Raw genomic sequence first — 878,413 nt, 5'->3', positions numbered from 1 at the left:
ATTACTTATTCACGTTAACGCGCGGATTACGAAAGCTCGTCAGACTGAAAATGCTTCGTGGATCTTCAGAATCACGAAACGTTATTAGTTAATTTCGTGGAATATTTATTTCAAAATGTACGCAACGAACGTTCGTTCTCGTCAATGCAGATACATTATTCGCGAACAACAATAACCATAATTTCTTCGCAAAATTGCCATACGTAATTTTCTCTTAATTTTCGAATTTAACGAAAAATGTTCTACAACTGCGAAATTTCTTCCTTTCTTTTGTCAAATACAACAAGTATCGCGTATCGTGTGTTCAAGTTGGCGCGCGTTTGAACATTATCTATTCCAAGTTGCAACGAAATGTGAATTTTAGTAATCATATTTATACAAACATACTCGCGGAAAGAGTTCCATAATTCGTCGCGAAACTCAACGATGTAGAATGGAAAAATATACGGGAGTTATAAAACTTCCCATGAATTCGAGATGAACGTTCTCGCGGCTGATTATTTTTCAGCGGGATGTCGGTTTAGTTTAATGTGAAATGTAAACCGAGACGTCACAGCCGCATCAACGATGTCACGCGTTGCCAACTTATTCGTGATGGTATCGTTGCGATTATTGATAGGAACACTCGTGTTCGAAAACACACGACCACAAAGAGCTTCGTACTCGATTTGCGCGGCGTGTGACTATTTTATGCACGCGGCGCGCATAAATTCGGAAAAAGGAACGAACGTAATTTTCGACCTTGCGCGCCTTCAAATTTATACGTTTCTTGAATCGCGCCCCGAAAATTGATCGCGCGTTTCGTTAAACGCACAGTTGAGCTTCTGTTCAGATAAATATAAATTCTTCGTATTCTTTCGTTCGGTATGCAAACTTTATTAATACGGCGGCTATATAAAGCGGCATGAATTTCTCATATTTTTCCCTACAGCCGCCGGAAATTTGTTCGTATGTAAAATTGAACGAGTATAAAATACACCACACAAACGAAAACTCGTACGTATCTCTTTTTTTTTACGATCGAACGAACTTCGTTTATATAGGAACGTAAAATTCGCGGCGATGGTAAATTTCTTGAATTCTCCTCCTCGGAGGGCATCTTTGCGTTACTTTCTTTTCGAAATCTGTGGTTATTTCTCGAATATCGCGTTTCGAGTAACGGTAAATGAAACATTGTTTGCTGAAATTTGATATCTTGTAACGGTGCATTCGTGTTTCGTATTCGTCGCGCGTGAGTACACAGTTGAAAATTATTTTCGGAAGTATCTTACGTGCACATTCGTTCAACGATGATATCAATTTCGTTTAATGCAATAAAATATTGCACAAGGTACGTGCGTTAACAATAACAATGCAAATACGTTTAATACAATAAAATATTGCAACGTACATGTTTGCACAACGTACGCGCAATTACCGAGCTGTGCCACGGTGTAGGATCGGGGTCTACACCCAGGGATTCCTTCTTTGCGCATGCGCGGAACGTCTCGACTGACACCTACGGTGTATACCCGATGCATAGTTACACGAATGAATCTACAGAATTATTTTCAAATATTCAAATTATGCGGAATATTCTTGCAACTATTGATACAAAATACTTTCGTGGAAATATTCGAACACGTTCAATTGGACAAATTGAATTCCACGATTGTTTATTCGTTCAAGAAGAACGTTGATATGCAATTTTAAAATCAATATTTGAACGAGTTTTATCATTTGTACCAAAATATGCCTGAAAGTCGCACGAATGAACATATTTGTGATTTTTGAAGTAAACAAAGAATTAAATCTATTCGTATTCCTTGTCGTTTGAAAATACTGCGAGTGTAGTTACTGAATTAACATTGTTACCGAACGACGATGTATATCTTCAACGCGAATAATAACGAGAAACCAAAACAAAAAAAAAAACAAACAAATTTGGAGCAAATGTTCGCACTTTTTCTGCCCTTCGTTCCGACACAAGAATATCGACTGTTCCATGATCAAAATTTAACTTCTGCCAGCCAGAGCGATATTTATTGCTCGAAATAACATGGCGCACCAATGCAAGATGCACTTTCACGCTGGCCACTGCAAATGTATGTACGACTCGCCTGGCCCGTAAAGCGAATTATTTATGACGCGTCTCTTTCCCTACGTAGCGTTGGCGAGTCACTTGTTTTGTTTTTTTATCATCTCGTTCTATCCTCGAAATTAATATTCAAGTAAGGTTGTGCTGTTACACCGATAACGCTCGCTGATAACTTGAGAAACGTATACGTTCGGCTCCCTTTCGTCTCGAAGGGAAACATTGTTGCACCGTGTCCACTTGCAATCGTTCGTGCAAGTTATACGTTTCCACGGTTTTATGCAAACATCTGACGTGACTCGTGGAAATTTTACAATAAAATTTACGAAAATAGTTCAAGTTCTCGATATAAAAATAGTTATCAACGTGGTAACAGTCTCGGTGTTATTCTTTGGACCTTTAGGAACGAAATTGTCTCTGTGTGTTTAAAAAAATAATAAGAATACTTTATCGAGGATTGTGAAGAGTATTTCGTCGTAATAGCTACGTGAAAAAAATTGAAACTCGTAAATCAAAAATAGAAATATTTTACAAAGATCCCAGGATATTGTAAAAGGAAAGATTCACCGTTTGTAAACAAATTGTCCTGTTTCATAGTTACTCGCAGAAGGCAGTCTACGCCAAATACAAATATAAATCCCGAGCAGACGTTAATTTAACAACTTACCTGATTCACCGCTCAACTAATCAAAGCAAGGTACAAACCTTGATCTTAGCTAGTCTTTATAGACACCCGTAACCAGCTTTGATCCGACCGAGAATCAACTACGTTTACTTAAGTCGCAATTTCAACGCAATCTCGTATCATTCGGAAGATCACAGACGAAAAGTTGTCCGCCGTGTGCGTTATAAATTAAAGCAGGATGATGTTTCTTGTTGATATTCGTTATACGCAAACAGTTCGTGTTAGATCGGTCGTGAGCTTAATCGAACGTTCAAATTACTGCAAAATGCAGATTATCCAAATCTAGATTATTTATTCCGAATAATTTAATTTATTCGGTGGTATATACATTTTGAGAAAATATTCACGTTAGATCGGTCGTAAGTTTAATCGAATGTTCAAATTACTGCAAAATGCAGATTATCTAAATCTAGATTATTTATTCCGAATATTTTAATTTATTCTATGGCATATATATTTTGAGAAAAGATTCATGTTAGATCGATCATAAATTTAATCAAACGTTCAAATTACTACAAAATGCAGATTATCTAAATCTAGATTATTTATTCCGAATAATTTAATTTATTCGATGGCATATACATTTTGAGAAGATATATTTTCTCTGTAAATATTAATAAAGCGAATACTTTTTCATGGCTCGCTTCTTGTTGAAACTATTAGCCGTGGAAAATTCTCTGGAAAATGTACAAATTAAAAATTTGTAAAAAATATCGGAAGAACGACTCAAATGTTTTTTTAGGAGAAACTAGCACAAGTAACTGAAAGTAACAGAAATCGGAAAGCGAAGTAAACGTCAGATTGAAACACGCGATGTTAGATCGAATCAATTCATCGAGCAGATGCAACGAGATACTCGTGCAATCGTGCATGTTGCATTAATCGAGGTTCTACAAGATGATTAATTTTCATAATACATATTAAAATAATAAACTCACGTTTGCAACCATTAAGTACCATTTTATTATCGTTGAATTTACGTTGAAAAAAATCGATGGCTAGAAACACGAGTTGCGTTTAATTAATTTTTATCCGTATGTTGCATTTATCGAGGGTCTGTTACATCATAAACAGTACCGTGCCTAGTTATTTCTCCACTCTTCGCACGTTGCCTTTGCCGTAAATACATACATATAAGAGTTTTACATTATTGTTGTAAACAAATTTTAATCTCAAAGTTTCTAAAAAAAACCCAAAATAATCATTTTCTATACCGTTAAAATAATAAATTCAACGTTACTACTTTCAAGAGAGCTCAGAGTCACGTGGCTTCAGTCTTGTCACAACCGTGATCGTAAACAATTAATATTCAACTTCTTCGGTTTCACGAAGATTTCACTTCTTCGACGTCTTACAAGGAGATTACATCAGCTCAGCTGATTTCGAGCAATCCCACCTCCACTTGCTCACACCGTGAAACGAAGACGATTCCTCGTGCAATCATTGAGATTGCATTTATCGAGGTTCCACTGAATCATAGACGATTAATTTCGAGCTCCCCTGGCTTTGCGAAAGTAGACATCCCTCTTCACTTTACGTAAGCATACATCTCGTCAGTTGGTACCGTTGATTTCGAGCGATCCTCCCTTCCACTTGCCAACAGGATGCAACGAAGAAGATTCCTCGAGGATACATTTATCGGGGTACCAGCGTGGAATTCGTGCCGCTACACTCTGTCTCGCGCGACACTTTTCTTTTCCACGTTGTACGTATACACGTGCCGTACAGTATTACGTTATCCGATCCTCGAATCGCTGAAGTTCCTCGGCGAGAGGAACACTGGTTCTTTCTTGGGGATGATATATCAAGGATGAAATTCCACGGGAGAACAAGCACGCTGCTTTATTCAGTCGGGTCTCTGGCAGTGCACCAGTGTGTGCGTCGAGTTAGCAGGTAGCACGAGTGAATTATACGTTATTATGAACCGGAAGGGCCAAGTCCTGTGTACGTCACTCGCCCCCATAAATTGTACCTCCGAGTCGCGGAGTCGCCCTGGCGCAAGGAATGATACGTTGGGAAAAGAAAGATTAGAAGCCGTGGGAAAAAAAAAATTTAAAAAAAAAAAAATATAAAAAAATGCTACTTTGTAGCAGCACGTTGTACAAGCTGCTGAATTAATTTCCTCGCATAAAGGCACCCAGTGTCCGTTATCCGCGCCCCAACCCTACCCCTTGCGTCCGATGTTTCAGCCTTTTTCCGCCCTCCTCGTTCAAAGAGGAAAGAAAGACGTCGGAGCGTTATCGCGGCGTATATTCACGGTAAAGTCGCCATGGATGGCGGTAGCCAGCTAAGGAAGTAATTTACATCGCGAAAAAGTTCCGATTTATTTACATAAAAGGGGTCCAAGATCGTCGAATTTACCATCCGGTTACACGGGTGTCTAGGTTCGTGGAGAACACCTTGTAGAGCAGCGGTTGTCATCTACATAATGTATCGCTGAAAGTTGGTGTCAAACTTTAGGGACATGTTGTACTTATCGATATAAACGCAAACAAGTCTTGATAAACATGGCTTCAAATATCGTTAGTTTCCGAGTCACGAGACGTTTCCAAGAGTGAACTATTACCCACCTCTACACCGATCCAGATCACGTGTTCTATACGACTTCCTCGAATGACTGTTGCTGGATGTCACTGGTACAACTATCTACTATCCGTGTGTATTGTGTTTACTTTGTTCGAACTAACGATCTACTGGATAACTTCCCTCCGATAAACTCACTGTGAATCTCCTGGATTCAACCAAAGATCAGGAAAGACTACAAAGTTAATCCTAGCATCTAACAGTCACGGTGATGCACTAGTAAGTGTACTCGCTTTCAAGCCACATCGAACCCACCACAATCAATGCTAAATATCGTTATATGATAGATCGTAGTCCAGTTAACTAGATAAAGAGGAAAAATTGCTAATACACAGACACGCAATAGTTTCGTATATTGTTGAAACAATAGTTGTTTTAACTAAAGAATATGTAGTACATATCCTACAACTCCAATATTATGATATTTGGATCCATGTTCGTTAATGGCATTTTTGCTTGGTCGACGAGTAAAGTACCTATCCCCAAAGTTTGGCACCAATTGTTAACGGCATTTAGAATAGTCGCACGAAAATTACGAAGACTTCGATACAAAAAGATGTCCCCAATTTTCGTCCAATCGGTTGTCTTCTTTATTCTGCCACCGCAACTGGTACTCTGTATTTCCATTCGGATCGAGTTTCGCGACTTCGTTTTCGTATTTCGCGATTGCGTCTGTGACGGTACTCGATTCAAAGATTGGTCCCCTCGTATTGTAGGAATTTTATTTAAGTAAATAGTGGTGGTTATAAAATAAGAGTGAATAAAGTTCTAGGATATACTTGTATTGAATGATGTAGTAGTAGGAGCAAAACCTTAACAAACCACGCAATTAATAACTACGCTGACTACACTGTTCTTTCGCGACACGACACGCTTCGACGATTTTTCAACCATGACTCTCTTGCCTACCAATGACTACCCCAAACCCTCTTCTTTCGCGCCTTATATCCTCACGTCGTTCATTCCCTTTCATTCTAATCCTTAATCTCTCACTCAATACGTTTGGTCACGTAGGCCAAAAATTTCCTAGTACAGCCCTATCTCAAACGCTTCACTCTTCTTTCACTCTTCATTCGCTCGTCAATTCCAAACACTTCGAATCACCAAAATATCGTTCAATTTCCGTTCGTCGGGGATTCCCAAAGCCGTGTTAGCTTCCTGGAGCCTTGACGTTACATGGAATTTTTAAGTTGTCGCGAACGGAAACCGGTGATTACACGAAGGAACGCTCCGACCGAAGTCGTGCTTCTGGTGTCCCTGTCTTCTACGTGGTGTACGGTACGTACACATCGGTGAACCAGGGTCTGAGACCTTTTATGAATCAATCGCGCGAACACCGCCAGAGTGCACACGATCGTTGGAAGATCGATGAAAGAACATGACTGCAATTCGTGCGATTGCCAGCTCCACCCCCGCCCACGCTCCGCGGTTTCAACTCGGCCCGAAGACGCTTTGGTTCAATTAAACAATTACCGCTCATTGCTACGCTATTGCTCCTTGTCTACCGAGCTCCAGGGGGTCGTTCGGTGCACCATCTTAGGGTAACACTCCGGTCTCCGCGGAGAGTGGAATGTTGTAAGTCCATTTATCTTTGCCTCGAGACAGAAAAGGCTTTGCATTTCGATCCACCGTGAGACGTTCGAGCCTGCTAATTGGTACGTTGCACCCTAACGATTACGTATCATCGAAAATGACTTTTGACAACCCGTGGACCGAGTTACCATTCGTAACGTTAGGCACGTGTTATTGTATCGCTTTGTCTTTCCACATTTGGAACCGCATAACGTTTCCGTCTCTTAATTTCGTTTATTGCCTACGTTATTCCTTCTTCTTTCTCCGTTTATATCTGATCCGGTTCTCTCTCATCGAATGTTTCCTTATCCTCGACCGTTTACCTTTGTTTTAAGCACACCCTGGTTATTTCCATCACCCTCTCTTCCCCTTTTGTCGGTGCACAATTCCCTGTCAGACGATCCGGCAATTCCTCCATTCGATCCCGAATTGTCTCTTTCCTTCCTACCAGGACGTTATTCCACGCGTCTCATTTCCTAATCTGAAACCACGCTAATCTCGTCATACACGGACTCGGCTCTTTCTCGTTCCCCTTGAGAGATCTCGGTAGCCCTTAGGGTTGTCCCTTGTATATTCTATTGTATCTCCGGACTCTAATTCTCGTCTGTGCTCGGACCTCCCTGTTTCTTTCCTCGAACTCTTTTATTATCTTTCGGGAGTACGGCATTGATGACAGCGGAAGGGAGACGTAAAAAGAAAATAAGGAAGAGTATTTCGTCCTAGGGCAGCGAATGGAGTCCTCCACGTTGCCAGAGCTCTCTAACAGATCTGACTGTTTCGATTATTACAACTTGTGTTTGTGTTCGTCATTACCGATAGTAGTTTTCTTTACTTCGAACTTGATACTGTACCTCGTTCTCTGCTTTTATCGATTTATTTTTTATTACATAGAACGTTTCTCGATTATGGATACACGTACGGGTCGTGCACTAATTTGATCGCGAAATTACAGCTGATCAATGGAGAAAAGTATACGCACAGATAATAATTACAACTTCGCGCGACGAAAAGGGAAAATCGTTCGATCGTTGGAAAAATTGATAATTGAAAATATTTACACAATCAGCTCGTCCCTCTCGAGTGCAAGAGCAAACGGTGCAACAACAAAATTGCAAATTATTCGATTCGAGAATAAAGAAACGAATAAACTGTGAAAAGCTATTGTATCGTTTCTACCTTCTATTTTTGTAAACACAACCGGAAATAATGAATAACATGTTCCGTTGTACGAATTGAAATTGCTTTAAAGCAAAGCTTTACCCGGATTAATTTTATCCCGCGTATTTTATTTATTTTTCTAGAATGGAGTGCATCTGTTACGAATTACTCCTTTGTAATAATAGGACAGGATCAGATACGGAACAACAATCAAACGATAAGAGTGTATCGAATAAATCCTTCGAAATCGTTGACATCGTTCGTCTAACGTTATTCGCAATTTTATCTTTTCTTTTCAGAGACATCGATTTTATTTAACACGCTGAAGAAAAAAAAAAAAAAAAAAAGAAAAACTTGGAACTGTTTGTCTCGCAAGAAAGAGAAATAGCACGGCAGGATTAAGATACGATCGAACAGCCCCCTGAATCGTCGTGTTCGTTTCATTAATCTTGTTTGTAGATCATTTTTGCACACGTCTGGCACGTAAATTTAATTCAATGCGCTAAGCCTGGTAAATAGGATCGTTAAATAATTCACGCGCTCTGCTACGTTGATATTCAGTTCCTACACTCATAATTCATTTCCTCGCTTTACATCCCCCGACCACCCATTGGGACGCGATCCAAAACCTACCACCCTAAAATTAACTGATCGATGTATCTACCCAACGGCTCGATGACTCTCGATACTATTTTTTTTTTTTTTTTTTTTTTTTTCCTGAAAATTCTTCATTTCAAAAGTAAAGTATCGAACATTTGTACTCGGAGTGGATATTATCCAATTACATTACTTTGAACCCGAGTTTTCCTCCCAAATGGAATGAAATTTTTTAAATTGCACGTTGTATTAATCCCCTTGCAGCTTTTAACTTCGAAACGTAGTTTATTTCTATCTTTGAACGAATTAAATAATATCGTTTCGAGAAAATTTGAAAAGCTTCGGGAAAAAATTTCGCGTTTCGAGAGCGCTGCGGAGATCAAACGAACGAATTCCTTTATACTGGTCAACTTTATTCGTGTTGCATAAAACAAGAATGTTTGTAACGTGTACGCTTCCGTATGTGAACTAACATAAAATTTTCAGCGTTGTTTAATTTTATCTTTGCGTGTGCGCTTCAATTTACACGTGCTGTTACAAGAAGAAAAAAGAAATAAAGAATTCGTTAAGATTGGTAAACATCGCGAAGAATAAATAAAGTTTATTAGCTTCGAAACAATCGTTGGAATTGATAATCTATTTATTGTCAAATTCGATGTAACAAGGACCGCGATACCCGAACCGGGATCGTGTGTAATTAATTAATCAACGAAAGTTTGTCATTCTCCAGTTATTGCTCCGAAATATTTTAAGCTCGGAGAACGTGGTAAAGCAACATTGTTAACATTGCACGGTTGCAATTTCAGATCGCAACGAGAGCTTAATGGATTACACTCGAAAGTAGTTGAAGAGTAGCCGAATGAATCTATTAATTGAAGCAGATGCAATTAAGTAAAGGTGCTCCAATCGCAACAAATTAACGTTAATGAACAGAAATGAAGTGTAGAGATGAATAAATATTGAAAACGTTGTTAATAAGAAAGAGAGTGATTGTAACAGATATCGGGTACATCAATTTCTAATAATTTTACTATCGGTGAGAAATCAATAACGAGATTATCCTCGATATTACCACTATATCAGTGTTATTATTGAATAACGAACGGTTCTTAATAATAATGAAAAAGAAATCATTCCTGCAAGTATTTCTAATAATTTTGTTACCGATCAGTGTCATTATTGAATAACGAACGGTTCTTAATAATAATAAAAAAGAAATCATTCCTGCAAGTATTTCTAATAATTTTGTTACCGATCAGTGTTATTATTGAATAACAAACGGTTCTTGATAATAAAAAAAAATTACTCCTGCAAGTATTTCTAATAATTTTATTACCGATCAGTGTTATTATTGAATAACGAACGGTTCTTAATAATAAAAAAAAATTACTCCTGCAAGAATTTCTAATAATTTTATTACCAATCAGTGTCATTATTGAATAACGAACGGTTCTTAATAATAAAAAAAAATTACTCCTGCAAGTATTTCTAATAATTTTGTTACCGATCAGTGTCATTATTGAATAACGAACGGTTCTTAATAATAAAAAAGAAATCAAACTTGCAAGTATTTCCAATAATTTTGTTACCGGTAAGAGGTTAATGTAAATAAAAAAAATTATCAATGCTGTCGATAAATGGCAACAATTTTGACTTTTTAACGAGAACCAATTGTTACAAAAAATTAGAACGGATATCCTGCAACAGATTCCTCCCTGTATAAGAAAGCCGCGGTTTCAGTAGTTCAAGAGTGCCATAGTCAGCCAAGTGAAAGGGACATTTGGTATCTGCTTGACACGCGAGCACCGTTCACGGGGCTCATTTAAATACAGAAATAAAGTAATTTCGTGCGACAGAAGTAATAACTCCTGGGTGATGGCGCAGGTCCTGCAAAGTTCACGGCTTTCCTAAATTACAAGGGTAGTTGCACGAAGTTTCTAGAATCTAAGTTCCATGAATCGGTGAAACTGTACTGCAGAGTCAGAGGTCGAAAGCATTGTTGCATTTTCAATTGCATTCCAAGAAATCGCAAAGTTCGTACACTTCGGAACATCGATAACGACAAAATTGTTAAATGGCTGTAAAAATTTGTTACACGCGCGAAACGATTATGACGTTGACGCACCACTGTGAAATTGTTCAAACGACGTAAGAAAATACTTCACTTGAAGGTAGTAAGCGAAAAAGAAAATTAATCCATCGCATCGTTTCCAATCTTTATTCTCCACGTTTGTTCAATTAAAAACGAAATGTTCGAAAGTGAGATTATTAATAAATATTTTATCATCCAAGAATGCTACGTCACGAGAGTCCAAGTAAGAAGGAAAGACTATCATTTATCCAGCATGAAAGAAAATGAAAATACTTTAGACAAATTAATCCTCCAGCTGTGAATCATCGGGTGTACTTTATTACGGTAGAGTTGCTCATATATATTCTTCAAGATGCGATCTTCCTGTTTCTTTTTCTTTTTTTTAACCATTAATAATACGAACCACTCGTCAACGTATTACGACGAAATTGAAGAATTGAAGAACCTAACGATCTCAATTCTGTATTTAGTATTATTCGATGAGAATATTCAACGATCGTTGCATCGTTACAAAAATCAAATCAATATATTACTAATAAATTAAAGAGAAGTTTCGAACGATCGTTGTATCGTTACAAAAATCAAATCAATATATTACTAATAAATTAAAGAGAAGTTTTCAACGATCGTTGTATCGTTACAAAAATCAAATCAATATATTACTAATAAATTAAAAAGAAATTTTTAACGATGGTTGTATCGTTACAAAAATCAAATCAATATATTACTAATAAACTAAAGAGAAGTTTTTAACGATGGTTGTATCGTTACAAAAATCAAATCAATATATTACTAATAAATTAAAAAGAAATTTTGAACGATCGTTGTATCGTTACAAAAATCAAATCAATATATTACTAATAAACTAAAGAGAAGTTTCGAACGATCGCTGTATCGTTACAAAAATCAAATTAATACATTGCTGATAAACCAAAGAGAAGTTTTCACGTTCGCACGTGTTCGTCTATTGTCGGTGTAATTTTTATCGAAATTTGAACCACGTTGTTTCGATGTACAACCACAAAACGACGATTAAAAACGTAAAATACATTCACTCGGTACGAGTACGTATTATGATATTAATTGCTGTATATTGTTCCGCATAAAATGGCCAACAGTACACCGTGTCTGCTCGTGCTTAATTGATTCTCGTCTGAACTAATCAACTGTCTGGTCAACCCAACAGTTTGCGACAACTGAGTAAAATTCCCAGTATTCGCGTCCATGTTGGTTTCAAGCAGTGTCCCCGAGGTGCAAGATCGTTAGAATCGTTTGTACCACTATGACCACCGAGACACTCAAGGGCTTACGATCGTTCCTATCTGGGGCGTGAAAATTGATCGAATAAAGACGGCCAGTCTTTGACCAATTTTAAATCCAATTCTCCCCAAATATCCAAGTATTGCCCGGTACGTATTTTTCAATTTTCCTTTCTTTATTCCATATTTACTTATTCCTCGAATTCACCTTTCTCGCGGGGCTTTAATCTTTCAGACTTTTCAACCTTTGATGCTTCAAGCCCGGTCAAGTTCTCTTTCCACCCTTTTGGCTACCTTTCTCTTCGTTCTCCTATTTTCGTTTTTCATCCCTCGACGTTTCTTTTTGTCTCTCGGTCAGTCGTACAATCGGTTGGTATTTTTTTTCTTCTTTTTCCTTCTTTTTCCTTCAATCCGTCTTAAACCAACTTCGAATCCAATTATTTCCACTTTTCGAATACCCAAAATATTCGTACACGTTCTTCAATTTCCACCGTTTACTTATTCCTCGCATTTCGTCTTTTTCTCGTATATTTTAATCTCTCAGACTTTTCAACCTTTGACGCTTCCTGCCCCAGTGAAATTCCCTTTCCGCTCTTTCAGCTTCTATTTTCTCTTCGTTCACCAATTTCTCTTCTTGCTTATCGATCGATCTCGCGATCGATCTGTTTTCTACTTTAATTCGTCTCCCTATGAACAAATTTATATATATATATATATATATATATATATATATATATATATTTCCATCTACCAGATATTCAAATATTCCTTCTACGTATCCACGTTTCTCTTTCTGTTTTCCTTATACCCGTATTCTTCACGTTTGCATTTTTCGTGCGTTCTAATTTTTCAAACTTTTCAACCTTTGATACCTCCAGCCCGGTGAAAACCCTTTTTCGCCCTTTCAGCTTTTTTCTCTTTGTATTCCTGTTTCCATTTTTCATTCCCCAACTGTTTCTTTTTTTTTTTCTCTCTTTCGGTTGATCGGTTGATTTTCTCTTTCAAGTTTCTCTTAGGTTTCGTCTCGAACCAACTTTAGCTCCAATTATTCAATTATTTCCAAATATCCAAAATACTCGTATAAATTCATAATAATAAAAATTCATAGGTTCTCCTTTCTTCGTTTCTCCTTATTCTTCGAGTTCCTCTTTCAGATCGCACAAACCGCCATCGAGAGAACTAAAGTCAAATTCCCTTTTCATTCTCTCACTTTCTATTTTCTCCTCGTGTCTCCAGTTTTCATTTTTCATTCGGCAACTTCTCTTTTTGTCTTTCGGTCAATTGTACCATCGATTGGATTCCTCTTTTAATCCGTTCCCCGCTTTTCATCTCCGATCTCTCTTCTCCGACATCGGTTCTTTCGCTTGGTTTCTGCTCTTTTTTTCATTCGACTCTGTTGGTTTCTGTCACGTTACTCATCCGTTCGCGTTTCGTTTTTCAGTCTACTTTCCAAGCATTCCGAAGCAATCCTCTCTTCCCACCTCGTCTTACTTTCACGCGACGACGATCACGGTGTCCCGATTCTGTCCTTTACTTCGATCGTGTTGGAAGGCCAGTTAACACCTTTTCCTTGTCTTCGACGAATTTCGTTTTTCACCGGAAACTTCAAGACCGGCTCCACGACGTGAAAACTGTGCAACTTCCTTCCGGAAGCCTACGTATATACCGAGTGTCTGATAACTTGCTGGCTCGAGCGCGATCTAGTTATTTTCAACGCGAGGAAACGCATCGAAAATGTAGAATGAAATTTTTTCATTAAAAAAGAAACTCACTCCATATCATAGAAATATATATATATACATGTTTTTGAGAAAGGGTGAGAGAATATTTACGTTACAGTGTTGCAGATTGTTTCTATTTCCGTTTGCATTAATTCTGTTAGATACAGGTTCGTAGAATTATTTTATTGGAAAATGATGTTCATTCCACTGTACACATTTTTGTGCCAATAGTAAACGACGAACACCTTCGAATTTGATATTTTGCATTTTTTTCTTTCAGTGACCAAATTCTAGAATAATTTTAAGCGTTTAATCTTGTGATTTACTCTACAGTAAAATCTATCGTGTCAAACGATACTTGTCGAATGATGAAAGTCGTTTTCCTCGAAAACAAAGTCTCGTATAAATAAATTTTGTTCGTGAAGAATAACTGTTACCGAACACTACGTCATATATGTGTACATGTACACTTATTATGTATATACATGTGTACAATTTACTGGTTTTCTAATAGTCAGAAAATTAATCGAGTTTCCTTAACAAATACGTTTCAAATATTTGCTTTCTCTTCGTTCGGTAGAATTTTATCATTCTTTTTTTTATGTATACCTAATTACAGTTCTACACGTTATTCCACATGTACTATTACATATATAACTGTAATACACAATAACGCATAATAAGAAGAAACTTGAAAAATACCTTCCACATATTTACGTTCTGTTCATTTGGTAAACTTTAACAATTTCCTCCTATTACATATATACTCTTTTCATTACGTATGATTACACGTTACAATTTTATATTAAAGTTACATATACATAAAAAAAGTTATCATAGAATCCGATAAAATCTTAACCCTAGAAATTCGATTAATCTTCCACATAGAGAACCAAAATCCACACATTACCTCGTAAAAGTTCCAATTCGAATAAACAGCGTTCAAATCGAACATAGTCATCACCAACGATATTACCGATCCTGATCTAAGCACCGTATCGATAAATGTCCCCCTTATTCATTTCCTTGTTTCAAGCCTCGTATTCACAACAGAGACAAGACTGTGCTCGATAATAGACTCGTTGCTCGGTATCGTCGGTTCGGTGTTGCATACACGATACGGTCCCGTAACAGATATTGTTGCTCAGGAATTACGAACAATTTAATCGAGTTTGGTAAGCAACCAGTCACCCTCGACGACATTCGTAGCGCTGAAAGTCCCAACTAATAATACACAGGGAGCAGGAAAACGCTGGAGAAACTGGGCGAACGCGAAAATAAACTTTCGCGGCCATTACCGTCACCGTCTATATTTAATCGGGTCGCTGCGGGTACAGTAAAATTCCGGATCGATTTTCCATTAATCGGCTATTAGTATGCGATACCTAGTTCGTTCGTGTATAGGAAATGACTTCGGTCTCCTGAGATAGTAATAAGGCAGCAATCGTCCCGCATGGTGGGACGTTCCCCGATAACGTGGATTCTCTGGCTATCGGTCGAGAAACGTTATTTATCGAACAGTGGCTCGTACGTTAATCGAGGAATTTGTTTCGTTAACTCGAATCTGTTTTCGTGACTCTTCCGATCGTTTTCTTTTCCCTTTGCGCTTCGTGATTCTCGAGCCGCCATGATTTCTTTTCTTTTTTTTTTTTTTTTTTTGGTTTTGCTTTCTCTGTTCTACACGTGGAATAGAATTTACCACGCGAGTTAATCGACTCTCCAATGAATCTTTTAACACGCGTAATGCGATTTTAATTTTCCTGACTTGGAATTGAATATGTTTCCTGGCTCATTGTACCAGTGTTTAGTGAATAATTTCTTTGTTCATTTTTTTGGCTAATGAAACCATCGGGAAAGTAATTAGGGGAATACACGTTTTTGAAGGCTATTGATCAAGGTTTGATTATTAAAGGATGTTTTTTTTTTTTAATGTTTGATGAATGTGTGTAAGTGTGTGTGTATCTGCTAATTAGAAAATTTACGTTTGAATTTTACAATCTTGTCTCGATACCTGATTCAATTTTTGAGCAAATGTTTGTCTATGGTTTTTTTTTTTTGGTTTCTTTGGTACGTATTGGTTATTTGTGAAAATATTAAGAAACGTTTTGAACAAATCTTAAAGATCTATTATATTACGAAGAGAAGAATTGAGTAAACTATTTCTCGGTCTTCTCTGATGAAGACAGATTTTTAATTACACGTTATTCGTTGAATTCTTAAACCGTATTGTTTTCGTTGAAATATTATATCGCGGTGTGTTCGTTTCTGTCTTTTTGGTGTTAAATGTTCGACGAGATTTGAAATATGTTCAATATCCGAGGTAAACAATGTTGAATAAACTAAAAATTTGAGTTAGCGACTTTACGGGCAGTAAAATTAGAAGCAAATATTTCAAAGCGATGAGAAATTGCAAAAAGGGAATATTCCGCGATTAAAATATAATTTCCTCTAATTTTGTCTATGTAGAAATATTTCGATAATATAATAAGGTTAGCGAAAAATTTGCTTTATAAGCGTATTGGGTGTTACCGGACGAGTGGTAATTCTACGTGCGAAAATAAGTCGTAAAAAAGGAATAATATTATTCCGTTTGAAGCTTCGTTTACAAGGGAATCGAGTTTAAAAATTTGTAGATAACACGTTTGTTGTTATTGGGTAATGCTTAGTCGCCGAGTTTGAAAATTTGCAGATAATACATTTATAATTATTATCGGGTAACACTCAGCCACGGAGTTAAAAAATTTGTAGATAATATGTTTGTTATTATTAGGTAACACTCAGCTATAGATTTTTAAATTTTGGAGATAATACGTTTGTTATTATTAGGTAACACTCAGCCACAGAGTGTAAAAATTTGAAAATAATACATTTATTAATATTATGTAACACTCAGCCACAGAGTTCAAAAGTTTGTAGATAATATGTTTGTTATCATTAGGTAACACTCAGCTATAGATTTTAAAATTTTGGAGATAACACGTTTGTTATTATTAGGTAACACTCATCCACAGAGTGTAAAAATTTGAAAATAAAAAGTTTAGTAATATTAGGTAACACTCAGCCACAGACTTTAAAATTTGTAAATAATACGTTTGTTATTATTAGGTAACACTCAGCCACAGAATGTAAAAATTTGAAAATAATACATTTATTAATATTATGCAACACTCAGTCACAGAGTGTAAAAATTTGAAAATAAAAAGTTTAGTAATATTAGGTAACATTTAGTCACAGACTTTAAAATTTTGGAGATAACACGTTTGTTATTATTAGGTAATAATTTGTAGACAATACACTTTTAATTGTTATCGGTTAACGCTCGGCCACCGAGATTGAAAATTTGTAGATAATACACTTTTTTTATCATCAGGTAATACTTAGCTGCTCCTGAGACACTCTCGTTAAGAGCACGCTTTCATTGTATCAACGTATCCACGATCACTATAGCGAAACACTGTCACAGTTCGACCGATGCGAACGTTCTGACAATAATAGTACTCGTAGATAGCCGTATAGCCGAAGACAGAATGTAAATATCACGAAGGACAACGAACACGAAAGTATAAACGAAAATGGTCGTAGTACAATTTTCAAACTCGCTTTTCTCGTAAACGAAACTTCGAATGGAAAAATTTTATAGCTTTTCCTCGACTTGTACAATCACCATATGCTCGATGGTACTTTTTACTCGTTCGATTACATCCTGTATATATTTCAATATTAAACTATTGATCCAACAACCCTAAACTGAAATTTACTACGAGTGAATATCATCGATAGAAAGGATGACTAAAGTTACTCGCCGTAAATTTTCTTCGTGTAAAGCGAAACCATTAGAAACATTAAAAAATAACTTAACGTGAAAAAAATAAAAGTATTTTTACGGAAAAACACAAATCGAAATCCAAACAATTCTATAAATTTCCACATCGATCGACGAAGTATATCTCTCCCCTTGTTACGTAATAAAAACTTTTATGATTATTTTCAATAAAATTTCAATTTTTATTTTCTTACTTTCGACAACTTTCGTTCACCCGTTCTCAACTCACAATACGAGAACTTCCTTAACAATTCAATGATACTAATTGAAATTTCACAATTCAAAAATTCCATTCGAACTGTTCAAATGGAAAATTTCGATAATTTTCGACATCAAACGAACGAAAACTATCTCCCCTCGCGATAAAAACTTTCGTTTTGATTTTCAATAAAATTTCAATTTTTATATTTTTTACTTTCGACAACTTTCGTTCACCCGTTCTCAACTCACAATACGAGAACTTCCTTAACAATTCAATGATACTAATTGAAATTTCACAATTCAAAAATTCCATTCGAACTGTTCAAATGGAAAATTTCGATAATTTTCGACATCAAACGAACGAAAACTATCTCCCCTCGCGATAAAAACTTTCATTTTGATTTTCAATAAAATTTCAATTTTTATATTTTTACTTTCGACAACTTTCGTTCACCCGTTCTCAACTCACAATACGAGAACTTCCTTAACAATTCAATGATACTAATTGAAATTTCACAATTCAAAAATTCCATTCGAACTGTTCAAATGGAAAATTTCGATAATTTTCGACATCAAACGAACGAAAACTATCTCCCCTCGCGATAAAAACTTTCATTTTGATTTTCAATAAAATTTCAATTTTTATATTTTTACTTTCGACAACTTTCGTTCACCCGTTCTCAACTCACAATACGAGAACTTCCTTAACAATTCAATGATACTAATTGAAATTTCACAATTCAAAAATTCCATTCGAACTGTTTAAATGGAACCCATTAAGAAAGTTCCGTAACTGTTTCGAGCCATAACACCCACCCTTTGGAATCTTCCTCGTGAGTCTTTCAGTAACCCTCCTCCACGGGAATGTTTATAACAATACGTTCGACTCGAATGAGAGAATCGCGTACAATGCAAACCACGGTGAATATACTTTGAATATTATATACGGTGTGTCTAATGCATGCATAAATTCACGTCAAAAGAGCTTCGTATCCACTCGGACGAACTCGAGGAACGGTTCGCAATTATTTTCCACGCGAGATGGTATTTTCAACGGACAGGAACGTAAAACAGCAATGACTAGCCCGGACGAGGTGCATGTCGGGAGAGCGGAAAGTACTTTCGAGGGATCGTGTGCCAGGGAAATAGAAAATTGAAACATTCAACTTCGCCCTAAATGCTATGTCCGCGGAAGTGTTGACATTTACTACCCACCCCTCATTGTCAGCGATAACTGTTCCCACGTTTTTGGCAATTTTCCAGTGCTCGTTCAGCGGCCAACTTCGCTCTTCGCAAATCACTCCGTGGCCAACGTGTTAAATAGTTATGCGAGACAAATTGCTTGGCATAATACGGACCGTTATCGTACGAAATGATAAACGAGATAGTAATTTATACGCAATACGCGATCCTAACCCGAGAAACGGGACAGTTTTTTTAACCCGCGCTGTGAAACCGTTCGCTACGATGTTTCTCAGTTATGAAATTTTTATTCCTCTTAAAATTGATGTTTCTTGCCTGTATCCGGTGTCGCGAAATATTTTATCGAACGAAAGAGATCGTTTCCGCGCGTTAACCGGCATTGTGGAACCTTTCGTTTCTCCTTGGTTCGGTGTCGCATTTTCGTATCTCGCGAAATCGATGTTTCCACGCGTTGCATCCGAGAATATTTTATCCAACCGGGAGATCATTTTTCCGTGGAAATAAATTTTTCCATCGACGTTACGGCGTGACCTATTTTTTTCTTTCCTGCGTACCGAATTTTCTTTTTTTTTTTTATTACTTTATTTTATCTCAAGTTGCACGCCCTCTTTCAGAGTATTAGCGGCCACATTTGCGTGGTTCATTTTGTAACACGTTTATACGGAGTACGTAGTAGCCTGACCTGAATAGTTCTTTAAGATTAGCGAATCGTTGAATCGGTTATACACGAGGTTAACGATTCCGGTTTCTTTTAGAAATCGTAACGGTTCGTTGCAACTTTCTCGCGTTTCTTCTTGTTTCTTCGTACTTTTGCCAGTTCGTCGAAGTAGTTTTCGATATTGATGTTCCTCTTCCATTCGTTGTGCACGTGGAAATTTCATCGAACAGGAGAAAGTAATTTTTTCACGGGAATGAAGTTTTCTTTCCAAGTTACGTATCCTATTTTCGTTCGTTGCGCGCCAAATTTTCGTTCGTCGCAAATTTCACGTTTCCTTTCCATTCGTTGTATACGAAAATACTTGATCGAACGGGAAAGATAACATTTTCAGAAAAACAAATTTTTGTTTCGAAGTTACGCGTCCTATTTCTATTCCTTGCGTACAAAATTTCCCTTTCTCTGAAAATTGTTCTTTCTTTTCCATACGTGGTGTACGAAAATACTTTACCGAGCGAGAGAAATCATTTTTTCGAGTAAACAAATTTTTCCGTCGAAATTGCTACGTATATAATAAACAACGGTATCGTAAGATTCAACAAACGGTTTCTCTTGGTGCAAAATTATAATAAACAACGTAAGAGAAAATTAATTTTACGAACCAAACGCTGTAAATATTCCTAAAACATCGATTAACTTACTCAACGATAATTTACATTTCTTTATACTAATGTAATAAATGTTGTTATCAGGCCAATTATTATCACACTTACTTTTATTGTTTTGAAAATATTTCCAACTGCCGGATGAAAAATTCGAAACAACTTTTCCGTTCGCGAAAACAATTTATAATTATTGTACTATCTTTCTAATTATTGTACAAACTGTACGGTCGTTGTTTCGTTTTCTTGTCTTTCGTTTTAAAAGATACAACATTTTAACGCGAATTTTTTCCAAATCTTTCTAATTATTGTACAAACTGTACGAATATTGTTTCGTTTCAAGAGATACAACATTTTAACGCAAATTTTTACTTCTATTCTTTCCAAATCTTTCTAATTATTGTACAAACTGTACAATTATTGTTTCGTTTCCTTGTTCTTCGTTTCAATCGATACATTTTAACGCGAATATTTACTTCTATTTTTTTCCAAATCTTTCTAATTATTGTACAAACTGTACAATTATTGTTTCGTTTCCTTGTTCTTCGTTTCAAGAGATACAACATTTTAACGCAAATTTTTACTCCTATTCTTTTTACACAAATTTTACTTTTACCTCTCGTTTCAAGAGACGCAACGTTTCACCGCTCAAACGTAAAACGCGTTACGTAATCTGAAATGTGTCACGAAATCGAGCGACTTCGGTTTCGAAAACACAATTTCGTTTCGCCTAGAAACCGAAACTTACCGTGAAAACAGAAGACGACGAGGCTACGAAAATGGGGTGAATTGAGTGAGGAAGTTTCGTGACGAGCCAGTTTTCATAAGTAGGCGGAAAATTGTGCAACGAAAGGACAAAGATAGACAAGAAAGTGAAACGAAAACGACAAAAGGTGCTTTCACGGGCACTTCCGTTGAAAATGTAACGTACGCGAAACTTGAAGTCGTGGAACACGGATTAGAATTTTCCACGTAGCCCGTTTCCTTTGATCCGGGCCGCCATTTTCGCGAAAGAAACGGCTCTTCGTTAGATGTTAATTACAGCCAACGTCCACGCGTACATTTTTATTTGGAATTCGAGATCAGTCACGAGCCGAAAAGACCGGTATTAATTAAACGGACTACCAGATACGAGAATTTCCTTTTCAAACACTGCGAGGCACATATTTTTTTTTTTTTTTTTTTCATCCAAGTTTCCGCAAGAAATTAACGTCTTACACGAATCCCTCGAAAACAATTCGACCCTGTGTATTGTATGTAAATTTTTAATTAATTCCATAATTTCATTTCCCTCTCGTTCTTGCGTTTAATGAAATTTTATTTTCCGAGATGGTAGGTGCACTCTTCTTTTAATTTTCCCTTCGTGCTTCACGATGCACGATTTACGACGGTTGGATTAAAATTGAAAAAAGAATACTCGAAACGAGTATCGGGACTACAAATGGTGAAAATTTGGTAAATTTTTGTCTCGAAACACGGTGAACGTTGAACGATAAAAATCAGACGACTGGAATGACAGATTAATCGCGTTCAACACGGTTTGTTCCTACTGGAAATTTAATTCTTTGGTAAATATCTCGCGCCTACGGTGGTTTCTTCTTTTGTATTTTTTCAAGAAAATTCTCCGGTAAGTTGCGAAGGTTCTCGTTTTTATTTAACGCTCGTCCCTCCATTTTCCTATTACGTAGGTAACTTTCAAGGAATAATCGCTGAAAGTGGTTCGATTTTCATTTTACCTCTCGTGGCGTTTACGATGTCGTTTTTTATCACCAATCATTTTGTCCCATTTTTACCTCGTCTGTTCGTCGGCTTTGCTAGCACACACTCCGAATAAACGAGAGCGATTCGAAGAAAATTGTTCTGTAAGCAGACGCAGTAACGGGGTCTGCTCGTTTCCACGGTAATGCCGACGGATTTGCATGAGCAACATGCATCAATAATTCTTCAGGAAATCGAGAATAAAATTCGCGTGAAACCGCGGTGTGTGCGACGTGAGCTCGCGTTTACGTTGAAACATTAATGACGAGTTTCGTCCACGAGTTGTCGAAGAAAACTCGCTAACTTTCCGACAGTATCGACTGATTTTCTTCGATTAGAAAATAATAAATAAAATTGAAAAATTTCTTGCTCGAGTATCTTGTTCGATTCAACGTTAAGATAATTTATTCGATCGCTCGATATCGTACTCTATTCGTCGAATATTCGTATTTTTATTGCATCGATGTACGTATTTTTTCAGTGAAGTGATCGCACCGAGAGATATTTCAATACGATAGAAATTACAATACGAAAAGGATTTCTTCTTACTCGATCATAGAGTAAAGTTTTCAAAGAACAATTTTAGTCGAACAAATTAACCAATTTAAGTGCGAATTGTTATATATGATTATACGAGAAGGATTTCTTTTTGCTCCAATCGATCACAGAATAAAATTGTTACAGAACAATTGTTAAAGAATAATTTTAATCGAACAAATTAACCAATTTAAGTATGAATTAATATATTTGATAATACGAAAAGGATTTCTTCTCGCTCCAATCGATCACAGAATAAAATTGTTAAAGACTAATTTTACTCGAACAAATTAACCAATTTAACTATGAATTATTATACATGATAATTTCTTCTCGCTCCAATCGATCACGGAATAAAATTCTTAAAGAACAATTATCATAGAACAATTTTACTCGAAAAAATTGACCAATTTAAGTATGAATTACTTTACTTTGCTCCTTCAATTGCGTTGAAAAAAATGTCTAATTTCTAAATCGTAAGATCTATATCTCAAACGTGTACAAGAGGACTTACTGAATTGGAAACGTCCATTTCGATGCTAATATAAAACACGTTCAATTTCGCACACTTTCTCGAAAACCATCGCAGAGTTAATGGATGGAACGTCAAAAAGCTGGAATTTCCGTAATCGAATTACACACCCAAAGAATACTCGAGCTTCTTGGTGAACGGGTTCTCGGTACGAACAATCGTAATTAAATAGCAGTATCTTTGGCCTTCAATGAATCGTAATCACATTAGAACTTCTTGAACATTTAATTAAGAAATTATATCGAGGCAAACGAGCTGACGTTTTCTTCGTAAGGGTTCAATTTCCTCGGATGGCCATCGTTGCGACCCTTGGCTACCCCAGATCACGGGGAACCTTTACTTCCATTCAACGAAATCAGGGGAACTCGAATTGGAAACAGAATTTTCGAGAAAATCAATTTTCGCGACACGAAGAAAAATGATCCGATATCTCGATCGCGAAATGCAAACGTTCATTTCGTAGATTCGGTAGATACTTTTCTATGAATTATTCAAAGTAATACTCCTATGGATCAATTTTATGGAACACCTACGTGCACTTTTCTGGAACATTATTTTCAAATTGTACATTTCTTCGATATGAAAAATTCACTTATGTTTTATAATACCAAGATGGTATTCTGGAAAATTGTTTTCAAACTGTACATTTCTTTCATATAAAAAATGCACTTATGTTTTATAATACCAAGATGGTATTCTGGAAAATTGTTTTCAAACTGTACATTTCTTTCATATAAAAAATGCACTTATGTTTTATAATACCAAGATGGTATTCTGGAAAATTGTTTTCAAACTGTACATTTCTTTCATATAAAAAAATCACTTGTGTTTTATAATACCAAGATGGTATTTTGGAAAATTGTTTTCAAACTGTACATTTCTTTCATATAAAAAATGCACTTATGTTTTATAATACCAAGATGGTATTCTGGAAAATTGTTTTCAAACTGTACATTTCTTTCATATAAAAAATGCACTTATGTTTTATAATACCAAGATGGTATTCTGGAAAATTGTTTTCAAACTGTACATTTCTTTCATATAAAAAAATCACTTGTGTTTTATAATACCAAGATGGTATTTTGGAGAATTGTTTTCAAACTGTACATTTCTTTCATATAAAAAAATCACTTGTGTTTTATAATACCAAGATGGTATTTTGGAGAATTATTTTCAAATTGTACATTTCTTTAATATAAAAAATGCACTTATGTTTTATAATACCAAGATGGTATTCTGGAAAATTGTTTTCAAATTGTACATTTCTTTAATATAAAAGATTCACTTATGTTTTATAATACCAAGATAGTATTCTGGAAAATTGTTTTCAAACTATACATTTCTTTCATATAAAAAATGCACTTATGTTTTATAACACCACGATAACTGGTGTAATCCTTTGATATAACAAGATAACATTTTAGTAATAAATAATATCAAAGGATATCTTCTTATTTATTATTTTTCTCCGTTAGATATCAAAAACACGCGTTCCATATTTTCTTTTATTATTCTACTCTACTGGTATCGAATGATAATTTCTCCGAATTAATTATAATCCACACGATTACAAATTCGAACATTTTCCCTCAAAAGGGAAAATTTAAATGTATAAAAAAAATGGTAAAGTGTAAATAATAACATGAATATTGAAACGATATTCCCTAAACCAATAAAACTCGTCGAAATTGTCAACTGATTACATTTTACAAAACAATTCAATCGTTTCACATTCTTGTATAAGAATGTTAAGGTAAACATTTTATTTCACTAGCTGCGTGAACATAAACGCTATAGGGACACGTTACTTGAATCCGGGGGAAAAAGTTGTGACTTGAAAGCGGGAATTACCGTGTTCTTCGATACTTATTAATACAAACAAAAGAAACGTCGATAGCTTAAGTGACACGATTCCGTTACTTGAATCCGGGGGAAAAAATTATGACTTGAAAGCGGGAATTACTGTATTCTTCGATCGTTATTAATACAAACAGAAGAAACGTCGATAGCTTAAGTGACACGAATCCGTTACTTGAATCCGGGGGAAAAAGTTGTGACTTGAAAGCGGGAATTACCGTGTTCTTCGATCGTTATTAATTCAAACAGAAAAAAAAACGTTAGCTTGCCAGAAACTATCGTCGGAATCACTGGAATCCGAATGAATGGGTATCGTAGAGCATTAATTGAGAAAACGAGAGATGTTCTTCTCGAAACTTTCAACAACCGTACTGCAATACGACGTCACGTTCCATGGAATCTCCAACGTGTTCCTGAACAAACTCATCGGTTCGAGCGATTCTCTTTCGGGATTAATCGAAGAACGAAAAACGTCGTTTAAACTTTTCCTCGCGAAACTTTCAAAGTTTCACTTGGCTTCGTGATTCTAGGTGGATTCTAATCAAATCCCGTTGGAAAGCATGATCGAGAGAATTTCACGATAGTCCGGCGAGGAATTTGTTTGAACGTGGAAACGTGATTAAATTTTAACGAAAACGTTTATTTATTTAGAAAATATACAAAAATGTTAGGAAACGACTCTCAATGGCGACGTTCGGTAAATGGAGAACGTATCAATGAAAGATATGTTGCTTTGACAATGCAACACGTTCGTTTAATATTCGCGTGAAGTTTGGATAAGGAAAAGGGAAGTATTGAATTGAGAATGATGTTTAAGATTTTAATCAAAGTGTATAATGTAAACGTCTAAGAATAAATTGTTTGATTGATTTATGTTTCTTAGGAGATTTGTATCAAAGGATAGATTATTTGGCAACGATTACTTTATTTGGAATATTTCTCATTTGTCTTTAAAAATATAAATATCTGTTGGGTGAAGTCTGTTATTTAATTCTCAATGGAAATGTACAGTGCGAATAGAAAATAATAGATTCGTAGGTATGCTGTTAATGTGCTTGAAAGATATTAAACGAGAGCTAAGAACAATTATGCTATATGATTCTTCTTGTTAAGTACGTAAGTTGATTTTTAAAACGAAAGATAAGGATTTCGAGAACTAAGAATTAGAACCTGTATTTATTATATATTGGAAAATAAATTATAACGGGGGAAAAAGAAGTATTAAAACCTGGAAATTGATAAATATACAGTTGAATCGAATGGTATGAAAAATTTACTTTAACGCAAAATCAATTTTCCATGATTCTTTCTAAGATCTTTTAACACAATTGACAGCAAGTTCATTGATAAATCCGATCATGTCCGCGAATTACGAATAGGGTCCGTGCAATAATCCATTAAAAGGGAATCAATTTACGTTTATTAAGTTTCCCCAAATTTTACAGTAAGTGGATGTTCTGAAAGAGATATTTATAAAAATGGTTACCCAAAATATTGTTTTTGCTTCTCAAAGAAGGATAAATATTAACTTGTGATCAAATGAATTAATGGAACGTATTATAAATAAATTACAAAGTATATATAAAAGCAGAATACAAATTATTTATAATAACGAGTTTAACGTACAAACTATTTTAATTTTCCTGGTGTATGAACTCGATTGGGGAAAACATTGCCAAATTTAATTTTAAAGCAAAAACTGTTATAAAAATATCAAATATTCTATATGAAATATTCGATTTATTTATTTACCGAAATCAAAGAAAAGACCAAAGATATTTCAAATTATCCAAAAGCAATTAAATTCCTAATATTTAACGAATATAAAGGGTGCGAACAAAATATTATTTGTTAAACACTTATCGAAGAAAGAAAATTTGCTTCGATGATGTGCATGACTTCAAACAAACCGCAAATCCGATAAACAAAAAACCAAGAAGATTGGTTGCAAACCGACACGGACGAAAAATTTCAAAGATTAAAAAAATGGTATCACTTTGATCAGAAATATTCATTCTCTTTCAAAAAAATATAATTATTCCATTTTCTCAACCAATGGTGATTCACTCTGGATAAAAATATTCTTCCCTAAAATAATCTTCAAGATATCGTGCACACCGTGATAAAAAATATCGTTTCGTTTCGAAGTCTCGACTCTGACGTACAATGTCAAATTTTCGAGTTCCACTTCGAAATCGTCTAACATTGCCAATATTTCGAATTTCGCCGCAATCTTTTCGATATAAGGCTTCTGAAACTCGAGTCGTACGGAGAATGCGCGAAAAGAAGAAGAAAAAAAAAAAACGCAGAAAAATCCAATTTTTCGTCCGGAATTACCTTTAATCGAAACCGTGGAAGTTCTGGGGTCTCGCGTCTTAAAAGGGGGGCACCGTAAAGCATTCCGGAAAGTTTTGATAACAACGTGGCACCGGCAGCCTCGATACCGAGTATAATCGAATTCATTCTTCCGTTTCCTCGACAAACTCGCGGAATCGAATCGAATCGGTCTGTAGAAGGGCCGAGCAGGCAACCGACGCGACGCGACGCGACGCGACGCGACGCGCCCTCGGGGCACGTACCGCAAATGGTGTCGGATGGAGCGAACGAAACCAAAGACATTAAACGAGGAACGCTGGAACAGAGGCGTGCAACCAGCGTGCAAAACGGGTGAGCCGTGAACCTCGTCTCGTTTTTTACTCTTTCGTGGGCTCCCGTTAGTCGTTTAAACCAGAATTAACATATCATAACGCGTACGTCGAGTCGAAGACACGACTACGACGATCCACGGTCCCGTTGTACTTTTAACGAGGCACGCGCTTATTCCGGGAACACGACACTCCGTGCGTCGACGAACGATGTTAACGGACACATCCCCCCCCCCCCCCACCACTCTCTCCGTGGACGAGTCGATCCGCGACTTTCACCCGGATTCGCTTCTTCGCGGTTCACGGTCGAGCTGGTGACCTTGAACGGCCAAAACATACGCCGCCGACCGTAGCACAGCGACACTACGGTTGAACGTAGATTATAGATGCGCGAAACACGCCTGGGGACGGTTAACCATTTTGTTTTCAGAGATGTACGTTGAAAACGATGGTACAGTTGAGTTACTGTTACGGTTATCTTCTTGTTGAAATCACTTGGAGGAGATTTTATCACGGATCTATGGATTCGTATTGTTGCAGTACTGACGAAAATGCACGGTTTCGTTCGAGTATTCAAGGTTTTCATGTCACGGAAAATGCAAGACGAAGGTACGGTGAAATCACTGTTTCGAGAGTTCTTTCGAGCACGACACGTTTTAAATTATTTAAGGAAGAACGACGACTTCTGAAATTTAACCGTGCGCGAATAGAACATTTATTTATACGTTGATATTTTTATAGCACAGTGTAGACAAAATTGAACACGCTAGCTTGTTAAAGGAGTCCGTTATTTTATAAATAGATCCTCGTTTAGAGGATATTTTTAACAATATTTTATTTACTACGAAACTTTGTTTCCTTAATGGAAATTTAAGGAAAGGTTTTCAAATCTTCGTGAAAATTTCGCGTGGAGGTATCTTGAAAAACATTACAGGAAGACATTGATCAATATCAATGACCAACATTATGAAATGATAAAGATTAGTACATCCATATCGCAAACAATGTATTCTTCAAAGACACGATTAAAAAATAACAAAGAATAAAGTCGTAGGGACGAAATAGTAATTTGCAAATTATTTTTCCAAAACGTAATTAAAAGACAAAACGATCGATACGCAACATCAGGTACTATTGAAAAGCATGGATATCTTTGTTCGCAATTGTGAAAGAAAATTCAATCTTTGTTAAAGCGGACTGCGCCAGATAAATTCTACGTTCGGAGCACTATCGAGAAATAATCGAATACGAGGTTGAAATCCTTTCGAGTGTGAAGCTTCGAGGAAGAAAACACCGCGTAATCGTTCGTTTAAATGCGAGTGATGTCTCGGTGGAAATTCCCCAGCGTGAAGTGATCGCGAGAAACGTTTCCTCGAGGTTCAAGTTTACCACATGCGATAGTCGCTGCCTGAAAACAGGACTGCGCCGAAGAAAAGGATTTACGGGTTTACGTGTATCGACCGTGAACCATTTGCATAAAACATACCGTGTGGTTCCATCGCTTCTCGAAGGCTTCCGAAAGGATTTATAGAAACTGATAAAAAATAATTGCATCTTCTCGCAGCCGCGCACTTCGAGCGAATTAACTTTCCTTGAAGTTGAAAACAGGGAGCTGGATTTATATCGTGCGCGCGTCATATTTTGACCGTCGATAACGAGAAAATTTAATAATCAACATTCTTCGAATTGATTCGATTTTAGTTCGATTGATTCAATTTTATCTGCAACCAAGCTTCAGGACAGTAAATGTACTAAGAGCAACTGCGAAGAATGCTTTTAAATGATCTCTGAGAAAAATTTTGAGACAACTTTCCTTAAAAAGAATACACTCTTTCCAATTCTCCAGTACACGTGCAAATTTGTTTCCATTTGTGAGCGTTAAAATTGTAAATAAGTAGTCTTAATTGAACTTCGCAAGATCGACGATAGATCTTGAGATGGATTGTTGCAACATGCTAACTCAATATTTGATCGTTTGCTTCTAGGATCCTTTTTAGAAACTACTAATTTCAAATCTAAAATTAGAAAAGTATCCAAAGAAACATTGACACAAAATTAAAGGAAATAATTTACATTATACTTATATTAAGTATTAACTTCTAACATTTGAGGGGAGTACGCTTCCCCTTCTCCTTCTCTTTCTCTTTAAATTTCTACTTATCAAACACGCTAGATGGCGCTCGCTACAGCGGCGCGCCACAGATGCGCATTAGTACTACATCGCTCGAATCGCAATATCCCTCGTCTTAAAATCAGAAAAGGATCCAAAGAAACATTGACACAAAATCAAAGGAAATAATTTGTATGATACTTATGTTATGTATTAACTCCTAACATTTGAAGGGAATACGCTTCCCCTTCTCCTTCTCCTTCTCCTTCCCCTTCTTCTTCTCCTTCTCCTTCTCCTTCTCATTCTCTTCAAATTTCTACTTATCAAACACACTAGATGGCGTTAGCTACAGCAGCGCGCCGCAGATGCGCAGAGCGCGACTTGAATCGCAATACCCCTCGTTTTAAAATTAGGAAAGGATCCAAAGAAACATTGACACAAAATCAAAGGAAATAGTTTACATTATATGTATATCAAGTGTTAACTCCTAACATTTGAGAAGAATACGCTTCTCCTTCTCCTTCTCCTTCTCTTCAAATTTCTACTTATCCAAACACACTAGATGGCGCTAGCTACAACGGCGCACCACAGATGCGCAGAAACGCTACGTCCCTCGGATCGCAATATCCCTCGTCTTACAACCTAGATGAAAAATGATACCCAGAACGTTATCTCTTATCGACTATCCTCGAACCGTACCACGGTCGTTTATTTTACCCCGTGTCTCGACTCGAAATCTGATTTCCTTCGAATAGTCTCTCACGTTCGTTAAAAAATCAGCCGGAATTATTCACGATGCGTTGGTAATCTCCGTCGGGTACGTCACGAGCCACCTAATATTCCGGTGCAACGATGCGCGAATCGGATTTAGAGCAACCACCGCGCGAACCTTTCTCCCGTTGCAAATTCGAGAAAACTCGAGGGTTCTTTCTCACCGGCGGCGACCCTGTTAGCGGCAGTTACAAAATTAAATCAGTCCTCTCCGATCAAGACGTAAATCCTTCCTCTCTTCCGGGCGGTAGCCTGTTTCAAGGCGGGGCTTTAGTTCCTTTTTATCGGCTTCCGACCGGGGTGCCCGAACCGCGGTAATACCGCCAGGCAGAAGTTCTTCGAGACGCGGTGAAAGTGTGTCTCCAATCTCCACTTCGGGGGCTCTTTCAAGCCGGCGGGTATCTTTCTCCTCTTCGTTCACCGCCCCGTGTGCCCGTGTCCCGCGAGAGCGGTACTGATTTATTTAAAAGACGACGCCAATGGCTAGATCCGCGCGGAAACGGGAGAGATCTCGGGCCCTGGTGGGAACAAACGCGAAACGAAATCACGATACGGGAACGGTGCATCGAGAGTGTAATTTTTATTCGTCGCGAGCGCGACGACGTTTCAAACGGGCCAACGAGAACGGAATCGAACGCGGCTGTTCATTCTTTTTTCCGATTCGTGTTATCTGCTCGCGAAATACGTGGTCCCTCTCGTTTTTTTTTTTATATTGTTCTTCTTCTTTTCTACCAGGAGTCACGGATTGTTAAAAGTAACTTACAAACACGGCGTACTGTGTTTGGGAATATACGATTGGGAAAATATTGGGAAAATATGATTCAATGAAATGTTTGTACACTCTGAAGAAATCGTGTTTCATTTTTACTAAAAAAAAACGACGGGTGTTCATTCTTTTCCCGCTTCGTGTTATCTGCTCGCGAAATACGTGGTCCCTCTCGTTTCTTTTTTATATTTTTCTTCGTATTTTCCACCGGGAGTCACGGATTGTTAAAAGTAACTTACCGTACTGTGTTTTGTATTGGGTTGTTTGAAAGAGTCGTTTCGTTTTCCAAAATTGGGAATATATGATTTAACGAAATGTTTGTACACTCTGAAGAAATCGTGTTTCATTTTCACTAAAAAAAACACGACTTGTTCGGAAAGTCATTTGGAGGAGTAATTAGTGTAATTTTGCAGAGGGATCTTGGGAAAGCCTTTTTCTAGTGAGAAAGATACGGGAACCGGTATCGTAACGCGAGAAATATATTATTGCAAAGTACGTAATTGTCGCGAATAATTTAATCGAACGATTATTTCTTGGAGTTATTTTTTCAAGTGTTTACATAACGAAGAATTGTTTTCGATGCAATGTGACGAACGAACAGGTTTCTTTAACATTGGTAAACATGAAAGGTATCGATGTGTCTTGAAATTTTAAATACTTGAGATTAATATATGTATAATTTAATATCCGAGAGATCGATATATATATATATATATATATATATATATATATATATATATTCAATATAATATTGGATAGTAATAAATAAGTCGAGAGTATAAAGATACCTATGACTCTACGACGTTTTATGTTTATGTTATAAGTGTATATTTATTTCAGGAACTTGTAAACCATTTCGTTTTTTTTTTTTTTGGTGAAAATGAAACATGATTTTTTTTAGAATGTGTAAACATTTTAATTGAATTATATATTCTCCATTTTAAAAAACAAAATGACTTTCCGAACAACGAAACTCAAGTGCAGAGGTATTGGATGCAGTTTACCTGGGTCCCCTAATTATTGTTCACTAATTATTGTGAAGAAATCTTCTTTAATACATAGTTCGATCTCGTGTATATTTCTCCATAGAGATGAATTTTTGTATATAGATACGTTTAAACGTTTTTTTATTTTCAACATTTTTCGATGCAATCGGACTTTGAAATTGAAAAAATCCTGGGGGAAAATAAACGAAATTTGAGATTTCAGAGATTAGGGTAAGCTATCGGAGCGTGGTAAAATGAGAGCAAACGATGAGCACAGTCTAGAAAAATTAAGAAGTAAAAAAACACGGATTCCAGGAACTGCAATGACACAATTCTCCAATGAAAAAACGATCAAAATCCGAGTGAATTATTTTTAAAGATACAGCGAGTACAAGAATCATCATTTCTCTTCTTAGTACGACGAAATTACACTTTTTTGTCAAAATAATTGGTCGATCGAGTCTGGATTAGAAAGACAAATTCAATGCGATTAAAACGATACAAAAACCGATTAGAAAGGAAGAAGAATATCAAGAATATGAAATTTTTGATCGTATATGGTAGAGATTAGCAAAGTTTGTTTTTCAAATATCGAAACTGTTACTTTTTCGATCGTGTACGTTTTCTCCCTGGACTCTTCGATTGGTCTAACAATATTGTAACGTCGTTACGCTCTCGTTACGATCGGATATTTTTGATATCCAGGGAACAGTTTTCCGTTTTAAATGAAAATTTACTCCCAGCAAAAATTTGTACGGTTTAAAGAACAGCCAAGTGTCCAATATAGCGAATATGGGACGTATCGTTATTAATTGAACACCAATTTTATGAATTTCGACCGTGCCGGTTACATCGATGAAACAACAATTTTCTGTTTGCACTCTGAAGTTTAGCTTCCACCAATTACGAAACAAAGGCCGAGCCCGGTGGATTATTTTAAAAGTTATTTTCAAAAAAATTAAACGTTTAAAATTGAGTCCAATTTACGACGATTCAAGCTCTATATTATTGTAAAGCGAAGTCGCTCCGAGCATTTTTTTTTCATCGATGTTTCAACCGTTTTATTTTCATCCTTCTCGGAACCCATATATAACGTTAATCTCGGAGACAACGATTAATCTTGTATATTGTTTCCGAGGGCCACGATAAATTAGTTAACGTCAAATAAAAACGCTCGAAACGACACCTTATAATAATTCCTCGTAAGATTATCGTTCAAAGAAGAATGATTTCTTTTTGTTATCGATGAGTTCTTCTGGCACGTAATACTTGAAAATTTTCTAAATCCCCTAACCCCCTAACTTCCCTCCAAGAGTAAATAAGAACCGACTAATACCGTACTAAGAATCACTCTTCCAACGTTCTTAATTTGTAAAGTTCTTATTACCAATGCCTTTTAAAGTGGATTGCAAAAGTTCCCGGAACCTTGCCCAAGTTAACTTTTTAGCTCTGCCTCGCGAGGAGAAATATCCTCATAAATTTAAAAAATATTTCACCACCGTACTTCTGCCTCCCCTTCTTATTATCCTTTAATTCCGTATTACTTAAAATGCATCTCAGCCTTTCATCTCGTAAGTCTTTTCAACGTCGCTATAATTCTTGAGCTGCACGCGACATCAACGTCGCCACGAGCACAATTACAGAATGTAACATTTATCGATATTTATCGTTCCCCCGGAAAGAAAATCGACGTGGATCGAGAACAATCGCTTCGATTTGGATCCTTTTAACAAGAAAGATGACTGTGACTTTGAATAAATTCAAATCGAACGGGACGGTATTTTTTATTTATATCTCGCAGTGTGTGACTTCAATGGGGAACAATTCGAGCACATAATTTCGATTCACAATAGACACATGGTCTACGAACACTAAAACGAAATTAAAATTACTCCGATTATTGTTTCCTGCTCGACTCTCTGATCGGGAAACAAAAAAGTTAACCGAATTTTTACACTTTCGATAATTGAGCGTACAATAGAGATATTTATTCTTTGCTTTGGCGGTTGAATTTTAAACAAGAGACAACTCGAATCGATTGTTTAAATTTGATTGAAATCGAGCCACCAAATTTTCGAAGAAATAAAAACGATGCTTGTACGCAACTTTCGATGAATTTATACGTAAATATTTTGCATTGCGAACGTTGGACAAACAGTTGACGAATAGTTTGATAATTATATTTTGAATTAATGATAAACGAGACAGAAAAGAGTTCTTGAAAATTTAACATTCTTATTAATGTAATTCTCGTATGTCGACGATTAAAGTTTGTTGCTCTTAGATAGGTAGCAATTTTTATCTCGAGATGAGGTTCAACCTCTCGTGACCAGCCGACGTAGAAAGTGAAAGAAATATACTAAAAATAAACGAGATAGAGCAATTATCGAGCATTGCCACACGTAGATTAAAATAACAATTATGATATTTTCAATGTATCTTTTTGAAAGTATTGTCGACGTACTGGCGAAATTTTTTCGAGAAAAATGAATCCAAACACGACTCAGTTCGGACTATTTTTAATTACAGGTAATTTGAGTTATTTTTGAAAAATTTTCCGGTACGTAAAATTAAAAGTAATCCGAATACGGTCGTGTTTGGGCTCATTTTCATCGGAGAAACCTCGTCGATCCATTGATAACACCCTCATGGAAATATAATATAAAATATACAAATCTAAACGAGAATCTTCATCTCGTATTCAATTTCAACGTGACACAATGAAAAGAGAAATTTATGATAGAAACAATTTTAAATTTACCCAACATATTTCGTAAAAATTTATTGAATGATCAATAATTAAAATTACACGTAGATTTTTTCATTTCAAGGAAAAGCTGCAGACTCTTTACCAACATCGTTTCATTTTTCTTTCTTGCTAAATACTTTATTGTAGAACAAGAAGAAGAAAGCACAAAGCAAAACCAGGAGAGTCTTGGTAAACTTCGTAGGTAAATTAATCGTTTTTCTTTTCGGTTTTTTCTTTGTTACGAAATAACAGAAATATTGCGAATTGTGGTGGGGTCTCGCTCGGTATGTTTAACCAGAAGAAGAAAAAGTAAGATTAAACAATATCAACTCGAACCACTAAATTATACCGCACTTTTGTACGAAATTGCTTCTTCTTAAAAATTTATTATCATCTTTTAAAGTTCAACGATTACAGAAAAGTTTTGAAACGAGTTCTACTATATTTTAAAATTGCATCTTAATATCGAACATCAAGAACAACGTGACGACAAATACATAAATTAATATTCATACATAGAGAGTAAAATTTTTCAATGACATCATGAATAACATCTTTTAATTTTGTGCCTCGAAAAAAGCAAATACAATTAACCCACGGTTGAAATTTTAATACACAGATTAATCAAATTAAAAATTTGTTACGGATATTATTGTCCAGCATCGAATCTAACAAAAACAAATACATTTACAAAGTTGAACGTCAATTTCGCGTGTATACAAGTTTCGCTTGCATTTTCCAGACTCCCTCTAAAGTTTTCATTAAATTATTAATTGAAAAACAAATATCGTGCCTCGAAGTGAAATAAATGACAAAAAGAGCGGACGATTTAAAGAGGAGTTACAACTAGCTAATTTATCTACACCCAGTCGGATTGAATCATGAATGGTTGTACTGAAAAATTCAATTTGTAATGAAATCTCACATTTTACAGTGCAAACGTCGAACTCGGCGATCAAGCCGGGATAATCAAACAGTAGAATCGCTTAGAAGCGAATCTGGGAAAAAGTGGGCTCGACTACTGGAAATAACACTTCTGTGATCAAAAGGTATGAATGACGTATGTACATACACTTTGTTTATCGTGTACACACACTACTCCTCCGTTTTGTCCACGAAACGGTGCAACGGGACCGAGCATCGTCGATGAACAAATTGACGAGATATCAAATATTTTACTAAAATGCAAGAAACTTACCGAAACGCGTACTCTGAAGTTTATTTTCAAGATCAACCGGAACAAAAAAAGAAAGAAAAAAAACACGAGTCGAAACTATCTAGATTACGAATTCTCCGAAAGATACAAGTCTATCGATACGAACCGAACGCTTTTTGTCTTTTGGTTAAAGTTCGTTATTCTTTTTATCGAAAGCAAGAACTTCGCAACAGCCGTTCGTTAAATCGTGGCGGGTATGAAGTTTCACGGAACAATCGATTTATTTCTACGCGAGCCAGAACAATATCGCAGACAATTTCCCCGACAATCCAAGAGACGAAATCGAAAAGAATCAATCAACGTTTCCCACTTGCCACGATTTAACGAAGTTCCGCCATTTCGCGAAACTGGAGAGAAATCATTCTTTCGTTGCGAAGGATTCGATTATCGTGCAGAAGGATTGATACAATGTACTACGAAGTGAGATCGATTTCTGAGTGTGTCGACTGGAGACTGTAGTATTCGTTAAGAGCTCGTGGTTTCGTGTATTCATTCCACCGGGATATTTGTTCGTTAGAAGCTTTCGATAAACGCATCTCCTCTGTGCTAAAAACTTGTATCGGTAACCAAGCTCTTAATGTTAAAAAGAGACGTTTGTCTGTCTCAAGTTCTCAACGTAGAGGAGACATTATCGAGTTTTATAATATAATGCACTACGGAGTGAGATCGATTTTTGAGTATGACGATTGGACACTGTAGTATTCGTTAAGAGCTCGTGGTTTCGTGTATTCATTCCACCGGGATATTTGTTCGTTAGAAGCTTTCGATAAACGTATCTCCTCTGTGCTAAAAACTTGTATCGGTAGCCAAGCTCTTAATGTTAAAAAGAGACGTTTGTCTGTCTCAAGTTCTTAACGTAAAGGAGACATTATCGAGTTTTCCTTTCTCGTTTCTTTCTTATCAAAGGCAGAGACAAAATAAAAATGAAAGCAAATTAATAAAACTAAAAGCGAGCAAGTAACTGTAGAGAATTGACAAAGTATTGTACATTAAAAACGAAATACCAAGAAAAGTATCAAGATATTGAATTCTTTGCTCGTTTTCAATCCCTCTGACTTACTTTCACTCATAATGGCTCGTAAATCAGTATAGAGCTCGCGTCTAAGTCGAAACCGAACTCTTAACGAATTAATACCGTACTGGTCGAACTTTTCCGTTACGAATATACAAACACTTCGACGATTCAATTATTTTACACACCGATCAAACGTCTGAATACTCGTAGTACATTAATCACTTCTAACTCGAACAAATGAGTAACATTCTTCGAACATAATTTTGAAAATAAATTTAAAAGCTGCAACACGCGGGGAATTAAACTCAAGGGATCTGTGTTCGCAGTCAATTATAATAATCGAGTTTTTTTTTATCAATTTTTAAGAAGGTGTTCTCGAACAAACTAATACTTGGATATCGATTACGTATTATCGTCGCTGCGAATATCGATCGAGCCCGATTTGCTTCGAACGTTTTTTTCCTTCGTCGATTTTCAAACGATTCGCGTCGCGAGAATTTCAACTGTTCGTTTACCGAATTACGATTAAATTACATATCGCGAATATCGATCGGGATAGATTTTCCGTTTCTTGAGGATCCTTCGGACCATCGATGTTCGTTCGGTAAAGTATTTGATATTGATGATTCGCGAGGAGCACTAACGTGTAAATAGAGTTAAGGGATCTAGATCTTAAATCGTAGCGGTACGTTAAGCAATAAGCCACGCTGAAAACGATACATATCAAGAATTGCCTGTCTGGTGCTCCCGATGTCGATCCTCGATACAGACACCAAATTATCAAGAGAAATATAAAACGAAAGACATCTGGTCGCGGTGGTTCTTAAACGATATCGTCGAAACGATCGAAGTGCAATTTCGGTGCTCGATACCGCCCTCATTTCTGTACATACAAACCAACAAGAAACAACAAGTGAACAGAATTACTCAGTTCCATCACACCTTGGTTTCACTGAACTCTGTACTTTCCAGTAATTTCAACATTCTGATCGATACTTTCCTTTTTTCCTTTCACGATGAAATAAATGTCCACGAGATCTCGATGAATCGAGTGTTAAGATGTCTCGATGAATTATATTTCGATGGTAAACATCGGTTCTGACAAAATCGTCGGGAAATCGTTGATAGAAGATCGTACCATTAATATCTGTTGGACTCATTTTCGCCGAACGATACTTTCCTTTCTACGAATGAGAAGCACGGACAACGAGAGAATTGGATCTTGCAAAATTGAGGAGGAGCTTTTAACGGAGATAAGAGAAAATAAAGAAACGGAATATAAATACGAGAGGAGAACGGTTTACCAAAAACGAGAGAAAAGGCTGAGACTCTTCTTCCTCTGTCGAGCTTTCTTCAAAAAACAAATTCATCGCCGTGTAACATACTTAACAACGGAACTTGATCCATTGTACACGCTCCACTGTTACTTAGAACTTGTTTATTTCGAGCACACGCTTCGCACCACTTACCGATAATGTAATTGTGAGATGTTATTGAACACGGAGTCTTTGCCGAAAGAATCTCGTGTGTTTCGCAATGGAAAAAATAAAATCAAAAAAGAAAATTATTATCGTAATTACTGTTGTTGTAAAATTCTCGAATACACGTGTCGGGAGAAACTATGCACCCGATGACAGAGTGATCATCCAATTGCCTAAAGATACAGCTGCAGGATGCTTTTAAATCTAATCTTAAAAGAATCTATTTTGAATTTAGATAGACGTAATTCTAAAAAGTCAAAAGTGTATCGACTATTGAAAATGTTTCGAACATTTTGTACATCGATCAAAGTATCGCTTATTGATTAGAAGAATTCTATTTTTTAGGTCTAAGAAGATGTTAAACAAGGAGCAGCTACCGCACTCTATCGTACACTTATCGTACACTTATCGTACACTTCGATTTAAATACGAAACGATCGACCAAAAGTTTTAAAAATGTGAGATTGGAGAGACAGAGATTACTCCAAAATTAGATATCTATTGCCAATAATTGACAAAAGAATGGACGCACACCTAAGTACACTGCAAGCCAACTATTGACACTTCAGCAATTGTCGATGATACCAACGCACGACACCAAATTATGCAAAATTATAAATCTAATTTTGGAACTCCATTTTTGTAAAAGTACTTAACCGATACCGATATAAATCGACGATTAATGATACGGTAAAACGAGAAAGAAAATCAGAGAATCCCGAGCTGAAGATTATTTTACAAGCTGCACAAATTGTACAAGAATTCCAATTTGTCTAATTTTGATAACGAAACGCTTTGGTACTTCTACCGTGCAGTTGAAAAGAACGATCGAGGGTATCGATGGAAAACGATAGCTAAGGCAAAAAAAAAAAGAAAAAAAAATAGAAGGAGTGTAAAAATCAAAGTTGAAATTTATTTTTCAAGCTGTTACAGCGATCGAAGGAAAACTCCAGCTCGTCTTGTTTTAACACTCGCACCCTTTGGTATTTTCTTCGATGAAGAAAAGCTGCGGCGAACACCGCCAGAAATCGATGATTAACGAAGCGAGCGAGAAACAACGATACCGAGAATGATTCTCGAGTTTGTACGCGCGCGGAAAAATCCGTCTGACTTCGATAATCGGACCCTTTGATGCTCCACCACTCTGCAATTAGGAGAAATTATTGCGAGCGTCGATCGAGAAATCCATGGCTAACAATGCGAGAGGTAGCGTCAAAGCTACCGGAGAAATTTATTTCTCCAACTGTACCATTATAGAAAAATGTCAATCTCTCTCTAATTTCAGCACTTGGAGCCATTCGTGTATTTCCACTCTGCAATTAGAAGCAGCTGTTCCGTGCACTGATCGAAATCCATGAGCTTTGACCGGGTACGAGTGAAACATCAAAGCATCCCGAGCGAGATTTATTTGTCAAACTGTACAATTGTCCAAAAAAAAAAAAAAAGAAGAAAAAAAAAAGTCCCCCACACGCCAGCCTGTGTTAATTTCAACACCGGGGAACCTTTGGTAATTTCACTCGGCAATTAGGAGGAGCTATTGCGAGTGCCTATGGAATCCGATGGCTGACGCAGGAGGTGGAGGAAAATAAAAATAGGGGAAAAAACATAGGAAAAGCCGGTGTTGGAAATGATTTTTTTCCACGCGATAAATAGAGCCGAGATCGCGAAATGGCATCGACGAGGACGCGGAAGAGAGTGAGAGCTAGGACCAAGGTGAACGAAAGAGACCGGGTATGCAACAATGGGACATTTTATCGAGTAAGCCGAGAGAAAGAGCGCCGTGAGGCAATGCCACTTTTGTCCAGCTCGCATTTTCACGAGGTCTAACCCTCTACCCTCCCCCTCCCCCGCACACCCCCTCGCCCCGAGAGACTGGCCTTTGACAGAGCACGAAAGGCTATTGTGCGATGACCCGTTAAAAATCGTTGTCCGCCTAATCGCCCGAAGATTGATTCGATAGAACGCTAAAGGGCAGGCAAGCCGGCGAAATTTGCATCTCCGTGCACGCAGCCTCCGGGTGCATCGGTAAATTCGACCCTCGATAAAATCCCCCTACTCCTCTGGACGGTGCTCACCATTCGGTACCGAAACTTTTTTCCACCGGCTTGTATCGGCCCGATTAATTTCACCCGGAACCGAGATGACCGGACTATTGAAACCGCAAATGATGCTCCAATTATTTCTGTCCTCCACCTGTACGTTGCTCCCCTTCTTCGTGCTCTCGGATCGTTAATTTTTACGCGAGAGCTTTCTCCGCGATTGTTAACCCACTCGATTCTTGATCCAGATCTGCTACTATTCGTGTGGATACACTTGTTGCGAAACAGACGATTAGGTATCACGTAACGGTGGTGATCGAACGAATGCAAATCGTTGATCGAGTGTCTCTTTGGTAGGTGGACTTGCCATGTTTAGAACATTGGGTATCATTTAAAGGTGGTGATCAAACACTTGCAAATCCTTGATTGAGTGTCCATAGAAACTCAATATAGAGTATTTAGAAAATTGTGCAGTAGTATTTGTATTCTTCGTTCCTGATTATTCAAATTTGGTTAATTTTTACGCGATCGATTTCTCCTCGACTGTATCTCTCGATTCTTAATCCTAATTTGGTATCGTTTATGTGGATACACTTATTACGAATTATGCGATCAGGTATTACTTAACGGTAGTCATCAAACAATCGCAAACCCTTGATTGAGTGTCTCTTTAGTAAGTAAACTTGCAATATTTAAAAAATTGGGTATCACTTAAGTGATCAAACAATCGCAAACCCTCGATTGAGTATCTCTATAATAACTAAACTTGCAATATTTCGAAAATTGTACAGTAGTATTTTTATTCTTTGTCCCTGATTATTCAAATTTGAATCGAATCGAGTCGTTAACTGTTACGAGATTGGTTTCTCCTTGTCGATACCTTTAAATCCTAAATCTGATCTCGTAGATACCTTTACTGCAAAACATGCGGTTAGTTATTACTAACTACTTAACTCCTAGTTAAGTATTCACCGCAAGTCGACCTACAAAATTTGAAAAACCAAACGAATTACTATTCTTCGTTCCTAATTATTCCGATTTGAAACGAACAGAGACGATATTCTTGTTACGAAATATGCGACTAGGTACTACTTAATGACACGTAATGTCACTTTAAACGGTATTTTGAATTTTGTCTCTTTTTTCAAAAAAACTACCGTGACAATTGTAACCACAAACGATGCACCAATTATTTGTCTCCTATCTCTACTTTGCTTCGTCGTTTACCCATTCAAATGGTCAATTCCCACGCGATCGGTTTCCCCTCGTCCGTGTCCCTTGATCCTTAATCCTGATCGCTTCTGATACGAAACACGCGTTATTATCGAATAGTGTACAAAGATGGGAACAAAGATCGATGCGTACTCACGAATCCAAGCCAGTTCCATGAATTTCGCGTGATCCATCGCCTCTTCGAAGTATTCGTTTCCCGAAGTGCTCGTAGATGGTTCGAATCCGTTTGGATTTGGGTCTGGCCATTTCTACGTCACGAAACTTCTGAAACAACGAGGGTTCTGGTGTACTTACAACCATCACGGGTGTCCAATCGGACTGGTCTCTGACCCGAAACGAAGCTCGTGCTTTCGCATTGAAAAGGTACAACGAACTAGATTAAAGAAAATATTTCCCCTGGATCATCTTTACCGGTAATTGTTCGTCGCGTGACTGCCACGGAATTGCGTACAGTTTTCACTCGAGATTTCAGTTCCTTCGAAAGGGTAACGGACAAACGAGTTCAGTGAAATCCGAGGATAATTAATTGCCGATCGACTCCACGCGAACAAGACTGCCTATACAGCACCTAGGTATCGAGCGTTCCGGGATCGGATCGATCCCACCGTAATTGTTCTGGATCGTTCGCGATCGAACCGACTACCATAGGGCCGTATCAAACTAAACGCTATAGTTCAAAACGAATACATATCATTAGTTGTTAACGAGGCGCAATGTAAGTATAGTTGTATAGAAAGAAGAAGAGGAAGAAGAAAAAGAAGAAGAAGAAGAAGAAGATGAAGAGAAAACGAGGGAAAAGAACGACTACATTAACAATTAATTTATTACACCTTTACCGCATCTTATATACATAATATATATACAAATTGATATATTGTATATACAAAATATATGTATTATATATTATATATATTATATATAACATATACACGTGCATATACAAATCGGTGAATAGGAGATAAGGTTTTGCTAAGACGATAAATCACACGATCGCGTGGATCGTTCGAGAACGACACGATTAACGAAACGATACGCTCGTTGGGGAGAAGATCGCGATCCACGCGATCGTCGATACAATGTACAGCGAAACGGAGGAAAGAGGACGATATTCTATCGACAAAAGATCCAGACAGTATTTTAAAACGACATAGATAGCTTAGTTGTCTACGTATTAATATATCTACCATCCTCGCCCCAGCCCCCCACCACCACTCCCCCACCCACCCGACCCCCATACGCGCACGCGTGCACGCGTGCACGCGCGAGAATCGAGGCCGAAAACAGCTGGTATGTTTCGCGCGAAAATTTCGAAATACGTGCTTCTCGCGACGAGGCACACATACGGAGACGAAACGATTACGCGTGCACGTGGATACACGCATATACACGTACACATACACGCGCGCAAACAGGCGTACACGTTCGTACATACACACACACACAAACGCGTACAAACAGACACGAACACACACGCAGACACGTACATGAGAAATATTGTATCGTTGTCGATGTCTACGATTGTTAAAGCGGAGACGCGGGCGCCGACGACTTAAAAAAAAAAAAATAAATAATTCTCCCTCCCTCTCCCACTCCATCCACCAACCCTCCACCCCGCTTCTCCCGCGTCTCGACGCGCCGCGTCTCCTCTCGTGTAATTCACGTTTCAATGATATTTATTATTTTTTATAATAGCGTATACGGTGTATGTGTTTCCTGTCGTGATTACCCACACTTCTCCTTACCTCGATAGATGTTTAAACGAAAGAAAAAAGAAAAAAAAAGTAATAATAATAAAAGGGAGGGAGAAAAACACCGTCAGAGAGTGAGAGAGAGAGAGAGAGAGAGATGGTGTGTTGAAAGTGAGAAAAATTAATTTCGTTATCCGACCAGGAGTCGTACTTTTCGCCCAGGGAACGTGATTCGTCGCTTGTGTGACAAACACGGCTTCTTCTCCCTCCCCTCCCTTCAGGAGTCTTATTAATTCCCTAAATATTACGTTGTTACTTGGAACTCGTTAGATCGCGGCAACTAATCCGCGAGGCCCGATTGTTTAACTGCATATACGATAGCCGAACCATCCCCGGTCGTTGCCTCTAACCCTTCCACTGCTGAAGACGCTTCTTAACTCTTTTCCCCGGCCATACACCCAGCCCCGCCCCAACCCCCGTACCAACCCCACGATCGCAGATTCGTTTCGTCCGTGGAGACGAGGCTGCGTCGTGCGAAACAAAAAAAAAAAACGGAGAAAAAAAATTAAAATCGAATAAAATACGAGTAACGTTGAAAACGGGGGAAAAAAGAAAAATTGCGAAAAAAAATCGACGAGAACGGTCTTTAGGACGCGAAAGTAGAGAAAAAAAAATCAAAAAATGGAAAAAGAAAAAAAGAAAAGAAGAACACGGAATAAATGGAGAAAAAACGAGAAAAAAAAAACAACCAAAAAGACACGAAGAACGAAAAAACGTGTGCTCCAGAGACTCGAAGTCGTGTCCTCTAGGATATTGTAATTTTGCGTCGCTACGAACGGTTAGACACTTTCAATGTTCTTAAACATGTAGGCTTAAATAATTAATTTTTAAGTGTGTGATCACGATTAAACGCTTCGAAACTAGCGAGTCCAAGAAGGGTTAAGAAGATCATCGAACGCGGTCCATAATGTGAAATCAACGAACGAAATGTAAAATTTAAGCACGTTTGTTTCTTTTTTTTTTTATAATTGACGATTAAACGAAACGAGACACGTTGAAAACGGAGTGAACCGAGGCGACGATCGTACGATTGATAAGCAGTTCAAGGGTTGATGCGATGACGCGACAAAACACCACGGTACTCCTCGTTTCTGAACATTCGACTCGAACGAACCGTGTCGTTGCTTGTGACGTCGACGCTCGTTCTCCGGTGACACGATTCGTGTATTAACAAATTATTACGTCACTGTGACAGGTATCCGATACTCGCGCGAAATATCGTATTCGATTATTAATTAACCTTGCGATACCACTGGTTTCTCGTACACCTAACTGTAACCGATAATTTGAGAACAAGGTGAAACGAGTTTTTCCGATGATTTCGCATTGTTTTCGAATTGGACGAATGTTTGATTGTTTTTTTTTTTTTTTAAGAAAAAAAAAATCAAAGGAAATTATTATCGAATAGTACTCCTATTGCCGGTCCGAATTCACACGCGGACTAATGTTACCTCGAATAACCAAAATGTGCGGGCACGTTGGTTGTAAAACATTTTGAAAACAGTTCGCACAATAATTTTCGTGAACGAAAGCTATTTCGAAATGATTTTCCTATATTAACATAGTCATTGTTTGGAAGTAATTAACATAAATGAAAGCAATTTCGAAATAATTTTCCTAGATTAATATAATGATTATTCTATTATTATTCGATATACGTACGGTTGTTTCCGTGCAGAATGGTAACACACGTTATTAACGTGTTAATATACTATAAGGTTATTGTTCGTAGAAGAATTGCATAATTTCTAGGTGCAAAACAATCGTCGAACGGGAAATGCAACTCAAACATTGTGCAAACAAGTTCGATATGCATTTAACAACGGTGTTTATGGAAATACGAAGACAGTATTACCTTTCTAACTGGTAAACAATGATAGTGGTTCTGTTCGATTAGATTCGATTCTTTTATCTTGGACCGAATTATTTATTAACCAAAAATTTATTTCTATATTTTTCGTAATATCTTCGTTGGAGTGTTAGCAATGTTTTGGAGAGATTTTCCCGACAAAAACAAATCCAAACACAACCCTATTCGAACTATTTGTAATTGTTCGCTACTCGAGTCACTCAACATCGCTAAAATAAATCGTATCGGGTCCTGTTTGGATTAATTTCATAAAAAAAATATTGCTAACTCGTATCACTTTCACAAATAAAAAATAAAAATTACGAAAATTTTAATTCGGTTCGTTCGGGACTGAAATAAGCCCGGAGTTCATTTATCGAGGGAAACACTCGATCCGTTAACGGGGTAATACTGTACAAAGCAACGATTCTTAACTCTCGTGCCATGAATGTTTAGCAACAGGTCAAACGATGCATTGAGTCTTCATTTTCTATAGTTTTAAACATTGTTACCATAATTGTTCGCGTTTAAAAACTGTGCCATTCTTTTACGTAAACGAAACTGATCGCAATTATCCGATGTATCCGTCACAAGTGGCGCGCACACTGATTACACAAGAGAAAGACGATGTCAAGCAACAAAAAGCAATAAATAATTCTTGTGTAAAGCGAACCTGAAAACACACTCGACTGATAGTACTTAGTTTAAAAACGAGCGAAGATGTTTCGAAAAGTGTAATTATTGCGTCTCCATTGCGCCGTTTACGATGTATACTTAAGACGAACCAATGATTATTTCACGAATACACAAATAAGATATAATTTTATTATTATTCACCAAACGCGAATATAGTCGCCGAAATGCAATTCTGTAAATTTTAAACAAATACGAGCGTAAAATAAACGAGACATTGATCACGTTCGATGATTAAAATCGCTTTAATTATGCATATTATTATTATTATTATTATTACTATTATTCTATAATTAGGACTTTACCTAACCCCTGGTGTTATTCTTTAACCATTCATCGAATCGAAGTGATTGCAAAATTGAATCACAAAAAGCTGACAAACCTCTTTCCATCGATTTTGCAGCCCGCGATTGCACAACAAGTTAATCTAACATTAAACCCGAATACAATCGTACGTCTACTCGAATAAAGGATACGTTCCACCTATATTCTTGCAGGGGCCATATTGGCTCCTCCCTCTCTGTTATGTAATAGATATTCCACCCTACCTGTCGGGCATTAATTAATATTGGTTTATTCCGTAGAAGGACGTTCAGTCGCCCTCTCACACGCTTGTTTTGTCATCAATCGAGATTACTTGTCCGTACCACGTTCTCATTAATGACGATTAAAAAACCAAACTACGCTAATCTCCCCGTGACCCCGTACAATTTCGATTCTTGTACGCGAAAAAAAGAAATAATTAACGAGCCTGAGCAAATCTCGTTTACCGATCGTGTTTACCTCTTTTTTTTCCAACAATTGTTCCTTCGGGAAAAAGCAATGGAGGCGCGGTATAACGAAGATTCGCGTTTAAATTCAACGCGCTTGCACGTTTCGCCGAAGGAATTTCGAGAAAAGAAAAGAAAAAAAAAAAAAGAACCTTTCGTCCCTCATCCACGCGTGAGAAATTTAACATCGATATACGTATACATCGCTGGCGCGTCGTCAGGAACAGATTTAATCGATTTCTGACGATCTGATGCAGACGTGCATCACTAAAAACCACATTCCTACGCTTCGAATCGTTGGAACGACGCGTACGTGCGTCGCGAGCTTCGCTGTGCGATCCGCAACGCGGTAGAACCTCGATTATTGCGAAGAAACGCGTACAAGTATCGAGGCACGCGCAACCATCGAAGCGACCGGCTGGTTACGCCCACGCGGTTAGCTCCGCCCCCAACTTCGTTCGTTGCCAAGCGACCATCCCCTCCACTAGTCGACGGAGCGCAACGAACCAAGTTACGTTTATCGAGGTTCTAGCGCACTTTGCAACGTCCAAGTTTCTCGAAGCTATTGCTTCGGTCGTGCAAAAATCTTTATTGAAAGTAAACCGACGCGAATAAATAAACGACTATTTGAAAATAAGTTAGGCACTATATATTACATTTCTCTAAATACTGTAACTTCTTTCTTTCTTTTGGTCAATCGCGACAGTCTCTATTCGTGACTTGATTTATCGGTCGTTGCTTTTATACCGGCCAGTTTTTAACGTAAAAGGAACGAATAGGATTTTAATTGCCAAGAAACAGAATTATACAATAATCTTCGTAACGAACTCCGTGATAATTTGTACAATTATCGTTTGTAACTGTATTACGTCTGAATATTTTGAACTCGCTTCGCTCGAGCCACGTATCGCTAAATAAATTTCGGTAATAAGAAAATTACGCGAGACTAACCGCGGAGTAGGTTAATTTTGCCAATTGTCAGCGCGGTATTATTAGCGATACAAGATTTCTGCATGTGGAAATTGATCGATAATGGCCGGAAATGTTAAAGCACAGGGAAGCTCGGAGGATCGACTTAAATCCCGATTCGTTCGAGTTTTCGTGCGTCCTTACGTTGGTGACGTTAATAATATTATTAATTAACGGGCGCATAATTACACGTTCCTTTGGTTAACGCGTAGGTAATATATTTAATACCACTTACAACAACGGAATTCTGAAAGCAATAATAATGTTCGTACACGTTTACGAACGCTTGAAACGGTACGTTACGGTATTGTATCTTATTAGTTTACCAAATTTGCAAAATACCAGTAGGTTATTGCTACGAGTATCCTTGATCGTATCAATGTACGTGCATGTATGCGAACCAAAGAAATCGGCCATTGTTTACTGTAATTAATTTTAACGATGTAAGTCCGTTAAGCGAATTTAACATTAATTTTACTTTAATTTAAAGGAAAAAATTCAACTTGTACAATTGTACAATTTTGTAACAAGTTTCTCTTCACAGTGTCGCAGACTTGGCACCGAGTTGCGACAATTAATAAACTATTGCTGTACTATTTTATTTCCACGTACTGCTGTGTTCGTGTGTAGAATTTAAGTAAAGTCGCGGGAAAGTATCGACGTTACATTTGTTAAGAATTCTGTTCAATTCTGCGAGAGGTGTAATCTGGTAAGATTGTAATGCAAAGAAACGGCACGAAAGAACGCCACGAACGAAAAATATATCTACTCGAAACGAGTCGAAAAACAGAAGAGCGAAACGAGCAGTAGTGGACTATCCACGAAACAAGATTTTTACAAATGAATCTCATTCGAGAAAATTTTATTCATCGATCGTTGCTTTCATACCGTCCAATTTCGAATACGAAAAGGATAAAGAAATGTTTTTTTTAACTGTTGAATCGAGTAACGATTAGTAATTAAAAAATTTAATTACTAATTAAATTTACTTTTAATCCAGTAACAGACACATAAACAGAGAAATATTTCGTGTTCATTGATATGTCGGAAACGTGGGTAATAAAATTTATTCGAAAGCTGAGATATTTAATGAAATTTCAATGAAAATGAAATTTCAAAGACAACAAATCCGTGTACAACTTTCACAACGAATCGTAAATTTAAATTACGATCGTGTAATTCACCGTCGTGGATCCAGAAATTCTCTAAAAAATAAAATTACGTGAAAATTAATATTTCCATGTAAGAAACGAATATTGTTGTCTTGTTAAATTTACAACGGTGTAACGTTCGTAAATTATTTTTTCGCATTTTAAATTTCCCGATAAATTCTACGAGAAAGAAAAACCGTCTTTGCCATGGAGGAAATAATTAAAAGAAATTTTTAGCGAAAGATTCTATTCGCATTCGGCTAAAACGTTACCTTGCCAAGAGATAACACTTCGAACTTATTTTCCAGCGATTAATTCACCGACAAACCTCCAAACTTGGCACGAACGTTGCACTGTTGCATCTTTTAAAAACAATGCTACACTGCTCGGTTCGCCACCTGTAAAGTATGCTAACAATAAGCGTAATCGAAACACTGAAAGTTTGTCGAGTGACCGAAATTACTCTTCGATGTAAGATCGGAATTATTTTAACGCTATTTTCACTTTGTTGATTAATTTTCATTGATATTTTTATTATGTAACAAATTAATGTATTCGATCAGAACGACAGGAACGAAGTATTTTTTCGTTAACTGAAAGAATTTTCTTTCGATAACTCAACGGGGGTCACGATGCGTGTCATTGGTTAATAAACATTTTAATTTTTACATTATTCGTTACAACGTTGCGAGAGTATTATCAATGAATCGGGTAAATTCACACGATGAAAATAAGTCCAAACACGACCATGTTTGGACTATTTTTAATTGTATGTATCGTGACACTCGAATGGAAATATAGTAAAAAGTATAGAAATTGAAATTTTTCTTTAAAAAACAAGCTGAGATGAAAGCAACGATTTCTGAGACACAATTGCTATCTTCTCTCTGGATCTAAACTGGAGCGAAACCGATTCGCAATTAGCGAAGGAACTCCTGTATTTCTATCTTTCTATCTTCGTTCTTGGAGAAATTTCGTTACCTTAAATTATAATAACAGTACCGTTGAGACTTTCGTTTAATTACAAATACTCTCACAAATGTGTCGTGATCAATGATTGGAAACGGTTGTCGGTTTTCGTAGAAAAATAATTCAGATCTTATCATCGCGTGTTATCGGTAACGAAGATTTTTTGGTAGACATTTTTAATAGCGATTTACAAGGTTGGTTTTGTCGATGTATTCGGAAACTTATGAAAGCGGTTTGTATAAGTTCGTGAGAAATCGAGCGACTTGTTCGCAAACTGCGAGGACGCGGGCATAAAAACTGTATAAAATTGTCGACGAAACGAGAACAGAGATACGCGTCCCCCCCTCCCATCCCGTAAGAAGCTCCGAAGATTATTACCAATGATTCGATTATTAGTTTTAAACCCTTTTGTACGTTTATATGCAGTTAAATGACGTGTACATAATTATGTAAATCAATGTTGTGAGATTAATCCGATTGTAATACTTACACACGAACCCAATTAGCGGAAGGCATGTGCTTCGAATTATTATCCTTGAAATTTCGTGAGACGATTAAACGGTCCTTTCAAAACGTTTCCAGTTCCGTAACATTGTCGACTCGTGCACAACTAATTACGCAGACACGATTCGTATTTAGAATTCTGAAATTTAATTCGGCGGTATAAAAAATTCGTTGTTCGTTATTTGGCTCACAAGTTGACAATGTTGGGAATGTATTTTTCATTGCTACATACCCAGTTGTACTGACAGAATCAACGTATCCAAGACTTCGTACAAATCTTTTATTTTCTATTTATATTGTAATTTCAAATATCCAAAATAAACTCGTAACTGTCATTTTTCGAAAAGGCAAACATAATTTCTAATACATCTATGTGCGCCACCGATATGCAGTGAAACAAAATCTAATCAGAATCTATTCGAAGATAGTCAATTGTGACATTTAGGTTAGTTACTATTGTCATGGATTTTTATCGATATATACACTTGTTACTCGTAAAAATTTATGATCATTTTACCATGGTCTGTTATGTTGCTGTAGACAAATATTTGTCGAAAAGCGTTATTCAGTGGCATATTACACATGTTTATTAGAAATATTTTAGATTCATTTTGCCAATAAAAGGAGAAAAATGCTTTCCTTACTACTTTTTCATCTAAATTATTATTCAGATATGCGTTGCTGTTTTATAGTTCAAATCAGAAGTTTTTGAAAAGAAACGAACAGAATTAATAAATAAATTTTATAGTAAGTACAATTTTCATTTTTCCCAATAGGAATAGTTGCTCAAGTAATTATAATGTTATTGCGTGTTGCTTAAGAAACATACCTTCGAGGAGCTTTTAATCACTATCCTAAAAGCATCTCCAAAATCAGTGAGAAAGAAATAATGAGTGAAAACGCCCTTAAAATAAAAAATGAAACATGGACCTGCTTCTTCTCTTGTGAAGTCGTATTATATTGTGTTGATACTGCATCAAATTCGATTGAACGAATATTTCGTCGATTTGCGCGTGCGCGGGAAATTTAAATAATGGGATACATAGATGAGCACACGACTCTCGTTGCACCAGGATATATTTTCATGCGTTGCTAACAGATGTCGCACAAATGCAAATGCAAATGCAATAAGGCTTCATTCGCATCGATGCACTGCATTTAGTCATTGCGAAGTTTGCGATTGAATACAATAATTAATTTATCAAAATAGTTTTACATTATTTCCTAAAAATATAAAGTAATATAACTTGTTACATTTAAAACAGAACAGTCCAAAATAGATGAAATTGTTATTTTATATTATTCGATGTATAGTTACTCCCATTTCTAAATTAAAATAAAGCATTGAGCTTCCATAAGAATGCAACCAAAGATTAATATTACCCACAATGCTTATGATATTTGGCGGTGAAATATTCAAAAAGATGCCAGATCAATTAACCTAAAATGTGACAGTTCGATGTCTTAATGAAACGTCAAACATGAATGGAATATCAGCGGTGCATGTTAAAAAATTAAGTAAATACAAACCATTTATCTTCTTTAAAAGAAACAAAGAAAAAATAAAGAATGCGTTAAATTTTTCTCAGGTCATAATCTTGAAGAAATACGGGCGAGAGCTTTAAATAATATTATTTCAAAATATGATCTTGGATTTTGCTGTGATTGCGATGCTGTAAAAAAGGAACTAATAACGAAACTATTTAGTTGGTTTTCGTTTGAAAAATTTTCACAAACACAAGCAGTTTTAGATTTATTGCTTCGTCTGTTACAGGTACCCATTGATCACCCTGGATATGTTTTTTAAATTAATTACTTTCTTTATAAAAAATTATAATTTTATGAAAGAATAATTACTTTTAATACGTCTTTATCTTAACTGAACATTTTAATCAACTATAATTCAAAATAATTCATACATTATTATATTTTATTATATATATAATAAACTTTGTTAATTATGTGATATATTATAAGACAGATGATAGAAGTTATTTAAATGCATTTGGTAAATTAAGATTTCAAAATGAACTTCATGAATTAAGAAGGAAACTAGGTTCAGAATGGCATGAAAAATTAAATGAAATTGAAGAAATTGTTATAAATGAAGATAAAGTGCAATCGACAGTAGCGGATATTAACAACACAAAGGTTTATAATGTTTTATTAATAATTACATTTATACTAATAATCATTTAAATATTAATATATTTCTTTATAAATAAGAAGAAATAATGTAATTTATTTAATTTATTTTTAAGAACTCAAGCTCTTTAAAAATGGGATTTATCAATTATGACAAACATAGAGCACAAATAAAAGACCATGAATACAATGGCACTAAAACACAAAGGATAGAGGATCGTAATATGTCACATAGTGTACTTACACTTCCATCTGTTTTAGATAGGTAAAAAAATATTTCAAATATTGATGTTATTATATAATATAATAATTAAACTGTTAAATACAATGTAGATAAAACATTTTAACTTTGTACCTGCAAATATTTGTACTAATATTTATGGTTTACAGTACAATACCATTTGATTTAACAATGGAATGTGGAGATGGAACACCAATATCAAAGACTACAGACGGCGGAATTAAATGGTTAGTTATGCCATGGCAAGCTTTGGTCACTTCAGACCGAGGTGTTTTAGCAGCAGTTGAAGAAGCTCTAAACAATAGCTTAGACACAAATCTTATATTACATACATGTCAGTTTATAACAAACGTAATGATGCAAGATTTCCCAGCAGAAGTCTTTCTTCAAAGACCAGCAATTGTCTTGGTATTTAAAATTTCTCATTTTCCACTTATTTTGAATAAATATTTACTAATACTAAATAATACAAAATCAAATTTCAGATATTGCATAATCTTTTGGAATCTAGCGCAAATACCTCGGATGTTAATCTTAGAAGCATTGTACCAATGGTATTAAAAACACTTCACAAATTGACACGGTCTTTGAGATTACGGATTTATTATTATTGTGAACCATGTATTGCAAATAAAAAACAAAAAGTAAATAAATATACCTGAACATAAATCTATTTATCATGTAAATATAACTTGATTCGTTGACAAAAGCTATACTTTTCAGTTATTAGCAAGAAAATTAAGCAGCAATGTCTATTCATCTTCCGAGACAAGGGATAGCCCTGATGGAGGATTTCTAGAAGCTAACTATCAAGCCTATCAATCTACAGTATGTATTTTGTAAAATGATCAAAATTATATACAACTATTGATATTGCATGTTCTCTTGCAGGGTACAAGTGAAAGAAGTCATAGTGCAATGGATAACATTGATGATTCTATTTTACAACTGCAACAAATGCTCGTACCAACATTTTGCATTGAATCTTTAAAACATGTTATATCTCAACTAAGTATTCCTTTTGACTCAGTGTTTCCATTAAGAAACACCAAGTATATATCAGACTTAGCATATGAACTAGTACAACTACTTATTACAAGTGTTATGCCAAATATTTGGCTTTGTAATGATGATATGGCCTTAAAAGTAACTGAAAACATGAAAACATTACTCAGCATCTTAGGAGATGTTATACAATATTTTTCAAACTATAGCACAATAGATCATTTTAGGATAACATATCTACATCTTGTAACCATTACAATGAAACTCTTAAGTAACATTGTTCCCTTGGAAATAGCAGATGTTGTTTTCCCTAAATCATTGAAAACATCAATATGTATAGCTATAATGGATGCTCCGATTTATTTTTTATATCCGAACTTGCATTCTATGTTGCAAGAATATGGCCGTGTCAGTAATTTCTAATTTTTCTAATTAATAAAACAATTATATTAATAATTGGAATCTTGAACTTGTCATTTGCTTCTTTTTTATCACAGCAATTTCAAGGTAATGATGAAATTGCACACATCAAAATGTTCGACGAGACAAGGACAGTAGCAAAATCAATGAAAGCAGCTATATCATTATTAAAAAATTCATCAAACTTGTCCAATGCGGACGTTTTGAAAACGTTATATGCATCAAAATTAAGTTTATCTTACCACAAAAATTTCTACATTATTAAAAAGACTATCAAATTTTTACAAAACATAAATAGGTATGTACTTTTACGAACAAAGTTTAAAAATCTTTGATTAAAAAATAATGAATGATAATAACTACCTTTTCCAATATTTAAGATACTCTCTAAATAACGAAGATCGTACGTTAGCCACAAAATTAATATTGAGCTTATTGGCAAATGGAGATACTGATGTGCAATACGCGACATATCTGGAGTGTTATACGCTAGTTAAAAACATTCTAGGTGTTGACTATAATAGTGAGAGATTATCCTGGGAAAATTTAGTCTTCTTGTTCGAACCACCAATTTTGACTGAAATAATTTCTCATGGTGTAACAAATGATGACAAAAAGGTAAGATAAAATTTTATAAATATTAAATACAGCATAATTTATCAAGAATTACTTGTGTTCATGTTAGATAAAAGAAATATCAGAAGAAATACTAGTATATATACTAAAGGGAAGAATGCAAATGGGAGAAAGTGGATGGTTAAGATTATTAGAAGCCATTGTACCAGTTTTGCCCCTTTTGCAGTGCCATACCCATCCTTCTACAACTTTAGGTCAATGTGTAACAAAAATCTTTGATCCTGATATTTCCTCTAATATACAATTACCATACATTGAGGTAATATATACTACAAGAATATCTATTATAATTTTTATATAATTAACTACATAATATCTTAATCAAATTATGTATTTTTATATAATAGGTTTTGAAAGGTAATTTAAGATATCTATTCTCGCCGGATAGTAATATCAGAGAAGAAGCTGTTTGTCGATTGATTTGGCTTCTTGGAAAAGAAAAAGATTCAGTTCAAAAATTACCACGATTATCGTCTCTGCACGGTTTACCTCTTGGTTCACTTTGTATATTTGAACACCAAACATCTTCTAAAAAATCAGGAAGCAACTATCAGGTTAAATATTTTTATATATGGACATTCAAAAATTTATGAATATGTATTACATTATAAAGAACTTTATGTGTAAAATATGTATATAAAATATTCTTTTACAGAGGAGTAATTTATTATCTGTACTCCAGATGCTGCATGAACCCGATATTGATCCAAAGATACGGAAATCTGCATTAGTGCAAATTAGTGTTATGCTATCAGACAGTTCTTTACATACTCTATTCATTAGTGAAAATGGATTACCTTTAATTTTAAAGATATTTAACAGTTCTTTGGTAAATTTCATTGTATTTCGATTAGAAAGTAAAGTAAATTTAATTAATGATTTGTACTTTTTAGATAGAAAAAGATTATATTAATTATCCAGATTCCGTGATTTCAATCATCACTATATTAAACTTATTAGCATCCACTGAAAGCTCTATACGCTATGATCTATCCACTCGTATAAACGTTCTTTCAAATATAATAAGAAGTATGTATATCAAAAACATCAAAATAGTTAACAGTTATTCAATTACAAAACTACACAATATTATAATTATTTACTAAATAAATACTTTTCAGGTCTCTTTTTATTTCCAAATAACGAATGTATCAAAATTGATGCCTCACAACTTTTATGTTTGTTGCTTTACAATGAACACATTATGAGACTGAGTGAAAAGCATACAGAGAATTATAATCTGTTAAATATTTCATTGCCTTATATTATTGTATCTAAAATGAGATTACCATTTTCTTGCAAATCTCATTGGAAAATAAGTACACATAGACGATCAGATATATCTAGTAAATGAATTTCATTCAATATTTGATATACAATAATTAAGTATACATATAAAATTTTTTAATATATCGTTATAAAAATAAAATAAATATTTCTCTTTGCGTTTTATAGTTCTTCATAGTACTAACCCATTGACATCAACATTCATTAAACAATATTGGATATGGGAATGGAACGATGGAATGAATGTACTTTGGAAAAGTTGGAATGATCTCAATGATCCTGATTTATCAGAAAAGTTGAAAATTCAAGAAAATGAGTTTTGGTCTTTACGTTTTAGTTTTCCTCATTATTATTGTCAACAACAATTATACAATGTACAAAATTCAATAACACATGATGCAGTTTCTTGTGCACTTGATTATCTTACAATGTAAATGTTATTTCCAACATTTTCGCAAATATTGTTCTATATTATTTTTTATAAACATTTTACTAATTGGTCATTTTTTCAGGTACTTAAAATTGTACAAAATGCAACAATATGAAGAAATAAAGGATATAAATTTATTACCTTGGGAACGAACATTTGAACGATTTTTGCTCTCACATCCTACAAGTAAAGAGGACTGTGAATTGTTTGTTGAAGTTTTAAATTTTTTACAGCTCTATGTTAACATTACCAAAAATGGTATGTTCTGAATAAAACATAATCGTGCATTTACTATATAGTAAAATCATATTTTTATTTTTTTATAATAATTAGGAAAAGGTACATGGACCGGCAAGATAATGAAGAATATAACCAAATCTTTAGCCGAATTATTTAAAAATTCGGAGCTAGATAATCAAGATGTACATCAATCTATATTGAAACTGGCTCGTACATGTTCAGCTGTAGAGAAAATAGAAAAGTCTACTGATGAAGATCAAGAAATATGGCTCCACTTTATCGAACTAGTTGTGTCTACTTTATGCTTTGGAGATCAACAGCATTTTTATAATTTAGGTGAATTTTATTTGCACTCATTATAGTACATAAATTTTTTTATATGCATTATATTTCCCATGAAACCAAAAGTCTTTTTAACTGAATGTTTAATCTTGTTAAATTTGAACTCTATAACAAAATATAGTTGTTCATATATATACATTAAATTTAAAATAAATTGTACTTTTTTTTGTTATAGCATATCTTGATTGGTTGTTAACGTGCTTAACATATTTAATTGAAAAATGTCACTGGGCAAATTACACAAATTTATTAATATCATTGGGAAATACGTTAATTGAATTAATTATATCTTTTCATGGTGCTGGAACTGTTAGTTTCATGGGCTTATCTATAACTAGAAGCTCCATAATATGCCTTAATCACTTGCTATATCAGATGCAAATAAATGTTAATAAAAATGTAAGTAGATATTTGAGTAGTTTTATCTACATATTCGTAATTAATTTAAATGATTAATCTTCACAAATTTTTCGACAGACTTTTGCAGCATTTTGGTACGAGGAAGGTCGCACATTAAATTGGTTGCCCATGCTGTGGCAAAATCGAGATCCTTTAGTCCGAGCATCGGCTTTGCAATTATTAGCTGGATTGATAAACAATTTGCATACAGCTTCTCAACTTTTGAATGCCATAGCATTAGCACCAAGTGAATTATGTCAGACATTACTTCAGTGTATAGCCAGTAGAGAAGAGTCATGCATAGTCAGAGAACATGCATGCATTGCATTTAGTAATTTAGTGAAAAATTGCAATTCTGTGACTTTTCAATATGTAAGTAAATATTAAATTATTTCCTTTACAATGAAAATGATTAAACATTAAAGATAATGCTTTTAATAACTATATTACAATGCCTATTGATTTAGGTGGATTCTTTGAAAGCAAATGCTATTTTAATATACATAGAACAAAACAACACTTATTATGAAATTAGTATTTTGTGTTCCAATATTTATATGTATACTACCCTGGATTGCGACCAAATAGATAGTCGGGAACAAGAAAATGAAAATGCACCATCTGTTCATAGTATGCAATCTGGTTGTACATCATTAGTACCACGAACAATTTCATATCTGTATAATTGTCAAGATGAATTACATCCTTGTATGTATAGCTTCTACTATTTATGTTTTATTTAATTTCTTTACATTGTTAAAATTATGTTTCATATGCTTTTAAAATGAAATATTACATACATAGTAAAAATACATATTCTAATTAAGTTTCAGTAAGAGGATCAGGAACCACAGACATGGACAATTATTTGCAGTTAATTGTAACACCACCTCTAATAACAGCTGTTTGTAGATTGTTAAACAATCTGATATTTGTAGGCAAACAGGAAATTGTTCATCAAATTTATGAACACTCTATAGACAAATATTTATTTGGGTGAGTACAAAAAAATATTATGACGTTTCATGTTTCGTTTTCCATTACAAAATAGTGGTAAAATTGTTCTTTTTGTCATACAATTTTTCAGATGTATCAATGAAGTTCCCACAGACATTGAAGGCAAAAAGAATTTTACACATTATTGCGACATTTTGGAAATGTACATTAGCATTTGTACAGTTCTAACAAACTGTGTTATGTACAGTAACGAATACATTTCTGCTATTAATTTTTCTCCAGACTCACTTTATAGTCTACTTTCCTTTTTGAATAACGACCTATATCGTAAGTTGAAAATTTAAAAAAATGCATACGCTAAATATTATTATTTTACTAATTATTTTAATAATTCAATTTACGCAGGTACCGATAAAGCACAATTGATGTCTTTAAAAAACAGACTCTGGATAGAGATTTTCAACTTCATAGCTGTTCTCTCCTTAACCGATAATCAACATTTTGAATCAATACAAGCAGCCCTAGAATTATGTGGCCCAGAAGCAGTACTTTCATCAATTTGTATTGCAATGAAAGATTCGAATGCAGATCTCCGTATGAGCGCTATAGGTTGCCTTGCGTTTTTCCTTTCCCAAGAAATTCAAAAAGATTCTTTAGGAAAAAGTAACATATCCTTGCAAACAGTAATAGACACTACTTTAATACGAACATTAGGCGACAATAGAAGTAACTTAAGAGAAGTCATATCAGACATTAATAAACTCTCTCTACGAAGTGCAAATGCACATTCGAAAAAATCAAATGAAACGGAGAACGTTCTATTAATCCACGATAAAGCAACGGATCATGAAGTTGAAAAAGAAGAAGTCACAATTGGCGAAGAACTTTGCGGTGTCTTGTTACATTTGTTTATTGCTCATAACTACAACAGGTCAAAAAAAAACCGTAAATTGACCGAGGACAAGGATTTAATTACAAGTGCACTTACCAATTTGTTGTGTATATCGAATGAAGCAAAAAAATTCGCGCTAGAAGAAAATTTACCGGAAACAGCTCTAATGATATTAAAAGAATTATATGTTAGATTAAATTTACAACCATTTGAGCTCTTTAAGAATCAAATAGACCGTGAGAAAAAGGTACGAACAAAATGTTACAATATATACTCATGTACAAGATAGTCTATGTAAAATGTAACATTAAAGGGCTACAAGGTATAACTACAAAATTCTTTGTTAGTATGCCACAATTTATTGAGACCTTTCATATAATGTTATTCTAATTAAACAAATGAAACGTTTTATTATTAAAGGTCGTAGCAAATTCTAAAATACTAAAAAAGAATTTTGCCATTGAATCTGATAATTTCTGAGGAAGCAGCCTGTAACGCCCTATATTGTTAATCTCGTATTTGACTTTACTCTCGTAATATTATTTTAGTATGCTAAATGAAGGGGTTTTCCAATGCATAATTATCAAAGAGTTAGCAAATATTATGCATGTATGTCAAATGGAATTTCCAATGACACATGATATAGAGTATGGTAAAAAAGTTTCCTCACTTTTTTGTTTAGATTCCTCCATTACTACATGACGTGAATGGTATTTTCATATTGTTAATGAATTTCATGTATGGTAATACACAAGTAAAAGAAATTCTGACAAAACGTGGATTAGCAGATGTGTTGCACAAATTGTGGGTATGGATTGCATTAAATAATATTGTTGCAACGACTGCTTTAAAATTACTTGCAACTTATACTACAAAATGTTCTGCAGGTATAGATCAAGTTTTAACGTACAAGTTATTTAAAATATTAAATTAATGAATTAAGAAAATCGTTGAACTAATTATTAAAATTTGATAATACGTATTTTGTAGCTGCACAATCGTTGACGTTAACAACTATTTTGCCAGGCACGGGACTTAGAAGGACTCCTAATACTCTCGCCTTAATCCATGTTATTGTACAATTAGTTTGTAAAGGAATAGATAAAGCTGGACAACTCTTTGATAATCACAAATTACATTTCGCGTTTCATGTTCTGAGAAATGCGGTACATGTACACGAATGTAGAGTTTCGATTTCAAAGGTAAGTTTATGTTTCCTTAACACAGAATAGAATTTACTCAATAATTATATTTACTAATTAAATAAAACTTCGTAGAGTAATCTCCTACAATTTTTTACAAAAATACATCCCATTACCACAAGAAGGGTGAAACCATGGCCGCTCGTCGAATTATATTGTTTGGAATTTTTAATTGACTTCACTTATTACGAAGAAGGTCAATTATGTGTTCCGAAGGTAAACAAAGTATAAATCTTATTTTATGAACGTATGAATATAACATACTCAATGTTGAATACTTAATGAAATATTTAAAAAAGTATTTCAATTCTTTTATTATTACGAAATTGTAAATTAATCATTTTCAATCGTTTTCATCTCTAATAAATATTTTAGGCTGTCGACGGTCTGGACGTACTATTGCAATTGTCGAAATGTTCTTCGTCGTCTAGCAGAATTCTAGCAATTTCCATATTGCGCAATCTGGCATTTAATATGACTAATAGGCCACGGTTACTTAGTTCAGGTAGGAAGACACACTTTAAAACCATTATACACTTAAATAATGTTAACGCGAATACGTATGCTTATGTTTTATGTATTTGTTTCAGTGGACTTCATCAACGTTCTGCACGATATATTTAAAAATGGTTCCCTTTGCGAAATTAAAATAGCTGGTTCTATGTTATGGTCTTTGGTATGCAATAATCAGAAAGGAAAATTAATTGCACGGAGCGCTGGTTTTTCGCAAAGTATTCAAGAAGCATTAGGCAGACTTACATTGTTATCTATAGTTGATAGAAAACAGGAGCAAGAGTCAGTTCAAATGTTACAATATGTATTAAGAATTCTTAGTCCAATGGACACTAAAATGATTGAATAAGATAACGTTTAAAGAAATTAAATAACGATGACTGATAAACCTAATTGTACATACAAATAGATTTTATATTTTTAACATAATGTGAATAATTTTAATAGTAAAATTTGTAATATTTTTTTTACTGAAATCAGAGACAAGATATTGTAACATCAATTTATTGTAATAATTTTGAAATTTGTATAATGTAACAATAATGAAATTTATTTTGAAAAATAATGTATATTTTTTTAAACATCATATACAATATTTACGGAATATTTGATAATAAAAAATAATTTAATCTACTTTTTAAGAGAAAATAATTTTAAAACACACTCACTATTTTTTATTCTTTACTATCTATTATTCTAAAATATGTGGATGCAAATGTATTAAATTACATGTTGAAGTTAAAAATTACGGTGACGTTTTGTGCGTGTAGCAACGTTATCTTCCTAATGATATCTACTTCTCAAGTTTCACTTGCACGCGTCCGGCGATTGAAGATAATACGGTTTCATTTCTGTGATGACAGAACTCTGCATTAAACGTTAATTAATACAACGTGACATTCTGGAGTAGACCAATGATAATATTCAGTACAATTACGATCGAATATCACATTCTCTACTACAAGAATCCCAAAAAGTAGTGGTTTTTACATAACAATTCACAAGATTTACTGAATAAAATTAATAATTATGAAAATGTTATAGATTAATATAAAATTATAATTGATCATAGTAAAGAATAATGAAATAGAATTTACAATATCAATTAATATCATTGAATATTCAATATCAATTAATATTGTTAAATTTACAATATCAATTAATATTGTTGAGTTTACAATATCAATTAATATTATTAACCATTAAACATTACTAATGACTTTGCACCATCGAAAATTTTGGTTTACTCTTTGTTATTGTTATATTGTAGAATTAACTATGCATCATGAATTTGTAATTTTATATAACTCAATTAATTTTTATTCATAATGTTTACATTGATTCTATAATACTCAAAAATTCGAAGTTTGATACAATATTTTCTTTATATTTTATATTTTATATATATTATAAAATGTAAAATAAAAGAAGTTTATATAGAAATCTGTCAGTCACCCTATATATTTAAACCGAATTACGTAAAGTATTTCTACAATACGTTTCATATTGAACAAAGAACAAAAATCGAGAAAGCATCTTTGGCAAACTTTTGCTCTACACCATCTGTTCTATGTTTTTCTTCTCCGTGACGAGTGACGTATACACGTAGAAAAAAGGGGTAATTTATATGTAGATATCGGATCATTACACTTATGTATTGGTAGAAGTTTCGTAACTGATGGTATGTATAAAACTAACAATGTTCCATTAATATTTTAATAAAAAATGCTACTACTCTGCTTCAATTTTTCGGACAAATAGGACAAGTTTTTGATGGGTGGCTCCTTGGGGTAATCAGTGTTGCAAATGCTAAACTGCACTCGTGATTATTGATTGTTGGAAAAAAAATAAAAATTCGTATACTTTTCGACATATGTTTATGAGAGCATTACTAATTGGTTAAATTTTCCTAGCGAAAATGAATTCAAACACGACCATATTCAAACTATTTCTAATTATATGTAATATACAAAGAATAAAAGATAATTAAAAAAGTAGTCCACAGAAGATTGTGTTCGAATTCATTTTCATAGGGAAAAGTTCAATAATCCGTTGGTAATATTCTCGTAAAGATATAATGACAAATAAACAAATTTTATTTTTCCTTAGGGATTGAAATTTGATTCTGCCTACGTATCGTATCGCTGTTGCCTGGGAGCGTCGACCGCACGAATCGACAGTATACTTGCGCTGAAGAAAGATATGGCGAGAATGATTTCATCTCATACAACCGGAGAAAAAATATTTTACATAACCGGGGACTGCTGTATTCGACACGTTCGCAGTCCACATTTGTAAACATGAATACCATTCGAGTTTATAAAAAATTGTAATAACAATAAATTCTTTTCTTGTAAAAACGTTTTACAAATTTAGAAAAACCTTCAGGTTAATTGTACGTACCATGTTTGAACTCAAACTGCCTAAATCAACCCATAGGTCAGTGAACTGTAAAGGTGGTAGGTATATATTTCTTATTTTGAATACTGGAACATAATTACAAAAGAAAAGAAAATTGATAAAACTTCTTAGTTTAACTAATTCTGAGTGTTTTACGCGTTTACGACGAAACTATAAATTATAACGCAAAAACCTGGCAAAGAAAGAATCGTTCGAGTATTGATTTAAGTACGTATGTAGTTCTTTAGCTTCTTTTAAGAGTTACTGCGAGCAAAGGTGTCGCTCGACATGATTGTGATGTCAGAGGAAATATTGTTCAGCGAAGTTACACGCGTCTTCCTTTTATGAGAGCGTGGAAGATCCGGTTTTTGCGAACCATTGCAAACTTCTGAACGTAAGAATTCGTTATTCCCCAAAGCTTAGGCAATGCGCCAAATGCTCAACATCTGGAAAAAATATTGATACACAACCTAACCTCGATCGGCTACTAAACTATTATCGCGTATATTACGAATTCTAAATTGTTCGACCAAGGGAATATATAATTGTTTAACGATCCAATAAGAAAATTTATACTAGATCTCCTGAATAATCGAATATTAATTAATCGACAGTTTGCACGGAAAAGTGCATGCATTACCACGATATGACATTTATATTTTACGTGCACGTATTATACTTTGTGATGATTGTTTCTGAAGGACAATCTTCAGTCTTATAAGCCATTTTATACCTAAGAGGATATGTAACTATCATGCTTGAAATAAAAATTTTATTTTAGTCGCGTACCATTTTTAGCTTGGTAATCAGGTACAAATAATGGACTTAAAGTTTAGAATTTAGATACCTAAATTTATTTCATTTATATTTTTGATAGATATTTATACAAATAAGTATATAATTTATATTCTAAATGAGTAAACGTTCCAACGTTTTGTTCAATTTATAAAGAGTTTAAAATGTTTCATTTAAACAAAGAAGGAACATAATCGATGTGAGCGTAACATTTTACATTTTGCTGTATAAAATCGAAAATATAAAACATTGCTTATTTTAAATTAAACCTGACAGTTGTTCGTATTGTGACATTGCATAAGTAAACTTTATACATAAAATTAATATCACGGAATAAAAAAAGTTTACAATATTTTTAAATAAAGGCTACGGTTTAATACGTAGCATTAAAAATAAAAAATAAAGAAATTAAGGGCTGCATTTTTTTATCTTTAAATATGTATAAATGATAAATATACATAATGGTAATATTTAAATATTCATGAAATGCTGGATTTAAGCTACTCGAGCCAATGAACACTTCGGAAGCTTCCATAACGTTAATTCTTCGACGAAAGTCGCCAGGCGGTAGGCAAAACTTTTTACGTGTACCGTGTAATCGTCAAAGTATCGACTACTTATATCAGAATCATGGTAAAAGAAACGAATATCAAGCTAGACTAATAGTACACTTCAGCAGCAGTCGATCCGCATTGCAAAGTAAAACAATATAAAAATTAAATCGTCTTAACGGATTTCTAACTGTCATTGACGCCACCTGCTGTGGACACTGCCTACCAACTGACCGAATACGCTGCATATTGAAGTAACTACACTGCAAGCGAATCGAAGCGAGTGCACTTCTCGAGAAGATATATATCGTTAGATATTTAACGAAGAGATGACCTGAACCCTCAATCAACGAACGAGTAAAATGGATTCTGCGCGAATTTGGACTCTAAATTAGAAAGTTTGCGCAAAGTTGAGTAACAGTTTCGGAAAATACCAACCGGAACGAAGTTATCAGTCGAGCAAACGCGGTCGACTTCACGGGTAGCATGAAAACGCGTAATTCTGTTAAATTTCTCTGAAACATTTCGAAACGCCAATGTGCTCACTTGAATCGAATAATTAAAATTCATATTCAAAATTTAAATATAAATCTCTTTCTATCGAGTTATCGAGTATCGAACAAACCGCGAAGTAGATTTAATTGCGTAAATCGATCGAATGATTAAAATTTATACATATCTTTCTTACTCCATTTTAAATTGTGTAATATTTATACATATCATTTTCTTCCCTTCTAAAATTTCTTTTTACCGAGTTATCGAGGATCGAAGAAAACGTGAGGTAGATTTCACAAATCACTTGAACAGCGAGTAATGTCTGGGAATCCGAAAATTTCGTCAGTCCCCCGTTGCTCGTTATAAGCGAGTACGACTGTATTCTAGATTAGCGAGGAGAGAAATCCAGAAGAATCCCCGGGGCAACCCGACAGAAGAACGAATCGTCCGTACGGGCCGATTGGCATTCAACGAACGGTCGATCCGTTCGTCGTTAATTGCCCATTATTTGGTAGCGTGGGTGGGCCGCGTTATGCAGGCTATCCTCTCGAGCCTTCTCGAGCGAACGAGTGAACGAGCGAGCGCATACGTGCACGCACGGAAGAACGGATTTAATGAAAGGCGGCGCGCGGCGCGCGGTGGGTATTGTGTTCCAGCGCGGCCAGTCACGTGACTGTCAGATGGATTTGCGTCAATGGTGACCTCCGCGTTCGCGTATCCGCCGCTCCGCGCCCCGCCGTTCCGCATACCCCATGGGCCCCGCCGAGGTACCCGTGGGACCAGCGCGTACGAGCGCCCGGAGATGAGGTAAGAAGACCTGTCTGTCTGCTCGGCTGCCATGGAAGGCCAACGTAGAGGGAACAGAAGCCGCTACGGGGAACAGGGAACCGTGACCGGACAACAGACAGATAACATTCATTTAAGAACAATTGTAAAAATAATTACGAATCTATTCGCGACAAATCACTCGTTATTTAAACACTCTCTCCACGGAGAAAATATTTCCTTACAAATTGGGTCTTTAGACCCTATTTAAGGAATTAACTCTATAAATTTCTATTCGATTGTTATCGACAATATTTTTGTATACAATGTGAATAAATAACTTTTATTCGTTACTCGTAGAATTTGAATTATAGAAATAAATATATCACAGTGAATAATAAAATTTTAACTGTCCGATCGAATAAATGCAAATTGATCATTATATGTTGGTTTCTGTGCATTATCTCCTTTTCGAGCAAAATTTACTTATTTCTGTATTGGATAATCTTCGGTCAAATGAAATGGAAGAAAGAATTACAAGCTACCTAGAAACAGGGAGCTGCGAAGCGTTCGGTAGCGCTAATACGCTGATAAAATTAAGTGCTCTGACCCTGTGAGATACGATTCGTACGTAAAAGGGTTAATATCGAAACGATGCCCTTGCAGAAGACCGACGACACCGAGAACTATAATCGAACCCGACCACGCAATTTGCGCACGTTCTGCACAAATGTGCGCAATCGTTTGCTTGTTCTATGATCCCATTAGCGTCCACGCGGCTCTTCTTTTTTTTTTTGTTATTTCGGCCACGGGTGTAAAGAAACACTGTGACAGCAATAATACACGCGCGAAACGTGACGCACGAAATTCGTTTACCGACGAACGACGTGAACATGGATACTCGTTTCTCTGAACAATTTCGTTGGATCGCGTTGGGTTCTTTCCGTCCTATTCTCGTGAAATCCAAGGACGTAAATTCGATTTCTCACTTCTTCGCGTTGTCTTCGACACCGACTCCCGGTACAGTCGTTGTCTTATCTCCTTGTTTCGTCAATCGTCGCGTTAACGCGAAAAACTGACAAATAAATTATTACTTTCTGGCAAGAACCGCCCGATCGTTTATAGTATTTTTCGTTTTCGCTTGGAAATTTTTAGCGAATGCTAACCGCTAATTCGTCAATAGCTAGAACCTCTTTACACTCTGTCGTCTGATAATCCGTTGAATTTTTACTTTTCGGTGTAATTAATTGTAATGAAAAAGATCGTGTTTAGTTTCTTTCACTGAACCGTGCCACGAGCTCGGGAAGATGAGTGTTGTTCCAAACTAGTGATTTATTCGACTTTTTCGAAAGCCTCTTGACCCCTCTTCAAAAAGAGAAGGAATTTCTGCGACCATTTTAAACGTAGGTTCAAAATGTTACAAGAAAAATATATATACTTTATGTATTACCAGCAAGAGATGTTTCAGTTATTCAGATTTCTTTTATGAACAATTTTCTTTCGACGTTCAACTATAAGGCGCTTCCTCTCCTATAGGAGTCGCTTGGAAAAAACTATTTTAATTACTGTTAAAAGGTTAATCACTTGTATTAGTGTTTCGATCAAAATACTCAAGATACTAATCGTCAAGGTAGATACCTGTCGCGCTAAAAAAGTAAAGAGATTCGAATAGAGGTAATCTTTATCTATTTAAACAGCGTGAAATAAAATAAATTTTCAAACAAGCTGTTGAAACTGAATTCGAATTTTTTATTGTATGAAAAAGGAGTATCTAAATGAATGAAACTGACGATTCAATCACTGGTACGTATACACGTACAATATTATGATAAAAATGTACCTTCCAAGAAAAAAATTATACATTTGCCATTTTTCTACCAAGTTCTCTTCATTAATTGGTAAAAAGAAAACGCAACATTAGCTCATTTTACTGTTTAAATATTTCGTGGCGATTATTTAAAAATTTCTGCCCCAAAGTTTACATTACTTTTTTCATTGTATTTCTTGTTACTCGAGTCGCTACGTACGATTTCGCTTGATTAATTAGAAACTATGTTGCTTGAATTACTTAGGCGCGGTAAATAGGTACGCGGTTAAACGTTTGACGTACGCCATTCATCTTATTTGACTTGTAAACCAAAAAAACTTGTTTCTTAGTCTTATAAACAATGTGGCAAGGTGCGGAAAGAAGTTATGCAATAGTTGTTGCAACTTTTTTTTATTTATCGCACATTATGCTTGCCACGTGCTTCAACCAAGGAACAAACGTTGCGCAGAATTTTAACCACCGAATAGACAAAGAGTAGATCAAAGCGGGAGTAACAATTTAAAATTTGGAAACTGGACAAGTTTATAAATTATGGAAACGTAATCGTCGACGTACATTCGAAAGAATTATTAAGTGAAAAAAAATTAAGAACTTCGTAGACTGCGCTTCGTAACGAAATATGCGTGTTAAATTAATGCACAAGTTTATTGTAAACTGTGTATTCTAAATAATATATTCTATCGATAATATTCTGATAATATTCTAAAAGTATTCTAAATAATATCTATCGATAATATTCTAAAAATATTCTAAATAATATATATCGATAATATTCTAAAAGTATTCTAAATAATATCTACCAATAATATTTCTGTACAATTGTATGACAAATGGTTCCGTGGTAATGTACGTAAGAACAGAAAATTTCTATACGTTTAAAAGAATTCTAACGAAAAATATTCCTGGTGTATATTGAACATTGAACTCAATGAATGAAAAAAACCTTATTGACATTATTAATAACTGGTGTTAACTATTACCATTGACGTCTTCTCTGGACTACTTTAGCTTATTTTTCTCACGATTATTCCTTGTAGGAATTAATTGCTCATTAATTGAAAACGGTAACCAATTTATTCACTAGGTATCTCTAACAACATGATTGCGTTACAATCAATTTAAATACATTTTTAACGCGTTTCTTATGGCTCTAAGACGATTCTAGAATCTGACCTATTTAAGTTTTTCAACGACGGATTATTTTCCTTAAAACGATTAAAAATTTATACCGATACTAATCTGACATCTACAAATCCTTCGACTATATTGTTGTATTGTACAATATGAGAATAATAAATACTTTTTCTTAATAGTTTTTAATCTCGGTTAATTTCAAGAAATTTATCAATCGTAATATTCATTCTATTTTGTGAATTTTTGTTATCCTACGTAAATTGTGAGGATGAGTATAAAAACTGTCTCTTTATTCAACAAAGTCTGTTTGATTTTCTTTTTGTAGAAATAGGATGCACGATGAAACTAATTAATATATAAATACTAGCAAATAGAAGAGAACAAGTTTCAAATGTTGCGAACAGTAAAATATTCCTTAATTTATGAATACATTTACTTCTCTTTTAAACATTACTTAGCACAGCGAAGCGTAATTTATTTCGGCAAACTGTGATTCTTACTAACGGTCTAGTTTGTTCAATACAATACACGTATGTAGATTCAAATATAAGATAGATCATTTCGTACTGATGACCTTTGGTATCGTAAGTTCTGATATTATTTCTCAAAAGTTTGGTTAATCTTACGATGTATAAGCACAGCGTCATTTATTTAAAATGTAGGTCTATAAATAGAGCTAGTCATTCAAAAAGCGTATGTTTCGATTTTTGGCTGGTGATATTCCACTGTTACGTTAGTAACCATACTAATCTAAAAAGTAAACTCGATAATCTCACGTATGTATAATATATACCTACACATTTGAAGTTTTCAAGTGTGAGCTGAACATCGGTTCACGATACGCACTTTATGTATGTAAGTTAATTACGAAACGGTTTCAAATATTGTGATTAGAGACACGGATATTTTATTAACCGCGACCATCATTGATTGTCCTCTAATTTGTTTATTCCATTGGTATTATACGAACATCTAACACTCTAAATAGCTGTATGCACATGTACAATACCGTACCCTTATTGCGCTACTAATCTTTTATGACATATTTTGCTCAAAATTCGACAAAATATGTACAGAAATTTCATGTACGAAGAAAATTGTCTCCAAAATTCATCGATGTGACTTGAAAGAAAAAAAATGTTTGCATCATACAGTACTTCCTCGTTAAGTGATCAACATTTTTCCCTCTATAAATGAATTAAAGTCAACCTCACCACTACTCGAAATGATTAAATGGAAAAATACGTATATTGCAAAACAGTAACAACTATTTTTCCTTATATTAACGTTGCACTATTGCAATCTGATATTAGAATGATTGATTTTTATTTACGACAGTTACAATTTGCATTAATAGCGTGTCAATTAAGGGGAAATGACACGTACAATTTTGTAGTAACTAATATTTCCACATAATAATTTGAATTGAAGATATTAAATCATTTTACAGCATTACTAAAATCAAATCATTTGTAGCAATCAAGAGTCAATAATACATACATTAATATTCATATTTATCGTGTTCAATAATTTTGTTCAGATTATGTTACTCAATAATAATAACTTGCTAACTATTATACTATAAGATCAGGATTAAGACAGTCATAATCAACCCCATGTATTGCATAACCATTATCGTATAAATTGATGCTAATGTAGTATAAAATTAATATTCACTGACTAATATCCAAAGACTAATCGGTTGTACCATATTCATGAACGTCCAAAGTAATTCATACTAATGTATAAGTGAAAAGATTTATCTTAATATGCATATTTAATTAAAAAAGAATGAAAATGCATCTTCTTTACTGCTACGTGTAATTATGGTTTCTTTAAGTCGTACACGTATCATAAAGCCATACATTCTATAAAATATCCATCTCGATATCTTAATGATATACTACTTGTTCGATAATGGAGTAACAATCTATTTGATTTAAATACAATAATTGGTACCAATTATTGGTACATTTTTGTAAAGCTCTTATTTTAATCACATTAATACGGATGTTCACTCGGTTCAACTATTCTTGTTCAGCGACTCAACCCTTTAACAATTTAATAAAACTGACGAGACACTGCCAACAAAATTTTTGTTCCTTCTATTCGAAATTAATTGAAACTGTTGCAAAGAAATTACTATATATTTTACAGGTATTTTATATTATTAATTACCTTCCATTCGATACGTAGTTTTTGTATATTATAAAAAAGCGAGTTTCATCCAGACGCATTAAATTATTAAAAAGTTAACTCGGATTCGTTATGTTGAACGAAGAAATTAAAAATTTGAAAAATTCGTCAAAGCAACAGTTGATTGTAATCGTCGAACGCAGCAAGTGATTGTAATTTATCGCGATTCATGATTCGTTAGATTATTTAATGACTAGGTATGTTTGTTGGAACTTTGAAACACCGTCATCTGAACATTAAGTTATGTACATAGGGTTAATACGACTGGAGGCCTTTCGGCCTTCAGTTCTCAAGGTTTCTTAATCTACAAAATCTTTGCACAAATAGCACAAACACGACTTTATATAATGCGCATCAAACAATTGCAATTGTTTAAAATTGGTGTTATCTGTATATAGATGGTCTTCCACGTAAAACATGCGTCGAACCAGTTGAGCGGCTGTCTGTATCTGATTTGCTCTTGTTAAGCTCGATTGATTGATAGAATTGAATTACAAATAGCTCTTCCTCGCATACGTTATTAATAGAACGTCCGAATAAGAAAGTATCTGCCGTTGAAGCCTAATTGGAACGTAACGAGTTTTTTTTCTCGTCACTTCAATAAGTCGAGGAGGCGATAAAAAAAAAATTAAAAGAAAAATCAATTTTTAATTGCGAGGAAAGTAGAGTCACATAAACTATAACTATTTCTACGATAACTGAAAGATTCGATTTCGTTTTTCTTCTCGATCCCTTAAGTGCCAAATTATTGTCTTTTTCAAAATCGATGTACTTTTTTCTACATACTGTATTTGGTAAATATTTGATGAGACACGAAAGAAAATTTTTGTTAATGTTAATATTGTCCTATAGGCAGAATTCTGGCACTTAAAAATACTATAATTACTCTTTTAATAATATAGTCACTCTTTTTAATAATACAGCATCCATGCATGGAATGCAGACAAATATAATTATAACAAATGGAAAAAACAAAAGAATCTCGACAAAAAAGGTTGTAAGTTTACGATCATCAGAAAATACAACGGCGAGCATTAACCTTTCCTAGTAAATATAGCAATTAATCTATTAATTGATTTTTATTAATAGTCACCATGTTTTTATACGATAAGCGCAACATAATAACAAGAATTGATATAAGTTTGTAACTTTGTGACCGAACAATCTGGTTTGCTGAATTTATTAACTCGATGATAAAACGTAAAAACATCAAAAGGATGTAAGAGATGCAACAAATCCGTTCACAACAAGGATAGAGTGGACATAAATAAATAGATCGTGATGTTACCGCCAGGGGATTGGTTGCGATCTACGTAGTGGCTCAAAATACGAAAAAACGTAGTTAAAAAAGCGTAGAATTTATTGCAAATTGTATCTTCAAAATAAACGAACTTATGTATACAATTGATTCTTGTGTAATTATTTATTTGTGTATATAAATAGTAATTTGTGTATACTATATTCTATTGGGTTGTTCGGAAAGTTATTTCGTTTTTTTTTTGGTGAAAATGAAACACGATTTTTTCAAAGTGTATAAACACTTTATTAAATTATATATTCTTCATTTTGGAAATTACTTTTCGAACAACCCAATATTTTGTATATAGTATGCATCTGTACTTATTTTGAGAACAAGCCTCTACTAATGTGACTCTCTAGCAGTTACACGATTTTGTTTATGCTCACTCTATCTTCGTATTGTTCAAGCAACAGACTAGTGTTGCTTGACTAACCATTCATTATTTCCTCGAAAACGGCTCCTGTTGCTAACAAATGAACGTTGTTCACAGAAGAAGAACAATAACCATTGAATAAACACAATGTATTCGGAACAGATTTAAGCAGAGTGAACTTGGAAAGGCAATGCATTAGGAATAATCGTACGTTGTTGGTAATTCATGACATTTCGAGTGAAAAAAAATTCTGACATTGTATAAACAATCGTAATCTATTATACCGCATCACACCACTCTTGTGGCGTATGTCACTCCCGGTTTTCGATTAACGTAAAAGGAAGTAAAAACAGGAAAGAAGATAAATTGGTTTCACGGTGATGGCAATTCTCTCATCAGCGTTAAACAATCTGTATTCAATTCAGTTCGCTGTAACATTTGCATTATTAAAAATCTGCGATTGTACAAACATTGAAATTCAATCGATTATTTGAGTCACTGTGCATACCAATCGAGGACGTGGCACATCAAGCGCATACTTTGTGGATAAATTGTATTGGTACACTTTATTGCAGGCTCATAGATTGAAGCATCATTGAATAATTTATACGGAGCCTCGTGTAATTTGTTGAAAAAACAAAGTAATTCCCTCGCGTGGACAGTGATTCATAAATATTACAAAAATGCATGAAACATTTTCTTAATTTCCGTGGCAACGATAAATATTTGAAACATTCGTCGAGCGCACGAGTCTCTTTTATTTGCCTAGAAAAAGGAAGGAAAACCGTGAAGATAATTCCTTTCATTTTTTATCGAGGTGCAAGTTGTAACTTCATTTCCTTCAACAATAAATTGACCATTTGCTATCCAGTTTTTCCAGGTGTTTCAGTTACAATACATAAAATCTGCATAAATAAACTCGTAACACGAATGAAAACCTATTTCGTCGTCCTTGAGTGTTATGAACTGTCGTATTGCATTTTATCGACAATCACAACCATAAATATAATGTCCGTTTCTAACTGAATATTCTGCACGTGACAGAATAAATCCGTTGATAGATAGGTAAGGTGAGAAATAACAAATTAACTTTTTTACTAAGTCTGTTTGTAGTAGGAATTCGAAAGAGAGAGATAAACTTCTCTTATCATAATGGAACATTCTACACGTTTATCAGTAATATACAAGGTGAGTTCAAAAAGTTCTGGAATTTTTACTGCAGAATGCGTTGGGAGCGTAATAGAAGTATGAAAATCGCAGGATATGATGTTTAATTGTTTAGCTATACACGTGATAAGTTTTACAGCGATCAATTGCGTTATTATCGAGTAAGTGTTGTTTATGTAAACTACGGTTTTCGATTTCGACAAATCTTAAAAAGGAGTGATTTTTATCATTTTTTTTTTTTACTACAAAAGTATTATACACTACGAATATGTTCCTCAGGACACTACTGTGAATATGGTCTTTTATCAAGAAGTTAAAATCCAATTAAACAATACCTTTAAACGATATATAACAAAAATACCTAAACTTTTTGAACGAATTTTATATAATCGTGCGTATCTTTCTGTTTTTCTTTTTTAAGGTATTTATTATTTTCCTGCAGATTAATTATCACTTAACCAAAAATTAGATCGATCTGACAATACAATACTCGATAAAAGTACATACTCGAAGGCGCGAGTCGAGTGCAAATAAAATGGTGGCTCGACACAAGTCGAGCCTTCCCCTAACTCAAGGATGATCACCTGAAAGGTATTACTCGGAAAAGAATGTAGAATATTTATCGCTACGATCGATCGTTGAAATTCTGTCCATATTCAGGTGGTATTCGCGTTTAGAAACACGTCCGTGTTTACGACGCAGCTACCTGCAAACATGGCGGTACTCTTGGTTCGGTACTCGTGAAGCCAATGATCTGTTTGCAACGAGGCAAAAGTTTCTGAATGAATATTTACAAAAGAATAGTAGTACTACGACCACCATGATCGTCGAGATCGATACCCCCGCAAATATTTCCATAAATGATTGTCTCTCGACAATAAAAATCGATTTTTTGCCGCGAGAAGAACAGGAAATTCGAATACAGAATTAAGAAGAAGAGTACGTCATTGGCGTACGATTTAACAAGCGCGATCAAATTATTCGATTGTTTTCGAGCGTTCCGTGCGTGATCGTTTCCCGGATGAAAAAATTCGTAATGATTTATTTGAAAGAGAAAATTTATACGCAACGTTTATGCGCGAAGAATGACAATCGCGCTCGCTATTTAAAGCAAAGAGGAAAGATTAAAGACGTCAACGGATCAATATGCGTGAATCGTGTTGTGGAAGCGTGGTAAATCGAAGGCGTTCTCGTTGAAAACCAATAGCAACGTCTCGTTGTATTTTCAGCCGACGCGTAAATAATTCTCACGTTACGAATATGTGCATTATCGAAATTAATGGCGAGATTGCGTGTATCTACCTTGAACAATCGCAATCAAAGTGCGTCAGACAGAAATAGAGCGGAAACAATCAACCGGTGACCCGAGCATCGCACGGGTCACACGGGACCGGTAGAACTACGCACAAAAATGCTCGTGGTGAAAAAAAAGTGGTGAAGTGAAACGATAAATGCCGATCAATCGAACCGACCAACGGGACGTTATAATATTGATGAACGATTCGCCACGTTTTTTAACTAAACACGATTCGTGCGTACGCGAACACCGAGATCGGCACGTAACACGTACGTACCAGCGTTCGATTAGCGAAACGACGAGCTCGAGACAAGGGAATTAATTAAAAACTTCAAGATTAATTGCATACTCCACGCGTCACGGCATACTCCGGTTTCGCGTTGTTCTCTACACTTTGTTTGAACAGCTCACGCGATAGGACTCGTGGAAACCCGAACGATTATCGATTATCCACAGGTAATTTTGCACTAACGGAGACGCACGAAGGTTTCGTATTTTAATGTAAAAATACCGTGTCAGCGTAACTGGGACACGTGTTCCTACTATTGAATCGGATAAAAATCGAGGTAGAGACTTTTGAAATTGTTCCAAATGTACATTTTATAATTATTCTCGAATTATGATTGTAAGGAAATAGTTAACATCAAAGTAGTTTGCATGTACTATGTAAGAGAAAAAATTGAGTATTAGAAAGGACAAAATAAAATAAAATCGAAGAAGAAACTTTTGAAATTTTTGCAAATGTACATTTTATAATTATTCTCATTTCGTGATGCTAAGAAAATGGTTAACGTCAACGAAGTTTGCATGTACTATGGAAGAGAAGAAATTGAGTATTAGAAAGAATGAAATATGAAGAATTAAGGAACTTACGTAAATATGCGTGAGTGTCTTGGCAAATATGCAAATATTTCAACGACAGTTACACCAAGAGTTAAAATCAGTGGTGAGACTTACGTGGAATAGTAATAGCTGCTTTGAGAATGTTCTAACAATAGAAACCCGTACCCATTGTTCGACAATTTGTTCTCTAGACATTTTTGAGTAATAGATTGTAAACCGATTTCATTTTCGCATGCAAAAACAGATTTTTGAAGTACCATTTACAAGTCAGAAGTTCGGGATATTTATTGTATATCGAAAATACACGTTTGCTCAAAATAAACTTGTACCATATTCCCGGGACTAATGGATTTGATGTAAACAATTCTCAATCGTTTATTTTGAATTCATTAGTCGATATAATTTTAAATTTAAACCTTCAGATATAATAATAATCTATTTCTGGACAATTTTATATTTAAAATATTAAAGAAAATTTCAGCTCTCTACATCGAGTAATTTTTTATACACGTACGGTTACTTTTGTACGAAATAATACAAATTCTGACAATTTTGAAATATGTAATGATAAAACATTGGTTTTAGCTTACTTATAATAGAATTTAAATATAAAATCAGTACCGTGTTCAGAATTATTGAACAAAAAATGAAAATTTTACCAATAGTGATTCAATCGACACACAAAAGAAATTTACCATTTAACTTTTTCGACCAATGAATTCTAATCATCTTCAGAATACAATATTTTACCTGTTGAAGCAACAATAAATCATTTACAATCAACTGTTAAACTTTTGTAAAGTTATTGTGTGTAAATTATTTATCGGTACTAAAATTGATTAAAATAATAATAATTTAATCCTACTGTAAGGCATCCATTAAAGGTTGTCCTTTATTCAAAGTATGCGCGGGAAAATGAAATTTGAAAAACACTACATTATTACATAATATGATCAATTAGAAACCCAATAAAGAAAATCCCTCTAAAGTTCGTTGAGGAAATTTTACACAATTTACGCAAGGTGTTTTACTCTTAGTGTTTATTTCAAGTATTAATTAAATCATAAGCAGGTAAATAACCTAGAAATAATTCCATGTATAATTTGTGAAGAAAATGAAATAAAATTTGTACAGTAAGCGATTATACACCGCGATTCAATAAAATCTCAATAAAATCTCGAAAGGCAGATAAAAACCACATACTTTGTCATTTCTTTCGACAAATTATGCGCAAATTACGGTATTACGACAAACATGGTATGACTCGTCGGTTTCATCGTCTACTTGGCATTGCACATTACGAAAGTTCTTTTCCTGTTTAAGCGTTGCGAACGTGCCATTGTTTTGAAAAACATTTGTAATATCCTACTGTAAATGGAATCGCTTTGTCTCGATGACAAAAGACTTGTATATCAATTGACAAAATTGAAAATTCTTATAGCTTGCAAAGTTATGCATGTATGTACCTTGCCCAGAACGTGCTTAATGAATTACGTACTTATATGCTCGAACATTTAGGTTATCTTATTAAAGATCGAATATTAAATATTAAATTGTGACGTATTAAGTACAAGTAATGTTATTTACTTCAATATGTACGTCATTGTCGCTTTTTAAAAATAATGGATAGATTTTTTTTAATACTGCCTACTGTTTATTAAAATAAATGCTGTCCAACAATTTTGATACCAGACAATGCCTAATGCTATGTATTTAAAATATTTCGTAATCAATCGAAACATAAATTAGTTACAATACGAGAAATATCGATACGTTGATACAATTAAATCAAGGATTTCGACAAAACTGTAAAATATTTTTTTCAAGATCAATTCTACGTATCAAATTAATGAGAAAAGTACTTTACCATTTTGCAATCAGAGGCTTCGTTTTCGAGATATAATCAGTTGAAATTCGGAAGTTTAACTTCGAGGGCGTGTTGTTTAGATGGACAGTTAGGCGCGCGGTTACATATGAATTCAGCCACACACAACACACATAGATGCACGCATGCGCGGTACCGTTGGCAATTGTACCAAATGCTTCTTTCATACACTTTTGTACTGGATAATACGATACACACTGAACCCACAGATTCTTTGTACATTTATGATGTTTAACACATTTATTATGTAATTACATAAAGCATACATGCTTCGATAACACTTCACTCACGCTTTAATTTTAATTTCGGGGTAGCAATAACAAGTGATCGAAAACATTCAAAATCGTTCCTCGCGTTTGACTTTTGAAATAAATTGAATTACCTGAAGTTTCGTTCGATTTTAGACAATAATATGAATATTGAACATTAGTACGTGCCTCGAAATGTTATAATTTCTATGTATTAAAAGTAACTAAGAAAGATGAAAAGTCGATTAACCATTAACCCGCACAAATCTTGTCAAAACTAGACGTGCGTCGCAAAGGCGCGAAGATTCCGAATGGTAAAATGTGAGTCAGCAATTTACCAATCGGAAACATTCGCCCTCTGTGACGTACTGCCTAGTTCTACTAACTTTGGGCGGTACACAAACCACAAGGTTTCGATTGTGTATAAGATTTATGATGGGATAAGGTCAGAAAAAGATCACAGGTGTCGCTTTACTAGTGCGTCCGTTTTCTAACTATCCCCTTTTTCACGTTATTTTCAAAGCGCACTAAACTCTATCTATTCTGCATTTTCATGGTAACAAAGGCAAAATGCACAGATACGATAGACGAAATTCTAGCCTTACTATCAGAAATCTTTTATACAATCGACCTAAAATCAGATAATTGACCGACTTTCCGTAGTTCAGAAGTATTTAACCTACATTTCATGTCAATGTTCCATGGAAGGCTTTGTAGAGTTTAACTTTTCGAATGCGATTTGGAACAACGACTATGTACGTATAAATGTCATTGGAAATGATGAAAACTATTTCGAAGAATATTTCTTTAAGTTTGTTACTGTTGTATCGAAATTGAGGTCGAAATTTTATTAAAGAATTAGCAAAATAAAATTCATTTACATGAAATTATTTTAATAACTGAAATTATCGTTATGTTGGATCATACATGTAACTTTTCGAAATGTATGATGTGCCAATATGCCTGAAGAGGTTAACTCTACACGAAGAAAAATATTCATACCATGCGTATTGTGTGCAAATATTACACCTTATTGATATATGGAAAAAAGTGTAGTTTGTACTAATATGTAATTATATAACATGAAACTCTTTTTTATTATAGTTTAGAGTTGTTTTGTGTGATTGCATAACAAAATGTGCTTAAACAGCACATCCCGGAAATTATATCAGATTTTAACTACTTTATCTCGAAAACAAAGTCTTAGATAGCAAACACATTTTACGATTTCTACTTGCAGGAGACAAGTAAGGGGGCACATTTTGGGACACATCTATAGATCTAAATAACAATAATAATAAAAGTTAACAAATGTTTTCACTGGTAGTGTTCGATGTACCATACTTTTATGATTTCAAGCATATTTATTCTAAGGATAATAAAACACAATCCGTTATTTTAACTACAATAAAATAAAAAATACTCTTGCCAGTATATTAGCGAATAGTAATGTGCGTGTGCAATGCAAATGGTACAGATGTTTCACATAACCTTCAAAAAGCAAATGTACTACAGATCGCTGTACGTTAATATTTTGTTCAATATGTCGAGTTATTTGAGGAGCAAAACGAAGATTTGCACTCAATGTTAATACAATTTAAAGTGTTCTCGAATATACACGTTTTTAAAAATTCTCTCGTTCTCCGTTCAATTTTTTAAACGGTATACCTGCGTCATACGCTAACATCCGGGAATATTGCCTTAATTGTACGTTCCTAAAACGACCCGCATACCATCCGTATGAGCAATTCGAGGGAATCGTTTGTTTGAAAAGTCAAACAAATAGTAGACGAGTTCAAAGCACCTGCGAAGCCTAATTGATGCACAAGTGCCAATCGGTGAATATTTTCTTCTAAGAAACTATTCTCGCAAGAGTTTTTGTAGGCAGGAATCAGCCTGTATGCTAATTAAAAAATTAGCAAACAATGGGAATGCATAATAAATACGTAGTCGGATGTTAATGTACATATTTTGAAGTTAATTTAATTGATACTGAAAACACCACGAATATAGGAATATTCGTAGCTCAACCTGATAAATTATTCAAACTCGAACCTAAGAATAAAATAATAATAGCCTTAAAAAGTATATACATTGTACACCAGACATTTTAAGTAACATATTTACAAAATTTTCTCTACAAAAACTTACTCTATTCTTTTATACATAATTTATCGTCACCTTGTATTACACATTTATCTAAACAATAAATTCAAATATTTGTCTAGGATCGAAACACATGACTCGTTTTAATTTGCTTCTTAAGATACTTTGCTATAATGACTCATACTTACATTTAATTCTTTTTATTTATTTGTATAGATTAGATTCGTGCAAATTTATATCCGTTTTTAATCATTTAATGAAACTGTAAGTTTAGAGTCTTGGATTTTCTTCCAACAGGAAAAGTTTCTGTGCAAAATATAGTACCGATTCATACATTTTATTCACATTTTTACAAAAACTTGGCTAAATAATATAATATCAAAATTGTAGAAGAAGTACTTATTTAAAGGGTCTACGTGACGTTGAACACGTATGCTCTTGGATGTTTTTATACGAATAAGTTTTATTTCTTTCCGCGTATCATTATCACTTGTGTCAAATAACAGATTCAAAATTGGAAGCGTATCGTAAATGATACGCGTAAAATGACGTCAATTTTTTGTTATCATACTGTTTTGCTACCATTTAAAACCGCTGTATTAACACACTCAACATCATTTATACATGATTTTCACATGGCTCGAGTATGTCCATAAAACACTTTATATCTGGTCAACACGTTAACGAGTTTGAATATTATTTTATGCCCGCAAGAACAGATGATCGACACCTGTTTATGCTCAACCTATGTGAAACGTATGTGATTCTTTATATAATCTATCGACTCAAAAACAAGAATCGTACCGCAGCAAACTAGGCTGATGCAACTATCAGGACGTATGAAACGATTTTCTTATGTTAAAATAGACAAATTTCGTCTTCGCAATGAGATAGCTGTTTTTAATCTAATCGGGCCAAGTGACGTACGAAACGACCGCTTTTTGAACAGGGACGAGCTCAAGTTACAGACGTCGATAAGTATAAGCTGCAGGCATATTTAGGATATTTGTAATTCTTCCATTTAGAAATAGAAATGTAGTCGAACGATTCCTCTACTGAAAGTTTCTTATCTGTATTTATATGCATTCCATTTCATTTCTTCGAACGAAGATTCTTTTCGAATATACTTGCATTCTTCCTATGCATTTCTGCATTCTCGGTCCAATACCGTTCGATCGCGTTCGATCGCGATATCTCTTCTAGAAAGAGAGAATTAATTGGGTCGAAACATCGTTCCATCGAAAAGAAAACGTAACGTAAAGTTTCTACCGTCGTGTGTCGTTTCTAGTTTCCCAAATCTCGCAGTGAATCGTAAAAGTAACTGTCGCGCGACTATTGACTTTCACCACGATAAGGCGTTTTGCGTCAGCAGAGTATCCCTCCAGGCTGTATTTGATGTTCGTGAACGCTGGAAAATGAAGTTATCGAAATGAAGCAAGTGACGAGCATACGGCGGCCCAAACAGCAGATTAAACGCTATATAAAGCTCGAATAAAATGAAACGTCGCGTGAACAAAACTGTACACACAATACGTGTACGCGTTAAATTAATTCCAGTGTTTAATTTTAATTAATACCGTCGAGTGGCGTCCCGCTACGTGTATGCAGTTTCAAAATTGTGTCGCGAATATATTAATTAATGTATTTACATAACAAACGCGCATTCGTCTAATGGCGATATCGTCGACGTTGCGTTACTCTTTCGTGTAAATTATTTTCGAAAAATATGCTACACTTTACGGACTTCTTGTCCGTAATGCACGTGTCAATATCACTATTAATATTAATATTGCCATCACGTACACGTAGTTGCACGTTTACTGTGATTTGAATTACATCGATACGATTAATTGTAAGATACATATAATACAACAATGAATGATTCATCAATTTCCTTGCCAATCCTAGTCCCTGAATGCACGGGGGGAAATGCACAACTTGGACATTATGCAATACGAAAGATTGTAAGAACTTCTACGAGAATCATGGCAAAGTACCGTTTCTTGTTTCTCGTGTATGGCCAGTCTTAGTTAATTCGTGCTATTGTGTATTTGTAAAGAAACGAGAATAATTATCCAGATGATTTTTCTTCTTTTTTCAGCGTATTAGCTCATTCAGTTTCGAAGAAACGATTCTAAAGATAATGAAATCTAAACAATTACGAGCACGAAGTAAACGTAATGTCGCAAAAATTAGAATGAAATCATTGGAATAATTGGTTTCGCAGTAAAGTGAAATAGCAGTAATTTTCATTTTTTACTGCGATGGTGAAAGTTGAACACGAATTTCTACGAAGTGAATTACAATTTTGAAAACGTTACGTCAGGAAATTTAATGTAGACGAAAAAAGATTCTGTGTCTTTTCCGGGAACAATTACACAATTGGTTAATGTAAATGGGACTAAGGAAATAAAGACATTTTTTTTTTCATCAGAGTTTTAACGTTCTTTGTTTTCATCTTCGTGTTGTAATTTTACGTTTAAATATTGACTATGAAACCTTCGAATAGTTTCCCAACGATCATCGCGATGTTTCCCTTGAGGCAAAAATTTTAACGCATCGGAAGGTTAATAAAACAAGAGTAAGACTAACTGACGGTCATTTTGGTGCAATCTAAATACGCGATGATAACAATATCAACGCATGCGTCTAATTTAAACCGTATTGACGTAAGTTTAAGCATGTATCTGCGTGAATATTCTTGTCCTCGAACAAATAAAGTGCTGATTAAAAACCTTAAAGTTGCCAGAAAAAAAAACAATCTTCCAATTGAATATATTCGAAAGGAATCCAAATATCTTCTACTTTACGTATAAATTTCCTAAATATTTTTTTAAAGCACATTTATTCTATAAAAATATAATCTACAGTGCGGATCGCAAAAATTAACTTTTTATAGCCAAATAAAATGACTCGACTCAATTATCATATCACTCAAATGTCGTATTGTAATCGAACAATCATGTTCTAATAATGCCACTTACACAGATAAAAAATTAATTACAACGAGTGTTTTCTTAGTATCGATGAAGATTTTTAATGATATTCTGTGTAAATTAAATTTATTAACGAATAATATTTTATAATATTTTTAAAGATAAATTTTCGACGAGATCCCAATGATCGAAAGAGAATTTCATAATATATTATAAAATTTGACTATGCTGTAAATTCATGTTTCTGTGCATTACTATGCATTTCATTCAATTTGTTAACGTAAATTACCAAATTCACGTCTAACTCTATTTGTGAAAAGTGGCTGCGACCCGAATAATAGCCCTGCTCGAGCCTCCGACTTTAATGTATACGTATACACATGTATAGAAGCGAGAACGAGAATTGGACCTGGCACGAAATGGTGGGGAGAGCGTCGAGACGATAAAACTACATGTAACTCTCTCCGCTGGTCAGTACACACTGAGAAAGCAAGAGGTGGTGTTTTGTCGCGATATTCCGTATTCGTTCGTAAAAGAAAAAGGGGATCAAATTCTGAACTAGTGAGGAAGATACAGCCCCACCAATCACGAAGAACGTCATAGCAACACCCTCTATAGGGTAGCTCAATCTCTAAAGCACGGGCGCATTTACATCGACGGTTCGCACGTTTCTTCCATTTCAAAGTTATCGACATTTTGCTGCGAAATTATTCAATTTGTGGTATTACGAACCAACATCTGATACACCGTCGTCGTATTACCGAGTGTCTCCGTTTTGGTGCTGACTGAACACATAAATCGATCGAGAGCGAGGAAAAATGCTGAAGGACTATCAAATTTCTAACCCTGGGTACAACTTTTGCTCGAATGTACCGCGTGAAGTGGCTCTGGTCTCTATGACGTGAAAGCAGCGGTATTCGAAAGCGTCTATTCGTGGCGTTCGAAACGTTCACGGAATTAATTGAACGAAAGGGTTAACAGTGACAGCAATATCCGTGCAACGAGAATTGTTTCGGAAATCGTATCCAAGATTATCACCGAGTAACAATTAGAAGCCACGCCTACGGTACACGGCGATGAGCCCGTGAACGTCGATTGAGGTTAGCTCCGATCTGAACGATCATCGCGATTTAAGTGCGTCCGTTCGTGCGTGGCGAGTGACGATTTTATTTGTACACACTGTACGTACGTGCGTGCGTGTTCCAGAGGAGTGTCAGCTCGAAGAGAGGAATAATGTCAAGTAGTGTTTGCCACGCGCCCCTACCAGCACGAATGGAAGCGTTCACCACGCGGTTCTGTCTCCGTGCTGCTGACCAATATGAGCGGCTTTTGCAAGCTCACTTCAACAAGGTACGTGTATCGAAAACTACTTGGTAGTTCCTTCGTTTCCACGGTTTATTTAGCGACGAGAACCCGTTGGATGGATACCGTCAGTTGCTAATCAAAGTGCGAGGAACATCGATGATGCACAACCTAGGCTTCGTTGTACAAGATACTGTTACTGTATGGTTTCATGTTTTTCGACGCGTTAGTACCGCCGATATTAGATACAATCGGATACTCTATCTATTTGCACGTTTGTTGTATTTTTTATAGAAAATGTTTAAATAAAACAACACGCATAAAAGATCAATCGAGCTTCGTAAGTACGTATAGTGGGCCGTGCGCAGTTAATAAGCAAGATATGAATTTTGTACAGGTAATTTTAATTGATACCATTTCATAATTTCCAATCGGATTTTCTTCAAATTTTACCGATATAGTTTCTGATGGTTGTGCATTATTGTAAATTTTCTAATATTTAATAATCTTTCATTCAGCTTACATATCGTCGTATCGTCATGTATCTAAGCAAAACAAAAAAAAAATAAAGTTTTGTTTAAAAAGTTTAAGATATAATGTAGAGTGTTCCACTGTATTCGGTTAAACTGTTTTACCAGAGTGACTAGAGAAAGTCTATAATCTCTTTCAGTATTTCAAATTCCAGTTGCACTATTTTTTGTCATGGATCGTTAAATATTTAAAAGAAATTGACGTTCACACTGTATTCGCGACAAAAAAAAAAATTAATTGGGCGTTCCATACGGTATTATATAAAATAAAAGTGTAATACGAGTGTAAATGTTATGTCACTGTAAAGTGAATGAATCCAAGTTACGTGAACAAAACGAGTATTCTTTCGTATCTTTAGCGGCAAAGGTGATAAGTAAAGGCTCTGTCTTCAATTCGGTCTTTGTCGCTGCAACGTATTATTTTTTTAATAATACGTTATTTAATAATACACAGTACCGAAACAGAGTCGATTCGAAGATAAATCTAAAATTATTCAATGTCCTCGAACAAATGAAGTCGCACGTTTGTGAAAAATTTCACATCTCTGTTAACAGTCAAATTAAGCCTTGGAAACCGGTATTGTATTTTTAATATGCTTTTCTTTCACGCGGTTTCGTACAAAAATCACGAGTCTAATCGTGCGTCGTTTTACACGTTTGCCCGTAAATGTTATTAATGCGAATGATACCAACCTGAATCTAATTGAAACTGATTTAGAAGGTGCCTTTTGAAATTTACACAGATCCAACCTTCGACGAAGGCAGATGAATGAATAAATTCAAGGCGATGCTGGATGACAAATTCAAGGATCGCTTGTATCTGGAGCAGGAAATACGTTAAGCCATTAACCTCGTGCAATTCATTTTTCATGATTGGTGCGTTTAAAAAAAGACGCCTTTTAATCGCTATCTTTAATGTGCAAATAACTTAAGTCATTGAAGTGCTACTTATATTCATTTCGCGAATGCGCTCTTCTTCTTAAAATAGTCTTGTTCGTTACAAAATGTATGATTATATGGTTATATATGCGGAATACAATGGGTGTCGATAATTTGCATTTATAATTCATAGTAAAGTGTTGGTAACACGAAACAATGTATTCCAAACTTTGCAATGTTTATTCATTTTTACATTCATCGGTGCGACACCGAGTGAAATGTTACAGGCTCGAACATTTCGATAACTACGATTGCAAAATGAACGTACACGAGCGTGTACACACCAATCGACGATTTATTGTTTTATACAAATAGGCTCGATTGCAAATGTACGAGCACACTTGTCCCTGTGCGTTTTACCAACACACCAATGCCGATGGCAAGTGTATTCGTTTAAAATTGTGTCACACTGTGCCTGTAGCTATTTCTCAGGCATGTATCAGGATGCAATGACGTGTTGATATCGATCTCGGAAAGATGTCCATTACTCCACGTTAATTAGAACCGCATTACGTTGCACAGAAACTTTTAAACGAAAAAAAAAGGGAAAGAAAATACTCGTTCGAACGAGAGAGCAACGGTTTCGTCGCTTTTAAGTTTCATACGAACGAAAGAGCAACGTTTTCGTCGCTTTTAAGTTTCATACGAACGAAAGAGCAAGGTTTTCGTCGCTTTTAAGTTTCATACGAGGAAAGGAGCAACGTTTTCGTCGTTTTTAAGTTTCATACGAGGAAAAGAGCAACGTTTTCATCGCTTTTAAGTTTCATACGCACGAAAGAGCAACGTTTTCGTCGCTTTTAAGTTTCATACGAGGAAAGGAGCAACGTTTTCGTCGCTTTTAAGTTTCATACGAACGAAAGAGCAAGGTTTTCGTCGCTTTTAAGTTTCATACGAGGAAAAGAGCAACGTTTTCGTCGCGTTTAAGTTTCATACGAGGAAAAGAGCAACGTTTTCATCGCTTTTAAGTTTCATACAAACGAAAGAGCAACGTTTTCGTCGCTTTTAAGTTTCATACGAGAAAAGAGCAACGTTTTCGTCGCTTTTAAGTTTCATACGAACGAAAGAGCAACGTTCTCATCGCTTTTAGGTTTCATACGAGGGAAAACATTTCTTCCTCGTGAAATTGATTATACACGGCCAGGAAGTAATTTATACCCGCGTTGTGAAAATGATGGAACAAAAATTCAATTGTCGGCCACGTGGTACGATTTCAAATTGACACGATTAATCCCGACGTGTTCGTCCCGATCATTTCGATTATTATAATCGCAACGTTTATATTCTGTTCAAGTATCGGGCGAATCTTAACGTCAGTGAACATTATCGAACCGTTCTATAAATAATTTAAAAGAAAACACACCGTACGAATTGCCGGAAGACACGATTCCGAACCGAAAGTAACGATCTGTCGTATAGAATTTACAATTTAAAGTAAAAAATAAATAAAAGAAAGTGATGCGCCGAAGTTTGAATAGGTTTGAGGACACGGACGAAAGGAGAGGTGAGTTTTTACAAGTTGAGAAACAGTGTTTATTATCTACCTACACGTGTATGCAAATATAGTATTCGACAACGTTCGAGGTCGCTTAAGTAGTACTATATTACGAAAAAAAAAGAAAAAAACAAATTTGTCAAAGTAGTGGCGTTTTATTAAGCTCGCTAACCATTTGGAAGGGGATAAGTCGTGTAATAGACTCGAACGAGTAACGCGTAGAATATTTAGAAGAATGTGGCGATCCGTAGCCTATGCGGTTATTGCAATTACTACATTCTCCTTGATTGACGTCGTCGGTTACGTAGTAAGAGTATGCACCTTGATTTCCTCGCGTCGTTAATGTTACTCGATTTAGCACAAAAAAATATTACCAGCTACAAACAAACACAAGAAAACATTTACGTGTGCTTAACGTTTACTTTTCATTCGATTTCTGATACAAATTACAATTTCCTGTACTACTGTGCTCAATCGAATAACGATCGATTGCAATACTTTTCGTTGCAACTCTATCGGTCACAGTTGCCTAACGATCGCTGAGACTTTCATGTTTCTTTTTTTTCTTCTTTTCTTCTAATCTCCGCTTAGCTTACAGGAAAAGATTCTGTCAGTATATTCGCTCACAATTGAACTCGTGATAAGTGTACGCTCTATTTATAAATTGTATACTCCGCGGAACAATCAGTTTAGAAATCTAGCGATCTAAATATGATGTAACTATCGATTATTCCCGTCGACCAAACCGTTTAGTCGAGTCGTGCATTGTTCGTGATTTGTTAACAGTCATATGCAGTCCGATCGTTTCGTCGAGTCGAGGAGTATTGCAGTGTGTGTGCTCCCATAAATGACCATGCATTTTATTATACCGAGTAAACTGTCGTGCGACAGAAAGTCGATAGTGTACGTTTTACTTGAAACTTTCTACTGCGGTGCAACGTAATTAATTTTACTGTGGAGTAGATTAGGTTTGACCCGGGATACGTTATGTATGACCGTTAGTCCGTAGTCCTCCGAGAGTTAGTAAATATTTACGTGCATATCTATGAAGTAGTACTTAAAAAATGTATGCAATTTTTATGTATCTATGTAAATGAGTAGTATTTTCATGAAAGTAGAATACAACTGAATTTTCAAAGAACGATTGAAACTGTGTTGTAGTAAGCATTTTGTGCAAGAATACGGAATCGGTTTTTTCTTCTCGACTATGATAAATCAAAATCGTTTCGAAAAAGAATTAAGTGTAATTAAAACAATGTCCGAACGATGCCTTGTTTGGAGTAATTTTCTTCGGATTAATTTCGACGATCCATCAGTTATATCTATCTGCACGAAAATATAAAATCTGGGATTGAAGAAACAGTTAACTTGGTTAATAATTTTTTTCAAACTTTTTCGAAAAAAAAAAGTATCTCGTGATACTTTTACAGGAAAAACTTCTACCTTGAGAACTTTTTTTAAAAACGATCCTCGTGGAAGAGATATTTCAAAACTCTTGTAATAAAAGTTCCATAAAAGTAGTTACTTCGGAACTTTTATTACAGCCGATTTTATCAAATAAATACAATTCAAAATTTATAGTACATTGCGGGTAATAATTTTCTTTGACAATACAATACGATATTTTATACAATATAATAACACATCGTTACGTTTATTTCGAATAAAAGATATAAAATAATAAGAAACTAATAATTTCGTAGGAAATATTGAACAGAAAAATGAACATATTAAAAATTACACCTATATAATTTCCTAAGTACATAATTGCGAATTCTCTTTGCTATCGAGGAAAACGAATCTGTTCCTGATATACAAGAAATTTTTTTATTCTTGTTTCTCGTATATTTTACACAAACTAGAATTTTTCTTTTCGAGAATTTTCATTCGTTCGTTTTCAGCAGAACTTACAACGTAAGAATTTTTATAATATATTTTTCATTTCAATGGTTTCAGCGAAACCTGTTAAAAAAGTTCCTCAAACGAAAACAATGCTAGTTATGATTCAGATGCAGTTATCGAAGTAAGACTGTAAATTGTTCAAACAGTAAAACGTTTGAATAGTCGTAGTTGTACAATAATCGTGTATCTATCGCTGGACTCCGTTTCTATAAACGTTTCACCTTGTCGAAGCAAAGAGGTTAAACGACAGGGTCCAATGATCTCTGGGACAACGACAGACTATTAAAAAACTGGTCTTGGATGATTCGCGGGTCACTAGTTCATCAGAAAGATAGAATAGTAATGAGATGAAAGCATCCAATTGGAAATCTGAACGGTCTTTCAAGATCTCGATATTTTTCTTCTTAAAGACCAAGTGAAAAAATACTTTTGCTCCAAAACCTAGATAGTTGCACTTGTGGTTATTCTACGAAACTATTTATGGTAATCGCTTGATAATTAGATACATAGAGCAGCGAGGATCGTCGAATATTTTTAGAACGACCTCCACTTTACCGTTTGTTGATTTCACGTGTTTATAAACATGTATAGCGGCAACGATTCTATTTGTAAATTTTGTTAAATCGGTGGGAGATCAAATCGGCTCTTAATCAAGTATTATTCTACGTTATAAAATTGCTCGTTCATTTGATAAAAGATACACCTATGTGTATTTCATTTGTTTAAGTTTCGAGCATTTTGATGCAACGTTTGCGATTCTTATGAAAATTTGTATTCCAAAAAAAGAGACGTACTCGCTTTATTTACGTTCCTAGATAGAAAATATCGTTACGTCTTCCTTCTCCGTAGTAAAAAAAGAAATATTAAAATTAAAACAATTTAAAACAAAATTATCAGGAATTGGAGGTCGTGCTAATAATATAACGGATAAGTTACATGGAATTCAATTTTATAATTACGTGTCTGTTTTAAAAATTTTAAGTCGAAGATCAGAAAATATTTACGACATAGATATGCGAGAATTCTAAGTTGTCTCCAATTTTCTTTAAAAAAAACGTATTTACGCGTACGCGATAAATGTCTATCTAAGAACAACCGTAAAATTGTTGCGTTCTTTAAAATAAACGAGAAACTAAAATTGAAATCGCATAACTTAGAGTGATACTTAACCTCGATGAAATTTCAACGCAAAAAATAGATTGCCAAAAAGTATTTCATCGAGATCAATGTAACTTATCAAATCGATATGCATGAACTTTTTATCAATGAATTTGTACTTGTATCGACAAGAATTATGCTTACGTAGTTTTTTATGCGATACTACTTCCGACACTGTAAAACTTTTGTTAATTATTTTATCTGCTGATATCAAAATACAGAATCGTAATATCTTAGTTTATTAGTAGGTACACGAGCTCTGAAATGCATAGATACATGTAGTCGTTTGATTTTATCAATTATTTTCGATTAAGCTGAGTTTATCGTAGAATTGAAACAAAAATAATCGGAGTTTTGGCTGTAGGCTACACGAACAATACAAGATAACGAAATTAGCTATATTTATTCGTTAATATTTGTCCGTTATAGTAAACTTTTATACAACATTTTAAAGAAATAACACTTCGAGCTCGAGGAAAATACACGACCTGAACTTTACCAAAATTATATTATAATTTCATGGTAATTAGGAACGAATGATAATATTAATTATTTCTTTATTATCGGTTAACCTAACATTCATTACTTCATTGATAAACATCTGTTAATTCGGTTATATAACTCGATAACATTAGGTATTAGTATGATCGGTAATGCGTTGCAGGATTGTGTAATGCGAATAAGAAAGCCGATAAAACATTTCATAAAAATCGTCCTTCGTATAAAATTCAGAAAAATAATCGTAAAATTTGTTGCAAGCGGTATAAGATACAACGTAGATATTATTTTGCCTATTAACATTCAATGATTTCAAACCGAATACTCTGTTGATTTCTTTACGTCGTGTGCAATAGAACCTTGATAGTTACGTTCGTTGCATTATTTTAATAAGTGATAGGGATGGTTACTTAACAACCGGTCAGACTGGAGGTGGAAGTAAACACAGCATCAGAAATTAGTATGGTATGTTTTCTACAAATTGGTTAATTACATTACAATTTACATTTGCAATTTACATTTTATTTTCGCAATAAAAATCAATTATATCAAATTAATTGATAAACGCGGTGCTTTGTAGATTATTGAATGGCAATTAATATTGAAAGACACTTGGTATCAAAGAGGTCTGAAAAATTTTATTTTTTTTTTTTTTTTTTTTTTTTTATTCCATCTAATAGATCTTTCATTTATCATTCACTGTGCAACGTAAACAACATTGAAATATCTGATAAGTTAGATGTTACGGTTCGATAATAAATGATACGTGTATCGATGTTCTTCACGAAATGCAAACACAGTGATCGTATCGCTTTCCATCGATGGTTATATAAATTAAAGTCAAGCTTGATTTATAAATTGTTTTTTTCCTGTGGGGTCACGTTTACGAGGGATCGTTTGTCGACATATTAGAACCCCCCTTTGCTTAAAGCGACAACTAGTGCATATGTTTAGGTATGCATCGTGTCATTGACGTTCTGATCTCAAATTTACCATTTTATAAAAAAAAAAAAACGAACTGGCTTCCTACCATTTTTTAATATCAATAATATATTTCTTAAATAAAAAAAAAAAATAAAAAGAGAAAAATGTACTACCCATTCTGATTTTCGACCTACACAGTATATATTAATAAACCTGACGTTTCGGTTTATGTTGAAGGTCTTCTACAGGATTAAAATTGTATAATGCAGACATTTTATATAGTTACAACATTGACGGTGAAATTGTACTATCTGATGTAACTGGTTGTAATTAGTACAGAAACATATACAGTAAACGAACAATCATATTACCATCAATGTTTACAAATACCAACGCAAGTGGAAATAACGTATAATAGCCAGACACGTTAATGTTAATGCGAGTTCTCTAGATGTAGAATACAATACATGTATAAAGTAACGTACGTATGCCTTAAAGATCACGAAATTGCCCGTGACCTTTAAAATAATTTCTCATTATACAACGAGAACGAAGAAGTACATCCATACATTATCAAGCGGTATTTTTTTGCTGAAAAAAGTTAATCAGCTATTACGAATAATACATATATAAAATAGGAAATTATGAAGAAAGATAACAGACAGGTACAGAAAGACAATTCCTTGTACCGGTGTCAAAGTTAACGTATGTTGTATACCTGGTGCTTAGGTCAGTAATCCTATTGTTTCGTAGCTAACAGCATTATCGTTAGTCATAGGATTCGGTTGTATTTGTTCTCTTGCGTCATATTCCTTTTTATTCGCAGCTATCGTTAACGCAATTAATTCCATTAAGGAAGTGACGTGCGATGTCCCGTTTCACTTACCGTACAGTCATTATAAAATGTTACATTATTCTTTAACGATACAATTACGCCGATATTACTTAAAACGTAAAGTAAGGTACACGTGTGTGTACATTTAAGAAATATATGTTATTCGAGTGACCGACTTTTTGTCGAACAATGTTCCACGATGTGCAAGTAATGACTTTGCGTCTCATTGGTACTTAACAATAGAGATTGCCTACCATTGATACGGAAACACAGATAAATAATAATGATTTATCAAGTCACAATTTCACGATTCTGTTAATCACTGTGTTTCGAAACGATTCTTAAATAAACGATCGGAAATTGTGACAAATTTGATCGCATATTGAAAATTCGAAGGTTGCAAAGGATAATCGAAACGTGTTATTAATTCTTTTTGCGTGTATCTTGATCGCGACGCTTGTCTTACAATATAAAATATTTAAATTACAAGAATATTCTACTCGTGTTTGTTTCTGGCATAATATTGTAAATGTAAATGCTATTGGTTAATTGTTACGCGTCGGACGATTACTCCAAATTTACATACATATGTTTTTCCTTCGCGACACAACATTTATGTTGAAAATTATCGAACTTATCGAATCCTTTTGTACAATTTATTTCACGTCTGTATGTTTTCGTTAACGTACGATCTTATTCGTATTGTTTTTGAACAAATCATTTTTATGTTCGACATTAGATGAAATTCGACTCCGTGTCTGATAAGTATCGTTCTTGCTTGTGGCTTCGGGTCACTGACGCTGAATACTATAGTGACACTGGTGGGGATGACTTCGGTCATCTAAACGGATGTTACGTGCATGTATAAACGAAAATTCCCAAATTGTATCGAATCGAAACACGTTTCACACGTACATGACATTAATATTGAATTTAGAATCTAACTAAATTTAGAAATAAATTTATTCGAATAGAAAAATAACATTCGCCAAGTTCAACAAAAGCAGTGTTCGTTAATGAACACGTATGATTCTCTTTTTAATATCGACGCGTGAAACAAGAGAAAAAAGAAAGCAAAATTACGAAGAATTCAACGTGATCGGTAATTTATCTAACCGAACATTGCAAAATCATTTGATTCGCTTGCTTATTAATATTTTACCAGGAGCCTTAAATTTCGCTCGTCCCTGAACGCTCTAATGATATGCGTACTACGAAATCAAATTTCATTTTAGCGATGCAAGACGTTCGCGTATTTTCCGTTGCTCTACGGCATACAAATTTGTCGCGAAACCTTGCTCGATCGACTTTATTCATATTGTACGTGGATTCGTCGAAGCGATAAAAAAGGTCGCGTATTTTCACGATTCTCGAACGATTCAAATTCCTCGAGAATACTCTTAACACTAGAGCTAACGATGGTGAACGTATTACTATTTGTTTAATACAAATTACTATTTGTAAAATTACTATTTGTAAAATTACTATTTGTTTAGTACAAATTACTATTTGTAAAAACACTATTTGTTTAATACAAATTACTGTTCTTCAAAAATACACTTAATACTAGTAATTCTTCTTACTGTAAATAGTAATTCTTCAAAAATACACTTAATACTAGAATTACCGACGGTGGACACATTACTATTTATATTAACCACATACGTATTTTCGTTAAATGAGAAAAAGGCAAATTAATTTACGAGTACCGTTACTTGTCAATTTTGATAATTGTCCACGAATATCGTAAGCAAAGGCACCGTTAATAATTGAGTAATTTAAAAAAAAAAATTCGAAACAAGTCAAATTGACCCGTTTGATAGTTCGAGTGTTGATCGATTCTTTTAGTGGTGATTTTCACTGAGAACAATTATTGTACATCGTTTGTTGAGTTAAAAATGTAACTCCGATAAATTGGAAAAGTGTCGCCTCTGCCAAAAATGTAACTAGCAACACGTACACGTGGCCAAGCCGGTCGTTTCGAAGATTATATTCGGTACTCGATTCATTGGCTTTTTTTTCACGTAGAACCAACTGTTCCCAAACCCGTGTGACCTCTCTACGGAATGCACACTGTGCTTTTCTTTTTTCTTCTTGTTTCAAAGCCACACTATTCTTCGTGGCCGGTTCGACGCGTGGCCGATTGTTTTCTTTTCAGTTGAAAGTCACTCTGCGAGCTACGTCTAAATATAGAACCCTGGATGGGTAAATACGACCATAACGCCTATCAGTGACCAATTTAGAAGCCGTGTAAACACGCCCACAACACCGAAAAGGTAAAAGAATATCGTCGACGATACATTCTTGTGACTGGAGAATAATTCGCGTCGTTCTTGCAGAGGAGATAAGCTACGGTCGTATTTTTATCAAATCATTTCGCTCGCGCATTGACGCACGCGGATTGAGGTCATTGTCGTTGAATTTAGTCTGGTCGATGATGTTGTAAATTCAGCTCATTGAGGGCAACGCAAATTTTTTTTATAAAATTATTGCAAGATCGTGCAAGTGACCGCGTTCCTACCCAAGTTTTCTTTTCTGACGTTCACACGTTGAGTTATCCGCACGGTTTTATTTAATTATTGTTTCTGATTAAATAAAAAACAGTGCTCTGAATATTGAATTATTAGTATTCAGTCTAATTTTTGCTGCTTTACATAAGCGAGTAACTGTACCGAAGCGATTAAAAATGTATAGAATGAGATTTTATCATTCATTTTCTGATGAGATTCTTTAACTTCTTAACATCATATATTGTTAAAAACTGTATATTGTAGGCATGGTATATGTCATAGATATAGTTGTAATAATGGATAGAACATTATACGAGCAAGATCGTCTTTCGATAAAGAAACCATTAGTTTCAAACTTTCGGCTACGTAAATTAGATACGCAATAAAAATATTGTATTAGGTACGGGATACTTTTTTTTATCTCTCAAATATTATTTATATTTCCCAATTGTTCAAAAACTTGATCCTCTGATTATTTTTAACGACTTGGAAGTTCCTTTCCGATTGTTCCGATTTTAGATACACATTGCTCACTCAAAAGAGAATTATTTTTCTTTTATGCAGCAGAATAAATATTAATATCAATATTTGTATAATATGTATACATAAAATGCACACTTTGAGAAAGTTACAAGAATGTTGATACCAAACAAGTTGATCACTGATAAAGAAAAAAAGAAATCAAGAACCGTTGAAATTATTTTTCATTAATTAAATATTTTTTGTAAGTTAAATTTATTCGCACATTTTACCCAAACACATGAAACGAAAATCGAGAACGATTTCTCTCGGTGAAATCTCTTATCAAACTGGATACAACGAGTCTGCGTTATCTCGTGGCTCTCGTTGTTAAACGTTAAAACTGGAACGGTGCTCGATTGAAACTTATCTGCAACAATGCAATCTGAATACACCGATGACGTCAATGCTCTGTAAAACACGGCTCTACTTACGAACTGAACATAAGTTACGAGCTTCTTTTTCCTCTTGTCTACCTTCACGTACGCGAAGGCTAGAGCAAGTGTGTTTAAACTTATCTTTTCAGCAAAATCGTTTCCTAAATCGTATTTCAATTTTTTGGTACGATCGTATTTCAATTTTTTGGTATTCTCCTCGAACAAGAAAACAGAATGCAACCCAACGAGACGAAACTGAAAATTTTCACGACTAAAGATCATCGTAATGTTCTTAAATTTCTTTAATTGAAAAGTTACAAAAGATACTGAAACACGATACTTACACCATTGAAGAATTCACCGTCTGACAAGAAACGAAGAAACTTTTACTTTTGAATCGAAAATCAGATTGATCGAAAACAAAAGTCGGTTGTAAACTAAAAATTCAAGAGCGTGCTTACGTTGAGAAGGAAAAAAATACTGTAAAATTAATTGACATTGAAGAGAGATAAATATGTCGATCGAGGGAAAGAAATTCAAATTATGTATATGTAAATCGATCAATCGAACAACCACTGACTGAAATTTATTATTAACGAGTTAATGATCAGACTTAACATACGTTTATCAACGTTACGTATTAAACTTCCAAATTCGTTTCGATTTTACGTTGACGTTTCTTGCCTAATATTTAATCCGTGGCTTACGAAAGTGGCCCATGAATGAATCAGGGCGATGGATAATTTTAGCAAAATCAAACACCAAACTGTTGATCCTCCTTCGATAACCGTTTCTCGAGAGTTGTTTTGCCGGTTGCTCGAAGACATTTGCATCGAAGACAGCCTGTTATACATTCCTCACATATTTTACCCCGAGCGTGCTATGATTACCTACGTTCGAGTACGATCTTGGATCGCACATCGAATGTAAATGTTCGAATGTAAATGTTCCAAACGTGGAGCAAACTCTTCGATCGATTCGTCAAAAATTAAACTTTCGTTAAAAATTGTCCGTATTCCACGATTTAATTCTTTCTACTCCGAATGAACCAGTGGCGGAAGAAATCTGTACACTTATTTTACAATTAATTTTACAATTTATTTTCCAATATTTATACTTGGAAATATATGCAAAGATTTAATAGAGCAGAGAAAAATGGTATAGTATTGACTATACAAATCAAAAGGCTTGTATACCTAATGTTTTCTAGTAACTTGATCATCACTAGTATTGTGATCAACGTTTAAGTGTACCAAACACTTGAAATGTTAATCGTTGACAATTTATTCTTGCACGAGAAATATTCCAGCAGAGTTGGGTAAAATTTGTACGTAGATGAACATTTCGAGGAACGAATAAAAGATAAATAACTTGTTATTCGTTATTTGTGGAATAAAAATGAAAATTTAACCGTTGGATCGAACGAACGTCGTGAATAAATCGTTACACGTTGATTCTGTCTGTCGTTTTTTATTCGAATTGAATTTCGATTATCTCTGCTTTGAAACGAAATATTCACGATGCACGAGCACGCGTATTTATAGGGAAGGCAAAATTAAGAGCCATATATCTTGTTTAACTGCAACAACTCGGGTTCAAGAACTGAAGCTATTGTCCGTTCAGAATAAAAATGAAGAGGATGTAAACAACTGATAGTCACGTGATCGAAATGCCATTGGTCCGCTGCATCGATGCATCGTACTTGCTAGGGATGCATTATAAGTTGCATCTATGCATTTTTGTTTCTCTAGATTTCTTTCACGATATATGTATTTCCATACATTTTTGTGGAAAATATATTACGAAAACGATCATTGTAATTCCAAGATGAAATAATTAAAACTGCATTGAAAATTGATCAGTGAAATTGTACTAAACGTTTGCAATCGGAATAAACTTCCACCAAAGGCCTGAAGTTGATTTTAAAATAATTTTCTCGTGTATAAAAATTCGATTTGATGATACGGAATGCTGAACTTGATATTTTACCGATACAAAATATATATACAAATTTTAGTGTTAAGTAACTTATTAATAATTTCTGTCTTAGAACACAATCATTCGATAGCCAGGTCTGAGAGGTTGAATCGTTATTAAGTCTAAAAAAGGTATAAAACCTTTCGTATTCGCTTTGAAACGAACACGATATGAACGTTTAATGACGGTAAAAAAAATCATGTAAAACGGTAATAAATCTTGGTTTCTATGTCGCCTCAAGGGTAAAACTAAGCAATTGTGAAATACTGCACAATGAGATTGAATAACGACTGTTTTATTGTCTGAAACTGCGCTACGTTTGCTGACTCATGCTTCCTAAAACGTCTAATTACGTGGTTAGAACTTTTCCAGCGGTGAAGCAATTCAGAAGACAGAACATATATTACGGTTTCTTGTAAAATTGCTTTCCTCGACGAAACGTATGGTCGTTACGAATATTTCTGAAATTCCAAACATAATCCGACCGGATTGAAACACTAACGTACAAGCTATCATCATAAATTGATTTCCTGTAGATCGTAATTGCCTATTTCGTTTTCCAATTTAAAACTATATCGTACACGTATCGATAGTTATCGAAAATATCCATAGATAGTAACAAGAAGAAACGAAGAAACTAAACGTTTGAAATTTTTTCTCGTTTCTCGTTTAATAAATTGTTGTTTACCCAGAGAGAGATTAAATTGGTCGTGTGTATGGAAAAATGCACAAAAAGGATAAGATACGCCAAATGAATGAAGCTTTTTTCAATCTTAACAAGTTTTTACATGTATATACAATTCTTTCTCTCTGTACGGTTCTAAATTCCAAAATTGAAAAGAAAATTTCTACCATACGTGCTAACCTCTAGATGTTATCGTACGATTCTACATTTAGTTGCAGAATAACGTACACGAATTTTTTAACGCACGTGGAGGTACAATTGTTGGAAAATAAATTGTGAAATAAAAACTCTACCTACTATTGATCGATTCAACAATGGAACGGTTAACGTTGAACGAAAATCGTTCGGTGAGTTTCGTTTGGAATCGTTCGAGGTTTGCCATTGCACCGACGTGCATTCAGCTGTCTAACCGGCAATTGTTGCAATTACCATCGCGCCAATAATTCTTGCGCCAACGGAAGCGAGTTCAATTCTCTTCGACTACGCACAGCCACCGGTTGTTTACAATGATCAAACAACAGGTTCGCTCGTAATACTACAACGACCTTGTCCACCTGTAATACCAGCGACACGGATCGCGACGACGATAAAGCTGTAAAATCGAAATCACCGATCGAGAAATTGCGAATTCGATTTCGCGATGTCCTTACGTACGGACCTTGTCGAGTAGATTGAAACGAACGACGTATCGCGAAATCGAAATCCACGCTGAAACCACCTGCTCTGATATATCGCCGTCAAGGCACGCTCCCCGCGATAATAACGTGTCAATAATAATAATAACAATAATCAACCTTCGTCGATGAGGAAGTGTATTACACCATTCATAGACGTCGAACGATCACTTGGTCGAGCACATTATTCAGCCACGAGAGAACATCGTTCGGTGGAATTTTCGAATCCCTTTGCAATCTATGTAATTTCATTATTGTCTCGTAGGTGTGAAAGTTTAATCGCGAAGTGACGTGGTTTCGGGAAGAAGACGGTACGGTCTGATTTCGTCTGTGGATTCCTGTCGAGTTAAAATATTAAAAGTATATTCATTGTATCGAGAGAAACATTAGACTAACAATGCATCTGTGGAATACTTTATATTGGAAAATTATACTGCGGAAAATAAATGTAAGTTTACGTAAGATTTTATCGCTGATAATCAGTGAGTAGATTTAATAGTTTCGTGTTTAGTAGTAATATTTTATTATTGGATATAATGTCTTTATATGTGTTTTATATATATATATGTCTTTTTCATCTCTAATATTTCGTTCGTCTTCGAAAGATATTTGGGATTGAATTTTGAATTTTGAAGTAATTGAATTTTTCTTAATCATTCGAAGCAACGTGTTTGTTTCGTTACTACAATCTCGTGTTTACATTCGGTTGTTTGGTTGTAGATGTATAAATTATCGAAACGAATTTCAAGTTTCAAATTTCAATTTGCCATCGTAATTTCGATCGTTGTATTCGTAATTCGTGTACATTTGTCCGTGCTTCGTGACCTGCTGTAAAAGTACACGTAACCATCGTTTCAAATCGATCCAATCTTCAAGGAAATTGATCTCGCAATGTCAAATTGGACGAAATTTGCAAACACGGTTTCGATGGTTCGCGTATCGTTTTTTGGTGTGTCTATTGAATTATTTATGTACGAATTAATGATTTCTGGAATTTATTAAACTTGGCTGAATAAAAAGTACGATAGACGAGTAGCTTAACAATAGGAAGTACAACCGAAAAATAAATAGAAAGTATGGAATAAAATTTATACGTACGAGTGAATTATTATCGCGAATCGTTAATGGGTATACATCACAGAAACATTAATTTTCCTGAATACATTTGGCGTCGCGGTTTACGATCATTTAAAATCACTCCACAGATAAATTAAGATTAAATAAGCGCCTTGTAAATCAGCGTATGACAATCTCTTTCTCCGTGGGCAAAAAAATATGTAAATTTATTTTATCTTCGATTGTTTTGCATTCCGACGTGTGTAGCGGTTTATCCGTTCAACACCATTGAAATTTCCTACATACAAAACGTTATGTATAAATAACTCGGGCTTGTAAATATTGACCGTTTAATTTCGACGTAATTTGTAAACGTTTTTATTTATTGACGTCACACGTTTACACCCGTGCGCAAAATAATTCACGAAAGATCAAACGATGAACAATAGTTGCGTACAGTGGACACCACTGAGAACTCGTTTCACGTTGCACCGTATGTGCAACTGTATAATGCAACGTGTGATGCCATTTTACCTATTTATTAATTCTTTGATTTACTGTTCGATTATTAGGAAGAGATCCCACATGCTCATTTTGGGATGTAAAGAGCTCGTACATTCGCTTCGAACGACTCTGCCCATATTAGCACGGATGCACGGAAGGCTCTAGTCGTGTTTCGACTTCCGATTGGTAGCGTGCGCATCATCAATCGTTTTCAACCAATCGGAAGTTGAAACGTGCCTAGCATCGTCCCTGTGACTGTGGTTGTACGGATTAAATTGTTCAAAGCGAGTGTAAAATACAGAGCTGAACGAATAAAAACGAAGAAAGATTACTAGTTAACAATACGGAGCACGACTTCTTACGATTGTTCTTAAGTATAGCGTAGAGGGACTACGAAGGTGTTGAATAGAGGAATTATCAACGATTTTTTTTTTTTTTTTTTCAATATTTTTGAGGGGTTTGTGTTATGGAATTTTAAATAAATCTTGTCGACTATTATTTTAAGCACTCTGGTGTGGCGTTTAACGTCTTAACAATACGGAGCATGACTTTTTACGATTGTTCTTATAACGTAGAGGAGCTACGAAGGTGTTCGTTGGAGAAATAAATTAGCAACGATTTTTTTTCAATATTTTTGAGAGGTTTGTGTTATGGAATTTTAAATAAATCTTGTCGATTATTATTTTAAGCACTCTGGTGTGACGTTTAACGTCTTAACAATATAGAGCATGACTTTTTACGATTGTTCTTATAGCGTAGAAAGGTTACGAAGGTGTTCGTTAGAGGAATCAATTATCGATCTTTTTTTTTTAAATATTTTCAAGAGGTCCGTGTTATGGAATTTTGCAAATCTTGTCGACCACTATTTCGAGCACTCTAATCGCTTAACACTTTAACCATCACGATGGTCCTTGTGGACCAATATTTCAAAGTTACAACGACTCTAAAGCACTTGCAAGACACGAACTCTAATAGGTGTAAACTTTAAAATTACTCTCGTTGGTAATATTATAAAATAACAAGTGCATGGACAAATCATCGAGTATTTCAATTTCTTACGCTACGATTCGAACGAATATCGGGGGACATTTTTAATTATAGAAAACTAACGTGGTGTTCAACGCGTTACAGAAAATCTGATAATACGAGTTAGGATAATTCTGTACGATTAAATTTTACCCGCAAACGTTAACCACAGACCTGACTACAATCGACTAAAAACATTTGCCTCGATGCAATTCGTAATTCACTCAAGAAGTAATCTTTTCCCCCCTGCCTGTGCAAGATTGTATAAAACAAGAAATATTTGCGAGAGATACGAAAGATATTAACCAGAGACATAACGATTTATCGTACGATAAGTTATGCAAGTACAATTGATACGACTATTTAAACGATAATGTGTAAAGTGTTTTATTTGCAGCGCGCCATACGATCATCGACGTACGAGTCATTGTACAGTAAATCGTCATTGTGGCCACTAATAGAGCGGTGGGGTAGCCGCACAAAATGGCGGGGATAACCAGTCGGTGGCCTTAAACGGTCACTTGATTTTCATCCGAATAAACTCGATTCTTTTCCATCGAATCTTATCTAATCGGTACACCGCTCGGCACTCGGTATACAAATTCGAATCGATATCTCTGATCGAAACGACGATTAAAAATCGAAAGTCCAAGTTTGCTTCGAACGTCGTTTGTTACAATCCGCTGAAAGGTTTCCACGAACGTGCTCGAAAAATTGCCAAACACCCTGATAAATAATCTCGAGCTCTCCGGTGTTGTACGCTGTTTCTTTAACCTCGCGCTCGTAGCGTGTACTCGAGCCTTTATTCACAATTGTCTGACCGTTACGCGTCAACCGAGCAATTGGACGAATCGTGACCGTTCTCTCGATGCACAGGAGTGCACGTGACGCATTGTAATTGGATCAAGTGGCAGCCGCGACGCGCTAATTAGCACGAGTAGCTCGCGACTAAATAACTCGCTAAACTCAATTAAACCTTTCGTTGCAAAGGGCGTCCAGTTGAGTCGAGGACTGCACGGAAACACACGTGACGATATATTTCTTGACTCGATTCTTGCCACGCTTTCAAATATCGCAACTTATATACGTACGAAGTACGTGTTGCAACTTCGAGTCCAATCGTCCTCGGTATGCAGTGTCTGTTTCTCGAGCGTCTCGGTTTAACCCTTTCCGTGTTGACACTTTGACGTCCGTTGTCACGTGTACGTGACTCTACCAGCCAGGCGGTTCTCGGCCGTTGTCACGTGTACGTGATCTTATTTCTTGGCTCGCTTCATCGTCATCCGCACAACTTGGAAAGTTTTTCTTTCGTATTTAATTATCAGAGTTACCAATCGGTTAATACGATCGGTTACGACTGCTTTTGCAAGGAAATTTACTTTGTAGCATATTTTCAAACGACGTTATGACTTCTTCTATTTTTCAAATACGATCAATTTCGTGGGTTCCTTTTCTTTCTCGATTATCGATTTTCCTGAGGTAATATTTCAACACTAGAACTACCGAAAGTGTCAATTCGACTTGTGTTGAACTTCTTTTTGAAGTTACTCAATTATCAAGGGTGTCTTTGCCTGCAATATTCGTGGATTATCAAAATTTGTAACTAGTGGTACTCGTATATTATTTTGCCTTTTCCTCGTTTAACGAAAATACGTATGTGGTTTAATACAAATTCTAATATGTTCGTCATAGTAATATACTGGAATCTATAGTGTTGAGTAAGTTCTAGTGTTAAGTAAAGTAAGTAAATGTCATATTCATGACATTTGTTCAAACTGTAGCGTGAAAAGTAAATATATTTTATTTTATTTTATAGTATTTTCAACGACAGTATCTAATATTACAATTAGGGTTCGTTCCTTGTGAGAACTTTCAATAAACATTGTACGTTCGAAACGCAGATCACTGCTACGTTATTCAACGTATTAAAAATTTTACAAATGTTTCGACTTTCGACCAAACACCTTTCGACGCACAATAACATTCTGTCTCGAAACTCGAGCGACCTCGCTGTGTTCACGCTCTGTTAATTTTTTTATTCGTTTTGAAGATCGTCTTTCACGCATTGTTTGGCGAGTGGCTGATCATTTTGTTTTCGGGTTTTAAAGTACGTCACGACAGAGGTCGAAAGAAACGTTTAATTTTTATTTGGTTCAATTTTGTGGCAACTTGTATATTTTTTCAAAAGAATATTTTAAAAAATATTCTTAATTAAATATATAATTAAGTATATTTCATATCCAAGTATCTCGTGTAAGTATTAATTTAGCAGGAAACCACTCCATTTTTATTTTCTTCAATTTCGTTGCAATTTATATATTTCTTTAAAAGAATATTATTTTTAAACGAAAATTATTTCGTTTAAAGACGCCCGTAGAACTGAAAGAATTAAATATGTTTCATGTCCGAGTATCTCGTGTAAGTATTAATTTAGCAGGAAACCTCTCCATTTTTATTTTCTTCAATTTCGTTGCAATTTATATATTTCTTTGAAAGAATATTATTTTTAAACGAAAATTATTTCGTATAAAGACGCCTGTAGAACCGAAAGAGTTATTACTCACACATCTCGTGTAAGTATTAATTTAGGAGTAAACCTCTCTATAAGGTAAAATGATACGAATGTATCGTTTAAACGAAACGTGCAATCACACGTTACAGGTGGTTTGTTGCACCTCGAGGCAAATCTGTGGTCATGGGAAGTCACACCTCCATAAACGACTCAATTTATTCCTCCATCGTTTTCATCGATAGCAGAATACGCAATCGTAAAGGAAACACGACTTTCTAGTAACACCCTGTATCAAGTATGCATTACGTATGTTAAATATGCACCAATATGACCCGTGTGACGTACATTAAAACGATATTATATATCATATTACTGGGACACGTTTAAAGAAAAGTGGACTTGTTTGTACAGTGGATCGAAAAAGTATTCGTACACTATATTATGAGGAAATTTCACAAAATCAGTCTCTACAGGCAAGAAGAACTTCCTTAAAATACAACGTACAAATACTTTCCGGAGCCACTGCATATTTTTCTAAATAAATAGTAATCCACGTCCTACGAGAATTTCTAAATCGAAGAGAGGAAATTGGAAGAAACCTTACGCGAGTAAATTCTAAATCGAAGGTGTTAGATTCCTCCATACTGGTGATTAAATAATTCTAAAGATGGTTAATGATAGTTTGTGATCGTTTCACGTTAGTCAATTGACACATTAAAATCAGTCTTACATGCAAGAAGAACTTCCTCACGATACAACGTACAAATACTTTTCGGAGCCACTGCACATTTTTCTAAATAAATAGTAATCCACGTCCTACGAGAATTTCTAAATCGGAGAGAGGAAATTGGAAGAAACCTTACGCGAGTAAATTCTAAATCGAAGGTGTTAGATTCCTAAATATTGGTGATTAAATAATTCTAAAGATGGTTAATGATAGTTTGTGATCGTTTCACGTTAGTCAATTGACACGAAAGCGCACCGATGTCGGCTGGATTAAATTCTTAGTAGATTTCTTTGGTTCCAGCCCTCGAAGAAGGAGCAAGCGCGGCTGAACCATAATTCCAATCAGAAGGATCACCGAAGGCAGAAGGATGCCTCGTCGAGCAGCACCTATAGCGCCTTTCGTCAATGGCGAAAGAGCACCTCTATCGGCTCGAATCGATCCAACAGCGTTGGATCCAGCTCGACCGGTGCTCTCGCCAAGCTCACCAATGATCCAGCGACGATACAGAAAATGGAACAATTCCCTCTGGTTCTCTCCGATGCCACCATGCCGGAAGAGGACCTCTCGCTCAAGTTTCTAGCGCTGGTATTGATCTTTTCAACTTACGAGTTCTTTTTCTCCGTTACACATTAAAGGGTACCAATCACCCTAAAGACCGAATTTGAATCGTTGAATTAATTATAATTCAATTATAATTATTATAATTATTAATTATGTGTATATATAATTATTAATATATCATAATTATTAATTATAAATATAATTATTAATATATCATCATTATTAATTATATATATAATTATTAGTATATTATTAATTATATATATAATTATTAATATATTATAATTATTAATTATAATTATAATAGTTCGAGATCGTGTGAAAATCTCATCTCGAATTTCAAATCGGGACGAGACTCGAACGCGGAACAGAATCTGAAATTCCTTCGAGATATTTGATTAAGATTAAATAAGGGTTGTTCGGAAATTCATTTCGTTTTCCAAAATGGAGAGTATACGATTTAATCAAATGTTTGTACACTCTAAAATAATCGTGTTTCATTTTCACCCAAAAAAAAAAAACGAAATGAATTTCCGAACAAACTAATAACGGTGAATCTCTTAGCGTTAGAATTTTCTAAATAAAACGTATCCGGTGATCGTTTATTAAAATTACAGATCGTACCTTTAAACTGTACAATCGAGCCTTTTCGTTGCGCTGAAAAAAGAAAGAAACTAGAGAAATATCGAAAAACTGATACCAAAAATTACAATTCTTATTTAAGCATCTAAATTTCAACTGTTGAATCAACTGTAGTATAACTGTGAACGATGCTACGAATCAATTATACTAAATTAACGATCATCGATTAACGAAGTAACGTATAGATTGTGCGAAATTAATTATAACAAGTGAATATAATTGATGAATTTATTTCTACCGCGATACGATGAATTTAATATGAAAATAAAGAAATTAATTATCGCGAAGAAGTGTCTTAATATCTGAATTTCAATTCTGGCCGTTTCAACTCGTGCATCAATTATTTACAAAATCGTGTTCGCGCGAGGTTGAAGCTTACGTTTCTTTGTATTTTTCTTACAGAACGCTTTAGACTTGACTGCACCGGCCAGTGATATTTTATTGAAGAACAGATTGAAGTCCTGGTTCCAGTTGTCCGGTCATCCGGATGGCTTCGCACCGGCCGGACCCGGAACAGTCTGGAAAAGAAAAATGGGCGGGTCAGAGAACACGGAAAGAATTGTTTACGAGGCGCTCAGCAAAGACAAAGACTTACGAGATTGTATACCGAGGTGAACAATAGCTCAACGTGATTCAATATCGTGAAAAAATTCAATTACCGTGGAACCTCCATTGTTCGAATACTCCGCCACTTGAACATTGTACAATTCAATTTTTATCCAGACGATAGTCTCGCGGAACGAACGAAAGACGATGAATATAACTTGTTGTGCGTTACTCGTTGAATAAAAATTAGAATTTGAACGAAAGAATCGGACACGTCGCAAATAAAAAGTGAATAAATGTTGGGAACGATTGCTGGAAATTTTCAACAAAATTGGACATCGATTTCTAGGAAACTTTCCATAAATTTCAACTTGAGGACTGTGCTATATGTTCGTTTCTGTTACCTTTCAATTTTAAACGAGAAATCATCCTTTATATAGGAGTCACTCGTTTTATTCATGTCTATGTAAATTTTACATTAGAAATCTGTCATATTTGAAATTTATAATTTCTATGTTTTTAATCGTATACCTTCGCGCAGAAAATGAGTCCGGACGGGACCATATTTGAACTATTTTTTTTATTATTATTTAAACAAATGGAAGTCTTTGGAAATTGATTCGAACAACGTACAATTAAAAATGTTCCGAATACGATCGTAATTATTTTTATCGATAAAACTTCACCGATTCGTACAGAACACTCGTGTATATATAATCAACAATATATAATATTATAAATTTCGAATAAAAGTTATGATCGTATTTGGATTATTTTATCCAAGAAACTCTCTCAAAAGACAATGCACTATCTACATATATTGTATAGTATATATCTCCTTATTTTCGATCTTGTAAACCTTGGAGACTCTCCTTTATTCTATCGAGTTTAATTTTATTTTTACACAATGTTATTTCCGTAGATATTACCGAGAAGTGGAGTACAAAGGCGATACGTTCATCGAGCTACAGGATTTGCTTTTCGGATTCAGCGATCCGCATGTAATGGACATCAAGATGGGCACAAGGACGTTTCTCGAGTCGGAAGTGTCGAAGACGACCGCTAGATCGGATCTCTATCAGAAGATGATCGCCGTCGATCCGAATGCACCGACGAAGCAAGAACACGAGCAACGCGCCGTGACAAAGTTACGGTACATGCAGTTCCGTGAACAGCAGAGCTCGACTCGTAGCCATGGATTTCGAATCGAGGCTATGAAATTACCGGGAGCGCCGCCGATCACCGATCTGAAGAAAGTGAAATCTCATCAGGAGGTCCTCGACACGATGAAACTTTTCCTAGGGACGCGCGAAGCCACGCGCGAGAAGCTGCTCGTCCGCTTGAAGAATCTACGCTCGAAAATCGAGGCGTCCGAATACTTCAAGACTCACGAAGTATGTCTCTTTGTTGATACGTTGAAATCGAATTAACGCAGAAAACACAACGTCGATACGTTCGTTAAAACGTGGCGATGGGTTATTCTAACAATATTTATTACCCGATGATATATCTAATTTAGATGCATGTATGGAATTATTTTTCAAACTATTTAAAATGCAAAGCAGGCTGCCCGGGAGAGAAAAAAATATACTATCAGGCATGAATTTTTTGCGGAATTATTACTCACAGAGGTGACTTTAATGTCACCTTCATTTTTTTTCTTTTTGTAACGGAGTCGTGTTTCTTGAATGCACCTATCTCGTTTGATAAAGAATTGATAAAATGTGCATTTACCTTATTACGTGTGCACGAGAGCATAAATTAGGAATAGAGAGCTACTGTTTCTGTATTATAATATAATACTGGAAAATGAATTTTTCTGTTTTAACAAAGTGTGTACGTTATTAAATGACAATGTGTAATATACATAATCATTTGTTTTACAGATAATTGGTAGTAGTATCTTTATGATCTACGACGACGACAAAGTTGGTGTATGGTTGATTGACTTCGCTAAGACACAAGCATTACCGAATGGACAACGAGTGACACACAGAAAACCATGGGAACAAGGCAACCATGAGGAAGGATTTCTATTTGGTCTTGATATTCTTATTTCAACAATAGAAGAAGCTGCCCTCTCAAAAGCGGCGTAGTCTTTGCCGCTTATAAATATCCCGCTCTGGTCTCATTACAATAACTTTTGAAGTCAATCATTTTCATTTATATTTATAAATTAGCCAAGGAATATTCAATGTTCGCTGAAAAACGTACCTTTATTCGTTTTACAAATAATTTTTTTTTAAATACGATTTATAATATACCTAAGACTTTGTAATACTGACATTTAATGGACACTAACATCGGTTCAGTGTTTCTCAAATTCTTATGCCTTTTCTATTCTTTTCATAAATTCAAAGTAAGAGACTGTAATCAATATACAAATTATTTAAAATACTTTGAAATAACTTGAAACAATTTGACAAACACTGACATATAAGGTATTCAAAGCAGAAGACTGCTTATTACTGCATTTTTCTATAAACCTTCGTAGTCGAGAAAGTTCACGAACGGTACTCAGTAACATATTTAGTATGTGTACAAAGTTTATTATTAATGTACAAATATAGTTAATTAAATGTAATCATTTAAAAATTATTTATGAAGAACAGTTAGATTGTAAGATTTACGCGTTTTTTTAAACGAAATACTCGCTCTTAGAAACAATTTCGATTTAAAATTTAAGTATTTATATATCTGCATTAAATTATTTTCTTCTGTAACTGCCACAAATTTAAATATGAAGAAAAATATTTGTAATAAAGAACATTTCTTTTAAACTGGATAAATTGTATACAATTCTATTTAACGACGAATCTTGTTATTTTTGTTGTATCTATAAGGCATAATAAATGCAAATATTTATTTGCTGCTTTAAAGGTAATTAATATACAGAATAAAATGCTATTGCAAGTATTGGGCAATAATAATGTGAAAACTATTAATTAACGATGTGTACAAACGTTTTAAGAACTATTAAATAATTAGGAATATTCGAAAAATATTTCGTATTTATATTCTCCGCGTCGTTCGTTTCCTGCTGATATATTTTTCATCTACGTAATACTAGTAGAAAATAAATCTTAAATAAATACATAATACAATTTCTTTTTTTATAACTTCCGTTTCCATACATATCACTCAATAATTGCTTCGATATCAACATCGGGCAATTCCTCTGTAGATTTTGATTTCGAATTAATTATAGACTCATACCATCGAACTTCGGCTGCTGTCAGACATCTTTGCCTATATATATAATAATTTATAGATACATAAAATGTGGAATACCGAAATGTATTAACAATTTGTTAATATTACGGTCATTTGAGATCACATGATACTACCATATTATAAATATACAAATACAAAATTTATTTACTAACACATCGATTCGGTCACTTTGTGGTTTTTTGACGGGGTTCCAGCCAGACACAGGTTTTTCGTTCATTACCATCAAACCTCGAGTGCAGAAAGATAAAGTAACTTTAGTTAAATTGGTATCCTGAAATTGTTAATAGAAAAATGTATTAGTTTCTTAAAAAGTACATTTTTTTAAACCTTTCTTTATGCAATTCAAATAATAATATTACTCCCTGTGTAATTGTTTACGGGACTAAATATAGAAGACTACATAATTATATGTAACAAAAATAATTCACATACACGCCATTCAGAATTTAAAACATCTGCTAAACTCAAAATATCTGTACAGGCGTTTACTTCCTCTATCCCCCTCATAGTGGTTAAATAATTTTCTTGAATAAACTTTAGAAATACCGTCGCTTGCGATTGAAAATATGCTGCTATTTCATCAGGGTCGTGAACAAATTTCCATGAACTTCCATTCTGAATTCCTGCAATTTCATATTATTTTATTAATTATTATGATTCATAAATTTATGTTTCATCTTTTTTGTAACTAATTCTAATATGTGTTTATCTGTTTTCGTTATTAATATTTATATTATATATATAAAATATATAAAAACTATATATAAGAATAATTAAATTAATGATATACTTACTATCTATCTATACTTACTTTTTGGATTTATAACTCGACCAACACCATGCAAAAGCCCCAAACCCTCTTCTCGAATACTGCATTTATTTTCAAGCTGTTCTTCAGGTACTAACGGCATTATTATAACATTGCATTAAGAAATCAAATATATTCATGTCTCTAATTATGCTTACCTCTCAATGAAATGAAAATAAGATTTAAAATAGCATTTCTAATATCACCTATACTATTAGATAGTACTTCATCGATTTTGTGTTGGGAAACATGTATCATGTGCCCAGCAATTGAATTTAAAGTATCACCTATTCGTTTTAATGCATTCCTCATTGCAGATGGTGTAGCAGGATTTATTCTAAATCATAAAGAATTTAATAAATGCTTACGTACAGTAAAATAAAATAGAATATTAATCTACTTACTTAATTAAATCCATGCTAAACTTCTCTCTTAAATTAGAGGGAAAAAGCATTTGTAATAATTTTGAATTTCCTGTTTCTGTACATATAAAAACTATAGATTCTTTTCCTATTTCAAAGTATTTTCTGAAAACATAAATAAATTTTGATTATAAAATAGAATGTGCATAAAAAGTAAATACCATAATTTTGCTTACTCCAAGAGAGAAAAAAAGCTATCTGTATCTTCGAGATAAACATTTGGAAAATCTTTTACAAGAAGAAGGCGCCTGGAGTAATTACTCAAAACTGAACTATATCGAGTAGCCCTAATTAAAAAGTCCTCAAATCTATCTCCTTGTCTCATTACCCAATCTGGAAAATAATTAGCAATTACTATATTTCCATTGAAATCATTCGTTTCTATTTAAATATTATTAATTTTTTATAAACATTTAAAATTGACCCAAACTCTATTTAGTGCAAAAAAGATTACTGTTTTCATCCATGACTTGATCAATAGGAGTAATCCATTCTGTAACATCGAAATCATTTTCTTTTGCAAGTAGTCTTATTGCTGCTGTCTTTCCACAACCAGATGCACCAGACAAAATTAACGCACAAGGCCGACCCTTCTTAACTTTCAATTGCAACCAGGCTAAAATATCTTGCTGTTTCTGCCTACTGACTACTAATTCAGAAGGCTTCTGTGGTTCACAAGCTTTCAGTAGAGCAGATAGACTGCTTGTACTTTTTCTTTTAGGAACTATATCATAAACATCTGAAATACTGGATATACTACTTCCTATTCCTTGCAACTTGGCACGTTTGACTGTTGATGACTTACTAACAGGTTTAGAGTCAAAGGATGGCATCAGCCAACTACTATTTTTCTAAATAAAAAACAAATATAAATTTTATATGATGGAAAGTAATGTATTTAAACTGGATGTCTATATATTACTAATGTATGATCTTAAATAATTATAACAATATTTATCTACAATCATATATTGAAGTATGTAAAAAATGTTTAAAAATGTAGAAAAATATCAAATTATATATTTTATAAAGACATACCTTTGAATGGGCCATATTCTGATGTTAACATAAATGTTTAATTCATGGCAAAATATAACACTGTAAAAATATCAAAAATATTATGTTTATTGATTGGAAAAATAATCTAATTAATTTATTTACAATACTACAAAAATATTTATTAACTAATTTATTTTAATTAGCTTCTTAATATTGTCATACAGTCACCTACAGGAAAATTGTACAGGTTGTATCACGAGAAATGTTACCTCAGTACAGTAACAGAATAAAAAATTTCAATTCATGCCACATATGCTTAATTACATTTAAATTAGGCAATTGAAGTAGTGTGTGAATAACTTTGAGGCAATTGTACAACAGCTATTTTTGAATGATTTTTGATGCATGTTTTTGATCATTGTCACCATAAAACATGAAGGAATCCAACAATCTTAACTTTTGTGTATTATCTTTTAATTGAGTTTTCAAGATATTTAAATAATACCACTTGTCTATACTTCCTACATTGTACACTGCTTTTTCTGTGCTTAATAGTTAGATTTAAGTTTTATATTTTTCTCTGTTGATTCAGTTTTTGCTAAATTCTTCTTAATAAAATTATGGTTTCTCAAAAACCATAATCCTTATTGCTATAACATTTAGTGAACTCTAATCTTTGTCTTCTATTCCTAATACTTACAAGTGGTTTTGATTGGGCTATATGACCTTGATATTTGTATCAATGATTTTTGCACCTACAGATGCTCCTAGGTATTGTTCAATGTTAATCACAATTGCCAGAGCAGTTAATTTTGAATCTTTTTTTATTTTTCAAGTATCTACCTTTTGTCAACTTCTGTGAATTTTATTATATATACATACATTGTATAGTAGAAGCATTTCTATTTAATATTTTAGCAATATTTTTATATGATTTATTATTAGTAAAATAATAAATTATAAGTTCACATTCCTTTAATATTGTATTGGACACCTATCCACCTATACTTTCTATATTTGTTTCATATTTGAATTATTATTTAATCGAAAAACCGCCTTCAACTGATGCAATTACATTCGATTAACTCTAAGAAATAAAGAAACAAATGAAGAACAAAACATCGTGCAGCATTTGTTTAAAGAAATGCGATATTACTATTCTGTACGATTTTGAATGCGAAAACAATTTAGTGTATGATGTGGTTATCATTTTTTTGTTTTCAATAAAGGAAAATGTTTCATTTTTTATTTTCTGTGTGAATAATTATAAAGATTAGTATGTAAAATATTTTTTTTCAAACAAATTCCTTATCCTGTTATTGTATCGAAACAGTATTCATATGACCGTATTCATACGACAGCATTCATACATTTTTCACTACGAGTGTCTGAATTTGGCGAAACCAATAACTTTACGTACATTTTCTTAGAAGAATTATTATTTTGTTCTAACAAATGATTTACTTTGTAGCAGACAACAGATTACAATTGCTTCAGATAGGTTTTTAAATTCAAAGTGTATCTGTGATCAAATATTTAGGTTATATTTGAATTTTCTATCTATGTACATTTTCGTTGTTTTATTCTTGAAATTCTTTTTCAATTATAAGCGATTACATTGATCTTTAAAATCAGCTAACATTTGGATAAAATGGACTGATAAATGAACTTGTCAAATCGACAATAGAATGTCAGGCTTTATCAATATTAATTATGAATTGAAAAGGTTTGATTTAGGTTAAGCCAATTAATGAACGAAATTAACATTATTAGAAAAATATAATTTAGATACCTAAATTTTAATTTATTAAATAATATATAAATTTTATATGTATATTTTCTATTATATAATTTTTTAATTATATTCTCATTAAAAAATATATTTCTTTTTAATTGAAAGGTAATAGATGAATATACCTCAATTAAATATTTTATTTAAAATATTGAACATGGCGCCATCATATTATGCAGTTGCTAAAGGTCGTAAACCTGGAATTTACACCACTTGGTAAAAATTATGTTTGGTATATATTATTTTAAATCCATGTTGTATAAATTATATTTGTTTTAAATAAGGGATAAATGCAAGGAACAAGTACAGCAATATTCTGGTTCTGCGTTTAAAAAATTTCCTTCTCTAATAGAGGCTGAAAAATTTATAAAAGAAAATTCAGATAAAAGTAGTAGTAGCACAAACACAATAACTGTAGTAAAGAAAAGGTATGACAATCATTATATACTAATAAGTAGAAATAAGTATTTTAATTTTAAATCTATTTTAGACCAGCATTGAAAAGAAAGGAATGTTTAGAAGTCAGTGAGAAACAATCATCTCCAAAAAAATGTAAACTAATTCCTTTACCCATTAAACAAACTGTAAGTAATTTCATATATAACTGTATACTTAATTAACAGAGGGTACTAACATATTTATGTATTTCTAATATTATTGACATAATTCAGTTATTGGTTCTTCGTGCAAATTATTATTTGGAAAATTCTAAAAATGTATTATGTACACATATATTTTCAATTTTGTAAATATATGATATGTATTATTACACGAACTCCATTTAATAAGTTCCTAATTTTTTAGGCATCGGATTATATTATGGATGATGATGGTTATGTAGAAGTATATACAGATGGTGCCTGTAGTTCAAATGGCAAACGAAATGCCCAAGCAGGTGTAGGTATCTGGTTTGCTGATAATCATCCCATGTATGTTTCATTATGATTTTGTTACAGTCAATTTTTAAGGTGAGATCATTATTGTATTTAAAAAAGTTAATAATTACAGGAATGTATCGCAACCAGTTGTTGGTAGAGCAACTAACAATATGGCAGAAATTCAAGCTGTAACCATAGCTGCAAAACAAGCAAAACAAGCAGGTATTACAAAATTAAAAATTCATACGGACTCAAAGTTCATGATTAACTGTGTAACTAAGTGGATGTCAAAGTGGAAAGTAAATGGATGGAAAACTGGAAACAATAAACCTGTTATAAACAAAATTGAATTAATTGAACTGGAAGAGGCTCTTAAATCTATAAATGTAATTTGGGTAAGTGCAAAAGAGTCTTTTGCTTCTTTTTCTGTGCAGAAGTTCTCTTTTAAGAAAATCAATTTTGACTTCACACATCTTTGTATAGATTTATTGTAAACATTTTGATTAATTTTTTACAGGCAATCATTTATCAACTGATGCTTGAAAATTTGATTTTATGTTTTACATCCATTGTTTATTTAATAATGATGTTTTCGATATTTTAGAAACATGTCTATGGTCATCAAGGAATTCATGGTAATGAAATGGCTGATAAATTGGCAAGAGAAGGTGCTTCACAGTATTAAAGATAATTATCATGTAAAACATCATATAATATTCTTTATATCCATATTTGCAATGTTCTAATGGAAATACAAATTTATTTAAGTATTTGTAAAATTTTATTACTAACAATTAAACCATAAAGATAGGTACTAATTTGTGATCAATGCATCAGATGTATCTTCAACAATGTCAGCCAATTGTTGTTTGTCCGTTGATCGTGGATATATTTGTTTCAGAAGAATATATATGTCCTCTGGCGATATTTGAAGCGCCAAAAGTTCCAGTATAATGCTAAAAGAATAATTTTTTGAAATAGGTATTAGTAATCACTTTTATAACAATTTATTATTCATTTATATTAATTAATTAGTGTATGGTACGTGTTGTTCAATTTTATAACCTTAAAAATATTAGGTTTGTCATGAAATGTCAAAACTCTACGATGTAATTACGAGTTTCACTGGGCTGTCAAAAACAGTAGTACAGGTTATATTTATAAGTCGGGTAAATTATTACCGATAAACTCCTGGAATTGCGGAAATCCCTGCCAATTCTGCTAATGTGATTAATTCTATTTGATGGGCTTGTGGAAACGTCATTCTATCCATTACAAATCTCAAATGATATAAAAATCTTAGCCGCGCGAAATTCTTTTCTATGATAAAAAATTCATTTGTTAACATGTGATCACTAAATTGTGACGAGTTATCAAAATGAGTTGATAGAGGGCCTCAAAGCTGTAGAACCTTTTTACCATTTCGATGTCAAATTCAATGTTATCGATTCAGAATAAAATAAGATTGAAGCGCTCTCAACGTTAGGAATTAAAACTAAATATGACAGGAGTTGAAACATTTCAAAAGCGATAGAAAGTTGAATCTTGTAAAAAATGTTCGCGAGAACTGGCCATGCTGAACGTTCAGTTCTCAAAATTTAATTCACTATTCTTTTTTTAAACTTATTTCGTTATATTCCTTTACTCTAACCATCAGAAAATAAATTTATATAAGAAATATATTACTGCCTCAAGCATATTCTGTCGGATCCATTCATTGTACGAAAGATTGAGGAAATTTAATCCTATATTACTTCAAGATGGGTTCGAGTTTATTATTTATTGAATAGAAATAATTTGTAGAGGGTTTATACTTTTCATAGATTATAATTATGAAGGCACATTGCGATGTCTATGTTGAAAAATTTGTCTACACGAAAGTGAAGTTTGCCGGAACAATTATCCCAAAGAAAGTCATATCGTTCTTTTAGTGCAAATTTGTTCAAACTGGATACCAAATTCTCGAACATTTTCCATAAAATATTGTTACCTTTTTACGGATGGGAAAGGGCAAAAATAAAGATAAGGGAAATATTGGAAGAGATGACGATAGGAGAATTGAATGGAAGAAAAGGATAGATGAAATGACCTGTGGGATAACGGTATCGGGGAAAGGAGTAAGAATGAGAGAGTACGAGTGGGAGAACGAGAGAAAGAGGGTGAAAGAATGAAAAAGTTAGAGGAGAGAACACCAGTTGTGCGAGGAGGACAGAAATTATGTGAGGTGGCAGGTGGTTCGGGAAACGTGGGATCTTGTGTAGGGTGCGCAGCAAGCGAGACGTTGTGACAAATAAAACTACGTCTGCTCGCAGGCGAGCAAACGGGAGACTCCCGATCATAACATGCAATGCTGGTGCTACGCTTCTCTGCAAGTTGCAAGCAACTCCCAGATGCACACAGTGATGTATACGACCGCGCTCGGCCAATCTCGCGCGACTCAACTTTGTTATTACGACGTGAACCTGTTCTGTTGATACAAATTTCTATATTCAATGTTACTCGAAGATCGTGCCACTGTATGTCGTCAAATTTGTTTCGATACCATCCTCAATAACGCGTACAAAGAAATACGAAAACCCAAGAGAGAAAATTCAAAAAAAGTTCAATTTTTATACTTCGTTCGGCGGTAACGGGCGTGGAAAAGGAAAACAAATATAAATTCAAATACGCGAAATCGTGACACACAGTAGAAAAACTAATTTTGCAAACCGAACACTAATTTTTGCAACGTAATCCCGAACGAAGCAACGTTCCGTTTAATTGTTATCAAAGAGGCCCAAAATAAAGCGAGGTCGAAATGTGTAAAATATACGCACACTTGAACACATACCAGTACGTTATCGAATTATTCGATTACCGATGTTTCTCCCAACTCGAGAATATAAATTTCTCGACGCGTTATTAGAACCGACAACGAATCCAAGTACCGGTGGCAATACGAGCTTCGAACGACGCCGATCGTGAAAATTTGTATCGTTGGAACAACATTTCACGTTGCAAGAACGAACTCGAGTCGCGCGGGCTTGGCTGAGTGCCGCCATCTAAATGTGTGCGTCTGGTGATTGCCTGCAACTCGTGGGGAAGCGTGGTGGCGCCAGTATTGCGTGCCTTGCCGGCAGTTTCTCGCATGCTCGCCTGGAAGTAGTGTCAAATTTCGACGGAGGATCCTCCTCATCGGTTGCCTCGACTCGCTTGTACGAGCTCGTGTGAACGAGATCTGCGGCCACCGGTGTAGTCGTAACGGTCACAATCTGAATCCCGTCACTGTACATACGATGACGACCAGACTGACCAAGAGGCCTATTTATTTGACCGTACAGGAACGTCTCGAGATATTAATGAAACTGGAGGACGGTTTCGCGAGAAGCCAATTGGCCAAGGCTTACAATGTCAACACCTTTACCATCCGCCGGATCGAGTTGAATGCAGCTCGTATACGACAACAATCGCAGATACCCGAAATTCAAGGTCACAAGAGGTTGCAGCGACCAGTGTTAATCGAGTTGGATGCTCGACTGTACGCATGGTTCTTGGAACAGCAGGCGAGGGACGATCACATCAGTGACGAGCAACTGCAAGAGAAAGCGAGAGAAATAAATAAAGAATTGGGCGGCCCGGCGTCTTTCACCGCCTCCAAAGGTTTGATATTGAGGTTCAAACGACGTCACGGTATATGTTTGATCGGGTCACGTGGCAAGGCTGCATGCGGCACCACGGCGGAGGAGTTCTCCCAAACATTTTTACGAAGACTGGAGGAGGAAAATATTAAACTGCAGAATGTTTATAACATGGCCGAGACGAGCCTGATGTGGAAGGCCGTACCGAAGGAGACGCTGGTGCTCGGCGAGGAGATAAAGAAGGATCGAGTCACCGTCGGATTCTGTTCGAACGCAACCGGGACGCACAAACTTCTGCCGATCATTATTAACAAATACGAGGCGCAAAAGTCTCAGATGCGTTGCCGTAACGGATTGGTCACCCTCAGGAGTCTGGAGAGAACCTCGGTGGAACGGAACGTGTTCGTCGATTGGTTTCAGAAGCACTTCAAACCGGCGGTGAGGAGACGGCAGCACAGGAAAAGTTCCCGCGGGAAAGTGTTGTTACTGTTGGACGTTTGCAAGGCTCGTGTGTTCCCGCCGGAGAAGCAGAAACAGGAGAAGAACATCGAGATAGTGTATATGCCGGGATCCGCGACGTCTATACTACAGCCGATGAGTCAAGGTATAATAGAAAAGGTGAAGAGATCGTTCCGGCATCGTATGCTCGAGAGGATTTTACATTCACCCGGCGGCGTGAAAGAATTTTATGTACATTACGATATGAAGGATTGCGTTAATATATTGAACGAGGTATGGGCCGACGTGACGCAGTTCGAGATCTGTCAGTCGTGGCAGAAAATACTGGCGGACAAAGCACCGAAGCAAGAGCAAACGCAAGAGGACCAAGAGGAGAACTTTTCCACAATGTCGTCCGTTACCGCTATCGCGGAAACGGTCAGGGAGATCGCCGGGGAGGTGGTTCCTCGAAACGAAATAGAAAAGTGGCTCGACAACTGCAACGAAGTGGAACACGACTCGGATACGAAGGACCGTGACAAGGAAGCCGGTGAGGAATCGGGTTCCGATTTAAGGACGAACGTGGATCAAGAGGAAGTGAAGAATATGTTCAAAACGTTAGATTTTTGGTCGCAGAGCCAACCGAAGTTTATTAAGATGCAAGTACGAGCACTACACGATTCTTATCAGTATACGCAAAGATAATGTGATTAATATATCTTAATGACTAATAAAATTTTTATTTGTATTCTTTTCGTATTCTGCTAACCGTTACTTCCGAAAAGAAAGAAAGAAAGGAAACACGCATTCTTTAGTAAGTTGTTCTCTAAAGAATTGTCAATTGTGTTTTGTCCTTATGGAATTTAAAATTAATATTTGGTCGTTACACCAGCATTTTATCGGTGACTGTTAATCTTGCAAGGGACAGTTTCTTCTGCTGTGGAATATTTTAATTTACAGCGTTTGGGAACGATTCGTGCAACGTGTGATTAAAAATAGTCCAAACGAAGTTGCGTTTAAGCTCGGTTTCGTTGGGTAAACCTAGCCGAACATTTGACAATATTGTCGCAGAGAAACAATGAAAAATATAAGAAAGTTTGAATCGATGAATAATTCGAGTTTGTCGTTAAACGACCAAAATCGTCGTCCAACCGAGCGATGTCGGTCGGTCGTACGATAATGCGACAGGATCCATGTACGACCGACTGTGAAGTATTATGCGAAACTGAGTTGACGGTCAGTTTTTAGGATGTCTTTGTTAAAATCTTTTTCTTAGTGAAAATAGTTATGTAAAATATATATTATTAGCAAATACTCGAAAGAGAAAGCGTCGTACAAACAGAGAATAATATTTGTTGAATTTCACCACCTTTACTGTCAGCTGCAAGAAGATGACACTATGTTAGAATTGCGCGAATAATATTAAAATGGTCTTCCCGCAAAATTACTAATTTTAAGAAACCAATTTTGATAAAAGAGAGACATTGTAATTTTTAAGGTGTGAAAAAGAATTTCTTACCAAGAGTATGTTATAACTGTATCGTTACTAAATTTTACAAAAATATACAAAAAATTACATATTGTAACGAGTAATAGTTAGGAAAGCTTGTGGTAGAATCATTGGAAGATGTTCCTGTCTGTGAATCACCTAATGAAGTTGGAGATTCATTGAGCAGTTTTTTTATGAGCAAATTCTAAATTTCATTTCTAATAACTAATTTTTCGATGAATTCAATTTCCAAAGGAATGACACTAGAGATTTTGTAAAATGTATATTTTTATCAATCTCTGATTCGTGTTTCTTTAACGATACCTTTTCCATTAATATCAAAAGTTTCTTATTTTTGAGCTCCAATATATTTATCTTGAAGTTTTATCATTTTGGTGCCTTTCTTTTTCATAAGTGTGTTGCAAGTTCAAACACTGGATTTGTATGCAAGAAGTGACATCCAAAAGAGGTTTTGTAACTCTAAAAGTCTGAGGTTTCATAGTTTCAAGGGTTTCAATAGTTTCTTGGAACATTCTCAACAATTACTAAATCTTTATCGTGCATATCTTTTTGTGCTTTGATCTTCATTTTTTGGTGAATCATGATTGAATAGTTTTTCCTTCTTTCCGGTATCATGGTGTCTTTTAAAAATAAAAACTTTTCAAAGTACATTTTCCACTATAAGTACCTATACACGGATTGCCAGGTTCTCCAAATCAAGGATTTTTCATCTTTTTTATCTCTAAAATTGGTTTCTTAAATTGTATCATTTCACAGCTTCATTTTTTCCTCTGAAATAAAAGAACATTTTTTAAATTTTAGGTACTTAGCAACAGGAATGGTTTTTTCATTTAGGATATCAAACCACTTGGTCATCATTATTGAAGTTTGTCTTGCCACTTAGAAAACACTGTAAATCAAATATATGTGAGTGTGCCTAATATTGACAATTCTTCACATTGCATAGGTAGTACTGACGGAAAACATATCACAGTTAAATGTTCTCCAAATTCAGGAAGCATGTTCTTTGATTACAAACTTTTTTATTCTGTTGTTCTAAAGGCAGTGTTATGCGTTAATTACAAATTGATTATGGTATATGTTGAGTCATATGACAATAGAGGTGTATCTTCCGGATACACGTATGCATGCTGAATTAGAGAATGGTCATTTGAAGTTGCTCCTTAGACAAAGAATACTTAATTTTGAAATTATAGTCCCATTCGTATTTGTAGATGATTAAGTCTTTCTTCTGAAACCCTATCAAATAAGACAACTTCAAGATGTAAATGAAAAATCACAGATCAATTATCATTTATCTTGTGCAAGAATGATTATAGAGTATACATTTAGGAACAGTACTGCAAAATTTGGTGTACTTGTTAAAGGTATAGAAACCAATATTAATAATGCAATTCGTATTGTTGAAGCTGTATATTGTTTACACAACATTACCATTGATTTAAAATGCAATACTTTGAACGACAATGGTATAAGAAGTAATTACTTGGAATTAAATGAATTATCAAACTCCAGAAGGACCAATAGATTGACAAAAGCAGCATTTGGAATGAAAGAAAAATGTTCTTAACAATAAGTAATAAATAAATTATGATAATAATTAGTAATAAATAAATTCAAACTTACTGTTTTTTTTAATGCTATTGCCACTTTTTCCTATTTCTTGTTCACTAATAATACACAGTTTTTATAGTCTTCGATTTGTTTCTTCCATAAAACAAGCTTGTTCTGCACTTCAAAAATCAATAACTACGCGAAATTTACATTGTTACAGACGTCATGTGTATGATGCGACAAGAAAAAAACTGGTTTTAATTTCTAATAATGCGATTGCCCATTACGACCTTGCTGTATCGCTCATGTTATCAAACTAGATACGATCATAGAATGTGCATTGTTTGTCTATTGTGTTGGTCGGTCGGTTGAACGACAACGATTTTGTCGCGTGACATTATTCGAAGGATGTGAATTATAAAAATAAAATATCGTTTATACCATTTTTTATTTAGATAATGCCCATCTATGGTCGTAGACTATAGATGTAGTGTATTCTGTATCGCCTTTTGACTCAGCACTCTCCAACGATGTGATAATCCGCCTCGAAAACCGCAAACGCCAATGGTTGCTTCTAAGCTTGTCGAAAGCAACTGTAATCAGTATCGTTGAGCGAGCTGGGTTTCTTTCGTATGGCGCATGCGCCACCTTTCAACAGCAAAAATAGCGAAATTTGGCGGGCTCGAGCGGACAAACAACTGAATAAATTTATTTTTTAAATGTACAGTTTCCATAATTTTTGCCAAATAAAATGTTTCTTTTGACTTATATAAAACGGTTATTCTGTTTAAGTAATTATTTAACAATTTTTCATCTCTGTAGTTTATTCTTTACATCAATATTTTATATAAATTATTCAACATTTCATAATCGTGTTTGTAAATACATATGTATATCGCTCACCTTAGGCTCCTTATTAATATTCCAAAAATTTTTAAATACTTTTTATAGGCAGTCAAACACGAGGTCACACGATGACACCTTTCAGATGGTATAATATTGCAGTTGTACATATCGCATCAATGAAGTGATACGTATGCGTATTGTGTGCCATGACGAATTAACATATATCTATTACTGCATTGACGCGACATCTAATGTTTCAATCATGAATTAATTCTGAATATTGTATTATATGACGTACGTATTACTGCATTGACACGACATCTATCGTTTCATCATGAATTAATACTTTACAGCTGCAGCCAAACTTTATAGAGAGTTTACAGTACTTCTTTGTATATATTATCTCCACTGAAACACTATTTAACATTACTTAAAACTTCCTTGAAGGGTTCTATGTGATTACTATGTAGTTGATTGATGTTAAATTAATTTCTCTAAGATGATTTTGTATCTTGTCTGTCATTGTGAGCCTTCAATTCATATGGCACCAACAAATATTGCCTACAATATTATAATTGTCTATTTTATATCTAGCTGTGACATTTACTTTTTTCCAATGACTCTATGTATCTGAAAAGACATCAACAGATGGCGTAATAATGCAGTTTGTTAGAGTATAATATCATAATATAAACCGTAGATGTCGCATCAATGCAGTAATGCGTTGTTACCGCACAAAAAGATCACTATGTCGCACGAAACTTTATACGAATTTACAGGACATTTATACACACAGTATCTCCGTTGAAACATTATTTGGAACTTTAATAAAAGGCTCTGCACAACTGTCTATAAGTATTTAGCTACCTCCGTTGTATTGGAAATATACAAAATATAGGTAAAATAAGATTTTCTAATGTAGCTTTTGCCATCACTTTTCATCCCATACTTTCGTATACAGATAGTAATTATTGGGACAGATAATATTTAACGCCAATTACTATGAATAAAACAGTAATAATTAAAGTAGGGCGAAAATTGGTGATCAAGAAATCGTGGAATAAAACGGATCGAAAAATGAAAGCAGAGTCAAAAATCTGAAAACAAAATTGGAACGTACATACATATGTAAAAACTGCATGAAAGGAGATTGAAGAAGGTACATCGAGAAACTTGTTGCTAGATTACTTTAAATTACAACGTCTGTTTTATATCTCGCTGTGAGACATTTACACTTTTGTTTCATTATTTGATTGATTCGATGCATTAGATAGTGTTATGTTTTTGGATAAAAACAACAGATGGCGTAATACTCTAGTTTAGTAGATCATTATATCGTAATATAAATTGTAGATGTCGCATTGATGCAGTAACATGTATGTGGTCTGCGTATAAAAGAGATCGCTGTATCGTATCGAATTTCATACGGTATTTACAATATTTCTTTATTTGTATTATCATCGCTAAAATATTATTTAACTTAAAATTTCAATGAAAAGTTCTATGTGACTATTATATAGGTAATTAACGTTAAATATATTTTGAAAAAAATTTGTTTAGGATAGATTGAATAACTTTTTATTATCGTAGAAAATTCTAACTTATTGTTTCAATTATCGAATAAAGCACTTGCATGTTTGCAATTTCTAAAACCAATACAATTACTTATTAGTTAAATCAGTGCTCTGCAACAATAGTTCGAAGCTTCTCCCACTCTATCTTCATTACCACAGTATGGAAACGCTGACTGATGTCGCGTTGCATGCGCGTTCCCCTATTAGACGTAATAAAGAGTGCAGAGGGAACTATAGGTAGATATCCTAACCATGGACAGCACTGATTTAAATGTTTGTAGAAAGGTCAAAACAGATGTTTATGTAAAGCAAGTCAATTTTAAGTTATGCAAAGCGACAAAAAAAGGTTTAAAAATTAACAGGTGATACATTATTCGCCAAGTCGAGCAGAAAGTGTTAAGTGAACGTAACGTCAAAAAATTAACCTCATCGAAGTTAGAATTTTCGAACGACTGAAACACATCGAATCTGATTTGCAAATGAGAAATATTTTATTATATGTTTACAGTGTTTGTAACAGTTTACGTGGGATCGCCTAAACATAATTTTTAACCAAAATCTATCTGTATATATATGTTTATTTTCTGAAGGTAAATCCTTTTCGACGACTTTTAATATCGAATAGTTGCTGGGCTTGTTTTTTGAGAATATTTCTAGTTGGTACATCTTCCTCGTCTTCAGATGGCACTGTTGCTGGTGTCGCTGACGATGGAAATCGCGGGAAAAGTGGCCCTCCATTTGCACGTATCGTTTTCCCTTCAGCCGATGTAGTTGCAATCGATACTGTTTCCAACTAAATAATCGATAGAAGATCCATTTTAGATGTAAGTGTTACATAGTTGGTAATTGATAAGGGTTACCAAAATGCGTAAGGAGAACTGTCGTTTTGAACGGTAACGGTCTTTTACGTTGCGACTTCCTACGAGTAGGACGTTTACGTCTCGAGATCATTTTCAAAGGTTAGTTATTTTTAAATAATGAACAAAATGAAGTGCAATTGACAAAATGTATACAGGGTGACTTGAGAAAGGGAACGACTATACATACGAACGGACATACAATTAGTTTTTGTGTTTTTGAATAAATTATACTTTATCGACATTTAAATTTTTTTTGTAAATTAACGTAAAAGTGGGTAGTGCGAATTTGTTTTATGTTCTTTTTACGATAGTAGAAGAAAATAGACTTTTTTAAATCGTTATTATCAGATTCTACATCAAAGACGGTAAAAATAGATTTTGTTACGTTTTTTCGTATTTCTTATGGCTTGATAAGTATCTTTCGTCAGAGAAGGACAAAATTTGATTCGAATACAAGATGGCGAATAAATGCAACGCGTAACGATTAATTCACGACGCTTATTCGATTTAAATTTTTATTCGTTCATTGTGAAATATTTCAATCTGTAATTTAAATTTTATTTTTATCAAGCGTATATCGGAAAAATTGAACGGTTAAATTATTTATTCGTTCATTGAGAAATTTTCATTCTATAATTCAAATTTTTATTTTTATCGAACGAATACCGGATAAAAAGTCGTTTAACTGTTATTCGTTTAGGAATAAACTTTCAGCTAAACAACAATTTTGTCCATCTCTGTGTTTCAGAATTTCTTATGTATTATATACATAAAATATGTAATAATATACGATACTTTGAAATTTACCTTATCGATTATTACTTCGTTCAAAACTTCGAGGTACTTATCTGGGCCGCCTAGGGTTTCAATTATGATTTTCACTTTCTCGTTTATCAATTCCACGAGCTGTAAAGGATTTTGTATCTCCTTCTTATCTTTGGGTAGCGCGTCAAGTATATCCTGAGAAAATATTATTTACCCGTAACATTTACAAATATTGCAATAAAATACAATTTGTTACAACAAGTGAATAGATTCAATGTTTTTAATTTAGCGAATTATTGTTGTACAAAATTTCAAAATTTTTTAACATCTCTACGAGTCGTACCAACGTGCGAATATGATTGCTTCCGTTATAAAAATTCCATAAAATGATATTATTTAAACATATTATCATGATTTAAATAAAAGTGTATATATTATATGTAATTGTACATATAACTGTTACACTGTTGTCTAGTATGCTCTTTTTCAAATTGTATTCTTTGAATAAAAAATTGTATTACATCAATATATTTATGTTTATGCAAAAAGAAAATTCCAAAGTCACCTACATTTCTTCCATTAGTATATTCATTGTCTCGTATTTTTTATCATCGACACCTATTGGTATACAATACTTTTTAATACGAATAATATATAATTTATATTTCGTTCAAATATTTCGAAATTTCAAATCGATGTAAAGTTATCGTCATTTTTTTCGACACCTTGGAATTTTCCTAAGAGATTTCTATAATTAAAAACAAGAACTGAATCTGTTATCCTTAACAGAACAAAGCGTTGAAAATTACAGTATTAACGCGTGCATAGAACTGTGGTTGTAATTGTTGCTTCGATCGAAGAGCCAAGATTGAAATTTTTGTTGATTTTCAGGAAAAGAAGATTACGGTGTTTCTTCACGGTTTCGTGCCGAATGGTATTCTTTTTTCTTCGGAATGTTTATACGCGGCCAGCAGCGAAGTGAAAGAGGAAATAGAGAATTGGAAAGCGAGTTAACGAGTGAGGGTTAGACGCACGGATTCTAGGGATCGATTGAATCAATAATTGATATTCTCGCGGCCCGACGTGCTACCGATGTGTTTACTTTCGATCGGGTCTGGAGGTGTTAATGCGTAGGACAGCGGTATCCTTGGGTGAGAATTACAGGTAGAGATTGTCGAAGAAAATCCATTGGTGGACGAGCAACGAATAGGATGCACGCCAGGGGTGTTAAACCGCCAGAGACAATATAGTATGGATACGAAAACTCGTGGCGGTTCCATTACGTGTAAGCGCCATTGAAGCCGGCTTCACTAATTTAATTAGGAATTTACACGGTATTTCCATCGGCCATTTTAACACGGCACAAGCGTGCCCCAATGGGCTTTGATTTTGTAAACGCTTTTGCCACGGGAGGTGTTAATTCACCAGCGATATCTCCTTGGTTTATCGAACGAACGTATGTTAATTGAAAAACATTCATCGCGACGGAAACTAATCTTTTATTTCGTCCGATGTTTGTTCTTCCACCCTGTAAAATCTCTCGATGGACGTTCCTTACTCCCATCGCTAACGTTCCATCGATTTCAAGTTTATTATTTCTATGGAGTACGAGAAATTTGTTTATTTTACATCGTGGGTATGGTCCATGTTGAAGGCCCTCTTCGGATCAACTTTGTGTACGTTAAATGAATTTGATCGTTTAAGTAACGTGATTTTAAAAATCAAAGCACATTTTGTACGATATTATATTTTCCCTATTATACTTCCGTTCAGTTTTGCATAGATCCTACGAATCAATTGTAATGCATTTTATATCCTATTTTAATTTTCCTATAATACTTTTGCGATCATGAAGAGTACCTTTAACTTAAACACTCGTATATAAAATGGAAAAACCTTTCTCGCGTTGTCCTCGAGATCAAAAGTATAAAAACATTAATTCTGTATTAAAAGAATTTAAGCAAACAAAGTAACGTAATATCCATTGTTTTTCGAACAGCTCACCCGGAATTTATCGCACAAGTTCCACAATATGGTGGCCACTCTCTGCAGAAGATCCTCGATCCTTCGTCGTGCCGTTTCTGCCTTGGATTGGCGTTCGAGTTGCTCGTCTATTCGGTGGTTCAGTCTCTCGACTTGTTCCGCGTTTCTACGTTACACGTTACATTGTACAGAAGAACAAGGCACAAGTAAACGCACCGTGCATCCTTGGCGAACGCAGGAAGGAAGTAAGGTAGGAAGGACTCACTGTTCCGCGTTCTTCGTTTCAGAGAACTTTCTGGTTTCCATCTCGGCGATGTACGTCTGCCTCTGCTTTTCTAAGGTCATTTTCTCTTGCTCCGTGGCCACCCGCATTTTCTGCAGATTATCCTTGGTCGCCCGCTGACCCAGAAACCGGTTCAGGACGTCCTCGGACCTAGACACTCCGGTGGCGCTGCGGAGCTTGGCGAACGCCTCCTCGAGTTGTGTCACCTCGTCCTTGGTAATGTCCTCTGCGGTCTGCACACGGCTTTTCCCACGTGTGTCGAAATCATCTCGCGGACGCGAGTGGAATATCATCTTTTCCAAACGCTCGAGTTCCGTTTTTCGTTCCAGTACGCGTTGCCTGATCGCAACAGAATTTCAGTTAGATACCGTCTAAGATGGAGCAACGACAGCACAAAAATGGCGAGAGGAAAGGGAACGATACTTCGGGAGAGAAATGAAGATCCAACTTGATCACCTTAAGTATCTTATTTGTTTTGATCAAAGAACATTATTTGTTTGGCTGAGGCAAATTTTACGATGAGATAACAGAAAACAATTCTTTCCAAGGTTTGGATGAGCTATAATAGCACGATGATTATGTGATACTAAGTATGAAAAATTCAGAAATGTGTGGAAATGGAATAATCACGACAGACACATTAGCGAAGAAATTTTATTTCGAGGAGTGCTCGAAATAATGTGAAATGTACGAAATTAGCGGACTTCTATTTTTTCTAGACACTAATCTCTCTATCGTAGTTACTTCATTAATTATATCTACATATTTCCATATTTGTCTGAACTTTTTGTTACCAAGATCACACAAGGGTCGTAGTACTATAACCCGTTTAAAAAAGTATCATTGACCTTGCAGTTTCGAAGAATGTAGGTTTACATTGTTCGAAATAATTCTGTTCAATTTTGTTGACCATCTTCTTGTGTTCGTCTTTGAAATAGTACAGTTTAATTAAAGAAATGGACACACAATTTAAAATTAAATTATACGTGGTCAATTTTAACGATGCGACCAAGCTATACTATTCCGAAGATGATCACTACGACAACACGATTTTATTTACTCAACAAGCTTTACAATCCAACAGGAGGTCAAGAGGCTACAAAATTCTGAGCGGAGAGAAAAAGAAACAACGAAAGAATTGGAACGAATGAACAAAATGGAAGAGAAGCGGAGACAATTTGAAGGAATCGGTAAGAGGAAGATCTATTGAAATTAAAAAAATAGGCGGTAGATCGAGGAACAGAATCATAACGAATTATCGTTAACGTGACAAATTTGAAAATTTCTCGACAAGATCTATCAACGTGCGCTACAGTTCTCGAAAACTGGTTAAATTCACGAATTATTTATTCATTCGAACCTGTAATCCTCGAGTACAGCGTTACGCTCTTTACTGCAGTTCGTAACTTCGATCTCTTCTTTGATCAACGTCTCCTGGGAGTTGTCTCTCAATTGAACAGCTTCCTCTCGCGCTCCCTGCACAGAAGAGCACACTGTCCGTTCCCCTGTACGTGTTCACACGCAAAGTTTATCGATAAACTTCGTTGCCTTGCCTGTAGACGTTTCACTTCGATCTCTTGCTCCTTGATTTCGTCTTCGAGGCTCTTCAACGAAGAGACGTGGAACACCGATTTTTCCTTCAGCTCGGAATGCATCGCACGGTACTTCATTCGCGTCAGGTTCGCCTTGATTTGCATCATTCTGATGTGCTCCAACCGTACCTCGAGCTTGACGATTTTCTACCAAAAGATTCGAGCATCGGTAATAACAAGCGTCCGTAATAATGTTTCTCTCGTCGTTTCCAACTCACGTTTCTCAACGGGGTTTCCATCTTCTTCTTGAACACTTTCTGCGCTTTATCATTCGCTAATTGGCTATATTCTTCCAGCAGCGATCTTAATTTCTGCTGTCGCTAAGAAACATCGTATTTATGCAGAGGCACAGTTGTAGGTTCGCGCGGAATATTCTTCAACAGATTGGCATCTCTCGTTGCTTACCTTCTCGCGCTGATACTTAATTAGATCGTGCTTCTTTCTTAAGCGTACATTGTCCTCCTGCGCTTTAGCAATTGTCTCGCTTAAATTACGTCTTTTCCCAGAAACCGGGGACTCGCGACCCATGTGAATCCTCTTCTCCGGTTTTCCCTCGTTCTGAAACGTGGCGCGTAAAAAAAAATATTTAATTTCTCCCCGAGTCGACTGGTATTTCAGTTCGTTCGTTTCTTCGATTCGTGAATCGATTATTTGGAATGGTTCGTTCGTCGTCTTAATTACGTTTCTCGTTTTCGCGTACTCCGTGTACAGTTCCTTGACGCATTGCTTGAGAGTCGCGATTCTCTCCGCGTATTCATGCCTCGTTGCTTCGTACTCCTCGAAATTGGCTTTCCTTTGTCCCTCTGTGAACGACAGATAAGCGTTTCGTTATCAACGCGTCTTGTCTCGTGGACCAATTGTGACGGGGCATCATTGGGGAGAAATTGTTCGCGATAAAATGGTCTCAGCCCACTCTATCTAAGATTTATGCGGACGAGGAATGTCGTAGAAATGCACCTTTAATCGCCAAAAATTTCTGTTGCTCCTGGAGCGTTCAAAACGAACCCTAATCGTCGTGGTTGTTCGAGCACTTTTGTATTTTTTATTTATCAGTTTTAAAAGGTGGTTCGCACGCACTGTTTTTATTTTTACGTAATTGATCCAGAATAAGAACGAGTAAGCAAAAGTAATATTCTGCATTGAAATAAACGAGTATTTCGTTGGTAAAAATAATTATTCGCGTACTCGTTACCGCTTTGGATTGATTATACAAAAATGATGTCCGATGATGACCTACTAAGTTTGAAAACATTCGCGGTATTAACGATCCTGGTCGTGTATCGATGAATTAAAAAATACGAAAGTGCTTGTACCACTATGATTATTAGATGGAACTTAATTTGTATGAAAGAAGACATAAAAAAGATCGTCGAAGGAACGAGAAGAAGAAAGTCACTAGCCTGGGGCAGAAAAGTGCGAAATAATGTACCATCTCTGTGATTATGTCCCGCTATGCTTTCTCGTACAACGAATTCCGAAGTCAATCCGGTTTTAATCGCCTTTTCATTTTCTTAACTGCACGTGCAAGTAACGGAGCGATAATTAAGCTATAAAACAAGAGAAAAACGTTTTCATAATAATAGCCGCAGGATAGAATAAACGCGAATCGTGACCGTTCTCGTGGCTGCAATGGATCGAACCACGTAGACACGATCCAGCGTATGTATTTTGCATGCATGCCATTGAAAAATTGACGAAATTACCTGAATTGGTTAAATCGAAGCCACGATTTTCTTCAAAAGGGACTGGTTCGTTTCAGGAAATTCGTTAATAACGGGTTGTTGGATTGTCATTTTAGGCGATTTCGGGAAAGAGCTCAGAAAAGGATAATCACGACGTGTTTTCACAGTGATCGGTTCGAATGACACGGCGATACGATCTCTATTGAGAGGTTTTCTCAAGGTTTACGGGACTCGGTGATATCGTAAAATTGAGATTATAATTATCGTGGACCGATCGATTTTTTTTCTTTAAATCAAGAGTACGGTTAAAATTTCTCATTTGTTCTTCATTTTTACGTATGTATGGTATCCGTATTATAAAAAATAATTTCACACGTTGCAGGTAGAGAACTCGTGTAGACCGAAGTCGTTGCATAGCCGAGGATATAATTGATAAGTCAAGCGCGTCTTTAATATGGGAAATGTACCGGCATGTATGATCATTTATTAGAATAAAAATGACACGATCGGGGAGCAACAGAAATCACTTTCAAGTAGGAAATATTAATTCTTGGCTGGAGATCGTAAACTAAGACGATACTCGCTCAGCCGCGTATAATGGAAATGCTTACTGGTATATCCATTTTATAATTAACGCTTTGATAGCAGTATATCGATAAACCGGTGGAAACTTCACCCTTCTTTTTTTCAACGGGGAGCCACTTATGTGACACGAACATTTCTTTCTGAACTCTAGTCTTTCCGGTTAAACGTGTTCTTATGTATCTTTGCGTGTAATCAGGAACTCGCTTGGGAAATAAATGCCAGCGAATTTTCTTCTTTTTCGAGGCTAAACCCTTCGTGCAGCAGCGCAGGAAATATATGAATATTAAACTATGATTAAGCAAACTGATTACAGCTTTATTACTTTTCGTGGTATCGTTTAATCTGCGGCTTTACCTGATAGTTGGATCTTCTTCTTGATCTCTGCAATTTTCTTATTCAGATCGTTCAACTTATTTTCCGTAGACACTAACGGATCGGACATGATGTCATAGAAGTGCTTAAAGGTGTCACGTGGTCCTTATCGACTTAATAACGTCTTGTGTTGTCCTGGCTACGATGTTACGTGGGAGTCGATCCCCGACGTCATGCGCAAATGCACGATCTGTAACTTGTAATTCAGGGTGTACAAGAAAATTACATCGAACGATAGAAACAAATATCTATGATTAACTTTCTCTTCTGTTTTTAGGTGATTCTCGTCAGAGAGGGTATGCTTCATCCAGTGAATTCCATTTTACTTTTCAATTAGCGTCGATTTCAATTTATACTATTTATCGATTTATAATTCAATAAGTCTTTTCGTAATTTTGAACAAATTTTCCGATAATAATGAATCAATTGGCAACATTAATGGGTATGAAAAGTGCACAGTGTCTAAAACTATATTTCTAAATAACGTATATATTTTTCTAAAGTCTTAAATTATGTATTTTGATTTTGGAGCAAATTATCGTCATCGAAAGATTTCCTCTAAATGGTTCTACTTAATGAAAGGAAAGCCCAGAATTAGGTGTTAATATAATGTATAATTAATATAATTGACGGATAAAATGTTCATTCGATTTTATTTCATAATTTTATTTATAAAGCGCTTTGCAATATAATTTTACAGCACTTTATAATGCAAATTTATATTCCTTAAAAAAAAAATGTACACAATGTATTCTTTGAAAGATTTATTAAGAATATTAGTATGCATTATTACATTAGTATTAAGGAAAACAGTCATTCATTACATATAATTGCATACAGGTTTTCACAAAAGCAATCGTACATAAAGATCCAAGCCAATGCATGAAAAAAAATAATTCTTACACGTTTTATTACACAAATAATTTGATTCCATACAATTATATTAGTTACATATCATATCAATAACTAACTTTGGGCTTTCCTTTCATTAAGTAGAACTATTCAGAGGAAATCTTTTGATCTAATAATTCTTACACGTTTCAGATCGTTTCTTTTTTTTATAATTTAACAATGTACAAATACGCAAATTCCGAGTTTTCACGAAACGCTCTATTTCTTTCCGAACCGAGGCGTTCCAAAAATGTTTCTTTACGTCCTCGATCGAGAAATAATTCTCATTCCCTCGAGTTGGTAAAATAGAGCGGTGTCGGGCTCCGCGTAGTAATATTTTGCGCGAAAACGCATCGCTCGCAGATGTTTGTAGTTCGATGATAGGGTTAACAGTTTCATTAATAAAAACTAACGACCGCCGCACATTTACAGTTCCTCGCGTGCTCGGGACACAAAAGGGAAAGCAATTCGTAAGGCTTCGTCTGCTGAATGGACTTAAGAGAGGGCACCGAATTATAATTCCGCATTTGTATTCGTTAAGGCAGCAGCCGCGCCTGGCGGCGGCTATACTGGCGATGAATTTCGCGTTACACGCAATCAACCGCTGGAAGGTTAATTAATGATCAGACATGCTCCGCCAGTGCTCGACGATGCTCATACGCATCGGCGTCTTGGCACTTTATAACTGACCACGTTCCGTTGCGTTCCGTCACGCGCGACGGCGTTAGATTTCAGTTCAACGGAGATTCGGCTTACATTCGCAGCTCGAATTCGCGTAACAAAGTCAAAGAAACGGCCGGTACGCCGCTCGAAAATCGGCCCGATAGATCCGCGCGGTGTTACATGTGTGTATGACTTAACTAACAACCTTAACAGCCGATGCAATCACCGCTGGCTGGATGGTCCGTTCACACGCAGCACGGTATAGTGGAAAGTAGGAATTAATTAAAAGTATCTACAGCGTTTGCCGTAATGGAATCAATTATTACGGATGCACGGCTAATGTGCAACTAAATTATAGATCTTACGGGATTGATAACGCTCGGGTAAATGTGCGCGTTATTGTTTGTACGTAAACCGAAGTGTATTCCGTTTCTTTTGCGTTTAGAGGGATGTTCGATAGATGTGTCTACGCGTCGATAGTAATAGATCGACGGAGTCGACGTAACGAGGTTCGTGTACATCAATTTTTACTCGAATTACTAATCGACGGTTCGTTCGTAAGATACGGAACGCGAGCTGTTCGAATTCGCGTTTATAATTTGTCGGAAAAACGTTCGAATTCGTCGTTCGAAAAATTCTCTCGCGAAAAGTATACCGAATGTGCGCTGCGGTTCCTTTCTCGTGTAGCTGACTTCCTATTGGTTCGCGTAGTCAGCCATCCCATGGTGGCGTAGTGATACAGCCGTTGGAGGCAGGTGCGCGCGCACTGGGGAACTACTTTCAGCGCGTTAAGCGAACAATAGGGATCCCAGAAGTGTTTCGGACGCGGTCGTGTTCGTATACGGTTGCCGCATGTTTTTTTCTCGTACTACCTCGCGTGAACGTGTATACACTTTTGCTGGACGTATCGGAGGTGACATAGATTTCGGACGATGTGCGTGGTCAAGTGACGGTACGCGGATCTTATACTGAAGTGCACCGAAGTGTTGGTTCTGTCTAGTGTGTGCGCCCGGGCCCCGATGAGTGTGTGTCTACCCGATGTGTGTGGATAAAATTCAAGGCATCATGTTGTTGCCACGCCGAAAATTGGATTACGCATCGATGGCGTTTCTCCTCTTGCCTCTGCTTGTGCTCGTTTCCCTGCCCGCGGTATCCGGTAAGTCTAATAACGTATTTTCTCTTCGGCATACCTCGTCGAATTCTCTCTCACCGGAGTCGGTTTGAAGTCGTTGTTCGCCACATGTCGCTGCTAGGCAACAGGTCACGAAACAACGCTGAGCGCCGGCGCGTTGGACGCCTGCATGTAACTGACATTCGGCGTCTCCTTTGAATATTTTCTCCGTTAAATGTCGTATAAGCTATTCGAGGTCAACGCGTCGAAAGATTATTGAACGATTTCGTCCGTGCAATTGGTATTCCGAACTGATTTCGGACATCGTCGTGCTTGCCTTCAATTACTACCTGTCTCGAAAATATTGACCATTTCGGTCTCTCTACGTTGCTCGGTGCTTCTTTCCGTCTCGAAACGAATGCTTCTCGAACGATTTTCTTCCCTCTCGTTTGTCGCACGCTACGCGTACAGAAATGCTCACGTTTCGTTCGTAGAGAAATCTTCGTAGAGGGATCGGGACACGAAACGCGGCGCCGGGTATAAAATTCGTGTTTCTATTGTTTGTTGACGACTGGAGATACGCCGCTTTTGTGTTTTATTTTCATTGTACTCTTAACGTTCGCGTGCTAGCCTCGAATACACGTGGTTATGTTACTGTCACAGTGGTGCTCAATTTCGATATTGTCGATAAGCGCGTGCGTTAAAGTTGGCAGTCCCTGAGGGACAGGTGCCCAACCCCGCTTTCCAGGAAACGAGCCGTTCTTCCCTCGTGCGCACGTAAACATCCGAACCAACATTTCGCGTCCCCGTTTCTTCTCGACTTTGCTCACAAATAACACCATATAGTACCTTATTTTCGATCGGCCATTTTTTTTTTTTTTACGCACGAATCGTTCTCGCGTTCGATCTTTTCTCGTATCGCTCGATTGCCACGGGAGTGTCATACCTAGCGGGAATATAAATTTTTAGACAAGCACTTAACATTTTTTCCATCGTTCAGATATAAATAACGATTTATTCACCGGACAGAATACGATTATACACGTTTACCGTTTAAAGGTCACGGGTTACGCGTCGACGATTCAAATTTATCGCTAAAACCTGAAATTTAACTTACACCATTATTACTTCACATGGAGTACATGGAAAATAATCGTCGATCGTCATCGTACGACGCTTCTATTTTTTTTTATTTTATTTTAATCTAGATTTCTTAATGTCTGCAAGGAAGGCAGATTGTACTTGCAAGATATGTGGTTTCGATTGGTCGATAGTATCTTTTGCAAAACGAGACTGTGTAAAATGCAAAGTACACAGTACATTATGACCTTTCGAAACACTTACGATCATGAATTTTCATTTTCACTTTTCTACAACACATAAATCTCCGTTGGCTGTGACGTAACTCTGGCTGAGACCAATGAGTACTTAGGCGGGAAGAACGTGCAGTCGGTACAAAGCAGTCGACTAAAGAAAGTTAGCAAAACTGGATAGTAGTGACGCGCAGACAAATGCAAACTTCGATTCGTAGTTTGTTAATATCACTGCTTAAAAAATTTCAATTGGCTCGAAATTGATTCCAGACGCGCGAAACCTTTAAGATTACTTTGCCTCGTAATTTTTCATTTTCGAGACTCGAGAGCAAGTAGTTGTAACAACGATACGTAATAGCGATCGAGTAGGTTTTGTTTTTCGTTTTTTTCTTCCAAAATTGGTATTGGTTTACTCGAGAGTCTTCGGTGGTACCAAGCACGTCTAAAATTATACCTCTTCGAGTATCGAATATTGTACGAATAAATGAAAAAATAGTTTTTTATAATTTTTTCTCGCGATGCTGCTAGATAAATTCCACTTGACTCGAAATTAATTCGAATTGAGAATCCTTTAAGATTACTTTGCCTAATAATTTTTCATTTTTGAGAGTCGATAACAAGTAGTTGTAACAACGATACGTAATAGTGATCGAGTAAGTTTTGTTTTTCGTTTTCTCTTTACTAAAACTGGTAATTGTTTATCCGAGAAATATTGCACAAATAAATGAAGAAGTAGTTTTCTTTGCCTCGTAATTTTTTCTCTTTGAGAGTCGATAGCAAATAGTTTCGTACCAATCAAAATTGGTATACGTTGATCCGAGAAATATTGTTCAAATAAATGCAAAAGTAATTTTTGAATCATCGACGATAATTTCTCCTCGCGATGCTCCTCGAATCCTACAAGATTACTTCGCCTCGTAATTGTTTCTCCTCGAGAGTCGAGTAATTTTGTACCAACGATACGTAATGTTTGATTTTTCGTTTTTTCTCTACCAAAATTGGTATTTGTTTACAAGGAAAATAATAGCACAAATGAACGAAGAAATAGTGTTTGAATCATCGACGATAGTTTTTCCTCGCGATGCTGCTCGAATCCTACAAGATTACTTTGCCTCGTAATTGTTTCTCCTCGAGAGTCGAGTAATTTTGTACCAACGATACGTAATGTTTGATTTTTCGTTTTTTCTCTACCAAAATTGGTATTTGTTTAGAAGGAAAATAATAGGAAAAATGAACGAAGAAATAGTTTCTGAATCATCGACGATCATTTTTCATCGCGATGCTGCGTCCATTGGGCAAAGGGAAAAGGTTATATTCTAGAAATTTCATTTCACTCGAAATTAATTCGAATCGCGAATCCTTTACGATTTATTTACCTCGTAATTGTTTCTCTTCGAGAGTCGATAGCAAGTAGTTGTGTACCAACGGTACGTAATGTTTGATTTTTCGTTTTTTCTCTACCAAAATTGGTATTTGTTTAGAAGGAAAATAATAGGAAAAATGAACGAAGAAATAGTTTCTGAATCATCGACGATCACTTTTCATCGCGATGCTGCGTCCATTGGGCAAAGGGAAAAGGATATATTCTGGAATGTTCTCCGATCGAGTCGGGCTGGCAGTCGCTTCCGAGAGCAGACCGAGGACCTCGCCTCGAGTCTGTTACTTTGCGTTGAGATACTCTGAATGCGGCATGGCGGCAGTTCTCCAGACGCTCGCTGTTCTTACGTTCTCAGGCTTTCTCTTCTCTCTCTCCTTAGGAAACGATTCGCCCGGACTTAACGTGCTTTCACACAAAACTACGCGTCGTCTGCGCGCCGATACAAGCCTCCTGTACATTTTCGCGAACCTAAATCGCGAGTCATCGAAGTCAACTTTTTTGTCTCGTTGAAAAATTGATTTCGCAAGGAGTAAACGGGACGTACAGGGTGATCGGAAATCGAACCGACTGACTGCGTTCGCGTGATACGAATACAGGTTCGAAAATTGTACGTTAAGGTCGCAACGAATTGCAATGTGCAATGTAGGAGATATTGGAGGATCGTTTGTTTAAATTATGTAATATCAACGTATCAAGGGTGTTACCGTATAGAACAAGTACACGGTGTTTGTTTTATCGCTGATACTTGTTTTCATGAGCAACGTGATCCTTCGAGTAGTTTTATTGGTACAAATTAGCTCAATGGAGGCAACTTCTTGAGGCAAACTTTTCAAATATCGTTCCATTGCTAGGGTATAGTTAATCATTTTTCACAGTTTAGTACATTTCTGTTAGCTTCTTAACGATGAATTTTTGTTACTGTATACTTTACAGGACGAAATTTTTCTGTACATTGACATAGATCAATAAATTTGCGTAAACTATATAGAATACTAATAAGAGTAGTAAAATACGTTAAGTATTTCAGAGGACTTCGAATCATCATTTTCGAAGTAACTTAAAATTTGCTCGTCAAATACTGTACTCAAAAGTTGGAGAATATCACCGGCAAATACATACAATACACTTTTTGAAATAATTTCTTTCGGTACTGAATAAATCATAGTATTCTCTGAAAAAAGAATAAATATCTTTCCCGAGATAAAATAAAAATATCCCGAATAAATCCCCGATTGATATACACAGATTTGGAAATCGATTCTGTATCGTAGCAACGCGTGATCTTCCCCGCGAAACTTCCGTCGAATTCTCCTACTCCGAATTTTCATCGCGAATCACCTTCACTTGTACAGAAAAATAGCAAATTATACTTCATTTGGACAAAATTGATTTCTATCGTACGATAACTCTCCATTTATTACCCAAAGTGTTGTACACACTCGAAACACCGTCTCGAGATAAAACACTCTTTGTTCCTTGAACAACGTACGAACGCGAAAGCACACGATCGCGTTAATTTCGTTTGAGAAAAATCCACGACGTTTCATCGCACGGTTTCCAAAGCCAGTCGTACAAGTTTGTACGAGTTTTGGTCGCGGGCGAGGAGCAACATTATCTGGGGCTGGAATTCAAGTCTTTCTCTATCGCGTAGTCGCTAGAGACACTCGAAACCGCGGCGACTTAGAATCCGACGTGCGATCGACCTGCAACCGGTTCCTCGTTCCCTTTCATCGATTCAGGGACCACAGGAGCCTTCCGTGCACACGTGCATACACATGAGCGTAACTCGAGAAACGCGTGCACGATGATACTAAAGTCTGCCGAGCGTCTCTCTCGCCGTTCACTTAGAGCCAACACGTTCTCCAAGAAAGGTCACAATTTGACGATCGTTCGCGCCGAGAGCGAGCTCGCCGAGATTTCACCCGCGGAAAAATCGTACAATAATTTACCCAGAAGATCGTTCCGTTGGTTCGCGGCACGATAATTCACACGGGCGCGATTGTCGTCGACGATCCCGCTGGCAGTGAAACGGACTCGGTTCGCCATCGAGTTTTCCATTGGCTATTAATCCTTGCCGGACGGGTGTCAGGATAATCCAGACAACATACTTTTACCTGACGGGAAATTCTCGACAAACCTGTCGATACAAACCGGCAAAAATTCATTTCCCTAATACCTGTGCGATAGTTCATTCGATTAACCCCTCGAGTGGAAATTACGGGTTTTGCGCGAAATCTCGGCGCCGACTCGTTTTATAATGTTTCAAGCGTTTAATTGCTGTATTTGGAAACGGTTACTCGATAAATGAACCGTATTGAGAAGAAAATTGTGTCAATATTTCGAGAAATAAATTTAACGCGATCTGATATATTTCAGTTTTCATGTTTAACAAATACGTGTACAGAGTTGCGATCAATTTGAATTTTAATATAAATATCGGATGTAATGGTTCCGAAGGGGAGTATTTTGCTATCTGAACGTCGTAAGTAAGAATTTAATTGATTCTGTGTCTTCTTAGATACGATTGGAAAGTATACTCGTTATCGCGTTACTTTGGATCGAAATAACTCTTCTTACTCGATCGAGCGTTTCTATTGAGAGCTGCGGAGTGATACGCGAGAAATTTCTCCCACGTGTTCAGCAGCTCATCTCGAACAAAAAGTATGATGTACAGTACAGGTCTATTTCGTATCAAATGAAGACTAAAACGTCGACCGAATGCACTTATCTCTGCTCTTGAAACCGACACAGACAATCCATTATACGGACGATTGACATTGTGTCGACAATTCGTAACACTATTTAAGGTGTTATAAAATTCGATATAAAATGGAAATTAGAACGGAGCAAAAATGTCGCAACTATTGTTTCACTGTAACGATGCTTCGTACTTTATTTTCGATACAATCGATTGAAAAAACGTGATAATCTACAATGTATACGATACTTTTTATTCGGAATAACCTGCCGAATACGTGGGCGAAGTTTACTGAACATCTCACAGGATACTCAGTATCTACGACACGACACCGTGTCAATTGACTTTCGAGTTTCTCTATAAATTGCCTCGTGAATTCACCGGAGGAGCTAGCCACTAAAAATGTTCTTTTTCTGGAATTTTTAGAGCTACAAAAATAGTTCTAAATAGAGAAAACTTGCACGTACACGGAGGAAATATTCCCTTCCTTCGTAGAAAATATTTCTATTTGGTAAAAACATTTTTTTCTTTTCCGACAAATGTACCCGAATGAACGAAGGAAAGATTAGTGTGTTATTTGTACGAATCGAATCATTTTTCAGGGAAAAAATTTATTTTCAATGCTCAGTGGATTAAAATACATCAAATAGCTGATGGTCCTAGAGTTACTTCCGCGATTGGTCCTAGAGTTATTTTTGCGATTGGTCCTAGAGTTACTTTCGCGGTAGATCTGGGTCCTAAAGTTACTTCCGCAATAGCTCTATGTTCTAGAGTTATTTCCGCGATAGCTCTTTGTCCTTGAGTTACTTCCGCGATAACTGTTGATTCTAGAGTTACTTTCGCGATAATTGTTGCTTCTAGAGTTACTTTCGCGGTTGGTTCTAAAGTTATTTTTGCGATAGGTCTTGGTCCTAAACTTACTTTTGCGATAACTCTTAGTTTAGAGTTACTTCTGCGATAGCCGTTGGTTCTAGAGTTATTTGGGCGATAGTTGTTGGTCCTAGAGTTACTTTCGCGACAGTCGTTGGTTATAGAGTTACTTTCGCGATAGATCTGGGTCCTAGAGTTACTTTCTCGATAGCTTTTGGTCCTAGAATTACTTTTACGATAGCTCTTGGTCCTAGAGTTACTTTCGCGATAATTATTGATTCTAGAGTTGCTTTCACGATTGTTTCTAGAGTTACTTTTGCGATAACTCTTGGTCCTGGAGTTACTTTCACGATAGCTCTTGGTGCTGGAGTTACTTTCGCGATAACTGTTGATCCCACAGTAACTTTCGCGATAATTCCCTGTCCTAGAGTTACCTTCTCCATAACTCTCGTTTCTACAGTTACTTTCGCGATACCTGTTGTGCGCTCTTCGTCACTTTCATCGTAGATCCACCGTCCACACCAGGAAACAATGCAAAATGGCAAACCGTCGACCGTGTCGACACAGGGAGTATCCTACGCCAGAACCGTGAAAGCTCGGCCAAGTTCGATACTCGAAGCGCAAACGGGGTCGAAAGACTACTCGAGTCGCGCGTGATCTCGAAGCGGATGAACACCGATACTTTTCTCCTGTTCCCTCCCTCCCTCTTACCGATCGTTCCTCTTTTCTTCGTCAAGCCACCGGCAAGGACATTGAGGAAAGACGGAGAGATAGCCGGTATCTCGCGGCATCTGGTAACTAAAAGGGGCAAGATCTCTGTCTCAGCGTCGTGTACACCGACCTGGCCTATACGCCACGCGGACATTTGCATTCGCTTTAACCTCCCCGTTCGCGTCCCTGTTGTTGGCGCATAGCGTAAAACCGCATAATTAAGGACCCTAGCTACCGTACGTCCATCCGTTCCTTCCGTTCTCTCGTTTCCCTCTGCCAGTTACGTCGTCCACCTCGTACGGAGATCTGCGGCACTCCTCGGTATCGCGCAAGGATCGAGGATTGTGCCGTCAGTCAACGGCAGGACAGCACCGAGCCCTTATAAAGCACGAAAGGATCTATCCCGCGTGGCAGTATGTAGATTCCGAGAAGCGAGACTCGACTCGAACAGAATTTTTCCAACCGGTGGACGAACCACGGAAAAACGCTCGGAGAGATTACGCCAACGTTTTAACCTCGGTTAGGGACGACTTTTTGCTAAAATTCAATCGAAGGTGGACAACGAGGCGATAACTGTTGCATATTTTTGGTAGTTTTATTTTCGTGGATCGTTCAGATTTGTGTTACAGTTTCACGGACGAGTTTCTTCCACGATTTGAAATTTTGTTCTTTTGAGTTATTTAGGGAATTATTTTGTTTCAAATTGATATCGTCCGGCGATGCGTTACATTATCGTGAACGATTATTCGTGTTTTTGGTGGTTGCTTTCCAGTTGCGATATGCGAAGTAAACGATCCAATCGTTCGATCGGTGTTATCACAGATCCAGATGCTCGAGTTAAAGAAAACACCGGGTGTGTAAATCTTGTTGCTTTTAAAGACGTTTTTTTGTGGAAGATTTTTTTTTATTTCTTTCCTTAAGTTTTACGTATGTTTACAATTGTCGTAAAATAAATTGCGTCGGTAAGCGCAAACATTTTTCTATCAACTTAGTTCAACATCGAATATCATTCGTGGGTATTATTTTGTACGATATTTCTGGTAAAATTCATCTTAAAAGATATCTCTTCCCACGAAACGGTCCTGATCGAATATAGTCTGCAGCAAAATTTGTTCGATTGGAAATTTGCAATTATATTCATACCTTACCGAACATAGCAAGAAATTATTCAACAAAAATTTTACTTCTCATTTTGATTTTGATTTTGTATAAATTATTCTTATCCAAATTGTAGTGTATTCACCACGACATACTGTGTAACGATAATACCACATATAATGTACAAATATTTTTACAATCAAGGTACGTTCGAATGGCTTCTGTAATATGTATAATAATACACAAATATAATTATAATACGTCGAAAGAGCTTTAAGAAAGAAAACTACATAAATATTTACGATAATGAAACTAGATCGAACGTCCATTCACGTTTACTCGAAAACGAAGGGTCTTCTTCCTCGTAAAAGCGACACTTTCCCCGAAAAAGTCCGCCTCCGTGGAATCGTTGGTCGGCTTAATTGCACGATGTTGTTCCCTTCGTTTTGTGTCCTCGGGCACATTCTTCGTACGACTTCGCTAGCTCACGGCGAACGAAGTACATTCTTCCCCTGGCTCACGGCGAATGAAGTACATTATTCAGCTTCTTGGTGTGTTCTCACAAGTATTAAGCGTTCGTTCCCTCCGTAGCGTAAGACGCGCTTTAATTCGCTATCGCTTGCCGTGGATCTTTCGTCAGCGGTGAAAAACACGCGAAACTGTTGCGACCCGGAAGAAAAAAGTGAGACCGAAGAAACGTAGTGGTTTTCGTGGGTGAGAAGACCACCGGGAACGTTGTTGATCGTTGTAACGCCACGTGGAAATCGTTTCACGCAGAACGGATTCAAATCTAAATCTAAAACGATCGTTTCTCGCGGCGCGAGCACGAAGAAACGATTCTTGTTGCTTTTTCGCAAGAGGAGCAGAGATTGGCAAAATTCTTATCTGGATAGCGATTGCGAGATAAACGACTTTTTATTTCCCACCGGTTGACTAGAAATTGAAACGAAGAAATCGTGGAACGACAATCAGTTTGTTGTTGAACGAGCAGAATATTTCTTTTTGAATAATTGTCGCTATTGGTTGTGTTTATTTGTCGTTTTCTATCGAAATATAAATGTTTCAATCTCTGGAGAAGATTCATCTAGGGTATAAGTTTTATTTGGTTTCGATTCTTGTTGCGGACTTTTTTTTTGGAAGGAAGAGTGTTATTTTTGAATAAATGCAATAAGTGTAATAGATAGAGGAACGCATAGAGAGAATTTTTGTCGAGTGATAAAGAAGAGAGAAAAGAATATTAGTTCGAGGAGATACTTGTGAATTACATAAATTTATGTAAAATACATAAATTACAGTGGGAATATGATAACGTAATAATATGTAGCAAACGCATTAGTTGTTAATTAAATGTGGAACATTAATTGGGTGCGGACGTTTTAGTGTTATTAATACGATTCATATTTACACGGTGGAGTTATGATTAAAACATAGTACTTCTACCGAGAGGGTAAGAAAAGCAAAATTACTTACTCGTACGATACAAAAGGGAAGCACGGAGAAAAAGTCTGAATGTAAAATTCAAAACACGCGAAAGAGAAACGAAGTATCGTGGTAATTATAAAAAGATTAATCGCAGAATGTAGAAAAATTCGGTAATTATAAAAATATTAATCGTAGAAGGTAGAAAATTTTGGTAATTATAAAAATATTAATCGTAGAAGGTAGAAAATTTCGGTAATTGTAAAAATATTAATTGCAATTAATTATAGAATAATTCGGAAAAAAGTAATCGGCGTACGTAAGATACTCTTTGCCGCGTTACCAATAATAAGTGGTTAAAAATAGACCAGATTTTTATTTGGACGATAAATATTTAATTTTGCGATTAATTTTCATTCAACGACCAGCGTATGAATAATCGAGGTCGTTCGTCTTCTGGTTACTCGGTATTTTTATCTGTATTTTGCCGCACGCGTGATCGTTGTATTTCGAAAATGACTTGCAACAATGCTTGAAACGTAAATTAATCGAAACGATTCTTCTTATGAAATTGTTTCTTACGAACAAGCATGGACCTAAATCCTTATTCTTCTCGCTCGTCCGTCGTTTTTCCCAAGAGGAGCCACTCCGGGGATACGCGAGAGGCCCGTTCTACCTTAGGTCAATGCGATCGTATCTATTAATCATTCGATTCTTTCGCTCTGTCTCGCTCCTTCTCGCGAGCGTAACAGCGTGTACACAGTCACTCTTTTGCCTGATAAATGGCAATGAGCGCCGCGGTAAAGCGAATGCTTTACACGCGGCTAATCGCCGACCAACTAATAACTTTTCTCCCGGCGAACGGTCATGGGAACCTGGGTCTTTCAAACTTGCCAAGTTTCCCTCTTTTCGGAAACCTCTGGCGCCTCCCGATCCCTCGAAACTGGTGTTACACAAAATTGGGAGGCGTCGCGTAGAAGGTGGAGTTTTACAGTTCAATGGAGGACACGAAAGCAAATTTCTAACATCTTTTTTTATCAATCCGTCGATTATTGGTGTTAGGAAACGGGAGGAGTGTATTTCTTTTTGTACCGTTTTAAAGTTACCACTCATTTCGAGTACCAGAGATTTTCTTCTTTATTTAGGGGGAAGGGGGAATAATTGTTACCATCTCTTTTGATTAACGCTTGGATCGTCAATATCCAAAAATTGTAGAAGTATACTTTTCTTGTACTGTTTTAAACTTACCACTTATTTTGAGTGCCAAAGATTTTCTATTTTACTTAGGGGGGTGTTTTATTACAATTTAATGAAGAAGAGGGAGAGGACGAAAGAAATATCATCTCTTTCTATTAATGCATCGATCATCAACATTAAAAAACTGTGTCTTGGGTGAAGAAATTTTCTTTTTTATTTAGTTGGAAAGGGCGTTTCAGAGTTTAATAGAAGAAGGGAGGGGGCATATAAAAGAAAATTATCATTTCTCTTTATCGATATATTGATCGTTACTTTTGAACCGTAAGAATATATATTTCTTGTACCGTTTTAACGACTAAACTAATTTTAAACCGGAATGGTAATTCCACACGCGATCCAGAAATTCCTGGAGATGTTGTCGATACTCTACGTTTACAAATCATTTCGAAAATTTTATCATCTTACGGCACTTATGATAGTAGGCAAGAATTTAGGGATCGTAGGATCGTGGATCGGCCCTAATCGATACCCCATTTTCTATTGCAATGGCATAAGCGACGCGTTGCAAAAAGTCGTTACACCTGAAGCAAAAACAAACATATCGAGATAATGAGGAACTTTGATGCAACTTGCGATACTTTTTGTCTTGGACGTTAACCTTAGCGAACAAGTCGCTTAACTAACCGAAGCAAAAAACAGTACATTACCTCGACAAGGTTGATTTGCTAGCCGTCATACGTTAACTAGATACTTCTTGTTTATTTCTCCGAGCACTGTGTTTACATCGTCGACAATACGGTCCAGAATCGTTCGTGTAACGTTTCTTGAACACTATAAAATATTATATCCATTTCACCTGTTCTTTCTCTCGAAACGATGATGATACGATAAAAATAAAAATCTCCCCTAAAGATCTATATTTCACGATAAATTTCTTCTTCACGCATCTCGGTGAAATTATCTTTGAATCTCGTCATCGATGTATTCTGCGAAAAGGGACCAGAGGACCCGGTTACGATTATAATGATAATTATCGTTGAGAATAACGAATGTACATATTAGTGTAAATAATGTCAGCGAAAGGAAGATTAAAGTCCCGGCATCGATTATGATTCCAGGCTTAACGAAGTGTCCGGTTTAAGCTCTGTTTAAAACTGTCCCCGTTCGGAATCAGTTGACCGGCGTATAAGCACTATTACCGATACTCGTTATTAAATATCACGTATCGGGACGCACGACGGTTAAGTTATTAATTCACGTTATCGCTTTCTTCGTTCCTTCTGTTCGAGAGCGTTCAAAGTTTCCTGCGTGCCAAGATTTTATGCCCAGGATATTTTATTCGGTTAGGAGTTGGCATTTACAGACCGTCTGGCGTCGTCGTCGTTGGTTAATAGCGCGATGAAATATATCTGCCATCCGGTTTGTTTCAGGCGTCTCGGTGCCCCGACAGATGGACTTTTACAGCCATCCGGTCTTTTTTTTTTTGTTATATCTTATTAATACTGGCTGACTAATTCCAAGCGGGAACGAATTTACAGCATTCCTTGCGACGTTGTTATATCTTGTTCGCGTTCGGGAAAAAATTCGGGGAAAAAGCGAACGGTTCGCGAACGATTCCAAGCTCGGTGTACGGCTGTTTTCGGATCGATCGAACGTTTTCAAATTAACCGTGGCACGTTTCGCGGGACTCGCAATTACCCATTCGGTGGTTTTTATTCTCGGTGTCGTTCCCGTTAATAGCCTTTCCAGATAAGCGGAGTATTTTACAATTAGCGTCGTGGAACGATGCCTTGATTAATTTTTCACGCGTTCAACGAAGCACTGTGTTTGAAAGGAAGAACCCCCTTCGCAGACACGCTTGTTGCTTCGTATTACATGCTCGCGCGACGGAACAATCGAAAGCCACACTTACGAGGCTAACGTTCCATTAAACGAACTGTTTAATTTTTCAGTAGTGCGTCGTTATGCTTAACGGACCACTCTTCTGTTCTTTCGTCACGCAACGAAGTAATTTTCGGTTCGTCGTTGTTCAAGGTACACGGTTCGTATTCGGTGAATTTATTTCGATTTTCGTTAGGCTTGTTTCTCTTTCGATAACGAAAAGTTTGTTCGGAAATTGTTTACGGGACGTGTACTCAAACACGTAGACGCTTCGTGGATAATTTCTGGACGTTTTGTTCGCATTTGTGGTATAATCGTCGATGAATATTTAATTGTGTAAATACCGGTCGGTTTTCTTTGCAATGCACGCAGGTGTTTCGAAATAGCACGGTGTTACAGTATTGTGAAATGAAAAGTAGAGAAGTTATTCTCGTTGGTATTTTAGAGAGATGATAATATATTTACGCATGCGCTTGGTCACATTTACGTATACGTTTTTATTCTTACATTTCGATTTCTTCATAGATATATTTCTAGTTTTATATTTATTTTATTCAACGCACTTTGTGTACATTTATACGCACTTTCTCATCGTGTTCTTTTACCCGAAGAAGACTCGACGAATAAAGCCTGAACATTTTTAAACAACGTCAGATTTATTTTTGCTCGAAAATACCATTAACGAAGCTACTCGTATCTTATTCAATTTACCGAAACGTAGAGTGAATAAAATGTAACGGTTACGAGTATATTTGTCGCAGTATTATACTTTTCATCAAAAGGATCGATAAAAATGCATCGTTCAATTATTTATTAAAAAAGACTCCAATTGTATCGCGATACTGTGGGAAGATCGATAAAATAATGCGAAAATGGAGTCAATCGAGGACCGAATCAAAGTTCTTCAACAACGTACTTGTTAACTCTAAAATATGAGCAGCTTCTTCCTTTCAATGGTTCTCATAAAACGGCGAGCAATATTAAATTTTATTACGATAATATTTTTACGCGCGTATAATTTTATTATCGTCGTTGTTTGTGCAATATTTTCGTTACTGCGACTGTTTGCACTGTTCGTACCATACCCAGACATGGGTACAGTGACACGGTGCCCCTTGCTTCCGCGTTTGGATATTATTCTGACCGATGTGGTGCAAATTTTTTGGAAATTACGTCGAGTCGTTAGCTACCATTTTTCTCTTTAATTTCGCGCGCATAACAAGAAAGGTTCCGTGTCAAGGTACAGTATTTTGCAATCTGTAAACGAGAAAGATCTTTTTTACAGACAATTCGGTAAGATTGTTTACTTTTTTATTTAATTTGCACAATGTCTCCCAACTATAATCGAAACGCTATTGTCGAGAGTAACATGGATACTAAGAAGCAACGTTCTCGGAACGAAGAAGAAACTCATTTGACATAAATCGGTACATCATAAGTAATTATACAATTGTTTGGAAATTTTGTTTTACATTTAATACAGGGCCAACGATCGAACAAAACGAACAGTATAATTTATATTGTCTTACAAAATTTTCTTCTACATTTTCGATTCGATCGTGCGTGATAATTACACTCAAAATTTTCTTCTACATTTTCGACTCGATTGCACATGATATAGTAATTCTGCTCAAAATTCGTCTTCCACATTTTTGGCGCGACAATTACGCTCAAACTTTCCTCTACATTTTCGACTCGATTACGCCATAACAACAACTACCGTAACATTCTCTCTAACAATAACCGGTAAGATACGTAGATTTTCGTACTCGGTCCGAATTCCATTCTTTATTCTTCTAATGATCCTGGTTTGGCCCCGCTTCCGTGTTCGGCGTTATTGTGACGCGGCGCGGTGAAAATTTTCCGGAAGTTACGCGAACCGGTACGCTGTCACTCTTCTCTTTAACTTCGCGCGCATAACAGGTAAGGATCCGCGTCGTGGTACAGAGTGTTTCGCAATTTGTAAGTGAGAAACGGCGTTCTTACCGAGTCCCAGCGCGCGCCGGTGCGAACCTCGGGTTGAACTTCTTGGTGGGTGCAGACCGATCGTCGCACGCGCACCTCGGTGTGCGCACGTATCGCGCGTTCACAGGACTGTGCACGGGCGTGCATGTGCACTCGTTGCAGATTCGTTTGCGTGCGCGGCTGTCGTGGCGGCAGACGCCGCGCGTCGAGTTATCAACCACCTTCGCTCCCACAAACTGGTCGCTCGCGATCCTCGCGAATGATAACGCATTGCTTCGCGCGTTGTCCCGCGCTTTCACGTTGATTGGCCGTGACTTCCCTCTAATTGGGACCCGCGAGAACCCGAGCGAGAGATAATCCATTTAGCATCCGCTGCTTCCAATTTAGCGCTTCGGTTATTGAACGTCGCGGCCCTACGCGCGATTGGGTTTCGCGGTTACAAAGGTCACCGATTCGCTAATTGGCGATACGGTTCTTTCGATGATGAAACGATCGCTTTTGTATTTGGCGGGAAATTCTCAACGCTGGATCGATGGAAATCGATTGCTCGGAATCATTAGAGAACTGTGTTTAGATCATTTCGAAAGGATGTACGGAGAGATTCGATCGTGTTGTTGAATTTGCTCGGTAGGAAATGGTACAGATTTTATTCAATTTTATTTCGCGGTATTTGTTCGGTTCTCGTAACCTTTTCGCGATATTATTTTGGATAGTTACAGAGGACATTGGGTGATTCGTTGGTCAATTTTTACAATGCGTGATCTTAGCACGAGAGGTTTCTTCTATCGCTGATCGATTCGAGGAAAGGGGAATTTCTTTCGTTGACAACAACAGGTTATTAGCAACTATGGTTCAATATTTCGAATTCAATATCTCGAGATAATTCGTATGAAATACTATCGAGAAACGTTACATTAAATTACATTTACAAAACGTTATATTAAATTTACATTTAGAAAATTCGAAATTGAAGGCTTTTACCCTTTAGAAGAATATTTTCTTTTTCTTTGAACTTTACATAGCCGCACGATATACATAATTCTTACTTCGTACCATTGACTTCAAATTTGTTCATTTCTGGTAATATTTTACATTTCACTTTGCCAGTGTTCTACCTTAAATTCGTGAACAAAGATACACGCATACGTCTTGTTCATCCGTGGATTTCCTTTCGTTATCTGGTACAACGAAGAAGGATCGAAAACAATGTAATAAAAACGTTTGTGCTAATTAGGCAACATATTCGATGAAAATATTACCCTATTAAATACACGTTATCTTCCCTGGCATTGGGTTTGTTCTTCCAACTCGTCCGGACAAGATCGTAATTCCATAATTGTTCCTAGTACACATTTAACTCTTATCGTTTAATTGCGAAACGTGTGGATCGTTGGATAAAGAATTAACTAAATCACCGCGCGATCCGACGGTTGGGCGATAATTGCAAAATGTTTGCAATACTCGAGCACTGTACAATAATATTCTAACCGAGCAAGAAGCATCGTAACAACGAATTGAATTATCCACGATAATTAACGCGACTCGAATTTGTTACCGTTCTCGTTCGTTGAATTTAATCGTGTACACACGTTGACGATTCGTGTACAGTTATCGATACTTTGATTTTTCCCGGGGAAAACGCGATCTCGGTTGCTTTTCGTCGAACGAGCCGAGGAAAACGTGACTTTCTCGTCTAAAATCCACATTCGTGCATACGGCACCATTGTGCAACGGTCCTTGAATCAACAGCCACCCAGCAGCTGGTCGACGGTCTCCCACGCCCCGCAACGAATCGGCACGAGTCCTTGCAGGATTCCCAGGACTCGGCGAGCTTGTGTCGAAGCAATTTGTTTCGTGATTTTTTTTCTTCGTTTTATCACCCCGATTGCAATCGTACCGGGTGAAACTTCTTTCTTCATCGTACACCCGGTAGCTTCCTGTCTTTATTTCACAGATCTCGGAGCCACCTCTACCCCATGGAAATTTAGGAGTAGCTCCATTTCTTGTACTTTTTCGTTCAGTTATCGCGTGCAATGTACATAAAAATATGTTTTGCATCCCGATTGCAATCGTATCGGGTGAAACTTCTTTCTTCATCATACGTTTACACTCGGTAGCTTCCTGTCTTTATTTCACAGATTTCGGAGCCACCTCTACCCCATGGAAATTTAGGAGTAGCTCCATTTCTTGTACTTTTTCGTTCAGTTATCGAGTATAATGTATACAAAAATATGTTTTGCATCCTTGGATGCAATTTGGTACAAGTCTAATTACAAATGAACGAGTCGTTGCAAATTTTGAACTCCGCTTGCTCTTCGTTACTGCTTTGCGTAATGAGATTGTAAATCCGGTTCTGTCTACATTTTAGAGATATTTAATAGAAGGAGAGATTGCATTGTTACCACTGAGACTACGAATGTATTACGTCGGGCCTTTAGGAATAATTTTAAAGTTGCAATGGTCGATCGAGATACGATTCTTAACTTCAACGAAACACTGTCAGAATCGTTTCGGGAAGGTGATCGTCGATACGGGGAGAAAAGATTTGAGATTACTCGATATTGAAAATACCAAAATATTTCACCCATATTCGATTAACAGAAGAATAAAAATTTATTATTGTGAATAAATCGATGAACCGTGTCCTTTATCGTGCACTGTCGACGAATTGCAATCGTGATGCACTTTGGTGCAAGTCAGAGACGAGCTTCGAACAATCCAAGAAAGACTATTATTTCTCTCATTGGATGAAATGATACATCGTTTGATCGGTGTTTCGATTCTTGAAGTCAATGATTTTCCAAACAGATGACTTTAATTAAGAAATTAGATTCTTTTAATTCCCTTCGATCACGGGGTACTGGGTATTCTCGAGTATTCGTTCCGGGAGGTGTTTTCGTCGTACGGTTCGGTGTTGCGAAAGAACTTAAATTCAATTTCGAACGATAAATTTCTCCGCGATTCAATTGTACGCGACGACCCGTTGCCCGCTGCGAAACGATACACCCATACAGAAGTTCCGTGCGATAATGACTCCGGCAGCGTACTCGCGGGCAAAGAAAATCCCGCAAACGGTTTCGTGCCACTCCGTCTTGTTTTTCCGGTAATAATCGCGCGCGACGCTCATCAATCATCACGGCCACTCGTGCATCGCCGTTCGAGCCCGGACGAACTAACGAGTCGTTGGGAACCGGTCGATTTTAGGCTCGTTCCTTGTCATCCACCACGTTCCACGTGTGTCTTACTCTCGTTCCTTCCTCGTCGCGATCGCGTACACCGTTAACGCTGTAAAATCATTTTTCTCGACGATTGTACACGAGATACAGTAACCAATTTCTTATTTGTGAACATTTTTTTCATATCGTACGAAAGAAATTCATTTTATATTTATACCCATAAATATGAAAGTAATTTTAAACAGAAATGAAAGTAATTTTAAAAGAGAAATGAAAGTAATTTTAAAGGAGAAATGAAAGTAATTTTAAACAGAAATGAAAGTAATTTTTAACAGAAATGTAAGTAATTTTTAACGGAAATGAAAGTAATTTTCAAAGAGAAATGAAAGTAATTTTAAACAGAAATGTAAGTAATTTTAAACAGAAATGTAAGTGATTTTTAACAGAAATGAAAGTAATTTTAAACAGGACAGATGATTTCTCCTTTACCCTTAAAACTGTCTCTAAACATTTTTTACACAAGATTTCTCTTTTACCCCTAAAATTATCTCTAAAAAATTCTTTTTTTAGGTCGATTTTAGGGTCGTTTCTTGTCATCCACCAGTGTCCTCCTCTCGTTCCTCCCTCGTTACGATCGCACACATGGCTAACCTTTTGGTTTTCCTATCGACGATCTCGCGTGTAATTACATTGATAGGAGCGCGTTACGCCGTTTGATCGCGACCGTGCTCGCCGACGCGTCGGACCGTGTAAACGCGCACCGTTACGCGCGCGTTACGGAAAGTATTTTGCATGCCGAACGAAGAGGCTCAAACACGGAAACAATTGTACCGCGATATCGTGGCGATACGTTTCGATGAACGCCGAGGAGACTTTCTGAAATTGAGGAATCGAAATGGAAACCGAGCCAAAGGCCAGAAATGCACATTGTTAGTATTTAAATCGAGAATTTCGACGTTCGACGAAACGTAAGCTTCGACGAAACTTTGTAGGTAGGTATATTTAAAGGAGAAATAAATTATAAAATCTATCTTGCGACAGTCCTATAAATTAGAAATAAATTATTCCAAAACTTAGAACGTTTATCATCGTACTCGGCATAGAATTTACATCTATGTGCAGTAAAGAAATTATTTTTTCTTTTTTCTTCCAGTCCAGATACTATTCAACTCTTAATGTCTTCCATCGTAGGTGTTATTTTTCATCTATAAATTTCAACGAACGGTAAATCATTATTTGTTCGTAAGAGAAGAATTATTAGTCGAATTTTTTCGAGTAAACGTCGTCGTAAAAATTTATCCACATTTTTGAACCTTCTCGGAAATGTAAATTAATACCTCTCGTTTAATTTGATTATCGTCTATTGATTTTCGCCAACCTGCTTATTAGGCTCGAAAAAAAAGCGGAATGTTACGTAGCTTCTTTTATTGTTTCTCGTTAAGTGCAAAAGAATGCTGCTACAGTTTACTTCAACGCGTGCAAAACGTTTTCCTCGAATTTGCATCGAATTTTGGCAGCCGTGGTAGCAATTAGCGTTACCATGCAAACTGGTTTTCGTGGGATTAACAGTTCGTGGATTGGTCGATGGTTCTCGAACACTCGTTGGCTGATCTTCGAGAAGTCCTAGCCCCGCATTACGCACAGTGTACTTATCAATTAGAGTCGTTCGGATCGAACGAGAAAGCATATCTTACCAATTAGCAAGGTGTACTTTAATTTTTCCTACGTACCAGATTGGCTGATCTTTTTAAAATGGCGCGAGGTGCTATGTATAAAACACCGGGTCCTCCATATTCCCTTCTACCAAGTGAAATCTGTTTGAAAAGTTCCTTTAATTTTGTCTCGATAAATTCGTGACACGATTTTATTAAGCCAAACAGACTTTCTTCCAGCAAAGAGGACGGAGTGTATCGGATATTCTTTAGTCTTATTTTATTAGCGTATTTATTAAATACTTATTAACACACTTTCTTTCGTTTCTGTACAATATTGACTTTCTAATTTTAAAGTTGTTCTTAATTTTATACACTATTTACATCTGTTACGACTAGATCTAGTAATTCGTTACTTCCAAGTAATAAAGAGAGAAAATCAATTTCTCGACAGAAGAAAAATATCTACTTGTGTCGATAAATGTTCAAAATATCTGTTCGTTGTGGGTTTGTCATTCGTTTAGAAAAACGTTTCGAGAAATGTTCGTCGAGAGTGGGTTTATCATTCGTTTGGAAAAACGTTTCGAGAAATGTTCGTCGAGAAGAACACGAATGAATTTTCAAACTACAAAATGTATCTTTCCAGTCATTTTTACGTATGAAATTATTGGACAGAGTTCGTACCGGTAGGAACAGTCGTAGATGTTATACGCGTTCGTACGTGTTTCACCCTCCTTCTAGATCCCTGTTTGCCCGTTTTAGGTCTACGGGTACCTTTGTACCAGTATCGATTGCCAGGTGCGTCTCCGATAGGTCCTCGAGCGTGACGGAACGCACCGGAGAAGGGTGCTGGTCTGTTTTCAGGGTGAATAGTACGTCGAGGCTGCAAATGCAATTGCATACCAACGGTGAAACTTTCTTTCCACTCCGAAACGTTACACGACATGAAAATCAGGAGAAATGGTAATACCGGGAATATAAATCTCGTGAGAAAAGTACGGTAGAAAATTGATTTCCTCGAAGCCCGGATTAACACGGCGCGTATGCATTTGGGGCATACGATTATACGATACCGCGTGCAGATTTTTTTTACCCGGACGAATTAATTTAAATCAGTGTTTCGTAACTTTTTTCGGCGCGCGCAACCCGTTCCACTTTTGGACGCGTATCGCGAGCACAGTTTGGTATAATTATGAGCAGTTAGTGGCGGTAATTCAAGTCAAACGAACCACATCATTTCGAAACACGATCGGATATTGAAGCGTTTCGCGTATACGATCATCCGTATTTATTTTCAACCGGGACGACGAAATATTTTCTTCTCTTTTTTTTTTTTTGTTTTCTAGTTCAAACACGAGCAAGTACTTTCCGACGTCTTTTTCTTGTTTCAATCGACGGAACGATAGATTTATATTTAGTGTTTCAACGTTGCTGCATTCTACGTTTCTTCTTGTAATCTATACCTGTGGCGCGATTAGAAATTTCTGACAGAGAGAGGGTAATATTATTCTTAACGCGTGTTTATAAATAACGTCGATTACCATTTTTATAATCGATCTTCTTCCGAAATAATGAATATTTAGTATCAACTTGAAAACAAATTTCTCAAATCCTTTCGTCTACCCTTCGTTGCTCTTCTCCGGTTGCACTGTACAGATCGAGTTACATTTTGAATTTATTACGCGAATTTACTATTAATACACGCTTTTTACGCCAGTAATCGAAACAAAATATGCGTTTAGCGATTTTAAGAAACGAGGTTCCCATTTCACGATATTAATGTTTCTCGTAAAGGTCTTCGATCCGATATTCCGTGTATTTTCATTCGTCGTTTTTTGTCTGCAATTGCACCTGTAACGGTGTTCAATCGCGAGTAACAAGAAAATAAGAGAAACAAACAGGTATCGGGTAGATCGATTGGTAAAGTTTATGGAACATTCGATGGAATTTCTCGCTCGTTTTTGCGAAATATCGCAATCAAGAATGTTAATTGTGATTATATATTTTGTACGAGTGCGCTCGATCTTTTTATCTTTAATTTTTTTTCCCCCTTTCTTTTTGTTCGTTCAACAACCGAAGAGGAAGTCAGCCGAAGGATATAATTGTCCATCGTAATTCTCTAGGAGGAAGTCGTTGGATTCCTCGTATACGGATTCTTCAAGTTCTCGGGAGAGAACTTTAAATAGTGCATTTTTTCACCGCCGGATGCAGGATGCGGGCTACGCCATTTTCATACGTCAGTGTTTCAGTGCATACCTCTGCGCTCGCGTTGCATCCCGAGATTCCTGCGGTGCATTTATTTCTCACCGTTTCTGTTTTATCATCGAAGCCCCCTGCATCCTGCTTAACTCGAGCGCCGTTTTCTTTGCGCCGATACGTATCGTTTCTTTTTTTTTCTCTCTTTTTTTTTTTTTTTTACAACCCCTCCCCCACGGTAATCGTACCCAAGTTCCCTTTGTTGTCCAGAGTTCGTCCGAACTTATGATTCGTTACCGTAAAAATCGAATTATTCGCAGGAAACGATTTCATTGCTCTCCACGCGTTTTATGTCTATTTTTACGAGATCTAAACTAATTCGCGTGCAACGGGAATAACAATTATTACACGAACGACGAAAACTATGAGAACGCTTCTTTCTCGTTATTTTTCGCGATTTTATTACCTTCGATGATCATTTCGACCGGTATCCTTCTTCAAGAAGCTCGAATGAATAATATTGTTTAATTATATAAGTCACTTGAGTCTCTTGAATATCGAATTGGTATAAATAAATCTTTTTCGTTTAATTGTATGTGGGTTACTTGAGTCAGGACAGTTTATTCTATTGTAAAGTTTAATTATTTATTCGTTGCGATAGAATTTATTTTATACTTTCAAGACAGTTTATTCTATCGCAAAGTTTAATTATTTATTCGTTGTGACAGAATCTATTTTATATTTCTTTCCTTCGATAAATATTTTATCCGTTATTTAAAATTTGTATCCACGTAAAAAATTGACCTATCTCTGATCTCTTGTGTACGGAAGAGAACTCAAAGGAGTGGGTCTAGATTTTTAATAAAAATATTAAATATTCCACGGATTAATTTTTCATCGCAACGAGCGATTATTCGTCGAAAATTTGGCGTAATTACGTTTCTGGTGTGCGAGTAAAAGGAGGCCGCGAGCGCGTAAGCTGTTTTTCATACTTATTTCTGAAAAGGAACAATAGAAGCCACAGACACCGCAGGAGTAACGTTACACCCGACTCGTCGATAGGTTGCGAAACTTTCCCCAGTCATTGGACACTGAGTAGAATAATATAATAAGAGGAGAAATACGCGCCAGGAGTAATTATCCGCGTCATCAATTTCACCGTTCGTTGTACAAATGACGACCACGCTGTAATAAGTGACGACGCGTCCAATAGAATAGATGAAATCAATATATGGATCTCGTTAAGGGAGTATTTATTTCTTTTTCGTGTCGAGAAAGAACGATTTTTTTTTTTTTTTTTTCGTTTAAATATTGTAACCGACTCACGTTGTCTCGACCACGATGCAGCATTATTGAATGTGTAAATTAACGAACGAGGAATAAAGTACCTCTTGAAATCTTGAGGAAAACTCCAAATAGTTTATCGTCTTGTCGACAACAACTGTCTATTTATTGATACATCTAGCGGAAAATGAATAGAAGATAATAATTCATTAACACGCGTAACACTATTTTGTGTAAACGTATAGAATCTAGAATATGCATTTTAGATATTATCAAAAATTTGAAATGCAATCGAAATTATAGTATCTTTGAGGCAAATATGCGTTGGGTCTTTCTAGTTTTAGGTTGATTCGTTTTTATACTTGCAATGTTAGTTTTTAAATAGTATTTTAAGAAATATAAATCGAGGATTCTTATCCAACCCTACTAGCGCCGATAAGGTCGCGTAACTAGGTGTAAAAATACTTTTGTAAGTATTGCCATAGAAACCTATTTTCTCGATTATCTACAAACATTCCTCGATAACGGACATCAAAACGATAAACATACTACTCCCTTTGTTCTCTACGAATAACGAATAAAAATTGAAAAATATCTTAAAGAATCATAACTTGTGTTATCCTTCGTCACATCGTTGCATCTAATTGTATTCCTGGTTATTGATTATTTATTTCTGACAATCGGAGCGTGTTGCATCGTGGCAGTCGAAATGTAAACACGACTTTGTACCTCGGGCCTATAACTTTTTACGTAGGAACGTTTCATCGGTATCAAAATCGATGCTTCTTCTTCGCGCGTAAATACACGAGCCCGGGTTATCGATCAAAGTACTTTGTTGTTTCTTCGGCGAAACATAAATTACAATTATTACCTATTTCCGATCCCGAAAGAAAACGAGTGCTCCCCTTAATCGGCGTCGTTTGACGACAAGACGGACCATTTTTCTCCGGTTCTCGTTCCCGGTGCTTTTTTCTTCTTCTTTTTATGTATATAATTTGTCCCACACTCATTATTTTCACCCGTTCCATGGACCACGTATATGGTCATCGACGAATTATTGCGGCAACAGTCGATTGTCCGCGCGGTGACTGGTGCGCTCTCGATGGGTGCACCGGACGATGCTGCACAAAAACGAAGCTGACTGCCATCGGCGCAGAATACCTCGGCGTCCTGGCAGCGGCAGGTGCGAGATACGAAGGTAGTCGACGACGTTTTCACCGTGACTCGTTCCTCCGGATAACGTGCGTGCTTTGATATTCGATGCAAGAAGGTAGAGGTAGGTGTACGAGAGTGAACTGCCAGGAGTGCGATTCACTCTGGTATTAGCGCTGCGAATACGTCGAATCATAGTCCGTCGCGTTGCAGCTGATGCTTAAAAAATATTTTTGCCCACGATCGACAGAACGTAATGCTCGCCCGGAACGAATGATACTTTTGTTACGTGTTCTTGGTAGTTACCTGTTACGAATCATTTTTCGTCAATGTTTCTTTGCGCTTGACAAATATCAAAGAATTATTACTGGATGAACTGTTCGGTATTCTGAAATTGAATCGTAGAGATTTATCGTATCGTATAGGACAATTGGAAAATCTTCGTCAATCGAATTTTTAATGGTTAGTTAGAGTGCATAAGTGGTGAATTATTGGATTTATATTGGTAAATTGAAGGTAATAAAAATTTGTTCAACGAAATGTACCTTACGAAGAATTAGAAACGATTAAAATAATACATTGAATACTTTGTGAAGGAGAATATTTCAGTGATTCAATTTTTGAGTAGCAAAGTCGAACAATGAAATATTGTGCATTTACTTTTAGTTGTTTCTTCGAGTTCTGTCCTTTGTGCAAATAACGAGAATCTTCCAAAAATCTTCCAGAATCTTTGGACTCTTTCATCTTCCAAAATCCTTCCTTTTATAAAAACATTTTTCCCATCCATTATGCATTTCATCTCGAAATTGTGCAATTCTTAACCGACCCGTTTCTCCTCAATTAAGAAATTTTTCCATTTACGTGGTTGGTTCTCTCGACGCTTCGATCGTTACCTTGAAAGTGGAGAACGCGCTAGAATTTCAATATTTAAATGGTATATCGGTGTTTGATATCGTCAGTTTTAAATCGACCTCGTATCAACGGGACATTCGATAAAGCAATCGGAGAAGTAAACGAAACTCGTGCCATGCCTTCTACGGTGGTACGTAGTTTAGCTGAGCCTGGAATACGATTCCTCGCGGCAAACTCTTGCATTCGTAATATATACGCAATCATGCGCCGACTTAGCTGCGACTGTGTCTGCAAAATGGTTTTCTTCGACGTAGTACATGAAAAACAACGATTAATCGACTCTCGTCCTTATTCGCGAACACCTTTCCATGTAAAATAAATGCGTCTTGTATTACGAGTATAAACGACGAAAAAATCATTTCAAAGAGGAAAGACTTTTTTTCTAAAATTATCTCTAAAAATTCTTAAATTCTAAAAAATAGACTATCTTTAACTGTCTCTATGATCACCGGTACAGAGGACTCTAACACCTTTAACTTAGAATTTACTCGCGTTACATTTTTTTCCAATTTCCTCTCTTCGACTTGGAAATTCTCGTAGAACGTGGATAGCTATTTACTTACAAAATATATGGATAGTTATTTTAAAACTTGATATACAGTGGCTCCGAAAGGTATTCGTACACCATATTCCAAGGAAATTCTTTTTATCCGTAAGACTGATTTTAATGAAAGTTTGCGCGCACGTAGAGCGTAATAGTGCACGTATAGAGAAATTTGTTCTCTACAAGAAATTTCTTTAACAATACGAAATCGAGTCTCGAAGGTTTGAGTGTTTCTTTTATTTCCTTAACGTAACTTTTCTGCAGGAAATTTTTGCAACAGAATGATACAACTTTTTCGTATGAAAAAGTTTGCTCCGTTTCGCACTGTTACGAAGTTGTATTTGAAAAGTCGAAGAGAAAGTGGCACTTTAAAGGCTGATTGCTTTCTTCAATTTCTAACTTTTTTCAATTTCCTTTCAAAAAATGCACAGTTCAACTGTGAAAAAAAAAAACCCGCCCAAAGATTCTATTAAACAACCGAAGAAACGTTCAATACTCAAATCTTGATTCGATCCTCTCGAGAACGTTGTTTCTCGACGAAAAACATTATATTGCAACCCAGTGTGTTTTACAAGCGCACGAACTTTCGTTAAAATCAGACCTGTAGGTTCGAGGAATTTCCACGTAACGCGAATACTTTTTTTCATTCGTTGTTATTCGCATTCCTTTCGTCGCGGTAGTAAAAATTCAAGTGTCCTCCCGATTAAATTCGACAACTCTCGCCCAACGAACTTCTTCTTTCCGTGTTCATTCACGTTCGGTCGAAGGACTCGCCGAAGAGAAATCCATTGGATAACTCGCGGTGCGGCGCGGTTCGGCGCGGTTCGGTTCTTGCTCTTCCTCTTATGTCAGTGCAGTCGCTTTGCCGTCTTCATTCGCATACGTATGGACATTTATATCGCGGGGCTTACCGCGTTCGCCAGTCACGAAAGAATCGTCGAGCGCTTAATCGCGCGTCGGTATTTGGGGTCAACGAGGCTGAAGACCGATAGAGAAAAGGAGTAGAATGGAAAAGGGTGGGGAAAAGGGAGATTCGATGTCGCCTACCATGGCGAACCGAGAGTACACGTACACAGGTATTGATCCTTGAACCGTCTCTACCTCGGATCAACGTATTCGTATCCAACACCTTTCTCTCGCGTTACGTCCCTCTTCTTCTGCCCGATGTCGATCTCTTCTCTTCCACGCCTTCCCCCATCTTGGTGCGCCTCCCTGCGATAATAATTATCTGCTCGGGCAAGAGTGCCGCAGCCAAAGTCACGATGCTTCTTCTTGCCGCTTCCCCTCGCGTTCGAGATCGAGTGTCAAGAAATATTTGCCATCGATTACCCTTCCTCTCTATCCGTCCTCGTTGAAACCACCTCGCGGCTCTCGATTAATCACAACCACGTGTATCTTCTATTTACCAAATGGACATCCAAGTCGTTACTCTCGTTAGGGGTGACGAACGAAGGGTTTCGCGAGCTAAGAGGAGTATTCCTTTTTCTTCGATTTCGTCGAAGCGTAGGATTCGCTCGGTTCGAAGTTTCGAGCGGGTATCTCCTCTTCGAGAGTACGACATTCTTGAAAAATAATGGACAATTTAATAATAAGAGAGATGGTGTATAGGGAGTACGACATTCTTGAAGAATAATGGAAAATTTAATAATAAGAGGGATGGTGTATAGAGAGTACGACATTCTTGAAAAATAATGGAAAATTTAATAATAAGAGGGATGGTGTATCGAGAGTACAATATTCCTGAAAAATAATGGAAAATTTAATAATAAGGGAGATGGTGTATCGAGAGTACAACATTCTTGAAAAATAATGGAAAATTTAATAATAAAAGAGATGGTGTATCGAGAGTACAATATTCCTGAAAAATAATGGAAAATTTAATAATAAGAGAGATGGTGTATCGAGAGTGCAATATTTCTGAAAAATAATGGAAAATTTAATAATAAGAGAGATGGTATATTGTGGATCAGGTATACTATTTAAGTATACTGTAGCTATTAAGTAAAGGGAACTTTAATAGGGAAAAGAATGATTAAGTACTTAGTCTTGTGTTATACGTTTCATGGTGCAGATTAATAAATATTCGTTACGCGTCTAGAGTCAATATTGTGAGAATAAATTTAGATTTCGAAAATGATGTACACCGGTATTTGAAACATCTATTAATAGTTGGAATCGAACGCGCCGAACTGGCAAAATTTCGTAAGCGTTGCGAGCAATTTAGTACTAGAAACATTTGTCGGAATCCAGGGCTGCAGAAAACGGTGTGCAACGTAACAGTGTAATATATTTCGGTAACGGTTTCTTGCGAAAGGCGAAATTACAACAAAGTATATATAAAGGCTGACAGTAATTGATGCTAAGTGCTGAGTATAACTTCTAGCAACACGTCAGTGAGGATGTTTTAAACTAGAAGATTCGCTTTGCGTAGTATTCCGATGGGTAGATGTATTAAAGTGTTTAGCGATGGGATGACTGTAGCTTTTAATTTACTAGGTAGAGTAACACGAAGTTCGCGCCATTGAAGATTTTCAAATCGAAGATAGAACAGCGAACGATATTTTTGCCAGGTAATAGTTATCGATTGAACAAACACGATGATTACGATGAAAAGAAAGCTGGTGTTTGGAATTGATACCGTATCGATACCACTTTGTAACTTTCGATCCTTTATCGAATCGTATACTCGGAAATATACTCGAAATACACTTTCACGAAAATATCGATTCCGATTTGATAAATATTTCTCTTAAAGTATCGATACGATATTGATACTGCACGAAAATGTTAGCACAACTGTAGTAACGAACTATAAACGAATACAAGTGAATATATAATTTAATCAAATGTTTATACAGTCTAGTTGTACTTAGTTTAGAAGTATAGTTGGTAGAAAATATGTTAGTTTGCAACTAAACCCAATAGTTTACAAGTTCCTGGAATAAATATACACTTATAAACATAAAACGTAGTAGAGTCATAGGTATCTTTATAGTCTCGACTTATTTATCAATATCCAACATTACATCGAATACATATCGATCTCTCTGATATTACATTATACATATATCAATCTCAAGTATTTAAAATTTCGAGACATATCGATACCTTTCACGAATCTCATCGATAGTATCGGTATCGTTCCCAATGCCAAAGAAACCTGTTCGTTCGTCGCATCGCATCGAAAACAATTCTTCGTTATGTGTATCGTACTTAAAAAAAATAATTCCAAGAAATAATCGTTCTTTAATCGCGTATATTGCAATAATACATTTCTCCCGTCACGATACCGGTTCCCGTATCTTTCTCGCTAGAAAAAAATACTTTCCCAAGATCCCGGGGCAGGGTTACGCTAATTACTCGACGTTCCCGTTTCTTTCGCGTAATTGCTACGCCGAGAATTTTAGGCTCTCGATCGACGAGGGTCGCGCCTTACGCGTCGATGTTCACATACGTATTGTTCGATCGTGTCCCGTGGTAGTGGTTACGAATATAGACACGTTGCCGTGCATACGTTGCTACGTTATGCGTACTTATTCATAACGTGTGCCGACTCGTACCCGGCATCGACTTTATTATCGCGAGGCAAGAACACCGAGGGTATACTAAGCGTAATGGCCGCGAGGTACCTTCTTCTACCAACCTAGAAGAACCCTTTTCCTAGCCCGAGATATTCGCTTCTTCTTCGAACCTACACCCCATTCACGGTTAACGACCCAAATGATGATGATTTGCTATTTCCTAAGGTTTCTTTTTCGCCGATGGTTAAAGAAGCGGGCAATTGTGCCTCGTAAATTGCGTTACACACCGCGAATACGCGTTCGACGTAGCGCGCGCGATATAGCTTATTTAAAATTTCAGCTCACTTTGATCCGGCGCGTTTCGCCGCTTGGCTGATTAATGACGGTTTATACGGTCAGGGTTTTATCGACGGACAAAAATTTGTCGATGGTAATAAATGGAAAATGGAGATCGCGACGTCGATTGATTTTCGCTGCTTGGTACGATGAAAGCGAACAGTAACGAGCATCGACGCGATCATCTCCCGTACGATCCTCGTTACGATCGATAATATAATTTTATCCTAGGTATTTGCACCCGGCGAGCTTGAAATCTCGCGTAACTGGCTGAGGTCTTTATCGGTTGGGCGCAGCCGACCGAACGCGATTTTCATTCGCGGATGGTATACGATATTTCGCGTTACATTGTTCGTCCAAAGGTTAACACTGTACAACTGTGTACAAGAGTCAGGGAAGACGTTGATATCTTTCGTAGCTTCCCGTGATCAGTTTTATCAGATAACGACGCCGTCGTGTTGCGCGCAACGATAGAAATTTGCATCGCGCTGCGTTAATGAATAGAAAGCGCCGACAGGTAATTTAAATCCTCGCGCGCGGTGAGAGAGTTTTAAATAACGCGCTGAATTCTTTAATATGTATTCTTCCCCTCGGGTGAAAACTCACGCAGGTTAAGTGTTGTTTAATCGCGATTCGAACGCGAGTCCAGCAACCTTCGATTCGTTCGAGATGTTAAACGATGTTTACGTTTCGCGAGTACCGAACGAAGCGTTGGATTATTCGAAATACGAGTAGGTGAATACGGTGTTGCATTGTCTATCGAGCGTTGCATTGCGCAACGGTGTTGCAGTTGCATTTTTGCAAAGATTGTGCATCTTTTGTGCAATTTTTAGCTATTGTTCCTTCTCGAAATATGTAACCGTTCGGTTTACAAGAGGGAATAGGTGAGTCTTTATAATTTTTTTTTCTTTTAATCTCTTTTTGAACTTTCTCCGTTCTCTGTTTGTCGGTTTTCCTTCCTTGTGGTATATTCGCAACATTCGTGCACGATTCGCGAAGCGTTCAAATAAACTCTGTATCGATATCTACTTGTCAACGTACCGATAACATTCGTCAGTTAGAAAAAGGGGTGACTCTTTTCTTCGTAATTTTTATTTCTTCGAAATAAGTCGTTGCGCGTAACTTTCTCCGTTTTCACTTTGTTGCTTTCCTCTTCTCTGTAATAAATTCGCAACATTCGTTTGATCGATGCACCAAAAGAATAACGAATCGTTCAAATGAACTCTGTACCTACTTGTACAATATCTACTTATTGACATACCGATAACATTCGTCAGTTGAGAAAAAGAAATGGGCATTTTCTCGACACTCGTTCTTTAATTTCAATTTTTCGCAGTAAGTCGTTGCACGTAACTTTCTCCGTTTTCACTTTGTTGCTTTCCTCTTCTCTGTAATATATTCGCAACATTCGTTTGATCGATGCACCAAAAGAATAACGAATCGTTCGAATAAACTCTCTATCTACATCTACTTGTCAACGTACCGATAACATTCATCGGTTAGAAAAAGAGGTGACTCTTTTCTTCGTAATTTTGGTTCTTAATTTTAATTTTTCGAAATAAATAACGTAACTTTCTCCATTTTCACTTTGTTGCTTTTCTCTTGTAATATATTCGCAACATTCGTTTGATCGATGCACCAAAAGAATAACGAATCGTTCGAATAAACTCTCTATCTATATCTACTTGTCAACGTACCGATAACATTCATCGGTTAGGAAAAGTGGTGACTCTTTTCTTCGTAATTTTGATTCTTAATTTTAATTTTTCGAAACAAGTCGTCTTAATTTTAATTTTTCGAAATAAATAACGTAACTTTCTCCATTTTCACTTTGTTGCTTTTCTCTTGTAATATATTCGCAACATTCGTTCGATCGATGCACCAAAAGAATAACGAATCGTTCGAATAAAGCTCCGTATCGAGCTCGACTTACCAGCTTATCGATAACACTCACCACAGTCAGGAAAGTACTCGTAAGTACGAGAGTTATGGTATCGCTTACGTAATCGCGTTGAATTTATGCCGGACAATTTTCGAAACACGATAAGTGAAGAGCTTTCGCAAGTCGCGTCGCGATCGTCCCGACGAAACAACGAGACAATTGATAGACTAGATCCGTTGAAAATAAATAATTTGACGTGTACACGGCTACGAGCACGGACGATGCAAAATTGCCGTGCTCTGTTTTAATTACGCTTCATAAATCAACTCTCTCGCCCGGCGCTGTGTATCTTCATCGGAAATTAGCCTCGCAGTGGATTATTTAACCGCCTCGAGATGCAAACTTTCTCTCCGTTAACGGGACACAATATCAAACGAAACCTATTGTTAGAAATTCACGCGACCGGTCCTGTTTCACCGCATTAAAAACTCTCTGACCGATACTTGAATTTCTCGGTTGTCCGAGGTGCGAATGCAATGTGTTCTAGATGTTGTTGGACGCTTACGTTTGTTTGCTATACGTTTCATATCGATCGATTACTCTGCACGTGTACCTGTGGAATTACTTCACTCGTCCGTTCGAAGTGATTTTCCTTTGCTTTTAAATACAAAAATGCAGAGTATTTAGAAGTAAATTTCTTAAGTAAAATGAAGTTACAAACGAAGGATAAAGTTACGGTATACGAAGTTTTTTTTGCAAATGTTCTATTTATCAAAAACGAAAATCATCTTCACGCTCGATTAATTAACCTTTCGACTCGAGTATACTTAAATTAAATAAATTATTTTTATAATTTTTTTCGATGGTATTATAACGTCTTTCAACATTCTTTTTTATGTACAAGTGACGAAGTTTCCTCGAATTTTATCATCAGTTGAATCCGAAGAAGATTCTATTTTATACTTTGAAATATATTATACGCAACGTGATTAGCGATTAATCGCGCGATCATTAATTACCAAGATTTATCACACACACGGCAGATAAATCGCATTATTATCGTGTTTGTTGCTTCGAGAACTTAATTTAAAGGGATATTCTTGTCTAGAATTAAAAAAAATCGATCTTTTTCTCACTGCTGTCCTTTAAAGTATACGTTGTCGAAAATTTGTAACAGGATTGGTTCGAATTCTTAATATTCACGAAATTACAAACGTTTAAGAGCACAACTGACAGTAATTTGAATACCAGTGAATATGTGTATCGCAACCTGTAGCCGAAAACTTTATAGTATTTTTTTCAAATCCCGAGTAAATTCAAAATAATCTCATTCCAGAGAAGAATACATCCATTGAACGAAACGAAAGAAGAACACATATCCTTTGTAGTATTTTTTTAAAATCTCATTCCAGAGAGGAAAACTCCATTGAACGACACGAAAGAAATACACATATCCAAAAAGCTTTATAGTATTTCTTTTAAATCCCGAGTAAATTCAAAATAATCTCATTCCAGAGAGAACAACTCCATTGAACGAAACGAAAGAAATACACATATCCGAAAAGCTTTGTAATATTTTCTTCAAATCCCGAGACAAATCCAAAATAATCTCATAGAAGAATACCCCCATTGAACGAAACGAAAGAAGACCACATTTTTCGTAAATTGATCGCATCGCGAGCCATCGGGTTTAATACTTTCGCGTTGAACGCGGAACAACGTCGTGTTAAATAAGAAGAGGGATTGAGAGACACTGTCGGAGCGTCGGTATTTAATAGGTAGGGCGGCATGGGGGCTGTTATGCAGGCAGGCTCCCCTAGTTTCCGGTGTCGATGATGCACTCTGGCTCCGCGGTGCGGTTCCTTTCTAGCCTCCGCGCACGTATTTGAATCACACGCGCGATGCCTCCCCGTCCGTCTCCGTTTTCTCTCTTCCGTGTAGCCGAAAGGCAACGTCCTTTCCTGTCGTCGTGGAGAAAACGTGACGGAGATAAGCGGCGACGATATTTGACAATAGTGGTATTACGAATGTGCCCACATATCGTCTTTTGTGTTTGCCTCAAGTCGAGTTCCCAAGAAGTTCCACCCGGATGTGGGAGAGATCTGACGCCGGGACGCCGACACCGCTCGTCTTTGCAAAATCAAACAAACGTGAAAAACGCGTCAACGCGTCGCTCCGGCCGCGCGAGTTTCTGGGAACGATATTGAACGTTTAAAAAAAAAAGAAATAATAAGAAATTGCTCGATGGAAACCGACCGTGTCTCGCCACGAACGACGGAGATATTGTACGAACGAGTGTGGAAAAATTCACGGACGCGATCCGAGTGTGGGTGGACGAGAATTGTGGCAAACCGAAGGAACACGAGGAGGACCCGTGGCAAACCGGAGGATCCAAGCCAGAAGGGACTCCTCGTGGAGAGGACAGTAGCGCGATCTCGAGGAGATAAGGTTCGCGAAGATGAAACCGGATAACCCACCTTCCCTTTTACAAAGATCTTCTCACCCGGGAGAGCAAACGAATTTCAGCCGAGGGTGCACCCATTGTGCTGCGGTGCATATCCTGGTCGAGATGCATTACTTGACATACCTTCGTACCGCGATAAGGCTAAAGTGCATGAGCGGAGATCTGGAATAACGTTCGGTTGAAAATCGTCCGTTGTTTAGGCGTGGATCGCAGAATCCACGAGTTACATTTTTTTGTTTTTTTGTTTTTTCAATGGAAAATTATTTCTTGGGTTTTGGAGAAAGAGGAATTTATAAAATTGGTCACACGTGTAGAGTAGAAGTCACAATGTACTGTGCATGAGCGGAGATCTGGAATAACGTTCGGTTGAGAATCGTCCGTTGTTTCGGCGTGGATTCACCGATCCACGAGTTATATTTTTTTGTTTTTGTCAATGGAAAATTATTTCTTGGGTATTTAACATTAGAACTAACGACAGATTTCGGAATATTAAGGTATATCTCGGACGTATCTCGAACGAAAACAATCGACGTGGAAGATTCTCCGATCCACGAGTTATATTTTTTTGTTTTTGTCAATGGAAAATTATTTCTTGGGTATTTAACATTAGAACTAACGACAGATTTCGGAATATTAAGGTATATCTCGTACGTATCTCGAACGAAAACAATCGACGAGGAAGAAGAGGAATTTATAAAATTGATCACACGTGTAGAGTAGAAGTCATAATGTTTTTAGAAAATGTATTATGGAATTTAAAGTAAATTTCATTACGACTGCTTGGTAAATCTAGCGTTAATAGGTTGCTCGATAAGTTTTGTCGTTCGATAAGAAATGGAGCTATTAGGTTCGTTGTTTTATTTTTCTAAAGATGGTACTACTGTTTGATGAACGTGTGTGAAGTTTCATGTAGATCTGTCGACTCGTTTACTGTTGTGAAAGTTGGAGTGTTATAGTATTTTTTTTACAATGGAAGACACGACAAAACTTATCGAACAACCCGTATATAGTATATATCCATAACTGAATCAACTTTCGAAGTAAATAATAAACTATGGAACCTCCAGAGCTAGATCTTATCATTCGAGAGCATAATGAATCTTGAAATTTCTGATGTACCGAATGTACCGAATCTTGTGAAATTTTCTCGGTGAAATTTACAGAGATTTTTGTATCCGTTGTTTTATTAAACAATACGATAAAGGGTTAAGCGTTACTTTTCTAGAAGTTTAAATGAAAATTGTTTCGTTCGATGAGAAGCAGAGATCTTTAACAAATCAGGATTTATCGAATCGGTTGTATTCATCGTATACACTACAAACTTGCTGTACGTTAATACTTAAAGAATGTAAAATACTCGTTTACTTATTGCAGCGTGTAATAAAAAATTTCGGTGATTCGATAGTGTATATCAGTCTTGGAGTATCGAACCCGACGAGATTTTAAGTAATGTCATTATCTAAAAATTAATTCCATTTAACCGGAATACAAGAATGCATATTCAATACTAATTTCAATATCAGAGACCAATGTTAAGTAATTCCCAGAATAATTTACCCGAATATGCGAGATCCGTTCATTGAGAAGTTGTGTGAAAAACAATTTGCAGATCCATACGGCAATAGGTGCCGTTAGCAGCATCCTGTTTGGAAATGCTAGAAGGCGTACAGTTACAAGCTGAAACGTATTAAAGAAATGTGTAGATGGCACCGCGAATGCTTAACATACCAAACTCGAATCGAACGAAACCGGATGCTTGCACGTACGATATATCATAATACACATATAAACAACATCTCGACGAGCGAGTGGCTCCTCGAGCACACGGTACGAGTGACGTGAATATGGATGTATAAATGTATAAATTCAGCTTTAAATTCAGGACTACGATCGGTTGAGCAAGATCGCTGGTTACATTGTCTCGATATTCGTGTTCGAGGAACAGGCCGTGGTTTAAAGATACTTCATTGGCTTATTGAATCCGTTTGACCACGCTCGAAGTTAAGGGGCTCTTTCGCGGCACTCGAACACGTATGATTTTCCTTTTACGTGACGGTTTGTCGTGTCATTTCATTACCATTTCGTTTGATCTCAAGTAGTCGGCCGCTTAACCCATTTGCATCGAGAAACGGAATGCGTCGAGTTGCCCATATCACCGAATGAGGAATAATCCGCAAGCGAGATCGTATAATCCCTGTAGACGGCCTGTTTATCCCACCAACGACGAACCTCGGGTCATTTACAACCCATTCCTTAAGACCGTTTTATCTCGGTGTTCAAATTGTACTTCTAGTCACCATCGTTCTCTTCTCTCTTAACAGTTTGTCCTTTTAAAGTACTCGAGATACTAGGTTGTTCAATAAGTTTGGCTGTTCAATAAATTTGGTTGTTGAATAAGTTTGGTTCTTCAATAAGTTTGGTTGTTCAATATGTTTTGTCGTTTGATAAAATTTATTGAACAACATATTACTAGTATAGAACAGTATAGAACAGTGTAGAACAGTATAGAACAGTATAGAACAGTACAACACTGCTCAATGTAGTATTGTTCAATAAGTTTTATCGAACGATAAAATTTATGCCAGATGCCGAGTCATTTTTGTTTTGTTTTTAATCTTTCTGATTTTCATTCAGTAATAAAGGAACAAATTTTTACGTGAAATGTTACCTTCTTTTTTAATTAAAGTGACCTTGTAAATTTTTCAAAATTAAAAAATCGAGCTCGGATAGATGACAACCAACCTATTTTCACATCACCTTGCTGCGAGAAATTTAATTTGTTGGTAATTTTTGATCAAAACTCCGAAATTTTTTTTAATCGATCTACAATATATTACCTTTGAAAATTATTATATCATTCTGGCAATTTTATTCCTTTAAACGGAACCAGCTCTCTAAATACACCAATATACAAAAAAAAAAATCAAATCGATTCATCGAGTGTCTCTTATCGAAGAAATTTTTCGAAAAGATATCTGTCGAGTTGTCGATCGTTGCAACTACTCGCTCCTGCATTTTTTTCCAATGCCCTCGCTTTGACAATTTATGAACCGTTGTTTATATCCGGGATCCCAGGATGCCCTGGTTAACAAAATTTATGCAGAATCTCGTCTGTTCATCGTTGGTACACACGGCTTCTAATATTAGAAGAAGCGAACACGTTCGCTCGCGTTGCTTTCGGAATGAAGCGCATGGTATCGTTGCGCACGTAATCTCAGGACACAGTCGAAGTTGAGGTTACTCTTGCATAATAGCACGTCGGTGGATCGTTACGAACGAAATGGTCAGAGCCATGTCATCCTCTCTACGGTTCATGTCACTTCGGTACGTGATGAGAATGCCAACTCGGGGGACGCTCGATGAACTGTGTCCAGCGTATCGAGTGTTCCGGTCGTTCCGAAACTTGCCTCTCTTTTCGTGTTCAGCACTATGTCATCTTGCTTTTGTCCTCCCAGACCTTCGCGATGTATGAATCGATGAAATACGAAAGACGTCCGATGGTACGTCTTCAGACGAAAGGCAGCGATAAAATGAAATTAACGTAAGCGAGGAAGTAACATCGAGTGTAATTCGAGCTTGTAATCGGTTTGTAAATATCATCGAGTTTATCAACGGGGTTCGATTCGTATCTTCGGAGAGAGATAACATTGTCGATAAATGACAAATCTTTGTAACTGAACGAAAGTATGGGAGGAAATGGAAGGTTTGGGTCTTTTATTGGATAACGAAGGAAAATGTTTTTATTTACTCACCGGTAGCTTTGTGTACAGTTAAATCATTGTGTATCCTAATACGAAGGAAATTGCACAGTTCTTTTGTGTATCATCGGATACAATAGATCGTATATTTAGCTTGCTTTCTTTCAAGTGTTCGTTTATTGGAATCAAGAGAAACGCGGATGGTGGATATTTTTCTCGTTAAATCGGATTTCTTCCCAATAATCGTCGAGATGAATGCACCTGGCTTGCCGGAGAACCTGTGTGCTCGAGCTTCGTGTAACTGTACTTTCATTCTAAAGATCCTCGAAGATACTTTTAACGCTCCACCGATTCTCAATTGCGAATAGTATTCGTGCACCGCAACCCGTAAGTTACGGGCGTTTATTAAACAGCCGACCTCGCGGTAACCGGTGATTTGTAAATGAATATACTCGTTTAGGTTCTGTTATTTACTCCGTATCAATTACCCGAAATAAAGAGAAAAGCAAAACGGAGTAATCTCAGGTGTGTACGATTAAGGAACTGGCCGCGGGCTGGTAATGAAAATCTCGGACAACTTTTCAGGAATTTAATGAAACATTCGTACCAGCCCCGAGACAGCGATACATTACTCTTTTTATTGTGCAATGCGTGTTACATAAATTCCACGCCGTGGAGAGATTATTATACTCCTTCAGAAAACAATTTTCAAGAGTTATCGATCGATGTAAAATTGTTCGTGGTACGTTGCGAAAAATCTGCAATAGAATCTTCGCTTTTCGATCAACCGCGGAATAACGATCCTAAGTTCGCACCTCGATCGTGTTTTTTTTTTTTATCATTGAACGGTTTCATCGTTTCGAAATGTCGTGGAAAATATAGAAAAGATTTTCTTTTCCGAGAACTTTTACACATTTGTACCTTTGTGACGGGAAGAAATCATTTTTTTTTTGTATTTCAAGCACACTTGTGCTTTTTCGAACAGTTCGGGGGACTTTTGTTTGCAATGCAATTCTTGGAATTAAAAATCGTCAAATATTCGATCACAATGCGAGTTTCATGATTAGGAGCGCTTTTGCGAGCACAACGGGATTTGCATGCCTGTTTCAATGCCATTAATCTTCCGGGACGACGGAGAATTATTATACTTGCTTCGTAATTTTCAATTCTAATCTAAATAATTCAATTCTAAATAACCGACAGCCCGGCGTGATAAACGGAAACACGGCCCTGTAGGAATGAGCCGTTGAACGATATTTAATTTTGTATCGTTTGGATCGTGATTTTGTCGAAAATTGTTTCTCACTTTTCATCTTCGAAAGCAACGTGAAAATTCAATTGCCCGGAAATTCTCGTCGCAGACTGGTTCTTCTCGTTATTATTTCAACGAGCGACGGTTTTGCGTTATTATTAGCGATTGTAAAACACGCGCCACGGTGTGGTCGAACAAAAACATCGTAGCCGGTAACAATAATTTTCCAACATCGATTCCTTTTCCTTCTCAAAGTATCGTAATGACCTCGTTTCCTGGTGATTTGAATGCCGGCACGTACGATACTTTTCGTCGTTGTGACAGGAGTAAACCGTAGACAATCGCTACGCGTAATTTCCGACTTTAAAAGTACACAGTTTCTTATCTCGACATTCTTAACATCGTGAACACTTGGGTAACATTATCCCCGATTGGGAAACATCCTATTGGAAAGAAATAGTGTTACCTGTCCACAACGTTGCGATTATTAAATTTGAGGATACATTGTATAATATTAAAATATAGCTACGAATGAAACGTGACTCTAAATGTTGGGTTGTTCGGAAAGTCATTTCGTTTTCCAAAATGGAGAATAGGTAATTTAATAGAATGTTTGTACACTCTAAGAAAATCGTGTTTCATTTTCACTAAAAAGACGAAATTACTTTTCGAACAACCTAATATAATAGACAAAGTGTAATATCTAAAAGATATCGAAAAAGTGTACTTAAATTTACTATTTATACTTTTCAATACGTTTGGAAGTATGTTTTGGATTCTCGAACAGCTCGACTCACTGGATATATATCATTTCCATGAAAAATTAATCAGATATCGAAACAAAGCATTGAAAATTGCTTGAACTTACATTTCGTTCAATTAACTCCTGTATTGAAAATTTTGTGGCCTAGTTTCTCCATTTTCACGACCTGGTATCGTCTCTTTGTACGTCTTACGAATAGTCCTCGAATATCGTGATCGATATTCGATGTAAGGAATATTTAAAGAGCGAGTTGAAAATTTATAATTCACTGCCACGTGTGTTATCGAGACAAGTCAATGTCATTGACACAGTTCGTACTGCATCGTTAGCCCCCTCTACTCTGTATAATATAGTGCAAGGTGGTGGTGTTTGGAAAAGGGCCTCGACCATCGGCAGATGTTCCATTCACCCTGCCGCCCGCTATGTAGGCCCCTCGCAGGGCTATACAAAGTTACGGGTACCTACGGCATCGTCACACGCGAAGGATTCATCGATAGTATCGAAGAGAGCAGCTGCGTTTTTCCATCGATCGTCCTTCGAGATTTTTCTCTTTACGAGACTTTCGAGATTTTCTTCAATAATTTTCGTTCGGAGACAGAAACACGTTTCTGTCGATTTAAATCGATACTCGTAATTTTCTCTGTTTTTTTTTCTTTCAAGATCCACAATGCAAACATTCGAGTAGTTTTATTTAAAAACACGTACGGATAATTTATTTTTGTTCGTATGTAATTCATTTTTGTTCATATATAATTCGTGCAATTTTTCACGCGATCAACAACCGGTAAAGAGTTTCTAGAAATGAAATCGAGTTCGTGGATTGCTAGTTTTAAACAATGTACGAGTTAAATTTTATGCATCGTTTAGCTGGTAGAAGTGTCGAGGAGAACAATTGTTTACTTTATTTGTAAAATTAGCTTTATTTACAGTTGTTCAAAGTTGGAGTGTCATAGTATTGTTTCAGTCGAGAAGAACAATTGTTTACTTCATTTGTGAAATTACCTTTAGCGCCGATACGTGATTGCTTTTTAACAATAGAGCCTCGAATAGGTAATATTTCCAGAAACGAAAATTTCGAACGATATAATACGTTCGATAAAAAATGGAGGTTCGTCGTTTTATTTTTCTAAAGATGGTACCACTGTTCGATGAACACGTGTGAAGTTTCACGTAGATCTGTCGACTCGTTCGTATATTTACAGTTCAAAATTAGAGCGTCATAGTATTTTTTTACAATGAAAAACACGACAAAACTTATCGAACAACCTATATATAGTATATATCAATGACTGAACTAGTTTTCGAAGTAAATAACAAACGATGGAATCTCCAGAGCTGGATCTTATCATTCGAGAACGTAATGTCCTAAATCTTGTGAAATTTCCTCGGCGAAATTTACAGAGATTTTTGTATCGGGTGTTTTGTTAAACAATACGAGAATACTTATCCAACAAGCTAGTATATAAGTTAGTTTAAGTATCGTTTAGTGTGCAGAGTTAGAAAGATTCTCGCGTAAATTGTGTCCGAAAATGTCGCTTTTTACTCGTGGAGGATCACACAGTCCTGAACCCTAAAAACAGTATGGACGACTAACGAACGGCCATAAATCGCGCAATAGGACCGGGGGTACGAGCCACTTAGGCGAATATCCGTAATGCCCATTATAATACAATAGGGTCCCTGGTCCGCTGTCTCTTTCTCTTTTTCTGCTTGGCTCCTCTCAATTCCCAAAAACAATGGCGACGAGTCTCTCGGTCCCACCAACGTGTGTCGTTTCGATCGTTTGAGGTTCTCGGGCTGCCGAAACGGGACCCAGGGGACCCTAAAGCACCAACGAGAGGAGTCAAAACAAAAGCCAGATATACGACCTCGTGACTCGGTCCCGCATACCTGGCCCGTGGACCTTTTTTGAGGCCCGGCCACGTCCAACGTTTACCGAGGGTCAAACTTTCCGCTTTTTTCTTTCTTTTTTTTTTTTTTAACGCGTGAATCGCGAACAATGAAAATTGGATAATTCTGATTTACGAGCGTCGCCTTCTTTCGTCTCGCGTTGCGTCAATACGCTGTTAAGGTGCTCGGTTACGTGTATATACGGGGTGTTCTCGATTTTTAACGACAAAGGGCTAAAGTAAGAAAAGAATTTTCTTACAAACTTTAAAGTTGAATCGAAGATGAATTTTCTTACGAGTCTCGTATCGTACAAAAGTTTAGAAACTCACGAAGTAAACTTACAAAGTTTAAAATTGAATCGAAGATGAATTTTCTTACGAAGTTCGTTTAGTAAACGAACACTTTGTCACGGAGTTATGAACAAATATCGCACGCAGGAAATGTCTAACAACGCATTTTCTGTGTTTATCCGATCCGGATATTTACACGTGTTTTTTATCATTTTTTGATATCCTTATCTGTTCTAGTAATTTTAGTAACAGTTTGACCTCAACTATCGTCGAGTACAGGGGCAATATTTCAAAACCAGGAATCAAAAATATTAATTAATCATTTTTTACAATACCGATTATTAATAATATGGAATCATTACTGGATAATAAGAATCGCGTAAGACAATCGACTTTCCGCGTGCTGGAAAATTCGTTACGTGTTTAATATTTGTTTGTAACTCCGTAAGAAAGCATTTAATGCCGTAACACCTTTTTCCTAATACTCGTCTGTTGATCGAGTGTTTGTGGAAACATCTCAGACACCCTCTATACACATACATAAATGTATACGAACGTAATAGGATTATCTGGACAGTCGGTAAGTCTAGCAAGTTGTATTTCTTTCTCTCCAACGGCACTCGGAGGGATTATGCTTTTTAAATGACGCTCGCAGATCACCAAGTGAACGTATAGTAGGTATTTAATACGGTACTTTAGACACGGTTGAAAGAATGATTAAAAAAAAAAAAGGAAGCTTAGACCGTAATGTGCTCGGTGTTCTTGGTGGATTTCGTTTGAAGTTTCGATGATTCGGTACTTAGCGTCTTAGAAATCTATTAACTTCTGCCGTGTTACGAGTCTCTGTCGGGTCCGTGCCAAGTCGATTATTCTTGGAACTGAAAAGAGTGAATTTAATTATTTCGAAAGTTCACGACATAATCTGTATTTTACACCATGTGGTTGTTCCGTTAAGCGAACGAAGCTACGTTGGTGGCAAATGGTAGAAACGGTAAGGTTGTCAGGAACGTGTGTAGCAAGTATTTACTTCTGGTCCGTTTCACGATAACACGAGCGACGGAAAGTACTTTTCTGTGGATAGCTCGTACCGTAAATCAGAGGACCAATGTACACCGGACGTGGCGATATTGGTAACTGTCAGAACACGAAGGATAAGGTTTGGGGTCCGTTGGTATCGTTTAGAGGCACATAATTATAGTAGGTGCTACTCGCCGACGATAATAGCTTCCTCGAAGATTAGCAAGGCTCTTGTTCCCGCCCGAGAAACTTCTCTCCGAATATTTCGATTCTCTGGCGTTTGTGTTCTTCGAATTGTTAAAAATATTTCTCATCTCGAATATATCGTACATAAAAAATATAAATTACAACCGATAAAGCCATTCGATACAAAACTATTCACGTGACAATTAGTTACGAAATAGCGTTGAAATATCGTTTCAAATAAATAGTAATATTTTTCCATCAGATTTCCAAAGTAAGAAGCAACGAGAAGCTGTTAAGTAAGATTTTCAAAGAAAATTTCTCGACACTAGCCGTTGTATCGAATTCTCGGAAAGAAGAACGTTTTTTGAAGAAACAACGTTTCGTTTTTCGAAACACGATTTTTTCAGAGTGTATAAACGTTTTATTAAATCAAACATTCTCCATTTTGGAGAACGAAACGACTTTCCCCGCGACCGAATATTTTCAAGAATTAACGATACGTGAAGCTCATCGTACGAACAATTGAATACTTCTAGAACCGTTAAAGACAAATTCGGACAGTACTTTGTTCTGTGCAACGAATTATTGTACAGAGCGAATATACGAGCGAATGATTTAAGCAGTGGCGAGCGGTAGGAATTTCTGAACAGTTTTGAACTCGTGTTTACGGTTTTTCCGAAAGATCAAATCCAGATTGGACGCGTCGCGAGGATTTAGTCAGGCGAATTGCACGCTAGCGACGCGCGTACGCTGAGAATTTGGAAAAAGGGGCACGTGTGTGCAGGAATGCAGGAAACGAATAAAGTTCGTGCGTCATTGTCGTAATTTTACGAGACAGTTAACGACATGTTCAGCGACCGTTTGTTGGACGATTCCAACGATCGAGTATATATATATTTTTATATATATATATATAAATAAATAAATATATATATTTATATACATATATAAATAAATATATACGTATATATATATATCCTTTCGTTTAATCCCTTGGAACGTCACCCTCTCGCTACGCGTTTTATTTCGTTCTTCTCCTCCGCTCGTTATTTTTGTTTGTACTTTTTCGTAATTTCTTTCTTTTTTCGCGTGCATCCAGCATCTCTGTTCGCCAAGGGTGATGAGGTAGGACAAGCGGTCGACAATGCCGTAGAAAAAGATAGAAAAAGGTCGTTCGTGGTCTTTGGTCGAGGCACCGGAGGCAGACGTCCGGACCAGTTAGGTATTGAGTGTCGAAGCAGGTATCGAATACCGGAGAAGAGGATACATCTACACGAGTCGCGACCAAGATTCCTCGTGGATGCGCAACGTCGTGAAGACTATCTTTTTGAAGGGTCGTAGAACTTTTTCCGACAACGTGCACACACTGTGGTCAGGAGTTTTTGATCACGAGAAACGTACGCCTGGCTTACGTTACAGGATTCTTAAGTGATACCTAACACGGCTTCGAATAGAAAATGTTCTTCGTGACTACGAAGCTTCGATATCTCGGTACGGCGATTTCAGCTTGTCCATTTCGAACGAACTGTTCGACGTTATTAGAGATTTATACCACTCGAACGACGGTGTCGATTGAAAATTATTTGACGTGTATTTTAAAATGTTTGGCTACACGGTTATATTGAATTATTGGCTTGTTAGGAAAGTCATTTCGTTTACCAAAATGGAGAATATATGATTTGATAAAATGTTTATACACTTTAAAAAGATTGTGTTTTTCATTTTCGACAAAAAAAAAACGAAATGACTTTCCGAACAACCTAAGTATTGAATAACTTTTTCGGGAGTATCTCGAGAGGGGGTGCCTTTTAGGTGTAAGAACAAAAATTTCATAGATATTAGATCAAAAAATTATCGTCTTGAAGTATAATTCGTTTGAATACTCAAAATGATCTCGAAACAGTTCCTTGGTTTTGAAATTGAATGGATATTCGATCAGAATCGTATATCTTGAAGTAGGTAGGTATCGATATTTTCGGTTCTTCAAAATTATCTCAAAATAGGATCTCTTAGTGTCATAAAAGTCACATAGATATTCGATAGCAAAATTACTGTCTCGAGGTAGAATTCATTTCGTTCCTCAGAATTGTTTCGAAACACGGTCTTTAGGCTTCACATAAAACCATATAGATATTCGACAAAAGATTACTTTCTAAAATTATAGAGCTCCTCTTTTAGTCGCTCAAAAATAGTCTGGAAACACGATTCTTTGATTCTCAATAAAATCAGACAGATATTCAATCCGGATTTTACAACCTTCAAGTAAATATAGAGTGACTCTTTTAGTTTTTCAAAATAGTGTTGAATATAATTTCATGATTCAACACAAAACCAAATACATAAAAATATTCCCCAGTCCAATTATAGAACTCTCTTTTGGTTCCTCAATAATAATTTGAAAACACGGTTCCTTGATTCTTTAAAATCAGAATTTTACAGTGTTCAAGTACTAGGTTGTTTAATAAGTTTTGTCCTTCGATAAAACAGTACAGTACTAGGTTGCTCAATAAGTTTTATCGAATGAGTGAACTTATTCAAAAACCTATTAGATATAGAGTGATTCTTGCTTTTTCAAAATTGTGTTGAAACATAATTCCTCGATTCGATACAAAACCAAATCCATAAAAATATTCCCCGGTCTAATTATACAGCTCTCTTCTAATTCCTCAAAAATGATTTCGAAACACAGTTCCTTGATTCTCGATAAAATCAGAATTTTAGTCTTCAAGTAGATATAGAGTAACACTTTTTATTTTTCAAAATCATTGTGAAACATAATTTCTCGATTCGATACAAAACCAAATCCATAAAGATATTCCCCGGTCCAATTATACAGCTCTCTTTTAATTCCTGAAAACTGATTTCGAAACACGGTTCCTGTTAAGTGAAATCCCAGAATAATAATATAAGAAAGTTGTCGTTCTTTTGCTCTCGTAACACGTGTCGGGGGGAACTTGAATCGGTAACCGTGATTCAATTAAGGTTCGTTTTATTTAAACGCAGCTTCCGTAGGCGAATGTTCGCACGGGAACAGGTGACAGACGGTCATTTTCGTGTCACTGCGTGTTCGCAATTATACACGGTGGACGAGTTTATTTTCAATGAAGCCACGCTTTCGATCCGTACCGGCGTTCGTAAAGGGTCGCGTTATCCACACAGGCCTCGTAAGGACGGGATTTTGTGGCCCCGCAACGGACAGGGGGATAATATATTGGAGTTATGCTAATTTTATGTCCGCTCGCGGCAAAAAGATCAACCCAGACCTCACCCGTATACGTTTTTGCGTTCACGGGGAGACTAGGCCTATCGGTTGCTTCGCCGCGGAAAACGCTCGGGGAACGTTGGAACTCGCGAATATTATGCACCAAACCTGGAATTCCGGAATAATGAAACACAACCGCGTGTCTTGAGATAATAAGGGGAAAAAAGTGTTTCCGAAAGCCAGAAGCGGAATGCGAATTCTTTTATCGCCTATTGTCCCGAGTCCACCGTTTCGTGTAAAGGTTGCCGAGGCACCGCGCATGAAAAATTCACGGACGAAACGAAAGCTCGGAGGAGAGCGTACAATCTCGGAAATAAAACGATCTCGAATCGTTTTAGTAATCGAGATTTGTCGTCGTTCTTTAGCGTTAATAAACTCCGTCGACAAGCGTTCGTCTGGTTTTTAGAAATAATTTTATTCGATCTCGACCATCGAGACCGGAGAAACCCACCCCATTAGGGAAATTAATTAACGCGGTACGAGTTAATATTTTTCGACGAAAATTGGTAGAAATATTGTTCAGGGTATGTGGTTTTAACGTATGCGCGAAAGTTTTATATCGAACATTTTGTAACGTTGGAAAAAATTCCCAAATGTTTGCATTTTTCTCGTCTCGAAAGATTTTATTCGATCTCGACTATCGAGACCGGAGAAACCCACCCCATTAGGGAAAATAATTAACGCGGTTCGAGTTAATATTTTTCGACGAAAATTGGTAGAAATATTGTTCAGGGTATGTGGTTTTAACGTATGCGCGAAAGTTTTATATCGAACATTTTGTAACGTTGGAAAAAATTCTCAAATGTTTGCATTTTTCTCGTTTCGAAAGATGGTGTAACTGTTCTCTTTTTGGAATTGTTTTATACCTTTGAATATTGATCTTAAAATTTCGAGCGTTTCAACGAAAAGATTCTCTTCTTAGAAATAAAATGAAACCACTCGAACTGATATGCATTAGTTTTTTCATTGGGAGATACGCTATATAAATTCTAACTAAATTGCATTATGTACTTGTAGATTCCAAAAATGTTTCACTCTATCCTCGTATTCTTTCTCTATTATTTTCTTTCGTGATTTTCTCTTTTCTTTTTGCACATATTAAATTTCTGTGCTTTACCGCATTTAAGTTATCTTCGTCGTTTAAATTAACATAGAAAATCAGTCATCGAGGAAGAAACGAATCGAAGATGCGTTGAGTAGACCAACGATATAAAATTGATACTTTTATTAATGCATCTATCGATATTATATCGGTTACAATCGCGATCTGTAGGAAGGTTACGATCTCGATTGATCGAAACGGTTTGGAATCGTTGAGAATACTAGGTTGCTCAATAAGCTTTTCTCTTCGTTAAAACTATATAGTATAGTACTGTTCGATAAGTTTCATCGAACGATATACTATACTATATGGTACTGTTCAATAAGTTCCATCGAATGATACACTATACTATATAGTACTGTTCAATAAGTTTCATCGAACGATATACCATACTATAAAGTACTGTTCGATAAGTTTCATCGAACGATATACTATACTATAAAATCCCGTTAAATAAGTTTCATCGAACGACAAAACTTATCGAACAAGGTATCGCGTGTAAATCAATCGCGATGATAACTTTCGTATAAATCCCGATTGTAACCGATATAATACCGATGAATACGTTAAAAGTACCAATTTTACATCGTTTTTATCGCAATCGTAAAAGACATCGAAAAATCTTACGTTCACATCGGGCGTTATACGCGAAATTTATCGATCTCGTCGAGTTTGTATTCCCGTGCGCCGTAAACGCATCGAAACGCGGCCCGAATTTTATCCGGGGTGTGATTTACGCCACGATAATTGAAACGCGCGTGCATGAATTCGTTAATTGTACAAGTTGGAAACGGTTGCACGGGCAAAAGGTAGATCTCGAAGGGGTTGTGGGAGGGGGGTGGTGGCCACGAGAGCTGAAAGAGTTAACGAACCGATAAAAAAATATCCCGCGACCGGTTCATAAATCGTAATCACGTTGGCTGCCAGCGGAATTCACGACAATTTAACAAACGGTTCAAGACGCGAGACGAATAGTCGTGCACAGGGGGGGTTGCGAGCAGGTAAGGGGGGAGGTGAGGCGCCATACCCTCGCCTCGACCTATCGACTTGTTAAATACTCAGAAGTCGAACCACGCGAAGGGGATACGGGCAAAACGAAGCCCTCGGTGTGTTGTACGAGTCGAACGTGTAAAACATCGCGAGCCGAAGTTAACGTTATTCTATAGATCATAGTCAATGACACTTAAAAAATTGAGGCGAATTCATTTTGCAAATTATCGCGAAGCGTCGTCGCGGCATGGCGCCGATTGCGAAGGATAACAGAATGTCGGCGCTGACGTGCTTCGCCGAGTGATAAATTTTACGGGACGCGTATCCCCGGTTCGCGCTATTTCATTTATCACTTGTCAGAGAAAGGAACCGAGGGGGTACGACACGTCCCGCGACGTGGCAACTTTATATCAATTACGCTCCACCGTTCGTTTCGAGATTAATTTTTTCGTCGTTTCGCGAGACATTCGCCCGGTTGGTTTGCACACATCGAGCCAGCGGAACGAAACGCAAACACGTCGATCGGGACCGCATCGGTGGTCACGACGGATTCTTAAATCTCGGGGGACCGTGTACGGGTCTAAAGGGACCCGTGATCGGGCTCGTACAAATGTCTGAAACAGAACAGTGTTATTTCATCGTATTTCGTTTCATTTCAAAGGAAAATTCTAAATAATGTTATTTCATCGTGCTTGATTTTATTTCAAAGGGAAATTCTAGGGTGAGGTATTAATATTTGTACGAGCGAGGTCGAGTCACGGGTCCTTGTTGACCCGGACGTGGGCCCTCGAGATTTAAAAATCGGTGTAAAGCTTCCAAAATCATTGTACCGATTATTTCAAACTTTCAACACTTATCCAAATCAATTGTTTAATCTGAAATAATTGGTACAATCGTTTCACTCAGTTACAGATCTGTAACTTGTTTCATGAAAGTGTTTACAAAGTTCTCAAATGCAGTATTAGTGAAAAAACCTTGAAAAATCTCGTATCATTTGCTTTTTACGTATTCAAAGATGTTTTATTCGTAGACAAGTGTTCGAATCGAATCACAGATTTATGAAGAAATCTCTTAGATAGACTCTATCTCTGAATCTGAAGAGATCCAAGAGGTGTTAGGACGTTGGTAAAATTCATATCGATTTTCCATAGCTGGAAGCTCTGTACCTGTGCCTCGAGACGAGGAAATATATCTTCTCGACGGTTTCACGGATGGATCAACGCGATTCGACGCGGGAGAAACGCGTAGTGTCGGATGGAAAAACAGAGGGGAAAAAAATGCGATCGTTCGGCGAAGTTTACGATCGCGCTCGTCAAAGTAAACACCACGGACTACCGCGGTGCACTCGGTGCACCGGTATGTAATGAAGGGAAAAGGTAAATTCGTGCCCCGGGTACATTGTGTACAAGTGCACAATGGAATGTTTCGCGGTGTACGTGTTACGCGGTTGCAGTCCCGAGGCGGCCGGTGAAACTCGCGGGGCGTGTAGCACGTGCACACGTAGCTGCGCCCGGTCGAGATACCGGGGATGCGCTCGCGAAGTCGTACGCTCCTGGTGAGCTGTAAAAGTTACCGACAAGCAAATACTACACGCGTCTTCGACGCTCGGCCCTCACCTTATACAATCCGTACTCCCGGTTTGCTCCCGCGAGGTCGTAGTTATCGCACAGATAGGGCGCACTTCGCTGGAACCGTACCTTCGAAATCTCTCCAGAGCCAGTCTGGAGACTTCAACGACTGTAACGTTCAGCCGTGTCTACGCCGTAGCCAACGACGCGTTTCTTGAAATGTTGTTTTTTTATCGAATATTGATCCAGGTTCCATTGTGTTTCCGTTTCAATTGATAAAGGTAAAGATTGATAAAGATCGAAGAAAAGTATGAAATAGATGGTACGAGAAAGGAGTTTTCTTGTAAAGTTGTTTGTTAACGAATGTTGATTCAGGTTACATTGTAATCCTGTTTGAATCGATTAAGATTGAAAGAAATTATGAAATAGATGGTAAGAGAAAGGAGTTTTCTTGAGAAGTTGTTTGTTATCGAATGTTGATTCAGGTTCCATTGTAATCCTGTTTGAATCGATTAAGATTGAAAGAAAGTATGAAATAAATGGTAAGAGAAAGGAGTTTTTTTGAGAAATTGTTTGTTATCGAATGTTGATGCAGGTTCCATTGTGTTTCTGTTCGAATTGATAAAGATTGAAGAAAAGTATGAAATAAATGGTAAAAGAAAGGAGTTTTCTTGAGAAATTGTTTGTTATCGAATGTTGATGCAGGTTCCATTGTGTTTCTGTTCGAATTGATAAAGATTGAAGAAAAGTATGAAACAGATGGTAAGAGAAAGGAGTATTCTTCTGGCACTTTGTCAACAGGTTCACAAATGCATTGTTCTATTTATGTTTAATGGACAAAATATTCGAAATAGTGGTATGGCGTAACGATTCAATTCTTCGATTAATCGAAGAATATTAAAAATGTGAACACGATTGTACAGATTATAATATGGACGAAGATTATAAGTACAGTCTGCATCTCTTCTGTTTTGCAAAAATGCAAAGGTAAACGCGTACAAAGAAATAAGTACGTTTAAAATTGATGCAATGCTAGCGAGAAGATTTGTTAAGAAATGAAAAATTCTTGTGCCCATGAATATCCAGAATGTAATTTTTATCGCTAGTTTACGATAGAAAAGTTTCGCAAAGCATTCTGCTATGGAGAAGAATGCCTAGCGAAGTAACGTTACTACGGAATAGGAACAAAACAATTATAGTACGTTGTTACTCTTTATATGGTAAGGATGTATAACCTGCTATTACTTCGACATTGTAATCGGGGACGAGTAAAATTCGTATCCAGGTAAAAGTTTCGAGTAACGATTGTCGAATAAATAACATTTAACTGAATAAAATATCTCGCAACGAACAAGTGGAAATATCGTATCGAACGAATATTTACACGTTGCTTCAATTCGGTTAAAATTTTCCTCCATTCCCGACAATGATAATACTCGAAAGAACGATGCGGGCTGAAAATGCAATAAATTTCGTACGATTTTAACGGCGGAAGGTTGAAATAAAAATCGAGACGAGAACTCGATAAAAATTCAATCGCAAAAACGTGTCGAGTTACCTGCATTATATCGAACAATAAACCGAGCGACGCGACGATCCGTTTCCTTTCGCAGAAGCGAAATTCTGATTCGTGAAAGTGTTGTCGCCGTAATACGATGAATCGGTCGCGCGCAGGAAATTACCCGGCGATCGTCGGTTCTCCAGTTTCATAAGAAGTCGCGCTCGTTTGCGCCATATTTGGTCGAGGAGACACCACGTTTTCCAACCCGTCCCGGATCGTTGCATCGACGATAAGCGTGCACGACGTGCCATGCTAAAACGGGAGAAAATTGTAGCCGGCCCGATCCACAAAACTTTCAAACGAGTTTTTCCTGCCCGACTTATGCGGAGCTATCTAGCCATCTATGATTTCGAAACTCGCCGCGCGAGGATCGCGTTATTGTGAATTATGAGCGCGTCCATTACGTAGGATCATTTTTATCCGGTCCCTGTTCAACATTGTGCCACGTAGCGCTCAAGAGAGTCCGTCTGGGTGAGCAACAGGGGAAAAAGCATCGATGTGTGCGCTTGTCCGTGTGTTTCTACGTGTGTACGCGCGCGTGCATCGGGTGACCGTTCGATAGCATCCTTCAGGTGGCACATTTACGCTGGTATTTATGTACGTCTATGCGCTATAACATTTATCATGCCGCGGTGACTGCACAGCTCCTCATTCACAACTTTCATTCAGTCAAGGGAATCGTTCGTTCCCGAGACGCGTTATTGTGCATTGTTACGTGAAATAGTGTGTCTGTTCTATGCTGTCTGCGCCTGGTACACCGGGGTGGTTTATTCGCTATTCTCGAAGGACAAGGGCGTTCAAATTCGACGTTCGTTTACGTCAATGGCGTATGTTCAACGATTAAGTAGTCGTTTGTTCGGGCCGAAAACGATCACTTTCGACGATAACTACTTTTTCTTTCATGGACGTTCAATAATGTTAATACTACGATTTATGGCTGGCTTTATATTCAATATCGAACGGACGCTGCTACACATCACTCCTAGAATGCCATAGAAATTTCAACGCTCTTTAAAAGTACCGTTTGTCGAATACCTGGATACATTGTAGGTACAGTGGCGGATTATAAATTCATTGTAATCAATTTTTTTTTTAATCTTAATCAATTTTTGAATAGTTAATAACACAGACGAAACCTATGATATTTATGGTACGTATCAATGGTTTTAGATTCACAATTCCTGCGATCACTAATGTATTGGATTGTTCGGTATTGATATCATTTTTTTTTTTGTGAAAATGAGACACGATTTTTTTAGAGCGTACAAACATTTTATTAAATTATCTACTCTCCATTTTGGAAAACAAAATATCTTTCCAAACAATCCAATATTTATCTTTAGAGTTGATACAATTCGTCAAGGAGGATTTATTTATAACCTACACGTTCAACAGACATTATTCTTTCCGCCGTTTGTAGGTTCATCGACAAACGAAACACTATCTGCCCCGGAGAACCGATCGAAGAACAAACAAACAACGCTATTTTGCTTCACAATCTGCTCCTCTCATTAGCGAAGAATAATTACTCTTCGTCGTCTCGAATCTTGTTGATTAAAATAGCGAAGATAATCTTTCCAAGGGTTAATCAATCCCTTCGGCTCGCATGGCCAACATTCTCGGACAGTGTAACAAGAAGTAACTTTTAAAGCTTCCAGGAGGTAGGTAATGAAATATCGAAGCGGACTTCTGCGAGATACCGTATCACGCCGTGAGCAGCGAACAAGTTTCCGACTCGGGGCACACCGTGCATGTGGAAACCTGTTGCTTCGGTTCGCTCCCATAGCTCGGCTAGAGTCCCGATTCGGGACAAAAACGCGCGATGCTCTCAACGGGAATTTCGGTTAATTTAACAAAACAACCACGCTCGATGAAGCAGAAACGAACAAGAATCGAAATTCACGGTCTTCCGTTTTAATCACAGAGCGGTGAAGCCACGAGAAAGTAAAATACGAAATCTCACAACGACTGTACCCCATTTGTACTTATTTTACGTACTTTGCACTCTTGAGTCGAGACTGAACCACAGGGTGAGGAATTTTAATCGATACATCCGTGTACTATGGAAAATACGTCGAGTCGAATGGAATTACTCTTGACGGTGTTAAAGTTGTAAAAAGTAAACGTTTCAACGGTCGAAACAAAATTTGTGAACTACTATGTACGGTTTACACGATTCGAAATTCAATCTTCTTCTTTTTTGTAAGGAATCTCCGAATGAAATCTTCTTAAAAAGTTTGGACATTTTATGAGAGCAAAATTTGTTTTTACAGTCTGATTTTTAAACTATTGTAACTTTAAGGAAGGAAAAGGAGTATGGATACGTATTTCCCTGGAAAAATATAGTCATTTTTGAATGTCGGCGTTGGGAATAATTTCTGGAAATTAATATCAAATTTTGCGATCGTTTCAGAAAATAAACGATCACATTCCTCGACACTGGTTAGGATAAACCTTCGATACTGTATCTTCGAAAATCCTTTCTCGTTCTCCAAGACTGCATCTTCGAAACTTATCCATTTGGACTCTGATCGTTCTTCGAAATTAAAAGTTCTTTGATACACTCGCGAGATCATTCCTCCAAATGTAAATTCTCCAGTAGAAAACGACCCTCGACTTTTCCAGACCGCGTTTCTTTCTTCGTTTCGTCGCATTACGCTCCGATAGCTTTCTCCGAGCTAAATTTTCCCGCCCGGTACACCTCGATAAATATTAACGAACGAGGTCGAAGAGGTCAACACGAGGCAGCCTTGTCTGTACACGGCGCCGAACAATAGAATGTAGGTTGCGAGGACTAATGGGGAAGGCGAGAATTTCGTCTCCGGGGGGGCGACGCGACGCTCGCGGAATTCCCGTGCCCCGCGAAGAGGGTCCCCGCGCGTTAGAAACACGGCGAGAGAAAGAGAGAGAGAGAGAGAAAGAAAGGGGTCCATGAGAATTATTTTGTCGGGGGCCCTCGGTTGAATTCCGTGAACGGTCCTCTCGCGGGGTCTTCTTCCTGTCCTCCGGTTCGAAATTCGACGGTGGTCGGGGGCGGGGCGGTAAGGATTATCCACCCGCTGCGAAAACGACGACACGAAGGGGTTTGTTGGCGGGCATCGGCGGACATCGGCGGACATCGGCCCGGTGGGCGGTATTTTTACCCGACAGTGACTCGCGGCAGTTTCTCTGCAGCGCGCGTCCACCTCCGCGCGAGTCCCTCGGCGCACGCGCGCACGCACGCACCTAGCACACAGGCGCGCACGCGTAGTCGCGTCACCGACGGACCGTACGCACACGCGCAGGCGCGTCACCGATGTACCGATCGTACGCACGCACGCACGCACGCACGCACGCACGCACGCACGCCGCGTCCAGTCGGTCGTGGCAGGACCTGAATTCACGTAATTGTGATTAATGGGCCCGGCTAACGCGAGCGAGCCCCGACCGCCTTGAATCGCGTCGGCAGCGACGTCGAGCGATTTTCGAACGCGGGGCGTCGACGTGATACCGAAATAACATCGCCGCGGAAGCGATAAAGAGCCGATGGGGCGTTCCAGCGAATCTCGGTGGGGAAAAAATGGAAGGAAAAAAAATGGACGAAAAGGAAAAACGATTAGACGTGTTATTACGGGACGGTAAATTATTTCTTAGCCCTCTCTCCGGTTGTTCGATAGCGCGGCGATTCGTTACACGTCCGATAGTACGTTAAATTGTACGTCTCGTGTTCGCGAGGAGCGACGACGGTAAAAATTTGCTCACGGGGATCGCGATTACTTTTCGTTCTATCGTATCGCGGTACGGGGAACGTGGCCGACGTCCTTACCTCTTCCCGATCGCGCTGTCAAGATCGCCGAGTACACCAGACGGAAAGGATCGTCGTCTCCCACACAACCCGGCGAAATTTACGTGTCTACCAACAACGGCAGCGCGAACCGATTGACGCGTCCGATAAGCCCGAACGACGATTTGTTTTCTTCCCGGTGACGCGTCGAAAGCCCCACGTGGGCAGGCGTTTGAATTGTCGCGGTAGGCGCTTCGTGGCTCGCTTTTATCCGCCGATGAAATTTATCTTACGCCGCGAGAATGAAAATACCGTAACGCGATAACGCATTCTTACCGCGTGGACGGTGCCGCGTATGAATTAATAATCAACTCGGTAACGCGCGATCCTTGATATTTCTTTGCGAATCGTAGGGGGTGAAAAGTCACTGCAAACGTTTATCATTTAATCGGACTTCCCTCCGAAACATTCCCCCTGGAAGTAGTTCTGTGCACTCGTTCGGTACACTTTCTTCCGATGAAAGGTAGATGTGAACAAATTTTATATTCAAAATCTCAGCTGGAAATATTTTGTAAAATCTCGTCGATCTTTAGATTCATCCCCATCGAGTATCAAATCTTCGAGGACTCCTCTAGTAATACGTTTATCGTAACACAGTGATTCGATAATTTTTAATCGGGAAAATCGATCGAATTGCCGAATCGAACTATTCAATTTTCCAACTTTTCCAATTCTTCAACTTTACCAAATCGTTCAATCTTCCGAGCATCCAAATGTTCCAACTTCGTCCAAGTTCACCAATGTTCAAACTTTTCCAATTTCCCCAATTTTCGACCGCTCCAAATTTTCCAAATTTCCAACTTCTCCAACTTTACCAAATTGTTCAAAGAATTTTCCAATTCTCCAACTTTACCAAATTGTTCAGAGAATTTTCCAATTCTCCAACTTTACCAAATTGTTCAGAGAATTTTCCAATTCTCCAACATTACCAAATCATACAATTTTCCAAGCTTCCACATGTTCCAACTTCGTCCAAGTTCTCCAATTTTCGAACTTTTTCAAATCCCCCAATTTTCGACCGCTCGAAGTTTTCCAAATGTCCAACTTCTCGATCGACCACGCTGGTCTCCAGGTCGTCTTAAAAAGTAACCGCCGCGTACGGAATGTACGTATCCGCGCGTAGGTAACGGCACACGAATGGTATCGTCGATTTCATTCCATTTGACACGAATCCCCCGTACGGAACCCTTTTCTCACGAGGGGGCAACGCACGTCCGTTGAAATCGGCGTGGGAGTAGATCCTGAGCGCGGCACGCCGCGACTTAGGCACGTCCAGCTTTCAGAGAATAAAATCGCGGGTCGGGCACGTAATCTTCCGTATTCTGCGTCTGCGCGCGCAGGGGGCGAGCGAGGCAATCGCAGTTGCAATGCCAAGGCGCACGATGCTTATTTGCATCGTAACGGGGACAGTTTCTCGCGTCGAGCGTTGGGTTACATCGGGTGTCTCGCAATCGCGTTTTCCAAATCGCCGTACCTACGAACGCGGAAACCGCGTAACGGAATATTTTCCCCGCGAGAAATCGAGAGAAACCCTCGACCTCGTCTCTCGTTCCACGGGACGACTGGTTTCTGCGTTTACCGTAATACACGAGATCGCGATTGCCCGTGAAAATGTCCAGAAGGCCGATCAAACGCAGGAAATGGTACCGGTTGGTTAAAGAATAACGAATACACGAGCAATTACACGGTATCTGTTCGCGTAATCCGTATCGATGACTATCGTGAATCATAACCACGCGGTGATAATTGGTAAAGGGGAGAAGTGTAACAATATTAGACGAAGTAAAAAGTTGCGAGCGTTTCTCTCTCTACTTCGACGACGAAATTAACAAACTTAGAATTTTCGGATTTAGATCGAACATACGCCGTTTCGTTCGATAACTTTTGTTTCATTTTCAAGGCAATTTCATAATCGAACACTTTTTACTTCGCCCATTGTTTCTATTTACACGATAATTTAAAATTCTTCCTGTCAATAGCTATTTTTAGCTTTTCTTCTGTCTCGTTCGGTTACGTCGATGTGTATCCACCGCTGTGGAACCACCATGAAATTCTACATCCTTTGCTGTGTTTTCACCGCTACGTTTACACACCATTTTGTATTTTCTTAGTCGCTACTCTCTACATCGATCTTGTCGTATTTCGACAAATTGTTTCACTCGTCGTAGATAAGTTACTCACTTCTAGAGAACTTTTTTTAAAAGCGTTATGTCGCTTTTAAGTCGCAGTATAGAACGACAAGATGCAACGTACACATCGTAGGATATGGGTCGTTGAAGCCACCTAACGAAACACGCTCAAAACTTTTTACTTCGCGCAAAATCGAATCGTACCGATTGCGAAAAATCAGCGAGGAAATTTTATTAAATCGTTACGTCGTCTTTAAGTCGCAATATAGAATCATAAGATGCAACGTACACATCGTGGGATATGGCTCGCTGAAGCTATGACAAGGCAGGAATAATAGTGTTTTCAGTGTCTAAATATTCGTCAAATACTTCTTTTAAAAATTCGACAGAATCTTAGAAGGATCGGAGGAGAAGAAACTCGAAAATTAGAAATTAGAAAATTATCAACTTTTTGATAACGAAACACGCTCAAAACTTTTTATTTCGCCCATTATTTTGAGGAGTACAAATTCGTACCGTACCGATAACGAAGAATCAGCGAGGAAATGGGTATCCCGATGCTGAAGTACGAGCGTGGGGTACGAGGGGGTACAGGCCAGGGCTCTTGTACCCGGTCGCGGTGCTCCGATTTGTCGAGAGCGATACACAGAGGTCGGCAGCGAGCCTCAATGGGTTATCATTTATCGCGTTCCATATTTCCCGTTGTTTAGCCGTCGACTGATCGTCGTTAATTTATCGGTGGCTAGGTGATCGAGCACCTGTACGCTCGGGTTAAACGTGCCCGAGACTCTTGAAACACCGGCCACGGCTGGTGGCTGCCTTGTAAATGAGCGTAAATAACGTACGCGAGTGTTTAGGTTCCTTTTTATCCGCCCAGTGCCGCGTCTAGAGATCGCCGGGCCCGGTGTTCCCACTTTTGATAGAATTAAACAATTTTCGAGCATTGATCGCTGCAACGCACAACGTACTTTAACGTACATTGTTCACAGAAAGCTAAAAGTCCACGAAAGCTAAAAACTTCATACACTCAGTGCACTACAAAAATTAGCAAGAATTATACTTTTTATCTATGGATTGACAAATGGTAGGGAGAGTCTATGCGCTCAATTTCACAATAGTTCTTCTATATATTTATACTTACAAATATATGTAAACGTTGAACGAAGAAACAATCTTAGAGAATTGTCCACGAAAGCTAAAAACTTTATGCACTTTGTAAACTACATTTAACATTACTACATCGAACAGTACTACATCGAACAATACCACATTGATAAGTACTGTTCGATAAGTGTTATCGAACGAAAACACTTATCGAACAACCCAGTTACTTCTCGCCGATTACTTCTCTAATATTTATTTTGCACAATGGTCTACGAATCTCTTATCCCGTTTACGACAGTCCCTTTCGAAATCTTTTCGAAACTTCAAGCACGACAAAGTTGCGTCAATTCGCTCCCGTTGTACAAGCGGTTTAATAAAGACGAATGAATTGCACCAGATGCGCTAGACATTCAGTGCTCGTAAACTAGACTAAAGTAACGTTAACTAATTTATGGCATTCTGGCCGGGGCAGACCGCGGAGGACAGCCATTGGTAACGCTTACTCGAAACGATGATAAATCATTAATCCGTTATCCGGTAACCTCGGGAAATTATTGCACGCTTAATCAGCCCGATAGAGCAGGTGGATGAGTTAATACGGCTCGCATAATCGTCCGCGAACACTCGTCTACATAGGTAACAAGCACACGTGGCACGGACGCGTTCTTTTCCCGCGAAACGATCGTAAATTAACGGGCCGCGTTGTAAATATAAAATCTCCTCGTTGATTCGTTGCTCGTCGCGGTGCTCTTTGGTCGCTGGAGGTGCAACGGTGCTCGAAATCATTATTCGAAAAAGAAGAATCATTTTTCATCGAGACAACGCAGCTGAAAAAAACCATCGCGAAAATCAATGAATCGAAGTACGAATTCTTGCAACAACCACCCTATTCGCCAGATTCAGCTCCCTCTGACTTCTGGCTGTTCTCGCCAGTCTCGAAAAATTCATTCATGGGAAACGATTTTCATCGAACGAAGAGGCAATAAAGTGCATAAAGCCCTGAATGCATTTTTCGACAGTTTTCCGAATACTCGCTTCAAGGGTGGAATTCGACAATTTCAAAACATCACTGGAACAAATGTATCGAAGTTCAGGGAGAGTATCGAATGGTAAAATGTATTTCAAAATATGAAATCGTGTTTTTCTTATTCAACGATAAAATTTATCGAACAATTTAGTATATCCGTTCGCGAGAAAACATCATCGATAGGTACAGTGCTCTTGGCACAGAGCACACTCGATCCGTTCAGCCTTCGGTTCATCAGTGCGTTACTTACTCGATGATTTTTCACATTTTCTTCGATGTTGGCAAGAGGAGAGTAAGGTTACAGTTGTAATAGTAACATTTTCCGTTTGGTACGTACGAATAGAATCTACGATCGAAATATTATCCAAGATCGACATTTACGAGAGAGTGAATCAGGTCGTGCATTACGAGTCAGGCTCGTAGTTTACTACTTATTCAATGTAGTACTGTTTAACGTAGTACTGTTCAACGTAATACTGTTCAATGTAGAACCGTTTCATGTAGTACTGTTCAATGTAGTACTGTTCAATGTAATACTGTTCGATGTAGTACTATTCAATGTAGTACTGTTCAATGTGGTACTATTCAATGTAGTACTGTTCAACGTAATACTGTTCAATGTAGTACCGTTCCATGTAGTACTGTTCAATGTAGTACTGTTCAATGTAATACTGTTCGATATAGTACTATTCAATGTAGTACTGTTCAATGTGGTACTATTCAATGTAGTACTGTTCAACGTAGTATTGTTCAATGTAGTATTGTTCAATGTAGTACTGTTCAATGTAGTACTGTTCAAGGTAGTACTATTCAATAAGTTTTATCGTTCGATTGTGCGTTAAATTTCATTCATTCAAATAGAAACGAAGAGAGTCTATAGTTTGTTTAAATATTTAGGTATTCTATGTTTTTCTGACAGATATATTACATAAATAATCGTGTATTAAAGCATTCGGATATTGGAGATTCTACTCTGATATATTTCAACGATGGTTTTTAAATATTTCACGATTTGCAGCAAGAGTTCTGGGACTAGATAATAATATTTAAACTAAGATTTCGACTATTGTAGTTTTTGGCTTGTATACGGGGCGAGTCGATAACAACCGTTATTCGAAATTTATACTATTCAAGAGAGCCCATACCTTTTTAATTTTTGTTTGATATCTCTAGAGATACAAAGGTTCCATTGAGTTTTTATATTTTAAACAGCCCTACGTATCTTTTTCGGTGCTTCTAACCTATGAAAACACAAATCCACTAACCGGTAAATAACCTTCAGTTGCTCTAAAGAAAAATATGCAGTGTCGTTTAAATAACTCAAGGTCACCTCGCTATCTTTCAAACTATAAATGATAAAAGATCAAAAAGGCATTCGTTCAATAAGTTACTTCAAATATAATCCAATAAATACACAGAACCCGTATACGCATATCCATCTCCTGTGCAGAATAAATAAAACCTTTACAAAACCAGACCAAAAACCGATTCAAATCAGCATTCCTATTTCTCGAACTGTTATAAAACCGTTCCAGTTTTTAATTTCGATCATGGTTCAATAATGGTTCACCATAACACCTTGAAAGAGTTATTTTCAGAACGGTTTCACCTCCTGTTATTCGAACTTGTACCGTTTTTCAACGTTCGGTGCATTCTCCGCTTCGATTCTTCGTGTTATGAATGAAGTTATGGCCGATCATCGAAGAACGAGTACGTCCGAATAACCTTGACGGATTTTCTTGTCAGTTTCATTCATCCGCGCGGCGCACGGTGAATCGACCGGGCTGGATGCTATCGATGACGCAAAAGTTCAAATGTTCGTTCGTACGTTCGTTCGCTCGGCGGTTGAAATCTCGTTTCACGGCACAGGTTAAGTTAGTTACCGAGAACTAGTCCGGGGAACTTTTCTCTTTCGGTATCGCGTGTCTGTTCCGGGAACGCTTACTAATTGCAATGCCTCGCGACACACATGCAGCTTCCACGGTCGAAAACTCGATTCCAACCGTGGTTTCGTTATCACGTCGCGTCGCTCGCGGCCCCTTGATACTTATTTTACAACCGGGTACCGTAATATTCGCTTTTAACGTCTCAATGGTCGCGCGGCAATATGTAACTCGGGTGTTCCCAAGAGTCCGTTTCGTGCGAAATTAACAACAATCGCTTTATCGGAATTTCGTACACGGTTCAAGGTTCTGGCCACATACACGATAGGTGAAATTGTCGAAAGGCGAGGAAAGCAAGAATTAACCTTTTCACTGCTGAATTAATAAGTGGCAAGGGAAAGTCTACGCGCTTCATTTTACAATCATCCTTCTTTTTTTATTTTGGTGGAACTGTATTTACAAAGGGAAGTTGAGATGTTCAGTTATTCTCTTGCAAAAAAGTCCCAAGAAAAATTACATTAGAAAAATAAAAAGAAAAAAGAACATCAAAACTGTACTTACAAGCGAAGAACTAATCGATCTTTGTGAATTGTCCACGGAAGCTAAGAAGTTTATGTACTCGGTGGTTTATTTAATTCGAGTATCTAAGACTGGAATAATAGTATTTTCAATGTCTAAATATTCGTCAAATACTTCTTTTAAAAATTTCACAGAATTTTAAAAGGATCGGAAGAGAAGAAACTCGAGCTTTTCGTTCATCGTTAGTGGGAAATTAGAAAATTATCAACTTTTTGATACGAAGTATATAAATTTTGTGTTGTTCAATCGGAATGTGAATTTCGATTACACGAAACTTGGTTCAAAGTGTCAGATGTTTATATCTATCTATCTTATAATACATCTACCTTAATGATACATTAATAAGTATCGATGGTAAACAGTGGCTGACATTGTATCCTATACAGTCAATAATCATAGTAGTCGTTTGTAGTGAAATTCGTAACGCCAGTCATTGTCTAAACGTATCAATCGTTAGGTGTACGAGTACTAGATTCATTTTCTTATCACTTTGGTACGATTGATACGTTTAGATCAATTTTCTTATTGTTTACTTTCGTCTCATTTGGAAATAAGTTTTATCGAACGACAAAATTTATCGTACAACAATGGATTCAAAAAGTATTTGTACACTATATTATGAGAAAATTCCCAAAATCCGATTTATTAATTAATTCCCATAATTCCCCTGTACAAGTCTGATTTTAATGCAAGCTTGTGCCCATACTATACAAAGTGCATACTGGGCTGCATACGACATAGACATAAGATACGAAACTTTAACATTTCTTCATTGTTTTAATACAATTCTTTTGGGAGATTTTTTTCACAGTTGAACGAAAGAGCGCTAAAAACTGAACATTTTTTCCAAGGAAATTGTTGTATCTCGCACTATCACGAAGTTATAAAGAAAATGAAAATCGTTGCAAGCTCTTCACAGTGCCACTTTCTCTTCGATTTTTCAAATATAACTTCATAATGGTATGAAGTAGAGCAAAACTTTTCATATGAAAAATCTTCAGCTCTTAGCGTTCAGTTATTCTGTTGCAAAAAAGTCCCAAGAAAAGTTACATTACAAAAATAAAAAAAAAAAAAAAAAAAAAAGAAAACATTAAAATCTTCGAGACTTGATTTCACTTACTTAAAAAAATGTCCAGTGGGCAAAAAAATTTTTCTATATATACACTATTGTGCTCTACGTGCACACAAAATTTCATAAAAATCAATCTTAGAGATAAGAAAAATTTCCTTACAATATCAAGTACTTTGTATATGCTATATAATAGCGTGCAAAGTACTTTTTGGAGCCACTGTATGTGACAACGAATCGATGTGTCGCACATACGTGACTGCTGGTAGCGAACGAGTTAAATAGTGTGCATTTAAAGAATGATTCGAATCGAGGTGCGATCCTGGATCCTGGGAGTTGGAGGCGTTCCGAAATGTTCAATCACGAGCGGTAAAAGCGGATCTTGCACTTGTCGAGGGTGGCTATCTCACCCGTGGAAAATTGTTTCGCGTGGAAGGGTCGTACGTATCGTTGCGAAACTGGCGGAGGCAAATCCGTGTAAATCGAGTCGGTATCGTACCGGAGTTTCCGATACGCGCACACGTTGCAACCGATTACGTAATCCGCGAGGTCGTGACTCGCACTACCCGCCTCCATTAATGCATACACTCTACTAGGTGTACGTGCAATAATGCATCGCAACCGTGTGCATACGTTTAATCTGGATTTACGAAATGAATCGTTTCGAATGAACGTTTATGTTCGTATAAACGTCGGATGGAAACAAAGGGTTAATATTTCAGAGGAGTCGTTAGGTATTACTCGAACGGGTCAAAAATCATCGAGTTTACTGCCTCGTCGTAGGATTCAATTGCAGATAATTTTTCACGCGGAAGTCATTTCATTTTTCCACGCGTTTCCAAACGCGAACTATTGTATTGTTCATAGGTTTCTGAATGCAAACCGTACAATTTTTACGCGCGTTTCCAAATGGAAACGATACAATTTTTTTCGTACGTTCTCAAATGTGAACAATAGAATCTTTTTATACGTTTTCAAATGTAAACTTTCTTATGTTTTCATAAGTTTCTAAATACAAGCTACATCATTTTCTCGTACGTTTCCAAATGTAAACTTTCTCATCTTTTCGTACGTTTCTAATTACAAATTATATCATTTCTCCATACGTTTGCAAATTTAAACTTTATCACTTTTTCATACATTATGTTCTTAAATGTAAGTTCTCTTATTTTCTCATACGTTCCCAAACGCAAACGATACAATCTTTTCATACGTTACCAAATGTAAACTTTGTCATCTTTTCATACGTTTCTAATCACAAACTGTATCATTCCTCCATACGTTTGCAAATTCAAACTTTATCACTTTTTCATACATACGTTCCTAAATATAAGTTTCCTTATTTTCTCACACGTTTCCAAATGCAAACGATACAATCTCTTCGTACATTTCCACCCGCAACCTAATCGTTTCGAACGTTTTCAAACGCCAACGATGTAATTTCCAAACTATTCTTTCGCTATTAATAAATTCAATCTCTTTCGTACTTCGAGTATGATTCGTCTAATCGTAAAAATCGCTCGACAATCGAACGATTAACGACATTCCGTAAACACGTGTTACGTCCGAAAATTACGCGCCACCTATGCGGAGTAATCCATTTAAACGGTTGTCGTTGCACGGTATAATCCGATAACGACGCGAGTAGCTGTTATTAATACGAATGCTTAAGAACGACGGTAGAACTCGACTAGTTCTCAGAATAGCTCCAAAGGCACGCCCGCATCGCTTCTGATTTATACGTGGGCGTTTCGTGTCGGGTTCGCGAGGTATCGTAAGACTCGCCGCAGCGAGAAATCGTCGCCCACGCTGATTGAGAGTACATCCCTCTTTGTCGAAGTTCATCCTCGTGGGGGGAATGGAAAACACGCACCCGTTCGTAGAACGCGAAAGAGAGGGAAATATTCCACCGTGTTGCACTTTGAGAGAACTCGAGATAGCGCTGGCTCCCGCGGCATTGACACCGTCGTTACCTCGGTTACAGCGCACACGAGATTGGATTCTAGATTTCAATTAGCTTCGTCCCACTGACAAAGCGTACCTCTCGAACGTTTCGTTCGGCTACTTGGAAAAGCTCCGGCTGCTAGAGTACCGCTACACCGAGATCAAAGATCGAACAGAAAGCGACCATTATCGGGGAAACTTCAACCGGTTATTTTCTGTTGCTCGTTTTTCGTCTAATCGATAAACTTTTTCGTCTGTTCGCGTTTTCGTTCGCGGAACATCGCGTCGGATCATACGGATCCGCGATCACGGATTTTAACGTAACGGAATACCGCGATACACTCGATAGATATTTTATACGGAGTCTTGCGTGGAAGATAACGTTTTAGAAGTTTTCTAAACTTCTATCGGGATTACCTTCGTGGCGTGGAAGAAGATACGGGTTTTAATGTAATTCTCACCGGGAACGTTCTTGGCGATTTTTAAATCGTGTCCGATCGAACTGGTAACGATAGAATTAGGTTTTATGGAAACTTACATCGGATGGAAGGTTAGAGATATTGATTTCAATGCTCGTGGCACACTTTTCTTTTGGAATGGTTTTCAATTTACTCCTTTTGCAAACGAACTATTTTATACACCTCTGTGTAAATGTTTCCAATTTGTCGTTTGCGAATTATTCTTTTAGAACGGTTTTCAATTTACTCCTTTTGCAAACGAACTATTTTGTACACCTCTGTGCAAATGTTTCCAATTTGTCGTTTGCGAATTATTCTTTTAGAACGGTTTTCAATTTACTCCTTTTGCAAACGAACTATTTTATACACCTCTGTATAAATGTCTCCAGTTTGTCGTTTGCGAATTCTTCTTTTAGAACGGTTTTCAATCGACTCCTTTTGCAAACGAATTATTTTATACCCCTCTGTATAAAAGTTTCCAATTTGTCGTCTGCAAATACTCGACGATAAAGTATTTCAATAATTCCAGTTTCGTTCGACGATGAAATTCCTTCTCGCTATTCGTCGATGCACTTCGTGTAGTGTCAATGTGTAAATTCTTCTGTATGAATAATAGTACAAAGGAAAAGGAAAAATGTTCGGGAAAAAACAGGGTTGGACTATATATTTATAGAGTCAGTTTAGACTAACGTAAGCTCGATTTTAGAATCATTAATATTTCTTCTTTTCCAATATTATGTTGAATTCGATGTTAATAGCAAAAGATACTTTCTTCTCTACGAACAATGCTATACTCTCTGTACAAAGAAAAGAAAGAAACGTTTCAATAAGATACATATATATCTTATTGATATATTATCTTATTTATATATATATATATATATATATATATATATATATATATATATATATATATATATATATATATATATATATATATATATATAAACGAACTCGGTGTCTCTCATTCTACAATTTTCACGGCTCCTCGGCAAACTTCCAAGAATTAAGGCGGAACGCGTGGTTGAACGACTCATTAATGACCGGAACGATTATCATCGCGGCGCGGATGAATGAGTACGCGGCGTCGAAACGCAATGGCCGCACGATAACGCGATAATGAACGTATGGTGTACAATCAGTGTTTCGAATCGGCTGCGCGCGGGTGCGTGCCATCACGCGTGTTGTCGGAATTGCGTGTAGTTATGCCGCTGTTGCGGCACGGCCATGTGTATGGATCCCGTGGCATCGCGCTTCTATTGATATCGAACGTGCGAAAAGATCCATAGATTCCCGTAAATCTGCTACTCCAGCTGGATCAATGATCGCACGTAAATGTTATGTGTCTGGAATTACCGCCGAGCCTGGTGAATATTAACGATTCTATCGCAGCAGGGGGTATCGTCGCGATGGTGTAGAGAGACTATCTTTTAAAATGTCATTTATTTAACTCGCTTACGTACACGTGTCGAACGATAACGTTTGCGATTGTACCTTCGCTCCTAGCTAGAAAATTAAATTAAATAATATTGAAAATCGAAGAGGAGAAATCTTAACGATTCGAAACTCGGGCTTGCGTTACTCTTCAAGTATCTTTCTAACTTCTATAGAAATATATACAACTAAACGACGAAACTTATCGAACAACTTAGTATTTCAGTGATCTCCGATTTGTTTCCAGGAAATTCAATTCGATTCGAAGAAGACGATTGAATTTTGTATTTTAATAATTCGGTTTGAACTTTTCTTTTGGAAAAACATATATCTCTTATGGTACTTTTGTAGAGCCACAATTTTCTCCCTGAAGTCTGATAATAAACACCCGAGGGAAACAGTTCGTTCGGAATTAAGTATCGTTTAACTTATCATTTGATTGGAAAGAGTTTTACGAGATAAATAAAGCTCCAATTTTATAATACACGTGTAACATCATTATATTTCTTTTTGTAGATAGATCGAAATTGAAATTGGACAAGTGTTTGGAAATAAACCAAAACTGTCCTGCGTCGATAAATTAATTCAGTAATGGAAAAACAGTACAAGTCGAATACAATTTATAAAAGTATGTTTAACACACGTTTCGAATAATTAGAAGGAACGTTGCAAGTCTTGTGGGCGAGAAATTTACGATTATTTTAACGACATCTTGTCACGATATTCGTAAAAAATTACAGAAAGCTCGTAAAAATGGAAAGTCTCGAGGAAACACGTAGAACGAAAGTAGATGGAACGCAACGTACGTGTATTTTAATACACTTACGATTCACGGATGACGTAAGACAGCTCGTGCTCTCTTTGCTTTCGCGACAATTTGCACGAGGTTTCCATTATTAGCGCGGGCGCGAATTAATTTCGCGGACGAGCAGGAAGGAAGGCGTAATTCAGCAGTGGCTTTCTACTGGCGTTGTAATTTACCATGGAATTGAAACAATTAAAGCCATTTTTTCCACCGAGCGATGCAGATTATTGTGCGAGTGTTTGCCGGGCTGTTCATTTTCAGCCAGAAGGAGGAAATGCTTGAACGGTTACGACACCCTAATGACCGAAGTTTCACTGGATTTTACCAGGGGACTTATTTTCGGTGCAGCTCAGGTTACCATGAATTCTAAAAATCACCATTATTTACCTCTCAATCAAAAATCTATAATTCAGCGTAAATATTGATTCAATATTTTCTATAACTCTCTCATGGTACTTTATTTTCGAAATTACAACTCGTCAGAAATAATCGCAGATAATTCAATCGAAAATCATTTTCAAACCTTTGCACTCGAGGCTTCTTCGCGACCGGAAAGGTACGCCTCGAGAAGATCCTTTGAATCGTAAAATTCATCTGGAAAGGAACATTTTTACACGCACACGTGCGTTTACACTCTACTAGAACGTGATATTTAAATTCCAATTTGAATACCAAACGACCAAGTTTTCCCGGATGGAAAACAGTACACTGAATCAGATGACAACCGAGGATCTCCTTTCGAGTCCACAGGGTTAAAAAGTCGGAATGAACTTTCGTATTTCTTCAATTTCAATCTTCATTTCCATTTTATCTTTAAATTTACATCAATCATTCGAACAGTTAATCTTCTTACACTTCCCGAAATCGACGTTGATCTCTTATCGACGACAGTACCGGATTCAATTCGGTCGAATAATACAATAAAAAAAAAAAAAAGAACTACCGAATAGATTTTCAAAAACGAAACATCTCCCGAAAAATTCGACCAGACTCCCGTCATTCGAAATTGTTGGAAGAATTCACGATTCTGATCGTAAATCAGCCACACCTCGCTCTGAACGATACATACGAGGTTCGTATCGTATCGAGCCGCAAGAAACGTCAACAAACGTGTAACATCGTTTCGATACCCGTTAACCCGAGTCACGGTACATCTGTGTCGTCAATGTCAGTCGTCTCTCGCGTACATTCGTACATTCGAACACTGGCTCGGCTACATTCGTTCCCCGTGGCAACAGTTCGCTCCGTTTACAGTCGAAACAAATTTCTCGAAGGTTCGTCCATTCGAGTGAACACGAGGGCTCGGATTAACACTGCTTTGTTCTCGAGCAGTCTGGACCACGTCGTCGACGGAAATCCTGAGGAATCGCGTTAAAGCTGCTCGTCCTACATAGAAATTATGGCCCGTGGTCCGCGACAGGACGTGCGTGTGCGAGTGTACACGCAACTGCGTCAACGACAGTAAAACGGAGTCGCGAACCGACAGAGGAAACGGAGGATTTGTCACGAAGGCAGTTTGGTTTAACTGATCTCATCCGTCTCGTCGCGGACGTTGCTACGTTCTGGCAGCTGTCTTCGTCGTTGTCTCGACGACGACCAAGTCGGACTTCATTGTACGGGATGACTCGATCCACCTCTCCTAACACCCCTCCCTCTCCTCCCTTCATCTTTTTCAAAGTGGATTGAATCGTCCCGTCGATCCTGACCGGCCAACGATCCCAGACTTTAATAGTTCAATGTTACGCGCGCAAACTTACCGGTAACGAGACCAATACGCGTGAAGGGTATGCAAATTTTGGAGATTTTCTTCCCGGTGATCGGGTTTCGTTGAACGAATTAACAACGAGAAGGAAACGTTTCGATTAACGGGTATAGAGTATCAGAGTAGATGTTAAATGGAAAGGAATTTTTAAATTCAAATGTTAATAGGGAAAATCGAAGTAACGAACGAAACGAGGGAATCAAATTTGTAGAAAAGATTCAAATGTAAAAGGGTTTCGTTGAATGAATTAACAATGGGAAGGAAACGTTACGATTAACGGGTATAGAGTATCAGAGTAGATGTTAAATGGAAAGGAATTTTTAAATTCAAATGTTAATAGGGAAAATCGAAGTAACGAACGAAACGAGGGAATCAAATTTGTAGAAAAGATTCAAATGTAAAAGGGTTTCGTTGAATGAATTAACAATGGGAAGGAAACGTTACGATTAACGGGTATAGAGTATCAGAGTAGATGTTAAATGGAAAGGAATTTTTAAATTCAAATGTTAATAGGGAAAATGGAAGTAACGAACGAAACGAGGGAATCAAATTTGTAGAAAAGATTCAAATGTAAAAGGGTTTCGTTGAATTAATTAACAACGGGAAGGAAACGTTACGATTAACGGGTGTAGAGTATCAGAGTAGATGTTAAATGGAAAGGAATGTTAAAATTCAAATGTTAATAGGGAAAATCGAAGTAACGAACGAAACGATCGAATTAAATTAGTAGAAAAGATTCAAATGTAAAAGGTAAAAATCGAGGAAATAGAAATAATCGTTACACTTTGCTTAAGAATTTTCTTCTACAAACTATTGTTGCTCGATATATTAAAAAAGAATTCTCGCGCGTATCTTGAATACAGAAGCGACAGAACCGAAACCTCGTATTAATTATTATTTTCGTCGCGTCGTTCGGCAACTTTGAAACTTTGCTTCGACTAGACATAATTCGCAAACACCTTACTCCTCGCGTTCGGTTCGAAATATTTGTTGCTCGGATCATCGAGTTTGCTTACTCCGACAATGGAGTACAACGCGTACGGTTCATCGTATAGTTAATATTCACGAGCCTCTGCGTCTTGAGCATCGTCGAATTGTCATTGAATCGTTCAAGCAGCGTAGATTGTCCGTATGTTAATATACAATAATATTATCTCCCATTAATATTTATGATCCATTCGCGGCCATTAAACACGGCAACTAACCCATTATTCGTTGTTTTACGGTGTGTACCGTGTCTCGTATCTTGCGAAAATTTGAAAGCGTAGCTTTATTCGCGTTTATGTTTGCTTTGAATGTAGGTACGTCGAACCTTGTGAATTCTAAGTGCACACGCGTGTTACGAGCGCCACGGCACGCGGTTGCGTGTGGTTGTGTCTAACTCGAGAAATGTATGCCATTAAGATGACATTTACAAACGTTAGAACGACTTTCTGCGTCCCACGCGTCACCATAAAGAGTCCTGATCGTTACGTCACGTGCTTTATTCTATTAACGTCCTTTTTTTTCTTCTTCTCTCCCTGCATCCTGATATTAATTACGAGCATCACGCACATCGACGTACTCTTGTCTTTCACCGGTGATCGTTACAACATCCGTTACAATGTGCTCGGTAACAGATGTTTATTGACCGTACGGGGGAAAAAAATAAATAAATCGGAAAGGATCTTTCGATACTAATCGAAGTGTTACTCGTTGGAACGTTTAAAAAAGATTCCAATCGGCGAAGATTATACGAAAGTATAAAATACTTAACTGTTGATTTTTTAGCGCAATTTTTAATTAATCGTTCCTGTTGTAGTCGATTATTACGATATTGTACAGGTTGTATCATGGAAGTCTATTAAACGGGTATTCTTGTGTGGAATTTTAAAAAATCGATTTCTCTCGCATCGCTTTCACTTAAAGGGAATTTTATTACAAATTTTATAAAGTTTCATTAAATGAAACTTTAAACGCGTTTTTCTCAAAACCTCATTTCTTGAACGCACGATATCTAAGGTTATACTTCACCGATTAATTTCAAATTTGCACAAAACCTTCAACAGCCATGTCGCTGTTGCACGAACTATGGTTTTTAAAAAATGTTCATTCTTCTATATTTTTCAACATATTATAGACTCAAAAGAAAAAAAAAACAAAAGAAACAATATTTAAACTTCAAACAGTCGCTTTTTCTTTAAATATCGAAACTTTTCATTTCTGATGGTTCACACCATAGTCATATTCGTCCGAAACAATACACCACTTCCTTCGTTTCTTTCAAATTCAAAATACCATCAGAATCTCTATACAATACTTTCTCCAACCAAACATAATTCATGTAATCTTAATTATTCTTGATTCAAAAAACGAATTTCCTACAGTATAAATATCAGAGTAAATATCTGTTCCGCATACGCAAAAAGATTTATACTTATCTTCCTTCGATCCCGAAAAAAAGGCAAAAAAATTGCATTCTAGACAAGAGTGCGCGTTCGAACCCTTGAGTGCGTTTAAAATTGAACCACGGATAGAGAAACGCGATGTATATACGACGTCGAAAACAAACGCACGTATCGTGTTGAAATTTAACACGCATAAACCCCTCGGTATATTTTTTTTGTCGAGCGCTGTTATACATATTAGCAAAGGTCTCTCGTTCCAGCAGGGGGTTTCTCTGTCTTGCACGTGCAAGTGACGCACGTGCAGCCGTTCAACTCGTGTGAAATTATTCGAGCCAAGGTTCCGGCAATGGTCGAGCAGGATGCACGCGGGTGGTTTCGCCAATCCCCTTCCCTGATTCGGTCGCGTTTACACCCGAAGTGGTAAGGGTCTCGGATATTTTCACTCCCTTAAAGGTGCCTCCATTTTCTGTCCCTCGTTCTATCCTTATCTCTCCGTATTCTTTAAGGGGGATACACGAAAGTTCACTTTGCACGGCGTGTCAAAGGTTCCCCTGGGATTCACCGTAACCCGCCTCCAGTGTTCTCCAACTGGGCTTTAATTGCTGCCACGATAAACGAACGTCAGGTTGCGCCTATTCTTTTCAACTGTTCGTACCGAGGAGCGGAAATAGTATCTACATTTTCGACGAGACTTCTATCTCGCGGATCGAAAGCTGATATTACTTTGCACGCTCGTCGAGGGGGAGGGAGTCGATTCTTTTTCATTTTTCCTTTCCTCGAAAGTAAAAATACAAATTGGAGAAACACTAGTTTCGAAAGAGACGATTTTGTATACAACTACCAAATGAATCAATCTATTACTTTGCAAGCTCATTGGAGAGTCGATTCTTTTTCACTTTCCCTTTGCTCGAAAGTAAAAATACAAATGGGAGAAAAACTAGTTTTGAAAAAGACGATTATATGCACAACTGCCAAATGAATTAATCTGATATTACTTTGCAAGTTCATTGGGGAGTCGATTCTTTTTCACTTTCCCTTTGCTCGAAAATAAAAATACAAATGGGAGAAAAAGAATTCGTTTCGAGAGTGTTCGTTACACTAGTTTCGAGAGAGACGATTGTGTATATAACTGCTAGATGAATTAATCTGATATTACTTTGCACGTTGATTGGAGAGACGATTCTTTTTCACTTTCCCTTTGCTCGAAAATAAAAATACAAATGGAAGAAAAACTAGTTTTGCAAAAGACGATTGTGTGTACAACTGCCAAATGAATTAATCTATTACTTTGCACGCTCATTGGGGAGATGATTTTTTTTCACTTTCCCTTTGCTAGAAAATAAAAATACAAATGGAAGAAAAACTAGTTTCGAAAAAGACGATCGTGTGTCCAACTGCCGGATAAATTAACCAACGTGAGAGATATCGTTCGAAAGTAAAAACGATCGTATATCTCGGTTACCATCGATCCCGTCGAAAATTTATACAAACGAACAATGTTTCTAAATTTAATTCGGAACAAGTTCAGTTATGTACGTTTTTGCTGTAGAAGCAAGCACAAGCGAGATATCGTTCAATTTGTGGCTCGAAAGTTTGGAGCAAAAGTGTTCGCGTGTCCGATTCTGTTTACATCGAATGGTCGAAACGATGTTGACGAGGATCGTATCGCGGTTACACTGTTACGGAGTTACGGACAGAGGTCGTCGTTTAATCGAGGTTCGACGAAAACGTTTTTATTTATCTAACCGTGTAATTAATCCTTGAACGTTTCTTCGTTGTTTCAGGTTTCGTGTCGTGTTCGCCGAGTCCCTGCAAAAACGGAGGAGTGTGCGTGTCATCGCCACGCGGCGAGTCGCATTGCAAGTGAGTGCATACATATATATATGTATATTCCATCGTTCTCGTTATTGCAATTACGCATCGTCGTGTCCTGGACGAAACGTTTCACGGCGTAGGTTTCGTCGTTTGACGTGCGTGTCACGCGATCGCGGCCGAAACGAGCGGTTTCAGTTGTTTCGCGAGCAACGAACGGAATCGTTATTCGCTGTCTTGCCGATCGACGAACAACAGAGAGCTCTAAGACGACGGTGTGTATCGTGAGGGTAAAACGAGGAGAGAGAGAGAGACAGAGAGACGAAAAGGCGGGAGAACCGGACGCTTGACCGCCTCCCACGCGAAAAGGACGAGAAACGGAGAAAATACGGGAAAAAGGGTGTCGACCCAAGAAAAACGGGAGAAGGAAGTGGTACATTTGTTATAACTCGGAGCACAGTGGCTCCGAAAAGTATTTGCGAGAAATTGCAAGGAAATTCTTCTTACCTGTAAGATTAATTTTTAACGAAAGTTTGCGTGCACGTAGAGCATAACAGTGAAAGAGAATAACAGTGAGAGAAATTTTTTTTAATCACTAGGAATTTTTTTGAGAAGGTCACATCGAGTCTCGAAGGTTTGAAGATTTTTTTTTTTATTTTTCTAGCGTGATTTTTCTTGGGACTTTTTTTGCAAGAGAATGACAGAGCACTAAGAGTTGAAGATTTTTCATATGAAAAGTTTTGCTCTATTTTGACTCCGTTACGAAATTGTATTTGTAAAATGGAAGAGATAGTGGCACTGTAAAGAACTCGCAATGATTTTTATTTTTTTTTATAATTTTGCAATCGTGGGAGGTACAACGAAAATTTTCTTATAAGAGATGTTCAGTTTTTGGGGATCTTTCGTTCAACTGTGAAAATGTCCCCCAAATGAATTGTAGTAAAATTTTATCCTCTGGAGAACATTTTTGGGGAATAAAAAAATTATCTCGTATGCAGTCCAGTATGCTTTATATGTGCACAAACTTTCTTGTAGGTTGTGGGAATTTCCTTGTAATATAGTGTTCAGATACTTTTTCGATCCACTGTATATTCTTTTTGTCAAACGTCAACTTCACAGGGAAGAGAAAAGAAAATCTGCGGTGCGTCGATTGCTTTCGATATTTAAATTACTCTTTCGATTACTCGGTACAAGGGGATATCGCAATATTTTTTAATTAAATTTTCTCCGTTTAACCCCTCGAACGGAAACGAGTCTCGCCCGCATGAGTTTCCCGTACCAAACTCGACTTCAAGTGCCTACTCTCTACAATATCTCAAGTGTTTGATCACCATATTTGGGAATAGTTATTCTACATCTCTTCAAAAATAAAAGTTTCCATATTCTCTTGGATAAATTTAACGCAATCTGAAATATTTCCCTTTGTAACAATTGCGTGCACAGAGTTACAGTAAAGAATCAAATAGTCCGAACTTTGTTTACTTTAAAGTAGATCGTAAGACGAGGAGTTCATTTATAAATTTTCCATCGAGCAAATTTTAAACATTTTTGACACCTTCTCCCATTGCTGATTAAGTATATTTTCTATAGAAGAGCTACTTAATCCAGATCGAAGATTTGCGACACAATTCCTCTACTGATTCAACGTACTATATTGTACGATAAGTTTTGTCGTTTTTTCCATTGTAAAAAACTACTATAACACTTCAACTTCGAACAACAGTAAATACACGAACTAGTCGACAGATCTACATGAAATCTCGCACACGTTCGTCAGACAGTAGTACCATTTTTAAAAGAATAAAACAACAAACCTAACATCTCCATTTCTTATCGAACGACAAAACTTATCGAGCAACCTATTAACTCTAGACTTACCAAGCAGTCGTAATAAAATTTACTTTAAATTCCATAGTAAGTTCACGAAACAGTAGTACGGTTATCTTTGAAAAGATGAAACGATGAACCTTGTAACTCCATTTCTTATCGAACGACAAAACTTATCGAACAACTCATTATTTCCCATTGAAGGGCCGTGTGATCCCTTTCTCGCGAAGGTTGCATTCGTTGCCCCGAGGTGAGACCGTGTGTTCCTCAATTTCGATACCTGGTACACATACTCTCCTCTTCTTCGTTCTCTTATTTTTTTTCCCCGATGCTTTTCTTCTCTTTCTTTTACTGTCTCCATCGAGACGTAACCGTAACCGATTGCACTCGCGCTGCGTCTTCTCGTGATCGATACGTGAGCGCCAAAGGGTACGCCATCGTGGCGGGTAATTGGAAAATTAGTCTCGTGCTTTCTTCCAACGGTCGCTCGTTCGAAATGCGGAGTAATGAGGTCAGAACTGTACGCGATTTCCCGATAATGTCCACGGTCGCTATAATTACACTCGCAGCAGTCCTTGGTTCAAAAACGTCGGCCAATCGATTTTTCAAACGAGCTACACGTAGAAGGACCAAGGTACACTTCATTGGACACGTTTCGGTCCATTTCTTCGGGTACAACAGTCCGAAAAATAATTTACTCGCTTCGAATTGTTCCTTTTTTTTCTTCCATCGAGTAACTTCGATCATCGTTACGCAACAGTGGTACTTTAACAAGCTTCGATATTTTTTCTCCTGAACGTGTCGCGGTTATATAAGGCGATTCTTTCAAATGTGACCGACGCTTTGCGAAACTCGAGACCCGTTTACGAAACTAGTTCGATTCTATTTAAGAGGACGTTGTAAAAATTTATATTGTCGCCATGTGGTTTGTTATTATCGATTTATCGACGAGATGTTGTCTGGAGATTGTTCGATTACGCGAATCATAAAATCTTGCCCTCGAGTCACCGAGATCGTCTTAAATATTCATTTATATGGAGGTCGAGCAAAATTGTGAAACAGTCTTGGAAATTATAGAGTAAAGTGCCTTCGTACTGTGCTCCATTTTTGAGAAAATTGAATTTGAAAATTTATTAGATACACGTTACTTAGACACAGTCTGCTAATGAACTGTATCGATAAACAATGTCGGTTAATATATAGTATAATTTTAATGAACAGCGATCCGCTAGTTTTAATGATAGAATTTTTTTTTAAATTTACGGATGATGGAAATGTTGTGGGTGTTGTTGGTAGATTCTTGTTCGAATCGATAAACTATAAAGTACTATGTTCGTTCTTTGATTTCTTTGAACGATATTATTTTTTAATTGACCACAATCTTGATTATTCTGGGCATAGATAATTTTCTTCCTGCGATTTCTCAAATCAATCTAATAAATTTTCCAACTCGCTTTTCTCGAAAACGAATCCCCATATAAAAGAACTTTATTCTGTATCTTGGACTCAGTTTTATGCGAGGAAAATTTATACTGTTTAAATAGTTCAATATTTCGTTGAAGAATACAAAGTAGAAGCGATCGAAGCGATCTTAAATATTCTGTAATATAAATAATATAATATTTTGCATACTACACTTTTGCGAACACTCTGTATAAATAGTACAATAGTTTGTTCAAGAATAAGAAATAGAAGTCATCGAAGAGATCTTAAATATTCTTTAATATAAATAATATACTTTGTTTAGAGACACGAAGATAACGTGATTCTTTGTCGATTTACATAGTATACTTCCCAAACCTAAAATTTCGAAAATAAGATCAACAAGAGGTTGACCTAACTCAAACCTAAAATTTCTAAAATAAGATCGAGAAGAGGTTGACCTAACCCAGACCTAACTCACACCTAAAATTTCGAAAATAAGATCGACAAGAAGTTGACCTAACCCAGACCTAAAATTTCTAAAATAAGATCGAGAAGAGGTTGACCTAACCCAGACCTAAAATTTCGAAAATATAGAATAAAGTGTTTTCTTCTTTTTTTTTTTTATACACACACAAGTCTCCGTCAATAATCACCTTGCGCGTTCGCGTTACCCAACTATTACATTAAACAATAGAAAGAACTTCGCTCGGAGGTAAAAGTAGGTTAACGTAGCGGATCAGTTTGCCAATAATTGTCTTTTCTTTTATTCTCGAAGGGGAATCGATGTGTCTCCGATCGCGATTGACCGCACGATTCGATCGCGCGAAATGACGCTCGGACTCGCATCGATGGAACGTAATACCAACAGAATGGCGTGGGATGGTACGGAATGAGATGGAACGAGATGGGCCGGGATCCGGTAATAGCTGTAATAGTCGCCAGTCGTGACCCAGCGACGCATCTAAATTACCTTTATCTCGAACCCTCGTAGGTTTCACTTTTGTATCAGTCGGCTCGACACCTCCGTTGATTCACCGTGACCCTTTTTCTTGCCCGCTGCCCACGGTTATGCAAATGGTAGCTGGTTTTGGAAAATTTCGGAATCGGTAATACCCAGTGAAAGACACGTCCCTTAGAAATATGCGAACGTTTTCTTGTCGTCCTTTACGGTTATTTAGTGTCCGCTCGCTACTACAAAGTACGCAGCCTTGGTGAATATTAAAGATTACATTTTCAATATCGGCTTGTTTACGAATCCCTTGGTATTATCGTGTCGCTTTTTGAATTTTAATTTCGATCTATAAATAAGAACGAGTCCTGTCCAGTGTTCTCGTGCAGAGAACGAGACACTTTGATGCAAATTTTCAAATTGGACGTAAAACGAGGGCCGTCGACTTTTCGGGGTCGTTGAACGACGTCCGTTGGTTGTTGTTAAACCTGTACCTCTTGGAAATGGAATTTTGTTACGATGGTGGGTAAAGACGATAATTGAGGAGTTTTCTGGAAAGATGAAACGACAAATTGAATAAATTTGTGTGTTTTTTTTTATATATAGTTACGTTTAAATCGAGAACTAAACAACTCCCAAAGAACTTTGTTCTTACTGTGTATTGTCAAGTACGAATATCATTCGTAATAGCGACATTTGGAAAGAAGAAACGACGATCTCGAGAATCATTTTTGTTTCAAGTTCGATTATACACGATTCTGAAATAAGTATTGCCCTAATTTTAATCAATGGAATATTCGAACTAAATTTTAAGGAAAAACTATTCGATATACGATTTACAGAAAAAAGGTTCATAGATCTATAGGCTACCTTTTCAGAAAGTTTCTCAATTGAAATCTCTGCGAAAAATATCTCTCGTTTCCTGGTCGTTTTTCTTTCGTTGTCTGTAAATATCTAATCGTTACAAATTGAAGCTGCCAATTTCGACGACAAGTCTAATTTTTCTCCGCTACTTACATTTTCTCTGCTTGCACTTCCCTACTTTTTGTCCCTACTTTCTCTTATCTTACTCTCGCACAGCACTATAATTGATCTCCTTGAGAGTATGAAAAATCCCAATTTCATCGGTACTAATAAATATTTTTCCCGCGTTAAATCCACCATTCGAAGAAAATGGACGTTAAAGAGTACTCTTAACGAAATTACGAAAAATTCTTCCATCGATCGACTGGGTTTAACAATTGAAAATTAAATCAATTTCCCTGATAACGTTACCGAGACGAAAATATACGAAAAGCTTGTGTTATTTACGGTACGTAAACTCGCAAGAACGATCATATTTCTCTCTCGATTAATTTTCAAACGTCTGAAAATGTTTACCCGCGAGACTGAAATTAAAATATTAGGTTGTTCGGCAAGTCGTTTCGTGTCTTTTGGTGAAAATGAAACACGATTTTTTTAAAGTGTATAAACATTTGATTGAATCATATTCTCCATTTTGGAAAACGAGATGACTTTCCGAACAACCCAATATATAATATATATCGGAAAATTATTTTTCTTTCTCGTTGAAAATATTCACAAATTCGTAACAATATCGAAACAATAATTGTCCACCGTACAATTATTAATTGTATAAGATCGAGAAGAGGTTGACCTAACCCAGACCAAACTCAAACATAAAATTTCGAAAATAAGATCGACAAGAGGGTCGAAGTTCGAAGAGAGATCACCATACAGTCACGTGGTAGATAATCACCATTCATCGAAGTCTTGGTACAGAACGATCGTCACGGTACGCGAACTAGCAGGAAAAAGTACCATTTCCGTTAATTGTTTTTCATACGTCAAGTTTGCGTACGGGTTTAGAATCGAAACAGACGTAAGAAAAATACTTGTGTTTCCCAATGGAAATGCTTAGAAATTCATAGCAACGGTTCCCGCACGCCGGTATAGAATATCGAAATAATAGTCGACCGTGGTACAGTCACGGGGTACATATTTCATCGCTCACCGAAGCCTCCGCATAAAATGACCATAATCCAATACAATAACAAATTTGGCCAGTGCCACTTGACAATATGGTGGGTTAAAGCTACCGCTAACGGATGAAGGACCCTGCACAATAGGCCGGAAATCATCCCCCGTACGATCACGTTCGCTCACGTACACTCGTGTATTTATACGTACCGCGAAGATACACGCGTGTCGCGCACGCATAGATCTACTTGCACGATGAATATGCACTTGCACAGTCACATGTTTACGTGGATGCGTTTACGCGTGCGTTCGAATGCATCGCGCGTGGATAGGTCACGTGTCCCGGCACGTGACCCGTATAGATTTTGTATCGAAGCATCTCTCCGCCGGAGGAAGGGTTCGCTCCTACAGAAAAATAATATTGTTTTTCCATTTCGATGTTTTCTTCTGGTTACTACCATCGATCGGCTGGAATTTTCTTCTTGTCCGCTCGGTACAACTTGTCCGGAATTGTTAACGGGGTGTGTGTCAAAATCATGGGTCAGTTATTTTATATTTCGCGCGACGAAATCATGGGAGTTATTTTATATTTCGCGCGACGAAATCATGGGACGGTTATTTTATATTTCGCGCGACGAAATCATGGGACGGTAATTTTACATTTCGTTTGAGAAAGATTGAGACGTAAGAGGTCCAAAATTAGTCACATTCAAATAATATATTTTGTATGTAAATTTAATGGAAATATTTTATACGGAGATTACATGTAAAATGCGTAGAATTGCATTGGGATAAAGAGACAGTGCAAAGAAAGTATGCACGATGCTCGGTTGATTATTAATTCGTTTATTAATTTTGAAGGCAATCGTTGTGTTTGTTAAAACTTGTTGGTACATTCAGAAGTATATTCTTTCGTTTGATGGTTACAGTAAGTGTTCTAAAGTTTGAAGAAACTTGTAAAAAGAAAATAAAACAATACTTCCATCGTTCTCTTGTCTATATATTCGTCGTTTTTTTATTATATCTTCACGGTCAATTTTCTCGTACTCTCGATATTATTCCATTCTCTTAACGAATTCACGGAACTAAAAAAATTAATATTCGAACCATAGTTTCGATAACGAACAATTAGAACTTCGAATACATTTTCAACCGATTGAATCGATTAACTTGCTAAATTTATACCACGCTTATAATTACACCAGGTGACACAAGTGGATAAAAATGTCTAATTTACGTCCGAGAGTAGAGTTTTGTAGGAATCGAGTAGACATTTACGTTACATCGATGGAAAAGTTACGCTTCTCGTGTTTTTTTTTCGCGCGATTCGAACGAGGAAAATTTTCGGTAAAAGCACACACGTACCGAGGAAGCTTTCTACTCGGAGGACAGCTGTGTGACCGTTAACCCCGGAACTTTTTTTTTTTTCTCTTTTTCCATCGCCCTTGTAGACCTGTATCGGGCGAGGAAGGGTTCGTCGAATGGAGCAACATATGCACGATGATGGATGGCGACGTGCACGCATCCCCTTCGAGTCACGGGGTGCTTTTGTACGGGCGTGCGCGTTTGTATCGTGCACGGTTTGACGGTTCCTTTGAAAAAGTAGCTTAAGTCCCAAACGGTCGCAAGCGATGGGGGGAGAGGTCAGCGATGGTTTCACTCGAGCTAGGACAAGACACTCGGTATCGTACTCGGTTACAATTATCGTTGTACGTGACACACGGAATGTTTCACCCCTTGACTCGAAGGGGTGTGGTCGGCCAGACACCGTAGACAGGAAACTAATCGTGTTTCGTACGCGTGATTTATGTTCCTCGCGGTTGGGAATACATCATCTTAAAGAGGGGTCCAAGTTACACGTGGAAATTCCTTCGCGAAACATCCCTCGGTTACCTGAAAGCAGATCACGTTGGTTAATTACACGCCTCGCGTTTCAGGGCGTTCGATAACCACGACCGCGAGATTTCGTACAGGATTGTCGTGTTTCCGCGGTATCCGCGCGCGAGAAATTTAAAATGGAATTTGCTGGCTTCCGTCGTATTTCAATGTCACGAATCTACCCGTGGTTCCTACCATGTGCGCGCGCAGCGGCTTCCAAGTGCTCGAGCACGCCGCGAATTGATGGCTACCATTAGCAGCAATCATTGCCATCTGTTCTGTCGGGAAATGTTCTACGTTCGTTCTGCGAAGTTATCTGTCCGACGCGCGTTACATCGAATGATTTAGGTTGACCACGCGCGTGCACACACATACACACACACGTATACACGGTACGCGCATCGTCTCTACGACCGTGTCCTCGCGAGACAAAAATTCGAGCGCGGTCTGGGTTGGGAAATTGGAGAAAGGAAAATTAGAGAAACGAAAATTGGAGAAATGAAAATTAGAGAAAGGAAAATTGGAAAAAGAAAAATTATAGAAACAAAAATTAGAGAAAGAAAAATTAGAGAAACGAAAGTTAGAGAAAAGAAAATTAGCGAAAGAAAAATTGGAGAAAGGAAAGTTCGAGAAACGAAAATTAGAGAAAGGAAATTTGGAGAAAGGAAAATTGTAGGGAGAAGACGAATCGCGCGTGAAGATGTATCGCGAGGGTAGGGGCCTTTGTTTCGCGAGCGAACGGTTACCACGAGGAGATCGACGTAGGATGACGAAGGTCGCCGAGCGCTGTCAAAATACCTGTTCCCCTTTTTCCGTTCTTTTTTCGTGCGCGCGCACCCCGCGGCGATCGCGCGCCATCTCGCGTTATCGCGCGCTCTGGGGGTACATACCTCCTCGGTTAACTCGCGTACGTAGCGCGTGCACGCGTAGCGTATCCAGGTTCCCGTGCAACGAACCACGCACGCGGACGTACAATTTACTCGCGCTGGTCCCGGTGGTACACGAGACGCCCTATCAACGCCGTTCATCGGCTACTGTGTACTACCCGACGGTTTTTTCCATTTCTGGCCGACGATCGCCGCGCATTAACGGCGGAACGATACACATCATCGGGTCTAATTTATTTCCCAATTACCTCGGTCCGTCTATTCGCCCTCCCGCTTGATCGTCCTTACCCCCCTCTCCGCTTGTGTCTGTTCGTTCGACCGAACTTAGAGACGGAATCGTGGCAACCGCGAGGCGATCGGATCATCGGGTTCGTCGCGGAACGACGCGCGTACGTACACGCGCGAGATAGAGAGAGAACGAGAAAAAGAGAGAGAGAGAGGGAGAGAGAGCGTTTCGCCCAACGTCCTCTCCCTATTTGCATTAGCGATCACCCAGATATTGAGCACCCCTGAACGAATAACTAACTTCATGCCCGCGGGGCCTTGGATCGTGCGCACTCGGCCGTGATCGGCGATCCTCGCCCAGACACCTCGGGTGGGAGAGGGAGCGACGCGCAGCCGCGGCACAGAGAGCAAGTGAACGCGCGTCGAGCACGACGGACGAGGAACGGTATCGGTGGAGCGGTCGAGAAAGCGAGAGAGAACGAACGGAGAAGGGCTGGGCGAACGGAGCGAAAGAGAAAGAGACGGGTGGTTGAGTGGGGAGGGGTGGGGCGGGTCGCGGGGTAGACCGTCCGAACGCGAGCGCGCTTTCCCACGCCTGCCGCGCATGCGCCGGGTATACTGGCCCCTCGTGGACCCCTCGGCTCCCGCCGTGGGTAATCGGTTCTCTTGCACTTCCACTCCTCTCTCTTTCCAGCGGTACGTCGACGTGCTACCCTCTTCGTCCTTCTCCGCGCTCACGTAGCTCCGTCTCCCGCGTCGGGTTGTTCTGACTTTGTTCCTCGTTTCGGTTCGTCTCCCTCTCCCCTGTCTTTCCCTCCCTCCAGACATCCGCATAGATTCAAGTGCGGACGTCTGCCGTTCTTTCTCTCCGCCACGTTCTTTCTCCGTACACCTCGTCCGCGAACAATATTCGTTTCCACCACTTGTCTCTCGGCGGTGGCCGGGCTCCCTCGGCCGCAAACGCTCACCTTCTCCTACCCGCTTCTTTCGCCTAGCAATAAGCTGCTCTAATTATCTTCGACCTGTTTGTCAGCGGATGCCGCCGATGCGAAGTGACGTCGGGCCCGATTGAACGCGCCGCGTTCCTCGTGCATCAACGATGCCTCGTACTCTGCCACGTATCGTGGGCGGTTCGCGCGAAACTGATACCCGGTAGCCGCACGGTTTCCCGGAAAATGTTACCTCGGAAGCTGCGACGTTTACCGAGGTGGCGCAGTTCTGCGACCGCGCGCGGTTCGATTCGTTCCGAGGCTTCCCGCGCGAGACGAATCGCACAAATACGCAGAGAGAAAGGAAAATCAGTCACGGTTTAAGAAGAACGTGGTACCGTTCCGTCGCGAGCGCGTCTTTCATTCTACCTACGATACACTGGCTGTACGATCTTCTATCTTTCAAAAGTAAATTCGAGTTGGTTCGATTCACGTACGGTACAGTTTACGTGCAATTTGAATTTCGTGAGTCGAGTTACATCTATTCGTATACTCGTTCGTAAAAGGAAGACTTTATTTAACATTCAAATGCATAGATACGAAATATATCTAAGAGTACAATCGTGTAACTCGAAGACTTCTTTCTTCCTACTGTACGTTTCTTACTGCTAACTCGAGTCTAAAGAGTTAACCAAAGTTAAACAGATCCACCTGTGTACTCCTTTACGAGATACACTATCGTTTGTTCGGATCGAAAACGATCACTTTCGACGATAACTACTTTTTCTTTCATGGACGTTCAATAATGTTAATACTACGGTTCATGGGTGGCTTTATATTCAATATCGAACGGACGCTGTTACACATCACGCCTAGAATTCCATAGAAATTTCCGCTCATTAAAAGTACGGTTTGTCGAATACCTGGATACATTGTAGGTATAGTAGTGGATTATAAATTCATTGTAATCAATTTTTTTTAATCTTAATCAATTCTTTAATACTTGATAACACAGACGAAATCTATGATATTTATGGTATGCATCGATGGTTTTAGATTCATAATTCCTGCGATCACCAATATATTGAGTTGTTCGAAAAGTCGTTTCGTTTTTTTTTTTTTTGATAAAAATGAAACACGATTTCTTTAAAGCGTACAAACATTTCATTAAAGTATCTATTCTCCATTTTGGAAAACGAAATGTCTTTTCCGTTGTTTGGAAAGTCATTTCGTTCTTTTTTGGTGAAAATATAACACGATTTCTTTAAAGCGTACAAACATTTTATTAAATTATCTATTCTCCATTTTGGAAAACGAAATGACTTTCCTAATAACGGAAAAGATATTTTTTTGGTGAAAATGAAACACGATTTCTTTAAGGCGTACAAACATTTCATTAAATTACCTATTCCCCATTTTGGAAAACGAAATTACTTTCCGAACGACCTAATATATTGTACAACATAAGTGGGGGCACCATCTCGAGGACTCCCCGTACATTCCAAACACCATTAAAATTCAACATTACCGAAACCCGAGGAAAAAACAGATCCCTCGAACGTCTCGCAAGACAGTCGGTTACGTCACTGGTCCGTTCGCTTCCTCACCGAATTCTAAATACGATCGAGCGATTTAGAACGGCAATTATCCAGCTCCTCGAGGTCGGATACGATACAGGAAATGTTCGCAAGGGTATCGCGGGCCGTAAAGACAAATTTCAAGGAAATGCAAGACCGCGGAACGGAATAAGAGAGCGGTGCTCGCGATGTTTGCAGAACCTTCGTAGCCCTTCGGAACGTGTTATTTGCGAATACCTACGAGACGGTTTGACTCGTTCTCGTGAGAAGGCGAGCTTATGGCGCTCCGCAACTATTTCCAACGGTGGGTAACGAGAACCAGAAGAGCTCAATAAACCGATAGTGGGCCCGTAGCTTCGTCTACTCGGCTCGTTCCCTCGTGTCGAATCGCGGCAGCCCCGGAGCCATGTTTGTTTTAACGCAACGAGCAATTAAACGATCACGGGCTCGAATTCACGGAAGCAACGGTTCCGCCGGAAGGGTACAGCCATTTCGCGGACAATCGGTCATCCGTAAGCGTAGACGGGATCCGCTTTACGATGCTTTCGTACGATTCGACTCGTCTCGTTTCTTGCACTCGTTTCAACGTCGATTCAATTCGGTTATCGATACGAAGCAACGGGATTATCACGTGTCTTCGAATCGAACGAACACTTCACCGCCAGTTTTCTCACAATCGTTTCGAGGTGCTTCGCAACGTATTTATTGATCTCGTTACGCGCCGATTGGTCTTCGCGAATGTTTACTTCTTTCGAAGTCAAGAGCATCGTTCGAGACGCTTTTGAAACCGGTCGATAAGTTACACGATATTTGAAACATTTGCGTAGAATTTGTGTCGAAAGAACAATTGTTTTTCGTCGTTTCTGTGCACACGATTTGAATACGATTCTCGAGTACTCGAAGAACTATTTTGAACAAGTGTCGATGAAATTTCTTTTACAAACTGTTAATTTTGGTTTTAGGCTTTATTAGTAGGTTGTTCGATAAGTTTTATCGATCGACAACAGTACTGTTCAATGTAATACTGTTCAATGTAGTACTGTTCGATGTAGTACTGTTCGATGTAGTACTGTTCGATGTAGTACTGTTCGATGTAGTACTGTTCGATGTAGTACTGTTCAATGTAGTACTGTTCAATAAGTTTTATCGAACAACAATAGTACTGTTCAATGTAGTACTGTCCAATAAGTTTTATCAAACGACAACAGTACTGTTGAATGTAGTACTGTTCGATAAGTTTTATCAAACAACAACAGTTCTGTTCGATGTAGTACTGTTCAATAAGTTTCATCGAACAACAAAACTTATCGAACAACCTAGCACAACGACTACAGGTTTTAGTTTACAACTTTCGAGGCACACGATTCGCCCCAACATTTTTCACGCGAGCAATCTTTCAATCCTTCCACATGAAATAAATTCAGCGATACACTTTCCGTACGTTTGGTGGTTTCTTTGAGAACCACCGTAGGTTTTTCACGAAATATTTGTAATTTCAGCTGAAAACGACCCCGGACGAGAGGTCGAAGACGCCGAGGCGCAATCAGTTCCATGTATGGACTAACAACGCTACCGTCTTTCCTGCAACTAGCACAATACCGTGGTGCCACGTTGGAAACTACCGGCTAATTAAAAAGAACTTTGTCCATCTTACGGTTGTCCATGTTGGGCCTCTGGAAGATTCGTTTATTACTAGTTGTTATTTAGTCGGCGATGGCCGGTGGTGTCTGACACAGTGGTGCTTGGAACACGTCCCGTACACGTTTCTGTCCCGGTCCGAGACGCGTCCTCTCCTCGTTAGCGGCCGGAGAAGACGTCGACGACGACGTCGTCGACGCCGGTGCATAATGAAGCCCCTGCAAACGGAACCGTTGCGCTCTCGCACCGACGTGCTGATTGCCAGTGCGAATATTGTCGTACAGTAATGGGTTTGTTCGGAGAAACTCGTGGACAGTAGAATTGGCAGCCCGAAGCTGGTGGGGAAAAAATGATTATTTAGCGCCAATTAGAAACGAACGCCTAACGATTCGAACAGGCGAGCGTAATCCTCCGTTTGGTTTCTTTTCAAACGTATGACCGAACGAGGTGTTTCCAATGCGGGTTCTCGTCTTCCTGGACGGTTCGTACAACCTCCGTCGATACAACCGAGTTGAATAACCGATTCCGTCGCCGCGACTAAAACGTGACTTACTTATCTTGTCCAATGTCGTCCTATGGATATCACAGTTAACACTCACGGGAAACACCGCGCATACGAATCACGATATTTTCTTTACTTTTCACGTACTCGTTCGATCGAGATCCAACGGAGCTCGTCGCGAGACCATGGAAATTTTATCGTACAGGAAACGAGTTTCTACGTTCCGACGTAGGAGATGTTTTCGTTTCACCACAGTCGGTTTTTAACGTAGAGAATACAAGAGTTTATTCTATTTAGACTTTTCGGTTCAAGACGGAAGACCTTTTTTTTTGGAGAAGAACGACTCTCTACGTTGAGAGCTCCCTGTTGGAAAATTCGAGCAGAAAATAGACGATTGTATAGTTTCAATATTTAATTAAGACACACGGGTTTTTAATAAAAAATCTCCTCGCTTTAAATTGAAGGGTTATTTTAAGGTATTCTCTTGGGTCTGTTTAAAAATTCAATCGTTCACTTTCAATGTCAATTAAGTTGGTAAATACAAATTGTGAAAACTTGTAAGTTGAAAGCCTACTATGAGATACAATCGTATAGTTTCAATGTTTAATTAAGACACATAGTATTTAATAAAAATCTCCTCGACTTAAATTAAAAAATTCAAGTAGAAAAACAATCGTTCAGTTTCAATATCAATTTAGATATTAAATATAAATTGATGAAAAGTTAAAGGTCTACTGCAAGATTTTCCTCTGTTCCATTGTAGCAAAAAATGGGAGCAAAGAAACTATCGATCTTACAGTTTCAATATTGATTAATCTAGAAAGTGTGCGCTATTCGATAAGAGCTCCTCGGTGGTTTTCATAAAGAGTCCCTTAACCTAAATTGTAGGCCTATTTCGAGACACACACTTCAATCTATTAAAAAATTCGAACGGAAAAACAATCGTACAACTTCAATATCAATTTACATATAAATACTCTAAATTGATAAAAACTTTCTCGATCCAAGTTAAATACCTACTGCAAGATTTTCCTCTCCTTAATTGTAGCAAAAAATTAAAGCAAAGAAACCAACGATCGTTCCAATATTGATTATTGTAGTAAGTTTCGCGCTATTCGATAAGAGCTCCTCGGTAGTTCTCGTAAAGTATCTCTCAACTTAAACTGAAGGCCTATTTCGAGACACACACTTCCACCTATTAAAAAATTCGAACGGAAAAACAATCGTACAACTTCAATATCAATTTACATATAAATACTCTAAATTGATAAAAACTTTCTCGATCCAAGTTAAATACCTACTGCAAGATTTTCCTCTCCTTGAATGTAGCAAACAATTAGAGCAAAGAAGTTTCAATATTTATTACTGTGGTAAGTTTACGGGCTATTCGATAAGAGCTCCTCGTCGGTTCTCGCAAGGAGCCTCGACGCGCAGAGATATAACCGCTCCTCGATATTTGAATAACAGGCTCCTCGTGTCGTTTGAAAATTAGAGGCCAATTCCCGGTAATTAAAATCTCCCGTGAAACGATCCAGTCGTTTAGAGTCCCGTTGCCTAGCGTTTAGCGATATCTTCGACTCGTACACGATCGCTCGCGTTCGAGAAGAAAGCGTCGCTACCCTGCGATAAATTTCTGCCCCGTTCGCTTGTAGTCACACCCGCTTTCTCTGTTGATCGCGGGCCCCCGGTAGCGGGGCCCGTCGTCTCGCGTTTTATAAATCTGCACGCCCTACATCTTGAAATGTCCGTTACACGTCTCGGTACACGTGGCCGGCGTGTATTTACAAGCTTTTTACCTTAGGCGTGTACACGCGGATGCGAACGGTTTTCGAGCGTACATGAAATCGCACGCACCCGGGGAGGAAAAGAGAGCGCGGGCGGGAGCGGGAGAAGGATCGGCTCTTAATTACGATCGGTGCGCGCGTGTGCAACCGACCCGAACGTGAAAAATAACTAGTGCCTCTCCTTTCTGGCGAGCCACGCGAATTTTATTCGCGTCGTCGGCGTTCTCTGCATATACACGCGCTGTATTAACGTCTCGCGACGAGATATAACGTTGCTGCCCGCTGTCACGCAGAATCGAATACGAATTACGTGGAACGTTCTTCGTGTCAACATTTTACAGATTCTTCTTTCGTACGGTATGTGTCAATGATTGTGAAAATAGAAATGAAAAATGTCCTCTTACGAGGGACACTGTTCGATTGATTTTCGAATTGTATAGATTTTTCTTTCGTACAGTATGTGTCAATGTGAAAATAGAAATTACAAATGTCCTCTTACGAGGGACACTGTTCGATTGATTTTCAAATTGTACAGATTTTTCTTTTGTACAGTATGTGTCAATGTGAAAATAGAAATTACAAATGTCCTCTTACGAGGAACACTGTTCGATTGATGTTCAAATTGTACAAATTTTTCTTTTGTACAATATGTGTCACTGATCGTGGAAATAGAAACTAGAAATGCTATAGAAAGCTTCTGATTTAACCTTGAGAGGTCTGCAAAAGAAAGGATAGAGAATGGGAAAAACGACAAAAACAAACGAATGATAATAGATCAGTGAAAGATAATAACTGAAAAAAATGCATTACAGTACTCGATAATATGGAAAATAATGAAATCATAAGCGAGAGTAATTATCGAACGATTAATTCCTTGACGTTCACATCTTTTTCAACTCAATCGGTCAAAAATGGTTACTTCTTTTGGATTTCTCAGCTACCTAACAGCGTCTTTTTGTTCGTTAATTATGTACAACGTATCTCCCCCTAATGTATCTTCATATTTCACTCGGAGCAACGTCTTATTACTCCGAAATTAACGATATTTGGAGCCCTGTTTATTCAGTTTTTTGTGCTTCTTTCGACGCGGTGCTCTCGAAGTTTGACAGTCGTTTTCCGGGATAATCTGTATCGAATGAGAAGCGCGGAGAGCCTTAAACACGGTTCCACCGTCTCGTTGTTGCATGCAAATTACTCATTTTAATGTCGAGATCAAACTAATGCGATACGTATCGCTATCCGAGTCCGATTCGAATTTTGACGGTTGGACTCGGTGATGAACGTTTAGATGTGAACAGTCGTAGCGTGTTCCTTGGATGTATCGTTCGTGAACGTGGAAACGTTGAGAAGGTACGATGGGGTTGGTGTATCCGTGATTGCGAATCGATTTGCATGTCGTGGCATTGCAAGTATGAAAATTCTTAGCTGAACGATCGGTAACAAAAAATTAATCAAGGAAACAGTAAATTACACGTGCCAGGTAATGTGGTACACCTTGAGGCACTGGGAAAGTGAAATGGAGTATCTGGTAAATCGGTGCTTCGATAGCCAACGCTTTGTGTGAGAAAAGGATGTAAATAAAAATGCGTATACTTGTAACGAGTTTATGCTTGGGTGCGGCGGGAATCGTAGTGAAATCGAAGAGGGGACGTAGTCTCCGTGTGAAAATAAAACGAAAGTTCGCAACAACGTTCTTTCGTTCGAGGTTCAATTTTCAGGAAAATTTGCAAAATTCACCGACTACTTAACTTTACGATGCTTCGAACAGTCGTTACGCGACTTAAAATCAGAGTCGATAAAACACGAGCTACCGACGAGAATATCGAGGAACTTAATTCGTCCTTTCGTCTACTCCGAAAGTAGAACATTCTATTCGCTAACGATCTTCTCGTTTAGCTTCTCTATTTTGCAACCTCTTATTTTTAAACGATCAATCTGTAAGTTTACACTAATGATCGAAGAGCTCGTTTAATTTTGCGCTGCATTACTGATAACCAACGATAACTCTACTCTCCTCCTAGACTCTGTAGATTGGATCAATAATCGTGCGATTACCTTACTTTCTACCATTTTATTTTTCCACGATTAATCTCCAAGCTTACGAATCATCGGGAAACTATTTTCAATTTTCTACCTCGTTACACGAAACTAACGATAAATCTACTTTCCACCTGGACATCGTGTACCATTTGACTAATCATGCGAGTACCTTACTGTGCACTCTCTTATTTTTCCAACGATTACTTTCCAAGCTTACGAATAATTGGAAAACTATCTTCAATTTTCTACCTCGTTATCCGAAACTAACGATAACTCTATTTTCAACCTACACACCGTGCACCTACTTCAATAACCATACGAGTACCTTAATATTTACCTTACTTATTTTCCAACGATTACTCTCTGAGCTTACGAATTATCGAGAAACCATTATCAATGTTTTATTTCATTACTCGAAGCTAACGATAACTCTATTTTTAACCTACACACCACCCACCTACTTCAATAACCATACGAGTACCTTAATATTTACCTTACTTATTTTCCAACGATTACTCTCTGAGCTTACGAATTATCGAGAAACCATTATCAATGTTTTATTTCATTACTCGAAGCTAACGATAACTCTATTTTCAACCTACACACCATGCACCAACTTCAATAACCATGCATAGTAAGTACCTTACTGTGCACTCTCTTATTTTTCCGATTACTCTCCAAGCTTACGAATAATTGAAAAACTATCTTCAATGTTCTATCTCGTTACTCGAAACTAACGATAACTCTATTTTCAACCTATACACCACGCACCAACTTCAATAACCATGCGAGTACCTTGTTGCACACCCAGTTTATTTTCCACCGATCGGTCTCCAAGTTCACGAACGTTCGAGGAACCATTATCAATGTTCGAAACTAACGATAACTCTACTTTCCATCTCGACTCCGTTGAACCAGTTCTCAGCGAGCGTGTCTCAAGTAACGTAGAACGACATCGAAGGGAATCGGTTCGCAGAGGACGCTCGACGGGTAATAATTACCGGCGGTCGATAAAGAATGCCGATTTTCTCGACGAGGACGAGCCTCTATCGTACTCACCGGATCCCCTGGTTTCTGCTAATCACCACGTGTTTCAACGGTGATGCTCCAGTTAGGTAGTCCGAAAGTCCTCGCGATCCGCAGCCACCTGCGATGTAATTGCAGCCTCCCGTGGCTCCTTTCTCTCGTTCACTCTCGATCTTCCAGCCCTCCTCCTTTTGTCCGTCGGTAATATCCTGACACCGACGCCAGGAGGATGGTGCCCTCCGCCCAGCTGCGCGTGTAGATCCAGTAGGGCCCGTAGCTTATAGGGCCCCCCCGCTCGTAGCGGCGAACGCTTCGACAAGGACCTCACCGACCAGGGATCACCGGTTTCTATGTATGCCAACGTCGATAGACGCTCCATCGAACCACCACCTTTCCCTGTACGTGTGCACGTTTCGCGATGGTATGGTATGGGGTTCGCGCATGGCACAAGAGCACCGTGTGCCACGGTGGTGTTTAAGACCGTAGGAACGCAGATTATACGCCACTAACGCCTCCAGCTACGGTCTGCATGTTAAGCGTCCTTCTCCCGCACCCTCCCATGATTAGGGACGGACCTTGGTGTTCCCTCTTTCTCCTTCTTTTCGATCCTGCCAACAATCCTGATCGCGTATCCTGTTGCTTTTGTCTATTCGATAGCCTGTCTCCCGTTTCCCTCGCTGCACTCGGTTACCTTTTGCTACCTTCGTCGATTTTAATCGTTGTTTCTTCGTACGGTGTTATCGGGATGTCTTCTACCAGGTTCTCGGCACGGGTTGTAAATTTGCTAGCATTTTTTTTTAAATACCAAACTATTTTTTATCGTTGGACCAGCGTCCAGAGGAAGGGCGTATCTTGTATATTTGCCTTCTGGGAAATTGACGCGGGTCGGTAGCAATGATTTTTGTAAACAATTGTTTCGGTGCAGTTGGGAAGTTGCTTTCTCGTTATTGGATCGTTATTTATTTCTCAAAGTGGAAGAGGAGCTTATGTTACACCGTCTTGGATTGTTATTTATTTTTCGAAGCGGTATAAGAGCGTAGACTACACCAATTGTTTCTTTGAGCAACTGCATCGGAATGCAGTTAGTAAGTTGCATTCTCGTTATTGGATCGTTATTTATTTCTCAAAGTGGAAGAGGAGCTTATGTTACACCGTTTTGGATCGTTATTTATTTTTCAAAGCGGAAAAGGAGCTTATGTTACACCGTTTTGAATTGTTATTTATTTTTCGAAGCAGTACAAGGGCGTAGGTTACACCAGTTGTTTCTTTGAGCAACTGCACCAGTATGCAGTTAGTAAGTTGTTTCCTCGTTATTGGATCGTTCTTTATTTTTCAAAGTGGAAGAAGAATATACATTGCTTCTTTAATTGCTACAATGTCCAATGAACTGTTTTTAAATTTTACCTTCGATCGAATTAGGAATATTATCAATTGAAAAGTATTTTGGACAATACACGATAAAACCTCCGATAGTGACTCACTGTGAATTATTCATTTCTCTTTCGATTCTAGAAAGTTTATCCAATACGCGTGCAAGTGCATCAGGTGATCGAGATTCAACTCAACGAATTTCATTTTTTTTCTCGAATTATGAATTATATAATAATTATTATATATTTTACGCTTATCGAATCGAACAATTACTTGTACAGTGTAGATGGTACTGCACGCAGCAATCGAGAGTATTCGGACACGATTGTTGCATTGGGTTGCATCCAGTGACAATGCATCCGCTGCAGTCAATTATTACAAAGACATTTATTCCATTTTCTATCTTCGTTCGATACGTCCCCGCATACGAATATTCACGAACGTTGATCCGAATAATCCACGTGAAATCTATCGAGTCGAGGGTTAATTAAATTCACGTGCACTCGATAAACTTCTAAAGTGATTTTTCTCGGGAAGGGAACCTTGCACAAAGAAATGTTACTCTACATTTTCGATTCGGTGTTTCACGCGGAGTCACCGTCGAATCGATTCGACGACATCCGTGTGAAATCAACGACACTGGTACAAAATCATCCACACGCGACACCGATAAAAAATCAGCGACACACTTCGCACATCACCGGTATCGTAATTAATATTTTTTTAAATATTACACATCCAGTGGTACACACGTTGCCGCTCGGCCCGTGACTCTTTTCCCTCCATTTTTCTTCCCTCCGGGTCTCGCATAAAACGATTAGTATCCCCCTGTCCGAGCCGGTTCGGAGCGTTACTTTCTTCGAGTCTCGAGGTGCATTGTAGACGAGGGTCCAAGCAGAGTCCATTTGTTATTCCGCCCCTGGTCGGGACCAGATTTTCTCCAGCTGCATAGGCACCGTGTATGTAGAACGCGGTGTCGGGACTTGCCCCTCGAACTGTGTTTTTCATCTCGGCCGCGGCTTCAATTTCTCCCGCGAAAAAGAAAAAGAAAGAAAGAAAAAAAAAGAAAAAGATCAAAGCAACCAGCGAAAACGACTAGACCGGTACCTACCTCTCTGTTCATTTGCAACCGTGGTCTCGGAAGGTATAAATTAATGGACGCGTTCCCGGACACTGTTTTATTGCACATTGTTTCATTCCGCGTACGTTAAATCATTTGATAACGAGCACCACGGAGAGCGGTCTCTCGCACCGTATTCGTCCGGTAATTACACGAGGTTATCATTTTCTTCGGCCGTGGACATACGTAGCGTCTCTACCATCTACGGTCGGCTCGCGAATTAATTTTCTCTCGCGTACCAGCCGCCTCGGTTGCGGTTGCAAATGAAAACTAGCCCGTATCGGTGGTTCCGCTCGAATAATAAAACTAGACGCGCGACGGTGGTCGTGCAAAACGGGACCAAATAATCCATATCTGCGATCGAATATTGTCGTTGGTTGGATCGCGCGCACAGTTGCGGACGAGGCGCCGCTAACAAGGTAGCGATGCTTGTAATCGATAATAACTTTCTTCTCGATGGCCGAAGCTCTGTAACCGGTGCTTATCGGTAAAAATGACGAGTCGACTGGTAACGCGTGCATTCGGTTCGCCAATAGGTTGTCGGTTTTTTTTCTTTTTTTTCTTCGTAAACGAAACGCAAATTTTCCGTGGAAACGGAATCTTTCGTCGATAATGTATTTCACAGTTTTGTTCCGGATTGCGTTTTGTTAGATTTCAGGTTGCTTCGAGATAACGCGTTTAAAACAGTTTTTGTGTGTTGTCTTTCGAAAATGATCCGAATGGGTGGAATTTGGGTTTTTAACTTTGTAACGCGATAAGAGGATCGACACGTGGAAAGGTTTCTGGGGTGAATTAATTCCAAACTATCTATTGGATAGTTTATAAGATATTCAACATTATGTTTATGGTTTATTAGATATTCAATATTGAGTTTATAGTCTGTAAGGTATTCAATATTAAGTTTATAAGATATTCAACATTGAGTTTCTAAGATATTCAACATTGAGTTCATAAGATATTCAACATTGAGTTCATAAGATATTCAACATTGAGTTCATAAGATATTCAACATTGAGTTTATGAGATATTCCACATTGAGTTTCTAAGATATTCAACAATGAGTTTATAGTTTGTTAGATATTCAACATTGAGTTTCTAAAATATTCCACACTAAGTTTATAGTTTGTTGGATATTCAACATTGAGTTTCTAAGATATTCAACATTGAGTTTCTAAGATATTCAACATTAAGTTTCTAAGATATTCAACATTGATTTTATAGTCTATAACATCAGTGTGATGTTAACTTTAATGTATTCTTCTTTTAACGGTATACTCAAGGTTTTCGATTAAAAAAATTTCCAAATAGAATGTTTCTAACATTACAACACCATGAGACGTTCAAGAGAGTAACAGAGCCTTCAATAGCATCTATAATAATCGGTATAGTTAAAAAAATAAGTCGAATAGCACGTGTAAAGTACGAGGAGAGGTAGTATGAACAAAATAGTGTACCATTGTATTAGTACACCAAGCATAAGATATAACTATATACCTAACTACAATACAATAAGAACACACGTTACATCTCCTACTTCGTTCATGCTGCCTTCCTCCACTCCTCGCACATGCTTCTGGCTACACCCTAACCCTCCGTCTATCGATACTTCTATCCTCCATTGGTAACCACATATGGGTCACAATAGACCCAGACATCCTTTTTCTCTACTTTGTCAATCCGTCGACGACTATTCCGGGTAAAATAACTCGATGGACGAGGTTTTTGCGAATGTGGGTCGAAACAGAGCCAATCTCGGTCGAGGGTTAATTACAGATACGCGGTACGTCACGACGGGTCCCAAGGGACCCGAGAAACGCACCAGTGCCAACGACGCGGAGAATTATTCACTCGGTTCGAGCACGACTCTTGGAATTACAAGTTTGCATACCGGAGCGAAGTCCTGACGCTTCCATTCATCTCTCGTGACCAACTCGGCCTATTTTCCTATTCCTTTTCTCTCGCTCTCGCGTCGCGAGATCGCGCCGCGTCCATGTTGCTTTTCCTTTGTCCCGGTGAGGACGATCGTTGAAATCTTCTCGTATCGCTCACTCCCCCGTGTCTTTTCTTCAAAATCGTAATCGATTCGAGGCCACGCGTTTATTTCGTCGCAAATCGGTTCCGAGTGTACTCGTAACATGGTACGATTGATTAAAAAAATTTGTAGAATTTAAAACTTATGTGTATTTAAAACTGATGGTAAATAATACGAAGACGGAGTAAAAGTTACACTATATCGTAAAGACACTCTCCTAACCTACAAGTCTGATTTTAACGAAGGTTTATGATTTCAATTGGCTCGTATACGATATAATTTTTATGTCGATAAAAAATGTCCTCGAGAGGATTAAGTCAAGACCTGAAAATCGAACGTTTCTTTATTTTTTTGATACAACTTTCTTGGCAGATTTTTTTCACAGTTGAACTTCTCGAGCAACCTAGTATTATACTGTTCAATGAGTTTAATCGAACGACGAAGCTTCTTGAACACCCTACTACTGTACTGTTCGATAAGTTTAATCGAACGACAAAACTTCTTGAACAATCTACTACTTTTTGGAGCCACAGTATGTAGCTCTGTCTCGTTGGTTCGGGTTCAGTTACGATAGGTGAGAGCGATTGAGAGTACCCAAGACGAAGTTTGTCACTCGGGTAGTGTCGTCCTGGATTATGGGTTGTTTTGATGCGTTAGAAGGGCAAAGTTCGGTTGATGTCATCCGGGGGGGTGGGTTATCTCCGAGTGTTGAGTCGTTCCGATGGCTCGCAATATCTACGCTTCTCTTTGCCACGTGAATACGAAACCGCCGTGCCTCGTGCGCACACAATCGTCGAGGAATGTGTCGGTGCACAGACTCCGTAATAGTATCGATCTAGAGTGCACCGAGATCCGTGACGTTATGGTGTGTATCGTTACGAAAGGAGCTAGTTTTCGAGAGTGTGCACGGTGTGCTCGCCTCGGGCTCTGTCTCGCATACCTGAAGAAGAACCTGCGGCCCCGCCGTGTTATTAAAGAACCGGAGGGTCTCTTCTTCTTCCTCTTGCTCTTCTCTTCTTCTCCTACCGTATCGTTCCGTACCGCGCGTATGGTCCAGGTTTCTCTCTTTCTCTCTCTCTTTCTTTCTTTCTTTCTTTCTTTCACTCTCTGTGTGTGTGTCGAGCGGTCCGGTATGGAATCCTATATACGAATCTTATTTTTTACCTTTTCAACCTTTAATTATCGTTCTCCCGGTTCGTTTTCGTAACGATATTGATGGCTGACCGACTTGCGGAGTTTTACCTTGTCTTCGGTTTTAAACGCTTCGTAATGTATGCGTCAGAGCGGAACTCCAACGTCGGTTGTAATATTTCGTAAAATCGTGGAATTCGTTAATTTATCCTATTTATCCACCGATGTTGTTGCAGTTCGTTACGTCGTGTGGCCAGATTAATGGGGTTGCCAACCGTCCTCTTTTTTCCACTCGTTGGAACATTATCCTTCGCTCGTCGAAGCCAAATATACTCGTTTCGAGATGACGGAATAAAAAATAAGGATCCACCCGACCTTAATTTATTACTTGGTCGTTACTGTTCGTGTTGCTCGGGTTTTGTCGAAACTCGACAAACAGTCGCTAATTATCGACCAATGTCGCGTATGTTCGTCGGGAAGCTTACGGTTGCTTACTTTAATTCGTCTCGGTTAGAAAATCATTGATCGGAGTACAATAGAGATCACGTTTCGGAAATTTCTTCCAAATAATGGTAATCGATACTCATTGGATCGTTTCTTTCGAGCTAAATCTTGCGCGTTCTTCTGATCGTGATCCACGATCGACATCCACGTTACGTCTTCCGAGATCGGAAGTTCGTTTTCGGAAAACGAGAGATTGTACGATCTACGATTCGTCGTTGTAATTATTTTTCCAATCTCTCTGAATTTACGTCGAGAACGTAAAATCGTACTTGCGTCGTTCTTTGTTGCAAAATTCGTTTTGCATATATCGTGCGTATATATTGAACGAACTATTTATAAAACCTGTCGAGAAATACTTCGCACCGTGGATCAGAATCGCGACCGTTTTTTTTTTTTCTCCCCGCGATCAGAATCGATCGTATTCATTTTTCTCGAAATAATGTTATGCATTTTCCTTTCTCTATTATAATCGCGGCGAGTCGTTGCGAGATCGGCGCCCGATGATCAACCGATTCGCGAGATGCGAAAGTACGAGCGTTCGATCATTCGATCAACCGTCTCGAATCGAGACGTTTTCCGTTTCTGTGGTCACGAGCCGATTCCGGGCCATTATCGCGATTAAGGCCCCTCGTGCCCCTTTAGGACTCCCCTTGCCTTTCACCCCCGGGTCCACCATCTCCCATATGCCGCGCTGACGATTATGGTAATGATATGTTTGCGCGTATCGTAACCGGTAACAGTGATACAGATACGAGACCGGAATCCATAAAGCGGTCCCCTGGTTAAAAAATATTATAATCTAACGAAAACCCCTTATCGGCTTCGATTAACGACTCCTTCGGGAGCAGGTGGTTGTAGCGAAAAATTACCTCCGCCCGAGAATTATGCGTTTTCGTCGAGATTTCGTATATATTTGTATATATTGCCGGTTAGTTCGTCGAGTAGGCTCTGTTCGCTCGCGTGTGTTCTTCCGCAGATGTTGGAAAACTGTTCAAGATTGTATTAAATTATTGGCCACTTTGGACAAGTTTTGGTGGTTTTCGTAGCTCAGAAATGTGGTTCGGTGGTTTTCATAATTCAGAAATGCGGTTTGGTGGGTTTCATACTCTAGAAATACAGTTTGGTGGATTTCATACTCTAGAAATGTGATTTGGTGGGTTTCATAGTTGAGAATATATTTCAAAAGTTTTTCCGTACGTTTAGAATGATCAACCGATAGCTGGAAGATGTTACTTCGTGTAGAAATTGTGCAGAGAATTAACAAATATTATTTCTTTTCTAAACACGTTGATTTTCCTTTTCTCAACATCAGAAACATCAGAATTGATATTTTCCACGATTATTTATTACAATTCAATACCGTAGTTCCCCCGCTGTAAAAACACCTTCTGTTTGCACACACGGTGTTTATACGAACGGTTGGGGAGGATTCACTTCGAACCCCGATACGTAAAATTAATTTCACTTCCATCGAACCGTGAATTCCTCACGATCGGTAGACGACATCTCCTTCTGGATCTTATTAGGTCGCATCCTACGGTACGAATTCCTCGGTGAACGAGGCTCGCTGAAATGATCAGGAAGCCCAGTGATTTTACGAACTTCCTTGATCGGTCTTCTCTGAAATCTATCGTTCATTATCGGTAATTGATTTTACGAGGCATCGTGCAGCAAGGTATTTAGAATTTCAATCACGTATTCACTCTCACTCGTGAGCCTCGTCGAGGTCTATCGAGGTCTCTTGAGCACGTGATGGTCTTGGAACGGGACGAATCCAACCAAACGGGGAAAAATTCGCCGATTGGGGAGTGTGCACTTAAAGGGCGGATCTTTTAGAATTTTTAATTACTATGCAAAATCGGGCCGAGGAGTGTGGGTATTACAATACCGCGTGATTGGTGGCTGGGTATATACTCATCACTATTCATAGGACGAGCACCACGTCCGTAGCTGCAGGTTCGTTAGAGCTATCCACCCTGTTCCGCATAATGACGTAATTAGCGCGAACCCTTAGTCCGAGGGCTACCTGTACCAACTCACCCTTCTCACGCTTTTGTAATGGCTCTTGCACGAAGTCACCTGAAAAACTAGCGTCGCGTGCACCATTAATCCCCGTAGCGATTAGAGTATCTATCCAGAAGTATCTGCACTCGAACCTTTGTCCCTTATTATGCGATGGTATGTATTAGTTACTGTAATCGTCAACTTGCGACTACGTTTCGGGAGTCTAGTAAACGACAAATTTCGCGAATTACTCGCTCGTGGTTTCGCAAATTTCAGTTCTTCGCAACGATCGTTCGTTTATTATCGGATTTCTATCGATCGAATAAAATGCTGGTAAAATAGTCGATCGAAGAGTGGTTCCGCAAATTTCAGTTGTTCGCAACGATCGTTCGTTTATTATCGGATTTCTATCGATCGAATAAAATGCTGGTAAAATAGTCGATCGATGAGTGAGACTTGTTCACTCGTGTATCTATATTTTCAAAGTTCGATTTACTTTTTTTATCATCTTGGAAGTAATGGTGGGACGTTCGTATGATTTGTTCGTAACGGTTATTAGTTATCAGTTTTGAGTTTCTCACACTAGCTGAACACGGTTTACGATTTGTTTCTATCGAAATTTATCTTCCAATTTGTATCTCCTTATCGATATTCATTGATATCTTGCTGTATAATTTTGTCCAGACGCTGACGATAATTAAGCTTATGGAATTTGTCGTTTTCAGAATTTCTTTAATACAAAATTATTTAAGATAAAATTAATTTTTTACGAATTTTTCTTCGATATTTTGCGCATTGCTTCTGTTTGATCGCATTGTGTACAGGTTCGCGAAATGTTAAATAGTTTCGGATAATTTCGAATTATTTCATAAATACTGCGCGGTCATGAAATGTCAGGATATCGAATTTTCCAGACGTGAGAAGAAGGTTTAAGAAACTACTTATTTTTTTGCACGAGTTTTTAAACTTCAGAACGCAAGGAACAGAGTTTATCATTTCTCTCACGCGATCGTGCTTTTTTCGTATTTCCGGTTGCAACGTTAGATCTTCGCATCAGTGGTTTTGCCAGTTAAGCGAGTTCATAGGTTGGGGGAAATATCTATGTACAAGAAATAATTCCATTTATCGTTCTTTCTAGATCTCACACAGCGCGATCATCCTTCGCGAGCCTATCTGGTTTTGCAATCGCGATACCTTCGAGTATCATTCGCGGTGTTCCATTTTATTGTGATTGTGCAAATCAGAATGGACGAATTCCGAACACCGTGTAGAAATCGGTACAGCAATGTATTTCAACAATCGGTGATTCGACAACATATCTGAATGTTTTACCAAAAATGAGAAAGGTAATAAATCTCCCTCTAAAAAATGTACCAATGGAATTAAATTATTCTTAAACAATTTGATAATAAGATTTCAAAAATGTATAGATTCGAGAGTATTCTCTACGATATAAGACTTTACGAATAATGTCTAATCGTGCAATTTCACCATTTTGAATAAGATTTAGATATTATTTACGTAACGTGTAAGTTAGATTATGTACAGTATGTTTTTGAGAGCCAGTTGAAAACATTCTAGGTGTACAATGTTCGTTACATGGTACAAAAAGATAAGAATTGCTTAGTCAACGTAGGGTAGCTGATCAATGTACTGAAGTAAACTTTCTGACTTTTAAACAAATAATTATACAACGATAAGAGAGTTATTTTAAAATTATAGGAATGTACGCGATCTAAGATCTTATCGTATACACGATTAAGATCTTAGAAGTCCTCCTAGATTATATTGCATTTTTATTTTCCAACCTATAAGAAAGAGAAAAATTTTAAACAAACTCTTCTCGCAGAAAACTTTGAATAACACCATTAAATTCCACTTTTATATCATCATCTCAAGACCTGATATTTAGGATAATCGACCTAACCCACAATTTTTCTAAGAAAATAGTAATCGTCGCAAGACTTGGGTCTCGAGTGACCCACGCTCGTCCCGCTAATTTTAATTCACCGGTAGAAAAATGTTCGCTACGTGATATCTCACTTTCGCTCGAATAAATAAACTTTATCGCACATTACGCGAGAGTTCATTTACTCGTAACCACGACATAAAGTTTATTTATTCGAGCGAAAGTTTATTCGTTCCTCCCTCGTTCATCATACTTCCCATCCAGCGAAACTTTCAAATGCCCCATTCCGTATAACCCTTTGCATTCGATACTACATGGTTAAAGAGGCCGATTAGGCGGGAACACTACTATATTTTTAATTCTCTAAATAAACTTTCAGCAAGTTAACATCCGTACCACCATAAACTACAAAAATTTCAAATATCCTTCAAACCTACAATTCTTTCAACAAAATTTGTTAGTTGTCGCAAGACTTGGGTCTCGAGTGACCCACGCTCTCCCAACAAATATCAGTACACCGAAATCTGTCTTTCTTTCTAGCATCGAAAGAAAACTCACATTGGCTGCCATTTCAGACTTGGGTCTCGAGTGACCCACGCTCGCCCTAAAAATGTCAGTACACCGAAATCTGTCTTTCTTTCTATCATCGAAAGAAAACTCACCCTGGCTGCCATTTAAAACCACACTCTTTCGTCCGAAAATATCCTGACGTACACAATTGTTAATTTATTCGACCCTATTGACCCCTCTCCCCCTTATCGCAAGACTGCAGCGTTTCTACCTTTCGAAAAGCCCCTACCCTCGTGTTATCCCGTACATATTAAGCAATTCCGGAAAACAGTCGACCTAACGAACCGTCATGCCCTTCCTACTGGTGGTTCCTTTCTCGTTAGGCGCGAACCACTCGCGAGCGGCGGTGCGGTGCGGTGCGGTTTAATCGCGCGTAATCGGCGCGGAGAAACGCCGTATACGGCTGCTCGATGTCACTTCGCGCATGGCTGGTTCGCAAAACCGTGCCGTGGCTCCGATATCTGTTCGCTAGGAGTCACGATTTTCTTAGCTGCGTGTTCTTATCGATAATCGAGCCACTGGGCGAGCCGGTGAAAGTTTGAGAAACTTGGCCGGACATTGAGAAGCCAGACGGGTTCAGGGAACGTTTGAAAACGAGGATATGTAGAGTGAACTGTCGAAATGGCACTCTCTGTGCAAAACCGTGCGATTAACGGCCGCGTGCACGGTCGTTTCATCGAAAGAGAACGTCGTCAGGTTTTACATTCGGGGTGTTTCATTTGGTTTTGTTCGACGCGTGCGCGAGTGCGCAGCCGCGCGGGCGCCGATAGAGATTTCAACGCGATATTGAAGGATAACGGGTAACTGGTTCGGTGCCCCTCGTGGCCGTGTGTTTTACGATGTCACCTGTTTCGCGATAAATTCCACGGACAAACTGTTGGGGAGCCAGACCTATAAATCTAACGTTGAATGGAGTCTACTTGGAATCTTATAATAATACCGGTCGAGATTTATGTTTAGAAATTGCCCGCCGAGCGAAACCACCGTTCTTACTATACGCGATGGTTGCTAGTTAGCATCTCGCGAGTCGCTCGGTTAAAATGCATTCGCTCGGTAGCACCGGTTGCTTCGATACCGGAGGTGGGTGGAATTTTATTCGAATAATAGACGACGGTTACAAACGGGTTGTTTATTTACGATATTTCTTCGTTCAACGTGATGTATGCTAGGTGATGTGATATATGTGGGCATAACTTCGGTGGTGTAAGTAATAGGCTGTTCCATAAGTTTTATCGAACAGTACCAGCTTGTTCGATAAGTTTTGGCGTTCAATGAAAACTTATCGAACAGTACTGTAATATAGTATACTGTATAGTACTGTTCGATAAAATTTATCGAACAACCTATTACTTACACTTTCGAAATGAAAACTTATCGAGCTTGACAAGTGTTAAAAATTGAGCTTATTAAGTTTTGTCGTTCGATTAAAACTTATCGAACAATACTATAATATACTATACTGTATAGTACTGTTCGATAAAACTTATCGAACATCTTATTACTTACACATTCGAAATGAAAACTCATCGAGTTTAATAAGTTTTAAAAATTGAGTTTATTAAGTTTTGTCGTTCGAGAAAAACTTATCGAACTGTACTATAATATACTATACTATATAGTACTGTTCATCAACAACCTGGTATACCGAAATAAAAACAACAGTTCGTGTAACACATATTCCCTGTACCTCCTTGTGTTCTAATTGTAGATATTTTTTAGTAATTCCTACGATAAACTATTATATAATCTTGGATCACTCCGTGTATTTGATTGTGGAATATAGATTGTACTATTTAATTTTTACGTGTACGTTTAGGGTGGTATCAATCGTTCCTAGATGGTTATTAACGACAATGGTTTAACACTTTAGGCGAAGGTACGTAACTGGAACAAAAACGATCTCGTGTTTTTCAAAAATGATTTTATTTATATGAAATTGTCTTTCAAAGTAGATTCAAATTGATATTCATTTCGTTCGCTTCTAAAGCAAAGAGAGATTTTGAAATTTTGTTTAATTCGTTGCTCCACCGATTCAGAAATTTTAATTTACAGTGCCTTTGCAGGTCACTGGGAGATATTTTTGAAGATCGATCGTTCAATAACGGAGTATAGGCTTTTATCCGAACCTTTGTTCGTTATTTCATTTCCGATCATGCGGTGTAATCCATGCAAGTATGCCTTTTTCAACCGCAAAGTGGTTTCCTGGATATTTAGAATCCGATCGTTATGGTTCATTCGATCCCATAATAGCATAGATAGTTTCTGCAGTCGGCAAAAATTGCAGTAGGATTTCGATTAACCGAAACTCGATTGTTCAGATTCTCGATTATCCGGGTTAGGTGAAATTCGGGAATGAAAGTATAGAAAATAAAATGATTATCCATAAAGAGGGTACTTTGACTTCGAATCGAGTTCCACGATATTTAAAGGAACGAGAAAATACGTTAAAAGATGATTTATCGATGGTGAAAGCTAACTGGAAAAAGCACTTACAAGTGAAAAATTAACGAAATAAAATTGAAAGAAATCTACATTTTATTACGATCGTACTATAAATGGAAATCTATCATTGAAGAAGGAAGAACACATTTTTGTCTAACTCAACGTATCCTTCGTTGGAACTGTCTAGTTTTGATTACCGATATTTAAAGGAACGAGAAAATACGTTAAAAGATAATTTATCGATGGTGAAAGCTAACTGGAAAAAGCACTTACGAGTGAAAAATTAACGAAATAAAATTGAAACGAATCTACATTTTATTAAGATCGTGCTGTAAAAGGAACTCTATCGTTCAAGAACGAAGAACACATTTTTGTTCAACGCAATGTATCTTTCGTTGAAACTGTCTAGTTTCGATTACTGCGTTCCTAATGACTATGGCGCACCCTGTTCTATTATTCACGTCAGATGCGTTGATGTATACTTGTGTGTATTCAGAGAAATCCTCCAGCAATTCACATGCCAGTGTCTTTAATGAAAATTAATCCTTCTTAGATGTTGAATATTTTTCCTTATTCCGTAGAATTGGATACATTGTCCATTTTCGCTCAACATCTGTTATTTCGTGGCAAGTTAACAACGCACTGAAAATTTTCATTTCGTTTTAGATGTTCGTACTCACTACTTTTTAAACCATATAGTATTCACCAGTTCGTGTTAGAGAGTTGTATAGTAAACACTACTACCAGACATGTTACTGCTTCTACAGTCAAACCGAACAGTGAAAACCTCGAAACAAAGAACTGTGTCGGATACCTTGGTCTACACACGAATAAAAGACTCACGTGGAAGGATCGCATAAAAAAAAAAGAAAGAAAGCAACTGAACCACAAATTGAAAACCATGTATTGGATCCTGGGACGAAAATCGAAAATTACATTATACAATAAATTACTTTTGTACAAGGTCGCCATTATTCCAATTTGAACATATGGGATACAATTCTGAGGACGAGCCAAGAGAAGCAATATTATCCAAAGGTTCTAGAACACAGCACTGAGAACTATTGTGTTTCTGTACCATGGTATATCACTTTAGATTCTTTAGATAAAGAGTTGAACATAAATAATATCAAAGAACAGATATAAAAATTCGTCACAGCTGACAAGAAACAAATATCAAATTATCTCAACGAATATAAATAAATATAAATCATATATCACAACATAGAAGACTGAAAAGGAATAAACCAACCGATTTGTGCAAGCTATATCTTTAACTCGTCAAATTTTCCGATTAGCTCAATGAAGCTAGTGTAATTTAATACTTGTAATTGTAGTTGTATTTTAGTATTAATAAAAACAAAAATATAGTAAACACAGGCCAAAGTTACCTTGTAATATTACGTATAGGTATAAAGGAAAATGATTAGACCACACTCTGCTCGAAAGATTTATCTCGATGGAAGATAAGTTTTGCCCGGTTTCTGGCCGAGTGCAACATTTTCGAAAGTCCAACCTTTTGCATCCGGTGACGTCGGCCGGATTTAAAATCGGTATTCTCGTTTGGCCACGTTTGGCAACGTGTTTCGCTGTATCGGCGCTCAAAGTGGCCGACGTTCGTTAATCTTTCGGAAACTGCGTGTGCACGTGTACCTAAGTCATTCTCGATCTATCAAGAACGCCAGCGTGGACGGTTTACAACGTGAAAATGCGATCGATGTACACGGTAACCGGGCTCGAGTCAATTAAACGGTGATCTATTTCTCGAGTCGCGAAAAAGTCGGTCGAGGAAGTGATCGTTTTCTGTGCTCATTCTCGGACCGTACACCATCGCGCTATTTCTGATCACCGATCGCCTTATAAGTAGATTTACCGTGTTTGTCCTTCGTCGAGCGAGTATCGGCTACCCGGTTGGAATTGTATTCAAAGGAGTCGACATTATTCAAGACCCGGGACGATTATCAGGGATGCGGCTAAGCGAGCCACTGTGTTCGCGTACCGAGTGTTTACCCTCTATTTCGTATCGCGGTGAGACAGCTTTATCGAAAATTAACGTACAAGAGGGGTGAACCTATGCCGAAGATAATGTTAAGAAAGGTGGTAACAAGGGCGTGTTCCAGTACAATGGAATATATTGGGATTACTTTGCGACTTGTGATCTTTTATACGAATAATCTCCACCTCTCTCTCGTCTATTAAAGAAAATTCTTTTATTCGTAACAAAAAGTGCACTCGTGTGAAAGATAAGAGATACGATTTGATTGAAAGGAAGTTTCGAAGGAAAGGTCTATTTAGGAAGTTTGACAATGGATGGATTACTTTTAATTAATTTTGTATAGTGTATATTTGGACCGATTACTTATCTACTTGGACAATAACTATACTTGGACAATAACTTATCGATAACATTATCCACTGATAATATTGCACAGAGAATACTAAATGATACTTCAACACGGATTAACATAATTACGATTTTTTATTTTATTCATGGTAAAAAGTGCACTTGGATGAATTACTTCTAATTAATTTTGTATAGTGTATTTTGGAATCGATTAACAATAACCTATCGATAACATTATTCGCGATTATAATAACCGAATTTTCTTGTCTATTAAAGAAAATTCTTTTATTCGATCTAAATGGTTCGTACCTTTCCATTTAACAATTTCGTACCTTGTTTAAACAAGGTAGAAAAATTAACAAACGCGCGAATTAATTTCTTTCATCAAATGGTATTGAAAATTTTCTAACGTAGAATGTCTCATCTCGAAATACAATAAATTTTGCTATAACAAAGAAGACGAATAATATATCAAAAATAAACTAGGGAGTACGTTAGAATGTCATTGTTTAAAAATAATGATCTCCAGTCTGGTGTTTTTCCATCGAATTCGTTCCTGTATTTAGACTTTCGTAAAAATGGTAAAAGAAATTCCGACACCTGTCTACGAAAAAACATCATCTTACTCCACTGTACCATAATCGCTCCGAAAGCTCGTAGATCACGTTTTGAGAACCACTGCTTCGCGGAACGAATCGATTCGGTGTGCGTTGACGGTAAACAATAAATTCGATAAAAAGTAGCGAATTGCTTATTTGTACATTTAATAAATCATCGACAGATCGAGTCGTTCATCAACCGTTTCTGGAGGAAATTAATTAAACGACAAAGGGGAGGGGGAGGAAGAGTTGTTAATGGGTCGCCTTAAATGGTAACACGTGAGAAATCGTTGCGTTCGGTTCGTGGGTCGCGATACACGATGGAAAATTGCGAGGTGGATTTATTAAAGTGTTATTACGTTCGCGCCTGTGAATAAGGTGCTATTACGTGTAATTATGCTAACTGGAGGAAATAGAGGGCGTTACGGGCAACGTTAGAGGGAAATCGGTGTCGAGTCGTAGAGACAAGAACGATCGAAGTACGGAACCGGAAGTGAGCCGTGTGACTTGCAATTTCATCATTGCCGACCGTGAAATAATTTTTTTAATTAATCTCGCGAGTCGTTCGGGTACCTTGTTACATTGCGTCACTCCTTCGGTCGTTGTGAACCGCAATCGGTTAACAAATTGAGGGTCGTTGATTGCTTTCGATTCGTTGCTCTTTTTTAAAACGGTACAATTTTTTATAGCTCGTCGCAGTTGCTTAGTCACAGTTGGTAATTAATCGTTCGGCACGCGAAATCGGTAACTAGACTTTTATTTTTTATTTTCACTCGAGAGGATTCTGTTTATTAAGAAAGTATTTGTGTACTAATAGCTGTCACTCCAACCGGTAGCGTTGCTGTCAGAATTTTGGAGTGAAAAGTTGTCTAAATAAAAAACTATTTCATAAAATGTAGGCAGGGTGTTTTTTCATCGCTTTGAAATTAACAAAGTTTGTTCGAGGTTGGTTAGAAATCGTTGTAATATTCTTGGAGCGATGAGAGTTAACTTATTTCACTCTGGTGAAATTTACAACTGATTTTATCCTTTGTTTTCTGTTTTTACTCGTTATAGTTCTGTTTGTTAAAAAATTTATGTAGTATCTCTGTGCACAATACGTAATAGTTCGACCAGGATGGAATATCGTAGTCTATTTAATATTCATATTTGTGTATAAACTCTTTGCACTTGAAATATCAGTGCCACTGGTACGAAACACTTTTAATATCGCACTTAAAAAACAATTAGACGTAACATTGTATATATAATTTTGTCAGTAAATTTACGTGCAAATGGTAAATTTTAACCTCATTTTTTGCAACTAAAAAGTAATCCCAAATTATAGACGATGAGTATTAAATCTTCGTACTAAGAATATCATCACTGGTACGCTTAAAAAAAAGCATAATAATATTGCACTTAAAAAAGTTAGATGTACATAATTTTGTCGGTAAATTTATACGCAAACGGTAAATTTTAACTTCACTTTTTGCAGCTAAAAAGTAATCTGAAATTATAGACGATGATAAATCATACTTGCAATTATTAAGAATGGAAAAGAACGTTAACATATATTCTTTACGTTTCGAGTTAATTTCTAAGAACAAAGGGCGTGTATTATACGTGGTGTTTATACGAATCTCCGACGTGTTCAGTCCGAGTGTGAAACGCGCGTAGAACTCCATCGCGCCAAAACATCGCAGCCTTACACCAGAATCGTATGTTCTTCTGTTTGCCGAGTCATCTAGCGTGCTCAGTCAACGAGGTCAGAAACACGATGGTGTTGCGATGCTGATGACCTCTAACCATCCTCGTACCTTTCTACCAGCTTCTGGAAAGTTGCGGTCACATGTACCTCCTGACGCGCTTCTTGCGCGCGAAGCTTTGTTTCACTTCCATCGCAAGCGGTGCTCTTCCGAATAACAAACCTTTCGCGGCATTTATCTCAACCAATTGTCGCACTTTTAAACAAAATTTCGCAAAACGTGTTCCGCGGAACGATTTCTTTCTTCCATCTCGAGGAACACAATTTCCGATCGGAGTAAATAAAATGAAAGCTCACCGATACGATCGATGCGGTAAGATTCGAAAGACAGACGAGACAGTAATTTTTTACAAACATACTCGGTGTGCAAATATTTTAAATAACTTTCTCGCGAGTATCTCCGACAGTACCTGCATTTGAAACAAGTGCTTGCGATCGTTATAAACGCGAATAAAAATAGAACCAAAATCGATCGAAAGACGAAAATTCGAAGACTCGATCCAACTTCGAGAGCCAAATATCTAAAAGTTTGTATTTAAATTCCAAAGTATTTCGAGTAGCTAATAGAAAAGGAAAGAAACTTTGAGAAACTAATATAATTAAATACAGATTTAAATAAATTTGATATTAGGTCGAATTGAAATATATTCTTTTACTTTCTCTAAAATAAAGTTTCTTACTTCCAATAAAAAAAGAAAGAAACTTTAAATACAGACTTGAATAAATTTGATATTAGATTAAATTGAAATATATTCTTTCACTCTCACTAAAATAAAGTTTCTTTCTTGTAATAGAAGAAATAGTAAATGTGATATTAGGTCAAATTGAAATATATTTTTTTACTCGCTCTAAAACAAAATTTTTGTCTTCTAATAGAAAAAGAAAGAAACTTTAAGAAAAATTTACATACAGACTTGAATAAATTTGGTATTAGATTAAATTGAAATATATTCTTTTACTCGCTCCAAAACAAAATTTCTCCCTTCTAATAGAAAAAGAAAGAAACTTTAAATACATAAACTTAAATAAATTTGATATCGGGTCAAATTGAAATATATTCTTTTACTCTCTCTAAAACAAAATTTTTGTCTTCTAATAGAAAAAGAAAGAAACTTTAAGAAAATTTACATACAGACTTGAATAAATTTGGTATTAGATTAAATTGAAATATATTCTTTTACTCGCTCCAAAACAAAATTTCTCCCTTTTAATAGAAAAAGAAAGAAACTTGAAATACACAAACTTGAATAACTGTGATATCAGGTCAAATTCAAATATATACTTGTACTCTCGTCTGCATCCGAAACAAAACCGAGCGATTCCCTTCCGTTCGAATCGAAATTGACCGAAAGAGTTGCGCACCACTGTTTCATTCTATCGTTTAATCGTGGAATGATCTAAGAGGAAAAAAAAGGTTGGACGCACAGTACGAATTTCCTATCGGTCGATGTAGCGTGCTCAGGAAACGACTACCAGCCATCCAGGCAGCGTTCATTTATCTATTCCATTGACAGATACCTGATTAGGTAGGTATCTATCGACAGATTCGATCGATTTACGCCACCGTTGCTACCAGGAACGTATTATAGCGGGTTTCCTGCGTCCTCGACGATGGAAGAGGACAGTCGTATCGTCAACTGGCGTTCCATGCATTAATGCATGAAGATAGTGTATCGACACACCCCGTCTTGTAAGGTACGATATACGTGTAGGTGTACAGGCTTATCACACTTGGGTCCTCACTTGTCCAGAACGAGTCCTCTTCCTCTTTGCATACCTGCGCGAAGTGTCCGCGTTAATGTCTCTCTTTTCTGGCTCGCACTCCGCTTTAAATTTCAATTACCGGCCGGGCTTTACTTGCACACTCACTTTCCTTAATCCGAAAATCATTTTACACGGAAGCATTCGCTGAACCTCTGCTTCCGTTCGAACGAACCTCAATGGATACCAGAATTCATTTCAGAGCAACTCGTCCATGGAGACACAATGCACGTGTCTCGATGATCGTCTACGATTTTCTTTTCGGCGATTCGTTACGGTTATTCGTTAAAATTGTCCCATTCGCGTGAATCGACCACCAGGTGGCCACACGTGAGATCGTTGAGCCAACGCTCGTTAAACGTTAGTCGCGTACAAGGTACGTTGGGTTTATTTTCACGAAGCTTCAAACCTGGAATAAATTGTGTAATTTATCGGAGCCACGTCATCGGTAAAAATGAGCTCGACGAGAGCTGTCCTTTCAATTTCTGATTTACTCGTTAAAAGTGCCCCGATCTCGGTCGTTCCAGTCCTCTTAACGAATAATAACGAGATTCGATTTAAGCCACGATTACTTCGAATAATTATTACGAACACCCTTCGTCGTCTGTTGATGATTTCGTTGATTCGTTTTGTCTCGTTCGTATCATCGAGACTCTTTCTTTACAAAGTTTCAAGCCTGAAAGGAATTACACGATTTATCGAAAGCATGGTTGTGTCACCGGTAAAAAATACTTCTCGAGACGCGTCGTTTTAATTTCCGATTCGCTCGTTAAGAGAGCCTCGATCTCGGATGCCGCGTTATTCTTATCGAGTCGCGATCGCATCGATTCAATTTTCAATTATTTTCGACCTATATCACAACCGTATAAACATCATCCATCTCTCGAACACGTATCGTTTCATCGATTCGTTTCGTCTCGCGCGTATCGCGTGGAGTCTTCTTTTTTCACGAAGTTTCAATCCTGGGACAAATTGTGCAATTTATCGAAAGCGTGGTCGTGTCACCGTTAAAAAATACTCATCGAGATCGTATCGCTCTTATCGAATCGTGATCGGTTCGTTTGAATTTTTCGTTACCCGGAATCTTCGTTGCGAGCATATTCCATTCGTTAATTTTTGTTTTTCCTTTTCAAAGGTACCATTCGCTCGATTTATCTCGACTTATCGATACCATCGAGCGTTTACTATTTGTTAAGGTCTCGAGGATGATATCGATCGTTCTTAAAAGCTTCTGGCATAAGAGACACACGTGTACGACATTTCCAAATTTGAACGCGATGCGTCTGGATGGTTCCTTCTGTTCTTTGTCGTTGCTCGAGTGCAGTGTCCATATTTGACATGTTTCGGGTACGGTCTGTTGGTTATCATTGATATATTTGAGAACCGAACACGGAAAGAAGGGAGTACGAGGGCGAGGGAGTATTCTTTCCGCTCGTGCGCGCTTCGAAAACGTGAGCAAACATTGTAATGGCGATCCGACGTGGCTACCGACTGTTAATGTCTCTTGACCACTTCTTGGGCGAGTGATCTCACCGTCGTTCAACAGTGTCCGTGTACATAACCGACATACAGGTCAATGCATTCGTGCCTCGTTATTGAAAATAATTATCGACGAAAATCGTTTACATCGGACGTGTTTCGATTATCTTTAGACAGCGCGCGATATTCGAACCGAGTACGAAATTAGTTTCTAATCGTCTTTTATTTGTTGCAGGTAAGTGAACAACGCGAGTATCTGGCCAGTCGTTCACGTGGATCGATTCTACTTAAGGTCAGACACGCGTTGTTAATTCAAACAATTGGTGAATTTACTCGACTTTTCCACTAATCGTTTTACCCTGGTGCGTGTCTAGGGTCTCTTTCGACCCACCGTCTCCTCGTCTTGCTTTTCTGTACACAAAGCTACTGTGATAAATACTACTGAACGCTTCTGTACTTCTTTAGTTGTATTTTCAAGTTAAAAACGAGAGATTCTCGATACATTCGGGACATTTTTTACCCGAAGGCCTTCGGTGCAAGTAAAATAAAACTTACACGGTTCATCGATCATTTTGAAGTGCTTTCTTCCAATCGAAGTAGTTACTATAAAATTTGACAAATCGTCCATATACAACTACTATCGCAAATTGTTACTTACTATTACTAAAATTTTATCATATTCGGTCACAATTTTTCCATCGACTTTGCTCAATTTACTAAATTCAGCGTTTCGTCCTCGTAAATGTTTATCGTCGACATTCTTCCACGTTTTGTTACGTAAGTTGGGCGAATATTCTTCGTTTTCTCATTCAGCAGTCTTTCCACGATTCCTTCAATGGCGAGTAATTGCAGATATTATACTTTGAACGGATCCGGTCCAGGAAATAACGTTCCAGGGGCCGTGTTAAGTAGCTACGCGATAGATAGAGGATCGCGCGAGGGTGCAAGGTGCAATGGATTCGCACACGCCCTTGTTAGTTAGCATCCTCGCTCGTTTTCTTCGTTATTATCGCGTAGGCGTCAAGGTTGTCGGAATTTCCGCTTATTAAGGGCTTGGTGTCGGCATCCGGCACGCTCGCGTTGAATTCGCCGCATCGATGTGAAACTTGAACTTGAAAGAGTCGGTGTACGAGGTTTGTTCAAAAAGTATCGCGAATTTTGAATTTTCGCGGGTTACGTATATTCGAATTTCGATCTTTTTGTGGCTTTATGTTGGTACTCATGTCTCTCACTTATGCCGACAAGCTCGGCCATTTTGAATGTTCACTTAATGGTTGACAGCTGCTTTGCTTGCACGTGTTTTGGATCGTCTTCGATTTTTACCTATTAAGAAAAATGGATCAAAGAACCTGTATCAAATTTTGTGTGAAAAACGAAATTAAGTGCGCGGATGCATTCCGAATGTTGACTGTGGCATACGGAGAAGCTACCTTGGACCGAAGCAACGTTTATCGGTGGTACAAAATGTTCTCAGAAGGCCGAGAAGATGGGAACGACAAAGAGCGTGCCGGACGCCCGAGCACTTCAACAACAGACGAAAAAATTAATGAAGTGGAGAAAATGATATTGGCCAATCGTCGAATCACCGTTAGAGAAGTTGCTGAGGACCTAAACATATCGATTGGCTCGTGCCATTCGATTTTTATCAATGATTTGGGCATGAGACGGGTCGCCGCGAAATTCGTACCAAAATTGCTCAATTGCGACCAAAAACAGCTTCGCATGAACATTGCTAATGAGATGTTGGACTCTGTCCGCGACGACCCAAATTTGCTCCAGAGGGTCATAACTGGTGACGAATCGTGGGTTTATGGTTATGACGTGGAAACCAAAGCTCAATCATCTCAATGGAAGCTGCCACACGAACCAAGACCGAAAAAAGCGCGCCAAGTTCGGTCGAATGTGAAAGTTTTGCTGACAGTTTTCTTCGATTGCAGGGGCGTGATGCATCATGAGTTCTTGCCACAGGGTAGAACGGTCAATAAAGAATATTACCTGCAAGTTATGCGTAATTTGCGCGAAGCAATCCGCCAGAAACGCCCGGATTTGTGGAAGAACAAAAATTGGCTTTTGCACCACGATAACGCCCCTGCTCACACATCCTTGCTTGTGCGCGACTTTTTGGCCAAAAACAACACACTAATGATGCCGCAGCCACCGTATTCCCCAGATCTGGCCCCCTGCGACTTTTTCTTGTTCCCTAAACTGAAGAGGCCCATGAAAGAACGACGTTACGCTACGCTTGACGAGATAAAGACGGCATCGAAGGAGGAGCTGAAAAGGATACAAAAAAATGATTTTTTGAAGTGCTTCGAAGATTGGAAAAACCGTTGGCACAAGTGTATAATATCTCATGGGGATTACTTTGAAGGGGACAAAATAGATATTCTTGAATAAATAAATAATTTTTGAAAAAACACAAAATTCGCGATACTTTTTGAACGCACCTCGTATGCACTTGGATGCATTTGCGAAGCTCGTTCGCGACTCGTGTCCCTTGGATACGCGTTACCTCGAAACTCGAGTTTGTAAACGTGGCACCGAATCTTCCTCGAAACCACGATACCGGTACAATCTTACGATTTAAATTATTCATGGTTGTTTAAATAGATAAGCTCTTTCTTCCCTGTCGATACAATAACTTTGTGGAAACCTTGCAACGATGAATCGAACGATAGCGGTGTAATAGTCATAATTGAAAAATATTACAGGAAAAGATATCCTTGTCGATCTATTCAGAATTTTCTTGAAGTTTTCGAAACAAAAATTCTGGATTATTGTCTTCGTTGAAGAGCAGTCACGTTCGATTGATACAATATTAAAATTTTAAATCGTATCAAGAGTGGAATAGAAAATCAAAATGTAAAGATATAATCTACTTTGAGTTTTGATTCTACTCGAGTTTCATTTATTCGCATTGTATTTGAACAACGATAATGTAAATATTCAAATGCTTCGTAACGAGTCGAGTGCACACGTTCAATAAATGATACAAAATCGATTAATAAATACACGATCCCGAAACTTACTTATCGCTAATGCGTACCTAGAAATGTTTCATCGCGTGATACACCGTCGAATTATTTAAATACTGACGCAAATTTCGAGTAAATTCAATAAAATGTACAAATTGGTAGCATAAAATTCGAGAAGCGAGTAAACTTGCCAGAGATCTCTTCCACGGTAAAAAAAATCCTCCCGTCGTTTCCCTTAACGAAGGAGAAACCACCATCTTGCTAACCACGTTCGTTGTAAGCTCCTTTCTCGCGAGCGTTCGTGAAACGCGAAAAGAGGAAACACACGACAAAGTGTGAAAAGATCTCGACAAACACCTCGAAAATTCCACTGGGTTTTTACCAGAGGGTCGAACCGCGTTTGCGCGAGTTGATTTTCGCTGTAACATCCATCGTTGGTAACGCGTTGTCCCGTCTCTGTGACAAAAAAATTCGCGATAATTGCAATCGACATTGGCACCGCACCGGTGACTAAGTGGCGATCTTTGGCACGTTCTCGTCGTCGATTTAACATTCGAATCTGCTAGTGGTCTATTCAGTGTGTGCTGTTGCCAACTGGTTTCTATCACGGTGGCACCAGTGGCACGAGCAATTCGTCGCCCAGAGATGGCCAACGAATCCGTAACGAGCTATTGTCTTTGTCGCCGATTGCTCCGGTCGCGACGCCTTCCTGACGGCGTCGCCGTCTGCAAAAAGCACGATTGTAACACCGGCTGGCCAGTACATAATTAATTAAATGGGCGTACATTGGCGGCTGAACGGTAGCCTGGCCTTTAACTGACTATTAATTAGAGTTACACAGCTAGTCGATGCACGGTGCAGGGGTACTGGTTTCGTTTAGCATCTCGAATCGTCTCGGGGAAAAAATCGATGGATTTTTCCTTTGCCTTTCCCGAACGAGGGACAAGCTAATCCTCTTAGAGTGGCGCGAGGCGAACGTAGATGTTCGCTGAAATCGATCTTCGCTGGAAATTTTCAAGCATCGCGACGCTTCGGGAATAATTCGGTTACGAATCGTCGAGATTTTAGAACAATTGTAATTTAGATGGTTAACGGGAGATTTTGGAGCAGTAGTTGTGGAAGGGGAGAAAATTAGAATTTGTGGATTTGAAAATTCAATTTTGAATCTTTGATTGGCTAGACTTTTGGAGCAGTAGTTGTGGTAGGGGAGAAAATTAGAATTTGTAGATTTGAAAATTCAATTTTGAATTTTTGATTGGCTAGACTGTTGAAGCAGTAGTTGTGGAAGGAGAGAAATTTAGAATTTGTGGATTTGAAAATTCAATTTCAAATTTTTGATTGGCTAGACTTTTGGAGCAGTAGTCGTGGAATGGGAGAAAATTAGAATTTGTAAATTTCAAAAATCAATTTTGAATCTTTGATAAGCTTTCTGTTATCCTTGCTTGGTAGAATGTCTTTATGGAGTAAACATTGCGTCGTACTTGAAAGGTTTTCCGTATCTCGTATCGTACTTCATAGCTTTGAAACGGAGTACTCAAACACGTCATCCTCTATTCGATCAAGATAGTTTATTTGAATTTTGCCGGATCTCGAGGTGCAATTGTCTCGAAACAGTACTAATGTTAACTATCCTTTAAGTGGAGTAATTCGAATTTCAGTATTATTTGTAATGCACTCATCTCGAAGGAACGCTAATACCTTCTAAATGGAGCACCGTGCTCCCTAATTTTCTCAAAATTAATTTCTTTCAATTTCTCCAAGTACAGCAATACAATCAGCTCAAAAGAACACAAATATAACCAATGCACCCTAAACAGGGTACTTTGTTGCTCTTTTAATGCACACTAAATAGTGCTTCGTGGTCTTTTTAATACACTCTAAACAGGATACTTTGAGATGTTTCTCGTGTACTCTAAATAGGATACTTAACGATCTTTTTCATATACTCTAAATAGGGTACTTTGAGATGTTTCTCATACACTCTAAATAGGATACTTAACGATCTTTTTCATATACTCTAAATAGGATACTTAACGATCTTTTTCATATACTCTAAATAGAATACTTTGAAACGTTTCTCATACATTCTAAACAGTATACTTTGCGATCTTTCCAATACACTCTAAGCAAGCTAATTCGTGACCTTTAATTTTCGCAAAATTTCATTCGAATTTCACCACTCCTTTGCGATACACCCCAAGAAACACCCAGCACCTTCCAAACAGTATCTCCCAAGTCCCCAATTTTCTCCAAATCGCTCGATTTGAATTTCCCCGAGTGTCCGATAGTAACACGGCGAATGCACTCGGAATGGTATTGTTTATAGAATACACACCGACGCGTCTCCCACCACTGACTTTCCCACGCGTGCTCCGACTCCCTTAGCAGTGTTTTTCTGTCGTCTCGGTTGTTGGCAGCGACTTGCCGTCTGGGCCAGTTCGAGACGCTTCACGATTTCCCGAGAAACGCGGCTGCGCGTGGTTCTTCAGGGCAGTCGCTGCGATCGATCGTCTTTTTCCTCGGTCCCTTATTGACGTCGAGCGTTACTTAGCGATTAGAAATCGAGGCAGGACGACTGGAGAGAGACAAAGATAGAGACAGATTGAGAGAGAGAGGAGAGAGAGAGAGAGACAAGTATCTCGCGAACGTGGATCGTAACGGAACCTCTGGAAACGGTAGTAGTTTTCAGCAGCTGCTTTTCCTTTCCTTCCTTGCTTTTTGCCGCGTTACTTATACAACCAGAGCCTTTTGCAGCGCTTTGCAGCGCTTTGCCGCGATCCTTTCTACGATTCCTGTCCCCCTGCGTTTCCGTCTCTGGGCTCGTCTAGACCGAGAATCCTCCTCTGATCCGTCTTGGACGATAGTTGGCACGCTCGCGATGATCCCATAGAAACTACTCCTGCTCGCCATAAAGGTCGAGGAACACCTTGTGCTTCTTTCAGGGTCATGGCCAGTCGTGACGCAATCCAAATTCCGTTTCTTTGAGATCGCTCGCGTCTCTATTCCGTTTCTTCGGGGCGGTAATCCGTGGCCGGAGTCGAGTCTTATCGTTAGCTCGATGCAGGACCCAAAATCGGAGAATTCGCGACGATAGCGATCGCGTCGACTTGAAACATCTGCCGTGTTTACCGTGTCGTTCGAGACCTATTTCGTGATTCGATTTTACGAAGTTTCTTACGAAGTTTGTCGAGAAGAAGGAAAATAATGTGGAAGAATGCTTCGTGGATTTTTACTTACAAATGAACGTATGACTAGAACGAATCTTATCGGTTACTTGAAGCAGAGATTGAAAGTAGAGAATAATTCACTTTGAATATACTGAGAATACTTTACTGGTTACTTTGAATACACTGAGAATACTTTACTGGTTACTTTGAATATACTGAGAATACTTTACTAGTTACTTTGAATACACTGAGAATACTTTACTGGTTACTTTGAACACACTGAGAATACTTTACTGGTTACTTTGAACACACTGAGAATACTTTACTGGTTACTTTGAATACACCGAGAATAATTTACTGGTTACTTTGGATATACTGAGAATACTTTACTGGTTACTTTGAATACACTGAGAATACTTTACTGGTTACTTTGGATATACTGAAAATACTTTATTGGTTACTTGAATATACTGAGGATACTTTACTGGTTACTTTGAATATGCTGAGAATACTTTACTGGTTACTTTGAATATACTGAGGATACTTTACTGGTTACTTTGAATATACTGAGAATACTTTACTGGTTACTTTGAATATACTGAGAATACTTTACTGGTTACTTTGAATACCCTGAGAATACTTTACTGGTTACTTTGAATACCCTGAGAATACTTTACTGGTTATTTTGAATTTTATACGAATCTAGGTCGACTCGTGCTGAGTTTTCAGTGTCGTTCGAGACTTTTTTTGTAATTCAATTTTACAAAGTTCGTTACGAAGTTTGTTGAGAAGAAGGAAAATAATATGAAAGAATATTCGTAGATTTTCACTTACAAATGGGCGTATGACTAGAACGATCGCGTAAAGCGTCGAGTCTTATCAATTACTCGAAACAGAGATGGAAAGTAGAAAACAGTTGGTTACTTTGAATTTTATTCGAGTCAAATTTCAGACGACTATTCGAGATCACTCTTAAATTGAAATTTTACGAGGCTCGAATTAAATCCATCTGTAGTGTTTTTACAGGAAAAGAATGCTTGTAAATACATATCGTTGTACACAGTTTCGCTAAAAATGGATAGACTCGTAACCCAAATAGAAATTAACAAACAATCGCATAACAAAGCGATACAACAACTACCTTATCCACCTGACTCTGCGTAAGATGAACTGCAACGAATGAACATATTTCCTCGATCCCATTTTCTCAATCTTCTTGTTTCATTTATTTTATCTATTTCCTATTTTCCCAATTTGTAACTGAAAATAAAAATTCGTGTGCCATCGGAACAATTCGAATTGAATGAAAACGGAAGTAGATTGAATAAAATACTCTAGAAACGCGTGGGGTCAACCGAAATTGTCAATTTGTCCCAATAAAACGCTGACAGCCGCGCATACTGGATTCGAAGCACGTACGTCGAACGTAAAAAATCAAGACTCAGCAACGAGTGAAACAAACGAGCGAAACAAACGAGGTGTTCGATCAATTTCCTTGGAAATTTTTGTCGTTCGGTCGAACTTCCTTGAAAGTAGCGTGGGCCGTCGTTATTTCCCGGTCGACGAGCCGTTTATTAACGTCACTTAGCGAACGTGAACGTGTCAGCGTTAACTGGTAGCCTCGTTCCTTCTTTTCAGGAGGTTAAATCGGAAAATGTTCTCGAACGTCGTTCAACGACGAGTAAATTCGATTCGTGAAAGTCGACCATCGATCAGCGGGCGTACCCAGAAAGGAAGCCCGCGTCTTGACCGATCATTAACGATCTCGCGATGCTATCTTCGCGATATCCTGTTAATTACGAAATTGCTGACACGGCAGCCAGCTCGATCCACTGTCCGAGACCTCGTCGCAACAACATAATTCGATGAAAGTTCACTTCTGCTGTCTACCTTCCGTCTCGTATTCCACTCGCCTAAAAGTACTTACATGCCCAATTGGTAAACCTGTGTTGAAAATTCTCGGTGAAAAATTTCAACATTGCCGGTGAAGAACCGCTTACTTCTACGAGGATGGATAATAGTGAACCACGATGATACATACGATGAAAAATACAATTCGTGAACAGAGAAATTAGGTTGTGTACAATAGCACACTTTTACTTTAGACACTCTCTTCTCGTTTTATAATACGTACCAGGTTGTTCGATAAATTTTGATTTCGATAAAATTTATTGAACAGTATAGTACTTCTGTAGACACTCTCTTCTCGCTGTACAATACGTACCAGGTTGTTCGATAAGTTTTTATTTCGATAAAACTCATCGAACAGTGTAGTACTAGGCACTATGACACTGTTCTTAATCATGGGTACGAAGACTTTATTAGGTTAATGACAACATTTAGCTGTACTCCGTATTTACAACACTATGTATATTTATTTTGAATTCTATACATTATTTTCTTGTTCTTAACTCGATACGTTTCTTGACTCAATTTCTTTTTGTACGTGTTACAATTGAAACGTCAACTCAGTGTATGTACGTATACGTTCACTAGTGGGTTAAAACTCAATAAAGACGTAGTTTAATTATTTGGAAAATATTTTAAACTGAGATTTTTATACAGTCACAATCCCAATACGATATTGACGTTGTCACATAGTTATCACCACTACTTTCTAAAATTGTTGTTACAGACCCTATATCTCACTCGCTCTCGTCATCCACGTGTACAAAAACGAACAAGTTACGAGTAAATAACATCGTTTAATTCTAGAAACATTTATCTGTTTTTTAAATTGCCCTGCTATAGCAACCTAAAGAGAGTAGGGTACACACGTACAAAAATAAAGTGAAAATCTTTCTGTTCTATGAAAAAGGGCACAATATGTTTTCCAATTATGTACAAAAACAGTACATCTACAGTACTACATTGAACAGTACTGTTCAATAAGTTTCATCGAACGACAAAACTTATCGAACAATTTATTATATGCTCTCTCTCTTAACACTGTATAGCAAGTGATTCCATTCACATTTCTCTCATTCTGACTCTATTCACCTGTATCGTATACAAAATATATTATATACATATATACACATTTGTATATCATATACAAAACACCTAGACCATCTCACACTACACTCGTTATCATAATATAAACTAAAAGCTAAAATCGCTCACACGTTAATTCCATACATACTCGCCACACTCATCTGTCCGTACAAACATTATTCACTTTTACATTTAATTATATCACGTTCCGTGCTAACCAGTATCACACCTTCCTCCATTGAATGATCGTGTGACGTAACGCCTCATAAGAAGAAAGGACAACGTCTCGAGAGAAAATTCGTTTCTTTCGAGGAAATCGTTGTGAATCGCCAATGGAAGAGAAATTTCAAGTGTAGTTGTAATTCTTATCGGACATTGGAAACCCGCGCTTAATTAGCACACGGAGTTTACTGAGCGACGAGGAAGTATTCTTGCGTATTGTTACGCATTTTAACACGGTGACCGCCAACGCTCTGTTCGTTGAAAAATTAGGTTCCATCGATATAAAGGATGCTTCTTAATCTTCGTCCTTGACGATCCAATCTGCTCAAGTACGTGTGTAACGATCTTTGTATTTAACCCGAGAACTCTAAACAGCGTAGGAAGTTTAGTATTTCTTCGTTTTCTTTCGTTCATTTTTATTAGAATGTCGAGGACGTGTGTGTAAAGTTTAAGGAAAAAAGTTTGGGCAATTTTTGAATCTTCCACGATCAAATCCAGTCCGACATTGCGAAGACTATAGTACGTATTATATTTTCTTTTATTTCGTTTCGCCAGTTTTTGTTAAATTGTCGAGGATACGTAAGATTTGATCTTTGTGCAATTTTTGAATTTTCCACAGCCTAATTCAATGTGATCAAGGTTTAAAATAATAATAATCTTTGCATTTAGTCTGGAAATTGCTACCAAGATAGGATAAATGTATTTAAAAAAAAATTCTCTCTTATACAATTATTCGACGTTCGCATATCTATGCATTAATAATACAATGAAAATTGTTCTGTACAAATTGTCTATCGATCGATAGATACTTGGTAAAAAATGTCTACTAAAATATACATTTAAATTTCGAATAATTGGTAAAAAATGAACCTTCGTTCCACACTGGTTGAATAAAAATTACAATTAGCATTCTAACGAAACGAACAAATTGTCAATTGAAACAAATTATCTATCGATCGATTGATACTCGGTAAAAAATGTCTACTAAAATCTAAAATCAAATTTCGAGTAATCGGTAAAAAATGAACCTTCGTTCCACACTGGTTGAATAAAAATTACAATTAGCATTCTAACGAAACGAACAAATTGTCAATTGAAACAAATTATCTATTTTACGATTGACACTCGGTAAAAAATGTCTACTAAAATCTAAAATCAAATTTCGAGTAATCGCTAAAAAATGAACCTTCGTTCCACACTGGTCGAATAAAAACTACAATTAACATCCCGATGAAACACTTGACTAAAAATTGCAGTATCCGAAAAAAAATCGCGATTGAATCGCGCGTACGTTGCCCTGGCCGTAATCTTTTGTTCTAATCGAATTATTCCCGTGCCTGTTATCCGTGGACCGTGTCCCACGTCTACTCGAATTCGTAGAACAGTGGAGCGAACGTGTCAGGATGAAGATACGAGTCGAAACGTTGCGGTACCGAAAGGATTAGTCTTTTTCTGCGAACGCGGCAGGGCATTGTTGGCGTTTGGTCGCTGAATAACAGACAAAGGCCGAAACGGCGAAGGGAAGAGACGGTCGAACAAAAGGAAACCGTAAGACGACAGGAAACGATAAACTGGAACATCCTACCGATAGCATGCCCCGGGAGCCAGTAGCGTGCAACTCCGCGTTCGGTACGTCGATGAAGGAGAGAAGTTGCGCAAAAAGTGGAATCCTCTCGAGACGGAGCTAGTAAGTAGCCTTATGTAGGCTGACTCAGGAAGGTACCTGGAAAGCACGCTGCAAGAACAGTATACCAACGTGCCGGCCGTGGCCGGTGCGCCGATGCACTTTGCTGCATCGACGGGAGAACGCCAGACCTGTTCTTTCGAGCAACCTCAGGAATACGTTGTACGAAAAAGTGGATGAAGTAACGAGGTAAAATTACGTCTTGTTATGTCCACGGGATTCCGTAAGGATCTCCCGGCGATCGATCGAGCTTTTACGACCCCCCGGCAAAAACTTTCGGTTGGTAACCCCGCGTCCTGGAAGCTCGATACCAAGACGCCTTCGGAACCATCGGCTACGACGTGCATACACCCTCCTGTAATCGGAACTAGTCCCCTCGAATCTACCCGATACGTTGGAAACACTATTACCAACGAAGTAATAGTTTTCGATAATACCGAGATCATTTGCTAGCTCTTCGAGCAAGGTGCAGTTTATTTTAATTCAAATTTTCTCTTTTGGGACAATTGTGATCGCTCAATGGGTTCTCAAACACACAGCTTTCTGTCTTAAAAGGAACTGTGGTTCTTCAATCTGGTTACAAACACTATTACCAACAAAGTATTACCTTCTTGCGATGTCAAGATCATTTGTTAGTTCTCCGAATAAGTTAGAATTTACTCCACCCAAAGTTTTCTCCTTTGGGACAATTGTGATCGGTCAATGCACTGAGCTTTCTCAAAAATGCAATATTATGTCTTTACAAAACTATTGTTTTCCAATCTCGTTGCACACACTATTACCAACAAAGTATTACTTTCTGACGATGTCAAGATCATTTGCTAGCTCTTCGAGTAAGTTGCAATTTACTTCACCCAAAGTGTTCTCCTTTGGGAAAATTATAATCGCTCAATGGGTTCGCAAAGACACACCATTCTGTCTTAAAAAAACAGTGGCTCTTCAATCTAATTGCAAACGCTATCACCAACAAAGTATTACTTTCCGACGATACCGAAATTACCAACCAATTCTCCGAACAAGGAAATTCTAATCTTCAAGATTCCCTCGAACCTGAGACACCCATACCTCGGTATTCTCCCTTGGGAGTTTTTTAATCATCGGTTTCTCAAAAACGCACCACTCTTCCTTAAAAAAAAAAAAGAACTATAGCTTTATCTTTCATCGAGTCGATAGCATCTCGTTGATCCCCGAAGGAAATTGTTTATCCCCCAAGCCCATTCTCGGTTATCGTTTCACCGTCCGTGGAGCTTGGGGCCCAAATACAGAAACGAAATTACTTTCCAACGGGAGTCCGGGGGATCGAAGCGAATACCCGAGGCAGTGATCCATACACACGAACCGTGTCGAGATTATCGTCTTTTGCGAGCGCCACATGTGGGACTATATTTATGGCTCTGTATTAGCGATGATCCGAGCCCTTCGGTATCTATCTTAAATGTACACATTCGATCAGCATCAACAAACCAGCGGTACGACGGGGTTGGGGTGGTCAGGGGTTCGGGGTGGAGGGGGAAGAAGGAAGATGCTGGGGCCCCGGACACACAGTCAAAGGCCACGGTGGAAGAGTTACACCCGTGTGTACGTGATTGAACGTGGGTTTGCGATTTACATCGCAATCGGAGTCGTAATCATCGTGAAGCAGCCACGGTTGTACACGGCTGAAAGAGAGAGTGTAAAGGGCCCGTGGGCCCGCAAAGGATACCCTTTATATGTGGCCACGTACGAGATCGTTAGTAAGGGTGGAACAACGGCTACGTGGACGACGACTTAGAGGAAGAAGACGAGTACCTACCGACGATTTAGCGCGCCTTTGCATCTCCGACTTTCATTCCCTTTCTATCGTTCCCTCTCGCTCCTGTTCTTCTCGCATCTCTAATACCTACACGTCCGCGTTCATTCGTCTTCGGTGCTCGCATGCGATCGGCTCGTGTGAAGTCCGAACAGGGGGGATTTCTTCCCTGGTGAAACTCTGGACGCGTATTGACACCAGCGTTTAGCTCTTACCTCGTGGCGATAGCGATTTATTTCACTACAAAGCTTATGGAAATTGGAGAAATTGATAATCCACGATCGGAGTAGATTTATACAGCTACTTGACTACGTAACGTATCGACTCTTCTATAGTAGATTTTCCGTTTCGGAACGAGCTTTTATCGTTGCGTTGTAGAAATTCTACGTTACTCGTGCTCTCTATCGTCGATTCTGATTCGTGACTCCAAAATCGTGATGTCTTGTGTCGACATCAGTGTTTAGATGTTCTCTCGTGGCGATAGCGATTTATTTCACTACAAAGCTTATGGAAATTGGATAAATTGATAATCCACGATCAGAGTAGATTTATACAGCTACTTGACTACGTAACGTATCCACCCTTCCACGGTAGATCTAACGGCTAACGGTCTACCTTGAATTTCAAGAATCGTACTCGTATTTCCAAAAAAGGATCGTTAGGTCTGTATTACCAACCGTTTGGTCGTTACTTTCCTTCAAGTTTCTTCTTCAGATCGGTCACAAGCCGAGAATCGAGAAAAGCGCACGACCCTGTTCGCCATTCACATCAGGTTCAATCACCGTATTACTGAATACGCGCGATCCTTGCGTATTATAATAAACTAGATATTGTAATCTGAATTTACAACACAATCTGAACTTTTACAACATATTCATAAACACGTACCGCACTCAACACGTCGAAACGTCCCGCCTGACGGCCGAGTATCGCTCTAATAATCGCTGGTTCACCTAGTCGTCGAGCAGCACCCCGTCGTTCGAATTTCGCGCATACTATTTCACGGGTTTGCTCTCGGCGTCTCGCGAGGGTCGAAGGTGTCTATCCGTGAGCCATTATTTTTGCGCTCGTTAGAGCATGAAAGTGCGCCCGGTGAGCATACGTTTCTGTCAACGGTATCGGCTCGATGCATCACCGAACGCGAGAACGCGTGACTCCGTAAATCCCTCCGCCTTTTAAGAGGCCGCGCGGCGCCGTTTTCTCCACGCTCCGGGAGTTTTCCGCTCCGAAACCAGAGCGCGCGCGCGGAGAGCCGTGTACAGGAGAGCTCGCGTTAATTCTACGGCGCGTTAGAGCCGGAAGTGAACGAACCGGGGCTACGACGTATCCACGAAACGATATCGGTCCCGCGACGACGAGCTTGCGTGCGCAAAGCGCACGCATGTACCAAATGGCTCGCAGAAGAACCGTTCGAACCATTAAGTAGAGTTCTACCGCATGCCTGCTTGGATTCCACGAACATAGAATCCGCTTCTGCCATTATAAACGGTGGAGGGGTAGGGGGAGGGGAAGTGTACGTTTCGCTGCGCCGCAGGCGAACGTCTGCAATCCGATCGCGCATTTTTCTCGCTCTAATGACATTAACTAAATTGCGGCTGGCGGCCGCGATCGTGGACAGAGAGCACGCCTCAGCGCTGTTCTTGCCGGGAGAAATTCTGCGCCCGGGTATTTCCCGGCTGTTCGTTCGTTCGTTTCATTTTTATCTGGTCGTTGCATCGTACGTTGAATGTGACGCACGTCCCTAGCGTGTGGACTCTAATTCACGACAATGTACTTCTAGAGCACGTCTTTTCAACGCTTGAGTACTCTAGGTTTAGCGTTTCAATTCTAGAGCTACTTTGGTGAAAAGTTTGGTATACTATATAGAACTGATCACTTATCCGAGTAGTATGTGGACTCTAGTGTACGACTTTGTATTTTTAGAGCACGTCTTTTCAACGCTTGAGTACTCTAGGTTTAGTGTTTCAATTCTAGAGCTACTTTGGTGAAAAGTTTGGTATATAGAACTGATCACTTATCCGAGTAATGTGTGGACTCTAGTGTACGACTTTGTATTTTTAGAGTACGCATTTTCAATGCTTAAGTACTCCAGGATTAGTGTATTAATTCTAGAGCTGCTTTGATGAAAATTTTACCACATACAACACAAATTATATTTCTTTCTTTTTAAGTGGACGTGATTTTGAAGGTGACAAGTGTCTTTTATAATTTATATCGGAAGTGGTTTCATTTTTATCCGGTCGTTGCATCGTACGTTGAATGTGACGCACGTCCCTAGCGTGTGGACTCTAATTCACGACAATGTACTTCTAGAGCACGTCTTTTCAACGCTTGAGTACTCTAGGTTTAGTGTTTTAATTCTAGAGCTACTTTGGTGAAAAGTTTGCTATATAGAACAGATCATTTATACGAGTAATGTGTGGACTCTAGTGTACGACTATGTATTTCTAGAGCACGTCTTTTCAACGCTCGAGTACTCTAGGTTTAGTGTTTTAATTATAGAGCTTCTTTGATGAAAAATTGGCTATATAGAACTGATCACTTATCCGAGTAGTATGTGGACTCTTGTGTACAACTGTGTATTTATAGAGCACGTCTTTTCAACGCTTGAGTACTCTAGGTTTAGTGCTTTAATTCTAGAGCTTCTTTGATGAAAAGTTTGCTATATATAACAGATAATTTATCCGAGTAGTACGTGGACTCTAGTGTACAACTGTGAATTTCTAGAGCACGTCTTTTCAACGCTTAAGTATCCCAGTCTTAGTGTTTTAATTCTCGAGCTTCTTTAATGAAAAATTTTGCCACATACCACACAAATGATATTTCTTTCTTTTTAAGTAGACGTGATTTTAAAGGTGAAGAGTGTCTTTTCAATTTATATCGAAAAAGTAAAACACTGAAAAATTGAGTATAAAAGATACCAGGATTTGTCTCAATTGCCACGGTTAATTTCTTTTAGGTAATATCTAGGTAATAATTTTTATTTAAGTGTTTCAAATAACCGGTAATATTTTTATACGATGTTGGTACATCTGTCCTTGACGTCTGTCTAAATTCGTAACCCTATTGAATCGCTACTTTAGATTCAACTGTCGATGGAACAAGTTCGTCGATATTTCGATATCTTACCAATGATCCTTCGATCGAAGAAATCGCGTGGAATTTTTTCGCGTGTCCCGATCTAGAGCGATGCAGAAGTTCCTTTTCCTATCTGTAAGGCAACGTAGCGCGAAGAATGTTCGTTTCATACGACCTATGACAACGTGGCAAATGTTTGCCAGTGAACAGTAACGTCGACGTTTACGTTCGAGATACGGGGCGCAAACTCGCGTTTGATTTATTGTCGCGCGACCTCGTTATCTGTACGAATAAACACGTAAATATGCGCGTATATCGTGTATCGAGGTATACAAGATTACAAACACTCGCTCGGTTACACGTGGGCAGAATGATCCCCAAGACCTTAATGATCAAACATCCTCGCTGTAAATGAATAGCAGGAAGTGCCTACTCCGATTCCTAATGCAGCAGAATAGACAACGACGTGATTTATGCTTTGCACTTTACCAGGGTTTCTGACTTCGTGGTGAATAAATTCGAACAGGTGTCGACACATTTTTACGTGCATAATTAAATTCGAGGAAAACGATCAGGAAGTAGTCGTATATAAGATCGAAGTGAAATCTTCGATTTTCGAGCTCGAGTATTCGAATTTACATACACGAATTGGAATCGTGTTTCGATAAACGAGCGTACTGTAATTTACACGAGGATATTAATACGGAAAATATTTATCCAATCTCATTATTTCGCTCTATTCAATATTTCTCTTCCCGAATGTATCTCTTTATCTAGCAATAAAAAACGAACAAAAATAGATACACTTACAGTAATGAGATTTTTTCAGTATCTTGGTGCTCGAGACAAGCTTCTAATTCTAATTTTGATGGACAAACAATCGTTCGTTCATCGTCCTTCTCCTACAAATTAAATTCAAAGGTCCATAAAACGATCGTTTGTCGAATTAAAAGAATCGTTTCTCTATTCATAATCGGTACGAGTTACAATATTTTATTTAGATCGCTCAAACGAAAAATTCTTCTCTTACAAATTAGATTCAAAGGTCCCCAAAACGATCGTTTATCGAATTGAAAGAATAGTTTCTCTATTCATAATCGCTACACGTTACAATAATTCATTTAAATCGCTCAAACGAAAAATTCTTCTCTTACAAATTAGATTCAAAGATCCACAAAACGATCGTTCGTCAAATTGAAAGAATCGTTTCTCTGTTAATAATCGGTACACGTTACAATATTTTATTTAGATCGCTCAAACGAAAAATTCTTCTCTTACAAATTAGATTGAAAGGTCCACAAAACGATTTTTCCTCCAATTGAAAGAATCGTTTCTCTATTCACCGTCGGTACACGTTACGATGTTTAATTTAAATCGCTCGTAGGAAAAATCAACGCACCGGTCTCGAATGTGTACCAAAATCGTGGAATTGAACTAGCCAGCGCGTGGAGAACGGAGCGGAATGGCTCGTAATCTCCGCGGTTATGCATTGGCCGATTCGCGGTGAATTCCTAGAATTTAGCCTGCGTTATCGCACGTTTCACTCATTTTCCTCGCATATTGTTCATCCTGGAACGCGGCCGTATCGATCGGAAAGATCACTGTCATTACGGAAGGCTCGCGAGCCTCGACGCGAATAAACGACACGCTCGGTGTTCGCTGGCCCGTGCAAAAGGACCGCGCTTCGAGCCATTTTCCATCGCCCCTAGGTGCTCATTTCGCTTCGCCGTGCAACGTCGAATTTCGCCCAACGCCTATAATCCTATTGGCAGTTGTACGTCGCCTATGGTGTACGTACACGCGGATTGTGTCAGAGTGTCAATAGCTCACGGTCGAAACGATTATCGGCCCGGTGTATCCACGGTGTTCGTTCGCGCAAACGAAACACGACGGGTGGAATTTGCGAATTCCACGAAAGCCGCGCCGATCGACAAACACGACCTATTCGAGTACAATCGCCACGTTGTGCGTACTGTGCTACGACGATATAGGAAATAAATAGAGAAGGTGGCCTTGTTATTATTTTTTTCTTTTCGGTTGTATTTACGCGACGGTAACGGGCGTTCGTCTCGTATCTGCTATGGAATTATTCCTTCTTAGCTTGAGCGTTATTTTTCGAGGAACGGAGGAAATATATAGGGAACGTGTGTTAGTGTTATTTTGTTTTTTTTTTTGGAATATTTACGTAACGATAATACTTGTTTGTCTGGTATGGAATACGAAGCTACAAGGGTTTAGTTTTAGTTGCGGTGCAATTTTCTGAAGAATTTTCTACATTTCTTTTCATTGTCGTTCTCGTGGAATTTTGGGAATATATAGAGAACGTTTATTAGTGTTATTTTTTTTTGAATATTTACGTAACGATAATACTTGTTTGTCTGGTACGGAATACGAAGCTACAAGGGTTTAGTTTTAGTTGCGGTGCAATTTTCTGAAGAATTTTCTAAATTTCTTTTCATTGTTGTTCTCGAGGAATCTAGGGAATATATAGAGAACGTGTATTAGTATCATTTTTCGTTGTTGAATATTTGCGTAATAATAATGCTTGTTTGTTTAGCATCGAATACGAAGCTACGTTTCATTCTTAGTTGTAGTGCAATTTCCTGAAGAATTTCCTACATTTCTTTCCTTGTTATTTTTCTTTTGTTACATTTACAAAATAATAACACGTATTTGTGTAGTACGAAGTCACGAAGTTACAGGTGTCTATTTTTAGTTGTGGTACAATTTCCTGGAGAATTTTTCTAAATTTTTCTTTACCATTGTACGAACTCTCTACGAATGTTATTATACATAAGATTCACCAATGCACCAAATGGATACTAGCTGAAGAATTAACCAAAGAGCAAACAAAGAAACCCATTTTGAAAAAAAAGCCTGTGTCTTTGCTGCAGCAATATTTTTACCAAATATCTAGTTTACAATTGATGCCAAAGTCGTGTAAAATTTTCATCTAGTCAAAAGTTTCGAAAGAATAAAAGATCTCTTTGAACAAAGAAGGCGAGTTACAGAATTAAATATTTCACAGTAAAGAAATATAAATTTGACTCGTCTTTTTTATACTATAATTGTCATCGTTTCTTAATAATTATAATTAAATTAAATTTTACTCTACCCCTTAAAACTTTCAGCATTGAATATCGTCCTACCAGGTCGTTCAACAAATTTTATCGTTCGATAAAACTGATCGGTACAGTACTAAATTGCTAAATAAGTTTCATCGAACGACAAAACTTATCGAACAACCTGTTACAATTATCTCCAGCAATGTGTCCGGTGCCTAATAACGAACAACCCCTTGAAAATTCTAATCAACGAAGCCTCGAAGAAACGAAACGTTCCACACCCGAATCGTCCCGAATCGAACGTTCGCCAGAAGTTCGAAATTACTTGGCTAATCGCACCAAGTATTAACTTCGGTGGTTACTCGACCATGTAACGGGGGGGTATTTCCTAGGTATCGCGAGGAGATGCGTCTTTCGGCGAGAAACGATGGGGGGGGAACCCCCGGTAACTGAAAACCGCAGAGACAAAGCACGATCCGGCACGGCTCGAACGGTAGGATGAGACGAAAGAATATTAGCGGACAGCTCGGAGCGGTGCCATCTTCTTTTTTCCTCGGGTGCTTTCTTCTCTTTCGGCTCCCGTCCTTCGGGGCTCCTCTTCGGCTTCGTCATCTTATACTTTTAGTAGGAGAAGAAAGACGGTCGCTAATAGAATCCGCGATCCTTTATTTACTCGGTCCCCCTTGGTCCCCGTTCTCTTGCTCCACTACAATTTTCGGTCCCCCTTTTTCCTCCTCTCTCTCTCTCTCTCTCTCTCTCTCTCTCTCTTTCTCTCTCGATTCCCCCCTTATCAAGGGGGATCCTTCCACCTATTCACCGCGAACGCCCCCCGTGAGCGCGGCTCTAACCCGTGACAAACTGACACGGAGGTGGAGGGGGGCTGTCTTCTTCGCAGAAAATGACAAATTCCTTTCGCGGTCTCCTCTATTATTATATCAGACGCTTCTAAATGTTTTTCCCCGTTTTTTTCCCCCTCCCGCCCCATCGTTCCTTCTCGTTTCTTTCCGCCTCGACCGGTTTGCGAAAGGGGGTACGGCGCGCGACCGGTTGCGCACTCCCCCGGCGCACGGCACGGGGTACCGTAAATTGGAAACACAATACCCGTCCCCGTCGAATCGTTTTGTCATTTTAGTCGATCGTTAAAAGATTCTGGCCGTCTTAACGATCCAATAATCGAGCGCGGTACGGTTTTTTGCACGCCGCGGCGTTTATCCCGCCGGCGGCGAAGCGGTTGGCTAGAAAAGGAAACGAACGAGCGCCACACGAAGCTACTCCGCTCGGCGAGAGCAAGGAGTTAAGCTCGTTGACATCGCACTCGTGAGGTCAGCCAACCAGAGTTCGATTCCCACCGATCTTACTTTCGTACTTGGCCGCTCACTTACTCGCTCGCTTGCACCGCGAGTATCGGGAGTACGCGTCGATGTGCATCGCTACCAGGGGGTCACGTGCCGGGGTCGCTCGGTTGTTTCTCCCGCTGTTACCCCGTTTATTTGCATATTATATAGCGGCGCACGTCGATACAAATATCGTTTGTGTCGCGCCACTTTTCAACGATCCGCGCCAGGGAACCACCGATCGGAGCATTCTGACGAAGACCGAAGCGTTCAGGGGAGAGCGAAATGTTAAAACTGGGGTGGTTTTTAATCGTTTTATTTTTCTAACAACGATGAAACTTTTTTTCGTTAGTTTTCACGGTACAGGTTTTGATGTTTCGAGATGTGCATTCTTTGGCTTTTAAGGGAGAAAATGAAGTATTAGTGATTTTTAGCTATTTATTTTGTAACCTCGATGAAACTTTTTTTCGACAATTTTAGCTGCATTCTTTTGCGTTTAGGGGAGAGTATACAATAGAGATGGTTTTTAACCGTTTTATTTTTCTAACAACGATGAAACTTTTTTTCGTTAGTTTTCACGGTACAGTTTTTGATACTTTCAGATGTGCACTCTTTGGCGTTTAGGGGAGAGAGTGAAGTGTTGAAATGGATGTGATTTTTGGTTATTTATTTTGTAACCTCGATGAAACTTTTTTTCGACAATTTTAGGTGTATTCTTTGGCATTTCAAGATGCGCATTCTTCGAGAGTATATAATAGAGATGGTTTTTAATCGTTTTATTTTTCTAACAACGATGAAACTTTTTTTCGTTAGTTTTCACGGTACAGGTTTCGATACTACGAGATCTGCATTCTTTGGCATTTAGGGGAGAGTATATAATAGAGGTGGTTTTTAACCATTTATTTTGTAACTACGATGAAACTTTTTACGTATATTTTTTAACATTTCGAGATGTGTATTCTTTGGTGCTTAAGGAAAAGTAAATTTTTTGAATAGAAATGGTTTTTAGCTATTTATTTTGTAACTTCGATGAAACATTTTATGTATATTCTTTGGCATTTCAAGATGTGCATTCTTTGGTGTCCAAGGGAGAGTAAAGTGTTAAAATAGAGGCTATTTTTAGCTATTTATTTTTATAACCTCGACGAAACTTTTTTTCCTAACTTTTTACCTACGTTCTTTGACATTCTAAAATATACTTCCTTTCGTTTCTTTTTATAATTTCTCGTTTTTTCACGAAGTAAAAAAGGAGTAATAAAACGAAAACGATATTTGGCTATTTTGTAAAATTTCATTCCGATCAATTGTTCGATGCGTGTTTCGTGTTCAAAAATCCTACGCAACGTTAAAGTAAACTTCGCATCGAGAAACAAAGAACCCTGTAAACGAAATGAAATTTATCGATGTACTCGTAAATCAACGTCCAGGTATAAATTCGAATCGTTTCGTAAATTTTCAACTCCATTACCAGGAAATACATCCAGAACGTAGTGATCCGAACGAGTGCGATCTAGAATTTATTACGTTAATTTCGATGAAGACATAGGACAGATTCCGGAGATATCTCCTTTCGAAAGAAAAAAAAGAAAAAAAAGAAACATGTCGTTCCCAGTTCTCTCGTCGAGAATGCAGAGTGATGCGTCTCCAAGGAACGTGTGTACCTTGCCGTAATGAAACGAAAGCAGAAATATTCGGGCCAAGATATAGTAATACGGCTTCTCGAAGAATCCTTGTCCCGACGGCTGGAAAATTCTAATGGGAAAAGTCTCTCGTGTGAGAAGCTCGAGGGCATTTAAAAGAATTCCATCGTGCATTACGATCTCTGTCGAGGATCATTCGTCGCGGACAATAACGCGCAAAGAAAATCATTGGCGCGCGGCATTAGCCGAAGAAACTTTATAGAAAACAATGCGAAGAATGTAATTTTTCAGAAGAAAGAAAAAACATTGCTGACTTTAGATCATCGTCAAAGATTGATTTACTTCTATCGTTACACATCTCTGAGTAACCTAAACGCGTTACAATATTTTTATTTATTACAATAATATACGAATTTGAGAAAAAAACGAATCGTATTCGTAGAAAAGTCTGCATATCCTGTACTATAGTATACCAATTGATACGAATCTGTTTGTTGGAAAATTACTAAAGAATATCGAAATATAGTAAATATGCAAAAAAAGAAACAAAAATATATTTCTTCGATACGATCTTTTCGTCTTCTATTCTGAGTTTAATTTTATTATGTCACGAGCGAATTAGTGTAAAATTCGTATTAAATATTCCTGCTTGCATTGTTTCCCGCGAAAACGATGCTCGATGCACCAGTGACGGTGATGCAATTTATTAACATTCTTTACAACTACTTGCAAAGTGACACACTAATCGAATCGTACACAATCGAATTTTCATGTCTTAGAACGTTCCAAGAAACAAAATTCGTAAATTTTGACACTTGCATTCTTTTCCACAAACACTTCTCACTGTTATCGGCTCGGAGCTCTCGCATACACGAGTTTCCATTGAATCGTTCGCAGGAATGTCGTTTCATGTGTTTACGTTTAACGTTGTTCGTATTGTACTACACCGCGGTTAGAAACGGAATGAATCATCGATACGATTGATACGGCAATGTCGAGGAGCTTTCGATGGTTACACGATCGGCGAAACGATGATGAAAAATCGCTCACCGACAATGGAGTGCTCATAAAAATTCATCGAGCCCGGTAATATCGGCGAGACGGATCGCCGAGCCGATCGATAATTAATATTCATGCGTATCTATTTCTCGCGCGTCCGCAGGCTCAGCAACGCGATATTTATCGTGTCGCGAGACTCGAGGGTGACTAACATTGTACAGTTACACACGCTCCCGTGGTAGCGTGATTTTTACAACGCAGCGTTCGTTCATTTGCCAAGAAGCTTGCACAGCATTTATGCATAGTTATCCCCTCACGTGAGATTAAAAAGATATCGAACGAACGAAACGATTTCTGAACTTGGACAATTCTCTCACGCTGTTCTTGATACTTCGATCGAGGATGATAAATGTTCGATTGGATGTACAATTTGAACGTCGAGGTGTTTGATATTTATGTTAGAAGGACAGAGTGTAGGGAGGTATAGTTTTCTGGGGGGAAATTACGAGAAATTTCGGTGCGATCTATAAGGGATTATTTATTAATAATTTCGGTCGTAAGGGTGTGTATTTTTCTTTGATACTTTGATCGAGGATAATAAAGGTTTGATTGGATGTTTAATTTGAATGTTGAGATGTTCGATATTTATGTTAGAAGGACAGAGTGTAGGGAGGTATAGTTTTCTGGGGGGAAATTACGAGTAATATTGGTGTGATCTATAAGGGATTATTTATTAATAATTTCGATCGTAAGGGTGTGTATTTTTCTTTGATACTTTGATCGAGGATAATAAAGGTTCGATTGGATGTACAATTTGAACGTCGAGATGTTTGATATTTATTTTAGAAGGACAGAGTGTAGGGAGGTATAGTTTTCTGGGGGAAAATCACGAGTAATATTGGTGTGATCTATAAGGGATTATTTATTAATAATTTCGGTCGTAAGGGTATGTATTTTTCTTTGATACTTTGATCGAGGATAATAAAGGTTCGATTGGATGTTTAATTTGAACGTCGAGATGTTTGATATTTATTTTAGAAGGACAGAGTGTGGGGAGGTATAGTTTTCTGGGGGGAAATTACGAGAAATTTCGGTGCGATCTATAAGGGATTATTTATTAATAATTTCGATCATAACGATGTGTATTCTTCTTTGGGAAATTACCATTTTAGATAATGCAGCATGTTTCTTTAATCATTTTACAAAGTTGTTAAAGATCGTTACCGAGTAGCCGAAATATTCAATTTTACATTCGGTTCTATTGTTACGAAGAACCGAAAATGTTGAAAATGTGTTGTTTGAAAAATTGTTTGAAGCGAAGAGGAACATTATTAAGAACCGATAATATTGAAAATGTGTTGTTTCAAAAATTATATGGAACGAAGAGGGACATTATATAGTGTAAATAATTTTTCCTCTACACTTCGAACCAAACAACATTTGTAGACACATTTTTTTAATACTAAAAAATTGGTCGCTCCAAAATATAATAATAAAAAGTTCAGTTGCTCGTGAGATGTTCCATCGAGGCGTGATAAAGGAAACACCTTAAATTTTATTCTTATTATCCAAGTTTCTATTTTTTATTTCAATTTATACGCAAGATTATTTTAAACACTTTTATAGAGTACTTACTTTGTCCTCTTTTTGATCCCAATGTTCAATTCTACGCATTTTACAGGTAGTTCCCAGATTATTCGAAAACAATGAGGTCCTGAATAACAAAATATAACAACAATGTACACCAAGAGTGTTCCTTGTCTGTCGAACTAAAAAAAATTACTATCGTTAAAATAGTGTATTTTAGAAATAAATAAAGACTTTTATCGTTGAAATAGTCTACTTTAGAAATAAATAAAGAAGCTTTTATCGTGAAAGTAGTCTACTTTAGAAATAAATAAATAAATTATTATCGTTGCAATAGTCTACTTTAGAAATAAATAAAGAAATTGTTATCGTTGAAATAGTCTACTTTAGAAATAAATAAAGAAGCTTTTATCGTGAAAATAGTCTACTTTAAAAATAAATAAAGAAATTATTATCGTTGAAATAGAGAAACTTTTATCCTTAAAATAATCTACTTTAGAAATAAATAAATAAACTGTTATCCTTAAAGTAATCTACTTTAGAAACAAACGAAGAAATTATTATCGTCAAAATACTACATTTTAGAAATAAATAAAAGAATTATTACCTTTAAAGTACTCCATTTCGGACTTGTACCGTTCTCCGACTCGTCGACTCAATAATTCCCGCTTCAGCATTCGTACTAGATACTCTCCCGATTGGTTCTCCGTTTGTTCCCGCGAAAGTTCGAATTTCTTCCACCGTGTCGGCTTTCGTTCGGAATTCATTTCGACGTGTATTCCAATCGCAGTATCGAAGAAACACGCGTGTCGCGGTTCTATTCGTGGAAGCGTGTCTGTCCACCAGGTTCTTGGAAGAGGTATCTGGGAACTCGGTAGGAAAAGGAGTCCCACCTTGATCCACATCGGTGGGACACAAATCTCCGGTATCCGCAGTCGACCCGAGGGAGTTTTACATCGGCGTAAACGCGAATAAGCGGCCTCACCGCGTAATCTCCTCGCTGCGGTTTCGCGTTGCGCGTTATTTTCCGTTAAAGCGTGACCGAACCTCTCCGTAACGGATGTTCGTATTCAATTTTCAAATAAGAGCCGTTCTTTCAGCGGAAAATTAAGTGGCGTGATGGCAGCTCTTTTTGCTCGTTCACCAATCACTTTTCCAACCGGTGCGGGAGGAAAAAAACGACGACGTCGCTCGGAATAACGGGATGCGGCGGACGCTTCGCAGTGGTCTGATTTTTCACTGCAAATCGATGAGTAAATCGTCTCGGAGAAATCGTTCTCGAGTTTCGTGCTCGAACAGACCTTCTTTTTTCAAGAGTAATATTTTTATTTCGTTCTTAAGAACAATTCGATTCTTATCGGGGCAGATTTTACAACACTTTTCAATCGAATTCTGGGATCCTCCGCGTTTTTCAAATCTGGAAAATCGTGTACCTCGAGTAACTTGGCTCGACACTTTCTTAAATTTGGTTTTTAAATATTTTATTCGTACCCTGAAACTATTACTGATTAAAAATTCGAACGACCGAAGCTGGTCTTTGGACGATTTTTTAAATTCGGTCTGAAACACACGAATACCTTGAATAATTGTCCAATGAGAGTGAGTCTTCTATGAACAATTTTTCAAGATTCTTCATTTGCACCTGGAAAATTTATTCTTGCTCACGAATTACGAGTAAAAGTATCTTCGAATAACGAAGATTAATTTTTGTTAAATAACTTCAAGTTGAAATTCTCTTTTTTTACTATTCCTAGATTATGGAATAAATAAAGATACGAATATTTGAATCTGATTAGTTTCAGAATGGTGAAACTTGCTTTAAAATTTATTTTCACCACTTTAAATTGAATATTGAAAATTCTATAAATGAACCGATAGTCTGTTGTTTCGTGAATGTAAAATATTGTCGTTCGAGTAGTTAAAAATTAACTTCCAGTATTCATAGTACGGCGAATGTACATATATAAAGATAAACGTTACGGAGTTGTTTTTTAATATCAAAATGGAAACTCCGTTAAATTGAATACTGAAAATTGTATAAATGAACCGATAGTGAGTTGTTTCGTGAATGTAAAATATTGTCGTTCGAGTAGTTAAAAATTAACTTCCAGTATTCATGGTACGTTGGATGTACATATATAGAGATAAATGTTAACTTATCACGAAACAACTCACTATCGGTTCGTTTATACAATTTTCAGTATTCAATTTAACGGGGTTTCCATTTAAATATTAAAAACCAACTCGGTAACATTTATCTCTATATATGTACATTCACCGTACTATGAAGTTGTTTTTTAATATTTAAATGGAAACGAAGAAAGGCAAAGTAAAAGTGTTCGTGATAGCCTGGCTCGGTTGTGTAATTACTTGTTCGTATCGTTCTACGTCTAGAATCGACTGTCTCGCTGCTGCATACTGCACCCATCACCGTATGATTTTCTGCAGTACCAGTCGAAGAACCTTGACGGCATTAGCAATTGATGATTGGCGTATAGTCATTCACGTATTGCGATACGTCGCCGCCTATGTCGAGGAGTTTTCCCTGTGGGCTCTCACGTACATTCATAAATGGCTGGCAAATAGTTGCCTATGGGGCCTGAGATAGTTCGAGCGCGTTCACCCGACTTATTACTTATTACGATGAACGTCGATGCGTCTGTTCGCGAGTACCTGTACCTAATTACGCGAGTCAGAGTCTAGAAATCGAATTGTCGAACAATAACGATCCTCTATCGTCACGATACGATTTAAATTTATAAACCGGAGTGGGTTTTCCCCCTTAAATCGTTGATTATGCATTTTTTTTAGCTTCGATATAAAAATGTCTAATACTTAATTAAGAGAGTCTAGAAATGAAATTTTAGAGTAATTATAATCTTATATCGTTCGAGTTTTATTCGAATTTATAAACCGGAGTGAGTTTCCTCTTAAATCGTTGATTATGAATTTTCTGAGCTTGTATACAAAAATGTCTAATACCTAATTAAAATAGTCTAGAAATCAAATTTTAGAGTAATTATAATCTTATATCGTTCGAGTTTTATTCAAATTTATAAACTAGTAAATTTCCTCTTAAATCGTTGATTATGAATGTTTCTAGCTTCGATATAAAAATGTCTAGTACCTAATTAAGAGAATCTAGAAAACAAATTTTAGAATAATTATAATCTTATATCGTTCGAGTTTTATTCAAATTTATAAACTAGTAAATTTCCTCTTAAATCGTTGATTATGAATTTTTCTAGCTTCGATATAAAAATATCTAGTACCCAATTACCTAAGTGAGAGTCTAGAAATCAAATTCTACAATAATTGTAACCTTACATCGCTTCAATTCAATTTAAATTTAGAAAATGAAGTAAATTTCCTCTTAAACTGTCGACTAGGAGTTTTCTGAGCTTGAATATAAAAATTTCCCGAGCACGTCTGCGTGTACAATATTATTGAAGAAAAATATTCTCGAGAGGTTAAAATCAAAAATAGAAAATTCAACATTTCTTCATATTTTTAATCCAATTTCTTTGAGGGGGACTCAAAAATTGAACATTTTCACAGTGCCACTTTCTCTCCAATTTTTCAAATAACTTTACACATGAAAAACGTTCGTCTCTTACCTCCATCGTTCTGTTACGAAAAAGTCACACATGTTACAAAAATAGCAATACGTTCACTATCCATAGTTCTAGTATTAACAACCTCGACCTATAGTAAATGTAACTTAATATTACTATATTAAGAATAACTTAAAATCGCTTAATTGTCCAATAAGTTTTATCGAACGACTATCGAACATACTACCAGTTTGCTCGATAAATTTTATCGTTCGTTAAAACGACCCATTATCGATCTATTGTAGTAACCTAGTCCAAGCTACCAAAACGCAACGATTAAGTATTCTTCCTACTCCCTTTCACACTTAACGAATTTCACCAGCCTGGACCTATAGTAAATGTAACTTAATATTATTATATTAAGAATATGTAACTTAAAATTGCTAAGTTGTCCAATAAGTTTTATCGAACAGTATACTACCACTTTGCTCGATAAATTTCGTCGTTCGTTAAAACGATCCATTATCGATCTATTGTAGTAACCTAGTCCAAGCAACCAAAACGCAACGATTAAGTACTCTTTCGCACTCAACATTCACAACGGTTCGTTACACCCTCGAAACGATCGCGATAGATCGATCATCGCGTCGCACGTGTTCGTTCACGCGTCTCGTGCACCCCACGGGATGAAACTTACGAGCCGAAACTCGTAAATTCCTATCACTGTGTATATTTTCGTCGCGGTGGAAAAAAAACACAGAAGGTCGGTGGAAAAAATGCGGGGGCTCGTCGTACGTTCGCGTATGAATGGTCGTGGAGGAGGAGGGGGGGAAAAAAAAACGGAGAAGGGTGTAGGAGAAAAACATGGACGACCTGTTTTGTCGGGCGAGTAGAAGCGAGTGGGTGGAATCGAGTAGACGGAAATGTCATTGCCACGCTCCGGCGTAAAAGAGGCGAGAGAGGAGGTTTTTTCCGGGCAGAGAGGGACGAGCAGAATGGGTGACACTGAGAAAGAAAGAAAGGGGGAAAAAAAAGGAGAAGAAAAAACGAGACCAGCAGCCACATGGCGCTATGCAAACGCCATCGTCGTAAACCGTCACCGATACGGTTTGTGTCCTGCCGGCGAGGAACCTTTCTTCCCTTTTTCTTCGTCTCCTTCCTCTTTTTCTCGGTTGCTTCTTGCGTGCCTAACCCGTCACTTTTTCTCACTTCGGAGCTTTTTAACGGCGAACTCTATCCGTACACGCAAGAAGATGACATCTGTGCGCCAAACTCCTGGCCGCCATTGCGCCGGGACTCACTGTCGTTCCGTAATGTTTTTAACATTGGAACTACCGGAGGGGTTGGTTTCACTTGTTTCGAAGTTCTTTGAAAAATTGCACAATTGTTAACGATGCATTTGTCTATATTTGGGGAGAATTATCAGGATGGATATCCGATGGTACTCGTAAATTAATTTGCCCTTTCGACAATTGACTTCGAAGATAGGGTTCTATTATTGTAATAGAAATAGCGATACGTTCATCGTTGGTAGTTCTAGTGTTAATTTCAATTGTGGATAGCGTAAACGAGTCGAGAAGAGTCGACTTTCTCGAGATGGTACGATAAGGGATCTATACCGGTTCATTCTTTCTGGTGGTGATAGTCTAATTTGCAAAGAGGGATGAAATCGAGGAATTCAACGCTCTTCGAGTTGGAAAGTGTATTCTTTGTGGATTTTTTTTCGAAGATATTTCTAATCGCAAAGTGGGATGGATTTCTTTGGTAATAATAATTAATATCGAATGGAATTAGAATTGTTAGAGGGTATATGAATGTTACTATCGCGGTACGTATGAATTTTCAAAAATATTGATTTCTTTTGGAACGACTTGCTTTTTAAGAAAACAATTAAATTTGACTGGTAATACGAAGAGTGTTCGATTCTCAAAGAACATTAGATAAAAATAAACAATTCGTACGTGTAACTGGTATAAAAGTTCTAATTACTGATGAACAAATTTCGTACGAATATAGGTCTGCAAATTCCTCTTGATTGTTTATCTATACAGGTTAATCGTAGATTGCACTCGAGGGTGAGTTTAACCTTTAGTTGTCAGATTAGTTAAATTCTGTACGATTTTGAAAGAAAATACGTGACAATAAATAATTTCTTCGTGTTGCAAATTGCTCAAAATCAATCGAACGATCGTATTCTTAAACTTTGAATATCGTGATCGTATTGTACAACATCGATATTAAACAAAATAATATACAAGTAGAAAGTGTCACAAAATTTTGGTATCCTTCTTGTTACAAATATTAAACAGAATTGACCGAAATTATTATACTCCCAAAAATAACCAAACTGAAGACATTTTAAAGCGTATTATCGCTAATCTCGATAAAAAGACACGAATGATCGAAAAATCTAAAGTACATTACGCTACATTTATACTATCCGAGGTATTATTACTATCTGAAGTACATTTCGAGTATCAGGTTTAAAGAAAAGGTATCGATTCACGACCTGGATAACTCAATCGGTAGAGCAGTCGTTCGACAAACGAGAGATCCGGATTCGAATACCGGTTCCAAGTCTTTCTGCCTACAATGTTATTATTATTCCAATGAATTTATTACGCAAATAAAGAAAGTGTACATACGTCGTACAGAACAATATTGCGCAAAAGCGACGTGCCGAACCTAACCACGATAATAATTTCACGTGACCGCATTTGAAATTCGGAACAGTTGTATTTTCGGACTTTCTTTAACCTTAATGTGTTCTCACGGTTTACTATAAACATAAAGTCTTTCGGTGAAAAATGTTCCGAAAGTATCGAAACTTGTGTTTTCACAATTTCATAATGCAAAGAGAGAACCGAAGAAACACTGGAGCTTTCAGTAGCATCTACTGTAATAGCTTTAATTATATACAAACAAATATATTGCAAGGGTAGTATGGGTCGAAAAAGACCCGAGGATTATTTCACAATGAAAAGAGAGAACTAAGGAAATATCGGAGCTTTCAGTAGCATCTACTGTAATAGCTTTAATTATATACAATCAAATATATTGCAAGGGTAGTATGGGTCGAAAAAGACCCGAGGATTATTTCACAATGAAAAGAGATAACTAAAGAAATACTAGAGCTTTCAGTAGCATCTACTGTAATGGCTTTAAGTATATATAAACAAATATGTTACAAAGGTATTATGGGTCGGAAAAGACCCGAGTATTATTTCACAATGAAACGAGATAACTAAAGAAATACCGAAGCTTTCGATAGCATCTACTGCAATACCTTTAATTATATACAAACAAATATATTGCAAGGCCGTTACGGGTCAAGAAAGACCCAAGGAACGTATTCGTAGCTTTGATCGTAAACACAAAGGTCCAAGGATATTTTCAGGGTATATAATATCACGACAGTTTTAATTACATTTCAAATAATATATTATGAGGACACGATGAGTCCAAATAGGCCGAGGAAATTCAATGTTCGAGAGACGATGTTTACCCGAACGAGTAATCGAATTGGTACGATTCATGCGAAACCGATGTCTCTTCGCCAATTTACCAGAGAAAGGATCGTATTCCGCGTCCCAAGGGACTCTGGAGTATTACCAACGTTTCTTGTTCACGAATGCTCACACGTGGCCGACAGACGAGGCTCGTTTCATTGGCGACAAGGGGCTAGGTCCCTAATTGGTTTCTCGAAGCTGCTTCGGTTACATTTTCGTCGATCGACCCAGATCGTCCGACGATTTTTCAATCATTATCTCCTCCCCGTCCCTAGAATCGATCGATTTTTTTTTCTCTCCGTGCTCTCTTCGACGCCTCGTATAATTCTCCGGATTTTGACCCGTATCCTCGACGACTAATAGAACTATAGCACTTATCGCGAACACGAGCCCCATTGGACTACGTAATGTCGAATTGAATTTATGCGCGCAGCAATGATACAAACTGTTACGGTAATCGATAGTAAGTGAATGGAAATGAAAAATAATCTGTCGAACAATAATAATAATAACAATGAATGGCAATAATAATAATAATAAAAAGAACAATGAGTAACAATAATAATAATAATAACGACAATAATAGTAATAATAACGGTACATTTTTATTGGATCAAGATTGCATACATTATAAAGAAAAAAATAATAATAATACAGTGTCGTAAGTATTATAAAATGAAATATTAGATGCAAAGGTAAAAAGTTACAGCTATAAATTGTTATTGACCTTAGTTACTATTTATTGATCTATCTTAGTTAATATTTGTCAAAAAGTGTAAAATACGGAGAAGATTTCGAGAAACTTGGATTTCAACGATACTTGGCATGTAATGTGACACGATCGATGAATGAAAACCTCCCTCGAAGTTTCAAAATACTAAAGTGTGAAAAATATTTGGTTTTCCAGATCGAACCAAAGGTAAAGATTCACCAAGTCGTGGATAACGTCAGTGTAGTCACTTGTGTCGCGATTTGATAAATATTCTTGAAAATGTTACATTCAGACTATGCTGGTAAAAGATTATACACATTTTCAACTACTTCCATTACTCTGTCACGTTTCAACTAAACGGAAGGTTCAATTCAAGAGGGTAGTTTTCATTCCCCCGATAAGATAAAACACGAGCCGGAAATGTTTCAATATTCCATTAGGAAGTGTTTCATCGATTAGAGCGGCATCGCTGGAATATCAAGAGCGGAAACGACGCGTATTTAAATTTTCACACGAAAATTTTCTCTCACGTTTATGTTGTTAGCTCGAATGGAGTCTGGCTCTGACGATATATCCATTAACAGTCGCGACGCGTTCTCAGAATGTTAAGCTCAACGACGTATCATGAGCCTATTAGCTTATCAATGAGCAACCCCTTAAGTACGGGGGAGTACGAAAATAAACTGGTAGACCTCCGTGAGAACTCGCCCACCTTTTTCTGTCCCCTTCTTCGCCCCCGTGTTACATACCTTCTCACACTTGAGTCGCGTTAAAAGCAGACAAGCTTGCGATACACATGGCACCCAAGGGTTCCTCGTCGTTGACTGGCAAGGACAGCGAACAAAAACATACTTCGCGTACTACGCGCGAAGAACCGTGTGCACAGTATTGCACTTTTAACCCTTTAACGTCTCGTTGAAAGCGTCCAAGTTACGGTTCAGGAAATGCCTGGATATTATTCAATGTTCGAAATTGGTAGCGATCGACTCGAGATGTTGACCGTGGAAATGTGAGGCAATTCGACAAATATAAGGAGACTTGAAGAAGAGAAAAAGAAACATATAATCGTTCTAACGTCTCGATTATTTTTATTTGAAAAATCGATATTAAAATTTCGGTATTTCGATTCTTTTGAAAATTGGCGTTTAATGGTTCTATGTATGTTTCTTAACGCCTCGTTGAAAGCGTCGAAGTTACGGTTCAGGAAATGCCTAGATATTATTCAATGTTCGAAATTGGTAGCGATTGACTCGAGGTGTTGAAAAGTGAGGCAATTCGACAAATATAAAGAAACTTGAAGAAGAGAAAAAGAAACGTATAATCGTTCTAACGTCTCGATTATTTTTGTTTGAAAAATCGTTATTAAAATTTCGGTATTTCGATTCTTTTGAAAATTGGACGTTTAGTGGTTCTATATATGTTTCTATAGTGTTTGCTCGTGACGATAGAAGAGGAAGTTTCAAATTGAAATTTGTATTTGTATTTGGTTTATAATTTTAGTACAGTTGTATTCTAATTTATTAACGCGATAAGTTCGAAGGCTCGTAGAGACCAATGTAAGGACATTAATTTTTGTCTTTGGTAATGAATTACTCCATATATTCTAATTATATTCTAATTTATTAGAAGTTATATTCTAATTTATTAACGCGATAAGTTCGAAGGCTCGTAGAGACCAATGTAAGGACATTAATTTTTGTCTTTGGTAATGAATTACTCTAATTTTTATTTCGTAGTAGATTTTAGACGCAAATGAACATTTGGGAAGGGACACAGAGGAAAAATAAACGGCATGAAACTTTTTTACGAACGTATCTCGCTCGGATTAGACACTGTAGAACCATATTGTCACGGGTGTCTTCCAGACGCACTGAACGATCAAAGGGTTAAAGAGAGGCCAAAGTTTGTTGCTACAGTAAACAGTGAACACGTAACGCGTTACGTCACCAGGGATTATGGACACTTTTTTCCAGCCGTGCATAAAAATTTCTTTGGGCTGCATTGCGTAGTACTTGGTCGTGTCGCAGCTGAGAAAATTAATTTTAGTACGGTGAAACGTAATTAACGACAATTCGAGACGAGAGCTAGATGAAAGTGAATTTTTAAGATACAGTAGAATTTTAGAGACTCTGATTTAGTTTCTTTCTGTTTATTCTTTAGTCTTCAACTTCGAAGTAATAATTCAGACTCGAATATACGTACGAACGATTTCTTCTTTCTTTTCTTTTTTTCACCATTCTTTCTCATATTCCCCAAACGAACAATTTCACGTTAGAGAAATATACGTACTCTTGTAGTATTCTCTAATTGAAACATTTATCGATACACACTATTTACTGTAATTTCATTCCAGATATTTAGTCATTTCTCTCGAATCCTCTAAAGTACTTCATCAGTTTCAGTAACGTAGTCCAATAGACTAAAGATGAATTTTAATCTTAAATATAGTCTCGTAGTTGTTATCGTCAACAATATCGCGCAATTTTATCGACGTAAGAATTGTTGATACCGCGAGAAGTAAAGTAAAAAACAACAAATCACACTATTCTACGCACAATTGTCGATTAACCCTAAATTTACCAATCTGGTTCCATCCAACTGCTCTTGCAAATAAAATGTACTTCAAAGTCCACAACATATTTTCAAAAGACGTTATTTCTCTTCTACTACACATAATCAATTTCAAAAATTCCTCGTTCATCGATTTTCTTGAGAACATACGAGGAACAACTTAATGGTTGTTCGATATGTTTTATCGAACGACAACACTTATGGAGCAACCTAGTACTATACTCTTCAATAAGTTCAATCGAACGACAAAACTTATCGAGCAATCTAGTACTATACTCTCCGATAAATTTGATCGAACAACCTAGTACGATACTCTCCGATAAATTTGATCGAACAACCTGGTATACTCTTCGATAAATGTTCTCGTTCGATAAAACTTATCGAACAACCTGGTATACTGCAAGACATCTGCAGTTCCAGGGTGAATTCGCTCGAATAAATTCACACGTTTCGTCCCGAAAAACGTGTTCGATCTTCGCGAAATAAAATCACGAATAGGTAACACTACACCGTCAATCTGAGCACATGATTCAACACGACACTCTCTGTTCGCGTTATCGTGGTATTTTAATAGGTTCCACGCGACTTGTTGCAGCTTTCCAGTTTCGCGATGCGTTCGTGCACGCGCGTGTGCAACGTTTCCTCTCGCAGCTGCAGAAGAGGGTCGCTGGAGCTGCGGTCATCCGCAACGTCGCCGCAAGTCACGTGTTAAAAAAAAAAGGAAGAAAAAAAAACGCTCGATAGCCCGGCGAACTGCACGCTCGATCCTTTCTTTCTTTCTTTCTTTTTTCTCTTACGTAAATTTTTTCTTTTTCTTTTTTTTTTTTTTTTTTCCCCCTCTCCAAACGTCGTCGTCGGTACTCGCGTTTACGATCGACGATCGCACGGGCCAGCCAGCCAGCGAGTGTTGCGTTTCAAAAACCGCAAGGAGCACACTGACACGTTCCACGCTCATGGGAACACGTTTCGTTTTTCCTTTCCCTCTGTTTGGATTCCAGTCGATCCGAGATCCCCCCGTAAAAATACCGCGGTAATCCCTAGTTGCCATCTTGTCGAAGATGTTCGTGGAAGACGACATCCTGTCCGCGAGTTTGCTCCTTTTTCGAATCGAGGTTTCCTGAACTTTATCCCCGCACTTTTTCGCGGAATTGGCACGACGGATCGCATCGGTGATCGTTAAATCGACGTTCGACGAGATTGTTGTTCTTCGAGTCGGTTTTGAATGGATCGTATCGTTTTGTGAGATTCGTTTTATAGTAAACGCTTCCAGTGATCACAGTTCATCCATTTCTCTTGTTTCTTTTTCTTTTTTTTTTCTTTCAAGAGTGTTTACAATTTGTCCGGTAAGGATATTCGGTAAATTGTAGCATCGAGTTTGGTTAATTAACGCGTAGAAGTTATCTTTGTGGATAACATCTCTCGAAGCTTTATTTCTCTCGTAGAAATCGAGGTTAGATGGATCGTTCGAACTGAATTTAGTTACTCGACTTGAATAGGTGTTTCGAAGGATCACTTTCATCTGGCAGGAATTTTGCATTATATTATATTTGCAGAGAAGTAGGTGTTGGTAGTTTCTCGTTCGAAGAATGATGAATTTTGTCGAATCTTGCGAAAACAATTCCAACACATTCGGCAATGAAAATCAAAATTTTCTTCGAGGATTTGGTAAAAAGTCTCTATTTATTAATATATAAATCATTTATTGCAATAAATAATAATTAATTCATGAGTAATCATATTCTATAATTATACATATAATTATAGAATTTATATGAAATATATAAATTATATAATCATTATATTTATAGTAGAATATATTATATTTATATAATATGCAATTATATGAATATACAATTAAATAAATTTTACATTTATTTGACTCCCATGATAGTCAAATCGAGCATTATTCTTTAATACATGATGAATCACCTGATCTGATATATTAATTTATTCAATTAAACATTACTGAATAGGTAGTGGCTTAAGATTGAGATTCGACTAAAAATCATGGAATCTCAATCGCTAACAGCCAGTGTTCGATACTGGTTCAGATCGCCTATTAGAGAATATCGATTTTAGAAATTTATCTCTGACGTAAGAATTATTTTAATACAAGCATAATTAATGAATAAGAACTTATCTAAATGATCTAATTATTCTAATTAAAATAATTCATTTAGTTACACGTAGAGGATAATTCTTACTCGTCTTCGATCTAATCGAAAGTAAAAGAACGAAGTCTACCTACTCTCGACGAGTAAATCGATCCATAAAATAATTAAAAATGATATCGAGTCGGAAAATAATCATCTCACTTTGCGAGAGACTTATTCCGAATGTTCGTTACGTTCCCAGAGCGATTTCGAAACAGTAATGAAAAGCTGTTAACTTCGAAAGTCCCCTTTTCGATTGGACTCGTTCGACGTTCCACGTTTCCGTTCGAATTGATTCGTTCGTGAATCGAGAAATCCAATTCTAGCCCGAAAAGGAGCGGTCCATGTGGCACGGTCTAATTAGAAGCTAATGAGGGTTCACTGGCCTCGCGGGTAATTGGATATCCAGGCAAACAAGGGTTTTCCTCCAGCTCCGCGTGCTTGTGGACCACAGCCTCCCCCGTAAAAGAGAGCAGCCCCCGAGCCCGCAGTCATATTATCCACGTGGGAAGCTTCACTCGCTCTTGCCACCTTCTCGTTCATAGAGGCTGATCGTTGCCTTGTCCACCTACCTTCCTCAACGAGCTCTCGATTGTCCTTGTTTTGAACGACGAATGGTCATCGATCCTGACAACGAAATTGGACGCCTGCTCTTTCATTCTCGTCGGTCGTGCAACGAGTTCATCGGGAAACGACACGTGCTTGCAACATTCGCGCCACATCGATATACGTGAACGTCATCGCGAACTCTCGTTCATCTTCCAGAGAAAAATTGATTTCCATTTACGTCAACAATCTCGACTCGAGATTCTATACTCGTGAAAGTGACGAGTTTTTACAAACAGTGATCGAATTCTTCGTTTCTAGTAGTATGGTTCGGTAGTACGTTTTAGTAGTATGTTCAGTAGTATTCTTCGTTTCGTAGTATGTTGTAAATACGATGCATTAATTGTACATTCGTAAACATAATGATCGAATTCTTTGTTCTTTATCGAAAGCGTAACAAATTGATTTTTAATCAACGAAAGTATCGTGTCTTCGTCGAGATCGTATATTTACGAAGATAGTAACTCTTTAAAAACAGTACTCAAACTGTAATTTTTACCAAAGGTACACACATACGAGTAATTGTTTTTGTTGGTTACGTATTGTATTTTCCAATTTAATGCACACTTTCTCAAAATAGGGGTCTAGTATACAAACTCTGATACTTGTAAACTTTTAAGTAGCATTACTCCCGTTAGTAATACTATAACGAATTATCGAATATTTCAATTTTTAACACCACGGTCCAAACAAGTATCAGAGACACACTTAACCTCTTGTCTTATGACTTAAGTTTTAATAACGCATATTATAATCAACGTCAAGATTGATCACAACTTTCACTGCCCTCGTGTATACTGAATTTTCTTCCTGAAGACTTTGCATAGGGATTTCTTTCTAGTATTTTCAAGAAATTATATTTAAATATACAAACCTACTCAAATCTCACTCGTGGTTATATCAGATATTCCAATACCCCTATAATCAACACCAAGTTCAGTCACAACCCTCTCTACCTTCATTCGCGCTAAATATTCCCCCTAAAGACATAGCAAAAGTGTCCCTCTCTAATATTCTCAAGAAAGTATATTTAAACATACAAACCTACTCAAATCTCGCTCGTGGTTATATTCGAAATTCCAATACCCCTATAATCAACACCAAGTTCAGTCACAACCCTCTCTACCTTCATTCGCGCAAAATATTCACCTCGAAGACACTGCACAAGTGTCCCTCTCTAATATTCTCAAGAAAGTATACTTAAACATACAAACCTACTCAAATCTGCATGTTTCTCGTGTTCGGTTCGATTTCCTCGCAACTCTCACAGGATATGCGTACGTTTAAATGTACTTTTTTGAGAATATTAGAGAGGGACATTTGTGCGGTGTCTTCGAGGGGAAAATTTAGCGCGAATGAAGGTAGAGAGGGTTGTGACTGAACTTGGTGTTGATTATAGGGGTATTGGAATATCTGATGTAACCACGAGTGAGATTTGAGTAGGTTTGTACGTTTATCTCTCGAAAGGAAAGATCGAAGTAAAGAAAACTGTCGCGGTGTCGAACGTGTTAAGACACGGCGTCATCGATTACTCAATCAAGAAGTATCCCCGGATCGCGATGGCTCTCGGCCGGTTCCCTACACGCTGGTCAACGAACGGTCACGATCGAATCGCGACATCTTTCGGCTCTCTCGGATTCTTATCTCGTCCCTTAATTGATCGCGTTCGTTGACCCTTAATTATTCGACGAACCGCCGTTGACCCTCACCGGTCCCCTTCTCCGAGCGATTCCCTTGAACGAAGGGCCCACTCGGCTGCCGTTGAATCCCTGCCTCCTACACCTTGCCAACCGTGAGCGGGTGGAGGCGAGAAGGGTGGGGAAATACGTGGTCCGTTTTCTGTCGGTGACGTTCCCGATCTTAATGGATGCTAATTCGACGACCGTATTACGGTGCCGTTTCTTAATTAGCGGTCCTCACGACGCGCCGGCTGCGATCAGTGTCCCGGGCTAATTACACGCTTCTTAGATCTCTCTCGTCCGTAGTTTCAAACGGTGCTCCCATCGCTCGGTCGCGCGTTCATCGAGCTTTTTCCCGCGCGAACTGGACGATCGTAGACGCGAGAGGTTTCCTTCTTCTGGCCGCCCCCTCTGGACGAGCCTGGACCTTCCGTACCCCCGCACGGTGAACCGTAGAAGAGGAACGTTTTCGAGGGACCCGAAGCCACGAAGACTAACGGTGAAGGAAAGAAAGAGAGAAAGAGAGAAAGAGAGAGAGAGAGAGAGAGAGAGAGCTCCAGTCCATTAACATTCGGCGCGGCAAATTACAAGCCGAGACACTAATGGACCCGGTACGGGCGGTCCACCGTCCCATTGATGGTGGGTGGTGATGGCGATGGTAATGGTGGCGAGTTGGTGGTGGCAGTCGTGATGCCGACGTCGAGGTACTCCCGTCTCTATCATTTCGCGGGGACCAACCCGGGAAGATGAGCTTTCGCGATATCGCGGTCGAGAGTGTCTTCTTCTTCTTCTTCTTTTGCTTCTTCTTCTTCTGCTTCTTCTTCTTCTTCTTCTTCTTCGGTTGGTTCTTCGTCTACCCTTTCGCTCGAGGGTAAAAATAAGCGACAGAATACGGCCATTCCGCGCGACACCGAGTTGCCATTTTTCTACCGGGTGGGGCCGATGGTTGTTTCCTTTTACAAACTTGCCAGAGTTCGAGATACAGGAGGGGTTTCGGTCGATTCGAGCCGGCGAGATTGTCCGTTCGTTCATCGACGTCGCGGCGTCGTTAATTTATGGACGACGTTAATTTATCGACTCGAATATTAAATAAGTTCCATCGCCGCGGAATACGGTTTTGCAATTTCAGTTTCGCGCCGAGTTAATCGAAACCTGTCCGGTCCGATATGATCTCGTAAACAACCGTCCAGGAGATTCGAGCTCGCCGTGTAGCCGCACGGAAACCGGCCTCCCGGTGCTGGGAATAAAATTTTCACGCGTCGTTAAAATTCCGGCTAATTGCGACACACGACGCGCACACTTTCCCGCGCTCCTTTCGATACCTTCGTATTCGTTAACGAGCGCGAGTTTCCAACGCGTGAATCGGAGTTCGACTCTTTCTTTTTCTTTTCTTCTTCTTTTTTTTTTCTTTTCTTTTTTTTCTTTCGTAAAGGTAACCTCGCGAGATCCGAGCTCGCTCGTGACCGATGGATCGCTCGAGAGGGGGACGAAGTTCGCGAGGATGTTGGAATTTGTCCATTCGGAATGTTTATTAACACGTCTTTGTAAATAGGATTTTAAATAGGATTTTACGAGTAATTTGTAAAAATTTCACCCGCAACGCAAGTGTTTCATGGAATTATCACGTGCAAATAGAAAATATACGAAACAATGAAAATATATAAAATAAAATAAAAAGAATTGAAAATATTCGTGTACTCTATATAAATTTATATTTGAAATGGAATATAGTATTGTATTACGTAGCACGGTATTCGTCGAAACGGTTTAGACACACTTGAGGTGATTTTGGAGAATTGGGACAATACGGTGTAGTCTTTTTGATATTTTTTTTACGCTTCCTGGAGCTTTGAGAATTTGTCTCTTTTGTGATAATATAGAGCGAAAATTTTTCTAAGAAAAAGAACTTTTCCAAGAAAGAGAAATTTTTCCAATAAAAGCTCGTTTCGAGGACTTTTACGAATTTCTAAATGGTATCGCTGTTTCGATTAATCTCTCTGTTTACGCTCTTACGCTTCAAGTATCGGATTTAGGGCCTGCGAGAAATTCGACCGATTCGTGCTAAGCGACGAACGTGTCAAGGAGGACAGTTTGACGAGTTTAAAAATCATTAATGAGACGCAATATTAAAAAGAAAACGAAAAATAGGCTCTTATTTAACTTTCCGATCGCGTCAATTTGCATAATCTTTCTTTACATTACTTATTAACCAGATTCTTACGTTACTTATTACTCATTTTTCATACGTATCCTTTGCATATTATTAATGAGCCATTCCTGCTTCACACATACAACACTCTGCTTTAATTTCAGCCTCTTGCAAGGCTAATCGAAGAAATTCGATCTTCTTTCGAACTCTGAATCTCCAAAACAACATCGTCGACCCCATTTAACGTTTCGTGCGACCATCGGAATCACGTGGTAACCTTGCGAACAAAATGCGTCATTCGTGATAAATCATTCGCGAATTTTAACCACCTTGGAGAAAATTTAATCCGATCGTTCTTTCACGATATTGAGACATCGATGATCGATTTATTTTTCCCCCAAATTTTCGAGTACACTATCTGTCGATCGATTTCTTTGTCCTTATCGAAAACCTAGTTCCCAAAATAAAGAAACAAAATTTCGCTCTCGAAACTCCAAAAGCTCGCAAATAAGTCACAAAATTCGCAACGAATCATTGGCAAATGTTGACCGCATTGTGAAAAATCGGTTCGCCCGATGTTATTGAGTCTCGATTACTTTCGTTTGAAAAATCGATATCAAAATTTCGGTATTTCAATTCTTTTAAAAGTTGGACGTTCAGTGGTTCTATATATGTTTCTATACTGTTTAACTACTCGTGACGATAGAAGAGGTAGTTTCAAATTGAAAATTTGGATTTGGAGCTCGCAAATAAGACAAAATTCGCAACGAATCGTTGGACGTTGAGTGGTTCTATATATGTTTCTATAGTATTTAACTACTCGTGACGATAGAAGAGGAAGTTTCAAATTGAAAATTGGATTCGAAGCTCGCAAATAAGACACAAAATTCGCAACGAATCGTTGGCTTTAGTGGTTCTATATACGTTTCTATAGCGTTTGACTACTCGTAACGATACAAGAGGAAGTTTCAAATTGAAAGTTTGTATTTAAAACTGCCAAATAAGAAAAAAAAACTCGCAACGAATCGTTGACAAATACTGGCCGCATGGTGAAAAATCGGTTCGCTGGATGTTATTGAGCGATCGATAATGCCCGTGGGTTTTTTTGTTCGCGCTACGTTTCAGCGAAGAGTGTACGACGAGCGGTCCGATGGTGGGGGTAGAGATCGGGAGGGTCCGCATTTGACGGAGCTCGATCGGGCGTGTTCGGTTCGCGGCGGAAAAACTCGGTGGCGCATCGGTCGACGGGCCCAAAAGGCATCGATATCGTACGAGCGGTAAATGCGACCGACGAAGCGTGTTCCCGGCCGAAGAGAGCCACCAATAACAGCTGCCTTTACCTCTTTCAGTCGTCCGGTTTCCTTCTCGGTCCCAACGCGTTCCACCGGTGCGTCTCTCGTCGCGCTCCAACGTCGTCTCGTTCCTCTTCTGGTCCTCCCATGGGGTATTTCCTGCGTCTTTTTTCCCCGTAGGGACTCCTCGAAGTAATTCGAGCTCGTGCCGAAAGAAGTCCGGGGAATTTGCCGCGGCCGAACGCGCTCGAATTTGATGGTTCCGGTGCCAAATCCGACAACGATCTCGCTGCCCGTTGGTCCTCGCCGCAGACGTCGTTACCTTTATTTGCTCTCTCCTCCCCTTCGTTGTATCCGTGCTTCTTTCTTCGTTTGTAATCCCCTCCCCGATACCCCCCACCACCACCCCCACCTCCTGTCCATCCGTCGTTCTCCGCGTGCACCTTCGTCTATCGCGTCTCTCTTTCGCCCCGCTTTTTTGTACGCAGAACTCGTTCGTCGTGACTCACGGACGTGATCTTCGTGCGAGTGAAATTCATCCCGACGATCGAACGACGCGCCGTGGGGGTGGGGCGGAGTTCGGGGGGAGGGGGACGCGTTAAAATTTTGCGAAATTGAGTCAGGAAGACGAGACGGAGATCCCGGAATCGGTCGACGTATCGACGATTGAATGTTTAATAGGAACGAACGGACGTGGCTCGCTTACCGATACGCGCGTCGAGGAACTGTCGACGGTTGTTTATTCGTCGGGGAATTAAATATTTAATTATTCGCCGGGGGGGAACGAGACGACCTTTCGAGGATAATACGAGACGATTCTTTCGTTTCGTGACGTCGTCGGGGAAATTCTGATCGATCGAGTTTCGATACTTCGACAGCTTCGAGTTACTTTCAACGATGGATCGAACTACAGAGGTACACTTTCGGGATGAATTTTCATTCGATTTATTTGTTCGTTTGAATTATTTTCAGGGTAAACTTATCGATTTACGGAGAGAAGTAGGTGTAGTAGATTGAAGAAAATGATTGCGAAAGATTGATTAATTGACGGTGGAATTTAACAATGAGTGCATCGAAAGGGTCGTGAGGTGCAGAGTTGTTATTAGTCGGAGTGCAAGTGCGAGTGGTAGGATCTGAAATGAGGAAACGAGAAGTGTAACTCGTTGGGGTAAACATGTGCGAGTATACTTGAAAGATCTTGAGAGAGTATAAAAATTTGCACTAGTTGGAAGCTGTTTACGAGCAATTTGATATTTCATGATTTTGAACAGAAAAGAGAAGTATAGTTCTACGAGGCTGTAGGTCTACGAGATTCGAAAGATTTCAGGTTCAGTGTGCTCATAACTTGACTATAGTCTTGAGTCATAGGTATGTTAAGTTTATTGGACACAAATCTTAAGAATCTATGTTGCACTCTCTCAATTAATTGTTTCTAGATAGTTTGTTCATTTTGTAGCAATGTTAATACAATTTCGTGATAATCGACCTTGCACGACAGAAAGTACGTCTAATCGACTCGTTGCTCGATTAATTTTCGCGAGAGGGTCAATTTTTAAGGAAACGGTAAATAAAATGTCTTCTTCCCGTAGAAAAACTTTCTTTTTTTTTTTATTGAAACAGAAATTTTGATTTCTGTAACATTAGCGGAGAGAAATCTTGATTTCTGCGATGTTAATACAGAGAAATCTCGATTTTCGTAAAAGAAAAAAAAGTAAATAGAATAGAAAGTAAAAGTAATAAAGTAAAAAAAAGTAAAAAGTAAATAGAGCTTTGGATAAAGTATTACTGAATCTTTCTCTTAGAACACTAAGATTTGTGTTCTCTTGGAAACACTCTCACTCTTGGAACACCCTTCGAAGATCGTTAAAATCGATCGTACAACAACGTGGAAGGTTAAAACGGTTCAATGTTACCTCGGGTATAAATACTAGATTGTTCGGTAAGTTTGATCAAAGGACCAAACATATCGAACGACCTATCATCGCTACGAACGAATACACCGTTATTTCTCGCGATACTCGCGCTCGAGAAACGTGCAATATAATAAAAAGTTAATTCTGTATCGCGATCGGTGAACGAAAATTACGAAATGATCAACGTTCCGTACGTTCACGGGCGTACCCTCGAAATTGTCGTGAAATCGTCGATGCTCGATCGACATCGTGTTCCTTCTCCTCAATTTACGATACCGGTGTTCGTTTTGCTCGCTCTTCGTTTTCCGTTCGACTGGGACCGCGATGTTATTACGGACTAAGTGGACGATTCGTAATGACACCGGAGGCTGCCATTTTAGTGCTAAGTGACGCACATTATCAGTAAGGGATGACGGTAGTCCATTTTATAGATATTTTTCCCTCCATTGCCTCTTGCTACGTGTCGTTTCGTCTACGCGTACGCGTTTCGATTTCGATCGTTTCCACGAACGAGGAATCCATCTCGAGTACACGTCGATTCGATCGCGATACTCGGAGTGGTTCTATTTGCCACTTCGTTACTGATGTGGCTCAACGCGTATGGGAAAATCGATCAGTTTCCCCACGTGGTGTCGAAGCTTCGTCCCTGTGGTCCGTAAGACGCACGTGAAAGAAAGAATAATTTATACAATAATTTATATAATAATTTATACGTCCGGTGGTCTTCGACGCGGGTCTTTTTCTCCGAGCAAGGCGTTTTTTTATTAAATTTTTTTTTTTTTTTTTCCCCCAAGTAAGGTGTTTCTTTTATTATCTTCTTTAGAAATGCACTTCGTCGAGTACCTGGATACATTGCAAACTCGGTAGCTGTACTAAATTGTTTCGTTGTAATAAATTTATCTTTCTTCCGTGTAACTCCAGCCTTTGGTGTTCGATAACACAGATGTTACTGGTCACGTGAAAGTTAACGCGAAAAGGTCGATAGTATTAGGTTGTTCGGAAAGTCATTTTGTTTTTTTTTTTTTTTTGGTGAAATGAAACATGATTTATACAGAGTGTATAAATATTTTATTAAATTACGTATTCTCCATTTTCGACAACCCAATGTATTAAACCCTTCGTTTTTATTTTCTGCGGCAGTGTTCCATGTATAATTATTTTCCTCGTACGTGTTTACGGATAACAAAGTATTCGGTATCGCGTGGAAAAGTTAATTTATTCCAGCACGTGGCTGAGCTAGCTCGTTTCATCGAACGTCGAGCAATAGTTTCATAAACACAGAGCGAACAGTCGGACGCAAGGAGACTCGAGCGACGAAATTCTTGTACTTCGGTTTGGTTTGTAGAAGGCATTCGAAAGCCACGGGTCGTGACGTTACCAGAATTTTATATTTAATATTCGGTAAAATAACGAGTGAAATGCGTGCCCATTTTCGTTATCTCGTGTTGCACGAGTTCCGGAAAGGGAATACGGCAACAAGTTCGGGAAATAATATTTTTCTCGTTTACGAGGAAGGTGTTTTATCGGCTCGTGCGTGTAGAAAGTGGTTCGATCGATTTCGGAAGGGATATTTTAATTTGGAAGCGAGGAGTTCGTCTGTACGAGATACGTGATCGTGTGTACGTAGATATTGAAGAAAATGGGAACGGTGTCGAAGATGATCGTGTTGTAGATTCAAAGGTAAGGTTCGAATGTTATTTTATACGGTTGAAAAATAAACGGCGCGAACCGATAGGATAATCTAATTGAACTCTATATTTTGAATTGAAATGAAAGAGAAGAAAAGAGAAGAGAAGAAAAGTTAATCGAGTCGCTGTAGGTGTTAGTAAGCTTATATATTCCGTAAAGGGGGTCATAAACAAATTTTTAATCATTGTTAGATAGAAACGTTGAGATAATTCGGTTTCTTGCTTGGAGTAAACGTTGCAATTGAAATAAGAAAATAATAATTTTAATTGCGTTGAGAAGTATTTCTAGCGAACGTGAAATAAATTTGGAATTATTGTTAGATAGGAAGAGATAATTCGGTTGCTTGCTTAAGGTAAACGTAAGAAATTGAAATAATAAAATAATAGACTTTTAATTGTGCTAGGGTTGGAGCAATAAAAGGGAAGTTTGGAGAATCTATTATTTTGTTATTTCAATTTCAAAATTTATCTTAATTTACCTATCTAACAATAATTTTTAATTTCTTTCACATTTACCAGAAATGTCTCTCAGCAGAATTGAAAGCTTATCATTTCATTACTTCAATTTCAACATCTACCCTGAGCAAGCAACCGAATTATCTCAACGTTCCTGTCGAACAATAATTAAAAACTTCTTTCCCATTTCCTAGAAATACCTCTCAGCACAATTAAAAACGCTGACAGAATCTCATTACTTCAATTTCAAGACGAATTACCACAGCGTTCCAATCAAACAGCAATTCAAAATTTATTTCAAATTTCCTAGAAACACCTCTCGTTGCGATGAACGTAACACACGTTTCGTTCGCACGATCGCGTTAAAATTCAGCCAGTTGTGTCACCTCGAACCCGCTTGTTTCTCTGTCAAAAAATTCGTTCCTCCTCGAGACCGAAAATCAATACACCGGATCAATCGCATCTAGACGAGTACATAATCATCGAACTCGCTCACATTAACTCACATTAACTCGCACACGACACTTAATACGAATGTACAAAATCGTACGATCGATCGAAACGAAAATTTCTATCCTGGTCGAATTTTACTTTCGACTCGAGCGTAATCTCAGTGGGAAAGAAATTATTGCACCGGAGAGATGCAACGAGAATTATTTAAACCGTGGTGGCGGTTTAACGTCAGAATTTTGTCCACCGAGTTTCCCGGAGATGGTGGCCGGTGTTTCCTGGCCAATTAAACGTCGAACGGTTGGCAAAGGCTTGTTCCTTAACGCGTTGCGCAAAGCGCAATTTCAGATGCTCGTTTAGATAGCGCGCGGCAAAATCGCGCAGCCATTCGTCATGCCCGCAAGGAGAAAGAGACAGTAGGAAGCCTGGAAGGGGGAGGAGGGCTCGGTTGGATTTACGAGGCAATTTCGGCGCCCGATCCGTTAATTTCCGGACGATACGTCGCGATAACTTCGGGGAAATCACGGTTATCGATTTCTTTTTTTCTTTTTTTTTTGTTTCCTTCTTTCCTTTTTTTTCGGGAGATGCCTTTCACGTGATCTCGACGCCGAGCCACGGCGACGAACGCGTCTTATTAATTGCCTGCGAACAACGTTCGTTTCTGCACCTCCGCGGACGTAATGAACATCGTAGGGGGCCCTTCCAGGAGGGATACTTCGATAATCCCATGGGCACGGTTATGTACCACGTGTACGAGAAAAGTGATGCGGGGTTATTCACTGTACTGTGTTGCGAGGAAATTTCGGTGTAAGAAATTGTGCACAGTACACGGTTCCTTTATGCGCGGAACGAATTGTGCAATGGAATTGCACTTGTGGTGTAGTGAAATATAGGTCAGAAGTCGATGTAAAGTGGATTAGGAAAGTATTCGAATATTATGTTATAAGGAAATTCCTCTGTAAGAAACTGTAGATTTAGGGTTTTGGGTCTGTGGTTTTTTTTATGTGTGCATCGAGTTGTGTAATGTAATTGCGTTTCATCGATGTGGAATAATAGAAATATTGGTTAAAAGTCGATGTAAAGTGGATTAGGAAAGTATTCAAATATTATGTTATAAGGAAATTCCTCTGTAAGAAACTGTAGATTTAGGGTTTTGGGTCTGTGGTTTTTTTATGTTTGCATCGAATTGTGTAATATAATTGCATTTGTCAAGTGCTTTCGTAATCGGTGTGGAATAATAGAAATATGGCTCAAAAGAGTATTCGTAATAAAGAAATTCCCCTATAAGAAAATGTATAATAATGGTTCCGGGTCTGTGGTTTGTTTTTGTGTACATCGAATTGTGTAATATAATTGCATTTGTTCATCGATGTGGAATAATAGAAATATAGGTCAAAAGTCGATATAAAGTAGATCAGAAAAGTATTCTAACATTATGTTACAAGGAAATTTCCCTAATCTACAAGTTTCATTTTAATGAGAGTGTGCGTGTAGAACATACTGGTCTGCACGTGACAAAATTTTTTCGTCGACAAAAAATGTTCTCAAGAGAATAAAATCGAGACACGAAAACTAAACATTTCTTTATCTTTCTGATACAATTTTTGCGAGAGACTTTATTCACAGTTGAACGATCGAGCACTAAAAACTGAACATTTTTCGTAAGAAAATTTCTTAACGTTAATCGTTGCGAGCTTTCTCTTCGATTCTTCAAATACAATTTCGTAACAGTGCAAAACAGAGCAGATCTTTTCACACGAAAAATGTTCAGCTCTCGATGCTCTATCATTCTGTTGCAAAAAAGTGCCAAGAAAATTTGCATTAAAAAAGTATAGTATCTAAAAGAATCGCTAGTTTTACACATACTTTAGAATCTACTTTCAGTTTCGAATAAAAATTTTCCAGGCTCCTTTCTATCTAATTATTTACGAGTAACAGGTTTTCGAGGTTGAATGTTTACAATCGTCGCACCACTCCCATTTGCATTCCTCCTCTATACTCGCGTACGTCCCGTAATGAACATTAACGAACGAAAAATGCGAATATTTCTAAATACTGTTCCGTCTAATTTATCGTGTGAAAGAGAGACGAGAACTAGGAAGAGTGCACGGAAATTGACATGGAACCGGCGCAGAGTTTGCACTCCCACGTAGCCAGATACATGATTCATCGGCGTCGACTTAATTGTCTTATTTCGTTGGGTGAAAGTCGTGAAAATTCTGTCGCGATTTCGTTCAGCTGTCAATCAGAGAGGATTAGAGTTAACTCGTGTTTGAACGTTTTCCACGCGGGCACACCTGTCGGTGTTTACCGAAAATTTCATATTTTATCGTCCAATTAGAACCTGTCTACGAGATATCATAACGCGTTAGACCCTAAAAATAGGTTGGCCGTCCACGAGAATTGTGAAGGTTTATTTGAGTTATTAGTTAACGCGTCTAACGTCATCCTGGCAGCTGCTGCTTTCCGTCAAAAGAAGTATCACAATCGACTATAAGAGACGATAATTAATTCCGAGCCACTGTTCGGTCGAATAGCTTTTAGGCTTGATTTACAGGAACTACTTGGACGTTGGGATTACTAACCCATTAAAGTCCATACGAACGAAACTCGATCGGATTAGGAGAATCAATGTGTGCTAATTTGTACCAAAAAATTTATTACGCGATACAGTCGTTTTAAGAACATTATGCGTTGAAATTTGTACAGGAAGGTAAAGTCGTTTAAAAAATTTTATTACAGGGTAAAGTCGTTCCAAGCAATTTTATTGCAAGGTGGAATCGTTCCAAGCAATTTCAATTTAATGGTAAGTATCGATGAAAATAAAAACAAATCATTGTACGATAAGTAAGGTAAAGTGGTCTAAAAAATTTTATTACTAGATAAAATTGTTCCGAGTAATTTTAACTTAAAGTATCAATGAAACAAGAAATAGATCATTGCATACTCAATAAAATTTACAATCGTGCTAAATTTCCCATAAAACGAATGAAACGATATCTCTTCCTTAAAATGTGAAATAAGCATACGATAAAAACAACCAACGATCGTATTGTTTAAAAAATATTTCATCGAGGTATCCTTTATCGTCGAAGCTAACCGATACGAACAATAGTCTAGTTGCATTTTCTGACGCATTTCGAGCATTAGTTGCTCGCAAACAACACGATTAGTCCGCATTTTAGACAGCAACGTTGTATCTAATAAACCTTGGTGAAACTCTAAACGCTCCTCGGTACATTTGAACGTTGAGCAGCTTTGTAATTGAAGACCACAATTAGCCGGCGTTTCTCGGCGAGCTGCTTCGTAAAACAAAGCACTCTTTCTTCGCGTGGCTTTGGGGCCATTTTACACGAAATTGCATCTATCTCGTACGAATTAGAACGATAAAAACGAACACAACTCGGAACAATAAACAGCTTAACGAGCTACGGGACTTAACGAGGTCGTAGCTTTGAAGAGACAAACGAGGAAAATTTATCGCTGATACGAATCTGTTTTCTAGTTTCAGTTGCGATAATAGTTGGATTCGTTACGATCAAATTCGCTACTAAATTTTATTACTGTTGTTCATTCGTGTATCGAACTTTCAAATATTTGTTTCGGTTTTACTTTTACAAATCCTACCGAGCATTTAAATTGTAACCGTGTAAAAATACTAATCTCTGCTGCATTGTGCGGATTATCGACTATTATATATCAATTTTTTCCATTTGTTTATTTCGAGTCCTGTGCCTCTCTTTGGGAGATGGAGAGAAGCCATATAGTATTAAAAGAGAGATCTCTTTCGGTGAAATTTACTTCGGTTGTATTTTTCGTTGGAATTTACTTTACAAATTCTTTCCATTTGCAAATATTTTCAAAAGGATACTCTCGATATCTGTTATATTCTTTTCCTTTAATTTTCCTATGCACGAGCTTGATTTCCAGGGCTCGAATAAAATACTTTTCACGATTAGGGGGGTTGCAACGCGTCGCACGACTCAGAATCTAATTTCACGAGGAAAGAGCAAACTGTTGAAACTTGCAATTAGTGAAAATTGAAATACCAGAAATTTCTTACTCTAAATACACAGTTCAATGAATCTAGCACGATACAACACGTGTGAAGGCTCTCCGATAACAAAGGTTCTAATTACTCTTATTAATCGAATATTAAGATACGATGTCCCATAAATTACATATTAAATTCTATTACAGTACAGTGACAAGTTACTCGATAAGTTTCGTCGTTCGATAGAAGTGGAGCCATTAGATTCGTCGTTTCATTTTTCCAAAGATAGTACTACTGTGAACACGTGTGAAGTTCCATGTAGATCTGTCGACTCGTTCGTATATTTACAGTCGTTCAAAGTTTAAATATTATAGTATTTTTTTTACAATGTAAAAAAAAAACGACGAAACTTATCGAAGAACCTAGTTTATTGGTTACTTACGACAGAAGATTGGTATACCATTTCTGATACAAACGACCGACGAGACGAGTTCTCTCATAGTCGAAAGACCACTGGCATTGCACTATCTCGCTGCAGAATTAGTTGTTGGCAATTTGCATCGAAATGCGAATTGATACGAGGGCCTACGAACGCAGCTCGTTGGATCTGCAAATACGTTCAGCGACGAGGGTGTGCTGCCTCCGGTTCGGCGGTATCATTGATTCGAGATCTCGATCGCGTGCATGTCGATCGATTTATCAAGCTTCGACCCCCAGGAGATGGGGGGTACACCGTAACTGACAATAACAAACGATGATTGAAATCGCACGACCTGCCTTGGATCGCGATGAGATCCGTGTTGTAATACGAGCAGAAAATCATCGTAGATTCTTCGTAAACAGATTGCAACGATGATATGCTACATTGTTGCAATATTGGAAAAATTAATATTTCATTTCGCGATCCTATGGAGTTACCGAAAGCTTTCACGAATTCTCAATGCGAACAAAATTCGAAAAATATTTTCCGAGAGAATTCTTTCACGAATTCTTAACGTGAACAAAATTTGGAAAATATTTTCAGAGAGAATTCTTTCACGAATTCTCAATGTGAACAAAATTCGAAAAATATTTTCTGAGAGAATTCTTTTACGAATTCTCAATGTGACCAAAATTTGGAAAATATTTTCAGAGAGAATTCTTTCACGAATTCTTAACGTGAACAAAATTTGGAAAATATTTTCAGAGAGAATTCTTTCATGAATTCTCTATGCAACTAAAATTTGAAAAATATTTTCCAAGAGAATTCTTTCACGAATTCTTAACAAAAATTTGAAAAATATTTTCTGAGAGAATTCTTTCACGAATTCTTAACGTGACCAAAATTTGGAAAATCTTTTCCGAGAGAATTCTTTCACGAATTCTTAACGTGAACAAAATTTGGAAAATATTTTCAGAGAGAATTCTTTCATGAATTCTCTATGCAACTAAAATTTGAAAAATATTTTCCAAGAGAATTCTTTCACGAATTCTTAACAAAAATTTGAAAAATATTTTCTGAGAGAATTCTTTCACGAATTCTTAACGTGACCAAAATTTGGAAAATCTTTTCCGAGAGAATTCTTTCACGAATTCTTAACGTGAACAAAATTTGGAAAATATTTTCAGAGAGAATTCTTTCATGAATTCTCTATGCAACTAAAATTTGAAAAATATTTTCCAAGAGAATTCTTTCACGAATTCTTAACAAAAATTTGAAAAATATTTTCTGAGAGAATTCTTTCACGAATTCTTAACGTGACCAAAATTTGGAAAATCTTTTCCGAGAGAATTCTTTCACGAATTCTTAACGTGAACAAAATTTGGAAAATATTTTCAGAGAGAATTCTTTCATGAATTCTCTATGCAACTAAAATTTGAAAAATATTTTCCAAGAGAATTCTTTCACGAATTCTTAACAAAAATTTGAAAAATATTTTCTGAGAGAATTCTTTCACGAATTCTTAACGTGACCAAAATTTGGAAAATCTTTTCCGAGAGAATTCTTTCACGAATTCTTAACGTGAACAAAATTTGGAAAATATTTTCAGAGAGAATTCTTTCATGAATTCTCTATGCAACTAAAATTTGAAAAATATTTTCCAAGAGAATTCTTTCACGAATTCTTAACAAAAATTTGAAAAATATTTTCTGAGAGAATTCTTTCACGAATTCTTAACGTGACCAAAATTTGGAAAATCTTTTCCGAGAGAATTCTTTCACGAATTCTTAACGTGAACAAAATTTGGAAAATATTTTCAGAGAGAATTCTTTCATGAATTCTCTATGCAACTAAAATTTGAAAAATATTTTCCAAGAGAATTCTTTCACGAATTCTTAACAAAAATTTGAAAAATATTTTCTCAGAGAATTCTTTTACGAATTCTCAATAATTTGAAAAATATTTTCCAGGAAAATTTGAATTTCGACTAAATTATGATTCTCTTTCCCCTGGTTTCTTCTTTTCATATTCTCTTAAAAATTCAGATTCGAGAAATATATCCACAAAACCCAGTATCAAAATTCCAAAAATTAACCAACATACACCAATTCAACAAATATAACAACGCTCTCTTCACTCCAGAAATTTCTTCCTTTCTATTCAATATCTTCAAAATTTCAGATTTTACTATTTCCAAAACCGTAAACACATCCCTATCGAAAGTGTGCATCGTGAAATGCAATTGATTTCTACGATACGTACCTCGTCGTTGAATTTCAAATGTTTCGCGCCCTTTTCGAGTGAACGTTATCCCAAAGATTGAACAAAATTTGAATCATCTTGTTCAAAATTCGAACGATACAGGTTCTTCGACCATGAATGTAATCTCCTCGCTTATGATCACCGACTCTCTCTCCCTCTTCGATCGGCGTTCGCAAGACCAAGAGACACACGTTTGTTGGTTTTTTGCCGCGTGTATATCTGCACTCGGTTTGTTATTTTTGCGCAAAAGTCGGAGGTGGAATCGTTCTGGTATCGACGACTATTCATCGTGTTCGCGGCATAATTCACTGTCACTTGGTCGTTCGTCCGCGAACGACAGCGGCGCATCGGTCCGCGACATTCCGAGCGAGTGTTTACAGACTGATCGAGAGCCCTGGCGACGATTCCGCCGCAAATACAAGTCGTCCTTTCGTTCTTCTTTCGGGTGGATTTTCTTGCTCGCGGCTGCACAATCTATCCTTATAGACTGCACCGCGTCTCTCCGCATATAGAAACCCGAACAGGGGTGCCGCAGGGGGGAGGGGGGAGGGCTTCGGTCACGAAGAACACCTGGGTATGTCGCATACGGTCCTCGACGGTTGAAATTAATTATTTGCGCATGGCGAATGAAACTGCGACCGACCAGGGAAGTACTCGAACACGGATGGAAAATTCTAAGGACGGAGTACGCAAGTTTAACTTTACGGATGTTAAATATCGTGGATCTAAGCGTGTACACTGTAACCTATAACCGACCGTGAAATTATAACGGACAGGGGGAGACTTTGATGCTCGATAATGTAGATGTTAAGGTGTAAAAATGTCGAATCGAAAATATTAGTAATATTTAAGGTGGAGCAATTTGTACGGTCACTGTTACAGTAATGTTCCATATGGAATATTGTCGAATAAAATTATTTTATCTCTCTCTCTCTCTCTCTATCAAGAGAGAGTTAATAATTATATTTTAGAAGATACTCGTTCGTATATTTATAGTTGTTCGATGCTGAAGTGTCCTAGTATTTTTTTAGAATGGAAAAAACGACAAAATTTGTCGAACAATGTAATATTTGGATATTATTGAAAATTTTAGGGAATAAATATGATGTAATTTATGTGGGAAATAATTATGTGGACAGGTGAACGAATCTATAGTCGATAAGGGAAATATTGAAAATTAATTTTCAATTATTATTGAAAATTGGAGAAGAAAAGTTTGCGAAATTGCACCGTGGAAATTAAATACTATTATGGTATAATTTATATGGGAATTAAACTTCCCTTATCGAGTATATATTCATTTATCTGTCCACACAATTAACACTATTGAAAATTGTAACAGAAAAGTATGTATAATTCTATTATGGGAATTAAATACTATTGCGATTATTAAATATTCGAACACTGTTAAATATTGTAATGAAAGAATATGCATATTCGTATTAGATTTAATATTAATGTAGTATAATTTATATGGGAAATAATAATATGGACAGGTGAACGAAACTATGGTCGATTTTAATAATGTTGAAAATTGTGGCAAAAATGTATGCAAGATTGTACTATGGAAATTAAGTATTATTGTGGTATAATTCATATGGGAAATAATTATACGTGCAAACGTATAAAACTGCACTCGACTGAAAAACTATTCAAACGAGATTGAATATTGTAGTAAAAGAATATGCATGTTTGCATTAGGGGTATTAAATATTATTATGGTATAATTTATATGGGAATAATTACTCGCGCAAGCGAATAAAATTACAGTCGACCAGGCTAATACAAAGAACGCAAGTTTTGTATTAAGAATATTAAATATAGTTGTGGTATAATTTATGGGAGAATTAATTATGCACACAGGCAAATGAAACTGTAGTCGACTAGGGATCTATTCGAACGCGGTTGGAAATTATAATGAAGCGAACATGCAAGTTTGTATTATGGATATTTAAAGTTGTTAAGGTATAATGAAAAACAACTGTTAGGGTTACATTGAGAAACATTGAAAAAAGCGAAAAATCGATTTATCGTTACCAATATATCACTATTGCACTATTACTTTTTTTTATTTTAGACATTGTAGAGGAAGCAAAGTGAAAGAATCGAACTTAGCAAATTACTGTTTTACAACATAACTCTGTTAGGCATTAACATTTAATTGGCTCGTCTTTAACATAAATTACGTGGGTGTGTAATTTCTAAATTACTCAATTCTCCAATATAATTTCCGACGATTACATTTTTCTGGTCGTTAGTTTAACGTAGCTACAAAAATATATTGTATTTCTTACAATTTTTTTTTTTTTTTTGCATTTAAAGTTACTTGCCTCATTTTCGAGTATCAGAGACAATATTAGAGCGATTCATCTTGCGATGTACAATATGGAGTACGTAGTAGATTAACCCGAATTGTTTCTTAATGAATCGTATAGCTTAGTTATGTATAAGGTTTGTAATTGTTGTTTCTCTTCAAAATCATAGTTTTGTTACACGATTCGTCGTCGTGTTGTTGCATAGCGTTTGGTTGATTGTTTTTCTCGTATCTTCGTACTTTTGACATTCAAGTTTTCGATCGTAAGAATTCAAATACTCTCACGATGCACCATATGTGCAACGTCAATCTCGAGTTTTAGTGCGTTCGAAACGAATGCAACGGTATCTGATAATAGTTCTACAGGAACGATAATTATGTCGTTGAGCAAGAATCTCGATTAGCGATCTAAATTTCTCTGTAATTGTTTTTCAGTGTTTGTGCAAAGCCCCCCGACAAAATGAGCGAAATTCTCTTCATTTTCAATCTATTGTTTGCGAACGAAGTAATGGATGTCGAACGTATCTCGAATGAAATTGTACAAATTTATTTCCGATATATCGAGTCGATCTTCGCAAATCTACAATTTTCCGTAAGAAAATAAATATGCTTTTAAAAAGTGTCGATCACAAATGGTTGAAAAACTGGAGAAGAACATTTTCGCTTTAAATTGAAGTGAAATAAATTACGTATATTAAAAGAGAATGAAATCGACTAAAATTATACGAGTGATGTAAAGTTTATTAAAACGACGTACATAAAATTGTATTGAAATGATATCAGTTGCACAGCAACTATTAAAATTATGTACAATCTATTTCAATAATTGTCCACGACAATTTTATTCAAATTATATTAACTATATACTATTAAAATAGTATTCTTATTCGTATCGGACTGTATAGGTATTTTCGAGATTGAATTACGAAAGGCCAAATTAATGTACAACCACCATCGTTCGTCTATTTCGATAATTGTCCACGAATATCGTAGACAAGAACACCGTTAATAATCAAGTAACTTAAAAGAAAACGTTTTCGAAAGAGATCAAATGGACCGCTTCGACGATTCTGTGATTAAAAATCGCACCGATCGCGTGAAATCTCTCGAAACGATACGAATCGTGGGAGATTCATTAAAATGACACGAAACACGCAATAACGTATTCTGCTGCAGCCAAGATCGAGCAAACGCTGTGTCGTTCCTTCCCCGTAAAAATGATGAAAGTTCCACCAGTCGGTTCTAAGTCCGTTTCGATTTCGCGAACGATAAGATGAAATTTAAGAAACACGCGCATTCAACGCTGGTAGATTACGATTGATACGCGTTATGCGCACGCACGTCGAGCGGAATAAATCTTGCAGTGTGTCGTGGAGCCGCCTCGAGGTTGCCCATTACCAGAGAGAATGGTCAACCATAAAGTGCCTTCGTTTCTTCTTCTTTTAAATAACGTTGCTCTCCAAGAGGCAACAAAGCAGAATGATGATGCTACCGGACGGAACGTTACTGCCCGTGAAGTCTCTGATTGATACATGCTGCGCGTACACACCACTCTTTGATGCAATCATATTCGCGTGCGGATGAACACACGCGAAGCAACAGTAGCGTAGACGTTCGCAACAGTGGCACGTTGGTGGTCCCGAGTTTCCAGAGACGCTGGATGGAAATCCAGCGTCGAGTTTTCGATTCAATGCGAACGCTTGAAATAGGGGCCGAGTCCCTCCAAGGGAAGATGAAATATTTGTTCGACGAACGGAAACGTTACAGAGCGAAACACAATACGGTCGTACGTTTGGACAACCGTGACTGATATTATTCTCGCTTGAATTTATTCCTTTCGATGGAATATCGGACGTTCGTTTCGGTTAGAAATTGTCGTCCTTGGAAAGCTGTGCAATTTATCCACGCGTATCCGAAAATTCGATCGATACTATATCGTCTTTCGTGTACTTTAGCGTAGATTATAGAGGATGCGATCGATCGGTGTGGATCGTAGAAGAATAAATAATTTTCACTCCAAGTAACGATTTACGTCTTCGAGTTGCATTGTACGTATTTTTATGCGTGCAGTTTGTATATTTCATTTTCATTTATACTTGTAACTTCTTCCCTATTCCCATCTGGTGTGAATTGGTACATCGTTTACGTTTCTTGGATTATTTTAAGAGTAATTTTAAAGATTGTTTCAACTATGTATTATTTAATAGGTCGTCGTTACTCTTACGATCGATCTTTATTGTTATCAACGACGAGGATACTCGACGGCGTTGGTATTCTTAAATCGTTGCGATACTCGCTTTATTTGTATTCGGAGAGAATGGTACTGCATTATTTATCATTAATTTATTCTGCTCCGCTCGGAGCAAACGACACTTTTTTTAAATCGTTCGGATTTATATTCCAGGCTCATAGAAAACAACCAACGAAAGGAAACGCTCGAAACTCGTATTTTCGCTAAATCATGGGACGCGTGTCCCACATTTGTCAATAAAATTACTGTCCGGTTTCATAGAGCAACGCGTACGCGATAGTATAATTATAGTGTACTTGACACGGCAGCATGGCGAGATGACTGCGTTCATACCGGTTAGAGGGGCACATAAACATACAACTTTATTCAAATGCTTCGCTGGGAATTATTTTCACGATTCGAGCCGAATAATTGAATGCGCTACGATCTTAAATTCTCTTTCGAAATTATTTTGCTACTCCCTGTAACGAGCGTTCGATCATTTTACGGGTCCATTGTTGAAATTTGAGAAAGCGTATTTTGATCACGACGACGTACATTATTCTAATCCAAAGTGTCTTTTTACATCAAATATAATCGTTTAGCTTCGGTGTATTTTTTAGATAAAGGACAGAGTGTTGTTCTTTTACTTTTTGGAAAATAAATTGCTCGGTATTTATTTTTGAAGAATTAAATTATAAAACACGACTTTGATATGTTCTTGTGGATATGCAAGATAGAATATAGTTTTCTTTCTCTCTCAAATTTCCAAAAGAAATTTTCACGCACATAAATCTCAAATGGAGATGAAAATTGTGCCTAATGTTCTAAACGTTGTGGTTTAGAATAAACAATGATCAACAATGAAGTTCTGTAGCTCGAGGTTACCGGATAATTTGCAACACCTTTTTAAGTAAAAATTGGAACAAAAACACTTGCCAAAATAGAAAGAAAATCGATTCCTGGAATAAAATCACTACTCTCCCTCGGTACGAGTTGCTTCGAAAATCACCAGCAAGTTGTACTTTTCTACATGGAAACGACCAATCATTCGTAAGATTGCGAAATATTAACTTCACTTTTAATAATTTACAAAAATAGAAAAATATTTAACGGTGATGCCAAGATTTCAAATTCAATTCCTGAAATAATTCGTCACTCTCCCCGGATACAAGTTCATCGACCAATTTCGCTAAAAATAAAAAAAAAGAAGCAACTTTCTTACACAAAAACGATCGATTTAAGTATAGATACGATTTCTCGCGAAATATCAAGTCCACTTTTAACGATCCACGACACGTTTCCAATGATCGTTTACACATGAAAAAATCACTCTCCCCGGATACAAGTTCACCGCTCAACGTCACTTAAAATAAAAGAAAAAAAATAATCAATTTTACCACACTGTAACGGTCGATCGTTCCTAAATGTTTCCTAAACGACCTCTTACGAAATATTAAGAAAAAGGCCGTTTTACGAGTAGCCTGGGTCTTGTTGCTCGTCGACGAAACTCCAACGATTCTTCAAACCGTTAGGAAATGCGCGAGTGGTGTTTCACAAGCCGCTCGTAGCTCTGCTAAAGTAATACATCCCGTAGGAGGTACACGGCGTGTAATGTTCCTACACGCGACACTCGGTGGCACCACGGTGTGTTCGTTACGTCCCTGCGGTGCTTAGAAGGGAATATTCACAGATAGAAGTCAATAAATCCAACCGATGGTGCTCAACGTGCTCTCAGCCCGGACCGGTAGTCCAGAAGAAACTCGCTGCGGGCAAATAATGGCCGTGGAATCGTCGCTTCCGTTTATAGAGATACCGGCTGCAGCTTTCTAAGCGCGCTCGCATACGCGATATACACTCCTAGAAGAAGCCGCGGTGAAGCTGCGTGAACTAACTCGGAACCAGCTGTGCCCCTCAACAATGGACGCCGATGCGTACCCGTCTTTTGCACCGTACATTTTTATTCGTACCGCGAACTCGAAGAAACCTGATTTTATGTAGAGTTCCGTTGCTCGACCGAAGTAGAAAAAGATAACTACCGAGGAATGGAATTTCGCGATATAATTAAGTTGGATGGTGGTTTCCCTCCTGGATCTATGGCGAGGTGAAGGACTCTGCGAGGATGTCGACACATTTTTTTTCTTTTTTTTTTCCCAAGGTTTATTTCTGTGATAATTTAGAAGGAAACGAGTCGAGACGGTGTCGGTTGAAGGAATCATGTTTTTTGGGTAGTCGATCGAGTCGAATGTTTATTTTGAAATTGTCCTTTTATTTGGAAGGAATCGTTGAAATTTATTCAAAATTCGATTCGATGGCCTTTTATTCACAGAGGTATTGTACGTCTCGAGGTATAATTATGTTGGCTGGATTTTCTCGTGGCTCTATAGCGAGGCTGACTCTGCGAGGATGTTAACATTTTTTGTTTCGAAGGTTTATTTCTGTGATAATTTAGAAGGAAAGGAGTCGAGACGGTGTCGGTTGAGGGAATCATGTTTTTTGGGTAGTCGATCGAGAGGAATTTTTATTTCGAAATTGATCTTTTATTTAGAAAGAAACAGCGAAATTTGTTTAAAATTTTATTCGATGTCCTTCCATTTATATAGGTACGTTGCAATTTTGCAACTTTGTGAAAAAAAATTTGTCATCGATCCCTTGCGTGGAAATGAGTCAAGTATACATATATTAAGTATACGTATATTAAGTTCTCTCTGTTACACTTAATTCTGACAATACGATATTGTCAAAAATACGGTTAGTTATTAAACTTGAGAATAGTTCAATTGCCAAATAAATCTACCGTGTGAAACCGTACATATTTTTCGTATCTTCGCACGTACACGTAAATAGTTGAGTCTTCTTTCCAACGATTGCCCCTACGAATGAAATAAAATAATATTATTTTATACAAGCACGTTCGATTTAAACAAACTCGTAAAGCAAAGGGTCGATACGATTAGAAACCGGTTGTAATGTGGAATTATTCGATGTAATGGGAGTTTTTTCGCGAGCGGAATCTCAAAGCGGTGCGTAGAAAAATAATTGTCGCTGGTATAGTCACGTCGGTGTTTCGAGTATCGTAAGTATTATAAATCGCGTCGGGGAATTCTTTATGTTGGCGATTACTTATCACGGCCCGTGGAAAGAAAACGACAAGTTTCAACGACGACCGTGTAACTCACCGCATTACACTCTTCCCATTCCAATTTTCAGTTTAACAAACCTGAAACTTAAGGAAACCGAGCGATCCACCGGTCAATAGCTCGGGCATCAATTATTGTCTACGATAAAAAGAGGAACGGCGTTTAACATAGAAACGACGTTGATCTTGATATGCAAATTCTTATGAGTCATCTTAACGCGAATGTGTTTTACCTCGTTTGAATAACTCACGACTTGCTCGGCCAATCGTACATGAATTCCATGTCGCGCAAGAAACTCTAATTCCGTCACATTCTAAAGCCGAGGTGAACAAGTCGTTCCACTTAGCGAGCGGCTCCAATTTGTCGACTGTCGTTGGAAAATGTCGCGGGAATATTCGATTCGAGGGATTCGAGTCGCGAGTGTACTGTAATACCCCTACACGACGATCTTGAACAATCGTGATCCTCTCGCGTCGCTGTATCGAGGGTGGGTGGCCATTTTCTACCGGGAAGTGATCTTTCTCTGTCTCAACTTGCCAACTGTTTTTCTATTTCAAGACTACTAATACAATTCAACCGTTTTGCTTATTTTTTCTCTCGTACGTATTCAGTATAATTTAACGAGTGAAAATTAAGAAAGTATCAGTATTAATCGTTAGTTATTATGAGAACGATCTGCAAAGATACTTCGATCCGAGGGTGAGAGTCGCGTGTGAAAATTTGCACAATTTTTCTTTATACATTCGTCAGACTTTTTCTTTGGCGAACAATTATATTATTACCTGAATTGATACACTTGTTCGCAAGAAAGAGAAACGGTCCCTTGAATAATTTGTGTTTTTTCGGCAAAACTTTTATCCAATTCCATTAAATTCACAATTGTAGTTTTCAAATATATCGTTACATGGTACGTAAAAATCAACTATGGATACTCTATAGTAAATCTGGCCACAAATTGTACGTTTCTAGATTCTTTGCAAAAGTGATCGTATATCGAGAATTGTCGAAAATACAGAGCGTAAAAATGTATTTCACATAATAGAATAAATTACTCGAAATGTACGTCGAGAAACGTTCATTTCTGTTCGGTTTCCCCTTGCGACAGTGGCGGAGAAGACTCGTGTCCTTATATCGAGGTAAAAATCGGTTCTTGTACCGAGGTGGTACCTCTTAGAATTTTTCCAATCGCGCGATCAAGAGCTACCCTTAAAGAGACTCGTTTCTCGTTTCTTCCTCGCATCGATCGTTTCCAAGCAGAGGGTGATCGATCTTCGACCACGATGCTACTCGAACCGGTGACCATTAGGGCATCCCTTAAAAAGCAACTTTTCCTCGCAAAGGCCCGACACGATTCTACCTTTTCGTAGGACGACACTCGAGTACTCCAAGTCACCGACCTCGTAGAAATTTCTTTCGATCTCGTGACTTTTAAAGATTTTACAGACCGTTTACTCGCAGGTGGTTCGCTCCGCGCGGACAGAAGCGAGCGATTAAACGAAACAATAAAGAAGAAGCTCGATTGAACGGTCGCGAGAGAATTTCAGGCGTATAATTCACGAGGGGTTTCTTCGAAAATCGAGTACTCCGAAATATAAAGAAGTGTAGTGTACGGTACTCCGAAAATAATTTTCGATAAAAAGGGTAGAAGATTTGAATCGAAATAAAATAAAAACCACGAGAGATAATTCGGTGCTTGTTGTTCCATTTCGAAGCATGTTCGTTGACATTGTGCACGAAGTGCAATATCGTTTAAATGATCATCACGATTGTATTTGGTGACGCGAATACGAGAAAGAATTCCGAAGATCTCTCTGATTCGTGCTTAGTCGATACATAACGAAATGGGTTGATCGACGACTGAACCAGTAGTATCGAATTTTTCCATTGATCGATCAATTGCACGATCCATTGGTCGATCACGTGCACGAAATGTGCTTCGAATGAACAAAAGTTCGATAATAAATTTTAATAACTTCAACGCAGTGAGCCACTGTGTTTCATAGTAATGTATAATTTGCAAAAACGTTATTGAATACAAATGTCGTGCGACTCTGATAATTCAATAACAGAGAACTCTATAGTTAACATTCCACATAAACAGTTACCAATACATAGAAGTGTATATTAAACAAAAATTCATGATTATTCTAGGCCTTAAAATTTCACGGTTAATTTCTGCGAATAATTTAACAAAAAATTCCATCTTGGACTGTGACGATTCAAAGTTCAATTTCTCTCATTGAAAAACTCTATAGTTGACATTCCGTATAAACAGTTACCAATACATAGAAGTGTATATTAAACAAAAATTCATGATTATTCTAGGCCTTAAAATTTCACGGTTAATTTCTGCGAATAATTTAATAAAAAATTCCATCTTGGACTGTGACGATTCAAAGTTCAATTTCTCTCATTGAAAAACTCTATAGTTGACATTCCGTATAAACAGTTACCAATACATAGAAGTGTATATTAAACAGAAATTCATGATTATTCTAGGCCTTAAAATTTCACGGTTAATTTCTGCGAATAATTTAACAAAAAATTCCATCTTGGACTGTGACGATTCAAAGTTCAATTTCTCTCATTGAAAAACTCTATAGTTAACATTCCGTATAAACAGTTACCAATACATAGAAGTGTATGTTAAACAGAAATTCATGATTATTCTAGGCCTTAAAATTTCACGGTTAATTTCTGCGAATAATTTAACAAAAAATTCCATCTTGGACTGTGACGATTCAAAGTTCAATTTCACTCATTGAAAAACTCTATAGTTAACATTCCATATAAACAGTTACCAATCCATAGAAGTGTATGTTAAACAGAAATTCATGATTATTCTAGGCCTTAAAATTTCACGGTTAATTTCTGCGAATAATTTAACAAAAAATTCCATTTTGGTCTGTGACGATTCAAAGTTCAATTTCTCTCATTGAAAAACTCTATAGTTAACATTTCGTATAAACAGTTACCAATACATAGAAGTGTATATTAAACAGAAATCCATGATTATTCTAGGCCTTAAAATTTCACGGTTAATTTCTGCGAATAATTTAATAAAAACTTCCATCTTGGACTGTGACGATTCAAAGCTCTATCTCTCTTATTGGAAAACTCTCTATATATCGAGCAACGAGTTTTTCGCAACGATTCCACGCGAGACTGTTGCAACGCGAATTTTAGATAGACACTCGACGGATCTAATAACACGTGTTGGGTGAACCTGGCCGCGGTCTTCCGCTTTCTGGACCTTTCGTGGAAGCCTTGACCGCAACGAAATGATCGTTCCATTTCGCGAGAAGACATTAGAGTTCTCTTTGAGACCGGCCGAGGAGGACGACTCATCCGTGAGCTGAATTTCGTTCCCCCGGTTTCTCTAGCTTGCGACACGAAAGCGAGGAATGGAATGTGAAACTGAAATTCGCTGATTCGGAGATATCATAACCCGACGTGTTCGAATCTCTTCGACTTTTCTCGCGAGATTATTTTTATACGATTTTTGTGCAGATTTCGGGGGAAGGGGACACGAGATGCCTGGCCAATTTAGCGAAGTTTAAAAATAACTTACGAAAGTGTTCCGAGACAAGCCATTAAAACCGGCTACAAGATTATTCGATGGTTGCGTGAAATATGAAGACCGTTTCGGTATACGGGAACGACGAAACGTTTGAATATATTTACAGTCGGGACAAGTTTACTACAAAATTCGAATGCAAACCTATGGAGCATCACTCGAGGTGTTTTTTCCTACGCGTATTGTTCTTCACGAATGTCTGGACGTATCGTAGCGTACAACTTGAAATTATTCAACTCTACAGAAACTTGAGAACACAGATGTAAAATCTTGGGAATTTTTTAGTCACTCATCGAGAGTAAATTTATCTAATTTTCAATATTGTACTTACTTATCAGCGTTTCCTCGTATTTAGTATTCTTTGAGAACGAACAAACGTCAAAGGAGAAAACAATGTAACGTTTGTATTAACAGAGAGTCTACGACTATGTCATACAAGTATTTTATATTTCGAGAACTCTATTATATTCGATTTTTTTAGAGTGTAGAAACATTTTATTAAATTATATATTCTCCATTTTGGAAAACGAAATTCCAAACAATATTTTCGGTAATTTTTCTCAAACAAATAAGTAACTTCCTTCAAGTATACTCCGTTAAATTTCCTACAATTGTTTCTTTCGTAACGAAAGAAAGTACACATAAAAGTACACCAAGATTAAAACAATCGTGAACACTTGTATCGGAACAATTATCCTTCGTCACGGTAAACTCGTTGAATCCAAAGTGTTTTGCCCCCAGAAGCAAACTTTGAGTTCTTTTTATTCACAGTTAACCCTTTGCACTCGAGGCTTCTTTGCTATCAGAAACCGACGCCTCGAGAAAATCCTTCAAGTCGTAAAATTAATCTGGAACGGAACACTTTTACATACTTCCCATACATGCGTTTACATTCTACGAGAACGTAATATTTAAATTCCAATTTGAATTCCAAACCACGAAGTTTTCCCGGATGGAAAATAGTACACTGAATTAGATGGCGACCGAGGATCTCCTCTCGAGTCCAAAGGGTTGAACAATAATGAACAACACCTGGTAAGGGAGACGAAGCTGTTCGCTTTAACCTCAGTGAAATTTCCTAAATCGTAAAGGAATGTTTTCAAAATAAAAAATGGATTGTTTTCAAAATAAAAAAAGAAATCTTTTCAAAACAAAGAAAGGAATGTTTTCAAAATAAAAGAAAAGGAATGTTTTGAATATAAAAGAATGTTTTCAAAATAAAGGAATGTTTTCAAAATAAAAAAAAAAAGGAATATTTCCAAAATAATAAAAAAGGAATATTTTCAAAATAAAGGAATGATTTCAAAATATAGGAATGTTTTCAAAATATAGGAATGTTTTCAAAATAAAGAAATGTTTCAAAATAAAAGAAAGGAATGTTTTGAAAATAAAGAAATGGAATGTTTTCAAAATAATAAAACATTCCTTGAAAACATTTTGAAATATTCCTTTATGTTTTTAAAATAAAAAAGGGAATGTTTCCAAAATAAAGGAATGTTTTCAAAATAATAAAAAAGGAATGTTTTCAAAATAAAGAAATTTTTCAAAATAAAAGAAAGGAATGTTTTCCAAATAAAGGAATGTTTTCAAAATAAAGGAATGTTTTCAAAATAAAAAAAAGGAATGTTTTCAAAAAGAATTTGAAAATGTCCGATTCTCGATCGAGGGAACTCGTCGTTGGTTCGTTGTTGACGTCGCGGTATCTCTTTGTTCCAGTTGCACGTCGAAGTACGTGGGCGAGTACTGCCAGCACCTGAACCCCTGTCACACGGGTCCACGTTGTCAGAACGGTGGCTCCTGCAGGGTGAAGGAGAGCATCGGGGGTGGGACACCATCGTTCACCTGTTCCTGCCCCGTTGGTTTTACCGCGAGCCTCTGCGAGATACCGATCGAGAACGCATGCGACTCATCGCCGTGTCTGAACGGTGCCACTTGCAATCTGAAGTCGCTCCGCGAGTACGTTTGCACCTGCGCCACCGGATACACAGGTAAGGGATTTTAATGACTTAACTCCTTAAAACCTCGGCGTCGTCGCGTGACAAAGTGTCCAAGTGCCGAGGTAAAACTTACGGACGGGTAAAAAGACGTTCGACCGTGTGTTCATCGGTGAATACACCGAAAACCGATTGAGTAATAAAGCGACAAAATTTATCCGCAGAAGAAAAAGTCGCATGCATAATTAAGCGGCACGCCGGCCGATACGTCGCGATATTTTTGCGCGATTTCGCGACGACATTGAAAAACCTACAATATTTTACGACCGCGTTTCGCTAATATAAATACCACGTTATCTCGTTGCTCGTTTTCTCCTCAACCTTCCGTGGAATTGTTATTTTACAAGCGCAGCAATCGCGTCGACGTTGGACCAGCGATATTTTTCGTTCAATTTTCGCGCGATCGGCAATCGTATCTTTGGGAATCGATCAGTCATGGTAAACGGTTCGACATTCGTGCGAGAGAGAACGTAATTTGTTACGAGGAAATTATTTCACCCGAGTATCGAACGTGTAGTAAATTCAAGTATCAGATGAATTGTATTTTCAAGGAGTGCTGTGTTTGTTTTTCTTCCTTTTTTTCTTATCGGGTATTTCTTCCACTCTTTTACTATTTTCTATATTAAGTTAACAACTGCATCTTATTTCTTACGATTAGGTGCATTTACTTCTATTTCTGTACATTATGTTTCATTATTTCTTTTTCTTTTCGATACTGCATTCTTTTATGCAATTCAGGAGTGTTAAGATAGTACCATATTAACCAATAACCAAGAACCGTTATTATTAACATTAATGTATAGAAATGGAAGATACATTCGATAAAGTGTGTTTGTTTCTACTTATTGTAACTGGTAATTTCTGGAGGTAGTCACTAAGTTCATAGTATTTACAGAAATTTGAATACTTGTATTTCCAAGTCCAAAATTATTCGTGTCCAAAATAATTCGTGTTATTCGAGTACTCGATACTCCCAAGTCCAGGAGCATAAAAAATGTAACAATTCCTAGAAACACCGGGAATTGTACGATCACCTTCAGAAATGTGCGCGCGGTGAGTGTGTAATCGCATTTTTTCAAACGGACACGTTTGGACTCTTTTTTTTTTTACTTCGTTGAAACAACGAAGGTCGTTTTCTCGTATGATTGAATCGAAACGAAAATATTTCACGTTCTTGAACGTTCCGTGGGCAGCGATCGCAGTCGTAACGTATTATTACGACATTCGGAGGCTTCCACCGGGACGGAATTCACAATGCCGGACTGTAATTAAATAAATGAAAGGCGGACCTCGGGTTTGTGCACGCGATATATTAAATCCGTGAATGAATAACGCGCGTCGCGTTAGTCATCATCGTAACGACAAATCCCATCGATTCGCGTAGGTCGGGTGGCAAGGTTACGCGATAGGTGGAACGATAAAACCTGTGTGGTAATCACGGTACTCGCATTGTTTCGCTCATTAGCGGGATACGACTATGCGAATAGAGAACAGAGAGCCCGGAGATCCTACTCCTTCCACGGGAACGTTCGCGTGATCTCGCATCATCGGCGCGCGTTCGGAATAAAACGCGCCGAGTAAACAAGGCGGCGCTGGACCGGTGACGTAGACTATAAATCGATCGATTAAAGAGATTATCGTGGCAGTGATCGATGAAGTCGAAGCGAGCTGTTTCAGCAAATTTTTCCTCGAGCAAACTTTCATTCGAGCGAATTTCTATTCGGATGAATTTTCCTTCGAGCGAATTTCCGTTCAAGGAAACTTCTCTTTCAGCGAATTTCTCTTTGAGAAATTTTTCTTTCAGCAAATTTCTGTTTAGCGAATTTTTCTTTGAACATATAATATTTCTCTTTGAGGAAATTTCTGTTTCAGCGAATTTTTGTCTGAGCGAATTTCTGTTCGAGCGAATTTCTCGTTGTGTAAATTTCTCTTTGAGCGAATTTCTAGCGAAGCAAATTTCTTTTCGAGTGAATCTCTATTTAATAAAATTTTTCTTTGAACAAATTTCTGTGTGAAAAAATTTCTTATCCTGTAAACTTTTCTTTGAGCAAATTTCTTTTTCAGCTAATTTCTATTTGAATGAATTTCTATTTAAGCAAATTTCTCTTTGAGCAAATTTCTGTTTGGGTGAATTCCCATTTAAGTACATTTCTCTTTGAGCAAATTTCTGTTCGAACAAATTTTTGTCTGGGTGAATTTCTGTTTGAGCAAATTCCTCATTGTGTAAATTTTTCTTCGAACGAATTTCCGGTTAAGGAAATTTCAGTTTCAGCGAATTTCCATTTGAGAAAATTTCTCTTTGAGCAAATTTTTATTTGAAAAATTTCAGTTTGAGTTGATCTTCGTTTACGAGAATTTCTCTTTAAGCGAATTTGCACGATCAGGGAGAGAGAGATTCTTTTCCGGATAGTCTTTTGCGCGGGGGCACGTGCCCCCTTGACGAATAAATCCAAGGGGCAGGAGGAATTTAGCGGAAGAGAAAGAGGAAGAAGGAAAGCCAAGACAGAGGAAGAGAGAAGTTCGTGGTGCTGGATAATTGGCGGAGAGCAATGCGGCGTTTCGCTGTGGCGGTACCTTTGGCCCAGTGGTTCTCACGCGTGTTTCGTTTCGCTGCTTACACCTTGACATAATGAAACTTGGTAGATCGTCGCTCGAGACAGGCGGTGATTTTAAAACATGTGTAATAATTGTTGTTGCTTCATTTTTTTTTAGTGCAATTTTGTAAAATTCTCCGTATTTCGACCCGTAAAAATACTTATCTCAATTAGGGATCTCATTATACTTTTTCTTTTCTAGTGGTTATCGACAATTACGAAATAACGAATTAGTTTTTGGTAGAGTTTTCAAGGAATTGTTCATCAACTTAGGGGCCTTCTTAAGAGATTTTACGTAGGTTGAAATTATAAAAATTTATCCATTAACTTTTCTATGCGATTGATACAATTTTTTGGGAAGTAATGTATCAAACATACGAGGTTTACGTATAAAAATTACTACTATTCAAAGTTATTATTTTATACATATTCAAAAGTTACTTTAACTGTCCCCGACTCGTCAATTGTACTCGTGCTCCTGTTACAACAATTCTAACAATAGTTACTAATACTACGATTCTAATAATAATTTTTAATAACGATGCTTGTAAAATGGTCGTTAGTTCTCTATTAGGATTCGTATACCTGTTACAACGATTCTAACAATAGTTACTAATAGCACGATTCTAATAATAATTTTTAATGACAATACTTGTAAAATGGTCGTTAGGTCTCGATTAGGACTCGTACTCCTCTTACAACGATACTAACAATAGTTACTAATACTACGATTCTAATAATAATTTCTAATAAAAATACTTGCAAAAGTATTACTAATACTACGATTCTAATAATAATTTGTAATAAGAAATACTAGCAAAAGTATTACCAATACTACGATTCTAATAATAATTTTTAATAAAAATACTTGCAAAAGTATTACCAATACTACGATTCTAATAATAATTTGTAATCAAAACACTTGCAAAAGTATTACTAATACTACGATTCTAATAATAATTTTTAATAAAAATACTAGCAAAAGTATTACCAATACTACGATTCTAATAATAATTTGTAATAAAAAATACTAGCAAAAGTATTACCAATACTACGATTCTAATAATAATTTTTAATAAAAATACTAGCAAAAGTATTACTAATACTACGATTCTAATAATAATTTGTAATCAAAACACTTGCAAAAGTATTACTAATACTACGATTCTAATAATAATTTGTAATAAAAAATACTAGCAAAAGTATTACCAATACTACGATTCTAATAATAATTTGTAATAAGAAATACTAGCAAAAGTATTACCAATACTACGATTCTAATAATAATTTTTAATAAAAATACTCGCAAAATGGTCGTGTACCAATTTGCGCGAATTGGAGCACCACTGGCGCATAGCGGGTGCACTGTGCAGATCGAGGAGCAAAGACATCTTAGATCCAAGGTAGCGAGCAGCGACTCCGGTAATTAGTTCCACTAATCAGTGGACCCGGGAGTAGGTAGGGATGGGACTTTAGGTAGACAGGACGACTTGGTCAGTGCTACCGCCATCTTAAACGATATCTCCCCTCGCGAGGGAGCAGAACCGGCCACGAAATACCAAGCAGATTCATCCTTGTCTTCGCGGTGATCTCTATCGACGAGATTCGTAAGAATCGCGAAACACTCGCACCAGGCTCGTATCCATCCCCGGCAGGATGCTCGTTAACAGCAATTAAGGGGACGTATACTATTCGGTCCACGGTAAAGACCGCGTTTACGCTCGGAGCAAGTGTTATAATTTCACGAACGTAATTATAATTGATGTTTACGCGCGGTAGCTTCGAATCCGAGGAAATATTTATCGAACGAGATTATCATTTATCGAGACCGACGACGCAACGGATGCACCTTCTCCGGATAGATAAACGTACAACTTGTGCCATTCTACGGGATTCTGGTCGATAAAATTCAATTTCTCCTAAGCAACGGATACCGCGTACTGTTTTATCGAGCGGGTATTTCAAAAATATGCAACCAGTCGGAAGCTGTCCCGCAGCTGATGTAATTCTGTTGATCTCCGGACTACGTATGCGATTTGCATATTCGATCGGTTGCATCTCGTTAATTATCCACGAAGCATTAACGACAGGCTGTAATTTACTTTTTTCTCGTGAAAATTTATTATTCGCGTCGCTTTGTATTATTTGTCGTATTTGTCCAGATGTGTGTAATTCTTGTTTTTTTCTTTTAGAGTGAACTGTAATTTAAATTTTGTACCGATTTTAGAGTTCCGAGATACCGATTTAGAGGTACTCTTGTTTCGGTTTCGAAAATAAAGTGTACGTTTCTCATTTTTATACCAAATAGGCACAAAACACGTACTTTGTGAGTGTATTGTATCTAGAATATTGTAATTTACAAAGTGGATGTGAACTTATAATCCTACTTTATAATAGTTATTAGAATTTCAACATTGGGCAAATTTTATTCCAAACGAGAACAAAGAACAACCGTTTGTAATAATACTTTAGTTCTTTATTTCTCACGACGTTGCGTAGAAATAACCAAAATATCCATTTAAAATTTCTTTTCACTTTGTGTATTTCTCTTGTTACGTAACGATGAAAATTTATATTTTACAATGTGTAATAATATGAAATCAAATTTTACTTCTCCGAACGAGTAAACATCGACGAGTGAATCGGCTACACGGTTGCCCGTATCCACTATCATTTACTTCGTTTAAAATTTGCTACAAATTTGAACAAAATTGTAACATTAATACCTACGTTTCAAGATCCACGACCATACTTTGAACTGACCATAAAAAAAAATACACAACGCTAAAAGTGACAATATTCCGTCTCTGTCTCTCTGCGCAAAAAAATAAAAATTTCAATCTTACAATAAAGAAGACGAACGAAAATTTTATCTGACCGATCGAGTAAACATCGACGAGCGAATCGGCTACACGGTTGCCCGTATCCACTATCATTTACTTCGTTTAAAATTTGCTACAAATTTGAACAAAATTGTAACATTAATACCTACGTTTCAAGATCCACGACCATACTTTGAACTGACCATAAAAAAAAATACACAACGCTAAAAGTGACAATATTCCGTCTCTGTCTCTCTGCGCAAAAAAATAAAAATTTCAATCTTACAATAAAGAAGACGAACGAAAATTTTATCTGACCGATCGAGTAAACATCGACGAGCGAATCGGCTACACGGTTGCCCGTATCCGGTATCTCTTACTCGGTTAAAAATTTGCTACAAATTTGAACAAAATTGTAACATTAATACCTACGTTTCAAGATCCACGACCATACTTTGAACTGACCATAAAAAAAAATACACAACGCTAAAAGTGACAATATTTCGTCTCTGTCTCTCTGCGCAAAAAAATAAAAATTTCAATCTTACGATAAAGAACACGAAGCAAAATTTTATCTCATCGATCGAGTAAACATCGACGAGCGAATCGGCTACACGGTTGCTCGTATCCGGTATCTCTTACTCGGTTAAAAATTTGGGCATCTCCGTAGCGGAGAATTTCCTCGCGGTTCGATTTATAGTAGAGCCCGTGGTACTCCGAGTTCGCTCGAGATTCCCTCGCGATACGGTCCCTCGGTTTTCACCGTTAAAGTGTAAGGAGTCTCGTCACGGGTTTTATATATTTTTCCTCTTCTCTTTTTGCGTTTCAGGCGACCACTGCGAACGACAAGACCACTGTGCCTCGTCGCCGTGTCGAAACGGGGCCGAGTGTCGCTCGCTCGAGGACAGCTACAAGTGCACGTGTGCACCCGGCTTTACGGGGCCGAATTGCGCGGACGACATCGACGAATGCGACAGGAACCCGTGCAGATACGGCTCCTGCAAGAACATTCACGGATCTTACAAGTAAGTCGAACGACATCGTTAACTGGCTTCCCTGCCCACCGTTTTTACATATCACCTTCGAACGTAAATTGCGCCTGCGCCTCGCTTTCGGGGCTTTTTCGATAAAACACTCGCCGCGACTCAATTTCGCCTTCTCTCTTTCTCTATCGTTCATTTATTCACTCGCTCGCTCGCTCTTTTTCTCTTCCCGTCTCCTCGTTCCCGCCCCTCTCATTCTTCGAAGATCCGTATCGTCGCCGCTTTGTAGTTAGCATAAATTTTTATCACCGACAGGCCCGATCGTAATCTCGCTCCGCGTGGCTCCTCGCTTGCGACCCGTGGTGTGTAGCCTAACGTCGGGACTCCGAAACCGCGTCAGGGACAGTGTATCTCTTCAAGTTTTCCGCCAACTACGCGACATTATGTCGTGTAATTATACAGTACGCACCCGTGACCCGTATTCGCTTATTAAACTTATAACACTAAATTTCATTTTAATTCGAAATTCACTCGATACGTTCCGGGAGACACCGGGGGATATTTTCGGCCACCGTAACAGATATTTACCAAATTATTTACCGGAGGTGGGAATTAAGTCGGTGGTTAGATCACGGACATTTACATAACATTGTAAGCGTTCCGGTGTACCGAGTTAATTTCAGGCCCAAGGACGAAACAGTGACGAGAAATTACAATGTATTTATGCGGAATTTGAATCGGGGTTTTCGGTTAAGGTGTCGATTTCTTTTTTTACGGAGGGGGAGGAATTACGCGAGAATTTTTCAGGGCAGTATAGAGCAGCTGTAAGTCATTTATAGTCGACTGAGTTTCTTCTCTAGGGTACCGTGAACGTAACTGTGTACAGAACTCGGAGAGAAGTGCGAAATATTTTTCAGTTTGGTGGAATTGTTGAAAAAAGTTTGAATCTTTTACGAGAAATTTTGCGGGGATTTTGTACTTGTAGAGATACTATAATTTGCTATAATATTAAGTGAGTTTATACGACAGAGTGTTGCGAATATAATTGTGTAAAAAATTGAGAGAAAAATACGAAACATATATTCTGTTTTGGTATCGTTGGGAATACAAGTTGTAGTTCCTACTGTGGAAGGCTGTAAACATAACTGTACACAAAATTAAGAAAAAGAGTACGAAACATTTTTTTTCAGTTCGATAGAATTGTTGCTAAACGTTGGAGTATTTTTATGAAAATTAAGGGTGGGTTTTGTGTAATATACGGGAGCTATAAAGCACTCTACTTTCAACCAAGTTTCCTGTTTAGAGGGTTATAAATATGCAAAAATACGCAAAATTAAAAGAGAAGTGCGAAACATACATTGGACTGTGAAAATGTCGAAATTTTTTGTAAAAATTAGACAATATTTTTTTACAATACAGAGAAACTATAAAGCTCTGTACTGACAATCGAATTCCTACTCTGAGACGTTATAAACGCGACTGTATAAAAAATTCAAAGAGACACAGAAAACATATATTTTCCAGTTCGATGGAATTGTCGATACAAATTAAAACCCGGCTCTCGATTGTGAAAGTATCGAAATTCTTTGTATAAATTACGCGAAGATTTAACGCGATACAAAGAAGTCACCATCGGTCTCTACGTCCATTCCGTGGTACTGATGAAATCGCGAATAAAATTAAGAAAGAAATAAAAAATCAACGATCGTCGTACAATTTCCATTTCGAACACCTGCAATTAATTGTAATTAAACGTATACGCGGTACGAGTATCCGTGCACCTACAAGTCGGCCGGAATAAACGTAAAATTAAAAGTTTCCCCGCACGGCCGTAAAACTAAAGCAATATTGGTAAGCGTAACTATATATAACGGAAGAAAAAAGAAAAGAAAAGAAAAGAAAAGAAACGCGAACACACACAAGGAAGAGTAGGTATCGTTCTCGTTTATAATTCCTCTTTCGTTATAATTTAAGTTTAACCGGCCGCGTGTAATGTTTTTTACAACCCCGGAATGGAAACCTTTTATTTTTAACGCGTTGAATCGTGCACAGTTAGTCGTCCAACGGTGTAAGTTTAATTATAACGAATCGCTCGCGTCCGAACTGAAAAATGGCACGACGTCGATTTTGTATACCGCCTTTATAGATCGTCACAGTTATTTACCCGACGAGGAGTTCGAAATTACGGAAGACGTTATAATAAATATCGTACAATGAGTTTTCATAAAAATTTTTTCTTCTTTCATTTCTTCTTTTTTTTTCCATCAACGACCAAGCAATTATCCTAATGGTTATTACCGGTTGAGAGTGCCTCTACGGGGCGAAGGATAGGTCGTTTCGTAGCTTACGATTTAATACAGTCGCTGTACTGGAAATGATATAAAGTTTCGAGTATATATTTTCCACGAACGCGTGCACAAACGGTTACTTAATCGTCTTATGATGAACTCCAACCGGTGGTAATTTACTCGTTTGTGGCATATGGGATTCGACGACGACGACGACGACAACGACGGCGCGTTGAATGATAAAAAAATGAATATATATATACATATATATATACACACATATATATCTAGAGGGGAGAGAAACGGCGGTCAGATACAGCGCATCGACCTCTCGAAATATCGTTGCGGACGAGCGAGCTCGGTGATGAGGGCTCAGAGAACCGCGGTAGTGTCGTTCGTCTTTGCCGCAATTACCGATTGAGCACGGACGCTGAAACGCGGAGCGCATAACGACGTCGAACAACGAGGATTCATCGAGTCGATCCCACGGCCCATTACGGATTTACTCGTAATTCGACGTCGCATCGACGTCAAAAATCACTTCTGTCGCCCATCCTCTGTCCTGTAACCGCGCCATTTTCATGCGGTCCGGATCTGATGCTCTCTGAGGGACTTTTCTCGACAATTCGCGAAAAGTGAAAATTTGAGAGGAAATCTTGCTGGGAAAAATATCGAAAATTAGTACTTGTACAAATGATTTGGAATTCTGTCATCTTTGTTCTATCCTGTACTCGCGCCATTTTCATGCGATCCGGATCTGATGCTCTCTGAGGGACTTTTCTCGACAGCTCGCAAAAAGTGAACACTTGAGAGGAAATCTTGCTGGGAAAAATATCGAAAATTAGTACTTGTACAAATGATTTGGAATTCTGTCATCTTTGTTCTATCCTGTACTCGCGCCATTTTTATGCGATTCGGACCTTGTGGTCCCGATAACCTTTTTTGGGGACTTTTCTTGACAATTCACGAAAAGTGAAAATTTGAGAGGGAATCTTTCTCGAAAAAATATCGAAAATTAGTACTTGCTTTTAAAGATCATTTGGTATTCTGTCAATTGTACAAAGTCATCGAAACAGGTCACTCGAGGAAAAACTTCCGGTGTAGAAGAAACCACTTCGAGAAGAGGAACGGGTCATTTTTGTCAGTTGTATATTTAGTACCGTTGCAACAATTTTGAGAACACTTCTCGAGTTTCAATTAGCAAAAACGAGGAAAAGAATTTGTTACCAAGTGACGAGAGAAAAGTGTCGAAACGTTGATACGAGAACGTGTGATTCGTTTAGATACTTTTTCAAGTATCGTTTGAAATTATCCGAATCGTACAGAGCGAGACATTGAATCGCACGAAAAAATCTGAACCCATAAATCCACATAGAAGAAACTATCTAAATAGAATTTATTCACAAACAATGAAAAAAAAAACAGATGCTTCGTTTCATTCAGGTACCATTTCGACGATCGTCTATTATCGCTACAATTCTATAAATTAGAGAGAAAATAATAAAAAAAGAGAAATATTGACATCATTGGGATTATCTGAACGATTGAAAATTATTCTTCTTCTTTCGTCGATAATTTCTGAAGGATCATTTCTTGGTACAGTAAAAATAAGAATGTTCAAAGTGACGTAAGTGAAGTGAAGGACCTCGTGATCTTAGAGACATCAGTATCGGAGTACCATTGGTCTTGTTGGCATTATCCGCATTGAAAATCGTTACCCTTGTCACTTCATCGTTAATTGTTCAAGTACCTCTTCTTGGTACAATGTTAATACAGTTTCAACTTATGGAAATGCAAGGATGCTCGAGATGACACGAATAGAGAGATATTGCTATCGCTAGGATTATCCAATAGTTGAAAGTCATTGTTCTTCTCGTTTCGTTGTTAATTTCCGACGTACCCCTTTTTGTTACAGAAAAATTACGAACACTTCAGCTCGTAGAAGCTCGTGATTGTGCAGATTCTGTCTCTGGGATCGTCTAATGCGTCGAGAATCGTTTTCGTTTTCGTTTTCCTCGATTCTAGAGAGAGAGTCATTGAGTTTACATCTTGACACGGACAAAAATATTCCAAGTGGAAGTTGTTCGGTTTCGAGTTGTCATTTTCATCGGCTTCGAACGATCTGGTGCTTCCACTCTCGATACACATTTCGAAGACCTTCCGTGATAAGTTTGCAGAAAGTGAAATCGCGAAAGGGAACGTGTTCTTGAGTTGGAAGGTAAAAATGTCGTGCATACGTTGGTACGAAAACAGATGCTTCGTTTTAACCAAACACCATTTCAACAATCATCTAGAATCGCTTCGATTGTATATTATTAATTAACGAGCCATTGGAGCAGAGTCACAGACTTTATTCTAGAAACAGAAGAAACTATTTGCAATAGAAATTGTTTCGAGAGGATCAGATACATTATCAGCATCCTAATTGACGATAATCGTACAAATTTTCACTCCAAAACTTTATTCGTTTAGAACTTTATTCTAGAAATAGAAGAAACTATTTGCAATAGAAATTGTTTCGAGAGGATCACATCATTATCAGCATCCTAACTGATGGTAATCGTACAAATTTTCACTCGAAAACTTTATACATTTAGAACTTTATTCTAGAAACAGAACAAACTATTTGCAATAGAAATTGTTTCGAGAGGATCGCATAAATTATCAGCATCCTAATTGACGGTAATCGTACAAATGTTCACTCGAAAACGCACAAAAAAATTTGTCCGCGCGAAAATTGAAGAAACTGTAAATATTTTCAACTTGTTCCCTCGCGTGTGCAAGAAATGGCACACCTCGTTCGAAAGTGAACCATTTCCGCTCGAATCGTCGCTCTCCTTTTCCAAAGACGAAGAAATCGTTTCGATGTTTCTCAAATGTTTTGCATATTTCATTAAAATATTTCCGTATCGTTGAACAATTCTCCACCTCGAGCGTTTGTTACTAAACGACGTAAATATTACTCGCGAGTACCGAACTCGTACAATTTCCCCTTGAAAGTGTCACATTCGCTTCGATAAAGTCGATAAGAAAGAAACTTCGAAACAAACAAAGACCATCGAGTCACACGAAAGGTCCTCCTTAAGGGCTCGCGGTGGAGGGGGGAAGGACGACGCAGAAAGGGAGGGAGATTTCGAGGATGACGACGGGGATCTGTTTGCGAAAAAAGAAGAGAAAGAAAAGGGAAAAGGAAAAACGAGGGGTTGGTGGGCGGTAGGGGGAGTGAGGGGGAGTGAGGGGGAGTGAAGGGAGGGGGTGTATCGCGGAAAAGAAACGAGCTCGCCAAAAACTGGTTCCGGCGGAGGGACTTAAGGCCGGAGCGGCGCGGAGAACATAAATCCGCGCTTTGTTGAGATCGAGTCGAGATTAATCGGGGCCCAAGTCGAGCTGACTGCACGAGAGCAGATAATGTCGCTGGGTCCTACATTATATTGAATTATATCGGCTCGACGCCGCTGGATGTAAGTGTGCGCGTACACGACGCTGTTGGTCGTTTTGTTTTCATCGTCAGGAGCCGCGAGAAAGCTTTGTCGGCCGGACGAAATCGTCCCCCTTCGAACGTTGCCCGACATCTTCATTTTTCTATCTTCGGTCCTCTCGAGCGTCACGGCCGCGCCAGCTTTTCCTCTTTCGTTGCAACCCAACGGTGGTACGAAACGATCGAAATCCGAGGAAAATGTTACAAAGTGTCATTATGGAAACAGTGATTTGCACGGAGATTGGTATGGAATGTTTTCCAGGGCGCTGATTATCAATCTGAAATCAAAAATGGGGGAAAGAGAATGGTAGATACAGTTTGGTGAAAATGGTAGAACTGGTATATATTTCCCAGGTCACTGATTACGAATCTGAAATAAAAAATGAGGGAAAGAAAGTGGTAGATACAGTTTGTTGAGAATGGTAGATACGGTTTGTTGAAGATGGTGGAACTGGTACGTTTTCCAGGTCGCTGATTACGAATCTGAAATAAAAATTGCTGCAAACAAAATGGTAGACACAACAGTTTATCGATAATGGTAGACCCAGTATGTTTTCCAGGGCACTGATTACGAATCTGAAATCAAAAATGAGGGAAAGAAAATGGTAGACACAGTTTGTTGAAAATGGTACACCTAGTATATTTCCCAGGTCGTTGATTAAGAACCTGAAATAAAAAGTGAGGGAAAGAAAGTGGTAGATACAGTTTGTTGAGAATGGTAGACTCAGTTTGTTGAAAATTGTAGAACCGGTATGTTTCCCAGGTCGCTGATAACGAATCTGAAATAGAAATTGTTGCAAACAAAATGGTAGACACAGTTTATCGATAATGGTAGACCCGGTATGTTTTTCAGGTCGTTGTTTACGAATCTGAAATAAAAATTGCTGGAAAGAAAATGGTAGACCCCAATTTGTTGAATGCATACTTAAAATTGTCAAATTGTCATATTTTGTTATATCTACCTTCGTATTTGTAAGCCATCGATTTTATTTATTATAAATCACTATCCGAATTCACAGAGACAGTAAATATCCGATGGAAACGCAACGGCGGATCCGAAACTAATGGAGTTTGTATAAATCGATCGAGAGTGTCGCGAATTTTATGACAGCCCGATAAAATACTAAAAGTAATTATCTCGGTTGTCGCCAGCGGTAAATTGCAGCTCGTGAAATAAAATTCCGGTCATCGTTGCGCGAATGCTCGTTTCCACCGCCGCGTATCGTAAAAATGGCGAGATCTCCGAGTCGCGATAAAAATATCACCTCGATCCGTGGATCGCAGAAACGCGCCGCGATATTTTCATCGAAGCGTACCCGACACGTAAAGTAAAAAAAAAAGAAAAGAAGAAGAGTAAGAAGAAGAAGAAGAAGAAAAATAAAAATAAGAAGAAACGAAACGAAACGTTACTGGCAGCGGGAAACCTTAATTGAACGGTATCTGGTTAACGCGGACGAAGTAAACTCTCAGTCGGTTAGGAATAATCGAGCTTTAGCCGGCTAATAAATATCGGCGAGGGGTTAATCGCGCCGCTACCCAATAATTCCCTTTAACGCTGTTAATCCGCGTCCGGCTGCGTACCCTGTAACCTTTTCCATGGCTACATAGTTAACGCGTGTATGCATCGAACGTACGCGGATCCCATTCGGGTCCGCGCCATTAAAGACCGTACCTAGAAGCCCACCTTTCTTCACCTGTCTCGGATACCTGGCTGCGCAACTACGCCGAGACGAGACACGGTCCCTTCTTTCGTCCCTACGACCCTTTGCCCCCCACTCTCCGATCTCTGTTACGCCGCACGAGAAGTAATAACGTTCAATTGGGTCTAATAAAGACTTTGACGTGGCATGCCTGACCGCCAGGTGGTGCTGCTACGAAGCTACCATGTTATTAAATAGTTACGTCGAATCGGGTGGCTCCGTGCAGCCTGGCGTGCCTCCATGCCGAGGACAGACACTTCATCGCCGCGACTACGTGATCCCGGGATAATTAATCGAATCTTTGCTACGAAATCTTAACCATCCTTGGATAAGGTCGATAATGGTCGACGATCGCGGGGATCGAGTGGCTCTTGCTACGTTGTCGCTCAACGGTCTTAGACAACTGGTGATTTCAACGAAACTCTGGCACTGAGCGTAGATTAGGAGTTTTTGACCCACTTCTCCGTACGGTATAATTATAGGTAGCTGGAACCCGTATGGGACCGTGTGATTACGGTTCCGGGTCTCTGGCCTTTTTTTTTACTCACGGAACGGATTGGGTAATGTAATTGTATTTGTTAAGTGCTTTCGCAATTCGCGCAGAGTAACTGAAATGTAAGTCGAAAGGCGATATATGGTGGTTCCAACGAGTATTCGTACGGTATATTACGAGGTAATTTTTGTATAAGGGATCGTATAATTGTGGTTTCTTTATATGTGAATATAATTGCATTTGTTCATCGATGGGAAATAATAGAAATATATGTAAAAAATTGATACAAAGTGGTTCGAAAAAATATTCGTACGGAATATTACGAGGAAATTTTTTTACAAATAACCGTACAATCGTGGTTTCTTTATGTGTGCATATAATTGTATTCGTTAATCGATGCTCGAATACTGTACGATATATTACAAAGAAATTCCTCTATAAGAAACCGTGTAATTATGGTATCTTTATGTGTGCATATAATTGCAATGGTTAATCGATGTGGAATAATAGATATATAAGTCAAAAATTGATACATAGTGACTCGAAAAAGTATTCGTACAACACATTATAAGAAAATTCTTCTTATCTGTAAGACTGATGAAAGTTTGTGTGCAGAGCACAATGGTGTAGAGGAGACTGGGATAAGTTGATACGTTTTTCACTTTTCGATTTGCACGATCTCTATTCGAGCTAATTACTTAACAAAAAAAATACTGAAATATACCTTGATCCTTCTTCTTTACACATTGTAAAGGATAAATTATAAAATATTTTCTAAGTGAATGCAAAATGTACGAATGTACCCTACTGTTGGTACTTATTTCAAACATCTTGATTGGATTTTTAATCGCTGTTTCTATTACTCAAAATATGTTGAGTAATAAAACTCAATCTATGATTCTGTGTCACTTTTTCTTTTCTCGTGTAATTCTTCTAATTCCTTATAGAAATACAATGAACGATTTTATATATAAATAACTCCTAATAACTCGTGTTTCTAACTATTGATCGCTTATAGCTGTATTCGCGTTTTCGATCCTGTTGCAATTTTTTCTAACTCCATTAAACGCAAATTAACGTTTGGATCCTCTTTGGTAGTAACTTTCTCTATAAATTGTTAAACATAAATTTACACCTGTTTGCCTTCGATGACACTTCTCCGTATAACACGAATCGGTAAAAATACACTCGTACGTAGTTCTCGACAATTTTTTCTCCAAAAAAGAGAGAAACGGTAAGACGAGTAAATAAATCGGAGATACGATTCGAAAGGTAGCTATAGATAGCGAGACCGATGCAAATACCACCCGTGACACGTAATCTCGGTCCCGCGATACCATAAATTCATTTTGTTCCGGTTTTCTAACGTCTAAGGAGCCCACCTTTTTCGTGAATAGCAATCACGGCCCGCACGAACACGCGCGCGAAAAAGTGCACGCGCTCGGTTCGTGTTTGTGCGCGTGTTCGGGACAGGATGTGATTTATGAAATGATCTCCCTGAAGTAGAATTTAATTGAGCGGAGGCGAGCCAAAAGGAAGACCACGCCGGTGTTCCTTGCCCCCTCTCGATGGATCTTGATAAAGCGTGGCCTCCGCAGCAATTTTGGACCTCGCAGCGATTGACCCCGCAGGGTCAAATTCTTCGTGGCTTCTAGCTGAAACTCGCACCTGATTCACCCTGCAGAATTCCAGAATGTGTCCACACCTGTTCCCTACGCCTTGTTCTCATCAGCGATACGGCTTCGATCGCGAGCCGAGGATGCTTCTCGTTGGAAATTTTTCGTCAGCTATTTCTACATCGATCCTCTCGTTTCTTTTTTGTTTTTTTTTTTCTTTTTGCAAGAATTCTTGCACCCGCGTAAAATTCTCACGAATTGAATTAGAGAAAAGGAAAATGATTTGTATTTATCAACGGTGATACGATTGTTGTGGGAATCGGTGTCCTTAGTTGCTGGTGACAAACGTTTCTGAGAATACGTCTTTTAATTCCTTTCAGTTCGAACGAAGTGATAAGTTTTTTGTTCGCGAATGAAAATTTGTCGACATTTTATTTCTTAAAATTTCAGGTACAGTTTTTTTTTTTAAGTACTAGGTTCAGAGTATGAATTTACTCGGTATTTCTTTGTAGAGATTGAGAAACTTCACCGGTTCGATTACAATTGTAGGGTACTAGTTAAAAAGAAGAGGGAATTGTATTTTTCAGGCGAATCGATGTATCGGAATGAACGAAATTATTTCCAGATTTTGCGTCATTCGTTACTTAATTTTGACGTATGGAATTTTTAGTGGATTAGTCGTGACTCGAAAGTAAAATAAAAATAAAATCCTTTGCAAGTAAACAGTTCGATAAAAGGAACTATTCTAGGGATCAATTTTCTCGCTTGATGATATACTATAGAAATAGAAAAGGAATTAGAAAATATGATAATAGAAAGGTAGGTACAGAGTACACGAATTAAAGTTTCAAGGTAATGATATATTCACCTTGGCCGTGTGGATCGATTACTATCCACTGGAAAGTAAAATAAAAATAGAATACTTGGCAAAATACAGTGTGTCAAAACGAGTGTCTTCAAAAATCAGTTTTCTCACTTAATGATATACAAAACGGAAAGAAATTAGAAAATCCAATGCAAAATTAGAAATGCTATAATAGAAAAATAGGTAATGTTTACGTAAATTAATATTCACGCAAAATAATAACAATAACGTCTAAGAAGAATAACAAGAAAAAGCAAAGAAAATTTATTCCCAGATACATTCTTAAAAAACTAGTGTCTTTAAAAGTAAATTTCCTCGCTTAATGATATACAAAAATAAGTAATGTACAGATTACGTAAATCAATATTCACACACCACAACAACAACACCGCCACGATCGATCATCAGGCGACAAGAAAAAGGCAAAGAGAACTAATTTCCACAAAACAAGTGCCTTTAAAAATCAATATTCTCGCTTAACGATATACAAAAAGGAAAGAAATAAACGCTATAATAATAAAAATAAGTAATGTACAGATTACGTAAATCAATATTCACGCGTAACAACAACAACACCGCCACGATCGATCATCAGGCAACAAGAAAAAGGCAAAGAAAACTCAATCCCACAAAACAAGTGCCTTTAAAAATCAATATTCTCGCTTAACGATATACAAAAAGAAAAGAAATAAACGCTATAATAATAAAAATAAGTAATGTACAGATTACGTAAATCAATATTCACACACAACAACAACAACACCGCCACGATCGATCATCAAGCGACAAGAAAAAGGCAAAGAAAACTCATTCCCACAAAACAAGTGCCTTTAAAAATCAATATTCTCGCTTAACGATATACAAAAAGAAAAGAAATAAACGCTATAATAATAAAAATAAGTAATGTACAGATTACGTAAATCAATATTCACGCGTAACAACAACAAGAATACCGCCACGATCGATCATCAGGCGACAAGAAAAAGGCAAAGAGAACTCATTTCCACAAAACAAGTGCCTTTAAAAATAAATATTCTCGCTTAACGATATATAAAAAGGAAAGAAATAAACGCTATAATAATAAAAATAAGTAATGTACAGATTACGTAAATCAATATTCACGCGTAACAACAACAAGAATACCGCCACGATCGATCATCAGGCAACAAGAAAAAGGCAAAGAAAACTCATTCCCATAAAACAAGTGCCTTTAAAAATCAGTATTCTCGCTTAACGATATACAAAAAGGAAAGAAATAAACGCTATAATAATAAAAATAAGTAATGTACAGATTACGTAAATCAATATTCACGCGTAACAACAACAACAATACCGCCACGATCGATCATCAGGCGACAAGAAGTAGGCAAAGAAAACTCATTCCCAGATACATTCCGACGAAAGGAGCGAGTGAAACCGTGCCGGAGCGAACCGATCGTCGTAGACGCTGGTCGCGTTTCCTCGGCGCGCGCTTTTCCGTGACCGGGAGGCGGAAAATTGAAGCCGGCGCGCGATCAGCTATGTACGTTGATGGTATCGCGATCCGTTGCGTCGTTAACCTTGAAGCACACCAACTAGAAGAAAGTAATCTAACGAAGAACATCGGTGTTCTCACAACCTTGTTCCGCGGCGGTCTCCGAGGAAACGGTCCCGCGGGCACAATATTATATTCATACGCGTCGAGGTGTGCTCGGATATGCGTCACGTAGAGAGCAGTCCTTCTCAGGAAGCACACGAACGAGAGAACGATTCCGTAGATCGTACCGCTCGACTTTAACAGTCGTTTCCACGCAACGAGGTAAGCCTAGACGAGGTCAGCCGGGTCGTCGAGGCGGTCGTGAAGTCGGCTTCGTTTCTTCCTAGGGATCGAGGCAACGGAGGATAAAAAGGGAACCGAGAGGGACGTAGCAGGGGAGGGGGGTATAAGGATCTCGTGCAATTCGAAGAACCCGTTTCTACGGCACCGAGTGACCGATAACTACGTGCCCTGAATCTCGAGCGTTTTCGAATTTCGCCGAGACTCTTTCGAACCATTAAGAATCCTTCGTTTACGCGTCGGGCATACGGACGTCCCGAGACAAAGGTTTCTCGCGTTGGATCGATAAGAATCGGGATCTCGAAGCATCGAATTCGTCGTTGGACGAAGACCGCTCACGTGTCCGGAATACACGTAGGGATCGTCAGGGGGATGACCGTGTCGGCTTATGGAAAATTAGGGATGCTCGAGGTGACACGAGTCGAGAGGAGCAGCTCGTGATCGTCGAGATATCGGTATCGTTGGGATTATCGAAATCGTCGAGGGTCGTTCCACGAGTTCCTAATTCCCCGTGTAGCTCGGTACAGTGGAATCAGGGACGCTCCAGACGAGTGGAGATGTTCGCCATCGGAGAGATATTTGTATCACTGGGATTATTCAATACCTCGAGAGTCATTCGTCTTCTCGTTTCATTGATAATTGCAGGAGTACTTCTTCTTGCTGGGATATCGATGTAATGGGTTGTTCAATGAGTAGTGTCGTTCGATGAAACTTATCGGAGCAGTACTGTTCAATGTAGTACTCGATAAGTTTTATTAAGCGACGAAACCTAGTACTATACCGTTCAATAAGTTTTACGGAACGATAGAAGTTATCCAACTAGCTAGTAGATCCAGCTTGTGGAAAGATTAGAGATTCTCGATGTAACACGAGTGAAATGGAGGAGCTTCTGGTTGTTGAACACTTGTATCTCTGAGATCATTTAACGAGAATCATTATTTTTCTAATCTCGAGCAACTTAGTACTATACTGTTCGATAAGTTTTATCGAACAACAGAACTTAGTGAACAAGCTAGTAGATCCAGCTTGTGGAAAGATTAAAGATTCTCGATGTAACACGAGTGGAATGGAAAAGTTTATGGTTGTTGAGCACTTGTATCTCTGAGATCGTTTAACGAGAATCGTTATTTTTCTAATTTCATCGCCAATCGTTTAAGTAGCTCTCTTTGGTGCACCGTAAATGTCGATTTAACTCGTGGAAAGTTAGAGGTGGTGGTGATAACACGAGTGGAGTGGTCCAGTTCGTGAATATGGAGATATTGGGATCACTGGGATTGTATAGTGTCATTCTGCTCGTTTCGTTGATAATTCTCGAAGGACTCTTTCTCGGTATGGTAAAAATAGGGATGCTCGAAGTGGCGCGAGTGAAGTGGAGACATTGGTATCTTTAGAATTATCTAAATTACCAGGGCTCGTTCTTCTTCTTGTTTCATCGTTAACTGCTGAAATTAACGATAAGACCCCTTTTGGTGCAGGATCAGTGTTTCGATTCGATCGAACGATTCAACTTACGAATCTCTTGGCTATAACTGAGACATTAACACGACTAGATAGGAGTATCTGGTACAATCGTTGTCCTTTTCGTTCTATTGTTAATTGTTGGGGTATCTCTTTCTGGTGCAGCGTCTGTGTCGATTTAGATTATGAAACTCACGAGTGGAAAGGTATAACTAAGACATTAATACGACTAGATGGGAGTATCTGGTATAGCAACAATCGTCGTTCTTTCCGTTCTATTGTTAATTGCTGGAGTATCTCTTTCTGGTAGAGTGTCGGTGTCGGTTCAGCTTATGGAACATGGAAGATGTTCGAGGTGACTCGAGAAGAGAACCTCATGGTTGCAAGACCATTGGAACGACCGATGTCACTGGGATAATCTAATACGGTGAATGTTGTTTTTCTTCGGGTTTCAACATTAATTGAAAAAGTGCTTCGTAATACTGTACCGATGCTCTATCGTGTCACAACTTGGCAAACGTTACTTAACGTCGCTCCTTTTTTGCATATAAAAACTTCGTTATTTATGTGCAATTCGAATACAATGTATAAATTATGTAGATCGTATACAACTCGTTTATTAAATAAATATCGTCTATTCGTAAGAGACGCTAGCCTCTTTGTTTTTCTTGCGATAATTGCAGAATTTATCGAAACATTGCGCACAACGATATTAATAATAATAATAATTTATCATAAATAGAACACAAAGTCTTGCAAAGAACCTTGTTTTCATTTTCTTCTCAAGTAATGATTCTATGTATAACACGTGTTCGAATTATATCGTACATATGTTATTATTATTTATTACGCATTTTTTCATTCGTATAGTCCGTACCTTGTCTATTATTTCTATTTCTCTTAAACATTTATCATTTCAATTTGATATTTACAATCGTTGTTCCAAAAATGGGCCCAAAATACATAATAATATAAATTCCTTGCTCAAGACTGACATTTGATCGCTATCTTTTTATTATTTCCACAAACACGCTCTTCGAGACCAATCGATCATGCAATATCATTGTATATGTATTTACAGACGAAGTAACATTCAAAAACTCCACAAATACATACAAGTTGTCTATTTTATTTCGATCCGAATACCGCAAGAAGATCCGAAACTATCAAAAATATATTCTCAAAAAAATGATTCGATATAAAAGAGGCCACTATACCCTACAAATAATTCATCCACCATCCTTCCATACCAAACAACATTAACAAAAAAATGTTCTCAATACCGCCAGTTTCTAACAAAATACCCACCGTGTCGAGATAAAACAAATCCCTCGTATGTACAGTACGCGCTTCAGAAGATTGCATCTGGCGCCAAAACAATCTCTATTCTTCGAAAAAGCTTTCTATAATAATGAAGACAAATAGAAGCTTTCTACGGGACAAATAATCCCCGTTATTTTCACGCTCGTCGAAATCGCTTCGAAATAGTACCCGTCGTAACTTCGGCTGCAATCTTCTCGCGCGCGTACTGTACATGTCGCGTGAAACTCATTCACCGGGAGCAACGTGTCTCGCGTGACTCGCGACAGCCGTTGCGTAGAAACCTCTAACGAGAATTCGAGGCGTCAGTGTGTCGGATTAATCTTGTAGGCGCATTGCCAGTGGACACTGTCCGATTGGAGGATTCGTGACATCTCGCGGCGCGCAATTCCGCGGCTGGATCACGGCTGGATTAAGATTCACGACGATTGTCACGCGATCTGGCTTGATTAATTGGCCGTAGGTAACCGCGGGGATGATGTCCCGGTGGATTACCAGCGGTTGTACAAGTTACACGTGTACGTCAGAATGTTTCTCTTGTTTGCACGGCTGCGACCCTCCCTCGTTGGGGAATACGCGCGAACGCACGCTCGACGGGCAAGAGGAATCTCATAGATCTGGTCGATGACCGACTCGAGATCGTTGTAAAGCCGGTGAAGGGTTTCGCTCGGAGAAGGGAAGACCGAATCCCGACCAACTGGATAATCCGTACCTGGGAACTATTTCCTGCACCGGACAGTTTTCTAGTTTCGGTTTCACGGGCTTCGGGGGAATCGATGGAAATACATTTGGGGAATCTCTATCGGAAGATTTTCGTGAAATCTATGCAACGTGGAAGTGTTCTCTGTTTTTAATTTTAGAGAGTTGGAAGAATCGATAAGAATGCAAAATTGAACGATTTCTAGTGTAGAGATCTATATTATATATAGAATACTATATTATTCTAGTGTAATCTATAGTATTGTTGTAATATTTTCATGGAAGCTCTGTAACGTGGAAGAATTCTCTGTTTTTAATTTTAGAGAGTTGGAAGAATCGATAAGAATGCAAAATTGAACGATTTCTAGTGTAGAGATCTATATTATATATAGAATACTATATTATTCTAGTGTAATCTATAGTATTGTTGTAATATTTTCATGGAAGCTCTGTAACGTGGAAGAATTCTCTGTTTTTAATTTTAGAGAGTTGGAAGAATCGATAAGAATGTAAAATTGAACGATTTCTAGTGTAGAGATCTATATTATATATAGAATACTATATTATTCTAGTGTAATCTATATTATTGTTGTAATATTTTCATGGAAGCTCTGTAACGTGGAAGAGTACTCTGTTTTTGGTTTTACAGGGTTGGAACAATCGATAAAAATTCAAAATTGAATCATTTCTAGTGCAGAGATTTATATTATAATTGTAATATTTTCATGAAAGCTATGTAACGTGGAAAAGCTCTCTGTTTTTAGTTTTACAGAATCGATAGAAATGCAAAATTGAATAATTTCTAGTATGTAGATTTATATTATTATTGTAACATTTTCATGAAAGCTATGTAACGTAGAAGAGCACTCTGTTTTTAGTTTTACAGAGTTAGAACAATCGATAAAAATTCAAAATTGGGTAACTACTGGTTGAGAAATTCATTACTAACATTAATTTCGAAGTTTCTTCTCATTTTTAGTCGAGTACAGTGTTAAAAGGGTATATCACAGTTACAAGTATTTTTTTCTCTTCCAAAATATTTAAAAACGTTGCATAGGCGCATTGAAAAGATCAGGAAAGAATTCGAAGGAAGTATGAGAACGAATACCTCTCTATACGTCTCATCTATCCAAACAAGACGTTCGGAGTGCCTCGGTTATCGATCACCGGTGAACGTTTCAGTTATCAACAGTTCTGTTCCATTGATTTCCATATTTTGAATCGTACTTTGAAATCGACCGTTCAATGAATCTCGTCTCGTTCGAAAACCGTTTCGTCGTCGTGGTACTCGACACAATATCGACAATCGAGACTTTTTTCTACCACGATAAGCAAATTGTCCGATTTCTCTATTTGTTTTTTCTCTTGTTTTTTTTTCTTCCTTTTTTTTTTCTTACGATTTCATAGATACCGTTGGACTCGTTTGCTCGGTCGTGTTTCGAATAAACACGATTTACGCACATCGACGGGGGGAAACGTGCGAGAGACAGCGATGATTAATGGTGCGAAACCGTGTCGATCGGGATCGAGCTGTCAAGGTTAAATTCCGTTACACCACCGCCGAGAATCGACGATGTAAACGAGCCTCGCCATTCGTTGCTCCACATTTCCATGGACGAGCAGAGGGAGGCTCGTAAATTTGGTACGATCCGCCTCGGTGATACTGCTCGAATTGGCTCCGACCTCGAGCAATGGCTTTCGACACTGTCGCTAAAAGGAATAATTGATGGCTTAATGCTATCGTTGCCCAACGGCTGTTTAATTATCGTTACGTCACGTCGGTCGCGCGTACGCTATTTATAATTACACAGAATATTGTAGGCGTCGATGGATCATCGCTCGTTCGTTTCAACCAGCAACAAGGTTCGCTATGGTTTTTCAGTCGGTCGTGGATCAACGATCTGTCACGGTGTTCGCTCGAGTTTCGGGGACAGTAGGACCACACTTCGAAATCGTGGCGCTGGTGGAAAATTTTTCTCTTTCTCGAGTGTTACAACGTGTAGTATTATTGAATATATAATGGTGTAATTGCAAGTTATTTATATAGTATAATTGAATATATAATGGTATGATTGGAAGTTATTTATATACTATAATTGAATATATAATGTTAAAATTACAAGTAATTTATATAGTATAATTGAATATATAATGGTATAATTGGAAGTTATTTATATACTATAATTGAATATACAATGGTATAATTACAAGTAATTTATATAGTATAATTGAATATATAATGGTATAATTGGAAGTTATTTATATACTATAATTGAATATATTATGGTATAATTGCAAGTTATTTATATACTATAATTGAATATATAATGGTATAATTTATATATCATATATATCATATATAATCATTTATATACTAGAATTAAATATATAATGGTATAAGAATGAAAATGAAAAATCAATGCACACGGAAACATACGCTTCTGACGTTTCAGAAGTAACATAAGCACCACACTGTACAATTAATACGTCGCTCGTTGCATTCGAAGGCTCTAGATTTGCTCTTAATATCACTGTTTCTTTTTTTTTTTTTGTTCAATGTTGGTACAGAGAATTTTTTTCAATTCGCAAGACGATTGAATTTTTCTTCTTCTTTTATTCTTCGTTATTCGTTTCTTTCTCGTTTGATTGCTTTTTGTTTACATTTCAATCTTCGTAAGGTTAACTTTTGCAACCTTTGTAAAACTTGACGCAATTCCGCTCGTTTGATGAGTAAATAGACAATAACGAGATACTTGGAAAATATTGAATTTTATTTTCAAAGACGAGTTTCTTGTTTGTAATATTCTTATACGTCAATGGTACCACTGATTTAGGGAAGAGAGATTTCTATTATCGGAGAGGAGGGTTTATCGTCGTTACAATGCTTTCAGTTTCCAGATGACTATGTTCGATTGCATTCATTAAGGTGTACGTGTAAACGTATACTTTTGAACAATATTCGTGTTACGGACGCTACCAATCGTTCAACAACGTATTACGTGATTCCACCACGACCGCCCGAAGGTGTGACATTAATATGCAGTTACACGCGGAACAGAACAACAAGTGAAAGGAACCTCGTCAAATCGGTGCCTTTGCAATAATCATTTTTTCTCGTTTCCACGCTTTTATCTATTTTTCTTCCAGTCCTTAATGTACGTCCAAGAATCACCCGTTTGTTCACGCTTTCATTTTTATAGAAAAATCTTAAATCGCGTACGATACTTCCTATCCGAATGAACGATAACAAAGACAAATGCAGTTTTGCACAAGAGTATTCTGTTACGTTTCGGTTTCTAGTTTCGAGATGGTGAATGAAAATGCCAGAACTGCATAAATTGAATTTAAACGGAAAACAATCACAATACGTACGAATCTTCTCAAGAATTAATAACATCGAACAATTTCTTCCATGATTGATAATTTTATGATGAATTATTAGCTAGACATTCTAATAAGGATTATAGAATCGGTCAGATGTGAACAATATTTAAATTATGCATTCAAAAGTTTCGATTTCAAAATTGTGAGTTCTGTTTGAACTTGTCGCTATGTTTCATTACTGAACAATTTTTTTCCTATTTGGTAACTTGATAATCCATTGTCAGATAGAAATTCTAATTACAGTTACAGAATCCCCAAAATGCAAGCAGTGTTTAAATTGTGCATTTAAAAGTTTCGTTCCCAAAACGTTGGGTTCTATTTCGATTTGTCGCTATATTTCATTACTGAACAATTTTTTTCTTATTTGGTAACTTGATAATCCATTGTCAGATAGAAGTTCTAATTACAGTTACAGAATCCCCCAAATGCAAGCAGTATTTAAATTACGTATTAAACCCTAGAATTACCTATAGTGAACATATTCCTATTTGTGTCACACCACACACGTATCTTCGAAATCAATGAAAAAAGGACAAATGAATCTACGAGTGCCATTAATTGTCCATTTCGATAATTGTCCACGAATAAATGTAGACAAAGACACAGTTAATAATTGAATAATTTCAAAAAGAATTTCGAAACAGGTGAAATCGACCTCCTTAGCAATTCCAGCAAAGATTCCAAAGATCCTAAGTTGAGTTCTACTCAAGTTTCTCACTATATTTTATTATTGAACAACTTTTTTCCTATTTAGTAACTTGATAATTCATTATCAAATAGAAATTTCAATAACAGCTACAGAATCCCTCAAATGCAAGCAGTATTTAAATCACGTATTAAACCCTAGAATTACCTATAGTGAACATATTCCTATTTGTATCACACCACACACGTATCTTCGAAATCAATGAAAAAAGGACAAATTAATTTACGAGTACCATTAATTGTCCATTTCGATAATTGTCCACGAATAAATGTAGACAAAGACACAGTTAATAATTGAATAATTTCAAAAAGAATTTCGAAACAGGTGAAATCGACCCCCTAAGCAATTCTAGCTTCAAAGATTCCAAAGATCCTAAATTGGGTTCTACTCAAGTTTCTCACTATATTTTATTATTGAACAACTTTTTTCCTATTTAGTAACTTGATAATTCATTATCAAATAGAAATTTCAATAACAGCTACAGAATCCCTCAAATGCAAGCAGTATTTAAATCACGTATTAAACCCTAGAATTACCTATAGTGAACATATTTCTATTTGTGTCACACCACACACGTATCTTCGAAATCAATGAAAAAAGGACAAATGAATCTACGAGTGCCATTAATTGTCCATTTCGATAATTGTCCACGAATAAATGTAGACAAAGACACAGTTAATAATTGAATAATTTCAAAAAGAATTTCGAAACAGGTGAAATCGACCCCCTAAGCAATTCTAGCTTCAAAGATTCCAAAGATCCTAAATTGGGTTCTACTCAAGTTTCTCACTATATTTTATTATTGAACAACTTTTTTCCTATTTAGTAACTTGATAATTCATTATCAAATAGAAATTTCAATAACAGCTACAGAATCCCTCAAATGCAAGCAGCATTTAAATTACGTATTAAACCCTAGAATTACCTATAGTGAACATATTCCTATTTGTATCACACCACACACGTATCTTCGAAATTAATGAAAAAAGGACAAATGAATCTACGAGTACCATTAATTGTCCATTTCGATAATTGTCCACGAATAAATGTAGGCAAAGACACAGTTGACAATCGAGTAATTTCAAAAAGAATTACGAAACAGGTGAAATCGACCCCCTAAGCAAATCTAACTTCAAAGATTCCAAAGATCGAAAGTTGTCTTCTATTCGAGTTTGTCGCTAGGTTGTTCCCGTTGTCCACTTGGTTGAACATTCATCCGAAATAATTCGCAAGGAACGCGCGCGTAATTGAAGGGTCTCGGTATTTCCCTGGTTTCACGTGAGAACGTAATTTTGCGAACAGCAACATGTCCAACGTGGAAGTTGATCGTCGAGAATCATCTGACATAACGATTATCGAGTCCAACCAATTCAGACAATTACGACGGTGGGAAAGCGCCCTGTGCTGGTGTTCCATTAGCCGCGTTAATCCGGCGTTATGCTCCTTACTTTACGCGCGGTGCATCCGTTTACGTCATGGCTCCGGACAGACAACACCCGACGCGGAATTAATTGTTGCTCGGGCGCGCGATTAAACCAGTAAATTGGGAATTCTGCCATGGCCGAAAAACAGCGAGAGGAGATGCATCGATACGCCAGGAAGTCTGAAATTACAACTAACAATTGACCCGACGGCGAGACGTTCTCTCGCGTTGTTTAAAAATCATCCGAACGCTCACGGTCCACGTGTTCAGGATTATTACAGTTCGAATCGTGTTCGATTACGATTGCATTAATTTCTTTTCTTTTCTTTTTTTTTCTTTTACAAACTCGTATCCAAAGTAACGAAATTGAAGGTGTTCCTAATTTTCCGTGTAACTTTTAAAGAGAGGGTCGTGGAGTGTAACCGAGTGTCATTTTTTTTTCCAATGGGTTCGGTACACGGTACAACAAGATGAGGTGAATTTTATCGTCTCTTCGGGACGATTACACCGTGTAACCTGTCATCAGAACTTATTTCTCAGAAATGACTCGGAGTACGTTCAACAAAAAATTGCACCTTCCTGTACTCGGGGAATATCTTTCGAAGTATGAAACATTGCACTGGAAATTACGAATAAGTAAGAATACAATGAATTTTCGTTTTTGAAACGAGTGTACAAAATTTCAAACTGTTTCGAACATTTAAGCTTCTCTTCTCGTATTTTTAATACCAAGTTTTTCATACAAATTTCAAATAATAATAATCATTATGTTCGTCCGCTGTGTAATATTCCCCTTTCGTTCGTTTAGATGTTTGCGAACGAAATCGTTATCTGGAAAACAATTTCGAACATCACGGTGTAATAATTACTATACGAATTATACATTTTTATTTCACGTCGAACGAATTGAATCTTATCCGAACGATCGTTCGATGGAATAAACGTTCTAAATAAATATTTCTATAATGTTTTTATTCGTCGTTCATTGTTCCGATTAAATTTTCCTCGTTTGCGAAACAACGATCTACATCGTAGCGTTGAATAATATCGCGGAGCAATCCCGTGCGAAAGGCGAATGATAATGCGCGGGAACCGGAATATCTTCGCGATATCCGCTATAGTTATCTCGACTCACGGATCATTTTTCCCGCAATTTTCATCGACGGTAACCATCGGTTCGCATAACGCTCCGTATCGAGCGTTCGTTTGCCCTTCTGTTCGTTTTCGCGTTGATCTTTCGCATTTGTCGAATTTTTATTTGTTACAGAAAAATAACTTGAAGATTTTTCAGCTCGATGGAGTTTAGTAAAATTAACGTAACAACGAACCATATTCGTACGAACGAATATAAGTACTTCGGTTCAATATTTCGTATTTTATTCTATCGATAAATCAAATTTTATTAATATTTCGGAAGGTATATATTTTGCGTGACAAACAAACTTTTATTTTGTTCAATAAACGGATCCGTGGAATAGAACATTCTATTGGGTCGTTCGGAAAGTCATTTCGTTTTTTTCGTGAATATGAAACACGATTTTTTTAGAGTGTCGAAACATTTTATTAAATTATATATTCTCCATTTTGGAAAACGAAATGACTTTCCGAACAACCCAATAGAAGATTTTAGAAAGACATTCTATATATACATATGCATATGCACATACGTGTATATTGCTACCAAAGATAATTTTTATCGTGTCATCTTTAAACAGTATTGGAAATTCAACACTCGGTATATTTAATAAAACTAATACAACAATAAATCGTAGATACATTAACGAACCCAACCACTCGTATTTCGATATTTCGTATATTTTTCAATTTTGTCAAATCCACTATCGAATCTTCTCGAGCGACGCGACGTCGAGTCTGCGATCGCGATATCGAAATATTTTCAAACTTAATCGATTCCAGCGTTCGACTCTTTTAAACCAAAATTCCGAACAGTGATTGCACGCACGAAAATACAGTACCGCGACGCGCACGTAGACAATATGCAACGGTCTCTCGGTGAATCAACGATAGTCGTTTCTCGAATGCAGAGTTGAATATCGTTCACCGAAAAAATCGATGAAACGAAGTACCGAGAAAAAGGAAAGAGAAGTTCCCGCGGAATGATCTCGTCTTACGTTTTTACACAAGAGCTCGGATAATTGGTGGCCAGAAGGGGCACCTTATTTTTATCGATCGTCCAGAAACCGTCGTTTCGGCCGTCTAATGTAAAATTCCAGCGTAATACACCGCGCGTACACGTCATGAAACCGTAATCGAGCAATGCGTATCAATAGCTGAGGACGCAAGGTTATCATTAACCGGGAGTGTACTTAATATTCCGCGCGAGAATGTTTTCATCGTGGAACATGATAGCCTCGTAAAGTCGATCGGGAACGAGCGTCATCGAGGCCTGTCCTCTCCCCGTCGCTCGAGCCCTCGCCGATTTCAATCTTCCCGCGGCGTTCCAATTTCGCGTCAATTAAATCGACGAACCGCGCTACTCGCGTAATGGCATCGATCAATTTTTGGTAGCCCGCTAATGACAAAACCTTGGTGCCCTCAACCCCCCTAGTTTTCGTGCCCCCCATATCCGCACCGCGCTGCACCGAATCGAGTGGTTCGATTTTCGTGGTCGTTCGATTAAATCCTTCGTCGCTCCTCCTTCGAGGCCCCTGTCCCCCTCTTCGATCACCCTCGTTGGTCCCCTATGCCCCTCTTCGATCCCGTAAATACGCCTGAGCGCATTAGGAGCGCGTCTCGAAGCGAAAAGGCGACTTTTTCTCGTGGCTGTCGTTTTCTGTCGTTTTCGAAGGTGAACCCCCTTGAAAAATGGACGGCGATTGTTCTTCTGGTCCCCGCCCCGTCCGGTTCGTCGCGTTCCCCTGTTCCGCTCCCGTGTACCCGTTCCCCGCGTTCGTGGAAGGCGATCGTTCTTCCACGGTGGCTTTTATTCCGCTCGGGGGTCCACGGTCGCGAGCTACGCTGCCACGAAATAGCAGCCGGGACGTCGAAACGAATGGCGAAATTATGCCACGGCCAATCCGTGGGCCCCCGGGCGCCCCCGCTACCACCCCAGACCCCCACCACCACCACCCCGGACACGGCGCAAAAACCTCCTCGGAAACTAGATCCGTGGGCAGCGAGGACCGTATTCGACCGAATCGTTTCGCTCGTCGGATTTCTTTCGTTGCGCGAGACCGTGAAACAAAAGGTTGCACGGGGGAGGGGGTCAGGGGGGACGCGTCGCGCGGGATGATAACGAGGAACTACCCCCCCTTTCTTCCACCGGATCGACGATCGTGACAAACTGCGATCGATTTCGTCCTCTCCGGATCTCGTCCCATTAGTTTCGTACCCGTAAGAGGGGGCCCCTCTCTTACCCCCTCCGCGCGCCTTTTTGCATTTGTCGCGCGTGCGAGCGACTGCTTTCTTACCGGTGGTTTTGCGGCTACGTTTGCGCGTTGCTCCGAAATGACTTCATTTCCTGGTGGTGTCGCGTACGCGTCGCCCGCGAATGAAAGAAACGGGATTGTTGAAATATGAGCTATCGGCGCGATCGTGTCTCGATGTTTGGTTTTCCTTTTACGCGCGGTAACGTCGAGGAGAATCGTCTCCCCCCTCCCCCACCCCCCAAGTAACGTGTATTTGTGTTTCTTCGGGCCGAGGGATCCCCCGGTTCTGGGACGAGCGATAAGGTATCGCGGTGTCGGGTTTCGTTCGTTGATCGAAATTAACGTTTTTCTTGTTTTTTCTTACACGGCGTCGTATCGTCGTGTGAACGATGGCAATGAATCGCTGAAGTCGTCCCGTTCAAAACGAGCCCAAACACGACCCTGTTCCGACCACTTTTAATTATTTGCAATTTCAAGTTTTTCGAAAATTACCCGTACACGGGGTACGCGAAACTCGTCGGAACCTGGTCGTGTTTGGACTCGTTTTCATCGGGAGGATCTCGCCGATCGATTGACAGTACTCTTGCGAAGATGCAACGAGAGATGTGAAAATATTCGTCGAGTATGGCTTTTGAAGCTCACCGAGCGCTAGTAATACGAGACGTTGGTTACCGTTGTACTCGTTCGTGGTACAGTATTTCGTTTATTTTATATTTTACACGTGGTCTCGGTTGGTGATAAAAGAGTCGATTTTTGGAACCAATTCTCGACTAACCCCGAATACATGCGAATGTCCGGTCCCGATTTTTCGCACGTAGCCGAGCTTTACTGGTACTCGTGAGCGTATCGCGACGATTACTGTGCTTGGGTTCGGTGTCGGCGGAGGCTCTCGAATACTGAGATCTTAATTGCCAGGAGAATTTTAATGCTCATCGCCTGCCTAATTAATTAGGCGAAAAGTAGTTGCTGCGAAAGAAGATCCGATCTATGGTGTAACACCGATTCTCTTCTTTTGCTTCTGGCCAGGTGCCAGACAACTATGCAGAAATATTATGGAACGACCGACTAATTTCGATCCCCGATTACGAATACGGAATTTTATCAAATACGTACCATTGCGTAAAACTACACGCATCGAACTACAAATCTACTAAATTTTATTAAAATATTTTCATTTGTTCACGAGGAACCACTCTGTCCGAGCTGAGAGAAAAGGTATTCTATGACTAAATTATTTCAAATAGAAACACGAGGATAGTTTTTTTATCTACGTCGAACGTACCGGTTTCTTTTTTAAGTAGAAAATCCAAAAAATGAATAAAAAATTCAATGTTCAAGAAGTCGAGAGATAAAAGTAGAAATAGACTCGTACGCTTTACGATGAAATATCTTATTCTTTTATTTTACAAGATTCGGTCGTTAGATACCGTCTTCGACAATCCTTTCGAACAAATCAAATTTTTCTAACAAAATTGAGCAAATTCCCAAGTTCAATCCATTTCCATTTAATAGAGATTCGGTAAAGTTACATTTCCCTCAGGGAACAAATGTTCGAAAGTTTATTTTCCGGTCACTCCACGACTCTGTTACCACAACTCTGTGTAAGCTTTTAAATTATTTACCCACACCGTTGCAACATTTTCACGTTTACGGTTTTCGTAATCCGTCGGCGCGAGACGTTCAATAAAATCTGACTGTAAGAATATACGATCGACTGTTGTGTTTTCCACTGTCGCGTATGGCAGTAAATTTCCGAATTTGTCGAAACAAGGGGAGGTAGGGGGGCGGAGGGCGGGGAGACTTGTACGCTGGAGGAAGCGACTCACGGGCGTGTCGTTTCTTTTTGGATTTTTATCGAGAGCCACGGGGAAGCTCGAAGCCGAAAGCGCCGCGTGCGTCGGGTCCCAACTGGTTCTCGGATCACTTCTGACATATTTTCTTCTCCTCGACTCGGCGAGTCGAGACTTCCTCCTGTCGTGGGCCGCCCTGGAAGGCATTCAATATGAATCATATAACGGAGACACATAAACATCAACGTGCCTAACCCTTCGTGCTCGACCGGCCGGGAATCAAATGGCTTTGGGACCGCGTGGTTTATATCCCGGTACGTGTCTTTTCGATACCTGGAGAGTCGCTGGACAACCGTCGAGACAATGGTCGTATTCGTAACGAAAACACCCACAGCGTTGTTAAACTCGTTTTCGTTTCACCGCCCGAGGATCACGTGCGGAACGTTGCGCGGTATCGTTGAAAATTAATATTTCTCTATAGAAAAAATTGAACGTTTTCTCTATACATGTAACTATAATTTTACAAAGTTTGAAGAAACTATCGCAGACCATGTCTGAGAAAAAAATTCACGAAGAAACGCTCCTTCTTTGAGCTCGTAAAAATATATTCCAAGCACTGACTGGAGATTACGTCGCACGTTGTCGTTAAAAATTAATGTTTCTCTATGGAAAAAAATGTACGCTTTCTCTATATATGTAGATATAATCCTGCAAAGTTTGAAGAAGCTATTGTAGATTATGTCTGAGAAAAAAATTCACGAAGAAACGCTTTTTCTCAGGGCTCGTGAAAGTATATTCCAAGCACCGATCGGAGATCACTGATTGTTTCGCGTTATCGTTAAAATTTAATATTTCTCTATAGAAAAAATTGTACGTTTTCGTTATATATGTAACTATAATCCTGCAAAGTTTGAAGAAGCTATCGTAGACTATGTCTGAGAAAAAAATTCACGAAGAAACGCTCCTTTTTAGAGCTCGTCAATGTATATTCCAAGCACCAATCGGAGATCACTGATTGTTTTACGTTACCGTTGAAATTTAATATTTCTCTATAGAAAAAATTGTACGTTTCCTCGATACGTGTAACTATAATTCTGCAAAGTTTGAAGAAGCTATCGTAGACTATATCCGAGAAAAAAATTCCCAAAGAATCGTTCCTTCGCTGAATTCCAAACTCCCGAATACTTCAAGGGAACAAACGGAAAAAAAAACTTTAGCCCTGATAAAAATTTCAAACGACATTCGGTACTTTATTCACCGCATGAAACTTACCGTGATTACAACAGTGTATCGCAAGGAAATAGTTGTACACTTTGGTTGTCCGAGGTTCGAGTAAAATTATTGCGTCCATCGGTATCGTGTAAGCGAGACGCGGCTTTCGGTCCAGAATTTATTCCAGCTCGCGCATTGTTCGGTCCAGCGGTGCTGTTTTCCATAAAGTAAGTGGAGCGAATTTCGCGCTCTTGGTGGACCATTCAGCCCCCGGGGGCCGAGACGGTGGTAATCTACGTGCGATCGGAGACTCTCGAAAATCGAATGTATCGAGAATCATTCGTGGCCGTCGATGTGGAATAATGGATTAGACGAGGGAGATTTGTAACGTGGGTCGGGTCAGGAAGCTCTCGAGGGTCGCTACCCAGTCTGGTAGAAGTGTCCCGGGGGGTAGGGGGAATCCGGATCATCCCCTTGCACTCGGAAACCCCATTCGTCCGGTCTGCGAGATGCCCGCGAGCCGAGCGCGTGTAAACAAGTGAAAATTCAATTTCAAAATTGACCACCTCCAGTCTGTTGTTCGATCCTCCTAAGTAGCCCGGTCAACACCGTTTTAATCGGAATCTTCGTGCCCGGGGCACGCTTCCGCCTCTGGCTTGTTTACTCGCTCCATAAATATTCATACGAAGGGATTAGCGAGATTTTTCGGGCAAATTTACACGTTCGAGTAACTCCCACGAGCACAATCGACGACGATTAAACCGGAATCGTTCTAAGGACGCGGTTCAATTAACGCGGGGAAGATCCTACTGAATTAATTTATTATTTATTTCCGTTAACGATTTCGTTGCGCACACATTCGAATAAGAGTACGAACTGTTGCTACGTTGTCCGATAACGATAAAGATATTTCGATAAAGTCTTCGAAGTGAAAGCGTTTCGATACTTTGATACAGTCTTTTATCAATGAAATATCAATTTTATTTTTTAACTCTTGATGACTGCTGTGTATACTTCCTCGATACATGGACGCAAATTTAAACAAAAGTATAGACTGTTGCTCCATTATTTAGTAATTTTGGTAAAGTTTCAATGTTTACTGTCTACACTTTTTTTAATATAAGAATGTAAATTTAAAGAAAAGTATAGACTGTTGCTCCGTGTCTAATCATTTTGATAAAATTTTAAACAAAATCTTAACTCTGGTAGCTACATTTCAAGTGCAGTTACTAATTTCAGTTTCGCGAACGCACGCTAAAATAATTCGTTACGTCATGTGCTTGAAATTAACTATAAGTAAACATTGTTCGATCAACTGTGTCGGTAGGCATTTTTATTAGTCTCGAACACGTATTGTTAACATCAAGTATCGAACGCGATGGTAATTTCTTTCAGTCTCGCTTTAATAATCGCCTAGAAATTTTTTGCGGAGTTATTCGTACGTACCCGAGTATTCGAATTGCTTTCCTTAAATCTCCAAATCATCGAAGTGTTCGAATATTTGAATATAGAAAAACGTAACAAATAATCTCAACCAAAATCTCAATCGTTGCTCCACAATCGACGAACCTTCGTACCGATCGAAAAACCCTGAAACAATTTTACGAGTGCAACGATTTCTTGAAAAATTGAACGCAACAATAGTCTCTTCGAGCGTAGATTTCTGCGCATGGAAATGTGCACAATTAGCGCGTCGCGACAAAAATGTAGGAAACGTGCGACAAAATTTCGTTGTGTACCGTCACCGGCGTATACATGCAAGAAATATCGTGTAACCATCGAATTAGCAAAATTCTTGCATACTATTGGCGAAGGCGGAGGGATAGGGGCAGAGACCCGAGATGCACGCAACGATTCCGCATCGTTTCTACGACCTAGGGTCCTAGGTGGTAGCTGAAACGAGAGGATCTTACGCGATCGCCGCGTGCGAAAGTGGGATAACGCGAAACGTAGTCGAAGACTAACGATGGGTGACGGAACGAGCCGAGGAGACTTTGGTTAACAAGCGAGAGCGAGAAAGGGACGAATAAGGTTACACGACGAGGCGAAAAGGGACGAAGAGCGTGGTCTCGACGAGTGAACTATGGAAGGGGTGGGGGGAGTGGACTGTGACGCCAGCGGAGAGGGTCACCGGTGACGGTGGCGCCCTCTGAGCGGCCCAGGCTAGAAGGTAAGGTTAGTCTGTCGCCAGCCGTCCGAGGACGATACACGTTCTGTTCGCGTCTCTGTCGATTTCACCCTTTCGGTCCACCACCGACTGTGGAAAATACGCGCGAAAACAGGTGGCAACGCGTAGTGACATTCTCGAGTGTTTCGACAGTGCTGAAATAGTAACTGCAGTGAACTTTACGCGTTTATTCGTATCGTATTTTCGGTTTCGGGTGGTTTTCGCGGTGGCGTGCTCGTCTCGAAAAATACCGGCAAGCGTGGCGTCGCCGATACCCTTCGCGAAATTCGTACTTGGCGCGCGTTCCACGCCGCGACCGTCGTACGCACGGTTGTTGATCCGCGCGAAGAAGAATCATCGTGTCGAATATAGTGCTGCGATCGCTTGCCGCGATATTGTCAAAAATTCGCACCTTGACGAAAGCTCGATGGTGAGACCGTCGAGATTTGGCAACGCCTGGTGCCCCTCCGGTCAACCGTCATGGGTAGCTCGTCGGCGATTCGACGTAACACAGGATAGAGGCAATTTGAACGAATTTAAGAGAGTTTAAAGCACGCTCGGCGTATTGTCACCCGGAACGGATCGACGTTGGAACACGATCGCGCGAACAGATTCGAAACTACACGACGGGACAGGCTCGCGGCGATTCTTCGCGTCGAAGTGAAATACACGGTGCCGCCGCGACGAAAAGCGACGCGAACGAGCGTGAGAAAAGAGCGGGTACGCGTTCCTCTCCGCGGCGAGGGACGACTGTGAGATACACACTTACGCGGGCTCGCTCGACCGTCGTGCTCTCGTGCGTTCCCGTGAACGCTGTTTGCTTTTCTCCCTCGGTACGTTGACGTATCGTTTATTTTGTTGCACGCTTCGCGGAGTTTATTTGGTTATACGGTTCCCGCGCGTACCGTTCCACGATTCCGATGGTCGAGAAGACGCTCGTGGTAACATCGATAACCCAGATTGAAAGTTTCGTGGACCGTCGTTCCAGTCGATTACGTGCGATCACGCGGAACGCTATGGACCGACGATCGGCCCGATTCGGAGTGGTGCACTGATCGTTGAGTTATTTCGTCGTCGGGCGTCGAACGTTTCGCCTCGTGGCACACGAAACGCGGAACACCGGTGAATTTTTACGATGGAGGCATCGAAGGTGCGTTGCGTGTCGCTGGAAGGAAAACGGGATACGTTCGTGGCGGCGTTTAACCGGTGATAAATCTCGATACGGGCTGAAAGAGGCAGTGTGGGGCCGCCATTTTTCGTCGTACGTTTTTCTCGAGGAACTGTGTGCGCGTTTCTCGACAATCGGATACAACCTGGTTGACTCGACGACTGTACAGTTTGTGATACGAAAATAATCAGTGCAATCGGTCGCCGTGTGAACTTGTGGAATTTATTTACATCTAACGTGCGAATTGTCAGTGTGAGGTGTTTACGTGGGTTTGTTTATTTCGTCTCTGGTGATCGTTAACGAAAACAAAGAAGCGGCCGAGTCGACGGCGATGGTGATTAGCGGAAATGGAGTAAACACTCGCCGAGTTCCCGTCAAAATATGAGAGCGTCCTTCAGTTACCCGAGGGAATCGATTTCGTGCGAAAATGTATCTCACGCGTGTCTTCTTGGTACTTTTGCTGGCTGCGAGCTCGAGGTGGGTTTCTATGCACGATTTTGACACGCCATTTTTTTCGTAACAGAGAAATCCCCGAAATTCGAGAATATTATTCGTTCAGGATCCAACGTACGATCGGAATCGTAACCTTTCTCCAACGTAGGTATTTCTGTACCGGGTACGTTATTATCACCGTGTGCGATCGATATGCATAAATATGCGAATAAAAAGTTTTGAATTAGCGGCGAAAAAAACAGCGACTGTATACAAGAAACCGGTATTATAAATATTGATCGTTTCAATGTATAACGTGGTTCACTGGTCTCGCGTTGCCTCGATGACAGTCAACGAACTGGAGGACTGTGAGAATTTGATCGAAATGCTTCGTGTTTCCATTGTCTGTCTCTTACGCGGATACTTTTGATTTCTCGCGATCTCGAAGTATCGATAATCGCTTTCGTACCGTTTCATTGCAACGAGACTGACGTAGCGCCAAGTTTTCGAATCGAGTTGTTCAACTATCTCGAGTCAACGAACACGCGATCGGTAATTATTTATAGTTTTATTATTTAGCGCGAGAATTTTAAATTTAACTCGAATAAGACGAAATAAAGCGAACCAAAGTGCGTGAAATATTTTGAAGTATGTATCGATGAAAATTTTTAATTCAATTTCATTCACGCTTGTATATTCTCGAAAAAAATTCACCAGTCATCGTTTCGACGAACGATTCATCGAAATTGAACAAGTTTACAAATTCGAATTTTTGGCGGCAAATTTCTCACGAGCATGCAACGTGTTACCTTTAGTCTTCGAAATTTAGATAACGACGTATAATTCTTTTTTTTTTGTAGAATCGATCATTTTATTTCAGAAAAGAGAAACATTAATTTAAATTAATAAAGGAAACATCTTACGCGATTCTTGAGACTTTCACGGTTTTCAATGTTGCAATTGAAATTGTTAGGGACTTTCAGAATACAATATTGATATTTTATTAGCCTAATGGTTACTTTCTTCGATGATTCGAGGATATTTAATTTATTCGTATTCGTGTTACAAAGCGTATACGTTATTAGTCGGTTCGATTAAATAATTAAAACACTGTTGCTCAAGTTTCGGTGTTTATTTGGTAAAAAATATATATTTTTCGAGTTCCATTACTTCTCTCGCAAAAAACCCGAATTTATTACCAACATTTTAATATTAAAGGAACTTGTTTCTTGAATAATCATTCTCAAGTATTAATTACCAAGGACATCGAGTCGAATGTTTACGAAATACTGGAAATGATAATGTTAGGTGGTTGCATAAATCCTGGTCGTCGATTTTTTTCTTGTCGCTACTCCGAAAAAATCGGGTGTCTAGAAGGTACGAAAGAAATCGGCAGATATTTTTGTTTATCGTAACTTGGGCAGTTGCAAAACATAAAATAAGTAAAAATGTTTAAAGTAAGTAAAAATATTGGAATGAAATCGTTACGAAGAATCCGGTTACCAACTTTTCACGAAATGAGAAATGATCGTGGATGTAACCGGTAAATATACAAAATATAAAATAAATTCCAAATGCAACGTTAAATTCAACGGAATATTTTTACAAATTATTCGTTGCTCCGTCCAACATTACTTCAAACTATACCCATACATTGTTCGTTACACCGTACCGAACATCCCAAAATGAATATTTTGTTCATTGCTCGAAATACGAAACATAAATATCACTCGTGTGTTTTGTTAATTATACTTTACGCGCCAATTGCGAAATTATCTCCACGTTTATCGTACAGATTTTATAGTTTAAATTCCGGTTGTACATTTTTTTTGTCTACCGGTTGGGCAGCCAATAATTTCATCTCCACGAAAGAGAAGTGACACGTTTGCGGCTTATTAAAAAATGTTGCTCTTTATCGCGCCGAAATGATTGAAAATTACTCGTTTGCACTTGATTCGGATACGTCCGCGCGCGTTACACTCGCGAACGTCGAACGCGCACTGTGCAATTAGCGCCCGAAGACTCGATCATGCAGAATACCGCGAGCGTTAACTAATAATTTATCGCCTCCGTCGATCGCGATTTCATCAGACCGCTTAATCGATCGGTGGTACTATCTGGTTGCACGTAACCGACAATTTTAACGACCCGTTTCCTTTGCAGATGCATGTGCTCGAGCGGATACACTGGCCAGAATTGCGAGAACGAGTATATTCCCTGCGACCCATCGCCATGTAAAAACGGAGGCACGTGTCGTCAGATGAGCGATCTGGAGTACGAGTGCAAGTGTCCCGAAGGTGAGTCGAATTTTTACATCTCGCCGATCCTCGAGTCTCGTAATATCTTCCAATGTGTAAATAATCGACGGACACACGACGGTCCGTGCGAGGAACATTAACGTTCGACCCTCTTCGGGGATTATTATTTTCTCTCGAAATAAACGAACACTTGCGTCGTCGATCTTTCGTGTTTCTCGGTTTGCATTACTGGGAATTTGAATTAAGTAAGTTTTCAAATTATTTGTCAACTGAACGTAGGGTACCTGGAAGTTTAAAGGGTGTATTTTTGGTATTGTTTCGTCGTTGCAACGTTTAAGATAATTTGTCAACTAAAGTTAGAGTATAAGGAAGTTTTAAAGGGAATAGTTTTGTCACTGTTTCATCGTTGCAATATTTAAGATAATTTATTAACTAAAGTTAGAGTATCAGGAAGTTTTAAAGGGAATAGTTTTGTCACTGTTTCATCGTTGCAATATTTAAGATAATTTGTCAATTAAACGTAGGGTATCAGGACGTTTTAAAGGAAATATTTTTGTCACTGTTTCATCGTTGCAAAATTTAAGATAATTTATCAATTCAACGTAGAGTACCAGGGAGTTTTAAAGGGAATACTTTTGTCACAGTTTTCGTTTATCAAAGTTCATGTTTTTATTACAACTTGTCGAAGCTCTCGAAACTATCATTCCTCTTCGATTTAGTTAATTTGTTTATCGATTGCAACAGTTGTTAATTTTAAGTTATAGTATATACGCATTTATGTCAGAATCCCCGAAGAGGTTATACTAAAACGTAGTTGGGTAAAATTTTCGAATAACGAACAAAAGATATTTACCATCCGTTACTCGTTCAATACAAATTATTCCATAATGAGTAAATAAGAATTTAATTGTCGCATCGAATAAGGTTTGCACGTTGATTTTATTCGAATTTCGCCCATTATTTTACTAACATTATCTACAGATTTATCTTTTGCAATTAAAACAGTAGAATGCATGCTGCAAGAGTACAAGAATAGTTGTTGACTTCACTGTTGTATATATAAGTTGCGATCATTCTCGAATATTAGGTTCGGGGAAGAATAACGGACCGAGTATCGAAATTACTAATGCAATAATGCCTCTGGACTATGATCAGAAATTGCATTCTTACCGATCATGGTCGACGTTTCGAGTCGAACGGTACAAGTTCAAAATTAATAATTTACAAGTAATCTCGAAACTGTGCGTGAAATGCACAGAGCCACACGTTGGAACAAAGAACGGTGCAAAATAAGTACCGTATACCTGTCTTTCGAGTTGTCCATTGAGTTCAAAAAGCTGTTTTTCCAAATATTTCGAAATGTAATTTTTGAATTTCTATTAGTCTCCACCTTATCTGTATAACAATTTCAAACAGTCGATAAAATCTAACCTCCATTCGATGAAAATTACAATCTGAATTGCAAAACGAAAGTACATTTCACAATATTGACGGAAGAAAAGTCGATCCGAGAAATTTAAATTTTAATTCGCTTAAAATCTTGCCTATACCTGTTTTCCCCCAAAATTCCCCCTAGTCTTGAACCGTGTACTCAGTAATTTCCCCCAAAGCCTCGTTCAACGCTTTCCCATAAGATCTGAAGTGCATTTCGCGTTCTTAACACATTGAGAAGTACATGCTCTTGACTCTCACATATAGTCTGAATTCTCACGTATTTTTTAAATTATTTAATAAATGATAAGATTGAAAAGGGTGTGTGGTATTTAACGAGCAAAATATTTCGTTGAAACTGCTGAAAATTGAAAGATGGCGTCTCTAGGCCTCAATGTGCTAACACTAGAACTCTCGATAGATTTCAGCACATCAAAGTGTTCCTCGTACGTATCGCAGGGAAATCGATGATCGACGAAAAAGAGGAACTTGTGAAATCAATTCTAAATATCTACAGAATAGAAAGAGTCACGTCTCTTGAAAATATACGAAACTTCTACGAAATTTAAAGCAAAAGAAAACTTGAAAATCTACGAAACTTAAAGTAAATGCTCTTTTGCAAAAGTAGTAGGAAGCATTTCGACCGAATGTTAAACCAAACGTTGAGTCTCCCCCGCGATCGTCCCCGTGTTGAGTGGTCGCGTTCACGCAAAATTCTCACGAATTGAAAAGATGGACACCCTCGGTCTGGTTTTTCGCGAGAATCGCGCGGAATGCGTACGCGAACAAAGCCAGCAGCCCCCCTGGCCTCGATGGTCGTTTCGGCGTTCTGGAACCATTTCGAAGAAGCTCGCGTTCCACGTTCCATGTTCCACGTTCCACGTTCCACTCTGTTTACCGCGGCAGGAAAGTATTCGCGGTGCCCGTTGCGCAACCTTGTCCCTGCGAGCAGCCGGGGGAGGGGTTACGGAGGTCGAGGGAGGGAAGACAAAAGAACGTCCGCGGGCACTGATTAGTCGGTGCAACAGGTACAACTTAAGCCGAAGGGGTGGTGGCCATTTACGTGCGTGTGTACACGGTGGATGGTTGATGTAAAGCCTAGGGTCAGCGTAGCGTGGCCTCCTCGCTCGTCGGATCACAATGCGTGGTCCTGTCGTTCCCAGGCGGACCACAACCATGGCGACCCCACCTTCTTCGCCTTCTTCCGCGGCCCCCTCCCCGTTCGAACGTCTTTTACGCCGCCGTGGCTTCGGTCGCGCGCCTTTTCCCGTTAAAGAACCCCCCCCCCCCCCCCAAAGACTTTTCCACCTTCTTGCCTCCGCTCTCACCGAGTTCCCGGCACGCTACTCGCTTCTCGCTCTGTCAGCGTTTCGCTCGCCCGTGGAATCGACCACCACGACTAAGGACGTCGGGGATATCGGAATACCCTCGCCAGAGATCATCGAACATTTCTCTTGGTACGCGAAAGGTTACCGTTTTGAACCGTGTTGGTTTTTTTTAAAGTTCTCGAGTCATCGGGCGGAGCCGCTCGTTCCGTGAATCGATAGCGTCACGTTTGGGGTGCTTGGGGATTTATTTTAGGGAAATTGAGAAACGTTTGTAATTTATTAACAATTTGTGCACGCAAATCTTTGCGTATTTTTGTATATTTGTACATATTATTGTACAAATATTTGTATGTATGTGCGTAATTTTTGTATGTAAATATTTATTAGTTGATGGAGTATATACGAATATTTGTATGTATGTATATGACTTATGCGCGTAGAAGTTTTAATATGTAAAATAATTTATATTTTTGAATGTATATAAATAATGTATGTAAATATTTGTGCGAGTACACATAATTTGTGTGCGTAAATATTTATACGAAACTCGAGGAACGTTGAATCTGGGTATTCGTTTATTAAAATTAAAAGTTACGAAGAGGAAATGCTCGCGATTGGGATAAACTATTTCGAAATTGTCGACGGTGTGATATAGATTTGAAAGTAACCGGAAGTGTACAAGAGAAGCAAGAATTATTCTTCCAGTATAATTGTAAATTCTTCCAGAATTGAGAACGAAAAGGAAAAAAACAGTAGATTCGTTAAAAATGGATGATATTTAGTAAAAATTGTACACGAAAGGTTCAATCCTCAAACACTTCGTGTTTATTACTTTCGATTTATTTTTTTTTTAAATTACAAAGTACCATTTTGTCGTATCTTTGCCATGAAAATATTTCATTTCTTTTTTAAATAAAAGATAGCCTATTTAGACGGTATACTATATTAGAGGACGACTCCGCTAAATTTTTCTCTAAGAATTAAGAAATTATATCTAAATGCGAATAACGTTCATTGATGCGCGAATTGTTACTTGACGAATATAAAGATATCGGGTTGAAAGTAAAAATGATAAAAAAAGCAAGGCTGGAGACAATTTTTCGAAATTGGTCATCCTGTTTGCTCGGAGCATTGAATGATGGACGAGAAACGAGATCAACGATTACGTTAAATTATCCACACCGTCGAATGTGGAATGATCCGCGAGATGGTATAATTTTGTGGATCCTGCAAAACTCATTTGCATCGATAATCTATATACGCCTCGGGCTATCTACGATATCGACGCACGCTCGACGGTCAACCCGCATCATCGACAATTTCACTTTCTGCAGACGGCTGCGCAATTTGTCGATTGTTCCGCGTTTAACGATATAAGTAGCGATGGGCGTTCGAGACTGAAACGATTCGAAATAACTCGAGATTACGATGTTCACCGAAATACTGGAGAAAGTGCCCCTTGTGCTTTATATCGCACGAGTTAATGATTATTCGCTATCGTGAAACTGCAATTTGTAGAAGGAAATAACAAATCTTTTGTCGCGAATGACCTCTACAGGAGAAGAATCCAATTTAGGCGTAAAGTATAGTTCTCTGTTGGAATGTACAAAATGTTAGATGCAGATACACGATAATTTTCGAGGTAATCGAAGTCTAGCATACTTTAGGTTACGGGTACGATATGTATGTTAAAAATTCGTGAAAATCATAAGAATATTAAAATCACAAGAATATCGTTGATATCGTATCATAAAGAATAATAAAAGCAACAAAAAGGTAGTGTCGCGAGCTTTTGTTACAATTACAGCAAAGTTTCGTCGTACATAACTTTGATTATTCGTATCTTCACAATTATCGAGTGTCTCGATTTAATATTTCACACATTGCAACAGAGATGTGTCTCCTATTACCTTGCAAAATTACGTTCAGATCGGAGAGGAACAAATTGGGACTATCTTGGGGCCATTTTTCGTAAGTGCCTTATATGGCTACATATAACATAAGGTATTCCAACTATCGAATGTTTCGAAGAGTTGTGAGACGTTACTCTCCTAGAAAATGGTACTCGCTTCAAATTAGATATTGTTTCTCTAGAAAACTTGTTTCGGGCAAGACGTTGTCCCTCTATAAAATGGTACTTACTTCGCGTAAGACGTCGTCCCTCCAGAAAAATTGTACTCGCTCGCATAGGACGTTGAGCATTCAGAAAATGGTACTCGCTTCATCGGAGCGTCCTTCTAGAAAAATTTCATTCGCTCGCATAAGACGTTGATCGTTCAGAAAATGGTACTCGCTCCAGAGCGTCCTCTAGAAAAATTGTACTCGCTTGCATAAGTCGTTGACCATTCAGAAAATGGTATTCTCTCTCTATGAGACGTTTCTCTAGAAAAATTGCACTCGCTCGCATAAAACATTGACCATTCAAAAAATGGTACTCTCTCCACCAGAGCGTCCCTCTCGAAAAATTGTACTCACTCACGAAATATGTCTTCACGGTCCCTATAGAAAAATGGTACTCACTCCACGAGACGTCCCTCTAGAAAAATTGCTCTCGCTTACATAAGACGTTGACCATCCTGAAAATGGTACTCTCCCCACGAGACGTTCCTCCAGAAAAATTACACTCGCTTACATAAGAAATTATCTATCCAGAAAATGGTACTCGCTCCACCAGAGCGTTCCTCTCGAAAAATTGTACTCACTCACGAAATATGTCTTCATGGTCCCTATAGAAAAATGCTACTCACTCCACGAGACGTCCCTCCAGAAAAATTGCTTTCGCTTACATAAGAAATTATCCATCCAGAAAATGGTACTCGCTCCACCAGAGCGTCCCTCCGGAAAAATGGTACTCGTTCGTCGCGAATTTTACGACCCCGCCTCGACGACGAATTTATCGTTACGTCGGTCTCGTGCCCTCGTGCATCCGTTTCGCGGAATGGAACGTCGGCGTTTCTTTCCGGTCTTCCTCGGAACCATTTTCGTTTAACGAGGCCGCGGCGTCGAATCTGCAATTACCTCGTTCCCGCTCGGGGCTACGTACGTGGCTTTCTTCGAGATGCGCGCACGCGCACGCGCTCGCACGCTCGCTCGCTCGCTTCTACCTCAGCGTCGTTTCTCGTCGCGTTTGACACCACTACGAGCGGTGAAAATCAAAACTCATAAAAGGCGTGTCTCGTTCACGTGCTCCTAATGGCCGAGCGGCGGACGAGCGGTTGTCCGAGTTGTTCCTTATAGAGATGCTCGGTCTCGGGACGAGGCCATAACTATTCCGGAATCTCGGCGTCACGGGGCACCATCGAGTTTCACCGACTCGTCTCCGCGAGTTTATCCATCGATTGCTCGACGTTATTGCTGTAGCGGTGGTTCTTTATTTTTTCTCCTACCTGGAACGTTGCGCGACGTTTCTGCGTCCCTCCTATCACGAACGCTGCGCTTCGGCTCGGATAGTTATTATCTGGATCTTCGAAATTTATTCTTCCACGTTTCTCGTAATTTCCACCGAGCGGAGTCGCGTTGTTTCCTTTGCAACGATAAGAGGAGTCGGTTCTCCGCGACTATTAAAACTCGAGCTAGAATCCGATTCTCTATGCAACACCGAGACTGTCTTCGAGATACATACTGTGCGTGGCTCGTAAGAAGTCCCGCGAGATGTTACAGGACCTCTATCATTTCGCTCGCTGTGGATACGTCTTCTTCACTTTCTTCGTCATTCGATCGGTACAGCGAGTCAAATGGTGTATATTAGCGTATGGTATGTTCAATTAGTGTATATTAGTATAGCGTGTGTCGAAGTGTGTTCTTTTGCACTTTGACCAATTAGTCAAGTGCATGATTTCTTGTCACAAATGTGTACGAATGTATCGTTAGGTGGAAAAATTCTATTCTTCGGAGCAATTGTTCTTTATTTCGACAGGGTTGGACGAAGTGGAGAATAAATAATCGTTGGTTTAAAGGAAAATTGGGATTTTAGAATCGTGTTTTGGAACTTAGGGAAAAGAATCTTAAGAAATACAGCTCGAGTACTTGATTTTTAGTGATATTCAAAACCAGTAAAATTGGAAACAAACTCCAATTACAATTTATATCAATTTTCCTCGGAGAAAAACAATCATTGTTCATATTTCTTTTTATTAAACTAACCCTACGATCGTCAATTTTATTTCCTAATCACTTAAGATCTCTTCCAGAGAATTGAACTAGAAAAGGAGAATACATTTTCAATGCTGTATAGTAAAGGGGTTGTTCGTAAAGTTTGTCTCTCAAACGTCGAAATTTTCACTTTCTAAACCTACTCTCGCCTCTGTTATCGAGAAAGAAGAAACTTTACAAAATACTACAAAAGATTAGCTTTCAAAATCGACTACATTCTTTCTAAAAAAAAAATGACTATTCAAATTCCACCGCGATCGATTCGTTACCGTTTGGAGTAAATGTATACCGAAGAAGCTAAAACTCGAACGCTCTTCAACGCACAAACCGATAAACATATATTACCAATATAATACGACCGTCCTTCTCCCCACTCGTCTTAAATATTGCTCGGTTCGTGAAACGACGAGGTCGAAACATTAAATTCTCCAGAGTAAAACCCTCGAGTTTCGCGCGTATCGATTTGCAACACCCGTTGCACGTTGCACGTTGCACGTTGCACGTTGCACGTTGCATTCACTCCGAACCGCGCCCCTCTTTTGTGTCTCGTTTTTCCCCCGTCGATTTCCTTCGTTCGGTTCGGTTTCGTTGGACGTTCGTTCGAAAGGTTTTTGTCGGCCCGTTTTCCGCGAAAGGAGAACCCTTCGAGTCGCCGTTGGGACGAGGTTGTTGCAACTATTCCTGGCAAACTCGCAGGACTCTTCTCCACGTCGAATCGGCCTCGCTTCGAATCGATTCGGTCGCGTAGGTACCTACTGCTAGCTAGTCGTAATGGTTCAATTTGCAGCATCCCGGTTTCTCGGCTCCTTGATCCGCGCGCGTTCCTCTGCACCGTGGCGAGCACGAGCCACCTTGCTCGCCTCCACCTGTCTCTCTCTCTGGTTGGTTTCTCTCTTCTCCTCCTCCTCCTCCTCCTGCCCCCCTTTGGTCTCCTCCCCCTACCGTTTTCTGGCTTGTGCAACACACAACGAACGTCGTCCCTTCGCCGAGGACGACCTCGACCAGCAACAGATTTCCCTCGTCGACGATCCGATCACGCCTCCTCCATTCCATTCCGCTAATTAGAAACTGCTCTATCGAGCGCCGGTTAAACGATTAACCGCACGCCCGTAGATTAATCGGCCGTGCGAGGGAGATGTAGGATTAAAGGGAGAAAAGAAAGGGTCACCGTTCGTTTTCCATAGCCGAGTCCTCCCCATCTGGCTCCTATTTCTCGTATTATCCAACCGAAAGGTCGTTCTCTCACCTGGGTGGCGACCCGATGGAAAAAATTATCGACGATCGAGCGTTTGAATCGTGGACGTCGGAGATCGGGTACAATTGTTCTCCGAATGAAACATTTATACGGGTGGAAATAAATTAAATGGAAAATAAAATGAAGGAAAGTGTGGTTGATTTTTGGTCGATTTTAGGTGTTCTTTCTTCTTCTTCGTGGATGGACAGAGATTGCAAACAGATCGCGTTCCGCGTTGAAGGTATAAGTTCGAGTTGTTATTCGATGGAACTTGTGGAGAGTTTTTTGACTTTTATTTGTTGGTTCGTAAATAGAAATTTGAATTTTAGTTGCGGTGAATTTTAGTATCGATGAAAACACATTTAATTGTGGAACAGACGTCGTGAATAAAATATAATTAACAAGAGTAAAGACAGTCTTTACTCTTGATTACTCTTGCTTCAATTTTGATCGTCTCTGGTATCCATCGATGAGATTACGATACGATGTTTAGGCAAGGGATCGATTCAGATTCGTACGAGAATCGTATGTTTTTGAATATCTCTTATAGTAAATGTTTCAATCTTAAATTTAGGTTCAACTACACCATGTATTTCTTATGCAGACTAATTTTAATATTCCTTTTATTTTAATTGTAATATATTTCTTTGATTCGTGTCCACATCGAAGACACATCCGATTTCGAATACCAGTCGAATACTACTCTCCTTTAACGAATTCCTTCTCCATGATGTATCAATTTCTTACAAAGATTACTTTCAATATCTTTTAATTGAAATTTATTCCTCGATTCGTGTCCACATCGAAGAATACATCCGATTCCGAATACCAGTCGAATACTATTCCTCCTTAACGAATTCATTCCCCATGGTGTATCAATTTCTTCCAAAGATTACTTTCAATATTTCCCCTCCTTTAATTGAAATTTATTCCTCGATTCGTGTCCACATCGAAGACACATCCGATTTCGAATACCGGTCGATTACCACTCTCCCTTAACGAATTCCTGGTGTTGTGGATCGGTCAGCTGCGGCCCAAATTGAATACTCGCCGCGACGAAAGGAGGCAGGGAACACACGCTTGTTCGATCTTGATATCGTGCGCTTGAACGATTAAATCGTTTTTTCCTCCGCGTAGCGAGCACAAATTCCTCGGTTTTATGGAGTTGTATGGGAAGCCGTTCGAAACGCTACGGGGTTAGATACGCGGGTCCGGAGCCATCGAGCGTCGTGCATCTTGCTGCTCGGTTCGCTTCGTTCTCGGCGTGTTCCCCCCTCTATCTGGGGAACGGGGGGGCCACGCCGCTCGGTTCAATTAAAACGGGTACGGATTCCCCGTTGGCCACTCGCGCTCGATTGGCCGACGATCGATTTTATTGCGATATCTCGTCCGATGGGATCGCGCGCGTACACGCGCGCACTCTCGTTCGCGGAAAACGCGCGAGCTGCTTCGAGCCACGTTGCAAAGTTAGCGAGCTTCCTTCGGTCCGAGTGGCGAAACACGTCGAGGAAGAGCGAACTGTACGGTTGTACGCGCTCGAGCTGATTTATGCCGACGCGCGCGCGGGGCATAAAGTGCTCGTCGAGGAGGATCGCGCGGGGCCGGGGCCGGGGCCGGGGCAACAGCCGGACAGAGGAGGCGCGAGTTGGGGACATACGTTACGGACCCCGCCGTACTCGCTCCGTCTCTTTACCGGTCAGCTGTTACGCAAGCTGCTTTTACACGCGCGACGATACGCCGCGAGGGGTTGCGGAGGAAATAGATCAGGGTCGGAGCGTTTTTTGCGCGCGAGGTAATTCAGTCGGCTTCGCTGAACCGTGATCCGTGGATCAGTCCGGGGACGCGTGGAACCTTACGAGAATTATACCGCGACATTTCGGGTCTGTTTAACCCCTCGGTTGAAATTACGGGAAGGAGGATGAAATATTACATATTTTAGCTCTTTGGGATGTAGTGGATTAACACTTCATCGATTAGTAGAGGTGGAGTAATCTATACACTTCTCATCGTAGATTAGTCTGGAGACACGTGGAACCTTACGAGAATTATATCGCGACATTTTGGGTCTATTTAACCCCTCGGCTGAAATTATGGGAAAAATTGTGTCGTCTGTCCTTTTTTTGTACATATTTTAGCTCTTTGGGATGTAGTGGATTAACGCTTCATAGATTAGTAGAGATGGAACAACCTCTATACCTCTGATTGTAGATTAGTCTGTAGACACGTGGAATTTGCGCCATTTTGGGTTTATTTACACCCTCGGTTGAAATTACGGGAAGGGGGCTTAAAAATTGTGTCGTCTGACCCTTTTTATTTATCCTTTAACTCTTTGGAGCATAGTGGGTTAACACTATACTGACTGGTAGAGGTTGAACATTTTAATCTCTCACCGTGGATTAGTTCGAGGGCCCGTTGTATCTTTCGAGATTTAAACCTCGACATTTTGGGCCTATTTAACCCCATGGCTGAAATTACGGAAAGGAAAGTTAAAAATTGTGTATTAACACTTTAGTGACTGGTAGATATTCAACACTCTAATCTCTCATTATGAATTATTCTGGGGACACGTGAAACCTTCTGGGAATTACACCGCGCCATTTTGGGCCTATTTAATTCCTTGGTTGAAATTACACGGAGGAGGGTTAAAAATTGAATCGTCTGTCCCTTTTTATTTATTTTTTAACTCTTTGGAGCATAGTGGGTTAACACTTTAGTGACTGGTAGAGGTTGAACAATTTATACACCTCTCACCGTAGTCTGGAGACACGTAGATCCTGCGCCATTTTGGGTTTATTTAACCTCTAGACTGAAATTACGGAAAGAAGGGTTAAACATTGTATCGTTTGTCCTCTTTTATCCATTCTTCGATTCTTGAAACTAAACGTAGTATTTATAGTCCTGGTACAGAAATTTAGTTTCTTCTACTTTGTCGGATTCACTGGTATCGATTTTACAATCGTCGTTACTTACTCTCGCTGAAAATATTGCTCTATACTACTTTCGTATAGAATGAACAGTCGGTGACATTGGTTGCAGTAGTAACGAGCCATTTATCGTTTCCGTTTAACGTTTCCGACCAACTGTGATTATCTTCAAGATTAACAGAACAAGATAATCCGGATAAATTACAAGAGAGAAAAAACATTAATTACGAGAGTGGCGTACTATCGAGCAAAAAAGTTTAGATAAGGCAACGTGTAAAAGAAAAAATACTTGAAATGTAAAGTAATATGATTACCGTGTGAGAGTATAATGTACAAAAACGTAGTTCAGATGCAATAATAATTAGATTGGCTAATTAGATCGGATCGTCAGTTTCCTTTCGGAAATCGTTAAGAAAATTTACACGTAATCACGCACATTATCTAATCTCTTGTATTCGTAATATATTTACTCGAACCTCGATTTTCTGTTCATTATCAGTACTCTATGTATCATTTTCAAAGGCTTCATATTCATATAATAATAATACTAACGTTATATCAGCCATAGAAATCACATCACACTTATTCGTAAAAAATCTAGTAAAATCAAATCTCGAGAAAAATACACACACGTGCATCTGTAACAACAACAAGGACAACAATAATGATAATAATAACATTATATCAACCATAGAAATCACACCACAGTCATTCGTAAAAAATTTAGTAAAATTAAATCTCCAGAAAAATACACACACGTGCATTCAGAAAACAATAGTATTAAAACGTGTCAACTAGTTTTGTTATTCCTACTCTCAGAAATATAAAACACGACAGAACAGAAGAATGGTCAGACTTCGCGCTGAGCCCGTCCACCGAATAAAAACCCGGATGTAAAACACGGGAGAAGAAAAAGAAGGATAGTAACGATATCTCGTATCTTTCATTTTGCATTACGATTGTACAGTGTCTAATTTTTATTCGACAAACAATACAACAATGCAACGAAGCAAAGCGTACCGGACGCGCTCGGACCAATCGCGAAACATTCTCACGTGCACAAATCAATCGATGAAATATCATCGGTGTACGAATTACTCGCGAAAGATCTCCGCACGTTTGAAAATTAATCGTAAAGTATCACCCTTGCGTGTACGAATCACTCGTACGAAGATCCCCACGTTTGCAAATTAATCGTAGAAGTTTCCTCCACACGTGTCCGAATTAATCACGAGTGGTCCTTGCGCAACGATGGTAAATAATTTCCAGAATCGTCGATATAATTACGCTTCGTTCAAGTTTTCGATACCCGAGAGCTCGTTATCGTCCCGTGCATCATCGGTGCCGTGAGAATCGTCGTGTTCTCGTACGAGGACCGTCGCGAGACACATGTAAAATACAAACGCGCGAAATAACGGCCCTTGACCGTGGAATAATAAACACCGGCGATACAAAATACCGCGTGGCCGTTGCGCGAGCAACGGTAAAACGAATTTTATCGTCCGAACCGCGCGCGGCCTCCACGCACACGTGACGGCCCGCGCGCGGCCCACGCGTCGATAATTCGCGTATTTCTTTCGCGCGGTTACCGATCGCAAACGACATCCACCGGCGAGATTTATCGACACCTCCGCGTTACATTGTTCTCCTCGTCCCTCGCGTGCCGTTCAATTAAAATCGCGCTTACTTCCCTCGCCGGGGTTTCTTTCGTTACGTTCGCGCGGCATCGAAATCTCCCGACTCATCTCGCTCGTTCGAGGCCCGCTCTCGCTGCGACTCCGCGTCGAATAATTAACACGTTATACGCCACGTTGCCTTTCCATACTTGGCAATCTTACGATATTTATACGAACGGTAGTGCGAAAAGTTGAAATGCTCGTTAACTTGTCGATGCGATTGTTATTTTGCGGTATTATTGACGAGAGCGATGATGCTTCAAAGTTTAGGGGTACTAGAGTTGGTGTCTGGTGAACGTTTTAGAGAATCGTTGTTTTGGAGCATTTGTTTCCAAGGATCGCTGTAGTGTTTAATGTATTAAAGATGATTTCGATACTTTTTGGAATAGTAGTGTAAAAAGTTGAAGTACTTGATGATTTGTCGATGTACTTGTTATTTTGTAGTATTACTAACGACAGTAATGTTATTGAAAAGTGCACAGGTATTAAAGTTGGTGTCTTGTAAACGTTTTAAAAAATCGTAACTTTGGAGCACCTATCCCCAGAGACTATCATGATGTTTGACGTGTTAAAGATGTCCTCGATATTTCCAATACTCGACAATTTGTTCATGTATTTGTATTATTTCGTAGCATTACCAACGAGAGTAATGTCATTTAAAAGTGTACAAGTATTAAAATTGGCGCCTTGTAAACGTTTTAAAGAATGGTAATTTTGGAGCACCTATCCCCAGAGACTATCATGACGTTTGACGTGTTAAAGATGTCCTCGATATTTCCAATACTCTACAATTTGTCCATGTATTTGTGTTATTTCGTAGCATTACCAACGAAAGTAATGTCATTTAAAAGTGTACAAGTATTAAAGTTGGCGCGTTGTAAACGTTTTAGAGGATCGTTGTGACTTTGGAGCGGCTGTCCCCGGGGACCACCGTGACGTTTAACGTGTTAATAGCTAGGAACATCTGGACACAAAGGAAGCGCGTCCGACGACGTCTAACAAGTGTCCTCGCGGCGTACCACTATTCTCGCGCATTGTCAAGGCTCGTCTAACTCTATTCCGAGCGCATGTCGCGGGCTCTGTTCCCGACACTTTGCGCGCCGCTCAGTCCGCTTCGTAGGTGGCTGACACGTAGGCGCCTCGGCCAATAAGCGGGAACACGAACCGTCACATCGGTGTCGTGATCTAATCGCTTTTTTAAAAATAAGCTTAAACCATAACTTATCAGGATACAGTCTTATTTAAACTGCGAATTCGCCTTTTAAAATGAATTTAGTTACATTGCAAAAAACTGTACTGATCTCTATTGAGAAAAAAAGGAATGACTCATCTCTTTTTTAAAAATAAGCTTAAACTATAACTTATCAAGATACAGTCTTATTTAAAAAGCGAATTTGTCTTTTAAAATGAATTTAGTTACATTGCAAAAAGTTCTACTGATCTCTATTGGGGAAAAAAGGAATGATTTATCTCTTTTTTGAAAATAAGCTTAAACCATAACTTATCAGGATGCAGTCTTATTTAAAAAGCGAATTTGTCTTTTAAAATGAATTTAGTTACATTGCAAAAAGTTCTACTAATTTCTATTGGGAAAAGACGCAATGACCTATACTACTTTTCCGTGATTGAGGACCAAAGTAACAGAGAAAAGGGATTGTGAATACCTTGATGCGAGTGTAAGGGATCGAAATTGAAATTTTTCGCGCTTTCTTCGTTTACTTTATCTGGAACGAGTTTCTTCAGATTTTGGAGCAGATGGTTGCTTGGATACGTAGAGTCGACACTTATCGTGAGGTTTAATTATAATATTTTATCATCGCTAGGTACTTCGTGATATAGTACTATTTGTACGATATTGTGAATTCTTCAGCACTTGGTAATTGAGGAAACATTGATTCACGAGTATCGTTACAGAGAATATTAGGTGAAAGACACGTTTTCGGAGTTCAGTTTGGAGAGTGCAATTCAGAGGACGTAATGTTACAAGTTTTACAATAATTTCTGGTTTCTTGCAAGTTCTTTTCACCTAGGTTCGTTCCAGTTCGTTCTGTTCCAAATCTTCGAAAGGACACTCTCGATAAAAATTTCATCCAACGAAATGTGCATTGTGCAACGAAAACAACTTGCTCAAAAAAACTGGTTACTACTGTACAAATTGTGACATTGCTTGCTATGTATCGCTCCGTGCTTCGAATCGTACCATCTGCTAGAAAAATAATCAAAACTTTCTAAAAGCAACATGCTTTGAATCGCATATGTTCTTTACGTACTTCTTTTTCACATTATACGAGGCACTGCCTAAGTTTTCACATTACACGAAATTATGGAGCAAGAAGAATCCGTGAATAAAAAATTAAAAAGGAAATACACTTTCGAGGATTTGGAAAACAGCTTTCACACGTGGTTAGAACAGCGAACAATGAGAGATCCATTCATAGATTTATTATTACAGAAGAAAGCATTGAAAATGGAAAATAAAATTAGAATATCGTCTTCGTTCCTTACCAGTAAGGTTAACGAAATTTGAAGATCGTCACGATACAAGATTAGTTACTAAAATCGTCAAAGGTTCGAACGAACTTCACGATTCGTCGCAATGCACTCTCGCTCACTTGCACTCCGTTGCATTCGCAATTACAAGAACAGTGGAGGGGATAGAGAAACTATTTACAACGAAACACGAACAATGACTTACAACAAGAGAATAGTGTACTTACAACGGAACACGAACGATGACTTACAACGAGACGATATACCGTACATAAAAGAAATCTTACTTTCGTGATTGTTCAAAAATATTTGCTTCGACGATATCGAAAATGATTCGATCTCGAACCGGACACAGAGTTGATTTTTCGTTTCTCTCTCTCTCTCTCTCTCTTTTTTTTTTCTCTCTCTCTCTCTCTCTCCAAAGAGACAGAGAGAGGTGAAAAATAAAGGAAAGAGTCGGATAGAATAGAGTCTCGCACGAGCTTCCGAGGGACGCGTATCACAGCGGTTCGCTCGCACTGGCTCGAGACAGTGACAGATACCGGTCGTTGTTGTCCGTGGCTGCTCGCAGCCGAGGGTATCGGTATACTGGTGGCATTTCGTTCTCATAAAAGCTGGCGTGGGCACGATAAATGAGTCCGAGCCACGGAACTACGCAAGCTAGGAGCTTCCAGCTGAAAGTCTCGTGTCTGTTATTCGAGTCTCCGTACCCGACTTCGTAAACGTAATAGAACTATTTCCCGTGGGAGGGTATCAAATTTCGGAGTAATCCCTCGCGGAGACGCTGTATCACTTCCACGGTGAGCTCTGTCTACGCTAATAATTGAATCGGGTGTTTCGAACGCGAACTGCGTGCACCGGTAGTAGACTCTTGTCTTTGAAATCGAAGATTCTACGAGACTTCGAGGCAAGAAACTACTTCGGATCGTAATTTCGTTTCGATTGGTAACGTAGGTTGCTCGTAGTAATTCGAGAATCGTTCGGGAAGTACTTTATCCGTAAACAAAAACGAGAAAAGATGCGTCATGGATAACAAACGGAAAGAAATGGAAAGAGAAGTGACCTGGTACAGTATTTAACGCGTTAATTGTAAATACGTAAACGATAAAAGTGACGAAACGAATGAACTAATTTTTTTTGTCGTACAAGGCAAAATTGTCTAGAGTATTTTTTAGATTTATTTTGCGTTTAGCGTGTTCAAAAAAAAAAAGAATAGTAAAGCTTAATACGTTTAAGAGTCTTTAGTTGGTAGAAACGTATCTGCTGAAGATTCTCTGTAAATGTGAAGTCAATCGGTCACTTAGATCTCGAGATATCGTGGAAGCTAGTTTGAAAAATAACGTTTCTCTTATCAATTATCATATTATCGGCGTTTTTACGATTCGAAGCACACGTTTTGTACGTATATTTTCAGTCGTACACTTTAGGAGATTGAAATAAAAGAAAAATCAATTTTTTTAAATTTCTAGACCGCAATACCTCCTTAAGTTCGAAAGGAACAAACCTCGAAAACATGTGCCAACAGATAACATATTTAACACTAAAACTACCAACGGTGAACGTATTTTTATATGTATCAAATCACATACGTATCTTCCATGTTAGACGAGGAAAAGACATCTTAATTTACGAGTACGATTAGTTGTCCATTTCGATAATTGTCCATGAGTAGTATATGGACAATTATAACATCGTTGATAATTGAGTAACTTTCAAAAGAAGTTCGAAACAACTGAAATTGCTCCCTTCGGTAATACCATAAACAACGTACCGAAACAACCGTGTAAATAGAAAAGAGGATGATGAAAAGCATTCGATAATTTCAATCGCGCAAGAACAGCGCTTCGTACACCGTTCCGAACAGCTGTTCCGTTCGAATCGATCGTTGGTCGGAACGATTCCGAACGATATTCAAATCGTCCTCTTCCCTAAAAGGTTCCTCGGTCACGGGGGACTTCCGAGAACCGGCGTCCAATTACCATTTAATCGAGACCACGCTCTCGACGGTGTCACCCGTTCACGAATATCTCGCGTGTATATGTATCTGTGTACGTGTGTCTACGAGCAACCTGTGAAAAGAGCCCCGCTTTCCCACGATTTCGTCGAATCTCGCAGATGCAACAACGAGAACCCTTTTCCCAATTCGTATTGGGGTCGTTGGCGAATATCGCGCGAAAGCTCTCCGGGGAATTCGTGGAAAATCGGGGCGAGCGATGCATAATGCAAAGTCGCGGCTCGCTCGTAAAGCATAAGCGGCTCCATTATGTCCGGGAAGGTGAGTCGTGACAGGGTTAGAGGGGAGGGTATCCACGAGTGGCACTTGGCGAGGCCTCTCGGAAGTCTCGCGGGCTCTGCGCCACCCCTCCCTCCTCCTCCCCTCTCTCTTTTCTCGTTCCGTGTCCCCGCGAGGCCTCACGGGAGAAAACGAGAAGTATCGTGGTCCCTTTTGTCCGGATCTCGGGAGAGGAATGATAAATCCACACCCACGCGGTGTAAACCGAGCTCTGGACATCGCGCGAGTAGCCACGGAGCAACAACCAAGAGGATCTCGGCCGCGCCCGATACGCGCCAGCGAGTAAACCGGTGCCCGCGCGCGTGTACGTGCGCGTGTATCGGTGGTCTCGCGCGCGTACGTTTACTCGGGGATATAAATCTGGATTAATTTAATGCATCCGTTGAATCTCAATAACGATCGGCGCCGGACATGACGTATTCGCGCGCGTATTCGAATACGGAGCAACGAGGGCCCTCTACGATCGTCGAGCGATAGCGGGGACGCTTTCGATGGAAAAAGAAAGCGGAGATCCGGACTCGGACGATGCCGCGAGTAGAACGCGGTCCATTTGTCAGGTGCAAACCAGGTTTTACTTTTCCAGATTGAGCGATTCATCACGGATTCCGTGTGTTCTACGTAGCGCCGTTTCACGGTGTACGCGCGTACCCGTACTCCTTCCACGGGTTTGCTCGCTGCGCGAATGGTACTCGCGCAGGTTCGTTGGCGATAAACAGGAATCGCCTCCGGTATATCATGTAAAACGCTGTCGTCAATCTCTGGCGACCTTCCGTGTAACGAGGTTCCCCGTCAAGACTCCCGAGAGTCCGCGTTCCTAGATTCATCGAACCACCTCGGGTGAGCGTGTATCGGGACGCAGCACGACACTTTTTCTCCACTTCTACGCGGTACGCGTTTACTCCGAACGAATATAATGTCGTATAATTAAGTTTACCGTTTCGAACGATTCGACTTACGGTAGTTTTCTACCGGATTCTAGCGACGGAATTATCATCCTCTCGTTGCTTGTGTTTACGCGGTGTGGCTCGTTGACTTTTTGCCCTCGTTGCCCTCGGTTCGAGATTCATTTCCCTCGTCTACCCGCTTTCTAGCGAATTGTGGTTCCAAGTTCGTCGTTCGGTATTGGATTCACTTACCCGCTTTCTGGTAAACTGTGGTTCCAAGTTCATCGTTCGAGATTAGATTCACCTACCCGCTTTCTAGTAAATTGTGGTTCTCAGTCGTTCGATATTGGATTCACTTACCCGTTTTCTACTAAACTGTGGTTCCAAGTTCCTCGTTAAAGATTAGATTCACCTACCCGCTTTCTAGTAAATTGTGCTTTTCAGTCGTTCGATATTAGATTCACTTACCCGTTTTCTAGTAAACTATGGTTTCAAGTTTGTCAATCGATATTAGATTCACTTACCCGCTTTCTAGTAAACTATGGTTCCAAGTTCGTCGTTAGAAATTAGATTCGCCACCTACCCGTTTTCTAGTCACACAGTGGTTCCAAGTTTGTCTCAAGCGAGGCAGGTAGCGATTTTGATCTCGAACCGAAGCCAATGTGTCAATAAGATGACGTATAAAAAGTTGAGGGGGATGATTGCTCGAATTCGATGCGAGATTGTTTTTCAAAAGCGGTAATTACCGTAAATAGTTCATTTTCGTGAAGGTAATAACAATTATATTTCAATTTACTTATTATTTCTGACACAAGATGGAAACTTCGTAAACGAAACACTGATCTTCTAATCGAATTAAAAACTCGTGAAAAATTCCACTAGAAGACCCTCAAATTAGATAAAAAATCTATTTATATTATCGTTCCGACATAGATCATCGGAAATTTATCAACGAACAAAGTTTCCACTTTGAAAGAATCGAAGATTCTCACAAGGGTAGCAAAGATGGATTATATCACAATTTACTCATTATTCCTAAATAGTATCTTGCGCACAAATCGGAAGCTTTGTAAACAAAACACTGACTTTCAAATCGAATTAAAAACTCGTGAAAAATTCCTCCGAACGACCCTCGAATCGGAAAAAAAATCTATTTATATTATCGTTCCGGCATAGATCATCGGAAATTTCTCATCGAACGAAGTTTCCACGTCGTTCGAATCGCGTAAACTTGCCGATAGAAGCTCGAAAACTCGGGAGACGTAAAGGAGAGTCCCCGAATTAGGATTCTAGATCGCAAAAGTCGCCACGAAACGAGGGGAGTCCGTTCGTTGTACTCCAGACCGATTCGCCGCCGGTGATGAAACATTCGGGCCGAATCGAACAGATGCAAAGGATTCCCCGTTCGAAACAATGGGTCCCCGGATCGATACAATGGGGGTGGAGCGGGGAGGAGCGATCTCCATAGAAAGGGGACCACACCCCGTAGAAGGAGACCGCGCTCGCTTTAGCGGCTTGGTGTGGAAGTCGTTCCAGGGACCCACAAAGACCGTATAGAGTCATTGACTCGCTCGTAAAGTCGTAGCGCGGTGTGCCAGTACCTTATTCTTGTTTTTCGTCCTCCGCCTCTGGCTCTTCCTTCGTCTTCGGAGGCGCACCACCCCTCCCGCTCCTTCTTCGGGCCGTAACCCCCTCCCTCCCTCCCCCCGCCCACTTTCTTCGTCTGCTCTTTTTCCATCGGTTCTTATTCCCCGCTTTCGATACCATCTACGAACTCGCCAACCCTCTCGTACTCTTCATATTTTACCATTACCATATCAGGTTCTCCTCGATTCCTCTTTGGCCGGTTCTCTTTCTCTCGCGGTCTATCCGGTTCCTTATTAAATATAGTTACGTAGATACGTTCACGTACCGGAGCCACGCACCTTTGATCGTTGCCCTGATCATTTCTATGCGTTCGGCTCGACCGTGTGTCTTCTTCCCTCGACGAGACTCGGTCGGCGGATGGAGCTCGATTATCTTCCGGCGCGCAGATATCGACGATAGAATCCCCCTGAAAAGCCGGATATTTTCTTTTCAACGGCGAGCCGCAAACGGAAATATTCAGACGGGTGTACCGTGAAACGTATATAAAATTAACGAGTTTCCAGCCGGTGCTCGCGAGAAGAAAAATTAAATTGTAGAAATATTTCACCTCGGAGATGTAACGATTCAATGGACGGTCGCGATAAATCTTTGTACAGGCGTGTTGGTTTCGTTCGAACGGTGGACTACGAATGAAAATCACCGATGTTTATTCCATTCGACGTTCGAACATATTTTTATTCGCTCGTTGGGAAATAGAACGTTCGTTCTGTGATTCAAATTGTAAGGTTGTTTAACGATCGATGGATGTTCGAAATGTTTGTTCGGACTGACATAGAAGATTAAATGTAAACTTTCCTTTCAATTTTCCATCCCATTATCGTGAAGTTACTGGTTAAATAACCCACACCTCTCTACTTTAAAAATTGTTTTTTACGTTCCATGAAGGTCACTGCTCCCTGTACTCTGAAAAATTTTGCAATAGCAAATCTACTTTGAAAACGTTTTCCTTCCAATCACTGTGAAGTTACGAGTTAACTGTTTGGAGCATAGTGGACTAAAAAATATCCCACCTTTTCAATACCCTGATACGCACGGTGGGATATTTCTCAACTCACCTTGAAAAATCAAAATAACACCTTACAAGTTGCACAAAAAAGTAACTGATCAATCTACTATTTAGTTTCAATTATTTTGTACAATTTCACTCTTATACACAGGTTCTATTCCACTAGAATAAACATCGGTTATTTTCACGTTGGGATATTTTTCAACTCACCTTGAAAAATCAAAATAACACCTTACAAATTACGCAACGAAGTATCTAACCAATCCATTATTTACTTTCAGATATTTAGTATAATTTCGCACGTTTGGCGACTGTGCCTCGAAAAGTTAACCAACCCCCGTAGCTCTCTTCCCTGAAACTTGTTTATCACGTCCCACGGGACACAGCTCCCCGTACTTGTAAAAATTCTAGAATCGAACTCACATCGATGGACGTTTTCCTCTCCATCGTCGCGAACGCGAACCCGATATCGCGTTCCCCGTGGTCTCTCCGCGAGGAAAAGTTCCGCATGTTCCTGTTTCGCGGTGCCACGCACCGCAAACAGCATTAAAAATCCGAGTTGAACGCATCGGGTATAAGGGCCGTCTCTCTCGGAGCGTGCACACACGTCGCGGAGAATCGCGGTAGTCCCTCGGTCGCTCTTGAATTCTCACCAGGAGTTGCCCTTCCTTCCCTCCCTCTCTCCCTTCCTCCTGTGTAGCAGCCGCGAAACTCCACGGGCGCGCGAGGTATGCCCGGGTCCCCCTGCAGCCCGTGGAATATGCATACGCAATAAGGAGATGCACGCGTACGTAGTTACGCGGCGTCTCGTCTCTGCTCGTGTACGCTCGTACGTGTGTTTGTTCACGTGTGTGCACGTCGAACGCGTAAAAGTTCAGTAAACTCGCGATGGTGTAGCAGGGATACGAAGCGTTGTTTCCCCGAGGTCATCCCGGTAGAAGTCGCTTGACCTTTGACTCGAGGCGCCTCCGTGTTCCCATAAAGGTGGCCACGGGGTTACTTTATGCCCCGCCTAGCGTGTGTGTTCACCCTGGATGTATCGCGTGTACGCGTTTCATCGTTCAACCGTACGAAGAAGTGGCCCGCCACTTTTTCACCGTTTCTCTTTTTTCTTTTTTTTTTCTTTTCGGCCAACCCGGCAGAATCGCCGAACGAAGTTTTGCGATTCGAGTTCTAACGATGCGAAGTACCGAAAGAATTGATCGGGGATTGGTGGAGCACCAGCTCGAAACGAAGGGTACGCAAAGATAGGGATGGTTTCGTTCCGGATCGCGCAAACTGTACGCGGAAACTTGAATTTTGTTTACAATCGCTCGGTGAACTGTTTCTACGGTGGATGGTTTTATCTTTAAGTACGACGGTTATGTTTTTTGGCAATTTTGCAAAAACCACCATATGCGTATCGATTCGTTTGGGTTTGATCTGAGAGACTGTCGGAGAAATTACAGGTTCATTTATATAGATAGTTGTTTCTTAGGTGGTGTGTCACTGTCTCGCTGTTTAGTGTGGATATTAATGTAGTTCATTTTTTGCGAAAGATTCGGGTATTAGGGTACAAATGTCAATTCTTTGGACAGAAGTTAGTTGTTATTTTACTTATACGATTTGAAAATAGAAATGCAGAACTTGACTACATCGGATCTTTGTAGTAATATAAACTTGTCTAAAGTGTACTTTTGGTAGAAATGAACACACTTCTAAATAAATTTAATAAAGAAGAGTACGATGCAAAGTATAATATGTAGATTTCTAAAGTGTTTAATAGCACAGGAGTTCGTTTATTTTTTTTATACTATTCTTGTTCCACGTTCTCTATAAAATAGAAAATCTTGTAAAACTTAGCTACATCGAATCTCTGTAACAATACAAACTTGTCTAAAGTGTACTTTTGGTAGAAATGAACACACTTCTAAATAAATTTAAGAAAGAAGGTTACGATGCAAAGTACGTAAATTTCTAAAACTTTTAATAGCACAGAAGTTTATTGTTAGGTTTCTTATACAATTTTTGTTCAACGTTCTCTCTAAAATAGAAAATCTTTCAGAACTTGGCTACATCGAATCTCTGTAACAATACAAACTTGTCTAAAGTGTACTTTTGGTAGAAATGAACCCACTTCTAAATAAATTTAATAAAGAAGAGTACGATGCAAAGTATGTAGATTTCTAAAGTGTTTAATAACGTACGAAAATTGTCACGGCTTAGAGTCGCTTCAACCGACATCGAATGGTTAGGCGAATCGAGCTCTAAGACACATCGATAGCGCATCGTTCGGCGCAAAACGACAGAAGAAAGGGATCAAGAGGAGGAAATGGTAAACCGGGGGACATCGGTGCACCTGTGACCATAAACTTGTCCATTGCGCAGCGAAAGAACGAAAGATTCGCTTTGCCTTTCGCGCGTTGCCCTTGATTGTTACAATAAAACTCTTCCTCTGCGTTGGTTTCGTTCCATTGCGTCATCAGCTCCTTCCCTTTTCGAGCGTAAACCCTCGATACGCATCCTCGCGAGCACGTGACGTATTTCTGCATCACTGTGCTGGCAATACGATCGTCTTTGAGGAAGAATTTTCTAGGAGTGCACCGCAGTTTAAAAAAAAAGGTTCGTTGGTTATTTTACAGAGGAAAAATTGAGAAAATTTGTTTTGGAAAAATTGGAAAGCAAGTAGTAATTTCGTACAATGATTTTGAATCTTTGTGCAGTTGGTGAATCTTCGTTGGCATGGGTTGGTTCCTTCGTAGGTTGCAAAATGGATTATTTGGTTATTTTACAGAGGAAAAATCGAGAAAATTTGTTTTAGATTAATTGGAAAGCAAGTAGTCATTTTATACAGTGATTTTGAATATTTGTGCAGTTGGTAAATCTTCGTTGGCATGGGTTGGTTCCTTCGTAGGTTGCAAAATGGATTAGTTGGTTATTTTACAGAGGAAAAATCGAGAACATTTGTTTTAGATTGATCGGAAAGCAAAGTAGTAATTTTATACAGTGATGTTGAATCTTGTTGATGCAGGTTTGTTTCTTATAGTTTATAAAATAGTATTCGTTAGGTAAGTTCAAGATATTATTATATTTCGGAACGTTCGATATGTTTATCGCGAGTCTCGTACTCGAAGTCTCTCTTTGGTTTCTAATCTGCTTACGTAGAGACGATTATCCTCTTCGAGTTTCTATTTTATAAACGTAATGCCTTAGTTTCTTAGGGTCCAATTTTTAATATCGAGAAACTCGTTCGTAACAGTGAATCTAAATAACGAGTTACGTTCCACGATCTTGGAATCGATGAGTTATTTTCTTCATGAAACCGATCCTTATATAAACCGAGTACTTATTATTTCATAGTATCGCTAACGAGACTAACGCTATTTAAAAGTTTACAACTAGAGGTGTCTCCTTGTAAACGCTTCAGAGAATCGTAATTTTGGAGCACTTGTCTCCAAGTACCACCATAACGTTCAATGTGTTAAAGATGTCTTCGATATGTTTTCGAACAGTAGTGTAAAAATTTGAAGTACTCGATAATTTATCCATGTACTTATTATTTCATAGTATCGCTAACGAGACTAACGCTATTTAAAAGTTTACAACTAGAGGTGTCTTCTTGTAAACGCTTTAGAGAATCGTAATTTTGGAGCACTTGTCCCCAAGTACCACATGACGTTTAACGCGTCGATCGAAGAAAGATTCGCGCGAGGTGATATCGTTAAGGTGATATTATTTATGTAATATTATTTAAGTAATATGGTTTCGTCCCCGAAATATTTACCGATCGAACGTGCGATTCTTCGTTGCCGGTTCTCGCGTGTTAAAGAACCGTAACGCGGCCAGGTTCGATTTTATTTCCCGAGATACGATTCCAGTTGGGTTAACTATTGCCCGAACGGTTGTAAAAAATTAACGCAAGTTTAATGAATCTGTCCGCCAGTTCCGTGGAGATTTACGGCAAACGTTATCCGCGAGTATTGCCTCTAATTAGCGAGCATTCGGCCAGCCGGGTTTCCTTTTCGAAGAAAGATCGTACCGTGGCGGAACGAGGGATCATTTCCGTTGGGCGCATGGTCTTCCACTTGTATTAATCGTAAAAGGACCATAAAGCCCTTACAAAGGGAAGCGCGGTTTTCTCTGGTCGGGCCGCGATGCGTTTCAACGTTTGCCCGTTGCTCGCTGAAAAGACTCCAACTCGCCATTAAGGCCCGTATCGCGACGAGGACGATCTCTCTTCGTCCCGTGCTCCCAGAAATTATGCTCGAAACAGGAACCTCTCGTGGCTACTTTCGAGTAGCGTCGTCTCGTTCCGTCTTTCTTTCCGCGATTATCACGGCCTCGTCATCGTGGAACGCGATAATTCTCATCGCGACGACAATTCACCTCTTCCTCGAAAACGAGAGAATTCCACGCTTTTGCACGATTGTGCAAGAATTCAGTCCTCGAGTCTTTACGGCCGTCCCACGGGACTCGCGAAAGAATCGCTTCTTAAATGTCTTCCCGAGACTCGCGATCTACGAGCGTATCTACGATACTTTTGCGATCGTTCGCGAAACACTCGCTCGTAGAATTCGACTGGTTTTCTTTTTTCTTAGACGTAATTCAACGCGCGATTTTAACGGTACTTTTTTTTCTCGGCAGTGTTTAGTTTTTTTCTTTCTTTTTTTTTTAGGTTGAATTCAAGTGGGGGTTTTTGTTTTCTTTCGATGTGCCCGGTTTATGAATTGAATGGGGTCGATAACTCGTGCAATCTCGTGTGTTTTCAGGGTGTGAAATAGATAGAGAATTCGTATTTCCGGTTTTTTTCTGCAGTACAAGATTTTCGTGTTGTTCAATGTTCAGTAGTTTGTTTAAGTTTAATATTCGGCAGTTTGTTTCGAAGTACATAAAAATCGGTACGAATATTCTTTTACCAGTGTTGTTGCATCATTTTGTGAACCTTCGCTTTATAATTGAATCTTCTGTATTACCGAACCAGATGTATAGGAAATTCGTAGTCAGGTTTAGTCTGTGGAAATAAAAACTTAAAGGTACACTAATTTTTAAAAACGAACCATCGATAAATTAATTCAGAGCGACAGAAAGACACCGTACAAGATGATCATCCAGCTGATCATTAATCATTAATATTTTTGACGCGATACATATTTTTCTCTCTATATACAAAAATTACGTACAGACTTAAGGAAATACCTGATATTTTCTAATGAGAAGTGCACTACTTTCTTTTCACAAAAAGGAACACTCTTTCTTCGTTTGCATAGAAACAAGTACTCTCCCCTTATTTTCATAAAAAAATATACTCTTCCTTAGTTTTCATAAAAAAGAAATACTCTCTCCTTGTTTGCATAAAAAGAAATATACTCTTCCCTAGTTTTCATAAAAAAAATTACTCTCTTCTAGTTTTCATAAAAAGAATACTCTCTTTTTGTTTGCATAAAATGAAATACTCTCCCCTGCTTTTCATAGAAAAAAATACTCTCCCCTAGTTTTCATAAAAAGAAATACTCTCCCTTAGTTTTCATAAAAAGAAATACTCTCCCTTACTTTTCATAAAAAAGAAATACTCTCCTTGTTTGCATAAAAAAAATACTTCCTCCTCGTTTTCATAAAAAGAAATACTTTTCCTTAGTTTTCATAAAAAATAAATACTCTCCCCTAGCTTTCACAAAAAGAAATACTTTTCCTTAGTTTTCATAAAAAAGAAATACTTTCCTTGTTTGCATAAAAAAAACATACTACCTCCTCTTTTTCATGAAAAGGAATACTCTCCCCTAGTTTTGATAAAAAAAAAAACACTCTCTCCATGTTTGCATAAAAAGAAATACACTCTCTCCTAGTTATCACAAAAAGGAATTCTCTTGAATTTCCATTGATCGTTCGCACCGTAGGAACGATTTCGAGTTTCCCTCGATCGTTCCCCGCCGACACGTTCCCCATTTCGCCCCCCTGGAAAAATCGTTACCGCGAGGAATTTCTGTCGTGGATCGCGCTCGGGTGTACCACGCGCGTGGCCAGAAACTGAAACGTTTCAAAGCGGTCGAAACGAGTGCGTAACTGGGACGTTATTTCACGGGATTATCAGCAGGAGAATCGGTGGCGCGGCCACGTTCGCGACAATTCGCAAAATTGCCCGAGATAGCGAGCGACATGATTCGAGCGAGAGGGAACGAGAACGGGGAACAAAGGTTCGTCCTCTGGTATAAAGTCCCCTCGTGCCAGATCCATTTCTATGAACACACGGCGTCGTTAGCATCCGTGCGGTTGCAAAAAGCTTTCGACCACGGTCCGATGTAGCAGCTCGTCGTCCCTTTTTCGCGTAATTTCATTATTTCGCGATGCACGAGATAGGGGTCGTTAGCTGGACAGTAAGAGTATAAGCAGGGAAAAGGAGGAGGCGGAGGAGGCGGAGGAGGCGGAGGAATCCGAGCCTCGGGCAGATACGCGAGCGAGGAGGCGAGCGGAGGAAGTCGCGAGTCGCAAAGATTAGAGAGGAACATGTGCACGAGCGCATCTCGAATGATCCGCCGTTTCGATATCGTACTGCAAACGTGACCGCCTTACACCAACCCCCTACACCCTCTCGAACCCTTTCTTTATTTTCGCCAGCTGTACGCGCGAGAGTGAAATTAATCGGTGAAATTTCAACGGTCGTTGAAAAGATTTCCGGTGCGTTCTTCTACGATTTGAAAACGTTGAATATTGAAATATTTTTCCGCGAGTAATCGATTTTATTCTTGGAGGACGAATCTCGCGGGGACTGAACCTGGATCACTTCTGACCCGTGCCAGAACAGATTTCAAAGTGTCATTTATTTTTTCCTTGTATTCTGTGAATAGGTTTATTATGGAGAGAGAGTATATGTTTATCGTAAAGTATGTATATAAATTGCTGTAAAATAATAGGTTTATTATAGAGAACAGAGGTACCGGTATATTTAGAAAATAAATAGTATTTATTCGTTCGCTGTATAATCTCTACGCCAAATTTTCACGAGACTTCTCTCCAGCCGTGCACAGTAGTTCGTTTATGTTCCGTTCATAAAAATTTCATCCTATCGATCCGTTAAAAATAATTAAAACCCATAATTCAAATAAATAAGAATATTTCTAAGATTCCACGTATCGCGATCGTCGTTACGATGCAAAGAAACTCACACCGAGATGCACAAAACCCAACAATACGATCCATCTTATCAGTAGTAAATAATATCCCACGATTCATTCTAACAGCGCGGTGAACAAGTGCAGAATCGCCCCAGCGTTCGACGCGTTAAAATTCAGACTGCAGTTGAGAATTTCGATTCGAAACGATCGATTTCGATTCGATGGAACAAGCACGAACAAGAACCGAGCTAGTTTCGTTCGGTGAAACTCGATACCTCGCGCGAGCGTTAAAAATCGCATCGTGGATTCCAGGATCCGAGAAATAACGAAACGAACGTCTTGTCGGGACTTCGGTGGACTCTTCCTCGTATGGAAAATCGCGCGCAAGTCGGGTTAAATCCTTATCCGACGTATTATCAGCCGGCGTTCGAAAGCAGGAATTCGCTGAGATTCCACGGGGCTCCTAACCGTGGCTAAACCGAACAGCAGCGATCACACATTATGCAGTCGCGACTGTTAATCGCTGGGTTGTTCACGAGCGGAAGATCTCCGCGAGGGTTTAACAAATCGTCCCGGGAGAAACGCGTGATTCATCCGCGCGTGTGTCTGCCGGAATGCCCGGAGAAATCATAACTCTCTTTAATTGCGCTACGTGTACCGCCGGCTTGTTACGAATTCGCGTTATTGCATTCGATTGTAATATATCCTGGTAGCGGGGATTTCTTTCGGATGTTTCGAATACTTCGTATCGCCTGATTCAGGGCTCGCAGAAGAATGTTAGATGCAAATTATGCACCAGGTGAAGCGGTCGATCCTGTGGATCGAGATTTTGCTTTCCAGATACTCGGTTTTTTTCGTATCGCGAACGAAGGGGGGATTCAATTCTCGCGCCAAAGTCACAGCCTCGGTATTAATATCTAAGGTTATCGATAATCAGTGTTTTCGCAGAAGTAATTCATCGAAGGGTTTACACGATGATCCTGCACCGTCATTCCTCGAAGACATCGAGCACAGTTCCGAGAAATGAAATCTTGATTCGCGCGATGAATCACGTTTCTGTGTACGCGTTCTACGAAGCATTACGCAGCCAAGGGAAACGAACATTAGGGACATTAGTTTGGTACTTAATTGAAGTTTCAACGGAACTTTTGCTTGTTTGTTTCTTTATTCGATGGAAGATTGTGAAAAAGTAACGGTACGGTCAGTCAGCGGTAAGTAAGTCGTTATTTTTTACGTTTGTGTAATAATTCGATAGCTTCGGGTCGAGAATTCTCATAAATGATACATTCGGACGTTCTATTGTTACGAGATACTTTTTCTTATGGAAACATTCTTTCGTGGCAGTAAACATTATCGCACGAATTTAGTACGAATAGTAACGACAACGATCGTGAGAATAATTGATCGGAAAATACATATTGGCATCGATTGCATCTTTATGCATTTTCAGTGCATCGTGCGCTCTAGTCGAATAAAGTTCGTTTCGGTTCGGATAATGAAAGTTTCAACGTGCAAAATTTTCTCACCGGTTAGATCGACATTTTTTCATCGTCTTCGTCGTACATCTTGCATTTTTATGCATTTTTATGCATTTTCAGTGCATCGTGCGCTCTATTCGAATAAAGTTCGTTTCGGTTCGGATAATGAAAGTTTCACCGTGCAAAATTTTCTCACCGGTTAAATCGACATTTTTTCATCGTCTTCGTCGTACATCTCGCATTTTTATGCATTTTTGTGCATTTTTGTGCATTTTGAATGCATCGTGTGTTCTATTAGAATAAAATTCGTTTCGGTTCGCATAATGAAAGTTTCAACGTGCCAAATTTTCTCACCGGTTAGATCGACATTTTTTCATCGTCTTCGTCGTACATCTCGCATTTTTATGCATTTTTGTGCATTTTGAATGCATCGTGTGTTCTATTAGAATAAAATTCGTTTCAGTTCGGATAATGAAAGTTTCACCGTGCAAAATTTTCTCACCGGTTAAATCGACATTTTTCCATCGTCTTCGTCATACATCTCGCGCACAGAAGCGATTACGCGCTTTTAATGTATCCAATTACAGAGTCGATGTCGGAACAGATGATAATCGCGGGTTGATGCATCGTGACGGTTTATCGCGCCCGAATCGCGCACTATCATTTCTTACGCAATCCGCGACTAAACGCGTCCCGCCGCAGACTGCTTCCTGCTCTTGAAGAGCACCACAAAAATCCCCTATTTTTCGCCGACACGATTTTGAAACCGAATCGTGGGTAAATCGACATCTTGCGACGAGACAAAAATTGAGAAATCGAGACAAAAATTGGTTCTGGAGGTACGGAGGGTCAAAGTTCGTTAATGATTAGATCCAATATAATAAGACGGTGTAATTTTTATTATAAAAAATACCTACGAGTGTTCCATGATCGCTGGTCACAAATTGAAAGTCAGATCTCCAGCATTCAATATAACAGGATGCATTTAAAGAATTATAAAATTGATCGTTCAGTCGTATTTTTATAAATTATTTTAATCTTGAAATCTTCTTTCGTTAGACGTTTCAAGTTTCTAGGGAAAGAATCTCACAAATTTATGGAAATAATAATTGTATTTTTGTAACTTTGTAACAGAATGATATGACCAGAATGAGAAGACTAGGAAAATAGAAAATTATTCAATATGATAAAAAAAACTCTACGTTATGAGAAAAGTATTTCTTTCGAAGACGAGAATCCTCTAGATATTTTTCATAGAAATTCAAACGTTTCTTTGAATATTAAACATTTAATATTTATACTTATACTAAAAATTTGTACTTCAACGCGTAGCTTTGATCTTCCGTGTTTCCGGAATCAATTTTCGGATCGATTTGACAATTGTATATTTTCGATGACTCGTGGATATCATCTGACACTGTCAGTTTTCAAATCGAGGGGAATCACCATAGATTTTCGCGATGAAAACTCGCGGCGAGGCGGTAGTATCGAAGGACGGTTCATCTTCGTTGATCGTGGTTAATTGAACGATCGACGCGTGTCTTCCGGAGGAGAATGTTAATCATCATCGACCTGCACTCTCGGTCGGTGGATTAGATCGCGCCAACGAGCGATTTCCTGCCGTCTAGAGAGGAGTCTTGGAGTCTAATCGCGTCTTGGTCACGGTCGACGACTCGTTAAGGTCGACCATGCACAGCGGGACGCGAAAGAAAGAACACAGGAGGTCGTTGAATGGGGCGGGGAGAGAAGATTTTGGATGAATAGACACTGATCGTCTTTGCTTCGTCCATTCGTCGCTATTACCTCCGTGTTTAAACGCGAATGGTAGTCGTTGCTTGCTCACGTCACTACATTTCTTTCTTTTCCTCGTATCGAGGATTCCATAAATCGTTCGTCGTTCGAACGAAAAATGAATTGAGCAGAATTTTCATTTAGATAAAATTGGAACTATTCGGGGGAAAAAATATAATTGAATCGACGTATCGAAGAACAATAGAAGTCCATAGAAGATTTTACGAATCGTTCGTCGTTCGAACGAGAAATGAACAATTGAGCAGAATTTTCGTTTAGATAAAATTGGAACTATTCGGGGGAAAAAATATAATTGAATCGACGTGTCGAAGAATAATAGAAGTCCATAGAAGATTTTACGAATCGTTCGTCGTTCGAACGAGAAATGAACAATTGAGCAGAATTTTCGTTTAGATAAAATTGGAACTATTCGGGGGAAAAAATATAATTGAATCGACGTATCGAAGAACAATAGAAGTCCATAGAAGATTTTACGAATCGTTCGTCGTTCGAACGAGAAATGAACAATTGAGCAGAATTGTCGTTTAGATAAAATTGGAACTATTCGGGGGAAAAAATACAATTGAATCGACGAGTCGAAGAACAGTAGAGGTCCAAAGAGATGGGTAGAATCTTTATCCGGATAAAGTTTGAATTATACGAGTAAAATACACAATTGAAATTAGGTATCGATTTCTCGAGTGTGAAATGAAAAATTGAGGACGTAATCAGAATTTTTGTTTCGATAGAATTTTTATCGCGTGACGAAGAAATAGAGTTGGGTCAATGACTCGAAGAACGGTACAAGTTCAAAGTTTGTCGTTTTCGAACAATCTTGAAATTATATGTAAGAATGCATAAGAGTACTCGGTACGAAAGAATTAAACCGTATGTATCGGTGTAACGAGTAGAAAAAATTGTTTTCAAATATCTCGAAGTGTGATTCTCGAAGTTGGACATTAAACACATCGGTTCAATTTTAATTCTCCGAACGATTGAACGTCGCAAATAAATCACTATACGTTGGTTTCATTCGCCATCTTTTATTCGAATAAAATTATGCCTATCCGGGACGAGAGAATGTTGGAGAATTCTTTGAAACGTTACCCACACGAAGTGACCCGGCTCATGGGTCTTTGGGCGTCAGAGGTTGGCAGCACGTAGGCGTTGAGTGGGGGATTAGGTATGAGAAGGTCGAGTATAACTCGAAGATGAGGAATACGGGCATTTGTTAAATAAATCCTTGTATTTGGAATTTTTTAAAAATTTATTACTTCGAAATACAATTTATCTGAATATCTACAAAGAATAAAATACCTTATTATTAACTTTGAGATTACTTGTCGAGGGATTAAGTACGAAAAGCACGAGTATATCTCACCAATGGAAATATAGGTATTTATTAAATAAATCTTTGCAATTGGAATTTAAAAGAATTTATTACCTCGAAATATAATTCATATGAATATCTACAAAGAATAAAATACCTTATTATTAATTTTGAAATTATTTTATCAAGGAATTAGTTACGAAAAGGTCGAGTAAATCTCAAAAATGAAAATGTATAGGTATTTATTAAATAAATCCTTGCAATTGGAATTAAAAAAAATTTATCACTTCGAAATACAATTCATGAGAATGTATACAAAGAATAAAATTATTCTTAACTTTAAAATTACTTTTCCGAGGAATTAGATACGTTGAGATCGAGTATAACTAAAAAAACGTAGAATACAGATATCGATTAAAAAAATTCTTGCAATTGGAGTCGCGTAAAACTATTACTTCGAAATATACGATATACGGAGAACAATCCATGATTAATTTCACGGATCCGTTCGTTCTCCAGTTATTTCCTCCAGACTTTGGAAATCTTCGAGAGGCCTGTGAACCGTACGAAACGAGGGTGAGAATATTAATCCCTAGCGAGGTTCTCCTCGCTTTCATTGCGTTTTTAACGAACGGTGGTTTCTTTTCCGCGGACGCGCCCGATATTTGATTAATTAGCAATATAGTTGCTCGTGTGAATTGAGTCTTTGAGAACAGCCCCAGCGACGCGTCTATCGCAACAGATGTGGGAAGAGGTTTCCTGTAATTGGCGAGCGTTGCTCGTTCGATGCTCGGCGCTAATTGGTGGATCGCGAACGGGTGAAAATTACTCGCGGGATAATTACGAACGGGAAAAAAACAGGGTTGAGACAATCGTGATTCGCCCTGAGGTGGAATCATTTCCATAATGCGTTTTATCGATCCTCGAAGCAAAAGAACGTTGATATGTCTTTTTGTAGTAACTTTATTAGTTCGATTTTCTTTCGTCGTTGCGTAAACAGTAATTGTTTCGTCGTTTGCTTTTAACGAGTAGGATCAAAAGAGTTTCATCGCGCCTCAGGAAAAAAAAGAAACACGTTGAAATGTTTTTCTCTTTTTCATAGAAGCTTCATTTGTTCGATTTTCTTTCGTCGTTGCGTAAACAATAATTGTTTCGTTGTTTGCTTTTAACGAGTAGGATCAAAAAAGTTTCATCGGTTCTCGAAATAAAAAACACGTTGAAATGTTTTTCTCTTTTTCATAGAAGCTTTATTCGTTCGATCTTCTTTCGTCGTTGCATAAACAATAATTGTTTCGTTGTTTGCTTTTAACGAGTAGGATCAAAAGAGTTTCATCGCGCCTCAGGAAAAAAAAGAAACACGTTGAAATGTTTTTCTCTTTTTCATAGAAGCTTCATTTGTTCGATTTTCTTTCGTCGTTGCGTAAACAATAATTGTTTCGTCGTTTACTTTTAACGAATAGGATGAAAAGAGTCCTCGGCAGCGTCAAAGTCGCTGTACGAGTTATGGGTTGGAAAAGTACGTCGAAGAATTCGTTTCGTGTGAGAAAGCAGAGGGTGATGGGAACGAGCGTCTGCGAAATATATAGTTCACCGCGTTGAACGGAAGCGAGGATGGAATTATGGCTCGACTAATTAACGAAATCGTTAAAGGCTCGATTTAAAGAATAGGCATTGTCGATTGCGTGCGCGAGCGCGCTTTCGCACGACCGTCTTAAGTCGATACACCTGTTAAACGGAAAACAAATTCTACTTGGAAAGAAAAAAAAAAGAAGTGGATCAACTCTCGACAAACATACGAATATTGTGATTATAATAGCCGCTCGAACGCGATTCGTGCAAATCATTTGCCCAGCGAAATGAGAACATCCGGTGTTAACAAGTTTAGGTATCACATTTCTTTTCCCAAAATTCTAAACTGTTTCTACCGGTTAAATGTTACTTCTCATTTTTTTACGAACTTGGAACAGTATATTTAATATCAGATCGAAAATTATTTCCAAGTACTTCTATAGTATCTTTATCATTTTCAAATACTTCTATAGTATCTCTATCATTTTTAAGTACTTCTATAATACCTCTATCGTTTCCAAATACTTCTATAGTACCTCTATCGTTTTCAAATACTTCTATAGTATCTCTATCATTTTCAAGTACTTTTATAGTATCTCTATCGTTTCCAAATACTTCTATAGTACCTCTATCGTTTTCAAGTACTTCTATAGTACCTCTATCATTTCCAAATATTTCTATAATACCTCAATCCTTTCCAAGTACTTCTATAGTATCTCTATCATTTTCAAGTATTTCTATTATATAATACCTCTATCATTTCCAAATGCTTCTATAGCACCTCTATCATTTCCAAATATTTCTATAATACCTCTATCATTTCCAAATACTTCTATAGCACTTCTATCATTTCCAAATATTTCTATAATACCTCTATCATTTCCAAATACTTCTACAGTACCTCTATAATTTCCAAGCACTTCTATAGTACCTCTATAACACTTCGTTCGTTTCATACTTTCAAAAAATATTTTCCGAAAAAACACACTACGAACGAAGCTACACTTACCGAGAAAATGCACTAAACAAGTCTTTCTAAAAACAAACAAATTTCACTCCAATGAAAAAGAAAAATATATTCCAATGAACAAAAATCAATCTCGTGGTATATATCTACCGGTACGTTTCTCTCGCGTTTCATGGCGGACCGAAGGTACCGATTCCTCTCGTGAGTTCACCAGAAATTGTTACTCGTGTATTTTTCCAATACCCTCTATCCGCGATTGCACGAATATCGTCGATCGTGTCGCTCCCATCGCTACGGAACTGGCCTCGCGAAAACTCTCGCCCCGTTCTTCCATTAGATCGAAACGCGACGCCATAGATCGCGATAAGCACCGCGAAATTAATATTGCCAGGCTAATTACGTGGCTCCCCTTTTTCTTTACCATTCCCCGGGGCCGTCTCGTTGGGCCCGTAGCTCAGCAGTTCCACGGCCCCGGGGGCGCTCTTCTAATGACCGTGACTACCGCTAAAATGCACGCTCACGAATTTGCCGCGGCGCGATGCATTATATAACGTGTATACGACACGTATCTCGTTTTATAAGTCTGCACGGTCCGCGGCCCCCTATTAGAAGCCAGAACTCCGAGTTAGGGAGAGTCCACGCCGAGGAGGGGTTGCACCGGCGCACGGGGAGGGCCCGGGGGGGAACGGAGGGGGGCCAGCGCAGGTGAAAAATGCTCGGAGTCTGGTCGTGGCATCTAATTGGAACACGATTCTGACCCTGAAACCCAAGATAGGGGAATATTCCGGCTACAGGTCCCCCCTGCTCGTTCTCTCGCCGCCTTCTCTCTATGAAAGTATTTACCAGGGAAAAAAATAAGCCAACGACTACCAGCCACCGAGTCCCTAGACGACCAGAGGAATATCGTTAAGGGCCCAGCGTGAAATACCTTCCACGGTAAGGATTTCGCGCGAACAGAATTCTTTTACCATAATTGATGCGTCACCTCCGCTTGGTATTCCGCCCCGGCTTCCCTCAGCTGGATCGAAATAAAACGATCTTATCGCACAGGCCGGTTCAAATCTCCGCGTTCCTCTTTTCTCATATTCGACGTCGTTCGGTGATCGATGCAGACGGGTACTTGTACACGGCATCTTTGGAATTATTACAAGGTGTCCGAGTATTCGACATCGTTCCGGTCCGAGTACGATGGGGGTCTGAATATTTGACGTTGTTTAGGACCGTTACGAGGTGTCCGAGTATTCTCTATCGTTTTGGGAAAGTCGAGAATAGGGTTCTTGTATTCAATGGAGCAGGGGTTTTTAACGAGGTTCTCATGTTCGATATAATTAGGAACTGTTAACAAGGTGTTTTTATATTTAGCATCGTTTGGAAGTATCGCAAAGTTTGCTCTTTGTATTTCTCATTTGGGATTTTTTACAGTTATTTTACAGTTAGACGAGACATCTGACAACTCTACCAGTAGCCTAAAACTTCTATAAGAACCCAAGTTTTACTAATTACAAATATTACAGAATCGCTCGAATACCACCCACACCTAATCTTCTCACTCCTGTCGACTACAATTATCGAATATTCTCTCCGTTATCCCACCTAACAAAGTTTTCCTCTTTTAGGAATTAGGAATTGTTAAAGAGGGACCCATGTACCGCTATAATCGACCATAATTATGGAATATTCTCTCTGTTATCCCCCCTAACAAAATTTTCCTCTGTGAGGAATTAGGAATTGTCAAAGAGGAATCCTCATATCCAACATTATTTGAAAGTGTCACAAAGTTTGCTCCTATTTCTCATTTGGGATTTTTTAAAGTTATTTCACAGGTACACGAGACATCTGAGAACTCTACCAGTACCCTAATTGCAAATATTACAGTCTCTCGAATACCGCTACAATCGACTACAATCAAGGAATATTCTCTCTGTTGTCTCCCCTAACAAATTTTTCCTCGACAATCGTTTCAGCTTCGTCTCCTCGCTCGCTAAAAAGTACACCTCCGAGTTGCATTTCGGTGCATCTCATCTAATCGATTGAAACGGACCTAGCTCTCCCAACAACCGTTAAGATCGCGAGAAAAAGGAACCGATAGCGACAAAGTAAAGTTGGTTGGGGCCAAACATCACGATTCGAAGAAGAATAGCCTCGTTAGCACATCGTCTCGTCTCGGTCGATCAGCATGCAGACGCAGTAGGTAGAACGCGCTTATTAATTTTAATCGAGTTGAAACGAAGTATTCCTCGGGGCGGGGAGAACGAACAGTGATAGAAGAAATACGAAGGGGAGGGATGACCGTGAAAGCTTCCAATTTCCGAGACTAGTCGTCGAGACAGATGGAATTTCTCGGTTGCAGTAACGGTGCTTTCTAACCCACGCACATATTGGATAGCAGGATGCGAGCGAGGCGGAGCATCCGCGCGTACGCGCAATACGGAGTACACGCGCTGGTGTGCGCGTGCAATACGCGCAGGTTTCGTTGCACAGAGTGCATCGTAACACGCAGAAACGACGAAAGAACGTTCTTAAATCGTTGGACGATCGAAAGCGTTCTGTTACACGGAGACACTTGCTAATAGATTTTGTTCACCGAGACTCTGCGTAGCAAACTTTTCCAGACATGTTAAACACAGGAATTTCGGACGACAGTGCAACAGAGTTTAGTTCTGCAGAACTATTTTTCAGTTGATTGTAACGATAACGGAGATAGTTGATCGATTCTTTTAGTACACTCGACACGCGTCAAGATTCATGCTCTTTGTACAGTACTCATACTCCCATTGGATGGTAAGATAGAATTTTATTAAAAATAAAATATTCTAAACCGAAAGAATCGAGTAAGTTGGTGAATTTTATTCGTAAGGTATAGAAAAGTGTCGCAAAAGAAATTACAGTGTACGTTAATTCAACTTTGAACTTTGTACTTGAAAGATCACAGGATATTCGAACGAATGCTGATAAATGAAAAGAATCTTCTGTAAATAAAGGAATGGTGGTCGATGGGTTAATCAGGGTGGAAAGATGACTGTAATTCGAGGAACGACGTCAGAAGGGGTCCCGTTTGTAGGAAGTTTTACCATCGTGTTCCCGATCCATCGACGAAGTGGCTGCCACGTGTTATGATACACACCCAGTATAAACAAGACCGAGACGATACGATTTATTCGCCGTACGGGGGACAGAGGGCGACCATTTTCGAGATGCAGATATCTCTAGCAGCGGCGTGAGCAACCATCGAGGCGAAGATGCAACGAGAGGCGGAGGGGGTGGGCGAAGAAGGTGGAGGAGGAGGGTGAGGTGGAAGAGAGGTAGTTACCCGGCAAGAGGTTACCCACGGCGGAGGTGGACGTTCCGCCGCGGCGGTTAAGAGCGATTTAAGAGGCGATTCCTATCTTCCTTAATTACCGTACGTTTTTTCGTAGTCCCGTCGTCCCGAGGGAAGCGAACAGAGATGGTACGAGCGGAAAGGCTGACCGAGGGTTACCTCGCGTATATGGGCTTCCTCGTGCGGCCTTTCTGTTTCTCGATTTGCGATCCGCGGTTTGGTTTACAAGTTCGCGGAATGGTCGAGGACTCCGCGCGCTGATTGCGCGCCCCTCTTCCGTACGCTTGGCTTCTCGCGGCGCTACGGTGCGCCGTGTTTCGGCGCTTGCAATTCGATCAACCCTGTACGTAATTTCTCGTCGTCAATGGAAGAACAGAGGACCAGTATTTTACGAGCAATACTGTATCGATACAATTTTTAGAAGTAGTTATCTTATATTTGCTTAGCTTCTCGTGACGCTTTGGTACTTGCAGTTGGGTTAGGTCTGTGTGTGATTTCTCGTCGTCGAAGTACTCACACTAGAGCAGTATCATTTGAGCGGTATTCTAGAAACAATACTCTATCGATAATTTTGAGAAGTAACTATCTTATATTTGCTTAGCTTCTCGAGACGCTTTGGTACTTGCAGTTGGATCATTCTTCTGTGTGATTTCTCACTGTCGAGGTACTCACACTAGAGCCAGTATCATTTGAACAGTATTTTAGAATACTGTATTTGATACAATTTTGAGAAGTAGCTATTTTCTATTCGTTTAGCTTCTCAAGGCGCTTTGGTACTTGCAGTTGGATCATCCTTGTGTGTAATTTCTCGGTGTCGAGGTACTCACACTAGAGCAATATCATTTGAGCGGTATTCTAGGAACAATACTCTATCGATAATTTTGAGAAGTAGCAGATTTCTATTAACTTAGCTTCTCAAGGCGCTTTGGTACTTGCAATTGGATCATCCCTGTGTGTGATTTCTCGTCGTTGAGATACTCACACTAGAGCAATATCATTTGAGCTGTATTCTAGGAACAATACTCTATCGATAATTTTGAGACTCTTCTGTTGACTTAACTTCTCATGACGCTTTTGTACTTGCAGTTGGATCACACCTGTGTATGCTTTCTAGTCGATAAATCGCGCTAAATCGAAATAAAATTTCTGCCCCTTTTCGAAACTTTGAAATCAATTTTTTTTTAGGTAAAAAGCTACTTAGTGTTGAAAGACTAGTCCCAGGTGAAAAATTTATCTCGGGAAATGAATCGATACATATTAGATTCTTATACGTATCGTGATACGTATCTAGTCCGATACAAATAATAATTCATTCACTGTTGGTAGTTCTAATGTTAATAAATAAATATTAGACTCTCACACGTCGATAGAATATTTATTGCAATACTCTCACGTATCGTGATACCCATCTCGTCCGATACAAATAGTAATTTTACAGTGTGATACAAATAATAATACCTCGACTGTTGGTAGTTCTAATGTTAATAAATAAATATTAGACTCTCACACGTCGATACAATATTTATGGCAATACTTTCACGTATCGTGATACTCATCTCGTCCGATACAAACATTAATACGTTCACCGTTGGTAGATTCTAGCGTTAATAGTTTCTTGGGACGATGACCAGAGCGATCGAAGTTCCTTCGTAGTCGTTGGGGAATGCATAAAGGGACGAAGGGTTTAGAGGGGGAGAAAGGACTCTCTGGTGGTTGGGGGGGGAAGAAGCGAAGTACTCTCTCCGGCCTTGTTCCTCCGAAGGATGTCGGCGCGTCGGCATTATGGAAATTCTAACCGGTTCGCCTTTATTATTTTCCACTGCTACCGAATTATGTTCACGAGACAGGGCCGAGGAAAAAAGAATTCCGCGAGCCCACACGATCCGTCTAGAAAGAGGAACGACGGTTTCCGGACGCAAATCGCTCGCTAGACGTTCTGGTATCTATTTATTCGCTTCGACGTCGCGCAGCTACGTACCCACGTACATACGTAACATCCACGATTTCTTATTAGCATATTCAGCGTGATAACCCGCGGGGTGAAGAGGACGAGCTTTTATGTTAATCGCTTCCTCGATCCATTCGATCTGAATTTACTGTATTCGCCGCCGGTATTTCCGGATAATCCTTGTTTACGATGATTCGCCAGGATTCGATATTCCGATCTACGGTTGCTTCGATAGCCACGTTTGTAGTCGATACTCGCGGCATGTGGTTCATTCGTGCCGTGTTTCGATTTTAATTCCAAGGGGATACCGAAGTATCAATTTCATTAAATTTAACTAGTGATATTGTATCTAATAAGATCGATAGTTTCATTGAAATTGGGAATAATATTTTGTGTTTTGGTTCGATAGCCACGTTTGTAGTCGATACTCGCGGTATGTAGTTAATTCGAGCCGTGTTTCGATTTTAATTCCAAGGGGATACCGAAGTATCAATTTCGTTAAATTTAACTAGTGATATTATATCTAATAAGATTAATAGTTTGATTGAAATTGGGAATAATATTTTGTGTTTTTCTTTTTGGATTTGTTTATTCCAGTAGAAACCATTTTTATTCGCCATCGTCGATTTGTAATCGTATTTTCTAATTATTCGATAACGTCGATAGAAAAATCAATATTTAAATCAATTATTTTGTTATTGTCTTCAGCAGTGCATAAAAGTGAATTTTTATTATATTTACGAACCAGTAAATATGACAGATATTAAACATTTTCAACAAACCGAGTCTAGTATTTTATTTCCAGCAATTTCAATTTCAGATTCGTAATTAACGATCTCGAAAACACTTACATACAAATTTTGGTGCAAATCGATGCTTCCGTGGAACATCGATTCTCTGTAACTGTTTCCAGATTTCGTTCGATCCGAACCAGAACGTATCGCGTAAATTCACCGTCAATTACCATCAACGAGCAGTTCGCCCGCTGAAAATTCACTTCGCTCTTCAATGGCGAATCCCTCGAACGGGCTCGCCGCTGCACAAAGGGTACTGCAACTCCGCGTTGCAGGGACACGCGTTGCGCGAACATCTTCGGTACCGGGGACGGGACGACATTAATCACGGCCGCCTGACAGCGGGAACCACGGCGTATAATGCGTTGCATAGATTTATTTATCATGCGCGAACGCGTAAGTCACTCGTAAATGCCCGCGGGCGGCGCCATTAAGGCCCTTTGTAGGTGGGACCATCGCGCACCACTCATTACACGCACTCTCCGGGTCCTGGTTCGTTTTCTCTTCTTTTTTCTTTTTTTTTTCCCCTTTCTCTCCTCTTTTCTTTAATCGGCGGACGTTTCACCAGAACTTCCTTAAATGTACCGTCGACCGTGCCGAGGGAACAAAACGTCGAAGACAAGAGAACTCTCGAACCTTTTACGAGGCTCATGTCCCGCTCGGCGCGGCCTATGACAGCACGCACGCGCGAAACGCGCCTCGCTGAATGTTATTCCGCGCGGTAACGTTAAATTATGGATTCGTCGTGGATTTAAATCATCCCGCGTGGGCGTCACGGGCTCGTTAGCAGTCCGCGGGGCTGAAGTTTCTGGTAACGGTACACGATAACAGGTGATAAACGAGGATAACGCGATGCTCGCGTCGTTAACTTTCGGATCGTCGCGGTGGTAAAATTGTAGACGCGCGATCGTTAAACGGCCCGCTCGAAACGGTACGATATATTTGTTACGAGCTGTGTCGGGTGGTTCGGGCGGTGGACTGGTTTACGGGGTCTAGGGGAGGATTACCGGCTACCCATGGGGGAAAATTGATTCACTCGTTTGCAGGGGATATTCGTGTCTCGGAAAGTGCAGTACGAACGCGTTCATTCAAGGGTAGGACTCTTTTTAATTCGATAATTATTATTTTTCCAATCGATTGTCCAATTTGGTGATCGTTATTTCTCGAATTCATTTTGGAAGTTGGTGATGATTATTTTTCGAATCGATTGTCCAATTTGGTGATCGTTACTTCTCGAATTAATTTTGTAAGTTGGCGATGATTATTTTTCAAATTAATTTTGTAATTTGGTGATCATTATTTTTCAAATTAATCGTCTGATTTGGTGTATTAGACTTAAGATTATTTTAGGATAGAATTATTTTTGGAGTTAATTTTTTAATTTCGTGATTTTTATTTCTCGAATTAATTGTCTGATTTGGTGTATTAGGCTTAGGATTATTTTAGGATAGGATTATTTTTGGAGTTAATTTTCTAATTTGGTGATGATAATTTTTCGAATTAATTGTTTAATTTGGTGATCATGGAGTGATCTTGGAGTTATTGTCAATAACACGTCGAATCTAATTACGAAGAAATTCCAATATTTTTAACTGCGTCACCTAGTCGTTTTACAATACTAGACTCGAAGTGTCAAAACAGTTTCTTAATTTTGAAAAGAGAACATTTTTTCAAGACCACTACCGTCGCGTCTTCCTTCTCTACACTTAACGACACGTAGCGCCCAACTATAAAAGAACTCCACGTTCATTTTGGCTCATTTGATCGGTACCATTGTGTCAAACATTTCACATTCGACCATTCTCACCCTTCTTTAGAGTTGATAACACATAGTCATCCAATCGTAAAAAGAAACTCCCACCTGTTGAATGCCATTTCTTAAACGTAGGCCCTTCTTAGCCCGTACCATTGTGTCAAACATTTCACACTCGACCATTCTCACCCTTCTCTAGAACTGATAACACACAGTCATTCAATCGTAAAAAAAAAAACACCTCCCACCTGTCGAATACCGTTTCTTAAATTTAGGTCCTTCTTATCTCGTAACGTTGCGTCAAACATCTCGCATTCCTTCTCCAGAGTTGATAACACGTAGTCGTGCAATGGTAAAAGAAAAAAAGATCCCCCTGTAATTTTCTCCCCTTCGGTATCCTCCATTCCGGTACCGTTTCCGTTCGTCCCGCGGTAACTTTCGTTAAACGTCTCGGTGGCCAACACGCCGCAATTTGGAAAGTCGAATCCCGTGTACCATCGAAGCGTGACACGTTACGCGGGCATTCGCGACAAGCCAACGCCATTAACGTTTCGAAAATCCGTGGTATAACCTCGCGCGTCAAACCGCCGCCGGATCAAAGGTACCGTGAATCGGTAAAAAGCTTCGGGCGCGGGGCCCTTCGAGTTTCGATATTCGAACGAGACAAATCCACGCCTACCTCGAGACCTTCGCGCTCCTTATTAAGGGCGGACTCGGTCCCCCGGACCCACGTGCCTCGAAACGCCGTAGCGAAAAACGAGAAGCAACGAGCGTGGGGTTGGGGTAGGGTGGGGGTGTGGGGTGTGGGGTGGGGGGAAGGGACGAGGGGAGCGAGGTGGAGGCCCCGGGTTGCCGCATGGGTCCCTGTGTGTGCCCCGTTCCAGGCTGCAGGGATACGCGTGCGTGTGTACGAGCCGGTACGAACGAACGGGGCGCGGCGGTTCTATGCAAATTTATGCGGGTCGAAGTCTCTGCATCTCCCGGGAGAAGGCGCGGACGACGACAACCCACTTGGATATTGGGTTATCGGATACACGAGTGTCCTCGCCCGGTTCCCTACAGTAAATCCTACGTGCGAGAGCGTGCTCTGTCTGAAAGTGGAACTCGGTGCGCGCGAACCCGCCTGCAACAGGCATTGTTGAAATTCAAATCGGGGGGAAAATAGACCGGTCGACCCCGTGCTCTAGCTCGATCCTGGTCGTCTCTGTCTACTCGTGTACGAAGATGTGTCAGCGACTCTGCATCGAACTACTACTTTTTTTGTACAATTTGAAAGTTTTGAGAGTTTTTTTGGGTTTGTACTGTATTACATTTTTGACAAAGGTTTCTTTTTTAAAGTTTGCTCTTTCCAGACGAGAGTCTAGAGCGACTCTGTATTAAAGAATGTTTTTTCCTGATAAATTTCGTTTATTTTGAGTTTATTCGAGGTTGGAAAACAATCTCTAGATCATTCAACTTTTATGAGTGCCAAATGATCTTAAACGCGACTACGATGAACTCTTAGCTCGGTGAAATTCGGACCCAAACGGTACGAAACGACGCGCATAAAACGGGCCAGAGTGTTGTGCCAAAAATTTCAGTACGAATCGAAATGCAAAATACCGTACTATTTTGAGTTTGTGTGGCCTGAACTTTGTTCCTCGAATCAGACGCACGATGGTCACGTTTCATCCGTATTTGATTTGATATTTATGCTTGCTCCAAAATTTTTATTACTAAATGTCTCGTGATATTTATGCTTGCTCCAAAATTTGTATCACGAGTCTCATTCATAGTATTCATGTTTGCTCCAAAATTTGTATCACGAGTCTCATTCTTTATATATTCATGTTTGCTCCAAAATTTATATCACGAGTCTCATTCATAGTATTCATGTTTGCTCCAAAATTGGTATCACGAGTCTCATTCATAGTATTCATGTTTGCTCCAAAATTTGTACCATAAGTCTCATTCATAGTATTCGTGTTTACTCCAAAATTTGTACCTCGAGTCTCATTCATAATATTCATGTTTACTCCAAAATTTGAATCACGAGACTCATTCATAATATTCACGTTTGCTCCAAAATTTGTACCATAAGTCTCATTCATAGTATTCATGTTTGCTCCAAAATTTGTACCTCGAGTCTCGTTCATAGTATTCATGTTTACTCCAAAATTTGTATCACGAGACTCATTCATGATATTCGCGTTTACTCCAAAATTTGTACCACGAGTCTCATTCATGATATTCGTGCTTACTCCAAAACGTATACCACGAATATAACTCGTGTTATTCGTACTTGCTCCAAAATTCGTACCTAACCCAGACTCGTCGAAGTACAGCCAGAAGTAAATATTGAAACCACGCTCGATCCGATAGCATGTATCGACCACCGTTCACAAATCCCGATATACGTTACCCGATAACCGATCCACGGTATATTGGGTGTACCCTTGTCGAGTCCCGACGCGGACAACCCGATCGTTAACCCCTCCCTGTAAGAAAGGCCATTACGCGAAACGGTAATGCTCCCGTCATCATAATTTCAATAAATCCGGTAACGCAGCCACCGTGGCCGGCAATTCGGCTTTTTTCGCCTTTGTCGGCTCCTTCGTACGATTCACTCCGAACGAATCGCCTAGCGCAAATACGTTCCACGGTTTGACGGTGCATATCGAACAGGAGGAACGAGGACAGGTAGAGAGAAAGAGAGAGAGAAGAAAAATCGACGTAGACAATTTCCGGTCGATTCGACACACCTTTACCCTCCCGTATCGTCGAGGGGGTGGCACGGTCCCCCGTGTCTCCCTCTACACGGGCCCCTCGCGGAGCTTGTAGCCACGGAACGCACATACGGCCTAAGGTTGGTTTACCTTAGAATAAAGTGGTTTTTGTTCGGTCCCCGGGCAACTTGTGCAAGTCACGGGGGTTTTGTTGGCGTCGTCCGCGGGTAGGGGAGGGGGGCAGTGGGTAGACGAAGCGGCAACAAGAGCAAAGCCGCGCCACGCGTTGGAGGAGAAACCTACTCTCCTCGTTCGTCTCGAGGATCCAGCGATCTTCTCGACCTCCTCTTACAACGGCGTTGGCTCTCTCGGGCCTTCCATCTACGCGTCCGCGCGACCTTCGCGTGTGTACGCGTGATCCGGCCTCGAGAAGGGACACGATTTCGCATTCTAACGCGTTGTCACCGATCAGAAATTTAGATGAGCTCCCTCGATACGGCCCGTTTCGTACCAGTACCCCCTTCTCCTTCCACGAGCGGTTCGCGATACCGCTTACACCGCGAGACCGATTTTGTAAATTTCGATCGCGCGCCTCGAAGATCGCCAGGTGCGCGTGTTTACGCCCATTTGTATCCCTGGAACGATCGCGTTCGAATTCGTAACGTCGACTTTGCGCGTTCGACGCGTCAGCGAACGATTAACGGTGCCCACGGAACACACGTTGCCCGATTTTGCTCGATCGATGGGCTTTTTATAAGGTTCGTAGAGGTAGAGACCAACCCTCTTGTAACGCGGTGCAGAAATTGTCACGGGTCTTTTATTTTATAGCACTTCGAAAACACGGTGCAGAAATTGTTACAGTTCTGTTCTATGGCACAGTATTCCGAAAACACGGTGCAGAAATTGTTACAGTTCTGTTGTATAACGTATAATGTATACAGTTCTGTTGTACGATATATTGTATACAGTTTTGTTGTATAATATATTGTATAATATAGTGCAGAAATTGTTACAGATCTTCTATTACGTAACATGGTTTCCATGTAGCACGGTTCGACACTCGTCTAGCAGGCGCAGGGTCTATATTGACCCGTGGAGTGTTCACGTCACAGTAGCGAGACACAGCAGCCATTGGTCCGCTTTCGTGCTCGTGATTGTTGAAACGAGTAAAGAAATAGTTTACAAATCCAAGAATGTGAAATTTCGATAAAAGTCCACATATTTGGATACGAAATAATATAATTCAAATCCGGGTCGGAACGAACCCTGAACCTGCCGTTTAAAAATTAATGAACTTGGGTAATCCTCGTGTAGTACGAATGTTTCCATTGCGCTAGATTTCGCGGGACCAAGTAATGTATAATATTTGTACGAAAGATTTTTGTCGTTTCTTGTTTGCTTCGTTTATTTTTTAAACGAATTGCGAAAATATTCCAGGTTTTATTTGAATCGAAAGTATGATTCTGTGAAGAAAATCATAATTGATTTTTTAACCTTCCAGTACTAAAAGTTCATTTTTTAACCTTCTCAGTATTGAATGCATCGATGGTAGGGACGTCCTCTGTAAGGTCTTACATAACCATTCGCAAAGATAGAAAAGTTCGTACTAGTATACTAGGTTTTCTTTACAATAGCTTTCAAAATAATAATACAACACCATAGTGCTCGAGATTATTTTTCCTGCACCGAAAAAATTGAAAGTTTTCTTTACAATTGCTTTCGAAATAACAACGGAAGATCACAGTACTCGAAATGAAGTTTCATCGAACGAGTTTCACCCTTCGAACCGCTCAATATTTTTTCAATCTTACCACTGTGTAAACCATACGCGTAATTTTCTTCGCGATCGCTTTGAAACGATGTCGGAACACCGTAATGCTCGAGTTTATTCTCTCCCGTGTAACAAATTGAATATAATTTAAACGTTAAATATTTTTCGAAACGTTTGAAATCGCGTACACGCCGAAGCTAGTTCGTGCAGCATCGAAGTGGTAAAGGATTTTTCTCGTCGGATCTCGTTCTTCGATCCAGTTCCTGAACTTCTTCGACGCGTCTTTATCAGAGCATCGGATTCCGTATCTGCAATCGAGAGCCTCCCGTGTAATTGCTCCCTCGTGTACGTCTCCACGGGACTCCGCTTTTTGCTCGTTCCGAAGAGTCCGAGCAACATGCAAATCGGTAAGAAACAGATCGAGATCGGTAGTCATCTATAAGCGTCGATCCTTTCTTAGGACAGGATTATAGATAGGATGGACTTCTTCTTCCCTTCGAATCTTCGAAATCACGGTACCGCAGCACGTGTACACGTTGGTTATTTTTTTTTTCCAAAGATGGTTATCCAAGTCTCTCGCTGAAAGCGGGAGAAGTCAGCCTCGGGGAGGGACCCGATCCTTATATGGGGATTTAATTAAGCATTGTGTGATAGAAGCGTGACACCGCAGACTTTATCTCTTCTGTGAAATCTAACCTCCCCGTCGATCGACGTTCATGGAAGCTCGTCGACAGCGATTGAACTTTGTACAAATATTTCGATGGGAAACGTTGCGTAGTAAATGTCTACGAAAATATACAAAAGTTTCTTCACGAGCTTCCACAACGTTCCAAGTTCGTGGACCGGATAAGAATATTTCAATCACGGGTGATCTACAGATCTACTGTCACTCGAGTAAGTGAGCGATAATTCTAGACCGATAAATGAATCGTTTTTTCTCTCAGTATTTTTTAATGTACATTACTCTGTAGAGAGTAAATGTGATCGAAAAATGATCGAATCATCGATTCAACTTTGTACAAATATTTCGATCTATATTTCTATACATCTACTGTCACTCGAATATGTGAGTGATAAATCAATCGTTTTTATTTTCCATTATTTTCTAAAGTACGTTACTCACGAGAGTGTAAAAGTGATGGAAAAATGATCGATTCTAATATAACTCAGTGGAACGTCGTTTGTTTAATTTTAGTGTTCAGAATGTACAGAACTCGGTTCGCAACATTACGATAAAGAAACCCAAAAACGTCCTCTCTCGTTTCCTATAGTATTCTTAACTCCCTAAAAATAATACAAAGACGAGACCCAAGTAAGAATCTAGAATCTACTGTTTGAAAATTAAAACAACACCTTACAGATTGCACAGTGAGATTCTTAATATCCCATTTTATAATCGAACATCCGATCGATCTATTTTTCATTTTCACTTCGCATCGTTTCGCACGTTCAGCAACAGTGCCAAAGACCCGACGCGCAACGTGCTGTCTACCGTCTTCGAACTTTAAACACGTACAGAATCGTCGATCGTTTCCCAATCGCCTAACCGGGTATCGTCGCTACTAAAAAGTGACGACGAAACGTTTTATAAAGCATCCTAACCGCACAACCGGTGAAAGGGGGCGTCGCCAACGAACCCCCTCCAATCCACCGGATCGCAATTACACATTACAGATCGTGAAACCTTTTTCGTCGATAAAGAGAGTAGAAGAAAAAAAGCCGGAACAAGAAAAAAAAAATACAAACACCGATCACAACTCGATATCCAAGTCTCCTCTTCCACCTCCTTCTCCTCCTCCTCTCCTCGATCCTCCGTGCCCCGAACTGTCACCGATTTCCGTGGCGCGACCAAACAAAATCCAATCATGACGATCGAATTTGCTCAGCCGCGGCCCGAGCTGTCGTTCGGCGCACGAAACGAATCTAAAGAGAAGGTGGACGGTCAGAGGGGGCAGAGGAGAAGAAGGTAGATGCACGAAGCGGAGGGTCCCACCCACTAGTGGCCCTCCACTCGGAGTTCAGGACTCGTGACCACCTCGGGCTGATATGTCGAACCGAAACCCTTCGTTTCTTCTCGACTCGCATCCCTCTCTCTCGTTCTATCTTTCTCTCTCTTTCTCTTTTTCTGTCTCTCTTTTTCTCTTCCCCCTCCTCCGTTCTCTCTTTCTCGAGTCAGCGATCATCCACGGGAACCGTGGTCCCCCTCGTGCTCGTTCCTCCTCTGACTCGCGCGGACTCGCCGTCCTGTGTGGCTCTCACGAATACTCTTCCCATGATTTACTCGCGCGCCACGAAAGAGAGAAGCATCTTTTTGCCGTGCTCCTCTCGCTCCTCTCGCTCCTCTCTCTATCTCGTCGGCGGAATCTTCGCGGTTTCGAATAGGAGACGAGGTCTAGTCCGGCTAGAGGAAGCCGCCGACCCGATGCTTTTCGGCGATACGAATTGAATAATTGCTCGGCTCTACGGCTGGGAAGAGCCGCGGAATCGGGCGCTCGTTGTGTTTCTGTCGTTCGGTTACCGGATGGAAAAATCGATCGGCTCGAGATGTTGCTTGTACGACGAGATACATAGTTGTATCGGCGAACGGGGAGATTATTGCGAGAAACCACGAGAGGTTCGTGTGGTTAATCGACGGAGTTATTATTTTGAAATGCCAGCAACGAGCGGAACTTTTATTTTCGTTTCTTCTCGCCGGGTCTAGACAACCGAGGTCTTTCGGTAAGCTCGGTTTTAAGTGTGCCGACGAAACCGGCCGTGAAAAGCTCGGAGCTTTGGGCTCGATTGTGATCTTCGAATGATTTAGTTGTAATTGGAATTGAAAATTTTGCATTCGTTGCGAGATGTACTAAATTGTTCAATAAGCTCGGTAAGCTCGGTTTCAAGTGTTTCGACGAAACCGGGCGTGAAAAGCTCGGGGCTTTGGGCTCGATTGTGATCTTTGAATGATTTAGTTGCAATTGGAATTGAAAATTTTGCATTCGTTGCGAGATGTACTAAATTGTTCAATAAGCTCGGTAAGTTTTCGGTAGGCTCGGTTTCAAGTGTTCCAACGAAACCGGGCGTGAAGAGCTCGGGGCTTTGAGGTCGATTGTAATCTTTGAGTGATTTAGTTGTAATTGAAATTGAACATTTTTCACTCGTTGCAAGAAATACTAGGTTATTCGATAAGTTTTGTCGTTCGATAAAACTTATTGTACCGTATAATACTAGGTTGCTCGATAAGTTTTGTCGTTCGATGAAACTTATCGAACAATAAGATAGGGAATATTAGATAGTGAAATAAATGGAAAATTTACGGGAATGCAGTTCTGCAACTATGTGCATTTAAAGGTTAATTTCGATACTTCGATTCTGGAAATGGTTGCATCGTTGCACATTTCTTTTCGTAATGCATTTCTTGCTCGGTCCTCTTGATTTGGAATTGAAATTGAACGCGGTGTTTTTCGAACGTTGCGCGCAAAATTGAAACAAATTATTCTACTCGTTACAATAAGTACACACTGACGGTGTACTGAATGAAAAATTTACAAAAATATGTAGAAACGTAATGTCGATTACGAGTAATAAACGACGCACGAGTACGTTGCAATTTTCCAACCGTATGCGTTTATAAACATTTCCACACTTTTCACAAGTTTCACTTTGCATCTGTACACGACACTTTTCGTAATTCATTTCCCAATTTTATCATTTTCGGTAACTGTAATTACGAGCGAAGGAATATTTCAATGTACAAATCCTACACGCAAATCTTTGCGTTCCATTGGAGCACGCAAATGAAAAATTTACTAGAAATTTTTGTAATTTATTCACCGATCCAACGAGAACTATCTCCATTACCATGTTCGCTTCCCCTTCCTATTTCGCTTGTTACCAAGTGACCATCCCCTCCACACTCATCGATGCAACGAAACGAACGATGCAACCTCTCGTGCGGTAATCGAGGTTGCAACAATAGAGGTTCCAGCGTAAACAAAACCGCGAATCGGGACGAGAATCACGAAGTACGAAAGATTCGATGTTATCTCGTATATTGTTCCTTGCACATCGTTGATTCGAACATCCGTGGAACTGTAAATTGATTTCTTTCCACTCCTGACGAGTATACATCCTATTCGTGGCACACGCGTGAGAAACGCTCGCGATTGGACGAAGATCGTCCGGTTAATCGATTCTTTCGTCCTCGTTTTACGCGCGTAAACGTTGTTTACGGTTTATTAATTATCGCACGGTCTCGATCGACCGATTCGTCTTTCGGACCCGATCGTATCGATCCGTGAGCAATTTGTCGTACTGTCATCGTGACGGATACCACTGACACGAAATAAAGATGGACGATGGTAAGTTTCGACGCTCTTTATCCCTCGACCCGATAGCCTCGCGGGCCAACCACTTACGACAATTAACCGAGCACGAGATCATCGTGTGTCGGTGCGTAGACGTACCTTGGGAACCGTAGAGTCGCTCTTCGAAAAAGCTGACAGTCGTCAATTATCTCGAGCTCGTTTTTTTACCTGCCAGGAGTTTCTCTCGGTTCGTCTTAACCCCTTTACTTAATATCCAAATAGTCGAACTTGCGATACACGTGGCCCGAATTGTAACAAAACGCTCGTAACAAAATCGATCGTGTTCTGTGTCGTTGCTCGACACGAGTGTTTCGAGATTTATTTCGAGACAAACTTGAAATTTCAAATATTTTAATTCGAGTTGCAAGTATGACCGAACGAAAGGTCGGATGAAAGGTTCGATCGAATTTGACTCGAGTTGGGTTATTTTATTTATCAAACAATTGGAAATTGTTCATTTTCAACTTCGTGTCTCTACTTGGGGTTCGATAATGAGCGAAGAAGAAACATCAGATCTTTGCTCAATTTCTCCTGGTTTTGTTGCATCATAAATCTTGAAAAAATCGAAGATATTCAGATTAGGAAGTTGTGTAATTTAGAAATTATGCAAAAATCTGATCGGTAGTTTTTGATATTTATTATCCCTCTGGTGTGCATAGTTGAAGTTGAAAATTTGCATATTGGATATCTTATTCGATTATACGCTATACTCGTGAAAATACGAACACTTTTATTTTCGATGCAGTGGATTTACAAAGGGGATAAATAATTATACTCCTCTGCTACTTTATCAAAGTTAAATTCAGCACTCGTAATTTCTACTCCAGGGGTTGTTATTTAACGTTTCTTCGAATGTCTTTCTTTCAAAGTCACGAGAGGAATACAATTTTTTTTCTACGAGATAGTAAACCTTGAAAATCTCCAATTGTAGAACGTATATATTCGATAAATTTCCAAAGAGAATCGAGATTCGTAACCGTAATTATCTAATCTTTGGTTACGATCACGTTACAGAAATTTCTCGCAAAAATAACCAAAAATAAAAATACAAGAATGATCGAATGTGTCAAGTTTTATAATTCTAACTATCCACTCTCACGTTACAATTGCATCGTCCAAATTTCACAATTTTACTTCAAAAGCAAAAATCACCAATGATAATTTCTCCTCTTTTCAGCGTTACATTTAAAAAACAAAAATACAAAGTTCTACTTTCCTCGAGTTCTATAACCCTGTCTAATTTTTCACTAAAATTACATCACCCAAACATCACGACTTCGCTTCTCAAAAATCACCAATGATAATTTCCCCTCTTTTCAGCGCTACGCTCGAGAAAATCCTAAACAAAAATACAAAACTGATCGAATCTCTCGCCTTTCGCAACCCTATCGATCAAATCTATAGTATAACAATTACATCACCCAAGCTTCTCAAAAAAAAAAAAAACCACCAATAATCGTATCCCCTCTGTCCAGCGTGAGATTCGCGAGAATTTCATCGGTAAATGTCCGAATCGCCGTAAAATTCGTTTAATTGCATGATAAATCTTGAAAAAATCGGAGACGTTTAAATTACAAAGTTGTGTAATTTAGAAATTATGCAACAACCTGTTGTAATTGTATAGTACAACAATTACATCACCCAAGCTTCTCTAAAAAAAAAAAAACCACCAATGATCGTATCCCCTCTGTCCAGCGTGAGATTCGCGAGAATTTCATCGGTAATTATCCGAATCGCCGCGAAATTCGCGAACGAACCTCCCGTGAAACTTGTAACTCGCAAGCGGAATGGATAAAAAATCGTTCGTTCCCGAAACGAAGAGGCATGGAACTCGTTCTCGGTAGCTGGCGCCGATTAGGGTAGAAAATTCTCGAAAGTTCGCACGCGACGTTAATGAATCCGGCGTAGAGTCGTCTTCGTAGCGTCGAGAGAGCCGGTCGAGTTGGCTGGCGCAATTAAGAGGTTAAGGTTATCTACCTACGTGCAATATTTACGGTACCGGTCGCGATGGCAGCTCCGGGGCTAATAGACGAGGAAACGTTCCTCTCGCTTTCTGGCGTCCTTTGTTTTTCTCGTCGTTGGGCTCACCGCGGTCTTCGAGCTCTTCGGTACGACCCACACGCGAGGAGATAAAGTGGAGGATGATCGACGCAGTAAATAAGGTATAGAATACGCATATGTAAATCACGAAGGGCGCACCCACGCCCCCTTGCTCTCGGCCGAGCGGGGTTTTTCTGTCCTCTTCGTTCCCTCCCGCGCGCGCTGACTCTCTGTTTTTCTCTGCTCGAGAAGAGGTGGAGAAGGAGGTGGAGGAGAAGACGGCTCCTCCGTGTGTTCCGTGTCTGGTTTCGTCCTCTTCCCTCTGCCTGGTTCTCCATAAACCTCACGTGGCGGAGAGTACCGGGCGGTTAAGCGACGAGGAAGAAAAAGGGTGGCCCGAAAGAAGAGAGGAAGGTGCGTGCACGAAGGTGGCTCGGGGCCCCGGCTGCACACAATGCACTCGCTCGCGGTCCGCGTTCGTGTGCGCCGAGTGCACTTCAACTTCTTTCCAGCGCCTCCTCAACGCCGAGATAAAGCAACCGTGATACCACCACTCCTCTTTCTACCGCTGGTTCCACCCTCGTCGCTTCAACCTTGCACACTCGGTGGTAAACGACGCCCACCCTTTCTGGCTCTGGTCGTCTGGATATTTCGCGGTCTAAGATCCACGGATGGACGGAACCAAGGATTTTTCGAGATGCAACGGTTAATCGCACCGTTCCTACCGTCGCTTCCGATCACTGGCGTGGATATCGATACGCCTCGATATAATTCTCCGACGAATCATTTCCACCGTATTCGTTTAATTACGGACACGCGCCCCGAACGTTGTCTTCCGGCACTGGAAGCGCCGCGTAATCGATAAGTGGACGCGGATAGGAGCCGGTGTCTACGGACGATGAACGCAATTAACGCGCCTCGGAACATCGTTCGTGCGATTGGATACGGTCGATCCGGAGCTGTTCGTGCGCACAGCTCCGGAACAAATCATCGAGGATTTCGCGAGTTTCAGATTTCCTCGAATTCAACGATTCGTAGCGATTCGAAACGATTTTTTAAAAGAAATAGACAGCATCGATAGGGTTACAGCACTCGAGAGATTCTCTTTGGGAATTTATTTAATCTGTACGCGCGATTGTCTCACCGAGTATTCCACTGTAATTTTTCTGTACGAGAAACATTTTATATCTGTTTCATTTTTATATCGATTTTATATTTTACGTCGATAAATATTTCGAAGGATATCTTACGATGTCGTACAAGAATGTTCTCGTTGAGAATCTTTTATCCTAACATTTCATTAATACGAAATAGAGTTTTAGGGAGTTTAAGGAATTCACGCTATTAATTTCGTAACAATCCTTCTCCATTTCGCGCAGTTCGGAAGATTGAGCCACGCGATTAGGCATACTCGGGCTAGTGATTTAATGTCTACTTATTACCTACTACTTTATCTGTTTTTCTCTCACCACTCGTGTATCCGTTGCCGAATGTTTACTAGCTTTAGACGTATCACGGTACCGATATCTATTATTAGAAACTATTTATATTTCGTACTGTGAATATTTATCGTAACAAAGAAATATATATCTCGGCGGATGAGTAAATAGGACACTTGTCCCTGGTCCCGCGATCTCTAGAGGTGGATGTAACCGTTGGAAGTCGAGTGTAATGAAATCAAGCGGGATTTAAAATATTCGTAGAGATCGTGGAGGAACGAGACGGTGTTCGATAAGTGTTTACGAAGATTCTCGGATTATCCGACACGATAAATTTCTATGAAACGTTCAACCTCCTGCATAATTTCGATCGTTCCCCGAGACGCAAAAAACCTCGAATAATAGAATATCGACGACACGACTCCGTAATATATGCGTCCTAAACCGACCCGAGGCCCCGATAATTCGAACCCGAGTCAATGGAGGTTTACGTCGTCGTGGGGAATTCCATCGTGGGCACCACGGTAGAATATACCGTGTTCTCGACGGAAGTCAAAACACGAGTCATCTCCGCCTAATCGCGTGGCTTAATCTTCTGAACTGCGCCCACCGTCCCGGTGTTCCTTGATCTCGTAAAGAACTCGATCTAACGTAATTAATTCCACGGATACCGCGGGTGGCGTTTGACTATAAAACGGGCGTGCCGTGTATTATGGGGGTCTGGGAAATTTATATCCCGTCGGGGAAAATCCCATGAAAAATTCGACAGGAGGCGTGCTGGGCGACGAACGCCACGGAGACCAGCGATCTCTCTGTCCATTTTGTCTTTTTCTTTCTTTCTCTCTCGTCGTCTATCTCTATTAATTTTCTTTCTATTTATATGAGAAACTGTCCATGTATGCATCTGGGTATCTGTACAGGTTATTTAATTTATTTACCCGTCTATCTAGGTGTTTATCCGTCTATGTAGGTATTTATATGCCGATCTATCTGTCTATCTACGTATTTATCTATTTGCCTAACTAGATACTTATTTAGGTATTTATCGATGTATCTATGTAGGTATGTAGATAGTTATTTAGGTATTTATCGGTCCATTTATGTAGTTATCTATACAGGTATTTATCTAAGTATCTAGGGATTCATCTATCTATCTATGTACCTATCTAGATATCTACCTATTTACCTATCTATCTATCTATGTACCTATCTAGATATCTGCCTATTTGCCTATCTATCTATCTATTACCTATCTATCTAGGCAAGTATGTATCTAGCTATCTAGATACCTGTCTATCTAGGTATTGTCTATCTAGGTATTGTCTATCTATCTATCTATCAATCTATCTAGGTATTTACCTATCCATCTAGGTATCTGTCTATCCATCTATCTAGATATTTACTTATCCATCTAGGTATCTATCTACTTATCTAGGTTTTTATCTACCTATCTATCTATCTAGGTACTTATCTATCTGTCTAGATATCTATCTACCTATGTAGATATCTATCTACCTGTTTAGGTATTTACCTGCCTACCTATCTATCTATCTAGGTATCTATCTACATCCTCTTTTTCTCTATTTCTTCATCAAAGCTCTCTTTCTTTATTTCTCCATCAAAACTCTCTTTCTCTCTCTATCTACCGATGCTCTCTCTCTTTCTATCTATCTATTCTCCTTCTCTCTCTGTCTCTCTCTCTCCCTCCCCCTCTCCCCGTCGAATTTTGAACGTTCGAGCGCGACGCGTACGGGGTTCCTCGTCGGCGGCCTACTCGGGGCCCGAGCACAGAGGGACAGAGAGAAAAAGCGAACGAAAGGAGGATCACGGAGAAAGAACGAGAAAGGGAGAGCTGGCCAAATCGTAAATAAGAAGGCGATTGTCCTTTTAAGCGGCATGGGGCCCCGCGCCGGACCGAGTGGGGGCAGCCCTTCGAGAAAGGGGCCCCCACTGATTGTCCCTAAAGAATGGTAGCCGCATGACGGCCCCATTGTTCGAGTGCCGGGTACCTGTACACTCGTAACACGTGCGCCTGTGTGCACATCGTCGCTCGCTCTCTTACTCGCGCGCGCACTCCACATACACGAAACTTACTCTCTCGCTTCGCGACGAGGATGAGGGTTAGGTGTATCTGCGTATCGTTCCTCCAGTCCCTTTTCCTTCTCTGTCGTCTGTTCTCCAAGTTTCTTTCTCTCTCTCTTTTACTAGCTCTCTCTCTCTCTCTCTTCCTCTCTAGTTCTCTCTGGTCTCTCCCGCTTTTTCTCGCGATCTCTTCGACGCCGCAGAAGCGAGGGCCTAGGTACAACCAGACGATTGGCACGCGAAACAACCTGTTGATTGTCTTATACCTGTTGCGCCCGGAGGTCGCTCGTTTTACTCGCGATCCTCGCATACTATCGCGAAACTTTCCCTTCGAGGGAATATTTCAGATAGTTTTTACCATCCCGGACCGGATATCTTACACGTTTATGGTAATACCACGAGTGCTTCGTAGGTGTAATTTATAGCGGTCGACGTTGACGCGGAGAGTACTTCCTCGTTAAGAGTCCGGATTTTTACCCCGATAAAAGTTTCCAAGTTGCCCCCTGGTGTACAAGCCGACTCGCAGGCTGGCTCGAACTCGATGTAGAAATAATCTATCTCGATCTATCGCGATTCGTCTCGAACCACAAACAGAGGAGCTTCAGTTTTCGGAAGGAAATGCAAAGAATATTTTCGAAACATGTATACGGGAGCTGAAAGATAAAATTTCGTGGGAAAGCAGTAATGGATTGTCATCTTCCGTTAACGCTTCGTTGAGTTTCCTCAATGAGAATGAGTCAAAACACGGCTTGGTTATTTTTAATTGTACAATTCAAAACTTTTTGAAAATTAATCGAATAAAGTTGCACACAGCGAGCTAGCCTCGCATTACATGCTCTCAATGACCCAAATTTCGAAGCCACATTACTTTCGTTGAATGTAAAATAATGGTATTTCTCGATGGAAACTATTGTACGATATATTTTCCGCTCGTTCCCGAACCAATGCACAATTCTTATCCAGTTTTTCATCGCACAGTTCGATTCGACGAGTATCAGAGCCACCTGTTGAACACTGTAGCACCTGTTGCAGAGTTTCAAGCTCCCTTCCCGATTCGGTCGCTTTTCTCGACTTGGTTCTCCTCGATCTAATTATAGCCCTGTAGATTTCGCGTGTAATTTATCCCCTTTGTGCAGTCCCATTTTCTCGTGGAACAACGCCGTGCCACCGGTTTCAGAAGATGGCGTGCTACAAAGTAACCCTCGACCGGCTACTTGTTGATTGTTTTGTAGGTACCTGTTGCACAAAGATCCGTGCTTCTTTCGTTACACGAACGCCCTCCGCGTCGAATTCCAATCTTTTCTGACACAGAGACGACAAGATCGCGAACGAAGAACGATAATTCGATCGGTGTTTCCACCGAATGCACTTTTATCGGATCGATACAATACATTTTGGAACTTTCTCAATTAAAATATCACCGTGGAAACCTATCCTAGATTTTTGTTGGTATATCTATCGATTAATACATTTAGAGGTATTACACGCACAAATATTTGTTTAAATTGTACACAATTGAAATTTTTCGGTACCAACTTAATAATTTCCACAATGTAGACTCGAGTCATTTACATCGAACGAATGCACTTTTATCGAATCGATACAATACATTTTGGAATTTTCTCAATTAAAATATCACCGTAGAAATCTAACAAAAAATCTTATTAGTATATCTATCGATTAATACATTTAGAGGTATTACACGCACAAATATTTGTTTAAATTGTATACAATTGAAATCATTCGATACCAAGTTAATAATTTCGACAATGTTGACTCGAGTCATTTACATCGAACGAATGCACTTTTATCGGATCGATACAATACATTTTGGAATTTTCTCAATTAAAATATCACCGTGGGAACCTATCAAAGATTCTTGTTGGTATATCTATCGATTGATACATTTAGAGATATTACTCGCACAAATATTTGTTTAAATTGTACACAATTGAAATCATTCGATACCAAGTTAATAATTTCGACAATGTAGACTCGATTCATCCACATCGAACGAAATATCGTCCTGAAAACTAACGAAGTAGAGCCATTACCTACCCAAGATTCGCGTCGGTAGATCGATCAGTGTAATACAATTCAACGTGGATATTGGTAGCTGAAAAATTCATTGAAATTGCACACGATTGAAATTATCCGATGGAACATTGCACCACTAACTCGGGGCAACGTGGAATTTCTTAATTCGTATTAAATTCCATGCCTCTCTTGTTCACCAGGGAATCTCGATTCACGGCTGGTGCGTCCACAAATACAATTCTGCGGATCGATAAGGATCTCGTTCCTTAGCGAACAAGTGGAATAGCATTTCAAGACGCGTATCTACCTCGCTCCGGTCCGGCTCGATCCTGCATTTTCCAAACAAACTGTTCTGTTTGCACTTGAAATTTATAATACGACCGAGAGACGTTAACGAGACCATCGAGGACTCGGAGACGGTCCACCCGTAGTCGCTGGAGTTTATTTATAGAAGACTCACTTTGGCCCATTGAAGGAGCCCCGTCTGGAGAATCTCTCGTCATACGTGATTCGTTCTCGAGCTGTTATGATACCCAGCTGCGTGTGGCTCGGGCTTTTCACGTTCAATGTTCTCCGCAACGCACTCGAAACCCCGAAAAGACATCCCCGGCGACGGTGGCTCCGTGGCGGGACGTCGTTCCGTTCCCAAGGATATCCTCAAATTAGACACTTCGGGAGCGTTCCGTCTCTGCATTATTCATGACCCTTCAACGGACTTCGCATAAATTTTCTGCCGAGAGTTTGAAACCCTCCTGCGAGAAAAAGAGCGAGACAGAGTGCTAGAACCATCTCTTACCTGCTTAATCTTCGAACCGTGGCCTCGATTGAGCTTCTTATTTAACCCCTTGCGTCGATATTAGCAAATTCTCGCTACGAATATATTTAAAATTCGTCTACTGGAAAGTTTCCTCCTTCAATGTTCATTTCGCGAACGTAAATGCACGTAGAATTCGATGAACTGGAGTTAAGGTTTCAAGGATGTGGATATCTTGGGTACTGACGTTAGAATCGATTTTTAAAGAGAGCTAAACATCGGTTAGTTTAAAATCGAAGTACAGAAAGCGGTATCCAGATTATCGACGTAAGGACAACCTACGATGAAAGATCGTAAACAATTTTAGACACTGTCGATCGACGTGTCGAAATCATGGTAAAATTGTCCAAAGAACGAGTACTACGATAAATCTAGTTCCGCGATAAATCGAAAACTTTCGAACGAAACGTAAAGAAGGGTATTTCATTTATCGACGCAAGGGTTGGTAAAGATTCGTAAAAAGCGCTGAACATCGTCGATTTGCACTGTGAATTCTACTTCTGCGGTATTTCGAAACCATCGAAAAGATTCAAACGATGTATCGAAAGAGATACTTCGGTTATCGATGCAAGGGTCGATCAAGATTTCTTATCGAGATTCGATCGGCCCTGTGCGTACCACTTTGAATCAATGCTTGAACATCGAACGTTTAAAATTAAAATACAGAAAACGGTACCGTGGTTATCGATGTAAGGATAACCCAGTGGTCCAGTTCCGCGACGCATCGCGGACAACATCGAAAACTTTCAAACGAAACGCAAAGAGGAGCGGTCCAGTTTATCGGCTCGAGGACCCGATCAAGATTCTTAAAGAGCGTTAAATATCGCCGATTTGCATTGCTCGCGCACGGTGCCGGCGTTCCGCGGATATTCGGCTTGGAAAAGTGGATCCGGTTTGGGTAACGATAGGGTTGCTGGCTCGCGGTTTCGTGCCCCGTACCCGAAAACGTCCCCCAATCGCGATCGGGGCCCGAGAAGAGAGTGCATTAAGGCCCAGGGCGCCCGGATCTCTCCTGTCCTCCTTCGTTTCGCTTCTCGTCTCTCCTCCGTACCTTTTGGGCCCGTCATTAACCGGAGACCCTCCTCTTGGTGAAGCCATTACCCATTCAAATTACGCTTATCGGGTGGGTCCTTTCTCGAGTACGTGCACCTTTTAAGGTCCCAGAAAATGGACGAAGAGCCGATGGGGCGGACGGGAGACGAGAAAAAAGAGAGAGAGAGAGGAAAAAAAAAGGGTTAAAGAGGAGAAACGGAGGTATTAAGACTCAGCCGGTGTACAAATCACGCGGTGTGCATCGGCGTGCATTATTGCTGTCCGGCTTGTTGCTCGTGGACAACAGGACTACCTGCAGATAACGCTCCCCGAGCTACGTTTCTGGTTCTCGCCACGTCCCCGGTCGCCTCCTACCTCTATCCCGATTCTGTCTCTTATGAATTATTTGCCTCTCACGGCTCCCTCTATCTGCGTTGCCTTCGAGCAAAGTGCTCTCGACCGCTACCCAAACGTCCGGTCCTTCGCTCGGCTCCTTTCGACGCCGTACACGTGTGTGCTCGAGATACCATCTCTGGCGGGAAGAGGCTGTCGAAGCGAATCGGGACGATTCTCTACCCGTGAAAATCGAGATACGACGGGGACTCACGTGGCGGCGAACGAGTCCCCGTCTTTCACCGGGAGTAACGACCAACGAGTACTTCGATCTGACCAACTCGCAATTTCTGAAACTATCGTTTTCAGTTCGATCGAACGCTGTAAGCTAATACCTGGAAGCTGATATTGGATTTAGAGTTTTAGAGTTTAGATTCTTTTAGTAGAGATACGATTGGACAAAATTGATATTTCCCAATTTGTGAAATTATAATCTTCAGTTTTATTCAAATACAGCTAATGCGTGGACTTTTATTGGATACTCCATTTAAGAGTTTAGATTCTTTTAGTAGAGATACGAACTCTACCTTTGTCGAGATATCACTTTTTTATTCGGTCTTTGCAATTAAGTGGAGTATTTATAGTTTTAAAGTTAACCTATTCGTAAGATTATAGTAGATCTACTTCTTCAGGGTTAAGATCCTTTTGGTAGCGATACAAACTTAGGATTGGACAGAATTGATATTTCTCCCAAGGATTCTTCCTCCTACTTTCAACAGGATCTGTCGAACTACCAATTTGTGAAATTATAATCTTCAGTTTTATTAAAATAAAGCTAATACGTGGACTTTTATTGGATCCTCAATTTTAGAGTTTAGATTCTTTTAGTAGAGATACGAACTCCAGCTTTGTCGAGATATCATTTTTTGATTCGATCTTTGCAACTCAAGTAGAGAATTTATATTTTCAAAGTTTGATTCAAAGTTAACGTATACGTGAGATTATAGTAGAGCTATTTCTCAAGAGTTAAGATCCTTTTGCTAGCGATGCAAACTTAGTTTATTCTTCCTTCCATTTTCAACAGGTGCGATCTATCAAACCCCCAATTTTCGAAACTATAATTTTCAGTTCGATTAAGAAAATATCTAACACGTGGACTTCTATCAGATCCCCCACTATCAATTGTTACGAAACAAAAATCGATATTCTAGATATCTGATCGCAAACAAGTGTTCAGGACGAACGAGTTGAGAGTAGTATTTAAATCGTAGTATCTCGTACGATCGTAGAGGACACGAGGATAAATTTCTTGAACGGTGCAGAGATTTTCGGCGCGAGAAATCGGCTCGTACACCGAGAGTGGCTCGAAGTTAATCCGAGTACGTGTTACGCCGTTAGAATACAGAATCGGTGGCAATTAATTTCACGTGTTATTACTTAAACGCGAGTAATACACGAATCGCTATAGGCGATGTGCCCTAGATCGGTTTTAAATTACCGTTCGGTAATGAATGTTGCCAACCGCCGAAACGATCGAGGCACCGATTCATTTATGACTTAACGGGTAGTAAATACAGTGCTCGAGTTGTCCGGTGCTATACTAATCCGTTTTTATGGCAGTCGATGAAATCCAGGGCCTCGAGGAAACGAGTGCACTTTTATCGGAGCGATGCACTTCGTCGAGGTTGGGAATTGTTATGGCGTACGGGTCTCTAAGGGCTCTCTAATCATTACCCTGTTACAACTGTTTGGGAATTCTAACAAGCGAGGAAAAGCATTTTAAGGCCTCGCATCGGTTCGTTAGAGGTCTAACGAGGGGCGAATCGCATTGCAATAATTACTCCTTACATGGTCATGAATGTGCACCGCTTGTCCGGCTCGCGAGATGGATGGCGATCGATGTCCATTTGTAAAGTAGCGCTAATCCGCTAATAAGCTGCACACTGTATTGCGATTGTTTTCCACGTTACGGTGGCTTCGTTCCTTGCCACGGTTACGCGAGCAACTTACCCGACCGAAGTGGTCCTCTTAATTGATGGATTTAATATACTCTTACGCGAACAGCGCTCTTTAAATATTTCACGCATGGTTTTTCTCACGTGGACACGATTAACGAAGTCTGGATCAACATTGAAATAAATAATAGGTTGCTCGATAAGTTTTGTCGTTCGATAAAACTTATTGAACAGTACCGTTGTAGTACTTTTGATAAGTTATTGAACAGTACTGTTGTAGTACTTTTGAAAACTTAGTGAACAGTACTATTGTAGTACTTTTGAAAACTTATTGAACAGTATTCTTATAATACTTTTGAAAACTTATTGAACTGTACTATTGTAGTACTTTTGGAAACTTATTGAACAGTACTGTTGTAGTACTTTTGAAAACTTATTGAACAGTATTCTTGTAGTACTTTCGAAAACTTAGTGAACAGTACTGTTGTAGTACTTTTGAAAACTTATTGAACAGTATTCTTATAATACTTTTGAAAACTTATTGAACAGTATTTTTGTAGTACTTTTGAAAACTTAGTGAACAGTATTCTTGTAGTACTTTTGAAAACTTATTGAACAGTATTCTTGTAGTACTTTTGAAAACTTAGTGAACAGTACTATTGTAGTCCTTTGAAAACTTATTGAACAGTTCTGTTGTAGTACTTTTGAAAACTAATTGAACAGTACTGTTGTAGTACTTTTATCGAACGTCGAAACTTATCGAGCAACCTAGTACTATACTTTTCGATAAGTTTTATCGAACGACAAAACTTATCGAACGATCATCCGCATCGATACATCGAATCTTTCGATGTAGAACGATTCATTTTTCGTTAGTGAATTTTTTGAGAATCTTGGAAATCTGAAAAATCTGAAAATTGAACATAAAGTGTGGGTAATATTAATTTCCTAGAACCCTAAGTATCTTCCGTATTAGGGCAACTTAAACATCGACCTTAGTAGATTAAGCGTGTCTATTCAAGATACCAAAGTATAAGTATTAACAGGTATATTTTCTATTGCAATGTATTTCATTTTACAAGATTCCATTCGTTACCTACTATTCTACAAAACGGTGAACACAATGCTCGAATTATCCGGTGCTTAACTTTCCACAGTACTAAAATACCCAATTAACTTAACCCTTCCATAAAGCTAAAAATAACATCCTCCCGAATCATTGATCCTCGACTTCGTAATAATTCCTCTTAAAAAACTATGAAACTTTCCATACACGATAAATTCCACAATGATACTCTTCGTCCAAGTGTCCAATTTTTCAAACACATAACAACGTTATCCAATTTTTCAAACATACAACAACGTTATCCAATTTTTCAAACATACAACAACGTTATCCAATTTTTCAAACATATAACAACGTTATCCAATTTTTCAAACATACAACAACGTTATCCAATTTTTCAAACATACAACAACGTTATCCAATTTTTCAAACATACAACAACGTTATCCAATTTTTCAAACATATAACAACGTTATCCAATTTTTGAAACATACAACAACGTTGCCCAATTTTTCCTTCATTTTCGTAACAATCGTCAGCTCCGAAATGCTCCGATCTCTGTTCGTACCGCGTTGCACTCGTTCGACGTGTTTTTTTTATTTTCCGGGCCCGAGTGCTATCGGAACGCGTATAAAAAAATATTCACGAGAAAGCTATTCGTCCGGTAGTCGAGGCGCATAATCGACATCCGCAGCATTCGTGAAGTATTCGCCGAATTCGCGGGCACGTCAATCATTCTCGCAGTTCGATGCGCGACAGGTGCATCCGCGTTTCGCGGCGGTGTACGGACCACGTGGCCCGAATAATTATAACGTTCCGCCAGCAGCGCACTTACGGCGACGGACAAATAATTTTTCCATGGGCACCCCCGTGGCGTGCTCGTGGCCACCCGGTGCCAGCCATGGTTTTTGGTGGGGAGGCACGGGCCGCTGTTAACCTTCCTCCTCGCTTCGTGGGTCCCGATGGGCATAACAGTGTCTCTCAAACCAGTTACGCGGAGCTCACTTCCGAAATTCCAGGGCAAGGACACCATATGGTGAAACGAAACGCGTCACTTCCGCGTGTGTTACGTTTTCTTCTCCTTCGTGAAAGAACCACCTCTCTTTCTCTCTTTCTCTCTTTCTCTCTCTCTCTTGGTGAGAGAATGTCCTATATTGTATTCTCCTTTCTGTTCGATTCTTATTCCGTGGCTTCGAGTAACCAGAGAATCGTTACTCTTAGCGAAATATGTTCAACGAGTGCTTCGAGCCATAGGAATCATTTTACGAATTCATTTCTGTTTCAAGTTTAAGTCGACGAGATTCACGCGCTTCGAAAGTTTTTAGATTCCTCATTATGAGTATTTATTATCAAAGAGGATCCTGGACTAGGGGTTGGAAACATTATAATTCATATTCGTAAGACTTTGTTCAGTAGTCTCTCTTGTTCTTGTGTACGATGCAGATTTATGTTCGTGGACTATTATTTTTAAGGATTGGAAGTTTTTCGATCTATCTTTTCTGAAATACTTACCTCTTCGAAACTTCGTACGCTAATTCGCTACGTGCACACTTTAGGAAAAAGTAAGAACTTTACCAGTAAGAGTACAAGTAATTTGATCGTTTTAACGTAACAAAGAATGTTTATCGCGAAGAAATATCCACGTTCGAAGACTCACTTGTATCAAATAACCACAACTGCTAATTCTTCCACCAAATGAAGACAAATTCGATTCACACTGGATCGAATAGACTTTCGAGCGGTAAAATAACTCCAACAGGGAAATAACCTCTACAATGGTGAATATTTCTCCAACAATAGACGTCGTCCGAGATTCGTTTCGCGATGTATAATAATTCGTGTCCAGAAGAGTCCGATTCGTAATTCGCATTCGCTCGCGAATCTTTCCCGTAGCGGTGAACCCGCTTTCGTTTCGATTACCCACCTCGATAACAGGTGTCCCACGAACAAAATCGTTGCTCGTTCGTTCTCTCGCTCGGCTTTCAGCCGATCTTAGGTGCGAATGGTTTCTCGAGTCGGTGACTTCGGGTCGTTTCGAGCTACCATCATCGGCTCGCCGTGGATTTTCTCGCGACGCGCCTAATGATGGCTTTTTTGCGTGCACGGTGAAACGTTGTTCGAGCGTGAAAGCAGGAAGTCGAGCAGGGTTCCTGGGGGCCCAGGGCGCCACCGGTTGAGCGCCCCTGGCCCCGACACAGTCGGCGGCATGAGAATTTTCCCACAGTCCCCACCACATGGCCTGCGGCCGACGCACACCCGCTCTCGCGACGTTGCCACACCTCTGCCCGGCTGAGAGGCACTGTGTTGCCTCGGCCAGGGAGCGAGCGAGAACGAGCGACAGGGAACGAGAGCCACGCAGAGACCGAGAGACAGAGGGAAAGAGAGCGAGAGGCACACAGAGAGCGAGAGGCACACTGAGATAGAGAGATAGAGAGAAAAAGGGGAAAAATAGAGCGGGAGGTAGAGAGGAAAATAGAGCGAGAGTTAGAGAGAAAAATACAGTGAGAGATAGAGAGAAAAGTACAGCGAGAGATAGAGAGAAAAAGAGAGAGAAAGAAAGTTAGAGATAGAGAAAAAAAATAGAACTAGAGATAGAGAGAACAAATAACGAGAGATAGAGAGAAAAATAGAGCAAGGGATAGAGAGAAAAATAGAGCAAGAGATAGAGATAGAAATAAAGCTAGAGATAGAGAAGAAAATAGAGCGAGAGATAGAGAGGAAAATAGAGCGAGAGTTAGAGAGAAAAATACAGTGAGAGATAGAGGGAAAAGTACAGCGAGAGATAGAGAGGAAAAGAGAGAGAAAAAAGCTAGAGATAGAGAAAAAAAATAGAACTAGAGATAGAGAGAACAAATAACGAGAGATAGAGAGAAAAATAGAGCGAGAGATAGAGAGAAAAATAGAGCAAGGAATAGAGAGAAAAATAGAGCGAGAGATACAGAGAAAAATAGAGCGAGAGATAGAAAGAGAAAAAAAGTTAGAGATAGAGAAAAAAATAGAGCTAGAGATAGAGAAAAAATAGAGCTAGAGATAGAGAGAAAAATAGAGCAAGAAATAGAGAGAAAAATAGAGCGTGAGATAGAGAGAAAAAGAGAACGAAAGATAGCGAGAGAGCAAACGCTAGTGCAGTCCGTTCGAGGGAGAAGGGCGTGTTGGTGATAGATCTGAGAAAGCAAGGAGTGAATGAGAGAACGGAAGAAGCGCGAGGGGGCGAGGGTGGATCGGTGACAGAGAAAAAGAGAAAAGTCGAGGTCGAGTGAGAGAGAGGTAGAAGTGAAACGAACGAAGAAACGAAGAGGGAACGTCTCGCGGCGCGGAAGAATGAGATGCTCGGGAGAAAGAGGCGAAAGAGGACAGACGTATCGCGAGAGAGACGGGTGCTGGTTTGCGCAACTAGGAAAATGCTCACCGAGACGAAGCGCGAATTTTCGTCGTGGCTTTGAAAATCGAAGCGTACTCGATCGTTAAACGCTAACTAGACGCGTTTCGAGATCGCCTCTCCCGGTCTCTGAAATTTCATCGATTCGCGCCGTTTCCGTAGGAAACAATGGCGTCGCGTTACGGACGCGAAGAGGCCCACTTCCTAGTCGCTGGAAACTGAACGATACCCGCAGGGAAGCCACGACGGTGTCGTCAGCCCGGGGATTCGAACCTGAACCGTGTTTCTTTTTTTTCTTTCTTTTTTTTTTCCGACGTGAGAACCACGACTCGACGCGTGTCTCTCCTTTTCCCCGTTTCCCTTTTGCCAGCAGGTCGAGAAGCAGGTCGAAATCCGTGAATTCCACCGAAACGGACGTAGCGGCGTATCCAGCTATCCCGCGGAACAAACAGAGACCATCCCGTTGTCGGAGATCTCTCCTTTTTATCTCCCGTGTATCTCGTTCTTTCTTTCGCGATCCGTCTAGTTCTCTTTATCTCCGTCTATCTCGTTCTCTTCACGGTTTCGCTAGGGTCGAAACTCTCGGTTCCTACCGAAGGTGAATGAAATCATTCCAAGTACCCTGAACCGCCGACTAATTGCCAGCGCTTTACAGGATTCCCGAAATTCCAGTTCGAGTGTTCGACCTTGCTCGCCGGGCGTGTGCGCCCGCGCGAGCGAGCGAGCGAACGCGAGCTTCTCTTCGGGCTACGAAAAGGATACGCTCGTTTCCCATCATTATACCCGACGGACTCGAAACGAACGATAAATATACCGTACTTTTTCTCGGCTGTCCATTAGCCAGAAATTACGGGACCGTGAACGTAATTGATCTAGCCCTGCGCGCGCGAGCACGGTCTTTGAACTATGACGCTCTGTGTGTTTGAAGAATAAAAAAAGAAGAAGAAGAAAAAAAAAGAAAAGAAAAAAAGAGCGCCACGATATTCGCGCGGCGGTGTTCGAATCGCCGAAAAAGAGCAGAGAGAGAGAAAAGGAACAGAGCGCGCAGAATTTATACCGGTGTTCCGCTCGTTACGGCCCTGCATCTGTAACGAAGTAACGGATACGTATCCTTCGTCGAATAGGGCCCGCGCGAGCGAGTAAGCGCTCGCGCGAGCGAGCGCACACGCCTGCGCGCACGCGGCTATCGTAACCAGCACGGATTCGTACACACAAACACACACACACACGTACACGCACGTCGCGAATCGTTCGGATCTGGGGTGAGGCTCATGAACAATTGCAATTATGGGCCTTCGTCTAAGTTGATTTATAAGTGGTGGAGCCGTTCCCTACTTGTCCATCGCACCCACACGGCTTCCAGCTCGCGTAATCTCCCGTGTGCTGTTCCTTCTTTTTTTTCTTCTTCTTTTTATTCATACTCGCGAATCATCGCGGCCGATCTGCTACTTTTCTACTAGTGGGCCTACGCGGCTCGGGCCCATTATACGCCTCGCCCCTTGGAACACGATAGAACCTGCCTCGAGGGTTTGGCAAAATTCCGGGAAGAAGAGGGTCGTCCCTTATGGAAATAAGCCCTCGTCATTAGTGGAGGGGGACCGGGATCCTTCTTAAACACTCGCATCGTCACGCAGGGTGTGATGCGTTTTTATATGCATACTACTCGCGCTTAGGATTTCCGACACGAGGTATTGGGATTCCGAGTACGGGATCCGTTGTCGGAAATTGACATTTTTTTATATCTCGTTTGCATCACGGTGGCTGTCGTATCGACGAATCGGTGGGGTTTTCACGGTGAAAACGAGCCCGAACACGGCCCAGTTTGGATCGATTCTCAATTGTTAACTAAACCGTTTTCGAATTTTGAAACAACGTACTCGCAACTGTGACTCGTTGTGCCTCGACTCGTTTCTCTCGTGGAAACTCGACCGAATCGCTGATAAAATTGTAAGAATGACAAATAATTGTGTTTAGAATACAGTATGTAATTCAAGATACATTAAACTACACTTTTCTTTATTATTGTTACAATATCGCTACGTTCTCGTAAAGATACAAGTTTTGTCATTTTACATCGGCATAATTTTTCACATTTGTACGTCGATACGTCGAGTTACGTGTTATCGATTTGAAATTACATTATTCGGGAGCGTGTAATGCGAGACTCGGTCGCTGTTGCGCTATCTCTCTCGCTCTCAGTGGATCTCATTCACTTCAACGTTCAGCCTCCGTTCGAGATAAAAATCGCTACTATTTTTCTCCGGTTCATCTACGTTACAATCGCAATACTAATATTGTTTTACAGTACTCCTGGTAACAACAATGTTATTTCAAAATCAACGCTACCAGCGTCCTTATTTCGAAATCAAAAGTACTAGCGCCCTTACTTCAAAATCAAAAGTACTAGCGTCCTTATTTCAAAATCAAAAGTACCAGCGTCCTTATTTAAAAATCAAAAGTACCAGCGTCCTTATTTCAAAATCAAAAGTACTAAAGTCCTTATTTCAAAATCAAAAGTACTAGCGTCCTTATTTCAAAATCAAAAGTACTAAAGTCCTTATTTCAAAATCAAAAGTACTAAAGTCCTTATTTCAAAATTAAAAATACTAATGTCCTTATTTCAAAATGAAAAGTATTAGCGTCCTTATTTCAAAATCAAAAATACTAACGTCCTTATTTCAAACTGAAAAGTATTAGCGTTCTTATTTCAAAATCAAAAGTAGTAGCGTCCTCATTTCAGAATCAAAAGTACTAAAGTCCTCGTTTCAAAAACAAAAGTACCAGCGTCCTCGTTTCAAAATCAAAAGTATTGGTGTTCTTTTGGATAAATCGTTCTAAAATGAATCGGTGCCATTCAACGCGTTGAATCGATGCGCGACACTTCGCGCGGTCCTTTTATTAGTTGCGCGATGACCGTATTTCATCGATAGGGGGGGATGACAGTTTTTTGGTCTCCCCTTTCTGCCGAGATCACTATGCAAAAAGGGAGGAACGAACGATCGAGGCGATGAGAGGACGCGAGTATCAACGCGGAACGGATCGTCCTGCAAATACGTGCATTTTTCAGGGTGGCTCGAGCGGTTCTCCCCCTTTTGTCCTGGTCGGTATCGATATTAACGGCAATCGATTCGGCCCGGATCCATGGCAACGTTCATAGGTTCCTCCTCTCCGCGTTTCTTGTTAGACGTCCCCATCGATGAACATGAATAGCTTGCGTTTTTCGTCAGTCTTATGGAATTTCCTTTCTTGCGAGACACTCGGAGAGCAAATGAAGCGCCGAGTATAGTATTCGATCGATTATGCTTACGTTCTGTGTCGAAGAAACAACGTCGTCCACCTCGTGGAGGGATGATTTAGGTCGAGATGCTTGTTCGCGCGAGATACAATTTTTCTTATCGGTGTTCTCGCACGATTATACATTTTCAACTTGTAACTTTTTCTAACGTCGATCGATCTCTTCATTCTTTAATTAAAATTACATTATTATCAATATATGTCGACAAATACTCCACCAGGCCCATCGATGATTAAAAGCATCGTTATTCGACCCACTCGAAAACAAGGACCTAAACCAGACCTAAACCACTCGAAAACACGTGACATTTTCCGCCCCGAAAAATCCTCCAAAATCGATCTCACTCGGTGTAACATTTTCGCTCGATAAAGACGTCCAACGACAATAATCAAACACCGCTGAAAAAAGAATCAAACTCCATTAATAATAGGTTATTTAATAAGTTTTGTCTCTTTTTCCATTGTAAAAAAATACTGTAACCCTTCGACTTTGAGCAACTGTAAATATACGAACGAGTAGATCCACGTGAAACTTCACACACGTACACCAAAGTGTAGTAATCTTCAGAAAAATAAAACGACGAAGCTAATAGCTCCGTTTCTCATCGAACGACGAAACATATCCTACAACCTGTTACAAATCCGAATCTTTCGTTCGCGGGTTGAAAAACCCCGGCCAGGTGTGGTAAATCCGCGAGCGAAAAAGTACGCGCGTTAATCGCGATTTTACGAGGCAAAAATCTCACGGTTGCGGGGTCGCCGGTAATCCGGTAACACGAGATGTAGGAAGGGAAACCTCCTTGAAATTCCAGTTTGGAATCTCTGCCCGAAATTCGGCCGGGAAGCCCCGCGAACGTTCAACCATCTGTTGCGCGACCGTGACATCGGTTTTCGGTGCAGCAATTTCGATCCGAACACTGCAGCGTAACGAGGAGCGGGATGACGAGTAAATAAAAAGGTAAGAGGTCCTCGAAAGAGGCGCACAGGTGATACACGCCCGAGCGTTTCGCTTATTCTCGAGATACTCGTTGGTTCGTTGGTTCGTTTCACCTCCCCACCTCTTGGAAACACGATCGCGTCGAATTTACGATTCGCCTATGGTGAATCGATGATCGTGATCCCCTTTTGTCGTATATTTATATTAAAACGGCGAACACGCTAGTTAAGATTCGGACTGTAAAATTATTTCTCGGAACTCGGCTCTCGGCTCGGAATCCCCCGGCGTTATGTTCGCCAGGGCTGGCGGATAATGGCGCACGCGAAACGACCGATTTACTTTTGCATCGCTTTAATATTAATGTTACCCGCCCCTCTTTGTTGGGGCCTCGGTATAATAACGTCGTGGCCGTGGGGTTATACATACGTATAGGGTTCTCGGGACTCTTTTCAGTCCCGGAACGAAACTCTAGCTCACGTCAAGCGACGTGTGTACGCCTCGCGAACCAGTGCAGATGCATAGGAAGTTTAGTTAACCGCTCTATCGAGCATAAATTATGCGCGCCATTAGAGTTGGTAACTATGGTTCCGCGAGCAGGTATGCATCGCCCGGCCACGGCAACTGATACCGATAGATAAGGGCGGATGGAAAGCGTGAACGCGTTTGTGTGGCCGTGTTCACCTGTCTGTGTGTACGTTGGAGGGAGAAAAGGAGAGAAATGGAGCGAGAGGTAGAGAGGAAAATAGAGCGAGAGATAGAGAGAAAAAGAGCGAAAGATAGAGAGAAATAGAGCGAGAGATAAAGACGAAAATAAAGCTAGAGATAAAGACGAAAATAAAGCTAGAGATAAAGACGAAAATAAAGCTAGAGATAGAGAGAAAAACAAGACGAGAGATAGAAAGAAAAATACAGCGAGAGATAGAGACAAATACAGCAAGAGATAGAGAGACAAATACAGCGAGAGATAGAGAGAAAGATAGAGCTAGAGATAGAGAAAAATATAGAGCGAGAGACAGAAAGGAAAAGAGAGAGAGAGAAATATAGAGCGAGAGACAGAGAGGAAAAGAGAGAGAGAAATAGAGGGAGAAAGAAAGCTAGAGATAGAGAGAAAAATAGAGCGAGAGGTAGAGAGAAAAATAGAGCGAGAGATAGAGGGAAAAATAGAGCGAGAAATAGAAAAAAAATAGTGGAGAGATACAGAGAAAAATATAGCGAGAAATAGAGAGAAAAATATACCGATAGATAGACAGAATAATAGAACGAGAGATAGAAAGAAAAATAGAGAAAGAAATGGAGAGAAAAATAGAGCGAAAAATAGAGAAAAAATAGAGCGAGAGATACAGAGGAAAATAGAGCGAGAGATAGAGGGAAAAATAGAGCAAGAGATAGAGAGAGAAAGAAAGCTAGAGATAGAGAAAGAAATAGAGTTAGAGATAGAGAGAAAAATAGAGCGAGAGATACAGAAATATAGAGCGAGAGATAGAGAAAAATAGAGCGAGAGATAGAGACAAAGATAGAGCTAGAGATAGAAAGAAAAATAGAGCGAGAAGGGGAAGAGGGTTGAGACGTCTTCTTCCATCGAACGTGAAACATTACCCGGATTTCCTCGTTCAGTTTATTTCGTGAAGCGCAATCATGTTGCGGATGTAAAGCGGAGAGAGCAACGAAGATGATTTTGAGACGGTTACGTAAGGTTGGCCTCTCCTTTCGAGCATCTCACGGTGTCTCTGTTCAGCACTGAGCTTCTCGAGAGGCTGGGATTCGGGAAGAGAAATTATTCGAGGATTTTAACTCTCTGCGATTGCACACGAACAACTGAGATTCTAGGTTGGTAAGGAAAAGTGGAAAATGTCTTCGAAGGAATTTCGTAGTTGGCTAGGTTTCGAGGTGAGCTCGAAGTTGAACCAAGTTCAATGATCTTTTGGGGAAATGAGGAGTACCTTTAGAAATGTATGAAGTATACAATATTTTTATTCTTTCGGACAGTTAATTCTTGACGTCCTTGGAGTTCGTTGAACTCTTGAAAAAGTGGGAGTAAAAGTACCTTAAGAACTCTATTAATAGAGTGCATAATAATTTTACTCTCCTTCAAAATTAATTCTCGATACTTTTGAAATTCACTGAAATTCTTTGGAAAGTTAATCGTACCATAAGAACTCTACGAAGTATACAATATTTTTATTCTCCTTGACAATCAATTCTTGACGTTCTTGAAATTGATAGAACTCAAGCAAGAGTACTCTCCATGAGTACCTTTACTCATAGAGAGTAAAAGTATCTTAAGAACTCTATTAAATAGATAATATTTAATCCAATCAATTCTCAACGTTTGTTAACCCTAAACGTTTTCCTCGTAATTGGTAAAAGCAAAAATATTCTTTGATATTTAACAACAATTATCCTCTTATCCTATTGGATTACTTGCCTATAATTACCAGCTAGTCGTCCATGATAATTTCGTTCACAGTCGTTGTTTCCGTAGATCTCTGAATCCGTTTTTAATACGTGCTTCACTTCCATCGACAAAGGTACGTAAAAAAGGTAGCGTCCCGAAGCAAGAGGATTCGTTCGACTTGCAAATAATCCAACGTCATGCTACGTCAATTTTACCGATCTTCTAGTAACTCGCTTCTTTCCTATGCAGCTGTTTTTCCGAAGCGTCAAGGTACCACGGCAATTTTCGTTTTAATTAAAGGGTATCGGGTTCTTGTGCCACTGTCGAGGATTTTTCTTGAATATTTCTTCGGTTTAACAGTTAGGATTTTGTTCCGCAGGACACGGTACTTGGCCGATCGTTCCAAGTTTTGCCGATCTATTTGCTTAACCCTTTGTTCGCGAGTAACTTCAGCCCGATTCCCACCGTACGTCGAGAGACGCTTCGAAAGGTTTTGCCTCGTTGCAATTGAGTTTCGTTTCCCCTTTCAGTTCGTCCTTTTCAAAAGGGATTACGTACACCTGGAAACATTTATTTCCATACGTTTTCAATCGATCGACTCAATGCATATCTGTCTCCTTTATTATTTTTTTTTGTCAAGCTCCAAGTCTTGAGAAACGTTTCGAAAATTATTACGTTGATGTTCACCTGACGGACGAAATTGTAGAATCGTGAACGAATCGATCCCTCGAACGCCCGGAATGATTTCACAGAAAATATAATCAATTCTTCGAATCATTGTGTACCGTATACGAAGCAACGAGCATATTTCATCGATTTTCGGAAAATAATTTATACAGTTATCGTGATCTACGATCGAATTTCTTCGATATTGAAAAACCTGTAAAAAGAAATATAGAAAAATTTTATTTCGAGTAAAAATTCTTTCGATGATCTATCCGGTTCGAATTTTTCCAATAAAATGGCAACGAGCGTGTCAACGAGCGTGTTTACACATTACGCGAGAGAAGAACGGTACGACAGTGAGAATCGGCCTTTAGTTTGCACATTGAGCTATCGTTTTCACGGTTATCGAGTTCTATCGCTTTATCTGCAGCGTTTCAGTTCCTCCTGCCTCCGCCTTCATCTCGTTCCTTCTTCTATCCAGCCATAAACTCGGCGAACAATAAAACCTCGTGTACCTGTGGTTTTGCTTTAATACAACAATCCCTTTTTTCATCGGGAAGAACATACAAGCCCTACACGGCAACACAGCGGAGTAATGACTTCTCTTTATGACCGTAACGATCATCGATATAATCAGGGTGGCGAGAGATATCGTACGCTCTCGTTCGTGTTTCTACCTCCGTGATTTTCTGTTTGTCTTTCAATCTTTCCACTTTGATAAAAGACCACAACTAAACAATGTTATACAATCGAGTTGTAAAGCGATACACGTAACCGAACCATAAATTACTTTCGACAAGCTACGAGCACTAAATTTTACTCGATTCACGACCTATACTTACCAAGAGAGCGAGGGAATCTACCAGGTGTCGAAACGGTTATGGAACTTTTTCGATAGGTATCGTTGAAACGTTTCAAATGGAATTTATACAATAAAAGATCTCCTATTGTAAGATTTAACGGACGGATAAAGCTTGAATCCAATTTGTAAAAAATACTAGTAAAAGTTCTCGAGTAACGGGGATATTTTATTTTTCGATTGCAAAGATGTTGCTCGATCGCTTGAAAAATTACTAAACGTTACTCTTGACAAGCTCTATTCTCTCCTCAATATCTCCGTGAAATTCGACTATTCCGAGACCACAATTGACACTGACAATTTCAACATTCAATTCGAACAATCGAACTCCGATTTTCGATGATCACAGGTTAATATTATCCTCGTACTTCGAGACTACAGTTGGTCTCCCAAATTTTAACATTCGAATAGAATAATTAAACTTACTCGATTTTCAAAAATCAGGAATTAGTTTCAACCACGTAAATACTCTCCACAATTGATCTAACAAATTTCAATCTTGCATGGAAACAGTTGATCTTCCCCGATTTTCTAGAATTACAAATTTATTCGACCAAGGTATTTTGAAACCATAATTGGTTCGATAGATTCGATGGAACAATTAAACTCCGATTCTCCAAAAGCACAAGTTTATTTCACTAAGATACTATAAGATAACAGTTAGTTGGAGAGATTCCGTGGAACAATTGATTTTCCCCGATTTTCAAAAATCGTAAATTAATTCCATCAGGATATTTCGAGGCCACAATTGGTTCGACAGATTCGATAGAAAGATTGAACTTCTTTTCGAGAGATTTGAACTTCCCGATTTTCAAAAACCACAAATTGATTCGACCAAACTACTCCAAGACCACAGTTGGTTCGACAGATTCGATGGAACGATCGAACTTTTTTTTAAAAGATCTGAACATCTCAATTTTCAAAAACCATAAATCAATTCGACCAAACTACTCCAAGACCACAGTTGGTTCGACAGATTCGATGGAACGATCGAACTTTTTTTTAAGAGATTTGAATGAACAACTCGATTTTCAAAAACCACAAGTTTTTCATGCTCTCTCGTGTTGCGACAGCACTCTAACACTCCGTGTGTTCTTTTATGTTTCAGGTTTCCGAGGCGAGCAGTGCGAGGAGAACATCGACGACTGTCCAGGAAATCTCTGTCAGAATGGCGCGACCTGCATGGACAGGGTGAACGAGTACTCTTGCCTCTGTCCTCCGTCGTATACGGGCACGCAATGCGAGCTAGACGTGGACGAGTGCTCCGTGCGACCGTCGTTGTGTCACAACGGTGCCACGTGCACGAATTCACCAGGTAGCTACTCCTGCATATGCGTGAACGGCTGGACCGGCCCGGATTGCAGCGTCAACATCGACGATTGCGCAGGTGCAGCCTGCTTCAACGGGGCTACCTGCATCGATCGTGTCGGCAGTTTCTATTGTCAATGCACCTACGGAAAAACCGGTAAGTGCATCGAAATTTGGAATTCTAATCGACCGATATTTCTATAAGTAGAGAAACGACCAACAATGTTCGACGATATTTTCAACTATTTTTGTTTCTCAACGATCGTAAATGCATCGATCGTGTTGGTAGTTTCTATTGTCAATGCATCTACGGAAAAACTGGTAAGTGCATCGAAATTTTGAATTTAAATCGAGCGATATTAAAATAAGTAGAGAAACGACCAACATGCGATGTTAATCGTAAATCAAAGCAATGGTATAGGATATTTATACTATTCTAACGAAGCTCTGATGTTCGACGATATTTTTAACTATTTTTGTTTATTAACGATCGTAAATGCATCGATCGTGTTGGTAGTTTCTATTGTCAATGCACCTACGGAAAAACCGGTAAGTGCATCGAAATTTGGAATTCTAATCGACCGATATTTCAATAAGTAGAGAAACGACCAACAATGTTCGACGATATTTTCAACTATTTTTGTTTCTCAACGATCGTAAACGCATCGATCGTGTTGGTAGTTTCTATTGTCAATGCACCTACGGAAAAACCGGTAAGTGCATCGAAATTTTGAATTTGAATCGAGCGATATTAAAATAAGTAGAGAAACGACCAACATGCGATGTTAATCGTAAATCGAAGCAATGGTATAGGATATTTATACTATTCTAACGAAGCTCTGATATTCGACGATATTTTTAATTATTTTTGTTTCTTAATCATCGTGAATACACGTTTAATATTAGTTACTGGAAACGAGAATACGTCAAAGATGAACATCCATGGCCAAGGACGGAATTCTATTCTTTTTTATTTTTATTTTTATTTTTAATAAACTGACGGATATTCTATCAATTTGTTTGAATTTTTACACGGTGGTTATACAATACACAGGTAAAGAAGAACCTGTCTTATTCGACTGGTGTAACCTTATAACTAGAAATTAATTTCGTACGATTAAATTGAGACACCATGAATCTTTAACACAGAATCTCTTGAATCAACGACTACTCTATCCTGTAACTAAAGACAATCGATTTTATCGTTTAATTAACCAAGAATTCGCTACTCGCTAAAAAGAAATTACCAATCAGTGATAAATTACCAATAGTTTGAAAAACGCTCCAATGTTTCAATTTTACTTATCAAGTACCCAATTCTGGCTATTTATCCATCTCAGAGCTACGTATTCGTAATCATCGCGGTATTATTTCCAACAAACGGACATCTTACCGATTTCTTTCAATTCTATCCCGGTAACGAATAATTCACGGAATAAATACAAATAGAAATTAATTTCGTACGATTCGATCGAGGATGCGGTCGTTAAATTAGCAATTCCTCCATCATTCTCCATAATCGCGACTGAGATTCGATGTTTCGTTGTACTAAGTACCCGTTCGCGAGGTGAATCCGTTAGGTTGCTCCGCGTTGAAGAACCAACCGGGAGAAAATACACATAATAGCAGTACTGGACGTTTTCCTCGTCGAGGATCTACGGATCGCGAATCGTACGAAAGAGGTCTTCTGGAGTAAGCCTCGTTCGACGAGGTGAACGCAATTTCTGCGAATCGCGACGATTAGCGTTAAAGTCGAGCATCCACGGTCGATAACAAGGCCGCGGTTGGAATCGTGTTGGTATTATGCATCAGCGAGTGCATCGGCGAGTGCATCGGCGGCAGGCGGGGCAGGATGCATCTGCACGTGCAACAATATGATGCGACCTCCAGAAGGGTCCCTCGGAATCCCGGGATTCCGGAGACTCTCCCGCCTAGCCTTACCGAGTGACGACCTTGAGGACTGAAAACGAGTTTCTGTCCTTACTTTCCTACCACGAGGCCGAGGAAGACGGTTTTCAGATCGATCGTTCCGACAACGATCGCCAAATACAGGCATCCTTCTTCTGTCCCGGCATTATTGCGATTCCAGCGATACACTCGTTCGTACGGTCGCGAAACGACTTTTTCCACGGGCGTGCAAACCTCGGGAAATCTTAAATAGAGGAATTCGCGCGCGATCGGTGTTCAATAGGCTCGCGGGGAAGACCCGGGGAGAGTTTAACGCGCGGTATGCCGTGCTCCTTGCGTCACGTTTTATATTATTTTCTCGGTGGTAGCGAACCTTCGATTACTTTACGCGGCGATCGGAATAAAGGGAGTCGGGAGCTAAGTATACGAGTTTAATTCGTTAAGGAGTTCTATTTCGAAGACGTCGAGGGAAATATTTTTTATAAATTATGATTTCGGAGGTGTTGATTACTGTAACTTTAATTACGTGGTGATCGGAATAAATAGAGTTGGGAGCTAAGTATACGAGTTTAATTCGTTAAGGAGTTCTATTTCGAAGACGTTGAGGGAATTATTTTTTATAAATTATGATTTCGGAGGTGTTGATTACTGTAACTTTAATTACGTGGCGATCGGAGTAAATAGAGTTGGGAGCTAAGTATACGAGTTTAATTTGTTAAAGAGTTCTATTTCGAAGATGTTGAGGGAATTATTTTTTATTAAAATTATCATTTTGGAGGTACGAACGTTGCCGTGTTGATTACTGTAACTTTGATTAATTACGTGGCGATCGGAATAAAGGGAGTCGGGTAGCAAGTATACGAGTTTAATTCGTTGAGGAGAATTCTATTAGTGTTCTATTTTGGAGATGTTGAAGAAATTGTTTTTTATTAAAATTATGATTTTGGAGGTATAAATATCGATCACTGACGCGATGATGGAAATAAAGAGAATCTAGTTCGAGGAACGAACCAAATGGAAGTATACCAGTTTAATTCATTAAGGAGCAAATATTCTATTTTGAGGATGATTAGGAAAAGATTCTTTTTCCAACGGTTTGAACACCGCGTGATTTTTAAAGTAATACGTTAATCGAGACAGAGTTGGTGCGAAGCATAATGACCAGATGTCAAGGATGAAATATACGAAAAAAAATATGTTTTACTAAGAAATTATCTTCCCTCTTCAGTACAGTAATTTTAATACAAATAATAAAAATGAAACATCAATTTTTGAAGAAAAGAGGAATAATTTAATACTTAACGTACTAAATGTTCAGTTTCTCTAATATGAATATCTTAAAAAAAAAAAATGGTACCAGATTCAAATATACGTCGAGTCTAAATTTACTCAATTAAACTAATTACTTTTAGTACCATTTTTAATTAATTCAACATCGCCACAAATATCAAACAACACTATCGAATCCAGAAAATATAAAATTACATATATTTTCTTATTCCTCGCTCTTGATTTCCATTAATAACTTTTTCCATCAACGATTCCGTTATTTACAATGCATCTCGCTGTATCGATCTTCGCAGACTTGGCGAAAAATGACTCGAAATTGTTCCCATTCGATAACAGTACTTCCGATTCCCATGATTTCCAACACATTCGGAAGAACACCCGTTACAATTATACGGTAATAAAATTTCCGAATATCGTTGAGTTTGAAACAGAGCTCGTTCACTCTCACGGTAAAAATCGAAGACTTACAAATTTCTCGGATGATTTTTGCACTCGATAAGTACTGCCGCGAGGTCGATTTACGATACGGTTGCTTCGGAACAGTTTTAACGACGCACGGAGGTTAACGGATTTACAATACGTATATACGCATAATGATGGCATCTCGAGGTCTGTGTTAAAGCCCGAAGGCTCCTTTTCTTGCGCGTATGGACGCACTTACAGTTAGTCGCGGGTGTAATCGTGCATCTACGTGGCAGTTTACTCTGGTTTATATAGGAACATCCTAGACACTCGTGTCCCGTTATCAGGCTCCGTATACGAAGCTACCAATGTCAGTGACCAACAAAGAATACGTTATCTGTATCTTTGGAACGTTTGCAAAAAATCACGAAGTTGGTCAATTTAAATCAAAATATCTCGTATCGATAAATATTTTATCTCGACACGATGGAATGTCTCACGAGCAGCCAAGGATTTCAAAAAATATTTTCACGAGCGTTGTTCGATACTAAAAAGGGTGGAAATTTATTTATATCGCATGTTTCCCTTCGTAGCAAATAATTTTTTAAAAAACATATTTTTGATATCTTTGGTTCTTCGTGAAATATTCCACTATGTTGAGATAAAACACTCTATTGACAGAAGACACTCTGTACGAAGGTAATTTAACATTTTTAAGCTAATTAAAGTCTAATCATTTACTCGATACCTAGAGTTCAATTTTCTAAAATTTTGCAAGATTAGTTTCTTCTCGTACGTTTTGTGTATCTTTGGATACGTTTGCAAAAAATCTCGAAGTTGGAAATTTTCAATCAAAATATCTCGTATCGATAAATATTTTATCTCGACACGATGGAATGTCTCAGGAGCAGCCAAGGATTTCAAAAAATATTTTCACGAGCGTTGTTCGATACTAAAAAGGGTGGAAATTTATTTATATCGCATGTTTCCCTTCGTAGCAAACAATTTTTTAAAAAACATATTTTTGATATGTTTGGTTCTTCGTGAAATATTCCACTGTGTCGAGATAAAATATTCTATTGACAGAAGACACTCTGTACGAAGGTAATTTAACATTTTTAAGCTAATTAAATTCTAATCATTTACTCGATACCTAGAGTTCAATTTTCTAAAATTTTGCAAGATTAGTTTCTTCTCGTACGTTTTGTGTATCTTTGGAACGTTTGCAAACAATCTCGAAGTTGGAAATTTTCAATCAAAATATCTCGTATCGATAAATATTTTATCTCGACACGATGGAATGTCTCAGGAGCAGCCAATGATTTCAAAAAATATTTTTACGAGCGTTGTTCGATATAGAAAAGAATGGAAAAATTATTTATATCGTTAAATTATATATTAATTATATCAACGTTTCCCTTTGTAGCTAATAATTTTTTAAAACACATATTTTTGATATCTTTGGTTCTTCGTGAAATATTCCACTGTGTCGAGATAAAACACTCTATTGACAGAAGACACTCTGTACGAACGTAATTTAACATTTTTAAAGCGAATTAAATTCTAATCATTTCGAGGTATTCTGTGATAGCTATTATAAGCGATGGAAGTTGTTCGGATATCGTATGACTGAACTTATTTACTCGATACCTGGAATTAAATTTTATAAAATTTCGCAAGATTGGTTTCTTCGAAATCTTTCCATTACAGCACAGTAATTACTCTATCGTACACTTTCCCATTGATTGGTTTTTATTCTCTCTGTTGCCGATCGTAACGCAATAAAACCGAAGTTGTTACTACTTCCTGGAAGTGTTTAATATAAATTTAAGTAGCCACGGAGCTCAGCATTATTTAAAGATCGAAACGTCCTTGGTCACGGAACAACGCTCCTTAGCAAAGCAAACAAAACCATAAAATGGGCGATGGTATTCCGATGTCAACACGTGGTACTCGTATCCATTTACTTCTTGTATACAAACACGGTATCCATTTTATGCTACTTTTCGCGCTGAATACGAACGCGGGTAGAAATTTATTCGAATTGATACTATACGATGCCAAGAATCTTTCAACTTCAAAAAGGATAGAAAATTAATTCTAGAATTCGGTTATTCGACCGGTGTGAGTTTTTATTGCACAATGTTCTCGTTATACAGTTTCACGAAATTAATTTTTAGTATTCATTCGGTTATTCGACTGGTGTGAGTTTTTATTACACAATACGATCGTTTTATTGCGTTACGATTCGCATTATACAGTTTTACGAAATTAATTTTTAATATTCATTCAGTTATTCGACTGGTGTGAGTTTTTATTGCACAATGTTCGCGTTATACAGTTTTACAAAATTGATTTTTAATATTCATTCGGTTATTCGACTGGTGTGAGTTTTTATTGCACAATGTTCTCGTTATACAGTTTTACCGAATTGATTTTCAATATTCATTCGGTTATTCCAGAATGGAAAAAATTCCAACGCTAATTTGAAAAGCACACATCTCTTTATCGACATAGTGGTCGATAATTTAAACCTAAAATTACATGTAGTAGATAAATCGAATGAAAATCAATCTTCTTTTCTTAATAAATTCTAAAAAAACAAACCGAAGTATAATAACCACAAGATCACAAAAATAGAAAAAGATTGTTTCCAAATCTTAAATCATAGCAATCTCGATTCGCAAACTTAATAATACTAATTCTACATATTTTACATTCTCGCAATTTTTCAGTACTGCTCTTTTACAATGCAATATTGTCTCGATACTATTCGATACTTCCAAAAATATTCATACCCATGTATACACATACAACCCACAAATCTATACATACAAACTCAAAAACCGTTTAAAAATTACAAATTACCGAGTATCCTTTCTTTACCACGTCCAAGAACCAAGAAACTTACCCTAGGTTCCCTTTTAATCGATTCATATTTAAAAAAAAAAACAAAGAAAAAGTTGATTGGTAGCAACGTTCTTTGAAATCTATAAATTCGAGAAAAAAATCAATCGACAGACCGTTTCGTGGGCCGAGTACTCCAAGAACCAACAAACTTACCCTAGGTTTCCTCTTAATCGATTCATATTTAAAAAAAAAAAAACAAAGATAAAGTTGATTGGTAGCAACGTTCTCCGAGATCTATAAATTCGAAAAAGAAATCAATCGACAGACCGTTTCGTGGACCGTAGTACGATCGACGTTCACCAGTCTGAAGAATCGCGAGTCGGCTTGCGTCGCGACGCGATTAGAAAAAGAATTCCTGGAAAATGAAGTTCGAGCTCGCGCATCGCAGGTGTACGTAGTTCCGAGTTGGATTCCGCGAAACTGGTCGCGGGGTTCGCAGCGGGTAGCAATTAGACCGACTTATCGTAGGTATACGCTCGGTGGACAATTTCAGTAACGTAAGAACCGCTGCGGGCCACGGATCGACGAACGCGGCACACTGGGATTTGTCACCGTTCTCCTCGGCTCTTCTGCGAGTGGTAAACTTTTCTGGTTAGGTTACGCGAGCCGAGCACAGGATACAGGCCTTAATGATGTCCATCTTTGGCGTACGCCGCCGTGTTTGGTGTTGGACGATCGACACTTTTGTCCTAGAAACGCACGCAACCCGCGGCATTAAATTCCCCCTTCAAAATGGCGTCTTCGTTGCGTGGATTCTTTTTTTCTTTCTTTCTTTCTTTTTTTTTTCTTTTTCGCTTTTTTTCTTCCACGGCTCGACTCGGCCGGACAATCGGCAGATAAATCACGTGTACCCGTATCTTCGTTCCAGGACTGCTCTGCCATCTCGACGACGCCTGCACTTCGAACCCCTGTCACGAGGGCGCGATCTGCGACACCAGCCCCATTAACGGATCCTTCACTTGCTCTTGCGCAACTGGTTACAAGGGTCTGAATTGCTCCGAGGACATCGACGAATGCGAGCAGGGTGAGTACCGATTGTTTCGTGTATCGCTTGTACAACGTACACCGTGGCATTCTTTCCGCGAGAAAAACAGATTCCGGGTGGAGGGAATGGTTGGATCGGGGGTGAAGGATAGAATTTTTACGGTTTCGCGTACCGTTACGGTTTTTCGTACTTCTTCGTTTAGATTTGGTCTGCGGATGTTTCTTGCGTCGTAGTGACGCGTACAGGGAAGAGACAGGGTAGGTGTACCGCGTAGAGGATTGTAGAATTATTTATTTTATATATATTGGAATTATACTCGAATTATTCTTATACGTTAGGATTATATCAGAAAGATTATAGTAGAGTTACATTAGAAAGCTTGTATTAAAATTATAGACTAGAAAGCTTATGCTAGAGTTATATTAGAAAGCTTATACTAGAATTATATTAGAAAGCTTATACTAGAATTATATTAGAAAGCTTATACTAGAACTATATTAGAAAGCTTATACTAGAATTGTATTAGAAAGCTTATACTATTGTAGAATTATATTGGAAAGCTTGTATACTAGAATTATAGACTAGAAAGCTTATACTAGAATTATAGACTAGAAAGCTTATACTAGAATTATAGACTAGAAAGCTTATACTAAAATTATAGACTAGAAAGCTTATACTAGAATTATAGACTAGAAATATATTAAAAAGCTTCGAAGAAATTAAATTGTGATATTTACTTGGCTTGTTAAGTGGATAAAAGACAATACAAGTGGTGGAAGAAAATGTAAACAATTTCTGTAATTTTTCTTATCAATCGAAATGTATCAAAATGACACGTCTCGTGAATCTAGAGATTATATTTCTTCGGTATATCGCGGGACAAGAAGATGGCACACTTTGAATGTAGTGTAATTTCTGTTTATTTAACAGAAATTTGATTTTTTTACACATATATTTTTCGGGTATCTTTGTTGACACAGGAATGAAATGAAACGACGTTTCATCGATCGATGCATTTTTATTTAAAGAATTAAAATCGTTAACGAAACTTACGAAACGCAAGGGGACAAAATGGTACCACCCTTAACGAAGTATTTAAAATATAAAACAATCAATTAATAATATTCTAAGCTTAATATTTTGTAGCACTTTACGTTCAATAACTTCCACCATTGTTCTTGGTAAATATACATAAAATTGTGGTAAAAAATTCTGACACGTTAAAATATCCATGCTCTTGGGTTTATAGTACCAAATACAAAAAAATATCAAATTTTCTATCTTTTTGTCCCGAGATGTGTATCGAGAAGGTACAATAATAAAAAAATACAACTCCAAAAATCGACGAGAAAGTTTCCAAGTTAGTAACAATCCCTTTGATTTTATCGAAGGAAAATTAACAAACAGAAAAACAACGTGTTTTTCTCGAGAAAAGATTATCAGTGTACGAGTAATTATCCCATAGAGAAACATTCGAAAGTTCACCAACGATTTTTCACTAATTCTCGTGATACTTTTAGCATTATTTTGCTCCACGTGAACAAAATTCTAATAAAATTTGTCAATAAGGTTACTCGTAAGGATCGATAATCTCAAAGCACCTAGAACATACGTTGGAAAAGTTTCTAATAAATGATTCATCGACCCGATAGATTGTACACAACGATTATTCATTTAGTACGACGTAAATGACATAAGAGAATCGTTCGGGTTAAGCCAGCTGAATGTGTAATCTCGAACTGTTTCGAAAGTAATCTCCCTTTAAAACGAAAGCAATACGCGCCACCGCCTCACGGTGCTTCATCGAGCATAGTTATTAATGATTCGCTTGATCTAAAAACGCTCGATGATGATTTCGCGCATGAGCGAGCCAGAAGTATATCTCGAAGAACGTATCTGATAGATTTTATCGCGGCGCGGGCACCAACGTGAAAATACTTCGAATAATAAATGATACACGATCGTCGTACGGTGTTTTATACTCGATGGAGAATTTAAGCAATTCGAGACACACGAATGGTACCATACTGCACGATACCGTATACGTTCCACGAATTCAATGATTCTAAATTTAACGATGCAAAAATCTTGCCGGTGCTGTCGCAGAACCTTCGATTAAATAAAAAAAAAGGTATATCTACGATTCCTAAATCGTTTCATTGATATATTATCATTACCGAAGCTTTGAAAAATTCTTAAAATTAAATATCTCAACGAGACTGATAAAGAATAACTTCTGTGAACGTAAGACACAATTTATGGAGGATTAGTAAAGATTCTTAAAGCATTCTAATAAAAGAAAAATAACAAAAGAATACCATGTAATTTATATATTACCTAAATTGATCCGTACCAAGAAATCTATTTGCTTTTTTATGTATCGAGGAATCGAAGTATACTTTGGAAAATTGTTACGGTTAAGTTCGTGTTTCCACGTGAAAACGTTCGAAGCATGTTCGTTCGGCTGTTATTAAAAATTCCATAAATTACGTACCACCGAAGAAATTCGTGTAAATTTTACAAAGGCGTACGTACACGTTTGGTTCGTTGCGTGGACGTGTTATTTGGCCTTCTTTGTCGGTGACGTTTCGTCATCTGACTCGGTGGATTTTAAATTAGATACCGATGGGATCAAACGATGACCCCGTCGTTCGCGCAGGGTCAATACGTCGGTTAATGATTTTTATCTAGTCGTACACGGTTTTACACGGGTCGGTATGCTCGTATTTTTCACGACCTGTGCGTGTTAATATCATTGGGATCGCGTGGGCGTTTGGATACAACAACCGATAATAACCAGTCGATAATAAACCGTAGACGGTTTGTACTTCGTTAAACTCGTTGAATTCTTCGTATAAAAATTCAAACGAGGAACCACTTTATTATTCGTGATAAAAAACGAGCAGAATTTGTATTCGGATAAAAGCTTCCATTAACTGGAACGAAGGGCACACAATTTTTCTTTCTTTTTTTTTTTTATTACACGTCGAATAAAAATTAGACTTTGAATTATGTACTGAAATATTTCACAATGAACAAATAAGAATCGAACCTTTCGATCGTATGAATAACCGTTGCCCGTTTGCTTTTATTCGTGATGTTTTATTAAAATGAAACGTTGCCCATCTCGGCTCATAATTCAACGTAACAATATCTCGTTAAGTTCTACACGCTCCCATTGTACGCGGAATGGGAATAAATTGCACGATGTCGAAGAAGAAACGCCAATTTCGACAAATATTACGTCACTTAATTGCCTCATCGATACTCGATAATCTCGTTAACTTTTTCACTCGTATAGACTCTGAGAGCAAAAATTCGGTTTCTTTTATCCATACGTGATCGAAAACCGTGTGCAGAATTTAATACGTGGTAAAATTATACAAGTTCGAAGATATTCGAATTAATTTATCGTACGAAGACATTGGAACCGAGTGTGAGATATAAACGTAATAAAAATAAATAAAAAACAAAAAAAAAGATATTATAGAGAAACAGTATTTCGATAATTTTAAATAAAATAATTTTAAGTGTGTTTCTTTTTCTCTTTTTCTCAAATTTACGATAGAAACGATTGTTCGATATACAGTAGAACCTCTCGTACTCGAACTAATAAAAAAACGTAAGTATTCGAATAATGAAAGAATCACTTTTCCAAAATTAAACTTCATTCGAGAGTTTGTTCGAATACGTAACCGACCCATGTCTACGGTAGCTGTATTATAAAAATAATCGTTTGTTGGAGAACTCGTTTCTATCGAAGTTCGCTGTATTTAAATTCCTTGGGAGTATAAAACGAACAACGACGCGTCGAAATTGATGAATCGTTGATCTCTGAAAAAAACTCGTCCGAAATTCGTCGATCTTCTAAGCCTAATGGGTACGAGGATGTACGATCGATACGAGAGATCGAGAACAGTCGATAATTATCAGATTAATGTGTCCAGGATCGTGCGAGAAAGCCCCCACGGTTCGGGCAAATTGAAATCCCACACGTGGTAGACTGCCGGTCGAGAATCGATCGATTACGATCGATTAATTCGGTCCTGGATCGGGTTCGTTCGTTCTGTCGGGGTTTCTATATCCACGATGGTGCTCCCATCCCGTTGCAGTTGTCGCCGATCGTGATTGATCCATCATGAACGGGAAATCCTAGATCGTAGAGTTGTTGCAATCTTATCTGAATACATCTGGTTGTAAAATATCGATTGCGCCTAGTTCGATTGCTCTCTTGTGGGAAACACGCAGTCACGTTACGCAAAACCATGCACGAGCGTATTAAACGGTGTATTTTAAAACGAGCAACAAATTTCTGCAACATTACGTACACTCGATCGGTTAAAAATTTCACTTGGAACACCAACACTCTTTCTCTCGACTGACACTTCAACTACACGATACAACGATATACAATTTTCTCAATTCTTAATTATTCTTAATTCTTCAAACAACAATTCAAACGCACGATACAGTGACACTTTTCAGTTAATTTCAATCACACTTTCGGTTACATGGAAACGTTTCTCGAAACGCGAGAAATTTTCCTCGTCTCCTGTACCAATCGATCACGTATCGTTTCATAGAAATCGTTCGAGGAGAACATTTGCTCGTTCGTATTCAAATTTAGAAGGAAGTAATTCATTACTCGATGAGTCGGTACAGTTCCATAGTGTTGTTTAAAATTCCCTTGTTACGTAGCACGGATTAATTCATCACCGATAATTGGAATTATCTCGTTCTCGAAGCAACGGGGGAACTCGTGACTTTCTACGGAGCTCGGTATTTTCAGTTCTCGATGTGGAAGACGGAGAAGTGTGTAGAATTTTTCAATAACAGGGCAGGAAGAAGGGGGTAGGTGTGTCGGAGGCAGGTCTTTTCAAAGGTTTCGCATCGGGCGCTCGCGATCTCGTTCACGGAGCATTCCGCGCGAACACCTGTAGGGTGCAGTGCACCTTAATAAGTATCCTCTTCGGCTTTTTCTTATTTCCGTCTCGTATCTCCGGGCGAACTTGTCATTCGTAGGCCCCATTCTCCCTCTTCTTCTTTGAGAATGAGTTACCCTGATGCGCAGCTTACGATTGGATGGCCACGGCACGATGTATCGAACGAGTCCTGCCGCCGGAACACCGACGATTATTAATAATTCCACGAAGGTAATTGATGGTCCGACGGGAATTTATGTTTCAAACTGTGCGTTACACGTTGGTATCGATCGATCGACAGTTGTCTCTAGAACAAGTATTTCGTCGGGCTGCCTTTGAACGGTATTCGACCTTTGTTTCTTTTCGTTGGAATCGAATTTTCGGAAAGATTACAAATGTATACTACTTTCGAACCATTTCCCTCGATAACGAATCGTAACGAACGAATTCTTCTTCTTTTTATTATTAGTAGCCTTTCGTTTATTCTGAGAGAATCGGATTTTTTGAAAGATTCGAAATGTATACTACTTTGAAACCATTTTCCTCGATAACGAATCGTAACGAACGAATTCTTTTTCTTTTAATTATTAGTAGCCTTTCGTTTATTCTGAGAGAATCGGATTTTTTGAAAGATTCGAAATGTATACTACTTTGAAACCATTTTCCTCGATAACGAATCGTAACAAATGAATTTGTTTTTTCAATTATTAGTAGCCTTTTATTTATTTTGAAAGATTTGAAATTTATCTACCTTGGAAACCACTTTAGTCGATAACGAATCATAACAGAAGAGTTCTTTTTTTAAATTATTATTTATAATTCTTTCATTTGTTTCATTGGAATAGAATTTTTTGAAAGATTCGAAATATATCCCCCTTCGAAACCATTTTGGTAACAAATCATAATAGAAGAGTTAGTTAGAATTCTTTCATTTATTTTTTTCAATTCGAATTTTCTAAAAGATTCAAAATATTATATATCCCCCTTTGATACAAGTTTACTCGATGACGATTCGTAAGTTTTACGAGTTTCTTTTTTTTAATTATTAGTTGATATCCTTATATTTACTTCATTGATAACAAATCATCGCAGAAGACTTTTTTAAAATTATTAATCGTTCATATTTACATATATCTATGTATCTCCCCTTTTCATTTCCTTCGAATCGAATTTTCTAAAAAATTCAAGTATACAACTCTCTCTGAAACCATTTCATTCGCTGAATGGTTACAGAATAGTTTTCTTTAACTATTAATCGTTAAAAAATACAGAATGAGCCAACAAGAGTAACCACCTGAAAGGACTCGTCATCAATTGACTCCTAAGCAAACGTTGCAAATTTAACTTTCAATATTTAAACCAATATAAATAGTGTATATATTGAACAGATAGCTTCTTGTGTTCCAACACCCGTGTCTACCGCGCAGCTTATGTTCTTTCGAAGATCGTAACGATCTGTCGCTTCGGTATGTAACGTACCCACGTAAAAGGATATCGGCCAAAGATGGTGTTAGAGGACCTAACCTATCGTATTCTCGCTTTGTCTATCACTAGCTTAGAATTTTCTCAAGGATTCGAGTGTATTTCCTGGCGCCTGGTCCAATCGCCGTAAAGTCTCGGGCGAGTCGCGGAACGGAAGAACGGTGAAACTTTCCCTGGAAAATTCTAAATTTAGTCGAAAGTTAGCGATCGAAGATATCGTAAATCGTTGCCCACGGCGCGAAACAGTAGAAATCCAGCGTTCGTTCCGCGTGCGTACGCGTTGCACGTGTAATGGGTTTGCAATTAACCGGTGGACAGGCCAGTAGTCGCGGTTTAATTAATAGTCCGGTAGAGAATCGAGCCTCAGCATGGGGCCCACACACCTCGACGATTTCCTTCCTGCGTGGAGCTTCATCGCGCGGTTTAATCTCGTCGCATTATCGGCCACGGAATTCGATTTATGATACGGCGGATAAGGAACGCGCTGTCAATCCGCGTTGGCAACGAACGTTGACATGGAAATAAGCGTAGAACGACGCAGTGCCGTGACCGTGCTCGATCACCCGTGGAATCGGCAAAAATTCTAATGGTCGTGATAACGAGGAGACGGTTAGGTTTCACCGTTAACGCAAAAGGAAATCGAAACGGGGCGAGCGGATCGAAAGCGGAAAAACCCGCGTGGAAGCTTTTTCTTACTTAATCCACCGCCTTAATATCGGTTTGCTTCTTACCGTGCTCCTAATGGAGTCGACTGGGCTCTCGTGTTCGATGTTTTTGTCGCGTTATGGACCGGTCGTTCGTGCACGAAGAAATCCTGATTTTTGAGAACCGCGTGTAGGATACCGCCGCGCGAAAGAATCGTTACGCAAGGTACGCGGAGTTTCTCGGTTGCGGTGTTACTAACGTGATCTTTAACTTCCGGTTGACTGGAATTATCGTCGGTCTTACGGTAGTCGGAGGACGATTGATGTAATTGTGAATTAAACCGCAGTTAGAAAATTCTGTCTTTTCGATATGTGCATTCTCCGGGAACGTTACACTTTGGGTGCGTGCACCACTGTTTGGAACATCCTGGAACGGAGAAGCTAAACAGAGATTGGGTAATAAGACACTTTTTCGGCTTGGATGCGATTGTTCGAGAAAGTAGAGATAGAATAGCGTAGAGTGTAGAATAGGAATATCAAAGAATAGAATAGAGTATGGAATAGCAATATCACAGTTTGGAAAACTCTAGAGTAGTATAGAGTATGAAATAGCAATATCATAGTTTGGAAAACTCTAGAATAGTATAGAGTATGAAATAACAATATCACAGTTTGGAAACCTCTAGAATAGTATAGAGTATGAGATAGCAATATCACAGTTTGGAAAACTCTAGAATAGTATAGAGTATGAAATAGCAATATCACAGTTTGGAAAACTCTAGAATAGTATAGAGTATTCGATTAAAATGGAATCCATCGAGTGACCAGTATCACATTTTGGAAAACTCTAGAATAGTATAAAGTATGGAATAGCAGTATCACAGTTTGAAAAACTCTAAAATTGTATAGAGTACTCGATTAAAATGGAATCCATCGAGTGACCTGTATCACATTTTGGAAAGCTCTAGAATAGAATAGAGTACTGGATTGAACTGGAATCTATCGAGTGACCAGTATCACATTTTGGAAAACTCTAGAGTAGTATAGAGTATGGAATAGCAATATCACAGTTTGTAAAACTCTAGAATAATGTAGAGTATGAAATAGCAACATCAAAGTTTGAGAAACCCTAAGATAGTATAGAGCAAATGGATTAAAATGGAATCCATTGAGTGGCCAGTAACACATTTTGGAAAACTCTGGAACAGTATAGAGTACTCGATTAAAATGGAATCCATCGAGTGACCGGTATCGCAGTTCGGAAACCTCTAGAATGGAATATAGTACTGGTTAAAAATGGAGTCCCTCGAGCGACCAATACCACTGAGTCGCGATATCACTGTCTGCAAAACTTTAGAACAGTACAAGTAGCCCGTGAGATTATCCAACGAGACACGGACTCGGTTAAAATGGAGTTCCACGAGCGATCGGTACCATCGAATTGCAATACCGCGCGGACTCGTTTTAGAAGACGAAGCCACGGAGGCGCAGAAGAAGCACCTGAAAATGCATTCAAGTAAATCCCTTTCATTCGCGAGCGCCCGATAATAAATACTCGCCGGCCGCCGTAGGTGCACCGGTTAATACATTTCGTTCCAGACAAAGACACTTCATTAATAATCGGAAACGCTTCTTTTGTATCCCGAGCGCTCCGGTTCGTTTCTCTCTCCCTCTGTTTCGTTCGCAAGATGGCCGTCGTCCCGCGCTCGGGCTCTCTCTCTCTCTCTCTCTCTCTCTCTCTCTCTCTCTCTCTCGTAGAAGAAGAACTTCCTCTCCGTGCATTAGTAACCACGCGGTCGTGTTTCCACGGCGCGTTAATCAAACCGCGCCAACCGAATTAATTGGATTTCGGGGGTGAATGTGTTAACAATCGCGCTCGTTTACCGCTGCGGAAAGAAAGACGCGGCCACGTACCAGCGGCCGTCATTAGAACCGCGTAACGTGCGCTCGTTCGCGATTCATTTTCTGTATTTCATTAGACGCGCGAAACGGCCGTCCGCGTGCTGGTAATTTAGCAAACATTCAGCGCCGGACGATCAATCTGCCAGCGTATCCTTGGGTTCTCGTGTTTTCCGTTTCACGTCCGGTCGATATTTTACACCAACATCCCCCGGGCTGCGAACGTGTCCCCGAAGACGTAAGAAAACCGATCGATCGTTGCGAGTCGATCAGTTACAACCGAAGACCATTTTTTTTCGCGATTCTTCGAGGCATGGTTATTAACGCTAGAACTACCGATAGACTGCAGTGTATCGAGGTATTCCTCGAATGTATCTTAGGGAAATCGATGATCGAGGAAAAAGAGGACACTTGTGAAATTTTAATAAATTTATATAGAGTAAAAAAAAAATTATAACAGCTTTTGAAAAGTGCTATGGTATACGAAGTAAATTTCTTTGTAAAAGCAATTCGAACTTGTGCATAGTTATCTTTGTTTTTTGAACAATGGTCTGGATAATATCGTACATATCGTTCGATCGGAGCAATATTATAACGATAGTGTCAAAAATATACAAATTTTACTTTTCTGTTAACTCGTGCAATTATCATTGATAGAGGTTCGTGTATATTGCGGTGGCTCGATGCGTGATGTTAATTCCAGGTGGTAGAGATCATTTTATAAGTTTAGAAACAATATTTGTAGTGTAATAAACCGATGGACAAAATTTGTAGCAAACCAAGAAATATTACTCAATTCCTGAAGAAGATCAATGGAACACCATTTACAATAGATGTGATAGTTGTAATAGACGTAAATACAAAATTTGTAACAACTCAAAGGACATTGCTCTATTTTTCAAGGGGATGAATAATAGACTACCCTAAACGTTCCTCGTGTAGAAGGAACTTAAAAATGAAACACCTAGCAATTCAAAGGACATTACTTTATTTTTCAAAGTGACGAATAGACTACCTCAAACGGTCCTCGTGATATAAAACTTAAAAAATAAGGTTTGTAGCAACTCTCAGGACATTACTCTATTTCCCAAGAAGATCAATGGATTACTGTAAATTGTCCTCGTGGTAGTTACAAGGATCTTAAAAACGAACCTACCTAGCAATTCAAAGGACATTACTTTATTTCTCAAAGAGACGAATAGACTACCGTAAACGGTCCTCGTGATGGTAAACTTAAAGAATAAAGTTTGTAGCAACTCTCAGGACATTACTCTATTTCCCAAGAAGATCAATGGATTACTGTAAATTGTCCTCGTGGTAGTTACAAGGATCTTAAAAACGAACCTACCTAGCAATTCGAAGGACATTACTTTATTTCTCAAAGAGACGAATAGACTCTAAACGGTCCTCGTGATGTTGAACTTAAAGAATAAAGTTTGTAGCAACTCTCAGGACATTGTTCTATTTCCCAAGGAGATCGACGCACTACCGTGAACAATCCTGGTGATAGTTGGTCCGGAGAAAGCGCTCGGTAGGCTCCCGACTGGCTGGCCTGCACCAGATTTCGACCGTTAAAGTTTTTTATAGCCGCATAATGAATTAAGGATCCCAGTTTTTCTGAGCGTGGGGCCTCCCCATTCGGGAACCCGTTCCTTTTGCCGGTAGACAGTACCGTGTGTCATGCTTCGAACCCGAGGTTTGTAATTAGGAAGACATTACTCAAAGAGAGCCCAGAACGATTCTTCGCGCGCCTCTTTCGTCTTCTTCTTCGTCTTCCGTCCAGATGGGCCCTCAGGCTCGCTCGGGGGCGTGCTATTGCTCGGTTCCTGAACACCATCGAGAAAATTATCCCTGGATCGTCAGAAATAGACCCCGGTGGACGATATTATTTGCCCGGCGGTGATAAACAGCGAATTATCCCTCGAACGTAGGCGAGATTGCTCGAATCCCCGAGCACGGTGTTTAGAGTCGAGGGTTAGTACCCTCGTATTTGATTTATCGCTCGTTTTCCAATCCAATTCGATGGAAATATCGAAGACCGACTGGTGTAATGTTCGGTTGCTTTTTAATTAACGCGAGAATTTTTAACAGTGGATACGAGCAAAGTTTTCTGATTCGTAGTTCTCGATCGTTGTACGATAAATGTATGCTGACATTACACTAAACGAGAAATCAATAATATTGAACAACTCAAAGGGAATCGTGTAATTTTTGTCTCACAGAAGACAGTACTATCGGTGGTGTAGTTTTCATATCCACTGCGAGAGAGTGTGATCGAAAATTATAAAATACTTCTCAACAAGTATCATCCTGATCCTAATTATAAAAAACCGCGAACTCCATCACAGTGCGATAGATTCGTCCTTTCGACACAGGGGAAAATTAGATAGTCCTCGAAAATATTATACTAGTATTTTCGTTAATGCTAAAACTACCAAAGGGGTCAATTTGACTCGTTTCAAACTTCTTTTTAAAGTTACTCGATTATGAACCGTGTCTTTGCCTATAATATTCGAAGACAATCATCAAAAGAGACAACTGATAATACTCGTAAATTAATTTTTGCTCATTCCCCATCTAACATTCAAAATACTTACGTAGTTTGATACAAATAGTAATAAGTTCATCATCGATAGTTTTAGTGTTAAAATCGATAAATATTAGATTCTCATACATCAGTATAATATTGCAGTACTTTTACATTTTGTGATATTCTAAATTCTTATACGTCAATATAGTATTTACTGCAGTATTTTTACATATTGTGATATTCTAGATTTTTATACATCAATATAATATTCATTGCAGTACTTTTACATATTCTGATACATACATAGTCTGACACAAATAGCAATACCTTAACTGTCAATAGTTCTAATATTAATATCGATAAATTCTTATACGTCGATATAATATTTACCGCAGTACTTTTACATATTCTGATACATACATAGTCTGACACAAATAGCAATACCTCCACTGTCGCTAGTTCTAGCGTTAAGAACCGTGGTTAGACTCTCAGCACGGAAGCTGTCGAATTTTTTGCAAGGTCCCGTACTATCGCGAATTCGTCGAGCTATTTTTGCACGATCACAATCCATCAACGAGCCGATTTTCCCCCTCCGCCTCTTTCCCGTGTGTCCCCCCTTTTCGTTTAAGGTTTTAATACCGTCGGTGATTAGTCGAAGCTCACGCCCTCCTCGTCTCATTTATCCCGGTTCTTTTGTTTCTCTTTGCGGAGCCCTTTCGGTGGTACAGGTCATTAAATCCAGAGGGAACGTCCACTCTCTTCCCGCTCATCTTCCCTGGACGATTGCCTCCGGCCGTCAGATCCTCTGGACCGATAAACGCGACAGCTCTCCCTGCTCCCGGTTTCGTCGGGCATTGAAATCTCCGGAGATTAGCTCGACGATTGGCCAGCGGTCATAATTATTGGGGGATCGGCGACGCGTTTGGAAACGCTCCCGAAGAATCGTTCGTGACTTGTGTAATTCCACGTTGAAACTTTCCGTTCCGTGTACCTCTAGGAGAGGCACGTGTTTATTACCCTGTACCCGATCCACCAATGTTTACACCCTTTCTTGCACCGGGAATAAGTAATCGATGGCGGTTTACGGCTCGTGGCGAGAAGAGAACCGGCCTACGCGTTCTATTTGCGTACACTGGTGATGAGATCCGGTCGACTCCTCGCTCAAGAATCTCGGTTAGTCCCCGATAATTCCCCGATCGTCTCGATCGTATTCGCCTTAACGAATCGTAAGTTATCCGGATATTCACCCTATCCTCTACACCGTGGTTTGGAATAACGCCAACCGGTTTAATTAATTTCAGTTCGATGCCGCGGTAGCTTCGCGGAATTTAGAGACTACTTCGGTTCTGGTTCGTACTTTCGCGAGGGTTTCTCGACAAAACTCGATTTAAGAGGGTGTTCTTTTACGATTTTTTTTTTTTTTCTAACGGTAGGCAGGCTATTTTCTAGCGAGATTTTACGTACGTTTATCCGTCTTACGAGTACGTACGGTGTTTTTTTTTATATAGAAATATTGCAAATTATCGGAGTTGTAAATTCTTGTTTAATGGCTCTTTCGAAAAAGATGCTTCAGACACAGAGGGTGGGAAAGTATCTTCGTTAGGATGGATGTAGTTATAGTAGAAATTAAGAAGAAGTTAAAATCTCGATAAATAAACAAATGGTGAAACTTCAAATTCTGAATTTATATTTTTTAGATTTATTTTGTGTTTAGGATTTGAAAAAAATATAATAAAACTTAGTATTTTTGAGAATTTCTAGTTCCAATAATAGAGACACATCTACTGAACATTCTCTCCAAATATGATGTCAAATTGATCAACTGGATCTTGAGTTATGGAAACCAGTTGAAAAAATAACGTTTTCAGAAAAGTTAAAGTTTCTCTTATCAATCTCACGTATAACGAGAATGTGTATTCAAACCTCTATATCATCGAAGGAAATAGTTTTGCACACATATTTTCAAAGTCATACACTTTAAGAAAATACATTTTATATTTTACATACTTTAGTTTACTTCGTCGACCTTAGGCATCGAGCTTTGGATAGCGACTGATTAACTAACAAAAATTAAATAAAAACTAAACAAAGACTAAATAGAGACTAACTGACTAGACAAAGCACTTTTAGTTATCCTACACAAACTATAACATTGTCATGGTGTATCGTTTCTATACTCCAACAGTTTTCTTTTTCAATTTGTCCAGCAAGGACACTCGGTAAATTGTTTTATCCGTATTGTGCGTTTATATGACTCAGGAAGCATCTGTATAATAATTACAACGCATATTGTCGAGGAAGAAGGTCGTTTGCATATTTTCCACATATAGAACCTAACCCAGACCTTCGTGGCTAGGTCGTTCGGGTGATTCTCTAATCTTCCTATTAGCATAAAACTATCACAGCCGTATTCAATGCCTTCTATTGATATTGCACGGATTAACACTAAGGTAGACGGTTTAGGTACAGAAAAATTCTCGTGCACGTGGACACAGACCACTCGCGCTAAAAAGAACAAAGTGGCCACGTGCTCCACCTTCCGTATCGTCTGTCACCTACAAACTTATCTCTGATCACTCACCTATTGCTAACTCGCAAAAACTAAATCTATCACAGACACTTGGACTTCTCTCGTTACGTATTTAATACTAGAACTATCTACAAATTTCGAAACATTAAAGTGTATCCAAAGTATAAGTACAAGTATAAAGTATATACAAAGTGTAAAAAAAAGAACAATCGACGAGGAAAAGGAGAAATTTATAAAATTGATCACGTGTGTAGAATAGAAAAGTCGTAACGTCTACAGAAAACATACTCGAGGAATTTCAAGCAAAATTTCATTACGAAAGCAGAAGTGATTTGAACCAATTAGTGAAACTATTGTTAAATCCAAGATCTTCTTCGTCACGATGCATAGTGTAACGTAACAATAAAACACACCTCTTACCACCGTAAACAAACTATGACGTCTCGAATTGCAAGAAATTCGCTCCGAAATGTTCGTGCAGTATCCCAGTTTCGCGTCGTTCAATTTGTAACTCGCGCCCGATTTGCAACCAGATCGAATTGCAACCACTGCTAAAAAGAGCGATCGATGTCTCAAGCAGAAACTTTTGGATGGAGGTTACAAAACACCTGCACGGTTCAAACCCCCGGAGACCCTACCCCTGGACGACGTTAATTGCAATTTTATACCGTCGTATGAAAATTTGGTTCTTTCGTTTGCACGGTCGCAAGTTTTTCGCGCGCGATTCCCACAAAGGAAAACCAAGTTCGGGATCGGTTAATTTCAGGTGAACGACGTAATTTATTCGCGGAGGTCTTCTTCCCGTGAGGGACGTCCGTTCCCGATATAAGGTCGTCGTATGTATTTCGTGCGACGCCGCGAGTCTTTCTTGTAATTCGTCCGGAGGTGGCCTCGACGAATCGCGAAAAAGAAGTCCTCCCTTCTCGTACCCTCGTTTCCCCTACTGGTCCCCCCGCGGCTTTCCCTCCAGCCTCTGCTCGCGGCTTATAAATATTTACGACGGATTCCTGAAAACGTCGGTCCATTTGCAGCGAAGGACCACCGCAAACGGGGTCGTTCTCCGACCACCGCTCGTCCGGTGTCGAGTTACATCGCCGCCATCTTTCGCGGGTCCTGAAATTCTCCGAGACGCGTGAAGGTGACACCGTCGAGACGTCATAATTCGTGGCAGCGGGGTGAAAGTACCTCGCGTGTCGTAAATACGATCTTTTTCCTTTTATTTATCGTTGTTGTTATTATATTTTAATTTCTTTTCTCTTTTCTTTTCCTTTCTTTTCTTTGCGAGCAACCGTGCTCCGATTGCAACGAGAATTTCAATTTCTCGAGTAAGTGGGGGGTCTCGTGAAAACGTCTCGACTCGATGAATATTTTTAATTGAGATACACCGCAGCACAGTTTCGAACAGGTTTTATTTATCGATGGAGGTACGATGATAAATGGGGGGAAAATTGTAGCTTTTGGCTTGGTTTTATTCTCGTCTGTCACGGACCAGAGCTGGTTTACTTTTTTCGATTCGAGGGAAATCTTGTCGGGTGTTAATTAGTGGGAGTTTATCAAAGATTTTGTTAGAGTTTGTTCGGAAGGATTTTTTATACAGTTTGAAGAATACATAGGAATTGGGGTATATTGCCCCTATTCTGTATCGTCGTTAATACGCCACACACTGTTTTGTCTTGCATTTACACTCATTCTTAATCTTCAAGAATCATTTAAAAAATCATAAGTCCACACAATACTCAAAATTTCATCTTCTATTTAATCTTTCTACTCCGCACAAACGAACTTTCTCCGATTAAAATTCTTTGCATTGAGACCCACCTGGAAACAAAGTCGAAATTTTTCATAAATCCCAAATATGCTGTCAGAGACTTCAAGATGGCCGAACAAAACAACTGTCGAAAAGATTGGCCCACAGAATGGGTTCCTCTTTTTTTTCTCCCTCCCCCTCTGGAACATAACGGGCTTCGTGTGAGTTCCGCAAGCCCGTTCATTGCGTGCCAGTGCAAACAACGCGGTAACGCGTAACGAAATCCCTCTTCCTTCGTGGTCAAACCTCCCCGTTCTTCAACCTCGGCTTCCTCACCTTCTTCTTCGTTTTCGTGCCGAAGTTGACTCGGCCGGATCTCGTCGGAGGTAGCGGAGGGGGGGCTTGGTTCGCTACCTGCCAGCTAAACAAAGACCCATTGTTACACCGAAATTTGGCAACGTTGCCCTGACAATGGTAAACCGATACCAGCAGAGGCAGTTCGTATACCTGGACGTCGAGCATACCTGCGCCACCTTGGAAATCCAGGCTGGATATTATCCATGAGACTTAACTGTGTCTCTGTTTGGAAATCATCTTCGAGTTTGTTGGCTCGATTCGATCACCATTGATCGTCATCGCGAACGAGGATCCTATTACTCGGTGATCCGAGGAATCTTTCGTTTCGAAACATTTGAGATCTGCGAGTGTACGTTCCATTGGTAAATCGAGTTATCTGTTTCCTGGTTAAACAAAGATAAACCTTTGGGCAGGGTAGACGTTTGCACGAAGACTTTCGAAGGTCTGGGTTGGGTAACTAAGAATACGAAGAAGAAGATTGCAAACTGGCGAAGAAGATTTCGTTCGAAGAATTTGATTAGGACGATACGATATCACGGGAGGTATTCATGGTTTTTGGTACAGAGGTGTGTTATGCACCTGGTGAAGAAGAAATATTTAATTTTTAATTTTATTTCATTGATGAACCAGAGGCTCTGTAACTCCAGGGAAAATATAAGAGAAACGTATCTAGAATCTTTGATCGGTAGTTTACTCGCTCGAGAATTATTTGTATCGATTATTAATATTAATTTTGAAAATACTTAGATTTTAAATGCACCAAGATTACCTGCGAAAAAGTCAATCCCATCGTTTAAGGCCATTCGTAGGTGCGATAATCCTATTCAAAGGATCTGTACAATAGAATCTCGAGGATACCGGAGTAGATACTCGAGTTGACAATTGGTCAATTTGGTAACGTTGGGATTATATACCGGACCAGTAACCATCTTTTAAAAGAAGAAAAGATTATCGACCTTCGAACCTGAAGAGTAGACCTATATATCGTTTTCATTATCCAAAGAAATGTTCAACTCTAAAATTGGTATCTCTGTTCGTGAAACACTGTGTCTCGGTTCGGTACGAATCCACTCGAAGTTTTCCAATTCGAAAGCAAAGGAATGTTTAGTTTCGTTCGTGTACCACAATAAATCTAAGAACTCGATTAGGATATATACCAGAGGAAACTCGAACACTGTATTACATCTCCGTTGAAGAAGCAATATCCGTTCTTGTTACCTAAAGCAATTTGCAATTCGGTAATGGAGGACTCTCTCTCGAGAAAAATCCACTCGAAGGTGGTTCGAAGAGGTACTCGAAGATTTCCAATTGGAAGCCAAGGGAGACGAGAGAGGGCGGACAAGGCTTTCGTGTCGTCGATGATGCAGAACAGGACGTTGCTCGTAATAAGATTTTGCCGGAAGCGGAGGCTTAGGAAGTGGCTCGGCCGTACCTTCTCGATCGTAAGCTCACGGTGGCAGCGGCTCACAAACGAATCTAATTAAACGCTAAATTGTTATTTTAAGTTTAATAACAACCATAATGACCTCGCGCTCGGATCCGTGCTCTGTTATTATCTAGATTGCATATTTTCCGGTAGATTAAGTTCCGTAAGAGGCACTCGGGACCGCAAGAAGCGCGCGAGAGCCAGAGAACCGAGATCCAGCTACCGATCGTACGAAACTCGCAAACTGCGCCCTGGAGGGAATACGATTGATCGATTATCCGCGATATTATGTACGCGAACGCGGGATACACCTCTTCGATATTACGGAATCGGCGAGCAATGGCCGCCGGGTAATGACGTACAGAGAAATTCTGTATTAAAATCCAGCGGTGGTCGCGGTTCGTTCGGAAATAATCGCGATTAACCGAATCGGTTTGTAAAATGGCTGGTGGGATCTATTTTCGTTTGTTTGCACGACTTCTCGACGAGTAATAGGTCGTTCGATAAGTTGTTTCGTTCGATGTAACTTATTGAACGGTACTACAATGAACAGTACTGTTTCATAAGTTTTATCGGACGACAAGTTTTATCGAACTATATTGAACAGTACTACATTGCACAGTAGTGTTCGGTAAGTTTTGTCGTTCGATAAAACTTATTGAACAGTACTGTTCAATGTAGTACTGTCCAATGTAGTACTGTTCAATGTAGTACTGTTCAATATAGTACTTTCATCGAACGACAAAACTTATCGAACAACCTAATACGTACTCGAATTTTTGATCTTTGGAAACTTCGATCAATCTTTCTATTTCCTTCTTCCTTCCTATTCTTTCAATCTTTCTCTTCTTTTTCTGCTAACTTTTTATCTTCCTTTCAGTGCTCTGGTTACATATTCTCCCTATTTCGTTCCCTACAATCATATCCACAAAGATAAGAATAACAACTATCGTATCTTCTTTCTCCGGATCCTATTCAAGAACACCTAACGAGCAAAGCTCCTCGAGGAGGAAATCTACTCGAATTTTCGCTCTTTGAAAACCTCGATCAATCTTTCTATCCCCTTCTTTCTTTCAGAGCTCTTTTCCCATATTCTCCCTATTTCACTCCCTGCAACCGTATCCACGAGTCTAAGAATAACAACGATCGTGTCTTCTTTCTCCATCTATCCCGTCCAAGGATACCTCCCGAGCAAAGTTCCTCGCGATCGGTAAGAAAAATTGAAATTCTCGGTCTGAAAACGGTGGTCCCGCGCAGGATGGTTGTAGCAGGATCGTCCGGTCGGTCTCCTGTTTCCCAAAGCCTCGTCCTTGAAAACCGCTCGGCGACACGGTCTCCGGCGACCGATTCGTCATCCGTTCGTCCTCGGCTCTCGATTGCGAACACGACGGAGCAATGCGTTTCTTGCTCGGCCCTGGCCGCTCCGTAACACACGTACGATCACCCCCTCTCAGCCCCCGTGATCCCGGAGCAGCAACCATTTCTCCCCCTGGGTTCTTTCTGCGCCTCCTTCCGCGCAGCGGTCAAACGTCGCGCGCGGCGACAGCAATTACCCGGGGGGTCGGAAAAACCGTCGGCGAATTACACGAGGCCGGTATGCGAGCGTGCCACGACAGAAGCGACGCCACTTTATAAACGGCCGGCTGTCGTTGCCCTTAGAAAAGTTCATAAATATCGCTGGTAATTGTAAGCGTTGTCCCTGGGAACGGTGTAACGAGCTCGCGGGGCTTGCTGCCACTTTCGCGTCTGCTCTGGCCCGTGTACGCGCCACCGGTCCGCTTGTTCTTGGTCACATTGTATGTTAAGTAACGCGAACACCGCGCGTTCTACCAGAGCTTTTCGAATCGTTCCCGTGAGGAAGGGACGGAGGACACCGTGAGTCCGTTGGAGATTGAGAGCTCCCTGTGACTCGTGATCGCGATTTATCCCCTTTGGGGATGTCGACGAGACGCGACACGCGTGCTACTGAACCTTCGGCCAGTTTCGTCCGGTGGTCGACTAAGTGGACGATGTTCTTTGAGTTACTTATCGGGAGGTAGGAGTGGCAGGGATCAATTGTTGAAAGTGATCGTTTCGGTTTAGATTGTGGGGGATCCTGAATAATTGTGTCCTAAACTCTTGGACACTTGGGTTCTGTGGTTCTAGAAGTGGAGAATGTTCTTTGAGTTACTTATTGGGAGTGAGGAGTGGAGAGGATGAATTGTTGAAAGTGATCGTTTTGGTTTAGATTGTGGAATTTAGATTGTGTGGGGGATCCTGAATAATTATGTCCTAAACTCTTGGAGACTTGAGTTCTGTGGTTTTAGAAGTGGAGAATGTTCTTTGAGTTACTTATTGGGAGTGAGGAGTAGAAGGGATGAATTGTTGAAAGTGATCGTTTTGATTTAGATTGTGGAATTCAGATCGTGGAGGATCTTAAACAATTGTGTCCTAAACTCTTGGACACTTGGGTTCTAGAAGTGAAGGATGTTGGTTTCTTTGAGTAACTTATTAAAAGCAAGGATTGGACGAGATGTGTGGATGAATGTGGTCGTTAGGTTGTGGAATTCAGATCGTGAAGGAACAAATCGTGTCCTAAACTTTTGGACATTTGAGTTCTGTGGTTCTAGAAATGGAAGATGTTGGTTTCTTTGAACAACTTATCGTGTCCTAAACTTTTAGACACTTGAGTTCTGTACTTCTAGAAGCGAAAAATGTTGGTATCTTTCTGAAACTTATTCGAAATAAGAATTAGAGGGGATGAATAGTCGAAAGTGACCTTTGAGTGTAGCATCCAAATTGTAAGGACCAAATTGTATCTCCAACGCAGGATAAATCCTGAACGACAGTCGTGAACTGTATTATTATCCAACCCTTACTACACACGTCTTTCTCATTTCGCATAGTAACCGAACTTGAGTCACTCGAGGAACTTCTTCGTTTACCAAATCAGTATTTTCCTCGCAATATCTATCAAACAGCTCAGAGTACTGATCAAGGATTAGGAAAGAGTATCCGTAAAGATAAATGGAAAACCGTGCTCAGTCGTTACCTCTTGTCCCATTAGAAAAATAGTTTCTCCCTCATAAATGAATATCCATCCGAAGCTTAATCCTGAACACTACCTTTCCATAATCCTGAACACTCCAAATACTAACCAATATGTTCTGATTATATTATCAGCAAACTCACAAATTTTACAAAGTCATCGATAAAAATCAATCCTCCTGGAACATACAACCCTTTTCGAGTAAAAATGAAAAAATAATAGACATTAACCGACGAATGAATTAAAACTCAAGAAACATACCTACTAGTACCTAACAACATTCCGAACGTAAAATAAATGCGTGCAATTTTTCAACGATATGCATTCAAAGGTCGCGATACCTTACCCTTACATTTTAACCGAATCATCGCCTATCGATTGTCTCCTCGTGTGTATCGATACACCGATCGAGCATTCCGCTAAAGTAACGATTCTCCGCATTCTTTCGCTCGGTTCCACGCACTTTCTCCTCGAAGCACGGTGCAAAGTCTGGTTAAGGTGATCGTCGGCTAATTTCCGTCGATGCTTCTCGTATCTGGCTTTCCTCGCGCGTACGCGTGGGATCGAAATTAAATCTGACATTTCGGGTGAGCCTCGGGTCCTAATGAAACGCTCATTTCGCGAACGACGGACAGCTGACAGCGGTAATTACCTTATTGCGATTAGCGCGAGTCGCATAACTCCGAGAAAAGTGGGCAAGTCCGCCGTGAAATGGATTCCCGGCGAGGAGAATGGTACCCATGGAATCTCTGTCCGGCAGCTTCCTTCTTATGGTCGTTGGCCGTGCCTTCGATGCTTCTTCTACTCGGTCTTTCTCTAATGGCAGCGCGTCGAAAAACTTAGGCACCGAGTTGGCCAATTAAGGCGCACTATCGTGTATTTGTCGTGCATCCCACGGGGTATGCACCTGCACGCTGGAGTTCGATTCTTCCACCGCTATTAATTATTATGCGCCACGCGTATCGACGCAGTTTTAATTATCGGTTTTAAGTACGTTCGGTGCTCGCGCGAACGATCCTCGAGGATGTTCGCCACCTACGAGTGTATCCGTGTTTCGCGAGAACATCGTCAATCAACTTGTACAAGACGAACGAACAAACTGACTCGATTTAATTTTTTTTGAACAGGGGGTTAAGGAATCGAGATTTTTTTTTTATCGCGAGATCATCTCAGCCGATCTTCACGGTGGTGACGTATAGTTTTTTGTACGTATATGTGAAGGAAAATGTGCACTGTGGTTTTATATTGGGTTGTTCGGAAAATCATTTCGTTTTTTTTTTTTTTTTTTTTGGGTGACAATGAAACATGAATTTTTTTTGAGTGTATAAACATTTTATTAAATTATGTATTCTCCATTTTGGAAAACGAGATGACTTTCCAAACAATCCAATATATATATATTTATTATGTATATAAGATACTTTGTACTTAATTTTATTAATATTCATATCTTACTCTTTGCACGTGGTCACACTCGTGCTCGCCATACAACAGTCTAGATCTTTTGTTTTTTTATTCTTTCCTATGCATGCAGATGTCATCATCAATGGTATGCAGAGGTATTCTCTTAACAATATCTTTTTCTATATACGTTTTCTACGTTACCTTTGATTTTTTTGTTGCAAATCCTGGATTTTTGGATCGTTGAGTTTCGATTAGTTGTAGGTGATTTTGAAAACTTGCATAACGAAAGATAAACCAAAAATCAAGTGTCAGTTTTTGTTATAACACAAATTTTGATTTATTCTCTAGTTGATTCGTCTATTTAGTACTATAAAATAGTAGGAATTCGTCAAAGATTCGGTTAAGGTTTGTCTAAAAGGATACATTTATTTTTTATACAATTTTACATGGGAATTCCAGGCATATCTCTATTATTCTTCGTTATCGACACACTACACATTATTTTTGCCCTTCCTTTAATATAATTCATTTTTCACTCTTTAACCACTCCACTGAATCATATACTTGATTGACAATATTATTTTACATGCTCGAGTTAAAGAAAACACTAGGTACATCAACTTGTTTTTATGGCTAATTTTGTAAGATTTTTCTTTCTTCTTCGATCTTTCCTCGTATTTGTGGATATCACTGTTGGTAAATAAATGGTGAAAATACTAATGCTCGTAAGTAAATCGTGAGATAAATTCAACACCGATGATTGTTTCTACCATTGAGTAATTTAACGGTGGAAAGATTAACGCGTTTCGTTCCTCCTCCTCGATGTAATTAAATTTTACATGCACGTGTAAAATTGCAACTTAGTATAAAATTGATCATTAATTATTACGGGCCACGTGTCCGTGGCATTTTTAATTATCGACCCCCTTAGCGACCATTCCTCACCGCTCGTGCGATCAACCATACGTGGTTAGCTTTGTTTCCTTATTGGTCGGGAGCCACTTTCCACAGGAAATGGCAGTTCGATGGATCGACTTTCACTTAAAAACCAGAGATTATCGAGTTGGATGAGTCGAAAGAATTTTGCCCCGGGGGTAGCCGACGATTTCGGAGTTCACGAGAGAGCATGCGAACGAGAATTTCATACGGTGAAAAAAGAAATAAAAAATCCTATTCGATGTGTCGGTATCTCGTGTTTTCGAGTTTGAGAAATTTGAACAATTACGAGGTATCAGAGATACTCGAATCGGGTAAATAATTCCAAAGGAGGCGTATTTGAAAAATAACGATCAAACACGCGAATTTTCATTAATCGGTTTTATCGTTCGACGATCTCCCTCTTGGAACACGCTCTGAATGTTTGAAATCGTTAACATAATAAACCGGAATACATTGTATATATTAAACTGCTTTACTCGATACGGACATAAATATAGTAAACGGTGTCGTTCCAAAATTTTACATCGTGTTTTCGTTTAACGACACGATCACAGCGAGATTAACAGGGCGACTAATTTCTATGTTAACCATCGTAAACACAAGTGTACGAGCTGTCGTGCACCTGCTGTGCCACGGAAACTATTAATTTGCATAATTTTCTATACCTCGAACGCGCGCGGTGATATTCACTTGAAACTTCAACCGTGTGTTTCCAACGAATTATTCCGAAATAATTGAGCGTAAAGCATTCACGGATTGTTAAACTCGACGCTTCGATCGATATCAATTAATTGCATCGCGTAATTTCATTATCTGTGTGAAACGTTACACCTCGATATAAGTCTCGGTCGCTAACAAACAAGCTCGTGTACTCTTTATGGTGATCTTCGTTTATCGTTTCTTTCGTATCGATTTAATAAATCGCGCAATTTTATTATTCGCGTGAAATATTCAATTTCAATAAAAGTTTACAATCCCTTTCAAATAAACTCATATACATTCATCGAGATATATGTATATCTTGTTCGCTGAAATTTTCAAATCGAATTGTTCAATTTCAATAATTATAAAATACTCTAAACATATCCCCGTGATTTAACATTCTCGGTAAATATTTTCCACTTTTACCAACTTAATAAACCGTACTGTCGAATAAGCTCTTCTTTGTTTAATCTCGAAATTGAAATTTTCAAATCAAATCGTCCAATTTGAACAATTACGAATTTAATAAATCCTATAATTTTATATTCGTGCGGAACATACGAAAACTTTACAGACAAAATCAAATCGTCCAATTTCAACAGTTACCAATTTAATAAATCCCATAATTTTATATTCGTGCGGAACATCCGAAAACTTTACAGAAAACCAACATCCGAACAAAATTTACCACCAGCTGTCGAATAAACCCCTATTTGTATCATCTGAACACTGAAATTTTCAAATCGAATCGTCCAATTACAACAGTTACCAATTTAATAAATCCCATGAATTACGAAAGAAAAAATTACAGAAAACAAACAAAAGATCTACAAACCTACCAAATAAGAATCATTTCGTTACATGAAGATATATCGCGCAGGTTGAATATTTTCGAAACGTTGAAAGAGTGCAATTTGCCGTGTTTCGATCACACGGAAAGTTTTCCCATGGTATAACGTTCCCCGTTTGTTTCTTCTAGGATCCCCTTGCGAGCACGACGGCATCTGCGTGAACACTCCCGGCTCGTTCGCCTGCAACTGCACGCAAGGATTCACAGGACCGAGATGCGAGACGAACGTGAACGAATGCGAGTCCCATCCGTGTCAGAACGACGGTTCCTGCCTGGACGATCCTGGAACCTTCAGATGCGTCTGCATGCCCGGTAAGTTTTCGTTTCATCGTCTCAACACGCGCAGCTTCTTCCATTCGAGGCGATGGTGCCATCGAGACGCGGTTCGCGCGAAATATTGCTCACCGCAAGTACCGCAGAAGGGAACGGGTAATTCCCCGATGGTTCGCGTGACCATAAGTGAACCACACCTGAATGCACGTTGGTTACTTTCACAATGGCAATTGGTCAAACTGCTCCATTTACGCGCGCAGAAATAGCACCCTCATTGAGCGTTTTCGCGCGCCTATTCATTGCCCGCAGCGTGCGCTCTGCCCGTGCTGGAAAACTGACGGTCGAAACGCAAACCGGTTCCGGAACGCGTGTTGCAATTTTTTTTCCCCGCTTTTAAGAGCAGCCGCGTCCGAGGGACGCGCGAACCTAGCCAACTGCAGTTTCCATGTGCGGCTTCGTGTCGCAACGTTCGAGTAAAACAGGGGGATACAGATTCTGGCGAGTCGCGTAGATAATATCGATGAATTCTGAATTATGCCGACATCGATGTCGTTCGAACGGAATCTACCGTTGCTTCGTAGCCAACGGAATTCACTTGTATGCAAATTTACGGAGGACAATACGGAGCGTTCGATTTCAACGAGATGGAAAAATGGGGTTTCTTTTTCTTTTTTTTTTTGTTCAATTTACGCGAAAACGGGAGAGGTAGGTACTCGAGTGTGGATAAATTTGTACAGGTTTGAAAGGAGACAGGATCGAGGATTTTCAGAAATTGTATCTAAGATGGAACATTGAGGGGATTTGTAAAGTAAACTCAAAAAGCTTAATTTTTGCTATGGAAAATTTCTTGAAATAATAGAGACGCTTATACAGATATCTTTCATTTTTTTCTTTTAAACTGAAAGCATGGTATAATATTATACAATACTAATGTACACACTGAGCCTCGATCTTCTCGAAATAAAAAATCTGGGCCTCAGCGAAATCAGAAATCAAATATTCCTTCACGGGAGGCGGTGACTAGCCAGAGATCAGTATCTTCCTATCTGGACGCAACCAACTCGTCGCGCGATTATAAGGCCCCTGGGGCCCTATTATCCAAAGGATTTTCGTAGAAATCGTATTCCCGCGAGTAAGACACTTTTCGTATTCCCCAATCCTCGAAAGCCTCCGATCGGAAAAAGTGATTCAATTTCGATTTTTCAAAATAAAAAAATCTGGGCCTTAACGAAATCAGAAATCAAATATTCCTCCACGGGGGACCGTAACTAACCAGAGATCAGGATTTCCTTATTTGGACGCGACGGAGTGGTCGCGAGGTAGCATCTCGTCGCGCTATCGTAGGCCCCCGGGGCCCTATTATCCGAAGGATTTTCATAGAAATCCTATTTTCGCGAGTAAGACACTTTTCGTATTCCCCAGTCCTCGAAAGCCTACGATCGAAAAAAGTGACTCAATTTCGACTTTTGAAAATAAAAAATCTGGGCCTTAACGAAATCAGAAATCAAATATTCCTCCACGGGGGACCGTAACTAACCGGAGATCAGGATTTTCCTACCTGGACGCGACGGAGTGGTCGCGAGGTAGCATCTGGTCGCGCGATCGTAAGGCCCCCGGGGCCCTATCGTCCGAGGGATTTTCGTGGAAAGCCTACTCGCGCGAACAAGGCACGCTTCGCCAGCGCCGCAGAAATCAAGATTCAGCGTGCGCGATAGCGCGGGACTCACGGGCCCCGGTAACTCCTGGTTGGTCCTACGGTGTCGCCGGTAAATTCTTCCGAGATGACAGGGCCACGGTTTGCATTTATCTGATGTTGCGAGCCGCGGAAGGATGCCGGCCGGTAACTCGTTTACTCTTTTAACGCGGCTGGTACGCGCCTCGGCCACGCGTAAGTCAACCTTAATTGTTCGAAGCCACGTAAGCCTTCCCGTCTTCCTGCCTAGCGAGTCCGTTTAAGGGCCTCGGCATAGAGGAGGCCCCCGTCGAGATCCTACCGATCGATAATCGATATAATCGACGGAGAGTGACCTGTACGTTCGATATCGTCCGCGAATCGCGTAAACGCCTCCAAGTGAAGGGAAAGAGAGATTCTTAGGGAGGCGACCGAGCCGATTACGTTCAAACGATGGCGGAAGGAACGATAGGAGAACTATGCGGCTGTTCTCGCGACCAAATCGACTGTGAACGAGTAAACCGGTGCGCGTCATGTTTAAACACCACATGGTACGCACTGCCCTCGGTTTTAAACGCTCAGTAGGTAATCGTAAATTTTGGAAAATCGTACAAAATTTTACAGTGAATACTTTCCCTTGAAATTTTTCACCCATAATTTCGAAACTGTGAATTTACGTTTACGTGTTGCTGGAAGAGTGTATTATACTGAAATGCCTCATAGTGAAGCTGATAGAGGAATTGGAAGGGCTTGCAGAGAGACATAAATACTCACGAATTTTAGAAATTCGTACCAAATTTAATTAATCGTAAACATTGTTGCTTGAAATTTTGCGCGCATAATTTCCAAACTATGGTCTTACGGTTTGTATAAGGCTGGAAGAATATTCTTGTATACTCGGAGGGAACAGTCACTGGTACAGTTTTTTCTTCGCCCAGGATGCAATATACCTTCGTTTCACAATTCAGATTGCAATATTCATTCTACGAAGAACATTTATCTCTCGTTTTCGCAACTTGCAACATAGATACTTCATTCTATCCAAGCGACACACCTTTTCGGTTCTATTTACAAAAGCAATAATTTTCCTAAAACTTTCACATACCACGTACAAAAAAATGGACAAAATTTCATTCGAACAATAGATGAATAGAAACTTCTTTGCAACTTTTCCCCAACTTTTCATTCCATAAAAAAGTTCACATAAAAAGAACTCTTTACGATCAGACTTCTTTACAATTAACATCGTTCAAGGTAGAATACCCTCTCGTAATTCCCATTGGAATATTCCACGCACGACTTATAACTATATACTTGTAATCCGTTTATCGCTCGAAATTGTCTCCCTTTCGACGAAAGCTGCGACACGGATATACTCGGTCCCGTCCAAGCACGAGCATCGTTCCTCGTTGTTAATAATTTCACGGAACGTTCACCGTTTCCCTTGCCGAAAAATATCCGCAGTGCTCGAACAAATCCTCTCGGCTTTCGGTACCAATTGCTACTATCGATCTCATCTCCGCTCCGGGGCATAGAGAGGCGGACCGTGGCGTTCTTTGCAACAAATAGAGCGTTAAGATGAACGCAAAAGCCGCGGCTCGAAAACGCCGGCCATCGATTACGGCCTCTCGAACGCTATTTTGCCGTCTCTTTATTCCCCATTCCCCGCCCGTTTCACCGTCTTCCCTCCAGCATCTGGATTTATGGCGCCGATTTACAATTCGCGCGACCTTTGCCGCGATGCAGCTCTTCTCCGTCGTCCTCGTCTTCGGCGAGTCGTTGTTACGCCTCGATGTGCACGCTATTTAACGAATCCCCCAAAGGGACGATAAATCGGCGCGGCTAGCGACGAAAGATATCGCCCAATTAAGGAAACACGCCTCATATCCGGCCCCTGGGATTCCGTGACCGCGTCTTCGAATTCTTTCCAACGATCCGTACGGGGTGTCGTTAATATCTACGTCGCGTCGCGACGCACGCCGCGTTGTTCAAGCGTTTTCGTGGATTCCTTTTCCCGCGTTTTCGTCAATTTCTCGACGAACTGTTCGTTCACAACGGGGTTTAGGTTCACGAATTACGAATTTTACGGTGACAAAATACGTTTTTGGTGGCTTGGGTTGTTTGTTGTTGTATGTGTGTGTTTGTGTTTGTGTTATGTTTATTGGTGAAGATGATGATAAATAGAATAGAGCATTGGTGTTGAGAAGTAACATAGGGGTTTAGGTTTACAAATTATGAATTTTCGATGAAAAATATGATTGTAGTAGTTTGGGTTGTTGAGTGTTCTACATTGTATAGTTTTGTGTATGCATGTGTGTGTTTGTGTTCTCATGTTTTTGACGATAAACAGAGTACATCATTGGTGTAGATAAATAACATAGGGGTTAAGGTTCACAAATTACAAATTTTCAGTGAAAAATACGTTTGTAGTAGCTTGTGTTGTTTGTTGTTCTACATCGCATAGTTTTGTGAATGTGTGTGTTTGTATTATCATGTTTATTGGTGAAGATGACGATAGACAGAGTAGATCCTTATTGGTGTAGATAAGTAACATAGGGGATTAGGTTCACGACTTACGAATTTTTATCGAGAGACACATTTATAGCAGCTAATGTTTACTATTCTACACTATATATATTCTTTGTAATATATAATCATCTTTATTTATCCCCTTCTCTTTATTGCCAAAGATGACGATAAATGGAAGAGATCCCCGTTAATCTATTACACATAACTGACACCGCAGATTAGGTTCGCAATTTGCGTATTTTCAATAAAAAGCATAATTCTAGCCGCTTACGTCGTTTGTTACTTCACATTATACGTCTTCTTTTCTTCAATGTATAATCACCTATAATAAACCCCTATTAATGTACATAAATGTAAACGCAAAATGTTCACGTGTACAAACGTATCACTACCACGACTCACCGAAATAATCGACATCGTTGAAATAATTTCACTCGTTGAGGTTTTTGTAATTTCGTATAAGAAACATTTTATATCGTTCGAATCCATCGTGCCGCGTACCATAGTCTTCCTCTTAATTATTTTTATGCCTCGTGAATAAAGTTCGCGTAATTTTAATCCACATTCTACAATTTTTACGATAAAAAACTCCAACAACGCTAATAATTAACGACAGCGCTCGTTGTGCAGCCAGGTGGAAGAGAACAGAGAATAAAAACACTGGCAACACGTCAGATATGAAAAAAAACTACTACTAATGTTTCTCCCCGGTCGCGAAAGTACGAAAAACGAACATCGATTCGAAAGAAAGAAAAATTCGGTAGGTGACGCGTTAACGAGGTGTACGCGTACAAATGCAACGGGCCGAAAGAGCTACAAAGACTGCAAAGTAAATCGATCAAGAGCTCGGGACAGGGGCGCGCGCACTGGCTCGGGCAGAAATTACTTTTCGAAAATTCCATTTGCGTATTGCAATCCGTGGCGGTGCTTTGGCAGGCCGCGGCCGATTAATTCGCGTCCGGCAGTTCTCGAGTTTAATCTCCTCTCGTATTACCCAAGCGGGCGCCCCCCAGCCCCCCAAAACCCGTTGCGTCGTTGATTTCCGCCAGACGAATTTCTTGGGGAAGACGGACAAGGTCCAACCGGTTTCGGAAGGAACGCACGAAAAGAGGGACGAGCGGGATTAAAGTATTGTCAGCACCTCGTATTTTGCGTAACGTTTAAACGAAATACAATTTACGTGTCAAAAATTGAAACAATTGTTCGACAGAAATCGAGAATCGTGTATTCATCGGGGTTCTACGAGCATCGCGTGTCATTTGTATAATTTCTCTCGGGTGTATTTCTTATTATTTTCTTTCTTTATTGTTGACTCTGTTCTTCGAACCCTGAGTAATAATATTTTTTAGAATGTACATAGACGAGATCTTTACTAATAATACCAGAGTGTTATTTATTTCTTTTAATAATTGTTTTACTACTGTTTTGAAAAGTTTTTCACTTTCCTGTTTATGTATAAATGTACAAATTGAAACAATTGTTCAACAGGAATTAACAATTGTCTATTTATTAGACCCCTGTAAGTATTGTGTGCTATTTGTATAATTTCTCTCGGGAATATTTCTTATTATTTTGTTTCTTTACTGTTAGCTCTGTTCTTCATCCCCTGAATAATAATATTTCATACAATGTGCATCGTTACTAGTAACACCAGAGTGTTGTATATTTCTTCCAACATTAATGTTACTACTGTTTTGAAAAGTTTCACCTTTCTATCTACGTATAAATTTACAAATTAAAACAATCGTTCGACAAAAATTAACAATTATCTATTTATTAGACCTCTACTAGTATTGTGTCATTTGTATAATTTCTCTCGGGTATATTTCATATAATTCTGTTTCTTTACTGTTACCTCTGCTCTTTAACCCCTGAATAATATTTCATACAATGTGCATTGTTACTAATAACACCAGAGTGTTGTATATTTCCTCCAAACTTAATTTTACCCCTCGAAAAACTTACCACCTCTCGACCCACGTATAAATACTTTCCCCGAAACGTAAATTCGTACGTTCGACTTTTCACCGAGGAATAGAGTCGTAACATTCTGCCTCGCATTCCCCTCATAATTTGCATACAATTAAGTCGCAGATTGTCGGGCGATTCATCGAAATAAATTTGATCGAAAACGTTTCAGCGAGTTGGATTCTAACCAAGGATAAATGTTGACAATTTATACGGTCCGTCGGTTGTAAAACCAGCTTCCACCGCTTCTCGCAGAAACTTAGGGTTGTAAACCAGCCCGTACCGCGTCTCTCCCGTTCGCCGTAACGTAATCAGACTCTCGTATATACGTACGCATATACACACGTGTATGTACACCTCGGGTACATATCCGTACATCTCCCTCTCTCTTTTCACGTGTCGTTGCAACGAAACAAAGACACGAGAAACGAAGCGTCTCGTCGAGACGAAAATCTCGAGCGAAACGCGGTGGCTCGCGATAATTTCGCGAACTCGCGCGAATACGATCCGATAATGATAACTTTCACGGCGCGAGTAAAGCCTACCGAAAGACCCAGGGCCCGATCGGTGACCAGAAATTACGTGTCCCCCGGTCGCGGCGGGGACCATTTGCATAATTTATTCCGCGCGAACCGCTCGATTCGCGGGGCGCAAAAGCGAAGCCACCGGGTATGTACATCGCGTTGGAAGGATTCCCGGGTACGGAGGGAACGGTGGGACGGACCGATGAACGCGTTCGTTCGTCGCGCGTTGGTACGCGAATCGAATGGGCCCGTGGCTAGAGAAACGAACAATCGTTGCGTGGGTGGGGGACACTGGGGGAGGGGTGTCGAGAGAAGGGACGAAGAAGAAGGGTACACCGAAAAGCGAGCGAGCAAAAAATGAGAGACAGGCCGAAAAGGGGCCCGGTACGTTCGAAGGGGGTACCGAAGAACCGGGACGGGCCAACCCCGCTGAAGAAGAAGAGAAGGAGAAGAAGAAGGAGGAGGAGGGGGAGGGGGACGAGCGAGTAAAATATGATAGCGGGATTCGCGAAATATGAGACCGAAACGAAGGGGATCCGTTGGCCCGGGGCCCGGGGCCCCCGTACGGGCACAAAGGGCTTATCTTGTCCCTGGACCGGGCCCCCGCGCCATTTTGGTACCTCCACCTCCGTCGGGTTTCTACTCTTCCTCGTCTGGTCCCCGTTCGTTCGCCGTGCTGGTCTCTCGGTCTCCCTCTCCCCCCTGTTAGCCCTCCCTCTCCTCCTGGTGCCCCCCGAGACTCGTCTCTTTTTCGTCCCCTTGTTTCGAAGGCTTCGTCGGCCCGTTTGCCGCGCTTTCCTTTCTTGTCGGGACCTGCTGTCCCGTAAAAGGATCCGCTAAATAGCGCTAAGAGGTTCGAGGAAAGAGGATACTCGAGCATTCAGGATTTCGCAGACACGGGGTGGGTGCTGCACGCCTGGATCGCGCGCTCGTGCTCGTAGGGCCCCGCGCCTGACCGCCTGAGCGCGCGAGCGCGTTGCATCCGAGCGTTCCGTGTACGTAGGGCCCCTTCTTTGTAATTGCTGGCGAGCTGCTGCGCCCCGAACGAAATTGTGCCGGGGGTAATGAGATCGGTGTTTTTTGCGCCACCGAATCGCCCGTTCAACTCACGGTTCGATGAAAGACACTGGGCCCCGATGGAGTGGGGGCAAACTGGGAGGGGCACGGGGTGGTTCTTTTTCAAACGCGCGCGAACCAGCACGACAATGGGGGCGAAACTATTCCAATGCACGAAACTCGCCACGGTGTGTGCAAACATTATTGTCATTCGGCGTATCGAGAGACTGGTAGATTGTTCGATAAGTTTTGTCGTTTTTTCCATTGTAAAAACGTACCGTGATATTTCGAGTTGGAATAACTGTCGATATACGAACAAGTCGACGGATCTACGCACGTGTTCGTGGAAAAGTAGTACCATATTCACGTATCTGATAGTTCCTTTTTTTTATCGAACGACAAAATTTATCGAGCGACTTATTATTATAGGGAGAAGAATCTATAATCTGTGGATATTGCAGAGTTGTATCATATCGGATGGAACTGCGTTGAATTGCTTCTCTTTTGTAAATATTTATTTCGGAGCATTTAGTATTTTAGGAGAGTACTCATTTCCAAAAAAAAAAATTGTACGTATTTATACGCTTGCCCCATTGAGATCTGTTTCAATCTTTTAATTCTCCAGTATACTAGAGTAGGTAATAATTGTACTCTAGATCCATCGAGTACACGAGTAATATTCTTTCTATTCTGTAAAGATTTCTTACTTTTTTTCTAACTTTTACGATACGTTTGCAAGTGGATTGAACCGTTTAAGAAATAATGCTTTAAACGATGCTCTTTAAACTCGTCGATTAATTCACCGTCGAAGATATCGAGCGCTTGATTATATTTCGGTTAGCGTGCGTAAATTCGAAGACACGCGACGACACGGTACTTATCCTAAAGTACGATAAAAAGAAAGAGATTATGGCCGCTCTTTGCGGAAGCGATAGCGTTACGCGTTACGTTGCAACGAAAATAGGAGTGGTAGCGGTTCCCTGTCATTGACGAACGATGCCAATTACAATGCCGTTGCGTTTTCTACCGAGCGATCTGATAACGCAACTCTTCCTGGCCTTCTGAATGCTCGTACAGTGTGTTCCGCGTTGCAGCGTTGAAAAATGAAGATTAATAAATCGGGAACGCGAGCAACCGTGCGCCGGTAGATTGCATCCAACTCTTATTAAACAAGCGTCACGGAATCTCGGTGGTATTAAAAATGAACCCGGTTGCACGAATTGGATAAAATCGACGAGGAAGCGGTTCTGTTTTTAATTGCGATAACGCGAGATATATTGCAACTGGCTCGCGACGACAGGAGGTCCGTTAATTTTTTCGTTTTTAGCTGCAATTGAACCTTTATAAATTTGCAATAATACACGCGCAACACGACACGCGCTCGCAGAATCCTGATTAATTCCAATTAAAAATCTCAGCCGCGTTCGAAAGGCGGAGGGATTTAAAATTGATACTCGGTTGCTCCGAGAAGAAATTACTTTTAAATTATTCTAATTATTCAGAGCCGCAGTTTTCTGACTCCCTTGTGTAATCAAGATTTTACGTAATGGGCGTTCTGTAATTTGTAGGGGACACAATTTTGGAGTTAATTGTACATTTACGAGTTATCGAACAATTTTAAACGTACACACGTCCCATCTGTCTTCGTTCTTTTTATTTTCTTACGGGGACGGTTCGAATCTTGAAAATGTTTCCAGAAAATTTGAGAAATATTGCAAATTATCTAGGAGGTAACCAGATCAAAGACAAAGCGTCCGATAGACTTGTCTGAGAATTTAAAACGATATTTGAATATTTCTAAAGATAATCGAATAACGTAAAATTTGTCGTATCTTCTAAAAGAAGACAAAGAAGTTACACGTTTGTACGAACTTTTGTTTATTATTTTGTGATCTTCAATCGACTCCCGAAGCAAGTCCCACAAATTCCAAAACACTCGCATAATAATAATTGAATATTTCGCCGAAAATATTGGTCGATTTATAATTTTGATTTACGTCACCGAATTCTTTCCTACGTATTTCGACGAGAATCATTTCGCTCGAGGATAATAACCATAAATAATCGTGCGCTCGAAAACACGCTCTTTTCGCGAGTATATCATTTTACCAAAGTACACGGTAGCTGAACGTGGACGCTAATTTAAATGATAAATTACGAGTGCGTATTAAAAGCAACGTGGACGGATTTAAAATTGCTACCGTGTTGCTCCTTTCGAGAAGAAACGATTTTTTAAATCTCGAAATCGCGCTCTTCTGTCCCGAATTGCGATCGAAATCGTACGTGCGACAATAATCGAACATTCGGTGGAAAATACCGATCGATTTATAATTTTCGTATCCGTAATCGAATTCTTGCGCATTTCAACGAGAATATTATCGTCGATGTAATATTCGCTCGCTGGAGAACGCGCCCTTTTCGGAGCATATTATTTCGCCAAAGTGGTAGCTACCTGACCACGATGATGATATAAAGGTGGCGTCGTGCGAAAGGTGCCATAGATCGTCCCGATGAGCGCCCCGACAAAAGGCAAAACAATGTTATCCGGGACGCCATCTTCCCAAGTACACGTCCAGGTGTTCACACGGAATGGGAATTCGCGAGTGACCGTCTCTTCCTGAACTGTCGCTAAAACACCACCCGATGTAGCGAATTTCGTGACTCGTCGTTGTATTTTAAAGAAACTTCGTTGTTTCGATACCCATGCAAATTCAGAGTGCGTGGAATTATCGTACGAAATAATTCGCAGTAATTTTTGCGACGCGAACGAACAAGGGTTACAACGATTAAGGTTCGAACGTTTCGTCGAAGAATCATCGTTCTTACTTTCAAAATTCTTTTCCCGTACTTTGCACTCGAGTCGAAAATTATGAAACATAGAAAAATATTTTTACGAGAATTAAATCGTGCAACGAAGTTTGTAGAAAATTTAAATTTGTTTACGAATATGTGAATCAATTCTGTGAATCGTGATTAGATGGGACGTTGTTCGTATAAATCAATTTCTATGGTAACGGATTCGATGAAACGAATCCTTCGCGCACGATTTATTCTACTTAAAGAATTCTTCTTTTTTTCGGTTTTTATATAGAAAACTTATTCCTCTAACTACCATTCCATTCTCCATTGCACAGTTCACGGAATTATTTACACATTATCGTCTTACCTCAGCGATTCAACGATTTTTACATTTTTCCTGGTATCAACTAAAAAAACAGTTCTCCTTTTTCATCGACATTGAATACAAGTCTTTCTATTTTTATATATACGTATAATTAACTATTTTAATACCAATTCCATTGCGATATGCGATTCACGGAATTGTCAGCGCACGATGTATCTTTTTACCTTAACAATAACACCTTTTTTTCCATTTTCCATTAAACGTTTACTCTTGCCTCTTCGTCAATTTTAAATGAAAGTCGACCTTCTACAACGACTGTTTCAATTTCTCACTAAATTCCCAAAATTGTTTACTCTCGATTTCTCCTTTCATCCCAGAGAACGTAACTCTTTCTTTTTACATATTTCTCCCAACGTTGAACAATTCTTCTTACCCGCTCCCTTACCAACTTTAAACGTAACTCGACCTTCCGTTCCGATACATAATTAACTGTTTTAATTCCCGTTCGATTCTGCTCCGTTGGGATCCACGGTTCGCGGAATTGTTGCCTCGGGCCCGTAGAGAGAGAGATATCTCAATATCCTCTCGGATGCAACAGCAACGCGTACCGTTGCTGGCCGCAACGTTGGCGCGCGATATACAAACACAAACGGAACCCACACACGGCCGAGACGATGCACTCGGAAGGAGTAGGGCCCGTGTCTTCGGGGCCCATCGGAACACGCGCGGTATGATACATTACTGAAGATGTAGATTGCTCCTAGCATAATCCAACAGCCTTGCATTGTCCACGGCAGGACAATGGCTGGCGCGTTCTGTTATCTCGCAGCCCTTATTCGACCTCCCCCCCCCCCCCCCCTCTCTGTCCCTCCCCGTCTGTCTTCTTTTCTTCGAGGGCCTCGTGAACGAAACGCTTCCCGTCCTTACCGGCTTTGCTTCTGTACGTGGCTAGATATTGTGCGTAGTAAATCTTCGTAGAAGAATCAGCATAGTTAACCGCACAATTGCGCCGATTGCGAACAGTCCACGCTCGACTCCCTTTGTTATCTCAATTCCATTTTTTACATTGCTTTTCTCGATAAGGACGCGACCGTACGTTGGTCGTCATCGACTTATTGCGATTTCCGATTTAGATTGCCGGTATTGTTGCTGAGCCACTCGTTCATTTTTCCGCATACTCGATAACGCGAATGAAACGCGTCAGAAATGCTCGAACAGCTTAGGGGAGTAGACAATCGGATCGCTACGAAACGAAGAGGTTTTTTTTTCCTGGGGTCTTTCAATGTTTGCTTGGTTTATTTGTGTCTTAAAGAGTGAGTTTTTAGTTTGTTAGGCAATATTTTGTATTGTTTTTTTATGTATTGGTGTTGGAAGTGAGACTGTTCAGTTTTGGGGGATGGTTCGATTAGCGTTTTTATTAGGAATGTTTCTACGTGTACTGGACAGCGAATAGAATGTATTGAAAATGGTCGAATACTTAAAGAAAGTGTGTTCATGTTGCTCCGAAATGAAGTATTGCTTGAGAATTGATTTTTAGTCTGAATGCAAATAGAGATTTTTATTTTTGTATAACGTCCACGGGTATCTTAAGAGTAAGATAATTTTTTCTCAGTCGAGTGAAGGAAGAGTCATTTTTACAAAGAATTTTTAGAAATAAAACTATCGAAGCTTTCTTGGAGATGTTTATTCTGGAAACCTGTAATTTCAGACTCGATGTATGGAAAAAGAAATTGGAAGAAAATTATTACAACGGACTATTTTGATTGTGAAATCCACAATTTTACGAATTTTAATATTTCACCGAGGAGAGACGACAGTTTCGAAAAGTACAATAAAATATAAATCGATTTTTTGACCATCCACTTCCCTTAATGAAACTTTCCACGGTTACACTTTTCTCGAATACAATATTTACCAATGAAAATACGATTCGGTGTTTAAACTATCGCGAAATAAATTTATTTCATAACAACCATCGATCAGGTTATTCTCTAAAATTATCTATTGATTTCCATAAAGTTACAATGGTAAAAGCACGATGATACTTGGCTCAATTTTTATATTCCCGAAGCGGACAATTAGGTAAAAAGTTGTATAATAATATCTACAGTATCTATAGGAATTGCATCCTTCTTAAAAAATATAATTTATGAAAATATTTCTACAAGTGTTAGTAAACAGTATCAACAGAAATTGCATAGTTCCTGAAAAACACAGTTTATCGAAATATTTCTACAAATGTAGGTAAACAGTAATAATACGAATTGCATCGTTCTTAAAAAATATAATTTATCGAAATATTTCTACAAGTGTTGGTAAACAGTAATAATAAGAATTGCACCGTTCCTGAAAACTCTTGTTACAAGTGTGGATGGGCAAAATTGTTTTCCATCGAACTTTATTGCTCGCGTACAGGATTACCGCTCGAGAGTTGAACGTAGAGCATCGATGATTCTGAGAGCGTGTAGCTTCCACGACGACCGGTGTACATCGTAAGCGATATTTTCCACCACGACTTAAGACCACACGACTCATAGACTCGTAACCGCGAGTGTTCGCGTGGACGCGACTACTTATTCCGAATAACGAATGTCGGGATCGAGTCGCCTCGCGATTCGTAATTTCAGAGTACATCGACGCGCGCGATATCCTTGTCAAGGTGATGTATCGCGTATGCGCGTCGGGGATCGCATATCGGCGTCGGTTTTATATCGTGCGAATAATTTATCAGAACAATACCGATATTATTCTCATCAGTCAAGAATGCTCGGTTCAATTGACATATCCTTTCCTGTCCGTGGCGCTGCCACGATTGTACCCCGTCGTACCCCGATCCCTTCTTTTCCCCTTATAAATTATGCTTTTGTTTCTTCATCGAACGCCGAGAACCGATCGGTCCGGACAAAGACGATGCGCTGTCGAAGCGGAGAAGGGTGAGGCGACTGTCAAGAATGACGGCACCCTCTGGAGAGAGGAGACGCGCGCATTTATTGTTCGCGATTCGAAGGGGGCCCCATCGTCGATTTCGCGACTCGATCTTCTTGTTTCCTTTCGCGCTCCTTCCTTCCTCGACGTTCTGCATTCCGTTACTCGAATCGCGGCCGAAATATCCTGCCTCGGGACCGTCCACGCATCGACCCTCCTATAACACGACCGGTTGGAACCTTCCTACGTCGTACAGATTTCTATGGAATTTACAGGAGTAAAGAATTTTTGAATAAAATAAAATTTGAATAAAATTTAAATTAAATTACTTTTGTTTCGAGGATTTTCAGTGTGGAATACAATCGAGAAAATCGTGTACAGGAGCTGAAATAAAATTTAATTAAATTACTTTTGTTTCGAGGATTTTCAGTATCGAATACAATCGTGAATGTCATGTACAGGAGCTGAAATAGAATTTAAATAAAATTACTTTCGTTTCGTGGATTTTCAATGTCGAATACACTCGAGGAAAATCGTATATTTTAAAAATTGGAGTAACACGTAGAAATTTTAGATGTTTCAACACTGAATACGAATTAGAACTATAAGTTTCGATTTTTGATGTTCACGTTACGGCAGAGTACATAAAAATAGAGACTGTTCTAAACAAATATTAACTACAATACTTTCACCCCGGGAATTTTGAACGATAATTTAAGAATTGAAGTAAAATCGCGTAAAATTAGATATTGCGACGCGTACGAATTACGAGAAGCACAAATTTCAATAATCAGTGTTACGATGAGTCTTTACTGTACCAAGATTGTACGCGTCGAGAAGTAAAAAGAATAATAATAATACGGTGTTCAGCGAAGAAAGTAAAATGAAGTATACGGTACCGAAAGCTCGGTACTGTTATCGATGATAAGAGTACGATAAAAGAACAAAGAGAAGAGAAGAATAAAGATACATTCTACCCGTATTTTCTCAAATAATAAAATATTCTTACAAAATACATACGTAACGATATTCGATACCTCTACATTTATCTTCCGTTGTTCCCACGAAACGTTCTAAATTTTTACATTCGCACAAATGTCCTTCCGATCGATACCATTCTGTACGTTGTTACGAAAAAGTGAAATAAATCGTATAAATAGTTCTCTCCGCTCCGTAGCGTTTAAATTCCCTTGGGAGAGCCACGGTTTGACGATCACTGGCGTAGGTTGCATTCGAGCGTCGCTTGCGTCATCAAAAAATCTAATTCGTCGTAAAAATTCCACGAACGGCGGTCTACGAAAATCGCGGGGCCTCAGGGGCCCCCTGGCCCCTCGGTGGCTTCTCGCGGGACAGTTACATAAATACGAAGCGGTACGTAAAGCGTCGACGGGCCAGCGAGATTCTATCTGCGTTTACCCAACACGCCCGCTAAGTCTTCTAGCGGACTTTATCCGGTTTGATCTGCGGGTCTCGCGGGTCTCTCTTTCTGGCTGTCGTTATCCGCCCCTATTTCTCTCTCTCTCTCGTGGTCGTACAGAGGAGAGGCTGGACTCTAGAAAGGCGGCATCTAAATTGGTTCAGATCGCTGTCCGTTGATTGCGTCCCTCCTAGACCAATGGGAAAAAGAGAAACCCCGAAAAAGTCGGTGGTCGTTGAGCGCTGGTTTTTCCACCGGGCCCGTGGACGGACCGCGTTACGTGTTGGGATTTGTTCGAGGCCCCTCGACCGTGAAAGAATTCGGCGGCTCCTGTTTCTTCGATTCTCGATCTATTCTGTTCGGAGAATATCGTCGCTCGAGTTTAACGGAGACTGGGAAGCCTAACCCAGATCTAACACTCCCGTAGCTTGAATTCACTGATTGTAAGAACCGGACGATATAGAAGAGGTCCTTGTGGTAGGTCTATGGTTCTTCGGTTGTACGATGAATCGATAGTTGTCTCGTTCCTTTTGGACGGTATTGGATGACACAGTTGCGAGATCTACGTCACGTTGTTCGATCTTATTACGGTTGGATAAATAGTTATATATTTTCCGAGTTCAGGAACTCGAGAATTTTTGCTCGTTTTGAATTAAATCGTAGGGTCGAAGAGATTAATAGTTTCAATTGCGTTGATTCGGTTAGGGATTCGAGCATCGTGTAATAGATAATGGTGGAAGTGGTAAGATTGGCATTGGATACTAAAGTACTTGATAGGAAACGTTGGAAGGTAATTGGTATCAATTTGAAAATATAGGTACTTTAAAATATTGTAAGTAATGAGTAGATAGTTTAAGTCACATTGTCCGATTTCATCGCGCTTGGACCAATTCTTCGAGGATCTGTTTTAGGTCCTCGAGCTCTAAAGTATTCTTTGAAATGGTGGCCAAAACTTTCTAGGAGAATATTCAAGTTTCTTCCTCCTCGATATAAGTTCTATCATTCTTCGACGCAACAGTCTTTGATCTTCCTCGATATAAGTTCTATCGTTCTTTGACGCGAGTCTTCGATCCTCCTCGATATAAGTTCCATCGTTCTTCGACGCAACAGTCTTTGATCTTCCTCGATATAAGTTCTATCGTTCTTTGACGCGAGTCTTCGATCCTCCTCGATATAAGTTCCATCGTTCTTCGACGCAACAGTCTTCGATTCTCCTCGATATAAATTCTATTAGTCTTCAACGCAACAACAAAGTGTAACAAGAGTGTGTAAACAGCAAAAGTGTAAACAATCTTCGTTTACACTTTGCTTACACTTGAACCATTTTATCCTCCCAGATGCAAGCTCCAGACAAAACTAAACTAATTCCAGTTTACCCTGAGCATTCGATCCTCCGGAATCGATTCACCAATTCGTCGCCCGATGGAAACGAATCTATCAGACTGTCCAGGCGACGGATCTCCGACAGAGACTGGCGGAAAACACCGCCGAGCGGAGGAACAATGAGTTCCGCGAACCTCGGCGGGAAAAAATGAGCGAAGAGGAAGAGACCACCTTTAGCGCTGCTCGCTAACAAGCTGCGTTGTCGCACAGCGAGAGGCCCGCCCGCCTCTGACGCGCCTTCTTTTTCGCGGCATCAGTCACTGCTGAAAACCTCGGGGAACCTCGACGACGTTATAGAGAGGACGAGTCCACAGCGGACCCCTTTTTACGCGCGCTCGCGAGCACGGTTTTCATGTTGGCGTATCGCGCGCAGCTCGGTGATATATGACCACGGAGAGACGGACGGACGTACCACGCCTTCTGCCCGACGTGTCTCTCTACCCAATGTTCCTCTTCTTGCGCGTGCAATTCTCCTGTCCTTCATCTCGAGTGGAACGAACCTGGAAGCAAATTCGACGCGTACCGTTCTCGTTGATCGATATATATTTTTTATATATATATATATATATATATATATATCTACACAAGTTGTCCCGTAATTCGCGAGACCCACTTCAAGAGTCGATTTTACATTCGAAAACTATAAAAAAAATTGGGACAAACGTGTACGTTCCTTTTCTTTAGAACGAAGTGTGTGTTGTCCGATTATTTTTGCAAAAGATGATCAAAATGTTCGCGTTGGTCGATATTTTTTTTCTTTTATATCTACACAAGGTGTCCCGTAATTTGCGAGACCCACTTCAAGAGTCGATTTTATATTCGAAAACTATAAAAAAAATTGGGACAAACGTGTACGTCTCTTTTACACGTACGCGGACGATGCTATCGAAAAAATGTTCTCACAAATATCAGTTGGAGGACGGTAAGAAAACTATTATTCAAATTTTCGAAATAAAACAGACACCCTGTAGAGGTTTTATTATCGACAGTTGCAATTTCTCTATTGGCATATCTATTTTATTATAATTTCCTTAACGAACTCGAGTGAATCGCGTATTTGATGAAATCCAGTTCTTGAAAATGGTCACCTTCAGCCTGAATGCAAGCAAAATAATAAATAAAAGTAAACTGAAACACGATAGTCGTAGCACAGACAACTTATAAACAAGTACGATCGCAGAGGACAGAAAATGATCCGGGATGAAAGTTTTGGACGAAGAAAGTTTAAACAAAACCGGAGAAAGTGACGGTTGCACTTTCAGTATCTTCGAAAGAGATTGTTCTTGCTAAATTGCAATTGTCCTGGTGAAATACGGAACTTGCCACAAATTTTTCGTTCTTGCCCAATGGAAAGGATACGTAGCGAAAATTACGTAAGATTTTATTCGACGCGAGATCAAGGAACTGCTCCGGTTCTTTGTAAAATTCTTCGCGATTTTGCAGTTATTCGGAGAAAGGTGAACTCCAGATATATTGTGCAGAACTCTAGATACGTTACGTTGAATTCTACAGTACGTGAATGTTCGATCTGACATGTGGGAGTAAGTCCGTGCTACATATTTCCATTGGGAGAGAGTTGCAGAAGCGTGGGTGTTCCAACGCCACGAGTTACCATTAGTAACAATCGATCCCCTCAGCATCGAATTATCACGTTACAATTTTATAGTTCCAGCAAATCGTGTGCTTCGAACACGAGGATTGGTAAATAATATTTACCAACTATCGATTTGATGTAAAATCATTCGTAAAATGAAAATAACGAACCCTAGACTTTGTATAGAAAATCTACAAGAATGATCCCCAAATCTTCCAGAACAGTCTGGAGAAAATACAGTACCCTTGACACATTCCGTGCCCATTGTTTCAACTAAATATTCCAGGGCTTGCAGTATTAATATCAACGAGAAAAATATAATCGGCAAGAAAAGAGCGTAGAGTTCGAGATACATTACACAAGAAAGCAATCTATTCAATTACCAATCTCACACATTTATCCACGATCGAAAAGACAGTGAATTTTGAACATCCCGATTCATTTTCGATATTTTTCTTTACACTCGGAAAAGATAAACTATCGTTCGGTTCGCCGGCCATTCTCGTATCCGTTGTTCTTCGAACTCGTAACTGTTGCTCGATCGTGCCGTGAAATAATTCATTCCTCTTCCCCGAATTCCACTTTCACGCGATTTCCACGCGTGTCGTAAACGAGTGCTTCGCGCAGGAAATCTGTCTCGTAAAATGATCAACGAAGCGACGTTCGTTCCATCGTTGGACAAAAGCAGGCCCGATTTCCATGGAGTCGCTTCTCTCTCTCTTTCTTTCTTTCATTATCTCTCTCTCGCGTCGTCTGGCGGTCTGTTGTCGTGGAAATAGCCAATTTAAAGGTACAACGGGATCGACGACTCGTGCGTGTGCACCGACCACGAGGTCGCATACAAATGCAGCCTTTAAACGTGTCCCATGCCGGTACCATTCTCCCGCGGTTAGTTTCCTTCAGCTCGCTTTCAAGCTGGGTCGCATCGGTGACCCCTTCTCACCTCGAGGAGAGTCGCGGCCGTAAAGCAACGCCCGCGGCAAATCCAGAACGAATCGAAAGTGCTTTCGAGGATTTCTTCCGTTTCTTTTCCGTTTCGTTCGTCTGTTTGCATTTGGAGCGGCGAGGATCGTCAAAGGTGTGCCTCGTTGGGTGGTTGGTCGCGTGACCTCGAACGTTTCTTTTTTCGCGAAACGCGACGAATACCTTACCGGGGCTACTCTTTGTCCATCGTGGTGGAGGATCGATCGATGTTGGTAGCCGAACGGAACGATACGATCCAAGAGGACAACTCGTGGTTCCAACTTGTATCGATTCGGGTAGAGATTGAAAAATCGAACGCTGAACGCGATGGAGATGATGGACCAGAGAGATCCGATACTGAAGTATTCTGATAGAGAGTATCGGAGGATTATCGGTATGAATTAATGCTACTTTCACGGAGAACACTCGGAGTACCAACATTGGTACTTTTACATACCAATACTGGTATCGTATTGAGATAAATATTGTAATTAACGAGTATAAAGAACTGTATTACGTAAAACTATTAACGAGTGGGTATCCATACTGTGACAAAATATTTTAAACAACAACTCTAATCGGTAGGAAATTATACTCTATACAATTAAGAATAATTGTACAATCGTTAGAATGATATTCTCAAAATTTCACATTTACGAAATTTTACCAAAACTTCGCGCACCTCTTGCGACGGAAACGCGCAACACTTTCGTGAAAACGCGAAACAGTTATCTCGATGATAGATTACTTTTGTGTTGCGCACCGAAAGGATACCGATTCCATTCAATACCCACGCGTTTCGTGGAGTTCGACGCCGGGTTATAATTTCCAGGCCCCGGTTACAGTGTACACCATTCGGTATCGTTCTCATCGCTATCGTATACAATACCCAGTTTATCCTTAATATTTAATTCGTTGCCCGGTGCAACGTACACGGTCCCGGGTATCGCGATTGCCAAGAACTGTACATTGGAGAACAGCGTTCTTTCCACTTCGTCACACTTCGGTCTCTCGGTTGGAACGATTCACCGGGATATACGAGCCGGCGCGAGCCAACTTTCTAGATAGGCGAAACCGCGGTATTATCGGGGCCCGTGGCTGGCAACGTAAGGGTTAAACGAGGCAGTTCGGTTCCCCGGGTTCGATTGAGAACAGCTGAGAATTATGTAACGAAACGGGCTGGCTCACCAGCGGCCGTCCTCTCGCGCGAGCGCGGAAAAGGTTAACGCATTTACTAGGAGGAGACGCCCTTAAGCCGGATTCGCACGATAGCAAAGGCGAAGGTACAACGACGCCGGACACATTGTCCTGTCGCGGGACGTTATTTATCTCGAACTGTCGCCGGGTCTCTACGCCCATCGTTGCACTCGAGAGCATGCGCCGCGGCTCTCCGTGGAAAAGAATAAGAGAAGGTAAAAGTTATGAAGCCGAGGAAAGAGCGAAAGGACTCTCGGGGAGAGCTCGCCTTTTAGATCCGCAGTTCGTGTATCGAGGCGGGTTTACATCGAGCCTATCGGCTCCTATTGTGAAGCAAATCGCTGGTCTCGATACGGAACTAGCCTCGGCCAGCCTCGTTTGCGTGGAACCACGTGCCTCGATTGCGTGTCAACGTCCACTATACACTGTGACTCGCCTCGGTGCAATTATCGGAGAAAAAACAAATCGTTTCGTAGACGACGCGCGTAACAAGCTGTTAGGGTGTTTCGCGAAGGTTCGTTCGTTAGGATGAAAATAAAAATCGCGATCGTACGAGGTGTCGGGAATCGTTCGTAACGCGTCGAGAAAGCGTTACGTTACTCTGTGTAGCGATAGTGGGGAAAATATAGGAATTCCTCGTTATAGAGTCGCTTTTGACCCTCGGTAAAATATCGCGACTAAAAGTGGTCCGATCTAGGTCGTGTTGGGACTTGTTTTCATCGGGAGGATCTCGCCGAATCGTTGACAACACTCTCGCGAAGATACAATGATTATTGTAAAAGATCAATGTTCGTATCGAGCGCAGTCGTTCTCACTGTATCTCGTTCACTAGCTTTTAAAGTACTTCTTCCGATCTTGGTGTATTTCGTTCGCTCGAATCTCGGTACAGGAGAATACAAATGATACAAAATATCGGTTGTAGGCTCGAATTCGCTACCGTCCCTCCTTACAAGGAAATAGTACCTTTGAAAGCGTACTCGGTGCCCTCCCAAGGTCGCGAATCGTTCATTCTCGAGAAATTCGAGTCCCGTGGACCAAAAGCTACGATTCTTCGGATCGTTCGGGCGTATCTCTCGATCGGAGTCTCTCGAATAAAGCGACTCGTCCCGAAGGGGTCGGTGTACCGTTACTCTGCGTCGAAGACGCGACAACCCCGCGAAATTCCAGATCCTCGAAGACGATAGGCGGTCGAGCGAAGCCCAGTAGAGCAAGCCGTTTGACGAATAGACAAGTCGGTATAAACACGAACGTATATACCGACTGAGGTCGTTTTGCTACCGGCCGGATGGAGATAAGCCGGCTGTTGGCATCGACGTTGTCGTTCCCTCTTCTGCCTCCTGTTCTTCTTCTTTTCCATTCCAGTTCGTTCTTTTCGTATCTCCGTCTTCTCTCTTTCTTTTTTCGGATCCCTCTTGCCTTTTAGTAACCCCTGTCGCGGACAGACTTACCGAAGAATTCGATCTCGAGGGGTTCAGGTGAGGGTTTGGGGGGATGTCCATGGTGTTCGATTTAAGTCGACGGAAGTCGACGGAGACTCGACACCGATAAAACGTCCGCCATGGTGCCTCTCCGTTCGTCCCGGTCCAGTTTGTTGCTCGCTTTTGCGCGCAACGTATTTATAATTCAATCCTCTTATCCGGCGCGATTCGATGACACCGACAAGCTGCCACGGAGAGACCAGCTTGAAATCTCAATTTGATTTACAGCATCGCCGGCAAAGGCCCGAGAGATGTAACGACTGCTCGCTGACCGTCGCGACTACGTCGTTTATGTTAGCGACACCTCTGTCGGGATGTTTCCCAACAATTTACAATGTAGAGAATTTTCTCGGTCGCCTAGACCAACGTTGCCGTGCTTGAGAAACATTTGAGGAGCTCGAAAACGAAAAACGATCGTGGAAACGAAATTTATATTTCGGGGTGTAATAGAGGGCTCGAGGAGTGATTTAGTATAATTAGAGAAGAACGTTGTTTCGGGGGAAGTTGATGAAGTTTCTTTTTTTAAACTGAGAGGAAAAAATTCTTTGTTAGAGTTTTTCCTTTGAACTCTTCGTTTGGAGAAATGTATTTCTAAGGGTGTACAAAGGGCTCGAGGAACGTTGTAGCGTATTTTGAGAAACATATTGTAGTATAATTAGAGGACAGGATCCACGAAAGTTGAAGATCAGAGAAGAACGTTGTTTCGGGGAAACTTGATGAAGTTTCTTTTTTAAATCGATAAGAAAGAGTTTTTCCTCTGAACTCTTCGTTTGGATAGATGTATTCGTAAGGGTCTAGAAGGGTCTAGACTTTGTCGATGGTTTACTGTGAACTTTGAAAAAGAAGTCACCTAATTGTGATAAATTATAGAGAATTGCAAATGCAATTCTATTCGCATCGAGATGAGAAATCTGAAACGATGTTTAAATTTCGTCTACCAAGAGCTGTATTTTCATTTATTTCTACCAACGAACACGTATAAATATAGTCGAAGGTTGAAATAAATTGTTCCCGTGCTCGATTAATTCGTAATCGTATATACGGAATAGTAATCGTAATCATGAATTAGAAGTTTTCACAATGACGTCTAAATTTTTTACAAGAATATTTAATAACGAAAGGAGAAAAACGATTCGTTACTATAAAAGCTTCCATATTAGACAAACTTAATATTCGATACAAATATTATTATACTAAATATACAGTATTTCTTTGGTCTGTAATATCCAGTTTATTCTCTTCAATGATCCAAGAACGGGACCTCTTAATTGCTTCGAACAGTATATAAACTTCTTCCGTTTCAGTACATAAAACAACATCGACAAGCTCGGTGCATCAGATTCTTTGCAACGTGCACACTGGGTGATCCATATTTATTTATCTTTCGAATGACTTCCTTTACAAGTATCCGAAATATTTAATCGCATTTTTTTTCTTTAATTTTATTGCACAAGGAAGCGGCAGCTTTTAGGTTTCACTGGAATAAAATTATCGTTACTTTTTACTCAATCGCTATAAATCAATGATGGGAAAAATTTGTATCGGGATAAACGTTTTAAATAACGAATAAAAGGTAAATTATGTACCCCGTTACTCATTGTACGCGAACTTACGTTGTAAAATGAAATATTTCATAACGAATGAAAAAGGATAATGATTCGTAGGAAGTTATTGGTACACGTAATTTTAATTAAAACCAAAATGAAAGAATACAAAGTATTAATAGTTTTTTAGTATTTAAATTTTAAGTATTAACGGTAACACGTAGTTTTACCATTTTCCAGAAAATATTTCCAATAAAAATACACAAATCCGAAACAAATCACTGTAAAACGATAATGATATTTAGTAGATAAATGGTACACATAATTTTGCCACTTTCATCGACGAGTACACTTGCGATTAAAAAATACAAGCAAATTCAACACGAAGCGCTGTAAAACGATAATGATTTTTAGTAAATAAACGGTAGACGCAATTTTGCCACTTTCATCGAAGAGAAACGTTTGCAATCAAAAAATACACGCAAGTCCAAAACGAAGGATTGCGAAACGATAATATTTAGTAGATTAATAATACACGTAATTGCCACTTCCACCGAATGGAACATGTGCAATCAAAAAATACACGCGAGTCGAAAACGAGGTAGCGTAAAACGAGAACGATATTTAGTAGATAAATGGTACACGTAATTTTGCCACTTTCATCGATGAGAACATGTCCAATCAAAAAATACACGCAAATCGAAAACGATTTGCAGTGCAGTGTTTCCAGGAGCTCGATAATAACGCGCAATTTTACCATCCACGGTGGAGAAAAATATCTGCCACGAAGAAAAAGTGCACGCGCCCGCAACTCCAAAGACGTGTTGCATTATTTTTTCTCCAGCGAATGAAAAATAAACGTCCACTGCAACCGGGCCGGTATGATTAAATACTTTCCAGCTAACAGCGTTGCAGAGACGCGCAAGATAGAGAGTGATGGACGATTTTCGAGTGTGCGCGGAAAAGAAGAAAAAGAAAAAAAGATACAAAAAAATCCAACGTTCGCGTAACTCTGGCGGCCATAACTCATTCCCGCGTAGGTCTTTTTGATCGCGTAACGAGTACGTAAATTATGAAAAAAAAGCCGAAACGCTCCCGCTGGTGGATTCGTTCCCCGGAAGGGAAAGCCCCGAGCGGAAAGACGTTGTCGGATCGCGTTGTTCTTTCCTGGTTTCTTTTCTTCTTTTTTCTCTTTTAATTTTTCTTCTTTTCCTCCCCCGCTCGCTTCCCTCGCCACGTCTGGTCGGTTCATTAAATTTCGCGAAAGGACCCGCGCAAAAACGATCGAAGGCACCGCTCGATCTCTCCGCCGATCGATCAGAGGCCGAGTCGGGCGGAGGCGCTGTCGTTATCGCGCCGAGGAAATTAATTTGACCGCCGAAACAAGCCGCCGCTTTATTGGCGGGAGAGTTAATTGCCAAGACGAAGCTCGTGGAGGCTTGGCCCGCACCGAGCTCTCTGTATCGTTTTCCATTAAAGGCGCGTGCAAAAGCCGCGTTTGTATTTCGCCGGTAGGCTTAATTAAAAAGTAAACGCCAGGGAACCGGGGGTGAGGAGCTAACGCGCGCGAACAACATGGCCGCCATCGTTCGCGAGTTTTCTGACGAATTTTTTCGCTGATCTTCGAAACGTTTAACTCGTCCCCTGTGGACCCTGGACGAATACGATGGGCCCGTGCGGACACGAACGCGAACGAACGTGAGATTATGCGCGATCGATCATTTTTACAGAATGTAAAAATAAGAAGAAGAACAAACGAATGGAAGAAATTGGGAGTATTGAGTATTGGGAAACGAGTTTTTTCATCCCGGATACGAGATTGTTCCTTTAAATTTTTAATTTGTGTGGAATAGATACCGATAGGATATTCTTTATCACAAATGGTGAAAGTTGAGACTTTTTTGACGGATATATGGCTTTTGTGGAAAACAAATTCACAAGTAGTTTGAAATACTTTGAATAAGTTGCTACAAATCAAATAGAACACAAGTGTGAATTTTCTGTTTCATCGATTTGAAATAATTAGTTTTCTAGTCGTTAGTGAGTTCTGTATAAAAATCTTTAACTATTGATTCATTGTTTATTTTTTTGTCGAGGGGAAAGTAATTGAAGACAACTATATATATACTTTTAAAATTCTTTTAACCGAAGGGTGAGTCTAATTTGAATTTATCGTCATCTCTTTCGTCTTTTACTATTACTATTATTATTTCTATTATTATTCTGCACAACGTGTGCAAAATATTTGTGATTTCGTGTGCATGCCTATGATTTTTACAATTATTACACTTACCTCTATAATTATTATTATTTACTGTATATATTTGCAGCACTTGTTACTTCTTTAAGCAAAAAAGTACTATTATTTTCAAATTCGCTTATCGATGTTTTCTGGCATTAGTTTCTGACCTAAATTTTCAAGGAAGTTCTTTCTTCTTGCACGCATAGGCTTATCGTTTGTCCAAATTGAATTTTTTATTTAACGTGATTCAAAAAAAGAAGTAATGGCCCCAACGCCTACGATACGAATATTCTGGGGTCCAAACGGACCCAGGCTTCACCGTCCGGGAACATTCAATTGATTCGAGAACGATGTAATTTTTCAACGGCTCGAACTGGTCGAGAATGATTAAGTTATTGTCGGTTCGGGTCCGTTTTATTTTTTCGTTGCTCGTTGAATTTCTCGGCTAACCTGAATTTTAATTTAACCGTCATGTTGGTACACGAATTTCAAGGTAGAAGAGGAGAATTAATTGATGAGTGATATCGTATTTGAAGGAGTAACATTTTTACCAAGTGGGTAACAAAGTGCCTTGCAAGTTTGTATTAATCCTTCGTGGAGAAATTATTCTCGAATTTGGTACCAAGAAAAATTACAAGGAGATTGAAACCAATATGTAAAACATTGATAATTTTAATTTCCTCTTTGGACGATTTCGTCGAGTTTATAGTTCTCCATAGTAGAGAAAATTTTCAATATAAGTCTTTGTTCAACCCCTTGTATGCACCTTGGGTCTTTCTCGATGCATTGCGTTCCTGTATTAGGCCATTTTTATTCGATTTCAAACCTCCATGTTTTTTACATCAATTCGTTACTTTTTTTCTCAAAATGACATCCTTTTACGAGTCATCCCCCTTGCTAAGTTAACTGTACCAGAAACGAGCCTTTCTCACAATCGTGTCGTACAAATTTTAATTGTTTACTCTTCGAGTAAAAAATATAAAAATAGTAGTTTTCTATAATCAGTAAAAAATATAAAAATAGTAGTTTTCTATAATCAGTAAAAAGTATAAAAATAGTAGTTTTCTATAATCAGTAAAAAATTGAGTAAAAAATATCAAAATAGTTATTTTCAATAATCGGTAAAAAATTGGGTAAAAAATATAAAAATGGTACTTTTCTATAATCAGAGCCATCGTAATGATTACTCTCATATTTCCTCGGACCTCTGATCGCATCAAAAAGTTTAAATAAACCGAATTTCATACGTTTGAGACACATTCTTGATCCAAAGACTTTAAGCGTCTCACGAAAGAACCAATCTTTAACTATCTTTAGACAAAAATCGATAGAAGATCGTTATCTTCCGAGTTGCTCTTTAATTTCTGCGCGATGCTCAAAATTAAGAAACAACCCGAAAATTGGAAAATTTCGCGATCCACGAGCCGAGCCACGCTTTCCACGATCTTTGCGCGATCATCGGTCATCATCGGGAGCTAAACACAGCATCACGGATCGATTTCCACCACGACTGCCGATCAATTTCACCGTTCGTTTCGTTCGATTTGTCGACGAATCGTCCCCCCTCCTTTTTTCTCTCCCGGTAACATCCAATCCCTCCGAGAGAGCACGAACTGGACTAATGGCGGAGCTCTCGGTAACGAGAGCAAATGTAGGACGAGAACGGAAGGTGTAAGGATCGTGTAACTCCGTAACCATCCCCCTCCCCCTCCCCCTCCCCCCTCGTGGTCGGTTCTCTTTGCCCCCTGGCTTCTGGTCCAACTGTGAGGAGACCTTGGCGGCGGAACACGCTTTATTACTCACCTCGTTACCCGTAGAACAATAATAGAATCTCGGTAGAGAGAATCGAAACCCCACGATCCATCGTTTTACTCCTATTACGATTCTGCTCGAAGCGGTGTCGAGCGTGAAAAACGAAAAATAAAAGGGACGAACGAAAATGGGAATCGAAGATTGAGTTTGTTGCTCCAATTACGCGACACGGAATTCGAAGAAATATTATTGAACCATCATCGGAGCTGATTTCGCGTGTTGGTATCTCGATGGTCGATGGAATTCTTTTCATTCGAGGTACTTTAACTTTCTTCATAGTAACAAAGGTTTTTCTTAAATTTTTTATCAATGTTAATCTATTTTTAGATACAACCGAGTCTTTCGAGAAGCAGACGATTTTTTATTATTGAATTTCCTGGGGATCTTAAAGATCGAGGGTAGTTGATTGAATTTTTGAAGGATCGGGGCTTGCAAGAAAATTTCGTATTTGTTATTTTAGGTCTTTTAAGAAGTAGATGATTTTTCGTAAAAAATTGTTAGGAAGTTGTGCCTTCGTGTCGATAAAATTATGTTTGTAGGGTTTAGAGAGCTTGTAAAAATTCGAAATACTTTCTTTGCAGTACTAGATCGATTTAAACATTTTTTGAAATTGAAAACTCAAAGACTCTGTACTTTTAGGTACGAAGCTTACGTTCTGTCCGCGAGAAGGAGTTCGATGGTAGATCATTTTTTCAAAATTAATTTTCGTCGATTTTTGCGTATAAGTTCTTTATCAATTTCAAAAGTGACAAATGATTAAATACAGGTATCGATTAATTTCGTTTAAAAAAGAATCGTTGGACGTTATGAATTAATTTCGGTAAAAATTCGAGTGAAAATAGAAACAAATTTATTACTTCCGGTTAAATATCAACCCTTGACGTTCGATTAAAAGGTGTTGATAGAGTTCGGTTAATTTGCACGGTATTAATGAGGAACAAATTATGCGTGGGCTCGGGAGTCATGGTACATGTCGTGTACGACTGATCGATGATATCATGGTATTTATTATTCATTACCGTTAAGCCAGTCACTGTTCGGACCGCCGTGTAATTAAAGTGATTAATGTATCATTTAATTGTAGAATTGGACAAGAGGACTGGTCGCTTCCGGCACCTTGGTAAAAATCGATGGGTTATCATTATCCGCTTTACTCGAAGCTGAATCCGTATTAATTATAGCGAGATTTATGGCTTTATATTAACATAGTTTCAACGATTCGTTCGTAACACCGACCTTCTCAAAATGATACCTCGAAATAATCGATAAGAAACTCGGTTTACTACCGAACCGTGTTATTAACCCTACATTAAAGCATACGTGCGTTGTGTTTTAATTCTTCTTGTAACCTCTTTGTTGGTCCACTTATCTTCGAACCGTACGGAATTTGAAATTTGAAATTTGAAATTTACCGAACCTTTCGAATTAACGCATTTAAAAATATTTCGTACCGTAAAGGGTCTAAACTCGAAGAGTAGAAATATGTAAAATATATAGGTATTGATTCTTCTATCGATTGGGGTATTGTTCCTACCTACCTGAAATATTTAAAATATACGTACAAGTATTTTTTATATCGCCTACAAATATTTAAAATATTTAAAATATACGCATGAGTATTGATTCTATCGCCTAGAAATATTTGAAATATGTAGGTATTGTTTCTATCGCCTAGAAATATTTAAAATATTATAAATACACAGGTATTGCTTCTATCGACCAAAAATATTTAAAATATACTTATAAGTATTGCTTCTATCGGTCAGAAATATACATATAAAAAATATACGTATAAGTATATAATACATATATATATAAGTATTGATTCTATCAATTAAGAATATTTGAAACGTTATACATAGGTGTTATATGGACTATCCTTAACATCTCATAGGAAGCATCGTCTCGTTAACACATCCACGGTGCATTCTCATCCAAGAAACCCATCAGCAGTAGCTATCGCAAACCACGGTTAATCGAACAGAAAACCCTAACCGAAAGCTCGAGCCTAAAACGAAACCACCGACTCCTCGAATGGTCGAAAAGTCACAGAAATCGACGAACCTAAAACCCCTTTGCCTCTCTCCGTTCTTAGCTCGTTACCTCCCTACTCGATTTACGTACCGTATTCCCCAGGCACTGGCAATCTGTTTCCCTTAGCATCCTGCAGCAGCGACATGCAGTATGCAACGCATGCAGCGTGTATACGCGAGCGGTGTCGCTTTGTCGAGGTCGATTGCGATCAACAGGATTCGATCATGTAGATCCCGATCGTATACACGCACGTGCACCGCGCGCGGCTCGCCTAGGAGTCGCATAATGCCGGCTTCGGGCCCGTACGCGGTGAATCCATGAATCTCTGAAAGCTTCTCGTTCGTGGACCCGCTCGAACCGCGCGCATATATGTTTATTCGATATGTTTGATCGAGGGATCGATCGTTGGATTTAAATTGAAAAAGGGACGCTGGTCCGTGGACGGACAACGGGACAAGGACAGTGAAATTTTACGAACGCGGAAAGCTCTCTAAATTTGTCCATCGTTTAAAAAATCGCGTTCCCAACGTTGATTCCACAGGAGAACAAAGTTGCAGGGAAAAGCGTCCATTTTTCCAGAGAAGCGATCTTTTGAAATGGTAATCGAGATCGCGCGATCTTTCGTCGAAACCGTGCGCGTTTGTCGATTTAAAGACAGAGAGAAGAATAGATAGGAAACGACTGCCACGTAATTTTTAATCGAACGTAATCGGTTGCATTTGTCGATTGAAAGTTACCGTAAGAAGAAGAGCGGAGACTACAGGAATACTTATTGACACGTGTACTCGTAATTCGTGATTTATAATTACAATCGGTTACTTAAATTTCTCGTTTACAATAACGTTTCCACCGTAATGAGTTTAACGATTTCCAAAAGACGAATGCAGAAAGTTTTCAAATTTGTATTTTTTTTCTCCACCGTCTAAAAAACAGTGTTACCAACGGTGATGCTGGAAGAATACCGAACGAAACATTCTTTCGAGAGATGCAATTTTTTGAAACGCAAATCGAGATCGTGTGATCTTCCATCGAACCCGATTGTGCGTGTTCGTCGATTTAAAGTCACACGAAGAAGGAAAGTGAAGACAAAATAAACGTCAGTGCGTGTGTATCTGATTTATAGCTATCGTTCGTTACTTTTAAATTTGTCGTTCGTAATAATGGTACTTGAGGAGTGAATTTAATAAATTCTGATAAAACGTCCACGGAAATGGACACTCGCGTGTGACGCGAGGATTCGCTTCAACAAGGCGTAACAGTCGACGCACAAAGGCGCAAAAATTTGGCACGGTTTTCTCCTCGATGGTCGATTCAATGGCTGACACACGGGGGCCCGTTTCGCAACAGCAACGAGTAAAACCATAATCACCGGACTGACGGCTTAACGCGTCCCTTGAACGTCACCCGTGAAATCGACCGGTCGAAAAACTTCAGCTCGTTAGTCGCCCTCCAGCTGAATCGGGAAAAGGGACGTTAATCGGTGCTCTCCTTGTCTCTCTGATTATGGTCTTGAAAAATAAAACGCAGGTGAAACGAGATAAGAACTCCGAAACCAGAGGAAAAAAGAAACAACGTCGATCGAAATCTCGCGTTCCTCTTTCGAAAAGATCGAGGACTTGATTTTGACGTTTGACTTTTTTCCTTCTCGAAACGTTGCTAACGAGGACCTCGATAATTGATATCTTTCGTTTTCGAGGATTTGGTAGTAGGAAACGTCAATTGGATTTTTTTGTTTTCGAATCATTGATTGTGGAAGTTGTCGATCGATGTCTTTTGTTTTTGAATCATTGGTTGTGGAAGTTGTCGATCGAGGTGTTTTGTTTTTGAATCATTGGTTGTGGAGGCTGTCGATCGACGTCTTTCGTTTTTGAACTTTTTGTAGTGGAGGTTGTCGATCGACATATTTCGTTTTTGAACCTTTTGTAATGGAAGTTGTCAATCGACATATTTCGTTTTACGATCTTTGATGGTGGAAGTTGTCGATCGACGTCTTTCGTTTTTGAACTTTTTGTAGTGGAAGTTGTCAACCGACATACTTCGTTTTTCAATCTTTGATGGTGAAAGTTATTAATCGACGCCTTTGGTTTTTGAATCTTTGGTAGTGGAAATTGTCAATCGATGTCTGTCGTTTTTAAATCTTTGCTTGTAGAAATTATCAAACGACATCTTTCGTTTTTGAATCTTTGGTAGTGAAAGTTGTCAATCGACGTCCTTTGTTTTCGAATCGTTAATGGTGGAAGATAAAAATGTACGTCTTTCGTTTTTAAAAGAAAACGAAATAAATTTTGTAACACAGTTTTTAAGATACTTGCGCGTTTATTATTTCCGATAATACCCAAGGATTAAAGCCACCATCGGCAATGTATCAACTGGAAGATTCATCGCCACGTTTAATTTAAAATAACATTGGTGTCGTTGTGCGGCGAAAATTTTCAATCCAACATTGTTTCTTCCATTACACAAACGCTTCGAAACTGTCGACCTCGTCTATGGTACTTTCCCACGCATCGAAATCACCGGAGTCGGAGTTTGCATTAAATACGTTTACTATTTTATTGCGCGAAAACTAGCCGTATTATCGACTTGAACTTTTCACTGTACAATCGGTGGATCGTTCCTCCGTAAACGCGCAAATGTCGAGATTTCCATTTTAAAAATCTACGGAGATAAACATTTTTTTCCGAATTCTCGAACTTTGGTGTCGCGAGATAAATAGGTTATTCAAACGGTACTTTGCTATCGTTATCGTTTCATAGTAAATTCAATTCCCTTACCTTCTCCGAGAGACGAAATTATTATTAATAAAATTATCAACGTATCTTCTTCGGTCTTTGCTGGACACGTCGCGCAAGAATGTGTGATCTGTTTTTCAATTACTTTCTTATGGAAAAATCGAAGAAAATTACAATAGTGTTGTCCTCCGCTAAGTTGAAAACTTTCTCCAAGATGATTTTCGCGCCATTTTTAATCGCTTCGTTGTCCATTAACAGAGAACTTGAAGTAATCGTTTATGGTATGATACATAAAACGTCGACTAATTTAGTACCAAGGTAAATTACGAGGTTCGAAATTCAAGTATTATATCTCGTAAAATGTAAAAATACGTGAAATATTGATCGTTTATTTTTACTTCCTCCGTAAACGATTTTATCGAGTTGGAAGCTCCCCCTAACAGGGAAAGTTATGTTATTCCAGCTCGGAATGACCGTGATAGTACACGAAACGTTAAAAATTCTTCCGTGCTGCTTCGACCAGCGTTCTTTCGTCGCTTAATTCAACTAATGTTAATTACCATAATTTTAGACCATTGTGTCGTATTATATTTATTCAACTTACCCACTTTCCAATCCTTGTATATGGATCCAATCGCGTGATTTGGAGTAAATGTTTCTTCGTTCAAGTATTTTAGAACGAAGATCAAGTGTAGAAAATTATCAAACAATATTACCTAACCCCCTTATCGTTAAACTATATTTTCCAGAGTCGATTCGAAACATTTAATAATCCAAATTAATTGTCCCGTATTCACCACTCTTGCTCTACACGAAAAACATTTTCAATTTCTTTTTCAGGAACATATCCAAATCACAGAAACATTATCAATTCCCTTTTCAGGAACATATCCAGAACACAGAAACATTATCAATTTCTTTTTCAAGAACATATCCAGAGTACAGAAACATTATCAATTCCTTCTTCAGGAACATATCCAGAGTACAGAAACATTATCAATTCCTTCTTCAGGAACATATCCAGAGGACAGAAACATATCCAGAGCACAGAAACATATTCAGAGCACAGAAACATTATCAATTCCCTTTTCAGGAACATATCCAGAGCATAGAAACATCATCAATACCCTTTTCAGGAACATATCCAGAGCACAAGGTGTTTTCAAATCCCTGCGAATTCCTCAGTATCGTATTTATGCATGGTCTAAGCGCCCGGGCAAGATCCTGGCCATCTTTGTCGCGATTGAACGACGTTCCCGGGCCCATTCTATTTTTCTTTCGGTCGAGAGGAACGGTGTGCTCGGGGATCAGGGCGGGCCTCATGCATTATTAACATTCGGCCGAGTATATTAGTAAATGGCGGGTAAGCGCGGTGGCCGATTTCGATGCGGTTCCGTCGCGGGCGGCGCCCTTTTTTGGCGCGTAGCCACCTCTGGTTCGGCCCTTACGAGACCGAGTCGCATTTAAACGACACGGCACGGGCCCCACGACATTCCCGATCGCGCTGGAATCGGTTCGCGCGGTCTCCTCTCGATAAGATGCCTCGTCCTCGAGGAAAGAACGGTTCCGATGGTTGTCCACCGCTTTTAGCGTGGAACCGCATTTACCGCGAATCTCGTCGAAGACCGCCGATCCGTGCCCAAACGAAACGAAGAAGCTGTAGAAGCATTACGTGGGGCACATCCACGATCGGCTCCCTTCTTCGAGCGGAGAAACCGGGAAGAACCCACCGCGTCGCCGCTGCCATTTGCATTTTAAATACGCTCGACATCGTCGCGACCGGACCAAATTGACCGCTTCCTCTCCGCCTCCGAGCCCGAAATCTTCTCGTCTTCTTCGGCGAGCTCTTATCTGGGGCCCCCTCGTTTCTTACGGGGTGAGGACCGGCTCCCCGGCGAAGAAATTTGAATAACGTGTATTTTAATATCGTCCTCCTATTCCTGCCTCCGAGCGTGTTTAGCGCCAGTGGTACTTCTTTCTTTTCTTCCGCGAGGAAAACAGATTTCGGGTGCATCCAGGGTGAATATCGAATTAGTTTCCATTCGATGGCGGGTAAACAATAGTTGAAGCGTTCGAAGGGAGTTTTTTTTTTAGTACAAGTTCGTAAGTAGTTGGGTAGAATTGTTCGAAGTCGTTTGAGTACTAGTTTCTGTTTGATGGTGAGTAAATAATTGTTAAAGCGTTGAAAGGGAATCTTTTTTAGTACAAGTTTGTAAGTAGTTGGGTAGAATTGTTCGAAGTCGTTTGAGTACTAGTTTCTCTTTGATGGTGAGTAAATAACAGTTACAACGTAAAAAGGGTTTTTAGTACAAGTTCGTAAGTAGTACCCATTGAGTACGATTGTTTGAAGTTGTTTGAGGCTTAGTTTCTCTTTGATGACGAGTAAATAATAGTCAAAGGGTTAAATTGTATCTATTCGAATAGAAACAGAGGAAACTGTCCATTTTTCCAATATTCTTTCATCCAATATATTTGTTACTATATATCGCTTAAATAATCGTCTATTAGAGTATTCATGTATGGAAAATTCTACCGTACTCCAAATCAACCCTAATCGTCATTTGACCGGTTATGAAACAGAGATCATATTTTTCCCAAAAGGAATGCAAATGATATCGAACAATATAAAAATTCACATAAAATTAAATGAAGAAAAAAATTAACGACTAACGCAAAAATTTCTTACAAATTTTAAAACGATTATTCAGTTATGAAATAAACCTATTTTTCCCAAAAGTAACGCAAGTGATATCGAACACTATAAAAATTCACATAAAATTAAATAATGAAAAAAATTAACGATTAACGCAAAATTTTCTTACAAATTTTAAAACGATTATTCAGTTATGAAACGAACATCGTATCTTTCCCAAAAGTAACACAAGTGATATCGAACGCTATAAAAATTCACATAAAGTTGAAGAAACGAAACAATGAACAATTAACGCATAATTTTAAACTAAACTTTAAAACGGTCGTACGACCGTGCGTGATACGTGTGCGAACGTAAACCGATCCGTTGAAGTTGCAAAACTGTTTCACCGATAGACGATACACGCCACGCTGTAAATAACGTGACGCGAAACAGAAACTCGCGTTCGTTGTCATGATTCCGCGAACCTCGAACCCGGGAATAGCCGCTCGAAACGCCAACAGATCCGCTCGACCATTTTGGACAGTCGAGCGTAGGAATTCCCAGAGGCATAATCGTTTCAATTCCTCGGGAATTCGTACGGGAAGTCGAGCACGTATCCGAATTAAGACAATTCGCGGGTTTCTTGCGCGTTGGTGCCCCACGGTCGGGGGGGATCATTACCGAGTCCCCTCGATTTGGTAAGGTTGTGCATGCATTCTGCGGCATGCACGCGCAAGAAAGGCGGTTCGTTATTTCGCCGAGAAAAAGGACTTACGTGACGGGACCTTGACTCGGCGCGAGGAAAGGGTTGACTTCTTTTGTCCTCACGGGCGAGAGAGGAGTTGATCTCTCGGCTTCCGGGTGGATGGTTTTTAAAAATTCAATCCGTATCGAAAAGGAGAAATACCCGTGTATATCATTTGCGTACAAATCGGTGCGGAAAAATGCAACGAGAGAGTCAAAGAAAGGCCCTCGAACTGAAATTACACGCGAAAACGCTCCCAGAACGAACCGAAATGGCGATGAAATGGCGAAATGTAACATCTTGGGTTACCTCGTTCGTTTCGCACGATACCACTTTCCTGGCAGTAAAATGTACTCGAGTATTTTCGAATGATAATTCAATTTAGTTCATCTCTCTTACGAATACATATTCTTCTATAATATACGTATCGAAAGAACGCGTACACGTAACGTGAAATACGAGTATAAAAATTAGAATAAGTACAAAACCATCGACGAGTTGCATTCTTCGACGCCGAAGAAGTCGAGGCTCTTTCGTATCCTGTATAGAAATCGCTATCATAAGAGAGTTCTCCGGATTTTCTCTACATTGGTATCTCTATCAGCCGTTACCTTCCTCGCAAGAATATCCAGCGGCTGTATTCACGACCGTAAATTGCTACCACGAGTCCAATTCGTGCGTCAAGTGTTTGATACCCGCTACCACGATATTCGTTCGATTTTTGCTATTTTCCTTCTCGCTTCGCGACACGATTGAACGCGGCTGCGCGAGAAATTCGCGGACCTTAGGCGAGCCACGTAGATCGAGTCGCGATAGTTGTCCCGGTCAAGTTCGAAGCGACGTTAACCGAGGGCATTGAGCTCGACCGTTGAAAATCGCAACCGGCCGAGAGAAGACTCGACTTTCGATGCAACACCGCCCAGCATTCGTCTCGCTTCCCCGCGCTCTGTGGATACCATCGACGATGGAAGGAATCGCTTTGGCTTCGTTTAACCCGATCTCTTGGCTTTTCTACGCTCGGTTCGCCAAGTTTACAATCGTAACGTTGCACACTGGAGAAAAAAGTACAGCAAACGTGTCTTGTACAATTGAATTTAACATCGAAATACTCGACGGATACTTTCGGAGATATTATTTTTTTAAGTTATCTATTTTACGTCGTTGGAGAGCGGAGTTCGTTGCGTTTCTATCGTTATACGCCGAATCGTACCACCACCGGTTTTTCCAAACAATTTTGGAAAAGTTCTCGAGTTGTTTATTTTGACTAGAATTTATTATGTTTCTTATGCTATTCTTCACCACCTACTTAGAAGTCATAGGACACCTTGGTACTGAATGTTTTAGGAAAATCGTGAAAAATAAGGGAAATTTGATAGTTTACACTATTAGCTACATGTAGAGAGAGAGAGAGGGAGTGAATCGAAGCGGTTTGTAAGTATATAAAGACGACAGAATGACGTGTTATCGAAGTAATTATTCATAACGCAAAAATGAATGCGATTAGGACAATTTGTCTGACACGTGCAACGAAAATGGAAGAAATTCGTCCGTGGTATCATTTCCGAACGGAGAAAAATTTGTTGTAAAAGTTCGGGTCATAATATGTGGTTTATTGTAATATACAGGGATCTCGCGTATCTAGCGATATAGTGATACATCTAGTGATCCGACCAAGTGATATAAGTCGTATAAAGGTTATTCCTTTGTCAGAATCATCGATATTGTTTCAAACGATACCCTTGTACAAAAAGTCAAATGACTGCACAAACCTTGCAAAGTGTCCCCATTTAAATACTTTACCGTATAAAAAATTTTCCAACACTTATTTTCTAAACTGTTCCAACCCCTCGATCTCAACCTGCATCCTGGAAGTAAATCTCAACGAAGGATCATCGTTTAAAACTACATCGATTCTTTAAATGTAATAACGCGTACTGGTGAGGCCATATTTACGTTTTCGAGAGACGAACAACGTGCTCGTAGCTTTCACGATCGATTTTCGACCGTTTGAAAATCGTCTAATTAAACACGGAGCACCGTAGTTTCAAGCCCAGAGTCCTTAACGCGAATCGACGTTACTCGAGGACGTTACACCCGTGGTCGATTAACAGAGCCCCGACTAGTTGGCCGCGAAATTCGTCGGGAACGATAATTACGTTGTTTTTACGAGTTCCTTGCACGAGCAGTTACTTTTGGCGGTAATGGCAACGGCCTTCGGCAGAATGTGCCTCGCGGACCAAAAATATCACGATTTTTATGGACGATTCGCCGGAAAATAGAAATGGAGGCAATAAGTGCACGCATAAATTCCGCATCCTGTTCGTTTTGCAGGCTGCGAGCAGCCGTTACGAGTCGCTTTTTAATTTCACGGAACTTTATTTACGATCGTCGGGATCGTTCTCATATTCTTTACGCTCCCTACTTTTATTTCGGGGTAGTTGGCTTTTTATTTGCATTTATTCGAGCATGTGTGCATCACCGATGAGTACCTTTTGCGATGTTTCTTAAATTGAAAAAAAAAAAAGAAAAATACCCCTCGGGTTTTGCGGGTAATTTACCCGATGGTTCTTTTGGATCGTGGATCGATTGATAAATGATCCGACAGACAGATAGAAATATTTGAAAAACTATTGAAGAAATCTCGCGCTCTTTCGTCGATAAGCGGTCGATTCTAAAATGGCAACGATCTAAAAATAGTTCCAGTTCGAAAGGAAATAATTTACCTTACCGAGAAACATAAAGAATAGATACAGCACGCACCGATCCAATAACCTCGACGTGCTAGAAACCGATCGCAAGACGATTGAATAGAGAACATTGCACAGATCTCGTTGAACGATCGACTACGAACGTAATAGCACACGCAGTGAACGTAACACGAAAAGTGTTTTCTTTTCTCGCGTGCTATTGTTAATTAATACTTAACATAGATTTGCTTATTATCGTTTTGATAGATTGTAAATAATAGAGCAGAGTTATATAAAACTAAAAATAATGAAAGTTTCTAAAATGGAAAAATAGGTCTTAATTGATTCGCGAGCAAAAATTTGTTTATCTTTTTGCTTGAAAAGCACCGATTATCGTGACTGATTTTTTCTAGTTTTATATTTTCCTCGAAACGCAACTCTCTAATGTTTTGCATAAATTATCGAGCCATCTTTCGTAAAATCTGCCCTTTCGCTAGTTTATTCGCACAAATATTCACTACTTTGCTCGATATTAACGAACAATTATTTTTTTGTGTTTCAGGTAAGTCCAATTTCTCAGTCTGATTTAAAGTAAGACGAATTTAAGTCGAAATCAGCGAAGCGTGACATTTGACGAAGGAAACGAATCGGTAAGTGTGTAATATAATTATGCGTAATTTTGTATTTTTCAAATCGTACGAGTAGAAGAGTTTCGAAAGAAGAATTTCATTCTGATGAATTATTATTTCGATAATTATTATTATTATTTTGATTCGATATTTTCTCATCGCTGATAACGAGAAATCGGCATTGAAATCTATATTTTACGAAGATTTCAATGCCGGGACAATCGGTCGCCTTCTAACGAAAGTTTTTCAAATTTTCAAAATTTGTCAAAGATACTTTTACTTATTCCCTTCTTATCTCCACGCTACATTACCATTGTTACAATTTCGCTATTCTTCAAAACATTTAATTTAACATACAATAAAACTTCTCTACACGATTCTCGTTAGAAGGAACCTCTCGATGATCCCTGGTGTTTCTCAAATGTTTGCAAAATTTCTAAAAAATAATATTTCTAAAAGGTCTGCAAAACTTTCTACTTCCATTTCTATTTCCACAAGTCTATTTTATCTTTCTATTTCTACAAAGTCTATACACAAAATTTCCAATACCCCGCAAACAAAGACAGAATATATTTTCGATAAGTCGCACGAATTACGAAACATTCCCCGTAACTCGATCACCGAATTCCTCTGGAACTCTCTTTCAAAAATTACGCACACTGTGTATCCACTATTCGTAGATATTGCATCATTCTCCACCAAAGAAAATTTTCGTATTCTCCCTCCCGATGCATCGATCCAAAGCGCTAAGAATCCTTCTAGTCTTTCACGAGTCCCAAACATCGTACCCGTCGATGATTTCAATTTCCGCGTTGGACATCGTTTCGTTCTCCAAAAGCGGAAGCACCTGCGCGCGCCGTTTCACAATAACGCGCCGCCGCCACTAAATCACCCCTTTATTTCCTGGAAGTGTAAATCAGCCAGGATTCACGGCGCGAGTTGAAGTATCGGGGCCCGATCGGATCCCTGGCGCGCGCAGGACGAACACCGATATTCGATTTCCTTTGCAGATCGTTCACGCCACGTCTCCACCTCGGTTCCCGCCATTTTTTGTCAGCTTGTTCGTCCTTCGTTGGCCGCGACGACCTCGTCTGTGGCGAAACAGTTTTCTCGATGGCTTACCCCTTCGTTGTACAATTTTTTTCCCCCATTTATTTATTACACCCGGTTTTATCGCCAACGATTCACTTTGGCGACCCGATTATTTCCACCGACTTCGTCTCGGTTATTATTTCTTCCGATTGGAAATCTTCAATCTTAATCAGCGTGGAAAACATAACCGGAGATATTCACGGAACGTAAAAGAGATTATTTTTTTAAGTTATATTTATTTCACGTCGCAGAAGAGCGGAGTTTGTTACGTTTCAATCGTTACACGCGAATCGTACCATCACCGGTTTAGTTAAAATTCCACGGTTCTCGAGTTGTTTATTTTGACTAGAATTTATTATGTTTCTTCGTTCTTATTACGTTTCTTATGCTATTCTTCGTCATCTACTTAGAAGTCATAGGACAACTTGGTAATGAATGTTTCAGGAGAACCGTGAAAAATAAGGGAAACCGTTGGAACGTTTAACAGGGAACGATCTTTTCTTATATTTTACGCTATTAGCTACACGTAGAATGAAAAACACGTGCAGTGTAATTTTCACGGATTCTCATCGATATCGTTAATAACAATTAGATTCTTTCTTGCGTCCATAAGCTACCGTTACCACCGATCTTGGCGATTAACTTTTTTGCGACCTCTCGATTAATACTTACAACGATTCGATTAACTCGATGGAAGTTTCATCGGTGTATACAATCATGGCACTACTTCTTTCGACTTTTTCCTTCCCTCAACATTTCCTCTCACAAATTCTCCTGCAACCGTATCTTACGTCTTATCATTCTTTAATATCTCCATAGTATTACTACTCTGTATTATTAATCTCACAAGTTCTCCTGCAACCGTATCTTATATATTATCATTCTTTAATATCTCTATAGTATTACTACTTTGTATTATTAATCTCACAAGTTCTCCTGCAACCGTATCTTATACATTATCATTCTTTAATATCTCTATAGTATTACTACTCTCCATTATTATTCTTTATTACTCCGTACACGGTACAGTTTCTCTACAAAACTTCAGCACCCATAATAGAAAGAATCCTCACCGTTGAATTATTCGTGCAAAACACGGAATGCCGATTTCCTCGCGAAGATCATTACCCCGTCGAAGATGAACAAAAAATAACCGTTTCGTTCGAGATAAGCAACGGGTACACCGTCCACGAATGTGTTACAAAGTTTTATTATCTTCGATGTTCTCCCTCCCTCGGTATCGAAGTTCCTCCGCTCGATGTTCCTCGATTTTACGACTTCCTTCGAATCGTCCGACACGATTTTCGTTTCCCAATTCAGGGATTACGGGGAACGAGGAATTCTTTTTGTTCATTTTTCTTTCTTCTTTTTTTCTTCTTCTTCTTCTTCTTCTTTTCGCGAGAGAGCTCCGCGTTCCGCGCAATAAAAACGCGGATTTCGCGGCGAAACGTACGAAAAAGAAATCGCGTTGCGTTTCGCGCGATTCCGTAGGACACCTGCTGTCCGGTCTCTCGTATCCTGATTCTAATCCTTGCGTAATACGAACGCGGTGCCCGAGGCCGCGATGGTTTATGGACGCCATAAAATTGCCTTTAAGCCGACGACTTTAATGGTTCACGACTTTCGCCTATGCAGATTTCGTGGCCGATAATCCTCTGCCCTGGTGCTCCGACCTCTCGATCGAGAGTATCCTTTTGGTAGGCGGCCAGAAGGGATACCACCGGCCTTTTCCACGAACTGTCCGCTTCCTCTTCGACGAGGATCTCACCGATGTCACGATGAAATTAATATACCCGACTAATTCCAACGGGGTGGTTCGCGATTCGGTTTCGTTGTTACGGCATCGTCGTTTTCGTTGCGCTATAACTGGTCCTTGACTCTAGAAAGTGCCTCTAGAAACGAAACAAAATCCGTTCAAACAACGAAACTTTCGAGAAGAAAAAGGGCAATTTACATCGATAGCTTCGATTTACATCGGTGCTATCCGGTCCGTTGCGAAGTTCGTTTTATAGTGTAGTCTATTATAGAGTGCAATAGCTTCGAGAGTGCTATTTAGATCACTGTAAAGTTCATTTTATAGTGTACTGTCTGTTCTAAAACGAGCGAGGGTAATAGCTTCAATGGTGTTATTTACTTTGTTGCAAAGTTCAGATTGTAATGGACAGTTTATCATAAAATGTAGGGATCTCGGGTAATAGCTTCGACGGTGCTATTTACTTTGTTGCAAGGTTCAGATCGTAATATATAGTTTATCATAATATGCAGGAATCTCAAGTAATAGCTTCAATAGTGATAGTTACTTTGTTGCAAGGTTCAGATCGTAATATATAATTTATCATAATACGGAGGGATCTCGACCAATAGCTATTTGCTTTGTTGCAAAGTTCAGATTGTAATATATAGTTTATCATAATATACAGAGCTCTGGTCCAATAGCTATTTGCTTTGTTGCAAAGTTCAGAGCGTAATATATGTTTTATCATAACATGCAGGGATCTCACCTAACTAAGGGATTACGGGGAACGTAATCTGCTATTTACTTTGTTGCAAAGTTCAAATTATAATATTCAGTTTACGATGCTATACAGAAGTCTCGCGTATCCAGTAGTATAATGATTGTAGATATACCCTAAGGTCATGTGCCCTTCGCGACTCTCGATTCGATACAATAATTTTTAAACACGTATCCAACAATATTACAATATTTAGAATTATCGTTTGGCTATTACTAAATTACTAGAACAGAGAACGATACATAATTTTGGCAGATACCATAATTAAAAAAAAAAAAAAAAAAAAAAAAAAAAAAAAAAAAAAAAAAACGCATTTTTGGATAACAAAGGTCGTCAAAAGTATACCCTTTAAAGCACTTCCGATCCGTCCAATATTCGACGATCAATTAAAAGAAGAATACATCCAGCGATAACTCGTTCGAATTGATTTCTGTTTCCGATCGACATCGTTACGAAACATCGTGTACAATTTTCTCACGGCTTAACGAGCACCCGTCGGAAGCTTTCGAGTGACCGAGAACTGGACGCGAGGAAGATCGGGTAGACATTCCTGTCCTATCTTTTCCCGGTAGCCTGATATAGATAGAACTTCATGGAAACGGGCGTCAAGACGTCCTATTATTCGCCTCGTGTGACCGGTACGTCATTGTCAGCCATTTTCGAGTGGCTGGTCGCGTACGCGAGGGTGTTCGATCGATCGTGAGAAAAAAAGATAACTTGTATCGACTTCCTCTGGAAATCACGATACGTACTGGAAGGAGCTACGAACAATACTCTCCGACGACTTCTACGTTACCGAGGCACTAAAATGATCTGGAAATGATTTGGAAACGAAGTCATTCAAGTCAATTCAAATGGTCCACGTGCTTGGTAATCACCGTTGAAGTAGGTATCACACGTTAAAGAACTCTTTGTACTGTACCGAGTTGCAAAGAATGCTTCCTACATTACTGGACACGTGTTTGGTAATCACCACTGAAGTATACAACCTCTGTACTGTACGTAGTCGTAAAGAATACTTCTTGGTAATGTTTTCTACGTCACTGGGTACATGTTTGGTAGTCACCATTGTGAGTAGGTATCACACTTTATGGAGTACTTTGCAAGAAGTTGTACAGAATCTCTATTCATCACCGATACCACATTTATGAGACCCACTGTACTGTGAGGAACTGTAAAGAATGCTTCTAGGCGTTCTCCAAATTCTTGAGCACAAAAATGGTTGTAACCTCTACGTAATCTTTTTACTTTGTATTGCGAGGAGTTACAAAGAATACTCCTGAGTGATATTTTCTACATTACCGGAGTTTTCAAAGGACTATAACCAGAAAGGAAGGCAAATAGGGTACATGTACACTCTTCGTTATTTACTCTCCTAATGTTTTTTCCACATTACCGAGCACGTGTTTGGTAGTCACCACTGAAATTGACACCACGTATTATAAAACACCGTATACTGAGAAGAACGATAAAAATTATCCCTACGTTTACAAATAATATTTACCCCAAGTTCGTACAAAATTCTCGCTAATTGTGAAGTAAACTTGTGAAAAAGTTCTCACCTCTAAATTTGAAACCAATCCGAATGCATCGTCTGCAGTTCTGTAGTATTTTTTTTTTTTTTTGTATGCAACCGCAAAATGCAAAATTAGGGTAGCACTCTTTAACGACAGGATACGACGAACGTACAAGTAAATTCTCCGACAGTTCCACAGGATTACGAGGACGTCCCGATTTAAATGGCTCTCGAAGATACGTAATTGCATCCTTAAAGCGCCGGAAGTGCATCGTACTTACCCGTGTTACACATTATCCTTCGCACCTGTTCCACGTCGCGTTTCCTCTTGGTATCGAATCACCTGGACAAATTGTCACGGACACTTGCACGATCGAACACGATTCTTCGATGATTCGTCGAATTACAATTCTTCGTAATGTTCGACGAGCTTTTAGAAAATTTCTAATAAAGCAAGAAAAATCCTCCATTGAACGATAAGATTGAAATAACGACTTTGAGTATCAATTAGGGAATCGAAATAAAATATTTCGTACTGCAATTTTTTTTTCAATAAGTAACATTTACAACAGTACGTGTTACGATTACTCCAATATCTAATATTTCATCGACAATTCGTAAGTTTATCATTTGGTTCGACATTAATTTACTCTTATCCTGTAAGATAAGGATACGTCATTTTCTTAGCATTCTTTATAATTCCTTACGGAACAAAGTAAGAACGATACATCGTCTGACACGTACTTTTTATCGTACATATATATCCAAAGAAGACCACCGCAATGCTAGAAAAAATTAACAATTCAACTTGGTCGAGAAATTAAGTTCGAAAGTATGTACAGGCTCCCGATGACACGTTTTTGTAAACTTTTACGCGTTGTTCCATCGAACGAATTATCCCGTAGCTCTGTATTTCGAGACACCGGTGGAAACTGAAACGAAACTTCGATATCGAAATAAAATTCGAAACACGAAAGGAAAATTTCTATTTCACCGTAATGGAAACGATCACGGAAGCGAGAAATCGAAACGAAATCGAAACGAAATTCGAAACTGAAAACGAGGATTGATATTTCGCCGTGGTGGGAGCGACACGGAAGCGAGAGATCGAAATTAAATTTGAAACTCGAAACTTGAGATTAATAATTTACTAGCGGGCGAGATACGGAAGCAAGCGGAATCGTTTACGACTTTCTCGAATATTAATCATCGAGGAAGTTCGGTTTTTGCGGGTCCTTCCGCAAATTGTTCGCGTTACTGGGAGAAACGTAATCGGCGCCGATTCATCTCTGGAGCGATCTCGCTTCCTCGATCGGGCGTGATCGACGGCCGGGGATAAAGACGTGAAATCGCGTTTCGACGCGCGAACTTTTTACCAATTACAATTTCGATGCGCCTGCACCGCGAAACTTGTGCAAACACTTTGCTGCCCTTCGCCTCTGGTCTCGTAAAAAGACACTGTGCGCGTTTCTCTCGTTCTCTCGCGCTCTCTTTCTCGTTTCCTCTGCCTTTTACATTCTCCCGACGAAATCGACCAATTATCAGTGTTTAGTCATTCGTACGACCAGTGTGAATATATTTGGAAAATATTTCCAAAATCGTAACGAGCGATACACAATATACAATATACAATATTGTACGTTGTTGTACAACTTTATTTACGATTTGGAGTAAAATAACAACCAGTATGATTTTATTTACTATTGGGACTAAAATAACAACGAGTATGAATTTATTTACGATTGGGACTAAAATAATAATAATAAATACGAATTTATTTACGACTGGAACTAAAATAACAATAAGTACGAATTTATTTACGATTAGGACTGAAATAACAACGAATGTGAATTTATTTACGAATAGGACTAAAATGACACCCAGTATAATTTTATTTACAATTAGGACTAAAACACAGTTATTGCCTTTATTGATCGATAATGTCCTTTTATCGTTTACAATTTTTTCCATTCCTCCTGTAGCTTAGTACCCTTCTCGTAACATATATTCTATTTAAAAAATACGTAGACACCATTCTTTTAATTTCTTTAAAAATATCGACGCACACATAGTGTACGATAACTTTTTCAATTGCTCGAATTACCGTATCATGACCGCTAAAAATAAATTTCTGAACTAAATAAAACACATCTGTAAAATTGATAGACGTCGCGATACAATATCGATATGAATTTACTTCAATTCCAAGCAAACTGATCCATCCGTATATATTTCTAACTCGTCCAAATAATTCACCCTCTCCACGAACGACAATAATTTCTAATTATTCCGCCGTCTGAAACAATGTAAAAAATCCTCCCTGCTCAAAATTACGTAGCTATCTACAAACCTCCGATCCCCTTTCTATCGATTCCAGTTTCGTCGAATCGGTTCCGTTCGATCTGAAAGTTGCGTTTCCGTGTGGCAGAAAAATTTCCAAACAAAATAACCAGCTATTATCAACGATCTCCCGGTAATCTTCAACGGACTCTCGTATTGAAAAGTCCAGCCACGGAGATTCGCAATTTTTGTCGAACTCGATGGAAAAATATTTTGAAAAGCCCGTAGGTATGCGCGATTCGGAATCCGGCGAGGCCTTAACGATCGGGCCAGCTCGGTCTCGGCCCGCGATGCAAAGAATCTCGCGCGGAAAGGAGGAGGAGAGCACACATTGTTTACCGTGCATTAAGGTGGAACTTGATCTCGGGACGATCTTAATTTGCCTCCGCCCGGATCGAAGATTACGCGGCCGCTAACTGTATCGGAACATGTACTCGTTAGAATTTAAACTTATCTCGATGCCACTCGACGCGTGTACCCGCCATTCCTGCCGACCGAATCATAACGAACCCTACTGGATCTCGATCTCGTTTCAATTCTATCGATACGAAACCACGGAACAAATATGCGATAACGATGCCCGCTACTAAGGCGAGGCCGATCTCTTCTCCACCGAATATATCTCCACGAGAATAATAATCGAACGATGCTTACCGGCGGTAACTTTCAACCGGCTGGAATTCAAATCGGAGAATATGTTCCGGGATTCGTGACAGCCGAAATTCGAGCGAAAGAAAATCGTCGATAATTGGGGATAGGATCTTCTTAGGTGTATCGAGGTAGCTGAGTATCGTCGATAATGTATTAATGGAATTTTCAACGCTGTACTCTCGTTGCTATCGTGAAACGAAAAATATCGATACACGCGAGTAAATCGCGAGTACATCGATCTCTTCGAAGAACTTTAGCGTACTTTTTCACCAAGAGAGATTATAAACTTTTAATGATTCGTGCAGTCACTTGTGGTGCATTTTGAAAATGTCAGTTACTTATTCGGTACGGGATAAATTTCTACGTTGGTAACTTAATTTTCTTCGAGGGTTTCTTTTCTGGAAAATCGATTTTAAAAATACTTGGAGGATCGCTCTGCGTATCGATTTTTGTACTATTTATGCGCAAAGTGTGCTATATTCGTTCCATTCGCAACCAAATTTTGTCTAAGATTCTCTTTTCCAGAAAATCGACTTCAAAAATACTTCAAGGATCGCTCTGCGTACCGATTTCTATCTCATTTATACGCAAAGTGTATAAAAAATCTCACCGTTTTCGATTTATTTACGCACAAACAACACATCACAGCAGGTGAGAAACACTCTACAGAAATTACTATTCAATTACATCCTCGAAAATAATTCTATAATCTTTAGTTTCGATTGGACAAAATTCGATCCGATCGGTGAAATATTCGTGGAATTGTAATTTCCATCGAACGAGTAACGGCTGAAAAATACCCCGTTATCTTTCGTTCGTTGCCCGATGCTTTGATCCACGGTTCAACAATTTCGTTCTTCGCCGATTTGGAGCACGATCCCGTCGTCCCGTTGAAACCGAATCGATTTCCTCGACGTAAATGTAAATTTCCAAAATAACGCCGCGGGCGATCAAGTCTCGCGTGGAACGAATAAAAAAAAAAAAAAAAAAGAAAAAAAAAATCAACCAAGGGACCGTCGCGATTCTCGTCGGTATGGTGTCACGAGCCCGCGGTACTCCGCGTTGGTACAAGCGGAGGCACACGTCGACACGGCACGCCGTAAGTTTGTTCTGACACGAGCAAAACACGATAGATAACGAACGGTCCGCCGAACAGACGTCTCTTTACGGAGCCACGAGTGCAGACTTTTAATGAGCCACCACGGCAGCCGGCCACACCGCGCATAAACGCTATTCCGCGTCGATAGGATCTCTCGTGCACCGAAAGCGTCGCGAGCATTGTCGCGAGATACCACCAGAACGACACGTGGACTCGGGTGAAAGATACATTTCTAACCGAGTAGCATTTTCAAACGCGACAATGTAGAAACAGCTCAACGACAAACCCTACCGAGAGGAATACAGAGAAGGTTGTACCTAGTTGTGCGAAAAATTGGATCGGGTGTTCGGTGTCTCACCATGCTCGCTTAAAGGAATTTTCTATCGATGATGTTTAAAACGAGCCTACTCCGCGTAGATTGTTCGTGGTTTTTTTTTTGTTTCGCGCGAGTGTTGGAAGACGATGAATTATCCACGTCTGTGTGAAAAATTATTTACGGTTTCTTCATTTCGGCGCGAGTATTGCAAGACGATGAATATTCTGTTAAGTAAATTATGTAGTAAATTATTCGTTTATGGTTTCTTTATTCGATTGAATACGATTCGTTTCGTTGTAGAAATTTAAACGATTTTGGTGGAGTGGTTTGGAAACTTTCTGGTGTTTGTTTATGGCAAGGTTTTTCTTCTTTTAACTGAAAATTAATTAAAAGAACTGTTTTGTATTGTTTCTCCGTTACGCTTAGTTCATTTGGTGCGAAAGATGATAGGTACGTTGGAAAGAAAGTAAACAGAAGTGAACGTAGTAGTTCTTTCGATAAATAATTTCCTTGTATATAACTCGTATTTCCAAACCAATTGGTATCCGTTCCTATTTATTAAATTAACACCGAAGAAGAACCAAACGAGTCACTTGATATCAAAATTCTCAAATTAATATCAAAGTTTCAATTATCTCGACCATTAACATTCTCCTCGACGATCTCTACGCGAATATTTTCAACTGCACTCTTACCCCGCGATTTAAATTATTAATTTATTCGGAAAGTCATCTCGTTATTTTTTAATGAAAATAAAACACAATTGTTTTAGAATGTACAAACATTTTATTAAATTACACATTCTCCATTTTGGAAAACGAAATGACTCTCCGAGCAAACCGATACAATCCACGTTTGACGAGTACGAAATTCCTTCTCTCTGCTGTTTGTCGTTGAAAATTTCCATTCGAATGAAAATTGTGCCACCCGCTCTCTCGAGAGACCAATCTCACCGATGAAAATGGCGCTAAGTCGAACGTAGCGGATTCTCGTTGCGAAGATGCTCGTGCCGGATCGTCCTGACATTGTCTGGAGCGTTATCTGGCTTCTCGAGCGGAGAGTTCTCGCGAGGACCAACGACCTGCCGCGATATCGCGTTTCAACTCCGGTGGCCTTAATCTACCTACCGAAGTATCGTCCCCGAATCATTCGTAAACGTCGTAATCGCGTTATGGCATCCGAGTCCATTTTCTCTCCGGTTGTCCCCTCGGCACGTCGCTGTTGCATTCTCTCGTTTCGGGGCCTTACTCGCGTTTCACAACCCCGGGCGTGTGCACACCGCGGCCTCTTCGACCGATTTTCGCGGAAGGTGCCAGGATGTCCCCGCCCTCCTCGTATCGTGTTCCAGAAACATTCTTTCAGCGTTGCAGTCGCGTTGCAGTTACGTTGCTCCGTGACGATTCGTGCACGAAAATGATTTAAAGGATCGTATTCTTGTTCTTGGAGCACGAGAGAACGATTTTCTTCCAAATTTATTGTTCGAAGATCTTTGTAAGCTCTCGAATCTGTGTAAGTGATTAAAAGGATTGTATTCTTGTTTTTGGAGCATAGGAAACACTGGAGGTGTTAGTGGAAAGATTGTACAGTTGGTAAAGGAAGTTTGGGGTAATGGAACGATCCCTTTTTTTGTAATGCATCGACTGGCTTATTTTTGGCGGGAATATCGTAGCGAAAATAAAGAAATAACACGAAAGTACTATTTTCTTCCAAATTTATTGTTGTAAGATTTTTGTAAGCTTTCAAATCCACCCCAATAAAGGTAAAATCTTTCCAAATTGGAAAAGTAACTATCCGAAACTTGCATGCCCCAACTTTAAATGCAATTCCTTCGCGCAGATTAAACGACTCCCCTGTGAGAAAATTAATTTTTAAAACAAACAACTCAAGAATGATATTTCTCACCATCGTTCCGGCAACAATTTCTCCAATACGTCGCTCTGATTATCATTCACCGGAAAATTGAGCCAACGTTCCCTCCCCGGGACTCTTCCCTCTCCAGAAACTAAGACAATACGTGACCGTCCGGACTTTAAATGCAATTCCTTCGCGCGGAATCGAACACCACCGGTGAGGTGGAGCTCCCCCATGAGAAAATTAATTTTTAGAATAAATAAGAGTAACCCGGCGCGAGCGAGAGAGATGCGAGGGTACGATACCACGGCGAAGGAAGAGCCGAAGATCTTTATCCTTCTCTGGCAACGCGAAGTCAAGGGAGAAACCGGTATATAATCGAGCAGTCACCTATGCACCGGTTCTCGCGGGGACGGGGCGCAGTAACGCAGCGCGGTAAGAAAGGTACGTGACCCGCGCGAAAAAAAGGTGGTGCCACGGCGAAGGGGGACAAGAAGGGGGGGCCCCCGGAGGGAAAAAGGGCGCTTTTGTCGGCACGTAGCAGCGTTAAACTTTTATCTCTCGCTTCATCCGACTTCACTTCCGTGCGCGCGCGCGCGCGCGCGACTGAGCGAGCGAGCGAGCAAGAGCTATTTCGCGGCACATCGTAGATCGTAATCGTATTAGACTGTTTGTTCTTTGCCTCGTCGTCCGGGACAATTAATTAAAAAACGGCAGGGACGAACGGGTATTTTTGCCCCGTTGTCGAACGCGCGCGCGTCATGCTCGCGTTGCGAGATTCGCTCGTCGAGAGGAGAATCACGGTTCTCCGCGGGTCTCGAGCGAAAATATCGATTCCTTTGTCTTTTCTTCGATTTCGAGCGAAGATTCTAAGTGCGAAACAGTTTTCCATTAGGTTTCGTACTCGATTTTCCCTCTTATCGACGAATTCCCATCGTTTCGTTATTCGGACTTTGACTTAGTATTTTTATATTTTTTTATATTTTTATGGTACTTTTAACTGTGTATGTTACGAGTAAAGAGAATATTTTGTTTTTAAGGTAGACGGTAGGATTATGTATAATTTCTTGTAAAAAAAATCTAAACAAATTTTATTCTTTATTATCGAGTTGTAAAGAAAAACAAACGTTCGTGTAACAGAAGACGACAAACCTTGGTTCGTCCTTGTCTTCCCCATTGGCGTTTAAAGTACGACTTTTCAATTGATAACTAATTTTTTCCATGTTTACAAATTCACTGAGAACGTACACTACTGATGACAAACAATGACAAACAAGTACCAAACAACGTAGCGTGGTCAACCTTCAAACTTAAGCTTTATAAGCTCGGTACTTTCTTTCTTGGTCGTTCTTTTCGAACAACTACCGCCATCTATGATTCAGATCGGGTACTTCCGGAACTATCCTCGTATTTAGCGTTAAATCGGCCCAAAGTTTCCACCAAGCATCGTCTCTCATCCATCCGCGCACGTACATCGAAACAGGTTACACTATTGTCCATCTCGTTGCGCTAAATCCTCGAAGATCCTCGTTCGCGAGGAGACGATGAACTCGGCACACCAGAGTCCGTGTTCTACGGCTATCGATCCTCGAATCGACGATGATCGCGCCGCGAGCACGGAGATCTCGACACCCGTCAAAACCCCATAAACGATCCGACTCTGTATCGCCACTAAGCCGGAATCCGAGCTAACCGTGACGATACGATCTTGCGAATCCGTGCGAATGCCAGTATACTGGCAGTCGCCGCTCTGAAAAAGGAGGATATGAACGATGGAAGACACGAAGGAGGAAATACGCGGCCAACGAGATCGGTGGACCAAAAGTGTTTCGTGCTGACCGCGCTCGCGCGTGCTGTGGAGTTCTACGAATGCCAAAGATCCCGAGACTCTGTTTATTCCGACGATCGACCGATCGTCTCGATCTTTTCGCGGCGATCGTGTCCGCGAAACGATTTCGCAGGCTCCGCTGGCGCGAATAATGCAACGCGAAATGTAGAACGATTTGCGAAAACAACCGCTTCGTCGGAGATAATAATTGGAATTTATATAACGCGAATGGGAGGGGGCGTTTATAAACGCTATAATTCAATTTTTAGAGTTGGTTCGTTAATTCGACTTTTAGAGCAGGCTCTATAATTCAATTTTTAGAGTAAGTTTGATGATTCAATTTTTAGAGTAGGTTCGATAATTCAACTTTTAGAGTAGGTTTGATAATTCAACTTTTAGAGTAGGTTCGATAATTCGATTTTTAGAGTAGGATCGATAATTCAATTTTTAGAGTAGGTTCGATAATTCAACTTTCAGAGTAGGTTTGATAATTCAACTTTTAGAGTAGGTTTGATAATTCAATTTTTAGAGTAGGTTCGATAAGTCAAATTTTAGAGCAGGTTTGATAATTCAATTTTTAGAACAGATTCGACAATTCGATTTTTAGAGTACGGTCGACAATTCGAATATTCTTTTTCGAGTACGAATACAATTTATCCAATCTTGTTCCAAATTTTACGTCTCTGTATATTACGCGGTAACTGTTTTTCCCCAATTTTCCCCCAAAGAGAATATTTTTTGGGCTTCTACCAAAGTTTCCGCCAACATTCGCGCGTAATCGAGATTTACGAACGCCGTGTCAGCTCGATTCTCTTTATTCCGCCGATCGATCGTCTCGATCTCGTCGAGGCAACTGTCCGCGAGCGTTGCAGCTCCTCGGTGCACGAATAATGCAACATCGATCCGAGTGGATTTCGAAAGTCGAAGTTCACGGAAATTAGGCGGTCTACGAGCGTTCCACGAACCGAGCACGGTTTCAACGGTAATCGAACTAATTTGATATTCCTTGCGCCGCTGGAAGACGCATCACGATGCCGCGGTACCGTTCGACGAGGAAATCTTTAACGGCGTGTAATGAGAATAATCACGGGGTTTGGCCAGATTTATCTTTAAGCCTTCCCGAAACTCGAGACCCGCGTAGCTTTCGGGAATCGGTGCAAACTGCGAATTCTGGTGCGTTCGAGCTGTTCTTTTACACATCGAAGGGTGATTTGTTCGCTACTGATCGGGAATACGGTCCGTGGATGCAGTGGAAACGTTGTTGCATTTCTCGTGCAATAGATGCAACGAATTTCGAAATCGTATTGTGCGCGTAACATTCTTTTTTTTTAAGGAAACACAACGGTGTGAAATTTACATTTTTTCTTTCTTAAATGATAGTTTGGAATCTTGGGAATAAAATACGAAAAGTCACAGTCTTTAAAAGAATCTATTTTCGGAGGTACGAAATAACAGATTCTCGAAAGTATGTTTGCAGGCACTGTATGCAAGATATCTCGAGATCCAGCCAATCGATAACTTTGAAATTTTTTAGGTATCTTTACTATAACGTTTGTCAGGGAATGAACAAGTTTGAAGAAATTTCGTACAACGTACAAATTTTTCGTCCAAATACTTCTCGGATACAAATAGCAGCCACTTTGACAATTTTCCTAAAAATCAAACTGTTCGATGGTCAATTCTTAGAGAATATAAAATAGTATAATTTCCAGTATTTTTGGAACTTTTCTTGCACTTCATCCCGGTTGGAATCGTGCACACCGATGTTACGTCGTATCGAAGAATAATTTACATACTAACATTTGTTATCGATCGGAAGGAAAATCTTGAAACATTACGAAACGAGAAAATTCTACCTGCGTGAAAAAGAAAGTTAGGTCCTTTTATAGGATAGATACATTCAAAGGTAGGTCCGATTTATAATAATGAAACATTAATTTTGTTTTTCGAAGAAAACACAACGATGCGAAACTCTGAAAAAATTGCCTTTTATTCTTCCTTAAATGGTAGTTCGAAGTCTTGGAAATAAAATGTGGAAGGTTAGAGCCATTGAAAGAATCTATTTTCGAAGGTACGAAACAACAGATACGAAGATTGATTGTTATAAATCGGGAATATCGATAGTATCGAAGAAAGTTCTCGACACCGTGTACACGTGGAAAATATTCGAGCGAAACGAGAAACGCATGAAGAACGAATGCGTCTCGGGCAGATATGGAAGGAATAACGAATGGAAGGAGAAGAGTCGGTCGAAGGAGCGTGCTTTTCAGCTCGTGATGTCCCGAGGCTACCGCAGACTCGCTTGGATAGCCCCGACGCTAAACACGCCCATACCGGTCACCGGCAAAGCTCTACCCAACAGAATTATTCGCTGAATTTATTTACTCCTTCGTGACCCCGAGGAAACTAGCTATGAAGGGCCGCCAGTTACCCGGGAACCGGTCGAACGTATCGGCCATGCTCGAAATTGATACCCCGCTCGCGGGGAAACGTGGATTTTCGTGATGAACGCGATCCCGCAATATTTCTCGCGATCCGTCGACGTACAGTGGATCAAAAGAGTATTCCTACACAATATTGCGAGGAAATTTCCTTAAACTACAAGTCTGATTTTGACAGAAAGTTTCTGTGCCGGTATTGGGCCGCACATGAGGTGATTTTTTTTTTTTTTTTGCCGAGAACAAACGTTCTCGGGAGGATACAATCGAGACTTGAATGTTGAACGTTTCTTCGTTTTCTTAATGCAATTTCTTCGGGACTATTTTCACGGTTGAACGACAGAGCATTAAAAAGTGGAGATTTTTTTTTCAGGAAATTTTCTTACAAAAGTGAATATTCTTTATTCTATATTCTGTTCTATATTTTATTATCTATATTCTATTTTCTATATCGTAACTTCTATAGTTTATATTCTACATTCTATATTATCTATATTCTCTATTCTATATTCTATAGTCTATATTCTATATTGTATAGTCTGCATTCTATAGCTTACATTCTATATTCTATATTCTATAGTCTGCATTCTATAGCCTATATTTTATATTCTATATTTTACATTCTATAGCCTATATTCTATAGTCTATATTCTATAGTCTACATTCTATAGCCTATATTCTATATTCTATATTTTACATTCTATAGCCTATATTCTATATTCTTAATTTTACATTCTATAGTCTATATTCTATATTCTATATTCTATATTCTATATTCTATATCCTAAATTCTAAATTCTATAGTTTATATTCTATATTCTATATTCTGTATCCTAAATTCTATAGTCTATATTCTATATTCCATATTCCATATCCTTCCCAAAGTATCCTTCAATTTACAAATGTGGCGTATCGAAGCTCGCCAAAAGGCGAAAGAGACACGAGAAAACAAACTATTTAAAATTGTAACAGCGAACGAAACACAAAGGAAGAATTATTTTGGTCGCGGTGCCGCGAATAAATTCTGTGCCCCTTTGGCTCGCGACGTGGCCGTCGACAAATAGCGTTTGCCTTCGACGCGCGAAACGACACTTAACAAATTGTCGATTGGCCCGGGAACGTTATCGTACCTTTGGTTTCTGGTCGAAGTAGAAAAAGACGGGATCGACGCGTAAAAGAAGAGAAAAGAAATCGAGGAGGGGACCGACGAGTCGGCATGCAAATATTCGGGTACCAATTAAAGTTATGAAGTCGAATCTCGGCCAACCGGGAAGAACCGCCGCTCGGTGGCTCGTTAAAATTATTGAACATTCGTCGCAAAGGGCCCCGGCCTTTTTTCCCTGCCAGTCGAGGAATCCGGTGAAGGGGGGACCATCGCGATCGCCGCCGCGCCTTTTCGGTCCCCCTTAATACGGTACACCACCTCTCGAACGCGAGAGATCGAGATTGGAGGGATCGAAAACGTCCCGGAGGATTTACCGTAAGCGTTCCGACGACAAAAATTATTGTTCCAGCGTGTTCTATGAACTTCGTTCCCGTCTTGAACGCGGAACGGGTATCGAGCGCTCGTTAGGCGCGAAGACATTCATCTTCGCGGGGTTACCGAGCGTGGAGGCGCGAAGACGCGTTAATTAGGTTTATGGACGCGTTAAAGCGCAACTCCGTCCAAGGGAGTAAACACGAGAAGCGACGTTTTGTCGATGTACATTGGAATCGAGTTTCGAGAATAAGATCACTTCGGTGCGTTGATTTATCGTGCACGCGTGGAATTAAATATTTATATTTTGAGTGTATTTTCTTTTTTTTTTTTTTGTTTTACAGTCGGTGTAGGTTTATGGTACGTGGGAGCGAACACTTCGAAGGGAATTTGAGAGGAAGGTTGATTTTGAATTTTGTGCGGGATTTTATTTGGAATTTTATTCAAGATTTTATTCGGCGGTTTATTTGGAATTTTGTTCGGAGATTTATTTGGAATTTTATTTAAGATTTTATTTGCGACTTTATTTAGAGTTTTATTTATCGTTACGATAAACAAAAATCGTTTTCTGTTACTTAAAAGCATTCCTTGCATCCAGAGAAGGAATGAAAACATTTAATTTGAAATTCGTCCGCAATTTCAAAGTAGCCTTTTAAAGTAACAAAATTTCAAAATACAAAGCATAGAATATTTATACAGTTTCAATCTTCCATGTATTATAAATGGAACACACATAAAATGGTCAATAGTATTTAATACCAGCCTGAATAATTTCACAATACAGTAAATTATCTTTCATTATCATCGTCTAAGAACAATCGTCTTACAAATCAAGATTCGAACATTTTCATCGCTGTGTAAGGACTCCGTAATTTCAATTTCCCAAAAATTGAGTTTTTTGCAACGCATAGTTCCCTTAATCAACTATTCACCCAAGTTCAACTTGAACGGTACTAAATTCTCGTTCCATCGGTTACACAATACTAAATTCAGTGCGATCCAACCGCATCGAGGTATATTAACAACCTCGAACAATACAAGAGACGATGAACCTCCTCTGTGATTGTGGAGATCAGAATGACACGGAATTCGGACGTACGATGATTTTTTGCGAGTCTCATTGTGATGCTAATCCCAGACCGCACGAAACGCATTTTCTTCGAACAGCTGTCGGATGATCGGCCAACACTCTCCTCTCAGGTGCAGTCGAATGGATTCTTTGGGTCAAACGAGCCCTATAAAAAAGGGGAAGGAAGAGGGAGTTCGTCGAATAAAAGGAAACGGACAGGACTCTTTTACGAGTCACGACTTATTTGCGAGTGTCGAAAATCCCACGAGCGTGAGAAGCAACAATAATATTTGCTCATCCTGCACGCCACTGGAACTAATGTCGAACCTGATCGTCTTTCGCGAAAAGAAACGATTGGAAGGAACCTTTGCGCACAGAGAGATGAAGAGAAATGAAACAATGCGATAAAATGATTTTTTTCAATGAAAAAATTCGGTGATTATTATTATTTATCAAAACGAAAAAGTCTCCAAGTTTCTGGAGTGTACTATCGAATATTTCGATAAAAGTCAATCGTTGTAATTGGTCGAGTTTGATTAATTAATGTAGTTGAATTTTTGTTACAATATTTCATCGATGGTTACCCTTGATTGCCAAGTATTTATCGCTTCATAAATTTACACTATCTCCGAAAAGGTGTTACCATGTTGCTTATCCTGTGTTTATTCTTGTTCGTGGTTTTGATAAATTTTTATCGATTTCTTTCACCGATCCAAGATCTCGCAACGCTGCGAGATAAAAATTGTAAATCGAAACGATCGCTTCTTTTGACCGTAAATGAACCGAGAACGACGATTAAACAGAATTAGAATTTGAAAAAGATTTATAGATTCAATGTGAATTTATGGGTGTTACCTCAAAATCACGAGTTACAGATAGTTAATCGGAGTCATAGTTTTAAATAGATATCGACAAACTTCTTTCTATACTCTGAAAACGATATCCAGCATCGACTAAATAAATCATCAGCCATACCCTAAGAGTAGATACATCTTTGATAACTGTACTCGAAAAACGACATCCAGCATCGACCTAGTGAATCGTTAACAATATCCTAACGTTTAATATATTACATATAAAAACCTCTTTGATAACTATACTGCAAAAACGAAATCGATCACCAACCGAGTAAATCAGCATCAGCAACATCCTAAGAATAAATATGTCTTGGATAACTATACTCTAGAAATAATATTATCATTGCTTAATGCCCTAACAATAGATTCATATTCAATAACGATACTCAAAAAATGACAATCAACATCAACATAAATTACTAACAATTTTCCAACGTATGGTATCCCAAGAGTAGATACATCTTCAATAACTATACTCTAGAAACGATATCCAGCATTGTTCATTCTAAACATAGAAACGTCTTCGATAACTCTACTCCGAAAACGATATCCAGCATCAACGACACAAATCACTAACAATATTCCAAAGTTTCGTATCCCAAGAATAGATACATCTTCAATAACTATACTCTAGAAACGATATCTACCATTGTTCGTTATCCCAAAAATAGAAACGTCTTCGATAACTGTACTCCGAAAGCGACATAAATCATCGGCAATAACCTAGCCTGTAACATCCCAAGAATGGAAACATTTTCGTCTGTCAAATGCACTTAGCTCTGCATCATCGTTTCGTCGAAAATCGTCGGTCGGGACATCGTCCAGGATCCGTTCGAAAATTGAAGAAAATACAAGCTCCGTTGTTAAGCGATAGTTCTCGAGGTGCTTGAAAGGATCGATCGATCGATCGAGGAGGGGGGTACCGAGAGTCGAAGGTGCTCGTTTCGCAGTCCGGCTATCGCGGATCGTGCGCCCCCAGGGTGTCATGATAATTTCGCAGAGACAATGGGCCACTTTCTTGCTCGCTGCCCCCTTCGGAATCGAAGATTATTACACGTTGCTCGGATCGCAACGATCGCGAATTAAATTTGAATCGCGGCGTGATTACCTCCGTCGCTCGCTCCTTGCGTTATTTCCGTCAATTATTCGGCCTCTATGATATCTCGCAATCTCGAGATTGTTCGTCAATTAAATATTTATTAATGGTGAACAGTCGAACGAAAAGGGGATGAAGATTTTCTTCGTCTCGTTTCGGCTTTATTCGCAGCATCGTCTATCCTGTACGCTAAAATCGCACAATTTTTTATACCGGTCGTGTACAGGGTATTTCTAAATTACAGTCGGAAAGAATGAGAAATTCTTGTCGCGAATAAAAATTCTCGATATTTGGAAATAGAGTATTGAATTTATATCGATCACCTTCGACGATCTTAAGTTTATCGTTAAACAGTGGTCAAATACAAATATTATATTAAACATCGTCCTTTTATCATTTCGATTTAACATTTTCGATACAACTTTTTGACGAAACATTCTTCGAGCTACGTTTCTGTACAACCTTTTACCTATAGAATGTATTTTCATATCTTATACTAGATTTATCGACCACATTTTCCTTATAAAACAAATTTCCACACCTTGGGTGTTCAATTGTCGCATAAAAAAATTCCAAAAAATCATACACGACTCTTCGAACACTCCACACCTACCTGTTACCAAAATCGTATCTAATTCGTAACAGAGTAATCGTTCTGTGGCACCAATTGCAGTAATCATCGGTGCTCATCGCGCTCCAGGAACAAAGTTCGTTAAACTCCCGAAAGAACCTATATTTTGCACTTTCTCCTCACCGATGCACCTCGAGAAAAGTACGTCGAAACGTTACCGTCCTCGAATCCTCTCCTTCGTTACGTTTCTCGTACCACCGCGGAAACGCGTTTCCGCTGCACGATACACGCTCGTATTCGACATTTGTCCTTTCTTCGTTCAACGAGTACCGATAGTTCTTTTGAACCAAAAGAAATCCGTTTCTTTCGTACGCGGGTGTAAAAGTGTCGCGCACGCGTGTAAAAAAAAGAAAAAATAAGAAAAAAAGCATCCGTATCGAGAATCGATCGAGGACGACCGATCATCGTCGACTTTCACGAATCATCGATGGCGCGTTGCTATTCCCACGACGCGTGTACGGTACTCGCGATACGAGGCGACATAACCGCAAACGAGGTAAAGGAAGCGTTCGTAAGAGTACTACTAACGAAGTCCAGAGCAGGGTAGAGGGGAGTGGGGGGGCAGGGTGTGTGTGCTCAGCGCTAATGAGAAGAAGTGCTACCCATTCGATCGGTCGTGGAAAAAAACTGGACCCTCATTACCGTCAAACTAATTTCCTTTTACGTTTCGCTCGCCTCCGTCTCATTTTCTCGTCAAACTCTCGGTCGGTTGGCTACCTTTTCTGGACTACTTCGGACTCGTTGATTTTTGCTCCGCGCGCATAATTCCTTCCCCCACCGCTCGGCAAGAAATCGAGCGGGCAATTAATCGATACGTCGACCCGGCGTGGTGTCGTTACTCCGGAACCACGGGGATTACTATAAGTGCAGCGTCTGGCTCGAGGCGTTTAAACGGCCGTTGTGAAATCGTAACCGAGCCACCGCGACGAGCCATTGGTCACCGTCGAGGAAGAAACGAGTTTTGACCATTTCGGGCCGTGGTTTTTAGTTTGAACGGGAAAGCGAGAGAAACTCGCTCCTCGAAAGATACGGGGCTTATCGAGCTATGTACGCGAAACGAAAGGGCAGAGTCTCTTATCTGCGAGTGAAACGCACGATGAAATGCGTATTGCTTCTCCGGTTCGGAGTACGTACTTGGAACTTAAGTAGGTTTTGCGCTCGTACGTGGCGAAATACGTAGGTATGCGATATTGGACATCCGTTTAAGAAGGACAGTTTCTCCGTGTTTTCTTTTTCTTTTCTTTTTTTTTTTTTCTTTTTCTTTTCTTTCATTTTTTGTTTTACGTCGCAAGCACGTTGCGTATCGTCTCCCAAGTGGAATATTAACCTCTTATCGGAGGATGACACGATTGTCGAGCAAAGAACGTTCCCGTTGTTTTAAACGCGTTTAAGAGGGGACGCCACACCGACGAGTCGAAAAGATGGAATTTTTTTTGCTTCCGATTTACTTAAAATTCGTTACTTAAAGTTTCCGTAGAATGTTGCGTCGGAAAGATATTTCAAAATTTAGCAAAGTTGTTGCGATAAAGACACTTGTTCCACGTTTTCTTTAAAATTGTATTTTTCAACCTGGCTGACACGAAATCTCCAGAACTACGCATTCGATATTCTGCATAGAGTATTTCACGAGTAGAGTACGATTTCTTTTTAATATCGTAATTATTTAATTTTTTATCAACGTTTAAAGTCTTGGAATAAAATCATTGTTTTCTCTTCAAACTTCGATCATTTTTACAATTGTTACAATTTTTGAAAAATCTTACGCTACATTTTAGATAATAGTATCTAGTTTATGAATCGACATTTTTTTATTTAAAAAAAATAAGTGTTCTTATTCCATGTTCTTATTCTCCCAGTTCTTGTCAATTGTAACGGTCAACGATCGTGTCTTGTATTGTAACTCACTCTGTATTGCACAGTACTTTCATTTGTAATCGTTCTTTTCAATAAGACTCGCAACACGTAACTAATAATTATAATTCCTCGTTACATAATACATTTATAACAATTCTCTGTAACGTGACAACCAACGCATAAATAATACCTTACATTTTAAATTTTCTTCAATACGACCAATACCCAAACGAACAATTACAATCTCCCTATTCTTCATTCCAGGTTATTCCACATTCCACGATACCTCACATTCGTAACAGTTACTTTCAACGTAACAACCAACGCATAAATAATACCTTACGTTTACAATACTCCTCGATACGACCAACAGTACCCAAACGAACAATTACAATCTCCTATTCTTCGTACCAAGTCGTTCCACATTCCACGATACCTCTAATTTATCAAACACCTATCCAATACGACGTACACGCACCTGTACCTTGAACGCATCGTAACTCCCGGAGCATCCAGGAGGGGCCGTTTCGTACGTCCTCGAGCGTACGGGGTACGTCCAGGAACTTCCGGTTCGGTGCCGAAAACCCTATCCACACCGGATGAGTCGGTCGGTCTGGTTCGTGAGTCTCACGGTTACTCGATCGCGTAGATTAGTCACGACTTAGGGAACGAAAGTAAATCAGGCCCTCTCCCGTTGACACGTTTAACGGGGTCCAGGATTCTCTTGGGGTTCCTGCGGTTGTGATGTTTCTCCCCCCTCTCTCTCTCTCTCGTTCTCGCTGGTTTCTCCGTGTAACCGCTGACGATGATGGCGATGCCGATAGCGATGCTTACACTGGCCGGTAATGGTGATCTCAGCCGGTTGCCGACGACGATGGCGGCGGTGGCGGCGGCGGTGGCGGCGGCGGTGGCGGCGGTGGTTCCTCGCGTTAGCCCCCGTGATAAATCACCGGTCTCTACCGTCGTCACAATCCCGCGGCCATTAATCTCGATAATTGAATCAATATCTGTGATATCTCCTTGTGTATCCGGGCCGGCCTCATGGTAATTAGCCAGCCCCGTCATAAATCATGCCCTCCGGGGGTCGGAGTGCGCCGCCGTGGCGCAAGGGGAAGGCTGGGCGGGGAAGGAGACCTCTCTCCTGGGACTCCGTGTGTAACGACGGTGGTGCAGAGAGGGGGTGGGGGGTGGGGGCACGCACCTCGCGCACGAGGTGCGCGTTTCGCGCGTTATTCCATAAACCGAATGGTTTACGACGGGGCCCAACCTCGCGATAAAGAAGGGAATGTATAAACGTCACCGGTGGACAGAGGATGGGACCAGAAAGGGGGGACCACAGACCGCGAAATTGTAGCGTGACTTCTTTCGCGCGACTCTGTTTGAAAGCAGTGTTTATTGGCAGCTTCGGGGTGCACGATGTTCGAGGAGGCTTGAAATCTGCCCAGCCTCGGGCTGCCCCCACTCCACCCCTCCCTCTCGTTTGCAAGTTACGGGTTATGAGATTGTTACTGGACGCTTTGGGTGACTGGGAGCCCGGGACCTTGGCGGTTTTGCGGGGACACTTCCACAGAGGACGGAAGGATTTACGAACTCTGCGGTTCTTGGATTCTCTGATTTTTAACCACGCAACGGTCGTCGGTCGGTGTCGCGGGCCCGTGGTATCGTCGATCGTTGGTCATCGGTCATCGTCGCGTGACTTCGTTGGTAATCGGTCACCGTCGCGTGACTTCGTCGGTAATCGGTCACTGTTGCGTGACTTCGTCGGTTATCGAGCATCGACGCGTGATTTCGTCGGTCACTGTCGCGTAACTTCGTCTGTTATCGGTCACCGTCATATGACTTCGTCGGTAATCAGTCTCCGTCATGTGACTTCGTAGGTATTCAGTCTCCGTCATGTGACTTCGTCGGTTATCGGTCACCGTCACGTGATTTCGTCGATCGTCGATTATCTGTCACTGTTGCACAACTTCGTCATCAACGTTTTAAACTTCCACCTATCCACAAACGAAGTAAAAACCATACCGCTATTTTATTCACTACTCTCGTACAAAACCATGCATCTAAAATTCTCTACTCACTCTAATCGCTTCGACTTTACCACCACCTTAAAATTCCATCAACCCTCAAACAAGGCAAAAACCATACCCCTATTTTATTCACTACTTTCGTACCAAACTACGCATTCGAAGATTTCCACTCTCTTTAATCTCTTAAGCTTCGACTCTACCAAAGCCTTAAAATCCCACCGACTCTCCAAGGAAACAAAAACAATATCGATCGAATTACCTCCTAAGAAGAGCCACCGGATACCAGAGACATCCAAGACCACCGGGTTGAAAATGATAATCCGCGATCGTGGTATTGAACATACTCGAAGCGTATCGAGCCCATCGCTACCCGCGCCGGCGGTGATTCATAATAAACCGCTCAATGCTACGAGAGTTCACCGTTTTATCGAGCACGTATAGCGATCCGCCGACGTCTCGGGCCAGCGTGGGTCACCCCGACTTAATCAACCGATCATTATCACGGGTTTGCGCCATAATGACTGAAAGAGCCGGCGTCGTCCTCTCTTTATCGCGAACAACGGTCCGAGGCGTGGTCGTTTGCCAGCTGCGACTTCCATTATTCGAGGAATCGATTAATTAACGGTCGTCGGCTAATGATCGATAATACGACCGTTCGTCGAGCGCACGCGAGTTCCTGGAAAGATATAGTTGTCGTGGTATGGTACCGGAGACGCAAAACCGTTGCATCGGTCGCAACAAATCTACGCGTCACGCGCGGACTCAATCTAACGTGACTGATGGGTGTAAGCTATGTGCATCGCGGGACGATAGGGTGGTTAGCTCGGCCAGTGAAATTGCTATCTTGTCGATGTATCTGCTCGACAATGTATCCGTCTATCTCGTTAGAGTGTACCTCGTTAAAGACGTTTGCTGAACATTTTTCGAACGAACCTGATTTTTTACACATTTTTCAAAGGGGTACCTCGAGGCTGTGGACAGACACAGGATGCACGGATAATTGATTCTCGATGTTTTCTCACAAGGATAAACCTCGCGTCAGTTTCTTCTCTACTCGAGGATGATCTAAGGATCAGAGTGCTCAAAACAGATATCGACAGGATTTACGAAATTCCAATGATACGAACCTCTCGAAAATATTTTCAAAAAATCGTTGTGAGAACGATGGTGAGAAATCTTGCTCTAAATTGTTAACACGTTGAACATTTACATCTGTACTTGAGGATGTCACCGATATTCGTTCGGACCTTTATGTAAAAAGTTGAAATATTCGCTAATTTGTCGATCCACTTGTTATTGTATGATATCACTAACGAAAGTGATACCATTTAAAAATTTACAAATATTAGAGTTTGTTAATATGTAAGAGCATCAGAGAATCATTGTAACTTTGGAACCTGTTAACTGCCAAATGTAAGTACGAGGCTAACGAATCGAGTTACAACGCAATATTTTACCACTAGTTTTTCGCAAAACATTGATTTACGACAAAGTAGATCGATGATAATTAATACCAGGCGTTGCTGAACGATAACAATTAAAATTAACGTGGAAAACCACGTTGAGAAACTAATAAGCAAACAAAGCTTCCTCGAAAATCCTACGGGTTCGAAAATCAGGAAAGGACAAATATTATTCGTCCTTGATTCTCCTCGATTGTCATCGTTTATCTGTAAACAATTCACGCCCATGAAAGGAAGAGGTTTTTAACCAATACTGGATTTCGCGGGAGGTCACGTGAGTTTACGTGAGGTCACTGGAGGTCACTGGTGGTCACGTGAGGCCACTCGAGGTCATATGGGATCACTGAAGGTCAGGTGAAGTCACGTGAGGTCAGATAAGATCAGACGAGGTCAGATCGCCATCTAGTGCTTCGCAAACAAATTATTTCTCGACAAACTTGGACGTTTTCCCGTAGATGGAGCCACCTGTACTTTTTCGGATTATTTAAAATTTGCACAAATTGAATAATTTTTAGATTTTTGCTTCTCCACGGTATTAAGAATCGGAAATTAATATAGTATGGGTAAATTATACCTCTACGACCATCATATTTCATCGTTGTTTCAAAAAAATGTATAATTTTGAACCCCGACATTGTGACAAGTAAGTAGAACTATTGGTTGATTCAAATCTCTCGAATTTATCCGGCTTGACTAATTGACGCGGCGAAGATACGCGATACTCCCGGTGTCCTTGTTGCCCGCTCGCGGGGGAAATCGTTTCCCTCCGACGAGGGGAATCCGCTCAAAAGCGCGGCAGGCCGAATCGTGAAACGAGCCGCCAACTTAATGAGCCAATTATTTAATTGCTACCCGCGTACCTTTTGCTCGCGGACCATGGAAACGCGAGCGTCCGTGTTTCTCGAAAAAGCGAGCAGACCTCTTCTGAAATTGTTTCGTCGCATCTCTGGCCCCCTCTTGCAGCCCCACCTCCCCCGCCGCCCCCCTCTTGGTCTTCTCCTTTCGCGCTGATGCATCTCCATCGAGATTACCGGCCCTCTTCGGAAAGAAGAGGCCCAAAAGGTAATCGGAATTCCTGCGCGCGCAGCTCCCCTCGCACGAAACATCACGCGCGATCGTTTGTTCGTGGAAAACGAGTGGACATCTTTATTTGTTAATTAAGACGAAAGGGGGGTGAGAGGGAGCTGAAAATAAAAACGTGTACCTCGATGCTCGAACACGATGTCGTATTTTTCTCGCGATAAGGTTTCGAAGAGATCGAGTGTCGTCGGTTTCTATCGGTCGAAATTGTGGGCAAAGAAGAGACGTCGATTTGTTGTTAGTTTGTAAATTATTATATCAATTTACAAACCATTGTATTTAGTTTGTGAATTATTATATCGATTTACAAACCATTGTATTTAGTTTGTGAATTATTATATCAATTTACAAATCGTTATATTTAGTTTGTAAATTATTGTAAAGTACGTATAAATTGTCTCCAAGTATTCGAACGAGTGGAAATTGAGGGCACGTAAGACTGATCGATTTGGTTTTAGTTTGTAGAGAATGTACGGGTTGAAGTTTGTTTTATGAATATTTCTCAATGAAACGAGTAACTGAATTAGTAGAAATTGAGCGCACGGGAGATCGTCCAATTTGTTTTCACTTTGTAAACAATACGCAGCGAAAATTGTAAAGATATTTCTCGACTCAACGGGAGGGATTCCAATTAGTGGAAATTGTGTGGACAGAAGACTGTTCAATTTGTTTTTAATTTGCAAACAGTACGCACTGAAGATCCTTTTGCTCGTATATCTCGATTCAACAAGGTTCCCAATTAGTGGAAATTGAATGGATTTTTATTTTTAAAAGAACACGTATTGAAATTCGTTTTACAGATATTTCTCGACTTAATTTCCATGCGTCGAACGTGAACAAGCATCTCAATGACTTAATTCGAACGCTTCTCACGATAAAATGAATATGGCTCGAAAGGAAGTAAAAATTCCAAGATTGTTCATCCAGATCTCCCAGAGAAACGACGATATTTTTCTGAAATACTTCGATCACCTTGTAACGTCCAGTCACTTTACATAATCGAATGCGGACACGTGTACAACAGAAGATGTTTTCCGTCGAAGGAACTTCTCTCTTTCGAGCTTCGAAATTTAAAACTGAATACGTTAACAATTTTTACATATAAATACCCAATGAATTTTCTTTCAAAGAATTCGAATCATAGTATGTGTACAAAATTCTAACGCATTACGTATTTAATCTTTTCAGAGATATCACTACATACGTTCAGCTTTTAACTATTTTTAAATATCGTTACACGAAAGCAACCACTAAAATTACAAATAAATATTCGTAATTAAATTTCACAAGGTTAAAACATGACAATATAATATCAAAATTCAACATACTTCCGAAGTCAATATTGATTAAAATTTGTTTTTTCTCTTCATCAAAATAATTCACTTTTGAAGAGATTCAAATATTTGTATAGTTACACGAACTACTGATTATTACGTTCCATTATTCCTCGATCTAAGCAAGTTACTTCTCAAATAATTCGAAACACTCAAAAATATTTGAATAGTCAACCTACTCTCGTTCTCTCGATCAGAATAATTCATTCCCATAAATACTCAAATATTCAAATAGTGCCACAACCAATTACCGTATTCGTTGCCGTACTACTCGAATAATTCGAAACACTCAAAAATATTTGAATAGTCAACCTACTCTCGTTCTCCCGATCAGAATAATTCATTCCCATAAATACTCAAATATTCAAATAGTACCACAATTACCGTATTCATTACCGTACTACTCAAACGATTCGAAACACCCCAAAATATTTGAATAGTCGAATCAATCTACTCTCGTTCTCTCGATCAGAATAATTCATTCCCATAAATACTCAAATATTCAAATAGTACCACAATTACCGTATTCATTACCGTACTACTCAAACAATTCGAAACACCCCAAAATATTTGAATAGTCGAATCAATCTACTCTCGTTCTCTCGATCGGAATAATTCATTCCCATAAATACTCAAATATTCAAATAGTGCCACAACCAATTACCGTATTCGTTACCACACTACTCGAATAATTCGTAACACCGAAAATATTTGAACAGTCAACCTACTCTCGTCCTCCCAACCGGAGTAATCGACCCTCCAGAGAAATAATCAAACCGATCACCGATCACCGTGTTCATTATTCCTCGATTTACCCGCGACACCTCTCGAACAACACGAAACACCCCCGAAACGATCATCGGGGGTCCCGTGTCGTGTAGAATCACGCGCGATCCAAGATCACTCGGCCGTGGAATGGAAGCATCGCGATGACGCGGGGGATCTAGATGAACTCATCAAGGACGCGCTTCGGTAGAATCTCAATTAAGGCTAAATTACCCTCCTCCCCTCCATCCTCCCTCGACGCGCTTAAGGGGGGAAATAGAGTGCGAACAGGCCTGCATACTGAGCCCGCGGAAGACGCGGCACCGAGTCGAAACCAAGCCTCGACGAGCACACAGGACGTAGGAAGGGAAACGCGGCGATGAAGGTTCTTTGAGTTCATTCCGCAAATGGAAGTCGAAGACCCCGGGAGCAAAACGGCATTCCAAACCGTGCTTGATTGGTTTTGGCGGAGTTGCGCCGCCTTTCCGGAGGTCGGGTCAGGTCGCTCTGCCTTTTACGTGACTCTTTCACCGCCCGAACACGTCGAACGTATACATCCGGCGGGGGACTACCCTAATGTAGGACATTGCTCTTTTTGAGCAGTTCGGTCGCTCGCAATTTATTCCCGAACAGTGTTCACCGGCAGTGAATATCAATGGTGCTCCAAATGGAGCGCCAACTACCCCTGAAGAAGTCACGAACGAGACGTTGACGAACTTGTTCGACTGTGGTGTCTTCTTCGGGTCTTTTTCGACCCGTAGTCTACTCACAACGTATTATCTTTTCATAATCGAAGCTATTGTAACAGGTGCAGCTCTCTGCGCACAAATTACCTATCGAAAATTGACGATAAGGAATCTCAACTGGAGTACAATTTGGAGTAATTTTCGTTATTCACTGGGCACAATAGTTTCTCGATTAATGTTTGAAAATCGGTCGTCAACAATGTTCGACAATCGAGACCATCGATTATCAATAACGTTCGAAAATCATAACCACCGTCGATACACGAAGCACAAGTTAGAAAATTTGTTCTAGTCAGATCATTCGAAGTATGAAACGAATTTTAATATAAAATTTAATATAAAATTCTCTAATTGGATGCTCGGTCCGCATATATATATTCTTAAAAGTGTTATCAACGTACGAGACATTTTGCACCGAACTTCACATTCGAACAGGAAAAAGAAGACAAATCAACGTAAACCGAAATATGATATCATAACCAATCCGAGGTAGTGTTTGTAAATTACTTTGGCAGAAGTCATTGTCATCGGTGACCACTGACACCGTGACCATTCCGATAGGAACTTTACGAACGTTCACGGTTGGATCCAAGATTGCAAAACGCGAATCAGAGAAAGGCCACGTGAGTTGGGCCCCGATCTCTTTGAAACGGCAATAAAGGACCTCTACGTCGAACGTGGCCTTCGATATCTTTAATGGAGAGCGATACACTCTGAAAAAGGATCCCAAGTCCCTTTGGAGGATCCCAAGTTCCTCGTTGCGTTCGATGCACCCTAACGCGATGTCACGTGCCCCTCGATAAATCGAACAGCCGGTTTCTTTTATCGTGGAATAATCTCAAAAGGATTCAACGTTACCTTTTACCACGTGCGAAACAATCGCGGAACTTTCACGCCTTCTTGCTGGTTCCCTTCCAGGCGAAAAGCGAAATAAGTTTCTTGTTACGAAGAAAGTCTCCATTCACTTCGTAGGTTTGCCCCGGCTCGTTGTTCCAGTTATGGCCGTGCAAAAAATCGATATCCTTTCCGGCGAGGTGCATTTAGGTGGACAGCGTTATTTATCGGCGTCGTGTTGGGTTAACGTATATCGGGTACGCGGAGCTGTTTTTCACGCTCTGTCGTGGATTTATGGCCGATAAAAACGTCCTTAACGTTATTGTTCTTGGTAGTCTTAAAAAGCTCCGAGGCAATTTGTGACAATGTTCGTCGGGGTATTAACTTGCGCGAAGAGACAATTACACATTGATATTCGTGTCGGATGCCTTATGCGAGGGACAGAGCGGTGCGCGTCATAATTCAACCGGAATTACAATTTTATCGATACTTTTACCAATACGAATAACTACCTTCGACATGTGGGATAACTTTGGAAATTTCAAACAAATCGCTTTACTCGTCGTTCTTTGTAACTCGTTCGACTCTCTAATCGACGGTCTATTCGATTAATTTAATATTCGGATTTTTTGTAAATACTCGAGCAGTGGAAATAAGTTTCGAGAAGTTGAGTAGTCCAGTATCGGTGTTCGAATATTCGAGTACTAGTTCTCGAATTTTTTGAGCGGTCGTGTATCAACGTTCAAATATTCGAGTAGTCGAGTATCAGTGTTCAAATATTTGAGTAGTCAAGTATCAGTGTTCAAATATTTGAGTAGTCGAGTATCAGCGTTCAAATGTTCGAGTAATCGAGTGTCGTTATTCGAATATTCGAGTAGTTAGATATCCTTATTCGAATATTTGAGTAGTTAGATATCGTTATTTGAATATTTGAGTTGTCGAGTATCGTTATTCGAATGTTCGAGTAGTTAGATATCCTTATATGAATATTTGAATAATTAGATATCGTTATTCGAATGCATAGATCGAATACCATTATTCGAATATCTGAGTATTCAAATATCACAACTTAAATATCGTTACTCGAATACTATTATTCAAATATCATCGCTCAAATATCGAACGAAAGCAAAGTTCAACAAAGAACGTTCAACTTAGAGAATCTAATTCACACATACTCGGATACTCAAAATACTCGAATAGAATACTCAAAATTTATTCGAATATCCGAATAAAATCCAACAAATTGTCCCAGTCTCTCTCTCTAAACGTTTCTCCTCTCTCTATAACAAAACAACGAGTCTCCTCGTTCCTAAGTACACCTGTTGAATGTCCGTTTCTGTCAACACCTTGACAATTTCTCCCGATCAATTGACACCTACCCGAAGATTACCATTTCTACACGCGCGACGATATCATCGTCGAGGACGCGAACATCGCTTCGAGTATGCACGGTACCATTTCACGTGAAACCAAAACCGAGAGTTATAACATCCACGAGGATTATGGTACTCTCAGACGCTCGCATCAACGAAATTGAATCGCGCGTATCGGATGCAATCGCTTCTCCGGGCGCGCAGAAACTGTACTTACGATTGAAACTGCCAAGGGTGCGAGCGTTAATTACCGCCCGGAGGGACCCTTAATTAACGCGGCTAATTAATCAATTGAATTCGAAAGCAGCGTGGATACCGCGACGGTCAGCGGGGATCGTAAATGACACCTCAGTGTACCCGCTGGAAGGTCGCAATTATATAAGCGGGCCATAATTTACAATGATACTCCTGGCTGCGGTGCCAGAGAAAGAGTTAGGGTATGGGGCGGAGGTGGTCTCGTGTCTGTAATTATCCCTCATAGAATGGAACGCCATTATTCCGAGTGTCGGTGAACGCTAAGAGCTGGATATCGGTCCTTCGAGGTGGCTCGTTATCCCTAATTTATGTTTGGTCGAGTCACTTTCATAAACGCCTCGGTGGAAGGCGTCCCTTCCGCCCCTTTTTGTTTTTCAAACCAAAAATTTTGGTTCACTTCACGATGTCTGGACAACATCGAACGTATCGATAACGTCTTCTCTAGGGAAAGGCTTAGACGTGTTGAACCGTTTTGAAAATTAGATTATTAAAATCGTGTAAGTAATATTATATTATAAATGGAAAAATTCCTGGAGGTCAACCTTTTGTTTTCCAAACCAAAAATTCTGGTTTTGACAAATTTTGAACCATGTCGAAGAATTGTATTGTATCGGATAAAATTTTCTTCGAAGTCACTAGACGAGTTGTGAAATTTTGGAAATTAAATGCTACCAAAGATATTAAATTGTGAAATTTTTGAATAATTATGTAATTTTTATTAACTGGAGAATTTTTCGATACGAAATACAGAATACGAGGTATAAATACAAAGTAGAGAAAGCAATATTGTACGTAAACTCGGAACGTGAAACGATAAATATAAGTAGTAATAGTCTTTCATGAATCCACGCGTTGCGTTGCAGAAAAGATCGATACGGTACAGGAAGAAAATCGATTTAAACTCGATCGATGTTGAGTACTTTCCTCGTGGGAGAAGTTACCTTCCCAATGGATTAGCTTCGCTTACGCGATAATGATCGTAAAATGGAATTACGAGTAGCGAAACTGTGCAACTACCTGAGAACAGCGTAATTTTATAGAAAGAATACCAAACACTGCGATCGTCGAATCTCCATGGTAATCGATATTCTAAATCAAACAGAATCCACCGATTTCGTATGTAAATGACGCCCTCATGAGAGTCCTATTAGCGGTTAATACCGAATCTGATTTGCATCGACGTTTTAACGAAACGCCGTCTAATAACGCGGTACAGACGGCCTGTTTGATTAAGACGTAACCGTCGAGCATCCGACATCTGACTTTCACTGGCGCGCTGATGACTCTTAATGACGGGCGTCTTTCAACAGATTTGACTTCCAAGCAAACGCTTACAACCCACGAGGTATTCTACACGGTGTGTCTACGAGCCTCTACGAAAAACTGACAAGCAAGTTCCAAAGAGAAGTTGAGTTAATTATCGGTAAAATCCTTCGAGGATTGTATTAAATCGTCAGTTTAGAAGAACGTAGTGTCGATCACCTTTACTTTAAATTAACGTAACCGATTCGTTAAAATAATTCGGAACGGTAATCGAGGTATTTACGCGAAGAACTTTCGGTTGTGTAATATCGTATAAAGGTGTTATTTTTAATTTTTTATTTCCATGATTTTCTTGCTCCAAGAATGTACAGTACGCACGCGAGAAGATTGCATCAAACCGTTACATTAATTCCTTGTATACAATAATTTTTATTGTAAATAAATTCTCCAACAACCGAGACAATTTTGTATTCTGAAACTTCTCTCGAACATCCAACTTGCTCTCCTGGATAACTCCCCAACATTCTGTTACATTCTGAAATTTCTCTCAAACATCCAACAGCTCTATTTGATAACTCCCAAACATTCTGTTACATCCTGAAACTTTTCTCAAACATCCAACTCGCTCTATTCGATAACTCCCCAACATTCTGTTATATTCTAAAACTTCTCTCGAACATCCAACTCGCTCTATTCGATAACTAACATTCTGTTACATCCTGAAACTTTTCTCAAACATCCAACTCGCTCTATTCGATAACTCCCCAACATTCTGTTATATTCTGAAACTTCTCTCGAACATCCAACTTGCTCTATTCGATAACTAACATTCTGTTACATCCTGAAACTTTTCTCAAACATCCAACTCGCTCTATTAGATAACTCTCAAACATTCTGTTATATTCTGAAACTTCTCTCAAACTCGCTCTATTCGATAATTCCCTAAGATCCCGTTACATCCTGAAACATCTCTGAAACCTCCACCTCGCTCTCTCCGACAACTCCCCAACCTTCCGTTCGCGACACGCCAAGAACTCGCGCCATGCCCCACCTCCTCCACCTCCGAAAAAAAAAAATAATTCCAAGCTCGATTAACCGATCCGCAGAGACACCTCGGTCGTGGCACGTGACGCGTACAAGTTTCTTTCCCCTTTAACCGCGATCGAATCGATATCCCCCGTCGTAGCGCGTCGGTGTTTTCACGGTTCGCTACCTAATTACCGTTGCGGCAATCAGCCGCGTAGCAGCACACACCCTCTTTACGATCCACGAGCGTTGCGGTATCGGGCGTGGAATACGCGTCACGTATCTAGGAACGGAACCGTCCCGAGTCCGATTTCCAGACAGTTAACTTAATTATCAGCCGGTACGCGGCACGACGCAGGAAGCGATGGAATCTAGCCCCATCGGCCGTTGCCGCGAGCACGGCTCGGGCGAGGGGGGGTGAGGGTAGGCGGGACCGGAGACGAAACAAGGATGAGAAGGAGCGGACGGAGCACGAGATAAGAAAGGATAAGAGATACGTGTTGCACCGGGAGGAATCGACCGAGGTAGGTCGTACTCGGGCGTGTTCATGTCCGATGCGACCTTCGGCCTCTCCTATGAGGCTGGTGCTGTTGCTGCCTCGGACTGGATCCACGGTACCGCTATCCATAGGCTCCCTCGGCTGCTACTCCGCACCGCAGTCGTATAAAATGGCATTGGTACCCTACATACCGGCACGGAGCGAGCGGCGATGCCTTTCAGGGGTTCGGTGAAAATGTACCGACCGGCTCATGAGAATCGAGCATCACGAGAGAAGAGATTCTCCTCGTTTCTTCCTTGAAAAATACCAACACTCGAACGATCCGATCAGAAGCAGTCGGGTGAGATCAGGTTGCTCAAATTGGACCACCTTCGACGTTCTCTTGAATTTGAATACGGTTGGAAGCAGTGCATCGAATCTCCTCGCTTCTCGCAGATAACAGATCGTTCTTTTTATCGACTCGACGGGATGTTGCGGTTTGGGATTTTTTTTTCAATATTGTTTTTCTTTTTTTGGTCATTTTCTTGAAGCACTTTGAAAGTACGTGTGCTAAAACGTTTGCTTTGATTTTTACTTAGAAGTATTTAATCGTGATGAGAAATTTATTTTGTCAGGAATGAAGCTGGTTTTACGATAATGGATTTCTTTCGATCGTGGTTGTCTAAGGGTGATCATTTTGACTTGATGTTGCTTATATGGTGCTTGTCGATCGTCTACACTCGAATAGCAGAGTTTCTCTGTTCTCACCAATCAAGAATGATGATCGTATCTACTCCTAGATCTCCATCGCCTTTTTTTTTTTATTTTATTTTCCAAAAGCATATGACTTTGAAAATATATGTGCAAAACCATTTGCTTTGATTTTTGAAAATGCGGACGATACAGAGGTTTCAATATACATTTTTGCTAGGTGTGTAATTAATAAGAGAAACTTTAAATGCGTTTTTCTCAAAAAGTTAGTTTTTAAAGTAGCTTCCGTGATATCTCGAGACCTAGTTGATCAATGGACTTGATACTTGGAGAGAATCTTCAGTAGAGATTCTTAAAGATATTGGGTTTTACTATTTGTTTTAACATAAGAAACATAAAAGTAAGGCTAAGAAATATAAATTCGAAATTGAAAGTTTCGCCATTTTTTTATTTAGCGAGATTTTCACTTCTCGCTAGTTCCTGTTATTGCTATATCTTTCATAACGAAGATACTTTCTCATCCTTTGTTTCTGATCAGCGGATCAGCTAGAATCGTGGGAGCCAATTGATCATCTTTTTCAGAAGAATCATTAAAACAAGTAACCTTAACTGCAATAATTTTTAATATTTCTGGATGAAAAAAAATACCGTACGTACTCATAAGATTGATAAACATACCTGTAAAATCTCGCTACAAAATAGCCTACCTACCATTAAAAAAAAAAATCATGAAAGGGACTAAAAAAATGACAGACAACAATCCCCCAATAGTAGAGATTCCTTTTTGTTTACCTACTTTTAATTTGTATAATATTCATAGGAAATTATATATAAGGAAATTTAGTAAACTTGGGGAATATAAGGAACTTGATTATTGATTGACATCTGTTAGCAACGTGTATATATTTTTTATGAACTTAAAAGCCTTTTTAACGTCTTTAGATTACTTAAAGGTAATTATAAGTAAATTCGGTAAAATTACATCGGGGAAAAGTAACATAGCAAAATTAAATACTTAAATTTTATAGAGTATGTCTTTTTTTAATACAAAATATTCGTGATGTTTATTCAATCGGACAGTTTAATTCTTATTTGTTTGATTATACAAATGGAATATATTTTTCTGTTCGTTCTAATACATTTCATTCTATAATGTAATCTAATTTTTATTCAGCGAGTAACGGATGAAATGTTCATTTATTATTCGTTATTCAAAACCATGTACACCCGACATAATTTAAATGCAATTTTTTCCATTTTTTCTCGAAGTTTGACCAAATTTTTCACCTTATTTGTTCGACAACATTTACCTAGGAAGTCTTCGGAAAGAAATTTATAAAACGAAAGCACAAACTTCGTCTTCGCGGAGGTACATTGAACGATCATTGTGGTAACTGCGAAAGCCATTCATTTTCAATTACTTGCACGCCAAAGGGAACTGTACATTATAAATGCATTAGGAATAGTCCCTTGAAAATTCTCCGTGAAAGAATGCAAGCAAAAAGGGTTGAAAAATTGAATCACCTTATTAAGCATTCATTTCTCAAAATAAGGTAAAAGTGATTTATACCGCGTTCATCCTTGGTGGTTCAAGAATCCTCTCATAAATCATGACTCTCTGGCGTAATGACTAGAGTGTTCCACGATAATATTTTCTTATATCAATAACAATTAACGCCGTTAAAAAATTATCTTCTTCGTATTACGTGGTTTAGCAATTTACTACTTCTCTACAATTAAAACCATCGTAACGTACGAGGGACTCCCTTAGCCTTCTCGTTGCATTGTAAATACAATGAAAAACACAAGTTCCATAAATTCGTGACATTTCTCAATCCAAAAACCTTGATTGTATCAACCCTAAACTTATCAATCGTTTCCAAGTATTTCTTACAAAGAAATTTACTTTAAATTCCATATCACGTTTCCATTACGATTTTCCCTATTCAACGTATACGATCAATTTCATAAATTTCTCTCCTCCTCGTGCACAGCTTGAAATACACACGAGATGTATCCTAATGCACCAAAATCCGTCCGTAGTTCCAGTAGTGAGGGTACACCGTAACGACCAACACCTGAAACCTTTTTACTTACATCGTAATAAAAATAACGAACTCATCGACCTTTAATTCCCCCAGGGCCGGCAATCTCTAGAGGCTCCACTGTTTATTGGACAAGCTGATACATTACCGATCCACAAATGATATATTCCCTAGCCGAGCGGTGCCAATAAAATCCTTTTGACAACGACACGCGATCCACGTTCGTCCAACTCAGAACCGGAAGAACTTCGATGCTTAAATACCGATCCTAACGCTAATATCGCCAACTTACAACCCGTGTTCAACTTTAGCCCCTCGAAGAACGCGATTTCAAAGCGGGATTAACTCGCCATTAATCAAGGTCGAGTCGCCCCCAGCGAATCGTTGAAATCGCTTCCTGCGTGCGTTTTCCGCAAAAGCTCTGGGCGAATATGCCCCCCCCCCCCCTCCTCGACCCCCTCCCCGACCACCACCGTGAAACGTTCCACATGGCTAGAACCCGTTTTGCCACGAGATATCTCAATTCCGCTCGACGCCTGAACCGCACGCGTCGCTCGCGACGAATCGATCGGTCCCGGTCGACGTTTCTATCCGCGACGTTCAAACACTCTGGACACTTTTTCTTACGCTACTTCTGGTCCGGAGCTGCCATTTTTTCCCATCTTGGAAATCGGAACTAATTACTATTTCACGGTAGCCTTTGGAACAGATTTACCCGACAATTTTCGTCGCTCGGAATCGACGAAAACACTTCTGACACTTGTGTGTACAGGTACAGGAGTACCTCATGTATTTGAGTAATTTGGGTACCCTGTATACAGTAGTACGATACATGGTGATTACTTTTATTTTCTATATACTCGAAGCTCGTAAGTTCTTCTTTCAATAACATACCGACTGCTGTTTCGAACACTCTGAGCGAATAGTTACTCAAAACAGAAGTACCTCAGATATTTGAATACTTCGGGTACCCCGTACACAGTAATACGATACATGGTGATTACCTGTGTAACTTCTTTGTAAATAGTCCTTTCGTAATTCCTTTAATTACATATGATTTGTCTTATATAGATACCTGTGTACCTCGGTTGTGCAGCAAGCGTATAATGAGTTAGTTTAGTCAAACAAATTATGACTTTACTCTTTCATTAGCCACTCTGTCCACTAGTACCTGAACATTCTCAAAATTCTTGACGTTCTCGAGTAACGTCGTACGTTTCAGAACTGGTCCCGATCGCAAAAAAAATTCTCGACTCGATCTCGAAAAGAATTCTCGTCTCGAAATTTTCGAGACGTTTCTAGTTCCGTCTTACACGACTCACGACGAAACCAGTTCATACGAGGTCCATGAACGCACTCCTCTACGACTCAATCTTGAAATTTTCGAGGCGTCTTTATTTCCGTCCTACACGACTCACGATGAAACCAGTTCATACGAGGTTCATGAACGCACTCCTCTATGACTCAATCTTGAAATTTTCAAGGCGTCTCTATTTCTGTCTTACACGACTCACGATGAAACCAGTTCATACGAGGTCCATGAACGCCCTCCTCTACGACTCGATCTTCAAATTTTCGACGCGTCTCTAGTTCCAACTTACACGACTCACGATGAAACCAGTTCATACGAGGTCCATGAACGCACTCCTCTACGACTCGATCTCGAAAAGAATTCTCGTCTGGAAATTTTCGAGGCGTCTCTATTTCCGTCTTAGACGACTCACGATGAAACCAGTTCATACGAGGTCCACGAGCGGACTCCTCTAGGACTCGTTCGCTCGGCACGCTACCTGAACCCCCTGGTACCGTTACACCGCGCTCATAACGATTGTACTCGAGAGGAAGGGAGGACATAAAATGGAATTAGTATCGCGTGTAGTCCGCGGTATTCGTTGTCTGGCACCGATTCGATCGTCGACAACCCTGAGATAAACCCCCCGCGTACGCGTAATTTCCGTGACCCCTGTCGCGACGTTATGCAAAACGAATCGCCTGTACCGCGATCGTCGAATAGGGCGCGGATAAGAGCAATCAACGGGATCGCGAGCGTGAGCTCTGTCTCGCGAGCGTGAGCTCTGTCTCTCGCGAGCATGAGCTCTGTCTCGCGTAGGCTACGCGGAATCGGACGATGATCTCGTTGGCCACGATCGCGGAACCGAGCCTCATTAGAGACCCTTGATCGTCTTGGCACTGTTCTGAATCGCTCATCAAGCGGGAGGAGTTGTTACGCTCAATCAGGTTACCGGTCTTGGCTCATCTTCTAATGACCCCGTTGCGCAAAAAGATAGCCTTCCGTGGCAATTTGCGGGGTTTCTTTGTCGCGCGGCCGGGCTCGTCTTCTTGCATGGATTTTGAGACGGTTCAACGAGGCGAACGAGGCGTGAGACCGGACCGATTCAAAGAATCGCGAGCGGAATTAGAATAGGATCCAACCGGGGGATCTTAATCAACGATGCCCTTGTCTTTGTTGCGATCTCTGTCGCTCTGGTGTCTGGAAGTGTTCGATTTTAATAGAATTTTATTTTACAAACGAATTACATCGCTTTATCTTATGATTGTACCGTAATAGAATTCTTTGGGTCGTGGTAAAATTAAGAGTTGGATTCAACAGAGGGTAGTTTTCAATGCTATTTATATCTCTATTAGGATTGTAAATTGCCTGAAGTTTGAATCGATGATACTCTTGTCTTTGTTACGATTATTGGAGTAGGTTACTCCGGTGTGTAAAAGTGTTCGATTTTAATATAATTTTATTTTAGCGAGGAAGTACATCGCTTTATCTTATGGTTGTACCGTAATAGAATTCTTTGGGTCGTGGTAGAATTAAGAATTGGATTCAACAGAGGGTAGTTTTCAATGCTACTTATATTTCTATTAGGATATGGAAATAGAATACTCTGGTGCTTGAAGGGTTTTAATTTTAGTAGTATTTTATTTGACCAGGAATGAAATTTATCACTTTATCCGATTGTGCTATAATATTCTTTTTGCGAATCGGCCAGAATCGTCCAGAATCGTGCGAGCCGATTGATCATCTTTTTCAGAAGAGCCATTAAACAAGCAGCCTCAACTCCGATAATTTTTAATATTTCTAAATGAAAAAAATACCTTATGTACTCATAAGACGGATAAACGTACCTGTGAAATCTCGCTAAAAAATATCCTACCTACCACAAAAAAAAAAAAAAAATCACGAAAGGAACCGTAAAAATGACACTCCAGACGCGAATAACCCCTTAACGGCGGATTCCGCTCGTTTGCGCGGCGCGAGTCGCTCGCGAATTTATGTGTCACGCGTTGCATCGATTGGTCGCGAACGAGCCACGCCAATAAACATCTTTATCGGCTCGTCCATCTCCGCTTCCTTCGGCGTTCCCCTTTGCGACGACATTCTTTCCGCCGGTCCGCGGCTCGGCGTTTCTAATCGACGATTAGCAGCACGCCGTCGTCTCGTGTATCCGCGAAGCTCTCTTCGCGGATTTACCGACCCTCCCCTTTGTTCGATCGATGCTCGTGCCGAGCGACCAGTCTCTCGGCACCGTTTAAGCCCGTATTTAGAACTATACGAGAGCCGACGACTGCCCCGCGATCGCCATTGAAGATCCAACGAGTCACGAGCGCTCGTACCGAGCTTACGAGCTCGGTTACCCTGTGTAATACATTTTCAAAAATCATCCCGATATTTGGCCTTCGATTAACGACGTTGGGGCAATTTTCACGATTTTCCTTGCTCTGATCTTAAAGTATAGCACGGTATACTCTTCATGGATCAAAATAGACCAATATGTATACAATACAATTTCAAAAGTGATCTCGATATTTGGCCTTCGTTTAACAATGTTAGTGAAATTTTCACGATTTTCCTTGCTCTAATTTTAAAGTATGACACGGTATACTATACACGAAACAAAATAAACCGAACTAGAATTTCAAAAGTGATCCGGATAGCTATTAAATTTTCGAAACGGAGCTACAACGATAAGAAATTAATAGTACTTACAATTACCCTTTGTCTTCTTACTTTCCCTCTTTGTTAATACAGTGCGAAAATAATCGTAAACGGACGCGTTTAATGCACGGAACTTCCAACGTTGGAAAACAATGTTCAAATGCCAAGGACGGTTGAAGTTTCTCCTTTATTTCACACAGCTTCCTATTCTCCATCCCAGAAGAGCGAAATGTCACGCTTCCTAAGCTGATTCATACGCGAAACGAAGAAACTTCGTCGAATACTTTGTAGTTTCCCAATGACTAACCGTATCTTTTCTTTTTCTGTTACAGGTAAGTCTCGCGATACATCTGATACAACTTCCTCGTAAAAATTGAAGAAAGTTAAGTTTAACGGACACGCTGCTAAACAGAGGTATTTTTTACATTCGAAAATATTATCTCGTTAATCCCTTCGGTGATAACTTGTTCGATGTTCAACCGTTAAATGCATATTTTTGACAAAACTGCACCGTGTTTATTTTTCATTTATATACTTACGTCATTAAGTACTCGCAACGCGTTTCTCACCTACTCGTAGAGTATATTTTTAGATTATATTTTCGTCAATTTTGATTAATTCCTCCGTCGATATCTACTTTTCGTAACGAGTCCAATAATTTATTCAATTTCTTTTCTAATTCTCCAAAAAGAACTATGCATTCAAGGGTTAATTATTTTGAACATCGATGTTCGAGTAAATATTCGTAATTAAATTTCTCGATACGACACGATCGTGAAAGATTAACAAACATCGCGGAAATGCTTCAATATTTATCTATTTGAAGGATAATCGATATTCGAATAAATATTCGTAATTAAATTTCTCGATACGACACGATCGTGAATGATTAACAAACATCGCGGAAATGCTTCAATATTTTTCTATTTGAAGGATAATCGATATTCGAATAAATATTCGTAATTAAATTTCTCGATACGACACGATCGTGAAAGATTAACAAACATCGCGGAAATGCTTCAATATTTTTCTATTTGGAAGACAATCGATACTCGAATAAATATTCGTAATTAAATTCGATCGTGTCGTTACAAGATCAACAAATACCACTGAACGGTTTCAATATTTTTCTCTCCCGAGGAATATTTCCAAGTCGTCCTCGAGAAGGTTAATCTCGATTCGTTTCTATAATATTTTCAGCACACGGCTAATCGGCCAACAATCGAGAATATTTTATTTATCGCTTCTAACAATAACGGTTGTACCTAATTATAAGCCATTAAAGGGGGTAGCGCGATAACTCTTTTCGCCGCAAATTGCTCCGCGAATCGATTAATCTGTCGAGGTTGAAGTTATGGCTCCGGGGTCTCGTTGGTTCCACCGGAATCGAACAGTTTTCTCGGTCCCGTGGAACATTTATCTCCGGGTCCCGTGTGTCGGTTGTCGAGATGTTCTCGCGAGTAACGTAGGCAGCGTCGTTAACATCGCGTTGACCCGAGGGTACACGCCCAATGCAACAGTCATTGCATCCGATAGAGGCGTCATTCCCATTCTGTCAACCTGACGGTGAGATGAACGACCGGTGCAACGGGATGTTCGTGGAATTCGTTGCATCCAATCGCGTTGCACGTACCTTGGTTCGAATCGTGTTCACCAAGTAACGTTTCAAACCGACGAATTAAACAAGTAGGACGATCTTTGTTCGTTCAATTAACGACGAATTATTGTCTAATAGCAAATATCGTTGTTTCGGGATAATATGCGACTTTAGATCGTGCATTCTGCATTTTGAAACGCGCCGTAGTAGAACCTCTATTATCGAAAATCATGTTGTTGTTTTTTTATTCTATCGTTTTATACTGAATACTCTATTTCACTCGTGTTTTCAAAGTAGCATTATGTTCTTCCGTAGGTTAAATTATTATAGAATTATTATTTTGTAACAGGAATCTTTGTTCCGGTATTTTTTACCTTGAAACGCGTTATAGCGGAAGTTCCATTATTCGAAATAATAAGTAGATATAAGTGAGTTTTTTAAATACTTCTAACATGTATCGTTCTATGCTTTGTGTATAAATAACATCGATGACGGAATTGTAGAGATAGTACGAAGGCGTTTCCTACATATTTAACTACGTGGATTACTATCTTTCATCTCAAAGCACGCGAAGCATTTTTAATGTCGTTAATCATAGCTTCTCCGATACCGTGCAATTTTCATTTTTCTAATGTGGAAATTCTCGTCGAATAATTGCGATCGAAATTTATTTCGACCGTTACGGAAAAATGTATAAATGAAAAGTTTCTTTGCAAGAATATATTCACATAGTAGAAGTCCCTCGTAAATTCCATATTTACAATCCAAGCTTACAAATCTCTCCCATAAAATTACCAAAATAGTTGCCGAAATAAATTATAGAAAAGAATCTATCCACACCAGACCAAACAAAGCAAAGTAGTTGGGAACCGAATCTTTAAAAGGAAGAATTCTTTAAAAAATATTTTCACATAATACAAATCCCTTGTAAATTCCATATTGACAATCCAAGCTTGCAAAACTCTCCCATAAAATTACCAAAACAGTCGCCTAAATAAATTATAAAAAAAGAATCTATTCACACGAGACAAAACAGAACTAGGTGCTTGGAAACCGAATCTATAAAAGGAAGAATTCTTTTAAAAATATTTTCACAAAATAAAAGTCCCCTTTAAATTTCATATTCACAGTCCAAGCTTACAAAGCTCTCCCATAAGTTCTCCCATTTGGTAACCAAATGACCAAAATAGTCGCCTAAATAAATTATAAAAAAAGAATCTATCCACACGAGACAAAACAGAACTAGGTGCTTGTAAACCGAATCTTTAAAAGGAAGAATTCTTTCAAAAATATTTTCACAAAATAAAAGTCCCTTGTAAATTCCACATTCACAACTCAAGCTTACAAAACTCTCCCATCAAATTACCAAAATAGTCGCGTAAATAAATTATAAAAAAGAATGTATCCACACGAGACAAAACAGAACTAGGTGCTTGGAAACCGAATCTATAAAAGGAAGAATTCTTTTAAAAATATTTTCACAAAATAAAAGTCCCTTTTAAATTTCATATTCACAGTCCAAGCTTACAGAGCTCTCCCATAAGTTCTCCCATTTGGTATTAAAATAACCAAAATAGTCGCCTAAATAAATAATAGAAAAGAATCTATGGACACGAGACAAAACGAAGCAAATTTCTTGGGAACCGAAACCCCGTTTGGAGCGAATCGAATGGAGGCACGTTCGAACGAAACGATCATTTTAATACAAAAGCCACGTCGAAGGTCTTCCATCCGTCTCTCCGTCTTTTTGCGCGACCTCGACAGTGACAAGAGTTTTGCCAACTCGAGCATCGAAGCCCCGAAGCGTTTTAAACGCGGCGAAGAAAATTTCGTTTCTTTCGTTTTCGTTTTTCTGTTGAATGGTCGGTCGGTAATTTCGACGGGGAGAAAAACTGGAACACTGCTGGACGAATGTCTTCATAATCGAGAAAACGATCGAAAAGCAAGGCCCAGGGACGTCGTTTCGCGCCACTCGACCTCTCAGACCCTCCTCCCTCTCCAGCTCAGATCCAGCCATCGTTTTTGCAGTATTTGTTTGTTGCGGCGGTATCGATAATTCGCACAGGTATCCGGTGTCGCGAACCGTGGCCGTTTCTGCGGTCGGTTGCATTTTTCGAATACCTGGTGTCGCGCGGAAACGGTTAATTGAACGCGGATTAATGTTAGCCTACTTGACGCGGCTCGAATTATGCCCGAGAAAGTCCTCCCGCTCGAGATAACGCGAGCGTAATCGCGCCTTTCTATCGCGCTGTTAATTTCACCAGCCTTTAACGACGCTCTTAGAACGGAATATATTGCTAAATTCGTTGGAGAAACGATCGAATTTTTTCACCGACTTCTTGGAAACGAAACGGTCTAACCTGGGGAGAAAGAAAAAAAAATGGTGGACGCACGTGCATCTCGTGTTTAAATGGATTCGAAAATTTTTTACCCCTCTGTTTGAGGAGAATATTATTTCTTTCTTTTTGTTTTTAATCCGTAAATGGTAAGATGGGGTCCCGGTGTAGGCTCCAGTGAATTTTATTATTGTTAAAAATTGATTTCTCGATGAGTTAATAAGAATATTTCACGGTGTTTTTTTTATTTACAATTCTGAAAAATATCTAAACGATTACTAGGGATCCCACGATATCGTACATGTGACGAAATAATTACCATACCGGTTAAGGGTTAAATCGTTTGCATTGCAAAATTTGTTATCGATTAAATATCAATGTCGTTGGCAGTTGAAGGTGCATTCAGATTACCGATGCAAATAATTTCTAAGCTCAACCCATTGGTAAATTGGTAACTAATTTCACCTCTCGATGCAAATTGCCAGACGTAACGGTTAACACGTGTAACGTGTCTGGTAGATTGTGTCTTTTTGTGTTGGAAATTCGCGACATCGTCTCGGTGATTTATCGGTAGACGCGCGAAAACAATTTGCAAAATTTAAATATACTAACTTTGAATAATGACTTTTGTCAAGGGAATATCCTCACCTTTTTTTTATTGTATTTTTTTGAAATACTACATCTTGAGTGTCCATTCCAAAATATTACACCCGAACGTATGGAACTCGTATTTTTAATTTATAATGTCAATGAGAGAATTAAGAAAATACAAGAGCACCCACTCGTCTCTTTTACAATAGCTTCGATAAAAAAAGAACAGTATATTACTAGGATCCGATGAATTGATAAAGCCTCGAGGAATAATTTAACGGTAAGCAATTACAAGTGTCACTTTTCAATTGATCTCTCGCGTTCAAAAAAAACTCAATCCTCGGTGGAAAATTTCGGGAAAAAAACCATCCAATTGCAAATTTATTCACCGATCATTCGTCGAACGTAACGATTCTCGACAACGTCCGGATATAATCGTACGATTTATATTCAAACAATCTCGTTCGTTATTCGTTCGAAATGAACAATTACCTGTATCTCTTTTCCCAATTAATCTCAACAGTCACGGTACGTGCAAAAATGATACCCGAGCATCGGTCGAAAATCGATGGAAAAAGGTGATTTAAAAATGGTAACGAACCGATGACCATTACTCGAAGCTGTCGTCGAAAAGGAGGTTAATTTTTAACGAACCGTAATTGGCTGAAAAGGCCTCCGAAATCGGGCAACAACGGTTGTCAATCGGTGCAGCTTGTTTTTCACAAGGAGCGGGACGATGTTGTTTCGGGCGTCCTCGTTTCATCGGCGTGATTATGATTCAGAGGAGCGTGTCAGAACGCAGCCGCGGAGCGAGTAAATCAACTTTAACCACCTTTTGCCCCCGATCTGACTTCATAATCGAGAGCCGGACCGAGTCGACGCGTCGGCCAATTATACACGGCGGACCTCTAGGCCTCGGCGTGCAGACAACCCGTGGCTACTTTAAACGGCGGACACCTATATCCCACTTATATTCCGTACGCACTGTGGCGCGGAATCCCGTGTGATTAATTAATTCGAACCGACGACGGAGAAGGTATTTACGATGTGATTGACTAAGTTCGATATTGAATATTAAACGGAGGTTAACTGCCGTTCGTCTCCGGTCTTAAAAATCAATTAAACGGGGGATCGATCTATTTATAGATCGGAATGGAACCGGTACGTACGAAAAGAAATCGCTCGGTTAATGATTGTATTAAGCTCGTCTGCTTTCCATACGGAATTCCTCGAGAAAAAGATCACCAATGGTTAGTTACTGTATCGTATCGTATTGTAACATGAAAACACGATTCGAGACATCTTTTACACAAAGAGACCTAATCTGTGGTTGTAATTACTAGAATTATCGAACTCTCTTTATCTATCTATTTATCTGTCTATATATTTATCTGTCATTTCATTTGTTTCCCAAGTAAAAAATGGAAAAGGACATTGCGTATGAAATTTTATGTCCTACTGCTCACGGGTCTAGAAATTTTCATAAACAGAAACGACCTGCCCTCTAACAGTCAGATAAGCTTACGACAGACACCTCGAAATTGTAATCATTCCTTTCGTCACATTCGACTCGTGAGGACGTCAGCAGTCTAGTCTTAGACTAGAACAATTTAAGGAATTTATTCAAGGAAGAATGTTCAACATTGTTATATGGAAGGACCTTAGCAATCAAGTTTGCTTGCTTCATTTGGTAAGTCCTCGTATCTTCGTAGCCTAATCTTGAGAAAAATTCTAAGTCTATGATTTTTATACGTTGGAACTGTACTATTCTTGTATACGAATATATTCATATTTTTCACTTGTATCGGTTGTGATAGAGGATTAACTCGGTTCGAATTGCGCAATATCCTGTTCGCAATTAAGCGATCGAGAGCAGGTGTAGATGTTGATGGTTCATTATGAAACTTAACGTTAAATTGAGTTCGTTATTCACGATCGTATTCACGTTTCGGACTCGTTTTTAATAACTTTTCATCGTTATTTATGGAAATGATAAGGATATTATTTGATCTCTAAAAGACGCTCTTAAATGTCTTGCATGAATTTTTCAATTCTTCTGAATCAGCACTATCTTCCAAGATCGAACATCTACCTCGCATAATAAATTGAGAGAATCCGGTGGTATAAGTTTATGATCTATGAACAATGTCGTGGAACATGAAACTTTAACAAATAATTCTATATACGTGATACGTGTTTCCTTAAAATCGGAGGTATAAATTATTGAGAAAATTTTACACGAGAAGCCGAATAATTGAATACTATAATTTTCAAAAAACTTAATTTGTCAAAATTGGTAATTTTTTAACATTCTCCTTTCGATCTCTGAATCGAGAATAGACGGTGATCGATTCGATCGAGAAAGAGTTCCACCATTAACAGTATCGTGGAATCGTTCAAATTTTAATAAATAATTCTGGAAACACGGTACGCACCGCGTATATAAATTATTGAGAAAATTTTACACGAGAAGCGGAATAATTGGGTACCATAATTACCAAAATTGGTAATTTTTGAAGATCCTCCTTTCGACATTTTGGATCGAGACCAGAACGGTGATCGATTCGATCGAGAAACAGTTCCACCATTAACAGTATCGTGGAATCGTTCAAATTTTAATAAATAATTCTGGAAACACGGTACGCACCGCGTATATAAATTATTGAGAAAATTTTACACGAGAAGCGGAATAATTGGGTACCATAATTGCCAAAATTGGTTATTTTTGACGATCCACGTTTCGACCTTTGGATCGAGACCAGAACGATGATCGATTTCATCGAGAAACAGAAGCTATAAATTATTGAGAAAATTTTACACGAAAAACGGAATAATTGGGTACCATAATTGCCGAAATTGGTAATTTTCGAAGATCCTCCTTTCGACCTTTGGATCGAGACCAGAACGATGATCGATTTCATCGAGAAACAGAAGCTATAAATTATTGAGAAAATTTTACACGAAAAACGGAATAATTGGGTACCATAATTGCCGAAATTGGTAATTTTCGAAGATCCTCCTTTCGACCTATGGATCGAGAGCGGAACGGTGATCGATCGGATCGGGAAACGTGGCCGCGAGCGGGTTAACGGTACGATCGCGGGGCAGTCACCGTGAAAAGGATGATTCGTGTTTGATTCGTCGATAGGATCGCGCGGGGGCAGCCAATTATGGTCTCGGGGACCAGAGGCCCCGAGTAACGTCCCTGGCCGTCGTCTCGTGTCAGCGTGGCACGCTGTGTTGATTAAACTCGGGATTCCGATCTAATTGGATTAGGCTGCGCCTTGCTCCTCTATTTTCCATTCGTCATCGTTCGAGTCCCACTCTCGGATACACGCACACGCACGCACACACACTCCTGGGGGCCCTTTGTCGCCGACTTTCTGTTACTCTTTCTTCCACTCACCATCCGCGACGCTATCTGTCCGCGTTTCAAGACCGAACAACTGGGTTTGTTTGCCGATTCATGGCGCTCCCCGTCTTTCTGTACGGATGAAAGGCCAGCGTCTCTCAACGATCCTTCCACCGCTTCTGGAACCTTTGAAAACCTTCCTGGTGAACCTTTTATACTTGCACGTTCCAGGGAGACGTTCATTTCCGTGCAACGCACGAGGGTGAGTACCCCCGTGGGTTTCTCGATTCTCGCGAACTGACAGGGGGCTCGAACGCGGCTCTTAAACGGGATTAGGATGAAATTGCGGGGACTGGTGAGATATAAATAGACCGTAAGGTACTTGGTCGTGTTTGGTAAGTGATTTTTAGAAAATTGTTAGGTAGTATTGAATTCGACGACGTTGGATGCATTTATGAAGTTCGAATCGTTAAGAGATCCTCGTTTTCGCTGTCCTGGGTCTTCTCGATTACGGAGAGACTTTTGGAGATTGTTTATTCGTAACGTTGGTACAATTTTACTTGGAGATTATCTCTTTACGGTTGTATTATCCGAGTCGAGAGTTACCTTCTGATTAAAAATATTCTTAAGCGGATAACGCGGCGTTTGTATGATGTCAAATATTATGAAACGTATTTCCTTTTTAAACAAGCAATGCATTTCTTTTAGTAAAATTGTTTTTCGTTGTTCGTGTAGGAGATACAATTGTTTGTTTCATTTAGTTAGAGTATTATACTCGGTTGTTCGATAAGTTTCATCGTTCGATAAAACGATATTTGTAATCTTTAATAGCACGATTCTTAAAAAAACGTTCGATGTATAAGCCCGGTATCCATGGGCAAGTGTTGAAATAATAATTTTGTTCTTTTTGGTGGAAATGAAACACAATTTTTCTAGAGTGTACAAACATTTCATTAAATCATATATTCTCCATTTTGGAAAACGAAATGAGTTTCCAAACAACCCCCAAAAAAATAACCACGTACGAACGCGTTAAACGTTCAGAAAATTTTGTAAAGTGACCACCACCTGTTAAACAACCACCGCGAATTAAATACCTCTCGAAAGTTCTTCCACAATTCGCAAAATTTTCCAAAGAAATCCACTGAAAAGTACGCGCAATCCCTTCCGCACGTATCGTAGTAGTAATTTCTGTCGGTGTAACGGGTTGGTCGCGTTAAAAAAAAAAAATTGAAAAAGATTCGATCGGAGCGGTGATTTGTTGGCGTCGGTGCCGACAGGTCCGGTTTAATGTCGGTGGAGGGGGTCCTGTTGAACTTTTATCTTCGTCCCGGTCGAAGTCCTGTCCCCGGTTATGAATCACTCGCGGGTCTACCGGACGAGCTGCTTCTTTTCTCTCGTATCTTTCCCTTTTTCTTTATATTCGTCTTTTCCCGACGAAAGAAACGAAAAAAAAGGAAAAAAGAAAAAGAAAATATACCCCGACTCGTGTAACGAGACGCGAAGGCGTCGAGACGACCGACTCGTTACTCGGACGGAGAGGACGCGGTTTCGACGCGGAATCGATTCGAATTCGCAGCTGCTCCCCGCGGAACTTTAAGTGCCATTAGATGTTACCACGGGTACCGGGATTTACGACGGAAAATACGATCGCGCCATGTACGGCGTAATTGCCACTATTTTGTAACGCGGGCCTCGTTCTGTGTTGCACGTGGCTCGCGGTATCCGGCGAACGACTTAAAATAATATCCCCGGCTATTTATAAAACCGTGGCGCGCATTATCTCGGATCTCGCGGTAATGTAATTACCGAGGGAACTGGCCGGTTTGGAAACCGCGTGATAAATTAATCACCGATACAGCATGATCGAAAGAGACGCTTTGAAAAATCGAGCATCGCGGATTTCTTTTTCCTAGACGGCTACTCTGAACGAGGAGTTAGTTTCTTTCGTGCGTTGGTTAATCAGGAGTCGCCAGTGACGGGGTCGTTGCAAGGTTAACGGAGTGGAGAGGTAATTTTATATGTTCGTTTCGAATGCAGTTTTCTAGTTTCTGTAAAATTCGATGGTACGGTGGTTAGAAGTTGCGATAACTGCGATGGAGGTCGAATATTAATTATCACTCTATAACGAAGTGGAGAATTAATTTTATGTTCGTTTCGAATGCAGTTTTCTAGTTTCTGTAAAATTTGATGGTACGGTGGTTAAATGTTGCGATAACTGCGATGGAGGTCGAATATTAATTATCACTCTATAACGAAGTGGAGAATTAATTTTATGTTCGTTTCGAATGCAGTTTTCTAGTTTCTGTAAAATTCGATGGTACGGTGGTTAAATGTTGCGATAACGGCGATGAAGGTCAAATATTAATTATCTGGCGTCGTTAAACTTTGAACACTAAAGTGTGTAAAGATATAATTTGCGAGAAATTTGTAAAGATTATTAGTGAGAATGTTATAATTTGTAGTTATAGTTTGAAATCAATTTTTATATGTTGTATTCTTGTACAGAAACGAACTCGAAGATTTGAGTTACGTGTAATGTTTATCTTTATGTTTAAACAGCAAAGTAGTAAAGCTGAAGTAGATACCCTTCGGTACGAAAATATTAATGAGCGTATACTAAAAATTTTTAATAATAACTTTCCCTGTATTTTGTATCGAAAAGAACTCGAAGCTTTGCGATCCAAATGTTCAAGTGCACGGTTCAATAATTGCTCGTATTCGATTAATTCTATCGTCGTTATTCAACCAGCTGCAATCAGATAGAATTATCAAAACCACGTCGAGAAAAATTATCAAATCATTCACAGTTAGTTGGTCCGTCGTTACAATCTCCTCCATTCGTAATCCACGAAATTAACGTCGACATCGTTAAGGGGCAATCAGCAGCGAATGATTCGGTCTCGATCAACGAACAGTTAATCCACTTCCAGACAAAGTTAATTGAGATTTCAGGGTTAACTCGGTCTTCTTAAGAATGGTTTCTCTTCCCGAACAAGGCTGCGCAATCAAGCTCCCATGTGTCATGATTAAATCGAGGGAAGGTATCGAAAGAAGATCCTAACGATAAGCGTTGTCGACATACATCCGCGCGCGTTCTCGACTAACGTTTCACGATGATAGAAAATTCCCAGAGTGATATAATCTGTGTGTAAGGCAGAGATGGGCAACATTTAATACGAGTAAAACCATGGTACAGCGATTTATTCGATTAGACGGTGAAATTTTTGTTCGTTCGTTGCGAAATATTCCATTCCTTTAATTTTTATTCGCCGAGTAACGGATAAGGAGTCGTTTATCTTTTATTCGTCCGACATCTTTATCCAGATAATAATTTTGTCTATCTTTGATCTGGAACACAGTTCTATCATATTACTATTATTAGGCTGTTAAAAAAATCGTGTTCCATTTTCACCAAAATATCAGTCAACACTATCGAAAATACTGTTTCAATGGAAATTTGTTTCTCTTCGAACCGTGATCCACAAAATCGGAGCAATCGCCCATTAAGACAAAGCATAGTTCATAGTAACAGAAATAATTATCAATTATCGGCAAAGAAACAATATTGAAACTCCAATTTTGTTACAAATAAAAAATACGATAGAAAACTTGCTTCTCTTTGAACCATGATCCACAAAATCGGAGCAATCGCCCATTAAGACAAAACATAGTTCATAGTAACAGAAATAATTATCAATTATCGGCAAAGAAACAATATTGAAACTCCAATTCTGTTACAAATGAAAAATACGATAGAAAACTTGCTTCTCTTTGAACCATGATCCACAAAATTGAATCTCCCACGACCCTGTCTTCTGGCCCATTGAGACAGAACGGTCGTTAAAGATCTAAAAAGTACACGATTAACAATCTAAGAAATAATAATATCGAAACGATATTAAAATTCCAATTTCGATAGAAATACGCTAGTAAATGTTGTTCCTCTTGGAACAGTGATCCACGAAATCGTCTCGTACGAGCTGACCCGAGCGTTCGCCATTAAGGCATGGAACAATCAGCGACGCATCGGGCCTCAATCGGTGGGGACAGTCTCGGTCGAACACGCGGTCAATCGAGATTCCAGACAGAGCCGAGAAAAGATGTACGGGCGAACCGTTAGCTTAGGCAGGAGCAAGAGGTCTCTAAGCGCGGAACCAGCACGCCTCGAGGGGCCCCCGTATAGAGGTTACGAAGCGCAGAAAGGATGCAGGAGTGCATTGCGCGCAAGGCCCGATATCTTCACGGACCACACCCACCATCTCGCTCTCTTTCGCCGCAACGATCGAACAACGGAGAGAGGAAACGACTCCACGGAGAGAAACGGCTGGGTTCTCAGGTATCGCGGCACCGGTAGATCGCCGCATTTGCATCCACGTTTGCTCCACTTGCTCGAGCAACAGCTACCACGGATACAGAATAGGAGAGAGGAATGCGACTCGAGGCGTACGAATACCGACATCGTTTCTGACGTCTCGCGGAAATTTGAAATCGGAGAGAAGAAAGAGAGATAGATAGATACATAGATAGAGAGAGAGAGAACGTTGAAAACCGAGTGTCTCGAATTACACGGCCCCCGGACAAACGAAAATTAGAATCGGGAGTCGGTTGGGAAACGTTCAACGATCGTAATCTCTCGTAATAGGAACGAAACGACGTGGTTTGCGGGTGGATGGTTTTCGAATCGTGCAACGACTATGAAAATTGCAGGAACGAACGATTCTTTGCGGGCTTTCGTCTATTTACGGGAATAGTATTTTTTGTAATCGGTGGATACGATACCGAGTGTTTTCCACGCGCAGATTATTCAATTTATCAAATTCAATGATCGATTGTACAGAAACAGTTGTGAATATAATATTGGAATTGAAAAGAAATTTGTGGATCTTTGCAAGGAAATTATTATTTCTTTGTGGTTGATTGTACAGTAGTATAGAAATTATCTGCTTAGAGATATAGATGTTTTTTTGTTTGAATCGCTTATGAGCGTTGCAGGTTTGCTTCACATCGAAGAAAACATCGTTTATCGCAATGAAGCGACTTAGAGTGCAGTTGCAATGTATGTTTACGACTGATGCATTTTTACTGTGCACACGGGCCACGTAAGTTTCATTTTTGGATTCGATAGGAAAAACTTTCGAGTAATATTAATTTTATCAGGAACATCCGTGAAACGATAAAGACACCGTTCAACTATTGTTTATTTCTGGTTTTTACTCCATTATTTCACCATATCTCGAGAATCGAGTTTAAATCACCGTTTTGTACGAAAAGAGGAGAAACTCCAATAATCTAGATTCGAATTATTTAGTTATTTACACGACCGAAACGTCGCGTTAATTTTACAGTTTTTATCTAATCGATTAAATTTTCACGCCGTGACTAAAGAACACGTTGAAGTATCGTTTGTCGATCGATAAGTTTCTACATTCAAAGTTTCGCGCGTAAAAAAAAAACAAATTATTGTTCTCTCATCGATCGAACAAATTCACAAAAGTTTCAAACTTTTTTCGCGTGTAAAAAAAAAAACAAATTATTGTCCTCTCATCGATCGAACAAATTCACGAAAGTTTTCAAACTTTTCTCGCGCAAAGGACAAATAATTCGCGAACGATCAACATTGTCGTAAGAATAATTATTCTTCGGGTTCGTGAGAGTTTCTTTGGACGTCGAAGAAATCTATGGCGGCCATAACACGACCGTAACACCGCTCGAATAGAAAACACTTTTCGCCCGTTCTCGTTAAATGCGAGCCCGGGAATTCATTACTTTCTTCGTTCACAGTTAACGTACAATTCTAAACCCGCGTCCACTAATCGGATATTGATCGTAAACGCGCGAGATACCATAACTTCGAGCGAAAATTGTCGGCTTTCCCTCGAGTGGCTCGAAAAATGAAAGAACTCGAATACCTTTGATCGTTCACCGAGTATCGCGAACGAAGTATCGAAGTAAAACGGAATGCTTGGAAATTAGGTTGTTCTCGTGTTCTCCACAAATAGCAAAAATTGTAATCCTTGAGAACGGATGCTTAGATACTTTTTACAACGTACCAAAGCTACCGTTACCGAGGTACTTCATTAGAGATGATATTCGTATTATTTTCAGTGGAAGTCGAGTGTTGTATCCATTGTGCACAGTGGATAATTATCAACACCGGAACTACTTGTGTTTCAAACGACTGAACGACTTCTTTTTTAAATTACTCGATCACTAACGGTGCTTTCGCCTGCAATGTTCGATGCCAATTATCGAAATGGAAAATTAATTATATTCGTAAATTAATTCGCCCTTTTCTATTCCAATTTCGATGATAGATACAAGAATACACTTACTCGTCCGTGAAATAAAGTTCTTCAATATTTATGTTCTCGTTTTTAAAAACTTCGAGTTCCAAGTACGACACCGTCGATGCAAAATACCCATAGTAAACGAGGCGCGTTATGGAAACTCGTGAACATGAAAAAAGAAAATGGACTCGATCGCTCTCAGCGTCGAAACGATTCCACGGTGCTTCCGTCGGCCTCTGATTTACAATTTCTCTCGTTTCCGAACGAATCGACTCGTAGAAACGAAAGCAAAAATCATATTGAAAGCACCGTTACGCCATTAACCACTTTCGAGTCGCGACGATAAATCGTTAGACGGGCTAAAGGACGAGGACGTATGAATTTCGCAATAAGCGCCGGCACCATAAATCCTGGTGAGAAAAACACGCCCATCCTTCTTCATTATGAGAGGATAAGGGGCTATCCTAGCCGAAGATAACGTTGATCCTCCGGAACTTCTATTTCTCTCTCTCTAGTTCTCTCTCCCTCTCTCTACCATATATATTTCTCTATACGTTTCTCTTTCTCTCTTTATATTTTTCTATTTCTCTATACATTTCTCTTTCTCTCTTTCTATTTTTCTATTTCTCTATACATTTCTCTTTCTCTCTTTCTCTCTTTCTATTTTTCTATTTCTCTATACATTTCTCTTTCTCCCTTTCTATTTTTCTATTTCTCTATACATTTCTCTTTCTCTCCTTCTATTTTTCTATTTCTCTCTCTTTCTATTTTTTCTATTTCTCTCTATCTCTCTCTCTGTCTCTCTCCATCTCTATGTTCTCGACGAGCGGCGATTACATGGCATTGGCATCTCTCGTAGCCTCTCTAAAACGTTTCGCGTCGGCGCGGGCGTTCGAAAGGTTCCACGCCGTATATAGAACACCGATGGAACACGCAATCGCGTTTTCCGCGGCACGTAACTGGGATATGCCCTCTTTAACCGAGAGAGCTCTCAGCGTGTAGCTCGCTCTATGTGTGAACGCCCGCTCCAGCGCCACGTCGAAATGTTAGAGCCGTGGTAAAGTTTATCCCTTCGGTGGAGTCGCCGCCGCTTGCAAAAGAACTGTTTACGATCAACGATTCGCGAGAAAGTCGCGTAGATTCCCCGTGAAATTGATCGCGTCGCTCCGGTGACAGACCGCTTTCGAGAGTCTCCATTTTCTTGTGTACACCGCGCGAAAAGCTCCGAGGGTAGCTTTTACCAAGTATTCCAAATATTCTAGTATTTGTACCGGTAGCAGTGTTCAAGTAGAATATTTATACCGGTAGTAGCGTTTGAATAGAATATTTGTGTCGCTGGTAGTGTTCGAGTAGAGTATTTGTACCGATAGTAATGTTCGAGTAGAATATTTGTACCGATAGTAGTGTTCGAGTATAGTATTTGTACCGATAGTAGTATTCGAATAGAGTATTTGTACCGGTGTTTGAGTAGAGTTAAATAACAGTTAACATCACTGTGTTCGAGTAGAGTATTTGTACCGATAGTAGTGTTCGAGTAGAATATTTGTACCGATAGCAGTATTCTAGTAGAGTATTTGTACCGATAATAGTATTCGAATAGAGTATTTGTACCAGTGTTTGAGTAGAGTTAAATTACAGTTAACATCACTGTGTTCCAGTAGAGTATTTGTACCGATAGTAGTGTTCGAATAGGGTATTTGTACCGGTGTTTGAGTAGAGTTAAAATACAGTTAACACCATTGTGTTCGAGTAGAGTATTTGTACCGATAGCAGTATTCGAATAGAGTATTTGTATCGTTAGTAGTGTTCGAGTAGAGTATTTGTACCGGTGTTTGAGTAGAGTTAAATTATAATTAACATCACTGTGTTTGAGTAGAGTATTTGTGCTGCTAGTAGTGTTTGAGTAAAGTATTTGTATCCCTAGTATTGTTTGAGTAGAGTATTTATACCGTATTAGTGTTCGAGTAGAGAGGCTAAAGGTGGGGAAAATTTGATCGAACGATTATTTTCCGATCTAGTTACACGAGAAAAATCCTTGCGCAATCCCTTATACAGGGTGACTGTTTTGCCCTATTCGAGTTGTAAAACATCGATACGGAACTCGAAATAGTATAAACATAATTTTTACAATTGCATAGCATTTCTTGCACAGAGTGTCGTAGGAAGTAGCGGCGAAACTTTGGAATGATTCGTTAAAATCAGCAAAAAAGTCTACATGAAACCATGACATTTGCAACTATGAACCTACAACATCGTAGAAGACTTTATTGCGTGTCTACCTACGACTCACCGAGTTAGGTACGTCGTTAGGTCGAGCAAAGTAAACATCAGCGCTACGTTGTTGCAAATAACCAATATTGTTCGGTCATACTCACAGAAGAACTACATACTTTGTCACTTTAATGTTTACCGCGCGCGTGTGTGTAGAGTTATTACTTTTACATTCTCTAAATACTGTAAAAAAATTACTCTTACATTCTTTAAATACTATGAAAAAATTACTTTTACATTCTTTAAATACTGTGAGAAAATTACTTTTACATTCTCTAAACACTGTGAAAAAATTACTTTTACATTCTTCACATACTGTGAAAAACTTACTCCTACATTTTTTAAATACTGTAACAAAATTACTTCTACATTCCTTGAATACACTAAACAAAATTACTTACTTTAAGAAAAAAAAAATCGACAAAAACATTCTGTATCTCAGAAATGGACGATATTTGGACCCATGTGCTTTCGATTTAAATTGGACCGTAACTTTCTACGACACCGGGTACGATCCAAGGGTAACCGATAAAGGTTAACTCGTTGTAAAAATCGTCTCGAATGAATTACGGCTGGAGCGCCGGTTTTTCTCTCGAATTTCGCGCGAACTCGAGCATTTCGAGCGGTCGACTCCAGAACGTAGGAGCGCGTTCCTATTCCGCGGTGACTCAGCCCCTCCGCGAGCGTGACTCTCGGTTTATTGAAATTAAGCCCGTGTTGCCGGGATCACCGGTGACGCCGTCGAATCCAACCAGATATATATCGATAAGTCACCGGCATTCACGCGTGGGAGATCGCCGCGATGCCGGTAACACACGGCCCGCCACGCCCCGAACAATTGCCAAGAAGTCGAGGCGGTAAATCAGCCGTGAAACCGAGTCTATGAGACTACGGGACGCATAGACACGTATGCATCGAGGAATCGTCGATGCATCGGTGAAATCAGATCTCATTTTATTACGTCGATATTTTATTATTCGCGCCTTTCCATTTCAAAATCGCCACGGAACATTTTCACCCACTTCTCGGAGCATTTAACAGGAACTATATCGCGGAGATCTTGTAACGAATTTGCGAATCGAGTTTTGCAAAATTATCCAAGTATTGCGAGTAATGTATTTTTATTCGTTTTTCGGAGCATTCGTTACGAATAATGTTACTCAATTGGAGCAAACGGTGTTCCTTCAGAAAATTGTATCGTGGAAAATTCTTTGTGTCTCTAAAATTATTCAAGTGTTGTATGTAATATATTTTCATTATTATTTAATTTTTCGGAGCATTTGTTAGGAATAATGTTATTCAATTGGAGCAAAAGGTGTTTCTTCAGAAAATTGTATCATACAAAATCTTTAATGTCTCAAAAATTATTCGAGTATTATAAGTAATATATTTTCATTGATTTTTCGGAGCATTTGTTACGAATAATGTTACTCAATTGGAGCAAAAGTTGTCCCTGCGAAAAATTACACCGTAGAAAATCATCCAAGGATAGTAAATAATTCCTTTTCATTGATTTCTCGGTGTATTTGTTACGAACAATATTGCAAAAATTGTATAATACCGAATTGGAGCATAAAGTGTCCCAGTATTATCTAACTACAATATATAACAAATCTTAATCAACTCTTCGGTGCATTTTCTACGAACAATATTGCAAAAATTGTATAATACTTAACTGGAGCAAAGAGTGTCTCTCGAAACGAACTTCTTGCATAAAAAAAAACTACCCTACAAAGATGGGTGAAAAGAATTCTGGGCAGGGATTTTTTTTATATATTTTCACGCACAAAAAAATAAAACACATTTCGATCGATTTCTCGGAGCATTCGAAGAAACTCACAAAACCGATTCAATTCGTGAATCGATTGTCTCGCGTGCGAGGTGAACAATTTTTTCTTCTTATCGATGATTTACGAGAAACTCTTTGTAATAATAATTTATTTGTAACGCAACGTGTACTCGCGGAGTCCAGCTTCCGCGAAGTTTATAAACGACGCGTCGACAACTAAAATTAATTCCGTAGGCGTGCGTGTGTCTTCATTATCTTTCAGCGAACAGCGCGTTCAATTTACAGCACGATCATCGATCATCATTTTCAGATTGTTTGTTCTGACGAGCGTCGCGGCGTTAGTTTTATTCTCCGCTCTCGTGTGGAATATTTTCATTATCGATCGCCTTGGACAAACGTTGATTCATCGTTGGCAAATTGCCATTCAAATTGGAAGAAACAAACGAGATTCGCCAGGAACCGCGAAGAAAAATCGGTGAAACCTCTTCTGACATTTTTATAACGGTCCAAAAAGAACATTACGAATATTATTTATATATGGTACAAGGATCTGTAAAGAATCTACTCGATTCAGAGGGACACTTTCGCGATAATAATTCAATTACTCGTTAGTATAAGTAATCCTAATTTTGAAATAACATTGTTTAAAACATTCATCGAACTTGTACTTCAGTCAGGAACATGCTACCCTATGGATGCAATTAGTGCACTTATGCACTAATTTCTCAAAAGAATGTAAAGCTACAGAAACAACGAAACTTACCGCTAATAAGCACTCTCTTGTTATTAAACTAGCATTATTTTTTTCTGGGAACTTCACCTCCGTGTGCAAATACCCACAATTACTTTGTCCCACAATTATTACCTCGTTATGCTGATCATCGATCCTGTGAGTATTTTTCCACTGTGAACAAATTCAGAATCCTCCAATCGTAGGGCAAATAAAATTTGAACAGTCTTTCGATCAAATACACACGATTGAACAATTCTATACACCAAACTCGAGCTTCGTTCAGGAGTTCCTCTCGTCGTGGCAAATATTCTCTTACTAATTCAAAAGAAAGTAAACAACAAAATTCTATTTCTTCGTTTCTTCACAGTCTATTTTTTCTTCAACTTATTTTACACACTTCGTTCAGAAGTTTCTTTCGTCGTGGCAAATATTTTCTTAATATTGAATTGTTCTGCAAGTCATTTCGTTTTTTCTTGATGAAAATGAAACACGATTTTTTTAGAGTGTATAAACATTTCATTAAATTATATACTCTCCATTTCGTAAAACGAAACGACTTTCCAAACGATGCAACAATTTCAAAGAAAGAAAGCAACAAAATTCCATTTCTTCGTTTCTCCACGGTCTATTTTTTCCTCACCTCGTTTTACACACGGAAACACCTACGATTACCGATTCAATTCATCGAGAGTTGTTCGTAACCTAAAGCAAAGAAAACCTCCAAGCAAAATATCGAAATTTCGATCAGAGGTGATCGAACTTTCCTTAAAGTATGAAATTCGACCGTGACCGACACCCAAGTACGTAGAATTTTTCGCGAGGAACGCAATCGAGTCGCTGTCCGATAAAGAAGCGCAATTGATTACGCGTGTGCAACAATAATAATCATCCGTGGCGGATCGAGCGTTCCCTCGGAATGCTTTTAATTGCTTGGCCGTAATCCCGCTCGCCTTCGCGCGTTTACACGTTGCAACACCCACACACGTCCACCGAAACGTTCCGGGGCTTGAGAAAAAAGAAAGCAGGGGGATACACGACGATTGCATAACGTCTATCCGTATTTCTCATGGATACCCATAACCCGTACGGTTGCCGGTGCTTTCGCCCCGTTCCACACTCCCGGACGCAAAGAGCTCTACTCTCTCTCTCTCTTTCTCTTTCTTTCTTTCTGTCTTTCTCTCTGCGAGTACAGCACTCGCGAGCACCGATTCGAACAGAAACGGTTACACATATGCGAGAGATCTCCACACGTCGGTCGCGCCACACCCAGGTCACAACACCACCGGTGGAGCATTTTTCCCCGTCGCCACCGCCGCCGCCGCCGCCGCCACCGCCACCGCGGAGTTCCCCGCGGAGAGGTTCTGATACGCTATCTCTTCGGCCGCGAGCGACCGCGCCATCTTGTCGGCGTGGCTGCAGAAATATCCGTTGCTCTTTTCTCACCGGATCGTTCGCAACTGTATCACCACGTTCGTGGAATCGTCTCGTTCGTAAGCAGCCGGTTCTATTTTTAACCTACTTTCTATGTATTTTCATGTTTCGCGTAGTGTAGCGCGCGATTGGACCTTGTTACTTCCGTTATACTTGTACAATGGAAGTGTTTGGGTGGAAGATGTTCCAAGTATACTTATACAGGGACCTCGTGTTTGGGATGGACTTTCATTTTTTGTAGAGGATGTCATGGTCTACTTGTACTAGACTAGTGTATTCTACTTGTACACTAGTAGTCTTTGACTAAAAAATCTTCCAAGTATTTATGGAACTCGTGCTTTTTATATATTTTCATTGTTCGTGTAAGATATCGTGATGTTATTTCCATTCTACTTGTACATTAGTAGTCTTTGAGTGAAAAATGTTCCAAATATTTGTGGAACTCATGTTTGGAATGTATTTTTATTTTTTGTGTAGGATGTCGTGGTGTTACTTTCATTCTACTTGTACACTAGTAGTCTTTGGGTGAAAAGTGTTCCAAATATTTGTGGAACTCATGTTTGGAATGTATTTACATTCTTTGTGTAGGATATCGTGATGTTATTGCTATTCTACTTGTACACTAGTAGTCTTTGAGTGAAAAATCTTCCAACTATTTATGGAACTCGTGCTTTCGATGTATTTTCATTGTTCGTGTAGTATATCGTGGTGTTACTTCCATTCTACTTGTACAAGATATTATACAAGTAATCTTTGGGTAAAAAAATGTCCGGAATATAAATAGGGAGTTCGTATCTTTTTAAGTTTATAATACAGCGAGAGGACTGAGGAAATAAAGAAGCGTCTATAATAAATATATGACAAGGATACAATGCATCGTAAAAGACCCGAGGAACGCACTAAACTTAATTAATGGATTCGTCTAAAGCTATAATACACTTAGGGAAATTTATCATACAAATCATGGAAAGATCGTAGCGATATTGTAGCACAAATTTTCTGCAACATCGTATGAGAGAGTTTTATTATGCAACGAGAGCTCCCTTCGTACGAGCCCTCCTCAGGTGTATCTACATAAAACACTCGTAAAAATGATGCAAAGATCGAAATGCTCGATAGTGTAGCGCAAACTGTGGAAACTCGTATAATATCGTGTAAAGTAGTTTATACAACGAGGCTTTGTACGTGTCCTCTTCGGGTATATTTACAGAGTAATAAAATACTTGTAAAAATCATGCAGAGATCGAGAGCCTTCATATTTTAGTATAAATTTCTCGATACGTTCATAGTTAGCGCTCACTTAATTGAATGTGCGGAAAATTTTATCAATTTTCCTAACAATATTCTATCTTCTTTTCCGTTCTTTGTTAAACTCGAACACGAACTGTGAGCGTACATTAAGTATGTAAATATATTCATTGGAATTCTCCTTCCAGTTCTAAATTCTTGCTAATCGACAAATACATCTCTCCACGAACCAGTGTAAATCTCTTTCTAACAACATAAATTTTCTCAAAATGTATTCCGTGTGCAATGTTCAACGTTCCATTACTGTAAAATACGACCTGCATAAAACATCTCTCTCGAACATAAATTTTCTTCAAATGCATCCCGAATGATTTTCGGTAAATTATTTTACAGTAATAGATCGCAGAAAATCACACCAGATACATTTCGAGAAAATGTATGTTGAAAAGAGATTTATCGAGAATAGTGCAGAAACGTATTGGTCGAGTCGCAGTAATTTGTCACCAAAAGTAGAATTTAAACGATAGAACGAATTCTATTTGTCGATAGAAACGAATTAGAGTGACTTAGAATTCGAACATCGATGTTACAATCGATCGAAAACCACAGTGTTCCAAATACTTCCCTTGAACAGGTTTAAGTAAGTATGTGAAACTTCTATGTGCTTGAAGCAAAACAAACCACCATAGAAGATCGTTAATTCGAATGTTTATCGGTCTTGATAATAAATATGAAGTTTCAAAAGTATTTCCTGACTCGCCAAAGAATCATCTATACCGATGATCGTGTAGAACTAGATTTAACCGCGAACTCTCGAAGATGCGTGGAAGTTCATCTCGAGAACTTGTTATCGAGTGCGTATATAATTTTATTAATCGTTTTCCGTTTATCTTTTCCTGTTGGTGGTTCTTCTGCGACCAATTACACGGCATATTTTACGAGACTCGCGGCGTAAATCTACACTGTTCGAATCAGCACCGTTATGGTATCTAACAGTACTTTAATCCATTATCGAGACTTCGTCTTCTGAGACTCATTTTCGATCAGGAAGAGATCCATAAAACGAAATTTTCGGAAATCTCTAACGAACACTTCCAATTCCAACAACTAAGCGCAAAACGATATCGAATTTGATCAATTTCCCTTAATCTTGCAAAAGCAAATCAATTCTAAGTTATTCGTACGTCGTTGGACGAAGATTCCTTAACGGTTCATCTCGTGAGAAATGGAGGCATACTTGTTTAAAAATGAATATTCGTATCGTTTGTATAATTTCCTTCCATCGATAGGGTACAATCTTGGCGATGAATAATTAAAGAATCTAAATACACGTTTTACATATTCTGAAACATGATATACGACGGAACAACGAACACGTGTACCAACATCGTTCTATTCCCAATCGGGAACAATGATTACAAAGTTAAGGCTGCGTCCACCCTGTCTGTAGTTAAACTTTTTTCTATTTATGCAACCTCTCGGTGAAACGTGTTGTAAACTTTATTTTTCTCCGCGTCTTAAACGGAATAGTCGCTCGATACTTTGTTTTTCTTCAACGCTGAGATCGCTACCAGCGTACATATTGTTGTACGCGTTACGTTTTATTGTGTTCAACTAATGTACCACCGAGTATGTCGCAGCCGTTAGTTATCCACGAGACAAGCAACGAGCTGTTTGACAGAAGTTGCCCCCGAGATTTCAAAATAGATACGATGTTTTATTCCTTGTTCGTTAATTTGCATATCCGATAATGTCGCGCCACGGATCAAGTAACGCGCGTCGTTCGATTAGAATAAAATTGGTGTTGGAAGTGGGATCGCTTCGAATCGAAATACCAAAAAATTTGGAAAATCCAGCGATGGAAGACCGAGATGTAGCTCCGATAACAGGTAAATCTCTCGAACCGTGCTCGAAGGGATCAAGGAATTATTAGAAAGTCTTAGGAGATCTCGAGAGCAACTCCTGTCAAACAGCTCGTTAGTTGTCTTGTCGACAGCTGCCCATCTCCATTTATCGGCATACCCGGTGGAACATAAGTAGAACATAATAAAACACTATACGTGTTCAACCTTATTCCCATGCATTGAAGTCTCCGGGTTAATACAAAGCTGTATCTCCAACTGATACTTTTCTCAACAAAATTAATTGAAATTTTTCTATTTCTGCAATTTCTGGAGAGACTTATTGAGACTTTACTCTTCTCTGTGTTTTAAACACACTAATTGTTCAATATTATTCTTTTTTAACACTGAAATCATCTTCAACGTACTGTTACCATGCATTGAAGTCTCCAAATTAATACAGTGTCTCTAGCCAATCTTGTCGTAAACGAGATTAATTATTTAAGTTTTTTCTATTTGTGCAATCTTCCAACGAAACTTGTCGTAGACCTAATTTTTCTTTATGTTCTTAATGCGTTCTTCCGTTCGAGATATTAAAAAAAAAATATTCCGAATATATGGAACACGTATTTTTAACTTTATAGTGCAACGAGAGAACTAAGGGAATATAAACGCATCCAATATATTATAATAACTTTTTTTATAGAATGAAAATGTATTTAAAGGACGTGATGGGTCTAAAAAGGCCCGATGGATGCAATAAGATTAATTACTAAAGTTAATCGTTCGATATTTTTCTTCTTTAACTCTAAGGTCATTTCCAGTGCTGAATACATACTATTTCCATGCATTAAAGTCTCCAAGTTAATACAAAGTAAAGCGTGTATCTCGAACTGATCCTGTTATAAACGAGATTAGTCATCCAACGTTTTTTTATTTATGTAACCTTGTGGCAAAACTTGTAGACTCCACTTTTCTCTGTATCTTGAGCACAGTAGTGATTCAGTGTTACTTTTCTTTAATCCTATGATCATTTCCGGCCTTGCGCAGGTACCTACCTACTATTACCATGCATTAATATCTCCAGGCAAAGTTAACACTGTGTTCAAGCTAATCTTGTCGTCAACGAGATTCACTATGTAACTTTTATCCTATTTGTGCAACGTTCTGGTAAAACTTGTTAGACTTCATCTTTCTCTGTGTCTTAAACACAACAGTACTCTTCTTCTTTGATGCTGAGATTATTTCCACCACTGTGTATTTACAATTTCGGTATCCAATTTATCGCAAAATTAAGAACGAAATGTTTAACTTTTATCTTATTTGTGCAACCTTCCAGTGAAACTTGCTATATACTTCATTTTCCTTTTAAATACAATAGTCAAGTCTTCTTCTTTAACCCTAAGATCACCCCTAACATACTCTCATCACACGTTCAAATGTTCAAGTAGATACAAACTTAAGAACAAGATAAGACACTTAACCTTCATCCTATTTGCACTTCCAGTGAAACTTACAGTATACTTCATTTTTCTCTTAAATACAATAATTAGTACACTTCTTCTTCGACCCTAAATCACCCCTCTCCAACATCCCCACGCATTCAAGTCTTCAAGTTGATACAAACTTAAAAACAAAATAAAACATTTAACCTTCATCCCATTTGCACTTCCAGTGAAACATACAATACACTTCATTCTTCTCTCAAATACAGTAATCAAGCCTTCTTCTTCTTCTTCTTCGACCCTAAGATTACCCTCCAAACGTACTATCCCCACGTATCCTCTAACTCGGTACAATGTTCTCGTCTCGAATCCAAACGCTTGAACACTCCCGCGAGTCAAATCGAGATCCGTTCAATTCGATAAAAAATTGTTCACTCGTTTCACGCGCCATCTCTGGCCATACCCATACCCATTTTTCTCATCAACTTGTTAGTCTCCGATTTCGTTGGTTAATCGTCGCTTGTTTCATCAGCTCTTACGTCGATGGTCGTTGATCGTCCTCGGCTCTCCTTCCCTATCACGATCTCTCTCGTTCCACGAGCGGAAAAAGACCCGCGTAGACTGGTCTTCTTCGTTTCTAACCGCCTCTTCTTCATGGCAGCCGGTTCGTCGGCTTCCTGGCGAGAAGACGACGCCACGTTTTAATGAATATTACGCACGCACGCGATATCCTGCGCCTCGTAACGCTTCCGATCGAAGCTTCGAAGTCTCTCTCCGCTCGCGCGTGTCGACCGATCGTCGTCGAAGACTCGCCGATATCTCATCGTTCGTCCGTGGAATCTCCTCAATTCGATCGTAGATCTTTCGATCGCGGTTGAAAATGGCGACCGAGCACGGAATATGATGCTCACCAGGACCAGATGCTCCTTTTACGTCCTCGCGATTTATCTGGACGCGAACGTTTCGCCATTTTCCCTTTTTTTTTTTTTTTGTTTTTTGTTTGTCACGGATATCGAACAGAATCCTTTTCGCGAATTTTGCCCCAGGCAGTTCGCTATAACTCGCGAATCTTCGAGATCGAACGAGAAACATGGCGACGAGGCAATCGTGTCCCAAACTAAGCGGATTCATAAATTTTTTGACGAGTTTGGGAAGTATTTGGAGCGATACTCCGAGAGATTAAGTATTTTTAATCATTAATGTTTCTTTTTGTAAATTTTGATTTCTATATTTAGGGAATTTTTCTGATTTATTGCTATTTATTTGAGTCTTGTGTGTAGTTTCTATTAAATTGAAAGTGTTCTTATTTTGTACTTTTTTCTTTATATTTTTATTCGTACTTATTTACGGTTTTTTTTTCTAAAATATATCTACCGTGTAAAAATTTAGAGTATATTGTATTATGAATAATATAGAGTGTTTTATCACTGAAATATGAAATTTGTAATAATTTTTTAAGGGTATGTGGATTCGATCAAATAAAAATTCGATGATATTAGATTGTTCGGAAAGTCATTTCGTTTTCCAAAATGGAGAATATATAATTTAATAAAATGTTTGTACACTGTAAAAGAATCGTGTTACATTTTCACCAAAAAGAAACGAAATGACTTGCGGAACAACCTAATATTTTTCATTCTTTTGAATAATGCAAGTGAGTTAGGAAATGTCAGGTTTCCAGGGAACTCTATTTTTGGGTTAACGAAATTGAACTTCTTCGAGTCTGGAATTACTCTCGAGATAAAATTAGAATTGCAGAGGTAGGATAAAAGTAAGGGACGAACTGGTTCTTCTATCGTAAGTAGGTATCAGGTTCTTTTCGATGTATAATAATGTTATATAAAATATTCTCGGTACGAGTGTCTCATCTTTATCAATCAGTTGATTTATCGCGTGTGTAACAATTTTTTGTATCATTTGTTCGTGTTACTGCATTGCATGATAAAGACCGAAATTAACTTTTAAATGCATATGGTTACAGCACTCTAACTTATTTATTTTTCGTTTATAGAGATATCGTTCTCACCTGCTGTTGCATTTCTGTAACATATTTTTTTCAATTTTAATTCGTTTCCCAGTTAAATAACCACTTATTGCAACGAGTTGAATAATTTTCAAAAAATTTTATTCACAATTTTGAAAAAAGAGTACGCATTCAAGGATCAAGAAATGTCAAGCAAGTGTTTCGAAAGTGTACAAATTTCATGGAGAACTATAACGAGCACGATTCTCGTTTGGAAAATAAATATGAAAAATAAACGGACGAATAATTATCACGAGCACGATTCTCTTTTGGAAAACAAGGTTAAGAAACGTTAGGGTTACAGTAGACTCTAATTACCACGTTAACGAAATTGAATTTCTTCGAGTCCAGGCTTACTCTCGTCACGAAATTAGAATTACAAAGATGGGATAAAAGTAGAAGATGAACAGGTTCTTCTATCGCGAGCATGTATCAGGTTCTTTTCAATTTAATATTCTGTAAAACGTTCTTCTCTCGAACATCATCTTTATGCATCGTTTGATTTATCACGTGTATAACAATCTATTTGTATAATTTATTTCCGTTAGTATATTCCACGACAGAGATTGAAATTAATAGCGTGGTCTGCGTTTGGTCCACTTTCTAGTCCAGATCTAGTCTACTTTCGATCAATTTTCATTTCTCAAACACGGAGAAATCTATATCGTCCCTGGTACGATCGGTTTACGGTCACGTGTCAATTTTTCTCAGCCCAAACATACTTAATATTGTAATAACACGCGGACAAGTATCCATGCTCGAGCACGTCAAGAGCAAACATAAAATATTATCGAACCTTTCTCATCCAATTAACTGTTCTCGATTTTCCTGTCGTAAGTGTTTATCTAAACGATTATACGAACAGTTATTTAAACGAAGAAACATTCTCGTAATGAGTGATTAAAATAACAATAAACAAAGAAAAAAACATATTCCTCTCTGTACAAACCTTTCAATGCAATGTCGTTAAAACGAACGAACTTCGAAACAAAGAAATATCTCAAACAAATGATTGGACTAAAACATTGGTCTAATTTTGCACAAAATGATAATGACAATTAATTTTTTCCCGTCTATGTACCATTCATATAATTTAAGTACCTCTTCCACTAATTTTCTCGCTCTAACAATCATTTCTTCTTCAACTTCGCGAGAACAAAGTCGAAAAATTTCCATAATTTGCACAGCATAAATCTGTGTTAAAAATTTTCATGGAGCAAAATTTCGATAATTCAGATTGTATCGTCAAAAATTTGTCAAAACGTGGATAAATGTCATACGACTTGAACATGATCTTACCTTGCATTTTGCATCGAAATTGTTCACAGTCGAAGGGTTGACATCGATTCTTTCTCTCTCGTAAAACCGTTCTCGAAACTCGAACTTCATGAAGACAATCTCGCAATCCCGATTTTCGTTCGCTGTTTCGCGTTTTTCGTTCATTAACGTAATCCACGACTCGATTCGTAGCCAGTTCGATGTTCGTTTCCCCGACGGGTGCAAAACGAGTCAGCGAGAGGCAATTTGAACCGCGCGAGTTTAAGGTCGATTATACAGCAGTCGGGGCGAGGGTCAAAGTTCCAAGTGGCCTCGCGCAAGGTTCCGCGCGGAACGTTCGTAATTCGCGCGCGTTTAAGGGCGCTGCAATTTTCGCGTCTCTCGACGATTTCGAGTAACGGGAGAACCATTGCCCCGAATATTACGTTTGTTGCGATAATAACACGGGTAACCTGCTTCTTAACGAGGGAACGATCAACGGGGAACAGATCCTCCCTTCTTGTATTTGAGATCGACATTCTTCCTTATACTTTCTGCCTTTCATTGCTCGAGTTTGTAAATTCGAAAAATTGTTCAGCGTAAAAATGGGGTAAAACGGTATTAAAAAAGGATCGAATATCACGTTTGTTGCGACAATAACACAGGTAAGCTGCTTCTTAAAGAAAATTGTTCCTTGTGTAACTGGTTGAATTTGTAAATTTAAAAAATTATTTAGCATAGAAATGGGGTAAAACTGTATTAAAAATTCAATTTTGAGAGGGGTGTACAAAGGGTGAGGCTGAACGAATGGTCGAATATTACGTTTGTTGCGACAATAACACAGGTAAGCTGCTTCTTAACGAAAATTGTTCTTTATGTACTCTCTGCTTTTAACTGGTCGAGTTTGTAAATTTAAAAAATTATTTAGCGTGGAAATGAGGTAAAACTGTATTAAAAATTCAATTTCGAGAGGGGTGTACAAAAGGTGAGGCTGAACGAATAGCACAACCCTGCAAGAGATTATTCTACGTGTAAAAATAAATCGAAGAAAATAAATAACGTTTTCTTTGTTTAAGGCCTTATTTTCGAGAAATTGGATTGAAAAACCACGCAACATGTGCATGTACAACATACTTTCGAAATGAAATAGATTCCTTCTGCACTTGTGTGCAAATTCACCCCTATAGAGAGTCCATAATTGCAAGAGTTACTGTCAACCATGATACACTTGACAAATCGTTTGTTTCTTTCGTCAAAAATATAATCGAAGCGATATGAAATTTATTCGTCGATCGAAATGTAAAATTTCAGAATCTTCACAAATTTTATTACAAGGAACGCGTGTGTCCCCGTCCTCTCGAAAAAATCGAGCGAATAGACACTTGAAATTCTTTTCTACCGAACCACCGGTAATTGTTCGCAACATCTTAATTGCGTTGTTATCGTAATTTTATCGCATTCTCTTGGAAACGCGATCCATTCGGTTCCATAGGATCAAGCGGCGCGATTACACCTCGCATTCCAAAAGAGACGAGTGAAAGTTGTTCCAGAAAGTTATTAGAGTCGATTGGCATCTCTCGCGCAAAAACCGAAGAACTCGACTTTGTCTCCGTGTTTCTCGTCTCGTTCTCACTTTTTAAAATCGCTTCGACGAACGTTTGCTTTCACGCCCGATGGTAAAAAAAGTCGTGAACCGCGGTATCCCTTCCCCGAAGCAATTACACGACGCCGGGAGTCGCATCGTAACACTTCGTTAATCGATTTCTTGTCAAATACGTCGTGCAGTGAAAGAAAAAAGAAACAAAAACAAAAAAAAAAGCGATCCTGGCCGAAAGGACGGGTACCCGGGATCCAATCAGAATTTCCATCGATCGGCTACGCGTCGCGGGGCTCGACATTAAAATGAGCGGAATTTCTTACAAAATTCCCGCTCTCATTCATGGGAATCGTGTCGAATCCGTACACAGAGGGAACCACTCCTTTGAATCTCGTCAGCGTCAACGGCGAGTCTAATCGACTCTACACGAATCGAGGAAGAACGTTCCGAGATCGAGATACAAGCTATCGCAACGTTTGCTCCGCGACTCGGAACCAGCGGAACGAAACGCGATAATGTCGAGCACTTTGTACCCGAGAGGTTGCTTATTACGTGAAAGAGGATCTTTTTGAACGCGTTGTTGAATCGGGGAGATTCGAAACGAAAAGTATCGTCGATGCGGCACCAACGCAATTCAAACGTGACAAGATTGGTCGATAATTATAGAAACTCGGTAGGTAATTGTCCTTTGAAGAGTTGCGGAACATTCAGTCGAAATAAAGTTTTATTATTTAAATAGGTTTGCGTAGTATATTTGTTACGGTATTGATGTGAAGAAACAACACGTTAGAATTTCCAATGTTTCTCTGTTAATTGACAAACAGTGACAAATTCGGTCAATGGCACTAGAAATTCACAGTGAGTAATCTATCTATTAGGAGTTACAAGAGTGCGAATCGAACATTGAGATACAGTGATAAACTTAATCAACCTAGAAAATTTTAGTAATTCTAGGACACTAGAAACTCACAATGAATAATCTTTCTATTAGGAATTGCAGAAGTTTGAATCAAACATTGACAAACAATGACAAACTTAGTCAATGCTGCTACAAACTTACAATGAGTGTACTTTCTATTAGAAGTTATACATAGAAATTTAAATTAAACATTGGCAAACAGTGACAAACTTAGTAGACGGTCCTAGAGTAATTTTAAAAAGAAGTTGCAAACAAGTCAAATTGACCCCTTTGATACTTCCAGTGTTAAAGAAATCATCTACACAAAACTTCGCACACGTTCACCAAACAGTAGTACCATCTTTAGAAAAATAAAACGACGAGCCTAATAGCTCGATTTCTTATCGAACGACAAAACTTATCGAGCAACCCATTACAGCATTACAGTAGTTCTCGCTGACCGTTAGCCAAACATGCCTAACTTATCCTCTCTCACTTGGGAAACAGTTATGGGAATCTATAAAAATATTAGAACTGTTCAGAATATATAAACAAATATCCTGAACACCTTACTTAAAAAGTTCACACATGATAAGAACTCAGAACTCTAGTGAAATCGATATAAGAACGTATCAATATTGTATAGAATCGAACCTCACCCAGACCTAACTAGACCTAATCCAGACCTAACCCAGACCTAAAGACAAAACTTATCGAGCAACCCATTACAGCAGTTCCCGCTGACCGTTATCCAAACATGCCTAACCTATCCTCTCTCACTTGGCAACGTGTTAATTCACCGTAGTTCGGTCGGTCTCGCGCGAAACAGTAGACATCCGGGCAGCTAACGATCGCGAAGTCAATGTCTTCGTACGGCGGCAATTAGCCTCGCGATCGTCCTTTTCGCCCAACAACCGGAGATTCGTCCAACAAGATCCCATGAACGACGCCCCGTCCGATAAACGCGATTTTCATCGTTCGTTGAGCGACGTCCGCAGCTGGCGAACCGGAAAAACGACGACCGGTCCGATTCGGATGACAGTCGTCGGAGTTTTCTTCGGCCGCGTCCTTTCCAGTCACGCAACGGGCCGGCCAATTACGAGCGATTAATCAAGCCGCCGCGGGGGGAAAAAAAACAGGGCCCGTGGAACTCGTCCGCGCGGGCACCGGCACATCGCGAAGCACCGCCTTGGGAATTGCGAGCCCGAGCGAACCGCGCGGACTTTATTTTACATCGGCTGCCGAGCGACCAGTTCCCGGCCTTATTCAGAGTTTCAGGAAGCCGAGACACCGCGTATTCGACGAGGAGAACTCGATGCCAGGACTACCCCGGTTGATTGTTACCATTCGAGACGCGGTAATACCGAACGTATCGCGGAATGCGCGACGATCCCCGATGCCAATTGCCGGATTTCCGTTTGGCATTCACGGATTTACCGTTCCAGGATCATAGAACGATTTAGGATGTTTGAACGTGCGCAACTGGAGACTCACGATGAGCGAAAGTTGGAAAAATTTGGTTAGAAACGATAGATTGCTCGATAAGCTTTGTTCGTTGATAAGAATTGAAGCTATCAGGTTCATTGTTTTATTTTTCTAGGGATGATAGAACGGTTCGATGATCGTGTGCGAAGTTTCGTGTAGATCTTTGGACTCGTTCGTGTATTTACTGTTGTTCAAGCGTCGTAGTATTTCATTTTGCAATGGAAATAAGGATAAAACTGTTATCGGACAATCTGGTGTATATACGGAGGTAGTCCCAGAAGTGCCAGACCTAACTGAGAAAATATCAAACAATTTGGTAAAAAGTAACTTTGTTTCTATAGATAGTCTCCTTTTAGATGATACACTTCTCGGATGTTCTATAGCTTCGAGACCCTGTTTATAGAACCGTTCTACGAAATGGCCATCGACCACAGACTACAACTCCACATTGTTGGCACATCTTTTGTCATTTCTTCATTTTTGTCATTCTTTGAGTTTTACGACTTAAAGAATTTTCTCTAGGCTGGTCGTTTCCCAGCAGCAAAGCCTCGAGCGGAAAGGGTTAAAGTATTAAAAAGGTGGGAGGTTTGTTAACTCGAGGACCTCTTAACCGAGGATCTCTTAATCGATAATCTCTTAACCGATAATCTCTTAACCGAGGATCTCTTAACCGAGGATCTCTTAACCGAGGATCTCTTAACCGAGGATCTCTTAACCGAGGATCTCTTAACCGAGGATCTCTCAACATAGAATCTCTTAACCGAGGATCTCTCAACCGAGGATCTCTCGAGAATTTCTCAACTTCTCGAACTATCGAGCAAGTATTCTCTTCCCTGAATCCTTCGTTTCCGTTACATGCGCGATGAAGACGCATTGCTCGAACGTCCCGAGGCCGATGAGGCTCGATCAAGGTAACGCGCGGGATTCGAGGAACCTTTTCCGCTCCGTGCGTCGTCCTCGCCGCTTGAAAATCCCCGTCGCGCGTTCCGATATCTCCCGTCGACCGTTTAACTTCTCCGATTCGTCTCGAGGAGAACGAACCGACGTCGTTTTTTCAGCCCCGAGATCACGATGCCCCGTGGACCCGATAAATTTCCCGCAAAGTGGTTGGTAGGCGCCGTCGAAAGCCGCGGGACGCCTCCTGGCACGAACGAAAGCCGCGTAATCGTTCTCGCGATCGCGTCGAAACGCTCCGCGATGGTGGATCGCGGCGACGACGGTGAAACGACACGCGGGAACCCCGACCCACGTTACGACCCAACCGAGAGACGAACGAAATTCAGCGCCGCGTTGCACGCGCACCGGGAATTCCGCGTGGAATTCCAACGGCCGCAGAAACGCAACTCGGGTTTACGAGCGGCCGCCATCGAGCTTCCGGAATTTTTCTATCCCTTCCGGGCGGATCGTCGACCCTGCGCCGCCCCACGGATGGTTTACAGTTACGCGTAACTTTCATCTACAGGGTGTACTGGTAATTGTTTCAGAAATTCACCAATCGTTTCAACATTTCGCTTATTGCGCCAGAAATTCGTTGATCGCTTCAATGATTCGCTAATTTTGTCTAAAAATTCGCTGCTCGCTGAAAACATTTAATAATTGATTCAAAAATTCGTATCGTTTAATTAATTTGTAGTATCGTTTGTAGCTAGATTCTTTAAGTGACACTTTTGTGTGATTATTAAGTTGCGAAAAAGTCTACGCGTTTACAAAATTAGTCGTTTGTTGGTATGCAATAACCTGCTGTAGTTGTTTATAATAATCGCTTAAAAATTTGCAATGTTTTAAAAGACAAAGGTTGTAGTTACTTGCCGAACGTATAATACATGAAGTATAACGTAAAACTCATAACGTATAACGTATAACCTATAACACATAACGTATAACGTGTAACCTGTAACACATAACGTATAACGTGTAACCTGTAACACATAACGTATAACGTGTAACCTACAACACATAATGTATAACACATAACGTATAACGTATAACACATAACGTATAACGTATAACGTATAACACATAACGTATAACGTATAACACATAACGTATAACGTGTAACACATAACGTACAATGTACAATGTATAACGTATAACGTATAATGTATAACGTATAACGTGTAATCTACAACACATAACCTATAACACATAACGTATAACGTATAACCTACAACACATAACGTATAATGCACAACGTATAACGTGTAACCTATAACACATAACGTATAATGTACAACGTATAACGTGTAACTTATAACACATAACGTATAACGTAAAGCTCATAACGTATACATTCCTCCGCTATCGTTTGTTCCCGAGTGCAATCGCTACAATTGCGCCGATAAATTCGACATCACCGGATTATTTCAACCAATTTCCTACAACTCTCTCTGTAACCGTATTCCAATATTTTCTCGATTGATTCTTTTTCTCCGATAAAATCACACCCTTCCCGATTGTACCACAATTACCTTTATGGTACACCGTGTATGCCACACCGTGTACGGTACACCGTGTGTACGCGACACAGGGTGAGGTCAGCTTGGAAGTCGAAGGCCGTATTACGGGAGAGTTTCCCGATTCCGTGTGATTTTTCTCGCCGGTGTCTAAGGTTCGAAGGCGCGGCTCTCGAAGCGGATTTTCGTCGTCGATGCGCGTTCCACGATCGCGCGCAATTAGCTATTCGCTCGACCGTTATCTCCGTCGAGCGACGATCGTATTAACGTCCACAAATCCCGCGTAAATTTCGCGCACGGCCGTTCTCCCCGGAAGGTTCGCGCGAGGATTTACAGTTAACATCGAGCAGATATACTCGGCAGCCTCGAGGGTTTTTCTGGAAAGAGAGGCGTGGGTAATGCCGTCATTTTCGTGCCCGAGCGATCATCTCTCCGCGGGCGTCGTTTACGCGAAGCGAGGAGGGATTAACTACGCGGAAAAATCATACTGCAACTCCACCCGCGGGATAGATGATTTTTACACGACACACGGGAATGATTTACGCGACGTAATGTTTATTTAGTCGGTGGTGGGGAGCCAGGGGAGAGGCAGCTTTGTTCGATAAGCTCGGTCAACGCTTCGAGGATACGAACGCGCGAAACGATACCGGATAACTGAATCTAAAATTTAAATTAATTGGATATTTAACCCTTTTCGATCTACACTTAATTCCGTGTATTTTCTCCAATTCGACAGAACCATCGTGGTTTGGAATTGAAGTTAAAATTCAATTACTCGTTTCTTGTAAGATGTAAACATATGCATATGAAATGTTGAAATGAAAATATTCCGTTTTAAATCAATTATACCATTTGAAGGATTTCAACGAGGTGCTAGTTTCTGGTAGCAGAGAAGCTTCGAGTGTAAAGGGAGATGAAATATTCTCAACTTATTGCAAAGTTATTTCAATTTTTCACGGTGAGTTGTCGTGCGTGTTAAAAAGGCGGGACACTTTGTTGGTCACTGTGAAAAAAAAAGTTACGAGATTTTTAAAGAAGATTATTTCACCGTTTATTATTACCATAGAAACGCTTTTTATCTACGAGAAGATGGACTTCTTGTTTTTTGAATATTACTCCTTGCGGGATGTTGAAACGGTTAAAAAATGTTCGATATTGTTCAAACCTTGTATACAGTATGTTGTAATAACGTGTAAAGTATCTTCTTTAAAAACTTGACTACAGTGCTATATTTTACTATGTTTTATTTAACGTTAATATGCTGTAAGAAAATAATGAAATTCTCGATACACTTTCCAACTCCCAGAACTATATTTTACTATTTTTATTTAACGTGAATATCCAGTAAGAAAATAATGAAATTCTCGATACACTTTCCAACTCACAGAGTTATGTTTCACTATTTTTATTTAACGTTAATATCCTGTAAGAAAATAAAACGAAATCTTCGGTACACTTTCCAACGCATCGAAAAAGTTCCCCGTCATCGATTTCGCTTTTTCTTCGCACAAAGAAGGCAAAGTTTCATGGAAACGGTCCTCCGGAAAAGGCAGTGGTCGATTCCTCGAGCCACCATCGAATCCCGACCATAATCACCGTAATTACCCCGCGGCGGCGTCCACGGTGACCGAAATTTATTTGGCGCGTGTTTTTTCGTTAACGAAGTTCGCTCGTCGTTGGGAACGACGATAACGAGACGAAAGGCTCGTCGAGTGACTTCGATCTTGCGGTGTCTTGTCATTTCCTCGACGCGGGACCCAATGGGGCCCCTCTTTTTCGTTCAATTCGGTGAAGAACGAAGGATCGGGCCACCACGAGGCGATTTCGAGACTCTTTGATCAGTGTCAAGTATTAACTCTTCGAGGCACCGTGATTGTCAAAATTACACAAAACGAGCGAAAGTAAACAATAAATTAATCAGATATTTAATTACCAGGTGAAACGTTAACAATTATGCACAAATAATATTAACTGTTAATACTTATACATAAATTTAACGAATTTGAAAATTGAGCAAGACTAGAAGATTAATTAATTAGATATTTAATTACGAGATGAAATGTTAACAATTATACACAAATAATATTAATTCTTGATAAATATACATAAGTTTAACGAATTTGAAAATTGAGGAAGACTAGAAGATTAATTAATTAGACATTTAATTACGAGGTGGAATGTTAACAGTTATAGACCATTTAAATTTAACGAATCTCTTCATTTTTATCGATACAGTGTCTACTAGAGTGCGGAAGTTGCTTAAATCGAAGAGGATGAAACTTAAATGCGAAAACAATCGAGTGTATCGAAATCACCTTTAATCGATGATTAACGAGATCTTCGAAACTGATGCTACTCGACAAATGTTTGCTTATTGAATAAAACCGTGAATAATTAAAATATTGTTTTATTAGACAGCAAAGTATATATAACACACATCGTATCGTTACAAAGGCTACCTTATACCTAATATCAATGTCATAGTCCATTCCATTTATTTTCGACTAAACGATAAAATTACTAAAATTACCTGTACATATTAATATACGTCAGAACTTCTCATTCGACCCAATATCTTTTACTTTCGATCATTTTGCATCGCCTCACGCGTTCAACAACCGTGCCCCGAAGAATCAACCGACAACAATACGATTGGAGGATACGCGACAAATAGATACTCGTCTCTAACGTCGTCGAACGAGCGTACGGAACGAATCCTCGGGGCGAATCCTGCCTACTCAGGTAGCAACCACACCACCACCGAGCTGTGGTCGTTAATCGCGAAAATCATCCGAGCACAGGTGCTCGTAGTCTCTCGCCTTCGTCTTCTTCCGCGCTGCTCGACCTTCGACCCCCGAGGCGCTGGCCTGGTCGGTCCTTGATCACTCGAAATACTCGTCTTATTATCTTCGCGGGTATTACAGGCGGCTCACCAGATTGGTCGTTGCGGCTCGCGTTCATTCGAATCGTACGATCGAATTTTTTCCAAGAGCGGCGATGTTATCGGATGGGGGCTGATGTTACGATTAGGGGTCGCGGGAACGAGCCTTGAAAATTAGTCGACGACCATTTTACCGGTTTCTCGGTTCCGTGTCTTCACTGATATTCGAACACTTTCGTCGAGATATCTAACACTTAATAGTTCGATAATTGCACCGAGAATTGTACCTTGAGTACTTTGCTTGTGTCTCGGTCCATGTCTTCACTGAAATTGAAGTGAACTAAATTCTCGAAGACTTTGATCGAGATGTGTCTAACATTTAACACTTAATAGTTTGATAATTGCACCGAGAATTGTACCTCGAGTACTTTGCTTGTGTCTCGGTCCACGTCTTCACTGAAATTGAAGTGAACTAAATTCTTGAAGACTTTGATCGAGATGTCTCTGATATTTAACACTTAATAGTTCGATAATTGCACCGAGAATTGTACCTTGAGTACTTTGCTTGTGTCTCGGTCCATGTCTTCACTGAAATTGAAGTGAATTAAATTCTCGAAGACTTTGATCGAGATGTGTCTGATATCTAACACTTAATAGTTTGATAATTGCACCGAGAATTATTCCCTGAGTACTTTGCTTATTTCTAGATCCATGTCTTCACCCACATTAATTTCTCGAAGATTTCTGACGAGATGTCTCTGATATCTAACACTTATTAGTTCGATAATTGCACCAAAAATTATTCCTTGAGTACTTTGCTTATTTCTAGATTCATGTCTTTACCCACATTAATTTCTCGAAGATTTTTGACGAGATGTCTTTGATATCCAACACTTAATAATTCGATAATTGCACCGAAAATTATTCCTTGAGTACTTTACTTACTTCTCGGTCCATGTCTTCACTGAAATTGAAGTGAACTAAATTCTCGAAGATTTTTGTCGAGATGTTTCTGGTGTCTAATACTTATCAGTTCCATAATTACGTCAAAAGTTGTTCCGCGAATACTTTGCTTATTTCTCGGTCCACGTCTTTAATGAAATTGACTCCTTGAAACTCGATACGAACCTTGTTAGTTTTCAATAATTACACTGAAAGTTGTTTGCTAAATACTCTGCTGGTTTCTTGGTCCGTGATTGAAATCGACTCCAAGATTTTAATTGGGATGTCTCTGATATCGAACTTATTAGTTCGATAATTACGTTGAAAATATTTTGCTGAATTCTCGGTTCGCATCGTTATTGAAATTGACTCTTTGAAGCTCCTGTATCGAGTCCTCACTGGAACGAATGTTCATTAGTCATTCGATAATTAAGAATAAATATTTTCCACGGGAGTAGTTCGTTGAGTCTCAACCCTTTCGTCGCCCGTGCAACCGTTTGATTACGTATTTAGAATGATAAAAAAAAAAAAATACTATACTTAACCGTACAGTTTTATATTTAAGTTTCATGTTTCCGCTGTTTATTACTGTTTCGTATCGTATTATCTTTCTCGTATATTTAATTTTTAATGTTCCTTCAATTCTATACTATAAATATATTTTTTATCATACACACCTTTATAAATGTGCTCGAATCATTGAACCGAATAAGTCACTCTTACGTTGTTTACGAACATAGAACGTACACTATGACTTTGTCATCAAACGCAAGAAAATGACTTCCTCGCAAATGGAAGATTACGATGTGTCACTGTAAATACTATGCAAGTTACTAAGATTACATGGACCAAATCTTTCCACGAATCTGTCAGCCAATACACCCAAAAGTACAAACAATTCGAAAACGGAAGACTTTCGAGAAGAATCTCGAAACGAAAGAGTGAACAAACGATCTTACAATTAACGATAAATTCCCCCCGAGCTCGCGAAAATAAAAACAATCATACGTCTCGGTATCCACACCGTCCAAAAATGGATCCTCGGATACGTATCTTTACGAATTTATTCAACACTCGAGTGTCTCCTCGTGTCCCTCGAACGAACGCAAGACGCTCACCATCCCTCGAACTCGCTATACCTTCACCTCTCGATATACTAGAATGTTAATTTCAACTCTTTTTTGGGGAAATAACCTCCGACAAGTATCACCCGGGCAAGATCTCGGTAACGTCCACAAATCAGCGCGATAAAAATTAAACCGAGCCGAATTTCCACGTTCGGCGTTCAAAACACGGCGGTCCCCGCCAAGTGTACGTACCGAGCCACACACGTGCAGACACGCACACACGCGTAGACGGAGGGACGCCGATAACGACGTCCCGATGCTCGCGTTCCATTGGTGCTCGAATTTAAAACGCATAAAACCAATAAACACGGTCTTCTTACGAGGAGAGCGGTCGGAGGCACGGTGAATCGCGCAAAAATTCCCGCAAACGAGACGAGAAGTGAAGCTGATTGGAACGCCCGAGGAGGGAACGTCTCGTTAATGCGAGGATTCCGTGACGCGGTCTTTTTTTTCCCGCAATTAAAGCAAGTGGGACCGGGTTTGTCGCTGAAGAAGAGCCGCGCGGAATGGCCACGAGACGCGGCCCTCACGAAATACGTTAAATACGTCCAATGAAGTCATCATCATTTACCGCTGGGTCCGCAACAGGCCCGTACGAACGAACCGGACCCGCGGACACCGCTCGGGTGTCTCGCGGCCGCGATTCGATCGTTTCTCGATCCGCGCGAAACCGATCGCGCGGCGAGGATCGGTTCCACGGGGATCCGACTTCATCGACGCGGGTTTCTAGGTGTTCAGAAAACCTTCAAAGGGTCCCGCGACCGCACCGTAAACCGGACGATCGGTTCTTGTCGATTTCATCCGCGTCGAAGGATCCGGGGTCAACTAGACGCGTTCTGTCTTTTCGAATCTGCTCGGGGACTGGGCTTTCCTCCGCGTCGGGTGATTGTTTCATTATTTTTTGATCGTTACAATGGAGAGATTGGATGTCTACTTATTCTTGAGATAGAAAAGTTTCGGTAATGATGTCAAAAATAACTTTTTGGAGGTTTCTAGACACCTTGATTAGCGGAGGACTGTTGAAATGGAGAAATTGGATCTCTTGAAATATTTACTTAGCCACGGGGAAGAAAAGTTGTCGATAATAATTTCGAAGACTCTTTTTTTGTACATTTCAAAAGTTCTTAATTATCTTTCGATTATTAACATGGAGAGATTGGAATTGTACTTACCCTCGAGAAAGAAAAGTATCGATAATAATTTAGAATATACTTTTTTCGTACGTTTTAAAAACGCTTAATTATCTTTCTATTAAAATGGAGAGATTGGAATTGTACTTAACCTTGGAGAAAATGTATCGACAATAATTTCGAAAATACTTCTTTTTGTATGTTTCAAGATCCCTTGATTATCTTTCAAAATGGAGAAATTAATTTTAATCTCGAGTATATGTTTCTTTAGTTTATCGTGGATATGAATTTTATATACAAATTTTACATAAATTGTTCGTGCGTAGCAAAATTGATCCGCATCTCCTTTTGTTTTTATTTTTCCGAATAAGAAATTAAGAATAATAATCCCACAGAAGTCATTTAATGAATTAACGAGCATATGTTTATTATAATATAAGTCTAGAAGATTTCTTCATTCGCGTCCAAGAATATTTTATTTATGCTCAAATATGGTAAATTTCTTCCGTCCTCTTTGATCCGTAAATCGAGTTGATATAATTTTCTAAACTTGCATAGTATTTACAATGACACATCGTTTCTTCTACGTTCGATTATTTCTTCGCGAAAATTGTAGAAACGTATCTTAAGACATCTCCTTCGATATTCGAAAATTTTCGACTCTGGATATCACAGTCACATTGATCGAATATATTATACGAGTGGAGATTGCTCCGTTCCAAAGAAGCAAGTTACCTGGAAAGTAAATCCCGAGTATTTCCAGCGTAATCGAATTCTAAACGAGAGTAGAAAATCAGCAAAGGATTCGCTGGAACTGGTTATCGGTGTCATGGAATTAGTCCAGCTTGTATTCGCCTCGTATCGGTCTCGAATTCCACGTGGGACGTAATTTATGCGTAAAGCAACAGAGTGCATCGTGCACATTGTTAATCAACATCGTCGCCACCCATTGAGAACGCGTGCATCCCACGCGTGCAACGTTTTCCATCGAATATCGCTACGCGAAAATAGATCGGCGACGAGACATTAGTTTTCCAATTTAAACGTAACGACTCGTCGCTCGCAATTCCTACGCGCGAAATGCACTCCTAATCGCGTCGAGTTACCTGCCGGGTATCGTGCGATTATGGTAATTAAGGAAGTTATAATACAGCACTTCAAAGACACCGCGTCGCACGAGGTGGATTTTAATCGATCGTCGTAAATTCCCGACAAAAATGAGCAACTTATTTTCTACGTATTCGTTTATTTGTCGTAAGACATTTTCAGAATGGAAATAAACAAATTGAAATTCAAAGTATGCAAATCTGGTTCGTCCACTTGGGTACGAATATTCCAAGACTGTTCCAATATATTGAAATGGAAGTAGAATCTTATCGATAGAATAGAAGAAAGATATTCTTTCGTATAGATTCGAAACCTCGATTTGAAAAAATAATTACCCCGATTCAAGCCACCGTCGAAGAGAAAGTTACGATAACATCGATAACAACCTTCCCGGTTAACCCATTCGCGATATATTTGAATGTCCCGTAATAATCCCAGTAGTCGCGTTTCGATGTGTAGAAAGTCAGAGGTGCACGCAGACTTTTAAGAAAATCGTGCACAATTGAATAATAAATATTACCCGTTGAAATTGTGCATGCGCGTTGATATACGATCGTGAGCTCGGCCAGTGAAACGATTCGAATCGAACAAGAAAATATATCCGTACGTATCAAAAGGTATCAAACCTTCGATGAACTAAACGTGTAAAATAATCGACGAGAATGTTACATTTTTCTTAAACAAAGTGCACTCGTAGACAATCGCCTAAAAAATTCAATTACATTCAAACGTTGTATAACTGACAATAATCTATAGTTTTCCGAGCCGAGAATCAGCGAGCTCGTCGACAGAAGTGCATAAGAACCGGTAGGGCGTATTTCGATCAAAGTTCACGCCCGATATTTTGGCCGCTCAAGGTCATCGAACGAAATCCCACCCCCTAGCTACCGCGTCACTGTTTTGCTCCCCTCTCCGTTAAATGAGTCGAGAAGAGCTCTTCGGGATCGCTTCCGTTCTTCCTTAATCGACAGCTCGAAACACACCCCGGTCTCGCACGCGTGCGCGCTCGTTAGGCTCGGATCTCCGCGTACACAGAAGGCGTCGATGCAAAACCGGCGAAGAAACGAAAGAAAAGGACGAGGACAGGTGAGAGGCACTCTCGATGCAGCGTAGGTGGGGGGACGGATCCCAGCGAGAAGTGCATCCGCGAGCGGTGTGCTAGGTTTCGCATAGTTTATCAATGCGCGTAGGCTGGTTCGAGAACACCGTCGAGGCAATAGATTACAATTATCCGAACACGCCTGGCCAAACGTGGGAGTTGGCTGCACCAGGGCACGATGAACGACCGCCAACAGATCGGATTCTCGCCTCCTCTGTTTCCCGCGAGAACTGCATCCGTTGCTTTTTACCGCTGTCCTTCTACCCTGGCATAACGAGCAAGCGGAGAAATTGAATTTATTCGGCCTCGATCGAACCCTCGAAATGTTTACTTAGACATCAGCGAGGAAAGTATCGATAATCGTTTCGAAAATTCTTCTTTTGTGCGTTTCGAGACCCCTTTGATTACCTCTCGATTGTTAAAATTGAGAGATTGAAATTGTACTTACCCTCGAGAAAAAAATGTATCGATAATAATTTCGAAAATTCTTCTTTTGTACATTTCAAGACTCATTGATTACCTCACGACTGTTAAAATGGAGAGATTGGAATTGTACTTACCCTCGAGAAAAAAAGGATTGATAATAATTTAGAAAATACTTTTTTTATACTTTTCAAAACTCATTGATTATCTCTCGACTATTAAAATGGAGAAATTGGACCCCTCGAAATATTTACTTACCCACGAAAAAAAAATATCGATAATAATTTCGAAATTACTTTTTTTATGTTTCAAGACTTTTTGATTACTTCTCGACTGTTAAAATGGAGAAATTAATTTTAAACTCGTGTATACGTTTCTCTTTTTGCATCATTGGGGATATGAATTTTATATTTAAGTTTTATATAAATTGTTCTAATGTAGAAAAATTGTTTGGTGTTTTGTCGTCTCAAAGGCTTAAGAAAAAAAAGTTTTCTCAATATTCTCGAGTTGTTTTCCTCGAGGATTTAAAATATCCTGTCGATGTCCTTACGAGAGTTTCGAGAATCTCGTTTGGGAACCTCTGCCTCAGAATCGTTTACAATTTAGAGAAAGTTCGTTGAAAAATGCCAGTTCGGTCGGGAGGTTATCAGCTGAGCGTCCTGGAATCGAAGGAAATGCTTCGCCATCGCGCGAACCGGCCAATAACATTCCAGTGAGTCAACCATCGAACGAAAACTGTTAATTCCTGAGGTGCCGTGATGCAGCGAAGTCCTCCCGGAATTCGTTCGCATTGTTCCGCAATCTTGAGTCCCGTTACCGGTTTGCCGAGCTTCGATTTCTGCCTGATTTGTTTCCGTATCGTCGATCCCAGGACGAAGGTCTAGAGAACGTACACAGAGTTCGATTCAGTCATCATCTTCATCATCGTTCAGCCACACGTGACCCAGCACCGTGTACACCTACGCTGGCCCTCGAATCACCAGCTATTGTTGCACCGTATGCACTGCGAAGATGCACTTCGAAATGAAACGTTCAAGGCCACCGACTTGTTACCCCCACCACGTGTTTAAAAACACTTTTGTTCGGTTTAATTAACATTACGTTGATAATTGTACGGAAGAATATGAAAAGAATCGAAATGTAACATTGGTAATCAATGTAAAGAACCAATGTAAAAGGAACATTTTTGAAGAAAGAGTGCAGAATCGAACGAGAGACCAAATTTGGGTAGATTTATAAGTTCGTGGACATTTGTATTAGTAGTAATATTGTTTAGAGTGATCCTCGGGTCTTTTTAGATCGATAGTGTTCTTGTCGTGCTGTAATAGATACGACTTGATGATTATTGTATAATAGTTTAAAGTTAAAGATGTGCGTTTTCTATGTTTGGAACATTTTTCAGACAAAAAGCTCGAGTGTTCTGTTAAATGGAAAAACGTTTTGAGAATAAACTATACCAACGTTGAACCTTCTATAATTTTGTAACGATTCTAATCTTTGACACAAAAATATCCACGTGTCTGAAAGGTAATTTAAATTCATTTCGTACGTGTAATTATAATTTCATTCGTGAATTTGCTAAGATTTAAAATTTACAAACTTCGACCATTTATACTAACTTTTTCTTGAACCAAAGTGCATTCCATACCGGGAAAAATTTATATCCAGATGAAAATTTCGATTAACGAATAAATGATTGGTAATTTTCAATCCCTGACTCCATCGCGTCGAATAAAAATTAAAAAACGAATAATATATTAGAACGAAGTATCTAAAAGTATAACCGTTCGAGAAATCGCTGCACACCGATTTCATTCGAGTACGATTTTACCTGTTCCTTTGTTCCACACGAAAATAAACGAAAAAACTTTGAAAATTGCTCGACGAACCGACAAGTAAGCATTACCGAGCGTAACGATGACGCGGTGCATCTCGTCTTCGAAGAAAAATACCAGCTGCTGCGTTATTCCAGACGCGCGATCTGGATGCACTTCTAGGGGATGTTAAAAGAAGGGTTCTTCGCTTATAAGGGGCGCCGTAGTCCTCCGTAAAACCTGCTTTTAGTCCGCTCCGAACGTGGAAGTCCAAAAAGAACTTTCGACGAGGTCCTGAATCGGTAATTAAATCCTTTGGAATTGATTAATGCTTTCTCAATCTAGAGTGTATATTTATTCGTTTCGCGACCGCATCCTCTCGTCCAGACTGCTTCTTACGAGAAACTTGGCCCCCTTTCTTCTTCCATGGATGTGTAATTATTAAATTAAATTGCGTTGTCGGATGCGAAACGAAGAATAGTTCGATCGAAACACTGCGGAGTAGATCGAAAACCTGGCTGAAACTTCTCTAAAATATAGTCAATTTTCAAATATGGTCTTCAAGAGAACCATTTAAGAGCTCAAACCTTCTACTTTCCGTAACTACAATTTAACTGCAAAACAAAAATAATACCATTTCTTTACAATATACAAAATAGATTAATTAGCGAATAGTGTTCCAGAGAATGATTAAAAAAGAGACATATACGATGAAGAAAAAATGTTAACTCTCGACAAAGCACAAAACTCCATGCATGGACAAACAAAGAAACAATTACTCATCCATTGTTATTCGTACATTCGACTACTCACACCGACGAAAAAAAGTGATAACATTTGAAATGAGACTTTTGGCCAGCTCTTCGAAAGAAGTACTCCATTGTGCATCGTTCGATCGAACGAGTTGTAAAAGAGAAAACAAAAAAAGAAACTACTGCTTCGATCGGAGAGAGAAGCGTCGAATATTTAACGGTTTGACGAGGATGGACAAAGAAACAGGTGGTCGCTTATCAAAATGTAAGGATCGCGCTGCCGTGCAATTTTTCCGTTTCTGTTCGCCGTGGAAACATCGCGCCGGTATGAAAATCGCGGAGAAAGACAATGGCGTGTTAACTCACGGCTAAAAAATGTTTCTGCCTTCAACCCCGCCTCGTATACCGGGACGTCTTTAATAATTCAAACGCTACGTGTTTCTGCGGGCGTATTCGTATGCAAATACAACGCGGACGGTCTTCTGACATCGATAGCACCAACGAATGGCTCCGCGAACGGTTTCGCGAGGGCGCCATTTGCCTGGAAATACGTGTGGATTTTCAGTTTGTCATCGTTATGGACAATTTTGCTAAAGAGACGCGCTCACACTTTCGATTCGTCTCTCTCTCTTTCTCTTTCTCTTTTTTTTAACCCTTTTTTTTACTTTTTTTGGGGTTTGATGCCCGTGTAGCCTACTAATGTGTTTCACAATTCGTAAAGGGTGAGTCACTTAATACTGAATGGTGAAATATTTTTGAAATTGGTTTCAAGGGAGACATTGTTTACTGTGATTAAAATTTTGTCAAGGGTACCTGTAGAAAATATACGAAGGTTAAGTTTGTTTTTTTTTTTTCAACGAAGTCGTGTATGTAAATTCATGCTTGCAAAGGGTGAGTTATTTAATACTGAATGGTGAAATATTTTTGAAATTGATTTGAGGGGAGACATTGTTTACTGTGATTAAAATTTTGTCAAGAGTACCTGTAGAAAACATACGAAGGTTAAGTTTGTTTTTCTTTCTTTCAATGGAGTCGTGTATTGCTTAACCCATCAATCGCTTCAGTTGTGTATTTTTTATAGAAAAAAGGTATTTTAATTAAGACTGTACTTCTTATTGCGATATATGCTAAAGTAACCATTTTTCTATACGAGCAGCTTAAAGAAAAAATCTTAACCTTAGGTTCTTTATACATTCACTTATAAAAATTCTAATCGTATTAAACAATGGCTCTCTCAAAACCATTGAACTTCTATTGGAAATCTTTTTCGATGTAATTTACAGTTTCGAAAATATTTCAGTGTAATAAAATAATTCGTCTATACGTATACAAGATAAATCCACGACAATTTAACCGACCTCTGGTAGGAAAAATAATCAAAATTAATCCACAAACTTTAGAATTATGAACAACTCCTCAATTTATACAGGGTAAGTTTTAGAACCCACTCGAAGAAATTCTACACCCAAAAAGTAATAAAAAAAATCCGTTTAAACACCCGATCTACTTTCCTTTACAATATATAAGAAATTTTGTAATCAGAGAGGACTGTCTTATTATAAACGATAGTAAACCACCATATTTCTAAAATGAGAAATCGTTCTGTCGAAATACTCCGGTTTGGAATGAAACAACGTTTCCAACAAACTCCTAATCACGAACGGTGAATGAAAGTAAAAATCAGAGACACTTACAGAAGCTACGCGGAGAGACGTATTGCATGAAAATATTGTGACACTCGCGTTAATATCGCAGTAACTCAGCGTCCCTGTAATAGCAATATAAACGCCGTTCGGATGATTTCAATGCGTGGTAAATAGCAGCATCGTCTGAATCGCCAAGTACCAACGACGCTGGCGAATTAAAATAAACTTTAGAAATTCACACCTCGTATTCGGTCTCCTCTAACCGCGAAATAAATCTGCCCGGTGTTGTGGCTCGTTTCGAAATTATTATTACGCACCGATGAAAATACAAACGATCGGATGCACTCGAGCATGCATTCTTCGTCGATGGTGCGACGATCCGAGTGAAAATTTCGAAAGTTGTTCGAAGAAATTGCTCACCGAAACTTTGAATTTGATCGCAACGTTATCGGTGGACGATCGGCAACCCTTACGATTTACAACGTCGTGGGTTACGGGTGGCTGTAGGTAGATGAAGATACGTGGAACCATCGACGATAAGAAAAATCAGTGCACGGTGCTCAATGATTCATGATGTTCGTAAGCCCGTTGTGTACACAGCCCTTAAGATTCGAGAGGAAACGACGACGGTCCGCCGCCGAGTTGTACGTGCATTCACAACTGAATTAGCCGCATCATTGTCTGAATGGGGAGAGACATAGAAATCTTAAGTGAATGTAAATACGGTAAAAATCCAAGCGTCATCCGGCTGACGATCGTTGATATTTCGGAGGGCAAATCGCGCGGTTACTATTGTTCTCCACATTGTATGAGAAAAAAAAAAAATAGGAATAATTCGATTCGACCGAGACAGTGAACAAGCGAAAGACTGCACACGAATTGCAATGTTACCGACTGCACGAGAGTTTCGATGATTCTGTACACAAAGAGGATCCACTTGACTCGATCGACTCGAGTTTTTTTCGCGAGTATAGCGAAGGAATTCAAATTTCTTTTTCCATCACGAACGATTCGGTTTGTAAAGATGTCCGTGTTCGAGGGATGGAAACTACATTCGAAATTGTGAACGAAATTAATCGTGACATCGCTCGAGATGCGTCTCGATGTTGTTCCAAGAATTAAATCGAAGAGATGGGTAACCTGCGACCTTCTAGATCCTTGAGCGCGATTTTTTCGATTTTTAAATTTTACAGAAAGAATACTTTCATTTTCAACCGTACACTTTTGTTCGTCTCTCGTGTTTTCATTTGATTCTCAAAACGAACTTGTGGCAATATTAACCCGTTCCATTCGAGAGGCGATCCTCGATCGGTGTACTTTCTCCAATTCAGAAAACCATCGTGTTTTGGAATTGAAATTAAAATTCAATTACTCCTTTCTTGTGTAATGTAAATATATCTATACAAAATATTAAAATAAAACTGTTCCGTTTGAAATTAATTACACTTGGTAGCAGTACTCAGGTTACACTTTGAGCAGATTTGTCGTATTTCATCGAGCTGCTAGTTTCTCGTAACATAAAAGCATCGAGTGCAAAGAGTTTAATCTGTTCCTCGGGAAAATCAATGATTGACGAAAACGAGAAAATAAGCTATGAAATTTCAAGTAAATTTCTTTGCGAAATTGAAATTGAAACGTTTCGACCGGTTGGTGAATCTAGCGTTAATTTACGACAATTCCACGAGCGATACGACTGTTGCGCAGGACGAGCCTAAATCTAAAGGAAAGCAGTCGGAATTCTCCAAGTGTAACGTAATCCGAGAGGGAAGAGCGAATTCGCATATGCGCGACGGTTGTCGGTTATCGACAACCGGCTAAGTCACGTGCGCGTGACAGCGGCCGGTGAGTGGCGGGTGTCGGTGTCACGCATGCGCGACAGACCGTTCGGATAGCGTACAGGCGCTGGGTCCACGATCAGCGAACCACTTGCCATTCGGTCGACGTGGAACCTTTATAACGCGGAAGGCCAAGCGGCGCGACCGATAACTTTCTCCCATTGAGAAGTCCGCCATACACGGGCAAGGAATCTATCGACGCTCGTGCTTGGGATTCGTTACTGAATTCCCTGCCGCGCTCTTCTTAATTAGTTTTCCACCAATTACGAGGACAAACTCGAAATTGACGAAGTTCCCCGAATCGAGTCACGGCGAATTCACGCGTGAAAGTAGATCGAGTTAACGACCGTGGCTTTAGGTACACGATAATAGTACACTTGGAGAAACTGACGAAGATCGATTTATTGTTGAAAAAAAAAAGAAACTACGGTACGGAGTTTTGTAGCTTGTTCACGTGTTTTGAACAGCGAGTTCTATCCTTGCCCAGTGAGTACTCTTTTGTTGTATATTTCTAGGTATTTAAACTTTCGACTATGGGTGCACGGTCCTGTACGATAAACGCCTATTGTTCAACGTGTATTTCTTAAAGCCAGAACTCAAAATTTGACTGTATTGATTTTGATCAATTGAATGTTGTTTTTATCGAAAATACCTCGTCGGTATTAATTTTGATAAACTACTTTTAACCAAGATCTCTCTTCGATAGTAGTTTTGATCATTTGGTACTAGTTTCAATCGAGATCTCTCTTCGATATTAGTTTTGATCGTTCGAAACTAGTTTTAACCAAGAGCTCTCGTCGGTACTGGTTTTCACTAATTGGAACTAGTTATAATTAAGTTCCCCCGTCGATACCGATTTCTACTACTTGAAACTATTCTAACTAAGACTTCTCGTTAATTCTAAGTTTAATTAATTAATCTTAGAATTAACCGAATGCTGTCAACAATCGTATAAGATTACTAATAATTTTTCCTCGTTTAAGATACATTCACCGCTAAAATCCATTCTTGGGTAACTACTTTTAACAAGGAGGAACTAACAATAATCACGATACAACACCGAACACATGTATCCAATATATTACTTGTTACAACACGGCATACTTTCGTGGCATTTTAAATTACAAAGGTTTCTTCGGGATAGAGAAAAAAGAGCTCCAGAAGAAGTGTGTAAATTTAAATAAAACTAAACAACCAAGAGTGCAACTCTCTCCGCTTACTTCTGTGTACTCGTAATGACCCTCTTGGGTTTTCTCTACTCGGCTCCCCGATCTCGGCTACTTGCTATTCACGCTTGTACGATTCGCGATGCATAATGCTTGCACCTGGGATAATATTTTCTAAGGAAGAAAAATTGATTCTTCGAAAAATGTTTCCTGCAATACCCGATGAAAATTACCGTTTTATCGCATCGCTAAATTTTCCTCGGTAATTACGTTACATTCATCGTAACAACACGAACCATAATAATATTGGGTTCGGGAAGTCATTTCGTTTTCCAAAATGGAGAATACATCGTTTAATCAAATGTTTATACACTCTAAAAAAATCGTGTTTCATTTTCACCAAAAAAAAAAACGAAATGACTTTCCATAACCCAATACTTACGCATTTCGGTAGATTCACGTTCAGAGAAATGAAACGTGAATTCGTTCCGTTTAATAATAATAAAATAAGTACACCTCCGATTGAAATTTGAAAAAAATAAAAAGAAAAAAGAACGATACGATGGTTGCGTTACGCGGTAATCGACGCGTTGGTGTAATTAATTTTTGCAAAGCTCCGCGGTCGTGTAATTTCGAACCGTTCGATTTTCTCGTTTCGCAGAACCGGAAATGCACCAGATCCACTCTGTTAGCGATCGTAAAAACGTCGACGGAGTTTCATCGGAAAATAAATTCCGAAAGCGGTGGTCCCCGCTTCGTGTGCCAATGAATAATTTAATTCCCTCGTAGCTAATTAACGCAATTTATTTCGGTCGGTGATTACCGTAATTTAATTAGACCACCTGGAGTGTGGACGCGTCGCGCGCAAACGTTGCCGTAGCTTCTCTTCCGCTGGCTCTTTTCCTATCTTCCGTGAAAATTACAGCGATGGCGACGTGATGCAATTCGTGTACGAGCTTGTATTATCCGCACGAGGCTGGCAGATACGAGGAAGCTCGTCGTCATTAAGACCACCTGGTGCAGAGATCTCCACTGATGCATCCGGGAACCAGCCACCAAACACCGTAGACGGATGAAATTTTATTAACAAAATTTCATTCCGTTAATAAAATTTCACTCGAGTAAAATCAACGTACAGTGATTTCTCGATCGAACCAGTTTGGTGATTTTTTTTCTTTTTTTTTCGCTCGCGGTGAAATATTGGGTTGTTCGAAAAGTCATTTCGTTTTCGAAAATGGAGAATATGTTAATTTAATAAAATGTTTGTACGGTCTAAAAAAATCTTGTTTCATTTTCAGCAAAATAACGAAATCACTTTCCGAACGACTAATAGTTAATTCAATGTTCTGGAATTTGAATTTTTCATTTTATTCGACGACTAACTAATGGTATAAGTGCAATTATACTGTTTATTTATAGGATGTTCGATAAGTTTTGTCGTTTTCTCCATTGTAAGAAAATACAATGACACCATCTTTCGAAAAATAAAACGACGAACCTAATAGCTCTATTTCTTATCGAATCGACGAAACTTATCGAGCAACCTATTATTTACATCGTGGTTAAATTTACAAGTATTGGACACACCAGGCCCGATAGAACAATGTTAAAACATTCATATTCGTCCACGGTTGTGTAAAAGAAAAAATTGCCACCAGTCGCGTCGAAACAACGTTAAAACTGTTCGTGTACGTCCACGGTTGTGCAAAAGAAAAAAATTGCTCGTCGACGCTTCTCGTATCGGAAAGCGGGGTTTCATCGCGCAAGAACACGCGTGTTCATCGAAGACCACCCACGCGGTCGCCGGAGGAATCACGAATCGTTTCCAATAAGTCGATCTTCTCGCCCAAAACGCCGAAGGCACGAGGAACGTTCTTTTTATCGACGTTGAGTCCGTGATCGGGTCCACCTGGACCGGCAATTTCTTCGCGGCGATAGTCATCCACAAGCTCTAATTACTCCCGATAATTGGAGCGATTATCGTCGTCTCAGGATCGCTCCGTGGAGTCGTTGGACGGATAAGAACCCGCATGGAAAAAAGTGCAAGGAGCCGATCGATCAAAGACGCAATTAGCAGTAGTCCGCTGGGTCCATCCGGACCAGTTTCGTTCTCCTGCAGGCTCTCGGTACGCGCGTCAAATTAAGGCTAATTGCCGAACGATCACCTCGGTGACGACTTCATTCGCTCACGGGAGAATATTTGTAATTTTTCGAGCCGCCGTTTAACGAGGCGATATCGGCCCCCTTTTTTCGTTCGTCTCCCGGCAGAAAGTTTCACCGATTCTTCTCGTAAATCTTTTACTACACGGCCCGTGTACGGTGCAGTGATCAGGAATTCGAAATTTTTGAGAAAGTGAGCACCCAAAGACAAGACAACCGAACGACTTCTCCTAATTACGACTGAATTTGCCAGGTGGACGGTTTCTCGTGAGAAAATTATTCGAAGGCTCGATTGTGTGACGTCCCATTGCGGTTTCGCGAGACAATTGGGCCAAGTTGTACTGTTTCATCGTACACCGAACCCTCTTGCAACTAGAGCACTCGGAAAATGTGGTTTCGATACAACGGGGTACAAAAATTGCAGTCTTCCTGCAGTATGATACTCTTGTGACACGATTTCTGTAGGGTTTGATGAACTTGGACAACCCTCGTGTAGACCTAACACGTTAAACGCCATACCAGTTTTCTATACTTGAGTGGAAAGTTGAAGTATTCGATAATGCGTCGATGTACTTGCTATTTTATAGTATTACTGTTTAATTTTTTATTTAGAAGTTTACATTAGAGTTCGTGTCTTGTAAGCTCTTCGGAGAATCGTTGTAACTTTGGTCCTTAGTGTGTCCACTATACTGTGCAGGTCTTGGTCAACGCGGAATAAATTAACTGTTTTGCAAGATGGTTAAATGTATCACACTTTCAACGTGAGAAAAAACCCGAATCAAGGCACGCCATTGGGTACACGGTACCGTTAGTATCTTTAGACTGATTGGATCGATCGCAGCGTTTTGTTCGTGACTTCTGAAACTCGGATAATTGTACGGACCCGTAGCCAATATACTCTCGAGAATGATCTTACAAATTACTCTGAATCGGAGTATCGTGCGTTGTTCCGACGAATTCGCTGGCCCGATACCGGTTTCAAGGTTATTAATCGACGATCGTTCGGTGAACATGTGCCAATGGTATTCCATTGCGTGTTTATTACCCTTCCCAAACGAATCTCACGAGTTGCGAATTTACGCGCGAAAGAATTGAATTATAGCGCTCTTGGCGTTGCGAGGAAACATAACAGCGTGTTCGAAATTCGAACGGATGGTTTTTTATCTCTTGGGGTTCGCGTCGAATATATTTTGAGTGTATTCGAAGTATTTCGCTAAGATTTTAACCGTTCCATCGCAAACGAGAGTACGTAAAACGCGTCGTATGCGGAGAACGTTTTCGCGCATTGAATGTACATATTCGTGGAACGCCCATAGGCGTTCATCGTACGCAGTGAATTGCACGATTTAGCAATGGAAGGGTTGACTGCTCAGAAAGTATTGAAATCAAATATATTCTCGACTTAACGTGTGCTGAAAGCAAACATCGACTCTAATAGAATCGTTGCAATCGTGGACACCTGTTACAACCTTCTGGGTGTAAATTATGTTTTCTTGGAACGGTATTCCTACGTTTTGGCTGGCATCCCAGGTAGCTCCATTTATGGTCTGAGAACGTCCTGACACTGGTCGATGCGTCCTCGAAATTTGGAGATGCATCGATCCTCGCGACGACCAATGCATCCTCGAGATCTAATCCTCGTACTAGGCATCCTCGAGTTCTGAAGACGTACTAACTTTTGCTGGTATCTAGTGCACCCTCGGAACTTAAGCACCAGTGTATCCATCAACATCTGATCCTCATTCATTGGTCAATTCTCACGTTGACCAATGAATATCCTGAATAATTGAAGATATCAATTTTCACATTATCTAGGTCACTCTCAACATTTAGGGATCTTCCATAATTAAATTCTTCCACTAACCAGTGTATCTTCAAATTCCAGACGTATATCACGTTCACACTCTTCGGTGCATCCTCGAAATTATCGACTAGGTAACCCCGACATTGTCTACAGTCGTCTTTCAGAATTTAAGGATCATCTCCACCATCCAATCCTCACATCGGTCGATTTATCCTCAATATCCCAAGACACACTCATCGGTGTATCTTCAATATCTCAAAATACCAATAACAGATGTATCCTCAATACCAAAAGACACTCCAACTTATTGGTATACTTATAACCTCTCAAGACACCAATAACAGGTGTATCCCCAATACCAAAAGACACTCCAATTTATTGGTATACTTATAACCTCTCAAGACACCAATAACAGGTGTATCCTCAATACCAAAAGACACCCCAACTTGGTATACTTATAACCTCTCAAGACACCAATAACATGTATCCTCAATACCAAAAGACCCTCCAACTTATCGGTATACTTCGTCTCTGATTAATCCTTCGAAGCAATGTCAATGAAACGTCTAAGTCAATTTCCAAAGAGACCTCACACCCCGAGAATCTTCAATCTTATACATAGTGTTCATAGTCAACTCGTTCTATTCACGCTCAACGAACGACGAATCTCGCTAACTAAAATTTCCAAAATTCTTTTACAGGTTTCACCGGCACTCAGTGCGAGATCGACATCGATGAGTGCGCCGCTAAGCCCTGCCTGAACGGTGGTGTCTGCACCGACCTGATCAACTCCTTCAAGTGCACATGCGCGGACGGTTTCGCCGGTGCTCACTGCCAGATCAACATAGACGACTGCGCCTCTTCACCGTGCAAGAACGGTGGTGTCTGCCAGGACTCCATAGCCAAGTACACCTGCGACTGTCCACCAGGGTTCACGGGGGCCTCCTGCGAGACGAACATCAACGATTGTCAGTCGAATCCATGCCACAGCGGCACCTGCATCGACGGAGAGAACAGCTTCAGCTGCAACTGCTACGCTGGATTCACCGGGAAGCTCTGTCAGACTCAGATCGACGAGTGCGAGAGCAATCCGTGCCAATTCGGCGGTAGATGCGAAGACCGTGTAAATGGGTATCAATGCATCTGCAGACCCGGCACGTCCGGCACCAACTGCGAGGTGAACGTGAACGAGTGCTATAGCAATCCGTGCAGGAACGGGGCGAGATGCATCGACGGTATCAACAGGTGAGTCGACGATCGCTTGGTGATCAAGTGCCTGCGAAAGGTCCTTGGATGTTGGAACTTTTCTTTATTGTTCGGACACAAAAAGAATAGCTGGAGTGGTTGAGAGAACGTACTGGTGGTACGAACTACCGTCCGTAAGTTTGGGATTACGCATAATTTTAATCGTCTTCTTTTATCACACTGACGTTGAATCGCGGGACAAGGTGTCCCATGGAACTGTGACCGATGTGTCGGTATCGTCGAGACGGTTTGAGATACGATTGGAGGAGGGTCCCTGTCGCGCAAGGTTGTATCGTATCTTTTCTAGTGGAATCTCATGTTTTTCGTGGAGCTGTTCAATGGAGAACTTATCAGAGGGTATTTTTTTTCTAGAATTTTCTAGAAAACTGATAGTTGTTTCGGAGCATCGTTCAATTTTGACTTACGCTTTTTCTTATATCTCAAGCCAAATCAACGATACGCTTCGTTTCAGTTGCGTGGGAAATCTTGCGTTTTCGAAAGAAATTAATGAGATTTTAGGAATTAAATGTAAAGTTTAATTTAAATTCATCGTCGATGATACGGAAACAAAAAGTTAGGACATCCACTTCGTCGAGTTACGTCTCGTCGAAGGGATGTCCTTGTGAAAGTTTCTTTCAAGATCATGTTCTTCGACTGTTACTCGTCGGAGGTTTGGAGAATTTGTTGCAATTCCTTAAACCTTGCAACGAATTCTCCAAAGTATCTGGTTCGATTACCTGACAACCGGATCAAATATTATGATAATGAAATTCAATGCAGCGACCCCAAACGTCTGGACGGTAATGTAGATGAATACATTTAAATGGGGATGAAGAATCTCCGTTGGTCCTTGAGAAAGTATTTCGAAAGACATTTGTACCGTTCGAAAGTGTGACAGGAATTTTTTCAAATCCTAAGCTTTATTTTTTCTACAATTACAAGTAATAAAAATACATTTCGCGGTATTTAATAACGATCTACGCGTCGGTAGAGACAAAATGCAAAAATTATTCCATGCATATTTTTTAATTTTGAAGATACAAACACGTATACAAAATGAACAGAGATAGAGTATTGGTAGATAAACTATTCCACGTACATTTTACAATTTCATAGATACAAGTAAGATCCTATTTCAAACTTTAGATCAAACGACGAAGAGTCTCACCGATTACGTTCGATACTCGTGCCGATCGAGTCGCATCGTCGCTTCTTTTATTTCCGCTGCGTTAAGACCGCAACCGATCGTGTAACAATCGGTCGCGTGCCTCGACAAATCTCGAATCGTTTCGAGATGTTCCTCGAAACGGTTCCGATGCTCTCGCATACCACCACGAAACGTAGCGCACTCCTCGAGCGGTAGAAATCTCTTCCAACCCCGCCCCATTTGAATACCTCATCCAGTACGCTATGAAAAAAGCGAGACTAGAAAATGATCCGTAAAGATGGCGAAATGAAACTCTTTCGGAGGGAATCGCTGAAACGCATCACGATCACGCTGACAAAAATCTGGCAAAATTGATCTCCCCTGATCGTACAACCCCGTTAATGATTTCACCCACCCCGAGAAATGGGATAGTTCAACCACATCGTAACGACGGTCCCACGCGCGAGAACCAACCCCCCTAATCTGGCAAAATCTTGGTCCGCTCTAACGTTATCATTTCTTCCATCCTCAGTGGATACGATGTCTCTTCTTCCAGGTATTCGTGCGAGTGCGAGCCAGGTTTCACCGGGCAGCACTGCGAGACGGACATTAATGAGTGCGCGAGCAATCCCTGCGCGAACGGTGGTCGTTGCATAGATCTGATAAACGGCTACCGGTGCGAGTGCCCGCGAGGCTACTACGACGCTAGATGCCTGAGCGACGTGGACGAGTGCGCGAGCAACCCGTGCGTCAACGGTGGCACCTGCGAGGACGGTGTCAACCAGTTCATCTGCCACTGTCTGCCGGGTTACGGTGGCAAGAGATGCGAGGCGGACATCGACGAGTGCGGCTCGAATCCGTGCCAGCACGGTGGCACGTGCAACGACCACCTGAACGGTTACAGCTGCAAGTGCGTTCCCGGTTACGCGGGTACCAACTGCGAGACGAACATCGACGACTGCGCGAACAATCCCTGCCAAAACGGCGGCTCGTGCATCGACCTCGTCAACGACTACAAGTGCGTCTGCGAGCTGCCTTACACGGGCAGAAACTGCGAGGACAAGCTCGATCCTTGCTCCCCCAACAAGTACGGATCAACTCGAATCACGCGACGGGGTCATTCCATGTCGAATCGTACCACCTCTGATCGCACTAAACCCCCCACCCCCGCACCCTGTAGTTTTAGGAGAACACACCTGCTCGATGATAAAATCGACAGAGTTCGTGAAACGTTCGGAAGTCCTTTATGCTCGAACGTAGCTATAGGTCGTGGTGTATTCGAATTTCAGCCAAATCGAAACTTTGGCATGGAATGACTCAATGGCTACTGGATGACCGGTTAAGAAGGAGGAGGAATCATTTGCTACGTTATCCTGTTACAGATGCCTCCACGGCGCCAAGTGCTCACCATCCTCGAATTTCCTGGACTTCGCCTGCACCTGCACGGTCGGCTATACCGGCAGATTGTGCGACGAGGACGTCGACGAATGCGTGATGACGTCACCGTGTAGAAACGGAGCCACTTGCAGGAACACCAATGGATCGTATCAATGCCTTTGCGCGAAGGGCTACGAAGGCCGGGATTGCATCATCAACACTGACGACTGCGCTTCCTGTAAGTATTAAATATTACTGTCTTGCGCGAGACAATCGATCCTGGATGAATGATTTCGATTCGTACTGATTGCTCAATATTTTCATACTTGTGCAGAGTGTAAGTTCCTATCTGTTTTGATCATTCGTTGATGAAATTAATAAGAGTAGAGTTAGACGTAACTGGAACATATCTAAACACATCCTGGTACGTTTGCAGGATTATGTCCTTTGCAGTTATTGTTTTCGCATAAGTTTTCCACAGTTGGTAATCATCGTCCGATGGGTACGGTTCGATAAACCCTAGCCCATCTAAAGGTGACTTAACTCTATGTCCTGTCCGTTTACTCTTCTGAACTTCTCGTTACTTGGAGTCGCCAAGTCGGTGACTATTTCACCAAATTATATAAGAACTGTACTTAAAATATCATAAAAAATGGCTACCGAGGATAAACCTATGAAACCCTTGGGATCAGAGGATCGTACCTCGTTAATAATGAAAAGAGAGATCTCCTTAGAAAATTCCATAGCAAGACTAAACAATAACCTCCTCAGGACCAAATGCATTAACCTTATCACAGTTCGAGTCGTATTATTTGTAACTAATATAATTGTATTCGTTGCAGTCCCCTGTCAGAATGGCGGCACGTGCTTGGACGGCATCGGCGACTACACTTGTCTTTGCGTGGATGGTTTCAGCGGCAAACACTGCGAAATCGACGTAGACGAATGTCTGTCGCAACCGTGTCAAAATGGAGCCGTATGCAAAGAGTACGTCAATTCTTATACGTGTCAGTGTCAGCTCGGTTTCTCTGGGATCAATTGTCAGACGAACGACGAGGATTGCACGGACAGCAGTTGCATGAACGGTGGCAAGTGTATCGACGGTATCAACAACTATACATGCGTCTGCGAACCGGGTTACACCGGCTCGAACTGTCAGTACCGTATCAACGAGTGCGACAGTTCTCCGTGCCTAAACGGGGCCACCTGTCACGACCACGTTCAGTATTACACTTGTCATTGCCCTTACGGTTACACCGGGACGAGGTGCGATCAGTTCGTGGACTGGTGCGCGGACAATCCCTGCGAGAACCAGGCCACGTGCGCGCAACACAAGAACAAATATCAGTGCAACTGCTCGCCAGGGTGGACCGGGAAGGTTTGCGACGTAGAGATGGTCTCGTGCAAGGACGCGGCGATCAGGAAGGGTCTGCCCGAGAAAAATCTTTGCAACAACGGCACTTGCGAGGACATCGGCAATAGTCATCGCTGCCATTGCCTGGAGGGTTACACGGGATCCTATTGTCAAAAGGAGGTGAACGAATGCGAATCTGCCCCGTGCCAGAACGGTGCCGCGTGCAAAGATTTGGTCGGCTCGTATCAGTGTCAGTGCACGAAAGGCTTCCAGGGGCAAAACTGCGAGCTCAACGTGGACGATTGCAGGCCCAATCCGTGCCAGAATGGTGGCACTTGTCACGATCTGATCAGCAACTTCAGCTGCTCCTGCCCGCCAGGAACTTTGGGCTTCATCTGCGAGCTGAACGTCGACGATTGCGCGATCGGCACTTGCCACAACAACGGGACATGCACGGACAAGGTCGGTGGTTTCGAGTGCGAGTGTCCACCCGGATTCGTCGGGCCGAGATGCGAGGGCGACATCAACGAGTGCCTTTCGAACCCCTGCACCTCTCCAGGTACTCAGGATTGCGTGCAGCTGGTCAACAACTATCACTGCAACTGCAAGCCTGGCTACATGGGACGTCACTGTGAGGTCAAGGTGAACTTCTGCGACAGTTCACCCTGCCAGAACGGTGGAGTCTGCACGGCCAAGCAAGCCGGACACACCTGTCTCTGTCCTAGCGACTATTACGGTAGCAACTGCGAATTCGCGGGTTCCTACTGCGATCGTGAGCCATGCCTGAACGGTGGCACTTGCAGAGTGGCCGAAACCGAGGTCGGTTACAGATGTTACTGTCCTCCTGGAACTACCGGGACGCACTGCGAAATAGACGCTAGAGACGAGTGCGCGAGCAATCCGTGCCAACAGTCCAAAGCCGTTTGTAAGAACCTGCTCGGCGATTACGCTTGCGACTGCCCGCCCAAGTGGACCGGGAAGAACTGCGAGATCTACGACCCCAATTACGGTGGCGGTATATTCGGTAGAGCGAACTCGAACGTCCCGAAGATCATGAACGCGTACGATCTCGATCTGGAACTCGAGAGGAAGAAGTGCATCGAGAACAGATGCGAGGAGAAGTCCGGAAACCATCACTGCGACGAAGAGTGCAACAGGTACGCCTGCAACTTCGATGGGAACGACTGCTCGCTGGGCATCAATCCGTGGCGCAATTGCACCGCGCCTATCAACTGCTGGGACGTGTTCATGAACGACGTTTGCGACGAGGTGTGCAACAATGCTCAGTGTCTTTTCGACGGCAGGGATTGCGAGAGGAAACTGGCACCGTGCAAGTAAGTAATCGTTTAAAAATCACTCGGCGAGGAATTTGGTACATTGAATACACGAACAATCGTCTTAATTTTTCCAAACCTCCAAACCGGACTACCCCGTCAGAAAATAGTTTTATCGATTTACTGCAACTCGATTTATGTTTACAGCCCTATCTACGATGCCTACTGCCGCAAGCACTACGCCAACGGACACTGCGACTACGGCTGCAACAACGAGGAATGCAATTGGGACGGTCTCGACTGCGACGCGGAACCACCGTCGCTAGCCGAAGGCGTGATCTCCGTGGTCGTGAGGATGGACATGCAAACGTTCCGTTCCAACGTGGTGGCGTTCTTGAGGGACATCGGTCACGAGCTACGTACCACGTTAAGGGTAAAACAGAACGAGCTGGGCAACGACATGATATACCCGTGGAAGAGAGAAGGAGAGCCCAGCTTGCAGACGAACTTCTTCGGTCGGCCGACCACTATCTACACCAGCAGCGAAAGCGGCGTGATTGCCTATCTGGAAATCGACAATCGAAAATGTACCGTCACCCAGGGAGCGGTGTGCTTCCCATCGGCGAACGAAGCCGCGGAGTATCTGGCAGCCACCGCATCCAAGCACTCCCTCTCGCCGAACTTCCCCATAGAGCAGGTACGCGGTGTCGTGGGGCCCCAGGGGCCCGAGTACCCCGACACGCCAACAAACTACAAGTACGTCTTCATCGGAGTCGTGATCGTGGTTCTGGGAGGGATGCTGGTGGGCGTACTGGTCACGGCGCAGCGTAAACGAGCCGTGGGTGTCACCTGGTTCCCCGAGGGTTTCCTGCGCACGAGCAGTGGCAGCGGACAGCGTCGCAGATCGCGTAGACGCGGCCCAGACGGTCAGGAGATGAGGAACCTGAACAAGCAACCCTCGGTGAACTGCATGGACCTGGACGTGGGGAATGGTCGCGCGCAACAATGGTCGGACGACGAGTCGGATCTTCCACCATCGAAACGGATGAGGGCGATAGAACCTGGATACGCTAGCGATCACACCGCCATCACCGATTACGAAGAAACGGAACCGCGAATGTGGACGCAACAGCATCTGGACGCCGCCGACATACGCAGACCCGACGCTGGCGTTTTGACTCCACCGAGTCTGGAACACGGCCAAGATGTGGACGCCAGAGGACCCTGCGGAATGACCCCGTTGATGGTAGCCGCGGTACGCGGCGGAGGTTTGGACACCGGTGAAGAAGAAGACGAGAGCGACGGTTCCGCCGCGATGATCGCCGATCTGGTAGCCCAAGGAGCAGACCTGAACGCCACGACGGACAAGAGCGGCGAGACGTCTCTGCATCTGGCGGCTCGTTACGCGAGATCGGACGCGGCCAAGAGACTCCTCGACGCTGGAGCGGACGCCAATTCTCAGGACAACACCGGAAGAACGCCTCTTCACTCCGCGGTCGCCGCCGACGCTATGGGCGTCTTCCAGATACTGCTACGGAACAGAGCGACGAACCTGAACGGTCGCATGCACGACGGGACCACACCGTTGATTCTAGCGGCGCGTCTCGCCACCGAGGGTATGGTGGAGGATCTCATCAACGCAGACGCAGACATCAACGCGGCCGACAACAGCGGCAAGACCGCTCTACATTGGGCCGCGGCTGTCAACAACGTCGACGCCGTGAACATACTGCTCGTCCACGGCGCGAACAGAGACGCCCAGGACGACAAGGACGAGACACCGTTGTTCCTCGCCGCCAGAGAGGGCAGCTTCGAGGCATGCAAAGCGCTACTCGACACATTCGCTAACAGGGAGATCACCGATCACATGGATCGGTTGCCGAGAGACGTGGCCAGCGAGAGATTGCACCACGACATCGTTCGATTACTCGACGAACACGTGCCGAGATCACCGCAGATGGTGACCGTCATACCGAACGGACCGCTCATGGGTAAGCGTCTTCGTACTCCGGTCTTAACCCTCGCACGGCAGAGGTTGGGTCTTTCCGGAGCAGGGCGTGTGAAATCTGACTTCGCTGATCGACGTATGATAGGTCAGTTGACAACTATGCTGGAGAGATACAGCGAGAAAACGAGAATGCATTTTGTAACGGTGTTCGGTGTGTCATTGGAGGAGAAGGAAAACGTACACGCGTTCATTTCGAATTCATTTTTCAAATTGGACAGGAAGTCTCCTTTGAAAGGAAGTTCAGAATAAATTCAACTTTGCTACTTGTGAAGTTGTTACTCTTTATTCGTGGTTTCCGAGGAACTCGTATTGCACGGATACATTAGTTTACAAAAATTGTTCCTATCGTTTTATCAGTGTCCTGTTTGCCCTCCAACATAAACACAATAGCGTACGTTTTTGGTTCACTCTTGATATTAGATTAGTGTAGACTCTTGTCACTGAGTATAAAGTACTTCTTCGATACGAAAGTAAGATAAATATTTGCCCTGTTAGACCTAGGTTAGTTCGAACTTAAAGTATAAAACGTGATCTAAACACAATCCGACGTCAAAGAGTATTAATCTGGATGACCCAGCCATAGCCGTGCGTTATCCGAGGGTTAAAGTACGCGTGTTACTAATAGCAATAGAATTTCGTTAGTCTAGCTTGCAAATTTTCAAAAAAATTTACAAAGTAGAGTTTTCGAGTCACTGCGAGACTGCCTCGAAAAGCTTGTCGTTACTTGTTCTTAGAGATCCCTAAGATCTTCAAAGTAGCCAAACATTGACAAATCTTTCGATGGCTCTAATTTTCTAAATAATTTCGCGACTTCTATATCCCCATCCTTATCTCGAGATGTCTCCCATCGTCGTTGACAAAACTGATCATTCCTTGGTATTGATCACCGTTCGTTTCTCGTTACAGGATCCCCGAATCACCCCCAGCTGATCACGCATCCCACGGTGATAGGTTCGGCCCCGAAGCAGGGAAAGTCGAAGAAACGACCGAAGACCGCGGCGGGAAACCCGAACAGCCCCGAGTCGGAGGGCGGCGTGGTGGTCGTCAGGCGAAAACCGTCGGTGAAGAAGCCACCGGCGAAACGCGGCGCTCAGCCCCCAAACCAAGAGATCCCTCAAGGGGCGGAGGGAGCGGAGGGAAACCTGCCGAGTCCCTACGACAGCGCGAGCCTCTACAGCAACGCGCTGCCGCTGGTAGGTCACACGGCCACCGCGAAGCAACCACCTCCGTACGAGGATTGCATAAAGGGTCAGTCCATGCAGGGCCTTCAACAGCTCGGGCTGGACACGTTCACGACCAACTACGGGTTGCCTAACTTTCACGACCAGCTGCTGGCGCCTCACCAACGACAGACGCAAGGCATGGTGAACACACTGTCGCCACCGTACAGCAACCAATCGCCACCGCACTCGGTGCAATCGAACATGACGCTCTCGCCTCAGGCCAGCTACATGGGCTCGCCATCGCCGGCGAAGAGTCGACCGTCATTGCCCACATCGCCCACCCATATCGCCGCCATGCGACAGGCGACGCATCAGAAGCACGGCGGTATGCCGCCGGTGGGTTTCGACTTCGAGAACCTGCCCTACTCGTCGAGTCAGCAGCAACAACAGCAACAGCAGCAGCAGCAGATGCAACAGACGCAGCAACAGATCCAGCAGCAGCAGCAGCAACAACAGCAGCAGAGCACGCAACAGCAGCAGCAACAGCAACAGCAGCAGCAGCAACAGCAGCAGACGCAACAGTACTACCAGTACTTGACGCCACCGTCGCATCACTCGGGACCCGACGTAACCCCCCAGCACCTGATGCAGGCACCCGAGAGCTTCCCGACACCCTCGCCCGACAGTCCAGGTCACTGGTCGTCCAGCTCCCCCCACTCGAACAGCGACTGGTCCGAGTGCATGGCCTCGCCGAACGCGTACAGCGCCGGCGGCGCTCACCAAAGCAACAAGGGCTCCGAGGCGATCTACATATGAAGCCGGGCGACCATGCTCGCATCCTCGCGCGAGTAGGTCGCAAATCGTGGGACGCGCCGTGGACCCCTCCTCCCACCCGTGGATGATCGACTCGTCGCCAGTTCGAACGGGGGATTGATTCTCTCGCCCCAGGGACGTCGAGACGCTCTCTTAACCATCACTACCACCAACATCAACCCCCGACACACGTAGACACACGTACACACACATGCGTATAAACATTGCGTTAAGTCGCGAGTAAGATACAATCCGCAGCTACACCCACGGAATTAGAAGTATAGATAAATAATTGTGCACGCCGAGGAGAACGATCCTTTCCGGGTCAGAGACGCTCGTTTTGATGCACACACGTGACACATGGTTCAACGTATCGTGCCTTTTCCACCACTCCAATTCAATCGTAACCCCGACGACCGGGTGACAGGTCGTGATAGATTAATGTAGCGCGCCCCCCATGTTCCCAAACACCCACCCTACACGGTATGTACAGCGTGTTACCGGACGAGTGGTACCGGGGCAGGTGGTGAGTCTATCTGTGAAAATAAGTCGAGGATGAGGGATAACGTTGTTCGGAGGGATAACGTGTAAACAAACACGATCGTGCTGTTTGCGGGCTTGTAACAATTTTCAGGCTCGTTTCAAGCGGAAAACTATCATTCCTTATTCTCGACCGATCCTCGCGCGTAGAATCATCACCTGCTCTGTGACGCCACTCGTCAGTTGACAAACCGTACACGTGTCTTTTTCATTCTCGATCGACCGGATCCACTCGCTCGTATCTCAGCTCAATGAACAATGGTGCCTTCGACTTGCCACAGTGTGAAGACCCCCCCTTTGATAGACAGTTAAAGCAATAAGGAACAAGACCTTGCTATCTACAATAGTATTGTACATAGGACAATATAACACGGGAGGCGGAGAATCGTTCGGCGCTACACGTGTAATTTGACGAGGACGACTAATAGAGTGTAATATGTAATAATTCTATTTAATACGTTAACGCAAAAGATGAACCAGAGCACGTTTAATGATAACAGGATCCGTATCCACGGGATTGGCGCGCGTTTCGGGATCCGCTTTTCGGGCAGCGTGGGAGTTTGTTTGTTTTTTTTTTTTTTTTTTTCTTTTTTTTTTAACGATCGTCGGGGCGGCACTCGGCGCGTCGCGTCGCGTACACACGGATCCGAGAAGGAATCTCTACAACCTGCGCTAGAACGAAAAACCGAGAATCGTGCCTTCGAATGTCGTAGGGTAAGGGAGTTCGTGTAGGTAAATCTATTAAATTATGTGTTTTTCTTCCTCCCCAGACCCTTGAAACCCCACCCCTAAACCCCTACCCTAATGAAACGCAGCGTTTCCAAATGGCCTTTAACAATTTAACGTTTATTACCGATTAGCGGGGAGATTTAATGTAAGATAAGAACAACACGGTAATGATTTGCACGGTCGACGGGAGCCTCAGAGAAATCGTCTTCACCCCGCGAATTAATCGTTCCATACACAGACATTCCATTCGCACGGCGCTATACCTTTTTCTATTCTTCGTCTCATCCTGTCAAGATACTTCGCCGACAAGGAATAACCGCGGATCGCTCAGCGGAGCTCGCGCGTGCTCGTGGACCCGATGGTCCTTTCTTAACGACTCGTCTCGAATTTTTAGGCTTCCACGGGGCTAGGTTCCGATATCGAGTGGAAGTAATACATGGAGAGTTTCAGAACTGTATAACAAAATTGTCTGGTAGGATTTAGATCGCTGGAAGAGGATGCAATCTAAGTGCTGAGTGATCGTTCCAGACACCAAGTGCAAGAAATGTATAGAGAATTTTAGACCTGTGTAGAGTTAACAGTGATCAGTTGACCCTTTGCACTCGAGGCTTCTTTGCTACCAGAAATTGAGAAAATTCTTTAAGTCGTAAAATTAATCTGGAATGGAACATTTTTATATACTTTTCATACACGCGTTTACACTGTAGAAGAACGTGATATTTAAACTCCAATTTGAATTCCAAACCATCAAGTTTTCACGGATCGAAAATAGTACACTGAATTAGGTAGCTCTCGAGTACAAAGGGTTAGTAGAACTTGGGAATATAAGACACGCAAACCATGTGCCTATGAAGTAAACGATTATAGTTCGCGAGCATATGTATAGTACTTGAGAATAATTCACATCTGGCCTTACCGTCCATATGTAGGTTCAGTTAGTATACAGTCTGAAGAAACATAAGAGAAGCCAGGTAACTTTTCTTAGAGAAAATGTAATCGAATGTTACAAGGATATTAAATATCCTTCCTTTCAAAATCACCTAGTTGTCCAGAGATCGATTTACAAATTAATAGCAATTTGTTCGCAGAGTAGTTCATCGAAACACTGTTGTTTCTGTTGTTTGTGAGTTCTATCGTTCAGTTCAGTTTGTCAATATAGTTCTGAAACTTGTAGCGAGGTACTTGTGATACACTCGAGTAGAGTCCAAACTTTTTTAGCTCTGAATACGCTAGAGTCCTTTCGACACCCGTTACTGGAGTGTTTTTCAGCTCTTACTATATTTATAATCTCGCCAAAGAGTAAGACTGGGTATCACGAAACTCTTGGACGTATTCCATGGCTCAAAACTAACAAAAAGGTACAAAATCTGATAAACGTGGGTTCGCAGACCTCTTGAAACGCAACTCCTAAATTTTAGCAATATTAAATTTAGCAATTTTCATATATATATATATATATACATAAGAAGAAACTATTACAAATAATCCCAAGGAACCGTATCAATAATACTACATATGCCCCGAGTGCAAAGTCTCACGGAAACGTAGAAATAAAATTAAAAATTACCCGCAAGTGTCGAACGTTGCAAAGTGATACAGTAACTTAAAACTCTCGTATCTCCGTTCTCTTTAAGATAAGAGAACCATTCGAATCGATGTTGACCCTTGATGTCTACAAACTTCAGGATTACGTCTAGTTGCACAATTAGGAAATATAATTAAGAATACGTTGCAATATACAAAATAAGTATCGAACGCACACGTAAGTGCCTAAGTATCCTTCGAAGAGGTTGATGGATTCCTTTACCTTAGTTTCGAGATGTATCGAAATACGCGGTTCAATTCTCCAAGAACCGTTTAAACTCGCTCTGTATTCCTTCCACCGAGTACCGCGCTTGACAACGTTTCACGAAATGTAAACCATCTTCAACCCTGGATCCTCTCACCCTGGTAGCCTGAAACCAACGGTGTACCTGTCCCGAGTTGCACGGGTCTCGCTCGAGTCGCAAGACCGAGGTAAAGTTCGCGGGTGCGCCTCGTAATACTGTCCACGAATCGTTTACTAACAAGCTAGCGTAATTGTTAACGTTAATGTGTAATAGAGTCCCATTTAAATTAAATTAAGCACGCGACGGACGGGCCGTAAGACGATTCTCGCTGATCTCTCATCTGCCAAAGCCAAAAGAGAGTTCTTAGATAACGCGTAATCACAGGCGGTCGTGACTGGACGGTGGCGCGCACGCGCATAATAGGGTATAGAGATATTAATCGTAGAATTGTTACGAGAGAAAAGAGCTAATTATTTGGTCGGCGAGATGGAGTTCTTCGTGCACGTTTTTGCAATATAAATGTCCACCGGTGACGCGATCTGAGGAGAAGAACCTTTATAGAAAGGCGACGCGTAGAAATCGCGTCGAAGTCGAAAGCTTCGCGTTTCTAAACGAGGAAGTTTGTAAATACTCTTTATCGTTTCCTGTTCTATCCCTCCCCAGACATGTCCTATGTACCTCCAGCCCGTTCACCCACCCAAAACCCACACTCCTACCGAGTTCCATATTCTCTGCTCCGCTCATCTTACGTACTATCGAGTACTTTTCATATAATTGTCTTTTCTCTCGATTTTGTACAAACTGTTTTTACATATTTTTATATTATGTAAGTTAGATATCGATAATAGTAACGTAAGGCGACTCCCAATATACAGTAATAATAACGTTTCCTTTATTCATATTACGGATCATAGAGAAGAAAAAAAAAAAGATATAAATATATATATACGAATAGATATATATATTTTATATGTATATTTTGTGTAATTGACCGTTGCATCGAGGATTCGTGGACAATGCGACGTCCGTGTGTGCATCCTCGGTGCAATTCTGAATTACATAGAGGTGTGTGATGGAGCTTTCCGATTCCGGAAGACGAGGGTCCAACGCAATTTCTATGATTATTTCGCGAAACCTGTATGCTCCTAAGGAGAAACAATTTTTTTTATTTTTATATATATAAATATATATAAATATATATAAATATATAAAAATGAAGAAAGAGGGAGAGAAAGGAAGAGAGTGAGGAAGAGAGAGAGAGAGAGAGAGAGAGAGAGAGAACTTTTTGTAACGAATTAAATGTATTCTTCACGCGACTGCCTTTGTAATTTGTTAAAGCCGAACGAAAATTCTGCCAAATATCGAACGACGAAAATATCAAGAGAGAAATAATGTTAATATTTTTTTAAATAGTATATTGTAAACGGGACCGGACGTAAATCCTCGAACGGAATTGCGTAAAGAACGTCCAACCGTGTGTCGCATAAATCAATTTTTGATATTTTCGGCCACAATGGCGGGCTGCTCGTTGAAAAAACCGAAGTGTAATTTGTGGCGCATGTAGCCTACGTGGAATTTGATCGTTGAACTAGGCGTGATTAAACAATTAATGTGTTCAAAATTTACAATGTCATCCGGCTCTCCGCAGCACCGATGTAATCTCTGTATTAAACGAACAAAAGACGATAGATAAGCTACACGCTCCAATTTATCAGTTATCTATGGATAAGTTTAGAGAGAAACTTCCGATTATTAATGATAGATCTTGTTATTCCTTGTAACTTGTAAAAAGTACTGAGTTTTATTAGTATTAACTATTCCATAAACTATAAGGATTTGTTTCGATCCTATTATATCCTGCCAACGCCCCCCCCCCCCCCCTCCTGCCCCACGTCCCTGATTTCTCCCGTTACTTCCGGCCTTCTCCCATCCCCCCCCCCCCCGATCCTCATATTTTTATAAATAAGTTATGTCTTTTAAACAGATGTAATAATAAAGATAATCTAACATTCACAATAGGGTTGTTGTTCTGTTCTATTGTGCTATGCTTCCGCGATTTATTCCTTTAATAATGTAAGCATAGATACTTTTAGTATATTACAACAGATTTTACACAACAATCAAATTGTATTATAGCAATAAAAAATAAAAAAACCTGAAAATATCCCGAACACGTTTCGTTTCATAGTTCTTTTTTCTCGTTGCTTTGCAAAACTTTTACGACGCTATTCGTGCAATCTACGTTCGTTTCCAAAATCGATAAATGATAAGCTATTTCGTGTGACAATATTTATTGTAGCATTACCAAAAGACATTGATCTATAGTTCGTTTGATAGATCTTGTCGTCCAAGGTAGCCGAAAATCTAACCATTTTCGGAGCTTTAATTACAAAGAACCAAGATCGTTGATTCGCTCGAAAGCACGGTAAGTGTAATTGTTTTTATCTAAGACCAATATCGTTATCGAGAACCTATCCAGCCCTTAACCTATAGTACTTCAGAAAGCGACGAAACTTTAACAGAGGTCGCCTATGTACCTTTAAAACGTCCTAGAAAAGCGCCAGTTTACATGTTTGTACCTATTACTTTGTAACTATTTATACAAACCATTTGTCATATTTCTTCCTCCCTTTTAATAATTACTTTAACACGTTAAACGCCATGGTGGTCCTTCCACCGGTGCTTCAGAGTTACAACGATTCTTTAAAGTGTTTACAAGAGACAAACTCTAATACTTGTAAACTTTCAAATAGAAATACTCTCATCACTAATACTATGCATGTCATTAATTAAGAGTAAGTACCAAATTAACATTACGTTCGAAACTTCACTCAAGTCCCAACCTGGAAATGACGTCACAACTCTAGTAATCCGCGAAATACGAATACATTTTCATGTGTTACCTAGATATTTTGTGTTATAATATTACATCTATCCCTTTATCTTAAAAGGCTATTCTAAGTTCGCAACCGATCAGTTTTGTATTACCTGCGCTTATTAAAACTTTGTTAGAATAGTATATGTATCGAGATACATGTAACGTTTAAAATAGGTATATGAAACGATTGACACAGAATAGGTGATACTGGAAAAGAATCAGGGCAATAAATTATTGTCAATTTGAACATTGTCTTGGTATACTTGTATACCAAGTTTATATTGTGCAAATTATAAGAATAAGACAAAGATTAAATTAATGTATCTAATAAACAATTATTACTTTCCATGCTTTGAAACATTAAGAAACACGTTTATACCTCGAATCTCGATCAAAATTGATTTCTATCGGCAAATCGATCATTTATAGTGCATAAATAAGATGCATATTTAACATTAACAAACACAGCATACGTAAATGTTAATAACAACGGCGTAGAGCGACCAAATATTCACTGAAACTGTTCGCCCTCGTTGATTTCGCAATATCTTAATGTTTATTTATCATAATTATTAACAACCGTCGTAGAACCATAGGTTAAACAATTATTAACAATGTTCTAGTATCAGTAATGGCTAAAAAGCCATCAATGTGTTGAAATATTCGATTAGATCGAACAAAGACAATGTAAGTAACGGTAAGTCACTGGTAAGTGACCTTGCGGAGGGTATATAAGGAGCCCCCGGTTGTTTAAAATTTCATTCTTCCTGGAGCCTCCGAGGTGGACGGATCTCTTCGTTTTAGGTTTATGGAAGGGGGACCCCCCACCATGGTAACCGGTACTGGCCGCCGGTAGGCGGTGGTCAGTACTGGCGACCACTCTCTCAATTCTTTCTTTTTTTTTTTAATTGTTTCTTTGTCTAATTCATTTCATTTCTTCTCTGATTTTAATTTCTACTTGTTTTTACATGTTTATTTTTTTCCACTAACCAAATTCGTTTCTATTTTCTGTTATGCCTTGACTTTAGGTTTCTCTTAGGTTTCTCTTAGATACATTCTCTTAGATATATCGGAAAACGAAAAACGAAGAACGAAGAGGAGTGATGTATTGCATCCTCCGCGGGACTGTTAATTCTAAGTATAGACTAAGTTAGTTTTAAGGTCACCATGTACGAATATCTGTGATCTGCCGAGCAATTATCCAATCTTTAGCTTCCTTTTGCTCGCTTGCTCGTATCTCAGTCCGGCCACCTCTGCTTGTTGCATAAGCAAGTGACCGGCCGTGGAGGTGGACCGAACGCTCGATCGCCGTCTCTTCTGGTGCGTCCGCTTTGAGAGAGTATATGCTGCGAACACAGGGGCAGGTGTTCGCACCGGTCCCTGCGGAAGCCCCTGTGCCATAAGACCCTCTCTTCGTCATTCTTCGTGAGTCAGGTCCACGCTTTGCGTGGCTCCTGACGCGGAGTTGGGAGAAACGGGGCACTCTATATGAGTGGACGGGGCGTCGCGCATATCCTTGAGAATCGGGCCCACTAAGGGGAAACGGGACCGACCTAGTAGGAGCAACTCCACGGTTCGTGTCGCGTATTTCCCAATTTTGCCTAATTTTTCCATAATGTAATTGCTCGGCAGTATTAAACGAGGAGATCGAAGGAACATTGATTCCTTCTATCTCTGCAGTTAGAATAAGTTAGAATAAGTTAGTTTTAAGGCTGTGATCTGCCAAGCAATTATCCAATCTTTAGTTTAATTTTGCTCGCTTCCTCGTTCCTCGGTCCGGTCACCACTGCTTCTTGTACAAGCAAGTGGCCGGCCGTGTAAGTAGTCCGAACGGTCTATCGCCGTCTCTTCCGGTGTGTCCGCTTCCAGAGGGGGCATGTTGCGAGCACAGGAGTAGGCATTTTTGCCGGTCCCTGCGAAAGCCTCCAAAATAAGACCCTCTCGTCGTAAAGATGGAGAAACGGGGCACTCCTCTAGGGGAGTGGTAGGCGTCGTTCGTTTTCTCTGGAATCGGAACCACGGAGGGGAAACGGGATAGACCTAGTAGGACCAACTGCACGGTTCGTGTCGCGTCTTTCCCAATTTTGCCTAATTTTTCCATAATGTAATTGCTTGGCAGAACTAAACGAGGAGATCGAAGGAACATTGATTCCTTCCATCTCTTTGGTTTAGTATCTTCGTTTGTATCGCGTGTCGAGGGAGATCGATGGAACTTTGATTCCATCTATCTCTCTCCGGGTCTCCGCTCGCAGCAACCTCCACGTGGTGAGACCTGGTAATCGGTATTACTCGCTGAGAGTAATATCGAGCTAATTGGCTGCGAATTTAGAATGGTTATTTAAGATAAGAAAAAGTTGAATACCTTGAAAAGTAACATTTTTATAGTGCGTATGAATGCTTGAGTATGTTAATTAAACGAAAGAATGAGATTGTATCACCGATGTATTGATATCTTTCAATAAAGTCATTTTTAGTTACAACAAAAGCTTCTATTTACCCATTATTTGCCACCAATTCCTTAACCGGATCCTATCACATTGCTAAATTACCAAAGTTCAAAATCGTCGAGAAATTTGGCCAATGTTCAGAAATCCATTCGGAAATCACGCAAAATCTTAATTCGCAGAAACTTTTGGAATTTGACGACATTTCCAAAAATCCCCGGAATAGGAATACCTTCTCGAGTATCATTTCCTTCCGTTACCAAAGCCAAAAATCGGCGAAAAATTTTTAGCAGAAGTTTGGAAATTCATTCCAAAATCCCACCGAATTTCAATTTGCGGAAATTGTTGGAATTTGGCGACATTTCTAGGAATCCGCGAAATCGTGGCACTTCCTCGCTTATCGTATACTCCTGACACCAAGAATCCCAACATCGAACATTTTCTAAAATTGATGTCTGAATTTCAACCTTTAGTACGAGGAGAACATTTTCGCCAAGGAGGTATGCATTTCGATTTTTCAAGTATTAATCAAATGTTACATTGATGTATCTAATAGACAATTATTACTTTCCATATTTTAAAACTTTAAGAAACATCCCTTTACTTCGAAGCTCAATCAAAATTAAATTCTATAAGTTTCTCAATCTTTTGTGATGCATAAATAAGATGCACATTGTTCGATTAATATTGGGAACATTCATGAATGTTAGTAAAACTTGCGGAAATGAACAAACATTCACCGAAACTATTCGCCTTCGCAGATTTTGCAATATCTTGACGTTTATTTATCATAATTATTAACAACCGTCGTTGGACCGTAGATTAAACAATTATTGACAATGTTCCGGTATAAATAATGGCTAGAAAGCCATCAATTTCTTGAAGTATTTGGTTAGATCGAACAAATACAATCGAAGAAACCGTGCGATAAAATAAATGAATATTTCTCAACATATCGGAATTACAGTTTGTATGTATGCATATATATTCTGAACCCGCAATTACGAATCCCTGTAACGTGGTAAATACATGGGTTGCCATCTATTGGAGAAAGGGTTAAACTACACTTAAGGGGTGAAAACACCTGGCGGAGAAACGCTCAAGTTTGTCGAGAAATTGTTCTGACTTTCATCAATAGATGGCTCCATAAGCATTATCTACCGACATTACAGATAAGTATCTCCTTTCGAATGATATTCCCTACCGTGCGATGAAATAAATAAATATTTCTCTACATATCCAAATTATTGTTTGTATGCATGCAAATATATTTTAAACGTGCACCTCCACACATTTGCGTCGTGGTAATAACACGAGTTACCATCTATTGCAGAACAGGATAAACTATACTTAAGTTATGAAAACTCTTTGTGGTAAACGTTCAAGTTTGTCGAGGAATTGTTCTGACTTTCATCAATAAATGGCTCGACAAGCATTCTCAACCGACGTTACAGACAAGTATCTCCTTTCGAATGATATTCCCTACCGTACGATAAAATAAATGAATATTTCTGTTCATATCGAAATTATAGTTTGTATGCCGGCATATATGTTCTGAACGCTCAGTGACACACATATGTCACACGACACTAATGTGATTTGCCATCTATTGGAGAATAGGTAAACTATACTTAAGGCGTGAAAACACCTGGCGGAGAAACGCTCAAGTTTGTCGAGGAATTGTTCTGAATTTTATCAATAGATAGCGCCACGAGCATAAATTTACCGACATTAAACATATGTAATTCCATTTGTATGATATTCCCTACCGTGCGATAAAATAAATAAATATTTCTCTACATATCGAATTATTGTTTGTATGCATGCAAATATATTCTGAACGCGCAATTTCAAACATTTGTAACGTGGTAATTATATGGGTTGCCGACTCTTGGAGAACATACTTGTTAATTTTCGCAATTGTTACTAACATTTATGCATGTTCCCAATATTAATCGAACAATTTGTATTTTATTTATGCATTATAAATGATTATACTTATAGAAATTAATTTTCATCGAGATTCAAAGTAAGAACTCCTTTAGTAAAGTTTCAAAGCATGAAAAGTAATAATTATCTATTTAGTGCAGTAGTTTAACATTTATTTAATTCTCATAATTTACACAATACGCGCAGAAGTTGTATTTTTTACTGAAACGTGCTGAATTTCGATTAATCGCTTTTCTATATAGAAAAATCATCGTGATAAACACTTGTGAGTCGATAATCGATATGTGTAGCCTGGATTTCGAGGTATCAAAGATTTTTTTAAATGTATAAAGGAAGGATAGAATGCAGAGAAATTTCATTACGCTGATTTCGTTTAACTTTACATTTATTCGAAAGATGATACATACGAAACTTTGTACAGAAATATTTATTTATTTTATTGCACGGTAGGGAATACCATACAAATGGAATTACTTATCTGTAATGTCGGTAAATCATGCTCGTGGCGCTCTCTATTGGTGGAAATAAGAACAATTCCTCAACAAACTTGAGCGTTTCTCCGCCAGGTGTTTTCACACCTTAAGTGTAGTTTACCTATTCACCAGTAGATGGCAACTCACTTCATCGCCGTGTGACATATGTGTGCCACTGAGCGTTCGGAATATATATGCATAAATACAAACTATTTTTTCGTTATGTAGAGAAATATTCATTTATTTTATCGCACGGTTACTTCGATTGTCTTTGTTCGATCTAACAAATATTTCCAGAAAGTGATGACTTTCAAGCCATTATTTCTACTAGAACATTGTTAATAATTGTTTAATCTACGGTCCCACGACGATTGTTAAAAAATATGATAAATAAACATGAAGAAATTACGAAATCTGCAAAGGCGAACGGTTTCGGTGAATGTTTGTTCATTTTCGCGATTGTTACTAACATTTACGCATGTTTCCGGTATTAATCGAACAATGTGCATCGTATTTATGCATTAATAATGATTGATTCGCTTATAGCTATTGATTTTGATCGAACTTCAAAGTAAAGAGATGTTTCTTAAAGTTTTAAAACATGGAAAGTAATAATTGTCTATGAGATATATCAATTTAACATTTAATTAATACTTGAAGAATCGAAATTTTTGGTATTTTCCTGATACCAAAGGTTGAAATTCAGGCATAAATTTTAGAAAATGTTTGATTTTGGGACTCTTGGTGTCAGTATACGATATTCGAGGAAGTGCCACGATTTCGCGGATTCTTAGAATTGACGTCAAATTCCAAGAATTTCCGCGAATCGGAATTTTGTTGGACTTTCGAACGAATTTCTGAATCATGGATCCCGATTTCCTTTGTATCAGGAGAACATGATAGTCGAGGACATATAGTTTTAAGTAGTTTTAGCAGTTTGATAGGATCGGGTTAAAGAAATGGAAACAAATAATGGACAAAAATAAAGTTTCTGTTGTCAGTGAAATTGATTTTATTTCAATACATCGATTCATCGGAAATACAATCGCTTTTCTTCGATCCATTAACATATTCGCACTTTCATACTCGTTACAAAAATGTTGTTCTTTAAAGTACTCTACTTGTGGAAAGTACTGTACCGTAAAGTACTCTACTGTATCGTAAAAATTACTATTCTAAACTCGCAGCCAATTAGCTCGGTACTACCCACGACGAATAATTATTGTTCGTCGCGAGTAATACCGATTACCAGGTCTCACCACGTGGAGGTTGCTGCGAGCGGAGACCCGGAGAGAGATAGATGGAATCAAAGTTCCATCGATCTCCCTCGACACGCGATACAAACGAAGATACTAAACCAAAGAGATGGAAGGAATCAATGTCCCTTCGATCTCCTCGTTTAGTTCTGCCAAGCAATTACATTATGGAAAAATTAGGCAAAATTGGGAAAGACGCGACACGAACCGTGCAGTTGGTCCTACTAGGTCTATCCCGTTTCCCCTCCGTGGTTCCGATTCCAGAGAAAACGAACGACGCCTACCACTCCCCTAGAGGAGTGCCCCGTTTCTCCATCTTTACGACGAGAGGGTCTTATTTTGGAGGCTTTCGCAGGGACCGGCAAAAATGCCTGCTCCTGTGCTCGCAACATGCCCCCTCTGGAAGCGGACACACCGGAAGAGACGGCGATAGACCGTTCGGACTACTTACACGGCCGGCCACTTGCTTGTACAAGAAGCAGTGGTGACCGGACCGAGGAACGAGGAAGCGAGCAAAATTAAGCTAAAGATTGGATAATTGCTTGGCAGATCACAGCCTTAAAACTAACTTATTCTAACTTATTCTAACTGCAGAGATAGAAGGAATCAATGTTCCTTCGATCTCCTCGTTTAATACTGCCGAGCAATTACATTATGGAAAAATTAGGCAAAATTGGGAAATACGCGACACGAACCGTGGAGTTGCTCCTACTAGGTCGGTCCCGTTTCCCCTTAGTGGGCCCGATTCTCAAGGATATGCGCGACGCCCCGTCCACTCATATAGAGTGCCCCGTTTCTCCCAACTCCGCGTCAGGAGCCACGCAAAGCGTGGACCTGACTCACGAAGAATGACGAAGAGAGGGTCTTATGGCACAGGGGCTTCCGCAGGGACCGGTGCGAACACCTGCCCCTGTGTTCGCAGCATATACTCTCTCAAAGCGGACGCACCAGAAGAGACGGCGATCGAGCGTTCGGTCCACCTCCACGGCCGGTCACTTGCTTATGCAACAAGCAGAGGTGGCCGGACTGAGATACGAGCAAGCGAGCAAAAAGAAGCTAAAGATTGGATAATTGCTCGGCAGATCACAGATATTCGTACATGGTGACCTTAAAACTAACTTAGTCTATACATCAGTCCCCTTCGTTCTTCGTTCTTCGTTTTCCGATACATCTAAGAGAATGTATCTAAGAGAAACCTAAAGTCATGGCATAATAGGAAATACAAATGAATTTGGTTTGTGAAAAAAAATAAACAAGTCAAAACAAGTAGAAATTAAAATCAGAGTACAAATGAAATGAATTAGACAAAGAAACAATTAAAAAAAAAAGAAAGGATTGAGAGAGTGGTCGCCAGTACTGACCACCGCCTACCGGCGGCCAGTACCGGTTACCAAGGTGGGGGGTCCCCCTTCCATAAACCTAAAACGAAGAGATCCATCCACCTCCGAGGCTCCAGGAAGAATGAAATTTAAAACAACCGGGGGCTCCTTATATACCCTCCGCAAGGTCACTTACCGTTTCTTCCATTGTCTTTGTTCGATCTAATCGAAATTTTCGAAGGCGAACGGTTTCGGTGAATGTTTGTTCATTTCCGCGATTCTTACTAACATTTATGCATATTCCCAATATTGATCGAACAATGTGCATCTTATTTATGTATTGCAATTAATTAAGAATCTTATAGAAATTGATTTTGATCGATACTCGATGTTAAAACGTGTTTCGTAAAGTTTTTAAGCATGGAATGTAACAATTGTTCATTAAATACATTAATTTAACATTTGTTTAATTCTTATAATTTACACAATACGCGTAGAAGTTGTGTTTTTTACATAAAAGGGCCGAAATTCAATTAATCGCTTTTCTAGATAGAAAAATAATCGCGATGAAGACTTGTGAATCGATAATCGATACATGTAGCCTTGAGAATGTCAGTTGGATCTCAAAGAAAAATTCCTTCGCGAACAAAGAATATTTCAACGAAATGATATTTTAAGCCATTATTTATACTAGGACATTGTTCATAATTGTTTAAAATATGTTGCGATGACATTTGTTAATAATTATGATAAATAAACGTCAAGATATTGCGAAATCTGCGAAGGCGAACGGTTTCGGTAAATTTTTGTTCATTTCCGCGATTGTTACTAACATTGATGCATGTTCGTATATTAATCGAACAATGTGCATCTTATTTATGCATTATAAATGATGAAGTAACTTATAGAAATTGATTTTGATCGAGACTCGATGTTAAAACGAGTTTCGTAAAGTTTTTAAGCATGGAATGTAACAATTGTTCATTAAATACATTAATTTAACATTTGTTTAATTCTTATAATTTACTCAATACGCGTAGAAGTTGTGTTTTTTACATAAAAGGGCCGAAATTCAATTAATCGCTTTTCTAGATAGAAAAATAATCGCGATGAAGACTTGTGAATCGATAATCGATACATGTAGCCTTGAGAATGTCAGTTGGATCTCAAAGAAAAATTCCTTCGCGAACAAAGAATATTTCAACGAAATGATATTTTAAGCCATTATTTATACTAGGAAATTGTTAATAATTGTCTAATGTATGGTCCTACGACGGTTGTTAATAAATATGATAAATAAACATTCGAGATATTGCGAAATCTGCGAAGACGAACAGTTTCGGTGAATGTTTGTTCATTTCCGCGATTGTTACTAACATTTATGCATGTTCTCAATATTGATCGAACAGTGTGCATCTTATTTATGTATTGCAATTAATTAAGAAACTTATAGAAATTGATTTTGATCGATACTCGATGTTAAAACGTGTTTCGTAAAGTTTTTAAGCATGGAATGTAACAATTGTTCATTAAATACATTAATTTAACATTTGTTTAATTCTTATAATTTACACAATACGCGTAGAAGTTGTGTTTTTTACATAAAAGGGCCGAAATTCAATTAATCGCTTTTCTAGATAGAAAAATAATCGCGATGAAGACTTGTGAATCGATAATCGATACATGTAGCCTTGAGAATGTCAGTTGGATCTCAAAGAAAAATTCCTTCGCGAACAAAGAATATTTCAACGAAATGATATTTTAAGCCATTATTTATACTAGGAAATTGTTAATAATTGTCTAATGTATGGTCCTACGACGGTTGTTAATAAATATGATAAATATACATTCAAGATATTGCGAAATCTGCGAAGACGAACGGTTTCGGTGAATGTTTGTTCATTTCCGCGATTGTTACTAACATTTATGCATGTTCCCAATATTGATCGAACAGTGTGCATCTTATTTATGTATTGCAATTAATTAAGAAACTTATAGAAATTGATTTTGATCGATACTCCATGTTAAAACGTGTTTCGTAAAGTTTTTAAGCATGGAATGTAACAATTGTTCATTAAATACATTAATTTAACATTTGTTTAATTCTTATAATTTACACAATACGCGTAGAAGTTGTGTTTTTTACATAAAAGGGCCGAAATTCAATTAATCGCTTTTCTAGATAGAAAAATAATCGCGATGAAGACTTGTGAATCGATAATCGATACATGTAGCCTTGAGAATGTCAGTTGGATCTCAAAGAAAAATTCCTTCGCGAACAAAGAATATTTCAACGAAATGATATTTTAAGCCATTATTTATACTAGGACATTGTTCATAATTGTTTAAAATATGTTGCGATGACATTTGTTAATAATTATGATAAATAAACGTCAAGATATTGCGAAATCTGCGAAGGCGAACGGTTTCGGTAAATTTTTGTTCATTTCCGCGATTGTTACTAACATTGATGCATGTTCGTATATTAATCGAACAATGTGCATCTTATTTATGCATTATAAATGATGAAGTAACTTATAGAAATTGATTTTGATCGAGACTCGATGTTAAAACGAGTTTCGTAAAGTTTTTAAGCATGGAATGTAACAATTGTTCATTAAATACATTAATTTAACATTTGTTTAATTCTTATAATTTACTCAATACGCGTAGAAGTTGTGTTTTTTACATAAAAGGGCCGAAATTCAATTAATCGCTTTTCTAGATAGAAAAATAATCGCGATGAAGACTTGTGAATCGATAATCGATACATGTAGCCTTGAGAATGTCAGTTGGATCTCAAAGAAAAATTCCTTCGCGAACAAAGAATATTTCAACGAAATGATATTTTAAGCCATTATTTATACTAGGAAATTGTTAATAATTGTCTAATGTATGGTCCTACGACGGTTGTTAATAAATATGATAAATATACATTCAAGATATTGCGAAATCTGCGAAGACGAACGGTTTCGGTGAATGTTTGTTCATTTCCGCGATTGTTACTAACATTTATGCATGTTCCCAATATTGATCGAACAGTGTGCATCTTATTTATGTATTGCAATTAATTAAGAAACTTATAGAAATTGATTTTGATCGATACTCCATGTTAAAACGTGTTTCGTAAAGTTTTTAAGCATGGAATGTAACAATTGTTCATTAAATACATTAATTTAACATTTGTTTAATTCTTATAATTTACACAATACGCGTAGAAGTTGTGTTTTTTACATAAAAGGGCCGAAATTCAATTAATCGCTTTTCTAGATAGAAAAATAATCGCGATGAAGACTTGTGAATCGATAATCGATACATGTAGCCTTGAGAATGTCAGTTGGATCTCAGCGAAAAATTCCTTCGCGAACAAAGAATATTTCAACGAAATGATATTTTAAGCCATTATTTATACTAGGACATTGTTAATAATTGTCTAATGTATGGTCCTACGACGGTTGTTAATAAATATGATAAATAAACATTCGAGATATTGCGAAATCTGCGAAGACGAACAGTTTCGGTGAATGTTTGTTCATTTCCGCGATTGTTACTAACATTTATGCATGTTCTCAATATTGATCGAACAGTGTGCATCTTATTTATGTATTGCAATTAATTAAGAAACTTATAGAAATTGATTTTGATCGATACTCGATGTTAAAACGTGTTTCGTAAAGTTTTTAAGCATGGAATGTAACAATTGTTCATTAAATACATTAATTTAACATTTGTTTAATTCTTATAATTTACACAATACGCGTAGAAGTTGTGTTTTTTACATAAAAGGGCCGAAATTCAATTAATCGCTTTTCTAGATAGAAAAATAATCGCGATGAAGACTTGTGAATCGATAATCGATACATGTAGCCTTGAGAATGTCAGTTGGATCTCAAAGAAAAATTCCTTCGCGAACAAAGAATATTTCAACGAAATGATATTTTAAGCCATTATTTATACTAAGACATTGTTCATAATTGTTTAAAATATGTTTCGATGACATTTGTTAATAAATATGATAAATAAAAATCGAGATATTGCAAAATCTGGGAAGGCGAATTGCTTTTGCGAATGTCTCTAGGCGATTGTTATAAACATTTTTGCACGTTCCGAACTTTTATGTTACAGTATGTGAATTAAATTTTATCGGAAAATTTAACTAAGAGTTTGGTATACACATATTTCTCGATTTTTTATGAAAATTAACATTTGTAAACTAATTAATGCTTTGCACTGTAAAAGGTGGAAATATCAATGTTACAAAATGCATTTTCTTTTGCATTGTAAATGAATAATTTGCTTATAAAGATTAATTTAGTTTGCAAATCGAGAAATATATGAATATCAATATTTTACTTTCATTTTCGATCACAATTAATTTCTGAAAACTAACTAATGATTTATAATGCCTAAATATGATGCACATTGTTCGATCAATATTAGGAACATGCATAAAGGTTAATAACAATCGCGGAAATAAACAAACATTCACCGAAACCGTTCGCTTTCGAAGATTTCACAATATCTCGATGTTTATTTATCATATTAATTAACAACCGTCGTAGGACCATACTTTAGACAATTATTAACAATGTTCTAGTATAAATTATGACTTAAAATATCATTTCGTTGAAATATTCTTTGTTCGCGATGGAATTGTTGTTATTGAGATCAAACCGACATTATCAAGGCTGGAAATGTTTATCGATTCACAAACGTCCATCACGATGATTTTTCTATTTAGAAAAGCGATTAATTGAATTTCGACGCTTTTCTTAAAGAATACAGCTTCTACGCGTAATCCGAAAATTATAAGAACGAAACAAATATTAAATTAATGTATCTAATAAACAATTGTTACTTTCCATGCTTAAAAACTTTACGAAACTCGTTTTAACATCGAGTCTCGATCAAAATCAATTTCTATAAGTTACTTCATCATTTATAATGCATAAATAAGATGCACATTGTTCGATTAATATACGAACATGCATCAATGTTAGTAACCATCGCGGAATAGAACAAAAATTTACCGAAACCGTTCGCCTTCGCAGATTTCGCAATATCTTGACGTTTATTTATCATAATTATTAACAAATGTCATCGCAAAATATTTTAAACAATTATGAACAATGTCCTAGTATAAATAATGGTTTAAAATATCATTTCGTTGAAATATTCTTTGTTCGCGAAGGAATTTTTCTTTGAGATCCAACTGACATTCTCAAGGCTACATGTATCGATTATCGATTCACAAGTCTTCATCGCGATTATTTTTCTATCTAGAAAAGCGATTAATTGAATTTCGGCCCTTTTATGTAAAAAACACAACTTCTACGCGTATTGTGTAAATTATAAGAATTAAACAAATGTTAAATTAATGTATTTAATGAACAATTGTTACATTCCATGCTTAAAAACTTTACGAAACACGTTTTAACATCGAGTATCGATCAAAATCAATTTCTATAAGATTCTTAATTAATTGCAATACATAAATAAGATGCACATTGTTCGATCAATATTGGGAATATGCATAAATGTTAGTAAGAATCGCGGAAATGAACAAACATTCACCGAAACCGTTCGCCTTCGAAAATTTCGATTAGATCGAACAAAGACAATGGAAGAAACGGTAAGTGACCTTGCGGAGGGTATATAAGGAGCCCCCGGTTGTTTTAAATTTCATTCTTCCTGGAGCCTCGGAGGTGGATGGATCTCTTCGTTTTAGGTTTATGGAAGGGGGACCCCCCACCTTGGTAACCGGTACTGGCCGCCGGTAGGCGGTGGTCAGTACTGGCGACCATTCTCTCAATCCTTTCTTTGGTTTTTAATTGTTTCTTACTGTAATTTATTTTATTTGTTCTCTGATTTTACTTTCTACTTGTTTTTCCATGTTTATTTCTTTGTCATTCTTGCCTTTATTTCCTTTGTTACTGCATGACTGTATTTAATCACTAACCAACTTCATTTCTATTTCCTATCATTTTTCTATCATGCCTTGACTTTAGGTTTCTCTTAGGTAGGCACACCGGAGAACGAAGAACGAAGAACGAAGAACGAAGAACGAAGAACGAAGAACGAAGAACGAAGAACGAAGAACGAAGAACGAAGAACGAAGAACGAAGAACGAAGAACGAAGAACGAAGAACGAAGAACGAAGAACGAAGAACGAAGAACGAAGAACGAAGAACGAAGAACGAAGAACGAAGAACGAAGAACGAAGAACGAAGAACGAAGAGGACACTATCGTCGCAACCGCCGTGGGATCTTTAGTTTAGCTTGGAATAAGTTAATTTTAAGGCCACCGTGTACAAATATCTGTTATCTGTCAAGCAATTATCCAATCTTTAGCTTCTATTTGCTCGCTTCCTCGTTCCTCAGCCCGGTCACCACTGCTTGTTGCATAAGCAAGTGACCGGCCGTGTAGGTGGTCCGAACGGTCGATCGCCGTCTCTTCTGGTGCGTCCGCTTCCAGAGAGAACATGCTGCGAACACAGGGGCAGGTGTTCGCATCGGTCCCTGTGGAAGCCCTGTGCCATACGACCCTCTCTTCGTCATCCTTCGTAAGTTAGGTCCACGCTTTGCGTGGTTCCTGACGCGAAGTTGGGAGAAACGGGGCACTCTATATGAGTGGACGGCGTCGTGCATTTCCTCTTTAATCGGGCCCACTGAGGGGAAACGGGACCGACCTAGTAGGACCAAGTGCACGGTTCGTGACGCGTCTTTTCCAATTTTGCCTAATTTTTCCATAATGTAATTGCTTGACAGAACTAAACCAGGAGATCGAAGGAACATTGATTCTTTCCATCTCTTTGGTTTAGTATCTTCGTTTGTATCGCGTGTCGAGGGAGATCGATGGAACTTTGATTCCATCTATCTCTCTCCGGGTCTCCGCTCGCAGCAACCTCCACGTGGTGAGACCTGGTAATCGGTATTACTCGCGACGAACAATAATTATTCGTCGTGGGTAGTACCGAGCTAATCGGCTGCGAGTTTAGAATAGTAATTTTTACGATACAGTAGAGTACTTTACGGTACAGTACTTTCCACAAGTAGAGTACTTTAAAGAACAACATTTTTGTAACGAGTATGAAAGTGCGAATATGTTAATGGATCGAAGAAAAGCGATTGTATTTCCGATGAATCGATGTATTGAAATAAAATCAATTTCACTGACAACAGAAACTTTATTTTTGTCCATTATTTGTTTCCATTTCTTTAACCCGATCCTATCAAACTGCTAAAACTACTTAAAACTATATGTCCTCGACTATCATGTTCTCCTGATACAAAGGAAATCGGGATCCATGATTCAGAAATTCGTTCGAAAGTCCAACAAAATTCCGATTCGCGGAAATTCTTGGAATTTGACGTCAATTCTAAGAATCCGCGAAATCGTGGCACTTCCTCGAATATCGTATACTGACACCAAGAGTCCCAAAATCAAACATTTTCTAAAATTTATGCCTGAATTTCAACCTTTGGTATCAGGAAAATACCAAAAATTTCAATTCTTCAAGTATTAATTAAATGTTAAATTGATATATCTCATAGACAATTATTACTTTCCATGTTTTAAAACTTTAAGAAACATCTCTTTACTTTGAAGTTCGATCAAAATCAATAGCTATAAGCGAATCAATCATTATTAATGCATAAATACGATGCACATTGTTCGATTAATACCGGAAACATGCGTAAATGTTAGTAACAATCGCGAAAATGAACAAACATTCACCGAAACCGTTCGCCTTTGCAGATTTCGTAATTTCTTCATGTTTATTTATCATATTTTTTAACAATCGTCGTGGGACCGTAGATTAAACAATTATTAACAATGTTCTAGTAGAAATAATGGCTTGAAAGTCATCACTTTCTGGAAATATTTGTTAGATCGAACAAAGACAATCGAAGTAACCATGCGATAAAATAAATGAATATTTCTCTACATATCGAAAAAATAGTTTGTATTTATGCATATATATTCCGAACGCTCAGTGGCACACATATGTCACACGGCGATGAAGTGAGTTGCCATCTACTGGTGAATAGGTAAACTACACTTATGGTGTGAAAACACCTGGCGGAGAAACGCTCAAGTTTGTTGAGGAATTGTTCTTATTTCCACCAATAGAGAGCGCCACGAGCATGATTTACCGACATTACAGATAAGTAATTCCATTTGTATGGTATTCCCTACCGTGCAATAAAATAAATAAATATTTCTGTACAAAGTTTCGTATGTATCATCTTTCGAATAAATGTAAAGTTAAACGAAATCAGCGTAATGAAATTTCTCTGCATTCTATCCTTCCTTTATACATTTAAAAAAATCTTTGATACCTCGAAATCCAGGCTACACATATCGATTATCGACTCACAAGTGTTTATCACGATGATTTTTCTATATAGAAAAGCGATTAATCGAAATTCAGCACGTTTCAGTAAAAAATACAACTTCTGCGCGTATTGTGTAAATTATGAGAATTAAATAAATGTTAAACTACTGCACTAAATAGATAATTATTACTTTTCATGCTTTGAAACTTTACTAAAGGAGTTCTTACTTTGAATCTCGATGAAAATTAATTTCTATAAGTATAATCATTTATAATGCATAAATAAAATACAAATTGTTCGATTAATATTGGGAACATGCATAAATGTTAGTAACAATTGCGAAAATTAACAAGTATGTTCTCCAAGAGTCGGCAACCCATATAATTACCACGTTACAAATGTTTGAAATTGCGCGTTCAGAATATATTTGCATGCATACAAACAATAATTCGATATGTAGAGAAATATTTATTTATTTTATCGCACGGTAGGGAATATCATACAAATGGAATTACATATGTTTAATGTCGGTAAATTTATGCTCGTGGCGCTATCTATTGATAAAATTCAGAACAATTCCTCGACAAACTTGAGCGTTTCTCCGCCAGGTGTTTTCACGCCTTAAGTGTAGTTTACCTATTCTCCAATAGATGGCAACTCACATTAGTGTCGTGTGACATATGTGTGTCACTGAGCGTTCAGAACATATATGCCGGCATACAAACTATAATTTCGATATGAACAGAAATATTCATTTATTTTATCGTACGGTAGGGAATATCATTCGAAAGGAGATACTTGTCTGTAACGTCGGTTGAGAATGCTTGTCGAGCCATTTATTGATGAAAGTCAGAACAATTCCTCGACAAACTTGAACGTTTACCACAAAGAGTTTTCATAACTTAAGTATAGTTTATCCTGTTCTGCAATAGATGGTAACTCGTGTTATTACCACGACGCAAATGTGCGGAGGTGCACGTTTAAAATATATTTGCATGCATACAAACAATAATTTGGATATGTAGAGAAATATTTATTTATTTCATCGCACGGTAGGGAATATCATTCGAAAGGAGATACTTATCTGTAATGTCGGTAGATAATGCTTATGGAGCCATCTATTGATGAAAGTCAGAACAATTTCTCGACAAACTTGAGCGTTTCTCCGCCAGGTGTTTTCACCCCTTAAGTGTAGTTTAACCCTTTCTCCAATAGATGGCAACCCATGTATTTACCACGTTACAGGGATTCGTAATTGCGGGTTCAGAATATATATGCATACATACAAACTGTAATTCCGATATGTTGAGAAATATTCATTTATTTTATCGCACGGTTTCTTCGATTGTATTTGTTCGATCTAACCAAATACTTCAAGAAATTGATGGCTTTCTAGCCATTATTTATACCGGAACATTGTCAATAATTGTTTAATCTACGGTCCAACGACGGTTGTTAATAATTATGATAAATAAACGTCAAGATATTGCAAAATCTGCGAAGGCGAATAGTTTCGGTGAATGTTTGTTCATTTCCGCAAGTTTTACTAACATTCATGAATGTTCCCAATATTAATCGAACAATGTGCATCTTATTTATGCATCACAAAAGATTGAGAAACTTATAGAATTTAATTTTGATCGAGCTTCGAAGTAAAGGGATGTTTCTTAAAGTTTTAAAATATGGAAAGTAATAATTGTCTATTAGATACATCAATGTAACATTTGATTAATACTTGAAAAATCGAAATGCATACCTCCTTGGCGAAAATGTTCTCCTCGTACTAAAGGTTGAAATTCAGACATAAATTTTAGAAAATGTTCGATGTTGGGATTCTTGGTGTCAGGAGTATACGATAAGCGAGGAAGTGCCACGATTTCGCGGATTCCTAGAAATGTCGCCAAATTCCAACAATTTCCGCGAATTGAAATTCGGTGGGATTTTGGAATGAATTTCCAAACTTCTGCTAAAAATTTTTCGCCGATTTTTGGCTTTGGTAACGGAAGGAAATGATACTCGAGAAGGTATTCCTATTCCGGGGATTTTTGGAAATGTCGTCAAATTCCAAAAGTTTCTGCGAATTAAGATTTTGCGTGATTTCCGAATGGATTTCTGAACATTGGCCAAATTTCTCGACGATTTTGAACTTTGGTAATTTAGCAATGTGATAGGATCCGGTTAAGGAATTGGTGGCAAATAATGGGTAAATAGAAGCTTTTGTTGTAACTAAAAATGACTTTATTGAAAGATATCAATACATCGGTGATACAATCTCATTCTTTCGTTTAATTAACATACTCAAGCATTCATACGCACTATAAAAATGTTACTTTTCAAGGTATTCAACTTTTTCTTATCTTAAATAACCATTCTAAATTCGCAGCCAATTAGCTCGATATTACTCTCAGCGAGTAATACCGATTACCAGGTCTCACCACGTGGAGGTTGCTGCGAGCGGAGACCCGGAGAGAGATAGATGGAATCAAAGTTCCATCGATCTCCCTCGACACGCGATACAAACGAAGATACTAAACCAAAGAGATGGAAGGAATCAATGTTCCTTCGATCTCCTCGTTTAGTTCTGCCAAGCAATTACATTATGGAAAAATTAGGCAAAATTGGGAAAGACGCGACACGAACCGTGCAGTTGGTCCTACTAGGTCTATCCCGTTTCCCCTCCGTGGTTCCGATTCCAGAGAAAACGAACGACGCCTACCACTCCCCTAGAGGAGTGCCCCGTTTCTCCATCTTTACGACGAGAGGGTCTTATTTTGGAGGCTTTCGCAGGGACCGGCAAAAATGCCTACTCCTGTGCTCGCAACATGCCCCCTCTGGAAGCGGACACATCGGAAGAGACGGCGATAGACCGTTCGGACCACCTCCACGGCCGGTCACTTGCTTATGCAACAAGCAGAGGTGGCCGGACTGAGATACGAGCAAGCGACCAAAAGGAAGCTAAAGATTGGATAATTGCTCGGCAGATCACAGATATTCGTACATGGTGACCTTAAAACTAACTTAGTCTATACATCAGTCCTCTTCGTTCTTCGTTCTTCGTTTTCCGATACATCTAAGAGAATGTATCTAAGAGAAACCTAAGGTCAAGGCATAACAGAAAATAGAAACGAATTTGGTTAGTGAAAAAAAATAAACATGTAAAAACAAGTAGAAATTAAAATCAGAGAAGAAATGAAATGAATTAGACAAAGAAACAATTAAAAAAAAAAAAAAGAATTGAGAGAGTGGTCGCCAGTACTGACCACCGCCTACCGGCGGCCAGTACCGGTTACCAAGGTGGGGGGTCCCCCTTCCATAAACCTAAAACGAAGAGATCCGTCCACCTCGGAGGCTCCAGGAAGAATGAAATTTTAAACAACCGGGGGCTCCTTATATACCCTCCGCAAGGTCACTTACCAGTGACTTACCGTTACTTCCATTGTCTTTGTTCGATCTAATCGAATATTTCAACACATTGATGGCTTTTTAGCCATTACTGATACTAGAACATTGTTAATAATTGTTTAATCTATGGTTCTACGACGGTTGTTAATAATTATGATATATAAACATTAAGATATTGCGAAATCTTCGAAGGCGAACGGCTTCGGTGAATGTTTGTTCATTTCCGCGATTGTTACTAACATTTATGCATGTTCCCAATATTGATCGAACAATATGCATCTTATTTATGTATTGCGATTAATTACGAAACTTATAGAAATTGATTTTGATCGAGGCTCGATGTTAAAACGTGTTTCCTAAAGTTCTAAAGCATAGAAAGTAACAATTGTTTATTAGATACATTAATTTAACATTAGTTTAATTCTTATAATTCTCGCAATTCACGTGGAAGTTGTATTTTTTACTTTAAATGCCGAAATTCAATTAATTGCTTTCCTAGATAGAAAAATCATCCTGATGAACGTTTGTGAATCGATAAACATTTCCAGCCTTGACAATGTCGGTTCAATCTCAAAAACAACAATACCATCGCGAACGAAGAATACTTCAACGAAATAAAATTTTAAGCCAATATTTATTCTAAGACATTGTTAATAATTGTTTAAACTATGGTCCTACGACGGTTGTTAATAATTATGATAAATAAACATCAAGATATTGCGAAATTTGCAAGATTTTCGAATAAATTTCCGAACTTTTATTAGAATTCCGCGGATTTTTGAAATGACGTCAAATTCCTCGATCAAAATTAATTGCTGTAGGCAAATCAATCATTTTTAATGCCTAAATAAGATACATATTGTAACATAAATGTTCCGAACATGCATAAATGTTAGTAACAATCGCAGAAATGAACAAACATTCAATATCATTTCGTTGAAGTATTCGTCGTTTGCCATGGAATTGTTGTTTTTGAGATTGAACCGACATTGTCAAGGCTGGAAATGTTTATCGATTCACAAACGATCATCAGGATGATTTTTCTATCTAGGAAAGCAATTAATTGAATTTCAGCATTTTTAAGTAAAAAAGTACAACTTCCACGCGAATTGCGGGAATTATAAGAATTAAACAAATGTTAAATTAATGTATCTAATGAACAATTGTTACTTTCCATGCTTTAAAACTTTACGAAACACGTTTTAACATCGAGTCTCGATCAAAATCAATTTCTATAAGTTTCTTAATTAATTGCAATACATAAATAAGATGCACACTGTTCGATCAATATTGGGAACATGCATAAATGTTAGTAACAATCGCGGAAATGAACAAACACTCACCGAAACCGTTCGTCTTCGCAGATTTCGCAATATCTCGAATGTATATTTATCATATTTATTAACAACCGTCGTAGGACCATACATTAGACAATTATTAACAATGTCCTAGTATAAATAATGGCTTAAAATATCATTTCGTTGAAATATTCTTTGTTCGCGAAGGAATTTTTCGCTGAGATCCAACTGACATTTTCAAGGCTACAGGTATCGATTATCGATTCACAAGTCTTCATCGCGATGATTTTTCTATCTAGAAAAGCGATTAATTGGATTTCGGCGCTTTTATGTAAAAAACACAACTTCTACGCGTATTGTGTAAATTATAAGAATTAAACAAATGTTAAATTAATGTATTTAATGAACAATTGTTACATTCCATGCTTAAAAACTTTACGAAACTCGTTTTAACATCGAGTCTCGATCAAAATCAATTTCTATAAGTTACTTCATCATTTATAATGCATAAATAAGATGCACATTATTCGATCAATATTGAGAACATGCATAAATGTTAGTAACAATCGCGGAAATGAACAAACATTCACCGAAACCGTTCTTCTTCGCAGATTTCGCAATATCTCGAATGTATATTTATCTTATTTATTAACAACCGTCGTAGGACCATACATTAGACAATTATTAACAATGTCCTAGTATAAATAATGACTTAAAATATCATTTCGTTGAAATATTCTTTGTTCGCGAAGGAATTTTTTGCTGAGATCCAACTGACATTTTCAAGGCTACAGGTATCGATTATCGATTCACAAGTCTTCATCGCGATGATTTTCTATTTAAAAAAGCGATTAGTTGAATTTCGGCACTTTTATGTAAAAAACACAACTTCTACGCGTATTGTGTAAATTATAAGTATTAAATAAATGTTAAATTAATGTATCTAATGAACAATTGTTACTGTCCATGCTTTAAAACTTTACGAAACACGTTTTAACATCGAGTATCGATCAAAATCAATTTCTATAAGTTTCTTAATTAATTGCAATACATAAATAAGATGCACAGTGTTCGATCAATATTGAGAACATGCATAAATGTTAGTAACAATCGCGGAAATGAACAAACATTCACCGAAACCGTTCGTCTTCGAAGATTTCGCAATATCTCGAATGTTTATTTATCATATTTATTAACAACCGTCGTAGGACCATACATTAGACAATTATTAACAATGTCCTAGTATAAATAATGGCTTAAAATATCATTTCGTTGAAATATTCTTTGTTCGCGAAGGAAATTTTCGCTGAGATCCAACTGACATTTTCAAGGCTACAGGTATCGATTATCGATTCACAAGTCTTCATCGCGATGATTTTCTATTTAAAAAAGCGATTAATTGAATTTCGGCAGTTTTATGTAAAAAACACAACTTCTACGCGTATTGAGTAAATTATAAGAATTAAACAAATGTTAAATTAATGTATTTAATGAACAATTGTTACATTCCATGCTTAAAAACTTTACGAAACTCGTTTTAACATCGAGTCTCGATCAAAATCAATTTCTATAAGTTACTTCATCAGTTATAATGCATAAATAAGATGCACATTATTCGATTAATATACGAACATGCATAAATGTTAGTAACAATCGCGGAATAGAACAAAAATTTACCGAAACCGTTCGCCTTCGCAGATTTCGCAATATCTTGACGTTTGTTTATCATAATTATTAACAAATGTCATCGCAACATATTTTAAACAATTATGAACAATGTCCTAGTATAAATAATGGCTTAAAATATCATTTCGTTGAAATATTCTTTGTTCGCGAAGGAATTTTTCTTTGAGATCCAACTGACATTTTCAAAGCTACAGGTATCGATTATCGATTCACAAGTCTTCATCGCGATGATTTTTCTATCTAGAAAAGCGATTAATTGGATTTCGGCGCTTTTATGTAAAAAACACAACTTCTACGCGTATTGTGTAAATTATAAGTATTAAATAAATGTTAAATTAATGTATCTAATGAACAATTGTTACTGTCCATGCTTTAAAACTTTACGAAACACGTTTTAACATCGAGTATCGATCAAAATCAATTTCTATAAGTTTCTTAATTAATTGCAATACATAAATAAGATGCACAGTGTTCGATCAATATTGAGAACATGCATAAATGTTAGTAACAATCGCGGAAATGAACAAACATTCACCGAAACCGTTCGTCTTCGAAGATTTCGCAATATCTCGAATGTTTATTTATCATATTTATTAACAACCGTCGTAGGACCATACATTAGACAATTATTAACAATGTCCTAGTATAAATAATGGCTTAAAATATCATTTCGTTGAAATATTCTTTGTTCGCGAAGGAAATTTTCGCTGAGATCCAACTGACATTTTCAAGGCTACAGGTATCGATTATCGATTCACAAGTCTTCATCGCGATGATTTTCTATTTAAAAAAGCGATTAATTGAATTTCGGCACTTTTATGTAAAAAACACAACTTCTACGCGTATTGTGTAAATTATAAGAATTAAATAAATGTTAAATTAATGTATCTAATAAACAATTGTTACTTTCTATGCTTTCAAACTTTACGAAGCACGTTTTGACTTCGAATCTCGATCAAAATCAATTTCTATAAGTTTCGTAATTAATCGCAATACATAAATAAGATGCATATTGTTCGATCAATATTGGGAACATGCATAAATGTTACTAACAATCGCGGAAATGAACAAACATTCACCGAAGCCGTTCGCCTTCGAAGATTTCGCAATATCTTAATGTTTATATATCATAATTATTAACAACCGTCGTAGAACCATAGATTAAACAATTATTAACAATGTTCTAGTATCAGTAATGGCTAAAAAGCCATCAATGTGTTGAAATATTCGATTAGATCGAACAAAGACAATGGAAGTAACGGTAAGTCACTGGTAAGTGACCTTGCGGAGGGTATATAAGGAGCCCCCGGTTGTTTAAAATTTCATTCTTCCTGGAGCCTCCGAGGTGGACGGATCTCTTCGTTTTAGGTTTATGGAAGGGGGACCCCCCACCTTGGTAACCGGTACTGGCCGCCGGTAGGCGGTGGTCAGTACTGGCGACCACTCTCTCAATCCTTTCTTTTTTTTTTAATTGTTTCTTTGTCTAATTCATTTCATTTGTACTCTGATTTTAATTTCTACTTGTTTTGACTTGTTTATTTTTTTTCACAAACCAAATTCGTTTCTATTTCCTATTATGCCATGACTTTAGGTTTCTCTTAGATACATTCTCTTAGATGTATCGGAAAACGAAGAACGAAGAACGAAGAGGACTGATGTATAGACTAAGTTAGTTTTAAGGTCACCATGTACGAATATCTGTGATCTGCCGAGCAATTATCCAATCTTTAGCTTCCTTTTGGTCGCTTGCTCGTATCTCAGTCCGGCCACCTCTGCTTGTTGCATAAGCAAGTGACCGGCCGTGGAGGTGGACCGAACGCTCGATCGCCGTCTCTTCTGGTGCGTCCGCTTTGAGAGAGTATATGCTGCGAACACAGGGGCAGGTGTTCGCACCGGTCCCTGCGGAAGCCCCTGTGCCATAAGACCCTCTCTTCGTCATTCTTCGTGAGTCAGGTCCACGCTTTGCGTGGCTCCTGACGCGGAGTTGGGAGAAACGGGGCACTCTATATGAGTGGACGGGGCGTCGCGCATATCCTTGAGAATCGGGCCCACTAAGGGGAAACGGGACCGACCTAGTAGGAGCAACTCCACGGTTCGTGTCGCGTATTTCCCAATTTTGCCTAATTTTTCCATAATGTAATTGCTCGGCAGTATTAAACGAGGAGATCGAAGGAACATTGATTCCTTCTATCTCTGCAGTTAGAATAAGTTAGAATAAGTTACTTTTAAGGCTGTGATCTGCCAAGCAATTATCCAATCTTTAGCTTAATTTTGCTCGCTTCCTCGTTCCTCGGTCCGGTCACCACTGCTTCTTGTACAAGCAAGTGGCCGGCCGTGTAAGTAGTCCGAACGGTCTATCGCCGTCTCTTCCGGTGTGTCCGCTTCCAGAGGGGGCATGTTGCGAGCACAGGAGCAGGCATTTCTGCCGGTCCCTGCGAAAGCCTCCAAAATAAGACCCTCTCGTCGTAAAGATGGAGAAACGGGGCACTCCTCTAGGGGAGTGGTAGGCGTCGTTCGTTTTCTCTGGAATCGGAACCACGGAGGGGAAACGGGATAGACCTAGTAGAACCAACTGCACGGTTCGTGTCGCGTCTTTCCCAATTTTGCCTAATTTTTCCATAATGTAATTGCTTGGCAGAACTAAACGAGGAGATCGAAGGGACATTGATTCCTTCCATCTCTTTGGTTTAGTTTCTTCGTTTGTATCGCGTGTCGAGGGAGATCGATGGAACTTTGATTCCATCTATCTCTCTCCGGGTCTCCGCTCGCAGCAACCTCCACGTGGTGAGACCTGGTAATTGGTATTACCAGCGATGAACAATAATTATTCGTCGCTGGTAGTTCCGAGCTAATTGGCTGCGAATTTAGAATAATAATTTTTACGGTATAATAACAAGTAGAGTACCTGTACTGTTCCCTATTCGCTCAGACAGTGCTGTTACTTTGTAATCTCTTTTCCAATATAAACACAGTTAAGCGAGCTTCGCTTCGAAGAAATATAGGAACAATAAAATTACACTTACCTTCCCTCTCTGAAAGTAACTACACAATTTCGAGTTAGTGACACGTACCGTTAAACTGAGGTTACCATACTTCGCGATGCCTGCAGCACGAGGTTTGACTCCATAAATCGAAATGTACAGATTTCTCTTTTATATTCAAGAACTGAAATCGAACGATATTTACGACTTCAAGCAAAACTGGTTCACCTTTCCGCGCGGATTATTAAATACATAACAAAAAATATTTCGATAATATTTTGGTAAAAACCAAAATTATTAATTAAAATGTTCTTTAAGAGTAGCAAAGTAGTACAAAACTTTTATAAATTTGTGACGGCACTAACCACACTTGCCACCAAAGGGAAGTTCCCGTACCTGCTCTGATCATTATATATACGGTCCCTTACCGATCTCCCAATGTCCCGGCGTATACTATAAGGCAGGGCCTGCTGGGATGCCTTACCGACAAGTCCACTAGCAGGCCCGGGCATAAAATGCCATTCCATCCTATTCCTTGTTTTTTTCTTCCTTCTATCTTCAACATTTGTTGAAACGCGCCAAAAATGATTAAACATTGCGCAAAGGACAGCATTATAATAAATAATTATTTCATTCACATGTAGGACAACCTTTATTATTTAATACAATACTAGATATAACATAATACTACGAATTATTACGATAATAATATTATTATATCAATTGTAGTCGCAAATTTTTAATTGTCTTCCTTGCGTGCGTGCGTGTGTTAGTTTCGTATAAATAAATAAATAAATACATATATATATACATATTTATTTATTTATTTATTTATTTATTTATTTATTTATAATATCCTATACGTATTATACATATACGATATTTATGCCTTTTATTCCGTGGTACATGAATCCGTCTTATCTCTTCTCTTACAATCTTAATCGAGTCGATATATACTCATGTACATACACACGCGCGCGCGCGCGCGCGCACACACACACACGCATACGTACGCACGTACACACATACATACACATACACACACACCCAAAATTCATACACACATATGCATATATATCATCAAGATGGTATAAGTAATATTGCATTTCGTAAAAGCACTTTTTGTTGCTAATAATATTATCATTGTTTTAACTATCCCCTCGCTTCTTCTCCATTTTTTTATAATGCTCCTTATCGGTTTAATCCCTCCTTTATCATATAACTTCCGTAAGCATTACATTGGAAAGGAGATTCAGTGTTTCTAGTAGCTCCGGAAGAAAGTCTTATGTGACATTACAAACTACGGATATCAAGTCTTAAATACTAGAAATTACTTCGCGTTGTATGAGTCCTTAACGTTCGTAAATGTTGAAACCCAGCAGATATTCTTCTCTGGCTTCGATAGGAAATTCCCCTCATGCCTCGCTAGTTGCTTTCTCTTTTAAACGTATACATAATTAGCATTATGCAAGTATAGTATTTTGAAAGCTTATTCCAACAATTACAATGTTTTCCTTTTCCGTGACCGTTTCTTCTGCTATATATCAAAATGAACGAAAGTGTAGAGTAAACTGTTTACCTTCGTAGAAAGTACTCGAAACAGAACTTGATTACTGAATATAACCAAATTTGACTAGGACAGACTAGTTACCAAGTTCGACTGATATCGAGGACTTGTCGACTTTTGTATACAAACAGTTTAGTAGAATCAATTGTATTAACTCAGTTTGTATTTGAGAATTATTAAAGTATAGAAATGGTTATAATTTGGGAACAAGGTTAAATAGCGCTCGTGTTTATATAATTTCTTTTTTATTGTTTCGTATCCCTAATCCATCGCCGAAATGAATCCCACATATTACGATATACCTTGTATATTTACATATTTAGGTAAGTGAATCAGGTAATAATTATCTTCACAGAAAAAAGTAACACGAGAGCAAAGAAACTATACTGTATCATAATAGAAGTGATCGAAAAGTAGGAAAACATTGTTTGTAACCAATAAATTTCTTCCAGGACACTACACTGGCATAATGTTGAGTACAGAGTGTTTTAAATGGTATGGCATATGTACGCGAGAAATAAAAAGAAAATCGAAACAAATAAGTGAAGTATAATACCTTGTGTCCTTATATAATGGACACAATACAGTGACCTATACCGGTCACTAGTCATTTTTGCACTTAATAACCTATATTTATCGAAGATTATGTTGGAATCTTCTAGAAGCAAATATGTATTATCGACGATTCATACCTCTCACTTGTCTAGCAATTAATTGTATTACTATTAAAAAATATTTTATATTTTCCTTAATGTTTTACAAACTTTAAATCAGAATGCTATATATCATTTTAGAGTATCCAGTTCATAGGTCAATTTACATTTTATAACTTTTGGATTTGTTCAGTTTTCAACTATTTCGTATTTTATGCAACACCGTATATTTATGTTTCCGTTTTATCCATTTCGATAAATTTCCCATCTTTACTCTCGCAATCTTTTTCTTTGGTTTCTAGTTAGCTGGTCCACTAACATTCCTAGAAAAAATACTCTCTGCGATCCTCTATATTATAAACTAAGATTTTTGTTCCTCTTTTTTTTTTTTTTTTTTTATTTAGTTTTTCATCGTTTTTCTATTACTCCTTTGTTAAGCCTGCTTATCATTCGTTTAGTTTTTGTTTCATACGTTTTTGGGCAAACTCTTCTATTTTCTGTTGGATTGTAAGGCATCTTACAAATTCATATGTGTATAATCATTTATTTGAATAGAAAATGACGTATATCTTGTATGAGTTTGATATCTATAATTTGTATGATTATTTTAATGATTATTTTTAAATCTTCTTCAGATTGTGTATGGTCTTTGGCGCTATTTTATGTAATAGAAGTACATTAAAAATAAACGATACTTGTACCGTCATTGAATTTGTGGTTTCTCTTTACGCAAAAGAGTAAAGAAGAACGTTTGTACTAAAAGAATTCATGTAAAGAAAGTTCAAAATTGCTTAACATCATAAACATTGTTTTGAAACTGCGAAAGTACCCTCGGATAAATAAATTAAGTGTTTTAATCAAATTGTAGAAATTTGTTCAATATCAATAATAAAATGAAGATTTTATATTTATATATTGACTATAACCATGTAACAATTCATATTAACTGATTGTAACTCTTAGGAGTAATATGAGATACAATTACAAATGTTCAACTGTCTTATGCAAGTAACTTTACCATTCTTTTATTAGGGAATTCAATTCATAAGTTACCTCTCATGATTGTAACATTTGTTTTACTAATTTGATCTTTCAAATAACGAAGTGGTTAATCTTCAAATTAATAATTCTTTTACTTTATATATTTAGAAACAGGTAAAATTTCCTCTTAACAGCAACAATAATTTTTATGAAAATGCATGAAACATTTTCCATCAAAATGTGCGTGCGATATGATATGAAAAGCTTTGTCTAATCGTCTAATAATCGGCACTAATATAAATACAAAGGCACCATTTACTATTGATGTGTTTATTTCCATATAAAATAAAACAAGCTATTTATTGAGCACGAAACTAATAATTGTTTTAGTTAATTGCACAATCTGAAGGAATTCAATAATTTGTTTACGTCAATATCGCAACCAAATTAGGTTGAAATTTTTAAATAAACAATGAATCACCATTTTTACGCAACTACTTTAAATGAAGTAGTCTGTAATAATTCAATTGAGATTACAGTTAAAACAACGGTTAATTTATTTATTAAATTTGTCGATGAAATGGTTATTTAATCATGATTAATGTGTATAGCTTAAATTTGTTAAATGAAATTAAACGATAATTACCATAAGGATTTGACTACTGAAAAATAATCGATGAATTGCATACATGGATATTCTGTGTACAAAGAATACGTTACAATAAAATAAATTTTAAAAGCAAGTTTCATGACAGAATACTGTGTGTATATTTATAGTTTATCATATTTTTTCGTATCAAAGGTCTTAAAACATGATTCGATCTAAATCATGATTCTCTGAAAATAAGAAATCTACGAAAGAATCTCGATGATTTAAAAATTAATGACTCTACGTGAAATATCGCTTTATCGTATTCGTTTCTCGAGCCGAACAATTTTATCTTTGATAATATTTCCATATCTCCAATAGTAACAAAACCATATAAATGTACTATTTTAGATATCTCATCCTGCATATGCAGGCAGGGTATCCGAAAATTATGAAACACTCTCATGTGAAAATAAAATCCCTTTTCAGTAGCAGTTTGGAGCTTCGTTTTCGAAATAGAAGCAATTAAAATGTCAAATTCCAACTTCTGAGATGTTTTGTTCGATCTTATTATATTTAATATATATTGTTCCGTTGGCAGTACTATTCCGGATGCACCTCAGTAACAATTATTTTTTTTATTTTTAAACTGCTTCTAATCTATTTCTTCGTACACCGAAACCACAGCAGACTCCCATTACGTTTGTAACTTCATTTTTAATTGTAGTACAAACATTTTTAATTCATGTATTTTTACATAAAAAAGACACATTGGCACATCAGTGGATTGCAATATTTGTATGGGATATATAGTGATGCCTGTTAAGTTGCAGCAATAAAATTTGCCTGTCAAATTGCAGAAATATTGTCCTCATTATTTCCTGTAATTGCCAATACAGAACAAGCTGCTGCATTGTTTACGAACTGCGGTCGATGTTAATCACTCAAGTTACTAATGAGTCACCGAAACGAAAAAAAAAGTAGAATTCTTATATCTTTTTACTTTACAGTGATGCTTTAATTACACTGGTAAGATTCTGACAATGAAAATTATACCAAACACAAGCATTTTTAATAATTTTAAGTTCGATCAGAATATGTAGTTGGTATGCTCGATGACCAAATATAACTGTATCCCACTCGCTTTCACAGTTTCCCAGTCGCCCTGATCGTTTTTCACTAGTCTCGATTTTCTGCTCTTCAAGTTGCAGGAATTGTGTCCAGATTATCCTGTAACTTGATATATATCACTATACATTGAACTAATTATTAATTTATGCCATGGATCGTTTAGTTATTTTAAACTTTATACAAGTCTATTAACAGAACATTGTTATTTCAGTGTCGTGCTTCACACGAGTGATAACCTGTAGGTTGGGTGTATCGCAATTGTTATCAAAATGCAATCGTAAATACCATCTAACGTTTCAACCGTGCGACGAATAGAAGTTTGCTCAGAAACAGAAGGGGTGGGTTTGATATGACGTATTTCCGTCAAACGGAAATAATTAGTGGTTCCGTGTATACATAGAAGTCATTGTGCTGCGATCCACAAGCACTCTTGAAAAAACAGTTACCCCTTAAGGATCAACTTCTCAGTTCTTCGTAGTACATGGGTATTTGTAAGATAAGCCGATAGATTGGCCAATGGAAGGCCTTTTAGTCTCCGTGTATTGCTCAACATTTACTACATTTCGTCGTATCTTTTGTTTAATAAACACTGATGATCAATGCTGATAGTATATACGATAAATCTGAGAGTAAAGTAGCTACGAGATGATGGTATCGTGTACAAAAGAAATTATAACAGTCGCTTGTAATGAAATCTATTATACCAATTCGAGTCAAGTGCACGTATACTTAATTCATGTTCAAAGTTTTTTTTTTCTTGGAAAAATAAGATCTGGTTACAACAAAAATTTATCTTATCATTCCGACTTATTTTGAGCTACAATATTATTCCTTTTTCGTCCGTACAACGAATTTCGATTCACATTATTTCCAATTCAAGCCAGTTAACAGTATTGTTAAAATGGAAAAATATAATCAAGAATGAACTTCACAATGTAATACGATCAAAATTAGTCGCTGGAAAAATATTTTTGTTCCAGTTAACTTTTCCCACGATTTGTTCGAAACAATGAAATTGTTTTACACATTTTGATCTTTGCGGAGGATGCAAAGTTAACGCAAACGCTATTCTTTTCGAAAACATAATTTAACATCGCTAATCTTCTATAATCTCTTAAAGTAAAATTTAGAATTGTAGGTATAGTCGTCATATTCTGTTCGAGTATGATTTAAAAACAGCTTTTTCTCTTACACGATATGTAAACGAATTAAGTCTCATTTCAATGTTCTCTCTTCAACTGATATATTTTACTTCCTCTTGGATGTTTGATTTTTCTACTAAAATATCTTGAAACAGAAATTTTTTTGTAATTTTCTAGAACTGTCTCGTACAGATATAAATTTATATATATGTATATATAAAATTTTTACACGTTTCGTGTCTACCGCAGTTCAACTTTTTCAACGAAAAGAAAACATAACCAGTTGAACCTTCTAACTTTTTTCTTTGTATTCTGCACTTTATAATATTGCACTTACCTACTCTATAGTGTTTCAAGCAGGTAGTCACCATTTACTCAACATTTTCCTCAAAATCATTCATCCGATACTTCTTTTTAAAGTTTCTTTAAAGTGAGCAATTTGATGCAATACTTTGGCAAGTGATTTACTATGTTACAATTTTGTAAAAGAATAAAATAAAAGCGATTTATTTAAAACTAGTCGAAGATGGTGCATTGTGTGGAAACTTTAAGAGATGAAAGCGTTGACAAAAGCGTAAAATAAATATATCAAAAATAAATGTATTAGATTTATTTAAATTCTTTAGTTTTTCAAACGGTTCCCATAATTGTGTATTATTTAATATCTATATTGGTCTTTGAACTGTTGAACCTTATTAATTCTAAACAAGTAAAATGCTGCACGATATCTTATCCGTAAATTGGTAAGTTTCTATATTGCCATGAAAATAAGAAATAATAATAACAGAAGTCGATGGCATAAAATATAATTGAATAAAAGTTGACGATGTAAAAGGAAAATGAATTTTTTTATCGAGAGAATCAATAACGGCATAAACAGCAGAATTTCCTGACAGAGTTAATAAGCGTTGACTGTTTCTGCAAAAATCAGAAAATAACGAAAATGCATTTAGCATTATAATTACTAACGTATCTTTTCCAAGAAATGTATATTATACTGTACTATATTTTTTCATATGTTTGAGTCGTAAGTTATCGTGAAACGGGTGTTACAAATGTGATACAGATAAAGCAATAATCATTTCATCTTATTGCCTGATATAGTTTCTGGTGTGGATTTTTCGCTGGCAGAATTTCCAACTTTCCTTAATATCCATATTGGCAACATTTTTAACTAAACTGTTTCTCAAAATATATGTGTTCAGTAATTCCTACTTTCGAGTAACAAATTTGCACTGGGGTTAAGCAACGGGATCATTCCTCAGTGCAGTGGCGTAACTAACAAATCCACAGATTGCGTGATAAACTTCATGGTAGGTCCATTTTAGTGAGAAATCAATTTTCTCTTTGATGTGATAATATTCCCTTCTCTTTGTATGTGAAAATAGTACCATAATTGTTTGAATTTTGAAAGAAAAGTAAGCAAGAAAAGTTGTAAAGTAATATGTATTAGATCAGATAAAATTTTCGTATCGAACATTTCCGGTAAAAACAATTACAAGACTTCTCCATATTCATTATTTGTTACAAATTTTATATTTATAAAGAAGACGTGTATAGTTAAAAATGACAATCAGAAATTAATCGAGATTATGTTTATGGTTTATTTATCGCATCGTCGGAGTGTTCGCGTGCGTAGTATGCTCTGCATACCCTAAGTTACGCCACTGCCTATCTTGCTTTCAGATGAATTACTTTTAGCGAGAACTACTGCATATATTTTCATCCATGTGTCATTGAATAAACACTAATTTAGTCATTGTATGAATAGAAATATATCCGTACATCATCACGCACCTGCTAAAAGTGTTTCATATTTGATTTTTTAATGTTTAGAATACAATTCTTATCTCAATACCAGCCACCAAGTCAATAATCACTTCCAAAGCTGTTATGATTATTTTCATCGACAAAACTAACATAATTTCATCGTTCAATTTCCTTTACACACCGAAGTCTCTTTTCTATTTGCCGCATTGATGTGCGACTTTCTTCCAATTACAGGAACCATCACTTGTATGCCCCTAATCGGTCATTTCATACATTTCACGTGCATCCGACGTGGTGATACCATTTTTCTAAGAATCGATCTTTTTTTTTTTTATTGTAGCCAGATGTTGAGAACCGCGTTTACCGAAACGGTATAAAACAAAAATGATCGAGACAGAGCATCGATGAATAAGCTCGGTCTTATTGCATTCGGCAGTCAACAGCAGAGAGTTATCTTATACATACAATAATGTATAATCCAGCCAATAAAGTAATTGTAATATCTATATTTTTTATTATATCGTTATAAGAATATTAATTACGTGTAATTAGAAGTTTTTCATAAGTGATTCGAGTAACGAGTAATTGAAATTAGTCCGAATGAAATTGTCCCTGGATTCATTGTCATTAGAAAAACATCGCCAATCCATTGATAATATTCTTATAATGATACGATAGCGAATATGAGAATTTTAACAATCACTAGAAGATTAAATTCGGTTCTACATGCGATAATAGTGGCGCGGATGATCGGTCCCATTTGCTCGAAGAAAAATTGATGGCATACAAGCGGTACTTACTCTATTGGGCATATTTATGTACTCATCACAAATGATTGACAAGTTTGAAGGACGTAGATATATATATGGTTCTCTTAAATGATCGGTCATTTATCGAAAATAAATTCTTCGCAATAAAAAGGTCAAGATACATAAAGAAAATAGGACAAATAATAATAAGAAAAATAATATTTCAATAATTAAACAGCTGTGTTACTGTTGAAATTGCCAAATACTATTTGTGAAAGAAGGTTATGGTATCGAAATGCTGTAAAAAAATCGGTGAATAATTTTTAAACATTCTCTGATCCGATAAAATTTAATTCGCAATTACAATCGACATCCATCATTTAATAACGTAAGAGTAAAATTTGTATTAGATATAGTAGATATTTTAAGAATAGTAATCACTCGTTCAGTAATAACTTTTAGTAACTACTATCGACAAATTATTATTTATTGTTAGTTTACGGGATTCGCTTCCTTATACTGTATTATTATTTCATATTATCTAGGTTACTAAAATTTCCATCAATGTACCCCTACTCCTCACATTTTTTTAAGTATTCATTAAAGTACATCGTTAGAACATTTCTGACATTCGTATGAATTCTTTACAAACATCAAAATGCACAGATATTTATTTCATTTAGTGCACAAGATTACATTATAACGCAACCAATAAGATGACATAATAATGTGTCTTTTTTATTTAACTAATCTATTACTTGAATATACTATCGAAACCAATTGAAACTTTTTCATGAAACGAGAGAAGAGAAAAAGGAGAAGATTGAAGAACCGAAATTGAAAAAGTATTTATTATTTCGGTAGTTTCTATTTATTTAAGGCGTCCAAGTTTCAACGGGACGAATTTCTTACGCTGAAAAATAATATATTTCAGCCTCGCGATGTGAGCAACTTAGGGCATACTTTTTATACTCTTAAGTAACAATCTCCTTTGACACATCTGAGAAATTTATATTATGTAAATATTTAGTGCAGACTTTGCTGTCTTACCTAGGCATTTTAAAAAATAAGGCATTGAAAATCCATCAAAAGCACTTGCTTCAACTTTAAATATTATGACAATGATTTTTCTCTCGTCTTATTTTTACCGATTTATAAACAAACGGAATTTGTTCATTTCACTAGATTATCACCAAAATGTTATCAATTATAATACGCCGGTTTAGTCATATATGTATATACAGAGTGTCCCATTTGACAGTCGACCGGTGGCTGTCAGTATGTTCTATGAGTAAAAATAAAAAGGAAAGTCTCACAAGCATAGTCTACTAAACATTTTACTGAAAAGTTATAATAAAAGTATAAAATCATGACGAACTTCCTTTTAGTATATTATAGCGTATGAGTAAGTCGGTGTTATTTCTTTAATGTGTTTATACATGTTGTATTTACTATGTGAAATCGTTGTAGGTGATTCATATCGCTTCCATTAGTTGTATAACTAATATTTGTTGAATGAACATCATTTTCAAAAATGTTGAGAAGGGCCGGTTCTCTGGTCTCTAAGATCACCAGGTATCATGTCATTAGACTTTTACTCGCGAGGAACTATAAAAGAAAGTTTATCGAACGGAAATTAATACGTGTCATGAACTAATTAAAATGAATTAAAATACAAATGATTAATGTTGCATTCGCTCGGATGAATAAATTTCATTTTTCATTGAAGTGATAGTCCGTATCCTGCGAATTACAAAGTATGCAACGTGTATCGAGACTTACAGAACGTAAGAGGTAAGCCAAATAAAAATATAATAATAAATAGAAATTATAGTACACGTGAAAACATAAATTATGCCCAAGCTACAGTAGGTAACACAATGCAGAATGACCATTGATGATGCTATTAACACAATGTTAAGTCAACTCCTCCAGAAATTCGAGTCTCTCTTGAAACAATTAACAGACCAAAACAATTAACAGTCCCACAGTCAAACTGAACAGCGAAAACCTCGAAACAAAGAACCGTGTTTTAACTTTCTTCATAAAAAAGAAAAGAAAGCAACTGAATCACATATTGGAAACCATGTATTGGTATCCTGGGATGAAAATCGAAATTTACACTATACAATAAATTACTTTTGTATAAGATCACCATTATTTCAATTTGGACGTATTAGGTACTGCTCCGGGTATGTGACAAGAGAAGCAATATAAATATCATCCAAAGGTTCCAGAACATAGCACTGAGAACTATTGCTGCTGTCCCATGGTACATCGCTTCAGATTCCCTACATGAAGACTTGGGCATACATAATATCAAAGAACTAATAGAAAAAATTCGCCATAGCACACAAGAAACGAATGTCAAATCATCCCAACGAACACATCAAGAATCTAAATCATATATCGTAACACAGAAGACTAAAAAGGAATAAACACCAACCGATTTGTGGAATTAAATTAAAGAAGGAACATCACATATAATGTTAGCGGCAACAAGCCATATCTTTGATTCATCAAATTTGCTGGTTAGCTCAATGAAGCTAGTTGTAGATGTGATTCAGTATTAATGAACAAAAATTGTTCAACGATGTTAGTCTTGTATTGAAAAAGTATAACCAACATTTCAAAATGAAGCAGTAACGTTAAGAGATTAAATACTTATATCACCTTCAGGGATGTCAACTAGTAAACACAACGCGCATAAATACATTACTCAAATATCATCGATTTACGTTTACGCTATAATATGGTTGGAGAATGTTCGTCATGAGTTTATGTTTTTCTTACAGCTTTTAAATAGAGCGTTTACTCGACTGTGTTTACAGAATTCTTTTCTTATTCCAATTCATAGAACATACTGATCCCGATTAGTAGTTAAACTAATCTGGGAAATTCTGTATAGATGGATTCAAGTAAACTACAGCTTGTTCTCGACCTTTTCTAACGAAAAATAGGATCAAAGTAATATATGGATTTGAATCAGGCTCCCTTTACAAAATTTCTTTGTACAGCATCCACGAGATGATGATAAACATAAAATGCAAATATTACTCCATGTTTATACCTTCATCGAACTTTTTCAATGATTACACGGATCAAAATTCATAACGATGAAATAATGTAACCTAATCGGATTCTATTAGAGTAGCGAGTAAACTCTTTCGGAACAATTCAATACACGATAACACCTGCTCTTCGTTTAAATAAAATACCCATTTTAAACCTCTGATTCCTGAATTACACGATATTGCATTTAATTGATGTGTATGACCTTTTGAGTTATTGAACTTATGGTGAAACCTGATTTCTACTTCTAGGAACACAAAAAGTATTATTTTACGGAGACAGTGATAGAAATTAAAAACTGATTCCTATAGCATGATACTATACGATAACACGATACACGATAGTTAGCATCATTAGCATGATCCTACACGATAGCTGATACTATGCTCTGTTTCTTGCCAGGTAAAAGGAGAATAAATCGAGCAAGGGGTTACGATTCTGGACATACCATTGGACGTCCATAAATAACGAATAAAATAATCTCACAGTTACCAGAAAAATCTCACGTGAGACGGTTGTATTATTTTAAATTGTTTTTGGTGGCAATTTGGACAAAGAATCAAGTAAGATAAATTTTGAATATACATGTAGCATAATAATTTATGATACATTGTAACATATCCGAAGGACAATCAGATCCAAGCAATATTATTGCTAGCCGCACTTTGGATATTGACGTTGGAGTTAACGAGTTTGGTAAAATATATATTCAATGTTCGTACATAAGTTTTAAGAATTGAAGAAACATTTTTCGAGTAATCGATTATTTTATTGACAAATACTGGAGGCAGCACGAGTCCACGATTCGCGAAGATGGTGAATAGAAAAGAATTTATTGAATCCTGGTTGAAGGATACCTACTTTTCATTATAGTCGATTCAATTTGAAGGAAATTGTTTCGCCGCTAAATGTCTAACATACAAAAAGACATTAAAAAAACGGATGTGATTTGCGGTGGCGAGCTATTTTTGCTGCGCATCAGAATCGGATAGCTGAAAAAGCAGCAAGAACTAACGACAATGAAGAATTAATATCAATACCTCGTGTATGCTGCTCTATACGATACCATTTCGTAATTGACTGTACCAGGCATCGAATATTTTGGTCCCTCATGGTAATTAAGAAGTAAATCTTTTTATACCACCTAGTTGCTGTTACTCGATCTCGCATCTCTGTGTTCTGTATTTGTTCCATCGTATCATTTATTTTAAAATTTCAGTGCACACTATCAGATATAGAATTATGACATAACAATCGTAGCGACTGATCTTAGAAATTCATAGACTCCGTGAGAGGTAACCACCAATTTGCAACACAGAAGACAATTCCAGAACAGTTCCCCTAGAGCAGTCTTCCAGAAATTTAGATTGAATTATTTTAATACAAGACACATAGCACATCTGCTGAATACATAGAAATTAAACGACCCCATTCGGTTCGGACCATTATTTAATGAAGACCGTCATTTAAACTCAAAAGATCATACTCAAACAGAAGTCGAAATCTCGATCGAATCGATATGAGACGTAAATTTGATGAGACGATAATAAGAAATAAATATTTAAAGTATTTCAACCGTTTATTTCATATAACGTTATTTTGAAATAACCGTATTTATTTTTTTGATATAATATATGTACTTGAAAGGTAGCTTCATTAGTTGAAGTAACGAGTATTTCAAATAAGTTTTAAAGTAACAATTTTATCATTTTCGTAACGAATAAATATAATAAAATATGTATTCACCTCTTTAAAAATTGATTTGTCATTTGCGAATAGAAAATTAGTAATTTTTTTACTTAAAAGAATTTTGTTTAGAAATAGAATATGCTACGAGCTCTTTGCGGATAGATTTAGATGCCAGTGTTTACGAAGAACACAAATTGTCTATTCTCGGATTAAAAAATATGTTTAACGAAATGTACGTTCATTTATGGTCCTATATTTCTATGACAGTTTGATCTCAGTTTTAGTCATACAACATACTTGCGAAACTTGTATAGAAAGTTATGAGACACATTGTAGTCCACAATTTTTGGCAATTACTATTCCGTTAATACATGAAGATATATTAGAAATACGATTCAGTGCACATTTATAAAATCATAATAAAACTTTAAATTCTGTTATACCATGGTTTTTTTTATATCAAAACATCTGCATAAAAAGACAGTGGGAATTGCACTGTTTCAACAGTTTCTACATTTCATAGATTTTATTAAATTTTGTGGACGTTATGTATGCTAGGAATCAGCATTAGTCAATAAGTAAAAACATTTGCAATTTAAGAAACTGTGGGTGCAGTCAGAATACTGAGAAACGGTCATCTAACGTGAAACAAGTATAGTACGCGATGAGAAGGGTACCCTTTTTGGTTCAGATACATATCTGCCTATATGAAAAGACGCACAAAGCTTTTTCTCACAACCGTGTTTCTCGAAAAATGCTGCTGTATAATTCTTACCAAGTTTAAGTCAATATGTATTACACTTTTATCATTTTTAAAAATCAAAAATTGTACATACAAATTTATTTCTCTTAAACCAGTTGCTACTTTATTAAATTTCATTTTATTTATATTATTCTGCTACAGACTATAGCCACGCATAGATTAAAATTTTCTTAGATGCTTCTATCTCGAGGGATTTTAATGGCACCATTCGAGACCTGCCATGAAGAAAAAATTGTGAGATACTGCAAACGATATTTAATTACATTAAAAATAGACAAGATAATTATATACAAATTTTTGTGTACTTTGTTAAAACACGAATCTGTGTTAAATTTAAAAACAAAACTTTAAGTTCCTTGGCCTCGTACTATTTTTTTCACTTTATCTTCTAAATATTATCAAAAGACAGTGCCCTCAACGAATACCCCCTTCAAACCACTTTTTACCGCGTGTTAACGAAAGAACAAGAAATCTAAAATTTTCAAACATTATTATTTTCTTTCGAAATGAAGATCATATGAAAATATCGATTTACTTTCCCCTGTGATCTTAAGCAACTCTAAAACAGAAATTAAATTAATTGGTGAAAATTATTCTTGTTAGTCGATTCTTAGCAAAACCGTGTAAAAGCAACTTCTATTGAGCACTTTGCAACGAAAATTCAACTTTGATACACTACATGATCAGTGTCAATATTAAAAAATATCATTTCATATCTTTCCTGTATACCACAACGTGTACTTTTTTATACTATTTTAGATACAACCAAACAGTTTATTTCGTAAACACGTGATTACTGTAAATGAAACTGCTAAATTACCAAAATAAATCGTTGAAAAAATTGTTGCTTTCCTTTCATTTTGAAAACCTAAATTATTCTTTTCCTTATTCTTTGTATCCAAATAATTTGTAATGACAACTTTTTAACCCAAAGAACAATATATTTCTTTATAATAAAAACAAATTCAGGAACTTATTTAACATATTTAAAACATATTTAAATATAGTAACAAAATAAAAAATCTGATAAACTTACTTACGTTTTGTTTGAAGGGACAGATGAAAATAATGATTTTATGCACTCAACTTCGACATATTAATAGTAATGTCAGTTTTTTGCGTAGTTCATTTCTATTTTATCCGAAAAGTGTTAGAAATGTAAAAAATATATTCAAAGTAATTGAAAGCAATTCCAATAAAATCCATTCAACTCATAATATTAGATATGATTATATAACGCAGAAACACGTTGAAATTAAGACCTGAAACACCGTTAACTGATCCAATTGGTATGAGGGAAATTTAAAAAATAAAGAAAATGTTTTATTTGATTTTAAATAACTTTATTTCTAGTGTCATTATAGTTATGAGAAAATGAGAGAACACCCATGATCGTTCAACCACTCGTTATTCGAATTCTCACTCAACGATTATATAATTAAGTAATTAAGAAAGCAACCCAGAAACTTTTCCGAAATAACGAAGAAAAATGTAAACGTCTTAATATAAACATATATTAAATTCATACAATTAATTAATATACATATGCATTTATATATATATTTTTTTATATATATAACGTATATATTAATTAATACAATTAACTTCTACAGATTCGGATTAAAAATAAATAATAAATGAAAAAAACACGTTAATTTATCTCCAGATTTCTCACAGGTGTGTGATGTTTAATATTTAATACCTCTATAATGAATTAACTAATCCGTTAATTAATTAACTCGCTTATTGGTACGGTTCTACAATAATCAATTAATTAATACCATCGCAGTGATAATCTAAAAATCCTGAAAAAAAGCGTACACAATTGGGTTATATTTTATTCAGTTAAAAGAGTCTGCATGTAAGGAAAAAATATTAGAAAATGCAGGGTGATCAAAGAATAATGGTGCAAGAGGCAGTTCAGAAATCTTTGAGTGGAAAATAAGACGACGTTCGAAATTGTTCAATCATTTGATGTCTTATTTGTATCCCCTCATTTAAGAAAATTAATTTCGATGTACTAAAATTTATTTAGCTGCTATCATCTTAGTTAACACCTAGAAAGTCTTCGCAGTGTTACTGAATTTAAATTTGATTAATAATATTTTCACTTTTCATATAAAAGTATTCATAGAATGCTTTAAAATAAAATTTCTTTAATGTATGCAATACCTGAAACCGCTTTTACCGTATAATATTTAAGCAATTCAAACGAAGTTCAGTTTATGTGTCTTTCTAACGATTCAAGTTCCACAGGTAAACAAATATATGAAAAATCAGAAATTGATGGAAATGTTGATGTTCCTTGTCGATGGAACAAGGTTCGTCGAGTTTGAAAATTCATAAAGTACAATTTACACTGAACGTAAAATTTCAAAGTCTTTTTCTTGTATCGTGGTAATTATAATAAAATAATTTGTAACATAATTCTCACTATTGCATCCAATTTTCAATGAAATTTGTATTCAATCTTTTTCATTTCATAAAAGGTTACAAGGTACACATCATAAAATGGTCCAATTTTTGGATAACCAATTCTTGCAAAAAGAAGAATGAAACAGAAAACCTAGAGAGAATTGCCAAAACAATCGTTTTACTTTCAATTCAAAAGTTTTCCAGTTTTGCAGCCATAATGTTTAATTTCGAGCCTCAAGTGCTCTTACAATTTTAATCCTTTTCAACAAAGGAGTACAATGATTAAGAATAATGTTGCTTTACACCTAGAAAGGCCGCAGTTTTCTCTTGTACTATAATCTTTAAAACACCCTGTATATAGGAAAGTATATTCTAAGTAATATATGTGTATGTGTATATATGTATGTATGCATCCTTCGTGTGTCATTCATTCATACATTGATACATACATACATGCGTACATACGTTCATACACACACGAACACACACACTCGTACATATGTGTATATACAAATCCGTGTATGTATATGTGTACGTATGCATGTATATATGTAGTATATATGTATACTATGAATACCACATATGCGCGCACGCATACACGTATGTGCATATAATTTGTATATACGTATATACGTATAGAGGGTGTGCAATAAGATTGAAAATGCGATATGTAAGATTCCCGGATTCAAATTACATAAATTTTCCGACATAAATTTCTTCAAACGTAATTTTTCTTTTCAAATAAATCATCATAAAACTTGAATGCGTGTGCAGACTAAGTTTGTTTGTCATTTATTTAAAAAGGGTAATTTATTTAAAAATAATTTGTTCACGAATATCGTCTAGTATCGAAATAAAAAGAGTTCATCGGTTCCTTGTACTTTTTCCAACACCCTGTATATAATGACACGAACAGTATGAGAAATTAAATGTAAAAATATTTCTAGAAAAACAGGAACTTAGATTTCTTTTTGTCATTTCGATAAGTGATCTAATTTAAAATTTAGAAAAACTTGCATTACAAACAGGGTGCTTAATAAAGGAAACGGTATAATGTACAAGACGGTTCCCCAATGCAAAACGAAGCAATTTTCGATAATGATCTTTTTCTGTACTTGTAATTCATTTTTATTATTCCACTCGCTACTTTTGTTCAGTTCAATCGCTTTCCATCGCACACAATTTCCAAAGAAGAATCAGAGATGTTTGTGTCTCCATTCATTTTAATGGCAATTCAAATTGAAACCGGGATGATCTTAAAAAAAAAAAAAAGATACATTTCTGAAAATCATCTCATTTACAGTAGAGACATCGTAACTGCGCTCTTGTACTATAATTTATGAGACACCCTGTACAAGTTGAATCATTAACAAGCATATTTAAATACGTACACGCCACGCGAGTGTGTATCTTTCGCAAGAAATATTCTTGTTCATCACAATCGACACACATACAGAGACGCAGGTAGAAAATGGGTCAGGTTCATCGTGCATACGCATCGCGCGAACCCTTCTTCACGTAGAAAAAGTCGAGGCTTTTGAAAATTTATTTTTCAAACTAACCCGGCGCGTTATTTAAATCCTAATCTTTTACAGTAATGATTTACATCCTAGAACAGCTATATATTCAATATTTATTATCACAACAAATATCTTTCCGCTAGTTTGAGAAAGCTTTTCGCCCTTTGATTCGATTTGATGTAGGATATCCCATTTATTATCATTATCTTGTATATCTGCACGATTTTTCAAAGATAAGAATTAATGCAAAGAAAAATTTATTACAAAGGGACAGATATTTCAATTGATTTCTTTTCCTTTCATATACCTCGGAATTTCCCAAGTGATCTGTATATATATATTTTAATGGAACCGTATCTTTTTATTCATATGGTATACTAACCGAAATAGAGAGTAGTTTCTATGATCAATGACAACGTGAGTTCTAAATGACCTTCAACGTGAACAATTAAATTGTATCTTAACTCATCGAGGGGTCACAACCTGTGTACGTATAAGGCAGCTTGATTCTCTATAGATCAAACTGTTAATCTGTTAAATATTCGATCGTTCGTGTCAAAAAATAAATCAAACAACGAAGAAGCACAAGATCGTTAATCATGTATAACGATACCGTCATCTACTGCCCAATTTCTCGTGTTGCACCGCCCAATGGAGAAGTGTATGAAATTAGGTGCCATTATAAATGTATCAATGGCAGCACATACATCTTTCTCTTCTTTTAGTTCTAATCATTATTTGTACTGTTCATTTTTACCTATGAGCTTTGTAAGAATTGTAATATAAGGAAAACATTGTCCACAATTTATCAAGTATTGTACATTATGAATAATTAATCAAACATGCATAATGTCAACCATCGATAGTTTTGAGTATCATAAGTAGATTCGACGTGTACGTCAATATCCTTAAAGCGTCAGAATGTAGTGCGGTTTGAAAATCGAATTATAGGACCCTTTTTGATCGATGGAACCTTGAATGGCCAACAATACGCTAACTTTCCAATCCAATATTACCATTAATATGAAACGACATTTCAGTACAACAGCGATTACGGATATAATATTAGTACTAGCACGGTAATTGCTCGGTTAACAATGTACGTGACGTATTTGATAATATGCTCCCCAATTGCTGGATTGGACGTAGTGCAAACATTTGCTCGCAAGTTCACACGATTTATCACCGTTAGATTTCTTTCTGTTGGACATTTTAAAAGTAGCCATCTGCAACGATATTCCCACAACAGCAGACAACATGCGAGAACACATTAAGAACACATGTGTGAATATCAGCCAAGAGACTATAAAAAGCGCCGGGCAATCGATTATGTACCGTTTTCACAAGTATACTGTTACTGGTAATCATCACTCTCAAAATTGTATCAAATGAATGTCTCATTTATTATTGCTTCAGTAATTTTAATCTACTCCCACTTAAACGTGGCTTTCTTTTTGTGTCTTTTTTTTAACTCGGCTCATTTGAACGTCAAGTTGTCATAGATAATCAAACACTTCTCGATGCAATGACATCACACAAACAAAAACATATAATTCCATTCCGAAAAAAATATCGATGATCTTGAAAGCTTAAAAATATGAACTCGAAAAAATAATACATCAATGATAATATATGCCCTTTAAAAACAAATTTTTTCATATCTTCAGAAGCAACGGAGACATTCAAGAGAATTGTGATAAATAGGATATCGTGTGTGTGATGTGGTGTGATGTGGGGTGTGTGTATGTGTTTGTGTGTGCGCGTGTGTGCGCGCGTGCGCGCGCGCATTACATTTATGTAATGTGTGTATTTAATACACGCGTCATTCGAATACCCTAGTATTTCCACTTTGAATTCTTTCTGGACTTTTTTCTCTCTAAAAAGGAACGAAGAATAGTCAACGTCTTCCGATCTTTCAAAAGCGTTACTCTCTTAAGAATTTGATTGGCATTAAAAAGCACTAAACCATTTGTGTGACCTTTCTGGACTAAAGTCAAATAAATAATAGTTTTCGTTGTTTATTTAGACTCTGATATGTGTAACATTTAAAAGTTTTACAGTTGTTACCTAAAAAAATTATATTCAAAATACTTTTACGATGTTTTATCAAAATCATACATTCTAGCGAAGTTCTTTAACGCGAAACGATTATACGCATCAACATTGTAATATAAATATTACAAAAAATAAATTCAAAAAGTGTATGCATCATATTTTCCACATTAAAAACAATCGGAAAAGATTCCTAAATTACACTTTGTTAAATAAAAGTAATATACAGAAGAATTCAATAAATTACGTAAAACAATATTTCAGAAAATTATAGAAAAAGAAAAAAAAAAATGTTTAAAAGCAATGAAAGAAACACAAATTTCTTCGTTCTATATTTTCGAAACCTCTGTACTTTGTCCAAGGAGGTCGGCACGAAACATTTTGCACAAGAAAAAGAAGTTACGGGAAAGAAAGAAAAAAAATGCGGAAATAAAAAAAAAAAAAAATTATATTCTTAACAGACCTTAAGCGTCGAATATCAATGCCACTGGCCTTGAACAATTCTGCATTGTAAATTATCCCTGATAAAAGAAAAAGGTACCAGAGAAAATTCATCGGTGAAAAATTCTTGAACATTTAAGTATAAGATAAACACAAAATTCTTTAGAACCGTCGTCGTCAACTCCCCCCCTCCATGCACACGCCACGCACGCACACTCGCACTTACACACATGCGCACACACACGTACAGATACACAACCCACGCGCGCGTACACACACATACACACACAGAGATAATCATCTCCCGAATATTTTGAAATTTTAACCTAACTTTCTTCATCAAAGTCATTAGAATGCTACGCTACTTGTGAATATATCTCTCCATTCCATTAGTCAGCGAAGTAATCGCAAAATTGTAATAACTATCATTATATCTATTATTTCGTGCTGGTTTTCTATTTTATTGTTATTAGTATTATGTCGCGTCTTAATCAACATTACGACAATTATTACTGTTAATATCTATTATTTATTTACTATCCATTATTATTAGTTATTATTAATCTGTTTAAAATTAATTTTTCATTCTTGTTAGGAATAGAGGTTACTCGCGAATTAGTCCACTTTGTTGCATTAATCAATAGTAATTTTTTACAATAATTAAATTACCTTATCAATTAGTGCTCTCTTCCGAACTTCTTACTGATAATGTATAATATAACATTATATGTTGTCTATGAGTGTTTATGTAATGTATATTTATTTATATACATATACATATATATATATAAATATATATATAGACACACACACACACACACACACACACTTCAGTTATATGCACATGTATATAGATAAATGATGTATATCCTAAGAGTCTGCTCATTTATTTTATACGTAACTTTTTATGTAATTAATGCCTTCTAAGGGGTGTGTGTGTGCTCGCGTGCGGGCGCACGTGTTCCCGTGTTTTATTACTATCTATTTTCGTAAAAACGTGTCATTTCAATTTTCAAATGTTCAGGAGTCTTAATTGCTTTACTTTTTTTTTTTTTAGCCTTTCGGAATGTTTTTCTCTCTAGAGCGTGTGCACAAGGGGTATAATTCCTAAATTTAAGAAATAATAATATGATACTGGCTTCCCGTATTTTCCTTCAAAAACTATCACCTCTATCGTTAATGATAAAATCATCGCATGACCAGATCGTTTCATGAACAATCCTTGGTTTGCGTACACGTAAAGAACTCTCACGAAGCAGAAATTATTTTGACATTTCTCAAATTACACGTATACGAACAAACCCTTGCCGACAAAGAGTCAATTTTTCAAAGGTTACATGTAATGATAGGAAAAACATTTTCCACGATATTTTTCAGGGCGAACAGTATTACTCTCTTCAAAATATATCGATTCGAGATATTTAAACCGAAAAAAAGAAATAGACGCAGAAAATGCTTCTCCTATTAAGACACTTGAAATATTTTGTAAAGTATGTAGTTTTCGAAACCTCTTATATTTTTATACGTTGGCGAGAAAAGTTGACTTATCTGAAAGACCTAAAAATCTCGAATGAAATAATCTCGAAATAAAATTTTCCTGTTACTGTGTTTGTCCTTTCGATTAATTTAATTTCTCTTTTAAACTGTTTCTTTATTTAATCATAAGAAACGAAGATATTCCAATTTAAAGGGCTTAACCCCCTGCATTTTGATCAAAATTTATACAATTACAATCTTCTTGAAAGATCACGTTGTACAAAGATCAAGTTGAATCGATGAAGAAATCAGATAAGAAATGTGCGTAAAAGTTCCATTGAAATTTAACTTGTTTACACATAAGTCAGATTTTAGGATGCTCCGTTATTCTTTGTACGAAAACACATTACAAACAAACAAGATACAACTACACTAATTCTCAGTGAAGAGCACGCGCACCAATTGGATTTTCAAAGTCGTATCTTTTATAAATAAAAGCCTATTTACAAAATCTTTATTCTACATTTCTGACTTATTTCTTCGTGGAAAATCACCCATTTTTCAAACTGTACCACCAATAACCAATCACCTCCTATAGTCTGTCAATTATGTATTCGTCTGAATTATTTGGAATATGCATACTGCTAAGTCTCTCTAGATACGAAAATTAATTCGTAACTATTCAACAATTAATTGATGAAAAATAAATTATATCCGTGGAAAAACGTGAAAAGTTACAATTTTTTGAATGTTGCCCATCATTTAATTTTAATTCTATATAAATTGTTACTATATGTAGGCATAAGATTTTCTGCTGTTCACGAGATGTTTTACTTTTGACAATATCTTAAATTCTATTTCATGATTATCTTACATGACTCATAAATCGTTTCAAATTTTTCAATAAATAGTTTCAGTTTGATGTATATTTCCCGAATATTTCTTAAAAGGCGATATTTAATTTTAAATTAGGCCCTAAAATTACACGAAAATTCTATTAAAATTTCAATGTTTGTCTCATTATTATGTTCTACATCTTAGAATATTTCTTGATATTTTATTTTATCATTTTGAAATCAATTTACAGTCACACGTAATGGGTATCTTCGCAATGTTTGTATTTACGGTAAAAAAAAAACGCTAAACTCTTTATGAATAAATTTAAATTATACCAAATCTATGGCAATTCATACGTTCGAGAAATTTTAAACGTTCTCTTACAATTTATTATAATTTCAATAAGAATTATTTAAAGCTCTTTTGAAGGATATTGTGGGAATATTTAAATTTTGTAATTTGCTTGGTCACACATTAGTACATTGTTCTGAATTTACAAACACTGCAACGGTTTAAGTTTCCATGTGAAGAGTTCCAATAAGCACAATCGCATTCCTACTGGTATATGTTTTGTTTTGTTTGGCACTTTTCATATAGATTTTCGCGATTACCTCCAGCTCAAATGGTCAAAAGCCTAACAGAATATTTAAAATGTTTATAAATTTCTTTCAATTCCCTCATCTTCGACATTAAACGAAAGCAGGAAATCATTTGAAGATTTGAATCGATTGTACATTGTATTTTCTTACGAATGTATCAAACATCTGAGTTTCGAGCAACAATTATAACAATCGGTAAGATATTTGCGAATCTTTGTTTTTTCCGAAATTATTTAAAAATAGTTCACGTTTTCGATAATTCTACGAAAATAAGTAATTTGGCAAGCAATCTGTCTTATAGTTCACTCTTAAAATTCAAACTGAAAGTTACAGTTAAGTTAATTGTCATTGATGGAATTACTATTTGCCACACTTTGTTTATATTTCTCGCAGAAATAGAACAAATAGAAAATTTATTGAAGAAAAGAAGAAATTAATTCAAATTTGAACACACCTGTTCGTAACTGTTAAATAATACTGCGTCATAACTAAAAGAATCAGACTATAAGGGTAATTATTACTAACACAACTGAATCGCAATGAGCATAGATATGTAAAACTTTAGTTGTTCAAACAATTAATTGAAGATCAATGTTTAACAGTATCACTTGAGTCTGTTACTATTATGTCGTACCTAATATTCTGCACATATTGTAACAAAAATCAGACGTAAAACTATTTATTTATTGTATTTTTACTTGTGTCAACTCCTGATAATCATTATCCGTTATAAAATTATTTAAAATATTTCTAATCTCTAAAACTTTATGCTATTAAATTTAATGACTTGAAAAATCAAATTTACAATTATAAGAATATTCTAAAACATTACTAAAACGTTATACACTAATTACCAAGAAATATATAAATTAATTGTTAACTACAATCGATTATTCTACTACAATAAATTATAATATTCGTTACTTTTTGTTTCTTAAAGACACATTTGTTATATTTCAAATTATCGAGCTCTGACTAAATTTATTCTGTTAGTACAGTTATATTAGTAATTATTGAAACAATTTCTTAATCTGATACAATTTCTCTCCTCATTATGATCAAATTAATAATGGCACATGCCCCAAATGCACACGCATTTATGTCCAAGAAAAGAGGAAAAACAATCAAACCCCGAAAGGGAAAAGCTAACGTATGTTTACAAGTATTCCACTGGTGCGTGTGTATGCATGCGCTGAAAATACGTAAATGAATTGCCGATTGTAATACAACGTACAAGGTAATGTATTACGTATCAATGTATACATGTACGTACTAAATTTGCAACTGTTAGAATAGCACGTATGCATATATCATGATTATATAGAGATACGTAAACGTACTAAATTCATGTCATAAATGAGAAAATACGTACGCGTATAAATTTACGTATTGGCTGTACCCTTATAAAACTTTGCATTCAAATTTAGCTTGTTTAAATCAAATTAAAAATGTCTACTTTTGAAAACACATATATTGCTTATTCCACGAAACATAAAAACAGTTTGGAATTTATTTGAGAACAGAAGAAAAAAAAAACAATTGAAACATAATTAATAACTTAACGAGTTACAAGTTAGCAAGAAGATATCGATTAGAATTATTTTGGTAACGCTATTCACGCTTTATACTGACAAAAATTGCATCATGACAGGCACTTTATACTTCTACCTTTACTGTTACTTTGTGTACTTATTCTTGTCTATTTCATTTTTATGTACTTAATTCAAAAAAACAAAACGGAAGACATGTTTAAGAATAGCAGAAGGAACTCGAATAGAATATTTTATGTGCAAAAATCTTTCGAGAGAAGTAATGGCAGTACGAACATTTTAATCTATACAAGAGTCAAAGAATTCTAAAGTGGTTTTGAAGTTTTTTTTTTTTTTTCAAATGAACTTTACGATGTAACAACATTGTTATAATTTCTTGTATTAGTTACGTGACAATAATCAAATAATAAATAAATTTTCACAGAACTTTAAAAATTATCTTCAAGTACTAAAACTACTACAATTTATGAAAGAATTAAATATTAGTACTAAAATTATTATAATCAATTTTTTAAAATAGATATATAATGTCATATAATCATGTCAATATAACATTACAATTTAAATAGAAAATTAAGAATTCCCACTAATTTTTTCCGATCAAAACCAACAAAACAGCCTTTACTCATATCAAACAGTTTCCAAAGAACACAGACAATAAGTGCAATAAAATACATACGCGCACGCGGAATTGACACACATAGAGTAGACGGAGCAGGAAGGGTGGGTAGATTTGAAAAAATAAAAATAAATGAACACAATGTAACTTATAGTAGATAAGAGGCACAAGAGATAGACACGTAGTTTTGCGCATGCGCACCAAAATTCGTGGTATTACTAACGTATAGCTGATTGGCCCTAAATGTACCATGCCAATTACTAGTATCTTAAACTACGTTTTTCATGAAATGGTAATCAACAACACTGAGGAAAATGGCTAGTATTCTAAGATTAGTTGTTCCTACTTGTTCCTTCCTTATTCACATTTCCGAGTAAAACACATTATACATCAGTTCTTGTAATCATAAATGGATTTTCATTCCATTATTAAAACTGTTTAAAGTAAACTTTAATATCTTTTGCTCAAAATATGTTAACATATTTTCACGTTCCTACTAAAATCATAACATTTACCGTTAATTAATTGAAATATTAAAATATTTTTGAATACTGGAAATCAGGAATCAAATAATTGAAATTAGTTTAGGAATTCAGCGATAATCAACAATTTCTCTAATTCAAATCGTTCTTAAATGCAATTCTTTTCTATTGGAAAAGGTACAAAATTACAAACAAAAATTAAATAAAAGTTATGTTTGGACTAGTCAATTTTTGAATAAAAAATGCAACAAATTGAACACTTCGAAATGTTGTTAAAATAAATTAGTAATTCTAATTTGAGAGAACAACATTTTTCGTATAGAAAGTAATATTCGAATTTTACTATTTATGAATTATATTTCTCGATAAATTAAAGTCGTAATAAATGAGAAAATGTATGAGAATTTAAAATCTATTATTAAAAATGATTCCAAAAATTTCAACTAAAGAATCTATTACCCCGGGAAGATTTTAAATTATATAATAAACTATGAATATTTAGCCCTCAGTGTCGTAAAAATGTTGTGTATATGTACTTCATATATTTTCTTTAACTTAGCTTTATCAAATGATTACAATTACAAGCATACTTCGATCATGCTTGGAGTGTGCTGTCGTCTATCCTCACGATGAAGGACAATGGATTGTTTCTTATGTTTCATCTCAAATGAGAAAAAAAGGACACTGTCGTTGGAAGTACCAGCGCTCATATAAATTTAGTTTTCCCCTTGTAATATACATTTGAGTTCCATTTTGTGGAACGCAAAAGTGATATATTACTATGTGTAAACGCCCTCAGACCTCTGCTCGAATATTATCAATAATATTACTTATGATTCATTACTATTAATACTATCATTACCTATTCTTATAAGCCCTGTTGCTTTATCATAAATACTATACTACTACTGTTGTCACAACTCTCGTAATTACAAGTATTATCACTACTACTATTACTACTACTACTATTATAATCATAAGTATTAATATTATACTCATTATTACTATTATTATCATTATCATGATCATCACTTATTACTGTTTTTACGGATTATTGGTTATGAATATTGTAATCAATAACATCATGTTCATTCACACAATTTACATTATTATAAGCAGCCTTATTACTACTACCATGGTTAATCCTATTCAATTTAGTACTACCGTGACTACTGCCACTGATGTTGCTTACTACTATTATTATTCCACTACTACTGCTATTATTACTACTACTACTATTATCATCTGTGCAGAGCAGTAGCAGCAGCAACGACAATAGTAATTAATGGTAGTATTAATAACCATAATAGAAGTTGCGATAATAATGGCAAATATTAATAATAGCAGTAGTAGTAATTAACAGCACCAACAGTTATAGAATAACTTCTTCACTATTAATTAGTAGTAATAGTAGTGGTAGCAGTAACAATAATTGCACTCATAATATTAGTAATAATAACGGTAATGATATACTACTATTCTAAATAATAACTAATGGTAATGATAGTTGTAAAAATAAGAGTCATAGCAGCAGCAGTAAGTAGTGATGGTAGTACCAGTTGAAGCAGCAAGTATAGCAGCAACAACGACATCAGTAGTTAGTTTCGTAATAATAATAATGGTAGTAATAGTAATGATAGCAGTAATAAAGCAGCAGCAGCAGTAGCAGCAGTAACAGCAGCAGTAGCAGTAATAATGACAAATGTAGTAACAATAGAAATAGCAACTATAATAATACCAAAAGCACTTATGGATTTAGTAATAATGAGAATTACAATAATAATGATTGTAGTAGTAGCAAAAGCAGTAGTAGTAATAGTGGTAACACTATCATTAATACTATTATCACATTAAATAATATTGCCGCTATTACTATCATTGTCAACGGCACTACTACTGTTAGAGTTGTTATTACTACGATTATGAATAACACATTTACAAGCACTGTTGACACCCGACCACCAATACAACTTATTTCTTTACTACTGTTATTACTATTATTGTTGCTGCTACTACTAATACTACTCTCATTATTAGTTTTATTATAACTACTACTGTCATTCTTATTTCTGTTTACATAGATGCTACTATCATTGTTATTACATACTCATTAAACAAATTATTATCATCATGACTATTGTTGTTATTGTTACTACTAGTAATAATATTATTCTTATTATGTGCATTATTATTGTTATAATTCAATGGTTCTATAGAACCTGAGATATTTGAATAAAAGCTTATCATCAACTAATTTCGATGAGTTGCAGAGGCAGCTTTTCTCAAGCATTAGAATAAAAATTTCATAAATTATATTATCGAAATATTTGAAATCACTTTAAATTCAGTGAAGTACTTATTTAGAAATCAGAAAACTTATTTACCTAGGAATATAAGTTGCAGAACAGAATATCTCTCTTTAAATATAGTTAGTCTTCAGGTATAATCAGAGTAAATATAATGTCGAAGAAACGAACTAAGGAAAATGCATTTTTAAGTTTGTAATAGACCCTTAAAAAGATTTTAGATTTCTTTTCTAACTACACGCATTGGAATAATATAGTACCAACTCACGTTGCACTTGATGGAAGTCTTTTGGGACAGCGACATGAAGCGCCAATACTTTTTCTTTTTTTGTTTTTGTTTTCTTTTTCCTTTTTTTTTTAGACAAATACGTGATATACTGTTTATTTGAAGTTATACAATCTACTTAATTAGCTTTTGTGAGCCCTCTAACAAATTGTTTAGTATGTGAATACTATTATACTAATATTATTAGCAGTGATATTAATAGTAGATAAAATATTAATAAGCGTCTTCCAAAATATTACAAAATGGGCATCATTAAGTGTACATCCTTCTTTGATCAATTTCATCTATTTTCAGTAATGTCGTACAAAGTTACATGTAACTTGTTTGAAGGATGTTTTGAAGAAACTGTCGAAGATTTGAATGAAATATCAAGTAATAAAGATGACATTGCTTCTGGTGTATTATAAACGTGCAAGCTTTTTACTAAAAAAGAATCTAATGTTTATGACTGAATACATATGTCAGTCTATTTTATAAATCTCTGTCCATACAGCATTTAATTTTATTACCAACATCAATAGTTAATTGGTAAAAAATGTTTTCTAGTATCGACTTTCTTTGGTTTCCAAACTTACTACTGGGAATTTTTTATATTTTAAGTACTTCTCTATTTACTTACACATCTACCAATAATTTCCCACCTACTAGAGAGTATACATAAATTTATTACATCCTATAACTTTTGAATAATTATGGAAATTCTACTATACATGTTTTCCAAACTTTTGATTTTTAAAGAATTAACCTTTTAAATTTCAGATAGTTCCAAACAAAATTTACCAAATTTTTTTGATCCCTCCATTTATTTACTCTTATGTAGTATTCTAATTTTTCTGATTTAAGGAAATAAATTTTCAACAATTTGATTACTTATTAAGTGTTAATAACCCAAATTTATATAGTTTTGGTAACTTTTATGTATTAGTAAACTTAGAACGTGCAAAGTGATTTAAACATTTAATACCCAAATGCTAAAAGTCCTGAAAAGTCAAATCCCAGAAAATCAATCAAATCTCACATCAGTATTTGAAATGCATCGGCACTTGACACAGATCGAAGTTGAAGTTTTACCTCACACGGTGTTTCTGTTACCTCAAGATCTGTTATCTGCTTAATGGCAGATTATAAAAGAGGAGCTTTAGTCCTGTAATTAAACAAGACTGAAGGTCTGAGGGCATTATGATGTACTTCAAAACATCAGAAAAAAATATTGTGCAATGAATAAACACTTTTTTCTCATCGGTATGGTTATCAGTCCATTCAGGTACTTTGACGTTGAAATCATACACATACACGCACACATGCACGCACCGCACAGGCAAACGCATATACACATATGCATGTATGCACAAGATGCCACACAAATCGTCCATGTACACACAGGCACGCAACGGAGGGGGAGGAGGCGATGAGACTTCATAAGGCTTCGCCTAGACCTCAATTCTACATCTCATTTTCACCCCTCTTTTATCATCGAACCTCCCTCCCAATGGTCCAATCAGAAATGTACACTATTATCAACGTCTTATTTTTGTCATGATAAGTCTATCGAATTTTCGAGGTTAATTCCTTCTTGCTTCTTTTAATAATTAAATTGTTCAAAATTAAATGATAGTAACGTAGAATATACCATTTTCAACAATAGATAATGAAAACCATTTATAGAAAAAGCAAATAACCCAATAGGACTTTCATTAACCCTAAACGTAATATTCGTAATATACTACATACGGTACTAAACTGTCATATGTTAAGAGAAGTTAGTATAACTTTCTTCATCTTCCAAAATACCTGCGTAGTATTAGTAAAAATTACTACTACTGTTGTGTTTCACTCTTCAATATTTTTCTTTTAATGACACAGAAAAAACTATGCAGTAGACGTAAGCTCGTTACTTTTCTCTTTTTCTGGTACGTGAGAAATTCAATTATATTACGCGTAGGTATTTCTCACTTTATACAACCAACAATTGAAAAAGCTAGTAACATGTTACAATAATTGTACTATATTCACTGTACCGACTGGATTTAAGCTGTAAGAACGCATGTAAGAATAATCTTTGTCACATGTTGATAACATTTTAATTACATTATATCGAAGAATAAACAATAGATGAAAGAAAATTCAAATTACTCTAAAAATAAATTTTTCGTCACTAAATAATTACAAAAACCTTTGACTCGAAAATTCGAAACATTTTTATGGAAAAAAAACTTGGATTTAGAATTTCAACTTTAAATTTGACATATGTATGAATTTTCTGAATATGATTTTTTATGTATATCAACCAGTGGGAAGTGGTATATTTTCTCCTCGATATCAGTCACTTTACAAAGAATAGAGAGAGATAGAGACAGACACACAGATAGGCAGGCAGACAAAGATAGCTAGAGAAAAAACATCGAATTGCCATATTCGTTATAACTCTATAATTAGTAAATGGTAGAGACACGCTGGACATTGGCACGACAGGTGGCATTTAGATTTAATATAGAATAAAATTTACGTTATTGCGATAACATTTGGTATCGTTTTTGTTGTCGTCGCAAGAACACGGACCTCGATGTACTACCCCCTTTAAAGGTTTCTGGGCATTTGTCGATGAAGAATCGATTTTTAGTTAAATAGCTTCTAAGTTTCATCAAGATTTGAATAATGTAATAGAACACATTAATAAACGTTTCATGCCCTAAAAAATAATTATTAACAACAATAATGAGTTAATATAATTTAACTTAAGAATTTTTAAATCATTTTTGATAATTTTAGTATAATGTCGTCAATGAATGTTCAAGCCACTAATCGTTATGATAACATATAACGATAATTACTACTCATGTTACTACTAGTATTGTAGTAGTAATAATTATCTAAGTCATTCTTACTATCATTATGTTCAAACTGATTAAAATTCTACTAAAAAATCGATTCTCTATCTCCGGTGCTAATGGAAGAGGTAGGTATAGCCCGTAGCATTCGACACGGTCCTCGCTTAGTTTCTTTAAGAGGTCTTTCATTCTTCTTATTTCTTCCTCTCTTTTTTCTTTTTTGTTTCATTCATATCTTATTTCTTTTTGCCACTTTTTCTGTTTTGATTAGATTGGTACAGTCTACGTTTGATATATAATACGCATTGCAGTCTCGATTAAAGGAAACTGTTCAGAGCAAAAAAGTGGAACACTCGTGAGACCATCAATCATAATTTACTTTCTTACACGCGCATTCTTGAGAAAGCGTTGGCAGCGTCATATTTAAAAGCAGCCGACGTTTTATTTTTTCAAAGCTAATGGCTGCGGTGTATACGCATAGTTTTTTTTTACTTTTCTATCGTTTGTGCTTCAATTCCCAAAATACACAACAGGAGTCGAAATTTATATTATTTTAATGAAACTGTTTGCGCGTCGATGTTTTAATATTAATCACATGCGCGCGCACTTTTGTGTACAAAATTCACGATTACCATAATTGAGGCAAAATTGTAACGCAGATCAATAGAATACTCAAAAGTCAGAGTATACAGTTATGAACAGTATTGCGAATACGAATTTTAAACGTATCAAGACAACGCGCATACAATATTGTATCAGTTATATTAATTTATGAATCAAAATGTAATATGCGTTCATTAAATACAATGCCTATCAAAAATACACATTTAGCGGCATTAATAGCATTACTAGATAAAACAACAGCAATAGATCCGAATACTAAATATTGAAAAATGCAACAGAGTATTAATTTTAAGATGAACGTCCTTTAGCATATTACAGCATGTATGCTTTGTTTGTTAAGCATTGCATTTCAAAAATATGCGCGCGCAGTAATATATAAAATTGGAAATATTAAAACATCGAAGAATGTAGCATACCGAAGTACCAACTTAAACAATGAAACATACTAATAATACATGTTTGTTGAATAAACGGAATTAGCAAAGCATATCATTGAGACATATATTAATGAAAACGCGACCTGCACAGAAAGAATAATACTAATTCAATAATTGAAACTTTATGAAATGTGTCTATCGAAAATGGTATGTATGTGCACTATGTACATACATACGCGCATATCATCGGATGAAATTAGTATTATCTTAAAATACCGAAACACCAAAAGTTGCAACATAAGCAATATAATGATAATACTATTTGAAGGTTTAAAACAACATAGTACGCGGTCATCACATAGTACGCGTAATAATAACAGCATTTACGCGCATTATTAAATGTAGTCGGTACTACTCTAAATCGTCGAGAAAACACGGCGCACACCGAAAGCCTTAAAATTCATAACGTACCCCCTCCCCCTTAAACTCCGGTTTCAAACTTCTGTTGAAAAAATCAAATCAAATCCCTGTTACTGCCGGATTCACGCGTCATATTAGGGTGCACACATACGCGACACTGATTTAAGTAACTTATTCGTGAGAACCGGCCCGTCTGACAATGCGCAATATAATTGACGTATCGTGAAGAAGAATGCTTGGTCGTCGCACGAGTGATACCGCTCCTCCGTGCGGCACTCTACATCGACTCACCTCCCAGAAGATCTCCGGGTAAGTACGAGTTCAGAGAACTGGGCGTAGCACGTTGTTGATCGTTGCTGTCGATGCCAGCGTTGCTCCAAAGAGAATTACTACTCGGTGGAGCACCCCATAATTGACTGGAACTACCACCCCAAGTGTCGGGTGGAGGACCAGTTTTGTTCGATGGTCGCAAGCCCCAGCCTGCGCCAGCTGTTGCTCCAGCTTGCTGTTGACCTCCATGGCTTAGTTGTTGTAGCAAAGTATGTACCTCGCTGTCAGCTGGGGATTCTGCGAAAATTGTCGTATTGCCCAAGACGCAATTGTTCAGAGCACCTTGTGCCTAGAGCATGACAAAATATTTCTCTTAATAACCATTTTTCTCGTATTATTTTCATGTTATTTGAAACATACGTGTTTAACTTTTCTTTATGAAGTATAAACCGAAAATTCAACTGACTATTGAATACTTAAAAAAAAATTATTTAAAATGTTTCCTAAATATTGTACCATATAATTCATACATACAAATGAAAAAAATAGTATGTACAGAATTATTTAATTTATCACTTGTAACTAAAATAATAATTAATAAAAATATTAAACAATTCGCAATAAATTGAAGAATCATTTTATAATCGTCTAAAAAATAGCGAATTTCGAAGTCTCCCAATTTTATGAAGAAAAAAGAAATCGTAGTCACGATGCATGATCTCAAAGTTGAGGAATTTTAACCATTTCGTTGCGGCAGTGCGCTCCGCTGGAGTGCTGGCCTTCTGATAAGGGTGGTGCAAAAATTTTATAAAACAAATTAAGCAAAGCCCCAAATAAAATTTTCAAATAAATGTTGCGAACCTTGAAAAATTAATAGCTGTTATCCAATTTCTTGTAATGCTTCAAGGAAGATTTCTTGTTATGTTATACTTTTGTACCAGACAAATACTTCACTCAAACAAAGAAAAAAAAAACAAGAATATCGCGGAGCCGGTAGTCAAGCGGTATCACACTGATGTCGGTCATCGCGTGGATGCAGTTTATAGCCGGCGCTCGTAACGAAAGGCTTAGAGAATTTGATACAATCGGTTTAGAAGAGGTGCTACTTCTTGAAAAAAAAAACATTATCGAGAAATCAACAAAGAATATTTTCAATTTCAAAATATTGTTTTTTATAGTGTTGTACGGCTATTGTTCACAAAATTACAGAGCTTCAAAATTTGCTGTTTTTCAAATGATTATAAACGATCCTTAAATTTTATTGCAAAGTGTATATTAATATTACCTATACGGAAACGCAATTTTAATCTCGATAATATCATGTTTTACATTATATTACATTTCAAGAAGTATTTTCATGCAGTGTATACCGAAATGTCGTGTACACGGTTATTAAGGCATGAAAAATTATTAAATATAATTAAGGGAACTCCGGCAATTTCGTATTTGATTAAAAAATTTCTCATGTTTACCGTATAATCGGATTTCACAAAAATCATGTGTATGCATAAATCAGAAAATAAATGTCACATTATAATAATAATATATAAAAGACACTAAACCTTAATAGCCTCGTCTCTTGACGAATACTTGGTTAATGCAATTCCATGATTAAGGTATAAGCGGAAGTCCTGAACAGGACCGTGCTGCATACACAGAGTTTTCAACGTAGAACCATCGATCTGAGGTGTCAGATTCTTGAGTAGTAACCAGGTGGAAACCCAGCCAGCGTTTGTGCTTGATTGAAAGCCCCAAGAACTGGACGATCTACCAACAGTGCCGAAGCCTGCCCAACCGTTGCTCGTATTTCCTGTGGCTTTACTACTTAGACCTGGCGGTGGGCCACGAACCTTACTCATTGGTGCTCCCCAGAGTTCCGAAGTGACCGCAGTCGGTGGTGGCGCAGATTCACCCCAAGTGTTCTTTGAGCTAAAAAATAAATTATTTATTTTAAACGCACGATAGAACCAGTATTTTTCAACGAATTAAATACAGAATTATATTAGACTAATTATATTATATAAGACATCACCTTGACGAGTCAAAATGTTCGAATTTTTTTTTCTTATTTTCTTAAAGTTTGAACTGTGTAGAATGTTATGTTAAAAAGATATTTCGAAATTCAAAAATTTACCGAAATTGCTGTGATAAATAATTGGACGGGTCGTGTCACACGAGAAGCTCTCGTGGATCGTGTGCCACGTACCACTGACCGGATGAAACGGAAACATTGTTTCAAGGCAATACTTTACTACTCATAGGAAAATAGTTCAATTGAATGTAATTCAAGTTTCTTATATCGCATATGGATAGAGTGGAATAAACTCTGAACGCGATCGAAAATTGTGGCCGGGTAAGTAATCTGTGAATGAGATGGAAATGACAAATGTTTAGAACCGTCTGGAAGAGATTGAAATCTTGACTGATAAGTCTTGCTATTCGATGAAATTCGGCAATGAAGAAAGTAATACGGAGTACGTTTTTCACCAAATTTCGTCAGCTAAATATGGTAAAAGCAACAAATGATTTGGGGAATATCTACACAAAAATCCTCTGTCCCAAATTGTCCAGGATATGAATCGTCCAATTTATGAGGACTTCAGCACAGACGAGCTATTATAAAGATGTGATGGTAATTTAATACAAAACAACAACGAAAGTTTAAACTCAATCGTTTGGACAATAGCTCACTAAAACAATATTTAGTAGGGGAAATACAGTTGACATTGCAGCATTTACAGCTGCTAACATTTTTAACGACAGCTTTAACAATATCTTGCTAATGATGCGATTAATGAGTTTAACGATAGATTCTATCAGTTGTGATTACTGTGAAACGGACAAGTGACAACTAAGTAAAGCTGCAACAAAGATTGAAGAAGATAGCAAAAGGGCTCGACAGTTCCTTAGAAAAATCCAAAAAGAGAAAGCCAACAATTTTCGTAAACCAGAAGGAACCCTGTGTGTGGACCTGGAATAACTGACTAAAGTAAAATTTTTTAAATTCTTCTGCATCAAAGAAAAAAGATACCTGGTCGACACGAAATCTCCGGAACTACACATCCGATTTACTTCAAATTTTATAGAGATATATTCTGCATAGAGTATTCTACAATGTAACGTGCGATTTTTGTAATATGTCAATTATTTAATCTTTTATAAACGTTTAAAGTTTTTCTTTTTTGGATAAAAATAATCGCTTTTTCTTTAAACTTCGACCATTTCCACAATTATTAAAATTTTCGAAAAATCTTACGCTATATTTTAAATAACAGTTTCTAATTTATGAATCGACAACAATTTATTATTTTAGACCTCCCAGTTCTTACCAACTGTGGCAGCCAACAAACAATGTTCCACCAGAAGGAGTTCTGGGAATTTGTCATTTTGTACGATGTTTACTTTCGCAAAATTGTAAAACGAAGCTGAAAGTTATGTTTATATTCTATGAAAAGGACTACATTTTTCATTTAGTGACTACTTAGAAAATAAATTCGCAAACTTTACCTATTTGTTGACGCCTCAGAGTGATCCCCCCTTAAATACAGGTTGTAAACGTAAATTTTAGAATTTAATATAAAATGCATTAGTTATCATTTTTGACAATAGGTGAAAGTATATATTCTAAGAGAGTTACCAGTATATATGCTAACTGCCAAGCGAAGTGTGTCAATTGTCTCACTGCTTTTGTACCAAAAAGTAACTACAAAACCTGTTAAGAAATACGGTTTACTTACATCAGAACCGTCTTAGTTCTTGAGTTTGGCACTAAAGACTAATAAAGGTGCTGATTATACAGAGTACTGAGCAACAGATACTCAAAACATTAAAAGATGATTCTAGATGCTAAAATAAGATAAAAATCGAGAATAACTAAAACTACTGCCGGCGGGCTGGTCAAACGATTTACGAAATTGCGTCTTAACTTATGACATTACGGGATACTGTTACAATTCTTTTTAATAATTTATAAAATACTTAAACAGTAGTATCGCGCGATATTATAAATTATTATGACATTTACAAAGTAAATAGGTTCTTTTAAATGGTTCTCAATCTCAATCTTTTATATTTTTAATATTTTTCGAGAAACAAAGATGACCTTCATTTTTTTAAATAGAATACCACCAATTCTTTTTTGTATCATATAAAAGCGATGGGTGAAAATTGCGATGGATCATCCGATAATTTATCTAAAAAATAACCCAAATTGTGCAAATTTCTAGCTCTGTATCTACAGTCGGAAGATAATAAAGAGCAACAAATTGGAATTCTGGCTCAATTCCTCTCATTCCATTGCATGAAAAATGTTGAGAAAAAGAAAACCAGAGGTATTTTAATTGCGAAAAGCAATTTCTAAGCTAATATCTTTTTTAGATTTTTCAATCATAGATCCAACCTGTAAAAAATAAAAAGAAACTAAAAATGTTGCAAAATGTCGATTTTATCACGGAACTTTCTAAAACAGTAAAAAAAAAAACAGAGGAAAGAACAACTGCTTAGTCATCTGCGGTATGTAAACATTTTAGTTGACCAATTGAGAGAAGATATCTATTTCGATTTCCAATTTCCATGGATGTCCGTTTTTAATGCAAAACTACATGTCATTCTTATAGAAATTAGGAAGAATCGCAAAGTCTGCTATCGATGGAATAAACCCGACAAAAGACATTAAATAACGTATTACCGCAATACGTTCCGACAAGCCAAAGTTACATCTTGGTACTTGTTTTATAAAATATCATACTAAACAACAATACACAGATTAAAATTTAAGAAATTGTCTTTTACGAGATGTAATGATATATAAAATATTAAAATATAATAGATTTATATGTTAATTTGTATGTGAAACCATTTTAAGTTAGCTGAAAAGAATACACCAAATATGCGTAAAATCATCTGAAATTGCTGGTAAGTTCCAGCGAAAAAGACCTTGAATGCAAAGGGTTAAATAATTAATATTACTTTTGTGTTTGAGATTAATAAATTTACCTGGTGAATAATGCACTGGGCGTAGTGGCAGGCGGATTAAATGTCCATGTAGAATTACTCAAACTTGGTATCGAAGTATCAAGATTGGTAGGTTGTTGCGGTGGTGGTGAAGTTTTGCTACTTAAAGAAAAAATGGCATCCGGATCTTTGATCGTTGCTAAAGATAATGGTGAACGGACCACAGAACCGGGAGTGATGCTTGGATCATCCTCGATGCTTTTCATCTGGGTACCCTAAAATAAAATTAAATATAGGTGGACCCGAATAAACTTCAACCTTCGAAATTCTTACTTCTTTTCTTATATAACTATGTATATACAACCTGTATCAAATTCAATTCAACTACTGGTCATTTAAGAATTGCTAATTGTTTAGTGTGTGAAATAAAAATAATATAAAGAAAAATCATGCTTGAAGAGATTTCTTAACAATCTCCACTACTACCCATAGTAGATATATCATAGTAGTAAACAGAAAATATAATACAAAGATTTACTTATTTATTTAGTTAATATTGTTTATTGAATTACTTTACAATAACCATTGTTATTTGTAAATACCGATATTAATAAAGATAACAATATTCTTTTGATATATTTTCCTAGACAATTTCAGACGAAATTATAATTTATGTACACCGTATTGCACAGATTTTTGTCAATTAAAACGTTAATGGTTTCGTCCAGCGATTTTTCCCCCTGGAAAACATTCACGAAAAGATTGCTCGACCAAATCTAAAAATAAGTCTCTCCAGTAAACATTCTCAGACTATGGACCATTTCAAGTAGATATTCATATTTACAAGCTCAAAAAATTCGATTTCTTAAACATTTTAACATTGTTATAAATATTCCAAACATATTACTGAAACATATTTTATAATTCGAACATTTACTCGAAGATACAACTGTTTCAATGAATCGATGAGCAAGAAAGAAATAGGAGAGCGGTAATCCACATTTTTGCAGTCGTATACATCAAATAAGAGAGCAAATATATCTTTCTACAATGAAATATCAATCATAGAGGTAAAACCGACTTCAATATGTACTCACGAATTTGAGTCAATTTCAATATAGAAGGTTCACATCACGGGTTCGAATACTATTCACAAGAAATAATGTTTCATTTGTTGTACTTGTAAAGTACTCAATCTATATGAGCTGGTTTTGAACTCCAGAATGAGTATCTGTAATAGTATTTAAAAATGTATTTATAAATATTTCAATGTTTAGATGAATGGAATTTGTCACGAAACGTTGCAAATAGATTTCAATCATGCACGATATTTGTACGTATGTTTCAATTGATGCTACACAACTAGTAATTCATAAAATCTCTACTGATAAAAGTCTCGAATATATTCAGAGTTTCATTTTACTTAGAAGTCTTGCTTTTATTTCCCGAACTACTTATAAGGGATCCAAATCTATCTTGTTTAGGATCGGGTCTACTTGAAAAGACAGCATTTGTTTCTCGAAATACTTGTACAGTATTGTCTCGTTATAGGTTGTCCACTTGGGGAACAGGCACGAATTACAACGAATCATTCCTTTTTTTACAGTTCTTCTGTTCTTTGCCATAGGTAAAAGGTCGTTTCAGCAGCTTCGACTGTATAGAGATAGGTTTTTCTTTTTTTTTTTTTTGTAAGGAAAGGTTATTTGAATTTTTTAAAATTGTAATAAATTGTACTATCACAATTATTATTGCAATTGGGTGTATTATTACAGTTAAATTATTATTAAATTGTGATAAGTTCGAAAAGAACCTCATCAACGATGGAAAGGAAGATTGACATTCTTAACAAGTTGAACGCGATGAGAGGAACTATCTCCAATTTAGCAGAACAATATCGAATCTATATAGAAACAGTTGAACGCATTTAACGCGAGGAAAGTAAATTAAGAAGCTATGCAGCTAAAGAAATCTGTGAATTAAAATTAAAAAAAAAAAAAAAGAAAAGAACACGCAGTTTTGAGGACTTAGAAAATCGCTTTCAGACGTGTTTTTCAGAACAGCGGACAATGAGATATCCACTTACGGATTTATCATTATAGGGAAAACATTGAAAATAGAAAATGAAATTGGGATATCGTCTTCATTCGATATCAGTGGGGGCTGATTAACGAAACTGAAAGATCGTCACAATATAAGATTAGTTATCAAAGCTGCCAAAGACTCGAACGAACTTTATGGTGTACCCTCCTCTGGGTACTAGCATTTGCATTAATTTGCATACATATGGCATTGGTTTAGTTTAGCTCACTAGCAACCTGTCGCAATCGCCGTGGCACTAGAGAAGCAGTAAAGGAGCTAGAGAGATTATTTATAACAAAACACGAATGACGACCTATAACGAAACAATATTGTAAAGGGTACGAAATCTAGATGGTCAGAAATCCGGACTCAGAATTCATACCTACTTGTGAGATACATGATCGCGTGACCACCCATTCCTAATCCTGCGCATTTATATCGCGCAACCATCAAGCCTTTTAATGTATTAGATTAAGATATGCGTCGAAAAATAGAGTGGATAGCGGCGCGATGTAGAGACTCAATTAGGTCTTTGATGGGCAAGAGCTAGTGCGACTTAATGTATATTATGTGCCACAAAACTTCTTTATATTTGGTTTATATATATAATACTTTATAGAAGTACGCGATGAATTACAGACATTCGTATGTAACTATATTTTCTGAAAAGTCTAATAATGGTATGTCTTTCCAAGTAATTGTATCGTACGTGCCTTTAGTTTACAAAATGATAAAATTTATTGTATTATAAGATATATTTAGTAACTGTTAAAAATTGTAGTACAGTAATGAAAATTTTCAATGCAGTATTTTTGGTACAGGAAATATAAGAAAAGTTGCCCCTGTGCAAGACAAGGTTATAAAAATCACGCATCAATGATCTGTATAACATATCATCAAAGCAAGCTGCAAACGTTATCACAGTGTGAGGAACAGAGTTTAATGGTATTGTGATCAATGGATTGCTCATTTGGAATATAATAGCATAAAAACTATTGTCCACGCTCCAATTTTGTCAGCGTAAATCGCTAAGCGCGTATTGTCAAAATGTTCCTCCTTATGTTTTAGCGCTATACATACTTGTGCTCTACGTGGTTTTTTTTTTTTTTTTTTTCATTTTTTCACTCAACATCTGAATAAGCATATCCTATTTTAAATTTAGAATTTTAATATAAATTCAGAAACAAATTACTATGTTTATAACCGACGCGACAAAGTTTATCCACACTATTCAATTGCATGATGTACAAGGTAGACGCGCAGAAGACTATTAATCCTCGGCTGCTATTTGATGTGGATCAATTGATAATCCGTAACCAACACATCAAGATTTCAATTTATGCTGCATATCTGTACTGATATTGAAACGTACAAATCATTATGCAAATAAAAAGTACAATAAAAAATAATGATATAGAAACTTAATAATATGATAACTTAGAATCTAGAAAAAATGTTGATGCTCCCTTTTTTCTAAATAACATGCGATTATCAGTATTCACAAATTTGAAGGAGCCAGATGATTTGATAAAAAAAATCAATAACGATATTGTTTCTACATCATTGTTTTTGCAATATACCCCTTGAATTGTATTATATAAACATTTACACGTTCTAATATAATATTACACACAGCTGTGTATTTTTCTCTTGTTAAAAGAGCAACTAAGTGGTGTGCCAATTGTCGATTATCAAGTTGACAATTACCGATTTGTACTAACAAGGAGAGTGCATGTCCTTCGAGTCATTGATTTAGTTGGAATTTTGCACATTTGTAGATTTAGTCATCCAGCTCAAGAAAATATAGCATTGTAAGAGCAACTACTCAATAGTATTTAAAATATTTATGATTAGAATTTATTATTACCGTAACTACAAATATATTTTGGATAGTTACCGAGTACCGATATGGTTTAGCGGCAACATCCGATAATAATTGCTCTTATAATGCTATATTTTCTTGAGTTGGATGACTAAATCTACAAACGTGCAAAGTTTCAACTAAACCAATAACCCAAAGGACTTACACTCTCCTTGTAAGCAGCAATTGAAGGCTGTAAATTTTCTTCTGTGCATCTATTTTGCACGTTATACATATGGCAAATGCCCATTTCCTTGTTCATGATTTTCGTGCATCTATGGTAGTATGAATATATGTTTTGTAATCTAGTATTCATTGCAATGTTGATTTAAAATTCTGCTAACACCGTTTATCCTACAACCTATTAATGGATCTGTCCTTTTTATTTTATTGTTACTTATTTTTAAATGGTTTCATATACTTTGCTTTTTATTTCAACAATTTCAAGTACAATCACCTCAAACGTTTGCATACCATTAATCAATAATATTTCACGTCATCGGTTCAAGATAAATATAGTTGGAAATTTTCTTTACTTTAGAAAAGTATACGATATTGGAAATGGATTACCTTCCATGGCTTGCCAGGTTCAAACTCAGGTACAAGGTCAGTGAAAGCAGCTGCACCAGTTGGCTGCCAATCCTTTCCATCAGTGGAATCCGTATTACCTGGATCTGGCCATCCACTGTCTCCGAGTCTGGTCGACCATGTACCATCTCCTTGACCCAACAAAGGATTCATGTTAGGACTACTGTGTGATTGTGTCAAACCAGCCGATGTTACTGCTGGCTTACTGGTTGTTCCTGGCGCTCTCGAGAACTCATTCGAAACTAACTCTCCGTCCTTGTCCAATGAAGGTAACTTCCACTGGTTCAATCTTGATTGTTGCTGACTCTGTAATCAAAAATAGCAATTATTATATCAACATTAATTTGGATAAAATGCAAATAATCATTATCTCACTCGCACTCAATATTTCTCGCTCTAACTGTTTACTCATTCCGAGGCGAGTGAGAATTTCTAGAGCATCTACCTTCCGCAATATCTATTTACATAAGTAAATCGATCCGCAGGTCATAAACCCAGTATTATAAATACCACTGTATTTTGTATGGACATACGTGTGCGCGTTTGCAGTGTACACATATACGTGGGGTCTACGCAAACCATTTGTGTGATGTGAATGGACGTGCTTCATACTTCTGTAGTATGTGTCATATTTATTTATAATAATGTGTCCAGCATATGTCTTACTGTGATTTACAACAATCAACGAGTTTAAAGAAGTATCTCAAACCGTCCATTTCAAATCGCTTAGTGTTATACTTTACACTAAATAATTTGCAAAAAAATATTTTGGTAAACAATTACTTAGTTATTTTTTTTTTTTTCTAATTATCTATATTAGTGAAACAATCAAACACTATTTTTAAGTTCATCAACGAACTTACATAATGCATAGCAAATTCATTAGTTCTATACTTATTCTGTAAATGGTATTTTTTTACTATTGTTGGAGGTTATTTAAATACAATAATCTACTTGTAGATCGCTAAACACAAACAAGTCAGGTACGGTTTGTATTGTAACGTTATTTACTAATTCTCAGTCAATCATAGGTTTAATCTCACAAGGAGAGTGCAAGGCATTGAGGTCACACAATTGTTTATTCATATTATTTTCTTTTTTTACCTCTTATATGTTGCTATGTAAACATATAAGTAATTTTTATCAGTAATTTCTCTATTTCCTTTTATTTACGTAAAAGCACTTTGCAGTAATAATGAAAAACATACAGTAAATCCTCGATTTACGTGGTTAATTAGTTTTTAAATTTTCTGCATGAAGCTGAATTATATGAATATCATTTATTACAGAGAGAAAGAAACATCAGCCTCACGTTAAGGATATTGTGGTAGGTACTTTGAGTAAGAGGAATATGGACAGTGACTGTAATTTTTGCTTCCAAAATATATTAGTTTGCAAATCTGCAACCTTGTGAAAGCTGGCTAAAATGTCTTATACAATACGACTAGCGATTCCTCTAAAGAGTCTAATTTTTTATTTCTACAATAAATTCAGTATACAATCTTAATTTCAAAAGTTAATTGAAGTTAAAAAAATAACTTTATTTAATATATGTAAGTATATGAATGGCAGCAGGCACAACTGTATAACTTGAGGACTTTATGCATTTTAACAGTCAAAAAGGTATAGGAATCATAAATATGTAAGAAAATCATTTCTTTGTATACATTATTTATGTATATATACACAATATAAAAATGAGTGCTTCATTATCGGAACTGCCATGTCTACCGATTAGCTTGAATGTTTCACTGTATCATCATATATCCCAAAATACATACATAATAATGTGCTACTACTTAGTATATATTAATACTAAATTAATGTATAAAAAAAAGAATTACTCACGATAGGAGGCTCTTTATTCATTGTCAATTCTGTAAAACTGTTTTGTAGTGCCGACATGGGATCATGCACGGAGCTCTTATAATATTCCGAGCTCTGAGCTGGTGGCGCAGGATGTTGTTGCTGCTGTTGCTGCTGCTGCTGCTGCTGCTGCTGCTGCTGCTGCTTCATGTAAGTAGCTTGTTGTACAGCAATTTGATTTTGTAAATTTGCTATTTGCTGTTTTGTCTTTGTAATTTGTACACTAATCTGCAGAACTGATTGGCCATTACCCTTCATTGTACTTTGGACCGAATGTTGCTGATGAAGTTGCTGCAGAACTTTTATTTGTTGCAGTAATTGATTCAGAAGTATTAAAGTTTGAGGTGCAAGTGGTTGATTTAGAATTTGATGATTTAAGTAACCTTCTTGGACGGCTAATTGAATTTGTTGCACTAACATACGCAGTTGTTGAGTACTTGGTTGATTTTGAGGAGTTCTAGAAGCCTACAATTCGAAAAACAAAATTTAAAAAATCAACAAGAATGGTAACTTCTGTATAATTTAAACCAAATTAAGTTACAAAGAAGTATAAATATTTGTTTTCATATTTATTAAATTTTATCATGGCATTAATATAAATAATAAAATATTGCTTTGAAAAGTGTGGCAGGTAATATTATATTTGGAATATTTTTAATCACTGATCCATGTACAGACGTATTTCTTTAGTTTTTGTATGAAAAAACAATTATATAAATAACTTACGAAATTATTATGCTAACAAAAATTCAATCGGTAAATATAAAATAAGCGGACTGAACAGTATTATTAAAATGTACCATTTAGAAATATATATTTTAAGTTCTGTACTATAAGAAAAACCAATATATAAAAAAATTTTATATTGATTGTGAAGAAAATATAAAAAAACATTTCCAGAAATTTATGTCAAAAAATTAGTGGTAAAATTATTTCAAAAAATGAATTTAATTCTGCATATCTTTCCGAACCCTTCTTTAAATGTATGTTACATTTCACATTACAGTTAAATAATAATGCAAAACATTAAAAATAGAATAGATTATCCTTACAGATGAAAAAAAAAAAAAATAGATAAACTAAGCATTTTAAGAAATTCGTTTTCTACTAGCAGAATTGCGATTATTATAAGCACTGTTTAAAAAAAACACTTTCAATTATGGAAAGTAGAACATTTCATTAGGATGTGGTAAAAATAATTATTTCAATTAATTTTTTGTTAAAAGTATAGAATAAAAATAAAAAAAACAAGTATTTAAATACATATCAATGTATATTATTTACAAATATATTTACTATTAATGATTTTATATACTAAAGACGCAGCTTGATACTTTGATGTAAAAAGTAGTCACTATATTCGGCGTACTAACTTTCAAAAGCAGGGCTTATGTTATTATTATACTAAGTTATTATGATATTATTATACTAATTTGATTCATTTGGAAATTCATTGTAGGCTACGAAAGATATTCGTTGTCTATATACATTTCTGATTGCTTTCATTATTACTTTATACTACTAGAATTATTAATAACATGAAATTGTTAATAGTACCTGATTGAAAGGTGGCTGTGGTGCATTACTACTAGGCTGTTGTTGTTGTAAAGGAACAGCAGCTTGTTGCTGCTGTTGTTGTAGCTTTAATAAACTTGCATTAGCAACTGATCCTCCTACACTACTGGTTGTATTTCCACTTGCAACTCCAGCACCCTGGAATTACGAATTAATTAATTCGTAAATATAATGTGCTATTTATTGTCAATACAAAACATGCATTATTAAGACAAGTTATATTTAACATTATTAATATATTGTTATTTTAACAATACACTTGCATTAAATTGAGTATATTTGTTGATGATGCAAAATTGATAGAGATCTCTTATAAAACAGAAAACCGTAAAATAAATAAATAATATTCAACATCTATATTTCAACACAAACTGATATAAGTGATGTATTTTAAATAAGCATCTATTATAAGATTATAACCTTATATTTATTTAGATTTTAGGTTTACGAACAAAATTTAATACACATGCGCGATCACCGCTCATTGTGCATTCCTCCTAAAATTAATGTATACCAATTTTAAAACAATTATAATTCAAAATCAATAATCGCGGTAGTAATTTTAATAACTTTGTGCCACTTTTGTTGTCAATCAAAACTAATATTCAGCAGAGATTACTAAAGATTGTAATAATTATCTTACCGGAGGAAAAGACATCTGCTGTGCGACATGATTAAATCTAGGATATGCTGGCGCAGTTGTAGCTTGATTAGTCGGGTCATAGGTGGAGTGTGCGTCATGTCTTCTCCATTGGTCGACAGGCCGCAACTGACTCAGAAGCTCCAAAGCTTCCTCCCTATTCATTTCACGATTCTTCAGTGCCAATTCTACATCCTCTTTCTGTAAATAAAAATGAAGATCGTAAAATTTATTCATTAAAAAAAAAATTATTTACTACGACTATGGGACAAAATTTATGTATAAATATTTTAACGCATTATTTTGGATGAAACTTAAGAAATTATTAAATGAGATTTAATTCGTATCTTCAATAGTATAAAAAAAATATGAAAAAAGTACTTAAGTACTTAAGTAATAGACATTATTTAAACATTTGTTACAGCGTCAGTCTTCGATATTAGTTAATACGTGTAAATTAATTTTGTAAATAAATGGGCTAAAAAAACTTTAAATCGCAATAACTTTTAAACTAGTAGTATTAAAGCATAAGTTTTTTAATAGTTCCTTGTACAAAAGAAAAAAGTGTATTTAAAAGTATAAAATACAATACAAAAAAATAGGCACAGTTCAATTTTTTAGATGTACTAATGCATAAAAATGGATAAAGTTCATATCCGAACATAATCTAAATCATTTAACACAGATTTTTATCAAATGAAATCGTGTATGCTGCGTGCATGCAACAAACGATAACATACAGCAAACAAATCTGCTGATTTTTTATAGGCACTAATAGTATTAAAAGCGTTGGTTTGACATTGAAATATTTAATTCTAAAAATTCTTACATACTTTGAATCCTAAATCACAGAGATATCGGAATTCTCTGCTACTCCATATAACTTCCTTTGTAAGAGTAGGTTTTGTAGGATGAACCCAACTAGGAGAATGGTCCATATCAGTATCAGCCCAGCTTCCAGCTCCAGGTCCCATTGGTTTGGGTTTGTGCGCAGTGGGTCCACCACCCCAAGTGCCAGGATTTAACTGGGGTTCATTCCAGGTAGTTGGTGTTTTTGGATCATCCCATGAACCTGTATCATGTGGTCCTTCAGCCCAGCTACCATTTCGTCCTCCAGGAGCACCAGGATGGCCCCACATTGGTCCACTAACATCTGGTTTCATTCCAGGTTGACCTGGCATTCTATTTTGCGGCATACCGGGAGGACACTGCATTCCTATAAAAGTAAATTTAAAATCGTTTAATTACACACTGAATTTTTATCATTTCATCGATTACTAGAACAAATCAACCGTTTAATCCCCATAACCTCCAACGTGCTTAGATATATTTTTCTGAACTGAGACTTCTAGAGATTTTTCAAATGTTGATAAAGTAAACAAATTATTGTAGTCCTTCATCACTTAGGGAAAATTTGTTTCTTAAACTTATATACAGTATTAAACTTATTTTTAATTGTAATTAATTTGAAATAGATTTATTCTTAGGTATTTGGTACAATTATAAATAGAAAGATGTTCTACAGAAATTTTCTTTTTAAATACTTTGATTTATCTCTAAATCGGGACAATAAGTGTATCGAAAGTGTCCCAATAATGATGATATCTCGTTTGATTTACGAAAAAAGGCAAAAACATTAAAATGATTTGGTACACAGAGAATTTGTTATAGAGTCTATTGTGTTAGATTGTCAAACCAGAATTTCCAACAACAACAAAATTAAAACGAAGTATAACAACAATCAACAAACCTCCTCTTGCTAGATTTGGTGTTGGAGAATCCTTCCAATGAGAGACTTTACTTCCAGGTATAACTCTCTGATTAATTGCAGCATTTCCCCATAAACTCGTACCGTCGTCGTAATTCGGAACATTTCTTCTTTGTGTTGGTGGGGAAGGTTCTTCCCAACCTGATGGTTTCCCAGGCATATCTTTCGGTGGTGGGGCAGCCCATTGATTGATATTGGAAGGATTCAACATCTTTGTCGGAGGTCCCGAAGGGTGTTGGTGCCCCATTTGATGATGGGGAGGACCTGGTGGTTGACCCCACATGGCATCTTGACTGGCGCCATTCAATCTTCCAGAAATTCCTCGAGGGTCCCCACGCATGTCCGCCATCCTGGGATCTCGAGTCATTGGATCTATTGCACGTATGTGTTCTCGAGGATCCAAGGACATTCTGTGATCACGAGGATCTCGCATTTCTCTGGGGTCAACAGAGCGAAGATCTCGCGGATCTCGGTGGTCGATTCTTGGGTCACCCCAATTTGATCCTTTGAAAACAAGCATCCATATTGCAAATTAGTAGTTACAACTGATACATATAGAATTCTAGTTCTACCGAAACTTACAATTTCCTTGCTAAGATACATTACTAATAATCGTTTGGAACAATTAAAATGATAGCTTCAAATAAGATGCATATTACTATCAAATGAAGGTAATATGAATTGAAAATTCAAGATGAAATAAGTAATTTACATTACATTACTGTGTTTTTATAAATTATTATCGGCAAATTTAGGATCATATTCTATAACCACAAATTTTGTTTATGCTACAAAGACAAATAAGCGCATGATAAAACTAACAAGGAGAGATCCCTAGGTGTAACGCTTATCTGTTTAATGGAGTTTTTGTTATTGTTGTTTTCTCGTTATTTTTTTATAGATGTATATTGTACATATTGTACATCATTTTTAGATGTACAATGTATACTTTTTTTTTCACTAATCAATATAATTAATGGACATAGGAATAAATTAAATGTAAATTGCAGAAGGTTATATTCTCAATGTTTTTATCATAGAAATTCCTCAACCTTAAAGATATTACTACTAATCAAACGTCACACTAAAATGGCGACGCCGTTCTCAGTATTTAATTTCAATTATGCTTCGAAAGATAAACCACACTCTAGTAGTTTAATTATCATTATTATAGCTAATATTATTAGTATAATACATTGAGTCAGATTTAATCGTGTGGCTTATCCGCTATATATAATGTTCCTCAACCAATTGATCTATAATATTAAATATTTGATAATCTTTTATCAGTCTACCCTCAGTTTAAACTCTACATCTAGAAACTTCTCCTTGTAAGAAAGTAATCAAATTAAAAAAAATAAACAGAATAGTTTGAATTTCTCTTTCTATTTTCTGTTAAATTTAGGATATGCTCTAAATTTACAACATAACTTACAAAATGAATACACCTTTTTTTATCGTTCATATTTTCAAATATGGGAATATCCTTGCCACATTAAATTTTCACTGTGATAGAATAATGGCTTAGGTGCAAACCTAATGACATCATAAAGACTTATATTATGTTTATTGGAAGTCCTTGAAATTTATTAAAAAATATGAAACAATATTATTTCGAAAATCAATTATACTAAAGATTCCATCAGCAGACCTACAACGAAACGCCACTTTTTGAAAACATATTACAATAACGCTTAACGTTAAATAAACGAAACGTTTCGGAGACAAGTTACGTTGTGTACTATTATACGAAATTTTCTATCTTCCTAAACGACTAAAGGCAGCTGAACAATTAATAAATAACATTTGGTTGTTATATATTAAAATATAATTGTTTGAATTGACCAATTAAGATTATATTTATTAGTTACCAATATAGATAATTATCAATCAACTGTAATTTTTAGAGCAAGTATTCAAACTAACAATACTTTCTTTTCTCAGTGCGCTTATATTGTTCTTGTCAATCCACTCACGAAATTGAAATTCTTCGGACTTTTTTCTACGTTGATGTAATTTTTCGCATACCTATAATGAAACGAAAAAAAATTTAGGGATAATAGTGTTTGTTTAGTTCAAATTTTAGTATTCATTTTCACTTTGATTGTAGCAATTCTTTATATACAATTGTGTAATAATATTTAAATGATAAGTAATAATCATATTACAACTGTAGATAAATATAAATATGCTCTATTCTTTTTCATATTAGTATATTCAAGTGAGTAAACAACATTAATTAATAAGTTTTTATTCGTAAAATCTGATAAAACAAAAAATACAAAAATACGAACAATAATTCGAGATGAGCATATCTTGACTAACACTATGTTTGAAAAACACTCAAATTCTAGTGACAATAAGTAGACATAAATGTTTAAAGTAATTTTTTTATACAAGTAGCTAGTCAATTACATCTATTCATTAGATTTGTCAGAATCATAATCCTCTCTTGTTGCAATGTAATAAAAATTAGTTTGAAATACTTCGTGTGACTTCGTTGTTAAAGAACAATTGCAACACATAATATTTTATATGTGTCCAGCGTAAATACTCACGGATGCTGAAAAGAGCAAATAAAAATCACTACATTGACATCTATAATATAGAAAAGTCTTCAAGTATAATCTATATTACGATATTTCGCTGATTTCAATTTAAATAAATAACTATACTATAAAAGCATTTACATGCTTATAAAAACTTGTGCCCTAAAAATTCAAATCTCCTCTATCTAATCTATTAATTAGAAAAATGTACACTTCTTCATGAGTCATTTCTATAATTATAAGTTTTAATGAAATTTTTCAGAAATAACTGCCTTTGTTAGATGTAAACGCTCATTCATTTTCCAGATAAATAGAATTAAATAGCAAATTTCAAAACTCGTGTTTTCTACAATAATATTATCAAAAATAGTAAAAAAAAAAGGTCAAAATAGTAAATTAATTTGTCACTCAAAGGAATATCAGATCTTTTTGGTAAATATCTCTACGGAAAGATAAAATTCTTTATCAAAAAATATTTTATATCCGGATAAATCTTCCAAGTTTTCAGGTCTTCCATCAATTTCAGAAACATTAAAATCATCCGAATCTTCCTCACTTGATTTGGACTCGTCGCTATTCCAAATATCATATTCATTATTTCGGTCATTATACTTTTTGTTGGAAAATAAACTACATAGAAATTCACAAAAATCAAAATATAAACTTCTAAATCATCGATAGTGTAGCCGAATCTACAAATGCTTTTATTTACTCTTACGTTATTTATATTTCTGAGCAAATTACTTATGATGTGCCGTCGTCTAGTAGCGAGTTCAAAAACCACACTGATATATTTCAGCAATATATTTAGATTTTGAATTTAGAAGAACTTTTTTTCAAAATGCGGTATAATATTGGCAGTTCTATACCGCGTCGTACAGGTGGTCTAAAGATTAAAAAATATTTCAAGAGAGTTCGAGATTGTCGGTTTTAACGCGGAGTTACAAACTTTCGATAATAAGTGTCCTTCTATGTATTCATGCTCTCAAAGATAAATGGGGTAAAAATGTCTTAAATAACTTATTAAGACATATAATTTAAGATATAATTAGTCAAAAACCACGTTTCTACATTTGATCCTTTCCTCGTAACATTAAATGCTCTTAATATATATGAATTAAATTAATCATTTACATGCAACAATTATTACTTGCTTCAAATATGAAAAACAACTAAAATACTTTTATATAATATATAAATGTAAAGAAATTTGCAAAAAATTCTTTAATATTATTCACAACGTGATGTCCCACAATCATCAGAATAGCACTATGAAAAAAATTTTATAGTAGTTATCTAATATACGATTCAGTTTTAATATTTATGCATTTTCTAGCATGCATATCATGTGGGGAGAACTAAATTACTTTAATTTATCCAAAACATTGGCAAATTCCTTTTAGTTACAAGCCATACAAGTATAACGTCGTATCCGCAAAAGTATGTTCCCCATTTCTGACAACAATTTCTAGTCAATTGTTGTGAATAACTTTAGAATTCGACTTTGTAATTTAAAAATTCCAATTCCTTTTTCGTTCAAGATTTTTTTATAATTCTTAAATTACAATTTTGTAAGAATTCGCAAAAAAAATAAAAATAAAACAATGAAACAAACATATCTTTAAATTAACAAGTTCCTAGACCAAAATTGAATAAAATGTCTTATACTGTACCGTTTCTATTAAAATAAATTCTATCAATTTTTTACAATTTCAAATCGCAAAATGTCCCCCATTTCTTACTTACTTCATACAATAAATTTCTCATCATATCGATCATTTGTGTTCTGTTTTAGAACACAGCGTATATCATAAATTTTATTTGTAAAAAATAAAATAAGATGCCAAGAAAAAAGAAAAATATCAGTAATATCAATATTACCTCCCCACATACCGGTTTGATTACCGGTACCGGTTGTCCATTGTCCAGCGGCAGTGTTTGGTTGAGAAGATGTAGGAGCACCACTCCACATATTCGATGAATCGGCAGCTTCATCATCTTCACCCCACGTCCCACCAATATTTGTTGCTGGAGTATGGCCCCAGGGTGTTTTTGGTTGCTGTTGAGGCGGTGGTTGGCCACCATTTCTAATATTAGTTTCCCACAAATCCGTACCAGTATTTACTGGCGGCTTCCATACCGGAACTGATTCTTTACTCATATTAGGCTCTGGAGTAGTTGGAACGTCCCAGTTTGTGTCCTGATTTACATGTTGCTAAAAGAAAACGAACATTTTATTTAACTACGGATTATCGTAATTGTAAAACGGTACAAAATTATTACACACAGAAATATATTAGAAAAAGTGGTAGAAAGAAGTGATACAAGTAAAAAGAAATGTTTAAAAGTAACAAAAGCAGTAATAACATTGATCACATAAGATATTACACGTTCAGTCGTTTCCAAATACTAATAAGGGGAAATCCCAAATGAGGTTTCAAAACGTTTGGTAATCAAAATTTCGTAAAATAATTAATAATAGAAATCGTTTAGCAAGTTGAAATTTTTGTCAATGTTTCGTATCGGTCGAGATTTTTAATCCAAATTATTATAAATATATATTTGTTCTATTCTACGTTACACATTAACCATTATGTCGATTATAAATGATTAACACGGAATATGAAGTAACGTCTTCAAAAAAAAAAAAAACATTTGTAAAAATACTTACACGACCCCAACCATCTTGACTAAAAAGTGCTTCCCTCATTGTGTTTAATTGCTCCAGTTGTTGTTTTGTCGAAGGATTATTGCTAGTAGATGTATTACTACTGTTAACGGATCCCTGAGCCTGATTATTCGCCTGGTTATTCGTCTGATTATTATTGCTACTGGAGTTTGGTGGCTGTTGCTGCTGTTGTTGCTGCGATGTATTATTGTTATTATTTGGAACAGAAGGGTTTTGGCCAGGCCCTCCAGGATTATTAGATTTTCCTTGGGACCATTGGTTATTGTTCTGACCACCTTGACTTGTACTGCTTGACTGAGAAGTCGGTGGACCTGATTGCTGATTCAATTGCTGATTTGGATTGTTCATTTTATTTACGTTACCTAAAAAACAATCAACCACCCAAATAAATATTTAAGAATTATACTTAATCGTTTCAATTATATTTTTATGTATACGTTGTAAAAAAATTTTAAGACTTCTCCAAAAGATTATTTCAAATTAAAACGAATGTATTACTTAGGGATTTAGAATCCCTCAAAATAAAAACTTAGATTGTGCCTGGCTCTACGTGTAATCTTCCAAACAGGTTCTATCTATAAAACCGTTTTTCAAATATGTATATGGTGGGCCGTACCATGTAAAATCTCTTGAAAGATGAATGTAATTCTTCAATGTAAAAAAATAATTGTATACAATCGTATGTCCTATTTAACTTTATTTCCAAGTTATAGTGCGTTTTATGTTAAACACTTTTGAGAAACTACGCTAGTGCCATCTTTCAAATATTCTGGAAACATTATCCATAGGATTTTTTACTGGTAAGGTCATTAGAAATTCATTGTCTACAGAACATTGCCAACATTAAAATATTCCACCAAATGATTTAACACGGTGTCCAGTAAATCCGAGTAATAACTGTATAACTCAAGAGAATAAAAAAACCAATGATATGATATAACATTTGTTTTTATCGAGTTACAACAAGTTATTTTAAGCACCTCTTACGAAGTTAAGCTGACATAAATTATTAAAATATAAAACTCATTTTGACTCGGAAAAAAAGATTAAATAGGACGAAATTTATTTTATTTTTCTTAGGTTCAATATCTAATTTTGTTGTAACTTCCGTATTTTACGATACGCCCTAGAGAGAATAGAATTTGTTTGAAATACAAAGGCTCGCGTGCGCGTGAATATCGTAATTTAAAAAAATAAAACGTAGTATAGCGTAAACTTAAATATTGGATGAATTTAATAATTGTATGCATACGAGCAATAAAACTATTAAAAAAATGCATCGTCACAACAAACATGAATTTTATTTATAACAAATTATGTGAATCAATTAGAAGCGATCGAGTACTCGGAAAATAATAATTGTGCTCTCCACTGTTTCAAAATTTGAATTGAACCGAATGTTTCCACCAGGTTGGGCAAACTTAATGTGTTCGAATAATTTGATTTAAATTAAAACACTAAATAATTATATATACTGTATAATTTTTTTTGTGGAAATATTCTAATATACGTATACTGTGTTCCGTAATTATTACAGCTATAAATTTAGTGATTTTTAAATTTTAGAAACTCCTCTGATACATGGGTAGTTTATTAGGTTTCTACTCAAAATAGGATTTTTATACACGTAATCGCATTAAATCTATTGTGTATACTAATAATAATGAAAGTACAGACCAATTAAAATAACAAATTATTTTAATACTACTAAAATTAAAAGCGTAAAATACCATAAAAAGCGTTAGTAGAAATTACTATATCAGAACACAATTGTGTATATGGCAGACAACATTTTAAACAATTTTTAAGCTATTAGCACGTTAACGCCACGTTAGTTTTCTATACTTAAGGATGTCCCCAATATTTGTTCGAATCGTAGTGTAAAAAGTTGAAATATTCTATAATTTATCGATGTACTTGTTATTTTATATTATTAACAAGACTAATACTATTTAAAAATTTACAGTATTATAGTTCACGTCTTGTAAGAGACATGTTTAACATATTAAAATAAAACTCTTAAAAATTGAATATTTGTCTTATTGTATATTGCCGATTACCCAATATAATAAATACTAACAGAAATAAAATAGTATGCAGAGAGATTTATTAAGAAAAATCCATATTCGACAAATTTTTAAAATCGATTTTCTCGAAAACGGGTGCCGCGTATGAAAAAATTATATTGTATGTTTTCTATTGATTTTTTATCCATATTCTTTACGTTCCATTCTTAGTGCACCATCAGAAAACATGGCGAAGGTCAATAATATTTTAAAACATTTAATTCTTCAAACAATGTTATACTCGCATAAATAAAGCAACTGTTTAAACAGCGGTTAAAGAAATATCATTATACAGGATATTTTAAAAATATTTGGCCAAACTTTATCAATGTACTCTACTAATCATACTGATGGGAAAATGTTATATAAACATAGATTTACAATATCATTTTTTCCGACTTGTGGCCTTTTCAAGGTTCATTGAAATATTTCAATGTTTGAATAATAAATATTCTATGAAGCTAAAAGCTAAAAAAAATCAGAAGATGAAAATAATGTTCTTTTTATTATTATATACTCATTACGATTACCAATTAATATTATCATTTGTCATTATAAACGATTGTTTATCTCCTAAAAATTTCAAACACGATGTTTGAATATAACAAATATTTAAATGTTTATTTCGCTACTGTGCAATTTTTAGTGTCTGCAATTCGAATAGAATATGTTTGTAAACTTGTTTTTAATAGTGTAATTAGTAAAATACGTTGATAAATTTTAACCGAACATTTTTAAGAGTGACAGGTGTTTCGGATATAAAGTCGGATATAAAAACGGATAATATCAATTTGAACTTCAATTGTCAGGTTTTAATTAAAACGTTTAAAAAGCAAAAAAAGTTCGATACTCACCCGGAACGTTTTGTCCACCCAGAGGTCCTTGATTCTGATTGGTATTTTGATTGCCAGCAGCAGATCTATTTACATTGTTCCCAGGCCAATTTCCAGATGTCCCACTGTTTCCAGAAGGATTCCCTGAAGTCCCACCCCATGTAGATTGATTGTTATTACTATTATTTGTAGTGCTGGCCTGTGCAGAGCCCCAATTTGCAGCGCCACCGTTGTTTAATGAACTTTCACCACCGCCAGCTAATCTAAGTATGCTGGAAATTCTCCACCTTTGTTTATACCCTAAATTGGGTTCATCTATATCGCAGACTGGCCCAGAAAGAAGAGTTAACACGCGTTTAAGATCATTTTTGAGAGTTTGTAGAGTATCTTTGGAAACTCCTACGGACGCTGCAATGAGATTCCTGGCACAATCGATGAAGTGATCTCGATTAGAGCTAGTTGTAAACATTTCTTTGTTTTTCGAATGGACAGAAATTGCATTTTCTGTATCATCGATATTTTCCGTTTGATTTGAAACATCATCGATCAGCTTTCCTTCGGAACACTGGCTGTTCGTTGAACAGACACGAGTTTGACACCTTTCGAATTGATTGCAATTGTGGAGGTTTACTACAATGGCGTCCGTTTTCTTGTAATCCGGAGAATTTACATTAAATTTTTCATTGTCAATGAATTGGGCAGTTTGAAACGTCGAACTGATTAGAGCGATTTGATTAGAATTTATCGGACTTCCAGTGAAAATATTCTCAACATCAAGTCCAATAATTTGGTGTATTTTGTACGTCTCTTTAAATTGATATACATCACAGAGATTTTCTAGAGAAATGTTTTCATTCATTAAGTCAATAAAAACTTGATATCTTAGTTTCATTCGTTTCGGTGAACTAGAGTACGATGAAATAGTAGAAGTATTCCCTTCTATCGACTCGTACAAATCTTGGCAATTATCATTTCTCTCAAATCCACAAAAACGAAATACTCCTGCGTTATTATATTGATCACCATGCAAATGGACAGCAGTTTGAGATTTGATCGTTTCCAGTTGATTATGGTCAACATTTTTATTAGTGTTTCGGCGTATGATTTGTTCGTTAAAGCAGTCGAAACATCTCGAAGAATCTTCTTCGTCTTCACCCTCTGGAAGAGAATCATTGTGATATCCCGTTAAACAGTTCGGCAGACTGTCATAAAAATCGTGAGGAGTGTGCATTTGGTCGGGCCATAATGTCTCGAAGTATTTCGGCCGAGATCCAGGTACACCGATTATTCGGGATGCAGATTGGCGTTTAAGCGTCATCGTAGGCTTGCAGGTAGTCGTAGTAGGAATGTAGAGAGCGAACTCGGCTTGGTTCTCCCCCTTAACCCTAAATCTATCCCCTATAGTAGACTTAGAAAGAGACTTAACAAACTCAGGGTCAAGACGCACATACGACCCCGAGTACCTATAGTTCGCGAAATAAGCGCCCATGGGCTCGTTAGACTTAACATTATCCTGAAATGAAAGAGCACCAACAGTAATTGTTGCCACGTCACTAATACCATTAATTCCCCAGGACAACATCTCCACCATCCTTCCCTTTACGTTCAAAATTATTGTTTCTGATGTTCTTACTATGAACCAAGCGTTTGGATATTCTTTCATCAAGGTCATCAATTTCGAATACATTCTTCTGAAGATTTTCAACAGGAACAAAGAGTTTACACTTTGCGTAAATGTTCTGATAGAGGCAAAAATTCCGCTGCTCGATTTCTTTAAAGCCACTGGGTGTAATAAAATTTGCAAATTTTGCTCGTTCGAGGTCGAACTCCTACCATCTATGTTCCTAAATATTCTGAAGAGCAGGGCATTTAACTTTCCCCTCTTCGAAATCCAAATTTTACAATACATCGTTGTTATTACTGTCATTGACGAATTCTTTAGAGAAATCAAAATATTTTTATTGGAGACGACAATTTTATGATTTGTTTTTCCGAAGTTATTTGAGAAAGTCACAATCTTTGAATATACCTTCGTCATCATAAAATTTTCTACTTTAAAGGCCAATGTCCTCTCATTTACCTTCCAAGAAATGTTCGAGTACCGGACACTGAGATGTGTCCTTTCGTAGCTAGTCTCGTGGCTCGGTATCCCCTTCCACATAATACTAAAATCGCAAATCACCTTATATCTAAATTTAACCACATAAAGCTTACGATCTAACGAGAGTGGAACACATGCGCGTTGCGTCAGCTCGTTCGCGACCAGGTCGAGCCATGGAGGAGAGGATTGTGCGCGTTTCGGCGCGTTTCTCAATGGGAGAGGTCGCAGAGGCTGGTCAGTTAGCTCGTTTCCGGGAACGATAAGCGTAATGGAAGAACTGGTGGCCACGTTTTTCCCTTCCTTAATCAAATCTGATTCTTCATTCGACGATCTATCACTTATTTTAACTTTCTTTAGCATCACGAAATTTAAAGGCGACTTTGATATTTTTGTATAGTTTTCCTCAATGTGTGCTAGCGCAATATTATTATTTATAAAGGATATATCGACCGATATAACACTTTTCAAGACTTCTTTCTTCGTATTGTTAATTTCCCCAAGAAAAAATTCGATTATTATGGACGAAGTGTTGATTGTTGAGAAAGTACTGTTTAATAGAAGATCCCTAAGTATGTGTGAAGATTGTTTGCATTTCTCAAATGAGAAGAAGTTAACTTCGTTCAACAACATTTTCGTAATACCTAGGTAGAACAGAAGGTAAGATTTGTCTTTCAAAAATAGATATGTGAATAGAAATTTTAGAATTTCTTGATTAATATCAGTTAAAGAAATATCTTCAAATGTTAAATTATGCGATGCATGTTTTACAGTGTTTTGTAGGTTTTCGAACTTAATTTCAATAGACAGAAATGCTCTCATGTCTTGATTTTCACACAATGGTTCGCAGCACTCAAGAATATTTATATTCTCCGAAACAACTTTAATTAACGTTAAATGTATCAATGACGATTTCCTCGATCCCACTTCGTTGAAATCGCCGGGTACACATTCTTGTAAGATTTTTATCATTTTAATAATGCATTCAACTGAGGGGTGCTTACTTTGAATAATTTGATTATTCGTCGAGAATATTTCCATAATTCTACAGTGTTTATCCTGCGATGTAAAAAGAAACCGTTCTCGTAATAATAAACCGTCGAAAGAAGAGTTCACTAAGAATCTGAATGGATTCAAACGGGCTCCTAGTCTCATTGCGATCGCACCACTGTCCATTTCGACGCGGAGGAAATAATGGTTACTGGTTGAGCTGAGCAATATCACAGACTTGTAGTTAACGTTATTATTACTTAGGAGGCTAGAATTAGACTTAATGTTATTGTATTTGCCCGGATGAAGGCAGGACCCTAGTAAGGAGTAATTGTCAAGAGAGTCGAGAGAGAAGTGGCCTGATGAGGGGCGATCAGACTTGGGTATCCTAACTAGGCTAGGTACCCCTTCACCGATTGCGCACTTATCCCCTGTTAATTGTAGATTTATGCTTATATTTAGTACCCTAATGTTTAGTACGCTAAAGCTAGTCTTATTATCACTTAATGTCTTAGATATAGACTTAGAGTTATTGGCGGAGCTGCCCGGTTTGTGTTTGCCGGGCGAGCCCGGTTGTTTTCTTTTTGTTGTTGCATTAACTGTTGTTTTTCGATCATCTTGATGATTATGTTCTGCTCGTCTTGAGCGATTATTTAGTGTAGGATTATTATTATTATCGTAAGTTAGAAAGTGATTTATTGTTGGGTGTTTTGTGGTTGACGACGCCACTGACTGGCAGGTCGGGCCTCGACTGGTCAAGATGGACTTGCCTGAAAAGAATTAAAAAGTTTCTTACATTTAAGAATTTAGAATATTATTAAAATACATTTCTATTCGAACAATTTTCCCCCGCACAGATCACCATTTTATTCTTCAAATAATTTCATTATTTCATAAATCGCATACACTCCCAGGCAAAATGATAGCACAAGCGTGCTATTTTTCATTTATCGTGTTAAAATTGTGCCTGCGTGAAAACTCTCGAGTTATATGTATAACGTCTATATCGTGTTTACATATTCGTAAAAGATACGTTATACATATAACTACGAGTTTCCACGCTGACATAATCCTAACGCGAAAAATTAAATTATCATTTTATCTGGGAGTGTATAATTAGTTTATTTATATATAAGATTCTCTACGAAGACCTTCGTAAGTTCAACCACGTTGAACTTCGTTCCATTTTTAATTGAACCAAGTGAACAGAAGTTATATTTACGTTCTTGTCCCAAAGTTTTCCCTAAGCAAACCGTGTACATGTGCTACTCTTGGTCCGTGAAGTTGTCACAATGCGACAAGATGGGGTATTTGAAACAGGTCACCTGAATAAGTCTCTTGTTTTCGGAGATAGAAGAAAATGCATCAGAACAAACTTATTCGCTAACGGGAGCTCATAATCTGATGTTATTCATTTTTTTATAGGCGAAGGCGTCAAGGAGACACAAAGGTCAACTCTGTTCTTTAAGTGAAACGATATGCTGTTTCACTTACTTTTCAAAGTCACTCAAGATCAACAACAAGAAGAAACAAATTACCTCAAAGTACTCTTCGAACATGTTATTTATCTACACACCGCCAGTGTTCAAAATATCGACCTTGAACATAGATAAATAGTCTAAAACGTTGTAATACTAACGATACGGTCTGATAAATTTCATTTGTATCTATTACCGAGCAAACTGTTTTTATACATTCTTGCATGCCAACTTTGGTTGTTGGTTTTTCGCGGTACACTTGTCCCTTGAATTTTCTCCACAAATAAAAATCTGAATGTGTCGGGTCCAAGAAACGTGACAATCGCTTATTTCTTCCTGATCAACCATTCCAATGGTCTCCAAATTTCTTACTCAGCAGTTCTGTAACATTTTATGCTGGAATGTTCCAAGTGAAATCCAGTAAAATGTTCTCTAACAATTCTGGCAGAACGTCTTCTAAGATTCTCTCATATTTACGATTATTTATTAGCATGCCATCGATAAAATATGGATATGATGTATTTTCTTTCATCTTCGAAAACAAGCGAGATACTCGGGTTATTTTAAATACCCTACACTATATATTCGGTTAATAAAGGACTTAAACGCTCTACTAGAGATGTACGGTCGTCGCTAGTGAAAAAACGGTAGTATGAGAACAGAAATATAACTATCGGTATGTGTTTGTTTATTTCTCTCAGCCATCGTGTATTATCTACTGAACGATAGTGCACGTTATGATGGTTAACTTCTTCATAGTTTGTGAATGTAGAAAAACATCTCATCCGTAAACAAAATTTCATTTAAGAACATCTCATCGTCCCATTTGCAAAATTGTAAACGTTCACGAAAATCATTTTCACTGAATTGTTGATGAAGTGAAATATAAAACGGGTTGAAATTGGTTAACGTGAAGTATTCGCAAGTAAGTATACGTAGCTCCCAATTTCAGTGACCTTGAAATATGTTATTAAGGACATCACTTGCAATAACTTTTCGTATGCGTGTACTCACCGGTTAGCTTAGTTTTCGAGATATTTGTAAAAAAAAGAAACTGTCACAAACATTATATTGAATTCTGATTATATATGCGAACTGCTTTTTCTATAGAGTGATAATAAAAATGTGGAACCCTTTTGAGTTTGTTTGGTTAATTTTGATTTCACCACTGAATGTGAGCCACTTGCGGTCCAGAGCAAGTGCGAAATCATGTTTGTTGCACTCAGTCGCCGTGATATGTTTATATAAACAAAAGGGAACCAGCACTCTGGAATCTACCATCCAAAGGAATTGTTAACACTCTGTAGAAATAGCAGACTGTATATATAAACAGAATTCAATATAATGTTTGCGACAGTTCCTTTGGAAACATCTCAGAAGCTAAAACCACCGTTCGACAGTTGTACGTATACGAAAAAATTGTTCATTTTATTAACTCCAATAATATATTTCAAGGTTATTAAAATGAGCTGCGGACCGTTTTCTCTATAATTTACGTTTATTTTAACACTTCAATAGTATGTTGATAAAGAAATTTTTTGATCATTTATAACACTGCTCTTATTCAAAGATACTTGTCGTGTGAAGGTTATATGTATTAGACTTCACGCTAAAAATGCAATGATAAATATTAAATAATACATCATAAATACAGCTATTGATGAAACATTGTTAATGTGATTTGTGTGAGTCATCGTATATGGATTGGTCGCATCGCAAAACTATAAAATTTCTTAAAGTTTTTCCTTCTAAATATGATTTTTTGATTGAACATTTTACAACCAACACTGTCATAAATTATCAATTCATTTGCATCGTAACTCTGCTTGAGCTACTTTGTTCAAACATCAGCGTCGTTCAACTGACAGTTAGCCCATATCATCGCGAGTGTATATCGGCGGTTTTATTATTTTCGTTAACTTCTACAGTAAACGACTTCAAAATAGTTCATACAGTTTATTTAACAGAGTGTAATTATTTTCAAATAATCGATACGTAATGCCACATCGCAAACATCACATTTAAAAACTGTTTCTTTTCGGACTAACATAAATAAGTATACAACATATTGCTTTGTTGTTTTGTTCCCCTTTGCTAGTGTTGGAGATACTCCTATAGGAATGATGTCTTTCTTACTCTTACGTTTACTAAATATTTTTTAATAATTTCTTCGGCTGATCTTTGCTTGTAGACATGGAAAGTTCGATCTGTTTTATCGTTTTTAAAAATTATACAACTGTTTAGTAACATTATGTCTATAAAAAAAAATATATTTTATAGGCTTTTTTACATCTTCGCATATTGTGAAATTTACTTAAAATTTGATCGCCAATATCAACTCCACTCATATTCTTCTTGTGACCTGATAATTATTACTAATTTCGATAAAATCTAATGCATGCATAGTTGTTAATAAAACAACACCCTTTTTATCTTCTGCCAATTCGCTTGTTCGAATAATACGCGGTATCTTATGCACAAATTCTTTACCACGAGTAAGACTCATGGTTTTCGATTATGGCACAAATTCTTTACCACGAGTCATTCTCGTGGTTTTCGCTCATGGCACAAATTTTTTACCACGAGTCACACTCGTGGTTATAGGTCAAAGGGTTAAGGGAGTTATCGTTCCCTTTTCCTTCATCACACCTAGAAGTCGCTAAAAATTGAACAATTTCCATTGAGTAATCGTCGTCATCGATCAGTCAACGACTCAATAAGGATATCGACCACTCCATCATTATATACAAACACGGGATTAATGTTTAAACAGCGATACTGTTTTCAGTTCAATGGCGAGAGAATCAACCCATATAAAAATACGACACTAAAAAGTTACATAAGAAATAATAGTCATTCTATGCCAACCTATAGTCTCTAGTGGCATTGAAACGTGTTTGGTAGAATTTTAAAAATTATATAATTGTTCGAAAATAGTATTAATTTTTCTTCGATAAATCGTAACTGTTGAACTGGCAATCGAATGAAAATGAACTTTTCGGTGATTATATTGATGTTAAGGGAAATTATTTTAGTAAATGAATTTTGTTTTAACAAAGTTTTTGCAACAGTTTTAAAGAAACCTTGTTTTTAATAACAGGAGAAAATTTTTAAATCTGAAGAAATTACTAAATGTTGTTCCATTTGTTTCTATTACTCTCTTTACTGATGAATTTTCAAAGAAAAGTGACGTTTTGAAATTAACCATATGAATATTAATTTCAATTAATGTTACATCAAAGCGTGTGGAATTGTATGATACCAAACATCAGACGACTGTACTTATCTGTCTGTAATGATAAAAATAATTCTTGCAACAAAATGTATAAAATAAATTCAATTTTTATAAATGTTGAAAGGCATATTAAGTATTTTTTCGTTAACAGCTGGATTTGACCTACACTTTAAATGTTGGACAACGAATTGAAATTCGTTTTCAATTCCTCTAAATCGTTCTCGCCTTCGGTAAGCAAGAAGCAAGAATTGACCAGTCGCCTGCTCTAGGTGAGTACTTGTAAAACTTATTACAAAATGTATAATCAACATAAGTCAAAACAAAAATACTGTAATTATGAAGAGCGAATTTTGGTTTACAAACTGGCGTATGAAAAATAAGTTGAAGTTGGATAATGAGATAGAGAGAGACAGAGACAGAGACAGAGACAGAGACAGAGACAGAGACAGAGACAGAGATAGATAGATAGATAGATAGATAGATAGATAGATAGATAGAGAGAGAGAGAGAGAGAGAATATTATTTTCTTATTCGATGTATAAAAATGATAATTTTGCAATAGACACATCCAAGAGTCTGTTGCATTACGTTTGATGGAGAAATCTCAACTGTTGATTTCTTGCTAAGTAAAATCACGCAATGTATGTAACACTTCCTTGCTACTTCTGACACACAATACAAGTAAAGTGTTACGCATATTATTGCACGTCAAGCGATTAAGATACATAGTGTAGAGATTTACTACGTTTGTAGTAGTTGATTTGATCTTTGCAATCATAAAATGTTCATAGTATTCATCATGTTATATCAGAGACACTATAATTATCAAAATAAAGTGAATAAATTGTTGAAATTATTTCACTAAAATTCACTCAGGAACAATACTCTTTCTCTTGTGATCAGGTGTTGAAACAGTGGTATAAGATTTTAATATATCCCATTTTGTTTAAAAATGAATGAAATTTTTTAAAAAAAAAGCTCTTACATTATAAGTCCTAATGTCGATAAACTAACAGAACATCTTGAAAATAAATGTGTTCAGTTTGCTTCGAATTTACAAAAATTACAAATAAATTACTCGTATAATAGAAACAGATATTTTACTTTAGTAATTTATTACGTTATTGATTGTAAACACAATATTTACAATGTTATATATATGTTACAATAAAATGTACTCCCTGTATATGCTTGTTATTGCGGATTAGTGTGTGGAACTTTTGTTATGAAAATTCTAAAATATTTATTTCACAAGAAATGTATTTAAAATACCACAAGAAAAGAAGTGTATGTGTTTTAACCAAAGATTCAACAATAAAAGTTAATTTTCTTTCGACATCTGCTTGCAATAGAATCCATTAAAATTTTAAGCTTTTATAATAACACATTCTATCTTTCCTTTAACGTTCGCATAGATTTTAAAACAAAATTATCATAAGGATGCATAGTTACCAGTTTGGCTCGACAGGACGGTTAAAAAGTCATTGGCGGCGGTATTTCCAAGATGGTTAATAGGTTTTACCATCATGTTGTTGTTTATGAATTCGATATCACAGTACCTAGCATTTTCTGATTCTCTTCCCTTCCCCACCCCTATCGGACTGTTTTTCCCTAATACTACTACATCCCCCTGAAACAAAAAAAAAACGTCACTGTAGAAATATTTCAAAATATAACTTATTTTTATGCTAAACATTAGGGGCGTATAAATACACGAAGTCACAGATACCCAAGGTTTGGAACAGATTAAGATCCCCAACAAATTTTTCTGCGTAAATATATTGATTCATTCGTATCTGAATAAGATTTAGAATAAACATTGTAATGCTCGAGCTTCATTGCATGTATACTCGATTCGCACAACCTGTTCGCAAAGATTAATTACTATTTATTAAACGATTATAAAAGCTAAATACTATTTAACAAGACAATAATTTCAATAGTTAATTTGAGACTCTATAATCAAATTTCAAATCTATATTAATATTAACCGTATCGGCACTTCATACCTATTTTTACCATTAGTGGTCATTTGACCGGTTACGAAATAGACATTGATTTTTAAAAAGAAATTGTTAATTTATCGAAGGGAATAATGCACAGCATAACTTTTAAATATTAATAAAATAATCAAACGTATATTTTCATTTTTATAAATAGTATTTATAAATTTTTATAAATAATAATTAATTACACTTTTTGCAGAACACAGGTTTCTCCTTCATACATTTTCCGTAGACAAATTGTTTCCAAGCTATACAACATTGAGTTGTTTTATTATAAATATATATACAACACTGAGTTGTTTTATTACCCTTGCTAAATTTTATTTAGCATGTTTTTCGCGAATGTGAAATATTACATAGGTCACTTTCAACGTCCCTTGTATGTTTTTCTTTTCTTCTTGAAGAAATTCGTGATTATCTACGACAAGACCTTTTAATTGTAATAGAAATTGTTGTCTTAATATCCTTTGTTCCTTTGTTAAAATACAATACAAGAAGTTTAGCAATGAAAAATGATCATTATATGTAATAAAAAATATTTAATACATATGTAAAAATAATAATAACAATTATTACACATTCTTTTAATTAGCCCGTTGTCTTTGTTGTACTTTAATCGATCATTTACTTCAGGTGATGAGAATGATGTTGTTGGTTGTGGATCTTCGGTGATAAACAATTTTTTAAAAGAATCTTCTGCGAAAACAGTGATTGGAAGTTTTTTTCCCGTTTGACTGGACCATAATGATATTTTCGAGGTTCTAGTACTTCCGTGATCGTCCATATAATTTTAATGTTTCGTTTCATAAGAGAATCATCTTATACGATAATTTTGTTCTTTAAAGTTTATGTAATTCGAAACATCTCGGTAAACTTTCCTAATCTCCATATGACCAATTGTTTATCACTTTCCTGCTCTTCCGACTTAACCAATTCTTCCAAATCTTCGTTTGTTAAAGGTTCCACATAGTCTCCAATACGTTATTTAATTTCTTCATCCTTCGCATCAACAAATTCTTCTCCGCCAATCTCTTTTACAATATCGATAATTTGTTCAAATTCTGTATCAATCTCCGGAAATCGTGTTAAATTATGGACAACTTGCTTCTACAAATTTCCCCATCATCTATAGTCATTGGTTTAAACTGATTTATTCAAACTTTTAGAAATATTACAGCATCAGGGATTGTGAATGATTTCCAACATTGTTTCATATCAAGGTCGGTATCTGAATTTATTGCCGTTCGAATTTGATTGAATACCAGGCGAACATAAAGTGAGTCACAAAATGATTAGCATGCGCAAAAAATGATAGGAGTATGTAATATGAAGAGTGAAAGAAATAATGAAAGATTCTTTTACACGTTTTATTTGAAAAATATAACGTTTAGACCATAAACTCACAATACTATGAGAGTTTAACAAAGAAAAGAGTATCAGAATAAGCTGATTCAATTGTTTTTCATAGAATATGTTAGTTAGATGCGCCAATAATTTCGTGACGGCAATTGATACATGGAATCGTTTTGTTTCATCTTTTTACAATTATAAGTGATGGTACTACTGTATTTTTTTTTTCACAGTATTGTAACTTCACAGTCTAAATATTACATTTTTGAAACAAAAAGCGTTAAAAGATCTTTTATTATTTTTTTGATCCTTCATATTCCTGTCATTTCCTGCGTATTCCAATAATTTTGGGACTCACTGTATCTAACCGTGATCTACCGTGTATCTTCATTAAGTGATTTTGTGTTTTTTTTTGTGTTTTTTTTCCGTCATTTTTGTATTCAGGGCAGAGGGATTCATTCTAAATATTTTGTTCACTTTTGAAACGAAGCAGTGATAAAACCATTCCGCAAACGAGATATCTGTTAACTCTAGTGCGCTGGGTCCATAAGCGATTGGCTTTAAGGGTTGTTCGCGATTATAGGACCGTATTCTATGAAGCAGTGACCGTCCTCCTGTCCAAATTTCCCCCGTTGAATCTGTGTATGTATGTGTGCACGCGCACGTTTGTTGACAAAACACAAGATTGAAGCCTTCGAGCACAGGTCCGGTAGGCCATGCGCTGCAACAGTGGCTAGTTTAGCTCACCACTGGTCAGCAGACTATTGGAACTGTCTAATCACTCCTATCAGAGTGACTGGACAGAGGTTTGGGTCTTATCTACTGAACTGTTTGCAGTTTCTGATGTCCCTTGAATCGTACAAGGTCATGATGGAGAGTTTTGGTGGGTAGGCTCCATACTTGGCATCTTCAAATGCGGGGAAACCTACAACACTACTCTCAAACCCACCCCAAAAGGTCAGGTAGATCTTTGGAAGATTTCCCTCGCGTAAAAAACAAAGGATATATGCCTAAACACAAATGAATTTTATCTTTATTTTTGAAATACGGCGGATTTTTAATTGTAAACTACGCTTAACTTTATGATGTTTTCTGCAGCGTAGAATTGGAATTAATATCTTTAACTTCTTGCTAGTCCCGCTCGTGATGGTCATGGACCAATTTTTGATATTACACCTATTTAGCTGTTTTTAATTGACCTAGACCGTGGTCTAGGTCAGTTAATTGACTAGACCGTGGTCTAGGTCAGTTAATTGACTAGACCGTGACAATCACGGATGAGCCCGATCGCTTGCACATTAATCCTTTGCGGACGAGCGCCGCATATATGCGTTTTACGCAAATCATCAAATTGGCCGAAGAACTTATATATGCGTTTGGCGAAAACAGTTGATAGAGCCGAGAAACGAATATATGTGTCCCACCTAAATGCATGTCGATGGCCGAGGTTAAGCAGAAATATGCGCTGTCAATTTTAAATGACTATGGCGGCAGGAGCTCGGCACCACGGTACGGTTCACTTTGAACCGTCCCGTCCGCAAAGGGTTAAATCGATGTAACTATCCTTTACTAGCATTAAATTGTTTAACACTACTACTTGTGCCAGGAAATTTATTGCCGAAGTCACATACAAACTCAATGGCTTTTGACATAAAACGTTACCCTCAGTTGGAACGTATTTTGTGTTCATGTATTCAAATCAAATATTTAATACGTTTTCTACTTTAACATCTATCACTCAGTCTGAATAGCACTTTGCTATTTGAAGAGCTTATTTTTATCATATTTTAGAAATTGCAAAAGAATTGAACATTATCAGTCATATGATGTTGATTGTCCGCCAGCCTGGTTTTGTACAAAATGTAAACACTGTAAAATTAGCAAGTACCTAGTATCCCGTGCAATGATTTGTTTAAAAATTGATAGACACTCTATTCCAGTTTCTAGCTTCTTTGATCCATAACCCGTCAATCGAAAATACCTTACCGTACCCGTATGAAAGGTAACTTGTTAACAGAAATAACTACAAAGAGTATGAAGGTAGACCAATAACCAACAAAATGGTTTTGACAAAACCCCATTTATCAGAATATGACAGATTTATGCTCGAATTAATAGTTCTCCAATGTTTCGATTTCTCTTTAATGACAATTTCCGCACAGAACCTGTTAAAAAATAGGTACTGAACAAATATCATTCTCGAGTCGAAGTCTCGGTAGCTGTATATACAACAACTCAGCTACCGTCCGTTCACGAGAAGAAGGCACAGTTGTGTTTAATTCTCCATTTTAGTTACATTTCACTGAAAGCCCTTCTAGTATCACAGGCATTGCTGATATTGGCCGAAGACGATAACGAAGATCGGCGGTAGTCATTTCAAAATTGAGCGAAACAAAATAATTCGCAGCATTAGCGTAAGTTTCCAAATGAAACCATTTAAACAGAATAATAGTAAGGAAATCATTCTGTTTCGATCTTTTCATTCGAAGGCTATGTTAATGCATTGCTGATATTGGCCGAAGACGATAACGAAGATCGGCGGTAGTCATTTCAAAATTGAGCGAAACAAAATAATTCGCAGCATTAGCGTAGTCCCCAAATTTAAACAGAATAATAGTAAGGAAATCATTCTGTTTCGATCTTTTCAATCATTAGGCTATGTTGATGCTGCTACGAATTACTCTATCTCATCATCTTCGGCTAATAGCGAGCAACGCCTGTGATATTAGAAAAAAAAGTTAGTAGGACTGTAACTGGAGTGAAAATGTAAACACAACTGTGCTTCTTTTTAGCGGACGGATGATACAAATGCAGAAAGTTCATAGAACAGATTGAGTTCCATGTTTTGCTAAACAGCACATTTGAATACTGTGCGAGGACAGGAAAATGAACATTATTGTGTTACATAGATTAATTATTCAATCTGATTTCTTTTTTACCGGGTCTCGCAATTTCATATTTTAAAAACATTCGACTATTGTATGCCTTGATTTTTATACTTATATTGTAATAATTAATATGACATTTTTAAGGCTCTATGAAATTATGTAAAGATTATGTTATATTAAAAATATACAGATTAAACATTAACAAATAAAGCAAAAACTATTTTACAAACTTTAATTAAATCTCACCATGGAATTTTGTACGAAGGCATTTGTTTCTGTAGAAATCTCATGTGAACTAGAATTGTGTGGAAACATTGGGCTCAGTTCTTCTTTGGCAGGCAATGCATAGAAACCAAGATCTGAAAACAAAATTAGAATACTTTGTAATTTATTGAAAGTTTATCGACAATTTTAAGCTATAAAATATTTAATCACATCATAGCAATGGATACTTTTTATTTTTTCCTCTTTAAATGTGTATGAAAAAAACCAAATATATCATCATACATAAAGTTCATACTAGAACCGATATCACTTAACAAGATTACTTTAAAAGATCCTGAATTACTTTTTGAAAATCTATATAGGTTTATTAATGTAAGTATGCAATTACAATGTGTAATATTTATTTCCATTTAAAAATAGAAATATAGTAAACATTGAATCCTTTATAAATGTTATTCTTTACGTTAAAAATAAAATTATGTTAATATTTCATACAGCAAAAAGAATCGTCTATGTCTTGTAAATATATTATCTCAACCAGATTCATTTTATTTAAACTAAGTTATACAAATAAAGTGTTAAATTCATTATTAACCTTGAAATATATACTTTCAGACATTTATTCGAGATTATTGGTTTAACTTAAAATTCAGAAATGAGTGTCAAATAAAAATACAGTAGAGCGTCGATTATCCGAAACGCAAATTATCCGAACTATCAATTATTCAATACAGAATGAGTCGTGCATTTTACCACGTATATGACAAAGTTTACATTTTAAGTTTAAAGACTCTAGTACCGATGATATTCAGAAATGCTTAAAACATAGATAAAAGTAAACTAGAGTTTAAAATTATGAATGACGATATTGTTTTATCCATTATTAACAAAAATGATAATAAAAATGTTAATACCATGTACTATATTAACATATCGTCAAGCTGAAAACGCATCAAATATTGTATTAGGTACTCTAGACAAAGAACAACAAGAAATAGCTGCTTTACAGATGTTTATTTTAAACCGTGTTCGAAATTTAGTGGTATTTAAAAATGATTATTTTCTTATAATGTTTCTCTTATTAAGTATATACTCTTTTATGTGACGGATATGCGTATTTGAAAATTGTTTTATAACATATTCGCAAATTTGTTTTTTTCAAGGCCATTATCTGAAAAACTAGTTATCCGAACGAATTTTTTCCTCGATTTGTTTGGATAATCAACGTTCTGCGGTATTATTAAATTAAATTTTACTTTTAACATCAAGAGTTATGCAATGAAGTAACTGCAGGTTAAATTGTAACTGTTTTAATTCAGAGTTTCAATGAAACAGTAGTAACTGTATATGTTAAACTGTGAGAATGGAAATTAATTGATAATTTTTAAAATAAAAGTTAGACTAGAAAAGGAAATTTGTACTTTTAATTATAATTATTCAGTAATGATTATTCATTAAGGTCCTAAATAATTTATACTTTTACTTTTTACCAAATTTTTAAAACCTCTTAATGTTATTCAATTTAAAAAATTATAAATGTTAAAAAGAAGAAATACCAACCTTGTAGACTATCACTATTAATGTGCTCCTAGCTCCATGCCAGTGGAGATCTATAACAATAGACAATTATATAAGTACTGTTTATTTTGTTAACATTATATGATTCTAATTAATTATACTATTAATATCTTATATATTAGTTCATAAAATAGCAACCGAACTATTAACGACTGGACCTTCTTTTCTGCAAAAATAGGGTTTCCAAGAAACCAATGCTGTTATCCATCTCGAATGAATATTTTCTTGACGTGTATAATGTCATAGGCTTTGTGCAATAAAGACATACAATAAAGTAAATAACAAAATTTAACATTAAAAATAATTTTTCAACCGCTGATCCATCAAGAACCTTTAACTGCATCACTATAGTTGTAGTTTATAGTCGAGATATCTTTATTGTAGTCTTTTTAACTTAATTCAGAAAATATTACTTCGAGATCATTTAAACTGATTTGTTATCATTTGAAATAAAATCGTCGAAATTATTTCAAAAAATGAATTTTCATTTCCCAAAATACTTATATTTAACATAAAGTACTCCTTATTTCTAGAACAAAATAGTTTTATGGACCAAATAAGAAGGCTTGGAATAGTAAGCATTTATTAATTGCAAAATAATATTTATTTTTGTGTTTAATTATTAGAAAAATTGATTCATTTATTTACATACTGACTTGGCCGTATGCTCGACCTTCTAGGTGCAAAACTCTGTAAAATTGTGTAGTTTGTAATATTTTTCTAGCATGTTTCTACTTCAATAATTCTTCTCTTTTGTACTGGGACAGACATTTTTATTCCACTTCTGCACTATTTTGCAAATTTTGCACTTACTGTTCGACAGTCTTTCAAAAAAAAGCATAATTCATTGTATTTATTTGATAGCGTCTGCGATTACACCTTCGCTAAAATATAATGTTAGAACACAAATATCTTGTCTTTATTCATGTTCGGTCATACTGTGTAAAATTTCATTTGCATAATTTGTATGCAAACTTGACGTAAAAAATGCAGAATTTCTTAGTTGCGTAATGTGCAATGTAAGTTCACATTTCATATATCTGCAGTAGCGAAACGATATTTTTACACATACAAACGCATAAACGTAGTGTATAAACGTACTACTGCATAGTAAAAACATTGAAATACCTACCAAAGAAGTGTCCTGTATTTGATATGGATTCATCAATGCATATCAAACTAATTTATTAAAAGCTACTTTGTTACTGTGCATAGTGTATGTCTTATGAAAACTGCAAATGAATGTTTACATTATTAAATATTTACACAGTATAATTCGACATGAATGTACAAAAGCTTTTTTTCTATCGGGCCATCTTATTGAAGCTGCAATAGCAGAAGCTATTAGGAAATATAATAAAGAAAAATGAAAAAAAAAATAATGAATTCATTAAAAACTTCGGTATAATAACAAGTATGTAATCAGTGGGTATTGGACAAAACAGAAATAAACATTGGCTATCCAAATATGAAGAAACAGAATCAATAAAGTTAAATATCTCAAAATAATGTTAGCGATTTGATAAATCATTCAAATTTTACTTTACAATACATTTCTTGCAATAATTAATTTGGAATATTTTTAAATATATTTTTTTTAATTTCTGTAGTTACTAATATAAACTACGGAATTACAAAGAGAATAATAGGCTTTGCATCGAACAGGTCCAACACACACACAGCGTAGGCTTTTAATAAAATTACTTGAATTTTTTAATAATTACACGGCTAAGTATTCCAATTGTTCAATATCCACTGTTCTAAATCTTTTCATTTGTCTAACTTCAAAATCAAATGCAAAAAATCCGCGAGTAGTATAACGATCTGTAAAAAGTGTAATTGTTAATGATACTGCCGTTTTTTAACTGAGTATTAATGTTATAGAGACTCCGAGGCAGTTTCATATTATTGATGCAAATAGATATAGTGCTATCAAGCCGTAATTAGTTGCGTACTGTTTGAGAGATACAGAACAATTATAAATATAAACTTTTCAATGCGATTATATTTATAGAGCATTTTTCAAAACATCAACTATACTTATATACATAAGATTCAATCAATAATAATAACATATTTATTAAATAATTGCGTTTCAATGTTGTGCTGGTTCATTGTAGCCGTTGTTCGTAAATATTTTAAACTTCTACTATGTTGTTCAATAAGTTTCGTCATACGATAAAACTTATTCAACAATATGGTACCAAGTTGGTCAATAAGTTTTATCGAACGATAAAACTTACTGAACAACGTATTATAACTCTTAGTTTGAATACTATTTTGGACTTAATTATCAACTTATTTCATTTTCTATCTCTGCTAAAAAATATTCGATGAGATTAGAGTTTTTGTAGCGAAGTTTCTAGAACATAATGAATATTTGTTAAGAGCTATTCTTCTACAATAGGGGTGATATTTTTTGAATCATTGCCTAGAAATGTAATATTATGATAACTTTAATTTTACTGAACTTTGTTTCGAATTCATTTTTAAAACACATAAATGCAATAAGAACCTGCATAGCAATTCCCCATTCAACATGGTTTTTTTGTATCACCCTTTTGATAATGCTGAGTGAAACAATAGTTTTTTAAAAAAACTATTCAACTTAATTGTTCCATATACAGTATATATAAAATAAGATATTATATTATTTATCAGAGAATTCAACAAAATGCAAAACGTAACTATGCACTATCTTTTAATTCTTATATTATACACAAAGAGTAATGAAAGAAACCAATTTAAGACACTACTGCACCACTTCTAAGTAATATAAAGAATATAATTATTTAACCGTCACCTAGTAGAAAAATGATAAAGAATATATTTAAAAGTCAGAATATTGGAGTCAGTGTAACTTACCTAATTGATAACTTTTATTTTATTCAATGATGATTCATGTGTGAAATAATCATTGAAAAAATCAGCAGATAAGTGTCTGATATGATAAGTATCTAGTATTGAGCGAACCATGAAGTAACTATGTAGAAGTAACAACTGACAACTTGTTTACCGATTTTATATTCGCGAGCAATAACAAGAATTTTTTATTTTTAGTACTTGTAAAAAAAAATGCAATTACTGCACAAAATCCACATTTGAATTTACAATAACTAAAACTGCTCACTGTTTAATTCTAATGCAAAATATAGTTCATAATAGATATATTAGCTTGAAGACTGAGACACACCACTCGTGCCTTAAACAATAAACTAATGTTTGCTACTACGATATTACGATAGGAATCGTAACGAGCATTTATTATTAAATAATAAGAAAATGTCTTTTAAAAAAATTGTATCAACTGCAATCTTTATTATTACATTATATATAATATTAGTAAATCATCAAACTGAAAATAAGTACTAATATTCTTCTATATTCTTCTGCTTCTGTTGGACAAAACTTGTACAATATTTTTATCACTGTTTACGACAACTTTTATTACTGTTGCCACAAATAATAAAATTTAATCAAACCTATGATAGCAATATGTACGTATGTTAAAAGTCATCCTATATTAAACGAACTCTTACAGACCACTATGTCGAGTCATGTCAAAACGGGTTTTCTCCATTGATCGAGACTGTAAATAAAATCTCGAAAAATTATCAGGTCGACATACTATCTTTTCCCAAAAAACGAATAAATTTAATAATACAACAAACGAGTCAGTTTGAAAAATCAATAATAGGTTGTTTAATAAATTTTATCGAACGACAAAACTTATTGAACAACCTAATATATAGAAATGATCAACAGATTAATAGAAAACTTTTGCCTACTTTATTTGAGAAATTTTAAATCATTAGGACTTAACTAAATGCCATATTCTAACCAGTAAGTAATCGTCGTATCTAAACGCTTTATTACAAGTAAGACATTTCAGATGTCTAACAAAACTAATCACCTGGCTAAGTTGTTGCGGAATGAAAACTTAACTATACCAGGGACACACTTTGATCGCATCGAAACTACTAATTTAAAGTTTTTACCTGATTTAAGTAATTTGGATTGATTGCCTAAATAAAAATTTTAAATTAAGTTGCAACATCTTGGTTTATTAACAACCGAAATGCAGTTAATCTCTTAATATCATATTAATTACATTCAAATACGCTCTCGTCATTCGAACATTGTTAAATATTTTGTCTGTATGTTGTTGGATAAAAATGAAACAGAAGTTGGTTCTTGCACCAATATAGTAACAATTTTACAGTTTGTTGGTTTTGCTCAACATCAACTTATGTCCAGAAACTTACCTGTCGATTTACTCAAGTTCTTTCACACATAGATTAGTCGAAAGTGACGCCGAAATACCGTAATTAAATGAGTTGTAATACATACAACATTCCAAAATTGACACTTTCTTTTATAATTTTCTCTTCAAATAACAGTTAAGTAATTATGCTTCTCGGTTTTGCAAGAATTTTATGATGACAAAGAGATTCAAAATTGGTTATTTTCCACCGTAGAAAAAAAATGTTTACAATATGTATTGTACCAATTGTCAAACATGATGGAGACTCAGTTATGGTGTGGAGATGTTTCTCGACCGTTAGAGTAAAATAATTGATAAAAGTAAAGAATACAATACGAAAGGAGGATTGTAAGTAGATATTTGAGCAACACACTATCAGGTTGCCATTTAATACGTACAAATTTTATTATGCAGCAGAATAACGCCCCTAAGTACTCATCTAAATTGTGTACAGGGTTGCAAAAAGAAACAGAAAGTGTTCTGAAAAACATGAGATGGGCATTACAGTCACTAGATTTGAGCCCAATTGAGCTTTTACAAGAAGAGTAAACTCGGTAGGAATATTCGATTCCACTGCTCAAGATTGAAGGAACACCTTTAGCATATACTGCAAAAAGCATGAAACAATATAAAATTAAAAAACTCATTGTCAGGATACCTAAAATATGCCAAGTAGTCATTAGAAGCAAAGATGGCTCTTTCAATGAAGAGTCGATTTAAGAAAAACATCTGTTTCTTTATGAAAAAACGAAAGAAAAATGTAAGTGTTATTTACTAAACGTTTTGAGAAATAAAATATTTTCAGTTCCTATAAAAATGTGTAACCTTCTTATCCTCTTTTGTAGTGTATGTATGTGTGTTCAATTTTTAAGTTATTTTCAATACATACTATAGACATAAAGATAACTACTAGAATTGTCAATAAATATTTATAATTAAATTTCCCAATCATACAAGCCAGCAGCATCATTACAAAGAAACGTGAAAAGAATAATGTTAAAATGGTACAAGAAAAATATTGATAATTAATATATTAATAAAAATGGATATAGTTTCTTATCTACATTTTTCTATATGCCAAATTTTCTTTTAGATCCTCTACTTTAGAAAATACTACTTTGAAGACTTCAAAATTTTCTCATATTTATGTAGATGAACTTATTTGAAAACAAACAATACATCAATTTAGATTTTCTTCCTAAAACACGTAAAAAGTATAGTAATATTAAAATAAAATTAAAAAATCAAGTAATATATAGAAGATAATATTACAAAATAATATGATATATACTAAAATTTTAATTAATTTCGTTAAAAAATAAGTTAATAGTAAAAAAAAGTATAATATTGAGTTGATTCCTTAAAAAGTTCCATTGTATGTAACAACAATGTATGTTTTTTTTAAGAATTCTTCTAATTCTACCTACTGATTTTTTAATTTATTTGATAGTAAAGGGTCCAGCAATTTCAAGTCAATATTATAATTGTGCACATCTTAAGAAACTGTGAAAACAAACTCCTGAAATCAAAAATTTGAAACTTCATATACGTTACATAATGCTGTAGAGATTCAAACATGGAAACTGTGCTACTATAATGGCTCAAAAAGCTTATGATATATGTAACAATGATGTCATAACAGATTCTGCAATGCAAAAGAGATTTGTGAGATTTTGTTAAAAAAGTAGAAAGTTGAAGAACAAATTGTTGTCATTCCTACTTCAATCATAATATTTTAAAATGATTGGTGAAACACAACCGAAGTTACATAACAAGAAAACTAAGAGAGATATTAAATATGTACATCACAGCCCACTATATATAGTGATTCTTAGAAACTTGTTGATGTCAATAAGTTAGGATTTTGAATGCAGCATAAGCTGAGTGATACCACACACCAAATTGTATACTTATTGCAACAAAGAAATAATCCCTTTTTAAAGAGAATAGTAACTAGTGGTGAAAAATGGATTGTATACAAAATTCTTGTCTATGGAAGATAGTGGGTTGATAAAAATAACCAGTATCGAGAACTGGTAATACTGGTATACTATAAAACCATTGCTGCTCGTGTATACATTTAGCATCTACAATGAGACTCAGAGGAAGTATAAGAAAGATGCATTGCTTTTATTAATTGATAAATGTAATTTTATCATACGACAGCATTTTATCACAAAAGCCCATTCAGAAAAATTATATCATAAAGGTATTAAAACTTTGATGGTCAGTTTTATATTATCCTTCGTATTTTCCAGAACTTTCTTGAACAGTTTTATACCCATTTTAATTACTGCAAAATGGTTTAAATGGAAAGCAAGCACTTCATTAATGATAGTCATTCAATCAATGCAGTAAAAACTTTTCGAAATCAAAACTTCCAGAATTCTACATAGTATCAAGAAGTTAACATCCTAACAGGAACAAATCCTAATTAACAGTGAAGTATATACTAGTATAATAGTATTTTATGTTGGAATGAATATTTTTTAAAGAAAATAATTTATTTACGAATTAACCCAAGATATTCTTTCTACAGAAATAATAATTTTTATAATATATTATAAAAAAAAGTATGTTTCTAATCTAGAATTTCATAATATCTAACCATAACAAAGTATAACAGAATGTACATTTGAAACAAAATTGATTACATTTTGTTTGTATTAGCACCAATAAATGTGTGGCAAACGTAAGTCACTCAAGGTTACAGATTAGAAACATCTTAGATACCAACAAAAAATTTAAATTTAACGACTGTCTACTTTAAAGTTGTAAAAACAACAGTAAAGGATATATATATTCTTTCTTCACCACAAATCAATCATATTTTTCCATGGATTGATATGCGCGCGCGCGCGCGTCTTCTACAGGTGAAATGTTGAAACTAAAAATATTTGTAAATTAGAAGTGTGCCTTGATTATCTAAACTGACAAATAATATAACTAGCACACATTTCAATGATGCAACATGGAAAATTTATTATGAACTTTTAAAGATGTCACTTAATTAAAATTATTTATATTTTTAAAATTAAAGAATAAAAAGTTCGTACTAAAATATAGAGAAATTGAATAATTCATATAAGAAGACATTTGCTAAAAATACTTTTACCATTAAATTCATATTAATTATAATTTTCAACAAAAAATGAAATTTCTAATTGGTACCTCTTGACATAATACAAAACAAAGCATTCGATTAAACTCTGGATTAGTGTTTCTTAAACTGTGGTCTAAGAATATACTAACACATTGAGAACTGCATGGTCTCGAGGACACCATGTTCTGGGATCCGCACATTATTTAAAATAATAAATGTACGAATACTTTGAAAATGATGTTATTATAAGCCAAGAAAATCAATATGAGCCTACTATTTCTTTTTGTTTCACTCTAGAGGGTTTGCTATAAGTTTTCCTTATTTAAGAGGCATTGATGTAAAGTTATTTTCAGGAACATTGCTTTAGATCACTTCAATGCAGCTTTTCATATTTTTCTTTTACAATGGATTACCATAATACTCTCAATGAAAACCTAAACTCCATATCACATCTATAAAAATAAAATGACAACTTTTTCTAAAAATTACTTCATTTCATTACAATTCATATTATCAATGTTATGACACGTCAATCGTCAAATAACAGATTTCATATAAAAATTATTCCAACTTTTAAATAGACAAATTGTTCTAAACTTCCTAATAATATTAACATCAACTGTCTGTTCAATTATTCATCGATATAATAGAAAACTCCCAATTCAATACAAAAGTAACTTTTAAAAGTCCTTTGCTAATATAAATTATATTTGTTTTACGTACAATTTAGAATGCAATTTATTTTGATAAGATAGTATCAAAATAAATCATGTTCATTATACAACATATATAATCACGATTGTCATGAAATGACCTTTCACAATTCAAATTATCTTATTATTATCTTATGTTTTGTACTGTATTTTACAAAAGGTTTATAAATTGAGCCACTTGCTGTTAAATTATAAGTTATAATGCTTACAAAATCCTTGGAATAGTGATAAATAGTAATAATTATTAATGAAATGATATTTAAAGCAAAAAAAAATACATATAACCTAGATATACCCACTAGCCTTTAATATAAAATATTTACATAAACAATTCACATTGTCACAAACGATTAAATGTGCCTCTTCATTTTCGTTCTACATTCATCAGAAAAACATTGTATCAGAATCTGCTTACCTACTACTATGATCTCTTTTTATAAATATTCAATACTTAACTGCAATATGAATGTTTACATATGCACACTGACAAACACCATGAAACTATTCGTCTTGCACAAATATACGCGAAATTCCGAAACGGAAATCGTTTCGATCGATGTCGCTCGTTCGAGTACAAACACACGATCACCTTCGTAATTCTTTCTCAGCAGAAAAGTATACAGTAAAGCAACCCCCGTAACATAAAAATGCACCACTCGCCAAATCTGTGCGCAAAAAAGGTTAAATAATAGTAGAGAATAAATAATAATAGTAATTAGTACAATAAAATAGAATTTTTGTTTTCACAGATAATTTTATACACATGCATGCGCATGCATATGCTACCACGTACACGTGTGTTAATATCTCCAAAAAAAAAAACTGTACAAATAAACATGGAAGAAAATTTCTTCGAAGAGTCTGTGTGAAATTCATATTCACATACGTAGAAAATTAGTGCATATATATATATATATATACACATATATATACATACATATACATATATATATATATATATATATAGAAATGCATGTATCTACATATTGTCTACAGAAATGTACAGATACATGTACTTTAAAATATGCGATATGTGTGTGTTTACATATATATATATAATATATATATATGCGCGCGCGCGCAGTACACACATACACGCGCACCACACACACACACACACACATGCGCGCGCGCGCAGTATTCATGCATGCATCATACATACACATACATACATTGCATACATACATACATACATCATCGTGCATACATACATACATTCATACATACATACATTACATACCTCATACATACATACATAATATGCATGCATACATAATATAATTTAGCGATAGATAGATATAGAAGATTGTAAAACGTAAAATGTAAGAAACCGAGAAATCAAATACAAACCAATAATTTTTTCGACGTTTGAAGAAATTGATGGCTAAAATATAAAATGTGTCCTGTCGGAGAAGAAGAGAGATTCGAAAACTTACTTTATAGGTTCGGTGCCCGAAGAATATTTCAGTCTAGACGAAGATATTTCGTTGGCGCACAGAACGGGCAGAGCGAGTACCGCTCCGCTGGTGGGCTATTCCCGCGAGCGGCGCTACTCCCCCGGATTTGGAGGGCTCGGTGCTGCTGATGCGCTCATCGAGACCCGGTTCACAGTTGTACATACGAAAAGACCCTTTCACATTCGAGAATGAATGGTAAATAGTTAAGGATAATAAAAGTTCGACGTTAGATTATTCTTGTGACAAATAATAATCATAATCTGAACAAAATTTCAGATAATTAAAAAAACTAAATATTTGAATGCAATTTATATTTAGAATTTAATGATAAAATGTTTTAAAGAAAGCTTATAAAAAGAAGTAATTATTTTTGTACTTGTAACTAACGTATTCAAATATTTCTTATTATTATATATATATGGTGTAATAATATAATTTACATGATAAATAAATATATATATACATATTTCTTTAAATGCTTTGATTCATTACTCGTTGAGGCATAGATATAAATACTAATACACTAAATCTCCGTATAATGAAATAGAAAAATTACGGCAACCCTCGTATAAGGCGGTATATAAATACACATTGCCCAGCAACCGCTTGACACTGTGCTCTCTCTCTCTCTCTCTCTCTCTCTCTCTCTCTCTCTCTCTCTCTCTCTCTCTCTCTCTCTCTCTCTCTCTCATGCACTCATCACACTCCTGCTTGCATCAGGTTGATTGTAAGTCTGGCATACATACATATAGATTGTCTGTGTGGAAAAATAAGCAAAAAATACGTAATAAAGTTTGTTTGTATGAAGTTTTGTTCTCAAGTTTAAATATTCGTAGAATATACATTTACTCGAATGTCTGTTTGTGTTTATGTTTGTGTTTGTAAAGAATTACAATAATACAGTTGAAACTAATAAAATAGACTTACATTATTTATTTATTTATTGACTTAAAACCCCAATTCTTTGAAACTTTAGTACTGTATGGATTGTTACAAATATTGTTTCCGTTATCAGCATACAGAATTGTGCGCATTAGAAAAGTATAATTTTTTTTTGCAAAAGATTTTCGCGAAAACTTTTTATGGTTTGCATTCACTTTTCTCTGACAAGAAATTTTTGTTTTACATTTTGAGTGGCTCCTCTAATTTTTCTCTAATATTAAATTGTATTGTATACCACTATTATAATACAATAGAAAATTTAAATTAAGTAAGGTACTCTAATGAAAAACAAATATTCCACTATTAATATTTATGAACAAATAAACACAAATAGGAAGTATAAGTTATAGAGAAGTACGTTGATCACAGTCGCGTAAACGCATACTTTACAAATGTTTAATTTCTTTTCCTTAAATACAAAGTACCTAATCAAAAAAATTTGTTTTTCTATATGTGAAACGTATGTCACGGATACAGCTACAAAACACAATACTGATTTCGACAAATGTAATACAAATTTAACCGCACTAAATAAAATTTTTATTTTTGTTGAAAATAATTTAACATTTTAAGAGAAGATAAGTCAAATACATATCAACCATGTATACTTTGATTTTTTCTTTTTTAAAATTTACAATTAAATTTTTGTATTATTTAGCGTACAAACAATTTAAACTTATATAACAGATGTTAAATAAAATTTACTAGTCTAATGCATAACAAAAAATAAATATTATGAATAGAAAAAATTAAAGTCACAGATATACAGAAGTGTCACACTTTAGTACTTAAATTTTATTTGTAAGTATGTAATGTACAATCAAAATCAACGGCTCAAACCTAAAATTTGGTTTGTAATTATATTTTAAATATCTAAATCATTTGTGATAAATATTCGAAATATAATAACTTTACGAAATGCCCACGTTAATATTTGATAATATGAATGAAATTAGTTGGGATAAGGGTGGGAATGAGGTCACATTTACCTAAATGACTGATGTTAAAGATTCCAGTTATTCACAAAATATTAGGGTAAGCAAAATGTTGGCGATATAAGAAAAATCAATTAATTATTTAACGACGATACTTGACACATAATAGAATTTTGGTTCAAAGCTAGTCTAGTAAATGCATAACTCGTGACGTACAAAGATATAAAGTGGAAGATATACTAAAATTTAAGCTGTAAGATCGTAACGTAAGAATTAATATCAGCCAATATCGTATAGTAGTCAATAAGTAAAACAATGGATTATGATTATAATCAATTATCGTATAAAAATAGATCGATATTTCGGACTTGAAAAAGTATGAAATATTAGAATGTCATTGGTTTCGTTTGTTTTTTGTGACCATTCATTATGTAATTACTTATTGATGTGATTATATATTTAATTATATAAGAAAAATAAGAACTACTTACTTGTAATTAAAAATGGAGTGCATTGTTTTTGTGTTGAATATAAATAAAGAAAACTATGCTAATTGATCTAGAATTTGAATTTTTGGTTTTACATTTTGGAATAATATAAATTAAATTCTATTAATGATTGTAATGGAGATATATGAATTTCCCGGTTAAGATTTGGAAATTATCGATCCGTTAAAGGTGGCACTACCTATGTAAATGTAAATACGTACACGATTCTTATCTATAGAGTGCGCTAATATCTGTGCGTGTACAAGTGCGTGCTATTCTCTCGGGCGCACGTCTGCCCTTCACTGTGACAAGTTCGCCATACATTTGCCAATACACTGGTGTTTGTATCTTCTGATTTATATTTAATTTAATTATTCGAATGTTAATATTTATACCGCAAAACATTATCCAATTAACTAAAAATAAACAATATGACAAAAATTTATTAATCTACTACTTATTTTTGTTAAATATTGCACTTTTTTTATCCTTATTTGCAACTTTATAATACAAATTAACGAAAAAATTATGTACATTTTATAGATATTTAATTATAACTGCTAAACCACAAAATAGTTTCAATAGACTAGACTGAAGACGCAAGCATTGTGTCAGAACTCAGAAATCAGAAAATCCAAATAAAATCAAAATCCATTATATATTATTAAAATTTCATAAGAATTTCAATTGTAAAAATTTGATTTATTTATTATTGAAATTGACTATTGAAATTAGAATATTAATCTGATCCTCTTATGTTGAAAGTATAACTGAAGCCATTTTTTAATTTTTTTTTTATTGTTTTAATCTAAATCTAAGTTTCAATATCAAATACAACTACTGATAAATATTACTTCGATAAGATATACAAAATAAAATTCTCATTTATATATCTAACAAAAGATTACTTATAATTATTCAAATATTAAAAAATGTACTTATTTTTATAACATATGAAAAAATATATTTTTAATATAAAACTTAATATAATATGCTTTAAATATACATTTTGCTATGTTGAAAAATATAAGAATATGGAGTGAAAGTGTAATCTTTAGCATGTCCATATTGACGATAAAAGAATACAATGTTTGGGTTACTAATTTACTTCAACTTTTAAATACACTGAAACTTCAGTTACTAATATATTTATACTTTTATTTTTTTATTTGTTTATACAACAATGTTTTTATATATTGAAAATAGATAATTTCTTATTTTAAATGATTTTCCTGTTTTGTATTAAATGTTTTACATAAATGTTGAAAAAATCTATTTAAGACATTATACTTTCTATAAATTTAAGAAAAGCAATACAACAACCGATACTTATGTATTGTAAATGTCAAATAATTGGTTTTGAAATTTGGACATGTTTGTCATTTTTTTATAAACAATCATTTGATTACTGAGTTCAAAACTTGTAATATATTGTTACAGAGAGTAAAAAGTAAATTTTGTACAATAATTTTTGCTGGAAGACATATGAATCACTTACGTAGAAAGACAACTGTTGTACCTAAGAATTAGATTTTGATAAATACTTAAATATAGAATGATCATATAAATAATGAATTGATTATATACAATTAATTATTGAAGTAAAAAGAAACTTTCTTTTATTCTTATAACTTTAAAAAGTTATAAGTTAACCTCATGTATTGTCTCAGATTATTCTTTATTTTGACCCTTACAAATCTTTAATTGTAGAATATTTAAAGTGTAACATAGTTTTAGAAACCAATAATTAATATAACAGTTAAACGTAATGTGTTTATGCATTATGTGTACCATTTGAAATTCAAAAATGAAAATAACTCAGGATTGTAATTTTAGGTTTTTAAATAAAATTTTGCACATATTTATATAAATTTGGAATCTCTAAAATAAGATTCACACACTTATAAAGAAACATTCTTTTAAAAGTAAACTTCTCTCAAAAAAAGTAAAATGAGTTTGAAAACATTAGATATTAATTTAAACATGATTTAACACATTGTGAGTACTCTTATTAGTTAATATGGCACAATAATTATAAATAACATCAATTATTAAAAGAAATATAATAGTATCTCCTGTACTTGTGCTTTTTATATGAAACATATTTTGTTATGTAATTTCAAATAGAAATTAAATGTTAATCTTGAAGTGATTGAAATAATATGAAAAGTATGAAATATTCCCAATGCTAAATTATAAATATGTTTTGTATATACTTATCTTTTGACCATACATGAACTTTTTCTTTCATTTTACTATGTTCAAAAAGTTTATAATATATTACTATTACAATATAGATGTAGGTATTAACTATTAAAGTAAATCACAGTCATCAACTGTTTGATGAACTTTGAGGTTAAGTTTACAGTGATTATAAGAACGAATATAAAGAATTTTATTTACTTTCTTTAAGGAATTACCCAATATAAATTTCTTCCATTTTTTGCAAGTCTAAATTGGCGTCCAGATGTTTGGTATCACTTTTAGTATTTATAATTTGTGACAAAAAGAAACGATTATGTAGTCTATGGCTTCTTTATCTTTGATAAATTAATTAGAAGTTTCTTCTATCATATGATCATGTCCTTCCTTTATATCGGCGACCAATAATATTTTATTGGTTTTTTATTTGGCTCGTACACTTCGACCTCTTTCATTGTTCATATGGGTGTTTCATTTAAAACCATTTTATTATATCTTAAGTGGGTCTTCTACCGTAAAATAATTCGATTTTTTTTTTGTTGCATTTTCTTAAAGAATATAACCTTAGAAATATGTGTGTAAAAGCATATCACCAAACTCGTGAAATTAACGAAGTTATATGTATTATTCGGTTGAATTATTCAGTACGTTGTTTGGTATCACAACACTGATTGGAAAGTACACCAAAAAAGTAATCGATAGTGAAATCTAGCTTGTGTCAAACATGCAGCATGTTAAAAGGGAAGAAAGATGAAGCAGTTGACAAGTACAGCAGCTAGTATGAAAACCGCTAGGATGAACCATAAACCATATCGGTAATGCAGATCGGGGAGAGGGGGGGGAGGAGGAGGAGGAGGAGGATTTTAATACGTACAAAGGCATTTTGAATATTAATCCATATGGTGAAAAAATTACTGTTTAAACAAATGAGTACATAGGAGATGTGGAAAAACGAATGGGCAACAGATTGCGGAACGGAAAGAAAACAAATAAGGGCATCGGCTACATTTAGACACGATCCATCTCTTAGTGATAAAATCATAAAAGTTATAAACCAATTTACGAGCATTTATCATCGGAGAATTTTTATATTTTTTACTATACTTCTGTAAACATATTGTCAATGGTTTGACCAGGTTTTCTCAATCAAAGTGAGTTGAAACACGATTTTATAATAATTAAAGGTGTACTGCTTGCGAAGATCAAAAGTGTTTCGAATAGGATTATAATTGGATTTATTTTTATTGAGAAAATCTCATAAATATATTGGTAATATTGTTATGAAAATGTAATGAAAAATATAAACACTTTAAATTTCATTAGAGGATGAAATTTGATGCAGCGTACGACAAAAAGTGCTCATAATGGTCAGTTGGCTTTTGTCAAGAATAAAGTTCGATGATCAATGATCTCGGTGGCTGATCGAGATGAAATTTCGAGGGGTGTGGGGATGGATTTTAAATGTCAAATTTCATATTCAGTTATTCATTATTTTCCAAGATATTAAATGTATAATTTTTTTTTTCCCCCAATATAGATAAATTTAAATATGAAATTCACACATAAAACTGCTAACTAACTTTCAAATAAAATGTCTTTAGATTTATTAAAATGTATAACATATAAAAATAATATAAATATTTGGTATTCATAAGCAGGTGAAATTCTCCATCCACAATAGCTGAAAACAAAGGAAGCATTAGAAACCATTTATCTCACAAATGAAGCTCAAACAATAAAAAAAAACTTACAATTATTGTTCCGTACAACAATGTCATAAAAACACTGAAAATATAAATATGAAGAACATTCTGCACAATGTATACATTTGCTGCTTTGTACTTCTAACAAAAAACAAACTTGGTATGTATTTTAAAATATTTCTCTATCTGTGAATAGTCCTGATGCAAATTATGCACTCTTCGACATGGACAGAAAGATTGGTGCACGTAATTGTTTATATATGAGATTTTATGTTATAAAAATATTTTACTTAAAAGATAATTGATGTGTTCATGTGTAAATTTGACTATTCATGTTTATCTATATTGAGGGTAACAAAAATAATACATTTACCAAGAATCAAAATTGTATTTATCAAATAGGATTCTCTGACATTACCATCATGCCAGAGTATTAACTGATAAATGGGAAATTAAAATTATATTTGTATGCAATAATGAAACTTTAATCATTAATATGTCAAAAATGATTGAGTTTCTGCTCCTATAATGGTCTATATTCATAAATTGGGTAACTAAATCTACAAGTGAGCAAAATTTCAACAAAATAACCTAAAAGCTTCGTCATCTCGTTATTAGTCAAGAATTCATTTCAACATCTTCCTGCTTGATGTAACCTACACATATTTTTATTCAACTTATATATTTCACCTTTTTTATTGTCACACTCTTGTGACAACTCCATATATATTTCTTCACTAAGATTGCTATGCAAGAAGGATGTCTTAATATGATACAGTTTTACTTTTCTTTGCATTTCTGTGGCTACATTAAATAATATTCTCACAGTCTCTGAACTACTAGTGCAAAGGTTTCGGTGAAATCAAAGCCCAGACGTTACCTACATCCTACTGCAACCAATCTTATTGCCTTATGTCTATGTTTTTTTGTGCTTGGATCCTCTTTTATGTTACATATCCACTTACTCTTGATTATTTTTTTATTATTTAGGCTTTCAACAGTATCTCACATTTTATGTTTTGTCATGGAATACATTTCTTCTTGCACCATCCTTTGTCATCTTCATCTGTTGATACAATACATATGCTGCTTCTTTCACATTACTCAAAAACACAAAATATGCATCTCCTCTTCTTACTACTTTCATTTGAACTTCTCCCTTTTCTTTACATATTTCAAGTCCATCCTTATAAAATTTTACACAGTAGCTTTGGTCAGTAACTTTTGCCACCAATATCAAATATTTCTGTTCTGTCTGTCATATGACTAGTTGACCCAGAATCCAATAACCATATTGTGTCTTTCTCATTTGTATATTATTTACTGGTTCCTCCTTTTTACTCTTTACTCAACTGATGAAACAAATGCAAATAATTTGTATTGCACGTATCCAATTATCATTAATTTTAAGCTAACATAAACTAATACATTTATAGACCAATCTATGTATAATTATTATTGAATATATGATGATATTGTTTAACTAATCAACAAATAAAGACAGGGAGTGCATTGAAACGGGACGGTACTTTGGAAACTCAATAATTACACTGAAGAAACGTTTAGCTGTGAATTGATGATTAATGCTTGCCCGCAAGAAGTAAACAAAACTACTTCTCGTCAGAAACTATTATAGGTCCCTACTGATTTCAAAGTATTAAGTGTAATAACTCAATAATTTTAGAGATATAAACAATTAAAATTACGTGCATATCTAGCAATATATAGGATAGATCATTTAGCGAACTACAGTCGTGCCCGCTTTAGTGTCTGAAATTTTGCCCACTTTATTGTCTATCGCTATCCCCACCGATTCTCGAAAATTTAGCAGCGAGCTTCAATGTCAAGTTGTGAAACATAACTCCTTCGCTCATTTGAATTCGCAGAAATTACCTCTCCAGATAAGCGTCCGTAATTGGATCCATCTGCAAACACTAAAGACAGCACTACTGTATATAGGAACACTTAAATATCTCTGTTATTTATAGTTCTATGAAAGTAGTCTTTAGAACAACGTGGCACTCTTTGTATGGACACGTGTAACAGTAGAAGAATCTACTATTATATTTTTAAGGTAACCTTTTTACGAAAATTTAAAGTCATCAATATTTTTGTTCGATGCCCTTGTAAAACAAAATCTAAATTCAACGACCTTATAAATCATACGGTTCGGATCATTCAATCTCGATAAATTTACATTAATATGCTTAGTGTTTTCAAACAGTTATTCTGTGAACACATATGTGGTGGAAGGAGACCTGATAAGAAACATGAACGCGGGGGCAGGTGCCGCACGGTGGGGTATTTACCCGGAAAAGCCTCACCACGACTAAAATAAAATTTACTTAATCTTAAAATTTTATTTCTAGTAAAGTAAAATTTACTAAATCTAAAAACCGTTAAACATCGTTCGATTTTAATGAACACAAATCCATTTTAAAGCTTGAACTTTCTACTTTTCAATGCATTAAACGATTATTATTGAACTTTGAGTTTGAAACTTGAAATCTATTGTCAAAGATAAGTGTATTGAACAGGAAACTTTTTTAATGTTTTTAAATTGCTACGGATCGTAAGCAATATTTATTACAAAAATACCCATGCGCGCGTACATATGTATGTACATGTAATAGTAAAGGTTATAGTTAACAATATATATAATTTTTCAAAAGATTTTATTAAATATTAACAACATATAACAGAATTATCTTCTACCAGAAAATGTTTCTTAAGATTCGTCTTCGTTCTGGTCCTGGTCCTGGTCCTCGTCTTCAATTGTGTTATTATGTTTTCAGGAGGAAGGAGTAAATTTATTGTCACTTTGAGAAATGGCATCGTTTCCTTTTTTGATTGTACTATTAGACTTGTGAAAAGCGGATTGCAAGTTAATAAAAGTCTATTTATTACATCTTCGTGACATGCTTGCCTAGATATCTTCCTTGCATAAGAATTATGCAAGGAATAATGTTTATTTCTGGCCTCGGATGCTTCTTCAGACAGCTGCCCGATTGGCAATATAGCGTGTTGTATCACACTCGATCCATGCATTAAAATCTTATGTATCGTGGGAGTCATGGGAGTCATGGGATACCATGAATACAGCTAACTGTACAACTTTACTGTATCCGCGGCATAGGCAGCAAATTTGTCTACATCTATCTTATAGAGTAAACATGCCAGTAGTCGACTTTTAGCCAATAATCAGCCTTTTCCAAAATAAATATCCGATAATTAAAAAGTAATAACAAAATCGCATAAAATAAAAGATTCTAGTCGTCAATCTATACCTCCACTTTCGGTATATAGAGTTTCATGTCCCTAATGATAATATTGTGAACTACAAAAGTTCTTCTTTTGACGGTGATTGGCTAACTGATATGTGGCGAAATTTCAATAAATTTAGTAACAGAAGCAAAGATCTAAAATAGTGTCTATCGTTATTAAACGTAAGTTTTAAATATTAATATTTTATATACGCAATTAGTAATATTTAAATGAAAGGTTTTTAAGGTTAGAATAGTCTTAAGCGAACTCCTAAAACAATGTTTAGTAGGAGAAATACAGTTGACATTGAGGTCAACTGATAACATTTTTGAGGTCTGATAACATTTTTAACGACGGCTACAACAATATCTTGCTAATGATGCAATTAATGAGTTTCACAATAGGTTCTATCAGTTATGGTTACTATCAAACGGGCAAGCAACAACTAAGTAAAGCCGCAACAAAGATTGAAGAAGACAGCAAAAGGGCTCGACAATTCCTTAGAAAAATCTAGAAAGGGTATGCCGATAGTTTTTGTAAGGCAGAGGGAACCCCGTGTGTGGACCTGGAATAACCGACTGAAAGTAAAATTTAAAAAATTCTTCCGTATCAGAGAAAAAAGATATCTTAATACTTGTGTTACGTTCTTTTTTTCAAAACTACACTTTTCAATCTGGCCGACACGAAATCTCCGGAACTACACATCCGATTTACTTCAAATTTAATAGAGATATTCTGCATAGAGTATTCTATAAATGTAGTATACGATTTTTTTAATATGTTAATTATTTAATTTTTTGCCACAAGATCTTTAAGTCCACTTGAGTCTGTAATTTAAACAGTTCGTTAAAAGAATTCTTTTGAAGGAAACGCGATTTTCGATAATCGTTAAATTAATTATAAAACTTAAAAAATATTATTATACACGAGATTATGGGACACGAGTAAGAAACGCGTGCCATAAAAACTCTCAACTTTTGACGAATTGTACTGCTTCGTGAGATCAGACACGAGAGAACCAACGTTTGTACATTGTTCCTCGTTCGTTTAACTTGAAACAAGGAAACCAAAATTTCACAGTTTACGTAAAATTTTCAAAACCGTCATTTGTCAAATTTTTTTTCCGGGCAAATGCCTAACTGTGGGTCGCGGCGAAATGCTGCCCCCTAGTTATTCGCCTCAAGCTCCAACTGAAACGACGGATGGAGGCGTAAGGTGTTAAAGTTCTGGAAACCAAGGTAGGGGGGTTGTTTCCTGCCACCCATAATACAAAAAATGATCAAAGTTACGATTACAATATTTTTATTGATACGAATGATATAAAAACAGCGTTAATTTTGTTATTGTTGTTTGAGGCATATGTTTCCAAGCACTCTGTAACATTTCCCGAAGTTCTTGTTTGGACTTCGGACACTGGTTGTCTAATCCTTTCGTCCAATTGATCCGAAAGCAACTCAATAGAGTTTAGATCCGGTGATTAAGCTGGCCATTCCATATTTTTTAACATCCCTCTTCTTCTTTTTCTTGAACAAATCCTTTACAAAGTTTGTCAAAGGTGTCAAATCGCATGATCTTGGTGTCATTGTTTCATTCGTTGTGTGGTAAGGAGCACCACATATTAGCCAAGTCAAGACTTTCCAATTGATACCAGAAATAGCCAATCAACATGTCGCAATATCGTTTCCCATTCACAGTAACCACTTCGTCGTCATTATTTTCGAAGAAAAATGGCCCGATCACGCCTTTGGACTAAAAACCACACTAAACAATGACTCGTTTTGGTTGCATTGGCAATTGTTCAACCTGTCGTGGATTTTCCGGGTCCCGTATACGACAATTTTGTTTATTCACGTTGTCTCTGAAGATGAAAGTGCGCCTCATCGTTGAGGATAATTTTGTCGAAAAAATCATCATTATCTTCTTTCTTCTGCAGCGCCCAATCCATGAACGCACGACGTTGGAAACGATCCAATGGTTTAAGTTCTTGGCACAATTGAATCTTATAAGCGTGCAAATGAAGATGATCTTTTGTCAAAATTCTTTGCAAACTGGTCCTCGAAATGTTCAGTTCTTGAGAACGATGTCGAATTGATGTACCCGGGGTTTCTCTCACACTTTTCATAAATGATTACGAAGTTCTCGAATCGTTAGCGTTAAAGATCGTGATTTTTCGTAATATGCCTGAATAATTTGCACGCGTTCTTTCACCGTGTACTTTTCCACGATTAATTTCCCATCTGTCATCTGTCTAGATGACATATATCAAGTTAACATATGTCAAGTTTCAGGTTAATCGATTTGACATTTTAAAAATAACGCGAAATTCAAATCGATCGGTGATGATTCGAACACCCTGTATTCAATAGTACAATGCGCTACCATTACCTACAAAACAGTTTTACTCTTCTTTTATTAAAAACATTTAAAAAAAAACAGAAACAATGTAACTAGTCATAAAGGTTGTGCCTCAGTCATATTCGTACATGCAAAATTAAGCAAGTTTGTATTAACAAATTCAATGAATTAATACTTTGTTCGATGACCATTACATCTTATTACTTCTGTCAGTCAATTAGGCATGGATTTAACTAATTTTTCTATTATGTTGCCGGTAATATTATTCCATTCGATTAGTAACGTTGCCATCCACGTATTTCACCGTGGACTGAAGGTTTGAACTTTCAAAACTTGTATTTGGCTTGCGTCATACAATTTGTTTACTACCTAACCGAAAGACGTTAGACAACTCTCATAAGTGAAAATGGTCTTTTTTCCAATCGTACGTCCATTTAACCTACTCTTTTGCAAATTGCAACTGCTTCTTTCGATTTGCTTCACTAACGTAAGCTTTCTCACGAGCTACTCTTCCATTATATTCATATCTTCTTATAACACGTCTAGCTGTTTCATCATTGACTCTCTTTCCTGTTTCATTTTCAAGTTTGGATGCAATTTTCGGAGCACTAATTTTGGAGTTTTTTTTTTTTTTACTTCTCTCAAAACTCTTCGTTCATTATGATCACTTAACAACCTTCCGTTAAGGTTTCAGATCTTGTTTTCCATTTTATTTTCCGTCTTGTACCATTTCGTTATGTACTGAACCACAGATCGGCTTCTATTAATAATATTACTAATTTCTTGTTAACTTGTTCCACTTTGATAACGTAGGAATTATTACCGATTATTATGAAATAAAGGTGAATGAAGTTTTAGGATATACGTGTATTGAATGAGGTAGTAGTAGGAACAAAACATTAACGAAGCACACAAATTGTAGCTACGCTGACTACGCTATTCTTATTTCACGCGACACGACACGCTTCGACTATTTTCCAACAATGACTGATCTCAAACACGCGTCTCTCGCATCTTGTGCTCTCACACGCATTCAATTCTTTCGTTCCAATCCTCAATCTTTCTCACTCCATGCATCTGGTCACGTTCGCCGAAAATTTCCCAATCTGGCGCCATCTCAATTGCTCGTCTTTCACGCCTCGAAAACACTTCACTCGCTCGTCTATTCCAAACACTTCACATTTTCTCCGGACCGCACGCAATTCCTTTCATTCTCACGCATTAACACAATAACGACTAATAATTAATTTTCACAGCTCAACCGAAGTTTCTGTTCCTTTCCCATTTTGCTTAACAATACGACAACCCTGTTTACTTTGAAACAAAAGAACGCTACCGATTGCCTTTTGTTCTTTGTAAAATGTTATTATATCTCCGATATAATAAAAAAAGATCCGTAGAATATAATTTATGATCCGTATATTAACTGTACGAATGCTACAGTTACTTTCTGACTAAATAAATTGTTTTTGTATTTTCTGAAGTTTTAATAAATGAAATATGGAACTAGTTTGTAAATAGAAATAACCTAATATAATAATGAATGTTTGATAAGAATAAATGAGAAGTACTGGTACAGTGTACGAATACGAGCAGGAGTAACTGTACAACACTACTGGCACACCCGCGGTAAGGCGCACAACTTGTGATCACCATGAACACGTTAAACATCGCTGCAGACACTATCTTTGATCAGCTGAGAGGAGGTAACGAGCAGCTGCTCGGATTCCTTTCACGTGAATGGAAAGCGTTTTCGATTTTTTTCAACAGTCAAACATTTAAATACATCCTCGAAGGATCCCAATTTTTCATCCACACGGATTACGAATCTACATGTTTCCATAATGTTCAGTTAAAACCTCGCTGATGCGAAACTGGCAACTGGATTTCATTAATCATGGCACATACGTTGTCGCGTATTACGATAATAAACATCTGTTGCAATCTGACACAACACTGAACTTTTACTCTTTAAGTGAAGACATAATGTGATGATATTCTTCGATCGAATTACTCTTTTAAATAGGTAAAACAGGCACAGCTGGAAAGAGAAGAACTACAGCCCAACATTTATGATTCCACAAGGCTGCACTTTCCAAAAAAAAAAGAAAAAAAGTGACATGCGTCACTGTCAATAATTGGGGATATCGAGGAAGTTTTATTCGATACTTTAACCGAAAGTGATACCAATTATACAAACCAGGAAATTGATAAATTACATACCGACCAAAAGAAATGGCTTACCTAATACAAAAGCAGTTACACGTTATTTAGAATCAGTTTCACTACTACAATAACGTTTCACAGCATCAGATTATCGTTATACTGGAATATGGAATAAATTCAAGTGAATGAATAAACATAGTTCATATAGAATTACACAGGTTTACCGATGTCAGTAGACAACTACTATCCATAGTATTATCCGTCCACGAGAAGAAGGCACAACGCATTTACATCTTCGCTTCGCCCGTAATCCGTTGTCGCTCGTACGATCGCAAACAAGAATCGCCATTGGCCGAAGACGACGACGAAGATTAGCAGCGAACTTGGCCAGACCGAGTGAGAGGGAATACTGCGTCATTGGCGTAGCCTTCTAATCAAATGTTAGCTATTAAGAAACAGAATGATTTCGTTCCTATTTAAATACTATCACTAATTCAATAAGTTGTTCGTAAGGGAAAAATGAATAGAATTTAATATGCGTAATAATCAGTAATACTTTAAAAATTATTTACAGCAAAAGGAACTAATTTGTATTTATTAAAAATAGTATAAATCCGCTTGTACTCATTTACATCTAGATAAATTCTATATAATCACAATTTACACAAAAACAAGTCATTAAAATTAAAACAAGCATAACCTTTACATTTTCTTACATTACAAATCATAAAAGTTGTAATTGTTTTAATACCAACATGACTTGTTTTCGCGTAAATTTTAATTATATAGAGTTCATCTTGTTAGAGATGAATATAGGCGAATTTATTACTATTTTTAATAAATATAAATTAGTTTTTCTTGCTATAAATAATTTTCAAAATATTAATCATTATTACGCATATTAAATTCTATTCAGTTTTTCATTACGAACAACTTACTGAATCTGCGATAGTACCCAAACCGTAAGCAAATTATTCTGTTTGGGAATACTTGACGCTTTATTGAGAGCCTATGCCGATATACTTTACTATGAATTCGTTCTTATTTGGACTTGGGATCACCGCCATCGGTCTTCGTTACCGTTTTCGGCCAAAGGTGATTCTTGCTTGCGATCGTAGGAGTGACAACGAACTACGAGCAAGAGACGTTGTGCCTTCTTCTCGTAAACAGATAATGCGTATTACTCGAGAAAAACATCTTTATCTAGATTTGCTTCCTCCAGTACAATTGTAGGATATTACAAGCTCTATAAAATTTTTTTTTACTAGATGCTTGTTTTAGGATTAGGACACTCATACAAATTGTTGCTATAGACATCGAATATCATAATAAATAATAATATATTTGGACATTTATAAAAATATCGATAGCTTTACATTCTTTTAAAAAAATTACCTTAGAAGAATAATAGTGCTATCGTTAGATATGTTCCTTCAAACAGTACAACTTTATCCTGAAAAGATTTTTCATAGAATTATAAATAACGGAAATATTTAAGTATTCCAATCTAAATAGTTTACCCTGTATATGTTTAAATGCTGTAATTACGGCAGTATAATTTATATTTTCCTTTTCATAAAAACATGGATAACCTTGCAATCTTTAAAAAATTGATATTAAAAGTGAAATACACTCGTCCCCTGAAATTATTCAGATTGCATAGGAAACATTTTTCATATCATTATAACTAGAAAAGATAATTATTTGACCTATACTTATAGTGATGTCTTGGAAATTGGGTGTCGTTCAAGGCCGAATCGGGCTAATGTCTCTGTTTTAATAGAGTGCGAGTAAGATAGAATTACATAGCACAATGGGCATCAGATATACTTGTTTATATACTGTAGGTAGATAAAATCGGAAACTCACTTCAAGAAATCAGTTCCAAAAACAGGTGAGGATAATAATCGAGTAATTTTCGAGGAAAAAACCTGATTAATTTCCAAGACACAATTGTATTTAGTTCATATACATCTAATTTTAATAAAATAAAGTGTCAACAGTAGGGTCAATAATTCTAGAAAACTTTTTCTTGATGTATTTAAAACAAAAGTATCTATATCTAAACATCTATGCCAATGTGCCAAATTTACGAAGATATTAAACACTGAAAATATGATAAATTGGAAATTTGTCTTAATTATTCTAAGAAAGGATACTGTACATTACTCTAGTCTGGTTGAAAAAAGAAATACTGTATCTTGTACACTGACCACTGAGTTGTCCCCATGAAAAGAATATTATTTATTGAGAATAGTAATAATTTTAGGTGTATCACATGTATTTTTGTATCAAGGGGACTCTACAACTGTGGCTTGCGAATTTTTATGATATTTAGAAAAATGAATATAGAGGTTAAATTATGACATTCTGTAAAATGTTTTATTTCAATGGACACTTTTTATAAACAATTAAGATTCGAAATATAAAATGTTTTAAAAACAATTTTTTCACGAATATATTAAATAAGTGCATAGAGCATCTGCTTAATGAGAGGAAATTTAAAGTTTTAATTCATATGAACCCAGATTTCTTTTCAACTTTGTCTTGGTTTTATTTGTCAAGTATTATAAACCATTTAAATAAATTTTTGTTAAAAATATTCATACAATACTTATACGTATTCAAAAATACAGTATAACTTATACATTTAAAATAGTGATCCTTAGTATACAAAATTTCTTCATTGAAATCTAAATTTGGCCTGCACATTTAGTACTGGACATTCTCCTCACCAATTCTGATTCACATTTAAAAGAAATTGTAATGTTAACAAATTGATGACGATATGCTTTGATAAGCATATAGCCTGAATTCTTACATATTTTTTAAATTATCTAATAAATGATTGATATGATTCAAAAGAGTGTATAATATTTAACAAGTAAAATATTTTATTGAAAATCAATAAGCATATTTAAAGATACTTTTAGTAACATTCCTGATGAAGCAAAATTGACAAATACATTGTGTGTTGCCCCTCCTTTTATTTGCAGTACATACATAGTATATTCGTATGAACATAAGGTCTCTCATCACCAATGGTTAAAAACTAAAAGACACCAATTGGCATTTCCCAGCATCAACAGTTGAAAACTGAAAGATGCCAATTGTCATCTCCCATCCTGAATGTGTTAATATAAAGAGTTAAGCTATTCAAGAATCATGGTATTACTTAAAGCCAAGGATTAATCTGCTTTAATTCTCACAACCTCGTATTATGACCTACAAATAGTTATTATAATAAAAAATTATTGTAAGCTAATAGTACAAATCTTGATTCATTATTATACTTAATCAAAACAAAAATAAAATTTACTAAAAACCCTATTATAAAAAAGGTATTTTAACATGAAAGTAAACCTTATATTTTGGATCCTAATTAGTAATAAAAAAATTATTTAGAGAAAGCCAATTTAAAAATAATTACCATATTTATAATCATCTTTAATATTCAATATTAATAGAACACATTGCAAACATATTACATTAACTTTAACATTATCAAAATAAATTATTTTACAAATCGATTGTTTCATTTTTATCTCGCAACCAAAAAAGGATTGATACTTAGTAAAAAAAATAAATTGATAGTGATATATTCTAATAAACCATGTTCTACTTGTTTGTATAACAAATGATATGATTGACAGACAATTATATACCTATGGAACAAATATTAAAGACCTATTATGAAAACAAAGATTGTTTTAGCTTCTGAAAAGTTTAGAATAAAAGAAACATTATGAAGCATGTACAATAATTTACTTCATAGACATAATTTATAAGTATAAAGTAACATATTTAAAAATTTTAACATTAGTAATAAAATAAACATTAATAAATTGTTGTGAAAAGTAAATGTTTTAACTTTGCACAAAAACCTATCCTAAATATGATTATAATAGATCCATATTGACGTTACTTATAAATATAAGCAAACAAGATATCATTTATAATTACATTTGCAATACTGATTCTCAATCAATAACGCTTGCAAGAACTTATTTACAGTAACTTTATTCTGAATTTTTTATTTGTGTTTTTCATAAAAAATCACATGTTTCCTAATGTTGAACCATTATACATAATTGTTCAAAATTTAAAGAAATATTATAATAATCACATAATTCAATATCAAATTTGACAATACTATTTTGAATGAAAGTTATTTGAGAAAATGTTCATAAGTAAACGTAAATAAAAGAAGAACTTATACTAACATATTAATATATAAACTTAATAATGTAATATAAAATAAAATATAAATAATATTTTACTAAATATATAGTTAGCAAATATCATACTAAATAACTACGTTTATTATTTATTCCTACTGTTTTACTTACTTTACTAATATATATGTGTACTGATTACATTTGTTTCATAAAAAAAATTCATGAATTCATTCACAAGTATGTACTTGTTAAAAAATACTTGATAAATTTAATGTAAAATATGATAAAGAGTAATACAATTAAAATTTAATTGTCTGCTCTTATTTAAAATATCAGATTATTAAAATTTGTGAACACATTTGAATATTAATATAAGTGACTATAAGGTTATATTTATGTATATCACGATAGAAATAATAGAATTCGACTTACCAGAGTATACAATCATGGAAAGTCCTTAAGATCAAATGGGACACGACACTCTTCACACACTCTTAAAACACATTTCGTTGTAGCACAATATTATTTACCGAAAATACATCTCCATCGCTAGGCACAGAATTTCTAAACTGTGCTGTTTCATAGGCCACGTCATATAAATAGATTGAAACTTACAGTGGAATATTTTCTGTTAGATAAGAACGACATCTTATACAAAAGTATGTATAGTAATAGCGGAGAATTTGAATAAAACGATAATTGTATCCACTAAAATTTATGTAAACCACTTTAAAATGTAATTCAATATTTTTTTTCTCATTTAGGAATGTAAATTAAAAATAAATAGTAATATTTGTCTAATATATTGCAGTATAATTTATTAAAAAATACACTTTATTATTAAACAAAATGTTATCATTCTCAATATTAACTTAAAGATAAGTTGCTGATAAAATCCAAAATAGTTTTAAAAACTAGGACAATATGTTTAAGAAATTCTTAATATGCATGTTATTCATTAGCATTTAATTGTACAATAAATAATTAATATTTAACAAAATAATAACAAGTAACACTTTTAGTATAAAGAATAATTAATAGGTCATACGACGCCAAATTGGACACTTTTTGGAGTAACATTTTAGATTTTTATAAAATGTGGATATCTGTAGTAGCGATATTTAAATATATATCGCGTTTTCTTTAAAGTTTAGAAATTGTTGATTTTACAGCCGTTTAAATAATAATGCTAAATTTTGTTCAATAAATTAGAACTAAGCTTACACTGAGGGCAGGATACCACCAATTAAAATTATTTTAATAAAGAAAAATGTTTAAATTTAAATAGTATTGTGATTATAGGTTTGTCCTTTTTCCTGTTCAATTCCGAAAAAAATAAAATTTTAAAGTTAATCATAAGACAATTAATTGAAGTTAACGCTATATCATGGATAGACCAGATGGAACAAGGTCCTAATCTCACATGCTGTAAGTTAAAGTCAAATGCATAGCGCCACCTACCAACGTCTTAAATACTAGATATGTAAATTACATGGGATCAATTATCACAAATACGCATGTACCGAGAGAGAAAAAGTGTAACACTACTCTAGAGAAGGTAAACCAGGAACAATACGGACAAATCTAAAAATTTTTGAAAATGATCTTCAAATTAAATTTTTTAAAATGACAAACCTTTTAAAATTATGCCCGCACTTTCCATGGTTTACCTTCTAAAAAATATAATTATATTTAAAAAGAAAAATATAATTAGGTATAACAAATTATACGTGGATTTTCAACTATGCGGATATTGGTTTACTTAACTTCTATATTGTTGAAGGATCCATGCATAACATATTTATATGAGAAACATTTTTATTATTTTTTAATTATTTCAGATAATAATAGTATTGTAATAATAATATACATATATTTATAATATGTAATTTCATATTATTTCTGTTCCCTTTGTTGCTTGAATTGTTTACTGTTTTAAATAGCTGATCATCAATAGAATCTGGTAAAAAAATATTAAAATTATTTATAATAAAGTAGTCTATGTACAAATATAATTCACTGCGAACTTCTTATTGATGTATACATATTTAAATTATTAGACAACTTTACTGTTCTTCTTACATAGCACAATATCTATAAATTGAAAGAAATGTATCATGAAATATTACACATAAATTAGCCTTAATCTATATTAATGTATAAAATATGATACTCTTCTACAATTAAAATCTTACATGTGATGTATCACATTATAAGAATCTTACTTTTGCGAGCAAATAAAATTGTTGAATGCAAACAAATTTCATTTACTTAAAAAGGATGAATTCTTCAAGTACAAGTCTCATTTATTTTACATTTCAATACAAACAACTTGATATATACAATGATATATGACAGAGCTGCCAAAATTATGATACGTGGACCACATACGAATCTTTCCCTGACATCAGCGGTATGTTAAACGACTCATACGACTCTACTTAAATGACATAGTTTACAACATAACTGTATTGAGAATACTGAAGTAGGCTCTCTCGCTTTCACTTTGAACATAAATAGAAATATACAATTTTTTAATGATTTTGAAAGCAAAATCAGTAGAATACTTTATTTCGATGTTGCAATTCATGTTGAGAATCTTCTTCAGGAACACTGTTTTCTTAATCAAAATATATTTCATAAAAGGTAACCATCATTATCTATAGACCAATTTAAAATGAGAATATAAACTTTAAAAATAAAATTTCATTAAGATTCATTCAGCCATTTATACACAATCGTTTAAATAGACATACATGTGTACATACATAAATATATATGTACAATCAAAAAACAGTTTTCCTTTTTATCAATCAAAACATGAGTAGGGAGTCTTAAAACATTTTGTTTTGAGACTTCAGAGCTTGTTTCTGAATTTAAGCTATAAACGTTAGAATCCTCAGAGGTTTAAACTTCAAATTATAAGAGCTGGATATTGAAAACTTAAGCTCTATATAAAACTACATTCCTTTCTATCGCCTTCTGCTGACTTTAAAATTTATAAGTTAATTATAAATTTTCATAATTTATTAAAAAGCTTCTTATTAACATATATATACTTAATAAATGGAAAATAGGTACTACTTACTTGTTGAACTTAAAATTTAATTTATAACAGGCTTTGAAGTGCTAATAAGTGCTTCAATAACAGTTTCTTAAGCTGGAATTGCTACATTCTACTATTCATTTTAGGTGATGTTATTCATATATATGTTGGGAAAGACTCGTATCTACTTGCTTTTCAAATTATTTCTCTAAATGCTACAATTGTTAGATGTCATATTTTTGATAATTATAAATAAATAAATAATATTAAATTATAAAAACAATTCATAAAAATAATTTTAATGATATTATAAATATATTACATTATTTATTATTTATATCACAAAAAATAATGTAACATTATATCATACTACAATAGAATTTTTAATATATAGTGACAATATTAAATTCAGTAGTTTTTTGTTTTAAATAAAATCATATATTTTTTATTATAGTATGTTGTAGCCAATATCATAAATTTATTGATTTAGTATTTTATGATTTTGTAATAACCTTAAACTGAAAAATTTAGATTGAAATAATGGAAGTATTGCAACAAAATGTTTGAACATTAAATCTATATGTTGAGAAATATCTAAATCGTTGGATTGGACGTAATATATCATAGCTAGCACATTCACCTGATCATACTTCATTCGATTTCTTCTTATGGAGGAAATTGAAAACTGATGTCTACTACAAGGAATCATTCCAGAGAAACAATAATTAATTATGTCGTGTGAATATTTCGTTAGAAGTAATTGATATAACTGTTCAGAATCTTACAGGACGATTATATGCATCTATTAATGCTGAAAATCACCATTTTGAATGGTTAATTTGATTCAAATAAAATAATTTCAGATGTTAAGATGTCCGTTAATTACATCTAAATTTCTCAATTCAAGGTTACTTCAAGATCATGAAATGCTAGATCAATAAATTTATATTGATTTCGGTTACAAGTTATCATATACTATAATAAAAAATACATAATTCCGTTGAAAAAAAACACCAATGACTTTAAAATTGTGTAAAAAGAATCTTAACATTTTTTCCCATCACTTTACGCATCTCCTCAAATAATGAAATTTTGCCTTGAGAAAGTATTTGATACAATAATAAATAATGGAAATATGTTGAGTCCTGTTTTTTGCGATTCACCTTGTATAAATACAATTATTAAATAATATTGCCACGAAAATTATTTACCTTGTACAATAATGTTGTATCTCTTTCAACATTTTTTACAATTATTATACTAACATATTCACTTATTCACAATTACAAAAATATTAAAAAATTCATACATATACTTTCTTGCTGTGAAATGGCAGAAATTTTTGCAACTGTTTGCAATTGTTAAAAGAGTTTGAATTTTAATATTTTAAACATTAGTGATTTTAAGATGGCAACACTGAAACCATCAGCCAAATAGTATTTCACCTATCCAGCGCCATATTGAATTTTTCCCACCACTATAATACTAATGCAGTAGCTTTGCGTCTACAAGTTCGGCACTCTACTAGCTTGCTTATTGTTATTAAGTGATTTAAAATATGGTTTTCATGCAGTACATTTGGGTTTGGGCTTCCTTTTTGTGACCTTTCCCTCAGTCAGAGAAAATCTGTTTATATCGATGTGTTTATTTTTAAGAGAGTCATTCTTTATTATGTTCTAAATTTAGTTCGATTTAGTTTATCTCTAATTTGTGATGTTAACTTATATTGAAACTGTAATTTTTTATTTCGACTTATATTAATTACAGTTATAATATGAAAATAGAATAACGTAGTGGTATTTGAAAAATATTTGTGATTACTTTATCTCTATTACTTTGACTTAATATTAAATCAGTATTATAATTTGATTTTGTATAAAATGAATATTGTCTGCATAATATGCAGTGACTTGTTAAGACCATCTGATGACGTTTTTCATACTCCCTGTGGACATATTTTTCATTTTACTTGTTTAATTCAATGGTTGGAGAGGTAAGGGATTTCTAATATTTAAGTTTTATAATTTTTTATAAATATACAATGAGTGAAAAAAGTTTCCGTACACTACATTTACTGTATTTTATTTTCGTATAATTATGAGAGAATATTTCATACTCAAATTTTTGTATATCATTCATAATTATCCATGTGTAACAACAATTTAAACAAAAGTTATAATTTTACAATTATTAAACTTATGGTAAAAACAAATTCTGCAGAATGGTGATTAAATAGTTTGTAGAATGCATAATTCATAAGGATAATCTTCTATAATAAGGTTAGATGATACCTCAAGTGAAAGCTTTATTCAAAATTAGTAAGCAAAAAATAAAGATGTATTATAAAATTGTATTTCAAAATGGAAGTATCAATATCAATTGAGACATTTGATGAAAAAAGAGCACATGCTTTAAAGTGTCATTTTAAGATAAGTGATTACAAATTTTCATTATGTTTGTTTATTAATATATTTTTGTTATTAATTGGTTAATTTTGTTAAACTTTGCTATAAGTAAACTTTATGTGTTTATCCACAATAAAAAATTTATTGCAAAATGTTATATGTATCACTTAATTTCAATATATTTTTTTCATAAACAACAAGGATACAAATACTTATGAGACTGATTGTAAGTAGTTCGTAATAACTCTGGGAAACATTTTCTCTGTAGAGAAGAGAAAATCTTTTGTTCTTCAAATTCTCTTCTTTCCTCAAATAAGATGTAACAATGTTGAAATTTCTATCACATTGTTCAAACGAGTCGTACTGGAAATAGACTAGATTAGTTCAACCTTAAACATTCTTAAAAATCGTAGATTAAAAATCATCATTGCTAAATCTTTATTTTATTCTTCAATTGACTCACAGAAGAGCAATATTTCCATGAAACAGTTATGTCAAAAAGAAATTACCGAATTTGTATTTCTCTTTGATTCATATTTCATAAAATTATCTAAGAAAAATATTCCATTATTGTAAATGTGTATATTGAATGTACAGCAAGTCACAACTGAAATCATATAATAGTATCCCTAATTTTGTAAAGTTTTTTCATATTTAAGTTCAGATTGTTGAAATAGTTTAGAAAAGATTTCAATTGATAATAGTATGATTTTTTATATGAAAAAAAATTTACATGAGATTTCATTAATTTGCAAACATCATTGTTTATCTTGTGTAATCTGTTCTCTTACTTTTTTCTTGTGTCTTCAGAAGTATTATCATTTTGTACTTTTCCTTGAACTATTGGGATGGTGCATAAGTTCATGTAGTTTTATTGAAAGTGAAACATTTAAGTTGCTTTTTAAATATTTATTACAAATTAATTTATAATGTATTCTCCACCATTATTAACAACTTCAAAACCACGATTAAATTTGTGAAGCAAAATCTGTCAGATGGAAAATATTTTTTCGTAATATTATATACATAACTAAAAATAATTAAAAGTGAGCCAACAAGTGTCTTAGAATTGACTGGTACAATGGAAATCGATTATGTTGTAAAAATTATACTTAAAATAATCCATAATATTATCAAAAAGAGAAGCCCTTTATAACCACTTCTTATAATTTCTTTGTTTTTTATAATAATAAATATGTTGTTAAGAAAAGTAATCCAAACAGTATTTTGTGTACAGACACATTTTTAACTTACTACATTCTAAAGTTTCATATAAAATAAAGTATAAAGTTGTATATAGAAAAAGGTTTCATTCTGTATTTTTTAAAACTACATATATTTGTTTTAATTTATTATTCTTTTTATACAGATCCCCATCATGTCCACAATGTAGAGAAAAAGTTACATCAAATAAAATTCATAGAATATATTTTAATTTTTTTAATAATGATTCCGTCACTGAAGATGTATGCTCTTTGCATGATAAAATTGATAAATTAAATTTTGAACTTCTTTTGCGAGATAAAAATAGTAAGTCATATTTCGAAAAATCCGAAACATTACAAATACAAAATACAGGCTTAAAACATGAAGTTCGAAAAGTAGAAAAGGAATTAAATGAAAAAAATAGTACCATTTATGCTTTGAAAGAGCAAGTTAAATATCATAAACAACAGAATGCAGAAACAGAAAGTTTAAAACAAGAAATTGAACGGTTACAGAATAAAATCAAAATATATAAGAAGTATGTAATAATATCTAAATTCTGGAGAATATAAGTATCAAATTTAATAAATGTCTATATTTTTTTTTAAGCCTGCAAACTTTACTTGAAGCTTCTTCAGAAGATGTAGATAAGATGACTTCAAACACATCAGATCCAAATACTCTTATTACATACATATCTGTGATGAAAAGGTAGTTATATACTATTACAGTAGAACTTCGATTAATTGGCTTAATCGGGAGACAGAGAGTTCAGACAAATTAAAACTCAAGGGAAAATAACTAGAAACGTATTTTCCACATAAAATTAGAATTTTTATTCCTAGATTTAATTTGTGATTCTTCTTATTTTGTTACACTACTTTTTGATAATCATATTTTCTGTCATTATGCCTTCTCTAAATACTGAAGAGCACAAATCAGAATTCAAGTACCCTTATATGGATAATTTTTTTTTTTCAGCACCTTATTGTTAAATTCATTTTAAACAGCAGTCTGTTGTTTATATGTCTGAATATTCTGAATTGAACTTACAAAGTATAAATCTAAAGCTGTAACTTGTAAACAAAGACCAATAGTAGTTAAGTAACCATATCTCTTTGATGTAAGAACCACATGTATAATGCTTTTCCCATGTCCTCATTAGCAGCTTCTTTGCAGTCATTCCACTCTGATCTTTTTCATAATTAATCAGATCAATTAAATAGTTTTCCATTTTTGTTTATTTTTTCTTCCATTCTTAAACAGTAAATACACCTATCCTGAAATCAGAAGCAACTGATTTCAATGAATTCCTCGAATCTATTCTTTGCAGTATTTCAATTTTTTTCTTTATTAAATACAACACTTTTTCTTTTCCAAGTCATTTCTGTTTTAAATATTTACTCAATATGAAATTCTGTAGAAGCAAAAGAAAATTGTAAAATATATATATATATGTATACATATACATACAGTGCTTGTTGTTAAACAGAAAATTCCGTATAACCGAGACCACAGATAATCGTGATTCAGTTAATCAAGATTCTACTGTACTTGTTACATTTACTATTCATATTTTATTTTTAAAATTTATATGTTAAAATTAGGGAAATGACAGTTAGTTTGAATAAAAGGAAAGAATTAAGATCTAAAGTGAAAAGCCTCCAACAAGAACTAACTAAAGTATCCATGGAACGGAATTTTTTATCAGAAGAACACGTTAAGAGAAAGTACGCAAACTGTGAAACAAATTAGATAACTTAAATCAGCTATTAGTTAACATATTTATTACTAAGTAATATTTACAGACAACTTGAAGAAGACCTAATGATTTGTGAAAGTGAAACAATTCATTTACAAAATCAACTTAAAGAAATAGAAAAAGCTAAGTTAACAGGAAAGAAATCTAACCATTTTGATTCTAAAAGAGAGAATAAATTACATAGTATAAATAATGATAATGTTATTGACGAAGATAAAGTTGGAAGCACAGTAAATAATAGGAATCTTGAGAAAGAGGAGAGTAACAAGGAAGAGGAGAATCAATCTCAGATTGCATTAATTAAAGTGATTAATTTATTATTTCTGTAATATAATGGTTTTTAATTTTTCTATTATTATTTTTAAATATTTAATAATTTATTTTCAGGAACATAAAAATAATTCACCATATCTTCCAATAAAATCAGGAGGAGTATTTGGTTTAAAACAATCTTCTGTGCACAAACGTGGTGCAACGAAATTGAATTCATTACTTCTTACAAAAAAATCAAGAATTGAACAAACAAGCACAAGAAATGTATGAATATTTATAATAACTTATATTTATAATTTGAGAACTTATATTTTTTATATTTATAAATATTGTTTTCTCAGACACAAGTACAAACTACTTCAATTACATATGATGGTTTTGGAGGACGTTCAAAACTGAGTCAATTTCCTAATTCTTCTGACATAAAGATAAAGAAAATGAGGATGACATAATTAAATTCAGGTGGCAAAAACTTAATGTGAACAATATTTAAAATTTAGTTGATTATGTTATAAATTTTAGTAATAGTTTAATTTGACTTTGCAACACCTTGCATATGTATTATACTCATATATATTTCTTACATAAGTAGGAACACCACTTTCTCACCATAGTTTATAATTTCAAAAGATACAGTAGAATTTCATTGTAATATTTTGTAAAAAATTTATGACCTACAGAAATAGATGGTCTAAAAGAACAAACGAATTGTTATCAATATACTGAAGAAGTTTCTTCAATGATTTGTTGAAATTGCTGACATTCAGAATCCAGAATCACTGAACATAAATAAAAAACAGATTTTATATACTATAATATTATAGTATATAATGTAATAGATATTTAAGAACTATTAATGTTGCTATGCGACAAAGTTGTCTTAACAAAAATGCACAAAATCAAAGAATGTCAAGATAAAAGTATCCCTTAAGCAAAAAAACAGCATTTCCTAATTTTTTCTTTAACGCTTAGAACAAGAAAATACTATTTTCAAGTAGGTTGTTTATTTTTGAGGGGTACTCTATGAAGATGTACACTATCATTCATAAGGTACTGGACACTACACAAATTAAGGTATTGGCAACTTTATTCTATGAAATGACCTATATTATGAAATGAAATTATTATGTATTACATATGTATAATGTCCAAAACATGTCATACAAATTATGTGTAACTACTATCAAGAAGTATATGATTAATTTCATATCTTCTTTTCAATATATTTGCCTTTTGCGGATATGACAGCCTGAACTAATTCTTTCAATTAATTTTATCAATGTTTCAGGTTGAATTTTTTCTAAATCTCTTCTAACTTCTTCCATAAGTCTTTTTTTGAATTAACCACGTTTTTCTAATTTTTCTGTCAAATTCATCTCATAATTTCTCAATCGGATTGAGATCGGCTGATTGAGGCAACCACATCATAATTTGTAATTCATATTGTTTTCTAATTTCTTTAAATAGTTTTTACAGATTTTTGAAGTGTGTTTGGGATCATTATCCTGCACAAATAGAAAGTTTTGTTCTATTAATCTTTTTCTAGACGGCACTGCGTGATTACAAAAAATGTTCAAATATTGTTCCTTTTTCAATATTCTTTAAATTTTTACTAAATCACCATATAGATTTTTATCAAAGCACTTCCATAGCATTACAGACTGACCACCATATTTTATAGTTGGAACAACACAATCGGATATTAATTTTTCATTCGATTTTCTTCGCACAAAACCTCGCCGCTTTGTACCTAAAACTTCAAATTTCGATTCATCAGTTCATAATACTTTTTCTCAATCATTAACATTCCAATCTTTGTATGTTTTCTCCCATTTTAGCTGTTTTTTTTTCATATTTTTAGCTCTTAAGTGTTTTAACAGCAACATAGCCGCGAAATTCTAATTGCAAAAAATGCCGTTTGACTGTTGTCATCCTCATTAGATTCTCTCACGTTTTGTTAACTTTTGCAGTAATTCTTGCTGCTGTCAGACTCCTGTTATAGATATCTATATATACTCCTATATATTGATAGTGGTTCCAAAATAGATGTTTGGAGTGCGTGAAAAGTATAAGAAAATATGCTAAAGAAAATAACTTTATGAAAGAATTACAGTTTTTTAGAATTTCATTGCATATTTATAAATTGCAATTGAAATATACAATCACATTACCAGTAGATGAAATACGAAGTATGCAAATTAATTCAGTGTCTTTTTTTATAAAATTCAAAATTTATTTACATAATATTATATACAATTTTAATGTTATAGCTTTATTTCAGTTATCGAGTATTTGACGGACGCCTTTACAGAAAAAATTTTGCGGTTTTGATTACATATATAAAGCTATCGGTGCATTCTCGGACCTTGTCAATTGTTTTGAAATGTATATACACTAAATAATGTTGAAACGAACGAAATAAATGGTAATTGGACGGGGCTAGATCAGGAGAATAAGTCACATGAACGTAAATTTCCCAACTTAATTCACAGATGAAATCCTTTGTCTTTTCTGCAACATGTGATCGTCAATTGTTTTAATACCTTAATTAGCCAATCTTTTTTTATTATTCCATATTGCACCATTCTATTTCAAAACTTGTAAATTTTGGTTTTTTCTTTTTTGATACAGGTAATTCCATCTTAATTTCTTAAAAAGGAATATTGAAGGTAAAACACAAATAAAAATATTTAGAATGTAAACACAACATTCTACAACATTAGTAATTTCCTTCTTTCTATAGTAGAATTTCAATAATCCGACATGGCCAGTACTTCAGCAGTTCGGGTTATGAAAAGATGTTGGATTATTGGGCTATATGTACTGTACGTGACTGACTTGATGATATTTGGGAAGAATTCTGGCAGAGTGGGAAGTGTACGCCTCGTCTCATACACATTTTCCGATGTAACGTTACGATTGGTGGAAGTACTCACACATCCTAATAAGAGTACCGATAAAAAAAAGAAATGAGATGTGCTGAGGCAAGTGAAACGATATATAGCGAGCGATGATTTTTTTTCTCAAGTTCCAGCGATCTATATTCTTTTTTAATGCCAAAATACAGCATCTGCTCAAAAAATAGGAAAACAAGTTGATCTAGAGAAAAGTTACTAAAACAAACTTTTATAAAATAAATAAATAAATAAATAAATAGAAATATAAAGAAAATAATCACATAAGAAACTGTAGTAGGATTTTCGTATTCTCTGTTTTGTGTATCGGCAGTAAGCAATCGAACGAAACTTCTATAAATACAGGGATCCTACTATTATGTCAGTAGTGACTACGGGAGTTCTGAAGCGGTGAATAGGTGGAGCGATCAAGGAACCCCTCTTGCCTTTGTGCCGTCCCGCATATCATCTTGTCTATCACGCACAGTACCTACAATACGGTGAAACCAAAGAAATTTTTAAAACGACCAAAGTTAATATAGTAATGCAAAATTTATTAATAGAAATGAAATACATAACATAATGCAGTGACAATTTTTTATCGAACGACAAAACTTATTGAACAACTTAGTATATCAAGACTCAGCATTATTAAGTGTCAACCAAATTTCCGGGGCAACCCCGCGAATGGGGATATTGTAGGATACCAGTTGTAAATGCCTCAAGAATAGATGCCTTAAATGTGAGATATATGTCGTTGTCTGATACATTCTTAAGATTTTTAAATAGAAACCATTGTTAACACATGCTGTAATAATTTTTTATTCGTTTATTTTTTTTAACTCACTTGGAGATGTTTCTAGTAAAATCCTGAAATAAATGATTTATTTTGGATGTTGGTATAAGACTGATCTACAAGTTTTGTGCATTTAGCATGAAACCCTGCAGGGGTTTTACAAACGTTAATTATAAAACGTATAATTAGTGGTGGGATCAATTTTTATACTATTAATAATATTAATTCGTCCCATTCTACATTTGTTTCATTATGCATCTTCTGCATCACTACATTAATTGTTAATGCACATTCTTCATTTCTCTTTGGTATTAGCTTTTGGTGTAACTTTTTTGTCTTTGCCTTCAACTATTTTCTTTTTAATTATTCTTTTTTGCACATTTATCATTAATTACTTTTCTTTCTTTCTTCCTGATTTTGTAGCTTTCTTTCCATATTTCTTGTCTTTCTTCTGCTACAAATACGTACAATATTTGACAGATAATATTGCCACTGGCATATTCTGAGCAGTTTTTGTTTTATTTTTAGTTGATTTATAAATAATTTTTGGAAAAAATAAATATTGTATGAAAGAATAGTTTTATTTCTTGATCACATCTTTATCATTTTCCTTCTTTATTTCTTCATGCGATGATGGAAGTGATAATAGTTTTGTAACAGCATTATCATCTATTTTTTTATTACTTATAATAATTGTAGATTAAACATAATTCAGATCTTTATTTTCCTTTCCAAATTCTTCTGTCTTGTGAATATCTTGACTTTCAGTTAAATTTGCATGACTTTGACTGATTTCCTGAATTATTTTCATTTTATGATCAGCTTATAATTCATCTTTGCGTTTTAAACTTTCAAACAATCCATTTATTTGAAAATTTGGAATATTCAATTTATTAGCAATCAACTATGTATCATTAGATTCAATTTACGGTTGTTTTGTATTTAAACGGCCGACTACTGGTTGTACATCATTCTTGAACAGCAACCAATAGTTGGCCGTAAGGGCCGTCTATTAGTTTTGCTTATATTTTCAGCACTAGTAGTCAGCCCTACCGAAAAAAACATACATACTAACCACTTAACACTATTCTAACCTCAAAAACCTTTCATTTATATATTACTAATTGCGTATGTAAAATATTAATATTTAAAACTCACGTTTATTAACGACAGACATTAGTTTATATCCCTGCTTTTGTTACTAAATTCCTTGAAATTTCACCAAGTGATATCAGTTAACTAATCGCCGAACAAAAATTTTGGTAGTTCACAGTATTATCATTAGGGACATTGAACTGTATATACCGAAAGTGGAAATATAGATTGACCATTAGTATATTTTATTTTATGCGATTTTGTTATTACTTCTTACTTATCAGACATTTATTTTGGTAGAGGCTGATTACTGACTAAGGGTTGACTACTGACACATTTACCCTATTATACATTGAAATCTTGCTATACAGATGTTACTAATACGATTGTTTCGTTGTCCGTGGTGGTCGTTACCGACTGTCGAGTAATCAATGACGCAATAGCGATATCGGCCTCTGTATGTATAGGACATCCACTTAAAGTCGGCCCACTTATTTGAGATATTGGGCGCGTGGTTGCCACTGGGCAATGTGTAGGTGGATATCGCGTGTGTGTGGTTGTAACTGGGTAGTGGGTGGGTATAATATCCATTGAAACGTATCGCACAATTGTATTTATTACAACAAAACCATTACGATGAAAAATTCAACGACGCTAAATAATTCATATTCCATTATTTCTGTTAACATCTTTGGTTCTTTCGATTCATTTCTTCGATGGAAAGAAATGCGATAAAAATTATTTCTTTCTACAAAACAGAATTCTATTTATGAAACTCAGCATTGTAAAATTAATGCCAGCTTATCGCCATATTGCAAGATAAAATATAAAACGTTTGCACGAGTCGAATTAGATTATGGTTGTTACATTTATGTTTTACAAACGTTAATTATCAAAATCGATTTTGATACTATTAATAATATTAATCAATTCGATAATACCTATTAATCAAATCGAAATTTCAAGTACCTACTTGGTATCAATTTTCGTTATTGTAGCATTGGTATTAATATTTTTATGCAATATTAATTGTATATCGACTTTTATAAAAGTATTACCGAAGTGTAGTAAAGATTCTTCCAAGTACTTACGTTTTTGATACAATTCTACATACAATTAATCCAATCATCTGAACTGTTTCATTGTCATTATTCATTGCATCTAATTAAGAATTGATTGATAATAAGTCTCCAGGCTTGCACGGTCATTAGTCGCTGAAGCCTTAACGAATGCGCGAGGATCGTTTCTAGCTTCGATCTGTATCCAAAATCCATTCTGAAGTACCGCGTACGACACACTTTTAGCGAGTTCCAATGGTGTACTCGTTTTTGAGCAAGACTTGAAAACACAGCGAGCAAAAAAGGTGAAACATCAAAATCTTGATTTCCGTCAACGCGAGCTTGTTAGCGATGCATATTCTGTGCACCATTCCGAAAGACCGGAACTTGTAATCCTCTTCCCATCGTTGAGGAATAGTGATGGATCGAATAAATTGGAACCCGCATGTTCTCTCTCGCTTTGATAGTGTACGGGGTTTCTTTTCTGGCAGTGCTGGTAGCAGTTCGAAGTTTTTCACGCATATAATATCCAAAATGGTTGGCATCGGACGTATCCTCAATGATTTGTTGACAACCGCGTCTAAATATTCCATCTCTGGTATGGCGTTGTAAGTCACTTGGCCTTTTTTTTTCATAGAGGAAATCTTCGAAAGACCCTCCTGACTCCTTGGGGAGGGGTTGGGGGGAGTGTGGGATTCCCCGCACCAGGATTTGCGGGGTACCTACCCACTAAAACCCCCACGGTGATCATCCTTGCACTTTGTGGGGGAACACAGTGAACCGAAAACATGAAAACATCTGGTGCCACGGTGTGTGGATCCGCTCTGTCTCTTTAAGTTACTTGACTCTGCGTTTGTTCAAGCAACTTTGCCCTGTGTTTGTTCAAGCAACTCGTCAATTTCCTTTTGCAATCTCTTCTGGATCTCGAGATTCACTGCCAAGTGATGAACGATCAAAGACGACTGGGTGGCGATGGTATCGTAACCACCGAAGAAAAAACTGAATCCGTGAACGGTTATTGTCGTAGTGGCTAAGGATCAGGTTGTTTCTTGTTTCTGCTTTTCATCATAAATTGGAAACCGAGCGTCTTCGAGAGCTCAGGCATGTTTCTGAGTATCAAATTCTCGATGGAAGTCACCAATCAATCTTATTGTATGTAGTATTCTTACATTAGCATTATTACATATACTAATACGTAGCATTCTTACATAGCATTGTTACTATACAAGTAGCATTATTAGATTATTTATCAAGTCCACGACGATGCCGAACACGCAGCTGGAGATCACATCATTCGTGTACTTAGTAAGCACGTTCTTTTACCTCGACTGCATCTTCTTCTACCGACAATTTGGACAAGTAGTTGGCAAATTTCGGTGTGCAATTTGACATATATATTGTGTTGTTCGAAAAGTGATTTCGTTTTCCAAAATGGAGAATATGTAATTTAATAAAATGTTTATACACTCTGAAAAGATCGTGTTTCATTTTCACCGGAAAAAAACGAAATGACTCTCCGAACAACCTAATATTTACGCGAACACGAGGGAAAGTGTAGTTTCGACGTTCTTCAATTTTTTACCGTCCGAGTCGCTCGTGTAAGTAAAATAAAATTCAATACAAATCACAGAATCCATCGGTTGATTGTAAAATTGTAGATGAAGTATAAAAGGTATACGGTACGTACATCTTGAGATGTTTATTTATCAGTAACACGAAATAACGTAACCAATTGATTTTGTAATTGATTTTGTCTTAGAAATGTTGCTTGGACACAGGTTTGTTTTGCGATTGTAGGAAAAGAACTTGGTTGAAATCGCTCGTTTTTATACTAACGAAATAACGATAGGAAGGTTTCGATTACCTTTTAATTTACTGTAAGAAGGTGGCATTTAGTGAGTCACAGTATTTGTTTAATTTGAAGTTTTAGTACGTATAATTTAACTTTTATGAGTAAATAAATGTAAAATGACGCTAAAAATACATTTTTATTGTAGCCAACAATGTGATGCATTGTAGGTGCGCTTCAGGATGTCATACATACATTCTAGATTCGGTTATGCCTAATAGTGCTCTCACAGAGCAAGCCTTCCAATCGATGATGACACTGCTATTACTAAATAATTCATCAAACTCTTATCATTATTAAATAGAATTGATACGCATTATTTTCTGTTTTAATACTATTAATCAGTTAGTCATAAAACCATATATCAATAGCTTGAACATTTCAAACACTGTTACCGTGCAAAAGCTCATTAAACAGTGAGTGTTGCACTGAAGTGTTTCTCCTTGTTGATCTCTTAACTTATAGCAATTGCTTTTCATATAATTAAAACCGGTTTAAACTCTTCGTTAAATACGTATACAAATTTCCAGGTTGCTAATAACCTATATAGCACAACTGTTAGATGTGGCGTTAAATTAATATTACAAAAAAAATGTCCAGCTAAGTGGCAATTTCTGTAAATGCTTTTTCTCAATGGGGAAGTTTCGGAGCCGATGTTCAAATTAAAGTATTTAAAATTTAATTATTATTTTGTGCATTTGCTCCCAAATATCTTTCTTCTAATTATAATCATTAAATTGTTATAAATTGGTTTAATTATTTTTATTTAACGAACTTTAATAAACAAGAAAACTAAAATTATATTTTCGACAAATATAACAAACACAAAGGATGTGTGTGATATATAATTAGGATTATTTTAAAATAAATTTATTGGAGCAATATTTTGACTAACTAACAAATTATTATTTTTCTACATAGATTCTGCTACCCCTTGTACACTTTTGACAAGAAATTGATAGCTTTTCAATGCCGGGTATCATAGAAACTCGTAGATCGGGTATTAAAGTCAATTGCACGTGAATTTTTCGATCTCTACATCCTTCTTAATGATTCTTTCAGTACTTTGAACGAACGATAATCGCTAAACGCCAAATCTAAACAGTAGAGTAGATGTTTAACAATTTTTTAGTAGAGACTTTTCAAAATTTGATGTGTCAGTAGATTAGGATATCACGTTGTCCTGACCAATACGTCGCTTTGGCCCTTTACGAAAGCCTTACAAAAGTTTACATTTTCTAATATATATTATAAATTAACAATGATTGGTATTATTTATTATTAGAGTATACATGTAAGCCTATGACTAAATTTAACACTAATCTACAAATTAGTATTAAATTTGCTTATTGACAACTATCGATAACGAGTCTCGAACAGAGACATCTGACACCCTTTTTCTCGAACGACACACTACGCAACAGTCAGCCCTCGTTCAAGACGACGGCCCTTCTTATATTACTGATTCTGGGCCTACGTAGCCTAGGTTAGGAGGCTATGACCGTCTTGGGGGATGCGAGAGGCGTAGACCTGGCTCTCTCAAGTGGTCGCTAGACGGTGGGTCTGCTTCACATCGCGGTCATCGCTCGAAAACTCCACTGTTCCAACGATCAGTCCTCTTTCGTCGATTAGAACTCCCCGCGTTAGGGTCGCGCTCATCCCTCCCACCTCTCTCTCTCGCGCACACCTAATTCTCAAACCGTCTATTTTTCCCATAATTTATGATACTACAACATTACTAAACAGCATTCGTCGTGCGTTATTCATGAAGGAAAACAAGAAATACTACTTTGTTTGCTACCTAACGGCGCCAAAATAGTTATCCTATTACTCTTTTTGAATTCCAAATAGCCTATTCCAGAATGGCTCCCTTTCCTGGAGCTTTCTTACTCGTTGAACGCGATTTAACAGCGGATGGTGTTGTTTTTCCGTATAGTATTGCATTTACGATTTTCATTTATTGTTAGAATACGGTTAACTTCTTACCGATACAAAACTGTCTAAAAAATTTTAAGATGTAGAAGTAGAAGTAGAAGAATTCGTGCAGTATTGGAATTAATGAATAAAGATAAATTATCCAATGTTGAGAAGATTTTTGGAGCATCTAAGTATATACGAAGACAATTGGTATGAATGAATAATAAGGTGTAGGTTATACGTGTATTAGTTTATACATACCAACACTACTAATAATAATAAGAATACTAAGAAATATAATAACAATGGTGACTTTATCTAATGATACAGTTCAACTATTCTTCTTCCAGGACTCATTCTTATTCTTAATTGCAGCTTCGCAAATTTTTAAAATATTAATTTAACCTCGTCATATGTTTTTATCTGTCTTCGAAATGGAGATAATAATTGTTAAATATTATGATATAATTAATTTAGAATTTGATACGTTGGCAATTTATTGATAAAATTATTTGCGTAAACTGAAAATAAAATATCATGTCGCACGATGCTTGTCAAATTGCAATTAATTCTAAAGCTTTTAGAGAAAATAAATTTTCATTTTTGCATTAGACATACAAGTACCTGTTTCATGATATATTATTTGAAAATATCTTTATTATCTGTAACAAATACATTCGATTTCATTATACTTCAATAAAGAAGCGTAAAACGAAACAACAGGTATTACCTGTCGATTGTATATGTATGTTCATTATTATCAAGCATTTTGAAATACACACTCGTTTTATATTTCGTTTATTATTAGTATAGTGTTAAGAGATATTGAACCAGTAACTTTTAATTCGTTCAGAGACGAATCATTTCGTTCGAAACAAACAAAAATTTAAGCCGATGTTAATTCCTAACATACGTATATATCAATCTTGCGACAATGTCAATATATTGTATCGGTATGAAATTCAATTATAAATATTTACTAAAAATTTTAATCGTTACCACCACGTTACCATTTTTAAAATAACTTAAAAATTACACATACCCGTGTCTGCTAGTATTTTCGAAGAGGTTAACCTACAGTTTAAGATAAAAATTGTGTCTCGATACTACACATCACCTGTGAAGAAACGATAGGCAACATTCCTGAATTAATCTACCATCCATGTAATTTCAATAACTGTCCAACTGGATGCGTAATATACCTTTGTTAATAAAATGGGTGTAGATCTGTCTGTAAACAAATTTACTGCGCAATGTGAATGATCAAGTGAATATGTAGTATCTACTAGCTAAGGACCAACGTCCCATACGTATGAATGGGCAGAGCTGAACACGAAGACTCATGCGCGCGCTTCGAAAATCAAAATCAATGTGGTCCTCCCCTCAGAACTCCACACCGGCCTTGCTCCGGTTGCCCACGCCCTTAGTGTGCCTCGTACTTCCGTCGCGAACGCATCCTTCGTGCAATCATCGTTGCTTTGCGTTCTCCTCTCTCCCTCATTCTGCTTCTCTCTCTCTCTCTCTCTCTCTCTCTCTCTCTCTCTCTCTCTCTTTCTCTCTCTCATTCACTCACTCACTCTGTGTTTCTCTCGATTTCTCTCTTTCTCACTTATTCACTCACTTACTCTCTCACGCATCTACACGTACGCGGGTACATTATATAACATACACGCGGTTCGTCCTCCCTTGATCTGTGCGTCTACTTGTTGTGTTGTCTATCTCCCTTGGGTTTAGGTTCGGGTTCGAGTGAATTAAAATGACGAGAATGTGTTGTTGATGATTGGTGAAAAAGGGCGGTACTTATGCAACTTTGGATTCCCAGTGGTCAATAATTGGTTCGGAATATTTTGTGTATCAATGCACGCGAGATTTTGAATTCAGTTTATTCTATGTATTCCTACGATTTTTAATGTTCGCCTCGAGTGACTTGCACTTTGTGAAATAATTGGAACTTTATGGATTCGTGTGCCTTGAGTTTCATCTTTGAGTTCGTTGTCAGTGATGTTTTGAATATTCGAACTTTATATAAGCCGTGAAATATCATGGATTTTCATTGTTTGTTTCACTTCGATTTTTGTAAATATTATTATCCGATTGTTATATTTGGTGTTTTTATTTAAATTGCCGCTGGATGGCAGTTTCTGCTTTGCTGAAGCATTTCAATTTAATAATTTCACTTTCTTTTTAAATATCCGAGACTTCCATATAATCTAAGTTTTTTTAAGTAAAAACTATGTAAAGGAAATACGTTAATCCCATTTTCTAATTCGAAAACATTGAATTTTATTTGCATTTTCTCCCAACCTTTGTCATTAGATTCCTACCACGCCTAATAGTTAGGCGGTCTAGTTCTAATATTAAAATAAGTAAACATTCTACGTTATATTTTAATGTTTTTGTTTCCTACGCTTCGTAGTACAAACTTTGATGCAGAAAACGTAAAATGATGAACATGAAAAAGAACAAGATGTAAAATGTGTTGTACGATTAAGGAACCAATGAATTTTATCCAAGTGGTTAAGTGCTATGTGTGAACACATGTAAAAAGGTAAAGAGTTATAAAAAATTGAACTTTGCAGTAATCGTTATTACCAAATTTGTATATTTTAGTTAGTACTGAGTTCATAGTATTATTTGTTGAACGGTACAAGATGGGTTAGAACATTAAATCGATGTAATTTGTCAATTAATATCATTGTTATATTTGATGTAATAATAATTATTATTACACATTATTTTTGTTGTTACTGTTCATTGCCATTAGCATCAATAACATTGCCATTGTTGAAGATATTTCAATTATTATAATTATACTACTAATAGCTATAATAAGAATTATTATTAGTAGTGTTAATATAAACTTATGGTATAATGTAAGATCTCTTGTTATTTGGTTTTTGTTTTCACGTTTTATTTATAATAATTTATATTATTCTAAATGAATTTATATATCAAAGTGATATCCAAGTTGTGGCACTCAAACAAATCTGTGAGTTTGATTGTAATATTTCACTACGTATTTTCCATTTTTGTGATTAATGTTCTAACCAGCCCATTTCAATGTTGTATTGAGCACGTCGTGTTGTTTCAATTATTTCTATATGTTGAGATTTTATATGTACAACGTTTCTCATTTGTATGAAATGATATATTTAATTTGCACTGCGTTATCATTTTTATTAGATGTATAAATAATCCTTATGTCTTATTTTATCTTCTAATCTTAATTTGATTGTAAATTTTGCGTCCATCGTCAGCTTTTTGTAGTGATCAAAGTATATTTTTAAGGCTGTATAGTATTTACACATTTTACGACCGATTACTTGATTTTGTTAACACGTTTTAATATTTCTTGGCTAGTTTAATATGGCGCCAAACACATTCTTAATTTGTCGTTAGACTTTCAATTGCGTTATAAATCGATTACGTTTGTATCGAAAAATGGAAAGTAAAAGATTCTAAAAATGATAAGATCAAGAATATCATATTTATAAACTCTTAATATATAATTTACGTTTCCTTTTTTTTTCATTATATTATATTTACGTTTCTTTCCCTTCTATTGCAAGAACTCCATATCACTTACTAATATTTATAAAAGCAAATTTGAAAGTATGATCAATTACTATTATTTTATTAAAACATAGCTGTGAATATTTTCGTGAGTATTCAATTTTAATCGAAGTTGATGATTACGTAATTTTAGAGTTTTTACAAATAATATAAACAACGGTTACAATCATAACGGTACATAATGTTGTAACACCAAATATTACGTATGATATTTACATATATTAGTCTATCATAATTTTCATACGAGATATAATCTATATCGAGTTAATTGTAAGATAATACTACATAGCCACATACACAATTTTTTATAGTATTTTCTACATTAGTAGAAATTTTTTTAGTATTTTCTAGTATTATAGACAAAATTATAAACTTTAATTAATTTTGCATGTATGCAAACCATATTAAATTACGTGAATTTATCAAATATTGAAACATATTTAAAGATCATCGTTGTTCTACTGTACGTTTAATTCTACAAGGATAAAGAGAGATATTCATGTAATGTGTATTGTGTAGAAATATTCAAATTCTCCGATATGCTGGCAAGAATATACTTTTTAATGCAAAGTTACACAACATAAAAGCTATTTTCCACTACAATTGAAATCGAACGATTTGTACGATTGTGCGATGAATGTGTTTAAACGTGCTAAAGTACAAGGGAGAATTTGTGGTTTCGATGTATTAAAAATGATTAAAATTAGTGTTCACATACATCAAAGTCCGCAAAAATGCATTCGGAGCAATATTGTCAGTGGTGTGTAAATGTGTTTCTTGTACGTGACCACGCGTTCTGGTATTTAAACAAATGTCTTCCAAAGGAAGGAACACTATCTCTACGGAAGGGGGTGGGGCATCTTACAATACAAGAGAAGCAGAAAACAAAATTTTTAATGTAGAAAAACATGAATAACATAACTATATTTATCTATTGATATTAGGATGTTGTATCCGAAATGACCGACTTCGTAAACACATGAAGTCTTTTGAAATTTGATAACTAAAAAATATTAGCAGATAGCATTTATCGTATACCAATTTGAACCTTAAAGTTGACTGAAAATGACACAATATATTTTTCGTCGATTGTTTTGACACGAAGTGGCAAATCAAAGTCAAATCAAGCAAGTACTTTTCTTATGTGACTGTAAATTGGGTACAAATGCGGTGGCGCTGCTTAAACTACTGATACAGCGTTTGAGCAATAGTGCGCGAAAAATTCAGCGTTGATACAGAAAGATTTGTTTAAAAGATATGAACTTTCAATGTGAATCATACGACTGGCCCAAAGAAGTAATAGGTAAATTATAGAGCTCTTTATTCAAAAACATAAATGAACTTATTTTATAATGTGAAAGCGTACTGAATATGCCAGGTAATATTCTCGTTAATAAATATTATTTTTAGTAAAACTATATTGAAAGTTTTATTTAGAATTCGGCCATTTCTTTTGTACTATTTCAATATATTGATTATTGAAGTTTGAAAACTGCAGGAGAATAGTTTTTTTGTATCATCTTAAAACTACCTCTTCCAAACAGTTCGGAAACTGCCAATTTAATTATTTACATTTCGAAAATGAAGACTCAAATTGCAAAATGGCGAAAAACATTACGATTATTTCTAGTATTTAAAGTTTGCACATTTTTAGCTTGCCCTGTCATTCTGAGGCAATCTGTATAACAGTTAGATCAGTTCTCAGTTGTGTATACTTAAAACTGTGACAGACATGATGGACACTTCTGATCGAATAAAATATTTTTAAACTTTGGATAACGTTTCTAGTATAAATAATACGACTTGATAATAAGCACATTCTTGAACGATTGATTATTTCTATTTTTTACGCTATAATTTGAACAAATGTCAAGAGAACTCATGGTATGAAATAGAATGCCATAAAATTTACAAAATACTGGGAGTACTTATATTTTATGCGCGTGTGTGGAAGTTTCGTCATAGTGCTACATGTTACTGAACTATAAAATAAGCTAATTAATTTTCGGGACAGATGGGCAGTAATCTCATTTAGTCGAAGTTACAGAAACTTGTTTTAAATATATTAAATTAACAAAACAAAAAAAATTTCACTACATTCTTGATATCTTTATCTGAGATGAAAATAAGTAGAATTAACAAATAAGTTTCTCTGGAAAACTACAAAACTGTTACCAGAAACATTTAAAAAACAGTTGTAATAGAAGGGAAAATATATTCTCTAATAAAAAATTTGTAATGTGATTATTTAAGCACTGTTAATACTTATAAGGGAAGATTACAACACTTAACAACAGGGTTATCTGTTTCTGATGAGTCTAACGCGAAAATGACTGGACAAAAAGTTACCAGCTTTGGCACCGACCAAAGTCTTTCTCCTTGAGTGAGGTATCTCGATTGGGGTCGAAGTTGTTTACTTTTTGTTTATATGGAAAGAATTACTGAAACCCGGTGGCATTCTTCTCATGTACGTGGTTTAGTGTGATAATGTATAAACATATGCACGATTCCACGATAATGTATAAAACTAAATATATCATACTCCATAGTGCACTAGATTATGCACACTTGTATCAATCCAATTTTACAGCAATAACTTTATATTAAAAATATATATTTCGAGTACGAATAATGGTTCTCACTTGTTGATTTTTTACAATTCTTGTATAAAATATAGTTTGTAAATACCCAATGATGCATACGCGTAGTAATATTTGTTTAAAATAAAAATCATTGAAACATTAAAATTGATTAGTTTTTAGTACTTTTCTCGCACTTTTGTCATCACGTTTCTTTCGATAAATTTAAAGAAAAGTTAAAAATTTGCCCAGTATGAACTTAGTTAATTGATCGGTGGGAATGATTTAAAGAATCGTTTAAAGAATATTTATAAATTTACACGCCCATAACTGTGAAATTACTGATATTGTATGTTTATCACTTATACATGCATATTGTAAGAGAAAAGGAATTACTCAATCGGGATTGCTGAACTGAGATTCGAACCCGTATCTTTCACTTGTGACTGATATAACCAACGGGTTACTACTTTAACCAATTAAGCTATCCAGGTCATCGACAAATCTTTCTCTCCTAAGTCTCGCTGTTCAAAGTGGCTACCGGCTCCAATATACAGGGTGCTTCCTTTAACGCAAGTATCAAGAATATCTCCGTTCCTTTCAAAGGGGCAAAGACACTCATAACAACATTTATTTTAGAGTCGCACTTTACGCAATTAAAAATTTAGTGCCTCTTTTTCAATAGGATGGCTCATTTTCATTAGCGCAGTTATGAAATTCGTAAAATAACAAATTCAAAGACACATGATACGTTAAACTTCAAGTAACTTGGAATAACAGAAGACACGTTGGTATAGAAAAAAAGGAACTGTATAAAATTTACTTACGAGTCTCAGTTGAAATATGTATTTACTTCTTTACAGAATGTGTTCTCTGAAGAGACATCTAAAAAATAGAAAGTTATTCATAGTTCAGTTCTTTCTTTCCCATACAAACGTGACTTTTGTTTATAATGATCTGAAGCCTACGTCCCATAAGCTTGAATTTATTTCTTTATGAGCCGCATCACTGAGTTAATGAAAATAAGTCATTTCAAAAATATTGTTCATAGTCTTGAAAAAATATTTTTTCATCAGAATACTTGTTTCTTTTCTTATAAGAACAACACTCGAACAATCTTCTCCTTTCTTTTGTACATTTTTAAAGAAAAAAAACGGAAATGTTTTAGATGCTCCTGTTAAGGGAAATAAATTGTATAAAGTAACTATCTGTCATTTCTCTATTTCAAAAGGCATGATTAGCCATTTTAAATCAATTCTTTTACTTTTAACAAGATCGTTGACCAACCATCTCGGAGATGTATTACTTATTCACTCGTGAAACGTAAACAATATGCATATAGAGGGGTGTATGAGCTAAGGGAGAACAATTGAGCAATTCTTTTTCTAAACCAGTTTTCCCAAACATTTTAAAAAGTTCCACTACAAAAAAATATTTGTACCTCAGATTTTTAAATAAAAATGTGTTTTTATTCTGCTTATTTTGATTAATTGAAAATAAGTCACAATCATTATTCTCGATTGATTGAATTTTTTACTCATTACTTTAATTATTTTTGGATGTAAGAAAATAATTAAAGAAAGCCTCTGGTCAAATTAAATGTTTGCAAAGCTCTCGAACTAAAAAACAAATGATATTTATTACACTATATGTTCCACATAATTTTATACCAAATAAAGAATCATGAAAATTTAAATAAAATGTTTGTGTAATTTTTTTGAATTAAAATTTACAACTGTGGGATCGTTTATTAAATTAAATAAGTGGTACATTTGTAAAATGAAACGAGAAAAATATATTCGTATAGATAGAAAGAGACGTTTAAGTTATTCATATTTTTCTACATTAAAAATATTTTACGCGCTCTAGTTTGGAAAATATTATTCTAAACCTATGTATGTCGTCTTTGACAGGACATTCGAGTTAAGTCGAAATAGTCTTGTGCTTTTCTCATGAAGTTAATTTAAATAAGAAAAATGATAAAACATTGGGACGCGAAGGTACTTAAAAACTAGGGAGGGACATGCTATATTTGAACAATTTGCTAATTAAAATACAATTAAAATACTGAATCTATGAAAACATTCAATGGACAGAACGAGTGAACTAAATATTTTGCAGTTTGTAGTAATCAAATATCGACATTCATTTGTTCTTTATATTTAGTCAGGCTATCAAGTATTTATTAAATATTCTTGTAACTTGTATTTAACGTTTCGTCGAAACTGAATGTGTTGTTTTGTATTTGGTATATGACCCAAGGGACAATTTGTCCCGACCGAGCTTAAAAAGTTTGAAAAGCGTTGCTTACACTCTGGTGATCGTGGACGTAGGCTAACCATGCTGTCTGATTCAAGTGGTTGCCGGACGGCAGCCAGACGATGGGCCTTTACCATATTCAGGCCCAAAATTCCTATCGGCTACGCATGCGTCTGTACGACCCTCGGATCAGTCCCGATCCCCCGCAGAGGGTCACTCGTGCCCTCGCTCAGCACACACACTCTCCCACACGTATACACGCGTGCGTCTCTCGTTGCCATCCTACATAATATAAATAAAATTACAATAGAATTTTCACGAGCCAAAGTGGTGTTCTCCCTTAAGTCGTTAGGAGTGCATAACCACCATTCTTTCTTATTTTATCCCATTATTACTTACCATCGTTGCAGAGTACAAAATGTATAAAACGTTCACTCGGATAATTATTGACACGCAACTGTTCCCCCACTACTTAACCCTACTGTTCCAGAGTAACAAATTCGTATAAATGCAGTACCATCAACCGAAAGTGAGCTGTGACTGTTCAATGAAGGGCAGTTTAGCCACGAGTTCTATGGAACCTTGAAGTAGTTATAACCAGCTCTTTGGCAATTGTTGAGCTAGCTTCAACAAACTCTGCGGAACCTGCTGAAGTATCTGTAATCAGCTTCTTGGTAACCTCCCCGCGAAAGCTTTAACTCAATTAGCTCCTTACAATATTACAACTTGTAAACCAATTATATTCAATTGTGTGATCGTGACTCACGATATCCATGAATGTTTGAGTCGAAGCAATTGAAGTTACAGTAATTCTTCAATATAACGACAGATTTTTCCCTCGATATAAAGACACAAACTTTCTCCATTAATTTGTCGGGGATGTTACGGTCTTCTAAAAAGATGCGATTATTGTAAGCAACACATTGATTCACGTGTCGACACGTATCGATTAATAATTAAAATTATATATTTTTATATTTTTTAACTTCATTCTCGCGAGAATACTATATCAATGGATTGATGAAGTTTTCTCAATGAAATTAAGTCCAAATATGACCTTACTCGGATTACTATTAATGGGATTCGTAGTTGAAAGTTTTTCAGAAATAATTCGAGATACATATAATTAAAAGTAGTTTGAACGAGGTCGTGTTTGGATTCGTTTTCATGAGAGCCTCACAAATTTATTGATAATACTCTGAGGAAAATACACAAATTCTTATTTTCATTACCGATAGCTCAACTTCGGATTGAGATACAATAGGGCAATTTCTAGAAATAAAATTGCTACCTTGTGTCAATATAACCACTCGGATCGATTCGACTATTATTGCTACATCGAGAGATTCTTCTCAGATTTTAACATTACAGTTAATTCTCGTTATGATTATTATATTGCTGAAACACTTTATTGCTATTCATAGCATAGTTAAATGTTACCTATACTTAATTATTATTTATAATATAGTTCAATCATTGCTCATTCCATAGGTAATTCTTAAACATTATTGCGCTCTAGTGTACTCATAGTCTGTTGATCTTAAATTACTACATAATCATTAATATTGTGAAATAATTAATACTACAGAGTATCGTCATAATCATAACTATTATCTATTGTAAATCGAACTATCCTTAGCACACTGTACCATCGGATGTTTTTTGCAAGAAAGTTATCGTTCTTGCGAGTTACAACCCTAATGTAAAATTGTAACTCGCGGTGCATTTACAGACTATTTCCTGGCACTGGGTAGTATCGTAGAAATGGATTCAGAACATGAAAATAATTAAAAAAGTTTAGATAAATATACGCGCCGTATGACCTTGTTTCCAAGTTACAGCACTTTGAGGTCATACTAACTTGTAAACACAATCATGTATTATTTGTATTATAAGTAACCTCGGTTCGTGCCTTAGACCCAGCAAAGGTACGATATTCATATTATAGTCTGGTACTATTAACGCCATAGCCTACGCTACGTTTCAAGTGAGAATATGGCTTATTCGAATGTGCATCACATGTGTACGGCTTTGTCGACTGCAACGCAATCAGAGCAAGACTTTTCTATGCGGAAAAGTTTCTGAACGGTAGATTTCAGTATTTCTTTTGAAGGTAGATGAATAATTCATGTAACATAAAACAGACCAGACACGAGTTTATTTCAACTGTTTCTCTTATTTTCGTGTACCGCATCCATGTGTGAGTAATAGAAAGCAAATATAAATATACGTATACCGTGTCTTATTTTAATATCTCCACGTGATTGTTCTAACACACTAATTCGGTTTCTCCGAACAAACGTCCCAGATGAAACTCAATCTCGAAGGGATCTTATATTTGTGATACGTAGAATTACTCTTAAGAATGGAGGTACTTAAACAATTTTAACCTCGTCTCTATTTTTTGAAACGTAATTGGCTGATTTTTTGACTAGATGCGAGGTTTATACTTATGGTAAATCCAATGAATTAAATATGTAGATCATTGGAGGGTATTCAGGGGTGATACTGTGTAACAATCGTGTAGTTCGAACTGCAGCAAATATGTCTTCTGTATGTTGGTTTGGAAGAGGAAGCAAGAAATCGTCGAAAAATCCAAAAAGAATTAATCTGTGACAAGTTTCAACTTCGTATTTCTACACGAGGGGTAAGGAGCGGCGAGGAGGAGGAGGAGGAGGATAAAGAGCAGAAAATAAGAATCAAATTTTTGCCTAATTTTTCTTGCATTTTTTATTTCAACATCTAACTGAAACAGCACTGTTTGACGTAGAGACCTCTGGCATGCTTTCCGTATCACCTGTCCTTTGTTTGACAGTATATATATATGCGTAGGTACGTTGTCAGAGAAACAAGACAACGTTAAAGAATCGTTCATAAAGAAGCAGCATCTTTATCGAAAGGCATGTCACAGATTACCAGGCACTACACTTCGTACATACGTGTAGTGTCGCCTTTAGACTGAAGAGAGAGAATTCCAGAAATCCCACAAAGCCATGCTTGGACAACGTTGATTTAAAATATCCCTTTGACGATACGAAAAAAATAATAGAAGAAAATTGTTCGTTTCGAAGAGGCAAATATTCTTATAAGCAACAATTTTGTTTCAAGATTACAGTTTATAAGATTCAAAGGTGTTTCTTGTCTAATTCAATTTAAATGTGCACCAATGACCTTGAAGTTTTGTAAAGTGTGACCTTAAACAAAAATGTTCTATTATCGGAATTTTTGTCGGTATAGAAATAGGGATTGAAATAAATACATTGGGAAAACAATTGGAATTAAATTTTTCAGTATCACTCAATATGCAGTGTACGAAATATTCTACATGAGAGACTTTGGAAGAAGTGAGTTCTAGGTTTACACGAAGGATTCTTGCAAGAAGCAAGATCTCAGTTTATATTCGGATTTCGTCTTATTTTGAATACTCGAGATTGTACCGTTTCACATTTCTAGATTTTCGCGTGTTCCAGAATCTCGAACTGTTTTCCCACTTATACGTCATACAAATGTCATATAGTTTTACTTTAATGCAAGCCTTCAATTGTAATTTATTGAACAAAAGATGACCCTGTTTTGAAACAGCTATAAAGTTAACAATTGTCAACAGTTTTGAAACTAACTGTTTAAATATTACCGAAAACTACAACATATTCAAATTTTAACCAAGTACAAAGTGTTACACAGAGATGTGTCTAATTTGGCATGGATTGATCCGACAAACTTTTTATTCGTTATAGTGTATAATGATTATCCGAAAAAATTATTCGAATGAAACTTTGTTTTCTTCAACGACTATGTAGATAAAGATCGATGCGAATGATGCTGAACTAATTTTATAATATTTTTGTTTAAGGAACACAACATGAGAATTTTCCTGAATTAATTTGAAAATAATTGTAATGATAATTTATTTTCCGATAGACGTTCAATGTTTTGAGGAACAAATGTTCCAAAAAAATGTTTATTGACGAGTTTAAGTATTGTGGTGATGGATTCGATAATCAACCTCCGTACAGTATATAATTGAAATATGTGACCAAACTAATCAGTTCGATTATGTAAAAATTCTTCGCAATTATTACCATTTATTGTAACGTATTATTGTAGATTAATCCCTTAACGATCACGTTCTTATTTTGTGCGGACATTAAGTTTTTCATATGTCATTCGCATATGGAAAAGTTATGGACGTACGTAATTGATTGCTTATGCCAGCGTTGTCCAAAGTTGATTCACGGGGAGCTGGCTGCTCTTCCCACCATTCTTGATTCAGTTCCGCTCTACGAAGACGAGAGCGAGATGAAATGAGAGCGAGTAAATAACGGTACGAGACTGACGAAGCATTGATACTTTGTCTCGCTTCGTCTTTCTGAACGGCTGATACTCTGTTCTTCAAGTGCAATAATCCTTCGTCTGTCTCGTATCGTTCCCCATTCGTTTTGAGTCCTTTTGATTCGTTCTCAACTTTGGCAAAAAAGAAGCGAAGAACAGCCATTCAGGAATCGTGTCTCTTTTACGTAATATGCGTAGATATATATCGAAACTTTTTTGGCATTGCTCATTATTTAAAAAACTGTTTGAAATTTAATTTTGTTTATTTCGTCTTATGCATAGTTTCATAAAAAAATTCTTATGGCTACAACGTCGAAAGTAATCGAATAGATTCATACACAAGGTTCTGAAATTTGAATCTCGTAAGAGATTTAAGGGCCTGCTTATTTTTTCTGCATTCGATGATAGAAACTTGGATAAAATTGAAATACAATGTTCTCCACGTAATACTAGGAAGTATAGAAGTTGAATCATAATTTTGCTGGTTTCGAACTTGTTTAAAAAATATAGAACGTAAAATACTGCAATTTTTGCCAATATTTACGAAAGCGGGCTGTATAAAATTATCAAAATTATCGAGTTTGCCTGATTTTTGTTGTCATCGAGAACGATCGACTTTCTGGTATAAATGTTTTATTAGGCTGAAAAATAACTGTTGCAATTTAAAAATTATAAACGGATCCTTCTTCTGCGAATTTCGTGGAATTATATTTTATTACTTGTAAAAACTTCAACAAAATTTTCTACAAAACAATGTATATCTAGCCGGGATGTTTTAAAATTATTATGACAGCTCGTTGCTGCTAAAGACTGCGGTCCACCTCGTTTCAGGTAACCGACACAAGCGCTTGGTTGTTACGGTCAGTAGACCGTAACGATCGCTTTATCATTTGAATGAAGTCTACAAACGCAATCAACAGGTCTTATAGCTATTTCAATAGTGTCATTTGTCTAGACCCATTCCTCAATATTGGAATAACATCTGTTTCCTAGGTGTTATTCAACTTGTCTCATCGTTACCGATGACCATGTCCTCGTCGAAGACATCCTCATGCCCCATTTGATTTCCCAAATTGTGCGATAAGTTCTATTATAAAGGTTATTGCGAATATAGTAAGAAAAATGATTATATTTAACTAATCAGAAATTGTTTTCACAATTAATAACTAATATAAGAATAGTTGTATTATTTGCAATTACCAATGTTTGCAGTTGTGCATGCTTCCAAACGATGCAGTCAAATAGCAATATTGCATTTGTATGAGAAATTTTTCAGATTATATTCTCCAAATTTGACCTTAGTTTATAGACATGTACAACAATCGTAACTGAAGTTATAGCCGTAGATGGATAGTTATTTATGAAAAAGTAAGTGTAAAGTTTGAAAAGATCATTAAGTCTAGTGATAGATACTTCTATTCAAGAATGACTGTGGCGTAGTGACAAGCATAGCGGACTAGTAGTATTTTGTCCCGGGTTCGAATCCCATATCGAGTAGAATTATTTACCTAGTAGAAATATTTGTATTTCTTGACATGTTTGCGGTATAATGTACACTTTAAATTCGTATGCAGATACAAAATAAAACTAATTTGTTTGTACCTCAAACTTTTGTACATTTATTACTTTCGCTTTGTATAGTGTTAGTAATTAAAAAATTATAAATTAGGAAAAAATAATAAAAATTGTCAAAATTATTAAATCTTTCTAATCAGGAGTTACAAAGTAATATAATATAATACGATTAATAAACGAAAAAATAAAACAAAATTCTACGAGTCATGGGATTCGAATTCGTAACAAAAAATATTAATTGTCTCTAACGTTTTCCACTACGTCGCAGTAATTGTTGAATGGAATGATCAATTAATGGAATATCCCTGACCAATTGATTTTTTCAAACTTTATACTTATTTTTTTTCATAACTAATTGGCCGTTTACGGCTATAACTCTTGTTACGATTGTTGTACATGTAAATCTACAAGCCTGCGAAATATTAAAATCGATGAGAATCAGGTCTGACATTCTCATTGTTAGTATATAGTATTTATTATTTTTGCTGAACGAAAAAATATTTCTGAATGATTTATTTAAAAACATTTTTAAAATGTTTAAAAACCGATGTTCGATTCTTACTATGTGGATCAAAAAGGTGTAAAAATAATTGTGGAAGAAAAAAAAATGATTATCAAATTATGCAATCAATATAAGAGGTTGTAAGAAAAGACCACGGTTAACCATATAAGGGATAATTACTAGGGTACTGGTTCTGAAAAAGGTTAGTAAATAAATAATCCAAAAAGTGAACGTCCATGGAAGATCAATACAACGGTTGGGTTACGAGTATTTCTTACATCCACTATATACGTACGTAACGTATTTCATGAGATGTTATAAAGTATATCAATTTTTTGATAATCGCTATGCCATGTTTTAATTTCAAGATACGTTATGATTCAAAGAACGAATCATTAGTTATTAAATGGGTATTATTGCATTTTGAAAATCAATTTATGTGGCAATTGCGTGAATGGCTATGAAATATTAATGAATCCACGACATTAAAATTTTTAAACATGTTTAATTAAATTATTTACAAAGTTTTATTCCATTGGTGCTACATATGTTGAAATCTATTGAAGATACAAAGAAATTTTTGAGAGATACCTTTCATAGGGATGGATACAAAATAACGTGATATATACTTCTATAAAGAATGATAACAAAAAATCTTTTTAAATACCTTAATTTTCAAAGTATTCTTATCCCTAATTTTATCTAGAATTCAATGAATCGAGAATAATTAATTTCATGTCGTAATAATTAATTTGATGCGAATACCCGACAAATTTTCAGAATTTCATCGAAATTGACGCGGGACATTCCACGGATATACCTTGTCAGTGCTAAATCCGATACAATGATAAAAACTAGGACGCTATATAGATTTAAATATTTTCAGCAAATAATACACAGAAATACAATATCTTATGTGTGGTATATCTATAGACTGTCTTTGCGGATATATTTTGCCAATTTGTGGACAGAAATATTTTGTTTCACCTATAAATAATGCGAGTTTTATGAAAAATTAAAGGAAAATGTCGAAGCAAATTGAAAAATTGTTTAAAATGTAAGAGTATAGTCCTATTTGTATACTTTGAGGAGAAATTTTTAAGAAGATAGAAAGTTCAAAATTAGCCATATGAAAATTGATCGAAATTAATGCTATATCAAAGCATATTGGCACGGTCATTCGGTACTAAACTTAGTAATCAAGTGGCTATACTGGCCATTGTTATGTAGGACAGTGCTTAAACCTTTTTTATTCGTGACCCCCTTTCCACAACATGAAATTGCTAACGACCTCCATTTTTATGAAGTTTATAGATACCATTTTAAGAATTAATACATCATTCTGAACGAGTAACCTAGTTTAATTTATAATAACAACCACTGTATAAGCATATTTTTTATATACAGATAAAATATTCCGATATTTTAAAATAATAAAGAGACATTTTGTGTTTTTTAAACTTTTCTCTTGTATCCACACAGGATCCTAACGCAATTATCGGAAGTGGTGCGACTCATAGTTTAAGAAGCTTTAAATAGGATATGCCACTTCTGCAAGGTCTAATGCGATTAATAAATAATATTGAAAACCCACTCTTTGTCAGTGTAACTTACGTATTGTTGGAAATATTCAAACTGATACCTGTTCAAATGAAATCAGAAAGACGTGGACTTGTTAAAATAATTGATAGAATACGATATTTTTAATTATTTACACTGTCAGGCAGAGTATCTGATTCGTGATTAATGTCTGTTCTTATAGCCAAAAGTAAAGAATTGTAAAAATTATGAATTAAGTAATTGTATATTTGGTTATTCATTTAATTAGACTTAATTCCATTAACTCAATTCCAACCTATCTCGATAAAAGAATATTTACCACCTTTTCGTGGTTTCCATTTACTGGTAGCAACTTAAATGTTTGCAATAAATGCCACTGTGAAAGGCAACTTCTCAATATCTATTAATTATATTAACCATGGGTACACTACGCATCGGTGACGGTTATAGCTACTAGAAGACGGTTATAGCCTACTAAATAGTAGGTACTACATGCCTGGGCCAATGCACTTCGGTGCAGCGTTAACTTTAATTTATTTTCATACGGTTAATTTTCAAATGTCCATATTTTTGGAACTTCTCCATAAAGAAACTAAGTAGGACTATATTCTCAATTTTTGCTAAATTTACCAATTTGCTTCGTCCACTTTAAACTCGCATTTGTTTAAAACAATGAGAAAGAAAAATGGTTACTGAAAACTTTTGTTAAAATGAAATAATATTTATTCAGTACTTCTATGTTTTCACCGTAAGCACTCAAAAATTTGTTCTTATCTATTTCTCTTCAACAGTTATAATTTATTGAAAAAATTAACACTATGTTCCAAACTTTGACAAATTTTTCAAGATACGGTTAAATAACGTCAAAGATATATTCAAGTTTTAGTAAAATTCGAAATATTATTCGAAAAAGTGTTCGGTTACGTGGTGGAATTAATTAACCATCCAAATGATCATTTTTCTGTAAAAAAAACTGGAATCTCCTTATGTTTTTTAAGTGGCAGCACATATTTTGCTTTTCATATTCTTGAACTACATAAGAAAACTAATTGAGTAATATAATATTATGAATTAATTTAATTATCTGGTACTAAAATAATTTAATTTATGTATATGTGAAGTATTATACAATTTCATCGTATAATTCCCGTGTTGGTTATCGATACATCCGTCACGTTGACGGACCACATTATGATAGAATCGTACACAAATGAATGTGTTTCTTTGACAGCGCTTGTTATTGTTACAAAACAACTAACCACCATGATTAATTCATACGATCGATTCACGACTCACCTTTTATACAAGGTGTATCAGATAAGTGTTACAAACTATTTTATCACGAATCTAATAAAGATATCAACTTTAATTTTGCTATGGTTAAATGGTACAATCGAAAAATTCTTTACCATTTTGCAATCTGAAGTTTCTCTGCTGATGTACAAACAGTTACCGGTTACCGGGTGGCGGACATCTTTCTAAGGTGTAATTTTACAAGCGAAAATAATGATGAAATTACGATACAGGCTTCATTTTAAGCAATTTAAATTTTGGATCAGATACGCCTCACAGCTGATAATCTACGAACTATGGACGTGTGTAAGACAAGTCAAACATTAATTGTTATACTAGTATTACTTCGGGTCAAATTGACTCGCATCGGAAAAATATGATAATATTTAAATAAATCTGATTTCCATTCATGATGACCATGATAACATATTTCAAGGTCATAAAAGTCGGTGAATACAGCCTTAATGTAAATGTTATAATTACCATGGTTTTAAGGCAGCACTGTTCAAGCGAGGTGTTGTGAGATCTATACATATCTAGGAAAAGATTGTCAAGAAAGTTGATGATCATGATAACATATTTCAAGGTCATAAAAGTCGGTGAATACAACCTTAATGTAAATATTATAATTACCATAGTTTTAAGGCAGTACTGTCCAAGCGAGGCATCGTGAGATCTCTAGGCTTCTTCCATTCTCATCTGAACGCGACACATACGCTGTTTGTGAACCTCCTTACGATGGAGACACTGTCCTTTCATGACTGCTTCTTTACTCTCGCGCAGTTTCTCTGATAACGTACGTATGCTGTGTAAACGGAAGGAACGCTTTAACCCTTTGCACTCGAAGCAAGTTTTCGCTATCTGAAACTGGCGCCTCGATGAAATCTTTTAAATCGCAAATTTAATACGGAATGGAATATTTTTATTTCAATACTTGACATACATATGTTTACATCTTAAAAGAGTGCAATACCTAATTTCCAATTTCAATTTCAAGTCACAAAGTTTTCTCGAATTGGAAGTACACTGAATTGAGCGGTGACTGGCAAACAGACACGCGAGAGATCCCTACGTTGAACACCGTCGTTTTAAGGACTTACGGAAAGAGTTTTGGAGACGAGTATACAATTTTCTTAAATATTTATTTATTATCGAAATGTATGTACCTACATTGAACTACAAATTTTCTAATTTTGATTAATATATTTTAATTTAATAGATTTGTGGTGTAGCTTTCGATCTTTTATTGTAGAGAGATGAGATGTTGGCACATTATACAAGCTGAAATGGCAGTGGAGTAAAAGAAATCGTCTGCTTGTAGCGTTACAGTAATATCCCTATCCACGTATATTGTCATTATTGGCTGAGTCGATCACATCTGGTCCATCGCGTAACAAAAAACGCAAACGAAATAAATCGCAACAGAGTGAGCTAGAGCGATAGTGACATCGGTGTGGACATATTTCTTTTTACCATGGTTCGTGCTCCACTATGAATTGTTCGTCCTTTCTTATGTAAAGCGATTATATGTGTATACATATATGGGTTAAATCTTATTTCGCTATATCTTAGCATTACACTAGCACTACACCTTAAAACTAATACTTAATATTGTAACGTATCAATCTATACTAAGTCATAATATTATAATTAGTAGAAAGAAATTCTAATAATATAAATATGAATAGGAAAATGAAATTAAATTCGTTCGACGGTGTTCACAGGAAGATTGCTCTGAAGAAACTGTTGCTTTAGGCATTGCGGGAATTTAGGATTCACTCTTCGAAATTAACGAGTATGACAGATTGGTCTACTGCTATCTGACATTCGTTCTCCAAACAAATTTGTATCTGAGACATTTTTGTGTAATCTCTGGAATTTTACCGTTTGATTCATTTGGAAAACATTTATTGTGGTTACAATATGCGTATAGACGGTTTGTTGGAGAAATATCTCTACCAACATATGTAAAATTACGAATATGCGACGAAGGATTTAATACAGTTCTATAAATCCTGACAGTGACGGAACGATGAAGTTGGACCACAATTGAAAAACTTTCCCGGTTTAAAAGACGAGTAGTACTTATAGCGATTGCATCAGCGCTGTTCAACGTGATAAAAGAAAGTAGTAGAATTTTTAAAAACGAAATCATCTAACTTTATGGAAATTTTAAAGAAGTGGAAAGTGCATTATAGGGTCTTGACATCTCGAACCCTTGTTTTTTGAAATTTTTCATTAACTTTAAAAGATTAACGAACGAATTAACTTGAACTTTGGCGTTCTCGTAAGGCAGGTGTCTCTTCCTCGCACGAATTACAGAAAACACTATATTATTAAAGTATATAATTTGTTACATTTGTAACTGAAAAATTTATACGTAAGTATCGATACATCGTCTTCAAACTGCTACCGTTTTATTCATTCTTTATGTTTACCATTTTCTCTACTTCAAACCATAGTGATATTCGTGATAGATTAATAATATATCCACGTTTAACGTTTCAAACCATTGGAGGAATCGAAATCATGTCAATCATTCAGGCACTTTTTTAACAACTCGTGAACAAATAACTCATATCTTTGAAATTATTAGGTATTTTTATATAAAAAATGTATATGTTGATAAAATACGCAAAACAATAAGGGCAAAGTTTTATATCGATATAATCAATAATATTTGTTACAATGAAATTTCAAGAATGCATTATCTTTCTTCTTTCTAGACTAGTGTCTTGTTAAATGGTTACTCGCAGCTCATGTTCTGCACTAAAGTCGTAGTCAAGTAGATTGTCCAATCAAAGATAATTCCTCACTGGCAAAGACTGTCCTCTTTTACCTCCTCTTTTGTGTCCTGCTGCTATCAATGACAAAAGGTGTACCAAGAACTGCCAGCACCGTCGTACCGGCATCCATAATTTCTTAAAAAGAGACAAAGTGCCCACTGGTTTTCACACACACACACACACACACTCTCTCTCTCCTTAAAGAAATTGACGAGTACAATGATCTAGGAGGAAGAGGCAAAGGGCTACCCCTCAAAGTCTTTAACCGGGCAGTGTACAAGATTACGACTTTACAATCGTCTCCTTTTTGTATTTATGAATAAATTCACCCATATGTTATACCTCAACAATTAATTTACAAGCTCGTGAGCAACAGCTGATACCATTAATCTAGTATCCATGTAGACTGCAATTTTCACATTGCATACCCGGTTAAAGAACCTTGTGTTGCTCTTATTCAAGCAATCTGTAGTAAATAAAACTGTCGATACCAATTCTCAGCGATCGTTAGTGCAATTTATAGTAATTATGTAATAAGTGATCGTGGAAAAGTGTTCATGATCCGCCAAAAATTCAGAAACTTCTTTGATCAGATGTCACAAAAGAAAAGTCATGTTTTGTAACACACCGATTTTACACGTTTCTTGATACCCACCAACCTAATTCGTAATATTACATTTGTCGCAGAACATGGAAGCAATATTATTAAAGCCCGTCAGGATGTTCAAGGACTAAATTACGCGACTTATTGCTTTAATACAACATTACGCAATGCATTCAAGGAATTCTTCCTCTTGGAGCATGCTACAGGAATGCTAAATATCATTGAAGAAACGTAGGATGTGGACAGACACTTGGCGGAACAGGGCTTATCTCGCGGCTTCCAAAAACAATTCAGCAAATGACAGAAACAAGATGGAGTTTGAAAGTCACCATGTTGAGGTCAGTAGCCACATTACATTCTGTAATAAAACGGGTACCTACAGACGTGCAAGAGAATAACAAATTTCGGAACTACAGTATCGAAGTAGTAGAACGAGTTATAAATTTTCAAGAACTATTTTAAAATACAAGAAAATTTGGAAAAAAAATAGATGTATTTTTAATAATGTATAAAGCTCCCCTTATTTTCTGTCTTTTATCATTCATTTAGGTAACGAATTGTAGAAATTTTGAATTTTAATTTGTGATAAATTATTTTATTCTGTTTTAATAAACTCTCTTTACTCTTTTACATTGTCAAATTACCTTCGTTGTTGAGTATATATTTAGTGCAGTAGCATTGATTATTGTAAGGAATTTCTCCTAAGTTTTGGAGTTTAAGTCTATTATATTGAACAGAATTATTAAATTTCAAATGTTCTTTTGCGCAAGTGTGTGCACGTTTATAATGATGTGAAAAAATGAACAAGTTTCTTAAGATATATACTTTTTTATTAGCACTTAAACTTAATTATTCCCACTTAATCCTTTGTATATCAAGATAGGGTGCTCGATGTTCTTTATCAAGAGGGGTCTTTTAAAGATCTGATAGTTTTGTCATTATTATACTAGTTATTATTATAGTATTTTTGTTTTAATATTAATTCTATTAAACGTCATAAAGGTAATATTAAAAATCCTAACTTTTAACTCCAAAAAATGTTTATGGCTCGAGTCTTCCAATTATTCTTCCATTTTTTCCTTTGTCATTTATATAGTCCAATAGAATAAAGCTATTAAAAAACCAATCGAGATTAGTAACAAAATGTAGAAAAATTGTACGTAACATATTTGCGACTGTTATGGAATGACATAAAAAAGAACGTATTGGAATCCCTGAGGGAGCCCATCTTGGTGCGATAAGGGTTAAAAGTAAAAAGTTAATTTTCACGCATAGAATAATCAGTACAAGTTACGTAAAATTTAATTTTACTTTTAATTATTCATAATTAAAATCGAGTTTAATCAAATTTAATCTGATTTTGTCGGAAAAATTATAACTGCCTTTCGATCCGGTGTCGTATATAACTTTGTGCTGTCGAATATCGATATTGATCGTAAACTGAACGCACATGGATAGAGGGCTGCGCCTGAGTTGTGTACGTATGAGAAAGTAAATACAAACGTAAATGAAAGAGGGAAGTACCTAGATAGATTTCTTTGGCAGTGAGACGGCTGACAAACGTTGTACCACGTTCCTATAAGTTGAAACGCTTCCGTTCATGCTACTAAAGACAATCGAAGCTCACAATGTTTCTGTAATAGAACCGGAAGGGAAATGGCCTTCACAAGTCAGTTTGCTTAGCGATTGTCTTAACACTATACAGGCCGGTCGGTTTTATAGGTATCTGACTCCAGTAGCCCGAACCTTTTCAACGAAATACACTTTGACTGGCTTCGGTAAATTCGATATAACTTTTGAACCAATAGACTCACAGCAATGAAAGTTTTATTATCTATGTAAAACAAGTGAATAAATCTAAATCCCTACCATTAGGCAGAGGTTCTTTATTCCTGGTTCTCAAATAATTAAATTACACTGTAATATTTCCTTTAATTCGTTTTCTTTTAAAGACATTGGAACGTTTATCGTTAACGTGAAATACGATAGTATCTTTACCGTAAATAGCTGGACTGTCAACTTATGGAAAAGTCTGCTTTATGAAGGAGGATGAAATGGAAGAAAGTGTGGACTGATATAAAATAATCTTCAAACAACACAAAGATAGTATTTTATTATGGTAATCACATCTAATGTTCTATGTCGACAAACATTTATGTACGACAATTTACAGTTGTCATATCTATTATACAGTTGAGCATAAAATATAGTAGGGAAAAAAGTTGTACAACATAACGATGTTTATTCCTATGATCCCTTTTTTATGAAGGAGGATGAAATGAAAGAAAGTGTGGGCTGATATAAAATAATCTTCAAACAACACAAAGATAGTATTATATTTTATTATGGTAATCACATCAAATGTTCCATGTCGGCAAACATTTATGTATGACAATTTACAGTTGTCATATCTATTATACAGTTGAGGATAAAATATAGTAGGGAAAAAAGTTGTACATCATAACGATGTTTATTCCTATGATCCCTTTTTTTTTCATGTTTAATCCCTTTTACAGAACGATTCGTCTCGCCATTATGTGTCTTAAAGTAAACACTTATCGAGATATTCGAACATAAAGTACATTTGGAGTTGAAGCAGAGAATGTAAAAGTTGCCCAACTTGAAATATGTTTTATAATCAAATGACTTGTGAGATATTAAGAACTTGCTATTTTTATGTACAGAATGTTCGGGAGCATAATAGCGAAAGAAACGTACCCGATTAAAAGGTGAATAGAACGGAAATACAAAATGGAATCAGTTTTGCCAATTTGGGAGATTGGTATTTATAATTTCTTCCTTTGTGCGAATTTCCACGAGCCCGTTAATAAATTCAAATTTGAATGTCAGAAGATGAATATTGGATAAACGCATTGACTTACAATTGAAATTATCGGATATCGGAAGAGCATTGGCTACTGGTTTTTAAAATACGGTGGCCTCGCTCGACAGTTCTATACAATTTGGTAGACGATACAGTAAAGGTGTACAATACAGAACACGCAGACTTAAAAACGTTTTAATACGCAACGATAATACACTTTGGAATCCAAATAAAATTGTATGTCGTTCAAAAACATCTGTACCGAGCGTTTATACGATATTACTAATTACGCTACTTGAAATGATCAATGCATTATCGTTTTTCTATTTCTTTCCTTTCCACTTATGAATAAGTAAATATATCACGAGAAAAATAAATATATTGAAACGATAACGACCTATAGATTCATGGTTATTTGTATTGTACTGTTACCATGAATTTATTAAATTTACGAGACAGTGAAATATTTCAAATATACTTTCATAAATGAATGGGGCATAACTTTCATTAACAGTAAACATTACAAGTAGAATAATAAATCCGTTCGTGATAATGTTCAGCGTAATCAGTTTGATATTCATTCGTATCAAAATTGATCTCACGGAAGCAACGAACAAGAGTATTAGGTGTACGACAATATTCCATAGACATGGGTAATCCTTTTCTAGGATGCTATTTTTAATATGTACAAAGATGTATTTTAATAGAACTATCGCTTGACACAGTTTACGGGTGCTTACGCGTGCGAGGATAAAACAATATCGGAAAATTATTTATAACTTGAATAAGGAGAACTAATGTAAAGCTATTGACGTACAACCGTGTCACTTAATAATAAACCATGTTACATGAGTAGAAATGCAGGGCATATGATAACACGTGAGCATAACTTCAGGGATGAATTCGGCACACAAAAATAATAAAAAGTGTTCGTATTAATCAATTCGTTCTGTTTGAATTTGTTTTCAAGTCGGAGACATTTTTATATTTTAGTGATTCTCGTTATTAATTTTAAATCATAAGAACCAGCGGGTAAGATGTTAGCTGTTCTTGATCAGTCGTTTTTTGTAAAAATTTACATTAAACGTTAAAATTCAACGATTTCGGAAGTTTCTTTAAATGCAATTTCTTTTTCAACGATATAATGCCAAAGACATGCAAAGCAATATTGTATTTACATTAACAGTATTTAATTTTAATATATTTAAACATAATTGAATTGGCAATACAACATAAATAATATAAATTATAGTATTATATTTTAATATTACTTACTCTTTTTAATTCATTACACATATTACATTTTTATGTAATATGTTATGCTCTACGTTATATAGCACACGCTGGTCCCGAGCTGTCTACTTTCATCGAATAAATAACGTGCTTGTTTTTTGATTAAAATATTAAATGTAATGTAATAGAAAGTTCGTAACTTTGAAAACGATTAATACTATAATGTTTAATTTACCGAAATAATAAAACTCATGTATAATGTTAAAACAAATACCGCTACGGAACATTCTAATATTACATGTGCTATATCTTGATAAATATGATTTTTAAATTGTAATATTTATAATTTTACAGGGCCACCGTAAATGTTCAAAATGACTTCCCTCCATTCACCTGTATATTGCGGTGTGTTTGAGTATGGTAGCTTGCATATTCTAGGATATATTCGCATTGATGGTGGCAACAATACCCTGGGATCTAATATGGATTATTTAACTGGTAATAAAGCTGAATAAAATTGATCACTTTGATTTTCATTTTTCAATTAATTTATACAATTTGATTCTCTTTCATTAACATATATTTACTCAATCACGCAGATCCCGTAAGCACTAGTTTAAGAAATAAACATATACACGCATATAAGTATTCATTCAGTTTTAAGTATTTAGTCATTCTGTTAATCTTCGAGTAGACAAACACCTGTCGCACCATCTTCCGGTTAAATGAAACTAATTGGGATCACTCGTTCTCATTTAATTGGGAAAGGTAGCGTTTTTATTCCAGGAAACGACTTTTCTTTCCCTGGGCTGGGGCCGAGCCTCGCCCATACCGTTTCACGAGAAGAGTAAACGAGATACATCGGGAGGAAGCGAGATGAAGTAGCAACGAATGAACCTCGGTCTATCAGATACAGTCCCAGTTAACCCATTCGCAACGGACAACGTATCGGTACGTTAAAGCCTTACTGGTTATTTACAGAAACGATCTACTGGTGAAATTCTTACTAGCTATTCTTGCGGATAACGTATCGGTACGCGTGTACAAATCTAATATAGTGTTTTATTTTCATTACTTACGAAGACGAATCTCGAACGATTATTTGCTTCTACACTGGTCACGTTATCGATGCACCATGCTTAGGCCCAGCATGCACGTGACCACTGACGTTGCGAATGGGTTCAAAGAACGAAGAATATCCTGAAAAATATTATTCGTCGACGAGCGAACATTTTTCGATTTATAATTTTAGGTACCTCGTCCTATTTAGAGACAACCTGTTTCACTTCTGACGCAATGCACCGCGAACATATATTTGCACCGATTGTAACAACAACACGACCACTGAAACTTATAACTTGTAATCTCTTTGTATTTTATGATCAGAAACGTATTCATTTATGCAATTGCATAAAACATTCCAATTTTCAATCGTGGCGAAGATATCTTTCGTGTCGATAAAGGAGCAACCTGAGTTTTGGATTAGAACGTTATCCGATACTCGAACACGAGTTTCAATCCAGGTTGCAGAAATACTAAACCTGGGCCATTGTTATGGCTGCGTGAATAGAGTATTAATTTTGTAAGAGATAGACAGAGTCGTCTGGCGGTCAAGCTGGCGGTCACTTTAAGAAAGACAAAATGGAACCATTGTTTGATTAAATTTTGAATCGCAGCACCTCCTACCTTTCACTACCATCATTGTGTTCTATGATTCTTAAAAACGGCTGACGGTAGTTTTCAATCATTTTTCGAATTTTTTCCTTCGCAACAATACAGCAAAAGGAGCAAATTACTGATAAAGCAAATTTCGAATGATCTTTTACATACCTTTCCATTCGTATCGTTCTATTCGACCCTTAGGTCGTAAAAGTGATTTATTTTTGTTATACGTTGGTACAATAAGTAACCCTCTGCGCCGACAAAGCATTGCAGGAATCATTCCTTTAACATTAACGATAAAGCAGTGTCGTTTAATTTTTTGCAACACAATTGTTAAACATGTAAAATAATATAAAATGTCTAAGAAATAGATATTTAATTATAAGGTAGAATATTAACAGTCCTCCCTTGCGTTGAGTTATTTTCATCTTTCATTGTGAGTCGCGTATCAGATTATGGAAAAGGTGGGATACTTTACGATATCTATGCCTTAAAGAGTCACTAAGTCGGATTACAGTATTCTTCTGTATAAATAAATCTTCAAAGTTTATTCGATACTCGTAATTTCAATTCTTGGAATTGTTGCGACATTCGTCATCTTCGTGTAAACGTAAAGCGCGCTAGGAGTTGTTCAAATATAAACTTATTTAAATATAACCAACTTTATTGAAATATAAGTTGGCCATTGTTCTACGAGCTAAAAAGTTACAGGGAAAATGGAAACATTTTCACTCGTATCAATCGTGATGCTATTGCTGCGCCGTTACGTGGATACGTTGTCACTGTTAACTAAATTGGACACGTGTAGAAGTCCACTGCGTGACGAGGAACACGAACGGAACAAAACACGACAAAGTGTGATGCAAAACGTACCCGAGATGCGTTCGTGAACTTTATCGAAGCGAAACGCAATAAAGTGTGATACAAAACCTACGTATCCGACTTGCGTTCGCGAACTCTATCGTTGCATCTTACTTGTGTTTTGTTTCGTTCGCGTTTCTCGTCAAGCAGTGAACATCTACACTTGGCCAATTTAGCCAATAGTAACGATGCAGTCGTTACGTCGAGCCACACGACTGATGTGAGTTGACGGTTTTCCTTTCCTTGGTAATTTTTTTAGTTTGTAGAACAGTAGTCAACTTCTGGCGCGTCAATAATATTCCATCCACCTGCCATGGAGATTGTCCTTGACCACTGCTCTTATATAATCTAGGACCTGATAATGTTCGAGCCTTGGTCTAATAACACTTCAGGACAAGCTGCACGATGAAACTTCATTGGTCCAACGACTTGAGACGAGGAGACCATGAAGCTTGGCCTCAATGCACGAGATGAGACGACTTTTATACACCATCGTTCAGTTCATTGTCCTCTGATTCTTTTAATACTGGCGTATGAGAAAACGAATATTTGTTAATATATATATATAATTTTTTACCCATTTCGTTTCTTTCACGTGGCACTTCCGCTTCTTTTTCTAAACAGAAAACTATCGAAACAGTAATTGTAATTCTTTTCCACTTTGAAATACACTGAAATGCCATCCTATCGTCATCCGCGCAACTTATGGCCAGTAGTTGAGACATTGTCACAAAATGACCAAAAGAAATCATCTCCATGGTAGACAGGATGGGAATTTGACGTGTAGACGTTGTACGGTTATAAGAAGTGGTAATGAACATACGTCTCTGATTTTAATACGTATCTAGATCGTTTCCCTTTATCTAGCCACGAGTCTTTGTTATGTAAATCATGTAGGAAGCATGTACGATTGATTCCAAGTGATCCGAAACCATCATTTATCGCAGAACATGCCTCGAGAGAAGTCTCACGGTGTAAAAGATGCTCGATGATCGCTCAAGCTGTAGAATTATAAACAATGGTGTGGATGATACCATTTCAATTATTCGGGGTACCAGTTATCCCAATAATACCTACTGCATTAAAAACATTGTATAATATTTGGATATTCTACATAACACGTTTGGAATTAATTAACATTATATAATTTTTATTTAAATATAAATAACCGCCGTGCAATAAAACTTTATGTACTTTTTCGTACAATTTTATGAAGTGTACTTTTTAAAATACTCTGTATGTGTACCTACCTTTTGTCCAATAATGTAATAAATTATAACAAATAATCATATAGAAATAAGGATGAATCATTTTGTTTTTCAGTAAATTAGAAACGATTATATTTTGTCTAGTACATATCGAATCGACTGTCTGCAAAGTAATTTCAATAATACTTTATATCGTTTGCAATTTATGTGTAAAAAGTTGGTATTAAAAATGAATCTCTGTTCACAGATTGTACACCATCAATATGGACATTGAAGAAGCTATGCAGTTGACGCAGCCCTTAATTCCGTAAATGAGAAGTTCGTACACAAATTTCCGAGTATATGTCTAGAAAAGCACATCTTGTAGTCATCTGCACGTACGTATATGCAAATACGGGTGTATCTCTATTGTTTGCATGTGAAAGGAAAGTCGAGGAGTTTATAGAGAGATTGAAATTTAAAGGATGCCTTGGCTCAATACGTGACACATAAGAAACATATAAGAATAATAATATAAAATCTAAATATATGCGGAAAAGAAATAGTAGTCGGAGAGAAAGAAAGAGAGAGAGAAAGGGAGAAAGAGAGAGGGGGAGAGAGAGAACAAATGTGACAGAAAAGGAGAAACCATAAAGAGAGGAAACGGTATTTTCATTAAACCGAAGGAAAATACTGTCAAAGGAAAAAATAAACTCAAGAAATGAAATAGGAACAAGAATATAGTGCTTCGTAATATATCTACTACAACAACGAATGTAAAATGTTTTAAATAACAAAATGGAAGCAAAAAATTAGATGAGAAAAAGGTGAAACAGTTATGTCTGAATAGAAAATAAATGAATTCTAAACGGTAAAATAAAAGCTAACTAGGAAACTTTTATATCTAAAACAAGTTGTTTTAAGTAGGAAAAAATTAAACAGATGACAATTTCAATAAACAAAACGGACGCATTTTATTGAAACGAGAAGTGGTTCGAAGAGAAACCAAAATTTTAAACACAAAGACCGACGAAATACAAGAGGCTGACGTTAAAATAGGTTAAAACTGAATCATTGAAAACGAAAGGACGATGTTTATATTTAAAAGTAAAAATAAAAAAACGATACAGGAGTAAAGAGGAAAAGTGTATTTGAATTTGAAAAGATAGAAAATTCACAAGAAAGTAAAACTAAAAGCGTATTCAGAACAAATAAAACATTGTTTGGTGAAGGTGAACTGTCCAGACATGAATGTGACTTCACTCGTGGATATTTTCGGAAACGAGAGTTCCAATGCGACCAGTGACTGTGTTGGAGAACCACACTCGTATGGACTATGGGAGCGCGTGATAATAGTAATTATTGCCGTTTTCCTAAGTGTGATAACAGTTGTTGGAAATATCATGGTGATGATTTCATTCAAAATCGACAAACAACTGCAAACTACCTCCAATTATTTCTTGTTCAGTTTGGCAGTTGCTGATTTTGCAATCGGTCTAATTTCCATGCCTCTATTCACAGTTTACACTGTGCTCGGTTATTGGCCGTTAGGACCGCATATCTGTGACACATGGTTAGCATTAGATTACTTGGTTAGCAATGCATCGGTTTTAAATCTTCTCATTATCAGCTTCGACAGATATTTCTCTATAATGCGGCCTCTTTCCTATCGTGTCAAAAGGACAACTTCTAAGGCAGCCATTATGATTGGTAAGATTCTTTGTGTTTAATCTCACGTAAATTGTACATTTTATTTGTAAAGTTTAAATTTTAATTCAAAGATAAGATGATTTTCAATATTTGTAAAATTATATGTACACTATTTTGCATCGCTGGTTCTTACCGAAGATCGATGTTAAAAAAGTGTAAATTCTTGTACCTTTCGTAAAATGCACTATACTGGTTTGTTTAGATTCATTTTGAACATATACACAGTACAAATGCACAGAAAAAACATTTGAAACATTCATGATATTAAATTACTTCTTATTTTGCTTTTCAATATTTTTAACGTTGCATTATTCACTATATTTGATGTACTTCTTGAGAAAAATAAAAATCTTCTTGTTCGTAATAAATGGTTTGTAGAAAACTAATGCCACTGGTTAAAAAATTTCGTGTTATTGTCCTTCTTCGTCCATTGCAAATATCGACAACTCGTGTATAAACTAAAATCACTCAGATTATTACCAACGTGTGGTGTTCTAATTTAGTTTACAGTTATATTGCAAGTGATTTTGTGTGAATTAACAATACTATCGTGAGTGCGTGAACAGATAACGAGCAACGTATATGAGCAACATAGGTTGCTTAAGCGAAACACTATCCAAATATTTTTGCAACTTTGTGCTATGGAAGATCAAAGACAAAAGAAAAAATTATTAAAAACAAACGGAATTACAATTACGCCATTCAAAATTTCAACAACCCTAATAATAGAACGAAGTTAAAATAAAAGAAAAAATAAATAGATAATCTTTCTTCTAGCATCTGCATGGGGAATTTCGTTACTCCTATGGCCACCATGGATTTATGCTTGGCCGTATATTGAAGGACAAAGAACGGTACCCAATAATGCCTGCTACATACAATTCATTGAGACAAACCAGTATATCACAATTATTACCGCAATTGCCGCATTTTACATTCCCGTTACTGTGATGTGTTTTCTTTACTGGCGGATATGGAAAAAGACCACAAATCGACAAAAAATTCTTCCGTATTTACAAGCAGACAAAGAGGACGCTAGCAAACGGAGTACATCTAGGTTGTCATTTATTTCTAATTACTTTAAATTAATAGGTTTAGTTACGTTTTATCATGTGAAACCGACAATGGATAATGTTGCTCTTAGTAGCGTTGTGTATCTTAGTCTCTAGAAAAATTCCAAAAAACAAATATTTAAAGTGCGAAAAAGACGTGGATTTGTGACACTCACTGCACACAGAGTAAACCAGAGCCTTGAAATCGAACAATATTCAATTAAATTGAACCTTGCTATCCAAGCAATAACTCCAAGTAAGACCTTTCGAATTGGATCGCTTTAAAGGAATAAATAACTAAATTGAAACTACATCATTTTTAACTCTTATCTTTTTGGACCAGCACTTCGTCCAAGTAAAGCTTTGTAAGACTTGTTGGGATTTTTAGTGTTCTTTCAGTACTACTTGAATGTGACACTATATGTACATTGTGTACTTCTGTACAACAGAGAAACTGTCTTTTCAGATCTATTTCTTTAGCATCTCACGGTTTCTCTGAAAAAATGTAGATATGCTGTGTGGAGTGAGGCACAATTAAAAGATGAAGCAAGTACGCGAAAAGTCCATACGTTGAACAGCATTGCATTAAATAAAAACCAAAATATAATAGCCAGACAGATAAACAATTTTGGTATATAATTTGAAATATTTTACACAACAAACTTTGAAGCGTGTGAGGCTCGTTTTTTTGTTATCTGATTAAATACATAAAATGATCGTTTATAAGTAAGTACGATCCTAATAAATATATACAAAGTGGTCCGTATAAAGTGTTGCAAGTTACTTTCTTGGAAATTATTCAATAAAGTCTCTTGACTTATTCTAAGTGATTGGAGGAAAGGGTATTTGCAAAAGATTTTCCCCACGTAAAAAAAAGAAAAAGAAAAAACCAGGGAGATACCACCCATAGTTTTTTTTTTAATGGAACAACATTTAAATCTTTGCATATTTGGATAATTCATCTGAATATAAGTGGGATTCATTTAAAAATGATTTCTTATACAATGAAAAATTACTTTCACATTGATACGTTCAGTGTACGAGAATTAGAATGCTTCGTATAATTGAAGTTTATTAAATACTTGAAATGTTGTACATTTATTTTCAGACACTTATTTATACGATTATTTATATGATCGTGTGTTTTCTGAAATTTGTACAATAATGTTAAAGTGACAGTCACTTTATTTCACATTTGGAGCAACAAGTATTATTTTACAAGTATTATTGTAAACTATACAAGACAAAATAAATTAATAAATTTAGGTGTGAATCAAACTTACGAAAAATTTATACTTACAAATTTATCTCACTAAACCCATCTGAGTGAACCATTCTACTCAATTGACTAATTGATACTAAGGGCAAAATAGAATCACAAATATTTCAAAGATGTTCATAAAGTAAGTGTTTAAATTATAATTTATTAAATTTTTTTTTTATTTGTAATTTAGTGGTGCATTGGATACCGATGACAGCCGGAGGCCTAGAAGTGAGTCCAACACAGGAGTAGATGACATGAATACAACACATATCGCAGTCTCGTACCTTGAAAAACATTGTTCTCAATATAAAACAGTAAGTATTCATAATAATAAATATGAACATAATGTTATAACAAATTTCTAATGAATTTCCTTCGTTCATATTAATATAAAATCACGATATTATTATTGCTAAACATTACGTCATTACTGAATATCATGTCTTCTACAAATCTGATCAAATTTCAGTTACATAGAAATAATAATTTTATGTGTAATTTTTAATACTGGCGTTTATTAAACATTCAATCAAGCATCATAAGTGTTAAGTGTTGTGCGTATTATAATAAAGTTTAGGTACACGAAGAAAGTCATTCATTATGTCAACGATTTTAATCAACCTGAAGCATGGTGTAGTCATCATGAAATTGGGAGAACAAATTAAAATCATTGTTTTGCTACTTTTTTATTTACTTGTAAAATGTGGAACATCAAGAGTTTGCAATTGTTGCTCATTTTTATTCAAATGGACCGAATCATTGAATTTTTATCTCAGAAACTATCAAACTTACAGATCTTTTTCATTTTTATTAAGAAATCATTGAAGGCTGAATCGTTTCGAAAAAGTAAATAAAATTCCAACCGGGATCAATTATTTTCACACTCTAAAACTTTTATTTGTTGAAACCATTACACAGGATGTCCCGTAATTTGTGAGACTCACTTTAGAAGTTAATTGTATACCCAAAAGCAATGAAAAAAATTTATATAAACATACATCATACCTGTATTTGTTTATGAGAATAAGAAATTTTGAAAATAGAATAGACTTTTCGTAAACCGTAATAAATTGCTCTATCTCATAAGTAAGAAATCGCTCTGTTTTCAAAGCAACTTACCTAAATAATACCAGGAACCATTGAGAAGATAACCAGATCAATGGCAAGATGTCTACAAGTCTGCCTGTAAATGCAAAACATTTATATGTAAATTTCATTTAATAACATTCGGGCAGTATGTCATTTAAAGTAAAAGCTGAACGAGTGAGTTCGTTACCCGAAGTGGAGTACATTGTAATATTTAGCAACTGGTTGTTAAATATTTTCAAAACATTTGGTTATATTTTATTACGATTTTATGTATCATGATCTCAGTTCAAACATTACAAAATAATAATTTATTTGTAATATTCAAGGTATATGAACGACTATTTGAATAATAAATAGTTAAGAACGGCTAATCCTAGTCGTTTAAAATAAAAAATAAACTCTGTACGGTTGATAGTTTCAGAGATGCTGTCCTTTCCGTGAAAATAGAAAGAAATCATCAATTTCATTGTCATGTATTTTTTAAACAAATTTGAAACCAGTAAAATAAGTTACGTTGTGGATTTTGGATTGTAACCGAGGCGAATCCTAGGATAGTATTATACTTCTGGTAAAATAGATCATTCTGTCGGTAAAACAGAAAACTAACTTGGATTCGGAGATTTTTGCAAGCAATAGATGCAAATATCCAAATGTGATACCCCGTCAGCGGAACAAATCCCTTCTACCGGTACAAGTGGGAATTTAATAAGGCAAAACAGGTCATTTTGTTGGAAAAAGTTTACAAAACTATACTGCATCATTTCTGGGACCAAGTATGGGTGGGAGTAATACATAAACCCCACCGTAATCAATCAATTGAGATTTCTAAATGGTTGAAACCTCAAACCCATACATTGCTTACGCATTTTCTTCGATAAGTGTTCTTTCGTAAATTAGTTCGGTGACTCGCGAAAAGCCAGCTTATGTTATCAATAATACGATACAGATAGCAATTTGAGCATGTGACTCTCTCTCTCATTCACTGGTTGTTGATTAGATAGGAAATGGAATCTCAGCTAATAATTTTCAAAAAATTATATTTCACACAATACTTACACGCATTCCATGCTCTCTCATCTTTAAATCATGTATGTACACCCGAGAGTATTGTTTCTGAATCAACCATACCCGAATTTCTTCTCAGCAGGCATTTCGGTTGATACAGAGTCGATGACATTCCTTTGAAACAGGAACAAATTTATGCTCTTGGGTGTGTATATGTAGAAAAGCAAACTTCGTTCAATATTGTATATTGTTACAAGCAGCGTGGCCAGATTTTATTCCCTAAATTGCTAATTAGGAGCAGTGGAAAAAAGTAGTGCCTTCAATGGACAATTTGTGAAAGAATGAAATGGTCCCCACCGACTACCTTCTCCCACTGCTCTCAATCAACAATTTAGGGAATAAAATCTGACCACGTTGCCCCAAGATTAACAATTCGCAATCTATAAGTAAATGACATTTGAAGAATTCATTCGATTGACGCTCAAGATATCCAATTTCGAAAATAGATGAATAATGATTGTCATGCATAAATAGAATAAACGTATACTTTCATATTGTTCTAAATGTTCGGTTTATAAAATATATAAGATTCCTATTATTATTAATTTTGAATGCAAGTCCTTTTTAAAGGGCGTCTACAAAACACATTATTTTTAACTTGTGTAATACAAGTCAACCTCATTCATAAGAATGTATTTAATGTACAATTGTGAATAAAACAAAAAGGTTCTCAAAATGTACATATGTACTTTTTAATAAAGTTCTATGGAATTATACAAATTTCTAGATTACTCAAAATCACGAATGTAATCCAAGAGGTAAACCAAATAACATTTAAACCCTGTTATGACTATACGTTTCCAAATACATACTTTTCGATTTGTAAAGAGTTAGAAATTATTGCAGGACTGGTATTTCGAATTGATGGGAGAATATACCTAAAATTGTAATAGGTGACATTTACAAGTATATCAATGAAAACACGATAAGAAGTACATTATATGTTTATAATTATTTTAATTATGTTTATAATACATTTCCAAAATTCTTTCATTTTCAGTAGTGTACAGAATAATTTAGAATGCTACATCCAGTTTATTCTTTTTTGCATAGCAACATGTATTATGCAGTCTATTAACTGTGCTTTGTTATTTGACTTTCTAGCTTATATAAATATTTTCATGCTTCTTTTTTAAAAAAATAATTCTTACATGATCGGTTAGGTAATCTCACAGATAAAGTAATAGTCTTCCTCGATTTATCCAATAGTTTTAATATTTTTTATTTAGAAAAATGGTGACATCTTCCCTAAAATGAGGAGACGCATCTTGCTGAAACTACGTTTGTCATCTGATACCCAGCGAAATATCCTCTAAAAACACTGGCAACTCTTCTTGTTGATAATACAGGTAATTCTTAGAGATTAAGCGATTTTGAAAATTCATTTCTCTGGTCTTTTACGGATTTTCTTCCTAAAGAAATCAAACATGTACATTTCGCATGTTTGTTATTCCATTCTTATCGAAGATTAGTTCTTCAGTTAATAAACTCTTTTTCTTCGAGAAAATTTTTCTTTAGATAAATATGTGTGTAAAAATTCTTCTCAACAAGTAGTGAATTGTTAGGCTACAAAAAAGTCATGAAAATTATGAACGATATTACGGTTTGAGATTTCTGATTTATCAAGCATTATTTCAAACATTAATAGTGAAATTGGTCTCTGCCATTTCTGAAATTTCATTCTCAACATACACATATATGTACATTTCCATTTATAAACACATCTAGTTTGTAACACTCAGATCAATTTCTGTAATTGAAAATATTACCAACATTTCATTACCTGTAAAGAAATCATACGAATATTGCATGGCTGCATATTAATAATTAAAAAATGAGTACATTAGAAAAGAAATACAAACACAAAGTTACCATTCAAATATTAGACTAACAATAAGCTGAGAAATTCAATTTGAACCAAATTTTCTATATATCGAGAGAGTTACGTGTAACATAAGTTTGAATAAAAAATTTCAATAGAAGTGTAAATTTGAAAATTCTAGTAAACGAATGAAATTATATTAACACGTTAGGTGTCGCGCCATCTACGTCTAGGTTTTATTCAAGTAGGAATGATTTTGATTTGATTAGTAGGTACTTATAATTATATTGAATGAAAAAAATAAAACCTCATTTTTGTAGTGTACTAAATACATATATACGAGTATTTAAATCTAAATTGTAATAAAGTGTGTTATTTTTTAACGATAGACGAAAAAGCATAAACATAGTTGTGGTTTTGGGAAATATATCACAGTTCCTTTTATACATATTTCTTTTTCTTCTAACTCCAAGGAATGTCTGTGTTTCTCGTAACGTACGTATACCTGATTTTTGTCCTTTGTGCGTTCCTTTTTTCCATTATATAATTTTGCTATGGATTAATTTATTTATAAGTCGATTAGAGAAAAAAATATTAAAAGGGAACTGTAGTAATTGTATAACTGACTCTCTGAACAATGTGATTTGAGTATTTCATGAAATACATTTAATCATTTAGAACTGAGAACCTAGACTCTATTGTATTCCTGCGTATATACGTAGGAATGCGCAGGTACGCATTTCATTGAACACTGGGCAAAAAGGAATAAAGTTTTGAAAATAAATTTGTCGGAAATAAAGTTTCATATGAAAAAATGTCACTTTACATTGACATATTATGTAAACCAATTCGGCATATTTTTTCGTACAGTTTCATTCTTTTTCGGGTTGCACAATAAGCTTGGAAATGTTCTGCATAGTGTACCTGTCATTAAATTTGTTCAACATTTGAAAATAATACAAAGTAACCAATTGATACCATAATTAACTTAATAATATAATCTGCTCCTGATACCAGAAATCAAAGTATATCCTTGCTCATTTTTAATACATAATTATTGGATTGTTCGGAAAGTGATTTCGTTTTTTTTTTTGGTGTAAATGAAACACGATTTTTTTAGAATGTATAAACATTTTATTAAATTATATAATCTCCATTTTGGAAAGCGAAATGACTTTCCATTGAACAACTCAATGTAAAAGTTAAGCAATGGTGAAGTTCCAAATGCACGTGCGTAAACCGACAAATATGCGCGGATTCTTGTTTCCCTCTATTTTCCATTTTGTGGGATCTATCTTGTTCCGCCAAGACTTTCTCTCGCTGTGGAACTTGCAGTTCCAAAAAAAATTGCAATAAGCCACAATTAGATTCAGCAGAGGAAGTCCCGACAGAATGATCATCGCCTCGTAAAACATGGATCTATAACCCCGCAGACGGTTTTCAGTATCAATCGCGTGTGGATCGGATGTAGCAGTGTTATGTTACACCGAGAGACGATTAAATAGCCCGCCCAAATGGGAACTCTATATATGGTCACCAAATGGACCACACTTGTATAAAGGTAGCAGACTTACCACCTAGCCTTCTCCAATTCCCCCTTCAGATTGGGAAGGAGTTGGTTGAATGCACCTACTGTTCTTTTCAGTCTGGAATCCAGACGGTCAAAGTGTCCCTTAAAATGCTAACGGCTCAAAGATCAGTACTAGATATTTCATATTTCTAGATATTTCATGTGGTGGCAGTTCCTGCCAAGTGTATGGAATGCCAACACCTCGGTCTTATGAAGCGTCACCTTCAAATCAATCCCTCCTGATCCGTTCAATAACGCACCTGATACCGTTTTCAGCTCACCTGAATGGTCTTCCCCTATTGGTTCCCGACACATCGATACCAATGTGTCATCTGCGTAACACGTTAAACTGATGCCATCGAGGTCTTCGTTTGGTAGAATGGTTTCATACCCGAAGCTTCACAAAAAGATCAAGGACCTTACAAGGATATAACTTCAGTGAAATGTGTAGACAAGGATATAGCTTCGGTAAAATGTATAGACAAGGATGTAACTTCGGTAAAATGTATAGACAAGGATATAACTTCAGTGAAATGTGTAGACAAGAATATAACTTCGGTAAAATGTATAGACAAAGATATTAACTCGGTAAAAAAGCAGTCAGTCTTCTCATACCGAAAGCACTAGTGCTAACAACAGGTCCATCCATGTACCTGGAAACGGAACAGGGCCTCATTGTCAATCCAAATATCCATAACTGGAACGATAGGCACTGACCGAGGTGAACGAATTACCGTAATACGAGGCGGTATCAAAATCACTCGGGTGATGATTGAAACTATCTACTGACGAATACACGAGCTGACGATTCTACACAGCGACTAGAGATGACCAACCCCACCCGTCCAATAAAAGTTCTCAACTTGTCGGAAACTCTGGACAAACAGAATGTCCACCAGACATAGCTCAAACTCTTAAGGGCTCAATTGTAATGGTTGAGACCGATTGAAGCCTTATTATAGAGTTCAAGAAGCAAACCAGTGCAAACCTTACCAGTTCTCAAGAAGTAAAGCGAAGAAAAGTGAAGAAGTGGAAGAAACAAAAATTAACAATCATCGGGAGCCTAAGCTGCAACTTTGTACAAATAAATAATTATCAAGAGTCCAAGCTGCTCGCTATCAATCCCTCTTCCACCTATTCACCAGGAATATATTAGGAATAAAGGATCCTTTGGCAGTCACACCTTACAAACCAAGGAATTACTATCTTAGCAATTAATAGAGTGGAGATAATATCTTTAATACAAGAAAAGAAGAATGCAGTTGCAGTCACTGCAAGTGATTACGGGCCAGGGCACTGAGATAGACCAGAATCCCAGATTGATCAATATTTTATTACATTCCGTACAAACAGTGGGTATTCGGTTTTAAATAAATGGGAACTACTATAGGTACAGAAGCCAGCGGTATGAGAAGGAACGAGTGTTTGCTCACTCGTCCATTATGAATAACTCCAGCTAAACGAGAAGGGAAGAATTTTGCAAATATTGAATGCCATCCCATGGAGCGGGCCCCAATGACCTCCTCGTTGATACGAAAGGACATCTATGGTGCAGTGGTAGTTGTATAATTAAGTAATTAAGCAGTATAAACGACAAGGGATTGGTACAATGGTACCTAGTCAGGTTTTATACTTCATATTCTCTTAAAATTCAATAACATCGACAGCTAAAGCTCCCCAACTTAAACAACGGCTAACACTCTCACACGGACAGTGATTAAACTTACAGCTTCAATAAACCTGGACAAATCAAATCGAGACAGGCGCAAACGATTGCCCTGGCAAGTTGCCATTGTTGTAATCTCTTGGATGAAACACCGACAATAAATCTTCATAGGCTGAACTTAGACAACAATGAAGATTATGGTGGTGCAGGAAAATAATCCTTACAATCCCCAGTAAGTCTGTTGGAGTTGTTTCGCCCCACGTCGACGCAAAGAAAGTGAGAAATCGTTAACTATTATTAGAGTGGTGCAGGAAAATTATGGTGGTGCAAGAAAAGAATTCTTACAATCCCCCAGTAAGTCTGTTGAAGCTGTTTCGCCCCACGACGACGCATTAACTATTATTAGATAGTATGTCACAACTTTGGGAGTGATCTGGTGAAGTAGAACACTAATGACGGCTGAGATTCACGAGCCAAAAAATCCACAAGATCTGAGAAGCAGGGATAAAATTATCTCTTAGGTAACACTTACCTAATTGGGATGCATGATCTTCATGGATAGCTTGGTGGAGGAACTATCCTCTGCTCCAATTGCTTATTTACTATCCAGCCAGTCGCATTTAAATTGTAATTAATGATTCTGCGCAAGTATTTTGTCTCTACTACACGATATAATTGTACAGAAAAATGTACCCAACCGTATACAAAGTGACCCATTCAACATGAACACTGTAAATATCTCCTCTATTTCTAATAATACGTCGAAATGTCGAACAATGTTTGGCTCGAAGAACATATGTAATTAACAATATTTTCTTCTCGGTGTGATTCTTTCACAGTTTTGCACTACAATATACTTGCAGAAGAGAGTGGCAAACAAATATACTTCATAGACAAGATATATACGCGTGATTATAACATACTACTATGTTGGCAGCACCGTTGATTCAAAACTCTTTCACAGTATCATATCCGATAGAAATTCGTATATCGAGTTTTAAACTTTGTCACATTAGAACTTACGTCTAATCCGTGTTTTCCTTTCAGAAATTAGATATATCTTACATCTTAGCAAGCTGATTTCTTTTTTAAAACTGTTTACAGAAATATAGACCTTTTTCATGGATGTGGCTTAAGATGTGGTGTATCGCATGGTGGCTGAGTGGTCGTGATGACGACGACGACGACGACAATGATGATGATGACGAAGAAGATGATATTGAAGGCGCAGAAAGTAGTCGTACAGGACAAGGCTATGATGAAGCTATGACACCATTATCGGTAGAAACACCTCTTACCGGTACGGTGTCTCGGTCTGCTTCAATAAATGGAATTCATTCTACAACTCTAACTATTGACAAAAGTATCAGTATTGCTGATAACCATGAAGATAAAAAGTCTGGAAAAGTCGGTGAATTGTCAACGACAAGCATCTCCAGTGATTCTGTACGTTTATATTTTCTCAACTTCCTGAGGCTGTTGCATGCTACTAAATTTGTTGTGTGCTTTGTTGCAAATAAATTTAGTTGTGACTGTATGACGACGAGGGAAAATTCAAAACTGCCTTTATCCATTATACATATAAAAATAATTGTACCAGTAGTGAATCTACTCTCTTAAAAATTATTCGTTTATACCTTTTCAAACGGAATTAGACAAATGTTTTTAACACTCCACTTTCATCACGAATAAACAAAGTAGTTTCTTCGTGTTGCAGTACAGTCAATATAATATGCAAGTGCAGATCATAATAAATAATGTATCCCCAGTATCAAATATTCTTTTGGCTACAACCTATTGCACGCACCTTTTGGCAAACCATTAACGAACAACGGTTTGCTTTTCTTTTGTTTTATTGTGCTCAATGTTTTCGAATTCAACTGGTTACGTGTAAAACATACACACTAGCGGTTCGCAGCGTACAAACCACTCGCATAATTAATTGTTAAGCATTGTATGACATTCAGTCGAAAGGAAGAACGCAGTTTGAGAAACAATCTTCTAACTTAAAGCCCGTACAATCTTTTTTAAACAAGAGTTATTACTCACAACAGTGCTGTCCAAGCGAGGTCTTGTAAGTCCTTCAACGTTCTCTCAGTTCCACCTTTTTTTTCTTTTTTTTTTGCATGCGGAAAATCTTCCAAAAGACTTCTCTTTCTCCAACCTCTTGGAAAAGAACAGGAATCATGTGAGATTCCTCGCATCTGGAACATACCAAATGAAGATCCGACCCACTAAAACCTTCACGATTCCCCAAATCTCGCTTATTTCTGGCAAGATTGGTCGAATACCAAGAACATCGACAGCATAATATTTAGTAACTTCGCGTATAACTTCTACGAACTTCCGTGTGTCAACGCTGCCTTTTTAGATTTCTCTCTTTATTATCGCATGGTTGCTTTGTAAATGTAGGTAAGTTGTGCGGGGAGAAAGGAACAATTAGAAATGGAAAGTAGACACGCGAAGGGTCGATAGCATCATTTTAAAAAATAAATAAATGAAAGAAAACTATGGTCATTCTACGCAATAACTCGACACTATTTATTATTCTGTGTCTAAAGGTATTATTTTTAAGCAAAAGTATATTTTTAATTATCGTCTTTGTAACAAATGCTAATTTATATTCTATTATAATTGTTATGGATTATATACCATACTGTATTTAAAATGCATGTATTTACCACCCTATACATATTTTTCAAAACACGACTCCCTGTATCGCAACGTTCATTAACATCGAACGATCTTGATTCATAGTTTAGCCTCCCCTTGAGTAGAACATTTTTGAAGATATTCAGCTTCTAAAATAACTGCGAAACACTGTTCACGATGTGTTTACTTCCCATAGTAACACATACACGAAACAATACAATTCAAACATTCGAATGGATAAGTAGGCTAAAATATCTCTTCTAACTATTCATTTTAGAGTAAACGTTCCTTAATATTTTTAATCTCGCTATTGATTATTTTATCGAGTTCTGTAATAAAAACGAAACTGAACAATCCAATAAACGAACGAAGTCAAGGCCTCGGATGACACTTCCACTCGATGAGGTTCCTCTTTGTAAACAACAAGTACCATTCTCGAAGTCCTTTGACAAAAATAAATATAATATTCTGATGGAATGACGAGCTAAATTAACTGTTACATTCAACTGTACCTTTTGGTGTAATACAAATTTCTACGTAGGTCTACACAATTCTAATCCAACTTCCAACAAGAGACAGCAGCGATATAGGGAAATACACGGAAGGGATAAGCATAAAAATGTATCACGACGAAGCTGTGCCCTGCCAACTTCATGGTGTGACCGAAGATGTCGAAGAGAAGAATGGAAAACTATTTCGCCTTGGAGGTACATTATCGAGCCCCCCCTCAATAATCAGAAGGCCATCGCATATGCCCGATATAAGAATACCTTTGAATACGAAGAACATTCCGAAAGCATTAGCAAGTAAGGAAACCACAAATAAAGCTGCGGACAAGAAAAAAAACAAAATCCAGGACAAGAAAGGTGAACGAAAAGCCGCAAAGACTTTATCAGCCATCTTGTTGGCATTCATCATCACTTGGACACCGTACAATATTCTTGTCCTGATAAAAACCATCACAGACTGCCCCTGGTACATTCCACAGGAACTCTGGGACTTTGTCTATTATCTTTGTTATATTAACAGTACTGTGAATCCAATGTGTTATGCCCTATGTAACGCGGCTTTCCGAAGAACCTATGTGAGAATCCTCAAGTGTAAGTGGCATAACAGAAACAGGACCGGGGTGTTTACGCAACACAATTTAAAAAACAATTAAATTAAAAAGGAACTTGACAAAGCACACTTTATCAGTGATAAATGCACTTTATACAGTGTAAAATAATATGTGGAGCCCACTTCGGTTAATAGTGTAACAGTTTAAAAGAACGAAATTGATCGTTATAAACATGTCTGATCTCGCTTTATTTCCAAGTCGTAGTTAATTCTTGCGTTTCAGTAATACACGGTAACTTCTGATTCAAACGTCACGTTTCTCCATTAATAAAACGTAATAATTCGTTCTCACCTGTACTTATGTACTATACATTGAACGACCACTAATTGGAGGATTTAAAAACCGATTGACCGAATTTCGAAGCGATACCGTACACGTTTTAATGCTGCATTATTCTCGTTCAATCTTTACGAGGGATCAATGGATTAATTAGATTGTTCTACCAAAAGTAAGTCCAAACACGATTTTATTCGGAATATTTTTAATTGTACGCAAATAAAAGTTTTTAATAAATGATTCGTATAATGTATAAGGAAAAGTAGTCTGAATGCAGTCATGTTTGATTTCATTTTCATCGGTAGAATCTCGTTGATCCACTGATACTACTCATGAAGAAATAATCGGGAAAATTCGTGTTATTATTTCGAAGCTTGACGACCGAGCGACTATAATATGTGCTCACGCTTCGTGTGTCTCATTTATTCTCCTCATTGGACAATTCGCACGTGACCGAGTTCTAACCTGAGAGAAACGAAAGATCGATTTCTAGAACAAATTTTCTACCATACCTCTTTAAATCATTTCGAACGAACCGAAAAATATCTGTTTCAACGCGACAATACTATATAATGATATTCGTAGAAATTGTAACTGTTGTAACTCCCTGACCTCCTACCCCTGGTTATGTTTATGCAATACGAGTTACGACTCTCGTGACCAACGCTGACAACAAGTGATGGTAGCCGCAACAATGACAGACAGTTTCAATTTTACCATTTGAACCCAGAATTATTCACGTGTGTATAAACAGCACACGATACATCGTTTAAATCCTTGTTAACTATTTTCTAAACGCTATAGCAATTTATAATATCATTTTAATTCGTTCTTTTGATAAGACAATTACATGTTAGAAATTTATAGTAACATTTGAAGTAATCGAGATACGACGGACAAGCACTTGATGTATTATTATCATACTCAATGATAATGTTTGGACGATAATGAACGAATTCGTAGATGAGATATCGGAATCTGTTTATAAATAATCAATCGGAGTTAGCATTTTTGGAAGTATGTATTATTGGAACACAAGTCGTGTCACTATAATTCGGAAACGAAGCAAAATCGGGCATGCGTTTATACGAAATGATTTGATCGTTTTGAAGTAATGAATCCATCTCCTGAAGTGGTTTTCATATATCGTGTTACACACTGTATATTATAATATTATTAGAAGAACATCATTCTTTCAATTTGAAATTGATTTTGTTTAAGTGAACGCGATTAAAAGTATGTATATCGTTTCTTTTTTACCAAAAATATTTTTCGAATGAACATAGATATTTATTTTTACGCCGTCAAAATAAAAATTAGGAATAACTGACGAAAATAACATAAAAGCAGAAGGAATTTACATTCTAAATCGTCGGAAATCGAAAGAGGTTTTGAAATGTTTGCAATTATAACAGCTTGGATTTTCATATTTGAGGCAATGCAACGTGAATACTGCCATGAAAATAATCTTTATAAATATACTTCTGAACCGTACAAAGAAAAGACAAAAAAAGGGGAAGATACTCAGCGTGTTCTTGACCATGCTGAATATGTGACTCGACTCCAATGGTAATTCTGCGACAGTATGAAATCGCATTTCTTTTGCCGTAAATCGAGCGTCTTTCCCCAGTTCGCGGGATAAAGTCAGATTCCGTAGAAAAAAATGTTGTAAGTTATATAAGGTACGTACCGGAATAAATGTAACATGAATTATTTCAAAAATCAATATCCGATTGAATTGCAAAATATTAAGTTAATGGAAAAGAAATCGTACCACTCTTTTACAAATGTATTCTTATTGACTTTTACGTTTACGAATCAATTGGACGAATAATTGAATTGAATCAATTGTAAGAATTGAAAAATTAGTCTAAGGAGTAACTGTTATTATAAGAATTTTTTCATCGTCATTGAAAGAGACGAACAATATTTTTATTATTGAAAATTTCTAATTCTTAAACGTTCGTTAATTCTTCTAACGATGGAATCATCGACTCGGAAATTTTAAACAAATAAAGGATTAAATGATAGAATAATTGAAACTTGGGTATGTACGACGTTGTCATTTCTTCGGAGACGAAACAATTATTATTGTTTACAATCTACAGAAAATAACAAACTGACTCTGTTCCGTGAACTTTCTACAAAGCTACACCGCACAAAAGGAAATCTATTCGAATTCTAAGAAAAAGTTAATGACATACATTTTTTGTGCGTTTTATTCAGAAAAATAACGCACTCGATGTACATTTTAAATCGTAGTCCAGTTGTAAATGAGTGTTTTAAGTGTTATTAGTCATGGCGAACCAAAACAAGCGCTATTATAAATAGAGGATGTCGCAGTATAAAGGCAACAAACTGAGTGAAAAACGCTACAACCACTTTTTCGTATTAAGTAACATTATAATCACACGTGCCAAAAGAAGCTTTAAGATATCAATGAATTATGGGGATAATTTAATAAATGTGTCCTTTCAAACGTTTACTTACTGCACTATATACTAAACAAATTGAAGTGCCAATATACAAGCAGGGTTTAAAGATAACTCGGAATTGAAGAGTTTTCTTTTTAAATTACAGAAATGTATCAAGTGCATACATTTTTACCGCACGTAGATTTATATTTGACTCTTTTAAATGGATTTTAATACAAAAAATAATACTTTGTTTCCCTAATATTAGAAAAGTTTTGAAAATCAACGGATATCAGAAGTTTTAGAAACATTACCAATTCGGTAATGAAACATCATAGCACCGATGTACCATTAAGTGAGATTTATGATGTAAAACACAATTCAAATGAATTGTTATTGGAACACTCCGTGATTTATATTTTGCTATTTTTCCTTCCGCCATCATCATTTTCCACGACACAAAACAGTATATAATTTTACTCTCTACATAGTTGACTAAAAACATAGTATGTCAATTACATTCATTTAATGCAGTAAATACTATTGCAATTGGTATTATTTGGGAAAAATGATCTTAGTACTGATAACTTCTTCAATATGTATATTTTACCTATTACTTAGATCAACTGAACAATAAATTACAAATTATAAGACATAAATAATAATAATAATAATAATAACAACAACGTTATTATCAGTAGTTATAATAATGTTAATAATAACAATATTATTATTTATTTCGTTATTTATATGTTTAACATATACCTCATTATTTGACAGACAAAGTACATTGAAAAAGTCATTAATTATTTCTAAAATTTCCGACAGAGATTGGCAAAATGTATAATTCCTTAACCTTGTTCGAATCCAGTACTTTCTCCAACAGAGTAACACTGTACATACGTACACATTTACTGTAGCTAGAACATAGTGCATTATAATTAACTGTTCAATAATTGACAAAGTGATCGATATTAAATATATATTTATCTCAGGTCTGTAAATAAAAGAATTGATTTAGAAGACCTTCCGTTAGTTGCTCTATTATTGAGGTGAAACTCAGGTATATTATTGAGGTATAAGTTTTTCACTTCTTCTTGGCTCGGTTAGTATTGTTCATTACTGACACGAGTAGGAAAGTTGATGAGCGGAAGGAATACAGGTACGATTGGTCATAGTGGATTAGCATACACACCTGTACACATACGTGTTCTTAACCGAAGTGTATTATTGGCAAAAATGATTGCGTCGCTTGACAAGGAGGAGGAACGGGGCACGTCGAGACGAAGCGAAATAGTGCGAGACAAGCGGTGCAACAATAGGGGCTAGAAGAGAATTAAAGATAACGGTAAATGGAGTTAAGAGGTACCCCGTTTGCCTCTGTCATCTTTCCAGCAACGCATGAGTAATTCAGGTGCTCAGAGTTGAGCAGAATTCATTGAAAGTAGCGACGGGATTGAGACAATAGGGGAATTCTTGTTCCTGAAACACGTTCCCTTAACCAAGTCGATGATTTCACATACCGGACCGTTAACATCGTTTAATTAATTATTTTGTGCACAATCAAATAACAATTTCAAATTGTAATGAGTTATAGCTATTAATTTCTAAAGTTTGCAAATTGTGTCTCGTATTCTCAATTCAAAATTTTAGATTTATTTACCATTAAATAGTTGAACCTGATTCCATAATGTTGTAAAATGTTTGAACGGAATAGTATTCAACTTGTCTTGAAAGAAGTGAAACTTTAAATAGAACATATTGAATGGAAGTGAAATTACAATTCGTAATTGTAATGTGTATATACTGAATATTGTAATGTTTCGGTAATTTTTCTTTCATTCTTAAACTTTTACAGAATATTGAAACATCAATTCTGTGTAAATCCTTCTTTTTATAAAGTCATGTGGAACGTATAGTTTATTCAATTTTCAAGTTTCTATGTCACTACAATTTACTAAAACGATTTATAATTAGGATTAAAATAATAACTTGATTATTCAAATGATAAAACTTTTGAAAGTACACACTTATTAATGGAGCATACGATCAACTTCCCAGCAGTCGCACTGTTGTAAAGAACGTATTATTTCTTGCTTTACAGGAAGAACAACATTATTCTAAAATCATAATAAAATGTAATCTTTCGTACACTTCTAATATTTAGTTTCTTTATTTATACTATTATGTGTAATATGTATATTTATAAATATATATAAATTATATATATATAATTTAAAATGTGTGTGTGATATACTAATCATATGTTCATTGTGGCGACCGCTGAAAAGTTGTGCTATATACGACACATGTACATGTATGTAAATGAAGACAACTGTTGCCTGTTCAAACGCAAGATTCTTGCAGAGAAAAATCATCGCGCAAAAGTATGCGCACAATTTTATGTACAGAAAAAGTCTGATCACACGATGCTGTTTAAAATTTTTCTCTGTAAATAGAATCTTATATTAAAATTTCATACGAAATCATTACATTTATCGATCAATGAAATGTATAGTTTCCTTTAAAAAAAAAGGTATTCCTGTTTACAGTTTTTCTTCTGTCGACAACAAAAAATTTTGTAATTTCTATCGTACAAACATTCGCGTATAAGTTTTGGAGGCAAACGAAACAACTTTACGAGATGAAGAAACGTATGGTATAATTTCGCGCAGCAGACTTACACTGTCTCTTTACAAAGGCAAACATGAATTTACCAAAGAAAAGTTACGCACATAGACGCGATTAATAATTTATATTCATATATACATATACACGTACATATTTTTATGCGTATACATACAATACATTGAAAGAGTATGTACCGTAAGGTGTACCAATTTTTGTTAGTTTTATTAGTTCAACTGGAATAGAAAATTTGTACATTCTCTATAAAACCGCAGTATTTAACTTTTCTATTTCCTGCATATATATATATATATAGGTGTTCTCTTATTTACATTAAATATCTACTTAACTTTTATACAAAGATCTTTCAATTTTCAACATTAAATATATCTACGTAAAATTTTACATTGATCTTATGATTTCTCAAACTGTTGCAACTATTATTACTTATACTTTATGTATACTTTACATACTTACATGTAACATACATCTTTCGAGATTTTGCTACAATTCATTGAATTACAATTTCTCTGACTTAAAATCAATTCTTTCATAAAGAATTTAATAATCTAAATCATATTAATAATGCCACGCTAGAAATATGTTAACTTACTGAAAATGTGTTCAATTTCAATTACTAATAATACAAAGAATTGGTATAATCGATCAATTAGTAATAGTCTGTGTAACATTTTTTACTTCCGATTCACATTTTTTCTTGACAAATGAAGCGTACCTTACTAAACGCCATTTTATATGTATCTACGTACAGTATTCTTTCGATGAGAGCAGGCAGCCCAGGACTGATGCAGTTACGTAACGTAGAAAGGATATCATTTCTGAGCGATTTCTCGGTTTTTTCTTACCAAAAGCGAGAGCGAGATAGAATCAGAACAAATTAGAGGGGATTGAAAACGAGCGAGGAAAAAGCAGACGAATCGTATTGTACGAAAACGACGGATATCCGAAAAATAAAACAAGACGAAGTATTGATGCTTTTTCTGTCTCGTATCGTTCCTTATTCGTTTTCAGTCCCTCACCTGCTCTCGTTCCATTTCACTTTTGCATTCACAGAACAGGAGTGAAACAGAAATGGTGGGGAGAGCATCCAGCACTCATCAGGCAAGACAAATCCACTACTCATCGAGAAAATACTGTATATTATGCAGTAACAAATTTCTGTTCGGCTCATGTGGCAGAAAGACTACAATTTTATGGCAATATATTCATCGATCGAATTGAATTGGAAATTTTTTATTTTCTTTTTTAATAACAAATTGCGCATAATTTATCGATTGAATTTGTTCTGTAAAATAATTGAGAATGTGACAACTTTACTTCGAGTTACTGTTAGTTACTAAGATATAATTTACAAACGTTTAAATACAAAAGTAATAACTGCAAAACTTGTATGTAGTAGAGCACACTAAAGAAATGTGTATCACTTATTTTAAGAAACGATGTCTTCGCATAAAGCGTATACTAAAATAACGACATGGTGTGCGATTTTTTTTAATCATACATTATTGTAAACATCAATACACTCAATCTATGTTTATATACGTGTTTTATATTAACAAAGAGTATATAAGGCGATAAAAGTTACATAACTGGACGAAACGTATAGAAAAACTGTATGTAATGATACCCATAGAACTTGGAAAAAATATACCATATTATATATAACGAATACGTGTTTCATTTTCAACCAATTACCAGTCATTCCTTTACATTTTTTAAAACTATTGTAGCCCAGTAACTCCTATATTTGTATTCCTCACAATTATGATAACAAACAAAATAATGAAATTGAAATCATTGCATGTACGTGCTAATGTTTTTAACCGTTCAAATCTTTCCGCAAGTTATAGGCATATAAGTAATTGTTTCTAGACGATCGCAAAAATAATGAAAAGTTTATGCAAACATTGGTTTCACTACAGTCACTTTTATTTAGGCAAAGTGCCTTGCTACATTCAGATGTTTGTTCCTAAGACGTGTATTCGGCAACACAAAACTTGTCCATATCGTGAATGTCACTCACCAAACATTGATGACATATATTCTATCGATTGGGAAATAGAACGCCATACGTGCATCCACCATTGCATAAATAAGTTTTGTGCCCCATGCTATCAAAGAACCAGTTTTCAAAATCTACAAATCTAACAATTCTAAATTACTCGATATTACCCTACATATTTGACAAATGTCCATTAAGTTATACTATATTACAGTATAGTGTATAATCTGAAAAACCATAAGTTAAATGCATATTTATTATTTTTATGTCTATATAGTCTGTCATTATCTTTTGAAATAGAAATGACCACAGAATTGTACTGAAAATATTAGACACCCATTCCTTTTGAGTCGATAAAATAAACTGAAGAAAAACATAAACTATTATGAAAGAGTAAACTATTTTCTAATGAAATTGAATGAAATTCAAAGATTTCTGTAACTTCAAGATAAGATTAAATGTTCTTTATATGATTTTCTTTCATTATTTTCAATATTTGAACTCTATGTATGTTATATAATTATATCAGAATAATGATAGTTATATGATGCGGATCCTACAACTTTAACAAGAATTATGCGTGTGAGTATGGTGGCACACTATTGGTAAAACATACCTGTCAGTCGATAAAATAGTGTCACTGCTGATAAGACAGAACGTGCTGAAGATAAAACAGAAATACTTTCTGAACATAGCTATGGATGTGAATTTGAGTTATTCTTCAAGGATTATCACAAACCTATTGAACACTAACAATTTGTGTAATTAATACAATGATTTGTTTCAACACCTATTTAATGAATATTTATTCGTCTCTGTCATAAAAAAGTTGAATTACATTTCAAGCTATAGAACGGTAGCGGAACGAGTGTATGGAAGGATACTCCATTCGTCGGTAAGTGATTCTGTCGGTAAAGTAGAACAGTGTTTCCTATCATTAAGTGGATAAGATTCAAACTATAAAAATCCTGTCTGACGAATGCACTACAGATACAGACCAAACATAAAATAAACGTTACAAGTAATGCTATTTCGTGTCAATATATTTTCTAGTGTAAATTTTATACGAAATTCGACTTCTACTATAATAAACTAGAATCATCCTTTCCCCACTATTTAATTCAGTATATAGGTATATAACCCAAAAACTGCAATAGTTAGATTTAATCCGAATACTATAAGCGCTTAGGCCACGTTATGTTATTATTGGAACTCTTGTGCGAGCCGTTTTATTTAGAAACTACCGTTGAAATATATTATATTATTAATAGTGGTTCGGCAATACGACTTACTACCTTTGTGGAAACTTCTTATTTTCTTATTCTTTATATATATACCGAGTACAGTAAATGGACCAACACTTATGCTGCCGATTCTATAGCGGCTCGGACACTGGGATCAGAGATTGGAAATTAAACAGCGCATCTCAAAAGTCATCCGTAAATTTTAATTCTTTATATCTCGAAAATGAAACCTCAGATTGCAAAATGGTAATATATTTTTTTTCAGTACTTTGACATGTGTATTTTATCTAGAAAACATGTCCCATACTTTTATAAACATCTTATATGTGATACAATAATAATAATAAATAAATATATTTTGTATGCAATTTATAAATATAACTTTGATAGTATAATTGTTTAAACTACAAAATTATATATCGAATATGCCGTCTAAGTCTATCATCTGGAATGTTTCCGCTGTTTTCAGTAGTTAAAAATATTTTCCACAGCGTTGAATGGTTACACTAGACACATTATACAATAAAAATATTTTTATTCTAGGTGGAAACATTAAGGAAAAATAAAGGTTATCTTAATTTTTTTTTACATTATATAGTATAATATAATTTTTTAATAACAGCGTTTACCTCTTTTTATTTATGCCGGTTAATTATCAATAATCATTAATAGTTTATATGATTTCACTCAAATATCTATTTTTATGCAGAAATACTATAAATTGTCATCCAAGACAATAGAATTTTGAATAATTTATTTATAATTTTTAAAAATGCAACCACTAAGGTTCTTTGTATCATTCTATTTCATGGCATCTCATTATTGGAACGCGAGTACATTAAAAATTCAAATGCACTAACTTTAACAATATAAATGGTTTGAATAAATATTTCCTCTTCTGAAAATATAAAATGAACCAATTACGATCATTTTAATTATTTTCAATATTACCACAATATACCACACTCACAATCCACTAATCCATGAATGGATTAATGCAGTTTTCGCTCAATAAATATTGTCCGTACAATAAAAACAGAATGTTTCTTAATACTGCGAAAATGTAGATGTATCACAGAGATAATGATGTGCATTGTTCAAAGAAGAAGGATGAATATTTATTGCTATGAAAATTGATAAGATTTTCTGCACATACGAATGGTATTCAAGCTTGTAAGTGTGAACTATGAATATCCATAAACTGATCATAGTACAATATATTTTATCGCTAGTTTCCTTGCAAAGTTTTTAAGATGATCTTCGACATTTTAGCACGTTGACTGCCAGGTTGTACTTGTTCGATAGCAGACAGAATATAATAAACTTGAAAATGATCGAATAAACAAAAGAATATTTCTTATTCAATCTTTATCTTCTACAGATTGCTAATAGACTTAAAAACGAATGTAACAATTTTAGATTGCATATAGCCTGTAAATAACAAGTAATAAATTTGATATTTCTTAATTTTATTTTGGCGATTTTAATTATCATGTTGAAAAAGAAGAATAAGTTTAGAGTTTTCCGTGATTCTAACACTTGAGAAAACGAAATGACAGTAAGGAAGAGTTAATTTCTCTAAGAAGCATTTTGAATATAAATAAAATTATACCACGTGATTCTGATTCAAATATCGGTGATATAAATTTTTATGATTGCACATTATTGAAATATACGAATTTTTAACAGCTACTAAATGAATTAATTATTGATAAAAATATCACACTTTATCAATAATACATGATTAACATTATTCGTAACTAGGTAAATATGAACTTCACTTGAGTTTAATGTACAATCGTTGGACAAACGATTTTACAAACGATAAAAAAAATTAGTTAAAAAGGATAATCTTTTTCGATTCAAATAAGAAAATTCATTTATTTAACAGCTATAAAAATAAAAATTTATTTCTGAAGGTAATTTCCGTAAAAATTGGCGAAAACTGACCTCAAAACCTTTGAGGATTTTTATTTTTCAAACAATTTTAGAAACAACAAAATGTTCAGTTAACCCTCTCCTCTCCGCTATTTTTACATAGTATACTACATACTTCAATTTGTACAAAACCTCTAACAACGAGTAAAAAAGTAATTGATTTGGTGCAGAATAACTCAATATTCAACAAAAATACTACAACACCACAGAATTATTATTATTAATATTGTTCTACTTATTAACATACAAAAGATCACATGTGAGATATGAATAATGATTAATATAAATAATATACTTCTGGAGTACTTTCTACCTTTGATTCAAAACTTCAAAAAAGAAAGTCACACAAAAAATGTACTATAATCAGTTTTCGGTTGCCTACATACTAAACATTCCGAAATAATAAATATATGTATCGACCCAGTAACATCGGAAACAATTTACTTGATCAAATTATGTGATTCATCATGTACATACGTTTAACAGATTATACACTTACCTTCATCTATCATTAAATGAAGAATAAAAACAAACGTCCCGTTTATTGAAACTAATTTTGTCCCTCAAAACAAGTATACATTCATTTATAGAAATCAAATTCACTTTATTCTGGTTCAATTTTTCATAAATGTTTAAAGTCATTAATAAAACCAGAGTTACTTATACAATTGGTGTATTTAGCGTTCATATTCCGTTAGAAATCAATTTTCAAATGTTTCTGACAACAAATTTAAATTATTAAATACTGACGGAACAAAAATAATTAATACAGCCCTAAAAAATTCTATTGTACCTATGTATCTTGCTGCCTTTCATATTCAAAATGGAATATTTATGTATATATAAGCGAGAAAATATCAAAAAATATAAAAATTGATTTAATTACAATGTTCAACCTTAAATATAGGTATAATAAAAAAAACATCGATGAAAACCCTATAAAGTGACTAGACTATAACTTTAAAGTAAATTATATATTTAGAGTATGTACGACTTATGCAGTATTGTACATATTTCATCCATCATTTCCTTTTCCGTTTTTCTTACATTTCTGTTCTTCTTTGTTACATATTTTTATTTTTTTCATTATTTTGAACTTGTTAACCACTCTTTATATTTCGTATTACATTGAACGTGTTGCTGTTTATAAATTTTAGTAATCAAAATTTTCTTGTAAATTTTGTTATTTTTCTTGTTATTATCTTCTTTACTTTTGTTTTGTAGATAACGTATTGTGTCCCTCCATTTTTTCTCACCATCTATTTTATCTCCATTTTCTTCCATTAATTAGTACATTCCTTTTCTCCCTTTAAATGAATTACACAATCAAATAATTACACCTTATTTCATGTTGAAATAAACTAATAGGCGACATTATACAAATCACGAAGTTTCTTCCAAAATTGTAATAATATAAGTCATTACAATATCAAGTGTATAAAGTATACATCAAATTCTTTTAAACTTCGGTACAGAGTTATTTTTGACCCGAATTTCATTTGTAAAAAATTGAATCCATTTCTTGAAATTCAAATAACATTAATTTTCTGTAGCGTTGGCAAAATGAAATTTGCCAAATTCTGATAACTAAAAATGAAAAAACAAATTCGTATTAGTATTAAATATTTTTAACAAATTTTTTCCATTGAAAATTAGTTCTATAACTGAACACCTCTATCTTCGTTAAACACAAAAACATCTTCCTGGTAAAGTTGTATCCAGTTTAGATCGGCACTTTTCTCAAATCATTTTTAATTTAGTCACTGGTTTCCTTATGTAGGAACTCCAACAATATTGTTAAAAATATAATCTGAGCAACACTTATTAATTAAGGCTCGGAGTTTGTCCAATGTCCCATTGAACTTCAATCCTTGGCCACTTTGTTTGAAGTACTGTTAACATGGGATTACTCTCCAAGATACCCTTAATGGTACATTCTAATAATACCGCCTGGCCTTTACGATACATCACTTTATTTTCTGAGTTACTACGGTGAAGACCATTATAATGGTATAAGGGAAATATGTCAGGACAAGTTCGTGATTTCTCAGGAAAGAATTCGTCCATAAAAGAAGAACGTAAAATAATTCCCAAGTTTTCACTATCCAATTTTTTCCTCATTATATCGACACTGTAAAAAGAATAATAATATTTTATACAATTAGAGTTAACACAAGAAAATTAGTCTTAATATTTTTTTATTCATAATTAGTTAAGATAGGTCACATTCACATTTTGAAAATATGTATAAAAGAAATATAAATCGAAAAGAAAGCTGAAAATTTTATTCAAATTGTAATTTAGCTGTTGCTAGCAGTGAATATAGCAACATGCTTATTTAGTAGACTATAAGTTAACCAATATAAAGAATCAAATATATTCTTAAGTTAGTTTTACAGTATTTATTTAAACGATGTCGTACGCGGTCTCATTTCTATTAGGAAATCACCGGAATCAGTTAATGAAACTGTCACGAATAAATAGTATAAAACAAGGTAACATTTATTTTCGATTTATGAACGCTAATATCCGATTATATTTTAACATTTCGACCATATTATTCATTTCCTATTTAATGAAGTTGACAAATCTTCCAAGTGCTGTATAAAACATAATTAATAAATTGTACCATAATTTATATTTCTTGGTATACATTCAAGTCAATTGTGTTTCAGCATGCATGATAAACCTTCGTTATGTTTCCAGAATAAATTTTCACATAAATATACATTACAATAAAAATATTTTATAGGTAATACTTACTATTCTGCATCTGCAACCAATCCGAGTTCAGCAAGAACATCTTGTAGTAAACTGGCAGGGATAAAATTATTTCCTTCGTGATCAAATTTTCTGAAAACTCTTTTTGCTTGTTTTGCAGGTGTCTCAGGACTCACCAATCTCTTCTCAGTAGAAAAAAGCACGCTTAAATGTGTCTCTGAACCCAACACCCAAACAGGATGTGATGGAGACTTTAAGAAAGTTCCCACTTCACAGTAACGTAAATGTTCAAGAAGAGCAAGGAATCCTACAGAATTTTGTTTATCTATTCCTCGCAATTCTGAAATTAGTAAACTAATTATGAAATATCTAGTGCGATTGACAGATACCATTGATTTAACTAAATTGGTTTTAAATTTATACATGCATGAGTTGATATACAGGGAGTTCCAGTAATTATTGCCATTTTAATGTATCTAAGATTGCTGGATGTATAATAGTAATAATGAAACGGCTTTCGATAAAGTTACGTTCGTATATCTCCAGTACTCGTTTAATGAATTTCTATCACATAAACGAACAAAATATACAATTTCTAAAACTAAAAATAGTATTCATATCTCAATGGATCTTTCTAATTCATGCAACTTTGGTTAAGGACACTTCTGCATAAAAAGTGTTTAAAAAATTGAATTTTTTACATATTTAAATTTGAATGCAAGTGAGCCACGTTAATGTTTTATGACTAATCTCAATTTTGAAAAGACGTACATTTCGTAAAGAAATTCATACGTAATAAAAACTATTTAAGAAAGAAAAATGAAATCTCCTTCACTACTTTAGTTTAAATAGAAGTAGTTTATTACTACATCTCAAATTTTCAAAATTTAAGAGTGTTTTGTCTAAAATGAACTTATTTAAAATCGTTGAATACTCCGTTACACAAATTGATTTTCTTTACATTTTGCACATTCATAAATTTATATGGTCATCATCAACTTCCATTGTCAATTTCCCTCTAAATCTACTACAGAGACAAAATAGGAAGGTGATCATTTTCATCATTTGAATATTTTGCACCCAGCCTCCCATGCGGAATACGATGATTTAAAAATTCTGCACATATACTATTATGCAAATAGTATCCGAATCATAAGTACTATATAAATGTCATTACATGAGCAAAGCAACCAAAATTTCTCGCAATAATGCGATGTTGGCACAACACATAATGCATACATACTTCCAACATTTATTTAGTGAAAATTCTGAAGTGAGGTACAATTAAGAATGTTTTTTTCTATCTCTTCCTGATTATTTTTTACGAAAGTTTCATAAAATATCTTTAATTGTTCAAAAGTTATTAATTTATTTTGATATTTGCTTAGGTGTTACTATCATCAACCTTCTTGGACTCAGGAAAAAATTAACAGAGCAAATTTAAGACAATGACATAGATCTACAAATGTGTAAACATTTATTTAAATTTATGGGGCCGATGAACTTCTTCGATTTGGAATAAATTCTTACAGGAATTATTTGCATCAAAACTATTAACCACGAAACATGTTACAAGTCTAGTTGTAATATGCATAAAGTCGTGTGTAATTTTAAATGTATAAAATTTATTAATAAAATCTTGAATAGATGCAAATTCTACTGTTAAAATGTCCCCAAAGCAGCCCCAGTAATGTCTCTTGTAAATTTTATTCTTCTATTGTTTTAATTACTAATATAAATATTGTAAAAAAATACTAATTCGTTAAGACTGTCATATACAAATGCCCTTAAACACATATTACATCACTCTAAAATAATATCAAGGGATGTATTTATACAGTTTATGAGATGTTTTCTAAACACAAAACTATAAAGAAAAAGCCAATGCAACTTTGCTATTTAAGAGCAGTTCTAGAACATTATGAACGAAATGTGTATTCATTTTCAACATTTCATTTTGTACAAGTTTCAAAGAAAAATTACAATAGCAACAGTTGCAAATAATATTTACATCACTTTTAGTGAAGGTATAATATCGTTCCATACTTTCAAAAGCTATTTTAAACAATTTCAATAAGGAAATTTAAATTGAAATAATAAAAAGGAAACATTTTAAAACATTTCTCAGGTTGACAATGATAAAATTCGTGATCTAATATTAGAGACACGAACTTTATCAGTTCAGGAGACGCACGAAATTGGAAATATTGTAAAAATAACAGTTTAAATATTTAAAACAATAGAGATGTTTGAATGTCGCTACAATTCATGGAACGAAACCGTCGTGATCATATAAAAACATACATACCTTTCTTTGCAAGCAACGTAAATAAACCGCTGTTAAAGCATCTAATAACTGTAGATGAAACTTATATGTTTAGTAAAGCCATAAAAGGCTTAATAAAGTAATACCCGTTTTCGTGTAAATTTTTTATCCAAACCCACGCTATCAGATGGTTTCCTTGCATGTTGAATTTAATTTCAATCAGTAATGATAATTACAATTTTTATATTTTTCACTGAATCTTCATGTCAGTATTAATGTATACTTAGTCAATACTAAATTAGTGAGATTCATGTACAACTGAATTTGAATTATTTTTAATTATGGATAAAATGAAACAGTTTTGAATTCTGAAAAAAAGTATACTTTCAAATAAGGTAGTGTTTGAACTTATTTTAATCGAACTGATCTATTAATAATATTCTCATAAAGATATAATGAAAAATATAATATTTTGTATTTCATATTAGTTGTAATGCGAGACTCGCCCGTTGTTGTGTTGTCTCACTCACTCATGGTGTATCCTATTTACTTTCCTCATCGAACGATTTACATGTAACTAGAACTCAGTTCAAGATAAAAATTGCTACCTACTTCATTTTTAAGTAAATTTGTAGCCATGATTTTGTCACATAAAAGCGAAAGTTACTGTATTTTTAATTGTGGCTGAGTAATGAGACTATTACCTCTGATATATATGATGCTCAATTACAAAAAATTAAGAGAAGCAATAACAGTGAAACATACACAACTGTTGAATACAAACAAACCGATTATTTATCAGAATAACACTAAATTGGATATAACACAAAACATTGGAAAAGCTACTACCACTTACTTTCTAAACCATAGCATTTTCTAACGAATAAAAAATGTCAAGATGTTAAAACAAAAAATGTTTACACTAATGACATAATAGCTTTAGAAAAAAAATATAGAAAGATATTGTATAACTATGCAGAGGATGATTATGTTTCTCCATAAAACTAAGCAGTATGATTGTAATATTGATAACAGTATTGGTAAAAAAAACCCAAACCAAATGTATAGGATGACTTAATCCCATAGTTTTAAAGATTTTAAGAAAATAACATAACATTTAACATTCGTGAAAAAATGATTATATACGTATTTTGTATGAGACAATAAAATAGCCAATTTACGAAACAATGATACAAAAGTATGTGTTACAACTTGGCACTGACAAAGAAAGATTCTGAAATTTAATGTTCATTCGTTAATGACCCTTTCTACTGTAATAATGCTTTTTAAGGGTAGGTGACAAATAATTTAAGAGAAAAATAGCGTTAATGTATAATCGTCATTAGCAGTATTGGCTTTTTATACGAAGGTTCGAATCTTGTTAAGATAATGCTTAGTTTTCTTTATTACAAAGTTTTTTTATTATATGTAGGGTAATTTGTAATAAGTGATATAACTGTAAAAACAATGATTCTGTATGAAGGAAGAGCAGAAAATTTCGAATATAATTTTTTCTTACAGGGCTTTGGTTTCGCGAGAGTAGATTTTAAAAGTCTTCTGATATGTGTACACACACTGTAAAAAATGCAGTCTATAAATATTATTTAATTTCTTTTGTAAAATGGCTGCCTTATTACCACATATAAAACACAAATATGGAATCATTTTTTCATGAACCAAATAGATTGTGAATCCCCTTAATAGTCACAATATTTTGAGGCCTACCCTGTATATCAAAGCAACCTATGTATGTAACAGTTTTAGTTATAGCATTTTTCAAATTAATCGATACCATTAATTCAAACAATTATTTACCAATATGTCTAAAAGTTTAGTATTTATATCGCATACTAGATAATATATATCTTACTGAGGTCTCCAATGGTTTGATCATAATCCCATACATGGCTGACTGCCCTACCAGTGAGTATCAAATTTATGAGACTTTGACTTCCATAACCATATGTCGAATCAATCATTGATTCTAAGGGATCCGACATTTCAAAATGAATTTCGGTAACACCTTTTGTAATAATTACACTATAAAGAAGCAATAAGACTCCATATCGGTCTTTTAACATTTCCAATCTTTCTGACAAGAATTCTTCCACATGTTCCGAGACATTCGTTGTAAATAACCTAAAAAATTGTTTATTTTAAACTTTGTATGTACATACTTAAAAGATAACTACTTCCAGTGGAAACAATTATTGTTATTTTAAAAAAATGGACGTATTCTTAAAATCAATTTTAACCGTCAGGAAATACGTTATTCAATTTCAAACTATCTTTAAAATATTTATAAATATGCCCATATGTGAGTTACACATAATATAATCGCTTACTCTGTAGTAAATGAAAGTATTACATACTAAATGTATACACGCCACGTGTATTAATTCACCTATGATTGAAAACTTTATTAATATGTGTGTGTATTCCATCAATATTGACCATATAAATTGTTTATTTTCAAACTGATATACACTCACACATTATTTCTGTATGATACTTGCCTGTACCTATATAATAACTATATTATTTCAATTTTCAGTTTATATGAATATTATATATAATTATATAACATAAAAATCTTAGATATATAACTATAAAATATTTACAGTCTTAATATTCTTTAGAAATTCGCTCTATTAAAGTAAAAGTCATTATAATTAATTTAGTACTTCATATGAAGATCAATATAATAAACTATTTTGCACAAAACAAGTAGAAGATAATTATAATATTTATTATAATTCAACTATACTATACATATAGTTTGCCTAAAAAGATATGAAGTTCTAGGAGACCGGGATAATGAAATTGTCTCAAAGATGATGAAAAATACTAGAAAATATGTAACAGAATAAATATATGTATAAATATTTAAAAATTGTCTTTGAATTTTACTTTGAAAACGTTACGAACTTATGTTTCAACCCAATGCATTCTGTTATCTGTTCTGTGCATGTCATACTCGTCGAACTTTCATTATATGTTAAGGAAATATTTCCATAATTTTTCATTGGAATTTACGGAATGTAATTGAAACGTCTATGTTGTTATCTTTCCCGTACCGTCAAATATGAAAATCTTTTAGAGAAATAACTAACTGGTGCTATTAATACTAACCATAGTATGTCAAATGACCGGTCACGGTAAGAATATGTATACATAAAGTGCCGGTACAGTTAGTAATTAAAAAAGACTTTTTAACAAATCTTCACCAATCCGATGGCGTAAAATACGCCTATAATAGTCATGACAAAACCTTTTTTCATACTCTGTATATTCTATATACGTTTATACATAAAGTACAAAGTGACGATAACTTTCAACTAATACAACATCACGTAATATTCCATTAATTTAAAACATAGCGTACCGTTCAACAATCGGATTTGCACCCCGATAGATTCACCAGAACCGCAATATTATGGTAAAATTTCTTTCCTAATGAAACTTACTTTTGAACAATTTAAACACTGTATATATTTTTCAGTTATATACCCGAACTTGTCAAGTGATTTAATTATATTTAACATTTATAAATTTAAAACACAATATATTGAATACATACGTGAGTAACGTTCAGAAATAAAAAGTGTGGACATTTGTCAGTTTGTCAGTTTTTATAGTCGACACTCGATAGATACATAGTAGGTACTTAATAATCATCGATTATAGTTTACCCGTTATGAAAAGGGTCAATCATGTGTGATTGTTTTTATGGGATATATGATACGATAAAAATTAGAAACTGATGAGTCTAGTGGAATTATATGTATGTTGGTATGGAATGTGTGAGTCATCTGGCAATATGAATTGGAGACAGGTGAAGAAGAACGATGCGAGGAAGGTATTCCTTACCGCTAAATTACAATCTCGCGGGACGACACAAGGGCACAGAGGGATCGAACCGTTCATCCCCATACGAGAGGCACATTCTGAGCTTTATCCACGATTTCTGCCATAGTAGTAGGAACAGATTTTAATTGCGTTCCTATTTCAATATATATGTATGAATATAAAGCTTGGAGACTATAAACTGCTGAGGTTTCGTTTCGTAAACGTCTGTTTTATCTCATAAGAGTTATTTATTATAAAAAAGAATATTATGTAATATTAACAGTTTTTCTATAGGTGGAATAATGAATTGATTTTAAAATGTAATTAATTTTCCTCAATAGAATCAAATATTTTGTATGATAAGAGAACAATGTTCTAAAGATATTAAAATTTGACATTCCTATTACTGGGACTTCAAATTAGCGGTAAGGAATACATGCGGTGGTATTGAATAGGAAAGAGTGTGCCTAAAGAGAGTGATTTACTAAAGTCCTAGGCCTTTTTTGTACTACCAAAGATATGTGCGCGCGCATTATGTGTGTATGCGTTTATATGGACACATTTCAATTTTTTTATGAAGACTAGTACATTAGACTTTGTTATCACAAAACGTAGAATGTTTCGATTTTTGAGACAAAGACTAGCACATTTCATACGACATTGAGACGAAGAGTAGCACGCTGTGATATTTTTCCGGTAAAAACTAGCACGTTTCAGCAGTATGCTACGAAGACTAACACAAGATCATTTTTAACCGTAAAAAATAACACACTTCACTCCTTGCTGCGAAAAATAGCACATTTAATTTCTTACCACAAAGAATATCACATTAAATAAATCAATAAAATAGGTTGCTTAACATTGTAATATCGCAAAAATAAAAGATAATCTCTTTGAACTAAAATAAATTGTTCAATGGAATTATAGACAAATATAAACAAATTCTTTAATAAATAATATTCTGCTAAATTCGATATATTCTCTTAGGATAATACTCTTAGATATCGTTAATGATAAATCTTGTTCTTTTTTTCTAATGGTAAAGGAATATTAGCGACGAGCGACAAGCCATTACACTGTAAGCTTGTTGTTGTCGCTAAAAATGGGAGACACCCTGGCGGTTGACAACCGACTCCGATAATCCAACATTTCATTTCTCAGTTCCGACTCGTCGAATTATTACTTCGCTCCTTGTGATGCGACTATGATAAAGTCAGATGAAACCACCATCTGTTCCTTCCATTGTAACTACCAAGGGACTGAGTATTGACCGAGCCTCGTTGAAGCACTATTCGTTCCTTCCGTTGCAGTGCAATTACTAAATGACTGGATGATAACTGGGCCTCGTTAAAACACCATCCCTCTATCGCCAAGACGTGAATCAGTTCTCTCATTCTTGACCAATCACCAAATTTCTAGCGTTCTATATAAGATATTCCAGATTTTAGCAGTTACACTTTGTTCTTTATGGAAAAGGTCGCACCGATTATCTCAAAAAATCGCATGAGCCTTTCGATCGTATGTCTCTCTTCTCAGTTCTAATTGTAAGCATTAACCGTGAGTTCGGCAGTGGTTCAAGCTTGATTCAAGAGAGCCGAAACTTTCACCTATGTACCATCTCTTTACTTCAGAGATCATGAATTATAAAATGAAAAATACCCTTCAGAGTATCACTGCCAGAGAGGTATTTGAATCGGAATAACTAGCTCTCTCAGCGTAATCCGAATCACAGAATTACAGATACGGAAGACCGATTAAATTCCAGTCATCAGGAATTTCAAAGACATTTTCTTTCGGACCATCTTTGCTCGTGGAGTTTAATATAATTCCATCAAGGATATTACCCGAATCACTGATCTGATCTTTATGTCTATTATATTTAATATGCTTGTACTTGTCTCGAAACCATACATAGCCTCTCAGGGGCGCAGGATCACAATACACTATAATTAACGCCCTCATATCAGCTCACTTGAACATAAGCTACCAGTACGATGTCGGGATGTAAGTCCACGACATATATACACTGGTCAGTGTGAGGCTTTCCTAAACCTCTATTCTTTTTATTGCTACAGTTCACGAGTTGACACGTTCACATCACAACTCACACGCCGAACCTTAACTTTATCTGCGATATAGATCATCGTTACCATTACGATATCCCTACCCATCGGTTGATTCAAATGAAGCGAAGGGGGTTATTCACTCTTCTTCTAGGGAACCAACGGAATCATTCATCGGTTCCTTCAACCATTGCCAACCGCCGTAATACCATTTTAGCCATGGTGAAATCTTCACGTTGTCACACAAGTAAACAATGCCAGTTATATTATTCTGTAATTTATGGCACTGGCCCACAAGCACTTCGATTACCTGGAGACGCTTCTTTCCAACGACCATTGTAATAATTCCGATACGATCACTCTGTCGGAACTCTGCTTATACTAATGAGACCAACCATCTTATGTCCAGGTATCTACTAATTTATTAATTTATCTCAATTTGATTAATTAACTATGATCATAGATTACCGCCGAGTTTCCACTTAAAGTTTGCCCTTTCTTCAAACAACTTCGTAAAGCTCATAATACCGGGACACTATTATATCAACATTTGCAAAGGGACAGACCTGCTAACATGAGAATTGGTTAGCATTTCATACCAGATCCTGGCATTGCCCTTTAGTTTACGTACTGTCAGGTACATTTTTACTTGATTGACTCAGACATAAACCGTTGTTTCAGTATCAACTTTTTTTTAAATGAAAACTTCTCGTTAATAAAATAATCTGACAAATTAATCGAACCCAATGCAGGAATATCTGCTCGCCGACCAGTCGAGATTCTATTCCCCGCTTGATTCGCTCGAGCACCATCGTTGATTTCAACTAGAATGATTTAAGGGTGATCTTGAGATAATAAATGATCCATTGACGTTTCCAAGAATCATTCTACTTTCGGTTTTCCTCTTTTTAAATTACATCACCACACTAAAACTTCGATTCATGAATCCCACTTTTGATCTGCAGAAAATACTTTTATCTTTTTTCACTATTTATTAACAAAATCACAAAGAATAATTAACATTGTGAACTACCCAATAAGCTCTTTCACACATCGATGCTCTGAGTGTCCTATTCTTCCATATACCTGGTCTGCTCTGCTATCCCACTTCTAATAGGGTAGTATGTTCATATTCCGCGTGACTAAATAACGTAAGGTTAACAAATCCATAAATTTTCGACAAATACAAATACAAAAATATATGTATATATCTTTTAGACTTTATTGTTTAATATACTGAAGAGAGCAAAATCTGCACCGGACATTTTGATAATGCCCCTTGTTAATCAAATTCACATATATTGCACGGATTTTCAAATTCAATTTTGTTCGAAAGCAAAACCTCCGAAGAAAATAACTATTTCAACTTATTTCCGCACGATAAATCACTTCATATCTGTTTGTATTAAAAATATCATCATGCCACGTATAATAAGAAACGTTTGTTACCTCAACTGAGAATGAAAGACATCAGGGTGTATGCTCTTACAATCCTCATTCATTTTCTTGACTAACATTGCGTCCCTCTTTTTATCGATTCCTTTGTTTTCTACATTTACTTCTTCCTCATTTTCGATTTGTGACACTTTCTTCGACCAACTATTTTGTTCTTCGTTCTCTTCGTTTGGGAACTTACACTCCATATACACAACAGAGAATTTCGGACTTTTTTCCCCCGCAGCTTGCTTTAGAATTTCCACAGAAGCTCGTACGAGAAGCTGATAACATTTGTCTACATTTATACTTCTCCAGGTTGAAATGTCAGTCTCGGAGAGTAGCTGTTTTATAATATAAGCTTGAACAGGGGCTATTACTGCACAGGGACCGCCTTCTGCTTGTATCAATGCCGTGGGTTCATCTGGACTGAAATAGAAGCCTGAAATAAATCAATATAAATCATTTTATTTATAAAGTTCTTTTTATAATCTTTATTGAAAATAGTTGAATGGTATTACTAAAGTTACAGTAGTATTAGGTCATCCCATAAGTAATGTCGTCTCTTATCGTACTTTAAATAAACACTTGACATCGCATCTCGGCGATGTGTTTATAGAAACTTCTTTCTATGTAGCTTAAAGAGTGCTCTCTCGACAGTCTATCGGTTGCGTTCGATGCAGTTCGATCGACATTTTTCACTTGAAAAAAAGATTTCAAAATGAGCGTGTGCGAACTTCATTTGCGGCATTGTATGCTACATGAATTTAAAAAAGGTAGCACAACTACGGATACGGTTAAAAACTTTTGTGAAGTGTACGGTGAACGTGCTTTGAATTTGAGAAAGTGTCAAAGATGGTTTTCCAAATTTCGAAAAGGTGATTTTGATCTTTCCGACGAACCGAGATCCGGTCGACCAACAGCGTTCAATCCTGAGGCATTGAAAGCTTCAATCGAGTTAGAACCACAATTAACTACCGATGAAATTGCTGAGAGATTAGGCAGTAGCAGCAGTACTGACCATAGACATTTAATACAATTGAGAAAAGTATCAAAACTGGAAAAATGGGTACCGCATGAACTAACGGTTTCTAACCGTATCCAGCGCATGAACATTTGTGCTTCCCTGCGAGATCGACGAAATAATCGTTCATTTCTCGACCAGATTGTTACTGGTGACGAAACGTGGGTCATATACTGCAATCTCAAACGAAAACGTCAATGGCTATCACCTGGTCAATCATCTTTACAGTGCCCAAAACCAGGGCTTCATTCCCGGAAAGTTTTGTCGCGCGTGTGGTGGGATATTAGAGGAATTATTCATTTTGAGCTTTTAAAGCAAAATCAGACCGTAACAGCTGAGATTTATAGCCAACAACTTGAACGTCTTCAAGCAGCGTTAGTGGAAAAACGACCATCATTAGTGAATTGCAAAGGTGTTCTATTCCACCACGATAACGCTAGGCCACACACAGCAAGGATAACGGTAGAAAAAATTAAAAATTTCAATTGGGAACTTCTGCCACACCCACCATACTCTCCGGATTTTGCCCCAAGCGATTGTCATCTATTCCGGTCGATACAACATTTTTTAAGTGGAAAAAATTTCAACAATAGGGAGGATGTAAAATCAGCACTAAATGAGTATTTTAATTCAAAATCTCAGAAGTTTTTCGAAAATGGAATAAGAAAGTTGACCGATAGATGGGAAAAGGTCATCGAAACTGATGGTCAATTAATCACCGAAAGTCACCGTCAAAAAACGACATTACTTATGGGTTGACCTAATACTTTCTATCATTATATCTCCTGGGTTGTTAAATTTTTATCTTAATAATTTGCATATCGAATGGTAGCATTATAAATTCGTCATTACACACTAATGCATTTTATCATAACCGTAGTAAAACTATCTGTGTGGTAACAGCAGTGTTTCATCGACAAAGTAGAATACTTCACCGTCTGCATGGCAAAATACAGTGTATTTACCCTTTGTCTATATTTTAATTGCGAGAAAACGTTAAGCGCATTAAATTAGTAGCTTTTTACTCAACATTACATTGCTCATATTGCTTTGATAAGAACTTTTTACACATAAAAACGACTCCAAACTTAAAAATGTAAGATCAATCGGAAAAATTATGTTTCAAATCGAATATCAAGTCCTGAACAGAGTTTCGAATCCTGACTCAAAAATTTCGTGTCAAAAATACGACAGCTAAGGAAACTACGTAAGGTGTTTGTCTTAGCGTGGAATAATCTGACACCATTTTAAAAAGTGTCTGTTGCATATAAAAATATACAAATAGAAGCGACGTCAAAGATGACATATCGTGTTTGCCTACAATTAAGACTTGAACAGTTTCAATAACAAGAAAGAAAAACTCATAATATCATCTTCTTTCTCAATTTCCTGAAACCATTCTAAGCTCCAAAGTCTCCCAACCACCAAACTAATCAATAGAATAAGTACTTTTTTCTGCGATGCTAGTCTCTAAATTGATATGATTCATATCAAATCATATGATTATTTAATGTCAATTTTATATCTAAATACAGTTAATATTTATTACCCTTATCACTGTACTATATTCAATAATAACGACCTCATCTTCTTGTATCATGATCCAAGACTGTTTTCTTTATATAACACATTATTAAAAACATTTCGTAAATATATATACACCATATGCATTGCATACCTTTTGTATATACAGTACTGTGAATAATTATAAACTCAATTCTTTATTTCTGAAAACACAGATGAAAAAGTATGTATTTAAATTTTAAATTAAGCTTTACTTGTTTTAATACAAAACATCATTCAATAATTTTTTGCTAAAACACATACGTTCAACAAAGAAAACCCTGCTGGTAATACTAATGATAATTTTTAAAAAGTACTAACATTCAATTTTCCAACTATAATATTCATTTGCATACCAGTGCACAAATGCATAGTTCACTGTATTTTGATTTATGGTAATTATTGCACTTAAAATTTCCTTTTCTTCTTCAAGGAAACCTCTACCTACTACATTGCCACATCACCACCCTTCAATCTTCTGTGCTCCACTCTGAAGTTATAATAGTTTAACTATGAGAAAAGCAATCATTATATATACATTAGCATTATGTAATCATCTACAAATTTTAGCATCTTGAAAAATGTCTTGTCAAGAACATACACAGGGATTCACGTAAGACTCGGTTTTCATACTGAAATAACTTCACTAGTCCAGCAATACAACTATCTTCACACTTAAATATTGTACATATAAAACAACACTGTATATAATTATACATAATTTCTAGTGTAAATATGCATACATACAGTTGGAGACAAAATTGAGTGGACACCTGTTTGTGTTAGATAAAAATGCTATAAGTCTGAAATTTTTTTAAATTTATTGCTACCTTTTTATTTCTATGTGATAGTTTACACATTTATAAAGATATTTTGTAGATTTTTTTAAAATAAAGTGGTTTATTTTGAATAAGAATATTTACAACCTTTACAAAAACAAAACAGTATAAATAAAATTAAGTGAACATCCTAATTTTTTCTATATTTCATTCTACTCATATTCATTTCATATTTTGTACCTTCTCCTTTTGACTTAATAACTACTTAATGACTATTTGTTCAAAATGTGTTATCAGCAAGTACAGAAATATTTTTTTATTTACTTAAAATATACTCACTAATTAGTGATAATTCACCTCAAACAAGCATTAATTTTTTTAAACATATTATAAATATTCCTTTCAGGAATTACATGATTAACTTTAATCGAGTTTTGTAAAATCTGGTCATACTATAAGAATATCCAGTATCTGTACTTTTGCATAGTTTGTAATACTAATTTGTATGAAATTAATAATCTAATCTGTTTTTTAAAAATGAATTTAATATTAATATATTAACTGCCAGGCTAGTTTTCTACATTTATGGATATCCTTGATATTTGTTCAAACTATAGCATGAAAAGTAAAAATATTCAATAGTTTGTTGGTATATTTGTTATTTTATAACACTGCTAACAACAATAACGTTATTTAAAAATTTATGAATATTACAGTTGAAAACTTGTAAACACTTTAAAAAAATGTTATAAGTTCAAAGCACTAGTCATCAGTGACCACTGTGACACTCAACATGTTAAAATAACTGAACATACCATGCAAACTGCATTTTAAAAGATGCATTACATTAAAATATTTTAAAATATATAATTCATATGCGAGTTTTTTCCACTTATGAACCAAAATAGGTATAATTTTTTACACTATAGTATAATCCATAAGAATTCTAACGAAAATTTTTTAGTTCCAATTATGTATAAGATATTTTTACTATATTAGCAATGCAAAAATCATTAATGTACGATATATTGTAAAGCAAAAAGCTATATCTAATCGCACATTACAATTTTTGGAAAACCACCTACTAAAATATGTATTGTATACTTATTAAACATATATTTATTTTGTTTCTATACTTTATTATTATGAATATATTTTCCAAAAAAGTCAGTAACACAATAATAACGGAAACAGCAAGAAAATAAAACTCAAATTTTTTGGAAAAAAAAAGAAATTGCCAAGAAAAAAGCTCCTGTGTAATGTTCATCCAAAAACTGTAGATTCCAATTAAATACAATAATACAAAGACACCATCAACACATGAAAAAGTGACACCGAAAACACATTAGAATCAAAGTAGGAGATATTAAAAACACGTGTATTTTTAATATAAAATATCATAAATGAAATATAAAAGTTAATATCTAAAAATAAATAGAACATTAGCAGCAACTATTGTTTGTGACTGTCATACACACCCACATATCCATTGGTCAAATGCATCCATATATGTCTTGGGCATGTGTATTATGAAATTAACAAAAAAGCAAATAATAATTATCTTACAATATGTTGCTTTTAATTTCATTAAACAGCACTGTCATAAAATATTTATCATAAAGAAAAATTATATGATTTACTCAAAGAAGCATTAATTAGTCTCTGTGAATGCATTTAATACCTTGTCTATGCTGAAATGCAAGATTTTCTTGTAGAGTATACAAACTTGAACTTAAATATATATTAATTTATTAAAGTAGCATATCCTAAAAGCTATTCCTCTTATGTAGAAGGCAATTAAAATAGAATTACACCTATTTTATTAATTTTCAAGAAATGAAAACATTAGATAGAGTTCCCACAATCACAAACATATTTCATATCCCACTCTAGTTAGTTAATGGAATTTATGTATTATCACATAAGTTTTGCAATATTATTTTATACTTCACAATATTCGAATTTTGTAAAATGTGTTTAATAAATTTAAAAACTGTAATTTCAGTTACTTCTAATCACATAATTACATTATTAAAAAACATGTCATCCTTCCAGCTGTTTTCCTTTGTTATTAACGATTAAAATAATCTTAATAGATAATCGATCAGTTACTGTTATAATGGTTGAAAAATAACAGAGATTCAATTCAAAATACTCACCAGATTATAAAAGTTTAAAAAAATATTCAAATATACACTTACCTTGAGCCCATCGTTTAAAAACATCTTCTTTGACAGTATTACCCCAGAGAAGTGTTTTGATGGAATGTAAAAGCTCATCATCGCACTGAGCAACATTTTCAGCCATTATCCACGTTTTCGTCGATCAATAGAACATTAAAAGGCGTCACAGAGTAATCAATTATTTCAACGTAATCATAGTATCATTTTCGTAGCTTTGACAAACCGAGTTATTTAGTTATTTTTTTTAATATTTTGACTTGTGTCATATAACCTATTCCATGAGTGAGATAACTACCAAGCACGCCGCCATTTTGAATATAAGCATAACTAACGAAGATTTCAGATGGATGATATTTATTTTAATATTAAATATACAGAATAAAATGTTATAATAAATTGAATCTTTAGATAATTATTAACATTCTATATTCATATGTAACCGTAATAATGACGATATTTATTAAGTGTATGTTTTCTTCTTGTATATAAAAAAAAACAATATATTTTCCATGGAATAGATAACTACAAGACATCTAATTCATCGGTGACATTGTTAAAAATCTATTCTTCTTTTTGGCAAGTGGCTTTGTTAGTTACGCTACATCCAATACTAACTAAGATTCCGAACCTTCAGAAAGGCGTTTTAATTAATACGGGAGAGTATTGAATGTTGTATCTTTGATATTATAGTGTTTTTCCAATTGCACCAGAGATAGATCACGTAAGATGCGGGGAATTCCATTTGACTTCGGGCTGTTCATAAGAAGTTACGGGGCGGGAGCTTTGAAAGATTTCTGGACACAATAAAAAGGCGTCTTGATTGATACCCAAGCTAGTGATTTTCACTTAGGACAAGAATTACTATGCCCCGATCAGAAAGTATCAAAAGCTATAATTCCGAAAATAAAACAGTTGTACCGACATAAAATATTTCAAAAAGCATTACAATATACAAGTAGAATTGATAAATTTTATAAAGAATTTAATACAAAAGACTGCCTAACAATTTTAGATGAAACATGGATAAGTATAACAGAAAACTATATATAGAACACATGGAAACAAATTTGAATACATCTATCCATTCAAACATAAACTGCATTATGGAATCAATTATTGGCGAAACAATTGAATCAGTGAACGCTGCTCAATTTATGAACAAGCATGAAGAAACTAAAAATTTGTTTAGTGAGGAAAAATTTACTTCCGAAAACGACGTTATAGAGAACGAAGGTGGGATAGAAGAAGGATGAATTTAAAAAAAGTGACGTTCCGAAAAAAGAAGAAACAAAAAAAGACAGGAAGAATAGAGACTTAAACTTGACATATGAATTAATGCAAAAAGAAATAAAATAAAAGTATACAAAATCGATACTACCGGTAATACAAACCGTTATGCGGATAGTGGAGAATAAAAATTCAACTTCGAAGACTTAAATATAGATAAAGTATATCCGAATAATTACTATTTTCATTTGCAGTATTTATATTTGTTTAGTATCATAAAATAATTTTTATACTTATCAGTAATAGAGAATTATAAAGAAGCGAGTTCAGAGCCTCAGAGTAAAAGAACCTATTTTATTATGTCTCCTTTTTCAAATATATATGATTTAATGTCGCTAATATTTCGAGCGAAACATGTTCTTTCATTCACTTGCAGTCTGTCGCCCTTGCTGCAGCAATTACGGAAGTCGTGATAAGAATAAAGAGACTACTTATAACGAGACGCGAATGACGACTTATAATGAGACAATACTATAGTCGTAAATCCACCACCAGAAATTGGAAAGGAGATGAATGCAATTAAGAAATATAGGAACCTTGTGCAATAATACTGTCATAAAACAGGGAATTATGTATAAAATATACGTATTCATTGTTATAAATTCATCCAAATACAATGCCGTGATAAAGTATTGGCATTCTACACTCGGACAAATATAAAATTGTTTTGCAATTGAGTAGAGGAAGCAATTTATTTATTTGCAATTAATACCTTTAATGTTTCAGGAATGCATGAACACAAAGATTAACACAAAAGGATTTATTTAAATTATAATAATAAACGTATGTGACGCAAGTTGAATAACGTGTGTGAAAAAGTAATGACACTTTACGGATTATAAAAACGTATAGTAAATATTAATATTTAGTACGGGGTCCATTATTTCTAATAATCGCTCTTAATCGCTGAAGCATTAAATGGAGTAATTTAGTCGTAAATTCTGTTTGAATTTTGTCCCATTTTTCCCATTCCCGCTGTTTCGAATTCAGCCCATAAATGCAGAATAGGGTTGAGATCTGATGATTGAGATGGAAACGGTAATGTATGTGCAACATTGTAAGCAACCCACATACGAATTATATGAGTAGTATGTTTTGAGTCGTTGTCACTATGGACGTAAAAATCTTGTCTGAAGTGTAATTTGGCAGCATTTTCTTTTCAATTTTTCTTTAAAATGTTTAAACAAACCATTTTATCCATTATATTACCTATAAATACAAGTTTACTAACTCCCGAGGACACCATACCACCCCAGACTAGTACACCACCACCTTCGTGTTTCATTATATTCTTTACCGCTGACTTGAAGTTCTGTGACAGGAATTAATGCGAGAAAAATGAAAGGAGTACACCTATTCTCGCACACACATTCAATTCTAGTCAGTTATTCGTCGCGGTGTTACAGACACATATGTATTGAGTGACGAAGAAGGTAGCGAGATACAGAGAGATAATGAGAAACACGCGACAGGCAGAGCCCCATTGGCGTAGTTTTAATATATTGCTATTATACACTAATTATAGCTAATACCAGACAAAAATGTTTGATTCTTTACAATATGCTAGGAAACATTGATTATATAATTACTAGCAGAAGTAAATAAAATTCTTTTCAGGAATGAAAATAACTTAATAAAAATATAATTTAGAAATAAATAAAAATGAAGTTTTTATTCATTTCAAAAGAAGTTATATACAGTGTGTGGCACACAACTGTCGCCACGATTTTTCAGGCACTTCCAATAGTCTGATGAAAAAATGTTTCAGACAAAAGTTAATCAGTTTCTGGTCGGCTACAATTTAAATATAAAAAGTGACAAAAAAAATTTTTTCGTTATAAAAAATCAAGGTCATCTTCATTTTTTTAAACGGAATTGTATATTTTTTGCTTCATATTATTATAATTCGTGTTAAGACGAATGTAACGATCTGATATACTATGATCATCGGATGACCTTGACTTCAGAAATTTAAGTTTATAGTCTCCAAGCTTTATATTCTTATATATATTGAAATAGAGATGCAATTAAAATCTACTCCTACTACTATGACAGAGACCGTGGCTAAAGCTTAGAATGTGTGGCTCGTATGGGGACGAGCGGTCCGATCCCTCTTTGCCCCTGTACCGTCCTGCAAGATTTCAAGCCAGCGGAAGGTGATACACGTCACGAATAACTTTTCCATACCGACCGCGTGCAGGTAGGAAACTGTTTTTATCTCTGTAGTCAACCGGGACGAGATATTACTAAGAAATAAAGCACTTAATGTTTATGTATAAATATATACTTTTCTACATAAACATTGAATTATGTAAAGCTTCTAGATCTTTCTCTCTTTCCACTGCGCGTTGCTTCTCTTTCCTGTACAATTCATAGTCCTCATCATCCGTTGGTAATTGATGTCTACACAATGGACACGAATTTGTCTGAAATAGGGAATCTTCTTTATCACACGAGTCATATATTTACGTTTCAACAACAATGACTAGTAAAAATTGATACCTTTTCTAACCACGGTATAATACACTCATTATGAAAAACATGTTTACAGGGCATACACTTTGCAGATATTCCATCTTCAAAGTCTTTTAAACAAACAGGGCATTGTTTTGAGTCCGAAGAATTGATTTCAATTTCTTTTAAATTTTCTATTGCTGATTTTGAAGCGGGAGGTGGTAACCTGGTTGTTTGGCCCAATAAATCCCACATTCCAAAATCTCGTAAGAGTCTTGCCATCTGTATCAAATGATTTGGTGCCTCACCGTCTCCTAACGGTGTCCATCCCATTTCATCGAAATAATCCGACATTTCTTAACAGAAAATGTAAACTGACTTCATTTACTTTTATTTTGCAACCCACAATCATTACTTGCACATTTAACTTTGTATTATTATTACATTAACACGCTGTGTTTATAATTTTATATTCACTAACTATATACCTGTCCATTCGTTTGATATTTGACGCTATAAAGATTAGGTAGTTGATCTTACATCAGAGAAACACGAGCTGTCTGCTACGGACGCATTTTGGGATGACAATCTAGCGACTGTTAATATCTGCCATCTATTAGGAACGAAAGGAAACAACAGTGTTATATTTTACAGTCTATTCAGATTAAAAAAATTGTGTCCAAATAAACAAAATCAGTTGCACAGCTATGGCTGTTGCAGAAATTTGTTGTCAGTGGGTATTTATTAAATAAATGTTTATATTTGTCATTATGTTTATAATAATCAAAATTGGGCACAATCAATTATTTTAATTGCAATTATGAATTGCTTGTTTAGTATTGATAATTGTTGTTGAAAAACAGTAATTATTTACATTAGATCACTAATTTTGATGATCTTTAATTATATTATAGAGGACTAGATTTTGAATAACTATTTTCTGTATATGTAATTGTTGCTCAGTTGTAGTTTCCGAGATATTTGCAAGAAACTTTTGCCACTACTATATTAAACTCTGACAATACTACACTCTCTTTCTTTCTCAATTCTCCAAAGCTGTGCAAAGTGCCCAGTTTACAAACACACAGCTTTTGCATTAGTTGTGTAGTCGTGAAGGAAATTCAATATGGCACTGTATAATTTGGAATACATGATCTGGCTACAATCTACCAAATACAAATGTCTCCTATGAAGATTAGAATATGCAACTTTATTGATTTCTTTGTTTTTAGGCAGCAATGCGTGGAAGGAGACAAGTCGCATAAGGTGTTCCACTTTTCAACATGTTTGGTTTAATGCTTTAATTGATAACTTGTTTAAAATTTTTTATCTTTTGGGGATATTAACAGAATGTTGTTATTATATATTGATTTGTACGTCTTGTATATAGGTTTTGTAGTATATACATCTAGGAAAAGTGATGAAAGCTGTGTAATAACAATAATTTTATTGTTAATAATTTGGAATAAACTTTTCACAGATTTGGTCTGCTATGAAACTTCGATGGTTGTTTCTGTATATCATTTAGCCATGGACAGGAATTGCCCATGTTACCAGTGAATACCACAAGGTAGATGGTGCAACTAAGACAGGAGAAGTTAGAAACTAAATATCTGTGTTGTGTACCATTGTGTCAGTAACCATACTCTAAATGGGCAATATTGGTGGAATGCTGTGATGTTTTTTGTTGTGTGTTTTTTAATTATTACTCATTATTACTCATGTTTTATTCTATAATTTACTGTGTCACTACAGTTTAAAAAGTTAAAAGTTAAGCACCTGCAAGTTTGAAATTGAATTACATGCTGTCAAAGAAACAGAATACTCGGAGTTGGTGACTGTCCTCTCATAACACAAATTATAGTCCTTGTGTGGATGTTTTATTTAATTTAACAATGATATTAATATTAGAAAAATTCAATATCATTTTTCCAGCATACTTTCCTAAAAACCTATATCAAACTCCTATTGAAGGTTTTTACACAGGTAAAAAATTTGGTTCTGTCAAATCGCATATAAATTTATATTTCTTTAGTCTTCATATCTGTACAGACATGACTCTAATAACTGAAACAAGCTATTTTCTTTATTTTTCTTTGATAAGACTCTTTTCCTGAGTGCATTGGTGCATTCTTTTAAAGTAGAAACATCTAAATTTTTCGTATAAATTCCTTTTCATTATTATTATTCATTATTATTATTAAAGGTACCACATGATTTTAAAGAGGCAACCATAACAGGTTAATGGTAGCAATTTTAACGGGCGCCACGTGCGATTTATTTATTATACCGACATGCGATATCAAGAGCAAACCAATAACTCATTTTTTGAGCGAATATTTTCTTATCCACATAGGATAAGTTAAAGTAGTAATAATTAAAAATTTTTATTTTATATAGACTCAGTCACGTCTTTTTATAATGTACACTAAAATACATGAAAATGAAAAATATCAGGATAATCTAAGAAAATATCTCCTAAAGTATTGAGTTGTTAGTGACCTGACCTTATACCTTTTATCTACAGAATGACTTAAGAAGTCAATTTATGGAAAAAAAATTGATAAAAGACTTTTGTCGTAGAATAATAGTAATCATTAAACCATTCCAAATTTTCTCCTACAACTTTTTTTCCTTCTTCATTTAAAAAGAGCTACACAACTAGCCTAGTTATTGCAATCATCCGTATAGTAACTTTACACGTTTATGCATAGAGTTGCCTATCTGAAGTGACTTTTACATTATATGTTCATGAAATTTCTAGAAGGGTTTTGCATCTCTCACTATAGTATTTGTTTCTTTAATAATTCGAATCTCGTGTGAAGGTTTACGATCTTCACATCATTTGCACGTAAGAATTTTGACGTTAAACGTGTTCTGAATGTTCTAGAAATAAGTTAGTTTTGCAAAAGAATTCGTGCATGTTGAATAGCTTTTAATTTGAAAATTAAATTTAATCACAAATACATAGAAAGTGACTGGCACAATTTGTTTCGAAATACTTCCGAAAATTTTTGTAAGTAAAATATAACTACTATTACATAAAACTACCTTAGAAAAATATTTCTCGTTTTTCGAGTCATTTATTAAACATGTAGGTTATAGTTTATACATCTCCTAAATTCAAAATTAATTTGGATTGTAAATTAAATTACATTTTAAGTTCGGGTAATTTTTTTCCATCAATATTATTTAAAGTAATTTATATGACAGTTTCAAAAACTGGGAGTGCAAATTAAATAACTTTCTGAGTTCAAATAATTTTTTTTTATCAATATTATGTAAAGTAATTTATATGACAGCTTCAAATGTTTAAAAGTTGAATAATTTTGTTTACTGAAAAATGAATTGAAAGAACTTATTTTACATGCTAAATTATCATATTTATTGATATAATACAAATTTAGCCTCATTTATAAAAATATAATTATAACAGTTATATAAATTTTGACATTAAATTTTTGTTTATTTTTTAAAATACCTAAATTTCAATTGCTAATATTGTTTAGTAGTTTTGCAATTGTTTTAAGATAATTGAAAGTTAATACTTGTTTAAGTTAATTTAATTTATAAAATAACACACTATTAAGTACATTATTTTTGTAAATATATAATTGTATTATTCTTCAAAATTGATTTGTGGTGAACACAAATTTTTCAATAAAATTATTGAAATATTGTTTCATTAAATCCAATTAGTTTTAATTAATAACAATCCTAATATATTTTAAAGTTTCATTAAAATCAAGAATCTTAAAACTTCACTTTTTTCCTGTGATCAAGTATGGTCAAAAAAAATTTTGCGTTATACCATAATATTTAATTTTGTTACTGTTCTTGATAAATATTAATACATTATTATATAATTTACTATAATAATAAATATTTATACAATGTTATTATCATCATCATTATTATTAAGTGTATATGTAATAAAAATATAAATTTCAATAAGTACATATGTACTTTAGACGCATAACTGCAGAAAATATACATGTATAGTAGAAATTTAAAGTATAGTAAGTAGTGTCGCTTCTAGAGACAAATGCTCTTGTGTCATCACTAAGGTTTATTAATTTTTTTCATTTTAAGAGAAATAAAGTTAAGATTTCACTATTGTTGGCATCAACCACAATGCACATTTAAAGGAAAAGCATACAAAAAATTAATAAATCTCAATTGTAACATAGAGACACTCATCTCTAATGATAATAATACATTAATTATTGTCAGGTTTCGGTAAAAGTATATATTAAAATATATAATGTTTATTATTTTTTACAAGTATATGTAATTGCAAGTATATTTGTACATTTATTATTACATTTTAGTCAAAGTATAATAATGTATTGCTATAAATAATTTATAAATTTCACAAGTATTATAAACAATTTTATGAAAAAATGACATTAAATGTAATCCAAATCCAATATAAAATTAAAATCTTTTGTTTTATATTTTGGGTTATGCCAAATAATATAATCTGCCATATGATCAAATTTTAAATCAAATTATTAGATTGGTATTAATTGGTAAAACTTTTAATTTTTGGTATGCTTTTATTGAATTTATATAGTTATGTATACATTTGATAGTAAAAGTATCAATAGTTACATTTTTGGAAAAATTAATGATTATATAAATTTACTAGTAAAATATACATTAATTAAGTTTATGCTTTTATCATGACATAGATAATCGAGTTAGTATTATATTAGTAAAGAAATATAATATTCTGTGTTTCAGGAATAACTATTTATTTTAGTTAATATATTTGGACAGTATAATATATTGAGAGCTTCTGATTCTTCAAAAATGGCCAAGTGGGGTGAAGGAGATCCAAGATGGATAGTTGAAGAAAGGCCAGATGCTACTAATGTTAATAATTGGCATTGGTATGATAAAATATGCATGCAATTAATTTTAGTATATTTGGTTTTAAAATTAAACGTATCATATATTTAATTATACATATAAGATTATAAAAATTCAATATTAATTTGTAATGTGTGGACCATTAGTAACATATGTACAAGGAATAACATATTTATGTAAATAAAGTTAAAATTTCACAGTACTTTATTTACAATTAAGCATTCTTTAATGAATGTAATTTCTATTGATTGAAATTCCATTGACTGCTTGTGTTATTTTGCTCTAAAATCATTTTTCATTTCTACATATTTTTTTTATAAAGGACAACCACAGTTGTCTTTAGTATAGATCATTTTATACAGAACAGCCAGTCATTCTTATTAGAATTGGTAGAGCATACCATGAGTTTTTGTGAGTGTATTGCAGAGGTGCAAAGGCTTCTAATTTATAGAGTATGAGTTACTAATATTATAAATGGAAGCCTTTGTTTCTCTCTAACGCATTGATAAATTGACAAATATTGTGTCAGTCAGTGGATTTACATTTACTCTTGATTTTGTAAAAGTAAAATGATTTAATATTTTTAAAATTGTTGGAGGTAGTAATATAATGCATTTTAAATGACTGAACTAAAAATATTTGTTTAAGGACTGAAAAAAATGCCTGTACTTGGTCTAAGGAGAAGTTGAAAGAATTATTTACTGACATGAAGATACAAGGAGATGAAGGTTTATATATTGTTTATTTAAAATTTTTATTATATTAATAACGTTAATAATGCAATTAGAACAATAGATTCTTAATAATTTATAGAATTATCATATAATATAATAAAGTATTAACAATAAGTACATACATACTTTCAAATTATTGATATTCTAATTAAGAGTTTGTGCTATTATATATTTTAGTGCAACTTTTGCAGTTTTAAAGTACTTATAATGAATTAGATTCTTACACATAAAGAAATTATTAGTTTTATATAGTTGGGCAAACCTCATAATTATAGATTATATAAAACATAGTTGTTCCATGTTCTTAACTTATTGTTAATTTTAATTATGTAATTAAGATATTTTAATATCGCTAATTTTATAATGTAAACTTATAAAAACATGTAGTCAATGAAATTGTGTTCTTTTTAGTTTCGTGTACAGTAACAGAAGTTGAAAAATGCGAGGGTGAGGCAATGGCAAACAATAGGAAAGGTAAATTAATTTTCTTCTATGAATGGAATATTGTTTTGAAATGGATATTCAATGGAAAATCTGATAAGAAGATAGAGGGTAAAATAAACATTCCAAATCTATCTGAGGAGAATGATATTTCTGAAATAGATGTAAGTAAAATGTCTTAGCAGAACAAACTTGTAGTTATCTACAGGTTTATAAATATTTACTCCATATATAAGTGTATTAACACGTTGACTCCCGGGACATTTTAATAAAATAAAAACTGAAAAGTTATTGACAATTTTAGCATATTCAGTTTAATTCGGATTATTTTTCAATATATATATACAAGGTATCCGAAAAGGTTGTGACCAAATTTATATCATGTTTTACTAAGTAAGTGAAACAAGCTTGTATATATTTATGTTCGAAAATGGTTTATTGAAAAGAGAATATAAGCATTTAAAAGTTTATGGGCAAAATTTGTCTTAAAATTTATTTTACAGAATCATTTACATATTATATTTCTCAATGATAGTTATTGTTTAGATGCCTTTATCAATGATATCAAGACGTTTACTATCACTCGTTTTAACATCTATTAGACATTTAATCGTACAATATTTATAGGGCCACGTAAAAAGTTATTTTATCAAAATACAATAGAAGCAGAAGATCACCTTTGGGAATATATTCAAAATGCATTTACCATTATTTTCAATACAGTTGATTTGACAGTTTAGAAGATATTTTGTTCCATTATTAACTCACAAGTTTGTATTAAAAAAAAATATATATCAAGATTACTTAAACCGTTTGAGTTTTATTCAAAAAGTAAATCGACCGGTAATACTTGGGACACACTTTATATCTTTCCAATAAAGCATTCTCCGGACATAAGTTTATACGAACTTTTTTCATCCATTTGATCTCGGTAACAGGTGGTACAAGTTTAGTCCCAACTTTTTGGATACCCTGTATTAATAAAAGGTAAGTATATTTAAATTCTGTTAAACCTTTTATATGCGTGTTAAAAAATCGTTGGACGAATGTTGCGAATTTATAGAAAAAAAAGGGATGACCTGTTGGTAGGTGTTACGGCAGCCAACGTGTTAAGGAACATAATTTATAAAATTATATCAGTATGAAAAAAAATCTTAACTATATCTGGCGCCAAATCTATTGACCGGTCGGAGATACTTCCTCACCGGCGAGTGATGTCAAATAACACCCTTTTCCTTGCGATGACACGGAGAGTTAAGTTTTCTTCTGTTATGAGGGTGGGTGCATTTATACAGGATGTCTGATTTTAATCTATAAATTTGAATTATTTGTAATCTATTCGCTGTATAAAAATTGTTCGGACACGACTTATTATTTCGAGGTGGATATTATTTGCTGTATTTCCTTTTATGAATTTTTCCAATGGTATTTTGTTCTGAGATTTTCCATATATGTTCTAAGTATTTTTTCCATCTAGAAATATTAAAAATGATTGGAGTTACAGCTTCTTGTTTAATGGCATCTTCTAAAAAAGATTTTTCAACATAAATAGGTTAATACTTTTTACAAGGAATAACGGGCTGGATCAATTAGTGCATTCGAAATTATATGATTTCTTTTAAGAAAACGTATGTCACCTTCCTATGAGTTTTATGCGTTCATGCACAGAAAAACTAATTGCAGCAGATAATGTCCCCTTTAAAACTATTCAATTCCTGTCTGAACCATTTTTTATACAGCAGATAGTTTCGAGTAATTTGTATTTATATTTTAAAATCGGACACCTTATGTAGTCCTTCCTTTGTTAATTTTCTCATTTTCAAACAAAATTATTTGTATATTTGTCCTTCTTCTTTAGATTTATTTTTTTCCTTTTTACTAGGCACGTAAGATCGAATGCCGTTAAGCCTTTAATGTACAAATTTTTGCATACAATATTATAATATATATTCTTTGGTAAGAGCTTAGCCAACACGTGGAGAGCTACTTTGTCTTGTTTATTTTCGCGTGTTATAATGCTTTGTCTGTTCTATACGATTCCTTGCTCGCTTCCAGGTTTTCTAACTCATTCTCATTTCATCTTGCTTTTGGTTTCGACGTTGAAAGAAGCGAGAATCGACTGTTCAGGTATCGTGTCTCTTCTACGTTAAAATAGCACGTCTTAATGAGAACTTTACAAATGAACGGTGAAGTTTCTCCGATGAAAATAATTTTAAGCACAACTTTATTTCAATTGTTATCAATTATGCTTAATATAAATTATTTTTATTTTCTGAAAGTACATGCTCTTTTAAATGAGTTAATATTTCGATTCATTTTGATCGGAAAAACATTGAGAATCCATTGGTAATATTCTCATAAAGATATAATGAAAAACATATAACAATTTAAACTTTTATTACTGAATGAAATTTGATTAGCAAAGCGTTCAGTTATACTTTGTACGACTTCTCGTCATTGATACTTATTTTGTACATCGTTACTTTGTATATTTCCTTGAAAGGCTGATCGCCTGGTAAAAGAGAGTGTGTCGCTATATTTGAGATAGAGATGCAGTTTCGATTTGCGTTTTCTGTTTATAAAACAAACAATCGAATAGAATAAAGAGATGAGGGACATAGCACTTGAGGGTAGGAGCCCCTCGTTCATCTGCTTTCTTTTTCAACCGTTTTTTCCCTTCAAACAGCAAACCTACGTTGTCCCAAAAATCGTGCGACGCTTAAAAAGCAGTGTCTCCGTTGTAAGGAAAATTGCAAACGCTATGTACAATGTACGTTCGTAGTCCGTACTGCATTCAGGTGGGAGTGGGAGGACCCTAGAGGTCTCATCGAGTCTCGTGTGGCTTCTCTTGAACCGCATTGGTCTACACCCCAATCGGCTCGATTAGCCAATAGATTTGGCGTCAAGTACAATGAAACACTTTTGTAGATAATATTTATGAATCAATAATCAAATTTTTGAATTTAATGTAACATGTAAGAAAAGTCCGCAGGTTTAATGCTGAATTTATAATGGGGTTTTGCATAATACTAGGGCTTGTACATTACCTCCTAATATAATAAAGGGGGTAGTTATGAATAAAAACAACTTCTCGAGAAAAACGCGTTCAAAGTTTGAATTCGTTTGTTTGGCATTGTTTGACGTAACAAAGGACAACAAGAAAAATGTTTTTAAAACGATAATTATTTTTGGATAATTTGATTTTCCTCAGAAATAAAATAATTGGGACTGACTTTTACAATCGAACTTACTTTCATTCGCAAAAACCGCGTTTTCCGAATGGAAAAATCCATGCTCGTGTGTTTTCGTGCAAATTCTAGTCTTTTAACTTTATTTTTCGCGTTAATTCGCGATATATTCAGTAAGAAAAAAAATTACACTTTTTACACGGGGTAATTTCACCTGTTAAAATTGTAGTACGACACCAACAAAAAATGGGTTTGTGTTATTTGTAAACTACTCTACTTGCATACAATAGAATCGACCCTCATATAACACACTACTTCTGCAACACGATTTCGTTCTAACACGATTGGAGAATTGCGGGAATCCCCTCTGTAACATTTACAATTCGCTCTAACACGATTGAACAATTGATGAGTCCCCAATATATTATGGAACGCGTTAATTGTTTTGTCAAAATGACAAAAGATTTTCGATTCAGTCTGTTAATACTGTGAAGTCGAAAGAAGAGTTCATTTACATTGTTCGCAGTTGTTACAAAGTTAAAATCTTTTTAACGTACTTTAAATGCTATTATTTCATATATATATTGTTATATATGCATATTTCTATTGTGTCATATATGTAAATTTTTATAAATTGTTTATAAAACTTGTGCATGTAATTTAAAGGTAGGTAATATACTTCTTATTAAAAGTCTTAAAGATAAACGATTTTCGTAAGTATACCTATACTAATGAACATTCTCTAAAAATATGTACATATATTAGTATCTATGTACATATTTTGTAAATTAAATTACAGATGTATATTGATAATAGCTCACATAATAAACAAAAAACCTCTTTTAAAATTCATTTTATTTCTTTAAAATTGAACATTAAAATTTTGGATCATCTCCAAAATGGAGAGAAGATTTTGTTGCGAGAGCTTCAAATTTAAATAAGGCAAGCATTCGTACAATACAAAGAAATGAATAAAAAATTAGAGAATCTGTTTCTTCGGGTTGCTAAGTTTCAACCAGAATGGTAGCTCGTCCCATGTATTGGGTTGTCCGGAAAATTCGTGCCAATTTTTAAGGAAAATTCAAAGGCAACACATTTAAATTTTTGTATATATTCATTGAATTATATAGTTACTATTTTGTTCTACAATTTTTATATATCTTTCACGCAACTTGAAGATTCCATCCTTTTAGAAGTACTCAGGTTTTTCAACTGTAGCACCTTCACCATGATTAACACATATCTTTCTTGCTGTTTGTGTGACATTTTTGCTTTTCCGGTAAAAGAAAAACACCTTTTGTTTCCTTCCGTATTCAAAAACGTATAAAACTTACAAAAATTAATGTATCTCAACTAAACTTCTTTTCTAAAAATGCCCGAAATATCACCTTTTAGAATATGTATGCATGTTAATTGTTTGTAATTATTTCGATATATTTAGATCTTTTCTAATGCCACCTATCAAAAAATAGGCACGAACTTTCCAAACAATCCAATATTATAGAGAAAATGGAAAAAATTCGTAACATTTGTATCAAAGATACAACAGGAAAACATATTCCGTTATATATATATATATTATAAATTTAATGTATCAATATGTAATGATAAATCTAATTCGTAAATATAAAAATAAAGTATGCAATCCTATTTGTTCTTGTTCTTGATAACCCATAGTCCCGTATAACACGGTATTTTTTTGGAACGTAACTACCGTGTTATACGGAAGTCGACTATATTTTAAAATTGTCTAAATTTTCTGGTTGGTGAACTTTGCTTGAAATCAGGTGTATATATAGTGGCGGACATATACTCACGAACGTGCGAATAATTATATTTCCATTGTTTGTTTTGCGTTATAACTAATTTTTATAATTTAATTCACTTTATTTTTTATATGTTTGATGTATACACTATTAGTCTTTCTTGTATAATTTCTTGTATAATAGACAGTGGGTAACACTTTAATACTCAGGAACGCTATTAAAGTTCATGTGTACAACATTTGTTTTAAATTTTCTGAGCTCGCAGTCAGTTTCTGCTAGATTGTCTATATGTTCAGACGGCGTGTACGTCAAAATTGAAACGGTAATCATGAGTTTGGATAAAAATATAACTCTAGAACAATGATGCCTAAAAGAAAAGAACTAATTTGTATTTATTAAAAATTATATAAATCCGGTTATACCCATTTCTATCAAGATAAACTTTATTACAATTTACACAAAAACAAGACATGTTAATCTAAAACAAGTATAACTTTTGTTTTCTTACGTTACAAATTTTCTGAAGAACTGTTTTATAGGGACGCAACTCGAACCAAACATTTTCTGCAACATCGATCCCAATTATTGAAACTTATTTTATAATAAATTTAACACTGAATCGAGGAAACAATACTGAAACTGCAGAGTCAGATGCATCGGATTCAGACCGCGATAGCTCCTCGGAGAATTTGTAATATAAGAAAATATAAAGATTGTGCTTGTTTTAATTTTCGTATAACTTGTTTTTATGTAAATTATAATTATATAGAATTTATCTAAATAGAAATGAGTATAAACGGAGTTATATTATTTGTAATAGTAGCAGTACATTTTTATTTGTTTTCCTCCTGGGAATACAAAGATACCTGTTAACTACAAATACCAAAGAAAAATACCAATGGGAACCAACCGAGAAAAAATAGTTATTTTGCGCACAATACATAATAATATAATATAATTAAAAATATTTTAAACAATGACAAAAATTGTTCGAACTTGTGCCAAAAGAGCATTGATTTGGTGCACAAATGTGTTGCCAGTTGCATTGATTCCACAACTGTTAATTGTACCTTTGGAGCTATAAATCGCCAAAACTTTAATACTAAGTATGTTATATATTATTACCAGCTGCCTTCAAAATCATATATCATTTTAATATCTCAAATCCTATCAACTGTGTAAAATCCAGTTTAAAATCCCATTAAAAAACCAGTATTACACCTTAGGACCTCTCCTTCTTATTAATGTATATTGTTGAAGTTTAGTAGGGTAATAAAATACATTGAAGCACATATTTTTAATTTTACACAAGTTTGATTTTTCACGAAATGTGTTTATAAGATAATAAGTAAGTCTCTCCTTTTTGTAGATTGAAATTACTCTAAAAGATAGTACTGATGAGGGTGAATTGGTAAAACATATTTTACATACAAAAGGAAAGGAAGCTATTAGAGAAAAATTGCAACAATATGTTTCTTCTTTAAAACAAGGTAAATTTATACCAATAATCACTGTATAGAGACTTTTACTTCCCTATGATATATGTAATTTAATTCATAGAATAAATTATATATATATAGAATGTTTATAAATATGCTGTTTGAAATAATTAGCAAGTATTATCAAACATATCAATATATGTAACAAGATCTTCGTTATTTTTTTTTTAAGATTATTAGTATTTAAGACAAAAATTCAATCTCTTTTCAATTTTTTAAGGTCTTATCCAAGTTACTGTATTTTTTTAAATGGAATATTCTAACTTTGTTTCAACACCATGAAAGAATAGAGGCATACATAATAAAAATTTTAGAAGTAGTTTTGAATTAACTTTTATATTTTATTAATATATTATAGAATTTTTATGTATGTTGTACATTACAATAATTAGGCGTTTTTTTTTTCTTAGAATTTACAGTAGGCATGATTCTACCCAAAAAAGATAGTGCAAAGGAAAATATGTCAAATATTTCTGGATTTAATGCAAAAGTGAGTATAGAAAAAAATAAATCATGGCAGATGATTTTTGTTTGTTTTTGAACATATTGTAATTTTAAATAATTTAAAATTATCTTCTCCCCATTTGTATTGTTGATTAATTAGCAATTTTTGTATTACTTTTTGCAGTTGAAATTGTCTTCTACAATAGTATCAAACGATAAAAAGGAAGTCGGATGTAAGATTTCAACAACTACGATCAAACAGCAGCAAAAATTCCAATGCAGAGCAGAAGAATTTTACAATATTTTCATGACAACTGAGGTAATGTTATTACTAATATTTATAAAAATATGTGTGCTTAAATACATGATTTACGAATTGTTGTTTTAAAGAGAAATATTTTTTATACGTTTGCCTAAGAACAGAGTTGAGTATTATTTAAATAATATAGAATAAACCTTTACTTAAATAATTATCTAGATAACACCGAACCGAAATTGTAGTTCTTACAAACATTTCGAGATTCATAAAGCCTAGGAACACCGGTGGCGTAGAAGCTATAATTTTTGTATTGATCAAGCTTTGTTGCATGTTGTTGCTTGCGTCTGTAAGTGGCGTAACAAGTAGTTTTATCGTTCATATAATGAATAAATAATATAAATTTATAAAGTTTATTTAGATAAATTGTTATTCGTTTTTATTATTTAATGTCTAGATAAAAATATGTCTAGCTCTGCTCAAGAATAATTTCTAAACTTGAACTCTTTCAAATAATGATAACACATTTCATATGAAATGATTTAGTCTTTGTTGTATTCTAGTAGTGTTAATTATCATAACCGTTTTGTTTCTACTATATACTGTGCAATATTGCAATTTGTTCGTACAAAATATTTTTTCTATTTTATGTATAAGTTTTTCCTTTAATATTTTATATGGATAATAATTTTTCAATGGTAAAAATATTACGTTATTTGCCCGTTGGTTCCTCAAGTATTATTCTGTTCTAAAATGAATACCGCCGCGCTTCATCGTAAGGACAAAGGTAGTATTATGGTAACGTCAACAAAGTTTCAGAAAATATTTTTGTTTTAGTGTGGTCCCATCAGTTTCTACTTCTTTATGAGATATTGAGCTTATAATTGATTATGAGCTCAAAGATTTGTTTCATAGTTATAACATTTTTGTTCTCACAGTCAAATTAGCATTTCATAGTAGAATTTCCAAGGCTATTCAAACCAGGACAATATACACTCGGTAAAAGAAAGTTTGATTACACTACCACAGCCATATTATTGATGTTAACGGGAGATTCGCATAAATCTACTAGGGTAGTCCCAAAAGTATTCGACCTGACGTATAGATGACGGTAGTTGTTTGAAAAGAATGACTAAGGGAGAAAGTACCGACCTCGTAAAACTTAAATCTGAAGGTTGACAACGCTACGTTGTTTAACATTTGTTTGGCAGTCATCAATATAGAACGCTCTCAGTGAATTTGTAAACATGGAAAAAATTGGTTATCCTTATGTGATACAATGGTTTCGTTTGAAAGGCCTCACTCCAACCGATATCAAAACGGTACTAGATTCTACTATGTGAGAGTCTGCTGCTTCGTTTACAACAATAAAATATTGGGTGGTAAAGTTTAAACGTGCCGGTACCAGTTGTCAAGACGAACATCGCAATGATGGGTCTAATGAGGCGACTACGCCTGAAATGGTGACAAGAATCCACAAAATGATATTGGATGACCGTCAATTGAAAGTGCGCGAGCTAGTAGACACGATAGGCATATCAGAAAGTGCTGTACAGTACACATTGACTGAAAATTTAGACATGAGAAAGCTGTGCGCAAGATGGGTGCCGCGATTACTCACAATGGAATAAAAACAGTGTCGTGAGGATGTTTCGATCGAGTGTTTGGCAAGATTTCGCAGCAATAAAGCCGAGTTTTTGCATCGATTCATAACCACGGATGAAACATGGGTTCATCGCTTCACACCTGAGTCAAAGGATAGTCGAAACAATGGACTGAAAGGGATGAAGGGGTTCCAAAGAAGGTGAAGTCTACAGTTCCATCTGTAGACAAGGTGGTAGCGTCAGTTTTTCGGGATACGCGTGGGATAATTTTCATTGATTGTCCTCAAAAAGGAAAAACAATCAACGACGAGTATTATGCGAATTTATTGCAGCATTTGAGTGATAAAATCAAGGAAAAATGACAGCATTTGGCGAAAAAGAAGATTTTGTTTCATCAAGACAATGCACCAGTTCACACATCCGTTATCACGATTGCTAAAATCAATTAGTTCGAATTACTTCCTCGCGCACCCTATTCGTCAGATTTAGCCACCTCGGATTATTTTCTGTTTTCGAACTTGAAAAAATGGCTCGGTGCTAAAAGATTTGTCAGCAATGAAGAAGTGGAGTCTGATGACTACTTTGCAGAGCTCGATTCATTTATCGATCTGAAAGCAGACTATGTAGAGAAATAAAAATATTTTTTCCCAAATTCTTTGTATTATCGTTGTTAGGTCAGGTACTCTTGGACTACCCCCGTATTATGCCATCGACTGCTTGCTAATGTGGATTTCAATGGTAAACATGTGCTTTGTAATTTCAGTAATCAGTAATCGATACAGCACAATTTTAGTTCACGCTGTCTACATCCTTTCCAATCCATAATTTTCTCCATAGCAGCATTTACTATCACCCTTCAACTTCTAAATGAAATTGCATTATACTATTGTATACAGTTTCTATACTATTGTTGCTTTATATTGATTTGTAGAGCAATTTGCACATCATGGCGTAGTATTTCATCCAGTAGCGCATTTTGTACAAGGGCAAATATAAGCATTTGCTATAGATAGTATAATTAAGGATAAATACTTTTGATTAAAAATGATATAGGCAGCATTAATTAAAATCGTGATGTATCGGTTATCGATTACCAACAGATTATTGCACATGTCTGTAATTGATTCGTACGAGTGAGCTGACGATAGTACAATAGTTTTGTTTTATGCTCATTTTTCTTTGCGTATCATGTATACTTAGAAATGGACCGATTTTTTTCTAACAGTGACGTGTGTCTGTAGTAGTGCGATAAGGTTTTTTTTTTTATCGTCTAAGGCAATAATTTCATTCCTCTTATCCGTATCACCTCCTTCATATTCAGTTTTGTAAAACACTCAATGTCAGACTAATGTCATTACATGACATAGTTTGCCTATTTGATGAAACTTTATCATTATAATTATTTTCATTCTCCTTAAGCACCTTGATAGCACAACTTTTACCCATTTATTGTTCACTTTAAATTGTATTGAGAACTTAAACTATAATGAATACTATCTAAAGAGTACAATGTTTCGATGCCTCGAAGCCATGTTATCGCTAAAATAAACATTGGAAGAAGGAGAGTCACCATGACTCCAGTATTACCGTCTCAACTCGGACATAAGACGAATTCAAAGCCGTGTCACAATAGGCTTGGATGAGGTGGTCATGTTGAGTTATCACCGAGTTCACCCGAATTAGCATCCTTAGATTTTTTGTAGAATTACTTTAAAACCAAGTAGTGTATCGAGTACTTTTTCTGTGTGTGAATCTATTTATAATCGAACTCTTTAAGTGGTAATACATTATTTAGGGATCGAGTAAATTTTTGCATTTCGACTGAAGGATATCCTTTGGAGTATTAACCCTTTGCACTTCGAGGCCTTTTTCGCTTGCACAAACCAGCAACTCGATTTCGGCCAAATTGGTCAAACATTTTACAGGTACTTTAGAAACATTTATAAACAAACAAGCGTATACAAATAATAAAATTTCAGCGCTGCTGAAAATTTGACACTTCAAATCAGTGCAAAGGGTTAAGCTTAAGACTTCCATTCGATGTACAATGCACTGATTGGCAAAATAACTTTAAATAATCCCGACTAATAATTCATAGTCACTTTATAGTAATAAGTGGTAATATGGGAAAACCGCTTTGCTTCTAGGATTAGCTGTGCATTATTTAAACGATGAAGATCTTTACAGGTTTTATAACACAATGATTCATTTGTGATTTGTATATTTTTTTTCCGAACTTTGTATCCCTTTGTCAAAAATTTAACTTCAAATTTCGAGATCAAGATGAATAATACAGCAAATTTGTCTGGTAGTTTTTTTACCTATTTCGATGGATTGAAAATAACGACATATATTTTGTTCTAGACTCTGTACATGTTGACATATTATCCGGCCTGAACATTTCTCATGCGATGTATAGCTTTATAGGTATACACCAGTTGCATTTTCGACTATGCTTCGAACGATGTTTCGTATTTATTATACATTACATTACATACATTAAAGGTTTTATTATAAGAAATATGATTTATAAAATTTACATTTATATCAAAGACCTATTACCACATTTAACATTATTTTCGCGTTCAATCCCAAGCAGTAGAATAATTATATAAATGATAAATTGTTGAATTAAATGTAATAATAATAATGAGTTTTACATATATTTAATTATAGATTATTCTTAACGTTACACAAACAAAAAATGTATATATGTACAGTGTGAAGCACGTAATTGGAATTACTTATACAACTATGTAAATATTGACTTGACTACAAATTAATTCAGATAAACAGTGCATAGTTCGGAGTGGGCCATATACTGCACCATTGAAATTGTTTTCATTACTTGTAGTTTTCAAGATTTCAAGAACATCTTCAGTTTTTTAAATAAAACTCAAATTTAATGCTACAATACAAGTTACAGATAATACTAAAACGAATTCACTACCATTGGTAGTGAATTAAATAATATAATCTTTAAACGACCGTTATCCGATTTATTGTATTTTGAATTTAAAAATCTATCATTACAGTTTTTTTAACTTCTACACTTTAGTAATAAGACTTAAGATTAGTGTAGATATTATCTATTTTTTGTGTTCATTTTAGAGAACACGTTCAAAGAGTCGTTCTTGAACCTGAGAACACTTCTCAATTATTTTCACAAAACTATTTTTATTTCGTCAAAACATGTACTTCTACTGTTGGATATTGACGATTTGTTGAAGCATATCAAAAGTTACAGGGTGCATCATGTAAACTGTATTTTCTAAATAATTCTTTAGGATAAAATCCAACGGTGTCAAATTTGGTGATCTAGGTGATCAACTCATTGTGGTTCTTGACGACTAATCCATTTTTAAAAGAATACATTATTTAAGAGCGGTTACGTTTAACGAGAGTAGCGAGTTGATCAGTCTTGATGATGATACACAAACTTCTAATTGTTGGCTAAAGCAGTAGATGATGTTACGACTCGATCGTTTTGAAACATTTAATATGGACGCGACCCATATGCAGAGTGTCTATTGTAACAATAGCCCTTGTTAAATATTTCAGAAAGAACTAAAGATATAAAAAAAATATTCTTTCAAAGATTGTTTGATATAAAAGGGGGACATAATGATTGTATAAATGTATTTTTTACTAGTGGAAGAATGAAAGAGATTTTAGGATTATTAATTAATTTTTTATTAATAGAAGGTTAAATTTTTGTATACATAATAATGGGTGTATATTAAGACGTATTCATTGAGCTACCAACGAAATTATACGTTCAGTGAAAAGTTATAAAATTGTCCGGAGGATCGCTTTAGAAAACCCTTAACAGTACACATGCAGTTTACAAGTTTTCTATAAAGTTTAAGTTTTATAAAAACCTTGGTAGAGTCTACCACAAATTTTGTAAAATAGATTACGGATACTTATTGGAGGAATCTTGACCTAACTCCCTGACAATTTTATAACTTTTCACTGAATAAAATCACTTAGCAGCCAAATTTCTTAATTCAAGGTCATTTCAAGGTTATAACCTTGTAGATCGTTAATTCGTCTTAACGTCAACTACAACCCTGTAATATCAAATATATATATCGTAAAAAAAAAAACAAGACAATCTTGATTTTTTGTTGAAAAAAATTAGTTTCTTCAAATTTAATATTTGAATGTGTAGTCCAGCAATAATTAACAAACTTTCACTCGAAACCTTTTTTATCAAATAACAAAAATATTTAAAAAAAAATATTTTAAAAAGTCGCATCCATGTTTCGAAATGTTTCAGTTGTTCGATTGTGTAATCGGTTGTTTAGTGATCGTGCGCTATTTCGTTACCCTATTACAGTAAGATCATCTAGCGTTTCAACCGCGCATCGACTAGAAGATTATGCGTTTTATATACTTATTCACCTTAAACAGAACGAATTAATGTCACCTATTGTATCTAATGCAAGCATAGGCTCTTGCAGGCTAGAGTAAAAATTTCCGCTTGTAGAAGTTTGATGACGCAGCAAGAAATTAAAACTTACATACACTTCTCTGCATAAAGCTAAGAACTTCTAAAATTTAGAGGATATTTCGCATTTCTATTAATTTTGCTCGCAATTGTGATGCAACACATTGTTTGTAATTAAATAAAATATATAATCAAAGTATTTCGAAAAATAAATCACTATAGAGGAAGATATGAATGAAAAACTCCATTTTCAGTTGTTGCATAATGATAAAAAAGCATTTAATTTAACAATAATACAAAATTAATGAATAATGTTAAATTAATTTAATCATTTATATAAACTCCGTTTTTATTAATCGATTTAAAAACTTTTATTTGCTTTTAAGTCTCCAAAGCGTCGAAAATGTTCCATTAAATTATCAATTAGATTATAATGGAGAGATAGTGTAAGTTAATCAAAAACGGATACCCTGTGTGAGTTCAATCATTGTTTTTCTCGGTTAATTGAGTGTATTGACACATCATTTTACTAGAAAATCCATGAAAAACATGTTCGTGTGCGATATGTAATATACTTACCAGGATGCGCATATTGTTAGACAAATCAAACAATACATTGCAAATTAATAGTATAGAAATTGTAGATGTTAATACCTTTTAATAACGTGATAAATTAGAACAATGATGTGAAACTTTTTTCGCTAGCAGGTCAAATAAAATAAAATAGTACTTTCTGTGGGCCAAATAAAGATTGGACTAATACAGCATATTTAAATTTAGCGTACATGATATTTATTTAAAATGTATACAATATTTATATTAAAATATTTATTAGAATACCATTGTTTTAGTCTCTCGAAGTTAAAGAGCTCTGAGAAGGTTGACGTTACATCTTACAAAAAACACTCTCTTTAGGTTTTTCATACTATTATTTTACATTTTATTTTATACAATTTGTATAACGATACGCGCATCCCGATATAACTTTTCATACTGTACTGTATTTTTCTTATTCAAAAATGCTAAATACAGCATAGAGTAAAGTCTTGATGTATCACTTACTGATTATGCACTTGGCTACACACGCATTGACTCTCCGATCCGAACTATGCAACAGTTCATGGTGAATAGTCTTCTGTCCATTTATTTTGTGTTCTGCGTTGCAACACGATGGGGATTACTGCTCCGCTATCGTTTTCATTTATTGTCTTAATATGGTCTTTCGAAGCCCGGTGTACAAGTGACATACGAAAAGCGACAGTTAAATTTTAATGGTTTCATTAGTAGAATTTGTTTCAATTTTATCTACACCTTTTGTTATAGGACAAAATCTGATTTCCATTTAATAAACTGAAGGTGACTTTGAAATCTTGAGAACTACAAGTGATAACAAAAGTTTAAATAGTGCATTATATGGCCCCTTCGAACTATGCACTACTCAACCAAACCAATTTTTACTAAAGTCAATACCTACGAAGTTATCGAAGTGGTTCCTGTTTCGTGCTTCAGCCGGTATACACTTAAAAATAAATAGTGTGAGAAGAACAGTAATTGGAATAATAAATAAAGCGGAAGGGACTGTGGTAAAGTAATATTTCATTTAGTCACGTAATAATAAAAAAAAAATTGTAACAATTCATTTTCGTAGTTGTCCCTCTTCATGCATCAATTACTATTTTAGAATCATTTTGAAAGATTATATACCGGGCGATGTAGTGACTATTACCGTATCTTCAAAATTATGGAAGTCAGAGAAAAATTTATTAAACAATAATTGCACAGTACAGAAGAAGTCATCGTATGGCGATGAAGATTTCTTTATAGGCAGAGGTACTTTAGAGATATTACTTATATTTTAAAACATGAACATATATACCACAACTGCAACGATAGGCGAAGATGAGCTGTTTTCAATATTATAGATATTTTAATTTAATGGATAATATAATAACATCAAACTTATTTGATCAATTTTAATTTGTTGCAATTACAATAGGTAATTGTAACGCAACTACATGTTCTTCTATGAATTCGTGTTATATCAATTTATTTTATTGTTTTGATCCGTACGTATCTATTTCTAGTCGAATTTTACTCGGTGCGGTAAAAAAATGTTATAAGCACGTAAATTACACAACAATCGCAATTATTAGGTGATAAGGTATCGATTTTCAATTCATTAAAGTTTTCTTTTTTTTTTACAGATGGTTCAAGCATTTACGAGAGGACCAGTCAAACTCGATCCAAAGAAGGGTGGCAAATTTGAAATGTTTGGTGGTAACATACACGGTGAATTCATAGAAGTTTCACCTACAAAGATTGTTCAAAGATGGCGCAACAAACAATGGCCCGATGGTCATTTTAGCGATGTTACTATTGAAATCGCAGAGAAAAGTGATCATACTGAAGTTAATTTATTGCAAATAGGTGTACCAATTAGGTAAGAAAAAGGCACACTGCTTTTACTTTGTTATACTTGGAGGTTTTGTCGAGCTTTCGTTTCCATTACACTGAGAGCAAACGGAGCACCCATCTCGTCGGTAGCTTTCTCATGTCCAGTTTTTCATGTAGGATATTTTACACGCGTTCATTTCATATATTTACAATGTTAGCAATCTCTCTGATCTTTATCCGGTGGTTTGCTAACACAATATCATGGATACTGTTGACCGTATACTCCGTAGTCACCTTCGTTAAAAACGTATGATCGGCCAGGCTCGAATTCATTGAATCAATATCAGGTACTGGTCATCGTAGGTGCATGGTCCTTATAAACAACATGTAACTTCACTTTGATTTCCTTATACGTTTTCCCATCCAAAAATAGGAATCGGATCACTGACCGATATTGTTCCTTTTTCATGTTTGGAAACATAAACTTGTCTAGTTTAAACAGTTACCAAAACAAAACTACTCGATAAATCTGTCTGAAATTTTGACAGATATCGTTTGAAAGATAGAGTCAAACTATGATATACAAATTTTGAATCAGTGATACTCTTAGGGTCAGACGATGTCAGACGATATCCAAACGACGGACGTTCATATGTCTTCCTTCTTTTCTTCTTAGCTGGAAACGAAGGAAGGCGTACAGGTTGGTACGTTTGTTATTTCGACGCTCGTGTGACACCTACCTTAATCATTAAAAACGGCTACTTATCGTACAGCCCTTGTACATTGACAAAACAATTTTGTATAAGTGGATTGTGTGCTCAGGTATCTGAAAAATTTGTTCTTTTCCCGCATTCTTATTCGTTGTCTCCAGAACAAGTTGAGCAGGAACAATTCCTGGAAAAGAAAATATTTCACGTTTTGGTAATTGTCTGTCTCTGTACTAAGAAAACATGCAACCAACGAAACTCTACCGTAATTAACACAAGAAAAGTTTAAATTCAAATACTGCCTTCTACGAATAATGTTGTTTTTTTTTTTTTTGTGAGGAAACATATATATCGTTCATAAATAGTGTTCAAATTTAAATGTGTGCCTCTAATACAATAAATTATATTTTCTTAACCCTTTGAATGCTATCGATGTCTATACGCGCAGTTAAAAAAATATTCGCTAATATTTCCTTGTAAATTTTGAGTAAGCAATATTTATAAATAAAAATTAATGAACTGTATTTCTTTACAGTGAGGAAGAAACAATAAAACAGAATTGGGAGAGGTATTACTGGGATGCTATAAAACGTACATTTGGATTCGGTTATTTCATGTGATCTATGTATGTTTTAAATTTCACTTGCTTATTCTTAAGTAGAAAAATGATTATAAAGTGTATTATCGTAAGCCACCTCGCATATCGTTTACGAACTAGCCGCATAATAATCAATCTGGTACAAATTGTTTTACTTCCCGATACCAATTACTACAATTATCCTTTGCCTCTACTCTTTCCGCTCTATTTTGTACACTGCATCGCGTAAGCAAGACTTTATGTCATAGCTTAAACATAAATGAAGCATCGTCTGTATTAGTTGTATATGTCAAATAAATCTTGTCTGATATTTATATGCTATTTTTTTCTTCGTCATCTACTTCCAAGCCCATTAATTGAAAATGAAATGAAATTTGAAAAATTTATAAAGTTTTGATGGGATGGGATATTTTACTGGTTGGAATTGGGGGTGAGATAGTGTACGATGTGATGCGTCAAATATGTGAAGTGTTCATTTATTTTTCATAGAAAGTTTATTTTCAATGCCGTTGGAAATGAATATCACATTTATTATTGAATCGCGTTAAACGCATTTTTGTAATACAATTCAGTACGTGTACGTCACACTTTAATCTTCAGGATATACAACACCAACTTGCCTCCGAATCTCGTCTTCCAATTGTGCAATTAACAATGAAGCATCGTGTGTCACTTTGGGACTTTCTAGCATACCTAAAATGCATAAGGACAGAAATTAATGCAAGCATAGTTTTAAAAACTGTCTACAAAATTGTTTCTAATTGTGGTCAAGTAAAAATGTGAAAGATAAAGTCACCATTAAAAGAATAAAATTACTGAACAAAGAGTTATTTTTTGACATAAAATTTTATGTTATAGATGTGTCGTACATCAGCACATTTTCTTTATAGTAAAAATACAAATATAGATCAATACTGTCTATAAATAAAGCTCAATAATGTACAGTGTAGCGCCGTCGAGAAATACGTAACTGAATATTTCATGTATAGTTATTTTTTCCTTATTCCAAAGTATTTCAATAAAACTGTGAAATAATCTCCAAATCAGCGATTGAAAATTTGTTTTCATTCTTATTATATTTTAAATTTCGGATGAAACAATATCGATACTATACCTTTTAAAATGCACCTGCGGACTTCATCAGCTTCGTATCTCAATCCACAACTATGAACAAAATTGAATTTGTGTTCAGCTTGTGGAGTTGGTTCATTAATTTCTGTACCACTTGGTAGTGTTATAGCCGTAGGGCACCAAAATTTCGGAATTTTTATCATTCCTTTCGTTCCAATAACATAAGCTTCGTTTGGTAAATGAACTAGGGAATGTGTTAGAATGGTTGCAGTACGATTTCCCTTGTAATGAAAGCTTGCAGATACTGATAAATCGACGCCCTCCTCATTTAAACAACCGCCAGCGCGTACAGTATGAGGTACTTCATTGTCAAATATGAAAGAAGCAAACTGTATTGTATATACACCCAAGTCTAATACTGTACCACCTCCTAATTGTTTTTTGCTGTATGGAAAAAATATTATTTTAGTATAGTGGATTTGATTTTAACGTGTTAAAATATGTCAAAATGAAACATGTCTTTACTTAACAGGTAAAAAGATCATCTATTAAAAAATGAAAAAGGGAATGAATAAATAGGGCATGATGCGGACGAGGCGAAAAGTGTATGAAAGAGAAAGAAAATAAGAAAATCACGTATGTCGATGACTTCTTTATAGGTAAAGACATCGAATAAATCTCCATTTAAAAAATGTACACACTTAAATAAATCATAGAATAAATGTAAAATAAGTGTTACTAATGTACGTACTTAAGTCTATCAATTTCGGGCATTCGGAATCCGAAGGATACCAGAACTTGTTGAACTTCTCCAATACTTCCAGAGTCAATTTCTTTTTTCACAGCCTCATATACGGGAAAACATCTACTCCAAATACCTTCCATTAAAAATAGTTTTTTCTCTTTCGCCAAATCGATTAACTGTTTCGTTTGTTTTAAATTCATAGTTAAAGGTTTTTCACACAAAACATGTTTTCCATTGTTTAACATTAATTTTGCAACGTCAAAGTGTTGAGGATTTAGCATTCCAAGATATACAACCTCTGTAACAATGGATAAACACAAAACAAAATATATGATAGAACAAGTTACAAATACAATATTCCCATAAACTTATTACACTTTGGCATAAGAGTGAAGTCCTGAGTACAAACATAATTCTGTATATAAGGAGTAAAAACGGTTCTTTGAAGTATTACTTCCAATATTGTCTTTGAACACTAATTGAAGGAATTTGTGTGAGGTAAGAATCAAAATGTAATACTAAAAATTAGTATAAATGGAAAACTTGAAGTAACGAAGAATTTTCAACACAGCTGAAACATTATCTAAAAAATATACTATTTCTCTGGGGCAAAATATTGTAAAAAATCATTATTCATCGTCGTTTATATATCCAAGATTGATGTTTAAGTATCGATTTTAATTTAGTAAGAAGGCTAATAAAAATAGATAAGGAAAAGCGGCAGAGTATAATGGTTACGCGCGAAGATAAGTTAACTTCGAAGATTAGTGTTTGGTGGTTCCACTGTTCTAATGGAAACAGTGACGTTTAATAAAGAAATTTTTATTGTTAAATCAGAGAGATGGTTTATTATGTTCATGCCAAAAATCATGAGAAGAAAAAGAATATTAACCGTATACTGTTGACTAGTTGTTTCAATATGACAACACGATTTCAACATGAAATATACATGTAGGATGAGTCATCAAAAAGTTTCGAGAAAGAACGGTACTCGACTGTTTGAGGCAAGATTTAACGATAAATGATTAGCTTATCGGTTAATAAAAATATGAAATTACACAAACGTATTCATAGTAGCGGTTCTCTTACCCCGATTAAAAATTATCCAAATCAGATTGTGTTTGATCCGATTTTCATCAGAAAAATCTCATTAATAATAGGTTGCTCTATAATAAGTTTTATCGTTCGATAAGAAATGGAGCTATTAGGTTTGTCGTTTTATTTTTCTATAGATGGTGCTATCGTTTGATGAACATGTGTGAAGTTTCATGTAGATTTGTCGACTCATTCGTATATTTACAGTTGTTCAAAGTTGAAGTGTCATAGTATTCTTTTTACAATGGAAGAAACGACAAAACTTATTGAACAACCTAGTATTTAGAAATTTATAATATTACACATCTTTTATTAAGTCTATGTACTATCCTTTTAATAAAATATACCTACAATGAAGTTGTAATACAACTTTATTACATTGCTATTCTAAGCTCTATGGAAATTACGTACAAGACCTACCAATATCTTTATCTTTCGCCAATTCTTCATAACTACCATATGCTTTTTTAATTTTGTGTAATTCAGAAAAACTTTGCGCTCGTGAAAGTTCTCGTGCTGCCACACCAACGATCTCATGTTCGGATGCTGGTAATGTGCGTACAGCCGTTACAAAATCATGAGATATTTTCCCAGCACTTGCGATACCCCATTTAATAGCCATCTGAAATAAAAAAATTTCCCTTTTAAATCAATCGATCGAATAAAAAGTTAAAATTTAAAAAGAATGAAAATTATTAACGCTTCGTGTTGTACGTAGTACATCGATCAAGATTATCCACTTTTAGCGACTTTCTGGGTGGTACAATGCACAACGTATAATCAAAAACAATATGTAAGATATGTGTGTTTCAATTCTTTCAATTAATTTGTTGTATCATGAATATCTGAGAAAAGATGATTGTTGATATAGACATTTCCAGTTATATACAGCACCGCTTATAAATATTCGAACAGTTCCACAAGTTTGGAAACTCCCAGATTTATCGGTAGCAAAACGATATTTATTGCTTATATTTGTTTTGTATGGAACATGAATGTATGGAACATTGTTAAGAAAAAAATCATCATCGGCAGTCTGGACAATCGTATTCGATCAGAACGACTAAGGTGCGCCAGTAAACGAGAGGATAGACTTATTATAATACAAAGTAAGAGAAGTAGAAAACTTACTGCACCCGAAATTACTCGAAAATTAAATTCGCAGAGGAATAAAACTTTGTTTGTTGCAACGGTAAAACGATGTTTAAACGAAGTAGGCCTTGTTCGAAGAATCGCAGTTAAAAAATCACATTTTCGTAAAGGAAATAATCAGAAGCAATTACTCTGGACAAAAAAAAAAAAAGGTAAAAACAAAAATTGGACAGAAAAAGATTGGAAGGAAGTTCTTTGGACCGATGAAACGAAATCTTTGGTTCCAACAGACACGTGTTTGTTGGTCACCGAAGTAATGAAACGAATGCTGTAGATGTGTATGATGTCCACAATTAAGCATAGTGGAGGTAGTATCATGGTTTGAGGGAGCTTTGTAGGAAGAACGGGAGATTTAATAAAAATCAACGGAAGAATAGTTAAAGAAACATACCGCGATATTAGAAAATCGTGTCATTCCGTCAAGAAAAAGATTGGTGGGCCAAAGATTTATTTTCCAAGATAATGACCCGAAATACACCTCAAAATTATGTTATTTTATTTTTATTTTTATTTTAGTCGATAAAGTCTTTGTTACTAATTTTATTTTGTTATAAAGAATTGTGGTAATTATTGACCATTCCTCTGTAGAGTTTTATTCAGTATTTGGTCTAAAAAAACACTATGTTTTTTTATTTTCCTTTTTAAATATCTAAGAACAGTTACGAATGCAGTGATCTACAAAAGTTTTCATACATGAAAGCAAAATTCGTTCAATTAAATTTTTTTTATATTTAATAGCGTTTTTTTGAAATGTTAATTATACATTTATTTTGCAAAAAATAAAAGTTAATCTTTATACCAGTGCAATAAGCTAGATAATAGAAAGAATATACTGGAAATGATGTATATGCGGAAATTGTGCTTTGAACATTGCAGTAAAGAAGTTTTCATACACATACTGTTAGATGCAAACCACTCATCAATGAAGCCAACAGAAAAAAAAGATTGCAATTTGCCAAAGATTATGTGAATAAGCCAGTTTCATCTCCAGAGAAAACAATATAATAGTTTTGGATCTGTTGGAAAGAAGAAAGTGTGGGAAAAAGCAGAAATAGAATTCGATAGACTTAATTTTATAACTTAGTGTTAAAGGTGATGGCAGTTCCATAATGGTTTGGGGCTATACAAATACTTGAGGAATGGGCAACTTACACATTATCAGTGGAATTATGCATAAGTTTATTTATTTAAAAATCTTAAAAAATCATTTAAAAATTAGTGTTGAAAAGTTTAGGATTTTGGAGGACTTTACTTTTTATCAAGACAATGACCCAAAATACAAGTCCCATTTAATTCAGCAATGGCTCATTTTTAATATTCCTCACATAATAGCCACACTTTCTTAGACCCCAACTCTTAATCCAGTTGAGCATCTGTGGGAGAAATTAAACAGGAAACTCACAAGTAGGTAAATTTCAAACCAATGTTTGGATTTTTTACCATCTAAATGGAATAACATTAGTAATCAGATTACTCCCAACTTGATTAAATGTATATCTAGACAATTATAAGTTGTAATCTGATCAAAAGGTTACTCTATTAAATATTAGAAAATTCTAATTATAGTAGCAATAGATCATACTACTAACTGTAAGAAACCTTTTATTTGGTGTAATAAATATTTCTTATTTACTCAAAGGAATATAATTTTATTCGATTTGAATCTATCCCAATTTATAACTTTATTTTATTTATCTATAACTATATTATTAAAAACTGTTATTGCAATAGTAATAAAATTAAATTCATAGAATTTTGCTTTTGCGTATGAAGATTTTTGTTGCCCACTGTATACAGAGTAGTATGTACAACTGTTTTAAGTCATAATTCTGTATCAAGAAATGGTTCAAAGAGTACTATTGTACATATGTATTCAACAATTGTATTATTTTTTATAATGAAAATGCTATTTTCTTTTTTTTTTTGCATAGATCAAATCTTTTTGCCATTCTACGTAAAGAAGTATTGAAAACTCAAACACATTTCCATTAAGATATTTCTGTTTGTTTCTAATTGTCAAAAAAAAATGGACCAAAAATATGTAATTTGGTTCATCTTAATTCAGGTATAAAAACAATTAAACAGTATTATAAAAAATATGTACAATGTAACAAAGTGTTTGAGCATCTGCTTCAGTAAAAACAATTATTTAAAATATGTTGTGCATTAATCGTTTTTTTTGTAACTTTATCTCAATACACTTTCACATAGAATGGCAAGAAAATTAGATCTATGCAAAACAAAAAATACATTTCCATTAAAAAAAATAATGCAATTGATATATACACATACACCATTATACTTACTAAAAAAATATGACTTTACAAATGTGGTATTCTTTAAAAATGTAGTATGTATTATGTAATTTTCTCTAACTGCATGTAAAAAGTTTTGCTCTAAATTTCATATCGTTTCTTCCATTTTACTCCTTTTTATTTACCGACTATGATCTTCGGATTAACTAAGACGCGACCGTTTAGTGTTTAATAGAATGTGTCCCTAAAGTTACTGAAAACTTGATACGAAAAGTTTAAATAAAGCATTACTCACAACAAATATTTATCAAACAATTTACGAATAATTTAATGTATTTTTATATTTATACTTTATTATTAAATGAAGTATAATTTATTTATTTTTAAAAAATAAATTATGACAACTTACAATGTTTATGAAAATACTGTGAATATATAAATCTTGAGATCTGTTATACTTCTACGACACGACTGCTATAAAAGAGTACTGTATAGTAAGTACTTTTGACTTTAGATTAACCTTCATATAAATTAACAGATGATACACTAGGAATTGTTATCTTATCAACTAACATATATAAATCGTATAATGGATGTATAATACATATACATATATACGTAATTTATTGTTATTATTTATTGATGTTTCTATATTTCTTTATTCATATTACTTTTATAGAATAATTTTCATATCAAATTTTAATTTTTGACTTATAGGAAAAATCATGAATCTATTAACAGTAATTTATCTAAAGACAGTAATGCAAAGGAAAGCAGCATTCACAACAAAAATAAAAAAATGAGAGATGGAAGAGGAATCAAGCCGGCAGAATCTGAGGAGAAGGGGAAGCATAAAGGTTTCATTTGGCATATTTACAATTGGCTCATGATAAATGATTCAAGGACAATTGACTTTATACTGCATTTTCATCTTATCTAATGCCGACATGCTACGACAATCCTATAGCTCGTCAGCATCCTTTGTTTTCGTAAGAATTTATTTCTAGTCATTATAAAGCCAATACATTTATTACATTTTGTGATAAAATGGCGGACCAACTTTACACTTTTAATAGAGTGCGTTGTAATCGATAGACGGTAAGTAATTTTTAATCAATGACTGTCGATGCATCGAGATGATCAGTTTTTAGAGGTTGCAAGACGGAGGGGTGGGATGGGGGTGGGGGTAAGTTATACTATGGATAATTTTGTTACACTTATTAATGGACAGTTATTGTGGTCGACCAGATAACCACGATTTATTTCAAAGAGAATAGACGCGCTCTACAATAAGTCACAGTATATCCTAAAGCGTATTATTTACTTCTGTAATAAGTATGAATATACGTATATTCTGAATTAAGTATATGCCACTGTAATAATAATGTATGCTTCGTTTATCACGTCGAATTGTATAGTCTTTCTTGCTTTATCCCAATCATTCGATCACATGATTACGTAAACGTTTATTCGACATATTTTTCAAAGCGCTCCTTCATTGTAATTGACGAGCCACATATACATGTGTATGAGTATATTGCAGCAAAGTGAAATATTTACATCTAAAAGAAATGTTGGTTCTATTTGTCAGAGTCTAACGCCGCTCTTCATAACCCCTACGCTAAATGAGATCTATAGAAAGTGTCATCTATTGGTTGGTGTACCGCCTTGTTACAGTACGCACTAATCGATACTTACCCGTTTCTGGAGCAATCTTGTGCCTATACCAAATAAAAGAGTAGCTCAGATTCACAACAAATATGATAAGTGGAATGAAAATAAAATTCCATCGAAAGAAATATGGACAAGCTTATTTAAATATTTAAAAAATGAGGAAATACCATTTAATAACGTATCGAAACGATGGAATATACATTATCATTATTATGCGCTAACACGGCCACCGAATGTAGGTTTTCAATGATCAATAAATTGTGGATTCTAGAAAAGATTGCAATTATCAGTTAAAATGGTGAAAGATATATTAAACTGTAATATAATCAAATAAAAGTATAACTTTTAATATCAAAATCAATTGTACAACAAAATTCATGTGAGCAGGTGGCGCGTTTTGATAAATTAAGTTTATCACTACTCCAACCATTTTTCACTCTTTTATAAATTTTTTAATTATACATTTCACAATCTATTATTTATTGATTTCCTAAAGTGCTTGTCTTCGTTGAGTTTCTTTCACGTGCCGTTTTTTCTCTCAGTTCTACAAAATTCGGACGTTTGAGTTGTGATAGTGACAGTTGCCGGTTTTTCCCTCTTATACCGTTTCGTGTGTCACAGACTATTCGACTGCTTGTGTGTGCACGTGCGTGTAACTACTTCACACTGAATCACATCTCATTCCTCTGTGTTGTGAATTATAATTTAACTCTATATCTTGCTGACTTATTTCAACGATCTACCGTTATTGTGTTAGCCAAGTATTTTTTACTACACTTTTTCTACTCTTCCGGCGACCTAGCACCTTTACCAAACAATAGCATTGACTCTTCTCAAGTGGTGCTATTAGCGACACCTATTCAATTCAACTGAAATTAATCTCTGCTCTATCTTATCGACATGACAGTCTGCAGTCTGTGTGCCAGATTTTTACCCAAGTCTGGAATGTGCACGTACTGTGGTCACAACAACAGCAGCAACAATAATAATCTCACACTGGGTCCTTCTACTTCAAGACAATTAGGGCCATCACAGAACACTTTTACAACCACTAATTTAATGAATGTCTCCTCTGAACTTACCGACATCAACGGTACTATGGACGATATCTGCAGCAAATTATCAGGCCTCGACAGCATAAAAACTAAAATGGATGAAATTTCTGGCAAATTAAACTATTGTGTACAATCGATTGTACAATTAACAGCCACTGTCACAGATATTTCTGCTCGTGTCGATGCTTTTGATCAACGTTTGTCTCTTATTGAAAAAAAACCTTCCCCAAATTCCACACTCGATTCTTCCATCTCTTCATCTATCACCGCTGTTACCAAGAGAATTCATCGTATGGAATGCGAAAATCGGGATCAAGAATTAGCTATCACTGGACTTCCTGATTTTCCCAATAATAAGATTACGGAAACCATTCAAATTATTGCAAAAGTAATAGGTATCACCTATTCATCGAACGACGTTTCCCTAGCGACAAAAATCAGTCATTCTAAAGGGAAACATAAGCCATTAATCATCAGATTCACGTCTACCTTTATTCGGGACTCCTGGTTAGCGCAAAAGAAATTAAAACAAGAACTCTTCGCTTCGGAAATATTTTCAAACTGGCCACATACCCTTGTCAACATTAACGAACGTTCTACGACCAAAGAGCGTCAGATTCTTTCCGAAGCAAAGAAATTCGCTCAAATGAACAAATATAAATTCGTCTGGATGAAGCGAGGGGTTACTTATCTGAGGAAAGATGAGAACTCCCACATCGAAAGATATGCGGCAGTCACTGAATGTATATCTCGACTTAACAACCCACAACCACATCAATTAACGCACATGCCGCTCACTGCTCAACAAACAGGCCCAATGCCCAACATTCAGTGACAACCATTGACCATCGTAATTTCGGACACTCCACTTTTATCAAGGACTAACGACTCGGACCAATCATTGCTGTCTTCTTCCTTTAACGACTGCTGCTCTAAAATTGGCAATACTCACACTAAAAACTCTTCTACAACTATTTATTACCCAGTATCATCATCTGAAAATACGTTTTTTGCACATAACCTCAGTAAATAATACTAAGAATTTCTCATTACTACTGCTCATTTTAATATTTATTCATTCACGCAGTTCAACAACGTGATGCTATTTGTATTTATATATATATATAGATATGTACACACATGAACACGGATTCACGGGTATAGGAAATTTACGGATACGCGAGCATTTAATCATTTATCTATGAAGAGCCACAATTGGGCATTATTCAATAACTTCGAATAAGTCATCGACTAAGCAGTTATCCGGATAAAATTGATTCATTCGAATAATTTATCCGAATAATCGTTATTCGTTATTTGCAATTGTTTGTTCCTAACGAATAAAACTTTACCCGAATATCTTAGATGGATGAATTAGCGTTGGGCGCAATTTTAATCAAATAAAATAACGAGTAACATATAAAAAGTACGGAAAACTTATTATTCATCAGCAATGAATAAATTTTTATCCAAATAAAATGTTATCCGAATAATGTAAATGGATGAATAAATTTCATTCGTTATGCGACTAATCTCTTAATAATTAATAATAGATAAACAAATGTTTATCCGGTTTTAAAAATTTATAACGGACTGTCTTTAATTCAGTATTAATAGTGATTATTAATAATTGTTCACCGGAATAATGCATAAACATTTATTTTGACATCGTTATTTGTCAGTAAATAATTATTCGAATAGTGAACTTACATCTAGGAACTTAACTGCCTTATAAATTATAATTCTCATCTAATTTATTAAGTACTTTATAGCAATTATATTCATATGCTTTATGCGCAGCAGTGTAAATTATTATAAATAGTTAATAGTTTACAATATAAAATTATGTAACGATGTGTACCAATCTGTTGATAGATAACAATATTTTTATAGTGCAGTGTTGGGCAAGACGGAACTGGAAGTGATATTTGTTCGTTATATTTGTTATAAATTTACAAATTATTTATCAATGTTTTAATTAAATTATAAATTTGATATAAATTTACAAATTGTTTATACATTTTCGAAAATTAAACATCTTTTTGCTCATTTATAACAAATTTGTAATGTTGTAAATAATTTTTGAATTTATATAAAACTTGTAAGTTAATAGATCGTTAATGAGAAATATTTATATTATAAAGAATTTGTAAATATATAACAAATATAATAAGCAAACATTACACTATTTCGTAACATATATCGTTATAGAACCGATACCAGAACTATTAATGGTACTGCAACTGGAATTGATACGTTCAGTAACTGAATGGATTCCATTATGAAGTGAAAATGAAGTGTCTTGGGCAATTGGATACTAACAATTTATTTTTCAATTCCAATTGAAATGTAAATTTTCAATTAAATTGATCGACTGATTGAAAATGCAATCGATTAATGCCCAACATTGTTATAATGTATCATATATTTTATATTATATTTTTGTTTCTTCTTTTTACTGTACTTTTAAATACGTTACTACGATAATGAACTAAAGTAATTCTTTATCGAAACCGATGTTTTCATTACTTGTTTTTTAATACTACATTTGTATGCATTCATTTCGTTGTAAATTTTCATAACTATCACATTTTTAGCGGAAGTATTATTTCTAGTAACGTACTTCCATACTAAACGGAGGAGGAATAGATTATTTTATACACAACCTTGTAAAATAAAGTTTGCGATTTAAGAATTATTGGCCATTATTCACAAAAATTTGATTACATTTCTCCTTTGTCCATAAAATTATCCCGGCTTGACATGACCGGCTTTAGGGTTGCTTGTGCCCCGTGCAACTTGTACTTCGACACCCTTGCAAGTATAATTCTTCAAAATGTTCATAACAAAGAAAGACTGCAAATGTAGAAATAAAGTGTACGATATTCAAGCTAAGGAAAACAGTTTAAATACAGCATCGAAGTTTAAAATTCTTTCATTAATACGAAACTAAAAAAGAAAAGAGTGTTACCTACATTACTTCCAATGATCTCGACACGTATTTGTTATAAACAAATCCTGAGAGAAGGATGAATTGGTGAAAGAAAGTTCGAAAATGTCGTTGATTTTTTTAACAAATATAGCACCATAGTACATTGCTTTCATTAATAATACATTGAGCAGCATGTGACAAGTTATATAAATAAATCGATAATAAAACTCCATGTAATAAATATTGATGATAAATTAGTATCCTGTACTTGTGGTACATTTAAGGTACAGAAGGTCAATAAATTGAGAAGCATACTATATTCCGTCACATTGAAGTTCATAAAAACTGTATATTTAACGAATGTTTACTTAATATATTAAAGAATATAAACAAAAGAACAGATACTAAAGAAGACACATTATCTTAAGTGATATATTTATCGATTTTATATTTGCAAATGTTTCTATAACACTTTTTGCATTTATCTTTTCCACAAGATCATTTTTTGTTGTCATAATTTCACATTGAGAATATCGTGATCTGCAAGTTCTACATTAAAACGTAACAAAAAGAATTGATCATTAGATTCTCGATAATTGGACTCCACTCGGGAAATTTTCATATTTTCTTCTTTTATTTCATTTTATTTATTATTTTCACATTTTTCCCATTTGTAATTGGAAGATTCCAAATACCTGTCCCTGTGACTTAACAGAAACCAAAAGATGACTTTTTCACTTTTACTATGTTGCTTGGCAAACACTATTCATTTCTCATCCTATCTATATTATTCGTTTCGTTCTAACTTTTCCTAATTAATTATTATGTATTTAAAATTTATTATTTGTTATGTGTTATACTTTCATATATCTTCTATGTGTTTTCTAGTTTTATATAATTCTCTGAGATTCACCTTACTTTTTATATACTTTCTATTCTGCTTTTTACTACTACATATATACTTTACTTTGTCCATATCTTTATCTTTACTGTATCGTACTATTACCATTACGTACGAAAAAGATATAAAACAAAATTAAATAAATATTAATCCTAAATTGAAAGTGAAGGGAGTTTTAACAAATGTTTTAAAAATAATAAACATGCCGGATCAAAAAATCATTAATCCTAATTTGTTAAAATACTAAAAATTCATTCTTCGGAGAGTAAAATAAAAGAAGTCGAGAAACATTCGTTCTATTTAAAATTTCAAATTGATTGGATAAAAGTCGAATTACTAAATAAAATTAATAAATACATTATAAAAGAAACAGATAAATAAATAAAATTAGATGTATAAAATAAAAAGTGTAAAATAAGTATGCAATAATTATTTCTTTTGAGCGGTAGTATATCTAGTATATTGCGTTGTTTTGGATTAAATTACATATGAATTTTAGTTTTTCATATCTGTTAATCGGATGTCTACAGTAGTTTCCTTCGTGGATTGAGCAGCCATTTTTACAATCACATTCTGCTATAAAATGACCCTGTCTTAATCCAGTTAACGTTTGAGTTTCTGTTGCTGTATCTGTAACTTTTCTATCAAAACAGTATAAAACAATTCGTTTCAATATGAATGAGCTTCTCCGCGGACTGTTTTATTTGCTAGTAGAATTCAAATACAAATCAACCAAATTGGATCGATTTTTGTAAATCCGTAAAAACCGAGCGTGTTATTCCGGTTCAGACAAAAAATATGCATTAAAGTACAAAACTGTTTTTACAATGTTGAACTAGTATTTGTAACAATATGTATACCTGTAGAGAAGGAAAATATAGGATTTCTTTACAAAATTTTCGTTAATACCATGTATCATCCTATTCCACTCCATCCTATATTTTCATAAATACCTGAATAATTATACTACTATTATATTGTTATACTTATCTTATTATGTTATTATTTCTGTTGTACCTAAGGCTATGACATCCACTTTATTAAACTACACCTGTTGCATATAGTACTATTATATTTATACTATAAATTACTACTATAATATTATTATATTATTAGGATGTATAACATCATTTTTGCGAAATATAATAATTTATTTACAATTTCAAATACAAAGTGCATTGTGTAAAAATTTAAGTTCATTTAAAGTACATTAATTGTTCAACAGTTAAAAATAATTTAAGTAAACAATAGGTTGCTCAATAAGTTTTATCGAACGACAAAACAATAGGTTGTTCAATAAGTTTTGTCGTTCGATGAAACTTATTGAGCAACCTATCACTATACTGTTCAATAAGTTTTATCGAACGACAAAATTTATTGAACAACCTAGTACATACATGCACATCAGTATGTTGCAATAAGTAAAATTTGCGGCTTTGTGATGCGCTCTGTGTAGGGACGTCCTCTTTGACGTGCAACAGAATAACCATCATTGGTTTAAAAATCAACGGTCGATTGTTATATACATATGTGTGAATTAAAATATTAATTAATATCGCATTTAAGGCAGTAATAGCAGTTGTAATAGTAATGTATAAATTATAAATTATGACGCATTGCCGCAGGCCATACCTGTGAGATGAAAAATACGTATCTAGTAAAAACAACTCGTGCCCCTCTAACTTGAGGCAATTTTATACGCAGCAATATTATAATCAGTGTTACGTTATATAATGTATTATGTATATATTGGTAAGTGTGTATTGTGGTGCGACAATTTAAATTTAAATTTCAAGGATTCATAAATTTCAAAGGCGCAAAAAACGCTGGTTATTGGTTTTCTCATCAGGTATTATAAAACGCTTTGGTATGAGAAAAGATTTCGTGCATGTCACTAACTTCGAAAATATGTAACTATTGTGTCGAATCACTAATTTTACTTTAAAATATAACTTATTTATTAGAATTTTACAACACGTATGCAAACGAAAAGTAAGTTCTTCGTAACAAAATTAATTTAGAAAACTGTAGCTCACACTTAACCCATTAATTTCAATTGTAGCAACAAAGCTATCTATCACTTCGGCTTACGAGTCCGTTTACTTTCGATAACGTCGACTCGATTTTACAACTTGATTGGTAAAAAATTTACTATTAACTGTCGTATAATACTTCTATGATTAACATTGTTCTAAACTACATTTATTTTGGATTGGTATAAAAAGACGAGTACTTTGTAACAAAAGAATTAGAAATAGTTGGCATTAGTAGGAAGTGTGAATCACTTCTATAATTGACTCGTTCTTTGTATATTGGTCATTATATATGAAATTCTGTACATTGTCGGCGTAGCGCAGATAATTATCACAAGTCTACACTGTATTGAAAGGTTAGGTTAGATTCGTTAAGTGAGTAACAGGTAGCCAAATGAGTAATTCATTGTGGAAAAAGGATGAGCAAAGAGGGGGGAAAAAGAATTTGTTTGCCAATCGAACGATTTTTGTTCCTCTATCTAAATATCTACACGTTTTAAGCTTCGTTTTTGCTCGCAGATTTTCATAGATACACTCGATCGAAAAAACCTGAAAACACTACTCTAGACCCTAGATTATGCGTATCTTTCCTCGCGTGTCACGTATATATAAGGATTGTCTTCTCTGCTACTTCTAAGTTGATCGTGTATCTATAGTTGTGCAGTCAGGTTTTTTGTATTCAATTTGACGCAACGACTCCATTGATTGTTGCTGTTTTTAGGGAATACGTCCCGCGCAAACACGCCTTCCTCCCTTTCCGAACGAACTTCTAATTTTATGACATTTAGAGTTTATAATAGAATATTAATTCAAATATTTAATTATTGTTTACCAAAAATGTATTATTTCATTCACAGAATAAACTTCGATACATCCAGCCTGTATACAAGTAGCATGAATCGCTCCGTGAAGCTTCACCCATTTATTAAATATATAATTTTGCGTGTCGAGAATAAATTTCGAAATGTGTAATCTGGTTACGACTAAGTGCTACAAAACATGAATTGTTACAACATTATGGAGAATGAAGTCTGATACGCGTGTAATCAATATTCGGCTTACTTTTTTTTATCTTATCTTATGCACTATCTATTTAGTGCATAATAATTCATTCGTTGCATCGATAACTTATTATAAAATTTAAATACCTAACCATTTAGCGTTCTACATTCGCAACAACAAGAACAGTACTCTCCGAGCTAAGCCTCGAGAGACCTTTTTGGGGTTCTCTCACTCCTGTCAAAACCTGTCACTTCAGTCTGTAAACTTTCTTACGATGGAGACGTTAGCTTGGCACGGTTAGATTTTTAGTGTCGCGCAATTTCACTAATATCGTACTATTCAAAGCTGGAAAGATGACGAGTGGGATGGCATTAGGACGAGGAATCTATCGCTCACTCTGTCTACTTAGCTGACAAAATTAAATACCGTTAACAGATGAGACAACTCTGGCTAATAATACACTATAGATGAAATTGTGTGTCAATAAAGGTGAAACTAAGCCACTGAAACCAATCGGACCCATATTCCATGGCCTCTTTCACTTTTCAACTTTGATTAGTAGGTAAGCTGTATGGAAAAACAATCAGGAAGCAGGTGCGAGGGACGTGGCCCTAGCTGGACAACGCTGAATAATAATAAGTGCTAATCGAATTGATCTGTCAGGACACAGACCTGTAACAGGGTAAACCTGTTCTGTCTATGCTCCTGTTTCTTTCGTTTCTGCGTGTTGTTTTTTCGATCATTGCTCGTTTAACGCTCCATTTGCCTAATTTCTTGTTTTAGGCAAAGACTTCAAACCAACGGACGTGTCGTCTTTGTCTCAAGTATAGAGATATTTATAATCTATAATTTTAAATGCGGCACTGAAACAATGCCCAGTCTGTGCAACGAGTGTTGGACACAGATGCGTATTATACTTATACGTGTAAGATGTATTTACTTCAATATTGTCGAATAACGATATCTATCGCAGAATGTATGTGGATAGAGGGCCGTTCGGGCTAAGTGAAAGTAAGAAAGTAAATGTAACAGTGTGAAGAAGAGACAGGCAAATAGATTTCAATGGTAGTCACAAACTGACGGAGTTGTACCATGTTTCTAAAAATCGAACATCCCCATGCAACTAAAGGCAATCTGAACTAGTAGCGATTCCGTAGTAAAGGATATCAAATTTGAGGCTTTCGTCGGAGGGGAAATTGTTTCAATTGTTTTTACTTCGAAAACGTGTCGGGAAGAAGATTGTCCGCAAATAAACTCGTTTATGCGTCACGTTCCCTCTCCATTTATTGTTGCGCAGAAACAAACAAATCATTGAAGTCGTGCATTCCTCCGTTTATTAAACATTTCGCTCATAAGACGAAAGACGATACATTAATTTTTCCTATACAGATTCGTACCGGGCTCACGATCAACAATTGTGCGATATCATGATACGAGATAAAGTAGATAAAGGCGTCTAAATTCTAATTAGACAGATGAAGCAGAGTATCGAAGAAACTTAATGAAAATACAATAGGAAAATAGTGAAAGAAAGAAACACATAGGAACAAGAGACACAAGAATAGAAGGAAATGTATAATAGAAAAAAAGAGGTAAAATCAGAGACTTTTGATGGAAGTGAGTAATGTGAGAAGAAGATATGTGACATATGAACAGAAAGACAAAAGTATCGAAGAAACTTAATGAAAATACATTGGGAAATAGTGAGAGAAATATTTTTTGCGGATACGTAATGTGATAGTGTGATAGTGTAATGAAATACACGGAAGAAATTATAAGACAAATGGTTATAAAAGTAAGTGAAGTGCTGAATGAGGTGTGAAGTGTGGGGAGAAGGAAATGAATAATTAGACGTGGAAGATGTGTAGTAACA

General features: G+C 36.9%; 16 protein-coding genes and 1 long non-coding RNA gene across 45 annotated transcripts; 7 read left to right on the top strand and 10 right to left on the bottom strand.

Moving 5' to 3' along the window:
* The first annotated feature begins 51,942 nt into the window (after nt 1-51,942).
* Nucleotides 51,943-61,863, top strand: Ana3 (rotatin homolog anastral spindle 3). 2 transcript variants are annotated; one of them, XM_076327353.1, is made up of 29 exons: nt 51,943-52,151; nt 52,223-52,407; nt 52,611-52,784; nt 52,895-53,043; nt 53,169-53,427; nt 53,505-53,663; nt 53,743-53,847; nt 53,911-54,432; nt 54,522-54,742; nt 54,825-55,062; nt 55,130-55,339; nt 55,428-55,634; nt 55,763-55,909; nt 55,974-56,109; nt 56,202-56,426; nt 56,536-56,797; nt 56,880-57,055; nt 57,131-57,373; nt 57,555-57,778; nt 57,857-58,150; nt 58,246-58,486; nt 58,606-58,774; nt 58,866-59,062; nt 59,141-59,874; nt 60,310-60,514; nt 60,618-60,829; nt 60,905-61,045; nt 61,205-61,334; nt 61,420-61,863. In XM_076327353.1, the coding sequence occupies exons 1-29, from the start codon at nt 52,115-52,117 to the stop codon at nt 61,689-61,691; spliced, it is 6,474 nt and encodes a 2,157-aa protein (XP_076183468.1). In that variant the 5' UTR covers nt 51,943-52,114; the 3' UTR covers nt 61,692-61,863. The 2 variants fall into 2 exon arrangements, with proteins under 2 accessions (XP_076183468.1, XP_076183467.1); XM_076327352.1 differs by having other exon boundaries at nt 55,736-55,909.
* A 22,288-nt stretch (nt 61,864-84,151) lies between these two features.
* On the top strand, nt 84,152-110,342 carry Ip3k1 (inositol-trisphosphate 3-kinase-like protein). 2 transcript variants are annotated; one of them, XM_076327115.1, is made up of 5 exons: nt 84,152-85,011; nt 106,093-106,393; nt 107,414-107,622; nt 108,480-108,951; nt 109,444-110,342. In XM_076327115.1, exons 1-5 carry the CDS (start codon nt 84,980-84,982, stop codon nt 109,651-109,653), a joined length of 1,224 nt encoding a protein of 407 aa, XP_076183230.1. In that variant the 5' UTR covers nt 84,152-84,979; the 3' UTR covers nt 109,654-110,342. The 2 variants fall into 2 exon arrangements, with proteins under 2 accessions (XP_076183230.1, XP_076183229.1); XM_076327114.1 differs by having other exon boundaries at nt 106,109-106,393; nt 109,444-110,340.
* On the bottom strand, nt 109,761-114,696 carry Rad17 (Rad17 checkpoint clamp loader component). 4 transcript variants are annotated; one of them, XM_076327111.1, is made up of 11 exons: nt 114,441-114,696; nt 113,249-113,876; nt 113,060-113,119; nt 112,476-112,872; nt 112,198-112,354; nt 112,004-112,126; nt 111,758-111,936; nt 111,603-111,692; nt 111,224-111,414; nt 110,944-111,062; nt 109,761-110,806 (listed from the first exon to the last, which is right to left on the bottom strand). In XM_076327111.1, exons 3-11 carry the CDS (start codon nt 113,072-113,074, stop codon nt 110,695-110,697), a joined length of 1,383 nt encoding a protein of 460 aa, XP_076183226.1. In that variant the 5' UTR covers nt 113,075-113,119; nt 113,249-113,876; nt 114,441-114,696; the 3' UTR covers nt 109,761-110,694. The 4 variants fall into 4 exon arrangements, with proteins under 4 accessions (XP_076183226.1, XP_076183227.1, XP_076183225.1 ...); XM_076327112.1 differs by lacking the exon at nt 113,249-113,876 and having other exon boundaries at nt 109,761-110,393; nt 110,774-110,806; nt 114,441-114,514; XM_076327110.1 differs by lacking the exon at nt 113,249-113,876 and having other exon boundaries at nt 114,441-114,514.
* On the top strand, nt 114,396-116,460 carry Rnh1 (ribonuclease H1). Of its 5 annotated transcripts, none has more exons than XM_076327117.1 (7): nt 114,396-114,746; nt 114,921-115,028; nt 115,097-115,240; nt 115,303-115,396; nt 115,617-115,741; nt 115,821-116,085; nt 116,295-116,460. In XM_076327117.1, the coding sequence occupies exons 2-7, from the start codon at nt 114,928-114,930 to the stop codon at nt 116,373-116,375; spliced, it is 810 nt and encodes a 269-aa protein (XP_076183232.1). In that variant the 5' UTR covers nt 114,396-114,746; nt 114,921-114,927; the 3' UTR covers nt 116,376-116,460. The 5 variants fall into 5 exon arrangements, with proteins under 5 accessions (XP_076183232.1, XP_076183234.1, XP_076183233.1 ...); XM_076327119.1 differs by having other exon boundaries at nt 114,397-114,746; nt 115,165-115,240; XM_076327118.1 differs by having other exon boundaries at nt 114,398-114,560.
* Nucleotides 116,390-117,040, bottom strand: LOC143154972 (uncharacterized). Its single transcript, XM_076327122.1, has 2 exons — nt 116,872-117,040; nt 116,390-116,646 (listed from the first exon to the last, which is right to left on the bottom strand). Exons 1-2 carry the CDS (start codon nt 117,036-117,038, stop codon nt 116,505-116,507), a joined length of 309 nt encoding a protein of 102 aa, XP_076183237.1. The 5' UTR covers nt 117,039-117,040; the 3' UTR covers nt 116,390-116,504.
* Nucleotides 117,041-125,806: 8,766 nt separating this feature from the next.
* Nucleotides 125,807-129,413, bottom strand: LOC143154820 (uncharacterized). Its single transcript, XM_076326809.1, has 4 exons — nt 129,103-129,413; nt 128,859-129,003; nt 126,897-127,049; nt 125,807-126,022 (listed from the first exon to the last, which is right to left on the bottom strand). Exons 1-4 carry the CDS (start codon nt 129,411-129,413, stop codon nt 125,807-125,809), a joined length of 825 nt encoding a protein of 274 aa, XP_076182924.1.
* Nucleotides 129,414-130,568: 1,155 nt separating this feature from the next.
* Ccdc151 (Coiled-coil domain containing protein 151) lies at nt 130,569-133,421 on the bottom strand. The gene is made up of 5 exons (XM_076326808.1): nt 133,334-133,421; nt 131,394-131,515; nt 131,118-131,270; nt 130,931-131,032; nt 130,569-130,859 (listed from the first exon to the last, which is right to left on the bottom strand). Exons 1-5 carry the CDS (start codon nt 133,419-133,421, stop codon nt 130,569-130,571), a joined length of 756 nt encoding a protein of 251 aa, XP_076182923.1.
* A 2,522-nt stretch (nt 133,422-135,943) lies between these two features.
* N (neurogenic locus Notch protein) lies at nt 135,944-616,988 on the top strand. Of its 3 annotated transcripts, none has more exons than XM_076327069.1 (14): nt 135,944-136,061; nt 209,433-209,511; nt 316,061-316,332; nt 322,584-322,779; nt 356,305-356,438; nt 433,760-434,116; nt 441,338-441,493; nt 466,044-466,226; nt 602,282-602,825; nt 604,529-605,059; nt 605,355-605,587; nt 606,192-608,037; nt 608,185-609,968; nt 610,892-616,988. In XM_076327069.1, the coding sequence occupies exons 1-14, from the start codon at nt 135,944-135,946 to the stop codon at nt 611,962-611,964; spliced, it is 7,506 nt and encodes a 2,501-aa protein (XP_076183184.1). In that variant the 3' UTR covers nt 611,965-616,988. The 3 variants fall into 3 exon arrangements, with proteins under 3 accessions (XP_076183184.1, XP_076183183.1, XP_076183185.1); XM_076327068.1 differs by having other exon boundaries at nt 135,947-136,061; nt 604,505-605,059; nt 608,185-610,070; XM_076327070.1 differs by lacking the exons at nt 135,944-136,061; nt 209,433-209,511; nt 316,061-316,332; nt 322,584-322,779 and adding an exon at nt 353,556-354,186 and having other exon boundaries at nt 604,505-605,059; nt 608,185-610,070.
* A 43,937-nt stretch (nt 616,989-660,925) lies between these two features.
* Gw (trinucleotide repeat containing adaptor protein gawky) lies at nt 660,926-743,943 on the bottom strand. 4 transcript variants are annotated; one of them, XM_076305214.1, is made up of 17 exons: nt 725,126-725,405; nt 715,592-715,641; nt 714,053-714,165; nt 709,015-709,192; nt 699,783-703,619; nt 696,845-697,224; nt 696,055-696,388; nt 691,607-692,128; nt 690,690-691,072; nt 689,860-690,057; nt 689,199-689,354; nt 687,624-688,106; nt 685,982-686,081; nt 685,758-685,906; nt 681,290-681,522; nt 677,857-678,223; nt 660,926-676,643 (listed from the first exon to the last, which is right to left on the bottom strand). In XM_076305214.1, the coding sequence occupies exons 3-17, from the start codon at nt 714,119-714,121 to the stop codon at nt 676,302-676,304; spliced, it is 7,731 nt and encodes a 2,576-aa protein (XP_076161329.1). In that variant the 5' UTR covers nt 714,122-714,165; nt 715,592-715,641; nt 725,126-725,405; the 3' UTR covers nt 660,926-676,301. The 4 variants fall into 4 exon arrangements, with proteins under 4 accessions (XP_076161329.1, XP_076161327.1, XP_076161326.1 ...); XM_076305212.1 differs by lacking the exon at nt 725,126-725,405 and adding an exon at nt 743,812-743,943 and having other exon boundaries at nt 685,758-686,081; XM_076305211.1 differs by having other exon boundaries at nt 685,758-686,081.
* Nucleotides 743,944-747,923: 3,980 nt separating this feature from the next.
* On the top strand, nt 747,924-755,992 carry Nopo (TRAF interacting protein no poles). 3 transcript variants are annotated; one of them, XM_076327155.1, is made up of 9 exons: nt 747,924-748,418; nt 750,200-750,574; nt 750,646-750,747; nt 751,644-751,766; nt 751,845-752,103; nt 752,186-752,335; nt 752,413-752,533; nt 754,703-754,740; nt 754,818-755,992. In XM_076327155.1, the coding sequence occupies exons 1-7, from the start codon at nt 748,306-748,308 to the stop codon at nt 752,521-752,523; spliced, it is 1,233 nt and encodes a 410-aa protein (XP_076183270.1). In that variant the 5' UTR covers nt 747,924-748,305; the 3' UTR covers nt 752,524-752,533; nt 754,703-754,740; nt 754,818-755,992. The 3 variants fall into 3 exon arrangements, with proteins under 3 accessions (XP_076183270.1, XP_076183269.1, XP_076183271.1); XM_076327154.1 differs by having other exon boundaries at nt 754,815-755,992; XM_076327156.1 differs by lacking the exons at nt 754,703-754,740; nt 754,818-755,992 and adding an exon at nt 752,752-753,313.
* LOC143154986 (uncharacterized) lies at nt 748,980-757,304 on the bottom strand. 4 transcript variants are annotated; one of them, XR_012994289.1, is made up of 4 exons: nt 756,920-757,304; nt 751,090-751,316; nt 749,622-749,818; nt 748,980-749,193 (listed from the first exon to the last, which is right to left on the bottom strand). It is a non-coding gene; the product is annotated as an uncharacterized LOC143154986 (long non-coding RNA). The 4 variants fall into 4 exon arrangements; XR_012994290.1 differs by lacking the exon at nt 749,622-749,818; XR_012994291.1 differs by lacking the exons at nt 748,980-749,193; nt 749,622-749,818; nt 751,090-751,316 and adding an exon at nt 754,297-756,810.
* An 852-nt stretch (nt 757,305-758,156) lies between these two features.
* On the bottom strand, nt 758,157-759,603 carry LOC143154817 (cytochrome P450 9e2-like). Its single transcript, XM_076326807.1, has 4 exons — nt 759,598-759,603; nt 759,136-759,230; nt 758,786-758,913; nt 758,157-758,536 (listed from the first exon to the last, which is right to left on the bottom strand). Exons 1-4 carry the CDS (start codon nt 759,601-759,603, stop codon nt 758,157-758,159), a joined length of 609 nt encoding a protein of 202 aa, XP_076182922.1.
* A 3,530-nt stretch (nt 759,604-763,133) lies between these two features.
* On the top strand, nt 763,134-812,522 carry Machr-a (muscarinic Acetylcholine Receptor, A-type). 5 transcript variants are annotated; one of them, XM_076327151.1, is made up of 10 exons: nt 763,134-763,515; nt 764,097-764,228; nt 782,827-783,081; nt 787,155-787,298; nt 790,779-790,908; nt 790,995-792,220; nt 792,998-793,277; nt 794,727-794,850; nt 802,853-803,194; nt 804,942-812,522. In XM_076327151.1, the coding sequence occupies exons 6-10, from the start codon at nt 791,758-791,760 to the stop codon at nt 805,560-805,562; spliced, it is 1,830 nt and encodes a 609-aa protein (XP_076183266.1). In that variant the 5' UTR covers nt 763,134-763,515; nt 764,097-764,228; nt 782,827-783,081; nt 787,155-787,298; nt 790,779-790,908; nt 790,995-791,757; the 3' UTR covers nt 805,563-812,522. The 5 variants fall into 5 exon arrangements, with proteins under 5 accessions (XP_076183266.1, XP_076183267.1, XP_076183264.1 ...); XM_076327152.1 differs by adding an exon at nt 787,573-787,751 and having other exon boundaries at nt 790,779-792,220; XM_076327149.1 differs by having other exon boundaries at nt 790,779-792,220.
* A 2,001-nt stretch (nt 812,523-814,523) lies between these two features.
* LOC143143161 (ubiquitin carboxyl-terminal hydrolase MINDY-3 homolog) lies at nt 814,524-834,243 on the bottom strand. 4 transcript variants are annotated; one of them, XR_012991038.1, is made up of 7 exons: nt 833,944-834,243; nt 828,392-828,818; nt 822,901-823,169; nt 818,807-819,104; nt 816,837-818,174; nt 816,543-816,761; nt 814,525-815,003 (listed from the first exon to the last, which is right to left on the bottom strand). XR_012991038.1 is itself a non-coding variant. In XM_076304136.1 (5 exons), the coding sequence occupies exons 1-5, from the start codon at nt 834,047-834,049 to the stop codon at nt 817,868-817,870; spliced, it is 1,407 nt and encodes a 468-aa protein (XP_076160251.1). In that variant the 5' UTR covers nt 834,050-834,243; the 3' UTR covers nt 815,947-817,867. The 4 variants fall into 4 exon arrangements, 1 of the variants encoding a protein (XP_076160251.1); XR_012991039.1 differs by having other exon boundaries at nt 816,543-817,630; nt 817,716-818,174; XR_012991037.1 differs by having other exon boundaries at nt 814,524-815,003; nt 816,543-818,174.
* A 3,223-nt stretch (nt 834,244-837,466) lies between these two features.
* Nucleotides 837,467-838,271, bottom strand: LOC143155067 (E3 ubiquitin-protein ligase RNF181-like). 2 transcript variants are annotated; one of them, XM_076327333.1, is made up of 3 exons: nt 838,207-838,271; nt 837,715-838,022; nt 837,467-837,638 (listed from the first exon to the last, which is right to left on the bottom strand). In XM_076327333.1, exons 2-3 carry the CDS (start codon nt 838,018-838,020, stop codon nt 837,504-837,506), a joined length of 441 nt encoding a protein of 146 aa, XP_076183448.1. In that variant the 5' UTR covers nt 838,021-838,022; nt 838,207-838,271; the 3' UTR covers nt 837,467-837,503. The 2 variants fall into 2 exon arrangements, with proteins under 2 accessions (XP_076183448.1, XP_076183447.1); XM_076327332.1 differs by having other exon boundaries at nt 838,155-838,269.
* A 2,162-nt stretch (nt 838,272-840,433) lies between these two features.
* Nucleotides 840,434-860,939, top strand: LOC143155276 (activator of 90 kDa heat shock protein ATPase homolog 1). Of its 2 annotated transcripts, none has more exons than XM_076327818.1 (9): nt 840,434-840,517; nt 842,413-842,561; nt 843,190-843,269; nt 843,687-843,880; nt 850,040-850,160; nt 850,580-850,659; nt 850,798-850,932; nt 859,131-859,366; nt 860,563-860,939. In XM_076327818.1, the coding sequence occupies exons 2-9, from the start codon at nt 842,482-842,484 to the stop codon at nt 860,645-860,647; spliced, it is 1,011 nt and encodes a 336-aa protein (XP_076183933.1). In that variant the 5' UTR covers nt 840,434-840,517; nt 842,413-842,481; the 3' UTR covers nt 860,648-860,939. The 2 variants fall into 2 exon arrangements, with proteins under 2 accessions (XP_076183933.1, XP_076183932.1); XM_076327817.1 differs by having other exon boundaries at nt 840,471-840,682.
* A 146-nt stretch (nt 860,940-861,085) lies between these two features.
* LOC143155275 (trans-1,2-dihydrobenzene-1,2-diol dehydrogenase) lies at nt 861,086-865,260 on the bottom strand. The gene is made up of 5 exons (XM_076327816.1): nt 865,080-865,260; nt 863,957-864,158; nt 862,448-862,739; nt 861,740-862,140; nt 861,086-861,318 (listed from the first exon to the last, which is right to left on the bottom strand). The coding sequence occupies exons 1-5, from the start codon at nt 865,101-865,103 to the stop codon at nt 861,215-861,217; spliced, it is 1,023 nt and encodes a 340-aa protein (XP_076183931.1). The 5' UTR covers nt 865,104-865,260; the 3' UTR covers nt 861,086-861,214.
* Between the last annotated feature and the right edge of the window lie 13,153 nt (nt 865,261-878,413).

Source organism: Ptiloglossa arizonensis, chromosome 2 (assembly GCF_051014685.1).
Source record: "Ptiloglossa arizonensis isolate GNS036 chromosome 2, iyPtiAriz1_principal, whole genome shotgun sequence".
Lineage (NCBI taxonomy): Eukaryota > Metazoa > Arthropoda > Insecta > Hymenoptera > Colletidae > Ptiloglossa > Ptiloglossa arizonensis.
This window is presented reverse-complemented; position numbering and strand designations above follow the sequence as displayed.

Excerpts from the sequence above, each read along its gene's own strand:
- LOC143154817 (XM_076326807.1), bottom strand. Across the intron at positions 758,914-759,135 it reads CTAATAATGCTACTTGTATA|TTTTTTCTTCGGTGGTTACG; the intron begins GTAACAATGCTA and ends TCACGGATTCAG. Across the intron at positions 758,537-758,785 it reads GTTGCTTGAACAAACACAGG|GCCAAGTGACTTACAACGCC; the intron begins GCAAAGTTGCTT and ends TGAAAAAAAAAG.
- LOC143154972 (XM_076327122.1), bottom strand. The coding sequence starts at position 117,038 with ATGTTAACAAATGAATTTTTTATCATAGAAAAGAATTTCGCGCGGCTA. Across the intron at positions 116,647-116,871 it reads GCAATTCCAGGAGTTTATCG|CATTATACTGGAACTTTTGG; the intron begins GTAATAATTTAC and ends TTATTCTTTTAG.
- LOC143143161 (XM_076304136.1), bottom strand. The coding sequence starts at position 834,049 with ATGGCTGAAAATGTTGCTCAGTGCGATGATGAGCTTTTACATTCCATC. Across the intron at positions 823,170-828,391 it reads GTCTTTCATTCTCAGTTGAG|GTTATTTACAACGAATGTCT; the intron begins GTAACAAACGTT and ends ACAATTTTTTAG. Across the intron at positions 818,175-818,806 it reads TTGGTTGCAGATGCAGAATA|TGTCGATATAATGAGGAAAA; the intron begins GTAAGTATTACC and ends TTCTTTTTACAG.
- Rnh1 (XM_076327117.1), top strand. The coding sequence starts at position 114,928 with ATGAATATACCTCAATTAAATATTTTATTTAAAATATTGAACATGGCG. Across the intron at positions 115,742-115,820 it reads TTTGCTGATAATCATCCCAT|GAATGTATCGCAACCAGTTG; the intron begins GTATGTTTCATT and ends TAATAATTACAG. Across the intron at positions 116,086-116,294 it reads AATCTATAAATGTAATTTGG|AAACATGTCTATGGTCATCA; the intron begins GTAAGTGCAAAA and ends TCGATATTTTAG.
- LOC143154820 (XM_076326809.1), bottom strand. The coding sequence starts at position 129,413 with ATGATATTCCACTCGCGTCCGCGAGATGATTTCGACACACGTGGGAAA. Across the intron at positions 129,004-129,102 it reads GAAACGAAGAACGCGGAACA|AAACGCGGAACAAGTCGAGA; the intron begins GTGAGTCCTTCC and ends CGTGTAACGTAG. Across the intron at positions 127,050-128,858 it reads ACTTGTGCGATAAATTCCGG|GATATACTTGACGCGCTACC; the intron begins GTGAGCTGTTCG and ends ATATTTTCTCAG.
- Rad17 (XM_076327111.1), bottom strand. Across the intron at positions 112,127-112,197 it reads AGCTTTTTTTCTCTCTTGGA|AAAATACTTTGAAATAGGAA; the intron begins GTAAGCAAAATT and ends TTATGTTTTCAG. Across the intron at positions 111,693-111,757 it reads TATTTTCATTTCATTGAGAG|TACCTGAAGAACAGCTTGAA; the intron begins GTAAGCATAATT and ends TAATGCCGTTAG.
- LOC143155276 (XM_076327818.1), top strand. The coding sequence starts at position 842,482 with ATGGCCAAGTGGGGTGAAGGAGATCCAAGATGGATAGTTGAAGAAAGG. Across the intron at positions 843,270-843,686 it reads GAAGATACAAGGAGATGAAG|TTTCGTGTACAGTAACAGAA; the intron begins GTTTATATATTG and ends TGTTCTTTTTAG. Across the intron at positions 859,367-860,562 it reads CAAATAGGTGTACCAATTAG|TGAGGAAGAAACAATAAAAC; the intron begins GTAAGAAAAAGG and ends ATTTCTTTACAG.
- LOC143155067 (XM_076327333.1), bottom strand. The coding sequence starts at position 838,020 with ATGTCGGATTATTTCGATGAAATGGGATGGACACCGTTAGGAGACGGT. Across the intron at positions 837,639-837,714 it reads TTATACCGTGGTTAGAAAAG|ACAAATTCGTGTCCATTGTG; the intron begins GTATCAATTTTT and ends TCCCTATTTCAG.
- Gw (XM_076305212.1), bottom strand. The coding sequence starts at position 714,121 with ATGTTTCCACACAATTCTAGTTCACATGAGATTTCTACAGAAACAAAT. Across the intron at positions 703,620-709,014 it reads CGTCCTGTCGAGCCAAACTG|GCAAGTCCATCTTGACCAGT; the intron begins GTAACTATGCAT and ends AATTCTTTTCAG. Across the intron at positions 678,224-681,289 it reads CCCAGTGCATTATTCACCAG|CTCAAAGAACACTTGGGGTG; the intron begins GTAAATTTATTA and ends TTTATTTTTTAG.
- Ccdc151 (XM_076326808.1), bottom strand. The coding sequence starts at position 133,421 with ATGTCCGATCCGTTAGTGTCTACGGAAAATAAGTTGAACGATCTGAAT. Across the intron at positions 131,271-131,393 it reads AGTACGCGAAAACGAGAAAC|AACGAGGGAAAACCGGAGAA; the intron begins GTAATTAAGACG and ends GCCACGTTTCAG. Across the intron at positions 131,033-131,117 it reads TTAAGTATCAGCGCGAGAAG|CGACAGCAGAAATTAAGATC; the intron begins GTAAGCAACGAG and ends GATGTTTCTTAG.
- Ana3 (XM_076327352.1), top strand. The coding sequence starts at position 52,115 with ATGAATGGAATATCAGCGGTGCATGTTAAAAAATTAA. Across the intron at positions 55,063-55,129 it reads TAACAAATGATGACAAAAAG|ATAAAAGAAATATCAGAAGA; the intron begins GTAAGATAAAAT and ends TGTTCATGTTAG. Across the intron at positions 60,830-60,904 it reads GTAGAGTTTCGATTTCAAAG|AGTAATCTCCTACAATTTTT; the intron begins GTAAGTTTATGT and ends AAAACTTCGTAG.
- Ip3k1 (XM_076327114.1), top strand. The coding sequence starts at position 84,895 with ATGTCAAGTAGTGTTTGCCACGCGCCCCTACCAGCACGAATGGAAGCG. Across the intron at positions 107,623-108,479 it reads TTACGAGATTGTATACCGAG|ATATTACCGAGAAGTGGAGT; the intron begins GTGAACAATAGC and ends TTATTTCCGTAG. Across the intron at positions 108,952-109,443 it reads AATACTTCAAGACTCACGAA|ATAATTGGTAGTAGTATCTT; the intron begins GTATGTCTCTTT and ends TTTGTTTTACAG.
- N (XM_076327068.1), top strand. The coding sequence starts at position 135,971 with ATGTTGTTGCCACGCCGAAAATTGGATTACGCATCGATGGCGTTTCTC. Across the intron at positions 316,333-322,583 it reads CTGCGCCACCGGATACACAG|GCGACCACTGCGAACGACAA; the intron begins GTAAGGGATTTT and ends TTTGCGTTTCAG. Across the intron at positions 608,038-608,184 it reads AGGAAACTGGCACCGTGCAA|CCCTATCTACGATGCCTACT; the intron begins GTAAGTAATCGT and ends TTATGTTTACAG.
- Machr-a (XM_076327151.1), top strand. The coding sequence starts at position 791,758 with ATGAATGTGACTTCACTCGTGGATATTTTCGGAAACGAGAGTTCCAAT. Across the intron at positions 793,278-794,726 it reads AGCAAACGGAGTACATCTAG|TGGTGCATTGGATACCGATG; the intron begins GTTGTCATTTAT and ends TTTGTAATTTAG. Across the intron at positions 803,195-804,941 it reads CAAGCATCTCCAGTGATTCT|GTCTACACAATTCTAATCCA; the intron begins GTACGTTTATAT and ends ATTTCTACGTAG.
- Nopo (XM_076327155.1), top strand. The coding sequence starts at position 748,306 with ATGAATATTGTCTGCATAATATGCAGTGACTTGTTAAGACCATCTGAT. Across the intron at positions 750,748-751,643 it reads TACATATCTGTGATGAAAAG|GGAAATGACAGTTAGTTTGA; the intron begins GTAGTTATATAC and ends TGTTAAAATTAG. Across the intron at positions 752,104-752,185 it reads CTCAGATTGCATTAATTAAA|GAACATAAAAATAATTCACC; the intron begins GTGATTAATTTA and ends ATTTATTTTCAG.
- LOC143155275 (XM_076327816.1), bottom strand. The coding sequence starts at position 865,103 with ATGACACGATTTTCTAATATCGCG. Across the intron at positions 862,141-862,447 it reads CCCGAAATTGATAGACTTAA|CAAAAAACAATTAGGAGGTG; the intron begins GTACGTACATTA and ends TTTTCCATACAG. Across the intron at positions 861,319-861,739 it reads CCGCAGGTGCATTTTAAAAG|GTATGCTAGAAAGTCCCAAA; the intron begins GTATAGTATCGA and ends TATGCATTTTAG.